This window comes from Schistocerca cancellata, chromosome 1, assembly GCF_023864275.1.
Source record: "Schistocerca cancellata isolate TAMUIC-IGC-003103 chromosome 1, iqSchCanc2.1, whole genome shotgun sequence".
Taxonomy (NCBI): Eukaryota; Metazoa; Arthropoda; class Insecta; order Orthoptera; family Acrididae; genus Schistocerca; species Schistocerca cancellata.
Window position 1 is genome coordinate 1126864537 of NC_064626.1, and position 1153433 is coordinate 1128017969.

At 41.3% G+C, this 1153433-nt stretch overlaps 5 protein-coding genes and 1 long non-coding RNA gene across 10 annotated transcripts; 2 read left to right on the plus strand and 4 right to left on the minus strand.

Annotated features, from left to right (window-relative positions):
- Window positions 1-23585: 23585 nt before the first annotated feature.
- Window positions 23586-24264, minus strand: LOC126163084 (uncharacterized). Its single transcript, XR_007535156.1, has 3 exons — window positions 24200-24264; window positions 23935-24045; window positions 23586-23775 (listed from the first exon to the last, which is right to left on the minus strand). It is a non-coding gene; the product is annotated as an uncharacterized LOC126163084 (long non-coding RNA).
- Window positions 24265-102557: 78293 nt separating this feature from the next.
- On the minus strand, window positions 102558-605743 carry LOC126092532 (zinc finger SWIM domain-containing protein 8 homolog). 2 transcript variants are annotated; one of them, XM_049908174.1, is made up of 25 exons: window positions 605271-605743; window positions 272796-273053; window positions 262278-262453; window positions 259658-259831; window positions 255759-255895; window positions 248528-248723; window positions 246783-247022; window positions 242405-242677; window positions 227154-227499; window positions 219963-220699; window positions 217515-217691; window positions 216104-216290; window positions 199354-199510; window positions 193426-193591; window positions 178775-178886; window positions 169549-169663; window positions 168965-169245; window positions 166180-166391; window positions 145035-145163; window positions 136964-137509; window positions 127764-128099; window positions 124325-124643; window positions 123020-123194; window positions 117751-117900; window positions 102558-110245 (listed from the first exon to the last, which is right to left on the minus strand). In XM_049908174.1, exons 1-25 carry the CDS (start codon window positions 605443-605445, stop codon window positions 110179-110181), a joined length of 5841 nt encoding a protein of 1946 aa, XP_049764131.1. In that variant the 5' UTR covers window positions 605446-605743; the 3' UTR covers window positions 102558-110178. The 2 variants fall into 2 exon arrangements, with proteins under 2 accessions (XP_049764131.1, XP_049764121.1); XM_049908164.1 differs by having other exon boundaries at window positions 127755-128099.
- Window positions 605744-607663: 1920 nt separating this feature from the next.
- Window positions 607664-624101, plus strand: LOC126092536 (40S ribosomal protein S14a). Of its 2 annotated transcripts, none has more exons than XM_049908197.1 (4): window positions 607664-607798; window positions 608039-608209; window positions 622196-622283; window positions 623809-624101. In XM_049908197.1, the coding sequence occupies exons 2-4, from the start codon at window positions 608061-608063 to the stop codon at window positions 624025-624027; spliced, it is 456 nt and encodes a 151-aa protein (XP_049764154.1). In that variant the 5' UTR covers window positions 607664-607798; window positions 608039-608060; the 3' UTR covers window positions 624028-624101. The 2 variants fall into 2 exon arrangements, with proteins under 2 accessions (XP_049764154.1, XP_049764146.1); XM_049908189.1 differs by having other exon boundaries at window positions 607728-607866.
- A 31545-nt stretch (window positions 624102-655646) lies between these two features.
- On the minus strand, window positions 655647-709042 carry LOC126092547 (dynactin subunit 4). Its single transcript, XM_049908209.1, has 7 exons — window positions 708780-709042; window positions 708420-708669; window positions 703375-703698; window positions 699835-700018; window positions 668227-668431; window positions 662713-662903; window positions 655647-656913 (listed from the first exon to the last, which is right to left on the minus strand). The coding sequence occupies exons 1-7, from the start codon at window positions 708906-708908 to the stop codon at window positions 656697-656699; spliced, it is 1500 nt and encodes a 499-aa protein (XP_049764166.1). The 5' UTR covers window positions 708909-709042; the 3' UTR covers window positions 655647-656696.
- Window positions 709043-808476: 99434 nt separating this feature from the next.
- Window positions 808477-1028824, plus strand: LOC126092557 (ATP-dependent zinc metalloprotease YME1L-like). The gene is made up of 12 exons (XM_049908222.1): window positions 808477-808893; window positions 813317-813335; window positions 814915-814924; window positions 819887-819945; window positions 838520-838763; window positions 840973-841105; window positions 883128-883230; window positions 938515-938740; window positions 984300-984451; window positions 985913-986059; window positions 1023607-1023762; window positions 1028669-1028824. The coding sequence occupies exons 1-12, from the start codon at window positions 808667-808669 to the stop codon at window positions 1028822-1028824; spliced, it is 1632 nt and encodes a 543-aa protein (XP_049764179.1). The 5' UTR covers window positions 808477-808666.
- Window positions 1028825-1085695: 56871 nt separating this feature from the next.
- Window positions 1085696-1118950, minus strand: LOC126092559 (calcium-responsive transcription factor-like). 3 transcript variants are annotated; one of them, XR_007521357.1, is made up of 6 exons: window positions 1118626-1118950; window positions 1118057-1118208; window positions 1108013-1108159; window positions 1107234-1107911; window positions 1106926-1107077; window positions 1085696-1089032 (listed from the first exon to the last, which is right to left on the minus strand). XR_007521357.1 is itself a non-coding variant. In XM_049908242.1 (5 exons), the coding sequence occupies exons 1-4, from the start codon at window positions 1118813-1118815 to the stop codon at window positions 1107240-1107242; spliced, it is 1161 nt and encodes a 386-aa protein (XP_049764199.1). In that variant the 5' UTR covers window positions 1118816-1118950; the 3' UTR covers window positions 1085696-1089032; window positions 1107234-1107239. The 3 variants fall into 3 exon arrangements, 1 of the variants encoding a protein (XP_049764199.1); XR_007521358.1 differs by lacking the exon at window positions 1085696-1089032 and adding an exon at window positions 1099006-1099176; XM_049908242.1 differs by lacking the exon at window positions 1106926-1107077.
- Window positions 1118951-1153433: the final 34483 nt, after the last annotated feature.

The window sequence follows — 1153433 nt, forward strand, 5'->3', positions numbered from 1 at the left end:
TGAGGGGTAAGACAAGAACGCTCGTTTGACACAGAAAACTTCATATGGACATATGCACTATTTCGAATGGTTTCCGAGGTAGAACACATTTACTGTACCTTTATTTTTGGCTAGTGGTACCTCTTTGATGTTTTATTCCAATCCAAGTATGTTGTGCTTTGTGCATTTCTTGCTTTTAAGTTTCTTCAAAGGCAAAGAAAAAATGCGAATCGGTAGCCCAGCATAGAGTCTGCCTCTAACTCCATGTATTTTGATTTTCAAATGTTAAAGAAACAGAAGACGTTTTTCCTGTTCCTTGGTAAAAGGAAGGACTCGCTCTCTGTTAATGCACGAAGGTAGACGCACGTTATTTTAGAGCGTAATCGGCGGTAGCCAATTTGGTTGTGAGAATAAGTAAAAAAGTCTGTATTTTTTATGTGCATCGAAGGAAGAATGTAGTATTATTTTGCTAACTAAAAGGTTCTACGAGTCGTTACTCCAAGTAGTACTGTAATAGTGTGTCCACAATGATTGTTCTGAAAGACCAAAAGCTAATTTAGGTTTAATGCTAAAACATATGTTATTAAGAGTAAGCAACTGCCCATCATGGTCAGTCAGATCATTCAGAATCTGACCTATAGTATCACGGCTACAACTAAACATAATAAAGAAATCGTCAATAAGGCTTACAGTGGGTTCTGTCACTCAGGTTGGAAATTCAACAGCTGGAGATAAATTAAAGGTTTGTAACAAATGTTGCAGTTCTCTTCTGTTGCTGTTGACTGTACGGAAGTTTACATTAAAGTTATCCATAATGACTAACTGCTTAGCCTTTGAATATATTTTTACCAAAACGGATTCAAGCTGTTTTAAGAAAACAAATTTTCTGTTTCCTTAATCGAAATCGCGTTCTGTGTATTTGCATTAATTCTTATAGGGATTTAGTATTTTTTTAGCTCAATAGATAGAAGGTAGTCAGCAGGCTTATTTAAAATTATTTGTTCACTGCCCTGTAACGCCGGCCGCTGTGACAGAACGGTTCTAGGCGCTTCAGTCCGGAACAACGCTGCTACTAATGTCTCAGGTTCGAATCCTGCCTCGGGCATGGATGTATGTGATGTCCTTAGGTTAGTTAGGTTTAAGTAGTTCTAAGTCTAGGGGACTGATGACGTCAGATGTTAAGTCCCATAGTGCTTAGAGCCATTTGAACTATTTTCCCTGAAACACATTGCACCACTCACACTGCAGCCCCACTATGAATGATTTTCTCGAATATGGGATGGGTTAGCTGATGTTTGTACGCAGCTGGAAATCGCCCTGGTTACTGTTAAACAACTGGCATCTGCTGCATATCGGTGCTCCCGAGAGTCATGTACCTGTGGTATCAAACATATTTCAAGTACTATCCTCTCCTGTGGATCCTGTCGTCTCTGCAGGACGTAAGGGACCTGGCATTACTTGTCCACTTGAATGTGAATGGTGTGTCAGTGTTCAATCTTGGCGTCCTACAGGACAGGCAAGGACCATGGAGGACTCAGGGTATTATACTGATCCCCCTAACCATCAAGTTTGAGCCGCTGTCTTTCACTGAAACTGAAACTGAGCCAGTGGGAATAACTTCACTTGCTTTGGAGAAACCTGCTTTGTCCCATGTCAAGAGGAAGCTAGCCCAAATTGGAAAGAAAGTATTAATCTTTAGCAGTACAAAGATATGGCAAATAATGGCAGCAAGGGACAGGAAGGAACACCAGGTTCCTTCAGTGTGCATGCCTGGGGGCATCATTCAACATGTTGAAGAAGCTGATATGGCAGCCATAGAAGGATAAGGGTGCAACCAAACGCAGATTGTGGCGCACGTTCGAACAAATTATACCCATCGCCAGGGCTCAGATATCACACTTGGATTATACCAGCGACTGGCAAAGAAGGTCGAGAAGACCAGCCTTGCACGTGGAGTTTCAGCAATTTGTAGCTCTTTCCCCAGAACTCATCGTAACACCCTGGTTATGAGTCGAGAGGAAGGACGGAACCAGAGACATCGAGGGTTCTGTTACAAGCTAGGCTCCGACTTCCTGGACTTAGCTGAGAACTGGAGGGTCCCCCTAAAGGCGTTACATGTGCACTACCCATCAGAAGCTGCCATCAAGGTAGCTGACTGCGTAGGGTAAACAGAAAGGTTTTTTAGATTGTGTGACTCCATCCAGTCCAGATAACGACAGCTGTAGGAGGCCCAGAAGTATAGGTGGAAGGTCCAAACGAATGCCTTCTGCAGGCAAGAGTATTAAAGCCCTAGTAGTTAACTGCAACAAAGTGTCAGAACTTGACTCTGTTGCAGAGGCAACGGAAAAAGCATGCGAAGTTCAGAAGAACGCGAAATCCCGAAGATTGGCTAAAATTTACAGACGCGCGAAATTTGGCACGGACTTCAATGCGAGATGCCTTTAATAGGTTCCACAACGAAACATTGTCTCGAAATTTGGTAGAAAATCCGAAGAACTTCTGGTCGTATGTAAAGTACACAAGCGGCAAGACGCAGTCAATACCTTCGCTGCGCAGTGCCGATGGTACTGTTACCGACGACTGTGCCGCTAAAGCGGAGTTATTGAACGCAGTTTTCCGAAATTCCTTCACCAGGGAAGATGAATGGAATATTCCAGAATTTGAAACACGAACAGCTTCTAGCATGAGTTTCTTAGAAGTAGATACCTTAGGGGTTGCGAAACAACTCAAATCGCTTGATACGGGCAAGTCTTCAGGTCCAGATTGTATACCGATTAGGTTCCTTTCAGATTACGCTGATACAGTAGCTCCCTACTTAGCACTCATATACAACCGCTCGCTCACCGATAGATCCGTACCTACAGATTGGAAAATTGCGCAGGTCGCACCAGTGTTTAAGAAGGGTAGTAGGAGTAATCCATCTAACTACAGACCTATATCATTGACGTCGGTTTGCAGTAGAGTTTTGGAGCATATACTGTATTCAAACATTATGAATCACCTCGAAGGGAACGATCTATTGATACGTAATCAACATGGTTTCGGAAAACATCGTTCTTGTGCAACGCAGCTAGCTCTTTATTCGCACGAAGTAATGACCGCTATCGACAGGGGATCTCAAGTTGATTCCGTATTTCTAGATTTCCGGAAAGCTTTTGACACCGTTCCTCACAAGCGACTTCTAATCAAGCTGCGGGCCTATGGGGTATCGTCTCAGTTTTGCGACTGGATTCGTCATTTCCTGTCAGGAAGGTCGCAGTTCTTAGTAATAGGCGGCAAATCATCGAGTAAAACTGAAGTGATATCAGGTGTTCCCCAGGGAAGCGTTCTGGGACCTCTGCTGTTCCTGATCTATATAAATTACCTGGGTGACAAAAAATGGTTCAAATGGCTCTGAGCACTATGGGACTTAACTTCTGTGGTCATCAGTCCCCTAAAACTTAGAACTACTTAAACCTAACTAACCTAAGGACATCACACACATCCATGCCCCAGGCAGGATTCGAACCTGCGACCGTAGCAGTCGCGCGGTTCCGGACTGAACGCCTAGAACCGCGAGACCACCGCGGCCGGCACCTGGGTGACAACCTGAGCAGTTCTCTTAGGTTGTTCGCAGATGATGCTGTAATTTTCCGTCTAGTAAGGTCATCCGAAGACCAGTATCAGTTGCAAAGCGATTTAGAAAAGATTGCTGTATGGTGTGGCAGGTGGCAGTTGACGCTAAATAACGAAAAGTGTGAGGTGATCCACATGAGTTCCAAAAGAAATCCGTTGAAATTCGATTACTCGATAAATAGTACAATTCTCAAGGCTGTCAATTCAACTAAGTACCTGGGTGTTAAAATTACGAACAACTTCGGTTGGAAAGACCACATAGATAATATTGTGGGGAAGGCGAGCCAAAGGTTGCGTTTCATTGGCAGGACACTTAGAAGATGCAACAAGTCCACTAAAGAGACAGCTTACACTACACTCGTTCGTCCTCTGTTAGAATATTGCTGCGCGGTGTGGGATACTTACCAGGTGGAATTGACAGAGGACATCGAAATGGTGCAAAAAAGAGCAGCTCGTTTTGTATTATCACGTAGTAGGGGAGAGAGTGTGGCAGATATGATACGCGAATTGGGATGGATGTCATTACAGCAAAGACGTTTTTCGTCGCGGCGAGATCTATTTACGAATATTCAGTCAACAACTTTCTCTTCCGAATGCGAAAATATTTTGTTGAGCCCAACCTACATAGGTAGGAATGATCATCAAAATAAAATAAGAGAAATCAGAGCTCGAACAGAAAGGTTTAGGCGTTCGTTTTTCCCGCGCGCTGTTCGGGAGTGGAATGGTAGAGAGATAGTATGATTGTGGTTCGACGAACCCTCTGCCAATCACTTAAATGTGAATTGCAGAGTAGTCATGTAGAGGTAGATGTAGATGTAGATGTAGATGAAATGGAGCTCACATAGTACTAGGTACAGAATGCTGGCTGAAAACTGAAAATTATAGCATTGAGATTTTTTGGAGAAATTTAAGCGTTTATCGAAAAGAGGAGCTAATGGGAAATGGAGGTGGTGTATTTTTCGCCGTAGACAAGAAATTCAAATCCACCGAGATAGAAATGGAAGGTGCATGCAAGACTGTATGAGCAATAATCTGTATCAGAGAGTGGGCTTAAAACGGTAACTGAGTCCATCTGTCGACTACCAGCCCAACCTCCTGATCCTGATGTAACCCAAAACGTTAGAAAAAATCTCAGTTCACTTGTACATAAATTCTCCAGTCATATACTAATCATTATTGGAGACATTATTCATCCAACAATAAACTGGGAAAATCACAGTTTTGTTAGTGGTGGTCGTGACAAGGTATCCTGTGAAACATTATTAAACGCCTTCTTTGAAAAGTACCTAGCACATATTAGGATCCCCACTCACGATGGAAATGTATTAGATCTAATAGCAACAAACAGACCGGACCTCTTTGAGGATGTGCACATTGCTACTAATGTGAATGACAATGGCACAGTTGTGGCAACAACGATTACCAAAGTACAAACGACAACTATATAAAACTAGTACGAAATATATATTAGGTCTACAAATTTGCTTCCGAAGTATGGCAGTAGACGGCATTAGTGGAAAGTAATGGTGCAAGTCGTAGGTCGAAAGTGTCATACAGTAAGCTGAGGCATTTGAGAACATAACGTCATCAGAATATTAGTCGATTTTTGATTGCATCTTAAAGTTATTCTCGACTGAATATGTCAAGTTACGAGCTCAATTCTCGTCATCTGCGGGGGGTTTTAATGTTCTGCTTTGATATGAAGAAATCTGCGGCTGAGGCTCATAAAAAGCTGAGTAAGACCTATGATAAGACGCCTGATAGTGACAGAACTTTGCATAAAACGGTTTCCATGCTTCAAGGACGGTCATTTTGACGTTGAACACCAGCATGGTTGTGAAAGAGAGAAAGCTTTCGATGCTACTGCAACCGACGAGAACAATCATAGGAGATTGTTATCGAAAGTAATTGGTGTGTTTGAGCCGAGCACTGAAACACAAACGACCACAGCACAACGATATACATGAAAAGGTGATTTTGCTGCATGAAAGTGCTCGACCCAATGTCGCAAAACCCGCCAAAACATACCTGGAAACGTAAAAATGGGAAGTGCTACCCTACCCGCCGTATTCTCCAGACATTGTTCCTTTTGACTAACAACTTTTTAGTTTAATGGCACACGACCTGGCTGCCCAACGCTTCCTGTCATGTGAACAATTGCAAAATTGGATCGACGCAAGGATCTTCTCGAAAGACGCCCAGTTCTTCCGCCGCGGGACTCGTACGCTGCCCGAAAGATGGGAGAAAGTAGTGGCCAGCGATGGCCAATACTATGAAACGTAAATCTTTTGTAAGATGCTCACAATAAAGCCTCGAACTTTGAGAAAAAACGGCGGAAGCAACGTTGTAGTCCCAATACATATATAAACATAACCACTTTTTTTGCATTCCAAAGGAACATTATTATGCTGGTACAAAGTATACTCGACTATAATAGACAATATACACAGATGAAAAAATAAAGTAAAAGTTATAAAACTTACGTGACAGCAGTCAGAAGGCTAGACAATAAGGTCTAGGTCGCAGAATGTGATAGAGGAGGAAGGAGCATTTTACACGTTATCCTTGAAAATAAGAGAGAGGGAGAGAAAATAATAACCAGGAAACATCTGAAACTAAGTGATAGCAACACACTTCTGCAGCAGAACGAAATAAAATAAGCCGTCCACAAACACCTGGAGAAGTTGCTGGCAATGAAGCACACAGACGAAAGAATTCAGCAAGAACTTCTAAATAACCTGCAAGGAAAATGAAGCACAGCTGAAGTCGAAATTGTCACGAAGGAAATCAATGAGTGGTAACTTGAATATTCTACGAGGGCTATCCACAAAGTACATTACGTTTTGGAATTAAAAATAAATAAAGTATTGGAAATTTTTTTATTATATACAGATGAAAGCCACACTTAAATACTACTTTTTTACATAGTTGCCATTTAAATTAAGGCACTTGCCGTAGCGATGGACGAGCTTGGAAATTCCTTCGTCGTAAAATTCGGCCGCCTGCGCCTTCAACCACGTGGTTACCCCTTCTTGAAGCTGTGCGTCGTCATCAAAACGCTGCATAGCCAACCACTTCTTCATTGCTGGGAATAAGTGAAAGTCGCTTGGTGCCAGGTCGGGACTGTACGGCGGATGAGGGAACAACTCCCACTTAAAAGATTCGAGAACTTCACGAGTGGCATTTGCCGTGTGGGCCCGGGCGTTGTCGTGAATCAGCAAGATCTTTGAGCCCAACTTTCCCATACTCTTGTTTTGTATTGCTCTTCTGAGGTTGTGCGGAGTTTGGCAATACCTTTGAGAGTTTATTGTAGTGCCTCTTTCCAGGAAATCCACAAAAATCACACCTTTTCTGTTCCAAAAGACAGTCGCCACGTGGTTGAAGGCGCAGGCGGCCGAATTTCACGACGAAGGAATTTCCAAGTTCGTCCATCGCTACGATAAGAGCCTTAATTTAAATGGCAACTATGTACAAAAGTAGTATTTAAGTGTGGCTTTCATCTGTACATAATAAAAAAAATTTTCAATACTTTATTTATTTTTAATTCCAAAACGTAATGTACTTTGTGGATAGCCCTCGTATATCACTACTCCAAAAATAAATCTCTACGAGCCAGCGGCATCAGCCCGAAATTAAATCTAAGTTATTATGTACATATGTATAACGAATTATTGCAACCAAATTTTAATGTTAATGAAGAGTTCGTAGAAGGAGTTGCTGTATTAATCTATAAAAATCCAGGAAGCAGATTAATTGATGATTTTAGGCCAACGACAGTACTGAATAGTGACCATAAAATCATGGCACACGTCATTTCCCGGAGAAAATGCTAAAGAATACGATAATTGGTCGAATGGTCGATGCCAGACGAATGTAGGGGAAGAAGATCCTCCACAACATGGGCACAGAGATGTAATTGCTACTGCAGAAGCCTGTGTAATCAAGTGTGCTTTAGTTACATTTTGCAGCTTTCGACAGAGTAAGGGCGTGAACAGAAAAAAAGCGGGTACCTTAGCACAGGACCCACTGCAGAAAATATCTGAGCCGGCCGCGGTGGTCTAGCGGTTCTGGCGCTGCAGTCCGGAACCGCGGGACTGCTACGGTCGCAGGTTCGAATCCTGCCTCGGGCATGGGTGTGTGTGATGTCCTTAGGTTAGTTAGGTTTAAGTAGTTCTAAGTTCTAGGGGACTTATGACCTAAGATGTTGAGTCCCATAGTGCTCAGAGCCATTTGAACCATTTGAAAATATCTGCATGTTATCTAATAATGCGGGATTTTACAAGGCATGGCCTACACCTCAATAGGAAAGGGAAGGGTAAACTGGCAGGGTTGTTAGCGAAATCCATAAGGGGGAACACTAGTACTCATGGATGTACCCCTTTTTTAGACTAATATCAGTGTCCAATGAGAAGTTCAGGCAGGCAAGTGCTAAAAAGGTCCAAAACTCACAAGATTCTCACAACAGGAAAGTAAATAATAATGTTACCAAATTTAACCAAAATATTGGTGGATTAAAGAAAAAAGTAGATTCTCACAAAAGTAAAGTAAAAAATAATGTTACCATTTTTCATCAAAATAGTCAGGCATTGAGGAACAAAGTAGATGAGCTCCTGGTTTGTTTAGATGACATTGAATCTCATAATGTAATAGAAACACTATGCCTGTCTGAGCATCACACTGTGTCTGTTACAGAAAAGGTAAATATCAGTGGTTATCAACTAGCTGCACATATGAGTAGAGAGAATAAGGTGAGAGGAGGAGTTGCCATATATGTCAAAAGTTATCATTGTGTAAAAAGCTTAGATACAAAATAGTTTTGTCTATAGCAACAGATAGAAGCATGTGACGTCAACTGAAACTGAAGGAGGGCTCTTTTATAATTGTAACAATATATAGGTCCCCTTCAGGAAACTTTCATCTATTCCTGGAAAAGTTGGATGTCTTGTTGTGCTATCTGTCAGATAGGGGAAAGCAAATTATTATTTGTGGGGACTTCAATGTTGATTCACTGAAAGAGTGTAATAGGGAGAATGACCTGGAAGTCTTGCTCAGTTCTTTCAATTTGACATCTGTCATTAATTTTCCTCTGCGGGTAGTAAAGGACAGCAGCACGTTCATAGATAATACTTATATAGACCAAGATAAGTTTAAAAAAATCAATTCTTGTCCTGTTGAGAATGGCCTTTCTGATCATGGTGCTCAGCTAGTTATAGTATATGACATAGCTTCATTCAGTAATTCAAAACTACCCTCCAATATTGTGTTTTCAATTAATGACTCAACAATTAGAAATTTCAGAGAAAATCTTCAGCAGTTAGACTGTGCTCCCTGCCGCCGTTGGATAAGCAGCTGCAGCAGCAAGTCGTATACTCCTAGCTCACGCATTTGTTACATAGTTTAATTCTTAATTTCTTTGCGTGTTTTTGATACTTGCATTGTTTAATCCATAAATTTCGGGCGTATTATAGTATTTGATATTTGTAGCATCGCGTTTTAGTACCTGAATAGTGTAAAATCGCGTAGTCTCCTTCCGCCGCCGAGCAGTGTGTCAGCAGTGCGCAAGTAGCAGCATTACTGCATTTACTAGGCAATCTTGTATTTTAATAACCGTTTAAATTTTGTGTCGATTTGTTTGCGCTCTCTGTAGATTAGTTCAGACGTTCTATGCACAACAGTTTTTAGCATGGATAGGGACTGCAACTGCTGTGTTCGGATGCAGGCTGAGTTGGCATCCCTTCGCTCCCAGCTTCAGGCAGTGTTGGCTTCGGTCACACAGCTTGAGGCTGTTGCCAATGGGCATCACTGTGGGGGTCCGGATGGGGGTTTGTCGGGGACGGCCAGCTCGTCCCACGCATCCTCCGATCGAACTACGACTGTGATTGCCCGGGATACTGCCCGCATTGAGGCTGATCCCTCACCTGTGCTAAAGTGGGAGGTCGTCTCAAGGTGTGGCAGGGGGGCGAAAGACATTCCGGAGGACTGAACGGAAGGCCTCTCCAGTTTGTCTGACGAACCAGTTTCAGGCTCTGTCTCAGGCTGATACTGATCTTCGGCCTGACATGGCTGCTTGTCCTGTTCCAGAGGTTGCCCCTCAGTCTGCAAGATTCGGGCGGTCGCAGAGGGTGGGCTTACTGGTAGTTGGGAGCTCCAACGTCAGGCGCGTAATGGGGCCCCTTAGGGATATGGCAGCAAGAGAGGGGAAGAAAACCAATGTGCACTCCGTGTGCATACCGGGGGGAGTCATTCCAGATGTGGAAAGGGTCCTTCGAGATTCCATGAAGGGTACAGGGTGCACCCATCTGCAGGTGGTCGCTCATGTCGGCACCAATGATGTGTGTCGCTATGGATCGGAGGAAATCCTCTCTGGCTTCCGGCGGCTATCTGATTTGGTGAAGACTGCCAGTCTCGCTAGCGGGATGAAAGCAGAGCTCACCATCTGCAGCATCGCCGACAGGACTGATTGCGGACCTTTGGTACAGAGCCGAGTGGAGGGTCTGAATCAGAGGCTGAGACGGTTCTGCGACCGGGTGGGCTGCAGATTCCTCGACTTGCGCCATAGGGTGGTGGGGTTTCGGGTTCCGCTGGATAGGTCAGGAGTCCACTACACGCAACAAGCGGCTACACGGGTAGCAGGGGTTGTGTGGCGTGGGCTGGGCGGTTTTTCAGGTTAGATGGCCTTGGGTAAGTACAGAAAGGGCAACAGCCTCAACGGGTGCGGGGCAAAGTCAGGACATGCGGGGACCAAGCAGCAGTCGGTTTTGTAATTGTAAACTGTCGAAGCTGCGTTGGTAAAGTACTGGAACTTCAAGCGCTGATAGAAAGCACCGAAGCTGAAATCGTTATAGGTTCAGAATGGCTGAAGCCAGAGATAAATTCTGCCGAAATTTTTACAAAGGTACACACGGTGTTTAGAAAGGATAGACTGCATGCAACCGGTGGTGGAGTGTTCGTCGCTGTTAGTAGTAGTTTATCCTGTAGTGAAGTAGAAGTGGATAATTCCTGTGAATTATTATGGGTGGAGGTTACACTCAACAACCGAGCTAGGTTAATAATTGGCTCCTTTTACCGACCTCCCGACTCAGCAGCATTAGTGGCAGAATAACTGAGAGAAAATTTGGAATACATTTCACATAAATTTTCTCAGCATGTTATAGTCTTAGGTGGAGATTTCAATTTACCAGATATAGACTGGGACACTCAGATGTTTAGGACGGGTGGTAGGGACAGAGCATCGAGTGACATTATACTGAGTGCACTATCCGAAAATTACCTCGAGCAATTAAACAGAGAACCGACTCGTGGAGATAACATCTTGGACCTACTGATAACAAACAGACCCGAACTTTTCGACTCTGTAAGCGCAGAACAGGGAATCAGTGATCATAAGGCCGTTGCAGCATCCCTGAATATGGAAGTTAATAGGAATATAAAAAAAAGGGAGGAAGGTTTATCTGTTTAGCAAGAGTAATAGAAGGCAGATTTCAGACTACCTAACAGATCAAAACGAAAATTTCTGTTTCGACACTGACAATGTTGAGTGTTTATGGAAAAAGTTCAAGGCAATCGTAAAATGCGTTTTAGACAGGTACGTGCCGAGTAAAACTGTGAGGGACGGGAAAAACCCACCGTGGTACAACAAAAAAGTTAGGAAACTACAGAGAAAGCAAAGAGAGCTTCACTCCAAGTTTAAACGCAGCCAAAACCTCTCAGACAAACAGAAGCTAAACGATGTCAAAGTTAGCGTAAGGAGGGCTATGCGTGAAGCGTTCAGTGAATTCGAAAGTAAAATTCTATGTACCGACTTGACAGAAAATCCTAGGAAGTTCTGGTCTTACGTTAAATCAGTAAGTGGCTCGAAACAGCATATCCAGACACTCCGGGATGATGAAGGCATTGAAACAGAGGATGACACGCGTAAAGCTGAAATACTAAACACCTTTTTCCAAAGCTGTTTCACAGAGGAAGACCGCACTGCAGTTCCTTCCCTAAATCCTCGCACAAACGAAAAAATGGCTGACATCGTAATAAGTGTCCAAGGAATAAAAAAGCAACTGAAATCACTCAACAGAGGAAAGTCCACTGGACCTGACGGGATACCAATTCGATTCTACACAGAGTACACGAAAGAACTTGCCCCCCTTCTATCAGCCGTGTACCGCAAGTCTCTAGAGGAACGGAAGGTTCCAAATGATTGGAAAAGAGCACAGGTAGTCCCAGTCTTCAAGAAGGGTCGTCGAGCAGATGCGCAAAACTATAGACCTATATCTCTGACGTCGATCTGTTGTAGAATTTTAGAACATGTTTTTTGCTCGAGTATCATGTTGTTTTTGGAAACCCAGAATCTACTATGTAGGAATCAACATGGATTCCGGAAACAGCGATCGTGTGAGACCCAACTCGCTTTATTTGTTCATGAGACCCAGAAAATATTAGATACAGGCTCCCAGGTAGATGCTATTTTTCTTGACTTCCGGAAGGCGTTCGATACAGTTCCGCACTGTCGCCTGATAAACAAAGTAAGAGCCTACGGAATATCAGACCAGCTGTGTGGCTGGATTGAAGAGTTTTTAGCAAACAGTACACAGCACGTTGTTATCAATGGAGAGACGTCTACAGACGTTAAAGTAACCTCTGGCGTGCCACAGGGGAGTGTTATGGGACCATTGCTTTTCACAATATATATAAATGACCTAGTAGATAGTGTCGGAAGTTCCATGCGGCTTTTCGCGGATGATGCTGTAGTATACAGAGAAGTTGCAGCATTAGAAAATTGTAGCGAAATGCAGGAAGATCTGCAGCGGATAGGCACTTGGTGCAGGGAGTGGCAACTGACCCTTAACAAAGACAAATGTAATGTATTGCGAATACATAGCAAGAAGGATCCTTTATTGTATGATTATATGATAGCGGAACAAACACTGCTGTAAAATATCTGGGAGTATGCGTGCGGAACGATTTGTAGTAGAATGATCATATAAAATTAATTGTTGGTAAGGCGGGTACCAGGTTGAGATTCATTGGGAGAGTCCTTAGAAAATATAGTCCATCAACAAAGGAGGTGGCTTACAAAACACTCGTTCGACATATACTTGAGTATTGCTCATCAGTGTGGGATCCGTACCAGATCGGGTTGACGGAGGAGATAGAGAAGATCCAAAGAAGAGCGGCGCGTTTCGTCACAGGGTTATTTGGTAACCGTGATAGCGTTACGGAGATGTTTAACAAACTCAAGTGGCAGACTCTGCAAGAGAGGCGCTCTGCATCGCGGTGTAGCTTGCTCGACAGGTTTCGAGAGGGTGCGTTTCTGGATGAGGTATCGAATATATTGCTTCCCCCTACTTATACCTCCCGAGGAGATCACGAATGTAAAATTAGAGAGATTAGAGGGCGCACGGAGGCTTTCAGAAAGTCGTTCTTCCCGCGAACCATACGCGACTGGAACAGGAAAGGGAGGTAATGACAGTGGCACGTAAAGTGCCCTCCGCCACACACCGTTGGGTGGCTTGCGGAGTATAAATGTAGATATAGATGTAGATGAGGTGTACAACGAACCCGACGCTAATTTAAAATACAACTTATTTCATGATACACTTGTAAGAGAATTTGAAAACTGTTTCCCCAAGAAAGTAGTTAAATGTAATTATAAGAAGCCATGCAAAAAACCTTCGCTTACTAAAGGAATAAAAATATCTTGTAACCACAAAAGGGAACTGTATCTAACAACGAGAAAGAGTAATGATCCAGAAACAGCCAAATATTATAAAAACTACTGTGCTACATTAAGAAAGTTTATTAAAACGTCCAGAAGCATTTGCATCATGTCTGAGATTAATACCTCTGATAACAAAATCAAAACAATTTGGAATATTATTACAAGGGAGACAGGGCAACCAAGAGTACAGGATGACGGCATTACTATCAAAGTGAATGGAAACTTGACAAAGCCAGAAGTCGAAAACATTTTGAATAATCATTTTTTAAACGTTGTAGAGAAAATAAGATCTAAACGTTCGTTAGAAGAAGCAAGGCAGTTAATGGAAGAGGCCTTACCCATACCATTTGATACAATTTAAATTCCACCCACCTCTCCTTATGAAATTAGGAAGATAATAAACTCTCTCAAGAATAAGAGCTCACATGGAATTGATGGCATTTCCAGCAGGATAATAAAAGCTTGTTCCCAAGAGATGTGGGATTCTTAGCCACATATGTAATAGCTCTCTGAAGCAGGGTATTTTCCCAGATAGACTGAAGTATGCCATTATTATACCACAGCATAAAAAAGGGGATACGTCTGATGTCAACAACTACCACCCAATCTCTCTTCTGACTGCCTTATCCAAAATTCTTGCTAAATTAATGTATTGTAGAATAGTTTTAACAAAATGTCAGTTTGGTCTGCAGAAAGGTTTTTCAACGGAAAATGCTATATATACTTTCACTAATGAAATATTAAATGCTCTGAGTAACTGAAAGTCACCTGTTGGGATTTTTTGTGATCTTTCAAAAGCTTTTGTTTGTGTAAATTATGGAAAACTTCTAGATAAGCTCAAGTACTGTGGTATGAATAGGACACCGCTCAAATGGTTTAAATCATACCTAACTAGAAGAGTGCAGAAAGTTGAAATAAGCAGATCATCTAATATGCAAAAAAACTGGTGATTTCTCAAACTGGGAAACAGTCAAGAATGGGGTGCTGCAAGGTTCGGTCTTGGGTCCTCTGCTGTTCTTAATATATATTAATGACTTGCCATTCTATATTCACGAAGATGCAAAGCTGATACTTTTTGCCGATGATACAAGTATAGCTGTCACACCCAACAGACAAGAATTAAATGGTGAAATTGTAAATGATGTTTTTCAGAAAATCATTAAGTGGTTCTCTGCAAATGGGCTCTCATTAAACTTTGACAAAACACAGTACACGCAGTTCCACACCGTAAATGGAATGACACCATTAATAAATATAGACTTCGATCAGAAATCAGTAGCTAAGGTAGAATATTCAAAATTTCTGGGTGTATGGAGGGGTTGAACTGGAAAAAACACATTGAAGACCTGCTGAAACGTTTGAGTTCAGCTACTTATGCTATTAGGGTCACTGCACCGATCGTCAAAGCGATAAAGTATCGAGCAGTCAATCGGAAAGTACACACCAATTCTAAACTTCAGCCATACGCTTGGCGGTTCGCTCCTAACGCAACGTGTAAGTTAACAGACCATGAACAGCAACAGTTTGCGTATGACAATGCCAAAGATGTATGGACAGATATCAAGCAAAAGCTGGCAATCATTACTATCACTTTCCCAAATGCCACTACACCTGGTGACTTCCTGCATTCGGATACAATTATGTAGCCTAACACCAAGATAAACTCTGTCAACTGGCTAATGAACATTCAGTGTATTAGGGTATCTAATATCGGAAGGAACCAAAAGTAAGGAGGAGCTCTGAATGTATATTGCAAAACAACTCACTGTACATTAAAGATTAAAAATTATAACAACAACATTGCCAAATTTCTAGAAGTAATTTTAAGACTGAAAATTACATTTGATCACGAACTAAGTGAATTTTAAAACAAGAAATTTTTTTTTTCAATCTAATACAAAAAAATATCTTTGGACTTACTCAGAGAACAAGCCTTTTTATTCATCTTTTCTTGTTGTGTGTTTTTAATTCAGGGAATAATGTGTTAATTTTTAATGTCAAGAATTAGCCTAGATTTGTTGTACCATGTATGAAAGGAATAGCCTTAATTTGGGGAGGCGCTAGAACTTTAACTAAATTAGAAGAGCAATAGAACACTTCCAGGACAAGAAGAAAAAGACTTATTCTTCGTTTGCACATGATGACGAATTGTGACACGAGCACACACACGAAGAAACCAAAGAAACTGCTACAGGTGCCTAATATTGTGTAGGGCTCCCGCGAGCATGCAGAAGTGCCTCAACACGACGTGGAGTGGACTCGACTAATGTCTGAAGTAGAGCTGAAGGGAACTGACACCATGAATCCTGCAGGGCTGTCCATAAATCCGCAAGAGTACGAAGGGATGGAGATCTCTTCTGAACAGCACATTGCAAGGCATCCCAAAATGTTCATGTGGGAGTGTTTAAACTCAGAAGAGTGTTCCTGGAGCCACTCTGTAGCAATTCTGGATGTGTGTGGTGTTGCATTGTCCTGCTCGAATTGCCCAAGTCCGTCGGAATGCGCAATGGACGTCAATGGATGCAGGTGATCAGACAGAATGCTTACGTACGTGTCACATTCAGAGACGTATCAGGAGTCCCATATCACTCCAACTGCACATGCCCCACATCATGGATTCATGAGGTTGTCTCCATATCCTTTCATGCCCATCCACTCGATACAATTTGAAACGAGATTCGTCCGACCAGGCAATATGTTTTCAGCCAACACAGTCCAATGGCTGTGTTGACGGGCCCTGACGAGGCATAAAGCTCTGTGTCGTGCAGTCATGAGTGGGCCTTCGTATCCGAAAGCCCATATCGATAAAGTTCCATTGAATGGTTCGCAGGCTGACACTTATTGATTTCCCAGCATTGAAATACGCAGCAGTTTGCGGAAGAGTTGCACCTCCGTCACGCTCCACCATTCTCTTCATTCGTCGTTGGTCCTGTTCTTGCAGAATCTTTCTCCGACCGCAGTGATGTCAGAGGTTCGAAGTTTCACCGGATTTCTAATATTCACGGTGCACACGTGAATTGGTCTTACGGATAAATCCCCACTTCAGTGCTACTTCGGAGATGCTGAGTCCTGTCGCTCGTGCGCCGACAATAACATCACGTTCAGACTCACTAATATTTTGATAACCTGCCATTATACCAGCAGGGGAACTGACAGGACCTGTCTGCTCCAGTTTTACAGGGCGTTTGTGCGATCTCGGCTCGATTATGGGTGCACAGTGTATGGGTCTGCGAGGCCTTCTTACTTAAAGATGTTGGATGTTGTGCACCATGAAGGGCTTCGGTTGGCCACTGGGGCATTCCGAACTAGCCCCATACCAAGCCTTTGTGCAGAGGCTGGTGAACCACCACTTCATATGCGGCGACGGCTACTTACAGTGCGCCAGGTCTATAAAACTTTGTCCACACCATACACCAGGGGCGGATCCAGAATCTCGGTCAGAGGGGGGCAAATTTTTTGGTACCTGCCTTCCAAAAAATTAATTCCGAATAAAACCATTAACATATATATATATATATATATATATATATATATATATATATATATATATATATGTGTGTGTGTGTGTGTGTGTGTGTGTGTGTGTGTGTGTGTGTGTGTGTGTGTGCACTACTGGCCATTAAAATTGCGACACCAAGGAGAAATGCAGATGATAAACGGGTATTCATTGGACTAATATACTATACTAGAACTGACATGTGATTATATTTTCACGCAATTTGGGTGCATAGATCCTGAGAAAACAGTACCCAGAACAACCACCTCTGGCCGTAATAACGGCCTTGATACGCCAGGGCATTGAGTCAAATAGAGCTTCGATGCGGTGTACAGGTACATGCAGCTTCAACACAATACCACACTTCATCAAGAGTAGTGACTGGTGTATTGTGACGAGCCAGTTGCTCGGCCACCATTGACCAGACGTTTTCAGTTGGTGGGAGATCTGGAGGATGTGCTGGCCAGGGCAGCAGTTGAACATTTTCTGTATCCAGATAGGCCTGTACAGGACCTGCAACATGCAGCCGTGCATTATCCTGCTGAAATGTAGGGTTTCGCAGGGATCGAATGAAGAGTAGAGCCGCGGGTCGTAACACATCTGAAATGTAACGTCCACTGTTCAAAATGCCGTCAATGTGAACAAGAAGTGACCGACACATGTAACCAATGGCACCTCATACCATCACGCCAGGTTATACGCCAGTATGGCGATGACGAATACACGCTTCCAATGTGCGTTCACCGCGATGTCGCCAAACACGGATGCGACCATCTTGATATTGTAAACAGAACCTGGATTCATCCGAAAAAATGACGTTTTGTCATTCGAGCACCCAGGTTCGTCGTTGAGTACACCATCGCAGGCGCTCCTGTCTGTGATGCAGCGTCAAGGGTAACCGCAGCCATGGTCTCCGAGCAGATAGTTCATGCTGCTGAAAACGTCGTCGAACTGTTCGTGCAGATGGTTGTTGTCTTGCAAACGTCCCCATCTGTTGACTCAGGGATCGTGACACGGCTGCACGATCCGTTACAGCCATGCGGATAAGGTGCATGGCATCTCGACTGCTAGTGATACGAGGCCATTGGGATCCATCACGGCGTTCCGTATTGCGCTCCTGAACCCAACGATTCCAAATTCTGCTAACAGTCATTGGATCTCGACCTACGCGAGCAGCAATGTCGCGATACGATAAACCGCTATCGCGATAGGCTACAATCCGACCTTTTCAAAGTCGGAAACGTGATGGTACGCATTTCTCCTCCTTACACGAGGCATCACAACAACGTATCACCAGGCGACGCCGGTCAACTGCTGTTTGTGTATGAGAAATCGGTTGGAAACTTTCCTCATGTCTGCACGTTGTAGGCGTCGCCACCGGTGCCAACCTTGTGGGAATGCTATGAATAGCTAATCATTTGCATGTCACAGCATCTTCTTCCTGTCGGTTAAATTTCGCGTCTGTAGCACGTCATCTTCGTGGTGTAGCAATTTTAATGGCCAGTAGTATATATATATATATATATATTCTGTTTTTAGTTTAATTGTGTATCGCTATGTGTTAAGTGTGTTTAATGAAATAACTTTATGCATTACCTAAAAAATATTCTTCAATTACGACACGTGCACTTAAAAAACTCTGTTTGTCTGCTAGTGTAAAATAATCTATAAAATGCTAATGTTCATTTGTTTCCATTCTTAAATCTTCGAAATTATTTCACCAATTGCTTTCATTTCACAGGATGTTGCCATCGAATTCGCGCATGTGTTTATAGGCAGCAATGACGATACGACTGCGAAAAGTTATAATAGGGCATTTGACTGTGTTCAGGAAATCATCTTAATTACTTCATTTTATGCTCATAATAAGCTGTTTTTCCTCATGAATGTAAATACTAACAATAAGAAATTCCTTTCTTTCTTGTTGTACAAAAAAAATTAGAAATAAAATAAAAATGCAAAAGTATATATAAAATGAAATTTAATATTAAATATGTATATTCACAATACTGCTCTTAAATATTAAGTTCTAATCTCTTTCTACACCCACTTTTTGAAAATCTTGTAATTACTTTTTCTACGTCTACAGGAATCTGGTAATGAATATGCATAGTGATGTGATTGCCTTAAGCTTAGTGACAACAGTGCATCCTAATTTAAGTTATACAATATAGCACTGAAGATGGTCACTCAGTGACAGAAAATCGATTTTGCGATAGTAAAAAATATACGACCAATGCTGTCTCTTTTTTCAAGTATACCTGTTATCTGGTCGTAGTGCACAGGACAACATGGAGTCGCCAATCAATATGCATAAGTGCAAGACCAAGGAGGCGGTTTTCATTCATCGATGTTCTTAAATAAGTTTTCAGGCGCCGCAACGACGAAAACGACCTTTCAGCAGATGCAGTTGTCACTGGAAGCGTTGCCAGGACCAATAAAAGCTTATGTATTATAGGATACGCATCCTTATCACATCTAGCCAACATGTTAAGGGCGATGGTTGGAAGCTCTTTTTGTCGTTCCTTTTCTTGATTCCATTTCTCTCGCCACAACATCATTTCACCCCGTAACATAAGAGAAGCAATGCCTTTGTCCACGTCAAGCAACGAACCGAAGCAGTTGGTGAGGGACTCGGCAATTTTTTCAGTTTCACCTGCAGAGATCTTCACAATACTTTCTGGACTGAAAACAGAAAGGTTGAACACATCTAAAGTTTCAGCAGAGAATCTTTCTCGTAAATCAGTTATAATGAAGTCCAGTAGGGGAGCATAGACTGTTACTCTGTATATTCTTCTGCCGAATTTGTTTGAGGATTCTCGCGATAAACTTGGCGTCGACCGAAGCGTTCATCCAGATCGAAAACGTGCAATTGCAGAATAAAAGGGACTGTCGTAAGGTTCTCACTATTTGCAACTAATGAGAATATTTTCAAGTATTCCTTCGGTGTTCATCGCTTAATTATCAACACCATCTCTCGCTCATGCCTCAGCGAATATTATCATTTTCTTCGTAAGTATAGTTGTTTCTTCTGTAGTTTATTCGCTAAATGGCAGAGCCTTCAAGGTCTCTTTTTGAATTGTTTCATCAAACTGCGTGCCATTGTTTATATCTTCGACTTCAAGTAAAACATACTAGATAGGCCGACGTAATCAGCCCCTAAAGCAGTCAGAAAAAAAAGATCGGTTACGCACCGGGGGCTAGGGGCGGGGGAGGCAATTGCCCCCCTTGCCCCCCCCCCCCTTGGATCCGCCCCTGCCATACACACCTGCATACCGTCCGCCCCAGTAGCTGAGTGGTCAGCGTGACAGACTGTCAATCCTAAGGGCCCGGGTTCGATTCCCGGCTGGGTCGGAAATTTCCTCAGGGACTGGGTGTTGTGGTGTCCTAATCATCACCATTTCATCCCTATCGACGCGCAGGTCACCGAAGTGGCGTCAAATCGAAAGACCTGCACCAGGCGAACGGTCTACCCGACGGGAGGCCCTAGCCACACGACATTTCCATTTATTACCTGCATACCATACCGTTGCTCAGCCTCCTCTGGCACGGCTATTTCATAACCGGCAACGTGCGATGCAGCCCTACGGGATTCGCGCACAGGATTGCCTCTCTGCGATGTCTATGTCTGGTCTTCGTGTTTTACGTCGCGGTTGGAGCAGATTTCCACCTTGGCTCCTCCGGAAACCCAAACTTATTTTAGAGTTGACTAATTTTAAGAAAGGTAGCACACCGGATTTTAAATTCCAATCTCTGTTTTTTAACATTTTAGATGTGCATCACGGTTTCACCGTCGTTTACACTGATGGCTCCAAACAGGAGAATTTCCTTGGCTGTTCTGTGGTGTTCCCTGATCATGTTACCCGGCTTCGCATCCATGATAAATACACCGTTTTCGCAGCAGAGCTCCACGCGATACTGAAGGCACTGGAGCAGATGAATCGTGTTCGGGGTGATCGATTTCTTCTCTGCTCCCATTCTCTTAGTGCCTTACAATCACTGCAGAATCTGTACCCAACTGAGGAGATGGTCCAGCTGATATATCACCAACTGTACTTGCTTCAACGGCGGGGTAAGGAGGTATCCTGCTGGGTGTCTGGACATGTAGGAATATGGGGCAATGAACAGGCCGATCGGACTGCCAAGGAGGCCTGCAGAGAGCAGGATGTGGTCCAGTGTCCTATTCCCTCGCAGTCTGTCATCTCTGCACTCCACAGGAAGTGCATGGGGTTGTGGAAGGAAGAATGGCTGGCGGTGACGGCCAATAAACTGCGGTTGGTGAAGTCAATAACTCGGCCGTGGCGTTCCTCCTGCCGGTTGCTCAGGCGGGAAGAAGTGGCCCTCACGCGTTCTCGGATCGGGCACTGTCCTCTCACACATAGCTTTCTATTACGGCGGGAGGATCCTCCGTTTTGTGATGCTTGTAGTGTGCACATCTCTGTCCGGCACATTTTAACAGACTGCATTTTATACCGTGATGCAAGGGCAGAAGCACGATTTGATGGGGGTCTGCCTTGTGTTTTAGCTAACGATGAGACGTGTGTGTCTAGGGTTTTAAAGTTATGTGATGTGTCTGGACTCTGGCGTAAACTCTTAGGCTGGAGGTTTTAGTGTATTGCATAGTGGCTGACTCCCTTTTTTTCCTTGCGGTCAGCCAGCCACTTCCATCTGCTACATTGTTTTAGCTCCCTCTACCACTTTCTTCCGGTGTTGTCCATGTTTTACTGCTGACGACATGCTTCGTCCCACGCTTTGGTGTGGTTCGGCACATATTTTTCAAAGCTTGTTACCTGTGTTTTATGTTCCGTTTTATCTTACTGTACTGAGTATTTTCTTGACAGCCGTCTCACTATGTTACTGAGCGGGCGCTGAAGACCTTGCTGTCGTGTGCCCAAAAAAAAACCCTCTACTACTATTACTACTTTTGTACCAGCAGTAACCGATCTACCAACTGCGCCAGACGCTTGTTGCGTTATATAGGCCTTGCGACCACAGCGCCGTATTCTGCCTGTTTACGTGTCTCCGTATTTGAGTACGCATAACTATATCAGTTTCTTTGGCGTTTCAGTGTTTGTGTGTCTGTATGTACACGGTGATTATAGTTAAACTTTCAAAACACTGTAGAAATAACACCACTGGTCAGAATGACATCAAATTGCAATGGAATATTATCGGAGAAAGGGGAAACATATGGCAGTGAAACGGAACTGGTTGTTCCGTTCCATATTTTTCTCAATATATTCCGGTACTGGAGAATTATAGCGAAAGTTTTTTGTACCCTGCAGAAGTAAGTCTATGGGTACAAGCAGAAGAGATTGGACCAAGCGGTGTTTATTTATTTATTCATTGATTTTTTATTTCATGTGTGCCACGTTTCCCTGTATCCTTTCCCTTATGCAACCTTGGACTGTACGAATGAGATATTATGTGAAGTAGTGGTGGGCAGGAAATCGCGTATCTGTTAGAAATCACAGTGACTGAGAAGTCACAGATATCACAGTAGCAACTTTACAGAATCTAACTGCGATTTCAGTCACAGTTAGCAGTCGCAAGTAGTATTTCATATTCAAAGACGTGAGCCATCTATTGGTCGAATTTAGCACTGCTTTCTGCTATTTCCGTGACAAGTCGCAACTAAGAGTCGCAAGTAGCAACTAAAAAGCGCAGTTAGCACTGCCATCTGTTGAGCCAAGTTCATACTACGCTATTCGCTACCGAGTCAAACTGCGATTTCTGTGACAAATCGCAACTAAGAGTCGCAAGTAGCAACTAAAAAGCGCAGTTAACATACTTTTCCTAGTGTCATCTGTTGACCGACGAACGTACTTCGTTATGAGAGCCTTGTGCCTCACGAGATGATGTGCTGTGTGTGCATATGAAGGGCTTATTTTAATAGTGGTACAAGTCCATTTTTGTTCATTTTGAGATACAGAGTTGTAAAGTTAAATGAGCGCTGACAAATCTGCATTTGAGATACCAGAAATATTCAAGCATATGGCTTCTTGCTAGAGATGAACCTTTATTTATGTTTGTTTGGATCACTAATTTCAGAAGCATTATAGACAGAAAAGTGGAGATAATGGACTTGTACCACTATTGAAATAAGCCCTTCATATTACATGACGACATGCACATTCAGCATCAGTTATGTTTGGTCAAATACTGCTGTGACTCTGAATGTATTATATTAATAAGAAGCAACATTGCCTTTTTCTCCTGAAAATATTAAGTAACGTAACAAATGTGTTTGATTCTGCTTCCAATATGACAGTTTTGGTTAATACTCCACATGCCTACAGGACTTTGCAATGTTAACACAGCAGAACTCAGACATCTGTATAAGTGTAGAGAAATGAAAACAGTCATATGAATGCCTCACTTTTGTTCCGACACACTTCAAGACTCGGGAGAAAAGTTTTACACCTGGTGTTCTACATGGCAACTTCACACACAAGAACTTTTTGCCGACACTACTACCACCTACATAAGTAAGCTTTTCCTGTGTTACTTTCAAGTAATGCACTTAAGCTATTCCTGATTTAACTGGAAGATCTGTGCTTCCCACTTTCATATCAACAGCCTCAAAATGCATATTGTAGACTTCGGGATAAGTTACAGGTCAGTGTCACACCAAGATTGTGGAGAAAGGGGGGGGGGGGCGGCATGTCACTCTCCAACAAGTGTTTACCAATAAGTAAGTGGCGCAAAATTATGGGTATAGGACGGCTTAAACATGTGGAAAATGAGATTTTTATTATTCACTCACTGTATTTGACATTTATTATTCCTTTAAAATCGCACAACAACTTCAATAAAACACAGTTTAATCATTCACACACTTATTTCACAATTATTTCACTTTTAAACTGCAAATCCTCTAAGAGCTGTCTTGAATCTTCACGAGTCTCTCTCAAAAACAGCCTTGATGTGGGTAGATACGTACAGCAACCAGTAATCAGAGTCAGAACTGTGTCTGCAAAAACACAAGGATTATTAAACAATTTTTGCTGTCATTAAATACTAGCAATATAATTGACAGAGTAGATTGCTAATATTTGCTATAATGAATATCACATTTGCAAGAACGATCTCACTGAAGTAATTAAGTCCATCGAAACGCTTAGAAACTAACCTCTCGTCTGACGAAAACGGTCTAAAGACGCAGTGGCAATTTCTTCAGATCTGTTGACAATGATATTTTGAGTTATCACGTTACTGAGTGACTGAAATGTAGTTCAGGTACCTGTGAACATAACAATATGTTAGAATTCATTTTCTAAATACGAACTATTACGGTACTGTACGGCTACTTACATATTAATTACACTCTTAATATTTTCACAGTTGTTTCTTTAATACAAAATTAAAGCCAACGGAAGAAAAAACGTAAAACATACTTGCCAATGACAGGTTTGTTGAGATGAAATTTTCTGTGTTGACAGATGTAACTTTTTCATACGGTGGTAAGTCGCAGAAATCGCAGGAATCACAGAAATCGCAGAAGTAGCAGAAGTCACAGAAATCGCAGAAGTAGCAGAAATCGCAGAAGTAGCAGAAGTCACAGAAATCGCAGAAGTAGCAGAAATCGCAGAAGTAGCAGAAGTCACAGAAATCGCAGAAATCGCGGAAGTAGCAGAAATAGCAGAAATAGCAGTGGCGGAGGGATACACGACCTATGTTCCTTAACTGCGACTCTTAACTGCGACAAATCACAGTTAAGAATAACAGATACTGAAAAGTAGCATTCACAGAAATCACTGATATCGGAAAATCGCAGTTTAGCCCATCACTAATGTGAAGTAGCAAAAAGTTTTGGACAGAGGTCGTAGTACTGCATGAGTAGAGTAGTTCTGTGGTAGGATAGTACCAACCCCCTAAACGTGAACAAGTTTGGCAGAGATAGTGTGCAAGTCAGGTCAGAGAGGTCGCGAAGGCACGAGTATTGGCTCTGTCAGGTTGGCGAACCATCCCCTCCACCACCTTTTGAACGAACATCGGTTACGCGAGGTGTCCGCAAGCCCACTGGCTACTTATTCCTGAGTAGCGACGATGGACAGATTTTCGTAATGTTAACAAACGTATCAGAATGTCTCAAATCTGCTCGTTAATACCGTCCAGATGTTGAAATCAGGTGTGATATTGCCACGAAACCACCATAAGGGAGCTTATTTTCATAATTTGGTTGAATTTCAGTAGAACCTTGCGGTTGTGCCTTGCTCAGGCCACGCACCACGGGCCTTAAGCTCACGGACACATTATTGCTCTGTCTTTAACGGAAGTTCACTAATTTAATGTATTTTAATCTGATCTTTCTTTAACAGTAATATTTTGGGGATTTTTTTTAAATTATCATCATATGTTTCCTTTGTGTATCTGCTTTTCCACCACGAGGTCGGTTGCGGCAACCACCTCATTGGTAAACTGCAGTTTCGGTCTGAAAATGTATAGCAGTCGAGTGTATAATCATACGGTAGTGAGTGAGTGTAAGATAGAGAAGGAATAATCTTGTGTGTCCGTATTTTTTGCGTTTCTGTTGGCTACCACTATTTGGCCACCAATGGGGAATAGTATTGATGTGATTGTTAATGTTTCTCCCCCCCTCCCCCCCCCCAATAACTATTTGATTCGCCTCCAACGAAGAGCATTACATAAAATACGCGGTTTAAACTCTTGTATCTAGGATTTTAATGTCCATTGATAGAATAAAAACCTGCAAAATTTTCCAATCATATGATAGTAAATGTTCTTCCCCACAGCTCAGTAACGTGGTGTTGTTTCTGAAAGCAAGATTAAACCAAAATTGGCAGTCATAGTGTACCAAGTGTACCACTTGCTTCACTTTCTTCAGCGTACGTTTTAGCGAAAATTGAAATATATAGGTAATGAACCATGGACCTTGCCGTTGGTGGGGAGGCTTGCGTGCCTCAGCGATACAGATGGCCGTACCGTAGGTGCAACCACAACGGAGGGGTATCTGTTGAGAGGCCAGACAAACATGTGGTTCCTGAAGAGTGGCAGCAGCCTTTTCAGTAGTTGCAGGGGCAACAGTCTGGATGATTGACTGATCTGGCCTTGTAACATTAACCAAAACGGCCTTGCTGTGCTGGTACTGCGAACGGCTGAAAGCAAGGGGAAACTACGGCCGTAATTTTTCCCGAGGACATGCAGCTCTACTGTATGATTAAATGATGATGGCGTCCTCTTGAGTAAAATGTTCCGGAGGTAAAATAGTCCCCCATTCGGATCTCCGGGCGGGGACTACTCAGGAGGACGTCATTATCAGGAGAAAGAAAACTGGCGTTCTACGGATCGGAGCGTGGAATGTCAGATCCCTTAATCGGGCAGGTAGGTTAGAAAATTTAAAAAGGGAAATGGATAGGTTAAAGTTAGATATAGTGGGAATTAGTGAAGTTCGGTGGCAGGAGGAACAAGACTTTTGGTCAGGTGATTATAGGGTTATAAATACAAAATCCAATAGGGGTAATGCAGGAGTAGGTTTAATAATGAATAAAAAATAGGAGTGCGGGTTAGCTACTACAAACAGCATAGTGAACGCATTATTGTGGCCAAGATAGACACAAAGCCCATGCCTACTACAGTAGTACAAGTTTATATGCCAACTACCTCTGCAGATGATGAAGAAATAGATGAAATGTATGACGAGATAAAAGAAATTATTCAGGTAGTGAAGGGAGACGAAAATTTAATAGTCATGGGTGACTGGAATTCGTCAGTAGGAAAAGGGAGAGAAGGAAACATAGTAGGTGAATATGGATTGGGGGGAAGGAATAAAAGAGGAAGCCGCCTTGTAGAATTTTGCACAGAGCATAACTTAATCATAGCCAACACTTGGTTCAAGAATCATAAAAGAAGGTTGTATACCTGGAAGAATCCTGGAGATACTAAAAGGTATCAGATAGATTATATAATGGTAAGACAGTGATTTAGGAACCAGGTTTTAAATTGTAAGACATTTCCTGGGGCAGATGTGGATTCTGACCACAATCTATTGGTTATGAACTGCAGATTGAAATTGAAGAAACTGCAAAAAGGTGGGAATTTAAGGAGATGGGACCTGGATAAACTGAAAGAACCAGAGGTTGTAGAGAGTTTCAGGGAGAGCATAAGGGAACAATTGACAGGAATGGGGGAAAGAAATACAGTAGAAGAAGAATGGGTAGCTCTGAGGGATGAAGTAGTGAAGGCAGCAGAGGATCAAGTAGGTAAAAAGACGTGGGCTAATAGAAATCCTTGGGTAACAGAAGAAATATTGAATTTAATTGATGAAAGGAGAAAATATAAAACTGCAGTAAATGAAGCAGAGGACAAATGTAAGGATTTAGAGGCTTGTCTCACTAGGGGTAAGATAGATACTGCCTACAGGAAAATTAAAGAGACCTTTGGAGAGAAGAGAACCACTTGTATGAATATCAAGAGCTCAGATGGAAACCCAGTTTATACAAGGGCGATGTACTTGAGGACAATATTATGGAAATGGAAGAGGATGTAGATGAAGACGAAATGGGAGATAAGATACTGCGTGAAGAGTTTGACAGAGCACTGAAAGACCTGAGTCGAAACAAGGCCCCGGGAGTAGACAACATTCCATTTGAACTACTGATGGCCTCGGGAGAGCCAGTCATGACAAAACTCTACCATCTGGTGAGCACGATGTATGAGACAGGCGAAATACCCTCAGACTTCAAGAAGAATATAATAATTCCAATCCCAAAGAAAGCAGGTGTTGACAGATGTGAAAATTACCGAACTATCAGTTTAATAAGTCACAGCTGCAAAATGCTAACGCGAATTCTTTACAGACGAATGGAAAAACTGGTAGAAGCAGACCTCGGGGAAGATCAGTTTGGATTCCGTAGAAATGTTGGAACACGTGAGGCAATACTGACCTTACGACTTATCTTAGAAGAAAGATTAAGAAAAGGCAAACCTACGTTTTGTAGACTTAGAGAAAGCTTTTGACAATGTTAACTGGAATACTCTCTTTCAAATTCTGAAGGTGGCAGGGGTAAAATACAGGGAGCGAAAGGCTATTTACAGTTTGTACAGAAACCAGATGGCAGTTATAAGAGTCGAGGGGCATGAAAGGGAAGCAGTGGTTGGGAAAGGAGTAAGACAGGGTTGTAGCCTCTCCCCGATGTTATTCAATCTGTATATTGAGCAAGCAGTAAAGGAAACAAAAGAAAAGTTCGGAGTAGGTATTAAAATCCATGGAGAAGAAATAAAAACTTTGAGGTTCGCCGATGACATTGTAATTCTGTCAGAGACAGCAAAGGACTTGGAAGAGCAGTTGAACGGAATGGACAGTGTCTTGAAAGGAGGATATAAGATGAACATCAACAAAAGCAAAACGAGGATAATGGAATGTAGTCAAATTAAGTCGGGTGATGCTGAGGGAATTAGATTAGGAAATGAGACACTTAAAGTAATAAAGGAGTTTTGCTATTTAGGGAGTAAAATAACCGATGATGGTCGAAATAGAGAGGATATAAAATGTAGACTGGCAATGGCAAGGAAAGCGTTTCTCGAGAAGAGGAATTTGTTAACATCGAGTATAGATTTAAGTGTCAGGAAGTCGTTTCTGAAAGTATTTGTATGGAGTGTAGCCATGTATGGAAGTGAAACATGGACGATAACTAGTTTGGACAAGAAGAGAATAGAAGCTTTCGAAATGTGGTGCTACAGAAGAATGCTGAAGATAAGGTGGGTAGATCACGTAACTAATGAGGAGGTATTGAATAGGATTGGGGAGAAGAGAAGTTTGTGGCACAACTTGACTAGAAGAAGGGATCGGTTGGTAGGACATGTTTTGAGGCATCAAGGGATCACAAATTTAGCATTGGAGGGCAGTGTGGAGGGTAAAAATCGTAGAGGGAGACCAAGAGATGACTACACTAAGCAGATTCAGAAGGATGTAGGTTGCAGTAGATACTGGGAGATGAAGAAGCTTGCACAGGATAGAGTAGCATGGAGAGCTGCATCAAACCAGTCTCAGGACCGAAGACCACAACAACAGGTAAATACTCTTTCGCCCTGACCGAGTTCACTTGTAGTGTCTTTGCTGAAATTGTTCTGCGTGACCTATAGTAATTGATTGTAATAAGTATGGGCTTAGGTATAATTGTGTGAGTGCATAAAATTACATTGAAGCCAGGTCTGCACTCCCCTGTCCCTTCCCATAATTACGTGGCGAAAGTAAATCATGAGGGACCAGTTGTGACGATGTATATTCCTTCAGACACAAGGCTAATTATCGAAATACCATCGGTATTGAATAAATATCAATTAACCTATCATTCGACTGATTATTTCATTCCTTCATTATAAAGAATAGCCGAAAGTCAGTACCACAGTTGAATGCTGGGTCATGAAAGTAAATAGTGGGTCTACACTTCCTATTAAGCCCTGCATAGGTGCCTTCTATAGTGGTTCTAAAAAAATATTGCATTATCCATTGCATTCAAATTTTTACTGGTTGCTTAAAACGTTCCGCTAGAAATTATTAATACCCATCAATAACTCGCAGGTGCCTATAATCTCGTGAACCACACGAATTTGTTAAAACATTACTACAGAGGGTAGCTTGCAAGAGCTGTAGGACATGACAAGCGACCGTAATCTTCATACCAGGTCGAGTTATAACTTTAACTATACCATCGCCAGTATGAAGGTTACATTGCAGCACAAGAAAAAAATATTGTGAAAATTGATCAATAGATAGCGCTGCATGTGTCAGAATACGTAAATGAAAACATTTGTCATGTGCACAACCCATTGAAGTTGATATAAACACGCCAGGTACACAGCTTTTTCTCCTTTCGCGACTGCGACGTTCGCCATGACTGTCTCAATTAAGGATAACGCTCTGCTTGTAAAGCTGTAATACAAGAATGATGACTGTTTACACGTCGGTCTGCAGAAGTTCCGGACACTGAAGCGTTTGAAAAAAAGCGTTGGTCTGATGGTTGCTGTGGGTCTGGAGAAAATGATTCAGAAATTCGAAAAGATGGGTTCTTTTGGTGTAGAGGGAGAAAACGAATTGATTCGACCTCATTGGAAGCAGTGGCCACAGCAGTGCAGAAGGAGATTAGTGGTGGTGTACAAAGGTGTAGTGCACGGAGAACTGCCCAATCATTGGACATACCTGTAAGCACTGACGTGTGGCACCTTATATTGCTCCTGTCTAGGGCCTATATATCAAGAGAATTACTCATGCATGCACACTGGCAGATGGTCTGAAGGGGGTTTTGTTGAGTACATAGTTCAAGGTATGGCGGTTCCTCTGATGGTGATCTGTGAAAGGTTGGACAGGATGCGCTTCTTCGTGATGAGGAGGGCTTGTGTCTTAGCTCCACTGACATAGTGTGTCAGCTGCTGCCTGTATACGTCTGTGGAGCAGTGCTGCATTCATGCTTCTGGTGAAGAGCGCTATGTCATCAGCGTATAGGGCGAGGTGGACTCTGTCCACCCAAGCCATATCTGAAGTGTAGAGAACGTATAGTATGGGGCCAAGGATGGGGCCTTAGTGAACTCCGGCCAAGACAGCGTCATCATCAAGCCAGGAGGCACAAACCTATAGAAGGTGACCCTCATAACGGCGGAAGACTACCGAAAGGTCACAGCCACTTTTGGGGAACAACAGAACCCTTTCCAAACGTATCTGTCAGTGACGGACAAGTTTTTTGTGGGCTTCCTCGGAACTACAGTCTGGATCACATCAGACAGAAATTAGAGGATATGGGCTACTGATTTGGCCTCAGATTGGTAACCTGTTTACCTTCCTGTTGAACCAAGGAGACAACGCTATTCCTGGTGGTTACCTGCGATATTTCTCACAACCGTGGGCTGTGGCAACTCACGAAAATCGCGGCGACACCCGTCTCCACGGAAAAAACTCCAATCCAAGAGAGATGAACTTCAGTCCTACAACTGTCAAGCTATTAGCCATGTAGCACGGTTCTACACACTACCCCCATGCTGTGTTAAATGAGCAGGGGAACACACCAGTCGTGACTGCACCCAGAAGAAGGCTGATGGACCATCCAAATGCGCCGGCTGAGGTGGGGAACATGTTGCTTCTTGCTGCGGCTGTCCCAGCTTCCAACGGGCTGCAGCACAGAGCTGTGGCCAACGACCTGGCTCTGTCAAGCAAACTGCACCAGTCAGACCTGGAGTCAGTTCTGCTGATGCTGCTGCCTCTGGCCCCATACCTACAGCAGCACCTGTCGCTGCCACTGCAGCTACAGGTACCAGGAAGGACCGTTGTCCACAAAACCCAGTGCTGCTGCCAGCATTACACGCCTCTGATCAGCAGCAGGGTCAAGACCAGCGACATCAGGCCGAAGGCATGGCTACTCCTGCTCAACACTCATGTGGTGCCACCGCATCCTCCCATGTGGCCGATACAGGTCTGGACGAAATGAAGCACCTCCAACAGGAACTTTGGAAGCTTCTTAAGGATATCTCCCGGCAACTCATTGCCACTGTCATTGCAGCCATTCAGACATTCTCCACTGGACCTCTGACCCTCCAGCAGGGCTCATAGTCAAAGAGGAGTCACTGTATGTGTGTGGAATGCCCAGGGCATCCGCAACCAAGATGGTGAATTTCGGCAGCTGCTACAGGATGAAGCCGTCGATGTTTGCCTCATATCTGAGACATTCCTCAAGCCTGGAGTCCATGTTTGAGCTACAAACTACATGTGTTATCGGACTGACAGACCCACCCATGGCAGTGGTACAGCAGTCTATGTCCAGACTTCGCTGGTGCCCCATCAAGTTTCGCTCCCATCACTGCAAGTGCTGGAGGACATAGCTGTCGCCGTTGAAACTTTGCATGGGTGCATCACGCTTATGGCGGTCTACCACCCGCCCCACTGGCTGTTACTCCTGAAGGACGTTGAGGTACTCTTAGCTTTACCTGGTAAGGTCTTAGCTGGAGGTGACTTTAACGCCAAGCATGCTGAGTGGCATTTCCTTATCACCAACAACCATGAGAGAAAACTTTGCCAAGCAGCCCAATGGTGGAACACTCTTATTCTTGGCCCCCACGACCCCACTCACTTTCCCAACAATGGTGGGCCTCTGGATGTGCATGGTGGTCAAGGGGGTGTCCTACGTTATCTCCTGCCAGCACTGACAATGCATTGTCTTTGGACCATGTTCTGGTTATTTTTGACATCGACGTTGATGCCCAGCCAGTGACGTGAAGAGGCATCCCAACCAGGAACAACGAGTGGACCTGATATCAGGAGCTAATAGAGAAGAGTCTCCATAATGCACCTGTAGCAGATGACGTCGACGTCGATGGCTGTGACCGATTCCTCCAGGACTGTGCCCTACAGGCAGTGTGCCAGGCCACACCGCAGCTGCAGTCTGAACCACCTGATCGATTCCAGCAGTTAACACCTCATCTCCTGGAAACGAAAACGGCCAAAAACCGCTTGTTTCGCGAATGGCAGCTGACACAAAATGCAGCAGCGAAGAGGGCTCTCAACCGGATGAGAAGGGAGATAAAGGTTGCAGTCGCCAACCACCGCCATCGGGAATTGTCCAACCGCCTGGCCACTCTTCAGGTTGATGATGGTACTGCCTGGAAAGCCACCCAGCTCATCCTACGTCGACAGCATAAGATACCACCACTGCAGGTTGGTCGCAACATTGTCAGCAGCCCTGTGGACAAAGCCAACGCCATTGCTGACGTCTTCGAGCCCACTTTTCTGCCCATCGTGGAACCTATGGACCCGGATCACATTCGCCTGGTTGCCCAACGTCCCCCACTGTTTCTTAACGCCCCTGTGGTTTAAGAACAAATTGAAGGTCTGCTAAAGTCTCAGATCAACTTCGCCGGCTCGATAAATGCAAGGCTGGAGGCCCAGACCAGCTTACGAATGAAATGCTACAAAGGACGCCACTAGCAGCTACTGAACACCTGACTCAGCTTTTCAATTACATTCTCTGCACTGTGCACTATCCTCAGGACTTGAAACACGCCGAGGTCGTCCCCATCCAGAAGCCTGGGAAGGACTCCCATCTGCCTAGTAGTTACAGACCCACCACTTTGATGCCGGCAGCCAGCAAAGTTTTGGAATGACTTTATCTGACGCCTCCTGGGCTATGTCCAGAACGAACATCTCCTGCTGGACGAGCAATGTAGTTTTCAGCCAGGTCACGCGACGATGCACCAACTACTTCGCCTCATCCATGAAGTCCTTGATGCCATCGAATGTCAGGAGTAATCTGGGGCTATCTCCCAGGATGTTCCACGGGCGCTCGACTCTGCATGGCATGAGGGGCTCCTCTATAGGCTCCTGGACCTCGGTGTGCCCTGCCCCATACCCGTCTTCTGCAAACTTACCTCGCCGACAGAAGCTTCCATGTTCGGACGGACGAACGACCTGTCGACGCACCACCGTGTCACGTGGTGCATCTGCGCCGGGAAAACAATTAAAAAGCCGCAATACATTGAATCCATGGTTGAGAGAAATTCTGTGAAAGACCATATAGTGGACGAAAATGAAAAATTTAGTAAATCGGTACACACGGAATTTTGAACGGAACCCGTTTTGAGACGCTGGAGAGACTTACAAAAAAGATGTTAAAGAGTCACAATAGCAACGAGGGCGCATCGAAACAGCAGACAGCGTCATAGCAGTATCAATGAGCAGCAGTACGGCAGGGTAGCGCTGCCAACTTCTACGACGAGCGTGGACCCTGAAACTGGTACGGCAGACGAAGGAGGCCGGGCTCGCAGTTTCAGCACGCCAAGGCTGCAGCATTCGATGAAACATAAGTTAAGTTTGTTACATTTGTTGTGTGTGTGCTGAAAGACTGAGTAACATGGAAAGTGACAAAGATTTTGTAAATACGATAAAAGAGAAAGAACTCTCATTCAGTGTAAGTACTTCAGAAACTAGCATGCCTGAACAGAGAAAAGGAGTAGATGTTAAAGTATAAGAGGAGGTTTTTGAGGATATTTCTGTGTTGTTTAAGGACAGTGGAGTAGAATCTGCTTCAAGGATGCCAGTTAACGTAACTTCTGGGGGTAATGTAAATCCTGAAAGTGGCATTAAGCATGAAATCGGTAGCAACCAATTGTGTGAAGAGAGTGGTGGTAATGTTACTGAACCAAATGTGGATACCAAATTTGGTATGGTACCAGTGGAACATGGTAAACAGTAAACAGTAATGCAGAAAATAGAACCTGGAAGTATGCAACTAATGTTTGCAGCATTAATGGGTTCTATGAAAGATGGAAACAAACAACATACTATTTGGCTGAAACAATTGGTCAGAAAATTAATAAACTTGATGAAAAACTCGAAAAGCAGACTGCTGTTTCAAAAGTGGAAAAATGATTTAAAGTCGTTAGAAAGTAAAGTGGATTGCAAAATTTTCTCAAGTAGAGAATAACTATCAACAATTCATTAAAACTGTATAAAGTGAATTAACAGATGCCTTGAAAAAAGTTGCTGTTGGAAACAAACAAAGGGTAGATTTGATTAAAAAACTGTGCAGAAAGTAGAGGTCAAAATGGCGGAGGTAGAATCTGTGTGTGTAAATGATCACAAATTGTTAGACAGTAAAAATCAGTTGTAAGTGCGTTAGCTTAGCTCAGTGGTAACATGCTCGCCTCCCATGGAAGCGGGCCGGGGATAGATTCCCGGCCGGCTTGGAGATTTTCTCCTCTCGTGGACTGGGTGCCCTCATCATCATTTCATCCCCATGACCGGCACGCAAGTCACCCAATGTAGTGTCGACTGAGATAAGACTTTCACTCGGCGGCCGAACTTCCCCGGATGGGGCCTCCTGGCCAATAACACCATTTCCCTTCATCAGTTCTAAACACGCCAAATTTATGACTGAAGCAAGAAATGTGTCTGACCAAGTGGGTGCATCTGAAGAAAATGTTCTTCAGCTAAATAAACAGGTAGGAGAGGTTGAAAATAAGTTGGATGAGGATAGCAGTAGATTATGTCAAGTTGAAACTAACCTCAGACATGGAACTAACAGTAGAGGATGTAGTTTTGTAGTAGAATCGTCTGAAACATCATATGTCACTAACGGGCAGTTTCTACATCTACATCTACATCCATACTCCGCAAGCCACCTGACGGTGTGTGGCGGAGGGCACCTTCAGTACCTCTATCGGTTCTCCCCTTCTATTCCAGTCTCGTATTGTTCGTGGAAAGAAGGATTGTCGGTATGCCTCTGTGTGGGCTCTAATCTCTCTGATTTTATCCTCATAATCTCTTCGCGAGATATACGTAGGAGGGAGCAATATACTGCTTGACTCTTCGCTGAAGGTATGTTCTCGAAACTTTGACAAAAGCCCGTACAGAGCTACTGAGCGTCTCTCCTGCAAAGTCTTCCACTGGAGTTTATCTATCATCTCCGTAACGCTTTCGCGATTACTAAATGATCCTGCAACGAAGCGCGCTGCTCTCCGTTGGATCTTCTCTATGTCTTGTATCAACCCCATCTGGTACGGATCCCACACTGCTGAGCAGTATTCAAGCAGTGGGCGAACAAGCGTACTGTACCCTACTTCCTTTTTTTTCGGATTGCATTTCCTTAGGATTCTTCCAATGAATCTCAGTCTGGCATCTGCTTTAGCGACGATCAACATTATATGATCATTCCATTTTAAATCACTCCTAATGCGTACTCCCAGATGATTTATGGTATTAACTGCTTCCAGTTGCTGACCTGCTATTTTGTAGCTAAATGATGAAGGATCTATCTTTCTGTGTATTCGCAGCACATTACACTTGTCTACATTGAGATTCAATTGCCATTCCCTGCACCATGCGTCAATTCGCTGCAGATCCTCCTGCATTTCAGTACAATTTTCCATTTTTACAGCCTCTCGATATACCACAGCATCATCCGCAAAAAGCCTCAGTGAACTTCCGATGTCATCCACAAGGTCATTTATGTATATTGTGAATACGACTCTCCCCTCGGGCACACCTGAAATCACTCTTACTTCGGAAGACTTCTCTCCATTGAGAATAACATGCTGCGTTCTGTTATCTAGGAACTCCTCAATCCAATCACACAATTGGTCTGATAGTCCATATGCTCTTACTTTGTTCATTAAACGACTGTGGGGAACTTTATCGAACGCCTTGCGGAAGTCAAGAAACACGGCATCTACCTGTGAACTGTGAACCCGTGTCTATGGCCCTCTGAGTCTCGTGGACGAATAGCGAGAGCTGGGTTTCACATGACCGTCTTTTTCGAAACCCATGCTGATTCCTACAGAGTAGGTTTCTAGTCTCCAGAAAAGTCATTATACTCGAACACAATACGTGTTCCAAAATTCTACAACTGATCGACGTTAGAGATATAGGTCTATAGTTCTGTACATCTGTTCGACGTCCCTTCTTGAAAACGGGTATGACCTGTGCCCTTTTCCAATCCTTTGGAACGCTACGCTCTTCTAGAGACCTACGGTACACCGCTGCAAGAAGGGGGGCAAGTTCCTTCGCGTACTCTGTGTAAAATTGAACTGGTATCCCATCAGGTCCAGAGGCCTTTCCTCTTTTGAGCGATTTTAAATGTTTCTCTATCCCTCTGTCGTCTATTTCGATATCTACCATTTTGTCATCTGTGCGACAATCTAGAGAAGGAACTACAGTGCAATCTTCCTCTGTGAAACAACTTTGGAAAAAGACATTTAGTATTTCGGCCTTTAGTATGTCATACTCTGTTTCAGTACCATTTTGGTCACAGAGTGTCTGGACATTTTGTTTTGATCCACCTACCGCTTTGACATAAGACCAAAATTTCTTAGGATTTTCTGCCAAGTCAGTACATAGAACTTTACTTTCGAATTCATTGACGCCTCTCGCATAGCCCTCCTCACACTACATTTCGCTTCGCGTAATTTTTGTTTGTCTGCAAGGTTTTGGCTATGTTTATGTTTGCTGTGAAGTTCCCTTTGCTTCCGCAGCAGTTTTCTAACTCGGTACTCATCTAACGCATAATGTACGACGGTTTTGAACTTTGTCCACTGATCCTCAACACTATCTGTACTTGAGACAAAACTTTTGTGTTGAGCCAACAGGTACTCTGAAATCTGCTTTTTGTCACTTTTTCTAAACAGAAAAATCTTCCTACCCTTTTTAATATTCCTATTTACGGCTGAAATCATCGATGCCGTAACCGCTTTATGATCGCTGATTCCCTGTTCTGCGTTAACTTTTTCAAATAGTTCGCGTCTGTTTGTCACCAGAAGGTCTAATATGTTATCGCCACGAGTCGGTTCTCTGTTTAACTGCTCAAGGCAGTTTTCAGATAAAGCACTTAAAAAAATTCACTGGATTCTTTGTCCCTGCCACCCGTTATGAACGTTTGAGTCTCCCAGTCTATATCCGGCAAATTAAAATCTCCGCCCAGAACTATAACATGGAGGGGAAATCTACTCGAAATATTTTCCAAATTATCCTTCAGGTGCTTAGTTTCTAAGTTTTGATGCATCAGGAAACTAACTAGTTTGTGGTAGTGGGCTGGGGAAAAGTTTAATCCCAGAAAGGAAAGCGTAAGAAAGTTTGCATTAAAGTGGATGACAAATTTTTCAAATTTAAACTACAAAGTCGAGCCAGAACAAATTGTTATGGGCCTGGAAGGTAAACTGCCCATGAACTGGCGAAACAAAACTAATACATCTCCGAGGGATTACATTCATAAATTCATTAGTTCTTTCGATAGAGTTGAGAAGTTGGTGCATGAGGAGGAGCATGCAAATCGTAATGTCAGACCACCAAATAATGCAGAACTGCGGTATAATGTAAACGTTAAAAGAACTGGCGTGTACCGTGGAAATAGCGGGAGCAGAGGTGGGGAGGTGGCGCTATACAGCAAATGATAGTCGAAATAAAGAGGAGGAAGTGTACAATTATCGATCGTATTCTCCGGTGCGAGAGGATGATGTTGCACCAAGGTGACAGCAAATGGGGGTAAACATAAGAAATGGTACAGAATCTCAGAATCCGTCAAACTAAATGCCGTCTGTGAAAGGGCTAGCGTTTACAAAATGGGAAGTAGTAATTTGAACCCGCTAGCAAAACCCTTTGTACGAGTCAGCACTAAACAGACAGGGATTATATACTATGTGATCAAAAGTACCCAGACCCCCGCCCCCCCCAAAACATACGTTTTTCAGATTAGGTGCACTGTGCTGCCACTTATTGTCAGGTATTCCATATCAGCGATCTCAGTAGACATTTGACATCATGAGGGAGCAGAATGGGGCACTCCGCAGAAGTCACGGACTTCGAGTACGGTCAGGTGATTGGGAGTCGTATGTCTGTATGTGAGATTTCCACACTCCTAAACATCCCTAGGTCCACTGTTACAAGGTCCACTGTTACAGATGTGATAGTAAAGTGGAAACGTGAAGGGACACGTACAGCACAAAAGCATGTAGGACGACCACGTCTGTTGACTGACAGAGACTGCCGACAGTTGAAGAGAGTTGTAATGTGTAAGAAAGAGGCAGACATCTATTCAGACCATCACACAAGAATTCCAGACTGCATCAGGATCTACTGCAAGTACTATGACAGTTCGACGGGAGGTGAGAAAACATGGATTTCAAGGTCGAGCGGCTGCTGATAAGCCACACATCACGCCGGTAAATGCCAAATGACGCCTCACTTGGTGTAAGGGGCGTAAACATTGGACGATTGAACAGTGGAAAACGTTGTGTGGAGTGACGAATCACAATACACAATGTGGCAATCCGATGGTACAGTATGGGTATGGCGAATGCCCAGTGAATGTCATCTGCCACAGTGTGTAGTGCCTACAGTAAAATTCGGAGGCAGTGGAGTTATGGTGTGGTCGTGTTTTTCATGGAGGGGGCTTGCACCCCTTGTTGTTTTGTGTAGCACTATCACAGCACAGCCCTACATTCATGTTTTAAGCACCTTCTTGATTCCCACTGTTGAAGAGCAATTCGGGGATGACGACTGCATCTTTCAACACGATCAAGCACCTGTTCATAATACACGGCCTGTGGCGGAGTGGTTACATGACAATAACATCCCTGTAATGGACTGGCATGCACACAGTCCTAACCTGTTGTATATGCGGAAAATGTGATTGCCAGAAAATCTTTAGCAACCAGATTGAAGTCTACTCATGTTCTAAGGAAGAAGAAAGTACAGAAGCTGCAGAATTATGGGAGATTAGTGATGTCAGTGTAGAAGAAATACTAGCGTCTATAAATGACGACATCTTTGAAGCCATAAGGGAGAGGCAGGAAAATAGTGACCAAGATAGGGGTCTGTCAATTAATCGTGGAAAAAAAGAAGAGAGAGAAGAAAGGGAGAATGCTGAAATGCCGAAAAAAATTTTGAGCTGCCATTAGTGAGCAGAATAGTTAGTATGGTGGTGCAGATAATTGTGGCTACAGGAACAGTTAAAATACCTGTTAAACAGGAAGTTCTGTTGCCAGTAAAAATAAATCGTGTGCACTCCATAACTTGCTTATAATCCCTTATTTTTGTATAAAAATGCAAATTGGTGGAGATTTCTCTAACCAGTACAAAGGGAGATTTAATTTTAATGAAAATGTAGTAATTTTTGAAATAAAAGATGTCGTTGTACCATTTTTTCGAAAAAAATAATTTGACCAAAGAAGAAGTAAGCAGTATATTAATTAGGTATTGTAGAAGGACAGAAGATTTATAGGGCTACAATGAGTATGGGGATGATGTGGAGGTAGATACTGAGGAAATGAAGGTGGTAGAAGAAAAGAATAGGGAGGCCTCACAGGGCATTGCAACTTATGCAATGCTAGGTGTTTGACGAATACCAGGTGCTCAAGTTAATGACAATGCTATTTCAGTTTCTTTTCGTATTGTCAGTCTTCCTCTTCTGTCATTCTGACCTGAATCTATCATCTTTCTTACCTATCAGTGAAGGTAAAGTGTTTGAGATCCTCAGAGGGCGTTATGGTGTCTCATCATGAAATAAGCTGTATGGTGAGAGAAATGAGGGACAAATTGTAATGGAGTTAAGTAATGACATAAGTATGTTGATGTAGGAAAATAATTAAGGTACGAAAGTGATGACGTAAAGGGAAAGTAGAGAAAGCATACGTTATTCTGCTGAACGCTGACAGTAACGATTGACTTCAGTAATATGAGAAGTTATTCCATGATATGTGGAAGTGTATGAAGCATTAATGTATCAGTTAAAATAATGGCAGATAGGAAGGAATATCCTGTTGGAATACATAAAAATAAATTGGAGGCCTAGTGAAATGCAGGGAAATGAAAGTAAGCAGATGTGACAAGTGCAGTTAATAAAGGAGATTTAGATGATGAACACTAAAGTGCAGTAGTCAAGAAAAGGTGCGTCGTAATGATGACATTGGGTATACAGCAGCCACACAGTTAAGGGAAGTTTAACAAATGTGACAGAAAATATACCTAGATAAAGGTGAAGAACATCTATTATGAAAGGAATATGGATGAATGTGGAGATTATATATAAATAAAAAGTTTTGATTTCTGTTCAATAGTGGTTAAAATATGAAGAAGAAGTGATGCAAAGTGACACTGCACAAAAGTGGTAACTATTTATTATAAAATGTTTGTAAATAAGTGCTTTGTATGGAATGTGTTTTTCACAATTAAATGCTCTCAAGTTGAGTTTAAGTAAATAAAAAGTTTAAGTTTTGATTTCAATAGCAACTATGTTTTTTTTAAAAAAACTCGTTAAGTCTTCTAAAGGAAATAAATTCTGGAAAAAAAATTTCTAGTAGATTTGGTCTTGCTTCTCTATTTTACTTTAATCAGCAACACTCTGTTAATTTACTTTCATTTGAAGTCAACTTAAAGAAAATATAAATTTTGTAAACAGTTTCTCATAATAAAAAGTGGCCGTGCATTTGGATGCTTGTAAAGAAAGTAGTCTTAGACAGAAGCATGGTTTCAGGGACAACGTTGCAAGTAAACCTTGGAAGGACAGACATGTGAAGAATGGTTGAACGATACAGATGTTATAATGCAAGCGTGCCACAACCAAAAACCAGGGAAATGTATGTGATGAAAAGACTATAGTGATGTGTACTAAGGTAGGGTAAAATACCATTATTAAATGGAAGGTCACTAACTGCAGTGCCTTTACATAGAAAAGTGAACAAGTTATTGACTTCAAAAAAATTTTAAGAAATATGAATTTAAAAATGTTTAAAAAGTTACTATAATGTTGAAAATTTGCTTTGAAAATTTATATCAATTTTGTCAAGGAAGAAATGATTTTTCATAAAGAAATTAAAAGATTAGACTAAGTTAGTTGAAGACTGCCCTGTCTGGAGTAAGAAATTTGTAAATTTTGTTTATAAGAATGAGAATTTTTTTAAAGATTTAAAATTTGAAGCCAGGATCAATGATTTGTATAATTCTAAAGTTTTAGGATAAAACTTTATTATCATAGGGGTGTGAGGCGTGGTGCCTTATATTGCAACTGTCTAGGGCCTGTGTATTGGGAGAATGACTCATCCATGCACAGTGACTGATGGTCTTAAGCGGGTTCAGTCGAGTATATAGTTCTAATTTTCATCCAACAGAGTCCAGTGGTGCACTGGGACATTCAAGAAGCAGGTCAAGAGAATGTTTTTGTGAATTGCTCTGTTTATTTATTGAAGGTTTTTTTGTTTATTTATGTTTGTACAGTTCTGTAATGCCTTTAGTAGTGTGAATTATGCTTGAGTGTGGTGTAAAGTACATATGTAGATTATTGTTCTACTGATGAACGCTGTACAAACTAGTGTGAGAAAGTTTTAACACAGTGTCACTGCAGACAACGGGTAATTTTGTATCATAACACTCAAGTAAGGTTATGGTAAAAAGAAAGCTAATGTGAGTGCAAATGAAAATACTTAATAACAAAGTATAAACAAGGTATCAGAATGTTAAATATTTATTTCGGGAAAAAGTGCAGCTTGAAAGTGTGTTATTTGTTGATTGGTTTGTCATGAAAAGCGCGGACTAACGCGGGAGAATAATGTTTTTCTATTGGCCTTAATGAAAACTGACCAATCAGAAAGGAAGATTCTTCACACGTCTTTTCTCTTGGAGATATGGAATGCTTACAGCAGTCTAAAGAAGTTGGAGCCCAGCCTTGAAATAGTATGCTCGTGTGTAGTATGGGCTCCGAAGGAAGTTATAATTTGCTGGTTCTAGTTGTGATACATGTTTCAAAAGTGTTTTAAAGTGAAGGAATATTTATTCCGTCGTGTTGTTTGTAAAGTGCAGATTTTTTTAAGTAATGTTGTGTATGAGAAAAAGACAGTAATTCCGCGTGGCATATTGAGCAGATCAGTGACAAAGAATTTGAGTGCATTAGACGCTGACAAACTTAAAGGTATGCCAAGCATTTTCATTTAAGAACAATCTGTGCTTAGTAGCTGTTCAGGTTTCTGGAAGTACGTTACCATAAACTTGCTAAAGTGAATGAAAGGGTTTTTGCATGACTGTTAATTTTAGCATGGGCTTGGCAGTGCGTGTGTACATTATCAATGTTCAGAATATACTGAAGTTTTGCCAGTATTTCCTCCATCCATTCAAAATTGAGTCCTTTTCCCGATTCTTGGAATGGTTACTTTGTATGCAGCCTGGTAAGGGTTGCAGTAAGGTAGGTTTCAGCTCAGCTTTCCTATCAGCGAGTTCACACATAGGTGAGCAGGTAAAGGACGAAAGTAACTGCGCAGCTGCAGCACGGTGCGTAAATCCTACGAAACATCCTTCTTTTCTATCCACTCAAATTACCCATGTGCACGAGTTGCTTCCTGTTGACCTGCCAGCAAGAGAGACCTTTGCTTTAGAATTTCTTGCTCGTAAATCCATGCGCAAATCAACCAGTACCACTTGATCTTGAAATGGTCACCGTGTGGGGTGCGGGTTTATGGCATCATTTATCACAGGGCCATATTTTTTCGAAGAGACAGGTCCTACTGGTCCTGTTACCTGTACAGTCACTGGTAAGCGCCATGAGTGTCTTTTGCGCAACCACGTCATTCTAGCTCTCCAACAGCATGGATCTGTGGATGGAATCATTTTTACGCAAGATGGAGAACCTCTGCACATTGCAAATCCAGTTAAGCATCTGCTGAAGCGCCATTTTGGAAATGCTAGAATTATCAGCTGCCATTTCCCTACAGCCTGGCCGTCCCAATCACCTGATGTTAATCCACGACGCTTCCGGCTGTGGGCTATATGAAAGATGTGTTCAGCGTTCCGATTGCAAACTCAGCTGCATTGAAGGCACGCATTGCGCAACACATCCTGAACGTGATCCCGGAAACACTCCGATCGTTTGTGGAACTGCTGCTTCTCGATTTCAACTTGTTGAAGAAAATGGTGGACAGCATATTGAACATGGTTTGAGCCAGTCACGCGGAAATTAATAATCCGATTTGATTTTGATTGACGCCTTTTATGCGGTTTTTGGCCTCAGGACAATTAAAAACCGAGCTCATTGATGCTTTTTACGCTCTTTTTGGCCTCATGACAGTTAAAAACTGATTTTTCCCATCCGATGTGATATGACCTTTTTGTGGTGGATGGGCTCACGTAACTAATGGTATCACACTTGTACACCTATTCAAACTGACTAGCACAGTTTGTTTAACGTCAAATGTACACCTTAGGCATTGTTGTATGATTCATTTGTCATTTGTAGTCGACCTCTGTTAAATTATAATGCTTACAGCGCCATCTATTGTTAGATTTTGTAACTTTTTATTTTTATTTATTTATTTATTTATTTATTTATTTTGCTTCTGCCAAACGTTTTCCCTCTTCTCTGATAATATTCCATTGCAATTTGACGTCATTCTGACCAGTGGTTTTATTTCTACAGTGGTTTGAAAGTTTAATTACAATCAACTTGTATATAAGAAGAAAAGAATCGGCAGAGCACTTTCTCGCGGAAGTCAAAGTTCTCAGGTTCTAGTCTCACTACAGCACACAGTTTTATTCTGTTAAGTAGTTCCAATCAGTGAACACTCATCTGCAAAGATAATACTCATTCTGGAAACAATGGAAATTAGTGAGTACCAGTACATGTATTGTGAAGTAGTTGTCAAAATAGGTATGCTCTGAAGCTGTACTTCAGTCCATACCCTTTTCATATAATTTAGCTTCCTACATATTGTTTGCAATAAGAAACATTGATGGGAACCACCAACACTAACACTGATAATGACAACTTTTTATTGAGGCATCTAGACTGCCAAGTCATAGTGTAATTCCCAGAGTTAATAGACTCTCAGATGATGATAGTCAACTGCTGACACTAAACATCAGAGTGGATGGCGTCCATAAAAATAACTGTAAAACTACATTTCTTGCACTCCAAGCTGTCACTCGGCATCGTGGATGATTGGACCGACCATAATTAATGCATTTCCATTTACGGATGCTCCCTTAAGCCACTGCGTCGAGAATCAGCTTGGAGTGTGCAAATTGTAGTTTTCCAATTATTTTTATTTACGGCATGCACTCTGATGTTGAGTGTCAGCAGTTGACCATCATCATCTGAGAGTCTATTAACTATGGGAATTATACTATGACTTCGCAGTGTCGATGCCTCAATAAAAACGTTGTCAACAGAAGTGTTAGTGTTGATGTCCCCATAAACCATTCCTGTTGCAAGCTGTATGAGGGATGCTAAGTTGAAATGGATAAAGACTGAAACACAGCTTCAGATTATACCTACACTGAGGGGAACAAAAGTCGTGGGATACTTCCTAATATCATGCTGCAACAGCTTTTGCCTGGCGTAGTGTAGCAACTTGATGTGGCATGCATTCAACAGTTTGTTGGCAGTCTCCTGCAGAAATATTGAGGCGTGCTGTCTCTATAGCCATCCATAATTGGAAAAGTGTTGCAGGCGGAGAATTTTGTGCACAAACTGGCCTCTCCGTTCTGGCCCATAAAGGTTCGATGGGATTTACATCCAGAGATCTGTGTGGCCATATCATTCGCTCGAATTGTCCCAGAATGTGCTTCAAACAAGTCATGAACAATTGCGGATTGGTGATATGGCACATGGTCACCCATAAAAATTTCATTATTGTTATGGAACATGAAGTCCATGAATGGCTGCAAATGGTCTCCAAGCAACCGAACATAACCATTTCCTGAAACTTCCTGGCAGATTAAAACTGTGTGCCGGACCGAGACTCGAACTCAGGAGCTTTGCCTTTTGTGGGCAACTGCTCTACCAACTGAGCTACCCAAGCAAGACTCACGCCCCGTCCTCACAGCCTTACTTCTGCCAGTACCTCGCCTCCTACCTCCCAAACTTTACAGAAGCTCTCCTGTGAACCTTGCAGAACTAGCACTCCTGAAAGAAAGGGTATTGCGGAGACATGGCTTAGCCAAAGCCTGGGGCTGTGAGGACGGGGCGCGAGTCGTGCTTGGGTAGCTCAGTTGGTAGAGCACTTGCCCGCGAAACGCAAAGGTCCCGAGTTCGAGTCTCGGTCCGGCACACAGTTTTAATCTGCCAGGAAGTTTCATATCAGCTCACACTCCGCTGCAGAGTGAAAATCTCTTTCTGATATCCATTTCCTGTTAATGACCCAGTCCATTCCATGTAAACGGAGCCCCCATCATTATGGACCCACAACCAGCTTGTGCAGAGTATTGTTGACAACTTGGATCCATGACTTCACTGAGTCTGTGCCACACTCTAACCCTACCACCAGCTTTTACCAACTGAAATCGGGACTCATCTGACCAAGCCAAGGTTTTCCAGTCATCTAGCTCTGAACACTATGGGACTTAATTTCTGAGTTCATCATTTCCCTAGAACTTAGAACGACTTAAACCTAACTAACCTAAGAACATCACACACATCCATGCCCGAGGCAGGAATCGAACCTGCGACCTTAGCGCCAAGAACCGCTCGGCCACCTCGGCCGGTCCAGTCATCTGGGGTCCCAACCCATATCGTCACGAGCCCAGGAGAGTCACTGCAGGCGACGCCGTGCTGTTAGCAACGGCTCTCGCGTCTGTCGTCTGCCACCATAATCCATTAACACCCAATTTTGCCGCACTGTCCTAACCAGTGATCTCTATGCTTAGTATAGCGATCGCTGGTCCTAACGGATATGTTCGTCGTACGTCTCACATTGATTTTTGCGGCTATTTCAGGCAGTGTTGCTTGTCTGTTGGAACTAAAAACTCGCTCGTTAAGTGAAGTTCGTTGTCTACCGCGTTGTCTATGGTGAGAGGTAATGCCTGAAATTTGATATTCTCGGCACACTCTTGACACTGTGGATGTCTGAATACTGAAATCCCTAACGATTTCCGAAATAGAATGTCTCATGCGTCTAGCTCCAGCCACCATTCCGCGTTCAAGTTCTGTTAATTCCCATCGTACGGCCATATCACGTCGCAAACGTTTTCACGTGAATCACCCGAGTACAAATGACAGCTCTACCAACGCACTGCCCGTTTATATATTATGTACGCGATACCATCACCATCTGTATACGTGCATATCGGTATTCCATGACTTTTGTAACTTTAGTGTATTTTGACAGGCATTTCAATACAGAAAAATGATGGCAGGGTTAGTGTTCCTGGTTTTCATAAATGATTCTTGTTGCATGGGTTGCGCAAATTCTTGTGGGCAGGCCTAATACCAGGGTGTCATTACGTAGGCTTTCCCAGCGTAAAAGTCTTGAAAGTCTCTCCGGGTTTGCTGCCGCATCCTACAATCAACTTGACTCGATATTTCGGCGATTCAACTGGTCGCCATCTTCAGGAAAATGCTGCTTCTGCTGATGAGTCCCGCTGAGAACTGACGCCAGGTTTTTTTTTTTTTCTTCATTGTAATTCTTATCACCTTACACAAGGCGGGCTGTCAGCAGCTGAGTACGCCACTCTTCAGCCTTGAGATTTACAATAAGTAATAAATAGAGGGGACACAGAGAATACAATCAAAAATGTTGGGCAAAACAATGTAGACACCAAAAAACAAAACAAAAAAAAACACGGAGCCGTTCACGGTTGACGAGAAAACATCACTGACACTAGTGGACACGGCGCACAAAAAGGGATGATGGCGATGGTACACGTGAACAGTGGCGGCGGTTCGGCGAACAAACACTAAACACAAACGAAGGCACACACACGAGACACTAATGGCGATGACCTCCGGCGCGCGAATGTTCACTGAGCGTGTGCGAGTCCGGGGACCTGCCAAGAGAGGAGGAGGAGGAAGGGGAGTGGGAAAGGGGAGAGCAGCGATGCCAAGGGCAGGGAAGAGTGGGGGAGGGAGGAAGGGGGAGGGGAAGCCCGGGGGAAGAGGGGTGGAGGACGGGGGACGGGGGGAAAAGGAAAGAGAAGGGAGGGAGGGTGCCTAAAGGAAAGGAAACAGGGAGTGGGGGGGAGGATCAAAGTTGATAGGAGGGGTAAATGGAAGGGAGGAGGAGACGCCAGGTTGCAAATCGACGTCCTATATAGGCCACTGTTCAGTACACGGCGCATGCGCCGCCCATCACGGTTTCTGCCTTCCTAGACAGGGAGGTGGCGCCGCTCTTAGTGTAACACTGCTGGCAACGATATATCGCAATCAAGGCTGCACCGAAGAACGTTCAGTTTCGATGCGAGATAATACAGGATTCCACATCTTGCTAAGAGGAAACTCATTGTCTCTGTTGATTAAATTATCAGCCAACCTAATTTCAATCGCCTCTTTATAGACACTGTTCCAAAAACCGGAAATTTTGGCAACAACCACAGTTTCAGAACGTCTAAAAATGGAAGCATCCCATCATAGAGGTTGAAAATTATGGGATGCTTCCAGTTTTTAGACGTTATCGTTTATAAAAAACCAGATGGTACTTTGGGACACAGTGTTCACCGAAAGCCGACACACACAGATTGGTATCTGCATCCTAAGAGTTGTCATCCACCACACCAACGCAGTGGTGTCCTTAGGACTTTGGTGCGCAGAACATATACCATTTCCGACGCAGGCAGTTTAACCCAAGAACTTGAGCATTTGATGGCTGTTTTTAAGGAAAATGGATACACCGAGAAGCAGATTCGTCGGGCTATGGAGTTTGGACCATCTCCGGAGGTGTATGAAGAGGAATATAGATCTGTGGCCTTTCTTCCTTATGCTGGAGGCTTATAGTTTAAGATGGACGAATTTTAAGGAATTTTAACATTAAGAGTGTGTTCCGTCCACCTTCTAAGATTAGGGCTCTGCTTGGCTCTGTGAAAGACGATTTGGGGCTTAGGAAACCCGGTGTGTACAAAATTCCGTGTCAATTCGATTCGCACAGTGCATTACAAGTGTGTGGAACATCGCCGTCATATGAGGATACAACAGCCAGAAAAATCGGCAGTAGCAGAACACTGCCTAAATGAGGGATACAGTATGCAATTTGATGAAACTGTGGTTGTTGCCAACATTTCCGGTTTTTGAAACAGTGTCTATAAAGAGGCGATTGAAATTAGGTTGGCTGATAATTTAATCAGCAGAGACAATTTTCCTGAAGATGGCGACCAGTTGGATCGCCGAAATATCGAGTCAAGTTGATTTTAGGATCCGGCAGCAAACCCGAAGAGACTTTCAAGACTAACACCAGGGTAATAAATGAAAAAGGAATCCAAGAAAAATTTGCGAAATACAGATGTGAAAGATGTGCACAATACACCTGTGTGAATGAAAAAAAGGTGTCCTACAAAATAGTCATAGACTAATTATAAAACCGTTATCCTAAGAAATAAATCAGCAGACATAAACCGTGGATTACAAACGGTATCAGAATATAATTAAAACTAAGAGGAGTCTGTACTTCGCTTAAGGATACAGGGTACTAATAAATGGTGAAAAAGTCGGAATATTTTCTGACTTAATTAAATTCCATAGTCTTTCCTGATTACATTGATATGCACATTATAGGGCTTCAAATGAAAAATGACCTCTATATACCAAATTTTTTTTTAAAGTTACAGTCGTGTATGCCACCATGTCCCCTTTGTTTCTGTTACAGAAACCAGTATTATTTATTTCGAAAAGAACTGTGAACTTCCTGTTCCCGGCGATTGTACATATGATACATTGTATATGCTGGTAACAGCGCAGTTTTCTAGTGTCTGTAAATGATTAACTTTGTAGTGTTTACTTTCGTTTCGCTGAAGTAGTTTGTTCACGTGTTACTGAATGTTTGTTACGCAAGTGATACATACGAGGAGGTACATATCCTTTAGTGTGAAATACATACGAACTATGCCACGCATCAAGAAATTCAATAAAAGGGAATTCCCTGATAACCAGTTCACAAACAAAGCATGCCACATTGTTGAAAGTAACCTATGTATCAGTTCTTCAGCGAAGAAACTCCCACATGGCATGCCTCCTGGTGATTCAAATTTTTGTGTTAACAATGACGCTGTTTGTAGTGGATTTGTTGTTGTTGATGTGGGCATCTTATCTTCGATAAAGGAAATGGCGAAATGTGAACAATGTGATGGTGTAGGCTGTCTGGAAACAACTGAACAACAAAGTAACAGGAAGGGTTTAGCGTCAAAATTAGTTGTACTGTGTAGATCCTGCAATAAATCTACCTCGAAAATGACTTCGAACATAGTGCGTAATTCATATTATGTGAATTTGAAGAGAGTGTATGCAATGCATGCAATAGGAAAAAGGAAAAAAATGCTGCTCAAACGTTTTGTGGTTTGATGGACCTTCCTCCTCCTCCCAGTAGGTTCAGCAAGTACATAAAAATACTTTTAGGTGCCTTGACGGTTGTGTCTAAAGCATCTATGAAACGTGCAGTAGAAGCAACTGTAAATATTAGTGGAACCAGGGACATTGCTGTTGCACTTGACGGACCATCGTAACGTCGAGGACATCGTTCCTTGAACGGTTTTGTAAGTGCTATTTCTCTGGAGAATGGAAACGTTGTTGATGTTATCTATGTACTGCCACACCTGCCATGATAACACTGAAGGACATATTGAACATCAGTGTTCTAAGAATTATGAAGGAGCTCTAAAAATAGTTCCGAGGTCGGTGCACGTTTATAACGTTAGATATACGAAGTACCTAGGCGATGGAGCATCTAAAGTTTACAATAACATTAATGAGTTCAATGTTTATGGCGATACCACGGTAACAAAACTGGAGTGTTGAGGACATGTGCAAAAGAGGATGGGTGCTAGATTGAGAAAGCTACGAAGATAAATGAAAGGAAAGTTGCTATCTGATAGAAAATCTCTGTCTGGCCGAGGCAGATTGACAGAAACTGAAATAGACCTCCTTCAGAGTTATTATGGACTCGCCATTAGACGAAATGCACCTCTGAATGATGTTACAGCACTTAGAAAAGCTGTATGGACCACCCACTTTCATAACTTGTCCACAGATGACCACCCTGTTCACGGATTTTGCTCTAAACGAGCAGATTCTTGGTGTGGTTAAAAATTGTTCAAATGGCTCTGAGCACTATGGGACTCAACTTCTAAGGTCATTAGTCCCCTAGAACTTAGAACTACTTAAACCTAACTAACCTAAGGACATCACACACATCCATGCCCGAGGCAGGATTCGAACCTGCGACCGTAGCGGTCGCGCGGTTCCAGACTGCAGCGCCTTTAACCGCTTGGCCACCACGGCCGGCTTGGTGTGGTTACCAAAACGCAAAAGAAAGTGGTCAAATATACCAACATAAGCATTCTCTTCCTGAGCCTTTTATGAATGAAATAAAATCAATTTTTAGAGACTTGAGTGACCTTGTTTTGCTTAGTAAATGTCCTCGTGGGGGCACTCAGAATACAAATGAAAGTTTTAACCATTCCATACTGGAAAGATTACCCAAGAATGTTTTTGTAGGGGTAAATACATTAAAAGCTGGTGTACTAGATGCAGTGATATGCTTCAATGATGGAGTGATAGGAAGATTGGAAGTCCTCAGAAATTTATGCATAAAATGTGGCTCTAATATGGAGAATCAATTGCTTGTGTGTGACAGACAATGGACGCATGAAGCAGAAAGATTCGCTCTTCAAGTTGCCAAAGAAGCAAGCAGTGCAAAAAGGAAAGCCAAGAGGAAGCTTGAAGATGAAGAAATGCTGCTGGATGAAAACTATGCTTCAGGAATGTTCTGAGGCACGGTTTAATTAGACTCAAATCTTCATTCGCAATTTCCCGCAAGTTGTATGTTTCAGAATTCAGGCACAAATATTTCCTAATGGTTATAAAGCATTGCTCTAATTTTTCTTCTGTAACTTGCAATACTCCCTACTTTACATAGTAGACCTAAGCTTTATTGCAGAATCAACTAAATTATAGAAAAAATAACATTTAATAGCCCTAAGCAGGTTAAAAAAAAAACTTCTAATCTTTTTAGAAAATGTGCTGCGTTACCTGATATCAACAAAAAAATCTGTAAAACGTATACATTATAAACAGTGACTGAAAGAAATAGGTATTGATTTTTACATAATATTGAGCTGGAAAAGTACCCTGTATCCTTAAGGGACACTGATGATGACAGGATTAAATAAATGTATTGTAAAACTCAGAGCAAACACTAGAAGTCGGCTTTGACCAGTGACATACTGAATATGCGCCAAACGCTGTAAACAACATGACCGTTGTAATATGTCACACTTACTCTGGCTACGTCTTATCTCTTTCTAAGTTTTCGAAAACAGCCACAAGTCGCACTTTGTATATTTTATTATGACCGGTTTTGCTCTTCAAGTGAACAAGAGCATCATCAGAATATACAGTTTAACGTTGGCTGACAGCATTAAAAGAATGCCTTTACAGTTAGTTGACAGTTCTAAAGCTTAGTTCGACTGTGACATAGTACTTACGTTCAAAGTACGATAGTAAATAATGACATTGGCGCTGGCAATGATACTCTTGTTCGTTTGACGAGCGAAACGGGTCATAATAAAAAAATACGAAGTTCGCTTACGCTGTTTTCGAAAACTTAGTTTCAACATTCGCTCCTTCTGCAGACAATGCCTGCTCTTGGTTAACTCTTTCTGTGGTATTACTGAGCAGTTTCATCTTTGTTGCTTTTGCATTTTCTCTTGCCCCAAATTAAAGCGATACATAATTTGTCCTGTACTGATAGCTACACACGCGTCTTTGTACCGTGTTCGAAAAAACTAGTGAGTTTTACAAAACAATGGTGTGGACAGCTTCATTACATTAAAATCATTAACCATTTTATATTTTATTAAGGAGTAGAAACAACCAAGAAGTAAAAGAAATTTGAGACTATGAAGTCGTATCATTGGCGATATTTTGGAAAATGATGACCATCACCAAATTCTTCACATGTGTATTTTAAGAACAGTGACTGAGGCAAGGTGGGCAAGAGCTGATGAAACGAAGGTTCTGCACAAGTCTTCACGACTGCGAGAACGCTTTTCAGAATATTGTAGATGGTGTGATTGACGAGCCTAAAAAAAGTTCAAGATACCAAAATATGTTTTCTAAATAACATAAAAAAACGGAATTGTTACAGGCTTATGGGTTGTAATCTCATTTTTGCAAACTGAAACAGTAGAGTTTTAGTCTCCAAAAACGCTCTGTAAATCCAAGTTTGAGAAATTTCACTTAGTATTAGAAAGGAATTGCTAATAAACAAGTCTCTAATGCAGCAAACTATAATAACTAGGCATCCAGTTTTAATTTAGGCGTCACGCATAGCAGGACAAACAGGAAAAAAAATCTGGTAACAAAATAGCATTACAGGTAGATCCTGGATTTGTATCTAATATTAAAACACAAAATATGTACATATTTACAGGGTGACAATTATTGAACTACATGAAACAAAATCGTCACAACTTCTGGACGTTTTGCGTTAGGTCGTTCAAACTGCACGGTTGGCCTCGGGGCAAAATGGGAATTAGTATGCGCATGCGTAGTTTGGTTTAGCGACGAAGCCCACTTACATTTAGATGGGTTCGCCAATAAGCAAAACTGGCGCATTTGGCGATCTGAGAATACACATTTCGCGACCTAGAAGTCTCTTCACCCTCAATAAGTGACTGTGTGGTGTGCAATATGCAGTCACGAATAATTGGTGCAATATTCCTTGATCGCGCTGTAACTACCGAACGGTACATAAAGGTTTGGAATATAATTTCATCCCCATTATCCAAAGTGACCCTGATTTCTACACGATGTGGTTCATGCAAGACGGAGCTCGACCCCATCGAAGCAGCAAAGTGTTTGATGTCCTGGAGGAGCACACCTGGGACCGCATTCTGGCTCTGGGCTACCCAGAGACTACTGGCATGGGCCCCGATTGGGCACCATTTTCTCCGGATCTGAACACACATTTCGTGGGGCTATATCAATAACAAAGTGTACACCAATAACTCCAAAACCATTGCTGAGGTTAAAACAGCCATTCAGGAGGTCATCGAGACCATCGATGTTCCAACACCTCAGCTGATCATGAAGAATTTCGCTATTCGAATGCCCACACCATCGTCAATGATGGCAGGCACGTCGAACAGGTCAAACTAAATACCAATATCTATAGTGACGTTTACATGTTGAATAAAGTGCAGGCACACCATAGTTTGTAACTAATTTACGTTTTTTTCATATAGTTCAATAATTGTCACCCTGCGTGTAATGGAAATTGGTGAAGTGTATACGAAAATATGTAACACCATGAAAACATGTCTGCCCGTTACTTGGCCCACTTTTTTCATGTCATGCCCATTTCTGTCTCTCTAGTAGGAGCGGGATGAACTGACGAATAGCAAAACAGTTACAGAAGATCAATAAATAACACCTTTCACATTGCATTTTTTGTGTAGTATAGATGCCTTCTCCTGTTAGGCAATGATTGAACAACTTAAATTGCTAATAAAATAAGTGAGAGTTCGCTTATAACGAAATTTCCTATTCACCATCGGAATCCCAGAATATGGGAGTCGATGAAAGCGTTTGGACACGGCAGTCCCTTGTCACAGGGCTGCACTCGACATGTGGGCCAGTTTCCTTTGTCACGTGCTCACAAAGGGCTAGTTATGCCTTCACAAGCGATAAGGGTTGAAAAGCTTCAGCGAACGATGAGCCCTTGCGGCATGAGTGGCAGAGCTGGTGCAGCACAGTGGACCAACTCGCTAAAAAACCAGGACGTAATAGAAAAATGGATAAAAAAAGCCTACAGAACAGTGTTCTTCATAGGTTCTTTGGATCGCTGACTAGGAATCAGGTGTGGGAATTACAAAATTCAAAATGGCGGGTCTAAAATTATAAATTTTCCGGATTTGAGTAAAATTTCGGGTATTTTATTCAGTATTTTACATTTTTCACTCAGAATCATTGTCACATTAATCATTTGTGTCATCACTGCTTTCAGAAGTAAGATGGAGGAGATTAGTGCTTAATGCCCCATCGACAATGGGGTCGTTAGAGATGGAACACAAGCTGGGATTAAGAAAGGATGAGAAAGGAAAGAGGTCGTGTCCTTTGAAGGAACCATCGTGGCATTTGCCTTAAGCAATTTAGGGGAATCACAGAAAAGCTAAATCAGAAAAGCTGGACGTGGGTTTGAGCCGTCGTTCTCCAGAATCCGGGTCCAGTATGTTAACCACTGCATAACCCTTCTCTGTGCTTTCAGACATGTCGCTGTCAGGTTATCCACTGGCAGATGGTTCGAAAGGCAGATTTCTGGACTCTCGCGATGAACAGATCTGAAGATGCCACAAACAGCTGGAATATGACACGGTGCTTCGTTTTCTCACAGGACTATTTGCATGTGAAATCTTGTCGGTATAGCCAGTATACTTATTCCAAGGTTTCTCTACTTCCTCAGACAGCTGACCAAATATCAACGGAACAAAGCTTCGATTATGGCATACCCGTGCATCAAAAATGGTTCAAATGGCTCTAAGCACTATGGGACTTAACATCTTAGGTCATCAGTCCCCTAGACTTAGAACTACTTAAATCTAACCAACCTAAGGACATCACACATATCCACACTGCGCCTTCATCTCACCGGACAGCTTGGTTATCATCCGGGCTTGCCACACCCTCGCCCCACCATCCACCGTTCCACCCGCCTTCTCACAGGCTGGCTGCTACATCGTCACCCCTCGCTGGCACAATGACTTCGTGGTGGACCTGCCTCCTGTCGTTCCGCCTCCGCAACCCGCCTCAGTTGAGGTGGAAGTCCCGGTCGTGCGTCTACCATCTCGTACGACCACCAACAGTGTCAATGCCCACACTGTCTCCAGCCAAGACTCATCTGTGGTACTCCGTTCTGCGGGGAGGGGGGGGGGGCATGTGGCGTCGATAGGTCATATCAACCATGAACAACATGATCTTTGACTGAGATCGAACATTCGAGCTGCCATGTTATTCTACCACTCTGCATTTATGTCTGTTGCTGTGTACATGTGTATGACTACTGTGGAAATATATATTTATGTGCAGATATTTGTGGGACAGTTTGTTCAGTATATCTCTATACTCACCTCGTTCCCGTAGGAGGAACATGCAAGGCAACATTGACCCTATGACTTATCTTTAAAAAATAGATTAAGGAAATGAAAACCTATATTTATAGCACTTGTGTACTTACACAAAGAAGATAATGTGGTTCAAATACTCTCTTCGAAATTCTGAAAGTGGCTATTGTAAAATATGGATAGCAAAATGTTATTTACAACTTGTAGAGAAATCACACAGCAGTTAATAATACTATTTATTTATTTGTCCAAGAATCATTTTAAGACATTGTTTGTACATCTGATATAGGACAACTATAAACTTGGTGAATTTACAATAGCGTAGTCATTTTGACTACATTTTTGACCTAATCAAAAGGCATAACAATGTAGGTTTGTGTACTACATTGCTTCTAATGTGATAATAGCCTTTATTAAGTGAGATGACATGATCAGCACAGTGTACACTATATTATGAATAGACAATTAGTAAAATTTGGTAAATGAGATTTACTTAATACAATGTTCCATAAATTCAGACAAAGAATAGAAGCGGTGGTCAAGCACAAACTGTTTTAACTCTATTTTAAATGCATTTAATGCTGGTATGCATTTTAGGTGAGAAGGCAAATGGTTACATGAGATAGCTCCAGTATGATACAATCCTCTTTTGCACAAGTTAATCCTCTTTTGCAGAAGTTTGTATTTACTGTGTTCATGTGTAGGTTCATCTTCAGCCTAGTTTCATATGTGTGTGTGTGTGTATGTGATAGTTGTGTCTGAAGAGATTTTCCTTTTTTAACATGCTCTATTTTGTGAAAATTAGTATTTTGGATACATAAAAGCAAGGCAGAGGCAATAATTTGAGATTTTTAAAAAGGGGTTTATCCTTGCATTTAGCTTTTGTATCACCCTGATAATCTTTTTATGTATTTTAAATGTTTTTGTAGAATTTGTGGAATTCCCCCCAAAAATTATTCTGTACGTAAGTAGCGACTGTACACAACAAAGGTACTCTGTCAGCATTGATGAGCAGCTTGTATTCTGAGTGAGCATCCTAACAGCATATGCTAGTCAATTCAGTCTCTTATTTAAATTGTTTAGGTGCACCTCCCACTTCAGATCTGCCTGAACATGAATGCCTAGAAATTTTGTATGAATTACCTTCGTCACTTTTTTTCCTTCATTTGTGATGACAAGGTTTGCAGGATGGAGGTTTTGTGTGATGTGGAAGTTAACTGTCACAGTTTTTTCAGAGTTAATGATGAGTTTATTGGTCCTGAACCAGTGCATTACAGTGTGCATAACTGACATTGCAGCCTCCTGCAGATTTTCCTCATTCTGTGATTTAATTATAATATTAGTGTCATCTGCAAAGAGAACAGTGGTTCCATCATGTATATTACCAACCAATGAAATTCAGTTTAAGAGAAGCCTAAAGGATTTATCGGTGGCCAACTCCTCCTACTCCATTGATGAATTTCTCAGTAGAACCATATATATACCCTCTGCGGTTAACAACCGTAGTTGTAAATCGGAGCTTGCTCCAACTAAGGCTGACAACCTTCGAAAGTCAAAAATGGAATGGTCTTTTAGGAAAGAAATTCCACCGTCCTGCTCAAAAAGGCACGAAAAGGCTACATTGGATTCGGTGGGTAGTCAACTAGAAGACAGCAATGAATCGGAGCGTTTGCAACCATCAAAATTCACACTAAAACACAAAAAAAAAAGATTAAGCATGAGCAGATAAATTATACAGCATTACACAACATAAACTCACTACTTCAGACCAGAAAACTCAAGGAGCTCATAGATGAACTAAATAAACAAAAAATTTTAATAACAGGGATTCAAGAAATGAGAAGCACCACAGAGGACCCATTCGAATCACAAGGATACAGAACTTATAATGGGAAACCAGGACCGAGGGCAATGAAACAATGTCCCCAGTTTGGAACAGGGTTTTTAGTAAACATAAAAATAATAGATTCAGTAATGGATTTCCAAGCAGTATCACCAAGAATTGCGGCTCTAAGCTTTAAAACAATGAATAAAACCTATACAATAATAAATGCTCATTCCCCAACAAACGAAAAAAATTGTCTAACAAAAACAAAGGAGGAGGTTGATAAATTTTGGGACCTTCTAGAACAAACTGTGAACAGACTAAATAAAAAGAATGTAAAAATCTTATTGGGAGATTTCAGTGCTCAGTTGGGAAAAGAAAGGAAATATAAAGATATAAATGGAAAATGGAGTCCACACAAATTTTCGAACAAAAACGGTCAAAGACTTGTAGAACTCTGCAGAGAACACAACCTTACATCTAAATCAACATACTTTAAGAGGAAGTCAAGTAAACTTAAAACATGGAAACATCCAGACTGGAGGAAGGGGGAGTGGCAGCTAGACCATGTCTGTATGGACAAAAATTTTCACAAGGGGATCCACAATGTTAAAGTACTGAGAGGAGTAGACACAGGCTCAGACCATTATATAGTTAAAATTAAAATCAAATTCACTCCATTAAAGAAGAGGACCAGTAAAACTAATACAATAAAAAGGAGGTTTGACCCACATCACCTGATTAAAAATAATAAATACCAACAAATAATACAAACCCTCAAATTAACAGATGATCTAGAACAACTAGTGCCTACTCTTAAAAAAGAAGCAGAGAATCTAGCTCCCTTGAACCCACAAAGGAAACATGCATGGTAGACATCAGAATGTGACAAATTCCATGAAGACAGACACCAAGCATGGTTAAAGTTTCAAACACATCAAACTGAAGAAAATGCCATCAACTTAAAAATGAAAGAAAAAAATTCACACAAAATATTAGAAGAATCAAGAGAGGATTCCATAAAGATATTATAAACTCTATAGAAGGTAATTATCATAAAACCAACTCCAGGAACTAATATAAAATCTTTGGGAAACAACTACAACAATATGAGGCCCCTACACTAATACTGAAAGATGAAGATGGAAGAATGACACACAGTAACAAGGAAAATGCAGAAATCATGGCAAAAGCATTTAACAAACTTCTGAATTGCGAGGAACCCAAAGAACCCTTACAAATCAACATAAATACCCAATAAAAACCAAACCTATCAAACTAGACCCTCCAACTTTCCAAGAAGTAGAAAAAATTCTTAAAGAACAAAAAAATTATAAGGCATGTGGAGAAGATTAGGTTTTTGTTGAAATGTGGAAATATGCAAGTGACACAGCCAAGCCCTCCTTACACATGGCTCTAACAAAAATTTGGGTAACAGAATGATTCCCCGAACATTGGACCACAGCTATGATCCAGCCACTACACAAAAAGGGAGATAAGAGCAACCCAGACAACTACAGAGGAATGTCTCTCCTAGATTGCACATACAAAATTCTATCCAAGATCCTATATGAAAGAATCAAGGAGCAATTAGAACAGGAGTTAGGGGAATATCAGGGAGGTTTCAGACCATGGAGAAGCTGTACAGAGCAGATAATTAGTTTAAAATTGATTATGGCATACTACAAGAAATGGAACAAACCTCTGGCAATAACATTTGTAGATTTTAAGAAGGCATATGACTGGCTCCACAGACCTTCAGTATTAAAAATCTTAAGAGATCTAGGACTCAATCCAAAACTAATTAAAATAATACAACTCACTCTAACCAACACCAAATCAAAAGTGAAGTTTAGAGGAGAAATTTTGGAACCATTCCTCATAAAAACAGGTTTAAGACAAGGTGACTGCCTATCACCATTACTGTTCAATTGTGCGCTGGAATACATAATGAGAGAATGGTACAAGGACAATCCAAAAATGATAAGAATTGGAAGTGCAACAGATGATATTAGCTTAAACTGCTTGGGATTCGCTGATGATCTTGCTCTCCTAGACAACACCATTCAACAAGCCAGGCAACAAGTGAAATCACTACAAGAAATAGCAGAGAAAGTAGGCCTTAGAATATCATTTGAAAAAACGGAGATTAAGGTAACTGATCCACCACTTGCAAACAAAATTACAATAGGAGAACAGGAAATCGAAATTGTTGATAAATTTAAATATTTAGGCAAAATAATAACATACAATCTAAATGAGAAGCCATCATGGCAGAATAGAATAAAAAAACTGAACTACGCAAATTACATTACCAAAACTACATACAACAGAAACAGCCTATCTATAGACGCAAAATTAAAACACTATAAAACAGTTACACAACCAGAAATAATGTATGCAGTTGAAACTATCTTCAGAACAACTAATACGGCAGAAATTGACAGAATACTAAAAATAGAAAGAAGAATAATTAGGACATGTATAAATAAACAGTATTAAATAAATGGACATTGGAGAACAGCATCAAATGAAACAGTATATAAGAAAATAGAACCAGTCATGAGCACGATCAGGAAGAAACGCATCTCATTCTTTGGACATCTGATGAGAACTCCAGAAAACAGAATTAGTAAAAAAATAATACAAATATTGTGGAACTGCAAGAGTGACGTTAAATAGATCGCAGAAATTAAGCAAGATATAAAAGAACTCCAAATTACAGTAGATGACCTAACAAACAAGACAGAAAACCAGAATACTGCAAGACCCGCAAACTGGACTACAAATGAAAATCAACAAAAGAAGTACAGGAAGAGAGGTCTCAGATGAAGAAAAAGAAAATATCTGAAAGAATGAAGAAATATTGGGCAGACAGAAGAGCAAAACACCTTTCATATGAGAATAGACTCTAATAATTATATTACCTAAATATCATATTAAGTTATTGTTGAGCCAAATTGTATCCCTGTGTAACAACTTGTTTACAACTTTGTATTTTTGACTAGAGTAGTCCAATGAAGGCCATAAAATAAATTATATATATATATATATATATATATATATATATATATATATATATATATATATATATAACTTTTGCACAATTTCAGTGCAGCAATGTGCTCATTGTAAATAAGTGTGTGTGTGTGTGTGTGTGTGTGTGTGTTTGTGTGTGTGTGTGTGTGTAAGTACAATCTAACTTCTGCACCAGTTCAGTGCAGTAATGTGTTCATTGTAAATAAGTATTTAGTAGTTGTATTACACGTTTATTACTTTATAAATAAATAAAGTTTATTTCAAATTCAATGCATTAGTATTTGTAAAATGATTCTTTCATATAGCATTCATTAAAAAAATGATGACCATGCCACTTGGGACCTGTGGATTGGTACATAAGCTTATTTGTTTGAGGTGTAAATATTTGTTATGTATTATTGTTTTTGTGACATGTTCTACATCCTGGAGGACCTCCTCACTACGGATCAATTGGGATGAAAGTAAATCTAATCTAATCTAATCTAATCTAGGGTGGATAGGGATTTGAACTGCCATCCTCCCAGATATTAGCCCCATGTCATAACCACTGCATCACTTCATTTGCCCTAATTTGAAGCATGTCAGTACTTATACCACACATTTGTGACATCTGGCATCGTGTTTCCAGCCACCACAATGTGATTCCAGATGCTAGAAAGGTTTCTTTCTCTCCTGTGTGTGCATCTCAATGATTCAGTGGTTCTGCTATTTGACAAGTGGTCTACTTGATTCCTACAGTATTTACATTATCCCAGAATGTCCGTTTATATGTAATTTTTATTGCTCTATTACATGAAAAAAAGAGTGAAAGAGTAGCAGAATGACTGAGATATTTTAATAACTTTTTTAACTTACTAACATCTGGCATTAATTACAGTTTACAGTTAACTCACAGTGTGTTGCTTAACACTGCTGATTTTGTTACTGGGCATACTGAAAGCATTATATTACTATTCATCCAGAGAGGTGGTGGTGGTACAGTATTTTAGGGAGATATATACAGCGTTGACACAACTCAAACAGGTGCTACAAAACTGCAGATGTTGACGGTCTGCCTGCTATAACAATCCCAATGGGAGTGTGTGTTTTCTACAAGTATCTGCTGGACAAGCACAAGGCTTTGAGCTAGGTGCTACATTCTTATTTCAATATATCTGCTGGTGATCTCTATTTCTTTTGTTATTTTCTCTTATACTCAAGGTTATTATATTATAAAGCATTGCTCTGCTTAGCTTAATCATACAACTGAATATAGAATGTGCAGAATGATGAAAAACTGATTTATGAGAACAATTAACCATTGGGGAAATCAAAATACATGTTATATAGACAAATAAGTAATTTACAGTATGATAAACACATTTACCATCAATAAATAAAATAGTAACATTGTCACAAACAACATGGTAAAAATGTATTAAAGTTTAAGAAGTAATTGCCACATTTCATGTCGTCTTCAACAAACGATTCTAAATCTTCTTTCTGTATGCAGTAGTAGTTATTATTACAAATTGTGCATAACCCAAATTTGGGAGAAAATTTCACTGCATTCAGCTATAGACTTACTTCATATGAAAACTGTAAATAATTGAAATAATTGGAAAATGGAAAATAGGAGAAGTGGGAGGTATCAAAATGCATTGATCTGTATAGAACATACTTATTTCCCTTTCTCAGGATTTATAATCAGTTTTTCAAACAGATATAAAAATATGTAGATCATCTTAAGTAATCACACTGCATTATTTAACAGTTAATCTTCAGAAGAAAATGTAAGACTTCTAATTATAACAATAGAAGACTATTGACTGAGAATTATTAATGATTCTTTTTAAACTTTATCCTGTTGTCAGACAAAAAAGTAAAGAATTTTTAATTAGTAATGATCTCACAGTAAATTACTTGCATGATTATGACAGAGAAAATTTGAGTAATGTGTTCTTAAGGCTTGGTAATACAAAGTTTCCCTCTCAAGACAGCAGGGCCCTGATAAGTAGTATATTTGTTGGAGTTAAAGCAAACCCAAGCCCAGCCTCATGTAAATGACTTCTCAGATGATGACACAGTTTATCACATTACGTAAATTCATTGTTAGCACAATTCCCAAGTATCAGAGGAAACAGGAAGATGGATAATGGCACACCAATAAAACATTTCTGATACAGCTTAATTGATTTTGATTGAGGAGAAGTTTGTATTGAGGCGAAAGCTACTACTAGATTCGTTAAAAATTCTTTGAAAAATCTGCATCCTTTTACAAAACATACTGTCCTGAAAAAGTGACTAAATACAGTACCAAAATTAACAAAGAATTCTGAAGTATTTGCACAAGCTGGAGCACATCTCTACAGAACAAATGAACTACACAGGGCAGCCAGAAAGAGAAAATTTCAAAAGTATTTACTTATTGGGCATAATACTGTTATGCGTAATTAAAAATTGTAATTTTTGAGTTTGTTTAACAAATGTTAAATTGAAAGTTTTGGCAATAAAATTAAAAGTAATCTTGCTAAAGGAGAGAGGAAAACAACAGACATATAGAGAATAGTTTTTCTTAGTTTTAAGAAAGTGAAAACAGACTGAAAGACTTTTGTTTAGGTCTGTATTAGCTGTCATCGAGAGTTGGATGTTGTATTTTTTATGTGTGTGCGTAGATATGGAATAGGTACTGAGTGGGACTAATCACCCAATGAGGGCAACCACAATCTCCTGTGGAACAATTTATTGGAACCCCAAGTACTACATTGGGGATCCTCTAAGGAGGTTTGGTGTTGCTAACAGTCCCACTCAGTCTCTTTCACAATGAACTGTTTCACAAGAGTAGCATTCACTACACACTTCTCATGGGGCTTGAAAATAGTAGTGTTAACAGCTATCCTATTTTCCATATCCACTTACTGCTATGATACTTGATTCGCTTCAAACCAATTCCACGGTTGAACATAAATTCTTTGTCTGGTATAGATTTTATATATAACTGTGTGTTCTTGACTGTGGTCACATTTCATCAGATTTGGGACATAGTGTTTAGTGTTTCCATGGTTTTTGCAAATTTGGAAGTTACTGCAGTTAGTTGTTTCCATTCAAATTAAGTCATTTTATTCAAATCACTACCGACACCGACTGTTCTACACTTCTAAAATTGATGTAACATGAGTTACATTAAGATGTGGCCTAATGTTGGGTGGGGAAAACCCTGGGGAAAGAAAGTGGTGCAAATATATCAATAAGTTTTTTATATTGTTAAGCCCAATTAAGGAGCATTATTGAACTTATTTACCTACTGACTACGCTATCTTCTTCTAAAATACTCTTCAGCTTCTCACTAAAACTTCTCTTTGATTCTTCTTAACAGGTTTTCAGATTGTCTGTAAATTGATGATTCTGCACAAGTATTCTAAATGCAAATCTGTCCTGTCACCTGTAATGGCAATTTCCTGAGGATCTTTTGCTATTTCAGGCTGCCAATTTCTCTTAACTTTCAATAAGTTGACAGAACTGAGAATTCTCTTTGCCAGTCAGACATCATGTATTTTGAAAATATAACCAATAAGTTTTAACTTCCTGAAAGTTACTAATTCTTTCTTTACTTTTTTCCTCTCCTTGACTACAAGTGTTTCCTTAGCTCCTTTTTGATCCCATTTTTAAAACGATCCCATCTTCCTTCTGTGCATTCCATTTCCTTTCCTTTCCTCATGATTTCACAATATGCATTCTCTAATTTTTCACAATTTCCTTTGTCTTACAGTTTCTCAAAGTATGGGTAACACCAGATATGATAACCAAGATGGATGATCGCAGAAAATGGAAAACTGTAAACACAGAAGAAGGGAAGTGCAACTAAAGGAGGTTAAATAATGAATTAAGAAGAGAGACAGAAAAAGCAAAGCAGAAATGTCTGACAGAAAAGTGTGACAAGATGGAGAAATTAGAGAAAGAAGGAAAATATGATTTGATGTACAAAGAAGCAATGGATTTGACATTCAGGGAAAAGAGAAACAACAATGGACTAAAGGAAGTAGAGGCAGCAGACGGTAAAATTATGGGTGAACCCCAAGAAATAATGAGAAGATGGGAAGAATTTACAAAATGGCTATATGCTGCAGACAGCCAGCCACGTTGTGGGGCGGCGGTTAACTCGGTAATATTTAAATTTGCTGTATAAATGCTTGCAATACAAAATGTTTGAATGTTGAATCCGTTTCAGGCTTTTAGAATGTTGTTAATGCTGTCTTTCGCCGTTCTCAACACTGGCTCTCTATTTACCTTTTAGCACCCAGAAAGTGATTTAATAAAACGTGGAGCCTGTAAAGAGAGTTCCTAGTGCCCACTTCATCTGAGACTACCATTATAGCTGCAGCTTATAGCTCTGAGGAATTAGGAGATTGTTCGGGATTTCTAATCAAAACGATTTTCCAAAATAGTTGAGTATATTCTGAAATTCACTGATAACAAACACAAGTGTCCCTACAACCTAACTAACAGAGCAGTTCAGAGTCTAATGCGCTGATGCAACTATAAATGTCCGAATTAAATGTTAAAAGAATGCTCGCCAAGATTTGATGAGAATATTTCATCAAACGCCACGCTATAATAATTGGTAGAATGTCTGTCCCGCGACGGCACGTGAAAATACGACAATTCGCAAACTGAAGCTAGATAATGCAAATCATCTCAGAATTAATCCTTTACTTGAAATGCTTTCACGGTTCCGCGTATCTCTAGTAACTTAATACGGCACCCGAGGCTGTTTGTAGCAGTGCTTCCGAGCGAAGCGACTCCCGACACAGCTGACGTGCTATTCAGCGTCTGGAGAGAACTGGGGCCTTCCTTCCTCGCGCAGCGCTCTTATATATATAGCCGCGGTGCGGACGGCTAAGAGAACGCCTGTTCAAATCGGCTCTCCCGACTAGCCGCTGGGCTAGTAACACACCACTTCAAGTTACATAATAATTTATAGCTTCTTTTGCTGATGGCCGATGAAGCTCTTAATTTAAACGTGCATTCAGCACGCAGGTAAGTATTGATAATAAAATTTTGACGTGGCTAAGTTAATTATTTTGGGCGAGAGAATTAATTAAATTACGCTGCACGCAGCAGATGAGCTCTGAACTGGCCCTTTTGAGATCCGCTATCGCTATAATTTTATAGGTATTCAAAAGAAACTTTTCACATCTTCACAGTCATAGCGGACCTCCAACCTATTTAAATCTAAACATCCTAGCCTTATTTATTAGCCTACTTAATCTATCCTGCTTCCTTCAGTTTTGAGACGAAAACCAGAAAATCATGAATTTCCACTAAAGTCTTAACTTGTGAAATTCAAAGTACTGTTTTTATTAAATCATTATGAAAGATTAATCTAAATATAAATTTTGAAGTCTCTAGCTCTTTTCTGTTGCGCCAATGATTTTTTTAGAAAATCGTCCAAATTTCGAAAATGGCTGAAGTTATCGAACTGATATTTAACACACATTAATTTAGTATTATTCCTCACATGCTAGAAAAGTTTTAAGTCATTTGCTTGATTTTTAAGGTATTGCGCAATATTTATGACGTCAGAGCTAGTTACAGCAGACTAGCTGGTACACAATGGAAACTGATGTGAATTTATTACAGCGTGAGTAGGCTGCTTCCCTACAACGTGAAGAAGACCTTGGAATGGAAGAATATAAAGTCGCAAATTATGACAAATGGAAAGGCAATGGGAAGTGATGAGATTCCTGTGGAACTGTTCAAGTCATTGGAGAAAGAAGGGAAAAGGTAGTTGATTGAATTGTGTAATCAAATATACATGACAGGAAAATGGCCAAAGGACTTTACAGAAAGTATCTTAATACCTATAAAAAAAGAAAAAGAATAGCAAAAAGTGTGAGCTCACAGTGAGCCTGATATCGCATGCAGCCAAAGTCTTGCTGAGGACGCTCAACAGAAGGCTATATGGAAAGCTGAATTGCGTAATAGAAGAGGGACAATTTGGTTTCAGGAGAGGAGTGGGAACTAGAGATGCCATTGGGCTACTGAGAGTCATAGGGGAGATGTACATGGAGAAGAAAAGGAAGGTGTATGTTGTGTTCATTGGTCTTGAGAAGGCTTTTGACTGTGTCAGATGAGACAAACTGATGGAAATCCTAAGGAAACACGGAGTTGACTGGAGTGATAGATCGCTAATTAGAAATTTATATTTGAACCAGAGAGCAAGAGTAAGAATATGAAGTGTGATGAGTGAAGAAATTGAACTGGGAAGAGGTGCAAGACAAGGTTGTTGTTTATCACCAACACTGTTCAATATATATCTGGAGGAAATTATTAGTGAAAGTTTTGATGAAAGGAGAGGAGTTTGTATAGGGGGTCAGAGAGTGGAGTGTATAAGATTTGCATACGACATGGTTGTGATGGCAGAGAGTGCAACAGACATGGAACAAATGTTAGATTATCTAAACACAAAATTAGAAGAATATGGAATGAAGATTAACAAGAAGAAAATGAAAAGCATGGTAATTGGAGGAAAGGGGAGAAAATGCCGTATGAAAATAGGGGGAGAGGAAATAGAGCAAGTGAATAACGTCTCTTACTTAGGAAGTGTAATAATGGATGACATGTATTGCTCAACAGAAATTAGGAAAGGAATTGCAATGGCAAAAGGAGGATTCAAGAGGAAACAGAAATTACTTTGTGGACCACTAAACAAAGATCTGAGAAAAAGACTTGCCAAATGTTACATCTGGAATGTTCCTCTATATGGTGCAGAGACCTGGACATTGAGGAAGGAAGATGAAAGAGGGTTGGAGGCACTAGAGATGTGGATATGGAGAAGCATGGAACAAGTGAAACGGGAAGACTGAGTAAGGAATGAAGAAGTATCAAGAAGAGTTGGAGAAGAAAGAAACATGCTGAAAGTCATCAGAAAGAGAAAACGTAACTGGATTGGACATTGTTTGAGGAGGGATTGTTTATTGAAAGAAGGAATGGTGGAAGGAAAAACAGGAATAGGAAAAAGAAGATATCATATGCTGGACAGTATCAAAGGAGGCAAATATTCAGAAATGAAAAGACTGGCTATGGACAGACAAAAATGGAAGGGGCTTCATCCATGACAAGACCTGCCATAAGGCAGAATACACTACTGCTACTGCTACTACTACTACTACTACTACTACTACTATTAAAAGTGTAAGTGATTTTCTCAGTACCAATGTAAATCCTGAGATTTCCTTTTTATCAAAACTTCACAAGTGCAAACTGGGCCAATTATTTTCCTTATAATTTTTACTTCTTGCATTTTGATGCCTTGAATTAGTGGTCTGCCTCCAACTATAGTGACTTTTGATGCATACCATGCTTGCAGTTTTATTACATTACGGTAGTGTCTTAGTCTTGCGTATGGGGTTTCTGGGAAATACTGAGCTGCCTGATACAGGTACAAGCTTCAATCTGTGACATCATCTAAATTCAACACAGGAACTATAAAATCATACATGCACCAATAATTTTCTAATAAAGAAGACATCCTAAATAATTTTAAGACCAATAAGCAACTAACTGGACTCCTTCTAGAAGTAGGTGCTTTTGCATGAGGAGAAATTGTTCAAACCCTCCAGTTATGTACAGAAAGTACCCAACAGCAATAACAACATTTCATTAAACTCACATTAAATAAACCTCCAAAATATCCCACATAATGGCGTCATTACGTTTATTTAACCTATGTCGCTAATTTGAAGTCCATGATACATACAAAAATTTTATACAATGAAAAACCCAGCCAATTCTGATGTAAAATCTGCATCACTACCTTTAGTTAATTTATATATCAAAATTAAATCGCTCAGTAGCCACTAACCACTAAAAGGAATATCAGAAAAAAAGGAGGAGAAGGAAAAGTTAAAGGTACAGCTGGTATAGTTAATCCCATTTATTATCAGTCAATCATCGTGTACCCCCAAAGGTCAGTCTTGGGTCCCTTTCTCTTCACATTGCGCCGGCCGGAGTGGCCGTGCGGTTCTAGGCGCTACAGTCTGGAGCCGAGCGACCGCTACGGTCGCAGGTTCAAATCCTGCCTCGGGCATGGATGTGTGTGATGTCCTTAGGTTAGTTAGGTTTAATTAGTTCTAAGTTCTAGGCGACTGATGACCTCAGAAGTTAAGTCGCATAGTGCTCACAGCCATTTGAACCAATCTTCACATTGCACATGAATGACCTTCCCAGCAATATAACAGATGATTTTTAAACTGATGTTTATATGCAGATGATATCTAAGAATGACATTCAATTCCCTCAACAACAACGACAACAACAACAATGATGACACTGCCTTACTCAAAACAGATATACCATCTGATTGGTGCAATGCCAGTACACTATCTGTGAGTATAGAAAAAATGTAAAAACAGGGTGTATACGTGGACAAGAAAAAAAAAATTCCCGGATTTTTCCCAGATCTCCCGGTTAAAAATACATTTTCTCCCGGGTGAAAATACACTTTATCCATGTTAAGTGACAGTATAGTTTCCGTCGGAACTGTAAAACTTATCAATCGTTTGAAAAGATGTGGTTTTATACAGCAGCGTAGAATTTCTCGGCACTTTAGAAAACAAAACTCAGGGGGAAAAACACCTTTTGTAAAGATCTTTGATAAGCAGCAACATGTACGCTTCAAATTTTCGTATTACGGAAGTATGAATTCGAATTCCACCAACAGGAAAAGTTAATGGTTTAAGTTACTACACATAGTGTTGCTACAAGAAAAGCAAAGCTTTCGCATATAGTATTTGTCTCTAAGATTAATAAGCTACAAGAGAAGCTAAGCTTTCACATATAATGTTGATCTGTTTAGCGCCTGTTACACTTTAAGATACATCATACAAATACGCCAGCAAAATTTTTTATACCGACATAAATCTCTGATCTTCTGGGCTCAAAAATCTTCTACATGGCTCGTCATCAAAGAGTTGATTTTTAAATGAGAGCAAACGCTCTGTGATTTAAGAAATTCATCGTACATTCGCGCACATAGTTCATCTTGCGTAAAAGAAAATCTACTTTGAAAATAACGCTTTTCGAACCATAATTCGCAATATTTTCCCGCGACCTGTTAGAAATAGATTCATCTCAGCAGTTGCCAGAGAGTGCCAGGTAAGAGGCGTCACCGCGTTTGCGCAGCTACGGTGACGTAGGAAGCCAGTATATTCGTACATGTAAAACATTAAAAGATCTTTCTTACATTGTCATTAAAAAAATGAGCGTCGGAATTTCGTGAACCATACTAAAATGCATAGTTTGCCTTAAAGCGCACATTCGTATGCCCAGATTCCCAATGACTTAGGCCTCGACCTGATATTAAGCTTTTCGGTATGATTTTCGGGACACATTTTCTTGGAGTACCAGTACTATATTACCTCATGTTTGAATCTTTATCATGGCATAATGTCATACGTGCTAGAAGATGAAAATGTGCACTTGAAATGCAGCAAACAGTTAAAACTAGCCAATAGTGTGGAATTAAACACTTCGTTTCAAATAAATTTACTGCCTCAGAGGAAATCTTAATAAATGGCAAATTTCTTTAGCAAACCGACAAAAATAACTTTATTGTTCTGCAAGGTGATTGATGCTTGAACATCAGAAAGGTGGAAATAAAATAAAATCTGAAACTAGTAACCTTTTAAGCCTTCCGTAATTATGAGGATGATGATGTTTGGTTTGTGGGGCGCTCAACTGCGTGGTTATCAGCGCCCGTACAATTTCCCAACCTTTGCTCAGTCCAATTTCGCCACTTTCCTAGATGATGATGAAATGATGAGGACAACACAAACACCCAGTCATCTCGAGGCAGGTGAAAATCCCTGACCCCGCCGGGAATAGAAACCGGGACCCCGTGCTTGGGAAGCGAGAACGCTACCGCGAGACCACGAGCGGCGGACGCTTCCGTAATTATGTGAATGTATTTTAATTTACTTGATAGCTCCCAGCCACAGAAATCCGTCTTGTTTTCATTTGACGTGAGAACAGTAAATGAAGAGGAGACAGAAAAAATCACTAAATGTAAACACGGGTCACGTGGAGGCTACCCCCCACTATAACTCAGACTGCTCTGCGCACGTCTTTCTAAAGAGTCTGATACATAAAACATGTATCTTCGAGGAAATGTAAACCATGTTATTTGGTCTTTAGTTGAGCCGAAGTGCAGTGCCACGCCTCTTCAAACAATATTCTTATACCGCACGTCACTGTATTGCGCTCTGTGGAAGTCAAACGTGTATATTTTGCATATGCATGCCATCAAACTATTTCAGGACAATGGAAATTAAAATGTCCTGTAGTGCCTCTCCTGCTCCCAGTCGGTCGGTTTGACATCTTGTCCCTCTAAAAAATAAAAATAAACACAATTAATACTGGATGAGATTATTTGTAACCGGGAGAACAAGGACTCTTCAGAAAATCTGGCCTTTTTATTGCCTATTAGCTAGTAACTTGCTCTTCTGTGAGACATAAAATTAAATTTAGGATCCATAAAGCCAGTAAAGACAAGAGACAGGCAAGACAGTACACATTTCTTCAGTCCTTAGGTCCTAGCGATTTTTCTCTCCAATCTTGCTGCAGCTTTACATGACGTGCTTTCCTTCCTGCGAAACAACTATTACCTCATCAAAGTTCGTCAAACGTTTTGCTACATTAAAAATCGAAATGTCGTCGTCTAATACTGAAAAAGCTGTTAATACATATAATGCCCAAGACTGGTGTGGTTTCTCGATCTGATTACGTCCATTTTGTCACTGTGTGCTAGAAAAAACAAAATAGGCCTTTCTAATATTGCAGCAATTGTGACACACGCAAAATAAGCGAGACTGTTTTGGCAATAATGATCATTTTTATAGTACGACAATATAATTCACGAAGTACCAATACAAAATACCTATTTGGCCTTCTACCATCAAAAAGCTTTATGATTGGAAATAATTTCATTCGTACGCTCCAATTTCTCATAAACGTGACTGACTTGGATTCACCTGGCAGAGACATCACGTACACTATGCACGCATTTAAGTCAACTTATAATTCTTTCAGAAATCAACTTAGAATGTGTTAAAAAAATGTCCACAAACCAGCAGGGGTGCGTTTCAAAATCGTATCAATAATCGATAGACTGACGTGCGCTGGATCCTAGGTGCTTTGTGAAACAAAGTTTTTTTCCTCATGAATATAAATTTCTCCCCTCCCCCTGAAACTGCCACCCGGTTCAGATACCCCGGTTTGCAGATTTTTCAATTACCTTGCATTGCAAGAACTGTAAGGAGGAGACTGAAAGTAAATGGACTTGTATCAGATAATTGTCCACATGGGTTTTGTGGACGAGTATACTTCCAGTAACCAACCCACCCACCCACGATCATTACGCAAGGTTTCTCGAAGGTGTAGGGGCATTGATTTCATTAAGTCGTCGAGAGTGTAACGTGATGGTTTACTTCCCAACATACGTTTTCTATATTCGTCCAAAGGTCGCTTGCATTTGTAGGTCCACATGGCAATGACCTTGTTACCTCTGCCCACATATTCTCTATCTGGTTGATGTTCGGTGATCGTGGAACAAACGGCAACAGCTTTATCCTCTCTTGGCCCTGAAACCATCACGCACTGCTCTGCTATGATGGATGGGGCTCTGCTCCTGTAAATAAACTGTTATCTCGTTCGTTCATATATTTATATTTAAATAACGTATTTGTAATAAGCACAGTGTATTATTATTTTCCACAGTGTTTAAGAATTCAGGCCCTGTCATAAATAAGTGATCTAGATTCAACCGTCCGATTAAGAACGTGGTTTACCCAGTCTATCAAATGATGAGAGTCGTATTCGGATGCCCACATTAAGCCTGACTGGCTGAATCCGATTAGAACGATCTGGGATCGAAATGAAATTACAGAAATCGGATTATTTGCACGTCTGTATTGCAACAATGCTGCGCACATAAATTCCTATGATGGGGTAACAGGTAGCAACTGTCTAAGAAAAAGTGAGAAATATGTCTACTAGCAGCAATGTAACGTAATTATAACCCCTATTTATGTGATGGAAATACTGAATCGAACAATGCACATCTATTTCAGTGGTGGGAAGATGCACCATATCGGATTTGCTGATGACATAATGACAATAATAATAATAATAATAATAATAATAATCCCGTGGGGCCGATAGGGGAAACTGTCCCCCATATTGGTGGTACCGAGGAAATCAAATACTTGGGGTGAACCAAATACTAACACAATTCTGAACGGCTACTCAATCCGTTGAACCCAAAATCCAGGCACGTCTGAGTGAAAATCACCGCTACTCTGGTCACGGTCTGTTATCTCAATGAGCTCTGCTGAAAATATTTGCTTCCAAAGGCTTCAACACCCTCTGGTCCTGTCCGGTCCTGGTATCACCCAAGCCAAACCAACGAAACACAAGCAAACATGATCTGTGCAAGCAAAGTCAATTTTACCCCAGGTGGTACTCAACCCGCCTGTCGACAGGCGGTAGTTGGATTTTCGGATTCTGGGGAGTCCAGGTTATCACGGCAGAGAATATCGAAGATCTCTGGTATATTTCCCTACAAGCAGAAAACATGCATTTGATAACTAAACATCGATACATTGATCCAAGCACGAAAACTAAATAATCTCACAAAAGAAATCGACCAGCAAAAAATTCTCATCCTTGCTCTTCAGTGTGTGTGTGTGTGTGTGTGTGTGTGTGTGTGTGTGTGTGTGTGGTTTGAGGTTTTCGGGCGCTAAACAGCGTGGTCATCAGCGCCCAAACGCATAGAAACAGGAACACATGCGGTGAAGGGACGAAGACGGACAGCGAACAAGGAGAACGGCTAAAAGACACAGGCCTGACGCAGTTCTAAATCCTCACATACAGAGGCAAAACAAGTGGAAAAGAAACGCACTAAAAAAGGAAAGGAAACACAAGGAAAAGAGAACAGAAATCGAAGTGAAACAAGTAGGTAATCGTGACTGGCGGACCTCTTACCTAAAACCTGGGTGAGCCAGTCACCCAGCAGCACATTAAAATCCTCTCCCTAAAATCCGAGGCAACAAATTGGACAGGACACAAAGCCGTAAGACCTTAACCACAGTCGTTGCGTCGTCTTGCAAAATAGAGGGCAAATCCGGTGGCAAGGAAACCACCGCCCTCTGGTCAGAGAATAAAGGACAGTCAAGTAAAATGTGGTGGACCGTAATCTGGACGCCACAAGCACTGCAGATTGGGGGGTCCTCCCGCCGGAGTAAAAAACCGTGCGTTAAGGGACTGTGCCCGATGCGGAGGCGAGTGAGGAGAACCTCATCCCGCCTGCATGACTGGTAGGACGTACGCCATGGCCGCGTGGTGGCCTTAACCAGACGCAGCTTATTTTCACCGACTGCCAGCCACTCCTCTTCCCATTGACGCATAACACGAAAACGCAAAAGGGAGGTAACAGCATGGAGGGGGACGGCACACTCAACAACGTGAGGGAGGGAACATGCATCTTTGGCAGCCACATCCGCCAGTTCGTTTCCCCTAATACCCACGTGCCCCGGCACCCAGCAGAAAGAAACCTCCTTCCCCTGCCATTGCAGGTGGAGTAGGGCATCATGGATGTTCTGGACGACCGTATCCACTGGGTACAAATGTTGCATGGTCTGAAGGGCACTCAGGGAGTCAGAACAGATGAGGAACTTACGACTGGGAGCACATCTCATCTGCTCCAATGCCCGCAAGATCGCAAACAATTCGGCATCAAAAATGGTAAACGCCGCGGGAAGCCGTAACTTGACGACTCGATCAGGGAAAACAACAGCACAACCAACAGAGTCCCCCTGTTTAGAGCCATCCGTAAATACTGGTACATGGTTGGGATGCTGGTTTAAAATATCATAAAATAAGGAGGTAAAAACAAACGCAGGAGTGCAGCTCCTCCGGTACTCTGACAAGTCTAAAAGGACGCTGGGCCTCTGGAGCAACCAGGATGGCAGACAGGTAAAACCCTGGAGTTGGGGTGCCACACGCTCCACACCAAGGGACTCAAGCAAATGCTTGGCACGAATCCCAAATGGACTCGTTGCCCTTGGGCGACTGGAAAAGAGACGTTCCATAGGTGGTCGGGCAACAGTAGGGTATGCAGGGGAGGTAGGACAGGCAAGGAATTGACACACCCGTCGCACCATGAGGAGTTTCCGCCGGATGGCGAGCGGCGGTTCCCCTGCCTCAGCACACAGGCTGGGGATGGGACTGGTACGGAAGGCACCAGTAGCCAGCCTGATACCCTCATGGTGTACTGCGTCAAGAATCTTCAGACACGAAGGCCTCGCTGACCCATACACAGTGCATCCATAGTCAAGACGCGACCGGACGAAAGCCCTATAAAACTGCAGCAGACGCACCCGATCTGCTCCCCAGGACCGATGGCTCAGACACTTCAAAATATTCAGCGCCTTCAGGGCCCGCACCTTGAGGTCTTTAAGGTGCGGCAACCACGACAACTTGGAATCAAAAGTGAGGCCCAGGAACCTCACAGTGTTCCTAAAAGGAAGAATGGTGCCCCTCAGACGCAATTCAGGGGAGGTAAAAGCACGTCGAGAACGATTAAAATGAACACACACACATTTGTCTGCAGAAAAGGTAAAACCCGACTTCGCAGTCCATGCCTCTAATCGCTTTATCGTAAGCTGCAGCTGCCGACTAGCAGTGACAAGACTGGAGGAAGAACAGAAAACAGCAAAATCGTCCACAAACAAGGAGCACTGGGCAGGACTCCGGATAGTGGACGTGATACTGTTAATGGGGACGGCAAAGAGGGTGACACTTAAAACGCTTCCCTGAGGAACACCATTCTCCTGCATGTACAAATCAGATAACACATTACCAACCCGGTATCGAAAGAGGCGGCGGGAAAGAAAGGACCGAATGAAGATGGGGAGATGGCCACGAAAGCCCCACTGATGGAATTGATTGAGGATAAGGCGGCACCAAGTAGTGTCATACGCCTTATTAATGTCAAAGAATACACCTAGACAATGCTGGTTACGTAGGAAGGCCTGCTGGATGGCCGCCTCAAGCAGGGTCAAGTTGTCTATAGCTGAACGACATCTCCGAAAGCCACACTGAGAGTGGCTAAGGAGCTGCCTGGTCTCGAGCAGCCAAACCAGGCGACGGTTGACCATGCGTTCCAATGTCTCGACACAGCTCATCAAAGCAATACTCCGATAACTACTGCGATGCATTCGGTCTTTTCCCGGTTTGAGGAGGGGAATCAAAATCGCCTCCCTCCACGAGTCAGGGAACGTGCCGGATGACCATATCATATTAAAACAATTCAGGAGAACTTCCTTGGATGGCAGCAACAAGTGCTGCAGCAGGCTATACAGGATTTGATCATCACCTGGCGCAGTATCATGAGCCACAGACAGCGCCGAATCCAGTTCCCACATTGTGAAGGGGCAGTTGTAGGGTTCAGAATTTGGAGACCGGGAGTCCAAGTGATCCCTCTCGATGGCAGTGCGGTAGCGGCAGAAATCTGGATCACAGTTAATAGTGGCAGTAGATTCGGCAAAATACATGGCCAGTGTCTGGGCAATGTCTCTCGGCGCTGTGAGTAGACAACCCTGATGCAGCAATGCCGTGACAGGTAGTTGGCTGCGTTTCCCGGAAATCCTCCTGATGGCTTCCCATACTTCTGTAGAACTAGTGGAGCGGGAGATGGAGTTCAGGAACGATTGCCATGACCGTCGTTTACTCTCTTTAATCACTCGCCGCGCTTTGGCTCTTGCCACCCGAAAGGCCGCAAGATTGTCAGCTGAGGGACGGCACTTGAAGCGGCGCAGAGCTGCACGGCGGGCTCGGTTGGCTGAGTGGCACTCACTGTTCCACCAAGGGACAGGGCGCCTCTTGGGATGACTTGAGGACCGTGGGATCGACAATTCAGCAGCATGGGAGATCACGGCTGTAACATGGTCGACCCATTCGTGGACGCTGGCACGGTGTTCCAAAACAGCTAAATCGCTGAAAAGTGTCCAGTCAGCTCTGCAGAGGTGCCACCTGGGTGGCACTGGTAATGCCACAGTCTCATCCAAGAGGCGAATCCAAAGGGGGAAGTGGTCACTAGAATGGAGGTCAGCGGCAACCTCCCACAGAGCAGAATCCGCGAGTGCTGGAGAGCAAAAGGAAAGAAGCAGTACAGAAATGAGTGGGACCACCAGAGTTGAGGATGCACAGTTCTTCGGATGCCATGAGGCTTTCCAGAATGTGACCCCCGGGGCAAGTAGTCGTAGAGCCCCATAAGACATTATGAGCATTGAAGTCCCCCAGAAGAAGAAATGGGCAGGGGAGTTGGGTGATAAGGTCTGTGAGAGCCTCAGAGTCTATTGCATCCTGAGGTGGTAAGTAAACGGAACAGATTGTGAGCCTCCGCCCCACAAGAAGGTCAACTGCAACTGCTTGCAAGTCCGTAACGAGAGGGAGCTCAGATGAGTGGTGCATGTCATGGACAAACCTGCAACACCACCCTTTGCCCTTTCCCCCATCAGATCATCTTTTCGATACACGGTATAGCCCCGTAAAGAAGGAGCATCAGTGGCCCGGAAATGTGTCTCTTGGAGACATAAGCACAAGGGGCGCTCTTGTACAAGGAGTTGTAATTCGGCCACATGCTTCCTGAACCCATTCAGGTTCCACTGTAATATGGGAGCCAGTGATCAGGGTGCCTGAATTTTCACCCTACCCCTGTGCTTTGGAGGAGAGCCTGTGCTGGCCGGAGATTTATTCCTGGGGCGAGAATATCGCCCCCGGTCGACATCAATGTCCATCAGCTCTGATGGCGACCCAAGGGAGATGTCAGATAGTACGATGGCATCGTCATCAGACTGACCCTGACTAGTCTCCTCAAGTGGCAAAACCTTCACCTTCGGCGTCTTCGTCTTGGGGGGCTTAGAATGCAGAACCTTGTCAACAGTTGGAGCTTTACTCGCCTGGGCAGAAGGTGCCATATGTGGAGGGGCAGGAAGTACCCCAATGTCAGCAACCACGGCCTTGTCCGACGTTGTGGGGAGAGCTGCAGGTTGCAAAACAACCGCAGCAGCACAAGTGCACTGGCAAACGCAAGTATTAGTGCTGACACTAGCAACCTCCATTTGTGTAGCAACAGTGGCCAACTGTACCGGTTTCTGCAGAGTGGAAGCGAAAGATGTTGTAAACACAGGAGGCTGCATGGCCTTAAAGAGCTTCTTTGCCTTAGGGGATGCGCTTAGTTGTTTTGATCTCCTGTATCTTCCGTTCCTCGAGATAGATGGGGCAGACCCGGATCCAGACAGGGTGACTCCCAGAGCAATTCACGCACTTCACGGGCGATGAACAATCGGCTCCTTCATGGGCAGGCTGACCACATTTACCACAAGTGGCTATCCCATTGCACCCCAACGTAGTATGCCCAAAGCGCTGACATTTAAAACAGCGCATTGGGTTGGGGAAATATGGCCGTACTGGCAAACGTAAGAAACCCGCTTTAACATGCTCTGGGAGTCTCGGGCAATTGAATGTGAGAATAAACAAGTCGGATTTGACTAGGTCACCATCGACTCGTTTCATAATATGCTGCACGTCGACAATACCTTCGTCAGCCCACTCAGATTTCAACTCGTCCTTGGGGATATCCACCAAGTCCCTACATGTCACAACACCCTTACTATAGTTCAAAGTGGAGTGGAGCTCGGTCTCGATAGCGTACTCTCCGAGACAGGTTGCTTTCCTAAGAGAAGTGACTTGACGGGAACTAGAAGTTTCAACTAACAGAGTCCCATTGCGCAGATGCTTCACAATTCAGTGTTCCTGCAATTCCCTCAAGACCCTTGTGGATGTAAAAGGGAGAAACTCTCTCAAAGCTACCATCCTTCCGTTTGACAATCAAAAACACATACTGATTATCAGCATGTGCTCTGTTACGACAGTCTGATAAATCTCTAGTAACACCAGGCGCTGGAGGACTCCCAGCACGAAGTCGCTTTTTCGATTGGGTGTGTTTTCCTACAAGTGGCCCACCCAATCCACTGGTAGGGGGAAACGTAGAGGTCGAAGGGTCCATTGTGGTCCCACGAGCAGCTAGGGAACTAAAGGTCCGCTCAGACAGAGCCCCGCGTGCCTGAGTAAGCCTTATACAACTGGGGTGCGGCAGGTGCCCCAGAGGTTGCCCGCTTGCGACTGTTCCACCCCAACTGCCATGCATCTTATAGGCGCGCAGCACACCGTAAGATTGAGGGTTTTTTATAGAAGTTTACCTTCCTCGCAATCCAGACGGTCAAGCCAAGATTACCATTCCCCGCAGCACACAACATTCCACCGCCGCGCCATGCGGTGGTCGCTGAAGTATGTCCGGGGTTTACGGCGACAGGAGACTGGCGGCGCTTACCAGTCCCCAGCTCAGGACCCCAGGGTTGCCAAGCCCGTACTCATCAAATGAATGCAGAGCCCCTGGGGGGCCTTGCTCTTCAAGAACCACGACTAACTGACAGTGAAACCTTGCATTACGGAAACCATTGCATCTTCAAGAGCAAAATACAACAAAAGGTTGTTTTTCTCGAACACAGATCTATCAACAACTCTGTCAAAGAAATCACACTCATCAACAATCGACTTATGACTATGCTCATTCAGAGCCCCAGTAAAAAATATACACTCATCAATGCACATGCCCCCACCAACATCGAAAATAAGAAAAACACCGAAAATGTCGAAAAATTCTGGAACACACTCGAAAATACTATGAACAAAATTCACCAAGATGACGTGAAAATACTAATGGCAGTCTTCAACTCTCTATTTGGGACGGAAGAAACCTGTAGAAAAATCATTGGTACAAATTCAACATACCAAAACGCTTAGAGTCTTAGACCATCGGCACACGTCTGACTGACATTTGCCAACAATTCAACCACAAAAGGATGTCTTCCCACTATAGGAAAAAACCAGTTCCCAGGTAACATGCTTGCCTACCAGGTGCAAGCTGCTTTCGTTCGCCTTTCGAGACTCGCTGAAAGCCAGATTTTTCATTCTTTTGTAGCTAAGCTACAAGCAGTCGGATACAAACTCTATAAAGGAATCGTAAGATAACGCTCGAGGAAAATTCGTCTTGCTACTTAAAGTAACCCTTAGTGTCAGAGCGAAAACCTTACGGTACTGCCAATTTCATAATGCCGCTTTTGTTTTTTGCCGACGTATTTTTTGTTGTGAATACATAGTTCTATCTATGAAATGCCACATTTTCATAATACTTGCGAATGATACATGAAATGAAGTAAATACAGATCTTTTCGAAGTCAAAAGTAGGTAATATCCTACTAATTCGTTATAAAATAGGCTCAATCGTCTTACGAGGTGCATTCAGGTTCTAAGGCCTCCGATTTTTTTTCTAATTAACTACTCACCCGAAATCGATGAAACTGGTGTTACTTCTCGACGTAATCGCCCTGCAGACGTACACATTTTTCACAATGCTGACGCCATGATTCCATGGCAGCGGCGAAGGCTCCTAAAGGAGTCTCTTTTGACCACTGGAAATTCACTGAGTCAATAGCAGCATGGCTGGTGAATGTGCGGCCACGGAGAGTGTCTTTCATTGTTGGAAAAAGCCAAAAGTCACTAGGAGCCAGGTCAGGTGAGTAGGGAGCATGAAGAATCACTTCAAAGTTGTTATCACGAAGAAACTGTTGCGTAACGTTAGTTCGATGTGCGGGTGTGTTGCTTGGTGAAACAGCACACGCGCAGCCCTTCCCGGACGTTTTTGTTGCAGTGCAGGAAGGAATTTGTTCTTCAAAACATTTTCGTAGGATGCACCTGTTCCCGTAGTGCCCTTTGGAACGCAATGGGTAAGGATTACGCCTTCGCTGTCCCAGAACATGGACACCATCATTTTTTCAGCACTGGCGGTTACCCGAAATTTTTTTTGTGGCGGTGAATCTGTGTGCTTCCATTGAGCTGACTGGCGCTTTGTTTCTGAATTGAAAAATGGCATCCACGTCTCATCCATTGTCACAACCAACGAAAAGAAAGTCCCATTCATGCTGTCGTTGCGCATCAACATTGCTTGGCGACATGCCACACGGGCAGCCATGTGGTCGTCCGTCAGCATTCGTGGCACACACCTGGATGACACTTTTCGCATTTTCAGGTCGTCATGCAGGATTGTGTGCACAGAACCCACAGAAATGCCAACTCTGGAGGCGATCTGTTCAACAGTAATTCGGCGATCCCCCAAAACAATTCTCTCCACTTTCTCGATCATGTTGTCAGACCGGTTTGTGCGAGCTCGAGGTTATTTCGGTTTGTTGTCACACGATGTTCTGTCTTCATTAGACTGTCGCACCCACGAACGCACTTTTGACACATCCATAACTCCATCACCACATGTCTCCTTCAACTGTCGATGAATTTCAATTGGTTTCACACCACGCAAATTCAGCAAACGAATGATTACACGCTGTTCAAGTAAGGAAAACGTCGCCATTTTAAGTATTTAAAACAGTTCTCATTCTCGCTGCCAGCGGTAAAATTCCATCTGCCATACGGTGCTGGCATCTCTGGGACGTATTGACAATGAACGTGGCCTCATTTTAAAACAATGCGCATGTTTCTATCTCTTTCCAGTCTGGAGGGAAAAAATCGGAGGCCTTAGAACTTGAATGCACCTCGTACAGACACTTAATACTTTATTAAGATAGACTGCCATCTTGATGTTTCTGTAGTAAACTGAATTTAATTTGTAATAGTAAAGTGAATATTTTAATTGCATTTTCCATTAGTTTACTAATCGCAACAGTAACCATCAAAGAGAAATTAATCAGCAGCAGAATATCTAAAACAATCTGACAATGCTAAAGTTGTTTACAAATTCTACACTCATAGAAACCTACTTGTTCTAACGATGTCATTAAACCAGAGTAGTTTTAAGAGTATTTTCGTCTAGAAATGAATTGCCTCCACGGTTGATCGATCAACAGCGGGAAAGGTAAAATTTTACGAATATATGACGAGAGGGACAAGTGCTTGATAGGGGACTTCACTATCAATGCAAGGGCCTGAGAGACGATTTTCCTATCAATATCCTGGATAGTTTTGTTTCCCAAATCAACAGAGTGAGTTATCATGCAGTAGCACAGGTGATGTAGTTTTGTTGCTAGACTTTCTTACACTGGGACCGAAAGGTGTCTCAGTTGTTAGCAACACACCCCTTGGGGCAGAATTCGTAGCCCAAAACACACTTTTGGAGCTATCAAATGTAAAATATTATGTTCACACTACTCTTTGCTCGAGTTTACGTCTTTTGGTGGAACTCAGCCTTTCATTTCTTCTTGGGAAGTTAACGATAAAGCCATCATAACATGTCACCAGTAACAGTACTGCATAGGAATGCTCAATGAGCGACCTGATAACGTTCAATAATAGTCACTCCGTTGATTTTTGTTGTTTCGAATTAGAGCATGCAGTACTCCTACACCAGACTTCTGAACTTTGCCTGTTGAATGCAAATATCGCATGATGGTAAAATGGTAATCTGTCACATATATCAGTAGTCGAGACTTCCTTAATGTGGAAAATCATTCAAGCCAGAACGATCTTTGTTGAAACAAGAATATCTTTTTCTGGCGTATTTTTCCCAAAAGCACTCGCTCCACACACAGTTCAAATCTTTCTAGCTGCCTCCTCTACATTCACACCTCTGTTATACCAAAAGTAAACGTTGTGTTGCAAATGTTACACCTTTTTCCACTTGCGACTCAATTTTACAATGCTTAACTGTAGTTCATTATTTTCAAGTATGCAAAATCCAATACTTAACTGCATGATGATAACTAGAACTTCAGATTCGAAAATGACAGTTGATACATACACTGGCAGCGTGGCGCCGCCTTCACATGGGCAGCGCCGGATTTCAGGCGGCGTGTGGCGTCTGGCCGGTAGCCGCTGCAGCGCGAGGAAATACTCGAGCGTAAGCTGTTGTGAATGCGACGCAGCAATGAGCTGTCCTACGGAATTGTTTCTGGAAGTACTTGTTATTGCTGGTGTGTAGAATGTTAAGCGAATTATCTTCGATGTTCAATCAGACTCATAACTTTAGACCGAAATGTGGTAATATATATATACAGTTGGACGCGAACATGCGACTATAAGTTTACAATGCACGCCGATTGCCACAAGACCACGGGCTCACTCCAGCCAAATCGACTCGGAAGTAGACAACACTGCCTCCTAACACTTCCGCATTTTACAGTGTTGCCAGATTGTGCAGATGGCCGGACTTACCCCAAATGCACACCCTACCACTTAGTACCTATTTTCCTATTTAAAAAAAATAAATAAAGTTATACTATCTGCATCCTATACTTAATAAATTCTGAACATCTCTCACAACAAAATGAAAACCAACACAACCACATGCTCACTATACAAAAGAAAAATAATAAAAAATATTATTCAACAAAACAGTATCATGGATGGAACCCCTTCACTATTCACACCTCGACACCCTGCAAATTGGCTACCATAAGAAGTCTTCCCAGAAGTGCCACATGGATCTGGCGATGGTACAGATAGCAGAAAATTTTCCTACTTTTAAAGCTTTGATTTTTACAATAATAAGCCAGTGTGTCATACCATATCATGCACTTCTTTGTTCAATATACAGTTATAAGAATCCCAAGACAGGGGACAGTAGACACACACAATATGGGGGGGGGGGGGGCATTTGTCCCCTCCTGGAATCTCAGGATATGGACCCATAATTCATTACAGAATTCTCACACATCAGACATAATTGCCTGTGATTTGACTCAACTGGAAATTTAGCACTATGGTTCTAAAAATCACTACATAAGTCAGGTAACCTTGTCTGTCAGGCCATTCAGGAGAAACGGCACCATTTCCTTGCTGCTGCTTTGATACAATTTTGTAGCCAATGGCGATGCAAACATTCCCAGAACAGAGCTTAAATTGTTTTTAAACTTTTCTCTGTCACTTCGTCACACAGCCCTATTGACTTACTGTAAAGAACGAATCGAACGTCCTAGAAGGCAGGGTCTGTTTCACTTTCCCAGAACACTCCTCTCGTCCCTCACAAGCACAACAAACAAAACTGTAGTGCACCTGGCTGGTTTCCAGTTCTGACAAGGATAGTCCACTCTCCCTGTTGCACAAGTTAACCACAACAGTAGTTTATATTATCTCAACACTCGAATAAGATCTGTGATGGCTCCATAAGACTACATTCAGTTTTTAACAGCAAAGCAGTTTTATAAGACCCTGAGGATCATCATCATTTTATACAGGAGGTATGCTTGTCTATGCTTTGTGTGTGGTAACAAATGCCACAGCCTGAAAGAAAAAAACTCATTTTATGTGCTGGATAATAAGAAAAGTGTGAAATTTCTATGTCGAAAAAAATGTCCTATGCAGGATTTGGCATCTTCTCTAACACAAAGGGATTGCAACAGAGAAAAACAAACACAGTTATAAGTTGTTCAATGCATTTGGTATGGTTGCACAATAAGCTTTCAATTTCAGGAGGCAATGATCTTTGGTCAGTACTAGGCCATTAAGTCAGTTCCATCCGTCAGTTTGAATGTTTTCCAGGTGGTTTCCTATACTGACCTAGCCGATTGGTGGCCATGGGATACAGTTTACAAAAACCCAAGAATGCAATTTTCATAATATATTTTGTGCAAATTTAATTATGTCAGTCAAAATAGAGAAACAGAAGGTACAAAATTAATCCAGTGAATCTGTTAAGATAGTATGAAATACGGTTCCATAAGCAAACAATTTTCTTCAATTCAGAAGCGTATTTACCAGTAAGATTTGTTGCTGGTTAATTTTATTGGTATCCAGCAAGAGTCCCTCTAATGTTCTGACTTTCTCAATTTCCAACATTATTGGTGTAACAACAGAAATATGTTTTGTGCAAGTTTAACTTTATTTAGTAACTCAATACATTGCTTGCCTTAATCATATCTCACAAATGGTGGTGTCCACAATTGTCTTAATAATATACAAAGATATCCTTTTCATATACTAATGACGTATGTTTATCTTTCAAGTATCAAAGTAATTTACTTTCAAAAAATAAATTAAGTGAATCATTATGAATCATTAAGGATAACACACTTCTTGGCACAATACGTCTTCAAATTCACTGAGTCAGTTATATCAGAAATGTCAATTTTATAATCTGCCTCCTGTTGGATAAATTTCTATGGACTCCCTTGCATGCAGCTACTATACACTGACAAGCCACATAAACTGGTACACTTGCCTCATATCGTGTAGGGCCCTACAAGGACACACAAGTGCCACTACACGATTTGGCATGGACTCAACTAATGTCTGAAGTAGTGCTGGAGAGAAGTGACACCATGAATCCCAAAGGGATGTCCATAAATCCTTAAGGGTGATCTCTTCTGAACAGCATGTTGCAAGGCATCCCAGATATGCTCAATAATGTTTGTGTCTGGGGAGTTTTGTGGGCAGCAGAAGTGTTTAAACTCAGAAGAGTGTTCCTGGAGCCACTATGAAGCAATTATGGGCACGTTGGGTGTCGCATTGTCCTGTTGGAACTGCCCAAGTCTGTCAGAATGCACAATGGACATGAATGAAGGCAGGTGACCTGTCAGACTCATATCCAGACGTATCAGATGTCCCGTATCACTCCACATGCATACACCCCACACCATTACAGTGCCTCCACCAGGTTGAACAGTCCTCTGCTGACATGCAGGGTCCATGGATTCATGAGGTGGTTTCCATACCCACACACATCCTTCCACTCAATACAATTTGGAACAAGACTCGTCCAACCAGGCAACATGTTTCCAGTCAGCAACAGCCCAACGTCATTGCTGATGGGCCCAGAGCGATGTAAAGCTTGTGTCGTGCAGTCATCAAGAGTACAGAAGTGGGCCTTCGGCTCTGAAAGCCCTTATCGATTATGTTTTGTTGAATTGTTCGCACGCTGTCCTTGTTGATGGCCTAGCATTGAAATCTGCAGCAATTTGTGGAAGGGTTGCACTTGTCACATGGAACAATTCTCTTCAATCATTGTTGGTTCCAATCTTAAGATCTTTTTCCAGTTGCAGCAATGTAGGAGATCTGATGTTTTACCAGATTCCTGATCTTCAAAGTACATTCATGAAATGCTCATATGGGAAAATCCCCACTTCATTCCTACCTGGGGAATGCTGTGTCCCATCACTCATGTGTCTATAATGACATGTTCAGACTCACTTAAATCTTGATAACCTGGCATTGTAGCAGCAGTAACCAATCTAACAACTGTGCCAGACACTTGTTGTCTCACACAGGTATTGCCATATTCTGCCTGTTTACACATATCTCTGTATTTGAATACACATGCCTATACCAGGTTTTTTGGCACTCCAGGGTACTTCACAGAATGATACATGGCAATTACACACTAACAGCCCAACATAATATTTAGTAATAACAATATACCAAATGCCTTCTTGGTCATCAAAATCGACCACAAGAAAACACCACATCAAACACCACCTACTGTAAAAGTACCCCTCTCCTCACATGTCAAGTTTTAAATACATCACCCATATATGATGTCACATACATCATTATGTGACACATTAAATGCTTCAGTCAGTCCTTTTTATTATATCTGTTGCAGATGATACCAGTTTTTTTGTAATTCAGAGATTCACTATTTGTTTGCTTCACAATTTAATCCTCAAGGTTGGATGATTTCCCCTGAGTATCTGATCTTAGGTATCAGACATATTTTGGCAAACTGAGTTGTTATAGTTACCAAGATTCTGGTTTAATTTTTGATGTTACGTTTGTTAATGGTTGATAAGTTTTGTTGTTCTTGTATCTATTTTTAATTCTCCTATCAACAGTATATGCCTGCCTATTAAATCATAATCTTTTTTTGAAATCTACAGAAGTGATCACACTTGCCTGTCTTTGCATATTTTAAAGGTTGTTTTCAGACAGAATTTGTTCTGCAGAGTGTCTACCTCTTCCAGATCCTGCCTGCTATTTTCCAATTGGTGATTTCTTTGTGCTTCAAGCCTCTCAAGTTGATTTTTGAAATGAATCCCTTTGCAGTTATTGATGTTTGTTTTAGCCTGTTTCTTATGTAAAGGGTGGATTAGGGCATAAAAGATTTTTTCCCTAATCCAGATAACAGAGAAAAATCAGATGAAGTTTCCATGCGAGGGCTTTGCCATCTATTTCCCGCATTTTGGCGATTAGATCATCTATCCCTGGGGCTTTAAATTTTCAGAATTACTTATAGATAACAACTTTCAATGTGTGTACAACACCAGAAACAAAGAAAAAAATCACATTCACCTGTCATAGATTAAATCTCTGCCCAAAGACTCCATAGCCCACAGCTATGAAAATTTATAGTAAATTAACCTTCCTACCAAAAAGCAGTGTCAGGACCGACACGTACGGTTTGTTTTCATTTGCACAAGAAACAGTGCTAGTGTTTGGGGCTGGGACCTGGAATTACACTATCAGGCAGTAGTTTGGGAGACAGTGGCATTTAGAGGTAAGTCACTGACCTTAAATTTGTCCCATAATTTAGGTAGTATTAGGGCGCACTCTGCCTCTGTCAGTTAAGACATCCCATGTGACACGCATTATTATTTTTCATCATGCTGGAAAAGCCTAAAGAGGTAGTTCTTGATTGTTTGCCATTGTTTTGCAGGTTACTATGGCAGCATATCAATGGTTTACTTCGGAAGACGAAAATCATCAAGAATTGATGAAGAATTGATCAAGAATTGTAGATACAGTTGACGCATGTGGAAGTATCGATGACTTCTGTAGTGAAATGAGCAATGTAATATTACAAAATTATGACGATGAGGAAGACACCATTTTACTCTCTGACCATAGTATATCAGGATTTTCTGCAGATGACACTTCTTCCATTAGCAACAGGGGAAATATAAAACTTGGATGAGATTTCAAAACTATTTGGTCCAATAAGCCTCAAGTACATTTTCACATATCCCCCAAAAGAACATAATTATCCATCTTCCAGGACCTAAAGGTACAGCAAAAGGTCTTGTCAAACAGAGTGAAATATTCGCTGTTTATCACTGATGGAATGATTGACCTACTGGTGAAATATACCAAAGCAGAAATTGACAATAAAGCAGAGAAGTACAAGTCAACACAATGGTACATTGGTAGAACTGATTCAACAGACACCAAAGCTGTAATAGGCCTGTTGTTGTTGTCTAGGATGCTAAGAAATTCTGGACCGACTGTAATGGATGGTCAACCTTTGTTTCAAGGCAGAATGGAGGGGAAAAAATTAGATTTGAATTTCTGCAAAGTGCTGCATGTTTTGATACAAAAACTACGTGGGAACTTGGAAAAAAAGCAGTAACTTTCACGCATTCCAGTAATTTTGGCATTCATTCAATCAAAACTGTTCTGAATACTACAGCTGTTTAGAATACATCACTACTGATGAGGCCCTTTTGAGCTTTAGGGGCAGATACCCTTCTCTTATGTATATACCGCAAAAGCTCGATAAATGTGGTCTCAAGATCACTGCAACATGTGATGTAAAAGCGTTTTATTTTTGTTGATGGATTCCTTATGATGGCAGAGAGAATACAGCCAAAAGCACATTACTCCTGGCAGCACAGCACGTTCTAAGGTAAGTCACTGAAATAAACAAACAGAAATGTGATGGACCAACAACTGGTTCTCCTTTTGTGAATTATTTGAAGAATTAAATAAAAGAAAACTCACTTTAGTCGATATGCTCCAGGAAAAAAAAAAGAAAGAACTTCCTCTATCTGTGGTAGATCCCAAAGCCTGTAACAAGAACTCTTCAAAATTTCTGTATGGTAATGTGAAGAAGCTTGTTTCTTTCTGTCCGAAGAAATATAAATTGCAGTTGTCATACCCACACATTTCACTGGTGAAACTGACAAAATCAACCGAAAACATGCAGCACTTTAATTCTGTAATTTGACAAAAGAAATCGCTGGCCTATAAGATAGATACATGACATTTTTGATGCACTAGCAGTACATGCGTATGTAATCTGGAAGCTAAATATGCCGCAAGAACATAAAAGCAACACCTGTCAAGGACAAGTTTTTGAAGAAACTTTATTTTCCACTTGTTACACCATCTATGAAGAACAGGATGACAAATCCCCGCATTAGGAGACCAATGAGACAAGAAATATGCAACATCCTCGGTATAGAAATCCCTGAAGATGCACTATCACTAATTCCTTCAACATTGGAAAGACCAGGAAAAGTACCTTCTATGGATGGAAAAGAATTGATGAGGGAATCACTTGTGTGCCAAGTGCAGGTAAAGTGTTTGTGGGGAACACAGGGAAAAGATTTTTCCATCATGCATATTATTAAATAAATACAAGTAAAAACATTCTTAAAAAATAAAAAGTTTGTTCTGAATTAACAAAATTGTAATTTTGTACATAAAACAAACAGTTTGCTCCTAATTAACCTCATTTATAAGGGTAGAAACAGTTTTTTTGCTAAGTGTTGTATACGACATGGCCTTATGACATGTCCTTATATTACAATGATGTCCGAAAGAACAGATACCATCTTAGTGTCTCTCTCTCTCTCTCTCTCTCTCTCTCTCTCTCTCTCTCTATATATATATATATATATATATATATATATATATATATATATATAAAGAAAGATGATGAGACTTACCAAACAAAAGCGCTGGCAGGTTGATAGACACACAAACATACACACAAAATTCTAGCTTTCGCAACCAATGGTTGCCTCGTCAGGAAAGAGGGAAGGAGAGGGAAAGACAAAAGGATATGGGTTTTAAGGGAGAGGGTAAGGAGTCATTCCAATCCCGGGAGCGGAAAGACTTACCTTAGGAGGAAAAAAGGACAGGTATACACTCGTGCACACACACACACACACACACACACACACACACACACACACACACATTCGCATATACACAGACACCAGCAGACATTTGTAAAGGCAAAGAGTTTGGGCAGAGATGTCAGTCGGGACGGAAGTACAGAGGCAAAGAAGATGTTGAAAGACAGGTGAGGTATGAGCGGCGGCAGATTGAAATTAGAAATTAGCGGAGATTGAGGCCTGGCGGATAGCGAGAAGAGAGGATATGCTGAAGGGCAAGTTCCCATCTCCGGAGTTCTGACAGGTTGGTGTTAGTGGGAAGTATCCAGATAACCCGGACGGTGTAACACTGTGCCAAGATGTGCTGGCTGTGCACCAAGGCATGTTTAGCCACAGGGTGATCCTCATTACCAACAAACACTGTCTGCCTGTGTCCATTCATGCAAATGGACAGTTTATTGCTGGTCATTCCCACATAGAACGCTTCACAGTGTCGGCAGGTCAGTTGGTAAATCACGTGGGTGCTTTCACACGTGGCTCTGCCTTTGATCGTGTACACCTTCCGGGTTACAGGGCTGGAATAGGTGGTGGTGGAAGGGTGCATGGGACAGGTTTTACACCGGGGGCGGTTATAGGGGTAGGAGCCAGAGGGTAGGGAAGGTGGTTTGGGGATTTTATAGGGATGAACTAAGAGGTTACGAAGGTTAGGTGGACGGCGGAAAGACACTCTAGGTGGAGTGGGGAGGATTTCATGAAGGATGGATCTCATTTCAGGGCAGGATTTGAGGAAGTCGTATCCCTGCTGGAGAGCCACATTCAGAATCTGATCCAGTCCCGGAAAGTATCCTGTCACAAGTGGGGCACTTTTGGGGTTCTTCTGTGGAAGGTTCCGGGTTTGAGGAGATGAGGAAGTGGCTCTGGTTATTTGCTTCTGTACCAGGTCGGGAGGGTAGTTACGGGATGCAAAAGCTGTTTTCAGGTTGTTGGTGTAATGGTTCAAGGATTCCGGACTGGAGCAGATTCGTTTGCCACGAAGACCTAGGCTGTAGGGAAGGGACCGTTTGATGTGGAATGGGTGGCAGCTGTCATAATGGAGGTACTGTTGCTTGTTGGTGGGTTTGATGTGGACGGACGTGTGAAGCTGGCCATTGGACAGGTGGAGGTCAACGTCAAGGAAAGTGGTATGGGATATTGAGTAGGACCAGGTGAATCTGATGGAACCAAAGGAGTTGAGGTTGGAGAGGAAATTCTGGAGTTGTTCTTCACAGCTTCAAGGAATCCTCAGAACCTTAGGACCCCTACAAAACCTTTCACCTGACTCCATCAACCTCCTGACCCCACCAACACCCCGCACCCCTACCTTCTTCCCAAAATTCACAAACCCAATCATCCCGGCCGTCCCATTGTAGCTGGTTACCAAGCCCCCACAGAACGCATCTCTGCCTACGTAGATCAACACCTTCAACCCATTACATGCAGTCTCCCATCCTTCATCAAAGACACCAACCACTTTCTCGAACACCTGGAATCCCTACCCAGTCTGTTACCCCCGGAAACCATCCTTGTAACCATTGATGCCACTTCCTTATACTTAAATATTCCGCATGTCCAGGGCCTCGCTGCGATGGAGCACTTCCTTTCACGCCGATCACCTGCCGCCCTACCTAAAACCTCTTTCCTCATTACCCTAGCCAGCTTCATCCTGACCCACAACTTCTTCACTTTTGAAGGCCAGACATACCAACAATTAAAGGGAACAGCCATGGGTACCAGGATGGCCCCCTCGTACGCCAACCTATTCATGGGTCGCTTAGAGGAAGCCTTCTTGGTTACCCAGGCCTACCAACCCAAAGTTTGGTACAGATTTATTGATGACATTTTCATGATCTGGACTCACAGTGAAGAGGAACTCCAGAATTTCCTCTCCAACCTCAACTCCTTTGGTTCCATCAGATTCACCTGGTCCTACTCTAAATCCCATACCACTTTCCAGCCAGCTTCACACGTCCGTCCACATCAAACCCACCAACAAGCAACAGTACCTCCATTATGACAGCTGCCACCCATTCCACATCAAACGGTCCCTTCCCTACAGCCTAGGTCTTCGTGGCAAACGAATCTGCTCCAGTCCGGAATCCTTGAACCATTACACCAACAACCTGAAAACAGCTTTTGCATCCCGTAACTACCCTCCCGACCTGGTACAGAAGCAAATAACCAGAGCCACTTCCTCATCTCCTCAAACCCGGAACCTTCCACAGAAGAACCCCAAAAGTGCCCCACTTGTGACAGGATACTTTCCGGGACTGGATCAGATTCTGAATGTGGCTCTCCAGCAGGGATACGACTTCCTCAAATCCTGCCCTGAAATGAGATCCATCCTTCATGAAATCCTCCCCATTCCACCAAGAGTGTCTTTCCGCCGTCCACCTAACCTTCGTAACCTCTTAGTTCATCCCTATGAAATCCCCAAACCACCTTCCCTACCCTCTGGCTCCTACCCCTGTAACCGCCCCCGGTGTAAAACCTGTCCCATGCACCCTCCCACCACCACCTATTCCAGCCCTGTAACCCGGAAGGTGTACACGATCAAAGGCAGAGCCACGTGTGAAAGCACCCACGTGATTTACCAACTGACCTGCCTACACTATGTGGGAATGACCAGCAACAAACTGTCCATTAGCATGAATGGAAACGGGCAGACAGTGTTTGTTGGTAATGAGGATCACCCTGTGGCTAAACATGCCTTGGTGCACGGCCAGCACATCTTGGCACAGTGTTACACCGTCCGGGTTATCTGGATACTTCCCACTAACACCAACCTGTCAGAACTCCGGAGATAGGAACTTGCCCTTCAGCATATCCTCTCTTCTCGCTATCCGCCAGGCCTCAATCTCCGCTAATTTCTAATTTCAATCTGCCGCCGCTCATACCTCACCTGTCTTTCAACATCATCTTTGCCTCTGTACTTCCGTCCCGACTGACCTCTCTGCCCAAACTCTTTGCCTTTAGAAATGTCTGCTTGTGTCTGTGTATATGCGAATGGATATGTGTGTGTGTGTGCGCGAGTGTATACCTGTCCTTTTTTCCACCTAAGGTAAGTCTTTCCGCTCCCAGGATTGGAATGACTCCTTACCCTCTCCCTTAAAACCCATATCCTTTTGTCTTTCCCTCTCCTTCCCTCTTTCCTGACGAGGCAACCATTGGTTGCGAAAGCTAGAATTTTGTGTGTACGTTTGTGTGTCTATCGACCTGCCAGCGCTTTTGTTTGGTAAGTCTCATCATCTTTCTTTTTAAATATATTTTTCCCACGTGGAATGTTTCCCCCTATATATATATATATATATATATATATATATATATATATATCTCTTCTTCTGTGCGAATGCCCATAAGTGCTCTAACTTCGATGGGAATTGGCAACGCGCCGTGAGTAATGAGTATAATGGGCGGGGACACTACGAATGTAGTGCGGGACAATATGTTGAGAATGTGGGTTTCGCAGGATGCGCGCTATCTTCTGTGTCCTCAGTGGCTCAGATGGATAGAACGTCTGCCATGTAAGCAGAGATCCCGGGTTTAAGTCCCGGTCGGGGCACACATTTTCATCTGTCCCCGTTGACGTATGTCAATGCCTGTAAGCAGCTCAGGGTGTTAATTTCATTGTAATTTCATTCTAACGAGCTGCATGGTCACCGAAGGTATCTGTTCTTTAGGACATGTCCTTATATTCCACCTTGGGGCAGGAAGTTTGAAAGGGGGAAACTTCCATAGTACGGAACTAGGTTTCCCAAAAAGAAATTTACTTGCCATCCTTGTTTTAAAATGCAATTATCCAGTTACAGAAGTTGAAAAAAATGCCAAAACTACCTGTGGAGAGGTACACATACAGGGTGCTTTACTGTTAAAATTCTGCAGGCATACATTCCTGGAAGTGTCTTCCTCCAGCAGTCTGGTACTTTCTAACTGTAAAGTATTTCAAAATTAATTATATTTTGTATGTTGTTTGTGGGTACTCTGTGGAGTACACAGTTTTTGACCTCAAGGACCCTGTACTAACTTGGGACGGGCTGAAAAACCTCCGAGTTTTTGGCAGTGTTTCTTTGTTTTGCAACTTGTAAGTCAAGAGTTTTAGCAAAATAGACCTATTTACAAAGTTGCAGAGCATTAAATTCCTCACACATCTCATGGGTTAAGAGTATTTTGTGACCCAGTAAAGAGAGTGTGTGTGTGTGTGTGTGTGTGTGTGTGTGTGTGTGTGTGTGTGTTTTGTTGATGGAGGCCTTAATGGCCGAAAGCTATAATTGTGAGTCTTTTTGTTGTGCCTATCTGCGACTCAGATTCATGACCAGAATTTCCTGCAAATTTCAGTGGCCTAGTATGGAAACCCCCCCCCATGAACCATGGACCTTGCTGTTGATGGGGAGGCTTGCGTGCCTCAAAGATACAGATAGCTGTACCGTAGGTGCAACCACAACGGAGGGGTATCTGTTGAGAGGCTAGACAAACGTGTGGTTCCTGAAGAGGGGCAGCAGCCTTTTCAGTAGTTGCAGGGGCAACAGTCTGGATGATTGACTGATCTGGCCTCGTAACACTAACCAAAACGGCCTTGCTGTTGTGGTACTGCAAAAGGCTGAAAGCAAGGGGAAACTACAGCCGTAATTTTTCCCGAGGGCATGCAGCTTTACTGTATGGTTAAGGGGTTCCGGAACGCCCTATACTTGCAATGTTAAAATAACGCTTATAAATTACATCTTTCCTCACAAAGTATTTGAGGTAGGAAGTTGAACTTTTTACAATTATTTATTGGAATATGGGCTACAACTTAACACAGGGATTTTACAAAATTTTAGTTCAGTTATTAAAGATGATTTTTTTTCAATTGTAATGAAAATTCACAACATTTTTTTGCAATTTTTTATTTATATATTCAAAAATATACAGTTTTTTGGAAAAAGGCTATGTTAAATTATGCAGAAGGTACTGTGTAACATTTACTGAAAGTTTGAAACAAATATGTTTGGAAGATCCTTAGAAAACATGTAATTAGTATGAGAAAATAAAAGTTTTGGGAATCGAGCGACAAAGATTGGATTAACTTTTTAGTGCATTCCAGGTCCATAGGATGGATTATCTTCATCCTCTGCAAACTCCTCCTCCAGCTTCCTCTTGTTCCCCCTCCTGTTTACTCTTGCTTGTATTTCTAGACTCTTTACAGCCCTGTCTGCAGCCCGAAGGCGTTCCTTGTCTGAAGCAAGCATCGCTCGTACCATGTTAGAACCTATCTTCATTCCCATATTTCTAAATACCTTGCACCTTACAATGTTGCCATCATTGAAAGTCGCAACAGCATCATACACACCAAAGTGAAGTGTTTCTATTCCAACAAATACAGTCTTGGGGATTCTTGACCATATAACACTATTTACACTTTCATTGGGGTTTTGAGTTTTTCCGTGACTACACTTTTTCAACAGTTCAGGTGCTGCTAAGTCTCTGAAAATAGGTTTTATCACCTCCATTATTGCATGAGGCAGACTATGCTTATGAGTGTACACTTCACCAGTTAGCAATTCTTTGTTATATTTATACCAACTGTCTTCTTCTTTGGGACACAAGCTATGTTGGGGACTTTCATTGGTTGAAGAAGTATGAAAAAAAAAAAAGAGCCCAAACAGCCGTCTTCATTTCGTCGACACTGTGTGTATTTTGCCTAATAGCCATTCCATAATAGTTCTGTATTTTGTCAATTACACTGTCAGTTAACCTTCCCTTCCCATCCAACCCTTTACCATCACTGAGTTTTTGTTTTTTGTACGAAGCTTTCAGTCGCCGAAGTCTTGTTCCCATTCGCTTCTGTACGTGTCCAATACACTCAAATTTCTGCACTACAACATCATCACCATAGGGCTTCAGTCCTTGAACATGTTTGAAACTTTTAGAATCACCGTCACCAAGGTAATTAACATATCGCACTTTATCACACGCCTCAGAATGCTGGAATATACTGGCAACACCAGCCACTTCCATTCCTCCACTACTGCCACTATAGTTAGCTTTGCAATTATTTTCATGTGTACCTCTATATTTTTGTGGACATCTACAATACTTTGATATTACTGCTACATCTAAAACTTTCCCTGTATACACACTGGTGGCAGATACTACACCATGAAGAGATGTGTGTCCCCGTTTATGCCAGGTACCATCAAACGCTGCAGTCAAATCTCTGTTACCATTATTTTCCATTACTGCCTCTTCCACAGCGTTCTTCATAGATTCTAGACAGACATCTTCTACTTTAGACCCTATTAATTTATTATAGGTCGTAAACTTGGTTGGGGGATTTGGAAGATTCATGATGCCACAGAAAATTGCACCTGCAGTAGCATCCTTACCAACTGAACGCAAGGAATAAACAAATCTAATGTTGTGTTCGTAGATTTTGCTACAATTTTCTTCAGTTGCAGTTACTGCAACACTGTTCCAAAAGGTGGTCATGTATGAACACTTATCACATTTCAGTTGTATTTCACTAGCAAGTCCTACGTGCTTTATTATGGAGAGTTCCAGACCAACTTCACTACAATGAATACGTCTTACACAGTTTGAAAAAATTCCTTTGAGAACCGACATATCAAATATTTCATTCACATCCGATTCACCCATAAAACATTCATAGTTTTCACTCATTGAACCAAGCTTCTTCTGTGAAGTATTTTCTTTCCCACTTTGACTGCTATGGGCAGGTGTACTTGAGAGGTTAGGTTCACTCACTTGGTTATCGTCTTTATTGTTTACAGTAAAAACACATACCTTTGGCTTTCCAACATTTCTCCTTTTCTTAAAAGCCTTCAGAGGATTTCTAATAACTTTACTTTTACTCATTATTATACTTCAACAAAACAGAGACTCAAGAAACAGAATTAATTACGAATATTTTCGAGATAATGACAGAGTAAATAAACATGAAACAATCGACAATCACACCAGCGATATATATTGAACCATCACAGGTTAGCCACAACACATACTTTATCTCACATCACTAAAATGTACCTGATGAACACGGACGTTAATAATAACACCATTTGAGAGCAGTTTAACAGCGCCACAGTGGGTCACGCCCATGTAGAACACATTTCAAAAAAAATTTAACAATAGTTGTCTTCGGAATTGAATAAATTATATATCTATTAAAAGGTAATAGTCTGCAGATTCAGAAAACGCAAAAAAGTAAAAATTGAACTTTTCATGATTTTGAGCCTTTCCGGAGCCCCTTAAATGATGATGGCGTCCTCTTGGGTAAAATATTCCGGAGGTAAAATAGTCCCCCAATCGGATCACAGTGCGGGGACTACTGAGGAGGACGTCGTTATCAGGAGAAAGAAAACTGGCATTCTACGGATCGGAGTGTGGAATGTCAGATCCCTAAATCGGGCACGTAGGTTAGAAAATTTGAAAAGGAAAATGGATAGGTTAAAGTTAGATATATTGGGAATTAGTGAAGTTCGGTGGCAGGAGGAACAAGACTTCTGGTCAGGTGAATACAGGGTTATAAATACAAAATCAAATAGGGGTAATACAGGAGTAGGTTTAATAATTAATAAAAAAATAGAGGAGTGCGGGTAAGCTACTACCAACAGCATAGTGAACGCATTATTGTGGCCAAGATAGACACGAAGCCCACAGCTACTACAGTAGTACAAGTTTATATGCCAACTAGCTCTGCAGATGATGATGAAGAAATTGAAGAAATGTATGATGAGATAAAAGAAATTATTCAGGTAGTGAAGGGAGACGAAAATTTAATAGTCATGGGTGACTGGAATTCGACAGTAGGAAAAGGGAGAGAAGGAAACATAGTAGGTGAATATGGATTGGGGCTAAGAAATGAAAGAGGAAGCCGTCTGGTAGAATTTTGCACAGAGCATAACTTAATCATAACTGACACTTGGTTCAAGAATCATGAGTGAAGGTTGTATACATGGAAGAATCCTGGAGATACTAAAAGGTATCAGATAGATTATATCATGGTAAGACAGAGATTTAGGAACCAGGTTTTAAATTGTAGGACATTTCCAGGGGCAGATGTGGACTCTGACCACAATTTATTGGTTATGAACTGTAGATTAAAACTGAAGAAATTGCAAAAAGGTGGGAATTTAAGGAGATGGGACCTGGATAAACTGACTAAACCAGAGGTTGTACAGAGTTTCAGGGAGAGCATAAGGGAACAATTGACAGGAATGGAGGAAAGAAATACAGTAGAAGACGAATGGGTAGCTCTGAAGGATGAAGTAGTGAAGGCAGCAGAGGATCAAGCAGGTAAAAAGACGAGGGCTAGCAGAAATCCTTAGGTAACAGAGGAAATATTGAATTTAATTGATGAAAGGAGAAAATATAAAAATGTAGTAAATGAAGCAGGCAAAAAGGAATACAAACGTCTCAAAAATGAGATCGACAGGAAGTGCAAAATGGCTAAACACGCATGGCTAGAGGACAAATGTAAGGATGTAGAGGCTTATCTCACTAGGGGCAAGATAGATACAGCCTACAGGAAAATTAAGGAGACCTTTGGAGAAAAGAGAGCCACTTCTACGAATATCAAGAGCTCAGATGGAAACCCAGTTCTAAGCAAAGAGGGGAAAGCAGAAAGGTGGAAGGAGTATATAGAGAGTCTATACAAGGGCGATGTACTTGAGGACAATATTATGGAAATGGAAGAGGATGTAGATGAAGATGAAATGGGAGACCTGAGTCGAAATAAGGCCGCGGCAGTAGACAACATTCCATTAGAACTACTGACGGCCATGGGAGAGCCAGTCCTGACAAAACTCTACCATCTGGTGAGCAAGATGTACAAGACAGGCGAAATACCCTCAGACTTCAAGAAGAATATAATAATTCCAATCCCAAAGAAAGCAGGTGTTGACAGATGTGAAAATTACCGAACTATCAGTTTAATAAGTCACAGCTGCAAAATACTAACGCGAATTATTTACAGACGAATGGAAAAACTGGTAGAAGCCGACCTCGGGGAAGATCAGAATTGTTGGAACACGTGAGGCAATACTGACCTTATGACTTATCTTACAAGGAAGATTAAGGAAAGGCAAACCTACGTTTCTAGCATTTGTAGACTTAAGAGAAAGCTTTTGACAATGTTGACTGGAATACTCTCTTTCAAATTCTAAAGGTGGCAGGGATAAAATACAGGGAGCGAAAGGCTATTTACAGTTTGTACAGAAACCAGATGGCAGTTATAAGAGTCGAGGGGCATGAAAGGGAAGGGAGTGAGACAGGGTTGTAGCCTCTCCCTGATGTTATTCAATCTGTATATTGAGCAAGCAGTAAAGGAAACAAAAGAAAAATTTGGAGTAAGTATTAAAATCCATGGAGAAGAAATAAAAACTTTGAGGTTCGCCGATAACATTGTAATTCTGTCAGAGACAGCAAAGGACTTGGAAGAACAGTTGGACGGAATGGACAGTGTCTTGAAAGGAGGATATAAGATGAACATCAACAGAAGCAAAACAAGGATAATGGAATGTAGTCGAATTAAGTCGGGTGATGCTGAGGGAATTAGATTAGACAATGAGACGCTTAAAGTAGTAAAGGAGTTTTGCTATTTGGGGAGCAAAATAACTGATGATGGTCGAAGTAGATGTAAAATGTAGACTGGCAATGGCAAGGAAAGCGTTTCTGAAGAAGAGAAATTTGTTAACATAGAGTATAGATTTAAGTGTCAGGAAGTCTTTTCTGAAAGTATTTGTATGGAGTGTAGGCATGTATGGAAGTGAAACATGGACAATAAATAGTTTGGACAAGAAGAGAATAGAAGCTTTCGAAATGTGGTGCTACAGAAGACTGTTGAAGTTAGGTAGGTAGATCACGTAACTAATGAGGAGGTATTGAATAGGATTGGGGAGAAGAGTAGTTTGTGGCACAACTTGACTAGAAGAAGGGATCGGTAGGTAGGACTTGTTCTGAGGCATCAAGGGATCACCAATTTAGTATTGGAGGGCAGCATGGAGGGTAAAAATCATAGAGGAGACCAAGAGATGAATACTCAAACCAGATTCAGAAGGATGTAGGTTGCAGTAGGTACTGGGAGATGAAAGGAGCTTGCACAGGATAGATTAGCATGGAGAGGTGCATCAAACCAGTCTCAGGACTAAAGACCACAACAACAACAACAGTATGGAAAACTTAAGTAAAATGAACGAAAATGTGGATAATGAATATTTATGATGTACAAAAATATACAACAAAGGTGCATAAAATATACAAAATACCTATGATAAATGCAAGTCACTAACCTAATCAAGGAAATCATTATTAATCTAACAATAAAACATTATTCACCTTAAGAACAAAATGTGCTTAATCTAATATAATGCAAATCATTCACTTAAAAATAAATGTCAGGCATCTGACATTTGACCTTGACCTCTTTGGTGCCCATGACTTATCGTTGTCAGTGTTATCATAAATGTCTTCCTCCCGACCTGTAATACAGTTCTTGAGGTTGGCTTGTTCTTCACATTCAACGCCAGGTCAGTGTCAGTGTCAGTGTCAGTTTCTCCATCACTGAAGTCTGTTTATGGGAAATTTCGCATGCACTACCAACACAGCTCTTGCTGATTGAAGAGCACTGAAGTCCAGCTTGTTTGCAGCTACAGGCATCATGCTACATCCTGTAGTACATTTGCAGCGAATGAGGTGGTCTGGAGAAGCATCCATGGTCTTGGTAATGGGGATTGCACCTGCAAATAAATGAACAAAATCAGTACATAAATATGTTTATTTTTGCATATCGTAATGAATTATTACAAAGTAGAGCAATCATCAAACAACAGTCAAGTATCTTAAAAATTTTACAAATGACAAATACTGTGAATGAATACAATACTAACCTCGTTTCGTCAGGTTCCAGTCTGAAGCAAATTATAACTTTTATGGTTTCCCTTCAATCCCCAACCATGTTTGTACTTACAGGTGTGTCCAGGAGGAGTCATATTTTGTGGCACACTTGTACGGGTCAGTCCGGCCCATTGAAATTTCAGTTTTATCACAATGTTGGACGAGAATACTAAGTACTGCAGAGCCTCCAAATTATATGCATCAGTGTTTTCACTGTACTATTTCACCAGAAACTACTCTACTACCTTATAAATTTGGTGTGGTGTTGTATTATGGTATTTGAAAACACTAAATCTGAAAGACAAGGGTTTTGCTCATAAACTTATACTACCTCCTTCTTCCCAGCTGCAAATGGTGTTGAATTGGTACCACACCCACTCACTGTGCAAAGGAAGAGAATATCTTGAATGCTGAAAAATATGATTCTCCTCCACCTGTTGGGTTACTCAGAGATGATTACGTCATCTTAATACTTCTCCTTCAGAAGCCTTTTCACAGATTTAACATGTGGGTGATAATTTTTAGGTACGTCATCAAGCAACTGTGCATGGGGAAAATGACACTGCTTACTGTTCTCCATGCTAAAGCTGAATTATCATGACTTGATAAATGATGAGAGTAGGTTGTCCTGGTCTTTTGTGGACAAATGTAGGTATTCTGTAGAAATTGTGAATATACTTTTGGTGATATTCTGCACCGACCACAATTAAATCTGTGTCCATATTATCCGACACATTCATTACCTTGAAGTCTTATATATGACGAAATCATGCTTGCTCTGGGAGCATTACTTTGACGAGACTGTGCCTTTCCTTACGTAACATGGTCTGTTTTTGCCTGTAGTCTCCAGTAACCTCTTCCTCGCATAACACATGCTAGTTGAAATCAAATGATAATGATAGCTTACCTGAGCAGGTTGGACTCGGGGAAAGTTGCAATGGTGTTACATTCACGACCTAATGAGGTCAAAATAAATCTCTCATTGTTGTAATTATTCTGACAAGCTGTGCGATACGTAATTTCCTCCATTCCTTCAGTAACCATTGGTGTTCAGAATTTTTGCATCTGACACTGGAAGCAAGAAACGTAGCAACTCTTCTCTTTTTAAATACTGCCACTTCATGTTCTGTCGAACTTTCTTTGCATATGAAATACCATTCTAATGCTACTGAAGATGCCATATTAGCTGAGCACCATCACAGAAATAATCTGAACTGTAGAAAGCCCAAGAGAAATGTGTTGTAATGTCACTCAAATAAGAAATCACCAACAAATGTTCATATCCAACAGATAAAATGAAACTTAGCTGAAGAGAAAAGAACCTCTACTTTAAAAACATTTATAAGGCAAAAACCTGCATTCTACTGCTATTTTTGATAACCTGAGAAGTTTATTTTATTTTTGAACCACTATTATCTTGGTAAAGATTGGGTCAAAAAATTCTTTTAATCTGTGAAAAGAGCAGGAAATTTAATGCTCTTTAACAATCAATTTGGAATACTTACAAGGTACCTCTCTTCTTTTATTATATGCCACCTGGACTACAAACCTACATGTTGCTCCCTCCTACACCCAAAATCATTCAACTTTATTTTAATTAATATTACAAACTGTAGGAGAAACAGGTAACACAGAACAAAGATAACTAGGGGAAACATTATTCCACAATTTATTAATAGAATATATTCAAGAATGGAGCACAAGAATATGAACACATAAAGCACAGGGTAAGACAATAAATCAATTTTCACTTTCTAGCATTTTCTTCAATTTATTTTCCTCTTTTTTTAAACATTTTCTTTAAATGTAACTACTTAAAGTTGAAAAAAATTGCTAGTCTACATGAAAAAATGGACAAAAATATGCTGACAGTGTGTAATAACCACAAAACCTCACTGTGTTCAGTACACTGTTTGGCAGCATGCAGGCAGTTCTCAGGGGTGATTTCCGGTGAGTAGATGGTTAAACTTGAGCACTGTCCCAAAAGGAAGGCAACATTCACTATCACATACAGTCCAAATACAGCACAAAAGTAGTCTATACAGTGCCAATATTTGTGTTGAGAATTGTGGTCAAAGAGACCAAAATTGCAGGCTTGATGACAATTCACAGAGTGAACTCCAGAACTAACATAGCAAATTCCTGCAATGAGTACATGCTAATCAAAAGTGGATTACAGCAGTATCAGGTCCCATAAGTTTTTGCTATTAAAGTATGCTGTAAAACACTTCTCACTAAATGAAATGTCTACACACAATTTAAAGCCTACACAGACTATAGGCATCTTTAAAATCTCCCCTTTAAAAGAATGTAAGCCATTCTGTATTTCACCAGAGGAATGGCATTTCGCACATCTTGTGTGATCAGTACATTTAAATTTTATTCTTACACAATGTTTTGGTTGTTGCTAGAATGATGTAAGTAAGTAACAATCAGTCTTTAGAACATTCCAGCTGATGTGAAACTTCACAGTAATCATTAAATATAATTACTACAATGTAAACAAATCATTTAAGTACACAAAACAAGGATTTATAATTTTATATGACCATCATGCAACAATAAATTTAAAAGGCAGCCAATTTTTTATAGATTTGTTGCTTCATAACATATACATTCACATTACATGAAAATCTGTCAATGGAGGTAAATCTTAACTGAACTGTAAATAAGTAACAATGCTTTCTAAAATGTAATTCTAATATGAGGAGGAATAATTAAATTTATGAAACATAAATCAACATAACTTCCATTAAAACTATAGTAAATCTTGAAACAGTTATGATTTTTATAAATGTATACAGACTCATTTAAAGCTACTGGCATCTGCACAATGCTTCCTTACATTTCAGATGAGCAAATATAAAATGGCATTTACAATTATAAATAATACATGTAATTGAGCAGAATAACTGAGCTATTTACTTCAACTGGACAGAAAATTTACAAGCCTCACCATTTTATGCATTTCTCAGAGAAAATTTCTCAGACAGCATTGTATTTTGTAAAGTGCTCCCAAACCTTATGATATTAGTATCTCAATAAACAGTGATATGTAAAATTGCAAATTCATACACTAATCTAACTCACAGTTCGAGTGTTCACAGTTTTGTGTTTTTACTACACATAATACACAAACTGAAACCGAAACATTATTTTTCTTCTAGCATATTACTTAGCCACTGAACTGAATTTCATATTTAGCATATGTGTGAATAGTTCCCAACACCACAAAATGGAAAATGAAGTGGCAAATGAAGAAAAGAGTAAAGGTAACCACTCAGTTTATTTGAACCATTGACCAGTAGACAGGTGGTAGCACATAAACAAGAATCCTGTTTAAAATGCCTGCCTACCACTCAACATCTCAACTAAATGGTGGATAGTTACCTTTATTCCTTCCTTTACTTGTACTTGAGACAGGACTTCCCAATATTAGATTAGAACTGATGTGACACATACATTCCTAAATTACTGTCAAATATATCATGACACATTCAATAAAGTTTCAGCCTACTTCCTACACTGCTGCATGCAGTGTCAAACTCAGAGTCTGCTAATATGAATGAAACACAAATGCGTAAAACAACTTGTCAAATGTTGTAAAAAGTAACTATGAAATGCAGTCGCACTGGTGAGGCCAGAAGATGCAGTGATAGCAACTGCAATGAGGAAGATTGTCAATGCTGCATACTGCCAACCAGAAACCTACTGTTCATCTTCAGAAGTGATTTTACTCTTCTTAAGTAACCTAGACTTACACCTAAACATTTAAAGACATGGCCAATGGGACCAAACTTATTCCTTCCATTTAGAGCTTTCAGGTAGAAAGAAATGTGAGCAACAACAGAAAAAAAACAGGTTAAATATGGAACCACAAAGAGAAAGTAAATAAAGCATGTCTCATAAATTTAAAAGAATTGCACTGGAAAGAGAGAGAGAGAGAGAGAGAGAGAGAGAGAGAGAGAGAGAGAGAGAATTATGAAGAGCAGCTCATGGAATATTTGTTAAGAGGTCAGAAATGTATACCTTGTCTGTAGGTAACTATATAATGTGTACAGGAAAACAAGACATTTTCAATTTAAATCTACTTTCCAACAGAAGAAAAACATTTTTTGTCTGTGGTAGTAAAACCATATTAATGCACAAGCTGTTTCTGTATGATTTCCAGACTTGTCAATAATTGTTATATTCAAAACCATATTAATGCTCAAGCAGTTTCTGTATGATTTCCAGACTTGTCAATAATTATTATATTCAACATAATCAATGCTGGAATGCATGAAAGATTTACTGTGCTTGAAAAATATGACAGTGATAAGTGTAAACTAATAGTAAAAAATGTTGTCTGTTTGAAAGTCAGTGAAAAAAAAATCTTAATTTATACTTTATATAGAACATTGTTACACTACTGTGATGTCTGCTTGAAGCTAGTGTCTGCAACTACAGTTCCATGCATACAGACTTAGTTTTTGCTGGATTTGGGGACTCCAACCACTAAAAGATGAATGGTTTATTCAGTGCAGGCCCCCTTTTAAAAATGAAATAAAAATCAAAACATTACAGTTTCTACATAGAAAACTGGGTGTGTAAAGAGGTTTATAACCATGATATAATCACTGTGTAGCTTCCAATAAACGTTTGTTCGATTTTGTTAAATAATTTGAAAATATATTCCTCATTTATTAAACTCACCTAGAAGCATTTTCAACTAAAGCAGTAGCTGAACAGCTTTGAAGGAATAAGTCAATTCCCACAACAATACAAACAACACAGTTCAAACATAACTTTGAAATGTGTTCTTGCATTTGTATCTGCTAATATCTGAACAATATTAATCTACATTTTACAATAAGATCCACAGATTCACTTGTGGTACCTAGAACAGTTTTAAAAATACCTGAAATTTTCATATCTTCTTTTACTACATTCCAAAATAAATGAAAACTCATGAGGAGCTAAACTGTGAAGGTAAGAATCACCTTAAAATATATATACACGCATTTACACTCATTCAAAGTTAACATGCATTCGTCACTTGGTCTCCATTTTCAAAACAACAGCAGGTTTAAGTAACAGAGTGCAGATAGAAGAAATTTTCTTCCTTTAACTTCATAGATATGCTAAAAAAAGTTACCAATATGTAATTTTCAGTACTGACTTACAAAAATAAAACCATCAAATAAAGATCTGTCAAACAAACAATAGTTAACAGTTGGAAGCTCACAGTACTGTTTCCATGTTTGTGTATGAGCTACTTACAAAACCAAAAACACTGACCAAACTGATGTACTGATAAGACAATGATAACTTACTACTGTACACATTTCAAAATCACGTTTTTAAAAATGTATATATTCAGAATACATCAACTGCTAATTCTTACACTGCTAAATTTCCAGCCTATTGACTACATTTCCATATTGGACAAGAGGCTCAGATAAATAATGGGTGTTTTATTTCTTGTAACCTTAAAAATTTTCATTTCATAAATAGATGACAGGAAATTTTCCTTTTTATTTGAATATAAAAACTGCAGGTGCAGTGGCATTTATTGAAGTACTATAGGATGTAGAGAATGAAGCTCACTGTAGCAAATGTCCTCACAGAAGAAAAATGTAAAATGAAGTGATACCAAATCACACTGAATTTGCTTCCCATTGTGGAACTGACACATTCAGTCTTTGTTGAACACTAAAGAAAACATTCCTCATTAATACAGAGGAAAACTTAAAGAGGATTGGTAAATTTGTTCCTCTTTAACCATTTCATTCTGTTGCAAGAAACAGTAGCAAAAATATGATTATAGAAACAGAAAATACCAAAGCTATGTCACGTGTAGTGTCACAGAAGCAGTCTGCTAATAATAGTAAAGGTTTATGTAAAAGAACAACATAGTAACTAATTTTATTTGCAGGTAAAACTATGAAATGAGCACAGATAAAGAACTTAAATATTTTATGATCACAACCCACTCATAAAATCAATATCATTTTTTTTAGAATAGAGCAATGAAAAGCTGAAAGACCAGTGCACCTGCTTCTTAATATAGTGACAGTGAAAAAATATATCCATTTAATTTCTGTATGTTTACTCTGTACTAATAAATATCCTCAACAATTACAAGACAGTTATAATCCAGTTCTACATCATACTTTCTAATTAAAAAAAGATAATGTTGTTGCTAAAACCTGATGTCAGCTTTAATGCTCATTTAATACAGTTTTATACGATTGTTTAAGCCACAATGCTTTAAGCATGGAATAAGCAAAGATGGTTGTTAAGTCATGCCAGCATGATAAAACGATCAGAAATGAAACTATTCCTCACCCCAGAATCACTCTGAGGGTGGAAAAGACTTTATTATGATTATCTAATAAAAATACTACCCTGCATATAATTCAGAAATAATATAAGCGAACTGAAATCTATGCGAAATAAATAATATCTTTCCATGGCTTTACCCGTATTTCACAATTCAGTTTACCATGCAGATACAATTTGTAATTAAACAGTACCAGTCACAAAAATACACAGAACGCTTCCCTTGACTAAATTATATACATACAGAAATGTATCTATCCGTCTGCCATGCAGCAGCTAGTAATTTCATTTAAAATTTCTGGAATTACACACACTGCTTATCACTACATTATCATATTTAATATAACTAATTTTTATCATCATGAAGTGGTGACTTAAGTAACTATATCTTGCCATACATTTCTCATAACTCTGACATTATGAGAATAGCATAACTACCTCAATTTTGCAGATAATTACAGGATTATACTTAACATATAGCATTTCATATCAGATGTTAATAGGGGAACAATAATCTCTGGTCACATTCACATTGGCACTGCCAGAACAGCAACAGCATACGTTTACAAGAATTGTCCACAGTTTCAATAAGCAATTTTTAAAGAAAAGGAAAGGAAAAAAGAAAGTGGCTTTAACATGGAGCTGAACGATACCACATGAAGGTTATCAGACATACACTCCCATGTAAATACTGAGTGTCAACTGCTATTTGCATCATCCTTAGAAGTATGTGGAATTAAGACTGTTAAACAATTTTCAATTTAGTACTTGACAGTAATTTTCAGCTACCATGTAACTTGCGAAGGAAAGCTGTGTATGTGCTGGAGAAGAGGCCATTTTTAAAAAATGCATCTACAAACCGAATGAATATATATGAAATAAACAGTAAAGCTTGAACATTTGATGATGAAAACTGAAAGCAATATAGGGACTGTTATTCTGTTTTTGTTTCTTTCATAACTGCTACTGTTATCTTATAACGGAGCACCTGCCATATAAAACCCACTTACAAAGAAAATCTGAGCAATTGTTTTAAAACGCAAAAAATTGTCAAAAAGATAAAACCTCAGAACACAGATCTGAAGTAGTGCTTACTGCCAAATATGGAAATGCGGATAGAAATCTGAACTACACCTTCATCTGGTATATTTAAAAAAGGAAGAAATGAAAATGTGTTAAAACCATTCAGAATTCTCAACCCCTACTGTTTTCTTTCCCTTCGGCACTAATGAAGCAGTGGTTCTGGGAGCTTCAGATGCATATTGTTTTTTGCACTGTTTTCTCCTGTACTTCCTTTTTTTTTGTAGGTGTCTCATTTTTCATGTACAAATCTGAACTAATGTTGCATCATTCTCAAGTACATTGCATATAAGATCAGTAAATGAAGATTTAAAAAGTGATAGATAAGTCCAACACATGAAGAATCATCTCTCTTGCATGACACTTTCTGGTGTGTCAACATGTCAGCAAATTAAAAAGTTTTCAAAGAAAATAATTTACAAAATTAAGATATATAGGACCTGAATGCAGTTTCATGAAAAATTACTAAATAAATTCATCTGCCTTAGAATTTGAATAAATGGCTCTGAAACAGGGAATTGGGAATCACATATAAACATTACACCAACCACAATTTTGGAAACAAATGCAAAAGACAATTTTCGCTTTATAGTCAACATTATGCCAAGCATGAAAAATTTGCTTGTGCTAATACACATTTGGAATGACAAAAGGAGGTCCATGAGACCAGCACAATGCAAATACACTTTACTTCAACATTCTTTTCATAATGTTGCTGGTAGTTTCCTGTATAATTACTTGTTGATATGAATCTTAAACCAGAAGTCAGATTTTTCCCTTGTGCTTAAGCTACCTCTTCCTTTGCAAGGAGTTGTTTATGTAAAAATATAAAGCAGTCATGTGATTCAGCCCTCTAATTACGCAGGAGTAGCAGTAAGACCAAGAATATATTCTACATTTCAGCCATCCTGAGTACATAAATGTGGTGGCTGAACTACAATTTTAAGTTAATAAATGCCTTATCCATGATCTTCTACATCTTAATTTGCATTCCAGCACAGAGTTTGATAATGCACACTGAAAATACTCTTACTCATTTATATGCTGATTGTATTTCAACTGTCTTGTAAAGAACACATTTCACACAGCTACCAGCCTCATGCAAGCCTTTTGGATACAAACATCATATGAACAACTTTCTATTGGGGGCAAATCACAGTTGAGCTTGGAAAACATGGGTTCACTGAATAAACAAGGAAAGAATTCTCACTTCCAGCACACTATCAATGCATCTTATCATACTCTGCTGTAAAATTTTACTTCTGAACTGTAGATGATATGACAGATATGAGAAACACACACACACACACACACACACACACACACACACACACACACACACACGCATAAGAATCTCCAGTGACATTTGTGTCACCAATAACTCAAATGGGTAATGTATTCTGCACTTAGGAACATCAGACATACTTTTTCATTTCATTTTGTTCCTTTTTCTATGTTTGGTGTTGCAATACAATGTTTTGCATGTCTGTTACAGTTTTATAAAATGATCAAGAGTAGATATCTAGTTCAACTCTAATGAAACTGGTGCCCTCAACAACAAATTTGGTAGGACTGACTCACTACAAGAATGCACATTACAAATGCATAAGAAACTCATTTAGAAATAGCAATCTGACAAACAATTTATCATAAGAAAGACATGCAGAATGAAGATAACTAGAGCTGTTCTAAATTCTGAACAGTTACAAATGAAATATGAACTTCCCATTATTTACTGAGAGTGAATGAGTCTGAACACAACCGCCGGGAACAACAAAGACTTGGGGGGAGGGGGGATAACATTTCACGTAAGTGCACATGAAAAGGGGAAAGAGGAGGAGAAGGAATGAATGGAGAACGAGAAGGAAACAGTTCTGTAAGGCTGAGAAATTCTCACGTGGTATCAATTAACACACAAATTCCAGAAATAAATTCAAATGTAATTTTCACTAAAGTACTGAGTTCTTAATTGACAGTGTCCTAATGCAAAGACTGAAATGAGTTCTTAATATAGAAATTACAGTTAAGTCTAATGAAGAGAGAACACACAATGAAAAAAAGAAAAAAACACAATATGATTTTAATTTCTTAGTTCAACAAAATTAGGTTGTATTATATCATATACATGCAAGACACCACAAAACTTCACTACTGAAAAGCTTTCCTTAATGACTTCAAAAAGTCAGACATTTCTCTTTATCTTTTGTCTCCACACACAGCTACAAAAGAGATAAAAATTAATCACTAAATCATTCAACATGATTTCTACACAGTTACATCGCAGTTTGTAAAAAGAAATTACAAGAAAGGAAAGGAACTGCACATTTGTCCAAAGAATTGGCAAATTTGTTCAAAGAGCAACTAGAAAATCAACTAGTACAGACTTTTACACAATTATCTGCCACATTCCTCATTCCACAAGATTTGCCGTTCTCTCGGTGTCCCATTCTCGGTAACACAGAAACGCCCATTATCCCACCGCACTGCCAACCCTTCTCCCACGGTGAGTGTGATTCCCGTACCAGGGAATCGATGCAAAGCACCACCAGTGCCCGTAATAATGGTAGCATTACCATTTCCATCCTGAGTGAGAGTGGCATTTGAAATCACAGAGGGAAACATATCCCGAGGGGGAGCCTCAAGCTGCAGTATGGCAGAACACTGTGGGCTTCCACTCCTGGGACTGCTGCTAGAAGAATAGTGGGCACCTAGGTCTGGCCTTTGTCATTTGCTGTTGGCTTGCAATGCAGCATTGATCTGTGCCCACAGGTCTTTCTTACATGATTTAGACCTGAAAGAAATAAACATCAGATTATTGTTTATTTTCAGATTTTTACAGTGAAATCAACAATCTGTCAATTTTGGTCAAACTTCATGCAAATACTATCCCTTCCACTGATACTCCAGTTATACATCTTCCAACAACCCTCGGAGTGAGGCCAGAGACTGTACTGTGATTCATTACATTGATGGCCAGAAGATATGCAGTGGAATAGATGGATTTTGCAGAGCTGCATGCCCAAAATCAAATTCATCCAGTTCTTTAGACATTTCAATAAAAATTAACATAAAACCTAAATATCAGAAGGAAAAACAAAGGTTGTCAGTACTTGCCTTTGCGACATGAAATTCCAAGCGCTGCCAATATGACAAGCGGAAGAGTAATAAAAGCTCAATAAAAATGAACTCAGAAACAAAATGAATAGTGCAGTCCATTAAGACAAAACTGGAAAAGGAGAATGAGAATTTCTTTGATTACATTTGTCTCACATATTGCCCATCTCTCTCTTCGGTTTTTATCTGTTCTCTTTTTCACATTGCTTCTTGCACTATTTATTCCATTTTTCAATCAGTATTTACTTCTGACTAAGTCCTTTTATAATCTCTGGATAGACACTGACAAGAGTGTACTTTTCCCTCCCCCACCCCCCACCTCCCTCTCATGCCTTACGTAAGTACTGGCCAAGCACCCATCTCCTTTTAAATTTACTGTTTTCACAAGCAAACATTCTGTTTGTTAAAGCGAAATATTAGAAATCTTGCAGACATCTGCTAACTCACTGTCAAAATACAGATCACTGGAACTAAGTTGTGAAACAAAAATGGAAAGAACATAGTAAAAAAAAGTTTTGGAACTTTTAGAGTTACTTCATGAGCGCCTTGTGAGGTATAAGGAAATTATGAGTCTAAAGATTGCCAGCAAATTATACAAACATAAAAATATTCTGCGATTTTTATAATGACTTTCAGGTACTGAAAAAACAATGTAAATTCTTTTAAAAATAATGAGGTCTATTGGGAAAACTGTACCTAAATAAAATAAACAGTGAATGGATTCTAACTGAAGTTGAAGTAATTTTGAAAAAGTGGATTTTTTTTGTTTGTTTTTATTGTCAATGAAAATATGGGTCTGAAGCTATTTGCAGGAAAATTCTTCTAAGTGAATCAAGACTTCTCTACTGACTTTTATTGGGTAGAATAGCTAGTTGTGCTGATTACTTCTGCATGTCTGTGTACAAGTACAATGTCTTTACACGGCTGATGTTCTATTATCTTTGCAGCTTCTGCCAAGCACATTGTCTTTTATCCCTTTGCATACATTCGTATTGTTTTCTAGGAAATGTTCTGTGTCTTCTGTTTTAAATCCTTTTGTTTTATGCAAGAAATAAAGCTAATTCATTATATGCTGTTATATTGTAATTACAGCCAGTCCAACAGTACATGGGCCCAGAAAAAATGTTAATTTTACTGGGGCAATGTTTTATTTTCTTCCTGTCAATCAAGTCTCCAAATTGTGTTCAATTACATCAAGGGTTTTACCTGGAAAGTGAGAAGGTAAAAGATGAATTGTACGAAGCTTTTCAGTATCCAGAAATTTGATGGAAGTGATTTTCAATTTTGGAAGTTATCTTTCAGACTGAGAAATTGCTCAACATCCTCGATGGAAGTAAAGTAAGGCCAGTTGAAGGTACGGATGCACAAAACTTGCGAGACAAACTTAATACAAAAGCAATGCTTTTTATTTAACCTGGTACAGAATTTGAACAGCTGCAAACTGTCATGTGTGCCATAGCAAATGGTATTTAGCATCGGCTTAAGACAATTCACGAGCACTGATCTGCAATAAATAAAGTAGCATTGAAATAACAGTTCTTTAATTATAACATGTCACTCTGTAATACTGATGTGCAATATATTAGTAAAGGTGAAGCATTACCACATTCTCTTGCAGATGTTGGTGAACCAGTGGGAGAAACAAACAAGTACACCAAAGTTTTAGGTGGGCTTTCAGCAACATACGGTTTGTTTGTTACAGCTTGGAATTCATGTGATGAAAACAAGCAGACTTTCAAAAATTTAACAGAAAGGTTACTGAAAGAAGAATAATGTTTGCCACAAACTGAAAAAAAAGCAGTAACTGCATTTGCTGCAGGTAATGGAAATCACAAAAAGCATAAAGGTCAGGCTCAGTATATACAAAGCAATTTAAGCAGAAATTCTGTGAATAAGAAGAGTATCAAATGCTATTATTGTCATAATAGATCATTATAAGATTGAGTGTAAGGAAAGACAGATGAAATTGTCAAGAGAAGGTCAAGAACCTAAACATCAAGCTCTGACGGCAGAAATTAGGAACATTTTGGCTTACTGATAGTGCTGCATTAAAACACTTGACCTTACACAAGGAATGATTTTTAATGCTTAAATCACTAGGAAAGTTCAAAGTTCCTGTTCAGGTATGAGATAACTCAGCTGTCTATGCCATAGGTATTGGCCAGTCACATTAAATGTACTAGTCAATGGTGTATGGGAACTTCGTACACTGTAGGGTATCTGTATGAACCCATTTTTTTTCCAGTGGGAGCAGTAACCAGTAAACATTTAGAAGTCACATTTAACAATAATAAGATTGAGGTATTTTGTGAGAGGCTAGTGACAAGTGGTGTAAAAGCTGAAAATAAATGTTGCAGAATGTCATTTTGTATGAAAAATGTGGAACAAGCAAATTGTGCATCATCTAAATTATCTCTTTTCTGGCACAAGAAGTTGGGACATGCAAATTTCAAAAATTTGATGAAAATGGCTGACTGTGGTTTGATTCTACAAACAGCTCTAAGTAAATTCCTCTGTGAATCACGTCAGTATGGTAAACTTCATGAAGGGATTTAGATAAAGTTTTCAGTCTCGTGCCTGTGCTCCAGGAAAATTACTCACACTGATGTACGCAGAAAAATACCATACACATCATCAGGTGGAGCTAACTATTTTGCTGTGACGATTGTACTTCATATACACTTGTATATTTTCTCACGAACAAAAGTGAAGTGAAGTCAAGTCTGTGTTCTCAGAGTTTCAACAGCTGGTGGAAAGGCAGTCAAGGAACTAGCTTAATGTTGTTAGGACTGTTAATGGGACAGTGTGGTCAATTTCATAATCATTTCAAGAAGACTAGTGTCATCCATGAAACCATTTCACCATATACACCAGAGCAGAATGGTAAAGCTGAACATTAAGTCAGATGCGAGTGCACAACACTTCTCGATTATGGTCATCCACACACACACTTTGGGCAGAAGCTGTCAACATGGCAGTCTATACATTAAATCACCATCTGTGTAATCCTAATAGTTATGAGGTACCACAGAAAAAATGATTCAGAAAGAAAACCATCATTAAAGCACATGAGGAGATTTGGCACTGAATGCTCTACGTGTACTCCCATACAGTTTCAATTCAAATTTCAAAGTAAATCAAAGGTGACGGTAACTGTTTATTACAGTACTTACATTAACAATTATTGGTTGTATGATTCTGTAACAAAGAAGATAACTGTTTCATGAGATGTGGTTTTCAATGAAAATGCCACCGCATCCTACAGCATTTGGGCCTACATCATCATATACGAATACAACCCTGTGACAGATGCAGAAGGTAATGAAGTTCAACAACCTGTTGAAAATGAAGAGGAATTTGTGCAAGACCAAGGAACCAATGCTACCAAAAAGTTTGCTCAGTTAGGAAAGAATTTAAGAAACTATGATGAACTTTGCCCTCCAGTTCATTTCCAAAACTATGTGGCTTATGCAGCAGTCATTGATGAATAGCAAACTTTCATGGAGGCAATGGCATCCAGAGACACTGAGAAGTGGTACAAAGCAATGAAAGATGAAAGGTCTTCAGTGATGCTAAATAATAACTGGGATGTAGTGGATCTACTTCCAGATAACTAAGCTGTTGGTTTTACAAGATTAAACAGAAACCAGACAGTACCATAATGAGTTATGAAGTTAGGTTATGTGCAAAAGGTTGTTCTCAGAAATCTGGACTTAATTAGGGACGAAACTTTCACTTGTTGTACAGTATGAATCACTTCTTAACCTTTTGCCTTTGGCAGGAGTGTATGATTATGGATATGAAGAAGTTTGATGTGAAAACTGTTTTCCTCAATGGTGATTTTCAAAAAGATATATTCATGAAACACAGCCTGAAGGTTTCGTCAGCGAAAATGCAAATTTAGTCTCCAAATTAAACAAAGGCATTTATGGACTGAAGCTGTCTTCTTGATGTTGGAATGGAAAATTTGTTCAGTTTATTAAATGTTCTGATATTAAATGTCCTGATTTCATCAGGTTCATTCAGATAATTGTGTGTTTTGTGCTTAAGACTTACAACAACCTGTCAAGTCTCTGGAGTAAGCACTTCACAAAAAAATCCAGGTATTGATGGCTCCAGTTATGCATCAGTTTATCTGATTCTTTATACATGGGGCGCATTAATGAGGTGTCAAAACGAATCATTTAAATAAAATAATTAAATAAAGTAACTTCTGAAAACATATCACTATTAGGTGATTTCTCTTTGCGTAATGACTGGCAGCAATGTTGCAAATGAATACTAGATCACTACCAGAAATATTTAACTGCCTGCTAGAGTGAAATATATACCAGAAAATGCTGAAAACTTTTAAGGACAGGCTCCTTACACGAAACAAGGGGAAAAAAAGTCTAGTAAACCTGGGCTCTACAATGCATACCGTAAGAGCTATGAGCACTTGTTCATTTTTGCTAGTGTGAAACACATCTCTTCTACTTAACACATGCTTACAGCTCTTAAAGTACGCATTTCAGACCCCATGTTTACTACACTTCATACCACTACTTTGATACGAGTGCCTCTTTGCTCCTGCGCACTTCATTTGCCTAGTCCTCCAATACACATTCTAAAAGTCATTCCTTGTAATCACTGTCATCTTCATGTTGACTAACAAGTATTTTACATACAAGTCCAAACTGGCGAACACACAAAAATTTCAACCACAGGAATCAGACTAGGTACTCGCTTTCGAAGAACCTCGTTATAGGCCACGTAAGTGGGAGCGCTTCTTGGAATACCCAGACTGTCTGATCTAATTAAGATTACCAGACATCAATATTATTTGAAGCACAACAACTTAATTATCTGAATACATCAATTAATCATTCATGAAATACACCTTTCCCAAGTCTGTGTTCATCATCTCAGTTGGCATTCAACACCACACCTCTGATCACAGACTGTACAGTAGCCATCCATTCCACAATAGACACTCTCTCCCTTATTGCCATATGAGTCCATGGAAGACAGAATTGTTCTCAGCCCATTTCTCCCGGGAAAGCTGCTGCATCCCACAACTATCCCTGTGAACTTTTGCATATGCAGATCCCCTGAGTCATGCCTCAAATCAGCCACTGTAACAGTGGTCATATTTTGGTAAATCATGCCTGGAAATGAGAGAGAGAGAGAGAGAGAGAGAGAGAGAGAGAGAGTTTCTTTAGCTTTATAAAAACAAACTTTAGATGTTCTCACAGGCTACATAAAATGCCTATTACACAGTGATATGTTTCAATATAGTTCTTGGGTACAAGTGCCCCTATTCTGAGACCTTCCCTATCTGCTGTGCCAGTACCACGTACTCCTACTCGACGGGAGGCCCTAGCCACACGGTATTTCCAATACCATAAGAAATAGCTCATAGAAGGTTAACCTGATAGGAGTGAGCAAGCAGTGCCTTAACTAGTGTGCAGTTTTATCCAGAAAGTGACAACCCCCCCCCCCCCCCCAACTGAGCTACATTCTTCATTTCGTAGACAAATTATGGTTAATGATTAATCATGCAAATTACAGATTAACAGAAGCTTTTATTATGAATGTATCAACAATAATAAAGCCACATTTTGGCTTTTCCATAATAACAACAATTAGTAACGCTTAACTACATTATGTTTACACTAACAAATTCAACAGAAACAAACCTTCCAAACACATAAGCCCTGTGTGCCACACAGACTTAAAGTAAGGATACAACACTGCAGTGCCTGTTTTGTCGAGAAGTATGATGCATGTTCTTTTGGATATGCATGCATGTCTGAAGAAACGGGCACTGCAGCAACTACAATGAAAAACATAAAATGTTTTCACAGTTGTGAATAGGGACAATCATCAGCTGTATAAGGGAATGATGAAAACAAAAATTTACGCCAGACGAAGCCTAGAACCCAAATTTCCCACTTACCACAAGCAGCTGCCTTACCTTTACACTATCCAAGCACAACTCATCGCCAGACCCAAACTTCTACATGTCATCAACTGTGTGTCTATAACCTACGTTCATACATCCATAATGTATATTCCCATATTCCCAATACACATAATGGACGAAAGAGTGTAGGATGTAGACACATGGTTGACAGCATGTGGCAAGTTTGGGTCTGGCCATGAGTCAGGCTCGAATAGTCTAAGCGTAAGGAAACCGCTTGTGATGAGTGGGAAATTTGGGTTTGAACCTCTGTCCAGTAAAAGTTTTCGTTGTCATCATTCCATTATACAGCAGATGGTTATCCATATTCACAATTGTGGACACATTTCATGTATAAAATCAGTATGTTTAGAGTAACACACACACACACACACACACACACACACACACACACACACACACACACACACACACACACACACACACACAGAGAGAGAGAGAGAGAGAGAGAGAGAGAGAGAGAGAGAGAGAGTGAGAGAATATACATTTACTACTTTATGAAATTTTTTATTGATAACAGATTACAATTTGAAAAGAAGAGGTGTTTCTAAATATAATTCTATGAATAACAATTACCTCTTATATTCAAAATTTAATCAAGTTCTGCTGCAAAAAGAAGCAGATTATGCAGCCATAAAAACATTCAACCACTACACTAATTAATCGCAAATACTGACTAAGAAAAAAGAACAGTTCAAAAACATTAAGTTACTTTAAAGCCAAGTATAGATCCGCAATATAAATTGTCAGCATATTTTCACTCATAAAATGTACTGTTTTCACAAATCAATTGGTAAGTTTTACATATTATTAAGACACTGCAATCAACAACCCTGTTAAGACCAAATAACAAAACATACATCCAAAAATTAACATGATACTGTAAAATCCCGTGTGGAATAGAATGCGCAAACATAACCACTCGCCAGATAGAGACACTGAGTTTCAAATTCACAAATAAACAGTAACTGGGACATGATTAATCAACTTATGAGTTCTCATTCTTATTCAGAGCTAATCTGCTGCTGTGCCAAGACAATGTAGCTGTGTTGGTATATATGTGTCCACGTGTTCTGAATAACAACAAAAGTTCATAAGCTGAGCTATCATGTTCCAGTTCTAGTTTAAGTACCTATATATCATTATACTATGAATGCTGATGATCTACTTATTTCACTGTTTATATATCTGAAAAAACATGAATACGGTTTAAAACATACCTTCGTATTGACTGCAACCACTCTTTAAACTGAGTATTGCCATCAGGTGTAATCTGGAATGCAGCTCTTGCTGAGCAAACAATATTAACAAAATCTTCATAGTCACTTGCGGTCAGATGATAAAGTTTCTGATGCATGCACTGAATATACCTGTAAAAGAGAGGGATATATACACTCACATTGCTAGTGATTTTCAAGCCTTCAGATACTTACAGATTACAGGCAATGTTCACAACTCTCTGTGCAAATCTGCTACATTACTTTCGTGCCTGTGAATACTTAGAATCTTTTTTAAGATTTCCTTTACCTGTGCTTTCCAGTTGTTTATCCAATTACCATAAATTCTTTTAACTGGATTATTGTTTCTCAAAACATCTCGCATACAGTGTAACATGCTGTGCACTAAATTACAGAACAGGAAGGTGAGCCAGGCCAGGATCAAGTCCATGTGGTGGGTGAACAACACTGGCTGGTCAACTGTCCAGCCTGGCTATAGTTTTTAGGCAGTTTGGCACACTCGTTTTGGCAAATTCTGGGTTGATCCCCAATTCCCGCCTCAGAAAGTATGATATGTAAACAGTTAAAATACAATCACACACAGAAAAAGTTTACACAATCCACAAACAGGTGGAGCAGATAACTACCCTCCCCTAGATAAAGGATGACTCCTGTGACAGGAATGCAAATGGCTGCAAAATTAAATAAAAATAAACTGACAAGATTTTTGAGTACAGCGGATACTGTACCAGATGAGATTAAGGCTCAGTAAAGAAGAAGAAGGAGGAGGAAGAAGAAGAAGAAGAAGAAGAAGAAGATTGTTTCTTTAAACACTCTCTCACCTAAATCCGCAAAATGATCAATGGAGGCTTATTTTAGTGGTGATTTATGAATGGTTTGTACATATAGATGAGTAGGCTCTGAATGAGAAAAACTAATCATCTGTCAGGCACAGTGTTTTTTTGCAGCAAGATCACATCGCTAATTCACGCAATTATTAATTAAATGTCCCTAACAAAACACACTATAAATGGAAAATACCTTTAAGTCAAAGATGATGTAAGGGAACAGCAATAATAAAAATATTAATCATCCAGTTTTCTTATCATCATCAGTGTTGGATTGTCGTACAAATGATAACAATGTCACTTTTTCACTTGCTTCTTTATTTAATTTCGCTAATAAATTCCATTATAAATGACAAATGTCTTTAAAAAAAGGTAAAGATGACATCAGAGCACAACAACAATGATAATATTACTCAATTACTTTTGGACTGTGGTAACACTTGAGGAACTTTGAGACAGTCAGAGCAAAACTTCTCCATGTGTATCAAACAGATGGGCTTTTGACACATTTTGCAACAATATTTTACCAGTCTTTTCTTTACTGAGCAGGTATTACAACTTTTCACCTTGATCCCAGCTTCTTTTTTCTATTTCTGTTTTTGTCTTCTGCTGCTTCTTAACATGTTGGCCTATAGCATTATAGGCTCAGCTGAAAATCCCTGTGAAGTCCTGAGGTGTCCAAGCTTCTTCGAACCAAGTGATATAGAACTAACGCAGGAGATATAGATGTTTCATGTATCCTTTTCTTCTGATACAACTCTGAATTGTCACCACAATAAAGTACTTACTCACTGACCACACGCATACTGATCGTTGTAAATATATAACCCTGGGTCAATGACGCACATTTCTTGCAAAACAGTGTCAACTCCACCTTCGATGCTATTATAAAATGTTGCAATGGATGACTTCCATTTATCTCCACTGTCTGCATCTACTGAATTATCATGCGAACTTTGTGCCAGGAACACACACTTCCTTGTTTTAGGAATATATGGAGCTAGAGTATAGCCTTTCTTGAAGCCAAAAAGTAAAGTGTAGACAGCTGTTCCTTCTCTGGAGCAAACTCCGGAAGAATATCACACTTGTTTTTCCTCATTGTCCCAACAAAAGAAAGAGGTTTCCTTCTTATCTCTTCTATCAAACCAATACTAGCATGCCAGTTGTCTGCTGTCACATTTTGACCTGAATGACAAATAGGTTCACACAGTTGGAGAAGAAATTCAAAGGTGTATTGCATTCACATAGTCATAGAACAAGTCCACAGATTTATTGCTTACATGGTATAATTATTTTTTTTGCAACCCGGTGTATATTTCCAAATTACACAGTTAAAAAAGTGGGAACTGACAAGAGCAAATATCTCAATCCCATATTTGCTTCGGTTGTTAAGTATATATTGGTGAAAGCTGCATTTTCAGTGGAAACCTTTCAGTTTCTCGCCTACTATAACATTTTCTCTGAGGCTATAGGATTTCTGGCAGTTCCTCATTTTATAAAACCCATACAACTGTCAAATCTACGTCACCGCATAATGAATTTGAAATGTTTTATGTCCACTACAAGGTGAAGTTTTACAGTGTTATTCTCATCAGATCCCCACAAAACCTTCAAGCATTGTCTGTTATTTCTGTTAACACCAGCTAAAAATAAGAGACTTTCAATTCAGTAACATCTCTCTCATGATGAAATGAATCTTTGACACACTCAATTTACTGATTTGTAAACAAAATTATAATAGTCAAAATGTAATCACCTATGATGCAGTTCCAGTTGTCTAAAGATGTTCTCGCCGCACCATTAGGTCCAGTCACTTTCAAATGATACTGTTGGCCCTGAAATTTACACTCTGCAATGGTGAAACTTTACCCCACTTCACTTCACTTCTTTGTTCCTTCCAATATAGTAATGGTTACTTTCCTCAAGTACTTCCTTGTCATATTCACTGCCATCTTCTCGGTTTCCAAATTTTCCTGCTGAACTTCAACTATGTGGTGACAATCTGTGCCCACTTTGTCTTCAAAATCCTCTAACTACATTATTATGCTCTTCAAGCAATGTATTTTAGATTTCTTCAACATGATTTGGTTTGAGGCAGTTATACATCCCTACGTAGCCTGTGATGGTCAATTATAAAGTTCCTATAAAATGTGATCAGATGCAATATATACCTTTGATACTTGATACTCAAACAGCCAGACCAGATGAGTAAACAATCCAAAAGAAAATAAGTGCATTTTACATTCTAAATTAACTTTTTATGACTTATTCAATTATGTTGACTACCAAAGAAATAAACCGTTCAAATGAAACGCGAATGGGCACTGTGTATCAAACCGAGCAATCAGCTTATACCTCAACAACTGAGCAGTCATGTCGATACCAAAACACACAACAATGAAATCGTTCAGAGAAGGGAAACTATTAGTGATAAGGCACCAGTACTGCCAATTGTCGACAAATAATTTACAGCAAATTTCAACATGTACCAATGTGAACAGCCACGACTGACAGAGGGTTATGGAAGTTGATCACAGGACTGGTAATGAGACAGTAAATATTTCATTCTGTACTATAACAATTTCATCAAAATGAATTCAGTAAGATTTTCCAGAAATGAGGTAAAAATTAGAGCACATTCCTTACACAGCCAACAGATCACTACTAGCTTTTAGAACTTTGGGACTGAAAGCAGTGCAAAAGCTAGAGGGCAAAAAATATGAGACTTTTCAAAAATTACTTACAAAAATCATCCATTATCAAAGATGCAATTGCAATTTAAACTTACCCACTAGGTGACCCCCCACCATGGGTGAACGCTGTGAGAAGGAAAGAGTGGAAATTGACCAAAAACAGCAAAACACATTCTCAGCATTTCCAGGAAGACGACATAGATGGAACAACAGTTTCATTGGTCCATATTAAAGAAAAAGTTGGAATACAAAAGCAGCCCTTTTGTATCACATACCTTTCTTCTTGATTATTCACAATGTATAACAAAAAGGAAGTTATATTAATATGCAAAATGTACAATTTTACTGGATCAAATATGCATTTAAGAGCAGAAAAACTTTTGAAAATGCCTTCCTGATGCTGTGCTATTCGTGAATGCACTGTAACACTTTCTATTTTAAGCAACTGCCACATGCACATGAAGCAGCAATTGTAAAGAGTACTCTGCTCATTTCTGGTGCATCTAACGGGGTGATGCTGGCTTCAAAGGAACATGCAGTGTAAATCTTTAGCACCATCTCCCCTTATCATACCACCATTGCTATAACTCATCCGAAAGGTGTTCCATAGGGTTTAGGTCGGGCCTCTGGGCAGGTCAGTCCATTTTAGGATTGTTATTGTCCACAAACCAGTGCCTTAGTGACAGGGTACATACATACATACAATTATGTGCATAAACCTGTACCTCAGTGACAGGGTACATACATACAATTATCGTTTCCAAAATATTCCTTTACTGTACACAGCACATGATGATGTAAAATATGTTCCATATCCTTCCGCATTTAGCCTGTTCTTTAGCACAATAAGAGGAACACACCCTAAGCATAAAAGACACCTCCATACCGCAACACCACCTCCTCTATACTTCGGTGTTGATGCTGCACATGATAGCAGCTAACGTTCTCCGTGAATTCGTCAATTCAAAACCCTTCCATCGGATTGCCACAGTACCTGTATAGCGTCATTCATCACTCCAATTCACTTGTTTCCAATCATTCACTGTTTACACTATTTCGAGCATCGTTTAGCATTGACTACAGAAATGTATGGCCTGTACAGTGTTGCTCGACAGTTGCAAACCAATCTTTTTAGCTCCCTATGCACAGCCAATGTGCTAGCTGGACTGCTCATAGCACTTTGGAAATCACATGTGAATCATTCCAAAGATTTCAATCCCTTTTTTTATAACCATCCTCTGCAACACTCCATTGTTCCTGTCTGTTATTAGATGAGAACTGACATGTCTTGGTTTAGCTGTGGCTATTCCTTTGCATTTTCACTTCACAATCACTTCACCAATAGTTGACTTGGCAGCTTAAGAAGGGTTGAAATGTCCCTGATGGATTTCTTACTCAGGTGACATCCAATGACTAGTCCTGTTTGAAGGCAGTGAGCTCACATGACTGACCCAGTCTACTGTTACTGCTCCTGTACAGAAAAAACAGCCCTCCACGGTGTGACTGTCTCTCCTGACATTTAGTGCTTGATTTTGCATTACATGGGGATGTCTGGATACTTTTTATCAAATAGTGTGTACACTCAGGTAATTGATATCACCTAATTAACAGAAACAGTCGTATCCACAGCTTTTATGAGGCACCTCAGCTGTCACAAATGTACTTAACAATTGCCATAAAAGGAAAGTCTATACAGATATATTAGGAGTTAACAACTTAACAAGTACTTACATCTGTTGGCACTTCTGGACAAGCGGAGTAAGTGCAGAACGTAAATGCTGCATTATGAGGCTCGGGTTGTTACGAGCGAGATAATGTGCAGCCTCCAAGGCCACATCATGCAGTACAAATGGACTGACAATACTATTCACGGCACATATACAAAACTGGTGTAAGTATTGTGTTCCTGAAACAGAAAGAAATAATACTCAGAATCAAGTCTGTAACAATGAAGCAAGACATAAGTATACTGGAAAAATTACTGTTTCCACGGAAATCATGAAAAGAGGAGATAGGTAGGATTAGCTAATTCCTTTCTCAGTAATACAAACACAGGAATGCAGACTTGTGTAAGCATCAACTGAGCCTTTGCTGCCCGCCCACCCCAAGTGAAATGAAATAAAGTATAGCTGAAGACATAGTGGATGAGGAAGGGCGAGAGAGGGGGGGGGGGGGGGGGAGGGAGGAGGAGTAGGAAGTAGAATGAGTAAACATGACTGTCCAATTCAATTACATATTTGGGGCAACTAAAGAAATTTGAGATATGGTAGCCTTTTAAACAGTATCCTTCATGGGCTGTTTCTGGGAGTGGTGGGAAAAAACCCTCATCATAATATTTTGTTGATTAATTATTATGTTTACCGTGTCCTAGGAAACTACACATACAGGAAACTATGTTTTTAGAAAAGCTTTATTCAGAAAAATTATACCAGCAATGAAAATTAATACAATTGAAATTCCTGGATGAAACAATACTTATTTTATACAACAATTCTGTTATGTTCTACATTAGAACAAAACAGCAGCAAACAGTTCACATGTAAATTTTGCTTTGAATTTTTAGTGAGCATTAAAGTAATCAAATAAGCGACTAAAGCCACTTCCATGACCAGATGGCAAAATCTGTTGTTAATCTTTCCCAACGTGCAATTTTTGTGCAAACAGCATAACTACAATCCTCTTATTTACTGTCCTGCATGTACTGGAGCATTATTTCATGCACCCTCATGAACTATGTCATCGCACATGTAGTTTTATCTCTCTCTCCTTGCTGTCTCTCGAGTAGTATAGAATGAGACTCGTGCACAATAATTTGTAAGTGAAGTGATGAACATTTGTAATTAAACTGTGAAAAATCACTGAGACTTGATATTTGTATCTGGTCTTAACTTACATTACAGCTTATCGTGAAAACTAAAAAAAATGAAATCTGAAATATGGTACAATGCATGCAATGATTACAATTATTGTAACAAGTTTTTTTTTCCATATTTTGAACAAGAGAAACAAACAATTTCAATGGCAAGATGAACTTACCCAGTTTCTTGGCAATACCAAGGAGCCACTTGACATCCTCACCATACGGAGGGTTGCGAGCATACTTTGCTTGCGGTCGGTCATCGTGAACTCGCCGTGCTAGTGTTTCTAGCGCCAACATACCCACACGGTATGCTGCCAAAAGGTAGCGCAACTGCACCTGTGAGTACTGCTGTTGCTGAGGCTGTTGTTGAGGCTGTTGCTGCTGCTGTTGTTGCTGCTGTTGCTGTTGTTGTTGTTGCTGCTGTTGCTGCTGCTGTTGCTGTTGTTGCTGCTGTTGTTGTTGTTGTTGCTGCTGCTGTTGCTGTTGCCTGTGAACCTATGGGAGCACCATTTTTTGTTTTACTGAATGACCCTAAGTGCTGTTGTTACAAATGCTAAGTTGGAGGTAAACATTTGTTTGAGAGCAATAACTAAAAAATAAATAAATAAATAAATAAAGGAACATAAAGCTTTCAGCGGCCTACAATAATATGACAGCTAAAAAGATTGTTTTTCTTTCCATTTATGTACTGTATATAATACGAGTAACCATAATTCAGAACATTTTATATCTTTATGCTTTCAGTAGTGAGTCTGACAAATTCAAGAACTAGATAAAACTTTTACATGATTCCTTAATATGAGTATAATAGTAACATTTGTAGCACCATAAGTGTGTTAATGTTTCAAAAAAGTTATTACTAAATTTTTCCAAGTATACAATTTTAACTCCTTATGCCTTAACAGCAGGTACAATTGCATATAATGAAGGATATAGTGTCAAATAATGTGTGAAAGAGAAATAACTTGTTGGCAGTCTCAGCAGGTATTATACATATCATATAAAATAACCATCTATACCCTAAAGTTGCATCAGGCAATACAAATAAAGGAAAAAAAGAGCACAGCAGCAAACAAAGTGCTATACTAAATTGGCAGTAAAATGAAGCTTCTGAAGATAGTAAAATTATTTAAGAAATAAATTACATGAAAACATACAGATGCACAAAACAGATTTAGTAATAAGCTATACAATATACAGTGTTACTAGCGTTTGAAAACTTTGCCACACAGCAGTCACATGAAGCTTTCAACAATAAAATACATCCAGGAAAAAATAATTTGTACCTAAGTGCGAGAGCACCCTTGCAAATCAGTCTAACACAATACTGTCATTATCATTCACTTACAGATACTAGCAGCATATGTTTTTCTTTTTATTTATTCTATGATGACTTAGAGAGTATCATGGAATCAGCTGAAAACGATAAAGGGTACAGCTGAAGTAGGTATATGGGCTTCTATAAATTAAGTAAGTTAACACTTGGAAGGACCCATAACCATTTAATATTTCAGCAAATACTAACTTCAAGGTAAGACCGACAGCTCTAACCCATTTTAAATCTGCTTTACGAAAAAATTAAGTTTTAACTAAATACTTTTATAGTTCTCAGTTCTTCATATAAATTTAGTTGCTCAAATCCAATTTGTAGAAGCCTTGGAACATCCATTTATAAAATAATGGACTGGTACTGAAAATAAATACCATAAATAACATGAAAAATAAAGAGAGAGAGAGAGAGAGAGAGAGAGAGAGAGAGAGAATATAAAGTTCAGATCCAGGACAACATTAACTTTGTTTCTGAGTGTGACCACCATAAATCACATTATTTTTAATACGACTTGTGGTCTTTCGTTTCAATTATACGAGAAGTATTACATCGAACAGAAGATTGTGCCTATGAATGTACATAAGATTTGCACAAGAATATGTTTTGACTAGGCATTAACCGAGGAGCAAACATTCAATTTCCAGCTGATGTCTATTAACTGTGTAGCAAGTTGTTTCTGTGGACAGCATTATTCATGAGGTAGTCAAAATACGTGTGATGAATAATGGTGGGGTTTTGCCCTTAGTGAGCTTGGCAATGTGAGTTAGAAGCAGTAAGATGGGAGAAGCAACAAGTTGAATTTTGTGCGACTAGATGGAAAGTGAGTGCTAGTTGCCTTTCATATGAATACAGGGAGGCATGGCAGTTGAATAGTAACAAACTGAATTTATATGACCGCTGCTACAAACAATTATAAAAGGCGACTGTCTCTGGAGACATTGGCAGTTCCCAGAGGAGGGGATAAGAGTGTACAGCTTCCAATACAATGAGAATACCCAGCAAACTGACGTGGTCTGCAAATCCCAGGAAACTTTACTGCACCGACTTACCACTAAAAACTTTCATTTGCGCACCTACCCTCGACATTTTCTCTCTTTTTCGTGCATCGTTACATTTCTCCACCCAATAAAGCAGAAATCTCTGGTTTAACATGAGGGGCATTTCATAAATAATGCAGTAGTTGGTATAGCTGTAGACTGATACAACAACAATGAAAATTACATCAGACATAATTGGGAGCTTGACGAAGAAGCACACATTTTTGGTTTTTTTTTTTTCACTGTTTACTGTAACATAAAATTGGCCACAGGTAGAAACAGACCCTGCAAGATTCTTGGATGAAGACCACAGGTCATACATCTAGACTGAAACTTCAAGCAGTAAAAACATGACCGATATCCATAGTGTGTTAAGTGAAGTTTCAGGTGAGTTTACAATGAACCAAATTAAAGTTTCACATTAGGTTAATTGTTTTCATGGTGATCATATGAGCATAGATGATAATCTATGAAATCAGGAGATGAAATCACAGTCCAAAAAAATTTTGACATGCTCTATATCAAAGCTCAAGCAAATGATGATTTTTGCTTATGATCACAAAGGAATCATCATGACAGATGTGGAACTAGTGCCACAACAGTGTATGATCTTACTTCATGCAAAACCTGCACAGAAAATGCACAAAATCAGAACTCAGTTGCTCGAGACTACGCTACTCATTCTCTGCAACAATTCTCGCCCACATATTGGCAATGCTGTAGCACAAAAACTGCGTGAATACAGATGGGAAGTGTTGCCACAGCTTTCCTACAGGCCGGACAAGAGTCCACCAAAATTTATTCCCAACGTTGAAAAGCTTAGGTGTGCATGTTGTCATCTTTCTCTGGGAGACCTTTCTACTACCATTACCCGAGCCATTCAACTGATGAACAGAATTGGTGTCCTGGATGGAATAATGGAGTTTCTGAAATGTTGGGATTCAGTCACAGAGAAGCAGAGAGACTATACTGAAGGACTGTAAAGAGAGATTTTAAAAAATAAACATGTAAGTAAAAAACGTTAGTGTGCATTATTTATGAATCATCCCTCATAGTACCACTATTCAGCATTACCAGTTGCACTTGTAAGCCAATTACAAACAATTACTAGCAATGTACCATCACCCATACACTGCCTCTAATACATTCCAATTTATTTTTCACTCACAGTGAAAGCATACAATCTATAAATACGATTAAAATTAATAGATTTTTGAAAAAAATGAAACAATATCATGCCAGAAAAACCTGCTGAGGCTGCTGCGGTGGGGACGGTGCAGGTCGGACGACTTGCTGCACGGGCATCATTGCTGGCTGCTGCTGTGACAGCTGCATCTGCTGCTGCGGCTGTTGGGGCGCAGCAGCAACCGCCATTGCGGCTGGCGTCGGGGCCCCGGCCAGCAGGACCTGAACGCCGTGCGCCTGGGTGGCAGGTGGCTGCGCCGCTTGTTGCTGTTGGTGCTGTGCCTGTTGCTGGTGTTGCGCCTGCTGCTGCTGTTGCTGCTGCGCATGTGGCAGCGGCTGTGGCTGGTGCTGGTGCTGGGGCGCACTCGCTACCATCACCGCTGCTCCGCCATTGGTTACCTTCAGATACAGAAAACTGTAAACGTATGCACCGGTCTGTATACACACTGACGAGCCAAAACATTACGACCACTCTCCGCTGTGAGACCAAATGCTGCCAGGTGTCCTCGCTGGGACGTGACATGATAAGGTAACTGTAACAGCAGCCCAGGGATTGACAGTGTATATCATTCAAGTGACGGTACAGGCCGCAAATGGGGAATCCAGTGATGTAAGCCACTTTGACAAAGGGCAGACTGCTGTGGCACAGTACCTGGGAACAAACATTTGGAAAAGACAAAGCTAATCAGCTGTTTGTGTGATGCTGTCATGAGACTTTATGCAAGGTGGTTGAAGGACAATGAAACCACAAATGGACAACAGGGTGTCAGCTGTTCAACCTCTGTATCCTGTGGTGAGGGCAGAGGTCTGCTTGCTCTGTAAAGCGGGATAGGTGGTGATCTCTGGTAGATACGACACTGGAGTATGGTACCACTGCACTTGTAATTGTTTCAGAGCACACCATTCTGTGTGCACTGTTGAACATGTGGCTCCACAGCAGATAACTGCTGCATGTTGCCAGGACCCCGTATGTGTTTCCATGTTGATGAGGATGGCAACGACGACGATGACAACAACAACAACAAAACAACAACATCATCATCAACGACAATTGTAGTCTGCACGGGATCACTGAAGCTGAACCATGGATCAATGTGAAATGTATTGCCCTGTCGGACACATTATCTTTCTTGTTATAAGGGAAACTTCTTTCCAAATGGTACCAAATCTGAAAAATTGCTAAATGAGATAACAGGTGGTGGCACTACTTAGAACCATTACCTATGTAATAAGAACTTTTATGTATGCCAAAATGTACAATACCCATTATATATTTCCCCTTAAGACTTACTGTTCATGGCAAGGAGTACCAAATCCAATCTTATTTCCTTTCCAAGAAGTACCAAATCCTGGCAGCTAATTGTTGCTCTTCTCGGTAATGACGTCACACACAATGTGACTGATATTTGTTTACACGACATTGTATGTTCTACAGAGGTGTCTGGCACTTTATTCATTGTGGGTTTTTAATTAAATTATGGAATCTGATATCTAAGATGAATACTGTGAATCACCATCCGGAACTCCAGAGCAACAGTTACCAAACTTAACAATTCATCTTCCAATAGGTACAGAATCCATTTTTATTTATGCAATAATAATTAAACAAACATACTTTGTGTAATGTGTCTCAACATCTATCGGAATATAATAAGAAAGCTATAAAATGTATTTTTATGGTAATGTGGTTGTAAAACATTTGTTTTTTTTGTCTCTCCTCTTAAATTAGATTTTATGGATTTGGTACCTTTTGGAAATGGGCTTCTCAAATGAGGTCAATGGTCATGCCAGAGTATGTTTAGGCGAATGACTGCGTGAAACATACTCTGTGTCACAGATATTGGCCAGTGGGGGCAGTAATCTAAAGCAATGTGTCAGCTGTGGACTACGTGAACAGTTCCTGTTGTTGTGAGGTAATGTGCTGGGTGAAATACCTAACTTCTCCACTTTCTCATGGAGCACTCCACTGACAGTTCACAGTGGCAGCAGCAGCAACAACAACAACAAAAGCTTAGTATCTAGTAATTGCTAAGAATGGTACTGAATAGTGTGAGAATAATAAAGAGTAGCGAATTTTTTTGTAAGTAGCTGCTATTCATGTTTTAACAAAGTAATAGAGAAATAGTTATCAGTTGCAGTGCACAAGTCGAAATTGGTTGTCAGCATACTTGGCCTTCTGTGACTTCTTCTGCCTGTTAATGTGTAACGTGGCTCAATCCACATTCCTGAAGCCTCTCCTCCATGATGGGGTTTACGGAATGTGATACATGAATAAATAAATGAGTGCACAGCCAAGTTCTCCGTAGAATTACCATATACGATAATTTCTATATCTACATCTACAAACTTACTCTGCAACCCGCCATACAGTGCATGGTAGTGGGTACCCTGTACCACTACTAGTCATTTCCTTTCCTGTTCCTCTTGCACATAGAACAAGGGGCAAAAATGACTATCTATATGCCTCTGAATGCACACTAATTTCATTATCTTACCTTTGTGGTCCTTATGTACACATATGTTGGTGGCAGTAGGATTGCTCTGCAGTCAGCTTCCAATGCCAGTTCTCTAAATTTTTCTGAACAGTGTTTCTCAAAAAGAATGTCGCCTCTCCTCTCATTTGACTTTCCAAGGAATCTCTGTAACACTCGCCTGTGGTTTGAACCTACCGGTAACGAATCTAGCAGCCCACCTCTGAATTCTTTCAATGTCTTCCTTTAATCCCACCTGGTGTGGAAGCCAAACACTGAAGTACTACTCAAGAATAGGTTGCACTAGCATCCTATGTGCGCTCTTCTTTACAGATAAACTAATTTCCTAAAATTCTGCCAACAAACCCAAGCTCACCATTCGCCTTCCATGCCATACTCCTCACATGCTCTATCCATTTCACATCGATTTGTGACGTTATGTTCAGATATTTAAAAGACGTAACTGTAGCAAGCAGGACACTACTAATGCTTTATTCGAACAGTGTGGGTTTGTTTTTCCTACACAACTGCATTAACTTGCATTTTTCTACATTTTGACCCAGCTGCTGTTCACCATACCCACTAGATATTTTTCCTGGGGCACTCCTGACGATACCCTGGTCTCCGATGAATTTCTTTGTGATTTCAGTGGTGCAAGGACTGCAAAGACTTCATAAAGGCCTTTCCAAAGGCTATTGCATAGTTACGATGTAACAGTTCAACACCAGCTCTAAACATTTACTTTCCGTAATCAGATACTAGTTTGTTAATACAGGGTGTATACGGGGACAAGGAAAAAAAATTCCCGGATTATTCCCGGATTTCTCCCGGATATCCCGTTTAAAAAATACGCTTTTTCCCGGGCGAAAATACACTTTTTCTGTGCTAACTGACAGATTTTCCGTAGATTTTCCCTCGGAACTGCAAAACTTATCAATTCTTTGAATGGTTAACGTTTTATACAATCGCGTAGAACTTCCCGAAAAAAAAAAAAAGACGGGCAGAGAAGTTTTGGAGAGACTTATAACAAAAAAAGAGACCTTTGATTTGCAGCAACATATACGTTGCATATTTTCGTATTACGAAAGTATAAATTCGAATTGCACCAAACACAGCGCGTTAGTTTGCGGAGCGTTGAAACCGAGGTTGCGATGTCATTTTGTAAGCGAGTCATATCTCAAGCCACGAGATCTCGTCAGCCGATGACAGCAGATATTCAGAGCATAGGATACGTGTTATAGTCAGCCAATAGCAAGATCACTGGTTAAATAGCGCGAACACTCAAGAGGAAAAGTTAACGGTTTACATTAATGTACACAGTACCGTATATCTACAATAAAAGCTAAGCTTTCACATGTAATATTGATCTTTTTTGCGTGTGTTATACTTTAAGATACATCACACACATGTGCCAGTAAATTTAATATTATGACATAAATGTCTCGGCTCGAAACTCTTGTAAGTGGCTGGTCCTCAAACTGTTCAGTTTCAAACGCTCTGTGGTTTAGATATCCATCCCACTTTCTCACACGTAACATAATTCATCTTGCGTAAAAAGAAATTTACTTTGAAAGTAACGCTTTTCTAACCACCGTTCGCAATACTATCCGAAGACTGTTAGAAATAGGTTCGATTTACCAGTTTCCAGAGAGCACCAGAAAACAGGCATTATTGTGCGTGTGCAACTGCAGTGGTGTAGGAAGCCAGTATGTTCGTGTTTATAAAGCACTAAAAGAGCTTATATTACACCATAAAAGAAACAGGGCATCAGAGGGTACTCCAAAGAGCATCGGAATTTCGTAAACCATACTAAAATGCATAATTCGGCTTGAAGTGCGAATTGCCTTTTGCCAGATTCACAATGAAGAATGTCCCATCTGATATTAAGCTTTTCAGTGTGGTTTTTGGGATGTAAATTTTCTCGGAGTACCAGTACTCTACGATCTCATTTTTGGTTCTTTATTATGGCATAATGCCATATATGGCAGAAGATGATAACGTGCACTTGAAATTCAGCGAAAAGTTGGAACTAGCCAATACTGTAGAATGAAACACTTCGTTTCAAGTAAAATGATTGCCTCAGCGGAAAGATTAATAAAGCCAAATTTCTTTAGCAAACTTGCTAAAATAACTTCACTGTTCTGCAAGGCGATTAATGCTTGACTGCTACTAACTTGGAAATAAAATCAAATCAGAAAACTGAAATTAATAATATATTTTTGCTCTCCATAATTATGTGAATGTATTTTTTCATTTGACTTGGGAGCTGTATATGAAGAGAAGCAGCGAAATCACTTAACGTAAACACGCGTCACGTGGAGGTTAACCCCCTCCCCACTACAACTCTGACAACTCTGTGCTAGTGTGAATCTGGCAGCTAGGGCGCGTGAGAAAAATTTTTCTCGTTTGCATCTGGCTGCTTGCTACTGCTACAGACACAGCTAACAGCCAAACTTCAAGTAGAAGGAGAAGGTAGTGCTTATACGGGAGTCAAATGCGCACGCGCACAGACCGCTGGCAACTGGTCAAACGAACCTAATGTGAACAGTTGTGACGTCATGCTCATAGCAAGCAGTTTATTGTTACGAAGAATTACAGTCTGCGCCCTACGGCCTTTGACATATTTTTGCTATTTGCAAACGTTTGTGCGTGCACGGTTTTTTGTTGTAAATTGCACATTTCCTTTGTCACTAAAGTTTTATTTTTTTCCCTCTCGTTTATATTTTATTGCTGCAGTATCATTCTCCAGTAGCAGGATACAATAACATTCTTTGCTAGAGAATCAATTCTGCAGCCAAAATTTAAAAAAAATTAACTGAAAGCTAAAACAATGAAAAATTCCCGGAATTCCGAAGAATTCCCGGGTTTATCCCGGTTTTCTCCCGGATGAAAAAATTCCCGGGTTTTTCCCGGATTTCCCGGTTGTCCCGGGTCGTATACACCCTGTAATATTTTTGTAGATTAATTTTGTACCTTACTTTCCTGTTTCTCATGTATCACGTATCATGAAATGTGAAACAGGAGTTAGTCTAGTAAGAAGTGCAGAGTGGACTGAAGATGATCATCTTTCTTCCAAGGACAATTTTATGTTACCTGCTTGAAGTGTGTTGACCAACGAATAATTTTCTTTAACCCAGATGGAAAACAAAAAATATTTATAATCAAGTTGTGTGTTTAATTAATATTTTGATTAATGTGTAAATGATTTTACTTCATTATTTATACTTAAACCTTCCTTTTTTTTAAGGGGTTTCTGGAAGAATTTCTATTTTTAATATATTCTGACAAATTAAAATTATAAGCTGTTTTACTGATATAACTTGGCTTTACCCAAGGCTTCACATGTGTATGTGTTCAACTTATATACTGAACACATTACCTCCTCCCCCTCTCAGTGTCCACCTCTTCCTCCCACCTCTATCTGTCTAACTCCTTCTCCCCTCTCTTCATCCATTTTCTCCATCCCCTCTCTCTCTGACCATATCCTCATATCCTCTTCCCCTCCTTCTTCTCCACTTGCACATCACCCCTCTACACATCCCACCTACCTTATATGTTTCCAACTCCTCCTTTGTCCATTTTCTCCTCCTCCTTGTGCTGTCCACCCCTCTTCTATCCATATCAAGCTGTCCCCAGCCATGCTCATAGACACATGTAGCCCCTGCAACACAGTTCAATACAGCGGGCCAATACTATTCGCAGTCAGTATTATTCCCACAACATGCCTGTCACGGCGGGCACTCTATATGTCAAGACCCACAAAATTGCTTCTTGCACAAATGTAGGCTGCCCTGCAAAGCAAGTCAATACTCTCACACAACATGCCTGTCATACAGGGCAGCGGCAGCATGTTTTTCTCCGTACACCTGCTCCTACTGGAGTGATGAGGCTATAAATCCCACAGTGCTGGTACATGTGAAGCTTGCTGTTTGTGTGTCCCAAAAAAGTTAACACTTTCTATTCTAAAGTGTTGTCATGTTTTCTCTGATTGTATTAAGCTGATAAGCAAGTAGTCATTTATCAAACGTTGTGGAAAGTTGCTCAGCTACTGTTGTTGTTATGTGTTGTAATGTAAGTCCCACCATTTTCATTTGACCATGCTTCCAGCTGTGCCCAATTTGGATTCTATGGTGAATGCAGTTGTAATATTCCTCTTTATCTGCAAGTGTTCTTCACCTGACGCCACTTAGAACATTTGTTTCTGACACCAAATTTTCTTCCTCTGGACAGTTGTTTGTGGTCTCCTTTTCATGAATTGCTATTTACTTAGCATTAGTGTCATACTGTGTGTGAACCAATTATGAACTGTGATCTTCCAGAACTGTGCACCTCAACTGTCATGACTGCAATTTGAGTCCATTATGTATCGCTTCAATTTATTCTTCTTGCAGCTTTTACAATATAAACATACTGAATAACAACAATGTGTTATCCTCTCAGCTCCCACGGCTGAATCGGCAGAAATCGGTTCTCTTGGGGCTGACAGTGTGCTTCGCATTTGTTGTCCACTCTGAATATCAAGAGTGCTGTCAAGCAGTAGCTGCTTTAGCACTGATGTTGACTCTCTTTGTTTCATTTGTTGTGCCACATTTTAAGTGTTCTTTCCAGAAATCTTTATGTCAGAATTCATTTGTTTCCTGTAGAAATGCATACTATATTGCTGAGTATGTTGTCCATATATAAAGCCAGTTTAATTTTGACATTTGGATTCAGATGAACTGCTGTTTAAACACGGTAATCCAAGAAAGCATGATACACAGGATACATTCCTATGGTCAGCAGCTAGATGAAATTTGATGCCTACTCATCACAACAACTACAAACTCCCCCCACTCTTTTTCACCGCATTTAGCCACGCAGATAACACTGCATCCCATCTCAAACTTTTGAAATCAAAGACAACTCCTACATTAAGTTACTACCCAGTGTAAAAATACTGACCTCTGAAAGTAAAGCGTTATCTGTGAATGGAGGGACACCCTGTATATTTCAGAGGACAAATTTGGGAAAAAACCACTTCTTATAGTTCAACAATGGAAACTCCAGGTTGGAATATCAACAATGTAGGAAAAGATGAGTTGCAGACAGGCAATAAAAAGACTACTAAACATGTACGCTTTCAGTCAGAAAGCCTTGTTCTGAAATACACACACACACACACACACACACACACACACACACACACACACACACACACAAGAAAATGCAGTTCACAGACACATAACCACTGTCTCTGACAGCCATGGTGTGTGTGTGTGTGTGTGTGTGTGTGTGTGTGTGTGTGTGTGTGTGTATGTGTGTGTTTTGGAAGAAGGCCTTCTAGCCAAAAGTTTGTGTGTTTAGTAGTCTTTTCGTTGTGCCTGTCTGCAACTCAACATCTTTGCTATATGACGAGCAGCATCCTTTTCAAATACTGCCGTTATTCCAGCCTGGATTTTCCTTTCTCCAATGTAGGAAAAGGTAGACTGCTATTTACCATGACACGTTAAGTTGCAGACAGCCACAAGCAGAAGACACTTACATACAAGGTTTTGCTCACAGCCTCCATCATAAAAAGAAAGAGAAACAAATACTTATGCATCTCACAGTCTTTAGGATCTGGTTAGTATCGTATGCTCTTCTAGGAGGACAGAAGCTGGTCCGAGGTGCCAGAGTTGGTGGTCATGGGTACATGAGGTGTGCTTGTCTATGAGAATGAATAGTGTGTTTTTCTATCTCATTTCCTGACAAAGGCTGTGGCTGAAAGCTTATATGTGTCTTTTAATTGATCCTGTCTGCAACTTAATGTGTCGTTTTCGTGGTATGTAGCATTCTATCTTTTCCTACGTGGTTGATATTCATTTTATAGTTGGGTAGATATGGGAACATGACATTACTTATAAAAGTTATAATAAAGATAAATCTTCAGATTATTTTCAATTCTTTAGTCCTATACTTCTCAGAGCCTTTATGATGTGGTTAATGCTGTATGTTCTTGTAGGACGACAGCAACTGGTAACTCATCAGACAGTTCTTTCATTTCTTGGTGAAATATGCTCACTATTTTACATACTTGAATTTAGCATATTTCGTGACAGTACTCACTTTTCCGTGGATGTTTATAAGATGATATTTAACTTTTTTGTGTTGGCTTCAGTTGTCCAGTGAAAGTGTGATTCCATAATGCTGTTTCGTCGGCTGCAGAAATGTCCTAGTTCAATGCGTTTGCCTCATTTTTGGTGCTTCAAACACCATTTTTCTGAATGTGCTTCCTTCTTTATGTTTATACAAAAAAGTAGTAGAATAACTCATTTTTACTGGTCACTTGCAAATTGTTATAACGGGAACCTGTACATTGTTCCACCATCACACACCAAGTGTTCACTGCCGACTGACTACGGTCAAAGACGACCCCAGCGTCAAAGACATTTCACACAACACACAAGCTTCCAATTGTAACCAGTCTCTTTGATATTATTCGTAACATCTACTAATATTCATCACATCTACTAATATTCATCACATCTACTAATATTCATCACATCTACTAATATTAATCAATATGCTGTCACTCTCGGAACATATAAGCAAATTAGCATAAAATAAGGCAAATTACAATTCACAAAAAATATTCCGACGACAATATAATAAAACATTTACAACCTTCCTTATTAGATTTGGTATTGACAAATCCAGTAGAAAATAACACATCTCCCAGATCCATTACATTGGGAAAAACTAGACTGTTTTATCCTTACAACAGAATGATTCACTACTACAAATGGAAAGCCAGAGCGAGAAAGAGTGAAGTACCTGCTGAATGGCAGCCGAATATACATGGTGGTGCGGAGCTGCTGGAGTGCCCGTCACAGCAACACGGACACCCACGGCACCAGCGGTTGTCGGTGCCGGAGCCAGTGTTACAGCAGTACCATAGTACTGCAGAGGGGTTGGAGCTCCAGGTGGTGCTGTGGCAGCAGCTCCTCTGTGCTGCTGGAAGGCAGCAGCAGCTGCGGCTGCTGCCGGAGGCTGTGCGAGATACATCTGCAAGTGGGGGGGAGGTGGCAAGGCGACCGCTCGTGGGTGGAACGTGTGGGCGCGGGCATGGTTGTGTCGGTGGTGGTGCACGAACCCGTAGGGCGCGACAGCGGCGTACGGCAGTGGAGCCAGAGTCGTCACAGGATGAGGCGGTGGAGCCGGGTAGGGCGGGGGCACAGCTGTAGTCACAACAACTGCCGTCGCGGTGGCTGCAGCCGCATGCTGCGCCTCTACGAGGGCTACCAGGCCTTTAGGATCCAACTGCAGGGGCTCTGGCTGCACTTCGGCCTCAGTAGGCTGGTCTCCTGTGCCAGGGGAGTGCTGCCGGCAATGAGGGGGCCATCAGGACAAATAAATGTGATGCAACAGCAACACCGAGAATCACTTATCCAGGAAACAACCCAACCATGAAGCGTACTGATGTTGCAACTAGCATAAAGACAACTCTGTGGGAAACTGGCAACAACTGCCAAAAGAAATTAAGAATATGGTAGGTTACAACCACACATACATTTGACAAAGTGCACAAAAATTTGTTACTGAATAACACTCGATTGTAACATCAAAGTTGTTATTCATCTTTACATTCCACCTCAACATTCATGCAGGTGATGAAACAGAAATATTTCAGTAATACTTTACATCAATCATTTTATTCTGTATATGGTGTTAATAAACAAATACAGTATTGTGAATGTATAAGAATAAAGTCATAGTGAAATCAGCTGACTGATTAAAACTGTGCTGGACTGAGATTCCACAATTTGCCTTTCTTAGAAAATGTCAATATAGTTGTGGGATTTTGATGGGTTACGATCCCAAAATCAAACACTTTCACTTTATATTTCGATCGATACAAGTGTGTATTTAAGTACAAGCATCTACACGTGTATATACAGCAAGTCGCATAAACAGACTGAATCATCTCAAACTTTTTGTCCAAAGAACTTGTGAGCAGAGAGAGAGTCCTCATTTGTGGGTCGATGTTTATATCGATGCCACACAGCCAGCCCCCCCCACCCCCACCCCACCCCCACAGTACGGAGTATTTGTGATTATACCTGGAAGGAGGGGGGGAGGGTGCGGCAGGGGGTAGTGTTTGCGTTGTATTCAAGGATGTCCTGGGGTCCGGGACAATTGGTACCTACATGTCATCTGGCAATGAAGTCGGTGGTGGAACACGAAATCATAGGTCCATCACCAAGTCCTGCAGACAGCGTGGTCAGGCGAGGTAACGGCCAGCTCCAGAGAGAACTGGTGGGCCAAAATTGGAGAAGAACCAAAGTGCGGAGAGAAGATTCAACTCTCGCTGAGAGGAGAGATGAAGGCACATAGAAGGGCGGGTTCGCAGTGTTGAGGGAGTGCGGAACACTGTAGTACCTCGACTTCCAGTGCTCGTCTGATAATGTAGGGTTCGAGTCCATCAGAAGGCCAAGGAAGTGGTCATTATCTATTACCAGCGAGACATCTTCCACGCAGTGGGGCGGAACTGAGGAGTGAAATGCGATCACAGGAGGGTCGACCTCGGAGTGGGTTGGAAAACCCGCGAACGGAAAGTCACTTGAACTGTCTGGGAAATCAGCAGATGAAGAGTCACTAGGGCTGGACACCGGTGAGGGACCATGGGCCTGAGTGACTTGAGCCATATCATTCAAGGAGCCCTAAACATGGTGGGGGTCTAGGTCGTCAGCCGTGTTGGGGGAGTGTGTTGCCAGAGCATCAGAGTTCAAAAATGCAGGTTTGACCCGATGCAGTGAAACTGTCTATGGGGTATCCTTGACGAGAATGTTGCATGTTGAATCCCCACGTAGCAGAACTTTGAAGGGGCCCTTGTAGGTGGCTGTAAAGGTTGGTGTACGGTGTCATCCCGTAACATGATGGGGAACAGTCTCGAAGAGAAGTGGGCATGTAGCAGACCTGCGGGGTATGGCTAACCAGTGGATAGAGACATATGTGTTTGAAATGCGTACACAAGCGGCTAATAAAGTCTGGAATGGGAAGGGGTGGGCACATCCTCCTGAGCCATGCGTGGGACTAGTTCACCTGGAAGGAAGGGGTTCTCCCCGTAAACCACCTCAGAAATGGTGCCCTGGATGTCTGGTTTGTGTGTGGATCTCAACCCTAAAAGGACCCAAAGTAGAACTTCTGAGCGAAGGAAGTTATGGCATGTGAGGGTGGTCTTTAAAGTGCGATGCCACCGTTCCACCAAATTGTTGCTCTGGAGTGGTACAAGGTAGTGTGGATTTTGTGGATACCGCACATGCAATACAGCAAAGTGAACAAGGATAACTCGAATTGCCAGCCTTGGTTGGTTGTGATTGTGGCTGGACAGCTGAACCTGGCCATGCAAGAGGAAATGAAACCTTTGGCACCGTCTCGGCTGTGATGTTAGGCAAACATGTGGCTTCCACCCATCGGGACAAGTGATCAATAGAAGACAGGATGTATCTAAAACCTTCTGACAGTCGAAGGGGTCCGATGACATCAATGAAAGTGCCTGAAACATTCTGGAGGAATGCAAAATTTAACCAGTGGGCGGACCATAAGGCGGCCGACTTTGTTGCACTGGCACGGGATACAATTCCGAGCCCACATCTAGCAGTCTCTTATGATATGTTTCCAGGGTCTGGTCCACAAGGAGTGCTTGGGTGCCCTCGTCTGTTGCCTGAAGAGTAGCTACATTAGACAAATCAATGATGCTGGACACTGCATTGACATGTGTGTGTGTGTGTGTGTGTGTGTGTGTGTGTGTGTGCGCGCGCGCGCAAGGGGGGGGGGCAGTGATATTATCCGCGTTCTGGACATAGCGGATGTCTGTCGTAAAATGAGACACCAAGTCGAAATGGAGGAAAAGACGAGGGGACGAATCCTCTGGAGGATATAGAGTGTGTGTCATTCAATGTTGGGGCGGAAATTTTTAACAGCCTTGTAGGTGGCCAGGAGCTCCCTGTTGGAGGCAGAGTATTTCTTCTGTGCAGCAGACACCTTTTTAGAGAAGTAGTGCAGGGGTGAGATGTTGTCACCAGACAATTGTGGCTCCCACTGCCATGTCACTAGCGTCCGAGGTAATGAATAGTTTGGCCAAGGGAAGGGGTCCGGGTGGGCGAGTGTCACAGCCCGGGCCAGAGAAACCTTTAGTGCCTCGAACGCTTCGAGCACTGCTTGCCAGACAGTGCATCTGTGAGAGGAGCTTGTACTGCAGTTGATGAGGGTAAGTGACAGCAGTAGTAGTTTATGGTGCTGAGGAATTGGTGCAGTTCTTTTTAAGTTGAAGGGAGTGACATAAAAGAGATGGCCTGCACAAAAGCTTTTGGAGGTTGTATACCGTTGACAGCTACTGTGTAGCCTAGGAATGTTACAGGCATCTGCCATAATTGTAACTTATCTTCGTTGACCTCTACACTGTTCGACTCCAAGGCCTTCAGTACCATGGATAAGTGATGCTCGTGCTCCTCGGGTGTCTTACTGGAAATGAGTATGTCGTCCAGGTATGTGAAACAAAACTCGAACTTTTGTAGGATGGAGTCAAAATCATTGGCATGTCTGGGCAGCAATTTTAAGGCCACCTAGCGGCATGATAACTGCAGTCTTGGGTATATCCTCCAGTGCCAAGGGTATCTGGTGGTAGACACGTTTACAGTCAATTACACTGAAGATGGAAGCGCCGGATAACATGTGGGAGAAGTCATTGATGTTCAGTATTGGGTAACTGTCTATTATGGTTCTCGTGTTTAAATGCCTGCAGTCTGCAAAGATGCGAAATGAGCCATCGTGTTCTTTGATTGCTCGGAGGAGTGAAGTCGACAGAGAAGACGCAGGCAGAGCCTTCGATGTAGGGTTTAAAGACACGTCTGCGCCGGTGTCGATCAAAAAATTGAATTCCGAAGAAATGTCAGTTACATGCAATCGGAAATTGGGAAAAACGGGGGAATGTACGGAGTGCAGTTTAGGGAACGCCTGTCTGATCCCCCGCAGGGTTCGGCGAGTACCGTGGCTTGCCAACAGCGTTTGGGAGCTGGCAAGGTGATATACACTTCTGTGCTGCAATGCCAAAGGCCTTGTGATACCAGCAGTATGGGTGAGCTGGATGTGGCAGAGGCAGAGACTTATCAAGAGGGAATGGCTTATCATCGGTTGCTTCGGGTAGGTGTACTGGCATTTACAGGGTGTGTGCCACCCGGGAATATTCGGAGAGCGGGGAGTGTGAGCACAGGCCGCCAATTGTCATGGAGGATGGAGCAGTGGAGCAGGCCCTGCCCCTACCAGCAAACGGGCGAATCTCCGGTGCAGGCATACCAACATGTGCCAGAGGACACGGAGGTTGGTGCTGTTGCAGGAGAGAGTACAACTGATTGGTGACCTGTAAGCGCTATCAATTGACTCAAAGGAATGTGGCAGCAGCTGTATCTGGAGACTGGTGGGTAGCTTAGCAGACCACACCGTCCAGAGTGTTATATCCAGCGTAGTTTGCTCACTGGCCAGCAGCCATAGGCGGTGCAAGAGTTTCGACCGTGTCCAGCTCCCAAGGTGTTCTTCGGATAAAATTTTTAGGATGAGCTCCTGAGGGAGGAGGGGGGGGGGGGGGGGGGGGGGGCAGGCGAGGCACTCAATAAGCATCTTCTTGGCGAAGTCATACTTCAGAACTGGTGGCAGAGAGAGGAGCAGGTCACAGATCAGGTCCGAGTGGTCATGAAGGTGGGTCATGAGGCACAGAAACATGGAGCTCTCATTGGAAATGTGGCGTGACTCGAAAATGTGCTCTACCAAAGTGAACCATGACACAGGGTTGTCTTCTGACAGTGGCAGTAACTTCGGTGGGCATCCAGGGGGAGGAGACTGAGGAGAATTAGGAACCTCTGGGAACACCTTATTGTCTTTGAGAGCTGCAAAATCCCGTTACGGCCAGGGAATGGTAGCACAGCAGCCTGGTGTGGCAGGCGCAGACGGTACCATGGAACGAACAGGCGGAAGGGCAGCAGGAGCCGGGGCCCCCAGAACTGATACACCGGCCAGGGCGTTGCACTGAAATGTCAAATTTTTTATGAGAAAACATGGAAGGCCATTGCGGCATGCACAGTCAGTGCTGTGGAAACAGCGATGGGGTTTACAGCGGGAACTTGAACCCTCTGTGTGAGCATGAGTGGTAGAGGGGGGTCAGATTGTGAATGTGTGTGACATGAATTAAAATCCACGACACACAGCAGGGGCAAAGTTTGTTTTGCAGTGATTTACATCACCAGATAGGGGTGGGGGTATGCGTCCATCGGTTGCACAACACTAGCAGCAGGCGCTGGCCCATAAACTGAACGTACACTATATGGTCAACCACATGTGAAGAAGTCCTGGCGACTGCCCGTGGTGCACATATGTCCTTGGGAGTCATAACAGGTGCGGAGGACAGCTGATTGAAACATGTCACACATTCTGGTAATGAGGACGATGCACACAGCACCACAGTAACCGTCACAGGAGAACGCTGTGAATGAATATTCAGCTGTGGAGGCAACCTAACCTGTGCGTTCGGATTATGATCGCAAGAAACACTGTTCTGAATATCGTCTGAGTTGAATTGCACCTGGGAACAAACACAATTCGGCGATACAAATCCTGAGTCCATTGTTCTGGCCGGATGTGCAGCAAACAGCCGTTGTGGTGAGACAAATGTCTCATGTGACGTGGGTGTAGTATGTGGATTGTAGTCAGCAGTAGAAAATCCAGTCATGGGGTCACCACAGTGGGAATGTGATGGGTTACTATCCCGAAATCAAACACTTCCACTTTATGCTTCAATACAGATGCATATTTAATAGAGATGTATATTTAATAAGTACAAGCATCTACACGCGTATAAGTTGCATTCACAGACTGTATCATCTCAAACTTTTTGTCCAAAGAACTCGTGAGCGGAGAGAGTCCTCATTTGCGGGTCATTTTTATATCGACGCCACTTAGTGATCTGATCACAACCTGCAACTGGATTCGAAACTTCTGTTTATCAGAGCTCTCATCTACCATTTTACTTTTATCTTTCAATGATGAACGTACAGCTGTGAGGCAACTTATTTCCCCAGGCAATGAGTTGGATTGCCTAATTTTTATTTTTCTCTGTCTTTCCATCACATTTTCCATTGCTTCATTATTATTTTCATATTATGCAAGACTAATTTTAATTCAATCATATAATTAATTCTCACATAATGGCACACTGATGCGTCATAATGTGAGAATGTGAGACATATCTAAATAAAACGTTTTCTGTTTTATTAATATACGCACCTTATTAACTACTTTTTTTATGAAGTTACAGGAAAGCTAATTTTTTCATGATGTAACACAATAGTCAATTTCAATGTTTCCTTCTTTGTTATCAAAAATGGATTATAATTATTTTTTTCTTGTTGCTTCTCTCACAATGATTCCTAGTCAAAATTCTTTAAACTTCCGATTTCAATTGCCCACTGCCCAAATCCCAATTGCAGCAATTTTGTTTGACAGATTTCATTTCAAAAACTGAGCAAGAGTCAATGGAGACTGATAATGGACACGTTTGGTGAAATTAATTGACTGCTGTATGTAACTATTTTCATTTTCTGTTTCAACACAACAGCACCATTTTTGCAAAGCATTCACCATTCATCAACATTCAAACTTACATTCTTTGGGTTCAGAAACTTACATTTTTTCTACATGTACAAAAATGAGAAGGTTAGAAGAATGTTCTCTGCCCTTCCTATAACACGAGCTTGGCCCACTACTCCTCCATCAACCCATACTGGTAAACAGGAAGTACAATAGCTTTTTCTTCTCTTTCCATTTACTACTTCTCTTTTCATTTACTTCTTCTCGGAAGCCCATTATTCAGTTGTTTCCTCTGTTTTTCCATTCCCTCCTCTTTTACAAGGTGGGAGAATTTATGCTGAACTGAGAGCCAACAATGGGTAACATGACTTGTCCACACTCTCTTATGTTAATAGCAAAGAATTATTGCTACTCTCATGATCAGACTTATAATGTTCTTTCTCTATACTTCATGGCAATTTAATATACATTATGACCATGGAGAAAAGATAACAGACAGCACTAAATTTTCATTATCAGCCGCTAGCAATGTTTTTTGCCCCAAAATACCTCATTACTGCTTAAGATTTCCCTTTTTATGAGCAGCCCAATGCTCCAATTATATTTTACTTGTTAATTACGTAATGTCAACACCACATCAATAGTGACCTCAAGCACTCATCCCTGACAGGTTTTAACAAGACAATAACCAATATCAAAAATAAATGACACAGAAAAATGTTACAGTAAGACAGAAAAATTTGTGATAAACAAAACAAAAGGAAAAGAAAAGGAAGAAAAGGCCTGCCCTCAAAGAGAAATTGATGACAAAGAGTATATGCAAAAAAAAAAAAAAAAAAATAAAATATACCTGAACACAGAGCCCCTAATGTCAGTTAGTGTGAAATGTGTTGACAGCAAACACAAATGTGAAAGATGCTGCAAGGGAACAAAACATCAAAGAGGGATATTACCCTCATTGTTTATTTGTATCCTCATCTAGTTGGGCAGTATATGATACCTTTCTTATACCTAACATCAGATATCAGCTGTAACTGAGGTCTTTTAGTTTTAAATGCAAGCAAAAAAATATCTCAAGACACTATGACTGGCTGTGCTGCCAACCATCAAATGACACACAGTTCCGTAAGCTTTTTGGTATCACAAACCCTTATTTTTTTTCACTCCTCCATTTATTTTCCCACAGTTTGAAATGGTGGTTTTAACATGCCACATATTTCTAAGATGAAAGAAAACAGTATTGTATGTAAAAACCTATGTTACATACCTTCATGTAAAGTTCGTACCAGTGCTTTGCAACCTGAAACAGTACTTCAGGATACACACCACCACCTTTTGCCGCATTTTCAACAGTAAGACAGGACTGCTCGAGCATCTGATCGCTCTGCTCCTTGCACTGAAATTAAAAAGAATATTTTGGAGTTTTCACTATGACATCCGACGTCTCGCCCAAGAACCATATATACAACATGTCCGCCGGGAAAGCCTCAAGCAACACATAAAAAGAGCATATTTTCTATAAGACTGAAGGACACTGGGATAGATGATGCACGCCTGCATACTCGCAGATAACATTTGCAGGTGGGTGTCATCTAGCCGGCTTATGGTGCAAGTTTGGATTACCAATATCAGTTGTGTATGTAATTTTTTACTACTTTTCACCCCGAGATGGCTTTCTCTCACAATCAGCTTTGTATTGAGAATATTCTCTGTCTTGTATCTGTGAAACAATGGCAGTTCCCACACTTGTTTACGAAAGCCAAAGCATCCTAGAGTCACTGCTCATGACGTCACAACATCTTGTATGTAGTGCTGTCACTAGCTGTCATCCTCAGTGAGTCATCCTCAGCACTTCGGGCCTTGGTCACATGACTCCTGTGTTGTTCTTTGTGTGTTTTGTATGTCGTGTATATGCATCTGTATACTTATTTGTATAGTAATAATATAATAGAGAATTCTGATTATTGAGAATATGAATTTGTATTTTTTTGAGGTGACTTTTTTGTGATGGAATAATGTCTGCAAAATTAATAAGCAATGAAAAAAGAAATCGTTTCTTCTTCTTACCTAAAGTTCATCTTACAATGTTATGTATTGGTTATGTGTGTTCCTAGTATGCCATATTTCCCTACATAGATTCCTGGTTTGGCAAAAGATAAATTGTGCTGAAATACTGAGGCTTATTAAATGAGGACACATTCATTACGGAATACTTTATTTACATTTGTCGAGTTGCTATATGAAATCTACATCTACATCTACATTTATACTCCGCAAGCCACCCAACGGTGTGTGGCAGAGGGCACTTTACTTGCCACTGTCATTACCTCCCTTTCCTGTTCCAGTCGCGTATGGTTCGCGGGAAGAACGACTGTCTGAAAGCCTCTGTGCGCGCTCTAATCTCTCTAATTTTACATTCGTGATCTCCTCGGGAGGTATAAGTAGGGGGAAGCAATATATTCGATACCTCATCCAGAAACGCACCCTCTCGAAACCTGGCGAGCAAGCTACACCGCGATGCACAGCGCCTCTCTTGCAGAGTCCGCGACTTGAGTTTGTTAAACATCTCCGTAACGCTATCACGTTTACCAAATAACCCTGTGACGAAACGCGCCGCTCTTCTTTGAATCTTCTCTATCTCTTCCGTCAACCCGATCTGGTACGGATCCCACACTGATGAGCAATACTCAAGTATAGGTCGAACGAGTGTTTTGTAAGCCACCTCCTTTGTTGATGGACTACATTTTCTAAGGACTCTCCCAATGAATCTCAACCTGGTACCAGCCTTACCAACAATTAATTTTATATGATCATTCCACTTCAAATCGTTCCGCACGCATACTCCCAGATATTTTACAGAAGTAACTGCTACCAGTGTTTGTTCCGCTATCATATAATCATACAATAAAGGATCCTTCTTTCTATGTATTCGCAATACATTACATTTGTCTATGTTAAGGGTCAGTTGCCACTCCCTGCACCAAGTGCCTATCCGCTGCAGATCTTCCTGCATTTCGCTACAATTTTCTAATGCTGCAACTTCTCTGTATACTACAGCATCATCCGCGAAAAGCCGCATGGAACTTCCGACACTATCTACTAGGTCATTTATATATATTGTGAAAAGCAATGGTCCCATAACACTCCCCTGTGGCACACCAGAGGTTACTTTAACGTCTGTAGACGTCTCTCCGTTGATAACAACATGCTGTGTTCTGTTTGCTAAAAACTCTTCAATCCAGCCACACAGCTGGTCTGATATTCCGTAGGCTCTTACTTTGTTTATCAGGCGACGGTGCGGAACTGTATCGAACGCCTTCCGGAAGTCAAGAAAAATAGCATCTACCTGGGAGCCTGTATCTAATATTTTCTGGGTCTCATGAACAAATAAAGCGAGTTGGGTCTCACACGATCGCTGTTTCCGGAATCCATGTTGATTCCTACATAGTAGATTCTGAGTTTCCAAAAACGACATGATATTCGAGCAAAAAACATGTTCTAAAATTCTACAACAGATCGACGTCAGAGATATAGGTCTATAGTTCTGCGCATCTGCTCGACGACCCTTCTTGAAGACTGGGACTACCTGTGCTCTTTTCCAATCATTTGGAACCTTCCGTTCCTCTAGAGACTTGCGGTACACGGCTGTTAGAAGGGGGGCAAGTTCTTTTGCGTACTCTGTGTAGAATCGAATTGGTATCCCGTCAGGTCCAGTGGACTTTCCTCTGTTGAGTGATTCCAGTTGCTTTTCTATTCCTTGGACACTTATTTCGATGTCAGCCATTTTTTCGTTTGTGCGAGGATTTAGAGAAGGAACTGCAGTGCGGTCTTCCTCTGTGAAACAGCTTTGGAAAAAGGTGTTTACTATTTCAGCTTTACGCTTGTCATCCTCTGTTTCAATGCCATCATCATCCCGGAGTGTCTGGATATGCTGTTTTGAGCCACTTACTGATTTAACGTAAGACCAGAACTTCCTAGGATTTTCTGTCAAGTCGGTACATAGAATTTTACTTTCGAATTCACTGAACGCTTCACGCATAGCCCTCCTTACGCTAACTTTGACATCGTTTAGCTTCTGTTTGTCTGAGAGGTTTTGGCTGCGTTTAAACTTGGAGTGAAGCACTCTTTGCTTTCGCAGTAGTTTCCTAACTTTGTTGTTGTACCACGGTGGGTTTTTCCCGTCCCTCACAGTTTTACTCGGCACGTACCTGTCTAAAACGCATTTTACGATTGCCTTGAACTTTTTCCATAAACACTCAACATTGTCAGTGTCGGAACAGAAATTTTCGTTTTGATCTGTTAGGTAGTCTGAAATCTGCCTTCTATTACTCTTGCTAAACAGATAAACCTTCCGCCATTTTTTTATATTCCTATTAACTTCCAAATTCAGGGATGCTGCAACGGCCTTATGATCACTGATTCCCTGTTCTTCACTTACAGAGTCGAAAAGTTCGGGTCTGTTTGTTACCAGTAGGTCCAAGATGTTATCTCCACGAGTCAGTTCTCTGTTTAATTGCTCGAGGTAATTTTCGGATAGTGCACTCAGTATAATGTCACTCGATGCTCTGTCCCTACCACCCGTCCTAAACATCTGAGTGTCCCAGTCTATATCTGGTAAATTGAAATCTCCACCTAAGACTATAACATGCTGAGAAAATTTATGTGAAATATATTCCAAATTTTCTCTCAGTTGTTCTGCCACTAATGCTGCTGAGTCGGGGGGTCGGTAAAAGGAGCCAATTATTAACCTAGCTCGGTTGTTGAGTGTAACCTCCACCCATAATAATTCACAGGAACTATCCACTTCTACTTCACTACAGGATAAACTACTACTAACAGCGACGAACACTCCACCACCGGTTGCATGCAATCTATCCTTTCTAAACACCGTCTGTACCTTCGTAAAAATTTCGGCAGAATTTATCTCTGGCTTCAGCCAGCTTTCTGTACCTATAACGATTTCAGCTTCAGTGCTTTCTATCAGCGCTTGAAGTTCCGGTACTTTACCAACGCAGCTTCGACAGTTTACAATTACAATACCGATTGCTGCTTGGTCCCCACATGTTCTGACTTTGCCCTGCACCCGTTGAGGCTGTTGCCCTTTCTGTACTTGCCCGAGGCCATCTAACCTAAAAAACCGCCCAGCCCACGCCACGCCACACAACCTCTGCTACCCGTGTAGCCGCTTGTTGCGTGTAGTGGACTCCTGACCTATCCAGCGGAACCCGAAACCCCACCACCCTATGGCGCAAGTCGAGGAATCTGCAGCCCACCCGGTCGCAGAACCGTCTCAGCCTCTGATTCAGACCCTCCACTCGGCTCTGTACCAAAGGTCCGCAGTCAGTCCTGTCGACGATGCTGCAGATGGTGAGCTCTGCTTTCATCCCGCTAGCGAGACTGGCAGTCTTCACCAAATCAGATAGCCGCCGGAAGCCAGAGAGGATTTCCTCCGATCCATAGCGACACACATCATTGGTGCCGACATGAGCGACCACCTGCAGATGGGTGCACCCTGTACCCTTCATGGCATCCGGAAGGACCCTTTCCACATCTGGAATGACTCCCCCCGGTATGCACACGGAGTGCACTTTGGTCTTCTTCCCCTCCCTTGCTGCCATATCCCTAAGGGGATTACGCGCCTGACGCGCCTGACGTTGGAGCTCCCAACTACCAGTAAGCCCACCCTCTGCGACCGCCCGGATCTTGCAGACTGAGGGGCAACCTCTGGAACAGGACACGCAGCCATGTCAGGCCGAAGATCAAATTGTGCAATAAGAAAGTTACGAGGAAAGTAAATAATAAAAGCAATAAGAAAGTTATGAGGAAAGTAAATAAATTACACTGAGTGTCAACACGGTGAGGAAAGTACAAACAATAGGAACGCAGTACATGTGTCAACAGTGTCAGTCTTATTGTTTATGCTTCTAGTCACTCTGAATTTCAACATTTGAGGAATAACACAGTGTGCAGCAATTAATTGCTATATATTGTGCAAATGGGATGAACTGTTTTTGCAGACATGTTCATTCATTGTGTTATTCATTACATGTGACCCAATTTGTAGTTCTGACGTGTTTATTGAACCATTCAATACCATATTTACTCGAATCTAAGCCGCACTCGAATCTAAGCCGTACCTGAAAAATGAGACTCGAAATCAAGGAAAAAAATTTTCCCGAATCTAAGCCGCACCTGAAGTTTGAGACTCGAAATTCAAGAGGTGAGAAAAGTTTTAGGCCACACCTCCAAATCGAAACAAAGTTGGTCCATTGTAATATGAGACACAATTTAGGTCGAATAAATGACGATACAGCTACAGTAGTTTGGTTTGAGTCGTAAGCTTAGCAGTTAAGCTGCACCAGGTAGCCATTGCTAGGCGTCAGTCGCTCCGTCTGTATTTATACGGGTACTGTTCTTTTTTCACGTGCTTCGTCTGGTTTGAATTGATTGCTTATTTTTCTTTGATCTGATAAGTGCCGTTCTCTTTGTTATAGGTGTTTACGTCACTCTAAGCTGAAAATGCATTACTGTACTGTACTGCATTGTTTGTCGCATTCTGATAATGAGTGTTTACGACCTGTCACCGTTCGCGGCATGGCTTGCTTTTGTGCGTGCTACCGCCGCTTAGGCGCTTACAATTAAAAAAAAGAAAGAGAGGAATCGTATCATTATCGAAACAATGACAAGAGAATGCTATTTGTTGTTACTTACACTGCTGCTTTCTTTGGTAATGATCAACAAGAACCAAATAATAGGCTGCGTATGATAGAAGATGTTCTGAACGAGAGTCTAGCAAAAATTTTTCTCAGTCTGAAAATTTTTGCAGACGCTTCTTTAGTACATTATATTCTGCACAGAAATTAGTCATCTTAGATTTAAAAATCTAGTCAATTGCCGTGCTTCAATTCTGACTGTATCACTATTAGGCATAAGAATAATACGAATAAAAACATTACATGATATGTATATTCTTCCGCGTTTGTTGTTGTCTCACTCTAGTTTCATATTTTATTAGGCAGACAGGATTTAAACGAGATAGCAGCAAATACGAAAGAATGCATGGTAAAATGTTTATATTCGTATTATTGTTATGGTGAAGAGAATACTGCGTGTGATTCACAATTCATAAAAGTTCCTATTAGCAACCATCTCTTCTGACAGGTAGGAAAAATTCAGAACGTAGAGTTGGCCATATTGACAAACATCCCAAACAGTCTTGCCAGTCGGATTTTCGTAGTACATAGAAATGCTGCTACATTCGAAGGTGAACAATACGGAATTTGTATTTACTTCGTCGGATAATGTACGAAAATGCAGTGGTTCGAAACTCGGGGCGGAGAAAAAAGCTCGTCTTCCACCTTTTTTTAATTTTTTACTGATGCAGAGGTTTTGGCGCCAGTATTTATCTTTGTGCCTGCAAAGCATGCCCGTGTAGCGCTACACATATTCAAAGGCAGAAGTTAGTTGTGGCGGCACCTACCAACATTTTTCAGAACTTCCACTTACTTTGCACTCGATTCTAAGCCGCAGGCGGTTTTTTGGATTACAGAAAATGGAAAAAAAGTGCGGCTTAGATTCGAGTAAATACGGTAAACCCTAACTACATAAATTTGACACCGATATTTTTATGAACTGTTAATTTCAATTAGCTGCTGATGGCTTATTATTTTTTCATGCAATAACCTTATTTCAGTGTTACTGCCATTTTCAGTATTACAATTGTCATAAATTATCATCTAATTGACAGCATCTAGACCATGTACAATGATTGTAGGTGTACTAGAAAATGGCAACAGTGTCAATATAATCTTACTGTTTGAAAGAATAATGTAACATCCAGCTGCTGTGACTGCTGTCCACCTCATGGCAGTCGCTACGTTACGGCAAGAGAAATTGTATGACTTGAGAGTATCTAACAGAACACTGCTTTTAGAGTTTTCTATCATCAAATCAGTATTAAAGTTACCAATTATTAAAATTTTAGGGCTCATATATAAAAGCAGGCGCATTAACAGTATTTGCAAAAAAATAAATACAGTGACAGGTTGATTTAAAAGGGTTATGATCCATGCAAATAATGCAATCTGGTAAATGAGCACAGGATAAGGCCTGCCTTTGCCTTCATTCCTGTAGACCCAATGGCATCAATAACTACTTTGTTAGCATAGAGTAAAATACTTAAATGAAACTCCAGGCTCAGAGTAACATGAAAAAAATAAAAAAGCTGTTGCACTATTGAAACCTAGAACTAAGTAAAGTAATTGTAAAAATAATGAATTCATATAAGCACCTAGAGAGTGCAAGGTATGTTCAGCGTGTCCTCCACAGCCCTAAGGACAATCAATCCAGAGCTTGCTTAGTCACTAGCTGTAGTAATCAACAAATGTTTAGCCTTCACAAAATTCTTGAAACTGGCACAGATAGTACCAGTCTAGAAAAAATGATGACCCATGTGAAGATCCAGTTTTAGACCAATTTCATTATCAATAATCCCCCTTGCCAGGACCACCACATTAAGAAGTAGACAGAGAATTAAAAGTCTGTGGTAACCTAGTTAGGAATAATAGCCATTTTCAGTCAGTATGTGTTTTTATGGTTCATCAGTGTAAAAAAAAAAAATAAAATAAAAAAAAATAATAAACCTAGGAGATTTCATTATGAGGCAAAAAATATATAATTACCTAAGAAGAGAAACAGAAATACTAAGCTGCCAGCTTTCTGGAACACCGGACAGTTTTCCAGTAGTTGATCTAAAAATGTTCAACACATTGCTTCAAGAAGTAAACAATTTTCGTTACGTGTTCCATTAAAAATGTTGTCATTAACTTTCTTTGTGTGTAATGTGATAAATAATTTAAGTTTGATGCAGTCTGTCCAGTATTGAAAAAAGACACATACCTAGTAATAAAGTATATGTTGGACAGAAACTTTTGTCCCAAAGCTAATTCACGAGATAAATTCTTTAAATATATTATCTTAATCGTATGACTGAGATCACTTTTGATCAAAAGTACTAATACCCCACCAGTTTTCATATTTGATCTAAAATACCCAGTTAAATATTTGAAGCCAACTGGACTACACATTTCGCATTCGTGTTCCTCAACAGATCTTCCACCACGAGGCTGCCTCCAGCCTTGTGCCAGTCAACGTGTTAAGCCATTGCACATTCTGGCACAGTACAACACACTGCAATACTTCTAGAAGTAGTTCAGATGTATTTCTCAATGGTTCTATATGTATGTGGATTGAGGCCAGATATTCACAATATTTAGCATAGGTTTATCATTACCTGACTGTGTACTTAATGATGATTGTAATTTAATAGACTGACTTGAAAGGACAGAGCTTGGTCATCACTGCAAGTTTCCTCATGTTGAAGACTACTGATAGTTTTCTTCAATTTTATCACTTTGACTTTGGCTCAAGTTACATACTGGCACCCACCCTTCACCCCCACCCCTCCATCAAAATCTTGGTTGTGGTGACAGACTAATCTGTAGTGCAGCCCAAGGTCTTGGTTATCTCCCCCCCCCCCCATTTTTTTTTAATGTGGCAATCTGATTGAACTGAAGGTTGACCAAGCCAACAATTGTGAAAGCAGAAAATCTGACTGTTGTTACAAATTGAGCAGGGCCAAAGACTAATGTTTACATCTATGCCATACTGAAAAATGCAAGTGGGGCCTACTATGTAAGTTTTACCTCAACTTTTTCAATAACTTTCTTATATTTAAAAATACAAGAGGTTCACTGTTGTCTTCATTATCTGTGGAGGTCACATCAGTAATAAATAAATCACTTTGTTTGTATCCATTGTCTGACACTTCAGGTGCCGATGATACATCCCAATTTTGCAGAAATGTTGCTGATATTTTCTGTCATTCAGCTGTATCATGTTTTGGTAGTGGAACACATTGAGAAGATCTCTTCTTCTTTGTTGAGAACAGCATTCTCTGGGGAACAATTTTCCTCTTGGAACTTGGCCCATCACTTCTGGAAACAAATACACTGTGGACATCATTACGGATTGCAATTAAAGTGCCTTCCAAGGAGGTTACGTGCTTGTCATGCACTCCAAGTTTCCTGTTTGTTGAAATTCCTCAAACAAGTTCTAATAACTTGGATGTCAACATGTCATCCTGATACAATATGGTTGCATGATCATTGGACGCCCTTCTGCTGGCCTGTGCCAGTATTTCTGTGTTTCATTTACAACACATGCATCCGCACTTGAAATCAATTGTTTGTTTTCATTGTTTCAACTATCTGCAGGCTGCTGCAAAGTTATAATCTTCTGACACACAGTATGTGTGTGTTTACACATCTTCCACTTAATGCTTGAATCCACACATGAGCAAGACTACTTGTATAGACATGTATTATACTTTTCACACCTTAATTTACATTTACACCCCTCCTCATTATCCCTGACAGAACATATTTCTTGCACATTTGAACAAGATGATGTTTCCCAACCATCAACCACCTTGATAATGGGCTTTTGTTTTTTTGCTTCACATCTTCACTTAAATTGAGCCTATGGTGAATCTCAGTTTGTGGGTGAGCTTTCCTTTTGTCAGGACAAGGAGTCTGTTGAACATTTTTTCCTTAACAAATGAAATCAGAGCAACTATTGCTTTGTCTAGATGTTTCACACACACTCTTTCAGATAAAAATATTTAACTGCACGATGCATTCACTCCAAATGCATATTTGTATTTATGCCAGCATTTAATCTGTGGCAATAAGAGCAGCACTGTGAATTATGCAAGTAATGTCCTGTAAGAAAGAACCAAATTCAGATGTGTCTGGATCCCTCTTAAGTTTTTCGACAGCAACTGGAAATACCAGTTCAAGTGCAGCCACATTCCTCTCCTCCAATGACACTCTGACAAGTTTATAAGCTTGGGCTTGTTTCCCTAGTCCTGTAATTTTCCACCCAAGGTTTCTTCTCCATGTTTCGTCCACATGCCAAGTGCAAAATAGTCTCTTCACTGGTGCGTCCGTTACTGCATTTCATGCATTACAGAAAGAGTTAGCCAAATGAGGCATTAACATCTTGAGTGAAATTTTATCTACCTCAGATCTTATACAACCCAGAAATATGAACATCATTAGGTTATCAATCCCATTTGATATAAGAAAGGCACAAGGGAACCAGTAATATATCATCTAGTACAAATAATGTTGACAGTTCAAAATTGTAGCCATTCAGTCCATGTCTTGTGTCCATACACACACAATCATTCTATATTTTTTCAGAATTTCTCTCCGAGCTTGATTAATTATTATTAGAACAAAATCACTGCTCTTTAGGCTTGGATGAGCTTCATTAACTATTTCTTGAGGCTCATATAACAGCACACAATGATTCTCATCTGAGCCTATTTCATGTACCCAGGCCTGTAAACTAACTGTGTGGTTCTGATGTTTCACTGAAATACATAAGTTTTAAGAACATTCAATGTTTGCAAGATCCTGAGTCTTATATGACAAATCATTTCCAGTTCAAAACCAGACTGAATCTCTCACTTCGTCCATTATAGCTTGAAGAGGGACTTTGCTGGCAAAGTCTGCAGCTATACTGGCGTTCTCTTTCGGTTATTGCAATATGACGTAAGTCACAGTCGTGACCAGGCTTCAATATTGCCTGGCGTGGGCCACCTGTGGTTTGGGTAACTGTAATATGTGCTGGGCACATTCCACCAATTTTTTTGCTTCCTTGCACTTTCAAGTGCCTGAGAGCCTTACTTTGTGAAATAAAGTGATCCGAACAATGGCAAATATAATATTATTCACTGTGCCATCAACAGCCACTTCAGAGCCACAGTTTTTAACAAAGGCTGCCTTTGTTGTTTTCTCTGTATCTAGTTTCCCCTCCCCAAAATTGGAAAATGACACGAATTAAATATTTTCTGTAGTAACTTTAACATTATGCACTGTTCCTAAATGGTCTAAATAACACTGTCTTGACCATGTTTCAAAATCACATGCATAGCACAATTTCTTCCCTCCCATTTTATCATTTGAGATCTTACTATGACAATCTCGCTGATTGTGCTTGATGTTGTGTTCATAATTGAATTTTTTATTACAGGCTCCACACTGATAAATATAAGACTTATGTTCTTTCTGGAGATAATTTTTCTAAGTGAACCTTCGAAGCACATTCTCTCAGATGTTTGTTAAATTTATACTGCTTTCCACACACTGATCACTTCAACCACTTATGTTCACTCATATCAACAGAAATAGAAAAATGTTTCACATTTTAATACAAAACATGCAAACAGCAGCTTTCTTTAGTAGCTATACTCACGTGTAAAAAAAACAATGGAGGAAAAACATCTTTCTCGTTTTTCGTCTTGTCTTGCCTCACCTCACTGCCTGGTGGTCACGTGACCGAAACCCAAGATATCTCAAATGACTCGCTGAAGATAATGCCTAGCTGCAGCATTACATACTAGATATTGTGACATCACGAGCTGTGACCCTAGGACGCTTAGGTTTCAATGCCGAGTTTACATTGTAGCATAGTCACCAATAGCATAGTACGAGATACAAAATCGCGATATTTATTGCTTTGAAACTTGTTATCATTTGACAGCTGGAGTGACACTGGCACTTCTAGCACAGAGACAGCCAACAGTAAGATGAAAGTTTGTTTTTAATTATTTTTTAATTAATTTATGAAATAGTTATATTTTTACATTCCAGTTGTCAGGCTACATGAATGATTGTGAAATAAATGTAAAAAACAGACAAATTCACTGATCCATGTCTTAGTACATCATAGTCGTGGAAAAATATTTTAAAATTTTGTTTATATTTGTAGCTTATTCCACATAAAAACAAGAAAATATAATGGAATTATTTCCATTATGAGATGCATATATTTTTGTTGATATCGATTTTTACTGTGATAAGCACTTTTCTTGATATGTAACAATTTTGCTTGGAATCTAACGATTTCCACATTATTAGACTTCACTCGAGTTTCCAGCGCACAAATATTTTTGAACTTAATTACTTTTCCTTCAAAAGACAACTATGTTATAGATATTTGCCGTTTGTGGCACAGTTCTAGTAATGATGGCAGAACTGTTTTCTTCTACATTTTCGCTTTATTGCATTTTGACATTTTATCAAATGGCTCTGAGTACTATGCGACTTAACTTCTGAGGTCATCAGTCACCTAGAACTTAGAACTAATTAAACCTAACTAACCTAAGGACATCACACACATCCATGCCCGAGGCAGGATTCGAACCTGCGACCGTAGGTCACACGGTTCCAGACTGAAGCGCCTTTAACTGTACGGCCACACCGACCGGCTGACATTTTATCATCACATCTGCACGGTTTTCCTCTTCAGTCACAGTAGTGTCCATTTATTTGGTATGTTACATAACACGAGTATTGCATTCCATAAAAGTTTCCCCAAGTTTGTAACAAACGGATTTGACTGGAAGTCTAGTGAACAACAGTTCATGTTGTTGTGAAGATATGCCGTTCTACAAAATGTCAGGTCTACTATTGTTTACTAGCAATTTTTTGTTTTAAAATAAAATGACATGCTTCAGTATATGTTTGTGGATTACAATAGAATCATAAATAAACCATTTCACATTTAGAATGAGATTTTCACTCTGCAGCGGAATGTGCGCTGACATGAAACTTCCTGGCAGATTAAAACTGTGTGCCTGACAGACTCAAACTCAGGACCTTTGCCAAAAGCATTTGACTGCAAAAGGCGGAGGTCCTGAGTTTGAGTTTTGGTCCGGCACACAGTTTTAACCTGCCAGGAAGTTTCATACCAGTGCACACTCCGCTGCAGAGTGAAAATATCACTCTGGAAACATCCCACAGGCTGTGGCTAAGCCATGTCTCTGCAATATCCTTTCTTCCAGGAGTGTTACTTCTGCAAGGTTCGCAAAAAAGCCTCTGTCAAGTTTGGAAGGTATGAGACGAGATACTGACAGAAATAAAGCTGTGAGGACGGGTTGTGAGTCATGCTTGGGTAGCTCACATGGTAGAGCACTTGCCCGAGAAAGGCTAAGGTCCCAAGTTTGAGCCTCAGTCTGGCACACAGTTTTAATCTGCCAGGAGGTTCATTTCATATCTCTCTGGGACCTCAGAAACTACAGACAGACAAATATGATGTATCTTTTTTATTACACTACATGTGCTGTCCCTTGTGAAAGCTATGTTACAAATCACTAAAAATGATGCCATTCGCACTCAACCAATATTGTATTCAAAAGTGTAGTTTACTGTCTTCTGTGGGATATGCCGATACCATAACTGTCTTGGCCAACATGCTGTGAAGCATACCTCACCATACATCTACTCAAATGAGTAGTGCACATACGGTAGCAACACAACATCTACACACTGTTGGTAGCAACCACTTCCACACATATGTTCAATGACTTTAAAAGGAGTACATGTGTAAGACAGGCACACAGGTCTGAAGTTCCTTATAGACACTGGCTCCAACTTCAGTGTGTTGTTTGTCTGCCATGCGCTGGACAGCAAACAGGAAATTGAGCAGTGATGACAGTCAAAAACTCTGCAATCAACACTTAGGGACACAAAGTGTTCACCTTCAACACTGGTTTCTCCATGCCTTTCATGCAATCACTAATAATCACTGATATCCAGAAACTTATTTTAGGTGCAGATTCCTTGCACATTTTGCACTAGCAGCTGATCTGCATGGAACATGGTTACTGAACTCAGTTGACAACAATGCACCATCAGGGACTAATGCCTTCCTGCTTAAAGTGTGTTACTGAAAATCAATTATGGATGCACCTCTAACAAACAATGCACAATCACAACACAGAAGTCTTCTGAGGACCACTCAAACCACGAAGTGAGATGCAGGTACAGGTTCACCACAATGATGTCATGCACAGTACAGTACCCACATTCAGAATACACCAGACAGGCCATCTTACTGCCATGATGCCACTGTATCCAGATTTGTAAAACATACACTCACAATGGACATGTTCCACAACCTCCAGGAGAGTTTAAGTCGGGCAGTGTTACTCACTCAGTATCTCATGCACACCTGGCTATAGCCACTGACGCAAGTCAGTTCGCAATCAGAGCAGCACTCCAACAAGTAGACCAACACTGGCAGCCACTCAAATTTTTCTCTATAAGATTGTAACCAACCCAACATAAATGGAGTGCACATGACACAAAGCTGTTAGCGATTTTCAAAGCAGTTAGATACTTCCAACCTCAAATAGAAGCTTGACCAGTAAGTATTTTTACAAACCACAAACACATTACTTCAGTGTTCAAGAATGTTAGTGACAAGTGCTCACCTAGACAGTTTCAATATGCTGTGTTCATAAGCCAGTTTGTGATGACTTTCACCAAGTAGAAGATACTGAAAAATTAATGGCCGACTACTTTCCTCGTATTTGTGGTGTGGCAGAGATTACAGACTATAGAAAACTTCCTGTAAAACAGGCCACAACTGTTGTCGAACAACTCTTCTATATGGCTGTACCCAACTGTAACTGGAAACTGTGGTGTGATGTATCTCTGAACAAACCACATCCATTCATTTTGCATAAGTTCTGCAAGACAGCATATGACTGCATCCTTTGCTTACCTCAACCGGGAGCACCAACTCTATGATCAGATTGCTTCCAGATCACTTTGTGTGGCCTCTCATGGAGGAACATGCACCTGCATGGACACGTTTCTGCGTACTGTGTCAACTGAGTAGTAAAGTTGGTTGTGATATTTGTGCCGACTCTGGAAACTTCTAAGGTGCAACGGCTATATTTGCTCATATTCAAACAACTAAGGTCATATGCGCAAAAAAAAAAGAAGAAGAAGAAGAAGAAGAAGAAGAAGAGGAGTTAAAAGATACTATATGTTAAGCCCAATCGATGGAAAGAGAGACAGCTAAAAACAAGGACTTCCTCTTAGAGAAATGTTCACAGAGTGCACCATAGAGAAAACGGAGGTACTGAACTAAAGATTAAATGTCCTTCACCATAAGACAGCAACACAGAGAGCATCAGGAGGCATTGGAGAACCAGCGGGCCTAGTTACGAAGACTGCAGCTTTGGCAGCAGCCTCTTTTCCCATCAGACCAATGTGACCAGGGACTCACATTAACATCACAGTGATTCCATCAAGCATGAGGAAGTGGAACCTTTTGTCGACCCGTTGCACTAAGGGATGGGCTGTGTGTAGCACACAGAGGCCTGAAGGGCACTGAGAGAATCGAAGGAGATGACACAATTGAAAAGCCTGTGTCCCTGGACATACAACATGGCTTGATAAAACGCAAAGAGCTCTGCTGTAAATACTGAGAAGTGTTCCAGAAAGCAAAACCGAAAATTTTTGGTGGCAATGGCAAAGACACACCTGACACCACGGTCAGTCCGAGAGCCATCAGTGTACACAAAGGTATTATTGCTAAGTTCCATGCAAAGATCAAGACTCTTAGAGCAATAGATCAAATCTAGAGCAGTAGCCCTAGGAAGAGAATGAAGTCCAACGTGAACAAGGGGCACTGCATAAAGCCAAGATGGTGAAGTGTTCACACCCACCAGGAAAGGGGCAGGTAGTGTGAAGTTAAGCTGCTGGGACAATAGCTGAAAGTGACCTCCAGGATATAACAGAGAAGAGGGATGTGCCCCAAGCTGGTGGTTAAAGGAGGCATAGGGTGGGTGACCAGGCATGGCAGACAAACAGCATGCTTATCTGCTAAGTAGAACATCATGCTGGCATGCCAGCAGTAGTTCAGCAGCTTCTGTATACAGCAGCTTCTGCATACAGACTCTCAACCAGCCTACAGTAAAAGGCACCAGTGGTCGAACGGATGCCACAGTGGTGGATTGTATTTAGACAGTGTAAGATGGATGGATGCACAAGTCGGACACCATAGCCTAGTTTTGAATGGATGTGGGATTGGTACAAATGGAGGAGGCTGGTCTAATCCGCTCCCCAGGAAGTACCACATAAGACAAGTGTGACACTGAGGAACTGGGTACAGTGGGTTGCCAGGTAAGACGTCAGATGACCACATAAGTTTTTTATTGAGCAAGAAGAGCCCCAGGAATTTTGTAGTTTCTGCAAACAGAAGAACAACAGTCCCAAGATGTAAAGATGGTGGAGAAAACCCATTGCGCCGAAAGAAATTCATACAAATTGTTTTGTCAGTGGAAAAGCAAAACCCACTGTTGATGCTCCACAAGCAAAGACTATCAAGACATCACTGTGAACAGAAAGGGAGCCGGACATTCCAGCTGGAGACACGCCATAATAGGATTAATGGCGACAGCAAAATCGAAGACGCTCAGAACAGAGCCCTGAGGTAACCCATTTTTCTGGATAAAGGTGTCCAACAAGGCAGAACCCACATGTTCCTTGCAGTCCTCCAGCAGGTGTCTTAGGCTTTCTCCAAATCAAAAAATATGGCCACAGTCTGGTTTCCGCAGAAAACAGTTCATGGCATAGGTTGACAAAGTGATGAGTGTCAACTGCAGAATGGCGCCCTCAAAATCCACATTGTACAACGGTTTGTATATTTCGAGACTTGAACCACCATGAGCAAGGTGCTGCAACATCTGAATGTTAACATCGTCCGGCCCTGGGGTGAAAGTGAGAGCATGAACTAGTTCCTGCATAGTAAAGGGAGCATTGTAGCATTCACAATTCGAAAGGAGAAGAGTATCACACAAGTCTCCTCCACTTATCACTGATGAAGGAAGGCAGTTTGATAGTGTGTGGAGCTCGAAATCTCTGCAAAATAGCAGCCAAAGGAACTGGAGATAGCAACAGGGCCCACAATGACATCATCTGCTATGGTCAGGCTGGAAATTCGGAAATGGACCTAGATTCCAGAGAGCTATTGGAGGTTGGCACACACAACAGGAGAGGAAATAGAACTGTTAAAAGAACTAGTAAATGAAATCCAGCTAGTTTTCCTCCTATCCTGAAGAACACAATGACACTGCACATGCAACTTTTTATATTTATAATGAATGCAGTGTGCCACTGTGGGATGACTGAAAAATGCGGAGAGCACGTCTCCACACATTAATTGTGCCGCAGTATGCCTCAGTCCAACATGGGACCGGGACATGGCATGGTATGGTATAGGTGAAGTGTGATAAATTGAACTTTCTGCAGTGGTAAGGATAAGCCTGTAAGGTATTCTACCTTGTCATCACAACTGGGAAAATGTTGTTCATCATCAAAGGTCTCCAGGGAGGATTAAAGCCTCCAGTTGGCCTTAGAAAGCTGCCAGTTGGGTTTACACACAGGTGGGGTAGGAGTCAGCAAATTGATATCATACGAGAAACGGTCACTCGAGTACATGTCAGAGAGAACAGACCACTCAAGATGACGCGCAAGCTGGGTATTGAAGAATGAGAGGTCCAAACGGAACAGGTGTGCGTGGAGTCTGAAAGGAACGCGTGTGCTCCAGTGGTAAGGAAGATGAGGTTGAGTTGACTGAGGTGGTCAGCCAAGAGGGCACCCCTCTGACAGGTTCTAGGAGAGCCACAAAGGGGATGGTGTGCATTGAAGTCAACAAGCCACAAAAACAGTTGAGGGCATTGCCCACCAAGCTGGAGAAAGTCCGCCCTGGTGACACCAATTGAGAAAGGGGTGCAGATGGTACAAAGGGAAAAGGCGAAGCAAGGGAGGAAAATCAAGACTGCAAAAGCTTGCAGCCAGTTTTTCAATGAGATGGTCTGACTATGAACATAATTCTGGATGAGCATGACTCCCCTACGAGATGGAAAGCCATCCTCAGGGGGAAGGTCGAAGTGGACCGGAAAGAAATGCGAGAGGCCAAGGCAGAACGAGGATGCAATTTTGTTTCCTGGAGGCAGAGAACAATTGCGACACTGCAATTCCAAGAGCAGCCGTAATTCCTCCTTGTTGGATCTAACGCCACGAACATTGCATTGGAGGAGTCATGATGCGGAAAGGGGAGGAGGGGAAAAATGAAAGGGTGTCACCTTGGTGGCTACCGAGCACCAGCCTTTGAAGATTCACTTGCTCAGGGCACAGAGGCTGGAGGATTCTGATCCATCAGACCTAAAGACGCATCGATATTCTCCCTCGGTTGGTCTGCGGTTTTCAAGGCAGAAAAATGGTTGGCGGTGCGCACCAATGAAACTGAGGTTGATCGGGTGAGACTATCACACAGCAACACTGCTGAAAAGGATCTCAGAGTCAGCGAAGGAGAATACAGTTTGCCTTTGATTTTTTGGAGCCTTTGCGGTTGGCAGACAAAGATTCAGTTGTTTGTTGGCTAGAGGGACATAAAAAGTCTTTGCAGGATTATTCCTTATGTCCTTGCTGGCCTGCTGATTGTGTAGCAGGTGATTTCACTGCCGGACGTGAAAATATGGTGGCTTGTTGCACAGCTGGAGGAGGAGAAGGAGATAGGGATGCTATAGTGACACTGGGTGATTTAACAACTACCAAACCGAATTGAAGGTCGCTAGTCCGCTTGGTTATCTCCTTTGAGGAGTGAGGTGTAGCAAGAACGGTACTGTAGGTGACAGATGGTAAAATGCAGAGCTTTCGACTAGCCATTAAATTGTGAGCAACACCTTAAGGTACTTTTTCCTACACCTGGATCTCCTGAATGGCCCGCTCATCAAGACACACGGGAAATTCTAGGGATGAGGCTTCATGGCACCACTGCAACTGGTACAGTGGGGAGAAGGAGGTGGACAATCACCCTCGAGAGCATCCCTACCACATGTAACACACTTGGCAGGGTTGGATAGGACATTCGAGTGTGGCTGTAACGTTGATACTGGTAGCAGTGCATCGAGTTTGGAATGAATGACCCTACTGTGATGACTTCATAGCCTGCTTTGATCTTTGATGCAAACACTACTCTATCAAACATGGAAGGAGAAAAAAAAAATAAATAAATAAATAAATAAATAAATAAATAAATAAATAAATAAAAGAGTTCATGTAAGCACTAAGGATGCAGCAACCTTCATCACCCAATGCACTGCAGTGATGCCCTGATCAATCAGAGAGATAAGTCTGGATTTCTCCCCTTGGTCATACCAACAGGCAGCCTAGTGTAAATTATACCATGCGAAGAATTCAGGGTTCAGTGGGCCTCGACACAAACAGGATAGCCATGGAGGAGTCAAGTCGCAAGCAGTTGTTGGGCTTGAGAATCACAATTCATCTCCAAAATCAAAGTGCCATTGTGTAAACAAGATCAGGATTTCACATAGCCTGCAATTGCAATAACTTTTTGAATAATGATCAAATTAAACATTGCAAAGGACTTACTCTCTTCAGTACGTGAAGCCAGGAGAAACTGAGATGCAGCTGGGAGAGTCTCAATTATTAGCCTCATTCTGTTTACATTTACTAGACGTAGACTGAGATGAAGACGACTGGTTCATTGTGAGAAAATCCTCTATGATTGCCAGTGTCTCCGATGGGTGCACTCGTTCCAAATTCCTCCCCCCCCTCCCCCTTCAGAGGGGGCCACCACCTTAGGTGATTGTTCACACTTCAGGTCACACCTCCTGAACTCCTGACAGAGGGACCAAATGACAATTTGAGAAGGTAACAGCTCAGGCAATCACCCTCCCTGGGTCTGGCCTGTACCAGGGAGTATGTGTAAACTCACCTGTCGAGCCAGGGCTGGGAATTTACATGTTTCCAAGTCACCTGTTATGTGCCAAACGCATGGGCCAGCCTTCAGGTGCACACTGGGAGGAAGAAGAAAAAGAGGAACCTCAAACTGTGAAGCAGAGGGCAGATAGGAGAAGGGGAATGAAGAAAGGAAGAAGGAAAGAAAGAAAGACCGACAGAAAGAACAATGGATTGACTGTTCTGATGTCAAGCTACTGAAAATTCAGAAAATATTCCCAAAAATATACTAGACATGTTCCACACAAGAATGGCAAGAAAATAGACTAGCAGCACAGAAGGGAAAAGGTACCGCAAAGGCTGGGGGTGCATGGTAGCCAAGCACAAGCTCACCAAAGAGTGGCAAGCCACCTAGGAGGATAGCAATAGATGTATGTGGTGGGTGGAAGCAGCCCTGATCACTGACATCTCAGATGAGACTATGACAAAAACACTTAGGTATACATGGATTGTGATTTTATGGTGCCCTCTCCATGTTATAACCAATCAAGGCCACCAGTTTGAAACCACTCCGATCCTGAAACTAGCCAAATTGTGCAGCTTTTACCAACAACACACAATCAACTACCACCCCTCTAGTAATGATACAGAATATCAGTGACACAGAACCTTAAAGGCATCATTAATATGTCACTTCCCTTATTCTTCAAAGGCCTCTGACCAGTGTAAAAATCTGATATTGGAGCATCCATACTTGGACTGGCTTATGGTAGCCTCAATGCTTTCCAGTAGACTACTTAGTGCAAGTGCAATCATCAGGGCTTGTAAACAGATTTGCTAGTGATACTCCATATGGACTCAGTCAGATTGGCACTACAGCCACGATACAATGGTCCTTTCCCACTGTTGAGTAGAGGGGATCACACCATGGGGCTTCCTATACAATAGCACACCCTTTAAAATATCTATTGAACAATGTCAGTCAGTCATGGATTTTACCCTCAGCAGTCATGGATACCTCGCCAACACGTCACACTACAAACAGTCAACAGTCACCAGATCGAACTTCCCAAACACTGACTGACCCTGCCTCACAGCTTGTGTATTGTGTACACCCCTGCACTGCAGCCAACAGTTTTCCTGCCACTGCAACATCTGACCCACAAGAGCATGTCAATGAATCCAATTTAATTACCAGGATATTCCTGGTGCTCCACACTACTTGGGATGCAGGAAGAGGTTGAAGAGGAGGCAGGGCATGTACGGCAGTCACAAGACATACAAATGAACACTGACATGCTTAGTTTTGTTATCTTCACGATAATAATTTAAGATCAGTGCATTAACTTTCAGTTTCTTTTATTGGATGTTTTTGTATGCATTTGTGAAGAACAAAAAGTTAATTCTGTATGTTCTAAAGCTACGTGCAGTTATTTATGAGGACAACTAAGAAGTCACTAACTTATTGTAGATCTTTCATTCTCGTTTTTCCTCTTACCTAAGAACAATCCCATCTACGCAGAGATAAATATTTTAAAAATCCCCTCCCCCCCCCCCCCCCCCCACACACACACACACACACACACACACACACACACACACACAGAGAGAGAGAGAGAGAGAGAGAGAGAGAGAGAGAGAATAAAAAATGCATTCATGTAATAAGTTTCTGTAGTAAAAAAGAATGCCATATCATCTGTGGAGGCAGCATGTCACAGCCCATCAATTTTTTTTTTTTTTACACACACACAAAAATATATGAAAAACAATTACTATCCTCCCTACCTGCAATATAGCTCGCTGTATTTCATTTGGGTTGAGAGCATGTGCATGGGGCAAACAGGACAGCGCAAGCTCAGCTGCTGCCCGTACTATGTTGGCATCACAACCGCGCGAAGCTCTGTCAGCAATACTGACTGCTTCTGGTGGTGTAAGATGGCCTTCCCACGTGTCTATTAGGAAGGAAATAGCTGGTGCCCCAATCTCTGTGGCCTGACCTGGAGCAAGTAATACAAATAGATTTTTAATAAACAGTTTTTTAAATAAAATTACAGAAATACTAAATCAAAGTTCACATGTAAGTGTACTGCTATGCTGTTAGTGGAAAGTACAAGATGGAATACAAGTAATGGAAGGAACCAATTACATTGTCCTGATATTCAAAGTCGACTGGGGTGAAGAGTTATTGAGTGGAATATATGAATGAGAGGAGAAAGTAGGCAGATGGGGGCTGGGGGGTGACAAGTAGGAGAATACTAAGGCAAACCTGAGGTGTTTACTTTGTAAGAAAAAATGTGAAAAAAACACACAAAATAAACATGAGATGTAGAAAAATAACCACTTGAAGCGATTGTACAAGGAGCTGTGGAAAACAGAGTATTTGAGCAATGAAAAGGCAGAAGAAATTTACATTGGGAATTGTAGGATGAGAATATTTTGTTGTGTATAGAGAAAAATATTGCCTTTCAGATGATACTGTTCATGAATATCATATATGGAGATGTTGAGTAAAAGATAGGCGCAACAAAAAAGACTGTCAAACAAGTTAACTTTTGGTCAAAAGGCTTCTTCTAAATTAGACGACACACACACACACACACACACACACACACACACACACACACACACACACACACACAGGCAAACAAAACTCGCAAACACAACCACTCTCTCTGTCTGCCAAGGCCTTCTCTCCCTAGTCACTATCCCACCTCCTGAACTCCCACCATCTGGCCACAGAGGAGCATTCCCCTTGTGAGTCAGTACCAACCAGGACTCTAGCAACTTCATCACGTTCTCCATATGGGTTTCTAACTACCTCTCGCCGTGCCGTGAAATGAGGAAATGTCCTACCCACTATCCTTCCCACCCCTCCCAAAGTGGTATTCCGCCACTCGCTAAACCTACACAATATCCTTGGCCATTCCTACTCAACCCCTACTTTCAAGCCCTTGCCTCATGGCTCACATCCCTACAATAGAACTAGATGCAACACCTGTCCTATATATCCTCGCACCATCACCTAATCCAGTCCAGTCACAAACATCACTGACGGCCACCCATCAAAGGCAGAGCTATCTGTGAAACCAGTCATGTGATCTACAAGCTAAGCTGCAACCAGTGTGCAGTGTTCTATGTGGGCAAGACAACAAACAAGCCCATCTGTCCACATGAATGGACACCGACATACAGTGGCCAAGAAACAGCTGGACCACCCAGTTGCTGAGCATGCTCCCCCACACAACACCCTTCATTTAAATGACTGCTTCACAGCCTATACCATCTGGAGTCTTCCTATCAACACCAGCTTTTCTCAGTTGCGCAGGTGACAACTCTCCCTGCAATATATCCTACAGTCCCATAACCCTCCTGGCTCAACCTATGTTAGTCATCTTCCTTACCTCAGCCACTTTCCTGTTCCCATTCCAGCGTTACACAGCACTCATTCCACCAATGCATACAGTCTTTTTACTTATCTTATTTCCTGCCCCCCCCCCTTTTCCCTGCCCTCCCCCACCCTACCTTGACCTCCCCCAACCTCCATCTAACCTCCCCACTCCAACTTGCTGCCCTACCCTTCCCCACCTCACACTGTATGCGTCCATGAGCAGCACTTCACCATGTACACCTCTACCCTGCTATCCTCCTCTCCTCACCTCAGCTTCCTCTTTACTCCCACCATCTAGGTTGCTTCTACTATTACGCACAGCTGCTTACAGCTGGGCCTCGGCACCCAGAGGCAGTGGTCGTGTGTGTGTGTGTGTGTGTGTGTGTGTGTGTGTGTGTGTGTGTGTGTGTGTGTGTGTGTGTGTGGTCAAACAATATTATGAAAAGGATAGTTGCAACTCAGCATATAGCAGAGTTGCTGAGTCACAGATGCATGCAATAAAAAAGACTGTCAGAAAACGAGCTTTCGGCCAACAAGGCTCTCGTCAGTGATAGAACACACACACACACACACACACACACACATTCATTCCATCCTGGATTTTCCATTGCTGAATTTATGTTGTCTAATTCAGAAGAAGGCCTTTTGGCCAAAAGCTTCCTTGTTTGACAGTCCCTTTGTCATGCTTATAAGAAGCCAACATCTCCGCTATACAGTGAGTAGCAATCCATCATTTTCATTACAGTCATTATTCCATCCTGTATTTCCCATTGTTTGTCCATGTACATCATGCGAACAAATGACAGGAACAAGAAGAGGAGGAGGGGGGGGAGATTGAAAGATAAAATGAAGTTATTTGATGAATGAATAGTATTAAAACTGCAATTCAGTGGTCAAATGGGTGGGCAGAGAACATGCACTGCAGTTGAAGTTACTGCAATCGGTGACACAGGTTGCCATAAAAATACACCAATAGCGTTTTTTCTTTTAATATAGTTAAGCTCTGCTGGAATACCCATACCCAGATGTATTTTAATTGTAGTCTTCCCAAGTAACAATTTCTTCAAAATAATAACAAACAATAATTTTCATACGTAACTGTTTCACAACTGTACAAACAAGTGAGCTGAAAATAGGCTATTCACAATTTTGAGGAAAATGCATTATCACATCATATACTACCTGTTATCCAAGAGACATGTGAAGAGTATGTGCGGCTGAGCCAGTTTGGCGACACACAGTTGTGAAGTCCAAGTGCGTAAAGACCCAGCTGGAATGCACATATATGCAGCACACGGTGTGGGCCGTGATGATTCTGTGATGTGGAAGCCTGCGTGAAGAGTGACGTGCTGCTGTTGCCACCAGCCTTCAACAAAACTGTCTTGGCTAGTTCGAACATAAAGTGAGCACTAGCTTCAGATGGCTGGTTCGGGACGGACGGATATGCACGCTTGCCCTTGTACCTAATTAGAGATCAAATCATATGCAATCAGAGAAAAATTAAATTCACTCCTAAAAGTTATTACAATCCTTAGTTTAATTTTATGGATAAGAAATTGGGTGTAAAGTGATGAACAATTTAACAAAACTTTCATTCTCTCTCTCTCTCTCTCTCTCTCTCTCTCTCTCTCTCTCTCTCTCTCTCTCTCATCTCTCATCAGTACTCGTAAAAATAATCAGTTTATTTCACTTTATATGCTAACATTTTTGTTCACATGCAGGGGTCTTTTATGGTGATTATTCATAGATAATAAACAACTACTCACCGCGACTCCTTTGTACGAGGTGGTGGCATGGGGTTTGGAGGACTACTAATGCAAAGTCCCGACATTGCCTGCTCCAACTCCGCACTTGTTGCGCTGTGTGGACGACTGCCAGAACCTATCAAAGCAAATAACGATTTCTACCAATTAGTCATCAAAATTCTTACAAAATCTAAATCACTTTACCATATTGACCCAAATATAGGTTGTGTTTTTTTCCACAAAATTATGCCAGAAAAAATTAGGGCACAGCTTATCTGCATTGTGTGAACCTACAAATACCAATATATTTTTACATGAAAGAAACTTTAACTGCAGTCCTCATTCCTTAATTGCTGCACAGATGATAGGCTCAGTGGAGGTGAGAGTTCAAAACCGCAAGTATTCGATCTAGTCAGTAACATGAAATTTGAAGACCACCTCTAAATACATTATTCCAAGTGGCTTTTAGAATGCCATCATACACTGGCAAGATCAACAGACTACCAGTCAGCCTTATGTGTGAGAGGATACCCTCTTGATGGCACACAATATCACTAATGTTATCAACGAGGCTTCAAGAGGGGCTGCATATCCAATGGCCTGTAAGTTAGCAAGGACAAAGTACTTCTGGAGGAGAGTGACGAAAATATTTCTCACAATATGCTATCTTCCAGGGGTCCTAGTTCTGCAAGACAACTTCTAAAACAGCTTAGAAAGTAGAAGAGAGGTACTGGTGGAAGTAAAACTGTGAGGGCAGGTCAGGAGTCGGGCCTGGAAAAATCAGTCAGTACAGCACTGGCTCATGAAAGACCTAAGTTCAGGTTTTGAGTCCTGGTCCCGTACACCGTTTTAATCTGCCAGGGGGACGGGGGGTACAGGGGACAGGCAGGGGGAGGGGGGGGGGGAGGGAGGGAGGGAGAGAGAGAGAGACAGAGAGAGAGAGAGAGAGAACATACAGTAAATAGTTTTTATAAGTAAGTAATCTGACAAACTTTCTCCATGGAGTTTCTCATCCGCCCACCCCTCCCTCAAAATTATACAGGCCAATATGGTATCTCCCATTTTCTGCTACTTCATAAGCACACGTAAGGAAAACAACATAACTCTTTCTCATGTGCGTGCTTTAACTGTAACAGGACAGCACCCAACAGCAGTTCTGTCAATACAAAACATATTTTCCTCTTGTAATTATATGTGACCACAGATGACAATGCCTAGACGTTTCAAATGACTTCAAATGTTGTTGTTGTTGTTGTTGTTGTTGTTGTTGTCTTCAGTCCTGAGACTGGTGTGATGCAGCTCTCCATGCTACTCTATCCTGTGCAAGCTTCTTCATCTCCCAGTACCTACTGCAACCTACATCCTTCTGTATCTGTTTAGTGTATTCATCTCTTGGTCTCCCTCTACGATTTTTACCCTCTACGCTGCCCTCCAATACTAAATTGGTGATCCCTTGATGCCTCAGAACATGTCCTACCAACCAATCCCTTCTTCTGGTCAAGTTGTGCCACAACCTTCTCTTCTCCCCAATCCTATTCAATACTTCCTCATTAGTTATGTGATCTACCCATCTAATCTTCAGCATTCTTCTATAGCACCACATTTCAAAAGCTTCTATTCTCTTCTTGTCCAAACTATTTATCGTCCATGTTTCACTTCCATACATGGCTACACTCCATACAAATACTCTCAGAAACGACTTCATGACACTTAAATCAATACTCGATGTTAACAAATTTCTCTTCTTCAGAAACGCTTTCCTTGCCATTGCCAGTCTACTTTGTATATCCTCTCTACTTCGACCATCATCAGTTATTTTGCTCCCCAAGTAGCATAGCTCCTTGACTACTTTAAGCGTCTCATTTCCTAATCTAATACCGTCAGCATCACCCGACTTAATTCGACTACATTCCATTATCCTCGTTTTGCTTTTGTTGATGTTCATCTTATATCCTCCTTTCAAGACACTATCCATTCCATTCAACTGCTCTTCTAAGTCCTTTGCTGTCTCTGACAGAATTACAATGTCATCGGCGAACCTCAAAGTTTTTATTTCTTCTCCATGGATTTTAATACCTATTCCGAATTTTTCTTTCGTTTCCTTTAGTGCTTGCTCAATATACAGATTGAACAACATCGGAAAGAGGCTACAACCCTGTCTCACTCCCTTCCCAACCACTGCTTCCCTTTGATGTCCCTCGACTCTTGTAACTGCCATCTGGTTTCTGTACAAATTGTAAATAGCTTTTCGCTCCTTGTATTTTACCCCTGCCACTTTCAGAATTTGAAAGAGAGTATTCCAGTCAACATTGTCAAAAGCTTTCTCCAAGTCTACAAATGCTAGGAATGTAGGTTTGTCTTTCCTTAATCTAGCTTCTAAGATAAGTCAAATGTTTTACACTTTGAAAAACTGTCAGTAAGAACTGCACTAAGGCAAAGTATGAGCAATACATGTCAGGATTACATGCGTGGGCTAGAAAACAGTGTGAAACAGTTTACACACACCTAAGTTTAAGGACAAGATCTCGCCTTTTTTGTTTTTTAGAAGAGAAAACACACACAGGGAGTAATTAGCAAAGTTGGAAAAAAAATATGTCAATTACGAAACAAGTTATTCAGGTACAATGTACAGATACTGTACCTCTTGCCTTTCTAAATTTCCAGTTTGTTTCAACTAACATGTCATGTGAGCAGACCATAATGTGTTCAGTTATACAAATCAGATAGATTAATTTAATTAACTGTTGTATTTGTGCATACTTGCAACACACATACTTATTTGTTTACTCTAGTATTTCCATATTGTGTTCTAGAGAGAGGTGAAAAAAAAAAAAAAATTGAGACTTTCGATTCCAAAACCAATTATAAGTTTTTACTAATAGGGTTGGGAAGTGGAAACAAAAAAATTGGAATAAATGGTCTTGCATTTACAGACATACTACCTCAAAATGTGACATCTGCTGTAACACAAGTTAATATTTTAGAAAAAATATCCAGTAAGTCCAGTTTTAGAATTTCTGCAAGGGAAAGAAAATAATAATTTACTGAATATTAAGAAATTCACTGAAATTTCTGAAAACAGTTATTGACCAAATAGAGAAAGTTAAAATATTTTAAGTATTTTAACTTTCTTTAGGGAGATAGGCAAGAAAATTGTCTGACTGGATCTGCTGTAAAAGACAGGAAAGATAAAATGCAAAGGGCACAGAGTATAACTAAAGACCTTAACAATAAAAAATGCGTGTCTAAAATTCCAAAAATTAGGCATTACAATACAGTAGGGAAGTTAGAATATCTATAAGCAAGTGAATGCCTAATATTAGACTATAGTTCAGATGAATTCAAAGTACTGCAGAGGTGAATCTTTAGTAAAATATTAGGCCCATGAGAAACTATGGCATTACTAATTATGAATTAATGATGAAATTTATCAAAACATAGAAAACATAACAGAAATAATGAAAAAAAGCACACTGTTATATATTTAATGCAAGACAGTAGATTAACCAAAACTACCTTCAAATATATGTTGGAAAAAAAGTCAACGAGTTAGATCCACAAAGTAAAAAAGGAATTACAAAATAAAGCTAAAGAAACAACAGACAGAAGTGTTTAGGGAAGAAGTATTGAAAATGGAAGGATTACATGATAGGAGAGTGAAAAAACTAGTCTGAAGTGGTTAGAAGACAGCAAGAAAAACATAGTGAATGGATGAAAGAGTATAGGGAGGGGAGAGGGTCAGGCACCAAGTAAAGGGGCACTCACACAATCAACAATTTTGTCAAACCATAAATATACTGACCATCTGAGGGTGCATATCAACACATTGTCAATACTAAAAATATTGATGAGCACTACTGATGGCCCCAAAAAAGATTCTCAGTATTGTCAATATGTACTGAACATGTGAGGTTGAGAATCGACAGTTTGATATAATATTCGCCATATAGTATTTGCAGAACATCATGAACCAAACACAAGGCTTCAATACATTTATAGTTTACCACTTTAGGGTGGTCAATGGAGGACACACTGTGACACTGCTTTCTTTATTCTTTTGAAAACACAGTGTGTATGTCTATTGGCTTGTTGAATTACACAGCAGTGTAGAATAAAGCTGTATGTGAAAAGTACGCCATATATATGCAACGAGTAGTAAAAGGCCTGCAAAATACTTGTCATCATCACCACTTTATCACAAGACATAAAGAAATAATTTATGTTAATAATCTGAATATATTATTGTAAAACAGATACAATTACTTCATATATTTCAATATCACTTTTCCTATATGTGTTTGCTGATATTGAAGCACTAAACTTCAAACATTAAAATGACCTGCCTGTCGCCACAAATATTAAAGTTACATCTAATCTCTTCGGCTGCCATTTTCATTAACATATTTTGCTTCTATACTTTATGTTGCATAACCATTAATAATTTGTCTGAAGATGCAAGGCTCATTCAAAAATAGTTTACGAGATCTTTTGGGTCCACGGTTATGATTTTAGTCAGTAAATTAATATGTGACAAGTGCTCCTCCCCTCCTCCAGCCATTCTTGGACCCCACTGCATTTTTTTGTTTTTGTTTTTTTCTGTTGTTCACCAGCTACAGCTGATATAATTTCAGCACACACGGCTTAACATCATAAAATTACATCGCCAACTGACAATATTATTGGGGTAAGAGAGTCACTTCTATATACTGAAGTTTTGAAAAAACTAATATTGTCAATAAATACTGAATATGTGCCAGCCCCTTAAGGAACGAAATTGTCACATAGTCCTTAGTTGGCCCATTCAGAAGAAAATAATAATAATAATAATAATAATAATAATAATAATAATAATAATAATAATAATCTACATCTACGCGATTACTCTGCTATTCACAATAAAGTGCCCGGTAGAGGGTTCAATGAACCACCTTCATGCTGCCTCTCTACCGTTCCACTCTCGAACGGCACGCGGGAAAAACGAGCACTTAAATTTTTCTGTGCAAGCCCTGATTTCTCTTATTTTATCATTATGATAATTTCTCCCTATGTAGGTGGGTGGCAACAGACTGTTTTCGCAATCAGAGGAGAAAACTGGTGTTTGAAATTTCATGAGAAGATCCCGTCGCAACAAAAAAACGCCTTTTTTTTAATGATTGCCAGTACAATTCACGTATCATGTCTGTGACTATCTCCCCTATTTTGCGATAATACAAAATGAGCTGCCCTTCTTTGTAATTTTTCAATGTTATCCGTCAGTCTCACCTGATGCGGATCCCACACTGCACAGCAATACTCCAAAACAGGGTGGACAAGCATGGTGTAAGCAGTCTCTTTACTAGACCTGTTGCACCTTCTAAGTGTTCTGCCAATGAATCGTAGTCTTTGGTTTGCACTACCCACAATATTATCTATGTGATCGTTCCAATTTAGATTAGTTGTAATTGTAATCCCTAAGTATTCAGCTGAATTTACAGCCTTCAGATTGGTGTGACTTATCGCTTAATCAAAATTTACCTGACTTCTTTTAGTACTCATGTGAATAACTTTACACTTTTCCTTTTTCAGGGTCAACTGCCACTTTTCGCACCATACAGATATCTTATCTAAATCATTTTGCAAGTCATTTTGATCATCTGATGACTTTACAAGATGATAAATGACAGCATCATCTGCAAACAATCTAAGACAGCTACTCAGGTTGTCTCCTACATCGTTAATATAGATCAGGGAGAATAGAGGGCCTATAACACTTCCTTGGGGAATGCCAGATATTACTTCTGTTTTACTCGATGACTTTTCCATCTATTACTATGAACTGTGACCTTTCTGACAGGAAATCATGAATCCAGTCACACAACTGAAGCAACACTCCGTAGGCACGCAGTTTGGTTAGAAGACGCTTGTGAGGAACGGTGTCGAAAGCCTTCTGGATATCTAAAAATATGGAATCAATTTGACATCCCCTATCGATAGCACTTATTACTTCATGAGTATAAAGAGCTAGTTGTGTTTCACAAGAACGATATTTTCTGAATCCGTGCTGATTATACGTCAATAAATCGTTTTCTTCAAGGTACTTCATGATGTTCGAATACAGTATATGTTCCAAAACCCTACTGCAAATCGACATTAGTGATATAGTCCTGTAATTCAGTGGATTATTCCTACTTCCCTTTTTGGGTATTGGTGTGACTTGAGCAATTTTCAAGTCTTTAGATACGGATCTTTCTGTGAGCGAATGGTTGTATATAATTGCTAAATATGGAGCTATTTTATCAGCATATCCTGAGAGGTACCTGAATGGTATGCAATCTGGACTGGATGCCTTGCCTTTATTAAGTGATTTAAGCTGCTTCGTTACGCCGAGCACATCTACTTCTATGTTTCTCATCTTGGCAGTTGTTCTTCATTGGAATTCAGGAATATTTACTTCGTCTTCTTTGGTGAAGGAGTTTCGGAAAACTCTGCTTTAGTGGCATTTTCATCAGTGACTTCACTGTTGTTATCGCACAGTGAAGGTATTGACTGCGCCTTGCCACTGGTGTGCTTTATGTATGACCAGAATCTCTTTGGGTTTTCTGCCAGGTTTCGAGACAGAATTTCATTGTGGAAATTATTAAAAGCATCTCGCATTAAAGTGCGCACCATATTTCGAACTTCTGTAAAACTTTGCCAATCTTGGGGATTTTGAGTTCTTTTAAATTTGGCATGATTTTTTCATTGCTTTTGCAACAACGATCTGACCCGTTTTGTGTATCATGGAGGATCAGTACCATCACATATTAATTTATGTGGTATATATCTCTCAATTGCTGTCAATACTATCTCTCTGAAAACATTAAGACTGTTTCTTCAAAAAGGCGTTAACAGCATTTTTATCAACTTTTTTAAATAGATATACTATGCTTTTCTTTTTGATGGTTGTAGGTGTTACGGTATTCAGCCTAGCAGCAACTGCCTTGTGGTCATTAATCCTTGTATTCGTCACAATACTCACTATTTGTCCATGATTATTTGTTGCTAAAAGATCAATTATGCTTTCGCAACCATTTACGCTTCGAGTGGGCTCATGAACTAATTGTTCAAAATAATTTTCTGAGAAAGCATTCAGTACAATTTCGGAAGACGATTTATGCCTGCCGCTGGCTTTAAATGTATAATTTTTCCAGCATATTGAGGGTAGATTGAAGTCACCACCGACTATAATTCTATGAGCGGGGTACTTATTTGAAATGAGACTCAAGTTTTCTTTGAACTGTTCAGCAACTATATCTTCTGAGTCGGAGGGTCGGTAAAAATGATCCAAAATTAATAGTTTAGTCCGGTTGTCAGGTATAACCTCTACCCATACTATTTCACACGAACTATCTACTTCAATTTTGCTACAAGGCAAACTACTTCTGACAGCAATAAATACTCCACCACCAATTGTATTTAATCTATCCTTTCTGAACACTGTTAAATCGATTGAAAAAATTAAGGTTGAACTTATTTCTGGCTTTAGCGAGCTCTCTGTACCTACAACTATTTGAGCTTCAGTGCTTTCTATTAGGGCTTGGAGCTCTGGTTCTTTTCCAACACAGCTACGACAATTTACAGCTACAATACCAATCGTTTCTACAACTACCTGACTGTGTTTTACTTGTCCACTTTTAGACGGCTGTCCCTTCCGTGGTTCCCTAAGACCCTCTAACCTAAAAAGCCGCCCAGTCCCTTCCACACAGCCTCTGCTACCTGTGTAGCTGCCTCCTGTGTATAGTGGACTCCTGACCTATTAAGCAGAACCCGGGAACCCACCACCCGATGGCACAAGTCAAGGAATCTGCAGCCTATATGGTCACAGAACTGCCTGAGTCTCTGATTCAGACCCTCCACTTGGCTCTGCATCAAAGGACCACAGTCGGTTCTATTGATGATGCTGGAGATGGTGAGCTCCGCCTTAATCTCGGAAGCAAGACTGTCAGTCTTTACCACTTCCGCTAGCTGCCCAAAACCAGACAGAATCTGCTCCGCTCCAAAGCGATACACGTCGTTGGTACCAACATAAGCCACCACCTGCAGTTGGCTGCATCCTGTACTCTTCATGGCATCCAGAAGCACCCTTTCCACATTCAGAATGACTCCCCGCCCGGAATGCACATGGAGTGCACACACCGGCTTCCTTCCCCTCCTTGGCAGCCATGTTCCTAAGGGCGCCTAACGTTGGAGCTCCCAACTACCTGCAAACCCACCCTCTGTGAATGCCCAGACCTTCGGGGCACAGATAACGCCCGAAACATGTTTGTCAAACGAATCGGGGAGACCCTACAATCGGCCCCTCGGAAAGTTTTTCGCTGCCTGCCTGACTTTGAAACGATCTCCCATTCAACCACAGGTGAGGGGTCAACCTCAGTGCAGGCAGTACCCGGGGTGGTCACAGCAGTGGACTGATCGGAGGACACGTGAGACGTGCTCGACATCCCTCACATCCCCGTGTTCGATCCGCCCCAGTGACGCCCTTTGGCAGCAGCCTCAAGCTGTGAGATGGAAGCCAAAGCAGCCTGGAGCTGTGAGCGAAGGGTCGCCAACTCAGCTCGCATCTGTACACAACAATCACAGTTCCTACAGATTACTGCAGTCGCTCCTGTTTGAAGATCGTAAAAATATGTAACAAGCGAACAGTGTACTCGCCATATTATTAGCAGAAACTAGCGGTGCGCTCTCGCTGACGGTCTAACCGATATCATAATAATAATTTTGCCATTCTTTATATACATCTGTAAATGAATGTGTGTATCTGATAGATATAGGTTCCATTCGCACTTCTCTGTGGATTATAATTTTAAGGTTAACCATACACACTGCTCCTTCATTTTTTCTAATATTACATATCCACCCCTCCAATTAGTCACTGTCTTTTCATATCTCTTTGAATCATACAAAGAACCTCCTTTATGGTGAATCTACAATCCATTTGCCCAGCTACAGGTCACACTCACTTCCACTTCATTTTCATTACGTTATAACATAATCTTTCACTCCAGTCTGTTTCTTGATCCATCTGCTTTTTTTCCTATCTCTTCAAATAATTTCCAACAAGCGTATTTCCACTACCACTATACACTCAGCAACTAAACCACTATTCACTCAGCAACTAACAGAGGTACAATCTACCGTATTTTCAGAAGTATGCCCACTCAAAATTATGTCTGCATAAATTTAAAAACAACATCAAATCATAATTCCTCAGTTAGTGTAAAGCACTTACAGCCAGGGGCAACATCTGGAAGCAAGCCATCTGATGAAGTCCCAACAGAGTTGACTACTGCCCCTAGAGGAGGTTCTGCTGAGCTCTGTTCTTCTTTTCTTCGACCCGAAACCTGTGGACACAACCAATGATAAGTTGTATGACTAATTTTTCCCTGAAAGATGACCTGCAACGTTTGAAACAGATGTCTTTTACACTTTGTCAAATGAGGGGTTACTGTAAAAGAAGCAGAGTAGCATTTCTGTGAGTCGAGATTGTGTAGTACACATTTATGTTGCTAGGTGTGTATAGCACAACTCGTTGCCAGTTCAATGTCACCTGTGTTGTCAATCTGGCTTTTTCCATTCGCCTGCAATGATTGTTTTTGCTAGCGATATTTTGCTCTTGTTTTGTCTTTTATAATGGAAAGTCTAAGTAAACAAGGTACAGCTGTAAAATTTTGATTTCTACTCGGTAAAAATGCTGCTGAAACTGTTTTAATGTTGAAAACAGCTTACCGAGATGACACTATGGGAAAAACTCGAGTGTACGAGTGGTTTGTTCAGTTCCAAAATAACAACATGTCAGTTGACAACAAACCTCTTTCTGGAAGTCCATCGACTGCCCGAATCAACGAAAATATTGAAAAAATTCGAGAGCCTGTGCTCACATACTGTCTACAAACAACTGATCAAAAGTCAGATATTAGTCTGTTATCTTGGAGCTCGGTTCAGTGAATTTTAACAGAAGATTCGGGAATGAAAATGGTTTCTGCTAAGTTTGTTCCTTGGGTTCTGACCAACAATCAAAAGGAATGTCAAGTTGAAATGTGTCGTGCTTTGAAACAACAGCTTGAGATTGATCCATATTTTCTGTCAAAAATGTTGTCAAGTCAAAGCAAACATCTAAACAATGCCAAAGGCGTAGTTCATTCAGACTTTGTTAGCCCAGGCCAGACAATCAATCAAAACTTTTATTTGGAAGTTTTAAGACGATTGGGCAATAGTGTCTGTTAAAAAAAGACACAATTTGTGGCAGACAGGACAACAACACACATGCACACACAGCCATCTCTGTTAGACAGTTTTGGCTAAAAATGACACGGTTCCAATACCCCACGCATCTTACTTGCCTGACCTGGCTCCATGTGACATTTTCTTATTCCCACATGTGAAAAAGGGCACGAAAGGATGCTGATTTGACAACATTGAAGAAGTCAGGGAAAAAACAAGGGAGGCGGTGTCAGCCGTTTCCAAAGATAACTACAAAAAAATGTTCTGAACATTGGAAGCACCAGTGGGGGATGTGTATTAGTTGTAATGGAGAGTATTTTGAAGGGGATAAGGTTGTTTTGTAAACAATTTGAAAACATAGCTTTTAAAAATAATTCTGGTATTTTAAGGTTAAACTTATGCAATTCTTTAAATTTTGCAAATAATGTTTTTTCACCCAATTTCTTATTTTTTAGTAACGTCCTACAATAAGCTTTCGTGTTTTTAAGAATATTATTCTCTGTGAATGACTATTCAGGTCCTAATTCAATGGTGGATTTGATTCCACAGATAGGTCATCTAGCAACAAAATACAATCATTTGTAGGCAGATGTCACTCCTAAACTCTTGCGACCTCCTCCTTTCACCATTATGCCCTGCATACCCTACCAACTGTAATTCAGTAATGTATATTATACAGCATTCCAAAATAAATCAGAATGAAAGGGAATTAACATTTCACATACAGGACTGCAATAGTTTATCTTCACCCCCCTCTCCCACCCCCTTTCTTTCTTGCAAAAAAGAGGAAAAGTTATTATGACACATGCAAGTCGACTGTGTTGGGCAGTGGCCCATTTGGGGAGGGAGGTGGTCTCCCTATGACCCCCCCCCCCCCCCCCCCCAATGTGGAGTTATACAGTTGATAATTGCAGGGAGCAGGAGCTCTCCTGAACACGAGTACGGATATCGAGAAAACAATGAGTTGTGCAGCAAAAGACACATTGGAGCAGAAGGAAGAATTAAAAGAGAAGAGACGAGTAGTCACCATTCAACAACACCCGCACCAAATAACAGGGGAGCTAAAGAATCCGACAGCACTCAACTCAAGTATGTGTGACTATTTCGATTTAAATAAAGGATCTTAGTCCCTTCCTCACAAGGGGCTTTGGAGATAACATAGGGTTGTAACTGACTTAGCACAAAACTTATGCAAGAAAAGAGTAATAAACCAAGGGAAAATCTTTTACAAACAAATGTAAAGCTAATATTTGATCAAAACAAAGGCAACAGGTAGCAAAGTGCTGCAGTAGGAGCATTTTGTGTATTTGTTGAGGGACTTAATGGTAATGTAGGTAAATACCACCTCATGGCCTTGGGGAAGATACTATTTACCTCAGATCCTGAGTACATGCAGAAAACCACAAATGTCACAGATGTGGGGAAAAAAAACAGAATTAGGACCGATGTATCAACAAGTTTGTAGAGAACAACCAGCTACATCAGAAACAGATGGTAGCATTCATACCAACCACAGAACACACTGGCAAGGAGTTACTGGAAATGTAGATCCTCAATCAACAGAGTCAGAGTTGAAAGAGGCAATTCGATCTATAATTACGGTTACCTATGTATACAGAATGATCAAGAGAATAAATGATTTAGAAACAACGAACTGCATACCCTGGCAAACGTGTGTGGTCACATTCGCATCATAGTTCTTACCGGAATACGTTATGATACATGGCCTGAAGTGTAATGTTAGACCGTACTTACCCCTAGTGAGGCAATGTTTTAAATGCCTTCGTTATGGCCATCTTAGTAATCAATGTCAGTCACTGAGTTATTGCAATCAGTGTGGAGGGAACCACAAGCCACCTCAATGCACAAGTGAAATAACATGCTGCGTCCATTGTAAAGGAGAGATAAGTCTTGCCTAATATATCTCAAACAACAACAGATTACGTAAGTGTCAGCTACATAGAACATATACTTTAAGGAATCTGAAGAATATGTAAACCAAAGATCTTAGCTGCTGTGACATGGAACCTTGGTAGGAGTAAATCAGATTTGGAGAAAGAGTTCCCCTGTAAAAAGTATTCAGCACAGATTCGTGACAACTGTTCATAACAGCAAGCCAAAACAAATAAAGACTACTCCAACTCCACGTCTTCTTTTTGCAAATATAAATTTGCCACTATCTCCTGTTAAAGAGAATCCATATGCACCATGACCATGAGCTCCTGAACCACAACAGGCAATTACACTAAGAGTGGAGGATAAGAATATGGCTGATATTGAACAATTGGTGGCTAATATGACATATCTACTAACACAGTTTACCTCATTAAACACAGATAGTTTGGATCGAGCTAATATATTCAATACGATTGCTTCAATGGTATCAAAAAATAAATATGGATCAGGACAGAAATCGGTTATAGTTACGCTCTAGACAGAATAACAGATATTCAAGTTCCCCAATGGAATGCTAGATTCTTATACGCTAATATAGAGTCGTTCATGCACATACTTCATACTAATGACTACTCTATCACTGTTATAAGTGACACCTGGGTTAAACCAAACATGTCTACCAAATGTTGAGGATACCGAGTAACAAGATTGGATCAAGAGTATGGAGAAGGTGGATTAGCCTTATTGATTAGTACAAAACTCAACCATATGCACGTAGTAACGAATGCCAATTCTCCATTGTATTTGTATATCGTCCCCTGGCATGCAGCAATTTTGAACAACAAATGCACACAATGGTGCAATATACGCCAAAACCCTTCCTAATATAAAGGAACTTCAATGCCTACCACACAGTGTTGGGTGCCACATGAATGATAAGGCAAGGGAACTACATTATGTCTTGCACTGTCAACCATAACATGATCGTATACAATTCGGGATCTCCAACATTAAACCAAGGACCATGCAGTGGATATAACATTAGCTTCTCCTTGTATGAACCAAATCACAGTATGGTCGGTTCTGCAGCAGAGCATGGGATCAGATCATTTCCCTACAACTACGAAAATACAGTGCGAGAAAAGTAACTGAGCACATATTGCCAACAAATTGACTAGGAACATGAACAAAACAAATAGGTATAAATATCACCAGATTCTTCTTTTATTAGAAGTAAAATCGATAGGAAAAAATTCAGCCTTCACACAGGGCCTATATGCAATTGCGGAACAGCATATATTGACAGCAAATGAATCCATCCCAAAATGACCTTTATCAACAAAATCATGGCGACTGGGTAATCCATTCTGGAATGAAGACTGCAATGAAGCAATACTACAGAAGGGCAGCATTATATGAATATGTTAAACAGCCTAATGTGAACAGCTTTTTGCTCTATAAACGAACAGCAGTTATAACCAAGAAAATATTGAAATCCATTACGAAGAGTAGTTGGATAAAATATTGTAGTAGTTTGACCATGAATACTAAATCTTCTGAGATATGGCAGAAGGTCAACAGATTTAGAAATATCACCCCTGCAGCCAATAATATACAATCATATGAGTGGATAGAAGAATTCTGGGACCTTATTGCCCCACCAAGTGTTCGCAATAAGCTAATCAGGAGACAAAGGGGAAACTCCTGCAACTCAACACGTGTTAACTACGCAATTAAGTATTGACTAGTTGACATCAGTCATCAAAGAGAGCACTAACATCGCACCAGGAATGGATCAGATCACACATTACATGATACAAAACATGCCTGACAATACTGTAGAATTGTTTCTTCAAATCTGTAATGGAATTTGGATGTATAAACAATGGGACTCAGAATGGAAGAGACAAATCATAGGCCCTACATATAAAAAAAGACAAAGATTCATTATTAGCCACTACTTACAGACTGATTCTGTTGTCGTCATGTTTTGCTAAAGCATTGGAAAAACTAATAAAAAGTCTATTAGAATGGCAGTTAGAATCTTCATCCCTACTAGCTGAATCGCAATTCGGGTTCCATACAGGTAGAAGCTCCATGGACAACATTTCAGTATTAGTTTCCTCCGTGCTAGCTGACTTTCGAAAGAGCAAATATACAGAACTATTTTGAGACATTGCAAAAGTATATAATAATAGCCAGAGAAAAATATTATTACATCAGTCATACTTTTAAGAGCTCCACCTCAGTTTGTAGAAAGTATGTTGATATTAATCAGTGAACAAACCATATATGTTAGAAAGGATGCTGGATTCAGGGGGCCACTCTTGTTGGACGACAGCAAACAAAAAGGACTGGTACTCAGTCCACAACTATATACAATTGATATCTATGATGTGAAAAGGGCAATAACTCAAACAGTTAGAATCATACACTTTGCAGATGACATATGTTTATTTACTTCCCATGTAGTATAACAAGACGTGACAAACAATCTTACGTCATTGATAAAGAACCTGAGTCAGTGGTTTTGTGGGAATGCCCTGATGATGGCACCTGAGAAATCTTCTGTAGTCATATTCACCACGAATGGTTATATACCAAGAAATTATTTAGCAATATTATGGAAGGATTGTTGTTACTCACCATATAGTGGAGATGCTGAGTCGCAGATAGGCACAACAAAAAGACTGTCACAAAATAAGCTTTCAGTCAACAAGTCCTTTGTCAAAAATAGATATCTCTCTCTCTCTCTCTCTCTCTCTCTCTCTCTCACACACACACACACACACACACACACACACACACACAGGACTACAGTCTCTGGCAGCTGAAGCCACACTGTGAGGAGCAGCAGCAGAGCATGATGGGAGAGGCAACTGGGTGGGGGTAAGGAGGAGGCTGGGATGAGGAAGAGGAGGGATAGCAGGGTAATGGTGGGGGACAGTGAAGTGCTGCTGGGGAGTGTGCTGGGAGCTGGTGTTGGTGAGAAGGATCCATATGGCACAGGCTGTGAAACAATCACTGAAATGAAGGATGTCACGTTAGGTGGCGTGCTCAGCAACAGGGTGGTCCATTCGTTTCTTGGTCACAGTTTTTCGGTAGCCATCCATGTGGACAGGCAGCTTGTTGGTTGTCATGCCCACACAGAATGTAGCACAGTGGTTGTAGCTTAGCTTGTACATCACATAACTTGTATCACAAACAGCCCTGCCTTTGATGGAATAGGTGATGTTTGTGACTGGACTGGAGTAGATGTTAGTGGGAGGATGTACGGGACAAGTCTTCCATCTAGGTCAATTACAGGGATATGAGCCATGAGGTAAGGGGTTGGGAGCAGGGGTTGCAAAGGGACGGACGAGTATACAGGGTGTACATAAAGTCTGGGAACACTTTCAATTATTTATTGCACAAGAACCAAACATTGTACAGGTATCATACATATGTCATTTTGAAGATAAACCCTTAAAGTAGTTTGGCAATTTGTCGATAGTCAGCACAACACGCAAACATGGCGAGTTCAGGAGCGGAGTGAGCTTTCTGTGTGTTGAAGTTCGACAAAAACAAGTGTGCTACAGCTGTTCAATGGATGTTTAGAACCAAGTATGGTAAGAAGCCACCAACAAGGAAGGCCATTTACCACTGGTAAATTCCCCAAAAGTAAATGTTTTTTGTGCCGTGTCAGGTTGAAAACTGTACCTTGTCATGTCGAAAACTGTACGGGCCATTCTTCTTCGCTGAGAGCACTGTCACTGGATATTCCTACTTGTATGTGTTGCAGCAATGGCTGATGGCTCAAATGCAATAGGACTCTCTGTTCATCTTTCAGCAGGATGGGGGCCCACCCCATTTCCATCGTGAAATTCATAGGTGCCTGAACACGGAACTGCCACATTGATGGATATGCCGTGCTACAGAAGGGGACATCTGTTTCATGAAATGGCCTCCCCGATCACCAGATCTCACTCCGTGTGTGTTTTTTCTGTGGGGACACATGGAAGATCTGGTATATGTACCGCCTCTACCACATGATGTAACAGAGCTCCAGGAAAGAATACGGGAAGCAACTGCCACAGTAAACAATGCCATGCTGGGACACGTATGGCAAGAATTCAATTACCATATTGACGTCTGCCAGGTCACTCATGGTTCACATAAAAAAGAAAGAGAGAGAGAGAGAGAGAGAGAGAGAGAGAGAGAGAGAGAGAGAGAGAGAGAGAAGAAGAAGAAGAAGAAGAAGAAGAAGAAGACGACTTTCAGGGTTTCTCTTCAAAATGACATATGTATGATACCTGTACAATGTTAGTTCTTGTGCAATAAATAATTGAAAGTGTTCCCTGACTTTATGAACATCCTGTTTTGTGTAGGTTCATTGGACGGCAGAATACCACTGTGGTAAGGGTGGGAAGGATAGTGTGCAGGACATTTCTCATTTCAGGGCACAACAAGAGATAGTCGAAATGTTGGCAGAGAATGTTGTTGGTTTCTTTGTTTGTTTGTTTTGTTTTAGGGTGCAAAAAACATCTGAGGTCATACGCACCCAAGTCAAAACTATAGAATGCAAACACAGAGACAAGGGTAACGACTATATGTTAGTACCAATGGAAAGAATAGGAGACATCTAAACAAGGCACGTGGAAAAAGGACTAAAAATAAAATAAAATAAAATAAAATAAAATTGGAGATCCAAAACTAAAAATTAAATGGCCTTCACCATATTGCTTTGTTGGATAAAAAGTAAAACGCGGGCGACAACCCGCACATCATTTGCTAAAACAGCTGATAAATCAGATGGCAAACCCAAGATGGAATGTAAATTAGTAAAAAATGGGCATTCCAGCAGGTAGTAGCGGACAGTTAAAATCTGGGTGCAATGCATACAAAGTGGTAGGGCAGTGCCACTGAGCAAATGATGATGTCTAGAAAGGCAGTGCCGAATACGCAGCCAAGTTAAAATAATCTTCTCTCGGCCCTCCCGCCGAGAGGAGGTCATTCAAGGTGCCGGGAAAGGCTTAATATGCTAAAGCTTATTCCCGTGAAGGGAGGACCATTGGTGATGCCAAAGGGACACCACCTCCTGACAGACGGCAACGCAGGGATCATCAGAGGGAATAGAGATACTCGTGGGCTGAGGTAAGAGGACTGCAGCCTTGGCAGCAGCATCAGCAGCCTCGTTTCCTGGCAGATCGACATGACCAGGGACCCAGAGAAACATGAGATTGGCTCCACCAAGTGTGAGCAAATGACAGTTTTCCTGTACCCGCTGCACTAAGGGATAAGCAGTGTTAATTGCACAGAGACTTTGGAGGGCGTTGAGTGAGTCTGAGCAGAGGACACAATTGGGAAGGCCGTGTGGCCAGATGCACTCCGCGGCTTGATACAAGGCAAAAAGCTAGGCTGTAAATACCGAGGAGTGGGCTGGAAGCTGATATCGAAAGACACGGCTGCCACTGACGAATGCACACCCAACCCCATGGTCAGTCCAAGAGCCATCAGTGTATACGAAGGTACTATCGCTAAATTCCATGCAAAGGTCATGAAACTGAAGGCGATATACCAAGGCTGGAGTAGTGTCCTTAGAAAGCAAATGAAGGCCAAGGTTAACGTGGGCCACTTCACAAAGCAAAGATGGTGAACCCAAGTGGAAAGTTGCAGGCAGCGTGAAGTTAAGCCGCTGTAGCAAGTGGCGAAAGCGTACTCCAGGAGGTAACACAGAAGAGGGACGAGCCCCATACTGATGATTGAAGGAATCATCAAAGAAGGAGGCATAGAAAGGGTGGCCACACATGGCGGACAAATGGGCATGCATACCTGCCGAGGAGAAAGTCACGGTGGTAGGACAGTGGTAGTCCAGCAGCTTCAGCATACAGACTCTCAACCGAGCTGGTGTAAAAGGCATCCATCGCCAAATGGATGCCACGATGATGGATAGTGTTGAGAAGGGTCGGATTTGCAGATGCATAAACAAAACACACATAGTCGAGTTTCGAACAGACAAGGGACTAGTACAAACAAAGGAGGGTGGTTCGATCAGCACGCCAAGAAGTACCGTTGAGGACACGTAGGACATTGAGGGACTGTGTACAGTAGGCTGCCAGGTAAGAGACATGGGAGGACTACGAGAGTTTACTATCAACCTTGAGCCCCAGGAATTTCGTAATGTCAACGAACGGAAGGGCAACAGGTCCAAGATGTAGAGGTGGTGCAAGAAACCATATGCACCGGCAGAAATAGATAGAGACAGTTTTATCAGTGGAAAAGCGAAAGCCATTGACAATGCTCCAGGAGTGAAGACGATCCAGACAGCACTGAAGACGCCTCTCAGTGAGACAGGTCCATGGAGAACTGTAATAAATGGCAAAATCATTGACAAAAAGGAAGCCGGAGACGCCCGGTGGGAGACAGGCCATGATAGTGTTAATGGCGATAGCAAAGAGGATGACGCTCAGGACAGAACCCTGAGGCACACCATTTTCCTGAATAAAGGTGTCTGACAAAGCAGAACCCATATGCACTCTGAAAGCCCGGTCTTGTAAAAATGTTGGAAGAAAACGCAGCAAGCAGCCACGGAAGCCCCACGTGTACAGAGTACGGAGGATACCAGTTCTCCAACAGGTGTCGTAGGCCTTCTCCAAATTGAAAAAGACGGCCACAGTCTGGGATTACCACAGAAAACCATTGATGACATGGGTGGACAAAGTAACGAGATGGTCAACTGCAGAACGTCGTGCTCGAAAATGGCAAGATTCTAGCCACTACACCAGTCGGGAAAGAATCACGCATTCCATTCCATCACCTTGCAAATGCAGCTGGTAAGAGAGATGGGGCGGTAGCTAGAAGGAAGGTTTTTGTCCTTACAGGGCTTAGGTATGGGTATGACTGTGGCTTCACGCAAGTGTCCAGGAAATGTGCCCTCAGCCCAAATGCGGTTGTATGTGTTAAGCAGAAAGTGCTTGCCTGCATGAAAGAGGTGCTGCAACATCTGAATGTGGATAGCGTCTGGCCCTGGGGCAGAGGACCGGGATGAATGGAGAACATGATCTAGCTCCCTCATAGTGAAGGCAGCATTGTAGCACTCACGATTCTGACATAGTACAGAGGAAGTGCGAGGAATGGAACTTTCTGCAGCAGTAAGGACAACGTTTGTCAGATAGTCCATCTGGTCATCACAACTGAGGAAATCTTGCTCTGCAAAGGTCACCAGGGAGGAGTAAAGCTGCCAGTCAGCCTGAGTAAGCTGCCATTTGGGCACGCATGTGGATGGGGTAGGAGGCAGCACATGGAGAGCACATGGGAAATGGTCACTCGAGTAGGCGTCAGAAAGAACGGACCACTCACGATGATGGGCAAGCTGGGTAGTGCAAAAGGATAGGTCCAAATGGGAATAGGTGTGCGAGGAGTCAGAAAGGAAGGAGGGTGCACCAGTGTTAAGGCAGAACAGGTTGAGTTGGTTAAGAATGTCAGCAAAGAGAGCGCCTCTCTGGCAGGTCCTTGTGAGAACCCCAAAGGGGAAAATGAGCATTAAAGCCACCGAGTAGCAAAAACAGTGGAGGTAGCTGCCCAATAAGCTGAAGGAAGTCAACCCTGCCGACATCGAAGGAGGGAGGTACATAAATGGTACAGAGGAGAAAGATAGGTGGGGAAGGAAGAGGCAAATGGTAACAGCTTGAAGACGGGTAGTCAGGGAGACGGGTTGACACTGAAGGTCATCCCGTATAAGCAGCATGACACCCCCATAAGATGGGATGCCGACCTCAGGTGGAAGGTCAAAATGAATCTGTAAGTAATGAGGAAGCTCAACGCGGTCTTGAGGCCACAATTTTGTTTCCTGAAGGCAAAGTACAAGGGGATGCCGTGATGCAAGAAGCAGCCTCAAATCCTCTTTTTGGGACCGAAGGCCACGAACATTCCATTGGAGGACAGTCATGAGGAGGAAGAGATGTAGGGGTGTCAACTCAGTGTCCACCAAGGGACAGCTGGCGGAGAGTCGCTACTACAGTGCACAGAAGCAGTAGGATCCTACTCCATGGGGTCCACACAAGCATCGGCATGTTTGTCCGGGCAGTCAGTGGAGTACAACGTCAGAAAATGGTTGGTGGTGCGCACCGGTGAGGCAGAGGCCGGCTGAGCTCAGCAACCACATGGCAACACCATTGAGCAGGATCTTCGAGTTGGTGAAGGGGAAGACAGTTTGTCTTTAGCAGACTTCTTCGAGCCCTTCCGGGTAGAAGAAGACTTGGGTGGTGTTTGGCAAGAGGGACAAAGTCTCCTGGGGAGTACTCCTTCTGGGCTTTCCTGCCTGCCAGTTGTGTAGTGGGTAGCTCCACCCCTGTGGGGCAAGAGTTTGACAGTTTGTTGCACAGCGAGACGGGGGGGATGGCAATGCTACCTTGACACTGGGTGACTTCACAACCTCAGAGCCTAATTTGAGGACGTATGTCTGTGTAGCCATGTCCTTCACGGAGCAAGGGGTAACAAGAACTGAACTTTAAGCGCCAGACGGGAGAACACAGGGTTTGCAAGTAGCCAGTAACTTGCAAGCTACTGGGTAAGGCACTTGCAGTTGATACTATGAGGAGGAGGAGGTGGACATATGCCCTGGTGTGCATCCCTGCCACAGGTTACACATTTGGCTGGTGTCGACAAGACGTTCTAGTGCGATTGAACCGATGACACTGGTAACAATGCATCGGATTTGGAATGTATGGCCGGACAGTGATGATTTCGTAGCTTGCCTTAATCTTGGATGGCAACACTACCGTATCATCAAAGGTGAGGAAAAAAGTGCGGGTGGGTACCAAGGAGGAATCAACCTTTTTCATTACACGATGAACGGCAATGACAATGACACCCTGATCAGTGAGGTAAGATTGTTTCAGCCTCGGTTACACCGTCAAGCACCACAGTAAATTACACCACGGGAAGAATTCAAAGTTCTATGTGCCTTGACACGAACAGGATAGCCATGGAGAAGTGAGGCAGCAAGTAGTAGTTGTGCTTGAGCATCAGAAGCAGTCTCCAAAAACAAGGTGCCATTTCGTAAATGAGAGCAGGATTTCACAGGGGCAGCAATTGTATCAACACCTTTCTGAATAATAAACGGATTGACCATGGTGAACAACTGACTGTCTGCAATACATGATACCATAAGGAATCATGGTGCAGTGGGAAGAGTCTTCAAATCAGTAGCCTCATTACGTGTGTGTTTTGTCGATATGGAGAGGATGAGTGACTCATTATGAGGAAATCCCCCATGATTGCCAGCATCTTCGATGGTGAGCTGCTCCCAACTGGGGGCCCCCTACACAAGGAGTCACATCAGCCTTGGGTGATTGTTCACAACTCAGGTCACACCTCCCGAACACCTGACAGAGAGACCAATGGGCAATCTGGGAGGGCTACAGCTCAGGCAATCATCCCTCCCTGGGCCTGGCCTGTACCAGGGGGTAGGTGCGAACCCTACCTGTCAAATCAGGGCTAGGAATTACGCGTTATCCAGTCACCTTCTACACGTCAGACGCATGGGCCAGCCTTCAGCAGCGCACAGGGAGGAAGAAAAAAGGATCCTGAAACGCTGAAGTGGAGGAACGAGAGAAGGGAAACAAAGAAAGGAAAAAGGAGCCAAAAAGAAAGTTGAGACTGTTCGCAGGTCAGCAACAAACTGCAGAACATTCCCAATAATACCCCAGACATGTTCCCCAATAGAGGGGGAAAGGAATAGCAGGAGGATAGACATGCAGCACGGAAGGGAAAAAGTGCTGCAAAGGCTGGGGCCCCATGTTAGCAGAGAATGTAATTCAGTTACTCCAATCCTGGTGTACTGAGTTACGAGGGAAATGCTTCTCAGTGGCCAGACAGAAAGACTTTGGGAGGTGGTAGGAGACCAGCAAGATAAGGCAGGGGAGATTTGTTTTTGTACAAGATTGAGAGGATAATTATGGTCTGTGAAGGCTTCAGTGAGACCCTTGGTGCATTTCAAGAGGGACTGCTTGTTACTGTAGATGTAATAACCATGGGTGCCTGGGCTTTCATAATTTTGTTACATTCCACCCAGGATTTTCCAGTGTTTGTAATTGTTTAGCACATGTAGATGATAAAGTAATACAAATTAAAGCCCTTATTCAGTTCTTCAGAATAACATGGCAGAAAGCTTATTTAATCCACATAGACACAGATGGATCAAATACAGCAATAACTGCAGATGGCCCAAAAATATATAGATTACCAGCAACTACTTCTACCTATCTGGCTGAAACAACTGCAGTGTTAATGGTATTACAGTGGTGTCTGATTGAGAAATGCACATACTCTGTAATACTATCAGACTCGAAAGTGTACTACTTCAAGCAATATCAAATATAAAAATCGCAAAAACCCCCAGCGAGTCCCTACTCCTAGTTTCTTTTTATTGGTATTATGAATGTCACAGAAGGCAGAAGCAAATTGCCTTTAGGTGGGTGAAAGCCCATTGTGGAATCCCAGGCAATAGAAAAGCATATCAGCTGGTAAAGCAGGCTACAAGCAGTGGGACACCAAAAGACGTAAAGCTTCCCAATACGGAATATGGACAATTTATTCAAAAGAGGAAATTCCAACACTGGCAGGAAGAATGGACACAGAACTTGCGATACAAAGGAGGCTTCAGACAAAGCTAGTTAATTTTCTTGAAGATTCTTTAATGAATAATGGACAAAAGATAGTGTGACATGCTGACAGATTCTTCTGTGAGAAAACATTTTAGTTACAATTAGTTAACAGATAATTGACGTAAATTTGCTACAGTTGCTAATTACTTTTCTTACTACTTGAAATATGCTTTCATAATTAAAAAATAAGTGCACTGTAGATATGCCTGTTAACTGAGTAACACTTACTGCTGTTTGTCACAGACATATATGGTGACTAACTTTCTTTTTATCTTTCTTTACCAACATTTTCGTGATCTTACTATAAGGAATTCGTTGCTAATGTCCGGTCACTACAACTTTGAATACATTTTTGTGGTTACAACCAATCTAACTACAAATATTTTAGGCATTTGTACATATTTTTGTTATGTTGTGTTTTTCCCATCTTAATGCAGCTCTTGTTGAGTGATCAGTTTCACATTGAAAGTTTATGTCATCATAAATTTCCAAGCTATTTTCTTATTTATTTTGAGATCTGGGGATGTACGAGGGTTCCGTACCACTACATAAGAACATATTTATCAGCGGTTATTAACTCAAATGGCAAAGTTATCAATCTGATACGCCACAGACAGCGTATTACTGATACCTCTGGTTTCGCTGAGATGATAGGTATGAAATTTTCTTTGATCGCAGACAGTGCTTTTCAGGGGGTGGTAATTGTTGTCGCTTGACACGAGCACAAGTGTTGTAGTTGCAGTCTGCAAGCTGAGCCAAAGCAGTGCACTAGTCAGCACTGTTAGGCCGTTATTTGCATCCTGGTTGGTTACCACATACGTTTCAGTGCAAACCCTGTAGGTAACATATGATGGCATGTGGGATGTGGCTTAGCTGTGTGTAATTAAAAGTGTTCATAATTCCTGAATATCTGTAATAAAACATACTGTTTGTAATCTCTTAATCATAGTTTTCAGTCAACTCAGTCATCATCTGCTTCCCTGAATGATCAGCACTTGCAGTCACTTAATTAATAAATTCATGGAGAAAAAGAGAACCAGAAATCACCATAATATAACAGCATAGATATGTTATAAACTAAATCATTGTTATGTTCCAAAAGATTATACAATCTTACCTTGCTCAAATGACTCCTTGTAGGTGGATTGTTTGAATAATAAGATGCATGGATAGTAGTTTTTACCAACTGATGAACTTCCCTATCTAAAAGCTTGTCCATTATTCTGGAAATCTTGTTTGGGTCATCCTTGTAATGGACCAGAAGTGCAATTGCAAGGTCACCTCTGAAACAAAGTCAGCTTTTAGTCATCTTTTCATAGCAGAACTACAAAAAAGGGATTGAAAGACAGTTATTATGGAGTTACCCAATAGTCACTGCAAGAGAGCTGTTCTCTCTCTGTCTGGAGTATCCACTGTGTTAAGAAAAGGATAGTTACCACTCATCATGCAGCGGAGCTGCCGAGTTGCAAATAGGCACAACGAAAAGACATCATACACACACACACACACAAGCAAGACCATAGTCTCTAGCTGCCAGGACCAGACTGTGAGTAGCAGAACATGATGGGAAAAGCAAACTGTGTGTTGAAGGTAAGGAGGAGGCTGGGGCAGGAAGGGGGAGGGTTAGCAGGGTAGGAGTGGGGACACTGCTTGTTGGGGCATATAGGGACAAGGTGGGGGAGAATGCAGGGCAGCTAGGTGCAGACAGGAGGTTAGCAGAAAAGGAGAGAAGTAAAAACACTGTAGGCGCATTGGTGGAATAGAGGGTGTTTTAATGTTGGAATGGAAGCAGCAAAGGCAGGGGTAGGTAAAGGACAAGAGCTTTCCTTCCAACCTGTAACCCAGGGCTGTTTTCCTTTGTTACTATTTTCTAATGCATTTCTGTACTCAGTGTCCATCCTTCTTTTTGTTCTTTCTTGTGTTGCATTTGTCATCTTCCAGATCACACTGCACACCCTACTTAATAGCAACACTGTATCAACCGACAGCTGCAGGACCACGCTGATCGTTCATGCATCATCTCCTGCCCTACATTACTCCCACTGATACCATTACTCCTGGACCTTCAAACTGATCATTCTTCCTGCATTCCTATTGTGTATTTTTGTGTGTTGTTTTCAGTAGCTTCCTGTGCCACAAGAACTTGTATCTCATCCTACCAAGACCCCCCCCCCCCCACATCCCCACCCCTACACACTACTACTACTACTACTACTACTACTACTACTACTACTACTCCTCCTCTCTATCCTGTTCGCACAAACTAACTTCACCTAATCTAGTCACATCTGTCATTTCCCTTCTTCAGACTTATTCACCCAAAGACCTGCAACCCACATTACAATCTTTTACTTATTTTTTCTTCAATCTCATAGTGTTTTCATGTCAATTTCAGTTGGTTTTTGGCTTTCAATATCGAGCTAATACCTCAGATTTCATCTTGTTTCCCCATATTTCATCTGTTTCATCCTTTTCGTGGTTTTCCCCAGGTTTTGGTATATTTTTGCGAATTTTTTTCAGACACATTTCCATGTTATTTATGTAGTTTTAGGCGTTTTTTCCCTCCACCATGAATCCTTGCTCTTTTTATCCACATCAATATAGAACAATTTTCTCATTCCTAGTCAGAACCCAGTCCCACATACTGTTCCCACTGTTGTTGCTTGGCTCATGGAATCCTCCCAAATGGCCTTGCCATCAAATTACCCATCTCCAGCTCCAACCCCTCCTTCCACAATGACCTCAGTCTATTGAGATTCTGCCAGTCCTTAACCCTCACCAACATATTCCTTCAAAACCATCAATCAGGGCGAACCTCTTTCCAATATCTCCTCTCCATATGTAAAATTCTTCTGCTATGCAATCCCAAACTCTTGAATGCCATATCACACGTTGAAACTCTTACCTTGCAAGAACTAGAGTAGCATGCACAAGCCCTCCACCCCATTCACTTCCTATTCCCACCTTGGACTACCATTGTCCACCATCTCTACAATAACCTCCAAACCTAACCCACATCCCTCATAGCTGACAAGCCCTGCCTTGCATATCTATTACATTTACCCTACCCTACCCTCACAAATTCACTCCCACCACCATACAGGATCCAGAATCTACACTGGCCCAAAACTCAGTTATGAACCTTTCCTAAAGCCTTAGTCCCACAGAAATATCAGTCCTTTCCAAAGGCATTGCCTTTTCCTCACTCCCAAATTCAGTCATGCAGGACTTGTTAAAGATTTTCTCTCAATCACTACAGTCGAAACACTTTTCTGCCACCAACCCTATAAATCACACTCAACCAAAGACCAATGATGAACCCTGCCCGACTCTGTTCACTGCTCCATCCAATCGCAATCCAGTCCCACTGCCACCAAAAACTGAACATTGTGTCACCATCATTCCCTAAATTCCTCAACATACAAGCTAATCTTATGTCCACAGAAACCACTGCAATCCACCACCTAAAAACTGATCCGTACCTCATAATCCTATCTGCTGCTCCATCACTGTTGGTTTGAGCCACACAGATTACCCGGTAGAAGGACTCCACCAGCTGTCAGATTAATCCACCTGCAAACACTGCCACAGTGATCAAATTCCGAAAATCGAGAAAGACCTCCAGTCCCTCCTCAAATCCTTAGGCCCACCCACAACCTCTCTCCAGAGTCCACCTCTCTCATCACCCCTAAAATGCCCCGCACTCCTACCTTGTACATGCTTCCTAAAATCCATAAACCCAACCATCTAGCACCATTGTGGCCAGTTACTTGTACCCCCACCGACAGCATCTCTGCTCTCTTACACCAACACTATTACCCACAATCTACCCTTCTACAACCTCTGACAATAAAATTCAGTGAAAAGTCCTGTAACATTAACGTAGATGAACTATGAACTACAGTTACCTTACTGTCCTTCAAAATAGTCACCTCCCATAACTATGCACTGCTGAGCTCAACGATACATGTCCTGGAAACTTTGCATGAAGTCTTGCTTTGGGGTGGTCTTCAAAATCTGTGTCATGTTTCGTTGGATGTCACGAATATCATCAAATCTCTTTCCTCTCAAAGAAAGTTTGAATCGAGGGAATAGGAAGAAGTCTGGAGGATTGAGATCTGGTGAGTATGGTGGATGTTCAAGTTGCACCACCCCTTTTTTGCCAGGAACTGTTTGACGATATTGGTATTGGCAGCGTGTGGGCAAGCATTGTCATGAACAAAAAACCAGGAACCTCCTTGAACATACTGGGGTCATACCATGCGTAGATGTCACATGAAACAGGTCAAAATTTCAACATACCGTGTAGCGTTTCATGTCGTTCCCTCAAGTAGAAATTCACTACTGACACCACCTCCCTTCACACTAACATCCCTAAGGCCCATAGTCTTTCTACTATTAACACCACCATTCGTAACACCCAATAGATTCCAAACCTACAACCTCCTTCCTAGTCCATTTGACCAACTATATCCCCACCCACAGTTACTTCTCCTTTGAAAGCATCACCTACAAACAAATCCAGGGCATGGCAATGAGCACCTGTGTGGCACCTCCTATGTCAACCTATTCAGGGGGCATCCTACGCCAACAAATTCATGAGCCATCTAGAATATTCCTTTCCACACAGAATCCCACACCAATCCCCTAGTTCAAATTTCTTACCGACATCTTTGTGATCTAGATAGAGTGTGGACACCCTATCCACATTCCTCCAGAACCTCAACAGCATTTGCTTCACATGGTTCTCCTCAATCCAACAGCCACCTTCCTCGATGTTGATCTTCACCTCCAAGATTGCCACATCAGTATCTCTGCCCACATAAAATCTGCAATCCACCGGCAATACCACCACTTCGACAGCTGCTGCCACCCATTTCATACCAATAAGTCCCTTCCATACAGCCTAGCCACACGTGGCCGTCACATCTGTAGTGATGAACAGTCCTTTCCAAAATATACCAAGGCCCTCACTGAAGCCTTCACAGTCCGTAATTACCCTTCCAACCCTGCACAGAGAGAGGTCTCCCATGCCGTGTCCCTCCAGTCACCCACCATCTCCCAAAATCCTACAGGCCGGCCATAGAGGAGCATTCCCTTGTGACTCAGCACCACCCAGAACTGGAGCAACTGAATCACATTCTCCATCAGGGTTTCACCTACGTATCGTCATGGCCTGAAATGAGAAATGTCCTACCCACTATCTTTCCCCTTCCCACAGTGGAACTCCACCATCTACTCAACCTACACCTTATCCTTGTCCATCCCTACACAACCCCTGCTCCAAATCCATTGGCTCATGGATCATACTCCTATAATAGACCTAGATGTAAGACCTGTCCCATACATTTTCCCACCACTACCTACAACAGTCTGGTCATTAGCATCACCTATCCCAACAAAGGCAGAGCTATCTGTGAAACCAGTCATGTGGCATACAAACTAGCTGCAACCAATGTGCTGCATTCTGCATGGGTATGACAACCAACAAGCTGTGCCCAAGAAACAGCCTGGACTACCCAGTTACTGGACAAGCTGCCCAACAGGATGTCCATTTCAATGACTTCTTCACAGCCTGTGACACCTGGATCTTTCTCACTAACACCAGCTTTTCTGAACTGTGCAGGTCAGAACTCTCCTTACAATATACCCTATGTTCTGGTAACCCTCCTGGCCCCAACCTTCATTAGTCATTGTCCTTTACCAACTAGTCTCTTCCCTGTTCCCATTCCAGCACCCTCTATTCCAAAAACACATGTCACGGTGTTTTTACTTCTGTTCTTTCCTGCTCACAGTCTGGCCTCGGCAGCCAGAAACTGTGGTGGGGTGGGGGGCGGGGGGGGGGGGGGGGGGGGGGGGGTTTACACGTGTGCTTTTTCTATACTGATGAAAGCCTTTTTGACCGAAAGCTTTGTCTGACAGTCTTTTTGTTGTAATAATATTATGAGAAGGAAATTTGCTACTCACCATATAGCAGAGATGCTCAGACAGGCATAACAAAAAGACTCTCACAATTACATGTTTCAGCCATTAGGGCCTTTGTCAACAACACACACACACACACACACACACACACACACACACACACACACACACACACACACACACATTCTCTCTCTCTCTCTTCAGATTTTACTCTGACACAAATCTGCAGCTCATCCATGAGAATGCCCAGGGTCCATTATTTGTCCACTGTTACCATCAGAGAAGCAGGGCCCAATCACACTCTTCATGACTCTATTTCACTCTGTCACTGTGAAGAGGATACATGTGCATGCCTTTCATGTTTCAATCTGAGTTAGTAAGTTCCTTGTTCCACAGACCAAATTCATGATAAACAAAATTATGTGGAATATATCAACAGCATAAATTTTGCCAGTTAACACAACTAATAAACTGGAATGAGTCTTGTCACTCATCATGAGAACCAATTCACATGTCATCACTTCAAGCACCTGTTCCAGGAAACGCCATGGTTTTAGCATAACCTTGCGCCTTTTGAACTGTGACTATTTTGTAAGTAGTGCAAAACAGATTATAATTAAGTACTCATCTTATGCTGCTATCAGAGAGATGCATAGCAGAAGCGTGTTTCTCATCTGGGCAGCACAGTTTAGGCCCCACAGTTTGTCTTACTTGTTCAATGTTCCCTAGTTTTCTGACTGACAATGGATGACCTGTTGACTTTTGTTCTAGAGCTGAACCTGTTATTCTGAAGTTTTTCACTCTTAACAAAATTGCGTTAGGAAATCGCATGTCTTTTACAACCCACATTGAAGTCATGACTGATTTGCTGTTGAGATAAAACACACGAGCCCCACTTTTAGAAAATGTTTTCATAACAAATGCACAGTGCTCACACAAATACAGTTCCATTACCATTAAAAAGGTATTGCATAGACAACAATGTGTCACTATGTAATAGTTGAAATGTTAAATTGGAGAGCTGGTATTAACTAAAAACACCCAACTCTTTTTGGCACGCCCTGTACAAATAATTCTCACAATCTAATTTTCTAAAAGACTCACAAGTACTATTACCGACCTCTGTCTTCGAGTTCCCTCACAGAGGAGTGGGTGGTCAGCCTCCGACACATTAGCTTTCAAGCCAAGAGCAGCAACTGCAGCCTCAAAACCCAGAGTCTCATCTGTTGGCAACCGCAGTGACTGATTCTGCAACTGACATCTTACTTCCCGTCCTCCTGTTTGAATTTATAAACAATGTGCACTTTTAGTCAAATACAGTATTATTATTTTGTACTATGGTTAGAAGTCATCTGACAGTAACGAAGTATTTCATATCTGCTCTCATGCCAATCTAACAAGCAATATTTCTGAAACATGAAAGTCAAGTTTGCTATTGCTCTGCACTTCTAAGACCAATTTTCAGCAGTATTAATAAAGCAATTAAAGACAAAAAATAATCCTAATCTTACTGCCAACAACAACAACAACAACAACAACAACTTCTTTCTGTAAAGCAACTTTCAGCCACTAATACTCTACCATAAAATTAGTGTAGTACTTCATTACGATTTCATCCATTTTACTACATTTTTTATCAATACAGTATTGATTCTTCAATCAACACACAATTTAGATAAACACTGTAGTGCACTAGGGAAAAATTCCTTTCATCCTCAAGATACTCAATGAGATTTTCAGTTTCATTCACCAGTACAATGTCAGACGAGTGATTGACCTGTGCTTATTCTAATTAAACTGATCTTATCATCCTTTTGGCAGATGTATGTAGACAACTACTGTTTTTATACATGTAAAAGTCAGTCACATAAACATTACTGTATTTACTATTCCACACTTAAGTTATGTGGAAGTCATATATACCAATCAAAAATATAAAATGCTGTAATACAATCTAAATGTCAGCAAAACTGAAGATGAATTATTTATTGTTTAACTAAAAATTTTGATGCTTACATATTGCCAAAACAGTGTATTTTACAAATTTCAGATGTAATCAGCTAATCCTATATAATTTTGAGTAGGGTGACGTGGGGTAAGTGTAACCACATTTTGGCATAGTTCAACTTTGACACCACATTGCCAACTTGGTATTGAAGATATGAATTTGAAATTTCTTATGCTTAAAGTTTGACTTATTGACTTTTAAACAATACAAATTTTGTTTTTGAAAAAAAATATATGGTCAAATAATTGTTTTCAAAATTTTGTGTTGTGAGGTTACACTTGCCCCATGGTTCGGCGAAAGTGTAACCCCACACTGTTGTACCCATACAGAGCATTGTAAAAGAAACTTGGGGTAAGTGGCCTGATTACCCAATTTTTACTGAATTTGAGGGTTTTTAAATTATTAAAATATCTTAAATGTTACTCAAGATATGAACTTTTTTGCGCACGCCTCTTTGTATATTATGAAATACACAGAAAATGTTAGCTAAACTAAAAAATAAGTGTTAGCCTAAACCATAAAACACTGAAACAGAATGCATCGTAGATGTTTTATTTTTGTTTTAGGCCTGTAATTTATTAGTTTCAATTCTACAAAAGTAATATTTTTTCTTTAGTAGGCAATTTAACAAAACTAATAAAATATCTAGTCTCAAGAGAAAAGAAAAATTCACTTTATAAGTTCACTTTCTATTATCTTTCATGGTAATTGAACTAAAGTTGTTGGCAATTTGTGTTTAATACTAAACTGCCCTAATTCAACTTATTATATTCACACTTAGGCACACACTATTATGTAGTCACTGAATGTTGTATGAACCAAATGTAACATCAAATGTCAGGTCTCCCTTGTGACCTAAAGTAGGCTCAGGCAGCACTGAAATGACATCAGAGGATGGAACTTCCGTCTCATCTCTTCTATCAGGCCAGTAGAATGTGGTGCCATGCTTTGACTTATCTGAGGAAAATCACTTCTGGATCTCCTAAATCACTAATTTTGGTAACTTGGCCAATAAAATGAACTTTCTTACATTTTGCTGCAAAAGCTACCAGAACATAGTTTCCAACTGTAATTTTATCTTTGGTTTCAAAAAAGTTTGCCTCTTCTTCTTCTTCTTCTTCTTCACAGTTTATCATTTCTTCCCTGAGATCGTCCAGTGTTATTATGGTCCCATTTTCTTCATCACTACTTATTAAAGATAGACGGCCTCCTTCAGTTTCACTTTCTTCACTTGTTGATTCAACTTCCAGTCTTTTTTTCTTGTTACCCACATGAGCAATAAGGGAATTTTTTTTGCACAACATTCTGAGATGCCATTTCGGATAAAGTAACAGCACTTTGTTTGGAAGATTTACTTTTCATTACCAAGCCCTTTTTTATGCTGATAATGCTTTTTTGTTGTGCTTTCTCCTTATTATTCTTGTTTCCTTTAAAATTCTTTTTCTTTGAAGATGGCATCATGAAAAGTGATAACTTCAACTCCTGGTGCAATCCTTTTCTTCTTAGTTTTACCAGTGGGAGTACACTGTCAGACTGTTTCCAAAAATAAGCTTTCAAATGACAAATCAGAAGTTCCAGAACATATTGAAACATTGGTTAGCTTGGGAATGGTTGAGAAAGAACTCTGATACTGGGAGAACTGCAGGGCTCAGTAGATGTAGGCCTATAAATTTCTGGAGGTTGTTCAGCTGGAAGCTTCCCAAAAATCTGAGTACTTTCTGTTAGAGACATAGCTTCCACACAGTATATGACTGCATTATCGTGAGCTGGCAATGGATTTGTTTCTGCCAAAGATTTTGTATGAGCTACATATCTTTTATATGCCTCCGGATCATATTTAGTTTTATCAATTACTTCTCTACTGTAAGGGAATATTCCTGCTTTTTGAAAACTACATTTCAACAATTCAGGTGGTGTTTCATTCCATAGAGCAGTGAGGAGATCGGAAAAGTCACATTTGCTAATTTTTACCCCTTGATGATGTCTCTGGTGACGAGTTAACTTTTGGTCCCAAGTAGATTTCACACTCTTAAACACTGCTACATCCATTGGCTGCAGGATGAATTATCATGCTCAACATTGTTGTTAGTCAAACAATGCTTCACATACTGTACTGTATTTGAAATGGTGGCATTCTTTACAGTTCTGTGTCATATTTTATAAAAGGAAACATGGTTACACTTGCCCCAGCTGATTGGTTACACTTGCCCCACATGGGAAAAAGTTGGGGCAAGTGTAACCATGCCTGGCATATCAAGAGTAAAACGAATCTCATATTTGAAATTATCATGCAAAAGTTAGTTTGTAACCAAAAAATTGTGCAGTTATCTTTAAAACTGCAAAAATGACAGACCACCAAATTCTGAGCAAGTTACTCTCTCCCAGAGTGAAAATGTAGACGTCAACTCAAGTCCAAAAATTAATTACCAATTTACGTCAGATCTGACAACTTATGGTTAAATATAACAAAGAAAGGAGTAAATTAACATGTGTGATAGGTCACAGGTAAAAATACAGCTTCTTTAAGGCACCATAAGCCATGGTTACATTAACCCCATGGTTACACTTACCCCACTTCACCCTAATCAATATGTATTTACATTTTATAATGCATGGCCAAGTGAAATATAACTGAACTAAAATTAACTTTTGTAATCATAAATTTGTTAAAATTGTAACTACAGGAATGTACATGCTAATTTTGACTGCCGTAATTCTAAACTAGTCAGTTGCACAAGCCTGCAAAGTCAGCATCAGTATTATGATAATTTATTGTATGTTATTATACTATGAAAAGGAAAGTTGCCACTCACCATATAACAGAGAGTGAGGCGACAAGAGAAACACAGGATGGACATTGAGTATAGTGATACATTAGGAAATAGTAACAAAGGAAAGCAGCACTGGGTTAGGATCGAAAAAAAAAAGCCATCAGGCAAAAATCAAAAATGGAAAATCCAGGATGGAATGTAACAATATTACGAAAAGTAACAATACCAGAGAAGGAAAGTTGCTACTCACCATATAGCGGAGATACTGAGTCGCGATAGACACAATAAAGATTCACACAATTAAAGCTTTCGGCCATTAAGGCCTTTGTGGTCTCAGCTCTCTGAGACTGCAGACGTGCGTGCAAGTTGCGTTTGTGTGTGTGTGTGTGTGTGTGTGTGTGTGTGTGTGTGTGTGTGTGTGTGTGTGCGTATGTGTGTCTACTGTTGACAAAGGTCTTAATGGCCGAAAGCTTTAAATGTGTGAATCTGTTTATTGTGCCTATTGTGACTCAGCATCTCCACTATATGGTGAGTAGTGACTTTCCTTCTCTGGTATTGTTACATTGCATCCTGGATTTTCCATTGTTTAATATTATGAAAAGGAAAGTCGCTACTCACCATATACCGGAAACTGTCTTAGCAAAACACAAACTGTGCCGAAAGGTAAAACCACCAACAGTTACCCACAGAACACAACTATTTCTGATCATTGCCTTGAAACTAAGAGAATTAGCTGCTACCTCCGCTATATGTCGAGTGAAAACTTTCCTTTTCATAATATTGTTACATTCCATCCCGGATTTTCTATTGTAAGTTATTGCTATCCAACTTAATCTGCTACGAACACGAACTTAATCTGCTATTAACACGAAGTTATAATCTTCACTTTCACAAGTGAACTGGTAGCAAGTAGTAACACTGCAAAGTTGTTCAGCATTTCTGCAGTTTAAAGCACTGACTAATGCAGAAGGAAGGAAGATCAGGGTTTAACGTTTCACCAATGATCAGGTCGTTAACAGATGAAAGTATGGGGAAGGAATTCGGCCATTTCCTTTTTAACACCACCCAATCCAGGCTCGCTGCTCGTGGTCTCGCGGTAGTGTTCTCGCTTCCCGAGCACGGGGTCCCGGGTTCGATTCCCAGCAGGGTCAGGGATTTTTCCCTGCCTCGAGATGACTGGGTGTCGTCGTCGTCGTCGTCGTCGTCGTCGTCGTCGAAACCACCTGCACTAGGACCTTGCCTAGTACGGCGGTGTGGGTCTCCCACATCGTTTGCCTAATGCTCTTGTCACAGAGTACGGGACATCATAATCATCACCAATCCAGGCATTTAACATAATCAGTTTATGGACGACACAGAAAATCTTAGCCTAGAGGTCCTAAAGGGAGTTTGAACAGTCATCCTGCGAAATGTGAGTCTAGTGTCCTAACAATTGTAGAACTGCACTCAGGCTGGCCTATGCAGCCAGAATTAAGTTTCAATTGCATTCTTATGGGTGTGTAATAGTGTAAAATACACTGCTGTTTTGCTAACTACTAGAGATACAATCATTCTCATTCTGAAGGAGGCCACCTGTGATAGTGGTCAAAACTCTTAAGAGTATTTTACATCATACGGAACAGGTGTATCACAATGACTGGAAAGTCAAACCTTCAGCAATGGCTCCCAGACATAAGCTTATCTTACTGTTTTATAATATCATAGCAAAAAATATATACAGTTTGAGTATATCAAACCACAGTTGCTGCTGTGGTATAATGAGTGATATGTGGATAGAATAGGGGAAACCAGATCCTTCTGACCATATGTCGGCGACAACTTCTATTCCTTTACTTTCTGTTTTTCCCTTCCTTCCCTTACTTTAATTGTGAAGTTCTTGTCAACTGCAAAAAGCTACTAATGCCTACAAGGGAAATCTATATTCCAGCTAGGATCATACACATTGCAGTTTATCAAAGACTGTCACAAGCAGCCACAACTTACCTCTAAAGCTATATGAACATGGGTATCTGACCCAGTCCAGGAAAGGGCAGCTTAGTGCCATCAACAAACAATTGTTTTCAGCTACCACTGTACAAAATGCAAAGGAGAACAATAAATATAGAACTCCCAATGGGATGTGGCCTAACCAGGTGGCACTGTCAGCGAGTGTTAGCTGTTCTGCACCACTTTTCAGATGCTTTGAAACCTGGAACGAAGAAAAGACAGACCTACATTGCGCACTGACTGAACAATGGATAATCTCTGAGGAAATGAAGAAGGTGCTGCAAAGATGACTTCACTGCTAACTCACAGAGTCCCTAGTCCTCTCCTAAGGTCTTGCGAACAACAAGGATGGCACATGGCATTTTGCATCAACTACCAATGAGAGAACTAACTCATGAAAAAGGATGTCTACCCACTGCCTCACACTGATTACACCCTCACAGCCTCTGTGAGTGTGAAGTTAAGCAATTTGGACAGTGTAATGCTCCTGCCACTTCAAACATATGATGGACAATCTGCTTAAACACCTCAACTGTACGATGTGCCTTTGCTGTCTGGATGACATTGCAGTTTGTTCAATGACAATTTTGAGAAGATCCAAGTAACCTGACAACTATGGTGAAGTGTCCAGAATGAAATTTTCACTCTGCAGCAGAGTGTGTGCTGATATGAAACTTCCTGGCAGATTAAAACTGTGTGCCCAACCGAGAAGGTAGGAGACGAGATACTGGCAGAAGTAAAGCTGTGAAGACCAGGCATGAGTCGTGCTTCGGTAGCTCAGTTGGTAGAGCACTTGCCCGCGAAAGGCAAAGATCCCGAGTTTGAGTCTCGGTCGCGCACACAGTTTTATATGGTGAAGTGTGTTCAGACTGCAGAGCCCTAGCTGAATCTGTAAAAATGTCTTTTCATCATCTGGGAAACGAAAGTCCTGGGGCAAGAAGCTAATGGTGATGGAGTCCATCCCAATTCAGAGAAAATAACAGCAGTCACAGATTTACAGACTCCTCGGTAACATAGACGACAAATATAATGCTTTCCTTAACACACTTATCATGCTCTTTGAGAGCTGCTTTCCAGCAAAACGTTCTAAGTGGGGTACTGGCAGTAAAAGGCAGCCTGGGTGGCTGACTAGTGGGATAAGGATATCATGTAGAACAAGTAGGAATTATATCAAAATGTTAGAAGTAATCACAATCAAGCTACGGTAGCCCATTACAAACAGTATTGCAAGATGCTTAAAATGTTATTAGGAAGGCAGAGAGTATGTGGCTGGCAAAGAGAACAGCTAATTCACAAGATAAAATTAAAACCATATGGTCAGTTGTGAAGCAAGTGTGTGGTCAGCAGCACAAGGTCAGTGATATAAAGTCAGTTTGTAGTAAAAATATTTCTGTTACCGATAAGCCAGGTATATGTACAATACTTAACAATAATTTTCTGAGTGTTGCTGTTAAGTTAAATAAAAACTTCATTTCTACAGGCAATCATATAACTCTCTTGGAAAATGCCTTTCCGAGACTGATGTCTGAAATACTCCTCTGACAAGGGAGGGAGTGAGTAAATAATCAAATCGCTGAAGACTAAGGGTTCTCGTGGATATGATGGAGTGCCTAGCAGAATATTACAGTACTGTGCTGGGCATGTTAGCCCAGTATTTAGCCACATTTGTAATTTTTGCCTTTAAGATTGGTCAGTTTCCTGGACGATTAAAGTACTCAGTAGTAAATCCGCTTTATAAAAAGGGAGAAGGGGATACTGCAGACAATTTTAAACCTATTTCTATGCCATCAGTGTTTGCTAAATTTATTGAAAAGGTTGTGTACCAGGTGTACCGGTATGAAATGAGCGATAAGATACAAATGTGTCGATAGGGAACATTTGTTGGGAACGAGCCTTATTTTTTTTTTTTTTTGTTTGGTTGGTATGACATGTCGAAGATATTTAGTGTACATCAAGTCATGGAACAAACATCATATGTTTACAGTGTATTAATGTCGAATTTTGTACCAGAAAGTGATGATTTGCAGAAAGCATTAATTTTTTGTTTTCATTTGAAAAAAAGTGTTGCAGAATCGCATCGAATGCTTGTCGAGGCATATGGTAATCATGCTCTATCAGAAGCAACATGCAAAAGATGGTTTCAATGGTTCAGAAATAATGATTTTGATGTAAGAAATTAAGAACGTGGAAGTCCACCAAAAAAGTTCGAAGACGCCGAATCGCAAGCAATATTGGATGAAGATGATACTTAGAGTCAGTATCAAATGGCAGCAATGTTAAATGTTGCACAACAAACAATTTCTGACCGTTTGAAAGCAATGGGAAAGATCCAAAAGTGTGGAAAATGGGTGCCACATGAATTGAATGAAAGACAGATGGAAAACCGAAAAACCATTTGTCAAATTTTGCTTGACAGACATGAAAGAAAATCAATTTTGCATCGAATTGTTACTGACGATGAAAAATGGATTTATTTTACGAATCCTAAATGGGAAAAATCATAGGTTAATCCGGGACAACCACCAACATCGACTGCAAAACCATACTGATTCGGCAAGAATACAATGCTCTGTGTATGGTGGGATCAGGAAGGTGTGGTGTATCATGAACTTCTAAAGCCCGGTGAAACTGTGAATACTAATCGCTACAGACAACAAATGATCAATTTGAACTATGCATTGATCGAAAAAAGACCAGAATGGGCCAGAAGACATAGCAAAGTAATTTTTTTACACGACAATTCGCCTGCACACAAAGAAAAACTGGTTCAGGATATAATCAAAACACTTGGCTGGGAGCTGCTACCCCAACCGCCGTATTCACCAGACTTGGCCCCTCCCAACTACCAATTGTTTTCATCAATGGGACACGCATTGGCTGAGAAACACTTTGATTCCTATGAAGAAGTCGAAAATTGGGTGTCTTATTGGTTTGCTTCAAAAGACGAACATTTCTATTGGCATGGTGTCCACTGTAACGTCTAGAGAAACAAAAACAATATATTATGTAGTAATTAGAGAATTAGATGTATCATTTTGTGTCATTGCATAAAATTATGTTTTTTTTTTTATTATTTATTTTTGAAAACGTCTGCGTCGGCGAGTAATAAAACAGACACAGAAGATAAATGTTAAACAGAGATTAAAAAAGGAACTAGTATATAATGCGTGATGTAGATTAATGTCTTTGTCTTCTTGATTTGGAAGTTGTGCGAGTAAGATCTCCTGTTGTTGTCGTAGAGAACGCGAATGTAGCACTCTTTTGTCGAGACTAAGCAATGTACGCCATTACGTGTGAATTCACAAAGGTCTGTAATCACTGAGATATTTAAAGGTTTTAATAGAGTTGTTTAAATGAAAACTTGTATTATTTATTGTTAAGCTTGCTTGCATATTATCCCATCCTGTTGAGACATTTTTCAGTTATATAAATATTATCTGTGGTGCTGAGCTGTGTGGAGAACGAAGAGCCGCTGCCGCGGCGTATTTAAACGACTTACAATATAGTCGAGCATACCGCAAGGAAGCAGTAAAATAATAGTAAAATAATATTATTTCTTTTAGCTCCCAGACTGGCAGTGAAGATCAGCAGATTTTATGATGTGTTGCAGGTTGACGCGGGCTGCTGATAGGATATAATTTACAGTGCAAATAATTTAATGTACCTTCAGAATCTGATAGGACTCTTGCTGTGCTCCGTTCTGATCTGGCAAACTTTATAGTGACAACGTATTTTTTAATGAGAGTCTCATGTTCTTGGGCTAGTCGGGGTATGAAATAGCATTTTAACGAGAAATAAAATCCACTGCGAACTTGTGTTTTCGAACGATCATACGAACTGTAACATTAGTGTTCAGAACAAAGTAATTTCAACTTTTAATCACTATGAAGTAGGGAAGATATATTGATTCTTAGCATTAGTTGCAGTTACGAAAAATCGTTCCTTAAATTTTAGGCCAGATACAGAACAATAAGACTTCCATATATACATTTTATTCCGCTAAAAGGTAATGATGATAAAGAAAAGCAAAGCACAGCATTGCTAAAAGTATTTCACGTAACTCTTTTCGTAAATGTGTTGTTACAAAGAGAATAAATAAACCAAAGAGCAACAATTTTACAATCCGCGAGAGAGTTGTACGTGAAACCACAAATTGCCAGAAAGGTGGTCAAAGTGTATAGAAATCAAGGGTCAGTACTTTGAATAAAATGTTTTTATTTTTCAATTCAAAATTAGTGTTTCATTAAAAAAAAAACGCGTTCATTTCATACCAGTACACCTGGTATGTAAGGGTAATTGATCATTTTATATCACATAATTTGCTATCAAATGCACAGTTCGGCTTTAGAAGTAGTTTAACAACTGAGAATGCTTCATTCTCTTTTCTCTGTGAGGTACTGGATGGATTAAACAAAAGGTTTCAAACACAAGGCATCTTTTTTCATTTAACTAAGACGTATGATTGTGTTGATCACAAAATATTGCTATAGAAGTTGTATCATTATGGAATATGGGAGTAGCTCACAATTGGTTCACCTCTTGCTTTACCAACAGACAGCAAAAGGTTCACAGTGTTGAGAATGGCTATGAGGTGGAGTCTGAGTGGGGCACAGTCAAATCGGGGGTGCCCCAGGGATCAGTGATGCGGTCAGTTTTGTTATTTACATAAATGATATGCCCTCTAGTATTACAGGTAATTCTAAAATATTGCTGTTTGCTGATGACACTAGCTTGGTAGTGAAGAATGTTGTGCGAAACATTGGCTGTATTTCAAATTGTGCAGTTCACAACAGACATTCCTCACTGTTGTTTCTTGTTAATAATATCAGCTTATTCACACGAATTAGTAGCTTTCACTCAGTTAATACTGGACAGAAATCGATCTGCATTTGGATCGCACTTCCTTGACTCTCATGCAAAAAGGTGTGCAGTATACTGCTGCAGCCATTTTTAATAAGCTAGCACAAGAATTCAAAAATCTTAGCAGTAGTCCATGTGCTTTCAAATCGAAATTGAGGGGTTTCCTCAAGGATCACTCCTTCCATTCTGTCAAGGAGTTCCTTGAGAAAATAAGCTGATTCCTATGTTATATTGTTGATCGTGTTTACTTAAACTTATGGTTTGTCTTTTTTGGGTCATAAACATTTTATTTTATCTATTAGATTAGATTAATACTTGTTCCATAGATTATGAATATGACACTTCATAATGATGTGGAATGTGTCAGGTTAATAAAAGATATTACATTACACAAAATATTGCATGACACTAATGTTTAAGTTGGTTTTTTTCCCCCTCCCTTAATTTATATCTAAAAATTCAGCCAATGAGTAGAAGGAGTTGTCATCTAGAAATTCTTTTAATTTATTTTTAAATGTTGGTTGGCTATCTGTCAGGCCTTTGATGCTGTTTGGTAGGTGACCAAAGACACTTGTGGCAGCATAATTTACCCCTTTCTGTGCGAAAGTCAGATTTAACCCTGCATAGTGAAGATCATCCTTTCTCCTGGTGTTATAGATATGCACACTGCTATTACTTTTGAACTGGGTTGGATTATTAACAACAAATTTCATAAGTGAATATATATATACTGTGAGGATCCCTAGATCCTTAAATAGATGTCTGCAGGATGACCGTGGGTGGGCACCAGCAATTATTCTGATTACACGTTTTTGAGCAATGAATACTTTTCTACTCAATGATGAATTACCCCAGAATATGATGCCATACGAAAGCAGTGAATGAAAGTAGGCATAGTAAGCTAATTTACTGAGATTCTTATCACTAAAATTTGCAATAACCCTAATAGCATATGTAGCTGAACTCAGACGTTTCAGCAGACCATCAATGTGTTGCTTCCAGTTAAACCTCTCATCAATGGACACACCTAAAAATTTTGAAAATTCTACCTTAGCTACAGACTTCTGTTCAAAGTCTATATTTATTACTGGAGTTGTGCTATTTACTGTACAGAACTGTATATACTGTGTTTTATCAAAATTTAAAGAGAGTCTGCCGAGAACCACTTAATAATTTTGTGAAAAACATCATTTACAATTACATCACTTAGTTCTTGGTTTTTGGATGTTATTACTATACTTGTATCATCAGCAAAAAGAACTAACTTTGCATCTTCATCAAGGTGGAATGGTAAGTCATTAATGTACATCAAGAACAGTAAAGGACCTAAGACCGAACCCTGTGGAACCCCGTACCTGATAGCACCCCAGTTTGAGGAATCAGCTGTTGTTTTAACATTACATGAACCACTTATTTCAACTTTCTGCATTCTTCCAGTTAAGTATGAATTAAACCATTTGTGCACTGCTCCCCCCTCAAACCATAATGATTTAGCTAATTCTAAAAGAATTCCATGATTTACACAATCAAAGGCCTTTGAGAGATCACAAAAAAGCATTTAATATTTGATCAGTGAAAGCGTATATAGCATTTTCTGTTGAAAAGCCGTTCTGAAAACCAAACTGACATTTTGTTAGTACTTTATTTTTACAAATATGGGAGGCTACTCTTGAATACATTACTTTCTCAAAAATTTTTGATAGAGCTGTCAGAAGAGAGATTGGGCGGTAGTTGTTGACATCCGACATATCCCCCTTTTTATGCAATAGTTTTACAATGGCATATTTCAGTCTATTGGGGAAAACACCCTGCTCCAAAGAGCTATTACATACGTGGCTGAGAATCCTACTTATCTGTGGGGAACAAAGCTTTAACTACCTTGCTGGAAATGCCATCAATTCCATAAGAGTTTTTACTTTTCAGTGAGTTTATTATTTTACTGATTTCAGAGGGAGAGGTTGGTGGAAATACAGTTGTTTCGAAATACAGTTGTTTCAAACTGCACAGGTATGGCCTCTTCTACTAGTATTATTTTATGTTGTAATTTCATGTGCTGGCATGTTCCATGACCTTGGATATTTGCTCCTCAATTTGGTCCCACAAAACTAGATGTGTAAAATAAAAAATAAAACATTCATGATGTGAGAAGTTTTCTCTGAATGTGTTCCTACAACCAGCTATTCATAAAGGATTTCTGTACCACAGCACTTATCTAGCAAGACTTTCTGCAGGAAAATGCCAAACTTCAAAGGAACAAGGCACAAAAAAGATCTTCCCTTGGCATTAAAAAGGCAGTAACATCTTCTCCAGTCCTAACCATGTATGACAAGAATGCTGATACAGGACTTCACATCGACACTAGTGTATTTTGGGTAGATGCAGTTCTAGTACAGATTCAGATAGGTGCTGAATAACTGATAGCTTATGCTTCCAGAGTACTCTCCAAGTACAAGAAAAACAACTCTACAATCAAGAAAGAGCATCTTGCAGATGTTTAGGCCATCAACGATTGTGGCTGTACATATTTTGCAAACCACTCACCATTTGACAGAACACCATCCTCTACGTTGGCTGCCTAGCCTCAAGACTCTGACACGTACACAAAAATAGACACAATCAGAAGGACATCGGCTGTCTTTCATGGAATCCAGTTGTGGAACACAGCAGTGTGGAAAAAATCTCAGTCATTGGTCATCACTATATTAAATGACATTGTTGCTGAACAGAAGCCTTGGAGGAGGAGAAACCAACCAAAGAAGGTTCCAGTTACTAAACAGAACATTGTAGAAGGGGAACTATGATCCACGGGGGCAGAAACGGTTGTTCATCATCCCAGCTCATCTACAGCCAGCTATCCTGAAGTTTTTACACAATGCTTATAAAATTTGTTCATCTGGACTTCATGAAGACTCTACACAGAATCAGAAACAGGTATCACTGGCCAGGTCTCTACCGATAGGTTAACACACTATGTGGTACTCTGTATGGAATGCCAGTGAAGGAAGCACATGCCACAATTACCTTGAGGGGATCTGATACCAATTCCATCTGGAGTAGCACTATTCCACTGAATTGGAATCAAGCTTTTGGGGATGTTCCAGAAGTCGTCAAATGAGAATTGATGGAATACAACTGACCACCTTAACCACTATACTGCACCAAAGCTGTGTGGACTGCCGACACCCAGATCACAAGGCTTCTTGTATAAAACATAATTTTGAAACAAGCAGCAACCCATTGTGACAAAGCAGCTGGATTGTTCTATCTATTATGATATTCTACTCCAGCAAATAACCAAATTTTTTGCCCATTTTTATCTCATTTGCAATATACTTATCTGTTGATATATAGTACTTACCCATAAATCCCAAAATTCCATTTAGACTTGCAAATTTTCAAATGTGTGTGAATTCCTAAGGGACCAAACTGCTGAGGCCATCGGTCCCTAGACTTACACAAACTTATGCTAAGAACAACACATACACCCATGCCCGAGGGAGGATTCGAACTTCCGGCCTGAGGGGCAGCGCTTTTAGACTTGCATTTCTCTGAATTCCTGACTAGCAATGTTTTCTATAAATCAAAACCACACTAGTTCTTTTAGTTCATTAAAAACAGTAAAACCCAATCCACCCAAATTTCAAGGTTTCATACAGTTTTCAAAATAACTGTCTGTTCTTAAACCCGTTCATAAGTAGTTGGAAGTCACCTAAAATAGTGTGTCCGCAGTTAGAATGTAAAACAAGTAACATCTGTAACAAGCATACTCTCGATGTTCAGTCACACCAGTATTGTATATCTTCTATATGTGAGAATATGAGCTCAGGTCACCAAAACTTCAACAATAATGGAAATTTCTTGATAGAGCAATACGTAAAATAACGGACAGGCAACCAATCATCTAGCATGTCAATGCGTGGAGTACAGTAACAAACAACAGAAAACAGCATTCACATTCTTTTTTCCAGCAATAGTACAAACATTCAGACAAACAACCACACAGATACCCAAACAAACTTTGCTGTAGCCACTTGCTGTGGCCATGGGAGTGTGTGTGTGTGTGTGTGTGTGTGTGTGTGTGTGTGTGTTTTGAGCTACTGCTGGAAAAGACAGTGCTCAAAAGCTAGTGTGACTGCAGTTTTCTGTCGTGTTTTATTGGGCTCCTTGCATCAATCTGCTACAGACGAGTCATTGCCTTTCCATTATTTCACATAGCACTTCGATGTTTAATTACTTACAAGTGACTCTGTACCATAAATTAATAAACATTTGAAAACAACTGCTTTATAATTATGAAGAGTGTGAAAGTAACTGTCAGCAAAGTGAACAATCATTGGACTCATTGATTCAAGCATTGAACTCTCTTAAAGCCACCACAGGAGTGTAACTGTCTTAAGAGGAACTGTGCCAGCTACACGAGAACTGTGAATTTTTTGTATAAATACAAAATATTGTTTTGTGCCATTACTGAATAATCAACTTCAGCACTGGAAAGGGATTATTCAGCATTGTGGGTTCCGACACAGAAAGTTGGGCTACTTGTTCGTAATGTAAAAGATGGTCATCATAATTAATAACTGAACTTCAAAGGCAATAAAATATGTATGTCAATGTTGTTTAAAATATGGTGTTGTGCATCTTTTAGTAAACACCATCTCACACTCATTCAAAGTCTCAACTTCGTGATCAAGATTGGTGCTGCTGAGGAGAGGCTATAAAATTCAGTTCAGTTGCATCACACTGTGTGACAATCTTTGATCGTTGAAAATCTTCCACAGTCTGACAACTGCCTACCACAAGCAGGTGACTATCTTCACAGAACCCTTTAATATGACATAGGTAGATATCCTTTAATAAGACATTGGTAGATATGCACTTGATGTACATTGATGTAAAACAGAGACACTGGGCTATGACACTGCACACTGTCAGATTCGCATATAACACAGCTAAGCAAGACACTAAAGGCTTCAAAGCATTTCTTCTGCTCCAAAGTCACAGAGGCCAAAACAAATACCAATAGACCGTTTCCATTTCAGCCAATGATACTATGTGAAACACTTCATCACTGAGACTGAAGAAGCAAAACAGCTCACCTATGAACCGTGGACACCCAGGACAAAGACCAAGAGCCCTATAATGCCTAGAAGCAGCCAGTGTGTTACAGCCTGGCAGAAGTGATATTGATTTTTACCCCTGTACGTTAAGTATTGGAAAAGTTACTAAAGAGCTATTTTGGACCGTATCGTATCCTTTGTTGCTTGCTGGATGTCATAAAGAAAGTTGAGGATTGGGGCCATCTGCCAAGAAGGCAAAAGTGTATAGATGATTTCAGTTTTCTCTGTATGAAGCCATATTACAGTCCTGCCACTCACATCGATGACGAGAGCTTCTTGTTCAAGGAAATTTAAGTCCTGGTCAACAATCGTGAAGCTTTGATGGAAGGAACTTCCTTTGATGCTTGTCATGGTGAATACGGTGTGACAACGTAACCAGGATGTGAGGTTCCACCAGCTTTGCCATAACAGGGGGCTTCTGAATAAGACTTAGATTCAGCATGCTGTAGTCAGCTCATATGAGAACTTCTGAAACAGCATGTCAGTGTTTCTGTCAGAGAGCGAGCTATGCCAAGAGCTGTGCTGCATGCTGTGTGGCATAAAAGTTACTTGTCATTTAGTATTTGTCACTGCTGGTAGGTTATCAAAATTTCTGATTTCTGTGGTGCTTGCATATTCTGGAATATTCAGTGTTCGTATAAATAGCTACACTCTCCACCTTGGGGTTCAATTCTGTTCTGCCTGTACACTGTTGCTCTTAATAAACAAACTTTTAGTATTAAGTGTTGTATTTCACTGATGACCCTGCTTTCATATTTGGACTATAGAGTAGTTACAACATGACAATATTTCCATCAGCAAGGCATTTCCCCGCAATGCCCCGCCTTATCAACTCCAAACCTTTTTTGATGTCTTCCCACCTATGTATGCATATTCATCTTGTGATTCCTGCTAAGTTTAAATGTTAACTTTCTACTGATTAATACAAAATACATACAACATATCAAAATGGTAGCACTAACACCAATTTCATGAAAATGTTGGATTTTAATGTTATAAAATATGAACTAGACTAAGTAAAATTTCAACAGACTGCAGCTTATGATCAGGTCAAGTGAACTAAGGCATGCTAAACAGAAAGAAATAAAAATCTAACTGGAAACTGAACAAAGCTAATAGATAACATACCTGGCATGACAAGCACATCAAAAAGATAGCTGGCAAGCATGATTGGGAGCAGAGCTTCCCCACGAGATCGCAAAGTTCCATCTTTCAGTTGCTCTGCACGTTCCCGAATAATTTTAAGTTCCCAAGCTCCTAGAGGGATGCGCTTCAAGAGACTTACTAATTCTGACTCCTGATTTGCTAGTTTCACCTGAAAATTGAAACCAGTAATAATTTCTTGTGTTGCTCTTCCTGACACTGCAAAAAAATGGCAGCATGCTTTTGCGTGTGAATATTTTTGTATCTTGCGTACTACACCTATGTGCAACAGAAGGAAATTTTAACTTCCAAGACAAAATCCGAAATTGTAGATAAATTTTGTTTTGTTCAAGACAGTTCTAATATTACTAGCTTTATCTAATGTTAGACAAATAGCTACAAATGGTATTTTTTTACCCCACAATCACCAAGACATCATGCATAAGGAGAAGTTAATGACATGATATGATTGTGTTGCATAAAGGGTTATTAATGAAGATACAGGGTAATGTCATTAGGCAGATTAAAACAGTTCTGAGGAAAGTATTACATGTGACGAGAAACTAATAAAATTAGTTTATTTAACATAAAATTTGAGACTGACGGGAATGTTTGCAGTTGACACTCTTCTGTAATTCACATACACTACACCCTTTGTCATCTTTTCTTCTTTACGCTCACCCTCTGCTTCCTTAACCTACATATTAGGCTATTAACTACCACTTTTTCTTGTTCTTCTGCAACCTTTTCTCATTCACAATCAACAAAGCACCTTTCCAAAATTTGTGTATGCTACATACATTTCTGTGCCTTTCTTCTGGTCGCAGTGAGAGCCGATTGGAATGCTTTTTAGCCCTCTTACTTATAAATACTGCATACATTCAAGTATTATGTTACATTAATATTACCACATAGTCAAAAAAATTACACCATAATTTATAAACAGCAACTCCCTTTACACCACTACTTACACTTCTAGGGGGTGAAATGTTATCAAGACTGTCACCAATCAGCCTAATAACACCAAACACAATGGATCTGACATTAATATTGGCTGTTTTGAATTATTTTCACATACCACCTCCTTTCCCTCCCATTCCCAATGAAACCACCATTCCTAACTGTTCTAAGTCTCTCTTTCATCTCATCATGCCCCCAGCCGCACACACAAAAAAAAAAAGCCAGTCTGGAAATTTTTTCCACGCGTTCTAGAGTTATGCTTGTATATTACCACTCTCCCATCCCCTTTAACAAAAATAAAATGACTAGACAATGTCTTATTCACCACAGTACTTATTTCCTGGTACATACTTACTTACTTGTTTATCAACTATGATGTGGCTACTACTATCGTTTCAGTCCAACAAATGATCTTAATTGGGAACTTAGTACTCACTTCGAGTGGCTTGGTGCTTGCCGGTGGACGAGCCATTTCAAGTCCGAACAAACCCACCCTGAATGCCAGGTGGGAATGTTCCAGATTTTCTGCCAGTACTGTGCACAGGAAGGCACACTTAGCTAGTGTAGCCGATGCTAGACAGCTTATTTGATGAGACACTGGATTTATTTGTTGCTGAAACATTTCCCCACAATACACATCTATAAGAAGACACTCCATAAGCATCACATAACAGTAATTTATTATGAAATTCTTAACTGATAGGCTATACAATAACGTTAGATAAATACTGAACAACAATTTGAGAGTACTTCCAGATACACACAATTTATAATCAAATTTTCATGCTGCAGCATACACTGAGGCGACGAAAGTCATGGGATATCTCATAATATTGTGTTGTGCCTCCTTTTGCCTAGTGTAGTGCAGCAACTTAACATGGCATGGACTTAACAAGTCGTTGGAAGTCCCCTACAGACATATTGAGCCATGATGCCTCTATAGGTGTTCATAACTGCTAAAGTGTTGCCAGTACAGGAGTTTCTGAAGGAACTGAGCCCTCAATTATGTATCATAAGCGTTCGATGGGATTCATGTCCAGAGATCTGGATGGCTTAATCATTTGGTGAAACTGTCCAGACTGTTCTTCAAACCAATTGTGAACAATTGTGCCTGGCGACACTGTGCATTGTTGTCCATAAAAATTCCATCATTGTTTGGGAATATGAAATCCACGAATGTCAGCCAAATGGTCTCCAAGTAGCCAAATTTAACTAATTCCAGTCAAAGATCAGTTCTGTTGGACAAACGGACCACGTCCATTCCACATAAACACAATTCACACCATTAAAAAGCCACTACCAGCTTGTACAGTGGTTTACTGACAACTTGAGGTCCATGGCTTTGCGGGATCTGTACCACACTTGAACACTGTCATCAGCTCTCGACTACTGAAACTGAGACTCATGTGACCAGTCCACAGTTTTCCAGTTGTCTAATATCCACTCAATACAGTCACAAGCCCAGGAGACGCTCTGTAGGTGATTCATGCTGTTAGCAAAGGTGCTCACGTCAGTCTTCTACTGCCTTAGCCCATTAACATCAAATTTTGTCACACTGTCCTGATGGATAGATTTGTTGTACATCCCACATTGCCTTCTTTAGTTATTTCACACAGTGTTGCTAGTCTGTTAGCACTGACAACTCCAAACAAAAGTCTCTGCTCTCGATCATTAAGTGAAGGTCATTGGCCACTGCGTTGTCCGTGATAAGTAATGCCTGAAATTTGGTATCCTCTGCATGCTCTTGCCACTGTGGATCTTGGATATACAGAGTTCCGTAATGATTTCCGCATGTGTATAGCTCCAACTACCAGTCCACTTTCAAAGTCTGTTAATCCCCATCATGCAGCCATAATCAATCACATCATAAATCTTTTCACATTTAGCACCTGAGTACAAATGTCAGCGCCATCAATGCACTGCCCTTTTATGTCTTTTGTACAAGATACTACCACCATTTGCATATCACTATCCCACGACTTTAGTCACCTCAGTGTAATGTGCACATATATTAACTTCCCCGCCAGTGCTGGCCCCGGAAAAACCAACAATAACTGTCCAATTTCCAGTCTGATGCATAGTTTTAACTTGGCAAGATGGTTCATGTCATATATACTGACTCAGTGTTTACACAATGGACCTCTTAAACTTTCTGTAACTTCTATTATGTTCTTCACAAAGAAAGAAGATTAAGACAAAAATAAATAAATAAAAATCTCTGTAAGGCAACCTAAGCAACCAGTACAGTAAATCATGGGCTGTACTGCATATAATAGTTACTTGGATTTTAGAGAGGCAAGGTCAAAAATTGTACTAACCAAAGTCAAAAACTTTGGGCCACTCACTGAGGAATGCATTTCCAAACTCGCACGTAGCAAACCATACATTACGGTCTGATAATTACTAGAGATGAAACTAAGAGATCCGTAACATGAAAAAGGTGGTTCTCTCAAATTAATGTATTCCTTATTTTCAACACCTGATACTCAAGAATATTTTACAGCTCAAGATAACTCTTGTGGTATAACTAAGGATGTCATATACGAAGAAAGTGAGCAGAACGAGGAGACTATTAAATGCATTATACAGCACAGATGAGTGGTGCACATTGTGGGAAAGAGAGACAGAAAGTACACCAAACTGTTTTAAATCTTTACCAATCTACTGGCTGTGATGACAGATTTAAATTTAACACTAATGACATCTTTATGTGTTTTCAACAGTTAAGTGAGAGAATGTCAACTTGGGAATGTACTTTTTGAATCCAATATGACTTTTAGCTAAGATGAAACTAAGAGAGAGACCCATACTGTGAACAGGTGGCAGTTTTCTTCAAAAACATTTGCAACCAGTAGTCAAAAGAGATAGAAACTAAACAAATTACCTTCTTTCTCTTCCCTTTTGTGGGCATTGGTGGCAACTCGATCATGAGGTCCGGAGGGTTGGCGAGAAGTTCCTCTGCGAGGCGCACACCTAGAGTGCAGGCTTCTTTCCCGTGTCCATGTGCATGTAGACCCTCTGCTCTAGCAAACAGGATGTCCCAGGGATCCTCAGTCTTCCTCAAGTTTGCAAAAACTGAGGCAGGTACCACAGGATCATTCTTCCCTGCAGACTTGGAATTTTCATTTGCATTATTACTCGATCCAGCAGTCAAGGCCTTAGGATCATAATAATAAAGGTTATACTCGTCTCCAGACTGCTGGGAGTCAGAATTTGATGAAGAAAATGATCCATCTTTGGACGGCCTCCGCAATCCTTCTATGTCTTCGGAGGGCGAAATACCACCCGCAGAAGTGTCTGAATCAGCATCTGCAGTATCGCGGCGAGGTGAAACAGTGGTGTGACGTGCCATATCTAGGTCGGGAAGGTCAAACACTGAATCGTGACCACTTTGCAAGAGGTGTGATGAAATTCTGTGACTAGTTGCCTCATTGCCAGCCACAGGAATACCTCTTACTGCTGCATGTACTCCACTCCCGATGCTGCTGGCAGAGTCACTGCTGCCTCCCTCCTGAGAGTCTGTATCCCCGACACCGCACATTGCAGGCATACGGAGTTCCGGTCTCATTAGCACACTGCTGTCCATCAGCATGTCACCATCGGGGTCATTTTCACAGAAACCTAATATATTTCATAATTAGTATTACAGACCAGAAATATTTTCAACATGCAAAATTGTTTAAGTTATGAACTGGTTAGTGTAAATAGTACAGAAACAATGACTTCATTTTAATGCAACATGTGCACATGCACCCATTTCAGTAATCTAAAGGTATCTTTCACTTCTGTCATGAGTGAAATCTACACTGCTTCAGACAGTTCATTTGAGCACAAATAAGATAAAAGCAACAAGAAAATATTTATTTTCTTGCTGAAATCTCAGCTTTCACACCTTCTGAAACCCAAATTATTCACCATCCAAGAATTAAAGAACTGAAAATTACCCACCATTTCCCTGCAATTAATGCAAAACTATTCCACAATTAACTCATCTAATCTCATTCCAATAATACCAAATCCTTATTAAAATACAGCTTCAGTCCCTGCTAAGACCTTTGGAAACTATTTCGCCTTTACATGAAGGCAAATAAAATGCAGCCAGACGCGAATTAAGTGGTCATAAATATTAATGCAAAAGTGTCTCAGAATGAGGAATGCAACCTGCAAGTCGCACATGCTTCTATCGTCCATCTGCTGAATTCTGAAAGGCTCTTCTTTGTCTGAACTACAGCAAGATCACGCATACAGACACATAGAGGGTACACAAATGCCAAAAGTTCTTTTTCCATCTGCATGCAGAGATGTTTTCTTCCTCAACTTACTACTGGCCGTCCAATCAGCTGAGGAGCTTCCAGATTTTCAGGTTCTGTTCTGCATCAGACTCATTTGTTGTTAAATCATTCACTTTCTGGGTTGGTGAGAGTCATATGTTCTGTATGTGGTGTAGTGGTTTATTTAGGAACTTTAGTAGTCTTCAACCGGTGTTCTTGGTGTTTTCTGGTGAAATAATTTCAGAAGAACCTTTTGGGAACTGTTTACAGCTTCGTTACTGTGTCATTAGAGGTTTGATTCGCTTTCTGTATTAGTCTTTTGTTATATTCACATTTGTTGTTTATTAATACTGTTAATAATAGTAGTTACTTCCCTTTTAGAGTAAGTTTGTGATTATTGTAGTCAGGTTTTTAACATCTTCTTATTGTAGTAGCGGAACTTAGAAAAAGTAAAATTTTACCATGAGTGAGAAGTGTGGGCTTTGCCGTAGGTTCGTGAGTAGTGGATTGCGGTGTGAGACTTGTTCGAAGTATTTTCACTGAGGGGAATGCAGTGGGGAAGCCAGTGGGCATTCTGGTTAAATCCTCTCCTGGAACTGCAGGTTATGCAGCAAGAGTAAATTGATAGAGGAGCAGGAGCGTAAGATCTGTGCCCTTCAGGTGCAGTTGAAAAACGCACAGGAATGGGAGGTGGCTGTTGGCAAGAGATCTGCTAGGAGAAGAAGATTTTCAGATAGTTTTACTATTGGTGTTTGCAATAGATATGACCAACTGTCAGAGTCTAGTGGAGAGGAATCTCTAGTAGCTGTAGATGTAGGAAGTATGCAGCAGACCTCAGCAGTTACGGTGGCTAGGACAGTTCCAAAGTCGAAGAGGAAGAAGAAGGTTCTGCTGTTACGAAGTTCTCATGGCAGAGGTGTAGGCCAGCAGTTGCAGGAAGTGTTGGGGAGTGAGTACCAGGTCACCAGCATTGTGAAGCCTAATGCAGGGTTGGCTCAGGTGACTGTTAACATAGAGGGGTTATGTAGGGATTTTACTAAAGAGGATCAGGTAGGAGGTTGGCAAAGCTTATAGGTGACAGCATAGGTATCACTCATGGGAAAATTCCTGCAGTAGTGGGTGTTAGAGCTGCACCTTTTTTAGATTGAAGTCAGCTGATAGGTATTCCTGCTTAAGGGAAGTCTCTCTAACAAGGGAATCACTTTTGACAAAGCTTAGGTATCCGAGTAATGAGGGAATTAGTATATTTCATCAAAATATACAAGGTATTAGAGATAAAGTTAGTGAACTGCTTATAGATGTTGACTCTGAAATTACTGGTATATCTGAACACTTCTTAAATAAGGAGATAATTCAGAGGCTTCCTTTACCAGGATACAGGTTGGCTGGCTGCTTTTCGAGGAGCTCTTTGCGGTGTGGGGGAGTAGCCATGTATGTGAAAAACGGCACGCATTTGAGTCAATTGATGTTTCAAAGTATTGCACTGAAAAGGTGTTTGAATGTTGTGCAGGTGTGGTTAAATTTAACGGAGCTAAACTTGTAACTGTTGTTATTTATAGATCCCCAGACTCCGATTTCACAACATTTTTGCTAAAGCTAGAGGAGGTTCTTGGTTCACTTTATAGGAAATACAAAAGTTAGTTGTATGTGGTGACTTCAATATAAATTGTATAAGTGATTGTGCAAGGAAAAGGATGCTGGTAGACCTCCTTAATTCATATAATCTTATGTAAACCGTATTCTTTCAAACGAGATTGCAAGGGAACAGTAGAACAACCATAGACAATATTTTTGTTCATTCGTCATTACTAGAAGGGCATTCTGTTAGCAAAATGGTGAATGGCCTTTCACATCATGATGCACAAATTTTAAGTCTAAAAGATTTTTGTGCTGCAACACAGGTAAATATAGTTACCAACTTTTTAGGAAAGCTGATCCAGTTGCTGTAGAGACTTTTGTAAACCTTATCAAGGAACAAGAGTGGCAAGATGTTTATAGTGCTGATACAGTAGACGCTAAATATAATGCTTTCCTCAAGACTTTTCTCGTGCTCTTTGAAAGTTGCATTCCATTAGAAAGTTCAAAATAGGGTACTAGCACAAACAGGCAGCCTGGGTGGCTGACTAAAGATATAAGAATATCTTGTAGAACAAAGTGGCAATTATATCAAAACGTTAGAAACAGTCAAAATCTAAATGCAGCAGCCCATTACAAACAGTATTGTACGGTGCTTAAAAATGTTATTAGGAAGGCAAAAAGTATGTAGTATACAGATAGAATAGCTAAGTCTCAGGATAAAATTAAAACCATATGGTCAGTCGTAAAGGAAGTGGCTGGTCTGCAGAGACAGGTCGAGGATATAGAATCAGTGCGTAGTGGGAATGTCCGTGTTACTGATAAGTCGCATATATGTACAGTATTTAATAATCACTTTCTGAATATAGCAGGTGAACTAAATAGAAACCTAGTCCCAACAGGGAATCATATAGCGCTCTTAGAAAAAAGTGTTCCGAGACTGTTACCTGAAATGCTCCTCCATGATACTGACAGGAGGGAGATTGAGTTAATAATTAAATCACTAAAGAGCAAGAACTCTCATGGATATGACGGGGTATCTAGCAGAATACTGAAGTATTGTTCTATGTATGTTAGCCCAGTTCTCAGCCATATCTGTAACTTTTCCTTTAGGAGTGGTCGGTTTCCTGACCGATTAAAGTACTCGGTAGTGAAGCCACTTTATAAAAAGGGAGACATTGATAATGTTGACAATTTTAGACCTATTTCTATGCCATCGGTGTTTGCTAAAGTTATCGAGAAGGTTGTATATACAAGGTTACTGGAGCATTTAAATTCACATAATTTGCTGTCAAATGTTCAGTTTGGTTTTAGAAATGGTTTAACAACTGAAAATGCTATATTCTCCATTCTCTGTGAGGTTTTCGACGGATTAAATAAAAGGTTGCGAACGCTAGGTGTTTTCTTTGATTTAACGAAGGCTTTTGACTGTGTTGACCACAAAATATTACTGCAGAAGTTGGATCATTATGGAGTAAGGGGAGTAGCTTACAATTGGTTCGCCTCTTACTTTAAGAACAGAAAGCAGAGGGTAATTCTCCGCAATATTGAGAGTGGTAGTGATGTTCAGTCCCAATGGGGCACTGTTAAGTGGGGCGTTCCCCAAGGGTCGGTACTGGGGCCACTGCTGTTTCTTATTTATATAAATGATATGCCTTCTAGTATTACAGGTGATTCAAAAATATTTCTGTTTGCTGGTGACACCAGCTTGGTAGTGAAGGATCTTGTGTGTAATATTGAAACAGTATCAAATAATGTAGTTCATGAAATAAGTTCGTGGTTTGTGGAAAATAATTTGATGCTAAATCACAGTAAGACTCAGTTTTTACAGTTTCTAACTCACAATTCAACAAGAACCGATATTTTGATCAGACAGAATGGGCATATTGTAAGCGAGACGGAACAGTTCAAATTCCTAGGCGTTCGGATAGATAGTAAGCTGTTGTGGAAAGCCCACGTCCAGGATCTTGTTCAGAAACTAAATGCTACTTTATTTACCATTAGAACAGTATCTGAAATAAGTGACACTTCAACACGAAAAGTCTACTTCGCATATTTTCATACGCTTATATCGTAAGGTATTATTTTTTGGGGAATTCTTCTGATTCAAAAAGGGTATTTTTGGCTCAAAAACGGGCTGTTCGAGCTATATGTGGTGTAAGTTCGAGAACCTCTTGTCGACCCCTATTCAAAAATCTGGGAATTCTGACATTGCCCTCACAGTATATATTTTCTTTAATGTCGTTTGTTGTTAGCAATATTAGCCTATTCCCAAGAGTTAGCAGCTTTCACTCAGTTAATACTAGGCAGAAATCAAATCTGCATGTAGAATGCACTTCCTTGACTCTTGTGCAGAAAGGAGTGCAGTATTCTGCTGCATCAATTTTCAATAAGCTACCACAAGAACTCAAAAATCTTAGCAGTAGCCCAAACTCTTTCAAGTCTAAACTGAAGAGTTTCCTCATGGCTCACTCCTTCTATTCTGTCGAGGAGCTCCTGGAAGAGCTACAAAATTAAGCAAATTCCAGTGTTACATTGTTGATTGTCTTCATTTAAACTTACGACTTGTCACCTGAATATGTTTTCTTTTATATTTCATTTTATCTGTTTCTAATATCGTGTTATAATTTCATGTATTGACTCGTTCCATGACCATGGAGACTTCTCCTTAATTTGGTCCCACGGAACAATAAATAAATAAATAAATAAAAATGTCTGCTAGGTCAATCCTTAAGACACACTGCCTCCCAGACTATCTTCATCACAATGTATATACAATTTCTTGACAAACAGGATCTCTGTTAACTTTCAATGCTGATATTCACAAGAGCTTTGAAGTAAACAGAATCTAATTATCCAGCAGAGTGAACTTCGTGTACACTAGTGATGTTGCCTCTTTACTACACAGCAGTTTAATACTGTAAGCACAACACAGTTGCTTAATGTAAATCTTATTACTGATTTCCCTGACAGGGTAATTGCTCCCTGAATGTTTACAAAACTTACAAATACAGAACTCAAATTTGAAGATTTGTCTTCAGTCACAACTTGTGATATTAATGAAGATACACAATTTACTTTGCACCCATAAGGGATTGTCTTTGGGTGCTTGACATTGTTATTTTGTGTACACACACACACACACACACACACACACACACACACACACACACACACACACAGATAGTACAATTATTGTTAAAAAAATTTTTTTTATCAAATAAGCTACTAGCTGGGTGCTAAGCAGTTGCAAAGGATTGAGGCACAACAGATAACTTACATTCCTTAGCAAATTTTGGACATTACGCTGGTTTGTATACAGATTTATAATGAGCATAGGTACTTAATCTTTAGAGTGTATGAGAAAAAGTTTTAGAATGGATTTAGGTGACTGAGAGTAATGTATAATGTTCTGGACTACTGCTTTAATGAAACTGCTAAACTGACTTTATAAGCTGGCATGACAGCAACTGTAGACAATACGATATTGAAATTACTCATCTTATTTTTGTTATGTTAATTATTAAGTTACATCATTTGAAGCTCAATTAGAGTGTGAACAGATTTTGTAACAATATACCCTCTGTCCTTGAAACAACTTATTTAGAATCTGAATGTCATCTTTAATAAAGTGAATTTTGAAACAAGCACACATCTTTGAAATGGAAATCAGTATTTAACATCCAGTCAAAAAGGTCAATGAAATTTGAGATCGTCAAACTGTAGCATGTGATCTATTTTAAATACAAATACAAATGTCATTATTGCATTTAGTAAGATATATTACAGTTACTGGTTTTTAACACCAGTGAGTCATTATCACAACTACCTGTTTAGGGGAGTAACATGTCACATCATGATCAACCACTCATAGTGGTCACTTAAAATTTTAGAGACTATGATGTGTGATTGATGACTTGACATGGTACTTTCATAATAAGAAAACAAACTTTTATTCTCGATGATGACTTATTACAGTTTGAACCGATTTACTATAATATATCTACTATATGTGAACAAGATATAGATGTAGATAAGGTCATTAGACAAAGAGAACAAATTCAGATTATGAAGAACATCAGCCATCTCTTTTTCTAGTCAACCATCCCTCAAACACGTCTTAAGCTATTGATAAAAAGTACAAATAACTTGAAGTTATTCAACACTAGTCATACAGTATCACTGAATTAGCACAACAAATACCCATAGTTTGAGGAAAACTGACTTACCTTCACTACTAACACTTGAACGGTTTCCATCACGTGTGTCATCACCATCTGCTGGTGACCCAAGTCCATGTACAATACGATGAAACCGTACCACCATATCGACATTTGGAATGTGGCCACCAAAATCATGACGAGAGTGGTGCCGCCTACGCTCTCGATATGGGAAGTCGATAGTAGTCAGACACGTGGAAGAGCGAGAGCCCCCATGGCAGCTCACATGTGGCCGTGTATGTGGGACGGGGAGGAACTGGTTCAAATTGTTGTGATGTCGATGGTGATGGTGGTGGTGATGGTGTGATGGCTGAGCTGGATGTTCACAATTCAAAACCGCTTGTGAGGAGTTCACCTGAAATTTTAAGCACACTTTTTAATAGGAAATCTTTAGCAAACAATCCAATACAGAGACAGATAACACGTAAAATCATGGTACGAATTAAAATATGTACTATTCTCAAAACATATCTAACCATTAGAGTTGGGTCGTTATGCCACAGGATCTAGAGGTTCCTGCATGACCATCACGGATTCTGCTGAAATTTTGTGTGAACATTTGCACATGTTCCCAACGAACGTTGGTGAAGTTTTACTTTAGCCAATACAACACTTCCAGAGATATATTCATTTGTTTGACCCCATAGCACAAACTCAAAAGTGTAACCCCCCCCCTTTCAGAAACTTTGAGACGTATCATCTCTGGCAATATTTTCATGAAAAAAATAAATGTGGTGTACGCAGGGTTGCCCCTGAATATCTCTGCTGCCACACTTACGCAAATGTTTTGCAGGCCAAGTACGGCCTCTTCCTCACCTAGGAGGTTAATAGAAGAGGCAAGGTACTGTCTTACAGTCTAGCTGCCAACCATGTCATCACTAGTGGATTGCCTACAAGTTCCAAACCTTGTAGAACTGTGTCATCGTTAATCATCGCTGGTCCTCTAGACACTGTTGTTCTCAAGTTGTGTAGACATTATTCTCAGAAGCTGTATTTAGTTTGAATCTTGTAATAAACAACTCTGATTTCAAAGAGGGCATTTTACTACATCCAGCCACACTACTCAACAAAGGATATTACAACAAAACTAGGCCACCTTGTACAACTTTCTGCACACTCTTAATGGAAATAATAATAAAATATTTCTTGAGCAATATACAGATGGATAATTTGAAGCCAACTCAACCGAAAATATAATGCTTGGGGAAAAAAATGTTAAGTTTTCTATGTCTCTGGAAGTAATTGCAGGATAAACCTGAAACTCAGCACATAATAATTCACCAGTAATTATGCTACTGCTTTCCATAGTTTACAAACTGTGGACAAAGCTGATGATTTTTGTGAAAACACCAAAGATGCCCATTTTTGTCTAAAAAAAAGCCTTCATTAAAAAGACCATGCTCCAAACCACCTAAAAGCTAGATTTCATTCCGCAATTCAAGCATATAAGGTCCTAGACAATAGCAAAAATGTGGAGTTGCATCTAAAATATGCTCGAAATTCCCGTGGTACTTAAAATAAATCTGGCATCTTTTTATTATATTCGATAATCATGTACGACTCTCTGGGGAGGATAATATATAAAAAATTCCGAAGATTAGGAACTGAAATCGAGTCAGAACAACTCAAAAAATTTAACAAATCAAATTGGTTATAAACTTCAACATTTAACTGTGCATTACCATGGGACTGTACATCATAGTAGTAAAACTGTTGCGTAACAGCTGCAACACACATCGTATGAACTGCCTCCAAGTTTTACACCACTGTCAATTTTGGAGTAGTTCATAGCAGGCAGTTTGGCACATTTTGGAAAGGATTCGTATTATAGAGATTTTTGAGTATGTCATTTTATTGTGCAATGCTATTGACATTCTAGTTAAATTCCAGTTTAAAGTGCAACGTATTTTGTGCACACACTTTGTGATTGCATGAAATGATGAGAAATTGTGTAAATGTGTCGCTATGGCCAATAATGGCTTAATCACTGCCAATTTCTTTTAAAGTGAGAAAACGAGCATTCCCATCGATATAGGAACCATCCCTGATAGTTGTCCAACAGCAGCTCCTGGTGGATTTCTTTAACAGAGGTTCCCAAGCCTGATAAAAAATGAATTTTCTGGGCCACGTGAGTGCGTAAAACTTATCATTCTACTCAGTGGATGTCTGTCGAATATTTTCAATCCACCACTCTTTCATATATGCATACAGCATGTTGTCCTGAATGGAATTCTGATCTGTTTCTCTTCTACACTGAGAGCATTAACGGCATTAAATTTACTTCCATCAGCAAAGAAGAAATTGACTGAAATAAAGTGTTACAAAAATAGTGATTTTAATACGTGCACAGTTTACCAGGAACTAGACAATATCATCATTTTTTGCCAAGTGATGAAACAACTTTTCAGGTCACCAGATTTTCAAATGTTCCATCACCTTCCCTGGCCAAATTACTGACAATAGTGAAGCAGGTATATTAACATCAGACCTGACCACTAAGGTGTCTTACTTTAAAAAATTTTGAAGTATGACACATGAGCAAACATGGCATTTGATTTTAAGTGACCAAGCTGAGTTCCAGATAACAATTGTGTGTGTTACTTTCATACCAAAATGATGGTTTGTTAATGACTCATTAGAGTCAACACCATTTCACAGTCAAAAATTCACCAAATGCTATAGAAAGATAGGTGCTTCTCACCACATAGCGGTAACACTGAGTCACAGATAGGTGCAACAAAAGGACTGTTACAAAATAAGCTTTCGGCCAAGAAGGCCTTGGTCAAAAATAGACAAAACACACACACACACACACACACACACACATTCACACAAATGCAACACACACACACGACCACAGTCACTGGTCGCTGAACCCAAACTATTAGCAGCAGCAGTACCTCATGACGAGAGAGGCAGCTGGGTGGGTAAGGAGGAGGTTGGGGTGGGGAGGGGAACGGATAGCAGGGTAGGGGTGGGGGATAGTAAAGTGCTGCTGAGGAGCACTTTCCAAGTAGTCCCTTCCATACAGCCTAGCCACACGTGCTTGTCACATATGCCATGACGAGCAGCCCCTCTCAAAATATACCGAGGGTTTCACTGAGGCCTTTACAGACTCAACCGAAGACAAATGTTGAACCCTGCCTGACTCAGTTCACTCCTCCATCCAACCATGATCCACTCTCACTGCCCCCAAATCACCCTGTCAGCTTCCCAGAATTTCTTACTCTCGAACCTTGCCTCAACATCATTACCCAAATCCCTCAACATGCAAATTAATCTTACATCCACCAAAAGAACTGCAGTCCACCACCTAAAAACTGATCCTGAACTTATGATCCAACTCGCTGACAAAGGCTCCAGCACTGCTGTTTTGAACTGCATGGATTACCTGGTAGAAGGACTCCACCAGGTGTCATATATTCACCGACAAACCCTACCACAGTGACCCCATTGCAGAAATCCAGCATGATCTCCAGTCTCTCCTCAAATCCTTAGACCCATCCCAGAATCTCTCCCCAGAATCCATCTCTCACCTCACACCTACAACTCCCCGCACTCTTACCTTTTACATGCTTCCTAAAGTCCATAAACTCAACCACCCACGATGCCCCATTGTGGCCAGTTACTGTGCCCCCACCGAGAGAATCTATACTCTCATAGACCAACACCTTCAGCCAACCATTTCATCTGCCGACTCTACACAGCTCCTGTTCCTTTACAACACAGTGCCCTACTGATGCCACCTCCATTACACCAAGACCCCTAATACCCATTGCCTTACCACTATTGAACACTACCTTTCCCAATGCCTGACTGATTTCAAACCAACAATCTTCTTCCTAGTCACCATGACCAACTCTATCCTCAACCCCAATTACTTCTCCTTTCAAGGTAGTACCCACAAACAAATACGGGGTACACCTATGGGCAACTATATGGCACCATCCTATGCCAACCTATTCATGGACTGTCTAGACGAATCCTTCCTAAACAACCAGAATCCTAAACCCCTCACCTGGTTTCCATTCATTGATGACATTCTCATGATCTGGATTGAGGATGAGGACACCCTATCCACATTCCTCCAGAACCTTAACACCTTCTACCCTGTTCGCTTCACCTTGTCCTACTCAATTCATCAATCCACCTTCCTCGATAATGACCTCCACTTCAAAGATGGCTACATCATAACCTATGTCCATATTAAACTACCAACCACCAGCAATGACTCCACTTCGACAGCCTTCAACTGTTCCACACCAAGAAGTCCCTTCCATACAGCCCAACTACCCATGGCCATTATATCTGCCGTGAAGAGTTGTTCCTCACAGAGGCCTTGCAGACCAAAATTATCCTCCCAACCTTGTACCAAAAAATCTTTCCAGTCACCCACCATCTCACAATGTACCAGCATCTGGACACAGAGGAGCATTCCCACTGCAACTCGGCACCACCCAGCACTGAACCAACTGAACTGAATTCTCCACAAGGGTTTCAGCTACTTCTTGTCGTGCCCTGAAATGAGAAATGTTCTGCTGACTATCTCCCTCCCTCAGTGGTATTCTGCCGTCCACTGAACCTACACAATACTCTTATCTATCCCTATACAGCCCCCACTCCCAACGCCTTGCCTCAAGACCCATATGCCTGTGACAGACCTAGAGGCAAGACCTGACCAATACATCCTCCTACCACCACCTACTCCAGTCTGGTCACAAGTATCACCTACCCCATCAAAGGCAGGGCTACCTGTGAAACCAGTCATGTGATGTACAAGTTAAGCTGTAACCACTGGCTTTGTTGAGGGCAGTGATGGATTAATGAGGGGCAGTTTAAGCCGCTATATTTTCTGTACACTCAATAGCCCTGGGATCTTTGGATTTTTATTCTCAACACATCCAGGGAAAGTACCGTATTTACTCGAATCTAAGCCGCACTTTTTTCCGGTTTTTGTAATCCAAAAAACTGCCTGCGGCTTACAATCGAGTGCAAAGTAAGCAGAAGTTCTGAAAAATGTTGGTAGGTGCTGCCACAACTAACTTCTGCCATCGAATATATGTAGCGCTACAAAGGCATGCTTTGCAGGCACAAACATAAATACTGGCGCCAAAACCTCTGTGTGTAAAAAAAAAAAAAGGTGGAAGACGAGCTTTTTTTTCTCTGCCCCGAGTTTCGATCACTGCATTTTCATACATTATACAACAAAGTAATTACAAATTCCGTATTGTTCATCTTCGAATGTAGCAGCATTTCAATGTACTACAAAAATCGGACTGGCAAGACTGTTTGGGATGTTTGTCAATATGGCCGACTCTACGTTCTGAATTTTTTCCCACCTGTGAGGAGATGGTTGGTAATAGGAACTTTTATGAATTGTGAATCACATGCAGTATTCTCTTCACCATAAGAATAATACGAATATAAACATTTTGAAATGTATTCTTTCGTGTTTGCTTCTATCTCATTTAAATCATGTCTGCCTAATAAACTATAAAACTAGAGTGAGACAAACAGCAAACGCAGAAGAATATACATATCATGTCATGTTTATATTCGTATTATTCTTATGCCTAATAGTGATACAGCCAGAAATGAAGCACGGCAATTGACTAGATTTTTAAATCTAAGATTACTCTAATTTCTGTGCAGAATGTAAAGTACTAAAGAGGCATCTGCATAGATTTTCAAACGGAGAAAAATTTTCGCTAAACTCTCATTCAGAATGTATTCTATCATACGCAGTCAATTATGTAGTTCTTGTTGATCATTATCAAAGAAAGCAGCAGTGTAAGTAACAACGAATAGCAGTCTCTTGCCAATGTTTCACTAATTCCTCTCTTTTCTTTACTGTAAGCGGCGCTAGCGCGCACAAAAGAAACCCATGCCGCGAACGGCAACAGATCGTAAACACTCTTTACCAGAAATGTGGCAAACAATGCATGACACAGTACAGTAATGCATTTTCAGCTTAGAGTTACGTAAACACCTATAACAAAGAGAACGGCACTTACCAGATCAAAGAAAAATAAGCAATCAATTCAAACGAGACGAAGTACGTGAAAAAGGAAGGGTACCCGTATAAATACGGACGGAGCGCCTGAAATGGCTACCTGGTAAAGCTTAACTGCTAAGCTTACGACTCAAACCAAACTTCTGTAGCTGTATCGTCATTCATTCAACCTAAATTGTGTCTCGTATTACAATGAACCACGATTTGGAGGCGCGGCCAAAAACTTTTTTCTCCCCTTGAATTTCGAGTCTCAAATTTCAGGTGCGGCTTAGATTCGAGTGCGGCTTAGATTCGAGTAAATACGGTTAAGTGTCATTCTTATTCCAGTTCCAATATAAATGTCGCCACTGCAGTAGATAAGCGTTTAGATGATGTAGTAGGCGTCACTGTATTGCATTCCGAATGACCATACCACAACTGTGTTGTATGTAGAAACTTAAGAATTTAGTAAAGCCAGTGATAAAGAAGAAGAGAGGAGCTGACAAGAGTGGGCATGACAACCAACAAACTGTCTGTCTACCTGAATGGCCACTGACAAGCTGTGGCAAAGAAACAACTGGACCATCCTGTCGCTGAGCAGGCTGCCCAACATGATGTTCTTCATTTCAGTGACTGCTTCATAGCCTGTGCCATATTGATCCTTCCCACCAACACCAGCTTTTCTGAACTGAGCAGGTTAGAACTCTCTCTGCAGTACATCCTATGTTTCTCCTGTAACCCTCCTGGTCTCAAACTTCATTAGTCATTGTCCTCACCCATCAAGCCCTTTCCCTGTCCCCATTCCAGAACTACAATAGCCCTCTATTCCATCAACGTACCAGTATTTTTACTTCTCTCCTTTTCCGCTACCTCCCCCCTCTACCCCTCCTCCATCTAACCTCCCAACTGCACCTAGCTGCCCTACCCTCTCTCAACCTCATCCCTGGTCACTCCCCAATAGTACTTTACCATCCCCCACGCCTACCCTACTATTCCTCCCCCTTCCCCCACAGCCTCCTCCTTACCCTCACCCAGTTGCCTTGCCCATCAGCTGCTGCTGCTCGCTGCTCGTAGTCTGGGTTTAGCTGCCAGCGACTGTGGTCACGTGTGTGTGTGTGTGTGTGTGTGTGTGTGTGTGTGTTTTGTGTGTGTGTGTGAATATGCGTGCCTTGTTGGTCGTAAGTTATTTTGTGACAGCCATTTTGTTGTGCCTGCCTGTGACTCAGCACCTAGCAACTATCCTTTTCATAATACTGTTACATTTCATCCTGGATTTTCCAAATGCTACAGACAGACTTGTGACTAATGCAGTCTTCATCAAACAGATCACATGCTCCAATTTCACACTGTCAAATTTAACTGATTCAGACGAATACTTTCAGAAAAAAACTTTCTAACATTTCAATTTATGTCAGACGTAACCAATTTTCTGTTTCAGAAACACTTTTCTTTCTACTGCCAGTCTGGTTTAAATTTCCTCTGTACTCTGTCACTGTCAGTTATTTTTCTGTCCAAACAGCAAATCACATCTGCCACTTTTAGAGTCCCATTTCCTGCCCTAACCCCCTTTGCATTGCTTGATTTGATTTGACTACCCTCTACCATCATCATTTTACTTTTGTTATCAGTCATCTCACAACCTCTTTCTGTAAAGCTCCCTCTCCAAATTTATATGAACTACTACTTCCCTTTCATGGCCCTCAAATCTTATATAAGCAATCTGGTTTCTGGACAAGTTCTAGGAAAGCTACCACTCCCTGTATTTTACCTCTGATAACTTCAGAAGTTCAACAAGTGTGTTTTGTCTATGTTCTCAAAAACTTTTTCTAAAAACAAATATTATAAATGTGAGTTTGCTTTTCTTCAAACTACCTTCTACCACAATCTTACGAAAAGGATAGATTGCTACCTACCACACCTAGATGAGAAGTTGAGTTGCAAACATGTGCACCAAAATGTCTGCTACATGTTTGAGCTTTCAGCCAAAATGTCTTCTAATGTAGGCCTCTGTGGAGCACAGTCATGTGTGTGAGTTGTTGTTCTGTGCATACTTGTGTGCTTTCTACTTTAGAAGAAGGCGTTTTGGCCCTAAGTTCAAATGTGTAGCAGACTTTTTGCTGTGCCTGTCTGCAACTCAACGTCTTCTCTATATGGTGAGTGGCAATATCCTTTTCATAATATTGTCATTATTTCATTGTGGATTTTCCACTGTTTGATTTTATCTTCTAACTTAAGTCATACAGTTAGTATTCCATTTCATGTTCTTATATTGCTACAGAACCATAACTACTCTTTCCCCCGGTTGTCTTCTACCTGTTGTTCCATTCTTCTATAGATAATTGTGTCATTATTTAGCAAGGGCATGTCTTATTAAACTACTGGTTGAATAACAGTCACACTTGTCAGCTCCTGTATTCTTCTTCAGCACTGGACTTACTAAATTCTTAAGTTTCTACATGTAACACAGTTGTGCTATGGTCATTCGGAATGTAATACAATGACATATGCTGCAATGGCAACATTTATACTGGAACTGGAACAAGAATGACTCTTATCTTGCCTGGATGTGTTAAGAATAAAAATCCAAATAGATCCCAGGGCTACTGAGTGTACAGAAAATTGAGTAACCTGAAGTGCCCCTCATTAATCCATCATTGTCCTCCACAAAGATACCCTGCCAAGGAACTAGGTCCACTGGCCTCACACACTATTCGACAAACGAACAACAATTATTATGAACAGGTTTCTAAAGGAGTAGGTACTCAGACTGACAAATCAAGCCCGTGTTGTAGCAGGAATTAACAATGCTTGTGAAAGAAAACAAAACAGACACCTAAAAAGCAAGGCTCAGTTATCTGAACTAAAATAAAACCACCCTCAACCCAAAGGTCGGTTTCATTACTCCAGTACTAACTAAGCATGGTCATGTTGCATGTGGTATGCCAATACCTTGTCCGATATCTGAACTGATTTGCTCAGCCATTCATCAGAGCATCTACAGCCTAACATGGATTCCAAATGATGGTGCAACTTTTGACTTCTTTCACCTCTGACAGTATTTATTTATGTGAAAAATGCCAAGTGATGAAAAAATGAAATGACAGAACCAACTGAGGGATGAACTGGATTTGGCTACTGAGCCAGATTCCTTATCTGAACTTTGTGGGTCAACCCTGAAAAATATCAAGTCTCATACAGAAACATGGCACCCAAAGTGATTTGTTGGCATCTAAAGGTTCGGTTCATAATATTGAAAACTATCAGTCTCTGTCAATCATGTGTAGCATGTTAATTAAATTCTGTATCAATGTGGCAAATTGCATGTGTGGCAGACTATAAGAATATGAATATAATAGAGGGAAACATTCCACGTGGGAAAAATATATTTAAAAAGAAAGATGAGACTTACCAAACAAAAGCGCTGGCAGGTCGATAGACACACAAACAAACACAAACATACACACAAAAATCCAGCTTTCGCAACCAACGGTTGCCTCGTCAGGAAAGAGGGAAGGAGAAGGAAAGACAAAAGGATATGGGTTTTAAGGGAGAGGGTAAGGAGTCATTCCAATCCCGGGAGCGGAAAGACTTACCTTAGGGGGAAAAAAGGACAGGTATACACTCGCACACACACACATATCCATCCACACATACACAGACACAAGCAGACATTTGTAAAGGCAAAGAGTTTGGGCAGAGATGTCAGTCGGGACGGAAGTACAGAGGCAAAGATGATGTTGAAAGACAGGTGAGGTATGAGCGGCGGCAGATTGAAATTAGAAATTAGCGGAGATTGAGGCCTGGCGGATAGCGAGAAGAGAGGATATGCTGAAGGGCAAGTTCCCATCTCCGGAGTTCAGACAGGTTGGTGTTAGTGGGAAGTATCCAGATAACCCGGACGGTGTAACACTGTGCCAAGATGTGCTGGCCATGCACCAAGGCATGTTTAGCCACAGGGTGATCCTCATTACCAACAAACACTGTCTGCCTGTGTCCATTCATGCGAATGGACAGTTTGTTGCTGGTCATTCCCACATAGAACGCTTCACAGTGTAGGCAGGTCAGTTGGTAAATCACGTGGGTGCTTTCACACGTGGCTCTGCCTTTGATCGTGTACACCTTCCGGGTTACAGGACTGGAATAGGTGGTGGTGGGAGGGTGCATGGGACAGGTTTTACACCGGGGGCGGTTACAGGGGTAGGAGCCAGAGGGTAGGGAAGGTGGTTTGGGAATTTCATAGGGATGAACTAAGAGGTTACGAAGGTTAGGTGGACGGCGGAAAGACACTCTAGGTGGAGTGGGGAGGATTTCATGAAGGATGGATCTCATTTCAGGGCAGGATTTGAGGAAGTCGTATCCCTGCTGGAGAGCCACATTCAGAATCTGATCCAGTCCCGGAAAGTATCCTGTCACAAGTGGGGCACTTTTGGGGTTCTTCTGTGGAAGGTTCCGGGTTTGAGGAGATGAGGAAGTGGCTCTGGTTATTTGCTTCTGTACCAGGTCGGGAGGGTAGTTACGGGATGCAAAAGCTGTTTTCAGGTTGTTGGTGTAATGGTTCAAGGATTCCGGACTGGAGCAGATTCGTTTGCCACGAAGACCTAGACTGTAGGGAAGGGACCGTTTGATGTGGCATGGGTGGCAGCTGTCATAATGGAGGTACTGTTGCTTGTTGGTGGGTTTGATGTGGACGGACGTGTGAAGCTGGCCATTGGACAGGTGGAGGTCAACGTCAAGGAAAGTGGCATGGGATTTAGAGTAGGACCAGGTGAATCTGATGGAACCAAAGGAGTTGAGGTTGGAGAGGAAATTCTGGAGTTCTTCTTCACTGTGAGTCCAGATCATGAAAATGTCATCAATAAATCTGTACCAAACTTTGGGTTGGCAGGCCTGGGTAACCAAGAAGGCTTCCTCTAAGCGACCCATGAATAGGTTGGCGTACGAGGGGGCCATCCTGGTACCCATGGCTGTTCCCTTTAATTGTTGGTATGTCTGGCCTTCAAAAGTGAAGAAGTTGTGGGTCAGGATGAAGCTGGCTAAGGTAATGAGGAAAGAGGTTTTAGGTAGGGCGGCAGGTGATCGGCGTGAAAGGAAGTGCTCCATCGCAGCGAGGCCCTGGACATGCGGAATATTTGTGTATAAGGAAGTGGCATCAATGGTTACAAGGATGGTTTCCGGGGGTAAGAGACTGGGTAGGGATTCCAGGCGTTCGAGAAAGTGGTTGGTGTCTTTGATGAAGGATGGGAGACTGCATGTAATGGGTTGAAGGTGTTGATCTACGTAGGCAGAGATGCGTTCTGTGGGGGCTTGGTAACCAGCTACAATGGGACGGCCGGGATGATTGGGTTTGTGAATTTTGGGAAGAAGGTAGAAGGTAGGGGTGCGGGGTGTTGGTGGGGTCAGGAGGTTGATGGAGTCAGGTGAAAGGTTTTGTAGGGGGCCTAAGGTTCTGAGGATTCCTTGAAGCTCCGCCTGGACATCAGGAATGGGATTACCATGGCAAACTTTGTAAGTGGTGTTGTCTGAAAGCTGACACAGTCCCTCAGCCACGTACTCCCGACGATCAAGTACCACAGTCGTGGAACCCTTGTCCGCCGGAAGAATGACGATGGATTGGTCAGCCTTCAGATCACGGATAGCCTGGGCTTCAGCAGTGGTGATGTTGGGAGTAGGATTAAGGTTTTTTAGGAAGGATTGAGAGGCAAGGCTGGAAGTCAGAAATTCCTGGAAGGTTTGGAGAGGGTGATTTTGAGGAAGAGGAGGTGGGTCCCGCTGTGACGGAGGACGGAACTGTTCCAGGCATGGTTCAATTTGGATAGTATCTTGGGGAGTTGGATCATTAGGAGTAGGATTAGGATCATTTTTCTTCGTGGCAAAGTGATATTTCCAGCAGAGAGTACGGGTGTAGGACAGTAAATCTTTGACAAGGGCTGTTTGGTTAAATCTGGGAGTGGGGCTGAAGGTGAGGCCTTCGAACGCCTGGAATCCCTACCCAGTCTCTTACCCCCGGAAACCATCCTTGTAACCATTGATGCCACTTCCTTATACACAAATATTCCGCATGTCCAGGGCCTCGCTGCGATGGAGCACTTCCTTTCACGCCGATCACCTGCCGCCCTACCTAAAACCTCTTTCCTCATTACCTTAGCCAGCTTCATCCTGACCCACAACTTCTTCACTTTTGAAGGCCAGACATACCAACAATTAAAGGGAACAGCCATGGGTACCAGGATGGCCCCCTCGTACGCCAACCTATTCATGGGTCGCTTAGAGGAAGCCTTCTTGGTTACCCAGGCCTGCCAACCCAAAGTTTGGTACAGATTTATTGATGACATTTTCATGATCTGGACTCACAGTGAAGAAGAACTCCAGAATTTCCTCTCCAACCTCAACTCCTTTGGTTCCATCAGATTCACCTGGTCCTACTCTAAATCCCATGCCACTTTCCTTGACGTTGACCTCCACCTGTCCAATGGCCAGCTTCACACGTCCGTCCACATCAAACCCACCAACAAGCAACAGTACCTCCATTATGACAGCTGCCACCCATGCCACATCAAACGGTCCCTTCCCTACAGTCTAGGTCTTCGTGGCAAACGAATCTGCTCCAGTCCGGAATCCTTGAACCATTACACCAACAACCTGAAAACAGCTTTTGCATCCCGTAACTACCCTCCCGACCTGGTACAGAAGCAAATAACCAGAGCCACTTCCTCATCTCCTCAAACCCGGAACCTTCCACAGAAGAACCCCAAAAGTGCCCCACTTGTGACAGGATACTTTCCGGGACTGGATCAGATTCTGAATGTGGCTCTCCAGCAGGGATACGACTTCCTCAAATCCTGCCCTGAAATGAGATCCATCCTTCATGAAATCCTCCCCACTCCACCTAGAGTGTCTTTCCGCCGTCCACCTAACCTTCGTAACCTCTTAGTTCATCCCTATGAAATTCCCAAACCACCTTCCCTACCCTCTGGCTCCTACCCCTGTAACCGCCCCCGGTGTAAAACCTGTCCCATGCACCCTCCCACCACCACCTATTCCAGTCCTGTAACCCGGAAGGTGTACACGATCAAAGGCAGAGCCACGTGTGAAAGCACCCACGTGATTTACCAACTGACCTGCCTACACTGTGAAGCGTTCTATGTGGGAATGACCAGCAACAAACTGTCCATTCGCATGAATGGACACAGGCAGACAGTGTTTGTTGGTAATGAGGATCACCCTGTGGCTAAACATGCCTTGGTGCATGGCCAGCACATCTTGGCACAGTGTTACACCGTCCGGGTTATCTGGATACTTCCCACTAACACCAACCTGTCTGAACTCCGGAGATGGGAACTTGCCCTTCAGCATATCCTCTCTTCTCGCTATCCGCCAGGCCTCAATCTCCGCTAATTTCTAATTTCAATCTGCCGCCGCTCATACCTCACCTGTCTTTCAACATCATCTTTGCCTCTGTACTTCCGTCCCGACTGACATCTCTGCCCAAACTCTTTGCCTTTACAAATGTCTGCTTGTGTCTGTGTATGTGTGGATGGATATGTGTGTGTGTGCGAGTGTATACCTGTCCTTTTTTCCCCCTAAGGTAAGTCTTTCCGCTCCCGGGATTGGAATGACTCCTTACCCTCTCCCTTAAAACCCATATCCTTTTGTCTTTCCTTCTCCTTCCCTCTTTCCTGACGAGGCAACCGTTGGTTGCGAAAGCTGGATTTTTGTGTGTATGTTTGTGTTTGTTTGTGTGTCTATCGACCTGCCAGCGCTTTTGTTTGGTAAGTCTCATCTTTCTTTTTAAATAGACTATAAGAATAGTTGAAGAAAGATTCTAGTAATTAAGACAATGCCCTACACAAAAATAACTCAATTAATCAGATGTCACTGAGCACTGCCTGAAGTATAACCAAAGACTATGAGTAATAATTGGTAGTATTCAACACATTCTGAAAGTACATCACACAATACACTTTGTGTTGAGAGACAATGCTCTCATCATCATGTTTGGTGAGACTCGGCTCATTGTTATACTGCATGAAGTGTTTAAATGCATTAAATGCTACCAATTATTACTGTTAAGTGTAAAAACCGCTACCTCAGGTCTGACTAATGAATAACATTCACCACCACCACCACCACCACCACCACCACTTTTTCCTTTCAAATTGCCTGCTCCGAACTCTCAAACAAAATCATTCCCACCTTTCTCGTGGTCCTCCAATATCCAACATCTCTTTTCCATTTGGCTCGTATTTCAAGATGATCTTAGGGAATTCTGTGACCTGGCATTGTCGTAAGATGATGTCTCCAGTCAAAAAATAAAATAAGTTTTGAGGTAGGGACTCTAAATTGATGGATGAGAATAATTGCAATAGTGAGGAGAGCAGTGATGAGTGCTTCAGGAGTGTAATTTAGAATATCGGTAAGTATGGAAAGGAAGAAAACAAGGAGGAGAGAACTACAATGTCCAGAGAACTTAATATCCCATTAACTTAATATCCCATTGTGGTGATCAGCAGGGCCAAATCCCCTCGCTCTACAAAGCACTGGAGAAAGCTGCGATTTAATTCATGAAATTATTGAAAGGAATGATAACTGGAAAGATTAATTAGGAACTGTACACTGCTGTTTCTCCGCCTCTTGCCAGTCAAATTGAGATGATAATTTTTTCAAGCATCAGGACTTGGGGCCAAGCATCACTGTACTAGGGTGCTTTAGTGGGCATGGCCATGCGTCTGATTGAAAGTAAACAGTACATCAAAATGAGAATGCTGGAGAACACAGTAAGACATGCTAGTTTGTGTATTATTAACGACTGGGATGTGACACAGTTTATCAAGCTTTCATTGGTCAACAAAACACCATAGTTGATTATGACTAAGTATTCTATGGAATGTCACTCCAGTGCCAGAAAAAATAATGTGAATGGGCAAGGCCAAAATTGGGACACTAATGCAAATTGTAGTATGTTACCATCAGTAAGTTACGTTCTGGTTTGAAAGCAGTTGCTATGTTAAAAGACTTTACAAACATCAACTGAGAAAATGCTAGATAAGTTCCCTTTTTGTACAAAAATACAAAATCATCAACCTACCTCAAAAATTTGTTCCCTATAAGTTTTAATGAGTCCTGCCAATAGAAGAATGGCACATTTTCTGACAATCTAAATAGTTCTGCAATATACACAATTCTACAAATTTTAAGTGCTGTCTCTGTAACGTGACTGGAAACTTTATGGCTAGTAATTCCTTATTAATATCCAACTGCGTGAACTAACCTGGTTGACAACATGGTCAGAGCGAGACTGGTCTCCGGCATGCCTGAAGCACGTGAAGGGACACCTGTAGAAGAGGCTGACACCTCCCTGGTATGTGATGCCAGGCAGAGGGTAATCATCCCAATCCAGGTAGCACGCTTCAATGGCTGGCTTGAAGCCCGAGAATATTTCCACATCATTGCGGAAGCTGTTGGCATTTCTGTTGTGGGTCCCTGGCCCACTTCCTGTCAGACCTTGTGGGCCTGCCAGTGCAGCACCACGGCTCTTTGTTACCTGCAACAACATAAACAATGGAATCTACTGCAGCAACCTCTCAGCTACACAACCATAACAATGCGTGATTAGCACAACAACCATTTGGTCCAGTCCTCTGTTACTAACAAGAGATTTGATTCCTTTTCTATCAAAATAACACTATATGTACATTATACAACATGGATAAAATAACTTTGTGATTGACAGGCTGAAATGGTGGGGGTCAGTGTTAGTGTGCAGCCAACCAAGCTCCAAAAGGTAATCAACATTGCAACTTTGCTGTGGCTTGGGTAACATTAATGTAAAATTAATGACCAGTCAACAACAATTCGTTGCTTTGTAACCAGCAAAGGGCAAGAACACAACCTTATATTTTAGTGTGGCTCATATGATCCAAAGGGGTTCTGTAACGCACTGCTGATTTACCCCCTTATAGAAGCATGGATTATTTATGAAGCATCGTAATTAGCATGACAGATAGTGATATAATTTAAAATCAATTTATTGATTGAGATTATTAATAATATTAAGAGAATATCCTTTGGGATAATAATGTGGGCTACAACAGGTAAGTTATCACTGACCACATGTTTATTCAAATAATCATACACACTCAATGCAATCACACCCAACTTTGAATGTAACACTGAATGCCTAAGCAGAGCAACAAAACAACAAAAAATATGCAGCGATAGTCAAAATGTTCAACAGCAGCATGCAATTCTTTAAACATTAACAAATTTAATGTGATCGTAATTATTCTGTCACTGATAACCAGCCTGAGACTAAGTTCACTAGCATGGACAGTTCCAAATTTAAGTCCCAAAATGTTTTACATCAAAATATTTCTGTGTCTGAGTCAGTTGAATGCATATACAGATTTATATACAAATATACTCTTATATATGTACCTATTTTTCAAGTTATATACACACCCTGCTTACCAGAACTCCTGAAGATAGACGTTGACTGTGGATATTGTATCACAGACGCAGTCCCTCTGACTGTTTGGAGATGTCACTAAACCTGCCCAAAGATGTAAACAACCATGCAGAAGCAGTGCCTACGAGACGGAGGGGGTCTGACAGTCGATCAGTTCCACCAGGAAGGAGGCGCGCGGCTCGTGTTGTCTGTAGTTCAACCATGCCTAGACGGTCAACACCGCAGTTCGATCATGTCCGCATTGTCACTTTGTGCCAGGAAGGGCTCTCAACCAGGGAAGTGTACAGGCTTGTTGCGGTGAACCAAAGCGATGTTGTTCGGACGTGGAGGAGATATATAGTGACAGAAACTGTCGATAACATGCCTCACTCAAGCCGCCCAAGGGCTACTACTACAGTGGATGACAACTACCTATGGATTATGGCTCGGAGGAACCCTGGCAGCAACGCCACCATGTTCAAAATAGGCTGCACGATGACATCCATGGCGAGGTCCATCTTTGCAACCATGACACCATTCAGCGCGGTACAGGTGGGCCCAACAACATTCCAAATGGATCGCTCAGGATTGGCATCACGTACTCTTCCCCAATGAGAGTCGCATATGCCTTCAGCCAGACTATTGTCGGAGATGGGTTTGGAGGCAACTCGGTCAGGCTAAAAGCCTCAGACACACTGTCCAGCAAATGCAGCAAGGTGGAGTTTCCCCTGCTGTTTTGGGGTAGCATTACGTGGGGCCAACATACACCGCTGGTGGTCCAGGAAGGTGCTGTAACGGCTGTACGATACATGAATGACATCCTCCGAGCGACAGTGCAACCGTACTGGCAGCATATTGGTGAGACATTCATCTTCGTAGACGACAACTGGCGCCCCCATCATGCACATCTTGTGAATGACTCCCTTCAGGATAACAACATTGCTAGACTAGAGCGGCCAGCATGTTCTCCAGATATGAACCCTATCGAACATGCCAGGGATAGACTGAAAAGGGCGTTTATTGATTATGTGACCCACCAACCATTCTGAGGAATCTATGCTTAATCGTCGTTGCAAAGTGGGACAGCCTGGACCAACAGTGCCTTGATGAACTTGTGGATAGTATGCCACGACGAATACAGGCATGCATCAATGCAAGAGGACATGCTACTGGGTATTAGAGGTACTGGCGTGTACAGCAATCTGAACCATCACCTCTGAAGGTCTCACTGAATGGTGGTACAACATGCACTGTACGGTTTTAATGAGCAATAAACAGAGCGGAAATGATGTTTATGTTGATCTCTGTTACAATTTTCTGTACAGGTTCCGGAACTCTCGGAACTGAGGTGATCCAAAACTTTTTTGTGTGTGTGTGTATATGCGCATAGTCATTAAATTATCGATCTGTGAGCCAGAGATTGGTTTGATTTCAAATTTTTAATCTTTTGACAAAAAATTGACTTGCATCATACTTAAAATTTAGGATTGTCTTTTGTTCTGAATTACCTGTCACCAATAAGAATGATTTCTAGTTCCTCCAAGTAGCTGATATATCTTTCTTCTTCTGCTCAAGGAAGAATGGAAGGATTACAGCTTATTCAGAAGAACAGGACAAAAATTTACTACAAGATACAAAAGAGAAAACAACCTCTCCACATGTAGTATTCATCTTTGAGAAAATGAACGCACTGCAGTAGATATAAGCATTAATCTTTCCTTTCTTCATAGGTCAGAAAAAGTAAGCTACATGAGCATCTTGGAGGAAATAGAAATCCACACATATCCAAACAACATCCTAAATGAACAAATAGAATTAGGAATAAAAAATGTATCGAGAACAGATAATTCAAAACAAAAGAATTTTATGTATCATATTGATTTTCATCAATGACAAACACACACACACACACACACACACACACACACACACACACACACACACTCACTATAACAGCTGGATTATAATAGGTAAAAATGGGCCATACCCGAAATCGTTATCAACAAACAAGAAATATAAAAGAACAATTCTTGTGGACTATCATTACAATGCATTTCTAAGCCAGTACTATCATTACAAGCACACTTAAACCCAAGTGCATCTATAGCCACATATTACCTTCCAAACACCTTGCCAGTTCAACAGTATATCAACAAAACATCCACAGCTCTGGCTTGTAAGCCTATTATAAACCTTGCTCACCTGACCACTAACTTGTTCAACACACAACAACTTGCAATTTTACCATCATTCATGAAATTCACCATCATCATGCTCATGCTGACGATAAGCAATAGTTTACATCTGGAGAAATCGTGGTTTCTGCACTCTTCTTCTGATTATTCATAAAATAATTTATAACTATTGACTTATTTGTTGACAATAATAGATATTTGGTTTATCCCTTAGGTAACACATAATGCTACTCAGCATGTGTCACATGCCTGTATTGTTTATCTTTTGTTGTTGATTCTATAAATAATTTTAGTGTTAAATGTTTATAACTCTGTCAATAATAAATTTATACATATGACAGTAATTTTGGTGAGCTCACTTGACTACTGCAAATGAGTCGCTGCCTCTAGATTTTTCATACATGTCTGTAAGCAATTTTCGTATTTTCAGTGAATATATTAGGAGTCATTTTTAACATACTCAGTTCCTGGGTCATCTTGCCTTGCTTCCTCAAGCATGTGGTGGCACACACACCACTACCAATGTGGTGGCACACACACCCCTACCACAGGAGATTTCCAAGTCGCTGCGCCATTTAACATGCCGAGCACCCTGCACTGCCCCCTCCCCTCTCAGATGCTTACTGCTCCCAGCAATAGCTCAGGTTCTCTGTGCAACACTAAGTCTGATTACCTGGCCCAACGTCATTACGGCAACTCACTCACACCTTACACTGCTCAACCAAACAGTCTGCATGCACATACCACACTTAGTGGACTCACTGTTCGTAATTTCAAGACATACTAAAAGCAGAGACAACAATGTGAGCATGTGACACTTGAGAAACAAGAGTAGCAGGCAGTTGCTTCTACCACTTGATTCACTGAAAATTCAATAATGAAGTTATTTAAATCAAAGTATATCAATTTGCCAGGGTTGACTTCTTAAGATAAACACACAGAATTAAAAGCATAGTCTAGTTCCTCTACCAAAACTCCAAGCATGGTGAAGGAATTCCCATACTGACCTTTTCAATGATCTTGAGATGCCAGTCAGAGAACTGTCCATGAAGCAGTTGCCTCTCTTCAGGAGACAGCCCAGGGTTGAGAGCTGCCAACCTCCAGAGAATGACAATCTCATCGCACAGTGAAGAACATGCGTGTTGCGATGTGTGACTATTACTGTTCACACTGCCATGTTTTCCTCCTCCGTGACCCGAACTTCCATTGTGGAGTGCTACTTTTGTATTGAACCACCACACAAGAATCTGAAATAACACAAGCATGCCAATCAGTTGAGTCCATACTAATGAAATTCATTCCAAACTGCTGAACAGTAATTAAATTTATGATGGATACATTATTATGATACCAGAAATTTGGTCTAACTGTGGTGCTAGATGGGTGACAGGTTAAAAAAATAAAAATAAAAACTAAAATTAAAAAATACTGCCAAGCTTTCACAAACAAATTTGATACACATGAGGGGAGTTGTAGGAAGCATGTGGAAGATGGAGAGAGGTAGTCCACACATGAAGAAGGAAGAAGGTGGGAGTAGGAAGGTGGAAGAGGAAGAGGGTGTGAGGTGGAATACAGAGTGTAATGTGGCAGGTGGAAGGAGGGCAGGTTGTGAGGAGGCGTGTGGGGGAGAATATAAATAAATACCCAAGCAAAATTACAGTCTTGTTTATGTACCTGTTGACAACTCAACAATATTATCGGCAGAGTTAATACATTTTATTTTATGGTTATATATTTTTGTATATTACACCATAATTCATGAATATAATAGAGGGAAACATTCCACATGGGAAAAATATATCTAAAAACAAAGATGATGTAACTTACCAAACGAAAGTGTTGGTATGTTGATAGAGACACTAACAAACACAAACACACACACAAAATTCAAGCTTTTGCAACCCACAGTTGCTTCATCAGGAAAGAGGGAAGGAGAGGGAAAGACGAAAGGATGTGGGTTTTAAGGGAGAGGGTAAGGAGTCATTCCAATCCTGGGAGCGGAAAGACTTACCTTAGGGGGAAAAAGGGACAGGCGCGCGCGCCATACACCCACAGTAACTTTAACTTATCTGCCAGCAGGCTTAAGGAATTAACATTTATCAGGTTGCCCTCGTAGAAATTGTTAAGACTCTCAAATCCAAGCTGACATCAGAGGTAATGCCGGGCAGAGGGCAAGTCTAAGTTTGATGCTCTTTTGGGAGAAAATCCAGGCTGTTAGACTTTTGTTACTGTATGGAATATCCTCAGTGGTGGAGAAAAAGACACCCCAGTAGACATCTCTACAAGGATACATTTTACAAATGAAAATCAATGTTTTATCATGTAAACTGACTCTACCAATACTGACTGCTTGGTAGAACAACTACGTATTTACAAATTAAAAACAAAAACCTACATGTCCTCTGTAGAACATGCCCATTTGCATTTATAAAAATGTTTTTTGTTCATGATCTCTTCCATTATCTATAATCTTGTTAACACAATCTAGAATGACAAAAATAAAATATGACCCAAATTTTCATGATTAAATGCTGTGACCTACTGTTAATTCAGGACCTAGTGGGTTACTTTAATGTTATCAAGACAAATACTGTTAAAAGTGCTGTGACTGTGAAACAACAATGTTTAACAGAAAGACCAATTTTTCTCCCTGTTGTTTCTGTTATGACCAATCCATGCAGCCAACACCTGTGGTGGTGCTGCATCAAGACACAAAAACACACGCAACATCCAAATATTTACAGAAACAAACCTGTTCACATGCAACACACTCCTCAGTTATAATTTCGAGCAACGGGATAGCATTGCGGTCATTCCTCTTGAACATCTCCCGAACAATCGACAGCAGGTTCCACATCCCCTCGGGCTCGCGGCCTCTGAGTGGCCGCAGCAGGCTGCTCCATTCTGCTGCTGCCGGAGGAGCCGTAGTGCTCAAGTAGTTCACGTCACTGGCATAGAGAAGAGAGAGGGGGGGGGAGAGAAAGAGAGACATAAGGCACAATATGAATAAGCTAAGGATAAAACATCTAATAATGGGAACATTAACACGTATTGTATATAAATGATCTGAAATATCCATTGAGCCAAAACAATTCACCTTGATGAATGACTGTAATGAGCAAGTACTGTATTTACCCAATTATAAGATGAGGTTTCTTCCCCCAATTACTCATTCGAAAAACATTGGGTCATCTGATATTAGTAGACTAAAATATTGCTGCCAACATAAACATTTTTACATTGCTTAATATGGTATATAGGTGCACTCTTATATTTATGGATGAAACTTCAGTTATTGAGGTCACGTTGTAATGGTACTTGAATTCGCAACCATTACGGCACCTCAGCTGAACCTCTCAATACCAGCGATATTCTACTGTGTTTCTGTAAAGTAGTTAACATATTGCTGAGACAAACTTCAGATTTGATTTCATTTGTGATACATCGATATGTTTATGTTGCAATGATATTATTCTTATTTGTATTCTTTCTTTTGTCACTATGATCTTTGACATACTTGTAACTCTGATTTTTGGGTGCGTAAGCGATTGTTTGTTAGTTGTTAGAGAGTTGTTAAGAGAGTCGGACCTTGAGAAAGTCAAGTGTTGGACGTCATGTTGGAAAGACGTATAAAGTAGTCAGCTTATAAAATGTGAACTTTAACAGTGACTGTGAGAAAGATGTTTTCAAGTATGTTTTGTATTGTGAAGTGATGTTTTGTGTGTTACGTGATATTGTAATAAAAGCAATTAAAAGGAAGGGTAACTTAAATTCAGAGTGCTGATTATTTTTTTTTTACATCACCATTGTCCAGCAAGAGGGTAATCTTCAAGAATGGTTTGTGAAGCGCATCTACAAAACTTTTGAATATAGCAGAATAGAACCTAGGCCTCTTTGCATCCGAGCTTGGAATCATAACTACCTAGATTTTCAACGATTGAGCCATGATTTTACAACGAGACCAGCGTGGGAAACACAAAAAGATGAGTGCCTAATTTTTTGATTATTACATGAAATGACTTTATTAACTGTGCTCTAATGCCACCTGTCACATAATATGACTGTTGTTGCCCGAAAATGCAGTATTTAGCAGCGTGAGCAACACCACAATCGTTATTAAATGCTGACCTTTGTTGTGGTAGGGTTGTTAGAACGTACAGATTTATTCTGAAGAATTCTGAAGAGCAGGGCTGGGCAAATGATACTTGCATTTGAAGAGACTCAAGGTTTTCCAATACACCAAAGCACTTAATGAATTATCGACATTAAAACATTATCGAACAATCATGCGACATTTGACTTGCGAAATGCTAATACAAAGGATACTCAAGAAACTACCAACTAGCCACTACAATAATCTATTGCTCTGCTTGGTATTTGACAAATCTGTGAGCACAAGAAGAACTAGCATTAAATTCTATAATCTTATGAACTCTTTGTTGTATTTGAAAAAGTTTGCAAACGAAGTTTTCATACATGTATCTATAATGTATACAAACATTAATCCCATTGTAATTCTTCATGCTTTCCCGGCAATCTGTTGACATCTTGGATATTCGGGAATCCAGCCGGATGTTCGCGTCGTTCTCGCACGGCATTGAAATATCGTGCGAGAACGACGCGAACATCCGGCTGGATTCCCGAATATCCAATTAATCCCATTTCTTAAATAAAGGCAACATTCAAAAGGGAAAATGTTACCCTTCAAAAGACATTCTTGATTCAGAACCTAGAACAATATTTTATTTGGTTACGTGAGACGATGACAATTTACTAAGTGGATTGCAAGTGAGAAATTTGGTTGCTGTTCATGTATTAGAAAACCAGATTAAAATGCTACCAGCTTTTAATCAGGTATAGAACATGATGGTGATATTCAGATGAAATGAGAAGGAAACTTAATCCAGAATGAAGTGTTTAATAAATGGAATAAATCATATTACATTGACTGTAATTGTTACTGTAAGAATAAATTGCAGCAGCAAGACCTGTTGTAGATATAGTACCAACTGACATCAGTAGATCACTGGATGAGCAAAAGTTCGTTAACTGGACGGAATTATGATTGTAATGTTTTATTTATGTATTAGTTGCTGTTGTTACATACGACTTGCACCCTAGAAGAAATTGCAGTCTGTGTTCCACAGTTGCTCCAGCACAGCAGTACGAGAGGTTTGGAAGGGGACCAGTGACACCAGCTTCATGGAAAACTAGGATAAGTGTGGGGAGGGGAGTAATGAGGCAGCAGCCAATTAACACTGTATTATCAACAATGGGGATGCCAAGTACTTTAGCTTTTAAACTTCAGTTTACCGAAATCCACGTGTAGTCAGAACTGAACATATTTTACAATTGGACAAATACTCAACAGTATCCATTTCTGCATGGGATGGCAAAAGTCTAGATAAGGACCAGTGGCATACTTACATGTTTTGTGCTGCAATGTTGTCAAAGCCTGCCATGACATATGACGGGAACAAAAGGGCGTACGTCAGCTGCTGGTTCTATGCAGCCTATGAGATAATGGTGGCCAGATGATATGTTTAGAATCGACAGACACTGTAACATTTTCATGTCAGGCTGGGATGGTGGTGGTGGTGGTGGTGATGGTGGGGGGGGGGGGGGGAGAGGGGGGGGGAGAGGGGGGGGGGGGGACAGCTGTGTTCTCAGTTCACTGCAACCACAACCTCAGAAATTGCAACATATTCAGAAGAAACAGCCTAATATTTGTGACAACGAAGATTGAACTCTCACAGTTTTACTACTGGGATGATGATGATGATGATGATGATGATGACTGAAAATGGTGATACCACAGGTGACAGGGTTAGTAAGCAAAACGGGTAGAAAAGAAAATGTTTCACAAATCAATGTGAATCATTCAACAAATGGTGAAAGTTTAGAACAGGTATTTTTTTTAGGTTTGTTCTTCATGTCAATAAAAAAAATTGTTATTTTTATTAGTCAGAACATGTAAAAATAAATTTTTCTCAAGGAGCCCCATTTTTATAAATGGGGGTGGGAGGTGGGGGTCATCTTATACTCGGGTAAATACAGTATTATAATGAAGCCTAATAGAGAAACTGCAATGCTTGGGAGTGTACAAGGCGTGTTTTTTAAGTAAGGTCTGTTTTGTTGTAGACACTAGTTCGTGCACATACCGCAACGGGCACATGTGTCGTGTACTGGCATGCCTCGGGGACAACTGTGCTCAGTTTCAGCTCTGTAGCTAATCTGTACGGTTCTGTTCTGTGCTTTCAAAATGTTTAAGACTATCAACTCGCCCGCTGCGTGTGAGGTTCGCTCACCAATACGGTTTTTGTCAGCAAGGAACCTGTCTGCTGCAGAAATTCATCAACAGATTTGCGAAGCGTACGGTGATACTGTTATGAGTGAAAGCAAAGTGCGTAAGTGGATACGAGAATTCAAAGATGACCATGACAAAGTCCATGAGGAGGACCGCTCCAGTCACCCTTCTTTGATTACAACGATTTGGTGGCTTCAGGATTTGAGAGAACAGGCACTTCGATAACAGGTCTCTCAAGCGAATTTCCACATGTGTTGAGATCAGTGCTTTACAACATTGTTTCTGAACACCTTAAGTTTAGGAAATTGTGCTCCCGTTGGGTCTCAAAACTCCTAACAGAGGACCACAAAAACCAAAGATTTGAGTGTGTGATGAAGTTCTTGACTCGTTATCACGAAGAAGGTGATGGCTTCTTGAGTCAGAATGTAACTGGAGACGAAACGTGGATTTCGTGTATCATGCCTGAATGGAATGGAGGCGCGCACACACACACTCGCCTGTAAAGGTGAAGGCCAAACAGACTCTGTCCCAGAGCAAAATCATGGCGTCGGTGTTTTGGGATAGGCACAGTGTTTTGATGGTAGACTTCATGCAACAAGGAACCACTATCAATGCATAAGCATACTGCCAAAACCTGAGAAAGCTACACAGAGCAATTAAAAACAAAAGATGTGGCATGCTGACAAAGGGAATTCTCCTTCTCCATGACAATACAAGACCTCACACTGCAGGTCAGACCTGCGATTTATTGGACAGTTTTGGCTGGGAAGTTTTAGACCACCCAACCTACAGTCCTGATCTTGCACCGAGCAATTACCATCTGTTCCTCCACCTCAAACAACACCTCAGTGGCAACCGTTACAATGATGATGACGATGTGAAAACAGCAATGAACACTTGGTTATCGGAGCAGGCAGCAAGTTTTTATGAAGGGGGTATTTTAAAATTGGTTGAGAGGTATGATACATGCTTCAACAAACAGAGCAATTATGTCGAAAAATAGAGTGAAGTATGTACTATCTGAAAATAAATTTACTTTTTTGAAATAACATTTCGTTGTGTACTTATGTTCAAACGGACCTTACTTACGAAACACGCCTCGTAAAAAAAACTTTGATGAAAATTATTAAATGATTCATCTGCAAATAGACCCTCACTGAAGTTAGATTTAAAAAAACACACACAGTTCTGCACTAGAAATTGTATATAAGGGTTAAACTAAAGAGAATGTTTCAAATGCTTGTGTATTGTAGGTCACGTGTCGTGTATCTTCAATGTCTAAACACTGCAACTTTTGCATTGTGGACAACATTAGACTTTGAAGACTAAAATGTAAAAAAGTTGACTTACTGTTCCTATTTTTGCTCAATGTTTTCATGCATCATATTCTGGAACACTGGTTTATTGCACAGAACATGTTATAACAATAATATGTGGTGTTTAATCTAGAACCTGTCATCAGCAGCCTATAAATAGATGAGCATGCTAACAATAGCCTCCCAGCACATGTATTTCCTGATGAGGTTGTCAACAACTTCTTACACATCCATCACTCAGTCTAAGTGTGGCAGAGAACAGAGTGAGATATATAGCCATAAAAATCTTTCATCACCTACTCAGTGTTGTGAAGAATTTAATAGACAGTAAAATTCATTACACACAAACTGACACTTCTGCTTGAAACCACTTCTACTTAATTTGTGACTGTGTAATAGCATTGTGTGGAGTCGTGCTGACAGTGGTGGTGGTGGTCATTTAATGGACAGAATGTTGGGGTCAGTAGTTTAGGATTCATGAGATGTTGCATGCTTGTGTGTGATGGAAAATTGGTGGAAGACACCTTCCATTTGTTCCTCCATTCTGTAAATTTCTGCAGAACCAGATACTGTCTCATTTGTTTGTAAAATGCTCCTCCTTGATCCAAGTCAGGATGGTGGCAGCCAATGAATGAACAGTGGGCTTTCTCCACTCAATATCGCTGTGATGATCCTGCTTCTATGAGGTGCAGGTGCCTTTACAAATCTACATAACACTCCATATTTGTGTAGTGGGTCATGGGTGCAATAAAACCACTACTATGTGGTGGGAGCCATCTCGACACTTGTCAGGATGTGCTTTACTCCCTCCTGGGGTTGGGTGGTTGGTTGATTTGGGAGAGGGGACCAAACAGTGAGGTCATTGGTCCCATTGGATTAGGGAAGAATGGGGAAGGAAATCTGCCGTGTCCTTTCAAAGGAACCATCCCAGCATTTGCCCGAAGCAATTTAGGGAAATCATGGAAAACCTAAATCAGGATGGCCAGACATTGGTTTAAACCGCAGTCCTCAATGAATGAGAGTCCAGTGAGCTATCCACTGCGTTGCCTCCCTCAGTCACACCTGGGGCATCCTTGGGTTCAATCATGATGAGGGAGACAGGAGAAGGCTATAGCTGGCTGCAGAGAGACAATTTATGAACAATACGGTCGTTTATTATTCCATCCAATTTGGATAATCATTTGGGTGTGTCCCCAAATCTGGCACAGCTTGACACTGTACTATAATATTTCCTATCAGTGCAGCAGGTGAGGTAGGCAAAGCAAACAGCCTGCAGCAAACACACAGCTGGCGGTCAGGCAGCTTTCACAGAGAATGTGGACTCGATAGTCACTGACTCGGCACTGGAGTCTGGGGCACTGAACGTAGCTTTGCTGCAGGAAGACGGCAATCGACAGTGTCGCCCAGAGTCAAACTCTGGACCGATGGTTGGAAAGCAAAGGCAGGCAGCTGGACGACTCTGGCAGCAGCGTCATAGTTACACAACTACTCCAAGGCTGCGTCAGTAGGTCCCACGGTGACAGCTGACACAAGGCATGCATCGTGCATGGCAGTGCTGTGCCGTAGCATCCGACACAGACATGCTAACAACGCTAGCCAGCTGTCCGACTCTCAGCTGTTTTACCCCCGGGGTTTAAATACTGCTGTCCGATGCTGTCTTCACAGAAGGAGCCATGTTTCTCTGTCACGCACATGTCTCTAACACAGGCCAGTGACTGAGGTCTGCCTAAAGTGGGTACGACCACAGAAGCTTCATGAAAGCTAGTCAGTGTTCCAAATTCAGTGATCACATCGTGCAAGTCAATGATGTGGAAGTAGACACAAGGTGAGTGGTGTTTCTGCCAGCACAGGTCATTGACTGCGGCAATCTGGCACTCTGGATACAGGTATGGTCTAGGCCGTTACACTTGGCTGTCCTTTCGCCCACAAGAGCAATGATTTGTGTTTGATGCTGCCTGATGTTTCCATTTTGTGTTATATCATTAACACTAGAGCTGGGCACATGTAACATCTGTGAAATGTTTCTGAAAGAAAGCCCAAACACAAGGGTTCCTACAATCCTACCCCATTCCAATTCATTCAATTTCCTCTGACAATAGCAAACATGCCTACAATATTGGCTCTTTGTGTATGAATATACTTACCCTGAAATGTATGGGCTAATGTAACAGCACATTCATTGGTGTGTACAAGATTTTTGTGCACACGGCATACATCACTGTTAGAGAATAATCAGAAAATCTGATGTAAAGCTGCTTACATTTCGAACACCACAAGTTGACAATTACATTTTCCTTGCATGTCAAAGGGTTCGAAAAGGCATAATTGTATTTGAGACTCCAGCAACATTTTGTACTCACCTGAATACTATTGGAGCTGGCACACAAAATTTTATGAGAATCTTCTTGATGTTGTCGTGAAGTGTCTTCTCGTCAAGATACCATGATGTCTGGTCATTTGCTGATGCACCTGCAGTAGGGTCAGGAGCTCCACAAACCTACAAATACAGAACTTGCAGAACATGTTGCACATAGATAGCCAGATATAACTATTTGTTGCATCATTAAGAAAATGATTCCCATGCAACAAAACAGCAGACAGTTAACAAGGTACTTAAAATCTCCACTGCAAACAAACTGTTGTACTATTGTTACAACTATGAATAACAAAACATAACAAAACATACAATAAATATTGTTAACTTTATTCTTAATACTTTCACATAACAAATCACTTATGATTTATTTCCTTTAATAGATGCAACCATTGCACAAAAGCTTGTTGTCTTAGAAACATCTATTCCTTAATGCGCTCACTCCCATTTTTCCGGTAAATGTTCTGCACCAGTCTTGCCCACAAGAAAGTGGTTAGACCACCACTCTGAAAGTTTGGAGTACTTCCACAACTGTTGATTGCATGTTTATTGGAATCACATGTTCCAGTCACCAATAATGTTCCAGTTCTATTCACACAACTGATTTTAATACAACCACAAATCTTTCTCGAGTGTATTAAATATTAGTAATGAGGGCAGAGCTGTGCTGCCCTCACCACACACCCTTAAAACGTTTGAGAATGATTTTGCATTGAGTGGCAAACAAGTTGGTGGATAGAAATACGAAACTTGTGCTATCATCAATATATAACTCCCCTATACAGGGGAACCAAGTGTCCAACTGGTACTCAAAACACAGACACTTGTCTTTTGCCAAAAACACTCTTTCTAACTGAGCAACCCATGCAAGATCTATGAAACTTCAATCTACCACTACCTGTCAGCATTCCACTGTATGTTGAGCTCCTGTTCATACCTTGCTCGATTAGCCCTCACGAGAGTGTAATGGTTTACTTACAGCATGGGGTAAATTTCCAGACTGACTCTTTCACTCTGCAGTGGAGGGAGCGGAGGGGGGTGGGCAGAAAAAAAAGAAAGAAAGAAAGGGTTTTTATGTCTTGTTTAGGTCATTAAAGATGGCAAGCAATGAAGTGTGAGAAGTTACAAAAGTTTTCCACAAATTAAAAGCTTTCATATTAGTTCTGAGTTGTGTGTGAATGGCTCACTAAGTAAATGAAACTGTGAACTCACTAAGTAAATGAAACTGGCATTGAAAGGTCTAGGTTCAAATCTCAGTCTAGCATGCCACTTTAATGGCTACAACAACTGTTACTGAGTTCTGAAATATCAATATATTTTAAGGTGCAAAGACTTGATAAGACACTTCATGAGACGTGCTCCATGTTTATTCAGAAATGATGTCGAATACAGTGTGTCCCAAACCTTTATGGTCTAAATTATATGTATGGTAGAAGTTCCTGAACAGAGCATTTTCAGATAAGGAAGTAATGGTCAGAAATGCGTATTCCAGAGTGCGCTAAGTTTTGAATGTGGTAGGTCCATTTTAGTAAAAAGCTCACATTTTATAACATTCACACTGACGTTGGTGGAGCTTCCGTAACAAACAATGAACAGTCATCCATGTAATGTCTGTGTTGGAATTTATAACTGTTCGCAACTGCCTGACAAACTGGAAGAATATTCATTACAGGAACCAGCAGACCTACACAAACATTTTATATAAGGTGGTGCTAGATGTAACACCTGAAAAACCAAATGAATGTGTACAGAAACGTTTCAGAACAGGTGTCATCGTAACTGAAAGAAACATTGCTATGGTCAGAAATGTAGGAGAAACTGGGATATTTAGGACATAGTGTTGGTCAAGGTTCTGGACAAAGACTTGTTCCCAAAGTAGAATTTAAGGATATGATGATGTATTGTGTGATAGGAGATTCATCCATAAGCACCCTTCAACTGTGAAATGCACACTCCAAGGAAAATCATGTGGAGAATAGTGCTGGAGTATCTATCACATCTCTATCATTGACAGCATATGAAAGCAATGGGAACAAAGGATTCTGAATCCCAAGTCCACTTATGTCAATGGATTAAGTTTTAATGCATGCATCAAGATTTGCAATCACTGCTTTGAACAATTGCTATGTCATGAAAAACTAAATATCCCATTTTGATAATTGCTTTCATGACTCATAGTGCTCTCCAGTCGAGATTTCCCCAGGTTCTTTTATTGTAGTCAGTACACACCATTGTTCTGATCTTTGGAGTCACTACACCTTAGGTTTTTCGCTGTTGGATACTCGTTCAACACTGTTATTCCGTCATTCTGTCTCTGTTGTCCATTTTCTTCTTGCTGCCCTCCTGCCCACACTCAGCGACCCACTTCTGACACCCTTCGGCCAGTTTCTGCAGATTCTCAGTCACTCCCAGCCTCGTCAGATTCTGGTCACAATAAACTGTGAATTAGGTACATGGTTTGTAGTGTCCCATGGATGCAAAGCTCGTAAAACTCTGCGAACTGCAACAGTACTTGTGACGGCAGTTTCAGCAGCCGTTTGTACAACAGCAACAGCAACAACAACAACACAGCAGCAGCAAAATTAATTGCTCTATCAGGAAATTCAACTTTTGCAGCATGACATGCAGTTTCAGGGTATCTACCTAATACAAGCAGAGCTCACTTCACAGGTGGACAACCACCCATCAGTGTTTCTGCCTTTTAATGATGCCAAAGAGGATTGAGACATCTATTTGCAGTGGCTGAAACAGTGCTTCACCACCTCTCAAATCTCTGCCGACTGTCCTGATCACTGGGCACACTGCACCTGCTGTAGGAAAGATGGGCATCCCCCAACTTCCTATGTAAACCATCAAGACAATTGGACACCATACCTCACAAGCAAGACGGGACAGTGCATAAACTTCAGGCAACTGCTCCCCACAGTAATCCTTCCACTGCGTAGTTGTTGTTTACCATCCTCACAATTGTGAATCCAGGACGTCCATTTATAGATGGACCTAGGAGCTACAATTTCCTTAGTAAGCCTCCAATACATAAGCTCACTGGGGCTCAATTGGCTCCACCCTCCCATATGCGAGTCACATATGGTGACAGATCGATTGCCCTCCATAGTCAATTCACAATCACAGCTGCCTACAAAAATATCACACGGCTAATAATGCTCTTTGTTGTCAATAGTCACTCGGCCGACGATATTTTTGGTCTGGATGCCTTCTCTTTGTTTCAATTCTTCATCACCAATGCTGTTATCACAAAAGCAATAATCTTGTTAATTACCTCTACTTAGCAAAATTTAACAGAATGGATATATAAATAGCTTGATTTCATTTTACGTCACAGTGATGGAAAAATCACATTTCTTCTTATTTATGTGCCTTTCCTACAACTGACTGAGCCTGCTCTTTGAAAGAAAATCTCAAGAAAGAGAACCATTACAATGAGCTGTGCCTAAATAGCTCATTTGGTGGAGCATTGCTCATGAAAGGCGAGGTTCTGGGTTCGAGTCCCGGTTCGGCTTACAGTTTCTCTGCCAGAAAGTTTCAGATACTGAGATACCAGTCATCAAAACACTACAGGGCAATGAGAAAGACTGCTGCAGTATTCTCCAGCCTGATACAATTTCCAATATGAGTGACTGGATTGCCCCCCCCTTTTTTTTTACTGCTGGGCCATGTTTTTCTCTTTGTTTTCCACATATGTGTTTCTGGTGGCTGTGTCACTATGTGAGGTATAGTTAGACCAATCACTTACTTTTTATGAAAGTTCTTTCTCTACACCAACTGCATCACCACACTTGACAACATGGTTACATTAAAAGTCACCCGGTACTGCAAATTCAGTTTCTCTCAAGAAAATAAGTCACTTATCCTTCAGGTACTTACACTGTTGATGGCAGATGGTTGAGACGACAGCAGCTCATCCAGCAGCCTTTGTGCAGTCGGGAGTATCTGCTGTGGCAGCTCGCTGATGAGATACTGAGCAAACTTCTGGAGTTGGTCCCTGTGCAGCCGTGACAATGACTCACTCACAGGAGCCCGCAGGCACACTTGATTGGGCTGTGAATATACAGAATACATATTACATTATGGTGCTCTCAACACCCCGGCAACAGAGGCTGACAACAAACGTTTACCTTACGAACACAATGCAGAAGTTGGTTGAGCTTTGGTGAACCTTCAATATATTACATCACATCAAGGCCTCCAACAAAATGAGTACCTATGTAGACCTTTTCAGTAAGCAATCAATGCACAAAGTACACTTACATATTCCTAGTTTCAATGCATCTGACAAGAGCCATAGAAAGATGGTCTACAACAAACAAGATGCTAGAGAGGCCACCAGCCATACAACATGCAGCCTGCTCGCTCCCAGACGATCGTGGCTTACGGATTTCACATGCAGATGACAACGTCGAAATGTGAATGGTGGAATCTTCCCCAATCTCCACCCAGGATAGATGTTAGAGACCACATTTTCCCACTCAACTCATCAGATGATGATTTAAATAAACCACCTATACTTTTCAAGTGAATAGTAAGGCAATGAGAAAGTTAGGTTTTTGTTGGACATTAAGTAAACTGAAATGCCAATTTTCTACTAATATCTTGGAATCATAAAATATAACCTACACAAACATTTATAATAGACTGGGTGTTTATAATTAAAGTGCAAGAACTCACAAAGGCCCAATGTGGGATGTCATTATTGCATAGCAGCAAAAGTTGGTAGGTATTCTAGTGTGTTAACGCAGAACTGATTTAAGCTGGAAAAAGTATTTGTTCAGATTATGGCCACCAGGTGCAAACTTGGTGTTGTGAATGCAAGAAAAATGAATAGAAATGGTTCCATATGTAATTGATTACGAATGAGGCACAGGCAGGTACGGTCAAGATAGGGAGAAAGGTGTAAAGCTGATTTTTTTTATAAGCACCAGACATCTATGAGATGCTGCATCTGTAAAATGACACCATCAAAAGATGCTTGCAGCAGTTCTGGTGGAATCTGAGCAATGTGTTCCTGTGCATTGGCCTTCAGTTCAGGTATAAACTGAATGTGTTCCTGGCAAATTCATTCCTTTAGATATCCCCAGAGCCAAAAATCACATGGATTCAGGTCAGGTGAACTTGCACGGCGTGCAGCTGGAAAACTTCTGGAAATAACACGTTCCTCTAAGGTTGCATTAAGCAGATCTTTCTCTGAGCAAGTAACAGGAGTGTTACTCCATCTTGCACGAAAACAGTAGTTTCCGCACATCTGCACTCTTCCAAAACCGAAATCATATGCTGTACGAGGAGGTCTCGATAATGTGCAGATGTCACAGTACACTTCAAAGAGCCTCTGGGTGTATTCTCTTCAAAGAAGAAGAACAGACTGATAATAAAGGTTTTTGTGAGTCCACACCACGGGTGCCTCATCACTCCAGAGAATGTTGCCTGGCGACATGTTATCAACTTCCATCCATGCCAGAAACTGAAGAGCAAATTCAGAATGTTGCTGTGGATCATGAGGTCTGAGTTGCTGCCCCATCTGGATCTTTTAGGGGTACCAGTGTAAAATAGTCCGCAAAACTTTCCATACTGTTGACAATGGGACGAGCAATTCTTGTGATACTGCACGAGCATTAGTACTTTCACTAAGCAGGGAGTGTGCTGCATGGTCCATTATAGCAACAGCAACCTCATCAATAATTTCCACCGGGATAAGACACATTCCTCTTCCAGGTCCACACCAAGCTCAACCATGTTTACAAATCATTACCATCCTCTTTGAACCATTTAATGATATTGGGCCTCTCTCAGACCTTTCAGTTTGTGAAAGTCTCCTCAATGGAGTACTATAATTGCTGCCATTCACATAAAAAGTTTCACTAACAGTTTGTCAAATGACACTGTGGATGTTATATAGTCATACAAATGTTGTATACTGCCAGAGTTGAACCTGGTGGCCAAGATTGGCATTAATTTTTTTTTTTTCCATCGTAAATCAGTTCCAAATTAACACCTTAGCATATCTACCATGTTTCACTGTCCTGCAATAATTACACTCCACACTGAACATCCGTACGTGCTAACATAAAATAATTGTAATCATCAGATGTACCGCAAACATAGTATGGTTCTGGCTGAATTACTGTGTACATTACAACAAAAAAATAAATACAAAATATATGAAAGCTTGTAAGTAAGTATCACAGTAGGACTTGGGCTTGGATCAAATATTTAAAACCATTAGTGCAATTAATCTGTCTCAAGCACTCTGTGATTTTTGATGCATTACATATATGTCTAGATAAAACCAAAAATTTTATATCCCCAGCAGAGTTTTCACTTCAATTTTCCAACATGCTCTTATCCTACAAGTTCTGCAACTTTTATCACTTTGGCTCACAGAACTTTAAGCAAACTAATCAGGCAGTCACTGAAGTGATGCATGAAACCAAATATGAAACTGTAGACTATTGCTGTAATTATGTGCAGTATTTGTGGCTCAGAGTCTTACCAGATGTATCCTGTGGAGGCACACAGCCACAATGTGCGAACACCAGTATGCAGTTGAAGAGCAGGTGCAGTTGCAGGAAGTGATGCGCCTCCGGTCAAATGTCACTGCAACATTGTACTGCGCCCGGACCTGCCCGACACTCTGGGGTGGACACACACTCGCACTCAAATGAAAACCTTCGAAAATCAAAACCAGATGTCACTTCTTGTATGAAACCTTCCACACTGAGAAACATTTATACACTGAAGCATAAAAAAAAAAAAAATAAAAAAAAAAAAAACTGGTACAAGCACTTGTCTTCGAATACAGAGATAGGTAGTAAACAGGCAGAATATGACGCTGCGGTCACCAACGCCTAGAAAAGACAACAAGTGTCTGGTGTAGTTGTTAGATAGGTTACTGCTACTACACAGGCTGGTTATCAAGATATGGCACGGTTTGGGCATGATGTTATAGTCAGTGCACGAGCAACGGGACACAGCATCTCCAAGGTGGCGATGAAGTGGGGATCTTCCCATACAACCAATTCAAGAGTGTACCATGAATACCAGGAAACTGGGAAAACATCTAATTTCTCTGACATCACAGTGGCTGATAAACAATCCTGCCAGAATGGGACCAATGACGACTGAGGAGAATTGTTCAACGTGACAAACATGCAATTCTCCCTCAAATTGCTGCAGATTTCAATGCTGGGCCATCAATTAAGTGTCAGAGTGTGAATCATTTAACGAAACATCATCAATATGGGCTCTGGGAGCCAAGGGCCCACTAGTGTACCCTTGATGACTGCATGACTAGCTTTATGCCTTGCTTGGGCCCATCAACACCAACACTGGACTGCTAATGACTGGAAACATGCTGCCTGATCGGACGAGTCTTGTTTCAAATTGAATCGAGCAGATGGACGTGTACGGGTCAGGCTTGGTAATGGTGTGGAACATGTGCAGTTGGAGTGATATAGGACCCATGATATGTCTAGGTGCGACAGGTGACAGGTATGTAAGCATCCTGTCTGATCACCTGCATCCATTCATGTCCATTGTGCATTCCGCCATCCCACACATCCGGAATTGCTGCAGAGTGGCTCCATGAACACTCTTCTGAGTTTAAACAAATCTGCTGACCACAAAACTCTCCAGACATGAACATTATTGAGTGTATCTGAGATGCCTTGCAACATGCTGTTCAAAAGAGATTCCATCCCCTTGTACATTGGATTTATGGACAGCCCTGCAGGATTCATGGTCTAGCACTACTTCGGTCATTAGTCTATTCCATGTCATGTCGTGTTGTAGCACTTCTGTGTGCTCGTTGGGGCCCTACACGATATTTGGCACATGTACCAGTTTCATTTGCTCTTCAGTGTATAAACACTATGTAGGACATATACTTAATACAATAATGGCAAACCATAATGATTTAAATTCTAACCATTGTAAATATCACACATTCAATTCCAGAATGGAATTCAAAAATGGGAAGGGTTACTGATGTGTGGTTTTCACCAAATGGATTGTAGTGAGGGACTTTGATTGTTAGTCAATAAGCAGATTGAAATAAAAATTTTCCCATGCCACCATGGGAAGTTGTTACAGCAACCAGCTTAAAAGCATTTCAGAGAGAGAGAGAGAGAGAGAGAGAGAGAGAGAGAGAGAGAGAGAGAGAGAGAGAGAAGCTAATCGCTAATCAATTAGATACAAATGGAGGAAAAGGGCATGGTCCTATCTTACACAACTACACATACAATGTGAACTACAAGCATTAAAAAAACTTCTGTAAAAGTAGTTGGATTAAATAACTCAAATTCATAAAACCACATATAATGTAAAACAGACACCAAGATAACCAGTTATACAATCCATTGTCTTGCCACACTATACGTGGAGCTGTATCTCAATTTGTCACAGTCGTGTTTGTGTGCATGCCAATTCACACAGCGTGCCATGTGCAGCTTGTACCGCGATTTTGTAAGTGTGGCCCTAACCTTTACTGCCATGGAGGAACCGGCTGGTGAGCTAAACATAACATACGATAACCATGGAAAATTTTCCCAAATAAGCATGTGATAACTGTGGAAAATTTTCCCATTACATATCTGTGGAAAATTTTCCCATTACATATTTCTACTTTCCCAGTATTATTCTGGCTGTTTCTCTCCTTTTACTACGTTCACTGCATGGTCTAGATGTTTCATGATGGATGGATTATATATCTAGTTACCTTGGTGTCTATTTTATGTCATAAGTCATTTTACAACTGATGAGTCACATATCAAGCTACTTTTATGTAAGTTTTTTTTATTACTTTTCGTTCACGTTGTCTGTGTAACCATGCAAGATAGGGCCATTCCCTTTTCCTTTACCTGTATCTACTTGATTGGTTTCTTGTTTTAGTAAACAATCTGACGATGTCCCAAAAGGATGAAAAGTGTGACCGACATTAAATAATTCTGCAACAGGAACTGTGTTTGCTCTAAAAGCTTGTAACAATACTTGAAAGTGTATTTTTTCTGCAAGGATACACTTTTTAAATGGAACAATGCCTACTGACATTACGAAACTAAAAGCAGGCTACATCACATCAGTGGTGTTTGTTGCAGGATTCTAACATCAGTCGTTTATGAGATATCTTATTTTTAAAAGATCCCACACCAACACTTGTTTGTGCCATTCAACTTGTGTAGTTGCTAGGTATGATGTCGCTAAATTTGCTTGCAGTGTGCTTGTGTGTTAGTTGAGCGCATTGCAACTTGCTAGTCAGTGTAACAGCCCAAGCAGTAGGTCACGAGTGGACAAAGAGATTTACTAACGCAGAAAAAGCCAACACACTGATGGTGTGTGACAGTGTAGGAAGAATGCAATTTTTCCTTATATGGTGTTTGCTGCAAGATATCCCAATTGACATCAACTATCTCGGCAATTATTTATCAACCTCTTCAACCAGTTACGAGAAAGTGGTAGTTCAACACCGACACACTGTAACAAGTGATGACAGTGCAGCTGATCTAATGTTAGCTCCCGCAAAATCACACAAGGAAGGCAAGTATCCTACAAAGCATTCTCCATCGACATAGTTTACACCCCTATCAATGTCTCTCCATAACGAGCTGCGAGGAAACAATTATGAGAATCACGTTAACTTCTGCACAAGGGTATTAAGACAGTATACTCTAGATGTACCATGTATTTTGTTTAGTGATGAAGCCACATTTACCTATCATGGCCAGGTAAGCCGCTAAAACATGCACTACTGGTCTTTACAATCCCCATTGGCTTCAGCTCTCAGGCCCATCTTTCATACATGGAACACTGATCATGCATAGGTATCCCAGCCTACTAATAGACCAACTTCCACAGATGCTAGAAGACGTTTCTCTGCAGACTAACAAGAACCTGGGGGGAGGGGCTACATGAGGAATGTCCTGCCCATAGTGCACGAAGTACTATAGCATGTCTCCGCAAATTGTTTCCAAATCATTGTATTGGATGCAGAGGGCCTCTACCTTGGCTAAGCTGTTCCCCAGACTAGACTCCAGTAAACCTTTTTCTTTGGAGAACACTTACAGACACTGTATACAAGGACATATCAACTACACCCAATGATATGCAATGACGTATTATTGTAGCCTGCTCCGACATCTCCACTGAAATGTTAACAGGAGTGCAGCAGTCACTACATACCAGACTGGAAAAGTGTATTGCTGCTGCTGGAGGTCATTTTGAACACAACCAATTGCAGATAACTGTCTCATTACTTGCCAGAATCCACACAACTTCCGTAAGCACTTCTGTTGTTCTTTAGTGCTTGCTACCAGAGGTATTGTGCAAGTGTTGGTGTGCAAACTTTTTCAAAATACAATATCTCATAAACCTTTGCACTAGAATCCTGCAACAAACACAGCTTACATTCTAATTTACCTAACTTTAGTTTGTTAATGTCAATATGCATTGTTCCATTTAAACAGTGTATGTTTCCAGAAAAAATACACTTTCTAAGTATTACTACAATTTGTTGTATTTCGTATTTCTGAGATATAAGCCATGAAATGGACTGCATAAACCAAAATGTATTTAGGAAAATCAAAGGGAAGGTAATCAGCAGCTCCCCTATGTATTTTGAAATAGTAAGGTAAATGTTGCAACATTTTATACTGCCATAATTGCATGCTATTCTTCTGTTCTCCTGTCTCAACTTACTTGCAACATATCCTAACTTTGTAAGGATAACTTGTCATATAGAGTGGTGCTTACATTTTCATCTTTAAATGAAATTTCCGGTTTTAGTGAAGTTAATTTTTGCAACAAACACAGACAATCAAACAATAACAGTATAATATTGTCACTCTTACAAAGGAAACCCTTGAGTGCAAGATCGCAAAAGGCCAATGAAGTTTGATACAATGTTGGTGTTGATACAAAACAGAGCAATGGTGACAATACGCACAGCAATGGCGACGATAATCAAAGCAAACATTGCATTATATCTACTACAGTTAGTGAAGTTTCAAATTCTAAAAGTGGCAGGGCTAAAATACAGGGAGCGAAAGGCTATTTACAATTTATACAGAAACAAGATGGCAGTTACAATAGTCCAGGGGCATGAAAGGGGAGCAGCGGTTGGGAAGAGAGTGAGACAGGGTTTAGCCTCTCCCTGACGTTATTCAATCTGTATATTGAGCAAGCAGTGAAGGAAACAAAAGAAAAATTCAGAGTAGGTATTAAAATCCATGGAGAAGAAATAAAAACTTTGAGGTTCGCCGATGACATTGTAATTCTGTCAGAGACAGCAAAGGACTTGGAAGAGCAGTTGAACGGAATGGACAGTGTCTTGAAAGGAGGATATAAGATGAAAATCAACAAAAGCAAAACGAGGATAATAGAATATAGTAGAATTAAGTCGGTTGATGCTGAGGGAATTAGATGGAAATGTCGTGTGGCTAGGGCCTCCCGTCGGGTAGACCGTCACCTGGTGCAGGTCTTTCGATTTGACGCCACTTCGGCGACCTGCGCGTTGATGGGGATGAAATGATGATGATTAGGACAACACAACACCCAGTCCCTGATCGGAGAAAATCGCCGACCCAGCCGGGAATCGAACCCGGGCCCTTAGGATTGACAGTCTGCCACGCTGACCACTCAGCTACAGGAGCGGACAGGGAATTAGATTAGGGAATAAGACACTTAAAGTAGTAAAGGAGTTTTGCTATTTGAGGAGCAAAATAACTGATGGTGGTCGAAGTAGAGAGGATATAAAATGTAGAATGGCAATGGCAAGGAAAGTGTTTCTGAAGAAGAGAAATTTTTTAACATCAAGTATAGATTTAAGTGTCAGGAAGTCGTTTCTGAAAGTATTTGTATGGAGTGTAGCCATGTATGGAAGTGAAACATGGACGATAAATAGTTTGGACAAGAAGAGAATAGAAGCTTTCAATATGTGGTGCTACAGAAGAATGCTGAAGATTAGATAAGTAGATCACATAACTAATGAGGAGGTATTGAATAGGTAGGATTGGGGAGAAGAGAAGTTTGTGGCACAACTTGACTAGAAGAAGGGATCGGTTGGTAGGACATCACCAATTTAGTACTGGAGGGCAGCGTGGAGGGTAAAAATCGTAGAGGGAGACCAAGAGATGAATACACCAAGCAGATTCAGAAGGCTGTAGGTTGCAGTAGGCACTGGGAGATGAAGAAGCTTGCACAGGATTGACTAGCATGGAGAGCTACATCAAACCAGTCTCAGGACTGAAGACCACAACAACAACATCATGTTGTAGTAAAAAAAAAAAAAAAATTATGAACAGATTTCAATCCACAGCAATATGACAATGTATTGCATAAGAAAAACTATGGATCTTCAAAGGAGTACAAGGTATAATGGTTGCAAAAACTGGATTTTTGCGCGTTTCAAGTATGCCTGATACAGTTTACAGGTTGTGCATGATAGGAACCTACTACATTATTCACATCAAATTGCATATGACATAGCTTACAGTGATTTCAAGGGAAGCATTGGCTGGCTGCATTAAGATAACAAAATTTCATAAGACTATGCACAGCGAACTACAGAATCTGTCTGAAAATATGTAAATGAGCTACCTAAACTTATCCCATCGTTCAATAAAGAACTTATTTTCACCTCTGAACAATTGGGATTTAAAGAGGAAATGCATATGAAAGGAATATAAACTAGAGGTACCAAGAGAGTTGAAGCGAGCTCAACTAACATCAACGCCTTAACGCGTTCATATGCAATTATGCTGATTATTAATCTGGTTGGTAAATTGGATGGAAAGTTAGTTATTGTGCTGTGGAAGTTGAGGTGCTCTGCCCCAACGGTTCTTTCTCGTCTGCACTGTCTTGCAAGAGAAATGGAGAATATATACATCATAGCAAGCAAGAGTGGGGAAAATGGGAGTAAGAGAACTACAATTATGGTATGAGCACTGCTTTTGGCCAACAGCTACTCAAAGTAACTTACTTTTGATTAATTCCTGGTCTGCATTTAAAAATCATAATTCTTTAGAGTGAATATCCCTCCTGAAGAGGATGTGACATTTTCATACCACCTGGAACCACTGGACAAATCATGCCTCTGGATGTTTGTTTTTTCTGTGCCTATAAAACATATTATCATACTATCTGCAGCTATGCCTTAAAGGATAGCCAGTTTCATGATAAGCTCCACGACAGACTGTTCCGCATTTGGTTGCATGCTACCACATTCCATCCGTTCTTATCACCCAGTTGCACCTATACAATTATATACATATTCTTTGAGAGTGGATACCTAGTTGAACGTCCTACATGGTTTGTAGCTCCCAAAGAGTTTGCCTTTGATCTTGAGGGTGCAAACATTTGTGATGACTCTGGCACACCGTTTTTCATTCAGTGTTATTGGTAGCAGTTAATAGTTTGTTTCGAACATTTCTTGAATGTCAACGATGTTCATTTTGTGAAGCTTAATACTTACATCCCATAGAAGGTTGATCTCTGCACCTCCCAGGACACTCATTTTCTGCTGCCCTCCTGATACACATGGTGAGTCACTAGCAGCTAATATTTTTTTCTGTCACAATCATTAACACAACGCTTTCAGATGACCCTTACTACAGACTGAACTTGCGGCCTCACACTCGGGGGGTTCCTTGTTAAGACACTTTGGAAAATGCGAGGGTCATTCAATAATTAGACAGACAAATTGGTCTGTAGAAAAAAGTATTTATTTTTACAAAACAATACTTTTTCTCCTTTTCAACATAATCCCCTTGAACATTTATGCACTTTTTAATTCCGGCTGCAAAGAACTCTTTATCTTGATGTTTGAACCAATTTCGCACAAACTTTTCCACTTCCTCGTGCTCCTGGAACCTCTTCCTACGTAAGGCCTTCTTCAGTGCACCAAACAAATGGAAATCACTACAATCCATTCATCATAAGAATAAACTTGATGTAAACAAACGCAAACGCGATGACTGGTCAGAAGGCGTAGCACACCTTCACTGGTGTTGTTACGCTCTTTTAAGTAGGTCCTACTTATGTATTAGGTATCTTATTACTAAGTTATTTTAAATGAAACTTTAAAACATTCAAATGTATTGACAGCCATCAAAGTTTTCCTTGATCACACTTTAGCCAGGTAGCTTTTAATTCAAAAATCGTGTACAGTCACAGCCTCTGTTGCGTTGTGCTCTCACTGTCGAGTTGTTAACGCGCAGTATGAAAATGGCTAAGGCTGCTTTCTCTTCAATATCGGAACACGTGACTGGAACACAGTTAAAAAGTACCGAGAAATAGGCTGTTCTTAACGTTTTACATAAATTTCCGGAGATAATCGGCTTTGAAGTTTTTCCAGCGTTGTATATACTGCAGTTGATAATTACAAATTGAACATGTAACGCAGTCGGTAGCGTAATGGCATTTGAACCAATTGTGGTTGTTCGTGCGTTGGTTCCAATCTCCCCAGCATCATTCCTTTCTCTCGTTCAATTTTAAATACCTAAATCTCGTAATCATAAAACTCATCATCATTTTTATGAATAACGCACGTCTTCTTGTTTCTAATTACATATTGGACGCGACATTCGTGTTTCCAATTCAAATGAAAATTCTTAATTATCGATGTTTTATGAAAGACTGTTCATAAAAGTTATTTAAATTAAGAAAAAATAATTTAATTTTTAAGGCAAAAATGAAAAACCAAATCCTCTTTAATTGAACTATGTCCATCGTTTTATACCACAAAGGTAAATTAATATCATAGAAACATGAAAAACAATCATTTTCACAGCATCGAGCACATCATACAAATGCTGCATTTTTTTACATTTGCTACCATACCATTACAATATGAACCCAACAGAACTGATCTGGAGCCAAGTTGCGGGATTTGGCCAGAGAAGTAACAAGACTGTTAAACTGCCAGACGTACTGGAATTAACGCACGCAGCTTTTTCACTGCCGAACGTTGGCGGGATATATAGAACGGCTCGTCATAAAAGAAGAGAAAATGTTGCGCATGGTTGGCTTCGTGGATTCTGTTGTTGATAGGCTCGTTATCAACGTAGCAGGTGACACTTCCAAAACTGAAATGTATTTCTCGAATTCGGTTAAGGGAGGAGCTAAGAATTACGAGACGGCTGACTGTAAGTAATACCTTCGGTGGCTTCAATATTCAACTATACGGTGAAATCCTTCAATACTGTCTTACGTAACACACAGCTTATGCAGAAAAATTACCCTGTGGTTAAGTCAGGAATTTTTAACATTCTTGTTTTTAATAACAATAGTACTTTAGCTAAACACGATAACGTGTTGCGGTTTTCGTCTAGTCGTCTACGGAGCGTATTGTGGGAGATTTGCAGTGTGTTATTAAATGACATTCGACGCTCTATTGCTCCTCTGCTCGTCTCTCTTTACGAGTGAGCTGCAGCTGGCCACGTCATTGCAGGCTAGCTGTACCAGCTGACCGGCCAGTGCTGTCCAAGTTAAATGCGCCGATAAAACTGTTGTCCCGTATTATCGCTAAGTCGATGTGCGCGTAAAGCACAGCACAAAACGTACCCTTATTGTCTTATTTGTCAGTACTCGAGACAGCTTGGCTGCAGTCCCACGCGAAACGGAAATCCAATGAGGTTCCAGCAAACGCGGAAGAATACATAGTGCAATGTTTACATAGGTTTATTCTTATGATGAACGGATTATAGATGCTACATCAGGACTGTAAGGGGGATGGATTAACAGGTTAGCTGAGCAATATGAGGACGTGCGTTGTCTTGTTGGAGAATCACACCTCTCCTCTAAGATCCACATATCTCTCTCTCTCTCTCTCTCTCTCTCATGGCTGGCTTCACTTGGTTTAAAAGCATATCAGAGTACTACTGGCTGTTCACTGTGCGAGATATTCACAGAAAACTGGACCTTCAGCTTTCCGAAACACCGTCAAATGACTTTTCCTGCTGATCTTGGGTTTTTAATTTTTTCTTGACAGGTGAGTTGGTGTGCTTCCACTCCATGCTTTGTCTTTTTGATTATGGCTCTTAATCGTGAACCCAAGATTCATCACAAGTTAAAATTTTGTTGAGGAAGTGCTCACCTTCTCTTTCATAACGTCCCTTTAGCTCTGTGCACGCTTTCAGCCTTTTTTCATTGTGTAGCCGCGTCAACTTCTTTGGAACCTATCTTGCAAATGTTTTGCAATACTTCAGCTTGATACAGATAATGTCATAAACTGTACCAGTACTAACTTGAACGGTATCAACTGTCATTTCCACAGTCACACGGCGGTCGGCACGAATGATGTCATCAATTCGAGGGAGTTGAACATGCTACTGGTCGGTCAGAACGGTATTCGTCAGTCACTGAGTCGCGACCATTTTTTAACTGCTCTACCCACTTGGAAAAATTTGCACTGTTCATACGATCCTCACCGTAAACTTCAGAAATTCTACAGTATATATTCGCTGGTTTCTCGCCTTCAGCGAGTAAAAAACGAATAACAGAATGTTGTTCAACTAATGTCGACGTTTCAAGTGGACTCGCCATCTTGAAATGTATTTTTGAGGTTATAAACAAAGCAAAGTTGATACATCAGCTGGTCAGGGCTCTTGACAGTGATGCCAACTTATGCCAGTGTTTGCCCAGCTACTGCAAATTCCTTAGAGGTTTGGATGAGGACATTAGAAGATTTGGAACAGAAAGAAAGAATAACATAGCGAAAAGCATAAGGTCCTATCAGGAAAAATATAACAATTGGGTTAGAAGGCCAAATAAGGAAGCCATAAAATTGCCAAACTCTCCCTACTAACATTTTTTTCCCCAGACCAATTTGTCTCTTTAATTATTAAATGACCCTCGTACTTTACTTCATACAACTTAAGTGGTATTTAGAAAGTGGGAACATAAAATTTCTAAGAAATATATAAATCACTGCAAAGCTCTGGATTTTTTTCATAAATCAGTAGCCACGCAAGAAACACAAATTGCACTTAACAACTTTTGCTAACTGATGCTGACCAACCTATCTGTAGGGGTTCCTTAACTGCGCGATTCTTGAACAGGTTTTCGCCACGTTGGAACTCGTCGGCGCTGCCATTTGCTAAGCAAGAATACAGCCGGATGTCCTCCTCATTGTCGGGGAAGCTCCAGAAGGCAATGCGGAGTTGCAGCTGTTCGGGTACTGGCGGGAAAACGTGCTCCACCAGCTCGAAAGGTATGTGTGCTGCGACACATCTCGCCGACAGTTCAGCTAATGGCGGCACTTGGAATCCAGTAGCATCTGAAAACGACAATCACATATCATCAAAAGTGTTCTTTATATATCCGCAAAGTCATTGGCCGAGAGCATCTGTAGTAGTAGTAGTAGTAGTAGTAGAAGGGTTTTGTGGGCGCACGACAGCAAGGTCTTCAGCGCCCGTTCAGTATCATAGTGAGACGGGGTCAAGAAAGAAACTCAGAACATTTACATCAAACGGAACATAAAACACGGGGAACAATCATGGAAAAATATGTGCTCACCCACACCGAAGCGTGGGATGAAGGAGGGCGTCAGCAGTAAAACATGGACAACACAGGAAGAAAAAGGTAGGGGGAGCTAAAGCAATGGAGCTGTTGGAAGTGGCTGGCTGACCGCAAGGAAAAAAGGGAGGAGTCAGCCACTCTGCAATACACTAAAACCGCCAGCCTAAAAGTTTAGGCCAGAGTCCAGACACATCACAAAACTTAAAAACCCTAGACACACACGTCTCATCGTTAGCTAAAACACAGGGCAGATCCCCATCAACTTGTGCTTCTGCCCTTGCATCACGGTGAGCACATGATTTTCCGTACAAAGTTTGATATGATCTATTTTTGACACACTTTCTCAAATGTTATTACACTTAGAAGATGTTCTTTTTATTAGTATCTTTCAATACAATGTTGAAAAGCAATTATGTCATTACATAAGGAAATAATGTACCTATCTGCTGTATAGATGGTCCTCAAGAAGGAAAATAACAGACAGCTTAACCAAAAAAGTTTAAGATGAATTCTTAGAGGAGTTAAGTGCCTGAAATTATGTATATATAACTTTATGTTTTGGGTTGGAATGGGGAGGAAGGGAGAAACTGACCTTTAGTAGTTATTCGTGATTGACAAGACCACCACCAGCAAGTATTTCACTGGTTATACACTAGTGTAAACTGTGATACAGTTGAGTTGCCAGACGGCCATATATATATATATATAAAAAAACCAACACTTGTGCACATGCCATGGCAATGATAAACAAATGTTTTCAATTCAAATGTCGACATCTGTACTCTGCAAACCCCTGTGAAGTTCATGGCAGATCACTATGGTATTGATACAAAGGAGGTCGTAGTAGATACATCATGTAGGACTGGTCTTTGAAACTCTCGTGGGATAGTTTGCATAAACTTCTGTAATGACAGTTTTTTCAGCTCCTCTATTGTGCTCCGCCATGTACCGTATTTTAATCAAATCCCGATTCAAAATACAGTTAAGCATGATTGGGAGGCATTGCCTCTTTGTCCTACAATGGATCTTTCTCTTTCTTCGTGAACTCTAAGGAATTCTAGTTCATATTATCTCTCCATTTCCGAATGTAATGATGGTCACTAAACTGTACAAAAAATTCTGCAGCTGCGTCTATACAGTGCCAGATTCTGCTTCAAAACGTCGTTTAAAAAAATTGAGACTGCAGAACCAAGAACATCCATTACGTTTTCCTCATACAGGTTCTTACAAAGAATGTAAAGATTTTTCAACTGACTCCTATATGATCATCGCAAGTGCTGTGTTTCAACGTTTTCTTCTGCGTTAGTTAATTAATTCAAAAATAAACAGTACTCAGCACTTCAGTTGGTTACCAAGTAAACCAAACAACTTCAGCAGAAATGTTGGAAGTATCAGCAGTGACACAGATTTCGAAATTCTCTCTCTTTCATAGGAATATACCAGGTTTATCACCGTATCTTCGTACAATGACGAAGAACCACATATTCTGTACCGATTCTCTAATGTTACACCGGATTTTGGTTTCAACGTCGTACGGTACGGCGTCACGTTCTTGGCGGAGACGTGCTGCGGGTTGCATGAGTCGCAGGGGCTCAGCCGTAAGCTCCATGCCGTCAGCTGAAATGTGATCTGCGTGCTTTTTTGGAAGGTAAAAACTTTTACAACCCAGAATGAAAATATCTACAGCAGCAGTTCAAATTTTAGTTTCTTTCGCTTTCTCAACATGTCAATCTCTCTGCTTAAATTTTCCGCATGAATTTGACAGTTGCTCCACGACAACGTTGTTTACGTTCTGGTACCTATAGTATGTAAGAATTTCTGAGACGTTGTATTACTTCTTCGATTTTTCGGTTATACAGTTATTTCATTCAAATTGGTTTGGTGAAAATTTTTATTCTTGCAGAAGATAGTACTGGCAAGAAAAGTCCTTCAACAAATATCCAGAAAGAAATACTAGCTGAGTGTCCTATGACAACCATATGTCTGTTGACACTACAGGGGGGCTACCATTCGTTGTTATGCATCCTTCAGCCCTCTCTCCAAAGAATTACGAACTCGTGCGAAGACAGTTGGCGCCGTCGGATTTGGTAACATGCAATCGCACATTTTCCTATAATGTGTATACGTTGTCGGTGGGTGAGGAATACAGAAATGACTTTAAATGTCCTCATAGTTAGGAATCTAAGGGCATGCGAATACAGAGACTATACAAATGGACCTCTTCTGCTATTCCCTCGCTCCTTATAGTATTATGTACGGTACTGACGTCCGCAGATGTGAAATATAATGTGTTGCCCCGTCATGCATAAACTTACGTCCGTTGTCTTTTTGGAAGGGTAGCATTCTCTAAATACGAGAATAATTTCTCGAGCAGAAACTGGTGATGAACAGCACCTGTTAATTTACCCGGTAAAGTGTATGGCACTACTAGTCTGTCACCCACATTTTCTCCCACACATTGATACTGAAGCGAACTTGACATGGTATCCCTTGCACTATATGCGGACGACACCTCACTCTACGCGCGTTCGCCGCCGCTTAAAGGAGGCATGCGACGTCCTGGAGTCCTGGGCTACGAAAGGGCGCCGTAAATTCAATGCCACTAAAAGGCAGGCCATCATAATAACGTGACCTACAGCGCCCATGGACCTTCAGCCGCTGCCAATCATGGGAGATCCCATCCCATGGTCTCGCACGGCTAAATATCTAGGAGTAACTCTCGATAGGCACATCACCTGGAAACCGCACACCGTGAAGTCCGGGGGAAAGCGCATGCACGTTTGAAGGCGCTATATCCCCTACTAAATCCTGAATCAACGCTTCCACCACACTGCGTAATTACGTTACATCTGGCACTGATCTGACCTGTGCTAGAATACGCGTCTGCAGTGTGAGGGAACGCAGCCGACACACAGATACGTCGGCTCTACGGGGTGCAAGGGGAGCTCTGCGACTCGCCGTGCACTTTCCGCGTACCTACCAGACCAGGGCCTTGCACGAGGAAACAGGGATCCCCTTATAAGGGATGGCATAAAACAGACTGCCCGACGGTTCCACGAGACATCGCGGCAGTCTGACAATCGGCTCATTTCCAGTCTGGGAAACCAGAAGCACCGACGACGGACCACAAGGTGGCTCGACTTGCTTCGGCAGTGAGATAGGCAGTTTACAAACGCCTCAATGCTCCAGACGCAGAGAGGAAAACCACAAACGTTAGGGAAATAAAACACACTTAGAGGGAACACAGGAATAGTTACAAAAACAGACAGCAGGGGCTCTCCTTTAAGGAAAAGAGGCAGGTGATGCCTTGCTTCCACAATCGCCCGATGTTTTGTGCCTGCCCATGGTTGCTGTGGTAATTTGTTATCCTACCCTGTATATCCCGTTTCATCGTAAACAAATGGTGTCGTATATGGCACGCAACTTTTGAAACGTCCATCATTTCTGTTCTAGTAAGTTGACAGCTTTGAACGTTTCACGGTTTTCATTTGTTTTCTTTGTCGAGAGCTTCACAACGGTATAGCGTGTAGTTTTAGTGAAAACTTATTACGAATGTGGTGAATGTTGTCCATAAATTGTTCCTTATCTCCGTGGAATCGTTGGTCAACGTAATACACAAAAGAACTCGACTGAGATGAGAGTGATTACTAAATTTGAGGAAACTGGTGGACTGTGGACATGAAACCTTCGGGGCGTTCACCTGTTAGCCGTTCTGAGGAAAACATCGCCATCGTGAATGATAATGTTGATGTAATTCCGACAGATTCTAGTCGCCGACGTTTACAACAACTGGATATTCCCAGAAACAACATGACCCTACGTCAACAATTAAAATCCCCGAAGTTTTAGGACTCTCACCAATTTGATGGGGCATCTAGCAGGAATTAAAGCACTGTGCGCTTATGTTAGTCCAGTGTTTAGCCATATTCGTAATTTTTTCTTTGGAATGGTCAGTTTCCTGAACGATTAAAGTACTCAATAATAGAAGCGAATTATAAGGAAAGACGAAGATATAATACAGACAATTTTAGATGTATTTCTATTTCATCGAAATTTGCAAAAGTTCCTGAAAAGGCTGTTATACTCCTATAAGGTTAACTGGGCATTTCAATTTACATCATTTGTTGTCAAACGTACAGTTTGGTTTCAGAAGAAACCTAATAACTGAAAAAGTTATATTCTCTTTTTTCCGTGAAGCACTGGAAGGATTAAATAAGAGGATGGGAACGTTCGGCATCTTCTTTGATATAACAAAGGCATTTGTTTGTGTGGATCACAAAATATTAATGCAGAGGTTGGGTGGGCCATTATAGACTAAGAAGAGTAGCTCACATACTTTAAGAACAGACAGCAAAAGGCCATTCATCAAAGCAAAGAGAACAGCTTTGAGATGGCATTTGACAGGCACGGTTGGGGGTGGGGGGTGATTCCTCAGGGCACAGTACTGGGCCCACTACTGTTTCTTACATAACCCTCTAATATTACAGGTTATTCTAATACGCTTGAGGGTATTTTCGTTCTGTCGTCGCGACTAAAAAAATGCGTGTGTTTTTCACCAGACTCGTTTCGCTTTATCGAGGTAAAGCATCAAATACGGCAGTTCAGAACTTAAGTTCAAGGTTGTAAAAAATAAATTGATGTCGAAACATAGTAAGACTCCGTTTTTTTTCAGTTTCTAATACACAATTCAACTGTAAGTGACTGATCAGTATGCCTGAAATGTTTACGTGTTCAGATAGACGGTAAACTGTCGTGCAAAGCCTATCTTCAGGCTCTTGTTCAAAAATTGAATGCTGCTATATTTACCACTAGAACAATATCTGCAATACGTGAGGGTTCAACACGAAAACCGGAAATTAGGCTAACATGCTTACTTTGATAGCATTATAGTTTCACCTTCCCATTCACTTCCGTTCAGAAACGCGCAGTTCGAGCAATAACATCGCAAACCTATCGATCTCTGTTCAGGAGTCTGGAAATTCTGACATTGGTCTCACAACATTTATTCTCTTTTATGCTGTATGTTGTGTAGCAAAATGAGTTTATTCCCACGAATGAGTAGCTATTGCCCAGTTAATACCAGACAGAATTCGACCTGCAATTGAATCGCATCTCCTTTACTCCTGTGCAGAAAAACGTGCAGCACTCTGTCTGCTGCATCCATTTTCAATAAGCTACCCCTAGAATTAAAAAGGTCTTAGCAGTAAACCGTAAACCTCGCACATTCAAGCCCAAACTGAAGAATCTCGTCATGGATCATTGCTTCTATTTTGTCGGAAGTCCCTTGAAAATCACAGGTAGCATACACTGCAATAAGTAATACCTTCATCAATACATTTTTACGACATTAGGCACTTAAAAGTCGCGTTCTTTATGGGACACCCTTTAAAATTCAAGATGTCACTTGCAGATTTTCAATGGACCATCTTAGAATCCACTGGCAGAATTCTTATGTGGCATAGTCTATTTTGGCGCGAGAACTTGCGCATGATCTAAGCTATGTGGAGAAAGTAACAGCTCGTGGAGAATTAACGATACAAGGTCATGGTTCATGCTTTCGGCAGTTCCAGGTCTTTGCACACTTGTTTCAGGATCTCATCATTTACTTCACGTAACGCTAGCTCCTCTGTACTTTGTGTGTGAACAGTAAGGGCCTATACGGTCCGTTGGCCTTCCTATGAATGACGTGTGCCTACCAATTAACTCCATTGACTAACCCATGCAGAATACCCTGTCTCCATTTACCATCTAGAGTAACACCCCCACCTGGAGCAATACACCGTCCGCACAAAAAGTTCCGAAACTGATTTTATTTCTGGCGTATAAGCGTCGTCAGTGCACTGTAATTACGGTGGCAGTAACAAGTGAAAACAACGGATCTGTATTCGACTAGTGAAGTGTGAGCAACAATGGTAAGTACCGGATGTGCGGTCAACGTTGTTACGTCACAAACTGTAATTGAACGACATGTGTAAATCAAGTGTCCACCAGATCTTCCAGAATACTTTTGAGAAAACGAAGAACAAGTGCCAAGTTTGTCCCAGACGCTTTGAGTTCCAAACAGGAACAATGAAAATGATGCAAGGATGCCTGCAGCCTCTTGACTGAAATGCGAAATGAGGACAGTTCTTCTCTGAAAAATAAACATCACAGGTGACGAGAATGTGTTTTATCAATACGATTCTACCGCAAATTGACTAAATGCAGTAATTCACTTGTTTTTAATTAACCCAGCCTTTAAACATTTTGGACTGACGGGGTAAGAGTCCATTCACAGTTTAGAGAGTTCATGTTTCACATAGCCACTAATTTTGTTCTGATGCTTGCAGAGTCTAAACCCCATACGTATGGCATAGCTGATGTATGAGACAGATGTAAGTGCGATGCTTGACAAAAGCATCATCAGTGGGCTACGCAATGGACGAACACAACCAATACGAAATGAACAATAAACATCTACAGAAGACAATCTATATTAATGCGTACCGATTGCTTTCGATACAAATAAAATAATAGCCCACAACTCAAAATGTATTTTCTTCTTACCTCACGATAGGGTGCAAGGACTCTAATAAAATAAAAAAAAAAAAAGGCTCTGAGTACTATGGGACTTAACATCTGTGGTCATCAGTCCCCTACAACTCAGAACTACTTAAACCTAACCAACCTAAGGACATCATACACATCCATGCCCGAAGCAGGATTCGAACCTGCGACCGTAGCGGTCACGCGGTTCCAGACTGAAGCGCCTATAACTGCACGGCCACACCGGCCGGCTGCAAGGACTCTACAATGAGACCTTAGTAATGTGACAAGTCTTTCCACATTAGCAACGATTTATTTAAAATTTCCGTAATTCTGGAATTACCTTAATGTTTTATGGAACAACATCGTGTCCAGTGATAATTAAACACAACGTGTACTCAGCGATGAACATCCAATGGGTCAAAGGTGTGATAATTAATCATAGTACAAATCGCACAACGATGGAAAGGCATCTGGACGAAATGAGGAAAAAAAAAACAGCAGGTCATTCCCATTTTCCAGATGGCCGTCAGATAGATGGTTATATAATTATGGAGAACGTTCCATACTGGCGTATTGTGACGGATTTGGAAAACGAAAATCTCTATAAAGATCAACAAGGGTTCCGTAAGCAGACATCTTGCGCAACTCAACTTGCTCTGTTCTTCCAAGAAATCCAAGGCGCCGTGGACCAGAGAGTATTATAGGGCAATTAATGTTAATAAATGCTCTAGGGGATAACGCTGAAGCCTCCGTGAGGCTACGAATGCCGGACATTTGCCACACTTGCCCCTTCGCCAGGTAGCTTGAGTAGCGATCCCTCAGATAAGGGGACGCTCTTCCTCGTACTACTACCGTCCGCTTTCAAACCGCAGTCTCCACATCTTAATCGATACAACCAGTAAGTAAGGGACCTCCTCCTTCGACATCTTGGCGAAATACAGAGCTTCTTTTCCAAAATGAAATATTTATAACTTTTGGCAAATGAAAGCAATTTGATGTAATGTCAGTATGTAATTAGTTCTGCCAAGTATAAATATACATCCCTCTGTCTGTACGATAGCTTCCTTTCACGCTTACTGATTGCGATAGAAACAGTCCATCACCATGAGAGCAACAAGAAAGAAACGATGTAAAGAGAATGCGAATGTACGCTAATCATTTCTTTTTGTTCACTGCATTTGTGCCTACTTTAATTACTACAACTGCAAGCCCAAAAGACAATAAGGAAAGAAGAAATGGGTATGTGAATGTTTGAAAAGAAGAACGACATACCCCATATTAATTTACTCTCTAAAATCCGACATCCCTTGCGGCGAAACATTAGTTAATAAAGTGTAGCGGGACAATGTTCAAACCATGATTGAAAGTACGTTCATAAACAGAGATAAGAACGTCTATGATTGACATGTCATCTAAAGTCGACGTACAATTTTAAAATGTTAGAAATAAGGAAATGAAGTAATACAGAATGCCCTGCTTGTAACGTACGTTGTTATTCTACATTGTTTAGCTCTGGTATTTACAGGGTCACAGAGAATCCTAGGTTTTGGAAGGAAAAGCTGTAATTGTAATGATCTGCGCTAACATTTCAAAGAAAACTCGAGTCTCATCGCAAATAGGTACCCTGCTCATACAATTATAGTTGGCAGTGGCTTCAATCTACCTTCCGTATGTTGACAAAAATACATTTTCCGACCCTATTGTAGACAGAAAACAACTTCAGTAATTGTCCTAAATGCTTTTTAAAAAATTATTTTGAACAATTAGTTCATGAGGCCGTTCAAATTGTAAATGGTTACGAAAACACACTTGACCTCTTAGCCACAAATAATCCTGAGCATCACGACGGTTACAGAGATAAGTGAACACAGTCGTAGTGAGGCTCAATTCCGTAACAAAGAAATTCACTAAAACTAAACGCGAAATATGTCTGTTTATAAAACCAACGAGAAATTCGGTTGACGTCTTTCTAAGAGACAGTCTCCAATCCTTCCAAACTATGTAAGTGAAGACCATATGTGGCTTAAGTTCAAAGAAATAATATCAACAGCACTCGAGAGATTCATACCAAATAAATTAAGAAGAGAAGGAACTGATCCCCCATGGTACACAAAACACGACAGAAAGCTGCTGCAGGAGCACCGAAAAAAACCCGTATAATTTAGAAGAACGCAAAACCTCCAAGATTGGCGAAGCTTTACTGAGGCTCGAAATTTGGTGCGGATTTCAATGCGAGATGCATTTAATAGTTTCCACAACGAAATTTTCTCCAGAAATGTAGCGGAAAATCCATAGAGGTTCTGGTGCTATGTTACGTAAACCAGCGGAAAGGCCCAGTAAGTACCTTTACTGCGGGTCGGGGGACGGTCGAGGAGGAGGGGAGGGGGAGACAAGGGACCCAACCCTTCGGAGCAGGTAAAATCGTGGCAAATGTCCGCACACCAAGGCTACTCGCAGGCGATGTTGTAGGGAAGGCTGCGGCTAAAATGAGGAAGACCTGCACAATATCGACGATTGGTGGGAAACCGGTAGCTGACCCATAGAGTAGGTAAATACAATGTATTGCGGGTAAATAGGCGAAGAGTTCCATTACTGTTCAATTACACTGTCGTACGAAAGAGTATCGAAGGTACAATATCTAGTATTGGTATACCAATCAGGTTCCTTTTAGAGTATGCAGACACAATAGCGCCTTTCTTAGCAATCATATACAACCGCTCACTTGACGAAAGGTCTTTTCCTAAGGACAGGAAAGTAGCACAGGGCACACCAATATTCAAGAAGGGAAATAGGAATAACCCATTGAATTACAGACCTACATCACTGACCTCAATTTGCAGTATGATTTTGGAGCTTATACCGTACTCGAACACTATGAATCACTTTGAAGAAAATGACTTATTGATAACATAACCAACACGGATTCAGAAAATATCGTTCTTGTGCAACGTGGCTAGCGCTTTCTTCCCATGAAGTAATGGGTGCTGTCGACAAGGGATCTCAGATCGATTCCATATTCCTACATTTCCAGAAGGCTTTTGATACCGTTCCTCACAAGCTACTATTAATCAAATTGCGTGCATATGGAGTATGGTCTCAGTTGTGTGACTGGATTCGTGATTTCCTCTCAGAGAGGTCACAGTTCGTAGTGATGGACGGCAAATCATCGAGTAGAAAAGAAGTGATATCTGGAGTTCCGCAAGGTAGTGTCACAGGCCCTCTGCTGTTCCTGATTTACATAAATGATCTAGGTGATATTCTGAGCAGCCCCTTAGATTGTTTGCAGATGGCGCTGTAATTTATCGTCTAGTAAAATCATCAGACGATCAATTCCAATTACAAAATGATCTAGAGGGAATTCCTGTGTGGTGCGAAAAGTGCCAATTGACACTAAATAAAGAAAAGTGCGAGGTCATCCACATGGGTACTAAAAGAAATACGATAAATTTTAGGTATACGATAAATCGCACAAATCTCAGGGCTGTCAATTCGACTAAATACCTAGGAACATCAATTTCAAGCAACTTAAATTAGAAAGACCACATAGATAATATTGTGGGGAAGGCGAAACAAAGACTGCGCTTTGTACTTAGAAGATGCGAAAAACCCACTGAAGAGAGAGCCTACATTACACTTGTCCGTCCTCTGCTGGAATATTGCTGCGCGGTGTGGGATCCTTACCAGGCGTCCGCAGCTCGTGGTCGTGCGGTAGCGTTCTCGCTTCCCACGCCCGGGTTCCCGGGTTCGATTCCCGGCGGGGTCAGGGATTTTCTCTGCCTCGTGATGACTGGGTGTTGTGTGCTGTCCTTCGGTTAGTTAGGTTTAAGTAGTTCTAAGTTCTAGGGGACTGATGACCATAGATGTTAAGTCCCATAGTGCTCAGAGCCATTTGAACCTTACCAGGTGGGATTGACGGAGGACATCGAAAAAGTGCAAAAAAAACAGCAGCTCGTTTCGTGTTATCGCGCAATAGGGGCGAGAGTGTCACTGATATGATACGCGAGTTGGGGGTGGCAGTCACTGAAACAAAGGCGGTTTTCTTTGCGGCGAGATCTATTTACGAAATTTCAATCACCAACTTTCTCTTACGAATGAGAAAATATTTTGTTGACACCCAGCTACATAGGGAGAAATGATCATCATCATAATAAAATAAGAGAAATCAGAGCTCTAACGGAAAGATTTAAGTGTTCTTTTTTGCCACGCGCCCTTCGAGAGTGGAATGGTAGAGACGTAACTGTAGTGTGAAATGGTTCGATGAACCCTCTGCCAGCCACTTCAGTGAATTGCAGAGTAACCATGTAGACGTAGAACAGTGACAAACGATCTAAATTGGAATGACCACAAAAAACACAGTTGTGGGAAATGCAGATGTAAGACAGAGTCATTGGGGTAACCTTAAGTAAACTACAAATTATCCAAATAAGGAGTGGCTAACGAAACACTCGTTCGACCGATTCTCGAGTAATGCTCATCAGCCTCGTACCTTACCATGTTCGATTAACGGTAAGTGATAGAGAAGATCCAACGAAGAGCGGCGCGTTTCATCGCGGAATCGTTTAGTAACCTCGAGAGCGCTACAGAAACCCTCGATGAACTCCAGTGGCAGGCGCTACGACAGAGGTGTTGTGTATCACGGAGACATCGTTCCAGGAAGAGTCGAACAACAAATTACTTCCTCCCACATACGCTTCCCGCAAGCAATGACCATGGCGAGACAAACTAAAATATTAGGACTGGTATGATGGTTGCCTAATGTTTTTCTTCACACGCACCATTCGCCAATGAAACAGGGAAACATGAAAGAGGGATTTGGAGTGGGGGGGGGAGATTACAGTGATACCAGCAGTACCCTAAGTCATCTAGATTTCAGTCCACGAGCCAGCTTATGGTGTGTGACGGAGGGTACTTGTGGTACCACTAACTGCTCCCCCCCCCCCCCCCTCAACCCCATCACTCGCGAATGTGCGTGGGAAGAATGATTGTCGCTAAGACACTGTATTAGCTCTAATTTCCCAAATTTCTCGTTGTGATCATTTCGACAGATACGTGTGGGAGGAAGTACTATGTTGTCCGACTCTTTCCAGAACGTACTCTCTTAGAAGTTTCAGTAGTAAACCTCTCCGTGATGCACAACGCCTCTCTTGTAACGCCTGCCAATGGAGGTAGTTGAGCATGTCGTAACACTCTAGCGTCGACTACACGATCCCACGACGAAATGCGTCGCTTTTCATTGAAACACCTCTCTCTCTCTCTCTCTCTCTCTCTCTCTCTCTCTCTCTCTCTCTCTCTCTCTTTCTTCCCCCTTTAGTCCTACCTGGTAAGGATGCCATACTAGTGAACAATGTACAAGAATCGATCGAAAAAGGGCCTTATACACCACTTCCTCCGTGGATGAGTTACATTTCCTTAAGTTTCTTCCTATGAATCCCAGTCTGGAATCTGCTTTTCCTATTATTCGTTTTACGTGGACACTCCACCTAAGGTCACTCTGGATAGATGCTCCTAGGTATTTTACGGTACATACCGTTTCGGGTCGGGTACCATCGAAATAATGTCAGGCATATTTTGGCGAACAGCCACGTTGAGCAGCAAGTGAAGTGATTCGCCTTTGGCCACGGACGGTAGCAGCGGCGTTTCCTTTTCTTCTGAAGACTCGTCCACATACAAGTTTAACACCGTACTCTCCCGGCCATTAAAATGTGAACACCATGCTGGCACCATGCAACAAACGACAAATTTGCATGCCTAGATATGAAATTATCGTTATTTCAAAGCAACTGCGAAATGTCTACATTTTCCATATAGAAAACGTTCACGCAGCGCATTTCTCACTCAAAAATAGCGTTTGAATTTAGTTGTACTAGTCATAACACAATCTTCTCACAAACAAGGCGGAAAAACGTACACGCTCCAGCAGATGTCGAATTCGACATCGGCAGAATAGTGGGCTACCGAGACTGGAATCTTCCGTTGCGCAGTTTTTCTCCCTCCGTCGGTCGGGATCCCACGACTGCCCTGCGAATATGGAATCTATCAGTTTAGGAGGGCCGTACTCAAGGCCATGAAGGACCTCAGCGGTCGCACGCAATTAGTGCCCATGCGTCATCGCACAGCACGTACTTGGTCACGTATCTGAAGTTACCAAACCGCGATTTTCCCAGTACAAAAGGTGTCCACTCGTAGCCTGCGGTGACATCTCGAGCACCACGGCCATTGTTGCGGTTTCGTTAACGCGGCAGCAGAAAGAGACGAGAAGACAGTGGTGGACCCAGAGACAACGATGGAGACACGAGTGGCGGGCATCTCGTTCTCTTTTCTGAAAAGGCCCGGTTCTGCGGACTAAAGCATCGGGATTGACGCATTCGTGTGCGGGAGCTCCGGACAAAGAACATTTCCAGACTTCTTTTGTCACCGTCATACGGTCCCAACACCTAAGGAGACGATATTATTGTTTAACGTCTCGTCGACGGTGAGATCATTCGAGACAGATCACAAACTGGGATCATGGTAGGATGAAGAAGGAAATCGGCCGCGCTCTTTCGAAGGATCCATCCCGGCATCTTCGTTAAGCGATTTAGGGAAATCATGGAAAACCTAAATCAGGATGGCCGGATGCAGATTTGAACGGTCATCTTCCCAAATGTGAGTCCAGCGCGCTAACCACTCCGCTACCCGGCTCGGTCCCAGTACCTAATGTGATGGCATGATGCGCGTTTGGGTAGATATCATCGTCACCCTTGGTTCGAATAGTTGGTAATTTGTACAGTACGTGTTACATTTCTGATGTTCCGTGGACGTTGGCTGGACCCTACCTTCGACGTCTCCTTGACGTTATCTTTTAACAAGATAACGTACGACCGCTTGTTGCCGTGCTGTCCGAAGCAAACTCGATATACAGGGCGTCCGACTGATGCCCTGGCTAGCATTTACTCCAGATGTCTTAATGACAAAGCATCTGATCGTGAGTCGCTGAGGAATTGGCGCGCTACCGCTTGCCGGACACTAGGTTCGATGATCTCTGGCATAGGATAGTAGCAGCATGGAATGATGTGCCCGTATCTATCATCAAAGTTCGGTTCGGCTCGATACCCAGCCGGGTTAGAGCCGTTGTTGCTGCGAGAGGACGTAGCTCCGTGTACACTATTTAGCATCCTCTACATCCCCAAATCAAGTACAAATTTACCTATTTATTCTTCTTGGGATGCTGTATACGCACAGGTGAAATTTCGTTAGCTGCTACCCTTTCTGGTGTAACACTTCTCCTGTGTTGACCACCAATACGTCTGTTTCACTCCTTTAATAAATAATAAATCTAGCAGAATGAAACGGAAAACACTGCTGATCGACAAGACGAAGAGACAGATGTGGGAGTAACCGTGTGCTAATTTATGTTGAGGTGGTAAGTTCCTATGGGACCAAACTGCTGAGGCCATCGGTCCCTAGGCTTACACACTACTTAATTGAACATAAACTAACTTACACTAAGGACAACACACACACCCATGCCCGAGGGAGGACTAGAACCTCCGACGGGGGGAGCCGCGCGAACAGAACACTGACAGGCGGCCAGAAAACTGACAGCCGCCAGTCTATAGTTTGTCTGTGTGGAAGCCGAACTGCTTTATTTGGGGAAACATTTTGCTTCGCAATTTTTTTGCGAAATATAAATTAAACGTGCCTAAAGTGTGTTTAGCGTTCAACTGCACGAATCGAAGTGACAGAAGCTAACTACGAGATCGGTGGCAAATATTAAACGGGAGCCGGCCATGGTGGCCGAGCGGTTCTAGGCGCTTCAGTCCGGAACAGCCCGACTGCTACGGTCGCAGGTTCGAATCCTGCCTCGGGCATGGATGTGTGTGATCTCCTTAGGTTGGTTAGGTTAAAGTAGTTCTAGGGGACTGATGACCTCAGAAGTCCCGTAGTGCTCAGAGCCATTTGAACCATATTAAACGGGACCAACTATTTCTAACCACAACGAGCTACATGTGTTTAAATCACTTCGAAGAGAAATATACGGAAGACACAAATTATCAGAGGCGCCTTTTGTCCTAGGCAATCCCCACTGTCTTTAATTTCCAACACCATTAAAAAAGATGAAATCTCACAGATAGGGCCCAGAAAGCAACTTTCGACAATTTGGCCAATAAAACTCTTAATACGTAATCTGTGGCACAAAGTAGTCCGTAATTTAACAAATTTACTGCCCTTACATATTTCCATACAAACAAAAATACAGAATTTCTGCGCCAGTCACCGCTTCTATTCCCTAACCACAATGCATCTCGAAATTTACGCCGCAATCTCCAGGTGGGTGCCTGCTCACATTGCACTGATTTACGTTCAGTTTGCGAACAATAAGAAGTTGTCGTGAGTGGACGAAAATGTTTAGTCGCCTCGCAATTTTATCTACGCCGAAAGGTTTATACATGTTTCGACTAAAACTTTTCCTTGTTGCCGCCAGTGTACACAGAAATCACCGCTGTTTACTGTTTTCTTGAGAAAAATGAAGCTGTCATAAGCTATCTGAAGTTAGTCAAAGTCAGTTTCAAGGGGGACTGACACAGCAATTCCAGCATGGAGGTAAAAGAGAAGTGAGATGGCGCTACAGACTCGGGCTGTACGACAGTGGGCAGAGCCTGACGCTATCTTAAACAACCCTAAACATTAACAAACGCCTGTACACAATTGCTTCCTGTTCATTACTTCAGTCGTGTGGCCGCAATATACTTAATACTAAAAATTACAGTGCTTACGTGAATAATGTTATGCCAGGAAAGCAATTTAGAACGTTTTCTGTTACTGAATGTGCATTTAGTCTAGTAATATGAAACATTGGCTTCGTTAACGTAGCTTGCTTTCTGTTAAATTATTTCCAATAGCCAAGAAGAAAAGGAAGTGATGCGATAAAAAGCATGCTTTCGCTACCCACTTAATTCCACTCTTGCTATGTTTGTATTGTTAGCAAATGAAGGTGTTTTTTTTTTTTCTTTTTTTTTTTTTTTTCTTCTGGTATAGCTTCTTGTTCGTTACATTTTCAGCTTTCAACTCGTATGTACAACATTCTTAGTGTTTACGTTAGCAAAACACTTGACCTACGTGTTCTTTGCTAGCCCATAAACGTGGGCAATAAGAAAGGGAGCAAAGCATGCTATCATATCTTGTGCATGACAACAAAGTGAACGAGGGAGGAAAAGTGAACAATGAATCATTATCGGTGGGAGGAATTTAGGTCATTGAGATGATGCACCAACAAACAGCGCGGTTACGGAGCCGTGTGCTGTGCGTGGACGAGACCGCTCACACAGTGTGTCTCGGATGTCGGAGCGTTTGCGATTTGGAAGGCAACGAAAAACATGAAAGAATAAAAATAAACTGCGGAACCATAATTCATGTATACAAAATAAAATATTATTTGAACTGCATCACTTACGAGTGAAATGTGATTCCTTTTAATTTTTGATTGCAATACGGTCGATTAGTACAACCGTAAACATCGTAAGGTGGCATTTTTGATGAAACGACAACGTCTCGACACAATCAAAGGACCAGATACTATTTGGGATATAACCACAAAAGTCGATAGATATTCCCAACGGTCGAAGCTGGGCAAGAACACGTCAGAGTGACATCACGAGGATGTACTACCGCGGTGAACCATGGGGGTATAAATACGGTGAACCAATTTGTTTTGGCTATGTAAGATGGCAGACGTTGGCCAGGACTGCGTATGCGGCGAGAGCGGCGGGACAATACTCCTGTCGCCGTCGAGCGTCTGGACCTCGCTGCTGCTACTCAAGATGTGAAATGAATGTTGTTAATTCGTGAGTCACAGCTTTCTATAATTCGAGGGCTCACGTAACGCTCGATGTTGTGCCAGGCTACGGTTTTTATTGCATCGAATGCTCAACTGAACTGATGTATCTATAGGACGGACACGAAAAATACGGCACATAGTGTGTGCATTTTGCATTCGAAAATATATTTTAAATATGTTCAGTAGTTCTCTTCGTTCTTATTACAAGGTGTACAACTTTGCTTCCGCCGTTTGCCGATAAATGGCGACAACCGTAAGTAGCGGTCGAAAGAAACCGATCACAGACGTCACGCATTTAGCTTGGACATCGGTCAACATAACCTCATTCAAACATTAGCCGATTTTAGTAGTTTATGAGCCTAACTCTCGTCATTTGCGGGAGGTGTTACTGTTTTGCTTCAATATGAAGAAAACAGCGGCTGAGCCTCGTAGAATTCTCTCTAGTACATATGTTAAAGATGCTGTTAGTGAAAGAACGTGTCGTGAGTGGTTTCAACGCTTCAAGAACGGTGATTTTAAAGTCGTAGACCGGCATAGTGGTGGAAGAGAGAATGTTTTCGAAGATGCAGAATTGTAGACATTGCCGAGTGAAGGAAGATTCGCGTCAAACCCGAGAAGAATTGGCACGATTAGTGGGAGTGACACAGCAAGCCATTTCAAAACGTCTCGATGCTATGGGCATGATTCAGAAAGAAGGAAATTGGGTCCCGTGTGAGCCGAAACCAAGAGACGTTGAACGGCAGGATTCGAACCTGAGACCGTAGCGGTCGTGCGGTGCCAGACTGAAGCGCCTAGAACCTCTCTGCCACCACGGCCGGCCAAGGGATTTCTGCATCGCATTGTGACCGGGGACGAAAAATGGGTTCATTACGATAACCCTCAACGCAAAAATTCATGGGGGTATCCTGGTCATGCTTCCACGTCGACGGCCAAACCGAATATTCACGGCTCCAAGATCATGCTCTACATTTGGTGGGACCAGTTCGGCGTCGTATACTATGAGGTGTTAAAATCAAGAGAAACAATAACAGGTGCTCGTTGCGTTTATGCGTTTGAGCAGAGCATTAAAGGGCAAGCGATAAAGTGATGAGGCACAATAAAGTAATTTTGCAGCACGACAACGCCCGACCCCACGTTGCAGAATAGGTCAAAACGTACTTGGAAACGTTAAAATGGGAAGTCCTACCCCACCCGCCGTATTCTCCAGACATGACTGTCACCTGTTTAGATCAATGGCGCATGGCCTGGCTGACCAACACTTCCGATCTCATGAAGAAGTTACAAATTGGATCGATTCGTGGATCGCTTCGAAAGATGAAAAATTTTTTCGGCGCGGGATTCGTACACTGCCTGCAAGACGGGAGAAAGTAGTGGCCAGCGATGAAAAATCCTTTGAATGGTCCATGTGTAACCAATTTGTTTCATTAAAGCCTCAAATGTTGAGGGAAAAATCGGCGGAAGCAAAGTTGTATACCTTGTAATAATTTGCACATGTCTAAGTAAAAGTATTGCAGTGTGGTGATCGATTTCCAGTTTAATATGCGGAACAGTTTCATTTAATGTGGAAAAATAATTATTCCTTGAAAGAGCTATAATCTCTGAGGAAAGCTAACTTTTCGATTAGTGTAGGGAAGAAGTGATCTTTTAACACAGTCTGATACAAGTACCAATCACGTAATATTTCGATTTAATAATCCGTTGGGCATATTCTGGGGATTTAAATATTAGGCCGCTGTTGCGGTAGCTCCACGCGAATCAGAATAACTGTGTGATTAAAATGTCATACTGTCATATGAAACAGTAACAACCGTATAATGCCTAGGAGTAACCGTCAGAAACGCCTAATCAGAATTAGATTATTCCTTGAGCGTCCACGATGGGTAACACTCATCTCACAAGACTTCCCGCAAACGTCTCGTCTTTCTCTGCCTCGTGATGACTGGGTGTTGTGTGATGTCCTTAGGTTAGTTAGGTTTAAGTAGTTCTTGAGTTCTAGGAGACTGATGACCATAGATGTTTAAGTCCCATAGTGCTCAGAGCCAAACGTCTCGTCATTCTGATATCACACGCAATACCGACAGCCGATGAGGCATGCGCAGTATTCATTCTGGATGACAGTTAATAACACATCAACGATTTAAGCCGTCGAGAGATACAATTACAACCAAGACAGGAGACTAAAATCACGTGGATCATATCACGGTTTACAGAATCGAAAACAGTTCTCATACCGCAACGTGCTAATTATTATTTTTTATCTTAGTGTTGACAATTGCCTGTTGTCTTTCGTTTCCGGTTCATAGGCTGACGTTTACTTGAGGCTGGCAGCTGAAGCTTTGACTCGTGCTGGCAAAACGTCCGGAAAGTCATCAAACAAACATCGGCCAGAGAACCCGAGACAGAAGCCAGCAGGCAATTTGTCAACAAAATGGCCACGAAAGCCTTAACAATTTTGTACATATTAGCGTTGTTAACTAATTCTGGAACTCTCTTAGGAATGTAATACAGGCATGTTCTACACTATTCGATGTTATTTAACATTTTCGTCTGATTAGGGACCGAAGGATATTATGTGGGCATTTCCGAGTGTGTGATTAGGTATGAACCTAAGACGACAGCTTAAACTGCTGCGAGTAAAACGATAAGCAATAACATTCATATTCAACCTCGTCATAAATACTTCACGCGTGACGCTCACCTTACAAGACTTCATTTTCCCGTTGATACATTTATGCCGCTACCGACGTGTGTGAACTGTTACCATGGCGAAGAGCCCGCATCAAACGCCAACGGAAGTCTATAGCAGTTCCTGCAGTTGGTCTATACTGTGCAGGAAGTCTTGTTCAATGAGTGGTTCCCGTCCATGATTGGGAGTGTGGGCAGATACAAGAGAGAGTGTTTTTGAGAATTCCTACACACCTCTTAACAGGAGAAACGGCAAACCGGTGTTGCCATTTTAATAACAAACTGTGTAGACTGTAAGTTAATCAATTGGGAATTTAATTAGTCAATGGGGAAACTACCACCCGGGTTTCCCCTAAGGCAAATCATTCACTGCTTGCTTTCTGCGTCTGCTGATAAACGCGGGCGGCTTTCATTTCGCGACGCCAGTCCCCAGCCGGTAAGCACAGCTGCCTTTGAAAGAGCGCAGCACAACCGGGCCTGGCGACAAATTCCATGGATTTCCGATGGCGCTGGCTCCGCAGGCAGACAAAGGCGACGCCAGTGGCGGCTGCCTTTCCTCCCCATCACGTCGACACCCTTTCTGCTATTGTGTTGCGCTGCTGGGGAGGTGTAGGGAAACTCATCAATCCGACAACGGCACAGGCTCTGCTTCTCTATCCATAATACACGAACTCTTAATTTATATATATCGTTTGCGGTCGACTGGGTTGGAAATTTACGTAACTGGAGAATTTCCATCAGATTCTGGAGAGGGGGGGGGGGAAATCATGTCCCTAATTATAACGTATCCGAAGAACGCAAGCATGAATAGTCTTTGGCTGATTTTTTCTTTTTTTTATTTCAAAATAGAACAGCAGCCTATGCAGTGAAATGACGTCCTTTACGAAATTTACGGCAAGACTGGAACGTTGCACAGGTCACACCAATATTCAAGAAAGGTAGGAGTAATCCACTAAATTACAGGCCCATATCGTTAACGTCAATATGCAGCAGGATTCTAGAACATATATTGTGTTCGAACATCATGCATTACCTCGAAGAAAACGGCCTATTGACACACAGTCAACCACGGGTTTAGAAAGGATCGTTCCTGTGAAACGCAACTAGCTCTTTATTCACATGAAGTGTTGAGTGCTATTGACAAGGGATTTCAGTTTGATGCCGTATTTCTGGATTACCAGAAGGCTTTTGACACTGTAGCACACAAGCGGCTCGTAGTGAAATTGCGTGTTTATGGAATATCGTCTCAGTTATGTGACTGGATTTGTGACTTCCTGTCAGGGAGGTCACGGTCCGTAGTAATTGACGGAAAGTCATCGAGTAAAACTTAAGTGATTTCTGGCGTTCCCCAAGGTAGTGTTATAGGCCCTTTGCTGTTCCTTATCTATATAAACGATTTGGGAGACAATCTGAGCAGCCGTCTTCGGTTGTTTGCAGATGACGCTATCGTGTATCGACTAATAAAATCATCAGAAGATCAAAACGAAGTGCAAAACGATTTAGAAAATATATCTGAATGGTGCGAAAAGTGGAAATTGCCCTAAATAACGAAATGTGTGAGGTCATCCACATGAGTGCTAAAAGGAATACGTTAAAATTCGGTTACACGATAAATCAGTCTAATCTAAAAGCCATAAATTCAACTAAATACCTAGGTATTACAATTACGAACAACTTAAATTGGAAGGAACACACAGAAAATATTGTTCGGAAGGCTATCCAAAGGCTGCGTTTTATTGGCAGGACACTTAGAAAATGTAACAAACCTATTAAGGAGACTGCCTACACTACACTTGTCCGTCCTCTTTTAGAATACTTCTGTGCGGTGTGGGATCCTTACCAGACAGGACTGACGGAGTACATCGAAAAAGTTCAAAGAAAGGCAGCACGTTTTGTATTATCGTGAAATATGGGAGAGAGTGTCACAGAAATGATACAGGATTTGAGCTGGAAATCATTAAAAGAAAGACGTTTTTCTTTGCGACGGAATCTTCTCACGAAATTCCAATCACCAACCTTCTCCTCCGAATGCGAAAATATTTTGTTGACACGGGCCTACATTGGGAGGAACGATCACCACGATAAAATAAGGGAAATCAGAGCTCGTACAGAAAGATACAGGTGTTCATTCTTTCCACACACTATACGAGATTGGAATAACAGAGAATTGTGAAGGTGGTTCGATGAACCCTCTGCCAGGCACTTGAATGTGATTTGCAGAGTATCCATGTAGATGTAGATGTAGAACTGACAAATACAATCACGGAAAAAGTAGATATTCACAAACCGTTGTTCATGTCCAATAACTTTATTTAGTAGAACTTAAGATCACAGCTGGAGATGTTATTTGGTAAACTATCATTATGATGCTTCTTTCCTAACCTGTACATATAAAAGGATTAACTAAATTAACCTTATGAAAAAGTACGTCCAAATTCTACAGCAGCTGGCTTCACACAGTGAGGAAAAGGTATTCACACATACAGAGAAAATTACAATGTACATAAGCGTAATGACAATATTATTAATTGGAGGCAGTCCTCTTCAAGTACTACTTCAGTTAACCTCTTTGGCATTGAATGGACCAGTAGTCTCCAAGGTAATATTCTGCCATTCTTGTTGTAGACTTTATTTCAGAGCAGTCTTACTTTGTATCTCATGTTTTTTCAACATTATTTCAAGCATACTCCAAAGGTGTTCAATTGGATTAATGTCAGCGCTCCGTCGCCAAACTTTAGAACGTTGGGGTTATGGTACAACAACCATGGACGAACAATTTCCACTTTATGCTTACGCTCCCGAGGAAATTCAAGTCTCAATTTCGCGTTGTTTTTGCTGATGTATAGTTTCCTTATGGATACCCAAGTCCCATAACCTGCACTAGTTGAAGTATAGCTAACAGCCCTAGGTGTGATGTCCGTCCTGAATTGATCATTAACATGCGCGGACAACGCAGAATCTGTCAGTTTAGGATCATCTTTTTACCAACCTTATTAACATATTTCGTTCTCCTTGCGTTGGCTTCTGTGGTCGACCTCCTCTTTCGCTATTTCTTTCTCTAAATCGCTAGACTATGGACTGCACAGCTTAAGTACACGAAGGCTATCAAGTGTGATACATCGACTACTCGTGTGAACACAAACAGACGAAGTAATTAAAACGCGTCACAGCAGATGGAATCTACAAACCGTGTAGAAAACAAGAGTTGCCTCAAGATCCGTCCTTCACGAATGGCGCGTGAAACATGAGTACGGATCCAGCCGCAATGTATTACAACCAAATAGATTGCATATCAACATATTATGTATGAAAGCACCAGCTTAAGAGTTGCATTTTTTCATTTTACGTATGGCTCACTCATCTGTGATATTCGTGCCCCTACAGCACAGCTCTTATCCGAAGCGCTATCACATGCTGCGCGGAATATAACATGCTCTCAGAATGACAACTTTTATCTTTGTGTATTTTGATAATACCCAAACGAGCGAAATCGCCTAGTTTCAAATAACGAAATAAAGTGTTTAGTTCAATATAGAAGAATTATCCTTCAAGAGAGAGATTCTCTAGGATCACATCCATGATAAATGATCGAAGAATGGAAGGGAAAATTGGACATAGATTAGGAGGCGGTCAATGCGGTTTTAACAGGAGCAGAGGCTCACGTGAAACTATTTAATACTGTGATTAATAATAGACGGCAGAGTTGCGGAAAAAAAAAGGAAACTCATATTGCATTCGCAGATTTGAGAACGAGTTCTGATAATGTGTAACAGTCGTCATAAATTTTAATGGTCTTGATCCCAACATAATGTAATAACAACTAGCTATGATAACCCGTTCCGGTTGTCTAGCAGCCATAATCAGATCATGCTGAGTATAATTGGTACTGCTAATAGTACACTATTAACCAGAACAACATTGCTAAACGTAACTTCTCAAAATCCAAGAATCGTGGCAGCATGACAGCGTACAAAACCAATAAGAGACTCCTATTGGTTAAAGTAGGACCGAATGGGGATCGAACAGTTTTAGTCTGGCACTTCATCACTGAGCCATACACTTCATTATGTATGTTCATTGTCTCCTATCTGGTACGAGTCCTACTGTTTAGCAATACTCTACGACGGATCGCACGAGTGTTCCGTAAATTAGTTCGAGTTAACTGGAGCACGGACCGCACTGGAAGGGGCTCTGCGCCGCAGGAAGCCGGCAGCAGCTGTGGGCAGTGGGAACGACTAAGCGCGCATGCGCGGTCGCCGACCCCGCCCGGCATACCCCCCCCACCCCGCTCCAACCAGCGCGGATGTAAACAATATGCGGGCCGTTGCCCCGCTACCCGCAACGCTCCGCGTGCTGCTGTCTCCGGAGGGGAACCGCTACAACGACGCCAGCATCTTTGTCGGAACAATAGCAGGCAGCCTCAGGGCTATGGAGACGCTGCCGCCCGTCAGCAACTTACCAGTTCCTTAAATCGATCGACACGACCGATTATTTCCTGCTGTTGGAAGTCCTGGCCACCTTTATTCAGAACAACTTCTTTGTAGCTTTAGGTAGATGTTATCGCCTGTCCACATGCTATGATTTGTTTGCGTTAAAATCTGTGCGTGGAATGACCGCTGTAGTTTTCACGCGTCTTTGCGACCCGGTCAGAGCTATAAGATATGCGCCTCATAATCAAATACCAACTTAAGTAGAAAGGTAAAGCTGTCATCAGGCCGAAGATGGGTTTGAACACTACAGTGCTTTACTAGGCATTGTCCTGTTGAAGGTGGGACGCCGCTGACTCATCCAGCCAGTTCAGTAGAGGGACTTACAGTTGACGTGGATCCAGAACCACTTTGCAACTCAGCAATTTTCATATCAGCAAACGTTGCTAGAGATGAAATAACTGATAAGTGGCAGATAAAAATTCTAGTGCTGATCGGGAGTCAAATACGTTACCTCTGGATCCATAGTCTGTCACTTTCCATAGTCTGTCACTTCATCACTGAGCCACCGAGCCAAGCACGAGTGATGTAATTCTGTTGAATTCGCCGCCCTTTAATTAATTTAAGATCGATTATACACATCTGTGTCTAATTCACTGCTTCAGACGGAAGACTCTTTGTTAATCATAACCTACATTTTTACGCATTTAAAGTCCGTTCTTATGTAACATAAGACTCTTAAGGCTAAACCATAAAATTCTTTGAAATTATCCATCCTCTTTACACCAGTCTTTTTTACTCACATTTAATGTCAGCTCTCATCGTGCAATTCAAGCTATGGCTTTTGGTTCCTTGTTGGAAAATTACTAACAGCTATTGAAAGTCAGAACCACCTATTTTTCGCAGTGACATACGTTTTGCTCGGGATATGTTCCACGAGCTATTCCCACAATCTAAATACAAGAGCAATGGTCAACTTATTCTTTGAAGGTTTCCTTGAACAGTATTTTCAGTCAACTGAGGTATCACCGTCTAAATACGATGTCACTATATCTAAATTCAGGTTACTAGTTTCATTTAAAAGCCCCTGTTTTAATTAATATCAATTAAAATATGGCTGAAAATACGTTGCTAAGTCTGAAAACACATTAGCTACACAAAATCCGATTTCAGATTTGTATTCCCTAAATCAAAAGCAATCGTTTAACTTTTCTGCCCCCATTTCAACAGGCGAACAGTACTGGAAATTTGTGATGGAGACCGGTTTTATTTTGATTCACCGAATCTTCCACAAAGTTGGTCTCAAACATAAGTATCACCTCAGAAACCATGTGAAGCTGAGAATTCGAAAAATTGGGACGAAACGACATCAAATTAAGTAAGTACGTCCAGAAGTGGATTTGGGTATCCACTTATGCAAGCTATATCAAATGCCAGAAAATAAGCAAAGGTAGATTTCAAGTGCCCGTCCTTCTGGGGTAGAATATTTTGCTGGCCCAACCCTACTTCTGTGTGTTCCAGGGGATTCAACTCAAACCTACACCCGTGGGTGAAAGCACTTACGATGATATACGAACTTCGCGGACAGAAACCGAAGAAATAACGCTTTGACACACTAGCCCTTGTCAAAAACATCAAGAACCTTTCTTTTTTTAAAAAAAAAAAAAAATTCTATTTCTGAACCTTACTTTCATCATGTGGGAAACCAAACTGTGACTCTCTTAGAAGGTAATACTCATTCAAGTAATTCACTAATCTGTATTTCCTAACTGATTCTAGTTTGTTATTTTATTTGAAACTTAGGATAGCAAGTAAATTAACCTATTTTCTGTCTTCTGCATTGCCTTTCTTTAGCAGAGCAACAACTCTCGCCCCTTTCAAATGCTTTGAGAAGTTCCCTGATACGGATCACTTATTTAGTATGTTTGTTAAGGGAGCATGTACGCTCAGTACGCACTGTTTCAGCACACAGTTTCGTACTTCATTTAGATCTGCTGACTTTTTACTTTTTGTACACTGTCACTCTGTCACCACGAGTAACAAACTGTTCTTAGTGAATAATTATTTGCATGTGCCATTTATGTTTTTGAGAAGTTTTGTCGTCATTTCTTTGTCATACAAACGAGATGCCAAAAAGAGCACGAATTAATCTGCCTCATTTTGAATTTGAAAACTGATGCTGCTTTTTTCAACAACGACGGTTAATCAATGGCGCAACCAATAAAACATTGAACTCAATCCTGGAAAGTATCAAGAACTGCTGTTCACATCCAACAGAATCTCCAAAACGCCAAGTTGAGTTTGACGGGAGGGGTCTCTCCCTTGTGTGAAACGGTAAATTATTTACAGGTATAACATATGGATGTGTTTTAGAGTCGGATGATTTTTTAAAATTCTGTCTCTTCCTGAACGGGAATGTTCACACCATACAATGGAGATGCCTGTTATGGAAGGGAATGATCCGTCCAACACCACCGTACAGATCCTACGCCCGGGCGATGACCACAATTCCACGCCTTGAGAAGTTCCATTTGTTGACAATCTGGTGCTTAAGGCAATTAAAAACGCTCCATGAACAATGTTATCAGTCTAGAACTAGATATAACCTTCACATAAGTGATTTTAGGCCAACTCAAAGCCTGTGATCAATCAAGCTATTTCCTGACAAAGGTAATTAATCACGTGTGCTGTACTCTTCACTGGTTACTGTAGTTAGGAACTAGGAGACATAACAAAATGATTACTCAAGAACACAGTTCAAATGGCTGCTCTGAGCACTATGGGATTTAACATCTAAGGTCATCAATCCCCTAGAACGTAGAACTACTTAAACCTAACTAACCCAAGGACATCACACACATCCACGCCCGAAGCAGCATCCATGCCCAAAGCAGGATTCGAAACTGCGACGTAGCGGTCGCGCGGTTCCAGACTGAAGCGCCTAGAGCCGCTCGGTCACAACGGCCGGCACTCAAGAACACGTGTTCATCTTTTATTCACCAAAGCTAACCTATTTTTATTAAATACGACGTGCTCCCATTATTACCTACTGATATTTTTACAAGATGATGATTTTACATCTGGCATTTCGCGGGGACCGAATATTTTTCTTCATGTATTGCCAACTTTAAGCTTTCTGTCCTGCAATATATGTTAATGACACAATCAATCACTTGAAAAGGCATAAAAAGGCTAAACCTGGGTCGTAATTAAATAAACAACACAGTCAAATGGCGGTGTGTTCATAAAAAAATGAAAAAATAACACAATGGGTTATCGACTGTGGATTTCAACTTGATATTTCTAGACATCCACAAAGCTTTTGACATTGCTCTTTACAAGCGGCTTCTAATCAAATTACGTGCCTATCGAATATCATCTCGGCTGTGGGACTGGATCTGTGAATTAGTACGTAGTAACCGACAGGAACACATACATTAAGACCTAACTTGTGTCTGGCGGAATCAAAGCAAATATGGTCAGTCCCTTTGGTCTTCTTGACGTATATAAATGATGAGAACCTCTCTTATATTATTTACCGTACTGTGAAGTAAATAGAAATCAAACTGAATTAGTAATGATAACTGAATGGTGCGCAAAAGTTCGAAGTCCTCTACATGGACACTAAGTAAATACCATTCAGTTTATGTTTCAAAATAAACAATACACATTTAGCGGTTGTGGATGCAACTTAATATCTTGATATTACTGTTAAGAGAACTCGACTTGAACGATCACGCAAAACACGTTGTAGGAAAGGCGAAGATTGCGTTTTATTGGCTGAACACTTGGCCGAGCTTTCTCAAGTAATCTACTAGACTGCACACACCACGCTTGTCCGTTCTTTTCTGGAGTATTGCGGCGTGGTATGGAACACTTACCAGATAGGATTGACGAAACGTATCGAAAAGTTCAAAGAAGTCCAGCTCGATTTGTATTACCACAAAATAAGGGACAGACTATCACGGGTATGATGAGCGAGACGGAGTGACAATCATTAAACAAAGGCATTTTAGCTGCCGCGAGACTTTTTGATGAAACTTCAACTCTCAACTTTCTCTTCAGTGTGTCAAAACAATTTGTTGCCTTCCACTCACCAGGGGAGAAATGTCCGTCGTAATACAATAAGAGAAATCAGAGCTCGCAAGGAAAGATTTTTTTTTATTTTCCCCACTCACTACTACAGGTTAGAACGCGATATTGATTGAAAAATGTGTCTTGACCCTACGCAAGCACATTTACGAACTGCGAACCGCAGAGCATTCATGTACACGGTGACAATTTCTGAACTAAATGAAATAAAATCGTCATAACGTCTCAACGGTTTGCGTTACGACTTTCAAACTGCATGGTTGGCCGCGAGACATGAAGGGAATTAGTGTGCACTGTACAGTTTGGTTTAGCGACGAAGCCTCCTCTCATTTGGACGGGTTCGTCAATAAGCAAAACTGGCGCGTTTGGGGATTGCGGATCCGCATTTCGCGATCGAGAAGGCTCATTACCCCCAACGGGTGACTGAGTCGTGTGCTATGTCCAGTCTACATCTACATCTACATCTACATCTATACTCCGCGAGCCACCTTACGGTGTGTGGCGGAGGGTACTTATTGTACCACTATCTGATCCCCCCTTCCCTGTTCCATTCACGAATTGTGCGTGGGAAGAACGACTGCTTGTAAGTCTCCGTATTTGCTCTAATTTCTCGGATCTTTTCGTTGTGATCATTACGCGAGATATATGTGGGCGGTAGTAATATGTTGCCCATCTCTTCCCGGAATGTGCTCTCTCGTAATTTCGATAATAAACCTCTCCGTATTGCGTAACGCCTTTCTTGAAGTGTCCGCCACTGGAGCTTGTTCAGCATCTCCGTAACGCTCTCGCGCTGACTAAATGTCCCCATGACGAATCGCGCTGCTTTTCGCTGGATCATGTCTATCTCTTCTATTAATCCAACCTGGTAAGGGTCCCATACTGATGAGCAATACTCAAGAATCGGACGAACAAGCGTTTTGTAAGCTACTTCTTTCGTCGATGAGTCACATTTTCTTAGAATTCTTCCTATGAATCTCAACCTGGCGCCTGCTTTTCCCACTATTTGTTTTATGTGATCATTCCACTTCAGATCGCTCCGGATAGTAACTCCTAAGTATTTTACGGTCGTTACCGCTTCCAATGATTTACCACCTATGGCATAATCGTACTGGAATGGATTTCTGCCCCTATGTATGCGCATTATATTACATTTATCTACGTTTAGGGAAAGCTGCCAGCTGTCGCACCATGCATTAATCCTCTGCAGGTCTTCCTGGAGTACGTACGAGTCTTCTGATGTTGCTACTTTCTTGTAGACAACCGTGTCATCTGCAAATAGCCTCACGGAGCTACCGATGTTGTCAACTAAGTCATTTATGTATATTGTAAACAATAAAGGTCCTATCACGCTTCCTTGCGGTACTCCCGAAATTACCTCTACATCTGCAGATTTTGAACCGTTAAGAATGACATGTTGTGTTCTTTCTTCTAGGAAATCCTGAATCCAATCACAAACCTGGTCCGATATTCCGTAAGCTCGTATTTTTTTCACTAAACGTAAGTGCGGAACCGTATCAAATGCCTTCCTGAAGTCCAGGAATACGGCATCAATCTGCTCGCCAGTGTCTACGGCACTGTGAATTTCTTGGGCAAATAGGGCGAGCTGAGTTTCACATGATCTCTGTTTGCGGAATCCATGTTGGTTATGATGAAGGAGATTTGTATTATCTAAGAACGTCATAATACGAGAACACAAAACATGTTCCATTATTCTACAACAGATTGACGTAAGCGAAATAGGCCTACAATTATTCGCATCTGATTTATGACCCTTCTTGAAAATGGGAACGACCTGCGCTTTCTTCCAGTCGCTAGGTACTTTACGTTCTTCCAGTCACGGAATAACCGGTTCCTGGATGGTATGGTAACCATCGGACGGTACGTGAAGGTTTCGGAAGATGATTCCATCCCTATTATCCAAAGTAACCCTGATTTCGAGAAGATGTGGTTTATGCAAGACGGAGCTCGACCCCATCGAAGCAGGACAGTATTTGATGTCCCGGAGGAGCACTCCGGGGACTGCATTCTGGCTCTGGGGTACCCAGAGACCACTGGCATGGGTCTCTATTGACAGTCCTATTCTCCGGATCTGAACAAATGCGACTCCTTTTTGTGGGGATATATTAAAGACAAGGTGAGGTGATAGAAATTACTCCAAAACCACTGCTGAGCTGAAAACAGCCATTCAGGAGGTCATCGATAGCATCTATGTTCCGAAACTTCAACGGGTCTAGCAGAACTTCGCTAATCTTTTGATGGCAGGGATATCGAACATGTCATAATCAAAATCTGAATATCTGTAGTGACGTTTACATGTCGAATAAAGTGTGAGCACGCAATAGTTTATAACTAATTTACGTTGTTTTTTTCATATAGTTCAATAATTTTCACGCTGTAGATGTAGATACATCTCGAAGACAACAAATACTGAGCCAAATATAGGCGTCAATGCTCTTCATTTTCTTCTCTCCGGTGACGAACATCTGCAAGGCATTTCATCCAAAACCATGACTTAATGGGCGGCCTCTAGTCTAGCAAAACGGCACTTGGTGCAGTTATTCACGCAGTCCAACATTAGCATAAGCTAAGGTGAACAACGTGCCAACCGACGTTTTCTACGAGGCGCACGTTCTCTTAATGCAGAAAAATGCGAAGTTGTGCTCCCTACGTCAAGAAAGTAAAATCATGGAATCCTCTGACTACACGATTAGTCAGTCATGCCATGCGAATGTTTGGAACCAAGAGTGCATGAAAATAAGTAAAGCTCAGTTGAAGGTGTAGCTTGCTCACGACATCCTGAACGAGGGGGCCTCAGTTCTGGATCGGCTAAAGGCGTTAGAACTAAGAAGCCTCCGGGCCACGAGTGTTGTGTGCTTGGTCGCTGACGCCATTGGTGAACTAACAATACATTATACAATACACATGTATGTACCATACCCGGTACGAATTGATGGTGGTGCCGTGCCAAATTAAGTAAGCGTATGTGTAATGTAAGAAGTGCAAGAGGATAGCGCAGCTCCCTCCACCGGCACAATCTCTTATCCCGCGGCTGAAGTGTACGAGACCCTTATGATGTCAGACTACCACAGGACTTGGAGCAGAGAAAGGGACTGTAACAGAGGCGTTGGAAACAAGTTAACTAGCAAACAGTCTAAGGAAGAAGACATACATGTTGCGAGAACCTGCTTACGTGACTTCTAGAATCTTCTTTCTGCGAAGAAAAGTAGGAAATATTCTTCCACCCCCCCTCATATATCTATGCCGTACATATAACGCAGAGAAATTTTGGCAAATAACTGCTCGCATAGAGGAGGGCAAATACCGTTTCTTAGCACGGTCCATCCACGAATGGAGCGAGAAGAAACTTTAATACATGGTACGACAGAAAGCTCCTTCTGTCGAGATGCACGTAAACATGGAATGTAAACACAGCGGAGAAGCCGCGTCAGGGATTTTTGCATTCAGTAGGACCGGACGCGCATGCGTGTCATGGAACGCCCTGGAGGAGTGGGTCGATAGACGGACCGACACCTCAGCCGCCAAAGTAACCCGCGGATCTGGACGTTCGCCAGAATCCAGACCCTGACCTTGCTCGCATCAACATTTCGCGGATAATTACGACGACGCGAACTTTCATAGCGGAAACTGTTTTCCTAAAACTGATAAGAAACGGATACACGATTCAAGGTTTTGCTGTCCTTCAAAGTAGTCAGCAGCATTGTGTATAACGTATTGTCAGCGACATCAACATTTAGCAGCGCCAGTTGTGTTGATAGTTCGAATCCGACGATGACCGAATATAGTCCGAAGATCTCAGTAATAGTTCAAAGGCGAAAGCCCCGAAGTGTTTCGGCCATCTTAGGAATCGAGTATAAGGGTCATCGACATAAGGCCGGAGAGTATTGGGGATGGTGCAACATGTCCCTCCCCTTTTTTCCCCATTCCGTTAAACTGTTCTTCCATGTCTTTCGCCGTCGCTGACAGAATTACACTGTCATCAGAAAATGTCAAACTTAAATCCCCCTCCCCCCACCACAACTTTAAATCCCTTTCCCGGCATAATTTTAGTTGGCCCGCCGGGACAGGCTCTGTCCCGTATTTCAACCTGGTTCGATTATTATTACGAAATCTTTCGCGTTACAGCTGGCAGATACCTGCTATCTACGCACGTATCGCATGAAGATACTACTAGCTCGGCCGGCTACCAGTCTATGTCAGTGCCGAAAGGGACGCAAATTCACCGATTCCCACCCTCTCGAGCGGCGCCGCGCGTCTCTGTTTGCTTCGGTCTGTTTCTTTTACGTTCTTCTATTTAGTTGTTATGCATCTCACTTTCTTTCCACAGTTTTGTGTTTAACATTTTCGTTCTTTTGCTAACTCGTTTAAATGCTATCTTTCACTGTCATTCTAGTTTACAATCTTCGTGCACTGTTTAGCGAGAACTGCTGAGTGCTTAACGTGTTACGCCTGTTAACGATTTCTAAAACAAAAGATAAAATGACTGATTTAAGTGACATTCTTCTAGGAGTGTTGAAATGCCTTCTAAGAAGGCCAAAAGGCTTACCAAGTAAATCAGAACTGGGAAAATAGTTATTCCTTGTTACGACAAGTCTTTCTCTACATATACAAATGCTGTGGGTGTAGGTTTCCCTTTCTTCACTCTCTCTTCTAAGCCAAGTCCCAGGGCCTAAATCAACGGTGATCAACCTGCGGCCCAAGAAGTGAGCATCTACCACGCTATCGATAAAAAACAGTTCCATAAAATTCAGTCTATATAAAAACAATGAAGGTAATGAAATTTCGAATATAAAATCTCAAATTAATCGCATCTTAACCTTTTTGGAACAAAGCATAATAAATTTAAAAAAAGACAGATTTCTTCTCACCATATAGTGGAGATGAATAGTAGCACGCAGGCATACAAAACGACTGCTAAGGAAGTAAGCTCTTGGCCAAAAGGCTGCCTCCTGAATTACATTATAGAAGAATATAATAATTCCAGTCCCAACGCAGGTGTTGACAGGTGTGAAAATTATCGAACTATCAGTTTAGTAAGTCACGGCTGCAAAATACTGACATGAATTCTTTACAGGCGAATGGAAAAACTGGTAGAAGCCGACCTTGGGGAATATCAGTTCGCATTCCGTAGAAATGTTGGAACACCTGAGGCAATACTGACCCTACGACTTACCTTATGGTTCAAATGGCTCTGAGCGCTATGGGACTTAACATCTGAGGTCATCAGTCCCCTAGAACTCAGAACTACTTAAACCTAACTAACCTAAGGACATCACACACATCCATGCCCGAGGCAGGATTCGAACCTGCGACCGTAGCGGTCGCGCGGTTCCAGACTGTAGCGCCTAGAACCGCTTGGCCACTCCAGCCGGCGACTTACCTTAGAAGATAGGTTAAGGAAAGCTTTTGACAATGTTGACTGTAAAACTCTCTTTCAAATTCTCAAGTTGACAGGGGTAAAATACAGGTAGCGGAAGGCTATTTAAAATTTGTACAGAAACCAGATGGCAGTTATAAGGTTCGAGGGACGTAAAAGGGAAGCAGTGACTGGGAAGGGAGTGAGACGGGGGTGTAGCCTATTTCCGATGTTATTCCATCTGTATATTGAGCAAGCAGTAAAGGAAACAAAAATTTGGTGTAGGAATTAAAATCCATGGAGATGAAATAAGAACTCTGAAGTTTGCCGACGGCATCGTAATTTTGTCAGAGACAGTAAAGGACCTGGAAGTGCAACTGAACGGAATGGATAGTGTCTCGAAAGGAGGATATAAGATGAACATCAACAAAAGCAAAACGAGGATAATGGAATGTAGTCAGATTAAGTCAGGTGATGCTGAGGGAATTAGATTAGGAAATGAGACACTTAAAATAGTAAAGGAGTTTTGCTATTTGGGGAGCAAAATAACCAACGATTGTCGGAGTAGAGAGGATATAAAATGTATACTAGCAATGGCAAGAAAAGCGTTTCTGAAGAAGGGAAATTTGTTAACATCGAGTATAGATTTAAGTGTCAGGAAGTCCTTTCTGAAAGTATTTGTATGGAGTGTAGCAATGTATGGAAGTGAAACATGGACGATAAATAGTTTAGACAAGAAGAGAATAGAGGCTTTCGAAATGCGGTGCTACAGAAGAATGCTGAAGATCAGATGGGTAGGTCACGTAATTAATAAGGAGGTATTGAATAGAATTGGGGAGAAGAGGAATTTGTGGCACAACTTGAATAGATGAAGGGATCGGTGGGTAGGACGCGTTCTGAAGGATCAAGGGGTCACCTATTTAGTGTTGGAGGGAAGCGTGGAGGGTAAAAATCGTAGAGAGAGATTCAGAAGGATGTAGGGGGCAGTAGTTACTTCGAGACGAAGCAGCTTGCACAGGATAGAGTAGCATGGAGAGCTGCATCAAACCAGTCTCTGGACTGAAGACCACAACAACCACAACAACAACGTATTTTGACACCGAACTATTCGTAGTATGCGAATGATTGTAGTTGAAATTCACTGATTCAACAGTCTTCATTACCAACGGCAGCAGCTCCGTGTCGGCACCCGCCTTACCTTAACACGTCGGCAGCCTGCGTATCCCGCGACGAGGGCGGGCAGCGAGCCGCCGCATTAAAAGTAATGGAGTCCCCCATTAACGGCATCCGCCAGGGCACGCACGGACGCACTAATTTACACAGTCTGCAGCTCGTGCGGCGGCCATGACGCACCGAGTCTGAGATGTGCTCAATGTACAGCAATGACGTCAGCCTTTCCTGCAGTGCTGCCGTTCTCCAGTGTAAGGGACTGAGTCTTAACTTCCTCAAATTCCGGACTTCGTTTCAACTAGTAATGCTACTTGCACAGTGGTTTGTAACAGTACACTGAGATGACATAGGATACTTCCTAGTATACTGTAGTGTATGAACTCCTTTTGCCCGTAGTAATGCACTGACTCTACGTGGCATGGATTCAAAATGTCTTTGGAAGTCCTCTGCAGAAATATTGAGCCATGCTGCGTCTGCAGCAGTCGGTAATTGCACATGTGTTGCCAGTGCAGAGTTTTGTGCATGAACTGACCTCTTGAATGAAATTTTCACTCTACAGCGGAGTGTGCGCTGATATGAAACTTCCTGGCAGATTGAAACTGTGTGCCGGACCGAGACTCGAACTCGGGCCCTTTGCCTTTCGAGACGAGACGAAGTACTGGCAGAAGTAGAGCTGTGAGGACGGGGCGTGAATTCTTGCTTGGGTAGCTCAGTTGGTAGAGCACTTGCCAGCGAAAGGCAAAGGTCTCGAGTTCGAGTTTCGGTCTGACACAGTTTTAATCTGCCAGGAAGTTTCAAATGACCTCTTGATTACGGCCCATGAATGTTCGAGGGGATTCATTTCGGGTGATTTGTGAGGCTAAGTCATTCGCTCGAATCGTCGAGAATTTTCTTGGAACCAATTGCGACGAACTGTGGCCGGCTGACATGGCGCACCGTCATCCATAAAAATTCCTTGTTGCTTGGGAACATGAAGTCCATGGAAGACTGCAACATAACCATTTCCTGTCAATGATTTGTTCAGTTGGACCAGAGGACCCAGTTCATTCCATATAAACGTAGGCCACACCACTATGGAGCTTGCACAGTGCCTTGTTGACAACTTGCATCCATGGCTTCGTGGCGTCTGTGCCACACTCGAACCCTACCACCACGTCTAACGGAAATCGGGTTTCATCTGACCAGACCACGGTTTTCCAGTCGTCTAGGGTCCAACCGACATGCTCAAGTGCCCAGGAGAGAGGCGCTGCATGCGATGTCGTGCTGTTAACAATGGCACTCGCCTCGGTAGTCTGCCGCCATAGCCCATTAACGCCAAATTTCACCGCACTGTTGTAAGGGATACGTAAGGTTGTACATCCCGCATTGAGTTCTGCGGTTACTTCACGCAGTGTTTCTTGTCTGTTAGCACTGACAGTTGTACGCAACCGCCGCTGCACTCTGTCGCGAAGTGAATAACATCGGCCAGTACGTTGTCCGTGGTCAGAGGTCATGCCTGAAATTTGGGATTCTTGGCACATTCTTGATACAGTAGATAGCGGAATATTGAATTCCCTCACCATTTCCGAAATGGACTGACCGATGCATGTAGCTCCAACTGCCGTTTCGCGTTCAAAATCCGTTAATTCACGTAGTGCGGCCATAATCACGTGGGGAACCTTTTCACGTGGATCACCAAGAGTACAAATAACAGCTCCGCCAATGCACTGCCTTTTATACCTTGTGTACGCGATACTATCGCCAGTCTGTATGTGTGCACGTCATATCGCTATCCCATAACTTATGCCACCTCAGGGTACAGCAATGACGTCAGCCTTTCCTGCAGTGCTAGCTTTCTCCAGTGCAAGGAAGAACCATGAATTTTGGTACTGAGACTTACTGCCTTAAATTCCTGATTTCGTTTCAACTAGTAATGCAGCTTACATAGTGATGTATAGCACAGTACACGGCTAATTTCTGCGCAACAACGACGACGACGACGACGATTGAATAAATCACAACCTGTTTCGCCTACGTTGTCTGTCTCCCTACTTCAAGTTTTTTCAGGATATGTGTAGTTCATTAACTGGAAGGGGAATCTGTCATTGTTCATTACTCTACGACTTGTCTGCTGCTCCAAAGTGAAACTCGTTACGTCATCAGCTGCACGTGTTGGTTATCTGTCGGTCAAACCTTTTACATGTTTACCCTTAGCTTTCACTGGAACCGTAATCGTTCTACTCATTGCTTAGCAGCATACGGTTGTTCGCTGAACCTTGTCTACTGCAGATGAGTATTACAACACACGGAATACGACAAGCGGCTAATCAGTGAACTGTATCAGATGACTGGACACTGAAATGTGTACCTAAGGAGGAAATGAACCCAGCGAAAGCTTACAGACTATTAGGCCAGTCTCATTCTAACCAAATGGAGCAGACCACGGAAATTTCATCACCTACTTGATACAAAGTTGCGTCTTGAACGCTTTTCATTTTCGTGGAGATACAACATAGCGCGTTCGATTTGAAAGGAGCCCTGTTCATTTTTCATTCGTTTCATCGTCTCGCACATTTGTACTGTAGTGATGCTTGATGGGTTTCCTTGTCGCTAAGCTATGTGGCAAATATACCATTGGCCTCTCAAGCGTACCAGCTTCCGTGAGGAGGTAGTCGCGTTAGCACTTAGCCTCACAAATCACCCGAAATGAATCCCCTCGAACATTCATGGGCCGTAATCAAGAGGTCATTTGAAACTTCCTGGCAGATTAAAACTGTGCCAGACCGAAACTCGAACTCGAGACCTTTGCCTTTCGCTGGCAAGTGCTCTACCAACTGAGCTACCCAAGCAAGAACTCACGCCCCGTCCTCACAGCTCTACTTCTGCCAGTTCTCTTTCACGCCGATATTTCCGGCATTGTCCGAATGGGTAAGCTGTGTGCTCCGTCATTCGTCGTCTGGTATCTGGCACAGTCGACTTCAACACGACATACAGAGCTGCATAGAAGAATGGAGTTGCAAGTATCGCGCATTAATCTGATTTACTTCCTTCATTTGTGTTGTTTCCCATTGGTCACAATAAACACTAACGCCTGCGGAGTTGCATTTCGTCTTTCTATAGTTTGTTAAATCGAACGAGGCGCTAATTACACGTCAACATCGTAACGATCACGGCCACATGGTGCAAGAGGAGACATCCATGTGCAACGTCGATACTTTAAATTGTAAAACAATATCTAAACAATATAGGCGCTTCACACTACATCTATGTTTTCTTTTTCTTCTGACACTTGTTCCGGACGCTGAAAGAACATGCGGCCTGACTAGGTTTGCGCAGAGCTTACACCGGCATACGTCTATTTTTTAGTGTTCTGGGTGTGTCCCGAGCACTCGGTTACAGATATGTGCTACAAGGAATTTCCATGACTGTATCATTCCTTTGTGTGTGTTGCGACAACGTGTATCGTAGGCTTAATTTATACACCTAGAATGTGTTTTCATTTCATTGACTAATGCGATTTTTGCATCATTTAACGTGTCTTACATAGTATGACTACCCACTGCTTACGTGTTTACAGTACCATCAGCCCTCCCACGTCGTCCACGTGGGTTAAGTTGGTATCCTACCGACACGTACATGCCGTCGTCTTCCATCCGATGACTGTTTAGATACAGCTCCCCATGTTGTGTGGAAGTTTATGATACAGTGCGCTAACCACACGACCCGGCAATAGCATTACACACAATCTTTTAAATAGATGCAGAAATAAGCGAAAGGTTCCGTTTCAGGCTTAAGCCGTAGCCCTGAAAACAAATATGATCCAGATGGAACGTTATAATAAGCAGCGAGTTTGCGATAGCATACGCATATTATGGTTCCCTAACAAAATCTACACGATGACATAGTATTGTGCAAAATTTTTCTACCGCTACTGGTGAACCTTGGAAACATTTCCGTTAATCATTACAGCCACTTAGCACAATTTTGGAGGACCGACACCGCCAGATTAATGCCTAGTTGTAGCAGTGCTCTGAGCTGCACACATAGCAAGTTACACAATGCTTAACCGACACGAAGTTTCTGTACAGAGTTAGTACAGGACTAATATTTTAAATATGTTGTTACAGTTTACGTTTTTGATGTGTTACTATAGTTTACAGAAAGTGCGTGACGGTACAGACGTCGTCGTAGTACTTATACACGAAGCAGAGAGAAAACGTTTCGTCTATGGGGATCTACTGTTGTCTGCGCAATGTGAAAGGTAAGAAGTCGCAATAAATAGTATTTCTTCTCCCTGGAGGTCAATTCCCTTTCCATATTTCTCCTTGGTTTCCTTCAGTGCTTATTCAACGTACAGACTGAATAACCTCGGGAACAGACAACAACCTCCTCTCACGTACTTCTCAACCACTGCTCCCCTTTAGTGTCATTCAACTGTTATACCTGTAATCTTGTCTTTGTACAAATTGTAAATAACCTCTCGCTCCGTGTATTTTATCCCTACTACCTTCAAAATTAGAAGAATGTAAACATTGTCTAAAACATTCTGTGGATGTGCAAACCCTTTAAGCGTTGGATTGCCATTCTCTAACGTCTTCTCTAAGTCGTAAGGTGAATATTGCCTCGCGTATTCTTACAATTCTCCAGAACATCAACTGATCTTCCCCAATGTCAGCCTCTACCAGTTTAATCATTCTTCTGTCAATAATCCACGGCAGCATATGGCGATTATTACTTACTAAACTGGTGGTTTGGTAGTGTTCACTCCAGTCAGCACCTGCCTTCTTTGGAATTGGCGTGATTAAAGTCGACATATCTGTTCGCTTACGACTGGTGCGCGTATACAGGGTGGTCCATTGATAGTGACCGGTCCGAATATCTCACGAAATAAGCGTAAAACGAAAAAACTACAAAGAAAGAAACTCATATAGCTTGAGGGGGGGAAACCAGATGGCGCTATGGTTGGCCCGCTAGATGGCGCTGCCATACGTTAAACGGATATCAACTGCGTTTTTTTTTTTTAAATAGTAACCCCCATTTTTATTACATAATCGTATAGTACGTAAAGAAATATGAATGGTTTAGTTGGACCACTTTTTTCGCTTTGTGATAGAAGGCGCTGTAATAGTCACAAACGTGTAAGTACGTGGTATCACGTTACATTCCGCCAGTGTGGACGATATTTGCTTCGTGATACATTACCCGTGTTAAAATAGACCGTTTACCAATTGCGGAAAATGTCGATATCGTGTTGATGTACGGCTATTGTGATCAAAATGACCAACGGGCGTGTGCTATGTATGCTGCTCGGTATCCTGGACGACATCATCCAAGTGTCCGGACGGTTCGCCGGATAGTTATGTTATTTAAGGAAACAGGAAGTGTTCAGCCACATGTGAAACGTCATCCACGACCTGCCAGAAATGATGATGCCCAAGTAGGTGTTTTAGCTGCTGCCGCGGCTAGTCCACACATCAGTAGCAGACAAATTGCGCGAAAATCGGGAATCTCAAAAATCGACTGCACCCGTACCATATTCCTATGTACCAGGAATTGCATGGCGACGACTTTGAACGTCGTGTACTGTTCTGCCACTGGGCACAAGACAAATTACGGGACGATGACAGATTTTTGGCACGCGTTCTATTTAGCGACGAAGCGTCATTCAGCAACAGCGGTAACGTAAACCGGCATAATATGCACTATTGGGCAACGGAAAATCCACGATGGGTGCGACAAGTGGAACATCAGCGACCTTGGCGGATTAATGTATGGTGCGGCATTATGGGAGGAAGAATAATTGGCCCCCATTTAATCGATGGGAATCTAAATGGTGCAATGTATGCTGATTTCCTACATAATGTGCTATAGATATTACTACAAGATGTTTCACTGCATGAAAGAATGGTGATGTACTTCCAACATGATGGTTGTCCGGCACATAGTTCGCGTGCGGTTGGAGCGGTATTGCATAGCGTATTTCATGACAGGTGGATTGGTCGCCGAAGCACCATTACCATGGCCCGCACGTTCACCGGATCTGACGTCCCCGGATTTCTTTCTGTGGGGAAAGTTGAAGGATATTTGCCATCGTGATCCACCGTCAACGCCTTACAACATGTGTGAGCGCATTGTCAATGCATGTGCGAACATTACGGAAGGCGAATACTCGCTGTTGAGAGGAATGTCGTTACACGTATTGCCAAATGCATTGAGGTTGGCGGACATCGTTTTGAGCATTTATTGCATTAATGTGGTAGTTACAGGTAGTCACGCTGTAACAGCATGCGTTCTCAGAAATGAAAAGTTCACCAAGGTACATGTGTCACATTGGAACAACCGAAATAAAATGTTCAAACGTACCTACGTTCTGTATTTTAATTTAAAAAACCTACCCGTTACCAACTGTTGGTCTAAAATTGTGAGCCATATGTTTGTGACTATTATAGCGCCATCTATCACAAAGCGAAAAAAGTGGTCCAACTAAAACATTCATATTTCTTTACGTACTACACGAATATGTAACAAAAAATGGGGGTTCCTATTTAAAAAAAACGCAGTTGATATCCGTTTGATCTATGGCAGCGCCATCTATCGGGCCAACCATAGCGCCATCTGGTTTCCCCCTTCAAGCTAGACAAGTACCGTTCTTTGCAGTTTTTTCGTTTGACGCTTATTTCGTGACATATTTGGCCCGGTCATGATCAAGGGACCACCCTGTGCAGAACTGTGTCGATCGCAGGTGACACCCCTCAACGTGTGTCAGCAACCTACTCTGTCCTTTAATGTCGGGTCGGTCACTAAAATGATCGCAAGCGAAGATCGCAGCGCCTAGCGAGGGTACGATCGCGAGACGGCTACCAGACGGCGGTCGGCTATCTCCAGACGACCGACAAAAACCTGTCCCCCGCATGTGCGCCACATCTGCATGTCTGGCTGCTCTGCTCGCACGGCGGTCCGGGAAGGCAGGAAGGCGCGCTCTCGTTTCACCAGCAAGCAGTCCACTTTCACCTCCACCATCACCAGTCATTTGACATACATTTTTTGGATAAAGACTGCCTCTACACTGTTCCGTGCATTACAGTCTTCAGTTACACACACATCCGCGTTGCTCCTGAGCTATTCAGGCGTCACGTACCGACCTTCTAGTTGGTCACTGTCCCCCTCTCATCTTTTCTAATCAGACGCCGCTGTGTTCTCTGAATTCGCTGCTACTGCTTTTACGTCGCGTCACTCAGTCCAGTATTGAACAGTAAAAGTGAGATCAAGACTGATAGTACGACCCATACTGATAGCACGACTAGTACATTGCTCTGTAAAGATCCTGCATACGATCCAACAATTTGTCAAACTTCACTGTATTTGCAAATTATTTGACCGGGTAAAGTGTTATCTGATGTATTCTTCAGACATAGAGCGTGTTTGTCAGAAATTTTGACTGGCGGAAAACTTGGCAAGATGGCGAACATTGTTTGTGGCGATGTTTCGTCGCATACCTTTACTGTTTACTACTATTTCTCTAACTTCAAAATGGTTCAAATGGCTCTGAGCAATCAGTCCCCTAGAACTTAGAACTACTTAAACCTAACTAACCTAAGCACATCCATGCCCTAGGCAGGATTCGAACCTGCGATCGTAGCAATCACGCGGTTCCGGACTGAAGCGCCTAGAACCGCACGGCCACCGCGGCCGGCTTTCTCTAACTGTATCACGAGTTTTCACAATATCGAAACTACGATAAAAGATAAAAACAAAATAGCACTGGCAATTATCATAAAGGTAGCGGTGCCGCATCTTTCCCCGCCATATACGAATATTACCCACGAAAAGGTTAAGAAGAAAATCCATATTCTGCGCATAACATACAATCGAGAGTGCACATGCATAACATATAAGGGGGGAGAGCAATGAAAAAAAAATATCGAAGTTCTCCGGTTCTTCCACGGACAATGTAGGTTATATGAACCCATGTTGTTACATTTTAATGAACTTTCATTAGAGAACCAAGCAGAGAGAGAGTAAATTTTCGTACACTTCCGTCGTCTTTTTCAATGTGAGGACGAAGTAACGCTAAAAAAGTTAATAATTTCACTGTCCATCTGAAGAAAGTTGATGTAATCACAACGTTCGGAGTGTAACATTTCCCATAGCAGGTTTTCATGTACATATTTCTCATTTCATATCATTCCCTGAACCAACGTGTCCTTTTCTTCTTCTTCTTCTTCAAACACAGTGCAAAAGGCAATGCCAGAAATGCTTGGTCTGCATCCTTGACCATTCTCACTACTGTCAAAATACTTACGAACACGAACAGGATCGATGAGACCGATGACCACGCTGTCTGGTCTCCTTCCCCAAACCAACCAACCAACCAACCAACCAACGAACAGGATCTGCTACGAAGTGAGGTTAAACTGTCAAACTTGTTTGACAAATTCGTGGGCAGACAACCGTGAAATTTACAGACTAGGGGGCCTTAAAACTTACGGAAAAGAGAAAGCAACGCAACATAGTAACAACTCGGTGGAAGTGAATCAAAGGGAGCATTGTTGCCAGGGATCTCCCAGTCCTGCACAGAGAGCTGGACGTCAAATGGTGAGGTCAGCCGGACAACAGCGCAAATTGGACTGGCGTCGCAACACGAGGCAGCTGAAGGAAGGGGAAGAAACTGTGTGTGAGTCAGCTAGCACAATGGTTCCCAACCTTTCTTAGAGCATTACTCCTGAGTGCAATTAGACATTAACTACTACTCCACCACCCTCCCCCCCTCCAGCACGTATCACCAACTTCAGCACCTAACTAAACAGTAGAGTGAAAGACTTTCTGGAACAGTTATTTATAAAATGATGAAAAACGTGAAGGATGAAAGATATTGTGTGTGTGTGTGTGTGTGTGTGTGTGTGTGTGTGTGTGTGAGAGAGAGAGAGAGAGAGAGAGAGAGAGAGAGAGAGAGAATGAATCATGCAGAACTTTTAACATACTTCCCCTGCATTACTACTCTCCATTGTGACATTTGCTTGACATTCACACTGAACCCCATTTAAAACCTAACATGTTCAGATGTGTACACTATTATTACCGTTTGTCAATCACTTGATTGCTCGACTCCTTAGTTCTTAACTGGCACAAAATGGACAACTTCAGGCTGTTACTGCTTTGTATCTAAACAGTCTGTCAATAATAATAATAAAATAATAATAATAATAATAATGTGTATAGCCTACTGCGGTGTTGTGCTGTCCATTTATCTGTTTCGAAGCGAGTAATGTATCAGTTTCTGGACAACCGCATATGTACTATCTACAACTGGACAACACTTTTTTTATATACATATTTAGCATTTGTTACGTATTATGTCTCACTTTTATCATCAGCAATGTATGGGGCAAAACACAACATTTTGTGTGTGTGTGTGTGTGTGTGTGTGTGTGTGTGTGTGTGTGTGTGTGTGTGTGTGTGTGTGTCGAACCTATAGCCTCCACCGGATTAATGCTACTAACTGAGAAAAAGTAATTATTGATGACTTACATAATCAATATTAAAGTGTTACAAAATTGGGGTGACAAATTAATTTTTAAAATAATTTACCAGGGTCGTTCAATAAGTATTCCCCAATTTTTTTAAGCCCTTAATATACACAGACAAACGTCCCTGTTTTTGCTTCACATTTTATGTTTGTTCTGTGCGCCGATGAAGTTTCGAACCGTTTTGGCAGATGGCAGATCCGTACTACAGCGTCAAAATGGCGTCACATACGACTCACGTTACAAGCAGCGTACTGATCTTGAATTCGTGTGAGCAGAAAAGGAAACTGTGGCGAACATCCATAAACGTGTGTGAGCCGTGTATGGCGATGCTGCAGTTCACAGGATTACAGCTGGGCGATGGGTAAAGAAAATTACAGCCTCAGAAAATGCAGAAACAGAGCTCCGTGATAGGCCATGCTCGGAACGTCCTGTAACAGCCACTGCTCCAGAGATGCTGAATCGTGCAGATGCCGTTATTCGTGCCGAGCGGCGCATCACAACTCGACAATTGGCTCTACAGTTGTCGGTCAGCATTGGAAGTGCGTCTGCAATGATCAAGACTCTGGGATATTCAAAGAGGTGGTGCTCACGATGCGTTCCACGAATGCTCACAGCGGACCACAAGATTCAAAGAAAGGCCATTTCATCTGAATTGTTGGAGCGTTTTGAGACCGACGGAGAAGCCTTTCTGTAACGGATCGCTACGGGGGACGACAGCTGGGTGCACCATCTTGAACCGGAAACAAACAGGTAATCCATGGAGTGGCATCATCCTCATTTACAAAAAAATGAAGAAATTCGACACAACCCCCTTTGCTGCAAAAGTCATGGTGATAGTTTTCTGGGGTTGTGATGGCGTCATTTTCGTGGATGAGATGCCAAGAGAGTCAGCCACCAATTCAGAGGCGTATTTGAAGACTCTGAATGAACTCAAGAACCTTTTCCGACGTGTTCGATCGGACAAGAATCCAGCAGGAATCTTCCTCCAACACGATAATGCACGCCCACATACAAGTCTGAGAACCCGGGAACTCATCGTCAAATTGGGCTGGACACAATTGCCTCATCCACCCTTCAGTCCAGACCTGGCATCCTCGGACTTCCCTCTCTTTTGGGCCGCTTAAAGATTCTGTACGGGGAACACACTTTGAAGATGACGAGAGTGTGGTGAAAACATGGCTACGCCTACAGGATAGGAGCTTTTACCAGCAGGGAATACATGCTCTTCCACAATGTCTGCGTACGGCTATAGAACGTGATGGAGACTACGTAGAAAAATAGGACATGGACAAGACATGTTGATGTATAGTCACCAAATTCTGACTCGTAACAGTAAATATGTTCCGAGGAAAAAAAAAAAAAAAAATTTGGGGGCATTACTTATTGAACGACCCTCTTAGTTTTGTGACCAAAACAGAATCGAATCGTTTAGTTTTTACCCTTCAGAAAATTTCATTTTATCCCTCAGGGGGTAAATACATCCAAGTTGGGAACCAATGAGCCAGCAGTTACGGAGTACTGAGGCGATGGTGTTCATTAGAACATGCCACTTCACACGAGAAGTTATCACTGGGAAACTGGAAGGAGGGCGGAGTGTGAAGAGTGTCGCCTAGGAATATGGTACTGCTCACAACGTTTCTCGTGCATGGGGAGCGTTGCAAACCACGGGCACTGCTGCCCAAAGAAGAGATGGACGACCGCGATCAACTACAGCAGCAGGGAACCACTACATCGTGTAACAGGCAAGAAGGGACCCACCTCAAACAGCAGGTGCAATTTCAACCACATTTAACAGGTCTGCAAGGCACGCAATCTCACTCTCCGTAGCGGCACGGCAAATGCATTGGGGGTGATCTCTCTGCCGACGACCAGTACATCGTGTTCCTTGACACCTGCAAATCGGCGGCATCGTTTACGACGATGCCACGAGCACAGGGGGCTGGACCACAAAGGTTGCGTGCTCTTCTCATATGAGATTCTGTAAGTCGGAGTACTGACTTCGGACGTATCATCATATCGCGAGAGGTGAGAATGCATCCATAACACTGTCGAACATGATCGTTTTGGAAGTCCAGATGTTATGGTATGAGGAGGCATAATGTTGCAAGGGCGTACCTCCAAATCTTTGAACACGGTACGCTCACTGATCAGTGTCACTGTCTTTTTGGGGGTGCATTCGGCCCTAACTTCATTTTTATGAATGACGAGCTCTTGTAAAGAGAATACATTGGGCGAATGGACTCACCTGCCCCTCGCTTTAAATCCCATTCACAAAGTGTGGGATGCGTCGGTAGACATATTGCAGGATGTCCGCATGAACTAACGACCGTCAAGTAGTTGTCGGCCGCGCTGGAGGAAGAATGAGCGTCTTACTACAAGAACCACTCACCAACCTTATGACCAGCACGGGAACACATTACGTAACACGCATTAGCGTCCATGGCGATTACACACCCTGTTAAGAGCTATGTCTCGTCATTTGTAATGTCAATGGGCCCATCATAAATCGCAGTGACTTCAGCGTAATTATCGTCTTTGGATAAGTGGTATTTTGTTCGTCTCATTGTGTGTTTTATTCGGTTACCTCCTACAGTACACTTTAGCTGTTCTTTCTATGTATGGTCTAAGTCTCACCATCATGACGGGCGAATTGAGATTAGAGCCTCCATCATCCAGAATACAAGTTGACTCAAACTTCTTGGCCGATTAAAACTGTCTGCCGTACTTGAATTTGAGCTAGGATACACTGCCTATCGTCGCCAAATGCTCTACAGACTCACCTATCCATGCACAATTCACGACCCGCCCCCACAATTTTACTTCCGCCAGCACCTGCCAGACAGTTTCAAATCAGCGCACACTTCGCTGCAGCGTGAAAACTCATTGTAACGACTAGCCTGTTTAAAACTGCGCACCGTCGTACGGTTTATCTTTATTCAACAACACTATTTTGTTGCAATACTGCAAAGAAGCTCTTTCGTAAGATAATGATATACTTTTATACTCTCATTATTTCACAATGTAAAAAAGCTAGTACGCCAATGTTCATTCGTTACTCAAAGTCCATCACTGCACACATTAAACACGAACATTCGACTGGCGACGGGACCAAGATCAAATTTAGGTTCCATTTTATGTACCATAACTTTCCATTCACAACATGTCTACTGTTCTATTCCCGAAGACCTTCTTCACACTCTTTCTTTTTTTCTCCTGATTTCTTCATTTTCTCTTATCGACCTTAAAATTAGTCTTTCGATGCGTAATTAAATGTGAGAGTATTATTGTGCTTTAATACTGTATTATTGCATTTTTAGAGAATGATTTTTTAGCTCAACTCAGGATTTTCTCCTCCCATAGTATGCTGAGTGAAAGATTTGAGAAAGTAAATATTATTCACGACCGAAGTCGCCTGCAGTAGTGGTCAACAGACTACGGTGGCCGGAGGATACAATTTTCTACTGACGCGTGGGACGCAAGGTCTATGGAACTGGAGGCCTTGGGCGAGACGATCTAATGAGAGTGAATGATGGTGATATAGACACCACCGGCGCGGCGTACAAGCTCTTTCCTGTGGTGTGACTGGGACGAGTCGCCAGAATGGGCACGAGCCCACGGTAACTATCGTCCATCACCCAGGAAGCCGTACCGCGAAAGAGGCACCGAGATCCGATGCAAGCGCACCTTTCTGCGTCGGCAGTTCAGTGCTGATTTACGCTGGCTTGGGTAGTAGCACCCTGGCCGATTCAAAAAGACGGGCTTAGACAGCAATGGACACATGAACATTCTGTATGTGGGCGACGTGCCAGTGGGTAAAACGTATGTCTATTCTTACATACTGTGGACAATCTCCACAGGAACCACTGACTATATCGGCGTGGTCTTTGAGCCACATGTACTGTTCTTACTTCTGATAGCTTCACAAGACATTTCATTAGGAGAATTCCCTGTTAAACGTGGAGAGGAAATGTGCAGTCATTCATACAAAAACGATTTCATCAGCAACATGTTCATTACGTTCTACTAGAACTCACTGTTGCTGCTTTGTGAACTCTAAACTAACGATTTTGAAATAGATTCCTAGAAACATTCTTTTTGCCACGTCCACGCCCCCACGTTTTTTAACACCCTGGTTCTGGTTTCGCACAATACTGGATTCAAAGAGTCAGAAATGATCTAGAGTTACGTAATATTAATCATTTGTCTTCCGTTATGTACACAAGCTATGGTAAAAAATTAATTCAGTCACATTTCTTGGTGTAGCAAATTTCATACAGTGTGTGCTACTACGTAATGGGACAGATCCCAAAGCTTTTTGCACTGTCTTATGAAGTGACTGTATGTGGGTAGCACCGCTCCGACGATTTTCCCGAGGGATGAAAATGTTAAAATTGGCGGCAGCAGCCGAATCATTATCGTTACACAATGAATCAGTAAAATCTAAGGACCGTAAATTCAACTAAATACTTAGGAATTACAGTTACGAACAACTTACATTGAAAGGAACACACAGAAAATGTTGTGGGGAAGGCTAACCAAAGACTGCGTTTTATTGGCAGGACACTTAGAAAATGTAATAGATCTACTAAAGAGACTGCCTACATTACGCTCGTCCATCTTCTTTTAGAATACTTCTGCGCGGTGTGGGATCGTTACCAGATAGGATTGACGGAGTACATCGAAAAAGTTCAAAGAAAGGCAGCACGTTTTGTATTATCGCGAAATAGAGACGAGAGTGTCACTGAAATGATACAGGATTTCGGATGGTCATCATTAAAACAAAGGAATTTTTCGTTGTGGTGGAATCTTTTCACGAAATTCCAATCACCAACCTTCTCCTCAGAATGCGAAAATATTTTGCTGACACCGACCTACATTGGGAGAAACGATCACCGCGATAAAATAAGGGAAATCAGAGCTCGTACGGAACGATACAGGTGTTCGTTCTTTCCGCGCGCTATACGGGATTGGAATAATAGAAAATTGCCGGCCAGTGTGGCCGTGCGGTTCTAGGCGCTTCAGTCTGGAACCGCGTGACCGCTTCGGTCGCAGGTTCGAATCCCGCCTCGGGCATGGATGTGTGTGATGTCCTTAGGTTGGTTATGTTTAAGTAGTTCTAAGTTCTAGGGGACTGATGACCACAGATGTTAAGTCCCATAGTGCTCAGAGCCAATAATAGAAAATTGTGAAAGTGGTTCGATGAACCCTCTGCCAGGCACTTAGATGTGATCTGCAGAGTATCCATGTAGATGTAGATTAGAGACGAAACACTATTTCGCTGGGAGGGAATGGCCGTGACCGTTGTTCATGGGAATTTCCCGTGACCCAAAATACTTCAAAAAAATCAAGGAAACCATAAATCAGGATAGTACTGACTACACAAACTAGTCAAAAATATTACTCCAATATCAAAGTTTGTGCCGAAGGATTAGGCGGCAAATTGCGCACGAGGTGGTCTTCCCACTTGCAAACCACACGTGTCTAACAATAGAACCTCTGACATATTGCGCACGGTTACTTGACGAACAAAACTGAGTTAAAAAAAAAATATGCCCGAAAACTTCACTCAACGACAGTACAGAGGATACAAATGGAAATAAAAAACGCCTTTAAGAATTATCCGGTGCCTGTTGAACAACTGAAAGGAGGTTGGTCTGTAACATCTTAGGATAACAAAGTTTGAGCAATGTCCTCGAGATTGCCCGTTTACGTTTCTTCTATGATACTAGTCTTCAACTTCAGGTATGGCTATACAGGGTGTACGTGATAAATGCTAGTTCCTCCTCTTGCTCAAATCCTGCGTGTACAGTTCCTTCGGCCGGAAGAATGGTAGAGAACAAATTCTTCCTCTGCATGATCCACGGCTAGAAGAATACAAACTTGTCTCAGCAGCTTTCCTCTGTTACGACTGCGCTGTCTTTACGGCAGTGAGCGCACAATATTTCTCCTAGCGTTCCGCCCCTGAATGAAGTGCAGATAGCTGCCCGCATACCGAGCATGGGGAGGAACGCAGACAAGAAAGATTAATTACAGCACATACCGAGGTTAACGGCAATGCTTTTCCCACGCTCCGCTACAGCAAAAAGAGCCATTAGCGGGAACATAAAACGCACGTTCCTCTACGTGCTTAGCGGACGAACATCCATCTGACTAAGCAGCTTGCTTCGCAAAAAGTTTAGAAACTTCCAGGGCAAGTCTAGCCAGATACAAAACTGACTTATACTTGTGCGGTTAATCCATTACTACTTTCCTCCGCCCGCGTCATTAATTCTAATTTAAGAGAACACTACGATAGGGTCTTGATTAAGCGCTTCTGTCAATACATAATCTAAAGTTCCTGTTTCTGGGTTAGTTCTGGCTGAAATTTCTCAAGAGTCTCCTCCTTCCATGAGTGCTAGTCTTATAACATATGCGTGCAAGAGAACGCCTGCGAAGTTTAGAAGGCATTTCTGAATAACCAGTACTTTTCGGTATTTGTTTGGTCTGTTATAACTGGTATTTTTTAATTTTTTTGTAATAACCGTGAAAAACAATCGAAATATCAGTTAGCCACAGAACAGTGCTAAAATTTTTCGTGTATAAATAAAACTTTTTTAAGAAAAGTAGTGATTTTTATTCGTAAAATTTGCATGGGTTTGAAATACTGCGGTATTTAGAAAATGGGAAAATGGGCAGTGCTATTTCAGTAACAAAGCGGGCAGATATTAGCAACAAACACGTGATATACGAATTGGTACAACAATGCTGAGACAATAATGCACATGTTATATACTTATATAGCGTGGCTTATTGAGTGATACAAGTCTACACGCAGTGCGCGAGACTGGCGTCATCTGATCTGTACGGTGCTTTCTCGTTATTCTCGTCGGACACTGGTTGTTATCACAGAATGGCACCATCCTCGATCTGAAAGTATTTTACGAAGTCCGGTATCAATGAAGTACAATACCCCCATTTGCTTTAAAAGATTAAGAACGGAACGAGCCAGAAAAAATTTGCGATATCATAAAAGGAGAAAACATAAACTTAACAACTCATTCATAGTTTACAATAAAAATAGAAAATAGCAGATATGTTGCCTGTGTCAACATAATACGCCTTTATCTGACTGTAGCTCTTGAAAACGGACAAATTAACATGAAAAATAGTTCTTCAACCTCAGTTTTCGCTCTACAGCACAAACTATTCGTAATACCCAAATGGTGGTATGATCCTCGATTACAACATGATTTTTCTGCAGAGTTTTAAAACTTGGAATCAGTAGGAGAGTGCTGCTGATTTTTTTTGTAGTATTCAATCTCACTTGTCACTTTTCAAGAAAAGCAACGTACGGTGGATGGACTAAGTTTGATTTAATAATTTGATGCTACGTATTTTGAAACTGAGGGAGTCAAATTTTTTCCACTTTTGTTCGATTTCTGCGTTTATAATAGGAACAATAGGAATAAAAAACCGTCGATCGGTTATTTCAGAAACTGGTTATTTTGGGTGGTTTTCACATTGGGGTTAAACCGGTGTTGAAAAAATACAACGATACACCGTAAAACTGGTTGTTTCAGCGGTAACCGCGAACCCTACCCGAAGGTGGTGCCGCAGAAACCACAAGAATGAGGTCTGGTCTTACTTGTGCGACTACCAGAGGTCGACGTTGAGGGACGTGTAGTAGGTACTCGAAGTACTACCGACTACCTCCACACAGCAGCGATTGCACTATTTCCTAGATTCAAAATATGAGATGCGATCGGAGACGCTAAGTTAGAGGATTTTATGCTCCTTAATTATGGCAGCAGACGTTGGGGGCCAGGTAGGGTGACCGTCTGCACATCTGACATAGAATGGTGGTTGCTCACAGGGTGAGTTTTCATAAAGCAGCCAATAGTATCTCCACAAATTTGGTTGTATGTACAACTGGAAGGCGTATGGCCAAAGCATTGGCATTTAGAGCGTCGCACCGAGGATGGGAAATACGGTCCATATGACAACGGTAGACCATGATTTTTTCTCCGGAAGTCAATCCGCCTCAAAAGGAAGAACGAATGTCCTACTGTCAGCCTTGTTGTCTGACCGGTCTCGACGTATACGACGTAACAAGTGGACCCCTTGCTTCTCCCACGTTTTCGCATAATTTCTCATTCACCAGCAGCGTTAAGTACGGGTGGAATATTAAACCGTGTACCACGTTGAAGCTCTTACGGGGTGCTATGACAACAGGTACAATTCGTCAAATACATTTAGTAAAAGTGATCGTAGTTTCTATTAGTCTGGGTGCAAACCTTGAACTGGGGGGGATTAAGTTTCTACTGTTCGCTTGATTTTGCTTTCCTTCAAAGGCATGGTCAAGGAGGGAAAGTTCTTCGGGTCGTAAGGATCTGCAATGAAGATCTGAGGAGATTATCGGAGCCACAAGGCCACCAGCAGATAACGTTGATGCTTTCACTCTGCGAGACATCCGCCACGGTGCTGCCCACTCTGAACGAGGGCGCTTCCCACGGGTGCCACCCATCCAGAGCGAAAGCCACTGCTCGGAGTCCCGGTTTCCCCAGACGGGCAGGTACCTACTCCCTTACATGCACAGGAAGGTAATAGCTCGGGCAAGTGCATTCACTGCACAGTCAGCGGGCTACCACCGTACCAATACGTTACGACGACTACGTGAATTGGCTACCATTTGGGCCATCTTTGCTCTTCCGTGTAAAAAAAAATTTGAAAGGGTGGAGGTCAGAAAATGGGGAAAGCCATAAGCGATGTCCTACGAACAAGCTAAGTTGCCAACAACGAATCTGTACCAGAGACAAAATCTGAGAAAACATATAATCAGAGAGTAAGATTGCAGCACAGGAAAGGAAGAAATACTTCAGTGGCTCTGGGCTCCTTTTTGCAATGCACGTACTCTCAATAGAGTTTTGTGCCCCCCATAGGAAGCATGTTCGAAAGCACGAATTTTTATTGGCTTTTAGTATCGCATTTTTCATCAAAATTGCGAAGTGTATTTGTCAGCAGTAAGACTAAAGACGTCTTCAGGCACACGATTGCTTTCAACATTAAAGTGCTTCAGTGGGCATCTGCATCTACAGCACACTTTGCAAGTCACTTAACTGTGTATGTCGGAGGGTACTTCTGGTACCACTAAACGATTCTCTCCCTCCCTGTTCCAAAAAGCGCTTGGAAAGAAGGATACTCGTCTTTCTCCGACCACTAAACTGACTTATGTAAGGGGTAGTCCAAGTTTTAATTATTACACAGAAAAAATAAGGCTGAGATCATGAAACTTGGTGTTGGTCCTTCTCTAGATATTCACTCATTGTCTTTAATGCGACACTTTCTTCTTCTTCTACTTCTTTTCAGGCGACGGTTGACGGAGAACACGGCTGTTCACGAAACGTTCAACTTCGAAAATCACCTCGTCATCATCCTGGAAACGTCTGCCACACAATCATTTCTTCACTCGAAGGAATGACGAAGTAGACATTTAGTGTCCTATCAGGGAGACTAGGGGTTGGTAGGGGGAAAATGCAAAATATGATAGCCCAAAGAAGCAGCAGTTGCGCTTGTGTTCGGCGCAGAACGCTACGGAACGGAGCGTTGTTGTTGTGGGAGAGCTTCCCCCCCTTGCCAGCTGCCCACAATGTTAGTCTTGATAGCCCCTCGTAGCCTCGTCCGCATATTTTAGTAGCATGCTCTTGTGATCATTTGCCCCCTTACGAACATCGTAGGCTAGAACCAAACCATGGCAGTCCCAAGAAACACTTAACATTATCTTCCTCGGCAGTGACTAGATCTTCGACTTTTCAGCGGTGGATGAATCTACGTTTTTCAACAGCTCGCTTTGCTCATTTCTCTCGCTGTCACAGTGCTACACCCAGCACTCGTCCATTATGTGTAGGCGGGTAACCAATACATCTCGACTGGTCTGACACAGCTCCAGCATTTACGCTACTGCCTCGGTTCGGCGATCTTTATGAATGGGTGAGAGTAGTCGAGGAAACCACAGTCACCTTCGTCACCTTCAAAAAGTCGCGCAAAATGTGGAAAACAGATCCGTAGCTGATTTTCACTTTTCCCAGTATAATCCCGATTGTGATACTATGGTCTTCGACCACCAGCGCCCCCACTTCTCTTGTGGTTCCCGGTACTTCACAAAGAGATGGTCTATCATTTCGTACTTCGTCGCTCAGACTTGCCTGACCACACTCGGAAGCGCCGGCGCCACCTAAGTGCTATGCCATATGAAGGTATCTTGTTGTTGTATACGGAGTGGTTGTAATTAAACTTTCGCCATTTGAGCCAGTGTAGACGGAGAACTATGTTCCGACTGTCCGTTGCAGGATTTGCGTTTTTAGTAGTGTTAATGCAATGACTTGCCTTTAGGCGCCAGTGCCCGTACAGCTAAGTAGGTTTGAAACACGAACATCAGTGTGCATTGCAGTGGCAGACAGTCAACATGGATTTGGACAAGGTGATCGGGGCTCTACTGGTAAAGGTGTATTATGAAAACAGCAGCAATAGTGCTGCTCCTCTTCGCGGGTGTCTAAGCATTAAAGTGATACTAGAGTTCCTCTTTCTGCAGTGTGGCTGAGGAACATGATTCGATAGTTCGAATTAACTAGCAATTTGAGAATTGTTCCTGGGAGAGGTCGACGGCCGAAGTGCCACAAATAGTTGAAGACGTTACTGTTGTCACAGCTGAGAATGCTAGACACAATCGATCTTAAGCGGTGAGCAAACTGTGTCACGACAGCCAAAGGCGCAAGGGGGGTGGGGGGCTAGCTCTTACGGAAAGGAAAACAATAGTGCAGTCAGGTGTTTTTCTGCATAAAAAAATTCAGAGTTGATATTATGTAGCTTTTTTTATTAACAGTGTTGGAACTGGAACTTTCCTATGGCTACTTATAAATCGCCATTCGTCTTCCAAAATATTAAAAATACTCCAACACTCCACAGCCCCAGGTTTAACCCCCCTCCCCCCCACCCTTTCCCTATAAACTATCAACTATCATATGGACGCCCTTGATGACAGCTGCACATTCCACAGTCCACCGTTCGAAAAGTGCTCCGAACAATTGTGAAATGGTATCTCTAGTGCGATTCCAGACTGTCGTGGCTGCAAATGGTCGTCACACTAAGCAACGTTTGTAACCTGGAATGTAAACAAGATACGCAATTAACAAATGTTACTTTCTCATGTGGAAATTAAAATGCATTTCTTCCAACGGTTTTTTCATTTCTCTTCCGCATGCTCTTCCAAACGTTTCCACGACGTTTCACTGTCTTAAGACAACTCTCTTCATGAGGACAGTCTGAAGTAGCGACAGTTTAACCATAACCATTCTGTACTTCCGTCATCTCACCGTAGGTTGTTGCAGCGCTGTTCCCCTTGAAATACAGAAAACGTAGGGTTGCGTCGTTTTGTTTTGGGTGCTCTAGTTGTTTGCTACGTTATTGTCGTGCGGGGGTTTCCAATGTGTATCAGCACTGCAGACACGTACTTGCAGTCAGAAAATAAGTTAATTACGTGATTTCATTACTTTTTGACTACTACTCGTAGGATAACATACAGATTAAATGACTCCATATCGTGGTGTAACTAAGAGTTTTGCATAAATCTAAATCATTACCACAGGTAAAAGAAGCGATAAGTGACTGAAAAGAATCTTATGACCAACAGGGAGATCGAACTGCACATTTCTGGAACTGCAACTACATTCAGCAATAACCAGCCTTCGCAGCCGAGGTCGCTAACACACTCTTCTGTGGTCACGCTCGACTCTGAGCTACCCCACTAGTGGAAGAAATTATGAAGTTCCTCACGATCAGACTTTGCACAAATGTCCTGCATTAAATTTCAAAACCTCTTGGCAGTGTCTCATGCAGTGACTGAGATCCATCCGTTGGATGGGGACGTTAAGTTCGGCAGCGCACTTAGTGCTATTCGAGACGAACAGGTTGTGTGCACTCTCTTCCCCATGACCTTCATCCATCACAACACTGCTCTATATTGTCTCTTTACAGTCACCAGCGTGCGCGCGTATCTACGCCCCACGGTCAGTTCCCTGAACTTTGACATTTTTGACTCCACGAACCATACAGAAGTCAACGTAATGCGAAATTTCTCTTCGCGGTAAAGTAATGGAACACACACATGATACTCAGGATTTAGTAACAAGAAACTGATCATTTGTAACAGAGCGTACAGGCACATTATTACGTCGGAGTCTCTATGCTGTTTATGGATACAGCTCGCCGTGCCTCTGAAGTATGGTGACACCAGATCTTCCATTTCACGATGCTCTGCTATAAGGAGGTGTGTACAACAGCCGCTCTTAGCTGTTAGTGCCTCGTCCGATTAATAGATGGTGCGGGAATACGGATTTGACACTCGCCGATCGATCAACAAGCCGTCAGAGGACCGAATTGGCAGCACACAATTTAACTGCGACGGCAATTAATCTTAACACAATAAATAGTCTTATTCAGTCATACTTTCTTTTGACAACCGGCGGGAAAAAAAATTCATCCTGTTTCATTAACGTATGACTAATTGTGGGGGATGTGAGAGGGGCAACCACATAAACGGAGTTTTTTCGTTTGCAAAACACGGACTTAATTTATTTCAACTTTCTTTTTTAATCTTCACATATTAAACAGTAAACTTTGGTGTCTTTCCTTTTCATACACGATGAATTTCGCCATAGAGTCACCGTTAAATGTCCTGTTTCCATGTATTACACTGCCTGGACCGCTAAATTTCTTCTAGAACAAATCAACTAATATCATTGCAGATTATATTCAATGACAGTTCAATGAAAAATCCAACGCAGTGTATTTGTGCGTAAGTACAACATTCGTGTATCGGGATACGCATAAGTGAAATTTTCTTATGCGCAACATAATTTCTAAAGACCGCAAGTTCAAAAAGAAAGATTGTCAGCGAGTTTTGCAAACACAGTCGTGGACGGTGCGTCGAAAGCAATTTAATATGTATAAGTCCAAAGATGTCCAATATGTGCTCGACTGGAGACAGATCCTATGAGCGAGCAATCCAAGACAACATGTGACACACTGCAGAGAGGAGAGAGAGAGAGAGAGAGAGAGAGAGAGAGAGAGTGTGTTTCATCAGTCTTCTGACTGGTTTGATGCAGCCCGCCACGAATTCCTCTCCTGTGCTAACCTCTTCGTTTCAGAGTAGCACTTGCAACCTACGTCCTCAATTATTTGCTGGATGTATTCCAACCTCTGTCTTCCTCTACATTTTTTGTCCTCTACAGCTCCCTCTAGTACCACGAAAGTCATTCTCTTATGTCTTATCAGATGTAGTATCATCCTGTCCCTTCTCTTTATCAGTGTTTCCTACATGTTCCTTTCCTCTCTGACTCTGCGTAGAACCGCCACATTCCTTACCTTATCAGTCCACCTAATTTCCAACATTCGTCTGTAGCACCACATCTCAAATGCTTCGATTCTCTTCTGTTCCGGTTTTCCCCCACAGTCCATGTTTCACTATCATACAATGCTGTACTCCAGACGTACATTCTCAGAAGTTTCTTCCTCAAATTAAGGCCGATATTTGATATTAGCAGATTGGCCAGGAATGCCCTTTTTGCCATTGCTAGTCTGCTTTTGATGTCCTCCTTGCTCCGTCCGTCATTGGTTATTTTCCTGCCTAGGTAGCAGAATTCCTTAACTTCATCTACTTCGCGACCATCAATCCTGATGCGTTTCTTGCTGTTCTCGTTTCTACTTCTTCTCATTACCTTCGTCTTTCTTCGATTTACCCTTCATTTTCACACAGGATAGCAATGTCATCAGCGAATCGTATCATTGATACCTTTTCACCTTCGATTTTAATTCCACTCCTGAACCTTTCTTTTATTTCCACCATTGCTTCCTCAGCGGTAAGCAATGTCAGAAGTCGGTTATAAAAAGGAAAAAAACATTTCTAACAATGCATCATTCATTCCTGTGCGATTAGTATGCGTTGAAGAATGGGGATGTTGACTTAAGCAATAATACAGGGTGTCCGAAAAGTCTTTACATAAATTGATAACTCGCTAGGACTAAGATACAAATATGAAACTGGTGTCTGTTTACAAACTATCAGTTTTTTTCACACATCAGTAAACTTCCACATGAGCACCCTTAGTAGCACGTAGCACATCTAGGCGATATTCAATTTCCGTCCACACATTAGCCTACATCACTGGAGGGATCGATTCAACGACTGTGGTTATCCGTTGCCGCAGGGTTTCAAGATGTGGTACACGTGTTCGGTAGACCTCGTCCCTGACATAACCCCATAAAAAGAGATCTAATGGGGTTATGTCAGGAGAGCGTGGAGGTCAAACCGTTGGCCCATCACGACCTAACCATCGCCCAGGAAAGGTCATATCGATATAGGAACGGACGTCCAAACCCCAATGAGGCGGTGCACCGTCTTGCTGAAATAAGACATCGCGGTGATACTGAAGTAGCTGAGGAACAGCATACAGTTGCAACATGTCCAGATACACTGCAGATGTGATGGTAGCCTCAATGAAGAAGAATGGCCCGATAATTCGATCGTGCAAGCGCGCACCAAAAATTCACCTTTGGACTGCCTCTGGTGCACTCCATGACCTCGCCAGGGGGTTGTGAACCCCAAATGTGCACATTATGGCGATTCAATACACCACTGACAAAAAAGGTCGCTTCGCCGGAAAAGGCAATTTCTCTGAGATAACCATCATCGTCCTCAATACGTGGTAGTATTTCGACCGCAAAGTCATATCGACGTGTAGTGTACTGTCATTGGGTAACAATGGAAGTGGAAGTTTACTGATGTGTGGAAAAAAAACTGATAGTTTGTAAACAATTAGACGCCAGTTTCATATTTGTATCTTACTTCTAGCCTGAGTTATCAATTTATGTAATCAGAGAAAGACTTTTTCGACACCCTGTATATGTGATTCTGATATGTATTAAAAATTTAGAAGCACCAATTTTCAGGATAGTCTGTACGGGATTAGGAATCTGTATGTGCCTTCGAGAAATTAATTTATTCTTTTTAGTTCGTTTTAAAAACGTGTTAAAGTAAAAGGTTTTTATTTAAATAATTATTCAGTAGATAATACTGTTTGGTCACGTGATGCAAAATTGCATAGGCGCCGTGAGTTGGCCCGTCGTTAATGTTCTGCGTTTGGGCGCATACAAACGCACTCGCATGAACAGGTGCGTGGGCTGAACTTTCCGCGTGCCCGCGGTATAATTAAACAGGCGACTGCGTGCTGACCTTTCTGCGGCGGGGGCAGAGCGCTGCGTCGAGGGGGAGAGGGGGGGGGGGGGAACTAGGTTGCACGTGGGCGCTGTCTGGCGGAACCCAAGCGTTCACTGAATGGGGCGCGCGACTCTGCCTTACACGAGCACGGCCCAGTAAGCAGAAATCCAGACGAGATTTTCTATTTAATTACTAGCTCAACACCCGCCGTTGCTCATGTATGTATTTATTCCAACCTACCATCAATCCATCTCCTCCACCCTTCTCTCTATTTATCTCCTCTAACCCCCACTCTCTGTCAATCTCCTCCTCCCCATTCTGTCTCCACGTTACCACGCTCACCCCAACAGTGCAGCGGTGCATCATCCTGCTGGAAGGTCATATCTGGCTCAAGGAGGAGAAGCTGAGGACAGCAAATTGTTTAAGCACATCCAAATATTCGGTTCCTGTTATTGTTGGCTCGATGAAGGAAAATGCCCCAACTATGCCATCTCATCACGCACGCCACACATTCACCCTTTATTCGTCCTTTCGCTGTTTATAACAGATTCTCGAAAACTGTGGAGTTTTCCGAATCCCAGGTGCGAATGTTGTCCGGATTAACCTTTCACATGTGTGAAAAATGTTGTTTCGTCGGAGAAAACGATGTTTCTTAGATAGTTACGGGCTTTGCCCTGTCCGGTCAAACTTCTCAAAAGCAAATTCGCGGCTAAGCCGCACGTCGTTTCCCTTCAATACTTGTGGAGTTTGAACTTGCAAGAGTGGAACCGAAGTTCATTACGCCGTACATTGTGAACTGTTGGGCGAGGGGGTTTTAGCTCTCGTGATGCTCGGCGAGCTGACTTTGACGTGCTTCTATGATCTTCCTGTACCACTCCATCAGATGTGGGTTTTCCGCCAGAACCAGTCTGCCTGCGTACACTCCCAGCAACTAGGAACTCTAGGAACTTTTCATTCTGTGCCTTAACTGTCTTAATGCTTGATAGCTCCCTTTGAAATTTCTCTGAGCAATAATCGTTTCCGCACTTGAAATAAAACGAAAGGAATCATTTGAAAAAAAGTCTACACAAAACTTTGAGTTGTTTTACACGATGCTGCGAACTGCTAGTATCATGTCTCTTAGATTATTTTTTTTAATTGCATTTGGAAAGCACCTATGTTTCTCGTGGGCACTGTAAATAAATGCTGAGACCAGAAAATATTTCATGAAAAGCTACGTTTGAAGCACAGATCTGAATCGAGTGAGGCATCGTCGACGGGAAAGACAATTGGAACCAGCAGCAGCCTTAAAAATGTGGTGTTATAGGTTCAGCAAATGGATTGATCGACTAAGCAAAGGACCAGTGAAACGAGACAAGCATTAAGAAATGGTAAGTAAAGAAAATGGTTGGGCATATATTGTGACAAATTTTATTTGAAGATAAATGGCAGAAGGAAATAAGCACTCTTAGCCGTAGTTTACCGCAGGCCGGTCGAGCAGAGATGTTTTTCGTTGACGGAAGAAAAACTTGTAGATCACATCCATTTACAAAAAAAGAGTAAATAACTAATCCATAAAACTATCTTCCTATAATACGTATCTATCTGTAGCAGAATGCTTGAAGAAATACGGAATGGAAGTAATATGACTTACGGGAAACAAAATTCGTCTACATCTATACTGCAAGGCACCGTCTGGCGTATGGAGAAGGGTACTCCCTCAAATCCAGTTGTGAATGATCCACGCAGAGAACGACTGTTGGTAAGTAGCACTGAGATCGTGAATATCTCTAATTTTATCTTCATGATCTTTCCGCGAGACATGCGCGGAAGGAAGCGGTCCCTCAGGATTTACAATCCGCTCTCACAGAATTCGGGATCAGCGGAGCAAACTGCTGCTTTTCCACAAAGGCCGATCGTGATGTGGGAAGAGATAAGTGCTTTTTCAGCGTGAAGCGTAGCTGGCGGTGCGGCGGCGGCAGATAATTGCTGCGTGCGCCTTCGGCACGAGTCCCGCGATCGATGCCCAGAGCGGCTCGGCGCGTCCTTGGCTCACGCGACCACGCCGGCTGACGTCAGCACGCCGCGCGCTGCCGCTCGCTGCCCAGTATTCGGGTCGCGCGGCCACGTTTCGGCAGCGCAAGCTGCTCTCCGAGATTTGCCCTCCGCTGTTCACAGAAGTCGAGCCCACGGCCGGAGATTTTACGTACCTGTCGCGCCAACGTCTGAAAGTCTTTCCTTGGTTACTGCCGCTGTGGTGTTCCTCTTGCTATCTGCAACGGTCGTTAACTGCAACACGGGGATCCAGGGTCTGTTTACCTTGCTTTTTAAGCTACTGGCATATTCTTAGACCTCTATGGCCTCCCAAAACAAGCGGGCGTGGTCGCTCTTCTCCGCAGCGAGAACCTACGCGTCGGAGAATTTTACTGTGTGGTCGATTTCACAGCGTGTGCTCCACCAGGGCTGATTTTTCTCCACCTGTCCCAAACTGTAATGGCGTTCATGTTCGATGATCCTGGCACTGATGGGTCGTCCGAGAATTCCGACATAGACGTTCCGCAAGTACACGATATGTGGTAATGGTAAATTCTCGACGTTACGAGTGGGTCCTCTTTGTCTTTTGCTGATCAAGACTCTTTGATCTTCTTGATCTGTTTGTAAATAGCGTTTACACTGAGATTGAAGAATACATACCCGGCCCAATCTGTCACTCTGGAGATCTATGACACAAAAGACCGTACCAGATACTTTCTTTCTTTCCACGTATCATTTCGAAGGTGTTAGGCTTCGTCACACTACTTCTTCAACTTGGAGTACTCACATGTTTTTCATACCCAATCCAGGTGGTCCGATGCAGCTCTCCATGCTACAGCAATATACATCCTTTTTTACCTGCTAACTGTTTTCATCTCTTGGTCCCCCTCTATAAATTTTACCCCCCCCCCTCCCCACACTTCCCTCCGACATTAAACCACAATGATCCTTAATGTCTCAGAATGTGTCCAACCAACCGATCCCTTCTTCTAGTCAAGTTATGCCAAACATTTATTTTCTCCCTAATTCTAACCTGTACCTCCTGATTAGTTACATCATCTACCCATCTAATCTTCAGCATTCTTCTGTGCCACCACATCTCGAAAGCTTCTATTCTCTTCTTGTCTGAATTTTTTATCGTCCACGTTTCCGTACAAGGCTAGACTCCAGAGAAATACCTTCAGAAAAGATCTCCTGACACTTAAATCTATATTCGATGTGAACAATTTTTTTCCTTTGCAGAATGAACTTTGCATATAATCTGCCCAAATAGAGGATCCCATCTGCTAGCTTTAGTATCTCGTTTTCTAATCTAATTCCTTCAGTACTGTCTAATTTAATTCATCTACGTGCCACTACCGTTATTTTGCTTTTGTTAATATACATCTTACATCCTTCTTTCGAGACACTGTCCATTCCGGTCAACTGCACTTCCAGTTATTTTGTTCAAAAAATGGTTCAAATGGCTCTGAGCACTACGGGACTTAACATTTGAGGTCATCAGTCCCCCAGACTTAGAACTACTTAAACCTAACTAACCTAAGGACATCACACACATCCATGCCCGAGGCAGGATTCGAATCTGCGACCGTAGTGGTCGCGCGGTTCCACACTGTAGCGCCTAGAGCCGCTCGGCCACCCCGGCCGGCTAAAGGCAATAAAAAATACCACTTATTAAGCTCTGGAAAACCAAACTACAATTTCTACAAGCTCATAGTTGGAAACGGTTCTGATAAGTACTACGCTACATCTTACAATTCACAGTTGAAAATATACTTGACAACACTTTTCTACAGATGGAAGGACAGTGTCCCATGCACAAAAAGGTAATCGGTATTAGATGCAGAGCAGCTGGTGATCAACACTTTATGCGAAAAATCGCACTTACTTAAAACTGCCGCTGGTTTTCCTCGGGTAGGTCCGCCCCTACATATTAAATACTTTAATACTAATCATCAGTTGTTACCGAGCAAAGAAGCCGACAGTCGGTTCGTTATAAAATAAAAATTTTCTGCAGAACAACAGGAAAGTGTGACCTTTTTAATATCACTGTCATGCTCTGTCACGCACAGAGGGAGAATTCAGTTGATTTCAATAAGTAATCGAAACTCACAGCGGCGTGCACCACATCAGTCGCCCCAGTCGCAACACGTGTCTGTTGGCATCTCGGGTAGTACTCACCTGTAAAGAAACAAAGAAACATGTATATTGTAAGTGTGATACTAACGGCTGAACTTCAAGAATTATGTAAGACTTAGACGTCGCACAGCTTACTAATTTTATAGCCTCCATTTACACTTAAATTTATGAGGATCTCCACTGAACCCCTCCCCCCACCCTCTTCCAACATCCTCATTGAGTGTGATCCTATTCAGCTTGTGGTCAAAAGAAACGAGTATCAGGGTTTAACGTTCCGTCGCAGACAACATTCCTTTTCAAACACTGTATTTTATTGTATGGCATATACACTACTGGCCATTAAAATTGCTACACTACGAAGATGACGTGCTACAGACGCGAAATTTAACCGACAGGAAGAAAATGCTGTGATACGCAAATGATTAGCTTTTCAGAGCATACACACAAGGTTGGCGCCGGTGTGACACCTACAACGTGCTGACATGAGGAAAGTTTCCAACCGATTTCTCATACACAAACAGCAGTTGATTGGCGTTGCCTGGTGAAACGTTGTTGTGATGCCTCGTGTAAGGATGAGAAATGCGTACCATCACGTTTCCGACTTTGATAAAGGTCGGATTGTAGCCTACTGCGATTGCAGTTTATCGTATTGCGACATTGCTACTCGCTTTGCTCCAGATCCAATGACTGTTAGCAGAATATGGAATCGGTGGGTTCAGGAGGATAATGCGGAACGCCGTGCAGGATCCCAACGGCGTCGTATCACTAGCAGTCGAGATGACAGGCATCTTATCCGCATGGCTGTAACGGATCGTGCAGCCACGTCTCGAATCCCTGAGTCAATAGATGGGGACGTTTGCAAGACAACAATCATCTGCACGCCGCTTGCAGCAGCATGGACTATCAGTTCGGAGATCATGGCTGCCGTTACCCTTGACGCTGCTTCACAGACAGGAGCGCCTGCGATGGTGTACTCAACGACGAACCTGGGTGCACGAATGGCAAAACGTCATTTTTTCGGATGAATCCAGGTTCTGTTTACAGCATCATGATGGTCGCATCCGTGTTTGGCGACATCGCGGTGATCGCACATTGGAAGCGTGTATTCGTCATCGCCATACTGGCGTATCACCCGGCATGAAGGTATGGGGTGCCATTGGTTACACGTCTCTGTCACCTCTTGATCGCACTGACGGCACTCTGAACAGTGGACGTTACATTTCAGATGTGTTACGACCCGTAGTTCTACCCTTCATTCGATCCCTGCGAAACCCTACATTTCAGCAGGATAACGCACGACCGCATGTTGCAGGTCCTGTACGGGCCTTTCTGGATACAGAAAATGTTTGACTGCTGCCCTGGCCAGCACATTCTCCAGATCTCTCACCAATTAAAAACGTTTGATCAATGGTGGCCGAGCAACTGGCTCATCACAATACGCCAGTCACTACTCTTGATGTACTGTGGTATCGTGTTGAAACTGCATGGGCAGCTGTACCTGTACACGCCATCCAAGCTCTGTTTGACACAATGCCCAGGCGTATCAACGCAGTTATTACGGCCAGGGGTGGTTGTTCTGGGTACTGAATTCTCAGGATCTATGCACCGAAATTGCGTAAAAATGTTATCACATGTCAGTACTAGTATAATATATTTGTCCAATGAATACCCATTTATCATTTGCATTTCTTCTTGGTATAGCAATTGTAATGGCCAGTAGTGTAGATGTGTTTCGTTTTAAGAATTGAACAAGCAAGGCACCAAATGATGGACGGAAGTATGAAACGCGTAGACCTATGCCCAAATAGACCATAAAAACGTTTGAATTAATTATGCAGGGTGACTAATTTCGGTCATAAATATATTGCTACGTAGTCAATGTAAATGAAACTTGGTTTTTTTATGTATCAAGAATTATTTTCGAAAAGAATGACTGATGTCTTCAGTGAAGAGGCAGTCTGTAAATTTGAACTGTATATAGGTACAAGGCGACGCTAGAATTGGATCAAATGACCGAAGAATTTGGTGAGAAGAAAGGTAGCGGACTCGTGTAGGAATTTGCACAGATGTTTGTTTTACTTTTCAATATTAAGTGCAAGTTAGACATGGCTAGAGAACTCACCTAACTCTGAGCTATAGTTTTTTGACTCAAAATTATGCCCAACAATGTAAGACTTATGTAACGAATACGTGTCGTTGCATCCCATTAGTGTTAATCTGACATAAAATTACTCTAAAATATGGCAACGCACAGCAGCGAGAGGCACGTTACGAATTGTTACGATATAATACCAAATGAGACGGCACAAATATAAATATATACCAAAAAAATTCAGCTGTGGTGCTTAGTTTTGATTACACTTGTTAACAGACAACGTGCACGGGGCGCAGCTCGCAGTGAAATGATGAAAGAACCAGAGATAAATTCGAGGTTCATTTAACGATTATCACTGGACGATTTTAAGGCTAATCACTGTGGGATATAAAAAACAGCAGCAAACCCCAGATTTTTAAAAATCGAACTTCCATGTATAACTGCTTCAAACGTTTGATCACTTAACTGATCAGGTACGGTGTTAAATGATTGATATTAAGCATGTAACTTGTGGTCCAAATTTATTTTTACTGCTAGTATACGTCTGCTGGGATTAATTAATATCTGCAACCACAGTAGTTGCTTAAGACTCAGAATCGCATTGTTGGATGCAATTCTGCTCTTCATTTATTTACGATACGGTAACGAACTTTCCAGCATTCGTTTCTTTTATCATTGTACCTTCTGCTCTACGTTACAGCTAAATGCAGTTACTTTATTATGTTGGTGTCAGATTTATCCAACAAAGAAGCGAGAGTGCTACAAGGTTTCTTTCGTAGCTGATCTGCATGAATAACTGAGTAAAAAAGAAAACCTGCAACAAACGGTTATTATATCAACTACTGCCAAAATACTTTAGATAGTTTGAGAATTTCATCACAAGATAATGACAGAATTTTAAATTTAGTCGGCGATTATATCAAATAATGAAAATAAAATATCTGTTGCCCAGAAAACCGTTCGACTGGCAACATCCAACTGAGTCTGTTCACTATGAACCGGGTTAGACGTTTAATAACACATTTAATAAGGCATGTTATATATTAAGAGACGCATTTTTGGTCCTTCTGGGCTCATCAGATACCACCTTTTAACATACACAACTGCAACGCAAAAAATACTATAAATAATGTAAGACGTCACTCATACCTTACGTATTCGGTTTAGTATAAAAACAAACCGGTATCCGACGACAAAACTTGTTGCAAGTGACGTCAGCACGGTGCGATATGGGCGCAGACCTTTCTGGGGCTGACACCAAAGCAAGGCGCCGGAGTCAGCTACGCCACGGGAATACCGCTGAGCGCCCGCACAAAAATAAGTTAAGAGTGGTTCCTCTGTCCTCCCATTGGCGATGTGTGCCGATACAGTTCTGGGTCACTGCATTTCTCACCTCACTAGGTGTCCGTTTGGATAGTGATACTCAAAAACCCACAACTTCTTTCAGGTGAACACTGTCAACCCCTCTTCGTGACCTACGCCATGCAGAAAGGTCGTGACAAAGCGGAATGCAGTCATCGCTGACGTCAAGTTTTCCATAAGGAACACGTTCTGCGCTGGTCTCGAGACCGAACATCTCACGGATACACTATGTGATCAAAAGTATCCGGACAACTGGCTGAAAATGACTTAAAAGTTCGTGCCGCCCTCCATCGGTAATGTTGGAATTCAATATGGTGCTGGCCCACCCTTAGCCTTGATGACAGCTTCCACTCTCGCAGGCATACGTACAAGCAGGTGTTGGAAGGTTTCTTGGGAAATGGCAGCCTGTTCCTCATGGAGTGCTGCACTGAGGAGAGGTATCGATGTCGGTCGGTGAGGCCTGGCATGAAGTCGGCGTTCCAAAACATCCCAAAGGTGTTCTATAGGTTTCAGGTCAGCACTCTGTGCAGGCCAGTCCATTACAGGGATGTTGTTGTCGTGTAACCACTCCACCACGGGCCGTGCGTTATGAACAGGTGCTCGATCGTGTTGAAAGATGCAATCGCCATCCCCGAATTGCTCTTTAACAGTGTGAAGCAAGAAGGTGCTTAAAACATCAATTTAGGCCTGTGCTGTGATATTGCCACGCAAAACAACAAGGGGTGCAAGACCCTCCATGTAAAACACGACCACACCATAACATCATCTCCTCCGAAGTTTACTGTTTGCACTATACACGCTGGCAGATGACGTTCACCGGGCATTCGCCATACCCACACCCTGCCATCGGATCGCCACATTGTGTATCGTGATTCGCCACTCCACACAACGTTTTTCCACTGTTCAGTCGTCCAATGTTTACGCTCCTTACATCAAGCGAGGCGTCGTTTGGCATTTACTGGCGTGATGTGTGTCTTATGAGCAGCCGCTCGACCATGAAATCCAAATTTTTTCACCTCCCGCCTAACTGCCATAGTACTTGCAGTGGATCTTGATGCAGTTTGGAATTCCTGTGTCATGGTCTGGATAGATATCTGCCCATTACACATTACGACCCTCTTCAACTGTCGGCGGTGTCTGTCAGTCAACAGTTTTTGTGCTGTACGTGTCCCTTCACGTTTCCACTTGACTATCATATCGGAAACAGTGAACCTATGGATGTTTAGGAGTGTGGAAATCTCACATACAGACGTATGACACCCAATTACCTGACCACGTTCGAAATCCGTGAGTTCCGCGGAGCGCCCAATTCTGCTCTCTCACGATGTCCAATGAATACTGAAGTCGCTGATATGGAGTACCTGGCAGTAGTTGGCAGCGCAATGCACCTAATATGAAAAAGTATGTTTTAGGGGGCGTCCGGATACTTTTGATCACGTAGGGTAGGAATCAACAAGATCCTGCAAACGGTGATGATGTTAATCTCAAATCGTTCTTTAAAAGGCGTCACGTTCGCTTTTAGCTGTTAATGTTTTAATGCGCTATTGCTGTTTCAGCTTTTGTACCATTTTCAACCACAAGATTTGATGTCTTGTCACGGCGTAGAAACAGGTTAACAACAACTTTTCATGTTGGGTATGTCTCTGATTTTAATAAGAGGCAATGGTTATTACCGATGACGCGAGTAGATCTGTTTTATTTACAAGCAGGTCGAAGTCAGCGTGCTGCAAAGAGTGATGTTAAATGTGTCTTCGCTTGCTTTGTTTGCCACGTTGAGATCGTTGTAACACCCCTTTTGTTTTGATGCGAAATTGGTTTTGAAATCGATGCCGCATGGAAGCGTAATATAGTCAACACAAGTCAGCATTCGTTACTTCTACTGCTCGAAAGTGTTTCGATGTATCTCCGTTGTTGCTATGTAGGACTTTCTAATCTTACCTGAGTCGCAATTTCTGCAAATGGAGACTCCAGCCACACGCAAGTAAATCGGAGTTCATAGCGTTCCATCTCCGTAACAAAGAGACACACAGAAAGTTAAATGGGCTACTTGATGGGTTCGAACTCTTCTATAACTATGTCCTTAACTATCTAGGTGTCACCCTCCATAAGACTTTGCCGTTTAAGCAGCACAAGCATGAACCTGGCTCCAGACTAGACCTACTACACAAAATGGCATCAAACGACCGGCAAAAATCAGATACGCTACGCAATGCTGCAATTTCACTTCAGCTGCTGATTATTGCGTCCCGTGTTGGAAAACGACGCATACACAACTCCAAGGATGTACCTCATGGAGAACATGACTGGCTCGGTTAAATCTCCCCCATTCAGTGGCTGTCTGTTCTAATATTGCTCCTCCAGATCTCAGCAGAAAAGCTAGCAATTCACAAGACGACGGAACCCATAAGCACCTAGTTCTAAATAGTGCTTTCCTCAATCCACCACTTATATACATCTGAACCACATATATACGTCTGACCACCACGGGTCGAACGTCAAGTTACAGACATTCTCGTCGTCACTGAGAATGGAAAACGGCAGGAATGAACGCCCATCTAATTCAAAACCCAACGAAGAAGTTCGCAAGGTTTGATCTTTCCTGTCGCGAATGATCGAGACTCGATTACATCCGAATGAGACAAGGAATAATTATGTGGTTATACCTTGAAGAAGTGGAGCTACTGTGAAAGTGCCGAATTTGGTGTGGGGGAACACACGACAAGACATAGTTTTTAAAGGTGATTTCTAACATTTTGTGAAGTTAACACTTAGTGCCTGCGATCTGGCTGCCAAATTTAAACATGAAGCTGCTTATAGAGTGCTTTCTGCTGCACCATACGATAACAACACTATCCGAAAAATTCCGGCCCACGGGCCGTTCCTCGCTAAGGAGCGCGACATCACGTATATAAAACTCTGAGAGTTCATCGATTCTGATGAAACTTTTGTCACACCGCAAGGCCATACGAGTTATGTTCAAAAACGACAATTTTTCTAAAAAATAATTTGATTTGGTTTCTACATCAATGTTATCCCCTTCAAAATAGTCTCCACTAAAATTATGACCTTCTGTCATTGATTTTTCCAAACTGCGAGAATCATCTACAGCTCTACATTTAGAATAGCGTTAAGCTCTTGCGCGACACATTTATAATCTCGTCTATGCTTGTAAAACGACGGATCTTTAAGGTTTCCTTTATTTTTTGGAACACACAAAAGTCGCATGGGGCCATGTCTGCCGAACATGGAGGCTATGCCATCAATTATAATATTGTCTTGGGCCAAAATATTCACGAACAAGCAACATAGTGACAGCAGGTTCATTATCGCAGAGCAAAAGCCAAAGTTGTTTGGCCATAAATCAGGATGTTTCTGTTTTTCAGTTTGCTTCACCTATACGGGTTAAACTTTTCTGTAGTACTGTAATTGGTCGTTCCACCTTGTGGCAAAAACTTACGGTGCACTACACCATTAAAATCCAAGACCACAGTGAGCATAACCTTCACATCTGACCGCACTTGGCGAGCTTCTTTTTGGTCTTAGCGATACACAATGGTTCCACAAGACCACTCAACCATAGTTTCGACGTCATACCCGCAAACCCGTGTTTCATCATCTGTATCATTCTTGATTTCATCTACGGAATTATGAGCAACATGCATTCGCCGCCGTTTTTGGTCGAAATTCAATCACTTTCGAACAATTTTGCTGTTACCTGTTTCATACCCAAAACATCAGAAAAAATGTCATGGCACGAGCCAACATCATCAGCGACTTCTCTGGTTGTGATTTGGCGATCGTTCATTATCATTTCTTTTACTTTTTTCGCGTATTCATCGAATGAGGAGCTAGAGCGACCATGGCGCTCTCTCTCTTCATGGCCCTCTCTGTAACGATAGTTTTACAAGGTAAATTCCCCATCGCTCCCCCGTCAGATTTGCTGGTGAGAAGGACCAGTGGACAGCCTGTCAAAACCTGAACACGGATCAAGCGTGAAAACAGGAAGAACGTGTACTGGACTGTGAAAAAAGTGAACGGTCGAAGAACAAGAAGTGCAATATAGAGCAGCCGGAATGAGAAATTGCTTCGTGGTGCTTTATTCAAATTTGTGTCTGTGTCGTGGTGTAACGTCCGCTTGCAAACGGGAGGTGTAAGGTAGAGACCTATAATGACAACTGAGATTCCCCTCAACTATTCTATTAGCAGCCGAAAGAAAGTGGCTTGCGAGTGGAGACCGCAAACGTTTGACAAGGAAAAGCGTCTGGCGTGTCATACACAGCGTTAATGACACTACGTGTATCATATCATAGGAATCTCTTATCGACGCACCTAATTTGTGCGACCGATTGGTGAGAGATATGCCTCCTTGCCAGATATACGTGTCCGTATGAATGTGATCACCCCCAAGAAAATGATGAAAACGTAATAGTTTGTTACATAAGTTGCAACAAATGAACGCAACAATTTCACACTCACACAGTTTCTCTATGCTCTGTCAAAACACAAGTTTTTAATGTTTTTGAAGTTGCGTTCCCTTTTGGAAGTTTTGAGTCCTGAATTCCTTTGTTTTTTAATTTCTGTGAAACTTCTATGTGGTATCTCGCCGACGGAAATGTATTCTTACTACATAACTTATATTCTATAACCAATGTATAGTATGACAACTGCCAAGAGAACAAACATTTCATTTACGGCACGGACAGTGAATAATGTAAGAAAATGCTATTTCAGACTGCTCTTTATTGCACTTCTTGTTCTTGGGCCGTTCACTGACCCTATTTTTTTCCCAACAGTTCAGTATACCTTCTTCCTGTTTTGGTGCTTGATCCGTGTTCATTAGGCCATCTTACCACTAAATCTGAGGGGGGTGCGATTGAGGGGAGGGGTTTTATTGTTAGTAGACCAATCAAAAATAACATTTAACATTTCTCAAGCTTTGATACATATCGTTCCTTTCTTATAGCAACCATTTAATACAAATTCTCTGAACCATGTTTATACAAGATAAAAAAAACTGCCAATACTACCGAAAAACTTGCAACCTTTATGATACATGACGACTGACCAAATATTATATATGGCAAACAATGTACAGACACATTTACCAGCACAAAACAACAAGAAAAAATCGCGCGAATCGGGCTAATTCAACACGCGAGATCACAAAATTCCCTTTGCTTTCTCCACACACCTTGCTGTTCAAGGCGCAAAACAAGGTGCACCAATGCGCCACGATAAACAGTTCCTAGTGACGCGAAGGAGCACCGGCTGACGTACAGCTCCTCACATCACGTCAACACCTCCTTTCTCTGAGGACTGTTACGCCTGGCCGTGCAAGCTTCCCAGCAGAGCATGTGTTGATGTACAATGATTAGGCAAAACATGATTCACTCCGGAATGAGATTTTTCACTCTGCAGCGGAGTGTGCGCTGATATGAAACTTCCTGGCAGATTAAAACTGTGTGCCGGAGGTAGGAGACGAGGTACTGGGAGAACTGGAGCTGTGAGGACGGGTCGTGAGTCGTGCTTGGGTAGCTCAGTTGCTAGAGCACTTGCCCGCGAAAGGCAAAGGTCCCGAGTTCGAGTCTCGGTCCGGCACACAGTTTTAATCTGCCAGGAAGTTTCATTATGATTCACTGCCCACCGCGACGCTGGATGCCACCTGGTGGTGTTGCGGGTTCGTGGAGAAAGTAACGAAAGTAAACGCATCAAAAAACGTTTTCTGGAAGATAGACGTTGACTGTGGATATTTTATCACAGCCACAGTCCCTTTGACTGTTCAGAGATGTCACGAAACCCGCCTATTCAAGCAACCACGCATTGAGCAGGGCCTATTAGACGGAGGGGGTCCGACAGCCGATCAGTTCCAGTCATTGCGCGAGGAAGGAGGTACACGGCTCGTGTAGTCTGTAGTTCAACCATGCCTAGACAGACAATACCGCGCGTCGATCGCGTCCCCATTGTTACTTTGTGCCAGGAAGGGCTCTCAACAAGGGAAGTGTCCAGGGGTGTCGGAGTGAACCAAAGCGATGTTGTTCGGACATGGAGGAGATACAGAGAGACATGAACTGTCGATGACATGCCTCGATCAGGCCGCCCAAGGGCTACTACTACAGTGGATCACCGCTACCGAAGGATTATGGCTCGGAAGAACCCTGACAGCAACGCCACCATGTTGAATAATGCTTTTCGTGCAGCCACAGGACATCGTGTTACGACTCAAACTGTGGGCAATACGCTACACGATGCGCAACTTCACTACCGGCGTCCATGGCAAGGTCCATCTTTGCAACCTTCAGCGCGATACAGATTGGCCCTACAACATGCCGAATGGACCGCTCAGGATAGGCATCACGTTCTCTTCACCGATGAGTGTCGCTTATGCCTTCAACCAGACGATAGTCGGAGCCGTGTTTGGAGGCAACCCGGTCAGGCTGAACGCCGTAGACGCGCTGTCCAGCAAGTGCAACATCCTGGAGGTTTCCTAATGTTTTGGGGTGGCATTATGTGGGGCCGACTTACAACGCTGGTGGTCATGGAAGGCGCCGTAACGGCTGTACGAAACGTGAATGCCATCCTCCGACCGATTGTGCAACCATATCGGTAGCATATTGACGAGGCATTCGTTTTCGTGGACGACAATTCGCGCCCCCATCGTGCACATCTTGTGAATGTCTTCCTTCAGGATAACGACATCGCTTGACTAGAATGGCCAGCATGCTCTCCAGATATGAACCCTACAGAATATGCCTGGGACAGATTTAAAACAGCTGTTTTAGAACGACGTGACCCACCAACCACTGAGGAATCTACGCCGAATCGCCATAGAGAAGTGGGACAATATGGACCAACAGTGCCTTGATGGACTTGTGGATAGTACGCCACGACGAATACAGGCATGCATCAATGCAAGAGGACGTGCTACTGGGTATTGGAGGTACCGGTGTGTACAGCAGTCTGGACCATCACCTCTAAAGTTCTCGCTGTATGGTGGTACAAAATCCAATGTGTGGTTTTCATTAAAGGGGCGGAAATGATGTTTATGTTGATTTCTATTCCAATTTTCTGGACAGGTTCCGGAACTCTCGGAACCGTGGTGATGCAAAAGTTTTTTTGATGTGTGTATGTAAAGAACGAGTATCTTGAAAACGGACAAGGTGGTACAATGTTCACGTGCTACTGGCGTCAGCATCTACGCTAAGACGTAGAAGGACAGTGAAACTACAACTAGACGCTAAATGGTTGGACGTCCACGACTTACCACAGAACGTGGGGTTCGGAGGCTTGTATGTTCTGTAAAGTAGGATAGACTGTGATCTGTGGCATCTCTGCCGAAAGGGTATAGCGCTAGTGCACGCACAACTGCTTCGGAGCACTCCATTCATAGTATATTGTTTAATATGTAGCTTCACAGAAGACCACCCTACGTGTTGACCCAAAGACATCGTCAATTACGATTGCAGTGGATACGGGAGCATCGGGATTCGACCGTCAATCAAAGAAAACGTGTCGGAGCTTCGGTGGAATCTTACATTTTGCTCCACTAGGTCGATAGTCGTCCCCACAAACACCGTCATCGAGGTGAACGGCGTATCGAAACGCGCAGCGCCCCACGGACGGAGGCTGGTGGTAGCAATATTATGCTATGGGAGACAATCTCCTGCGCTTGCATGGGACCTGTGGTAATAATCTAAGACACGCTGGCAGCTGTGAACCACCTGTGACCGTTCACGCTCGATGTCATCCCCGAGGGCGATGTCATCTTTCCTTAGTATAATTGTCCGTGTTTCGGAGCCAGAGCCGTGCTACCGTCGTTTGAGGAGCATTATAGTGAACTCATGTTGATGTCTCGGCGACTAAATTCGCCTAATGTAAATCCTGTGGAACCCATCTGGATCGCTATCATGCTCAGTCACTGCGTCCGAAAATCAGCGGTTCATTATTTTAGCGAATTACACGACCTGTGCGTAGACATCTAATGCAACATACTTCCCCAAACCTACCAACCAACTGTCGAATCCCTGATACGTTGGATCAGTGATGTACTTCGTCCCAAAGACGGACAAACAAGCTATTAAGCAGGTAGTCAATATTTTGGCTCATCAGTGTATATGCAGAACATCGCAAGCACAGTTCATTATTGAGTTCGCACCAGATCCTCTCTTGCTCTCCTCCAATTTATGATCAGTGACATCCAGCGGAGTACAGCAGATTGTAGAACTGTTCAAGCACCATACCCTCCCCTAAAATTTAATTCACAAGAGAGACTGCGGACATACAGGGGGTTTCAAAAAGAATCATTAATTTACGCGTAGGACTACTAAGTTTTTTCAAAATAACCATCACATTTCACAAAGTACATTTTTTACATGAATTCAGATACGACCTTGGGATACATTTTACAATTACATTTGGGATCAAAAGTTTCATTTATGTACCACAAATGTTGTTTGTGCCTCCCGCCGGACTCACGACAAACATCCAGACGATTTTCAAACTGGTCCCATACTTTCGCGCACATGCCTGGAGTTTACTACACTCACTGCTGAATCCATGCGCCGTAGTAGTTTTTTTCCCTAATCCACGCAGTTGGAATGGAGGCACATACATAGCGTGAGATTAGATGAGGAAGCCTTCGATACCAATGGTGTAATGTGGAATCAATAGGCCTATGCCCATTAGACCGTCTGCCTCAACCAATAACATAACGCGATCTTGTATACGCCTGTAAGGCAATGCCTCCACGATTGTTCTGTCCACAGTATAATTCTCGCGTGCAGCCGTCTGCGCTCTGCAGTTGAATGTCGGTAACAAGTGCTGCCAACTGTCAGGGACCTTCCCTGGCCGACTGTTTTATAATGCATTATCTTAAAACACCGAATAAACAAAATACCGCCAACTCGGCAGCAACGGCCATTTTGGACCCAAGAGGCTATAGCAGCACTATGGCTATAATTATTAAATTTTCATTTATGAAGAAGTGAAAGCGATTCTGTAAGCCTGTGATAACTGTTTAAAGGTTTTTATTGGAAATATAAATTGAATAAATTAACTACTTTCCTAAGTCCATTAATGAAATCATGGTATTTTATTTTCCTCATAATAAAGGTAAAACTTATGTGATAAGTAATACATGCCCTATATGTAATAGCATTTTAAGTGATGCCCATTCAATTAATTTTAGAGTGATATTTGTGAACAGCCGACCATATTGAAACGCAAACGCATACTTCCGTTCACATGTTAATTTCTTTAATGTTTATCTGTTTGCAGGTTATAACTCTTTTTACGTTTATATAACATAATTAGCCAAAAAATACAGGAAATAAATTATCCGAATGGTGCCTGCTTTTTAAAATAACCTTACCGCATTGTTCATGCCTATATTTTTACTGCCACGTTTTAACAGTGGCTTCCATCTTTGTCTGACGATTACATTTACTAAAGAAATCTTCAGTCAAAAATATATGTACGTTTTTCTCTGTGATAGCGAGAGAACACGGAATACTATGACAAAGTTCCATGGCTACTGTACATGCGTCACCCAAACAGTCCTTCAAGCAACAATATCGAGTCCAATTTTTTTTTTTTTTTTTTAATACTGACATGGAAAACTTTGTGCCATTTGTATGTGTGTAACGCTGCATCTGATATACATTTTAAGCTATCGTCCGTCGTATAGTTCTGAGTTCGGTTAATCAACGAACTTTCTTTTTATTCGGACTGTTAACTTGCTGAAATTGGTACACAGCACAAATCAGAAAACACGTATTTCTGCTTAACTTGTTTTACAGTTCTCCTGGGTAGATAATTCAGAAACTTCTCTTCCTCTGGTGAAATCTTATCTACGTCGCTTATATCTCAATTTGCATTTATAGGCAGGGCTGCAGTGTTTCTGTTTTGTGATACATATCAAATACGCCTGTGTTCTAGGTAGTCAACGAGGCATTAAGCATTTTCTGTCCGAAAACAGTCACAACGAGTGGGACGAAAACAAGTGGGACAGCATTACGCAGCCGAATTCCCTTAAACCTGAAGGAATCAGGAAATGGGAATTTTTTTTTTTAATCGAACCGTGCTGAAAGATCTTTCCAGGGTATCTTGTAAAAGCCTGTACAATATAATATAGTGGAAACCTTTTCAATCTATATATTAATTCTGACTTAACTGCTGCTGCTGTTGCTAGAATTATTACTGTTTTCCAGACATCTCTTTTTCAGTTTTCAAACAGCGTGATGGGAACGGCAGGGCATCATTGTGCTAGTCTTCGACAGCTTTACGCACTTCAATGCTGTTCCTCCAGGTCATTAATTCAAACTAATTGAAAATTAAGTCTATAAAATATGCTGTTGACGCAGTAGAACCTCGAAGTATCTGTTGTTCTACTGCATACGTAACTGCTGCTGAAGCATTTTGGTTTAAAAATGCTTGAGCAGGACCATCTTTCATTTTATCGTAATGCCTGGTCTTGCTACATTTTCTCGTAGGTTCCACACAACGTTCAACTTTGTTTTCCCTTAGCCAAAATCATACAGCTATGCAACAGGCTCAATGGAGATTACTGGACGTGGGAAATTATTGTCTTCGACGACTTGTTTTGGAAGAATAATGGTCGGAATTGTTAAATAATTTCTCCAATTCTTCAGAATCACGAGCTACATCAGGTATGAAATACACTATTCTTGTAATTCATCTCAAATTGATCAGTTGTTAAATGAGGCTAATAAATGAAAATATACATCAAATTTAATATGATAGAGAATATTATATTACGAATAAAGAAAACTTAAGAAGACAATATTTTGAAGCGAAGAGAAGAGGAAGGGGAAAAAAACATTTGTTTTGAATAAGGTTCGATCATGTGAATCTTGCACTGGAAATGCAGCACGCTTCGAGTTACGTTACCGGTGATGACACAGTTCAGAAACTAAATAGTGTGATATATAGGTTCAATGTTAAGTAATCTACAATGAGAAGAATAGCTATTGCGCATAGTGTAGCAAACTCATATGGAAATGTATCTTTCCTTCCAATTCGATGCAGCCACACTTTGCATCTTTCCACAATCCTTTCGCCTTGCGGAAATTGAAAAAACCTGCCACTACCCGCTGCCCTGAAATAGCAGGTTACTGCACAACACTGCGGCATTCTTCACCACAGCAAAGTTAACACGTTTTGATAGGTTCTTAATATAAAATGAATATGTTTGTTCCACACACCCCTATACAGTGAGGTAACCGATACTTACATTTATTCTCCTCCTTAGTACTTGGGTCCAAAATGGTTTCCTTCTACATATGATGACGTATAACTGCCCAATGGCAGCGCTCAACTGTCGGCAATCCACACACAAAATGCTGTCGCTACTTTACTCAGGGCTTTAAACGAGCTGAACCAGGGGATATCCCTACCGGTAATCTCATGAACCAGCAGCAAGGTAAACCTGTCGTTTTAACGCTTAAGTTTACTCCTAAGTATCTACCTTCATTCATGTGGAAGATACAGTCTTTTGAAATGGAATGAACGCTTTTGAGGCACTGTAAAATAACGCACGAATTAAGCGCTTTGATTATTATACTACTCGAATAATCATAATAGGTCGTAACGGGTACTTCGCGTAGTCCTTTCCTTCTGAAACCACCTTTGGCAACTGCTATATTCATAATCACATTAGTACGGTTAATGCACTTATTGTTATGCAAGGTTTAAAGAACGTCGTAATGAGAGCATGAGATTCGACTGCTATTTTCATACCACCGTCGAGAAAACAAAGACGACAAAAAGTGGGTAAGAAGCGACCTTTTGCGAGCTAATAGGAAGCCTGGGCCAAGAAACACAAGCTTTCGCCACTTGCGGGTCTTCACAACGCAGGCGACGAGACAGGCATGAATGAATAAGGCACTACGCGGAGACTACTTACGAGCAAAGGTAAAATACGCTTTTGAAGTGAATCACTGTAAGACTTAAAGGATGATGTATTTACTTACATACCCTGCAAGCGTGCGCAATTCTTACATTGTATTGCGCTATGTTAAGACCATACAGAGGCTACAGCGTGATGTGGTATTTTGTTTCCCCAGTTAATTAAAATAGGTTATACAAGAAGTTGGATCAGGAAAATCGTTATATTTATTTAGCACACAACCATGTTAAAATAATGAAAAAAAAAACAGCAACAAGTCTCGAAGGTCATCTGGAAATTCATTTCTAAATCGTACAACAAATTACCGTTAAGATGTGAAAAAGCAGTAACAGCTTGGGCAAAAAGCGCTAGTCTCACACAGCAGTCATTTTTTTTAAATGATTAGGACCGAAAGTCCTCGTCTTACCTTTATGTTCATCCACTTGTGTACTTTCAAGTACGTCACTCTACCCTTCAACTCTCACAGGGTTCACCAGTTTTCAGCAATACTTCCGGCCGCGTCCCCTTTTTGCCCTTCCGGTTGGTGAACGTCATCACAACAAGAAATTGCTTAACTGTTATCTCTAAAAATTTCTGACACTTTATGTTTACACCGATAAAAAAAAAGTCCTACAGACAGGTCTATTTGCCCGACGAGCAGTTCACACCCGCACATCGGCGGCACACTTCGCGGTGGTGCCAACAACATAGGGAGTAGAGCAACGAGGAGTCAGGTCGCGTAATCTTGTCGGATGACAGCAGAACAAGTCTTGTTTAGTGGTACAGGGTGCACCTTCATATCGCGAGGGGTGGGAACATATAATGCACCCAGGTACATTCTACAACATGACAGCTTTGGTGATCCACGTGGGGACGCATAATGTATGGGCGTACTGACTTCCTAATCTTTGAACACTGTACACTCACCGGTCAGAGTAGTTCTGACACTGTACTCTGCGCCTTTTCAGGGGTGCATTCGACCCGAACCCTAAATCAAGATATAAATGAGGATCACCTGAAGTTAAGTAGCAATAATACTCAATTACTGACATCATGTTACACTTTATAAATATCTATGTCCATAACATCAGCACCCAGATAAGATCTACACACAAAAATAAAATCAAACACCTCATGGAAAAAATTATTCCATTGCCAAAACTATCAAACATAATATCTCCTTTCAGTTCTCACAAAAGATCCATCAACGTGACTACAATTACTTTCCACGACCAGGAGCAAGAAGCATTGGATAAAGGATTGAAGTATACTACCGAACCTACACTCCACAATACTGAACAAAAACAACTAATAGCATCTGCAAAAGTAGCACTAGACTTACGTATAAAACAAGAGAATGATTACCATCAAAATAGCGAATGGAATAGAAAGAGCGCTCAGAATCAGGAAAAGCTATAATAACTATTCCGATAATAAAACACTACGTCAAATTAATGAAAAATTAACGAATAGCAACGACCTAGCAATTAAATCAGATAAAAGCAAAACTTGTCACAAACAAAAAATGTCTACATACGAGTACAAAAAGTAGCGATTTCTTTGGTGGCAATGGTATCACATAAATCAAAGAAACCCTGCAAACAAATTCGTATTCCAATCCAAGAAAATCATAAAAGCATGTCATATAATACTCACAGCATATGAAAAAAGGACGTGTGTACCAATGAACTCTAAGCTCCGTACACACATTAGATTCACAAACAATTTTTTCCTATACTTCCCGTAGTAGACAATGTTAACAGCTCCACATACTACATAAGCAAGAAATTAAACAACTTCCTTAATAAATTTTCACACACAACAAAAAATAGATATAAGGAATTCTAGAACAATATCTAAGAACACCAAAGACATAAAAATACCCCCACAAAATGCCAGACTTGAAGCTTCCGACATTACTAACCTATACAAGAAAATTCCAATCCAGGAAATAATAGACATCATAAACAAAACCTCCTCAAATGCTGAAATATCCCAATACGAGGCAATACAGAAATTTTTATAACTAACAAAACTTGTTTTACATCACAATTACTTCGAGTCTGATAAAACATACACACTAAAAGATTGAGTCTCGATGGGATGTAGCATTGCTGGAACCACGTCTCACATATCCCTTAACAGCTCGGAAGAAAGAGTCCTCGAAATAAAGAACACAAATAATCAAAAATCATATACTACTACAGATACATAGACGACACTTTTATGCTTATAGAAGGTAACCTCAATGACACCGACTAAATACTGAATCATATATATATATATATATATATATATATATATATATATATATATATATATATATATACGAAGCACTGAATCAATTACAATCCAAAAATGAAATTTACCATAGACCACGAAACTAACAAAACAATTAACTTTCTCGACTTAACCATTAAGAGCACCAACAACAAACAATGCTTCGAAATTTACAGACAGCGCAGCGAACCGGACTGTATTATCAGTGCACACTCATGTTGTCCCACAGCCCACAAACTCGCATTCTTCCACACAGAATAGTAAATTTGCCACTAGAAGACGAAGCAATTCAGAAGGAAATAAAAATCTTACAATACATAGCACAGCAAAACGAATATGACCCCAAAATTGGAACACAATTATACTAGAGTAAAACACAACCAAAAAGGCCCAATATACTTAAAGAAATAACACTAAACACACACACACACACACACACACACACACACACACACACACACACACACACACACACACACACAGAGAGAGAGAGAGAGAGAACGAAAAAGAAGAAAATAACATACGTAACGACAACTTATGTAGGAAACATCTGAAACAAAATTGACAAATCATTCACCAAAACCCGACATCCCTTTGCGTATCAGAACACACACAGCCTCTAACACAAAATCCACAATGGATGCTCAAAAATTCCCATAGATAACCACCCCACCCTTTACAAAATTTGATTCAACACATATCACAAATTCTACATAGGACAAACCTGTAGAAACTTCAACATTAGATATAAAGAGAACACCAGAGGCAGTGAAAACCATCAATCCACGTGTTTTCAACATCTACAAACAGAAAAACGCGACCTAAAACCCAAAAACGAAGCAACAGAAATCCTCCATATTACGCAAAAATCATGAACATCCTTGAGGAAATAGAAATATATTCACATGCATAAAACAACCCCACAAAATTTACTGAATGAACAAACCGACCTAAAACACAAACAGTACGTTTAAAACTTTATCCACATTATAAAGCAAGAAAACGGGTAAAGTAATAAATCAGAGACACTAAATAATACATTTCCATAATGACAGCAATAAGAAGATGAAGGGTACACAACAAAGACGTAACACCAAGTGAATATCACAAATCATGGTCAATAACAAAACAAAATTAAGAAAAAATAAAAATATAACATAATTTCACCTAAAACTAAAACAGTTTTCAGACAACAGTTACAACCACAACTCAATTTCCACAAAACACTTATATGGCAAATATGTAAACATATCTTATTGCTGTCCGCTGTTATCCAATCAGCCAATCGAAAAACAGCATGCCTAAAAACCGACTAAAGTCATCTAAAAAAAGTGTTGTAACTTTTCTTATCATAATTACAGATCATTATCGGCGACAACACAGTGGTGTCGTGCGCGAAATAGCGGTTAACGGCCGGCGACACCACAGTGGTTTCGTGTGCAGAGTATCGCTCAGTGGCCGGCGACAGCACTTCAGTATCTTTTTCATTCTGTTGGCGTTTTGTTTAGGTAACAGTAAGTTACACACGTCAACAAGTTTTTTGTTTTTATAAGTACTTGTGTCCTTTCGTCATGGCAGACGAAAGAGAGAATAGGATTATTTACGACGAATGCGTGGACGTCTTGCCCGGTGTTCTGAACGACTTGGCCGATTGGGAAGAAGGCACTGGATATCAATAAAATGAAAGTGAAGCAGAACCGTCGGAAGATAGTGAAAATACATCCAGGAAGAATTCGGCGAGCGCTACGGTTACCAACTGATTCGGATGAATCAGGCGAAGAAGACGGTGCACAGTGGTCAGACTTTTATTTACCGATGACCAGTAATAAATTTGAATGATCTCCGGGTCCAAACATACTTCCCAAAGATACACACAGCGTCGAGCATATCGTCGAATTATAAATTGGGAACAATCTATTTGAATATATTAGAAACGAAACCAACAAGTATTACAGTCAAAATTGCAACAGAAGGAAACTGTATTTAAAAAATGCCAAATTTGTCGACGTTATGGGACCCAAACTTAGAAAATGGTTTGAACTTGCTATCCTTATAGCAATTGTAAAAAAGCAAGGATAGATGATTATTGGTCAACGAATCCGTTGACAGACACACCGATATTTCATAAAATGATGTCCCGCAACCGATTCAGACAAATATTATCATTTTTACATTTTTCCGACAGCAACAATAAACCGCATAATGCCGACCGGCTTTGAAAAGCAATTCGTGATAGATTATTTTTCAAAAAGTTTAAAGAAATGTTTAATCTAAGTTTAAACATCTCAACTGATGAAGGAATGATACTGTGGCGTGGACGATTAAATTTTAAAGTTTAGAATCCGTCGAAAATTATGAAACACGGCATACTCATTCGGATGCTGTGTGATTCGAGTACGGGATACATTTCCTCATTCAAGATATATTCTGGCGCTGGACAGCCCTTAGCAAAAACAGTGACGGAACTACTGACACCTTCTGATGGAAAGTGGCATCACCTACGCGTGGATAGTTATTGTTAACAGTGTAGAACTTGCAGATAAGTTACTTGAAAAAAAAAAAAAAGTCAAGTTTGTGGAAGGATATGGCAAAATAGATGGTTTCCGGAAAATTAAAGCGCGCAAAAGTCAGTGTGTTTGAAGCTGGTCATCAACGGAAAGGTGACAAGCGGCCGGCAACAAGCCAAGTTATCCGAATTAGCGTTGCCGGCGCCAAGTGAATAAATTTGTGCAAGACGTGCGGACGGCAAAGTGTTAGGACCATCACTTACTTATGTATTTACAGAGCACCTAATGGTGACAATATGCCGAAATGGGCTCATCGCGTTTTATAAAATAAAAACCTTTTAAAGGGCAGTGTAGCTGGCTGATATTCATAATAACCCTTTTTGGGCGTTTGTGTGATCACGAGTCAATTCATGCAGACGAACCTGCAAGGAGCCGACGGATTGTACATACACCAGAGTTGGAGGACCGGGTTCTACAGGATACTGAGACGAATCCTAGTACAAACTCCAGGCAAGTGGCCCGCTACAGGGTGTAGGCAAAAGTACGATTATATGTATCCTGCACGAGAACCGCTACTATCCCACTGAAGCCGCTTTGAAGATCTGTTCTGACATGTTTGCAACGCAGCTCTGAACTGTGTTCCGGAAGAGCTGTTGTTGCACGCACACCGTCCATTTCTGGACAAAGTTCACAGCACCTTTTTTCCTCCTCCTCCAGCCAGGAATTCGTCCTTTCAGTTCGTCGGATTTATTGATGTTCACCCTGTATAGCTAGAGGAATTGGCGTAATCTGCATGAACAAAATGGTGGAAGGAAATTCTGAAGCTATGAAGCTCAATGGAAAGAATAAGGTTATTACTCTAGTCTTAGTTTCATGTAGCCTGAAAACTGCAGAAAAAGAAAGTACAGTTGATCCTCCTAACTCTCTTCCAATGAGTTTGCACTGTTACGTAATCTTGTGATAACTTGAGAGAATTGTTTAACTTCCAGCTTGCACCGTTTCCAATGCGTCTCTTCACTGAAGACCGCAACTGCAGCGAACCTTGAGATACGTAAATGTACTGTAAAAGATCTTCGGTACTTTCTGCATTAAACTGTATGGAGTACGACAACAACATCCGCATGCGAGTAAGAGTGCAAGATCTATGCCGACTACGGGCAGAAACACATCAGATGTAATGCTATAGCAATTTTTGGCGTGTGCTAGTGACATCTGTTACCAAAGTAATACGCCTACTGCACTCTCTTCCAAAATTAACCTTCTCCATAACAACACCTGTCACAGAGTTTTTATAAAACAACACGAGCGTAAGTAACTTCAGTTCAATGCTGATGACTGAAATGGCAGGACAGGACACTATCAAAGACTGCTAAGATATTAGCACCGTCATAGATGAAGACATAAATATCCTGGTACTGCTGACAGCATTAGAATCTTCTCGAAGTAACATCAATTTCCAGAAGAGTGGGGAGATAATCATCCCACTGCTCTGTATTGGTCAACGTCACGCAAATTTAGTTCCACTCTTTGAACTGCGCGCGGGAAAAATGGACACTTAAGTCTCTGTGCGAGTTCTGATTTATTTTATTGAGATAATCTCCTCCCTACGTCGGTGGGTGTCAATAAAATGTTTTTATATTCGGATGAGAAAGTTGGTGATAGAAATCTCGTCAGAAGATCTCGCCGCAACGAAAATCACCTTTGTTTTAATGACTGCCTGCTCAACTCAGTTACCATATCTGTGGCACACACTACCTCTCTGCCCCCCCCCCCAATTTCGCAATAAAAACGAGCTGCCCTTCTTTGACTTTTTTGATATCCTCCGTTAGCACTATCTGATAAAGACCCAAGTCACACACTACACGAGACGTCTGGCGAGATTACACGAGTGATTAGGGCGGCATATCTTGCGGCTGCTTCCAGAGGTCCACTTGCACTGTCAGTTCCACCTCTGCCGATGCGTCGCGAAGACTCCATTACGCCAAGGTCTTAACCTCCGAGTTTAACGCTGAGTTTAACCGCCTGGGCTGTTTCGCTTAATGGCTCCAGGCCAAGCTTCGATGTCATTACTGAACGCTGAAACTGGCTCCGCCTTAGGAGACGTGCATCAAGAAAGTAAAGATATTAACGACTCTGCCGTAAAGGAAGGATCACGTTTGCTACGCTAATGAGGAACAACTCACTTCTGCATATGTATCTCCACGTTTTACGGACTATTTTCGTGATCTAAACAAAGGGCGGTTGGTATTCTGCGCGTGAAGCGCGTTTTTTGTGGAAACAGCTGGAGCGAAAGAAAGGAGCAAATAGAACAGATTGTGTTGACAAACCGCATTTTGTAGGGTACCCTTCCACTAAAAAAGAATTTCGCGAGGAAACAAGCTGTGATAGATGACGTGAAATGAGAAGATAAACTTTGTTTATTTTCGTGTTATTCATCGCTACCATCCACTTCACATCCATTGGTATACTCTTGCAGCTTCTCTAACAACATCTACCTATTTTCCGTAAGGTCATCACCTCGATGTCAGTAGTGGAACAACAGGGATGCGTGCTGGGACACTTTGATATCAAGTAAAAGATGAAGTCATGGGTTTTCCCCAGTTGGCATGTGGATCCCTTCCCCCACCAACCCTCCCCACTCCTTCCCATAACCCTGGAAATGGCGGGGAAATCCATATTTATTGGCAGGAATATCAAATTTTGTGTGTTTACCTCGAGGTCCAGAGACCAACTGACCTAGTTCACAACACTACCAGAAATGCTGTTCACCCTTCCCCTCTCCCCCCACCAAAATGAAGTGTGGTAGGACCAACAGCGCCCTGGTGGTGGTGTTGTGAACTAGGTCAGTTGGTTTCTGGACCTCAGCGTGAACACACACAATTTGATATTCCTGACTATAACTTTGAATTTCCCGCAATTTTTTGAATTTCCTGTAATATTCAGGCGTAGGGTTGGTAGGGGAAAACCCTATTATGTCATCAGAGAGTGGATGTAATTAATTTACATAATTAATTTGATATAAAAAGTGTCCCAGCACCCCTGCTTCCCCACTACTGATGTTTCCGTATCTCTTGCAATACAGCAAACACCCTCCTTGGCCTATCTACCATACATTAAGCTGGATGGATCTGTTCTCTGATCCATTTGTGCGATTCCCTTCCTCTCGCTGCAATTCCCAACACGCAAGTCACCATTGCTTATTCATCAAACCTCAGTTTACTCGACGGTTTCCGCATTTAAAGTCACTGTCTCGTTCCCAGTACTCAAAACTACTTTCACATAACTACTGGAATTTTTCCTTTACAGGACGATCGGAGGCTTCGTGAAAACTGTTCACTAAACCATAAGCACCTCATTTATTGTTCTCAAAAGGACACTGATGCAAAACTTGTTTTATCTTTAAAAAAATTCGGATAACTGCACAAACTGTTGTGCCTTCGCTATATTTACATAAAACTATTTTCCTTAAAGACACTGCAGTTGCCTTCGGCCTGAAGACCGTTAGATGGAGTTATCTGCTACTCTATCGGTGGACAGCTTCTTTATCTCTCTGTATCGACTACAACCACCCATCCAACTGAAACTGCTTATTGTAGTGAAGCTTTTGCCCCTATTTTTACTACCCATACTTCTCTCTGTTACCTAATTGTAGATTCCATGAAGCTGCTTTGTGTGTCAACTGTCTGTCGTCCACATTTCACTTCCGTACTCCAGACAAATACCTTCATAAATACTTCCTACACTTAAATTCATACCCGACGTTAATCAATACTTCCTACTATTGCCAGTCTGCATTTTATATCTTCTCTGCTCATTAGCTCTTTTGCTGTCTAAATATCAAAACTAATCTACCACTCTTAATGTCTGAATTCCTACTCTAATTCCCTTAGCACGTTCATCTTATAACCTTTCAAGACACAATCAATTCCGTTCAACTGCTCTTCCAAGTCCTTCGCCATCTGTGACGGAATTACAATGTCGTTGGCAATGCTCAAAGTTTTGTTAATTCTCTCTGAACTTTAATTTCTTTTCCAAATTAACCCTTGGTTCCCTTTCTGCTTGCTCAATGAACAGATTGAGTAACAATGGGGATAGTGTATGAGGACTTTAAATTGCGCATTATGGACGCATACATGCTGGACACATCCGTGAAATGTACGGGCGCAGCCCGCCGAAATCATACGGGGTAATTACCAGCTACTTCTACTGAAGTCTACGGCTCTGGGAAGTATATTCAATCCCCTTTGGTTCTCGTGAAACAAGAGTTTCTTTCGTGCTACTGTACTTAACTAAATCCCACTACATCAAACTTCAACCAATCTACTTCCCTTTCTAATTTCTCTGCTGAAGTTAAGCCTCTTTACAGGAAGGGGGATAAAGAGGCACCACAAACTATCGACCAATTTCACTTTTGCCGGCTTTCTCAAAAATATTTGAAAAGCTTGTGTTCAAGCGTCTCCTTAAGCGTCTCACTACAAATAATGTATTGTCCAAGTCACAGTTCGGATTTCTTAAGGATTCTGATATAGAGAAAGCTATTTACACTCACAGTGAGAATGTACTTAATTCATCAGATAATAAATTAGAGGCTACTGGCATGTTCTGCGACCTATCAAAAGCCTTGGACTGTGTGAACCACAGCTTTCTCCTAAGTAAATTAGAATATTATAGTGTCGCCGGCTACGCTGCGAAATGGTTTGCGACTTAACTGACAGGAAACAAAGGGTGTCGTTGAAAAATACCTATGCAGTAAGCAGTTAGTCTTCATCTGATTGGGAATTACTTGCATGTCGTGTTCCTTTTAGGGTCCCATCTTGGATCCATTGCTTTTTCTTGTGTAAATTAATGACCTCTCGTCTGTTACACTGGCAGATGGTAAGTTCGTTTTATTCGCAGATGATACAAACATTGCAATAACCAGCAAGTCAAGTAGAGGTTTAGAAACAGGTGCTAGTCAAAAATTTTCACTGACATTAATAAATGGTTTAAAGCTAATTCACTGTCAAAGTTTGAGAAGACCCACTATACACAGTTCAGAACCTGTAAGAGATTTCCTTCCAGCATGTGAAACGAGTCTGCACTTGCAGAGAGAATGATGTCCGATGTAGGAGATATAAATATAAAAAACTTGCATACTTTGCTTACTTTCATTGTATTATATCATACGGGATCAAACCCAGCAAAAGATTTTTAGGGAGCAAAAGCGTGCGACAATCATTTGCGGTGTAAATTCAAGAACATCATGTAGGAACTCTGTATTCTAACCACTGCTTCTCAGTATGACTATTCCTTAATGAAATTTGTTCAAAGTAATATACCTATCTCCAAGCAATACCTCAATACATAGTATCATTACTAGGATTAAGAACAATCTACAAGAAGACCTAAAATCACTTACCATGGTCCAAAAAGGAGTCCAATATTCAGGAACACACATTTTCAATAAATTGCCAGAAACCATTTAAAACTTGGTTTCAGAGAAAGCACGGTTTAAGCATAGTTTCAAAGACTTTTTGATAGGCTACTCCTTCAACTCTATTGTTGAATATCTTGACAAAGAAAGACATGCGTGGACGTCTGCTTCAGTCCGACGACGATGTGGCAGAGTGCGTGCGGCTGTAGATTCGACAGAGGCCGACCGCGTTCTATGAAACACGAATTCATCGTCTAGTCTCTGAGTGAGGCAAGTGTCCTAATGCGCGTTGTGATTTGCTTTTCCCGCTACTGCCTTGTCTATAGTTTGTTTTGGTGAATAAGTAGTCTACGATTAGTTTTATGTGGTCGCCCCACAACAAATCGGTACGTACGCACACTATTGTATATTTTATGAATGTGCCTGCTTTGAGTCATTGTTCTGTAATCGTACAATAAAAGGGTCTTTCTGCTTATTTATTAGCAATACTTTAAATTTGTTTACGTTAAAGTTCAAGACAGGGAATCCAGTATTACAAGCAGAATTTAAGAGAGCTTTGGAGGACTTAAGATCAAGTAAGGCAGAATGTAGAGATAACATTCCATCGGGATATCTAAGATCGTTGGGGGAAGTGGCAACAAAATACCTTTTCACGTTGGTGTATAGAAGTGATCAGCTAAAAAGGACTTTCAACACGGCGACCGAACTCCCCGAATGGGGCCTCCCGGCCAACAGTGTCATACGATCATATTATTTCATTTCGAAAAAATACGATCACACAGTTCCGAAGATTGCAAGACCCGACAAGTGCGAAATTATCGCACAATCAACTTAACAGCTCATGGATCCAAGTTGCTGGCAAGAATAATATACAGAAGGATAGAAAATAAAACTGAGGACCTGTAAGACGGCGATCAGTTTAACTTTAGGAAAGATAAAGGCGCCAGAGAGGCAGGTCTGATGTTGCTGCTGACAATAGAAGCAAGACGGAAGAGAAATTAAGACACGTTCACAAGGTTTGTCGGCCCGGGAAAGGCGTTCGACAATGCAAAATGGTACAAGATTTTCGAAAGTCTGAGAAAAATTGGGATAAGCTATATGCGAAGGCGCGTAATATACTCACGTACAAAAACCGAAATGGAACAATAAGGCTAGAAGCCCAAGAACGAAATGCACGCATTGAAATGGGTTTAAGACATCGATGTAGTCCTCCGCCGCTACTGTTCAATCTACACAGCGAAGAAAATGGCTCTAAGCACTATGCGACTTAACTTCTGAGGTCATCAGTCGCCTAGAACTTAGAACTAATTAAACTTAACCAACCCAAGGACATCACACACATCCGTGCCCGAGGCAGGATTCGGACCTGCGACCGTAGCGGTCGCTCGGTTCCAGACTGTAGCGCCTAGAACCGCACGGCCACTCCGGCCGGCACCGCGAAGAAGCAATGACGGAAATAAAAGAGAAAGGTCCCGGAGTGCAATTAAAATTCAACGCCAAAGGATACCAGTGGTAAGATTCGCTGATGACGTTGCTATCCTTAGTGAAAGTGAAGAAGAATTACAAGGTCTGTTGAATAGAATGAACAGTCTGATGAGTACAGAATAGGGATTGAGAGCAAACGAACAAAGACGGAAGTGATGAGAAGTAGCAGAAAGCAGAACAGCGACAAGATCACGAAATAGACTAGCAACGGCAAAAAGAGCATTCCTGCCCAAGAGAAGTCTACTAGTATCAAACATAGCCCTTAATGTGAGGAAGAAATTTCTGATAATGTGCGTTTGGAGCATAGCACTGTATGATAGTGAAACATCAGCTGTAGGAAAAAGAGGAAAGAAGCATTTGTTACGTGGTGCTGCAGAAGAATGTTGAAAATTATTTGGACTGGTAAGGTAAAGAATGAGGAAGTTCTCCGCAGGATTTGCGAAGAAAGGAATGTGTAAAAAAAACAGTGACAAGAAGAAGAGACAGGATGATAGGACATATTACGAGGTGCATTCAAGTTCTAAGGCCTCCGATTTTTTTCCTAATGAACTACTCACCCGAAATCTACGAAACTGGCGTTACTTCTCGACGTAATCGCCCTGCAGACGTACACATTTTTCACAACGCTGACGCCATGATTCCATGGCAGCGGCGAAGGCTTCTTTAGGAGTCTGTTTTGACCACTGGAAAATCGCTGAGGCAATAGCAGCACGGCTGGTGAATGAAAGACACTCTCCGTGACCGCACATTGTTGTAAAAAGCCAAAAGTCACCAGGAGCCAGGTCAGGTGAGTAGGGAGCATGAGGAATCACTTCAAAGTTGTTATCACGAAGAAACTGTTGCGTAACGTTAGTTCGATGTGCGGGTGCGTTGTCTTGGTGAAACAGCACACGCGCAGCCCTTCCCGGACGTTTTTGTTGCAGTGCAGGAAGGAATTTGTTCAAAACATTTTCGTAGGATGCACCTGTTACCGTAGTGCCCTTTGGAACGCAATGAGTAAGGATTACGCCCTCGCTGTCCCAGAACATGGACACCATCATTTTTTCAACACGGGCGGTTACCCGAAATTTTTTTGGTGGCGGTGAATGTGTGTGCTTCCATTGAGCTGACTGGCGCTTTGTTTCTGGATTGAAAATTGGCATCCACGTCTCATCCATTGTCACAACCGACGAAAAGAAAGTCGCATTCATGCTGTCGTTGCGCGTCAACATTGCTGTGTGGTCGTCCGTCAGCATTCGTGGCACCCACCTGGATGACACTTTTCGCATATTCAGGTCGTCACGCAGGATTGTGTGCACAGAACCCACAGAAATGCCAACTCTGGAGGCGATCTGTTCAACAGTCATTCGGCGATCCCCCAAAACAATTCTCTCCACTTTCTCGATCATGTCGTCAGACCGGCTTGTGCGAGCCCAAGGTTGTTTCGGTTTGTTGTCACACGATGTTCTGCCTTCATTAAACTGTCGCACCCACGAACGCACTTTCGACACATACATAACTCCATCACTACATGTCTCCTTCAACTGTCGATGAATTTCAATTGGTTTCACACCACGCAAATTCAGAAAACGAATGATTGCACGCTGTTCAAGTAAGGAAAACGTCGCCATTTTAAGTATTTAAAACAGTTCTCATTCTAGCTGCTGGCAGTAAAATTCCATTTGCCGTACGGTGCTGCCATCTCTGGGACGTATTGACAATGAACACGGCCTCATTTTAAAACAATGTGCATGTTTCTATCTCTTTCCAGTCCGGAGAAAAAAAAAATCGGAGGCCTTAGAACTTGAATGCACCTCGTAAGACATCTGGGAATAACATGCATGGTACTAAGGAGGCTGTAGAAGGTACAAACTGTAGACGAAGACAGACTGGAATACATCCTGTAGACAGTTGAGGACATAAGTTGTACTGTGAGACAAAAAGGTTGGTGCAGGAGAGGAATTCTAGGCGGACCCCATGAAACCAGTCCGAAGACAGATGACTGAAAAAGGCAAATGAGAATCCAAGCACCAAGCGTCGATTCTCTGCAGAGCTTCAATTTTCTAACGTTGCAACATCTCATTGTACAACGGCATCATCCGCGTGGAGCTTCCGACGTTATCCATTATGACATTACAGGGTGTAAAAGGTACCTGTTTACAACATACCACACTGGAGATGGTTAGTGGAGACGAACAAGTTGACAAGGGACGCTTGTGGTCTATTAAGCTGGGAAACAGCCTCAAATTGGCCTACAGAATTACCCTAAGCTACAGCGCATGGCTAAAATCGTCACTGAATAAACATCTGGTTCTTGCACTTACAAAAAGAGTCATTGACCTCTGCGTAAATTTTACCTCGAAATATTACGAAGTTTTAGCAGCATTAAGTTAACAATGAAATCGTTTCGTTCGTGTGGAATTTTTAACACAAAACTACTATACTGGGAAAGATTAAATTTAGATCTAATTGTAATCGTAATTAGTTTTTGCATAATTTTTGCAAACGTCTTTTTCTTTCATTGCCCTCACGAGAAAGTTTATATTAATAATGTTAACGAAATAGACCACTAAGCCGGCATCGTATAAGAGCTAAGGGAATATTGAAAGACCGCGCGGCGCGCAATGTGCGTTGGCTTAGCCAACTTGGGGTTATTTCCCAGCTTGATACACTGCAACTGCCTTATATCAATTTGTTCGCCTCGACTTGCTCTACACCACTGTGATACTTTGTAAACAGTTATCGTATATATCCTGCTCATCATGCAAAGTAATGGTCCTGTAACATTCTCTAGGGGTATACCGAAGTCGTTCTCACTTGTGAAGACTTTTCCCCGTTAAAAATGAGCAACTGTCTCGCTAAGTTCATACAAAGAGCTAGCAGACAGCGACGTCACGGCATGCAATTGTTGTCGGCCGCTAGCTCCAGGGCCAATTCAAATTTAATGCAAATCCAGCGCAGCCACGCGCGCAACAGGTGCAGGCAATGTGCCTTGGCGCATTTAACTTTGCGTCGCGCTACGTCTACTCCTGTCTACCAGCACGTCTCCGCTCCGAGGCGACAACATTATCAATGACAGTGGTTACGTGGTGGTGCTAAGATGGCGTTTGATATGTGAGCCATTTTGACACGACAGTGAACTGTGTAAGCGAATGAGCTATTACTCGGCAGGCATCCACGTTTATGCTAACTTCTGCATTGTGGAAGGTAGGATAGAAGTACTGGCGTTAAGTAAATATATGGGGGCTCCGATAGCTCAGTCGATGGAGCATTTGCCCGCGAAAGGCGAAAAAATCTAATTAGAGTTCCAGCCTGACACACACTTTTGCACTGCCAATTAGTTTCACAACTAGTCAAGCCCGCATCTCGTGGTCGTGCGGTAGCGTTCTCGCTTTCCACGCCCGGGTTCCCAGGTTCGATTCCCGGCGGGGTCAGGGATTTTCTCTGCCTCGTGATGGCTGGGTGTTGTGTGCTGTCCTTAGGTTAGTTGGGTTTAAGTAGTTCTAAGTTCTAGGGGACTGATGACCATAGATGTTAAGTCCCATAGTGCTCAGAGCCCTTTGAACCATTTGAACCACAACTACTCAATGTTTATTAGTGGCTTGACATACAGTTAGTTCAACAAACAATAACGCCCTGCCTCATTAGCCCAGTCAACGAAGACCAAAAATGGACGCTTAGGGGGAAAAATCGTTTAGTCCAAATTTTTTTACAGTGGTGTGGGGGGAGGAGAAGATACCGCGAACAACATACTACAAGTCCCACCTTTGGGGTGTGAGCGTTGGAATGAGGTGCTTTTAACGTCACTTTTTTTACGTTTTTCCTGAATAATTTGGAATCAGAGGCTTCTAGCGAAAATATTTCCCAGTACAAAATTAAACTCCACTGAGGCGCCAAAGAAACTGTCACAGGTATGTATACTCAAATACAGAAAGATGTAAAATGGCAGAATAAGACAAGTGTCTGCGCAGTTGTTAGATAGGTTACTGCTGCTTCAATGGCAGTTTACCAAGATTTAAGTGAGTTTGATCGTGAAACTTCCTGGCAGATTAAAACTGTGTGCCCGACCGAGACTCGAACTCGGGACCATTGCCTTTCGCGGGCAAGTGCTCTACCATCTGAGCTACCGGAGCACGACTCACGCCCGGTCCTCACAGCTTTACTTCTGCCAGTATCTCGTCTCCTACCCTCCAAACTTTACAGAAGCTCTCCTGCGAAACTTGCAGGAGTGCTAGTTCTGCAAGTTTCGGAGGAGAGCTTCTGTAAAGTTTGGAAGGTAGGAGACGAGATACTGGCAGAAGTAAAGCTGTGAGGACCGGGCGTGAGTCGTGCTCCGGTAGCTCAGATGGTAGAGCACTTGCCCGCGAAAGGCAAAGGTCCCGAGTTCGAGTCTCGGTCGGGCACACAGTTTTAATCTGCCAGGAAGTTTCATATCAGCGCACACTCCGCTGCAGAGTGAAAATCTCTTTCTGGAGTTTGAACGTAGTGTTATAGTCGGCGTAAGAGCGAAACAGCATCGCCGAGGTGGCGATTAAGTGGGGATTTTCCCGTACGATATTTCAAGATTGTACCATTAATATCAGGAATCTGATAAAACATCCAATCTCCGACATCGCTACGGCTGGAAAAAGATCCTGCAAGAACGGGACCAACGACGACTGAAGAGATCGTTCATCGTGACAGAAACTAAACCCTTCCGCAAATTGCCGCAGGTTTCAATGGTGAGCCACCAACAAGTGTCAACGTACGAACCATTCAACGAAACATAATAGATATGGGCTTTTGGAGCCGAAGGCCCACTCGTGTACCCTTGATTGCACGACACAAAGCTTTACGCCTCGCCTCGCCTCGCCTCGGCCCGTCAACACCGACACTGGACTGTTAATGACTCGTAAAATGTTGCTGGTCGGACGAATCTCGTTTCAAATTATATCGAGAGGATGGATGTGTACGTGTATGGAGACAACCTCATGAATCCATGGAGCCTGCATTTCAGCAGGAGGCTGTTGAAGATAGTGGAGGCTGTGTAATGGTGTGGGGTATGTGCAAATGGCTCTGAGCACTATGCGACTTAACTTCTGAGGTCCCCAGTCGCCTAGAACTTGGATCTAATTAAACCTAACTAACCTAAGGACATCACATACATCCATGCCCGAGGCAGGATTCGAACCTGCGACCGTAGCGGTCGCTCGGCTCTAGACTGTAGCGCCTAGAACCGCACGGCCAGGGTATGTGCAGTTGGAGTGAAAGGGGACCCCTGATACACCTAGATATGACTCACAGCTGACACGAACGTAAGCATCCTGTGTGATCACCTGCATCCATTCACGTCCATTGCGCATTCCAACGGAATTGGGCGATTCCATCAAGTTACAGCGACACGACCAGAACTGTTAAGGAGTGGCTCCAGGAACATACTTCCGAGTTTAAACACCTCCGCTGGCCACCAAACTTCCCAGACATGAACATTATTGAGCATATCTGGGATACCTTGCAACGTGCTGTTCAGAAGAGATCTCCACCCCCTAGTACTTTTACGGACTTATGGACAGCCCTACACGATTAATGGTGTCAATTCCTTCTAACACTATTTCAGACATTATTCGAGTCCATGTCACGTCGTGTTGTGGCACTTGCGCGTGTTCGCGGGCACCCTACATGATCTCAGGCAGCCGTAGCAGTTTCTTTGGTTCTTCAGTATACATTAAATTTCCCAGTAAAAACCGAGCGAGGTGGCACAGTGGTTAGCACATAGACTCGCATTCGGGAGGACGACGGTTCAAACCCGTATCCGGCCATCATGATTTAGGCTCTCGGTGATTTCCTCTAAATCGTTTCAGGCAAATGCCGGGATGGTTCCTTTGAAAGGGCACGGCCGATTTCCTATCTAATCCTTCCCTAACCCGAGCTTGTGCTCCGTCTCTAATGACCTCGTTGTCGACGGGACGTTAATCACTAATCTCCTCCTCCTACTACTACTAAAAGGTCCTATTCACTTTTTCTCTGGAGGTGTGTGCAAGTTGATGTGTTGCTGCTGCTTCTTCGTCTTAATGGACGACTTCACTGTGTTGTCGGCGTAATTTTAGTTTCAGATTTTAGGTTTGGCGTCTAAATGCGCGAGAACGACGAAAATTTTAGATGCCGAGCAGGGATAACGACCGTAGGTAATTTTCTTGATAACCTGTCTTCAAATAAATTCGAATCTCCCGATCGTTGCTGAGCAGAACAGAACTTCTGTACAATGTTCTATTCTCATTTCCTCTCGTACGCAGGTTAAGCCTGAACTCATCTCGTTGGAAACAGTCTGTAAGTACCTACAGTATCTTCTCAAAGTGTAAAATTAGAAAATAGCTCTTGAAACAATTTTGTCGCACTAATAAATCAATGTCTCACTTTTGGATTGTATGTAAATTATGACGTGAATAAAGAGCTCCTAATCAAGTTCAAACTTCAAACATCAAACATTTATTCATGTATTCATTCATTAACCTCTTGGATGCGAACTTTTAAGACATCTGCATAATACCTTTAAAAAAAATCTGTACGTCAGGATTAGTATCCAAATACAATTTGAATGAATAATGCACAGAAGTGCAGGTAAGTGCATTTAGACACCAGTCGTTTCGTCATGGTACTTACCTATGTACTCCAGGCAAGAAACAAAATTCGGGGGGGAAAACTCGTGTAGTTGCAAATTTCTCTACTGCGGTTGGGGAGAGTGTAATAAAAATATGCTGCAAATCCCCACCCTTGGAGCTGTCGGGGCGAAACCCTACATTTCAGCAGGATAATGCACGACCGTATGAGGCAGGTCCTGTACGGGACTTTCTGGATACAGAAAATATTCGACTGCTGCCCTGGCCGTACATTCTCCAGATCTCTCACCAATTGAAAACGTCTGGTCAATGGTGGCCGAGCAACTGGCTCGTCACAATACGCCAGTCACTACTCTTGATGAACTGTGGGATCGTGTTGAAGCTGCACTGGGCAGCTGTACCTGTACACGCCATCCAAGCTTTGTTTGACTCAATGCCCAGGCGTATCAAGGCCGTTATTACGGCCAGGGGTGATTGTTCTGGGTACCGATTTCTCAGGATCTATGCACCCAAATTGCGTGAAAATGTAATCACATGTCAGTTCTAGTATAATATATCTGTCCAATGAATAGCCGTTTATCATCTGCTTTTCTTCTTTGTGTAGCAATTTTAATGGCCAGTAGTGTAAAAACATCGTCTTACGGGATTGAACTAGTGCAAACACTTTCCAATGCATGGCCAAACAAGAAACGCCATGTCTTATAATCAATTTAGTTGGGCATCCATTTCGTGCGAGCAAATTATGTTTTATTAGAAACGGCAAAACACAGGAATACTTGGATTTTTTTACATAACTATAACAATTATGCGGTAGTCTTCAACTTCTCAACATAGTGCCTTCCCATAATTTACTGCCACCTGTCGATATTTTAACGTCGAGATCAGACTTAATTTCTGGCTGGGTGTGCCCATCTCGCGAAATTTCAATCACCGACTTTCTCCTCTGAAAGAGAAAATATTTTGTCGAGGCCAACTTACAAAGAGAGATTTGACCACCATAAAAAAACTTAAGAGTTCACACGGAAAGTGTTCATTCTTCCCGCGTGCTATTTGAGAATGGAGCTGTACAGAAATAGTCAAAGTGGTTCGACGAACACACTACCAGTCACGTGTTAATTGCAATGCACACATACTGTAGATGTAGTGTAGTGTTGCATACATCCGCGAGGGATGTTCTAGGAAATTTTGGGCAGCACCTCGTACTACTTCGTTTCTAGACAGTAATTTTAGACACTCGTAATGCCAATTTGCACTTAACGCTGGGAACCCAGAAATACAGAACATCTATTATTTTCCATGTAGCAGTCCGCCCCCCCCCCCTCTCTCTCTCTCTCTCTCTCGCCCCCACGAATCGTCATGTTACAGTGGGTATATAGTTGTTACAGAGTTTTTTTCTTTTTTTAAAGCAACATTTAAAATCTGCCCTGCGTAAATAAAGGACAATGGATTGGCAAGTGTATTCTGCACAGACTTTCCTTTTATGTGCCATTGATAGAAAATCAGAACGCCGGTTCTTGTAACCACAGAAAACATTTTATTCACGACGAAGCTTCTGGAATTCTATTAAACCCCTACTTTACGTAGCTGGCAACAAATGAAGGGACTGCTCTTCAGTTATCATATAATCACATTTGGACTTTTTGCCCGTGTGAGCTCTCATAGATCGGACCTAAGTTTTCTTCTCTCCGTTTGCCAGCAAATAATCACATCACTTGTTATATGTAGTCGTGTTAACTATTTAGAAAATGAATCACCTTCCTGATTTTGTCATCAAAGTAAATCCTATTGTGTTCTAATACTTTTGAGAGGTCAAATGCGAGGAGCTAAAGGCGGCTTGTTAGACGATGAAACAAGCGAGCACTATTCGTGTTCCTCTTTAATCAAAAGAGAACGTTCCTGAGATTAATTTGCCGATAATTTGCATTGCCTTACGTAATTTCCCGTGTAAGAATTCCTCTGGATTGAACGGTCATGCATAATCGAACAATGACGTCAGCCAACACACTGATCTGTTACAGCCCCACATTAAATTATATTAATTATGGCCGATCTAAGGCAACTAAACGTCTGAAACTTCAGGTTGATCAACTGGTTCTCTAAGATGAGAAATTTACGCCATCGTCATTGAGCCGTGCATTCTCGTCACGATTATTGAATTACACGAAGTTATACATTCTTTGCAATGTTTTGTAACGTCGCTTGCTGAGAAAGTTTTTTTTAATTACTTTTTAATACAATACGATAATGTTATACAAAATAACCCACCACCTAAACTAATTAGTGGCTGTTTAGTTAGTACAATATCAAATGCAGCTTCTACTTAAGTTATTGAAACTTATACAATTCAGTGGACAAGGTTAATCTAGTCTATTAAGCTACACTAATGCTAATCTATTCTGCAGCGTTACAGGTGTGTCAGTTTAGCTACACACCTACTCTTTATGGCCTGCCCACCGAGCCAATCCCAGTGGGCGTGCCCCTGGCACTGGGATGGCCGAGTTGCTTGGAATCGCTGTAATCCCTAGACTTGTTAGTATTGTTAGTTTGTCTACGTTCTACCTTACATTTCTATTAATATCTACTATCTAAACTGTAGTGCTGTTACTGCTGGTGAGCTCTGATACACCTGCCTGCCTGATCATGAAGCGCGGCGGATCTCGGTCTAACGGCGATCGGCCATTCCGGACCCGGCGGTGTTGGGCAGGTGGGCCTTAGCCTTTGTCGATCGTTTATTTATTAACCATTTGGTTCCTAATAAATTCCCTCGTAAGCTTGAGTGATACCTCGTTTGCCAAATTGTTTAATACATGAACGATGTCTGCACGTAGTATTAAGGAATAGGTGTCGCTGTTAGGTAGCTGAACTCTCAATTCATTCGCCACGTCATCATACAATGGGCAATTCTAGACGATGGGTTCGGGTGTGCCGTCTTGAGCTCCACATTCACACTCTGGTGTAGCCCGTTTACCAAACCGACATAGATATGTTGGATATGGTCCATGGGCTGTGAGGAAGAGCAGCAGACCCCTGCTTGGCTCGAAGTACCCCACCTCTAATCTTACCGCGATATTGGGCAGCAGTCGAAATACACTTCTCCCTGTTTCTTCATTTTCCCGTGATTCTTGCCATAGCTCCTCCCCCCTTCTTCTAACTGCAAATTTATCACCTACCTGTAACCCCATAATTTCCCTAGTCTTTTCAATTTCCCCTTTAGTTATCCAGTACCATGCTGTTTGTTCCCGGATCTTAATATCCAATGGACACAGCCCCAATAACACAAATAAAGCTCCCCCTGGAGTGGTTCGATACGCCCCAACAGAGCGTAATAACACATTCCGCTGCACTCTTCTCACAGTCATGGCAGGCATTACACTCGTGAGCCTGTGTGCCCAGACCCCACACGTGTATCCTACTATTGATGTTAAGATGCTACTGTGGTAGAGTTTAATGAGGTTGGGTGGCAGATGGAATATTTTATAACCTTTGTTAATGAGATTATTTTAGACTTCTAGGACTCGTTGCGATACGGTATCTAAGTTTGACGTGTAATTCCACTTTTTATCGATTAAAACTCCTAAGTATCTTGCCTCGCGGCGCCAAAGAACTGGTGTTCCCTCGATTCTTACAGCTGAATTTCTAATTCAACAGTAGGTATGTGGATTTGTGTGGTGCAACCTTCATTTTTGCTTCATGGCACCATTCAACGAGAACTGTTACTGCTTGTTCCACTTTGGGTTCTATGTCCTCACGGCTACGGCCGCCAACCAACAGGAGGAGGTCGTCTGCGTAGGCTATCACGTCTAGCACGTCCTTGCTGAATTTTAATTTCTCTAGTTTGGATCTATATTTAGGTCCCAAAACAGTGGCCCCAGAACAGATCCCTGATGGCACCCCTTCGCGATGGTTTTACTTATTTTCCCGCTAGGCGATGATAGCCAAACCTCACTGTCCTCACAATAGCTCCCTAGACAGCCATAAATGGGCCCTGGACACTCCTCACGCAAGCGGAAGCAGAGCGAGGGCCACCACAGGTTGTCGAAGGCGCCACTGGTGTCCACCATGATGCCTTCCACATACTTGTGCGGGTCTGAGCTGAAGACCTCAGCCGCCAGGGCAATTGCGTCAGACGCCGATCGCCCCGGCCGAAAGCCGAACTGCCTGTCGCTCATCCCGCGCAGTATTCTGTGTGTCGTCAGTCTGTCAGCTGGTAGCTTCTCTAGTAATTTCCCCCAAGATATCCAGGAGACATATTGGTCTGTAGAACTTTGCTTCCGTAGGGTTCTTGTCTTTCCCTTTCTTTATTATCATCACATTTGCCCTTTTCCAGCTTTTCGGGAATTCACCAAGCCATAGGCATTCAACTATTAGCTGAGGGGCGAGGAATTGCATAACCTCCGCTACTATGCCGTCTGGTCCTGGAGCCTTCCCCTTCTAAGAGATTTGATATGTGCCGCCACTTCCTCCTCCGAAAAGGGGTACACCACGGTGACGTTGGTGTACTCTGCATGATCTTCCCTGCGGATCTGGCGTTGGATTTCATTGTTCCAATTTTCCTCATCATCTGGTAACAGAGTCCGCAGTAGGACCTCAGCAGTCTCCTGCCACGACTCTGTCATTCGTCTCCATCTCTGACTGTCGAGAGAACCGCAGGAGACATTTTTTCTCTGACCAAATAGTAGGGGCCTCCCCAAGGGTCCGTGGCCTGTTGCTACAGCACATATCTCTCCCAACTTTTAATCCTAACCTCCTTCAGTTCTTTTTGGAACACATCTTATAGTTTCCCGGTATCGTTGCAGCCAAAAAACTGTTTTTCTTTCCAGACGACACTTCGCTGGTAGTACTTCCTCGTCCGCATACGTTCGAGATCGGTTGTCTATGGTGATGCTGAGGCCGCAACGGCTCTCCTCCTGGTCGGCACAGCAGCTTTCACTGCCCTAACTACTGACCCTACCAGTTCTTCGGCATACCTATCTACGTCTGCGTCACTCTCAGGTAATGGAGGAATGTCACACTCCCGAGCTAGCCGTTCCCAGTCAGTCTTATTGAAATTGTATTGGACCTCCCACCCCACGTCCCAGCGGCACTCTTCGTCACTTAGACAGAAAACATTCAGATTATGGTCACTAGTTGTGACTTTATCTATAAATTTCCAGTTTTTTATATTGCTGATGGCACTTGGTGTTGACAGAGTAACATCTATGTTTGCTCCTGGTCCGCCTCCACCTCTATAGGTGGAGGGATTCCCTAGTCTGTTTGCCACAACTAATTGGAAGGCCATGCTGAAGTCTTCAGCCTTTTCCCCATTTGCGTCTCTAGTGGCGCTGTGCCATAGGGGGGGATTTGGCATTCATGTCGGCCGTGATGATGATCTTTCGCGCTCGCAACGCCGTGGTAACTCTAGAGAGACGGTCCAAGAATTCTTCGAAATTACCTCCATACGTTAATGATGTAAACTAGTCCAACAGGTGATGGAAACTCCTCGACTTTGCAGTGGCTATTTGATAGTTGCGTTATGGTAGTGCCCCGTAGGGCCTTATTTGTTACAATTACACTGCCTTTGGCTCTCTCCAGAGTGAATTACCTGCCAGGCGGCAGCCATGAAAGATTTGCCCAGCTTGGGATTATGGCTCCTGTAGGCAGATTACATCCAGCCTCCACCACGCTTCGCAGCTCCTGCACGACTAAACGACTGTTGTGTGTGTTACTCTATCCGAGCATTATCTCAGCTGACATTATGGAAAGTAAGTGTGAAGATAACAATCAGGCCATGTCTTTTTCCAATCTAAAGCTATGCGACCATTTGCTAGGACAGAGTGTGTGTAAATTTCCTCCCAATCAAAATTCCCCCCCCCCCCCCCCCCCGTCTTTCAAAAACCTTCTTTACGAGGTCACGCAGGGCCCCGAAGTCAACTTGAGTTGCATCCTGTCCACAGCCTCCATCGCTGAGAATGGCTCTGAGCACTATGGGCTTTAACATCTGAGGTCATCAATCCCCTAGAACTTAGAACTACTTAAACCTAACTAACCTAAGGACATCACACACATCCATGCCCGGGGCAGGATTCGAACCTACGACCGTAGCGGTCGCGCGGTTCCAGAATGAAGCGCCTAGAACCGCTCGGCCACCAGCGGGCGGCATTGCTGAGAAGGTGACCTTTCTACCATAATCGCGCCTTTCGCGTACGACATGTCTGAGCGCCGTTGTTAGAATAGCCGGCTGCTCCAAGTGCGACAGCTGCATGGCAAACTCTTAAGTTCGGCTACACCCTTCTGGGGTCTGCTCCCGTAGGTCTTTGTGCTGCCTCCAGTTGCATTGTGCTCGCAACTGTGCTGTCTTGTAGTATTAGTTGTGAGAGTCTTCCTTGTACGGTTATGACGCTCATACTAGCTCGCAAGCTGTTGTCTGATGCTTGACCGCCTTCGATTATGGCTGGTCGGCCCTCTGCTGCTGGTCGCCCGACACATCTTTCTGCTTCCTCTGTTTGACTACGCCCCCGGTTGAGGGAGGAAGAGATACCCAGAGGAGCCTGAGCCACTAGCTCGGTCTGAATACATGCATCAACCATTACTATACTTCGTTCTTTCATCTCAGATAGAGACCTTAGGAAGTCTTTAAATCTGCGTGCTCTCTCTGCATCCCTTCTCCTCTTACTCGGGGACTTTTTCTTGTTTGTCCTGGTCTCAGGGACAGCATCAGCCATAATCTATTCCGGAAATTAATCGATGTTCCAACATTTTGTATGTTGGGCAATTCCTACCACTTGCACCGCAGGTCTCTTTGCCCTTACGCGTGCATGGTATGCAGACACTTGGTCTATTACAATTTTTTCTTAAATGGTCTTAATCCCCGCACTTGGAGCATGCCGGCTTCTTACTGCAGTATTTATGTATATGGTCTATGTCGCCGCAATTGTGGCAACGAGGTACCACTATACAATCTTTGACATTTATCACATGAAATCCTCTATAAACCTTGCCCATGTAAGTAAGTTTTTTCCACAGAGCTCTCGAAACTTCCGTGACATGGTCGACTACGTCTCGGTCCCTAGGTCCTAAACTTTAGTTTGAAGTCTTTCATGAATGTGTTTATATCTGTATCATCTAAATTTTGCTGGTGAAGGGTTTCGCATAAGTCTTCATTTGTTAGTGTGGGGGGGAACATCATACAAAATAACGAGTGAGGTTCGTTTCCGGGGCGGCTCGCACTTAACTGCCTTACACAATTTGTGATTTGCTAATAGCTTGTTCTTGTCCTCTTCTGTGGCAACGTCTACCATGACCACGTTCTTCGTAGCCTTTACCTATTGATTTTAATTTTTTTCCCTAGCCGGGTTTACGGTGGTGGCGAATATATCTTGGGCTTTTTTGGTATCTTGGCCAGGCATTGACCTTAGAAATTTACGGGTTGTTTCCTGAGCCTTTCGTTTTCCTTTTCAAGTTCCTCGATTTTGCCTTCTAATTTGGCACTGGCAATTGCCAATGCCGCCAACTCGTTCTTGATGGCCTGGACTGCGGCCTGGCTAATTTTCCCGTTTTTGATATTCTGATCAATGAACTGGGTTATCTTCGTGTGCCAATCCATTATAGTGTCCTCCGTCGCCTGACTCAGACCATCTTGTGGCGAAGAATCGGCTTGCATTGAAGCCCTTATGGGCCCACTAGAATCGCTTGTCTCTTCAGTAGCCATGATTATTAATAGACAAGCGAAAGGATTGGGAGCCACGTCTCTTACCCCGGACCGGCTCCTCTGGCATTGGGAGGGGGGAGGGGGGACCGACTAAATGCAGCTCGCCCACCGGCCTCGCCCCTACACCAAGGACCCCTCACTGAGAAAGTTTCCTTGAAGTATCTCAATGCACGAGAAGTATCTCAATGCACGAGAAGTATCTCAATGCACGAGAAGTATCTCAATGCACGAGAAGTATCTCAATGCACGAGAAGTATCTCAATGCACGAGAAGTATCTCAATGCACGAGAAGTATCTCAATGCACGAGAAGTGTCTCAATGCACGAGAAGTGTCTCAATGCACGAGAAGTGTCTCAATGCACGAGAAGTGTCTCAATGCACGAGAAGTGTCTCAATGCACGAGAAGTGTCTCAATGCACGAGAAATGCGCGTTTGATGGAGAACGTGAGTCAAACTGACATACTCGACCAGCTCAACGTAACTGCGGCTCAATCCTACAACCGTGCTACGACTCTGCAGGCTTCGTCCAATGACAGGCGCGGTAGTGTTTCAAGGAGACTGCAGGAAGCGGACACTGTGGTAAGCTCAGAGACGCATGCGTGGCTACTCATGCTGCGGATGCAGTCTGAACACAGGCGCCTTATGCCCCGCGCTTTTTATGACAACAGTCCCGGGCAGTAAAACTTTTATTGAAAACTCTGCAGCACGCCGCGCCGGGCGCGAGCCTTAAATTACCCCAGGCGGGGTAAAAGCAGAGCCCGGGACAGAGGGAGGGGGGAGGCAACACTGCGTGCGCATGCGCGCGAGAGGCGGGGCCAGGTCCTAAAAACTTCTTTGTTCCGTTTCATTAGGCGAGCGCGCGCACACGACGGTAGCACGTAAAAAGGCACGTGCTATATCTGAATTAAAAAGTATGCTTCCCTTTACATATGGAAGATCCCGTCGCAGCTGATGAAAGCTATGGTAATCGAATAGCGCGGTTATCAGCGACCATTCCGTCTAATCTTGACATGTCGCAAAAGTTCGAAGGAGATTTGAAAGGTTCCCAACTCCTAACTTTTTTCGATAAAAAAACTTTTTTCTATTTAATTTCCAATCCCAGTAAACCTGCACATACAGCTTAACGCCAAACGCCCCACTTGACGAAACAGCCTACCAGTTCGTGTCGTTAGCTAGGCACGCTGGCCATCTAGATCTATATTCCGAAATCCACTTTTACGGTGTGTTGTGGTGGACGCTACATGTTCCACTCGCCAATAGTGTGTGGTAAGCTCGACCGTCTGTAACTCTCCGCATGTGCTCCAATCTCTCTGATTTTCCCGTCAAAGTCGTTTACTCACTGGTGTTCCTCACTCGTCTTTAAACGTAAGCGCTTCAAATTTGAACAGCAATCCTCCTCCGTCATACTACACTCTTCTCTTGTAACGTCTGCCAGTAGACTTTGATGAAAGTCTCAGTGATGTTCTCGCACTTACTGGACAAAGAACTACTCTACAAATCCTATGTGGAAAGGGTATCACACTAACGACGAAAGCTTATGAATCGCCCCAACGAGTATTTCGTACGCCGTGTTTCATAGTTGATTTCCATTTCCTTACGATTCTTTCGTGCTTGCACCCGTGGTCTAGCGGTAGCGTCGAAGAGTCCAGAGTCCGAGGTTCGATCGCAGCTACTGTTTAAATTCTGAGTAAAAATCAACAGCAATGACAGCCGAAGACTGCCTGTATAAGGAGTCACCCTAGTTACGCCACTGGTCTTGTCAAAGAGGAGCTGATAGACGTTCGGGACACATTCTTGTTCCCGGGTTGGGAAACTGCTCCTAAAAGGTAGAACAATACTCATCAACGGCGTGAGGTTGCAGAAGGCAATAAAACCACTGCATTAAAGGCACATAATATGTATCCACAGTATGTGGCCTGTAGTTGCAGAAAAAAAAATGTCATGATGATTTCTACATTGGCAAAACATTCCGGACCAGTCCTCCATCCCGATCTCCGGGAGGGGATTGCCTTGGTGAAGGTAACCATGAGAAAGATACTGAACAAACAACAACTCAACAATCGAAGAGTACAATCTCATAAGTTTGAACGTGGTAGGGAAGCGAACGTGGTAGGGAAGCCATAAATTCTGATAACGGGAGTAATATAATAGTATAGTGGGAGCACAGTGAAAATCAGAAAGAAGGATATGGACTGATATCAAGAACATCAGAAAAATGGGTAACGGGAGTAGGATTCGTCATAAATCACCAAACCAACGACGACAACAATATTTCAGATCATACCGACTTCACAAGCAGGTGTGTGTGTGTGTGTGTGTGTGTGTGTGTGTGTGTGTGTGTGTGAGAGAGAGAGAGAGAGAGAGAGAGAGAGAGAGAGAGAGAGAGAGACTGGGATGCTGTAGTAGAGAAAGAAATAGAAGACGGAATTATGCGAGAATATGCGCTTGGTTGTATGAAAATGTGAGGAGAAAGACTGATGGGGTTCTGCGCTAAATTTCAGCTATCAACAGCCACTACTCTAGTTAAAAATCACAGGAGCGAGTGGTATATTTGGAAAAGATACAGACACGGGATGATTCCAACTGACTTACATCGTGGTCGGACAAACATTTCGAAATCCGATATCAGATTCTAAGGCGTATAGACTAAGATCACAATTTAGTGGTGTAAAGAGTACACTGGAGTTTAAGAGAATCGTCCAAAAGAATCAGTGCGGAAAGAAGAGGGATACTGAAGTACTAAGGAATGGAAAGACACACTTTAAGTTGCTTGGGCTACACATACTGCGATATTGAGTACCACAGTCGGCAGTTCAGTTGAAGAAGAACAGGCATCTCTAAAAATGGTAATCATATAAGTTGGACAGACAAACTTAGGTAGAAGGTAATTGTGATGAAACCCTGGGTGACAGAAGGAATACTTCAACTGATCGACAAGAAAAAGAAGTACAAGAGTGTTGGGGAACGAAATAAATAGGAAATGCAGGGAAGCCAAGGCGAAATGGCTACAGGAAAAATGAGAAGAAATCGAAAAAGAAATGACCGACTCAGTATACATAAAGGTAAAAAAAACCTTCAGTGAAATTGAAAGCAAGGGGTCAACATTAAGAGCAGAGGAGAAAGCAGACCAATGGGAAGAGTACTTTGATGGCCCCTACGAAGGGGAAAGGCTTGTCTGATGATGACGTGTTGGAAGAAGAAACGGAAATCGAGAAATCGATATGGAAGACGTAAGGGCTTAAGCGTTACATTCCGAGTGTGTAACAGAACTTTGGAGTGCTTGCGATCGAATAGAACAGGCGTTGGACAATGTGGATGATCGAAATTCTGAGAAAAATAGGAGTAAGCCATAGAAAAAGACGGGTAATTTACAATACATACAAGAACCAAGAGGGAACAACAAAAGTGAAAAATAAAAAAAGGGTGTAAGGCAGTGACGCAGCCTTTTAATTCTACAGTTTAATCTGTGCATCGAAGAAGCAACGACGGAAGCCAGTGCCATCCCCAGCGAGAGTGAAGAGGAAAGAAGAATTATAGGACCTGTTGAACTGAGTGATCTGCCCAATCAGAAATGGGGATGGTGTGAGAGTAAACCGAAAAAAAGACGAAAGTGATTAGGGGTAGCAGAAGTGAGTGATAACCTTAACATAAAAATTGGTGACCACTTAGTAGACGAAGTTACGGAATTATGCTGCCTTGGAAGCAAGATGTGATAGACGAAAGCAAGACATAAAAAGCTGACTCGTACAGGCAAAGAGGGCATTTCTGGTCAAGATAATTCTATTAGTATCAAATATAGGAAGTAATTTGAGGAATGAATTTATGAGAAAGTATTTTGGGAGCAATTAGAACAACACGAACGGGGTCTTTCGGCATACTTATGCGAAATAAGTTACATTTATTTGCGTTCAGGGTTAAGTGCCACTCCCTACACCATACGTCGATCCTTTGCAGGTGTCGCTGAATTTTGCACTTTATTCTGACAATTCAAGATTACGACATAACAAACGCAAACAGCCTGAGATCATTTACATATATTCTGAATGCGCTTATTACACGGTTTTCAATACTCGTCTATGCAAGTACCAGATTCGCAACACGAAAACATATAGTGTGTGAGAGGAAGTTTAACGGCTACTAAGTAACAGAACCTGAATTTACTGACTGATTCGAAACTCTTCGAAATAATATTCTACAATCTGTGAACTGCGGCTCCATTCGAGACTGGAATCCCTCTCCATAACAATAATGCTCGTCCTCAGCAAAAATGCAACAGTTAACAAATCAGATCTGAGAATTTATAGCCATCCCTCTCTTGGCCCTGTCTCTCGACAATTGAGTACTATCTCAAAAAACTGGCAGCATATAACAGAAAATCTTAGAGTTGCAGAGGCTAAAATCTGATGCCAAGAATTTTTATGTACGTCGCTACATTCCGCAATATCAAAGTATTTAGAACAACCTGGTGATTGCGCAGTAAATTCAAGTAAATTTTTGAAATAGTTACTATATTTTCTTCTTTCTCCCAAAAGGAGAGTGTTAAACTGACATCAGGTGCTCCATATCGATGAAATTTTTAACTTCTTAGCAGATTATGTGCGGGACAAAAACCACGAATCTTCGTCGTCCGTGGCCAAATGGTCCACTGGTTGATCTGCCAATTACCGAGGCACGACTCACGACCCTCCGTTCTAGGTGTCCTTCCGTCAGTAGCTCTCCTGCTTTCCAAACTTGACAGAGCTCTCCTTGCGGGGCTATCACTCCTGGAAGAAAGGACATATTTATAGTTTTTATCTTCCAGGAAGTTCCAAATCAGCGCACAGTGAAAATTCATTCTGTAATATTTTTTCTTCGGCTGTATTTATTGTTGTTAGTTTTGTATGAAATCTATTTCGATGACAGACAGCTTCTTGTTCAGGTGCCTTGACAGGAATAATACTCAATCGAAATCGTAAAAACAGAAGTTGTCTTACAGAAACCCGGAGTATACTCTCCTGATCTTCATGCAGATCTGGAACATGTACCCCGGATTGTATGGGGCAGTACATGTGCTGACATCCATAGACACGTGCATCCAGTCAAGGCACCGCCGTCTAGCTTCGATACGGACAGCGTGTAAAACGTAACACAAACTAATACAGCTGAAGGACGAAAGATCATTATGCATGTGTTTTTCATTCTATTACTCACCTACCCTTAATTTCGCCGGGTATTTTCAGTGAAGGCACTTCCAACTGGCAGGCAACCTTTCTTTATGTGTGAGGAATCCTACGTAATGCCTTTGAGCAAAGTGAATCTTGTGTTGCCGCCGCCCGTTTCGTCACGGACAGGGCAGCTCCGGACCCCCCTGGAGCTGCGGAAATTGGCTGAGTTCCAGCAGGCGCGGGGCGCCTTTTAAACTCTGACGATCGATGTCTTAAAAGCAACGACGCGCGGCTCGCTGCAATGGATGGCCTGTTTACTGCGTGACTGGCCAGCGACGGCTGCGGTGCAATCTGTACGCCGTGTAGCTGCTTCCACGAAGGCGCACTCCGTAAATAGCCTATCTACAACCATCTCTTCAACTCTAAGAAACGAGGGCACTGAACTACGTGGTGTAAACGCTGTAAGTTATAAATTAAACAAAATGGCTTCACACGTTATGTTGCACTACGAGCAAGAGAAGTCTGAGTATCTTTCTTACCGCATCGGTATAAATTACAGCCTTTTATCGACATGAAATTCATTCCATACCCGTTTGCGAAACTTCAAATTGCAGCATAAAATAACGTACCCCGTAAAATTTCCACCAATTTATTTCCCTGCGTACAATCTGAAACTAATTCAGGTAATGTCACATTTTAAAAGCAATTTAATGCAGCAAATAGAGGCAACACTTACGAACAAGTGTGTGAAAGTGGACTCATTTGGATGACAGCGATTCGAATTCCCATGAAGCAATCCTCATTTAGGTTTCCTGGGGTTTATCTTAATGTAAATAAAGGGATGTTCCTTTGAAAAGGTCGCGGCCGACTTCTTTCCAAACTCAAACTTACGCTCCGTCTCTAACACCGCCTCCGCCGCCGCCGCCGCCGTCGTCGTCGTCGCCGCCTATGCGTTTAAATAATTTTTTTTTTACTGTATTGTCCAGAAAATGATGTTCCTGTAATATCTTCATCTGACGATGAGTTTGCAGTGGATCGAGCACTAGTTAACGGTACACTACATCTTTGACAAAGCGACTGACTGCACATCATACCAACATTAACCGCCACTTGAAATCACAGTTCCAGTTCGTCGTTCACAATGGAGGTAATGAAAATCTGATCTTTCTTCCTTCTTTCATTACGGCCTTGTGTTTGGATATAATGTGACCAATGAAACCATAAAGGCTGTACAGTTATTTTGATCTGTAAATGTACTCAAGGAACAATATGAACACTAGAAATCAAACGTAGAATGACCGCATGAACGGCTATCGTGAAAACAGAAGATGTAACAGAGTTCTCATAGCCAACGAGGATAAAAGGAAAGATTCGGCATAGCAAGAAAAAAAATAAATAAAAATAAAAAATAGAGGCTTTCGATACTCAGTGTCGAGATGATAATAGTGTGCAGAAATAAAACCAAATTAGGTCACGGAGAGACAAGGAAAATATCGAGCAATGAGACCAAACGATGGATTCAGCAAGCAAATAAACGTACGGGTAGAGCTTCGGTACAGCGTAGCTGATAGTTTCCCCTTCACTTCAGGAGAAGAGGCCGCGGCGTGACCCGATACCGATGAGGCCAATTGTTAAGATCCACGCAGAACTTGCCGCCTCCGCAAAGCCGAGAAATGATGGTGCGCTCCACTTCCGCCTTCGAATTACGTGGCTGGATAGGAAGGACTGCAGCCTTCTTCAGCCGTCAAGCTAAGAGTAAAGAAACTAAATAAAATAGTCATAGTTCCGGCAGCTGTGGACAATCTAATTATACACGCCATCGATAGTTTACGTAAGACGCAAGAGAGGCTCTTTTAAAATCATATTCTCAACTATCCACTATTTTGTTATTCAGGAAACAAAGTTTATATTTTAAAACGCCAGTAATCCCGTCCCTCTCTCCCTCTCTCTCTCTCCCCCCCCCCCCCCCAAACCGGTGCCGGCAGTTGGGATCAGCACTCTCAAGAGCCTTGTTGTGCTTCATTGCAATAGTTAAATAAAATATGTATAGGACCCAATGAACCATGGATCTTGCCGTTGGTGGGGAGGCTTGCGTGCCTCAGCACCGTAGGTGCAACCACAACGGAGGGGTATCTGTTGAGAGGCCAGACAAACGTGTGGTTCCTGAAGAGGGACAGCAGCCTTTTCAGTAGTTGCAGGGGCAACCTGTCTCGATGACTGACTGATCTGGCCTTGTAACACTAACCAAAACAGCCTTGCTGTGCTGGTACTGCGAACGGTTGAAAGCAAGGGGAAACTACAGCCGTAATTTTTCCCGGGGCTTGCAGCTTTACTGTATGGTTAATGGTGATGGCGTCCTCTTGGGTAAAATATTCCGGAGGTAAAATAGTCCCCCATTCGGATCTCCGGGCGGGGACTACTCAGGAGGATGTCGTTATCAGGAGAAAGAAAACTGGCGTTCTACGGATCGGAGCGTGGAATGTCAGATCCCTTAATCGGGCAGGTACGTCAGAAAATTTACAAAGGGAAATGGATAGGTTAAAGTTAGATATAGTGGGAATTAGTGAAGATCGGCGGCAGGAGGAACAAAACTTTTGGTCTGGCGAATACAGGGTTATAAATACAAAGTCAAAGAGGGGTCATGCAGGAGTAGGTTTAATAATGAATAAAAAAAATAGGAATGCGGGTAAGCCTATACAAACAGCATAGTGAACGCATTATTGTGGCCAAGATAGACGCGAAGCCCACGCCTACTACAGTAGTACAAGTTTATATGCCAACTAGCTCTGCAGATGACGAAGAAATTGCAGAAATGTATGACGAAATAAAAGAAATTATTCAGATAGTGAAGGAAGACGAAAATTTAATAGTCATGGGTGACTGGAATTCGAGAGTAGGAAAAGGGAGAGAAGGAAACGTAGTAGGTGAATATGGATTGGGGGTAAGAAATGAAAGAGGAAGCCGCCTGGTAGAATTTTGCACAGAGCACAACTTAATCATAGCTAACACTTGGTTCAAGAATCATAAAAGAAGGTTTTATACATGGAAGAAGCCTGGAGATGCTGACAGATTTCAGATAGATTATATAATCGTAAGACAGAGATTTAGGAACCAGGTTTTAAATTGTAAGACATTTCCAGAGGCAGATGCGGACTCTGACCACAATCTATTGGTTATGAACTGTAGATTAAAACTGAAGAAACTACAAAAAAAGTGGGAATTTAATGTGGCCTGGATAAACTGACTAAATCAGAGGTTGTACAGAGTGTCAGGGAGAGCGTAAGGGAACAAATGGCAGGAAGGGGGGAAAGAAATACAGTAGAAGAAGAATGGGTAGCTCTGAGGGATGAAGTAGTGAAGGCAGCAGAGGATCAAGTTGGTAACAAGACGAGGGCTAGAAGAAATCCTTGGGTAACAGAAGAAATATTGAATTTAACTGATGAAAGGAGAAAATATAAAAATGCAGTAAATGAAGCAGGCAAAAAGGAATACAAACGTCTCAAAAATGAGATCGACAGGAAGTGCAAAATGGCTAAGCAGGGATGGCTAGAGGACAAATGTAAGGATGTAGAGGCTTATCTCACGAGGGTAAGATAGATCCTGTCTACAGGAAAGTTAAAGAGACCTTTGGAGAAAAGAGAACCACTTGCATGAATATCAAGAGCTCAGATGGAAACCCAGTTCTAAGCAAAGAAGGGAAAGCAGAAAGGTGGAAGGAATATATAGAGGGTCTATACAAGGGCGATGTACTTGAGGACAATATTATGGAAATGGAAGAGGATGTAGATGAAGATGAAATGGGAGATACGATACTGCGTGAAGAGTTTGACAGAGCACTGAAGGACCTGAGTCGAAACAAGGCCCCGGGAGTAGACAACATTCCATTAGAACTACTGACGGCCTTGGGAGAGCCAGTCCTGACATAACTCTACCATCTGGTTGGTTGGTTGCTTGGTTTGGGGAAGGAGACCAAACAGCGAGGTCATCGGTCTCATCGGATTAGGGAAGGACGGGGAAGGGAGTCGGCCGAGCCCTTTGAAAGGAACCATCCCGGCATTTGCCTGGAGCGATTTACGGAAATCACGGAAAACCTAAATCAGGATGGCCGGACGCGGGATTGAACCGTCGTCCTCCCGAATGCGAATCCAGTGTCTAACCACTGCGCCACCTCGCTCGGTCTACCATCTGGTGTGCAAGATCTAGGAGACAGGCGAAATACCCTCAGACTTCAAGAAAAATATAATAATTCCAATCACAAAGAAAGCAGGTGTTGACAGATGCGAAAATTACCGAACTATCAGTTTAATAAGTCACGGCTGCAAAATACTAACGTGAATTCTTTACAGACGAATAGAAAAACTAGTAGAAGCCGACCTAGGGGAAGATCAATTTGGATTCCGTAGAAATATTGGAACACGTGAGGCAATACTGAACCTACAACTTATCTTAAAAGCTAGATTAAGGAAAGGCAAACCTACGTTTCTAGCATTTGTAGACTTAGAGAAAGCTTTTGACAATGTTGACTGGAATACTCTCTTTCAAATTCTGTACGTGGCAGGGGTAAAACACAGGGAGTGAAAGGCCATTAACAATTTGTACAGAAACGAGAAGGCAGTTATAAGAATCTAGGGGCATGAAAGGGAAGCAGTGGTTGGGAAGGGAGTGAGGCAGGGTTGTAGCCTCTCCCCGACGTTATTCAATCTGTATATTGAGCAAGCAGTGAAGGAAACAAAAAAATTCGGAATAGGTATTAAAATCCATGGAGAAGAAATAAAAACTTTGAGGTTCGCCGATGACGTAGTTCTGTCAGACACAGCAAAGGACTTGGAAGAGCAGTTGAATGGAATGGATAGTGTCTTGAAAGGAGGATATAAGATGAACATCAACAAAAGCAAAACGAGGATAATGGAATGTAGTCGAATTAAGTCGCGTGATGCTGAGGGAATTAGATTAGGAAATGAGACACTTGAAGTAGTAAAGGAGTTTTGCTATTTGGGGAGCAAAATAACTGATGATGGTCGAAGTAGAGGGGTTATCAATTGTAGACTGGCAATGGCAAGGAAAGCGTTTATGAAGAAGAAAAATTACTTAACATCGAGTATAGATTTAAGTGTCAGGAAGTCGTTTCTGAAAGTATTTGTATGGAGTGTAGCCATGTATGGAAGTGAAACATGGACGATAAATAGTTTGGACAAGAAGAGAATAGAAGCTTTCGAAATGTGGTGCTACAGAAGAATGCTCAAGATTAGATGGGTAGATCACATAATTAATGAGGAGGTATTGAATAGAATTGGGGAGAAGAGGAGTTTGTGGCACAACTTGACTAGAAGAAGGGATCGATTGGTAGGACATGTTTTGAGGCATCAAGGGACCACAAATTTAGTATTGGAGGGCAGCGTGGAGGGTAAAAATCGTAGAGGGAGACCAAAAGATGAATACACTAAGCAGATTCAGAAGGATGTAGGTTGCAGTAGGTACTAGGAGATGATGAAGCTTGCACAGGATAGAGTAGCATGGAGAGCTGCATCAAACCAGTCTCAGGACTGAAGACCACGACAACAACATGTAAAGGAAACATTTTAAGTGAGTTCCTCGATTAACGAAATGTAAATGGGCGGTTAGCATTTATATGTCATTGACGAAGAGTACGTAACCTAATAAGTCTGTAGACAGAATATTTTGTTATCTGTACTGTATAGTCAGGACAGTATCATGCATTCAATGTTTTTGTTGGATAGGACACATTACGGAATTCAGTCTTTTTTATCTCAAACGAATTTATTAATTTGCATCCCCCCCCCCCCCCGGCGTGAAATTATCTGAAAAATAATCAAAGTGTAAAAATATGACATAGAATACAGCGATATAATTGAAACTTATCATCTAGTTATCTTTATCCAAACTGGACATCGAAATTCAACTGTCTGTATGCGACTTCCAGGTCATCTGACGTCAGTCCCGCTGAACACCTATGGGAAATCGTCCAAGGAGAATGCGGCTTCGGACACATGCCGCGCCAAATTACGGCACGTAAAATTCTGCTTAAAAAATCATTTCGTAACGGGAAACAAACAAACGCTTTCCGTTGACAATGGACGTCGCATGAATGACATAATGAGTAGAATGAGTAACTCCAGTTACACATTACAAAAAACGAAACTGCAAATATCTGCTGAAACACAAGAGAAAATGCGCCTGACGACTCCTACCAGAGAGACATGGTATAGGCGGTGACAAGACGCATCTGAAAATATACATTTGAAAATCGATTAGAGTCGAGCAAGGAAAAGGGAAACTGACCTGTTTTAAGGGAGTGAACAGGGTATTAAGCGGTATTTTGGTGTGATAAATAACACTAATATTCAATATGATGCCAAACTTAAAAGATGATAGCTTCCTAGTGGATGGCTGAAAATAAGGAAACAGAAAGAATGGAAAGGCTAGGAGCGAGAAGCACGTGTAGGTTCCCAACAAGACAACGAATAGATGGAGAGAAAACAGACTAACAATCAGATGAAAGTAAAGAAGAAGAAGAAGGTGTTAACTATATGCCGTCCGGCGACATCACAGTGGTGTCGTACACGAAATAGCGGTCAACGGCCGGCGACACCACAGTGGTGTCGTGTGAAAACTATCGCTCAGCGGCTGGCGACAACACAGTGGTGTCGTGAGCATAGTATCGCGCAGTGGCCGGCGACAGCACTGTAGTATCTTTTGCATTCTGTTGGTGTTTTGTTTAGGTAACAATAAGTTACACACATTAACAAGTTTGTTTTCATAAGTACTTATGCCCTTTCATCATGGCAGACGAAAAGAGACGATACGATCATTTACGATGAATCCGCGGACGTCTTGTCCGACGTCCCGGACGATTTGGCCGATTGAAAGAAGACAATGGATACCAATAAAATGAAAGTGAAGCAGAATCGTCGGAAGATAGTGGCATGCGTCCAAGAAAAATTCGGCGAACGCTACGGTTACCAACTGATTCGCTGAATCACAGTGGTCAGATTTTGATTTACCGAGGACAAATAATAAATTTGAAGGACCTTCGGGTCCAAACATATTTCCCAAAGATACACACAGCGTCGAGGATATAGTCGAATTACATATTGGGAACAACCTATTTGAATATATTAGCAACGAAACCAACAAGTACTATGGTTAAAAAATTGCAATGGAAGGAAACTGGATTTAAAAAATGCCAAATTTGTCGATGCTACGGGACCCGAACTTAGAAAATGGTTTGGGCTTGCTATCCTTATGGGAATTGTAAAAAAAGGCAAGGATCGATGATTATTGGTCAACGACTTCGTTGATAGATGCATCGATATTTCGTAAAACGATGTCCCGCAACCGATTTAGACGAATGTAATCATTTTTACATTTTTCCGACAACAACAATAAACCGGATAATGTCGACCGGCTTTTCAAAATGAAATTCGTAATAGATTATTTTTCCAAAAAGTATAAATAAATATTTGAAACAAAAAAAATTGTACTTATTTACTTATGTATATCTTCGAAATTTCATGTAAGTAGGGGAACAGGGTTGAGAACTCATGAGGACTAAAAATGAGATTAGTAACACTTAACAATTTATTATTTCCCGATAATGTCAAGAACGGCCGGCGACAAGCCAAGTAATCCGAATTAGCGCTGCCGGCGCCGAGCGAATCAATTTGTATGAAACGTGAGGACGGCAAAGTGTTAAAACAATAAGCAAGAATACTTAGAAAAACTGCTGAAGAAACAATATTTCGAAATGAACTGGCTAGGGTTGCAATGAGTGTAGATCGTGAACGACGGCGATCGAAGGTGCACTAACAAAACAGCGTACGAGAACAGCACAGCGGAAGGCGCAGAGATTACGGTTTGGCAGGAGAAGCATTCCTTTATGATTTCACTAAAATGTACAACAATTACTTTGTTTTCTTTTGTCTAAAACTGAAATGGTGAGACCGTGGCTGTGTACAATTAATGTACGTCGATTCTTACAAAGAAGAAGACAGCTTGCAGCCACTATTAATACTGCTATTTATTTAAGTAAATAGCGCCACTAACCGGTTTCGAACTGACAAGTTCACCATCAGACGGCTGTTCACAAGATTTACAAGATGCACTTTACAGCGGACGAATAAAAATCGAAAACTAACGAAACCGGTTACGGCGCTATTTACTTAAATAAATAGCAGTGTTAATAGTGGCTGATGCTATCTTCTTCTTTGTAAGAATCAATCTACATTAAACACTTTGTTACTGGCAAAATCAGCCAAATGTACCAGTTCAGATGTGACACGAAGTTAAAGCAGAGTTTCCTTTCACTACAATTCAACTGTATTGCGAATATCGTGATTTAGTTTAGCTATGTAATTTATGTATTTATGAGTAATTTTTTTTCATTCGAGTTTGATAGGAACTGGCTGGTTATGAACGAGCGAAACGAGTGTAAATGCGGGTATATATATATACACTGATTGCTCTGCAAAACTTAAAGATGAGCCAGATAAACATAATGAAATGAAAGAAAGTCGCGCGCAGACAGCTGGACGTCACGTGGCGTGAGGTCAGCGTGACTGTAATGCCAAATGGGTCTGGCCCCGCACAAGAGGCAGCTGAAGAAACGGGAACAAGACGGAGTGTGTGTGTGTGTGTGTGTGTGTGTGTGTGTGTGTGTGTGTGTGTGTGCGGTTTTTTTTCTTTGGGGGGGGGGGGGGGTAGTGATGCTGTATGGGTGTACTGACCCCAAAATCTTTGAACAACGGAACAGTCACAGATAAAAGTTATTTTGCTTCTGCACGCCTTCCCAATGTGCGTCTTCTCAGGTGTGCTTTCGACCCTGACTTCATTTTTATGGGCGGCTATGTGCGACCACATCGAAAAGCGCGGGTGACGCGGCTCTTGGAGCGAGAGACTATTCGGCGAATCGACTGGCCTGCCTGTTCCCCCCCCCCCCCCCCCCCCAACTTAAATCCTGTCGAGCAGCTATGGGATCCGTTGAGGAGCCATACTGCAGTGCGTCCACATGCAGCAACGACCATCAGACAGCTGTCAACCCTGAAGTTGGAGAAACGGAACGCCCTACAACAAGACCACCTTACCAACTTCGTGGACAACATTAGAGCACGTCGCAGAGCATGCATTGCAGTCCGTGGTGATCACACACCCTATTAAGAACCGTGTCCCTCCTTTTGAATGTCCAGTGTACCCTCATAAATCGCTGTGACTTCAGTGTAACTGTATTTGAATAAAGGAGTCTTTTCTGTTTGTCTCACTGTGTATTTCTTTCAGTTGCCTTCAGAACTATACTTCAGCAGTTCTTTCTACATATGGGCCAAATTTCATCGAGCTATGTTACTTGGCAATGACACATCATACGAAAGTTACTTTTGCCCTTAACCCTCTGCCCACAAAGTAGATTGGAAGGAGATGAACAACAAGGTCGGGTGGAATACCGCCCACTGAAATACTTTGGTATTTTTAAGCGTAATTAAATGTGCCCTAATTGATATTACTAAATCAAATGGTTGTTGTTAATGCTGGAAACAAGAAACAATACAAATGCAACATTTTATTGCAAAAGGTAAAACGTAACTATATGCCCAAATATCTTCAATCTTCCATGCATTATTGTACTGCTTTGTATTGTATTGTGTTGTATTAACAGGTAGGTACTTTCATCACAAACAACTCTACTCCAACAAGGTAGAATATTTTCTGTAAAATAAATCAAAACTAACAAAATTGAAATGAGTCTCATTATTACTTTGCTACATGCTAAGACAATTGGAACATGTTTACCACACAAACATCGATGGCATCTTGTACAAAAGGAATAACTCGATATATTCTTGTTGACCGAAGACATCATTGTAGTGTCGAGCATGTAAGATCCTTTCGCGGGGCAGATATGAATTCAGACCATTTCTTAGTGGTAGTCAAACTACGTCTGAAACTTTCAACCATGTGGAGAAGAAATTCTGAAATGATGGTCCGCTTCGACAAGAATAAGTTGAAAGATGTAGAAGTGAGACAGCGCTATCAAGAAAAAATTGCAGAACATCTCACAATAACAGAGAACCCTACCAGTGTGGAGAACGCATGGATGCTGCTGAGGAATGCAGTGTTAGAAAGTGCAGATGAAGAACTAGTTTGCGATGCAAAACGAAGAAGTAAACCTTGGTTCGATGAACAATGTCGAGAATCTGTTGAGATTAGATCAGCGAAGAGGATAAAATGGCTACAGCAACTCTCGGAAGAAGCAAGGGTAGCTTACTACGAAGCGAGGCGTAACACGGACCAACTCATGAGAAAGAAGAAACGGGACCACCACAAAAGTCTGTTGATTGCAGTCGAAGAAGCAAAGTCGTCACGCTCGTTTTTCCAGGCCTCAAGATTCGCCAGAGGCGCATACAGACAACGTACATTGGTCCTAACGAATGAGACGGGTGAAGTTGTACCGCCAGAAGAGCAAGCAACCCTATTTAAAAAACATTTTGAAAACCTATTGAATCCCGACAACCCACCAGTAGGGACAACACAGACGGATGCCCGTTTTGACAGAGTTGAAGTCCCTGAACCATCTGAGGAAGAAATCAGTGTTGCCCTAAAAGCACTCAAGAACAACAAGGCTCCAGGAGGTAGTGGTATCACAGCTGAGATGCTTCGCTTGGGAGGGGAAACACTGGTGGGTGCTTTGAAACGATTAATTTCTACCATCTGGGAAGCAGAAGTTATTCCTGAGGAATGGAAGGGAGCAATCATATGTCCCATATTCAAGAAGGGAGATGCTACTCATGTATCCAACTACCGAGGGATTTCGTTACTTGAAATTGGCTACAAAGTTTTTACAACACTGCTACTAAACCGCATGAAACCACTGGCTGAAGGAATTGTAGGGACCTATCAATGTGGGTTCGTTGCTGGACGATCGACAATTGATCACATATTTACTCTGAGGCAGTTGATAGAAAAATTCTACGAATTCGATAAGGATCTACACCTCATCTTCATCGATTTTCGACAAGCTTATGACAGCATTGACCGCGCCACGTTATGGGAAACGTTAGAGGAACTTGGCATCCCATCAAAATACATCCGCTTAATTGCTGCTTGCTACTCTCAGTCTACGGCCCAAGTGCGGTTTGGTAATCAACTATCACCATCATTCAGTATACAAAATGGATTGAGACAAGGAGATCCATTGGCGCCAATATTATTCAATTTGGCCCTGGAAAAAGTAAGCCGTGACACTTGTCGAACCAGAGAGATGGAGATGGTGGGAGCAGACACAATCTTGGCATTTGCTGATGATGTTGTGATCCTTGGCGACACTCTAGAGCAAGTACGCAGGGATACTTCCCGATTCCTCCACAATGCAGAGAAAATTGGGCTGGTGGTGAACGAGGAAAAAACTAAATATCTTGTTGTATCACGCCGCCGAGATCTCCCTCCTTCCATTGATGTCGACAGGCATACCTTCGAACGAGTTGAAGAGTTCAAGTACCTGGGCTCCATACTAACAAATAGAAGTGAAGTAACGAAAGAAGTACAGCAACGTATAACAAATGCTAATCGCATGTTCTTTAGCCTGAACAATCTTTTCAGATCTCGGCTGATATCGCAGAAGAACAAGATCCACCTATACACGACACTGGTGAGACCAGTACTTTTATACGGCTGTGAAACTTGGGCAACATCAGCAACAGCAGAAGAAGCAATATGTGCATTTGAAAGGAAGGTACTTCGGAAGATATATGGACCCATCTACAATGCCATGGAAGGTAAATGGGAACGAAGAAAAAAAGAAGATTTATACCAGCGGTATGGAAAGCCACACATTGGACGAATATTGGCACAGAAGAGACTCCAATGGTTTGGCCACATCCTACGGGCAGACGGATCCCTTCCAAACAGAGTCCTCCACTCTCAACCCACAGGAAAACGCCCTAGAGGACGCCCAAGAACTCGATGGAAGGATAGGATAACAACGATCCTGAAAGAAGTGGAACCAGCAGCCGTGGAGGAGGACGCCAACGACCGGATGAGATGGACTGCCATCTGCAACAGCTCCCTCCTCTCGTGTAATTGACAGACACTGCGTGTGTGTTTTTTTTTTGTTTTTTGTTTCTGTAATGTATCCCTCTTGCCTTTTAAACCTTTGATTGAATGCCCTGTTTATTTTTTCGTTTCTTCTTTAAGCTGTAATGTACATATGTAACTTTTACTACTGTATAGAGTACTTTTGTAAGTCTTTTTGTCTTTACTTTTCCTTTTGTTCTTCTTGCTGTAGGCCTTAAAGGCCCGATAAGGCAATAAATGATGATGATGATGATGATGATGATATATATATATATATATATATATATATCCCATTGAAAACCAAAGTTCTCTTGGTAGACGGGAATTATAAGCTCAAGCATGTTATGAGCGATTCAATTTTGGAAGTAAAAATGCATTAATACCAGCACCATCCAGAACTCTGTAAAAATACTGGAATGGCCACCTTCGAGTTATAAACCTGGTCGTCTTATCGTGACATACTTGGTCGGAAACGTCCACTCCGCAATCTGTCATATTGTAGAATTCAATTTGGGTTTTTACGGGTGCACATGCATTCCAGGTGAATCACGCATGGATTATGGACGTTCGTTCCTCTACAATGAGTAGCTGAAACATCAATAAAGGTCATTGGTTACAACTATTTCAGTATTTTGTTTGCTATTCCATTGCAGTTATACTTAACCTAAAACGTTTGCATTTAAAGTCCGCCTAAGTATCTTTTAATAAGACCCACCACACTAGTAACACCGATTGCAAACTTCGTTCAACATGACGACACTAAGGTCCTCAAGTGCAGCAATGTCACGAATGATTGTGGCACAGTTTTCGAGTTTCCCTTTTTCCATCTATATTAAAAGATCTGGTCTATAAAATAAGGGGATTGCTTGTATAGAAAACGTGGATGACTGCGCTGTTGCTGCAGTAATGATGATCAACAAAGTTTCCGAACTTCTATAATACCACCACCACCACCTCCTCGTTAGTGGCGTCCCTCCAGTCTCTCCATGCATTGCCGTCTCCATCTAAACGCATATCATTAATACGTGGATGACTTCAGATCGATATCGTCGATCATCTGTTCCTATCTGTCTTCGCTGACTCTCGATCGCTTAATGTAACACTACACTATTCCTATACCTCTATATCTAGAAGACGCGTCCCGGAAAGCTTGTGTTAACTGCACGGGAGTAACCACACAAATGTTCTCCGCTTATCGAAGCAGCGAGTCAAAGCCCCTCCATTCCCCAGTAAACGCCCTTCGGTAGAAAGTTTCGTTCTAATATTACTAGAAGAATATCTGCTCGTAACCTGCTGACCTGTGTAAGTATCATTACTACCACGCTCCTACAGGCACAGAAAATGAAACGTACTACAGAAAGCAGAGAGAGAGAGAGAGAGAGAGAGATGAGCCAGGTGTGCTCACGGCCTTATCACCGGCAGCCTGGAGAGAACACGACTGTTCACTACAACGCTGCAAACCACCTCCCAACTTCTGCAAACTACATCGGAGAGAGTTCTTAACTGCATTAGGCTCCAGTCAGCCGTAATTTCATCTGCTTCCGACATAATGCTGTTATCTCGTAGACTCTCAGCAACACAATAAAAATAATAACAGCCCAGGTCTTACCACCAGGTAATCGCATAGAAGGCTTGACACAAATCTGTCACAGAAAAAAAAGACATTTCGTTCAAGGAGGCGGCGATTCATTTATAATACATTTTGGTTTGCAAACAAATATTCATTTTTTATGTCCATCATTACCGGCTTCGGCCGCAATGGCCACTTTCAGATGTTAAAAGCGGCATTTGGTGAATATATCTTCATGCGCTGCGAGTTTGACAACATATAAACGTGCTCATCAAATGCCGCTTTTAGCATCTGCAGATGTCCACAGTGGTCGAAATCGGTTATGATTGTGTCATAAAATAAATGAAACACACGATATGGCGATGTCGTCGAGAGTACATTATTCGACAGCAAACCATATTGAATCTTAACACGACCAAAATATTATGGTATTTAAGGGCATGCCACAGCATAAACCAAATTTGGAGGATAAAAAGCTGGTAATGTAGGTATAGTTGGAGACCCAGCTAATAACGCTGCAAACATGTGAGCGAGAAACGCTGACGCCATTCCTGGAGGAAGTCCGCCTCGGTAGCTGCGGGGTCAATGCGGAAGATTGGTAACCGAAGAGGACCGGCTTCGATTCCCGCCAGCGCCGGAGATTTTCTCAGTTCGGGAACTGGGTGTTGTGTTATCTTCGTATCCTCATAACTGAGGCGAATACAGGGTGTCTACGTGGACAAGAAAAAGAAATTCCCGGATTTTTTCCGGATTTCCCGGTTAAAAACACAATTTCTCCCGGATGAAATTACGTATAAAGCGGCCGGCCGAAGTGGCCGTGCGGTTAAAGGCAGTCTGGAACCGCAAGACCGCTACGGTCGCAGGTTCGAATCCTGCCTCGGGCATGGATGTTTGTGATGTCCTTGGGTTAGTTAGGTTTAACTAGTTCTAAGTTCTAGGGGACTAATGACCTCAGCAGTTGAGTCCCATAGTGCTCAGAGCCATTTGAACCATTTTTGAACGTATAAAGCGGGTGAAAATACATCCGTGTTAAGTAACAGTATGCTTTCCCTCGGAGCTGTAAAACCTATCAGTCCTTTGAATCGTAAAGGTCTTATACCGGCGGAGGACGTAGCAGCACTTTAGGAAACGAAATCCATGAAAAACAATGCGTTTGGACAGTTGTTTGATGCGAGACAATATGCACAAAGTTTATTTTCATATTGCGAAAGTATATACACAAATTCCACAAATTACAGCACGGTAGCTTCCGAAACTCTAAAATAGAGATTGCGTTGAGCGATGCACTTTTGTCAGCCAGTCATAGCTCATGTCACGTGATCTCGCTAGCGAATGACTGTAGTTATTCAGAGCACGAGGCCTACGAGAAAGACAGGCCGCGGTGCGTACGTTACGAAGGTAGGCCGAGCTCGCTCAACTCAGCAAAGTGCGTTTCTACACCGGTTAACTCGCAAGTAGAAGTGTATGTACGAACGAGAATTGCATCGTCTATTGGCATCCACTGTTATTAGTCCTACAATGATAGGAAGTCCGTACGCCTACTAACAGGCTCTAATTTGGCAATTAATATCGTGCCAAAATGATTATCAGTTGCGTAGAAAAGTCGAGGTGGTCTGGCATGAAGAGGCTTGTGACATTGCTCAGTAACACATTATGCACATTGTTTTTGAAGGTCAATTACACTTTTTGCCATCGATTGCATATTTTTTTATCTATGAAACAACAACATTAAATATGAAAACTAACTTGAAGCTCGGCCTTTTTTTAGTGTGTGTTACACGTTAATTCATATCAAATACAAATGTGCCGATAAAATTTTAAATAGTGGCATATATGACTTATCTTCTGGGTCCGACATTTTTCAAATGGCTGATCCTCAAAGTGTTACGTTTTGAATGAGAGTTATAACGCCCTGTGATTTAAGAAATTCACTGCACATTCTCACACGTAACATAAATCTTCTTGCGTGGAAATTTACTTTGCAAGTAACGCATCTCAAGCCACTATTCGTAATATTTTCTGGTGATCTGTTAGAAATGTAAAGAATTGTGACGGCACGCACATCGAATGCACATTAGTTGTTACGGACGTACTGCATAATCTTCGACCTAAAGCCTTTGACACTTTTCGGTGTTGGCAAACTGGTCTGTGCATTGTGTGAATTACCCATGTCTATACAACTAAACTTTTATTTTGGTGTTATTCTCTGATTTATGTTTCATTGCTGCAGTATTATTCAGCAGTAGTGGACTAAAGTTCTTTGTCAGCGTATCAGATCTTACACGTCAAACAAATGGTTCAAATGGCTCTGAACACTATGCGACTTAACTTCTGAGGTCATCAGTCGCCTAGAACTTAGAACTAATTAAACCTAACTAACCTAAGGATATCACACACATCCATGTCTGAGGCAGGATTCGAACCTGCGACCGTAGTGGTCGCTCGATTCCAGACTGTAGCGCCTAGAACCGCACGGCCACTCCGGCCGGACACACGTCAAACCTACAAAACTTTAACTGAAATCTAAAACAATGAAAAATCCCGGAATTCTTTTTTTTTCCCCGGATTTGTCCCGGATGAAAAAATTCCCGGGTTTTTCCCGGATCTCCCGGATGTCCCGGGCCGTATACACCCTGCGAATACGTCTGCATGGCGCCACATGACATTTCTAAGCAGTGTAACTTCGAACCAGCGTACGGCTTGGCCCTAATGAATGTTCCGAATTGTCTGAGTGTCGTATCTTCCACTGTTGAGATGGTTGTATGAGCGCGTTCCGAAAGCCAATTATATAAAAAAGAAGTCCTGGAAAACGAAAATAACATGACATGAAAGATAAGGTCATAATGAAACTATGCGGTCGTCTAACGTAATGTGTGAATAATGGCTTGGTATTAAAATTTCCATTTATTTACTCGGGTCTGTAACATAAATGGACAATATAAAAAAAAACTAAAATTACCAGCACAACTGATTAGCCCCCATTCTTCGTATTATTTTTGCACCAAGCCTCTCACGATATTGATTGTGTCTTATGAGAGGGTAGTCATTAAGCTTTAAGTAACAGCAATAAGAGAAAATAAAATTACGCAATTAATGTTTGTTTTGTTTGCAGGTACATGTCTGAAGCTATGGCAGAAAAACTGAAATCTCCACGCCACAGTACTGTAGCCTATCTGAATGAATATATCTGCATTGTCAGAATAGAAAAAAGGGATCGCAAGTAGGTAATAAAACGTAAAATTATAAACTTTTCAAGAACTTTCTATGAAAATTTTTAAAACTTCCAAATTGTCTACATGAAATGATGGTTGGTATCGGTACTTTTAACTACCACCTTCAGATCTGAGAGCAGACAAACCAGAAGAAAAAAAATTTACGTAAAAATTGCTATTGGTTTGCCTTTAAAAAATTGTAGCGAATCAACATACCGGAAGTAGTATTATAAATGCTCTCGCGAAGTGTACAAGACCGTTGCATCATCCATAGCGTTCTTGTTTTAAATCTTCAGGTAAAATGTGCTATTTACAGCCTAAAACGAACGTAAGGGAGAGCGTATCATGTGCTAGCAAACAAATAAGAAAGAAATAATTATGTAGAGAAAAGAGTAGTTCGTTGAACGTAACTCGCTATTTAGGACAGCAATTGAAAAAAAGAGGCCTTTGTTTAGTACACCGAAGTGCACATACAATTATTTCCGTTACATTTATAATTATTAAATGCGATTGGAACAATATATAGAAAATTTGGAAACTTTTAAAAGGTTTTTACAGTAAGCAGAGATTTGCCTATGAAAAGGAAGAAGTCATACCAATAGCTTAACTGTTTGGGCAGGTTACCCAGTGTGACATTGTATATACCCTGTATATATATTTTACTACTGAATTCAAGTGCAGCTTACATGGTATGTTTCACTATGAATATTTTACTATTCTGAACAATAATATAAGTATAATGCGCTGTTAACAAAAAGTAAATATTTTTCACTTTCTTCTTCCATTTCACAGGCAAATCTCTGCTTACAGCTACCAACTGTAACTCAAATAATTACTTACTTACTTACACACACACACACACACACACACACACACAGTCCAGGCATTTTGGTTGGTCGATTTAAAAGAGAGGGGGGGGGGGGGGGGTAAAGGGACCAAACTGTAAGGTCATCGGTCCTTTTTTCCCGTAAAATAAGTACAGAAGGGAAAGAAGATAAGAAAGGAGACGTACAGCACAATAACAGGAGAAAAGAAGAACCAGAAAAACGACAGAAGGGTAACCAACACCACTATGGACAAAACAGGAAAAGAAAACCACAGAGAGAAGCAAGAAACAGGTAGAAGGGACAAAAACAAGAGAGCAGATGACCGTGGGTGGCCGACCACGAGAATAAAAGGAACAGCCAGCCACTCTGCGACACATTAAAACATCCAGCCTAAAAGCATTAGAGTGGAGAACAGAAAGGGACTAAGGTAATGCGCTAAAATTTACACACAATGATAAAACCCACCATCACCTATAAAATGTAAAACTAAATTAGCCGTTGAGGCGTTGTCAGCTAAAATTGATGTCAACGACTCCGTCAACTGAAGAGTCCGTCGCAGGGCAGCCAAAGAACGACAGCCCACCAAGATACGGGCCACTGTCAGCCTGGCGCCGCACCGACTCTGAGGCGGGTCATCATGGCGCAGGAGGGCACCCAAGCGTGGCCAATGCGGAGCCGACAGAGAACCACAAAAAAATGGAAATGATCGTATGGCACTGTTGGCCGGGATGCCCAATTGAGGGAGTTCGGCAGCCGTATTGCAAGTCCTTTTTAGGTGACGCCACATCGGCGACTTGCGAGTCAACGATGATGGACACACAACACCCAGTCCCCTGCCGGGAATCGAACCCGGGCCCCCTGCGTAGTAGGCGGCAGCGCTACCGTTACGCTACGGAGGCGGACGACAACCACAGAGTCCCTGCGAGAGGACAGCATGGACGACTCCCAAACATTCGCGCAGTTTGTTGTGTGTACTGACGCTATGCCATTCCGTCTCCCAAAGCCGCAAAACCTTGCGGCGTAGTACTGCACGCAGGTCAGTTACAGTGAAGCCGATCTCCATAAGCGGTTTCCGTGTAACATGTTTGGCAGCGGACCAGACCAACACAACCGAACGTCTGGACCGTTCCAGGGCATAGATGGACTCCTGGATGGTCGCTACCAAAGGATGACGAGAGTAGCACTGGTCGATAGCTTGTAGGCTACTCAAGAAGTCAGTACACAGAGGAAACGACTCCCCAGGGCATGAACGATGTGCTCAAGAGCACATCCGCTCGGCAGTAAAAACACTGCAGCCATCGGGCATGGAATGCTGTTCAATATGTCATCCATGGACATACGCGAAGCCGACGTGATCAACAGCCATCGAGCAGTCGGTGTAAACCACTTCATGGCCTCGGTACATGTCAAGAATCGAGAGGAAGTGGCAGCAGAGAGCCGCAGGATTAACTGAGTCCTTGGGGCCATGTGAAAGGTCCGGGCGAAGCAGTGGCCTAGGTGTACACCATGGAGGTGTACCTGAACTGACTTCAAGTATAGGTGGTAAAGGAAGGACTCCAATTCGGAAAGAAGGGATCGGACACGAACTGCAATTGGAAGCCTTTTGGACGCTGGTCACCGGACTCGTAAAAGCTCCTGTCGCTAGGTGAACGTCACAGTGGTGCAGTGGGTCGAGTAAACGCAATGCTGAGGGCGCCGCCGAACCATAAACCACACTCCCATAGCCAAGGCGGGATTGAACGAGGCTCTGTAGAGCTGCAGCAGCGTAGAGCGATCTGCACCCCAGTTGGTGTTGCTCAGGCATCGGAGGGCATTGAGGTGCTGCCAGCACTTCCGCTTAAGCTGACGAAGGTGAGGAAGCAAAGTTAATAGGGCGTCGAAAACCAGTCCTAAGAATGAATATGTCTCCACTACTGTGAGAGGATAGTAATTAAGGTAAAGTTATGGTTCTGGATGAACGGTACGACGCCGACTGAAGTGCGTAACACACGACTTTGCGGCCGAAAATTGGAAACCGTGGGATATATCCCATGACTGCATCTTGAGGATGGCTCCCTGAAGGCGCCGCTCAGCAACACCAGTACTGTTGGAACAGTACAAAATGCAGAACTTGTCTGCATACAGAGAAGGTGAGACGGATGGACCTACAGCTGCTGCTAGACCGTTAATGGCCACTAAAAATAGAGATACACTCAATACAGTGCTCTGTGGGGCCCCATTCTCCTGGATGTGGGGGGAACTATGGGAGGCACCAACTTGGACACGGAAAGTACGATGCGACAGGAAATTCTGAACAAAAATTGGGAGCGGGCCTCCGAGACACCATTCATATAATGTGGCAAGGATATGATGTTGCCAAGTGGTGTGATACGCTTTTCGTAAATAAAAAAAATCAGGTGTTGGCGTCTGTGAAAGTCTGTTCGGATGGCAGACCCGAGGAACACCAGATAATCAGTGGTAGAGCGACCCTGGCGAAAGCCGCCCTGACATGGAGCCAGTAGGCCACGTGACTCCAGGAACCAACCCAATCGCCGACACACCATACGTTCCAGCAGCTTACAAAGAATATTGGTGACGCTTATGGGCCGATAGCTATCCACATCAAGCGGGTTTTTACCGGGTTTGAGCACCGGAATGATGGTGCTCTCCCGCCATTGCGATGGAAAGAGGCCATATGTTTAATCATCTGACTGCAGATCCGATCTGGCCCAGGAGCAGTGTCGGCGCAATGTGCAAGGACACTGAGGAACTCCCACTCTGCAAATGGGTCGTTATAGGATGTACTAGGCTTCATCGCGTTTCATCCGCCCTGATGCCACCCACCCTGACCAGGGGCCCTCCCCACGGGCGCCACTCAGCCGCAGCATCGGCCACCTGCAAGATGGCCATTGCCAGCAGTCCCGATGCCCCAGGGTGACGGGCATCTACTCCTTGGCATACGTGGGTAGTTAACGGCGCAGGCATCAGCAGAGCGATCTCTGTGTGGTCAGGGGGCTACAACCAACAGGATACATGGCGGCCCCACAACGGACTGGCTACCGTGCTGGATATCAGGTGCAACCAAGCAAACAAGTCCACAATCATTGTCAGCATAGGAAACGATACTGCACAGTTGATGGAAAAATACACACCCAGGAGGGTGACGTCGCCCAACAGTTTGAGAATGAGCATAACTGCAGATCCACATCGACGAAGCATGCGATAGGTATAAGTGCATGAGTGACACGATGAACCATGTAAGGCGTCCTTCCCCAATTGGCTCGCTCTTCGGGAAAATTTTAATAAATGGAGGTCAAACCCTACAGGGGACCATCACATAAAGGCCGAAACGTGTGAGTCTCCTTTTAGTCGCCTCTTATAACAGGCAGGAATACCTCGGGCCTATTCTAACCCCCGGAACCGCAGGGGGCAGGCTTTTTGCTTGAATTGCTGTCATAGATAGCGTGATAGGTTCGACGAACTCGTCTTTTCACTAAATAATTTTTATTCTTTTAGGACGTTGTTAAATGTTTTCATATGCTACCGTTAAATATCGAATATCATTCCTCATTCTATGAATGCTGTAACTGATGGGTGCAATTAGCTGCCACCTTATTTATGTCCGTTCACTGTAAGCTACTCAATTTTGTTACTGTTTTTGTGGAATAAAAAACTAATGTCGCAGAATTGTAAGGTTTCGGGTGATGTGTTTCTGGTTCGCGTCTCCCTGGATACTTTTTTGTTTACTTGCTTTCTCGTTTTCTAATAAGATCCGATACTTTCTTGTTAGTATAATAAAAATATATTCTATAATTTACGGTGTTACGTAAATAGATGTGCGCCCTTCCTGAGGAGTGAGTCTGTTCGATTAGTTTAACCGACAAGACAGTTAGCACTACCTGCAGTAACATATTTCGCGCTTTCTTGCCTCAAGTTTTGTATTTCACATGTTGCAAAGATTTTGCTGTTGAACAGTAACAAATATCAAGTAATAAGGACCTTAGGATTTGACTAAAATGTGAGAATGATGAATTAATTGTTACCTTATATCCAGGACTACTGTAACTTTGTATCGCACTATTCGTAATGGATTTATTACACGCCGATGTCCTTATTGAGTGGACATGATACTTTCTTTTCCACTTTGTAACATGCCGTGAATACTGAATTTTACTACAGACAGAACAAAATGACTAGATATTTTGATAAGGGAGCATGTCCGTTTTAATAGAGCTAACGTCAGAATTTCAAACCCGTCAATTTCGTAAACAGTTCGACATGCGAGCCAGATACGGACATCTGCCGCTGGAGAGCGCAGCGATCGCGTATATACCGCGCTGAGAGCACATACCGAATGCAGAAGCTGCATCGTTTCTGAGAGTTCAGCGGCACGCAGAACTCAGCATACTCAGCATGCTCAACATCAACTTTCGAAAGCACGACCCGTGTGCCGACGGCTGATCTTATGTGCTCGTTCCATTTTCTATCGTTTCGCAACGTCAAGCCTAAATATTTAATCGACAGACAATCTTACGCGGTCGTGTCTCATTCGGTGCTGCAACAACTTGATGGTCATTGGATGAGAACCTCCAGACTGAAGGAGCGCATTCTGCGGATGACATGCGGAGGATGTTGGAATGTGCTTCCCATGTGGTATTAGTTAATAGAGGAAGTCTGAACATTGTAGTCAACACACTATGAAACTCTTCAAGGCCCCCTTAGACGTTCAAACAGAGCGTCAAACATTACGTCCTTCTCATACTATTTAGCAGTGCGCTGCTTTGTTTGATGCGTTTGTACAACAGTCTGTGTTTGACAGAAATTTTGATTGATAACCGATTTCATCAACTAGCTTGATCGTTTACGTACGCGTTTGTCACACAATAGTCAGTTTTTGTCAGACTTCTCTATAACATCGACATATCTGGCAACTGGACCAGATTTCGAAAATAAGAGTCTAAATATTGCACAGTACTTCTTACATTGACCTCTAGCGTCCAAATACTTAGCGACACAATATGCACAGCAGTTGCTTTAAAAGTGAGGTTAAATTTCACAGACTTCGTTGGTACATCAGCACGCTCGTTTCACACAACCGGTGGATGGCAAACAACTTGCTTTCTTCCTTTTCCCGGCCTCATCCCGTGTCTTCATGGTACCAGCATGTTATTTTGGATTTGGCGATGTTGGTGGTATAGGAAGCTGGATACTTTTCCTGTGGCCACAGCTTCCCCCAAGAGACGGAATTTGTCTGTGTATAGCGTTATCTCTTGTCAAAGGGTGTGAATGTTTCCGACGTGCGTAACTGATGCGGGACGTGGGTACCAGTCCGGTATTCACACAGTCTGACGTGGTAAACCGCCGAAAAATACCACGTGCAGGCTGGCCAACATGACGGCCTTCGTCCTTAATCTGCCGGTCGGATTCGATCCTGGTGTATCTACCCGAATCCCGGAAGCGGAGTGCTAACGCGCGCGGATATTTGGGCGGTTGCGGATAACAAACAGCTAATGTGATAATTTTTTTTTATTTGCAGGTGTCAGAATGTGATGTGATGAAAATGTTATCAAACTGCACACAAAATGTGAAGCTGTCACCAAACCAATCATAACAAAGTAGTGACAAACAGGTTCACCGTACCCAACGAATATTACCACTGTCAGGGCCCAAGATTAGCACTAGAAACAACATAGAGGAGTAGAGTTCAGTGCCGTTCATTTACATTTACGTACTTAATTCGTAAGCCACCAAACGGTGCATGACGGAGGGTATCTTCTTGTACCACCAATAGTCATCATCTTTACTGTTCCAATCGCAAATGGAGACTGGGAAAAACGGCTGTCCATATGCAACCGTACGAGCCTTAAGTCCTCTTATCTAATCTTCATGGTTCCTTAAGCGAAACAGACTACGTGTCTGGAAAAATTGAAGCTAAGCAGGCGGAATTACGTGTCTGGAGACAATCCAGTAACATCGAACGCCCCCAACGCAGTGTTCCATGTGCTGAGCAAGGCGGTGGTGGAATGATGTTATGGGGTGGCCCTACGTGAGGCTACAACCTCTCATGGTGGTTGAACGCAACCTCACTGCTCTATGACACAGGAAAGGGATTATGAACGTACAGTGGGAAACGTATAGCCAACATTTTGGTGACAATTTCATCTCGTTGAAAGATAACTGTGTTCATCGTGCTGCCCTGGTGAACATGTTCCTTCAGCGTGCTAGGATCACCAAAATGAAACGGCCCCTCTGTTCTCTCGACATGAACCCAGTCGAGCATGTGTAGGATCGACTGAAACGAGCTGTTTTTGTATGTCGAGAAAAATCACGTAAACTGCGAGACTAAAGTAGAATCGCCGTTGACGGGTTAGACAATTTGGACCAAGGCTTGATGATCTTATCGATGGTATGCCACGACGCATTCAAGTCTGCATCCGAGCGAGGTGAAGTTCCACAACGTACTGACATGTGACACGGACAGGTAGAGCTGACTATTTTGGTGGCATCCTGTGTGTTTTATATCAGTAAAACAATCATTTTAATTAGGGACAAGTTTTAAAAACTAAGTAAATTCTGAACAAGTCTCAAAATTATGGGCTGATCTCGGATGAAGGCTCCTCTTTTAGTCTCATTACAACGACACTTTCATAGCCACAAATTAACCACGGGGAAACATAAGCTACAGCTGATTTTATGAGACTGTTGACAGATTTCGTTCAACAAAAACGCAAACGGGCTTGCACACTTTGAACACTACACAAAGGACAAAGCGCTTTAGGGCCGTTATTCTTTAATTTCGCACGATTGTTAAAAAGCACAATTCTTTTTCTTTTTTTTTATCCCTGACCTTCTGAACTACGTCCAAGAGGAGTGCAATGTCTGTCTCCTTCCAGCTGCCGCTCTCATTTCGTGAGAAGATGGCTAGAATCCAGTTAAAAAAGGAAAGAAATCATGTTATGTTTGTGTGGTTCCGACGTGTGCTGTTTGAAGACAGCCGCTTGACGCAAAGGAACTAAAAAGTGCGGCAGAGGAAAAAGTCTTTCTGGTCATGGTAAAGTTGTGAAAAGCGCGGAGCAAGTGGAGGAAAATCCACCGGGCATTCAAGCCCAGTCCATTCAACGGACTTCCTGAGCGCTGCAAACACCAAGAGACACCGTTCGTAAGGCGGCCAAAAGAACTCGCTTCTCTATGTATGCAAAGGGCGGATTCTGCGGCGAGCTGCCGGGCCATCACCGGCCTGCCTGCGAGATTCACAAACGAATCGACATACCTCAACATCTTTTCACACAACCTCGCACCCAATCACATTACGCTTATACTGTGCGGTAAAAAGATTTCTTCTTTTAATGTAGCGGTTTGACTAAATACCAACGCATGGATTTGTCTGCATCATTGTTATCAAAGAACTACTTGTAAAGCCTGCAATGGAAATTAGTTTTCAAACACCTAACATGATTAAGCAATGTGCAACAGTTACTGGATGTTCTTTCAACAGGAAAGCATCAGATGGACTGCCTGACCGCGACTCTAAAGTCATTCGGAATCGCGCCATTGCGTTGTAGTAGTAGTTTTAGACACATCGACTTCGCGTACGTGGATTACAATATCTGTAAGATCCACGTGTCTTTCATCACACCGCACAAAATCCCCCCTCCCCATATATTACACTATGTGATCAAAAGTATCCGAACACCACCCTAAACATACGTTATTCATATTATGTGCATTGTGCTGCCACCTACTGCCAGGTATTCCATATCAGCGACCTCAGTAATCATCAGATATCATGAGAGAGCAGAATGGAGCCCTCCGCGAAACTCACGGACTTCGAAGGTGATTGTGTATCACTTTTCCATACTTCTGTACGTGATATATCCACACTCCTGAACATCCCTAGGTCCACTGTTTCCTATGTGATAGTGAAGTGGAAATGTGAAGGGACATGCACAGCACAAAAGCAAACAGGCCGACCTCGTCTGTTGACTGACAGAGACCGCCGATAGTTTAAGAGGGTCGTAATGTGTGAAAGACAGACATCTATCCAGACCATTACACAGGAATTCCAAACTGCATCAGGATCCACTGTAAGTACTATGACAGTGAGGCCGGAGGTGAGAAAAATTGGATTTTATGGTCGAGCGGCTGCTCATCAGCCACACATCACGCCACACTTTGTGTAAGGAGCGTAAGCATTGATTGAACAGTGTAAAAAGGTTCTGAGGAGTGACGAATCACGGTACACAATGCGGCGATCCGATGGCAGGGTGTGGGTATGGCTAACGCCCGGTGAACATCATCTGCCAGCGTGTGTAGTGCCAAAAGTTGGTGTTATGGTGTGGTCGAGTTTTTCATGGAGGGGGCTTGCACCCCTTGTTGTTTTGCTTGGCACCATCACAGCAATGGGCCTACATTGATGTTTTAAGCACCTTCTTGCTTCCCACTGGTGAAGAGCAATTGGGGGATGACAACTGTATCTTTCATCACGATCGAGCACCTTTCCAGAATTCAGGGCCTGTGGCGGAGTGGTTACACGACAATAACATCCCTGTAATGGACTGGCCTGCACAGAGTGCTGACTTGAATCCTATAGAATACTTTCGGGACGTTTTGGATCGCCGACTTGGTGCCAGGCCTCACCAACTGACATCGATACCTCTTCTCCGTACAGCAGTCCGTGAAGAATGGGCTGCCGTTCCCCAAGAAACCTTCCAGCATCTGATTGATCGTATGCACGCGGGAGTGGAAGCTGTCATCAAGGCTAAGGGTGGGCCAACACCATATTGAATTCCAGCATTACCGATGGAGGGCGGCACGAACTTGTAAGTCATTTTCATCCAGGTGTCCGGATCCTTTTGATAACATAGTGTGTATATATACGAGGCTTGGAACATTAAAAGTGGGAACTATTTATTTATAGCTCTTACAAAATAGATACGTGTTTCAAAGTTTTACTGACCTTCAAAGTAGTCACCAGCATTGTGTATGACCCGTTGCCAGCGATATGGAAGTCGAAGGATACTCTTAGCAGTGCCAGTTGTGTTGACAGTTCGGGCATGCATTGTGCAGTGCCCCATTGGATTTTGTGTTTCACATATGCCGTGCCGTCTCTGTGCGTCGTCTGCCGCTTGCAGTGTCTGGCGCAGCTTAACTTCGCATCGCACTCTGTCGGCGATCGTTTCAGTCGCACGTCCTGCCCTCTGGGCAGTTGATGCGAGCAACAGGACAGAGAGCCACCTAGCGGATAACATAGGAACTACTTGCAACAACCTGCTCGCAAGGGAACGGACGATTTGTCTCGGAGCGGGTGAGTTCACCGCTCCCCCCACCCTCGGAACTCGCCCGCTCAACGCTCACCCCACCATCTCGACTCTAGCCAGAGCGTTGAGCAAAGCGACTCAGGTGTCACTCTGGTCTCTGCGGTCTCAGCTCACGCACTAATACAGCTCGCGGCTCAACCTGCTCGACTCAGCGCCTCTGCATCGGAGTTCGTCCCTACTGGATATTGTTCTTCGTAGTAATACCGCTATGTATATTACATTATTATGTTATGTATACATCGTTTTTATTTTATTTTTATTTGTTTAAACTGATTAGATTAGGTTCCTGATGACTCCTCTTACTATAGGATTTTTATTATGGACACTCGAATTTACGCTTTAATTACGAGCGAACCGATAAACGTATCGCAAAATGTGATACACCAATATTTTCCTTGTTTTATTCTGCGTAAGGCTATATGCAGCACTTTCGTTTTACAGTCAAATTTATATTTTTTTTCTTATTCTGTTACGGATTTTGCGATTTTAGGCGTCTTCGGAAGGAAACGTTCACTTTAAAAATATATGGCTTGCGATGTATTTGTATGAGATTAATGAAATTTTAATACATTATAGCCAAATATATTGTTAATGTAAATCTCAAGTTACAACATTTTCCGATCACCCAGAAAACCACAATAGTGCAAAATAAATCAATAATCAAAAACTTTGTCATATCGTGGAAATTTCAATAAACAATACAAAATTCTTACTCATTATCTGTGTTACTTCAAAATAGGATCAAATAAGATCAAAATACAGGTATAGTACTGGAATAAACCAAGTTTAAAGGGCAATGTGCCTTCCATTTATTTTCTATTGTAAATGAGTGGTGAGTCATGAAAAAGAGCTAATTCATTTCAGGGAGTGAACAGTTCTGATCCAATCTCTGAAAAGAACAGTTTTGCCCATCTCTAGCTGACACTGACGGCGGCGGTGCACAAATGCTGCGCTGCTAGCGCTGTGCGTGTGATCATTGCTTGTACAGCCCTCTCGCAGTGTCCGGAGCAAGTATGGTGGGTCTGACACACCGGTGTCAATGTGTTCTTTTTTCCATTTCCAGGAGTGTATATATATAATTTGACCTTCGCCATCGTGACGATTTATTATGTTGCACTTCTTGAATAAATACCGAAATTCTTTTTCGTCTAGGGAATACTGTACAATACATTACCTACCTTGTATGAATATTAAGGAGATAGGTCTCTAGGATGTGAGAGAAGCACCCAAGTATGTACCCTGTATGTACAACACAATTATTGACTTGAAACTATGAAATATGGCTTTGTTCAAGTCGTAATATTAATTAGGATGTAAGACTATTTTAAGAGCTTTTGTGAAAAGTATCAACGGAGGAGGGGTAAGAGTTGCCAACAGATATTTATTTATGTCAATCTTGATATCTACCAGACAATCTGTAATAACCCTCAACAGATTGTTAAATATGAGTAGTTGACTCCTTTCTGTACTAATGTTAAGCCACATAAGTTCTTAGGGGCTCTTTGCATGCTAGTAATCCATTTAAGAATTCCGTTTTATTTTTTTAAAGAGGAACCATGTATTAGTAAGGGCATTCGAGATACATATATTCATTGAATAGTTACCAAGATAAATAGTTTTTTTAACAGGGTCTGTTGGATGTTCTGGAACCACAATATCATTCCTACAGGCTTCCACAGGATAGAGTAGCGCGGAATTAAAGGTCAACGAGAAGAAATAAAAATTTTAAGGTTTGCCATTCTGTCAGAGACAGTAAAGGAATTGGAAGACCAGTTGAACGGAACGGACATTGTCTTGAAAGGAGGATATAAGATGGACAAACAAAAGCAAAACAAGGGTAATGGAATGCAGTCGAATTAAATTAGGTTGATGCTGAGGGAATTAGATTAGCACACGCGAATCACTTAAAATAGTAGATGGGTTTTGATATTTGGGCAGCAAAATAACTGATGATGGCCGGAGAGAAATTTGTTAACATCGAATATATATATATATATATATGTGTGTGTGTGTGTGTGTGTGTGTGTGTGTGTGTGTGTTTTAGGAATTTTTTCTCAAGGTATTTATCTGGAGTGTAGCCATATATGGAAGTGATACATGGACGAAAAACAATTTAGGTAAAAAGGGAACAGATGCTTTTGAAATGTGGTGCTATAGAAGAATACTGTAATTAGTTGGGTCAATCACGTAACTAATGAAGAAATACTGAACACAATAGGAAGACAAGGAATTTATGGCACAAACAGACCAAATGAAGGGACCGGTTGATAGGGCACATTTATGTGGAAAACTTATCTAATGTTACAGCTGACTCAGCTTTTTTACGATTATACCACTCGCCTGAACGAAGGTTAAGGATCGATTTGTCATCTGTTAACATTTTATTGAAAAAGGTTGCCCACACAGCATTTTGCTTACTACCTAGGTTGTTTTCGTTGCTTCTTATGGCTTGACCATAATATTCTGATAGTTAATTTTCAAGCACACGAGTCCTTATAGTCTTGGAAACAGACAGCAGTGTCTTCAACAGCCCCTGCTTCCGCCGTTATAGCAAGATTATCGCATCCACAACGTAAGCAATAATCTCAACTCTTATCCCAGTCCCACCAACTTATGAAGCAACGTCTCCCCGAGAATTTAAATTATTCCACAGCCTTCTACATATTATGGTTCTTGACATACTGATTTTTTTAACTGACGAATGATTTAAGAAATCCTAAAAACGCCCTTCGCAATAATATTATATATATACTTCCTGTCAACCAAATTTAGTAAATCGTACACTAAGTTAATCAGCACAAAAAATTAAAATTTTTCAACAAAATGAGCATTTACACTCCCATACCTGCCAACTTTCAAAAACAAGAATCCAGAAGATCCCAAATCGCAAACATTTAACGCGTGCATTCGTCGCAAGGTGTTCAAACATAACAAGAAAAGACTACATAGAATGAGATTACAAATAATATTAACACATATAATGCAGGCTACATTTTAAGATCACTATTTTCGAACTCTGAATTAGGTACTTACACAAGTTACTTGCTGATGAGTGTTAATTTTTTGTCACTTAACATTGGGAACAGTTTACACACTTCACAAGAATGGTCTTTTCTGCTCTTGATCTTGCAAGCCACAATATGAACGACATTGTCAAAACTACTAAACTGAACATTGATATATAAAATTTTCTCAATTTCACAGAATACTGTCAATATTCCATCACAAGCTGCAGTGGAGAGATGAAGATAAGTAGCTTTCTTCAGAAATTCTTTAGGGAAACTATTCATGTAACATAGACCACTGATTCTGGTTTTCAAAACAGAAATGGATCCCAGAGTTTCATTCGACACGGAGGACCGAAACTGACTGCGATTCTTCTTCACCAAGCTGAACACACTCTCACACTCAGCACTGATGTGCGGTAGAGTCAAAACAGAAAGCATTAGCCTGGATAACTTATCGCACTTAGGAACACCATCAGCTCCACGAATGCTCATCAAGCGATCCCATTTGGTATCTGTCAAGTTCTCGCTCTCAACAGTAGCACAGTCATCAATCTGCAAAATGAATCAATTTCCTGCTGCTATCCTTCATTTTCGTATTTTAGAGGTGTTTAACGGATTTAATATGACTTATTAATTCAGTTCTTCCTCCGTAAACAATGTGTACATAACACGAACACATGGAACAGAACGCAAATGGTTCAAATGGCTCTGATCACTATGGGACTTAACGTCTTTGGTCATCAGTCCCCTAGAACTTAGAACTACTTAAACCTAACTAACCTAAGGACAACACACACATACATGCCCGAGGCAGGATTCGAACCTGCGACCGCAGCAGTCGCGCGGTTCCAGACCGTAGCGCCTAGAACCGCTCGGCCACTGCGGCCGGCCACAGAACGCAAATGTTTCATCTTTCCGTGATCGCATAATACACGGAGATTCAGCAGAATATGCATCCCTGAAAGACTGATGATATAGTTTCTTAGTTGAACTCATCACCAAAACACTAAATCGCACAAAAATTCGCCACACAACTGCACGTATACCAGAACATACAGCAAACACCGCATAAAAGTGAGCATAAACAAATATTTCCCTCTAATATGCAACCCAAGCAAAAAAAGAATGCAGCAATAAACTGTGAGGTATGATTTCCATAGAACGATCGATTGACAAAAAGCCGGCAGTGTCTCAAACACAAAGAGCTAATGACAAAAGCGCAGCGGTATTATGGGAGAAGGGATCATCGATAATATTGTGGGTCGATTTTCCGTCAATTTCAAACACTCGCATTTTAGAATAGCAGCTATTTTGGAAAGTCAAAACTGAAATGTGATATGAAAACAGTGGGCGGGAAAGAGCCTGGGAGTTGAAAATCGGAAAGAAAAGGTGTTCATCTGGAAAACCTGAAGACTACCCCAAAATCCGGAAATCGTCGGGAAAAACATGAAAACTTGGCCGGTATGCACTCCACTTAAAAACAATAAAAACTAAAACAGACTAGTCTTTCACATTCTATCCGATTTATTATAAATTCGAGTTCCAGGTCTTTAAAGTGGGCTCAGTCGCAACGAGGAGCCAAAATTTGCATACTGACACGGATACCTGAGATTACTACACGTATCCAATTCCCATACATATTTACAAGTAGCAATTGCGGATTCGCTTTTGCTTTGATAAAGACATCAAATGTGCTGAATTTGCTGTCCGCAATAGTTTCACTCACTCGAGGTACCGCACCAAGACTTATAGTCTCGAGAAATTAATTAATAGTTCTCCATTTTTTAGAATTCTCCACGTTCTTTACATACACGAATGTCTTGTCCTCACATGGTCTCCTTTCCCTCTATGAACCATTTTTCGAGCTTGAATGCTTGCTTGGCGGGGAACTGCAGTCAAGGTGGAGTTGACAAGCTGAAATGAGGATATGTGCCGAAGACGCTTCTTGTTAGGTTAGGGTAAGACACTGCTAGCTGCGGAGAAGTGGCAACTTTTATTTAGTCACCAAGTGCATACGATTTTCACCCACGCGCGGTTTGATAATACGTTTAGTGTGAGTAATCAGTTCGAAAGTGTTCCAGTGAACATCTGATCAGTTAACTGTGCTACACAGTGATAAGCTCCAGAACAGTTCCATAAAGTTTATCATTTACGTATAAACGCACGTAACGGAGTTGCGTTACTCGTAAAGTTGTCGTGTTTGTTCACAAATTAAAAATTAATGTTCCGCACGGAGAGCCCATAAGAAATTTATCTAGCTTCCTGTTTCCCGATGCTGCAACGTTTACGGTTTTAAAAATTGAGAACTCGGTTAAACGCTACGCCAAGGAGATACTGCTGCCCTTATTAACATAATTCTTAAGTAGGGCTAAGTACTGAAACTGACAATCAGGCTGGGAGGCAATATAACGGATACTACCATATTTAAGCCCGAAAACATTTCATTTGCCGAGATTTAAAAGGCATGAAATGTTAGCACCACTTGCAGACACATCTTTAACTACAGATATGGTCCTTCAGGCAACAATCTCTGCACACCCTGACGCGCTGTCTGTACTACCCGGAGTGTGAGAATAGAAATGAAAGTGACAACACAGCGAGCGACCTGGCAACGCTGTGCTGTCCTACTTCTGTAGACCGATATGTTCATCCCTTCCAGATGCTCAAGCCGCAGTTTCAGCTCCAGGCTGCCATCACGTTATTTCTGAGAGCGCCATCGGTGAAGTTATGGTTTTGTTATGCAATCAAGTTTTGTGTTAAACTTGGGAAATCCACGAGTGTGGTCTCTGAAAACTTGAAGCAGGCCTACGGGGAACATTCCTTATCAAGTTTTTCGCTTGCACAAAAAATCATTTTTGGGAAGCCGAGAACACGCTGAAGATGGAGCTCGTTCAGGGAGACCTTCAACTTCAAAAACCGACAAGAACGTCGAACGTGTGCGTGCTCTTGTGAGATCAGACAAATTTGACAATAAGGATGATGCACCCTGTTAAACACTACCACTGTACATCAAATTTTGGTCGAGTTTAGCACATGCGAAATGTTTGTGCCAAAATGATGTCGAAAAACTCCACTTCATCAATAAACAAACGAGGTATCGAATCAGACATCACTGAGCCCAGTTAGGATTAATACTTATTCCTTAAACAGACAGGAAAGTTCCATTTTCCAATCACAGACGACAGCTCCGCCGTCGGAGATTAGATTAATTCAGTCAGTGTCCAAGTACTGAGAGACGCGCAAATCACTCAGAGGGAAATTCCGATTCCTCAAAATGTGGCTACTACCTATGATCAAAATAAAACCAAGAGATATCAAGCTGACGCTGCTAGTTCAAATGGCTCTGAGCACTATGGGACTTAACATCTATGGTCATCAGTCCCCTAGAACTTAGAACTACTTAAAACTAACTAACCTAAGGACAGCACACAACACCCAGCCATCACGAGGCAGAGAAAATCCCTGACCCCGCCTGGAATCGAACCCGGGAACCCGGGCGTGGGAAGCGAGAACGCTACCGCACGACCACGAGATGCGGGCGACGCTGCTAGTCCTTTATGTGAGTTTGTCGAGGGGATCAATGGTAATGTCGAGAAATGCCATGCCATTGCTTTGCAAAAATTATTATTCACCTTCACACACACACACACACACACACACACACACACACACACACAGAGAGAGAGAGAGAGAGAGAGAGAGAGAGAGAGAAGTTGCTTGTGTTGCGAATCACACAACTCACCGCCAGGGAGTTGTAAGAAATGTAGACGCTAATCTATCAAAACTGGACATGTAGGAATCCATTCACTCAACAATCCCCGTGACTCATGTACGCACACCGTTCAAAAGAATAATCTCTTGGGAACACTATGAAGCGTCCCTCGACAAACGTGTCATAACGTTCTCAACACAGTTCTTCCCACAATGTATTGCAATCAGTGGTATGCGATTTCCAGTCAGGTCTTACAGTCCTCTAGTCAGGCAATGCTGTCTAAGATACGACCATTTAAATAATCGGTACCAGTCAGAGACACGTTGGAGCTAAGCATGAGGAGTCAACGTGCAAAGCCAAACTACATGCTTTGTACATTGCGAATCTCCATTTTGTGTCTTCTCTACTTCGACCATCATCGTCGATTTATACTTTTTTTTTTGAAGTGTGAATCTATCATACAATGTAGAAGTGTTCTGTCATGACTGGCCCTCCCAAAGTTACCAGTAGTTCTGAGGCAATATCGTTTGCTTCCCGGGTGGTCTACTTCCGGAGAATTGTTTCCACTTACGCTTTCAGGGCGCTGTCAAATTCTTCTTGCAATATCACACCTTCCACTTCAACTCCCTCTACGTCCTCTTCCATTTCTATAACACTGTCTTGACGTTCATCTCCCTTGCATAGACCCTCTATATACTTCCCTCCACCTTTCCCTTCTTTGTTTAGGACTGGTTTTCCAAATGAGCTCTTGATATTCATACAGCTGCTTCTCTTATTTCCTGGGGGCCTCTTTTCCTGTAGGCAGTTTCTATCTTTCCCCTCGTGAAATATCAGTCCTTACAAACTACACTCCTGGAAATTGAAATAAGAACACCGTGAATTCATTGTCCCAATAAGGGGAAACTTTATTGACACATTCCTGGGGTCAGATACATCACATGATCACACTGACAGAACCACAGGCACATAGACACAGGCAACAGAGCATGCACAATGTCGGCACTAGTACAGTGTATATCCACCTTTCGCAGCAATGCAGGCTGCTATTCTCCCATGGAGACGATCATAGAGATGCTGGATGTAGTCCTGTGGAACGGCTTGCCATGCCATTTCCACCTGGCGCCTCAGTTGGACCAGCGTTCGTGCTGGACGTGCAGACCGCGTGAGACGACGCGTCATCCAGTCCCAAACATGCTCAATGGGGGACAGATCCGGAGATCTTGCTGGCCAGGGTAGTTGACTTACATCTTCTAGAGCACGTTGGGTGGCACGGGATACATGCGGACGTGCATTGTCCTGTTGGAACAGCAAGTTCCCTTGCCGGTCTAGGAATGGTAGAACGATGGGTTCGATGACGGTTTGGATGTACCGTGCACTATTCAGTGTCCCCTCGACGATCACCAGTGGTGTACGGCCAGTGTAGGAGATCGCTCCCCACACCATGATGCCGGGTGTTGGCCCTGTGTGCCTCGGTCGTATGCAGTCCTGATTGTGGCGCTCACCTGCACGGCGCCAAACACGCATACGACCATCATTGGCACCAAGGCAGAAGCGACTCTCATCGCTGAAGACGACACGTCTCCATTCGTCCCTCCATTCACGCCTGTCGCGACACCACTGGAGGCGGGCTGTACAATGTTGGGGCGTGAGCGGAAGACGGCCTAACGGTGTGCGGGACCGTAGCCCAGCTTCATGGAGACGGTTGCGAATGGTCCTCGCCGATACCCCAGGAGCAACAGTGTCCCTAATTTGCTGGGAAGTGGCGGTGCGGTCCCCTACGGCACTGCGTAGGATCCTACGGTCTTGGCGTGCATCCGTGCGTCGCTGCGGTCCGGTCCCAGGTCGACGGGCACGTGCACCTTCCGCCGACCACTGGCGACAACATCGATGTACTGTGGAGACCTCACGCCCCACGTGTTGAGCAATTCGGCGGTACGTCCACCCGGCGTCCCGCATGCCCACTATACGCCCTCGCTCAAAGTCCGTCAACTGCACATACGGTTCACGTCCACGCTGTCGCGGCATGCTACCAGTGCTAAAGACTGCGATGGAGCTCCGTATGCCACGGCAAACTGGATGACACTGACGGCGGCGGTGCACAAATGCTGCGCAGCTAGCGCCATTCGACGGCCAACACCGCGGTTCCTGGTGTGTCCGCTGTGCCGTGCGTGTGATCATTGCTTGTACAGCCCTCTCGCAGTGTCCGGAGCAAGTATGGTGGGTCTGACACACCGGTGTCAATGTGTTCTTTTTTCCATTTCCAGGAGTGTATACCGGAAGTAATCGGGAAACTGCATCCAACATGGACACCACGGGAAGCCTACACAACTACTATGGCACAGATTGATCTAGCAGGTTGCAATGCAATTCCTTTGTTGAAAACAGAATTCTTCTCTAGTAAACCATGTGTTTTTTGGTGGGATACTGTATGTTCCTCAATGCTGTGGCTAAAAGACGATTAGCAGTAACTAAATATTGTAGAGACCTGACACTGCATAGATTCGTGGAGTTCAAAAGCATAGATGCAAACACCAGGAGATTCTTGAAGGAAAAGTTAAAGGTTGCTTGGATCAACTACTGTAATGGACTGTATAAGGACGCTAACGTATCACAAGTGCTGGACACAATTCGTTTTCTAAAACATCTTCATGCAACTGGATCTTCAGAGGTGAACCCTACATGTTTGAAGGCTTTGTGTCAAAATTTGATTCTCCGTCTTGTTCTGAATCATCCATGGCTTTTCCACACGAAACGGAACTCAATTCCTCTCTCCATTTTCCAGACATGAGATGGAGGTGGCTTTGAAAAGTTCTAAAAATACTGTTTCTGAAATGTTCATAATGGGATGATAAAAAAATCTTCCAACGGAAGCTTTAGCTCTTCTTTGGATATTCATTGAAAAATGGGGAAGACGGAGCTTATGGAGGAATGGACTACGCAGGTGATTATGTCTATATCGAAACCTGGGAAACATCCCAAAAAATTATATCTCTTACAGACCAATTGCGTTGTCTTCTTGTGTGTGCAAAACACTTGAAAGACCATCTTGAGGCTTGCCTGGAAAGTAATCCATTATTACTTCGATCCTAATTTGGTTTCATCAAGTCAGAGGAATATTTGACAACTTAATGTTGCGCCGTGACATTTATCTGCTTTTCACGAAAAGAAGTTTTTAATAATATTATTGTTAGATGGGACATCAGCTTATGATGATATACAGGTATCCATTCTGTTGGAAAAGTTCAAGCGATTTGGTCTTCCTATCAGTTGGATATATGGCAATGAACTTGAACTGAAAGTGATTCGTGTTATCGGTAACAGTAAAATATTTTTGTTAGTAGCTAGTTTCGTAATGCGAAAAAATAAAACGTATTCATACAACGCGGGAACAAATTGAAGGGGATAGCATTTGTAGAACAACATGCACAAAGAGCAACTGAGCGGCTTTTCTGTCCTCCAAGAAAGGAAACAAAAATAATAAAAAATAATAAAAATAAAAAATAAAATAAAAAATTCTCGATTGGAGGACTAGTAAAGAAGAACAAAACTGAGGAAGTCACAAAGTACAATTAGAAGACTGAATGTAAAATGGACAAAAGTACATGATGACATACTGAAATGGATTCAAGAACACCGTCAAAATGGCACTGGAATTAATACAAAAATGACTGAAATACACGCTCGTAAGCTAGCGCTAAGTGGAACTTTGAGTGTGGAGTTGGTTGGGGTGCTACAGATTTAGCGTTATGGACTTAGCATGCGAAGCAAAAGCAAAATATCTGACACAATGCCACAAGAGTATGAAGAGAAAATGTTATCTGTCCTTAGCTTTTTTATTCTATTCTACATCGAACAAAAACAAGTGGAACAGAGCCAAATAGGGAATATGGACGAAAATCCTTTGAGACTTGATATGCCGAGTAACAGAACTGTTGCCACGAAAAGTGCTAAAACTGTAACTATAAAAACATGTGAACATGAAAAAATGCACTACACTGTTGTCCTTTCATGTTGTGCCGACAGTACTAAACTTAATCCAATGATCATTTTCAAGCGCAAAACGCGTCAAAACCTTCTGATACACTACCAGGTGTTGCTCGTGTAAATAACAAGGGTTAGATGGACGATGCTGGTATGAAATTATGAATTAACAGAGTGTGGGAGAGAAGAAAAGGTGCCTTACTGAAGAAGAGTTCTCTTTTTGGGCTAGATCAGTTTAGTAATCATTTGAAAAATTCTGTGAAAGATGAACTGAGGCGGGGAGATACATAGCTTGCTGTTATTCCCGGAGGACTGACTTCACAATTGCAACCTCTTGATGTCTCGATAAATAAGCCATTTAAAGTGCATATGAGAGAGGAATGGAACAAATAGATGGTGATGAAACCCATCATATATTCAAGCCGAAGGAAGCTTTAAACGACTTACAATCGAACAAGTGTGTCACTGGAAAAACAGTCGTTGTCTAGAGTGATAAGAAGATATTATTGTCAAATCTTTCAAGAAATGCGGCATAAGTAACGCTCTCGATGGCAGTGAAGGCCATCATATATGAATAGGAGAACAATGACGACCAAGAACTTGAAGAAGAAGGGAAAGAAGAAGAAGAAGAAGAAGAAAGAGAAGGTTCAGATGACGATTTTCAGGGATTTTAAAAATTAGTTCGGTTTTTTTAGTTGGCTTTTCAATCTAAAAATAAAAATGGTAGAAATGTTATTTTTTAAAAAAAATTGAAAAAGTTAAGGTCCATAAAATAAGGTACTAGCCGAAACAAGCTTGTAGTGAAGAAATACGACCAGCACAAGCCAAAAAATATTTTGCAGCAAGCTGGGAATCAATTTATATAAAACTGTCATTTTGATCTCATGTATGTTGCAAGCCCAGAAGAGAAGAAATCATTCCCTTGTTGGCACATATTTGTATAGTGTTTCTGGTAGTTTTTCACCCTTAATCCTTCGCATTTATACTGTAGGGAACAGTAGAGGCACAACATTCCGCGAGGCAAGGTGACATGTTTAACGTCTTGCTGACGAAGAGATCATCAGAGACTAAAGCATAAGTTCGGATTGGGAAACATACGACGGGAATCACCTGTGCCATTTTTCAAATGAACTATCCCGTCATTTGTGTTAAGCGATTTGGTGAAATCTGGATGGCCGGACGGGGGGAATTCAATCACAGCCCTCACGAATACAGAAACTCAACTCTAATGTACCGTTTCTGTGTGTAAGGGGCGGACTACGTGTCAAGATGTCAGTGGTTTATCCGCAGTACATCGTATCATTTATTTTCCTTGCCCTTTTCATCTACTGGCAATTTTTAATCAAAAACTACTGAGCCAAATAGTGGTTAGGAAACCACGTAAGCTGTACGTCACCTTATAACTAGCTGGATAAATCAGTTCCAAGGTCGAAGGAGGGCAAGGGCATACCACAGGATCCAACAATACTGTGCGGTGTTCAAACGAGTTTTGTTTTCAGGACCGCTTTAGAGTGCTTATATGATATTTGGCAATCAGTTACCCAATTGTTAAGAGGCTGACAAGGGGAGGCCACGACGTTTGGAATGCGGATTTGCTGCAAAGTTCGTACACTCGTAGTACTCCATGAGGACAACAAAATGTGTAAGCAGTAGCGCGTACTTCTCAAGCGTTATTGAGAAAATCGCAAAATAATTTCGGTCCTCAAATATGTACCTTTATGTGGTTCAAAAATGGCTCTGAGCACTATGGGACTTAACATCTGAGGTCATCAGTCCCCTAGAACTTAGAACTACAGGGCTATTACAAATGATTGAAGCGATTTCATAAATTCACTGTAGCTCCATTCATTGACATATGGTCACGACACACTACACATAAGTAGAAAAACTCAAAGTTTTGTTCGGCTGAAGCCGCACTTCAGGTTTCTGCCTTCAGAGCGCAGTGAGACAAAATGGCGACAGGAGCCGAGAAAGCATATGTCGTGCTTGAAATGCACTCACATCAGTCAGTCATAACAGTGCAACGACACTTCAGGACGAAGTTCAACAAAGACCCACCAACTGCTAACTCCATTCGGCGATGGTATGCGCAGTTTAAAGCTTCTGGATGCCTCTGTAAGGGGAAATCAACGGGTTGGCCTGCAGTGAGCGAAGAAACGGTTGAACGCGTGCGGGCTAGTTTCACGCGTAGCCCGCGGAAAATTGGCTCATGCCACAACTGGAGACCGACAGCGACGACTTCATCTTTCAACAGGATGGTGCTCCACCGCACTTCCATCATGATGTTCGGCATTTCTTAAACAGGAGATTGGAAAACCGATGGATCGGTCGTGGTGGAGATCATGATCATCAATTCATGTCATGGCCTCCACGCTCTCCCGACTTAACCCCATGCGATTTCTTTCTGTGGGGTTATGTGAAAGATTCAGTGTTTAAACCTCCTCTACCAAGAAACGTGCCAGAACTGCGAGCTCGCATCAAGATGCTTTCGAACTCATTGATGGGGACATGCTACGCTGAGTGTGGGGGGAACTTGATTATCGGCTTGATGTCTGCCGAATCACTAAAGGGGCACATTTCGAACATTTGTGAATGCCTAAAAAAACTTTGAGTTTTTGTGTGTATGTGCAAAGCATTGTGAAAATATCTCAAATAACAAAGTTATTGTAGAGCTGTGAAACCGCTTCAATCATTTGTAATAACCCTGTATTTAAACCTAACTAACCTAAGGACATTACACACATCCATGCCCGAGGCAGGATTCGAACCTGCGAGCGTAGCAGTCGCGTAGTTCCGGACTGAAGGGCCTACAACCGCTCGTCCACCGCGGCCGGCGTACCTTTATGTGGTTTATATGGTGCGGAGACCTGGACACTAAGGAAGGAAGATGAAAGAAGACTGGAGGCACTAGAGATGTGGATATGGAGAAGACTGGAAAAAGTGAAATGGGAGGACCGAGCAAGGAATGAAGAAGTATTAAGAAGGATTGGAGAAGAAAGAAACATGCTGAAAGTTATCAGAAAGAGAAAACAGAACTGCATTGGACATTGTTTGAGGAGGGACTGTTTATTGAAGGGAGGAATAGAAGGAATAGTGGAGGGAAAAAGGGGAAGGGGAAGAAGAAGATATCAAATGCTGGACTATATCAAAGGAGACAAATATTCAGAAATGAGAAGACTGACTATGGACAGACAAAAGTGGAAGAGGCTTAACCCATGACAAGACCTACCGTAAGGCAGAACCCCATACTACTACTACTACTACTATTGCGTTTGGTAGTTTGCTAGTCGGTAGTTATGAATGTTATATTATTTGTGATAATATAACTTTGTAGACTGCCAAATAACATTGTAAATGTATTAAAAAGTTCATCTCTCTCACGTATTTTTCCCGTTACATCAACAGTAATATAAATAGTAAAAATATGACACTGTTGGAAAAAAAAGTGACGAACAGGACTGGATCCAGCGACCGACGACCTACGATTACGGGGCTTTGACGCTAACCACCCAGCCGCCGCCGCTTCGTGTTAATAACGGCCGCCGCTTCGTGATAATAACGACCACGCACAGGTACATATTTGACGACAAATTATCTTGCGATTTTCTCAATAACGCTTGAGAAGTACGCGTTACTGCTTACACATTTTGTTATCCTCATGGTGTACTACGAGTGTATGAACTTTGCAGTAAATCTGCGTTCCAAACGTCGTGGCCTCCCCTTGTGAGTAAAAGAAGTCCCGCACCATTCAGCAGCATCAACTGCTTGTAGAACATAACATATTCTAGGAAAGTCTAGTTCCTCCCTTGTACCAGTTACGAAACAGCTCCCCCTATTAATCAGCTGCCCTTGACGTAAGTAGCAGCAGGTTGGTGTGTTGGTTAGTATGCAGGCCCTAGGCCACACGGAGCGCCAGGAATTTAAATTGGGCCCAGCCGTCTGCAGCAGCGGGAAAATCTCCGCCAGAAGGATATCGTCGCCACGACGCGCAGCATTTCACACGCGGATTTACTGAGCTTATTAAACGCGAGTGGCCCCGCAGGTGCGTCAGCTTCCGTTAGTGCGGGGAAAATAGCTCTGTGCTGGCCACAATGGGCTCTGGTCCAGACGTGGAGGGAGATACCGCAACCGCGAGCCTGAAAGTAAAGTTGCGGCTGGTCGAGACCCGACGACCGCAAGTACCCGTACGACCGCGAAGAACTTGCAGGCGATGTAAAGGCTAATGGCACTTTCTGTTCATCCTTTTCTCTGTTCGGTAGGGCGACACCTGTCGGGAGTGCCCTTTACAACTGACTTGACAGGTGAACTGGAATTATGTGTAAACTGAACTGTGCGGGGCAGCACGACTGTACAGTCAACCGGATGCGAATCGAAGCTCTGGTCTATCTTTTTAGTTGTGATAATGTCCAGATCTGAACCGTGCGCGAGTCGTCTGCATGTATTTGAAGGTTAGAACTCTCGCAGGGGAAGTACTCTAGGTCGAACGGCTACAATAGAATACAAATGATTATAGTATTGGGGGATGCGTCTGTTCTAATACCCTTCAACATTTATTTGTTTATCTCTATAGGCCTATTTGTGCACAGTCAATGTTTGAAGTTAACGAATCTAAAGGCTAAAATCTGAAGAAACGATACCCTGTAACAAACAATTATGACCAGTAGATTTACGGAAGTCGCAACTGAAACGTTATTTAGCAAAAAGCTTCACTGGTTACAAAAATTTATTTTGACGTAACTATGCGAGACACAGCTATTTGTTGCAAATAGTAGTTTTATTTGCAAATCTTTCATGGGTTCACTTCCACATGTGCTACATTTGTTGCTCGTAGAACGTCTAGACCAGTGGTAGTCAACTCCCCCCCCCCCCCCCCTACAGCCCACTTTTGTGTATCTCTGTTAGTAATAAAATTTTGCAGCTGCCCACCGCTACCATAGTACTTGTGATTTACGAAGCAGAGATGTAACTTTACTATATAAATTTGTAAAACAGGGATACAGCAAGTTAAATGATGTGGTAATAATTAGTTACCAAATACTTCGTTAAAATTTTATGAAAACCTAATAAAAATGTTTTTAAAGCCACTACCGCCTACTGCCCACCACGAGAGCTGAAAGCCCACTGGGGACCTAGAAACGACGGAGAGGCTTCGTCCCCACAGTAGCCCTCAGTGGTTCACAACCCCACAACAGGCTACAGCAGTCCACTCTCCCCACCGCCCCCCCCCCCCCCCCCGAACACAGGGTTATTGTGCGGTTCGGCCCCCGGTGGACACCGAAAATCGATTATTTCCGAAACCGATAATTTTGGGCTGTTATAATAGTCAGGTTAAACTGGGTATGAAAAAGAATCGGTATAACTGAAAACCGGTTGTTTCAGAGACAACAGCCATCCATCCCTATTTCGAAGTTAAACTCGGTGCCATGGAGTCATCACTGTGGAAACTTTCTGTGGGAACGAGAAATGCAGGAAAAGAGAAAGGTCCTTTCGTCAACAAGGGTAAAATCTCTTACGTACCAGAGTCATGTAGTTCCTCGCGCAATTCATGTCACAAATAGGTTGGGTTATCACCACTAACTAATGACTGCACGGTCGACGGGCGTTCAAAGACAAATCCTGCTCCGCCTGGAGAACTAAAAAAATGTCTTACTACCATCGCCTACACGTACATAAATTTAAAGAAGAAGATTCATGCACGATATCTGTGTTCATGTTCGTGTTCTTAAAATAATTATGCCCTACTAGATCACTAACGTCGCACCGAACCGAACAAACTGAAAATCGTGCCTGCCGAACAATACCTGTCATGAAACACTACTGGCGTCCCCCCCCCCCCCGTTTATTTCCCCTACTTACCGCATTGCAGTGAGAATTTTAATGGAACTGGACTCACCTGAAACAAAAAGGAAACACCATTAAGAAAATGTACAAAATCTGGAAAATATTTTACGAAACATTATGATGAGCATCTTCTACTTTTTTAGTCCGTCTTCCTCAGTTGCATGGAATATTACGGTATATTGATAATTTTTACTCTATGAACCGTCTGAAAGCAATTGAATAAACCACAATTTTAGTGCCAAAATTTGCACTAAAATTGTGTTTTATTCAGTTGCTGTCAGACGGTCCATAAAGTAAAAATTATCAATATACCATAATTATGATAAGCACTTATGATTAACACAGACACAACACAAGCGACATATAAACGGCACTCTAATTCTGTAAAACATTCCAACTACAAGCAATTATACAATCGATTTCGTAAGGGGAAACTCAGGTAGCCTCACTCGTTAACTAAGAACGTTAACTTGCCGCCCTGTGGAAAAATCTACATGATCTAGAAAAAGTAAAACCCAATCTATGACTGAATGCCTATTTCCTATTGAGGCTTCACTTCAGCATTTCGCTTTTTCTTGATCAACGCACAAAGACTAAGGACATTAATCCCGGGAATAAAACAATGCGTAGTGCACGTGAATGTTTTTCTAGAAGCTTAACAGTTAATCCTATTAAGACATCAGTTACACGACTTCGGCAGTTGCAGTATATGACATCACAGAGCAAATGATTTGATGTAGTAGTCTATCTAAAACTGCCAAAAATAAGACATCTGTAACTACTCTGCCCTCAAGCGTCTATCCAGTGAAGACTTACGGACCAAGTCAGATGCAGAAATCTCAACAAGACGAGTACTCTCACAAAAATGACAGACGAACTGGAGTTAACCTATATACAAACAAAAGGCAACTAGTAGGTGATTTCTAGCCTTCAGCAAAGTGTTCGACAGTGCTGACTTTGCATAGTAAGTCCAATCTACCATACACCACCCCTTCCCTTTCCCTCACCCTTGACTACATAGCCCTCTACTGAACACTCAGCTCTCTCTTTGTTGACCGCTACTACTACCGTCATTTCAATCTTCTCCTCTGATACTTAGATTAGATTAGTACTTGTTCCATAGATCATGAATACGACACTTCGTAATGATGTGGAACGTGTCAGGTTAATAAAAGGTGTCTATACAAGATATTACATTAGACAAAATATTACATGACACTAATATATATATTTCTTTCAATTTCCTTTTAAATGCTATATGGCTATCTGTCAGACTTTTGATGCTATTAGGTAAGTGACCAAAGACTTTTGTGGCAGTATAATTTACCCTCTTCTGAGCCAAAGTTAGATTTAACCTAGAGTAGTGAAGATCATCCTTTCTCCTAGTGTACACTGCTATTATTTTTGAATTCGTTCGGATTGTTAATAACAAATTTCGTAAGTGAATATATATATTGTAAGGCTACAGTGAAGATTTCTAGCTCTTTAAATAAGTGTCTGCAGGATGATCTTGGATGAGCTCCAGCAATTATTCTGATTACACGCTTTTGTGCAATGAACACTCTTTTACTCAATGATGAGTTACCCCAGAATATGATGCCATACGAAAGCAGAGAATGCAAATAGGCGTGGTAAGCTAATTTACTCAAATGTATATCGCCAAAATTTGCAGTGATCCTAATAGCATAAGTGGCTGAACTCAAACGTTTCAGCAGATCCTCAGTGTGTTTTTTCCAGTTCAACCCCTCATCAATGCATACACCTAGAAATTTTGAATATTCTACCTTAGCTACCGATTTCTGATAGAAATCTATATTTATTAATGGTGTCATTCCATTTACTGTGTGGAACTGTATATACTGTGTTTTGTCAAAGTTTAATGAGAGCCCATTTGCAGAGAACCACTTAATGATTTTCTTAAAAACATAGTTTACAATTTCATCAGTTAATTCTTGTCTGTCGGGTGTGATAGATATACTTGTATCATCGGCAAAAAGTACCAGCTTTGCATCTTCGTGGATATAGAATGGCAAGTCAATATATATCAAGAACAGCAGAGGACCCAAGACGGAACCTTGCTGCACCCCATTCTTGATTGTTCCCCAGCTTGAGAAATCACCAGTATTTTGCATAGTATGTGAACTGTTTATTTCAACTTTCTGCACTCTTCCAGTTAGATATGATTAAAACCACTTGCGCACTGTCCCATTCATACCACAGTACTTGAGCTTATCTAGAAGTATTCCATGATTTACACAATCAAAAGCCTTTGATAGATCACAAAAAATCCCAACGGGTGACTTCCGGTTACTTTTGTGACACACCTTTGGTGTCCCTATTTCCGAGAATACTCTTCGTGTTGTTATCTCCTCACGTAGATCCGCCAGCTACGCCAATTTTGCTCTGAAATTCTGTTTCGTGTATTTTTTACTGTTCGCACATTTTCCTAAATATCCTGATGCATTAATTATTTTTTAAAACATTATTGGAGAATCACCGACCAAAATTTAATCTTTGAAAGAAGCCTGATGTATTTCTTTCTCCTAGAAGACTTATGTGACATAGCTACACTGCCAACTTGTATACAGCTAACACAGTTTTATATTTGTTTTGTAAAATGCCTTTTTATTTGCCTTTATTCTATATATCAATTCTTTTTATGATTATTGTAACTTTATTGCTTTACTGTTTTTCTAAGTAAGCTAAATCAGTAAAAATGTGCAGTAATTACATCAAAGAAGTTGTAATTGTCAAAATGAGTGTGCATTCTCACCATGGTTAGGGAGATCATTTGTGGTGGGGAACACCTGTGAGGTAGGGGCTCGCTCTAGATTGGCGCGCATGCACTTGATTAAGTACATAAATGTCATTCATTTACTGTAAGTTATCAATCTGTGTGTACAATTCAATTATCACGTACAATATGAACATTCTTGGACTTGTTATGGCATTATGCTTCTGCGAAGAAGATATTGACATCTGCTGAAGCAAAATTAAGTTTCTGAAGATGACAGGCTAATCTGTCGAAACAGGTAAAGCGAAACAAATTTCCCAATTGTGCAACTGACGACTGAAATTTATTCTAAAAGTAGCGACAGGTGGAAAGTGTGTCACGTTATAGCTGACGTGAAGTGATACTTAAAATATTATTAGAGTAGTCTATTCTATGAATAAACACCTTTACAAAAAATTTCAGTTCGAACGGCACAGAATCTGTTAATAGTATGCCCAACACATCTGACTCTAAATAAGGACCGTTCAATTTCGCATTTAATTTCACCTGGTAGGCGAATATCTTGTTTACAGTCCTTTCAGGTTTCATTATTTTAATGGGACCATAAAAAGCAAACCTATTTTTCACGTGAAATTTTTCACGTTGGTAACTATAATTAACCTCATAATAATATCGCAGATCTATCCATGAGTGAGCCATGAGTGCACACAGATACTGAAGAGCTTGGTAAGCAATGTTTACTAATAGATTCAATATGTAGAGTTCCCGAGCGGATGTTAAATTGGCCAGAATCTCTATAATGTAGTTCGGCTAAACAGAAAATAAGTAAATAAAATAATACTGGCGCCGTAGTTGATACAACTATCGAACAGGCACTGTCACTATGATCGTTACGAAGTGCATCTACACACATGGTTGTTTCTGTCCTGAAGAGCCGGTCATCAGTGGTAGCAGTCAGACGGTGTCGTTCCCCATTGCAGCTCCGGGGCATTCTCTACCCACACCCATTCCCAAGTTGCAAAACAGGGAAGGACGACCGTACGTCGTCTTCTATCAGTCGCAACCTCTCTCTGCGCTGTTTCCCACCTTCCACTTGCGCGGCACCATCGTTCCTGTAACATGCTGCTCCATTGTGTTTCCAATGGTATCACTCAACGACACCCTGCGTCGAGTATTCCAACAAGACTTTTCAATTCTCAGGGTGGAAGCCCTCCTGACGCGTAATGTGCAGCGTGCGAAACACTGCAGCAATTGCTACACAGAATCCTTAGGAGTTAATTCGCCTTTGGGTGATCATTTTCTGCAATACAGCATTTTTGTTTTCAAGTCCCGTGTGATTCAGTCGAATTCTATTTTTTTTTTTTTAAGTTCTATCCATTCAACTTTGATTTCCGAACAGTGCCGCGTGGTAAAAGTCGTTTCCAGCAGCTGAGCAATCACACGCATCGAGGTTCAAGGTTGCACGGGGGTGGGGGTGGTGAAGGTGTGTCAGTTACTGTCTCCTCCCTTACTTTCAGAGCCCCGGAAACGCCTAGGAGAATGTTAATAATAGCAATAAAATACATAATATTTTTAATACACTGTCCGAAAAAATTAGACCACCTAGAAAGACGATGTCGATTTTGATAAGATGATGGCATAAGCCACGTGGGGGATAGCAGATTACTGATAATGGTTTCAACGTCGTCCGCCAACATAGCCCAGTAGCATAACTACCAGAGTGCCATCTGTGGCTACTCTTTAATACGGAATGCTCACAGTCAGAAGGCTGAGTGTGTGGAATGGGTCGGATTGTGGCCTTCCGCGAGGTAGGATGTCCTATCGGAGAATTGCTACAGAAGTTGGGCGTTCTGTGACAGTTGTGCAACGATGCTGGTATCAGTGATCAAATGAACTTTCTCACGCTCGTAGACGGTTCCGTGGAACTCCACACAGAACAGACGCCCGCCGGGGTCGTCGTATTATATCTTACAGCTACCGCAACACAGATAAGAGGGTTTGTAAGCCCAGATGTGTCAACACCAACTGCTGCAACCAACTATTAGCAGTGGTCACTACGGGAACGCACACCCCTGGCCTGTCTTCCACTCACGCCACAGCTTCGACGTACACGGCTCGATTGGTGCTGTTAAAAGGATCACTTGGAAGATGTAATGACACGCCGTGGTCTTCAGCGACGAAAGCAGATTCTACCCATACGCAAGTGATCGTCAGTTGCCCGGAAAGTAATGTAGTACAAAGGGAGTTTAAAAAATTAGAGACGACTGTGCAAAACTTTTGATTTTTTGCAGGAGGAGAATAAATTTTTTGTGAACATACTTGGAACATTTAGCTATAATTAGGTATATAAAAGTATTTCTTTTATTTACAGGGGAGCCATAATGTACCGTGAAGTAGATGTCAAGTTGCAATAATGGTCAGTGATGGAGTTCCTCTTCAGGACCGGCGATGACCCACATCTATTCACAGGAAGTTGCTCCCTGTTTATGGGGAGGACGCAGTGGATCGCAGCCGTACCCAGCGGTAGTTGCAGAGGTTTAAAGAAGGTGGTTTCTCTCTACTGGACAATCCACGATGCGGTAGACCATCGATGGCAGTGAGTGATGTGAATAGGGAGACCATTGATCAAATCATCCAAAATGACACGATGTGTGACGACACGACAGCATGCTGAAATGACAAACGAGTCATTTCAGCAAGCTGTCGTGTCGTCACACATCTATTATCTATTAATATTTAAACAGCCTATTTTAGAATGTATCATACTACAGAAAAACCGCTCACCCAAGCCAATTTCTGTTTCCACCATGTTTTGATGTGTAGTCTCAGGCGGGCAGTATCCACCCTGTAGGCAATTTATTTTTCCATATTCCAAGCGAACTGTTTCGGGAAAGGGTCTGTTCGGAGCGGTCTTTCTTTTATTCAATTAAAATTCTTTTACACCTCGCCCCTCGTGTCTTGATACTGAGCACATTCCATTCCCCGTAACTGGGCTCCCGAAGTTCTCAACTCTTAACGGTGAACTGTGCGAACCGCTTGTGACCGGAAGATCGAAATCGTTTCGTTAGTTCACTTAGTTCAGTTGACTTCGATCTACCGATCCCTCGACCTTGAGTACACTCCACTTTTTTGTTTACTTTATTACATAGTTTTATTGTTTCTTACATCTTATTTACCCTGTATCTACATGTTTCTTTCGCGTCTGTAGAACTAATTTTTGTGAACTATTAAATAAGAACACGTTTCCCTTTTTCCAGATCCAACCAGATGAGAAAAAGAACTCGGAAGGAGCTAAACCCTATTGGTGAAAAGAGATTAGTTTAGTCTGTAATGATTGCACTATCCCTTTCCCAAGTAGAAACTCGGGTTAAAATATGAGAGCGCTCTGCCCATCCTAAGATACAAATGCAAGTTCTTAGAAATAAACATACTGGATTTGTGCCTGAAGGTCATTCAGCTCTTGTAAGCAATAAAATTTTGCCTTCTGATTTACACTGATCAGCCAGAAGAGAAATGACCACCTACCTACTATCGCTATAAACCCGCCCAGGTGGCAGCAGTGTCATCTGGAGAGGAAGGTCTGCTGATCAAACACACGGTGCATCGAGTATCAGAGAGCATGCTGTCCGTGTGTTAACGGGGAAGGCGCGCGATCTATCTGCGTTTGACCGAGAGCAGATCGTGATAGGCCGGAGGCTCGGTACGATTGGTTCAAACGGTTCAAATGGCTCTGAGCACTATGGGACTTAACTTCTAAGGTCATCAGTCCCCTAGAACTTAGAACTACTTAAACCTAACTAACCTAAGGACATCACACACATCCATGTCCGAGGCAGGATTCGAACCTACGACCGTAGCGGTCGCGCGGTTCCAGACTGTAGCGCCTAGAACCGCTCGGCCACCCCGGCCGGCTCAGTACGATTATTTCGGAAACTGCACGACTAGTCGGGTGTTCGAAAAGTGCTGTGGTGAGTGTCTTCAATACGTGGAGAAACCAAGTTGAAACCATGTCCAGACGTCGTGGGGTTGGGCGGCCACGTCTCATTACAAATGTCGGACGTCGTAGGTTGGGCAGACTGGTAAAACAGGACAGGTGGCGAACTGTGGCGGAATTAACATCAGACTTTAATGCTGGGCAGTGTAGAAGTGAGTCTGAACGCACAGTGCACCGAACACTCTCAGCGATGGGCCTCCACAGCCACAGATGTGGTGCCAGCTCCTTCCAGCGTTTTACCAGAGCCTCACTGCTTCCATACCACGACGCGTCGCCGCTGTTATCCGTGCCAAAGGTGGACATACCCGCTATTAAGTAGGTGCTCATAATATTGTGGCTTATCGGTATACTAGCCTACGGGTTTTCTACGTGCTCTTACTTATTCGTATTTTAACATTACCATTTAACTATGTACATTTGAACTGGTTAAATAACAAGGAGTATATTGAAAGGAACGGTTCCGTTAAAAGAACGACTTTGCACTACTGTAATGCCTATGTCGAAGAAGAAGCGTGCCGGTGAGGGTCCAGGGGAATGGTCCGAGATCGCAATTACGCAAAGCGATTTCGTGTTTTGGAAGGTGAAATGTTCGAAAGGGCTGCTGTCGATCGTTCTAATGTTTCCCGAACTGCACTGAAAAAGGGATTAAAATCACTGTGAGGAAACTCTAGGGAATCAGCAGACAAAATGATACCTCAGGTGGGTTTATTCAAATCAACATTTGGATAAAATTACAAAGAGAGAGAGTGTGTGTGTGTGTGTGTGTGTGTGTGTGTGTGTGTTTAAACAGCGATGTGGTGAGTTTGAACACTCAGCAGTCAGAACTTTGTTTCAGCGGGAGCCTGAAGGAAAGCGTAAACAGGCAGCGGGAGACGAGATTCCCAGGTATTCAGTACTAACGGATACCCGCTACGTTTGCAGTACTGCAGTAAAAAGCCTCACCGGGACGGGTCGTATTTTTCGCCACGTGCCACTTGGCAAAGGTGCCACCGGCTGCACCTGGCCACGCCCTCCGGTCGCCCTCACCCACGCCCTCCCGCCTTACTCAATACGCCGCTCCTAGCCTCTGGGAGGGACGTGTGGAACGCAGTCCCATCAACTAACGTCCAATGGAGACAGGAACAAGGGGAGCTTAAGGACCTGCCCTCTTCCATTTTCTTCATACTGACTGAACTTGAAATCCAGTGCCTGGGCTTCCATTTCCTGAAGTAGCTCTCAAGGTATTAAAAAAGTGCTCCACACTTAAGATTTCTGTCCACTCTTAACTACACATTTCCAGATTATTAACATAGCTGCCGGTCGCTGATTGCGTAGTGTAAAAATCTAGTTATGCTGAAGTTGTCAGTTCGAAACTCTTTCGTATCAACCTTTTTTTTTGTAGTTTTAATTTATTGACAAATGGAAGTGTTAGCAAATATGAAATCACAATCTTTTAATGAAAATAGTATCGCTCTATTTTTAATTACTAAATACATACAAATAAGTTAAAATTTGATACACATCGTTACTGTGAATTAAAAGGATTATACATATAAATTTTTTTTTTACGTTTAGAATTTTTTCATAAATTTTTACTTATTGTGGATAGTAATTAAAAAATGAAAGCCGTTACTTTAGTAAAACATAATGATTCAATACATGCTAATTTACGTTTACATTTGTTAATAAATATGGAATTTAAACAAAAGAAACAAAAATCCTATGAACAAGATTCGAACCAATGATTACTAAACTTTTACGCTATGCACTCAGCTATCGGTGACAGTGTAAAACCTCGTAATGTTTTGAACTTAACAGTGGTTGGAAACTTAATTTTCGAAGGCGATTTTGTCCAGTATCTTAGGAAACGTGCCAAGGAAACCACAGACGATGCGAACTTACAATAAGAGATATTAATAGTAACAAAGGTCGGACGGCATGAGAAATAGAAACGAAGGGAGCACTATCTCGAAACAGAATTCGTCTGAAAGCTAGAAAGTTTTCAGTCATATTTACATCTACATCAATATTCCGCAGGCCACCTGACTGTATGTGGTTGAGAGCACTTCTGGTACCACTATCAGCCCCCCCCCCCCCTTCCCTTTTGGCCGGCCGAAGTGGCCGTGCGGTTAAAGGCGCAGCAGTCTGAAACCGCAAGACCGCTACGGTCGCAGGTTCGAATCCTGCCTCGGGCATGGATGTTTGTGATGTCCTTAGGTTAGTTAGGTTTAACTAGTTCTAAGTTCTAGGGGACTAATGACCTCAGCAGTTGAGTCCCATAGTGCTCAGAGCCATTTTTTGAACCCCTTCCCTTTTCCACTCGCGTGTGGGAAGAATTGTTGCTGGTAAACCTCTGTGTTAGCTCTATTTTCTAGCATTGTCTCGTTGAGGTCATTTCGCAAGAGGTATGTGAGAGGAAGTACTACGTTGTCCAGCTCTTCCCGGAATGTACTTCTGTACCTCTTCTGTTAGTCCTACCTGGTAAACGTCCCAGAGCTATGAGCAATACCCAACAACCGGTCGAGCAAGTGTTTTTTAAGCAATTTCTTTCGTCGATGAGTTACATTTCTGTAACATTCTTCCTAAGCCTCTCAGTTTAGGATCTTGTTTTCCTATTATTTATTTTTGTGATCGTTACACTTAAGGTCGCTCCTAGATATTTTACGGTAATTACGGTTTCCAGCAAAAATTTGCCATCACTAGTGTAGTTGCACAGTAATGGATTTTGTTTCCCATCTATGCGCTATACTTTCAGGGTCAACAGTCAGTCCCTGCATCATGCATGTTTCGTTAAGAGCAACGTGTTGAGTTCTGTACACAAAGAAGTCGTACATTCAGTCGCAAATTTGGTCCGATACTTGGTAAGTTCGTATTTTTTTTGCCGAACGATGGTGTAGGATTGTGTCAACCGGAGCGCTGATGTCTACACCACTGTGTATCTCATGGATGAACAATAGCGAGTTGAGTTTCGCAAGATCTTCCTTTGCGAAATCCATGTTGATTTTTATGGGAGAAGTTTTCGTTCTCCAAAAACGAGATAATACGTCAGCATACAAGATGTGCACAATTCTACAACTGATTAACGTAAAGTGATATAGGCCTGTAACTATGTCCACCTATTCTCGATCCTTCCTGAGAAGCAGAGTGACCTGCGCTTTTTCCAGTCGCTAGCAGCCCTTAGTAGCTCCAGCTACCTACGATAAACTGCTGTAAGTAGAGGAGCAAGCTTTAGAATAATCTTTGTATAATCTTACGGGAATCTCATCTGGCCCGAAGCCTTTTCTCTATTAAGCGACTGTAGTTGCTTTCCTACTCCGCTATCACTTATCTCAGTATCTGCCATTTCGATGTTCGTCCGATGATTGAAAGGAGGAGCCGACTCACCAACATCTGCGGTGAAACTATTTCGGAAGGCCGAATTCAATGTATCGGCCGTCTCTCCTCTGTTTTCCATTTTGATGTCAGTATAGCCCCTGAGTTACTGAAAGATGAATTCGATCCGCTTACTGCTTTTACTGAAGACAAAACTCGGCTGGAAATTTTTTTTCTTATATAAGTCACTCAACGCTTCTCTCATTGCTCTCCTTACGCCTATTTCCCTTTCGTTAAGCTTTTGTTTGTCAGCCAAGTTTTGACTTTTCTGGAACCTGTCATAAGCTCCCTTTGCTCACGATTATTAAAACGCGGTGAGTTTGCTCGGTACTTATTTGTCTAAGACATACTGAAAGATGCTTCTGAATTTTTTCCACTAAATATTTCATGCTAACTGCTCAGATTCTCAGCAGTTTGCATGCTGTAACTCTCGCTAAGCAAAAATATTTTCCTGTCTTTCTAACGTTCTTTGTAGTACCCGTAGTCATGGATGCTATCACTGCCTTCTGATTACTGATTCTCTCCTCTTACGTTAACTGACTAGAAACGCTCAGATCTGTTTGTTGTCAGGAGGTCTAACATACCTTCCTTCACGAGTTGTTTCTCTATCTACTCGAAATAATTCTCGGCAAGGCATCCACAGTGTCCCGCGTATCCCTGTCTTTGGCACCAGTTTTGATCGCATAATTCTCCCATTCTGTACCTGGCTAGTTTAAGTCACCCCCTATTACGATGGCATAAGGAGAAACTTATTCACGAATTTCCGCAAGTTCTCTCTGAAGCGCTCTAATACTACAGCTCCTGACGTAGGCTGTCTATAGAAGTATCCGATTATCATTATAACCCACATTTCACACACAGCTTCACCCACATTAATTCACATTCGGAATTCATAATAACCTCAGGAGATATTATCGAATTGTTTGCTGCAATCAATACGCCGCTACCTCTGACGTCTAATCTCTCATTAAGATATATATTCTACTCTGAACTTCCGATTTCAACCAACTTTCCCTTCCTAATGCTATCTGGACATTGTTACCTTTCATAAGCTATTATAATTCTGGGATCTTACCATGGATGCTCCTGCAGTTTACTAATATCATATTAACCTTTTCTATTTCTAATCTGCGTGGGCGAGCAGTCTATTTTTGTGTATAATGTGACTGATGTTTCTTCGATTTCGGTAGACAACTCACCTCTGATCCCAAGACGGCGTTCCTCCAACCTAAAAAGTCACCACGTGCATGCTAGACGTACTTTTTTACCCTGGTAGCCGATTCCTGCGTGCAGTGGACGCCTGACCTATTATCTGACGCCGTCGCGAAATCTTCAGTGCCACTGGTTCAGACCTTCCACTCTGCTTCAAATCAGAGAACCGCAATCAACTATGGCTACAAATAGAGAGCTTAGCCGGCACCCCGCGTGTGTTCAGCTAATCAGCCACCAGCCGAAAGGAACCGAGGATGGTTTTTATATGTCTTCTGATGACTGAGTGTCTGTTCAGCGAGTTTTTAACTTTACTGAACCAATTCCAAGTAAACATCTAGCTGTGAACAACACGTTTCACGAGATCTACTTCCAACAATCAGATCTGGTGCTTCCTCTTCTTCACCAATACAGACATGCATCTTTCAAGACGTTCATACCTTTATAGTTTAATACCAACAGCTGAGCAATATGAGTGAGTTCACCTATCAAAACGCGAGGTGTATTTTTCCATTCAAAATGATAGGTCTCATTTTCGTTGTGTTTCTGAAAAATGATACAACTAAAAAAGGCTCCTTTATACCCAATACCAGAAAAGATTTACTCCTAATGTACCCTGATCATACGTTGAACTGAATCATTAGGCATGTGCAAAGATCAAACGAAACATGTTCACAGTCATAAAAGTTCTTATAGCCCTCGTACTAGGTCTTTTGAGGTCGACGAAGCATACTAGACCTTCCTCTTCTACAAATCCACTTAGTCAAACGGTCCTTCAGTAAGCGAATTTTGCGTAGGACTGACCTTCCCGGACACAGAAGAGAGAGCGCTAATCCACATGCGACGGTCGAAAGATAAACACTCCCTCGCACAAATCGTTTGTTTCTAAAAATATTCGCTTTTAAAACGTATTTACTTTTGCATACGGTCAAAACAGTTCAACACTGATATAGTAAGAACAAACAGATACAACATATTTTTGAGATGATGAAAACTGCTGTCCACAGATTTTTCGTTTGACATAAGGGAACAAAAAGAAACCGCTGGCAGATAGATCAGGTAAATACGGGCAACGAGACCGCAACTGGACTTTTTCTCTATTGGCAAATAACCAGCTGTTTGGGAGTGACGTCATGATGAATGGTGGGACGTTTTCGTTATTTTCTGTTCTTCGATCCACTGTATCAGTGGTAGCGACTTGTCCACTGTAACCTCACAAGTTGGTTGTATGGTTGTTTTGGGGAAGGAGAACAGACAGCGAGGTCATCGCTCTCATCGGATTAGGGAAGGACGGGGAAGGAAGTCGTCCGTGCCCTTTGAAAGGAACCATCCCGGCATTTGCCTGGAGCTATTTAGGGAAATCACGGAAAACCTAAATCAGGATGGCCGGATAGTAAGAGCTCCACAGGCGAACCGCTTTTGCTGGTTTCTGTTAATCGGGGAACACAGCAACTGTGTACGCAGCTACTCTGTTTTCGGCTGGCACGACAATATACAAGTTTCGACAAAGTAGTAGAGGGATTTTGCACTTTCTCAGTCGAAGTAGCTGAACAGTTGGCACAAGATTGTTCGTAAGTTTCGGTACAATTATACAAAATCAAAGGGGAACAAATCCATTTTACAACTAACTGTTCATGCTAAATCCTATGTAGTGCTACTTCGATATGCCCATTGATTCCTGTATCTCACCGTCACATGTCAACAGTACAATAATGTCACACAAAGTATGGGGTCGTCCAGTTTCAAAGACTATATCTTCTACATGAAGCTTTCCAAGCACCAGTTGTTAAGCTCTGAAGTTACGTAGTTCCTGCTAGAGGCCCCCGCCCCCTTTATCACGTTGCTCTCTGATATATCAGGCATTGTGTGGTGTGCTGAGACGGCATTAACACAGCAACAAAAGGCGTTTTGAGTTCTCCATTTCAACTGGTGCAAATCCGTTACGGATCTCGCATGGCACCACTGTCTCTCTCTCTCTCTCTCTCTCTCTCTCTCTCTCTCTCTCTCTCTCATGACTGCACACAATAGTGTATAACTTTTAATGGGAAGATTTTGAGAAACAATATAACGATTTGTACAGATATTTTTGGGGAGGAGGGGGGGGGGGGGGGGAGGCGGCTGTCTCAAGCCATGAGTGACGCGATGACGCAGGCAGCTGGAAACAGCTGGCGGGTTCCGCGATAGCGTCCACTTAACACGCCCTCCTGGCTCACAACAATCCCTGCCGGCTGTGACTAACAGCGCGAACAAGACGTGCTTCCAATGCAAAGTTGTTCCACCGCTTCGCGCCACCGTCCAGTTCCAAATTTTCCCCATGCTCACTCTGTCGCATTTACATTCTGGATTATCTTGTTTCACGAACAGCGAACATTGGACAATTTTTAAAAAGAAACAAGGACGGGAGAGAAGCTGTGTTACAAATGGAGTGACAATTAGAAACAAACTGTACAGAACACGAACCCAGTGTGGCATTAAAAGCACAATACGTCGACGCTTATATGGTTTGTTCCACCCGGGGAGAAGCATCTGTAGAAGAACAATGGAGAATAAACAACGATGAAGGTTATACCGACAATATACATAAGAGAAGCTACACTGGAAATTTACTAAGCAGCTATGTATAATTTTCTTTTCAGAGACTCCCTAGCCCAATACGACGTTAATGGTAAGACAACTGTGTGCTTCCAATGTAGCTGAAGATGATAATCTGTCTTCGCGTGGTCCTTGCGAAGTTCATCTCTTTCTGATAATGTACACTTTGTCTCCAATGAGACTTTCTAGATTTACTTTTCTCTTTGGATTTACCTTTGAGGCTTCTGCAAAAAAAATTGGATACTAGAAAGATGGGTATGGACGAATACCGCTCATTAGAAAATAAATGACTATTTTTCGTTAATCTCACCCGCACTACGAAAAGTACAGTTTTATTATCTTTGGAACCAACAATATGTATAATTCTGACCATTGATGAAGGATGAACTTTGAAGAGTTATAGAGTCCTGTGAGATCCACAGCGACTAAATTTAGGAAGTATTGTGATTTATTTGATTTTTGTTTTTTGTAGCTATTATTGCTCATCTACATCAGTGTGTTCACTTTTAGCACATCTTTTGCAATTATATTATTTCTGTAGGATATTTAGGGGTTGGATCTCATATTCCATGGCGACTGTTTTTGTTTTGTCATCCATCCTCTGCACTTTGTTTTCTTTCATTCCATAACACTCATTTCATGTATTCTTGTATTCAATGACTGTTTTTGATGACTGAATTACGATATTGTTATGTTTCAAGGGCGACATGACGTTAAAACGATTTGACCTACATGATCCAGCAGATACAACACAACTCAGCAAACGTCTACTTGACGAAGATTCGTCCATTTTGGACTTCAATGCTCCCACGCCGAGGAACTCTGCATGTGATCTAATACGAGTTTTGTAAGACTCAGACGACGAGGATTACGACACGGATGCGTCAGAGCTGTTGCATGGGTTCGACTTTCCGAGTGGTATCGTAATATATAACAGAGCCGTAAGAGTCCTACTTTAAGGAATCGAAAACTGTTCATGCTGAATGATATACAACAATTATTTTTCAAACTGCCTGTTGGCTTCTATTTCGGTTCTTCGGCCGATGTTCGTCTGATGATTTTTCTGATGTTTCGCCAGCACAAGTGGCTGAAATATGAGTACTCGCCTTCGCAATGTCCGCTGCAGTGGAGCGCATAGTGAACACGTGATGAACTGGAATGCACTTCACTGACCGTACTACCTGTGTGTCAAATTATTACCTCGGCTGTTTTGGAGAGCTACATCACTGGCGTCGCTAAACTTTCAGCAATCACATTTCCAGACTTTTTCTGTTATCACATTTCCAGACTTTTTCTGTTACTTTTTCGAACACTTGTTTCCTTTTGTGTGTCGATGTGAAGTAGCATTCACTCCTCAGGCACAGCCACAATGTAAACCGTAATACCTTGGCGTACCACGAGAACTATCAAACAAGTTCCTTTACCCCCCACCCACTCGTGCGGGTCGATCCTGTCTGAAACTTTCAATGTTACGCAGAGCGCCGACTGAACACGCCAGGGAAGCAGACCGATCGCTCGATAGAGCTATCATTCGATCAGAGATCGTGACAGGCCACTGTCCCCTTTGGCGATTCAATCAGGAGGCGGCACGCATCCTCAGAATCAATACGGATGACCTCCAAGGCAACGCGCCGCGTTCACAAAGCGGAGCTGCCGTTACGTAAGGCGCCCAGATCAGGGGCGCATTACCCTCTGAAACAGCAGCGCCCTTCCCGAAAGTAATTTCATTTTCTACTGGACAGCATCGAGAAAAATGAAGACGAGAGGGGCTGGGGCTACCAGAAGATTTTGATTTGTCAATCGATCTTACTAAAAATCCTAAGAAGTTTAGTGTTGTAAAATCAGTAAGCGGATCGAAATCATCTACTCAGGCACTCACTGAAGACAGTGGCACCGAAACGAAAAACAGAGAAAAGGCCGAAATACTGAATTCGGTCTTCCGAAACTGACTCACCGCGGAAGATCGTAACACGGTTCCCTCCTTTCAATCGAACTTCGAAATGGCAGATGTTGGGAAAACCGATCGCGGAATAGAAAAGCAACTATAATCGCTTTGTAGTGGAAAGGTATCAGGACCACATGAGATACCGGTAAGATTCTACAGAGATTACGCTACCCTTCCAGCAGCAGTTTATGGCGTCTTACCTTGCGACTGGATCAAGCGCAGGTCATTCCCGTTTCCAAGTAGTGTCGTAGGACACGTATATCGTTATATTCTTAACGTCAATTTGTTGTAGAATTATGGAATATATTTTATGCCAATTTATTATGACGTTCTTGAAGAACGAAAATCTCCTCCATAGAAATCAACATGGACTCAGCAAACCGAGATCATGTGAAACTGAACTCGCTCCGTTCAAATGGTTCGGATTGCTCTGAGCACCATGGGACTTAACTTCTGAGGTCATCAGTCCCCTAGAACTTAGACCTACTTAAACCTAACTAACCTAAGGACACCACACACATCCATGCCCGGGACAGGATTCGAACCTGGGACCGTAGCGGTCGCGCGGTTCCAAACTGTAGCGCCTAGAACCGCTCGGCCACCCCGGCCGGCCGCTCCGTTCATCCATGAGATCCACAGAGCTGTAGAAATCGGCGCCCAGGTTCAGATGCCGTGTTCCTAGACTTCAGAGAGGCATTTGACACCTTCCCGCACTGCCGTTTGGTGAAAGAAATACGACATTGCCGAGTATCGGACCATATCTACGATTGGTTTCGAGACTTCCGTGCATACAGAACACAACACGCCGCTCGTAACTACACAAATTCGACTAATGTGACCATAATTTCGGGGTTCCCCAAGAAGTGTGAGAGGACCTTTACTGTCTACAATGTATGTCTGCAAAAAAGTACCAACACCAAAAGACAGTAACAATTTGCACAAGGGCCTACAGAGGAATAATGAGTACTGTAGTAGACTGGTAGCTGAAGCTGAACGTAAATAAAGTGACGTATTGCGCATGCATACGACACAAAATCCACTATGATATAACTGTACTGTTGATGAACAGTTGCTGGAAAGAGTAACTACCGTAAAATATCTAGGAGTATCTATCCGGAGCGCACCTTACGTGAAATGATCACGTAAGACAAATAGTAGGAAAAGCAAATGCCGGACAGATTCATAGGAAAAAACTTAAGGAAATGTAATCCAGCCACTAAAGAAGTGGCTTGCAAGGTGCTTGTTCGACCGACTCTTGAGTATTGCTCATCACTCTGGGAGGCTTAGCTGGTACGACAAACAGAAGAGATAGAGAAGACACATAAGAGATAAAGAAGATTCTTTTTTTTTTGTGGTTTTAGGGCGCACAACTTCAATGGTCATTAGCGCCCTGACTACGTTAAGAATGCACCGCGAGGCACAAGTTTAAAACAACAACTAAAAGGGAAAACACGATAAAAGACAGACTGACAGGCATAGGATTTAAAAACAGCATCATCAAATGTCCTTAGTGAGGTTTGTCAAATTGATAAAACGAACAACACGAGCAGCTGCTCGTGGGTCATCCGCTAAAACAGCATCTAAAGTACATGGCAGGTTAAGATCGAGATGCAGTGCGTTAAAATCCGGACAGGACATTAAAACGTGGCGGACCGTCAGCAGAACGGCGCCGGCGCAGCCGTCAGCAGATGGCGATGGCTGAACCGGCAGTGTCCAATTCTTAACCGGGCCAAAACAACCTCCTCCCGCCGAGAAGGGCGTGAGGAGGACGTCCAAGCCACGGGAAGAGGTTTCAAGGCCCGAAGCTTGTTAGCTGTAAGGGCAGCCCAATCGGCATGCCACGGCGATAAAATGCGCCGACAAATAACCCTGCTACAATCTGACGAAGGGACACAACAAGAAGCTGTCCGAGGCTGGAGGACCGCAGCCTTGGCCGCGGCATCTGCAGCTTCGTTCCCAGGGATACCGACATGGCCAGGGACCCACATAAAGCTAACCGGAGAACCGACGTCCACCAGCTGCCGAAGAGAGCGTTGGATCCGGTGCACGAAAGGGTGAACTGGATACGGATCACTGAGGCTCTGGATGGCGCTCAGGGAATCGGAGCAGATGACATAAGCAGAATATCGGTGGCGGCAGATGTAAAGAACAGCCTGGTAGAGGGCAAAGAGCTCAGCTGTGAAGGCCGAACAATGGCCATGGAGCCGGTATTTGAAACTTTGTGCCCCGACAATAAAAGAACACCCGACCCCGTCATTGGTCTTAGAGCCATCTGTATAAATGAAGGTCATATTAATGAACTTCGAACGAAGTTCGACAAAACGGGAGTGGTAGACTGAACCGGGGGTAACCTCCTTCGGGAGCGAGCAGAAGTCAAGGTGGTCGCGAACCTGAGCCTGGAGCCACGGTGGCGTGTGGCTCTCGCCCACTCGAAAGGTTGCAGGGAGTGAAAAATTAAGGTGTTGAAGGAGGCGACGAAAGCGAACTCCAGGGGGTAGCAAGGCAGAGACATACAACCCGTATTGACGGTCGAGAGAGTCGTCAAAAAAGGAACGATAAGACGGATGGTCGGGCATTGACAGTAGCCGACAGGCATACCGACAAAGCAGTATATCGTGCCGGTAGGTGAGTGGCAATTCGCCAGCGTCAGCATGAAGACTCTCTACGGGACTAGTATAAAATGCTCCGATCGCAAGTCGTAAACCCCGATGTTGTATGGAGTTGAGGCGGCGTAAGATGGATGGCCGTGCAGAGGAGTATACGAAGCTCCCATAATCCAGCTTGGAGCGGACGATCGACCGATATAGACGACGTAGGACGGTTCGATCCGCTCCCCACGACATACCACTGAGAACACGGAGGACATTTAAAGAACGGGTACAACGGGCGGCCAAATATGACACATGTGGAGACCAGCTAAGTTTCCTGTCAAATGTAAGGCCTAAAAATTTGGTTGTCTCCACGATTGAGAGAGCAACGGGACCGAGTCGTAAGGACGGTGGGAGAAACTCTTTGTAGCGCCAGAAGTTAATACAGACCGTCTTCTCGGCAGAAAAACTGAAGCCATTGGCGACACTGTAGGAGTAAAGACGGTCAAGAGAACGCTGAAGACAGCGCTCCAGGACACGTGTGCACTGCGCGCTGCAATAGATGGTAAAATCGTCCACGAGCAGGGAGCCTGATACATCAGCTGGGAGGCAATCCATTATTGGATTGATCGCGATGGCGAAGAGAGCGACGCTCAAAACTGAGCCCTGTGGCACCCCATTCTCCTGGCGAAAGGTGTCTGACAGGACAGAACCCACACGTACCCTGAACTGTCGATCCATTAAAAAGGAACGAATAAAAAGAGGGAGGCGACCGCGAAGGCCCCATGTATACATGGTGCGGAGAATGCCCGCCCTCCAACAGGTGTCGTAAGCCTTTTCCAAATCAAAGAACACAGCCGCGGTCGGGCGCGTCCGCAAGAAGTTATTCATAATAAAGGTCGACAAGGTAACCAGATGGTCAACAGCAGAGCGGCGCCTACGAAATCCACATTGTACATTGGTAAGTAGGCGTCGAGACTCGAGCAGCCAAACCAATCGAGAGTTAACCATTCGCTCCATCACTTTACAGACACAGCTGGTAAGCGAGATAGGTTGATAACTGGAAGGCAAGTGCTTGTCCTTCCCCGGCTTAGGAATCGGGACAATAGACTCGCGCCAGCATGCGGGAACAAGTCCCTCAATCCAGATGCGATTGTATGTACGAAGAAGAAAACCTTTACCCGCAGGAGAAAGGTTCTTCAGCATCTGAATATGAATAGAATCAGGCCCTGGAGCGGAGGACCGTGATCGGCCAAGTGCGTTTTCGAGTTCCCGCATGGTGAATGGGGCATTGTAACTTTCACGATTCGAGGAGCAGAAGTTAGATGGCCTAGCCTCCTCTGCCTGTTTGCGGGGGAGGAAGGCAGGGTGGTAATGAGCGGAGCTCGAAACCTCTGCGAAAAAGCGGCCGAAGGCATTGGAGACATCCTCAGGGGCCACAAGGACGTCATTCGCGACCGTCAAGCCAGAAACTGGTGAGTGGACCTTAGTGCCAGATAGCCGGCGCAGGCTACCCCAGACAACAGAAGAAGGAGTAAAACTGTTGAAGGTGCTTGTGAAAGCAGCCCAGCTGGCTTTCTTGCTTTCTTTAATAATACGACGACACTGAGCACGTAATCGTTTATAATTGATACAATTCGCCACTGTAGGGTGGCGTTTAAAGGTGCGTAAAGCACGTCGACGAGCAAGTAAAGCGTCTCTACATGCTGCGGTCCACCAGGGGACCGGTAGGCGCGACGTGGAGAAGAAGTAGGGTGAGGGATGGAATATTCAGCAGCAGCGAGAATGACTTCCGTAAGGTGTGCGACCTGACGATCGCAGCTTGTGAAGGTTTGATCCTGAAAGGTCGCCCTGGAAGAGAAGATCCCCCAGTCTGCCTTGGAGATGGTCCAACTAGAGGAGCACGGAGAGGGGGTATGCTGCAGGAGATGGATAACACACGGGAAGTGGTCGCTCGAATATGTATCAGAAAGGGCATACCACTCAAACCGGCGTGCAAGTTGGGGAGTACATATAGAGAGGTCTAAATGGGAATAGGTGTGAGATGTGTCCGAAAGAAAAGTAGGGGCGCCAGTATTGAGGCAGACAAGATTGAGCTGGTTGAAAAGGTCTGCTAACAGGGAGCCCCTCGGGCAGGATGCTGGAGAGCCCCAAAGGGAATGGTGGGCATTGAAGTCTCCAGTTAACAAAAATGGTGCAGGTATCTGAGCAATAAGTTGCATCATGTCTGCCCTGGTAACGGCAGATGACGATGGAGTGTAAACGGTACAAATGGAAAATGTAAAAGTGGGGAGAGTAATGCGGATGGCAACTGCCTGCAGGCCGGTGTGCAACGTGATGGGATCGTAGTAAATATCATCCCTGAGCAGCAACATAACCCCTCCATGAGCTGGGATACCTACCACAGGGGGTAGGTCAAAACGCACAGAGGTGTAGTGTGCCAAGGCAAGTCGATCGCATGGGCGTAGCTTCGTTTCCTGGAGGCCTACGACGAGCGGACGGTGCATGCGGAGCAGCAACTTCAAGTCCTCTCGGTTGGAGCGAATGCTGCGAATATTCCAGTGAATAAGTGCCATCGTAAGAAAAGGAAGATGAAAGAAGGGGTCACCTCGAAGGCCGCTGAGGGCCTGGCTTCGAGCGAGCACTGCCGCCGCTATCAGTAGGCGGACAGTCATCGTCCATTGGGTCTATAGGTTCATCGGCCATCTTGGGAGGATGGCCGGGAGGGGGAGCTTCCTCCGCCGGTGAACGGCCAGATGTTCGGCTACCAGCGGTGCGGCCAGGCGAAACGGATGACGGCCTGGGGCGGCAACCGCTGGGTGGCGCAAGAGAAGAAATGCGCCGTGGCGGAGAAGGAGAACTGTGCTTCCTATGAGCCTTCTTGGAAGGTCGTTTGGTGGAAGTACCGGTCGAAGGCTGGGTGGTCGAGGTACGTAGGAAGTCTGCACGGGATGGTTCCCTCTTGAAGGCCCATGCATCGGACTTCTGGGCCTTCGTCTTAGCAGAAGCTGATGAAGGGGCTGGTGTCTGTGGGGTGATGGGAGGAAGAGGAGACGTCGACCGCGCGATCTTAGCACTGGCCGAACGGACGGCCGTGGTGCTGAAGGTCAGATCGCATGTCTGGGTTGCCACCTCCCGGGTAGTCCGAGGAGAGGCGAGGACAGTACTGTATTTCCCCGCTGGGAGCAGCGTGGGCATCCTACTATACAATAGCTTGCGAGCAGCCGAGGTGGACACTTTCTCTTTGACCCGAATTTCTTGGATACATCGTTCTTCCTTATAGATGGGACAGTCACGGGAGGACGCTGCATGGTCACCCTGACAGTTCACACAACGAGGAGACGGAGGCGGACAGTCACCCTCATGGGCATCCCTGCCACAAGTGACACATTTAGCCGCATTGGAACAAGACTGTCGAGTGTGATTGCAACGCTGACACTGGTAGCAGCGCGTAGGTGTCGGGACATAGGGGCGAACAGAAATAACCTCGTAGCTCGCCTTGATGCGCGATTTTTTTTTTGTTTTTGGTTTTTAGGGCGCAAAACTTCTATGGTCATTAGCGCCCAGCCCGTGACTTAAGACAGTAAAAAACCGAAATTGAAAACCAGCAGCAATGGGAACAAAGTCATAAAATTGGAGAAACTAAAAATAGAAGAAATGCTTAAAAATCCACTACAGAAAGGGGGTGGTTGTCCCCAAAAAAAGCTTCAAATGACTGACGTCATTTCACTGTCACTAATAAACTGGAGAACGCGGTCGGCTGAGCGCGTGTCATCTGCTAAAATCGACGATAGATCAGGCGATAGCTGTAGACGGGAGCGTAACGGATTAAAATAGGGGCATTCAATTAAAAGGTGTCTTACCGTCCACAGCTGAAAGCAGTGGGGACAGAGTGGGGGAGGATCGCCGCTTAAAAGATGTCGATGGCTAAAAAGACAGTGCCCTATCCGGAGTCTAGCTAAAATTACCTCCTCCCGACGACGCGTTCGGGAGGAAGAGGTCCAAGCGCAAGGAAGGGCTTTCACTTCCCGCAATTTATTACGGGAAAGTGTTGACCAATGCGCATGCCATAAATGAGCAACTTTGCGACATAAACCGCTCCGTAGATCGGTGAAGGGAAGCGACTGAATAGCCGGCCGAGGAAGAGAGACTGCAGCATTGGCCGCTATATCGGCCGCCTCATTCCCACAGATACCAGCGTGTCCCGGGAGCCAGAGGGACGCCACCGAGACGCCCCCCAGGTGGAGCAACCGCAGACAGTCCTGAATCCGGTGAACCAGAGGGTGCACAGGGTAAAGAGCTTGGAGACTGAGGAGAGAGCTGAGAGAATCTGAGCAGATAACGCACTGTATCCGCTGATGGCGGCGGATGTAGGGGACAGCCTGGAGAACAGCGTAAAGCTCCGCAGTATAAACCGAACACTGGTCGGGAAGCCGAAAGCGATTTGGGGTGTCGCCAACAATATAGGCACTCCCTACACCTAACGATGTTTTCGAGCCGCCGGTGTAAATAAATGTGGCGTCCGTCATTTGTGCACATAGAGCAGCAAATGCCCGACGATAAACAAGTGTAGGGGTACCATCCTTGGGAAATTGACAAAGGTCACGGAGCAGGCAGATCCGGGGACGGAGCCAAGGCGGTGCTGTACCCCAAGTTGTCAAGAAGGTTTTAGGAAAGCGGAAGGAAAGAGAATGGAGCAGTTGACGGAAGCGGACTCCCGGGGGTAGTAGGGAGGAGGAGCGGCCTGCATACCCTACATCAAAGGAGGCGTCGAAAAAAAGGTCATGGGCTGGATTAGCAGGCATGGAAGACAGATGGCTAGCATAACGACTCAGGAGGACTGCTCGCCGATTGGACAGCGGAGGTTCAGCAGTCTCAGCATAAAGGCTTTCCACAGGGCTAGTGTAAAAAGCTCCAGACACTAAACGTAATTCACGGTGGTGGATAGAGTCGAGACGCCGAAGAATAGACGGCCGAGCAGAGGAGTAGACTATGCTTCCATAATATAATTGATGCGCGATGGCAGCTTAACACTATCAAAGGTCAAGAAAAGTGTCCGGGTCGGTACAAGGTCATTGTTGACCTTTTTCATGACCCTATGGACAGCCGTCACGCCCTGCTCAGCGAGGAAAGATTGAATCTCCTAGTCAGTCAATCCGTCGAGGGAGCTAGTACAGACTACACCGCGAGACGAATTCAAAGTTCGGTGGGCCTCCACCCGGACAGGGAACGTGTACAGGAGTGTGGCCCGAAGCAGTTTTTTGTGCCTGAAAGGCGCTCTCAGTTTCTAGTAATAAGGTACCGTTACGCAACCTGGTACAAGATTTGACAGATCCGGCTATGGCATCTACGCCCTTCTGGATAACGAAAGGGTTGACAGAGGAAAAATCCTTTCCGTCCTCAGATCGAGAAACGACGAGGAACTGTGGGGCAGGCGGTAGTACTTTTGTCACTGGTGCCTGGTCACGTTTCCGTTTTTGGGCAGAAGTCGAGAGAGATGGAGTGAAATCCATTGCGGAGGAATCCCCCATGATTGCCAGCGTCTCCGATGGCGCGCTCCTTCCTTGTGGGGACCCTCTCAGAGGGCACTCCCGCCTTAGGTGAATGTTTACACCTCAGGTCACACCTCCCGAGAAACAGACGGAGGGACCAATCGGCATGGTCAGAAGGTATCAGCTCAGGCAATCACCCCTCCCCGGGCCTGGCCTTTACCAGGGGGTACGCGCGTGCCTTACTTGTCTACCCAGGGCGGGGAATTACGCGTTACCCCGTCACCGGCTACGCGTGCGAACGCGTGGGTCGGCCTTCAGGCACGCACAGGGAGGAAGGAAGAAGAGGAAAAAGAAGAGAGAGAGGGAGAAAGAGGACAGACTGTCTCAAACGCCGAGGCGGAGACCAGAGAAGGCAAGGAGAAGAAGGCAATGAGAAGGCAAGGAGAAGAAGGCAATGAGAAGGCAAGGAGAAGAAGGCAATGAGAAGGCAAGGAGAAGAAGTCAAGGGAAAGAGTAAGGAAGACAGTTAGGTGGAGAAGAACAAAGAAAAGAACCAACCAAAGGAAGGAAGAAACGAGAAGTGAAAAACCAAAAAAAAAGACCACAATTATAGGTCGTGGAACCGTCCGTCTCCGGACGCAGGCGCTAACTACCCCCGTGAGGGGGATGGACTCCTTTTAGTCGCCTCTTACGACAGGCAGGAATACCTCGGGCCTATTCTAATCCCCGGACCCGCAGGGGGGAGATAAAGAAGATGCGGCGAAGAGCAGTGCGTTTCGTCACAGGTTCCTTTAGTCGGCGCGAGAGCGTTAGTGGCAGACGCTAGAAGAGAGGCGTTGTGCATCACGGAGAGTTTTACTAATGAAATTTCGAAAGTGTGATTTTCTGAACGAGTCGGACAACATATTATTTCCTCGCACGTATTTCTCGCTAAATGGACACAATGAGAAAATTCGAAAAATTAGTGCTAATAAAGAAGCTTAGCGACAATCCCTTTTCCCACGCACCACTCTCGTATGGAACATGACATGTGGGAGAAATTAATGGCACCCGCAAGTGGCTTGCGGAGTACCGATGCCGATGTATGTGTCTTTGTCGTTTTCAATAAACCGAGAAACAAACTGTACTTTCCATTTTTTAATCGCCTTATTTCAGTGTAACAGCAACATTAAATGTGACAGAGTGGACGAGTATACGTCCTTCGTATTTCACTATTCAGCGAATTTCGAGTCACGGCGATTCAGTTACGAACTAAAGCTACAAAAGCAGTCGCTGTACTTCACGTACTAAAACTGTAGCCATCTGCAGATACAAACTACATCATTGGAGAACAATATTACTCTGTCTTTTGGAATTCAGAGCATTTCTGCTGAACGTCAGACGAGATATCGTCTTCATAAAAAGACAGGCGAAGAGAATGTCGATCGAGTCCAACACGCAATGATGTGTAGACACAAAACACTATGATGACAGCTGAGCAGTACGGAACACATATCTCAATCATTAGAAAACATGCAAACGCAAGCATCAAGCAATACCGGGTTAGCAATAGCCAAAAATGAATAATAACCGTACTGTTGTAGCAGGATGTATTTTGCATTACGTTGAGGCCTGACCAAACTCATTTGAAGAGTAACTGAAGGCACTTACTTTCTGTTCAACCACCATTTAGTACTTTCAAACATTGCTAGAGATTGCAAGGGTGGTTTAGACAGAAATAATGTGCTTGCAATATCTTCTATACCTGGCCAATTAATTCGCACATCCAAATTATTTATCTGTAGATCTACATTTCCATAGCGTTTTCTTGAAACTTTTTTTTAATTTTTAGGTGTGTGCTAGCTATGATTTCTCACGACTTTTATTATGTTCTCTTATCAATGAATTAAAACATGAAACATAGACGCTGCCCGTTTCCGTGTGTTCTAGGTAGCCCCTGATCTTGCCGACCTGCTTCCTCAAACATTACCTCACAACAGAAGTGTTGTAAGCAACATCTTCGCTTGATATTCTGCATTTATTCAGCAAATGAATCAAATCATACCTTTCTCTTTAACTAGGAAGACGTTACGTGACCGGTGCACTTCGTATCACTTCTGAACGTGTCAGGTATTTACACAGCCTGACTGATTTCAGTTGTATTCATCGTAGTCGTAGGGTGCTCCACTTAAATGTTTCGTTAAGTGCACAATTTCCTCCTCCTCCTTCGAGGGCAACGTTAGAGGAGGAATGACCAGTACACTCTGGAACTGTGACAGTGAGGACAAGTATACGTCTTTCGTATTTCATTATTCATTGAGTTTCCAGTCACGGCGATTCAGTTACGAACTAAAGCTACAAAAGCAGTCGCTGTATTTCACGTACTGAAACTGTGCTCATCTGCAGATACAAAGCAGCTCCTGGTTGGTCACGTAAAGATTCCCAGTATCGGTTCTGAAGACGTCATTTCGGTTGCCTGATTTCCACGTCTACAATGGGCATTCGCGCCACATGAAAATCCAGAAATCAGCTCAGTAATATGTTCATTTCGGGGCGTTGGATTTTCACATCTCCAGGGGAAGGTGACACAGAAAAAAATATGTCGAAACTTCGCTACGAAGAAAAAACATATTATTCAGCTGTACTGTCGAGAAGAATTCAACAATGTTTTTTCAAGTTGGTTAATGTAGACGAAGCGATTTTATGTGAAAGAAAAGTATTTGAGAGACCAGAAAGTTACTCGACTCCTCGTTTCAGTTGAACAGAAGGATATTTTATGTTTATTATATGGGAAGAGATACGGAAGTTATTATTAATATTCGATCACTTCATTATTTTTAGCAGGGTATGTTGTATTTTCACACAGGCATGTAACAAACAAAATTTCCCTAAATGAAAATTCATTTTCTTAATATACGTAAACAATAGCATACAATTTATTAATTACATAATAAGGCAATATTTTCTTAAACAATAATTCACAGCTTAACACTATGTCTTTAATAATCTTTCACAACATATTTTTTTTCTCTTATTACAGAAAACGTATTGGAACTCCTTACTGTGTGGGCTCTCTCTTCTTATTTATAATCGCTTTCAGAAGCTTTTGTTCGGTACCTTGGATTTTTGTAATATACTCAGACCCAATTACTTCTCGGTCTAGCTTCCGCTTCTTCTTCAGATCATCTTTCGAGTAGACTGTAGCTCACGGGACAGCTCTGTCCGTCCTCTGTGTCGAAGAGGGAGTCAGTTTACGGTCAGGCGACTGAGGTAGTGCTCAATAACTTTGAGATAGTTACAAGGAAGTTATTGAAATCGTTTAAATGACTCTACGCACTATGGGGCTTAACATCTGAGGTCATCAGTCCCCTAGACTTAGAACTACTTGAACCTAACTAACCTAAGGACATCACACACATCCATGCCCGAGGTAGGATTCGAACCTGCCACCGTAGCTAGGATTCGAATCTGCGACCGTAACAGCACCGCGGGCCCGAACTGAAGGGCCTAGAACCGCACGGTCACAGTGGCCGGCTACAATGAATTTGTTCTCACCAACAAATGTAACAACATTCTAACACACTGACGTTTTATTAACGTGGCCCTTTGCGAAGTGTATGCGGCCTTTTGCATAGGTTCACTATGTTCATATAAGAGTCTTTCCTTGACACACTTCATTGTCCCCTCTTCTCTGATAATCGTTCTGACTTGCTTGCTTACCACATCCTTGCAAGCTACTTTCCAAATTTAGGTGTACTTAACTGACCTTTATGCTTAATCTTTCTTATGGTTATTCACCTTTTTCTTTCATATAGTTTTCTTGGCTGCCTTATTTTTAGGGACGGAATATATACCACCGACTACTCAAATCATCTTGTAACGCCCTATCCGCAACCGTGCTTCTATGTACGCTACTAGATCGAAAGTATCGCGACACCTATTAGTCGACATTACTGTTGGATGTGTCCACCCTTCGCATTTATGATCGCTTGAATTCTTCTGAGGACATTTTAATGAGGTTTCTGAATATCTGTGGAGGGATGGCAGTCCGTTTTTCTTGAAGAGCCACAACGAGAGGGTAATAATGTTTGACGCTGGGTTCTGCACCGATTCGACCAATGAACCCCATTCTTTTAAATTGCCAACGCATTGTCATTGTGCTAACTGGACTTCTGGCAGGAATTTGGAACTGTGATTCCTTCTGCCAATTTCGAGTAATTTTTTAAGATCATCCTCCGCAATGCTTGGCAATCCCTGTCCGTCAGAATATGCGTTCTGCCTGGTCTTAGTTTTGCTACGGTTGTTTCTTCGCCTTTCCATTTCACAAGTCCATCACCAACGGTTGTCCTGGGCAGCTTACAGATGCGTTGAATTTTATGTTGACGGGTCCGCCACTCGAGACATGTAATGTTCACTATCGCATTACCAACAGGTGTCCGCATACTTTTGATCAGATAGTGCATAATCAGTAAACTAGGACTATCTCTGCGTCCGCGAACCTTTGCACGGTGGTATGTCGTGTTAGTTCCATCGCCTCCTATTTCGACCTTTCAGATCCCACGGTAGCACAGAACAGTAACAAATGAGTGGACACGGAGAAACAGACCGTATCGCATCAAACAAAACGTGCATTTACACAAGGGGAACTCAAGACACGCTCTTACGTGACCGAAATTAAGGATTCGGTCATTTTCGACGCTACTAAATTAATTATTTTCAAAATTTGTTAATTACCCTTTTACAGCAATTCCAGTAGCATTTTAGTATGTAACATCTACCTTTACTGACTCAGAGCATTTTTGTGTACATACGACACGTAATCACTCAACTGACGCGAAATTGATTAAAAACACTTCTTGACAGAATATCAATGACAGACTGTATACAAAAATTATACATTTACTGAACTGCAATTACCGAACTGACTGGCAACAATCCTATATCTTGCGTAAGTGATTAATTTATAAACTGTCATAACAACTCTCTTTTATTGGCACAGACTCTGGTACGCTACCAATGGCTGGCGATCAAACATTCACTAATTTTGACATGTGCAGGAACAGGAATGTGTAAATACTAATTCTGACATTTCCTAGCCATTCCTAGTCTCCAAAACGTTGAAGCACAATGACTTTCCACTAGTGAACAATGTGCTCTTTTTTCCACTACGCACGTGATCTATGTGGATATTATGAAACAGTTCCAAGGCTTCAACGAACGTGAATAAAATTTTCAAACATCTCTCTTGCTGTACTGTCTCTTTTTCCTCCTCCTTACGAATGGACAAACTCCATAAAGAAATCTTGCTCTTTTTCAAAAATGTCACTGAAGTACTGATGACCACACTTCATCATCCTGACTGAAGGCCGATTCACATCAACGGAACTGAAGGCGATGTCAAACGTCGGTGTGTTCATACTGGACGGAACGCGAAGACGACGTCATTTCGCTTAGCTTTTTTTTTTTTGTGGTTTTAGGGCGCACAACTTCAATGGTCATTAGCGCCCAGACTACGTTAGGAATGCACCGCCGGGCACAAGTTTAAAACAGCAACTAAAAGGGAAAACACGATAAAAAACAGACTGACAGGCATAGGATTAAAAAAAAAAACAGCATAGTCAAAGGTCCTTAGAGAGGTTGGTCAAGTTGATAAAATGAAGAACGCGAGCAGCTGCTCGTGGGTCATCCGCTAAAATGGCATCGAGACTACATGGCAGGCCAAGATCAAGACGCAGTGTGTTAAAATCCGGGCAGGACGTTAAAATGTGGCGGACCGTCAGCAATTGCCCACATGGGCAGATCGGCGCCGGCGCAGCCGTCAGCAGATGGCGATGGCTGAACCGGCAGTGTCCAATTCGTAACCGGGCCAAAATGACCTCCTCCCGCCGAGAAGGGCGGGAGGAGGACGTCCAAGCCACGGGAAGAGGTTTCAAGGCCCGAAGCTTGTTGTCTGTAAGTGCAGCCCAATCGACATGCCACAGCGATAAAATGCGCCGACAAATGACCCTGCTACAATCTGACGAAGGGACACAACAAGAAGCTGTTCGAGGCTGGAGGACCGCAGCCTTGGCAGCGGCATCTGCAGCTTCGTTCCCAGGGAGACAGACATGGCCAGGAACCCACATAAAGCTAACCGGAGAACCGACGTCCACCAGCTGCTGAAGAGAGCGTTGGATCCGGTGCACGAAAGGGTGAACTGGATACGGATCACTGAGGCTCTGGATGGCGCTCAGGGAATCGGAGCAGATGACATAAGCAGAATGTCGGTGATGGTAGATGTAAAGAACAGCCTGGTAGAGGGCAAAGAGCTCAGCTGTGAAGACCGAACAATGGCCATGGAGCCGGCATTTGAAACTTTGTGCCCCGACAATAAAAGAACACCCGACCCCGTCATTGGCCTTAGAGCCATCTGTATAAATGAAGGTCATATTAATGAACTTCGAACGAAGTTCGACAAAACGGGAGTGGTAGACCGAACTGGGGGTAACCTCCTTTGGGAGCGAGCTGAGGTCAAGGTGAAAGCGAACCTGAGCCTGGAGCCAAGGTGGCGTGTGGCTCTCGCCCACTCGAAAGGTTGCAGGGAGTGAAAAATCGCAGCTTGTGAAGGTTTGATCCGGAAAGGTCACCCGGGAAGAGAAGAGCCCCCACTCTGCTTTGGAGATGTTCCAACTAGATGAGCACGGAGAGGGGGTATGCTGCAGGAGATGGATAACACACGGGAAGTGGTCGCTCGAATATGTATCAGAAAGTGCATACCACTCAAACCGGCGTGCAAGTTGGGTAGTACATATAGATAGGTCTAAATGGGAATAGGTGTGAGATGTGTCCGAAAGAAAAGTAGGGGCGCCAGTATTGAGGCAGACAAGATTGAGCTGGTTGAAAAGGTCTGCTAACAGGGAGCCCCTCGGGCAGGATGCTGGAGAGCCCCAAAGGGAATGGTGGGCATTGAAGTCTCCGGTTAACAAAAATGGTGCAGGGAGCTGAGCTATAATTTGCATCATGTCTGCCCTGGTAACGGCAGACGACGATGGAGTGTAAACGGTACAAATGGAAAATGTGAAAGTGGGGAGAGTAATTCGGATGGCAACTGCCTGCAGGCCGGTGTGCAATGTGATGGGATCGTAGTAAATATCATCCCGGACCAGCAGCATAACCCCTCCATGAGCTGGAATACCTACCACAGGGGGTAGGTCAAAACGCACAGAGGTGTAGTGTGCCAAGGCAATTTCATCGCATGGGCGTAGCTTCGTTTCCTGGAGGGCTACGACGAGCGGACGGTGCAAGCGGAGCAGCAACTTCAAGTCCTCTCGGTTGGAGCGAATGCTGCGAATATTCCAGTGAATAAGTGCCATCGTAAGAAGAAAAGGAAGAGGAAAGAAGGGGTCACCTCGAAGGCCGCTGAGGGCCTGGCTTCGAGCGAGCACTGCCGCCGCTATCAGTAGGCGGACAGTCATCGTCCATTGGTTCTATAGGTTCATCGGCCGTCACGGTAAGATGGCCGGGAGGGGGAGCTTCCTCCGCTGGTGAACGGCCAGATGTTCGGCTACCAGCGGTGCGTCCAGGCGAAACGGATGACGGCCTGGGGCGGCAACCGCTGGGTGGCGCAGGAGAAGAAATGCGCCGTGGCGGAGAAGGAGAACTGTGCTTCCTATGAGCCTTCTTGGAAGGTCGTTTGGTGGAAGTACTGGTCGATGGCTGGGAGGTCGAGGGACGTAGGCAGTCTGCACGGGACGGTTCCTTCTTGAAGGCCCGTGCATCTGACTTCTGGGTCTTCGTCTTAGCAGAAGCTGATGAAGGGGCTTGTGTCTGTGGGGTGATGGGAGAAAGAGGAGACGTCGGAGCAGCGTGGGCTTCCTACTAGCAAATAGCTTGCGAGCAGCCGAGGTGGACACTTTCTCTTTGACCCGAATTTCTTGGATACATTGTTCTTCCTTATAGATGGGACAGTCACGGGAGGACGCTGCATGGTCACCCTAACAGTTCACACAACGAGGAGACGGAGGTGGACAGTCACCCTCCTGGGCGTCCCTGCCACAAGTGACACATTTAGCCGCATTGGAACAAGACTGTCGAGTGTGATTGCAACGCTGACACTGGTAGCAGCGCGTAGGTGTCGGGACATAGGGGCGAACAGAAATAACCTCGTAGCCCGCTTTGATGCGCGATGGCAGCTGAACACTGTCAAAGGTCAAGAAAAGCGTCCGGGTCGGTACAAGGTCATTGTTGACCTTTTTCATGACCCTATGGACAGCCGTCACGCCCTGCTCAGCGAGGAAAGACTGAATCTCCTCGTCAGTCAATCCGTCGAGAGATCTAGCATAGACCACACCACAAGACCAATTCAAAGTTCGGTGAGCCTCCATCCGGACAGGGAACGTGTACAGGAGTGTGGCTCGAAGCAGTTTCTGTGCCTGAAAGGCGCTCTCAGTTTCTAGTAGCAAGGTACCATTACGCAACCTTGTACAAGACTTAACAGTACCAGCTATGGCATCTACGCCCTTCTGGATAACGAAAGGGTTGGCAGAGGAAAAATCTTTTCCATCCTCAGATCGAGAAACGACGAGGAACTGTGGGGCATGCGGTAGTACCTTTGTCACTGGTGGCTGGTCATGTTTCCGTTTGTGGGCAGAAGTCGAGAGAGAAGAAGAGAAATCCATTGCGGAGGAATCCCCATGATTGCCAGCGTCTCCGATGGCGCGCTCCTTCCTTATGGGGACCCTCTCAGAGGGCACTCCCGCCTTAGGTGAATGTTTACACCTCAGGTCACACCTCCCGAGAAACAGACGGAGGGACCAATCGGCATGGTCAGAAGGTATCAGCTCAGGCAATCACCCCTCCCTGGGCCTGGCCTTTACCAGGGGGTACGTGCGTGCCTTACTTGTCTACCCAGGGCGGGGAATTACGCGTTACCCCGTCACCGGCTACGCGTGCGACCGCGTGGGTCGGCCTTCAGGCGCGCACAGGGAGGAAGGAAGAAGAGGAAAAGGAAGAGAGAGAGGACAGAATGTCTCAAACGCCGAGGCGGAGACCAGAGAAGGCAAGGAGAAGAAGGCAAGGGAAAGAGTAAGGAAGACAGTGAGATGGAGAAGAACAAAGAAAGGAACCAACCAAAGGAAGGAAGAAACGAAAAGTGAAAAACCAAAAAGACCACAATTATAGATCGTGGAACCGTCCGTCTCCGGACGCAGGCGCTAACTACCCCCTTGAGGGGGATGGACTCCTTTTAGTCGCCTCTTACGACAGGCAGGAATACCGCGGGCCTATTCTAATACCCGAACCCGCAGGGGGAATTTCGCTTAGCAGTAAACGGTGAACGTGGGGCTACAGGAAATGCAGGAATGTAGTACCAGAATTAGGAAACTAGCAACGGTAAATTTCATTAATGCCCGAAGCATAATTCATAATGGATGTCATGACAAAAATATCTGTGGTGAACTACTGAGAAATGAAACCGTATGTAAATATCCGTCCCAACATTTCAAAACAATCGCATTCCTTTGTTAAAGAAAATTATTTACGCCCATCAGACAGTAATCAGACTGCACAGAGCCTTTTTTTACCATGTTCACTACCATTTTTGGTCTTTCTAAGTACCAAGTAATGCCAAAACATCTAAATTTTTTGCTCTTTCAATATAGCTGATTTTTCTCTACTAACACAATTTTTCATTAAATGTTTCATCAATTTGTGTCACGCACAGGTTAGGTTCTCTCTTTGTCGAAGAAAATTCGTAGAAATAATATCAAATCAATCATGATACAAAACAAAGCAGACAATAATAAAGCTTAAGACCAGGCAAAAAACACGAAATGCACTGTTGTAACGTGAGCGAGCATGGCGAGGAAACCGAGCGAGTGGCGCAGTGGCTAACACACTGGACTCGCATTCGGGATGACGACGGTTCAGTCCCGCGTCCGGCCATCTTGGTAGGTTTTCCGTGACTTCCCTAAATCGCTCCTGGCAAATTCCGGGATGGTTCCTTTGAAAGGGCACGGCTCCCGTCCTTCCCTAATCCGATGAGACTGATGACCTCACTATCTGGTCTCCTCCCCCAAAATAATCCAATCCAACCAACAGGTTAACTACCGACGTTAGCAGACGACACTTTGCTCTCACGTAAGTCAACATCAAAACTCTTCCCGAGGAAAGTCGACGTTCCGTTCCGTTGACGACCTGGGTGAATGCCGCCATTTGAAATGCGCTGTGGAACGTTTCGGCGTTACCTCGCGTCAAGTGAGGATTGACCTTTGTCGCAAATCCCGATCCCGAAGAGGAAAAAAATGTACCAGACTAAGATAATGTTCGGAAGTCGCAAACAGGAACTGGTTGGTAGCCAACCAGCATCAGCCGGAGCGTTGATACATAGTTTGAACAAGCATATCCAAGCTGTCCGATATCCTGGTGCCGAGCGGCAAACAGAACTTGTACACAAAAATGAATGGAGGCTTGCGCTGCGTACGTGACTACGGCCGCGTCAAACCCAAATAGACGTCATTGGAGATGTTCTAGAGTGCTTCCTAATATGGTATGGTCCAAGAAAGAGAGCTTTGTGAACAGTATAAATAAGGATCCGTCCGCGACCCAGAGGAGAACAAGTCGGAAGTGGCAAGGAGACACTACGCCTGTACAGCTCGTCGCCAGGTCTCGGACTTAGAGCAGTTGTTAGTCTCGGCAAGCCGGCGCTGCTAAAGAGATAGATTCTGAGAAATAGTTCGTCGAAGTATATCAGCACGAGTTCAGAATTAGACACAGAATTCGCTAACGAGGTCTTAGCCTTGGAGTAGTTTCTGCTTCCTTGAGACTTACACAGAGTTCCGTGCTTCGAAATTCTTTCAGCTTGTAGTCGAGCCGCTGTAGTACTACGAGCAGCAGTTTTCTCTCTTCAACTGAGGTAAGATCTCCCGTCTTCTCTAAGGTGTCCTGTCTTCCTCTCGGAATATGACACCTTACATCGTAACAGCTGATTTATAGACATCATTTGCGTAAAACTGATGTTCGGGAAACAATTTGTCGGTGTGGAAATATCTACTCAGTCTATGCGTGTAAACACGGCAGCGAAAAGTTGTCTCCGAAATTCTATTTTCGTCTTTCGGGTGTTGAGTGGCACTTATAAAAAGGCACGGATGCAAAAGGGGAGGGGGAGGGAGGGCCATGCAGTTACTTTATAATAGTTTCATTCATATTTTTTACATACAGCTATTTCTAGCTTCACAGCTAAACTTTGGAGAATAAAGTAGTACGAAAAAATGGTTCAAATGATTCTAAGCACTATGGGACGTAACATCGAAGGTCATCAGTCCCCCTGAGTTAGAAATAGTACCGTAGCGGTAGCCCACACTGGCCGGCCAACTCCACTCCCTATCTCCAAATGACAATAAGTATAATCAAATACCAGCAGCGATATACGATCGATAAATAATCCTTAGCAACCGTATTACCAACATGCAAAACAAAACTGCTACGAAGTTATGAAACAACCTAACAGAAGTAAAGTGAACAATTTTTGTGGCAGTTTCGCAACGACCAACCGCTCGGCCATGATGCTGAGTGCGCTAATTGGAGGAAACCAGCTCCAACGCCTTAAGTGTCAACCAACAACAAATTTCAATCAGGTTACAGGTACGTGAATGGGTAATCGACTACGATCATCGCGTTAAAGGTTAAATTAAAACCAAGAACTAAACATCGTCTGATGAGGCCACGGAAAGTCGAAGCGGTACAGACCTTCCGCCGTGGTATCCTCAACAGATAGGCGTCACCGCTTTTAGGTACGCCTCGTACCATCCGAGTCCTTGCCAAGCCCAACAGCGCTTAAACTTCGGGGATCTGGCGGGAACTGGTATTTCGACTGCGGCAAGGCCATTGGCAAAAGTTAAACTGGCAACCTAATGTATCTTATTTTCAGAGATATACTGTCGCCCATATGAGGTTCAGATGCGACAATCGGATTGTGTGGCGCCTTGGTGCTAAATAGGCGCCGAGAAGCCCACCCTCAGAGACCGCCCCGCGTATAAGCGTCCTGACTGTGGCAGAGACGCTCTGACTGTGACAGAGAGACGCTAGCGGAACTTCCGCGCTCGCTGCCACACTGGACGGGCGAGGAGGCCCTGGCGAAGGCCAAGGCGACGCGGCGCAGACAAAAGAAGGGCGGCCGGTTTGCGAGACAAAGCGGCCGTGACGGTGGCGGCAGCGGCAGCCAGCCAGCTAGCTAGAGCTAGGAGAGTAGGCAGATGCGACGACGAGCCCGCTGCCCGCCACGTGCCGACTAGGCGCGGCCCGCGCCAAGGTCGCCCCAGCTGCGCCAGGCCACGCGGTCGATAGCGCCCTACGACCCGGACAGGACAGGCACAGCCACAGCTCAGCCGCACCACCCACACCGCGCTGCCAGCCTCCGGGTTCGGGTTCGATACGTCCACATCCTACAATGATGTGACAAGTCGTGGGACAGCAATATGCACAACCACAGGTGGCGGTAGTATCGCTTACACTAGGAATTAAAGGGCAGTGCACTGGCGGGACGGTCACTGTTACGTCACTAGTGTCAAAAGGTTTCCGACGTTATTATGGCCGCACGGCGGGAATTACACAGAAGAGTGGTGTTTTGTCAAGAAAGGAGGTGCGAATCAGGAACCACTGTGGAGTGTCGCGTCCCAACACACTTTTGTAGTGCAATCAGAACGTTGACGACAATCTGAGGGTTGAAACTTCCCGGCAGATTAACACTGTGTGCCGGACCGAGACTCGAACTCGGGACCTTTGCCTTTCGCGGGCAAGAGCTCTACCGACTGAGCTACCCAAGCACGACTCACGCCCCGTCCTCACAGCTTTAATTCCGCCAGTACCTCGTCTCCTACCTCCCAAACTTCACAGAAGCTCTCTAATCTGAGGGTTGTTGGGGTGTCCACCTTTGTTGTCGGAGATGAGAGGGAGAAAGCTCTCCGAGGTAGAACTGTGGTTATTGGTTGCAGTGGTAATCTTTTAGGATTAATGGCAGGATGGGTATGCTGAAGAGTTCAGTATTTAAGTAAATTATTTACTATATCTTTGATAACTTATAAAAGAGCTGTAAGTTCCTAACCCCTCCTTTAATAAATGTTAGACTCAATTTATTCTTATCGACAGGCCACTCGCCTAAGCTTACAAGAGACAATTACTATTCCGTAAATTGCTCTGGTTGATTACGAAACTACAAATGGTATCTATTCCTTGAGACAAGGACAGATCATCTATGTTCAAAGCTATTCCCCAGAATAGATAATGATTACTTATCTTTCAGTGGATGTGCGTGTCACCAGATCTGATCACCGACTTCTCGCTAATATTACTTCTGCATTCTTGTGCTGCTGCTGCTGTCTCGTGTAGCTACACGGTGGCCCCTCAAAGCAGCCCCTACTACGCTCGCTCGCTCGCTCGCTCTCTCTCAGAATCTCTTTCTTATAAATGCCGTTCTAAGTCTAGGTTGACCTATAATAGTCGTTCGGAATATTTCCATCAGCTGGCTCCTTCGACACGAAAACACTTTAATGTTCGATTTCTCTTATAGGTTTCCACCCGTTGTTACCACTTTACGTAGCTTAATTTAGCGCCAGGGCTTCTGCCTCTTGGCGCAGTCTCCTTTAATTTGATCTGACAAGTACTGCTTATTAAATTTTTTTCTTGGGACTGGGCAGGAGATTTGTAGCCCTCAAGATTTAGTGGTAACAAGACCCTGTGGATAGATCGTCAAAAACGGGTCAAGCATGAAAACAGGAAGGAGGTGTACTGAACCTTGGAAAAAGAAGCAAAACAGAAACAGTGAACGGGCCACGTGTTCGCTTTATTCAGATTTGCGTCTGTGTCGTGGAGCAACGTCCGTTTGCAGCAGCGAGGTGTTAGGAAGGGACCTCGAGACGTATGTGCCTCCAATTTGTTCTACACAAGTACTACACGTTATAATTCTTGCGTTTTGTTCTGGAAGTTGACAGTTGAATTCCTTTCTTGTAACACCCGTTTATTTATTGTTTTCATTTCTGTGACAGCTCTATGAGGCATATTGCCTGCTCTCACATTTACTTGCGACGGTAATATATTCTTACCACATGACTCATACTCCATGACCATTTTATAGTATGACAATTGCCAAGGCTACAGTAGGAGAACAGTCAACAAACACACCAATGACCGGACAAGTTTATATATACTACGAGGGAGACTTACAACACGGATCTCCCCGTTCGCAGTCAAACACCGTCGCCACGCAATCATATCGCAATGGCTATTCACTGTTTCTAGTTTACTTCTTTTTTCACAGTTCAGTACACTTTCTTCCTGTTTTCACGCTTAATCTGCGTTCTGTTTTTGACGGGCTATCCAATGGGCCATTTTACCACTAAATCTGGGGGGAGGGGAGGGGGGGGGGGCGTGCGATGGGCAGTTTCCAGTTTCCCTTGTCAGTAACTCTGGTAGGTAAGGCAGATGTGAGACATTACATTTCTACGACGAATCATACAAATAGATTCGCGGTAGTAGCGATATATCAAAGACTATTTATACATTCATGATTAAAGAAGATACCCAAGGAAGAACTGCTTGTTGCTACTGCACAACTAACAGCAGCTTATGAAGTCACCAAGCATCATCCGAATGCATAACACTAATGCAAGAAGTTTCATTTTATGGCATAGGCACCGATTCATCGATCCACAAGGCTGAAAAGATGTTTCCTTTATTTATTCAATGGTTTACTGGAACTGACGGAATCCAACAGAAGCTGTAGAAGTTTGAATCGCTGAATAACGAAACATCGGAAACAACTGCAAAGTTTTGTCCACACACGTTAAAACAACTGCAAATTCCATTAGATACATTAATCGCTTTTTGTGGAGGCAGTAGCAATACCAACTTCCGAGGGTTCCACAACGTGGCCAGTGGAATGTGTTTCACCACATTAAGAAAGAACCCGGGAAAAATGTAGAAGGAATTGGATGACCTGTCCATATCCTCCACAATACTATATATCAAGCTCTGCTGCAGTCTTAACAGTCGACAATCAAATAAGTATTAATTCTCGACAATTGAAGTAAGAACTATATTAATAGACACTGAAAGACGTCCAAATGGAAGGAATACTGCCAATTTTATTGACATGTAAACCTAGATAAATATGAACAAACTGAAGAATGAGAACCCTAACGAAGAAGTAATTAATTTGATTTCGAAATTTGAGGAAGAGAACGTGGCTTTCTATACCATAGCATTTGATTACTTAGAGAACTTGGCTGTTTTTTTTGTGAATGATCATCATTTATTTGATTGGGTAGGGATAATCGAAACCCCTGATCGGATGATCATTAAAAACACTATTATATACCTGACTCTTCAGGCGACAACTGCTTTCAGGAATATTTGCATGTTAAGAGATTTTTAGAAACTAAACGTAACCCGGAAGAATGGAAGTCTAAAACACCTCGTCGAAGAAAGGTGGATTTACTTTCTAAGGAAACCGAAAATCCTGAACGCAAAAATGCTAACTGCACATAAAGCCACTCTGGAAAGAGTATTTTTTTCGATGTTCGCCCAGTGGACTGGTGAAAGAAATCTACTGCTGCCAGGGACTGTGGAATCAGTATTACACTGCCAGTTTAACTGCAAGCTGACTTACATGGAATTTTATAAACACAAAAAAAGGAAAAAAGACTTGCACAAAAAGTTGAAATTTTCCAAAAAATATAGTGTACCAACTACTTCTGCCGCAACAAGTTCCATGTAAATACGTTTTAAAAAAGTAATTATATTAAATAAATTTTTACTTTATTTCTACGTCCGCATCTCACAGCGTCCCGAGGAGGTCCCAGCTACAGCTCGTAGATACGGCAATGCTATATCCGAGTCTTCCTTCTCAGCACACACTCGGAATTCCAACATTACGACTCTTCGTAGTGCACACGGCGCTCTTGCAGCATCTGTCAATGGATCTTGTTCAGCATCTCCGGAAGGCTCTACCTGCATCTACCCCGTAAGAAACACAGCCCTCTTCCTTGGGCCTTCTCTATCTCTTCTATTAATCCAACCTAGTGACAGTACCACACCCACGAAAAATACGCAATACTAACGTATACTTACACCCCTATCAATTTTCGCTGTTGTGATACACCCTACACATCATTCATTGCATAATAATACAAATACCAACAATAATAATCACGTCTGGTTCAGCGGCCTGGTGCAAGTCTATCGATTGGACGCCACTTCCGCCCCACCCCAGTAAAGACGCGAACACAGTAGGTCAACGAACGACTGGAACTGGATTCGGCCGAACGTGGTCGCTAATGCATTGGTGTTTGGCTTCTCAGAGACACCAAACGAAGGGCTTTGAGCCGACGGATTCGGCTATGTGGAATCGCCTGCCAACATTGCTCCCTTTTTGTTATGGTTAAAAAGCAGCGTTTTAATTACAATTTTACCGGCCGACATTAGGAGGGAAGAAGACGATTTAGCAATCGTCGCATGTGCAGCATTTGTTTTACTACGACAGGCTTATCGTCAGAAAAGGAAGAAGAGACGACGTTCGTGGACGGCCTCTCTTTTTAAACGTATGGAGCAGTCTGTTGGGACAAAATTAATGACTACCTTAAGCCTGATTTTGAATATTGGTTACTTTATAATTTATTTCTGAATGAAAGATGCAGTTTTCGAATTGTTTTTCAATTGTGTAGGCCCTAAAATTTCTAAAGAAGACGCCGCTTTGAGACAGTTTTACTGCAGGAGAAAGATTAATGGTCATCCTCCCAGTTTTGGTGGTTTCTCTTTGTCGTTCACGGCGAAAAGATGTCAAAAAAGACCCCATTTTCTTTTTCACGTCGCGCCTATTTCTATCCAACGGCTCACTTATTTCCCTCCAAACGTCTATTCCTTTCAATTTGTTTTTATAATCGCAGTTCGTTGGGGTCCATAAACAATCCCATTCACAATAAAACACTATCAGCTTCAATGCTCTTTCTCTATGTTATTCCACTCCACATTCCAATATTTTTAAACATAATAAAACACTCCCTTCGCGAGAGCGGGCATTGCTTGCAGGAGAAAAAGCGACTGTTTAAGTTTTTCAGGACAGACGCAAGTCGCACTCAGTATATTTTATTGACCGGTTTCGCTCTTTAATTTAACAGCCAACTAATGTATTTTAAACTGTAAATTTCAGAATTTCTGATGATGCTCTTGTTAAATTAAAAAGCGAACCCGGTAGATCAAACATACTAAGAGCGTCTTGTGACTTTCCTGAAAACATTACACATCCGTAGTAGACACACAGCAAATCGTCACTGAATCAACGAGAATGCGATATGGCGTCCACACTAGGAGAGGGGTACCAACGCCAACCAGTTGCCAATTTTTTTATATTAGCGCCAGCAGAGCCGCAACCAAGGTCAACCGCTTCTTTGTCTCCGATTTGCCACCCATACACAATAAGCAAATCTTGGCAAAAGAAATCACTGGCTGCCGTTCGTTGGTCTTCACTAGCGTAGAGTGTACGCGTCGTTACGACTCATTTCAATCTAGTCCAGCAGCCGTCAAAACAGCGCTGTGTACATGCTTCAGAAAGACCTCGCACGACCATGCAGAAGCAATTAGCTATATTGGATGTATCACGAGAATGTTTAATTAGCATCTTTCACGAGGTAGACGGTATATAGACTATGCCTTTGGAATATTGAGCAACAAATGGACCTTTGAATTTAGATCCTGATTTTTCTGTCGACATTGTAAAAGTCTGTGTCGTTTTGCACAGCTCTGTGCGTGGGAGAGACGGCTGTGAAACTGGAAATGAGTTATTAATAACTGGACTTGAATGATTGAATCTGTACGTGGAGGAATAACAAAAAATAGGGTGGGGAACATATCATCGATTACTTTTTGACTCCAGCTCTGTCTGTAGGCTGCAATTTTTCTAAACTACAATATTTGGAAAGAGAGTTATTACTCCAGTCAATATAAACAAATTTTGCAATTGCTACAATAAAACCTCTTTAAGTGACTGAACAAATTACGTGTCTCTCACTTTTTCCTTGTCGTTCGTGTTTTTGGACTAACCAACTCAGTTTCTTGAATACATCAATGTATTTTCTCTCTCAATCCTGTCCTTGTAATTTTCTAACAGTTTTGTCCCACAAAACTGACCGTTCTTCCACTAAAGAAATTAACCGCTCTTTGTCTATTTCCCAAGCCACGTGTAGGCCTACGAGAGAAAGTTACCAAAACCACAAAAAAAAAAAAAAAAAAAAAAAAAAAAAAAAAAAAAACCACGCAATTTCAGAATTGAATCTATTATTGTTATGCATTTTATTTCGTTTGCAAACAATGTACAACAACCAGTTTTTCCAACTTCTCCACCGACTTGAGGTAGCTCCGAGGCCGCTAAGCTAGCAATCCCTGGATTCAGGCGGCGAGGTGGTATAAATCCACCCGTCAGCAACACTGAAAATCGTTTTCTGTGGTTTCTCCATTTTCAATTTATACAAAGCGGGGTTGGTCCCTTACTAAGGCCACAGCTAATTGAGAATAAGTTTCTTTCCCGAAAGATTCAAACACCCTTAAAGATGCAACCAATGTGCTTCAGTGACAGGAGATGCATCGAAGGCAAGCCCAGAATTTCTTTGTACACTCTGGAACAAGGCAATATGATAAATATATAAAAATCCGAATTCTCCTCATTTAGGCTCATGCATTTGTGTGCCGGGACATTCATTACCGCAGAAAATGACCTGCCTTACATTGTCAGAAATGAGAGAAATGCGTACTTACATGAGGAAATTTGAGAAAGTGTAAGGTTTAACAATTCCGAGTCCTTTGCATTTTCGCCACCAAAAATTGTTCTAGCTTCTCTGTCGAACAGAGATCTCTCTATTCCAAAAGCTCTACCGGTAATAACCACGATGTCCCAAAAATTATTCGTCAGTTTCTGATCACTTCCTAAGCTTGGACAGTAGAACGAATTAACTGATACACACGTTTTTGTTGCCTAGAAGACTGCCCAGGTGGGAAGGCGCCAAAGTTTTCTTAGCCTCTTCAACCTTACCAGTCAGCGTGAGAACGCCACGGCAGCCGGCCACTGTTCTCATTAACTGGTGACGGCTAGGTTAAAGGCAAATCGAAATATTCCGTGATCCAACCGGGATTCGATCCCGCGACCTTTCGGATCCGACGTATGCGCTTTACCACTAGACCATCAGTCATGATGAATTACCAAAAACACCAAAGCACTAATCTATAAGAGACTCGGCCATGCATCAAGTGGCAAACGATACATACAGACTGTGTTCGTAATAAGCGAGGATGACAATGGAATGTTATGCGGGGACGCTGCCAGCCCAACAATAGTACGTGTGGCAGCAATCCTATACAGTTTCAGCCCACTGTTCAGCGATTTCACAGAGAAGTACTATCCACAGTTTTAAAATGTGGGACGACGACGACAGAGTTCGCGCTCAAGGGCCAGTACATTACTGCTGAGGCAAACTGGCCAGTTACCATCGCCAGCCCTATCAAGGAAAGCACAAAGTCGAAACCGCGAGCAGCGCCCTACCGTTGTCCCCTCGGCCGTGCACTCGTCCTAAGCCACAATCATATTGACAAATGCTGGGAGCTGTGGCACGTGGGAGCGACGCAACAAACTATTGTTTACTGAATGAGATTTTCACTCTGTAGGGGAGTGTGCGCTGGTATGAAACTTTCCCGGCAGATTAAAACTGTGAGCCGGACTGAGACTCGAACTCGGGACCTTTGCCTTTTGCGGGCAAGTGCTCTACCAGCTGAGCTACTCACGCGAAAGCCAAAGGTCCCGAGTTTGAGTGTCGGTCCGGCACACAGTTTTAATCTGCCAAGAAAGTTTCATATTGTTTACAAAATTGTTAAGGCTTTCGTGGCCGCTTGTTGACAAACAGCCTATTGGCTTCTGTCTCGGGTTCTTCGGCCGACGTTCATATAACGATTTTTCTGACGTTTCGCCAGCACGAGTGGCTGGCATTGTCAAAGCTTCACCCTCCACTGCCGGGAATGGAGGGTGAAGCTTCAGTCAGTTGATTCACAAACCCACAACTCCCGTGATATACTTGTCTTGTGGTCGTTGGCTGTCCAGAGTTGCATGTACACTGTTTCATTTTATGCATCTTTTGACTGAGTTTTTTAAACTTAATAACGTAACGAATAAAAACTGTGGGTACTGTTTGTTTATTACTGAGAGTTGCATGTACACTGTTTCATTTTATGCATCTTTTGACTGAGTTTTTTAAACTTAATAACGTAACGAATAAACACTGTGGGTTCTGTTTGTTTATTACTGTGACGCCAGCACTTCACTTCAGCAGAATGTTATCAGTCGGCTTATTACAATATGGCTTTCAACAGTAGGTATAGGGTGCTTGACACTTTACCTGTATTACCGATCACATACGCGCCTTGCTACAGTAGTACGGGACGTGAGCTTAAATTTCTATTAGCCTACCTTTTATTAAGCGCTGAATAGCAGCTCATACTGCAGTCCGCTGCCTCACTCTTCTAACCGTTGCAATCAGATATTCAATCTACTTCCCGTAAAATTAGCAGTCACCTACTCTTCAGTACGACTGAGCGGTGAGCTGTATGTAGCATCTACGGGGTATCTCGTGCACAACTGCATCAGGTGTCCAGAGTGACTACTGTACTCCAATGCTGCTTTCTATTTTATTTCGGTAAGTAGCGTATTTCCAACGTTTTTTGCAACTGTCAACAACACAAAGCACGTGACAACGGTAGCTGTAATTACTACATACAACGAACCGAAACTGTTGGGCTAGGACAAGAAAGCGCAGCATACAGCTACAGTGCGCACTGGCAGTGAGTACACTCGTGTAGTGTACATGAGAAACACAGGGCGCCTCAGACGGATGATAGAAGATGCTAACACCCAAATCTACAGACGTCAGACTCTCCGATCGGTACCAAACGTTGTGTTTCGAAGGAATATCAACCAAAACACCGATACAGTTCGTGCTGGGTGCTGTCGTCCAATACAACATTTGTAAACGGTAATTAAAAGTAACAGTAAAAGCCTATCTGTGAGGCGGTAACATGAAAGTCTCTGGTAGGTGAGTCGGTAGAGCGTCTGATCATCGTACTAAAAGTCCCGAGGTCGAATCCCATTGATGGCGATTTTTTTAACAATTTACGATTGAAATTGTCATACGAGAGAAAATTTTTTTTTTTGACGTGTAAAATGTTTGTAGCAATGTTCTTTCGGCAGCTTGCTTCCGCTTCGTCAGCAGAAAGTTGATAACATCATACCTAATTATACAAATGTACTCTACAGGTTTGCTACTTTCACCTAAAGAAGCGAAAGCAGACTGCAAAAAGAACATTTCTACAAATTGCGAACCGAGCCAGGAAAGTGTTCTTCCATATAACTATTTCACGCGTAAAGGTAGTGTCATAGGTCATTTGCTGTTCCTTATCTATATAAACGATTTGGGAGATAATCTGAGCAGCCGTCTTAGGTTTTTTGCAGGTAACGCTGTCGTTTATTGACTAATAAAGTCATCAGCTGATCAAAACAAATTGCAAAACGATTTAGAAGACATAGCTGTAGTGTGAGAAAATTGGTAACTGACCCTAAATAATGAAAAGTGTGAGGTCATCCACATGAGTGCTAAAAGGAATCCGTCAAACTTCAGTTACACGATAAATCAGTCAAATCTGAAGGCCCGAAATTCAACTATATACCTAGGAATTATAATTACAAACAACTAAAATTGGAAGGAACACACAGAAAATGTTGTGGGGAAGGCTAACCAAATACTGCGTTTTATTGGCGGACACTTAAAAAATGTAATAGATCTACTAACGAGACTGCCTACATTACGCTTATCCGTCCTCTTTTAGAGTAATACTGCTGCGCGGTTTGGGATCCTCACCAGATAGGATTGATGGAATACATCGAAAAGGTTCAAATAATAGGGGGCGAGTGTCACTGAAATGATACAGGATTTGGGCTGGACATCATTGAAACAAAGGCATTTTCATTGTGGCGGAATCTTCTCACGAAATCCCTGTCACCAACTTTCTCCTCCGAATGCGAAAATATTTTGTTGACACCGACCGGCATACGCAGAAATGATACCATGATAAAATAAGGGAAATCAGAGATCGTACGGAAAGATATAGGTGTTCGTTCTTTCCGCGCGCTATACTAGATTGGAATAATAGTGAATTGTGAAGGTGGTTCGATGAACCCTCTGCCGAGCACTTATGTGATTTGCAGAGTTCCCATGCGGATGAAGAACTGTTAAAAAAATCGCCATCAGTGGGTTGCAAACTCGGGACATTTAGTACGGCGAAGTAATGCTCTAACGACTGACCTACCAGGGATTTTCACGTTAAACGCTCACAGATACTCTTTTCCTATACTCCGTTGTTCTGGTGTTACTTTTAATTACCGTTGTTCTGCTGGACGACAGCACACAGCACGAACTAAATCTGAGTTTTGGTTGATGATCTATCGACACACGACGTTTGGTACCGATCTGAGTATCTGACGTCTGGAGGTTTGGATGTAAGCCGTGTGCTTTGAGAGAAGAATCTAATGGATGATAATACGCCATACACGGTAATGCCTCGTAGTCCGCGGTTTTGAAACATGTTGCCTTACTGCATTACCTTACGTTAGTTACCAGTGAATAATTAGTTTATTCATATACACTTACACCATACGGCAATAAATCTCGCAGAAACTCTTGGAAGTGAAAACTCTTAGAAGTCTCAATGTTTCACAATGGTGCATAAAACTTCGCTGCTGTCTCTCAACTATAGTACTTAATCGTGTCCATGTTCTAGACCTTTTCTATTCTGCTGTAAATCTTGGTTCGCACTTGTTTTACATGAACCCACTGCTGTTCTTTTAGGGGACAATATCGTCCTGAAACACGTTCGTTCCATCAGTTGCAGCCTGTAAGACACGATTATCGCCGTTTTGGGGTAATTACTAATTTTTTGACGCTACTAGGTACAGACTCTCAAAAATCAGGGAAAGATATCTCATCCGTGGGTCTCATCACTTTTTTTTTATCATCTCTCGGCAACTTGCATGTCACATACAAAATCAACATGCTAATTTGGACTCTTATTAACTACCGAAGCTTCCGTATTAATTTATTTCTTCAATTGTTTCACAGTGTTCACAATAAGTAATGAGAAACTGTTACGCCTCGGGGGTTTTGCATCACAGAGTCTGCTGCTGTTGACTGAGGCACTAAGTCGTCTGCGACCGCTAATGCGAGTCTGTTTTCCTCCGTTTATAGATAAAAAAACAACGAACAACACGTAAGAGACGTAGGAAAGAGTGTCTGGAGAACTACGGAAAAACTCGTAGCAGTCGTCTCTCTGCGTTGCCACGTGCTCCTCGCTGCAGAACAGAACGTTTTTTGCTCAATGAAGGCTGGCGTCCATTCCACCACAGCTCGTGTGTTGTCGCCAGCAATTAACTATGCACGTGGGCCCTCTAGCAGCACCCCAGACGCCAATTAAGTCCACGTGGAGCCGTAGCTCACTCGAGTGCCGTCCAACATTCGCATCGCATTAAACTGAGGGTCTACCGGAAATAGCAGCTGTCCGCCGTGGAGTGCGCAAAGACAGGTCAGACTGACGTTAACGCGCCGCTTGTGTCATACCCCCGGCACATCCACCAGTAGCCTACATCCCCAAAAACTCAGTCCAATCGAACGACGTGGATTCTAATTAACATCTGGCGGTGCCTGGAAATGTGTGCCAGAATAGAAGCCTATTACCAGTTTCTTGCTTCTCACCTTAACGAATAAGCTCTCTTACTATACCTCGTGGCCTGACTCAAACTTCGTCACTGGTTTTTCCTCCTATTTTTGCAGAACGAAGTCGGGTTGACAGCAAACATGGACGAGTGACACGGAATGATTAAATCTATTGAAGACTGTGGACTGCAGCGGAGATACAGTGCCGCGAGAAGTACATGGGGACCAGCAGTCAAGACTTCAATAAAGGATAAATGAATTCACAAGTGGTCACACGAGCATAGCATATTTGGCACCTTCTGCACTCGTCACTGACGTCTCTTCTGAATAAATGATCGATAAAACTCTTGGATGGAAAGCCGTCGCATGACAGTTCGTGAGACTGTATGGCAGGCACCTCATGTGAAGGGGCACACAACACACAATATCCAGAATGATGTCCTACGCTGAAGCGCCAAAGAAAAAAAGGCATGCGTATTCAAATACAGAGATATTAAACACGCACAATACGCCTACATAAGGAAAGTGTTTGGCGCAGTTGTTAGATCGGTTACTGTTGCTACAAGGCAGGTTATCAAGATTTGAGTGAGTTTGAACGTGATGTTATAGCCGGCGCACGAGCGATGAGACACAGCATCTCGGAGGTAGCGATGAAGCGAGGATTTTCCCATATGACCGTTTTACGGGTATACCTTGCATATCAGGAATCGGTCTACCCGACGGGAGGACCTAGTCACACGATAACAACACCAGGAATCCGGTAAAACGTCATATCTCCGGCACCGCTGCAGCCGGAAAAAAGAACCTGCAAGAACTGGACCAATCGTGACTGAAGAGACTCGTTCAGCGCCACAGGAGTGCAACCTTTCCGCAAATTGCCGCAGATTTCGATGCTGGACCATCAACAAGTGTCAGAGTTCGAATCATTCAACGAAAAATCATCTATATAGACTTTCGGAGCCAAATGTCCACTCGTGTACGCTTGATGACTGCACGACACAAAGCTTTATGCCTCGCCTGGGCCCATCAACACTAATGCTTGACTAGAAACATGTTGCCTGGTCGGACGAGCGGTTTCAAATTGTATCGAGCGGATGGATGTGTACGGGTATGGGGACAACCTCAGGAATCCATGGACCCTGCGTATCATCAGGGGACTGTTCAAGCTGGCAGAGGCTCTATAATGGTGAGGGACGTGTGCAGTTGGAGTGATAGGGGACCCCTCATTCGTCTACATACAACTCTGACAGATGACGCGTACGTAAGCATCCTGTCTGATCACCTACATCCATTCACGTCCATTGTGCATTCCGACGGACTTGTGCAATTCCAGCAGGACAATGAGACATACGTCCAGAATTGTTACAGAGTGGCTCTAGGAACATTCTTTTGAGTTTACACTTCCGCAGGCCACCACACTCCCCACACATGAACATTATTGAGCATATCTGGGATGCCTTGCAACGTGCTGTTCAGAAGAGATCTCCACCCCCTCGTACTCTTACGGATTTATGGACAGCACTGCAGGATTCATGGTGTCAATTGCCTGCACCACTACTTCAGACATTAGTCGAGTCCATGGCACGTCGTGTTGCGGCACTGAGTGCTCACGTGGGCTCCTACACGATATTAGGCAGATGTACCAGTTTCTTTGGCTCTTCAGTGTATATAGGAACGAAGGATGGAAGGAAGGAAAGACGAAAACGCCGTTAGAGACTGAATACGAACTAGGAAGTTCATGTTCACACTTTAGCCCATGGAAAAAATACAACAGATGGTCTTCATTCAAATGGAATGGTTTTAAACGGGATTTATGAAAATATTTGAGACAGACTTCATTTCTTAAAGAAAAGAAAATTTTAATCTCGATGGAGGAGTTACGTTGTTCTCAAAGGATATTATGCTGCGACATAATTACTGTATTTCCGAAACACTATTAATTGTAGAATGATTAATTTCAGTCTGCAATGGATTGGCCACGTTTGAGTTCATCTACTTCTGCTATTAGGGTCATTGCAAATTTTGGAGATATACATCTACATCTGAGTAAATTAGCTTACCACGCCTATCTTCATTCTCTGCTTTCGTATGGTATCATATTCTGGGGTAACTCATCATTGAGTAAAAGAGTGTTCATTGCACAAAAGCGTGTAATCAGAATAATTGCTGGAGCTCATCAAAGATCATCCTTCAGACACTTATTTAAAGAGCTAGAGATCTTCACTGTAGTCTCACAATATATATATATATATATATATATATATATATATATATATATATATATATACTTATGAAATTTGTTATTAACAATCCGAACGAATTCAAAAGTAATAGCAGTGTACATGGCTACAACACTAGGAGAAAGCATGATCTTCACTACTCAAGGTTAAATCTAACTTTGGCTCAGAAGGGGGTAAATTATGCTGCCACAAAAATCTTTGGTCACTTATCTAATAGCATCAAAAGTCTGACAGATAGCCATACAGCATTTAAATGGAAATTAAAAGAATTTAATGGCAACTCCTTCTACTCATTAGATGAATTTTTGGATATAGTAAGTGGGTAATTTCCCGAACACCCACACAAAAAAAATATTGAGTGTCATGTAATATTTTGTGTAATGTAATATCTTGTATAGACACCTTTTATTAACCTGACACGTTCCACATCATTACGAAGTGTCGTATTCATGATCTATGGAACAAGTACTAATATAATCTAATCTTGAAACTAACAGCACTCCGTCCGCCCCAGTGACAGATTCATTCTGGCAACAACCAAAGTAGCAGCTGTGCCACTTTCTCTACATATCCTTTCTTCAAAACGTCAAAAAGTGCCAGTCCAGCGAGACACACAGGAGAGTTTCTGTTTAATTCGGAAACTCTGCAGTGAAGGTGAGTTGAGCATACATAGCTCGGTAGGTAAGAAAGTGTGTTCCAAAGACATGGTTCCGGGTTCAAGTTCTGATCGGGCACAGAGTTTCAATCTACCAGGAAGTTTGATAACTATTACTTGCTATGTCTTTTACCAAAGCGGTCCATCAATTTATGCAATGGAACTGCACACAATCGGCGTACTGCAACGAAACAATGTAGTTTTATTTTGCGATTTCCCATTCGCGATCTGTGGTTGCAGCTGTTCGTTTTCATTTCGAAGACTGCTCTGATGTGCATTTCCACGGCAGTCTCTTCGTCTCTGCCTAACTACTGCAATCGACCACACATCTCTCCATTAGCAAACTGATCATTCTAAGCTGCCATAGGATGTGCCCAATTAACCATTCGCTTCTTTTATTCAAGTTACACTACAAATAATTTTCTCCCCAATTCAGTACGTTCTCATCTAATCTTCAGAGAGGTATGGTCCACACAAATAAATACCTTCAGAAAAGATTTCTTAATATTTAAATTTCTATTCGGTGTTAATATAGTTACCTTTTTAAGAAATTCTTTTCTTGTTATTTCCCGTCTTTATCTACTTCGTCAAGTTACTTTGACTGTCCAAGTAGATCTCATCTATTACTTTTAGAGTCCCATTCCCTTATGGAACTCCTTCAAGTACAGCCTGCTTTGATTCGAGTACACTGGCGAAAGCTTGCACGTGTGTGGCGGTGAGTCAGACGTGCTTACACATCACACCGGCCGTGCTGGTTCGCTCTCCCTGCCGCGTTTATAAATGCCGCGAGTTGCGGGTTGCCCTCACGCCAGGCGTTGGGCGCGTGCACACGCCACACTATCGGACGCTGCCTGCGTCCTCCGGAGTTCTCGGAGAACACGTTTCACTGCACGCCCGCTCCGAGAATCACCAGACATACAAGCTGCATGCTGTAGCAGCGGTCGCAATCTGGCCGAAAAAGTTGGCATATTCCGTTTGCTTGCAGGCTCAAAGGAGAAAAGCTATCAAGAAAGGATCACACGAACTTCGAAAGTTTAACCTACTTAAAACCCGAATTCCCCAACTTGTCCGAAAGTTCCGTAATCAGTAGTGAGCGAACGCCGTAGCTTTTTCTTTTATAATCCCCAAAAGTCATTTTATGTGAGTGTACCGATACTGAAGGTTAGGAACACGGAATTACATTTTTATTATGAAATTTTCAAAAAGTAAATTAGTGTCTTACAAAACTATCTGACAAAACAATGACGAAAAAATATTTGAAGAAAAAGTATATAACGAACTTCAATCACCTAACGATGCATTTCATCTTTGAACGAAACGTACTTCAGTGAAGGGCAATCTCTCTCCGTTTCACCATTTTAACATCGAACAATCCCGTCCTCGACGAATACGTGCCTTTCTTTGGTTTCGTACCAAAAACTGACAAGAAAACAACAGCCGACACTATTTAGATTACTAAAGAGTCTGATCTCTCTGGTTTTCATGGTGTGGTTTAATTAATGGTGTGCTACCAAAGGTTCACCCGATTTTTTTTCCATTTTATGCACAATATTTCGAAGACCCATCCCGTCCTCTTTTTTTTTTTTGGTACTACTGGTTATGCTCGCTGCCTGGACTACAACCACACAGTAAAGAAGGCGGGAAGAGCACGTTTAACGTACCGTTAACGTAGAGGTCATTAAAAACGGAGCAAAATGAGGAAGAAAATCGGCCGTGCCCTTTCAAGGAACCATCACGGCATTTGCCTGGAGATATTTAGGGATATCATGGAAAACCTAAATCAGGATGGCCCGACGTCCTCTCGAATGCGAGTCCAGCAAGAACCACACTTGGTCTCGCGCCGCTATTTATAACTGAGCTTGACTCCCGACACGCTTGTTTTTCAGAGAGCGCTCACACTGATATTCTCTCTGCGTGTCTCAGGTTGCGTGGCTGTGATAGCGGGCAAAATCCTAATAAACTGAGCGCTGGATCCTATTCCTTGCTTAAACGGAAACCTCTCTCCTGGTTTATTACCTTTTCCAATGTCTTTTTATAAATTCCTTAATTACGCTGTCCGAGAAACTTTGCGTTTGCCCCACGATACTGGTGTCTTAGACCTTGATTTCATGGTTATACTCGATTAAGCGCTCGACGACAGCTAATTTTCTTACTTTGTGTGGCATTGATTTTTTTCGATCCAGTCATCAAAGATAAAAAATTGGTACGGTACCAGCAGGACTCGCGCACTGAGGGTTCCGTACAAACTTAATTATGTATACGGACAGTTCATACACAGTGGGATCGAGAATCTCGACCATTTTTGCCTGTTATCGACTTTGATACTGGCAAGATATCGATCCCAAATACCTCAAGAATTATTGGCTTAATCAGGAAAAATCCCTTCATCCACTATCACGATTTATTTCGTCTAATAATGCTGTCTGCAGTTCATTCGGTTTTCACACAATTGCTACGCACCATATTCATGGCTAAGCAATTAAAAAAAATGATACAGGCAGTTACAAAAATACGTGCAGCAGTCAAATTGACCCTTCGTTAATTGCTTCTATCGAAGTCGTCATAATATATGAAAACATAACGTGGAAAACTCATCCTATGCTAGATCACAATCAACACTGAATTTTGATTGTTTGCACGTGCTTTTGAGCGTCCGACAGCCCACGTTCAAAAAACAAAATTTACAGGGTCGGAGTGACTCTAGTGTACACCGTCGAGTCAGACGGTTATGACCACCTGTTTAATAGCGTGTTGTTCAACTTTTCAGACACAGTACAACAGTGATTCTGCTTGTCCTTGAAAGAATTCCCGAAGTATATGGATGCAGATGTCTAAGCACAGGCCAAACAATTCCCGCAAATTACGGGTAAGATCAGTTTGGATTACGTAGAAATGTTGAAACACTTGAGGCAATACTGACCCTAAGACTCATCTTAGAAGAAATATTAAGGAATGGCAAACCTACCTTTCTAGCATTTGTAGACTTAGAGAAATCTTTTGACAATGTTGACTGGAATACTCTCTTTCAAATTCTGTACGTGGCAGGGGTAAAACACAGGGAGTTAAAGGCCATTAACAATTTGTACAGAAACGAGAAGGCAGTTATAAGAATCTAGGGGCATGAAAGGGAAGCAGTGGTTGGGAAGGGAGTGAGACAGGGCTGTAGCCTCTCCCCAATGTTATTCAATCTGTATATTGAGCAAGCAGTGAAGGAAACAAAAGAAAAATGCGGAGTAGGTATTAAAGTCCATGGAGAAGAAATAAAAACGTTGAGGTTTGCCGATGACATTGTAATTCTGTCAGAGACAGCAAAGGACTTGGAAGAGCAGTTGAACGGAATGGACAGTGTCTTGAAAGAAGGATATAAGACGAACATCAAAAACAGCAAAACGAGGATAATGGAATTTAGTCGAATTAAGTCGGGTGATGCTGAGGGAATTACATTAGGAAATGAGACACTTAAAGTAATAAAGGAATTTTGCTATTTGGGGAACAAAAAACTGATGATGGTTGAAGTAGAGAGGATATAAAATGTAGACTGGCAATGGCAAGGAAAGCGTTTCTGAAGAAGAGAAATTTGTCAACGTCGAGTATAGATTTAAGTGTCAGGAAGTAGTTTCTGAAAGTATTTGTATGGAGTGTAGCCATGTATGGAAGTGAAACATGGACGATAAATAGTTTTGGACAAGAAGAGAATAGAAGCTCTTGAAATGTGGTGCTACAGAAGAATGCTGAAGATTAAATAGGTAGATCACATAACTAATGAGGAGGTATTGAATAGGATTGGGGAGAAGAGTAGTTTGTGGCACAACTTGAGAAGAAGAAGGGATCGGTTGGTAGGACATGTTCTGAGGCATCAAGGGATCACCAATTTAGTACTGGAGGGCAGCGTGGAGGGTAAAAATCGTAGAGGGAGGCCAAGAGATGAATACACTAAACAGATTCAGAAGGATGTAGGTTGCAGTAGGTACTGGGAGATGAAGAAGCTTGCACAGGACAGAGTAGCATGGAGAGCTGCATCAAACCAGTCTCTGGACGGAAGACAACAGCCGGCCGGAGTGGCCAAGTGGTTAAAGGCGCTACAGTCTGGAACCGCACGACCGCTACGGTCGCAGGTCCGAATCCTGCCTCGGGCATGGATGTGTGTGATGTCATTAGGTTAGTTAGGTGTAAGTAGTTCTAAGTTCTAGGGGACTTATGACCACAGCAGTTGAGTCCCATAGTGCTCAGAGCCATTTGAACCATTTTTGAAGACAACAACAACAACAACAACGGGATTGTGGTTTACGGGTACGCAGCTGGCGGCCGATACGTGTTCCAATGCGTACAGATCAGGCACATTTGCTGGCCAAAATATCAATGAGAGTTCACTATAAAGCCCCTGAAACCTATGTAGCACGATTCTGACCTTGCAGCACAGACAGTTATCGTGCTGGAAGATGATGATGATAATGTTTGGTTTGTGGGGCGCTCAACTGCGTGGTTATCAGCGCCCGTACAATTACCCAATCTTTGCTCAGTCCAGTTTCGCCACTTTCCTGGATGATGATGATGAAATGATGAGGACAACACAAACACCCAGTCATCTCGAGGCAGGTGAAAATCCCTGACCCCGCCGGGAATCGAACCCGTGCTTGAAGATGTCATCGCCGTAGGGTAAGACTTCAAGCACGAAGCGATGCAGATGGTCCTCAATAACGTTCGCGTAGTTCACTGCTGTTATGATGCTTTCAGTTACCACCACAGATTCCATGGAAGCCAACCCCATAATGTAATTCTGCCCTCACCGGCCTGCATCTGTGGCACGGTGCACGCCTCGTGCAGCCATTCGTCACGATGACGGCGCGGCGTGTAAGGACCCAGCAATCGATTTAGTGAAACAAGAAACGAGATTCATTTGACAGGCGACATGTTTCTATTGATCCACGGTGAAACCAAAGTGATACTGTGTCCACTGTGATCATAACTGACGATGTAGTTGGGCAACACAGGATTACGTAGGGGTCGTATGATGCGGAGCTCCCGGTTCAACAACGGCGTTTGAACTGTGTGCTCCGGAACACCTGCATTTGTCCTCTGTTGTCGCATCTGCCACAGATCGCTGGCTATCCAAGATTACACAGTGGTGGATTCTCTGACCTCTACGTTTTGTGATAAGACGTGGCCGTGTCCAATACCAGACGGCCTAGTCGTTATTTTACCATCCTTTAATTACTTTCCGTAGATGCCTTCGACAGTCAATGTGCCCTTTGTCAAAACCGCATACATCAGTGGATTTCCGCATTTGCGGCCCGTATCCTCGCTATAATGACTGCCCATTCGTCTCTTTCGTTTACATTCTTTCCTTATTGCACCAAGTGCCCGGAAAACAACCAGGAGGCACTCAGGATCGAGGTTTTGGCTTATCACTGTATATGAATTGTGTACTTAGGACGTCCCGCGAAACTTTGGTACGCGTAATATTTCAACAGATAAAATAAGGTCTTCGGAGAGTGAGGTCGCGAAGGATTTAGCGTTTTGATTTCCACATAGTTGCACGAATTTTTCATTAATTGACAGGCATACTGCGGCAACCGATGTTTTAAAAGGAATAATATAATATGTGGTGTCACCGCCAGACACCACACTTGCTAGGTGGTAGCCTTTAAATCGGCCGCGGTCCGCTAGTATACGACGGGCCCGCGTGTCGCCACTGTCAGTGATTGCAGACCGAGCGCCGCCACACGGCAGGTCTAGCGACACGTCCTAGCACTCGCCCCAGTTGTACAGCCGACTTTGCTAGAGATGGTTCACTGACACATTACGCTCTCATTTGCCGAGACGATAGTTAGCATAGCCTTCAGCTACGTCATTTGCTACGACCTAGCAAGGCGCCATTATCATTTGCTATTTATCTTGTGATGCATGTACCGTCAGACCGATGTTCACCAATTATGGATTACAGTTAAGTATTCCATCAGCTACGTACTTTATTTGCCAGTCTCGATCCCTTTAACTGTTCCAGATCTCACGCCAGCCTGCGTGAGCTTAAACGCGTGCCTTTCGGCTACCAATCATAGTGGCTTGGCTGTCTTGCCAAGTCACAACATAATACTTTTACGAAAAGAACACAATGACAAAGCTCTCTACGTTCGCAGTAAAACGTTTCCCAGAAACAGGAAAGTTTCTGAAGACCACGCAGTGCTGACCGACAGCCGTGCCATTGTGTACCAACGCAGTTGTTCGACCCCCACACTGTAAAATGGAACTGTGAGTGTACCAATACATAGGCTGAATCCGAATTCCACCGACAAAATTTCGGCGGTTATTTTGGGATATTTTCTGAGAATTTCGTATAAGGGCCCCATGGTCTCTGGAGGCTTGTTACAGATTAATTGCATTTCGTATGATTTCTTTATCACCATTTGCCTTTGTACCTGTGTTGCAGTGAAAATATCTGCACAGTATGTTCCCTGTTCCTAGTTTGGAAACCAATTTGTTCCGTTCACCCAAAATAATTGCTGTTGTCACTCCAATTCACCTCTCGTCCTCAAGCTTGCATTCTGCACCGCTCGGATTTTTCTCCGTTTTGTTTTACGGGCAAGGCTCGTTGTACATTAACAGTCATTCAAAGAAATAGGCACCGGTTTATTGTTGAGGAGTTGCAAAAGTGCTGTGGGTTGCCGTCGCTGTGGGGACAGCTAGGCATAACGTCATCGTGTCGGTCTTCCACCATCTGCATTCAATGAGCCCATACATGACTTGCGCATGGGCCAACTCTTCATCAATACACCTGTGTATCACTGCTAAAGTAAAACTAACAATGCCGACAAAGCAGATCCGAGGCAGAACCGAATACTACTGAATGCACGGACAGAGGCACAGGCGGAAGGGAAGTTGAGCTGTGAGGGCGTGTCGTGAGTCTCACTATGATAACTTAGTCATTAGAGCACTTGCCCACGAAAGGCGAAGCACCCAGGTTAAGAGCACCTGTCCGGCACACGTTTTAGTCTGTCATGTAGTTTCGGTATTGCATACAAGTTTGAAGGCCAAGAATCACGTAGGCATTACTGCTGTCAACGGAATACGGCGACTGAATCGAACAAGGTTGTTCTTTTCCGAACAAGACAACATAGCGGATACCGTCGACATTTGCACTGTTGTGTTGGCAGATATTATAAACTGGTGTAAGAAGTGAAATGCAATTAATGAGCAACGAGCCACCAGAAATTAAAGATTCCTTATAGCAAAATACTCAGAAAATATCACCGAAAATTTGCAAAGTTCTGTCGGTCGGATTCGGTTTCACCCTGTAGATTGAGGTGCATATGATCAACACAAGTGATCTTCCAGCCAGTCAGCTGTTTCTGGTTCCAGTACCTCTCCAAGTGGCTTCAGGGGGCTGAGTTCACCCTGGCCCAGCGTTCCCACGAGGAAAAACAAATTATTCTGTTTTAATACACACTGAACCAGACTCCTCTGCATGGCAGCCTTCTGTAGAGGCTCTAAAATCGAAACGTACGAGGGGTGTGAGAAAATTAATGAAACTGACGGCACTGCGAGCTATCTGTATTGTTCTACTTGTGGAGAACGGTGCGTTCAACCCTTCCAAATGCTCAATCCGAGTTACAACTCCGTGCAGCGATGATGTGGTTTTTGAAAGCGCCCTCAGTGAAGCTGTGCTTTTGTTGTGTGTTATGAATACGGTACAGTGGAATTTAGAAAAACGCAATGCCATCAAATTTTGTGTTGAACCTGGAGAATCTGCGAGTGTGACACTTGAAAAGTTGAAATAGCACTATGGGGAACATTCTTAACCAAGAGCAAAAGTTTTTTCCCTGGCGCAAATTATTTTTGGAAGCAACTTCAAAAACTGACGACGAACTGTAAGTAGTCTTCCGAGATCAGACCGCCGTTTAATAATAGCAAGTGTTTTACAACGACATCCTTGAAAGTCTCAGGAAAAGGGTGAATCGAGTGCGACAGGATATTGCAGACAAGTGAACGCTGTATCGTGAAACGTCCAATGCCATACGGCCATTTCCAAACGGCATTCCTGTTGTTCCACAGTCCCCCTTTCACCAGATCTGAGTCCCTGTGACTTTTTTCTTCCCCGAAATTGAGAAATATCTTAAAAGGGTGTCATTTCGGAACTCTACAGAACATTCAAAAGAATGTGACCGATATTTTAAAGGCCCTACCACATGAACCTTATGAAAACGGGCGAGTCGTCGCGCCCTGAAAATATTCTAAGTTCTGAGGAAGCAGTGGTCGCACGGGCCGCGACCACGTGGTCCCGGATCCAGGCGCGTGGCTGGGAATTCCTGGGTGACGCTGTATGCCAAGAGCCCAAAGATGGCGGACTTCGTGAAACCATAATGGCAGACATTTCGCAGTTCAAGAAGAAATTAATAATAGCCAGAGGAATCACGATACCTCAAAAACAAGCATGCACATTACCATTATTTGCACGACGATTCTGATGGTGTAATCAGATTTTCAATATCTTTATTAGTTTGAAGTTTAGTATCTGACAGTAAATTACACAAGTAACACCCAGCAACGAATTTCCAAAATGTAAACGCTTCATCCGATTTCGTCGAACGACGTTTCTTTAGAAAGCTATTAGTGTAATCCTAAATTGGTATAAATTACAGGCATGTAACTTGAATAGTACATGAGTTATTGGAGGTTAAAGCGGCCGATTACTATGGATCGCGACAGGCCCTAAGTAATCCACAGTTACACGAAAAAAATAGGTAGCAGTATGCTTATAAAAATACGAGGCGTGTTTTTTAAGTAAGTCCCGTTTTGAAATTTAAAAAAAGACATGTTAAGATACCTCAATAATTTTATTTTTACATGAAAGCCTGTACCTTAATCTATGCACTGACGCCATTACAGTCTGATTCTTCCTTGTTTACGTTGTGTACTGAGTGTTAAAGATGCCTCCGATAATCGTGAGTCCCGTATAAGATTTCTTAGTGCTAAAGGCCTAAAAGCGATCGATATTCATCGTGAGATCTGTGCAGTTTACGGAGAAAACATTATGAGTGATGGAGTGGTAAGAAAGTTGGTGAGAGCATTTAAAAATGGCCGCACAAATGTGCATGATGAACAACGGAGTGAGCGTCCTTCGGTCGTTAATGAAAGTTTGGTGCAGGAAGTGGACAATAGGGTGAGAGAAAACAGGCGCTTTACGATTTCCTCCTTGCGGGATGACTTTCCTAATATTTCTCGTAGTGTTTTGTGTGGCATTGTTACCGAGCACTTGAATTGCCGAAAATTGTGCGCACGTTGGGTACCGAAAATGTTGCCGGATGTGCACAAAACCAAACGTTTAGACAGTGCATTGACCTTCCTTGAGCAATAGAACGACGCTGATAATTCCTCAAGCCAAATTGTTACGGACGATGAAACATTGGTTGCCTACGTCACACCAGAATCAAAGCAACAGTTCATGGAAGTTGAGCAAGGGCATCGTTTAGCTGTAAGACAATGCCCGTCCGCATGTGGCGAATCAGACCAAAGATCTCATCACATCTTTTCGATGGGAAACTCTAGGCCATCCTCTGTACAGCCCCGATATTGCGCTCAGTAACTACTATCTGTTCCTGCAATTGAAGAAACACCTGAACGGTCAGCGTCTTCAAGACGATGACGAAGTCAAAGCAGTGGTGACGCAGTGGTTAACAAGTCTGGCGGCAGACTTCTATGAGGAGGGTATTCAAAAAGGGTACAGAGTTACGACAAGTGCGTCAATATTGATGGAAATTATGTAGGAAAGTAGATTAAGGTACAGGCTTTCATGTGAAAATAAAATTATTGAGATATCTTAGCACGTCTTTTTGTTAATTTCAAAACGGTACTTACTTAAAAAACACGCCTCGTATTTATTCATCTATGCCTTCGTTTATATCCGATATATACTATTCATGAAGAAATTGGTTAAATATTTACTGTGTGTTAGAAAGCACAGAGACATTAGACTCCTGGCCTACCTTTTGCTTCTTTTCTTTTGATACATATTTATTTGTTTGTGTATTTAATAATGTGTGTTAGAGCGTGTTTGTTTAATTTCAAGTATTTAAATGTAAATCCAGTATTTCGTATGTGCTTAAATATGTTTGAGAGTGTACGTTCTCTTGGACATGGAGGGAGCGCTCTAGCCAATCACAGCGCTCGTTAATGATGGGACTGTATGGAAGTGGGGAGGAGGATCGTTTCGAGTCGCACAGGACACGAAGCGCCCGCAACAGTACAGCGCGACGGACGCACAGTCAGCGGAAAGAAAAAAATTGTGTGTGAAATCTTATGGGACTTAACTGCTAAGGTCATCTGTCCCTAAGCTTACACATTAGTTAACTTAAATTATCCTAAGGACAAACACACACATCCATGTCCGAGGGAGGACTCGACCTCCGCCGGGACCAGACGCACAGTCCATGACTGCAGCGCCGAAGACCGCTTGGCTAATCCCGTGTAGCACATTCGGCGAAAAGACTTGGGACAGTGGAGCAGTTTGCGCGTGGGCGCGGAGGATAGAAATATTTCGGAGTGCCGACTTGTGCACTTCTGAGATTTCCGTGGCTTCTACAGTGAAGACGTAGTGTGTGTTTAGAAGTGAGTATCTCGCGAGCTACGTTGTTGTTCACGACTAATTACGTGCAGTTGTTTCCTTGTTATTCAGCTTATATTTTATTTAATTGCTGGACCATCGACACCAATAAGTGTTTTGCAGAAATATACCGCATTCTCAAAAGTACTTCTACTATCGTACTCATCATTTAAAGTCGTTAAGATAGTACCTGCAAATTTTGTTTAATTGCAATCTTTCATTTGTAAACGTCTATGTTACGTTCAAAATTCACAATTGCCGAGTGATAGGAACTTCGACTCTTCGATTCATGTGTGTATTCTTCGACGCTCAAGTCGCCGAAGTGGCGTCAAATCGAAAGACTTGCACCAGGCGAGTGGTCTACCCGACGGGAGGCCCTCGTCACACGACATTGTTATTGTGTGTGTATTCTTATCGTATACTGTAGACTCAGCAGTTTTTGGCCTGTAATGCAACTACGTATCCCAGGCCATACACAACGAAACCAGCCAAAACTTTTAGTATTTCAACTGAGTCGGAGGGTGCAGAGTTATTTGAAAGCCCGCAAGGCTTTCAGCGCTACTACCAAGACTGCGAACTATACTGCCGGCGGATAGTTGCCGAAGCTAACTACTTTGAAGATTACAATATTGTTTACTTTTCTCGTGCATCTCGTACAAGCGTAAGTACTTTTTTTGCGCTCACTTTGGTTCAAAACACTCGGCAATCATCCCTATCGGACATCGAGGTCTCTTGATTCAATTCTAAGGTGGCCTCTCAGCTACACCCTTCTCTCTCAGCCTCAGACAGCTACCGCCAGCTCCAAGTGGACGACTGGACGCACAAATGTAACGCGACTTTTAAATCGTCCCCTGCTCGGCTTGGCGTCTACCGCCGTTACAGCGCGGCCTGACGAACAGACTGGCGGCATTCAACCAGTGTGCGTCAGCACGGGCCTCTTGTGTCGGCCTTTGTTCGGCAGCCGGTGACGTCCATTAGGCCAGTGCACTAGACGCAGCACGGTGGGGGAGCGGGCCGCAATACGCTCGCCTCCGTCCTGCACAATGGGCCGACAGCACGCAATGCCGGCCGGCCGCCTACAGCTGTCGCCTAGGGCCGGCGTGTGTTCTGCTGTGCTGTACTCCGGCGCATTACCGTTATACCACGTGCCGCGGGACAGTCGACTGGCCCCTTATTCCAAACGTGCGTATATGCTTGTCTTCATTAACTTCGCGGGCCACAAATGAGCAGCTCGGCGGAAAAGCTGACGGAGTGCCTCCCTGAGGATTCTCTGAGCCTTGTGAGCGCAGACACTTTTGGGAACAAAAAATAAATAAATAAAAAAAACATGTGTGTCGCTCATTTTCCCCCACGCCGCGTTTCGAGGAATTACGGTTCAAATGGCTCTGAGCACTATGGGACTGAGGTCATCATCAGTCCCCCTAGAACTTAGAACTACTTAAACCTAACTAACCTAAGGACATCACACACATCCAGGCCCGAGGCAGGATTCGAACGGTCGCGCGATTCCCGGCTGTAGCGCCTAGAACCGCTCGGCCACCCCGGCCGGCTCGAAGGATTATGCCTCACACAAATTCAGATGCATCAGGCATATTTCTGTTTTCTGGATGTAGCCATTTGTCTGTTTTGAACTTCATTTCGCTATAAATACAGATAATAGTTCTAAATTATCTTTTGTATCTAAGACTGTTTCCGAACCACTGTCCAACACGGACGACATAAAGGCGCTTTTGAGCAAGCCACATTGTCGCTCCCAGTGAGCCTGAGGCGGAACACAAACATTCTAAGTAGTAACTTTTCCAAATAAAGTCAAACTATCTTGCTTTATTTCGAAAGCCGCACAGCTGTAAACGGTATGGAGACTAAATCAATGAAAATCGCCCAAATATTTAGCAAATCGTGGTACTTTGGAAATAAAAGCGAGCAAGCTACAGCAAATCCAAATAAGCTATTGGTAGTTACTTATTTTACTGGATTGTTCTGTATCATCTGCTTTTGCCTCTCGTTATAATAGGTTTGTTTACCCGAAGACACAAATTCACTTTGCGCAAGCAGCTAATTACTCACGAAATCACGAAGAAACGTCTGTGGGCAGTCACGAAAGTTCTGTGTTAGTTGCGGCACTCACCTGCAAAGAGAGACACATGTATCAGTAACGTATAACTTGATCACAAAATCTAATAATAATCACATACAACTTTGTAGTTACAGGAGCTGCAGTATAAGCACGATCTGCAAGGCTCGCAGGAGAGCTTCTGTAAAGTTTGGAAGGTAGGAGACGAGATACTGGCAGAAGTAAAGCTGTGAGTACCGGGCGTGAGTCGTGCTTCGGTAGCTCAGATGGTAGAGCACTTGCCCGCGAAAGGCAAAGGTCCCGAGTTCGAATCTCGGTCGGGCACACAGTTTTAATCTGCCAGGACGTTTCATATCAGCGCACACTCCGCTGCAGAGTGAAAATCTCATTCTGTAAAGCACGATCATCCGTACTGTGGGCCTCTACGAACGCTTCTAATTAAGACCGCTGAGCTACGTGAAGCAGTGGTTAAGGCGATCTGAGCTCCAACGCTGATTCGAGGTTTCGTGCATTCCTTACATTATTTTGTCGAACACCGCAATGATTATTTCAAAAAATGGTTCAAATGGCTCTGAGCATTATGGGACTTACCATCTACGGTCATCAGTCCCCTAGAACTTAGAACTACTTAAACCTAACTAACCTAAGGACATCACACAACACGCAGTCATCAAGAGGCAGAGAAAATCCCTGACCCCGTAGGGAATCGAACCCGGGAATCCGGGCGCAGGAAGCGAGAACGCTACCGCACGACCACGAGCTGCGGACGCAATGATGATTTCAATAAGCGTATCGGGCCGTACAGTTTTAAGAGCATAAATTGCGAAAATCGTGAGAGACCAGAGTTTCTCCTGGCGTATACAATTTTCAAACAACTTACGGGAATTCAGCCAGATAGTATTAACAGTGACCGCCGATATTTCGATGGGAGCACACACCGCCATTTTCAGTTGACTTGAAAATGGCAGGATGGAGTTGTTCGAAAAATGCGAAAATCGTGTATGCGTTATGTAACACTTTCGGCGCGAATACAAATTATTCTCCCTTTACACGGGAAGTATGAATTATAACGCCTTTAGTCACAAAATTCCGTGTTTTATTACATCACACGGTTCATCATCTGGTTGAAATCGTTTCTCTCGCACGAAGCGATGATGAATGTACACTCCTATTGTCAGAAAAGTTAGGTGTTGGATTTCGCGAATCAAAAGCAGCAAAATATTTTGAGAAAAAGTGAAAAACTTACCAAAAGATTCAGGAAGAACATTTTTAACGCTGTAATGTCAGCAAACCATGATTTGCCCACTCCGTAAAATTGGGCGTCACCTCACTCAAGGCGCATACTTGCTTGCACATTTCAAAACGTTTCACAGATAAGGTTTAGTATGAGATGACCAAAGATGGAGCCTATTGCGTACTCTCAGATATCAGAGTTATGAAACAGATTAAAATACGTAAGGTACTAAACTTAAAATAGGTATTTAAAATGACTAAAGTATCTGTCTATTCAATTAATATGGGTTCTAGGTTTGGGATTTTTGAAGTGTTTCCATTTACGAGCCGTGAAGGGCCAAAGGTTGGCAACCGGCTGCGCTGTAATCCTCTGCCTTGACGAGCCATGTAGATGCCGTAAGGACGAGTCTGTGGTCAGCACACCGCTCTCCTAGCTGTTTCGCACACTTTCCAGGCCGTGTAGCCGCTACTATTCGGTCAAGTACAGTAGCTCCTAAACTGTCATCAGAAGGCCGAGTGCACCCGCTACCAGTCCAGTCTCCCCCACCCCCACCCCCAAAAAAAAAATCAAGCATAAATCCCTTGCAGTGCCGGGAATCGAACCAAGGCCATCCGCGTGGCAGCCATCTACGCTGACGGAGGTGGGCTGCATTCCCACTTGCTATAACAGATGTAGCTCTTGCCCTAGGCTTCACTGTGTAGTTCCACAAAACTGTTCTCTATGTTGTTGATAGTGTGTTTGGTTTCGGCCATATGCAATGCAATGCCTGATTTCTCTATGTTGGAAGTCTGAAGGCATTCACATGTTCTCGCAAACTGACTTTTAAAATTGAAATACCAAACTGTAATTTGCGATTTAGACGTTACACGAAATATTTTTAGTAGTTCAAAATATGTAATTACTTGACTCACTTAAAACTTTACAAGTCCATGTTAGTAATGTGCAGAAATGTGTGCCCCAGGGCGTATATGACACAGACTTCAGAACCTGCAAACAGTTCCCAGTTAATTATGACTTTGACACTGAAGCTAGACCAAGTAAGTTTAAAAAATGGCATGCTTTCAATTTTTTAAAATGAAACGCTTCGTAAAAATGAGTAATTTTAGCCAAAATGGAAAGTTTCCTGCATTCTTCCATCATCATCGTCTAATTACGAGAGATTTTACTAAGAAAACGTCATTTGAAATTTTGTATGCTTGAAAGCACCCGTTTCGTTCAGAGGGAAAAGATTAGTAGCAGTGCATGATTAAGTAAAAGGTATAACTAACATTCGAATAGGAGTGTTCATTCTTACGGAAGTCAAACCAAGCATCGACATTAACTCCAGTCTGTTGACAACGCCGTTACTGAAAACTAGTAATTCCTAATATTGATATACTTTGACGAAATACTTCCGTATAAGGAAACATTCGTTTACATATCATTCAAGGATTCAATTACCATATGAACAGAGAAGGGCGACAATAATAGTGTTAAGCACCGCCACACTTCGTAATGTGGCTTATAGAGTATAGATGTGGATGTGGATTGTTGTTAGTGCCATATGCCATGGGGTATTTGATGTTATAACTATTGTTTCGTAATTCTCGCAAGCCTTAGCACTTGATAATTTAATGTTGCTTACTGTGCCCCTCATGTATATTTAAAGCTCGTAAATGGATGGCTATTTAACCAACATCCTGTTCATAATTGTTGTAATACAATTTCGTATAGTTTATCGGGACGAGGGCGGGCCAATATACATTAATCGGCTTAAAGGGGGCCATCCGTCTGTTGACCAGTTTCATGCACTCCGCCATGCGTTATTCTGCTGCGATTCTGTGGGTTAACACTCGCCTAGGGCGCGCCACAAACCTGGAGAAGATCCTGGGCAGGGAGTGAAAAATTCGCCTAGCAACTGCCCTATCCAGTGGAGTGCTGGCCATAGAAGCCGTGGAAACAATTTCGGCACTTTCTGCCTCCACTACCTTCCTATATTAAACGCAGCATTGTCTCCAGCTACTCACAAACGATATAAGGGAATGGCAGAGGCGTTTGTACTCTTGTGTGTTTCTCGGAATATTCGTAGCAGAACTTCTTGGTCCCAACAACGACACTAAAGCTAGTGTACGCGTTACGGGATTCGAGTTCCGTGACCCGCCGCAGCCGGGTTGCAGCGCTGCGGTGCGGCGCCGCGGTTGCGCGTGCGCAGTAGCTTCGGCGCGCTCAGCCCTTTGTTCTGGTCCGGCTGGCGCTCGATGTCGCTGCCCCGGCAACAGCCATGACACACTCCCAGACCCAGTCCCAACGGGTCACGGCTGGCTACTGGACCCACAACACAACACAACACTGGCGCCGCGCGGCGCTTCGCGTAAACAGTGAGAGGCTACCCAACCCTTAACCCTCCTAAGCCGACTCTCTTCCCGCAGTTGACTGATATGTGCTGGCTCGTTTTATCGTAGTTTGTCATCACTACACACAAAATAAAATAACGACGATTGCCTAACTATAAATAAAGCATGTAATAAACTCAATATTTACATTTGTAAAACGAATAGCTGTCACCAGGCTAGACTAGGCATGGTCCTAGTGGGAGGGGGTATGCTCATGTCTTCCAATTGGTTATAAGGGGACTTGCGGTTTAACGTTCCGACCCACGGTGCACCTCGGCAGTTTCACATTGATAAATCATTGTTACAGGAGAAAGACGCTTTAAAGCGACAGAAGAAACAGTTCTAGATCCGACCACGGACTGAACTCCGCACCTTTGGCTTTATATTCTGGCACTTGCAGTCGATTCACACTGACGTCAATCGAATGAAAGTAAGCTTCGCTCTCAAATGTTGGTGTGTTCACACTAGTGGCCACTTTGCATACCTGCGCACTGAACTCTGAAAGAGGATACGCGATAAAATCTGTGATACAAAATGTCGGAACATTGTACCACTATGAAGAAGCAAGGAATGATGTTTGTTTGTTTGTTTGTTGTTGTCTTCAGTCCTGAGACTGGTTTGATGCAGCTCTACATGCTACTCTATCCTGTGCAAGCTTCTTCATCTCCCAGTACTGCAACCTACATCATTCTGAATCTGATAGTGTATTCATGTCTTGGTCTCCCTCTACGATTTTTACCCTCCACGCTGCCCTGCAGTACCAAATTGGTGATCCCTTGATGCCTTCTTGTCAAGTTGTGCCACAAACTCCTCCCCAATTCTATTCAATACCTCCTCATTAGTTATGTGATCTAACCATCTGATCTTCAGCATTCTTTTGTAGCACCACATTTCGAAAGCTTCTATTCTCTTCTTGTCCAAACTATTTATCGTCCGTGTTTCACTTCCATACATGGCTACACTCCATACAAATACTTTCAGAAATGTTAACAAATTTCTCTTCTTTAGAAACGCTTTCCTTGCCATTGCCAGTCTACATTTTATATCCTCTCTACTTCGACCATCCATCAATTATTTTGCTTCCCAAATAGCAAAACTCCTTTACTACTTTAAGCGTCTCATAGTAAAGTTTATTAAAGGTCAAAGCAACATTCATAATTGATTTTCTTGGCGGAGGTCTTATGGTCCACAATGCTGGGAACATAATGAATAGATAACGTGCCCTCCAAACATTTTAAAACATTAACGTTTCACTGATCGAGAGAATTTACTTATAAACAAGTTAAACCATATTTGAAGGTACTATATGGTGACTTAACTTTATACTCCGTAGTGCTTCCTTTTTATGTGCCAAATAACAACGAAAAACCATTTTTTTCACTCTGAGAGTTGACGTTTTGATTACTAAAAGGCGATAACACATACAAGTTGGTAGGTTGTTTCCGTAACATTCGTAGTTTCAAATCATATGATTCACACACAGAACTTTGATTAGCTCTTACAGACCTAAATTTTTTAGCAAAAGCGAGACTTTTTGCATTTAAATGTAATAGTCCAACGTGTGTATCAATACGCATCCCTTCATTAGAACGAGATTAACTATTTACGAACCAACGGTATTCTCCACATGAAGATTAAACTGAGTGGATGTCTGCTTCCACTTTACGTTATTAATAGTCATTAAATCGTGGTCTGTCCGTGACTAATTTCTCGGTTATGGATACTTTCAATAATAATATCTCGTCTTCATTCACAATATTTTTGGATTCTAATTACTGTGCAACGCTTTTCGGAGCTACAGCTCCATTTTCAAGGTGTATGTAGGCTTTACACCTGCTTCAATTTTTTACCAACCAGTAACAGAACGATACGATTCCTAGTTTTAATGAGAATACTGTCTCATCCAATACTAACGAGAGAGACGCTAGAGTAATAAGAAAAAGTATTGTTAACTTATTGCTTAATTTCATTTGAATGCATAAGTAAAACAATATGATCTTATTTTACTCTGTTACAATCTCGATAAGTATAAATTACACACTAAGCAATATAAGCAGCAAATTTGAACACTTATTTTGAGTCACTCTGTGTTAATAAGGATTTCAAATCTCGCGTTGAATGTGTAAAACAAAAACTGCTATCACCCCTCTATGTAACTAATTCTTTCGTCAGTCTATGTAAACGGAAACGAAATTCAATACTCCATCACATCACTGTAACGTAGGTTGAATATGCGTTATTTGAATCATGCAGTACTGTCATAAACATGCTAAATCAAAACATAAATGCAAACGTGGAAGTTTACCTTCGATGCAGACAAGACAACTGTTACGCAGTCAAACGTGATTAACATGCTAAAATACCTTTTACTCCCATTTCTCTCATTATTTATCCCACCAGAGACAGTTTTCTCGTTACAACTATCAAATGTGTCGTTCTATCAGTGTAAAACAAAAAACCGAAACAGACGTAACATCCCCGCTGTTCCGTTCGTTCGTGTGTGTGTGTGTGTGTGTGTGTGTGTGTGTGTGTGTGTGTGTGTGTGTGTGTGTGCACTTCATGATTTTATACGCTACTACATTCGGATGGACAAAGGCTAGACATCTTTTTAAATAATAACGTACAAATTTTCTGTTAGAATTCACTGCGAGAACGAAAATGCAGTGCTTTGTCCTGGTGTGAATACGTGCAGTTTTGTTTTCTTTCTCGCAATAAGTTTCAACTTCTATAGCAGGCCACTTTAACCACTAGAAAAATTGTTTCTCCATACTTATTCTCTCACGTTATATATTTAAAAATGAATACACAACAATATATTACTTTGCTTTCTTCGTCGCGGTCGATTTTCACAGAAACCTGAGAAGTCGTATTTACGGCTTGTCAGCTAATCATTATAGAATACTACCTGGAACCTGAATACGCAAAACAACAATAAACAAGGCTCACGATCAGAGACAGCGGGAGGGGGAGGAAACACACAGAGGAGAGAGAGAGAGAGAGAGAGAGAGAGAGAGAGAGAGAGAGAGAGAGCGGATGTACAGAGCAGAGGGAGGAGGAGAAGGACATTGCAGAAAGAGGGGAGCATGAGGAGATGGACAAGAAAGGGGAAGGATGAGGAGATTGACAGAAAGAGGTGGAGTAGGAGATCAGGACATTATTACATCCAACTGCGAAGCATTGCAGGGTTCGCTAGTTTAAGAGAGTGAGAGTGAGAGAGAGAGAGAGAGAGAGAGAGTGTGTGTGTTCCCCGTGGGAATTTCTTTCGAGCTGCCGATCCCATTTTTATTTTTATTATAGAAAGGAACACCCATCTCTTGCAAATTTTTGATGAGGTACTGTAGGAAGAAAGCAGATCTGAGATTAGCGATTTTTCCCGGAGGATTCGTTCACTGCTCAGCACATACGGACTGCACACTTATCTACATATATACTGCATATTTTTCTACATATATACACTAGGAAAAAATGCAGCACGAAGAAGAAATCGTGCAACAAACGGAAGATGGTAGACGTGTTTCTACATATGAAAGATAGCTACTTAAACTTCGCGCCAATTGCGCAGCTATGAGGATGCCACTGTATCTGTCGTGAGCGATTGTTACCTTTGAGACTGGACGTGGTAGGTTGCTGTTGGGCAAGAATGCCTTTAAGGCCATTATCAACTCCTCACTGGGTTTGAACGAGCTCGTATGGTAAGGCTACGAGAATATGGATGTTTCCTCTGCGAGTGATTTGGTAAGAGGACAGCTACCGTACTTGACTGACTGCTGGCAGCGGTGGTCACGAGAATGTACGGGTCTCAAGAAGACCGGGTTCCGGACAGCGATACGGAAAGGGAAGACCATCGTGTTTGGCGTGTGGCTCTGGCGCATTGCACTGCATGTGCAGCAGTAGATTAGGCAGCAGTTGGCACCACAGTGACAACGAACTGTTACAAATCGGTTACTTCAAGGACAGCTCCGCGAAAGACGCCCTGTAGCGTGCTGACTCCTGACTACCGCCATTTGCGACTTCAGAGATGTCAAGCGAGAGGGTCACTGGGCGGCAGGATGGAGGTGTTTTCTGATGAAAGCTGCTTCTGCCTCGCTGCAAGCGATAGCCGTGTGTTGGCCGGGAGGAGTCCAGTTGAAGGCCTGCAGCCAACCTGTCTCCGAGCTAGCCAGCTAGCCACACTGGACCTACAACGTGAGTTATGGTCTGGGGTGCAATTTCGCATGGCAGGAGGAGCACGCTCACGGTTACTCCACTTTCTCTGACAGTAAATGTGTACGTAATCTGGTGATTCGACCTGTTGTCTTGCCATTCTTGAATAGCATTCCGGGGAGGGGAGGGGGGGGGGGTTCCAACAGACAACGGAACCCACATACCGCTGTTGTAACCCAACATGCTTTATAGTGCGTCGATATGTGCCTTGGCATGCTAGATTACAAGATCTGTCTCTAATCGAGCACACATGAGACATCATCGGACGACAACTCCAGCGTCACGGACAAACAGCATTAACCACATCTGTATTGATCGACCGAGTGCAAAAGGCATGGAATTCCATCCCACAAACTGACATCCGGAGACTGTACAACACAATGTAAACACGTTGCTTGCTTGTATTCAACGTTCTGGCGCTTACAACAATTATCAATGTGCCACATTTCACATTTGCAATGGGTTAAATCGCGCTTACACTAACATGCGATCTTGCAATATTGATCTCTTAAACATGTTCCCTAGACAAATGTATTCCCGAAATTTAATTACTCTTATTTATTTTGGTGTTGCGATTTTATCCTTATCAGTGTATTTCGAAGCCAATTCTACAGTGCGTCGTGGAATGTGCTTACTGCCAGTATCATCAGCTTTCTGCCTCATTCAATTAGAGAACGGGACAAGGGAAAATTTTTATCAGGCTACGTAAATAAACTATTCTGTTATGCTATTCTCGTTGTTCTGATACACGATATTGGTTGGAAGTTACATAATTGTTACAAGACCTTCCTCAAATTTAGGTTGCCGAAATTTAACCAACGTAGCCTTTCTTCAAAGGACGGATGGATGGATGTGACATCACACGAGTTCATAAGCGCCGTTTCATTAATTTAGTGGACCAAGCATAATTACTAAATACCCAAACAATCACGGAGCAAATTAACGTAACGAATGCATGTAGCTGGTTGAGTTTAATTAGTAACATGAATCAAGCACCAAAAAGTACATTAACTTCTTCGTTAAATCAAATCATGTAAAATTTTATTTCCCGAGCGCAACTGATCTCTGTTCTATATGGACAAAAACACAAGAGGGAATCCAAACAGTTCAAAAACACGATTAAAAAGTAAAGTATAATTCTAGTATGTCGACCACTGACACTTTGAGACCGTGGTTGTGCACAAAATATATGTTGACTGTTTCAGTGAAGAAGGCAACAATCAACCATTATTGATAAGGGTATTTATGTAAGTACAGCCTTAACCGGTTTCGAACCGACGGGCCCATCTTCAGCAGACGGCAGTTCACAAATGTGCATTTTGATGTGAACAGCCGTCTAAAGGTGAGCCTGTCGGTTCGAAGCCAGATTATAAACAGCATTACCAATAGTATTAAACATGGCTGCGCTTCAGCATATGTGCATGCAAGAGCAATGTGGATTGGAAATACGAGCCAAAGAGCTGCAAAATACAGGTTTATTAAACCCTGACGGTTTTAAAACCGTCGAAACCATTGTCAAGGTTCAAAAACCTATGTTTTGCAACAGGTTGGCTGTTATTTCTAATCCATTGAAGCCATTACCAATAGTGACTGGTTGCTGTCTTCTTAACTGAAAGAATGTACCTATGTAAAATAAAACTCTAAATTTTGAAAAACAAAAATGTAAACGTCAGGATCTCTCTCTCTCTCTCTCTCTCTCTCTCTCTCTCTCTCTCTCTCTCTCACACACACACACACACACACACACACACACACACACACACACACACACACTTTTATTGTGCACATTATTATACTTTAGGAAGAAAAATGCATTACGGAACAATAAATGCTGTCGAACACTGTACCTCATGGTGAGATAATGAGGTATTTGCAAGTCCAGTGCAAACATCTTCACTGGGTACGCCTGGTGGCTATCCCACCTCGAGGCATTGCAGCTCGCATTTGTTATTTACAAGTCCTATACGACAGCGAATTACCGAAGTGACAGTATCCATGAGTGACTTCAGTCTCTCATTCCTGTCTAAAAGCTATTGGTCTTGTAGAGCTTGTAACGACGTAGGGTACGTCACACAGTGAAGGAATTGTTCCATTTCATTTCGTAGAAGTTAATTTCGTTATCCTCTGTAGTAAATTAAAAATTACGATCAGAAGCATAGCAGCTGTAAAAACCTGTATAAAGCAAACAGAGATGATACCGTGTTGAGGGCGCATATGCCATTTTACGTCAGCAGGATAAAGTAAGGCAGCTCCTCACTGTAAAGTGCTGCCACCAGCCTGCGAAGTACGCAACCAATAATCTGTAACTGTGTTTTAAATGTATAGCGGCAAATAATGCTTGTTTGCATTTATCTCTGTACGTTGTCAAATAGATCTTAGTTTTAAAAATATTATGAACCTTTGTAATTAAAGCTGTAACAACTCATGGCGTCAGGCTTAAGTTAGAACCTAACAGGACTTCGCCGCGGCAGGGTAAGGCGGGAGAAACGTTGCGTCAGAAAGTTACAGAATAGTTGTCTTTGTGAGTCGGAAGGACTCTGAAGGGCCGTGTGGTGCGATGCCCACGTACTGTACAGTGTGGCGATTAAAATGAGCACAATCATTGTTAAATGGCATCGGATGGACGGGAAATTATTACTACAGATAATTCTTCAGTATTTTTGGAATTTCGTGGTAAGTTACTAAGGGACCAAACTATCGAGATCATAGGTCCTTTTTTTTTGTCAGGACTGGCTCCCCAAGGCTATCAGTAGTTCTAATGGAGTGTTTGGATTTCGTAGAAATATGGGAATACGGGAGGCAATACTGACCCTACGACTTATCTTAGAAGCTAGATTAAGAAAAGGCAAACCTACGTTTCTAGCCTTTGTAGACTTTGAGTAAGCTTTTGACAATGTTGACTGGAATACTCTCTTTCAAATTCTGAAGGTGGCAGGGGTAAAATACAGGGAGCGAAAGGCTATTTACAATTTGTACAGAAACCAGATGGCAGTTATAAGAGTCGAGGGGCATGAGAGGGAAGCAGCGGTTGGGAAGGGAGTGAGACAGGGTTGCAACCTCTCCCCAATGTTATTCAATCTGTATATTGAGCAAGCAGTAAAGGAAACAAAAGAAAAATTTGGAGTAGGTATTAAAATCCATGGAGAAGAAATAAAAACTTTGAGGTTCGCCGATGACATTGTAATTCTGTCAGAGACAGCAAAGGACTTGGAAGAGCAGTTGAACGGAATGGATGGTGTCTTGAAGGGAGGATATAAGATGAACATCAACAAAGGCAAAACGAGGATAATGGAATGTAGTCGAATTAAGTCGGGTGATGCTGAGCGTATTAGATTAGGAAATGAGACACTTAAAGTAGTAAAGGAGTTTTGCTATTTGGGGAGCAAAATAACTGATGATGGTCGAAGTAGAGAGGATGTAAAATGTAGACTGGCAATGGCAAGGAAAGCGTTTCTGAAGAAGAGAAATTTGTTAACATCGAGTATAGATTTAAGTGTCAGGAAGTCATTTCTGAAAGTATTTGTATGGAGTGTAGCCATGTATGGAAGTGAAACATGGACGGTAAATAGTTTGGACAAGAAGAGAATAGAAGCTTTTGAAATGTGGTGCTACAGAAGAATGCTGAAGATTAGATGGGTAGATCACATAACTAATGAGGAAGTATTGAATAGGATTGGGGAGAAGAGAAGTTTGTGGCACAACTTGACCAGAAGAAGGGATCGGTTGGTAGGACATGTTCTGAGGCATCAAGGGATCACCAATTTAGTATTGGGGGGCAGCGTGGAGGGTAAAAATCGTAGGGGGAGACCAAGAGATGAATACACTAAGCAGATTCAGAAGGATGTAGGTTGCAGTAGGTACTGGGAGATGAAGAAGCTTGCACAGGATAGAGTAGCATGGAGAGCTGCATCAAACCAGTCTCAGGACTGAAGACAACAACAACAACAACATATTGAGCAAGCAGTAAAGGAAACAAAAGAAAAGTTCGGAGTAGGTATTAAAATCCATGGAGAAGAAATAAAAACTTTGAGGTTTGCTGATGACATTGTAATCCTGTCAGAGACAGCAAAGGCTTGGAAGAGCAATTGAACGGAATGGACAGTGTCTTGAAAGGAGGATATAAGATGAACATCAACAAAAGCAAAACGAGGATAATGGAATGTAGTCGAATTAAGTCGGGTGATGCTGAGAGAATTAGATTAGGAAATGAGACACTTAAAGTAGTAAAGGAGTTTTGCTATTTGGGAAGCAAAATAACTGATGATGGTCGAAGTAGAGAGGATATAAAATGTAGACTGGCAATTGCAAGGAAAGCGCTTCTGAAGTAGAGAAATTTGTTAACATCGAGTATTGATTTAAGTGTCAGGAAGTAGTTTCTGAAAGTATTTGTATGGAGTGTAGCCATGTATGGAAGTGAAACATGGACGATAAATAGTTTGGGCAAGAAGAGAATAGAAGCTTTCGAAATGTGGTGCTACAGAAGAATGCTGAAGATTAGATGGTTAGATCACATAACTAATGAGGAGGTATTGAATAGGATTGGGGAGAAGAAGAGTTTGTGGCACAACTTGACAAGAAGAAGGGATCGGTTGGTAGGACATGTTCTGAGGCATCAAGGGATCACCAATTTAGTACTGGAGGGCAGCGTGGAGGGTAAAAATCGTAGAGGGAGGCCAAGAGATGAATACACCAAGCAGATTCAGAAGGATGTAGGTTGCAGTACGTACTGGGAGATGAAGAAGCTTGCACAGGATAGAGTAGCATGGAGAGCTGCATTAAACCAGTCTCAGGACTGAAGACCAAAACAACAATAGGTCCCTAGGCTTACACGCTATTTAAACTAACTTACGCCAAGGACAACACACACACACACACACACACACACACACACACACAAACGCGCGCGCGCGCGCGCGCCCGAGGAATGACTCGAATCTCCAACTGTAGGAGGCGCGTGAGCCGTGGCAAAGGGCCTGAGACAGTGCGGCTACGCCCGCGCCTCTATAGTATTAAGCCACTGTCAACCAAGCAGAAGAGGCAATGTTATTACAAGGGCCAGTGGGAAGTCGTTTGCTGTGAAGGAGGCAGATATTATGTTGCAGCATTAACCATTGTACTGTCTAAATATTACGATGGGAATTACGACTTGGAAACTACTGTGTAAAAGCTGCTAAACCATCCATCAGTAGCAAAATCTCGTCAGAGGCTGCAATACGTCATTCAACGCCACGGAAGGACTGAAGTATTTACTTGTTTGGTGAAGTTCAGTATATTCTATTATAATACGGACATATTGTAAGAGTCAAGAGTCGTCGTCCTCTTGTACAAGTTCATTCATACAAGTTGTTTAAAAGCAACAAACTTTATCACAGTTTTGCTATTTCAGTAGATGTTTCGTGTGTCCTTTTCACATGCTGTGATATTTAATCAGCAACATTTCCAGATCATAAGCTGGCTATAAGTAGGCCTGTATGAGGTGCTTCAAATTATTTTTGCCATATTAAGTAAAGCATCAGATTGTGCACAAAAAGTACTAGCTATTTTATTACATTGACAAGTATGATAAAAGCAGTTGCACAAGAAAACAACAAAAGGTTTTGTGCACATTTTCATTACTGCAAAAAAAAATTATTACTGCGATGTTCAGAACATACGATTTTACTGATTCATGGTGTGTGACAAACTAAATTTATACTTTAACAAAAGTGCAGGAAAGTGTTTTTGTTACGTGACATTGAAGTACAATCGGTCCAAGAATTCTTCACGTTGGAAATTATCAGGAAACATCAGTGTAAAAACTCATTTTCAGTCAGTGATCAATTCTGTGTGATGATAGTGTTAACAATGCTTAGCAGGATCTTTTCACTCAACATTTCAGTGTTATTTTAGGTAAGAGTGTTTCAAAGTTTAAAACAGATTTATTCTGCAGTGATGAAAGTGTCTTTTGCTGCGGTAACGCAAGTGATACATGTGTAGGATCCATATTATCCATATACAGTATTTGTCACTATTTCCAAGTGGTTACGACTTACACCTGTAGTGTGTGCTCTCCTTCCCCTTGTTTGTTTGTCAAGTAACTATATCCGTTCCCATTATTCAAAATGAAATATTGTGTCGTAAGAGCTTGGCTCTGCAGCGCTTAGTGGAATCAACACTGAGGTCTTATTGCACGCGAATGTTCGCCCATATTAATTACGAGTCCGATCGCTAACCACGGTCATTTATTGGCGAAAACTGATCCATATAAGGATAGAACTGGGTCGGTCATCGCAAGCTGTTATCACGAATTGTGTGTTAAATTTATTAACACACACACACACACACACACACACACACACACACACACACACACACACACGAGCTCAAAAATGGTTCAAATGGCTCTGAGCACTATGGGACTTAACATCTGCGGTCATCAGTCCCCTAGAACTTAGAACTACTTAAACCTAACTAACCTAAAGACATCACACACATCCATGCCCGAGGCAGGATTCGAACCTGCGACCGTAGCGGTCTCGCGGTTCCAGACTGACGCGCCTAGAACCGCTTGGCCACACCGGCCGGCCACACACGAGCTAATCAAAGAAATAACAACCAATTTTGACCTCTTGACGGCTACCTTAAGCCCTCCGTCAACCCAGCATCGATGATGATGATGAAGTCCCATACTCCGTGACGGAGCGTAGGGGAACGATGCGGGAGACCCGCACCGCCGTACTAGGCAGGTTCTAGTGGAGGTGGTTTGCCATTGCCTTCCTCCGACCGTAATGGGGATGAATGATGATGATGAAGACGACACAACAACACCCAGTCATCTCGAGGCAGGAAAAATCCCTGACCCCGCCGGGAATCGAACCCGAGACTCCGTGCTCGGGAAGCGAGAACACTACCGCGAGACCACGAGCAGCGGACTAGCATCAGCATGGCTAAATTCGCACACGCAGTAACAACATCGTATATGGTGTCCTGTAACTGCCAACCTTCTCTGCGCAGGACAGTCGAGATTATCTACGAGTAACGAAAAGGTTTGGCAATTTGTGGGTAGCCAGTGACAGGTAGGAGGGGAGACACGTAAAGCTGGCAGCGGCCCCCAGGGCTGAACCAGACCAAACCAGAGCAGACGCAGACGCGCTGTTGCCTATCCGCCCTGTCTGCAGGGGAGTCCCTGGGGCCCCAACTCCCGCCGGTGGGAGTCAAACCCAACGGGCAGAATAGCTGCACCGCGTCCTACCTATAACCTTCGATCTCGGATAACGTGTCGCAGAAAACTAGTTCAAATGACCAGGAAATTATTATTACAGCTACTCATCCTCCGAAAACACAAGAGAATTCATGTAACGCTGCCATTAGAGCGCGTGTTTGCCGGAGACGAAATGGACAATAATACGAATTACACAAAGTAAAGTGTGCCCAGCGCGTCTTCGTGGTTTCTTCTTTTGTACAGCTCCTCCGCCAAAAAGAGTTATTTGTTTCGATATCTATGTCAGCAACGTGTTCCACAGAATACATCATTTCTTACCAGAAACAAACATGTAATTATGAAATACCAAATTATTATTATTATTATAATAACAGCAACAACAACAATAAATGAAACCAAAGCAAACGAAATTAGATGTGAAAACATGGAACTACAAATCGACTTACCCGAGATATCTACACCAAGAACTGTTTCTCGAAGCACACAGAACTAAGAAATTAAACCAGAATGCTTTTATGCATCAGAAATACTAATTTTGAACAGGAAAACGGACACAGAAAATGTCGAGAAAGTGGGAAAGTAAAATCGAAAGAAAAATTCTGTGCCCAAAACTTCTGTTGAACAATACCGACTCAGAAATAATCAGGAAATCTAATAACACAAGTATCCATCGTTACATTAGAAAATGCAGGTTAAAATTCATTGGTCAGTTTGAAAGAACGAACACAGATATTGATACAATTTTTTTAAGTTATTTATTAATTTTTTACAACACGAGTAAAGACAAAACAGAAACGAAGAAACGGGTTGGCGAGATCAAAAGTGATCTGAAATTGGCAGGAATTATGTCAGAAGATGTCCAAAACCATGAAACCCAAAATTCAAACATAATAAATTGAACAAGAGGGGAAAACCAAAGATAATGAAGACTGGAACAATGTCGTCTGAAGAGAGAAAGGAGGCTCACAGGAAGAGAAAGAGAGAAATATGGGCACAATGGAAGGCGAATGTCAACCACTAAATACTTTGCGTAGTCCTAGTGGGCTTATTTGCAAATCAGAACATCGGTAGTAATACAGCAACAGTTAATTCCTGCAGCTATTCTTCCCCAGTTGCTAATTCAATATCTTCTGTGTTTTACGTAACAATAACTATTACTTCTCTTTTAGAGCAATTTGATTTTTTAATTACGGTATGTCACCATCTTGTTTTAGACACCTTCAGCTGTTTGCTGTACGTCCACTGGCTCTTGGGAAAGATATTGTTATTATTATTATTATTTACAATAATTTACTTCAGTTTACACTCATAATAATGGAGAAGGAAAAGGAAAGTGTTGACTTTATCTTCTATTCACCCTGATCACTGGAGTAGCTCCGAATCACAGAACAGCTTAATGGCACCCATGTCACCATGCACACAAACACAATTTGCTTGGCCACACTATACGTATAGCTTCCAAGCCATATTAAGTGATTTGCGAATATGAATTACGCCCGAAATTAATTAAACCAACAAAATAAACAGCAGCTGTGGTTCGGAAATGAAAATGTAATTTTATAATATTTTGGAGCTGCAAGGCCGGATGCTCTGAAAACATTACCTCAGACCACCACCACCACCACCACCACCACCACCACCCTACAGCTTGTGCAGGGTGACAATTATTGGACTACGTGAAAAAAAAAAAACGTAAATTAGTTACGCGTGCACACACTTTATTCAACACTTAAACACCATTACAGATATTCAAATTTAGGTTATGACATGTTCGATATGCCTGCCATCATTGGCTAAGCTGTGGAGCAGGCGAATAGCGAAATTCAGCACGACCCGCTGAAGTGTCGGAACATCGATGCTGTGTCGAACACCTGAATGGCTGTTTTCAGTTCAATGGTTTTGGGATTATTGCTGTACACCTTGTCTTTAATACAGCCCCACCAAAAGGAGCCGCATGTGTTCAAATCCACACAATATGGCGGCCAGTCGAAACCCATACCAGTGGCCTCTGGGTACCCCAGAACCAGAATGCGGTCCCCAAAGTGCTCCTCCAGGACATCGAACACACTCCTGCATCGGCGGGGGCGAACTCCGTCTTGCATGAAGCACATCTTGCCGAAATCATGGTCACTTTGGATAATGGTAATGAAATCATCTTGCAAAACATTCACGTACCGTTCAGTAGTCACCGTTTCATCAAGGAATATAGCACCGATTATTCCGTGACTGGACATTGCACACCACACAGTCACTCGTTGAGGGCGAAGAGACTTCTCGATCGCGAAATGCGGATTCTCAGTTCCCCCAAATGCACCAATTTTGCTTACTGACTAACCCATCCAAATGAAAATGGGATTCGTCGCTAAACCAAACCAACATGCGCATGCTAATTCCCATCACGCCCCTCGACCAACTGCGCAATTTGAACGTCCCAACGCACACAGTTCAGAAGTTACGACGATTTTATTTCATACAATTCAATAATTGTCAACCTCTAAGTATACTGGTGAAAAACATTTAACATCACGATTTGCGTAACTTTTTGAGATGTCCATAGCTCCGGTAGACCTAATAAGCGCCCTATATCCAGAGCGGAGTACAGCGAGCTGTGACACGCTGATTACTTGCAAGCAGCGCCAGTTGTGCTGTAGGGACAGGTGGCGTGCCGCAGTTTTCTATACCGGCGCCGCCCGGACGACGCGATCTCGCGACATTGCGTGCTAAACACCTGAGCCGCCACCCTGAGACCGCGAAGGATTGATTACAGGGCGGCAAGTGCAATCATCTTACGTTTGCTGCCTTTCCAGATAACCAAAGCCCTGTGACTTTTTATTCAACGGGCTACAACTCGCTACTTTGAAATTTCTCAGGTACAAAAATTGTCTAAAGCCCTGTATCCACTGAGCGCGCCAGTGTTCCCAACTGTCCCTCCGCGCAGTCGATACCATTTACCGTGGTCGAACATGCCGCGCAGCGATCCGAAGCGGAGCTGTCTATAAAGACCACAAATGAACTCCGTATACTCGTTTTAAACTCACTAGCGAGTCCTGTGAGTTCGTCTCAGAACTCGCCGTCTCTGTGTGCCCAGACTCAACTCCAAAGTCTCCACCGTAGCCCATTCGTCACCTGAGTTGTTTTCTAGTCCAAGTGGACTAGACTCGCTCGGAAAGGAGTGTGAATACATGAATTCGCAAGTATAACAGCGTGCTCGCAGCATTCCCACTATATACGCAACTGTTTTGAAAGAAATTTCTGCCATTAAAATGCAAATTATTTGTTTCTGGCATTTTTTCCACAAATGAACCTGTACAAGGTGTGTACGTTAATTTCTGTCTTCACCAAGTGTAATAAAAGTCTTATTAAGACCAGACGCGTTTCCCTTCAATTTTAAGGATCTTCAGATTTTTATCGTTTCTTCCAATCTTCTTTGTCTCCTAAGTTTGTGTGTTTCGTTTTCGCATGCAGCACTTTCACTGCACTTAATACAGTTACACTTTCGTATCGGGAAGTTTCACTGTCCTCTCGCCATTTTGCATCACAGCAGTATGAGGCAGCTTGAAAGAAAAACTAGTAACCACTCGGGAACGGTGAACTTTTTCCAGAACCAGCAACTGTTCTCGCTCTGATTCAGAGTGCTACTGACACGAGCCGTCCGCAATGTGAAACAAGTCGGAGAATACAGGAACAGTTAATGCTGTTTATGGATGACGCTGGAGTTGTCGTCCGGTGACGTCCCATACGTACTCGATTGGAGCGACAGCAAATCTGGTGGTCGAGCAGACCAAGGCAACATGGTGATACTCTATAGAGCATGTTGAATTACACAGCAGCGGTTGAATCACCAGACGGACGGAGTTTTGCCGTCAGGGTGCGTGGGATAACCACAAAAGTGCTCCTGCTGTCATACAAAATCGCCCCTCAGACTTCGACGCCACGAGTAGGTCAAGTGTGTGTAGCACACAGACAGGTTGGTTGCAGACGCTTAACTGGCCCCTTCCTAACCAACACACGGGTATCACTGGCCCCGACGCAGAACCAGCTTTCATCAGAAAACTCAACACACCTCTACCATAGCCTCCATTGAGCTCTCGCTTGACACCACTGAAGTCGCAAACGGCTTTCGTTTAGGTTCAGTGGACTGCAAGCCACAGGGCGTCTGGCTCGAAGCTGTCCTACAGGTAACTGATTTGTAACAGTTCGTTGTGTCACCGTGGTGCCAACAGCTGCTCAAATTGCCGCTACAAATGCAGTACGATGCGCCAGAGCCATACGTCGAACGCTCTTCTTGCGACCGTAGATTCTCGTTACCACCACTGCCAGTATTCACGTGTAGTGGCTACATTCCTGTTAAGTCTTTCTGCAATATCACAGAAGGTACATCCAGCTTCTCGTAGCCCTATTGCACGACGTCTTTCAAACTCCTAAGGGAAACTCCCTATCGCACCCCCCCCCCCCCCCCCCCCGAGATTCAAGGGATAAGATGGCCCATTGGATTGGTTCAAATGGCTCTGAGCACTATGGGACGTAACATCTATGGGCATCAGTCCCCTAGAACTTAGAACTACTTAAACCTAACTAACCTAAGGACAACACACAACACCCAGTCATCACGAGGCAGAGAAAATCCCTGACCCCGCCGGGAATCGAACCCATTGGATTGTCCGTCGAAAATTGAACGCAGATCGCATGAAAACAGAAAGAAGGTGTACTCAATTGTGGAAAAAATAAGCAAAATAGAAAAGTGAACGGTCCGAGATCAACATGTTCAACATCGACCGACTTTAAATGGCAGTGGCGTTGCGGTCATGTGGTCACACAGTGTCGGACTGCAAAAGGAGGAAACCCAGGTTAAAATCTCCCTCATGCCCCACCTTTTTCACAAAATTATGAACTGTCTGTGCTGTGACTGACGTGTCTGTTCGCTGTATTCAAATTTGTCTGTATCGAGGTGTAAAGTCCTTTTGCAACAGCGACGTGTAACGAAGGGACCTCCAGACGTACGTACCTCATATTTCTTCTACAGAAATGCCATATCTTATGCCTCTTGCGTTAAGTTATGTCTCTTGCGTTCCGTTTCGTTGTAACATATTTCATACCTGTTTATTTGCTGTTTTCATTTCTGTGAGAGGTCTATGCGGCATCTCCCCTGTTCTCACTGTTCATGATATTAACTTGCGATGGTAATATATTCTTACCACGTGACTCATATTACACAACCAATGTATACTAAGACAAGACTGCAAACAGATCAGACACGTCAGTGTTCGGACGGACTGTTCATAAATTTGTGAAAAAAAAGGGGTACGTGGGAGTATTGAACACTGATCTCCCGCTTTGCAGTCCAACATCGTGACCACACAACCACGACGCCGTGGCTCTTGCTGCGAGTCACTTGATGTTGAACGTCTTGAGAATGGACCGTTCACTGTTTCTATTTTGCTTCTTTTTCGCAGCTCAGCACAACTTCTTTTCATGCTTGCTCTGGGTTCAGTTTTTGACGGTCTATCCACTGGACCATATTACCACTAAATCTGAGGGGGGTGCGATGTGGAGTTTCCCTTATCAGTGAGGTGTTGATAATGGCGTCTCCGCCTAGAGGCCATTCTGGCCTACGAAGAACTCACCAGTCCAATCTCAAAGATAAATAACGATCTCGCTCATTGTAGCGTGTATTTAAAGCAAACCTGATCTGCATCTTCATAATAGCGCTAACACCACTCTTATGGGACTGGCGCGTAATTTGAAGAGACATTTTTCAGATGTAAAAATACGCCTACCAACTTTCGTTTAGGACGCACAATTCCTACTTGGTGTTGCGATTTTTTCCCCCGACACTGTATTGTTCACCCCTTTAAGGTAAAGTGCCTTTGAATAGGCTTCAAAAAATCGATTTATTATTTTTCATCTTAAATCGATGTTTAGAGTTTTTTGAACAAAATGGTGGTTAAAAGAACATTGGACATCAGGAAGTAGTTTAAAAATCAACTAAAATATCTCTCGGTGTGCGTCCACACTCATGTTTCTCCTGCTTTCATACGTCAATGTTGTCATCACACTTCTGTTCGAGAGCCATATGCTATAGAACTGTTTTCCAAATTGGCAACCTTGTTAGAAGATACATTTTGCGAAGCTCTTTATGTTTCCCCGGTATATTTGGTTTTCGAGCGTTGTTTTCCTTATAAACTTATGTATTTTGAGTTGCTTCCATTTGTCGGTTTATAAAGTTATTATGCCTGTAGTTTGTTTTAATGTGCAGGTGTGAAGTGCTACAGTTGTTAGGAATATATTATAGGTTTAATATGAGACAGTCACGGTTGGCAGTTGATTCCATTAGAGAGGCCGAAGCTGAAAATTTGGTCGTTCATGGAACTGAGGACACCAGAATAACAAGGAGAAATAAGAAAACGAAGAGAGAAGATCATGCAACTGGAATGTTAGGAACAACAGAGGTGAGTCATAGATCACTTTGAATTGAATTTCCCAAGAGATGAATTTTCTGACATTTATTTTATGCAAATAAAATCTATCTGAGGTAGAGGGCTGAAATTTTTTTGGGATGTCTCAAGAGTACTATTTGCAGGAATGTAGACTACAGGCACTGACGTACTGTCAACAGAAAGAAAATACATTTCTATTGATCATAAAGAGTACCCTCAATTTTGATTATAACATAAATATTTCTAGAATAATAACTTGTGAATAAAATGACGTGATTGTGATATACTTTTACATATACTAGTTGTTAACGAGTAGTTAAAAGTTTCAAGCACCTAAGTACGACAGATAGCGCATAGATTCCACGTATGGACGGACATATAAAAATGTAATTTTATTGATCTTCACAAAAAACTGTATTAAAATCAATGTCCAACAATTTTCATCCTACTTATGGTTCACGATTTTTAGTTAGAGCCGTGTAAACTTTATGAAAATGTTCAGTATTTTTCCAAGCATTCACAGACAAGTTATCTTAAAACAGAGCACTGGCCGCTTCGGAGCATCGTGATAATGAATGCTACCAGGACGTCACGTGCCCTTCCAGCGCCGTCGGAATTCATGGAAATAAAGTGACGTACAATTACCAGTCGATTGCGTGGAATCCGCGCGCTAAAATGTGAAGACGTGACAACAGCAGAAAGAAGATATCCTGACTGGACGTGCCCTCGATCACACTGTGGACAAGTAGCCCGATTTGCTTGTGCGTCAACGTGGACTGTCCAACGCGTCTACAAGAAAGAGTGCCACTCGCTACCATGTAACGCGGTAAACTGGTAGACCTGCTGTTCCTGATTTACATAAACGATCTAGGTGATAATCTGAGCAGCCCCCGTACATTGTTTGCAGATGATGCTGTAATTTACCGTCTAGTAAAATCATCAGACGATCAATTCCAAAATGATCTAGAGAGAATACCTGTATGGTGCGAAAAGCGGCAATTGGCACTAAACAAAGAAAAGTGTGAGGTCATCCACATGAGTACTAAAAGAAATCCCATAAATTTTGGGTATATGATAAATCGCACAAATCTAAGGGCTGTCAATTCGACTAAATAACCAGGAATTAAAATTACGAGCAACTTAAATTGGAAAGACTACATAGATAATATTGTGGGGTAGGCGAAACAAAGACTGCGCTTTGTTGGCAGAACAGTTAGAAGATGCGACAAACCCACTAAAGAGACAGCCTACATTACACTTGTCCGTCTTCTGCTGGAATACTGCTGTGCGGTGTGGGATCTTTACCAGGTAGGATTGACGGAGGACACCGAAAAAGTGCAAAGAAGGGCAGCCCGTTTCGTGTTATCGCGCAATAGGGGTGAGTGTCACTGATACGATACGCGAGTTGGGGTGGCAGTCACTGAAACAAAGGGGGTTTTCTTTGCGGCGATATCTATTTACAAAATTTCAATCACCAACTTTCTCTTCCGAATGCGAAAATATTTTGTTAACACCCACCTACGTAGGGAGAAATGGTCATAATAAAATAAGAGATTTAGGTGTTCCTTTTTCCCAAGCCCCATTCGAGAGTGGAGTGGTAGAGAAGTAGTACGAAAATGATTCGATGAACCCTCTGTCAGGCACTTAAGTGTGAATTGCAGAGTAACCATATGGATGTAGATGCGTAGATGTCACACATTTTCAACGACGGTGGTTTCACACCGTACACTAAATGCTGTTGTTACTGAAGGCAGGTCCATCACAATCAGGTTCCGGGCGAGAATTGCGATAAGAACTGCACGCAAAGAACCTCTGGAGTAGGGTCCGTCGCAAAAGGCTGTCGCTGACAGTGATACATAAAGCTGCACGTCTTCAATGGACAGTAGCAATGGGCAGTAGATAATTGGAGGCGTGTAGTGTAACACGACGAGCCGCGACTTTTTCAGTTTTCAGATTATGCAAGCTGTAGAGCGCAACAACGACGCCTCAATGAGGCGTTTAATCCCGATATGTGTGGACGGTGCAGTTCAAGCAGGAGGTATTTTCCGTACCATGACTTGGGTCCGCACATTAGATTAATGTGAACATGGACCAGGATGTTCGTCTCAATATTCTCGGTGTCATGCATTTTCCTTTCTTCTACAACTTCTGCACGCGTAAGCTGTGCTCCCTATGTAATAACCGTGTTCACGCAAGCATGTACGCGTTCCTATTTCACGTACAATTAGATACCTTATCGCAGCCCGACTGGCCCGCTAAATCGTCCTACCTTAATTTCACAGAAAATGACGGATTATTTGGAACGGCGCTACAATTTGCTAGACAGAGATGATGTTAAAAGCTATTAGCGAGATACCCCCGTGGGTTATTAACTTTTTTTTGGTCCCTCGTATATTTATTTATTAGCTTCCGTGGGACTATGAGAGCCAGTTCTCTTTGGCCACAGAACTACTCTGCGCATAGTTTACAGAATGATTGAAAATTTATAGACTAACCAACTGATAAAACTCAAAAAATGCAAATTATACGAACAAACACCACACACACACACACACACACACACACACACACACACACACACACACAGAGAGAGAGAGAGAGAGAGAGAGAGAGAGAGAGAGAGAGAGAGAGAGAGAGATTACTTTCGCGTGACTCCCATGAATGGACAAGCACTGGTTAATGAATATAATACGAAATAATACATGAACAACTGAACTCAAGATACTGCTGTGTTGTATCGAGACCCCTCATGTTGCCACAGCGAATGGGACGGGTAGGTTGTCGGGGATTACGGGAGTAAACAGCGAGGTCATCTGCCCCTCCGGTCAGGAAGAAGTTTATCTTAAGTTAGCTACGTTAGCATGTAGGAGTGGTAAAATGGAAGCATTGAAAGCAACTGATACCAGCGCTAAGAAATAATTTAAAGTGAAGTATGCTTGTCAGGCCGGTGGCATAGGTCAGAGGGCAGACGGGGCCTCGCCAGGGCTCATCTGTGGCTAGAGAAACCCCACCCGCAGCCGAGCGCCGCCAATCCGATTATAGGCGAAAACAGTTACATAGCACAGAAAGCATTCTAGCAGGGAGATTCGAATACGAACAGTGAAAGTAAGAAGACTATAAAAACTTAACGGACATCAGTTGGACCGGCAATAACACAACACAGTGAAATAAATAATGAGGTCAGTAGGAGATTGAGGTCAGGCGAGTGCATGCGATAAGCACCGACCCTTCCAACCCGATCTGTTATAGTCGAAGCGTCTCTATACGTCGGAGTGCAACCCCTTAAACGGAAAATAGGGCGCGGCACAAGAAAATGGGCTGACCGCATCTAAAAGCAATTACAAGAGAGTGAAACAGGAATGACCAAGGTAACCGAAAAAAAGGCAGGTTGGGTGGAGGTGTCCCCCAACCCAGTGAGAAGTCGCAGACGCCTCAACCCTAACGACGCTGCCCTCACCATGAAAGTAATTGTAGAATGTTATAGTTGTGAATAAAAACCACTTTCACGGAGGAAACTGAGAACGACTTCAACTGTCCGTGAGTCGTCCGCCAATATTAGAGGTAAGGAATCCGGAAAATCATAAGGGTCAGAAACCGGGAACATTCCACCGGGATGAGCCACTGTCTGTAAAACGGTCGTAGTCTGCCTCTGTAGTTTAGCAGTCAGCGCTGCGGATTACTGAATGAAAGGGCCCGGTTTCGATTCCCGGCCGGGTCCGAGATTTTCTCAGCTAGGGGAAAATTGTCATTACGGTCGTATCGTCATCATAGACAATCCACTACTGAGATGGCTACATGGGCACAACTCGAAAGAAAAATAAGAAAAAAAAAAATCCGTTGTCACACGGGCCGTGCGTTTGAACGTCAACGCTGAGCGTGCCGAGTTTCTGACGTTATAGCGTGGAAGAAAGCACTCTGCTGAGCCTTGGCGAACGTGCAGAGCAATTTCAAGCATGTCAGACCTGAAAACTGAGAATGGTACAATAATTTTTATCTTTTGTGGAAGGTTACTGTAAATCAGTATCGCACTACTGTAATGGAACTAGTATAAGCTGATGTTCTTACTGAGTGGACAATGAACATCGTTTTGACCTATAACATGTAGGTCTATTAACTACAGACAGAATATAACTAGTTTATGGACATGGGAGGAAATGAGCGTTTTAATGAAGCTAACGTGATAACTTTACGTCCGTCTATTTCATGAACGACTTGTGTGATTTGTGAGCCAGGCAATCACCGAGATATATATATATATATTTTTTCTTCTAGGATTGCATAAAAGGTAGTGCCAACATTGCCGTGACATAAAGGAAGTGCACTGAATAACATGCGCGCTGCCTATAGGAGACAGTAGAAGTGCAGTTGAAGTATGTTGAAGGACAACAGTATGTTTAGGAAACACAACCAACATGCATGGAACAAGTTGAAGTGGCACATGGTCGGAGCGCACAACCGTGTTTTCATAGATTGCGTGAGGCGTGTGATGAATAAGCACTGCCTTATTGTACGTTGGCGAGACAGGTGAAAGTGTTCCTCGGGATGGCAAGTTATCATTCAAGATCGCACCCCCCCCCCCCCCCCCCCGTCCGTTTGGGACGTCACCCCATTGACAACATGGCGATTCAGTTCTTTGCTCTCTGCTGTATGTGAATCGCCGATGGACTGCATCCCATCACCCTACGTGACAAAGCACGATGCCACACGGCGAACATCGTGCAAGAGCTTCTGCATGTGTGGGGGTGGGAGATACTGGAATATCCTCCGTATTCACCCGATACGAATCCCTGTGGTTACGTCAAAATGAAGGCAGTTTTCGTGGCATGCTCTACAACCCAAGAGACGACATCACCCGCGCCACAGAGCGGACCGGACTTCGACAGAGATTAATGCACCTGCAGTGTACGACGCCAACCGTGTAGCAGAAGGTGACCGAGACGCGGGGGTGATTATACTGAGGGCATGTAATATGGTGAACGTCTGTCAGTAAGGGCTGGTATAAAACATAACAATGTCGCCACTGCTGTTTTTTTCCAACTCATGTACACAGGGTAAACATTAGCAAAACCGACAAACCGCATGGACGGATTCCTGACTGGAAATGGAGGGAAAAACGGTGCCATGAACATGTGTTTGGAAATGCACCGTTGCCACAGTAGATGGCGCTGACGAATGAGTTCCTCTGACCACGTGCCGTGTGTTCCTTGTGTGTTGCGCAATGTGAGATTCACGCAGCGTATTGTAAGCAGCAGTATGTTTCATCGGTGTAGAGGTCTGAGACAGATATTCCGTAATTAAGATGGTCTGGTGCAAAAAACGAAGCCGGCCGTGGTGGCCGAGCGGTTCTACGCGCTTCATTCAGTCCGGAACCGCGCGACTGCTACGGTCGCAGGTTCGATTCCTGCCTCGGGCATGGATGTGTGTGATGTCTTTCGGTTAGTTAGGTTTAAGTAGTTCTAAGTTCTAGGGGACTGAAGACCTCAGATGTTAAGTCCCATAGTGCTCAGAACCATTTTTTTGCAAAAACGATCGACAAAATCCTTCCCGTAGAAGGAAATCCGCTGCTGATAATCCTTGCACTCGTTGCAGGTGATAGGGATAGTAGCGGTTGTCATGCAGGGTAAACGTAACCGTATTTGGGCCTACACTATGTTGGCGGGCCACTTGCCTGGAGTTTGTATAAGGTTTCGTCTCAGTATCCTGTAGAACCCGGTCCAGCAAATCTGGCTTACGCACAATCAGCCGCCTCCCTGCACGTGTGTCTGCCTGAAAGGGAAAATGATCACACGAACGCCCAGAAAAGGCCTGAAATATTGTGTGATGTGGTTGGTGTCTGTGAGGGTGGGTGGTGGTATAGCCATGCTGCCTGTAGACCGTTTCCATCTGCTTGGCGCTACACCACCATCTCGGCTTGCTCCCGACGTGAATACCTTACTATTCTACTACAAACAGTACGCTGCGTCAATCACACAGCTTGCAACACAAAAGGAACACACGGCACGTGCCCAGATGAACTTCCATTCGTCAGCGGCTTCTACCGCGGCAGCGACGCATTTCCGGACATGTTCACAGGACTTTCTTTCCTCCATTTCCAGTCAGGAATCTGTCCCTGCAGTTCGTCAATTTTATTAATGTTCACCCTGCACAGACAAACCCCATTAGCCGCCACGTGCATTGTGACGCAGGTGCAGTAACTCGTGCGGTTGGTTTTAGCGTCCGGCCTCCACGTCGACGTCAGCTGCCGCATCCCGCGTGACGACCGCTAAAAGCTATCGCTGCCAGTTAACGCCAGTCCATTTCGAGAACTCTTGTGTACTGTGTAGTTTGCGCCCATCACCTACACCCGCGACCTGCCAATGAAGCGCGCTGCGGCCGGAAACGTACCCTATGTATAAGCCATTTCTGGGCGCTATGCTGCAAGGAGGAGAGGAAGTCAGAACGTTGTACTTTAAATGCCAAGGGTCGTGCGATTGCGACTTAACGCTCCGCAAACACGACGCTGGGGTGGATCGTTACACAAAATGAAACTATGGGTTAATCTGGTTGGACCGATACGGAGGTGACGTAGCACTGTGGACTCCTTCCGGAACGAACGAAAGGAGCAACGGGGTTTGTAGTCCACCGGATGATGTTACATCTCCGAGAGGGCATAGACTGTATTTGCACACGCAAATTCACACCTGGGATCATCAAACAGATATTGGGAGAGTAATAACCTCTCTAGTCAAATAGTCAGCCATTTCAATCCCTGGGATACGTGAATAAAACAGCTGTGCGCGTCACATGACGTATGACGTCTGGTCTGACCCCGCGCTGTCAGTCTGTGTGACTTTCGAGCGCATGATAGGCAAGCAGCACGCGGCATAATCCTTTTGATCACCGCCAGATGTTGGCTCCACGACGCATGGTACACTTAAGCTTCGAATTAATGTACTCAATGTGTTATAGACAGATACAGGTACGTCGATGTTTAACTGGCTTCGGGAATTTTTGCCCGAGCGAACAGTATGACATTTGTATTTTAGATATTAGAGCGTACATTAGACCTTTGGAAGTGTCTTAAATTTTTTGAGAGGACTATAAACAAAAGCACGTGCTTGTGTGTGTTTCGGCGAAAGCGGGAGAGGGGGGAGGGGGGACGAGGGGGCGTCACAAAAACATGTCACCGAATAGAATATTCATGAACGGCATTTATGCGTATCGAGTGGTGAAGGCAATTCTTCATCCAACATTCCTCTCTCTCTCTCTCTCTCTCTCTCTGGTCGGGGTTAACTTTCTTTTTCCGCCTTGAAACGGGGGAAATTTTCGCGCTAGGAAAAGTTTCTTCTTGATAGCTGTCAGGAACAGTGCTTCATGGAGCGACAGTGGCACACTGAGAGCCGACGATGTTTTGCCAACTAAACTAAAGCGTTTCTTCGCTCCTTCATTTTAATCGTAAAGTTATTTTCATCTCTCCACCAACAAGGACGAGCAATGAATGGGCTACCAACAAGGACAAGCAATGAATGGGCTGAATATACGGGTCGAGATTACATTTATCTTTGTACTTCGCTGGTATCTATTTTCACTTATGTCGAGTCTCCAGTAGTTTTATGCCTGACATCCTTTTTCATGTTTTGACGTATATTCAGCAGTCTTTATTAGTCATATTGCTGTCACGTAGGATACGGAATCGAGTATCATATTCGACTGCCGCGTCGTCATCAAGACACACTAAAAGCATTTTTTTTAACACGCACGAAATTACTGATTGCAGATCAACTGATTAGCGGAGAATGTGCCCCTATTTACACACAAATAGAATTTTCTACGAAATACCAATAATATATCATTAATTAAATCCCTGAATCGTCTCGAAATCACAAAAGAGAAATGATTAATATAACTGCAGGAGGCGTGGATCGGACCGGTGCCATCCGTCGCCAGCCAGCGATTATAGCCGATACATCACGGTGGATGACGCATTTCATGCTGCGAAATACATGTAGGGAGCTTCTGACATGAATCAATTTTCTAAAAATAAACGCGACAAAAATGTCTCGCCGATGACAAGATCATTAAAGATAGTACGTGCGGTACATTGTAGCAACTCCAACTCTGGAAAATTTAGTAACACCACTGAGTACTGAGTGGATGAGGAGTCGGAATAATGAATGGTCATGGTAAAGTGTTCACTTAATTGTAGGAACATGGCGTCGCATCGACTAAGTCATAGTACTGGGCTGACAATGCCCCGACGCTCCTGTGGCCAGGTCCTTTCAATGTGTTAAGCCAGGTCAAGGTTCGTCCTTTCCACATCACATCACAAAACGTTGCCTTCGCTGTGCCAATAAACCCCAAAGTACCGCAGCGGTGTGTGTGTGTGTGTGTGTGTGTGTGTGTGTGTGTGTGTGTGTGTAAGCGACTATTAGGGAAGTCTATACGAAAATGGTAGAGTGTCACGTCTAGCAACTGATGCTACATCAAGGCACATTAGCACGAGAACAAAATGTTTGAGTATAGAGGTAGTAGTATCGATGAATCGAACTTCTAAATTCCAGAAACTGCAATTTACAATTATCTTACGTACTCTGTCACGATGAAGTGTGTAGCTTCGACTGTAGTGAGAGGCCGGTATCAGAGCCAGGATTCATTAGTTAGTTGGAAATGAGATGTTATGGACGTGACGAGATCTAACCGAATTCAACAAAACGAATTTGTTTCTGTAGGAATGGAGCGTTTTAGAATTTTCGACTTTGGGTTTTGCACTGCTGCCCTGTTTGTTATCTTCAGGAAGGTTATCTACATCTGCGGCTACAGATGTTGTTGTTGTGGTCTTCAGTTTTGAGACTGGTTTTATGCAGCTCTCCATGCCACTCTATCCTGTGCAAGCTTCTTCATCTCCCAGTACTTAGAGCAACCTACATCCTTCTGAATCTGCTTAGTGTATTCATCTCTTCGTCTCCCTGTACGATTTTTACCCTCCACGCTGCCCTCCAATACTAAATTGGTCATCCCTCGATGTCTCAGAACATGTCCTACCAACCGATCGCTTCTTCTACTCAAGTTGTGCCACAAACTCTTCTTCTCCCCAATCCTATTCAATACCTCCTAATTAGTTATGTGATCTATCCATCTAATCTTCAGCATTCTTCTGTAGCACCACATTTCGAAAGCTTCTATTCTCTTCTTGTCCAAATTATTTATCGCCCATGTTTCACTTCCATACATGGCTACACTCCATACAAATACTTTCAGAAACTACTTCCTGACACTTAAATCTATACTCGATGTTAACGAATTTTTCTTCAGAAACGCTTTCCTTTCCATTGCCGGTCTACATTTTATATCCTCTCTACTTCGACCATCGTCAGTTATTTTGCTCCCCAAATAACAAAACTCATTTACTACTTCAAGTGTCTCATTTCCTAATCTAATTCCCTCAGCATCACCCGACTTAATTCGACTACATTCAGTTATCCTCGTTTTGCTTTTGTTGATGTTCATCTTATACCCTCCTTTCAAGACATTGTCCATTCCTTTCAACTGCTCTTAGATATACGATGCAAACCATCGGGTGGCGCATGGCAGACGATATGTCCCACTGTACCCCAGCTGCTTCTCGTTCCATTCACGTATGGAGCGCGGGGAGGATGACTGAATGCCTTTGTGCGTGCAGTAATTATTTCAAATCTTATCCTCCCGATCCCTATGTGAGCGATACGAATCGGATTGCAGTATATTTCTAGAGTCATCATTTAAAGCTGTTTCTTAAAACTTTGTTAACAGACTGTCTCGGAATAGCTTACGTCTATCTTCAAGAGTCTTCCATTTCAGTTCCTTCAGTATCACTGTGACACTTACCACGGATCAAATAATTCTTTGACCATTCGTGCTGCCCTTCTCTGTATACGTTCAATATCCCCTGTTAGTCCTATTTGATAAGGGTCCTATACACTTGAGCAATATTCCAGAACCGGTCGCACGAATGATTTTTACGCAATCTCCTTTGTAGACAATGACTACGAAGACTGATTGCACTTTCCCAGCATTCTACCAATCAATCTAAGTCTAGCACCTGTTTCACCCACTACTGAGCTTGTGATCATTCCATTTCATATCCCTACAAAGTGTTACACCCAGGCATTTGTATGAGTTGAACGATTCCACCAGTGACTCATTGATATAAAAGTCATAGGATACTACGTTCTTTCGTTGTGCAATGTGCTCACTTTTGCATTTCTGAACAATTAAACCAAGTTGCCACTTTGAAATCTCATCAACTGACCGAATATTTATGCAGATTCTTTCAGACATAACCTCATTATAGATAATTGCATCATCTGCAAAAGTGTGAGCTTACTATTAATATTGCCTGCAAGGTCAATAACACTATGCCGTCCGGCGACACCACAATGGTGTCATGCGCGAAATAGTGGTCAACGGCCGGCGACACCACAGTGGTGTCGTGTGCATAGTATTACTCAGTGGCCGGCGACAGCGCTTTAGTATCTTTTGCATTCTGTTGGTGTTTTGTTTAGGTAATAATAGTTACACAAGTCAACAAGTTTTTTGTTTTTATAAATACTTGTGCCCTTTAATCCTGGCAGAAGAAAGATACGATACGATTATTTACGATGAATGCGCGGACGTCTTGTCTGACGTTCCGGACGACTTCGCCAATTGAGAAGAATACATTGGATGTGGAAAAAATAAAAGTGGAGCAGAATCGTCAGAAAATAGTGAAATACGTCCAGGAAGAACTCGGCGAACGCTACGGTTGCCAACTGATTCGGATGAATCAGAAGAAGAAGACAGTGCACAGTGGTCAGACTTTGATTTACCGAGGACCAATAATAAATTTGAAGGATCTCCGGGTTCAAACATATTTCCCAAAGATACACAAGGCGTCGAGGATATCGTCGAATTATATATTGGGAACGAACTATTTCAATATATTAGCAACGAAAACAACAAGTACTACAGTCAAAATTGCAATAGTAGGAAACTGGATAAAAAACGTCAAATTTGTCGACGTTGCGGGACCCGAACTTAGAAAATGGTTTGGATTTGCTATGCTTATGGGAACTGCAAAAAAAGCAAGGATCGGTGATTATTGGTCAACGAATCCGTTGATAGACACACCGATAATTCGCAAAACGATGGCCCACAACTGATTCAGACATTTATTATTTTTACATTTTTCCGACAACAGCAATAAACCGGATAATGCCGACCGGCTTTTCAAAGTGCAATTCGTAATTGATTATTTTTCCAAAAAGTTTAAGGAAACCTTTGATCCAAATCAAAACAACTCAATTGATGAAGGAATGATACCGTGGCGTGGACGGTTAAATTTTTAAGTTTACAATTCGTCGAAAATTACGAAATACGGCATACTCATTAGGATGCTGTGTGATTCGAGTACGGGATACATTTCCTCATTCAAGATAAATTCCGGGGCTGGACAGCCTTTAGTAAAAACAGTGATGGAACTACTGACACCTTGTGGAAAGTGGCATCACCTCGACATGGATAATAATTATAACAGTGTACAACTTTCAGAAAAGTTACTTGAAAATAAAATTCGAGTTTGTGGAACGATACGGCAAAATAGAGGATTTCCGGAAAAATTAAAGTGCGAAAAGTCAATGTGTAAGAAATCTTGTCATCAACGGAGAGATTAAGTACCCGCACAGATATGGAGAGCTTCGAAAACTAAAACGATGCGAATGATCTCTACAATATATAATGCCACGTTGACTGACACTCAAAGAAAATGTAGAAAAACCAATTACACAATAAAAAACCTGAAATTGTATTAGACTACAACAAATACATGAAAGGAGTGGATCGGGTAGGCCAATATTTGAGTTATCACCCTATATACAGAAAAACTACAAAATGGTCAAAAAAGGTTTGCGTGCACCTCTTTAATTGCGCATTTATTTAATGCGTTCCGTACATGGCAATATTTCAATACAGACCACAAGAGTCTCCGATTTCACGATTTTTGGTATTGAAAGTGCCTGATTCGCGGATAACCTGCTTCTGAGCAAAACTTGGGGCTCGCCACTACAGTCACGTAAAGCAACACCAGCCAATACTTATTTCCCAAGCGAATAAACGAAAACGAAGGAACTGCCATGTACAGGGTGTTTCAAAAATGACCGGTATATTTGAAACGGCAATAAAAGCTAAACGAGCAGCGACAGAAATACACCGTTTGTTGCAATATGCTTGGGACAACAGTACATTTTCAGGCGGACAAACTTTCGAAATTACAGTAGTTAAAATTTTCAACAACAGATGGCGCTGCAAGTGATGTGAAAGATATAGAAGACAACACAGTCTGTGGGTGCGCCATTCTGTACGTCGTCTTTCTGCTGTAAGCGTGTGCTGTTCACAACGTGCAAGTGTGCTGTAGACAACATGGTTTATTCCTTAGAACAGAGGATTTTTCTGGTGTTGGAATTCCACCGCCTAGAACACAGCGTTGTTGCAACAAGACGAAGTTTTCAACGGAGGTTTAATGTAACCAAAGGACCGAAAAGCGATACAATAAAGGATCTGTTTGAAAAATTTCAACGGACTGGGAACGTGACGGATGAACGTGCTGGAAAGGTAGGGCGACCGCGTACGGTAATCACAGAGGGCAACGCGCAGCTAGTGCAGCAGGTGATCCAACAGCGGCCTCGTGTTTCCGTTCGCCGTGTTGCAGCTGCGGTCCAAATGACGCCAACGTCCACGTATCGTCTCATGCGCCAGAGTTTACACCTCTATCCATACAAAATTCTAACGCGGCAACCCCTCAGCGCCGCTACCATTGCTGCACGAGAGACATTCGCTGACGATATAGTGCACAGGACTGATGTCGGCGATATGCATGTTGGCAGCATTTGGTTTACTAACGAAGCTTATTTTTACGTGGACGGCTTCGTCAATAAACAGAACTGGCGCATATGGGGAACCGAAAAGGCCCATGTTGCAGTCCCATCGTCCCTGCATCCTCAAAAAGTACTGGTCTGGGCCGCCATTTCTTCCAAAGGAATCATTGGCCCATTTTTCAGATCCGAAACGATTACTGCATCACGCTATCTGGACATTCTTCGTGAATTTGTGGCGGTACAAACTGCCTTAGACGACACTGCGAAGACCTCGTGGTTTATGCAAGATGGTGCCCGGCCACATCGCACGGCCGACGTCTTTAATTTCCTGAATGAATATTTCGATGATCGTGTGATTGCTTTGGGCTATCCGAAACATACAGGAGGCGGCGTGGATTGACCTCCCTATTCGCCAGACATGAACCCCTGTGACTTCTTTCTGTGGGGACACTTGAAAGACCAGGTGTACCGCCAGAATCCAGAAACAACTGAACAGCTGAAGCAGTACATCTCATCTGCATGTGAAGCCATTCCGCCAGACACGTTGTCAAAGGTTTCGGGTAATTTCATTCAGAGACTACGCCATATTATTGCTACGCATGGTGGATATGTGGAAAATATCGTACTATAGAGTTTCCCAGACCGCAGCGCCATCTGTTGTTGAAAATAGTAACTACTGTAATTTCGAAAGTTTGTCTGCCTGAAAATGTACTGTTGTCCCAAGCATATTGCAACAAACGGTGTATTTCTATCGCTGCTCGTTTAGTTTTTATTGCCGTTTCAAATATACCGGTCATTTTTGAAACACCCTGTATGTTCCAAAAACAAAGAAAGGAGAACAACAAACTTAATGTGGAAGTCTTGTGGAGTTGCGTTACATTTTGGAGACAGTATTTCTCTTTCGTATGCAGCAAAACAAAGTACCAAAGACAATGGAAATAAATAAATGAAACAAATTTTGTATTTATTTATGTATGCATATCTTCGAAGTTTTATGAAAGTGGGGGAACAGGGTTGTGAACTTATGAGAACTAACGATGAGATTAGTAAAACGTAACAATTTATAATCTCCCGATAACGTCAAGAACGGCCGGTGACAAGCCACGTAATCCGAATTAGCTCTGCCGGCGCCAATCGAATACATTTGTACGAGACGTGCGGACGGCAAAGTGTTATATATTAACACGACCAGCAAGGGTACCGAACACGCTTCCCTGGGGCACACTTGAAGTCACTTCCACATCTGGCGATGGCTCTCCATCTAAGATAACATGCTGTGTCCTTTCTAGCTAAAGTCCTCAATTCAGTCACAAATTTCACTAGATACCCCACACGATCGTTCTTCTGACAGTAAGCATAGGTGTGGTACTGGGTCAAATGCTTTTCGGAAATCAAGAAATACCTACCTACCTGACTGCCGTACTCCAAAGATTTCTGTATCTCATGTGAGAAAAGTGAGAGTTGTGTTTCACAAGATCGATGTTTTAGGCACTGAGGAAGTCTTTCTGTTCAAGACACCTCATTATCTCTGAAAGTTGGGAAGAACTAGCAGGAGGCAGTGTATTGAAAATTAGCGATACACGCTTTCAGTCCAGTGATCCGAAATGAAGAGATTTTATGAAGGCACTGCTGTGGGGCTTTTTTTTTTTGTTTGTTTGTTTTAAGTGGCACAGGAGTAGTGCAATTTTACCCCGTATCGCGGTCCAAGGGAGCCATACTAACATCGTTTTCTGAAGTGCAGCAGTCCGCCAACAACCACTTCCAACTTTTAATCATTGTTTGATTTTGAAGTTCTGGCAGTAGTCGTGTTTCAAGACTATATTTTGGGAAATCAGGTGGGCCTATTATTCAAACAAATTTTCATTTTAAATGCTAAACATGCTTCAGCATCTTTGTCCCATCGTTAGTGGCTACTTTTATCCAGATCCTGTGTTACAGAATCTTAAGTACTGCATCCTTTACATCAAGGGGCATCCAACCTTTCAGCGTAGCTGGGCCACACTGGAAAAAGACGAGTATCTTTGGGCCACAAGGCCACACATATACTTGACACCAACAAAAACTACAAAAAGCGCTTTTTTAAAAAAAAAAAAAAAAAAAAAAAGGGCTGGACCAATGAGAAAACAGCGTTCTGTGGCGGGAGTTTGAAATTGAAAATACTTAGTTTATCACAAGTTTACAAAAGCGGATTTCTTTATGCTGTGTGACAGTGCTCACTTCATGGACGCTCCGATATTTGCTTTGGGCAGCATACAACCTCCTGCTTGGACACCGCCCGGTTTCATTATTGCATAGCAGCAAAGTTATTTTCGCAGTAATGATCTTCATCTGTTGTGGAAATGCACGCACTGACAAGATACATATTTTTGATGAATTAAACTCTCCAGTTGCACTATTTTTTATTTCACAAATACAGAACCTAACAACAAAGAAAATAAGAACCGAATAAAAGTACGTAGAGGTAATGGCACAATGGCTTCGAAACATGTACAGTGGTTAGCCTAACAGTTGAACCATAACTCCCATGAAGCTTTCCAGTTAGTCGACGGAAAAAACTGTCCAGTAATTTGTCCCGTGTGATGAGAGTGCGTTCATTCTGGCTGCGATAAACGCGCGTGGGGTTTCACTTGACGCCCAAGTTTCTAGGACGAGACAACGGAGCCTTTTACTCCTAACAATATATTTTATCCAGCAAGCATGGAATCGGAACGAAGACCTAATTACCTGCACTATGTTACGTAGCGGGGCTTGAATGATTAAGCGGAAGACAGTCGTAGCCATAGCGTCAGTGTACAAGGTCAAAAGGGACGTATCGATAGTATCACGCACTGTCCTCACCGACTCGAACGACGCTGACACGGCAGTGTGGCCACAAAGGATCCACCAGACACTACACTTTATAACGATGCAACTCCTCACCACTGCGCCTCATAAGGCAAACCCCCGACCCCCCCCCCCCCCCACCTGCCCCCACGGCGAACCCTCGATCAACTTTGAACTTTACACCCCTCTACCCGTCACTCCCTTATAAAAATTTATATCTAGTTAGCTATGCGGAGGAAGTCAAGGCTGAATCTGATTACTGGCTTCAGCGTCAGGAGGCGCATTTATCAACTGCATGCATTATCGCATTCTCTAAAGTACAGCAATGCAACTAATTTTTTTCTTCCATCTGCTGCGTCACACTGGTTACTTCACATGGATGCCCACAAACTTCAGGGCACATCCGTGTGAAATTTTCGAACGAAACGTTAAACTAATGATACTTACCAAAATTGATTCAGTTCGACAAGTTTGCCTGCCCTCTCCTACATATTTACCTGTATTATCATCTGCTCAGAGATACAGTCAATAGCCCTATGACAGCGGCTATTACTGTTTCTAATCGAGAGAGGCGGCGCAGTGCTAGGCATTCTGGAATCCATTCGGAAGGACAGGGGTTCAAATCTGCTCTGGTCATACAAAATTAGCTTTTCCGTGGTTCCCCTTAATCGCTCAAGGCAAATGCCAGGAGGGTTCAATTTAAAGGGCACAGGCATTTTTCTTGGCCAATCAGAGTTCGTACTCTGTCTATAATGATGTCATCAATAGGGCAGTAAACCCTTACCTTCCCTCCTTTGAAATCTTTCCGAAAACGAGGTAAGATACTAGCCAATACCCCCAACCATCACTGGAAGCAGGCACAGCCATTAAATTTCTGAGATTGGTCGTACGGAGTGATTTAAAGCGTAACGACCACATAAAACTAATCTCAGGAAAGCCAGATGCCTGATAAATTCATTGGGAGACATCTCATTAAATGTAGCCCACCTATTAAGGAGGTAACTTACGAAGCCCCAGCTGGACCGATAGTTTAGTAGTGATAGTAGATGTGCAATCCTTACCAGTTGCGATCGATAGACTCCGACAGTAGACACTAGAAGAGAGGCGATGTGCACCCCATGTGATTTACTGTTAAAATTCAGAGTCAACCCAATGTGGTTTACTGTTATAATTCCGAGTCAGCCAATGTATTTCTTCCTCCTATACATATCTTGTGTAAGGACCATGAACTCAAAATTAGAGGAATTCTGGCTCATGTGGAGGCTAACGGACATTCAATATCACACGTTTTTAAACAGACTGAAAAGTATGAAATAATTTCTACTAGATCCATACAGATTCCTAATCCCTCTCACAAGGGAACCTCCCCATCGCACCCCCCTCAGATTTAGTTATAAGTTGGCACAGTGGATAGGCCTTGAAATACTGAACACAGATCAATCGAGAAAACAGGAAGAAGTTGTGTGGAACTACGAAAATATAAGCAAAATATACAAACTGAGTAGTCCATGCGCAAGATAGGCAACATCAAGGATAATGTTCAGGAGCGCCGTGGTCCCGTAGTTAGCGTGAGCAGCTGCGGAACGAGAGGTCCTTTGATCAAGTCTTCCCTCGAGTAAAAAGTTTAATTTTTTATTTTCAGACAATTATCAAAGTTCAGGCACACACACACAATCAACTTCGCTCTCCAAAATTCCAGGACATGTTCAGATTTGCTTGGACATATGCAGGATTTGACGGTCTACACACGGAAAAAATTGAAAAAGTTAAAAACATATGTTTTGACAGAGCACAGGGAAAACTGTGCGACTGTGAAACTGCTGCATTCATTTGTTGCAGTTTATGTGACAAACTCTTATGTTTTCATCACTTTTTTGGGAGTGATTAACACATCCACAAGAAAACCTAAACCGGGCAAGGTAGAAGAATCTTTTTACCCATTCGCCAAGTGTACAAGGTAGGTGGGTCGACAACATATTCCTGTCATGTGACGCACATGCCGTCACCAGTGTCGTATAGAATATATCAGACGTGTTTTCCTGTGGAGGAATCGGTTGACCTATGACCTTGCGATCAAATGTTTTCGGTTCCCATTGGAGAAGCACGTCCTTTCGTCTACTAATCGCACGGTTATGCGGTGCGGTCGCAAAACACAGACACTAAACTTATTACAGTGAACAGAGACGTCAATGAACGAACGGACAGATCATAACTGCGAAAATAAGGAAATTAAACTTTTCACTCGAGGGAAGACTTGAACCAAGGACCTCTCGTTCCACAGCTGCTCACGCTAACCACGGGACCACGGCGATCCTGATCTCACATTCTCTTTGTGTTGCGTATCTTGCACGTAGACTTCTCAGTTCGTATGTTTTGCTTATTTTTTTCATAGTTCCACACAACTACTTCCTGCTTTCTTGATTGATCCGTGTTCAGTTTTTCAAGGCCTATCCACTGTGACAACTAATAACTAAATCCGAGGGGGGTGCGATGGGGAGGTTCCCTTGTCAGAAAGCCCCGGAATTTCGTGCTTGTGACTTTTTAATAACCATAACAATATTCGTTAAATTTAAAACGAAAAACATGGTGTGCTTGTTGTATGTAAATGATGCACTAATAGTTCACGCAAGTCGGTAACAATTTTATTGCTTTGCAAATGATATGAACGCTTTGGTGATTTTTTTCTCAACGAAAACTACTATCTACACTCCTTACTATTATTTACTTCATTCGCCCTACGCTTTTCGTTTTGAATTTTACAAGTTTTCTCACGGCTACTACAAATTCACAAGCACAAATTTTCAGGGCTGTTTGTATGGGGGTTAGAAATCTGTATAGTGCTAAATGTGTTATATTGGTTGGTTGGATGACTAAAGGGACCAAACTACTAGGTCATCAGTCCTATCTTCCTTGAACACAGGTCTAGATTGACAGTACATCAGAGATGGCATACAGCACAAAACCGAGGGGAAGGAAAGCCAAAGGCTATCAAAGGTCAACGAAGGTAAGATAACGGATAAAAAAAGAAGAGGGGATATAGGAATAAAGGCAGGCGAGATACCCTACCTAGGGACCACCCAGAAGCCCTTGAAAGCAGAATGCAATGAGGGGACATACCATCCCACGCCCCCGCCACTTACCACAGGTACCCCACACTAAGAAATTGGCTAGGAAAGGCTGTTGCCAAGGACAGGGAAAGAGACGCACAAATACACATAAGCTGAACAGACCATGCAAGAGGGTGCGAGGAGGAGAAAAGGGGCAGGCAGGGTGAGGGTCAGGGTGGGGACCGTCAAGCCCAGACAGCCGCAGCCGGGGCTGTGCAGAGGAGCCAACACTGTGTTCTGCCAACCCGTCAATGGGCCGATATAAAATTAAGTCCCCCCCCCCCTCTCCCCTTGAAGACAGTGGTACAAGCCCCATTTGAAGGTAGCTACAAATTTTCGGTGAAAACCTTTCTGCGCATTCTGTTACACAATTTTGTGAGATATTGAAAAAAAAAATTATACGAAAAGAAAATCTTACTCCTGATTAACAGTACAATTGTGTTGAAACAGGGCTAAATTATAAAATGCTTCCATCTAAAATTCTAGCCTCAAAAGGAGAAAAGGCTGCCCCAGGCTACAAAAAACGTAAAGAAAGGTTACCAGCTTTTGCTGCATCGAATGCAAATGGAGACCATTGCCTGAAGCGGGTGGTAATAAAGAAATCTGCTACGCCTAGAGCTTTATAAGGTATCACTGCTTCTGCACCCTTACATACGCCCACCCTTACATACGCCCACAAAAAATCTGCTTGGATAGAGAAAAATATTTTTAATACGTGGTTTACCGAAGATTTTGTTTCAGGGACCAAAAGATACCTAAAGAAAAACTGTTAGCCTTCCAAACCAATTTTAATGCTGGTTCGCACCCTGATGAGGAAAAATTACTGTGTGACGGTATTCGCGTATTGTTCTTACCCCCTAACGTGATGTTCTATTAATACGGCCTATGGAGCAAGAAAGAACCAGAATTTACGGAATGAAACGGATACCTACAGTACAAACGAAGATGACCTACAATTGGAAGAACTGATGAAAAAGCTTGCTGGATGTGAAAATGCGAAAGCGACAGATGTTTCAGAATGAATGGACAGTTTGAAGTGGCTGATTTTGCAATTATTGAAATGGTAGAAAATGGCTCTGAGCACTATGGGACTTAACTTCTGAGGTTATCAGTCCCCTAGAACTTAGAACTACTTAAACCTAACTAACCTAATGACATCACACACATCCATGCCCGAGGCAGGATTCAAATCTGCGACCGTAGCAGTCGCGCGGTTCCAGACTGTAGCGCCGAGAACCGCTCGGCCAGTCCATCCGGCGGTTATAAAACTCGCTGAAGATAGTGACGACGAGTAATTGCCTGAAGAAACTGCGCCAGTGATCACTCACACGGAGGGTTTGACAAAGCTAGATGTGGCTTTGCGTTATATCGAGCAGCAAGCGGAAACTACTCCAACTGACACCAAGCTTCTTAGAAGACGGTGCGACACTGCTGCTAAGAAACGAAGTTCTATTTCAAAACAAAGGACTAAGAACACTTTCTTTAAAATGTAGCATACTTTTGCAACTTGGGAATGTGTGTCTATATACGTACATATACATGTACGTACGATATTGTTTTTCATCCATGTTTTAATCATTATTGTGCTTATTAAACATTTAATCATGGTTTACCCATTGAATTAGTGATATTTCCGTATTGTTCGTGTTTTTTGTAATTCGACATAGCCTCGAATTACCGGGGCTCTACTGTATAGTTTTATAGGTGAACGACCTTGACGAGTGGTAGGATCGCTAAATTAGCCGTTCGGGCTGGGGCTGCTTCCCTTGTAGATGCCATACTGCCCGTTTCTGATTATCGTCAATAAATCTTTCGCTGGAGGTGCGCTGAACCATCGTCACGCAGCGAACTGCTGCCATCGAGTGTCAGCTAGCCACGCCGCGCGCGAGGCAGTGTTCAGGTGGGGTCGACTCGGCGAAGAGATCGATACTGGCCGCGCGCACAGCCAACCAAGGCGCCGCGATGTGGGTCAGCCCCCCACCCCACTTCCAGGCCACTTGTTGACAGCGTCCCAGCCGCCACAAGTAACGCGGCAGCAGCACATCGACCGCGGCCAAGGACACGCGATGCAACGGGCCCGGCCGAGCCGCCGGATACCGAGGCTAAAACGGCCGTCACAGGGCCCGCGCTCCTCAACGTGACGCACGCCGAATGTGGTTTCCAATGTGGTGGGGGCTCGCTCAGAAACGAGCTGGTACATCACACGGCACGGCTGCTCATAGATTTTGCGACCACTGCACTTTTCTATCCTCCGAAGTCGAACGAGTTACGCTTTATTTTTGTTAACATGCTTTGGCACTCCTTTGATATCACCAACTCTGGCTTAACGCATTTTGCTTTTTCAAATACTCTGAAAAAAGTCTTGGCTCGGCAAAGTTTACTGTCCAAGTTCGTGTCTTTAGCAGTATGCTCCCTTGCTGGCCACATGGTTTGTAAGGAGTTTTGTGGTAGAGTGTTCCATTCCTCCACCTGTGTCGTTAACAACTGGTGGATGGTCGTTAGTGCACATGGACGTGCTCTGCCACACGTCTCCTCAACGCATCCCACAAGTGTTCCATCGGGGGGAAGTGGGTGTTCCATTCGCCGAATAGCCTCTTGTTGAAAGAGCGAATCCACCACCACTATTCGAGGCGGTCGCGCATCATCATTCGTGAAAATTAAGTCAGAGCCCAATGTAATCCTGGTAAGATGCACATGGGGGAAGCACTACTGTGTCACATAAACGTTGACCGATGAGTGTATCGACTTCAAAGATTTTGATGTCGGTATGCTCATGCAACATTGTGCCTCCCCACACCGTAACACTTGGGACACCAAAACAACAATGTTCGACAATTTCCTTATGTGATTACGTGTTTTCCTCTTCTCGCCATATCAGGGTACGCCCAGCATTGTCGAATATGATGGTTGTGTTGGTGCAGGTGTTATGATGTTGGGAGACATTATGTTGCATGAGCGTACTGCCTCTAAATCTCTATAAACACTGTATACTGATCAGTCAACATTGTTATGACACTATACTCTTTTCCTAAGTGTGGCTTTTCAGGGGGTGCATTCGGAGGAGGAGGAAATTAGTGTTTAACATCCCGTCGACATGGAGGTCATTAGAGACGGAGCACAAGCTCGTATTGGGGAAGGATAGGAAAGGAAATCGGCCGTTCAAAAGAATCATCCCGGCACTTACCTAAAGCGATTTACGGAAAACACGAAAAACCTTGCCGGATGCGGGTTTGTACCGTAGTCCTCCCGATTACGAGGATTTATTCGGCCCTAACTTCATTTTTATGGATGACAATGTATGTGTACATGTGTTTATATATTTCTGTGGGGCTCTTCTTTTTAATGTTTCTACTGTTATTCCGTTTTCTCATATCTTCCTCAGAAGCCCCACGATGACTATATGCACGCTTCTTGAAGTGAGCAAATTTTTTAAAACAATAAATTTACCTTTAAAGGCTTTGATTACTACCGGTACGTGGTATGTTCCTCTCGAAAATCAAGTTAACCTACCGAACCTAACGCCCTCGTCTGATGGACGGGCCATCCATCGGCGGCAGTATCTTCTACACTCGTTGGTATACATGAGGCCACTAACGCACTCTTTATGTTACGCGACTCTGGCGTTCGAGTTTTGGTCGAGGAAAGAATTTTCGTCAGCAGTGTTTGACCGGTAAGAGGTTGTCATACCAGACTAACACTGTCAACTGTAGACGTCGAAACGGCATCAACTGCAAAGCTTAGCACCAATGCGTGAATGATACAGTGAGTAGAAATACTTACAACTTTTTTCCACAACACACAGCGCAGTGTTTGGGAATTCAACACTAAATATTGAAGCAGAATTAGATACTTCTTTCCTCCGCTGCTAGGGATGATAATTTATTGCATTAAATGAATTGAAGCAGTCTAATTCCTGATTCAGCGCCATCGATACACTTACGCGGTTGGAAAGGAAACCACTTACGCCTACATAAACTGTATACTGGAGGTTCGTTTGAGCAGCTGCCAGCGGGCTCATGCGCATGCGCTGAGCTACAACAACATATGGGCAGCGCCTTCTGCTTCTTGCTGCCGCAAGCGTGGCTATTAGCTGTACGAGCAGCTGCAGCAAGCACCAAGGCGCCACCCGGGAAAAATGTTTCGGTGTCACATTCGCGTATGCGCAAAGCAGGCAGAGTTCCAATGGGCGGGTAATCCCAACGTGGCCCTTATTAACATTTCAAGATTCTGCTGTTTTCTCTACATTAGCAACTCTCACGTCAAACGAAAACACGAATTCCTGTGACTGGAAACTATCGAATTAATTTAAATACATTCACATAATCACGGAAGACCAAAATATGTAATTAGTTTCAATTTTCTGGTTTCATTTTATTTCCAAATTGTTAGCAATCAAGCATTAACCGTCTTGCAGTACAATTAAGTTATTTTCGTCGGTTTGATAAAAAAAATTTGGCTTTTATTAATCTTTTCCAGAGGGACAGTCCATTTATTTGAAACGATGTGTGTCCATTTATTTGAATCGATGTGTGTCATTCCACGTTACTGGCTAGTTTCCAGCTGTTCTCTCAAACTCAAGCGCACATCATCATTTGGCATATACGCCATTATGTCATAATAAAGAACAAAACATAGAATAATACAGTACTGGTACTCCACGCAAATTGGCATCCCGAAAGCCACACTCAAAAGCTCAGTGTGAATCTGGACATGCGAATGTCACTTTAAACCGAATTATGCTTTTTAGTATGGTTTACGAGATTCCGATGCTCTTGGAGTATTTTCTGATGTCTTCTTTCTTTTACGACGTAATGTAAGTTCTCTTAATGCTACATACGTAGGAACATACGTAAATGTTCACTGAAAGATAACTAAGCAGGTAAATTTTGGGAGCAGCACTGGATAAAATACTGTTTCAAATATATTAACACCTTCAGCAGACTTTGACATATCTGTCATATAACAGAATGTTTTTCGATCATAAGACATGTTTCAACACTTGTCAGGTACCTCCTCTTGGCTTGATAGTATTTCTTAATATGTGTTGTTAACGTCTTAAATTTACATAATGCCTTTGTTTGGTAAATTATACGCTGGCAGCGCATCATGTTTTATCATTGTAACTCCCCGCACGGTTTTATACTTATTCTTAGAGTAGAATATAAACTGTCAGTTTTGCAGTTTCTTGGCTTCACAAGTAACCATGTTAATTTTTTTATACAGTTTTAAACAGCCATGAAATAACTTACTGTTCTTAGTTCTTTTGTATACTAGCAACTTTTTTTTATTTTTGTAGGAAATGTGTAATCCTTCTTACTAGCTTTTTGCCGTGCTGCGTGGATGCAAACCTTACAGGAAAAGCTACACGAAACTGTTGCAGAGTACGAATTTAAAAAAAAAAAATCTATATTAAAGTCACCACATAGCAAAATATTAGGGCACCACCACCACCACCACCACCACCACCACCACCAGGTATAGACAGGCCTCTTAGCGACTTTTCCACACATCTGGATCCCCTTATAGGATACAAGCCTTTCCTGCTTGTTTCTTTATGCTGTCGATTAATCTTTTATTAGGTCGTCCTCTAGGTCTCTCCAAATCAAAAGTAATCCAACACAGAATCTCATCAGTCCATTATTTCGTCTCGCTATACCATCCAATTATTTCATTTCAGTCACGTAAGCCATTATTACGTCATCAATCCCCGCCTTTTCTGTTATCCATTTGTTTCTTTTTCTGTCCCTTCTTGTTATGTTCAAAATATATCTTTCCACTCCTCGTTGGGCAACCCTCAATTTATGAAATGTTTGCGAAATTAACATCTACACTTCCGTAAGCACTAGCACTTTAAGGCACAATTGAGCACCGCTTGATTCCAGTAGTCTTACGTCAGAAATTGACAACATAGCGAATACCTCAATCCTAGCTGATAACGGCTAAGTTGAACCAGGTCAATTGGATTCTGGACGATCGGGAAATAATTAAGAAAGCGTCCTTATTTCATCGCACGTTTCGCTACCGGTTTTAAACAGTACTCATTAAATGGTTCAAAATGGCTCTGAGCACTATGGCACTCAACTGCTGTGGTCATAAGTCCCCTAGAACTTGAACTACTTAAACCTAACTAACCTGAGGACAGCACACAACACCCAGCCATCACGAGGCAGAGAAAATCCCTGACCCCGCCGGGAATCGAACCCGGGAACCCGGGCGTGGGAAGCGAGAACGCTACCGCACGACCACGAGATGCGGGCAGTACTCATTAAATGCCTGGGTACCTTACCATGTTCTTCCTGATGCTGTTATACTCACGTACTAGTTTCTCGCGTGAAAGCGGAGACTGACCACTGCACATGTCCATTTATTAATGCCCGTTCAAATTCGTTGGGTATTAGGTTCAAAAACGAGTTCGGACACGAAAGCTAAAGAGAATTTAACACGCGTCATCCAGTCCTCTGATATGGTATAAAATGTCAGCAAACAGTTTTTTTTTCCATATTCCCCCTTTCGTCCCATTCCCCCACCTCCCCTTTCCAGCACTTAACGCGAAGTAACTGCTCAGAAGCGGGATGTTAGGAACAGTGAGGTCCTAGAGAACAAAGCCATGCTCACAACTACCAATCTTCTGAACTTGGGCACAGGAGGGACGTATACAAATGACGAACTGGCACAAGCGTGATGTATACAAATGATGAACACCTGACGTCTGACCACTTGGAAGAGGCCATCCACATCGGAACGGAATATTTCTTCAGCAACTCTGAAAAATACCCTGTGTAATATGCCTACGAACACATCATGTACGTAACATACAAAACTAAAAAGCGACGCTCGAATGTTCTATGGACGGTATTTAGCTGTGAGTATACGGAGCAGCCACACACTCACGGCACGGTTTCACACTGTGATATTGCTCGCGCCGTTCGACCCTTCACCGCTTCGACACGTGGCAAGGCCAGCGGATGCATATCATCGCAACACCCACCACCAACAGGGTCGTAAAGTCAGCCACTATGTCGTCACTTGGCTAGCTGCCGGACAGGAGTACAACATTAGTCTGTCCGTCCACTGGTGGGCAACACGTGACACTAAACAACTGCTGGAGTTTTTACGCGCGAACTAAAATTACCCCTAGTTACTGGGTTATCAAATATAGTGGAAGAGCATGTAATGACACCAAATCAAAGAGCTTTCAAAACGCCTAATGTTTTAAACGGCGCCGTTTGTCAGCAGATCTGTACATGCAGATTCCGAAATCTATTGAAAATTTTCGCCAATAGCTGTTATAAAGGTCACCGCAAAAAATACTGGCCAAACTTTTAAATTCACACACTTGTCCTCAGAAACGCTGTAGTACTACAGAACCTCGATATTATTGCCCTTGGCCTCCCGAATACATAACGGCTTTCTCATTCAGAAATGGCATTTCAAAGATGGTTGTTTAGTGAGATCTTATCACGTCTGTGGTAAGAAGGAGAAAAATTTACCATCGCAAATGTGCGTTGAAACACGATAAAACGACAGAACCACCCTCACTCATACGTGTAATAATACTGTGTTCGACTTACAGATGGTGTAGAACTAGTACCAGGATGGCTGAGCTGGCATGTGACCTTGCTACTCTTACGTAAGTCTTGGCAGTGAAAGAGAAAGAGAGAGAGTCCGGGTGTTGTATGGAATCAACAATGTACGATGGGCCCACATGAAAGTGGAGCGTCGATCGTATTTCCAATGATGATTGAGTGATGCTGCCCGATTTGTTAGTCTATCAATGCAGACTGTCCAGTGTGTCTAGAGGGAAAGGTACACTCGTAACCAAGTACGCTGAGGTACCAAACTCATGAGTAGAGGTATGCACATCTACAGATGGCGGTAGTATCGCGTACACAAGATATGAAAGAGTAGTGCATTGGCGGAGCTCAGGTGATTCATGTGAAACGGTTTCCGATGTGATTAGGGTCGCACGACGGAAATTAACAGACTCTGAAGGCGGAATGGTATTTGAAGCTATATAGATATGCGAAATTCCATTACGGAAATCGTAAGGGAAGTCAATATTTCGAGATCCACAGCGTCGAAAGTGTGTCGAGAAGACCAAATTTCAGGCATTACCCCTGACCACGGACAACGCATTAGCCGACGGCCTTCATTTGACGACCTAGAGCAGCGGCTTTTGCAGAGTGTTGTCTATGGTAACAGACAAGCAACACTGCTTGAAATAACCGCAGAAAACAATGTGGGACGTACGACGAACGTATCCTTTAGGACAGTGAAGCGAAATCTGGCGTTAATGGACTATGGCAGCAGATGACGGACCCGATTGCATTAGCTAATGGCATCGCCTGCAGCGACTCTTCCGGGCTGTTGACCATATCATTTGGATCCTAGACGACTGGAGAACTGTGGCCCTGTCAGGTGAGTCCCGATTTCAGTTGGTAAGAGGTGATGGTACGATTCCGGTGTGGAGCAGACCCCAATAAGCGGGGACCGAAGTTGTCAACAAGGCACTGTGCGAGCTGGTGGTGGTTCCATAATGATGTGGGCTGTTTTTACATGGAATGGACTGGGTCCTCTGGTCTAACTGAATCGATCATTAACTGGAAATGGTTATGTTCGGCTACTTGGGGGATATTTGCACACATTCATGAATGGAACTGTTATGGATGATAATGCGCCATGTCTCCGAGCCACAACTGTTCGCGACTGGTCTGAAGAACATTCTCGGCAATTGGAGCGAATGATTTGGCCACCCAAATCTCCAGGCTTGAATCCCATCGACCGTTTATGGGGCATAATCAGGACGTCAGTTCGTGCACAGAATCCTGCGCCGACAACACTTTCACAATTATGGACGGCTATAGAGGCAGCATGGCTCAATATTTCTGCAGGGGGGCTTCCAAGAACTTGTTGAGTCCAGGCCCATCGAACTGCTGCACCATGCCGGGCAAAAGGAGGTCCGAGACAACATGAGGAAATATCACATGACTTTTTTTCATCCCAGTGCAACACGGCGTTGCAACAGCGATCGTATACGACCCTAACTGACACGGGCCCGTGGCGAGTGTCACGCTGTGTCAATAACAATCGCTTTCAAAGTGGACACGAAATGCTGCTGTCAGTGAATGCAGTTCCATGTCTACCAGTCTCCATGCGAACTCTGCGAAGTTAACAGCTAGCAAAGCACATTTGGAATCTGGTGCCTGGCAAAAGGCCACTGATGCACGAAATCAACGAGCCAAACAACACAGTAACTGCATAGCAGCTGACTGAAAAGTGATCTGTTGGTCGACGAGTCCCGATTTTGCCTATTTTCAAATGAGGCATGGCGTCCAGGACACGGACGGTGCAATGATGTCTTAACTCTAAACGAATGTGGGATGTAATTCAGGGCGGAGGTGGTGCTCTGACATTCTGTGACTGTTTTTCGTACTATTACCTGGGTGCCTCATCTAGGTTACGATGAACATGAACCAGATGTTTATTTCAATAGTTGCGATGACCAAGTTTTGCTCTTATTTTTAAAATCTTCATCGTGAGTATGCCGCGGACAGTCCCTGCTTCCAAGGTACAGCAGCGGTGCCCACAGCAATGCACGCATACACCCCCTTGCTTTGATGAACACACTAACACTGTATCGCACTTGGACTGGCTGGCTTATGACGTGGGCTCTCTTCGTCGCCGCATCGTGGCCACGCCACACTACGTCGATGTGTTGTCTCCTGAGCGCGAATAACTTTTATGCGTCGTGTTTATGATCCTTTTATAGGTGATGGCTCACTAGTGTTCATTTGGTCACGCAACTGCAACCCTGGGAAGCACACATGATCAAGGGTTTTGTCCAAGCACACTCAGTTCAAAAAATGGTTCAAATGGTTCTGAGCGCTATGGGACTTAACATCTATGGTCATCACTCCCCTAGAACTTAGAACTACTTAAACCTAACTAATCTAAGGACATCACACACATCCATGCCCGAGGCAGGATTCGAATCTACGACCGTAGCGGTCACGCGGTTCCAGGCTGAAGCGCCTAGAACCGCACGGCCACACCGGCCAGCCACACTCAGTTCATCAACACAAGCCAGGCATGTTTGTAAGAGCGTCAGTGTGTGATCTCAGGGTATGTCGATTTGTTCGTTTTGGCCGGCTTTGCCATTGTGAAACCGAAAGAAGAAACGTTATTTGGCGTGAAGACAATGTATTCAACCATTAATTTACTCTGAGATGAAACTCATCCACAAGATTAGTATCGTTGCGGGAACAGCTCACCATAACGCTGTTGCACTCCCCTTCCACTGCATTGGTTGGTTGGTCTGGTGTATAAACGGACCAAACAATCGGGTCATCAGTCCCTCTACTGTCTCATAATTATACGAGGGGCGATCAATAAGTCATGCAACACATTTCTTTCTCAGCCACTTTCGATTGAAACAATGTGGAATTTGCTGTGGAACATCCTCACTTCAGCCCCTATAATTTCATGAAGTTCCGACAGTTGGCGGTTCGATACGTAGCCTACAAAACAGCGTCTATAGCGGTGGTGCGTTCCAAGCGTAGAGCAGTCATTGAATTTCTTTGGTGGAAACAAGAGCATCGCAATCAAAGGCGCTTGCACGATGTCTACGGAGACCTCGCAGTCAACACAATCACGGTGAGTCGTTGGGCGAGGTGTCTGTCATCAGCACAACAAGGTCCTGCCAATCTCATCGATCTCCCGCGTGCCGGCCGAAAACACACAGCTGTGACTCCTGATCGACGGATCACAAACAAACACATCGCTGCACAACTCGACATCTGTTGGTCGTAAGGACACTCATCCATCAGTTGAGGTACTCTACGGTATGTGTCCGCTGAGTTCCTCGCAGCCTAACAGAAAACCATAAAGAGCAATAAAGGACCCTGCGGCTGATCGTGACAAATTTTTGTCGTACATCGTCATGGGCGAGGACATGTGGCTCCATTACTTCGAACTGGAAACAAAACGGCAATCCACGGAGTGGCGCCACATAAACTCTCTTCCGTATAAAAAGTTCAAAGCTGCGACCTCAGTCACTGTAGTCATGGTGACTGTCTTCTGGGACTCTGAAGGGGTTATTCTGTTTGAGGTCCTTCCTCATGGTGAAATGATCATCTCTGAAGTGTACTGTGTTACCCTCAGGAAACTGAATAAACGACTCCAGCGTGTTCGTCGCCACAAAAATGCAGACGAACTACTACTACTCCATGACCACGCAAGGCCTCATACATTCAAAAGCCAAAGAAACTAGTACACCTGCCTAATATCGTGTAGGACCCCACGAAGAGTGCGAGGGGGTGGAGGTCTCTTCTGAACAGCATGTTGAAAGGCATCCCCTGATATGCTCAATAAAGTTCATGTCTAGGGAGTTTGGTGGCCAGGAGAAGCGTTTAAATTCAGAAGAGTGCTCCCGGAGCCACTCTGTAGCAATTCTGATCGTGTGGGGTGTCACATTGTCCTGCTGGAATTGCCCATGTCCGTCGGAATGCACAATGGGCATGAATCGATGCAGGTGTTCAGACAGGATGCATACGCACGTGTCACTTGTCGAAAGTCGTATCTAGACGTATCAGAGCTCCCGTATCACTCCACTTGCACACGTCCCATTGAAGAGCCTCCCACCAGCTTCAAAGTCCTCTGCTGATATGCAGGTTCCATGGATTCATGAGGTTGTGTCCATACCCGTAGACGTCCATCCACTCGATACAATTTGAAACGGGACTCGTCCAACCAGACAAAGTTTCCAGCCATCAGCAGTCCAATGCCGGTGCTGACGGGCCCAAGCGAGGCGTAAAGCTTTGTGTCGTCCAGTCATCAAGGGTACACGAGTGGGCCTCTGAATGGTTTGCATGCTGACACTTGATGGCGCAGCATTTAAATCTGCTGCAATTTGCGGAAGGGTTGCACTTCTGTCACGTTGAACGATTTTCTTCAGTCGTCATTGGTCCCGTTCTTGCAAGACCTTTTTGCGGCCGCAGCGATGTCGAAGACTTGATGTTTTACCGGATTCCTGATATTCACGGTACACTCCTGAAATTGTCGTAGGGGAAATTCCCCACTTGAGCGCTAACTCGGAGATGCTGCGTCCCATTGTTTTTGCGCCGACTATAACACCACGTTCAAACTCACTTAAGCCTTGATAACATCCCATTGTAGCAGCAGTAACCGATGTAACAACTGCGCCAGACACTTGTCTTATGCAGGCGATGCTGACCGCATCGTCTTATTCTGCCTCTTTGCACAGCTCTGTATTTGAATACGCATGCCTATACCAGTTTCTTTGGCGCTTCAGTGTACAGGACTATGCACTCGACGGCAGCTTACAAAACGCCAGTGGACGGTTATTCCTCATGCGCACTTTCCGACTTCTATCTGTTTGGCCCCAATGAAGGATGCACTCTGTGAGAGCCAGTAGGTGGATGATGGGGAAATAACTGATGCAGCAAGACGTTGGCTCCGACGTCGACCAGTATAATGGTACCCAGCGGGCATACAGGCTCTCACAGTAGGGTGGAGTGTGGTCGTCGTCCGGAACGGTGATCATGGTGAAAAATAGGGTTCTGTAGCCAAAAGATAGAGTACTTATATCATGAATAAAACCAACCTGCTTTCAGAAAAAAGTTTGCATTATTTATTGAACGCCCCTCGTAAAGGGTGCATATCAGCAAGCTCTTCGTCAGTAAACCATCCATGCTGCTGTGCCTCTCTTAACGAACAATTAACTTCCAGGTAAGACACATAGCTCTTACCATGACGATTTACATAGTGGGCAGATCTTTCAAGAGCGATACAGATACAACGATAAGGGGGATAAGGAATCAAAGGACTGCAATTACTCTGAACGAGCCAGTGAAGACAACAGGTCCCATACAGCAAAACACACAGAAAGCATCTCTGAACAATCGCGGAAATTATGAGTTCCGAGCTACTCTGTGCTTTGGCTTCAGCGGAACGGATCTCTTTTTAAGGCTTGGTAGACATTGTTTCAGGAGGAATTCACGGATTTGACAGGAACGATCATTCGAAGCAAAAATGTCTGTTAAACATGGCCTCTAAGTTACACACCTCAAGACGTATGAGCACTTTTACAAATGATCGAGCACAGCAATCAGTCGCCCTTTTTTGCAGGTTTTATTTGGCGAATCTAGATTTCAGCTAGTGCCAGAATTGACATGTACTGATACTATGAAATAGTACACTATTGGCCATTAAAATTGCTACACCAAGAAGAAATGCAAATGATAAATGGGTATTCATTGAACAAATATATTATACTAGAACTGACATGTGATTACATTTTCACGCAATTTGGGTGCACATATCCTGAGAAATCCGTACCCAGAACAACCACCTCTAGCCGTAATAACGGCCTTGATACGCCTGGGCATTGAGTCAAACAGAGCTTGGATGGCGCGTTCAGGTACAGCTGCCCATGCAGCTTCAACACGATACCACAGTTCATCAAGAGTAGTGACGGGCGTATTGTGACGAGCCAGTTGTTCGACCACTATTGACCAGACGTTTTCAGTTGCTGAGAGATCTGGAGAATGTGCTGGCCAGGGCAGCAGTCAAACATTTTCTGTATCCAGAAAGGCCCGTACAGGACTTGCAACATGTGGTCGTGCATTATCCTGCTGAAATGTAGGGTTTCGCAGGGACCGAATGAAGGGTAGAGCCACGGGTCGTAACACATCTGAAATGTAACGCCTACTGTTCAAAGTGCCGTCAGTGCGAACAAGAGGTGACCGAGACGTGTAACCAATGGCACCCCATACAATCACACCGGGTGATACGTCAGTATGGTGATGACGAATACACGCTTCCAATGTGCGCTCACCGCGATGTCGCCAAACACGGATGCGACCATCATTATGCTGTAAACAGAACCTGGATTCATCCGAAAAAAATGACGTTTTGCCATTCGTGCACCCAGGTTAGTCGTTGAGTACACCATCGCAGGCGCTCCTGTTTGTGATGCAGCGTCAAGGGTAACCGCAGCCATGGTCTCCGAGCTGATTGTTCATGCTGCTGCAAGCGTCGTCGAACTGTTCGTGCAGATGGTTGTTGTCTTGCAAACGTCCCCGTCTGCTGACTCACGGATCGAGACGTGGCTGCACGATCCGTTACAACCATGCGGATAAGATGCCTGTCATCTCGACTGCTAGTGATACGAGGCCGTTGGGTTCCAGCACGGCGTTCTGTATTACCCTCCTGAACCCACCGATCCCATATTCTGCTACCAGTCATTGGATCTCGACCAACGCGAGCAGCAATGTCGCGATACGATAAACCGCAAACGTGATAGGCTACAATCCGACCTTTATCAAAGACGGAAATGTGATGGTACGCATTTATCCTCCTTACACGAGGCATTACAACAACGTTTCACCAGGCACCGCCGGTCAACTGCTGTGTGTGTATGAGAAATCGGTTGGAAACTTCCCTCATGTCAGCAGGTTGTAGGTGTCGCCACCGGCGCCAACCTTGTGTGAGTGCTCTGAAAAGCTAATCATTTGCATATGATAGCATCTTCTTCCTGTCGGTTAAATTTCGCATCTGTAGCACGTCATCTTCGTGGTGTAGCAATTTTAATGGCCAGTAGTGTACACTGATAATGGCTAGGCACTAACCGAAATCGAAAACTGCCAAATAACACCTGCAAAAAAGGACGACTGATTGCTGTGCTCTATCATTTGAAAATCATATCACAGTCGCTGACTGTACCGATGTTCCTAATCGAAGGTAGCCTGACGTATGAGCACTTGTTCCTCTTTGCTACAGTGAAACATTTCTTCCACTGCGAAGTTCTCGTATCTCTTGAAGTATCCATTTTAGAGACTATGTTTACTGTATTTTTTGCTTCGTGGGTACGTTCCTGTCAAATTGCTGAATATTGACCATTCCTCTAGGGACACCCTGTCTCAGAAAGTATGGTGGTTAACCTAGGGCCCGCCACTGGCGGAGAGAGATTACGTCGCAGGCAGAAGATCTGGCACCGGAGGCGGAGCCATCAAAAGACGCCAGCAGAGACTCGCAGCGCGGAGCGGCCGCTCGCCTGGAAAGCTCATCTCCAGCCTCGGCCGGAAATTGCATCCAGTGAGCGGGAAAACGCAGCCGCGCCGTCTGTAAGCTACCGTCTCACCGATCGCAGGAGTGCTTTATCAATGGTATCAGCCCGACAGCACAGTAATTTCGTGACTGGATTGACAATTTCTTGATGGGCAGGACGCAGCACGTTATCTTGCATGCAGAGTATTCGACAGATGAAGTAACTTCAAGTGGGGTCCAGGGAAGTATGTTGGAATCCTTGCTCTTCATTTTGTATGCCACGGACCTGCAAAGTAACATTAATACACACATCAAAACAAGTTTTGTATCATCCCGGTTCCCAGAACTCCTGAAGACAGACGTTGACTGTTGATATTGTATCACAGACACAGTACCTTTGACTGTTCAGAGATAACACTAAGCCCGCCCAAAGATGTAAACAACAATGCACGAGCAGCGTCTATTAGACGCGGGGGGATCCGACAGCCGATCAGTTCCCGTCATTCCACCAGGAAGGAGGTACACGTCTCGGGTTGTCTGTAGTTCAAACACGCCTAGACGGTCAATACCGCGGTTCGATCGCCAGAAAGAGCTCTCAATAAGGGAAGCGTCCAGGAGTCTCTGAGTGAACCAAAGCGATGTTGTTCGGACATGGAAGGGATAGAGAGAGAGACAGGAACTGTCGCGTTACACTACTTGACCAGTTACTACGAGACAACGTCATTGTTATAAGGTGTAAGACGGTTGAGCCAGTAAATAAATAAATATTCATTTCCGGCCATTAGTTATCTGTCTTGAAGTGTTCTATTTAGGACACTTTACTTGAAGTGCGGGATTCACCCGCTAAAAAGCATTAGATGTTGCAGTCAAACACTGCACGTGAAACGTTCAGTCCATCAGCGAGGCCCTGGCCTGCATCCCCCAGTGTTCTGCTATGATGGGCAGAAGCCCGCATGGCGACGCCAGGTGTGGGTCAGCATGGGAACGCCGTTCAGTTTCGCCCGCATCCGCCCGCGGAATAGGGGGAGCAACGCACAAAAAACACAAGGCTTCCGTGACCAGCCAGCAGATAGTTTAGGTCGCACACCTTTAGCTGCCAGGGCAGAGCGCAGATACAGACAAAGGATGTGCAGATGGCTATACTAAAAAAAAGACCTGCCTGGCGTGTTTGCCGCCCGTTCGCAACAGCTGAAACCACCAGCGCTAACCGCAGTTTCCGCTCGCTGATTCAACTTCATAAGTAAGGTGAAAAAAATCTTTCCATTTCACCATCATCTCTAGCACACCGGAGACCACTAGAATACATCACACTTTTACCGTTTAACTTAGCCTCTAACCGTGATGATGGCATTTATTCGCCGAGGATACGAGCCCACAAGTTTCTTCGGGGGTAGCATATCAAGCTGAACCACACTTTCGTAACCCCCTCCCGCTGAGTTACGAAATTCCGGGGATGCCGACTGCTACATTTCACCCGATGTTTCAAACATTACCAGTCATTTCCATTACATTTGCATAAATTCAAGATAATGCCCTTAAGTGAAAGAACAACATTAGTTTGCGAATACAAGGCTAGCCGTGAACTTCTAGCGGCCAACCAAAGCATTACAATATCAGGAGATAACACCAGGCGGCGAACACGTGAAGCAATCAACAGGGAAGGCGAATGGGACTGTTCTAGAAAATGGTGATGAATCTTTAAAGAAAATTACAATCAAAACATTTTCTTCAGGAAACTATTAATAGCAGCAATATATCTGTTGAAATCACTGTAAATCAGTGCTGTAATGTTGAGTACTTATGGTTATAATATTTTTCAAGTTATTCAATGTCATGTTTGTAAAGCATGAATGCGATGCGTTTAAAATTTACGTTTACGATTTGCTGTGTAAATTGCATTCCAGATTCGAAGTTCACTATTTTCCGTTGAGAAAATGGTAATATGATTGAAACCCATCGTCAATAAATTGTGTTAGAAGGCAACAACGTGTTCACCATGCACTGCAACAAAAAAAATTACAATTAAGATGGAACTACGACCAATTCTCGAATACTACTCCCGTGTTTGGAGCTTTTATCAAGAAAGTGTAACGTCAGACACGGCTACAATTTGAAGACTTTCTTCTGGTCCGTACAGCCCATACAAAAATGTGACCGAGATGTTCGGGGAGTATTTTAAAAGAAAGACGGCGATGTTGTTGTGAATTCCTGCTGGGTAAATTTAGAGAACGTATATTTGAAGGGAGTGGGGGCGGGGGGGGGGGGGGGGGCGTAGGAATCTTGAGAAGCCAATGAAAAGTAATCTATGAGGCAGTACCGGAATTCATTCTCTGTTCCTTTTATTAGGTACTACTCTGAAGCAACATAAACAAAACACACGACTACATTAAGCTACAATGCACAACACAATCATTCGTCACCCAATAAAGATTAACTCTAGACGTTTCATAACCTGAATATGGAAAGTGGACGCAAAATACTAGCCCTGGATTCATCAATACTGTTAGAATATACGAACAAACGTTTACAAGCGGTAATTTTCACACAGGAGACATACTGGGTCACACAAGGAAACGGCATATTTTATATTGGATAGCGTTGTATCGCGTCTTCTGAAGCAGGGAAATTCTGTACTAAAAAAAGAAACAGCCGAGACACAATCCTTAGTTAGTACCTTTACTGATAAGAACTTTGAGGTGTAGAAGCTAGCCACTATGGAAACCATGGTCGATAATGAAAATATGATCTTTCTCCCGAGTGAAGAATCGCATTTTCATTTATATGGGTTCGCTAACGATGGTTTGTACAGTTACTGAAGGTGACTGGAGACTAGACAAAGTACACAGAGTCCAATGACGCAACACTCCTTGTCTGGTAACACGTTATGCCGGTTGGCACGATTCTGCGAATCGACTTTTGTTTTGCTATCGATTAGTGTCTAGTGTCTTTTTCCTCGAGGAGGAAGCCGCGAGAAGATGTGGTAATTGGGACAGGAGCCGCCGAGTAACAACAGCTGAAAGTGTGATTGCCGCTCTGCCGCGATTAACACCGGTCGGTGGAAAGGTGTTCAATTCGCGAAGTGAAATCGTATTGACATCGAAGTCTTTCGTGACGGCACTTATATGTAAAACATTGTAGGTTTTCTTGCCGTGTCAATTCGGGATAAAGTCTCGAGTTTTCGACGATAGACTCCATCGTCATAGTCAGGACTGTTCCGAAAGAATGGCTATGGTGCATGCGATATACAGGAAGCGTTAAAAAAATGCTGCCCATTCACAGGATGAAACACCGACTGCGGTTCTTTTTTGTGGCGCTATATCCAGCAAAATAACCGATTTTTCGTCGTCCTAAGAAAATGAAGGAGATCATGCCCCCTCTTAAGGACAGTCCGGGCCGCAGGGTCCCTGGAATTTATAATATCCCCTGTGAGTGTGGAAGCAATTATATAGGTCAGACCATTCGTACCGTTTCCGACCGCCGTGCAAACACCAACGCCATATTAAAAATAGAAAACTGGAGAAATCGGCAATTGCGGAACACAGCCTCACGAATAAACATAAAATACCGTTCGATGAAACAAAAATTTTGTCCCAAGTCACCACATACTGGGATTCTGTGATTAAGGAGGCTGTTGAAATAAGAATGAGCGAGAAGAACTTTAACCGCGATAGTGGAAACTATCTGAGCGGTGCATGGAAACGAGCGCTCGATGCAAAAAAGCAGCAGAGACATTCCTTCAAAGGTTAGCGTTCCAATGAAAGCGGTGGCGCCACCAGCGCACACTGCGACAGCAGTACGTAATCGCCGACCAATCACAATCCGACCAATCAGAAGCCGTCCACGGGTTATAAGGACACCACAGCAGCAGTTGCTCCTGACGATGACGGCTATCGTCGAAAGCTCGAGATTTTATCCCGAATTGATGCGGCAAGAAAATCGAGATTTTTTTATATATGAAATCGTAATGACGTGCGGTTGTAAGTCGTTGATTGTCACGGTATGTTCTGACGTTACAGAAACGAAATTGCATGAAATCATATGATGTATGTGTATTTTACAAAAGTAAAACGAAGGTAAATTGGCACTAGCATGGATTACTTGTGGTTTCGGCCAGCGGCTGATACAACTAGTGCTTATGAAGATCCTGTTGTTACTCGGTTTTTAGAACACTGTCCGGTGGGGTAGTGCCAGGCTGTTTCACAGTATCTGAAGCTCTGCTTGCGACATCACAAGTGAGTGGATACAGTTGAGTGCTGCACTGAGCACGTGTCGTAGAAGTTCTTGAGTATGAATCTTCCAGCTGCCTTGTTGGAACAGGGAATGGGAGGACGAAGGTCTCAGTATTACGAGTGAAGGACTATTGCTTTTTGATGAATTGGGTGCACTGCATGTTTGAAAATATTCTCACTACTGGACGTACTGTCTATCAGTTAAAGATACATTGAGTAAATGGCAGTCTGACATACTGGTGTCTTATGTATGTAGTTGTAAGCATTCTTTAAAAGATGTTTTGGTAATAAGAAATAAGATTATTATTGGTTACCTCACGGCAGAGCCATTTATGGCAGCTTATTGAGTCGAGGACGGGGAGGGGGGAGTTGGTGGTGGCGACTTTGGAATTTATGGTATGGAAAATTTTGTGTGTTTTTGGTTGTAATGTACTGGATCAGCTGCTCTGAGAAATGTTTATGTAACGCTCTCTTGTCCCTTTATGAGGTGTGGACCATGGAGGGACAGGTTATGCTAAGAGTCACCTTTTGATAATATTTGCATGTTATGATTTCAACTGATGGGTTCAATGCGTTAAATGAATGTCACTAACAGCTTCCTTCCTGGTTAACGCAAGAGTACCTTAAATTTCCACGGCACAACGTTGTGACACACTCTCTAATGGACTCTATACGGATGGCGTCTAAAACAGCTGAACACAAACTGCCACGACTACACAAAGAAACATCGAGCGCGTTAGATCATCTACAATACAAAGCTCTAAACGGTCGGTTCGCTTGTGTGTCGCGAGGTAAGGATCAACTAGTGAACATTGCGGAGTATTCCGCACAAAAATCTACAATATCACCCATACAAAAATCATGTAAATCATCTCAGTGAAGATGATTATGAATAATGTCGTGTCTTGTGGAACCACGCTGGAAACCAAGGTCGATAATGAAAATTGAATTGCAATTCCATTTATATAGGTTCGCTAACGAACAAAACTGGCGATACTGGTGTATTGAACGTCCTCTAATACTTTTCGGTAGAAAAAAATGTTACTATGACTGTTGATTCAGAGTGCAACTTTCCGATGTTCAAAATCTCCTCCTTCCCATAACTTCGACTCGCGTATGGGCAACGAGGAGAATAAGCTGAAGGAGCCAAATATGGCCCCTTATCCAACTATGGCCATCTTATCTATACTTTCCAGCAAGTGCGGCACTTATGCGGTATTAACATGAGCTTTTTCAGATGGCGTTGGTAAGTCAAACTTTCTGTGTGAAAATCCTGAATCTAGTGTTTTCTTTTCAGAACAGGAGTTAGTTTTGGTACGTTTTAGTTACAGAATATGTTTCGCTATGAAACATACATATCACAAAAGTAGTTTTTTTAATCGCAGAAAGTCAGCATTCTTTGATTTATCATTTATCTTTAATTTGTTTAACATATTTTACATGAACTGTGCCTTTGGCAATCACGGTCTCCATGCCGGATCAAATTATGGCATATTTGCGCAAATATATCTTTAAGTAGATTCTTCCTATTTTCGGATCGCAAGAAGACGGAAACTGACATAAATAAGCGATTATTAGCGCAATTAAAGCTGGTAAACAGGAAAATACGTCTTTTAGACACCTGGTACGTGAATTTGGTATACCGAGAAAAACACTGAGGACATATTTGAAGAATCTGAAGTCGCAAAACGCTAAATTTGCTGACGTTTTTAATGTTACACTAGGTCGTAAAACTATTTTACCTCCCAAGGCAGAGGATCAGCTCTTCGAGTACTGAAAACAATGGAGAAAAACAATTATGATTTACATATAGATAACGTTAAACGTTTAGATTTTCAGCTAGCCGTTATAAATAATACTGAGCATCCTTTGATATCTCAATATGGGCTCTCAGGTAAGAAGCCATCCTGATATTCTTTCAAAACGCCGCGACAGCTCTCTCAACGCTGAATCCAGGGACTCGCTAGGAGAACGTGGACAACTTGTTTCCGATTCTAAAACCGGAAATTGAGAAAATAAAACACAATCTTATGATAGTCTTTAACTTCAATGAAACAGGCTTGACGATAGTTCGGCTTAAATGCTAAAAAATGGTTGCTGTATACGTCGAACGTCAAGGTCACCATTGTCTTCTGTTGAACGGGTCCACTTGCGACTCTCGTAACGTACATGTATGCATCCGGACAGTTCATTCCACCCATGATGATTTTTCCACGGAAGACCTTCAAGACCGAATTACTCGACGGAACTACTCCAGGTACAATCCGAGCAACTCTTTCTGCTGGACTGATACAGCTGTACTTGTTCGCGAAACGGTTCAAACATCGTCATCGAACGATGATCCAGTGCTCCTGATTTTATATGACCACATTACACAAACCCGCAACATCAACGTTATTCAACTTAGCCGAGACAATGGTGTTTCCATAATTTACCTGCCTCCTCACTCCACTAATAAAATGTAACCACTTGACGTTTATGTTCTCACAAAATCATACTTTGCCCAAGGAATCGGAAAATGGCTGGATATGTACGAAAACTGGGTTGTTACTCGCTATCAAATAGGTGCTCTAATGGGTCGCGCTTACACAAAGAGCTGCAACTGTGTCTACGGACATCAATGGATTTAGATCCCGGGAATTTTCCTCATGAATGAACCTATCTTCGACGCACATATTACGCAACAGACACACTCTTGACAAAAATCTTTCCAGGAAATCGAACCAAGCACTTCCACCCGACGAGGTTCATCCACTCTTACCACAGGCTCACCTTAAAAAAATATCACTGTGGAGTCACATCAGAAGAAGCAAGTCGAGGAAAAATCAGTTGCAAGAAAGAAGACAAGTTGTCAAAACCGAAGATGGAAATGAGAAAATTTTCTTCCTCTGAACATTACGATGCTGAAGGTGCAAAATGCTCAGTGCGCAGCACAACGGAGAGCGAAAGTGAATTCGGTGCACACAGTGCTTTTGACGGAGCCATGAAAAATTCAATGGAAGAACTACATTTATTTCCACTCTCTGTTTTGAGCAGTAAATTTTAGTACTCTGACGTTTTCTGGAATTAACTAATATTTGCAATTTCTTATGTTCAGCGATTTTATTACAAACTCTGAACGTTTTGCGTGCCTTCAACACAGAGGGGTCATATCTGATCACCTTCCTCATAAATAAGGGAAAGCCAATTTTTTTGTATTTTCATTACTTTTTACATTTTTCGTGACCGTGTTACAAAATTTGGCCTTATTACAAATAGTAAACTTATTTGGTGTGTAATGAAATATGTGCTATTCTTTGTGCCAGCAATTTGATGTATTAACAAGTGGTGATAAAAAGGTGTCCATGTTTGGACACCTTACCTTATGATTTCAGTAACACACAGTTCAGTTCAATGGCTGTGTCATGGGACCGGTTTCCAGGTTACCTTACCTCCAGATGTGGACCTCTTAACTGGCTTCCTTGCTTTCCTGACAGAAGATTATGTGCCTTCTTTTTGTGGGAGATGTCATATGTCCCGAGTATATGTTAAACACACTGCCTTGAAGATCTGAAGACCGCAGTCCAGGAGAAAATCTGTCTTATTGCAAGTCAGAAGTTACTTGATGTTACTCGGTGTTTTCGGGATCGGCGACAATTACCCATAAACATAAATGTCGAAAATGTGGACGACGTGATTACGAATTTCTTACCTGAAAACCATGCCACTCCCGTGAACGCCAACCCAAAGGTTAGCCTTTCCACTTAAGACACAGGATCTAGTTCCTTTACTCTGTCAGACACTTTATTGTTAACTGCAGAGTAATCACGCGAATGTAGACTGCGTTCAGTCTTAAAATGCCTTCACTCCCTAACACTTTTTGTATGTTACCATGTGGATCGATACGTGTCGAGATTCGATTAAACAAAAAGGTCGTGGTGCGCGAATACTTTAATACGTGGGCGAGTACGTGAAGAGAGTGAAATGACAACAGCTTAAAACCATGAACTTATTACATGATGTGTGTGTGAACTTTAATTTTTGGCGTTCTTTGAGTGAAAAATAAATGCTGCAACATTAAAGTTTGAAGTGCACATTCTCGTTAGCACACAGTATTTTGTCGCATAAACAAACATACTAGGGTGAAGTATTTATTAGCCCAAAACTTTTCACACTAACTGCACGTCCCCTCTTTACGGCTGTTACATAATTGTTTGTTACGTTATCGTATATTACTTTTCATACCGTACCGTTACGAAGACGTTCCGTTTTATTTTCGGAAAGTCCCTCGTTAATTTCAAGTACAATTGTGTCCTAATTGCTCATTAGTTTGATTCAGCTTTAGAGCAAAAAAAATCTCTGAAATGGAATTTCTTCTGCGCCTGTGCAGATTAAAGGATATGACGCGCAAAACGTTTCCGCACGAACTTTTTCCCGCCTCCCTGCTTCGCTTTCTGTACAAAGACGTCTTCCTAGTTAGAAAGCGCCAAACGAACTATTCGCGAATTTACTGCACTGATGCAGCAGAAAAAAATTAACAGATAAGTAAAAAATGTAAACCGTGGCGCCATTGGCGGCAGCGTTGGCAGCACGGAGTGACGGACGATCGATAGCTGGAGAGTCGACGGCGTGCAGGCGAGGCGAGAGCGCACGCGTGCGCCGTGTTAGGCCGGGCCGTGTGGCGAGCGTTGCTATGGCGACGGGCCTCGCGGGACCTGCCGCGCCGCTCGCGGATCGATCGATCGCTCGTCCGCTCACCGCGGAGCGTCGACCTCGCGAGGTTGCGCCGTCGCCGGCCGGCCGTTCACCCACTGGCCGCCGGACAGCACAGCACACAACACACTGTTTACATCGCGACAGCCCGCCAGAAGTTAGAATGTACTGTACGACACGGGAACTAGAAATAGGCAAGCTCCTACAAACACACCTAGAGCTATGCCACTGGCAGTATCCAAGAATAGGAAGAGAGGTAACTGAGTGTCTGTCAGACCAGGAACATTTGCGTGAAGTCCTATGAACACAGTTGTTTTCATCTTTGAAGGCAGCAGTGTCCATAGCATAGTCATCATGGAAATGTAGACGAAAGGGCAACACTTCGTCACCGAGAAAGTTAAATTAAATATCCCGTTTCATGTTCGGGGTAACCTGAATGAGTGCGCCCATGTCATGTTACTGAAACACCAACAAAACACATAACCAACTCTGGTCTGAGCAACATCCTCCACGCCTCACTGGCCCGTCAATACACTCGACGCCTTGCATCATTTGACACGGTGTATACGCCGACAAGGAAAAAAAAGTTCCAGTCTTTCCCGGCTAAAAACTCTCGGGTGAAAATACAGTACTCCTTTTCCTGGGTGGAATTACACTATAGTCCGGGAAAAAGTACATTTTTCCGTGTTACGTGATAATGTACTTTCGCTCGGATATATAAAACTTATCAATCCTTTGAATGGCGAAAGTTTAATACAACGGCATAGAACTTGCCGACAATTTAGGAAACGAAACCCAATAATAAACAACGCGTTTTGGACAGATCTTTGATGCGTGGCAACATACAGATTGCATAAATTCATATTAGGAAAGTATAAACAAGATTTCGACCAATACAGAACGATAGCTTCCGAAGCACTGAAATTAAGATTGCGCTGCGGTTTACTCAACCAATCTTAACTCATTTCACGTGATCTCGCCAGCCAATGACAGCAGATATTCAGAGCACAAGACACATGATTTAATTAGCCAATAGCAACATCACTCTTAAGTAGCGCGAACACACAAATAGGACAAGTTAATGGTTTAGATTAATATACTATAGTTACAAGAAAAGATAAGCTAGCGCCTATCATATTGGTCGTCAAAAAAGTTTTGTCGTTTTTGACAGTGGTGTGGTTAGGCAGGACCCTAAGAGTGCAGCTTAAACTGCAGCAGCTGAGTATTTCTGAAAAGCAGGATTATAAATTTCACTGTTGTGCACCGAACATTTCGTGGATTACCTGGCAGAATACATGTTCCGCCGGGCACTTCGACTTTTCATGGAAGAAAAGTCAATTACGCGTGAAACTGCTCAAGAACTCACTTTGCCTTTTCTAAAAGGCTAATTATATTTTTTGCCAAAGTCACTGCATAATTTGTAATCTATGAAAGACCTAAAATAAATATGGGAAACTAGTCTTGAAGCTTTGTCTTTTTTAGTGTGTGTTACCTGTTAAGATATCTCAAACACAAATGTGCCAGTAAAATTTTAAATAATGGCATAAATGTCTGGTTTTCTGGGTCCGAATTTCTAAGTGGCTGACTCTCGTAGCCTTATATTGTGAAAGAGTCTAACTCTCCTAATTTAAGAAATTCATCGCACATTCTGACACTTAACGTAATTCATCTTGCGTAAAAGGAAATTTACTTTGAAAGTAACGCCTCTCAAGCCACCATTCGCATTATTTTCCCGCGACGTTAGAAATGTAAACAGTTGCGACGTCACGCTCATCGAAAGCAGTTTGTTGTTACGAAGTACAGCATAGTCCTCGTCCTAAAGCCTTTGACACATTTTGTTGTCGGCGGATGCTTGTGCATACACTAGTTTTCTTGCTGTAAATGGCGCATTGCTTTGCAACTGAAGTTTTATATTGGTGTTATTCTCTCGTTTATGTTTTATTGATGCATTGTTATTCTGCAGTAGCGGACTAAAATAAAATTCTTTGACAGAGTATCAGTTCTTACCAATCAAAATAACAAAAATTTAACTGAAAACTAAAACAATGAAAAATTCTCGCAATTCTAAAAAAATTCTCACGTTTTATCCGGATGAAAAAATTTCCGTCTCCTTTCCTAGGGCATATACGACCTGATTTGCGAACAGGTAAAATCGGGACCCGTCGAACCACAATTAACGCTTCCAGTCAGCATTGTGTGGTTCGGCCCATTGAAGCCACGTCCAGTTTTACGTGCTACCTTGAGCAGTGGTCTTCTGCCGATGTCTCCCTTTGCAATGTTCGCTAGGTAACTGGTTTTGTAAAATTTGAAAGTGACTGTCACTGACAAAGCGTGATACAGTTCTCCGGTTCCTCCCAGTTAGGACCTTTTTGCGACCGCTGGTCTCAGGCAGTGTTATGTCGCTGCGAATGATAACATCTTTCTTTACAGCAAAGTTAGGCAGTCTACTTGATACACCAACATGCCGATCACCTTCAGTCACACTGTGGTCAAGGGCACGTCCGAACACGGTAGCTTCTTAACGGTGTATTTTCGGATGTTTAATCCAGTATTTGATTCCATTTTATGCACAACATTGTGTACCCCGCAGCCAAACGCGGGGACAGCACTTGTGTCGTACGTAAACACCCAGTACAAGAGGGATGCGAGCGATTTCAGTAACTGGCTGCCGATGACAGTCTAATGGTATTGGTTCTTTTCGTCTACCTGTGCGCATTATACTGTGTGTCCATAAATGTTTACCCTGATTTCGAGATTAAATATTAATTATATTTATTTGCTTTATTTACCTTTGCTTTGGTTATAGTTCTGCTACGAACCCCTGCGTGGTCATCACAGCCCGTACAAAGTCCCAATTTTTACGCAGTCTAATCTAGCCACTGTCACGAATGATGATGATGAAATGACGAGGCTTTCACAAATAGTCCCCGGGCAGAGAAAAATCCCCAACCCGGCCGGGAATTGAACCCAACTAGACCACGAGCTGCGGACATCATTAAATACTGAACAGTCGGTGACAGAGCTTCACGATCCAAGTACCCGACATTGGTGTACACTGTTTGTTTTCAATTCAATTTAAAACAAAATAATTTTAATAAGCCTATGCAACGGTAATCATTTCGCATACCACTTCAGAATGGTCAACGGAGGATTCTCTATGACACTGTTTACTTTATTAACTTGAAAATATAGTATACGTTGGTCAATTACATAGCAGATTTGAAAAACGCTTTCACTTTGAAAAAATTAGTCACATCTGCAATGACTAGTAAGAGATCTCCAAAAGCATGTCAGTTTCACCAAATTATTTCAAGACGGAAAAAAATTATTTACGTTAATTAGCTGAACATATTCTTGCCATGTAGATATAACTGATAGATAGGTATCCAACAGTTTTACTGATTGTGTTTCTTGATATTACCAAAGAAGCATCCGCATGACCTGCCTGTCACCAGAAATCTCTTAACACCCAAACCTCAAAAAAAAATGGTTCAAATGGCTCTGAGCGCTATGGGACTTAACAGCTGTGGTCATCAGTCCCCCAGAACTTAGAACTACTTAAACCTACCTAACCTAAGAACATCACACACATCCATGCCCGAGGCAGGATTCGAACCTGCGACCGTAGCAGTCACACGGTTCCGGACTGCGCGCCTAGAACCGCGAGACCACCGCGGCCGGCACCCAAACCTCCCAATGTCAGATACTCAGATCAGTACCAAACATTGTATGTCAACCAAAACATCGATTTAGTTCGTGCTGTGAGCTATCGTCCAGCAGAAGAAGCGTAAACGGTAATTAACAGTAAAACTAGAACTACGGTGTATAGGCAAAACGTATCTGTGAGTTCTGAACCTGAAGATGTCTGGTAGGTGAGTTGGTAGAGCGTCAGATCGTCGTACGAAAGGTCACGAGTTCTAAACTCACAACTGGCAATTTTTTTTAACAGATTACGCGCGAAATTGTTACATGGGAGAACATTTTTCTGCCATGTAAAGAACATTTCGGAGTTTGTAGCAATGTTCTCTTGGCAGTCTACTTTCGCTTCGTTAGTCGAAAGTAGCAAACCTATGGAGTACATTTGTATAGACACGTGTGGTGTTATCTATTCAAATGTACGCTATATGTTTGCTACTTTCCACTAACGAAGCGAAAGCAGACTGCCAAAAGAACATTGCTGCCGTAATCTGTTTTAAAAAATCGCCATCATTGGGTTACGAACTCGGGATCTTTAGCACGACAACCCGACGCTTTACCAACTCACCTACCACAGCTCACAGACACGGTTTGCCAATATTCCGTAGTTCTGGTGTTACTTTTAATTACTGTTTACGCATCTTCTACTGGACGACAGCACACAGTACACACTAAATTGGTGTTTTGGTTGATACTCTATCGACACACCAACATTTGGTACCGTTCTGAATTTCTGACATCTGGGGGTTTGGATGTTAAGTTACTCCTAATCTCTCGTCGCCAATGACTGACCCCTAATTAACGGTCTGTCTTCCCTATTTTACTACGTACTGACAATTTGTCGTACGATGCAGAAGTGATCAGAAAATAATTTCTGAAGTCTTTCGGGAACGTGATTTTTATTTCGGTCAGTAAATTAACAAGACAAGTGTCTCCTAACCATTTTATGACTAATTTCCACTTGCTTTGTTTTCTGTTGTTATATATATTGGCAATGACATCTTGGTACATGATTGTTGCAGTGTGTGTGTGTTTATGGGTTGCATTTTTTCATCCGACTTCTTGTTACAGGTGGTATAACTGCAGCATACCCTTTATTTTGGGTGTTCGACATCTTGACCTTGTAAAATCGCGTAGTTACAGACAATATTCACAATAGTATTGATGGCGCGTGAGATGCTTCACTATACTGAAGGTTTGACAAACTAGGAAGGTCGATAAATACCGAACGTGAGCAGGCTCCTTCAGAAGATTCAATTTTTCACACCGCCAAGGAACCGTAGAACTTAATATTTGATATAAATTTCAACTTGATACCCTGCCGGAAAGGGATCTAGATAGACAGACAACAAAGTGATCCTATAAGGATTCCGTTTTTTATCGACTGAGGTTCGGTATCCTAAAAAAAAGGACCTATATTCTTAGTACAGCGTATCGGATATTTTGCAAAAACAGACAATGTCTTATGGGATAACAGCAATCAGTGATTTTATAATGTTACTTAAAATCCGTCTTCATTGCAAATTTTTTATTCATATGACCGGTTTCGTCACATGTGACGTAGCATGTGAAAGTTGCTGGATTTGGACGGGTTACTCCTGTAACTGAAATATCGGATCTGAAGATGGTTCTGAATGAACCGAAACCGGTCATATGAATAAAAAATTTGCAATCAAGACGGATTTTAAGTAACAGTATCGGATATTCGTATACCACGAAGGCGACTAATGGTTTACATACGTATCACCGTACGTGGAATTCGTTAACTGCACATTTCTCTCATATGTATCATTAGCTGTTCTGGCCACTGGCCCGCGAGTCGAAATGAGGGCAGCGGGGCAAGGCAGAGCCTTAAATTGTCGCGGACAGAACGGGTCGTGCGGGCGGAAGTGACGTAGCGTGACCGCCGCGCCGGAAGTGCTTGGGCAGGCGGCGACCGTAGACGCCGTTCGTGCGTGCTGGAGTACGCGCAATGGCTGCGGTCGCAGCTGTCCCTGCAGACACAAAGGAGACCGCTCGCTGCGCCACCGAGCTGCAATTAGCGCGCTCCTGCCTCTGCAGCACATCAGTTTGAAAGACTACGTAATTAAATACAGAGTCCGTCAGTGGGGTAGGGATGGGGAAAACCGACCAGTTATCTGTATATTAGTTCTGAATAACCAGTATTTGTTTGGCCTATGTTAAAACAGGTGTTTATGTTTTACTAACAACCGGGTAAAAAACCTAAATATAAATTAGCCATAGCAGTGCTCCCAAAATATGGTTTTTAAGTAAATCTTTTCCCTAGAAAAGTAATTTTTATTCATAAAATTTCTATTGCTTTGAAATATTCCGTTATAACAGACGATAGTGCTGCCAAAGCAGAGTTACTAAACACAGCCTTCCGAAATCCCTTCGCCAAAGAAGACGAAGTAAATGTTCCAGAATTCGAATCATGAACAGCTACAACGTGAGTAACGTAGAAATAGATATCCCCGGACTGGTGAAGAAATGTGAATCACTTAACAAAAGCAAATCTTCCGGTCCAGACTGTATACCAGTTAGGTTCCTTTCGGAGTATGCTGATACTATAGCTCCATACTTGATAATCATATACACGACAAAGATCTGTACCCAAAGACTGGAAAGCTGCACAGGTCACACCAATATTCAAGAACCGTAGTAGAAGTAATCCACTAAAGTACAGGTCCGTATCATTAATGTCGATATGCCGCAGGACTTTGGAACATATATTTTATTCGGACATTACGCATTACCTCGAAGAGAACGGTCTATTGGCACACAGTCAACACGAATTTAGAAAACATCTTTCTTGTGAAACACAACTAGCTATTTACACACACGAGGTGTTGAGAGTCACTGACAAGAGATTTCAAATCGATTCTGTACTTCTAGATTTCCAGAAAGCTTCTGACACTGTACCACATAAGCGACTTGTACTGAAATTTGGTACTATGGAATATCTCTCAGTTATGTGACTGGATACGAGATTTTCTGTCAGAGCGGTCACAGTTCGTAGTAATTGACGGAAAGTCATCGAGTAAAACAGAAGAGATTGCTGGCGTTCCCAAGGTAGTGTTATAGGCCCTTTGCTGTTTCTTATCTGTATAAATGATTTAGGAGAAAATCTGAGCAGCCGTCTTAAGTTGTCTGCAGATGATGCTGTCGTTTATCGACTAGTAGAGTCGTCAGAAAACGAAAACAAACTGGAAAACGATTTAGAAAAGATATCTGTACGGCGCAAAAACTGGCAATTGACTCTAAACAACAAGAGTGACGTCATCCACATGAGTGGATACACGACAAATCAGTCAAATCTAAAGGCCCTAAATTCAACTAAATACTTAGGAATTACAATTACGAACAACTTAAATTGGAAGGAACACACAGAAAATGTTGTGGAGAAGGGTAACCAAAGACTGCATTTTATTGGCAGGACACTTACAAAATGTAACAGATCTACTAAGGAGACTGCCTACACTAGGCTTGTCTGCCCTCTTTTAGAATACTGCAGCGTGGTGTGGGATCCTTACCAGATAGGACTGACGGAGTACATCGAAAATGTTCAAAGAAGAGCAGCATATTTTGTATTATCGTGAAATAGGGGGAGAGAGTGTCACTGAAATGATACAGAACTTCGGGTGGACATAATTAAAAACAAAGGTGTTTTTCGTTGCGGCGGAATCTTCACACGAAATTTCAACCACCAACTTTCTCCTCCGAATACGAATGTATTTTGTTGACGTCGACCTAGATAGACGGAAAAAACAAAAATAAAATCAGTGAATTCAGAGCTCGCACGGAAAGTTAGAGGTGTTCGCTTTTTACGCGCGCTGTACCAAACTGGAATAATGGAGAATTGTTGTGAAGGTGTTTCGATGAACCCTCTCTCATGCACTTAAATTTGATTTGCAGAGTATACTTGCAGATGTAGACAGAAGATGGGAAAAACAATCAATGCTATTTTAATAACAATGCCGACAGAAACGAACAACATACACGTGGCATAACATTCGGTACAGACAATAATGTACCTGTTTACCATGTGGCATGGCCTTTAGGCGATGTGTGTGTAAATGAAGTATGCAAGACTATGTGGTAGTTTCTCGCTGTCGTCGTCGGGCATCAACTGTATTACACAGTGGCAACATCTCTTGTATATGGAAGTATTTTACGAAGTGCGTTATCAATGAAGTAAAATGTTCCACTTGCTTTAAAAGATTAAAAATGGGAAGAGCAACAGCAAACTAGCGACATCATATGAGGAGAAAACTTAACAATACAGTCACAGTTTACGATAAAAATAGAAGTTAAGCTGCCTCTGCATCTGCATAATATGCCTTTATCCGCTTACAGCACTTTAAAACGAACAAATCTGCATGAAAAACAGATTTTAACCACCTCAGTTTTCACCTTTAAGCACTGACTATTCGTAATGCGCAAACAGTGGTATGACCCCTTCATACTTCATGTTTTTTCCGACGAAGATATCATTCTGCAGTATAATTGCTAGTGTCTCGCAGCCAGAACCGTGCTGCATTGGTTTGAAGAGCATTATAATAAACTCACGTTGATGTCTCAGCGACCAAATTCGCCTAATGTATATCCTATGGAACCCATATGAGGCACCATCAACGCGTACCCAAGTCACCGGCCCGTTATTTACGCGAATTGCATGACCTGTGCGTAGATAACTAATGTCCCATACTCCACGAACCTACCAATAAACTGTTGGGTCCCTGATAAACAGGATCAGTGATATATTTAGTTCCAAAGACGGACAAACAAGCTATTAAAAGCAGGTGGTCATAACGGTTTGGCTCATCAGTGTAAATCTTTACTGCGTTAACGTAGCCCAAGTGTGCAAGGTGGAAAGAAAGAGAGTACCTGCAACAATTTCCCTGCTGAAACGTTCCTTTCGTTTGTCCTTGGAGCTTCACGCTAAGTCCCACAAAGTGCAGTGCGCGAGGTAAAATACGCGATGTATTTCCCCAAAGATTCAATCGAAAACGTTTATTGGCGGGCATGAATTGTAGATAATTGTAAAAAGAGCATCTTTCATCATCAGGTATGGGGTCCGCAAATGTATGCTTTTCCAGGAATCGAGGAAAGAACCTTTTACAACTGCTGCTTATGTACCCACCTGGTAAACGCTTTCGCCGATAGCACAACGGTCAAGGCACCTGGTTAGAAAACAGAGAACCCGTGTTCGAATCTCGAGGAAACCTAGCGGACGTTTTTTTTCTCGTTCGTATTTTTACATATTTCAGTTGATTGGGATAGGAGGGTTAATAAGGTAAGTAAATCAATAAGAAATGATAAAAATGTAATAAATTTCTCAAAAAATGGTTCAAATGGCTCTGAGCACTATGGGACTTAATATCTATGGTCATCAGTCCCCTAGAACTTAGAACTACTTAAACCTAACTAACCTAAGGACAGCACACAACACCCAGTCATCACGAGGCAGAGAAAATCCCTGACCCCGCCGGGAATCGAACCCGGGAAGCCGGGCCTGGGAAGCGAGAACGCTACCACACGACCACGAGCTGCGGACAAATTTCTCAAACCTCCGGGGATAGTAAACAACTAAAATGTTATTCCTGGTCACTTTACAATGGTTCTTCCAGTCACTGTTACGAGTCCTCACTTTTCTTCGAACAACTAAACGGATAGAACAGCTAATGAATGCAATCTTTCGACAGGTACATTGTTCCTACCGAAGAGTCGGCGGAAAACAAATTTGGTTTACATTTACATCTTTTTCGGGAATTAATTTTGATACGTGCCACGCATACAATATGTTGATTATGCTGTGAATAGTTATTGCATGCGTGCGGTTGTGCACTTCCCGCTGGGTTTCCAGAACCACACTACAATTCTCAAGCCTCGACATAAATTTTTTAACCTGGCGATAGAAATAATCATCACATGGCTGGCACACAGGATTGCAGTTTGGCCGGCCGAAGTGGCCGTGCGGTTAAAGGCGCTGCAGTCTGGAACCGCAAGACCGCTACGGTCGCAGGTTCGAATCCTGCCTCGGGCATGGATATTTGTGATGTCCTTAGATTAGTTACGTTTAACTAGTTCTAAGTTCTAGGGGACTAATGACCTCAGCAGTTGAGTCCCATAGTGCTCAGAGCCATTTGAGCCATTTTTTGATTGCAGTTTGGCGGTATTACTTTTACCGTGCGCGTCGGTTGACCCCGTCATCTATAAACATAGTGTCATACATTACAGTATTAGTTCGTCCACCCTAGGAATCCAATATTAAAACTTGTAATCAGCAACGTATGGTTTTAACACACACTCAACGAATGTTCTGTAAATCGCATTTGCCAATTTCCCGGATTTGGAGTAAGTAATGTACACATTTTTCAACGAGTCTGTTAAGCGATTGGTCTCTTCTACAACCCGAGGACCAAATGTGACATTCGTTTCTTGTAAACACAAGAAAACCTCAAGTAACACTTTTCCAGAGGTTGTGATGGAATATTGCGCCGTGTGCGAATGTGTTAGCTTTTTTTAACTACCAACTGCGACAAGGGTTCGTTTTTCTCCTTTATGCGATAACGTGCATCAAATGTTCACCAGATAGCCGGCCGATATGGCCGAGCGGTTCTAGGCGCTACAGTCTGGAGCCGCGCGACCGCTACGGTCGCAGGTTCGAATCCTGCCTCGGGCTTGGATGTGTGTGATGTCCTTAGGCTAGTTAGGTTTAAGTAGTTCTAGGGGACTGATGACCACACCAGTTAAGTCCCATAGTGCTCAGAGCCATTTGAACCATGTTTTTGTTCACCAGATACTCGCATCCTGTTTGATCAGTGTTGATCACGTAATCACGATTAAAAAAGGTCATAAGTGACCCTGTTTGCGTGCTGAAAAGAACCGCCACTTTCTGTATATCTCCTGTATTTTCTACCTCCTTGTGGAAGACGTATTTAGTAACGCGCCGTTGACGAATTTTATATTCCGATTTGATATTTCTTGCCCAAGATAATGATGCACCAAACGTGAAATCCTTGTTGGTCGTATATTGAAGCGCTGCACCTGCAGCCCACTCCTGAAGTATTCTCGTTGTTACATTCTCGTTACGACAACGAGATTCGACAAATCTGTCGTATGTCCACGTATTTAACGCCTGGTATTTGTCGTATCTTGTCCCTCCTTTAAGGATATCACTTTCCCACAATTTCAAGTCCTTCTTCCTTTTCAAGGCTGTTATTGCTCCATGCTTTTGCAGTGTTTGTAAGTTCCAATTTGGATGATTCCTGGCTAGCGCTACCGCCTTTACTTTTCCATCGAGGAGTATAGCGCCGTAGTTCGTACTTCAATCGTTTAATAACCGGTTCGTAATACTCATCGGGAAGAGATGAAGCACAGATTGCCTGCGACGTGGACATTTCCAAAGTGTTATGAACATTTTGCGATTCACTAGTCGTGGTATCTTCCACTGAATCACCTTCTGCTTCGTCTTCATGGTGTAGTTCTTCAGTATCAACAAAAGTCATTAGTTCGCTAGCTCCGAAAATCGTTCGATGATAGCCGCTCCTGTTAATCTGCAACCCCGAGAAACGGAACTGCCTGCTTCTGGTAGTGCACTGATAATACATCTGTCTCTTAACACTTTTACAAACCAAAACACAGAGTCCGTAACTTGTCGCTTGCCGTCGTCTGTGACAGGCTCCCAACTATACATTTCAGCGCTGGCCGAAAGGTGTTCATCCTCCATTATTCAGATTATTCAACTGGAAGATATGAAACAACAAACAATAACTAGTTACTATAGCATAAACAAAAAAGCTAATTACTACAAATTACATACAGTAAGAGTCATATTATTGCATAAGATCACTGTATTCTTTCGCAAAACATATTTTATTCGGCGGATTAACGACGAAATATCATTACATGTGTCCTCTAGGTTCGCGGCAGCCTCATGACGGAAAACAACTCTTTCCGATTCACTTCTGTTAGGTTCGTGCTGGACGTCCTCAATCTTCGAGGTTCACAACTATGATCTGACGAACAGGCAACCGGTACAACTAACTCTCCCCGCGTGCATTATGTCCCGCGCTTCGCTGTAAGCAAGCGTCGTGCAGTTGGCTATCTGTGGTCCCTCGAGAGGAATCATTAGCACTCTTACTCGGAGTTGTTTTCACATGCTAAGACTTAAAAATTTAATTCTTAACTAATTCACGTCGTTTGGGAAATTAGTTTGCCTACCTTATTACTGTTATTATTTCGAGTTAAGCTGCGTACCTTATTAATCCTCCTATCCCAAAGAATTCCGATACCAAAAAACTACAATTTAAAAAAAATGAAAACCATATAGTTTCCTCGAAATTAGAACCCAGATTCTCCGCCTCTCCCAGCCAGTCTCCTTGGCCGTCGCGCTCTCTGGGAAAAGCGTTTACCATTTGGGTACATAAGCGGCAGTTGTAAAAGTTTCTTTCCTCGATTTTAGTATGCGTTTGCGGACCCCATACCTGATGATGAAAGATGCTCTTTTTACAATTATCTATCGATCCCGCCAATGTTGAGTCGACTGCTCATCATAACCTTTAGGGGTCATTTTTACAAAAACGGGGTGATATTGAGCCAAAATATCTTAAACTCCATTGTTTTAAGCAACCTGCCAAATCTGAGCCGAATCGGTTGGCCGTGTCTGACGCCCTCACATTGTTAGTCGCTGCACATCGCTAAAGCAGTCGCCGTGCGGGCAGGACACGTCTCTCATCGCAGAACACGGCAGTTGTAGCTTACGTCGCGGTTGGGGCACGCTTATAAACGAGCAGATCCATCACACAGACCGGGCTTCTCATATGATTTGCTACCACAGCCCTCTCCAGAGACTGCAGTCGTCTGTATTTGACTCACAAATCACACAATTTGTTTAATAAAGAAACGAGCGTAAAATTACTACGTTACCTCTATTAAAAAGCACATTCATTCCGTAAGTTAGTCACGTTCTTCCATATGTAGTATATATATAACTACTATATTCACGAACATTATTTAAAACACAAAGGAAAGTTCCACGTCCAGTCATTAAGGATACCAGCATTTCAAACTTCCATTACACACAGTGTGATACAAAATCTCATTCTGGAAACATCCTCCAGGCTGTGGCTAAGCCATGTCTCCGCAATGTCCTTTCTTCCAGGAGTGCTAGTTCTGCAAGGTTCGCAGGGGAACTTCTGTGAAGTTTGGAAGGCAGGAGACGAGATACTGGCAGAACTAAAGCTATGAGGGCGAGGCGTGAGTCGTGCTTGGGTAGCTCAGATGGTAGAGCACTTGCCCGCGAAAGGCAAAGGTCCAGAGTTCGAGTCTCGGTCCGGCAAAAAGTTTTAATCTGCCAGAAAGTTTCATATCAGCGCACACTCCGTTGCAGAGTGAAAATCTCATTCTGGCGTGGGATACAAACTTACAATAGTCTTCCACATACGGTGAAAGTTATTCATTTCATTACTCACACGTTTTAATAAAACCCTGTGCAACGTCAAAATTTACACATTATATATTTCCTCCAGCCCAGGCAAACTGAGTAAAATCAGGCGTAGTCTGAGGTGGACCTTATGCGGCTTATGAATGCACCATTTGTTCATGGGCGGTTCCTTAGAAAACCCCGAAAAACCATGATTTTCTGGAACCAAAGTAACAACTCCGGGGATGGCCACTTCTATGATTTCTGTTCACGGCAAATCAGCGAAATTTTTACCGTATTTTCATAAATAGTGTTCCCACGGAACCTTGAAACTTTTTTCGGTATCATTGTCCGTTACTGAGATCCAAAGTTACCGTACTTATGCACGTAATATCCGCTATGAGGCGTAAGTGTAGTTTCAACTGACTGAGTGAACACATGACAACGGTTCTAGGATCGTCGAAAGGATTCTAAGGTCACCAAACTATGTTTTTAGTCAGCATTTTTTCATCAATAAAACTTATGACGCGCTGTGTCTGTATAATGGGCACTTAATAATGTCTATACGAACATGCCCAAAGTAGTACTGCAGTGACAAAAAAGGGCTATAAAGCATCTTAACATACCTGAATAGAACTTTAGATGACTGCAGATTCAGTACAATATTTCTAATAATATTTTTATTATTTTAGAATACAAATCATAAGTCAGGCGCTTTAGACGAATTGCGATCGATGAGCAAAGTATTCAGAACAAAATGTAAAGCAAACGATTTTGTGTTAACCTTGTATTAGGCGTAATTATTTGTTGTTGACATGTGTTCACAGTTCAGAGACAACACGCAACTAATTATAGCCACCAACTCAAAGACAGCCTTATTAAATGGTACAATCGTTTCACCTAAATTAGCTTCATAGGATTTGACAGGAAATTGATTACAGATGGGACATTTGTCGTGGTACAAAAAGGTAACCACAATGAACATTAGCAAATAAACCTTGAAGGCGTACTGCTTTCTGTGCTGCATCAAACATTTCTGTAAGTTATGTTTTCCACGATTAAAGTTTACTTTCGTAGAACTAAGTTATAAACATCATGTACCAAGGTGAACTTTTAAATCACGATAGGCTTTAACCGCCTAATGTCATTAAGTGACATTCAATTATAACAAACAGTACCAAGAACGACGCGTTTTTGATAAATCTACAATTCGGCTTTACCTTGAAATGGCATACCTTCAGAACACGCAAGTTATGATATGAAAATTCTCAAACCACCAATATGACGAGTTCCGTAATTTTATTACAACAAATCGTATCAGTAACAACGCGTTTAAGAGAGAGCCTCAGTTTGCTGTGTTTTAAACTAAATTTTTATAGGACGTAAATTACAAGATATGAAGCATGGACTCCAACTGTAAACAATGAAATCCAGTATAGCGTCTCCCAGATTCTGCTTGCATCTCTTTGGCCACGTTCCTCTACACGAAGCAAAAAATAAGTCTTCCGTGGTGTCGGCTACGAAATGATGTAGCACGTTGTAGCATCAGACAACCAGATCGACACCTCGTCCGCGAACCTTTTCTCGTCTCGTGTGAGGGCGTGTGAAAGTTCGTGCGACGTCACGGAAACTCCGCTAGGCACAGACGAAAGGAATGATCCAACAATAAAGGAGGGACCTTAAGGCGGCTACGTAGCGGATGACTCTTCTCGTTCCGATATCGTACGGTACAAGATGAGTCGTAACACACATTAGCTCCTCCACACACAGATTTCACAATGCGGCTCTCCACACTAGTCTATCATGTGTATGTCTCTTCATCCCCAAATAACTACTGCAACCTACATCCATCTGAACTGCTTTCTGTATTCGAGTCTTTTGCCTCCCTTTACAGTTTTAATCCTCCCCCATTCCCGGAATTACCAACGGAGACGTATAGTCAGCAAGCAAAATGAAAAGCGAGCAGCGTTCGGGGTAGGAGCGATGCATTTCGCGGAATAACACTACAGCTGCCGTACAGGATTAATGAGAATCCGTTACCTGTCTACCATATAAGTGACAAGGCTATAGAGGAAGCCTCAGGCTGCCACAGAGTGTTATTTGGAGATGTATAAGTTAAAAGTGGGGAAACCACGTAAGATTGCACAGCTACGGTAATGACCACAAGCGTGAACAACAACAGACGTCCATAGAGAGCGTGGTGGAAAGGCCGGAGCTGCGGAGGAGCATAACCATTAGTTTAAGTTGTTGTTTAACGCCAGGGATGGTTCCCTTTCGGGAAATGCGTCCAACACGGTGTTACTATAGAAAACTGTTCATTGTGCTGTGTGTATACAAACAGAGGCTGGGCAGATGGTAATCGTTCCGCCAAGCTACGCATGATGGGAGCTTAAGAACAAAGGAGGGATTAGTAGGACTGAGCCTCTGACCGTAAGTAGTATGCACTTACAGGTAAAAGCCGAGAAGGCCGTTAACAGCTGCAGACGTCCGAATCTAAGTGCTGTTTGGAAATGCCTAGACTCTGAACCGAAAGAACATTCTAATAACTTGAAATGACACAAGGAATGTTGATGCAAAGGATTAAGGGTTATATGTGAGCCCAATAAATGAAATCATATGTACACATGCATCAATTGCTTAACTATACTCATTAGTTGGTTCAAATCAGATTTTCATACTTTATATTCCTGCAGTGGTCACCGTGACTCATTCAGATTTCGGCATAATTACGTTTCGGAAGAACGCTACATTAACAATTTTCTCAATTTTAGGTTATGCATTTTCTTTTAGCCGGATGAGTTACAGTGTTAACGCACTTTGTGGAAAATAGCTCCTGGGCATGTCTGCGCGCTGCATCGCCAATCCGTAAGACACACTGCGGTGAAACACTCTGTAGTTACTGCTTGTGACACAGTGGTGTAGGAATCACGTGCTCGCTTTTCGGTTTCCAGACCTATGAAGGGGAGGAGATTACCACAGTCTAGCGACCTACGTTCCCTCGCGCTTCTCCCTTCCCTTCGCAGCCCACATCGTCCTTCACTTTGTTACACCACTAAAACAAAATTTATCCCAATACGGCTCTACTGCAATTGTGAGAGGTATACACATCAAATATTCGTTTTTAAAAAAAACGATTTTACACCATTAAAACACTATTTTTAATAATCTGTGATTTTTCTATCCTCTGCAAGGCGGGAACTTGTTAGTCCTGTAGAAAAAAGATGGGTGGAACCTTTTTCGTAGGAAATTTAATGTAGTTTAATTTTGTACTGGGAATTATTTTCCCTAGAAGCAGCAGTTCTCGAGTTATAAAACGGGTAACCTGCATACGACCCCGTACCCTCACACCCCAACGGTCCTGATTTTATTTCATTCGTTTTATTTTAGACGTCTAGTTCCGTACAACCAAACTGAGTAGCAAATCTGTGGTCATGGGACGTGTCAGTACATAAAATTACAACAAAAAAGCAATAATAGGTAAAGTTTTTATCGAATGTTGTTCATTGTACTCCCTCCTACCAATGTACAAAAATTCAGGATTACATGATCTTTTCTCCTGGTCTTCCCCCGTTGACTGGAGTACAGAGGATGTAACACTCCACGCTTAGACCAGTACCACGCTAGCTGTGTTGCTCCTGATGACGCCATCCGCCTGAGTAGTCTTGGCCCGGAGATACCAATTGGGGACTATTTTACAACCGGCAAAATGGAATGGCGTGCTCGTAGACAAGTAACACGGTGTAAGAACAGTGTTAGTGAAAGGACAGGGCTGGGAGACGAGTATCACGCCTTCTCAATGACAATCGGTTTGATACCCAATAGGAATTGTTGCTGTCAACGCATGCAGGTCCACCTTAAGCAGTTTTCGAGCGAACATTGCTACGGGAAATGTATGCAATGGCCATGTGGACTCTCGTTCCTCAGAAAAGACCCATTGCTCGTAGTCGCTCATAAATCTGCATATTTTTCACGATTCAGACAACCCAGTCTGGGCAAAAGCTCACTGAAGACGTATAGTGCGGTTCGACTAGAACCGATTTTGCTTCTTTTCAAATGACTCAAGGCGTCTAATGCGCGGACGGCGCAATGAGGTTTTTAACGTGTGGGGAGTGTAATATAGGACGGAAGTGTTTTTGTGGGTGTTTTTCGTACAATGACATTGGCCCACTCATTTAGGTTGTCGTTAATGTGAACCATGATCTTTCTTTCAACATTCTCGATGGTAAATGTTACCGTTTCTAAACTGTATATTCATGATGAGTATGCTATGGACACTCCAGACTTCCATGGGGACAACAGCCGTGCTGACATGTCTTCACACAATGATCCTTGATTTCAGGAACACACAGGCAGCCCATCACACTTCAACTGGCACACGACATCACCCAAATTTAATCCTCTATAAAGTTTCTGACATTATGTGGAACGGCAGTTGAAACGTAGCAAAGAAAGACCTTGCAATTTGGTAACCGTACGCGATTTCATCATTAATGAGAGGCTTCAACTCGTTATATTATACGTGAAAAATAGTTTATACTTTCTTCCGCACCGAACTGAGGTAGTTTTTACGGTAGAGCCGATTTTACATGGTGTAGCTTGATGCCTCCTAATGGGAGGACTTACCTTTTTTGTCTGGTGTGCTTGCTTTCCATAGCGGCAGCAGTTGCCATCCAATTTCAAAGAGCTGTACGCCTTTATCTCACTCCTTCGCAAAATTGCTTCTCAAATTGTTAAGCAATATATACTTGTCAAGCGATTTTCTTTTATACATAAAATGGGAAGAATTAAAAAATAGGTGAATCGAAAACAGCTGAAATTAAATGTCTTGTAGCTTCTAACTTAGTAAAAGCCATTCCACCGACTCCGCTTCGGCACATGTTAATGTCACTTCATATTTAATCAAGAAGCATCTCATCTAGCCTTAGAGCCCGTGTTAAATCGTTTCAAACTTGGTCGTCAGGCGGCGCCACCTCACTAAGGCAACGATGTGTACAAGATTACTGTGAAGATTATACTAACCAACTGCTTACATTTTTTTTACCGTGTTACATAACAAAACTATAGACAGGAACGTAGTTCCCACTGGACAATTAATACTGACACGGCTCACAGCTGAAAACATGTACATAACCAGGCAAAGGATCCAATTGATTACAGATATCTACCATTTCTATATATATGTACTGCAAACAAGGGAAACTCCTAAGCTACTAAAAGGCCGAACCTGGGGATTCACCCCTCCACTATTCCCTACACATACAAAATCCTGATCCGACTCATCCTCCGCCATGCAAATGTTGCATGAATCTCCACTCCGCCAAATCCTCGAACGCTATGCATTCTGTCTCGCCTTCCGCATCCGTTTACCTTCCCGCATGGATCCTCTACCATATTATCACCTCCACCCTTCCTCACCCACATCGAAAACCGTCGCATCTCGTATACTATCCGCAAACTAGATTGCAATAATCCCACTGTCTCGCCTCTGATCACCAACCCTGGCGAGGTGCCGCGCCTTCACAAACACAACCCTTCACATCATATCTCAACCTAACTTTAAGCAATCCCTCTCTCAGACAATGAGATGTGGATGTGCGCCTATATTTATCCCTCCTAACAACTTCAACCCTTCTCCAGCTGTATCTCTCCACATGAGGGCTCCTTTCTGCTTGTTCTCTCTCCCTTCTTCCCTATCCCTTTCCTCTTGTACCACTATCTTCCCCAGACACACACTACTCTTCCCCTCGGTCTTTCCAACCAACTGTATTCCCACTATCCGCTTCACCTCCTAACTGCCATCTCCATAGTTTTCCCACCTAACAGACCCCTATCTCTTTACCCACAACTCTCAACCTCTATGGACCATACTCTCTCCTCTGACAGCACTTGACACCCTGTGCAGGTACTTCCGATTTTAAGTGAAAGTGCATTTGCCGTTTTAAGTTTTATGTATTTTTCGTCCTTTTAGCCATCCATCTTTTTTTCTCTCATCTTTGTTACTGCACCAATGACAGCCCACCCCCGCCCATATCGGACGTGGGGGATGAAACAACAATAAAAGTAAATAAATAAACGCCGGCACTGGTCATATACATGTATCACATATACCTAGGAGTAAGTTCATACCAAAAGCAAGAGAGATTACCATGTTACGCAACTGACAGCCAATAAATGGAAGCATACAAATATGGCTTGGAACTGGTTACATTCTTAGATACAACTGACGCAAATAACGTAATATAACAGTTATGAAGTGCGAACTAACAAAACAACTGGATAAGATTGGATTCAAAAGAAAAATTATAAGCAGTGTATGGTATTTTCGTACGGTAAATAACCTAAAAAACCACCGACAGTAATGGCGGAGGGGGCGGCGATGAGGGAAGGGCGGAGGTGAATAGTTGGTTCTTACTATCTTCGAAATAATCTTTATGCATCGTTGCCTTTAGTGCGAAGGCGCCGACTGGCGATCAAGTTTGAACCCACGTAACATGGGCTGTAAAGAGCGTCGACTCAGTCTTCCTGAGTTGGGATCGATGAATCATCTTTACTGAATACTTACTTGGTGTTGCTCCTATACTTCTTATTGGTGCTACGGATATTTTATTTAGCAAGTTTTATATATTTGTCAAACCAATGTGGAGCTATATTATTATAATTGGGGTATGTCCTCCGTATGCCGACGAGACTGCTATCTAGTTATATTTCTGGGAGGTGTAAAATTTTAGCAGTCAGTATTATCGTTCCCTATGTATAATTGTTTTACGATCATGCAGACTACTACATTAACGTTATTCTATCCATATACTGTAGATCTGAGACTCCGAGGATGACAGCTTGTTACTGTCGAAACTGGTCACGAAGTGAACTATTTCGCAGCAAGCTATCTAGGCTTCTAATATTATAAATTATAACATGAGATCGCCCGAACAACACGTGTAAGTTATATAGTTCCAATAACTACCTTATTGCTCAAGAAAAATCAGGACTGTAGCTCGATGCCCCTAAGCTAGTAAGCAGCGCTGCTACGAGACCATGAAGGCGTCCAATATTACCTATCTATTTGCTGGGGGTGGAGTCTACGGAATAATTTTGTTCACCGTGAACGTGGCTTGGTTTCGCGGTACTGGGCCCCGGTGCTGTCTATTATGCGACGAATGTTTGCCGCGAAATGCGCGCCTGCGTCTTCAAAGCACGTCTGTGGGTCGCGCTGCTGTGAATACCACTCGGGGCCTACGTAACCTCGCACCGCTACACATACAAATCGACAGACAGGACATCAAGACCATAGTGAGCTCATCCATTTTAACGTGACGAGTACTACAGACTACAAACATTGTAGTGTGAGGGCTATGCGAGAGGCGTTCAATGAATTCGAAAGTAAAGTTCCATGTACTGACTTGGCAGAAAATCGTAAGAAATTTTGGTCTTATCTCAAAGCGGTAGGTGGATCAAAACAAAATGTCCAGGCACTCTGTGACCAAAATGGTACTGAAACAGAGGATAATAGACTAAAGGCCGAATACTAAATGTCTTTTTCCAAAGCTGTTTCACAGAGGAAGAATGCACTGTAGTTCCTTCTCTAGATTGTCGCACAGATGACAAAATGGTAGATATCGAAATAGACGACAGAGAGATAGAGAAACAATTAAAATCGCTCAAAAGAGGAAAGGCTGCTGGACCTGATGGGATACCAGTTCCATTTTACACAGAGTACGCGAAAGAACTTGTGCCCCCCCCCCCCCCCTCCTTGCAGCGGCGTACCGTAGGTCTCTAGAAGAGCGTAGCGTTCCAAAGGATTGGAAAAGGGCACAGGTCATCCCAGTTTTCAACAAGGGACGTCGAACAGATGTGCAGAACTATAGACCTATATCTCGAACGTCGATCAGTTGTACAATTTTGGAACACGTATTATGTTCTAGTATAATGACTTTTCTGGAGACTAGAAATCTAATCTGTAGGAATCACCGTGGGTTTCGAAAAAGACGATCGTGTGAAACCCAGCTCGCGCTATTCGTCCACGAGACTCACGAGGGCCATAGACACGGGTTCACAGGTAGATGCCATGTTTCTAGATTTCAGCAAGGCGTTTGATACAGTTCCCCACAGTCGTTTAATGAACAAAGTAAGAGCATATAGACTATCAGACTAATTGTGTGATTGGATTGAAGAGTTCCTAGATAACTGAACGCAGCATGTCATTCTCAATGGAGAGAAGTCTTCCGAAGTAAGAGTGCAGCGAATTGGCGCCTGGTGCAGGGAATGGCAATTGAATCTCAATGTAGACAAGTGTAATGTGCTGCGAATACATAGAAAGAAAGATCCCTTACATTTACCTAAAATATAACAGGTCGGCAACTGGAAGCAGTTAATTCCATAAATTATCTGGGAGTAGGCATTAGGAGTGATTTAAAATGGAATGATCATATAAAGTTGATCGTTGGTAAAGCAGATGCCAGACAGATTCATTGGAAGAATCCTAAGGTAATGCAATCCGAAAATAAAGGAAGTATGCTACAGTACACTTGTTCGTCCACTACTTGAATATTGCTCACCAGTGTGGGATCCGTACCAGATAGGGTTGATAGGAGAGAGAGAAAAGATCCAACGGAGAGCAGCGCGCTTCGTTCCAGGATCATTTAGTAATCGCGAAAGCGTTACGGAGATGACAGATAAACTCCAGTGGAAGACACTGCAGGAGAGACGCTCAGGAGCTCGGTACGGGCTTTTGTTGAAGTTTCGAGAACGTACCTTCACCGAAGAGTCAAGCAGTATATTGCTCCCTCCTACGTATATCTCGCGAAGAGACCATGAGGATAAAATCAGAGAGATTGGAGCCCACACAGAAGCATACCGACAATCTTTCTTTCCAGGAACAATACGAGACTGAAATAGAAGGGAGAACCGATAGTGGTATTCAAGGTACCCTCCGTCACACACCGTCAGGTGGCTTGCAGAGTATGGATGTAGATGTAGGCTGTGTGAACTGCATAATCGCTCATGGGAACAGGTGAACAGATGAACAAAGTATTCTTCAGGCTTACGCGGTGTTATGCTGTTGGGCACAATTTATTATATAAAACTGGGTTATACGAGGGTGTTACTCGTAATCCTCTATTTGTCCTGCGAGTGACAGAAATCCATCTAAACCGTCACCTAGGATTGGGTTACATTGTAGTTTATTTTTGGTTTTCCTGTAATCCTGGTTACCATACGCTTTTTAAGTTCTAGTTCTTACTTTTTTTCCTTCTGATCCGATTTCTTGTGATAACAGATCCTTAATTTTTTTTAAAATATCGTTGGGATTTGGTTTGTGCTGTTTCTTCCACGTATCGGGTGCGTTAGGCATCTGTATGGCGGATATAGCAAAAGGACAAACATAATACTCTTGGATTCGAGGTCGACGAGAAACTCTTAATATCGAGCTTCGACTGTGTGAAGAAGCTCCAGCACAGGACGTGCCCCATCCGCCGGAAGCCAACGACACAGGCAGGAAGCTGCGTGGCCAAGAAAAGACTTTGGAATGATAAATCTGGCGCCTACAGTGAATTTTTCGTCGCACGTTTCGCTGTAGCACGTGAGCACATTTTCCCGGCGGAATTTACTTTGTTTTTTATCCGTTATCACAAATATACATTTTTATTTCCCTTGCGTATATGGGAATAGTGGGAATGATGTGTGATTAGTGTGAATAGTAGGAATAATGTGTGATTAAATTTGTAGGTGATTTGTAGATACAGAGGGCGAGAAATTTAATACGTGGAGCTGACACTTCTGGCAGCAGCAACGGCTCTAACAGGCTGGGCACCGACTCGAACTGAGCTTGGATGACACATGCGGGCAAGTCATTCCACGCTGTTTCGACACTACGCCTATCATCAATCGTAGTGACGAGCGAGTGGTGTGCTACTCTCGGGATCTCAGGACAAGATTTCTGAAATGGGCGAGAGGTCCTGGAGAAAATGCTGTCCAGGACAAAATTCGAACATGCTCTATATTTATGTAACTCAACGCACCACGAGCAGTATGTAGTCTTGCGTTATATTGTTTAAGATAATATCACGGAGGTCTCGAAGACCAGGACAGCCACCGCCGTTAACACGCCAAAAATGTAGCGCCTGCTGCCCAAATTACCGGCTATGCCAATCAGAGGTTATACTGTTGTGTACCCCCATACCTAACACCAGCTGCTAGGCCAGTGCGACGATGAGGAATGCAAGCAGGCAGCTTTCATTCTCCTCGGAGCCTCCACATAGTTACCTCCACCATGATGCTGTTCAATGGTTGCCGCACTGACAGTTCGTGGTGTTCCAGGCAACGTGACAATGTCCATGAGGATATCTGCTTTGCTGCAAGCATGACCATTTCTCGGGTCAAGGTTCGTGAAGCCGGTGTACTAACGTGCACGGTCGAGCGACTAATGTGCGTGTCCTCTCAGACGCTACTCGCGTGCGGTCGCTGAGATCATGGTTGGCGTTGAGTATGACGAGCCTGAACCCATCGATTCCGTAACCAAAGTCTCGGTAGGCAACTGTTCTGCCGCCGTCCGATTTCGAAGTGCGCTGGTAAGTGTTCCTCGAATATACGGAGTGTTTCACAAAATTCTGACAAAGTCAAATTTGAAAAACAAGCAAACTATTTGCAAAACAAAGTCGAACATTTTACTCAAAGAAAAATATTTATCCAAGTTTACTTATCAAATACTATAAGGGGCATTCAAATGAAACCCGGCCTCTAGTGTAAAGTAACGATAACGATTTTATTAAGTCAAAAGTATAGTTATACACAGTACATATACTCAAAAATAGTCGCCAAAACTGTTGGCACATTTATCCCATTGCGACACTAGCCGGTCGATTCCATCCTTGAAAAAGCTGGTAGGATGCTGTCGGATCCAGGCCTGGACCCAGTCTCTCACATCCTCGTCCGTTGCGAATCCATGTACGCGAACAGCTTGTTTTAGAGGTCCAAACACATGAAAGTCACACGGTGAAAGGTCGGGACTGTACGGTGGATGTTCCAGTGTTTCCCACCGGAACTGCTGCAATGTCGTCTTCACCGAATTGGCTGTGTGCGGGCGGGCATTAATCATGCAGCAGGATAACGCCACTGGACAATATGCTTCGGCGTTTCGCCTTGATGGCTCGTCTAAGGTTCTGTAAAGTGGTTTGATAACGCTGGGCATTGATGGTGGTCCCCCGTTCCAGGAACGCGACAAGCAGTGGGCCCTTGTGGTCACAAAAGGACATCATAACCTTACCCGAACTGGTTTGCACCGCCTTTGATTTCTTTGGAGGTGGCGAAGTCGCATGTTTCCACCGCTTGCGCTGACACCGGCTTTCCGGTTCAAAATGGTGACACCATGTTTCATCACCTGGGACATCGAATCATTCCTCGTTGTTCCTGCTTACTCGCCTGCCATGTTCGGTAATGGACGATAACTTGTGTAACCACCTCCTCTTCGTCTTGAAACCACACTGGCGCTATGCAACATCAAACGGTACCCACGCGTCAGTCTCTCTACCAATAGATGGCGCCAGCATACCCGCAGTTATGTGGTGCCATCTTATGGGTAAGGCAAAAGTAGACGCACTGACAAGGTTTCATTTGAATGAACCTCATAGATCGGACAAATGACGGCCAATCGCGGCTTAAATAAAATACTCGAGACATTTCACTCAGTTTCTGAACACATCTTTCGTAGCTACTGGAGGAATTCGAGGAGTTTCATCGTGAATTCGATCTTTCAACTGTTGCAAGCTTCTCGGCCGGTCGGGGTATACTCTCGCCTTCAAATAACCTTACAGCTAAAAGTCTGGTACGGGCATTTAAATCAGTCGAGCTAGGCGGCCACTCGACACAATCGCGTTTGGAAATTACACGATTACCAAACGATTCACGGAGAACTTTCCAGGTCTTGCTCGATGTTTGGCACGTCGCGCAGTCTTATTGGAACCAAGTTTTCATAAAGAATGACCAAGGCTTGTCTGCAATCTGCTACACATACGTTCGATGTTCTCGGGAGTTCGGACGTTTTTCCGAGGACCGGTTGACTTTCGATTCGATGCACTGTCAGTTGCACGTAAGTTTCTTACCCAATTCAATATTGTCCCACGAGCAGGTATTGGATATCGCAGCTAATCTAAAAAGGCTTACGAAATGCACGTTGCACCCGCACGACAAATTCGCCATAGCGAAAAATAGGACTTCATCCCGAAAGCACGGTGTTGTTTCGACCAGTACGACCTGATTACTGACCTGTATATGGGATGGTTGGTTGGTTGGTTGATTTGGGAGGGGGGACCAAACTGGGAGGTCACATCGGTCCCATCGGATTAGGAAGTTAAGTCGGCCGTTCCCTTTCAAAGGAACCATTTCGGCATTTGCCTGAAGTGATTTAGGGAAATCACGGAAAACATAAATCAGGATGGCTGGACGCGGGTTTGAGCTGTCATCCTCCGCCACCGTCGCTGTATCATGTTTTTACCGCGCTTTATTCAAATTTGAAAGCGGCAAACCACTAGGAAAAAGTCTGTACAAGAGGCATAACGTTGTTTTCACAAGAGCATCACTGAAGTGCCTCTTCTGAATGAGAAAACAGCTGCGTAATACCTCCATATAATTGTAAAGAGAGTACTCTTATTTTATGCGGCTCGCAAAAATGCTTATCATTTGCAAATGCGGTACACTTCATGATAATACTATGCTTTGTTTTACACGGTGGTGTATAACAACTTCCGACATTAAATACCGTCAACACAATCCCAGCAACTTGCTGCGCTCGCTACAAAATATTAAGACCCTGTAAATACCCACCAGTTGAGGGTGGACATGCAGCGACTCGAAAGGGGAACATAGTTTCTTTTCTTTTTTTGAAAAAAAAAGAAAAGAAACTAACTTCTGCTCCCAGTTTCACAACAAACGATCCAGTATTTCAGCATACTCGCAGGTTTAATATCTACTCTCGCTCCTCCCGGTTCTCTCTGCCCCTGTTATCTTAATATTGATACTGATATCACTCTACCTATGGTATCCCACCGTTTTCTCCAACTGGAACTACTCAGCACCGCTCTCTACGAGTATGTATTCACCTTATCCCAACTACTTTTCAATATTGTCAGTCTTCTTTCAGCCAGCTGTTCCTTGGTAATCATGTTACGCTCCATTTCGTCTTGGTCAAAATAATGTTGTCGTCCATGCTTATGATATTCCCGGCGATCCTCAACTCATAAGACTGGCGGAAAGCCTCGCATCAATCACATCCGAGATGTGGTCAAAAAGTACCGGGAACTTCTTAATTTCGCGGACTTTATAATCCAATTTTCACTTTTTCTTATTTTGTTGGTACACATGATCCCGATATATGTTCATTTTCAGATGTTTTGAATATTTAGTTTGCTGTTGACGATCGAAAAAAGTGCGGCATCGCGTTCGAAATGTTGACTATGACTTTTGGTGCTTTTTTGTGGTTTTAGGGCGCACAACTTCAACGGTCATTAGCGCCCAGACTTTTGGTGCAATTACTATGAGTAAGACAAGACTTTATGACTGGTATAAACGTTTCAATGGTGGTCTAGAAGAGTTGAAGACGATCGCCCTGGACGCCCAAGCACATGAATTATTGAAGACAGTGTGGAAGAAGTTCTGAAAAACCCATGAATCACCACCAGAGAGGTTGCTGATGGTGTCGGAATATTCTTTGGCCCATGCCAAGGAATTTTTCAGATGTTCTGAGCATGTAATATTCTGAAATTGACGAATGTCGACCGAAACCTGCGTCACATAGACAACGCCCAGGAATTGCTGGATGAAGTCGACAACGATCCTGAACTTCTAAATAAGGTTATAACATCTGATGAAACATGTCTAGACAGATATGATGTCGAAACAGATGCCCTATCATTTCCACGGAAACTGCCTGAGGAGCCAAGGCCGAAAAAAAATAAATAAATAAATAAAAAAAATTTCGATGAGTTCGACCACATGTGAAGGTTCTTCTTACAATGGAATAGTGCGTCATGCGTCCCTGCCTAATAGTCGAACTGTCAACAAGAAATACTAGTTGGAAGTTATGAGCAGTTTGCGTGAAGCAATCCGAGGGAAAACCACTCGTGGAAACTGCATCACGATAATGCTCCCCCACTCACACCTCTCAATGCCAGCCTTTTTTTTTTTCTTTCCAAAACACATAACCGTTATGTTGTCTCATGCACCGTTTACCGCTTTCTATTCCCTAGGCAGGAGAGAACCATGAAAGAATGTCCTTTTGCACCATTGCCGGTACAAAAACAGGATAGCTGAAAGAGTTCCGACACCGTAGCGAAAAAAAATTCCAGATGGGCTTCCAAGATAGGGAAAAGCGTCGGCACAAGTTTATTACCTCTGAGGGAGATTACTTCGAAGGGGGGCAAAGTAATTGATTATGATGATGAATAAATAAAGACTCTTTACGAAGAACGTAAGTTCCCGTCGCTTTCTGATCACATCTCGTATCTGCGCAGAAACTCCATATAATCGTTTCCCGGTTAGTAATCAGCGATGTGGTTCAGTCCTGAGCGCCTTTCTGAAATTTAGTAAGACTGATTCTATCTTTGACAGATGGTATCACATCCTCCAACATTTATGGCAGTAACCTGTACTTCCTTTGCAGTAAGAGGAAACGATAGCATAGAGAACTTACGGAAGGAAATGAAGCTACAACGTCCACACTCAGTCCACAATAAAGCATATGTAGCTTAGTTGCCTATATGTTAATAAATACACAGTACGACAATAATACCACGTCATTATACGGGTAGTTCAACCTTACCTAATTAGGTGAGCCAGTAGGATGGAGCGTACCCCCAAATGAAGGCCAAGTCTAGTAAAGTACTGTTGTGTGCAAAACGTCTCTGTCTCCCGCGTTTCTTTGTTTCAACGTACAAGAGGGTAACTAGATAAAGAGAAAGAGACGAATGAAAATCATACCGCGAAACCGTCGACTACAAATGAAAGTTAGCTGTCTGTCAGCAGGGGAAAAACGTGTCGCTTCAAAACTTCTGACACGTTGCAAACCCAAGTCTGGAAGCGTGGAAAGAAACAAAGAGGGAACCGGTTACACCCCGTGCCGCAGTCTGCAAAGCGACACAAGAGAAGAAAGACATGGCGCGACGAACTCAATCCGAGGATATCAACTACAAGAAACAGCACGATTCTGGATCCTCCTTTGTGTACATAACTTCACTGGCACGTCGCGGAACATCGACATTTACGTGACAACTTGGCGATTCACACTGAAGTGTTAAGCACAGTGTTCATATACGCACTCTCTTGACTACTACTCTACCGTTTCACATTCGAATAGCACCTAGGAAAACTGACCATATAAATATCCCTGATCACGATGGCCTTTTCTCCCTCGACAACAAAATGTTTTTAGCTTTCGGATGAGAATGTAGACGACAAATTTTGTGAAAAGATCTCACCGTGACGGAAAACATCTTTGCTTTAATGATTCCCACCCCAACTGTTACCATATCCGCGATCTGTCCCTTTTTTCGCGGTAATACGAGCTGCCGCACTTTGAACTTTTTGGATATCGTCCTGCAACAGCTATCTGGTACGAATCCCATACCGCCTAGCGATACTCTTAAATGCAATCTTTCGTTCGCCTTTCCGCCAACATTTTCTAAGTGACGATCCCAGTTTAAGTTTTTCGTAACTGTAATTGCTAGGCATTCAGCTGAATCGACAATCTTTAAATATGCGTGATTTATCGTGCAACACAACACTGTTCAGCAATATGTTGCCACTTTTCGCAACAAAGCAGATATTTATATGAAGATGGTATCTGTTCTTTCGGACTTTCCGACATCTTGCAGCTCTCGAAGAATGAAATTACAATGAAATCCAGACCATTAGCTGCTTACAGGCGTTGATAAATATCAACGGGGACAGTTGAAAATATGTGCCCCGATCGGGACTCTAACCCGGGATCTCCTGCTTACATCGTAGATGCTTTATCAGTCTGAGCCACCGAGGACGGAGAGGATAGTGCGACTGCAGGGACTTATCTCTGGACGCTACCCGTGAGACCCACATTCCCATCTTACTGTTCACACACTACATTTGTAGTGCCCCTGCCCACTATACTAATTACTCGCGGCAGTCAATCTACCGATTCCCATAAGAGTTTGAACAATGTGAGGCACCCACACTGAAGAAGATCATTGGCTCAGACGGATACAGCGTCTGCCATATGTATCCGTCTGCCACGTAAGTAGGAGATCCCGTTCGGGACACACATTTTCAACAGTCCCCGTTGATATTTATCAGCGCCTGTAAGCAGCTGGATTTCAATGTAATTTCATTTTTCGGGAGCTGCAAGATCACCAATGGTATCTGTTCTTTCGGACATGTCCGAAAGAACGTATACCATCTTCATACAGATAAGGCTTACCGGTCAATGATCATCTTCAGTGCGGAACTCTTGCGGGAATCGGTAGATTGACTGCCGCGAGTAATGAGTATAGCGGGCAGGGGCACTACAAATGTAGTGTGTGGCCAGTAAGTTGGGAATGTGGGTCTCACGGGGACCGTGCCAGAGATAAGTCCCTGCAGTCGCACTATCCTCTGTGTCCTCGGTGGCTCAGACGGATAGAGCGTCTGCCAAGTAAGCAGGAGATCCCAGGTTCGAGACTCGGTCGGGGCACACTTTTTCAACTGTCCCCGTTGATATTTATCAATGCCTGTAAGTGGCTAAAGGTCTGGATTTCATTGTAATTTCGAGCAGATATTTTGTCTAAATGATTTTGTAATATTTTTTCAACTTCTAATACAATTACATCACAATCTGCAAACAATATAGAATTATGTCAAACTGTGTCCTAAATCGTTTTTACAGATTAATAAAAGCAATGGTCTCTAACACTTTCTTGGGGAACCCCACTCTGTGACTTCCCGTCAATTTCTACGAACTATAAACTTACTCACAGGAAATCATGAATCCAATCGCACAACTGAGACGATACTCCAGCGCCATTTTTACCAGCACACTCTGAAAGGAACCTAAATAGTAATCAACCTGGAAAAATTCGCCTTTATTGACTTCAGTTGGTTTGCTACACCACGGTATGTACTTGCTGGCAGCTGTTCTTGATTCGAATTGTGGAACACTTTCTACATCTTCTTTGTTGAATTTTCGAGAAACCGTGTTTATAGCTCTGCTTTAGCGCCGCTGGGTGGCATGTGTGTCAACATCAACGTCGCTGGTTCCTCTCTCCACCTACTTACACTTCCATGTTCTATCTCTAATGATCGGCTTACTGCTAAACCCTTACCTGCACGTAACAGGCATGTTTCGGAGGAGATCTAGATTACAGATTGTGGTTTGACTCACAGTAGCAACTACGTCTAAGATCAACAATGCAACTCACCGCCTGCAGCAATTTTGAACCAACTTTGTACGTTTATGGCGTAGTACGGGGATTCGAAAAGGTTGGGGGTGGGTAAGCATACTTCTAGAACGCCTGAAGCAATTTCAACCAGATCTGGTACACGCATGCGTAAGTGGAGAAAAACAAAAATACTGGGGAAACAGGAAAGGGAGAACGAAATCTTAAAGATTTACCATTGGCATTGTAATTTTGTCAGGTAAGGCAAAGGACTTAATACCAGTTAAGCAGCATAGAGAGTATAACTTAACAGCAGATTAAAACTGTGTGCCGGGCCGAGACTCGATCTCGGGGCCTTTGTATTACGCAGACAAGTTCTCTCATCTCGCCTGAGCTACCCAGACGCATGACCCGTCCTCAAAGCCCTACTTCCACTAGTGCCTCCATCAAAACTTCGCACAATTTCTGCGAAACTTGCAGGACTAGCATTCCTGGAAAGAAGGATATTGCGGAGATATGGCTTGGTAACAACCTGAGGGATGTTACTGGAATGAAATTTCCACTCTGCAGCGCAGTGTGCCCTGATATGAAACTTGCCCGTGTAAGGCGAAAGTCCTGAGTTCAAATCTCGTTCCGGCACACAGTTGTAATCTGCCAGGAAATTTCAAATCAGAGCACACTCCGCTGCAGAGTGAAAATTTAATTCTAGAATTGATGGGTCCTGGAAAGAGATTATGTGATGAACATCAATAAAATGAAACAAGGATAATGGAATTACGTTAGGTGACGCTGGGTAATGAATTTAGGCAATATGAGACAGAAAAAATAGCATACTAGTTATGCAACTTAAGCAGCAAAGTAACTGGTGATGACACAAAACGATTATGCAGACAGCCAACAGCGAGAAAAGTTTTCCGAAAACAAGACATTTGTTAACACCGAATACGTATTTAGCCGTCAGTATTTTCTGCAACTGTGTCTTGAGTGTAGCCTTATTGGGAACTGAAACAATCAATACAGAATGAACCCAAGAAGAGAACATCAGCTTCGGATATGTGCTGCTACAGATGACTAGTTAAGTTCTGCGGATCAGTAATCGAAAGCTAATGCGTCGAATTGAGGAGAAAATAACTTTATGGCACTGTTTGACTAAACGAATGGTTGTTAGGACTACATTCTGAGGCATTACAGAATAGTTAACGTGGAAATGAAAGGAGAGGGAGGGAGGGAGGGGACAGAGGTGGGGGGAGAGGGGGGGAGGTTGGGGTGTAGAAAGTGTACAAAGTTTGAATACAGTAAACATATTGAAGTGTCTGAAACGTTCCTTTCAGCAGCAGAGTTGTAGAAGCATGCTACAAAAGAGTTACAAGCAATGCTGTACAGTTATTCGTTTATTTGATCTACATGTGGATGCACACATCGGCACCATGAAACACGAAGCTTTTTAAGAACATACTTATCTCGCAAAAATTCTGCGAATGCTCTGATTAATGTTACAGCAGCCCCTTCCCCTAGTCTCAGTGGTGTATGTATCCAAAAATATGATAAGTAAAAATTGCAGAGCCAACCGATATCTACTATCTCACTAACAGTTCCGGCAGCAGTCAGGATCTAAGTTTTGAAATTAACATTTACCCATTGTGAGAGAGGTGGCATGCAACACAACAGTGTGTTATAGAAAAGGTTGGGTTTCTGACTTACTGGAAGTTTTTGGTCCTGCAGATGTGTAAACAGGGAACATTTAGAGTCACTAGAAAAAGTATTGAAGAGATACACGTGCTAATTTACCGACACTGCACCTGGGTTGAAGCATTCAGTCGCCTGGGTGCTGCAGAGAAAACGTCATCAGTGAGTTCCTGCTCACAGCTTTCCCCTCAACAAGAACCAGCTGTGTCTCGAGTAAACTGCTTTCTCTCTGGCGCGTGGAAGAGCAGCCTCGTGACAGAGACTAAAAATGAGGACTCTATCGAGGACGCGAGGTAGACCCCACAATATTTCGCTTCTAATAAACGAATTCCGAACACGTAATGGACTGAGGCGGCACTAACGTTTCTACGGCGTAATTCTGCCCTTTAGTTCTCGGAACACTGTCTCATTGAGAAACTTGCAGCCAGGACTGGTAGCATACTTCCAGTTCTGTCCTATGGCAGAAACCTCTGCGGATTCGCTATTAAGTTGAGGGGTAAAAGAAAAGGTATTCGTTCTACAGCGGCATGCAATACGAATATTGTATAAAATTTCTAACCGAATGTCTTGTGTAAGTCTCTTCAGTGAAAAATAAATAATGCCAATACAAACACTAGCTAATGATGTTTGTGGTTAATAAGAATGAATTAAGATTGATCTAAACAATTCACTACCCTAATACTGGAAGCAGAAATAATTTCCATTTAGACTGTATATCCCCCACTAGGGTTCAGAATGGAGTTTCTACTCTGGTTCAAAAGTCAACGAGTTACTAGTGGACACTGGACAGTAAATTTCAAAATCCCAAAAATATTTAAAAACACAGTAAAAGAGTATCTCATTAAGCACTCTCACAATTTATCAGTAGATTTGGAGATGTAAAGACCGTGTAAGAAGAGTATCTGTATTAGATGGATCTCTACTTTGCCTGTATAGACAGCCGATACCCTCTGCAAAGCTATATAAATGTTTTGTTTGAACTATCATGTAAAAATAATAGACGACTAAGTACCTTCTTCATGGAAGGCGTTTTTCTCTAACATATACACACTTGAACGTTTCAACGTAATTATCTGAAAATAAATACTACGAGACATTTTAAAATGTAAGCAAATATTTTCAATACAAACTTAGGTTTTTTAAATGGATACACTTTATTTCTTACCCAATAAACAGCGTGAAAAATCGCAAAAAGAACGGCGTTGGTTGCATCGCAGTACGTCAATTATATCTCGAGAAATTGCAAAGCAAAGTTGACGCTTTAAATAAACGAAACGCGCCGCTACTGCACATTCCGAGATGTAAGCGTGAGCCCCACGTCGCCCGCGATTGACGTACTTACGATGCGACAAACGCTGTACTTGTTGCGATTACTTGGACCCAATAGAAATCTCCAGTCACACACAATGAGAAGTATGGAAAGGGTTTACTCGTTCGAGCTTTATTAATCTTTATTACAGTGGCAGAACGGATATAACGGTAAACGGAATATCGAATATCATCTGCTAGAGTAAACAATTAATGGCTGACTAAGGATCTAACAGAGGGGCAAATGCTAGTTATACGCAGTTGTACAGCAATTACATAATGGCACACGACAGGTACAGGGCATGTCACTGAACATTTTTGATAATTATGTTAGAATAAACTTTTACACGTGGTGAAACGATTACACAAATGTACAACACTACCTATAAAACAAAGATAAGTCTCCTCAGGAACAAACAAAATGTACGTCCTTATGCTATTACATTTCTCACAGCAGAAACGCTACGTTGGAAGAAATCGCAATTTACACACCTACACCACTGTGCACGTTCCAACAGTGATCGACTCACCGCTGTCAGAGTTTCTGGTGTTACTGCGACACTTGCAGCGGTAATCGGTCTTTCATGTTGTCCACTGTTGTTTCAGACTTCGATACATCACATTCTTCACAATGCACGGATAAAAAAGTTCATGGCGATGAATCAGGCGACCGTGCTGGAAACCTCTAAACAAGGCTGCCCCGATCTATGCATCGGTATACGAACTGTTGGTTTAGTACCGTACATTGACTGGTACCATTCCGTAGGGTGTGCGCAGATAAATAACACACTCAAGAGAGTAACTTTTATGACGTATCAATGTTTGTGACAGCAAACCCTATTATTACTTTCGGCCTTCATTATAACAGCGCAAGATTACGTGCGTCAATCACGTTGCGATTTCGAGCAACGTGCGGACCACGTTTGCATCTCGGGATGCGCAATAGCGGCACGTTTTATTCATCTCAAAAGTAAACATCGCTTTGCATTTTTCGGGATATAATTTACGTACTGCTATGCAACCAACGCCATTCTTTTTGCGATTTTTCACACCATAGACTGCGTAAGATATACCAGGGCATATAATTAAAAAAAACATAAGTTTGTGTTGAAAACATAATTTGCTTACATTTCAGAGTGTCTCATAGTATTTACTTTAATAAGCCTCTGTCTTACATTTATACCTATAAAAGTAGTTTTTCAATATCTACTATTGTTCCAAAGGTATCATGTTTTTACGCACTCAAAAGGAACATACTGAACCAAGAAGGTTAGCAAAAATTACTTACTTATAATAAAAATTACCTCTATAAAGATATCTTCAGTTCAAATACCAAGTGAAAGGTTCAGGTTCAAAGTTAACTTTAATTTAGGATAAAAACTAAGCAACTTTAAGAGCACATATTAAATGACTAGCCTACTCATTCCTGTCTAAACACCATCATCACACTCACTGGTGAAAGTACAGAGATCATATGTGTAAATCTGTTCCACTAGAGATTCGCTTTGGCAGAGTTCATGGTACAGAGCGGGGCAGGATAAGCACTGCACCCACTTGCTTCCATTTTTCTCTTTCGTCAGTTGTTCTCTACATGTGGACCAAGTCCAGTCGTTATCACTGTAAATGAGGTTTTTTAACACTCGTATCTCTGGTTTTTCTCGTTCTTTAAGGTGCACTTGAGAAAACCTTATTTGATGATACACGTAAACTGGCAATATATTTATTTAATTTCGTCTCTAGTGAACGTGCAAGGGAAACTCCTCATCGCAACCCCCCCCCCCCCCCACCCCCAGTTAGCTGTAAGGATCCAGTAGCCAGCCCGTCAAAAACTGGACGCAAATCAAGCATGAAAACGGGAAGGTGTACTGTATTATACAAAAAGAGCGGACGGTCCAAGGACATAAAGTGCAATATACACCAGCCTGGAGCAATGGCGACGTGGGGTTGACTGGTCACGGTGTTGGGTCGCCAAGCGAGCGAGCCGTGTTCAAACCTCCCTCGTGGTGTAATGTCCGTTTGCAACAGGGAGGTGTAAGATAGGGACCTATAATGACAGCTGATTCTGTACACTTACTCTATTGGCAGACGAAAAGAACTGGTTTTCGGATGCGAACCACAAACGTTTGATGACAAGGCGACAAGTAAGCCGAATCCTCCACAGGAAAACACGTCTGGTGTTTCATACACGAAGTTAGTACGTGTGTCATATGATAGGAATATCTTGTCGACGCACCTAATTTGTACGCCTGGTAAGTGAGTGTGATACGCCTCCTTGCCCGATTTAATTGTTCATTTGTATGTGATCATTCCCAAGGAAATGATGAAAACATAAGTCACAGACGCGGCAAAAAAATAAACGCAACGGTTTCACATCACACAGTTTCTCTGCGCTCTGTCGAAACATACGTTTTCGAAGTTGTATTCCTTTTTGGTAGTCTTGACTGTTGAACTTTTGTTGTAACATAGTTCACATCCGTTTATTTGTTTTCATTTCTGTGATAAGTCTATGCGGTATCTCGCCTGCTCTCATTATTCATAACATTTACTTGTGACGGTAACGTATCCTTATCACATGACTCATATATACTGTAAGCAATGTGTAGCACAACTGCCAAGACTGCAGAAAGAGATCAGACATTTTAGTGACTGTAGAAACAGTTCATAATATTGTCAAAAATAAATAAATGGCATAAGGGAGTTTTGAACACTTGTCAAGCTTCGACCGTTCCCTGTCTGTATTTCGCTTCTTTTTTCACAGTCCCATACATCTTCTTCCTGTTTTCAAGCCTGGTCTGTGATAAGTTTTTGACGGACTATTTACTGGGCAATCTTATCACTAAATCTGTGAGGGTTCGACACACCGACATATCATAGATGGCGCAGAATGTCTTATTTGCACCGCTCACGCAATCTAAGAGTCATTACCACAATTATCATATTGAGTAAGTATGAGAATCATGATCTTTTGCTGGTGCACTTTACGGAAGTAGCTAGCAGTGTTTGTTTCTGCCTGTTAACGGATTAGGTTGGTGGGTTTTTGTTTTGCATGTTGATATTCCAGTTGCTAAGTTGCTATGGGTTTATCGATTGACGTGCTTTATTTGTAGTTCACTGCTGCTATTCGACTTCACATATTGTCTTACTGTCATTTGGAGAGGTGAGTGGGGCCGTGGACGCTAGAAAATGAGTGCCAAGTGGAGAAATCTGAACATTCCCGACATATTTTTCTGTTTGAGTTCAATAGATAGGTGACAGCAGCGGGACAGCTAGAAACATTTGTGCCGAGTATGGAGATAATGCCAGTGGGCAGGGCACGGCAAGAAAATGTTTTCTCGTTTTGAGGAGGATCGTTTGGGCATTAGTGACTCTCCAAGTTCAAGGAGACCTACGGGGTTTGAAGAAGATCATTTAAACGTTTTTATCCACAATTATCCACGTCAACGTACTTGAAAACTGGCAAATGTGATTAACTGTGATCATTCCACCATTGTGCGACATTTGCATGCATGAGTACCGCATGCTCTAAGCCAAAATCACGATTAGCGGGTGGCTATAAGTGCATCTCTGCTTACTCTACAACTGGCTCGTGAAAAACGTCGATCAGTCCTATACTGTATCAATGCTGGTGACGAAAAATTGTGTCTTTCAGCTAATATAAAGAAAAGAAAGGAATGGCTGACCCAAACAAAGCAGTTAAGTCCCCGTGCAAAGACATGCGCGCATCCACAAAAGACAAGGTTATACATCTGGTGAAACAGTGAGTATGGTGCTTCCCCGAGGGATGTAACAATCACTGCAGACATTTGCTGGTAACAGCTAAGACGTCTTGCAGACGCAATCCAAGAATAACGACCAAGAAGACTGCCTGAAGTGATGCTATACCAGCATTTTGGTATGTGGGTCGTCATTCAGACATAGTTCCTAACATATTTCGTAATTTCTTCAAGATCACCGTTAGATCACTCGGCTGTATGTCAAGAAATTCTTCATAAAAAACAACCGCTTTCAGTCTCCGAATGGCCATCACATGTTCCTGAGTCATAATGAAAAATTAAAACCTGATTGGCGTACATGATTCACTAGTGATAACCAATATGAGTAACAGGCATTTACAATAAGATTGTCATTCATGTTGAAGCTAAATGTAACTTAACCTATAAAAATAACAAGTAATATGTTAAACAACTGATATAAATATCAAAATTTGGGAGGGATTAGCAGTTTCTTAAGGCTACAAGATTTCGGCAAATCTGCTTTGTCTGGCATAGCAATTTCAGCTGTAATAGGTAATTTTATTTTCTAAGTAGGTGAATTTTTCGCTTCGCCATTACCTAACTTCCCAAAGTCCGTTATAACATGCTTTTTTTTACATCGACAGACATGTTTATTCGTTAATGTGTCAATCAATTCCACTTACATAGTTTTCCTAAATTCTTTATCACCCCGAATAAAAAAAAATATGCCACTGGCCTCTAAAATTCAAACAGATTGCTTATTCAATCAAACACAATCAGTTTCGGTGTCAAGCAGATTGCAAGTTACCCAACTTATTTTATGTCTTCTGTTTACCACAGAGCAAAATGTAATCGCATACGTGATCTTACAATTATTCGCGCAAAATTATCGTCTACGATATTGCAGATAGATTTGTTTTATTTATCCAGATTTCGACGACAACTGCGTTGTCATGAAACATAATTGTAGGTTTTGTAATTAGTCCGTAGGGCGCAACTGTAATGAGCAATCAACACGATTTTTCTCAAACGACTACTACGAAGTAATAATTCGCTGGGATTCACAAAATTCAATGTTGTATAAAGACTCGACACAATCCCATCTCTTTTTGAATAGGCAAACTTTACTGAACGCATTTCGGACGCTCCCGTCTAAGTCCTAATGAACATGCGTGATCAGAACTACTGTGAGGAAAGGAAAATTATGTTTTTTTGGGTAGGGACGCGTTCATAGATGGTGGAGATCGGGTCGACGAGGTCATTAAAGACGGAACATATGCTCTGATGGGGAACCGATAGGTACCGTGGTTTTTTTTTTCCCAAGGAACCACCCCAACATTCATCGTAATAGGTTTACAGAAACCAAGGAAAACCTAAATCTGGATGGCCGGACGGGGACTAAACACAGTCCTCCTGAGTCCGATTACGCGTGGTGCCGCGGCTCAAATCGCCGTCCAGCCATGCTACCATTTCCATAAAAAGCATAGAGCGCTGGACACGGCGCGACTGAATTCCCTCTCCCCTTCCCAATCCGTGCCCTTGCGCCACTTCTAACGACAGAGTTAGACGGGACGTCAAACATTAACCTTTCTCCCTAGCTGAAGGCGAAGCCAGTGTTATTACATTTTGCCACTTCGTTCTGTCGAGCTTTGAGCAGCGGCATAGGAAGCAAGGTGACACTGTAACTATCATGGACCGAAGTGGGAGCTTGCGACGTAGGTTACTCAGTTACAGCAGCGTCACCCGCACACGCTAAGAGAACAGTAAGAAAGTGCTAATTGGACCAAAGGTAACGTTTCGCCTCAACTTCAAGCGCCAATACTCGTTAACGTGGAGTCGTTCAATTTCCTCTTCTGAAAGCAGGATGGTTTTATACAGTGTTCCAATACTCCATATTATTCCCCATTCTTTTGACTACAAGTCTATTTCTCCGACATCATCTCCGTTCAATGTGACGGCCTTACGCCACCTTACTGAAAGGACTTTTATATCCGCATGGTACCAATCTAGTGGTCGACGTCGGAGCCAACTCCTAGCTGCATCAATAACAACCCCCTCATCCTCATACCGCTGCCCAAGGAGTGCATCCTTCACTAGGCCAAACAGATGGAAGTCGAAAGGTACAAGATGCGGGCTGTAGGGCGGATGAGCAATAACAGTCTGGTGAAGCTCTGAACTCCTCTTCGAACACTTGTGTGAAGCCTTGCGTTGTCATGGAGAAGTTTGTTTGCATTTTTGTGGCAACGAACACGCTGAAGTCGTTTCTACAATTTTCTAAGGGTAGCACAATACAGAGTTGATGGTTGCACCACGAGGGAGAACTTCCAACACAATAACCCCTTCAGAGTCCTAGAAGACCGTCACTGTGATTTGACCGGCTGAAGTTGCGTCTTCAAATTCATCGGAGGAGATATGGTGTGGCGCCACTTCATAGACTTCAGTAGTTTCCGGTTCGAAGTGATGAACCTGTTTCATCGCACATTCGACAAAAAACTGTCACGACCAGCCTCGCAACGTCCAAGTAATTTCGCACAGATGGACCTCCTCTGCTCTTTGTGAACTCCTCTTAGGCCGCACTCACCTTTGAGTATTCCAATTATTGGACGAGTGTGTCAGCACTACCAGAGACGTCCAATTGTGCAGCGAGGTGTTTGTGATCCATCGATCACCTCGGATGAGAGTGTCCGCACGTTGCCACATTGCAGGAGCCGCAACTGTGTGCGGCCGGCCGGCACGCTGGAAATCGGACAGGTCTGCGCGACCTTGTTGCGATGATGATAGGCGCCTCGTCCGACAACTCACCGTGCTTTTGTTCACTGCTATGTCTCCGTAGACATTCTGCAAGAGTCTTTGAATACGTACGGTGCTATGGTTTTCCGCCGAAGGAAGCTCAATGACAGCTCCCTCATGGCATGCCCCTCCTGGACATAACCATTTTGAAGACTACTATAGCGCCGCCACCTATCTGATGTTTATGAAACTAAATATGATTAAGAAGAAATATTCCGCGATGTCCCCTAACAAATCTTGCATTAAAAAAAAGGTGTTGCATTACTTACTTATTGTGCGCCTCTCATAATTAAGAGTCGTCATAAAGAGAGAGAGAGAGAGAGAGAGAGAGAGAGAGAGAGAGAGCGCGAGAGAGAGAGCGCGAGAGAGAGAGCGCGAGAGAGAGGTGAGGGGGGGGGGGAAATGTTAACTCTCGTATACTTCAACTTCCTTTAGTCTACTTTAAATTAGTCGGCATTTGACAGTTAGCGATTTAGAGCGCAAAATTTCACCTGTTTAAAAAAATCTGAACTCTGGCGGACATTAAATTTCAGAACGGACTTTTCTGACACGCTCGGAGGCACAATAGAGATCTATACCGCGAATTTTTAAAAAAAATGCATGGTTTTGTACGGCAGAGGCTTCTAGGCAGTTTTCTTACGGTGGTAAGAGCTGTGGCGGCTGCATGCAAACACTTCTTGTCGTTACAATGTCGCAGCTTCGGAGCAAAGAACGCCAGATGCCAAATAATTTAGATCAGACTACAGTTATGACTTTAACGCCTTCTACGCGTTCAATTAAGGTCACTCAAACCATTTGAAGTGACAGTCAAATCGTATCGTGGCTGAATAAAGTGTAAAAATTGATGCAGGGAACCTGAATTTATATACTGTCCAGTCACATTATCGTGATCATCTATCAAAAACCTGAATAATCACCTTTTACAGCGTGGACCCTTCGCAACGTGCCGAAGGAGAGTCAATGAAGTTCTGGAAAGTACCGGACAGGGATATGGAGCCATGCCGGTTCCTGTGCCATGGCCAGCTATACTGACTGGGTTTCTCGGCTGAAGATTCGTGGCGCGATCAATCCGATCGAGGTGGTCCCACAGATTCTAGATTGCTTTTAAATCCGGCGAGTCTGGTGGCCAGGAGGATACAGTAAAATCATCCTGGTGCTCTTCGAACCATGCGCGTACGTTTCGAGCTGTGTGCCATGTTGCGTTGTCCTGCTGATAGATAGCGTCGTGTCGAGGAAAATAAAACTCATACAGGTGTGGACACGATAACCAAGGATAGTTGCATACCTGTGTGGATTCACTGCGCCTTCTACAATGTAGAGATCAACCAGGGGATGCCGCGAAAGCGTTCCCTGGACCGTAATGCTCCCTCCCCGGCCTGGACCTTTCCGAAGATTGCTGCGGCATATTTGCTTTCAGTCCGATAGAGCTTAAAGCGTGCTTCATCTGATAAGGCCACCTGTCACCACTTGGTAGACGTAGAGTTGCGACAGTGACGTGCAAATTCCAGTCTTCGTCGCCGATGAACAGCAGTCAGCATGGGTTCATAAGCCAGGCGCCTGCTGCTGAGGCCCACAAGCCGCAGCGTTCGCTGAACGGTCGTCCATTCGCTCACCCACTTCCCGGCAGTCGTTTTCCATCCCTGTCATCCATGGCCCATGGTGCACCACAGTTGCCTCGGGGCCGGTCATTGAATAGCGCCATTTTACCATACACGGAATTCTTTAATCATGGCGGCACGCGAACAATTTACAACTTACGCGTTTAAGAAATGCTTCCAACCTGGCCCGAAAGCTAACGATCGTGCCCGTTTGGACTTCAGATAATTCGCTCCGTTACCACATTACGTCAACTGCACTGTTTTCTGCGTCCCCGACATGCTTTATACAGGGTGTTACAAAAAGGTACGGCCAAACTTTCAGGAAACATTCCTCACACACAAATAAAGAAAAGATGTTATGTTGACATGTGTCCGGAAACATGTAATTTCCATGTTAGAGCTCATTTTAGTTTCGTCAGTATGTACTGTACGTCCTCGATTCACCGCCAATTGGCCCAATTGAAGGAAAGTAATGTTGACTTCGGTGCTTGTGTTGACATGCGACTCATTGCTCTACAGTACTAGCATCAAGCACGTCAGTACGTAGCATCAACATGTTAGTGTTCATCACGAACGTGGTTTTGCAGTCAGTGCAATGTTTACAAATGCGGAGTTGGCAGATGCCCATTTGATGTATGGATTAGCACGGGGCAATAGCCGTGGCGCGGTACGTTTGTATCGAGACAGATTTCCAGTACGAAGGTGTCCCGACAGGAAGACGTTCGAAGCAATTGATCGGCGTCTTAGGGAGCACGGAACATTCCAGCCTACGACTCGCGACTGGGGAAGACCTAGAACGACGAGGACACCTGCAATGGACGTGGCAATTCTTCGTGCAGTTGAAGATAACCCTTATGTCAGCGTCAGAGAAGTTGCTGCTGTACAAGGTAACGTTGACCACGTCACTATATGGAGAGTGCTACGGGAGAACCAGTTGTTTCCGTACCATGTACAGCGTGTGCAGGCACTATCAGCAGCTGATTGGCCTCCACGGCTACACTTCTGCGAAAGGTTCATCCAACAATGTGTCAATCCTCATTTCAGTGAAAATGTTCTCTTTACAGATGAGGCTTCATTCCAACGTGATCAAATTGTAAATTTTCACAATCAACACGTGTGGGCTGACGAGAATCCGCACGCAATTGTGCAATCACGTCATCAACACAGATTTTCTATGAACGTTTGGGCAGGCATTGTTGGTGATGTCTTGATTGGGCCCCTTGTTCTTCCACCTACGCTCAATGGAGCACGTTATCGTGATTTCATACGGGATACTCTACCTGTGCTGCTAGAACATGTGCCTTTACAAGTACGACACAACATGTGGTTCATGCACGTGGAGTTCCTGCACATTTCCGTCGAAGTGTTCCTACACTTCTCAACAACAGATTCGGTGATCGACGGATTGGTAGAGGCGGACCAATTCCATGGCCTCCACGCTCTCCTGACCTCAACCCTCTTGACTTTCATTTATGGGGGCATTTGAAAGCTCTTGTCTACGCAACCCCGGTACCAAATGTAGAGACTCTTCGTGCTCGTATTGTGGACGGCTGTGATACAATACGCCATTCTCCAGGGCTGCATTAGCGCATCAGGGATTCCATGCGACGGAGGGTGGATGCATGTATCCTCGCTAACGGAGGACATTTTGAACATTTCCTGTAACGAAGTGTTTGAAGTCACGCTGGTACGTTCTGTTGCTGTGTGTTTCCATTCCATGATTAATGTGATTTGAAGAAAAGTAATAAAATGAGCTCTAACATGGAAAGTAAGCGTTTCCGGACACATGTCCACATAACATATTTTCTTTCTTTGTGTATGAGGAATGTTTCCTGAAAGTTTGGCCGTACCTTTTTGTAACACCATGTATAACATCTACTGCCAGTGCTGTTACCTGACGTCTGTGAGTTGTTGACGTCGAACATAGGCGGAGGTCACATTAATGTGACAGAACTGTATATATTATGTAACACTGGTCACTGTATATTATATAACACTGCCCTCGAATAGAATGTTTGTTTAACCACCACAGTGCCTTACTGGGCACGATCTTATTAGAGGTCGTACACTCACCTTCCTCCGACCCTCGAAATGGCAAGCAGTTACATCGGATGGGATCTACAGTTCAACATGCACACCGAATCGCGGTGCAACTTGGCATTTTCGACATTAACAAATCACCGCCAGAGGTATGTGATAGGAAGAGTTTTAACCAAATCAAGACCTTTGTGTTGGTAGTCCAGCACTTACCGCCTGAGTCGTATTAAGCCCATACTGTCCACGAGTTCTATTAAACAGCTTATCATGAATGGAACGAAGCCGTTTTAACCCTCCGATGGTAACAGGTGTGGTGCTTCACCCCAGAGATAGTTTGTTTCTTCCAAATAAATCATCATCATTTCATCCCCATCGACGCGGCAAGTCGCCAAAGTGGTGTCAAATCGAAAGACTTGCACTCGGCGAAAGGGATACCATGCGAGAGGCCCTAGCCACACGACATTTACATTAGTTGGCAACAATGGTATTTTTTCTGGCAGGCTTGTGTATTCTTTCGTCATTGTTGTATAAATCAGTCACTGGTCTGTAGTGCTGCTGGTTAAGTTGCGTTCAGCTGCTACTTGAGATCTAATAGTTCTTGTTACCGTTTTCGTAGGTGAAATATATTTGCTAGATTTCATAAGCTTTTCGAGCATGGCATCTGTAAATTTGAATGATCGAAGATTTGAGGACTTTGTGAGAAGTGTTTTGGAGGCAGACGACGATTGCAGTGAAAGTGACTTATTTTCATACGAGGGAGATAATTTGGAAATACAAACTGAACATAGTTCTCAGTCTGATGCTACGACGTCAGAAGATGGTGATGACGAGGAGGTGGTATCATCAGCAAATACAATCAAGGGTAAGAATGGATTTTTGTGGTCTAAACTACCGCCTAAGAAGGATGAAACACAAAGTAGAAACATTGTAAAAATTCCTAGAGCAGTTTGAGGCGCCATGTCACGGATTGCGCGCCCCTCCCGCCAGAGGAAAGTTAGTTTAAGTAGTGTGTAAGTCTAGGGACCGATGACCTCAGCAGTTTAGTCCCTTAGGAATTCACACACATTTGAACAAGAATCGACGCATAGGACGACTGAAATGTGCCAGCGGCCCATAACGCAGGAACCTCATGCGCTGTCCTGTAGCACGTGATCCAGCAATTCTGGCAATGCTGTGGCGAAGAAATTGTAATGATGAGTGCCATTTAATGGCTTAGATAGGAGATATAAGCCCAATTAAACAGCCACCAACAACACTTGCCCAACATTCGCGTAGAACTGCGCTTGATGAGCGCGAATAAATGTGGCAAGAGGTTTAAACTGACACCAAATAGATGAATTGTGGATGAAGACCGGATCGCTATGTAGTAATCACCAACCACGCCAGTTTACTCACTCCAGGTGTATTGCACCATTAGTAAACATGCCACGTGGTAGGACAAGACGTACAAATAAATGTGAATGTGGAAGAGCTACTATAATTGAAGAATGAAATAAGCCCTCTGCCGGTGCAACAGGACCGTTACAACAACAAATAAGTCATTACGAGGTGTGGGAGAAAAGTATCGAGACAGATATTTTAATCTACCAAAACTACCATCATCCTCAAGAACATAATTTTTATTTTTCAAACAACATTATTGCCCAATTGAAATTAGTTCCCTTCGGCAGCTATACATCGGCGCAGTCGATGTTCCCAGTTTTGGTACCGGCGCTGAAAGGCTTCAACTGGTAGGGCCTTAAAATATTAGGTCACATTCTTTTGAATGTTCTCCAAAGTCCCAAAATGACGTCATTTTAGAACATTTATCAATACCGGGAAAAGAAAAAAGATGTCGCAAGAACTCGGATCAGCTGAATAGGGGAGCTGTAGCACAACACCTTTGAAGGTAAAAAATTCCATGATGGATGCGACTGTGTGACAGACACGGGACGTCGTAGCGATACAGCATCCACTTGCCTGCAATGTCACGCCTATGCTCACAAATTTATCAGGCTATCGGTTTCGGTTTATAATGGCCATCTTCACATTGTTTTATACAAGTCCTAATACACTGGTACAGTACCATAATGGCATCGTCAAATGCTACGCGTTTCTTCTACTGCCTTTCTACCCAGATGTGAGGTGTTTCGGCACAAACTTGGATGATCATGACAAGGAATGTTCCCCATAAGCCTGTATCAACTTGTGAAAGACCAAACTCGCGGTTTAACGCAAAACTTGATGATAACGCGTTGCTCTAAATTTCGCGTTCCACATTTGTAAAAGTTCGGAGTAGGTATTAAAATCCATGGAGAAGAAATAAAAACTTTGGAGGTTCGCCGACGACATTGTAATTCTGTCAGAGACAGCAAAGGACTTGGAAGAGCAGTTGAACGGAATGGACAGTGTCTTGAAAGAAGGATATAAGATGAACATCAACAAAAGCAAAACGAGGATAATGGAATGTAGTCGAATTAAGTCGGGTGATGCTGAGGGAATTAGATTAGGAAATGAGATAATTAAAGTAGTAAAGGAGTTTTGCTGTTTGGGGGGCAAAATAACTGATGATGGTCGAAGTAGAGAGGATATAAAATGTAGACTGGCAATGGCAAGGAAACCGTTTCTGAAGAAGAAAAATTTGTTAACAGAGTATAGATTTAAGTCTCAGGAAGTCGTTTCTGAAAGTATTTGTATGGAGTGTAGTCATGTATGGAAGTGAAACATGGACGATAAATAGTTTGGACAAGAAGAGAATAGAAGCTTTCGAAATGTGGTGCTACAGAAGAATGCTGAAGATTAGATGGGTAGATCACATAACTAATGAGGAGGTATTGAATAGGATTGGAGAGAAGAGACATTTGTGGCACAACTTGACTAGAAGGCATCAAGGGATCGCCAATTTGGTACTGGAGGGCAGCGTGAAGGGTAAAAATCGTAGAGGGAGACCAAGAGATGAATACACTAAGCAGATTCAGAAGGATGTAGGCTGCAGTAGGTACTGGGAGATGAAGGTTGCACAGGATAGAGTAGCATGGAGAGCTGCATCAAACCAGTCTCAGGACTGAAGGCCACAACAACAACATTTGTAAAAACACACACACACACACACACACACACACACACACACACCAGCCATGGCGCTCTCAACAATCACGTGGTGGCTGTGCGGTTTTGAAATTCGGACTAAGCATCTGCAATGCATGAACATCGAGGTCTATGCACAACGAAACAGCGTTGCCAGATAGCTCGCAGCGTTGTCAATCTCATTACTTTTATCACACATCTCTTACAACCGAAGACTGAATACGCTCCCTATCGGTTAACATAATGCTCAACGAAAATTATGACATCAGACAAGAATATTTGTTTTGGTGTCCCGTGCAACTTGCCATAGTTTGTCGCTTTGAACAGCTTTCACCCTGTATAGCAATTATACATACAAGTAGAATGGACAAAACTAGCCTGGAGTAACGCATGAAAAAAATTTATTATCTGGCTAGCAGAACACTATCTTTTCAATACGAAATTAAAAAGTAGAACGTGTCAGCAGACAACGGTATTTTGTCGACGATTTGTTTCATAAATAATGCGGTCCTACGAATCGAAACATTGAGCTCTTGATTAGCCTCGTGCTTCCTTTTACTTTCGCGTCAGTTCGGCGCTTAGAACTGAAAAACAGAAGTATGTGATTGTCGGCTGGAAACCATGTAGGGTATTTTGGCAAGACCTTCCTTTGCATGCATTGGCATCCTCTTCCTTCGTTAGCTGTGTGTTGTGACTAACTGCTGATTTTCGATTACTGCCATAATTGCATGTGGACTAAGCTACCAGACTTGCCTTAATTCCAGCCACTTTGTAACGTGTTACAATGACACTACCGCACACACAAGAAATAGATATTTATCAAGAAAACCTGAAACATTTTCTCTGTTTCGCTCGAAGGAGACAGTCATCACGAAATGGAGAAAGATTTTACTCACTGCCTCTCGGGCGTCACCGTGTCTCGTGACAAAGCTCCAGGTTTCTCTCTTCACCTAGTTCAAGGAGTTTAGTTAACTCACCAACACTTTCTTCTAAAAATTGTGTATATGGAAAATACCGAACCTGTCCGAATCCCACAGTAAACTGTATTTTGTGATCGCAGAAATAGTTGGATTGCCCGAAAAACGATCAGACGTATCACATCCAGAGGTATCATGTCTCCTCTCGTTTTTGAGTAACTTAATACCCGTCTTTGAGAAAATTACTACAACAGATCTTCGATGCAGTGTTGCGTTAACATGCAATCCTTGACGTATTATTTAATACAATCACGTCGTCAAGTGTATTAGCTTCCACACACTGCTTTCTTACTAACGCAGACAGAGAGCCTACAACTTTAGCAGACTTTTATCCGCAGTAAAGAAAATATAAAATGCAGGCTGGCAAAGCAAGAAACAGTGTCTGGAAAAGAGAAAATTATCAAATATAAGTTTAAGTGTTAGGAAGTATTTTCTGGATGTATTTGTCTGAAATAAAGCCTTGAACTGATATCAAACGAGGACGATCAACCGTTCTGACAAAGAGATTTGAAATTTGGTGGTACAGGAGAAGGCTGACAAACGGGTAGGTCGGATAAAGAATGAGGTAGTAATTCCAATAGGGAAGAAAAGAACTTGACGACACAACTTGACTAAAAGAAGAGATCTGTTGGTAAGACATCCTGAGGCATCAAGAAAATGCCAATTTGCTAATGCGGGCATTAAATATTTTAGTGGAAAACAATGGCTTTACTACAAGACAGAGCATGGAGAGCTGAATCAAATCAGTTTCCGTACTCAAGACCACAACAACAAATGAAAACACAGAACACATATAGCCTCGGTGACACATTAGTACTGAGCAACGTCGCAAATGTTGAACTTCTGAGCTTTTCCACTGACAGTAAATTAACATGGTGAGAGCGCACTATAGCAATGTTCGTCAAGCACCAACAGCCCACTATGCCTGATTTGACAGAAATGTGCTGCTACTACAGAAGACAGCAGTATCATTAATTCCCGCCAAAAAATGGCCTACTGTAATGCCATCTTTGCTGAATCAGGAGTTGTGGCCGTTTATAGCCAATGTGTGTTCAGTTGCTACATTTATGTCATGCTGAAAACTAAGGCATATAGAAAGAGAAATCAAATTCACCTTCTCAGCAGCCTGTATAAGGTCAATCTAAGCAGGCTAAGTTATCAACTGACCACGATGACCAAGCTACCCAATGGTGGCTGTAAAAATGTCTAGTGCACTATTAGAACGTATTCGTCCTCTACCGGCAGAACTTAAAACAACTGTTGAGCTTGCATTAGACTCCGTGGATGCATTCTTTTGTAGTGAGGGAACAGTGACTTCCTGACTCTGAACTCGGTGCAATAGCCTTTGCAACGACAGTGACATTGAACTTTCTGTTGTTATAACACCCCTAAAATTGTTGGGTTACAATGTGAAATCTTGGCTGCGGCAAACAGACTGATATGTAATGTAGTCCACGTTAGGTTGGAAGGTGATAATTTGGTTGTGATATGGCGAAGCCAACGAAGGTGAATAGGAAATACGGGTTATGGTAACTGATCTAGAGCGTAGCATCATATCTACGACCACGCCACATTTAATGACCTTTTCGTTACATACACTAAAACTGCACGGTAAATTCAGAAAACCTGTCTCTGATAAGGGGGGGGGGGGGGGGCGAGTGTCCGAAAAATATTTTGAGACATAATAATTACGTATATAGTATACAAACTACTCATGGAAAAAAGCGGTGTGTCCACTTTCCAACTTTTATTATATTATTGTAGATTACAGTAATCCTAACGCAGTCCAGTCAACACCAACGGGTCGCAGACAAAGCATTGTTATTAAATAGCTACATGATATACTGGATGGCGTACATCAGCTTTCATTCCGTACTACTGAATTAACGCTAACCACAAAATCGCAGAACGTTTGGAGACAACTTGGTACACATCTAATAAAGGAAAACACTGCATTCCTGTTATGCGACTCGCACGGTCGCAATGCATTCTTTTGTTCCTTGTGAACTTCAAGGGCTATAAATAGGAGACGTTCCGATGCACCGCAGTGGGGCAAGAGTCCGCTAATGTTTGACGAATGTGTGGGTGCACGCCGCGGGCAGTGTCCGCCGTTATACCGCCGGCCTTGGCGGTCAGCAACCGGCCGTCGCTCTGCAAGACACCTGTTCTGCTCGTCTGTGCGCCTGGGCGCATCCTGGAGCTGCCAACGACTGCACAGCTGACGTCGAACCCCTGCCGCAACTTCGCCCCGGAGGAAATCATTGTCAAGCCCATGTCCGACACCATCTCGTACCGAAGGGGGCTCGTTATCGACATACAGTAACGTTTGCTGGTAAGATCTTACGGCCACAACTTACGTGATGGGCAATTACGTTATCTCTCTCAACATACGACAAGCATTAGTCTTAAGTGCTTCTACGGATTCAAAAACTAAGTAGTCTGATCATAAACGCGTTTACCATCATACCTTCCGGCCAAAATTCTGTAGCTACCGATACTCTAAGTATGCTAAGCATTCGATTGGTAAATACTTGCAACTTCGGAAATCTGCATGATTGTTTGGATGGGTCTACTTTTATTCACATCGTACTGATCCTAACACGCGATTTCAGGTACTTTTGTTTTTATTGCTATAAGTGATACAGAGTATCATTTTTCTTTGTTTGGGTTAAACGTTACAAAGCAACAAGGGAGTAGTAATATTGAGGCTCACGAGTGTGCAACTTTTAACGTAAATATTGGAACTGGCAGTTTCTATGATGCTATCCTCAGTCACGTCAGTTGTGTGGACATACATTAAAGTATCGCTGTGTTAGCTATTGCCTCAATATTTTCTGCTACCTATGTTTTCTGCAAAATCCCTCATACTCAGCTACAAAAACCAGTACTGTATGCTAGGTTCGTTAACACAAAACAAACCAAATTACTTCAAATTTCGTCGCACTGTGTACTATAACACGGTCTCTTATTTAAGTACAGTAGAAAGTTTCAACGAACAAACATGTGTGGAGAGGACTAATGCAAACCTCTCAAATGCAAATAATAAAAACTTTTTTTTGTTTTTACATAGCCACAAATCCACACATCACATATCCATATATCTCATTAAAGCAATACAAATTAAACGCATTACGAGTTACTTTTCTTACGATTTTAAAATTTTTACTGAAATTCCATACAACATTCTATAGGTCTTACGACCCCATATCCTGTTATTTACGCTAGCTCCGAGCGCAGTCTATGCCATCAGTAATGGAGGCCCACAAGAACAAAGGAAACCAACGTAAAGAGTTTGCCGTTGCGGACAGGTTTTTCACCCCACTTGGTCGAACTCTTCACTTATTCAACATAAAAATCCTGCTTCAAGAGTTGTCAATACGCAAATCTAAATATTCTTCGAGCCCTGACTGTAGGTCGCTCCTGCAAGAAACAAAGCGCTTTACGGCAAAATATTACTTTCGAGATTGCTGCGCTGAAAATACTAAATCTTACACGAACACACTAATCTCCTACAGAAATTCATACAAATACTACACATTAATCAGCAATGTGGCAAATAAGCAATCATGAAATATATTAATTACCAGAACAGAGAAAAATTTTACCTCCAAACTATCATCTTTCCCCGGGTTACTGCCGTAGTACCCCCTTTACTGATGCGTAATATTACGTACTAAACACGAAGTAGTTTTCAACATGCGCAAAGCAGTTCCATATTATCTTGCATCGTGATCAAGACAACAATAAATTACGTGGAACCTTACAGCATGTAGACGAATGTAAAAATCTGCAGCAGTAACAAAAAAATCTGCAGCAGTAACAACAAACATTAACCCTCAAATTGTTTTTCTTACCTTCTGGTGTCCTCTTCAACAGTCCAAAAGTGCCAGATCCTAAAGTTGGTCTCTTCCATCCTCTCCAATTGTTGCACAAAGATTCGGGTTCACTGCTCCAACTGCACAGTGAATCCTCTTCGAACCTATCAGAATCCTCGAAAGAAAATCTATCCCCCTCTTCCCAGTCCAGCATCGTACGGGGGTCATCGACCCCCGACACAACTGGACTGCCAGCCAGCTTGGTGGCTGGTTTATTTCACAACAAAGATACAAAACCTGGCATCTACCTCCACTCCTCAGTAAGCTAATCACTCGCGGGGCTGTATTTAACTGATCACTGATAATTCATGTTCTACTTATAATGATAAAACGTAAACTGAAAACACAACAAAGCACACACGGCAATCGACTAACGCAAGTTCTTTCACCAGTTACACACAACAGCGCTCTAATCCACCCTCACCAACGCTCCCCTCGCAACCACTCCTTCCCAGCACTTCTGCACCAGCTCGGCCTACCCCCACCGACGACAACAACAAATATGGCGCCCACTACTCTGCTGCCATCATCATTGATTGTTTAGAATCTACAGACGGAATTCACTGCTCTGCTGCCATCGTCATTGATTGGTAAGAATCTACACGCGAAATACAATTTTCTTTCTTCGACATCTTTTTCTAGGCACGTATCATCAAAATAAAATATTAATTTTATAATTTTAAACATCGGATTACGTTTACTTCGTATGTCTAAACGAAATATGGGGCATGGTAAACAGCTATTTGACTATGTAAATTGTAAATTAATTTACTAAATCCAGTATTTTCCTTTGGAGGCAGATTATTGAATAATTGAGGAATATACGATGAGCATTGTCCAAAAATTTGTCTATGATTTATGAAGAGATAATTTCCTATCATAGTACAAAGATTGTATGTTATATATTTGTGCTTTGTAACATAGCGAAAGTGGTAACTATAGTATTGTTTACTGTATCTGAACAAACAGCAAATTTAATCCACAATCCTCTCAAAAACTATACTTCACAGTACCTGTCATTTTTACATATAAAATAGATAACCACTTGTCGAAATATTGTTTTGTGTAATCCTGTTTGCTTAAGGAGGACGTCAGCATCCGAGAAAGCATAACAATGGATAGTAATAATCTGTTTTAGGACAAGTAACACGATCACATATCACGTGAAAGAACCTTCCTAGGTGCAGTTAATCAGACTGGAAAGTGCTTTAATGATGCTAAGACATCCAGTGAAATGTTTAGATACATGCAACACCAATAAAACATGTTCAAGTCGCTTTAAGTTTCCTTTTTCTGAGGTTTTAATTATTTACATATTTTCACCTGAAGTTTAAATAGTTTTGTCTAATTTTCCGTGACATATTAAGCTGTAATAGGCATTACTTTACGCGAATCTAAAAAACCAGTAGGTTCAGATCTTTATTAATCATATTAATAATAGTGCTTAAAGAAACGTGGGCTACCAGCCATCTATTATCATAGACAATAGCTATGTAAGACCTACCAAACTGATTCTACGCCACGGTATGCCATGTTAGTATTGTGCATTACCTTTAGAAGGCAAGCTATAGGTAATCTAATTTTACAATGATGTGCCTATGAATCTGAGCACCCTTCTTAGTTACCTACGTCAATTTTTCTCCTGTTAAAAGCGACGTTATTTAACTTTAATCGTAAGTATTGAGTTTATTGAGCCAGAAACTGAAAACGAAAGAATAATAGGCGTACCTGGATGCGTTGTATGAAAAGTAATGCATAGCGTATATGTGTTTCATAGGTGTATCTATCAAAAGAGCAATGCATATACAATTGAACCATTTCAGCGTTCCACATTTTGTGTATATACGGCTTCAGTTTAATATGTTTCACGTTGGTTTGCTGGCTAAGTGAAACCCGATGTGGTACTTAATGCATCACTTAATTGAAATCCAGTTGTTCCAAAAAAACTGGTTCTTTTTGCAGACTGCTACCGAGTTAGTATTAGTAAGTTATTCATTCACTGATAATCCTGCAGTGATATAAGACCTGTGAGCTGTCTGAATACAAGGAAAAATTTAAGCCGTTCATACAGAGATGTGTTTTATGTGAACAGAACATGAAACTATTCGAAACACTTCTTTCTTTTGCTGATTCACGCAAAAATAATACTCTTGTGCAAAACGGAAAACAACGAAACACAAAAGGCACGTCATACAATATATTAAACAACCAAGTTGTTCCCGTTCTTTGAAAGATTTACACTGGTTTTGTAAAATTTGTGTATTTTCTCACACGCGTCTGTAAACTTTATTTGTGCTCTGCATTGGAGGATTAAGTGGTGTTTGCAATATTTCATTAAGCGCGCCGTTAACTGGGACGACATCTCTTGGCACACTGTACGTACCACGTCAAATAGCAGACGTTTTCCCATCTGCCGGAAACAGTATCTTTGACCGACCAAAGTGTAGCGTGTACAGCCCTTGTATTTCCTTTACGATTGATGCTGCGGTTCGTGTTGAATTTGTGAGGTGAGGCTCCTGTGGTGTTGTGTTGCTGATTAATGTATTATTGCAAATTGTAATTAGACTGATACATAGTGAGTACTGTTCAGCATGTGAATGCGAATTGTTCCTAGCGTTCCTTGTTTGGATGACATGAGATTACTTTCCGTGTGTCGTGTGCCATGCCTGCTACTTTGTTAATTGCATAGGTTAAACTTTACCGTCTGACTTTGCGCTTGAGGGTTTTTATCGGATTCTTTGTTTCAGTTTACACAGTGGAAGTTAAATAATGGCGCCACGGAAAGGAAAAACTCAGCAGGAGCAAGTGCAGGTCTCTCTAGGACCTCAAGTAAGAGAAGGAGAAGTGGTGTTTGGCGTTGCCCACATTTTTGCCAGTTTCAACGACACTTTCGTCCATGTTACCGACTTATCAGGAAGGTATGTATTGTCCTCCAAAGGCATTAATTCTGAAAATTCGTATTGGATAGATTCCCGGCCATTGTGCACGCTTAAATTTTTCTGTGCGTTTATGCTTAGCTTATATCACTGTGTTAATTTGTGTCACTTTGGTATGAATCTGTACACACGTTGCTCATTCGATTGAATTATCGTGCTAGTGACGAGTGGATGGTTTGTATAACTGCTCAGTAGTAATAATAGGTAAACTTGCTTCAATGTGTTGGAACTACTAGGTATCTTAAAAGAAATGAGAGTTTAGTGATGAAATTGGTACTGATTTTTGTAATTACAATCTCTGTGTGTGTGTTAGAAACACTTCGGCTTATTACTAATGTGTCTTAGTTAAAGTGGTATATTTGTAAACTTTTTTGGACCAGAGTGGCATCTTTCTTTTTCTACTTATAGAAGAGACAAATAATTCCAATTCTTGGGACATTCATTATTTTGAAACTTTATTTTTTGAGACATGAAGCAATTGAAGTTATTAATTTGTTCTGGCCATGAAATATTAGTAATATTGTCTATTTTAAGTAGGCTATGCATCAGCTTCTGTTTCATTTACCATACCTGTTTTCCTTCTCTTGTGCTGTCTTCTCAAGACTGTCCACTGACTCTTGGAGGGGAGTCTGCACTCACATTGTTACATTGTCTTCTAGATGAAAGTCCTACAAATGCAGTTGAAGTAAGGCTCAAGTGTAACGTGGTCACTGCAGGCAGCACCCTGTTGGCACTGTAATGTCATGTTTCATGTGCATTTTCCTACAGTGCATGAAATCTGATGATAGATAAAATTCCTCACCTGTTTTTTTCATAGTGAATATAGGTTTTGTAATATGCATCAGAGTATTGTGGATAAGGGGGGGACATTGTTATCTATGGCTCTGTTGGTGTAAACTTGACACTGTTTTTTTGGACTTCATATTGCCTTGTCTGGTGAAACCTTGTATACACTGTTTTTCTACATAATCTTAGAGTGCAAAGTGATAACAGCATATGGAGCATATGGAGTATGGTCAGCAGTACACTACAGGTTATTATATGAGCAAACACAGGGAAAGAAAACTGAAGTCTTACTAATGCTGAAACTCTGCACTCACAAGGAAAAAGAGAAGTTGCAGATACGTAAGGCTTCAGTCTAATGACATACTTCACGGACTTGAGTAGTGCTGGTAGTACTTGTGAAAATATGCTAGTTTTATATTTGTAATGAATTGATTGGTATACTGCAGTCATTAAACAGTATATGGCTTTGGCCATTTCCTGAATGTGGCAGTTAAGTCTATTAATGCAGAAGCTAGTTTCTCAGAAACTGTGTTTACAGGTTTTTTTACCATTGGCGAGGGACTAATCTGGGTTAAAGTTATGTATTGGACCCGTCACCCATAATTGTAGTAGTGGTAGCAGGCTGATCTCTGATCTGTACTGCAGCACGAGATCTAGGTTATGTTGGAAGGTGACAATTTGGTTGTGAATTGGTATAAGCCAACGAATGTGAAAGTGGAGAATATTATTGTGGTAACAAATTGACTGGCAGCAAAGCCTAATGTTTACATTCGCCTTTGCGACTTATTGATAAATGTAAGGGGAATCCAGTACGTAATTTTTACCCTAATTGGTATCACTTGAGTGCAGAATTACAGTTTCAGCAAGTAGATGAGTTCAGTAAAAGTGACAGGTGATTTCTGTTTGTACAAAGCAGTGAGGGAGAGAAAGTTGGAGAGTAAATAAAATTCTATAAACTATTAACCCTTTAATTTGGTGTATCTAGCTTTCTGTCGTGGTCTTCTTTCGTATAATTTTGTTTGTGGCTGGTGATCGATGTTAACAGTGATACTAGTACTATGTAAGAAGGTGGGTGGCGAGACACATTGGCAAGGAACAGTGCACCACATGTCCCTCCAGCCAATAGTGTTGTTCTACTGCATCTGTCTTTAGCTTGATTTTGGGGTCACATAAATTTTTGCTTTCAGTACTGTGGGGATTACTTAGCCACACAATGTTTATTACAGGTGGCATAAAGCAAACACTATTTCCATGTAAGATGTAACAGTGATTGTTGCCAAGCACACAGATTCTTCTAGTATAGTCAGAAGTAGAAACAGTGGCTGTTGCCCCAACTTTACCAGTTGTCAGGGAAGGTAAGAACTGGCACATAGGGCATGGGATGGAGGCAAGGTATTCATAGTCGCTCTGCACAAAGTGCATCGTGCTGCCATTTTCTTACCTGCACACCGCTATAACTTGTTTTGGCTAATCACAACATAGTTGACAAACTGAATGCATAAAGTCATTTCCTGTTTTCTGATTATGTTGTTGTAGACATCTCTTTCGCTGTTTACATCTTAAATTTTTTACACATGGTTTTCCCATGTAGATTGGCCTGTGGCTTTTGAATGTGCATTGCAATTGTTTCATGTTGATTAAACTTCTTTCTCAGTGCTTGCAAAAAAAAAAAAAAGTCTGCAGTAATAATTCTTAGCCCTTTTGTTGCTACAGAGGTGCTTTCTACATTCCATACTGAGTGCAGCATTGTTGTGGCTGTACTTCTTGCCAAATACTTGTGCTGAGGGACAGCATTCTGGCCACTATGAAATACTGATTTTTATAAAAACTATTTGCTTAAAAAATTTGATTTTTACACATCTTACGGTCTGATTATTCATTTGATAAAGGACTGAATTTCTATTCGTTATTCTTCATAGAAGATATGGAAGTAACTCGCTGCAGCAGTGAGAGGTTGGCAGCTCAAGATGCATACAGACATCAAAAGCACTGTAAGAAAACCCAAGTGCCACATGTATACATGTCCTCAGCACATGTGGAACAGGACGTTTATATATGCTTGCAGCAGTGACAGGGTTAAACATTTAAAATGCTCTATCTTCATTTTTAAGATCTGACTTGGGAGCAATTATGTGCATTCAGTACTTGGGCATCCTTGGACAAGAACAAGGAACACAGATGACAAACTGTTCTGTGTGAGTGTATGCAATTGTGTTAATGAACTGACAATTATTATAGCATATTGTATAGCTGAGTATTATGATTTGTGAGAATCACATCTTACAGCTTAATTCATCAGCTTCATAAACTTCAGTGCTAGGTAAACTAATGCAAGACATTCTCTTAAAGTTTGTGATGAAAAATGGGAGTCACTATGAATTTATGTTCAATACCTGTTATGTCATATGTTGCTACATGTGAAAGATAGATAACTTACTGAATTATTCCTTAAGCCGGAAATACGGAAGCGTCCGATCCTGCCCATCTGCTTTGACCCATGACACCACAAACATGGCGGAAACGCCGATAAACCATGATTCTAATATGGCGCATATAAAGTCGGTATGTACACATTATGAGGACGAAAATACATCGAAAAACAAACACACACACTTGCCACAAAAAGCCTAATGAAACTAACGGGACAAGTGTGGGAAATGGGGTGTTTTTGGGTGGGGGCAAACTAAATATAAACAAATTTAGACACCCGCCCCCATACAAAACCACAAAAAGACAAAAAAACAGACATCACAAAACTCCCCAAATACCACTAAACTCAATATCATCTGGTATCGGACACTTCACTTGACCTATATAGCTCAACAGCAGCTTCCGATCCCATAAATTAGGATCAAGCACTTCCCTTGGCCTATGTAGCTCAGAAACATCTCCCTATTCCAATATCACCTTACACAGCCACACATTGGGATCGAACACTTACTTCCCTTGACCTGCGCACTGTTAATTTTATCCGTCATATCCATTCCTGAACAAAAACAACAACCGATTAATTTTACTAAAATTACCACACGATGTACAGCGAACAACACTAAATTAACCTTCACAAAAAATCATTAACTCACTGAAACGAATTCCACTACAAACACAACCGACACTCAAACAATTCTGGATAATGAGCAAAATCAAACTGAGCCTATTACACCACACAAATGAAAACCCTGAACATACCACCAGAGAGCACAACAAACCACAACACGACATCTACAAACACGCCACACTCACAAACCAAACTCCGTGCTGTTATGACGTCACACATGGCAACACCATTACGTCACGGGTCAAAGCCGACGCGTGGGATCGGACGCTTCTGTCGACCCCAGAAATCCTGCCACTGTTCTCCCTTACCAATGTCGACTTTGTGGGTTTATTTATGGAATTCAGGACTCCACATCAGGAACTCTTCTTAGTCTTGTAAATATTTTGGCAGCATTTGGGTATCATTACCAAAGAGGCTGTTGGTGTTGTTCAGTTTCTGACCTACTAGCTACACCGCTGCCCCTGGTTGCAGAGCGACATTCATTTCTCCACAGGAGACAGACAAATCATATATGTGACCTGAACTCTTTGGAATGGGGGCTTGGCCACTAAATCCTAACCATAACCTCACTATTGAAACACAGCCAGGTTCCTCACAATGTCCAGTTAGTCGTCTTATGTAATTTGTTGGCCAATTTGGCAGCTCCTTTCAGCAATGCTCAATCTGCTATGTGTATTCACCTTCCCCCTGAGAAGTGTTCACTGGAATGCAAATTGATGATTGATTTGAGAAGTGTCTGTGAGGATGGGAGAGAATATCAGAAAATCTTTGGTGGAGGAAAAAATTATTACAGCAGTGATGAAGTACATGCTCAAACCTTATTGAGAAGACAATATTATTTTTAAATAAGGCTCCCAAATTCACTTCCTGGGAGCATGTGCTAATAGATGTATAGCAAAGTGTGCTTGTAAAAGTCCCCACATATAAGAAATGAAGTAAAAATTGTGTGATCAGGTTACTGTCCATAGCTTCATTAGGGGGCACTTATAAGGAAGATATGATCATCCTACACACAATGTGCACTATTGCAGCAACTGCTTCCATCTTTTAGATGATATGTCCAAGTGATAAGTGGTATTACTCATTTACAAATATGGCTGAATCATGTTTAGCCTTGTCCTCACTACAGTCATCCTCTCTGTAAAAACTACAATTTCTTAATATAGGTACAACAGAGTCTGTTGGGTATCATCGGAAGATGGAAGCATTTCCATTTCCTCCATATGATTCTAGACTGAATACAATTTACCTGAAGAAAGGTTACAAAACTGCATGGGGAAAATGCTCCAGACACTGTCCTGTCATAACAATGGCCAATGAGGAAAATCCAGAAATGATGGTCCTAGAGGGCTGATTGCTTTCAGCATCTCCCAGCTTCAGAAGCTAAGGCGAACCAAACCAGAACCCAGTCAGAATTGGCGGATTTTCCTGATGAACATGGGATCAAATAAATAAAATTAAATGTAGCTTTTTCAAAATGCTACAATGCAGGAAGAATTACCCCATGTGCAAAGCACTGTTTCAGTTGACATAAAAAATGCACTGGATGATAACATACACATGATACCCTTGGTGAAGCCACACTCTAATACCATGACCAAAATTTTTTTCTGATTCCTCCTTCGCTATTATTCACTTTATGTATGGTCTACCTACCAGAGCTATTCCTTTAACTTACAATACTACTTATCTTAAAAAAATAACTAGTTTAGGATAGACTTGTGATATTTAAGAGAATTGTGCCTGTGTTTCTGCGAAATTGGAATGGAGGGATATATAGAAATTTTACATTATCAACAATTTAAGTTTTTGTCTACTACTATTGTCTGTTGATGTATCTTTTGACGTGCTCTGTGTTCTTAGATGTTTGCCTACATGAAAGGATTTGAGTAACATGTGAGGGAATCAAATTATTTCAGTGAGCTGGATTATGGCAGTTTAATTCACAGTTCTTTTCGAACTGATATTTATCGTTTCCTATCTTTTCGAACTGATATTTATCATTATACATGGAAGAACCCTGGAGATACTAAAAGGTATCAGATAGATTGTATAATGGTAAGACAGAGATTTAGGAACCAGGCTTTAAATTGTAAGACATTTCCAGGGGCAGATGTGGACTCTGACCACAATCTATTGCTTATGACCTGTAGATTAAAACTGAAGAAACTGCAAAAAGGTGGGAAAGTAGGGACATGGGACCTGGATAAACTGACTAAACCAGAGGTTGTACAGAGTTTCAGGGAGAGCATAAGGGAACAATTGACAGGAATGGGGGAAAGAAATACAGTAGAAGAAGAATGAGTAGCTTTGAGGGATGAAGTAGTGAAGGCAGCAGAGGATCATGTAGGTAAAAATCATGTAGGTAAAAATACGAGGGCTAGTAGAAATCCTTGGGTAACAGAAGAAATATTGAACTTAATTGATGAAAGGAGAAAATATAAAAATGCAGTAAATGAAGCAGGCAAAAAGGAATACAAACGTCTCAAAAATGAGATTGACAGGAAGTGCAAAATGGCTAAGCAGGGATGGCTAGAGGACAAATGTAAGGATGTAGAGGCTTATCTCAGTAGGGGTAAGATAGATACTGCTTACAGGAAAATTAGAGAGAACTTTGGAGATAAGAGAACCACATCTATGAACATAAAGAGCTCAGATGGTAACCCAGTTCTAAGCAAAGAGCAGAAAGGTGGAAGGTGTATATAGAGGGTCTATACAAGGGTGATGTACTTGAGGACAATATTACGGAAATGGAAGAGAATGTAGATGAAGATGATTTGGGAGATAAGATACTGCGTGAAGAATTCGACAGAGCACTGAAAGACCTGAGTCGAAACAAGGCTCCCGGAGTAGACAACATTCCATTAGAACTACTGACGGCTTTGGGAGAGCAAGATGTATGAGACAGGCGAAATACCCTCAGACTTCAAGAAGAATATAATAATTCCAATCCCAAAGAAAGCAGGTGTTGACAGATGTGAAAATTACCTTACAGTCAGTTTAATAAGCCACAGCTGCAAAATACTAACAGGAATTCTTTACAGACGAATGGAAAACTAGTAGAAGCCGACTTCGGGGAAGATCAGTTTGGATTCCGTAGACATACTGGAACACGTGAGGCAATACTGACCTTACGACTTATCTTAGAAGAAAGATTAAGGAAAGGCAAACCTATGTTTCTAACATTTGTAGACTTAGAGAAAGCTTTTGACAATGTTGTCTGGAATACTCTCTTTCAAATTCTAAAGGTGGCAGGGGTAAAATACAGGGAGCGAAAGGCTATTTATAATTTGTACAGAAACCAGATGGTAGTTATAAGAGTTGAGGGGCATGAAAGGGAAGCAGTTGTTGGGAAGGAAGTAAGACAGGGTTGTAGCCTCTCCCCGATGTTATTCAATCTGTATATTGAGCAAGCAGTAAGGGAAACAAAAGAAAAAATTCTGAGTAGGTATTAAAATCCATGGAGAAGAAATAAAAACTTTGAGGTTCGCTGATGACATTGTAATTCTGTCTAAGGACTTGGAAGAGCAGTTGAACGGAATGGATAGCGTCTTGAAAGGAGGATATAAGATGAACATCAACAAAAGCAAAACGAGGATAATGGAATGTAGTCAAATTAAGTCGGGTGATGCTGAGGGAATTAGATTAGGGAATGAGACACTTAAAGTAGTAAAGGAGTTTTGCTATTTGGGGAGCAAAATAACTGATGATGGTCGAAGTAGAGAGGATATAAAATGTAGACTGACAATGGCAAGGAAAACGTTTCTGAAGAAGAGAAATTTGTTAACATCGAGTATAGATTTAAGTGTCAGGAAGTCCTTTCTGAAAGTATTTGTATGGAGTGTAGCAATGTATGGAAGTGAAACATGGACGATAAATAGTTTGGACAAGAAGAGAATAGAAGCTTTCGAAATGTGGTGCTACAGAAGACTGCTGAAGATTAGATGGGTAGATCACATAACTAATGAGGAAGTATTGAATAGGATTGGGGAGAAGTTCGTGGCACAACTTGACCAGAAGAAGGGATCGGTTGGTAGGACATGTTCTGAGGCATCAAGGGATCACCAATTTAGTATTGGAGGGCAGCGTGGAGGGTAAAAATCGTAGAGGGAGACCAAGAGATGAATACACTAATCAGATTCAGAAGGATGTAGGTTGCAGTAGGTACTGGGAGATAAAGAAGCTTGCACAGGATAGAGTAGCATGGAGAGCTGCATCAAACCAGTCTCAGGACTGAAGACCACAACAACATTTATCATTAGCTACAAATGTCACTGAACATCAAAAGTAGGCCTATAGTAAGCCCAAAACGTGAGCAAACAATCATATAGCTGTGAAAAGACTTCAAGTGACTGCCAGCTTTACACCATTAATTTATTGCTTACTTTTACAGAATAAATTCTCAATTAACCGTAGCTGCAGTGGCTCCCAATGATATTTCCATAGAACTGGGAATGATTATATTCCTAATACGCTACCATTTTTTTATTTAAGGGTCGCTTCTACGTCACGGGTCAAAGCTGACGGGTGGGATTGGACACTTCGGTCAACCCCTTAAACCTTGAAAGAAATCTCTATTTTCCTCCAGTCTTAAAGATGGAGTGTATGTAAACCGCTCTGTTACAAATGAGCATTACAGTGAAAAAGCCAGAATGAAATATTCAGGAAGCCCTCCTATCTGAAAATGGTTGAAGGATCAGTAAGAGATTTTGCCACATGATAGCACAGAGGCAAAGTATTTTGTTGTGTTATTAATATGTGGAACTTATGTTTACCATGATATTCAAATAATTGCAGATTTTTTCAGTGAAAGAATGGAATTTTTAAGGATTGTCTTTAGTTAATGAAATGAGAATTGCTGTTGGTTTATAACAACATAAGTAAAGAAGTTGCACGGTCATTTTTATTCTGAGAATCGGCTTTTTCATCAACTGTTGATCTGACTTTCCTTTAGTTGCTACTTTAATAATACACTGTTTTAGGATTCTGTTGCAATTTCAACTGCATTACAATGTTAGTGTGATGAATATTTAGAATCAGTCTCTTGTTCTTTCTTGCCACATTACTTTTCAACTAGGCCCACGTATTCTCAGTTGGATTGTAAGGTGTGTAATGTGGGGGAAGCTTGATTAAGCGATGGCCTTCTGTGTCAGCATGGAGTTTTGACTTGTGGAGCACTAAAAGTTCCATTAACTTTACTTGATACATGCTAAATTCGGGCTGCTGAAACATCTCTTCAAGGTCACTCCCCAAGCACCGTAGAGTTGGTAGTATAAGTAACAAACAAGTAAGGAACAGGAGGCGCCGCATCTTCTGAACCAATAACAGCATTGAACTGAAGCCGGTTCTGGTATCGATGATACCACATTGCCGCCTTCCGTGTAAACATTGTATGTTAGTGCATGAACGCCTGCTGTTGTGTTGGGTTAATGCCTCAACTACAGGCACCGTAGCTTATTTATCCCTGTGTCACATTTCCTGATAGTTCGCCAAACAAATTGTACTAAAAGACGCGTTTTGTAGTATGGTACATGTTAGGTTTGTGGCATGCTTATAGTTTTTGATATTTTAATTTCTAAACTTCAGATGTTTAATGTTTTGTGCATTCAAACCGCGGTGTTTGAGTTTGTGTGATGAAATAGTCATGTTTCTATGTTGTTATGGAACTTGTTCTACGATTGGTTGATACGAGCAACCGCCATGTAAAATGTACAGACCGTATTTGTTGTATTTACACTTGTGTATTACAAAAATATACGTTTTAAGTGATACAGAGCATACAGCCACTCGGCCACATTGTGCAGTGCAAAGTTCAAAACCATCGTACAATATGCGTTAGATGAGTATGTGCCAAGCAAGATCGTAAGAGATGGAAAAGAGCCTCCGTGGTACAACAACCGAGTTAGAAAACTGCTGCGGAAGCAAAGGGAACTTCACAGCAAACATAAACATAGCCAAAGCCTTGCAGACAAACAAAAATTACGCGAAGCGGCGAAATGTAATGTGAGGAGGGCTATGCGAGAGGCGTTCAATGAATTCGAAAGTAAAGTTCTATGTACTGACTTGGCAGAAAATCCTAAGAAATTTTGGTATTATGTCAAAGCGGTAGGTGGATCAAAACAAAATGTCCTGACACTCTGTGACCAAAATGGTACTGAAACAGAGGATGACAGGCTGAAGGCCAAAATACTAAATGTCTTTTTCCAAAGCTGTTTCACAGAGGAAGAATGCACCGTAGTTCCTTCTCTAGATTGTCGTACAGATGACAAAATGGTAGATATCGAAATAGATGACAGGGGGATAGAGAAACAATTAAAAATCCTCAAAAGAGGAAAGGCCGCTGGACCTGATGGGATACCAGTTCGATTTTACACAGAGTATGCGAAGGAACATGACCCTTCTTGCAGCGGTGTACCGTAGGTCTCTAGAAGAGTGTAGCGTTCCACAGGATTGGAAAAGGTCATCCCCATTTTCAAGAAGGGACGTCGAACAGATGTGCAGAACTATAGACCTATATCTCTTAACGTCGATCAGTTGTAGAATTTTGGAACATGTATTATGTTAAAGTATAATGACTTTTCTGGAGACTAGAAATCTACTCTGTAGGAATCACCATGGGTTTCGAAAAAGACGATCGTGTGAAACCCAGCTCACGCTATTTGTCCATTAGACCCAGAGGGCCATAGACACGGGTTCACAGGTAGATGCCATGTTTCTAGATTTCAGCAAGGCGTTTGATACAGTTCCCCACAGTCGTTTAATGAACGAAGTAAGAGCATATGGACTATCAGACCAATTGTGTGATTGGATTGAAGAGTTCCTAGATAACAGAACGCAGCATGTCATTCTCAATGGAGAGAAGTCTTCCAAAGTAAGAGTGATTTCAGGTGTGCTGCAGGGGAGTGTTGTAGGACTGTTGCTATTCACAATATACACGAATGACCTTGTGGATGACATCGGAAGTTCACTGAGGCTTTTTGCGGATGGTGCTGTGGTATATCGAGAGGTTGTAACAATGGAAAATTGTACTGAAATGCAGGAGGATCTGCAGCGAATTGAGACATGGTGCAGGGAGTGGCAATTGAATCTCAATGTAGACAAGTGAAATGTGCTGCGAATACATAGAAAGAAAGATCCCTTACATTTACCTAAAATATAACAGGTCAGCAACTGGAAGCAGTTAATTCCATAAATTATCTGGGAGTACGCTTTAGGAGTGATTTAAAATGGAATGATCATATAAAGTTGATCGTCGGTAAAGCAGATGCCAGACTGAGATTCATTGGAAGAATCCTAAGGAAATGCAATCTGAAAACAAAGGAAGTAGGTTACAGTACGCTTGTTCGCCCACTGCTTGAATACTGCTCAACAGTGTGGGATCCGTACCAGATAGGGTTGATAGGAGAGAGAGAGAGAGAGAGAGAGAGAGAGAGAGAGAGAGAGAGAAGATCCAACGGAGAACTGCGCGCTTCCTTACAGGATCATTTAGTAATCGCGAAAGCGTTACAGAGATGACAGATAAACTCCAGTGGAAGACTCTGCAGGAGAGATTCAGTAGCTCGGTTCGGGCTATTGTTGAAGTTTCGCGAACATACCTTCAACGAAGAGACAAGTAGTATATTGTTCCCTCCTATGTGTATCTCGCGAAGAGACTAGGAGGATAAAATCAGAGAGATTAGAGCCCACACAGAGGCATACCGACAATCCTTCTTTCCACGAACAATACGAGACTGGAATAGAAGGGAGAACCAATAGAGATACTTAGGGTACCCTCTGCCACTTGCTTGCGGAGTATGGATGTAGATGTTAAAATTGCATTTATACCTTTCTCTGGATTTACTGTTTTTGTTCTTCATTCATGTTTTTATTGAATATGGGTGCAGCAAGTTCTTTCACTTCCATCCTAACTACATGCTACAGAAGTTTTACCTCATACATTGCACACACATTGCGTTGTTTTCGAACTCTTGGAATGCTACTATTCACAAGAAAGTAAGTCACTAAACTCGTGCATAATACTCTCACAAAAGAAACTTGCTAATAATGCACATTGCCCACAGTTAGCAAGCAAGGAAACTAAAGTAATGGGACATATTTCTCGCACTTTTCCTTTAATCGTTCATGAAATTTTCATTAGGTGGTGATACCTGTGTTACCATACTCAAGGGCACTCTAGCGAGACATTGACAAACTTATTCCACCGCTGTTAGAACAGCTAATGGGAGAATAAACGACCATCTAAAACAGTATCAAAACAATAATACTAAATGTCAATTAAAGACTCGTCAAAGCATAATAGTTATACAGAGACAGGGATTTGCTAGTGAAGTTTCAGCAACTCAGTTCATTCCCTTTTGATGTGAGCTGTGAAACATGAAAATTGTGTGCACGTTGGTAGGACACCCTTTGGCTGAAACACAAGAGTCTTCAGGATGCCCATGAGAGCTCTACTCTTAAGGAAACAACTTCCCCAAACATCCACTACATAGAGCTAAGCGGAATTTCAAGATGCGCCTTAAGACTAGCCAGTACCTGTTAGAAAACCATCACATCACATGTCAACAATTACTTGAAACATTGACTGGCATTGTTTATATCTGTGTAGGAAATATGGAAAATGTTTTCTGATAATTTAAATTCTATAATACGCTATTGAGAAATTTATTTTAATGTACGAGGGTGAGTCAAATCAAAACCTTAAATATTTTTTCAATATTATTTGTGCAGAAGTGGTACAAAGCTGTATCACTTTTCAACATAATCTCCCCCATGCTTAATGCAAATCCTCCAGTGCTTACAATGTGCATAAATTCCTTTAGAAAAAAATTCTTTTGGTAGTCAGTGCAACCACTCATGCACTGCGTGGTGTACCTCTTCATCAGAACGGAAATTCTTTCCTCCTATTGCGTCTTTGAGTGGTCCAAACGTATGGGAATCACTTGGGGCAAGGTCTGGTGAGTATGGTTGATGAGGAACACACTCAAAATGCACGTATGTGATTATTGCAACTGCTGTACGGGCAGTGTGGGGCCTTGCATTGTCATGTTGCAGAAGGACGCCTTCTGACAGCAGTCCACGTTGCTTTGCTTTGATTTGATTGTCGGCCGTAGAAGATTTTTTAGGAGATCTGTGTATGACCCAATGGTGAGAGTGGTCCCTCTAGGCATGTAATGCTCCAAAAATGGCGCCTTTTTCGTCCGAAAATAGTCTGCATAACCTTCCCTGCTGATGGTTCTGTTCGAAGCTATCATGCACAATGTGGTGTGTTTGACCCATGACTAATCTGTAAATATGCTGCAATGTCATTCAGTGTCACTCGGCAGTTTTCCTTCACTCTGGCTTCAACTGCTGCAATGTTCTGTGGAGCCACAACTCATTGTGCCTGACCCGGACGAGGAGCATCAACTGAAGTCACACCATTTACGAACTTCCTACTCCATTTGTAGACTTGCTGCTGTGACAAACATGCGTCACCATACTGAACCTTCATTCATTGATGAATTTAAATAGGTTTCACACCTTCACTACGCAAAAACCGAATAGCAGAACGCTGTTCTTCCCTGGTGCAAGTCGCAAGTGGGGCGGCCATCTTTATACTGATACTGCGACGGTATGTGTGCATCTGCACTAACTGCTACATGCTGTTTGTAGGATGCTGACCAACTAACAAAATAATGGTGTAAAATTTCGATTTGTTATTACAAATTTAGGGTTTTCATTTGACTCACCCTTGTATATTTTTGCGTGGCCTCAGAGCCTGTAATTACGAAACGTGCCTGCTAGGGACCCTAACCAACACATTATTGTATAGATTGTTTCAAGAAGTTAGTCGTGTGCCTGAGGACCTCCCTTTGTGACATTTTGTTGTACACTCATTTGATGAAAAAGGAATAGTCAGCATTGGCAGAATATATTTTGAAATGTTATTTACACTCTACAAATTGAACTCGTGCTCACTTGCAGTATCCAGACTGAAGTATTAAAATCAAACTCCTTATGTTAGAGTGCGGTACAACTGTAATTTACATATGGGGGCTGTTCATATGCGTAACAATTCATATACTTAGATGTCAATAATATGTAACAATAGATCAGCTGCTTCATACTTATCATTCCTGCTCTAGGGAAACTATTGCCAGAGTTACTGGAGGCATGAAGGTTAAGGCGGACAGAGATGAAGCGTCGCCCTACGCTGCTATGTTGGCTGCTCAGGTATGACCTACTGCCCTTTTCTCCTAATTGTTTTCTCGTCAAAGACGTGGTACAGTTGTGTTACTCAAATGTTAAATATAATGTAGTAATGATCATTAGTTTGTCTTGTCTTAAAGAAAGGAACTCGCATATTTGTTATATAAGGAAACTTACGTTTAGTTATAACCTTTACAGAATTTCTCAAAATGTGCATTATGTTACTCTTGTGATATGGCAAAGAATTTCGACAGACCTGAGAATAGTGCTGATAGTGATGAAATATGAGTTGAAGCATGTAAAGAAGAATATTGTTCACATTAACCATACTTATGTGTCTTCTCCTCTGGAGGTCCTATATTACTTTGTAAAATTATCTTTACAGATCTTTTATAAATATTTAGTAGTGGACTGGAATGCTTTTGTCATTTGATAATACCTCAGGTGGTCTATTAAATTAAAATCACTTGTGTATCCAGCATTTCTCCAGCATGACATTCTCATATCAGAGACATAAACTTGCTTGTTCTATTCTCACCCTTGCGGTATTGTAGGGACCGATGACCTAGCAGTTTGGTCTCCTTTCTCCTGCCCCCCCCCCCCCCTCTCACCCTTAAACCTACCAACCAACCATACACTGTTATGACTATTTTTACCCAAAATTTGGTCACTTCAAATGTATTTTCTGTTCCTTAATGTTCATCTTTTCTGCAGGAGGCCGGACATGTCAGCATTGAGCATATGATGAACAGTCTGGTTTTCTCCACAGTGACGCTCAATATCAGTTTGATGATCAGTGTAGTCCCATCCTGTCTATTCAGGGACATCCAAGTTGTCCATTTCGCATCATAGCCAGGAGGTAGTTTCTGCAACTTTTCCAGCCATGCACAAAGTAGATCATAGACCCCCGTAGTGGCAACCTAACTTTTTCAGCAGTGGTTCTAAATGCTGTCAATGTTCTAAGGAAACTCCTTGACTTTAGAATAAAAGGGTGTTAATGCTCAAGTAAAAATATTTCTCTCTCTTTAATGTATGTATGCATCAGATAAGTTAGTAAATAACTTTTTTGTCAACCCGCTGCAAGTGTACTTACGGCACCTAAAGTTCAGTTTCTTATTCAGGACTGTTAGAGGACCATAGTATCCATGAACATTCTGCATCTTTTCTAGACCCTATCTTCAGTTTATCATACAGTGTATTTCCTGTTGAGCTGTGCCAATCTCATCCTGATTCTCCACAGCTATTAATCACAAAACTAATTGCAAATATTTACGTATTAATACCTGTGTTTATGGGGGATTGAGTGGGGGGGGGGGGGGGTGGTGCACACGTGTGTCACTGCAAATTTCTGCACCCTATGGAAATTTGTACATAATTCACAGGCTAAGTCAAGAGTAAAATATATGTAATGGGGGGGGGGGGGCTGCTGTGTGTTTTTGCTTCGTGTATAATTGTTAAATCTGTGAAACAAAATTTTCCTACTTATGTTCAAGATATTGTAAACTTTTGTATATGATGTATTTCTTATGCATTTTACTCTGGAATACAGGACGTTGCAGAGAAATGCAAGACATTGGGAATCACAGCACTGCACATAAAGTTACGCGCAACAGGTGGCAATAAGACAAAAACTCCTGGCCCAGGAGCGCAGTCGGCCCTACGTGCTCTGGCCCGGTCCAACATGAAGATTGGGCGAATTGAAGATGTGACGCCAATTCCCTCAGATTCCACACGCAGGAAGGGTGGACGACGTGGTCGTAGGTTGTGAAGTGACTGTATACTTGTGTGGAACTTGTACTACTGTTATATATTCCTATCCAATGAAATAAAATATTTGACATATGCTGTGGTGCCTGCTTTACATCTCCATTTTTCTATAGGCAATAGTATATTATGTGCAGTTTCCTCCTGAATACCATGACTTATTCAGTGAAAATGTAGCTCACAACTCTGATAAATGTTTACTTGCCTTCATAGTATGTGTTGAAGATGTTACTGCATAATGATTTTTGTGAATTTTGTAGTGTACTTAAACAGAAGCATTGATGGTGAAGCTAGATAAATCAGCTCAAGAATTGTCTGCTACTTAACAGAGCCAAATCCTTTTATAAGAATATACAAAAAATTATTAAGACTGGCCTAGTAATTTTCTGGGCAGGGTTCCGTAATCAGAATTTCATCTATTGTGTCTGCCCTACAAATCCAATATGCCTGTAATAGGAACTGTAAATGACCCTGTATTTAATGTTTAAGAAAGCAAATTTTAAACTTAGTATATGATGGCAGATACAGAAACTTTATTTTACATAAGCAATCTGTGTGTGTCTCTCTCTCTTTCTCTCTCTCTCTCTCTCTCTCTCTTTCTTTCTCCTCCTGCTATTCTTCCTTCTCGGCTAAATATGTGAGAAATATGTTAGAATTTTGCACCTATCCCTTTGATAATTTGTATCCAGTATATTTGCAACTTTGCTTTGATAAGAGGTTTTAATATATTTGCTGGAAGTTAGTATTTATTCTATTTGCCTTTGCTATTTGTTCTGATAGACAGTAATTGCTGTGTTCAGTCAGTCTATCCATTTTTAATACATTGTTGTTGACATCAGTGATATAGCAATGCAAAGTATCTCCTAGGAAACTTCATAATCAGTTCATTGCAGTGAATGTAGAGTCAAATTTTCATGTACAGTGGAACCCTGCATGACAAGCATAATTCGTTCCAGAATCTTACTCATAGTGCAAAGCACTCTTTAAGCGAAACAATTTATCCCATATAAATTAATGTAAAATACGATAATGCGTTCCATGCAGAAAAAGTACTAGAAGTCGTATCTTATTCATGCCATTTATTCAAAGAAAATCATACATACACTTGCATTGGCACAGAATGGCAGTGTGAGACGATCTTCCATTCTCCTCTGCTGTTATAAAGATACGCTTCAGCATCTTTCTCCAGAATAGACCCATATTGTCACAGTTACAAACTTGTTGCAGCAGATAACCGTCAGAACGTACGAGCATCTTGAAGTTGATGCCCTATGCTGCTTTTGTTTTGGAGCTGATTGCTTCGTCATGCCTCGAAACACTGTAGATGCTGGTTGTTCTCTTACACTTCTCTAACCACCCATTACTTCCTTCAAACACGTCTTCTGTTGCAGACAGTCCTGGAGTTGTTTTAACGAGGTTAAAAAAGTGAAAATCATTCCCACCTTCTCACAAATGATGATCTTGTTAAGTGTCTCCTTCCAATTACTTTTCATTTATCCATGTAAGGAGCAACCTTTCGACATCATCCAGAATACAGAACCAATGTTTAGATACTCTTGTCACTCCCTTTGGAGCATCTGTCTCCTTAATATTGTTCTTGAGGATATTGCAAATAGTTGATGGAGGTGAATGGTATGTGTGTGCTAAATCTGCAACGCTCGCACCACATTCGTGTGTTTCAATGATTTTACGTTTCATTTCTAAAGTTATTTTCTTTTTCTTATGGCTTTATCCATGGGGATATTTCTGCGAAGGTTATTAAAATCTGAACGCAAAAAACTCTATTGGAACTCAAATCTAGGAAAATTTGTGGTCACAAGCTGCACTAAAGATGGTCTCAGAAACAGCACTAAACCCTGACTGCTGTACATACTAAAGACACAGTTCATATGCCACTGTAAAGGTGTCCTCTTGTCACTCGTTATGCTAAACATTGCTTATTAAGCAAGCCATTTTTTTTTACAATTTTCTTCGCGAATTGCGCATTATGGGAGGTGTTCATAAAGCAAGGTTCCACTGTGTATGGTGGTATTTTAAGGTTGCCTCAAATTGTATGGTCACTATAATTTATAGCTTATTGATTGTATCCTGAATCTCAAATAGTACTGTAACTGCTGGATATTTTAACAAATCAATGCATCCATTTACAATTACTCTATTTTTAACACGCATACCTGAAGTGTACAAACAAAGATCTAACCAGTGTGGGAGGGGGGGTGGCAGGATTATGCCGAATATTGTTAAATATCTCTGCCTCTGGACAGCATTTGGATGTGAGATTTAGTTGTTCGAGCTGGTCTGAAGAATTAGGTTCAACAACTAAAGCCACAAACGCCAAGCAGCCTCCAGTGGCTCCATCTTTACCAGTACACCGTGGGGTATTTTCAGTGGACAACACTGCACAGTATCTGTTCATTAATTATGATTAAATTTCTGGAAATCTTGAGTTTGGGTGGTTGTTCTCTGGTTGCTTATTCTCTCTACGCATGTGCTACTGGGATGCAGCAATGATTGTAAAGTGATCAAACACTTATGTCCACACTGTTCTGGTGAGGTCGACAACATGAGTAGCATTTCGTGCTGGGTCCACTTCATTTCACTGTTAGGTGTGTTTCTATTGGCAATATTTACACAATGATCTAGGATGCTAGACTGGACATATTAATGCAGGTTGCAGCAGATATGACTGATGACATTGTGCTTAAACCAAGTGAAATTCATTTTTCTCAGATGTGGTTCGGTGCTACTACGAATAAAAGAAAAACTATAGTAGTTAAATTGGCATTACGTTCACATCTTTAATTTTGAGAAACCACAAAATTTTTGAGTGAATGGTAATATTTAAGGCAAATATGGTCAGATATGATTAAACTATGAATTTCACAGACTTGCTGTAGAAAGACAAACTAAAAACAAGACTTAACAACTTTGTTTAAATGTTTCTTCCACCACACACCCATCTTAAGATTTTGTCATTTATACAAAATTATTAATGAACAGTACAAAAAGTTTCTCGCTTAGGATATCTGGGAAAAGTGTGTGTAGGTACCTGGAAGCACTATTTTCAAATTCAAAGTTTCAATTTGGGATGTTTACTTGGATGGCCTCCTTGGTTACAGCAAATGCTTTCTGTCATCAAATTTGTGTTTGTAACCTTGTCTGACACAAATTTTCTGCTGTTGTGATATGTTATGGCTGTAGTAAACTGATTTACTTGATTTAAATCTTTCCATCAAGGACATTCTATCAAAGTCTGCAGCTATCCCATTGTGAAAGCAATGCACACTACACAGATTGAGAATACTTTTGCTTTTTCTTCGTGCTCTTTTCTCACGCTGTATGTTCCAGCTGCTGCCTACCCTAATAACTTATATTGGGCCATTATTTCAAGTCCTCACTCCGCAGCTCAAATCTTATGCTCAGAAAACTCCTGCTTGTCAGAAAACTCACTGCTTGTTAGTGTAATATTTATTGTCTTTGCTTTATGCCATTGATAATGAACAGTAAATTGGCTAAGCATCATCAGCATTCCTTTGCTAATGTGAAAATATGTAGATGCTAAATGTTCTACAGGTACTGTGAAGTGTGCGCTGTCAGATATGGCAGAATGTGATAGTACAGCCTGCTGACATCCATCAGTACTAAATGATGGGCATAACAGGGCTTCCAACTTCTTTTGGACTCTGTTGATCTTCTCTTGTATCTGAACAGTACAGAATTAGTTACATGTTGCATAGATCATTTGAACAATTCTTTTAACAACATGTGGAACAAGTCAGTTGTCAGAATATGTATACACATTTAGATTTAGCATTATTGAACACATTGTACAACCATACTGGTTTTTTCCAGGCTACCAGTTTTTAAAAAAAAGGTATTTGTAGTTGTTTAGAGTGCCCTAGCCCTGTTGGGGTGAGAGGATGTCAGGTGGTTCGCAGAATGCATCTTTCACCCTATAGTGCAGTGTGTACCAGAATGAAACTCCCTGGCAGAATAAAATATGTGCTACATTGGGACTCGAACCTAAAATTGCGTTTTTGTGGGCAGTGCTGTCACCGACTCAGCTATCCAAAGCAATTCGAAAGGAGAGATTTACAGCCGTAATTAAAGCAATGAGAGCACCTTGGATACCTGTCACTAAGCGAATATGCCCATGAGAAACAGGTTTCCAGGTTCTTGTCCTGGCGCAGCAACAGTTTTAATATGGTAGCCTGGTGATTCGTTTTAATTGTATAATTACTATTTCTCTATTACACATATCTCTGCAACTAATCAGGCAAGTACAGTACCATTTAGTGACAAATTTACTTAGGTGTAAGCTACTGAAGAATATAACATGTTGATCAGACAGCATGAACAGTAAAGACACTGGCCACCTGCAAATTGCAGGTCTTGCTTCTCAACAATACAGGTACTCTGTACAATAGGTGTGAGCACATGGGACCGTATGATTTGTGAAAAGAGGCTGCAGCCTTTTCAGTAGTTGCAGGGGAAGCAGTCTGCATTGTCAGATTTGGCCTTCTAATATAGCCAGTATGGACTGGCAATGGTTGAAAGCAAGGGGGATTACAGCTGTTACATTTCCTGAGGGCATGCAGCTCTATATGTGTGATTCAGTGATAATGGCATGCTCTTGGGTACAATATTCTGGAGATATGATAGTCCAGCATTAGTAACTGTGGATAAAGGGGGATTGCTTAGGATGTCATCGAGGAAAAAACAGTGTTGTTATCACAACCTGGGGATAATTACTCCCTGAGGGGTAAAAACTGAACAATTCAATTCGGTTTGAATCACAAAACTAAATTATTTTCTAAAGATCATTACTGTTATCACAATTATGTCAGACTAATATTGATGACATAAGTTATCAGTAATTACTTTTTCTCAGTAGCATTAATGTAGCTGAGGTTACAAGTTACTCACATGGTCCACCCATTACACACGTGTTGTGCTTAGTCCCATATGTGGCTGAAGATAAAAATGACACACATTTAGCAAATGCTAAAATCTCAAGAACGTCTTCTCCTAATTGTAGATAGTACCTGCAATAATCCAGAAATTGGTCCATTACTTGCCTCGAAACAGAGAAATCACTTGATACAGAGTATATACGAACTGGGAGATCTGGGAATTTTTTCATCTGGGGGAAAAGCTCAGGAATTGTTTATAATTCTGGGAATTTTTTGTTGTTTTAGTTTTCAGTTAAATTTTTGTGATTTTGATTGGTAAGAAACAATACTCTAACAAAGGATATTACTGTATCCCGCTACAACAGCAAGAAAACATGGATGAGAAAGAAAAAACGAAAATAAAACTTAAGTTGCAAAGGAAATGCGCCACATACAACAAAAAAAACAGTGTCTGCCAACAACAAAGTATGTCAAAGGCTTTAGGAAGACTATGCAATGCTTCATAACAGCAAATTGCTTCTGATGAGTGTGATGTGATAACTGTTTAAATTAGATTCGTTTGAGTAGTTGCAGGTGGGGTTACAGAAGGGTGGTTGGGTGCCACTATCTTATATTGCCCCAGTTCAGAAATATAGTAAACCCGGGCCCGATGCATAGAGCAGTCAGAGTTGTGGTGGGGTGCGGTGTCGTCTTGACATGACCTGTGTATAAGTTCATTGATTTTATTGTTTCCTCTTTGTTTATTGCTCTCACGTTAAATGAAAACAAAACGGATTTTTGTGACTGGGTGCTATCAAATGAATTAAAATACATTCACATGATTATGGAAGGCTAAAATATGTTATTAGTTCCATATTTTATTGCCACCTTTCTGACAGTTCGCTTTGCAGAACAATGAAGTTATTTTTGAAGGTTTGCGAAAGAGATTTGGGTTTTATTAATCTTTTCCATTGAGGGAGTCAATTTATTTGAAATGAAGTGTTTAATTTCACACTGTTGGCTAGTTTCAACTGTTCGCTGCATTTCAAGTACAAAGAATTATGCCATAATAGAGAACCAAACATGAGATAATTGCTCCAATAAAATTTACATACGAATCTGGACATACAAATGTGCAGTTTAAGCCAAATTACGCATTTTAGTATGGTGCACGAAATTCCAATGTTGTTTAAGTATCCTCTGATCTTTTGTTTCTTTTATGACGTAATGTAAGATCTTTTAATGTTTTACACGTACGAACATAAGGGCTTCCTGAGTCATCGTAGCTGTGCAAGTGCAGTGACGCCTTTTATCTGGCGCTCTCTTCCAACTGCTGAAACGAACCTATTTCTAACAGCTCGCGGGAAAATATTGCGGATGGTGGTTTGAAAAATGTTACATTGAAAGCAAATTTCCTTTTACGCAAGATGAGCTGTGTGCGAGAATGTACAATGAATTTGTTAAATCACAAAGCATTTGACTCTCATTTCAAAATCAACTCTTTGAGGAGGACCGTTTGGAAGAATTTCGAGCCCAGATCTGACATTTAGGTCGTTATTAAAAATTTTACTGGCACATTTGTGTGATGTGTCTTAAATTGTAACACGCGCAAAGATCAACATTATATGTGCAAGCTTAGCTTCTCTTGCAGCTTATTAAAATTCGAGACCAATATTATACGTGAATGCTATGTATATTAATTTAAACCATTAAGTTTTCTTATTTGCTTGTTCGCAGTACTTAAGAGTGATGTTGCTATTGGCTGACTACACATGTCGTGCTGTCATCAGCTAGCTAGATCATGTGACTTGAGCTATGACTGGCTTACAAAAGTGCATCACAATCTCGATTTCAATGCTTCGGAAAGTATCATGCAGTACTTGGTGGAATCCAAATTTATACCTTCGTAATACGAACATATGCATCACATCAAAGGTCTTTCAAACCCCCCCCCCCAGTTTTGTTTTCTAAAGTGCCAGGAAATTCTACATCGATATATGAAACCATAAACAGTCAAAGGATTGATGAGTTTTACAGTGGCAAGGAAGAGTATACCATCACTTAACATGGAAAAAGTGTATTTTGACCTGAGAGAAACTTTTTTTTAACCGGGCAAATCTGGAAATTTTTATTTTTGTGTACGTATACACCCGGTGAGAGTGCAACACAGCAGTAACTACATAAGGCCTGCTGTACATACTACTACTACTACTACTACTACTACTACTACTACTAGTGGCTGTATTCAGTCACAAAGTATGAAGTTTTGATATTTATTAGAGTTCAGAAGTCGAGGAGTGCAGCAATCAAGTGATTTCTGAACAGTAAGTATAGTGCACACATTTCAAGTTGGCTGATTTTATATGTGGTTGCAGTGGTAGGCCAAGCAAGTGCCATGATGGAGAGGAGTAATGCAGGAGACATTTGAAGTGTCTGCCTTGACTATGGATAGTCGGCTTTCTTATCTAAGGAGGAGTTGTGGGTAGCACTGCAATACACTTCATTCATTACACACACACACAAACCCCAAATATCATTCATCTTTCAAAAAATAAATCTTCCAAGGTGAGTCTTTCATTCTACAGTTTAGTTATGTGCTAAATTTAGTGATTATGTGGAGGAGGGAGGGTGGAGATACTAGCTAATGTTTAATTGCAGTCAGGGGTACTACTGTCAGAAAGGTTGGGAACCACTCATCTAGTGTGTGGAAAGTTAGGTTGCTTAATCGGGCAGTTGAATTAGAGAATTTGATAAGAGAAGTAGATTGACATTTGGTCTAGTAAGGAATTAGTGTAGTGGCAAGAAGAATAAGACTTCTGGTCAGGTGATTAAAGGTTTATCAACATAAAATCAGTTGAGGTAAAGTAAACACTGAATAAAAAATTACGGATGTGGGTGAACTACTATGCACAACATAGGGAATGCATTTTTCTAGTCCAAATAGACAAAGCCAACATCTTCCACAATAGGACAAGTTTGTATGCTCAATAGCTCTGCAAATGATGTCAAAATAATACATAGGGGACATAAAATAAATTACTCAGATAGGTAAGGAAGATGAAAATTTAAATCTTGATGAGGCTGGTATCTAGTCGTATAAGAAGGAAAAACAGCAAAATATGGACGGGGGGAAAGGAATGGAAGATGGAAGCCATACAGAAGAAATTTACCCAGAGTACAAGTTAAACATTGCTAATACTTTAAGAATCTTGAATGATGTTTGTATGTGTCTTGACCTGTGGGCAAAGGAAGGCTGTGAGAGTGTATACACTCCAGGAGAAACCTAGACTTTTTTTTTTTTTATGTGGGGAAAACCTTGGAAACTTAGAATTCTGGGAATTTTTCATTGTTTTCGATTTCAGTTAAATTTTTGTAATTTTGATTGGTGAGACCTGATATTTCAACAAAGACTTTTAATACCACAACAGTAGAAACTAAACAAGATATAAAAACTGCAATTGCAAAGAAAATGTGCCATTTACAACAATAAAACACAGTGCTTTCAAAATTCTGACCTGTCAAAGGCTTTAGGGTGAAGCCTATGCAATACTACTGAACAACAAAGTGCTTTCGATGTCACAGTTAACATTTCTAATAAGCCAAGGGAAAGTACTGCAAATGATGATTTGAGAAGTGTTATTTTTCTTAAATGTGTGATGAGTTTCTTAATTCGTGGAGTGCTTGAATCTTGTTCAGAACGGAACACTTTGAGGACCAGCCACTTAGAAAAATTTTGGACCCAGAAGACCAGTCATTTGTACCCCTATTTAAAATTTTACTGTCACATTTGTGTTTGCTATATCTTAAAGGGTAACCTACACTACAAAAGGCCAAACTATTTTTAGTTCTTTCATGTAGTATGAATTACACAATAATGATGGCACAAAGTATAATAGGCTTCAGAAACAAGTGAGGCGAGTTAGTTTAGCAATTTGACACGTAATAGGGTTTTCTACGTAACGGTCAAAAGTGCTCGATGGAACATTTATTGTGCAAAGCAGTGAAATTTATAATCATGCTTATCAGAAATACTCAGCTGCTGCAGTCCAAACTGTTCTCTCAGGATCCTTCCTAACCAAACCCACAGAAAAAAGGCAAATTTTACAACTACTATTATATATGAAAGCTTAGGTTTTTATTCCAATTAGACACTGTTGTTTTTGTTGTTGTTGTGGTCTTTAGTCCAGAGACTGGTTTGATGCAGCTCTCCATGCTACTCTATCCTGTGCAAGCTGCTTCATCTCTCAGTACCTACTGCAACCTGCATTGTTCTGAATCTGATTAGACTGTGTGTGCTTTAATTAACTTTTATTTGTGTACTTACTTCACAATAGAGGATAAATGGGTAGGTTTTGTGTGTGTGTGTGTGTGTGTGTGTGTGTGTGTGTGTGTGTGTGTGTGTAAGACAGATGCTGCTCTAGGAAAATTAGAGACCTTTGGAGAAAACAGAAGCAGCCATATGAATATCAAGAACTGAGAGATGGATTAGGAAGGGTTGTATGAGGGAACTTCAACACTATAGGTAGGTAGATGAAGATTACATGGCAGATACACCACAAGAAGAATTTGACAGAGTACTGAAAGTACTATACGTGTCACAGTTGCTATTTCTTTGAGGTGACTGTTGTTTCGGACAAAAAAAAATGCAAAGACTGGCAGAGGCGACCTTGAGGAAGTTCAGGTTCCTTAGAACACATGAAGCAAGAAAGGTAAATTTATGTTTATACTTGTGTAATTATAATTTCGTATGAACAGAAAGGCTTAGTAGTAAAGTACCAGACAGCAAATTCGAAGGTCTTAGGTTCGATCCCCAGTCAGTCTTGGGAATTTTGTCACTTATCACTTCTGACAATCTTTGTTGATGTGAAAAACGGCAAGTTTCATTGTGGTTTGGAATCCGCAGTAAACTGTAGATCTTGCTATAATTGGTAGCTAAGTCTGTTCAAAGCCAGAGGAAGGCAACGGCGTACTACCTCCATGTCTAGTAAAGCAAGCTTTGGATTGATGGCTGCTTTACTTTATGATGAGAAACTTATAACTGCAATGAACCAACTAATGAAGTACTGGATGTTTATAAATCAGGTGCAACTACTCATGGAGGTCTGGTGGTGTAATTGTCATATGGCAGCAAAACGTAGTTCCAGTTGTGGCAACCAGGTGCAAATTTAGCACTGTACACTGTATCACATCCACGCTGTCACTTGACAAGCCATAATGTGAATTAACTGTATGGCTATAGAGAAGAGAGACTGTGTGCTATTAGTGAAACGCTTATGGGAATGGCAGCAATTACAGCGCTGCATTGAGAGAGTATTGCCAACTGAAAGCTCTGAGGGGAGACTTACGTTGTAAATGGTTTAAAGACGATGGTAATGAAATTTGAAAACATGCCACATGTGGCACCTGGAACAGGAAGGTGTCCTATTATGGTGGAATTTACTGACAGGGTTGCTGCTGCTGGACCTGACCATGAAGCATGTGGTCCATGTAGCCTTAGTACTTGTGCAGTATCATGAAAATTCTCTCTCTCTCATGGTCAAGAGTACGGAAAGTTTTGTGGTCTATTTTACACTGACCCATACAAAACATAGATGGTGCAGCAACTGGAACCTCATGACCTGCAGCGATGTTCTGAATATGATCTTCAGTTTCTTGCACAGATTAAAGTTGATGACACACCAGGGAATATTCTATGAATGACTAAAGCACAATTTACACTTCAGGGTGCAGGGAATACACAGAACTGCTAAATCTGTTAAACAGTGCTTTGAGACTTCTTCAGTTCTTTTTAATCATATGTTAAAAGAGTTTTACAAATGCAAGAGGATAGAACAATGGGCCTGAACATTATACCATCAAGTGGATATGTTTTGCAATTGGTAGTATGTTTTGAACTGTCTGGTTAGGAATCAAGTTCTTCCTTCATCTGTACATTGTTGTTGATGTAAACACCTTTGTGAAATAGTAGGCATATTAAATACCATACAGTTATGAACAGACAGTGTCTAAGCTGTGTAGACACTTCCACTGTGGTCAAATAAGTCTGAATGATTACTGATGTGGAAGAACATCTTAGTGAACTGCAAGAAAAGTGGAGGTTCAGTTGGCTGAAGATCAGTATATCACAATCGAGGCATAGTGCAAAAAGTGAAAATCAGTTATGGATTCAGTTTTTGATATCTTGCACATTTGAACACGATAAGGATTCCTGCACACTGGATTTCATGACTCTTCACACCCATTCAAAATGCTTGCTGCATGGCAGCAGTGGAAATGTTGCACTTCTTTAGCTACCTGATCACTGCGTTCTAAACAGAGGAAATGTATTCACCACCACCCAACTGTCACAAGAGCTCACCATCAAAATCTGTTGACAAGATCATGGGAGGTTGTCAATGCAAAGCTGGAAAAGCGGGCGTTTCTGATCCGTAATAACACCCCAGCTGTACAGCATGGATACAGTCTCACAGACTGCTTCTTTGAGCTATCGGTTTTTTCTCCTGAGATGGCACCCACTGACTGCCTTTCCTAGGATAGAAAGAGCATTGTGTGGCAGGCATTTTCCGAATGGCAATTTCATTTTCACAATGGAACGTTTCCTGACCAGCCAAAATGCTGACATCTACAACTAATTGCTCTGCCAGGTCATTCATCGTTAAGAAAAAGTGTTGTATTGGAGGATGAATATGTGGTGGAGCATTAACACCAAGACCAAGTTTAATAGTCCAAGATCTGGCAGTGGTATGTCATTTCATGGCACACACTTGTCTCGGAGTTAGTAGATAAAAATAATGCTGGAGAGAAAGCATGAGGTGGAAACATATGTAAATGGCAGAGAAATTTTATTAAAGTGAGATGGTGAAAATCACATCCTGGTCTGAGGTAGGGAGTATGATTTATTTGATTTTCGGTTGAGCACAATAATCCCAATTCATGGTAGTTGCAATAAGCCACCTTCTGAGCAGGAGGGTGTAGGCATGTGTAGAAAATGCATGTCAGCGTGATGGGAGTTTAGACTATGATGTAAGAGTACTGACAGGGACAAAAATCAAATCAAATATGGTGTAATTTGCAGGGACAGCCACCCCTCAGTGACTACTTTGGACAATTGAAAGCGATGCAGAAGGGGAAAAGAAAAATAGTTCACTATAAAATTATGGACTATCAGAATTAGGAGAAATTATATATCATTCTGATAGTGTCTCCAATATTGAATTAAGCCATTATAATATGATAGGTATTAATATTCCTACAATGGATTGTCTGGTATCACTGCAGCCAAGAAAGGGTAACGGTGTGGATGACAAGCCATTGTTCAGGGAGGATGTGGCTGTTGAAAGAGTCACACTTCTATGGCATAAAAAGCTTTGTTTTTACTCATGTCAAGTTAACAATATCTAATTAAGTACGGCCATGTAGGCATTGAATTTTATTGGTATTGATAAAGAATATTTTGACTTGTGACAAATATATTCATACTTGGACAATGGTAGATAATGAGTAAAGTTTATGCTGTGCAATAAGCTATCACTGATCTTGGGTAGATCTTCTCTAGTTGTTTACTGTTTCAGTGTTGTTATTATATAGTCACTGATGATTTCTTGGTTGGAATGTCGGGTTTTTAATTGCCAGCAGATCCTAAACTGTCCTTGTGTAGTGGTTTTAAGTCCATGTGGTTAAGAGCATAAGTACACATGCTACATAGTATAGAAGTGTTGTGGCAGCTCAGACTTGTAAACTAATATACAAGTAACAGTTTTAGTAGCAGAAGTAGTGCCACCATGTTGACTGGAAGTAATTCCATACTCGTGAGCTCCGTAAATTTTGAGAAATGACTTGTAACTTTGTGCTATTGACGTAATGAATGCACATCTAACAAAGTGGAGGACACTGGGCCTAACGATATATTCAGATTTTACCACATTTATTTGCTATTCGTTTACACATGTACCAACCTCTCTCAGAGTGTTATCTTAAGAGTAATACATCATCAGAGTTCTTATTTTGGAGTGAAGTGGATAGCAACTGCATTGAAGGTAAGTTTAACACATGTAGGATGCATGGATGAACTTCGAAGACACAGTATGAACAGGTAGGTTTATGTCTGTTATTCTTCCACTTCCTCAAACAGGCAGTTTGTAAAATATTACATTGTTGGGTAGGGTCAGGGTAATTATTCTCTCTCAAAGCAAATCAGTTTGTTGTGTTTGGAATATCGCCAAAACAGGCTAAATTCAATTAACTTCAAACATGAGATGAGTGACATGTTCTAGGCCACAGCCTGATTTTTGTGAGATAATGAAAACTTAATGACTACCTCTTGTACATCTACTGGAATATAAAGTTTTGGATCAAAACACTTTTCAGTCATCTAAAATTTCCAATTATTAAAATTTTAGATGATTGATAGATGTTGTGACATGTTTTATTCAATAGTCTTGGTCCCACAACCGTTGTGTAAAGGTGGACTTGATGATGTTTGGTTTGGGGGGCGCTCAACTGTGCGGTCATCAGCACCTGTGCAAAGTCCCAATTTTTACACAGTCTAATCCAACCACTGTCACGAATGATGATGATGATGATGATGATATGAGGAGGATAACACACTCAGTCCCCAGGCAGAGAAAATCCCCAGTCTGGCTGGGAATCAAACCAGGGACTTTGTGATCCAGACGGAGCAACGCTAGCCACTAGAGTACAAGCTGCAGACGTAAAGGTGGACTTGCAGAGACTATAGAGGAATAGTTTGAGAAGCTTAGTATGAGGGCTGTAGCAACAGTAAGGTTTACAATGAGCTACAGCCTCGAGGGAAGGTACTAGACTAAATCCGATAACAGTGCCGTGCACAGTGGTTCCTACACTTTAGAGCCCACCCATCTGCGATTCGCTACATCGCTCACTGTTGGCTTCGCAGCCATCAGAGATGGATGTGTTGATCGCACCTCCCACCAAGTGCAAGGTTCGAGCAGTAATATGGTTTCTCCACACAAGGAAATTACCGACCATAGAGATTCATCGGCAGCTGAATGAGGTTTATGGTGAAGAGTGCAAGTCCGTTCAGCACGTCTGAAAATGGTGCAGGGCTTTTGCTGAGGGTCACATGGAAGTTCACTTTGAAGAATGGAGTGGAAGACCGCTGGTTTCGGATGTGATTGTCCAGAAGATCAACAGTGAGCTGCTCAGAGATCGGAGGGTTACTGTCTGTGATGCATTCCTGAAGCTTCCCACTGCACAACTGAAAAGAACAGAAACATTGGGTTATCACAAGGTGTATGCTCACTGGGTCCCCTGGATGCTGACTGATGGACATAAGGAGCAAAGCTTTGACTGTACTCGCAAGTTTCTTCAGCAATGTGAGGGGGGAGGCAACAAGAAGCTGTTGGTCTCTATCATCAAGGGAGATGAAAATTGCATGTTTCATTACACCCCTGAAATAAAACAACAATCTCGTCAGCCGCATCACTCTGGTTCTCCGCCACCAAAGAAATTCAAACAAACGCAGTCAGCAGGAAAGGTTATGACTATTGTGTTTTGGGATCGGAAGGGGGTACCCCACATTGATTTCACGCAACCTGGGATGACAATAAACTCAGACAGATATTGTGAAACATTGACCAAACTCCGGCAAGCAATCCAGAATTGCTGGAGAGGGCGACGTAAGGAGGGAGAAGTGCTTCTTCATGACAACGCTCAACCCCAAGTCGCTCGTCAAACACAGGAGCTTTTGAAGAAGTTTGGACGGACTATTATGCCCCATCCCCCATACAGCTGGACTTAGCCCTCAGCGATTATCACCTCTTCGCCAAGCTAAAGGAACACTTAGGTGGCAAATGCTTCAAGAGCGATAATAAAGTCTGAGCAGAGATCACAGCTTCCTCAGTGGGTTGGTGGGAGACTTCTTCGACTTAGGAATACAAAAGCTTGAGTACGGTCTTCAAAAGCGTGTCGAAAAAAATTGAGACAATGTTGAAAAATAGACAAAAATGTAAGCTTTTCAATGATGTATAAATTAATAACAACAAACAATGTTTCCTATTTGTAAAAAATATGGGAACCTTATCTTGTGGTGCAACACTCGTATGTATGTTTGTATTTTACATGTTCTCTCTTAAGCCTTTTTCGTCATCCTTTTCACAATAACTGGTTTTACTGTTGTTGATATTTCCTTAAAGATTTCTTCTTCTGAAATATCTGAAAAAACCATGTTTATACTCAGATTTGACTGCATGCGTGGTGTCATTTCTGAAGCCCAAGGCAGAGTTAAATTGATCACTTTTCAGTAATTATATCTCTGGTTTTGATTTTTATTCAGTTATTATCTATTTAGAGAATATTTACAATATGATCTTTCTTTCCTGCAAACTGGAATGAATCAGTTTACTTGTGGTTATAGGGTGAAGATGGCCAACATTGTCTGAGACACTTTCAATAATCACTACCTGACAAAAAAGGTGAACCACCCAGGAGATACGGTTGCATGATGATCTGTGTTTAAAGAGACTAAACTACTGGGTCAATAGTGCCTCCATTTCACGACAAACACATAGAAAGCGAAATAAGTGGGGGCTTTGCCACTCCAACAGTATAAGCAAGACAAAGAATTTAAAAAGAGGGTGTCACAGTAACAGTAACACAACAGAGGAAAGAAAATAGAGATAACCGATAACCCAGGCAGCATCTTGCATAAGAGAGTTTAAAGGCACAAAAAGGCGAGGGGAGTAGAGAGTAACCTGCGGTCGCGTGGGGGGTACCTGCCATTGGGGGTGGCTCTCCCCCCACCCCCACAACCTCCCCTAACACTGAAAGTGGGGAGTATTTTAGTTTAGTGTAAAATCTGCTCTCATCAGGAAAAGCAACACTTTAGTAGTGGGTGTCCTGTCATCTGCAAGCACATGAGGTAGTGGTGTAGGCAAACTGACAGCATGGCACAGATCAGCCAGCAGGGCACACTCAACAAGAACATAGACTATCATAGCAGTAGTGAGGAGGATCTCCCACTGAAGAAGGAACTCATGGGCAAGTTTCATGCATGTGGGCGATGTGCAGTTGGAACAACACAATGGTATCTTTCCAAGAGCCCTGGAAAGAGGCATGCCTCACCTAAGTGGACCCCTTAATTGCTCTTAACTTCTTTTGGGTCATAGTAGCCTGCCATTCCAATTCCCAGAGCCTCAAAATATTGCATCAAAATTGTAACCTTAAGTTTGTGCTCAGTATTCGGACGTCAAGATGATCTCCTGTAACTGCATCTTTAGCTAGATGGTTGGTGAGTTCATTTAGTGGAATCCTATGTGCTCATTGTCCAGATGAAGGTCACTCTCTTACCAGAGCTGTAGAGGTCAACCAGTAGGTCCTGGATGTTGGCGACTGAAAGATTTTTGGGATAACACAGTGATATGTCTTTTTAGCAACTCAGGGAATCATTACAGATCAGAAAGTTTGTTATGACCAGGGATACGGTAATCAACTCTGCAGTGTATGGAGTGAAGCCACAAATGAGTTCCATCTGTATTACAGGACAGGATACAGACCATGGGGGGAGGGGGGAGGGTAGAGAGCCCTAGGAACACAGACTAAAGGAGGCTGTTGAAGGTCCTTCAGTAGAGTATTGAGGCAGCTCCCAGCTGGTCTACCAGGTTTTGGCGGTGCCCAAAGAGTCTGAATTGTTGATTGTAGAACAGAGTTAAGTGACATGGGTGACTCGGCATTTGCCAAATTGTGACTACATGATTAGGCAGAAGCTGCTGTTGTCTAACCTGCAGCAGTGTTGGGACACCTGCTTCCACCAGGAGGCTGTCAACAGGGCTCATATGGAAGGCCCCAACTGCCCATTGCATGCCAACGTGGTGAACAGTGTCCAGCAAGCTTGGTATGGACAGTGCTGCCAACCCATAGGCAACATATCAATAACTGAAGCAGGATAAAATCAACACTTTGTACAACCTCAGAAAAACTGTGTCGTCCGCATCCCAAGAAGAGTTACCAAGAAAACAGAGAGCATGTTATTCATGGAAGTTGCCTTGAATTGGTGGGCATGCGGCAGCCAAGTCAGCTTGTTCATCATCATCATCATCACCATTTAAGACTGATTATGCCTTTCAGCGTTCAGTCTGGAGCATAGCCCCCCTTATGCAGTTCCTCCATTATCCCCTATTCAGTGCTAACATTGGTGCCTCTTCTGATGTTAAACCTATTACTTCAAAACCATTCTTAACCGAATCCAGGTACCTTCTCCTCAGTCTGCCCATACCCCTCCTACCCTCTACTGCTGAATCCATGAGTCTCTTGGATAACATTGCTTCTTCCATGCGTGTAACATGACCCCACCATCTAAGCCTGTTCGCCCTGACTGCTACATCTATAGAGTTCATTCACAGTTTTTCTTTGTTTTCCTCATTGTGGACACCCTCCCGCCATTGTTCCCATCTACTAGTACCTGCAATCATCCTAGCTACTTTCATATCCGTAACCTCAACCTTGTTGATAAGGTAACCTGAATCCACCCAGCTTTCGCTCCCATACAACAAAGTTGGTCGAAAGATTGAACGCTGCACAGATAACTTAGTCTTGGTACTGACTTCCTTCTTGCAGAAGAGAGTAGATCGTAGCTGAGCGCTCACTGCATTAGCTTTGCTACACCTCGCTTCCAGTTCTTTCACTATGTTGCCATCCTGTGAGAATATGCATCCTAAGTACTTGAAACCGTCCACCTGTTCTAACTTTGTTCCTCCTATTTGGCACTCAATCCGTTTATATTTCTTTCCCACTGACATTACTTTCGTTTTGGAGATGCTAATCTTCATACCATAGTCCTTACATTTCTGATCTAGCTCTGAAATACTACTTTGCAAACTTTCAATCGAATCTGCCATCACAACTAAGTCATCCGCATGTGCAAGACTGCTTAATTTGTGTTCACAATCTTAATCTCACCCAGCCAGTCTATTGTTTTCAACATATGATCCATAAATAATATGAACAACAGTGGAGACAGGTTGCAGTCTTGTCTTACCCCTGAAACTACTCTGAACCATGAACTCAATTTACCGTCAACTCTAACTGCTGCCTGACTATCCATGTAGAACCATGAACTCAACTTACCGTCAACTCTAACTGCTGCCTGACTATCCATGTAAAGACCTTTAATTGCTTGCAAAAGTTTGCCTCCTATTCCATAATAGGAACAGACAATAACTTCCTCCTAGGAACCCAGTCATATGCCTTTTCTAGATCTATAAAGCATAGATACAATTCCCTGTTCCACTCATAACACTTCTCCATTATTTGCCGTAAGCTAAAGATCTGGTCCTGACAACCTCTAAGAGTCCTAAACCCACACTGATTTTCATCCAATTGGTCCTCAACTAATACTCGCACTTTCCTTTCAACAATACCTGAGAAGATTTTACCCACAACGCTGATTAAAGAGATACCTGCGTTGTGGGTAAAATATTGCCAAATAAAATACCTAAGAATTGAATAATTTCAATGACTTCAAGTAACTGGTCACCAGATAAATTTCGGGGTGTGGGTGCACAGTTCGGAGTTGGCAAAAATGCACACCAAGTGATTCTGCAGGAGAAAATTGATAGCCATGATTCAAGGCCCAGTCATGGTCATATACTTCCAGACAGGCCCTTGAAGTTGGCACTCAGCAGTGCGCTGTGATACAGTGGCACGATACACGCAAAGATCATCCACATACAGTGAAAGAGTGACTGTGGGGCCCAGAACTGATCTCTGACAGGATGTATGGGCGGACGAGGAAAAAAAAATTCCCAGATTTTTCCCGGTTAAAAAAAATACACTTTCTCCTGGATGAGAACACACTTTTTCCGTATTATTAAGTAGCAGTATATTTTCCCTCACAAATGTAAAACTTATCAATCCTTTATAAATAGTTATGTTTTTATACACGGGCGTAGAATTTCCCGGAGCTTTAGAAAACGAAACTCAGGGAAGAAAAATACCTTTTGGAAAGATTTTTGATGTGCAGCAACATGTACGCTGCATATTTTCGTATTACGAAAGTATAAATTCGAATTCCACCAGACACCGCATGTTACTTTCTGAACCATTGTAATCGCGATTGCGATGCGCTTTTATAAGCCAGCCATAGCTCATGTCACGTGATCCCGCCAGCCTATGACAGCGGATATTCAGACCACAGGACACGTGATGTCGTCAGCTAACAGCAACATCACTGTTTAAGTAGCGCGGATACACAAACAGAAAAGTTAATGTTTTAAATTAATATACATAGTGTTGCTACAAAAAAAGCAAAGCTTTCACATATAATATTGGTCTCTAAGGTTAATAAGCTGCAAGAGAAGAAGATAAGCTTTCACATATAATGTTGATATTTTTTGCGCGTGTTACACAAGATACATCACACAAATGTACCAGTAAAATTTTTAGGCGAGTCCAGTGAGTTGTCCTCAAAGTTTTCCACAAACAAATTAGTTACCTCAGAGGGGAGAGAGCTTCCCGTGTCACATCAATTTGCTCATAATAACGACATGAACGTGTGATCTTCTGGGCTAGAAATACAGGGTGATTCAAAACGAATACCACAACTTTAGGAATTTAAAACTCTGCAACGACAAAAGGCAGAGCTAAGCACTATCTGTCGGCGAATTAAGGGAGCTATAAAGTTTCATTTAGTTGTACATTTGTTCGCTTGAGGCGCTGTTGACTAGGCGTCAGCGTCAGTTGATGCTAAGATGGCGACCGCTCAACAGAAAGCTTTTTGTGTTATTGAGTACGGCAGAAGTGAATCGACGACAGTTGTTCAGCGTGCATTTTGAACGAAGTATGGTGTTAAACCTCCTGATAGGTGGTGTATTAAACTTTGGTATAAACAGTTTACAGAGAATGGGTGTTTGTGCAAAGGGATGGATCGGCCGCCAGGCAGCCCGTGACAGAGCACTTCATCACTGGCCTCCAAGAAGCCCTGATCTTACCCCCTGCGATTTTTTCTTATGGGGGTATGTTAAGGATATGGTGTTTCGGCCACCTCTCCCAGCCACCAATGATGATTTGGAACGAGAAATAACAGTAGCTATCCAAACTGTTACGCCTGATATGCTACAGAGAGTGTGGGACGAGTTGGAGTATCGGGTTGATATTGCTCGAGTGTCTGGAGGGGGCCATATTGAACATCTCTGAACTTGTTTTTGAGTGAAAAAAAACCTTTTTAAATACTCTTTGTAATGATGTATAACAGAAGGTTATATTATGTTTCTTTCATTAAATACACATTTTTAAAGTTGTGGTATTCTTTTTGAATCACCCTGTACTTCTAAAAGGCTCGTTATCAAACTCTCTGTGATTTAAGAAATTCATCGTACATTATTGCACATAGTTCAACTTGCGTAACAGGAAATTTACTTTGAAAGTAACGCTTTTCAAACCACCATTCGCAATATTTTCCCGCGACCTGTTAGAAATAGGTTCGTTTAAGGGTAGTCGTCAGGGTTCGCCAGATAACAGGCGCCACCGCGCTTTGGCAGCTGCTATGACGCAGGAAGCCCGTTATGTTCGTATGTGTAAAACACTAAAAGATCTTACATTATGTCATAAAAAATGACATCAGAGAATACTTCAAGAGCATCGGAATTTCGTGAACCATACTAAAATGCCACATTTAAAGTGCATACTTAAAGAGCACATTCGTATGTCCAGATTCCCAATGAAGTAGGCCTCGATCTGATATTAAGCTTTTCATTGTGGGTTTCGGGATGTAAATTTTCTTGGAGTACCATTATTGTATTAACTCATTTTTGATTCTTTATTATAGCATAATGCCATACGTGCTAGAAGATGAAAACGTGCACTTTAAATGCAGCGAGCAGTTGAAACTAGCCTATAGTGTGGAACTAAACACTTTGTTTCAAACAGCGCAAAAGATTAATAAAAACCAAATTTCTTTACCAAGCCGACAAAGATAACTTCATTGTTCTACAAGGTAATTGATGCATGGCTGTCAGAAAAGTTGAAATAAAATAAAATCTGAAACTAATAACGTATATTAGCCTTCCGTGATTATGTGAATGTATTTTAATTCATTTGATAGCTCCCGGACATAAAAATCTATTTTGTTTTCATTTTACGTGAGAGCAGTAAACGAAGAGGAAACAGCAAAATCACCAAATGTAAACACGGGTTACGTGGAGACCACACACTTCCCCACTATAATTCAGACTGCTCTGCCCATCAGCCTCGGATCTACGATATTTCCGAACCGGGGTAATACTAAGATAGTGGACCCCCCCCTCCCCCCCTTTTCCCTCGAGCGATTGAGATACGACGTCAAAAATTTAAAAAATCGAATTTTCAAAAATATGTCCATTTTGTAGCGCACGTCTTTCTGAAGAGTCTGATACATAAGACATATATGCTCGAGGAAATGTAAGACATGTTATTTGGTCTTCAGTGTGCCACCCCCCTTCACACAGCATTCTTCTATCGCACATCACTTTATTTCGCTCCGTGGAATTGAAACGTGTATATTTTGTACTGGATGCCATCAGACGATATTCAGGACAGTGGAAATTAAAATGTCCTGTGTGCCTCTCCTGCTCCCAGTCGCCTGGTTTGACATCCTGCCCCTTTATTGCTTGTTAGCTAATAACTTTCTGTTTCGGGGACATAAAATTAAATATGGGATACATAAAACCAGTAGACAAGAGAGAAGCAATACATTACACATTTCTTCAATCCTTAGCTCCTGGGGTTTGTTTTCTCTCTAATCTTGCTACAGCTTTACATGGCGTGCTTTCCTTTCTGCGACAGTCTATTACCTCATCAAAGTTCGTCAAACGTTTTGCTACATGAAAAATCGGAATATCGTTGTCTAATACTGCGTAAGCTGTTAATACAAATAGTACCCAAGACTGATATGGTTTCTCGATCTGATTACGTCTATTTTGTTAGTGTCTGCTAGATAAAACAAAATAGGCCTTTCTAACACTGCAGAAATTGTAACACACACCAAATAAACGAGACTGTTTTGGCACAAATGGTCATTTTTAAAACACGACAGAATATAATTCACGAAGACCAACATAAACTATTAGGCCTACAACAAGTAAAAAGCTTTATATTGGAAAATAGTTTCACATTTCATTCATACTCTCCTGTATCTCGAGCATGAGATCGAAAAGTAGTAGTACGAGATTTTTATATAAATTTGGAATCTTCATACTCTTCCCTAATTTGTGTGATGTCCACGTTTCTTGTCCTTCCTCGTTCTAACAAACAATCTTGTCCTGACTAATTCTGGAACTATCCCTGCCTTCGTCAAAACTTATTCGCCGGGTAACTTCACTAACCCTACCAGAATCACCGGTTTAGTTATCCCTGATTATTCTGCGGTTAAGCGTTGTTCTATACAACTGGCCGTTACTAGTGTAGCGATCTAACCAAAAATTTTCTGACAAAATTTCATTTTCCGGGATACACCGAGAAGATAATACGTAATCTTGCTTACCTGTCATTTCTGTTAGTCGTTTATTTCCACTCTGGTAGTCTGAATCTATGGATTTCCCTAGTAATTATAACACCGCTGATCATTCGCAAACCGGTCCCTCGGCTTTCACACTACCTAATCTAACTTACGCTAAGGACAACACATACACCCATGCACAAAGGAGGATTCGAACCTCTGATGGGGGGAGCCGCGCGAACCGTGACAAGTCGCCCGAGACCGCAGGCTACCCCGAGGGGCTTCTTATTCATTCAGAAATCAGCTTTGTAGAGTGTGTTCAAAAACCAACAGAGATGCGCATCAAAATCATATGAGTAATCGATAGACCAACGTGCGCTGGGTGCTAGGCGCTTTGTGAAACAAGGTGTTTTTCTCCTCAAGAATATGAATTTGGCGCCCCTCCCCCCTCCCTCATAGATTCGGGGCCCGTTGTGCATGCGTGAATCTGGCAGCTTGGGTGCGGCAGTAAAATTTTTCCCGGTTGCATCTAGCTGCTTGCTGCGACTGGTTACACAGCCAACAGCCACATTACTGTAGCCAGAAATGGGAGAAGATACTACTAATACGCCACTCAACTGCGCATGCGTATGAGCCCGCTCGTAACTGCTAAAACGAATCTAACGTAAACAGTTGTGACGTCACGCTCATCAGAGGCAATTTGCTGTTGGCAAACGCTTGTATCAGCACTGTGTTTTGTTGTTGTATATGGCACATTTCCTTTGCAATTTATGTTTTTTTTTTTTTTTTTTTTTGTCGTTCACGTTTTATTGTTGCAGTATTATTCTGCTGTAGTGGGCTGCAGTTATATCCTTTGTTAGAGTATCGATTCTTACCAGTCATAATTACAAAAATTTAACTGAAAACTAAAACAACGAAAAATTCTCGGAATTCTAAGAAATTCCCGGGTTTTTCCTGGTTTTCTCCCGGATGAAAAAATTCCCGGATCTCCTGGGTCGTATACACCCTGCTCTGAGCTACTTCAGTTTCCTGTACATACTGGTTGCTGACAGTCAAACCGATCCGGGTCCGAAAAAGTTGGAGAGATGTGAAATACTGGATAAAAATGGGTTAACTGCTCCAGAAACCCCACTTATGCAGTGTAGACAGGACGTGATGTCACCAGGTGTTACTGTATGCCTTCTGTAGATCAAAGAACACAGCAATCAGATGTTGGCGATGTGTGAAAGCATCGCGCACTGCAGAGTCCAGATGAACTAGGTGATCTGTGGTAGAGCAGAAAGCCCGAAAGTCACTTCGGAATCATGACATATGCCCTCCGGCTTCAAGGCACCAATAAAGACGACCGTTGAGCACTCGTTTGAATAGCTTACACAGCCCACTTGTCAGAGAGATTGGCCGATATTTAGAATATGTGTGTCCTTTCCTAGTTGCAGGACAGGAATGGTAATGCCTTCCTGTCACTGAGAGGGAAATTCTCCTTCCCACCAAATACGATTAAAAAGCCCTAGGATATATTTCATGCTGTCAGGATGAAGATGTTTGAGCATTTGGTTGTAATTTTGTCGGTCTAGGGGGCCATATCTCACCATTCAGCGAAGATGATTGATAGGCAAGTAGTGCATGGAAGGATAGCAAGTGGCGCTCAGACGCTTCAGCAAAGTGATCTGCAAAACAGTCGGCAATTACCAGGGGACCAGTGCAGATGTTACCATTGACAAGGACCCCAGGAACCACTGTGGGTAGTGGATGGCCGCAAATGTGGCAGGGTTTAGTCCATACTTGGGACAATGGCATGTGGGATTGCATAGGTGATAAATATTGTTTCCAACACTCCTGCTTCCTTTCCTTTATTAAAATCACGCTTTCACCCAGTGTCTCTTGAATACTATTATATTATCCATTGAAGGATGGCACTTGTGCCATTAAAGCACCCTGCGGCGTTCCCTGGCAGCTGGGGCTATATCTTCAGACCACCATTGCACCGGTTGTCATCGGGAAAGCTGGAGCAGGGGATCTTTGCTGCTGCAGCGTGAATAATAGTCAATATCTGTCACACGACTGGCTGCAGATGTGGCTGTGGAGAAGAAAGCCTGTCAGTCAGCTTTCCAAAGCGACAAACATTCCAGATGTCTGAATGTGGAGAGGAAGAGAGCAATAAGAAAATGGTCATTGTCACAAAGATTGCAGTGGACGCATCACTGAATCAGAGGTAAGATACTCAGGATGCAAACTGTGAGATCAATAGTTGAATATATTCCGTGGGTTGACCTGAAATGTGTCGCAGCTCCATTGTTTAGAAGTCACATGTCCAATTCTGAAAGGAGGTGTTCTAGTACTCGGCCTCAGTGGAACATAGTGTTGATGCCCCATGGAAGACAGAGGATCATGGGCATTAAAGTCCCCCTCCCCCATATAAGAGGAAGGGGGCAGGGAGCTGTCGCACTAACTCGTAACAGCTCGTGATAATGGAATGATCTGTCTGGGGGTAGATAGACACTAACCACCACAGCCTCTAGTGCATTGGTAAGTGCAACTTCTCACTGAAAATATGAGAGCACTCTTGACGTGAATGCAATTGGTACAGAAGGGGGTTGTAGTTTTCCAGAGCAGGAAGATATGCTGTCGTAAACAGTGTTTGCTGAAGCGCTATGCCAATTACGGAATAAAGTAGCCAGTAAATGACTGAGTTCAGTCAGATGGTGGCAGCCATTGCAGTTCTATTGAAGGAGTGTTCCAGTCAGGTCCAAGAAAGTGGCGAATGGAAAAGATGGGTGTGATTACTTTGCTACCAGGTTGCAGTCCGACTGATTATGTGATACATACACAAGGTGCATAGGCTCAACATTTGCGGGGGTGGGGAGCGAAAACCTTATCTTTTTGCTTATCCTTGTGAGACTAGTGTAAGTATTTCCTAATGTTATCTTCCAGAAGCGAAGAGGACAATTCTTTTCTTCGGCCTGTAGGCTGTGGCTGCTGATCCTTGTTTTGAGAGGAGGGCACCTTGACAGGTATCCTCATCCCTGATGACACCTAAGGGTGACTAGGCATCTCTGGCCACACTGATGGTCTGGGAACTATTGGTGCTACATGGGTAGGGGGCATGGGAGCTGACATTTCCTTCCCCAACAGTGGAACAGGCTCTGGAATGTGACCAGGGCCAGGTGGTGTCTTGTGAGACCTTGTCCTTTCATGAGGTGTGGACTGTGACACAACAGTCACACAATTTAAGACTGTATGAGTCATATGAATTCTTTTGAACTTTTTCTTTGCATATTGTAATATAGGCAGTCAAGTGTTTTATTCTCTTGACTTGACTTCTCTCTCAAACACTGAGCAATGGGTTTACGAGGAGGGTGCGATTCCAGACAGTTGCCACATTGAGGGAGTTTGGTCACTAGGGCTGCCCTTCCATATGCCTGACAGACAGCCTCATTAGAACAGCAGGACGACCTGAGTCTGAACCCAGGCACGTGAAACATCTCATCGGAGGAGGAAATAAGGCCTGACATCACATCTATAAACCATGACCTTCTAAGGCAAAATGTTGCTGTGGAAGGCCAGGATAAAAGCTTCAGTATCCACTCTATTATCTTTGCATCCCTTCTGGATGCAGTGAACAAAATGGACTCCACGTCGCATCAGATTAGAGTGCAGCTCATCATCAGCTTATAGCATTAGGGCCTGATGGAAGATAACACCTTGAATTCTATTGAGTTTTTTATGACGATAAATTGTGATGTATATCTCCTATCTTTATACAGGCCTGAAGTACCTGTGGTTGGTTGGTGTGCAACGTTTCAATCGGCAAAGAACCACTTCTCATCTTTTCTATTCCTGCAACCTCCCAAAACCGGTCTTCAATATTTTCAATGAGGAACAGTGGCTTCGTTGTAGGAAAAGATTCGCCATCAGTTTGGCAAACTCTGAAAACTTTGACCTTCCATTTCTACTTACCTGGCTCTCACCTTGAGACATGTTCGAAGGTGGAAATTGTAAACCTCTGCATTAAAATCATTGTTGCTGACTGTTGAGACAAGCGTGTTGGCAAGGCCACCATTAAGTTTAATCCATTTCATTGCAGATCATCCGCCACTATGCCGCTTACTCTGATCAGAGCCTCTCCCCGTGGGCACCACCCTGCCACGGCAATGGCCACCTGTCACAGTAGCCATTGTGCAGTCCTGGTGTCACACAGTCGATAGGCAGCTACTTCTCGGCTGACATGCGGAGGTTACGGCTCAGGCATTGGCAGTGCGATTCCTGCGTTGCAGAGGGCTACCACTGAGAGGGTACATGACAAACCCACCACAACAGACTGGCTACTGCACTGGATTTCGGGTTCAGGGGTAGATACACTTGATTGGTAGGTGCAAAAGATGGCAGTGCACAGCAGAGTTAATGCACCAAAGTAAGGCAAAAAAGGTGAAGGAAAAAGGCATTAAAAAAGAGAAAACCTTTGGAAGTCTAAAGTATAGTCAAAATATCAAGATAAAAATGTGACCAAATAAAGACTCTTCTGAATCGCCTCTTATGACAGGTAAGGAAGCATCACGGCTTTATTCTAGCCCCAGACACCACAGATGGAGACAGGGTTGGATATCAATGTAACTTCATACATGTATACACCATCAGTGGGTTTGTAAATGATTACGGTTGCAATTCTCTGTGATACGTAAAACAGTCACTATGATGAATTAGTGTTTTCTTGTTTAGTGTTGTTACCAGGTCTGGTAGGGTATATAAGTGGCGTGTACAATGTCAGATGTCGAGTGAGCACTGCAAAGAACCTGGAGACGCTGCATACTCATGAGACAACATTATCAGCAACTAAGAGAGTTTGAAAGAGCCTCAATGTGTGTGTCCATTTGGCCAGCTAGTCGAATTGTGCAATATCCAAATTTGAGGGGTATTCAGATGTAACAGTGGTCCAATGGTGGACTGCATGATAATGTGAGAGCACGCATACACGTTGTCAAGATTCGTGCTTGGCCATCACAAGGAAAAATTACCTTATTGTGCATGAAGCACATCACAACCAATTCACATACATGACTGCCACCCAAGAACAAGTAATGTACTCCCTGGAGTATTCTGTTTCATCCTGCACCATTGATGGAGACCTAATAGCAACCAGCCTAGGAATTATCGTCCCCTACATTGGCTGCTGTTAACAACACAATGCAAACAGTTGACCTTGTAGTGGTACCATGACTTGGAACCATGGACTACTGGTGAATGGTATCACATTGTGTTCAGAGATGAATCATTGTCCTGCATTACTCAGATAACTATGACAAATCAATGTGGTGGATATCTAGGGAGATGTCCCATCCTTCAAAATGTTTGGAGAGGCACAGCGGTGTTACTGCTGGTGTCATGCAATGGGCAGCTGCTGGGTATGACTTCTGGTCACAGCTGATCGTGACTGAGGGAACTAGCAAAACCACAATGGTATGTCACAGACATTCTGCCTCCTCATGTGTTACCTGTCATGTGACTGTATGGTGATGCTATTTTCCAACAGGACAATGCCTGCTCACACATGGCACACATCTTTATGAACTGTCTGCATGATGTTGAGGTATTCCCATGGCCAGCAGGATCCCAAGATCTGCTCCTGATAGAATGTGTGTGACCAGCTCGGACAACTCCATCTCAGTGCCACTTACCAGGATATAGACTATTGTTCACGTCATGTAAGGCGGCGGCTTAATTTTCTGCCGTTCGGTGCAGCCCCCCCCCCCCCCCCCCATCCAGCCACTGGTGTCCAATAATATTCATTCTCTTTCCGAGTGGCTAGCAGAGAGTTACAGCTAGAGCGAGAATCTCGCTCCTACATGCTGCACTGTTGTTGCACTTCACGACAACCAAATTATTCATTCAACTATAAATTTTTTCATTTCCTTTTTTTTCTTGCAGCAGTATAGCTGTGAATGTGTATCTTGGAAATGTTGAAGTGCGATTAAAAAAAAAGTCAGGTGATGGCAATAAATGTGAAGTGCTTCACAAGCAGGCGAGGCGGATTACTTACAGCATTTATAACTTTTTCAAATGTGAATTTAAAAGCAGGTCTCCTACTGTTGACATTGGAAAACACAAGGACGGATTCCAGACCATTTGGTGTCAGCAAGAGAACTGTAGAGAGAATTGTAAAGGGACGTGTCAGAGCTGTAGGAACTGCAGAAACAGTTGGTTTCATGTCGCCTGGAAAGCACTGAAATCTCAAGGAACCTGTAACATAAATGGATAGTTTTAACAATAATGTTTTAAAGTGCTCCTAATGAATGCCCAACATAACAAAAATGTGCTACAGTTATGCAGGCTTCAATGGTAAGCGCTTCATCAAGGTAAAGAATTTTAAAAGAAGTTTGTTCCAGATATGTTAAGAAGAGAGTTTTTAGTTCAAAGAAGTGCCTAGGAGCAGCATGAACTATATCCCGTATAAATATTCACGATAAAAGAGAAGGAGGTAGTTCAACAGCGTATTACCTTGATGAAACATGGATCAATTAGAATCGTTCCAAGAAGATCTGCTGGAAAATGAGTTATGGTACTGGCGGTTTTAAAGTTCTCATAGTGATAGGTTCTTGGATAATTATTCAGCATGCTGACTCACCTTCTGATTTTATTTCTGAGAATAAACTTGAATTTACATGCAACAAAAACAGCAGTGATTACCATTCGGCAATGAACGCTGTCAGTTTCGTGACGTGATTCACACTTCTTGCCATGCCTTGCTTCGAAGTTGCTCATTGCGTTATAATTCAACTAATATAGGGAAAACATCAAGTATAAACATCATAAAAGCGGATATTTTTCCCCGGTTTAAAAATAAAAATATTAAGCATCGTATAAACCAGACTTGTGCCGATCTCCTGCAGCTCGTTAATTTATACTGTACAAGTCACGTGACAGAACGTACAAACTTTACTTCCTTGCGCGTGAATGGGATCACATAGTTTTGCATTTACCCACATGTCACTGTCATTGTAGCCCCATGGAAATTGGTTTGGGCAAAGGGTGTTAAGGCTATGTGGGAGAAAAAAAACAAAACATTCAAGATAACATACAGTGAATCGTTTATGCATGAGACAATAGGCAATGACGCAACAGACAACATCCCAACTGTAGCATGGGTACAGTCTGTATGGCATGCTGAAAAGCTTCAGAAAGAAGAATTTGACAGGGAAGTTATGATGATTATAAGTCTGGAACCTATCATCGTAAATTTAAAATCAGATTGTTCAGAAAAAGACTCAAATAGAAGTGACGATGGTATTATGATGTAGACCTTGGAACAAAGTAATAATGTAGTTTCAAATACTTGTGGTTTAAACGATGTTTGTCAACATATCAGTTGCATACATAATAATGAGAACTTCCTCACCTTTTTGATTATGACTTTGTATCCTTTTAATTATGCAGACTATAATGTTCAACATATTACCCAAGGAGAAGTTAAGCTTCTCCCACCATTTTGTAAACTTCTGAAATTTTCAAGGCACAATCTGGATAAGGCAGTTGACAGTAACTGTTACTTGGCGAGATATTGGTGGTTTTCGATGTTGTCAGTCAGATAGATTACCTGGAGTTATTCGCAGATGATGGTTAATTGTTTGTTTGTTCAATGGATCATAAATGCAATCTCTCACTGTAATGTCGAATGTGTTAGTTTACTCACAAAGCCTGTTAACAACGAAAAATATGACAACTTTCTGACCATTTTTACGATAGTCTTTCCTGAGCAGAAACAGTTGTCAAGCAAATATAATGATTTTGGTTTGTGCTTTAAGTTAATTTTGTTTTGTATTAAATTTTTACTTATAATGCAGTCCAAAATGCTATAAATGGTAATTATTGCAAGCAGTTTTGTCATTTTGAGAAAAATTGTACTTCATGTCTTCACAAAGCGTGTCAGTTGTTCTCGCCTCCCAACATCACGCAAAGTAAATCTTTGAAGCATTGGACATGAATTAATATTTCTCTCATGATGACTGATCAAAATTAGTTTTAATATTTGTTATTGCCCTCATAGATTTGAATGTATAACACAATGTACCACAGGCAAACAAGCCTGACTGTTATCCACAGCAATGCAGTTTGGCAGTGTGGACTTTGACTGCCCACTCTTTGCTGCCGCGCATGGGCAGTTCTCATTCCCCCCACGCTTCGCCTCTATGCACGGAAGCGCCATCCTTGGTGACATGGGCTTTAGTTTCAGCAGCTGTCAACCAACTTGGTTCAGGAGATGATACAAAGGCACTAGGACAGGCTTCTCAACCAAATCTGTGTATGCATCCATGCCAGATGGGATGCAATGTCTTACTGATAGGTGGGCTCATATTAGCAAGTTCTTTGTAAATTTGACTTTATTTTGTAACCAATGAAATAATCTCTACAAATGTGAAACAACTGAAGTTTAATTTCATTTCCTCCTCCCCTGCAACTAAAAGTAAGCAAGCTTGCAAAAAAATATTGTTTTTTTATTGCACAATAAGACAAATATTCAGTACAAACACAATGTTGAATGACAATGTGATCACATCTAGCAGATTGTATATTGATGACAAAGAACAGTTGCTGAGGACAGGCACTAATCTGTAGTTGTATTCTTACTTTCTTCTTGATGTTTCCATGACGACATGTTGTCTCATAGTTCCATATGGATGTAATGCTTGAAAAGCATTGACTACAGTGACCACTGTATTTAAACTTCACACACTGATCCCTCCTCCATAACAGCCACTAACAAAGACCGTAAACATGCCTATGTAGAGTATGATGTTGCATGTAAGAAAATGGGAAATATTTATGTACAAGTGCAGATATAATGTTGGCTACTGAAATGTTTCTCGTCAATAACGCCAATTCACTGTTTGAATGTGCTGAGGCAAATTCGAAAATATTCCAGTACAGCGAGCTGTTCAGCTGGAACTGAAAAATCTGCGTAAGTCTAATGAGTTACTGTTTTATTACAATAATTTGTTTCACGTTTGAAGAGGCATGAATGCTTAAGTGAGAATGGAATTTCAGTGGGAACTGCTATGAATCTGAATACTGTGACTTGGAATCCAAATTGTCTTACTGCATAAGGGGACAAAATTGTTGTTACCTAAGAAGATATTTGTTCATATATACCTTCACTGTAACATTCACATATGCCAAGAATTTAATGAATACACTACCTTCACCGGTATCAGGTCAGCCATGATAACATTCCAATATCAGGCTGAAAATCATTTTCACAACACTGTTAAATAAACATCTGTAACTACCAGAAGGTAAGTTTGCAAAAAAATGTTATATTTTGTATTGCACAATAAATATTCAGTACAAGCACAATGCTGAAAGGCTGAATGTGATCACATCAAGCAGATTCATACTGATTACATAGAATTACAAAGTTCAAGGCAGTAATGCTGCTTCTGACTGCATCAATACATTATGTTAAACAAAATATCAGTTTCCTATATAAATGTCAGTTAATACTTTAATACTATGTTTGTATGGGCTGAGCATAAAATCAATAATGAAAAGCAATCTGGTTGCACTTACCAAAAGTGTTGAGAATATGATGAAACCAACTGGTACATACAAATGAATGATAGATATCTTAAAACTGCATCACAGCTTCCAAACAAACATAATCCAAGTACTGCCAATTGGGACATCTAAAAGTAGCAAATAGTTTCCCTGAATTTTCCATTTTCTTCTTTGCTCTTAATTGCACTACTTGCTTTACCTTATCTTATCTGGACTGAAGTGGCACTGTGGTTACCAGTGCACGACCTTTGAGTGCCTACTCTCTCTGTTACCTTCCCTTATTTTTGTCTCTCATAGTCACTGGAACAGGTGGGACTAAGTGAGATGCACTTCCTTCCCAACCTAACCATCTTTCTGCCCTAAGGACGAAACAGTCTCAAGAACTAGTTTAGATTTGTCCCGACTTTTAAATGAGTCTATTGGCAGTACTTAGAATTTTGCCTCATGTTTCCTCACAATTTTGCAGTTTTCTAAAAATGAATTTTCCTTTTGACACAAGGAAACATAAATACCGAAACAGTAGGCACCCTACTGTATACTTGCTAGCTTAGAAATAATTTTGTTAAGTCTGGCAAGTACAGTCACTCCATTACTTATTTTAGATATTTTATACTCATTTCGCATGTTACACTGTGTTACATGAAGCTCAGTCAAATTCAAACAAATTAACAACTGTATATGATTAATAAATTAACAAAAAGTTACACAATAAATACAGCATCTCATACTTCATTCACAGCATTGCAACACCCATAATCCCATACCAGTTAAGCACCTTTTATAATTATCTTATTCAGAAATAGCAGTTTTACCTAATGTAACATATATTTTTACTTTGAGAGTAACTTTCTGTGGTTCCTTTTGTTCAAGAGTTGCCATAGTGTTAACATATGTATACTGCATCAGAAAACCGACAATCACCTCTCCATCATGAGTTTTGCTCTCCTCTGTGGGGATGACTACTAGCTTCACTGCTGCTTTGTTTGCCTTTCTCCATACAACAACTCTGTAACAACAACATTACTTCTGTAACCCAACTGAATTGACACTTTTATAACATACAAGAGTAAATCTAAAATGTAACAGGATATAGTAGATGTACGATACAGGTCATAATATGTAGTGGACGTGATGGAGTGTTGTAGGCTTATTCATACTACTTCCCAGATGAAAATATGAACTGCATCTATGATCATAACCAAACAACATGAGAGATCAGTATAAGCTGTACAGTGGAGTTCATGAACATTGAACACTGCTAGCCATTGAAATTGCAAAACAGAAATAATGAAATTTTATTTATTGTACTTATATGGTATAGTAGCAAGAATAATTATGCGTGATTTGGGGGTGGCATCGAGTCAGAATCAGTCGGGATGACATACAGCTATGCCACTCCATTCTGCATCAACACTAAGCCTTTGTTACACAATTATAGTGGCTGGCTAGTAGGGACATACCAGTCTCTTAAGAGCACATGATGAGATGATTTCAATTGGTGAATGATCTTGTAAACTTGCTGGCTAGGGTAACAGTTGAACATCCTCTTTATAAGGTAATCAGGACAGCATGGGTCACCTGCAGTCTTGTGTTATCTTGTTGAAAGATGTCATGGAGACCTCTAAGATAAGGCCCAGCCACTGGCCTTAATACACCAGAAATATGTGAGCTACTCTCCAAATTACCAGCTATGTGAACTAGAGATAAATGTGTGCTGTACCCAATGGCACATTATACTGGCACACCAGCTGCTGGTCCTATATGGCAATGACAAATGCTATCTGGGAATATTCGTTCTCCTCGGAGCCTCCACATGTGAATATATTCAATGTGATGTACACAGAACTAACTGAAAAGATGGTGTGGTGTTACTCCTATGTCCAGCATTGACATTCAGTACACCACTGTTACTGTGCCTCTCTCTGCAACTATGTCAGGGGAAGCCACAACACTAATCACTGTGCTGACTTTCTGTGGTGCTTCATATGTCATCACTCTGAGTGGATTCTTGTCTTGCTGCAAACAAGCCCATTTCCCAATTCAAGGAATGTGGCACAGGTGTACAGTCCTGCTGAAGTAACAAATGATGCGTTTGTCATCTTGGGCACTAGTCATATGGGCATGTTACTCAAAACCCAGGATGAGAGTAAGCAACCTGTTGTGATTCCACTACAGTAATTACATTAATGTGATTGAATGTGTTATGTATGCCAGTATTTATTTAACTGATGAAAGGAGGAAATATAAAAATGAAGAAGGCAACAGGGAATACAAACATCTAAAAAAATGAGATTGACAGGAAGTGCATAATGATTAAACAGGAATAACTAGAGGACAAATGTAAGTGGAAAGATAGATACCACCTACAGGAAAATTAAAGAGGTCTTTGGAGCAAAGACGACATTTCATCACATAGCCATGACAAAACTCTTCCATCTGGTGTGCAAGATATTTGTGATAGGCAAAACAACTTCAAACTTAAAGAATTTCAGTTCCAAATAAGGCAGGTGCTGACAGATGTGCAAATTACCAAACTACCAGTTAAAAAAGTCATGGTTGCAAAAAACTAACGCGAATTCTTTACAAAAGAATGGAAAAACTGTTAGATGCTGACCTCAGGGATGATCAGTTTGGATTTCGGAGAAATGTAGGGACACAAGAAACAATATTGATCTTACAACTTATCTTATAAGATATATTAAGGAAAAGCAAACCTACTTTTATAGCATTTGTTGACTTAGAGAAAGTCTGTTGACTGGAATTCTCTCTTTGAAATTCTGAAGGTAGCAGGGGTAAAATACCGGGAGCAAAATGCTATCTACAACTTGTACAGAAGCCAGACAGTATTTATAAGAGTCGAGGCGCATGAAAGGGAAGCAATGGTTGATAAGGCAGGGTTGTAGCCTATCCCCAATGTTATACAGTCTGTATGCTGAGCAAGATGTGTAGGGAACCAAAAAGGTCATCCGAAGACCAGTATCAGTTGCAAAGCGATTTAGAAAAGATTGCTGTATGGTGTGGCAGGTGGCATTTGACGCTAAATAACGAAAAGTGTGAGGTGATCCACATGACATCCAAAAGAAGTCTGTTGGAATTGGATTACTCGATTATTCTCAAGGCTGTCAATTCAACTAAGTACCTGGATGTAAAAATTACGAACAACTTCAGTTGGAAAGACCACATAGATAATATTGTGGGAAAGGCGAGCCAAAGGTTATGTTTCATTGGCAGGACACTTAGAAGATGCAACAAGTCCACTAAAGAGACAGCTTATACTACACTCGTTCGTCCTCTGTTAGAATATTGCTGCGCGGTGTGGGATCCTTACCTGGTGAGATTGACGGAGGACATCGAAAGGGTGCAAAAAAGGGCAGCTCGTTTTGTATTATCACGTAATAGGGGAGAGAGTGTGGCAGATATGATACGCGAGCTGGGATGGAAGTCATTAAAGCAAAGACATTTTTCGTCGTGGCGAGATCTATTTACAAAATTTCAGTCACCAACTTTCTCTTCCAAATGCGAAAATATTTTGTTGAGCCCGACCTACATAGGTAGGAATGATCATCAAAATAAAATAAGAGATATCAGAGCTTGAACAGAAAGGTTTAGGTGTTCGTTTTTCCCGCGCGCTGTTTGGAAGTGGAATGGTAGGGAGATAGTATGATTGTGGTTCGATGAACCCTCTGCCAAGCACTTAAATGTGAATTGCAGAGTAATCATGTAGATGTAGATGAAATTTGGAAAGAGAATTAAAATTTATGGGTAAGAAATTAAAACTTTGAGGTTTGCCAATGACACTGTAATTCTGTCACAGACAGCAAAGGACTTGGAAGAACATTTGAAAGGAATCGACGGTGTCTTGAAAGGTGGATGTAACATGAATGTTAACAAAAGAAAAACAAGGATAATGGAATGTAGTCGAATTAAATCAGGTGATGCTGAGGGCATTAGATTAGGAGACAAGACACAAAGTAGTACAGGAATTTTCTTATTTGGGTAGCAAAATAACTAAGGGTGGCCGAAGCAGAGAGGATATAAAATGTAGACCGGCAATAGCAAGCAAAGCGTTTCTGAAGAAGAGAAATTGGTTAACATCTAGTATAGACTTAAGTGTAGGCAAGTATTTTCTGAAGCTACTTACGTGGAGTGTAAATACGTATGGAAATGAAACACGGATGCTAAAAAGTTTCGACAAGAAGAGAATAAAAACAGAAACTCTTGAAATGTGGTGCTACAGAAAAATGCTCACTAATGAGGAAGTACTGAACAGAATTGGGTAGACAAGAAATTTTTGGCACAACTTCAGCCAGGAAGGGGTCATATGATGATAAGGCACATTCTAAGACAATAAGGGATAGCTCTCTCTCTCTCTCTCTCTCTCTCTCTCTCTCTCTCTCTCTCTCTGTGTGTATCTCTCTCTCTCTCTCTCTCTCTCTCTCTCTCTCTCTCTCTCACTCACACACACACACACACACACACACACACACATAAAAAAAAAGTTTTGCATCACCTGGGTTCCGAGAACTCCTGAAGATAGATGTTGACTGTGGATACTGTATCACAGACACAGTCCTTTTGACTGTTCAGAGATATCACTAAACCCGCCCAAAGATGTAAACAACCATGCCTGAGCAGTGCCTATTGGACGGAGGGGATCTGACAGACAACCAGTTCCAGTCATTTCACCAGGAAGGAGGTACATGGCTTGTGTTATCTCTAGTTCAACAATGCCTAGACGGTCAATACTGCAGTTCAATTGCACCCGCCAGGACGGGCTCTCAACAAGGGAAGTGTCCGGACTTCCTGGAATGAACCAAAGTGATGATTTTAGACGTGGAGGAGATACAGAGAGACAGGAACTGTCGACGACATGCCTCACTCAGGCTGCCCAAGGGCCACTACTGCAGTGGATGACTGCTACTTAAGGATTATGGTTCGGAGGAACCCTGCTTTTCGTGCAGCCACAGGATGTCGTGTTACGACTCGAACTGTGTGCAATAGGCTGCACAATGTGCAAATTCACTCCCGACATCCATGGCAAGGTCCGTCTTTGCAACCATGACACCATGCAGCGTGGTACAGATGGGCCCAACAACATGCCAAAGTGACCGCTCAGGATTGGCAACATGTTCTCGTCAATGATGAATGTAGCATATGCCTCTTCAACCAGACAATTGTCGGAGACGTGTTTGGAGGCAACCTGGCCTTAGACACACTATCCAACAAGTGCAGCAAGGTGGAGGTTCCCTGCTGTCATGGGCAATTTGTGCCTCTGTAAAGCACATCTTGTGTATGACTTCCTTCAGGATAACGACATCGCTTGACTAGAGTTGCCAGCATGTTCTACAGACATGAACCCTATTGAACATGCCTGCGATAGATTGGAAAGGGCTGTTTACGGATGACGTGACCCACCAACCACTCTGAGGGATCTACGCTGAATCGCCTTTTAGTAGTAGGACAATCTGGACTAACAGTGCCTTGATGAACTTGGGGATAGTATGCCACGATGAATACAGGCATGCATCAACGCAAGAGGACGTGCTACTGGGTACTAGAGGTACTAGTGCGTACAGCAATGTGGACCACCACCTTATGAATGTCTTGCTGTGTGGAGGTACAACATGCAAGGTGTGGTTTTCATTAGCAATAAAAAGGGCAGATATGATGTTTATGTTGATCTCTGTTCCAATTTTCTGTACAGGTTCTGGAACTCTCAGAAACAATGTGATGCAAAACTTTTTTTTATGTATTTATAACACGATTGGAGTAGTTGCCTTTTCCTTACTTTGACCTGCTCTGGAAATGCTGTTCTGGTAATTTCGTGTTCTTCAGTTATCTAAATTAACTGAGCCTTCCATAAATCAACTGCGTATGACACTGTCTATAATGGTTGTATGTTTGCAGAAAAAAAAGGCTGAGTACAAGGGTGAGAGAAGGAGATCACGAAATGTTTTAGATAGGTAATGTTATGCTACAACAGAGCTTTGGAAAAAGATTTTAAACTGCAAAATGTTTCTGGGGGCAATCGCTGATGGAAACATAAGGAGCACATAATGGTACTGGACGATGCGTAATTAAAGGTGTTTAAGCTGAATGACTACAGTACAATTTACGGGGAGAACTGTGTGTGAGGCAGCTTTGTGCATGAAGGGTGCTCCATTTTTGAACAAAAGGCAAAAGAAAACAAATTCCTCAGCAGCGCCTGCACTGTTGGAAAAAAAGAAAAAAAAATTATATGTAAAATAAAATCCAACTGATGTGTTACTGTGGATGAGCTGGGGCCCAGTACTTCACATGACAAATGCAATAGTAATCAAAGCTGAGAATATAATCTGGTGGTTCTGCAAATGACATCAATTTCTTCTGTCACAAATTTTATAGCCAGTGTTTTCTCTGAGACCGAAGGATTTTCAACAAGAGCTTTTCCACACATCTGCCTACAGTCTGCCCAAAAGACAAGCATTTCCTAAGCAGCATCAGATCTGAAAGAATTGTGAACCTACCTTAACATTCAGCTACAGTCTCATGTGATTTAACTGTATTACAAAAAAACAGATTAAACTCTCTTTGGCAATTGTCCCAAGTCCCAAGAAGCACCTGTAGCTTGCTACAATGAATTCCTCAACACCCAACCTACAATATTTCAAGGAGTGGTTGATAAATGGTTTCAGAGAAGTCTGACAGATAGTGTAAAGTAGATAACAACACTACATTCTTAAACACTGACTCAGATATTATCAAACAAGTAATATTTATTACTCAATAATGTAATTGAAACAGGCGATTTCACCTGAAAACATACTTGGGATCATCTTGGAAGTTATGAGTATCACCGGAATCATCATATTCAGCTGCATCATCCCTTGGAGGCAGAATAACAGTGCTTGTTGGCAGTTCAACTTCCCCAGTGAGATTAACACGGACAGGTTTTGGCTCTTCTGTCATCGACAACTGTCGTGTCAGTGATGACGACAGTGAGAATGTCACCTCTTTCTGTAAAAATCAGGTGTAATTTATAATGTACTCAGGACAGCTTTATTAGCACAACACATACAGACTGCCACTTCACATTGGTTATTCATAAATACAATATTTTCCACACATAATATGTTCAAGAACAACAAAATCTGCAACTGCTGAACAATGCAAGAGTGTTGAGAAAATTGTCAGTACACCAATAAACTTGATAAACAGTCACCAGTCAGCACTCCTCTGATGACCCAGTGTCATCCCGGCCCTGAAAACCTCAACCACATCCTACACCAGGGCTTCGACTACCTCTCGTTGTGCCCTGAGATGAGGCATATCCTACCGAACATCCTAGCCATATTACCCAATGTAGTGTTCTACTGCCCACCGAATGTACACAATATTCCTGTCCATCCCTATTCCAATACTGCACTAAATTGTCGTCGTTGTCAACCTAGGTGCCAGAGGTGTCCCATACACCCACCTAGCACCTCCTACCTTAGTTCAGTCACAGGCATTTCCTACCCTACAAAAGGCAGTACCAAGCGTGAAAGCAACCATGTTACATATCAGCTATGCTGCAATTAATTAATGTGCAGCATCATGGGTGCCATTTAGGAACTCTCTTCTAGCACTAGTTTCTCAGAACTACACAGGTGAGAACTGTCTCCCCATTATAACCTATGCTCCCAAAATCCCCCTGGCCTAAACCACCTCCTTTCCTCTGTCCACACTACTCCTTTCCTGTTCAGATTGTGCACTACCTTCTCTCTCTTCCCCCTCTTCAATCTCTTTCTTTTTCTCTTCCATCTCCCCCTTCCTTCTCATTCCTCCCTTACCTCCCCCATCTCTCTCTTACATGCTCTACCCACTGAACTCTTTTCATCTTACTGTGCAGCTGCCGAGTCATTTGTCAAAGACCAGCACTACACTACCTCACGACATCATTTTTGCTTGTGTGTTCATCCCTACTACCTCCATCTTACAAGCAACTCCTCTCAACAACTGATAATCAACAGTTAGTCTCGTTGTGTGTGTGAATGTACCCACTTTCACTACTGACAGAGCATGAGCTTGAGAACTAGAGCGAATAAACCTTTTCACTGAGTGTTTCTATGTACCACACATCAGTCAGCCGTAGGTGACTGGTTGCCTTTCCTTAATTTTACATACTGTCCATAATTGAGACATTGAGAACTAGTGATAATGAAATTTAACATCTTTTAAAATTTGCTGTAAGGCTGCTACCTACTGCAAAGGCATTTTTTTAAATTTAAGTTTCGCTTCACCATAAATTTTAATCCTTATGTTTTTCAATAACTTCTTGGCAACTGAAGTCAAAGAACTGTTCATCACATTTGGGATCATGATTATAGATATATACTGAAGTATATATCACATTTATTAGTGAAGTTTATCATACATGATTCACTCTTTTACTATGATACTGGTTTCCCTTGCTTCCCGCGACTAAATAAATAAATATTCTCTGACCTTCAACTCTTTAATAGACATATTATTAATCCCTTCCACGGAAAACAATTTTTGTTTGTTTGTTTGTCAGCCTCCCTCATCCTGTTTAGCTAGTGTGGTGATAGCTACCAGCAAATGTACAAATAACAGCAAAATATTTGAACAATAACAATCTCCAATGCTCATCTGAGGAAAGTAAATGAATGACAGGAGGTTCAGTGTCACTATAGTATTAACAGTAAAGTTCCCCTTGATGAAGATACTCAAATCTGACTACATAACATGAGTCACAGAGCCAGAGCAACTTCTGTAACTCCAGGACCTGGGCCTGATCTATGTGAAGGTCTCTCCCAGGTGACAGTTCAAGGTTAACCCACTGCTTCTGCCTTTATACTGTATGGCAGGCCACATTGCCCATTCCATGTTGGTGCTTCCAAAAGCGCCCAGTAGCATTCTCACATATTGGCAAATGTGACTTTATATGATTGTTCCTTATTCTCTGGGTACATCAACGAGATCCCTACAAGTCACACCAACTTTGCTGTAGTTCAAGGTGTTGAGCAGTTCTGTCTCTATAGCACACTCCCCAAGACATCTAGCTTTTTAGAGGTTAACTGCTTGTTGGGAAGCAGAAATTTACACTAAGAATATTCCATTTCGCAAGCACGTGGCTGACTTTTAAGTGGCACAGATTTTCTCTAAGCCCTTTCGGATATAGAATGGTAACGCCTTTTCCAAACTACCCTCTTTCCTCCTGACAGTGAAAAATACGTTCTGGCCAGCAGCATGTGTTCTGGTACTAGATATACCACCATTCTGAATAGGTCCTGAATTAGCAGGACTGGCCGCATGAGCCCTCTTGTTTGACTGAGTGTTGTACCTACCAGCGGCCCGCCCTTTCCTCTGAGAGGAGGAAAAGAAAATTTTAGAGACTCTCTGTTGGTTGCACAAGCAGCTAGGAAACTAAGGGTCCACTCAGACAGAGTCCTGCATGCCTCAGTAAGCCTTATATAACTGAGGTGTGGCAGGTTCCTCAGAGGTTACCCATTAACCACTGTTTCACCTCAACAGCCATGCACCTCATCAGTGCTCAGCACACCTCAGGATGTATGTTTTCATTAAGGTGGTTTATTACGTCCTTGCGAACCAGGCGGTCAAGCCAAGATCCCTGTTCCCTGTGCCACACAACGTTGCACTGCCGCACTGCACAATGGTCGCCGAAGCATGCCCAGAGCTTATAGTGACGGGGGACTTCTGGTGCTTACCAGTTCCCAGCTCAGGAACCCTGGGGTTGCCAAGTCTGTACTCAGCAAATGAATGTTGAGTCCCTGAGTGGTCTTTAAGAATGAGATACTACAGTCTGACATCTCATATTCGCCCAATCAAAAGTTAAAAAAAAAAAAAAAAAAAATATTATTACAATTTTCTTAACCAGCTAACAAATTAAGGTTTGATTTCAGATTCTAACCACTGTTCATTGAAAAGAGTGTACCATGTTTCAATATTGCTGGGAGCTCAAATGCCATCAGTTTGATGTCGGTCGTGCTGCATATCACTGGTTCAAACCTGACACCAGTAATTATTTGTTATTTTGTATTTACAATTTCTGGAAGCTTCTTGAAATACTTTATATTTGTAATGTTTGGATATATGAAATATTTAAGTGACTCAGTTCACTCCTCCATTCAACTGTGATCCACTCCCACTGTCCCCAAATCACCCTGTTAGCTTCTCAAATTGCTTAACCTCGTTTGCTTCACCATTATTCACTAAATCCCTCAACATGTAAATCAACCTTACATCCACAGAAAAAAACACAATTCACCATGTAAAAACTTATCCTGACCTTATAATCCAAACCGCAGACAAAGGCTTCACACCTGTCGTCTTTAACTCTGTTGATTACCTGGCAGAAGGACTCCACGGGGTGTCAGATTCATCTGCCTATGAACCCTGCCACAGTGACCCCATTCCAGAAATCCAGCAGGATCTCCAGTCTCTCCTCAAATCCTTAGGCCCATCCCAGAACCTCTGCCCAGGGTCCATCTCTCTCCTCACTCCTACCACTCCCTCCACTTCTACCTTCTACATGCTTCCTGAAGTCCATAAACCCAATCACACAGGACACCCCATTGTGGCTGGTTACTGTGCAACCCATTGTGGCCAGTTACTGTACCCCCACTGAGAGAATCTCTGCTCTCGTAGACCAACATCTTCAGTCTATTATCTGCAACCCATCCTCCTAAATAAAAGACACCAACCATTTCCTCCACTTACACTTCACGGTTCTACATCTACATCTACATTTATACTCCGCAAAGCCACCCAACGGTGTGTGGCGGAGGGCACTTTACATGCCACTGTCATTACCTTCCTTTCCTGTTCCACTCGCGTATGGTTCGCGGGAAGAATGACTGCCGGAAAGCCTCTGTGCGCACTCGAATCTCTCTAATTTTACATTTGTGATCTCCTCAGGAGATATAAGTAGGGGGAAGCAATATATTCGATACCTTATCCAGAAACACATCCTCTCGAAACCTGGACAGCAAGCTACACCGCGATAGAGCGCCTCTCTTGAAGAGTCTGCCACTGGAGTTTGCTAAACATCTCCGTAACGCTATCACGCTTACCAAATAACCCTGTGATGAAACGCGCCGCTCGTCTTTGGATCTTCTCTAACTCCTCTGTCAACCCGATCTGGTACGGATCCCACACTGATGAGCAATACTCAAGTATAGGTCGAACGAGTGTTTTGTAAGCCACCTCCTTTGTTGATGGACTATATTTTCTAAGGACTATCCCAATGAATCTCAACCTGGCAACCGCCTAACCAACAATTAATTTTATATGATCATTCCACTTCAAATCGTTCCGCACGCATACTCCCAGATATTTTACAGAAGTAACTGCTACCAGTGTTTGTTCCACTATCATATAATCATACAATAAGGGATCCTTCTTTCTATGTATTCGAAATACATTACATTTGTCTATGTTAAGGGTCAGTTGCCACTCCCTGCACCAAGTGCCTATCCGCTGCAGATCTTCCTGCATTTCGCTGCAATTTTCTAATGCTGCAACTTCTCTGTATACTACAGCTTCATCCGCGAAAAGCCACATGGAACTTCCGACACTATCTACTAGGTCATTTATATGTATTGTGAAAAGCAATGGTCCCATAACACTCCCCTGTGGTACGCCAGAGGTTACTTTAACGTCTGTAGACGTCTCTCCAATGAGAACAACATGCTGTTGTTCCTTTACCACTCAGCACCCTGCTCGTCACTACTGATGCCACCTCCCTTTACACTAACATCGCTAATGCACATGGCCTTACCGATATTGAACACTACCTCTCCAAACACCTGAAAGATTCCAAACCAACAACCTCCTTCCCAGACGCCAAGATGAACTATATTCTCACCCACAATTATTTCTCCTTCGAAGGCATTACCTACACACAAATATGGGGTACTGCTATGGGCTCCCACATGGTACCATCGTATGCCAACCTATTCATGGGCTATCTAGAGGAATTCTTCTTAAATACCTCGAATCCTAAACCCCTCACCTGGTTCCAACTTTCGTAATCTGTATTGAGGATGAGGACACCCTACCCACATTCCTCCAGAATGTCAACCCTTCTCCCCCATTTGCCTTATCTGGCCCTACTCAACCCAACAAAGTGCACAAAGTCACAGCAATGAGAAACAGCTCTAAGTGTATAAGATAAGAAATGATCGTGCAAATAAAATTTCCTGTTGCAAATTCTTTCTTAAGGTAGCAAAGACAACAGGAACAAAAGATTAGTAATGTGATTTTGCATACATACACTTTATTTAAGTTAAGTTTTTATTAGAGAGCAGAAAGATACCTCAGATTCTTTCTTTTCTAGTTTTTTCTTCTTTTCTTCCATTTCTTTCCGCCATTCCTCTAGGTCTTCATCAGGAGAAGGTAAGATCAAGAACTGCACAGTGCTTTGGTGCTGTGTTGGGTTACACAACTTAAGAATGAATTCACTTCTCTGACCAATCTTCAGAGGTTCACACGTTACAATACGTACTTCTGGTACATGATAGCTGAAATTGAATATCAGTTGTGGAGCAAATGAGTTTAATGTAATTCTACTTAAGAGCAGAAAACTTTACACGAAAATACTGACTTCCAGATGGAGAAAAATCTGGATAATGCTGCAACAAAAAGTTGTAAAGTAAAATAAAACACACACACACACACACACACACACACACACACACAGAGAGAGAGAGAGAGAGAGAGAGAGAGAGAGAGAGAGATCCACACCTCTTGAACAAGAGACAGAACAGGTAAGAGGTATTTTAATATTATATATTTTCCAGACTTTACTGAGGTAAAGTCTGTTAAATCAGTTGATAGCTATATTTACTTATCATAGAACACATGGTAAATCAAAGTTAATTCACAATTGTGTGTTAACATTGGTTTACTGAGTCTTTTGTAGCAAAAACTGTAATCTAGCGAGTAAGAATAAAATGTACAAAACAGCATAAGAGAGCCAAGAAGTCACTTCTGACCGTATACAATGCAACTAACTGCAATAAGGGTCTCTAATGTTACGACCTATTAATCTTATTGAGCTGACTATTCAATTACTGCTGGAATCTCATCATTTCAATAAATTTCACAGTTCATGATAAAGAACTGGCATATCAGTAGATGACTGTTTGAAACCTAACATACTGAGACAGTTAATAGCCCATACAAAAATATTACTTCTATGCCATTTTTTCCTCACTTTCCACTTTCTTTCTAATTTATTTAATTAAATTTAGCTACCATATGCATCAATAGCATTAAATAATACAGAGAGAGTTTACTGTTAAAACAGTGCACATGTAGTGTTTCAATGACACTTTTCTTTAGTTAATATATACCTTGACTTGTTCCACATTCCTGAATGTTCACCTTCTACAACTAATGAATGAATGAATAAACAGGCAAAATTCTGGCCAGACACTTCACAAAGGCTTTTCTCAAATTTGAGCATTTATACTAATAATGCAAAAAATATTTAAAGATACTTATTTAATACAATTTAAGTTAACCTAATTTTAGTTAATATACTGGTAAGTAATATGCATAACTGATCACATTTTTTAAATATTAATTAATCAGACCCTACTTTTTCTAAGTGTCTTTTAAACAGTATTTATTATTACATTTTTAATATAAACAATGAAGATTTTAGATTAAAATAGCTTCCAAATTCTTGGATACTACATAAATCAAACACATTTCTATAATTGGGAAGCATCTTATTTTAACTAAATTAGTGGAGGTCGCTTTTTCAAGACACAGTTTATTAGACCAGTCAAAATTTTTAGAAATTGTGGTATTCTGAACTTCAAATATCAAATTCCTCTATAAAATAAAAATTCCCCAGGAAAAGTAACTACACTACAACAAGCAGCAGAACACAAATTCCTGTCTTATAAGAATTTGGAAAACATAACGTGTGAAGTAAATTTGGATGTTTACCATACAGTTGCAGAAAATTAAAGTGTAATAAGGAAAAAAATAGTACTTATTTACTCTAGGAGTGATATCAAAGGAAGTGAAAATGCTCCATTTTGCTGGGTTTCTATTTAACAATAAGATACTCCCATTTGAGATTCCGATTTGATACAATGAGGGAGGGGAAATGACTGGGGGTGGGAAAGAAATGAAGGTAGCAAAATTCTCATAGGGGTGAAGACAAAAACATTTGGAACTGGAAAGACAATATTATGAAAAGGATAGATTGCTCCTCAACATATAGAGGAGATGTTGAGCCACTGACAAGTGGAACAAAAAGACTGCTATACATTTAAGTTTTCACCCAAAAGGTCTTCTTCTAAACTAGAAAACACACACACATTTATGAAAGCATAACTCATACATAATGCTCAGTGCCCCTGGCCACTAAGGCTAGACCAGTGGCTCAGTGGTCAAAGACAGTGGTCATGTGTGTGGGAGTTGTGCTTGTGTGAATATGCTATGGCGACAAGTGCAACAAGCGCATCAATCACGGCGATGGTATTCCAGTCTGCGCAAGGTAGAAATTCAAACCAGCCTGCGTACTAGCAGATTAACAGAGGGCAACACTAACAGCTGGGGCAGCAGCAACCGCAAGGTGCACGCGCAGCCCTGATCAGCGCACTCAGACTGATCTATTTCCTCCTTCAGCTGAAACACAAGTTTCAGCCAATCAAACAGAAGTATCACTCTGCAGGATGACTATTTAGGGCCGTACCATGATGGCAGCCAGCAGTTATAGTGCAACCAGTAGCACTGGAAAGACCTCTGATAACGTGCTACCATGATCAACTCTTCTAATCTTTGTCATCATCATCATCATCATCATGAAATGGAACTGGCAAAATGGAACGCTACCAAGTGGAGAGGTCACAGTATTCTGTTTTGCTACATCTCCTACACTAGACAAGTGTCGCACTTAGTGCCAATATTACAAAATTCATTCCTATGGACTTTAATGGGGTTCAACTTCTGACTGTTACTTTTTGGAACTCAGATTATTTGAACATTTGCTTGGTCAAGAAAGCCTTTATTTTTGTTCTTCAGAAGTCAGCTATTATGTCCATCATAAAGCAGTGAGTTAATTTCTTGCATTGCATATAAAACTGTTTAATTGGTATACCTGGTGAACGTTTTGTGGGACATATCAGAATGTTGTGCATTTCTTACTATATAAAAAAGCCTTTTTGGCCAGAAGCTTAAATGTATAGAAATCTTTTTGTTGTATCTGTCTGTGACTAACATCTCCTCTGTACAGTGAGTGGCAGTCTATCCTTTTCATAATACTATTGTTATTCCATCCAGGATTTTCCATTGTTGTAAATGGAAAGAGTTATTCTATTATGAAACAGCATGATACATTGAAAATTAAAGAAAGAATGGATAGTGTTACAAGAGTGAATAACATCTCAGTCAATTTGGACTACGGTCAGCAATAATAATAATAACAAATAAACATCATCATAGTTGTTGATAAACATAGGACCTTGATCTTTGGCACCCAAAGAACTCTCAACGCTCATCATTTGCAGTTTAACACCAACTACACAGGCTCAGGCACTCCATCACAATTGGTGACAAACTTTCCACATAAAGGGAGCATCAATGAGGTGTAAGCAGTGCAGTAAAGCATTTTGCTGGGCAGGCATGCAGATTTAGATGGGCAGCTCAAAGGAGAAAACACACACACACACACACACACACACACACACACACACACACACAAAATTAGTGTTTACATTAATTAACACATTATTATTTTAGTCCTAATCATGCAACTCTACTTAAAAACCTTTTTTATTAGCTACCTGGTTTTAAGTAGAAATTTGTCAATGGAATAGAAGAAGTTGTCCAGGAGAAATGATTTTAAGTATGATTTAAAACTTGCTTTGATATCTGTCACACATTTTATTGGGAAATAATCAAAAATCTTTGTTGCCGAAGATTGGATTCCTTTCTGAACCACTGACAACTTTAACAATAGTGATAAAGGTCATTTTTCCCTCTAGTGTTGTAGACATGGACATCACTTTGTTCTCAAATTGCGATGGATTATTCATTTGTGAATATATGTACCATGACAGCAATTAAAATGCCTAGCTCCTTGAAGAGCCACCTACATGACATCTGTAGGTACACCACATGTTATTCTTACTGTTTGCTTTTGTGCAGTAAACTTTCCTTTCTACATGTTATTCTTACTGTTTGCTTTTGTGCAGTAAACTTTCCTTTCTACGTAGTGAACTCAGAAAATGATTCCAAAAGACATTATTGGTTGGAAATATGCAAAATATGTCAGGTAGTTGATTTGTCTATTTCCAAGATTAGCAATTATACAAAGAGCAAAAACAGCTGAACTTAATTCTTTGAGAAGCTAATTAATATGCATCTTGTAGTTCAAGTTTTCATTAGTATGTACACCCAAAAATTTGGAGCATTCTATTTACCGACTCCTGCTCACGTGCTATGACTACTGTTTGTACAGAACTGAATATAACAGTTTTCCAAAATTTAAGGAGAGTCCATTTTCAGAGAACCATTTTATAATTCTTTGGAAAATATTATGTACCACTGCTCCCATTGCTTTCTACTGCAATTTATTACAACACTAGTATTATCTGCAAGAAGTGCCTATTCTTATTGTTGAAGGCCAATCTCACAGATAAGAAATAGGAGTGGACCCAAAATTGAATACCATGGGTCTCCTTCTGTGATTTCTCCCCACTCACTAACATTTTCTATCCACTTGATGTTGTTTGAAATATACAGCACAACCTTTTGCATTCTGTTTGTTAAGTATGATTCAAACCAGCTGTGTAAAAATCTATCAGTTCCACAAAACTTCAGTTTTTCTGAGAGAGTAACATGAGCTACACAACCAAACATCTGGGAAAGATAAAAAAAATACCAACTGGGGATATTCTATTACTTAAAGCTCATATTATTTGGTGAGTGAATGTATACTTAACATTCTCATTTGAACCACCCTTCTGGAATCTAAACTGTAATACTCTAAGTAAATTGTTTCCACTTAACTGAGTGACTACCCTTGAGCACATTACTGTTTCAAATATTCTGAGAAACGATATCAGTATGGAAACTGGATGATAACTGTTTAAGTTTGTCTTGTCATTTTTCTTATAAAGAGGTTAACAACTTCATATCTTAACCTGTCTGGAAAAATGCCCTGTGCCAGTAGTGCACTGCATATATCAAAAAGTTGTCAACTCCACATGGACTTTCCTTTTTTAGAATTCTATTAATTTCAGTGAGGCATGTTGGTGCTATTGCTAGTTGCTGAAAGTTTTATGGAATGACATTTTTAATATATCCTCTTGCTTCTTCCAATGAACCATTTAGTCATTTTTTTGCTGTTACATTTAAAAAGTGATTGTTAAAAGTATTTGCAACTTGTGAACTATAGCAATATATTTTCATTTAGTTTGTTTTGAAATCTTGTACACTGACTACTTTCACTGTCCCATGGGGGCGTTACCAGTACAAAGAGATATAAAAATGGTTCAAATGGCTCTGAGCACTATGGGACTCAACATCTTAGGTCATAAGTCCCCTAGAACTTAGAACTACTTAAACCTAACTAACCTAAGGACATCACACACACCCATGCCCGAGGCAGGATTCGAACCTGCGACCGTAGCAGTCCCGTGGTTCCGGACTGCAGCGCCAGAACCGCTAGACCACCGCGGCCGGCACAAAGAGATATAATTTGGGCCGAAAAATGCACCTGTTATGGTCCAAAGAGTATTAGATGGAGTTCTGCGTGATTTAAAGCAAAATAATTGCATGGTGTATTTGGAGGACATTTCGAAGGATATGCCATAGGCTGTGAAAGGAAGATGTATTCAACAAGCTACCTCCACATCTGACACTTAGCACAGGCAAGTGCCATTTTGTGCATGTGGGTTAACTACAATGGGAGAGTGATTAGCAGGAAAAGTGTTTAATCTTCGCCTAACAGAGGCAATCCACAATTTTGCAGAGCCACAAACCACAAAACAACTGCAGTCATCCCTAGGGTTATGCAATTACTATTGCAAACTGATAAAAAAAATTGCGCAGATCAGGAAACTCTCGAATTGATTGATGAGGAACGTAGTGAAAGTCCAGTGGTCACCATGATGTCAAGTTCTGCTTGAGACTTTGAAGGCAGCACTGGCCTCTGATCAGGTACTAGTTTTTTTGTATTTTAAGAAAGAATTTAGGAGACACTAACAATGGGGGTGTTGGTTGTATTTTGATCAGAATATCAATAGGCAGGAACACCCAGCAGAGTATGCTTCAAGGCGACTGAACAAAGTGGGCTGTAACTACTCCAACAAAGAAAAAGAAATGTTGCTAATGATATGTGGAATAGTGTACTTTTGTTGCTATTTATACGGCTGAAAGTTTAAGGTCATCATGGAACATGCTTCATTAAAATGGCTGTTGGGGCTGACAGACCCATCAAGTAGGTTAACAAGATGGCCATTCAAACTCCAGTGAGTATGATTATGAGATAGTTCACAAACTGCTTAGAAAGCACAAAAATGCAAGTATGTTACATAGGAAAGCTGCAGTGTATGTGCTAGGCAAAAGTTCAACAGAGTGGCAGAGAGCACAAGCAACCAACAAAGACTGTCAGGCAATCAGGTCACAATCACAATTTGTGACGCACGAGGGCTTGCTCTGCAGAATGATGTAATTCAAGGATGCAGTGCTGCATCAAGTGCATGACCACATGGTCTCAGGTCATGGAGGGCACTGAACAACAGACAGACAAGTAGTGGACAGATTCTTGTGGAGAACAAGAAAACGTGACATTGAGCAATACGAAAGGGATTGAGTGCCTTCTGCACAAAGAGCTGATCTTAGTCGTCAAAACATCCCTTTGCAAATACCACAGAGGCATTTAAACCTGATGTTTTAGGACCTCTTAATAGAACACCTGCTCGAAAAACATGTGCTGGCAGTTATAGATCATTTTTCAAGGCTGTTAGTGATAGTCATGATTCCTTCTCAGCAAGCTAGTATAGTAGCCCAGGCTTTAGTTAGGGGTATCTCATACCTTAGTTATGGATCAGGGCACATGTTTTGCATCAGATTTGATGAAAAAATTATGTCATATACTTCGTATCTGGAAATTACACACAAGCCCGTTCCATCTTCAGACATAAGGAGTACATAGGACAATCTCGACTATGTTGATTTGTTACAGTAACAGCAGTCGTATGTACTGGGATATGTATTTGCAATATTTAGTTGTGTGTATAACTCCAAAGTGCACAGCGGTAAAGGTCTCTCACTTTTTCAAGGTGTTACACAGTAGAAAAATGCTATTTCCCTTTGATATCATGATTCTCAAATTAGGACCAGATTGTGAATTGGTTAAGAAATTCACTGAAAGATTATGGGATGGATGGCAGAAAGCAAAGCGAGCCAATGCCAAAGCTTGGGAGCAACAAGAACAGTCCACACAACATGCAAAATTAATGCAGTACTGAGTGGGTCAATGGAAATTAGTCACCAACCCATACATGCCTAAGGGATAAGTAAAAAAATTCTTGCTTAAATATCAGGGTCCTTATCAGGTCACTGAGATGACTTCTCCAGTAAGTTTTAAAGTGCAGTTTCTCGCTAAAACACCTAGTGTCCACTTGAGTAGAGTTAAACCCATTAGAGGAATGGTGGGTGCATTGCCACAAGTCCTAAGGGTGGAGTCACGGCACACAAAAACGACTAGAAAAGTAGACAAGCAGGGAGTGTATAGTGCTCCCTATATACTAAGATCACATAACAAATAGTAGCATTCAATTTGTGTTATGTCTATAAGTTGTTCTATTCTTGTAAAATGTATTCTGAAGGTAAGATGAATTACAAGAGATGCTGGATGAACAAACAAATGGTCCTGATGCTGACAATCCAGGAGACCCACATAACAGATGACAATGCAACAGATTTTGGTAACTACATATTGTGCAAGAGAAAAACGGATGTGAAAATAGGCAAAGGAGCTCCACTGTCTTTGCAGTCAACAAGATAATCCTCACATTATCATCAGAAATGAAACCAATAAATAAAAGAATAATGCTGATGAGGCTCAAAATGTGTTAGTAAATCTTACACGATAATCAATGCACATGTACCAGTAAGTCAAGATAAAAATGGAGACAAGGGAAGAGTTGACAAGTGCTGGGGTAAACTAGAGGGAACCATGAGAAACAACCCTAAAGGAGATATTAAATTCCTCTTATATCTGCTACTATCATTATTGTTAATACTCTTGTCAATATCACTGGCAGCAGCTGCAGTAGTAGTACAAGTATTACTAGTATTAACTTTAGTAGTTCGTAGTCAGTATGATTTACTCACACTGCCACTTCAGACACTCCAATCATTTTAATACTAGTTATTATATTAAAATTGTTATTTCTTAGGTAACTATGATGTAAAAAAAGTACTGTATGTGTGAATCCCTTGTCAGATGTAAGAGAGGGCCTGATGGTCATAATACGATCACATTAAATAAATAAATATATATATTTAAAAAAATAAGTATTAAAATTTTATAAGATGATTTAAACTCACAATCAGATAGAGAAAGGAAATTCTGAGGAATGATAGGACAACACAAAATCTGTGTTTCAGAGAAAGTATGGACCACAACTGAACAACAAAGAGAACTGCGAAATATGGGTAAAGTACATCAATGAACTATTCAACTGTCCTGAACCAATAGATTCCCAAGGAGATGGCATCATAGCTGAAGTACTATGGGAAACTGGGCCAAATACCATAAGAGAAATAACAAATATACATGATGTATGGGAGAACTGAAGTAATATCAGAAGATCTTAAGTGCATAGTTATACACCACCTACGTAAGAATGCAGATAGGACTGATGTTAACAATTATAGAGGGAAAACTGTACTACCAGTCACATGCAAAACAGTATCACAGTGCCTGTTAGACTGGATACTGTTCCACCCGCAAAATGAGATAGAAGAATACCAAGCAAGCAACAGACTGAAAAGATAATGTGCTAAACATATACTCAGTTTCAAGACAGTTCTGAGATTCCAAGCGATGAGAAACACAGACTCGTGCAAATGAAACACACACACACACACACACACACACACACACACACACACACACACATATGACCACTATCTTTGGCTGCTCAGGCCAGATGTGGCTTTGGCAACCATAGACAGTGGTCACGTGTGTGCGAGTTGTGTTTGCATGAGTCTCTGCTTCTCATCACTTGGAACCTGAGAACTGTCATAAGTGTGTGTGTGTGTGTGTGTGTGTGTGTGTGTGTGTGTGTGTGTGTGTTGTCTAATATGGCTATGGAAGTTTTAAAGATTATATGATTACTTAAACTGAAAGAAGTCTTTAAACTGTGTAAGTAATGAAAAGTGAGAAGGGTATCTCTGGTTTTGAAATAGTGTTTTCAAGGATGGAGTGAGTTATTAAAGAAATGTGGATGAAAGATATTTTACTCCAATTACATGAAAGAAACCAGTAAAATACATGAAAATCATTTAATTTCAATTTGACTGATAGCGTAAAAATCAGTGACACACAGAATGCAGCTGAGCACCTGATCAGAACGAAAAGTATTTCTCCTTTCTCATTATTACTCTATCCCAAATGAAGCATTACAGAATTAATGCTATACAATCAAAAGAAATTAAATATAAAAAAAATCTAGTGAAGATTCGACAGTAAGCAAGAGGTCGACACATAATTAAAATAGATTCGAGAAGATGGCACGAGTCATAATTGTTAAGAGATCACATTTACATGACTCAGCGATCAGCTCAGCACGCAACAAGCATGCCTGCAGCAGCCAAATGGTTCAAGTGCATACGTAAGATGGTGCAGTCACTAGAATCTGGTAACGCGGATTATTATTTCAGAATCAGAACAACATTTTTTGATTCCTAAAGAGCGTTTTAACTTATGAGCACTCAACTACTCAAATCGTTCTTTGTCTGCTGATGTAATCTTGTGATTCTGAAATCAGCATAATTTCAACCCAAAAATAAATAACACAAATAGAGGAAAACATATTTAGCAATAACAAATAAATTTACAGCTAACAACATCAAATTTTACTAAAACATCGATGGAATCAACAAAACCACTATGCAAATGTATCACTACACAAGTCTTTTTAAGACACCACACTCTGAGCTCCACCCCCAGGGCTCTATGTCATTAATATTCAATGACCCCACATATTTATTTCTGAAACAATGTGGAATAGATACGTAGTGATCTAAAAGGCAGCTATGATTTTACTAGACTGTACATACCATGTTGTAAATAAATGAGTTGACATTTTAGTTATTGCTCAAAGTGCACCAAGCTACCTAGTACAACAGATATATCTGGTGTCAAGGTTGAAGTAAAGAAACATTAGAATTTAACACCTCATTGACAATGAGGTCATTGCAGGTGGAGCAAAAGCTTTGATTAGGGACGGATGGTCAAGGAAACTGGCTGTGCCCTTTCAAAGGAACCATCCCGGCACTTTCCTTATATGGTTTAGGGAAATCACAGAAAACCTCATCTGGATGACCAAATGGGGATCTGAACCACCACTGTCATGAATGCACGTACAGTGTGCTAACCACTGCAACCCATCACTAGGTGCAAGGATGAAATTACTGTGGATCCATGGGAGAGGATTAAGCACCACCAACTTCGAATAACATCCCATTAATCATTTTTTTTAAATTTCAGCAGTGTTGGAAATTGCTCCTTGTGTCTAACAGTGCACTTAATTTGTGTATAAAATTGCAAGCATGGGAGAACCTTTACGCACTGCACTTATCCTTTTTCAAAGCCAACAAATACAAACATTACTGTCGAGCGTTACCATTCAGCTGGAAGCACTAGCCCAGCATACAACTAAAACTGAAGAACAGAACTCCAGCAGCCAAGTGCCACTTCCTCCTATCCATTTCTTTGGAAGGAAAAAAAAAAAAAGACTGGATGGAATAAAAAATTCAATTGAAGCAGCACTTCTCAGCCAACAAAATCTAAGGTGACTCACGAAGTTCTTGCTTGTTGCAAAATTGTGCATGTATTGAAAAGTGTTCTCACAGTAAAACTCGAAACCATATCAAAAATATTAGAAATGCATGAAATTAAGGGCATGACTAGGAATTGTAAATTTAACTGCACTTTTGGAGCTTTTCTTCAACACAAAATAGAACAAGACTTTAATGTGCCTGTTGTCGCAACATTGACCACAGATAGTTCTATGCAGCCCAGCCCTACATGAGGCACAAGCTGACGACAACAACAACAACAACAACAACAACAACAAGTAGTGGCATAAGCAACAGCATAAGCAGTACAAGAGGGGCTCAGCTAGTTTTCCAAAGTGTTGTATTAAAAGCTGTGTAGCAAATGAGTGCAAGCATTACTTTTTTCGCCAAGCGGAATGCTGACACTGGCATAAGTAAGGAATATTAATTTTGCCAGGCTGTACATACTGTAAATAAATTAGTTGATATTTTGGTCATTTATTCAATGTTTGGAGTGTTCGAGGTGTATTCAGCCACCTCACATAATGTATGAACACAACAGAATGTAATACATTCTCATTTTGTATGATGCTTAATTCAATCTTAAAATTCTGGTCTAACTGTGAACTCGAAACTCTAATAACCAGCTAGTTTAGATGTACACTCTTTGACATAAAACTTGACCGGCGGCCGGCCGCTTCAGAGGCTAAGTCCGCGCCGATCGCGACATGGGACAAAGAAACTGGCAAACTCGCTAATTCTCTAAGTCCGGTTATCTGCACAATCTGACAACACTGTAGACTGCGGCACTTCCTGGAGGAAAACTTGTCCCAAGATAGAGAGACTACAGGCTGATTACGCCTGTGGTCTAGTGGTAGCGTGCGTTGTTTCTGTTCATAATGTCAGTGGATCGAGAGCAGCTGGCATAAAATATTTTTATAGCCTCTTCTGTCTGAATGCTGAAGACGTGAATGTAATGGTAGCGCAGATTCAATCTATTTCGCTTTGTGACACACCGATATCAAAATTTTATCTAGTAACGATTTTGCGGCAGATTTCCTGCAGACTGTCCTCCTCTGGACGCCGTATGCGGCAAAGCTCCGGGATCCATTTGCTGGCTACTGGCAGCGGCCGTGGCGACAGCAGCGGCGCTGCACTCCCCCGTTCTTTATCGAAAGCGCCTGCTACCGCTCATCGCTTTTGATGATTTGAAACGCTTTATTATTAAATGTTGCTCCACAGAAAATTTCTACAATTTCCATTCACGCTCAAAAGCAACGGAGACAGACGCCCTGATTAGTAGGCGGGTAATCGGCAAGAGCTGAGTATGGCCCGAAATTAATTTTATAGACTGGGACGAAATTAAACCACCTCACTACATTCGATGAATTTATAAATGCTTCATACCTCGTTTCTTTTCCTTTCAAACTTAATTATTTGTGCAACTTTTGGTCAATGTTTGGATGTTTTCGTCAAGCCAGAGTGAGCGTCTGTGGTGTAAAGTGTATTACAGTTCTTGTTTCATTCCTTATGGTAAGTCTATGCGATAAACTGTGTGAATACCTTGCAATGCATGCTCTGTAGCAGTGCAGGCACACTGCACATTTGGAGTTCCATGTATGGGTTCATGAAGTATTTATTGTTGATCGGAAGTGATAGTTAAGGTCATCAGATTTAAACCAGAAAAATTTGTCGTTTTGAAGGTTTCAGAGAACGGAAAGGAATTGCTAACGCCGGTGTTAGAAAACGTCTACAGTTAAACGCTATTGCAAAAATTTAGAAGATGTGAACTATATTAATGAACATGTGCACTTCATAAACAACCTTCTGACATGTTAGACCTATATGACGAACAAAGCTCAAATTTATATCGTTGACAGTCGGTTTGAATCTTTTCAGGACCTATTTTACAGTGAAGCACCTTGGAATTTGCAAAGCAGAAATCCATGATATTAACTTAATTTACTAAGTCGAAATCGGACGAAGATTGATGTTTAAAGGCATTCTTCAGATTTCGCATAAGAAATTTTTACTAGCAGTTTGCAACTCCATTAATTAAAATGGAAAATAAAAGGTTTTAGTCAGCGGCTTCTACTGTGATTCGAACTTATAGTACAAGCACTGCAACGCACAAGGGAACCTCTGAGCTAACGACACACTGGCGGGCAGAGGCGGACTATAGTCACTGCGATGTTGCCTGAGCCTCAAAACGCAACCTTAAACACAGAAACAGAGGAGGTGGAGATTACTGTTTTAACGTCCCGTCGACAACGATGTCATTAGAGAGGAGCACAAGCTCGGATTAGGGAAGGATGGGGAAGGAAATCGGCCGTGCCCTTCCTAAGGAACCATCCCGGCATTTGCCTGAAGCGATTTAGGGAAATCATTGAAAACCTAAATCAGGATGGCCGGGCGCGGGATTGCACCATCGTCCTCCCGAATGCACACACAAACAGGTGTTACTTATGTGAAGAACGCCGTTCTTGGAGTCCAGAAATTAAATATACTTTCTAATTGTGTCATCTTGCAGTGGATTATATCGTACGAGTCTTCGATGTGGAAAACGAATGTTAAGTGAATTTAGCGAGGTAACGCCGACCTACACCCGGAAGTAAATGCACTATCAGAGTGTTGACAAATACTTGCTACGACGCTGCCATTTCTCGGCTCTCTGACGAGGCAGCTCTTCAGCGAAATGCTTGCCGTGATTCTCCGATACGGTTCTTCAGAGTGGAGACGCGCGCGCACGTTTGGTTTTTATGCGGCGTTCTCCCCTGGTGGTTTCTGACGTCGCCTTGTGGGCTATGTATACATATGAGACATTCAATTATCATTAATCCAGAATGATACAAGTTTCAGCTTCCGGCGTGGAAGAAGGCTGTTGACGCCGACATTATATCATTTCAACGTAGGGAAAGCAAAACGGATCATTCAATGTTTCTCATTCAACATAAAGCATGTGAGATAAATTTCCGTAACGTTCATAATCATCTAAAAATACAAACGAAGTAAAAATACACCGGAATCTTATTCGAATTGAATATAATGTAAGATACCAAACGCTTTGCACCTCGATGTCGAATTTGTCCACTTGCAATCGTTTGCAGCATGCACATAGATTGTCATGATTACCACGAGAATGAAGAAAGATGTTGGTAAGGATGGAAGCAAGAAGAGACGCAGTCAACAAATATTCTATTCCTCATGGCATTCATTTCATTTGACACGTAAGAAGAGGTAAAGCGGGAATTTACTTTCGTTAACACGAAAGATATGCCGCACATATTGATAACGAGGAAGTCTGCGTCTTCATACGTTTCCTCCTTGAAATCTGTATGCTCTATTATATACTAAGTAGCCCGATCATTGTTTCAGTAATGTTACCCTCTTGTTTGACCCCGTAACGATGAACAGATTCCAAATGCATGTCTCTGCGTGAAAGTAGCTGTTCGAACCCTTCCTGGGTTGTTTTTTGTGTTTTATTGCTTGGAATTCCTGAAGCAGACCACTGTGCCTTCCCCCCTCGTGGGTTAGGTCTCAAAACTAAACCGCTTTGTATCCAATGGCATAATTTATTCATACAGCATCAGCATAAGACTCTTGCGAGTGAGAGAATGACAATAACAATCGTAACAAGAACAAGCAAATAATGAATGATGTTTATTCCAACGCAGAACGAGAATGGCTTTAAATATAAAAATCTATATCTATATCCATATCTATTGATCTTTGAGTTGGCACAATGAAAATATATTCTTAGCATTTAGTTACTGAATTTAGTTCTGGATGTTTGCAGAGAAAAGGAAAAGTCGGTACTTCTCGCTAGTGTAATATAATGTGAACCAGCAACTACCCTTTCCTTAGAACACGACTCAAGCAGGTCCTCAAGTAGGCACTGCTGCACTCTGTTCCCTGACATTGCTCTGATGACGGTTAATGCAGATAGTTCCGATTATGAAATACAAAACGTATTGCAGGTTAGTTCCTAGGATAGTAACATTAAATTTGCGTTGTAGACGGCACATGAACGTGACGACTGTCCATATTACTCATCAATATAAAAAGACAATATTTTGGGAATTTAACAGGATTACTCAAAATGAATTCTGAAATTGGGTGACTGACCGCACAGGTGCTAAACGTCGTCAAGAGTATACGATGTCCTAATCGCATTAGGAATATGAAGATCGTCTTCGACAGCTCGCAACTTTCACATTGCTATCCCCACCCTACTCCAGACAGCTCTCGGTGGAGTTGTACTACGTTGCCGATGTTACGGAAGGCCTTCAAACCGACAACAGACCACATATTGAAAAATACAAGCGAATTCTCTTGCAGCGTAAGCTTATTGTAACTAATCTAAAAATTATTGGAGAGGAACATTGTCCTATTCAAAAAAGTAAAATGTTACACACTGTTGACGTCAAACGGACATTATCTATGTCCTGTCTTGTGTCCTACTCATCTATAATATCAAGTGTACTATGAAAATGATTATATATAATGGATTATAAGGTAATGCATTGATACCAGATGGTGGGGGCCGGCCGATGTGGCCGTGCGGTTCTAGGCGCTTCAGTCTGGAACCGCGTGACCGCTACGGTCGCAGGTTCGAATCCTGTCTCGGGCATGGATGTGTGTGATGTCCTTAGGTTAGTTAGGGGACTGATGACCTTAGAAGTTAAGTCCCATGGTGCTCAGAGCCATTTGAACTATTTAACACAAAATGACATTAAAAATTTAAGTTATTCACGAGCAGCTAGTTGAGAATATGTATGAACATTAAATGACACGACGAACCGTCATGTTCTGCATATGGATTCAAACCCAGCTCATGCAGACTAAGCAAAGATTTCGTGACTGACGGAAACTAACAGTCATTCCTGATTAGGCATACAGAGAGTGATATACCTCAATTTTAGACAGTATCAGTTAGCAAATATCAACTTTAAATTGCATAACGCAAACATTTTTAACAGACGCGAATTCCTACCCAGCATCTATTGTCCCTGTTAACGAACTACGAGAGATGTTAAATATTGCTTCTTCACAAGTAACTTACTTGAAATGCCGTGAGGTAAAGCTGTGTGTTGGACACGGATTCGAACCCGGAACCTAATCGGATTGCTATCGAAGCACAGTCAAATGTGACATATCGGAATTTCGCGGCAGTAACTAGATGTTATAACTGAAATGACGAGACGAAAAATTAATTTTTTCCTTCCCAGGACACCAACCCGGCACCTATCGCTGTTATATTCTAGAGAAAACTAACGTTAAATATGGGTTTGTTGCACCAGCAGTGACATGTGAGCATGTTTGAACTGAAATAATATGACGAAGAGTTCAGCGCTCACTGGGAATAGAGCCCCACACATATCGTTGTTGACTACATACAAAGAGACGTCAGCTACAGAATTTTTCTCCACCAGCTGCTCAGAATAGCGTCCTGAACTTACAGTCATCTCGCAAATAGTTCTGTGTCTCACTGGGAGTTAAAAACGTCAGATATCGTTAGTGTGACAGCGAATGAAAATACATTAAAAATCAAAATTATTATCCACCAGCAGACAGGTGTTCTCATGCTAGAGCTTGATAATACATAATTAAATCTTTAGTGCCGGGCCAGGATTCGATCCCATTCACGCATAATATGTGAAGGTGTTGAGGAATCTGCAGTTTTGAACAAACAACAAATTGTAGCCGAGCTGTATTGCCACGAAGGGATCAAATTCCGCGTTAAGGGCGGTCTGAGTTGCATTCCCAGTTCAGAACCAATTTTATCGACATACAGAAGCTCAAATAAAAGATGGAATAAGTGTCCTGTGACCATACATAGCGTTTGTGTCGTCACTTGAAATAAATAACTAGTATAAGAAAGGTTACTGGTGGTAGAGTTTCTACATGTCGCCACTCCAGACTTTATTGTGGTTCAACCTACCGTCTACTTGGTAAAGAAGGAATATCATCTTTAATGTGAATTTTCTGACCATGCAGCCATTATATCTCCTTCACTTGGTGTAGCCAGGAGAGAATGGAATCTGTCTCTCCCTATCTAAAATCATTGACAGAAGTGGGAATCGAACCCAGACCATAGGTATAACAACCTACCATCCGTCCAACAGACCACGAAATCCTCTTCTCTGCGAGTCATTTTTCTATCGTAACGCAGTTGTGCCACACTGGATGAGAATTCTGACACACAGGCTCCCTGTAGTAATTTGCAGCATGTTCAGTAAATTCATTTACTTGGTTGACCGAATCACCATGAACTAGCTGCCTCGGCTACCCAGTGCATACATTCGACTATTTTGTAATCACAGAAATAAAATCACGTTACTGCCACCTACACACAACTGCCAACATTGTAGGATGCAGAAGTTTAAATAAGAAGTGTTCCTTTTCACTTGAGCTATTCTATTGCGCTATCTGTTACTAGAAAACGTCGTTCAGTCCAAAAGAAAAGCTGTAACTGTTTGTCTCTCAGAAGTCAAGACATGGCCATATGCATAATCTCACAGTGCTGTGGAATCCAAAAGTTCTGAAGGAATAGTTGCCGAGCTCTGGAGCTGTTGTAGTTCCGTGTCAGCTTGTAGCATAGATAAGATGTCGCGAGTTCGAATACATTCAGTGCTACATTTTTTAAAACGCAATTCTGCTCTCTGCTGAAGTTATCAATCTAATGGAACTTTGAACAAATTCCCTTCACTTCTCAACCCAAAGTAGTCGCATGTGGAAAAAGGACTAACTACTGTGACATTTTGTCCTATTCAGGTTTAATAGACAGCAGGCAGCAGATGCATCTCGAAGATGTGCAGGGTGAGCGCATCGTGCCATAATATGTCAGAAAAGTATTTTCTACATTAGCCGTCGTGTGGTAGTGATATTTTATTCTTCTTCAAACTTTGATTGACAGCTTTAACTCAGAACAAATTTTCTACATGCATGTAATCAATAAACTGCATGTGCATTGTCAGACTGTCATAGGTAACATCAGAGAATTCGCATATATCGTTGATGATTAATTTCTCTCTCATGTTTACTATTGTTTTAACAACACTAAAGGAAACCTTACGAAAATTGTGCACTGTATTATAAGAAATGAAATAAAACTAACGATGATAACCTTACGACGAAAGTATCTGTACACAAGCATGCCTCTATCGACACGAATTAGTAAAATACTACTCACTTAGATTTTGATAGGGTCTGTGTTTAATTGGTATGCTGTGTCATACTCAAGAGGTATGCAAATGTGGCATTTCATAAATATAGTTACGTATTCCTAGAAACCCAAAATTCGCTTGTCAGCAGCGGAAAGAGGCGTTACCTGTTGTGCAGCATTGTAAGTTTTTCAACATTGCACTATGAGCTGAAAGCATTTTCTTGCGATTTCCGTATTGATGTTTGATCTGACTGCTTGTAGCTCTTTCACAGAAGGGATAAAAACGTTTCAGTCAGTGAGACTGGAACTGCGAACCGTAACAGACGCTGTTTCACATGTCAGCACGTTACCACAGAGCTGGCGAGGGGGTATGGGTCTCAGCTTCCTATTACGACGGCAATAGTAACTAGAACTCGTAAACCGCTATTTAAAGGTCGAGATTAGTTGCGATTTCCACCTGCAACGACTTTCTTGGGCTGAAAACCGTAAATTTTCAATCTTTTGTTACCCTTCAAGCTATAATAACTCAGATTATTCAATGGAAATGACAGGTAAAATCAAGTGAACTTTGAGGCTTAATTCCGTGCACACCAGGAAGTAACTCGTCGATCACAGAGTTGCCAAACATACGTTGCCTTGTTGCCAAATCTCAGTTACAGTACCAGCAGGAAGAAGACGAACCGATGTGATCCTACAGCGGTCTGGGAAGTGACCATAGCTGGTGTCTCCAAGTCGCGGCTGCTACGGCCTGGAATACGTAATGCGTCTGATTCGCTTTCTGTAACTAGGTTTAGGGACTGGAGCGTAGTTACTAATAATACTCAGAACTGACTGCAAACTGAGCATCATAAATCAGTAACTCTCATTGTTGTTTTTATATTTCTTTCGTAAGTGCACTCAAAACTAAGAAAGTCATTCACAGGCGTTTTCCTGCCTCGCCGATAGTCGAGCAGAACATACAAATAAAAATAAAAAAGAATGTGTGTGTGTGTGTGTGTGTGTGTGTGTGTGTGTGAGAGAGAGAGAGAGAGAGAGAGAGAGAGAGAGAGAGAAGTAAAAAGCAATGAGAGAGAGTGTAAAAAATTGTTGTAAAGAAATTGAATCATGGTATTTAAAGAAATCTTTCATTAAAATGACACGTTCCACATCATTACGAAATGTCGTATTCATGATCTATGGAACAAGAGTTAATCTAATGTAATGTAATCTAATCTAATCACATCATATTGATTATTAGCCATGAAGAGTCATGAACTACCGAAAGTTTTGCCAATACCAGTAACCAAATCTAAACTTGAAAATAAAAGACGACAATTTTTGTAATAAACCGTGACTCCTATCAAGACCCTTTCATCCCTGTTATCTAACCACGAAAGATGTCTGATATACCTCCATTCTGAAGTAACAAAGTGTGCATGCATTTAAAGATGAAGTGCATGATGTGAAGTTCTGTGACGGAGATACGAACCCAACACGTAATCCGATTGTTAACTAAGAAAAATCAAATGTTACGTATCGGTTTTTCTTACGAGCCGCTAGGTGTCTGAATCTAAAATAAGGATACAAACTTTTGTGCCTAAGCGACAATCGAACTGCACACCTACCGCGCATCCACGAATATAGCTTAAGTATCAGTTGCTTACTCATGAACAGTAAGATGTGTGCGTGTTTGACCAGAAATAACGACACCTGTTGCGATTGTTGGCAACACATGAACAGACATTGAAATTGCGCGTTAATTTTCACTAGCAGGTGGGTGTGCACTTGATAAAGCTAGAAATGAAATTATGAATATTTTTGTACTGGATCAGGTTTCAGACCCACATACTTACCTTTGGAAGAGAGCTAGAGAAGATTGCAGTCTTGGGAAAAGGAACGAAATGACTGAACTATACTGTTCCGAGAGATTCAGATCCTCGAAAGAGGAGATACGAATTCGAATCACAGTCCAGCACCAAATTTTTAAACGTCTCTAGTTCAATCAAGTACAAGTAAAATAAGAGCCCTGTCCCTTTAAATGGCTATCGGTTCATCAAATAAAATAAAATTTTCTAATGCAAGTAAGTTTACTGGCGACTGTATTTCTGTTTACCATGACTTCCGCTTTGTCATTTCCCAACGAAAACTGGCTCTGCTCAGTTGGTTATGAAGGAACGTGATGTTTAATGCGGATTCTGGATTATAACGTCTTTCTCTTGAGGTTACCAGAGGTAAAATAAATCTGTTTGTGCCTCTTTAAAGTAAATGCCTGAACCCACGCATTGCACCTGTGATAGCTCGTTCCACCAGACCATTGTGGCCACATTACCCAGCCCCAGGAGTGTGCTGTAACGGATGATGTGCTTAGCTTACAAAATTAGTCACGGTGGAAAAAATGCGAGTCTATTAAATGGTCAAGTAGAAGCAAGCTTCTGACGCAGAGATTATGCTATTCTCATGTCAGCAGGATGTAAAGACTCTTCTAGGCATCATAGGCTGGATGTGAAGCCATTTTGATTTTTCACAAATTCAGCAAATTTCTTAGTTCGAGAAAATCCACTGTGAAGTGTGAAGTTGCCGGATAATTCGATTATTACTGTTATTATTAATATCATTTTATTCATACTGCTGCTGTAACACAAGTGCTTGAACATCATTTAGTATCTTTTGGTCAATATAGAAGTAGTTTCCCAAGAACAGGTTCTTTCCCTGTCTACGGAATCCTTTTCATGTTAATATCAAACACCAGCAATTACTCGTAGATTACATTAAAACTAAAGTAATTGACGAAGACGTTACTTGGTAACAAAAACGCACTGCCTTTCTTCATTTACTTTCGCCTAGAAGTGGCTATCGAGTACTGACAAACCAAAAGGCAAGAGATCTTACTGCCTTCCGATATACGTTGCTGTTAGTTCTTCCACATGATTTGGTCGACATGACCTGTTTCAAGTAGTGTATGACAGACAGTGTTTTAGAAAATCTATTGTTTCCCTTTGCAATAAACAGAAGTATTTTCATTCTAAGCTGTCCAAGTACAAAATTTTCGCAATATTAGTGCACATTTAATATTCGCTTCTATAATGTATAAAAGTATTTCACAGTCGCAAAACTCGCATCCGAAACGTTGACCTTACACTTAGTCGCTGACCATAAATTCTAGCTCAGAGTGACACCAGTTTAAATACCCTAATGTAGCGAAGACTGTTTGCCAGTGCTCTTTCTCACCGGAAAATACGCAATTGACTCATTTGGCTCCATAAGTACACTGTAACAGTAATTTCTGTGTGAAATTTGTCAATAAGCTTTCACCTTCCAACCGGCAAAATACGGAAGAGTACAGCCGGTAAACAAATCACAAATCACGATTTAGTGCCGATAAGACGATTTCTTTAAACATTGTCGAAGCTGAGGGAATTTATTTTCTGCTTAAATCGTCTTAAGCAGCAACGTTCACAGATATCTCAAATAGGAAAAAGCTGAATATCCAGGTACGAAGGTTGTAAAACAAACTTCCCACAGTTTGTGTCAGGTTGATCTTTTCGTCTGATAACACTGCTTAAGTATTTTGTCTAAGAGGTATCACAAGTAGTATCCCTGTAGCTGTGGGAATCATTGGTTGAAAACGAGTTTAACACCAATGGGTACAGTGCTGCTATATTTTCAAAATTATTATCAACTTAAGTCTGAGTTCATCCACAAACTGAGGCGTATTTATAATATTGAAGCTAGACTGTGTATCCTTGTCTTTCTTGAGTGGTCACTGGAAGGCGTTTACACACACGTATACAATACTATGAATACTTCGAACGCTATGGTTAACGTTGCTCTCATAAACTACTTTTTTTTTAAATTCTTCTGGGTCTTAAGCGAGCAATATGTGTTGTAGATACAGTCTCAGACCAAAAAATTGACCGCCGAGTCGTTCACGTAAGGTGGACAATACAGTCATGCTCCTCTCAGAATTCTATGTCTGGCAATATGCTCGATCTAGCAACATGTAGACTGCGGCACTTCCCAGAGGATGTCTTGACTCCAGTCTTAGTACATTACTCTAAACTACGACCGTAGTCTTGAGGTTAAACGCGAGACCAGCTAATATGATATTGTAGATTCGCTTGAATTACACTCATAGCTTCAGCACCGAGAGGAAAGGGGCGATAAAAATTCTGTTGATATGTGCTTTCGGTCGCCAGACGTCATATTAGCTGGTCTCGTGTTTTACCTCAAGACTACGGTCGTGTTCCATCAGCGGTACGAATAAAATGATAGTAATAATAACAGTAATAATCGAATTATCCGGCAACTTCACACTTCACAGTGGATTTTCTCGAACTAAGAAATTTGCTGAATTTGTGAAAAATCAAAATGGCTTCACATCCAGCCTATGATGCCTAGAAGAGTCTTTACATCCTGCTGACATGAGAATAGCATAATCTCTGCGTCAGAAGCTTGCTTCTACTTGACCATTTAATAGACTCGCATTTTTTCCACCGTGACTAATTTTGTAAGCTAAGCACATCATCCGTTACAGCACACTCCTGGGGCTGGGTAATGTGGCCACAATGGTCTGGTGGAACGAGCTATCACAGGTGCAATGCGTGGGTTCAGGCATTTACTTTAAAGAGGCACAAACAGATTTATTTTACCTCTGGTAACCTCAAGAGAAAGACGTTATAATCCAGAATCCGCATTAAACATCACGTTCCTTCATAACCAACTGAGCAGAGCCAGTTTTCGTTGGGAAATGACAAAGCGGAAGTCATGGTAAACAGAAATACAGTCGCCAGTAAACTTACTTGCATTAGAAAATTTTATTTTATTTGATGAACCGATAGCCATTTAAAGGGACAGGGCTCTTATTTTACTTGTACTTGATTGAACTAGAGACGTTTAAAAATTTGGTGCTGGACTGTGATTCGAATTCGTATCTCCTCTTTCGAGGATCTGAATCTCTCGGAACAGTATAGTTCAGTCATTTCGTTCCTTTTCCCAAGACTGCAATCTTCTCTAGCTCTCTTCCAAAGGTAAGTATGTGGGTCTGAAACCTGATCCAGTACAAAAATATTCATAATTTCATTTCTAGCTTTATCAAGTGCACACCCACCTGCTAGTGAAAATTAACGCGCAATTTCAATGTCTGTTCATGTGTTGCCAACAATCGCAACAGGTGTCGTTATTTCTGGTCAAACACGCACACATCTTACTGTTCATGAGTAAGCAACTGATACTTAAGCTATATTCGTGGATGCGCGGTAGGTGTGCAGTTCGATTGTCGCTTAGGCACAAAAGTTTGTATCCTTATTTTAGATTCAGACACCTAGCGGCTCGTAAGAAAAACCGATACGTAACATTTGATTTTTCTTAGTTAACAATCGGATTACGTGTTGGGTTCGTATCTCCGTCACAGAACTTCACATCATGCACTTCATCTTTAAATGCATGCACACTTTGTTACTTCAGAATGGAGGTATATCAGACATCTTTCGTGGTTAGATAACAGGGATGAAAGGGTCTTGATAGGAGTCACGGTTTATTACAAAAATTGTCGTCTTTTATTTTCAAGTTTAGATTTGGTTACTGGTATTAGCAAAACTTTCGGTAGTTCATGACTCTTCATGGCTAATAATCAATATGATGTGATTAGATTAGATTACATTACATTAGATTAACTCTTGTTCCATAGATCATGAATACGACATTTCGTAATGATGTGGAACGTGTCATTTTAATGAAAGATTTCTTTAAATACCATGATTCAATTTCTTTACAACAATTTTTTACACACTCTCTCATTGCTTTTTACTTCTCTCTCTCTCTCTCTCTCTCTCTCTCTCTCTCTCTCTCTCTCACACACACACACACACACACACACACACACATTCTTTTTTATTTTTATTTGTATGTTCTGCTCGACTATCGGCGAGGCAGGAAAACGCCTGTGAATGACTTTCTTAGTTTTGAGTGCACTTACGAAAGAAATATAAAAACAACAATGAGAGTTACTGATTTATGATGCTCAGTTTGCAGTCAGTTCTGAGTATTATTAGTAACTACGCTCCAGTCCCTAAACCTAGTTACAGAAAGCGAATCAGACGCATTACGTATTCCAGGCCGTAGCAGCCGCGACTTGGAGACACCAGCTATGGTCACTTCCCAGACCGCTGTAGGATCACATCGGTTCGTCTTCTTCCTGCTGGTACTGTAACTGAGATTTGGCAACAAGGCAACGTATGTTTGGCAACTCTGTGATCGACGAGTTACTTCCTGGTGTGCACGGAATTAAGCCTCAAAGTTCACTTGATTTTACCTGTCATTTCCATTGAATAATCTGAGTTATTATAGCTTGAAGGGTAACAAAAGATTGAAAATTTACGGTTTTCAGCCCAAGAAAGTCGTTGCAGGTGGAAATCGCAACTAATCTCGACCTTTAAATAGCGGTTTACGAGTTCTAGTTACTATTGCCGTCGTAATAGGAAGCTGAGACCCATACCCCCTCGCCAGCTCTGTGGTAACGTGCTGACATGTGAAACAGCGTCTGTTACGGTTCGCAGTTCCAGTCTCACTGACTGAAACGTTTTTATCCCTTCTGTGAAAGAGCTACAAGCAGTCAGATCAAACATCAATACGGAAATCGCAAGAAAATGCTTTCAGCTCATAGTGCAATGTTGAAAAACTTACAATGCTGCACAACAGGTAACGCCTCTTTCCGCTGCTGACAAGCGAATTTTGGGTTTCTAGGAATACGTAACTATATTTATGAAATGCCACATTTGCATACCTCTTGAGTATGACACAGCATACCAATTAAACACAGACCCTATCAAAATCTAAGTGAGTAGTATTTTACTAATTCGTGTCGATAGAGGCATGCTTGTGTACAGATACTTTCGTCGTAAGGTTATCATCGTTAGTTTTATTTCATTTCTTATAATACAATGCACAATTTTCGTAAGGTTTCCTTTAGTGTTGTTAAAACAATAGTAAACATGAGAGAGAAATTAATCATCAACGATATATGCGAATTCTCTGATGTTACCTATGACAGTCTGACAATGCACATGCAGTTTATTGATTACATGCATGTAGAAAATTTGTTCTGAGTTAAAGCTGTCAATCAAAGTTTGAAGAAGAATAAAATATCACTACCACACGACGGCTAATGTAGAAAATACTTTTCTGACATATTATGGCACGATGCGCTCACCCTGCACATCTTCGAGATGCATCTGCTGCCTGCTGTCTATTAAACCTGAATAGGACAAAATGTCACAGTAGTTAGTCCTTTTTCCACATGCGACTACTTTGGGTTGAGAAGTGAAGGGAATTTGTTCAAAGTTCCATTAGATTGATAACTTCAGCAGAGAGCAGAATTGCGTTTTAAAAAATGTAGCACTGAATGTATTCGAACTCGCGACATCTTATCTATGCTACAAGCTGACACGGAACTACAACAGCTCCAGAGCTCGGCAACTATTCCTTCAGAACTTTTGGATTCCACAGCACTGTGAGATTATGCATATGGCCATGTCTTGACTTCTGAGAGACAAACAGTTACAGCTTTTCTTTTGGACTGAACGACGTTTTCTAGTAACAGATAGCGCAATAGAATAGCTCAAGTGAAAAGGAACACTTCTTATTTAAACTTCTGCATCCTACAATGTTGGCAGTTGTGTGTAGGTGGCAGTAACGTGATTTTATTTCTGTGATTACAAAATAGTCGAATGTATGCACTGGGTAGCCGAGGCAGCTAGTTCATGGTGATTCGGTCAACCAAGTAAATGAATTTACTGAACATGCTGCAAATTACTACAGGGAGCCTGTGTGTCAGAATTCTCATCCAGTGTGGCACAACTGCGTTACGATAGAAAAATGACTCGCAGAGAAGAGGATTTCGTGGTCTGTTGGACGGATGGTAGGTTGTTATACCTATGGTCTGGGTTCGATTCCCACTTCTGTCAATGATTTTAGATAGGGAGAGACAGATTCCATTCTCTCCTGGCTACACCAAGTGAAGGAGATATAATGGCTGCATGGTCAGAAAATTCACATTAAAGATGATATTCCTTCTTTACCAAGTAGACGGTAGGTTGAACCACAATAAAGTCTGGAGTGGCGACATGTAGAAACTCTACCACCAGTAACCTTTCTTATACTAGTTATTTATTTCAAGTGACGACACAAACGCTATGTATGGTCACAGGACACTTATTCCATCTTTTATTTGAGCTTCTGTATGTCGATAAAATTGGTTCTGAACTGGGAATGCAACTCAGACCGCCCTTAACGCGGAATTTGATCCCTTCGTGGCAATACAGCTCGGCTACAATTTGTTGTTTGTTCAAAACTGCAGATTCCTCAACACCTTCACATATTATGCGTGAATGGGATCGAATCCTGGCCCGGCACTAAAGATTTAATTATGTATTATCAAGCTCTAGCATGAGAACACCTGTCTGCTGGTGGATAATAATTTTGATTTTTAATGTATTTTCATTCGCTGTCACACTAACGATATCTGACGTTTTTAACTCCCAGTGAGACACAGAACTATTTGCGAGATGACTGTAAGTTCAGGACGCTATTCTGAGCAGCTGGTGGAGAAAAATTCTGTAGCTGACGTCTCTTTGTATGTAGTCAACAACGATATGTGTGGGGCTCTATTCCCAGTGAGCGCTGAACTCTTCGTCATATTATTTCAGTTCAAACATGCTCACATGTCACTGCTGGTGCAACAAACCCATATTTAACGTTAGTTTTCTCTAGAATATAACAGCGATAGGTGCCGGGTTGGTGTCCTGGGAAGGAAAAAATTAATTTTTCGTCTCGTCATTTCAGTTATAACATCTAGTTACTGCCGCGAAATTCCGATATGTCACATTTGACTGTGCTTCGATAGCAATCCGATTAGGTTCCGGGTTCGAATCCGTGTCCAACACACAGCTTTACCTCACGGCATTTCAAGTAAGTTACTTGTGAAGAAGCAATATTTAACATCTCTCGTAGTTCGTTAACAGGGACAATAGATGCTGGGTAGGAATTCGCGTCTGTTAAAAATGTTTGCGTTATGCAATTTAAAGTTGATATTTGCTAACTGATACTGTCTAAAATTGAGGTATATCACTCTCTGTATGCCTAATCAGGAATGACTGTTAGTTTCCGTCAGTCACGAAATCTTTGCTTAGTCTGCATGAGCTGGGTTTGAATCCATATGCAGAACATGACGGTTCGTCGTGTCATTTAATGTTCATACATATTCTCAACTAGCTGCTCGTGAATAACTTAAATTTTTAATGTCATTTTGTGTTAAATAGTTCAAATGGCTCTGAGCACCATGGGACTTAACTTCTAAGGTCATCAGTCCCCTAACTAACCTAAGGACATCACACACATCCATGCCCGAGACAGGATTCGAACCTGCGACCGTAGCGGTCACGCGGTTCCAGACTGAAGCGCCTAGAACCGCACGGCCACATCGGCCGGCCCCCACCATCTGGTATCAATGCATTACCTTATAATCCATTATATATAATCATTTTCATAGTACACTTGATATTATAGATGAGTAGGACACAAGACAGGACATAGATAATGTCCGTTTGACGTCAACAGTGTGTAACATTTTACTTTTTTGAATAGGACAATGTTCCTCTCCAATAATTTTTAGATTAGTTACAATAAGCTTACGCTGCAAGAGAATTCGCTTGTATTTTTCAATATGTGGTCTGTTGTCGGTTTGAAGGCCTTCCGTAACATCGGCAACGTAGTACAACTCCACCGAGAGCTGTCTGGAGTAGGGTGGGGATAGCAATGTGAAAGTTGCGAGCTGTCGAAGACGATCTTCATATTCCTAATGCGATTAGGACATCGTATACTCTTGACGACGTTTAGCACCTGTGCGGTCAGTCACCCAATTTCAGAATTCATTTTGAGTAATCCTGTTAAATTCCCAAAATATTGTCTTTTTATATTGATGAGTAATATGGACAGTCGTCACGTTCATGTGCCGTCTACAACGCAAATTTAATGTTACTATCCTAGGAACTAACCTGCAATACGTTTTGTATTTCATAATCGGAACTATCTGCATTAACCGTCATCAGAGCAATGTCAGGGAACAGAGTGCAGCAGTGCCTACTTGAGGACCTGCTTGAGTCGTGTTCTAAGGAAAGGGTAGTTGCTGGTTCACATTATATTACACTAGCGAGAAGTACCGACTTTTCCTTTTCTCTGCAAACATCCAGAACTAAATTCAGTAACTAAATGCTAAGAATATATTTTCATTGTGCCAACTCAAAGATCAATAGATATGGATATAGATATAGATTTTTATATTTAAAGCCATTCTCGTTCTGCGTTGGAATAAACATCATTCATTATTTGCTTGTTCTTGTTACGATTGTTATTGTCATTCTCTCACTCGCAAGAGTCTTATGCTGATGCTGTATGAATAAATTATGCCATTGGATACAAAGCGGTTTAGTTTTGAGACCTAACCCACGAGGGGGGAAGGCACAGTGGTCTGCTTCAGGAATTCCAAGCAATAAAACACAAAAAACAACCCAGGAAGGGTTCGAACAGCTACTTTCACGCAGAGACATGCATTTGGAATCTGTTCATCGTTACGGGGTCAAACAAGAGGGTAACATTACTGAAACAATGATCGGGCTACTTAGTATATAATAGAGCATACAGATTTCAAGGAGGAAACGTATGAAGACGCAGACTTCCTCGTTATCAATATGTGCGGCATATCTTTCGTGTTAACGAAAGTAAATTCCCGCTTTACCTCTTCTTACGTGTCAAATGAAATGAATGCCATGAGGAATAGAATATTTGTTGACTGCGTCTCTTCTTGCTTCCATCCTTACCAACATCTTTCTTCATTCTCGTGGTAATCATGACAATCTATGTGCATGCTGCAAACGATTGCAAGTGGACAAATTCGACATCGAGGTGCAAAGCGTTTGGTATCTTACATTATATTCAATTCGAATAAGATTCCGGTGTATTTTTACTTCGTTTGTATTTTTAGATGATTATGAACGTTACGGAAATTTATCTCACATGCTTTATGTTGAATGAGAAACATTGAATGATCCGTTTTGCTTTCCCTACGTTGAAATGATATAATGTCGGCGTCAACAGCCTTCTTCCACGCCGGAAGCTGAAACTTGTATCATTCTGGATTAATGATAATTGAATGTCTCATATGTATACATAGCCCACAAGGCGACGTCAGAAACCACCAGGGGAGAACGCCGCATAAAAACCAAACGTGCGCGCGCGTCTCCACTCTGAAGAACCGTATCGGAGAATCACGGCAAGCATTTCGCTGAAGAGCTGCCTCGTCAGAGAGCCGAGAAATGGCAGCGTCGTAGCAAGTATTTGTCAACACTCTGATAGTGCATTTACTTCCGGGTGTAGGTCGGCGTTACCTCGCTAAATTCACTTAACATTCGTTTTCCACATCGAAGACTCGTACGATATAATCCACTGCAAGATGACACAATTAGAAAGTATATTTAATTTCTGGACTCCAAGAACGGCGTTCTTCACATAAGTAACACCTGTTTGTGTGTGCATTCGGGAGGACGATGGTGCAATCCTGCGCCCGGCCATCCTGATTTAGGTTTTCAATGATTTCCCTAAATCGCTTCAGGCAAATGCCGGGATGGTTCCTTAGGAAGGGCACGGCCGATTTCCTTCCCCATCCTTCCCTAATCCGAGCTTGTGATCCGTCTCTAATGACATCGTTGTCGACGGGACGTTAAAACAGTAATCTCCACCTCCTCTGTTTCTGTGTTTAAGGTTGCGTTTTGAGGCTCAGGCAACATCGCAGTGACTATAGTCCGCCTCTGCCCGCCAGTGTGTCGTTAGCTCAGAGGTTCCCTTGTGCGTTGCAGTGCTTGTACTGTAAGTTCGAATCACGGTAGAAGCCGCTGACTAAAACATTTTATTTTCCATTTTAATTAATGGAGTTGCAAACTGCTAGTAAACATTTCTTATGCGAAATCTGAAGAATGCCTTTAAACATCAATCTTCGTCCGATTTCGACTTAGTAAATTAAGTTAATATCATGGATTTCTGCTTTGCAAATTCCAAGGTGCTTCACTGTAAAATAGGTCCTGAAAAGATTCAAACCGACTGTCAACGATATAAATTTGAGCTTTGTTCGTCATATAGGTCTAACATGTCAGAAGGTTGTTTATGAAGTGCACATGTTCATTAATATAGTTCACATCTTCTAAATTTTTGCAATAGCATTTAACTGTAGACGTTTTCTAACACCGGCGTTAGCAATTCCTTTCCGTTCTCTGAAACCTTCAAAACGACAAATTTATCTGGATTAAATCTGATGACCTTAACTATCACTTCCGATCAACAATAAATACTTCATGAACCCATACATGGAACTCCAAATGTGCAGTGTGCCTGCACTGCTACAGAGCATGCATTGCAAGGTAGTCACACAGTTTATCGCATAGACTTACCATAAGGAATCAAACAAGAACTGTAATACATTTTACACCACAGACGCTCACTCTGGCTTGACGAAAACATCCAATCATTGACCAAACGTTGCACAAATAATTAAGTTTGAAAGGAAAAGAAACGAGGTATGAAGCATTTATAAATTCATCGAATGTAGTGAGGTGGTTTAATTTCGTCCCAGTCTATAAAATTAATTTCGGGCCATACTCAGCTCTTGCCGATTACCCGCCTACTAATCAGGGCGTCTGTCTCCGTTGCTTTTGAGCGTGAATGGAAATTGTAGAAATTTTCTGTGGAGCAACATTTAATAATAAAGCGTTTCAAATCATCAAAAGCGATGAGCGGTAGCAGGCGCTTTCGATAAAGAACGGGGGAGTGCAGCGCCGCTGCTGTCGCCACGGCCGCTGCCAGTAGCCAGCAAATGGATCCCGGAGCTTTGCCGCATACGGCGTCCAGAGGAGGACAGTCTGCAGGAAATCTGCCGCAAAATCGTTACTAGATAAAATTTTGATATCGGTGTGTCACAAAGCGAAATAGATTGAATCTGCGCTACCGTTACATTCACGTCTTCAGCATTCAGACAGAAGAGGCTATAAAAATATTTTATGCCAGCTGCTCTCGATCCACTGACATTATGAACAGAAACAGCGCACGCTACCGCTAGACCACAGGCGTAAACAGCCTAGAGTCTCTCTATCTTGGGACAAGTTTTCCTCCAGGAAGTGCCGCAGTCTACAGTGTTGCCAGATTGTGCAGATAACCGGACTTAGAGAATTAGCGAGTTGGCCAGTTTCTTTGTCCCATGTCGCGATCGGCGCGGATTTAGCCTCTGAAGCGGCCGGCCGCCGGTCAAGTTTTATGTCAAAGAGTGTACCACACACCCTTGTAGCAGATTTACCAATATTTCAGACATACATCAGGTACCCACCAAACCATTAAGAAGAATTCAGTCCATTTATAAACTTACAGAGATCTCAAATCAACTGCATTTATGTTTAAGAGGTTGCTTTCATATCAATCATCAGAAACCTTACAAAAGAGTATTTACATACTGAACAGTATCCATGATATGATAAAAGACTCACGATTATCGTCATGCCTTGACATTCCTGTCTGTTACAGCACTTAACTTGTCAATTCTTTTCCCCATTGTTGTATTATTGTTATTCCATCCTGCACTTCCCATTGTTTTTAAAGATGATTCTCTTGAATAAATGTTGCTGTGCTATTTTTAACATAAGAACTTACTATGCAGACAGCTGAATCTTGAACTTTATTGAAGCTGGGTTATATTCTGGCTTGCTGACATTATGTTCGCAACTCCGGCATCTTTGAGAGCGCTTGATAAGGAGCTGTTTGTGTGCTGGATACAACTGTGATACCTTCGTAGGCTGAAACTCTGGCTGAGCAAGCCTCTGTGTTAGTGTTGTAACTGAAAAAAAAAAAAAGTATGTAACTTCAATCAGATATATATCTCATCCATCAGCTTAAAAATGCTAGAAACAGTACATATTTAAAGGACTTAGCTAATTTAAAATTTATCATTTATTTTGATGTCTTAAATTTATAACTAAGATGGCAAAATAAACAAATTTTAAACATCTACTCAGTTGTAGATTCTCTCTCAATAAAATATCGACAACAGTGACTGCCATAATTATATATTTTATGTCATCTTATATAAGTAAATGCTAAGTTATTCAGGATATGAACTAATGCATGTTGCATGTGATCATTACATTCCCTCAGAATAGGGGAACAGAATGGGTGTTACAAACTGATCAGTGGTAGGTCTGCTCTTGTTTCTAACTTCCAAGAATAATCTTCCTATGATTTCAAGGATGATTAAGGAACTGTAATTTTAGCTGATGACACAAGCAAAAAACCCAACTGCACCAGATAAGTTCAGATGACAGTGGACCCCTTTACATGCAGCAAAACCATTTAACTACCTTTTTAGTAGTAATATAGAAAATATGATTAAACCAAACAGAAAAAAGTATACTCCGCCAAACAAATATAAAATAAGCAAATGATCAATGTTAATCAGCATCGTCGAACGAGATGAAACAGCAAAAGCAATGAATTGACTAAAAAAGCTCTGCTGGTCTTTATGGTCTTTCTGCAATAATCTTAAAGAAGAAATGCTTTAAAATTAACTGATCCACAGACACACTTATGTGCTCGTTCCAAGTAGGCACTGTACCACACATGCTGGAAATGGCAGTGTAAATGCTATTTACAGGAAAGCTGAAAGGGATAATGTAAATAACTTTAGACCCACTGCAATTTTCTCTTCCTCTCAGAGAAAATCTTTCAGTGAAAGCTCTATACACAGAAAAATGTAAGTTGATGCAGATGAGTTAAAAAATACAAACCAATAATGTTCAAATAGTGTATTAGTAGTGTGCTGCTTTACAGTTACGTCAATTAAATATCTAGGCATAATGTTGCAAAGCAATACATATTGGAATAAGCATATAAGGACTATAGTAGGAAAGGCAACTGGTCAACTGGGATAATTTTAGGAAAGTGTTGTTTATCTGTAAAGGAGACTGCATGTACAACATTAATGTGAGGCATTGTTATGTACTATTCAACTGTTTGGGATTTGCACCAGGTCGGATTAAAGGAAGGCATCAAAGCAATTCAGAGGCAGGCTGCTAGATTTATTACCGATAGGTTCAAACAACACACAAGTGTTACGAAGAAGCTTCAGGAATTTAAACGGGAATCACTGGAAGGAAGGTGACATTCTTTTTGAGGAGCAGTATTGAGAAAATTTAGAGAATAGGCATTTGAGGATGACTGCAGAACAATTTTACTGCCACCAACATACATTTCGCATAAGGATCATAAAGATAAGATTAGAGAGATTAGGGCTCGTACCAAGACAGCTGTTTTTGCCTCACTATTTGTGAATGAAGCAGATAAGGAAATAACTAGTAGTGGTACAGGATACCCTCTGCCATGCAACATATGGTGGCTTACGGAGAATGTTTGTAGATATAGATATAGACATGAAACAATATGTAGTGAACAGCAAAGATTCAGAAATAGGTCATCAATAACTGCCATTTATGAGTGCGTTAAATGTATACTACACCTTACAAACAGTAAATAGGAAACAACAAGAATATCTCTTGACCTATCAAAGGACTTTGATTTGTTGGCTCATAAAACTTTAACAGTATGGCATTCAAGACCTGTGCATCAGTTGGATCTGCTCCTACCCAAATTATCATGAACAAGCAGTAAGCATATTACAGAAAGGTGAAGCTACCACCAACCTGAAGGTTTGTTTGGAAACCACAGTACATTACTAGGCATTGTCCAACTGGAGGTGATTGCTGCTGTCTTCCTTCGACCTTCGAAATGACTTACGCAGCCAATTATAGGGAACCTTACAGCTTAATGTGGACTTCAAATGGCAGAGCAATAAGGCATTTTTCACATTAATGAACATTACCAGATGTGAAAGAAGGTATAATTGTCAGAGAAAACCTCAAAGAACGTAATAGAATACTTATCAGGATATAATTTATTAAATATGGTGTGCCTCAAAAGTCAGTAATGAGATCCCTTCTCTTCCAACTATACATTAACTATTTAAGCCAAAATGTGGGTGATTGTAATGCTAGCATTTGCTGATGATACCACAATCTTGATAAAAGGGAAAAGTAAGGAACTACTGCAACAATCAGTAAAAACAAGTTAGCAACTTTGCGCGGAATAAAAAGCTATTAATAAACAATAAGAAGTCACCTCAATAAAATTTCACAATTTCATAACAATTACCCATAATTCCCACATTTATCTAAGAACAATGAACCAGCTGGTAACAGCACGGAAAACTAAATTTTTAGGTTTGTGGTTACAAATCCTTTTAAAATGGGTGAGTAGATAGAAAATGTGAATGCAAAATTAAGAAAAAGATGCCACCTATTTTGCAAATTGAAACTCTGTTGTAGTGAGCAAGCAGTAAGAAGTGCTTCTTATACCTAATTTCATTGTCATTTTAAATATGGCATTACATTCTGGGGTAACTCAAAGGCAGCTATTGGTACTGCAGCCGGCAAAAGAAGCCCATCAGAATCGAATCATGAATGGATTCTAACCTAGAATATAATGCAGAGCACTACCACATGCTGGTAATGGGAAATTCTGGTAAATATATTTAGTAAGTTGCTACCTTTACTGCAGAAAATGTTTTACATATTATAAAAACAGAGAGAGAAAGTAGGCCTAACCAATTTGTGAAAATACGTTGGCTTTAGAATATCCCACTTTTGTCAAATCTTTATGAACTATGAATTGCACACATCGAAATTGACTTGAGTTAATCTCTCTTCAAATTCTCAAATAACTACTTAAACTCATTATATTCATTATAAACCAATAATTTTCTGAAATTTTTAAGAAGAAAGTATGCTTTTTTTTCAAACATATATAATTAAACCCTCGCTTACAAGGTTACAAACTGTAGAAGAAAATTCTGCTTTGGACAGTTACCAATGGCTCAACTCCCAAACATCTCAAAACACTGGATAAACTTTAGATCAGAGGTTTGTACATCTTTTAAAGAGTGTATTGAAGTTCACACAAACTAAATACGATAAATTTTTATGACAAAATCATTGCAGTTTTTGAGTGAAAATTAATGTAGAAATGGAAATCAACTCTATTAATATTACATTATTTTCACCTTTCTATTTTGAATAGAACATAACATTTCCATTCAAATGACAAAAAAAACTGAGTAATATAATTAAGTTTTTCCCAACTTACTCTTAGTCAGATCTAAAGGTTTTTCAAAGATATCAGCAGGCAAGTCATCAACGTCTTCAGTTGCCACTGCCCTTTCCAAAGATGGAAACTTCGATGGATCATCTTTCAGGGGCAATGAACTGCCAAGCGAACTTAACCCCACTCTCTTTCGGGCTCCAACATTTGACAGGGCATACTTTTCTAGTACAAGATAACTCCTCCTGGGAGTAAACTTCTTGCGCTCTTTTTCTTGTTTTTCTCTTAAAGCAAGAGCTTTGTAGTATTCCAAGAGAGCATTCACACGAGGTGCAAATACATTCTCCTTCTCAGGCCATGCTCCACTAGCTGCAACAAAAGTAACTCAAAATAGTAAATTTTTACTTCATAAATATTAGCTGTTTCTGAAATGTATGAAAATACAAATGAGGCTGTGAAAAGTAATTCTGAATGGATATATTGTATTAAAAAAAAAAGGTAGTGTTATAGTCCAAAGAGAGAAATAAATTTTCAGGACAGAAGATAGAGGTAAATGCACAGACAGCTAGGATATCGGAAAGCCAAAAGTGGAAATAAGAACTCAAACACCCAGGTCCAAACCAGACTGTCAACAAGCTAATACAATGAGCAAAGAAACAACCAAAAGGTCAAGCCTAAAGCTTATTAAAATAGTATGCAGAGATCAAAATAAATACAGGAATACTAAAGACAAAAAACACATTCAATATTTCTTGACTTTCAGTACCTTCCCAAGGTTCAACAACACAAGTTAGATCATAAGTGGTATCAAGCTGCACCAAGATTGAGGATTTCTTGGTATGGAGACAGAAGAATGTTATTTTGAACGGAGAATCATTGGCAGAAGTTGGAGTAACTTCAGAAGTGACAAATGGAAGTGTACTGCGATTCGTGTTTGTGCATTATATCACCTGACATACAATATTAATAGTAGCATCAAAATTTTTGCAGATGATGCAATTATCTATACTGAAGTATTATCTAAAAAGGGGGGGGGGGGGCTGCACAATTATATAGTCAGATCATGACAGGATTTTAAACTGGTATAAAGATTAGGATTTGCTTTAAATGCAAATGTAAAATAGAAAAAAAAGTATCAACTGACTCAAATATCAATGACTCATATCTGTGATCAGTGACCATAAAAAGAAATGATAACATAGGCTCAGCCAAAGGTAAGGATGGTCGCAGACTTCAGTTCATAAGGTACGATACTGGGGATATTCAACCAGCCTACAAAGGAAATTGCTTACGAAACACCTGGGTGTCACATCTTATAATATTGCTCATGTGTGTGTGGAACTCATACCAAACAGGACTAATAGAGGATAATGATGAAAGACAGTACCAACAGTGACAGGTTTCCCTGACTCATGGCAGAGCACCACGGTAATGCTGTAAAGAATGAATTGGAAGATGCTCAAGAATAGATGTTAATTATACTGCGAAGGTATACTTAGAAAATGTCAAGAATCAGTATTAAATAAATAATCTAGGGATATAGTGCAACCTCTAACATACGATTCCTGTAAGAACTGTGAAAACAAGGTTAGATTAATAATACTGTGCTCAGAAACATTTAAACAGTCATTCTTCAAGCACTCCATATGCGAACAGCACAGGAATAAATCCTGACGTGGTTCAATGGTAAGTAATCTGTATCATGTACTTCACAGTGGTTTCTAAACTACATATGTAGATGTACAAAAGCTGCACTTAAGTTTCTTCAGCTATTTCTGAATGTTTTCAGTTAATTTCTAATCTGTATGAACAAAGAAAAGTTGTACAATTAGGATTTTTCCAATTTCAGTTTCTATGACTCGTTAAGAACATAGAACATGCTATTTTATTGCATTTACTATCTTCTGTTTATGATGATGGATAACACTGATACATACCAGAATTCAGATCTTAGGAAGGAGCTCTATATTGGAATGTTCCCCAACTGTGCAGTTAGCACAAAACTGCCCCCCCCCCCCCTCCCCCAATCTCTATGTAACCCTACAGATCAGCCCTCTTTGATTTTCTTCATCTTGGGAGGATTTGAAGGCCTTCGTCTGCATCTATGCTCTGCAAGCCACCGTATTGGGCGTGAAGGGAGGTACCCTGTCCCACTACTAGCCACTTCCTTTCCTGTTTCATTCGGAAACAGAGCAAAGGGGAAAAACTACTGTCCATATGCCTCCATACGAACCCTAATGTCTTTAGTCTTATCTTCATGGTCCTTACACGAAATGTACATTGGCGACAATAGAATCATTCTTCAGTTAGCCTCGAATGTCATTACTCTCAATTTCCCCAATATTGCTCCTCGAAAAGAACATCTCCGCCTCTCCAATAATTCCCACTCGAGTTCCCAAAGCATCTCCATAATACTTGCATGTTGTTTGAACCTACTGGTAATCAATCTAGCAGCCCGCCTCCAAATTGCTTCCATGTCTTCCTTTAATCCAACTTGGTGTGGACCCCAAATACTAATGAGTATTTAATAATGGATCACACTAGTGTCCAATATGTGGTCTCCTTCACAGATGAACCACACTTCTCCCAAATTCTCCCAATAAACTGAAGTTGACCATTTGCCTTCCCTACTTTGATCATTACGTTTTCATTAAATTTCGTTTTGCTTTGCAACATTATGCCTAGCTGTTTTACTGACGTGTGTTTCCAGTTGTACAGTACTAATTTTATTTTACAGGTCTATCTTGTGTGAAATTTAAAAACTTCCCAGTAAATTAAACATTCAAAGGGATTTTGAAATTGCAGCCGGTCATTGTAAACTTCACTACACGATATTTCAACCGGACACCTGCCAGTCATCTTCAGGTGCGCCATTCAATGGCTCACCTGAAGATAATTGGCAGGTGTCCGGTTAAAAGGTAGTGGGACTAGAAATACATTGCCCCTCTTCTTGCCTCTCATCCACTCCATCCCACTGGCTATGTAATACTGGCATGTTGTCAACCTACGAGCTGTAGTTATGAGCCACCATACTGCCACTGGCCCTGATCTAGACTTTGGCCTTTGCTGTATTAAACACACTTTTTGTTGTAAAAACTTAAACTGGAAAGTAAAATCAGAGTACGTGGATTAGAAAATGGACAAGTCTAAATGAGTATTTTGGTGCATATTATAAACATCCATTGCACATAAACTATAAGAGTTTTAATTGAGCACCCTGGTCGAAGAATGCACCACTGGCTCACATTATTCACTATCTCACTCTTCCCACATTTTACATATCCTGTGACACATTTTTTGTCCATTACTCACGATATGTTCACCAAAGCTTCTGTTGTCAATATTCACAGAAAACGAAGATCTTTACTTGTAGAGAGACAGTATCTACTACACAGCTCCCCTATATGAAGCAACCACAACAAACTACTTCTGACATATTTTGTTTGGCTGAAAACATGTAGCAATGTTCATTCATTTCCATTTTTTATGTAGTAGTGCATACACATGCCCCATTATCTGATTTTTCTTGAAGCTTTTTCAGATTGTGGTGAAACATACCCAGCCAGTAGCTGTAATCTCCATTCATAATATACAACAGTCCACCTATCTTTGCACAATGTGTGCCTTTGTCTATATATGAAGTGGAACTGCCAATATTTTTTCCTCATGATTAATTCAACACAGTTAACTACCTTCTCTTTTTCTCACCACTGGTATCTTCTTAACTTGCTATGTCCACATGCTTTACCACCATGGATGAATCACATGCACAATTTTATAACAGATAACGAGGTATCTTGGCTTTGACCAGTGATTTAGGAAACATGCGACAAATGCCGTAAACAACATGATGACTGTAATGGAGTAAGTTAGAGATCAATCTGTCACCACAACAAGGTATCTTGCTTGGACATTCAACTAACAACCAACCTGTAAAAATACACACCAAAGGGTAATGTCACAGCAGCTATTACATTGCATTACTCGGCAAAGCCAAAGACTAGTATCGAATATTCCTTCTGACCCTCCCACACTACATATGAATCATAATGTTGCATAACTAGGCAAGTTGTGTGTTGGAACCCACCTCCCCCTTGGATTTTTTGTAATTTATGTTCGATAAATGTGCATAAAATACTCTTGAGAACCGGGTCCATTATTGAATACATGTTTTCTGAATTTATCTTGAAGTTTTAGTTTTAATGATGGAAAGTGTCTTAAATATTTTGCAAATATACACATTAGCGTACACTGCAGGTCAATCTGTTACCACAACTTTCCTTCAGCATTCACGTTGGATTGCCAACTAACAACCAAATTATTACCTTTCAATCTTATCTTGACCTCAGGCTACACTACAGATGTATCTGTCACCACTACCATGACTTCAGGGGCCTCCAATATAAACTCAAGCCCATCATTGTGTACATGTAGGTATCAAGATAAATTATGATAACCTAAATGTGTTCAATTAGAGTTTTACTAGTAGTACAATTACAATATTTTATGTACAAACAGATGTGGTTTGGAAAAGTGACTTATTTCCTATCAAAACTGACACTGTAGAATAATACATAATTTCTTCATAAATGTTATTTTCTTATAAGTGATTAAATTTGTTCATCCTGATTCACTGTACAATAGAACAGCCACCAACTCTTTGAGTTTTACAATAACATTATGAAAAGCAAGTTGCTACTCACCACATAGTGGAGATGCTGAGTCCCAGATAGGCACAATAAAAGGACTCTCACAATTAAAGCTTTCGGCCCTTGGCCTTCGCCAACACACACATACACACAAGCAAACGCAACTAGCACACACGAGTCGTGTGTGTGTGGTGTTGTTGACGAAGGCCAACGGCCGAAAGCGTTAATTGTGAGTCTTTTTGTTGTGCCTATCCCCAGCATCTCCGCTATAAGGTGAGTAGCAGCTTTCCTTTTCATAATATCGTTACACTCCATCCTGCATTTTCCATTGTTAAGAGTATTACAATAATTAGTTTTCTGGTGATACAACAATTGCCATTTTCGAATGTAATGAGATAAAACACCGCATAAAACTTCAGGCATGCAGATTGTGTGTCATACCGACAGTTTGGTCGGCTAGTCCCACATCCCTTGAAGTCCAACGACAGCAGCCGCAAGACAAATAATATGCTTTACGCGTAACTGTCTTGGACGGGTCATCTGGATTATGAGTCGTCTGCACCGTTGTTCGTGTAGACAGTGTGTTTAGGCAACTAGGGCAATCAAAACAACTGGCACATTTCTGTTTTTTAAGTCTCGCTTCTGCTGAAGGGATGTTCTCAAGGCAATGAGCACAGTAATGGGAATCCACCTGTAAAAGAATGAACGAGTAATATTCAGATGCGCGAAGTGAATAAATCAATCTCTTTTAGTGAACATACCGTCATCAAGAAGCATTAGGCGATCTTTCAAAAGTTTTACCTCGTGTAGAACACAGTATCCACATCTTACTTTCAGACAGTGCCTGCAAAAGTATATCCTCGAAATTGGTTTCAACGAACCACAAGTGCAAGCATAACGAACTATGTCTGGGAGATGAATGAAAGCCATGTTTCCAAGGGAAAACAATGTTCAGGCTATTTACATATCTTCTGGCATTTTGTCATTATTTGAAATAAACACATTGACAGTTACTCCCGTAAGCCGACACAAAGTTTATCACACCGACGTACCGGAAAGTAATGCCACTTCCCCTAAGCACCTGAAGGCCCGTCCACACGCAACGATCTGTCTGCGCAAATGTCTGTGCACATCACATCTGCGCAGACAGATCGTTGCGTGTGGACAGGAGATTTGCACCAATCTCAGGTGTGTGCAAACCTGGAAGTTGGAGTTGGAGGTTTGAGGGAAACCTCTCAAATCTGTGGGTTCAAACCACATCTGCGCAGACAAGTTGGAGCGTGTGGACAGGAGATCGCCGCAAATCTGGCGCGAAACAGCTGTTTGCTCAGTCTAGTGTTTGTATTTGTGCGCACAGGGCATTAAAATGGCTGATACTCGTCAGTGTTCTCGAGAGTTTGTAAGTGAATTCATTGAAATATATAGAAACCACCCATGTCTGTGTAAGATTAAAGTAAAGAATATAGTGACTGAGACAAAAAGACAGCAGCATACAATGCTCTAATTGAAAAATTGCGGGTATTATTTCACTCAACTCTTGTTTCGATACTGCAGTTGAAAATTCCAAATCCTTGTAGCTCCTTCATGTTGCTAGGAATCTTAATGTTACCGCCAGCCGTTCATGAGGAGAAATTGCCCTTCTCTATACAAGTATTTTTTCTCATAATATGAGGGGTTACAAGCTTTAAGAGATAATTATAGGTTTCGACATCCATCCGCAAATAATTTCGCCAGTCGTTAGGTTCGCCCTGCAACTCTCGCAGTAAATTTACGTGAGAAAACTGCTTTCGCTTTAGCAGCTACTGTCTATACCATTTTGTCCACTTTCTCTGTTTCCTGCCGTTGGTCTGAATGTTTTGTGCAACACAAGTTGCGAACACAGACCACGACAGAACTTCCTCCATTTCTATATTTCAAAATAACTGAATTAAATTTTTGACGTTTACGGGGAGCGTAGTCGCTTGCCACTGATATTTCTTTTCTACACCGACAGATGGCGGGCGAGTAATAGATTGGGGTTTGTGTCGTGTGAACACACCACATTTACAGCGATCTTTTGCATGTACAGACATCTGCGCCGATGTCTGCGCAGACAGATCGTTGCGTGTGGACCGGGCTTTACACACGAGTGACGGATCTACATCTACACTCTGCAGACCACCGTGAAGTGCATGGCAGAGGGTACGTCCCATTGTACCAGCTATAAGGGTTTCTTCCTATTCATGTAAGGAGCCTCTGTAAGTACAGCAATTATTCTCATCTTATTCTCACGATCCGCATGTGTGCGATACGTAGGGGATTGCAGTATATTCTTGGAGTCATCATTTAAAGACTCTTCTTGACACGCTGTTAATATACTTTCTCGCTATAGTTTCTTCAGGAGCTTTCCACTTCATTTCCCTCAGTACCTTGTGACACTCTCCCACGAATTAAACAAACCTGTGACGATTCATGCTGTCCTTCTCTGAATAGGTTCAGTATCCTCTGTTAGATCTATTTGATATGGGTCCCACACACTTGAGCAATATTCTAGGACAGGTCGCATGAGTGATTTGTAAGCAATCTCCTTTGTAGACTGATTACATTTCCCCAGTAGTCTACCAATAAACCGAAGTCGACCACCTGCTTCATCCACAACTGAATCTATGTCATCATTCAATTTCGCATCCCTACAAAGTGTTAGACCAAAGTATTTGTATGAGTTGGCCGCTTCCAACAGTTACTCACTAATATTGTTGTCAAATGATACTACGTTTTTTCATTTAATGAAGTTCACAATTTTACATTTCCAAACATTTGAAGCAAGTTGCCAGTCTTTGCACCACTTTGAAGTCTTGTCAAGATCTGGCTGAATAATTTTGCAATTCCTCCAGGTAGTATTTCATTATAGATAACTGCATCATCTGCAATAAGCCTGTTTTTATTATTAACATTGTCTGCAAGGTCATTATTGTACAACACGAACAGCAAAGGTCCCAGCACACTTCCCTAGGGCACACCTGAAGTTACTTCTCCATTTAGCAATGACTCTCCAACCAAGAAAAGATGCTGCAGCCTTACTCCAAAAAGTCCGCAATCCACTCACAAATTTCGCTTGATACCCCATATGATCATCTTTTGACAATAAGTGTAAGTGTGGTACTGAATCAAATGTTTTTCAGAAATCAAGAAGTATAGCATCTACCTGACTGCCTTGATCCAAAGCTTTCAGTACAAGGTGAGAAAAGTGATAGTTGGGTTTCACATGAGCGATGTTTTCGTAATCTACACTGGTTAGCATTGAGGAGGTCATTCTGCTCAAGGCACCCCGTTACCTTTGAGCTCAGAATATGTTCTAAGATCATACAACAAATTAATCTCAAGGATATTGCACGGTAGCTTTGTTAATCACTTCTACTACCCTTCTTGTAGATATGTGTGACCTGTGCTTTTTTCCAAGAACTGGAGACCGTTTTTCAAATCTAGGGATCTACGATAGATCATAGTTAGAAGAAGGGCTAACTCAAATTCAGTATAGAACTTGACAGGGAGTCCATCAGGCCCTCGAGCTGTGTTCAGTTTTAACGATTTCAGCTGTTTCTCAACACCACTGACACTAATACTTATTTCAGTCATCTTTTCAGTGATATGAGGATTACATTGGGGGAATTCTCCTGTGTTTTTCTTTATAAAGAAACACTTGAAAATAGAGTTGAACGTTTCAGCTTTTGCTTTGCTGCCCTCAGTTTCAGTTCCTGTCTCATTCACTAAGAACTGAACACTGACTGTGGCGCCACTAACAGCTTTTACATATGACCAGAGTTTCATTTGGTTCTGTGTAAGATCATTTGATAATATTCTACTGGGGTAGTCATTGAAGGCATCACACATTGCTTTCTTGACAGCCAAACAAGTTTCATTTACCATCTCCCTGTCTATAGCACTATACTTTGTTTTACACCGATTATGCAGTAATATCTGTTTCCTTAGAAGTTTCTTTATAGTGACTGTATACCATGAAGATTTCCTCCAGTTATGAACTGTTCTACTGGGTACATGCCTATCCAGTGTGAGGTCAATATTCTTATAAACTTGAGCCATACTTCCTCTGCATGCTCCTGCTGAAGTTTCAAGTGCCTCATTGAGCTTTGACACTAATGATTTTAATATCTAGTTTACTGAACATGTATATCTCTCTTCATGGTTTAGTTGTCATTTGTGTTTTGGTAACCATTATTGCCAAACCGTATTGCAGTCACTGACACCAGTTTCGATGTGGACATTTTCAAAGAGATCAGGTCTGTTTTATATCATGAGATACAATATGTTTTCATCATGAGCTGGGTTCCTAGCTATCTGTTCTAGGTAGTTTTCAGAGAAGGCATTTAGTGATCCATCGCTTGAGAGATCGCGCATGTGTGGCCAGTGCAGTAAACAGTCACTGATCACATGGAAATCCCAGACAAGCTGATAAATCACACAAGCAATTCAGGCATACAATGATGGATGGCAATATGGTTGCCTGTCTGCAACTCGTTGAGCATGGATGTTTAGATTAGATTAGATTATATTAGATATACTTTATGTTCCAATGAATCCATAGAGAGAAGATCCCTCAGGATGTAGAAGATGTCAGACGAACAAGAATACACAATAAACATTTACAATGAAAAACAAATATGAGTATGCCATGTATCTTTGACAGATCCCAAGTGGAATGATCTTCATGGATGTGGAATGAGTAAAAAAAAATTTAAACCTATTTTTTATCTGTGAGATAGTAAACACTGAAGAGATAGAATCATTTTACAATACTTATTTACAGTTATGGCACTACTGCACTGAATTGGTACAGCAGACAGACTGTACTAATATTTGCATTATTATTAGTAGTAAAACACACACACACACACACACACACACACACATGTGCATCAGGTTATTGAAAAAGTGTGTTCCTGAAAAATCGATGCCTTTTGGACCAGAGTAAGTGATATTAAAAAGGAAAGATACTTCTAATTGTTCTACAGATTTACATTTATTTGGTCACCTGAAGATGGCAGAGAAGAATAAAGTCGGTTCTTGACCAATTAAACATAATTTTGCAGAACATTGGGAACTGTTTTTCCTTTTTAATATTATTATCGTGTTCTGCCAAGTACTGACGGAAAGTTCAGATAATGTTACAAAGTATCTGACTTTAAATCTTTGTGAAGGTTGTTATTATTTTTAGTATTGATTCCAGCAACTGAGCTGTTGGTTTGAAAAAGAGTTATAGTTTTAATGATACATTTCATTAAGGAATAAATGTATTGGAAAGCAGTAGTTAATATCTTTAGTTCTCTGAACAAACCTCTGCAGGATGTTCTTGAGTTCACACTATAAATAATTATTGTTACACGTTTGGTACCTGGAAGGCTTTAGCTTGGCTTGATGAGTTAATCTCATGTGAAATTATGGAATAAAAATGAGCACGGTATGTCAGTTTTTTCATTTTTATATCCCCTACACCTGATAGAATTTGCATTGCAAACAGATATTTCTTTAGGCATTTCAGCGGTTCTGTCATGTGCTTCTCCCAGCTGAATTTATTATCAAGCTGTAGTTCCAAGAATTTTACACAGTCCACTTCTATGAGTTTGTCACTATGTTTTAGGCATATACTCGTGGGAAAGCTGCTACAAGTTCTAATCTGCATGTAGTACATTTTTTTTCAAAGTTTAGTGACAAATAACTGGCTAACAACCATTTATTAATGTCTATGAAAATGACATTAACCGATCTTTCTAAGGTTCCACTTGATTTGTCATTTATTGTAATGTTTGTTTCATCTGCAAACAAAACAAACTTTTGTTTTGTTTCGTTTTACCTTCGCTGAATAAGAACTTTGCATTTGAATTTATATTTATCCAGGGACCTCAAACCACTGGGAAATGAAGTTGAAGCAGGAGCTGCCATTTATATTTAGAAATAATGTAAAATACACTCTCAGATTTTGCAATGATTTGCATTTTGAAACTTGTGCTGTAGAAGTTGAATTGATGGAAAATTCATAGTAGTAGTCACGATATTCTGGGCTCTAGCAGATGATTTTCTGTTCGTGCTGAAACTCTGTGTATTTCTCATGGTGTTGTCTGCAGATACAGAACTCCTCAAAATACCGAGCAATAACTGTTAATTTTCTCGATCGCACGAAAATTTTCACTTAACAACAGGTAAACAGAGCGTTGTCAGAAACATTCAAGCAAAGAATGAATAGGTTGGCCAAAGTACAACTAAGTCTCTTCACTCACTGTCTGTAGTTGGGTGCTTTTCACGCATAGTGGAACATATCTCTCAGAATGTGCAAGGAGTTGTTCCATACTTGCCGACCTGCATTTGTATAAGCCACTGGTCTCTTCAGCTTCTCTTGAGGGCTCGTTTGTCTTCTAGGGGGTGAAACTGCAGCCGGTTGTAAAGTCTCCATGTCTGGTGTGGACGAAGTTGCCTGGTAGGGCACACATACTCTTGCTCTTGCGTAGGAATTCCCATGGTGAGCAAATATGCAGGTGTAATCTGTTCCCAAGCCACGTCAGATTCCAGGCATTGTGAGCTATTTGGACTGTATCGTCGCTGTGTTGATAAGGTCCTGAGATTGTCCACAACACGACATGGGTCCATGTTGCAATGTTTGTATGTACGAAGACGTTTGGAACCCCATGATATGATGCAGGGAACATGTGTAGTCTGACTATCTGAGGCTTCACCTGCTGTAGCATATACAGTACTTCCAGTTCCATAGACTCTGGTTGTGCTCATAAAAACTCTGACAGCAGACGCAAATTTTCTCTATAAATCACCTTGCCAATCGATGCCCAAATTTCAGCTTAACTGCTGTGTGAAGTCCTAACAAGACAAGTGGAAGAGCAACTACACATAAGCTTGGCTTTAGTGTCATGTGCCATCACTCCACCATTCCATTGTTTGAGGGATGATAGCTGGCGGTATGATGGTGCTGAAATGCACGTAGTTTAGTTGTCTCAAGAAACAAAGTTGAGTCAAATTGTCACACTTAATCTGTGGTGATGTGATTGAACATCTGAGGGGGAAACTCTTGCATTCAGGTATACCCTTTCTGTCATCTCCGCTGACATATCCCCAATAGGCATTGTTTCTGCCCAATATGTATATCTGTCCACGACTGTAAACAAGCAACGATATTCCTCCGAAGGGGAGAGAGGGCCTATGAGGTCTCTGTGCATGTGAGAGAACTGACTTGGTGTCTTGGGAAAGTCTCCCACAGGCTGGTACACATGCCTGCGAACTTAACATTTTTGACGGTTCAGACATTCCCTTGCCCATCTATGGCACTTTTTCTTTATACTGGGCGGTACAAATTTCTCTGTCATCACCTCGATGGTAGTGTTCACAGTGGGATGTGCAAGGTTATGGATGCTGTCAAATGCTGATCCACACAGTGACTGGGACACAAATGGCCTAGGTTGTGCCTTGGACACATTGCACTAATCAAGGTCTTCCCTGCCCAATAACAACACTTGCTTGAGCTTAAGGGATGTTGGATTGCTTTGCAACATCTATTGTAGCAGCTCATCTGTTGCTTGCTCCACACTCAGTTGGTCGTTATCTATTTTGAAATTGCACTAATTCTTGAGGGAAAAAAATCAGCCACTGTGTTCTCTGTACCTTTAATGTGCCTTATGTGAGTAGTAAATTGTCTGATAAATTCCGACTGGCGGATCTGGCGAGCATAACCTTCTTTCATGCTTTGGAAAGTGAATGTGATTGACTTGCGACCAGTGTAGGTCGTAAATGGTCAAGCTTCAACATAAGAATAGATGTGATGTCCTGATAATATGCACTCCACTTAATCTAGGTTTCCGATAGCTCCCAGGAGAAAATCCGCAAAGCCTTCCAGCTGCCTTCGATGTTTTGATAGAATTTTTGCTGCACCAATAGCCAATTGGTTGGCATCAGCGCATTATGAACTGGATGAGAAACTGTAGTGCTTTTTGTAAACTAGCTCTTACCTTTTCAAAGGTTTTCTCCGTCGTGGGCGTCCTTGGTAGGGGCTGTTTGCCTGTAGTGTTTGTTACCTACTAGTGCGTCCATCAGCGGTACCTCCATCTATACTGCACCAAGTAGGTAGCGCCTATAAAAGCTGAAGATTTCGAGGAATCTTCATAACTGCTGAAAATCGATCGACCAATGAATGTTTCATAAACCGAGTGGATGCCATCTGCTGATACCATGTGACCAAGGGATGTCAATTCGTTTTGGTGGAGAACACACTTTGCTTCATTTAGCACAATCCCAAATTGCTTTATCCTGACAAATAATGCTTTGAAGTGATCTTCATGTTACTCAGCTGTCCATGGAACTATTAAAAATTCATCCAGATATATAAAGCAGAAATCCAGGCCCGTGAACACTTCATCTACAAATCTCAGACAGGTCTGGACTACATTTTTAAATCCAAATGGCATACAGAGGTATTCAAAAAGTTTGAAAGACTTTATCACAGCCATCTTGGTAATGTTATCTTCAGTGATCGGAATCTGGTTGTGTGCCTTCTTTGAGTCCACTACGCTGAAGACCATAGCCCATGACTAATATTTCTTACAATCTCGCTAATTATTTATGGGATAGTAGTCAGGTACTGTCTGTGCCTTCTGAAGTCAATAATCCCCATGGGGTCTCCATGTGCCATCTTTTTTCCTAAAGAGGTGCAATGGTGATGCCCATGCACTGTCCAATCTTCGTAACATGTTTTCAAAATATGTTTTTGGTTCTGCAAATCAGTCGAGTGCTATTCTCCTTGGTCATCAAGAGACTGGTTGGCCTGCTGTAGTCTTGATATGGTGCACTGTGGTATACATTATCTTCAACTCTCTACCTGGAACTTCTTACCTCATTTCAAGTTTAACTGAATCATCAGCTAAAGCGACTGTGTTGCTTGTACTTCTGGCTATTGTGCCTGTTATCATCTCATCTCTCCACTTAACTTGCACTTGTCTTCATCTGTGACACCAATCCATTATGGTGGATGAAGTCTGTACCTAGTATTAGTTCATGCACATCAGCCAGTATGAACATCCATTTGGAAACCTTGTTGAAACATGTGAACACTGTCGCCTCCTCTTCACCGTTAATCATGATGGGCAGGTTGTTAGCAGCAACTGAATGGGGTGTTGCACTCACCACCTCTTTCCGATTTTGGTTAAATGGAAATGCATTAACGTCTGAGTCTGAATCGAACAGGTAACATCAGTTTACCTTTCTACCTATCACGTACAAGTGTTACGGCAATGAGCACAGACAAACTCATTAAACATTTGCATGGACATTGGAGGAATGTCTCGAATAACTGGGCCTATCTTGAGTGCCGCACTCTGTCTTCTGTAACTCCACCACTGGTGTCTGTGGACATAACTCTGTGGACATAATGGCCAACCATTCGTGCATACTCTAGCGCTCTTGTGAAGCTACACAGCCTGCTTCGCCTAATGCAGGCCGTTGGGGCTGTTTGGGAATGCATAGGGAAATGTGCGCCTTGTGGCGAGCACACCAAACCTTGTATCAACATACTCGACTGTCTAGCCCATCAGGTACCCTTTCTTGTTTGTTCGACTCCAGCGCCGATAATTTATTTTTTTTTCATCCTGCTGTAACTTCAGACAGCGGAGCTGATCGTCGACAGACTTCCTTGGCACTTGTTGTGTAGTTGCAGCTTCCACTGTGTTGCAGTTGTCAGCTATCTACGTTATTGCTGAGGCGCTCGCCTGCCCCACTGCCGCATGGACTTTGTCATCAACTGACAGTACAGACCTAATTCTGACCGTCCCGCAAGTGACTGCTGCTGTTTTCGCAGACAGCGGCAGCTGCGTGAGCCACACATGCCGAAGTGTCTCATTCGAAATTACTAACCCTTCTACAAAACTCTTCAGTTGCCACCAGAATTCAGAAGGGGTGCTGTCATCAATACGTTCGAACTGCATCAGTTGGTGTAAAGATTTGCTCATGAGCTGAACCAACATGTCCCACAATTATCGAATCTATTGTGTGTAGGAGACATCAAAATGACGTCTGACATTCTCTCCACTGCTCGAGCGTCCAGGCTATTAAATGGCACTGCAAACTTCGTGTAGTCACAATAAAAGGTTATTTATTTGTCACACGACCGGTTTCGGGCTCGTGCCCATACACAGGTATTTAAAAGCACGAAAACTCCCAGTTACACAAAAATGCGAAACGGAGGGTAGCGAAAGTTTAAACTTATATTGCTCTTGCCACAAACTGTTCTTAATTATGTACAAAACAACAAAATTGCACAAAAACAATTCTTCCTTTTTTCAGACGAGTTGTACATATTATTATTATTATTATTATTATTGATAGTGGCTGAAGTTGTATAAATACGTTGATGAGCATAACTGTTGTACAGCAGATGCTATTAATTTCGCCCTCTCATATTCATCTGAATTTACAAATTGTGAACACCAATAACGTATATCTACAAACTGCCACTGAGTCACACTCTATGGTAAAGTACCTCTCAGCTCCGGCATGCTAGGGAAGTGGCAAGACTCAAGATAACTTTTTTCTTTTGGTTCAATAGTTTTTCTTTTCTCTTAAAGACATGCACAATTTCGTTAACATGTGCAATGCACATTCAGTATTGTTCGTGAAGGACGATTTTTCTCGTGAACGAGAGGTAGGAATATGTTGGTTTCTATTTCCTCCGTTTCCGTATCCAAACACATGTCAACTAATTCAATTAAATTCATTCTTGTTTTTCTAATGGAGCTTATAGTCCATGTGTAATGTGATTAGCAGTTGTTGAAGTCACGTTCAATGTCAATTTTTATGTGGTGAGAATAAATGGTATTCATTGAACGTAACATTTTGTTTGAAGGAAATTTGTATGTTATGAATGCAGTTAAAGGAAGAAACAATTTCAAGTCACGTAAGTCAAATGCGTTATTACGGATATTTAGGAGCAGGAGGAATTTCTGCTAAATACTGGACCTTAAAATTGAATGTCACAGGCTCAAATTCATTCCTGTAGATGAGTTCTTCCAGATCTCCGTGGGTTTATCAGACATTCAGCATGAGGGGTGTAGTGTGGCATTTCACATATGCACGCCCAAGTCCGACGACAGTTAGTAAAAGAATCACTCCAAGCGGCATTTCGAAACTACTCAGCATTGGATAGCATTTTGATTTATAGGTTTAATTATGAGCGATGCCTATAAAACGGTGATCCCGGGAACAAAAAAGGAAGCAGCAAATACTGTACAAGTACAGTACATAGCGAGGTCGTAACTTTGCATTATGAAGAGATACAAGATCAAATGTAGAAATAGCTTTCACGTTTACAAGAAGAGCTACAAACGCAGATTAAGGACTGGCACGCGCCAGACACCTCGCGTAACGACAGGAAAGTGCGTAGAGGAACAGTACGTGTTGCAGGTGCGAGAACTACAACGACCGACGAGGTCGACAAACCAATGATGAAAACACAAATGCCGACGTTCCCGAGGTATGATTCGCAACGTCCACAGAAAATAAAATCACGAACGACGATACGAAGTTTGCGGAGGCAGTTAATAGCCTGAACGCAATAGTGGCGTAGACGGTTGCGGACGTCATTCTGAAGCCCCTTGCACATGGATTTTATCGACACTTGCGAGACATTGTGGTTCAACGTCGTTAGACCAATGGATGCAGCAGTTCCTACAATTCGAACGTATCGCATACAGGAAGCCTTTGGAATTGTGGTGACACCTCAGAGGCACGGTGGAAGAGGCAGCGATGACGGATGAGACACTTCGACTTGTGTGACTCATGTAGCTGCCGCTGACGACAGTAGTCTCTTGTGGAAAGACGACATTAATTCCATGCTGGGAATAGCTGACAGTGTGTAGGCAACAGTAGAGCAGGCAAGCACCTTGGCGGTAACACAGGAAGCCGACGACTACTATACAGTTGAGAGCGCAACTATACGACAGAGATCAAGAAAGTCTCTATACACGTAGTCGCGGGACCTCGGCTTATTAGCTGACATGGGTATTTGCTCATATTGCACATTTGTACCTCTAATGCCTTGATGATACCGACATAGCGTTCTGATATATTCCTTGATATCCATTTCTCAATTAACCATATACTTACAAATGTACCAACTGAAATATTATATATATTGTTTTTCTGTCGTTGGTCCTACTTTTCTTTGTCTTCCCCCGGTTAAGGGCTACGTGATATGTAGTCTTTGGTCGCTCAGGGTGAAATGAATGTCTTTATTATATATTACATACATATTGCAGTACTTTTCGTAACACTTACTTCGCAATTTATGGTTTGGTGTATCACTCAGCCACACGTCTGCTTACCAGGAGACTTACCACTTTCATGGTAATGGTGATTGTGACCTTTCCCATATATTTCAATACTTACTGCTTAGTGGGAATTCGTTGCTGCATATTACGTTAGATTCACAGTTTCGTTAATTAAAACGTTTTATTAAGTAAGAGACACGTTATGAAACTGTGACTGATCGACTGCATTGATGTAACTTTACATTCGTGTTTTATTAGTTATTATTAGTATAAGTAACATGATGATGCCTATAGCTGTTGGATTGACCTCAAGTAAGAGGTTTATGTTTTACTAGTGTACGACAACGTAAGAGGTCTGCTCAAAAATTCCAGAACATTAGTAATTTCGCGCCGGTGGTGTGCTGTAGCGAAATGCGGTTGGCGTCCATGCACGCGCCTGTGTTCAATGTGTAACTGCCGGAAGTTTCATTGTTGTATGTTTCTTAGTTATTGGTCAGTGCTGTATGGAGTAGAACTTTGTATCGCACAGTTTGCAAATTTCTAGATGGCAGAATTAGAGGGGCAACGCGTCTACATTAAATTTTGGGTGAAACTCACGAAAACCTTTGCATAGACACACCAACTGATGCAGGAAGCCTACGTTGATGCGTGCTTAAGCGGTACTTGATGTTAACGAATGGTTGACGCAGTTTAAAAATGGGCGGACGGAAGTTACAGATGACCCTCGTTCAGGACGCTCCTGCCGGCCGCTGTGGCCTAGCGGTTCAGGCGCTTCAGTCCGGAACCGCGCCTGCTACGGTCGCAGGTTCGAATCCTGCCTCGGGCATGGATGTGTGTGCTGTCCTTAGGTTAGTTAGGCTTAAGTAGTTCTAAGCCTAGGGTACTGATGACCTAAGATGTTAAGTGCCATAGTGCTTAGAGCCATTTGAACCAGGACGCTCTTTGATGTCTACCTACGACGCTAATGTGCAGAAGAATGTAACACTTCAGTTGGATCATGTCATGAAATCCTGTGAGAATGAAATGGCCTGAAATGTGGTGAGACAGTGCATGGCTCTTGCATCACGACAACACACCCGCACATTCATCCCTGTTCGTGCGTGACTGCTATACAAAAAACGAAATCGCTGTGTTTTCTCATCCTCTGTAGTCTCCATACTTGGCGTCTGCCTCGGTAGCGTTTCCCCCTACCACGCAGGGGGCCCGGGTTCGATCCCCGGCAGGGGACTGGGTGTTGTGTGTCTTTCATCACCATTGACCCACAAGTCGCCGAAGTGGCGTCAACGAAAAAGAACTTGCAATACGGCGGCTGAACTCTCCCACGTGGGCCCTCCCGGCCAAAAATGCCATACGATCATTTCCATTTTTCCAGTCTTGGCCACTACCGATCTTTTTTTCTATTTCCAAAGTTGAACACTCCGTTGCAAGAAAATTTTCAGACGGTGCGTCGTGCAATCCAGCAAGAGGCGTATCAGACTGCTTCCGATGTGGAAACGACGTTGGGAGCTGTGTACTGAGAGTGGAGACGATGCACAATAAGGAAAAGGTAAGCATAGAAAAATTTTGTAAACAAAGTTCCGGAAGTTTTTGAACGATCTCGTATAAATAAATATTTTATCTACAGTTTGCATTCATCAGTTTGTGATTATAATTGTTTTGCTCCAGATGTTTCACGGGCATTGGCATTAACGTTACACCATAATGAGATTTTCACTGTGCAGCGTAGTGTACGCTGATATGAAACTTCCTGGCAGATTAAAACTGTGTGCCGGACCGAGACTCGAACTCGGGGCCATTGCCCTTCGCGGGCAAGTGCTCTACCAACTGAGCTACCCAAGCACGACTCACGCCCAAAAAAAAAAAAAGGTTCAAATGGCTCTGAGCACTATGGGACTCAACTGCTGTGGTCATCAGTCCCCTAGAACTTAGAACTACTTAATCCTAACTAACCTAAGGACATCACATACACCCATGCTCGAGGCAGGATTCGAACCTGCGACCATAGCAACAGCGCGGCTCCGGACTGGAGCGCCTATAACCGCACGGCCACCGCGGCCGACTCACTCACGCCCCGTCCTCACAGCTTTACTTCTGCCAGTACCTCGTCTCCTACCTTCCAAACTTTACAGAAGCTCTCCTGCGAACCTTGCTGAACTAGCACTCCTGAAAGAAAGGATATTGCAGTGGCCGAAATCGAGTCTCGGTCCGGCACACAGTTTTAATCTGCCAGGAAGTTTAACATTACACTATGATTATCACTGCAGTAGTAGCCCTTGGGCGACCTGAGCGAGGCATGTAATCGACAGTTCCTGTCTCTCTGTATCTCCTCCATGTCCCAACAACATGGCTTTGGTTCACTCTGAGATGCCTGGACACTTACCTTTTTTTTAGAGCCTTTCCTGTCACAAAGTAAGAATGCAGGCGCGATCGAACTGCGGTATTGACAGTCTAGGAATGGTTGAACTACAGACACACGAGCCGTGTACCTCCTTCCTGGTGGAAGTACTGGAACTGATCGGCTGTCGGATCCCATCCGTTTAATAGGCGCTACTCATGGATGGTTGTTTACATCTTTGGGCGGGTTTAGTGACCTCTGTGAACAGTCAAAGGGACTGTGTCTGTGATAAAATATCTACGGTCAATGTCTTATCTTCAGGAGTTATGGGAACTGGGGTGATGCAAAACTTTTTTTTTATGTACGTATATTCTGTCCACTTTATATTAATACAAGGTGTAACTGTTCTCTTTTTTATTCCTTAATTTAACTTTGATGCTATGTAGCGCGTAAAGTTTGGAAGACGAGATACTGGTAGAAGTAAAGCTGTGAGTACCGGGCGTGAGTCATGCTTCGGTAGCTCAGATGGTAGAGCACTTGCCCGCGAGAGGCAAAGGTCCCGAGTTCGAGTCTCGGTCGGGCACACAGTTTTAATCTGCCAGGAAGTTTCATATCAGTGCACACTCCGCTGCAGAGTGAAAATCTCATTCTGGAAACATCCCCCAGGCTGTGGCTAAGCCATGTCTCCGCTGTATCCTTTCTTTCAGGGGTGCTAGTTCTGCAAGGTTCGCAGGAGAGCTTCTGTAAAGTTTGGAAGGTAGGAGACGAGATACTGGCAGAAGTAAAGCTGTGAGTACCGGGCGTGAGACGTGCTTCGGTAGCTCAGATGGTAGAGCACTTGCCCGTGAGAACCAAAGGTCCCGAGTTCGAGTCTCGGGTCGGGCACACAGTTTTAATCTGCCAGGAAGTTTCGTATCAGCGCACACTCCGCTGCAGAGTGAAAATCTCATTCTTTGATGTTATTCCCTGTGCAGGCTGATATTCTTATGTTACTACATATTACTACTGTGTATAGGACTTGCACCGCCCCATTTTGTTATGTATTTCACATTGTTCTCTGTACACAGGAGTCAGAAGACAGCATAACATATCGCCAAAACTGGTTACTCAATAAAATAACAGTTGGAAATTTAGACGCCTGAAAGGTGTCTTGATTCGACATTCTGAAATCAAGAAAGTTTGTCAACGAGCAGTTCCGCGATTTGAAGTCACTGTCGAAAGCAATGCAAAAGCAATCATCAGCACAAGAGGTGAACAAACTAGACACTGCACGAAGTGGTAAAGCAGAAGGGTATATGTTGGTGCAATGGAAGTGAGGTCCTGAAGGGGTAGATAGTAATGTTTGCTGGTACCACGAAAGGTACGCCGTGCAGGCCACCAGATGCACATTGCTTGCTCATACCCAAACGGCTACAGCATCCCACAGGAGTCACGGCAGCCCACACAGCTACACGGGAGTGCCAGACTAGTGACAAAGAGACAGACGTTATATTAAGCGACAAATGTGCTGGAATGATCAAAGGCAACCAGGATACAACATTTGAGATTGGCCTAGTTATGCTGTGCACCCACAGGTGTCTAAGCAAGCTTTCACACATATGCTGCCACATTGCCTGTATGTGGCAGACAAGGGAACAAATCAGTGCCACCTGATCGACTCCGTCTAGGACATTAGCGCGCTGCTGGTGGAGCAGAAACAGGAAGAGGTGGTACGCGCATCACTCTGCGTAATAGCCGCTAACAACTCACCCATTGGGATATATGGGGAACAAGAGTAGACCATGGATATTGGGATCAGCGTGAGTTTTAAATAGAGATTCGTGCTGACTGATTTGCGTGAACCGATCCTTGGGGCAGATTTCATCCATCGCCAAGAGCTAGTATTACAGCTGAGGTCAATATAAGTTTGGTGGAGAAATGAAGTCATGATGGGCACAATAGGCAGAAGTATCAGCAACGGTGTTACATTACCAGAAGAAGTAGTCACACAGGAAACAAAGACAAGAGAGTACAGTGACTTATACAACAGCAGGTCGACAAGTTCGTCATATGTTCCGGCACATTTCTGGAGCTCCAATCTACTGCAGGGAGTTGTGTGGGAGACACCAGTTAAGGCCACAAATGTGATGTCGATTATTCTTTGCTCAGACGGCTGAATTGTTTGCAGTTATTTACTTTTTGACAGTAACGTTCTAGACAGAGCTTATGAGCAAGTGCAATAAAGATAGTTACTATTCAGCATAGGATAGTGTCTTGATTCTACTACGAGTAACGCCTACAACTTGACGGGCATCGTAATATATTCGTGTGACAGACAAAGCAAGAGAAAACCATGTCCACATCATCTGTTTGTCACCTCATTCCAGCCGGCCGTTGTGGCCGAGTGGTTCTAGGCGCTTCAGTCCGGAACTGCGCCGCTGCTATGGTCGCAGGTTCGAATCCTACCTCGGTCATGGATGTGTGTGCTGTCCTTAGGTTAGTTAGGTTTAAGTAGTTCTAAGTCTAGGGGACTGATGACCTCAGATGTTAAGTCCCATAGTGGTCAGAGGCAGTTGAAATATTTGAATTTAACCCCATTCCACACATAAAATGCAGCCTCTTATATCGAGTTCATGAGACCGTGTAAAACGCACTATCCCCAAGAAATAGAAACCTGGAGACAAACAAGCCATGTCAAGCAGTAACCTCAAAATGGTTAACTTCTGAGGTCATCAGTCGCCTAGAACTTAGAACTAATTAAACCTAACTAACCTAAGGACATCACACACATACATGCCCGAGGCAGGATTCGAACCTGCGACCTTAGCGGTCACGCGGTTCCAGACTGAAGCGCCTAGAACCACATGGCCACACCGGCCGGCTCAGTAGACTCATTTTTTGATTGTGAGTAATTTCGAATGGCCGTCTTGAGTCCAGTAACAGTGGAAAATGCTATAAATGGCCTCTGGAAAATGGCACTCTTACGATGTAACAGGCATATACTTAGAGAAAATAGCTTTGTAATACACTTGTTGTATGTGCTGCGAACAATGGAACGGCCAGTTCACATCAGCAGGCTACATCAAGTTCTAGTAAAATCAGTAAGTTCTGAATCTGTTAAGTAGGTAACATTGTCTCTGTACAGGGAATGTTTGTAACAATTCAAGGGACGAACGCTGTAGCGGAATGAAAGGAGACAGAAATGGAAGATTTGTTCTTGAAGAAGGAAAAGAAAAATGCACACGAAACATAATCGTCCAGATTTTGAATCTGATGCAAATTTAATTGAGGACATTGCTGCAGATACGCATATTCTGCAGTGGTCGATTCTGTGAATGCTAGCATAGAGAGATAGACACAATTCATGGAGTGCTATCCTTGGACTCCCGATGCAAAAGAGCTTTCATATACCATTGTAATGTTGATGCATTAATTTGTTCTGAAAGGTGTGCTGATATTCAGGACGATAAAAGCGGGTTAAGAGCTGTGAGCTATCTGGGGAAGTTAACCTTGCATTACTAAGCAACTGTTTCACCAGGTATCCAGTCTAGCTTACCAAATATCTAACCAGACTAACGTTATTTATAATCTTTTAATAGTCATCTTATGACAACCGATGATATATATAAAAAAAGAGATTTTAAATAAAAAGAAATAAATCAGTTTATATTTGGACGTTAAACATTGATAACTGTTCCGTTAAAATTTCAGCATATTAAACTTGATCCATAACTAAACTGGTGCCTTATTTAAGATTGTGAAAATGTGAGTTTGTAATCTTACAGAACACATCAAATATGGATCCAAGACTGGGAGACTGCATACAGCACTGCAATCATAAAACAACACACGAAGAACGTTGAAACATATGCAAGAGGAAATTAACCACAACCAATCGATTCAATATTTCACCCAAAGAAGTTATGTTCATAGCTCAATCCTGTCCGTCATGAAATAACCACACACTGGTATACTAAATTCATACTAACTCTCTGTGAAATCTTCCAGAAAAGAATAGCTGAGGGTTACTTTGGTGCTTACACGACATGCTTCACGTGGTCAACTTGGTATACACAAAGATTGTAACTCCACAATAATTTTGATAAGTAAAATAAATTGCATCGAAATGCAATTTACAAAAGAAAAACCTCGAACTGGTTACATCATCATAGTATTAACCTGATGGGTCAAACAATTATATAAGCATGTGATACTGGTCTCACAAAGTACACTGAAAAATATTGTCAAGACGAGACGTTATAATCTCACATTCGCATTTAAGATTAATGATCTTAGTTAGAGTTACGGATCATCCACACACGGTTCCACTTTACTCACAAAGTATTGACAAAGCAACTACTGGAAGATATTCTGAACTTCACACTTGCATTACACTGCGTTGCAATTTAAGATATTATTAGATATTTTAGATCTAAACCTGAAATAAAGGTGATTAAATATCTCATATTAGGACACCATTTCTATCTCGAGTCATATTTGTTTACTTGTGCTTTTTTAACTCTACATGTGTTAAGTAGCATAAATCAAATAAATAAAATTAACAGTACAATCATTTCCTGTAGATTTCCAATAAGCAATCTACAGTTATATCAAGTGTTGTGATATATATTGGAGTAATGTGAAACTTTTACTTCAGGGATTAGCCTAGGATGAGATTCACCCAACACTGGCATCAATTACCTATCTCATTCAGTGAGGCATGGAGATGCCCAGTCTCTGGAAATTTGTTTCATCATCAGTGAGGCTTTCCCATGTATGTGACAGTATGTACCACAGCTGGTCCACTGTGCATTGGGCTGGTGTTGGCCAGTGTAAGTTCATGTGATGCTTCATTTTGGCTCACAAATTTCCAATAGGATTCAAGTCTGGCGCCTGAACAGGCCAGTCGATCAGGTCAATATCAGCTTGTTGCAAAATCCATTGGTGAATGATTTGACATGTACATTGCGTTTAGTGCATTACCCACTCAGCTCCAATTTATGTTTCATGATGTGTACATACTTATCCATGATAAGATGAACACAAGGTTGAAGCAGTATCCTTGCTGCATCTGGTGTCACCAGTATGAGAGTATGATGTGATCTATATGCAAATGTTGTGCCATTTGTTGTTTGAAGTTACATGTCAGCTGTGGCCTGTAGAGAATCACTGACTTAAATATAGACTCATCTGAAAAGATGACACGGTATCATTCACAGTCTACTTTCATTTCAGCAATAGCAAACCTATAAAGTTAGTGATCATCAGAGAAGGTTTCTTTATTAGCAGCGCTAAGGACTCTAAGGGCAACATCTTGTAAGTGACTGTAAACGGTATATGAGTATCCAGGGAAAGTAGTTGTCTTGCTGGTGCATCAACTCCTTTCCTAAGTCTGACCCTCAACGTTGATCAGTTACTCTGTCTCACACCACCACTTTATCCAATTCTGGGCACAGCGAGGTTGAACACCTTACATGACTGCTGTTTCACATGCACTGAAACCATCATACTATGCTATCTCTCATGGCCTGCATATGCTGAGACACCCTGATACTAAATCACTGTTTGTCATATATCTGTCTGTCATGCAGTGTACTATCATGTTTGGCATATACCAGCATTATTCATGTTACATTTGCAACACATCAACAAACAATTTGATGTAAAAATTAAATGAGGTACCAAGGGAACGTGAATCCCAACTCTTTCTGGCCATGTCATGTCTATCTAATCATGCTTTTGGAATAGATTGCAGAACCTCATTCGTGGGAACCTATTGACTGAATATGCGGGGGTACACACACACACACACACACACACACACACACACACACACACACACACACACACACACACTTGTTTTAATCAGTTTCTTTTGCTAACAGAAGTAGAATATGACATGCATATCTTACATTTTTAAAATGTATTCCCTAAATTAAAAGTTTCTTCGTTAGACAAAAGTGATTCCATTTGGAATTAGTAGGTCTTCGTCATGAGCATACTTAAAGTGCTATGGTGTTGTTTACTATATCTTACATGGATATTTAACCCATTGTTTAGTCCCTACTACCCACATTAATAACTTTTAATAGTGTTAATACGAAGAAATATGATACACATTATATATAATCTGAAGAGGGTATAGCATATCAGATTTTGAAGACGCTGACTTTGAAGTTGCTAAGGAAGAGCCTACTTTGAGAGCAGCTGTACAAGATTAGATTCGGCTCGATTCAATTCAGTTCTTGTTCCATAGACATAAAAATGAGATGATTCTCGTAGGTGAGGAACATGTCAGAATGCATAACATAAAAACAGAGAACATTTGAATAGTAAGACTCACTACCGTGATCCTTTGTCAGGAGATTGTCAAGACATGTGAATACATTACAGTAAACTGGAAGTGCTTATATTTACAGAATGAATACACTGTCCTATTATCAGGCTGTGAAACTAGAGACATTGAGAAGAATCAACTGGCAGTGTGCTCTTTGCAGTCGTTGGTTCTCTGAAACAAACTGATTGAGAATCTTATGGTTACAGAGTAGAGACCAACGAGAACATTAAGGTGTTAAAATGATTGACAGTAATGAAGTAAATCTCATTTCTTCATACAAAAAGTCAATAGCCCATTGAAGTTGTAAGATGATGGTCTGCTGTTGCTAAGCGATACATGAATGTTCTTTGGCCAACCCTTTTATGGAGGAGTGGACATTGCTCTGCATGACATGTTAATACGACTCTGTAGATTCTACCTTGAAATGATACTACACCTAGTTAACATAATATGTGCTGATGTGTGTCTACTGTATAGAAGATATTGTGGTCCTAAAAATATAAACTAAGTTACAACTTGATTTTGTTAGCAATATTGCAGCATGCCTATTGAAGAGAATTACAGCATAACCAAAGAAGAGAGGACGTCTAGCTAGTTCACCAAATCCGAACTCGGCAAAGAACAGGAGAACTTAAAAAGCACTTCGACCATTTGCTGATGTATACTATTGTGGTGTAGGCCACTGGCCAGAACACCTCCCTAGCAAAACAAGATTCAAATTGAACAATAAAATCTATTTTAGAATGAAGTGCATGGAATGCAACGTGTCATTTTATCTTATCAAGGATGAGAATTGTTTAAAGGATTTTCATTTAATACAAGACGAATGCTACCATGCAATGATTCCAAAAATGCTTTACTGTAACATAAAATTCAAATTCTTACAATTTTATGTGTGTTTTCTAAAATATACTAACTTTTGGTTAAAATAAAACGTGAATTGTCAAAAGGCAAAACTTTGTTCTTTGTTTTCACCTACTACATTATTCAGAAATCGTATACCAAAACATAATTTTCAAAAGCATTTGTTTCTTATTGTGACCTAAAGACAACATAGTCAGAAAGAAGAAAAATTTTCATTGGTAAAAAAATAAATCAGTTCAGAAAGGGCTAACTGCTGCATAAGATTCCATAGCCTTAAACGCTGTCATGGAGCTACTATGTAACTATACAGATTTTTCCCTTATTTGTTTATTTGAGATAGAAGCATCCTGGAATTTCAAACAGGACATCATGAGCAGTGTGTTATCATCTTCTGCATATCTCAAACACATTCAAGTTATTCTTGCAACACATCAACAAACAACATGATTTAAAAATAAAATATGGTGCCAAGGTGACATGGACGCTAATTACTGGAGTGGGATTCTGTAGTCTCAAATGATGCCATGCTGCTAACACATAAATATATAGATTTGCACTTATCTTTGTATTTGAAGCAGAGGTATCTTGGCGTTTCAAACAGATAAAAGTAAGTATTATAATGTATACAAAAACAACAAGCAGTAATTATATGCAATCACAGAAAACCTGAAAGATCTATTAGCATAATTGTTGTAATAAGAAGGCAACAAATACAACATCAAACACATTACTTGTGGTGCTGTTACCATTGCCAGTATGAGCTGCGTTACCACTGGTGCAGCTTGAAGGTTTCCAAGCTTCCTAAAACAGTTTTGTCCTGTAAGCTGTACACAATCTATTTGCCATCAATGCAAACCGTAATATATGCTGTAAAGTAACCTATATTTTCCAACAAAAGTGATTCAAAACAAATTTACTGAATTATAGTTCCTTTTTTTTGTGAAACTTTAACCTTATGCAATTATTTCTGGGAATACGAGATCAACTGCAAAGCTAAACATAGCAGTTCATTTTCCATAGAGGAACTACCCGACACAGTGATGTTTGTAGTACCGATTGAAATTGTTTGGCATATTACTCCTGTGGGTGGGGTTGAAACGAATGACCAATTGCAGCTGCATCACAAGTGAAGAGTGACGCCAGTCTGTAGTATTATCAGCACACTGGTTAAAGAGTGAGTGGTGGTCATAGACCTTGATGCCCAGGGAAACACTTTATCAATTACAAAGGACTTCATTAATCTTGGTACATATATAGTGAGGAAGGCATGTCTCTCCTCACTGACGCTGGCTGGGGATGATGAATGGAAAGTGGCTTCCAGCTGGAGCAGCTGAGGCTGGTAGCATCTGTCTGCCATGGGCGTTGACGTCATTGGCTTGTCATCTTATGCTGCGATGGAACCTCATTTGACAGAAGGCCCCTTGACTCCACAAGTGGCTGGGGTGGCAGCATGCTGAATCTGATGTGTGCTACATTCCTCAGAGTTGTGTAGGCCTGTCAGTTCCTCACCCGACTCGTGTCACCACAATGGACCATGAGGACAACTATGTGCAGGGTATGACTCGCTGCCATCAGACAGAAGTTGTCTGGCAGCTGGTGTTTTGGCATCAAGTTCCACTTGGAACTCTGCTTCGAAGTCGGCAGACATGGACAGAATATTGGCAGGGCTAAGACACCAAGTCCTGGGAAGGTATTAGTGCAGATGCCAGGCTCGACCTGGTCTCAAACCTGTGGCTGCAGTTGGCATAGCTCAATCGTTTCGCTGTCTGGCATCACTCATGGTGGTAGAGCTGGCTTCTGGTGGTGGCAAGTGATCCCTGCCTTAAAATCCTGACTTATATGTAATTATGTCTCCAGTGCTCATTTGTTCCACTAAAACCCAGCAGCTAGTTACAATGGCAAAACAAGAGACTTGCCCTGGTGTGGTGACACTGCACCACTAGCCACATGGTTATGGCTGGCAGCAACGTTTATTGTTGAGGTCGGCTATCCTTGCTGCGCAATCAGCACACAGTTTATTGTAACCCACATGTTGTAATGCTCGGTTTACACTAGCAAGTTATTGCAGCAATTTACTTGCGAGGAGGGACTTGCCACGCGATTTGCGGGTGTAAACATATCGCCAAGTCGACTTGCGACCGTAGCAATTTATTGCGGAAGTGACTTGTTGCACGTTTTCCGCTTCCAGCGTGAACACCACGCAAAAAGTATCTGCAAGTAACTTGCAGCTTTTAGGATTTATTTCTATTTCCTGCAAGTAGGAAGCGCAAGTTATAGCAAGTATGTCGTCTGCATAACACTCATATTTAACATTTTACTTAATGTGGTGACTTAATTTTATGCAACCAACTTGCGTATTACATGCAAACAAATTTCAGAAATAGAGGAGAAACGGGAATGGATGAAGCAGGATGCAGAACATTTTATTGAAGCCATGGAGAGCTACCCCGAAATATGGAATGTGCATAACGGAGACTTTAAGTATAGAGTGAAGAAGATGAGCACATTAAATGAAATCTCGTCAATATTCGACACATCTGTAAAAGAAGTACATAGAAAGTAGCATAACTTGAAGACACAACCCCTTTGCCACCTGCATCCACTCGCTTGTTGTTTTATAAGTCTAGAAAAAGACGATGTGTAATTATTACATGTTCTATTTGATTAGCTTGTCACTTTCAATTTTATGTGCATTAGGGGAAAAAAACATTTTTATAAGCATATCATTCTGTACAATGCATTTTATTTCAATAAAAATGTTATTTCATTGTTGTGTTTTCACATACCTTCAAACAATTTCCCCTTTTGAGGCCGTTAAAAATGGCTCTACATACATCGGGTACGATCAGAGAAATCGTGCTGACGGGAATATGAAACAAGTACATTAGGGACCTGTATGAGTCTCCTACAACGAAAAGATTTCAAAATTCAAACTTTTTTGGTTGTATGTTTCACATAAATACACTCCTGGAAATTGAAATAAGAACACCGTGAATTCATTGTCCCAGGAAGGGGAAACTTTATTGACACATTCCTGGGGTCAGATACATCACATGATCACACTGACAGAACCACAGGCACATAGACACAGGCAACAGAGCATGCACAATGTCGGCACTAGTACAGTGTATATCCACCTTTCGCAGCAATGCAGGCTGCTATTCTCCCATGGAGACGATCGTAGAGATGCTGGATGTAGTCCTGTGGAACGGCTTGCCATGCCATTTCCACCTGGCGCCTCAGTTGGACCAGCATTCGTTCTGGACGTGCAGACCGCGTGAGACGACGCTTCATCCAGTCCCAAACATGCTCAATGGGGGACAAATCCGGAGATCTTGCTGGCCAGGGTAGTTGACTTACACCTTCTAGAGCACGTTGGGTGGCACGGGATACATGCGGACGTACATTGTCCTGTTGGAACAGCAAGTTCCCTTGCCGGTCTAGGAATGGTAGAACGATGGGTTCGATGACGGTTTGGATGTACCGTGCACTATTCAGTGTCCCCTCGACGATCACCAGTGGTGTACGGCCAGTGTAGGAGATGGCTCCCCACACCATGATGCCGGGTGTTGGCCCTGTGTGCCTCGGTCGTATGCAGTCCTGATTGTGGCGCTCACCTGCACGGCGCCAAACACGCATACGACCATCATTGGCACCAAGGCAGAAGCGACTCTCATCGCTGAAGACGACACGTCTCCATTCGTCCCTCCATTCACGCCTGTCGCGACACCACTGGAGGCGGGCTGCACGATGTTGGGGCGTGAGCGGAAGACGGCCTAACGGTGTGCGGGACCGTAGCCCAGCTTCATGGAGATGGTTGCGAATGGTCCTCGCCGATACCCCAGGAGCAACAGTGTCCCTAATTTGCTGGGAAGTGGCGGTGCGGTCCCCTACGGCACTGCGTAGGATCCTACGGTCTTGGCGTGCATCCGTGCGTCGCTACGGTCCGGTCCCAGGTCGACGGGCACGTGCACCTTCCGCCGACCACTGGCGACAACATCGATGTACTGTGGAGACCTCACGCCCCACGTGTTGAGCAATTCGGCGGTACGTCCACCCGGCCTCCCGCATGCCCACTATACGCCCTCGCTCAAAGTCCGTCAACTGCACATACGGTTCACGTCCACGCTGTCGCGGCATGCTACCAGTGTTAAAGACTGCGATGGAGCTCCGTATGCCACGGCAAACTGGCTGACACTGACGGCGGCGGTGCACAAATGCTGCGCAGCTAGCGCCATTCGACGGCCAACACCGCGGTTCCTGGTGTGTCCGCTGTGCCGTGCGTGTGATCATTGCTTGTACAGCCCTCTCGCAGTGTCCGGAGTAAGTATGGTGGGCCTGACACACCGGTGTCAATGTGTTCTTTTTTCCATTTCCAGGAGTGTAAATGAAATGCCTATTTTATTCGTAGCTCACCGGTAGCTATAAATCATTGAGTGACTAACAAACGTTCCTTTGCTGAAATAGCAGTATGGAAGTTTGTGTCTCGTTTTGATGTGACAAGCGCTATTAACATCAACAAATACCCCAGATCATTTGAGGACATTCTGCAAAAGTTTTCAAAAGTGTCCATGCTCTCGATACTAAGTTCTTGCAAAAGATTATTTTAGGCACCATTTCTTGTCTCTAACCCAAATACTTCACTTTTTCACGTTTTGCATTACAATTACAAGAGCTGCAGCATATCTCACCCGCCTACTTGTCATTTTACATTTCGGCTGACACTCGTAGTGGTATTGAAAGCATATGTAAACAGTATCAGCAAGTTGATGACGCGAGTTTCTTGCCAACGAACTTGCGGAAGAATCTTGGTTAATTCTTGCGCTGCTGTGTAAACCCAGCTGCAAGCGGCTAGCAATAACTTGCAGCAATAACTTCTGCGAGCGACTTGCTAGTGTAAACCCAGCTTAACACTTGTGGCTACCAACCTGCGGCTACCAACCTGTGGCAGTTAATATAAGGCTCTTTGCTCTTCTGTGCTATTTCGCCTTACTTTGTCTAAAGACTAATAATTTCCTGACCAAAGACTAGGTCATGGCCCTACACTATCATCCCCTATGGAGAAGAACCAATCCTTCAGGTCTAATCCTGACCCTGAGCTCTATTGTAGTTACTTCTACCCGTAATCTGTAAAACTAATACCGAACACTAATTTGGCTATTCTTAACTGCTACGCAAATTTCTGTGTTCGTCGCTGACTCCATAAATCTATCTTTCATTTCTCACTCATGATATCCAGTGCACAGGAACTTGTATTAGCCCTGAGTCAGGCTTCTTCATAATTCATTTTTTCATATGTATGAGAGGTTGTTTGTTGTTGTGGTCTTCAGTCCTGAGACTGGTTTGATGCAGCTCTCCATGCTACTCTATCCTGTGCAAGCTTCTTCATCTCCCAGTACCTACTGCAACCTACATCCTTCTGAATCTGCTTAGTGTATTCATCTCTTGGTCTCCCCCTCCGATTTTTACCCTCCACGCTGCCTTCCAATACTAAATTGGTGATCCCTTGATGCCTCAGAACATGTCCTACCAACCGATCCCTTCTTCTGGTCAAGTTGTGCCACAAACTTCTCTTCTCCCCAATCCTATTCAATACTTCCTCATTAGTTATGTGATCTACCCATATAATCTTCAGCATTCTTCTGTAGCACCACATTTCGAAAGCTTCTATTCTCTTCGTGTCCAAACTATTTACCATCCATGTTTCACTTCCATACATGGCTACACTCCATACAAATACTTTCAGAAATGACTTCCTGACACTTAAATCTATACTCGATGTTAACAAATTTCTCTTCTTCAGAAACGCTTTCCTTGCCATTGCCAGTCTACATTTTATGTTCTCTCTACTTCGACCATCATCAGTTATTTTGCTCCCCAAATACAAAACTCCTTTACTACTTTAAGCGTCTCATTTCCTAATCTAATACCCTCAACATCACCCGACTTAATTCGACTACATTCCATTATCCTCGTTTTGCTTTTGTTGATGTTCATCTTATATCCTCCCTTCAAGACACCATCCATTCCGTTCAACTGCTCTTCCAAGTCCTTTGCTGTCTCTGACAGAATTACAATGTCATCGGCGAACCTCAAAGTTTTTATTTCTTCTCCATGGATTTTAATACCTACTCCGAATTTTTCTTTTGTTTCCTTTTCTGCTTGCTCAATATACAGATTGAATAGCATCGGGGAGAGGCTACAACCCTGTCTTACTCCCTTCCCAACCACTGCTTCCCTTTCATGCCCCTCGACTCATATAACTGCCATCTGGTTTCTATACAAATTGTAAATAGCCTTTCGCTCCCTGTATTTTACCCCTGCTACCTTTAGAATTTGAAAGAGAGTATTCCAGTCAACATTGTCAAAAGCTTTCTCTAAGTCTACAAATGCTAGAAACGTAGGTTTGCCTTTCCTTAATCTTTCTTCTAAGATAAGTCGTAAGGTCAGTATTGCCTCACGTGTTCCAGTATTTCTATGGAATCCAAACTGATCTTCCCCGAGGTCGGCTTCTACTAGTTTTTCCATTCGTCTGTAAAGAATTCGTGTTAGTATTTTGCAGCTGTGGCTTATTAAACTGATTGTTCGGTAATTTTCACATCTGTCCACACCTGCTTTCTTTGGGATTGGAATTATTATATTCTTCTTGAAGTCTGAGGGTATTTCGCCTGTCTCATACATCTTGCTCACCAGATGGTAGAGTTTTGTCAGGACTGGCTATCCCAAGGCCGTCAGTAGTTCCAATGGAATGTTGTCTACTCCGGGGGCCTTGTTTCGACTCAGGTCTTTCAGTGCTCTGTCAAACTCTTCACGCAGTATCGTATCTCCCATTTCATCTTCATCTACATCCTCTTAAATTTCCATAATATTGTCCTCAAATGCATCGCCCTTGTATAGACCCTCCATATACTCCTTCCACCTTCCTCATTTCCCTTCTTTGCTTAGAACTGGGTTTCCATCTGAGCTCTTGATGTTCATACAAGTGGTTCTCTTATCTCCAAAGGTCTCTTTAATTTTCCTGTAGGCAGTATCTATCTTACCCCTAGTGAGATAAGCCTCTACATCCTTACATTTGTCCTCTAGCCATATCTGCTTAGCCATTTTGCACTTCCTGTCGGTCTCATTTTTGAGACGTTTGTATTCCTTTTTGCCTGCTTCACTTACTGCATTTTTATAGTTTCTCCTTTCATCAATTAAATTCAATATTTCTTCTGTTACCCAAGGATTTCTACTAGCCCTCTTCTTTTTACCTACTTGATCCTCTGCTGCCTTCACTACTTCATCCCTCAAAGCTACTCATTCTTCTTCTACTGTATTTCTTTCCCCCATTCTTGTCAATTGTTCCCTTATGCTCTCCCTGAAACACTCTACAACCTCTGGTTCTTTCAGTTTATCCAGGTCCCATCTCCTTAAATTCCCACCTTTTTGCAGTTTCTTCAGTTTTAATCTACAGGTCATAACCAATAGATTGTGGTCAGAGTCCACATCTGCCCCTGGAAATGTCTTACAATTTAAAACCTGGTTCCTAAATCTCTGTCTTACCATTATACAATCTATCTGATACCTTTTAGTACCTCCAGCGTTCTTCCATGTATACAACCTTCTATCATGATTCTTAAACCAAGTGTTAGCTATGATTAAGTTGTGCTCTGTGCAAAATTCTACCAGGCAGCTTCCTCTTTCATTTCTTAGCCCCAAGCCATATTGACCTACTACGTTTTCTTCTCTCCCTTTTCCTACACTCGAATTCCAGTCACCCATGACTATTAAATTTTCGTCTCCCTTCACTATCTGAATAATTTCTTTTATTTCATCATACATTTCTTCAATTTCTTCGTCATCTGCAGAGGTAGAGGTAGGCAGATGAATATCAGAGTCACCAGGGCGCTAGGAATTGTTGGATCTAAAGTAATTGTTACTTGATGCCTGCCATCGTGGTACTGTTCCACATGCTACAACAATTGCTCTGCAGTGATCTGTCCCTGCTGTCATTCGGCTTAGTAAATAGTCTGGGCTGGGTTCCCAGGTATTTTTCTGCCTGGACAACATCTCTAAAGCTTCATCTGGACAGTGCAAATGTGGATTAGTCACATTTAATAGAGTAAGTTCCATCATAATAGCTGGCACATGAAAAGTGAATCCCAGTATATCACACATAATCCCACTGATCAACAATGCACTGTCTGATAATTATAAATACCTCTCCCCCATACGTTTCTTCTGCTCATAGCAACTAGCACTATCCTACTTCAATGCACACCAAATATATCCAATATAAACCTGCATTCCGAAAATATGGTTCTGGTCCGATCACATATTTTTGGCAAACACGTCCCTCTGTTTTACCCCTGAAGAATTTCATGATGCATGGACTCCTGCTTGTCACAATTTCGCGGCAATCTGAGGAGGGGAACTAAGATCACATCGCCTAGCCCCAGAAGCCAGCTGTCCCTGAACAGTACGTCTCAATACACTTACAATAAAACCTACTGTAATAACACATGGAACTCTGTCCAAAACAACATCAATATCCTGTACTATATGCAAAACAAAAATATTCAATAACAGCATAAGTCTCATTTCATATCAATTAATTCCTTGGCCTTAATGCATATTGAACTAGAAATTTCGGACCTCTCTCTCCTGTCGTTCATCCTTCCTCTTGTTCTTTTTCATCTCTCTCCTCACTTTCACCAACACCTCACATGGAATTGCCTCCAGTGCAGCTTTGAAGGATAACAGACGTGTAACACGCATAGTTGTTCTTATCGGCAGTTGTAGTTTGATATTTACCGGTGGTGTTGTTTCAATTACTTGTCATGCGCCGTCCTGATATGTTACAATCTTCTTCGTCTTTCACTTCGGGTATATAGGCTTCACAACATCATTCAGTGAGCCACTTCATACTGAGACTGAGGTAATGTGCCCACTCGTTTCACCACCTTTTCCTGCTTCTCCATCGCCTTAGTATTCGCTCATTGGACCTCTCTCCATACTTCTTTTGCTGTTGTAGCAAACTGCTTTTCCTTTCCTGATATCTTTCTGGTTAATCATGTCGATTGATGATGGTATCATCTTCCTGAACTTATTCTGTTCTACCGTTAACTTGAACCGGACTGGTTCTCAATTTGTCCACCTATAGGAAAGGGCACAACTCCATCATAACAGTTCTGACATGAAATTTGTCGCCTGGTCTGTAATAATCGTCTCTGGTATCCTAAACTTCAGTATCCACTTATTCACGAAAGCTTGTGCGACCATGACTGCCTGTTGGTCCAGCATCAATGCCATCTCTATGTCACTAATAGGTCCACCCCAATGAAACTGAAAGATTCTGTTGTTTCTGGTAGCCTTTGCAACATTACCACCTTCAGACTCAAGTACACTCATTGTGCCCAGTCCACAGAATTACTGACAAATAGATCGACACTATCTGTCCTTCCCTTTCACCAATAATTTTCCACCACCCTCCGATTCGTCGCCTGGCATCTAGCATGAACGAATAAAATGTCATCATGCATCTCATGTAATACTTCTAGTTTCAGCTTGGTCAGTACCACCACTCGTGGTCCCAATTTCATCTCTCTGCGTAATTATCAGTTGTGCATGCTAAACCACTGTGCTTGCCATACTGCTTACACTGTTTGTCGGCACTCTGTGCTGCTTACTATTCCCCAAGTTCGTGACTTAGCGTCTGTATTACAGATGGTTTTATGCTTTGCCCATCTGCATTTATGTGTTTCTCTCCTGGTCTCAGGATTACTTCACACTCAAGTTCACTGATCTCCAACGCCCACCTTGTCAGTCTACTATAGATGGGTCCTTCAAAGCATGTTACACAATTCTTCTTCACCTTATTTTCTGTCTTGATGCGTAGGCAACAAGATGTTTTTGATGTCGATCTTCTGGAGGAAAACACATCCCAGAGTGTGATTCAGCTCATCACATGATGATGTGAGCTCCTTCTGAAAGTCTGGGAACACCAACACTGGATTCGACCTTAACACTCTCTTCAATTCGATAAAAGCTTCCTGGCACTCTCCAGTAACACAACTTCATCCTCTTCTTTAGCAACTGCGTAAGTTGTCTGGCATTATCTGAAAACCCCTTCACGAATTTTATATAATAATGTGTGAGACCAAGGAAAGATTGTAATTCCTTGATTGTTCATGGTACCAAAAGATCTTGCACCACCTTTATTGACTCCATTCAGCCTACCTTCTGGGACGACTACTAATTGATTCTATCCACTCCTTAAGTCCATTGTCGAGAAGTATTGGCTTTGTCCTAGGTTGTCTATCGTCTTCATTACACTTGGAATTAGGTAGGCATCTACTGTAATCTTACTATTCAAATCGCGGTAATAGCGACAAAGGCGAGATACTTCCTTGAGCCTTCTGTGGCACGACCACAATTCCTGCTCCGCCCCCCCCCCCCTCCCTCCGCACCGCTCCCTTCTATAATACCAACAGCCAACTGTTGGTTTACAAATTTATTCAAAACTGGTTTCAGCGATCATGAAATTCTGTATGGTCTCCAATACTCCAGTGCTTCATTTCCTTTCAGAATTCTGTGTGTGTTACTGGTGTAGCAGGCAATGACTCTTGCAGAGAAAACAAATATTGAAATTCTAGCAACACGTCCGCCCCCGGTAGCTGAGTAGTCAGTGCGACCGACTGTCAGTCTTAAGGGCCCGGGTTCGATTCCCGGCTGGGTCGGAGATTTTCTCCACTCAGGGACTGGGTGTTGTGTTGTCCTAATCATCATCATTTCATCCCCATCGACGCGCAAGTCGCCGAAGTGGCGTCAAATCGAAAGACTTGCAGTAGGCGAGCAGTCTACCCGACGGGACCCCCTCGTCACACGCCATTATTATTATTATCTAGCAACATATTCCTCCATCAGCATCCTATCCATTCCTCTTAACTGCTTCAATTTCTCGTGAAATGGAGTCCTAGCAGCATTCTGTGCCTCATCACGGTCAACACCCCTGTGTGGCAATCTTCTTCACCCAGAATCTCCAATGTAGCCAGTAACATTCCGTTTAACAATCTAACTTCTTTGGCACCAACATTATCCAAATTGATGGGTACTACTACCCTCCATTGGTTCTACTACATACAAATATCAATTGGTAATTCAGGCTCCACATTCACCCATAGTGGCTTCCTGACACACAATCATGTGAATCGAACCTTAATGTCATTGCTTGTAGTTCAACTTGATTTTTTGTACATTCGAAATTTCTCATAGTAAATCAACATTGACAACAGTTTCCCCTGGTCGGACTGTCTTCCCACTAAGTTCTACTACACATAGTCAAAGGTGAATTATGGCATGATGTTCATGCAGAAATGCCATTCTAGGATCATACTATAGCCCTAACTTACATGAGACAACTATTCTGCATATTACTTAATACAGGTTAACTCAGAAGAAAAACCTCATCACTACTGACCCCAAAAATGTGGTTATGTATCACTATCCCCTATCTCATACAAATTATAACAATGCACATTCCCAAAGCCTTCTCGTAATAGCTCTCTTGAGGCCGCTGACATATGCTTCTCATGCTCCCCTGTGTCCAACCAAACTTTATATTTCCTACTATCTAGCACATCCATTACGGTACATTTCACTTCTGCATTTGTTCTCTCTGCATTTACTGTTACAGGAAACTCCTGTCGGCAGTCCTGGTGTTTCCTTCTAAATTTAACAGACCTCCCCTCCACCTGGACCACATTAATTCCTATCTCCTTACCGTTGACCTTCACTTCCCCTTCTACCATTCCCATTAAATCGGGTCTGGCCATCTCTATTAACCCCATCATTCCTTTGTGGCTGGTGCACTGTCTCTGCATATGACCTATTTGTCCACAGTTAAAACACTTTATATTCGATGAAAATACATGTCTTCTATCCTTCATGCCTCTCTATCTATCAGTTTCGTCTTATTCCAACGCTAACCTAACCTCAGCATGGAGATCTTAGGCGTCCCCATACATAACCTCCTAGACATCTCTGGTGTCAAAAACCTCAGGAGAGCACTGAGTGCTCGCTACTCAGCCCCTGGCACCAACAAAAGTAAGGAAAAGTAGCATGGAACCACCATAGAGTGTTACGTAAACAACAGTGGGTCAGTAGCCACAAGTGTGACGATATATGGGTTACAGTAACAGACACGCCAGTGGATTGCACAGCAAGGATAGCTGAGCTCACTGTTAAATGGTGCTACACATCTGTAACTGTTTAGCAAGTGGGGACGTGTCACAATACCAGCTGCTGGGTTTTAGTGAAACAAATGGGCATCGGAGGCATCTAAATAAATCTGGGTTTTAAGCCAGGGATCACTACTCATCGCCAGACGTCAGCAGTACCTATACAATGCCAGAGTGATACCAGACAGTGAGATGACTGGGCTCTGCCAGCTGCAGCCATGGGTTTGAGACTGGGCTGCATCTGCCATCTGCACTAAGTCCTCCACAGGACTGTTGATCTGCCATCCATAAATGCTGACTCTGATGCTGAGTTCTAGTGGGACTTTGTGCCACAACGCCAGCTGCCAGCTGACTTCTGTCGAAGAGCAGCGAGTCATACCCTGTGCACAACTGTTTTTGTGTACAATTGTGGTGATATGAGAGGGCGGAGGGGTCACCATACCTATACAACCCCATGACTAATACCACACAAGAGAAAATAGTCTCACTCACCCTAACAAAGATACTGCGGGCTGTGACTCTCATGATGTGCTGGAGGAGTGGCACCCATCTGCTGTTGATGGTAGTGACATCAGCCTCCTGACACCACTGAAGAGTGACCCCACTCTGTACTGTGTGCATCATGTTGGGCTACAATGGCGCCCCACTCAGGAGACGGCACTTCAGCCGCGCATTCAGGGGCAGTGGCGGCGTGTGGAGTCTATGTGTACTACTTCCCTCGGCATAGTATTGGCCCAGTGGTCCTTCGCCCTGCTCGCATCACTGTGATGGAACGTGAAGTTGACTGTACATGGGGTATGAGTCACTGTCCTCAGATAGAAGTCAGCTGTTGGCTGGCATTGTGGTGCTGAGTCCCACTGGCAACTCCATGTCGGAATTGCCAGGCATGGTCGCAGAGTGGCTGGGTTGGGACAAACAAGTCCCATGAAGGATTTAGTACAGACAGATGGTGCAGCCTGGTCTTGCACCCATGGCTGTAGTTGGCTGAGCCTAGTTTGTTTAGCTGCCTAGTGTCACTTTGGCATCATGATCATACTGCTGGCTTCTGGGATTCACAAGTGATGTCTGCCTTAAAATTCACACTTATTTATATGACTCCAGTTTCTATTTGTTTCACTAAAACCTGGAACCTAGCCACATTAGTGATAGGAGTGATGTCAGTAACAACTGACTTGTTTTACCATTTACATCATATCCAAAAAGTTCTGAAATTCTAAATAGTGTCTCACCTGAGTGAGAATAATGTTGTTGTTGTTGTGGTCTTCAGTCCTGAGACTGGTTTGATGCAGCTCTCCATGCTACGCTATCCTGTGCAAGCTTCTTCATCTCCCAGTACCTACTGCAACCTACATCCTTCTGAATCTGCTTAGAGTATTCATCTCTTGGTCTCCCCCTCCGATTTTTACCTTCCACACTGCCCTCCAGTACTAAATTGGTGATCCCTTGATGCCTCAGAACATGTCCTACCAACCGATCCCTTCTTCTAGTCAAGTTGTGCCACAAACTCCTCTTCTCCCCAATCCTATTCAATACCTACTCATTTGTTATATGATCTACCCACCTAATCTTCAACATTCTTCTGTACCACCACATTTCGAAAGCTTCTATTCTCTTCTTGTCCAAACTAGTTATCGTCCATGTTTCACTTCCATACATGGCTACGCTCCATACAAATACTTTCAGAAACGACTTTCTGACACTTAGATCAATACTCGATGTTAACAAATTTCTCTTCTTCAGAAACACTTTCCTTGCCATTGCCAGTCTACGTATTATATCCTCTCTACTTCGACCATCATCAGTTATTTTGCTACCCAAATAGCAAAACTCATTTAGTACTTTAAGTGTCTCATTTCCTAATCTAATTCCCTCAGCATCACCCGACTTAATTCGACCACATTCCATTATCCTCGTTTTGCTTTTGTTGATGTTCATTTTATAATCTCCTTTCAAGACACTGTCCATTCCGTTCAACTGCCCTTCCAAGTCCTTTGCTGTCTCTGACAGACCATCCATTCCGTTCAACTGCTCTTCCAAGTCCTTTGCTGTCTCTGACAGAATTACAATGTCATCGGCGAACCTCAAAGTTTTTATTTCTTCTCCATGGATGTTAGTACCTACTCCGAATTTTCCTTTTGTTTCCTTCACCGCTTGCTCAATATACAGATTGAATAACATCGGGGATAGGCTACAACCCTGTCTTACTCCCTTCCCAACCACTGCTTCCCTTTCGTGCCCTTCGACTCTTATAACTGCCATCTGGTTTCTGTACAAATTGTAAATAGACTTTCGCTCCCTGTATTTTACCCCTGCCAGCTTCAGAATTTGAAAGAGAGTATTCCAGTCAACATTGTCAAAAGCTTTCTCTAAGTCTACAAATGCTAGAAACGAAGGTTTGCCTTTCCTTAATCTAGCTTCTAAGATAAGTCGTAGGGTCAGTATTGCCTCACGTGTTCCGATATTTCTATGGAACTGATCTTCCCCAAGGTCAGCTTCTATCAGTTTTTCCACTCGTCTGTAGAGAATACGCATTAGTATTTTGCATCCGTGACTTATTAAACTGCTTGTTCGGTAATTTTCACATCTGTCAGCACCTGCTTTCTTTGGGATTGGAATTATTATATTCTTCTTGAAGTCTGAGGGTATTTCGCCTGTCTCATACATCTTGCTCACCAGATGGTAGAGTTTTGTCAGGACTGGCTCTCCGAAGGCCGTCAGTAGTTCTAATGGAATGTTGTCTACTCCCGGGGCCTTGTTTCGACTCAGGTCTTTCAGTGCTCTGTCAAACTCTTCACGCAGTATCGTATCTCCCATTTCATCTTCATCTACATCCTCTTAAATTTCCATAATATTGTCCTCAAATGCATCGCCCTTGTATAGACCCTCCATATACTCCTTCCACCTTCCTCATTTCCCTTCTTTGCTTAGAACTGGGTTTCCATCTGAGCTCTTGATGTTCATACAAGTGGTTCTCTTATCTCCAAAGGTCTCTTTAATTTTCCTGTAGGCAGTATCTATCTTACCCCTAGTGAGATAAGCCTCTACATCCTTACATTTGTCCTCTAGCCATATCTGCTTAGCCATTTTGCACTTCCTGTCGGTCTCATTTTTGAGACGTTTGTATTCCTTTTTGCCTGCTTCACTTACTGCATTTTTATAGTTTCTCCTTTCATCAATTAAATTCAATATTTCTTTTGTTACCCAAGGATTTCTACTAGCCCTCTTCTTTTTACCTACTTGATCCTCTGCTGCCTTCACTACTTCATCCCTCAAAGCTACCCATTCTTCTTCTACTGTATTTCTTTCCCCCATTCTTGTCAATTGTTCCCTTATGATCTCCCTGAAACACTCTACAACCTCTGGTTCTTTCAGTTTATCCAGGTCTCATCTCCTTAAATTCCCACCTTTTTGCAGTTTCTTCAGTTTTAATCTACGGTTCATAACCAATAGATTGTGATCAGAGTCCACATCTGCCCCTGGAAATGTCTTACAATTTAAAACCTGGTTCCTAAATCTCTGTCTTACCATTATGTAATCTATCTTAAACCTGTCAGTATCTCCAGGCTTGTTCCATGTATACAACCTTCTCTTATGATTCTTGAACCAAGTGTTAGCTATGATTACGTTGTGCTTTGTGCAAAATTCTATCAGGCGGCTTCCTCTTTCATTTCTTAGCCCCAAGCCATATTCACCTACTACGTTTCCTTCTCTCCTTTTTCCTACTACCGAATTCCAGTCACCCATGACTACTAAATTTTCGTCTCCCTTCACTATCTGAATAATTTCTTTTATTTCATTGTACATTTCTTCAATTTCTTCGTCATCTGCAGAGCTAGTTGGCATATAAACTTGTACTACTGTAGTAGGCGTGAGCTTCGTGTCTATCTTGGCCACAATAATGCTTTCACAATAATATTGTCAGTAAGGAGGTAAGAAGGAAATGACAAGTATTTTGGACAGGTCAGGAAAACTGCTGGTGAATCCTGTGGATGCCTTGGGCAGATGGAGGGAATATTTTGAAGAGTTGCTCAATGTAGGTGAAAATGCGATCAGTAATGTTTCAGATTTCGAGGTAGAATGGGATAGGAATGATGATGGAAATAGGATCACATTTGAGGAAGTGGAAAAAATGGTCAACAGATTGCAGTGCAATAAAGCGGCTGGGGTGGATGAAATTAAGTCGGAACTCATCAAATACAGTGGAATGTCAGGTCTTAAATGGCTACACAGGATAAATGAAATGGCCTGGGAGTCGGAACAGGTTCCATCAGACTAGACAAAAGCAGTAATCACACCAATCTTTAAACATGGAAACAGAAAAGATTGTAACAACTACAGAGGTATCTCTTTAATCAGCGTTGTGGGTAAAATCTTCGCAGGTATTGTTGAAAGGAAAGTGCGAGTATTAGTTGAGGACCAATTGGATGAAAATCAGTGTGGGTTTAGGCCTCTTAGAGGTTGTCAGGACCAGATCTTTAGCTTACGGCAAATAATGGAGAAGTGTTATGAGTGGAACAGGGAATTGTATCTATGCTTTATAGATCTAGAAAAGACATATGACCGGGTTCCTAGGAGGAAGTTATTGTGGAATTATGGAATAGGAGGCAAACTTTTGCAAGCAATTAAAGGTCTTTACATGGATAGTCAGGCAGCAGTTAGAGTTGACGGTAAATTGAGTTCATGGTTCAGAGTAGTTTCAGGGGTAAGACAAGGCTGCAACCTGTCTCCACTGTTGTTCATATTATTTATGGATCATATGTTGAAAACAATAGACTGGCTGGGTGAGATTAAGATATGTGAACACAAAATAAGCAGTCTTGCATATGCGGATGACTTAGTTGTGATGGCAGATTCGATTGAAAGTTTGCAAAGTAATATTTCAGAGCTAGATCAGAAATGTAAGGACTATGGTATGAAGATTAGCATCTCCAAAACGAAAGTAATGTCAGTGGGAAAGAAATATAAACGGATTGAGTGCCAAATAGGAGGAACAAAGTTAGAACAGGTGGACGGTTTCAAGTACTTAGGATGCATATTCTCACAGGATGGCAACATAGTGAAAGAACTGGAAGCGAGGTGTAGCAAAGCTAATGCAGTGAGCGCTCAGCTACGATCTACTCTCTTCTGCAAGAAGGAAGTCAGTACCAAGGCTAAGTTATCTGTGCACCGTTCAATCTTTCGACCAACTTTGTTGTATGGGAGCGAAAGCTGGGTGGATTCAGGCTACCTTATCAACAAGGTTGAGGTTACGGATATGAAAGTAGCTAGGATGATTGCAGGTACTAGTAGATGGGAACAATGGCAGGAGGGTGTCCACAATGAGGAAATAACAGAAAAACTGTGAATGAACTCTATAGATGTAGCAGTCAGGGCGAACAGGCTTAGATGGTGGGGTCATGTTACACGCATGGGAGAAGCAAGGTTACCCAAGAGACTCATGAATTCAGCAGTAGAGGGTAGGAGGAGTCGGGGCAGACCGAGGAGAAGGTACCTGGATTCGGTTAAGAATGATTTTGAAGTAATAGGTTTAACATCAGAAGAGGCACCAAAGTTAGCACTGAATAGGGGATCATGGAGGAACTGTATAAGGGGGGCTATACTCCAGACTGAACGCTGAAAGGCGTAATCAGTCTTAAATGATGATGATGATGATGTAAATCACAGTTTTGGTTCCAGAAGAATTACTCAATAGAGAATGCCATTTACAAGTTCACACACCAAATTTAATATGCATAAAATAAGAAAATAACACCTGCTGTTATTTTCAGTAATCTGTATAATACATTTCACTGTGTGACTCAAAATATTCTCCTAGATAAATGAGATTTTGTGGAATTTATAGTGTAACCAGCCAATGGAAAAGTCATGTCTAGCCAGAAATATTCGGAAAATTTTACTTAATAATTCATCATAGGGGAGACTCTTCTAACTGGGGAGAAATACCTTATGGGACTCCTCCAGGCTCTATCTTAGGTCCAAAGTTGTTCCTTATATATGTTAACAGTATTTAATTTAATATACAATAAGAAAAAAATCGATATTTTATAGACGACACTATTATTGTAATCAGCCTAAACATACATACAGCAACAGAAGAAAGTGTAAATAATGTTCTTAAAAGTATTATTGAGTGGTTTTCTGCAAATGGTTTCACTTTCGTCTGCAAAAAGACATGACCTATTCAGTCCTCCACATCTAGAGGTATTACATCAAGGATGAGTGTAATTCATCATAAGGGAATAAATAATAATTAGAGTGGAAACTTCAAAATTTTTAGGTGTCCAGATTGATGAGAATTTGAACTGGGAAAAACACATTAGAACTCCTAAAAGGACTTAGTTCAGTCTCATATGCAGTTAGAATCATTCTAAATCTTGGAAGAGACAATCAATAAGTTGATATATTTTTCATAGATATAATTTTCATATTTTCAATCAATAATGTCAAATAGAACAACTGTAACGGCTACATTTGGTTGTCAAAAGAAATGTTTTTGGAAATCTTATGGAAATTGACCAATAACGACTCCAAAGACGAAAAATAGACGCCTTAGTTGCTGTGGCGAAGTGAACCAGCGCGAGGATGGATGAGAGCCCCAACAATGAGCAAGAAACCTATCATTGGTCGAAATATAGTGAGGGAGATTTAAATAGCGTGTTTCTAAAGTAATTGTGAAGTGTTTACTATGTTATATTTAATAATGTTAGAGAGGGGACATGTAGAGACTAATATACAATTGTGAATACTGAATGTAAACTGTTTTCTGATCCAGACGAAGGTAAAATGTATTAAGAAACAGAGAGCCGCAAAACTCAAAACGCATCGAGAGCGTCTCTTGGAGGGGGAAGGCTTAGAGGAAGAGACACTTTGGTCTCTCCTAAGGACAGGACCACTGGGACAGTGCAGGTGGATGGTAGTTGCTCGCTCTGGTGCGAGCGACCTGGGGCTGCAGCAGAGACTTGAGAGGGCTGCCAACACGTGTGTCGGCCTCTGTCTATGCGGTCCAGCCCGCTGTTATCATCAGTCAACATCGGTTAAGCGTCAACCGTCAGGTTGGAAGACTTGAGCCAGGATCACGATAGAAACCAGCTCATGACCTATATACTGCTTAGGAAAGAGTCCCATCCATAAAGATGTCAGCAGTTGGTTACAACATAACTTTCTATCACTGGGAAGAAAAACAGTAACTTCAGAGACTTTCTGAGGCATCGATTAACACCAACCAGCAGCAGTGTAACGCATTGGTTCAGAACTGTTTTTCAATTAACTGAACTGAACTGACAGTTACATCTAATGACTTCATCTAACTGATTATTCCCTTAAGATTCTGTATCCTCTACCTAAATAATAATACATGTCGAAATAATTTTAGTTAGATACAAGTATAAAGTAACTACATCTTCAGTAGTAGAAGAAATGTACCTGTAACAGAAAAAGAGCAACAACAATGATGTCAGTCATTATATGTTTACAAAATGTGTCTTCAGCATTTTGACTATAATTAATTTAAAGAAAAAAATTCTGACAACATATGAGCTGGTAACAGGTAAGGCACAGTTTTACACTCTGAGTAATAGTTCGTCAACCTATTCTACGAAATAGTCCTCCAAGTGGGCTGGTAGTCTGTGCCAGCGTCTGTAGCATGATTGTATCATGTCAGCTGTTGTAACTGTGGGGGTGTAGTCTGGGGAAGTCAGCTGATGTGGTGCGTGGTGTAAATCTTCTAAATCTTCGTGTAAGATGGTCATAGCCACTGAACCCTGTGAATCTTCTGGCGTCTCTCTGTCTTGCAGTATCCACACAGAGAACCCTGAGGTTGCGGAGGAGGATTGTCAGTATTGGCAATATGCGGTTTCAAATGTTGTACAAATTCTGGAAAATCGGTGGTATCTGGTGAGGCCACTCATTTGACAAATTCTGGTGCTTGGTTTAGTGCTTGTCCATAGAGAATTTCCACCAAAGGACTTGTAAGGCCTACTCAAAACCGGATCTCACTTCACCCCTAGTAAGACCTAAGGAAGAGATTCATCCTATCCCCCCCCCCTCTCCCCAGTGTCCAGTGTCCCATTTACGCAGCTTTTAATATGCAACCACTCTACCAAATTGTTGCTTTGAGGGTGGTGGACAATGGTTCTACAAAGGTTCAAGTACAGGGCCGACTCAAACAGTTGGCCCTGGTGCACTGTGATAGCCACCGGGCATCCATGCAGTATACATTTCTATAAATGCTTTTGCTTTTTATTCCGATGTGATGTTAGGAAACGGAGTGGCCCTGCCCATTTTGATGCTCTGTCAATAGCTGATCAGATATATCTAAATCACCTTGACATGGGAAGGGGGCCAACCAAATACAAGTGTACATGCTGTAAGCGGCCGTCTGGAATATCAAACATGCCTAAAGCTGGGCTCGAATGCCATCCTGTTTCGCTCCTTTGATATTTCACATATGCCTGTGTCTGAAGTTTGCAATTCTTTTTATATCAGTCCATACAAAACTTTCTGGCACCAGATAAGCATATTCCAGGATGAGCCAATTTGTGCTAGTTCTTGAAGTAGGTTTTTCTATTTATTTTGAGTATGAATAGTCGGAAACGTCCTTTGATATGTCACAACATACACAGTTTACTGTTCCATTCATTTCCCGGTGTCCCAGTTCTAGACCAAAATGTTTTTTAGAAACTGTTGTATTCCCTTATCGTTTCCTTACGCTGCCACAAAGTCGTCAAAGTTGAAGTAAATTAACAGAGAATGGAGTCTGGAAAGGTAGTTGGTGACAATATTATCCATCCCTTTTATGTGTATTATGTCCATGTAAAATTCACTTATCAAATCCCAGTGCCTAAAACATCGATGTGAACAATCATTACTAGGATACCGATCAGGGGGTGGTAGTTCATAAATATTTTAAATTTTCGTCTCCCACTGTCTGCCTTACAAATATCAAAGGACCTCATACACCGCAAGGAGTTCATAGTCAAATGTGGACCATTTGTGTTGCTCCATAGTTATATTTTTTGAAAAGAATCTCCATGGTTATTGTTTTCTATCAGTTATCTCGAGCAATATGGTGCCCATCGCACGTCCTCACATCAGCTGTTAGAGACAATGGGACACTGTCTACTGCACGTGCTAATGTAACTGCCTGTTCTAAGCTGAGTTTGATCTCCTGAATCACTTGTTGCATTCGCCTGCCCATTTAAACACACATTTCCTGATTATCTTTCCTGCCTGTGCATCTGTCTAAGGTACCTGTAATTGTTCTCCTAGTGGGATATGTCTCCTACAAAAATTAAGTGTCTGTACTATTTGGTGCAGTTCCAAAAGGTTGTCGGTCTAGGCACAAAATGGTTCAAATGGCTCTGAGCACTATGGGACTTAACTTCTGAGCTCATCAGTCCCCTAGAACTTAGAACTAGTTAAACTTAACTAACCTAAGGACATCACCCACATCCATGCCCAAGGCAGGATTCGAACCTGCGACTGTAGCGGTCACGCGGTTCCAGACTGTAGCGACGGTCTAGGCACAGAACGGGTTGTTTCACCCCAAACAGATGTGGGAAACTCGTCTTAATATTGAGTCAATGAAACACTGCCACATTTGGGCAGGTCAAAAAGCCCAAAAGGGGCGATGACAACCGTTATGAGTATGTTTTTTAAAGTCACTGGTATTTGGTAGTAGACCTTTTTGCTGTCTACCACACTACATATGTTTCGAACTGCTACAGCATGTGAAAAATCCTGTAAGATGGCAGTAGGGTTATCAGGGATATCTATCCATTTCCCATACAGTGTTAGAGATAAGTGATCGATAATCTCTGCATAATTTAAAAGAATTGTCTTTCTTAGACATTAGGTGAATCGTTAACCCCACACTGGGTGGCTGAAGCCTGTACTACTTCTGTCTGCAGAAGTTCTTCTACAATTTGTTTAGCTGCTTGACGTCTATCGACTCCATGTCTCCATGCTTTTGAGTATGTAGGGGTATATTGTGATGTATGAATGTAATGATATTCCCTGAACGTGATGTAGACTTTTATTAACTTTATATAGATTTCTGGTGGTATGACTGAGTGTATTACAGCTGACCTTCACTCCACTAACCAGTGGGTTCAGCATTTATTGCCTTAGAGTGTTAGTACTCGGCACCAACTGCGATTGAAGCTGCTGTTCCAAGCTGTCTGTTTTCCTACGTGTGTTGTACAACTGTTCTTGATATTGGTTTATTTTATTCTGTAGTTCAGTATTTTCTTGATTTAATGACAGTTTGTATGTACCACATTCTGTAATCTGTTGTTAGTAGTGGCTAATCATGTTACGTATTATTTATTAGACTCTTAATTTTGTCTTTACTCTCCACCTGTGGTGGTATACATGTAGTGTCCATGACTTTGAACACTTGCACTAATTGTTCCTTAATGGTACATCCAATCACTCCTACAACTAAGTCTAGTGGAAGTTAGTGGTGGTGAAGAAAATCCACCCCCAACATTGGCACTGACACTTCTGCTACCTCAAAGACCCAATTGAAGCAGCACTGAAGTCTGAAGTGCACTGGCAAGTGTCATATTGCACAACGACAAACAGGTGAATCATTGTTAGCATTGTAGAAAAGTCGTCACTGATTTGTAGTCTGAACAAGACTGCTCCCACGGTACATTGCTAACTGCTGGTCCAGGTCCTGGTCCAGGAACCAACATCCTGACACCCAACCCAACACAAAAAGTCTGGGGTCAACAGGCTGATTGAGTGTAAGCTTGTCTTCGCAATCTGCAACTTGTAACCAACTCGCATCTTGCCTTACACCACCCAGCGCTCTTGCAGTAGGATGATATCTGAAATTGCAAGGTGAAACACATTTGATAGCCGTTGTGCTTAACTTCTCATGATACCAACATATTTGTTCAAGAGATAAGTTGCCGGTGTGCAATGTGTTTTTGTGATCCCTCCATGAGTTCGACAAACTCGGGCAACATCCTTCAGTCATGAGGGGTCGGCTGCTACCGCAATAGTTCAGTTAACTGTCAATCTGTGTCATTGCTGTTGGTCCTATGATTCTTTGCATCTCGCATGACCGATCTTAAGTGTGTTTGTAAGTTCTCATACTACACTGAGGCTGCACACTTCTTGCTGTACAAATATGATTGACTTCACACCATGAGGAATATATTCGATGCTCGAATTCGGCTCGTTATGTAACTGCAATACTGCATCGATTCTATCAACCAAATTCAATCTGACCTTCCCTGCAATGACTTTTTCTCAGTGTGTACAAGTTGTGTGTCAACACCCAAATAAAATCGAAAGAAAAGCAATACATTATTTTATTTCATTTGCTTAAATACAATGTTTTATTATTGTGTATTCTCCTTTCATTGTAATTCATAGTCCCACTCCATATACTATAGTTACTCTCTCCACAGTCCAGAGTTGTCCACTACTGCTATGCCAGTTGCCAAGGCATTGGATCTTTTTCCAACATCTCAGTAGCTTCACTCTCTGGTTAAGTGCATGTATACATTTTCTCTCAGTCCTTTTGCCTTCTGCTTGCCAAACATGACCAAGATGATGGTTTGGTTGTCAACGATTTGTGTTGATTGTTATTTTCGAGTTACGTGTGAGAGTATTATTGCTTACACAATCAAGTCAGAAGTTTTAATATTTAATATGGGTGGTGAAAGCATCCTGCCATCTTACATGATTTTTCACATGCTGTAGCATTTAGTAAACACCGGTTTTTAACACTTTCTTATAATTAAAAGACTGATTGATAGTGGTCCACCATACTCAGCTCTCAAGATTACACATGTACCAGGTGTGAGAGGGCAGTTTGAAAGACATTTTCATAGAGAATAGTATGGTGTTGAGAAGTGGTTTTGCGAGTGTGAAGGGGTCAAAAATTTTTACTGTTGAAAATTTTCGCTATTTTCAAACAAAAACTGTATGGAATGATCAAACATATGAGGATTTGAACAAAATGAACACCACAGTATGTTCGAAATTCGTCTTCTAGTTTTTTCCAAATTGAAGAAATTTGTTTTGTCTCCTACCAGAATTGATATTTTATTGGATTGCCAACAAAGAGCTGAAATCGAGCTGCAAATGAAAAGGTGAGAAAGAACAGAGACCTATTTAAGAGGCTCATTAATGCTGTATACTGTTTAGGGAAACAGGAACTGTCACTCCGAGATCGCAATGAAAATGTAGAGCCCCTCGTTATGGGGAATTATATGGAATTTCTTGCTGCAAGTGCTGAATTTGATTCTACACTGAAAGAGCATTTAGCAACTACTACATGCTTCTGAGGAACCTCAGCAAGTATTCAGACTGATTTAATAACTTATAACTAGAGGGATGATATTTACGATGAAATTCAGAAAATGGATTTTGTGGCCGGCATGCTTGATGAGACGACATCAGATGTGAGCTATAAGTCTCAGCCCTCCTCGAGTTTCAATACTTTCCTGTGTCACAAAAAACATCAGAGAAAGATTAGTTGGATTTGATGACGTAAGTGCCAGTAGAACTACAGAAGCTCTATTTAGTCATGTGAACACAATAATATAAATGTGGCAATAAATTAATTGCCACACAATATATAAATGTGGCACTAAATTACTCGCTCAGTGGTATAATGGAGTACTAGTGATGAGTGGCCACCTGAATGGTATTCAAACGAAAGTGTTAGAAAAGTACCCAAAGCCCTCTTCACACATTGCTACGCTCATGTTATTAATTTGATACTTCAACTGTTTCTAGAGTGCAACAAAGAGCTTAAAGTTTTCTTCTATGGTCTTAAATCTCTATCATCCTTCTTTTGTTGTTCTCCTAAAAAACTGTTCAAACTTTCAGTCTTCATGTGCAGAAAGCTTCCATCAGTGGTTCATACCTGATGGAATTTTACTTAGAGACTTATCCATAAAGTAGGTAACAACAGAGAAGCATTGATAACGTTTCTTAAACATGTCTGTGGAGGTGGTAATTTCTACAATTTGACTGAAATGACAGCTATAGAATTTTGAAGGATTTCAAAAATATATTTTTAATAGAAGGATTGTCAACCTGGGTGGCATTGTAATGTGTATTGTTCAGTGTACCCCAGTCCATGAATGTTGACATTTTATACTGTAGTAGTAAAATAGTCGAATTTTAGCAACAGTTGCAAAAGGAAAGGGAGAACTTTCGTCGTTATGGACATCTACTTTGGACAACACTGGAGATAAGGAACTCACGCCGATAAAAAGAGAAAGGCTGAATGATGAATCACATGATAACTATTTCCAAAGGTTACATTTCAAAATCACAGGTAATGTCAGGAATGAAATAGAAATTAGATTCTCATCTTTTGAGAACTTGCAGTACTTCAGTTTGGTGAATTCATCAGAAATGAGCCACTTTAACAAAAGAGAAAGTTTTCCTTTTACAGAATAAAATTATGGGACATGTGGAGATCTTTTTAATTTGATCAAGTTTCAGAATGGCCTCCCTGCTGTGACATGCTTCTGGAGAAGGATCAGACAGAGCACCAGATTAAATAGTTAATTAATTACTAGAAATTAATCTACAGAATGGCTTTACAGAAACTTATCAATGGACTGTGCTCATTGCAACAATTCAGTCCTCAACTTCTTCCTTTGGCAATGTGATGATGGTAAAAAAATTAAGATTGGGAAGGTAGCACCTGTAACCTTAATTAAGGTACAGACTCAGCATTTGCCTATTGTGAGAATTGCAAACCACAAAAAAATTATTTTCAGAGTTGCAGTACTGCCAGTCGTCATGACGACAAATTGAAATTCATAAACAGTACCCACAAGGCAACCGATTGTCAGGCACCGTTGAAGATGGAAAAGTTCATTGCAAAGAAATGCAGATGCGCCACAGGGGCCAAAGTGCGACCAGTACAGCTGAATATCACACAGCCAGAGCTTCTACCGTACCAAGCTGTAGGTCATAGGAGAGTGTGATTTATTGTCCGTTCATAGAAGCCAAAGAGGCCGATCTAGATGAGAAGATAGATTTTGAAATGGCTACTAAAAGCTGAGAAAAAGCACAAAACAGACTCGTCTGGAACATTGATAGTCAAGCAAGTCAATTTTTTAAAGTTTGTTCTCCTTGTTATGTGGTGTGATTGCTTAGTGAAGTTTGATTACACCTGATGAATTCTTCTCGGGTTATCAGCCGAGTGGCGGCATCGTCTTGTCGCAACGTTTCAATGAGTTCTGGCGAAGTGATTGGTACGAAACTCATTGAAACGTTGCGACAAGACGACGCCACCACTCGGCTGATAACCCGAGAAGAATTCATCAGTGGAATACGCCGAGAAAGACTGCAATCGCATTGATTACACCTATTTGCGACACTTTTACCATACCTTTAACTCCACAGCTTCTTTCCTCTCACATGGTAGTCTATGTGCTTCTTCTCCTCTCCCAGTGAACTACACCAAGGGGAGCTCAGTATAACTTTTACAGACTTTTCCTTGCAATACCTCCCTCCCCCGCCCCCCTCTTCCCTGGCTTCAACAACAGCACACCCACCAAATTTGTTCATGAAATGCCACAGCTCTCCAAAAATGGTTCAAATGGCTCTGAGCACTATGCGACTTAACTTCTGAGGACATCAGTCGCCTAGAACTTAGAACTAATTAAACCTAACTAACCTAAGGACATCACACACATCCATGCCCGAGGCAGGATTCGAATCTGCGACCGAAGCGGTCGCTCGGTTCCAGACTGTAGCGCCTAGAACCGCACGGCCACTCCAGCCGGCGCCATAGCCCTACAGGTTCCTGTTTGTTTGAAATAACCACGACCTGTGGTCTGTAGTGAAGGTGGAAGTTTTAGTATCCACTCTTTCCACAAGGTGTCATCTGAAAAGACGTCAGACTGTACAGAATGCCTAATGTGCCTCCATAGGTGAGAAGGCATTCTGTTTCTACTTTCACCTTCACAGAAGTCCTGGCATATTTGTCGTTCTGGTGGCTTCAACAAACTCAGCAATAAACAGTTTTTTGTTCTACCAAACTCATTTTATGTAGATAGAGAAGCATTAATATCACTAATGAGATAATAATATTCAGCTAAATTTTCAGCAATGCTAGGAACTTTCGTGTATCATCTGTTATCCCATAACTTTGTAGAATTAATTCGACTATTTAAAACCAAGTCTGCTGTTGGCTGAGCTGGAATGCTGATAATTTTGGAATGTTTCCTGATCTCAGTGGCTTGTCTCTCACCAGTTGTTGAAAGGGCACCATTTTACCAGATTTGGATGGCGGGAGTTTCTGGCACATTCCCAGTGCTGCAGTACGCCCTGTGCACAGATTGCATGGCTGTGTGTCTATCACCGGCATAGCAGTGAAATCAATGCAGATATCACACGGCACTGAAGGTTAGATAGTATGGCACGAGGCTAGTGGGTACCTTAATTTATGATCTGAAACGGTAAAAATCAGGCACGTCTATGTCCTTCAACGAAACTGATTGCTGTGGAAGTGTCGCACATGTGAGATTTTGTAGAAGGTTTAATGGCCTGTGGGACCATTGGATATTTTTGTGCCCACACTGTATGAGAGTTGCTGTTGGTTACTTTGTTTGAGGCTTGCTCCACCATTATCCCTATTGTCCGTGTAGTTTGTGGTCCAGAGTTGTGAAGACTGCCTTGGGGTCACCACTGTACTTGTCTGGTAATAGCGGATCGAAACTACTAACTAGCGAGCACACTATTTGGTGCACAATAACTATTCAAAATACTTATCACAAGGAATAAATACATACACACTCTTTTATGTTACACACCACACTAAAACTCAAGCCTCCTGTGAAGACAGTCCACATGGTCTCACACATGTAACAAAAATGTCGCCACAGCCAGTGGGATACTGCAGTTGCATGAGTTAACTCACATTTTTTAGTGGCGCAGCATCTGTCACGCCACAAAGTTCAGCTTGGTTGTAATTTGTTGCACCACTATCCCACCACTAGCGTTCCTTGGCGGCTGTACTGCGAAACACGAGCATTGTGTCGCTGTTATCGTGCGATTGTTGTTCTACTTGATTTGTCTGTGCTTCTATTTTATTTCTGAAAAAGGTGGAAACAATGGTCGGCACGTACGCTTTTGCAGCTTCTATAACTTCAAGAACAGCAACTTTTTTGTTTTGTTTTCTGCTGCAGGTGTATGTGTGTGTGTACAAGCTAATGACATATCCCATGAAGAAATAAACAAACTTAATATATTTCACAAGAAATGCGAGTCGTATAAACTTCGTAATTTGTGAGACCAAGCATTATATAAATCGTGGATTATATGCAGGAAATAGCTCAAGCGTGTGATGTGGCACGTGTCACATTAAAAATTAGTTATTCGAAATGCCTATATCAACGAATACAATTATAGGCCAGCTATTGGTTAGTTTGCCACTGCAGACAGCATTTTCGTCTCTGAGTGTTATTTCTTTTATAACTGTGTGTGTGTGTGTGTCCTTTGATTTATCCCTGTGCGAAATCCTATTTTCGGATCCAGAATTTTGGTTTCGTCTTCCTTGTATTTAAAATTATAACCTGCAGTGTAACTCTCATACCTGCCCATACGATTTCTGTTGACGCCATGTTGAAAGTTGTGCAACTATGTAGAATTTTTTCAACTTTTGGATCTGCAGCTCTTGTCATGTCTTTCCGTCTTGTTGCAAACACACGTACAATTTGTGACGTCCTGTGTGAACGGTAGCTCACGATGCCACTGCAGCAAGCCACAAGCTGTGGTGCCACATTAGATGCGTGTGTGAACCCGACTTAACGTGGGAAGGTTTGTTTTTCCATTAATCGATCCTGATCAGTTCGATTATCTTTGAAATGTAATGGATTGTTGTTGCAACAATTTTCTTACGAATATTAGTACTTCATAAAGTAAGTGGAGTAAATTTTTCTTGTGAGAAAAGTGAGGTAGCAAACTTCTAAAGCAGTGTTTATTATGATTATTATTCACCTTCAAAGTCAGGTAATATGATTATTTAGTAGTGCATCATACGTAGAAGTAGTAGATTTTAGTGTCATTTATACGTTATTACAATCGTTTGCAACTGGTATCAAATGTTGATAGGTCTTCTGGAATCTATCAGAAGTAGCTGGAGCATTTAGTGGTAGAAAAATACAAAACATCGAAACGAAAAGTACTCACAAAGGAATACACGCGCAGAATGGTATAGCTACACCAATATGTGCTGAAAGTTTCAACGAGGTAAGCTGCTAATCATTATTTCCCTCCCATTTATTCCACTTGTGAATCGTTTCAAGATTATTTGCTGTCTCAACGAATGTCTCACACCCGTTATAAGCACTTGTCGTTGTTTCATGTGGTAGCATATGGATGCAAGCCATAGTCTGTTTTAGATCCCTCGAACAAAAAATTGTGCCCAGTTGTTGACATGGATTTGTTGTAGAATATTAGGACATATTCTGAGCTCAAACATAATGAGATAGCTTTAACAGAATACCTCAATGCCAACTAGCATGGATTTCGAAAACGTCGAACATGTGAAACCCAACTCGCACTTTCCTCACATGACATAGGGTAAGTATTGGATCAAGGCAGGGAGGCAGGTATTTCTTGATTTCCGAAATATTTGATTCAGTACCACACCTACACTTATTATCAAAAGTGTGATCATATTGGGTACAATGTGAAATTTATGTCTGGACTGAAGACTTTTTGCTAGGGACGACGCATACGTTATCTTGGATGGAGAGTTATCGTCAGATGTAGAAGTAACTTCAGGTGTACTCCAGGCAAGTGTGTTGGGACCGTTGCTGTCCATTTGTGTATTAATGGCTCTGCTGACAACATTAATATTAAAATAAGGCTTTTGACAGATGGTGCAGTTATCTATAATGAAGCGCTGTTTGGAAGAAGCTGCATAAATATTTAGTCAGATCTTGATAAAATTTAAAAGTGGTGCAAAGAAAATGTTCGGAAATGTAAAATTGTGCACTTCAGAAAATGAAAAAAACGTAGTATCCTTTGGCTATAATATCAGTGAGTCACTGTTGGAATCGGCCAACTCATTCAAATACCTGGGTATAACACTTTGTAGGGACATAAAGTGGAATAATCACATAGGTTCAATCGTGGATAAAGCAGGTGGTAGACTTCGGTTTATTGGTAAAATACTGGATGTGCAGCCAGTCTGCAAAGAGGATGCTTACAAATCACTCGTGCGACCATTCCTAGGAATTGCTGAAGTGTGTGGGACCCATAGCAGATAGGACTAACAGGGGATATTTAACGTATACAGAGAGGGACAGTACGAAATGTCACAGGTTTGTTTAATCCGTGGGAGAGTGTGACAGACACTGAAGGGATCTGAACTGAAAGACACTTGAAGATAGACGTAAACTATCCCAAGAAAGTTTCAAAACCGGCTTTAAAAGGTGACTCCAGAAATATACTACAACACCCTAAGTATCGGTCACACAAGGATCGTGAGGTTAAATTAGAATGATTATGCACTCTCAGAGGCTCTCAAACATTCTTTCTTCCCGCACTTCATTCCTGAATGGAACAGGAAGAAACCCTAATAACTAGTACAATCGGATGTACCCTGTGCCATGCACGTCCCGGTAGTTTGCAGAATGTAGATGTATATGTAGAATCGCTGTTGACAAAAGTTGATCTTAAAAAAGGAGATACGTAACTTCTACCAAAATTTTGTTTTGTACGACGTTGCTATTTGCTGGTATTGGTTCTGTGTTCTTTCCCTTTTTTTCCATTGTATGCAAACATGAAATGGGAACGGTAAGATTATACCCAAGATTGCGCAGAATTACCCCTGCTGTTTGTTGTATGCTAAGGAATGAGCGATTGTTGTTGTTGTTGTGGTCTTCAGTCCTGAGACTGGTTTGATGCAGCTTTCCATGCTACTCTATCCTGTGCAAGCTTCCTCATCTCCCAGTGCTTACTGCAACCTACATCCTTCTGAATCTGCTTAGTGTATTCATCTCTTGGTCTCCCTCTACGATTTTTACCCTCCACACTGCCCTCCAGTACTAAATTGGTGATTCCTTGATGCCTCAGAACATGTCCTACCAAACGATCCCTTCTTGTAGCCAAGTTGTGTCACAAACTCCTCTTCTCCCCAATTCTATTCAAGACCTCCTCATTAATTATGTTATCTACCCATCTAATCATCAGCATTCTTCTGTAGCACCACATTTCAAAAGCTTCTATTCTCTTCTTGTCCAAACTATTTATCGTCCATGTTTCACTTCCATACATGGCTACACTCCATACAAATATTTTCAGAAACGACTTTCTGACACTTAAATCAATACTCGATGTTAACAAATTTCTCTCCTTCAGAAACGCTTTCCTTGCCATTGCCAGTCTACATTTTATATCCTCTCTACGTCGACCATCATCAGTTATTTTGCTCCCTAAATAGCAAAACTCCTGTACTACTTTAAGTGTCTCATTTCCTAATCTAATTCCCTCAGCACCACCTGACTTAATTCGACTACATTCCATTATCCTCGTTTTGCTTTTGTTGATGTTCATTGGCGATAGAAATTTAGAAAACTTTAAGAAGATGAATGAGCATTTAAGGGACAAGTTACAATGCAAACATCTGCAGATGATATTCCTTTGGTCTGAACGTAAATAAATCAGAGAAATTGGACAAATACCAGTAATTAGTTACATACTTTAACCAAAGTGGTAATGTAGAGCTGATAGGATAGAGAGAAAGAAAGACTGAAGGTTCACAGAAAATACTGGAATCAAAATTTGGTAAAAATACCTTCATGTTCGTAACTGTGTTGTATGACATCATGTTGGCGCGGTGTATTTGAAATGTATCGTGTTTGTAGAGGGCATGTTGTAGTATCTGGTGGCGCTGTATAGTGTGGAATGTTTGTTTCTGTATTGTTTGTGAAACGTGTTAGCGGTTCATTGAACTTAAACGTGATTAAAATCCTATAGTCATTCGATGTAACTGCCGAATATGTGAAGTGCCAGAGGCAAAAGTCTGGATTAGGGCCAGTGACGTATTTGCGTGTTTCTTGCGACAATGTTGTCAGCACTCCCTCTGAGGCGTGAGATATGAGATATGAAGTAAGAAGAGGGTGTATTTTCCGCTATGTCTACGCAATCAATGAGAGCACCGGGTAGATGATGAGTTTCGAAGGAGAAATTGTCACGTCAAAATGTCGCTGTCTCCGAAATCGTAGAACGTTCGAAGAAACGAGCAAATATTTTGATAACGAAGTTTATTAATTTAATTTAAGCTGTGCTATTAGGCTGGAGGTATTATACCTCCACGGCTATTAGTCCCAGCCTAACTACAACCTTGGAATTCGTGAAATTTTCGGAAGAACAAATATCATTTTCGGAAGAACAAAAATCATTAATTTAATTTTTACGAGTGAAACTCATGTTCCAATCTACCATAGGCTTTGGGTCAAGGGATAGGTCATAACTCAACCAGCTATTTTAGCGTTAACATTCGTCGAACACCCTGTGACAAATTCTAACACTGTAGCTGCGTGAGCGCTGACACCACACAGAAAAACTGGGCGTGTGCAACATGATACAACAACTTAGACACAAGCTGACAAATTCAGACTGCATTAGCGAGATCATTACGATGTTAATAGAGAGATCATCAACTTAAAACATAGGCATGAAGTATCACTTAAGCAACAAGAAGAAAGCTGCATGCAACAGACAATGTGTACAAAGTATGAAAGTCACTTAGGAAAAAAAACGGTATATAAATCTTGAAATCATTAATTACGTCTGAGCAGTGCAACAGAAGACTGCATTTTCGTTGTAGACAAGGAAAAATGACAAGCACTTTCTTCTTCTTCTTCAATTTATTGGTTTTCGGAAGGTGCCCGTTCAGCCAGCTCAGCAATGGAATGTCAGTTATGACGTTACAAACACCCAGTCCCCTAGCAGAAAAAATTTCTGGGCTCCTTCGCTAGGCAATCTGTCGCGCTGACCGCGCAACTGCCGAAGCGGACAACGAATGCCAAATTGAAATTTGGCGACTGTAAGTACGAAAAGGGGACGAAACTGATTAAAAACAATATGCAAGATTTGCAAACACGTAAAAACAGTGAGCATAATGAATTTTTTTTTTTTTTGCGCAAGAAAACCACTTTTGAAGTATCTGCAATACTGAAATAACAACAAGCCATCATGATCGCTTGCGGAAAATTTACGTTCTAGCTGATAACTATGGACATGGAATCGCCTCGCTTGTTAACAAATGATCAGTTGCGTAATCCACAAATTGTGTTAAGCCTGGTGCCAGCCTCTCAGAGATAATGAAGAATGTTCATTCAAAAGATGTTCTCAACTGAATTTCAAACAACTTTGCAGCACTGTTTGGCGGCGCTAACGATGTATACAAAAATGAAACATCAGCAGCTACTGGGAACTAGAGAAGCACATTGCTTATATGTCTCAGTCAATCATTCTCTTCGTAAACAAACCACACCGTCACGATTTGTTGCCTAGGTCTTGCGTACACAAAGAGATTACTGCTGCCAACAAGTGTTTTTCGAATTTATGCAAACAGTTCAAAAACGTTTGCGTTGTTGATATATGTGAAGTAGGTTGAAGATTTCGTACTTCACATGGACTCCATTTGAATATAACATACGGAAGCAAATTATGACACAAAAATTCTTCTTCTTGACGTCACGTATTGGACAAATTGCCCATTATGGTACTCCATCTCCAAATTATGACACAAAACTTCTTCTTAACGTCACGTATTGGACAAATTGCCCATTATTATACTCCATCTCTTATATGGTCTTCCTATATTTCTTCTTTGACTCCATTTATATCCACCCATGTGGTCTACATGCTCCTTCTATTTTCTCCCATTTTCCTTTATTTGTTGATTTAGGTTATATATTCCTAAATTATTTCTTATATCTTCATTTAATTTTCGATCTCCACTTATCCGTCCTTCTACTCTTCTTAGAAATCTCATTTCTTGAGCCTGTGTTCTACTTTCTTGCCGTTTTGTTGTTGACCATGCTTCATTTACATAAGTTGGGTTTGGTACTGCTATTGTTTTATAAAATTTCAACCGTGTTTATTTTCTGGATTTATTCTGCAAACCTTTTATGATGGTTCCATGCATGACAATAAATTTATTTAATTTTTAGTCCAAGTCATGGTTATATCCGTAAGTGATGTTGCATCCTAGAAATTAAAAATGTTTTACTTGCTCCAAGATTTTATTATTCAAGACTATTTTGGTTCTTACTGGTAGTCTGTCCTGAAATGCCATCACTTTTGTTTTATCTGCTATGTTTAGTTTGTAATCTGAGGCAGTCTGCTGAAACTTATAGACTCCCATGTGAAGGTCATCTTCATTATCTGTAATCAGAGTTAGGTCATCTACATTTACATTTAGTCTAGAGTCACGATCTAAAACAACCCCATTTAAGATTAACATTTTCCATTTGCTGATAATAACTTCACTTAGGGTGAAGGCTCTAGTTTAAATGGTGGCAAATATTCGTGCTGGTTTCAGGGCCACTGGTCTGTTTCCATTTAATGTGAACAATGTAGATTACAGCAAGATAGTTGTTCGTAGTATACCAGCCTCAACCACAGTTCAGACAAATGAGGAACTTCAGAGACATTTCTCATACATAGAAAAGCAAATTGATCCTGTCCTTCTAGATGAGTTCAGAGCAACCAAGAGAAGCAATCATGAGTGGGAAGGAAATCAAGAAGCATTATTACTTTTCAAGTTCTGGAGAAAAATAGCTGATGAGGTTGAAATGCATGGTGCTAGTGGTAACACTGATGACATTCTGACAGATAGCATAGCGCCTCCCTCTGAAGATAATCAAACAGAGAATGTTTCACAAAACGCAGACAGACTTAATCAAAATGTTGATAATATTGACATATTTTCAACACGCAATTCAGATATTCCTTCAACACCCACCAACAGTCTTATTCCTGCAGATATATCAACAACCCCCAACAGTATTTCACATAATTCAGTTACTCCAATATCCAGCCATAGTCCATCTTCAGTGTGTATCCAAGTGACACCACCAAAATCATTAGCAACAGGTTTTGAAAGTGTCATCACTTGGCCAGAACCTAAACAACGAGGCACAAAGAGAAAGAAAGAACATACACCCACTGTTGTGACTAGTGACAAGTGGGTGGAATATCATGAACTGAAGGAAAAAGAGAAGCAGGAGAAGGAGCAGGAAAAAAGGAAGAGAAAAGCTATGAAGGAATTAAAGTCCAAAGAGCAGCACTTGGCATTCTCACACGTAAAAAAGGGGAAAACAAGAAACAGACAAGAGTTAAGTGATAGGCCAACAAGTTCTTCCGAGGAACGAGAATGGACGGACAATGGAAGCAGTTTCGATGACTATGTAGAAGGAGATGAAGATGAAATACCAGAAAATGTGAAACTATCTTCGAGTGAGAATTTGAAAGTAGGGGACTTTATTTTGGTAAAATTTAGTTTAACAGGAAATAGAAGAACAAGACCTGCAATTTTTAAGTATGTATCTGTAATTTTGAAAGTGCTTTCTGACTCTGAATATGAAATTCAGTGCCTAAAAAGTTCTAATGTTCAGAAAACTTGTTTCGAATACATTGCAAATGATGTTTCGACTATAACGGGTGAAGATATTATAGGGAAACTGCCAGATCCAGTCTTGATGCAAGAAGGACGTTCATTAAAAACAAAGTTCCCTGGTTCCATTGATACTCGTGAGAAATAAACTTGTGTGGAAATTGATTTAAGTAATTACTGGGACAATTCTTTGCCTAACGAATTTTTTTTTCTGTTCATTCAGTTTCTGTACCTTTTACCTATTTGATGTATGTTTGTTGTCTGTTGTCTTATATACTTGTATAAAGCAGAAATTACTTTCTGGCACATGGATTGACAGTTATTTTAGCCATAGTTTTATTATAATATGAAGTGGCCATAAGTGGGGAAACAACTGGCCATAGGTGGGGTTAACATGGCCAAAACTGGGGAAATGCGCCATTTATTTTTCAATATTTTTTTCTGCTTTTGTTAAATAACTTAGAATATTTGTTTTTACATGGTTGTAATGTGTAGACTTTGAAGCAATAGATACAATTTTTTTAAGTAATTCGTATACTTTCTTCCTATACTAAAAATGTGGTGTATCTCGAATTGCCCTTAATGTGGCCATAACTGGGGCCTCGACCCTATATAGTTTATATGTTTGCAAGAGTGTTGGAGAAATACACAAAAATTACTGATAGAAATCAAGAGGCACCATCATATTGCTGAAGCACTTAAAGCAGTACTGATACCATGACCAAAACCTGTAACAGCAGGAACAACACTAGAAACAGCAACAACACCAACACTAACAACAACTATGACAGAAGCAACAGCAGTGAAAACATCAACACAGACTGAAGAATTGACACAAAAAGTAGAATCGTTATCAGTAGGAGCATCAGAGCCATCAACAGCAGCAGCAAAATCTACAACAGCAACTACATAACCAGCAGATCCAGTATCATCACTGACAGCAACAGAACCAGAAGTAGAAGCAAGGAAACTATTGTACAAAGAATCATGAAACATCAGCAGTAGCAGCTCCACCAGAACAACACTGCTTGAAGAGGAGCCAGAGGCCTAATAGGCTTATATTTACTTCACACAATGATGATTTTTTATGGCTTCAAACCAAGAAAAGAAAAAGAATGTGACAAATCATCCTACAAACATGCATTTTCGTCATAATAGCTTCATATTTATGAACATGTAGAGTCTTGAAAGTAAAGTTGAAATATTGGAGGAATCCTTGACACAAAGTAAGTATTCGTTTCTCTGTTTATCCAGACATTGGGTTAAACTGGAACAAATAGAATATTATAAACCAGTAGGTTATTAATATGTAGACAGTATCTGCATGTCTCAATGCTGATAGGGTGGTATTATAAGTATGTTTCCATTAAGGGGAATGGCCTTTCTTAAGACACGTTCCTGCAAGATCAATGTTCCCATTTTCTCTCAGAATAGTAAATAATAAAGTCAAACAAAAACCGAGAAAAAATGGATAGCAATTGTGAAAAGGTTTCTTATGTGATGAAGAAAGACCTATGTGTAATGCACAGTGGAGGCATGATAAAGAACCGAAGCTAGATTGGGAATCCTACAGCTGTTGTCAAATTAAATGCTCAAAGAAAAAAGTAGAAATTATCTTGACCATTATAATTAAAAAGACAGGGTGAGAAATGAGGTTAATTTCCCAGATGATTGAGTATGACACATCAGAATAGTTCATTGGCAAGTTCAGGGAAGAAGAAATTGATGATGATTTTCATGCAGTGTCAGCAAGCATTGGAACCTATAAATACAGGACACCATTGATGAACTTGACAGGACTGTACACTTAATTTTTTTCTGCTGGAATTTTCAGTGCCCCTCTCATCTTAAAATTCTGTAGCTTAGTTTGCACACATTAGCATCCTGTTATATCATGAAACTTGTTCTGCAGTGTTTCAGCTAAAGACAGTTAGCTATTTATTACACCATCATTGAGAAATAAAAATGTTCAATGAACCACAGAAAAGTTGCATTACACATATTTAATTCTTACTTTTCAGAGTACCTTGTGGTTCAGTAATGTGTACAATTAACAGTTTGTGCCCTATGTAATTTTAGATGAAGAATATTTTGTCATCATGGGAAACAAGTGAAACTTTCAAGGAAACTGCAATTTTCTGAAGACGGGCGTAGGTTTGAACTAGTTCTGGGAAAATATTTTCCTCATTATTAAACACTCTTTCTATTGAATAACTGATTATCTAGATTCAAAAAGTGACAACCCCCATTTATCTGTATGACAAATATTTTTAAAGACACTGAGGGACACTTCAGTTAAGATTTGTATCCAAGTGTATGGGGCTTAAACCTCTTCTGACATTTCAGACAGGCTTTCCATGTGGATACCCTTAACCATTTCAAGCTACCATGAGGTGGTCCCTTATTTAGGCCATCGGTTATTTCTTTACTCATATTTGTTTAATGACATTGTCATTAACAATATACCAAATGTTATTCTTCCCTTTTTCTATTCTTCTAGAGTGTAGATAGTTTATTCCTTAACATTTATCAGTTATTATTTAAGTACTGATCAAGCAGCAATTCACAAACATTTTTAACTTTATGCAATTAGGAGGGAAGCAGCTTTTTGGAAAATAGAGGCAGGGCTGGTGATTATGTCTGTTAGTAGCCTATGCAAGTCCAAATAAAATATATCTGTTTAATGATAATTAACTGTCAATACAGCCTTCAGAATTAGTTTATCACAACTATTTTTCCCTGTGTACATGTATATTTTTGTTTTACCCTTCTTATATATTTTTCCGGTTGCTTGGGAGTACCCATTGGGTGACAGTTTCATGATAAATGCAAGCTAAGTAAGGAGTCCGTGTCACAGAGGACTCTTCACAAAACTGGTTTGGGATTCCATCCAGACATAGTGACTTATTTGTTTTCAACTTTTTCAGCTGCTTCTCTATGCCAAAACTTCTGCTTTCCTGTTGCAGTCTTCTGTCAGTGAGTGACTACATAGAAGACTGTTACCCCCCCATAATGTTTTTACATAGGACCAGACTGTGTAGGGTTCTCGGCAAGATCTTCTGGTTTGGTACGACAGTGAAAGTTGTTTTATGCTTCATGCATCAATCTTTTTACAGCTGTATGAATCTCTAATAAGATTTGCCAGTCATACTTTGTGCATTCTTTTTTGAAACAAGAGAGCAATTGTCTCTGCTTTGTCAACATTTGCCGGATTTTGTTATGAAATGGCAGTGGGTTTTTTCCATTCTTAATCCACTTACTTGGCATGTACTTCTTCAGAGCGCAATTTACAGTCCATTAAAATTGTGCCCATAATTCCTCTATGTCCATCATCTTGGAGCTAAATTAAGTCCATTCATTGTGTAAGTGCGATTCTAGCAACTGTTTATCTGCTCTTCCTAGCAAAAATATTCTCATAGCCTTCAAGATAGTTTGTTAACTTCAGTAACCATCATCACTACAATATGATCACTAATCCTGTCTCTGTACTGACACCATCAATAAGGTCACACCTGTTTGTAGCTGGAAGGAATAAAAATTAAATATTTTCATTGCTCGTGGACTGTTGAACTAGCTGTTTTGAACATGTGTTCAAAAGTACTTCACAGGATTGCCTGTGCATTCCACCTGCAATGAATCCTATACGTCCCAGTCTTACTTGGTAGGTTAAAAGCCGCCTCCAACTAATACTGTATTATCTTGAGTATTCCTATGCTACCGAGTATAGACTTTCCATGAATTATTCTAAAACTGAATTGGGTGGCTTTTAAAAACATCTGATAGTTAACTTGAACACTGCCACCCCCCTTCCCCTTATGGTGTCCAATCTGTCTTTTCAATATACATTCCGTACATCACTACTTACTTTGGATTTCAGCCAGCTCTCAATTTTGAGACTAATTTGAGCATGACAACTTTCCTGGAGGGCAGTAAATTCAGGAACTTGGTTACAAATAGCTTGACAATTTAAAGTTAAAATTTTGACAGTTGAAGTGCCTTTTCTTTGTACCCAGTCTACACTTGCTGATTGCATATTGACTGGTGAGCATTTGTCTGAGGGTGTCAAGCTACTGCCTAACCTAAAACAATACCATGGAGACTCCACAAGTACTCTGCTACCTGAATAACTGTTTTCTTTGTATACTGCACCCCTGATCTATCAAGGGGAGTCCTACAATTCTGAATCCCATAATGCAGGTCCAGAAATCTGCAGCCAAGACCATCACAGAATCAACAGAGTCTTTGGTTGAGACCATTCTCTTGGCTCCAAACCAAAGGACCCCAACCAATTCTGGGAGTGATGCTGCAAATTGTGAGCTTTGGCCATCAGTATTCATCACCTTTTCCACCTGAGGATGGGTTCAGAATGCTAGTGACAGATGACATTGGTGCTGATGTGAGCCACAACTTGCTGATGAGTGCACCGTGCACACTTGATATCTGCAGGCACATCTCAGATGATGGTACACATACCGATCGCACATTGGGTTTCTTCCCAGCCCTGGACGCTTCTTCCCCAAGAAATTCCAATTCTAGCCTGGGAATCTGTGGCACCTTCAGTTTTCTATTTGATAGCTACTCTGTCACAAAACTGTGCTTTCTGTATTTCCAATTCTTCCAGATACCTGTGTGTTTCTTTTATTCAGTGTGCAAGCAACACTGTCATTTGGTGTGCCCGTGTTCCCTGATCCATTCTAAGAAGGTGTCTGAAGAATGTAATCCTTTACTTGATTATGTCAGAGATCCTCTGTACCTCAGTATATAGTTTTTGGTTTGCTCTTCTTTTATGTTGACAATCTCCTGTTTGAGCAGGCAGTCCATTCCACAAGTTCAAACCTCCTAAGTAACCCTGTTCTTACAGGGTGCAAACTCTCAGTTATGTATAAAGCTTCAGGGCTGATTGCTGTCTGATAATGCCTCCATTTTATGTTGATGTAAAGATTATTCTTAGTCTAGATGCACATAGTGGATTTGTATGATAAATTCATCTTGTTTAGTCATTCTACCTTCAACTTCTTCAATCCAGTTTCTATTGTCACATTTATAATATATAGTTTGCCTGCTGGTTTTGTTTTATATTTTCTCATTTCTGATTTGTGTTTCAGATTTTAATATTGGTTAGTCAATAAAAATAATGTTTAATATGCTGCAAAAAGTGTGAATAATTATTTCAACATTAATTTGGTTATATAGCCCTGCTTAGTATTCATTAAACGAATAATGTAGTTCCCTTGGGCTCTACACTAAAATATTTTTAAAATGATCATTGTATCTTTTCTTTTTCTGTAGGTGCACAAAAACTGTTCAGAATCAATATTAAAGAATTTCTTGTCTTTAAAAATATCTGCGAGTGATGGCAACTCCAACATTAAAAGCAGAAATTTATCCTCGAGACCTTCCAGAACAAAGTCATTACCTTGGCTGGTATCATATAAATCAGCAGACTCATCTTTTGAGAATAAACATGAATCATTTGTTGACAGTTTTCCCATTTGTTCAAATTTTGCCATCTCAGCTAAATTCCACAGAAGTTTACTACAGAGCTATTATTACTGTTGTCCACTTCTTGGTAAGTAGAAGACATAACACCTGTCTGAGATTTTCCTTACTCGTGTTTCTTGTACCATATATAGACATTCAATCTGTAATTTTTTATTCTAAATTCATTCCAAGGTACAAAATATTATGAAAGATGAAATTACATTTTAAGTATTGTTTTATTGGAGTAAAGCGACTCGTTTAATGTCATTATTCTCACTGAGTATTTGATGACATATCTCCTAAAATATTATCTTTCTGAAGCAGCACATTTCAGAATAGAATGCCAAAGCTAATTTTTAATTGATTTCTCCTCTTTGAAAGGTTGTGTGGTTTTCACCACAATTTAGATGACAAAGAACAAAAAAATTACATATTGCTCTTACAGTAGTACTAGCCTACACCTTAACACAGGGAGTTGGCGATAATGTGATTAAAAAAAGAAGTGGCAGATTTTAAATTAGGTTGTTGTTTAGTGATTATTAAATAAAAATTGTAAACAGAGGAATAAAGAAAAAGGAGATACCATATACCGTATTTACTCGAATCTAAGCCACACTCAAATCTAAGCCGCACCTGAAAAATGAGACTCGAAATCAAGAAAAAAAATTTTCCCGAATCTAAACCGCACCTGAAATTTGAGAATCGAAAATCAAGGGGAGAGAAATGTTTTAGGCCACACCTCCAAATCGAAACAAAGTTGGTCCATTGTAATATGAGACACAATTTAGGTCGAATGAATGACGATACAGCTACAGTAGGTTCGAGTCGTAAGCTTAGCAGTTAAGCTTTCCTAGGTAGCCATTGCTATGCGTCACGTGCTCTGTCCGTTAAGCTGAAAATGCATTACTGTATTGTGTCATGAGTTGTTTGTCGCATTCGGGTAGCGCGTGTTTACGGACTGTCGCCGCTCGCGGCATGGCTTGCTTTTGTGTGCGCTAACACCGCTTACAATAAAAAAAAGAGAGGAATTGTCTCATTAGCGAAACAATGGCAAGAGACTGCTATTTGTTGTTACTTACACTGCTGCTTTCTTTGATAATGATCAACAAGAACCAAATAATAGACTGCTTTTGATAGAAGGCGTTCGGAATGAGAGTTTAGCGAAAATTTTTCTCCGTTTGAAAATCTTTGCAGACGCCTCTTTAGTACATTACATTCTGCACAGAAATTAGTCATCTTAGATTTAAAAATTGAGTCAATTTCCGTGCTTCATTTCTGACTGTATCACTATTAGGAATAAGAATAATACGAATATAAACATGACATGATATGTATATTCTTCCGTGTTTGCTGTTGTGTCACCCTAGTTTCGTAGTTTATTAGGCAGACAGGATTTAAATGAGATAGCAGCAAACACGAAAGAATACACAGCAAAATATTTATAATCGTATTATTCTTAGGCGAAGAGAATACTGTATGTGATTCACAATTCATAAAAGTTCCTATTAGCAACCATCTCGTCTCACAGGTAGGAAAAAATTCAGAACGTAGGGTTGACCATATTGACAAATCATCACAGTCTTGCCAGTCGGATTTTCGTAGTACATTCAACATTGAAATGCTGCTACATTCGAAGATGAACAATACGGAATTTGTATTTACTTCATGGATAATGTATAAAATGCAGTGATCGAAACTCGGGGCGGAGAAGAAGGCTCGTCTTCCACCCGTTTTTTTTTTTTTTTTTTTTTAATTTACACTCCTGGAAATTGAAATAAGAACACCGTGAATTCATTGTCCCAGGAAGGGGAAACTTTATTGACACATTCCTGGGGTCAGATACATCACATGATCACACTGACAGAACCACAGGCACATAGACACAGGCAACAGAGCATGCACAATGTCGGCACTAGTACAGTGTATATCCACCTTTCGCAGCAATGCAGGCTGCTATTCTCCCATGGAGAAGATCGTAGAGATGCTGGATGTAGTCCTGTGGAACGGCTTGCCATGCCATTTCCACCTGGCGCCTCAGTTGGACCAGCGTTCGTGCTGGACGTGCAGACCGCGTGAGACGACGCTTCATCCAGTCCCAAACATGCTCAATGGGGGACAGATCCGGAGATCTTGCTGGCCACCTTCTAGAGCACGTTGGGTGGCACGGGATACATGCGGACGTGCATTGTCCTGTTGGAACAGCAAGTTCCCTTGCCGGTCTAGGAATGGTAGAACGATGGGTTCGATGACGGTTTGGATGTACCGTGCACTATTCAGTGTCCCCTCGACGATCACCAGTGGTGTACGGCCAGTGTAGGAGATCGCTCCCCACACCATGATGCCGGGTGTTGGTCCTGTGTGCCTCGGTCGTATGCAGTCCTGATTGTGGCGCTCACCTGCACGGCGCCAAACATGCATACGACCATCATTGGCACCACGGCAGAAGCGACTCTCATCGCTGAAGACGACACGTCTCCATTCGTCCCTCCATTCACGCCTGTCGCGACACCACTGGAGGCGGGCTGCACGATGTTGGGGCGTGAGTGGAAGACGGCCTAACGGTGTGCGGGACCATAGCCCAGCTTCATGGAGACGGTTGCGAATGGTCCTCGCCGATACCCCAGGAGCAACAGTGTCCCTAATTTGCTGGGAAGTGGCGGTGCGGTCCCCTATGGCACTGCGTAGGATCCTACGGTCTTGGCGTGCATCCGTGCGTCGCTGCGGTCCGGTCCCAGGTCGACGGGCACGTGCACCTTCCGCCGACCACTGGCGACAACATCGATGTACTGTGGAGACCTCACGCCCCACGTGTTGAGCAATTCAGCGGTACGTCCACCCGGCCCCCACATGCCCACTATACGCCCTCGCTCAAAGTCCGTCAACTGCACATACGGTTCACGTCCATGATGTCGCGGCATGCTACCAGTGTTAAAGACTGCGATGGAGCTCCGTATGCCACGGCAAACTGGCTGACACTGACGGCGGCGGTGCACAAATGCTGCGCAGCTAGCGCCATTCGACGGCCAACACCGCGGTTCCTGGTGTGTCCGCTGTGCCGTGCGTGTGATCATTGCTTGTACAGCCCTCTCGCAGTGTCCGGAGCAAATATGGTGGGTCTGACACACCGGTGTCAATGTGTTCTTTTTTCCATTTCCAGGAGTGTATTTACTGACTCGGAGGTTTTGGCGCTAGTATTTATCTTTGTGCCGGCAAAGCATGCCTATGCAGCGCTACATATATTTGATGACGGAAATCAGTTGTGGCGGCACCTACCAACATTTTTCAGAACTTCCGCTTATTTTGCACTCGATTCTAAGCCGCAGGCGGTTTTGGAAAAAAAGTGCGGCTTAGATTCGAGTAAATACAGTAAGGGAATAAGACATTAAGCGCAGGATAAGTGTCAAGGGTTTAACAAAAGTATGGAGTCTGGTTCCGTAGAAGAATAATGTGTGATAACAGAAACAAATTGTAGACATTTTACTAAAGTTAATGCTTTCTTTAAGGCGTTGATAACTACAGAAATTCTAAATTTTGTGGGTGGAATAAGGAAATGCAGAACTGCGTCATTATGTAAACTGAATCCGAGTATAGATTGCACAGAAATCAAAGCAAAAGCTTATTGCTGTCAATGAAAAATACATTGAAACTGATAGACAAAATGATTGCAAGATGCAGTTTTGTTGCATATAGCAAGATAAAATCAGCCATTGTAGCAGGTGATAAGAGATTGTTATGGACACACAACATTGCTGTTTCAGTGTATTATTGATTTATTTCTCAAAAAGGAACATACACCATGGAATATACAACAGATCAAGTCATGGATAGTCAGTATTGTCAGAGTGTCTAATTACAAGTATCAACCTGCAACATTCTCCCTACCATGGTCAATTTCTACAGGAATGACCATTGAACGAAACGTGAGATTATGTATCCTTCCAAAGTTTGTAATGTTACAGGTCATATCTTCGCATCTCTTCCCTCATGAAGATTTTCTATCCATGTCCTCCTCCACAAATGTTCTGGGTGAACATTATTCTCTAGAAGAATGTCACCCAGATGGAATCACCCTGAATTATCCCTAGGTTGATGAGTTTCATTGAAGCTTCTGAGCATGAAAAGGTACTCTTTCTTCCACCTGTTCCAGAAATGTTTTATCACCTCCTGCGGCCATTGAATCTCATTGGATAAATAATTTCTAACTGGTGGTTCTGGACTTGCTGACGGTATTGTGAATTGATGACCTACAAGTAAATTTACAGGTGTCAGTGGCTCAGATTCCTCTCCCCTTTGTGTAATTGGTCTTGAATTTAGTGCTGCTTCCATGTTGACTGGGATTGTGTTAAAACTTTCTTTATCCAGCTGCGACCATCGCGAAACCTTCCTCAGGCAGCATTTGACATATCCTACCTTCTGCTCCCAGAATCCTCCCCACCGAGGTGAGCATTGGGTGATGAATTTCCATGCAACGACTTACTGGGTGAGGTAATTGTACACATAGCCTGCTGTGAGACCCTGCCACAGCTCCGTCAGCTGTGTGTGTGTGTGTGTGGAATATAAGGTAGTAGTGTTGTCACTATAAATCATGCTGGGCACTCCTTGTCTTGCAACAAACTTTTGTAGGGCTTGAAGTAATCTCTCAGGTGACATATCTGAGCAAAGTTCCAGGACAGGGCATATGTTGTTGTGCACATCAATAAAGCAATATATGCTTTCTCCATTAAATGTCCTTGTCTGATATACAACGGGCCAGCGAAATCAATGCCTGTGACTGAAAATGGTTTCAGTTGTGAGACTTATTCAGCTGGTAATGAGCATATGTTTATTGAGCAGAGCAAGCCTTTGCCATTTGCGTCATTGCCAGTGGGACAGAACATGTTTAATGACCTGCTGAGCTTGAAGAATCCAGAATTCTGCTCTCAGTTCAGATAACATTATGTTTTCTCTCAGCTGATGTAGACATATGTGAGTTGGCTGGATCAGTAATGGTGTGAAACGATGGTCTGTAAATAATTCTGTCAACTGCGGATCTCCTCTGAGACAAATAAAACCATTGTCCCCGAACAGGTTGAAACAAGGTAACTTAGAATTTTGTGGTAGAAGCCTGTTGTTGTACAGAGTATACAGTTCAGCTGCAAAAGTCTAGTAATTACTATATCGTGTAGCTGTTAAAATAGTGAGTGTGGTTTCTATGATGAAGACTTGGCCTGTTAATTTTTTTTTGGGAGGGAATGTCTGTATAAATTATGGCCACTGTATTTGGTTTTTTGTTAACCAAGCAAGTCCATGGAACCATGTAGTAGGATGCTGAAGTTAGCCTGCTATAGCCTGAGTAGCATGGAGAGCTGCATCAAACCAGTCTCAGGACTGAAGACAACAACAACAAGTGAACAACAACAGCACCTCTGGAGATTAGATCATCTGGGTTTTCCTCACTAAGGCAGCATCTGTACTGTGAACGATTTGTTAGTCTTAGTATTTCTGTAACATTGTTTGCCACAAAAGTCTTCCATTGATTAGGTTCACTTTGTATCTATCCTAAGGCTGCAGCTGAATCAGTTCAGTGTGTTGGACAACTTGTCATAGCTCGTGGCCTTACAGAATTAAAAAAGTAGTCTTGACCCAAGAAGTGTTGCTAGAAGTTCAATTTTGTTGGTGGGGACTGGTCTGTTTTTACTGCAAACTAAATGAACTGATGTCATGCTTGAAGTGGTGCTCTGTACATAAAGGAGTGCTATGTAGTCCTTTTCTGATGTGTTGGAAAATACATGGGTTTCTGATTCATTGTCTTCAGAAACATCAGGGCATTTGTATGTACAAACATGATAGCAAAGTTCATACCCACATTTGCCAGTGTTTGCCAAGATCGAGAGGTAAGAGCTCATTCCACTCAGATCCTCGCAATTGTATTTTCTGGAAAATAATTTTTGCAGTGAGGGATGTAGGTGACGGCAGACCAAGTGAGGGTCATAGAATCTGATAGTGCTTCAAAGTACTCCTCACTTAGTGGCAGGATGTTCTGTGATATTGTCAAGATAATGCTGTGAACAACATTGAGTGTGTCAGTCTATGTGTTTCAGTGGACTCCTAGTACTACTGTATCTTTTGAACATGGTGCCCGGTACAATTGTTTATAGTGAGAAAGTGAACAAAAGTTATAGTTGTGTGGTGAAAAATGGAACATATGTAAATTATAACAGTGAAATAGTGAAGCTAAATGAACGTGTATCAAGCCTGCAATTAATTGTAGATGTACTAAGGCAGGACATTGCGCATTTAGAAAATGAAAATGCCAAACTGAAAGAGGCGCATGATATCCCGATCGCCAAAGCAAGTAAAACTCGGAACTGGGAGCACAGGAGAAAGAAGTGAAAAGGTGATAAATACAACGAATGAAAGGAACTGTGGCAATAAAAGCAGTTTCAGTGTCATACCTACAATAAACGAGTGCTCTGAAGTGGATATAGGCCTAAAGGCATAAACAACAAGGCAACAAATGTTTACTAGGCCAAAAAGGGTTGGTTGTGTGAAACCCAGTGACAGTGGAATTCCTGTGGTAACAAAAAACCGTTTTCATGCACTAGATTCAGATATAAATGTGGAATCCATGGAAAACTGTGACGACAACAACACACCAAATCTATATAGTGACAAGCACATGAGCAGAAGCTTCCGCGATAAACATGAAGACAAACTCAAAGTGAAAATATTCTCTGATATCCATGGACGTGAAATTGCAAAAATACTATGTTATAGTCATTGTATACAAGCAACTAGTATTGTCAAACCAGGTGCACCCATCCAAGAACTCATTAGAAACATAGAAACTGAAAATGATCGTCATATTGTCATCATAGCTGGAGCCAATAACGTATATAAAAATGATCTCCACAGTGCAACACGAAACCTTAAGGCAATACTAAATTCAACAGAAGAGAAATCAGTTTTTCTAGTCGGAATTCCACATAGGCATGACCTTTCAGAATGGTCACATGTGAACGTGGTAATTATAAAAGCAAACAGGCAATACTCAAAGATTTGCAGGGCCTACCAAAATTCATATTTTATTAGCATGGGCTCCTTGCAAAGAGACTGTTACATGAGACATGGCATGCACCTTAATAACAGAGGCAAGAAGATTCTGTGCCAAAACATCAGCATGATACTGAAAGCATCTGACAACCAAGAAGTAATTGCTGCTCTTCCAGTTCCTTGTTTGATGCAAGCAGAGCCTGAAGAAATGGTTACTTCTATAGCGGCAGTAGAGGTGGAAGCAGCAATTGTACCTACACACATAACAAATGCTGCAGCACCAGTACCTACTACACTTCATCTACAGGATTCAACAGCAGCAGAAGATGAAGCAACATCCAAATCTCCACTGTCACCAGTTGCCACAACAATGCCTACAGCAGCAGCAGCAGCCGTACCTATCACACTTCATCAGCAAGATTCAACGGCAGCAGAAGAAGAAGCAACAACCTTCTCTCCTCAGTCACCAGATGCCACAACAGTGCCTCCACACACCGTAACAGCAGTTCCATCAATTCCTGTAGTAGCAGCCTCATCTACAATATCATGACAAGGAGGGAAGAGTAGGCATACAACAGTAGATGTGCTACCACTCCAAGTGAACAATTTTTTAGTAAAAGGCAACAAGAGGCAGAAATCCAAAAGATAAGCCTTGTAAAAGGTTTGAAAACCAATCACCATAGTGTTCAGTGTGTAAGCAATAAGAGTGTGGATATTAAAATTTGTTACCTTAACATTCAAGGACTGAAAGATAAAGAACTTACCATAAATGAGTTTGGTGTTGATAACAAGTTTGATATTTTTTGTCTGAGTGAACACTGGGCTAATGAGAATGAACTTGCAGTTACCAAATTTGACAATTTTAGTATAGGAAATAGCTACTGTAGGAAAGAGCACATTAGAGGTGGTGTGGCAATTTATTCCAACCAGTCACTCAATTGTACGATAACCAAACTAGAACTAAATTCCTTGTCTGATGAACAGCACTTTGAAGTTACGGGTGTAATCATTAATAGTCATAAGCTAATAGTAGTATCCATGTACAGATCACCAATGGGAAGCATTAACATGTTTTTAGAAAAAATGGACATGCTACTGAGTGAATTAAGTAATATTACATGGCTACACTATGATATTGCAGTAGGAGGTGATTTGAATGCTGATTTTGATGTCACTAAATGTAAGGGTAGTGTTGCAGATCTGGAAAACTTACTAAGCCAATACAATTTACATCATGTCAATAACAGGCCCACAAGAAACAAAGCATGTTTAGCTAACGTCTTTGTAAACTTCAAGACCACTGAAAACAGATGGGAAGTTGTAGTGTTCCCTGACCTTGACTCCGTATCTCTAAATTATGCAAGTAAAATTCCCCTCAATAGGAGCAATGCAAACAGACCTGTCCCAACAGTTGTGATTACCAGACCTGTAACTGAGGATAAAATTTAACACATTTCGTAATTCCCTTGCTGACAGAGACTGGTTTGGCCATTGTAGTGTCGATGGACATTACACATCAAGTAATGACCTGCCAGCCAAAATAATATTTGATAGATTTTTTAATGCATTCTTGACCCTAGCATTCCCACAAAGAAAATCAAAATAATGGACAGCAGCCACAAATCCAGATCTCAAAACAGACAAAATATATGGTACACTAAACAGCTGACAGATCTAAAGAAACAAGTTTTGTTACTGTACAACATATACAATAGTATGAAGTCTGACTATGCCAAATCAGCCTATGTGGAATGTAGGAATGAATACAAAAAAGCCATCCTGCAAACCAAAAAAACCTACAATGCCAACAGCATACGTAATTCCACAAATAAATGCAAAACCGCTTGGAAAGTAATTAACAGTGCTGCCACAGATACTAAAAAAGACAAAATCAATATCCCACCTCAAACACTCAATGAGTTTTTTTATTAATTCAGTGAAAGAAATAGGAGACACAGTTATCAAACCAGACATAAGTTCATCAGAGTTACTCTCCCAAAATTGGGGTAGACAGTCACTAAATACAAGCATGCTAACCTTCTCCGAAGTATCGCCTAGATTTGTGCAAGGGGCCATAAAACAACTGAAATCATCTGATAGCTTAGATATATATATATATATATATATATATATATATATATATATATATATATATATATATATATATATATATATATATATATATATATATATATATATATATATGGCATATCATGCAACCTGCTAAAAAAGTGTGTGATTGCAGTCTGTACTCTTTAACCCATAGTATAAACAAGTGCTTACTTGAGGGATATTTTCCTGATGAGTTAAAACTGTCTAGGATCGTCCCAGTATACAAAAAGGGAGATAAAGACTTTCCATCTAGTTACAGGCCTGTTTCAATAGTACCCGCATTCTCCAAGGTAATAGAAAGCATCATGTACCAACAATTATCATCTCACTTTGAAAATCTGTGAATAACTAATGCTACAGAAGACGGGTTTAGGAAGAATCTGTCAACTATTGATGCAATCAACACGGTAGTTGGTTACATCCTCAAAGTTTTTGAGAACAAAGGCTTTGCTCAGGTCTCATTCTGTGACTTAAGCAAGGCCTTCGACTGTGTTGAGCACATGCCACTATTAGAGAAACTAGAATTCTACAGCATCAAAGGAAACAGTCTCAGACTATTAAAAGTTTATCTCAACAACCGTAAACAGGTAGTTTGTGTTGGTAAGGAAATGTCAAACATAGAAAATGTTAAAGTAGGTGTGCCTCAGGGATCTGTACTGGGCCCCTTCCTGTTTCTGATAATGATCAATGACCTCCCATGGTTTATTAGATCCACCACTGTATTGTATGCAGATGATATGACTTTTCTTCATAACAATCTTAATGATCTTAAAACCTGTGCTGAAAATACACTCACTCACGCAGCATATTGGTTCAGAGCAAATGGTTTCCTGCTAAATGAAAATAAAACTCAGCAGATAATCTTCACTCTAAGCGACAAGCCACTATCTGATGACCCTAGTTCTGTTAAATTCCTGGGAGTTTATTTAGATGAAAAGTTATCCTGGGGCCAATATGTAAACTATATTAGTAGTAAGCTATCTAGAGTAATTTATTTATTAAGACAACTCAGAAATTGTGTACCTGAAACATACATCAAATCATCTTATTTTACATTTTTCCAAAGTATAATATCCTATGGCATTATCTTGTGGGGTAACTGTAGTCATATACATTACATTCTATTATTGCAGAAGAAAGCCATTGGGATAATTACAAATTCTTCACATAAGGCTCACTGCAAACCCTTATTTACTAAACAAAAAATTGACAGTAATAAACCTCTATATGTACAATGTCTTAATCTTTAGGAAGAAGAACCTACAAGATGTGAAACGTAGAGAAAATGTACATTGTTACAACACAAGAAGCATCAAACACATATACACGCCTTACCACAGATTATCAAAATCAATAAATAGCTATGAAGTCACAGGGCATAAACTATTTAATAAGCTGCCACATGCTATACAGGATCTTCCTGAACATACATTCAAAGAAAGACTGCATGAATGGTTTATTGCCCACCCATTCTATGATCTCAATGAATTCTTCAACTGTAAAATCCAACAGAAAACCCACTGTAAATTTTTTGTAATATAAGCTAAAATATTTCAGTAGTCAATACCTTATCACACCATATTATAAATTGTATCTTCATATTTGATGTTGTCAATTGCTGTAATGGCCTAAAGGCAATAAAATCTTTATTATCATTATTATTATCTCTAATGTTTACGACACCTCCTGACTGCCATATTTCAATTAGTTGGCTTGAATTTGTGACCCACTTCATCACTGGTGGGCTGATGTGTCCTATGAGTGCTATGTTGATAATGGTGTTGTCATCTTCATATACATGTTATCTTCAACTAATGAAACAGATCAAGGAAAATTCATTTTGTGCAGTGTAGGGAGTTATTTCAGCATGGCAAGAAGAAATATGCTGCAAGTAAGAGTGAAAGGTAGTCAGGTGAAGCAGTATGTTATCTTTTAGACAGTTCTAAAGTATTTTTCTCATTGATCCATGATTACTTTGTACCAAGAAAAACAATTGAGATATTTTTTTCCTGTGAGGAACTAACTGTAGAAATGTTAGTTTGATATCAGCAATTAAGACTACTGGATATAGATGGAATTTCAGTAATACTGAAAGAATGTCGGGGAGTAAATTAGGACCCATTTCTAAGGAGCAATTCATTGAATGTGTGCTCATCTTGTGAGACAATCCATTGAATGCAATCCCCATTTGATGGCACCAAACTTGTATTTATTTATTTTTTATTGCTTGATGTGCCAGATAAAATGAGTTAAGCAATCCTTGTCCATAAAGAATGACTTGCATGTGCCTCTTTTTGACATGGTCTATCATTTGCACCTTGTAAATGTGTTTGTGATTACTATGTTTCATAAGTTTCTTCTCCAGTGAAATAAATCTCTTCTCTGCTTGCTGAATATTATTAGGTGTCACAACATTGGATTTTCTGGGAAAAGGAACAACTTTTCTTTTGTCTTTGATACAATATGATTTTGAGAAATCTTGCAGTAAGATTTGGAGTTCTTGTTTGGTCCTCAGCAATCCCCATGGTTTCAAAATTCCAGAAATGTCATAGAATATCACCTGTTAGCATCGCTGTTTGTAAACTGAGGTGCTTTGCTGTCACAAGGTTTGTCATGATAATAATAATAATAATAATAATAATAATCTTTTGTGTCATCCTTTGGGTCCAGAAGTCCCCCAGATCATACTAGTTTTCTTACGTCAGAGGGTACAGTTGGTTATACAGCAAATGAGTAAGTGTTTACAAATGCAGTCACTGATGTGTAATTTGTCCAGATCCCCTTTAGAGTGAATTCTGCAACTTTGATCTGTTGAAGTAGCAGATGGGCGATGATTCTTGATGCTCTCCCACTAAGAATCAAACCTAGAGTGGGAGGTACCAGCACAATGGATGACATTAGATAAATCAGAGGGAAATCTTTAAAAATTTTCCAATAGTAATCTGCTGTGATAAAGATATTGATGAGAAGATCTTTTGTGTCATCAAGATCTTTTGTGTCATCCTTTGGGTCCGGAAGTCCCCCAGATCACACTAGTTTTCTTACGTCAGAAGGTACAGTTGGGTATACAGCAAATGAGTATGTGTTTACAAATGCAGTCACTGATGTGGAATTTGTCCAGATCCCCTTTAGAGTGAATTCTGCAACTTTGATCTGTTGAAGTAGCAGATGGGCGACAGATAGGTCGTGATGTTCTACTGTTCCTAAATCCTGTTTATCAATGAGGAACTTGGAAATGAAGCATGACTGACTAGTGCTATCCAGTCTGCTTAATCCTCTGGATCTGTTGACCCAAACTCAGAACATCTCAGAGGCTAAGTAAAATCTGCAGAACTTGGATCAGTAGCGGTGTTAGTACAGACAGCTTTGTGTTGACGTTTTGTGCACCTAGAACATGAGACCTAGCCCTTATTACTTCAGATTTTAGCCTTATGACCTCAGTTTACACATATAAAGCAATGATTATTTTATTTTAATTTATTGGCATGCTGTTGGCTGTCAGTTATGCTATATTCCAATCTTGGGCCCAGTGAGTGTGGGAATCCTTGCAGAATTTTTGGAGTGGTAACTTTACCTTATGGCATGATGTCTTCTCCTATGGTATGCAGTGCGTGAATATGATGATTGCACTTCAGGAATGTACTGTTCAGTGTTTCAGGTGTTGCTGACTGTACAGAGTTTAGCACATCCAGATAATCAAGGTGTGCCCTTACAAAATGGATTGCTGTCTCCATATCGATTCAGAAAAATTTTCTTAGTTTCCTCGTATGTGTTATAGGTATTCCATCTATCAACAAATTTGGTTCACCTCAGATGCCCTCAATAGCGCAATTCTTTACTGTAGAAAGCTACGTGTCTTTATCAGCAGCTGATTCAAATTGTTCGCAGAAGTAGTGCCAAATTTCAACATCTCCACAAAATGGCTCGAGCTTAATGGCTGGCAGCTTGACAGAGTGCAATACAGTGGGGTGGTGTGGAGGGACCTAAGGTAGGTGACTTGATATTCATCTGCGATGTTAAGGCTGAAAGCTTGTAATCAATTGCTTTTGTAGCCATCTCTATATTGCATTTAATTCCTAACAGTTCAGCATTTATATGCCATATTCATTGTCACAGAGAAAATTGTGAATACCATCATCCAATGAAACAAGCTACTCTAAAGTATTTACTTGACATTTGCTGTGGTCTGCAAGATCGTCAAATAGGCTTTCTGTAGTAAGTCTGTCAACAATGATCCTAGACTGCGTAGCATTAGTCCACTCCGTAGCTTTCTTTCTTTTAATATTTGCTGGCTGTTTTTCTAATATGTCTGACAGTTTGTTATACTGGGGATAACTAAGCATGCTTGTCTATAGCTTAGACATCTGACAAATAGCATATGTGTAAACGTAAAATAAATGGAATCTTTGTTAGCAAATTAGCTACTCTCAGGGCAAAAGTTCACAGTCCTGCAATTGCAATGCAAAGGAAAGTTCCTGAACCATGCCTTAAACATAGTCTTGAAGCAAGCAGTTCATTTGATTTTATAATGTTGGGATGGACTTTTTATTTATTTATTTATTTCCCATACATCTTTAAGCATTAAAAAATGCTATCAATATTGTCTTTTGTCTACAAACACATTTACATATACAATTACATAAATAACATACAGAGTGTAAAATAATTTAAGATCTTTTCTAACTTGATACAAAATTGTGCTTCATAGTTAAAATGTTAATAGCTTTAATAACTACATTTCAAAAACTTAACTTGTTGACTGTTGATATACCTGAGGTGTGTAATTCAGATTTGATGCATTTCATCCACTTAAAATGTCAAGAAATAAAACGGGTATTCACATTTTAAAAAAACAGACAGAATCATATTAAGAAGAAAGAGTTCTGAAACATGCAGAAACTGCTTCAAAAGACTAGACATCCTAACTTTTCCTCCTTGTACATATGTAAAACTACACTATAGTCACAAAAGATAGTGCAGAGTGGACTACAAATGCTAATGTACACACACACAACACAGGGAGGAAGTACGACATACAAAGCATACCACAATGACTGATAATGCTTGAAAAAGGACACCATAACTTAGGTATTAAATTACTAAGAAGTCTGCCTAAAAACTGTGTGACAACATGCATGACACTAAGCTTTCAAAGAACCTAAAAAATTGTCTGGTGTAAAAGGCATTTTAGAGTGTTGATGAATACTGTTAACATTAAATTTGTAAATATTGTTAATTATAATCAGTGGTGTTCAAATAGTTAGGAAGTTTGTGATAATGAAGGTTTTGGATTTTTGACATGTCCTATATTACATGTATGTTCACTGTACACTATGTTATCTTACAGGCTCAGATAAGATTCAGTTCAATTCAGTTCAATCTGGGTTCAGTTCTGTGTAATCTTAGGCAGCTTGCAATGAGTTCAACAAAAAATAACGGCTAGTTGAAATACAAAAAATACTTTAAAATATGGTTATTGCATCACAGCACAGATAACACTGACATGGATTTAATGATGTAAGAATGATGCAATGTAGTTGCCACCATGGGTGCTTAGATAGGAGACAACAATAACATGATCACTTTACACATTTTTTAAATTGAACATCATTGAATTTACAATTGGAAGGTCTATCTTTTCACAAAGCTGGTTACAGAATTTAACTTTACAAAGCATTACCATATCACTGATACAATTCTTATATTGAAATATCACAGTTTTCATACTAAAATTCATGAAATATACATAAATAACAATGTCCTAATTATAACTATCAACTACTTTACAGTTGCAGTGTAACTTTTGTTCCTAACATGAATTCTGGGTTTTACAGGGGACTGTATCATAATTTTTACTATTATCTTCTACATATAAATTCCACAAAAGATCACTTGGCCCTATGTTTACATTCCATTTCATGTATTTTTGATCTGTAGTACAAAATCTCCACGAACTTATCAAAGTTACTTACATTTCATCTTAAGTCAAGTAGTTTTCATTAATACAGTGGGTTAGCAATGTAACAGTTTAAACTTCTGCATATATATATATATATATATATATATATATATGTCTGGCAGGTCGACAGACACACAAACGAACACAAACATACACACAAAATTCAAGCTTTCGCAACAAACTGTTGCCTCATCAGGAAAGAGGGAAGGAGAGGGAAAGACAAAAGGATGTGGGTTTTAAGGGAGAGGGTAAGGAGTCATTCCAGTCCCGGGAGCGGAAAGACTTACCTTAGGGGGAAAAAAGGACGGGTATACACTCGCACACACACACACATATCCATCCACACATATACAGACACAAGCAGACATATTTAAAGATTAAGCATACACATCAAATGGACTTTCTCATGACAACAACATCGACATGTGAGGTAAGTCGTTTCCTTTGCAATTACAACTATTTTAGTAATGCTCTTCTTTTGTCATTGCTGGAGTGACCACGATAAACATGCTCGTAATGCCTGCCACCACAGTCATGTCATTGATTTAGAATCACATGTTCAATATCTATTGTTTGTAGCCCGCAGCTTCGATAGGAAGTTAGCATGATCCACATCAGTATGCTTGAGAACTGCCAAATGTGATGAACTGTGATCATTCACCCATTGTGTGACATTTGCATGTTGTGGGGAAGATTCAAAAATCGGATGTATGGGTACTGCTTGCTCTACACCAAAATCACAAAAATCAGCAGGTGGCCATGTGTGCATCTCTACTTGCTCATCATCAGTTGGCTCACTGAACCAACCATTCCTATCGTGTATCATTACTGGTGATGAGAAATAGTGTCTTTATTCTAAGATAAGGAAAATAAAGGAATGGTTGAGCCCAAACAAAGCAACAACTTTGTAAAAAGACATGCGTGCATCCGCAGAAGATAAATATTATGCATCTGGCAGTACAGCGGTGCTGTCGTGTATTACTAAGTTACTTCCCTGAGCTGTAACCATCACTGCTGACATTTGTTGATCAACAACAGCCAGGAAGCATGTGTGAAGTTATGCTACTACATGATGTCCACCCGTAATCTGCTAGACTGACAAAAAAACACTGTACAGGAGTTGGGTTGACAAGTCATTCTGCACCCACTGTATTCACCTGATTCTGTGCCTTCAGATTTTCACCTTTTTTGTGCTCTACTGAACAACTGTCGAGGAACTTCCTTTCTAGATGAAAATGCACTCTGAAGATGCTCAGTGAATTGTTCGTCTCAAAACTACATGATTTCTACAGTCATGGAATCAAAAAGTTACCCCAACATTGGCAGACTGTTATAAATAGTGAAGGAGAATATATTGTTGGTGAGTAAAGTCTCTGTCATGTGTACCTGTTGTTTTTATTACACTTGTGGAAAAACGCTATGAGCTTACGCTCCAACCTAGTAGCTTTATGTGCATGTAGTTTTGAGTTTTATTAAGTCTAACGACTATAACACCAGTCAACATTTTAGATGTGTGTTATGTTGATGGACAGATTCTCATTGTTTGTGACTGTCTTAGTTTTCCTTTACACAACTTAGTATAAAGAGGGGTGTAACTGTTGGTATTTTTAGTTTTTTGAAATATGATCTACAAGACTGATTATTTATAACTCCACAGATGTATCTGATTGCTGCCTTTTGCCAAATGAGGGTGTTTTTTTGCTCCAGGGGAATTCTTTCACAACAAAATAGCATTATGCGAAGTGTGTGTGGAGAAAGGCAAAATGTGCCCTAAACAACGGCTTTATGAGCAACGCAAGACCTTAGTTTAACTAACAAATATGTGATACATACTGACTTAGTAAATATATATTGTTAAATATATATTTGGTATGACTCTCCCATGTTAATTTTGAGTCAAGATGGATTCCAAGAAGTTTAGATAAAGCACAGTCATTGCCATCATTTTAGTGAATATGCTAAAATAATATTTGTCACTTGTTCTGGATTAATATGCAGTTCATTGATTTGGAAGCACTTATGGCTGTTCTGAGATGATCCCTTCTTCCTGCTTTAATGCCCCTAATGCATAGAATGTGGATTTACACCACATAAAGCTAGAGAAATCATTTACATATATTATGAAGAGCAAAAGTCCAAACACAGAACCCTGTGGCACACCCTGCATGATATCCAAGCCATTTGACCTCATATTGTTGAATAGCATACTTGGTTTTCTCTCAGTTAGGTAGAATCTGACTAGAGAGAGTTCTGAGCCTCTGAAACCATAGCAGAAGAGTTTTTCTAGTGGAATTCTGTGGCTGACAGCGGCAGATGCCTTACTGAGATCTACAAGGATAGTGTTAACAGTTAACCTCAATTAAAATGATGATAATATATTTTCAGCTGCTTGTATTCTTGACAAACTGGAGCTGGACCCATGCTGTGAGTCAATGAGAACGTTATTCACAGACAGATGTTGACTGATTTGGAGCTGTATGCAATGTTATGCAGTTTTCGAAAGGATGGGCATGAAAGAGATTGTGTAGTAATTATTAGGACAAGATGTATCACCTCTTTTGTGCAGAGGAGTAACAGATGCCATTTTAAAGGCTGAAGGGAAACAGCCACTGACAAACATTTGGTTTGTAAGGAAACATAGTGAATGTGCTATTACATCTACAATTCTTTTGATCAAATGATTGGAGAGACAATAAATGTCTTCCAATTTCGAGCAACTTAATTTTGCTTTTGCAGTTGTAATATCACTTAATTTTACCTATATCAATTTAAAGACAGGAATTATTTCTTCAAAATTTTTTTAGGATGGGGTGTCCATGATTTGAATTATGGATGTTGCCATATTTATGGCTACATTCAGTTGCAGCAGTGCTGTTCATATTGCCAGCATTAGAGTGTGTTGAAATCATCGGGTGTGATACCAGCATCAAAGGATAAGTCCTGACATCAGTTCAGACTGTTTTACATTCATTTCGGGACTTGCTAATATAACCATCATTCACCTTGTTGTTGTTGTTGTTGTGGTCTTCAGTCCTGAGACTGGTTTGATGCCACTCTCCATGCTACCCTATCCTGTGCATCATTCACCTTACACTTGCTTAATCTGATGTCTGCCTTGTATTTAGTCTTTAACCTTATGTAGTTTGCTCTTTCTGCTTCATATTCTTTGATTTGTCTTAGGTAATAATTAATGGAGTTCTAGACCTTTGTTGACCACGTGTGAACAAGCTATGCAGAGGTGTGAGATCATGTTGTTTGGCAGTTTCTTTATTTCTTTTCATTCCTTTAGGGCAGTCAGTTTCAAATGTATCTGACAGTGCACTGATGAATAATGTAAATACATTTTAGATAAGAGTTGTTCCACGCAGAATGCCATTTCAGTTTGTTATCTTTAGCTATATTCTGTAGTTATCAGTGTACTAAATTTCATTGAAATGTGAAATTAATACTGTAACTAATTGAAAGAAATAGAGCACATGGTCAGGATGTACCAGTAAACCTATCGTTATAAAATTACTACAGCAAATTAAATAGAACATATAAATAAAGGATGTTAATTGAATCTCTGATATATGTTAGCACTAAAATTCAGGCACTAGTTGATTTGTTATAAACAAATTTAGAAATGTAATTGTTACCTGTAACATAATTAGTCAGAAAATGTTATATTAACTCATAACTAAGTTGAAAATAGGTTCACCTTGTTCAGCACTGTAATTGTAAATTTTTAGCAATGTGTATCTCATATTCGGTTTAACTTTTAATTGTGATTTTACATAAAATTGTAATTTTCATTGTCTGTAATTGTTAACAAAAGTATAAATAGAAGTCACGCAGGCGCCTTTGGGCACTCGTTTTTTTGGCTAGGGTTGCGAGCAAATGTATTGTAGGCTCACTCGTTTGTTGATTGTTGTGAACACTGTGTCGTTTGATGTCAACTTTGGGTACATGTGATGTAACCGGTACAGTTCACCAGGCTCGGACACCAGAGTCCTGGAAATATATAGGTGTTAAAACTGCACTGTACTTTGGAATTTATTTGGGAGTCTTCCACAATCCTTTTCATAGGCTGCACAGCGATGAGACGAATCCAGGAATTTTACAACACCCCGAGAACTAAACAACTCTCACTGTTGGTAGAATTGACATGAAAACAACAGCACATTGACTGGGCATTTCACTCAAAAGTCAAAACATTTGCAACGCGGAGGTGGGAAAATACAAACATCTCAATGTGGTGGAGGAGCTGGTATCAAGTGGAAGACTGTGCAGAGGACGACTCGCAAGAATTCCATGTACAAGAGGCAGGAACCATAATCTTGTACGCACAAAGGAATGTACATTGTGGAATATACAGCAGATTATTTCATGGATACTCAGTATTATCAGAGTGATCATAATTACAGGTACCCACCCACAATAGAAATACTTGTGTAGTTGATAGTGGAGGTTTCAGGAACTAGAGATTGTTAACTCCCATGTCTGGAAGCGGGATAGGTATCAGCAGATTCCTAGAAAAAAATTCTTAAGTTGGCCTTGTAAGCCAAAAACTGGTTAACACAATAAAAGTAATATTGAAGAACAAAAGCAAACTGGTGCTTTCCATTTATTATAATGTTGTTCTACCAAGAACTGACGGAAGATTCTGTTAACATGAGGAAATATTTGTTCAGTGCATCAAAATCTAATAATGAGTACTAATGACTATGCTGTCATGCCCTCTAACTCAAACAATATGAACCATTTGTAGAGGAACTGGCTAGCAGAGGCATATATAGCAGGTGTTGATTATTGTAACACAGCTTTGGAATCACTTCTTCAGTACTAAAGATGATCACTTCGACAAAGGTAAATTGAATAATAGTTCTAAAGTAAACACACAGTTATGGAAGGAAAGCAATAATCTGGAATACTGTAGTCATAGCTACAATAATTATCTACATATTGAAGATACAAAACATATATGAAAAACACACAAACTTTGATAGTTTTCTGTCTCAATGATATGGAGAAAGTGCTCTAATTAAGAAGCAAATTAATTCCTTTTTTCTTTAATGGTAACATTAGCTGTATAATTGCAAAATCTTTTAATAATCTCTCACAATGATTTTCCGTAACAATAACTCTGTATGTCTATAAACATGGTCTGAATTTATACAGTGTTAAGCATTATTGTAATGCACATTATACCAAAATGTATCACGCGATTGTAATTACGAAATAATGGTTGAGGTCATCGTTAGTTTATCACCTGCTTGAAACAATTACAGACTACCTTAAAAATTTTATTTTTCACAATTGTGACATTGAAGACATTGTAAATTCCTCCTTCTTCATATATATAGCAATAGTTGACTGTCACTTTCAACTTTTATAGGTGTCTCAGCAGCAGGTTTCAAGACAGAATGTAGTATCCAGTTTGAAAAAGCAAGAAATCGGAACCTGATTTTAAAACTATGCAATTCACTGGAGCTGAATTTTCCAGCCAGCAGTGCCCATGATGGTCATATTTATGGAATAGTTGATTCTGAAACTGAAGGACTAGAAGGTCAGACTTTAAACTGAATATTTTGTATGTATACCCAATGTGAATTTGAGTAATCATCTATGATCAAGAATTGATCAGTTTTGGTGACTGCGATGGTGAAGTATTGTTTAAGATTGCCTTACATATAAGTGTACCCTTATGTACTGGGTGCAGCATAAGTCAGTTAATCACTGCATATGTCTGTCCATGATCAAATTGTGGCTAAATAATTAAGTAATATGCACACACTGAAAAATCATGAAACCTATGCACAGCTTCTGTCCATGATGAAATTATAACTGAGTAATTAATTAATATCCCCACACTGAAAAGTCAAAAAATTATGTGCAGTGAAATTTGTTATTAACAAGTGACATCTGAGCTTTGGCATCATTTGTTTATTAGTTATAAGCTGAAAAGTGTACATTACGAACACAATATTGTCTACAGAACAGTGCTTGTTTGCATTACAAGAAAATGCACTTATTGCACTTAAAGTAATAAATACTAGCCTACACCTTGAAAAATGGTGTTAGAGTTAATCCAGGAAGAAAGAGATGTTTGATGTAATTGTAGTTCAGCCAAATGAAGTGGAATGAAAATGCTATTGAAACTCTCGAAAAAGATATCCACAACATCTTATGCGCTTCGATTCCTTGTATCCACATGCAGTAATGAATGTTTGAGAACTGTATACTTTAGTTATGTTCATTCAGTAATCAGTTATGGTATTATTTTCTGGGGAAACGGTGCTCACAATTTACGAACAGTATTTAAAATGCAAAAGAGAGCCATAAGAATGGTAACGAAAATCAGTAAATGGGCCCATTGCAGAGAATTTTTGAAAATGTTAGAAATTCTAACTGTTCCTTGTGAATGTATGTTCCAAACCATAGTGTACATAAAGAAAAGCATAGAAAATTATAGCACAAATAGCAGTTTTCATAACTATAGTGCAAGAACAAGTCACTGTTTTCACCTAGCCAGGAAGAATAAACATAAGACTTGAAATAACTTCTTGTATGAAGGTGTAAAACTGTATAATAAACTGCCACAGAAAATAACAGAAACAGATAACATGTACCGCTTTAGGAAAAATCTTAAATTGTTTTAGCAGGAACACTACTTTTACACTATAAGTGAATTCCCTAGTACAAAATGATTGTAAATAACTTTTGTTTCACAATATTTAACTATAGGTAATGTTTTGATAAGGATTGTAAATAACTTATATGGCACAATGTTTAACCACAAGTAACAGCAAATTGTATAAAAATATGTGTTAAATCTTCAAGTTTAACACATATTTCGGACAACACAACAACACATATAAGTCACTGAGTAAGTTGACCTGTGTACAAGTCGGCATTCGATTAAACACTGAGTCTCAGTCTAGCGGCCGCTGCTCGGCTGGCTGCTTAGGTGGCGCAGCTGCTGCATGGCTGGCAGACAGCGCCGCACGTAGAGGACGTGCGTAATTGCGCGGCGGCACTTTGAATAATCGGCGAGTCACAACACTTTTCCTCCCTTTGAAATTGTTGCACTGGTCTTGATGGAGGTGTCCTGGAGATGGCTAACGTCCATATGTGTTGTTTGACTCGCCGTAAAGTCTCGAGGAGGAGGCATCCCGTACGGACAGAAGTGTCCCTGATGATAACGGGTCGAGATGACAGCAGACGTAGGGGTCGAATCTGCTGGGGCCCCATGCACCAATCTGCCCGTTGTGGCAAGTCCAGTTGATATGACAGGAGACATGGGCGATGTGTCGGCGTCCGTTTGAGGAGGAGGCAAATAGATGTACTCTGACAGAGGATGGTCCTCCGGTTCCTGCATGGGCACGTCTCCTGGTGGTGTCCGTTCTGGTGCTGGCATCGCGATGACGGTGAAATGGCTGCGTTGTGAGTATTGAGAGATGCCAAGATCCCGAGCATCAGGTAGAGCCAAAGGTGGTGTGGCAGCATTCGGAACAGGCGTTGCTGGCACCCGAGGCAGAAGCTGGTCCGAATGACGCACTGCAACACCCGTGTCTGTCTGGATTTCATACAGGCGTCTGCCACGGTGTCGTAAGATGCGGCCCGGGCTCCATTTTGGCCGCCTGCCATATCCCCGTACCCAGACGAGGTCGGCGGCGGTGAACCGGCCAAGTGAAGGCACCCGCGGCCGTGAGGTGGGAGGCTGCAGAAGATGAAGTAGCGTGCGGGGCTGTCGGCCATGTAAGAGCTCAGCCGGGCTGTGATCGCCCTTGGGGGTGAAACGGTAAGACGCCAGGAACTGGAGAAGCGCATCATCAGCAGCAGAAGAAGTCAGAAGTTTCCGCATCTGAGCCTTAAATGTGCGGACCAGTTGTTCAGTCACACCGTTGGATTGTGGATGGAACGGCAGGGCCGTGACATGCGTAACGCCGTGACGAGCACAAAAATCCGCAAAGTCGGAAGAGGCAAATTGCAGACCATTATCAGTAACAAGAGTAGAGGGGAGGCCTTCCAAAGAAAAAATGCGGGCGAGAGCACTGGTGGTTGCCGCGGTGGTAGATGATGTGCAACGGACAATGAAAGGAAAGTTAGAATAGGCGTCAATTACGAGGAGCCAATAAGTACCTAAAAAGGGTCCCGCAAAGTCAGCATGAATGCGCTCCCAGGGCTTCTCAGGCGAAGGCCACAGTGACAAAGATGACTTCGGGGCAGCGGCCTGTGACGCACAAGGGCCGCAGGCAGCGACCATGTGTGCGATTTCAGAGTCGATACCAGGCCAGTACACATGACGACGCGCCAGAGATTTTGTGCGAGACACACCCCAGTGTCCCTGGTGAAGGAGGCGCTAGACCGAAGCACGCAAAGACGCAGGTACCACAACGCGGGGCAAAGCATTGTCAGTGGAGAGGAGGATAACACCATCCCTAGCCGTGAGGCGGTAGTGCAAAGTGTAGTAGTTCCGCAATGGATCAGAAGTCTTAGCGGACGGGCGATCTGGCCAACCCTTCTGAATGCAGCGTAAGACCCGGGAGAGGGTAGGGTCAGAACCCGTAGCAGCCGCCAGCCTGTCCCCAGTGATGGGGAACCCGTCCACAACCCGCTGCTCGGCAACATCCAGGTGGAAACACAAAAGTTGGTCCCTATCGAATGCCTGATCAGGACCCATGGGAAGGCGAGACTAAGCATCAGCATTCGCATGTTGAGCCATTGGCCGGAAATGAATCTCATAATTGAAACGGGACAAGTAAAGAGCCCAACGCTGGAGGCGGTGTGCAGCCTTGTCGGGAAGTGACGTTGATGGATGAAACAAGGAAACAAGTGGTTTGTGATCCGTAACAAGATGAAATTTTGAGCCATTGAGAAAAACACCAAACTTATGAAGAGTATAAATGATGGCCAAAGCTTCATTCTCAATTTGATAATACTTCTGTTGGGCATCCGTGAGCGTTTTGGAGGCATAAGCGATGGGTTGTTCCGAACCGTCAGAAAAACGGTGCGCAAGGACTGCACCGACCCTGTATTGAGAGGCGTCTGTGGCAAGAACAAGATGTTGGCCAGGTCGATAAGTAGCCAGGCACGGGGCCTGTATCAGCATACTCTTTAATTTCCGGAAAGCCGCGTCACATGACGCGGACCAGTGAAAAGGCACGTTTTTATGCAACAGGCGATGCAACGGCTGAGCCACCGACACCGCAGACGGTAAAAACTTGTGATAGTATGCGATTTTCCCCAAGAAGGCCTGCAGTTCCTTAACAGATGTAGGGCAAGGAAGGGCATCGATCGCAGCAACAGTGTGTTGAAGCGGACGAATACCATCCCGAGAGTTGAAACCCCAAGTACGTGATAGATGCCTGAAAAAATTGTGATTTCTGAAGATTACACATAAGACCGGCAGTCTGTAAGACATTAAAAAGTGTGCGGAGATTTTGAAGATGTTCTTCAGTGGTGGAGCCAGTGACAACAATGTCGTCCATGTAATTGATACACCCCGGGACAGGGAGCAATAATTGTTCCAAGAATCGCTGAAAGAGAGCAGGGGCACTAGCAACCCCGAATGGCAAGCGTTGGTATTGATAGAAGCCGAAAGGCGTGTTAAGGACCAGAAACTGCCGGGAAGCAGCATCGAGAGGAAGTTGATGATAAGCTTCCGAGAGGTCAATTTTAGAAAAATACTGTCCTCCAGCGAGTTTAGTGAACAGTTCTTCAGGACAGGGCATAGGGTAAGTGTCGATGAGGCATTGAGCATTTACAGTGGCTTTGAAATCACCACAGAGACGAATATCACCATTGGGCTTAGCAACTACAACGACAGAAGAGGACCACTCACTGGAAGTGACAGGAAGCAAGACCCCTGAAGCAGTGAGACGATCCAACTCCCGTTTTACCCGATCACGAAGGGCCACAGAAATGGGCCGAGCCCGAAAAAACTTAGGCTGAGCAGTGGGTTTGAGCGTGATATGAGCTTCAAAGTCGTTTGCACGGCCTAACTCAGGAGAAAAAAGGGACGAAAATGTCGCCGACAAGGAATCCAGTTGAGCATAAGGAATAGCGTCAGAGACAATATTGACAGAGTCATCTATGGAGAACCCAAAAACACGAAAGGCATCGAAACCAAAAAGATTTTCTGCATTGCTCTGGTCGACCACAAATATGGGAACAGTGCGAACGACGGATTTGTAAGATACCTCAGCATTAAACTGTCCCAAGAGAGAAATCTTCTGTTTATTGTACGTCCGTAATTGCCGAGTGACAGGGGACAGGAGTGGAGAACCCAGCTGAAGATACGTCTGAGAATTCATTATAGTGGTAGCAGAACCGGTATCCACTTGCATGCAAACATCTCGACCAAGGATTTGAACAGTGAGGAATAACTTCCCTGAAAGGGAAGAAGTGCAATTGACAGACAACACAGAATCAGAATCAGCGTCATGTTCATGAACATCATGTATGCGGTTGGATTTACAAACGGAAGACACATGACCTTTCTTTTTGCAATTGTGACACACAGCCCAACATTGGGGACAATCCTCGCGTGAATGTTTCGTAAAACACCGCGGACATGAAGGAAGTTGCCGGGGATTTTGCTGCAGTTTCTTATTGGGTTGTTTACGGCTAGGCCGAGGCTGCGCGTGGGAGCGTACTGCGGCCACGTCGGCCGGCGGGGACGCGCCGCACGCGTCGTCAACAGCGCACAGAGGTTGTATTTCCCCAACGTCACCCCACGCTTCTATTTGCGCCCCAGCGGCGCGAGAAATTTCAAAAGACTGCGCAATGGAGAGAACTTCATCTATAGTCTGATTCGCCAACTGAAGGGCACGTTGCCAAACTTCTTTGTCGGGCACCGACTGGATAATAGCATCCCGTACCATGGAATCGGCATAGGATTCTTTGTGAACGTCAGTAACAAATTGACACTTTCGACTGAGGCTGTGAAGTTCAGCAGCCCAAGCGCGATAGGACTGATTTGGTTGTTTTTGACAATGATAAAAGGCAACACGAGAGGCTACCACATGCGTTTGCTTTTGAAAATAGACAGACAGAAGGGAGCACATTTCAGCAAAGGACAAAGACGCAGGATCCTTCAAAGGAGCCATTTGCGACAACAACCGATACATTTGAGGTGAAATCCAGGAAAGGAACAGAGACTTACATGGTTGTTCGTCCGTGGCGTGAAATGCCAAGAAGTGCTGTCGAAGACGTTTTTCATAATCAGACCAGTCTTCTGCCGTCTAGTCGTAAGGTGGAAATGGAGGTACAGCCAACGACGAGAAACGCCCCACATTTGACGCCGCGACGAAATCGCGAATCGCCGCTGTTAGAAGCGTTTGCTGTTCAAGGAGATTTTGCAAGAGCTGCTCGACAGTAGCCATGGAACCCTGTGAGTCAACGGTGAAAAAGAAAAACCCACTACCTCATCGCCAATTGTTAAATCTTCAAGTTTAACACATATTTCGGACAACACAACAACACATATAAGTCACTGAGTAAGTTGACCTGTGTACAAGTCGGCATTTGATTAAACACTGAGTCTCAGTCTAGCGGCCGCTGCTCGGCTGGCCGCTTAGGTGGCGCAGCTGCTGCATGGCTGGCAGACAGCGCCGCACGTAGAGGACGTGCGTAATTGCATGGCGGCACTTTGAATAATCGGCGAGTCACAACAATATGAATGTACACTGACAACATCCATACTTTTAAAATGTCCACAGATGGCTAAATAAATAAATAAATATAATAGAAAGAAACATTCCACATGGGAAAAATATATTAAAAAAGATGCTGTGACTTGCCAAATGAGAAAGCGCTGGTAGATAGACACAATAAAAAACACACAAAGGCAAAGTTAGTTTTCTTTGCTGATGATACAAGTATAGTAATCACACCTGACAAACAAGACTTAACTGATGAAATTGTCAATACTGTCTTTCAGAAAATTACTAAGTGGTTCCTTGTAAACGGACTCTCACTGAATTTTGATAAGACACAGTACATACAGTTCCGTACAGTGAATGGTATGATGCCATTAATAAATATAGACCTTAATCAGAAGCATATAGCTAAGGTAGAATATTCCAAATTTTTAGGTGTGTCCATTGATGAGAGATTAAATTGGAAGAAACACATTGATGATCTGCTGAAACGTTTGAGTTCAGCTACTTATGCAATAAGGGTCATTGCAAATTTTGGTGATAAACATCTTAGTAAATTAGCTTACTACGCCTATTTTCACTCATTGCTTTCATATGGTATCATATTTTGGGGTAATTCATCACTGAGGAATAAAGTATTAATTGCACAAAAGCGTGTAATCAGAATAATAGCTGGAGTCCCCCCAAGATCATCCTGCAGACATTTATTTAAGGATCTAGGGATATTCACAGTAGCTTCTCAGTATATATACTCTCTTATGAAATTTGTTGTTAACAACCAAACCCAATTCAAAAGTAATAGCAGTGTGCATAACTACAATACTAGGAGAAAGGATGATCTTCACTATTCAAGATTAAATCTAACTTTGGCACAGAAAGGGGTGAATTATACTGGCACTAAAGTCTCTGGTCACTTACCAAATAGTATCAAAAGTCTGACAGATAACCAACAAGTATTTAAGAAGAAATTAAAAGAATTTCTGAATGACAACTCCTTCTACTCCATAGAGGAATTTTTAGATATAAATAAAAAAAAAATATTAATAAAAAAATAAAAAAATAAAAAAAAATAAAATAAAAAAAAACACAAAAAATGAATAAGTTGTTATATTAACTTAAGTATGTTGTTAAATTAACTTAATTATGTCATGTATTGGAAAATTTGACTCGTTCCACATCATTACGAAATATCGTATTCATGATCCATGGAACTAGTATTAATCTAATCTAATCTACACACACAAATTTCAAGCTTTCGCAGCCCACGGTTGCTTCATCAGGAAAGAGGGAAAGACGAAAGGATGTGGGTTTTAAGGGAGAGGGTAAGGAGTCATTCCAATCCCAGGAGCGGAAAGACTTACCTTAGGGGGAAAAAGGGACAGGATACATTCGCACACACACACGTATCCATCCGCACATTGGTACACAATTTGGTAGACAATTTCAAGAAGTGTTTGATTATCACAGTTACATCAATATCTTTTAGATTGTTGGCTATCATAATATGCACAACACATGAGGAAATATTTGTCCAGTGCATAAAAATGTAATAACGAGTACTAATGACTATACTATCATGCAATCTAAATCAAACAACAACAGCCATTTATAGAGGCTAACAGAGGCATATAAAGACAGTATTAATTATTGTAACTCAGCTTTGGAATCACTTCACCATCATCTTCAGTACTAAAGATGATCACTTTGACGAAGGTAAAACAAATAATAGTTCTAAGTTAACACACAGTTATGGAAGGAAAGCATAAAGCTGGAATAGTGTAGTCACAGCTACAAGAATAATCTACATGTTGTGGATATGAAATGTACATTAAAAAAACACACATACTTTGATAGCTTTCTGTCACAGTGATATTCAGAAAGTGTAGTAATCAAGAAGCAATTTAATTACATATTTTCTTGAATAATAACATTAGCTGTACGATTACAAAATTTTGTAGTAACTTAAACTATTGAAGTAGTTGGCACACAAAAATTGCTGTGAAGAACCAGGACCTATTAACTTAAAAGGGGTATGTACTGACTATATTAACATGACCTTAGTTTTCCCTTATAGTAATTAAATATGCCTACAAACATGGTCTGAATTTATACAGACGTTTAGCATTATTGTAATGCACATTATACCAAAATGTGTCATGCTGTTGTAATTATGAAATAGTACTTGACATCATCTTTACTTTATCACCCACTTGAAACAATTACTGACTGCCTTAAAATTTTATTTCCCACAGCTGTGAAATTGAATATTTTGTAAATTCCTCTTTCTTCATATATATTGCAATAGTTGATTGCCACTTGCAATTTTTATAGGTGTCTCAGCAGCGGGTTTCAAGACAGAATGTAGTGTCCAGTTTGAAAAAACAAGAAATCAAAACCTGATTTTAAAATTATGTGATTCACTGGAGCCGATTTTATCAGCCAGCAGTACCCATGATGGGCATGTTTATAGACTAGTTGATTCTCAAACTGAAGGATGGAAAGGTCAGACTTTAAACTGAATATTTTGCATGTACCCTCATTGTGAATTTGTGTAATCACATATGATCAAGAGTTGATCAGTTTTGGCGTCTATGATTGTGATATGCTGTTTAGATTGCCCGTGGTCTGAACTGCTAGAGATGACAGTCATGTGTGCATGAGGTGTGCTTGTGTGAATAATGAGTGTGTGTTTCTTTTTCTATATCTGATGAAGGGTGTTTCTGAAAGCTATGTACACATATACAAGTCTTAATTGTGCTTGTTTACAAATTAATATTTCATCCTTATGGTTAATAGTGATCATTCTTTTCCTTACATTGTCAACTAAAAATATATTTAATCAAACATTGGAAACTACAGGTAGGAATATCAGCAATGTAAGAAAAAATAGATCGCTACTTATTGTAAAGAAGACACAAGTTACAAAGAGGCACAATTAAAAGACACTCACATGTAGCTTTGGGCCACAGCCTTCATCAGTAAACACACACACACAAACACACAAGCAAACACACCTCATGCAAACGTGACCGCCAACTCTAGCGTCTTGGGCCAGAATGCTGGTTGCTGGTTGTGTGTGCATAAGGTGTGCTTATGTGTGTGTGTGGGTGTATGTGTGTGTGTGTGTGTGTGTGCGCCTTACTTTAGTGATGAAGGCTGTGGCCGAAAGCCGCATGTGAGTGTCTCGTAACTGTACATGTCTGCAACTTGATGTATCTTCTTTATGGTAAGTAGCAATCTGTCTTTTCTTAAAAATGTACTTTTCAAGTGACATTGCACTTACCGTATTTACTCGAATCTAAGCCGCACTCGAATCTAAGCCGCACCTGAAAAATGAGACGCGAAATAAAGGAAAAAAAAAAAATTCCCAAATCTAAGCCGCACCTGGAATTTGAGACTCGAAATTCAAGGGGAGAGAAAAGTTTTAGGCCGCACCTCCAAATCGAAACAAAGTTGGTCCATTGTAATGTGAGACACAATTTAGGTCGAATGAATGACGATACAGCTACAGTAGTTTGGTTCGAGTCGAAAGCTTAGCAGTTAAGCTTTACCAGGGAGCCATTGCTATGCGTCAGGCGCTCTGTCCGTATTTATACGGATACCCTTCCTTTTTCATGTGCTTCGTCTGGTTTGAATCGATTGCTTATTTTGCTTTGATCTGATAAGTGCCGTTTTCTATGTTACAGGTGTTTACGTCAGTCACTCGAAGCTGAAAATGCATTACTATACTGTGTCATGCATTGTTTGTCGCATTCTGATAGTGCGTGTTTACGGCCTGTCGCTACTCGCGGCATGGCTTGCTTTTGTGCGCGCTACCGCCGCCTACAATTTAAAAAAGAGAGGAATCGTCTCATTAGTGAAACAATGGCAAGAGACTGCTATTTGTTGTTACTTACACTGCTGCTTTCTTTGATAATGATCAACAAGAACCAAATAATAGACTGCGTATGATAGAACATGTTCTGAACGAGAGTTTGGCGAAAATTTTTCTCCGTTTGAAAATCTTTGCGGCCGCTTCTTTAGCACATCAAATTCTGCACAGAAATTAGTCATCTTAGATTTAAAAATCTAGTCAGTTGCCGTGCTTCATTTCTGACTGTATCACTATTAGGCATAAGAGTAATACGAATATAAACATGACACGATACGTATATTCTTCCGCGTTTGCTGTTGTCTCACTCTAGTTTCGTAGTTTATTTGGCAGACAGGATTTAAATGAGATAGAAGCAACCACGAAAGAATAAATGGCAAAATGTTTATATTCGTATTATTCTTATGGTGAAGAGAATACTGCATGTGATTCACATTTCATCAGGTTCGTATTAGCAACCATCTCTTCTCACAGGTAGGAAAAAATTCAGAATGTAGAGTTGGCCATATTGACAAAAATCCCAGTATTACCAGTCGGATTTTCGTAGTACATTGAAATTCGAAGATGAACAATACGGAATTTGTATTTACTTCGTTGGATTATGTATGAAAAAGCAGTGGTCGAAACTCGGGCGGAGGAAAAAAGCTCGTCTTCCAATTTTTTTTTTTTTAATTTTATTTACTGACGCAGAGGTTTTGGCGCCAGTATTTGTCTTTGTGCCGACAAAGGATGCCTGTGTAGCGCTACATATATTCGACGGCAGAAGTTAGTTGTGGCGGCACCTATCAACATTTTTCAGAACTTCCGCTTGCTTTGCACTCGATTCTAAGCTGCAGGCTGCTTTTTGGATTACAAAAACCGGAAAAAAAGTGCGGCTTAGATTCGAGTAAATACGGTAACTCGGCAACTATAGAAAATAATTCTTTCTTGTGCACAATAAATCTACAATAAGTAACTTTGTAGTGTTTTGCAATTCATTTCGAAATGATAACATAGCTTATACTAAATCTTGTATCCTTATATTTGTACTTCAGTCTTTGGAGTTGCAAGTCAGTAATTACTCATTATTTCCATATATTTTAGTTTATATGTGGGTCTTTTTCACATACTTGCTTTTATTAACAGCACTAGCCCCAACCATGTTGCTCATTACATCATTTTAGGCTAACTTTATCATAATCTGTGTGGAGTTGCTATCCAAAGTAACCTTTACATTATTTATAACCTCCACTTAGTCATCACAACCATTCGGGCATCTTCATATCTCCATCTGTTACTCTCAAGAAATTGGTGAGTATATCTATCAATCATTCTCTTATAATTGTGTTAATTTTGTTCAGAAATTTATGTAAGAAAATACATAGACAGGTCTTCCTAAGGTAAAACTAACCTCCCCTGAGAAAAGTTGTTATAAACCTCACCAGGTACTTCTTGTTTTCCACAAAATCATAAAGTATCCCAGGTACAAGCAGTTAATCTCCTTATAACAGACAGTCTGCCAACTCAAACTTATATATTCTCCACACTATGTAAAGTAAACTTGATAATTCTTTATTATTGAGGTAAGTTTGTACCTGGATGATTCTTGGGATGCACTCTGCAACATAAACTGAAGTACATATCATCAAATTTGTTATCGCCTTATTCTCAGCTCAGAGGAGTCATATGCTGAAGGGTATTTGCAACCTTCTGTTACTTTTACAGTAAACAGTTCACTTATGCTCTTTATTCCACAATTGTATTACAAATCTCAGACCTGTGTGTCCTTCTTAATTTTTTTTTTAGGGTTACAGGATACAAATGAGCTCTTTTCTTTGCTAGCTTGGAGCAAGCCACAAAAATTATCAAGAGTGTACTACCCATATAAACACTATCAAATATATCATTTATTGCAGAAAGACAGTCCCAATATATTTATAATTCTCTGTTGAGATTCTTTCCCTCACTCCCCCTATGGTGTTTGTCATCCTTTTGGTCCATGCCACCTTTCTCTTACATGATACAGTATCCTATGCCATATAAAGTGTCCACGTACATTTAGTTTTATGTAACCTAGGCTCTACTCCTTTTGGCATCTGGAACTCACTTCTACATCTTGAAAGTACACACCCATTACAGTTGCTCAAGAGAGGTTGCGACACTATAAGCTCAGATATTCATACGCCATCTTCTTTAGGGTATAGCCTAAATGTTACTATCACATCATTAGCTATGGTACATGGTTATTTTGGGCCTGCCTACCCATTCTCCCATTTTGTGTGACATCAGTAACATTCACGGTTTTCCATCTCCATATGAATGCATAGCCAAAAATGTATATTTGCTTCTCAATTTAAAAATGCACCTGGAATATAGTGGTAGGATTTAGATTGTGCATTGTTAATATTTAAACTTCAATATCTCATACTTTCTTAGTGATACTTGTTCATAGAGTAGGTTCAAAATGGGTTCATAATGGCTTGAAGGATTATTTCATTATTTTTACATACTCCACCTTACTTGTATTTTACTCGTTTCATGATGTAATAGCAGTATCTACTGTACTTTTATGTGTAGAATATGTCAAAGAAAAACAATACTGTTTTATCATAAGTTGAACCATTAGTTTAGTTTTCCCTAGCAGTAGTTTTTTTCCAGGAAGTTAATGTTAAATTATGTATCTTTCTACCGTATCTATATTACAGAGTTCCTTCTCTTGACCTGTAGAGAGATCTATCAAAATAAAGCCTTTGGATGTGGAATGTGTGTTATTCAACCTTTAACATAACTGAAAATCTCTTGAGCCCTGTGATTGGCAACATGCAACACACCACCTCTTTAACAATCTCTGGTGTACTCTACATGATATAAATATCCACCACCGGAACTTGGGCACTAGACAAATTTCAAGTCTTTACTTCCTACCATGCTGTTTAACAGTTCTCCATTTACTAGTAAATAAATTGCATGTGTACAGCAATAGAATGGTGCCAACATTTAGCCAATGTCCTGGAAAATACCCTAAAGTGTTTATGGTGAACTTCTCCCCCCCCCCCCCTCCCTCCAGTTTGTATTTGGAAATTGCTTGGAAAAACTAGTTGCAATTCCACAATTAGATCTACTGGCAGCCCACTACTGCTCATTTGTTGCCTTTTACTTACCTCTCCTTCCGTTTTCTTGAGCTTGTCCCAGATTTTCTGGAATTTCTCCCCACACCTATCTGTGATTGTTGTGTACTGTGATATACTTACAGTCATTTTGATTTTCTTTTATAGAGTTCATGCAGAATAATGTGACCACCATGTGTTCTTTTCGCAGGGCACGTGCAGGGAGAACAGTGATGGTGGGGTTGCGAGCAGGCACTGTAGGGGAAATGCTGAGCACTGGAGGGGAAGTGCTATTCTAAACTGAAGACTAAGCTCACATTTTTTGTAAATATTAAGTGGAGCCCCTCCGTGCCCAAACTTGCATGGTGACCCTTTAAAAAGATCTGTCACCTCTACTTTTGTTAGTATCTGAGAAGAATTATGCTGAAAATGCAACAAACGCAGAGATTTATTTTTGTCTGGCTTTTTAAACATTTATAACTGTCAGAGAGGTGTCACGAGTAGCAAATTTTGAGTAAAACCTACACATTTCTCTTGTTGCCATTTTAAAATTTTCTTCTTTTACCAAAACACAACAGAGTTTACACAGTGTCACTAATATGTTGCACAGATGCAGTTGCCAGAGAATTCTGAAACAGTGGTTTATTAAGTTTATTAAGTGAGGAACTGAGGAAAAATGAAGTCAGCAGCTTATGAAAAGCACATCCTCAGCGCAGAAATATGTCTTCAATTATGTTGTTTCAAAACCCATAGCATATCTCATTTCACTAGCTATCAATGGCCCTTTCGATTCCCGGTGGGGTCAGGGATTTTCCCTGCCTCGAGATGACTGAGTGTTGTTGTGTTGTCTTCATCATCATCACTCATCCCCATTGGAGTCGGAGAAAGGCAATGGCAAACCACCTCCGCTACGACCTTGCCTAGTCGGCGGTGCAGGTCTCCCGCATAGTTCCCTACACTCCTCGGAGTATGGGATCTCATCATTATCATCAATGTCCTTTAAAAATTACATTCTTTCATCAAAACAATCTGTAGTTAGTGGAATAACAAGGTAGATAATGAAGTTTTGTCTAATAACCTTATGGCAAACTACTGTCCTCCTTGTCCACTATCATTTGCCAAAATCGCATTTTAGTATCTCATACTGGTCATGAAATATGAAGAACGTTGTGGATATTTCATTCTGACTCTATTGCTGGTGCGCAATTGCAAATGGGTGTGGTACATCAGATCAATTTTCTCAAGGTTGTTGACAGATTGGCCTGCACCCATCTCTAAAGAAAAAATCAATACATCAGCTAAATGTTAGATGCAGCAACATATTAAGTGATATGCACCAAACTCAAAGTCATAGTCACATCTATTTTTCATTCCAAACTTTTTTGAATTTCATGCAGTGTCTTTCTTCTATGCAGGTATCACAATAACTAGGGCCATCAACAAAATGATGGGCACACCATCATAAATCTGACATATAAAGCTACAAGTAATGTAAAAATGAATTATTTTGCCAAATAGTTTCTGTAAAATAATTTGAGAAAGATTGCAGGATGTGTGCCTTGATTCTGTCATTGCTGACCAGCTGAAATGGGGCAAACTCAGTCAGCCTCCCCTTCCAAACAAATGAATGAACTTGCACAGTACTTTGGATGAAATTGGTCACTGCCCATCGGCCCCATATCCTGTGGACTCTATCTTCTGATCTGTTACGTCAGTTACTCAGTATTGCAAACTAGCAAAGGTGTAACCAGGCATAACCATTAAATCTGGTTCTTTGTTATGTTTTAATGTAGTCAGCCTTGATTGTGTGTCTGAGATTTGTTGCTTCCCTGTTTCAAATTGCTCTTCTGCAAATTCTTGCATTTTCTAGCCATCATTATTTACCTCACAAAATTTTCCATTGGCCTCCTTTCTTACTAGATCACACTGTTTATGTATTGTGTCATGTAGCTCCGAGCTACTGTCTTTATTGCAGTTTGCAACTCTGTAATTTTTGCAGTGACTTCTTTTCTCTCTTGTCGAAATTCTGTAATATCTGTCTCTAAACTTGTTTCCATCTCTCTGATGCTAACCGATAATTCAGTTCTTAATTTAGTAATACAAGAAGGTTTGACAGTTAATATTTGGGCTTTAAATCAGCTGAAAAAAGTTACAGATACAGCTCACTGAATTTTGAAAAGAGCATTTGTTGCCTCAAGCCATCGGTGAGAAGCCAACAGCAGATGTGTTGATGCTGTGCTGAGGAGACAGTAGCAGCTAACAGCTGACTTGAATGTTCTTCTTCCCAGTTGTGAACTTATTTACTTCTTTAATGAAGTTGCTGGCAAGGTATTCAGCAGTTTCCCTTCTACACATTTGCTTTTTGTAGTATTTTTTTCATTTGCAGTGCAAATAACAGTATATATATATGGCTGCAAATCCAAGTTGTTGGCTCCATTGTGAGGGAGAATGACTTAATTTTCTGACAAAACTTATATTTTTTATTTGTATTTTAAATAAAACTCACGTCCTTTTCTCGATTAAATCTTCTTATTTGCTTGCACTAACATGTCCAAATGTCCTGTCACAGTTGCTACAATGGAATGTAATGTGCCTACCATAGTTCAGGCATCGTATGGAGATGGAGTATGTACAAGTTTTTGTGGTTACCATTACTTATCTGTATTAACTGTTTGACTGGACCCTTTCTGGTAGATGCCAAGTCCATGCTTGTTGGAAATCTCAAACACTAGTCTCTTCAAAATAAATTCATGTGCTGCTTCTTTATCATGCATGTATTTCACCTCCTGTACGTATATTGCTTGTCACAGCGTATGACTTTAACCAAGTTTGCAGTATATATCAATCCTATCTTTCTCACCCTGTATACTCTCTCTGAGTTTTCCTTGTCAAGTGATGTCATGACCATTGTCTTGCACTGTGAGATTCTGTGGCCCACAGTATATCACAGAGGTGGGACAATTTTTCAATATGTGACAGAACAAGTGTGCACTGCCTATGCAGCCACATGCCAATTTACTTTACAACTAACATACAGAACTAACTAATGCTTAAATGTTCATGTAATCAAAATTACAGTAGCTTTAAAAATTAAACAGATGATCACTAGTAGTGTATTTTACAACAATAATCATTACTTTTCACATGTAAATACAATAAATATGAGAAAGCTCTTGAATGGAGCTATGGATGCTGTTTTGATGTGGCATATTAAAATATTTTCTTGATGTTTGGTTGTACAACCACAATAAACTGTTCAAAAGGAAACATTCACTGATGTCTGTAAAACCAGTATTGCATATGCTGGCAGCTGATTTCGGTAAACATGTCATTTTTATGGAGGCACATTGTTGTACATTAAACATGCCTATCTCATACATGTATCAGACAGCTTTCTTGGTCATAAAGTTTTCTGGGCTCAGCTAGGTGTGTGTGGTCTTTGGTCTGATGGCTACAAATTTCTGACGACTGTTGGTGGTGGGGGGAGGGGGAGGGGCATGCAGAATAAGTGGAGGGATACCTCCCATACTTGTCCCTCCAGTTGCCAGTTTTGTTGTTCTGTTGTAGTACATATTGTAAAAGTTACTTAATCAGAAAAACAATACATAGATTACTTTCTTGTTGTATGTGTGTTTATCTAGTAGGTACAATGTTTTATTGGCCATTGATCTGATGTAAATAACAAGATGATGCACTAGATGCATATGATTGTGCTGCAGTTCAGTAATATATTGCAAATAATTGCCATTTATAATGTCCATTTGTAACACAGAGTTGCTATGTATGTCATTTGAATGCTATTTTGTAACTGAAATAAACTGTGTGTTTTCAGAGAATGTTCTGTGTTTTTGTAGGTCTGACAACATCTGACTCCTTACCTCCAGAAAATGAACAACGAAGAAAGAAAGTGGATTTTGCACAGGGCTACCTTGGTGAAAATGGAGAGAGTTCTCCAGGCCAATTTATGAAATTGCTGGAAGTAATAGAGAAGTTATTAAATATCATTGTGTTAGTAATGGCGATAGCTTGTTTTGCAATATTTATTTTGTTAATGGGTAAGCTGTACTTAAGTAATACATTCGTTGTGTAATTTAATTTTTGTCCATTACAGTTTCCAGCACTATTAATCCTAAAATGTGTGTTACAATGGGAAGTACTCTCTGCTGCATTTCATAACAGTTTGCATAGTGCAAATGCAGATATTCTAGATCTGTTCAAAAAATAACAAGGAATTTTCATTTTTTGGAAAGAATTTTTTTATTTTTCTACATCAGTGCCATCCCATTCAAACTAGTCCCCATTTAAATATTAGACACTTACGCTAGTGTTTTTTCTAGTCCCCAAAATAATCCTGGAACACAATCCTTGGGATCGCTTGTAGCCCTCTTAGTGATGCTGTTTGAATTTTTTCTATGCTTGTAAAATGACATCTTCTAAGATTTTCTTTACTTCTGCAAACAAAAAAATCATATGGCCCCATGTCTGGTGAGTGTAGAGGCTGGGGCTTTGTTACAATATCTTTTTTTGCCAGAAATTCATGAACAGGCAATGAACTGTAAGAATGTGCATTATTGTGTTACAAAAGCCATGAACAGAGTGTATATGCCCTGTGACATCTGGGAAATCCAGGTAAAACCCAGGAATTTTTTCACCTGGGTGAAATCCAGAGAAACCTGGGAATTTGTTAGACTTCTGGGAATTTTTAGACTTCCGGGAATTTTTCATTATTTTAGTATTCAGTTAAATTTTTGTAATTTTGACTGGTAAGAACATATAACTCCAACAAAGAATTTTACTTTAGCCCACATCTACAGAATAATACTGCAGTAATAAAACATAAATGAGAGAAACAAAGGAAAACTTTAAATCAAACAATGGAAACTCCAGGTAGAAATGTCAATAATATAGAAAAAGACAGATTGCTACTTATCATAAAGAATAGATGTCAAGTTGCAGACAGGCACAAGTGTCATCCTCATTAGCCAAAGTGACCCAGATTTTGACAAGATGTGGTTCAAGCAAGACCAAGTTCAACCCCATTAAAGCAGGAGAGTGTTTGATGTCCTGTAGGAGCACTTTTGAGGACCACATTCTGGCCCTGGGGTACCCAGACTCCACTGGTATGGGCCTCGATTGGCTGCCATATTCTCTGGATCTGAACAGATGCAACTCCTTTTTATGGGGCTATATTAGAGACAAGGTGTACAGCAATAACCCCAAAACCATTGCTCAGCTGAAAGCAGCCATTCAGGAGGTCACTGATGTTCCGGCACTTCAGCAGATCATGCAGAATTTCATTATCCGTCTGTGCCACATCATTGCCAACGATGGCAGGCATATCAAACATGTCATAACCTAAATCTGTATATCTGTAGTGATGTTTACAGGTTGAAGAAATTGTGTACATGGCGCAGTTTGTAACTTATTTACGTTCTTATTTTTTTCTCCATACAGTGCAATGATTGTCACCCTGAATCTTAAAGGGCAACACACAACTAAAAGAGACCAAGTTTTAAGGTTAATTTTCATATTTATTTTAGTTCTTTTCAAGATATGCAATAATGGTGCCAGAAAGTGTAATTATCCTTCAAAAAAATTGTAAAATGAGTTCTGGAGCAATTGCACATGTAATTGGCTTTTCTGTAGAAAATTCAAAGTGCCTGATGGAACATGTATTCAGCAGGTAACTCACAAAATGTTCAGTTCACAGTAGGCTGTGTTCTTAGGATCTTACTTTACCACACCCCCGGGAAGGAGAGGGATGCTCTTGACAACTAATATTATATGTAAAAGCTTAGTTTTCCTTGTAGTGACGCTGTGTATATATTAATTTAAACAATTAACTTTTTCTGTTTATGTATTTGCACTACTTGACAATGATGTTGCTATTGGCTGTACTGCATCATGTGCCCTACACTCTGAATATCTGCTGCCATTGGCTGGCAAGATAATGTGCTATGAGCTGTGATTGATGGACAAAAGCCCATTGCAATCTCAATTTCAGTGTATTAGAAACTACTGTGCTACATTTGGTGGAATTCCTGTTGCTATATTTGGTGGAATTCATCTTTATAATTTCATAATTCAAAAATACGCAGGATAAATGTTGTTGCACATCAAAGATCTTTCCAAAATTTGTTACTTTTTGATGAGCTTTGTTTCCTAAAGGGCTGGGAAGTTCTATGCTGGTGCATAAAACCATAACCATTGCAAGAATTAATAAGTTTTGCATCCCCTAGGGAAATTATATTGTCACTTAAGACAGAAAAAGTGTACTTTCATCAGAGGTATAACATATTTTCACCCAAGAAAAAGTGTATTTTTAACCAGGAAATTATGATTTTTTTATCTGTTTGCTTGTACTTCCTGCATGAATTGTGACAATAACTTTCACGTGTGACCACACATGTCAAGCTTTTGTCAGTCTTGGCAGTTCAGAATGCTTCTACTGGAAAGATCGAGCCTTATTTTCATTGTCATATCTATAAGCCTATGTTTCAGTAGTCCTGCATCATTGTTGACTTCATCTAGTGACTCTGGAACAACTTGCATTTGCCAATGTTTTTTTTTGAAAGTGAACAATTTTGGAACAAATTTTGTTTCCCACGTTTCATACTCAAACCATCCTAAAAAATTTCATAGCATGAACTAAATACCACCATCAGTGCCTTCTATGCCTATGAGATAACGATTGTTTACAGTAATTTCCTTCACTTACTGTATTTTTTCGATTATGAGGCTATGTTTTTTCCAATGTTTGTCATTCAAAAACTACAGGTTGATCTTATATTCAGGTGTTAAATGGTTGCTACTGGCATCAACGTTTTTACATTGTTTAATAGATTGATATGGAAGTCATCTTACAGTTAAATATGAAGCTTGAGCTATTGAGATCGTGCAGATTTATTTTTTAGAATTTGGAAGGATAAGAAGGCCAAATGACATGTTCAAACAGGCTCAAGATTTCCTGATATGCCAAAGCACTCAATACAGTATTAGCCTTGCTTGAACAACCACCTGAAATTTGACTTGTGCATCACTAGTAGAAGAGAAGCATCAGTGCAAGGGAGAACTAGCCACCACAACAGTTTAGTGCTCTGCTTAAAATTTGACAATTTTGTGAAACTCAGGAGAACATCGAATTTAATGCTGCCATCTTACACACACATGTTGTATTTAAACAGGTGCCCTTCAGAAAACATTACTTGATTCTGAACCCAACTCAATATTTCGTTTGATTGTGAGATATTGTAATTATTTACCAAGTGGGTCACAAATGAAAAATCTGATCACTGTTCACATATTAGAATACCAGCTAAAAAAGTTACTACCTTTTAATAAACTTTTGAACAAAATGGTAACATTCAGATGAAACAAGAAAGAAAATTAATCCAAAATTAAGTGTGTTAATAATGACATAAATTGTGTTAAACTTTAAACTGACTGTTATTGTTACCATGATAATAAATTACAGCGGGAAGACCCATTGTGGGGATAGTACCAACAGACATCACTATATTGCGGCACGAGTGAAAGTTTGAGAATTTCACTGGAACATGATTGCAATCTTTTATTTATGTTTTAGTTGGTGTTATTGCATGTACCCAAGTTACTCAAGCACAGCATTATGGAAGGGCTGGAGAGTGAACAGTGATACTGGCGTGTCTGAGAACTAGGATGAGTGCGGGGAAAAAAGTAGTGAGCAGGCAGCAAATTACACTGTGCTGCCAACCATGGGAACCTATACCACATACTTTGGCTTTTCATGAACATCTACCACATTTAACCTGCAGTTTGCCTGAATCCGTTTGAACTGACTTTAAAATTAAGCAAATACATAACAGTGATATACATTTCTGCAGGAGATGGTGAAAGTCAAGACAGCAGCCTGTGGCGTACTTACTGCAACGATCTTGTCAATGCTCACCATAAGGTATAATGGGAATGAAACAGGGTGTGTCAGCTACTGATCCTGTGCAGCCAGTGAAGGAGTGACAGGCAGACAATATGTTTGGAAGCAAGAAACATTGTAACATACTCATGCCAGTATAGAAGTGAAATCCTATATGTATTCAGCAAAAAACAACTGCATTCTCAGGTTTCACAGTGATCACAATCTCAGGTATCGCAAGGTAAATGGAAGCATCAGCAAAATATTTGTGACAGTGAAGATATAAATTTCACATCTGTGCTATTAAAATGATGATGATGATGATGATGGTGAAGCTGATTAAAAATAGTGACACCACAGATAACAGGCTTAGTAAGCATAAAAGGCAGTGAAAATAAAAATTATTTTTTATTTTACTTCTTCTTGTATTATCAGTATGTAGACAATCAATAAATGGCCTAAGTTTAAAGCAGATATACTGGACATTGTTAATGTTTTAGGCAGATACTTAATGTCAATAAAACAGTTTGTAAATCTGATAAGTCAGAATATGTTAAAAATAATTTTTTCTCAAGGAGCCTCTTAAAAAAAGAGTGAGGGGGGCATATTCAGGGTAATTTTATACTCAAATAAATACAGTATTCCACAATTTCATTGGATGATGTGTGCTGGCGTATCCTGGGTGCTCGTTATCATCATCATTGAAATGTTTATTCTACTTGTAAGCCCTTGTTTTACTCACAGAAGACTCATCATAAGTAATATGTAACAACTCCAAAACTTTGCTACACTTTTCTTGCTTCTTTTCTTGTAGTAACATTTAATACAAAGTCTCCAATCCATTTTGATATAAATTAAATAACCACTGATGGTACCAAAATATATGTAACCTTTTTGACAACTGACTACAGGCCAAATGTGTGGTATGGTTAATACTGTAATTTTTCAGATGTATTTACCTGCAAATCAGACTAACAAAACATGCAAAAGCACAAAATTCCTGTTACTTTTTGAACACATCTTGCAGATCTGATTGATTTGCTGCCGAGAGTAAATTATACTAATATAAACATTGCTAGTGTACATTAATTCATATGGTAAAATATCATTCTTTTGACTAATTGTTCCATAGAAACTAACTGTAAATGACATGCAGCAGAAGAAGTCCTGACATATTTTTTTTACAAATTGGAAAAATAAACAATATTTGAATAAATAGAATAGACTATTGTCATGCAAATAACAAAAGACAAAAGAACGCAGAACACTCATAGCAAATATTTGGAGCTATTATGATTTAAGTCTGATCCAAGCAGTCTGCTCACCCCTCCCCATATTGTTGTGATAGTCTCTGTGCTTCTAGGAAGAGTTGATTAGCAAGTTGCAACAGATGTCTTCACTTTACTATTTCCACTTATTTACAACATGATTAATAATCCTGTTAAGAGTATCTTTTGTCTATTGCTTGGTAGAGAAAGAATAGTATGACTGACAGGGAAATTGAATGAATATTTCTTAGTTCTAATTACAAGTGAAGAAATAAGCAAAGCAAAATTGAAGTGACTTATGAAGGACTACACGAAAAAAACGGCAATTATTTTTTAAAACTTCTTTTTTTTTCAAATTGTTTACAAAACAACCTTATCCCCTTCAAAATATCCCCAATTAAAATTAATACATTTGTCCCACTGGTGCTTCCACTGTTCAAAACATTTTTGTAGTCATCTTTAGAAATGGCTGACTGCTCCTCCAAATTGATGTCCTTCCATGTCCCTTTTCATGAGTGGAAATAAGACAAAGTTGCACAAAGCCAAGTCAGGTGAGTAAGGTACTTGCGACAGCGGAACCATGGCATTTTTAGCCAAAAACTGTCTTATAGAGATGGCTGTGTTGCAGGTGCAAGAAACAAACTTGGCAGCAACCCTTTCCATTCCCAAATCTTCTGTTAAAATTCACTGAACTGAGCTCCAAGATAACCCACTAATCTCTGACGGTTAATGAATTGTCTGTCATCAGTCACTATTTTTGTCGATTGGGGTGGTTGATAGATGTCCTGAATGAGGTTTGTCATCAATCAATATGTCACCATTTTTAAACTGAGCAAACATGTCCAGAATGAGGTTTGTCATCAGTCGATATGTTGCCACTTTTAAATTGAGCAAACCACTCATACACTGGAGTTTTTTCCATAGTGTCAACTTGGTAAGCTGGTTTCAGCATTAAAACTGTTTCAGCAGCATTTTTACTGAGTAGAAAACAAAATTTTACAGCTACACATTGTTCACTAAAACTTGCCACCATAAAAACAAAACAACAACAAAACAGTGCTAGCAAAAACAATCCTGCAGATTAGCAGAGCAAGCCTGATCAGCAACACAGGTGGCATTGAACTGGCAATGAGTTGCACTGCTCCGCCCACGGCAGTGTTATATATATATATATATATATATATATATATATATATATATATATATATATATATATGGTTATAATAGAAGGAAACATTCCACGAAGGAAAAATGTATCTAAAAACAAAGATGATGTGACTTACCAAATGAAAGTGCTGGCAGGTCGACAGACACACAAACGAACACAAACATACATTGGTCTTTAAATATGTCTGCTTGTGTCTGTATATGTGTGGATGGATAGGTGTGTGTGTGCGAGTGTGTACCCGTCCTTTTTTCCCCCTAAGGTAAGTCTTTCCGCTCCCGGGACTGGAATGACTCCTTACCCTCTCCCTTAAAACCCACATCCTTTCGTCTTTCCCTCTCCTTCCCTCTTTCCTGATGAGGCAACAGTTTGTTGCGAAAGCTTGAATTTTGTGTGTATGTTTGTGTTCGTTTGTGTGTCTGTCGACCTGCCAGCACTTTCATTTGGTAAGTCACATCATCTTTGTTTTTATATATATATATATATATATATATATATATATATATATATATATATATATATATATATATACAGAGGAACTGTACAAACATACGGAGACAATCACAGAAAAGATTAGAAAACACAGACTACAATTCTATGGACACCTATACAGAATGCCATCACACAGGCTGACCAAACAGATCTTTGACTGGGTAACCACTAGAAACAACAAATGGGTGGCAGAGGTAGAAAACGACCTGAACCAGCTCAACATAACAGCAGATACAATAAACGACAGAATAAAGTTCAGAAACATCATTAAGAAAAGTAAACTACATGAGATACAATGCGACAAACGAACAAGCATAAAATGGACCGAAGAATGAAAGCAAGATCACAGCCAGAAGATGAAAGAAATATGGGCAACCAAAAAGGCAATCAAGATGAAGCCGAAGACACGAAGCCGACAAGAAGCATGGACAGAGGACCGGAAACAGAAACACAGTGAGCGAATGAGGGAAGTTTGGGCAGCAAGGAAGGCAGCAAAAGGAACTGGCCATGTAGTTTAGTCCAAATGCGCTCTTTAAGGGCAAAACACCAATAATAATATATATAGAGGGAAACATTCCACGCTCTTTGCCTTTACAAATGTCTGCTTGTGTCTGTGTATATGCGGATGGATATGTGTGTGTGTGTGTGTGTGCCAGTGTATACCTGTCCTTTTTCCCCCCTAAGGTAAGTCTTTCCGCTCCCGGGATTGGAATGACTCCTTACCCTCTCCCTTGAAACCCAAATCCTTTTGTCTTTCCCTCTCCTTCCCTCTTTCCTGACGAGGATTTCAATAAGCAGAGAGAACAGTGATAACATCGCTCTCTCTGCATAAGGACTTGTCTATTAATGTGGAGGCACCTCAAAAATTCATGAACCCAATCATCCCGGCCGTCCCATTGTAGCTGGTTACCAAGCCCCCACAGAATGCATCTCTGCCTACGTAGATCAACACCTTCAACCCATTACATGCAGTCTCCCATCCTTCATCAAAGACACCAACCACTTTCTCGAACGCCTGGAATCCCTACCCAGTCTGTTACCCCCGGAAACCATCCTTGTAACCATTGATGCCACTTCCTTATACACAAATATTCTGCATGTCCAGGGCCTCGCTGCGATGGAGCACTTCCTTTCACGCCGATCACCTGCCGCCCTACCTAAAACCTCTTTCCTCATTACCTTAGCCAGCTTCATCCTGACCCACAACTTCTTCACTTTTGAAGGCCAGACATACCAACAATTAAAGGGAACAGCCATGGGTACCAGGATGGCCCCCTCGTACGCCAACCTATTCATGGGTCGCTTAGAGGAAGCCTTCTTGGTTACCCAGGCCTGCCAACCCAAAGTTTGGTACAGATTTATTGATGACATTTTCATGATCTGGACTCACAGTGAAGAAGAACTCCAGAATTTCCTCTCCAACCTCAACTCCTTTGGTTCCATCGGATTCACCTGGTCCTACTCTAAATCCCATGCCACTTTCCTTGACGTTGACGTTGACCTCCACCTGTCCAATGGCCAGCTTCACACGTCCGTCCACATCAAACCCACCAACAAGCAACAGTACCTCCATTATGACAGCTGCCACCCATTCCACATCAAACGGTCCCTTCCCTACAGCCTAGGTCTTCGTGGCAAACGAATCTGCTCCAGTCCGGAATTCTTGAACCATTACACCAACAACCTGAAAACAGCTTTTGCACCCCGTAACTACCCTCCTGACCTGGTACAGAAGCAAATAACCAGAGCCACTTCCTCATCTCCTCAAACCCGGAACCTTCCACAGAAGAACCCCAAAATTGCCCCACTTGTGACAGGATACTTTCCGGGACTGGATCAGATTCTGAATGTGGCTCTCCAGCAGGGATACGACTTCCTCAAATCCTGCCCTGAAATGAGATCCATCCTTCATGAAATCCTCCCCACTCCACCAAGAGTGTCTTTCCGCCGTCCACCTAACCTTCGTAACCTCTTAGTTCATCCCTATGAAATCCCCAAACCACCTTCCCTACCCTCTGGCTCCTACCCTTGTAACCGCCCCCGGTGTAAAACCTGTACCATGCACCCTCCCACCACCACCTATTCCAGTCCTGTAACCCGGAAGGTGTACACGATCAAAGGCAGAGCCACGTGTGAAAGCACCCACGTGATTTACCAACTGACCTGCCTACACTGTGAAGCGTTCTATGTGGGAATGACCAGCAACAAACTGTCCATTCGCATGAATGGACACAGGCAGACAGTGTTTGTTGGTAATGAGGATCACCCTGTGGCTAAACATGCCTTGGTGCACGGCCAGCACATCTTGGCACAGTGTTACACCGTCCGGGTTATGTGGATACTTCCCACTAACTCCAACCTGTCAGAACTCCGGAGATGGGAACTTGCCCTTCAGCATATCCTCTCTTCTCGCTATCCGCCAGGCCTCAATCTCTGCTAATTTCTAATTTGAATTTGCCGCTGGTCATACCTCACCTGTCTTTCAACATCATCTTTGCCTCTGTACTTCCGCCCCAACTGACATCTTTGCCCGAACTCTTTGCCTTTACAAATGTCTGCTTGTGTCTGTGTATATGCGGATGGATATGTGTGTGTGTGCGAGTGTATACCTGTCCTTTTTTCCCCCTAAGGTAAGTCTTTCCGCTCCCAGGATTGGAATGACTCCTTACCCTCTCCCTTAAAACCCAAATCCTTTTGTCTTTCCCTCTCCTTCCCTCTTTTCTGACGAGGCAACCGTTGGTTGCGAAAGCTAGAATTTTGTGTGTATGTTTGTGTTTGTTTGTGTGTCTATCGACCTGCCAGCGCTTTTGTTTGGTAAGTCTCATCATCTTTCTTTTTAGATATATTTTTCCCACGTGGAATGTTTCTCTCTCTCTCTCTCTCTCTCTCTCTCTCTCTCTCTCTCTATATATATATATATATATATATATATATATATATATATATATATATATATTTTTTTTGTGGTAACCCCTCTCCCTCCCTCCCTTCCCCATATCATTTTCTATTTTACAATATTCATCCTTTTTCTTCTTCTTCAGCTTCGTAGTTTTGATAATGATATTTTGTTCTTTAAGATCCAAATTCTAATGAATTTGTTTTATCTGTGCAATGCCAACTTCATTTTCCTTATTATTTTGTCATTGTAATTATGATTGTGGTTTTCAAGCAAGCACAAGTGACTTTGTACAGTGTCATGTCCCGAGCATGGGTTTTGTAAGGGATTGAGTGATGGGGCTTCATGATAAAGGTAATTCAGTTGGTTGACAAGAGTGAGAGGGAGACTTGATTGTCTGATGTAAATTCCCCAGTGTGGATGTGTATGAACAGGGGATAATGGGCAGAATAAACAACTCAGAAGATACAATTAATTCCCTAAGTTGATTTTGAATCTCAGATTTGAAGTGACTTTCCTAGCTGATTTATCTATTTGGTTTTAGGTGATGTCTACCTGTTAACCAACCATTTTTGAGGTGCCTCCACATTAATAGACAAGTCCTTATGCAGAGAGAGCGATGTTATCACTGTTCTCTCTGCTTATTGAAATCCTTGTAAAAAAGCTATGCTTAGGAGAGCCTTGCATCTAGTTAAATTCCCCCCAGTGACCCCAGCCTATAATACAAACTGCCTATTCACTACCCACTGACATCTCTGTTGCACCTTCTCTCTGCTGGACCCCCAGTCCTATGGTTTTGTTCACTTTCCCCTACGACCCACCAGATCCTGACATGATGTAGCATCGAAGGCTTTAAATCATCTTATTGGCTGCCCTTATGTGTTATTCTTTAGATATCTTTCAGAGACTGAAGCCTTTCCATTTGAGGCCTAGAACTACTTTCTAAGCCTTTCATTGCCTTCTTAAGAGATAGCATAGTCCTCACTATTAACCCATCTCTCTTTCTCTCTTACAGTTCTTGCCCTTTGTCACTCTCACTCTTTTATTGCCTAAATACCTTGCTTCATTAATTATGCCATATAATTCATGCCTTTACTTCCTAAGCATATGACCTCATTGACTGTATCACCTTATTCCTGTCTTTGTTATCTATAGAATTCACCTCATAAATTATGTCAAATAAATTATTTCATATGCCCTTCATGCTCATATTGCATGCTTCTCTTACGCAACATGTGGCCTTTGTGGCTACCTCCACCATGCAAAGTCCTGTCTTTACTTTTGCTAACTTCCAGTACTGTTTTCATTGTCCACAGGATTTGGCTTTTGGCTAGATGGACTAGGCAGCCAAAGAGAAGTGGACCCTGAAGAGACAAGGGTCACATTTGAGGATGTAAAAGGGGTATGTTTACTGTGCATAAACTGGAAAGCACACATTACTGTTAGTTTAATACAATTAATGATTAGTATTAATTTTGTTCATGTAATTCCACACAAAAACAAGTTGTATGACATAAAATTTGTACTGTCAGTAATAAAGTTGACTTCATTTGGAATAGGCTGTAATGCCGGAAATGCATATTCTCCTATTTTCATCTATTGTACTATAAATGTTTTTCCTTATTTTGTTACCTGAAGATATAACATTTCTGTGTCTTTGTATATTGTAATTGTTTTACTATTTGTATATATATATATATATATATATATATATATATATATATATATATATATATATATATATATATATTTAAAAAGAAAGATGATGAGACTTACCCAACAAAAGCGCTGGCAGGTCGATAGACACACAAATAAACACAAACATACACACAAAACTCTAGCTTTCGCAACCAAAGGTTGCCTCGTCAGGAAAGAGGGAAGGAGAAGGAAAGACAAAAGGATATGGGTTTTAAGGGAGAGGGTAAGGAGTCATTCCAATCCCGGGAGCGGAAAGACTTACCTTAGGGGGAAAAAAGGACAGGTATACACTCGCACACACACACACATATCCATCCATACATACAAGACACAAGCAGACATTTGTCTGCATTTATGTCGATGTATAATTGGTTTGTTTTGTGAATATTATTTGTATTTATACGCTGGGTCTGGCGTAGGGAAAACTATGCTATCGAACGAATACATCGATAGGTCGTGTGGAGAACCAAAGTGTTTAGGATCTTTGGTAGTGTTAACTCTGTCGCGTGGAGTGCGGGCAGAGGGGGAGTGTGGCTGGGGTGGTGCAGTGGAGCAGGTGCGTTGTGTGATGCTCTCGTGAGTTGCCACGCTTTCAGGGTTGGGCAGCATGTAATTGCGCTCGACTTGCTATGATAGTTTCTGACACGGTGTCGCGGATGGGAAGCATTAGCTGGTGCACATCAAGAGCCCGTTTCGCCTGGTGACCGTGTCGAGAAGAAGGCGTGCCAACATCCAGCTTTTGCAACAGTGATGGCCGACAATGAGTGACTGTCGCCACCTCCTCAATCGACGGCTTCAAACCTTCAATCAACCAACAAGGAAGACTGGAAGCACGTTAAGTTTTAGAACTGTATGGCAGACCTCAGCTTTTCAAACTGTTCCATTTTCATAACTAAATTACAGCAACGTAGCATGAACCTTTGTTGCTCATTGTCCCAATTGCATTACCAAGCAGGGTCCCTTCCTTTTCCGGAATGAACCCGAGTGTCGTTGAAATTCAAACGCCAGCATCATTCGATTTCACTGCTTTAATTTCAAAGTTCAGTTAAGGTATTCATAGCTGGCTACAATATTTAGATTACACAAGCACAAATTAAGAGCGCGAGTTTTGTTACCGTATTTTAGCTTACCTGTGACTGCAGCTCAGCTTGGTATGTACTAAATTTTACTATTGTTAATTTTTCAGAATCATTTAATTCAAGTTCAAAGTTAAATCTCTTATTTCTAAATTGCGTAGATTCAAGTAGCTTTTGAAATGATTGTTGAGGTAGTCCAAGACTAACCGTATTTTACTGAATTTCGATGTGCTTCAGAAAGAAAGCTCACTATTAACTCCAGTCACTAAATTAACTTTCGATTTTCCAGTTTTATTAATTCTTTTGCTAAATTAAGTCAGAGTGTAGCGAAATTTATTACTTCTGACAAACTTTCAGTTTTCACACTACACGTGTCAACCTTCAGTTGCCACGCTTCTAGTGCTAATTATATGTGTAATAACCTTTCTTTTTCAGTTACTATAGTAATTGTCCTTAGGACTGGTGACCGTAATTTTCCCCAAATATCTAATTACCGCTAGTTAATTGTTAATGTAACGGCCGCACATTTACTTTCTTTATTAACTTTACCCCTTTTCAAAATTAATTTCCACCAGTTTCATTTGCATTTTTCCTTTCATTGAGATGTAACCCTTTCCTCCCTCTTTACTGACAAATTAACTTCGGTGACGATTGCTTTTCCCAATTTTCCATTAGGTACACGCGGTTTAATTTTTCACTGTCATTAAGGTCGATAAGTGAGGGGGAGGTTACAAGGCACAAACGAGAAAGATGTATTGTACTGTAAGACACAAACAACAGCATGGCCACAATGAACCAATGTTTATTCTTCTTCCACATACGAGCAAACAACAGCTGAGAACATAGACAAAACATAGAAACAATCTGAGTACTGATACAAGCATTTGCCGAGAACAAGTGTCAATACAATATGAGGAAAATTGCCTGCTGCACTGTGCTTGTGAAGAGAAGGGCTCTGCTAGACAGCACAATGGTTGCTGTGCCTATGTGCACAAGTCATATGGTGGCCAGCCTGTGAAGATGTTGATGGAATATTTGAAGCATAGTGCACTGGTGGCCTGTTGCCGCAAATCACATCCAAGTGGTATGTACAGTATTATAGCACCCCTACCGCCTTGGGGAAAGGGCACTTCATCAATGCGAACATTGAGGAAACTGTTGAAACACCCTTGGCTTCAGCAGTGGAGGCTGCAGGTAATGACAGTGGTGACAGGAGGAGATTCTGGGTCAGAACTGATGAGTAGAGGCAAAAGTGTGGACACATGCGGAGGCCACTCCCCCATGAGGTACCATAAGAGAGGACCAGTGACAAGGACACTGGCAGATGCCTGGTTCCTTGACGTGGTTGAATTATGCTGACAGAGAAGGTGCTGGCTGTTTGGTTGGAGGTGCCAGGGACACTGTTGTTGAAAAGTTCGAACATGCGTGCCCAGCCAGTGGTGGAATCACCGGTGACAACGAAGCATCGCGGGAAGGTTCAGCAACAGGTGCCGGCATGCTGGAGCCCCAGAGAGGCAAGAGGCAGCAACATCCATAAGGAGGGCAGGTCCAGACCCACAGCAAGGACACCCTGTGAGGCCGGGACAAGCGCTGAGGGAGGAGGTGGAGGCAGCAGACCTGCGGACATCACACTGGCACAAGGAAGCAAATGGTCTTGGAACTGCACCACCAGCCCATTACTGATGCACACCATACAGAGGTGGTGGCCTTTGCAGCTGTGGTCCATGGCTGGAATCCTCTTTGATCAGTGGCCAAACCCCCCCAAGCTTAGGCTGTGGAGCCAGGGGCGAATTGCAATGAGGGCCACACCAACAGAAATTAGTGGTGAGGCATGAGCAGATGCAGGAGGGTGCATTGCTGGTGATCGTGGAGCATCTCAGCCGGACCCCTATCCCCCACTGGCTGATGTCGAAGGTTGGCAGATAATGTATGGAAATTTGGAGAAAGTGCCGACAACCGACTATGTGGAAGAATTTAGGAAGGGTCCAGCAAAATCAGCATGGATGCCTTCCCATGAATGCTGCTGTGGAGGCAACAGAGAGAGCATCACCTGCAGAACTGCCTGTTGGGTATCACTGTGAGGTGGCCACAACAAGATGTAGAATCTTACTATCGATGCCGGGCCAAACCACATACCCACGAGTGGGCCAATAACGTGGTGTGTGATCCTTCCAATGTCCCTGATGTACAAGCTGAAGGACATCCCACCAAAGGGCAGCCAGGATCACAACCTTAGGTGACAGCCCACCTGTAGCTAAGAGAACAATAGCATCAAAAGCTGAATGGTGGTGACAGAGACCAAAATAGTTACACAGAGGATCGGAATACATTTTCAGAGTCCTACCCGGCCAACCACGCTGAATAAGATGAACGACTTGATACAAAACCTTATCCGTAGTGCCAGCAGCTGCAATCTGGGAGCCCCTCTCCACCGTTCATTGTGCCTCAACATCTATGTGCAAACAACGGAGTTCATCTTGATCAAAAGTAGGATCTGGCTTCATCGGAAGTCAGGACAGCACATCACTATTGGCATTTTGTGCAGTAGGTCAAAAATGGATTTCATAGTTGGAGCAGACAGAAACAAGGCTCTCTATTGGAGATAGTGTGCTGCTTTGCTGGGCAGTGAAGTAGAAGAAAACTGAGAGCTTGTGGTCCGTAATTAGATGAAACTTAAATTCGTACTAGAACACATGAAACATTTTCGGGGCACGGTGCTGCTGAGTGGAGGTGAGTGTTTTTGATGTGTAAGCTATTGGATGTTTGGAACCATCCCCATAATGATGTGTGAGAACGGCCCTGAGTCTATAGTGAAAGACATCCATAGACGCAACAAGGTGGTGGTCACGATGGATAGTAGCTAAGCAAGGAGCAGAATATATTGGCTTTGTACATAAGTTCATAGCATTTTTCCATAAGTTTAATAAACACAACAGATAGACGTAACAGAGACTTGTCATCAATAGTATGTTCTCCTTCAATATTTACAGTAGTCTGCCAATGTTAGGGTAACTTTTTGATTCTACAGCTGTAGAAATCACATGGTTTTGAGGTGAAGAACTTGTCATGTTCAGAGCGTATTTTCATCTGGAAAGGATTTCCTTGAAGGTTGTTTCATAGAGAGCAGAAAAGGTGAAAATCTTGAGTATGCGGGATACAGTGAATAATGCGGGTGTCGAATGACTTCCCAACTCAATTCCTGTATAGTGTTTTTTGTCGGTCCAGCAGAATGCAGGTGGGCGCGGTATTGTGGATTAGCATCACTTCACACAGTCTTCCTGGTCATTGCTCTTGGATTATTTCTGCAAGATGTCTCAGTTGTTGACAATAAATGTCGGCAGTGACAATTACACCTTGGGGAAGCAATTTGTAGTGCACCGCATCTTTGCTATTCCACCAGATGCATAACATTACCTTTGTGGATGTGTGCAAGTCTTTATTTGGGGATTTGCTGCTCCATTTGGGCTGAACTATTTTTTTCTTTTCCTTATGTTAGCATAAAGACACCATTTCTTATCACCAGTAATGGTACAGGATAGGAATGGTCAGTGCTGTTGATGAGTCAATTGATGACGAGGAAACAGAGATGGTATGGCCGTCCTTTGATTTTTGTGATTTTGGCTTAGAGCATGTGGTATCCATTCACTCAATTTTTGAACCTTCCCCATTGCATGCAAAAGTTACGTGACGGTGAAATGATCACAGTTTGTTAACATTTGCCAGTTCTTGAGTAAGATGATATTAATCATTGTAGATTAATGCATTTAAATAATCATCATCAAATCCCGAAGGTCTTCCTGAATGTGGAGAGTCACTAATGTCAAATTGATCCTCCTTAAAACAAGAAAACCATTTTCATTCAGGGCTCTGCCCAATCACATTACCTCCATACATGGTGCAAATGTTTCTCTCTGTCTCTTCTGCTGTCACCTCTCTACTGAACTCAAACAGAAGAATATGTCAGTAATGTTTCAATTTCTCCATGTGCCATTGCAGTGTCCTCAGCTGCAATCACTATCTCCAAGTCAGAAACTGACACCATGCAAGCTCAAGTAGCGACAGTGAACTACAAATAAAAAATGACAATGTGATGGAATAATGACAATATTATGAGGAGGATAGATTTGTACTTACCATACAGTGGAGATGATGAGTCACATAGAGACACAACAAGAAGACTGCTAAACAAGTAATGTTTCAGCCTAAGGACCTTCGTCAGAATTAGACATACACACACACACACACACACTTTCAGGCAGACATAAGTCACACACATGTGACCACTGCCTCTAGCTGTTATAGTGGTCATTTGTGGGTGAGTTGTTTTTGCGTGAATGTGTGTGTGTACAAACTGCCTATTGGCTTCTGTCTCGGGATCTTCAGCCGACGTTCATCTAATGATTTTTCTGACGTTTCGCCAGCACGAGTGGCTGGCATTGTCAAAGCTTCACCCTCCATTGCCGGTGGTGTTCACAAAAGCACAAAAATCATTAGATAAACGTCAGCCAAGGAACCCGAGACAGAAGCCAATAGGCAGTTTGTCAACAAGTGGCCACAAAAGCCTTAACAATTTTGTGTGTGTACGTTGCATAATTCAAAAGAAGAAGAATGGGTAGCTTTGAGAGATGAAATAGTGAAGGTAGCAGAGGATCAAGTAGGTGAAAAGATGAGGGCTAATAGAAATCCTTGGGTAACAGAAGAAATATTGAATTTAATTGATGAAAGGAGAAAATATAAAAATGCAGTTAATGAAGCAGGCAAAAAGGAATACAAACGTCTCAAAAATGAGATCGGCAGGAAGTGCAAAATGGCTAAGCAGGGATGGGTAGAGGACAAATGTAAGAATGTAGAGGCGCATATCACTAGGGGTAAGATAAATACTGCCTACAGGAAAATTGAAGAGACCTTAGGAGAAAAGAGAACCACTTGCATTAAAATCAAGAGCTCACATGAAATTACAGTTATAAGCAAAGAAGGGAAAGCAGAAAGGTGGAAGGAGAATATAGGGGGTCTATACAATGACAATGTTCTTGAGGACAATATTATGGAAATGGAAGAGGATGTAGATGAAGATGAAATGGGAGATATGATACTGCATGAAGAGTTTGACAGAGCACTGAAAGACCTGAGTCGAAACAAAGCCCCGGGAATAGACAACAATCCATTAGAATTACTGACAGCCTTGGGAGAGCCAGTCCTGACAAAAATCTACCATCTGGTGAGCAAGATGTATGAGACTGGTGAAATACCCTCAGATTTCAAGAAGAATATAATAATTCCAATCCCAAAGAAAGCAGGTGTTGACAGATGTGAAAATTACCGAACAAGCAGTTTAATAAGTCACGGATGCAAAATACTAACGCGTATTCTCTACAGACGAGTGGAAAAACTGGTAGAAGCTGACCTCGGGGAGGATCAGTTCCATAGAAATATCGGAACACGTGAGGCAATACTGACCCTACGACTTATCTTAGAAGCTAGATTAAGGAAAGGCAAACCTCCATTTCTATCATTTGTAGACTTAGAGAAAGCTTTTGACAGTGTTGACTGGAATACTCTCTTTCAAATTCTGAAGGTGGCAGGGGTAAAATACAAGGAGCAAAAGGCTATTTACAATTTGTACAGAAACCAGATGGCCGTTATAAGAGTCGAGGGGTATGAAAGGGAAGCAGTGGTTGGGAAGGGAGTGAGACAGGGTTGTAGCCTCTCCCCGATGTTATTCAATCTGTATATTGAGCAAGCAGTAAAGGAAACAAAAGAAAAATTGGTAGTAGGAATTAAAATCCATGGAGAAGAAATAAAAACTTTTAGGTTCACCGATGACATTGTAATTCTGTCAGAGACAGCAAAGGACTTGGAAGAGCAGCTAAACGGAATGGACAGTGTCTTGAAAGGAGGATATAAGATGAACATCAACAAAAGCAAAACGAGGATAATGGAATGTAGTCGGATAAAATCGGGTGATGCCTCGGGAATTAGATTAGGAAATGAGAGGCTTAAAGTAGTGAATGAGTTTTGCTATTTGGGGAGCAAAATAACTGATGATGGTTGAAGTAGAGAGGATGTAAAATGTAGGCTGGCAATGGCAAGGAAAACGTTTCTGAAGAAGAGAAATTTGTTAACATCGAGAATAGATTTGAGTTGGATTACCGGGTTGGTTGCACCAGTAATCACCCCAATCTAGCATAGTCCATTTATTAACCTTAACACATACAAGGACCACAAAGAACTGAACTGAACATGACAGATGAGCCAAAGATAATCTTACGAGTCCAAAGATGAATGCATATCGATGTTGGTGTCGATTTCATTGGCACCACATAACTCCCCCGCCCCCCTCTCCATAGTACTCTTAAGAGGCTGGGGGGTGACGATGGTGTCGGCAGGGGTCAGCTCGATAGCATCTTCAGGGAGCTGTGTGGGTAGATGTGGTGAAGGAAGGTTTGGCCACCGACCCTGGAAGTTGTTGAAGTGAGCCGGGCATCATACTGGGCGTGCTGGTCGTGCAGCGACAGGAAGGCCGACGGTTTGCGGGTGGAACGGAGCGATGACGGCGATGTCTCTGGTGGGTGAGGGGAACACATTTCACCAGGTAGCAGGGAATGGTGGAGGTTGTATCATGAGCACTGGATGAAGAGAAACACACGACAAAGAGTGTATCATTGCGCAGTATTATTGAGATGTCATGGATTATGTCCGGGGGGACAGGCACAAACACCTCGAACGGGGCACATTCAAGATGGGGGGTCATGAGAAACCTCAACTGGGTGAGGCAGGCGACAGTGGAGTGGTCGAAGGGACCGGTGAAGGGCCCGGCGGCGAGGGTGTGATCGTAGGTAAGCTCGATGTGGGCACCATGTGGTCACTCGACGGAGGGCATGAGACCGGAGCCGGAGTAGAGGGTGAGGTCAGAGGAGAGCTCGACAATTGGAGCTGGAAGTCACTCGATTGAGTGTGTTAAGTCCAATGTGGAGCGAGTGGTCGGAGCGTCGTGAGCCACTACAGTGAGGGGCGTGGTCGTGGCCTGAAGGGGGGTAGAAGACGCAGGCTTAAGTCTGTTGAGAGAGACTGTAACAGCTGAATCTTTTATCTGAATGTCATAGGTGTTGGCTGAGCGCCAGAGAACTCGGTAGAGGCCGATATATGGAGGTTGGAGGGGAGCACGGACAGTGTTATCTCGGAGCATGACGTACTCGCAATTGTCCAGAGATTTCGGAACGTGAACCTTAGGGCGGGAATGGCTGGCAGGCGGAGGGATGTGGAGATTGATGAAGTGGCGTCTGATGCAGTCCACGAAGGAAGATAAGTCAGACTGAGGGAGAGAAGCGGAAGGGCTCACAAGTTTGCGAGGGAGAACAATGTTCTGGGTGTATATGAACTCGACTATTGTGCATTTGAGGTCCTCCTTATAGATCGCACGAATGCTGAGTAGCACAAGGGGAAGGGCCTCCATTCATAGGGAGTCATGGCATCGAAGAGCCACCTTGAAAGTGCGGTGGCAGCGCTTGACTAGCCGGTTACTTTGCGGGTGATATACTGTGGTATGGATGTGCCGGATGCCGCAAATATTACGTATCCCGTTGAACAGGGCTGACTCAAATTGTCTGCCCTGGTCGGTCATGATGATAGCTGGACATCCGAAATGCAATATCCATCATTCGACGAAAGCTCGAGCAACAGTTTCTGCCGTAATATTGGGTAGGGGGACAGTTTCAACCCAGCGAGTTGTTCGGTCAATAGACGAGAGAACATAACGAAAGCCATTAGAGGGGGAGAGAGGGCCGACAATGTCAATATGAATATGCTGGAAACGCCCAGGAGGGATCGAAAAGACGCTGAGGGGAGGTGAAGTGTGCTTGTGTACTTTGCAGCGTTGGCACGCGACACAGGAGCATGCCCATTGCTGGCAGTCCTTGTTGACATTTCTCCACCCAAAGCACTCCGCTACGGGACGGGTGGACACACGAACACCGGGGTGGGCTAAATCTTGCAATGGGTTGAAGACAGCTCGACAGAGCGTGGTTGGAATGAGGGGGCGTAACATGCCCGTACTGCCGTCGCACCAGATCTCACCATGTCAGGGAAGGTGGTGGCAGACGAAGTGTAGTGAAGAAGTAGAGTCTGAAATCAGGTTTTGTGTTTCCTCATCGGCGGGTTGGAGGTTAGGCAGTTCAGAGAGGTCTAACAGCGAATGGATGGCATCAACTCGAGAAAGGAAATCAGCAACTATATTGTCAGCACCCTTTATGTGTCTGACATCGGTGGTGAACTGAGATATGAAGTCCATGCATCTGAAGCGGCGAGGAGGCGGGTCAGCTGGAGGGTTTGTAATGGCCGCAGCCAGGGGTTTGTGGTCTGTTAAAACATAGAAAGGGCGTTCCTCAACATCAGTCTTAAAATGCTTGATTGCTTCATAGACCATGAGCAACTCCCTGTCAAATGTGGAATATTTCCATTGTGCATTGGTGAGCTTGCGTGAGAAGAACTGCAGAGACAACGTTTGGCCGTCGATTGTCTGGCGAAGGACAGTGCAGATGGCAGTATCGCTCATGTCTGTGGTGATGAAAAGCTGCGCATTGGAATGAGGATGCACGATGGCGCAGGCCTCGGCAAGAAGATTTTTGAGGGCAGTGAAAGAGTCAGTCATAGCAGGGGTCCATGGAACGGGCTGAGATCCAGAAGTGTTGGTGCCTGCCAAGGCGTCCGTCAGTGGAGTATGAATCTCCGCAGCCTGAGGTAGATGTCGGTGATAATAATTAACCGTCCCCAGAAAGCACTGGAGCTCTTTGAATGACGAAGGTCGGGGTAGGTTTAGTATTGTTTGTACTTTCTCAGAGGCGGTGAAATGCCATCGGCAGAGACCCGAAAACCAAGAAAAGTGACAGCGGGTTGATGTAGCTGCAATTTGTCCTGGTTGGTCTCAATGCCTGCTGCCACAAGAGTGTTCATAACAGTTTGCACATGTCGAATGTTGTTCTCGACGGAGGAACTGAACACAAGAGTGTCATCAAGATATGCAAAGCAGAATTTTAAGTCGAATAGCACTTCGTTGATGAAGCGTTGCCAGGTCTGGGTTGTGTTTTTCAGACCGAAGGGCATGAATCAAAACTGAAATAACCTGATCGGGGTGGTGATTGCTGTCTTCTCGGTATATTTAGGTGCCATGGGGATCTGGTGGTAGGCTCGTTTGCAGTCAATAACAGAGAACATGGTCGCACCTGCGAGGAACTGGTAAAGTCGGCAATGTTGGGTATGGGGTAGGTGTCTATAATTGTTCATGCGTTTAGGCGATGGTAGTCTCCACACATGCGCCAGGACCCGTCTTTCTTGGGTGTCATATGTATGGGCGTAGACCAGCTACTAGCAGAGGGTTCAATGACGTTGGAGCTTAGTAGTTCAGAAATCTGATTTTTAACTTCAGAGAGGCGCTCGGGACAAAGTCGACATGGTTTACTGGAGATTGGGGGAACTGGTGTGAGGCAAAGCTTGTGAGCCGTACCATTGGTGATGACAGAAATGTTGCCGGCGGCACGGGAGGTGGTTTGTTTACAATGTGTGGTGGGCGGGGCAGGCGAGTCGTGGTCGTGGTGTTCGGAGCCACTTGGCGGGTCCAACGGGAGCCGAGGTGGCAAAGTGTCCAGGAGTCAACAAGACAAGATGGCTGCCGGCCCGAAGCAGTGGCCGTTAGTGAGTCCATTGTCCGAGGGCGTGGCCTGTGGCAGAACGGTTGTGGGCGATTTCATCGGCGCCACAGATTTAAGTGTCAGGAAGTCGTTTCTTCAAGTATTTGTATGGACTGTAGCCATGTATGGAAGTGAAACATGGACGATAAATAGTTTAGACAAGAAGAGAACAGAAGCTTTCGAAATGTGCTACAGAAGAATGCTGAAGATTAGACGGGTAGATCACATAACTAATTAGGAGGTACTGAATAGAATTGGGGAGAAGAGGAGTTTGTGGCACAACTTGACTAGGAGAATGGATCAGTTTGGTGGGGCATATTCTGAGGCATCAGGGCATCACCAATTTAGTATTGGAGGGCAGCTTGGGGGGTAAAAATCGTAGAGGGAGACCAAGAGATGAATACACTAAACAGATTCAGAATGATGTAGGTTGCAGTAGGTACTGGGAGATGAAGAAGCTTGCATAGGGTAGAGTAGCATGGAGAGCTGTATCAAACCAAGACCACAACAACATCAACAACATCCCTATATTCATGAACTTTTACAATAGATCCTTGTAATTGTGTATATAATGAAGTATAAATATATGTGATTAAGCATGTAATAAAATATACAAAACATATCTTGAAACTTAGGGTGTATGATTAACGTCTGTAGTTTGGTATAGAACTAAACATATCAGTTTTAGGTATAAGACATAAAAGCTGTTCCATTGTGTTAATTGTCAATGGCAAATAAAGATGAATAAATTTATTGTGAAGTTGTTAGATGCTGCGGGGGAGTTATGAAGCAGATAGGGGTAAAGTCTGTCGTGTTGGAAATGCCAAGTTCTGCTCATGATTGTGGTAGTAATGATATTGAAAATAATGTAAATACTGTACCAAACTGGGTGTCACTATGGAGAGAATTACTTTTTTTATATGGTCAAGTTGAGGAAAAGCGAATTGTTACAGTTCCTTCTGGGAAAAAAAACGGGCAGTAATAAGCAAAAAAATACGCTAGAGTGATGGAAAAAATATCATGGTTGCACTTCCTGTCTTTAGTCACTTTCAGGACTTGGAAATGACACTTTTGTGCAATTAGGACAATCTTGGATTTGCGATTGAGCAAGATTCCACTGTTGTAGCACAAATTCACATCTGGGAAAACCAATCTGAAGATCAAGGCTCTCCAGAAACCATAGCAGGAGGAGAGAAGATTTAAAGAAGGATGCTTAAAACCAGAATGGATTAAGTTTCCAGGGTCAGGATGAGCAGACATCACTAAGACATCAGCTTTTCATAACACAAGAAGCTGCAAGAGGATGACTTTGTAAACTATACTATTACTTAAAGCTCATTGAAAATTTTGTACCTCAAATCTTTATGACCATTTTAATAATTCAAATATTTAAATATTTTTATTTTTGTACTTTAATATTTTTGTGACATTTTCATATCTACGTATTTCCACATTTAAACACACAGTAATTCTGAAAAGAAATTTTTAGTATTCTTTACATAACAAACTTGATTGTATTCTAAATTAAGAAAATTTATAACTTACATGTGTGCAAAATTTGTACAATTTGTGGTTTAACATGGGATTCTATGAAACACTGTGTTCCATTTTTATCCTCCTAGACCAAAAAAAGATGTTTGTGGAAGCTGAAAATGTAATTTAGGTAGTTTTTAAATGTGTGACATTCCACTGTGCATGGTTTAGCTTAACATATGTGCAGATGGTATGCAAAAGCTGCCAGCTCCAAATGTCGACGGGATGCAATGATGATTGTGCACCTCCACCTGCTGTGGAGGCCCACGTATGCTTTGATGTCATGGCTTGGCAGTGCCATGGAAGCTAAGGAGAAAAGGAGTGCTGGCAAGAATGTAAATGATTGAAAAACTGAAGAAGACTTTAGAACTGTCGTTCTGTCGCTTCACTATCAAATGTCAAAGCATAGCATAACATGTTACAAACTGTTGTAAGCTATAGCTTATGAGACATCTGCATCAGTTGCTATTGTACAAGTAACGGACCATGGGAATGTGGCTGTTATAACACAGAAGAGCTATTGCAAACCTGATGAAATCATTTCAGTAGCTTAAATAGATCCTATACCTCTTTCAGCACCTACCCCAACGACAAAGGAAAACGAGTTACCTGGCATGATTCTGCGGCACTCCACAGTCGGTCCACTACATCGCTTAAGTGCAAGAATGGTGACAAAAATTATTTGGAAGATAAAGTTGACCCACATGTTATTGATTGACAGATCATGTGTGGAGTGTATCACCTCATAACCTACCAACACCAGTTATACTCCATTTTGGTGCCATAGTGCAAGAAGGGTGTAAGACAAGGCTGTAGCCTTTCGCCCCTACTCTTCAATCTGTACATTGAGGAAGCAGTGATGGAAATAAAAGAAAGGTTCAGGAGTGGAATTAAAATACAAGGTGAAAGGATATCAATGATACGATTCGCTGATGACACTGCTATCCTGAGTGAAAGTGAAGAAGAATTAAATGATCTGCTGAACGGAATGAACAGTCTAATGAGTACACAGTATGGTTTGAGAGTAAATCGGAGAAAGACGAAGGTAATGAGAAGTAGTAGAAATGAGAACAGCAAGAAACTTAACATCAGTCATGAAGTCAGTGAAGTTAAGGAATTCTTCTACCTAGGCAGTAAAATAACCAATGACGGACGGAGCAAGGAGGACATCAAAAGCAGACTCGCTATGGCAAAAAAGGCATTTCTGGCCAAGAGAAGTCTACTAATATCAAATACTGGCCTTAATTTGAGGAAGAAATTTCTGAGGATGTACGTCTGGAGTACAGCATTGTATGGTAGTGAAACATGGACTGTGGGAAAACTGGAACAGAAGAGAATCGAAGCATTTGAGATGTGGTGCTATAGACGAATGTTGAAAATTAGGTGGACTGATAAGGTAAGGAATGAGGAGGTTCTATGCAGAATTGGAGAGGAAAGGAATATGTGGAAAACACTGATAAGGAGAAGGGACAGGATGATAGGACATCTGCTAAGACATGAGGGAATGACTTCCATGGTACTAGAGGGAGCTGTAGAGGGCAAAAACTGTAGAGGAAGACAGAGATTGGAATACGTCAAGCAAATAATTGAGGATGTAGGTTGCAAGTGCTACTCTGAGATGAAGAGGTTAGCACAGGAAAGGAATTCGTGGCGGGCCGTATCAAACCAGTCAGTAGACAAAAAAAAAATTATGCAAGACATGAATTAGAGGTACTAAAAGAATAGAGCATTCATGATAATAAAGATTTGTCATGAATATTGACAAAAATAATACAAGAAGATATGATGTTGCCTAGAGCAACCCAAGTTAATAACATAAAAGATGTAAGTGGGCACATGCAATGGTGTTGTATGAATTGATTTGATTAGTTAAGAAGAAATAGTTTAAGTTGGTTGAAATCCAAGGAGTGTTAACTGAACTCAGATGTTCAGAAAAGAATATTAGTTGATCATAGCAATGGGTTCAACAGTGAAAAATATTTGTATGCTTAATTAACCATTAGTACATGACTAGCAAAGAATTTAACTGACGGCACTGAGGACTGTGGTATTGTAATTAGGAGACTACAGTTGCAGCAGAGATCTCCAATGGCATCCCTCTGGCAGCTGACCAGCATGACAACAGCACAGCTCAATTCACAGTGCAGCAGCCAGTTAGATGACTATGTGAGGAGTATGCAGTGGCTCATTGCTACATTGCTGTGCCTTTGTGTCGCACATCAGCAGAACAACACACCTGGCAGTGCAGCTTTAGAGGAGCTATAAATAGCACAAACCTAAGATTTCTTTTAAAAATTCATTCTGTGAAGAGATTTAGAAAGACATTTCACTCATTGCTTGTATTTGCGATAAGACAGAATAACAGTATTTATGTACTATTAAGTAAATATATTGCCACCTCTACTGCATGCTGGTTACTATCCACAACACAGAAGACAGTTTATTAGAAATATTAGAGAAATTTAAAAAATTGGAGAAATTAGAAGAATTATCTAAAAGCATTAAATTCATGAAAGAGGAGTTGGCTAATAGTGTGGAAACCCAAGGAGAAGTACCATCACAAACCAACAAACATTAAAGAAATATCTTCAAAATTAGATAAAATTTCTAATATAGAAGTGACTTTAATGAAGTTACTGAAGGAGTTACAGACTGAAATAGAAAAACAGTGTGACTTAGTCAGAAGGGAGGTCAAAGAACAGTTTAAAGAGGAAGATGATAAGATGAAGCATATAGAGGAATTATCCACTTGGCCAAATCTCATATACTCATGGTTGAGTAGAGGCATTAGAACAATGTATAGGTTTTGGTGAAGAAACTGGTGTCCTTTCCTTGGGCGATTATGTAAAACACCAGAGGGAGATTCAGAAAGTGTGAAAAGCATTAGGAAATACTCCTAGAGAACTTAGTAAGAATATTACTATTAGTAATACTGTTATTAATAATATTGCGTATCAAGTGATTTCATAGAAGTACTGCAGCTTGGAAATGGAATGAATTTATCAAAGATTCAAACCTGGTGAAGTGCACCTTACTTATCTCTTACTTGTATTTTCTAGGTCATTACCTAAGGAACGGGAAGATAATAAGAAAAATGGATTTTGCACTCAATTACTGGGAAGGGGATGTGCCAGAATGGGGGTTGCTCATACGGAGGATTTTTCATCCGGGGGTGACTTTCAATAAAGCTCAAGACGAAGTACTACTCGTGCAACACACAGGAGAAGCTAACATTAGAATTACTAGACTCACTATATTAGAATTACTGGACTCACTATGTTACAGTAGCTCATGAGGTAGTAATAAGAAATACACTGAACTGCATGTAACTCGATCTAAATATTTAGATAACCTGTGGAAGTGTTGGTACATAGATTCTAAATCTACATGGGTACTCTGCAAATCACATTTAAGTGCCTGGACTGTAGATGGATGAAAAACTGAGACCTGGCCAGATGAGTCCTGATATCAGTTGTTAAGGTTTCAGTGTGGCACAAATCTCTCAAAGCAGTGGATCCAGGTTGTCAAAATGGCACTGTGCAAGCTGGTGGTGGCTCCATAATGGTGTGGGCTGTGTTTACATGGCATGGACTGGCTGCTCTGGTCCAACAGAATCAATCATTACTGAAAATAGTGGAAACCATTTGCAGTCATTCATAGACTTAATGTTCCCAAACAATGATGAAATTTTTGTGGATGACAACACAGCATGTCACGGGACCAAAATTGTTTGCGACTGGTTTGAAGAACATTCTGGACAAGTGGATAGCTATAGAGGCAGCATGGCTCAATATTTCTGCAGGGGAGTTTCAAACAACTTGTTGAGTCCATGCCATGTGAAGTTGCTGCAGTGCACCGGGCAAAAGGAGATCTGAGACAGTATTAGGAAGTATCCCCTAACTTTGGTCACCTCAGTGTATACAAAAGAAAAATCTTAGAAGAAAGGCAGGAAGCTCAGTTTTTTTCACTTATTTGAGACACTACTCCAGGTGTGCCTAGGGCAAACAGAATATTTTGAATTTAAAGTTTTTATTTTAACAAAGAAGGAAATAAATGAGCAATCCGTGAGAGGTTTCTGGAATATTTTGATTTGCAGAAAAAGACAACTGATGCAATTAGTAACGCTATTATAAATGTGTTGGACAAGCATGAAATTGATTTATGGCACTGCTGTGGTCAGTGCTTTGATAATGGAATAATGTGGCTGGGCTAGTAAATTGCGTGCCAGCAAAAATTAGAAACATTTATTTGCTGGCAATTTTTTCTCCTTGTTCAGCTCATACTTTGAACTTAGTACGATTACATGCTACATGAAGTAATGAAGTTGTAGGTACATCCTTTAAGTTGTCTGAATTAGCAGCACAATTTCTTCAGTACAAGCTCACAAACATGGGAAGCGTTATTAAATTACATTGATGCTCAATTTCTTCATGGTCTGTCTCAAACGAGATGGAAGACAAGAATTGAGAGAGTAAAGCCTATAGCAGAGAAGTTACCAGAAGTGATAGAAACCTTAAAATACAAAAAAAGTCAGTGCAGTGTCTCAAAATAGGATAGCAGAATTAAATGGGCTGATCAAATATTTCTCTAAGTTTGAAATGTTGAGTCTCTTGAATGTTTGGAGGGATATTTTGGACCATATAAATGTAAGAAGTTTGATTCTGCAGTCCAAAGATATTTTCCTTGATATTGAAATGAAAAATATTAAAGCTTTTACTGTTACAATTAAGCAGAAAGAAGAAGAAGAAGAAATCATAGGCAAGATCAGATGGATTCTCAGTATGTAGAAATGAGGAACTGACTAACATTTGAAACCATATTTAGAATAAATAATACTTTGGATGATAGTGATACAATTAAGAAAGTAATTAAAACTTTTCTTTATGATATGAGTGATACACTTATTGAAGAGATATAAATGTTTAAGTCCGTGAATGTGGGGACTTTTCTGGGTTTGACAAAAACAACAAAAAATAAATATTTGTTCTTCTAAATTAAATTTATAAGTTGAGGTTACACTCTGTGTTTCATGAAATTAGCATTGCACTTAGGATTTTCACCATCTTATAAGTGGATATTGCTTCAGGTGATAGAGAGTTTGGTAAATTAGCATTAATAAAAAATTAATCAATAATTTAAGATCAACTTTAGACCAAGAGAAAATTAATCATCTATTGCTGTTATCAGTAGAGCATGCATGTGCTTCTAAAATGAGCTTCAGAAATGTAATGGATAACTTAATCAGCTGCAACAATAGAAGATTCAGTGTTCCATTTACAATTGTCAGGAATCGTTCAACTGACACTAACAGTTTCAGCTAGACATTTTAAATCAAGATAACAAAGTATGCTGCAAAGGTTTCTCAATAAATGTTAGGTTTCTTTGTTTTAGGGGCTATTATTATTATTATTATTATTGCATGTACTACTATTTAAATCAAGGTAGCAAAGTATGCTGCAAAAGTTTCTCAATAAATTTAAGTTTTCTTTGTTTTAGGGGCTACTATTGTTATTATTACTGTGTGTACTAATATTTGTATTTATTCAAAAATGGTCATTCAATTAATAAATAAATTATTGAGAATGTGCTGTGCAAACGGCATTTATTTATTACTCAAGTGTAAAACAGTGTACTGAAGAATCAGTATTTCAGACAGTTAACTCCTGTGGGCTGAGAAGGCTTGGGGGGCCCTAACAAAAGTTTGTCAAGGGGCCCATGAAATCCATGGGTGCCCCTGAACTGAGTGATAAAAAGCAAATAATCATCTTCTGAACACTAAACTAGAAAATAATGCTTTTTATACAATGCACTGTTCATATATGCTTTTTGACAAAATACAAGGCAAATTAGTGACTAATTAAAATGTAGTATCTTGTTGATCACACTTCTCAAAGTTTTAATAGCAAAACTTTTAGACATGTACATTATTTCATGATATTGGTGAAGGGAAAATCTATGTAATGTTGACATATATTATGTGTTTCAGGTTGATGAGGCAAAACAAGAATTGAAATGTTTAGTTGAATTCTTGAAGAATCCAGAAAAGTTTTCAGCATTGGGTGCCAAGCTTCCTAAAGGCATTCTGCTTATTGGACCTCCAGGTACTGGAAAAACCCTTCTAGCTCGTGCTGTAGCAGGTGAAGCTGGGGTGCCATTCTTTCATTCATCTGGTTCAGAATTTGATGACATTCTTGTTGGCCAAGGAGCTGCAAGAGTTCGCAATCTCTTCAGTGAGTTTCAAGAAGAATTTTATTAATTATTGTTATTTCATGGCTATCTTAACCACAGAGTACACTGCTCGACAATTGCTAAGGAACAACTGACACTTGCTAAGGAACAGTTACCAATTGCTAAGGAAAAACTGGCAGTTGCTACGGAACACCTGACAAACAATAGTAAAATGAACTGTAGATGGTGGGAAGTACTAACTGCAGTGAAGCCTGTCTATGAACACGCTGTATGCATCTGACAATTCATGCAGTACAGTGTTTGATGAGGGTTTTTGTGAAGCTGATTAGTGCAACAAATCATGTGGTAAAGCAACATGTCTGCAAGACATCTTTTGAGTGCCTATGATTATGGACAAGCAGCTGGACACCTCCAAGCTAGTGAGAGCATCTTTACTGTGGCCACAGTAATGGGTTTGACCAAAAGTTTAAAAAGAAGGCCACTGAGGTTGGAAACACTGTGTGAAAGCATGCCAGTTCTCATAGGCAGACCACCACATCACATGAGGATAAATACGTAGCTATAGTAGAGTAAAGGAACAGACATCTCACTTACAGGCAGATCACTTCAGATATTGTAGGTGCTATTGTCACGTGTGTCTCTGCTGGAACCATTTTGCAGTGATTAAATCAGTCTGGTTTGTATGCTTAGAATCCTGTTAAAGGCATCCCACTTCAACGGCGCCATCATGGAAAAAGATTTCATTGGTGTAGGGAGCATGTTGGTTGGGGTCAATGACAATGGTCTAGAGTAATGTTCTTTGATGTGGCAGCTGATTTTGGCCATCAGTTAGTGTGGACAGAGAGGAGAACACCACATAGAATGTTCATGAATGTCATCAGTGGCCTAGACATTATGGTATGGGCAGGCATTATGTGCAATGACCAAGCACCATTGTGTATCATTGCATGAAGTACAGTGACAGCACTGAGATATTGAAGGAGATTATTCTGGATCATGTCTGTCTATTTAGGGGTGTGGTACATCCCAAATTTCTGTTGACTATGACTGTTGAGGTTTCAGACACATTGGAAAGTGAAGATATGGAACATATGGAATGGCCTGCATACTCCTTGGACGTAGACATCTAGAACATGCCTGGGATGCTCTTGGTAGATGTGTTTCTCAATGAGTGTCCTCTTCCTGAACTGTGCAAGAATTGAAAACTGCCTTGAGAGAGGATTGGGATGATATTCACCAAGGACTCCTCAGCAGTTTGGTAGCCAGCATGAATAACAGGTAAAAAATGTTATTAGTGCCTGAGGAGGGCATATTTCTTACTGAGCGTCTGGTATGAACCTTTATGTTGGGAGTCTGACCTGTGTCAAACATGAATGTTATTTATGTCTGTTACCTTGCTTTTTCAAGTGGTGAAATCTGTACCATTTTTCGTTTTCCTGTCCAATAATGTCTCTGTTCCTTAGCAATTTTTAAGCAGTGTATGATGTATCAGCATATATAGAATTGATGCAGCCTTCTGTTAAATCAATAAATATGAGCTGTGGAAAATATGCCATTGTGTTGTGTACTCCATAACTGTAAACAGACATGCAGTAAATCCAGATCTTAAAAGTGAACAAAATTGTTGCACCCTTGAGCCTCCAGTTCTAGATGTACTCTTGTCCTGTTAGTGGCTGACGCTACAGATCTTTATTTATGGAAATACAAAGTACAATCAGCTACAAATTTTACATATTCACATACACCTTTACCTTTAACCCAAATAAATACAGACTCATTTTGATTAATTTTTCTTTTGCTACGAGTATACAAGACAAGAGGAGATGTTGAGTCATAAGCTGATTTACCAAAATCTTTACTACCAATTTCAAACATATGACAGGCTATCCATTTGTCGTTAGAAATAATGTACAATTCATGGAGGGATATTTAGAGTAAACATGATGAATGGGAACTATTTGAAAGATTGAACAAATATTGTCGGCTGGTAACCTAGGTGGATTGCATTAGTTCATCTCTCTGGAAAAGTCAGTGTCATCTTACAAATTGTGGCCTTCAACTAAGAAAGAGTCATCATCAACACTCCGTCTTTTATTGTTGAAAGTTGGCAACTCATATACAATCCTGCTAACAGTCTTCAAAAAATTGCATTTTTTGCAAGTTAAACACAGAGCTCAAGATAACGTTTTTCAGTTTGATAAGAATTTATGCAAATATCCAACTATCTTATTTTTAACCTTTCCTTCACAGGGAGAGCAAAAACCTGTGCTCCATGTATAATATTTATTGATGAAATAGACTCCATTGGAGCAAAACGTACAAGCTCAAACTTCCATCCTTATGCAAACCAAACAATTAACCAGTTATTATCTGAAATGGATGGGTAAGTTATATTTCACTCTATTATCTATCTGTATGTATCTATGTGTTTCTATGTGTACCTCTGTGCCTGTCTTGCCGTATTGAAGCTAGATGCTTTGGCATAAGCAAACCAGACATTTTAAGTGCTCATCAGTACAGCAAAATAATAACAATTGACCATATGTAGGGTGCAAGGAGAGATCATCTCTTAGCTTGAAGGCATGGTGTGTTTTGCATAAAGACACATCAATTAGATATATCTTCGCTGCTGAAAAGTTGCGAGTGAGCTCATATAAATAGTGTGAGCCAAAGACCCAACAGAATGTATCTGAAATGAACTGTGTAAACATTGATGAGTTTGAGGTTTATCCACAGTCAAGAATTCATATGGTCAAATTGTTCTAAGAAGAAGAGAGTATAATGGCACAAGCCAAGGACTTACCTACATGTGTCATTGTAGGTCAAAATACATTGTTTCCTTCAACTGAATGTCAAAATGTCTTTATATTAGTGTGTACTTTTTGTATGCACTCAAGTATTTCCCGCAACTTACTCTTCAGTGGCTTCAGCAACAGAGTATCATAAGAAAATCTGATAAATTTCACTTTGTATGCATGGAAAATATCTTGGAGCTCAGTTCAGTCAATTCCCATGATAAGATTATTTTAAACCTCTCATGAGAGCACGAAAATTGTCAAATTGGTTATGAAAATAACATCTGTTAATAAAAAATATTTATCTAAAACAATGTCTGGCAACAGCAATTGTAGGCTGCTTCATTTGATAGTGAACTGATACTGTATTGATGAAACGGGTAAGGGTATAAGTGTCCTTTGGTTGAGGTGAGTGAGCCAAACAAGTCAAGGACATCTCAAAGACAGTTGAAACCTTTACTTATTTCCCATTAGTCAGTTACAATAGATTGGTTCCCTCTTCAAGTGGGTGTATACAAAACCATCACCAACTCACACCAAAGGGTAAAATACTGTACTGAGAAAATACAGCTGTCTGCTCATATGCTGCTACAGGCAAAATGCAACATAAGTCTTTGTGTGTATAATACTTACTGTCTTACACTCTGTTTGTATTAAAATAATCTAATATTACCTTGTTACAAAAGTAAAATTAAATTTTTCTTAAATAAATCACTTTTTAATATTAATTACAACCAATAAATTCTAAATGTCAGAATTCTAAACTATGTGTGCTCATAAAGAGTTTTAAATTTTTCCAGATACATAGCTTACTACTATTAAGCTTTCATCATCTGCCACCGTTGGTGGATATTTCATAATGAAAGTACTAACATAAATATACTGTTCAACCTGCAAACATCTGATTCCAACCAATTAACATGTAGAATGTAGAATGAATTGACATATTACCATGACATCACAGGAAACAGCTTGTTTTATCCATCAGCGCCCTTCTTGAATTTACTAAACACAATATTGGATTTTGTGGCAAGTACACACTTGCAATCTTGTGATGTAAGAACAGAGTTGGAAATGTATCAGGTGTAGAAGTATGCAACTGGAATTTCCCTATAGATGGTGCTAGCTGTCACTGTAGGGCCCTTGAGACCACATCTACAGCACCATCTGCTTCCTATAACAGCTGATGGCGAATGTCAACACACAGTAACTCAAGTTCCATGCATCAGTTTCTGTTTCAAACCCATAAACATGTTGAAGTTTGTGCCTACGAACTACGATTTGCAGACAGCATTGGATTTCTGTTATCATTTGGAGCAAACTGCTGCAGAATTGCATCAAATGCTTGTTGAAGCTTTTGGCAAACATGGTCTTGGGAAAACACAGTGTTTCAAGCGGTTTGAAAAATTCAAAAGTGGTGATTTTGACATGAGAAATGACAAGTGCAGGAAACCACTGAAAAAGTTTGAAGACAACAAACCACAGGTTTTATTGGATGAAGATGATACTCAAACTCAACAGGAACTCACAGAACAATTGAATGTGATGAAGAAAGCCATTTCTCTTTGGTTGAAAGATATGGGAAAGGTTCACAAAGTGGGAAAGTGCCACATGAACTGAGTGAAAGACTACAAGCAAATTGAAAGACCACTTGTGACATGCTGCTCGCCAATACAAAAGAAAGTTGTTTCTTCATTGAATAGTGAGAGGTGACAAAAAATGTATATATTTTGATAATCCTGAATGTTGTAAATCATGGATGAAGAACTGTTTTTTTTTTTTTTTTTTTTTTTTTTTTTTTTTTTTTTTTTTTTTTTTTTTAGCGTGGCATTCATAGCCTACTGGAGAGGTGGGAGAAATGTGTAAATAGCAATGGAGATTATTTTGAATAAAACATTGTTTATCAGTTTCAAACAACAGATGTGTAATTATTGCAACCAAATTCTGGTTTCATATTTCTACACCAGGTATGTAGTGCCGGAACTAGAAAAAGGAACTAAGGAAAATCATCCAATAGTTCTTAGTGCTCTTGTGTGTAAATATTTCTTACCAGTTGTGCTGAAGCAGATAGCTTCCTTTGCTACAGAAGCTTATGAAAAACCGACGTTTTTGATCTCCAAACTGCTGAAAGGTGCTGTGTGCTTATACATCATAACAAGCTCAGGTAAAGAGTTCAGCCTAGCAGAACATACTTGTGGGCTATCGTTGACGCCACATACCAGAGAGCCTGATGTGTAGTCATGAAGATGCTTGCAGAGGCAACATCTAGTGCAGGTCAGAAGTGGATTGACCTTGCTATGTATGTGTTCCATGGCAGTGGTGTCTGCACTGTGTCAGGTACTAGTATGGTGGTGTGGCCTAAGGTGCACTGCTGGCAAGGGGACTGGGGCACCTGTGTAGTTGTGGTGGTGAGAGTAGACATCCTGGGTGCAAACCATGGCCTTGATTTCTGGCTGATGGTTACTGGTGTCAGCATATGGTCAGTAACTTGGTAGCTGGGAGAGCCTCAATTTGACCCTTGGCTATCATCAGTGCTGTGACTGGACCGCCCAGGCAAGAAATCCTGTCAGGATGATGGGTGAATGGATGTGGTCTCACAGTGAAAGCCCACACTGCAGCAAATGTCAACCCGATGACTCGCGGATTTGATGCCCAGTCTGGCTGGGCGATCAGTATTTATATACACCAGAGTGAACTTTTTGTTCAGTGGTCATGGGAGGAGTTACATTCCACTTGCCATAATACCACTGAAGCATCCTAGGCTACAGTAACTTCATTGTCACTGGCCAGACAGTAATGCTGTGGCTCCTGGGTGGGTAGTGTTGTGTAAAGCTCTGTCAGTGGGTTATAGCAACTAGTATGATTATGCCAAAGCTCCTGTACCTTGGCTTGCAGTGTTATACTCTTCTCCTCTTAGAAGAGTTCCTCCCTCTGAATTCATGGCTATGATTGAACCTAGTTGGCTTTTACACAGTTCATTTCAGACTTATTCTATTGAATCTTTGGCTCACACTATATGTAGGAGTTCACTTGCAACTTTTCTGCAGCTAAACTATTTCCTCATGGGCAACACTATTGGTATAGGTCCACTGGTTGAGGGTTGGTAGGGGTGGGATCAGTGTGACTCTGTGCTTGAAGCAGCAATACACAGTGCCTATTATTAAGAAGATTAAGAGTGTGGCTGATGTGAAGGTCCCCAATGTGATGAGTCTGTACTGAGTTTAGTTACAGCATTGCTTTATATGCCCAGATAGCTGCTCCATCCACATCCAGCCTTTATGGGCAGCTAGGGTTTGGTCCTGGGAAGCAAGAAGTGTTGAGTCCAGGTTAACACTCAAGTAGGTCAGGTTTTCTCTAGAAAGAATTTTGAAGGGAAGAGACGGTCAGGTATGTAGAGTAGTGAATAGATGGTATTTAAGATGATGGTCCTGTAATGGTGACAGGTAATTGAAAAAAGAGTGCCATTGATTATTAAACCTCGTTCTTATAGCACTGACCATTGCATGTTACTTAAGAACCTCTGCCATCAATAAGAGTCACTGTCAGCCTTTCCTTTGGATGTATTTTGCTTTACTTGTAATCACTTTCGAAGGACACTCATACATGGCTTTCTTCACATGGAACAGGAAGAGCTCACAAGACCCTTGGACTGTATGAGGGCATTTTACTATGACTCACTTGACTGTCACTGTGGGAATTATGAGGTGGAAAATAGTGCATGGGATTTCCTGTTGGGTGTGAATAGTAGCATGTCATGCACCCTCAAACACACACACACACACACACACACACACACTTATTTGCAATGAACACATTACTGCACTGAAATGGTCCACACAAAATCAGTTGGTTCTACTAAGAAATTCATCAATGGAGTAGAAGGAGTTGGCCACCAATAAATCCTTTGGGCTTCTTCTAAACTGAGTTTCACTGGTTGTTAATCTTTTTATGGCTGCTGGCAAGTTATTGAAAATGTGTGTTCCTGAATAATGCACACCTTTTTGTACAAGAGTAAGTGACTTTAAATCCCTGTGAAGATTATTCATGTTTCTAGTACTGATTCCATGAATTGAGCTGTTGGTTTGAAAAAGTGATGTATTTTTAATGAAAAATTTCATTAAGGAATAAATATATTGGGAAGCAGTAGTTAGTATCCCTAGTTCCCTAAACAAGATTCTGCAGGATATTCTTGAGTTCACACCACATATAACTCTTATTGATTGTTTTTGTGCCCAGAAAACTTTAGCTTGGCTTGAGGAATTACCCCAAAAATAATCCCATATTACATAATGGACTGAAAGTAAGCATAGTATGCTAACTTTTTCATTTTTATATCCCATATGTCTGAAACAATTCACATTTCAAATAGAGTTTTGTTAAGAAGCGTCTGTATTTTTTCAAAATTTAGTGACAAAGAATTGGCTAGGAACCAGTGAGTAATGTCCACATATATTTTATCAGCCAATTTTTTGGAGGCTACACTTGATTTGCTATTTATTGCAATATTTGTATCATCGGCAAAGAAAACAAACTTGGCATCTGGTAATGTGACTGATGAAAGGTCATTGATATACACAAGAAAAAGTAAGGGCCCTAAGATGGAACCCCACATGTAACCAGTTCCCAGATGGATGATGCCTGATAGCTTAATACATGTCTTTTCCCTAATAAACCCTTTGTTTCCTGCCAGAGATGTAAGATTTGAACCATTTTGCAGCATTTCCTGTTACACCGTAATATTCTAATTTACTTAAAAGGATATTGTGATTTACACAGTCAAATGCCTTTGACAGATCACAAAATATACCAGTTTGTTGTCTAATGAATTAAGTACATTTTCATTGTAAGTGTAGATAGCATTCTCAATACCAGAACCCTTTAGAAATCTGAACCGCTACTTTGACAGTATGTTATTTGTGATAAGATGGTTATAAAGCCGATTGTACATTATCTTTTAAAAATTTTTGAGAATGCTGGCAAAAGTGAAATTGGACAGGAATTTGATGCTGTTTCTTTATCTCCCTTTTAAACAGTAGCTTAACTTCAGCATATTTCAACCATTCAGGGAATATTCTACTGATAAACAACTGCTTCACATATAGCTTAATGTGTTACTTAACTCACAATCATATTCTTTAATTAACTGTGTGATATTTCATCATACCCACTAGATGTTTTTGATTTTAAAGATTTTATTATGTACATTACTTCTGCTGGGGTAGTGAGGGTCAAATTCGTATTATGGAAGTTACTTGAAATGTCTGGTCTGAGATATTGCATAGCAGCATCTATAGAACCTGACAACCCCATCTTTTCAGTAACAGTTATAAAGTGTTTGTTAAAAAGTTCTGCAACACTATACACATCTGTCACCAATGTATCATTTACTCTTAACGCTATTTGTCCCTCTTCATGTCTGGTTCTACCGGTCTCCTCCTTCACTATATCCCATATTGTCTTTATTTTGTTATCTGATATAACTATCTTTTCATTGTAATATATTTGCTTTGATTTCTGTGTAGGGGTAATTTCACTACATAAAGGAAAACACTTGTGTGGAATTTATACTGTGAACGACCACCTTTATTGTACCGCACAAACACACTTCATACATCCGTTAACGCGGGAAAAACGAACACTCCTCGTGTCCTCCAAAGAACCCCGCTCGTCAAGAGAATCTCTCAGTGTCTTGTTGACTATTGACTTGTCACTCCCACACAGCCCCCCCCCTGAAGTGCGGAGCACCCGGTATGGTGGGGTACTTAAACTTCACCTCTCGGCCTGCCCGAGTGCGGATAGTGCGGGTGTGGGTGCTGCTTGCTGATTCTGTTGCTGAATTAGGCCCCCTGGTGTGGGGCTCATGTGGGACACAGCTGTCTGGTTCTGCGGAAGGTGTGGGTTTGCTGCAAGTTGTGTCTGAAGTCGTCTGTGAGACTGTCGTCGGTGCTGGCATTGTCCAAGCGGGTTTTACTCGCTCACTGGAAACTTTGGTCGACTTTCCCTGGAGGAGGATATCCATTGTGTGTTTGTCCCATCCTAGCACTCGGTATGGTCCAGTGTACGGTGGCTGTAACGAATGACGTACCAGGTCTGTGCGGAGCATGATGTGGGAACAAGTATCGAGGGACTTGTGTATGAACACTGGATGCGTGCCGTGCTGAGACGTCGGGGCTGCACGTAGTGTCTCTGCCTGCTTCCTCATTTGTTGCAAGAGGTGGGGTAGTTGTATGTCATCTGGGAGAGGAACTGGTGCAAGGAATTCTGCTGGAACTCGGAGTGGTTCTCCGTATACCAACTCTGCCGAGGAACAATTGATGTCTGTTTTTAATGCGGTCCATAACCCCAACAAAACCATTGGCAACGCTTGATTCCATGAGTCCTCGTGGCACATCAGGGCAGCCTTTAAGGTCTGGTGCCACCTTTCCACCAAACCGTTGCTGGCCGGGTGGTAGCTAGTAGTACGGTTTCGTTGGAAGCCGCAGAGTTTTGACAGTTGTTGGAACAGTGTTGACTCGAACTGGCGTCCTTGGTCGGTGGTAACGAAAAATGGGCACCCAAAACGAGCCATCCAAGTTTCCAAGAATGCGCGTGCAGTAGTCTCTGCAGAAATGTCCCTGATTGGTGTAGCCTCTGCCCACCGCGTGCAACGATCCACTGCCGTAAACAAGTACCTGTAACCTTCTGAAGGGGGGAGGGGTCCAACCAAGTCAATGTGTACTTGCCCAAAACGTGCCGTTGGGTTTGGGAATTGTCCTACTGGAGCGTGAACATGGCGTCCCACTTTGCTACGTTGACACTGATAGCAGCTGCGGGCCCACTCCCGTGTATCTTTCTTGATTGAAGGCCACACAAAACGGTCCGTCACTAATTTCACTGAGGCATTGGTTCCCAGATGTGCCAGGTTGTGAATGCTGTCGAATACCTTTCGTCGGAACTGGGAGGTGATGTATGGGCGTGGTCTAACCGTGGAGGTGTCGCACCATACCTTACATGGGCTGCAGGGGACATCCACAAGTTGTAAATGTAGGCCAGTGGACGGGTCCGCCAACAAGGATTGCAGCTGCGCATCTGAAGCCTGAGCCCTTGCCAATTCGGAATAATCTAACATTGGACTTATCCCATTAATACGTGAGAAATAGTCTGCCACAATGTTTTCGGCACCATGGATGTGACGCACGTCTGTCGAAAACTGGCATATAAACTCTATATGGCGGGCCTGGCGGGGGGAACATGAATCGCTGACTTTGTAGAAAGCTGCCACGAGAGGTTTGTGGTCGGTGTATATGCTGAATTGCCTGCCCTCAACTAAGGGGCGGAAGTGCCTGACGCTTTCATACATTGCGAGGAGTTCCCTGTCATATGCACTCCAACGAGTTTGACTCATCTGTAGTTTTCGTGAGAAGAAACTTAGTGGCTGCCAATGACCCTTCACTCTCTGGTGCAGTACTGCCCCGATTGCGACTTGGCTTGCGTCCACTACTATGGCTAGCTGAGCTCCTGGTGCAGGCTGTGCAAGCCCCACTGCGTTGTGAAGGCTGTTTTGCAGTGCCTTGAAAGCCGAGTCCATCTTGGGTGTCCATGGGAGTGGGCGCTTGCCAATTTTGTTGTGTCCGGCCAAGGCATTGTTCAGTGGCGTCTGGATTGCTGCTGTTCCGGGGAGGTGGCGACGATAGAAATTTATCATCCCTAGGAACCGTCGGAGATCGTGGTAGGTTTGAGGCCGTGGTAGGGTACGCAACAACTCCAGCTTCTCTGGCAGTGGGAAAATGCCCTGAGCTGACACTTTATAACCCAGGAAGGTTACAACGGGTTCCCCAAACACGCACTTGTCCTTGTTAAGTGTAATTCCATGAGCACTAAGCCTGCTTTGCACCTCACTCACGTGTTTCTGATGGTCAGAAACATTCTCCGAAAACACCAGAATATCATCTAAATAGGCGAAACAATATGGTAGTCCTCTTAGTACACTGTCTAGGAACCGTTGCCATGTCTGGGCCGCATTTTTCAGCCCAAATGGCATCACCAAAAATTCAAACAGCCCAAATGGGGTTGTCACTGCAGTCTTTGGTATGTCCTGCTCTGCCATTGGGATCTGATTATAAGCCTTACGGCAATCCAAAACACTGAATATGGATGCTCCGGCCAGTGAATGGGTGAAATCCTGTATATGTGGCACAGGGTATCTGTATGGAACAGTTCGGGTGTTCAAAGCTCGATAATCACCGCACGGGCGCCATGACCCATTCTTTTTACGGGCGAGATGCAGAGGAGAGGACCACGGACTGTTGGATGGCTGTATAGTTCCTTCCTGTAGCATCTCGTTGAAAATGGTCTTGGTTTCCCGCAAGCGATCAGGTGCAAGCCTGCGAACACGTGAGGAGACTGGTGGGCCTGGAGTTGTACGGATGTGGTGCACCGTCTCATGCTTTGCCCTGCTCTTTCTTGTTCCCTGTTGTGGTTTGGGTGTGGCCTTTGTGGTTGAAACAGCAGGAGCCTGTTGTTGTGTCGTTAACTGTTTTGATGTCGTTTGAGCCATGTGCCGGTCAGCTTCCTTCGTTGCTATGGTGTCCTCCCAGGTGGGTGCACTGAGGTTATCTACCCTTTGGCATGCATGAGAAGTCAGACGTCCTTGTATTCCCGGAATAACAAATCCATTGACAGAATGGACGAGTTGTGACTTGTGTAAATCCATGGACAATGCATGTTTTGCCAGGAAATCAGCACCTAGTATAGGTTGGTCGATATCAGCCATAATGAAGGTCCAGTTGCATTCTTCTGGTAGCCCAATGTCCACTGGCAGTGTTTTCTGTCCATATGTGTGGATGACTGAGTCGTTGACTGCTTTCAAAGTGGTTTCTTCAGTGCGTTTGTCTGAAGGGAAGAAATTTACAGGCAGAGTGCTGACATCTGAGCCGGTGTCGACCAAGAACATCCATCCTGTAGAGCGATCAGGAACGAAAAGTCTTTGTGAAGCAGCGTACCTTACAGCTGTGGGAGAAGTCGATCCACATAACGTAGGCTCATGCTGAAATGGGGGTGTTCCCCTTCCATGCGTCTGTGAGTTTAGGCGCAGTTGCTTGTTGTCACGGTCGGCTGCGCCTAAAGCAGGCCGTGGGATGCGTTTGGGTGTGAGCACGGCGTCTTACACTTCGTAGCTTGCGCGCCGAAGCGCTGGTGGAACCAGCAATAACCGGTGCCGTTGTTTGCGTGACGCGGCGGTCGCGTCGGCTGGCGACGACGCGTGTGTGTGTCAGCCGCCGCAACGTCGCGTGGCTCTAGCCGCTGCAGCTGGGCGGTCAGCTGATCGATGGCAGCGCGGAGAGATCGGAAATCTTCGGTTGTGTCCGGCGCTCGTCGTGCGGTCGTGGCAGCACAAGCTGGAGGCGCCGCGTCAACCGGCTCCGGCCGTGCTCGGCTGGTGTCGTTGGCCGAGGTGGTTGCGGCGGCGGCCACTGTGGCGCGCGAGTCGAACAGGGAGTGCGCTCTATCGGCTACTTGCAGCAACTCGCTTAATGGCCGGCCCTCGTAAGCAATTAAGGTTAAGCCCACCTGCGGAGGTAACTGCTGTTGCCATATGTGCAAAAGTAATGTGTCTGAGAACACGGAAGGGTCCACCATAGCACGTAAATGCCGGTAAAAGTCTGAAGGTGACCTGTCACCGCGTTTCTCATGGTACAGGAGCTGTGATATCCGCTGATCCACAGGTTTTGTACAACGCAAAATTAAAGCCGTCTTGAGAGTGGCGTAGGCTTGTTGTGGTGGGGGTTGCATAATTATATCCGATACCACTGACGACGCATGTTGGTCCAGGTTGCATATCACTAGCGTGAACTGTTCAAAATCGTTGACTATTTGTTGCTGCACGAAAATGTTCTCCATAATAGCGAACCAAATTTCCGGACGCTCGGGAACGAAAGGTGGGGGTCGAATTTGTAACCGAGACGCGGGTGGCCCACGATCACTGGCGAACGGAAAGTGCGAAAACTCGTGGGAGCGTTACCGACGCGGGTGATGAAAACGGGAGCACTTTGGGTCTGATATCGGCGTGTCCTGCGCGCTGGTTGTGCGAGGCAATGTCCTGTGGCAGCGGCGCGGGACCCGCCGGCACACGCGGCGCGGCTGGAAACGTAATGTCGTGGGTGAAGTCGGTTTGAGATGTAGGCGTCCGTGGCACTATGAACTGAGGGTTTTGCTGCATCGTGTCAAGCTCCTTTTTGATGTTTTGGATGACGCCGTCGATGTCGCGGAAGAGGTTCTGTGCAGACGACATGTTGATACGAGACGTCGCGGAAAATATCTCAAGAAACTTGCCTACTGTCACACTGCTTAGTTACGGGGTCACCACTTATGTAGGGGTAATTTCACTACATAAAGGAAAACACTTGTGTGGAATTTATACTGTGAACGACCACCTTTATTGTACCGCACAAACACACTTCATACATCCGTTAATGCGGGAAAAACGAACACTCCTCGTGTCCTCCAAAGAACCCCGCTCCTCAAGAGAATCTCTCAGTGGTTTGTCGACTATCGACTTGTCACTCCCACATCTGTATTACAGTCTTTAATATATTGCAGTATTTCTTCTAATGTACTGTAGCATCAACATCAGATCTGTTTCAGATTGACGACTACAGTTTTCTTTTTGTTTTACAAGATACCTCTGTTCCTTGAATAATCCATGGCTTTTTTGTGGACTTTGCTCTAACCTTGGTTAGTTTTGGGGGAAAACAGTGTTCAAATAAGGTAAGCACTTTATCAGGAAAAGTGTTATATTTTTCATTCATGCCATGAGCACTGTAAACATCACTCCAATGAATGTCTCTGAGGAGTGTCCTAAAAATAATCAATTTTTAGCTTATTGATTACCCTCTTGAGCTCAAATTTAACAGATTTTATATCCTGTTCAGTATTAACATTTAACAGAAGGACCTGAATGTCATGGTCTGAGAGGCCATTGACTATTGGTTTTGTAATATAATTTTGTTCATTGGACTTTTCTATAGAGATATTATCAATGGCTGTTTGTGAGCAATTGGCTTCCCTAGTGGGGAACTCTACAGTGGAAATTAAGTTGAATGATAATGTTAGTAACTCAAATAAGTTCTTATTGGGAGAGACTTTAAAGAAATCTATATTGACTCATCATCAACCACTATTTCTTGCTTTTGGTTGTTAAAAGGGCCAGTACAGCTTCAAGGTGGTTTATGAACAGATTAAAGTTACCTGCAGGTCCTCGATATACACTTAACATTATGAAGCATTTTTTGTGAAATTCTACTTCTGTTGCACATGCTTCCATATGCTGTTCTAGGCAAAATTTATGAATGTCTGTGTTCTTAAATTTATGACATTTCCTGATGAATATGGCAACTCTTCCTTTCTCCATTTTTGCTCTGCAAAAGTGAGATGCTAACCTAAATCCTGTAACACTTAAAAGTTCTATACCAGGGGTCACATGATGTTCAGAGAGGCAGATTATGTCAGCTGAGTTTGAGGACTCTAATTTATCTATGCAGATAATTAAGTCATTAATTCTATTTCTCAGTCCTTGAATATTTTCATGCAATAAAGATAGCTGACATTTCACATTGACTGAGTTAAAATTGGTAGAATTGAAATTTCTCTTGATTGTTGAAAATTCTTAACCAACAGCTATTTATGCTGATGTAATAAGCTAGAATTATGTTTTTTTTTTTATTTCTTTCTCAAACTGAAGGTTTGCCTCAATCCTAACCTCTCTTAAAACTTAGTTTCTTTCTGTCCTCCATACCCTAAAAAAGGGTCTTTTCTGAACCCTATAACCACTGGTATTTTATCACTCTGTGACTGCCTCACCCCTTTAAGTTTCCTTTTATTTTCCCAGCCAGTTTACCCTTCCCTTTCCTGTCGAGGTGAAGGCCATGCCTAGTATAATCCCACCTATTGAGAGAATCAACAGGAACCACACCAATGTGTGACCCTGCACCCAACATAAGCAGCCGTTCCAACTCCAAATTAACTCTCTTGATAGAAGAGTTCAAATGAGGTCGATCACGGCGCCCAAGAACAGATACAAACTCAACACTAGTATGTTTCGATGCTGATGCAATCTTTGCCAGGTCATATTCTATACTGTACCCAGGATCTCTGTCAATACTATTACCTGGCCCACCCACTGTAATCATGGTGTCTTCCTTAGTGAAATCTTTGCAAAGTGATCCTAAATCCTCTGTCACCTGCTCCAGACCAGCACTAGGTTTAGAAAAATTGGTGACATGGTATTCTGATCCTAGTTCATCCTGCAAAAGTTGGCCAACACCCCTTCCATGAGAACTACCCAACAACAACACTTTCTTTCTCTTTACTGATTTCCCTACCTTCTTACTTTTCAATATGCTGCTGAACGTTTGTTGTGCCCTGTCTACATCTGCAACCACTTCAGGCTCACCAGCTTCTAACTGAAGCAACAGGTCAAATCTATTTTCCACATTCACCATGAAGCTGTCAGACAAAGTTCTAGGCCTGTTCTTCCTTTTACCACTTCCCACCTCTCTTTACCCTTCTCCCTCCTTAATGTGTCAAGATCTCCCCTGGCCTTGTCTCACTCAGCAACTTTCCCCTCCTGTTCTAGTATCTTCCTATCTCTACTACATATCCTACAAAACCACTGATAAGTCTCATTTACTTCCCCTATACCCATGCCCCTACAGTACCCACATGGAAAAAACTACAGCACCTGTCACACCAAAGCCCCGACCTAACAATTCTATATCAAGTCAAGCACTTTTCACTCATGATAAATGTAATAGTTTATTAAGAATAACTCAGTTAAATTACAGATAAACACGAAAATATGACTCCACAAATTTGGCCTATATGCAACTGTATGTAAACATAAACAACAGTGCAAAATTTCTGAAACAACAAATTAAATTTTTTGCTACTTTTCGGAAATGTGTGTTAAATAATGAAGAGGTATGCTACAGTTAAGTTGCTGGAGAGAGCAAAGAACAATTAAACGAAATTTCATAGATTTGCTGCTGCAAAACGTAAACAGAAAATATAACTGTAACCCGACTGTATGATCTTTTTGCGTTTTCTGGTATATTACATAAAGAAAAATGAAACCTTTAATGGCATGTTTAAAAAGCACACCAATACTCTTTTCACTCATTGAAAGGTAACAAGTCTCAATATTGATGCCTTTTGAGTTATCCCAAAGCTGAGCTACATTTTTTATTGGGCTTCATACAGTTTCTGCCACAAACAATATTTCAATTGAAGCACCTATTTCTCTTTCATTTGTAAATCTAGCATCTCTAATTCTATCCAATCACTGCTGAATGCTTTGTATGTATATATTAGTTGATTTTTGTATCATTCTTATATGAATGAATGAATGAATGAATTTTATTGTCGTTTAGCTATTACAGCAATTGACAAAGTCAAGTTACATATATACAAGTTATACAGCATATATACATGGGTTAAAGATCAATATGTGACATAGGTTTTACATAAAATACAATATTTAAAATGAAATAATATGAAAACATTGCATCATAACTGATTCAGTTACAGAAATTATGCTGCACTCTCCAAATCGGTACCACTATGATATTTTACAGTCGTAAAATTCCTGAAGTGAGTAGTATGGATTTGCAGCTAACCAACTGAACAATTTGTCTTTAAATACATCAAATGGAGCTTCTACCCATTCTAGTGGCAAATTATTAAACATCTTCATACCCACCACTTCGTAGCTGTTCAATGACTTGGATAATCTGTAGTAAGGTATGTCAAGATTGCTACTATTCCTGGTTCCATGAAAGTGTACATCTCTTCTACACTGGTATTCCGATAAGTTGCTCTTTATATGCAGTAGGGCAGTGTAAATATACATGTTTATCACAGTTAATATTTTTAAGTTGATAAACAGTGGTTTGCAGTGGGCCAGTTTATCACTGTTTGTGATAATTCGAATTACTTTCTTCTAAAGTACCAAAATGTCCTGAAGGTGTGAGCTATTGCCCCATATTAAAAGCCCATAAGATATAATACTTTGAAAAAAAGCAAAGTAGGCTGATCTTACATAGGCCGCAGGTACATGGTTTATTAAATTCTTTAACAAATATACCACTCTAGACAGCCTTGCACTAATGTATTTAATATGTGGCACCCAAGTCAGTTTAGTATCTATAACAATACCTAAGAACTTAACACTATTCTTGAAGTCTTCTGCTGATGGATCTCTCAAAATAAATACAATCTTTTGAGTTTTACTCTCATTAAGCAGGAACCCATTAGCTCGGAACCAGACTGATGCCTGTGATATTGTGTCTTTTGCCACAGTTTGGAGCATATCAATGTCTGAGCTGATATTGAAAAAAGTGGTATCATCTGCATAGAGAATGGAGTGAGTATTTATGTAGGATGGTAGATCGTTTGTCATTAGGATAAATAGCAGAGGTCCTAATACTGAGCCTTGTGGCACACCGCACTTAACTTCAGCTAGCTGTGATCTCTGTTTACCAATACAAACAATTTGTTTACGGTTGCTGAGGAAAGATTCAAAAATGTTGTCGACTTCACTGTTTGTTATTCCGTAATAAACTAGTTTGTTGAGGAGTGAAATATGCTCCACAGAATCGAAGGCTTTGCTAAGATCACGAAAGGTAGCCTAAGCAAAATTTTTTATTTCATAAGCATTAAGCACTTTTTTAATCAGGGAGTCAATGGCATGGACTGTGGATTTGCCCTTCCTAAAGCCAAAGTGGATCTGTTATAAATAACTGAATAAATTCGATTTCTGATTTTGTTTGAAGGGCATTTCCTGTAGGTTCAGGTATATGTGTAATAATATTGCCGCTTCTTTTGGGTTAATTTTTCTCCATTTCATCACTTTATCTCTTCCAATGTAGTACTTACTCCAATGTAGTACTTAGTGTGTATGCTCTCAAATGCAGATCATTTACTTCTGGTTCTGATATTTCTGTCTCTGAGATTTCTTCTTCTGTGTCTGAATTGTAATCACTTGTAGTTATTACATCTTCTTCAGTTTCCAGTGGATCCTCTTCTAATTTATCTGCACTTTCTGCCGTGTCACCTTCACTGGACACTTCTTCAAACAATTTCAGCCACGGGTTTGGATCTCTCGATGTTTCAGTACAGCATCTTTTTGTCTGCAACATTCTTTCCTTTGAAAACAGAGAAAAATTTAACACATATGTCAAAAAGATCAATTATCTCACATTCTATAGTATAGATTGTGAAGTCTTGATAAAAATGTAACATAATCAAGCTCACTGTCTAGGTAGATCAATCAAATTCTTACCAAAATAAACCACACATACACATCCGTTGAGAAACAAAATGACACTAGTTGCATAAAAAATGATATTATGAACAGCTGTGGAAAAGCAGTGCTTGAGGGCATCTTCTATTGAAAATTATGTTACTCATTATATACCTGGTCTACAGTTATTGTCCACACATGTAACGGAAGGTTAACTGTAATTTTTTTTAGAATTCTTTGATGTGTACAACTGCTTCTGATTAAAGTATTGTTGCATACACGTAGCAGTAACACAGTTTTTTTGTATGTCAACCTATAGTTCATGCACAACATTAGATTGTTTTAATCATGAACTGGCAGTCATTTCAGGGTATATGGCCACACTAAGTAAACAACTTAAACAAATTTTCAATCAATAGTATGTTGGTTTGTATCACATTATTTTAATATTCCTAAATTACACACATCAAAAAAGTTTTGCATCACCTTGGTTCTGAGTGTTTTAGAACCTGTACAGAAAATTTGAATAGAGATCTACATAAACATCATTTCTGCCCTTTTTATTGCTCATGAAAACCAGACATTGCATGTTGTAGCACCATACAGCGAGACCTTCAGAGGTGGTGGTTCAGATTGCTGTACACACCGATACCTCTAATACCCAGTAGCATGTCCTCTTGCACTGATGCATGCCTGTATTTGTCGTGGCATACTATCCACAAGTTCATCAAGGCACTGTTGGTCCAGGTTGCCCAACTCCTCAACGGTGAGTCCCTCAGATTAGTTGGTGGGTCACATTGTCCATGAACAGCCCTTTTCAATCAATTCCAGGCATGTTCGGCCAGGTTTCATGTCTGGAGAACAGGCTGGTCGCTCTCGTCGAGCGGTGTTGTTATCCTGAAGGCAGTCATTCATGAGATGTACATGATGGGGGCATGAATTATTGTCCATGAAGATGAATGCCTCAACAGTATGCCGCTGATATGGTTGCACTATCAGTTGGTAAATGGCATTCACATATTGTACAGCCATTAAGGCGCCTTCCATGACCACCAGCAGCATGCGTTGGCCCTACATAATGCCACCCCAAAACAGCAGGGAACCTCCACCTTGCTGCACTCACTGGACAGTGTGTTTAAGTTGTTCAGCCTGACTGGGTTGCCTCCAAATACCCCTCTGATGATAGTCTGGTTGAAGGCATATGTGACTCTCATCATTGAAGAGAATGTGATGCCAGTCCTGACCGGTCCATTCGGCATGTTGTTGGGCCCATCTGTACTGCATTGCATGGTGTTATAATTGCAAAAAAGGACCTCACTATGGACGTCGGAAGTGAAGTTGCACATCATGCAGCCTGTTGCGCACAGTTTGAGTCATAGCATCACATCCTGTGGCTGCATGAAAAGCGTTATTCAACATGGTGGCATTGCTGTCGGGGTTCCTCTGAGCCATAATCCATAGGTAGCTGTCGTCCACTGCAGTAATAGCCCTTGGGTGGCCTGAGCGAGGCATGTCATCGACAGTTCCTGTCTTTCTGTATCTCCTCCATGTCCAAACAACATTGCTTTGTTTCACTCCAAGACGCGTGGACACTTCCCTTGTTGAGAGCCCTTCCTGGCACAAAGTAACAATGCGGATGCGATCGCACCACGGTATTTACCATCTAGGCATGTTTGAACTACAGGCAACACAAGCCGTGTACCTCCTTTCTGGTGGAATGACTGGAACTGGTCGGTTGTTGTACCCCCTCTGTCTAATAGGCGCTACTCATGCATGGTTGTTTACATCTTTGGGTGGGTTTAGTGACATCTCTGAAGAGTCAAAGGGACTGTGTCTATGATACAGTATCCACAGTCAACGTCTGTCTTCAGGAGTTCTGGTAACTGGGATGATGTAAAACGCTTTTTGATGTGTGTTTTTTATTTTTTCAATCATATTCAAAAGTCACCAGTTTCTTCAGGTGTATATGAACAAGAAACCCAACCAGTAACTAACCTGGCTAATCAAATAGGTGAAATGCTATGGAAACTACAAACATTGCTACTCAGGAAGCCACCAAGAATGAATTTCTTGAAAAAACTGGTGAGTAGTCCACAGCACAAGCTAATATGGCTAGGCAACTCAGTCAAATATCATGCACATATGACGAATTGTCCACAGCAAAAGCTAATACAATTTCACAAATTGAACAAATCTGTAATGTGTAGGAACAAATGCAAACATCAAATCTAAAGCATAGAGAAATCTACTGACTGAAATGGAAACTTCTGCTGAGGAGCATAAAAAGCTAATGACCCAGCAGTTTGGTGAATACAGACAGACACTAAAATCAGAAATGGCCAATTGCTAAAGACAGAGGGAGAACAAAACAATCGGGCACTAGAGGATAAATTTCCGAACTGGGAATGCAAACAACAGATGCAAAGGGAATCCACACTTCACACTGTTAAAGAGGAAACTGACAGGTGCATTAGAGAAATAATTGATCAGTCACTTCAGCACACTGAAAAGGAGCATGATAACAAGAATGCATGCCTTGTAATCTGAAGCAAAGGAGTTTAAAAATTCCATCACCAAGGAAAAAAAAAAAGAGTGGTGCAAGGCCGTGGTCTTGGAAGGCACTCCTGTGAAATAGGATGTTACATGAATAAAACAGATTATAGAGAGTGATAGCTCTTCTGTCACTTCACTGGACAGTGCATCTGTGCCTACTGGTGGGGAATGTACTGCATGCAGGTACAAGTACAGAACTGTAGTCTCACGCAGCAATGAGTACCGTTACTGCATTGTACGGGCTAAGAACTACTCATCTTATTGCAACTGCAGTGTTAGAGGAGAACATGATACAATACAGACAATTCATTGTGTTTTAACCTGACAGACACACCTCGTGATTTTTATAAAATTATTCCTTGGGGAAAATGCAGTTTTTGGCTGCACTTATGCAGAAGAATGCAGCTCTCCTGGCCACAGAAATTGCTGATATTTTTGTATTTATGAAGAGTCTGAATGGGCCTCCTTGGCTAAAATTTGATCAAGGAATGTTTAAGAGTAATTATGAAAGCCATTTTTCAATGCCAAGCCATATAATGAACATCAGGGTAGCCTACACCATTACATAGAAAAATGTATCAACAAGACAAAATATTGGCATGAAGCTAGTACAATAAGAGATGTACTGCAAAAAATACAGGCAAAATTGCCAGTTACAATATGCAAAAAACTGCTAAATGCACCCAATGAAGACAATGACACATTTTTATCTGTAGTGGAAAATACTGATTTGACCCATGAGGATGTGTGAGCTATGCAAAGTGAAGCTAATAACAATGAACCATCACAAGCAATCAACAATCAACATTCCGATCACTTGGACAGTCATGGCTGCAGCCCATGCCATGAGAGATGTGATGGAAACCAAAATAATCATGATCATCGTGACAAGTTAGTGCATAATTACAGATAATGTAATTCAAACTGATGATAAGGTAGACATGATGACCATTCCCGTAGCCTTGAGCATGGATTAACAACTGCAGACATTCAGTCGGAAAACGTACATGAAGAATTGTCAAAATAAATGAAAATGGAAGTAGCCCCACAGTGTGGTCTCAGTACACTGTAAGGGTGTGGGATATAAAATATGTTTATTGCGTTATAATGATGGAGTGTGCATCTCAGATCTTTGTCAAGAGTACCAAAAATGTGTCACATCATGAAGTGCAAGCCACAGTACACACGACAATTAACAACACCAGTAACATTAATATTAAATACAGGGGCACAAGTGAGGGCTATATCAGCTGGATTACTTCAAAGAATTACAGAACAAAGAAAAGTTTTGACTCTTTGTGTTAGTGGTTGTTAGATTCTGGGAGCTTGTCCCCCAAATCAAAGCCCATTAAACTACAAGCCTTACTTGCTGTTAGGTTAGCAGAAGTGAAGTGTCCACACTCATTCCTCATGGCTGCAATGTCCCACACTGAAAAAACTGCTACTACACTTGACCATGTGGCACCAGACTTCAGGACAGGGGCATATGCATATTATAGGTGAATATTTTTACTACTTTTGCTCAGCTATCACATGGTAGAATTTAGAAAAGAGTTAATAATTTGATGGTCAATAGCATGGATTATAACAGAATTAACTTATGACTAATCAATTTGAGATGACTGGACAAGGGGAGAAACCTCAGCATTTTTTAAAACTCAAATAGATTTAGAAATTCAGTTCTCAAGATAATCCTCAAGACATTTCATAATACATAGAATAATATTGCAGGAAGCACAATTAAATGTGGTAAGGTTCATTCGATTATATTACTCTTTGAGTCAGACTGTGCTGAAGGCACAAATTACTTGCCTTTTTTGTACTTTTCTAAAAAAATGGTAACAAGGGTTTCTGCATGAGCTGAAGGCTCTTAATGCAATTAACAAATTGATTACTTAGCCTGCATTGTGTTGAAGACACAATGTGCACTGTGGTGGCTGCAGATTGCCTGATTAGCGAACAACATTTAGCTTACTTGTACAACCAGTTTTCACTCTTACAATTACAATCACTAAGTACTTGTTGCACTATAATCACATACTGTTTTACTTTTAAAATTAAGCGCAAAACCACCATGCCAATTCTAAATAGTGTAAGTTGTGGCAAAATACCTGTAGTTTTCAATCTATTGCAATAATCTCTGCTCAAAGATGGTCTTGAGGACATATTAGGTGCATGTTGCTACTTGCTATAGCATCCAGTGACATAGGAACCACTGCAAATTGGTTGTCATTTATTAGAATATAATTATTATTCAGTAATACAGGGTGACAATTACTCAGCTATACAAAAAAAAAACAATGTAAATTAGTTACAGATTATGGCATGCACACACATCATTCAACATGTAAATGTCCCTACAGATATTCAGATTTAGGTTATTACATTTTCAATATGCCTGCCATCATTGGCAGTGATATGGCACAGACAAATAGCAAAATTCTGCATGAGGCACTGAAGTGTTGCAGGCTGATGATAACCTCCGGAATGGCTGTTTACAGCTCAGAAATGGTTTTGGGGTTATTGCTGTACACCTTGTCTTTATTATAGCCCCACAAAAAGGAGTTGTGTTCAGATCCATAGAATATGGTGGCCGAGGCCCATACCAGTGGCCTCTGGGAACCACAGAGCCAGAATGTGGTCCCCAAAGTGCTCCTCCAGGACATCAAACTCTCTCCTGCTTCAATGAGGTTGAGCTCCATCTTGCATGAACCACATCTTGTCAAAATCAGGGTCACTTCGGATAATGCAGATAAAATCTTATACTGAAACCTTCACTTACTGTTCGGTAGTCACCAAGCCATCAAGGAATATCACACTGGTTATTCCATGATGGGACACACCACACAGTCACCTGTTGAGGGTGAAGGGTGTTCTCGATTGCAAAATGTGGATTGTCAGTCACCCAAATGCGCCAATTTTGTTTATTGATGAACCCATCTAAATGAAAGTGGGTTTTGTCGCTAAACCAAACCGTTCCCACTAACTCTTGTCATGCCCTATGGCCAACTGTGCAGTTCTGACACATACCATTCAGAAGTTATGATGGTTTTATTTCATATAGTTCAGTAGTTGTTACCCTGTATGTATATATGTGAACTGAACTTGGCTGCGCAATTTTAAGAAATACTAGCACAGATAATACTGCATGTAATGGTGGCTTATTAGTGTATGTTACTGGCACAATTACACATGAAAATAATACTTTAGTCAGTTGCTATCATAGTTAGCTCTGCCGTGTACCTCAGTGCAGATTGCTACACTCTTCCCAAGCTGTGATATTGTTTAGGTCCAGGTATATTACTTGCTGCAATAGAAAGCAGTTGATCCTCCTCCAACAGCAAAGCTCAGAAAGAAGCCATGTGTTGTCCAATCTGTGCAGTAGTGCACAAAACCACACCATTTGTTGGATATGAGTGGGTATTAGTTATGATTGAGACACAGCTTTCCTGGCTTGTAATCCATTACCAGTAGCAGTGATAAACACATTGCCTGAGGCACAGCAGTTTTAGCTCACATAAATTCACTTGTGAGCAACAAGGACTTGCACAATCTTGTCCTGCTGCTTCTCTGATAAGCTCACATTACTGTCTGATACTTAGCAGCAGAATAATGTGCACCAATGCCTCAAGTTCTGCCATTGATGGGGGTTCCCCATATAATACACTGTCTTTGCTTTAAGCCAAGTTCTCTGGATAAATTTAAAAATGCAGGTAATTTAATAATAATTACTGGTACTTTTCCCACATATTCAAATATTATTACAAGTATATGTTTATACACAATTAACATGTGACATAATTTATTAGTTTCAATATTTAGTCACTAGTTGGCATCACTCAGCAGGCATTTTGCTGCTCTGTCGTTTCGTACACCCAGCTGCCACCAATCCAGATGTTGGTAACTTACTCTAGTGTGACTCATGTTTCACACAGGTAGATATCAGGAGCACACGCACCTTCCCTCCTTGCATCTGCATCTTGGATTGAGTTGCCACTGCTCAGAATTTTACTTCCTCTTTCTTTTGACATCAACTCTGATATGTCACTGTTGTCTTACGTATGGGTGGGTTAATGACAGAATGCATTGCAGGGATGGATTTTTTGTGTGAGAGAGACTCAATTATAGACCTAACCATGGTGAAACAGTGTCTGGAAGTATGTGGTAAACCGCCTTGGACTTCATAACTGGTGCAGTGTAGGGGTAGATTTTTTATTTGAGAGAGACTCAACTATAGATTACTCTGTGGGTAAAAAGTGTTGGCAGTAGGTGGTAAATCCATCACCTTTGACCTGAAAACTGTGACTATGGACAATGAAAAATTCTGCCAATGGATAAAACTACAATTTGTCAGGGTATGCAATGATCCACACCAAAGATACAAGCAAGTCAAGCTTACCCCAACTCATATGTTCAAAGATACAAGAATCCGACTGCATATATGCTACACAACAATCTAAGTTAGAACAAATATTAACTACATACATCAGAGTGTTTGAAGAATGCCCAGGAATTATGTAGGGCTTTGAACACAAATTACCCCACAAAACCTGCTGTCAAGCCTCATACAGTGTCCCCTGGGCTATGTGGCCAGTCATAACTGAGGAGATACCAAAGATGTTATGTCTCATATAGTAAACGTTGTATGTATTTATATTTTACAATTCTTATGTTTCCAGATGTATGTAATATAAGTGTATGATTCTGTTGATGAAGTCTACATAGATGTATCTTTGTACAAAGTTTTTCATCCTGCATATATGATATACAAGTGGGTTATACTCTTTTTTTTTTTTCATGTGACTGGTCAAACACAGAAACACTAATACAGCTACATTTACATAACATAAAGTTCTTTTCAGTGCAGTTTCCATGTGTTTATTGTGTAGTGGACAAACATTTTAACTACAGCACACTCATGTCTTATATGGAGCCTGCACACAGAATTTTGAGGAACAGGTTAGTTGATCCGATGAGGAGTGTGATCATGGCAGCTTTTCCTGTACCCAAATACCATGAACCATCTACATCTACATCTACATGATTACTCTGCAGTTCACATTTAAGTGCTTGGCAGAGGGTTCATCGGACCACAATCATACTATATCTCTACCATTCCCCTCCTGAACAGCGCGCAGGAAAAACGAACACCTAAACCTTTCTGTTCGAGCTCTGATTTCTCTTATTTTATTTTGATGATCATTCCTACCTATGTAGGTTGGGCTCAAAAAAATATTTTTGCATTCGGAAGAGAAAGTTGGTGACTGAAATTTCGTAAATAGATCTCGCCGCGACGAAAAACGTCTTGGCTTTAATGACTTCCATCCCAACTTGCGTATCACATCTGCCACACTCTCTCCCCTATTACGTGATAATACAAAACCAGCTGCCCTTTCTTGCACCCTTTCGATGTCCTCCGTCAATCCCACCTGGTAAGGATCTCACACCGCGCAGCAATATTCTAACTGAGGACGAACGAGTGTAGTGTAAGCTGTCTCTTTAGTGGACTTGTTGCATCTTCTAAGTGTCCTGCCAATGAAATGCAACCTTTGGCTCACCTTCCCCACAATATTATCTATGTGGTCTTTCCAGTTGAAGTTGTTTGCAATTTTAACACCCAGGTACTTAGTTGAATTGACAGCCTTGAGAACTGTACTATTTATCGAATAATCGAATTCCAATGGATTTCTTTTGGAACTCATGTGGATCACCTCACACTTTTCGTTATTTAGCGCCTGCCACCTGCCACACCATACAACAATCTTTTCTAAATCGTTTTGCAACTGATACTGGTCTTCAGATGACCTTACTGGATGGTAAATTACAGCATCATCTGCGAACAACCTAAGAGAACCCAGGTCATTTATATAGATCGGGGACAGCATAGGTCCCAGGATGCTTCCCTGGGGAACACCTGATATCACTTCAGTTTTACTCGATGATTTGCCGTCTATTACTACAAACTGCGACCTTCCTAACAGAAAATCATGAATCCAGTCGCACAACTGAGATGATACCTCATAGGGCTGCAGCTTGATTAGAAGTCGCTTGTGAGGAACAGTGTCAAAAGCTTTCCGGAAATCTAGAAATACGGAATCAACTTGAGATCCCCTGTCGATAGCGGCCATTACTTTGTGCGAATAAAGAGCTAGCTGCGTTGCACAAGAATGATGTTTTTTGAAACCATGCTGATTGCATATCAATAGATCGTTCCCTTCGAGGTGATTCATAATGTTTGAATACAGTATATGCTCCAAAACCCTACTGCAAACCGACGTCAATGATATAGGTCTGTAGTTCGATGGATTACTCCTACTACCCTTCTTAAACACTGGTGGGACCTGCGCAATTTTCCAATCTGTAGGTACAGATCTATCGGTGAGCGAGTGGTTGTATATGATTGCTAAGTAGGGAGCTATTGTATCAGCGTAATCTGAAAGGAACCTAATCGGTATACAATCTGGACCTGAAGACTTGCCCGTATCAAGCGATTTGAGTTGCTTCGCAACCCCTAAGGTATCTACTTCTAAGAAACTCATGCTAGCAGCTGTTCGTGTTTCAAATTCTGGAATATTCCATTCGTCTTCCCTGGTGAAGGAATTTCAGAAAACTGCATTCAATAACTCTGCTTTAGCGGCACAGTCATTGGTAACAGTACCATCAGCACTGCGCAGCGAAGGTATTGACTGCGTCTTGCCGCTTGTGTTCTTTACATACCACCAGAATTTCTTTGGATTTTCTACCAAATTTTGAGACTATGTTTCATTGTGGAACCTATTAAAGGCATCTCGCATTGAAGTCCGTGCCAAATTTCGTGCGTCAGTAATTTTTAGCCAATCTTCGGGATTTCGCTTTCTTCTGAACTTCGCATGCTTTTTCCGTTGCCTCTGCAACAGCGTTCGGACCTGTTTTGTGTACCATGGGGGATCAGTTCCATCTCTTACCAATTTATGAGGTATGAATCTCTCAATTGCTGTTGCTACTATATCTTTGAATTTGAGCCACATCTCATCTACATTTGCATAGTCAGTTCGGAAGGAATGAAGATTGTCTCTTAGGAAGGCTTCTAGTGACACTTTATCCGCTTTTTTAAATAATATTATTTTGCGTTTGTTTCTGGTGGATTTGGAAGAAACGGTATTGAGCCTAGCTACAACAACCTTGTGATCACTAATCCCTGTATCAGTCATGATGCTCTCTATTAGCTCTGGATTGTTTGTGGCTAAGAGGTCAAGTGTGTTTTCGCAACCATTTACAATTTTCTTGGGTTCGTGGACTAACTGCTCAAAATAATTTTCGGAGAAAGCATTTAGGACAATCTCGGAAGATGCTTTCTGCCTACCACTGGTTTTGAACAAGTATTTTTGCCAACATATCGAGGGAAGGTTGAAGTCCCCACCAACTATAACCGTATGAATGGGGTATTTATTTGTTACGAGACTCAAATTTTCTCTGAACTGTTCAGCAACTATATCATCGGAGTATGGGGGTCAGTAGAAGGAGCCAATTATTAACTTAGTTCGGCTGTTAAGTATATCTCCACCCATACCAATTCGCACGGAGTATCTACTTCGACTTCTCTACAAGATAAACCACTACCGACAGACACAAACACTCCACCACCAATTCTGCCTAATCTATCTTTCCTGAACACCATCTGAGACTTCGTAAAAATTTCTGCAGAACTTATTTCAGGCTTTAGCCAGCTTTCTGTATGTATAATGATTTCAGCTTCTGTGCTTTCTATTAGCGCTTGAATCTCAGGGACTTTCCCAGCACAACTACAACAATTTACAACTACAATTCTGACTGTTACTTGATCCAAGCACGTCCTGTATTTGCCATACACCCTTTGAGATTGCAGCCCACCCCGTACTTTCCCGAGGCCTTCTAACCTAAAAAACCGCCCAGTCCACACCACACAGCCTCTGCTACCCGTGTAGCCGCCAGCTAAGTGTAGTGAACTCCTGACCTATTCAGCGGAACCCGAAACCCCACCATCCTATGGCGCAAGTCAAGGAATGTTGTAATGGTCGCCTGGTCGTAGATATTGCTAATTGCTATAATCGCACTATTTCACTCCCATTTACAGAGCTTGTTAGCACTTGATGTTAGGTTGGTGCCATTAAAATGCATTGTAGTAATCACTGCTGCTTGCTGGATCGCTGCTGTGTCTCGATGTTGATGCTGGCTCTAAATCTGGTTGTCTAGGGTTAAAAACATGAGGTCCCGTGTTTTTTGTGTGCTTTTGATGATAAAGAATGAACGAAACCCACAAATATGTAAACTTCAAATATTTATTACTCTGGTGGCCATCTTAATTCCACTGTCCACCAAAGACTATGACACAACACAACTTCCTTTACACGTTCTTTGCATTGTTTATCCACCTCAAACAATAACACACTAACACACTGTACCAAAGTGACATTCCGACTGCCTCTCGACCCTTCTTGCTGCTCGTATTTATAACATTGTCAAAGAACTACTAAAAAGAGATATAGTTTACAAGTCACATGTACATCTGTTATCATAATTTGTGCAGAAAAGTTATTAATTTGCATCGAGTGACATAATTTAACATGTTATTAAAATGACAGACAGATTTGTTGACTTGACAGAATAATTCTTTGTTACAAAAAGTCCGTTTTTTAGAAGTTTGTCAATTGACTTCTCTAATTTGCATAAATAAGTAATTAACATGAATTATTAAGAAATACATTGGTTTTCGTCTAAAACAGGATTGATTTCGTGAATACTAAGTGAAACCGCTCCTAGTGAACAAATAGGTTTCACTGGGTGATTTTTATTTAAGGAGATCCAAAATACCTAAGTTGTACACTATTTTTCGTACTTCATATTAATTATTTAAGATGAACTCAGTGTTTTTACATGATGACATTTGCTGTATCAGTGATCAAGTGATATTACCTTTTGTGTGGGTTAGTTATTCAGTATAATTTAATGGGTTGACTGTTTATGGAGACATGTTACGCAATCATTGTTAACATACACAATAACTTTTCTATAATCATAAATACTCGTTAAACTGGTTGAATTTGGAGGGTATCGCATACTTCGGTACAGTAAAGCCTTTAATATGTTCCGTTACAATGTGCAGCCAACACGGTTGCAAAACCATCTGAGCCTCTTATTCAGACCCTCCACCCGGCTCTGCACCAAAGGTCCGCAGTCGGTTCTGTCAATGATACTGCAGATGGTGAGCTCTGCCTTCATCTTGTAAGCAAGACCGGCAGCCTTCACCAAATCAGATAGCTGCTGGAATCCAGAGAGAATTTCCTCAGATCCAGAGCGACACACGTCATTAGTGCCGACATGTGCCACCACCTGCAGCTGGCTGTACCCTGTGCTCTTCATGGCATCCGGAAGGACCCTTTCCACATCAGGAATTACTCCACCTGGGATGCACACTGGATTTCTTCCCCTCCTTAGCCGCCATATCCCTAAGGGGCTCCATTATGCGCCTAACATTGGAGCTCCCAACTACCAATAAGCCCACCCTCTGCGATTGCCCGGACCTCGAAGGCTGAGAATCATCCTCTGAAACAGGGCAGGCAGCTGCATCTGGCTCAACCAGAGACAGTACCTGAAACCTGTTTGTCAGACGCACTGGGGATGTCTTTTGCTGCCTGCCATGCCTTGGAACGACCTCCCAATCAACCACCGGCAAGGGCTCATCCCCACTGCGGGCAGCAACCGGAGCAATCACAGCGGCAGACCAACCTGGGGACAGACGGGACGAGGTTGACATCCCTGTGATACCCAAGTCTGGCTCCCTACAGTGGTGCCCATTGGCAACAGCCTCAAGCTGCGTGACCAAAGTCAGCGCCGCCTGCAGCTGTGAGCGAAGGGATGCCACCTCAGCCCTCATCTGAACACATCAATCACAGTTCCTCTCCATTCTAATCAATGTTGAACAACAGTTACTGAAACACGAGTCTTTGCCTAGATAATGCAAGGGAAACATGCAAAGAATGTATGAACTAACCTGTACAAATGCCTAACGACTGCGCTACAATCTGCCTGAATTTACGATTACAGTGACTAAAACTCGAAATTACACCTCCTATATGAAACTCACACACAGAATCTACAAAGTAAACATAGAAAAGAAGCTATATACGTATCTTTCTGCGCTGTCGATGTGCACCAATGGGGAACTCAGGCCACACTACGCAAATTTACACTATTCAGGTACTACAGCGCGATGCTACAACTCTCAAATACTATAATACGCACGAAATTTATGAATTAAACAATGTAAGTACCCAAAAACACGCAAAGAAATTAAGAATTAAACTATGTAACAAATAAGTAAGCTAGGAGTATACAACTTGCTGCTGACAGCTGCTTATCCAACGATGGCAGGGAGCACACTATCTTTCCTGAACTCCGTCTGAGACTTTGTAAAAATTTCTGCAGAAATTATTTCAGGCTTTAGCCAGCTTTCTGTACCTATAATGATTTCAGCTTCTGTGCTTTCTATTAGCGCTTGAAGCTCAGGAACATTCGCAGCACAGCTACAACAATTTACAACTACAATTCTGACTGTTCCTTGATCCAAGCACGTACTGTATTTGCCATGCACCCTTTGAGATTGCAGCCCACCCCGTACTTTCCCGAGGCCTTCTAACCTAAAAGCCACCCAGTCCACGCCCCACAGCCTCTGCTACCCGTGTAGCTGCCAGCAGCTTTTTACAGTGCTATGGGCTCTCGTCTAGAAATCTGGCATGTGATAAACCAAAGGTTTTGCATTTTGTATGATTCAGGTTATACATGGGTTGAATGTATCAATCAATCAATTTTGATATGGGGAAAAACATTTGTAAATACAGTGAAATTGATGTTATTGTTAATTTAATTATTTTTTAGATTAATATGGAGGTCCTTGGTTAAGTTAACTATTGTAAATGTGTGCATTCATTAATGATGTTTGTGTACAACGATTAAGGCCTTGTCTGCACATGAATTTTAATTCAGTGATAGAAAAGCTTCTGTGCTCTACAGGGAGTGTATAGGTTGTGCCTCTGTTAACAGTGATCAGTATTCAATACTGTAAACTCTGCCCTTGCACTGTACAAGGAGTGACATTTATTGCTGCAGTAAAAAGAACCAGTTTAGTACTCACCCTTCTGCAACTGCTGTAATCGTTTTTAAGTGTGTGTGTGTTGTATAATCCAAGGATGAGTCAATGAGTGTTAGTGGAACACTACACTTGCTGTTGTTTCAGTGAATCCTTTGAACTTGCACTGGATGTCTCACACACTAAATGAACAAGAATGATGTTGCACCCTAAAGGCAGTGCGAAGCAGCTGACGTGGGAGGTTTGTGCACCATTTGCAGAGCGAGAACGGTAACAGATTGCTGCATGTGCTCAACATACTCCACAATGTGTGCACAGATAAGTGGATTGCAAGCAGGCAGCACTGCCACCAACAGGTGGTGTTGTGGCAAGATTCCTTGCACTCCACTGTGAACAACATTGTTTCCATGCATGGCCTATCCCATACAGAAACTGAATCAAAACATTCACAGCACAAGATATGCCAAGAATCTCAGTGTCCTAGAAACAAGAAATACCAACACTGACAATGTGAAAACTATTTTTTAAGGATATGGTGTTTAATTTTTTCATAGAATTAAGTGAATCTTGGTCTTTGTCTAACTAACAAATTGCATTTCTGGAAGAAGCAGATATTGGAATCCTCTAATACCTGTTGTGCAATCTCTTTCTTATGTTTGATATTCACCATTACCACATGTACTGCCCACAAGCAAGCTGCTACTCATCTGCCTTCACAAAGCTGGCCACCATGATTTTTATTAATGAAGTTGGTATATCTCCAAACCTACATATCTGAATGAACATATTTTATTGTATGGATGGGAAACGCTCTTCCCTCAGTTCTCACCCACTCATTATCAGGCATTCCCACTGTTTGGCAGCCAAGGAAAAAATTGCAAATTGTAATCTACATAGTGCCACGGTTAAATTATTGTATATAAATTTTTTACTTGTGCTTCCTACAATTTAGTATGAGAAATATTTAGTAACACATTTCATATCAAATAGCACACTGTTCAGTTACCAAGGGAATGTTATTGTAATCTTAATTTACACACTCTATTTACAGGTATTTTTATATTTTGTGATATATTTTTTGCGCGCCTCAGTGATACAATAGCTGTAGCTTAGGTGCAACCACAACGGAGGGGTATCTGTTGAGAGGCCAGACAAATGTGTGGTTCCTGAAGAAGGGTAGCAGCCTTTTCAGTAGTTGCAGGGGCAACAGTCTGGATGATTGACTGATATGGCCTTGTAACACTAACCAAAATGGCCTTGCTGTGCTGGTACTGCAAACAGCTGAAAGCAAGGGGAAACTACAGCAGTAATTTTTCCCGAGGGCATGCAGCTTTACTGTATCGTTGAAATGATGATGGCGTCCTCTTGGGTAAAATATCCCGGAGGTAAAATAGTCCCCCATTCGGATCTCTGGGTGGGGACTACTCAAGAAGACGTCGTTACCAGGAGAAAGAAAATTGGTGTTCTACGGATTGGAGCGTGGAATGTCAGATCCCTTAATCGGGCAGGTAGGTTAAAAAATTTAAAAAGGGAAATGGATAGGTTAAAGTTAGATATAGTGGGAATTAGTGAAGTTCGGTGGCAGGAGGAACAAGACTTATGGTCAGGTGAATACAGGGCTATAAATACAAAATCAAATTGGGGTAATGCAGGAGTAGGTATAATAATGAATAAAAAAATAGGAGTGCGGATAAGCTATTATTGTGGCCAAGATAGACACTAAGCCCATGCCTACTACAGTAGTACAAGTTTATATGCCAACTAGCTCTGCAGATGATGAAGAAATTGATGAAATGTATGATGAGATAAAAGAAATTATTCAGGTAGTGAAGGGAGATGAAAATTTAATAGTCATGGGTGACTGGAATTTGATAGTAGGAAAAGGGAGAGAAGGAAATGTAGTAGGTGAATATCGATTGAGGGGAAGAGGAAGCCGCCTGGTAGAATATTGCACAGAGCACAACTTAATCATAGCTAAAACTTGATTCAAGAATCATAAAAGAATGTTGTATACATGGAAGAAGCCTGGAGATACTGGCAGGTTTCAGATAGATTATATAATGGTAAGACAGAGATTTAGGAACCAGGTTTTAAATTGTAAGACATTTCCAGGGGCAGATGTGGACTCTGACCACAATCTATTGGTTATGAACTGTAGATTAAAACTGAAGAAACTGCAAAGAGGTGGGAATTTAAGGAGATGGGACCTGGATAAATGGACTAAACCAGAGGTTTCAGGGAGAGTTTCAGGGAGAGCATAAGGGAGCAGTTGACAAGAATGGGGGAAAGCAATACAGTAGAAGAAGAATGGGTAGCTTTGAGGGATGAAGTAGTGGAGGCAGCAGAGGATCAAATAGGTAAAAAGACGAGGACTAGTAGAAATCCTTGGGTGACAGAAGATGGCGTCAGTTGCGGAAGTATTGAATATAGAAGTTCACGAAAATAGTGTTTTACAGTGTCTATCTTGCAAAAAGTGCACGAAACCTGTTAAAAGTGGCTTCATCTGTGTCCAGTGTAACCATAAATTTCATTTTCGTTGCGGAAAGGTTGATCCTTCACTGAGAAGCGACGATAATTGTGCGACTATGTGGAACTGTGCGGATTGTAAACAAAGGGCTGCATCCCTTAATGGTCAAGAAACGTGTACGTGTGATGCAGCAAGGAAGACCGACAGTATCAAAAAGGAAAACCTATCATATATTACAATTATTGGACTCTTACAGGACGAATTAAAAAAACTGTACGAGAAATATGAATTAAATCCACACAAGTCGGAGCAATGGCGTGGTGAAACTAAAACCAAAGATGTGAAAATCGGTGCTTCATCCTCCAAAAATGATCTGTTGTTAATTATTGCTGAGCTGCGAGAGGACACAAAAATTCTGAGTGATGAAAACAGAAGACTCAAGCTTAAATTGGAAGAGATTGGTCATCAGGTATGTCTTAATATCCCCAAACCTATGGAAGGATTGCCAGAAAGTGAAGCTACGACTAAAACGGCTCACAACAGGCCTAGCAGTAGATGGGTAACTGTAAAATCGAAGGGGGGCACTTACAAACATATTAACAATAAACATAGGCAGGACTTTGTGTTACCATTAAATAACAAATATAATTCGCTTCAAAACACAGATGACATAGAAATTGTATCAGCACACTCATCTGATAAGGTGGTGCAGGACTCTCAAAACTTAGCAAACAGCCAAGGAAGCTATAAGAAAAAACGTAAAATCAAGATTTATTCAGACAGTTACGCCAGAGGATTAGCAGCTATGTTAATGGAAAGCGGACCTCGTGTGATCAACGAGTTTGAAATAGAAGGTACTGTTAAATCAGGAGCTGGTTTACGAGATGTTTCAACATCAATCAAGAAAGAAAGCACAGTCCTCGCGGACAGAGACTTTGTAGTGGTAATGGCCGGAGCAAACGACGTCAGCAGAAACGAAAGGAAGATTGCTACTTCGACACTGAAGAAGACTCTCGGAATGTTAACCCACACCAACGTGATTGTTGTTAATGTGCCACATCGACATGATTTGCCCCAGTGGTCATGTGTGAATAAGGAAGTGGAGCAGACAAACAAGGAGTACAAAGCTATCTGTAAGCTTTTTAAGAATGTTTCCCTAATTAACACCAGTAGTTGTAGCAGGGAATGGCATACCAAGCATGGTCAACATTTCAGTTATCTAGGTAAATGTGTTTTAAGTGATACAATTATCGGAATAGTATTGGATAAGCTAGAGAAGGAAACAAGACCAGTAATGTGTTTGGATTATGTTTCAACTGAGATGACAAAAAACTTGTATGCATAGATCAGGTTGGGTGTTCTAGTAACATAAGGACACAACCTGGTCAACTTTCATGCAGTAACAGTAGGTCATGTCAACTAAGAGAATACGCAAAAAAAGAAATGCCTAAAGTAGAGTTTAAAATATGCTACCTCAATATTCAGGGCATGGCAGATAAAAACTTAATTGTCAACGAATTTTCAAATGAAAACATGATAGATATTCTATGTTTAAGTGAACATTGGTGTAAAGAGGATGAGCTTGGGTACAAAGTATTGGATGATTACACACTACTAAGTTGCTATTGCAGAAAACAGTACTTACGTGGTGGGGTAGCAATATATGCAAAAACACCTCTTGCACCAAACTGTGGCAGGATAGATCTCAATACCCTTTGTGACGAAATGCATTTTGAAATGTCAGGTCTAATAATTGAGAGCCTTAAGCTAATGGTAGTAGTAGTGTACAGGCCACCTAGTGGTGAGCCCCATATCTTTCTGGAGAAACTTGAGGAACTCTTAAAGTACATGTTATACCGAAATGTAAAAAATACAATGTTGTCATTGGAAGGGATATCAATTCAAGTTTTGATGTCCTGCAGGACAGAAAAACTGTGACAGAGCTCAAATATGTGCTTCGACAATTTAACATGTACTATGTTAACTGCAAACCTACCAGAGGCTCATCCTGTCTAGACAATATATTTACAAATATTAAGAGAACTTGTATGTCCACTGATGTAATTAGTTTCCCTTTCTCAGACTATGATGCAGTATATCTTAGTCTTAATAATATAACTTCAGACTGCACCAAACCAGAATCTAAAACTGTGATTACTAGACCAGTGAGCAGAGAGAGGATGGATAGGTTTAGACATGCTCTCACTTATTTCAGTTGGGACATATGTTTTATTAGGCTTCAACACTGTTCAGCTGATATTGTATTCACAAAGATTTTCTCCATCTTTTTAAATGTATTTGAAAATAGCATCCCTCTGAAAAAATGTACAGCGAATATTAGTAGTAATTACAAGAAAAGGAATACGAAGGAATGGTATACTCCACAGTTAGGGCAACTGAAAAATACTTTTATGCTTTATTCTAGTCTGTACAAAACCAGTAAATCAGAGCTGTATAAAGACCTGTATGCTAAAGCTAAATGCAAGTACAGGAAGGCAATAAATGAAGCAAAGAAACTGCATAACATAGTAAACATTGAAAAATCTAACAATAAATGCAAGAAGGCCTGGAGTGTAATAAACTCCATTGCACACACTAAACACAAAGAGGAAATTGCCATTACCCCAGAAGAATTTAATAAATATTGCATTCAGTCCATTGAAGAAATTAGTAGTTCAATAATGAAACCACCTGAAAATGCACTTAGTATTATGGACAGCTGCTTTGAAAAGCTTCCCCCAAGCACCTTCACTTTCACAGAAGTGAGCCCAAATAATATCCTAAAAATAGTGAAAAATTTCAAACCTTCAGTTAGTGTTGATTACTATGATGTCATGTAATTTGTTGAAATATGTTATTGATTGTGTGATTTATCCTTTAACCTTTTGTGTTAACAAATGCCTAGTTGAAAGTAAGTTCCCCGACATACTAAAAATTTCTAGAGTTGTGCCCATATACAAAAAAGGGGAAAAGAACTGTCCCGCTAGTTACAGACCTATATCCATGACCCCAGTTTTTTCAAAAATTTTAGAAACGATTATGTATGAGCAAGTTAGTGCCTACTTGGGTAAACTAAATATAATTAGTGATAAACAGTTTGGATTTAGGAAAGGTAAATCCACAACAGATGCAATGGACTCCCTCGTAAAATTAGTCCTAGATGTGTTCGAGGCTAGGGACTATGCCCAGGCTACATTTTGTGACCTGACTGTGTAGAGCATGACACTGTGCTGAATAAGCTAGTTGACTATGGTTTTGATGACAACAGTATAAATATGTTCAGGTCTTTTCTAGAGAACCGTCAACAAGTTGTGTGCATTGGTAGGGAGAAATCACATTTGGTTAATGTTAGGTATGGAGTGCCTCAAGGGTCGGTGCTTGGACCTTTATTGTTTATACTAATGATTAATGACCTGCCCTTATTCATAAATTCTCATACAATATTGTATGCTGATGACACAACTTTTCTACATAAAAGCTCTGATCTAGGTACACTGAAAACACTGACCGAAAATACCCTTGCTCAGTACTCATTATGGTTCAAAGCTAATGGCTTCTTGCTAAATGAAAACAAAACCTAGACACTTTACTTTAGCCTCAGAGAGATTCCTAACTACCAGGAATTAGAAACTGTTAAATTTTTAGGTGTTACTATTGACAATAAATTGACGTGTGAACCACACATTAAAAATATATTGGCTAGGCTTTCAAGAGTTATTTATCTAATTAGAAATTTAAAAAGACATGTTCCCAATGACTATGTGAGATCAGCATATTTTGCCTTCTTCCAAAGCATCATCTCTTATGGAATTTTATTGTGGGGTAGTAGCTGTCATGTAAATGACATTTTACTTTTACAGAAGAAAGTAATAAGAATAATAACGGATTCTGATAAAACAAAACATTGTAAACCTCTGTTTATTAAATTGCAGTGTCTTACAGTAGTAAACTTATTCATCTACAATGTTTTAATGTACATTAGAAACAATGTGTCTAATTTTGTGTTGAGAAGTGATATTCATAGCCATAATACTAGAAACAGAACATCTGTAGACGTCCCATATCATAATTATCAAAATCGCATAACTCTTACCTAGTTCTTGGACTAAGGAAGTTTAATAGACTAAGTGCTGACTTTAAAGAACTGCCTGTAAATATCTTTAAAGCTAAATTATACAAGCTACTAGTGAACAATCCGTTGTACTCCATTGATGAATTCCTTGAAGATGAAAATACTGTATTCTAACGTGTACCTATTTTATGTAAACCAATTTACTTCGATATAGTAGTTTATGTAGAAATATATGCTCTTGACTTTGTCTATTGCTGTAATCAGCTGAACGACAATAAAATTATTATTATTATTATAATAATTATATTGAATTTAAATGATGAAAGGAGAAAATATAAAAATGCAGTGAATAAAGCAGGCAAAAAGGAATACAAACGTCTCAAAAATGAGGTCGACAGGAAGTGCAATATGGCTAAGCAGGGATGCCTAGAGGACAGATGTAAGGATGTAGAGGCTTATCTCACTAGGGGTAAGATAGATACTGCCTACAGGAAAATTAAAGAGACCTTTGGAGAAAAGTGAACCACTTGCATGAATATCAAGAGCTCATGTGTAAACCCAGTTCTAAGCAAAGAAGGGAAAGCAGAAAGTTGGAAGGAGTATATAGAGTGTCTATACAAGGGCGATGTACTTGAGGGCAATACTATGGAAATGGAAAAGGATGTAGACGAAGATGAAATGGGAGATATGATACTGCATGAAGAGTTTGGCAGAGCACTGAAAGACCAGAGTCGAAACAAGGCCCCGGGAGTAGACAACAATCCATTAGAATTACTGACAGCCTTGGGAGAGCCAGTCATGACAGAACTCTACCACCTGGTGAGCAAGATGTATGAGGCAGGAGAAATACCCTCAGATTTCAAGAAGAATATAATAATTCCAATCCCAAAGAAAGCAGGTGTTGACCAATGTGAAAATTACCGAACTACCAGTTTAATAAGTCATGGCTGCAAAATACTATTGTGAATTCTTTACAGATGAATGGAAAAACTGGCAGAAGCCGACCTCAGGGAAGATTGGTTTGGATTTTGTAGAAATATTGGAACATGTTAGGCAATACTGACCCTACGACTTATCGTAGAAGCTAGATTAAGAAAAGGCAAACCTACATTTATAGCATTTGTAGACTTAGAGAAAGCTTTTGACAATGTTGACTGGAATACTCTCTTTCAAATTCTGAAGGTGGCAGGGGTAAAATACAGGGAGCAAAAGGCTATTTACAATTTGTACAGAAACCAGATGGCAGTTATAAGAGTCGAGGGGCACGAAAGGGAAGCAGTGGTTGGGAAGGGAGTGAGACAGGGTTGTAGCCGCTCCCCAATGTTATTCAATCTGTCTATTGAGCAAGTGGTAAAGTAAAGAAAACAAAATTTCGGAGTAGGTATTAAAATCCATGGGGAAGAAATAAAGACCTTGAGGTTCGCCGATGACATTGTAATTCTGTCAGAGACAGCAAAGGACTTGGAAGAGCAGTTGAACGGAATGGACAGTGTCTTGAAAGGAGGGTATAAGAGGAACATCAACAAATGCAAAACGAGGATAATGGAATGTAGTCGAATTAAATTGGTTGATCCTGAGGGAATTAGATTAGGAAATGAGACACTTAAAGTAGTAAAGGAATTTTGCTAATTGGGGAGCAAAATAACTGATGATGGTCGAAGTAGAGAGGATATAAAATGTAGACTGTCAATGGCAAGGAAAGTGTTTCTGAAGAAGAGAAATTTGTTAACATCGAGTATAGATTTAAGTGACATAAAGTCGTTTCTGAAAGTATTTGTATGGTGTGTAGCCATGTATGGAAGTGAAACATGGATGATAAGTAGTCTGGACAAGAAGAGAATAGAAGCTTTCGAAATGTGGTGCTGCAGAAGAATGCTGAAGATTAGATGGGTAGATCACATAACTAATTAGGAGGTACTGAATAGAATTGGGGAGAAGAGGAGTTTGTGGCACAACTTAACTAGTAGAAGGGATCGGTTGGTAGGACATGTTCTGAGGCATCAAGGGATCACCAGTTTAGTGTTGGAGGGCAGCGTGGAGGGTAAAAATCATAGAGGGAGACCAAGAGATGAATACACTAAGCAGATTCAGAAGGATGTAGGCTGCAGTACTTACTGGGAGATGAAGCAGCTTGCACAGGATAGAGTAGCATGGAGAGCTGCATCAAACCAGTCTCAGGACTGAAGACCACAACAATAACAACATATTTTCTGTAATATTTTTGTCTGCACTCAGTAGATTTAAATAGTGTGTGCATGTTTGACTATTCAGTTAGGTACTCTACTTAATGACACCACTTGCTTCAGAGCTAAAATGTTATATTCAGTGATCTGATTTGCCTGTAAGACAAGTAAGTGTATGGCAAAAGTTTAGTGTGGTTCAAATGGCTCTGAGCACTATGGGACTCAACATCTTAGGTCATAAGTCCCCTAGAACTTAGAACTACTTAAACCTAACTAACCTAAGGACATCACACACACCCATGCCCGAGGCAGGATTCGAACCTGCGACCGTAGCAGTCCCGCGGTTCCGGACTGCAGCGCCAGAACCGCATGGCCACCGCGGCCGGCAACGTTTAGTGTGAATGTGATTAACTTTTAAGGATACTCATTAAGACTTGCAAGAAATGCAGGACTAAAATTTTCACAACTAAAGTTTAAATGTATGTTGTGTATTTATAATGTTTGTTACTGAAGGACAACATGTCTGACTAAAGTAAATCCTGTTGCCCTTACGGACAGAATAACGTCAGTTCCAAATCTTACAGACTTCATAATAACAAGTTAAAGACTCTAAAAAGACAAATTTTCCATCGTAACAGTATCACGGAATTAAACTGAATTGTCTGTGACTGAATTGTGCTCATCAGATATTTCGGAGTGATCCTTGCTATCTATTTGTGTTCTGTCTTCCTCTGAAGGGGGTTTGTTTTAAGACATTGATGCAAAGCATGATTTCCACTATCCACCAAATCAGTTGAATAAACCATTGACATAAATTGTTCAATATCTGTTTTGGAAGCATGGAACTGTTATTATTTTAGGTGCAGAACCAATTTTACCTTGAGAATACATATCACGTCCCTAGTCAGTACTGGATCATTCCAATTTCGAGTTTTATTTATATATTTTTTGAAATATATTCTTTAAGTTCCCTGTTTATTGTTGAACATTTTAGGCTATCTTATTCTTTTCTTATAACAACAAAAATTATCAATTATTGATAATATAATGTAAATCGATACTACTCACCAAGTGGCAGCAGGGGAACACACACACACAAAAGGATTTTTTATTCTTTTCTTAGATGTTCCTGAATACAGGGAGACCAGTACTGAGCTAGAAAAGCTTTCTCAGATTGTTCATATGAATCACATCAGCCTATAATTTCAGATGCCCATAAGGCTCTATCACCCTGAATATACGATACAACAAATTGTGTTTCCTGGGCATCTGTCCATGACCTAGGGAGGACCCACGAAAACTCTTTATACAACTGGCTGTGGTCCTTTTTTATTCGGTATATAGAACTGAAACTGATTGTGTTTTTCAAGGCTTTCATGTATGAGCATTCGCTGCCCCTGCCTCACATTGTGAGTAGTTCACATAAGGGCTTTTGTGTTTACTTGATTCCTGGTAAAATGTTTTTGGTTGTGGCAAAGTGTAGTAGTCATTGTTGCCACTAGCTGCAGCAGCAGAAGTCTCGCCCACATTATTATGTACAATGAATAGCTCCTGCTGTTGCTTGCTTACATGAGCCACCACACTTTCCTTCCATTTCGGAAGTTCCTGTGTGACCATAGTATTAAAGTGACCTAATCCAAATTTGTAACTCCTTCACTATCTTCTTTACAATTATCTGAAACATGTGCATTTACATTCTGTATGACCAGTTGTATTTCATTTTTCGAAAATTTGTTTACCTGAGAATCTTTCTGGTGTAGACAGTTAATGAATTCGTCATTGATCTTGTTACTCTGAGTGCTTAAGCACTCTGTAACCTGTTCATCTTTATCATGCAGCCAGCTAACAAATTCATGTGGCTACTCTGAGAAGTTCATGACTGTATGATATTTTGTAATTCTGATTGATTATCTTTCAGTTCTATCATTTCTGATTTTTTTGCGTTAACAATTCTGATAAACTTTGCTTGTAAGTTTTAAACTGGTTAATTCTGTCATTACAGTTTCTAGGTTTGTATTTAATCTATTGAGCTGAGCAGATTGTTTGTTAGGGAGTTACTTGAAAACCTTAATCATTCACTGTTGGATGTTAGTACTAATTTGCACTGCTTGTTCATTTACAAATCTTTTGAAATTTTCATCCATACTTGCTGTTAGTTCCTCTGTGAAGTGAACAAAATGTCATTCATATTAGCAGTCTGTTTCCTTGTGAGGTGGACAAAATTTTCCTTCATACTCTGTTGTGTACCAGCAGTAATTTGTACAGTCCATTCGTTCACAAGTTTTCCCATTTCCATGAATTATGACTCAATAATTGAAATTAAAATCTTCACTTTTCTCAAGGGGTGTAGTATTTTGCTTTATTAATCATACCATGAGGGTTTGGAAAGAAACCAATCTAATGATGGCTTGACATGATACTTTTGTCTGAACAAAACTCTGCCATCTTTTGGTGTCTAACACTAATAAATGAATCCTAGTTATTAAAATTTCACACACTTTTTCAGAAAGCACAAGAAAAAGAGAAAAATGCCACTTTTATCTACTTTTGAATCCCTATTTCACAGCACAAAATTTTTTGTCTTAAACTTGGCTTCCTTACCTGAAGTATTGCAATTTGTAATGTGCATAATTTCCTTGATATTTTTTATTTGAAATTCTCTTTATGTTTCCTGGTTAATTAGTTTTTATCCTTGTTGTGGTCTGTCTCATTTGTGTGTGGATACATAAAAAAGAAGATACACAATAAAATTATAGAACATTCAATTTTACAATATATATACTCATAAAACTTTGTAATGTGCTGGCAATCCTGTCACCATTTCCAATTATAACATTACAGCCTTTGATTATGAAAAATTGACTTTGTATTTTGAATCTGATAATCAAGAATTAAATGTTATGTAAAATTATTTATTGAAATTCTGTCTTTGGGTGTAACATAAATAACAAAACTGGAGCCACATTATATCTTTGGTTCAATCACAGTTATATCCATAAAGCCTGAAAACAACTTGTTTGGTATTTTACTGGCAGTGGAAATATTGCAATAAATGCACTCATAAAAGTTATCAGACTTTGAGAAAAATAAATGACTGTAGGCTCTAATGAATATAATATGCAAATAGTAATTACACACAAAATGACTTTTGAAATAATTGTGAAACAAATGAAAAGCATATGTAATTAATTACCTCACTTCTACCAAATGAAATTTATCTCTTTTTTTTTATCCAACTTGGAAAGGTTCTTGAATGAAGTAGTCTTAATGCAACAAAATATTTTTTTATACATTTAATGGACATTCAGTCTACACATCCAAATCAGACACATTTAAAAATACAGTTCAGCGATAGTAATCAAGAAAAAACTAATTCCCAACAAGACTAGTTGTCTATCAGACTCAATCACAAGGGAGTTTTTTACATTTATAAAAGTTTCATTCTCCATTGTATTTATAATGGTTTCATAGACATTAACATCTTTTTTTAGAGTAGATACTAACAAGAAGGTTCACATATCACTGTCTTTGACAGTCAAAAATTTTCAGAAAATTAAACATTTTTATTACGCTACCATACTCAGTCATTGCTATTTCCTCTGCAGCAACAGTCTGCAAAATATATGAAATAGTCAGAAGTGGTGATATTGCTCCTTCTGAAGCATTTCGTTACTTAGAAAAGCTGTGTACAATCCATATATGCAGTCATTTGAAGTTAGTGCTTTCTGCAATAGATTTTTACCTTTGCTTTGTAGTGAAGCATGGAATTCAGCATGTGAGAGTATTTTGTTTTATCCACTCCTAGGCAGTAAATAATTATATCCTTTGTGTGCATGTTTTCTATATACATGGTTTTTGTTGTCAGATATTTCTTCTGTTTGGGATAATCTATCGTTTTCCTCTTATTTGTTCTCCATTTAAATTTGTCTTTCCTACATATTTTCTCTGTTGCAGATTTGATCAGAACGAAGGAGTGATTGTCCTTGGAGCTACAAACAGGAGGGATTGTTTAGATAAAGCTCTTATCCGTCCAGGAAGATTTGATGTTGAAGTAACAGTAAGTTACTCTAAAATTGATAGTTTGCGTTCTACAAGGGTGGTTTGAAAAGCCTGAAAAAAAGCAACAAACACTGTTTGTTTCATAAATAACTCACCTTCCTTATCAACATAGCCTCTTTTGGGGGTTATGCACTTGGTCCAGCAATCCTCCGGCTTTTTCACCCCATCAGAGCTCGTATCTGAGCTGCTAGAGATGGAATAGAATAGAATAGAATATTTTTATTAGCCTTTCAGTATTTTTCATACAATTGGCTTTGTCAAAGTTTACAGAGGGTTTTAGTTTCAGTACAATATTCAAATAGTTACAGAAAGGGGAGAAAAGGAACTAAAGGCCTTTTCTTCAGCATTATGTAAAACAATGTTTTATACAGTAATTAAATACACACATAAGAAAAGAATCACAGTAAATAACTAGCTTCTTATATAATATCACAACACTTTCTTCATAACTTAGGTAAAACATATATTTTTATGATTAGTTTCTAAGAATTCTTCAGTTGTATAGAATTTGTTGTTTTTTAGCCAGGTTTGCAATGTATTCTTATATTTATTTAGTGGTACTGTACGAGCTGAGCATGGTAACTTATTGAAAAATTCCCAAAGCAATATTCCATATTGCAGTTGGGAATGAAAAAAAGCATAGTATGAGTGGAGTAGCAATTGCTTGCTCACACTGTTTCTTAATTTATACAATAAGAAAAGTACTCGTGCTAGTTTACTACATAGATAATTGGTGTGTCCTCCCCATGAGAGCTTTTGGTCTATGATTAGTCCAAGTAATTTCACTGTTTTGTTTTCATTTTTAGTTACTTTGAGATTAAATATTATTTCTTCTGTTTTTGTTTGATTTATGCACAGCTGGTTAGCCTGACACCAGTAATTAGCCATTTGCATCATTTCTCTATTTTTGTCCAGTACACTCTGTAAGTTCTCTCCTGTACTTATTAATGTCATATCGTCAGCATATAGTATGTTCTTACACGGTATGTAATTCGAGAAGTCATTAACATAGACAATGAACAGAAAAGGTCCAAGAACAGAGCCTTGGGGTATTCCTCTTTCTATAGGGAGTATTTCTGACCTCTGCTTATTTGCATATACAAGTTGCAACCTATTGCTTAGATAAGATCTGAATAGTTGGAGTGTGTCATCTTCAATGCCATAGTATTTTAACTTTTTGATGAGTATGTCATGTGACACCGAGTCAAAAGCTTTACTTAGGTCAATAAGTGTTCCAGACATTGATACCCTTTTTTCATACCCTTCATAAACATTGCTTACCAAAGCTTCTACTGCTTTTACAGTTGATAGGTGTGACCTGAAGACAAACTGTTGTTCATTTAAAATTTTGTTGGTTCCAAAATACCTGTATATCTGCTTATGTACACAATTTTCTACTAACTTGGATATGATTGGTACTATTGAAATGGCTCTGTAGTTATTTGGGAGGTTTCTTTACTTTTTTATACACAGGCAATGTAACTGTGAGCTTAAGACACTCGGGGAATATTCCTTCATCAAGTACTCTGTTTGATAATGAGAGAAGTGGCATTTCAATTTCTTTTGCTATACATTTAATGATGAGATTACTGAGTCCATAATAATCCTCTGTTTTGGAATTACTTAATTTGTTTATTGACTTATGAATATCATTTAATGTGGTTCGGGTCCAAGTGAACTTCTCACTTCTTGTCTGTTTTGCACAAGTGAGCAATGCTTCTGTATCAGAGGCAGAATTGATGGGTGGGGTGGTGACGCTATTTACAAAATATTCATTGAGAATATTGCAGTCAATGGGGATACCTCTTTCTTTGTTGGTATTATTTATTTTCCTTTTAATGACAGTCCAGGCAGCTTTACATTTATTTTTAGATTTTTAAAATATATTCATCATTTGCACAGCACTTAGCATTTTGTATTTCTAATCTGTAAAGGTTTCTCATTTTAGTGTAATTTTCCTTGTCCCTATCACTGTTATGAGATTTGTCTCTCATAATCGTCAGTAGTATTCTGAGTTTGTTAAGTTGTGGGGTGTACCACTTGTTAGTATTTTGTTGCTTATGAGTAATATTACTCTGGTACCTTTTGGTTACCAAGGGGCATGTCATTTCTACTATATGCTTGATCTCTGTCAGGAAAATGTAAAAACATTTATTAATCGTTTTCTTGTTATCCATGACATGAGTCCAATCCATTTCTTTTAACTGGTTTATCATTTTGTTTACATTGGATTCACCTAGAATTCTATATGTCACTTCTCTCTCTGTAGAACTGAAGGCTGACTTTTCTATTTGAAGCCATAGCCCTGCATGATCTGATATTCCTAATTCTATCGCATCACATTGTATGGAGTCTCTCTGTACATTGCTAATTATGTTATCAAGGCACGCGTTCAGTCTAGTGGGTTTTTCATTGAGACAGTAATAGTTTAATGACTTCAGAGTGTTAATCATATGAATTACATTTTTTCTCTTTGCCCTTATATCTATGTTTATTTATTTATTTATTTATTATCATCCCAATGATCACATTTGTGATATAGGTTTTGTCAGGGTACATTTTAACAACTATATAATATCTTTACAAAATTTGTATCTGTGCTGAATTCATACTAATCTGTCTTATGTTTAATACAATATACAACTAATAAGTGTTTTTATAACATAATTTATTATGCACTGATGTAATTTCATTTGTCACATTAACTTAAACATATATTTTATACAGTTGCGCAGAGATATTCACTTATGCTGTAATAGCATTTGTCAAGCATGTGGTTCTTTAGAACAGTTTTAAATTTATCCTCATTTTCCAGCTCTTTGATATGTTTTGGTAGTGCATTAAAAAGTTTGATGCCTTGATTACATACATGTTTCTGGCTTCGAGTCCTTGTTACAGCTTGTATGTGGAGATCTTTACATTGCCGTGTATCGTAATTATGGAAGTCTGTATTGGTTTTCATTTTGTCCTGATTTCTTTTGATCACCAACAGACATTTCAGAATGTATAATGATGGAATTGTTAAAATTTTCAATGCTTTAAAAAGGGGCCTACAATGTGTTTGAGGTGGGCTGTGGGTCATTATCCGAATAGCACGTTTTTGCAATTTGAAAATCTCATTTAGATGACAATTTGTTTTTCCCCAGAATACTATCCCATAGGATGCAATGGACTGAAAATAACCAAAATATACTAATCTGGTACAGTCATTACTACAAACTCTTGAAATTATTCTAAGCACAAAACATGCTGAATTTAGTTTTAGTGCTAAGTTCACCACATGGTCCTTCCAATTAATCTTCTCATCAATGTGCATACCCAGGAATTTTGCACACTGTACTCTTTCAAGTTGTTTGCCCTCCGTGGTGGGATTTAGGTCATCCTGTTCACTTATTTTTCCATATTGCACATAATTAGTTTTTTTTTTTGCATTCAGTGTTAGCTTGTTAGCACTAAACCATTTTTGTATATCTTGTAGGACATGGTCCACAGTACTGTGCAATGACTGCTTCATATCACTAACTATTAAACTAGTATCATCAGCAAATAACATGATTCTAGCTTTTCTCTCTGACACCTGAATATCATTAATATAAATGAGGGACAGCAAGGGGCCTAATACACTTCCTTGAGGTACTCCTACTGTGACCTCCCTTGGGTCTGATCTTAGTTTAATTTTTGATTAATATTTGGTGCTGTAATTGCAACCACCTGCATCCTCTTTTCCAGATAAGACTCAAACCACTTTTTTACCGGTCCTCTGATACCTATAGCTTCAAGCTTTTTCAAAAGTATGATGTGGTCAACAGTGTCAAAGGCTTTTGACAAATCTAGATTTATCCCAACTACACTATTTCCCTCTTCCAATTTAGTGATTATTTCTTTTGTGTATTCTAGTACAGCTGTTTTGGTACTTCTCCCAGCTTGAAATCCATGCTGATTACTGTTTATCAGATTGTGCATATTAAGATAATGTGTGACTCTACATTTCATTAGTATCTCTAAAACTTTAGAGAAAGTTGGGAGGAGTGAGACAGGTCTGTAGTTTTCCATTTTAAGTTTATCACCCTTTTTCAACAGGGGAATGACTTTAGAAATTTTCAGTTTTTGTGGAAACACGCCCTCAGCCATTGACAAGTTTGCTATGTGCGTCAATGGTTTCGCTATCTGATTAGCTGTTTTCTTTACTAATATTATTGGCACCTCATCTACTCCAGCTGACATCTTGGACTTCAGACTTTTAATCACTTTTAAAACTTCTTTTTCGTTTGTTGGAACTGCCATCATACTGCTGGCTGCCTTGGGTGCTTCCATCTTAATCTGCTCCCCAAGATTCCTGCTTAATGTCTGGGGTACATTTAAAAAGTAATTTTTTATATAATTAGGCATGGCATATTTATCTACCATTTTATTCTCCTCACCTTTTAGAATAATTTCCTTGTCTTTGGTAGGTACCCCGGTTTCTTTTCTCACAATTTCCCATGCTATTTTAGTTTTATTTCTGGACTGTTTTATTTCCATATTATTACTTAATAACTTTGCATTTGCAATTACTCTGCGGTATATTTTCCTATACCTCTTTACATATTCTATAAAATCAATGTTTGTACACTCCCTCAACTCTAAATTCAGTTTTTTCATGTTTTCACATGATTTCTACATCTACATCTACATTTATACTCCGCAAGCCACCCAACGGTGTGTGGCGGAGGGCACTTTACGTGCCACTGTCATTATCTCCCTTTCCTGTTCCAGTCGCGTATGGTTCGCGGGAAGAACGACTGTCTGAAAGCCTCTGTGCGCGCTCTAATCTCTCTAATTTTACATTCGTGATCTCCTCGGGAGGTATAAGTAGGGGGAAGCAATATATTCGATACCTCATCCAGAAACGCACCCTCTCGAAACCTGGCGAGCAAGCTACACCGCGATGCAGAGCGCCTCTCTTGCAGAGTCTGCCACTTGAGTTTGTTAAACATCTCCGTAACGCTATCACGGTTACCAAATAACCCTGTGACGAAACGCGCCGCTCTTCTTTGGATCTTCTCTATCTCCTCCGTCAACCCGATCTGGTACGGATCCCACACTGATGAGCAATACTCAAGTATAGGTCGAACGAGTGTTTTGTAAGCCACCTCCTTTGTTGATGGACTACATTTTCTAAGGACTCTCCCAATGAATCTCAACCTGGTACCCGCCTTACCAACAATTAATTTTATATGATCATTCCACTTCAAATCGTTCCGCACGCATACTCCCAGATATTTTACAGAAGTAACTGCTACCAGTGTTTGTTCCGCTATCATATAATCATACAATAAAGGATCCTTCTTTCTATGTATTCGCAATACATTACATTTGTCTATGTTAAGGGTCAGTTGCCACTCCCTGCACCAAGTGCCTATCCGCTGCAGATCTTCCTGCATTTCGCTACAATTTTCTAATGCTGCAACTTCTCTGTATACTACAGCATCATCCGCGAAAAGCCGCATGGAACTTCCGACACTATCTACTAGGTCATTTATATATATTGTGAAAAGCAATGGTCCCATAACACTCCCCTGTGGCACGCCAGAGGTTACTTTAACGTCTGTAGATGTCTCTCCATTGAGAACAACATGCTGTGTTCTGTTTGCTAAAAACTCTTCAATCCAGCCACACAGCTGGTCTGATATTCCGTAGGCTCTTACTTTGTTTATCAGACGACAGTGCGGAACTGTATCGAACGCCTTCCGGAAGTCAAGGAAAATGGCATCTACCTGGGAGCCTGTATCTAATATTTTCTGGGTTTCATGAACAAATAATGCGAGTTGGGTTTCACACGATCGCTGTTTCCGGAATCCATGTTGATTCCTACATAGTAGATTCTGAGTTTCCAAAAACGACATGATACTCGAGCAAAAGACATGTTCTAAAATTCTACAACAGATCGACGTCAGAGAGATAATTCCAAGAGTCATCCAAGAACTTGACTTGATGTATCCAGTAGACTTGACTCTGGTCAGTTTCTTTGGAAAACACATCTCAAAGTTCATCATATAAATCAATGCAAATACACTATATGCCTCATCTGTACTTGACTGTTTCAAAACATCTAACCAATTTTCATTTTCTAAGATACTTATGAACTGATGACAGCTCTCCACAGAGAAGTTTCTTTTGTAAATATTATTTACACCTTTATCTTCCTTTGACCTTAAAGGGATTTCAATGGTGAGAGCATTGTGGTCAGACAATCCTAAATCTATGTTTGTTATCTCTATGTCAGTTTCTGACATATTTGAGAAAATGTTATCTATGAGGCTATTGGAGGTGTTTGTTATTCTAGTTGAATTGTTTATGTGTGGTGACATGTTGAAACTCTTTAATATGCCTTTTTTGTTGACTTTCAACTAGAAGATTAATTTTGAAATCACCACAAAGAATAATCACAGTTTCTTTTTTGTAAATAGTATTTAGCAACAATTCTAATTTATCAAAAAAGACTTCTATGTTTCCACATGGTGACCTATACACTGTTATGACTATGACTTTTTTCATCAGGCCATAGAGCTGGACAGCACCTGCTTCAAAAAACTTTTCAATACCTAAGTTCTCTGCTTCACATCTCTTTTTAAATTCTAACTCTTGTCTAAGGTAAATACCGACTCCACCACCTTTTGCAATTTTCCTACTATAATTATTTGCCAGTTTAAATGGATTAATATGAATACTACTAATTTCTTGGTCCTTACACCAATGTTCTGTAATACACAAGACATCAGGTTGGGTGTTACTTACTGCTATTTCAGGTTCACAATATTTGTTCTTGAGGCACTGCACATTTAGAGTCATAATCTTCAGAACAGGGGAGTGATCACTGGTGGTATTTCTCCTTTCGTTTAACACTGTTATCTTGGAGTTTTCATTATGGCTGGATACCAAAAATCCTGATGTACCACAGGTTTCTTGTTTCTGTTGCTTTTCCTACTTGAAGTTGATGATGCTGATTGATTGTTTATACTAGCTGTGGCAGCTGATGACATTTTAATATTTACAATAGCAGATGATGATGTTTTTAGTGCTTCAGCAAATGTTGCTCTTGTTAAGGTTTTCATTTCTTCTGCTTCTGTCCTCATTTGGAGTGGGATTTTAGGGAACTTTTCTACTGTTATGCGGCTTATTTCTTCTAGTATCTTTTCACCCATCATCTTTTTTCCATAATAGTTCCTGTGCTGTCCATGCCTCATGAAATGATTTCTCACTGAGCTGTTTGCATCCACAAAAGATGCACACTTAAAAGCACAGCAGATCTTCCTGAATTTATTATTTGTTGACTTTATTTCTTTGTTTACACATGATTCCTCGATTAGATCATGTCTATGTGGCACACTTACAACGAGAACCTTTAAATTTAGATCTGACAGCTTTTTTAGAGTTGTTTGAAGTGCCCTTGTCGCTACTTGGCTTTCATTTTTGTATATGTCATTTGCTCCACCTATTAGCACACAGCATGTTCCAGTCTTAACTAAGTTTTCACAATTATTTACTATTTCCTTAAGAGGAGCACCAGGTTTGACAATGGCTGTTACTCTGAATTGCGACTGCCGATCATTTATTATTTGTGCCACACCCTTTGCATGACTATCACCTAATACACAGACTTGATATTTGTTGTTCTCCAGGTGCCCTCGTTCCGTCGTTTTTATAGTACACTTTGGAGAAACATTTCTCTCGTTAGAACACACAGATGATCTAGATTCACTTTCACGTGTCTTATGTTTTGAGTTCACATTTCGTGCTGTCGTGTCTTTATTACCCATTTTGCTTTGCACTCTATTTACTGACGATGTCATACCGCCAGAAAGATTTCGTTTATTACTAGCAGAAGTTTTGTTTGAAACGAAAATTGCCGGTATGTTTTCATTACACTCGTTTTTTAAATCGTCATAATTCCGCTGCTTTATCAGTTCCTCTAACTTATTTACGTAACGATTTGCAAGCACAAGGTCTTGCTGAAGCGATGTAGTAACACTTTCTTCTATGCAGTTATCGTACCTTGACAAAGCTACCGTTAGTAGATCGCAGCATTCCATGCCACAGTCACATTTCGCGTCCCATTCTTCCGTTCCCGCGAAACACTTTGTATGAATCCATTTTTGCGACACTGCACATAACTTGATACCTTTCGCGATGTAGTTATTGCACTTTATACAATTTATACTCGATATGTAGCCGTTTACCGTGGAGCTATTTATACACACTTCTACACGCGAAGCCATCTTTCAAAGAAGATATCACCTACAATTACTATTCTATGCTGTTTATATTTTGACAAAAACAAAATTAAAGTATTAATTTTTTCTATAAATACTATCTCATCAGAGCCTGGGATTCGATAGATTGAGACAATTACAGTTTTCTGTTCATGCATTACCACACTGGCTGCTTCTATTGTAGCTTCAAGGCATATTCTACTAAGGTCTATAACTGAGTAATGCAATTCAAGGTCACTTTTGACATATATTGAGACCCCACCATATGTAATACTTTTTCTGCAGTAGCTTGTAACTAACGAATAACTAAGAGGAACACACAAGTCTATTTCAGTGTCTTTCATCCAGTGTTCATTGATGCACAGAACACTGCAGTTGATTTTATCGAGCCAGTATTGTAATTCATTGATTTTACACCTAAGAGATTGTACATTTATATGAAGGAGGAGGAAACTGTCACTGCTATATAATGATATTCTACTTTCACAGAACCTTCTGTATTCATTTATTTTCGCTACATGATCTAGGGTTTCACAATTATCTGAATGAATTAGACTGCTGTAGTTTCTACTTAATGTGGTTTCTAACTTTCCTTTGTCTGTAATGTCGTTTTCTCTAAAAAAGGAGGTGTACAGTCATGCTCTGTGGGACTGTCTTTTAAGACAAGGCTGCTGTGTGCTCGTATTTCATTTATAACTTGGTTTATCTCCTGACACAAAAATGTTTTCCCATGGTAATTTAGGTGCTCACCATGTTCAGTGTACAAATTTCTTTCAAGTCTGCTAATATCCACTACATTGCATTTAGCATAAATGGAACATAGTTGTTTGATTTTAATATTTGTTTTACGAATCTCTTTGTTAACACATGAATTATATATCACGTCGTGTCTTTGAGGTATCGTTACAACAATAGTGTTTTCCACCTTACTTATATCTAAAAATTTTTTCAAACCTGTTATACACTTTTTGGCTTCATTATGTGCGACATCATCTGCACCAGTCACACAAACAACAAAGTCACTGTCCCTTGTTGTATTCTTGTGTTCTGATATGCCTTCAACAATATTTTCGGTCCTCGCACCAGATTTACGATGCCAGTTGCACGAAGATCCGTATTCACATCCTGTAAAATATTTGCTAGCTTTCTTCCATGGCTGTCCGCTAGAAAAAGCACATTGTATTTCTTTGTTTGCTGTTTCTGGCTGTTGGCGATGTTTTTGCAGCTCCTTACAATGTTTTTATCTTCACGTTGGGTGGCTTGTTCACTTTCAATGTTTATGGAGTTGCTGCTGCTTTCTGTTAACACACTAAACTTGTTTGTGCACACGAGATTAGGTTTATTCCATGTATTTCGTTGTGAGCAAGGCACTTTTTTAGTCACTTTGTTTGGCATTACACAAGAAATAGTTTTTGAATTGTTTACACACTTCAGGCCACTGTTTTCACTTTGAAGGGCATTTGAGTTAGGCCTATTTACGCAGTTTTGACCGTTACTTTCACTGGCATTTGAGTTCGGCCTATTTACGCAATTTTGACCATTACTTTCAATGCGTGTTTAAGTTGTTTATGCTCTTTTGGCATTTACTGCTCGCAACCAATGTTTTTAACTCACGGTTTTCGTTCTCAAGTTTAGTGATATCTTGTCTCAGTATATCAGCAACTAGCTGAAGACTTTTTAATCGTTCATTTAACTTTTTGATTTCTCCTTTACCATTATTACAAACACTATTTTTTACAACGTGGCTGTAGCTTTTTTTCTCATTAATATTACTCACTTCTGCACTTGACGCACTTTCCCTTACATATTGTACAGCTTCCCAATCCGTTGTAGTTCTTACCTCTTTTGTCAGCTGAACATGTAAGGCGGACTTGCATGCTTCACAACAAAACTTAATTCGTTCTTTCGAATTTCTCACGAGATGTGTTTCACTGTTGCTTAGACCAACACAATCACTGTGAAACTGTTTTCTACACCATGATCCACAGATCACCAATATTTCCGTGGTTTTTATTAATTTATTGCACTTCAGACACGATTTACTCTTGTCACTAGCGGCCATCTTGATTTGCATGGTGGTCATGTGTGCTTGAGGTGTGCTTGCTTGTGTGAATGAATGTAAGTTTCCTTTTGTGAAGAAGGCTTTGGCCACAAGCTAATGTGTAAGTGACTTTTAATTGTGTCTGTCTACAACACAATGTGTCATCTTTGTGGTGAATAGAAATCTATCTTTTCCTTATATTGTTTATATTCCAACCTGGAGTTTTCATTGTTTCAATCTCACGAATTTTCTTTTGGCAGTCTTCCATTACCATCATCGATTTTGGCAATGGTTTCCTTTGTGGTGACCTCAGTTGGATGGCCAGAGTGTGCTTTGTCTTTGGTGTTTATCCAACCACATTGAAATTCATTAATGGATGAAGGTTGAATGAAAATGTTCCCTTCTTTCATGGAAATTTTCCAGACTCATCAAACCACCTTCATGGTTACACTAATGTATAGAAAATGTTCTGTGTTTCGTTATTAGTATTAGGAGTAAGTGACTGATAGTCATTTATCATATAAAATTACTTATATTTCATGTGGCAGATTGCCCGGACATCATTTTAGCAGCAGCACATCCAGTATGGAGTGTTATTTTGCATGATACTAAGAAATTTGATAAATTCAGGTTCAGCTCACTGTTGATTTGTTACAAGACAGATGATGTTTGATTCAAATCAGTAGCCACTAAATTCAGTAAATTCATTTTTTGTTTAACTGCATTGATTACAAACTTTTTTGAGCATTATTACAGCTTGATAATAAATTCAACTGGGAGGAGCACACCACAGAACTGCTGAAGCATCTTAACAAATCTCTGTTTGCAATGCGAATTTTGTCAGACATAGGGGATATAAAAATGAAAAAGCTGGCATACTATGCTTACTTTCATTCCATAATGTCATATGGGATTATTTTTTGGGATAATTCATCAAGCCAAGCTAAAGTTTTCCGGGCACAAAAACGTGCAGTAAGTTATATGTGGTGTGAACTCAAGAACATCCTGCAGAAGCCTCTTTAGGGAACTAGGGATATTAACTACAGCTTCCCAATATATTTATTCCTTAATGAAATTTGTCATTAAAAATATATCACTTTTTCAAACCAACAGCTCAATTCATGGAATCAATACTAGAAATAAGAATAATCTTCACAAGGATTTAAAGTCACTTAGTCTTGTACAAAAAGGTGTGCATTATTCAGGAACACACATTTTCAATAACTTGCCAGCAGCCATAAAAAGCTTAATAACCAATGAAATTCAGTTTAAGAGAAGCCTAAAGGATTTATTGGTGGCCAACTCCTTCTACTCCATTGATGAATTTCTTAGTAAAACCAACTGATTTGTATATAAGTACAACATAACTTCTGCACAATTTCAGTTCGGTAATGTGTTCACTGAAAATTTGTGTGTGTGTGTGTGTGTGTGTGTGTGTGTGTGTGTGTGTGTGTGTGTAAGTGTGTAAGTATAATCTAACTTCTGCACCATTTCAGTGCAGTAATGTGTTCATTGTAAATAAGTATTACAGTAGTTGTATTACATGTTTATTACCTTATAAATAAATAAAAAACTTTTTTATTTTAAATTCAGTGCATTAGTATTTGTAAAATGACTCTTAGTGTTCATTAAAAAATGACGATCATTCCACTTGGGACCTGTGGAATGGTACATTAGCTTATTTGTTTTAGTTATAAATATTTGTCATGTATTGTTGTTTTTCTGACATGTTCCACATCCTGGAGGACCTCCTCACTATGGATCAATTGGAATGAAAGTAAATCTAATCTAATCTAATCTAACCAAATCTACAAATTGAAGTTAAAAAACAAACATTATTTACTTATTTATGTGTTCATTCATCTGTAGACAAATTTCTTTGTATGGATGTTGTCATTACACATACATATATGTATAGTTTATTTATTTATTCTCCATGGGCAAATACAAGGACTTGTTTTGGATAGTTTACATATTGATCATTTCACCTTATAACATTGTGGGAAACAATTATATACAATAGGTCTACAGATAAAAAATTATGTTGCTTTTTTTTGGTACATGTGAATACTATTTATACAAATGAAAGTATTGTACTCCTCTGAGAGGAATTCCTCAATACTATAAAAACACTTATTGCAGAGGAACTCCTTCAAGGCAATTTCATACCAGCTTCCACTTAAGCTTTTTAATTTTTTTGGAAGTTTGTTATAAAATTTAATCCTCATGTAATAGGGGATTATTATTTCTTTCCAGGTGATAATCATCATCCTTCCTAGTATTGTACATGTGCACTTCTCTATTTAGATGTTGTACCGCTTGTATTTTAGCATCAGCTGAACAGTTTTATAAATAATAGTGATGGGAGTGTTAGTAAATTCTTAATTTTGAAAACTGGATTGCAGGACTCATTATATCTAAGCTTACACATGATCCTAACTGCCTTTTTTTGAAGGATGAATACCCTATTTACATGCTTGGCAGCAGCACATCCGCATACTTCAATTCCATATGTGAGGTACGGATACACTAAAACGTAGTGGATTATACCCATTTGCTCATATTTAAGAAATTGTGACATTGTCCACATTGCATAAATTGATTTGCTTAGTTTTTGTCATAGGAAATCAATATGATGCTACCAAGAGAGATGCTGATCTAACATTACACCAAGGAAGGAAGTTTTATCTTTAAATTTTAATTCTGAAACATTATCAGACACAACACTCCATTGCATTTCATCTTGTTTGTGGTGTATTTGAAATTCCATTAGATTTGTTTTATTGATGTTTAAGCTTAAGTAATTGTTTTGGAAGTAATTCTTCAATCCAAATAAGACACCAGAACAATTTTGGGCCAAATCATTCTTGTTGGTTCCCCAGTTAACAACGGTTGTGTCATCCACATAGTTAAGTATCTTGCTGTTGTCTTCTGTGGGCAGATAATTAACACATAGTATGAACAATAAAGGACCCAGAACTGACCCTTGGGCCTCACCATACTTTACTATAGCTGGACTGGAGCTGTACTTCTTAATAACATTGCCCACTTTGTGTGTGACTTGTGTGACCTGATATCTGTCTTGTAAGTATGACTGTATGAGTCTTTTGGCTATTCCTCTGATACGATAAGTTTCCAATTTCTCAAGGAGCAGCTCATGAAATGTTGTGTTGAATGCACGTGATAAATCTTTTTCATCTAATTTCATAAGTATCATATGTACTAGATATGGTGTAGATGGTGTTGAATAGCTATTCCTAAAACCATGTTGGGTTTCTCACAGCACTTTTTCTTTGACAAGAAAATTTTCTAGCTGTAGTGAAATAATCTTTTCTAATACTTTGCTTAGGATTGGAATTAAGCTAATGGGTCAGTAGTTTTTGACTTTGTCGATACTGCCTTTTTTGTGTAATTGCTTGACTATTGTGTATTTTAATTCAGTTGGAAACACACCTTTATTCAAACTTTAATTGAATAGGTGGACCAGAACGGGTATGATTGTATGTTTGCATCATTTTAATATAATGAAAGGGATTTCATCCCATCCTGTAGAGAATTTGTTTTGCATTTTATTTATGATTCCCTCTACTTCAGTTGTATCTGTTTCATACATAAACACTGATTTTTGTACCTGGTAAGGAGTTCATTAAAGCTAGCGAGTTTGACAGGGAGTGCTATACACGACAAGGATTCCACCTCAACAACCAAGGAAGAAGACTAATCTCGAAACTGATTACCAAAACTGTGAGTAAAGAAATGGCCACCTTAACAGTAATACCGCTGGACCAGGGAAACCTGTAAAACCTGCTGGTCTGTCTGGCAAAATATTAACAGATATGCTCCAGCAGGATCAAAATAACCTTCAAATCATTCACTCTGAGTCCAGGAAACTAGATGCATCCAAACGTTGTCAAAATGGGGCCTGGCTACCAGCAGTAGACTTACAAACAACTCAAGATATCAGCTGTATAGAAGTGCCCTTAAGAAGACAATCTGAACCCTCATCTTTACTGCCTAGGGTTAGCAAAAATAGTCTTCTGTTCTTACATATTAATATACAGTCTTTAAGAAAGAAGTTGGAAGAATTGCAGTACTGGTTAGAAACTTCCAACTGTGGTATACTTAGTGTAAATGAACACTGGCTATATTCATCAGAAATTGATCTCAATATTCCATTTGGTTACTCCTTAGCTAGTAGTTACTGCAGATCAACAATTGGACATGGGGGTGTTGCAATATATATTAAGACTAGTCTAAATCTACAATACTTTACTATTGATGTCACAGACCTGTGTATAGACACCATCTTTGAGGCTGCAGTTGTACATATACCTAAACATAATATTATTGTTGCATCTGTATATCGCACACCATCTTCTAGTGAATATGAATTTATGGTAAATTTAAAAAAACTGTTAGTCTTACTAACTAAGCCTAAATATAAATACCAAAGAATCTTAATTTTTGGTGATATTAATATGGATATCAGGGTACAGAGTCATATCATATTGGAATTCTTGGATAGCCTAAGAGCTTTTGACTGCTATTGTCTAAATGATAAGCCTACAAGATATAATGCATGCTTAGACAACATAATAAGTAATATCCATGAAAATAATGTTGAAATTGGAGTAGTGAAGTTAGGCCTAGCTGACCATGATGGCCTATGGATTACAGTTCCAGTCAGCATTCCACATGAACAACACAAAAGTGTTAGACCTATGAATGAATGCAACATAAGAGAGTTTAGAACCAGATTAAGGTCAGTTAACTGGAATGACATCTTATACAAAGATATGTGTGTGAATAACACAAGCAAATTATTTATAGAGGAAATTGCAAGAATATTTGATGAGTGTTGTCCCAGATTAGTAAAAAGACAGAATAATAACCGAGCTCATAAACCACAGAGACTAAATAATTGGTTTACGCCATACCTCAACAGCATCAGGATTATGCTTCTTATGTTTAAGGACAGATCTCATAACAGCAACGAGTACAAAGAGATGTACATTAGAATAAGAAAAATGTATAGATCTGAAATAAGTTTGGCAAAACGTAGGGCGAATGATAACTATATTCTTAAATCCAGAAACAGCTGTAAAGCTGCCTGGGAAGTAATTAAAAGTGAAATAAATAGACCAACAACTCAACTAGCTATACCCATAGCCCCAGATATCTTAAACTCACACTTTGTTAACTTCAGTTTACAACAAGATTTGTCTCCCCTCAACGCCATGCTCTTTTAGGTTCAAATAAGTATGTAGTCCATAAATTCTGCTGGGCAACAGTAACTGAAAATGATGTTAGCAAAGCAATAGGCAAACTAAGTAGTTCCAGAGCAGAGGACTTTTATGGTCTGTCAAACTTTGTCATAAAGAAGATATCAAGTGAGCTTCTGCCCCCTCTAACCACTCTCATTAATCATATATTACAGCAAGGGATTTTCCCCGACTGTTTGAAAATAGCAGTAACTATTCCCATATTTAAGAAAGGAGATAAATCAAATCCAAGTAACTATTGCCCTATCTCACTAATCCCAATAATATCTAAAATAATTGAAGACTGTGTTCACCAACAAATGAATCACTATTTTGAGAGGAATAATTTGTTAAGTAACTCACAGTATGGATTCAGGTCTAAACTATCCACAGTTAAAGCAGTTGAAAATATTGTTAGTGATATATATGATGGCTTTGAAAATAAATTAATCTCATGTGCTACTCTCCTAGACCTGAGTAAAGCATTTGACACTGTATCTCATAGTACTTTGATCATGAAATTAAGACACTACGGCATGGAAGAAGACACCCTGAAATTATTAGAATCCTACTTAAGCAACAGAGTACAATTTGTTAGTGTAAATGGGCAGCTGTCAAACCCACAAACAATAAAAAGAGATGTGCCACAGGGCTCCATACTTGGGCCCTTCCTGTTTGTAGTGTATGTTAATGATATGCCACAGTATTTACCCTGTAAAACAGTCCTCTATGCAGACGATACAACTTTTATCAATCCAGGACAGACTCTTGAATCTGTACGAGAAAAAAATAATATAATATTTGAAAAATCAGTTCATTGGTTTAGTGCAAACTCCCTATTCATAAATGAAACAAAAACTGAGGAAATATTCTTTAATTTGAAGGTATCAAACAAAGAAAATAAGTCTGTTAAACTGCTAGGAATGATGATTGACCAGAAATTTAGCTGGGATAAACATATCACATACGTCTGTTCTAAACTTGCACGTGCTATGTTCCTACTTTATAAGCTTAGGAGTAATGTCAGCCAAAACTTACTGCTGCATTCATATTTTGCTTATATCCACCCCCATCTTTCTTATGGTATTCTGCTTTGGGGAAATTCTCCCAGTTCAGTATCAATATTCAGATGGCAAAAAAAAGCTCTTCGATGTGTAGTGGGTTTATCTCCCAGGGATACATGCAGGGAACATTTAAAAAAACTTAACATCATGACAGTTCCTTGTTTGTACATCTGTTATTGCTTACTACACGTAAAAGAAAACATAGCTCAATATCCCCTTAGGTCATCTGTCCACACCCACAATACAAGACGAAACCACACAATTGATCTGCCATACTCTAGACTGTCTAAGGTACATAATAGTTATAAATATGTAGGCCTCGAACTGTTTAATATGCTCCCTAAAATTGTACAAACAGTATCTAAAAGTAAATTTAAGACAACATTGGATCAATGGCTCAAAGGTAAAGCATTTTACTCAGTTGATGAATTTAAAGAATGTAATATGGAAGATTTGCTGTTTTAACATAGAGAAAGGTACCTCTGCCTGTAGTAGGACCTAAATTTGTATCAATAGCTTAGGATAATGACATAGTGTTATCAACATGTATATGATAATGACATAGTGTCATCAACATGAATACTCCCTGCTTAATATAAATCTGTCTAATGCTTTCCTTTTCATTGTAAAATTAATAATATATAAAATTCCAAATGTGTGCTATTGTACTACACTAAATTTCACATTATTTATATATACATTGTTATGAGAATATAACCATCTCTATACTGTAATTGAACTTATTGACGAAGCCCATTGTATAAGAAAATACTGAACGGCTAATAAAGATTCTTATTCTTATTCTTATTCTATAGTCATCAGTGTCAGAGGTCACACACATGTTACCTGAATTTATAAAGTGGGTATTAAAAACATTGCTGATCATATATGGATCTGAAACATTTACATTATCAGTCGTTAGTTGGATATTGTTGACACTAGGCTTTGGTTTTCTGCTGATTCTCTCATTTACACAGTTCCATACTGATTTGATTATGTTATTTGAGGTAGCAATTTTTTGCTGTATAATTTCCTTTGTGTATACATTCAGTGCTTGTTTGTAGGCTAGTTGTCTCTAGTTGATGTGTCTGAGAACTCTTTATATATTTTCCAAGTAATAAACATTTTCTTCTTCACCTGTTTTATTCCTGAAGGAAGTCTTATATGGTTTTGAGTATATTTCTTTTTGAAAGTGACTGGACATGTTACATTAAAATGGGCAAAGAAAGTGTTATAAAAGTTATTCCATTTGTCTGAAACATTTTCTGCACAATATATGTAATTCAGTGTCTCAGACTGCAGTGCAGACTTCAACTTCTCTAAACATTTCTCATTTGTACATCTTATTTCCATCATCTCATATGTACTTTGTGAATTGTACATATTCAGCTTTTCCAACTATAGTTACCAACCGTGCACAGGCAGGGTGATGACTCTAGAGAGCGAGCAAATGTTATAAATTGCCTTGAAGACGACCCCATCGGGGGTTGAAACTGGTTGGTGGCAAAATAAATAATGCGATTGTGACTGTCATTTTGAATAATTGATTATAAGTAAATTAATCGCTGTTGGCTCCACAGATTCAGATTCAGATTCTTTATTAGTCATTCAGCATTATTACATGCAATAGACTTCGTCAGTTCACTTAACCTATCAATTTTATAAAATAAATTTTTACATATTTAAGTTGATATTGGGCATTTCTAAAAATTCTTCTAATGAATAGAATGGATTAGTTAACAAGAAGTTATGAACATTGTCTTTAAATAATTTGTCAGGCTTGATTGACCCATTTTTAGACAATTTGTTATATATTTTAATTGCCATATACTTATGACTATTGTTAGTTTTAGCTAATCTATTTTGTGGCAACAGCAGAGAAGTACACGTTCTTGTATAGTAGCCAAGCCTTTCATTTGTTACACTTAAATTAGGTAGTTCAGCAAGTATGTAGTTAACACTGTCAAGAATATATAAATTAATTACTGTTAAAATTCTATATTTAATGAACAATGGTTTACAATGTGTTCTATTATCTACCTTAGCCATTACTCTGATTGCTTTCTTTTGTATCACCATAATTTCATTTATTTTTCTGCTGTTTCCCCAGAGTATTAACCCATACCTTAAAACAGATTGAAAAAAGGCAAAGTACGCTGTCCTTACATACTCAAATGTCACACAACACATCAGTCTCTTCAACAAATATATAACTCTTGACAACCTAACCACTATGTGATCAACATGAGAGTTCCATGTTAGACTGTTGTCAAGTACAATACCTAAAAACTTTGCCTTTTGTTTTTCTATTTTTGTAATCTTTGATAGACTGAACCACATATTCTGGGTCTTTTCCTCATTTAATAGCAGACCATTGGCATTAAACCATGATGTTGCATTTTCTTTTGCCAATTTCATATCACTTACAACGTTATCAAGTACATGGTTTACAGATAGAAAAGTTGTGTCATCTGCATACATATATGTCTTTACATCTATATTTCCTGGTAAGTCATTTATGTGTACAAGGAAAAGAAGTGGTCCCAATTTAGATCTCTGTGGCACACCGTGATGAACCTCGAGTATGTTTGACAGATGACTTCCTGAACTCACCACCTGCTTCCTTTTATTGAGGTATGATTTGATGAGTTTTAAACTTTTATCACATATTCCATAGTCCTCAAGTTTAGAGAGCAGAAGTGAGTGGTCAACACAGTCAAAAGCTTTGCTCAGGTCACATAAGGTTACCTGTGCGTGTGCATGGTTCTCAAATGCTGCTAGAATGTCTCTGACTAAGAGCTCTGTGGCATGTATAGCTGACCTTCCTTTTCTGTAACCAAACTGTGATGCACTTAACATACCATTTAGTTCTAGGTACTCATACATCTGCTTATATATTATGCCTTCAAAGACTTTTCCTAGTACTGGAATTAGTGAAATTGGTCTGTAGTTTGCAGGATGTGATTTGACACCCTTCTTAAAGACTGGAGTTACCTTGGATAGTTTGAGAGGATCAGGAAAAAACCCTTCTATGAGACACAGGTTTATAGAATATGTTAATGGTGCTGCAATGTAATGTATGATTTCTTTCAATAGATTGTTTGATATATTAAAAATATCTGTACTGTATGAATTTTTCATTTCTTTGACTATTTTAAAAACTTCATGTTGGCATACCTCTTTGAAGTGTTTCAATGATGATCTGGCCCTATTATGATTTAGGTTTGCTCTCTTCAGATAATTTATACATGTTACATTGGGTTTACTGATCAGCTTTTTGATATCATCAGCACAGCTTACAAAATACACTCCTGGAAATTGAAATAGGAACACCGTGAATTCATTGTCCCAGGAAGGGGAAACTTTATTGACACATTCCTGGGGTCAGATACATCACATGATCACACTGACAGAACCACAGGCACATAGACACAGGCAACAGAGCATGCACAATGTCGGCACTAGTACAGTGTATATCCACCTTTCGCAGCAATGCAGGCTGCTATTCTCCCATGGAGACGATCGTAGAGATGCTGGATGTAGTCCTGTGGAACGGCTTGCCATGCCATTTCCACCTGGCGCCTCAGTTGGACCAGCTTTCGTGCTGGACGTGCAGACCGCGTGAGACGACGCTTCATCCAGTCCCAAACATGCTCAATGGGGGACAGATCCGGAGATCTTGCTGGCCAGGGTAGTTGACTTACACTTTCTAGAGCACGTTGGGTGGCACGGGATACATGCGGACGTGCATTGTCCTGTTGGAACAGCAAGTTCCCTTGCCGGTCTGGGAATGGTAGAACGATGGGTTCGATGACGGTTTGGATGTACCGTGCACTATTCAGTGTCCCCTCAACGATCACCAGTGGTGTACGGCCAGTGTAGGAGATCGCTCCCCACACCATGATGCCGGGTGTTGTCCCTGTGTGCCTTGGTCGTATGCAGTCCTGATTGTGGCGCTCACCTGCACGGCGCCAAACACGCATACGACCATCATTGGCACCAAGGCAGAAGCGACTCTCATCGCTGAAGACGACACGTCTCCATTCGTCCCTCCATTCACGCCTGTCGCGACACCACTGGAGGCGGGCTGCACGATGTTGGGGCGTGAGCGGAAGACGGCCTAATGGTGTGCGGGACCGTAGCCCAGCTTCATGGAGACGGTTGCGAATGGTCCTCGCCGATACCCCAGGAGCAACAGTGTCCCTAATTTGCTGGGAAGTGGCGGTGCGGTCCCCTACGGCACTGCGTAGGATCCTACGGTCTTGGCGTGCATCCGTGCGTCGCTGCGGTCCGGTCCCAGGTCGACGGGCACGTGCACCCTCCGCCGACCACTGGTGACAACATCGATGTACTGTGGAGACCTCACGCCCCACGTGTTGAGCAATTCGGCGGTACGTCCACCCGGCCTCCCGCATGCCCACTATACGCCCTCGCTCAAAGTCCGTCAACTGCACATACGGTTCACGTCCACGCTGTCGCGGCATGCTACCAGTGTTAAAGACTGCGATGAAGCTCCGTATGCCACGGCAAACTGGCTGACACTGACGGCGGCGGTGCACAAATGCTGCGCAGCTAGCGCCATTCGACGGCCAACACCGCGGTTCCTGGTGTGTCCACTGTGCCGTGCGTGTGATCATTGCTTGTACAGCCCTCTCACAGTGTCCGGAGCAAGTATGGTGGGTCTGACACACCGGTGTCAATGTGTTCTTTTTTCCATTTCCAGGAGTGTATTTATTGAATGTATCTGCTGGTATTGGGACTGTCTTGTCAAAGTTTCTGACTTCACCTTTAACAGTATTAATTACTGACCAGGCTGTTTTGCATTGGTTTCTACTATTTTTTATGAAATTTGTGTTGTATCTTAGTTTTGCCAATTGCAACTCTTTCTTATACAGTTTCTTAGTGATTTTTTCGAGATCCTTAATTTCATTAGAATTGTTTACTTTGGCAAGGCGCTTCAACAGCAGTAGCTTATTTTTTAGATTCTCCAGTTCTTTGGTGTACCAAAATTTACCCTTTCTTGTTTTATGGTATTTCTTTTGAACAAGATGGGCTTTTAAAATACCTGTTAAGTAATTGTGGAATGTTTCATAAACTGTTTGGGCACTGGAATCACAGTTTTGAAATAATTTGTCCCAGTTTGTTATGCTCAGCTGGTGTGTTAGTTTTATGAGATTGTGTTTTGTTAATATTAAGGTATTAGATTTTGTTAACTTTTGTGCAGCCTTGCTGTCATCCCCTTTTATAAAATGTCTTAACTCTACTGTTAACATGGAGTGGTCTGAGAAAACAAATTCCTTTACCTTGGTGGAGTACATATCACGTGCACAGTTGACAAAATCATTATCCAAGCAAGCTTGTAGTCTTCTTGGTTCTGAATTTACATGATGGAAATTGTGCTGCCTTAGCATATTCAGTAACTTATTTACACTGGGTTTGTTACATGTTACATCAAAGCTTGAATTAAAGTCTCCCCCAATTACAGTTACATACTGTTTCCATTTCGTTATGTAGCAGAGTACACTGTCTAAATTATCTAAAAAAGTTTTATCATCTGAGTCAGGGGAATGGTAGATACATACTATGATAAGTTTCATTATATCACATATGATCCCGGTAGTTTCAAAGTGTTTCTCTACACATGCCCAACTAAGATCTAGTTCTCTACACTCTATTTCATTTGAAACATAGATAACAGTACCACCATTATGGTACTGAGATCTGCAAAAACTGTTTCCATATTTATAACCTTCTGGTACATAGTATTGTATTTGTTCTGGTTTAAGCCAATGTTCTGATAGACATAAGAAAGAATACTTATTCTGTGGCAATGACTCCTCCAGAATTTCAACTTTATTTTCATGACCCTGAATGTTTAAAAATAGGTGGTTGTTGTGACTTATCTGTGAGTTAGCAGGCTGGTTTTTCACATTTTTATTTTCTTCTTGGCTTGAAACCATAAAAAATTATCACTGAATGACACAGATGTATTTTTCCTTTGGCTCCTCCTTAAGCGTTGCTGTGTTGCTGCTCCCATCGTTTTTGGTTCTGCTGCTGTTACTGCTTCTGCTGATAATGATGGTGCTGCTGCTGTTTCACTTATTTCTGGTGTTTGTTGTTCCATAACTACTGTGCCTTTCTGTGAATTATTAACATTTGGAGTGTTCACTTGCATTAATAAAATTTCACATTTGTCTTGGAGAGGTGTAGCTTCACTGACAGCTGATTTCACATTGGAGTCTACAGGATACACACACTTCCTGTCCATGAGAGGTATGACTTTTCTATCATCACACTGCACATTTGAAATTTTATTTACAAGTTCTAAAATTTTTGTTACTATTACGTTTTTTCCAAGTACATTTAGATGGGAACCATGTGTTGTGTGAAATCTTTTCCCTAAATTGCTTATGTTCACAAATGTTACATTTTCAAACCGCTTGCAAATATTTTGCATCTCTTTATTTGCAGTTTCAATTTCTTTATTTACACAGGACCATTCTATCAAGTCGTAACGGTGTGGCACTGAAAAAACAATAACATTTGTTCCTCTCAGCTCATACAGTTTTCTTTTTAGCGAGATTAAGAGATTGTTTTTTTCGTTCCTAGCTATATCATTTGATCCCGCCAGGAAGATGGAAAAGTCCTTTTTGCTCAATGAGGAAATTTTTTCTTGACTCATTGACGTAGCAACACTGAATTTCACTCCTGGTTTTATTGTACAGTTAAAACTAAAATTCTGACTACTTGTACGCCGAAATTCAGCGGCTGTATTTTGTCCTTGGCTGTCGGCATACAGTTCAATTTTACCGGTACTTGCTGTTCCGAGATTACCTGTTTTCTGCTTATCTTTGCAGTAAGCGAAGTCTTGTTTGGCACTATTTATTATGTCTTTTTTGCTAACACATGTCGATATTGTCTCAGTAGAGCAGCATAGAGGTGGAAGATTTTTCGTGAGCACTTTCGCATATGATCTTTTCTTAACTGCTGCTGAAATATTCCATGTTTTACCTTATTCACAAAGTCGTTTGGTTTTCCACATGGTACACTCGCACTGTTAACTTCACTTTAGTATTTTGATTGTCTGGCAAAGATGATCAGAGAGGTGAAGGTTTATTATGTCAATTCTGCAGTTATATAAGTTGGTGTAAAAGTGATCTATACAGCTAGAGGAGTCTTTAGTTAGTCTGGCTGGCTCATTACCTCTGCCCGACAAATTATAGCTACACAGAATATCATTTACTTTTTCATAATCTTTAGTATACTTTAAGGAATCTATATTAAAATCCCCAGCTATAACAATACCTATGTTCTTATACTTATTACATACAATTTCTATCATTTTTTCCATGTTTTGTAAGAAATTGTCTACAATACTACTAGGAGATCTGTACAGACCTATAACAATCAGGGGCACTTTGTTTACCAACAGCTTTATTGCTGAAATTTCGAATGTCATTTCCACAGTAAGGTCTGTGATAAAATACAGTTTTGTGACATGCAGATGGTCTTTACAATATATGGCAACTCCCACACTTTTATGTTCTGTTCGACAGAAATTGTTACTCAGAGTGTAGTTGTCAAATTTAGTCACTGTAATTAAGGTATTAGACAATTCATGTTCTGTAAGAATAACTACATCTGCATTTTCCTCACTTAGTGCCTGCTGTAATTGTATCCAATTTTTGCTTAGGTACTGAATGTTTTGATGTAACATGTTGCCTCTTGTTTTGTTTTTTGTTTCTTCAGGATGTTCCTCCCAAAACACTGCCTTTTCACAACTTTGTGATGTCTTAGGTGCGGAAATGTGGACATTTATCTGTTGAAATAGTTTACTACCCCCATCAGGATAAATTAGTTTCCCTCGTTTATGATTTTGCAGACATCCATATACATTTTACTTAAAGCTGCAGAGCCTAGTCTGTTCAAATGGAACCCATCCCTCCCTAGACTAGATGTACATAAGATATTGGAAAAAACAGCACACACACACACACACACACACAGTTTATCACTGAATTATATAAGGCAGAAGGAACCAGCTTCAAACAAGAGAAAAAGTGGTTGAAACTTGAAATTGATAGCAATGAGATTTTTGGGGAAAATTTAAGTATAATTGAAAGGATAGGCAAATGGGAAACAAAGGCGGTGTATTTGTCACAGTATCCAAGAAGCTCAGATGTACCAAGATACAAATTGAAGCTGCATTTGAGATTGTTTGGACAAAACTCAGTATCAGGGGCGAACATAAAATGATGATTGGATCTTTCTGTCACCCACCAGACTCTTCTGCTGATGTAACCAAAAACTTCAGAGAAACCCTCAGTTCACTTGTATGTAATTTCCCCAAATCATACTGTAATCATCAGTGGAAACTTTAATCAACCAACATTTAATTGGGAAAATTAGAGTTTTGTTGGTGGTGGGTGTGATAACACATCCTGTGAAACTTCACTAAGTGCCTTCTCAGAAAACTACCTAGAACAGATAGTTAGTACCTAGCTCATCATGGAAATATATTGTTTATAATGGGAGCAAATAGACCTGAGCTCTTTGAGGATGTCCACTAAAAGTGGTATCAGTGACCATGACACGATTGTGGCAACAATGATTAACAAAGTACAAAGGATAATTAAAACAAGCAGAAAGATATATATGTTTAGTAGACTAGATAAAAAATCAGAAATGTCATTTCTCAAAGAGATCTTGAAACTTTCAGCACAAGTCAGGAGCATGTAGAAGAATTCTGGCTCAAGTTTAAAAGAATAGGTGACCGTGCACTTGGATAGATATGTACCCAGTAGAACAGTTGGTAATGGGAGGGAATCTTCTTGGTATACAGTCGCTCTAAAGAAATTTCTAAAGAAAGAGAGATTTCTGTGTAATAGGTGTAAAACAAAGCATAGGGCTATAGACAGACAGATGTTGAATGAAATGCTTGTGGCTGTCAAGAGAGCAATATGTGATGCCTTCAATGGGTACTGCAGCAGAATATTGTCAAGTGATCTTTTGCTGAACCCAAAGAAATTCTGGTCATATGTGAAGGCTGTTAGTGGCAACAAAGTTAGTGCCCAGTCCCTAGCAAATGAGACAGGAATTGAAATTGAGGGTAGCAAAACAAAAGCTGAACTGCTTAACTCTGTTTTCAATTGTTCCTTTACAATGGAAAACGCATGAGAATAGCCCCAGTTTAATCTTTGTACCACTGAGGAGATGAATGAAATAAGTGTTAGTGTCAGTGGTCTTGAGAAAGAAGTGAAATTGTTAAAATTGAACAAAACTCCAGGGCCTGATGGAATCCCTACTAGACTCTATTCCGAATTTATGGCTGAGTTAGCCCTTTTCTAACTACACTAGTGGCCATTAAAATTGCTACACCACGAAGATGACATGCTACAGATGCGAAATTTAGCCGACAGGAAGAAGATGCTGTGATATGCAAATGATTAGCTTTTCAGAGCATTCACACAAGGTTGGTGCCGGTGGCGACACCTACAAAGTGCTGACATGAGGAAAGTTTCCAACCGATTTCTCATACACAAACAGCAGTTGACCAGTGTTGCCTCGTGATACATTGTTTTGGTGCGTCATGAAGGAGGAGAAATGCCTACCACCACGTTTCCAACTTTGATAAAGGTTGGATTGTAGCCTATCGCGATTGTGGTTTATCATATCACGACATTTCTGCTTGCATTGGTTGAGATCCAATAACTGTTAGCAGAATATGGAATCGGTGGGTTCAGGAGGGTAATACGGAACACTGTGCTGGATCCCAACGGCCTCGTATTACTAGCAGTCGAGATGACAGGCATCTTATCCGCATGGCTGTAACAGATCGTGCAGCCACGTCTCGATTTCTGACTCAACAGATGGGGACATTTGCAAGAGAACAACCATCTGCACGAACAGTTTGATGACATTTGCAGCATCATGGACTATCAGCTCAGAGACCGTGGCTGCCGTTACCATTGACGCTGCATCACAAACAGGAGCGCCTGCGATGGTGTACTCAATGACGAAACTGGGTGCACGAATGGCAAAACGTCTTTTTTTCAGATGAATCCAGGTTCTGTTTGCAGCATCATGATGGTTGCATCCGTGTTTGGTGACATCACGGTGAACGCACATTGGAAGCGTGTATTTGTCATCGCCATACTGGCATATCACCCGGTGTGATGGTATGGGGTGCCATTGGTTACACGTCTCGATCACCTCTTGTTCGCATTGACGGCACTTTGAGCAGTGGACATTACATTTCAGATGTGTTACAACCTGTTGCTCTACCCTTCATTCGATCCCTGCGAAACCCTACACTTCAGCTGGATAATGCACAACCGCATGTTGCAGGTCCTGTACGTGCTTTTCTGGACACAGAAAATATTCGACTGCTGCCTTGGCCAGCATATTCTCCAGATCTCTCACCAACTGAAAATGTCTGGTCAATGGTGGCTGAGCAACTGGCTCGTCACAATATGCCAGCCACTACTTTTGATGAACTGTGGTATCATGTTGAAGCTGCATGGGCCATCTGAGCTCTGTTTGACTCAATGCCCAGGCGTATCAAGGCCGTTATTACATCCAGAGGCGGTTGTTCTGGGTACTGATTTCTCAGGATCTATGCACCCAAATTGCATGAAAATGTAATCACATGTCAGTTCTAGTATGATATATTTGTCCAATGAATACCCGTTTATCATCTGCATTTCTTCTTGGTGTAGCAATTTTAATGGCCAGTATTGTATAATCTATTGTACTTCTTGGAAAAAAGAACAGGTCATATCCATCTACAAGAATGGTAGTTAAGTGGTCCATAAAACTATCATCCAGTATCCTTGACATTGATTTGTTGTAGAATCTTAGAACATATTCTGAGTTCAAACATAATGAGACATATTGAACACAGTGACCTCCTGAGTGCCACCCAGAATGGGTTCCAAAAACATTGATCATGTGAAAACCAACTTGTTCTTTTCTCATATGACTAGTGCATTTTTCCAAGCACTGGGCATGGTTTTTTCTTCAAGGGATCTACACTAGATCATAGTTAGAAGAAGGGATAACTCTGCTGCAAATTCAGCATAGAATCTGACAGGTATTCCTTTGGACCCTGGAGCTTTGTTTAATTGTAATGATTTCAGCTTTTTCTTGACACCACTGACACTTACTTCATTCATCTTATTAGTGGTATGGCGTTTAAATTGGATCTGTTCTCATGGGTTTTCCTTCGTAAAGAAATATTTGAAAACAGAGTTAAGCATTTCAGTTTGCTTTGCTGCTCCCTATTTCAATTCTAGTCTCATTGGCTAGGGACTGGGCACTAACTTTGTTGCCACTAACAGCTTTTACATATGACCAGAATTTCTTTGGGTTCAGCAAAAGATCACTTGACAATATTCTACTACAGTAACCATTGAAGGCATCACAAATTGCTCTCTTGACAGCCAAATGCATTTCATTCAACATCTGTCCGTCTACAGTCCTATGCTTTGTTTTATACCTATTACGCAGTGATCCCTCTTTCTTTAGAAGTTTCCTTACAGTGACTGTATATCATGTAGGGTACTTCCCATTATTAACTGACCTACTGGAGACATATCTACCTAGTGCATGGGCAATTATTCTCTTAAACTTGAGCCAGAGTTCCTGTACATAATCCTGACCTGTGCTGGAAGTTTCAAGTTCCTCTTTGAGAAATGGCATTTCTGATTTTTTATTTAGTTTACTGAACACACACACACATATATATATATATATATATATATATATATATATATATATAATAGAGGGAAACATTCCACGTGGGAAAAATATATTTAAAAAGAAAGATGATGAGACTTACCAAACAAAAGCGCTGGCAGGTCGATAGACACACAAACAAACACAAACATACACACAAAATCTAGCTTTCGCAACCAACGGTTGCCTCGTCAGAAAAGAGGGAAGGAGAAGGAAAGACAAAAGGATATGGGTTTTAAGGGAGAGGGTAAGGAGTCATTCCAATCCCGGGAGCGGAAACACTTACCTTAGGGGGAAAAAAGGACAGGTATACACTCGCACACACACACATATCCATCCACACATACAAGACACAAGCAGACATTTGTAAAGGCAAAGAGTTTGAGCAGAGATGTCAGTCGGGACGGAAGTACAGAGGCAAAGATGATGTTGAAAGACAGGTGAGGTATGAGCAGCGGCAGATTGAAATTAGGAATTAGCGGAGATTGAGGCCTGGCGGATAGCGAGAAGAGAGGATATGCTGAAGGGCAAGTTCCCATCTCCGGAGTTGTGACAGGTTGGTGTTAGTGGGAAGTATCCAGATAACCCGGACGGTGTAACAATGTGCCAAGATGTGCTGGCCGTGCACCAAGGCATGTTTAGCCACAGGGTGATCCTCATTACCAACAAACACTGTCTGCCTGTGTCCATTCATGCGAATGGACAGTTTGTTGCTGGTCATTCCCACATAGAACGCTTCACAGTGTAGGCAGGTCAGTTGGTAAATCACGTGGGTGCTTTCACACGTGGCTCTGCCTTTGATCGTGTACACCTTCCGGGTTACAGGACTGGAATAGGTGGTGGTGGGAGGGTGCATGGGACAGGTTTTACACCGGGGGCGGTTACAGGGGTAGGAGCCAGAGGGTAGGGAAGGTGGTTTGGGGATTTCATAGGGATGAACTAAGAGGTTACGAAGGTTGGGTGGATGGCGGAAAGACACTCTTGGTGGAGTGGGGAGGATTTCATGAAGGATGGATCTCATTTCAGGGCAGGATTTGAGGAAGTCGTATCCCTGCTGGAGAGCCACATTCAGAATCTGATCCAGTCCCGGAAAGTATCCTGTCACAAGTGGGGCACTTTTGGGGTTCTTCTGTGGAGGGTTCCGGGTTTGAGGACATGAGGAAGTGGCTCTGGTTATTTGCTTCTGTACCAGGTCGGGAGGGTAGTTACGGGATGCAAAAGCTGTTTTCAGGTTGTTGGTGTAATGGTTCAAGGATTCCGGACTGGAGCAGATTCGTTTGCCACGAAGACCTAGGCTGTAGGGAAGGGACCGTTTGATGTGGAATGGGTGGCAGCTGTCATAATGGAGGTACTGTTGCTTGTTGGTGGGTTTGATGTGGACGGACGTGTGAAGCTGGCCATTGGACAGGTGGAGGTCAACGTCAACGTCAAGGAAAGTGGCATGGGATTTAGAGTAGGACCAGGTGAATCCGATGGAACCAAAGGAGTTGAGGTTGGAGAGGAAATTCTGGAGTTCTTCTTCACTGTGAGTCCAGATCATGAAAATGTCATCAATAAATCTGTACCAAACTTTGGGTTGGCAGGCCTGGGTAACCAAGAAGGCTTCCTCTAAGCGACCCATGAATAGGTTGGCGTACGAGGGGGCCATCCTGGTACCCATGGCTGTTCCCTTTAATTGTTGGTATGTCTCGCCTTCAAAAGTGAAGAAGTTGTGGGTCAGGATGAAGCTGGCTAAGGTAATGAGGAAAGAGGTTTTAGGTAGGGTGGCAGGTGATCGGCGTGAAAGGAAGTGCTCCATCGCAGCGAGGCCCTGGACATGTGGAATATTTGTGTATAAGGAAGTGGCATCAATGGTTACAAGGATGGTTTCCGGGGGTAACAGACTGGGTAGGGATTCCAGGCGTTCGAGAAAGTGGTTGGTGTCTTTGATGAAGGATGGGAGACTGCATGTAATGGGTTGAAGGTGTTGATCTACGTAGGCAGAGATGCGTTCTGTGGGGGCTTGGTAACCAGCTACAATGGGACGGCCGGGATGATTGGGTTTGTGAATTTTGGGAAGAAGGTAGAAGGTAGGGGTGCGGGGTGTTGGTGGGGTCAGGAGGTTGATGGAGTCAGGTGAAAGGTTTTGTAGGGGGCCTAAGGTTCTGAGGATTCCTTGAAGCTCCGCCTGGACATCAGGAATGGGATTACCATGGCAAACTTCCAACCTTGCCTCTCAATCCTTTTTAAAAAACCTTAATCCTACTCCCAACATCACCACTGCTGAAGCCCAGGCTATCCATGATCTGAAGGCTGACCGATCCATCGTCATTCTTGCGGCGGACAAGGGTTCCACGACTGTGGTACTTGATCGTCGGGAGTATGTGGCTGAGGGACTGCGTCAGCTTTCAGACAACACCACTTACAAAGTTTGCCATGGTAATCCCATTCCTGATGTCCAGGCGGAGCTTCAAGGAATCCTCAGAACCTTAGGCCCCCAACAAAACCTTTCACCTGACTCCATCAACCTCCTGACCCCACCAACACCCCGCACCCCTACCTTCTACCTTCTTCCCAAAATTCACAAACCCAATCATCCCGGCCGTCCCATTGTAGCTGGTTACCAAGCCCCCACAGAATGCATCTCTGCCTACGTAGATCAACACCTTCAACCCATTACATGCAGTCTCCCATCCTTCATCAAAGACACCAACCACTTTCTCGAACGCCTGGAATCCCTACCCAATCTGTTACCCCCGGAAACCATCCTTGTAACCATTGATGCCACTTCCTTATACACAAATATTCCACATGTCCAGGGCCTCGCTGTGATGGAGCACTTCCTTTCACGCCGATCACATGCCGCCCTACCTAAAACCTCTTTCCTCATTACCTTAGCCAGCTTCATCCTGACCCACAACTTCTTCACTTTTGAAGGCCAGACATACCAACAATTAAAGGGAACAGCCATGGGTACCAGGATGGCCCCCTCGTACGCCAACCTATTCATGGGTCGCTTAGAGGAAGCCTTCTTGGTTACCCAGGCCTGCCAACCCAAAGTTTGGTACAGATTTATTGATGACATTTTCATGATCTGGACTCACAGTGAAGAAGAACTCCAGAATTTCCTCTCCAACCTCAACTCCTTTGGTTCCATCGGATTCACCTGGTCCTACTCTAAATCCCATGCCACTTTCCTTGACGTTGACGTTGACCTCCACCTGTCCAATGGCCAGCTTCACACGTCCGTCCACATCAAACCCACCAACAAGCAACAGTACCTCCATTATGACAGCTGCCACCCATTCCACATCAAACGGTCCCTTCCCTACAGCCTAGGTCTTCGTGGCAAACGAATCTGCTCCAGTCCGGAATCCTTGAACCATTACACCAACAACCTGAAAACAGCTTTTGCATCCCGTAACTACCCTCCCGACCTGGTACAGAAGCAAATAACCAGAGCCACTTCCTCATGTCCTCAAACCCGGAACCCTCCACAGAAGAACCCCAAAAGTGCCCCACTTGTGACAGGATACTTTCCGGGACTGGATCAGATTCTGAATGTGGCTCTCCAGCAGGGATACGACTTCCTCAAATCCTGCCCTGAAATGAGATCCATCCTTCATGAAATCCTCCCCACTCCACCAAGAGTGTCTTTCAGCCGTCCACCCAACCTTCGTAACCTCTTAGTTCATCCCTATGAAATCCCCAAACCACCTTCCCTACCCTCTGGCTCCTACCCCTGTAACCGTCCCCGGTGTAAAACCTGTCCCGTGCACCCTCCCACCACCACCTATTCCAGTCCTGTAACCCGGAAGGTGTACACGATCAAAGGCAGAGCCACGTGTGAAAGCACCCACGTGATTTACCAACTGACCTGCCTACACTGTGAAGCGTTCTATGTGGGAATGACCAGCAACAAACTGTCCATTCACATGAATGGACACAGGCAGACAGTGTTTGTTGGTAATGAGGATCACCCTGTGGCTAAACATGCCTTGGTGCACGGCCAGCACATCTTGGCACAGTGTTACACCGTCCGGGTTATCTGGATACTTCCCACTAACACCAACCTGTCACAACTCCGGAGATGGGAACTTGCCCTTCAGCATATCCTCTCTTCTCGCTATCCGCCAGGCCTCAATCTCCGCTAATTCCTAATTTCAATCTGCCGCCGCTCATACCTCACCTGTCTTTCAACATCATCTTTGCCTCTGTACTTCCGTCCCGACTGACATCTCTGCTCAAACTCTTTGCCTTTACAAATGTCTGCTTGTGTCTTGTATGTGTGGATGGATATGTGTGTGTGTGCGAGTGTATACCTGTCCTTTTTTCCCCCTAAGGTAAGTGTTTCCGCTCCCGGGATTGGAATGACTCCTTACCCTCTCCCTTAAAACCCATATCCTTTTGTCTTTCCTTCTCCTTCCCTCTTTTCTGACGAGGCAACCGTTGGTTGCGAAAGCTAGATTTTGTGTGTATGTTTGTGTTTGTTTGTGTGTCTATCGACCTGCCAGCGCTTTTGTTTGGTAAGTCTCATCATCTTTCTTTTTAAATATATTTTTCCCACGTGGAATGTTTCCCTCTATTATATTCATATCATTAATTTGAACCCAACAATCACGTTTGTTATTGTTATTGTTATTGTCACTGTTACATTTCGTAGTCTTTTCTGTCATCTTATTTCCTCCTTCTGTTTTTGCCAGCAGTTTTACTTTCTATTCACCTTCTCCTTTTTTTACCGTAATCCAGTATACAATTTTATCCTGCCGATATATACTCAATAATACGTAATAATACGTAACCCACTTCCAAACCATAACCAAAATTTTTTTTTTTCCGCTTTCAACACTACCGCTGCTATAAAATCCACCGTTTCCAGTTCACAAACAGTTCCTTTCAGCTATTAAACAACCTTTTCGGCTAGTTTTAATATATTTTGCTTTATTTCCAGTTCCGTTTTTCTCACATCATCGATCATTTTTAGCCGCTTCCCACAGGTTTTAACGTCATTATTTCTTCATCAGACAATTGTTAGCTTCATTTCCATAATCTGCCACCACCAAACCACCCTTTTAATACATCCTCACGTAGTTTTTTCGAAATTTTCCCGTATTTCTCCACCCTTTAACGTGTTTTGGCGGCACTAACCTTTATGCACATCATTATCTACCTACACAAGTTCACCACAGGATCAACATAGCCCAGCTCTAACCAACCCTTTTTCGCCTTTTTTCACACCAGATCTCCATTTGCTTTCTAGTTTTACCTTTATCTCTCCCCATATATTTTTATATTTATTTTCATTTTCATTTCAGCCTCGTGTTCCACTTTCCACCTTCTAGTACCATGTCACCCTCACAACACCTCCACAGCGACCCCATTAAGTTTTATTTACATTCCCTCCGCAAACATGCCTTCGCCCTAGCCAGATTACACTCCCATATTTTATTTTCTCAGGCTTGTCTGACATTTGGCATCACCCCCAAAGGCCTCACACTTAAAGTTCCCATCTCTGGCTGCAACCCTTCTTTCCATCAGTCCCTATACCAGTTCCAAACCGAACAATCCATTGCCCTCACCCACCTAATCCTTCACCTACACATCCACTCAGCCAATCAACACACCCATCAACTCCTGTCCCTAATAAAAGTCCTCAATCTTTCCTCTCCCACATCCACACCGGTTGTTCAGAGCATCCTCCTACAGGCCAACCGCAAATTAGAAAAGCATGCCACCCTCCACCTTAAAAAACTATCCAATCTCCTGGTTTCCCACCTCCGGAAAGGAAACTCACTCACCCTTCACAACCTTTCCAGCAAACCTCAACCTCCTCTCATTGCACACAAACCCAGTCTCTCCCATCTACTCAATCTCCCACTTCCAGCTCCACTCCCTCCAAAACCTCAAAATTCCAATCAACACAATCTGGAACCACAACACCCCAATTCAGTAGTTAACCTCTCCTCCAAACCTCTCTCCCAATCCGAAACCTCTGTCCTATCCAAAGGCCTCACCTTCAGCCCCACTCCCAGATTTAACCAAACAGCCCTTGTCAAAGATTTACTGTCCTACACCCGTACTCTCTGCTGGAAATATCACTTTGCCACGAAGAAAAATGATCCTAATCCTACTCCTAATGATCCAACTCCCCAAGATACTATCCAAATTGAACCATGCCTGGAACAATTCCGTCCTCCGTCACAGCGGGACCCACCTCCTCTTCCTCAAAATCACCCTCTCCTAACCTTCCAGGAATTTCTGACTTCCAGCCTTGCCTCTCAATCCTTCTTAAAAAACCTTAATCCTACTCCCAACATCACCACTGCTGAAGCCCAAGCTATGCGTGATCTGAAGGCTGACCAATCCATCGTCATTCTTCCGGCGGACAAGGGTTCCACAAATGTGGTACTTGATCGTCGGGAGTATGTGGCTGAGGGACTGCGTCAGCTTTCAGACAACACCACTTACAAAGTTTGCCATGGTAATCCCATTCCTGATGTCCAGGCGGAGCTTCAAGGAATCCTCAGAACCTTAGGCCCCCTACAAAACCTTTCACCAGACTCCATAAACCTCCTGACCCCACCAACACCCCGCACCCCTACCTTCTACCTTCTTCCCAAAATTCACAAACCCAATCATCCCGGCCGTCCCATTGCAGCTGGTTACCAAGCCCCCACAGAACGCATCTCTGCCTACGTAGATCAACACCTTCAACCCATTACATGCAGTCTCCCATCCTTCATCAAAGACACCAACCACTTTCTCGAACGCCTGGAATCCCTACCCAGTCTGTTACCCCAGGAAACCATCCTTGTAACCATTGATGCCACTTCCTTATACACAAATATTCCACATGTCCAGGGCCTCGCTGCGATGGAGCACTTCCTTTCACGCCGATCACCTGCTGCCCTACCTAAAACCTCTTTCCTCATTACCTTAGCCAGCTTCATCCTGACCCACAACTTCTTCACTTTTGAAGGCGAGACATACCAACAATTAAAGGGAACAGCCATGGGTACCAGGATGGCCCCCTCGTACGCCAACCTATTCATGGGTCGCTTAGAGGAAGCCTTCTTGGTTACCCAGGCCTGCCAACCCAAAGTTTGGTACAGATTTATTGATGACATTTTCATGATCTGGACTCACAGTGAAGAAGAACTCCAGAATTTCCTCTCCAACCTCAACTCCTTTGGTTCCATCGGATTCACCTGGTCCTACTCTAAATCCCATGCCACTTTCCTTGACGTTGACGTTGACCTCCACCTGTCCAATGGCCAGCTTCACACGTCCGTCCACATCAAACCCACCAACAAGAAACAGTACCTCCATTATGACAGCTGCCACCCATTCCACATCAAACGGTCCCTTCCCTACAGCCTAGGTCTTCGTGGCAAACGAATCTGCTCCAGTCCGGAATCCTTGAACCATTACACCAACAACCTGAAAACAGCTTTTGCATCCCGTAACTACCCTCCCGACCTGGTACAGAAGCAAATAACCAGAGCCACTTCCTCATGTCCTCAAACCCGGAACCCTCCACAGAAGAACCCCAAAAGTGCCCCACTTGTGACAGGATACTTTCCGGGACTGGATCAGATTCTGAATGTGGCTCTCCAGCAGGGATACGACTTCCTCAAATCCTGCCCTGAAATGAGATCCATCCTTCATGAAATCCTCCCCACTCCACCAAGAGTGTCTTTCCGCCGTCCACCCAACCTTCGTAACCTCTTAGTTCATCCCTATGAAATCCCCGAACCACCTTCCCTACCCTCTGGCTCCTACCCCTGTAACCGCCCCCGGTGTAAAACCTGTCCCATGCACCCTCCCACCACCACCTATTCCAGTCCTGTAACCCGGAAGGTGTACACCATCAAAGGCAGAGCCACGTGTGAAAGCACCCACGTGATTTACCAACTGACCTGCCTACACTGTGAAGCGTTCTATGTGGGAATGACCAGCAACAAACTGTCCATTCGCATGAATGGACACAGGCAGACAGTGTTTGTTGGTAATGAGGATCACCCTGTGGCTAAACATGCCTTGGTGCACGGCCAGCACATCTTGGCACAGTGTTACACCGTCCGGGTTATCTGGATACTTCCCACTAACACCAACCTGTCACAACTCCGGAGATGGGAACTTGCCCTTCAGCATATCCTCTCTTCTCGCTATCCGCCAGGCCTCAATCTCCGCTAATTCCCAATTTCAATCTGCCGCCGCTCATACCTCACCTGTCTTTCAACATCATCTTTGCCTCTGTACTTCCGTCCCGACTGACATCTCTGCTCAAACTCTTTGCCTTTACAAATGTCTGCTTGTGTCTTGTATGTGTGGATGGATATGTGTGTGTGTGCGAGTGTATACCTGTCCTTTTTTCCCCCTAAGGTAAGTGTTTCCGCTCCCGGGATTGGAATGACTCCTTACCCTCTCCCTTAAAACCCATATCCTTTTGTCTTTCCTTCTCCTTCCCTCTTTCCTGACGAGGCAACCGTTGGTTGCAAAAGCTAGATTTTGTGTGTATGTTTGTGTTTGTTTGTGTGTCTATCGACCTGCCAGCGCTTTTGTTTGGTAAGTCTCATCATCTTTCTTTTTAAATATATTTTTCCCACGTGGAATGTTTCCCTCTATTATATTCATATCATTAATTTGAACCCAACAATCACGTTTGTTATTGTTATTGTTATTGTCACTGTTACATTTCGTAGTCTTTTCTGTCATCTTATTTCCTCCTTCTGTTTTTGCCAGCAGTTTTACTTTCTATTCACCTTCTCCTTTTTTTACCGTAATCCAGTATACAATTTTATCCTGCCGATATATACTCAATAATACGTAATAATACGTAACCCACTTCCAAACCATAACCAAAATTTTTTTTTTTCCGCTTTCAACACTACGCTGCTATAAAATCCACCGTTTCCAGTTCACAAACAGTTCCTTTCAGCTATTAAACAACCTTTTCGGCTAGTTTTAATATATTTTGCTTTATTTCCAGTTCCGTTTTTCTCACATCATCGATCATTTTTAGCCGCTTCCCACAGGTTTTAACGTCATTATTTCTTCATCAGACAATTGTTAGCTTCATTTCCATAATCTGCCACCACCAAACCACCCTTTTAATACATCCTCACGTAGTTTTTTCGAAATTTTCCCGTATTTCTCCACCCTTTAACGTGTTTTGGCGGCACTAACCTTTATGCACATCATTATCTACCTACACAAGTTCACCACAGGATCAACATAGCCCAGCTCTAACCAACCCTTTTTCGCCTTTTTTCACACCAGATCTCCATTTGCTTTCTAGTTTTACCTTTATCTCTCCCCATATATTTTTATATTTATTTTCATTTTCATTTCAGCCTCGTGTTCCACTTTCCACCTTCTAGTACCATGTCACCCTCACAACACCTCCACAATGACCCCATTAAGTTTTATTTACATTCCCTCCGCAAACATGCCTTCGCCCTAGCCAGATTACACTCCCATATTTTATTTTCTCAGGCTTGTCTGACATTTGGCATCACCCCCAAAGGCCTCACACTTAAAGTTCCCATCTCTGGCTGCAACCCTTCTTTCCATCAGTCCCTATACCAGTTCCAAACCGAACAATCCATTGCCCTCACCCACCTAATCCTTCACCTACACATCCACTCAGCCAATCAACACACCCATCAACTCCTGTCCCTAATAAAAGTCCTCAATCTTTCCTCTCCCACATCCACACCGGTTGTTCAGAGCATCCTCCTACAGGCCAACCGCAAATTAGAAAAGCATGCCACCCTCCACCTTAAAAAACTATCCAATCTCCTGGTTTCCCACCTCCGGAAAGGAAACTCACTCACCCTTCACAACCTTTCCAGCAAACCTCAACCTCCTCTCATTGCACACAAACCCAGTCTCTCCCATCTACTCAATCTCCCACTTCCAGCTCCACTCCCTCCAAAACCTCAAAATTCCAATCAACACAATCTGGAACCACAACACCCCAATTCAGTAGTTAACCTCTCCTCCAAACCTCTCTCCCAATCCGAAACCTCTGTCCTATCCAAAGGCCTCACCTTCAGCCCCACTCCCAGATTTAACCAAACAGCCCTTGTCAAAGATTTACTGTCCTACACCCGTACTCTCTGCTGGAAATATCACTTTGCCACGAAGAAAAATGATCCTAATCCTACTCCTAATGATCCAACTCCCCAAGATACTATCCAAATTGAACCATGCCTGGAACAGTTCCGTCCTCCGTCACAGCGGGACCCACCTCCTCTTCCTCAAAATCACCCTCTCCTAACCTTCCAGGAATTTCTGACTTCCAGCCTTGCCTCTCAATCCTTCTTAAAAAACCTTAATCCTACTCCCAACATCACCACTGCTGAAGCCCAAGCTATGCGTGATCTGAAGGCTGACCAATCCATCGTCATTCTTCCGGCGGACAAGGGTTCCACGGCTGTGGTACTTGATCGTCGGAGTATGTGGCTGAGGGACTGCGTCAGCTTTCAGACAACACCACTTACAAAGTTTGCCATGGTAATCCCATTCCTGATGTCCAGGCGGAGCTTCAAGGAATCCTCAGAACCTTAGGCCCCCTACAAAACCTTTCACCTGACTCCATCAACCTCCTGACCCCACCAACACCCCGCACCCCTACCTTCTACCTTCTTCCCAAAATTCACAAACCCAATCATCCCGGCCGTCCCATTGTAGCTGGTTACCAAGCCCCCACAGAATGCATCTCTGCCTACGTAGATCAACACCTTCAACCCACTACATGCAGTCTCCCATCCTTCATCAAAGACACCAACCACTTTCTCGAACGCCTGGAATCCCTACCCAGTCTGTTACCCCCGGAAACCATCCTTGTAACCATTGATGCCACTTCCTTATACACAAATATTCCACATGTCCAGGGCCTCGCTGCGATGGAGCACTTCCTTTCACGCCGATCACCTGCCGCCCTACCTAAAACCTCTTTCCTCATTACCTTAGCCAGCTTCATCCTGACCCACAACTTCTTCACTTTTGAAGGCCAGACATACCAACAATTAAAGGGAACAGCCATGGGTACCAGGATGGCCCCCTCGTACGCCAACCTATTCATGGGTCGCTTAGAGGAAGCCTTCTTGGTTACCCAGGCCTGCCAACCCAAAGTTTGGTACAGATTTATTGATGACATTTTCATGATCTGGACTCACAGTGAAGAAGAACTCCAGAATTTCCTCTCCAACCTCAACTCCTTTGGTTCCATCGGATTCACCTGGTCCTACTCTAAATCCCATGCCACTTTCCTTGACGTTGACGTTGACCTCCACCTGTCCAATGGCCAGCTTCACACGTCCGTCCACATCAAACCCACCAACAAGCAACAGTACCTCCATTATGACAGCTGCCACCCATTCCACATCAAACGGTCCCTTCCCTACAGCCTAGGTCTTCGTGGCAAACGAATCTGCTCCAGTCCGGAATCCTTGAACCATTACACCAACAACCTGAAAACAGCTTTTGCATCCCGTAACTACCCTCCCGACCTGGTACAGAAGCAAATAACCAGAGCCACTTCCTCATGTCCTCAAACCCGGAACCCTCCACAGAAGAACCCCAAAAGTGCCCCACTTGTGACAGGATACTTTCTGGGACTGGATCAGATTCTGAATGTGGCTCTCCAGCAGGGATACGACTTCCTCAAATCCTGCCCTGAAATGAGATCCATCCTTCATGAAATCCTCCCCACTCCACCAAGAGTGTCTTTCCGCCGTCCACCCAACCTTCGTAACCTCTTAGTTCATCCCTATGAAATCCCCAAACCACCTTCCCTACCCTCTGGCTCCTACCCCTGTAACCGTCCCCGGTGTAAAACCTGTCCCATGCACCCTCCCACCACCACCTATTCCAGTCCTGTAACCCGGAAGGTGTACACGATCAAAGGCAGAGCCACGTGTGAAAGCACCCACGTGATTTACCAACTGACCTGCCTACACTGTGAAGCGTTCTATGTGGGAATGACCAGCAACAAACTGTCCATTCACATGAATGGACACAGGCAGACAGTGTTTGTTGGTAATGAGGATCACCCTGTGGCTAAACATGCCTTGGTGCACGGCCAGCACATCTTGGCACAGTGTTACACCGTCCGGGTTATCTGGATACTTCCCACTAACACCAACCTGTCAGAACTCCGGAGATGGGAACTTGCCCTTCAGCATATCCTCTCTTCTCGCTATCCGCCAGGCCTCAATCTCCGCTAATTCCTAATTTCAATCTGCCGCCACTCATACCTCACTTGTCTTTCAACATCATCTTTGCCTCTGTACTTCCGTCCCGACTGACATCTCTGCTCAAACTCTTTGCCTTTACAAATGTCTGCTTGTGTCTTGTATGTGTGGATGGATATGTGTGTGTGTGCGAGTGTATACCTGTCCTTTTTCCCCCCTAAGGTAAGTGTTTCCGCTCCCGGGATTGGAATGACTCCTTACCCTCTCCCTTAAAACCCATATCCTTTTGTCTTTCCTTCTCCTTCCCTCTTTCCTGACGAGGCAACCGTTGGTTGCGAAAGCTAGATTTTGTGTGTATGTTTGTGTTTGTTTGTGTGTCTATCGACCTGCCAGCGCTTTTGTTTATATATCTTTCTGCTTGTTTTAATTATCCTTTGTACTTCGTTAATCATTGTTGGCACAACCGTGTCATGGTCACTGATACCAGTTTCAATGTGGACATCCTCAAAGAGGTCAGATCTATTTGTTCCCATTAGATACAATATATATCCATCGTGATTGTTATCCTATCTATCTATCTTAGGTAGTTTTCAGAGAAGGCATTTAGGGAAGTTCCACCTGATGTTTTATCATGCTCACCACCCACAAAACTCTAATTTTCCCAATTAATTTTTGGATGATTAAAATCTCCACCAATGATTACAGTACGACTGGGGAACTTGCATACAAATGACCTGAGGTTTTCTCTAAAGTTTTCTGTTACATCAGGAGATGAGTCTGGTGGCCAATACAAGGATCCAGTTATCATTTTATGCCTGCCCCTGATACTGAGTCTTGCCCAAACAATATCACATGTAGCTTCAATTTCTTTCTCAGTGGATTTGACTTTCTTGTCTACCACTAAAAACAAATCACCTCCATTTCCCAGGCGTCAAACCAGGGCATGCACTGGTATATGCATGCTGCCATCCCTAAGAAATTACTGAAGATCACTGCCAAGGGTTACCCCGAGTTGGTGGATTTGGAATTCGTGAAAGAAGAGCTGGCATGGCTTGACTTCAGGTGCACAACATGATGCATATCAAGTCCCATGGTACACACAAAATGACACCTTCTCTGTTGGTTATCACCACCAATATCCCAGTGAACATGTGGCTCTACCAGCTGAAATAGGTGGCCAACACTAAGGTCACCATGGAGAATCTTAAACAAAAGAAGGGCATGGTGCAGTGCTTCTGAAGGGACATGTGGCTCACCACTGTTATTGTCCCGAGGTATGCTTGAAGTGTGCAGGTGGCCATGCCAGCCGCAGCTGTCTATTCCCGAGGATGCACGTGCCCAAGTGTGCAAAGTTTGATGGCCCACATGTACTGACTTACCACAGCTTTGAAGTTATTAAGGCCACAGTAGCTCACCAACATGGACAGCTGTCCAAGAGGACTACCGACTGATCCGTCTGCTGTCTGAGCCCAGATGCGTAGGTGGCAAGGAGTCTGGCAAACGAGAGAGTGATGCCAGCAGCTGACACTGCCACAGCCACTCCCACTGAAGAGGGCATCAGAGAATGGCATGCCCATGATGGCAAATGTGTCAAGAGGGCACACTAAAAGGATCGCATGTTGATTCTCCTAGGAGAAAAATGTGCAGAGAAGAAGATGACAACATGATGGATGTCAGCAGGAGTGGGAACAAACCAGCCACTGCATGAAACCCAGCTGCATCCAGTCACAACACAGCAGCTGCTGTGCATGCAGGAGAGCTGTCTGCAGCCATCTCCACACTCCCTGCAGTACTCATAATGCTGTTGCACCTGGCCAAGATGCCTCAGAGTTTAGCAGAGGCAGTGCTGAGTGCCATGTCAGTGGCTGCCAAGCAGTTGCCAGAGTAACATGCTCCCAACTCAGTCGAGGAGCTGCAAATTCAGGCCTGTTATGGGCCACCAAAGCTGTCTGCACTGCAGACAGCAAAGAAGCACAAAAAATGCTGAGAAGGACCACATGCTGACATCAACAATAAGAGAAGCAGTACATTCTGTAGGTTTAGCTTGCTAGGGCTCGGCCTACCCAGCTGTCGAGGGGAGCCCCTGGCGAGGTCCCATCCATCTGTCTGTCTCCTCGGCCTCTTCTGTGACCTGTATTACTGTTGTCCAGTTGATGTGTTCAGTGCTACGAACAACCTGTACTTCATTTTATCTTACGTGTTGCTCTATTAAGTACTGTGTCCCATAAATTGTGTTTGTTCTTGCCATAGCAATTTTACAGCTGATAACAGCAAAACTAAAAGTGATTCATTATAATACAAAAATGTAGTACATTTGTACCCAAAATTGATTGCAAAAGAATAATGTTACAGTGTTTAACTTACATATTAATTTCTCTTCCTCAAAAGTCTTTGGACTGGTCCATAGTCCGTTGTATAAAATTTAGTAGTTGCTTCACCTGCTGGGGACAGTAAGCAATCAGAGAAACAAGAAGTAATTTTTCTGGTGACATGTTGCAAATCTAGTTTTTTTTCCTTTCTTGTTATTTAATTTCTATATTTTTTTTTTCATAACTCTTGTTAAGATGGTTTGATATCTGAAAACATTTCATAGTCTTATTTGAGGGTGGAGAATAGGCACACATATTTGCATCTAATATTTACATAACGTTCTGGCTAAACCATGTGAATTTATATTGATAATAAATATGGTGTACACAATAAAAATAATACAAGTTAATATAGTACTAAATTTGATTAAAACGTCTGTTGATGAAGATGTTGGAGAATCTTAGTCAATGCAATATGAAATATGTACAAAACAGTTACGTGAAGCATAAAATCATCTTCAGATTCCACATATTTTAATTGTGAAATACTCATCCACAAGGAATAGAAGTATAACACATTAAAGATAAGAATAATTTTAGGACTACTGTGAATGCACAATGGATCATTTTGTGAAATTTCATTAGATTCACTTGATTGCTGACAAATGGAACAGGTGAATTTGTTAGTAAACATACAATGAATTTGGAAACACAGTTCCCTACTTTTTCCCTATAATTCATTGTTCATAAACTTCAGAATTTTTGATACAGCAAGATGAGGCACGAAATGTCATTAAATAAATTTTCACAGACAAATTTATGTATGAATAATGTAATTTTATCCACAAGTTTTGTTTTGTCCTACATAAAAAGGATTAGTTTTAAATGTGGGAAAAAATGTGAAAATTGGTGTTCTAATAAACTCAGAAATTAATTTCAAGGATTGTGCTATGAGGATACAGTTCCCCATATTTACACAGAAATATGTGATTCAGGAAGGGATTACCAGGCAGCTTTCAAGAAAACCATTGTTGGAGTAATTGTAAAGACATCATGTAGCAACAGGACTTACAGAATTGATGATTTTACAAGGACCCCAACAAACAAGGTTTTAAAGAAAATTGAGTAAAATATGATGAACAAAAAGTATTTCAAGCAAAAATTAGGGCAAAATGCAACTGGAGTTCTTTCATAAAACGATTCAGCAAATGCATATGTTAAATATATAATTTTACGTTATTTATCAAAAGAAGAATTGATTCAGGACTGCAATTTTAGTAGAAGACACTCATATTAATTTCTTAAAAACTATGGATGGGCTAGTTGAAGAATCGAGTGATTCAAGAAAAGAAGGATGATAACACCCAGCTGGGGTAAGCAATAATAAAATGAGAGGACACACCAAAATGCACACAAGGTGCTCTGCTAAATCCTGAGGAATTAAATCACTACTTTTTAAAGTCAGTTACAGAAATAGGAAACAGTATTAATGCAACAAGCTCATCAGCAATGGACCTGACTGGAGCCCCACTGCCAGGTGGCCAGGTATTTAAATTGGATACAATGACATCTGCTGATATTATAAAAGCTGTTTTCAAATTTTTGAATTCTAAAATTTTGGACTGCTGTTGGTTGTCAAATTACATTATTAAAAAGACAGTACACGCAGTCTCTGCACCATTAGCTTTATTCAGAGCATTTCCAGAAACACTCAAGGTATCAAAAGTTATCCCACTTTTTTAAAAAGGAGGACAACTACCTTCCCCAAAGCTACAGAGCAGTCTCAATTGTGCCAATATTTTCAAAGCTATTTGAGGCACTGCTATAAACACAAATAAGCAGCTACTTGGAAGACCAAAACTTCCTGTGTAACAATGAGTTTAGTTTTCACAAGGGGAGAAACGCAACAGAAGTCATTTTGGAAGCTGTGGATCAAACTTTAACAGCTCTTGAAGACAAAAATTTGGCATCACTGCTATTATGTGACCTAAGCAAAGCATTCAGTTGCATTCCTGTTGACGTACTAATAAGAAAGCTGGAGTTTTATGGGGTGCGCGGGAGCATGTTAGCTATAATGCATTCTTATTAAAGAACGGAAAACAGTTTGTCCCAGTCAGAAACATAAATTTCTTCTTAATAGAAAAGAGCATAGGTTTTCCACAAAGGTCTGTTCTTGGTCCCTTCTTCTTCATTGCAGCAATCATTGATTTGCATTAATAATGTAGCTCATTCTGTCATATGTCATGCAGATGATACAACACTACTTATCACACATGGAAGAATCTCATATCTGATTAGGGTAACAAAAGAAACTCTTGATACAGCCTTGGACTGGTTTGCAGCTAATAAATTCCTGAGCAGTCCTGATAAAACCCAACAACTCATAATGGGAATGTCTAAAGAAATAGAAAACATATCAGTAAACCATTTAGGTATTTACACCAATTCCACACTTCGCTATGAGGAATGAAAAAATTATTGGGGTGTTATACCTCATTTTGAAGCTAAGGGATTTAGTGTGCTTGCATTACCTTAGGGTGACATACTTTGGACTGTTCCAGTCCTATACATCATATAGTCTGATTGTATGGGGACACTCTCCTCACATCAAGAATATTTTAAAAATACAAAAAAGGCCTAGGCTACATATAATGTGTAAAACAGGATACATGGAGACTCAGAACACTCACAATTATAAATTTATACTTTTATGTGGCTGTTCTCTATGTTAAAAATAATATTTCAGATTTTGCTGCTAGGGAAGGAACTCATGAACACAACACCAGAGCTAAGGCCAATATAAATATACCAATGTACAGGTTTTCAAGAACTGGAAATTCTCACAAAGAGAACCCACTCAAAATTTTCAACAAATTGCAATCTATGTTTGGTCTATGAATCTATTTTTTTTTTATTTTATTATTTTTTTTAATTACATGGTACAGCTTGCTATCAGATCACCCATTTTATGATATTAAAGAATTCTTTGAGATGCCTGAGGATGATATTAGCATTTAACAAATTTTCACATACTCTACTGTATCATTCCAAGGTGTGCTTATATTTTGTATAATTATTCTTCTATGTTTTGTATAATTGTGTCCTGTATACTCTATCCAATTATTATTGCACAGTGTTTGTACACTACAACATCACAGTATAAGTTATGGACACTAGCTCTTAGAAATATTCCTGTAGCATATTATTTTATTGTGGTGTTTAACATGTATACTACAGGTAACTGACATTAGTTTGATGTTATACACCCTTATGTATACTACAACCTGTATTAAACTACAATGATGAAGCCTATTTCATTGTAAAATGATCAACAGTGAATAAAAATTCTCCATTTTTGAATATGCACCAGGTAGTGCAATCACAATAGAATAGTGATCCCCCTACTTAACTGCATCCAGGGGTGAATTACAGTTCCATTTTCTGAATTTTTACTCATTGACAAATGGAGAAAATCTTATATTTAGAACATAAAAAAAATTATTTTTCCTTTTGGCCAGTGTGGGAAATGTAAATTATATGTGTTGCAATTTAAATGATATAAACAAATATTATATAGTGCTAATTGTAATGGAACATATTAAAGGCTTTACTGTACCGAAGTATGCGATACCCTCCAAATTCAACCAGTTTAACGAGTATTTATGATTATAGAAAAGTTATTGTGTATGTTAACAATGATTGCATAACATGTCCCCATAAACAGTCAACCCATTAAATTATACTGAATAACTGACCCACACAAAAGTTAATATCACTTGATCACTGATACAGCAAATGTCATCATGTAAAAACACTAAGTCCATCTTAAATAATTAATATGAAGTACGAAAAATAGTGGCCAACTTAGGTATTTTGGATCTCCTTAAATAAAAATCACCCAGTGAAACCTATTTGTTCACTAGGAGCGTTTTTACTCAGTATTCATGCAACCAATCCTATTTTAGACGAAAACCAATGTAATTCTTAATAATTCATGTTATTTACTTATTTATGCAAATTAGAGAAGTCAATTGACAAACTTCTAAAAACCGGCCTTTTTGTAACAAAGAATTATTCTGTCAAGTCAACAAATCTGTCTGTCATTTTAATAACATGTTAAATTATGTCACTCGATGCAAATTAATAACTTTTCTGCACAAATTACATGTGACTTATAAACTATATCTCTTTTTAGTAGTTCTTTGACAATGTTATAAATACAAGCAGCAAGAAGGGTCGGGGCGCAGTCGGAATGTCACTTTGCTAAAGTGTGTTTGTGTGTTATTGTTTGACGTGGATAAACAATGCAAAGAACATGTAAAGGAAGTACTATATGGTCTTTGGTGGACAGTGGAATTAAGATGGCCACCAGAGTAATAAATATTTGAAGTTTACATATTTGTTGGTTTCGCTCGTTCTTTATCATCAAAAGCATATAAAAAACACGGGACCTCATGTTTTTAAACCTAGACAACCAGATTTAGAGCCAGCATCAGCATCGAGACACAGCAGCGATCCAGCAAGTAGCAGCGATTACCACAACACAATGCATTTTAATGGCGCCAACCGAACATCAAGTGCTAACAAGCTCCGTAAATGGGAGTGAAATAGTGCGATTATAGCAATTAGCAATATCTACGACTAGGCGACCATTACATAATGCAAATTGTTTGAGGCACCATGTGATATGTGGTAGTTCTACACAGTAAAAGTAAAATTTTTATAACATCATTGCCTGATCATTTGGCTTTTTTCTATAACATTGGTGTAATCTTGACAACACATCAATGAATATGGAAGCATAGTTACAGTCAACTGGGTTACAAAATAATTTCTGAAAATGTAATGAATATTCACCCAAAAGATTATTAAACTTTTTGAATTGCAGTTTAACAGTACCACAGTTTTCATGAATAATCAACCTAAAAAGTTACAGTGTATTCAGATAATAGGAAGTACAAATATTTTGCAAATATCAGGCCAAAAGATGTAGTAATATGTTGTTACATTTAGCCAATTGGATAAGAAAATTTTGAAAAATTTCTTAAACTTCACAAAAATTGTAGTTTTGAAAAATTTCTTAAACTTCACAAAAAATGTAGTTTTCATGTATCATATCTATGAAGTTTTAATTTAGTGATACTTTTTTTTGAGTCATCAGTCTTCTGACTTGTCTGATGTGGCCCACCACAAATTCCTCTACTGTGGCAACCTCTTCATCTCAGAGTAGCACTTCCTATTTCTTCAATTATTTGCTGAATGTATTCCTCTCTGTCTTTCTCTACAATTTCTGCCCTCTGCATCTCCCTTGAATATCATGGAAGTCATTCCATGTTGTCTTAACAGTTGCCCTATTATCCTGTTCCTTCTCCTTGTTAGTGTTTTCCACATATTCCTTTCCCCTCCGATTCTGCATGGAACATCCTCATTCCTTACCTTATCAGTCCACCTAATTTTGAACATTCGTCTGTAACACCACATCTCAAACGCTTTGATTCTCTTCTGGTCTCGTTTTCACAAAGTCCATGTTTCACTTCCATACAATGCTATACTCCAAACGTACGTTCTCAGAAATTTCTCTCTAGTTTGCTTTTGATGTTCTTCTTGCTCCTCCCATCACTGGTTATTTTGTTGCCTATGTAGCAGAATTCCTTTATTTCATCTACTTCATGACCATCAATCCTGGTGTTAAGTTTCTCACTGTTCTCGTTTCTGCTACTTCTCATTACTTTCATCTTTGTTCGACGAACTCTCAGTCCGTATTCTGTAGTCATTAGACAACTTATTCCATTCAGCACATCATGTAATTCTTCTTCACTTTCACTCAGAATAGCAATGTCATCGGTGAATTTCACCTAGAATTTTGATTCCACTCCTGAGGTGTTCTTTTATTTCCATCATTGCTGCTTTGATGTACAGATCGAACAGTAGGGCTGAAAGATTACATCCTTGTCTTACATCCTTTTTAATTTGAGTATTTTGTTCTTGGTCATCCCTGTTGTCTCTTGCACATAATGTATATTACCCATCTCTCCCTATTGTTTGCCCCTATTTTTCTCAGAATTGTGAACATCTTGCACCATTTTACATTGTCGAACACTTTTTCCAAGTTGACAAATCCTATGAACGCTTCTTGATTTTTCTTTAGTCTTGCTTCCATTATCAACTGCAAAGTCAGAATTGTCTCCCTTTCCTAAAGGCAAACTGATCATCATCTAACACATCTCCAATATTCTTTTCCAGTCTTGTGTCTATTATTCTAGTCAGCAACTTGGATGCATGAGCTATTAAGCTGATTGTGTGATAATTCTCATATGTGTCAACTCTTGCAGTCTTCGGAATTGTGTGGATGATATTTTTACGAGTAATATGGTATGTTTCCAGACTCATACATTCTACACACCAATGTGAATAGTCATTTTGTTACCACTTCCCCCAATGATTTTAGAAATTTTGATGGAATGTTATCTATCCCTTCTGCCTTATTTGATATTAAGTCTTCCAAGGCTCTCTTAACTTATGATTCTAATACTGGATCCCTTATCTCTTCTAAATTGACTCCTGTTGCTAATGTGATTAGACAAATCTTCCCCTTCATAGAGGCCTTCAATGTACTCTTTTCACTCATAACGTTACAACACTTGCTTGTAATTTCACCAAAGGTTGTTTTGACTTTCCTATATTCAATCTTTCCAACAGTCATTTCTTTTTTGATATCTTCATATTTTTTGTACATCCATTTCATATTAGCTTCCCTGCACCTCCTATTTATTTCATTCCTCAGCAACATGTATTTCTGTATCCCTGAATTTCCCTGAACATTTTTGTTCTTCCTTCTTTTATCGAGCAACTGAAGTATTTCTTCCATTGCCCATGGTTTCTTCACAATTACATTTATGGCGCGTGTTATACTTATAACACAGAAAACACCATTTACTTTCACTATGTAATATTTTTATTGGCACAAGATAAATCAAAACACTAAGAAATAGTTTTCGACAATCACAGTAACAGTCATAACGAAAGTCTCACAGCAACTAGTCAACAACCAAAGTCTACATAGGCTGAAATGTCATTTTGTGAAGTACCAGGAGCCACATTGAAGCACTGTAATAGCTTAATGTCTTTCTGGTCAGATGGCACAGAATTGTTTTGAATTTCAAATAAAAAAAGAAAAGTGCCCACAAGTTGTATTTTTATAGAGTCCACATCATAGTCACTCAAGTTCACTTGAAACACTAGTTCATTACTGCTGGCACTCGGAGGCATGAAGTATAGAAGAGGGGGGCCTTGACTTGCAGAGACTGTTTGATTAGCCTGTGGAGAAGGGAGAGGACAGGCCTCTGAAGTTTCCTGCAAAACAAATTCATTATCGTCTATGTCAGTGTCATTAAGGATCCATGCTGGTTTCAAGTGGTCAATGGACACAACCGATGGTTTGTTCTTAAAGAGGATCGTATAAGTATTTTCTGAGCGTGACAGGACCTGCTGTGGGCCAGTGTAGGGTGGAGCAAGGAGTGGACGCATGGCGTCTTCTCCAAGCCTCACATAGTTACAAGAACTGAGGTGTGGGTGAATGAAAACCGGAGGGGTAGCATGCGATAGAGGTTGCAGAAAACGTAACTTGGTGATATGCTGTCGAACCTGACGTACCAACTCGGGAAGTTGATCCTCGGGAAGTATAGGAGGATCATCAAGAAAATCCGCCGGAAGTATGAGGTTTTCTCCGTATACCATCTCAGCAACTGACGCTTTAAGGTCTTCTTTGAAAACCGTCCTCAAACCTAAAAGGACCCAGGGGATTGCCTCAGTCCAAGAGGAAGAATGACACATGAGAGCAACCTTCAGGGCACGGTGCCATCGTTCTATTAGGCCGTTAGATTGTGGGTGATAGACTGTAGTTCTGAATTTGTTGATACCACACAGTTGACAGAGGCGATTAAACAGATTAGATTCATACTGTCTCCCCTGGTCTGTGGTAAGTGAAGTAGGGCAACCAAAATGAGAAAGCCAATGGTGGACAAAAGCGTTAGCTACAGTGTCGGCCGTAATGCCCGCGATGGGGTAGCCTCAGCCCAACGTGTGGTACGATCTATCAGGGTCAGTAAGTAACGGAAGTTGTTAGATATCGGTAACGGACCGACGACGTCCAAATGGACATGACGGAATCTACCTGAGGGGACAGTAAATTTGCCTAATGGGGGCTTAGTATGTTTGTGTATTTTGGTTCTCTGGCAAGGTATGCATGCTCTCGCCCACTGATTACAATCTCTTTTTACATTAGGCCAAACGTATCTCTCTGTAATGAGGTGTGTAGTGGCTCGAATGCTCGGGTGAGCGAGATTGTGGATTGTGTTAAAAACATCTTTCCTAAGAGCTTTAGGGACTATAGGATGAGGATGACCTGTTTTAATGTCACAATACAAAGAGCAATCATCATTAGGGAAGGGAAGTAGAGCAATTTGTAAGGAAGTATCAGAGTCAGAGAGAAGGTGCTGTATCTCTGGGTCGGATAGCTGGAGCTCGTGTAAGTGGTGAGGATCAATAGCTGTCTTCAGGGAGGACAGGCGTGACAGGTAGTCTGCTGCAACGTTGTCATTACCCCAGACATATTGAAAGTCTGAAACATATTGTAATACCAAATCCATATGGCGAAACCTTCTGGGTAATACATCTAATGCTGGTTTATGGAGAGCCTCGACAAGGGGCTTGTGATCTGTGTAAATTGTCACAAGTCGGGCTTCAATATCTGTGCGAAAGTACTTTACGGCCTCATAAATGGCGTGAAGTTCACGGTCAATTGCGGACCACTTTCTTTGCGTTTCGATGAGCTTTTTTGAAAAGAAATGCAGGGGTGTAGTACCTGTTGGTAGGGTCTGTTGCAAAACTGCGCCAATGGCATTATCGCTAGTGTCTGTGGTTATTGTCAGGGAGGTGTCAGGGTGAGGGTGAGACAGGGTAATAGTGTTCACCAAGGCGTACTTAAGCGAGTCGAAGGCTCGCTGCATGGTCTGATCCCAGTTGTTGGTGGCGTTGTGCGTAGGAAACCGTGGAAAGGCAGTGTAGAGGCGCCATTAGTGTCATGTTGTAGTCCGAAAGGAGCGGAAGGTGAGCGATGTGGTGATGTCGATGTAAACAGCCACATTGTCGAATCGGACGTATGTTGCACGTCAGAGGTCACCAGTATGGTGCGTGTTATACTTATAACACAGAAAACACCATTTACGTTCACTATGTAATATTTTTATTGGCACAAGATAAATCAAAACACTAAGAAATAGTTTTCGACAATCACGCTAACAGTCATAACGAAAGTCTCACACCAACTAGTCAACAACCAAAGTAAGTAAAACGAAGTAAAAAAAAGCAAAGATATTAATATTTGCTGGCAGTTCTGCCACACATTCTTTGTGCCTATATTTTTCCTTCCGTAAAGTACTTTCCTTCCTTGAGAGATGTCCATGCCTCTTCAATTTTAATGCCTACTGCAATATTCCATATTGCTGCATCTCTAGCCTTAGAGAATTTCAAGAGTATCTCATCATTCCTTAGTACTTCCGTACCTCACATATGCGCATATTGATTCTTCCTGACTAAGCTCTTAAACTTCAGCCTTCATCACTGCTGTATTATGACCTGGGTCTATATCTGTTCCTGGGTATGCCTTACAATCCAATATCTAATTTCAGAATCTCTGTCTGACCATGATGTAATCTAACTGAAATCTTCCCATATTACCCAGCAGTGATATTACATAGTCCAAATAATGTTTTAGATTTTGGATAAACCAGTCTATGTGTATTTGGGTGAGGATTCTCTAGAATTTCAAAAGGAGCAATATAAATGTCAATAAATAAAGAAATCTCCACATTTTTGAACCATTATTGAAATAAAGGCACACTCTGTTACATATGCTGCATTTTGGTACTAATTTGAAGTTCTTTATTCTTTGTCAGGTTTCTGAAACTTGGATACTTATCGCATCTGCATTTTTTTTATTTTTGTTATTTTCTTACCACTACTTCCTTCTTAAAAACACGTATACAGTATCTTCCTGTGTCATGTAAACATTTTTCTTCCCATTTTTTTCTTTTGGCTCTAATATTTGGACATATTAATTCCTAACTTAATTGTTTCTCTCTTATCATAGGTTGGACAATAAACAAACCACTAAAAATTCCCCATTTCTTACTCAGTCCATTTTTTTTATTTTCTCCCACAAGTTTGAATACAAGTTTTAATTTATTTTTGCTACTGTGTCTCAGGTTTTGATTCTCATTTTCTACTCCCCTCATGACTTGTGTCTGACAAACACCATCAGGCAATAGCTTCTTTTCTAATACAGTTCCCCAAGTAATCATATTTTCCATTTTCTCACCCTTCTCATCTTATCGCCATCATCATGACATAAATTCAAACATACTTGCCCTATTTCAATGTAAGTACCAATATTAACTTCAACATTCTCACAATTACTTCCCATAATGCTCTCTTCACTATTTTCTATTTCAACATTATTTTCAACTTGTTCCCCTCTATACATCAGGTTATCAGCAGTCTGCAAATTACTGTTGTCTACCACTGCATCACACCCTTCTTCATTAAACAATTTTCCCGGTTGTGAATCTACATGATCTTTCTCTCTCCCTTCAGTCCCTGCTGCACCACTTTCAGTCCAACAATGAAAATTTTCAATAATCTCCTCCCTAAAATATGGGCTTTAATTTTCTTTACTTCTATCTCTTTCATTTTTTATTAAGTTTACGGAAACATCAGGATCCACTTCACTAGTTCTAACTTCAGACATAGTTCAAATACAAAATAAATTACTGTTTATTATATGCTTTTCACTCATATTCTTTTTCATGTCATTCCACCAGTTTTGGTATAAAGTTTTACTAATTTTTGCTAACTGATTCCAAAATAATTCTCTATTCACATTATTCCGAAATTGATTCCACAAACCAGTCTGATCTGCTGGAGGTTGCGGCCAAGTGCATGTGAGGTGTGCTTGCTTGTGTGGAAGATTATGTGTGTTTCCTTTTCTGAAGAAGGCTTTGGCTGAAAGCTAAATGTGTAACTTTCTTTTCATTGTGCCTGTCTCAACTCAACATGTCATCTGTATGTCGAGAATCAATCTATCTTTTTCTTATATTGTTGATCTATGAAAATGATTTTGGTAAAAGTTATTCTAGAGATACTTCTTACATTACACTTGTCCACTCTCTTCTGGATTATTGCTGTGTGTTGTGAATCTGCATCAGATAGGATTGACGAAGAACTCAAAAAAGTTCAGAGAAGAGCAGCTCATTTTGTATCATGAAATAGAGGTGAGAGTGCCCCAGATATCATAACAAATGGAAATCATTGAAACATAGGCATTTTCATTGTGGCAGGACCTTCTTATGAAATTTCAGTCACCATCTTTCTCCTCAGAGTGTGAAAATATTTTTTGGTGTCCACCTACATACTGAGAACAGATCATCACAATAAATTTAGGCAAATCATAGCTCTCAGAAAGAGTTAACTGTTCATTTCTACTGCATGCTGTTCAAGAGTGGAAGGGTAGAGATGTAGCTTGAAAGTGGTTTGATGAACCTTTTACCAGGTACTTAATTGTGAATTGCAGAGAAATCATGGGGATGTGGAAGTAGATTTTAATTGATAGGATGCCTGTCACACCTCACTGCCTCAAATTCAGATTTCTGCATTTGTAACTGCCCAACAGAGCTCATTCTCAGCCAAGGTCTTTGTCAAAATGAGTGCCCTGCTATTTTCTAATGTCAAACTATGATAATGCACAACTCATTCAAGCCATTACATAAATTAGATCAAATTTGATAAAGGCAAGTATTACCATATGACAGTGCAATCAACCATATGTGGAACACCATGAACAAATCAAACAGCACACACAAAGAAGATAAATTCTGTAAGCCCACTGTAATTATAAGTAGGTACTAATTAATGTATGAATTCTGTTATGGGAGAGTAATGCAAGCCTTAATTTGCATGTGAGTAAAGAATACCGTAGACAGATATGCATATCCCAAGTTTAATACAGTGTTTTGTAGTGATTTGACTTATTTGTTTTGTAACATTGTAGGTTGCCAGACAGGCATATGTATCTCACCATCAATATATCTGTTGGTAATGTTTCTTTTCCTACCTATGTGCATACAAAGTGGGCTTCCACAATACATCTTCTATATGTATGCTTTTTGACTCACTTACTCTATTCAGTAGTTGGTTGATTACATAGTTGTATGAATGTCTGAAGATGGAATATATAAGTCTGAAATCTATAACATATTGTCTATATAAACAGCAAAAATAAAGACAGGTAATTTGAACACATAAAACATTGCTACTATTATGAATTATTGGATTTTGAAAGTACATATTTTTTTAAAAGTGGAACATTGTTTTGTTTTCAGGTACCTGTGCCTGATTATGTGGGACGTAAGGACATCCTTGGCTTATACTTGGGCCGTATACTCAGCAGGGATGTTGATGTTGAAATGTTAGCACGGGGTACTACTGGTTTCACAGGAGCAGACCTCAAAAGTATGGTGAACCAAGCAGCAATTAGAGCTGCTATTGATGGTGACGATTTTGTTTCTATGAAGCACCTTGAAGATGAAAGGGACAAAGTTCTTATGGGTAAGCAGGTACAATATTTACTCCCCCAATTACTCCCAGTATCATCTTCCCTCTCCCCTTTGGTGCACAAGAAAATGTGAAAAATTGTAAATTTATATTAATTGTCCATGAGTATGGGCAGATTTTTGGTGTAAATCAGAAATAATAAGTGACCCAGAAAAGAAACCTGACGGACTCCAGTATGAGAAATCCCTAGTCTTATTCAGCTGAGGCTTCAATTTTGCAGTCCACTGCTTCCAAACATACTTCCTGCTTCCTACTGTTGAAATAGAATTTTAGCAAATTGTCTAATGAGCCAGTAATATCATATGATCAAGACATAAGGGTGTCAAGACTACAAAGGAAATCCATTGTTAAACGTAGAGGAGAGAGAGTGGATAGGTGAAAAGAGTACACTGATGGCCTGTATGAGGGGAAGGAACTGACTGTTCACAAGATATAAGAACAAATTAATGTCTGTTGGGTAGACTTAACAGGACCCAATATTTGAGTCTTCAGTGTTACAGAGGTTTAGAAGAAGTAAACAAGACAGGAAGGATAGATAACATTCTAGTGAATAAATCATTTTGAAAAGTAGCACCCAAATAATTATAAAAGTTAGATTGTGGAATCAGCAAAGACTGGAGACATGTCACATGACTTTCAAGAGACCCACACAATCCCAAAGATATCAAATGCAGATAAATGTGAGCTCTGTCATAGGGTCAGCTTAATAGATCATGAGTTCAAGCTGATGACAAGAATAATACATAGACTAATGGAAAAGAAAATTGAGGATTTGTTAAATGACAATCAGTGTAACTTTAGGACAGTTAATACAACTAGGAAGGCAGTTATGATGTTGTGCTTGATAATTTAGACATGAATTATGAAAAATCAACATTCTTTCAAAGGAGTTATTGATTAAAAATGTGTTAGACAATATAAAACTGTGCAGGATGCAGGCATAATCTATAGGGAACAATGAGTAATATACAAGAATGATAGACCAAGAGAGAAGTGATCTGATTAAAATGGGTGCAAGGCAGGGACATAGTAGTCTTTCTCCCCTATTGTTCAGCCTGTTTGTTGATGAAACAATGACAGAAATAAAATAAAGTTTTAGGAATGTGATTAAGATTTAGGATAAAAAGATGCCAGTGATAAGATTAACTGATGACATTGTTATTTTCAGGAATCATTAGAAAGATTTATATGACATGCTGCACAAAATTAATTTTACTGAGCCCAGAAGATGTATCAAAAGTCAACCAAAGAATGACAAAAGTAATGAGGAGTAACAAAAATGAGATTAGTGGTGAACTCAACATCAAATTGAGTTTGCATGGTAGATAGAAAGACAGACTGAGGAATTCTGCTACCTAGGAAATAAATAAATACGTGATGGTCCAGTCCTATTCATATGTTACATGAATGATTTCAAAAATTCTCTAGACAGTAAGCAATTGGTCACTATGTATGCTGATATACATCTGGTGTCTGTTGTGCAGACAGTGAGACCGGCCTAGTCGAAGAAATTCGTAGCTTTATTGAAAAGGCAAGAGCACACTTCAAAAAAGACAATTTGAAAGTAAACATGGAAAAACAAATATCATTCATTTTAAACCCAGTGGTATAAACAGGCACAACATTGAGACTAAGGAAACTCTGTCAAATAGCTGTTCAGATTGTAAATTCTTGGGACTATACATAGACAACAGACTCTCATGGAAGCAGCAAGTTGACCATGTCTGCAAAAAAATAACAACCAGTCTATATGTACTAAGAAGATTATCACCATATCTCAATTCGGAAACTCTAAGGACTGTATGTTATGGGTTAGTATGCCTTTTCTTGTCATATGTGATAGTGCTGTGAGGCAGCACACGCCAAACAAATACGAAAAGAGTCTTCATACTGCAAAAGCGAGCCTTAAGGATTGTAGCAAAAGTAAAACAAAGAACCTCTTGTAAAACACTGTTCACTAGACACAATATTCTTACAGTTTATGCCATGTATATACTAGAAACATAATGCTAGTGAAAGAAGACACTAAAATCACAAAAAGAAATATGGACATCCACAACTATGAAACGAGGCATAAAAAAGACTTTCATATGGTTACCAGAAGATTAACTCTAACAGCTGAAAGTCCTTATATCAACGGAGCTGTCTTCCACAGTTCATTACAGGATGAAATCAAAACGGTGACAGGCCATACTTTTAAAAAATGCGTCAAGCAGTGGCTTATTAAAAAGTGCTCCTATAATCTGGACCTAAATGAATTATGATGTAATAAGAAAGCAGATGTAATAAGAAATAATGTAAAAAGAAAATTCTAGTTGAAAAAATTAATTTTTATTTTTTATATACTTTATATACATTTATGATGTAATAAGAAATTAATTTTTATTGTTTTATATACTTTATATACATTTATAATGTAATACGAAATAATGTAAAATGAAAACTCTAATTGTAAAATTTCACATTTATTCTTTATATACTTTGTTAAAAAAGGCACATGCATGTAAAAATTACGTGTTATGAGCAAATTAAATAAATATATAAATAAAGCAAGGAGAATCTAAGAAGCAGACCAGAACATGCAAAGAGAACATTCTTTGCTAAAAGAAGTCTACTAATACCAAACAAAGGCCTCAATGTGGTATACAATTTCTGATAATATATACAATGAAACTCAAAAGTCCTTTAACATTTGAAAATGCACTAATTCATCGAATAATGTAGGTAGAGAGGTAAAAATTGATAAACACGCTTGAAACCAAAAGTAAGTGCAAAAACTGGCTAACAAATGGTGCTGGACAGCAACACATCAGTGATGCCACATGAGAAACATGTATAAAATGAGCTGTAGTGAGACAGGGAGTGAGATCATCCCTATCCTGGCTAATAAACACTTGTTGGAAGATATGACTTTTATACAGGATGGCACTCCACCCCACATTGCTCCATGTGCAAAAGATCTCATGTGCACGTTGTTTGGTAAGGATTGCATGCTTAGCAGCCATGACTATCATGATTGGCCTCTCAGATCTCCAGACCTCAATCTGTGTGATTATTGGTTGTGGGATTAGCTGAAGTCTCAATTCTATTGCAGTCTGCTGATGTTATTGTTGTTGTTTTTGTTGCTATGGTCTTCAGTTTGAAGACTGGTTTGATGCAGCTTTTCATGTTGCTCTATCCTGTACAAGCCTCTTCATCTCTGATAACTATTACAACATACACTGGAGACCCAAGAAACTGATACACCTGCCTAATATCACATAGGCATGGCATGGACTCGACTAATGTCTGAAGTAGTGCTGGAGGGAACTGACACCATGAAACCTCCAGGGCTGTCCATAAATCCATAAGAGTACACAAGGCTGGAGATCTCTTCTGAACAGCAAGTTGCAAGGCATCCAAGATATGATCAATAACATTCATGTCCAGGGAGTTTGGTGGCCAGCAGAAGTGTTTAAACTCAGAGGAGTGTTCCTGGAGCCTCCCTGTAGCAATTCTGAATGTGTGGGGTGTTGCACTGTCCTACTGGTATCGCTCAAGTCCATTGAAATGTACAGTGAACTTGAATGTATGCAGGTAAATGGAAATGAGCATTTGGCATCATTGGCTGGGAGGCCCCTTATGGGGCGGGTCCGGCCGCCTTGGTGCAGGTCTCATTACATTCGACGCCACATTGGGTGACCTGCATGCCAGATGGGGATGAAATGATGATGAAGACAACACAACACTCAGCCCCTGAGCAGAGAAAATCCCCAACCCAGCCGGGAATCGAAATTAGGCCCCTTAGGACGGCAGTCCGTCATGCTGACCATTCAGCTATCGGGGGGACTAATGTATGCAGGTGATCAGGCAGGATGCTCACATATGTGTCACCTGTCAGAGTCGTATCTAGACATATCAGGGGTCCCATATCACTCAAACTGCACATGTCCCACACCATTACAGAGCCTCCACCAGCTTGAACAGTCACCTGCTGACAGGCGGGATCCATGGATTCATGAGGTTGTCTCCATACCCATACATTTCTATCTGTTCGTTACATACTGAAACGAGACTTGTTGGACTAAGTTAGGTATAATGGGCATTCAAATGAAACACAGTCACTAGTGTAAGTAATGGTAATGATTTTATTAACTCAAAAATGTTGTGATATACAGTACACATACTCAAAAATAGTCGCCAAAACTGTTTGCACGTTTATCCCATTGCAACACTAGCCGGTCAATTCCATCCTTGAAGAAGCTAGTAGGCTGCTGTCAGATCTAGACCTGGACCCAGTCACACACTTCATCATCTGTTGCAAATCGATGTCCGTGAATAACTTGTTTTAGAGGTCCAAACACATGAAAGTCACACAGTGACAGGTCAGGACTGTACAGTGGATGTTCCAGCGTTTCCCATCGAAACTGCTGCAATGTCATCTTCACCACATGCAGGAGGATAACGCCAATGTACAACATGCCTTGGCATTTTGACTTGATGGCTCATTTAAGGTTCTGTAAAGTAGCTTGATAACACTGGGCATTGATGGTGGTTCCCTGTTCCAGGAACTCAACAAGCATGTTCGGTAGTGGACGATAACTTGTGTGATCATCTTCTCTTCAGTGTAAAACCACACTGGCACTATGCAACATTAAACAGTGCACAACATCTCTACCAGTTGATGGTGCCACCATACCCACAGTTTGCATTACGTGTAAGGCAAAGGTAGACACTGACCAGGTTTCATTTGAATATTTTCAGTCATCTTCAGTCCAATGTTGGTGTTGGCAGGCCCAAGTGAGGCACAAAGCTTTGTGTCATGCAGTCATCAAGGGTACACGAGTGGGCCTTCAGCTTTGAAAGCCCATGTCGACGATGTTTCATTGAATGGTTCACATGCTGACCCCTTCTGATGGCCCAGCATTGAAATCTGCAGAAATTTGAGGAAGGGTTGCACTTCTGTCATATTGAATGATTCTCTTCAGTTGTCATTGGTCCTTTTGTTGCAGGATTTGTTTCCGGCTGCAGCAATGTTGGATATTTGATGTTTTACCAGACTCTTGATATTCATGGCACACTTGTGAAATGGTTGTACGGGCAAATCCCCACTTCATCACTACCTTGGAGATGCTATGTCTCATCGCTTGTGTGCTGGCTATAACACCACATTCAAACTCACTTAAATCTTGATAACCTGCCATTGTAGCAGTAGTAACTGATCTAACAACTGCGCCAGACACTTGTCTTATATAGGCGTTGCTGACTACAGCGCCATATTCTGCCTATTAACATATCTCTGCATTTGAATATGCATCCCTTTGGCAGTTTCTTTGGTGCTTCAGTGTATGTCCTTTGAATCTGTTTACTGTAGTCATCTCATGGTCTCCATCTATAATTTTTACCCCTCAACACTGCCTGCCAATACTAAATTGGTGATCCATTGACATCTCAGAATGTGTTCTAACAACAACTTATCCCTTCTTCTAGTCAGGTGGTGCCACAAATTTCTTTTCTCCTCAGCTCTTTTCAGTACTTCCTCATTAAATACATGATCTATCCATCTAATGATTAGAATTCTTCTGCAGTATCACTTTTCAGTAGCTTCTATTCCCTTCTTGTTTAAACTTCATGTTTCACACACATACGAATACTTTCAGAAAAAACTTCCTAATGCTAAAGTCAATATTCAGTGTTAACAAACTCTTCTTCAGAAATATTTTCCTTGCCATTGTCAATGTACATTTAATATCCTGTGTACTTTGGCCATCAGCTGTACAGTTGCTCAAAAAGCGAAACTAATCTGCAACTTTCAGGTCTTGTTTCCTAATGTAACTCCATCAGCATCAACTGATTTAATTAGACTGCATTTCATTATCATTGTTTTGCTTTTGTTGACATTCATCTTATACCTTTCAAGACACTGTCCATTCCATTCAACTGCTCTTCCTAGTCCTTTGCTATCTCTGACAGAATGACAGTATCATTGACAGACCTCAGAGTTTTTATTTCTTCTTCCTGAACTTTGATTACTAATACATTTTTTTCTTTATTTAATTTACTGCTTGCTTAATGCACAGATTGTATAACATTGATGATAAGCCACAAGCCTGTCTCACTTCCTTCTCAACCACTTCTTCCCTTTCATGAACGTTGGCTCTTAACTGCTATCTGGTTTTTGTACAATTTGTACATAGCCTTTTGCTCCCTTTACTTTACCCCTGCTACCTTCGGAGTTTCAAAGAGAGTATACCAATCAACACTGCCAAAAGCTTTCTTTACATCTGCAAATGCTACAAACATAGGTTTGCCTTTCCTGAACCTACTTTTTGAGATAAGTCATAGGGTCAGTATTGTCTTTTGTGTGCCTACATCTCTTGAATCCAAACTGATCTTCCAGAAGGAGGGCTTCTATCAGTTTTTTCCATTCTTCTATAAAGAATTTGCGTTAGTATTTTGCAACTATGACTTGCTAAACTGGTAGTTCAGTAATATTCACAACTGTCAGCATCTGCTTTCTTTGGAATTGGAATTATTACATCCATCTGCCTACAGGAAAATTAAAGAGACCTTTGGAGAAAAGAGAACCACTTGCATGAATATCAAGAGCTCAGATGGACACCCAGTTCTAAGCAAAGAAGGGAAAGCAGAAAGGTGGAAGGAGTATATAGAGGGTCTATACAAGTGTGATGTTCTTGAGGACAATATTATAGAAATGGAAGAGAATGTAGATGAAGATGAAATAGGAGATATGATACTGCATGAAGAGTTTGACAGAGAACTGAAAGACCTAAGTCGAAACAAGGCCCCAGGAGTAGACAACATTCTATTAGAACTACTGACAGCAGTGGGAGAGCCAGGCCTAACAAAACACTACCATCTAGTGAGCAAGATGTATGAGACAGGCGAAATACCCTCAGACTTCAAGAAGAATATAATAATTCCAATCCCAAAGAAAGCAGGTGTTGACAGATGTGAAAATTACAGAATTATCAGTTTAATAAGTCACAGCTGCAAAATACTAACGCGAATTCTTTACAAATGAATGGAAAAGCTGGTAGAAGCTGACTTCGGGGAAGATCAGTTTGGATTCCGTAGAAATGTTGGAACACATGAGGCAACACTGACCGTATGACTTATCTTAGAAGAAAGATTACGGAAAGGCAAACCTACGTTTCTAGCATTTGTAGACTTAGAGAAAGCTTTTGACAATGTTCACTGGAATACTCTCTTTCAAATTCTGAAGGTGGCAGGGGTAAAATACAGGGAGCGAAAGGATATTTACAATTTGTACAGAAACCAGATGGCAGTTATAAGAGTCGAGGGACATGAAAGGGAAGCAGTGGTTGGGAAGGGAGTGTGACAGTGTTGTAGCCTGTCCCTGATGTTATTCAATCTGTATATTGAGCAAGCAGTGAAGGAAACAAAAGAAAAATTTGGAGTAGGTATTAAAATCCATGGATAAGAAATAAAAATTTTGAGGTTTGCCAATGAGATTGTAATTATGTCAGAGACAGCAAAGGACCTGGAAGAGCAGCTGAACGGAATGGACAGTGTCTTGAAAGGAGGATATAAGATGAACATAAACAGAAGCAAAACGAGGATAATGTCTAATTAAATCGGGTGATGCTGCGGGAATTAGATTAGGAAATGATACACTTAAAGTAGTAAAGGAGTTTTGCTATTTGGGGAGCAAAATAACTGATGATGGTCGAAGCAGAGAGGATATAAAATGTAGACTGGCAATGGCAAGGAAAGTATTTCTGAAGAAGAGAAATTTGTTAACATTGAGTATAGATTTAAGTGTCAGGAAGTCGTTTCTGAAAGTATTTGTATGGAGTGTAGCCGTGTATGGAAGTGAAATGTGGATGATAAATATTTTAGACAAGAAGAGAATAGAAGCTTTCAACATGTGGTGCTACAGAATAACGCTGAAGATTAGATGGGTAGATCACATAACTAATTAGGAGGTATTGAATAGAATTGGAGAGAAGAGAAATTTGTGGCACAACTTGACTAGGAGAAGGGATCGGTTGGTGGGACATATTCTGAGGCATCAAGGGATCACAAATTTAGCATTGGAGGGCAGTGTGGAGGGTAAAAATCGTAGAGGGAGACCAAGAGATGAATACACTAAGCAGATTCAGAAGGATGTAGGTTGCAGTAGATACTGGGAGATGAAAAAGCTAGCACAGGATAGGGTAGCATGGAGAGCTGCATCAAACCAGTCTCAGGACTGAAGACCACAACAACAACAACAACACATACTTCTTGAAGTCTGGGGGTATTTTACCTGTCTCATGCACCTTGCACACTAGATGAAAGTCTTTTGTCATGACTGGCTCTAGCGAATCTGTCAGCAGTTCTGATGGAATGTTGTCTACTCCTAGGATCTTGTTTCGACTTCAGTCTTTCAGTGCCCTGTCAAATTCTTTTCACAGTATCATGTGTTCCATCTTATCTTCACCTGCATCCTCTTTAATTTCTATAATAAGTTTATCTCACTCGTATAGACCCTCTATATATTCCCTTACTTTAGGTTTCCCTTCTTTGTTAAGGACTGGTTTTCAGTCTGAGCTCTTGATATTCATACAGCTGCTTCTTGTTTCTCCAAAGCTCTCTTCAATTTTCCTGTATGTCGTATGTCTCTTTCCTCTAGTGATATATGCTTCTAACTCCATACATTTGTCCTCTAGACATTCCTGCTTAACCATTTTGCACTTCTTATCAGTCTCATTTCCCACCTCATTAGGGATGCTAAAAGACAGCATCTGACAGCAGTTTCTCACCATATCTGCTGATATGCTGTACAGTGCTGTTCATAACATTGTCCCATGACTACTGGTGTTGCTGATGAATGATGGCTGACATGTTGAGCATTTTTATAAAGAATATTGTCTTTGCTAAAAATCAATTGTTATGCTGTTGGTCATTTTTTGCAATTTTTGTGGGTTCGATAAAACTCTATGTCATTTCAAGTGTCTGTGTCTGTTTTTACCTCTCAATCTACATTATTCTGGGAAGTACTGTATTTTCAAATGTTGCAGGACATTTGAGTCACCCTGTAATTGGAGCACAGCATTGTATAGAAGTGAATATAGACTGATGGAAAATTGGAAAAGGAAAGGATCAAAGATTTGGGATATGGTGCTACAGAAAGATGTTGAAACCTAAGTGGACTGACAAGAAGTGAGTTGATTTTCCACAGAATTGGCGAGGAAATGAATATTTATAGATAATACAAGAAGGAGGGACATAATGATAAGACATGTTAAGACATCAAGTAGTAACTTCCATTTTGCTAGAGGGAGCCATTGAGGGCATACAAAGATTGGAATACATCCAGCAAATAATTGAGGAGATAAGGTGTAAATGGTACGTCATAATTAAGTTTTGGCACAGGAGAGGAAGCTGTGGCAGTCCAAATCAAATCAGTCAGAAGACTGATAGTGCTGAACATTTTACAATAACAGTTAATTGTCAGTGCTATAAAGGGCTTTTGTCGGTTCACATAATGTGTGCACTAGCAAACAGTTGTAAATTACAGTCGCCTAAGATGACATCCACAGATGTGAAGGATTTCAGTCCAGTCGATATATTCTTAAAACCAAATGCATTTTAGTGACATGTGATGTAGATGTTTGTCAACCTTAGCATGCTACAATTTTTAAATACAGGAAGGCTTTCTTTTCCCCTTTCTTAATATTGTCATAATAAATTTTCAGATTTTCCCAGTAGCGATTTGTCCCTATGATCTGTGAATTAAACTCAACAGTATCTTCTTTCCACTCATTTTCTTTGTTGGCTGTAGTGAATATCAGTTTTTTGCCTTTGCTGTGTCTTTATACTAACCGAGTGGGATTTCCATCAATAAATCTATTTCAGCTGGGGAGAAATTTGAAGATAGCCCCTTTGTCTGCTTACTTTCCTCTTTCTTTAACACTCAACACCTTCAATTATAAATACTGTCTAGCAACGATGTACAATTAATATATGCAGTCAGAGCATGATAAACATGTCAATAGCTGACTTAAGTGGTGTTGCCAAGCACATTGTGTGCTATTTTAGATCAAAACTGAGGTTCATACACTGGATTCAAATTTAGTGTTATACAACAGAAGGCATTCCTGAACAGAGTTAAATTTCTGATCTAAGATCAAAATTGATCTCTAGTCTATGATGTTTATACAATTGTCCATCAGAGTTCTTTTCTAGGTCACTTATCATTTCTGATTTACATTAATAAAATGCCCAAATTTGTGAACTATTAATGTAAAATCATAATGCTGCTGGACAACAGCAGAATCTATCTGGAAAATATGTCAGTTACAAACACCAAAAACTTTTTTCACGGTCCTCAACTGGTTTAGTGCCACAACCAAAGCAAGACCAACTTTAATCAGTTTCAATCTGATCTTAAAGACTCATAAAATTTACAGTAACAAATAAACAGCAGTTTCAGAGAGTAGATGCTACTAACTTTCTGGAACATTATTTAGTCTGCAAACTGGAAGGCTATAAAAAGTTTGAGCTTGGCCCCATTTCCACTGTGAATCTTCTTCACTACGTGCCACAGACTAAAAACCTCTTGTTGCAAATTTTTTAGGCATTTGGGAATATTTTCCACTACTTCCAAAGACATGATTTCTCACAAGTAATTTGTTCAAAAGATGCCTGCTCTCTATTGAAACACTACAAAAGATCACTTGTATGACAAAAGACAACAGAATGACATTCACACTGAATTTAAAAATTTGTGACAAAACAGAGAGGTATTAAATATTTTCGAACCAAAATTCTCAACATGTCTCCTTCACAGTTAAAGAGGTAAAGGTGAATCCACATTCAGGAATAAGTCTGGCAACTTCCATTTTATCATTCTACTCTTTTTATGAGCTTTCAAACCTCAGCTTATCAAATAAATGAATGACATAAGCCGTTTCAGGTTATTCACCAGCTAAAATAAAAATTATCCATATAATGAGGTAAAGGAACAGGAACTGTGGCCTATAAGTTTATCATCATGGAATAATTTTTTAGTTTGTGCACACATCACTATGTTTTTTGTGTGCTCAAGCTGATGTTCTGCACGAGTGACCACTTTATGAAACATGTACATCACAAATCAAAGAAACAAAGTGTCAGCTTGACATACATGAATAGCACTGTGTTTAAAACAAAGCAGTGTATCCAGTGACAACATAGTCCTACATTTTATCGATGACTGGTGAACAGGAACACATTTGTAACAATAATACTGTCACAGTGCACTCCCGGGATGAGTGATCACTCTATGAGACATGTGTATCACAAATAAAATAAACAAAAAATTTTATTTAAATAACCTCATGTTAGCTTGGTTTTATGCAGAAACTTTAGATGGAAGTACAGACAATACTGAAGACACTCAGCTACTTTGATTATGGCAGCAATTGCAGACAACTCACAAATTATGAAGTACGTGTAACTTCTATTCAGCTCTTGACACATGATGGCCCCACTCCAGCTAAGCCAAAAGGCTAACCTATACTTTCCCCAGTGTGGACTGTAAAGACAAACTTTCATTATGGGGGGATATTGCAGATGGTAATTCTTGTATCAAAATGAATTTATAAGATGATACTCATTTGCATCAAATCACCAGAATAATTTTCGCCTACAACAACAGTGTTTCAGATGTTTATTCCAAGCACCAAGTAGATTCTTCATGTGTTGTTGTTGTTGTGGTCTTCAGTCCTGAGACTGGTTTGATGCAGCTCTCCATGCTACTCTATCCTGTGCAAGCTTCTTCATCTCCCAGTATCTACTGCAACCTACATCCTTCTGAATCTGCTTAGTGTATTCATCTCTTGGTCTCCCTCTACGATTTTTACCCTCCACACTGCCCTCCAATGCTAAATTTGTGATCCCTTGATGCCTCAAAACATGTCCTACCAACCGATCCCTTCTTCTAGTCAAGTTGTGCCACAAACTTCTCTTCTCCCCAATCCTATTCAATACCTCCTCATTAGTTACGTGATCTACCCACCTTATCTTCAGCATTCTTCTGTAGCACCACATTTCGAAAGCTTCTATTCTCTTCTTGTCCAAACTAATTATCGTCCATGTTTCACTTCCATACATGGCTACACTCCATACAAATACTTTCAGAAATGACTTCCTGACACTTAAATCTATTCTCGATGTTAACAAATTCCTCTTCTTGAGAAACGCTTTCCTTGCCATTGCCAGTCTACATTTTATATCCCCTCTACTTCGACCATCATCGGTTATTTTACTCCCTAAATAACAAAACTCCTTTACTACTTTAAGTGTCTCATTTCCTAATCTAATTCCCTCGGCATCACCTGACTTAATTTGACTACATTCCATTATCCTCGTTTTGCTTTTGTTGATGTTCATCTTATATCCTCCTTTCAAGACACTGTCCATTCCGTTCAACTGCTCTTCCAAGTCCTTTGCTGTCTCTGACAGAATTACAATGTCATCGGCGAACCTCAAAGTTTTTACTTCTTCTCCATGAATTTTAATACCTACTCTGAATTTTTCTTTTGTTTCCTTTACTGCTTGCTCAATATACAGATTGAATAACATCGGGGAGAGGCTACAACCCTGTCTTACTCCTTTCCCAACCACTGCTTCCCTTTCATGCCCCTCGACTCTTACAACTGCCATCTGGTTTCTGTACAAACTGTAAATAGCCTTTCGCTCCCTGTATTTGACCCCTGCCACCTTCAGAATTTGAAAGAGAGTATTCCAGTTAACATTGTCAAAAGCTTTCTCTAAGTCTACAAATGCTAGAAACGTAGGTTTGCCTTTTCTTAATCTTTCTTCTAAGATAAGTCGTAAGGTCAGTATTGCCTCACGTGTTCCAACATTTCTACGGAATCCAAACTGATCTTCCCCAAGGTCGGTTTCTACCAGTTTTTCCATTCGTCTGTAAAGAATTCGCGTTAGTATTTTGCAACTGTGACTTATTAAACTGATAGTTCGGTAATTTTCACATCTGTCAACACCTGCTTTCTTTGGGATTGGAATTATTATATTCTTCTTGAAGTCTGAGGGTATTTCTCCTGTCTCATACATCGTGCTCACCAGATGGTAGAGTTTTGTCATGACTGGCTCTCCCAAGGCCATCAGTAGTTCAAATGGAATGTTGTCTACTCCCGGGGCCTTGTTTCGACTCAGGTCTTTCAGTGCTCTGTCAAACTCTTCACGCAGTATCTTATCTCCCATTTCGTCTTCATCTACATCCTCTTCCATTTCCATAATATTGTCCTCAAGTACATCGCCCTTGTATAAACCCTCTATATACTCCTTCCACCTTTCCGCCCTCCCTTCTTTGCTTAGAACTGGGTTGCCATCTGAGCTCTTGATATTCATACAAGTGGTTCTCTTCTCGCCAAAGGTCTCTTTAATTTTCCTGTAGGCAGCATCTATCTTACCCCTAGTGGGACAAGCCTCTACATCCTTACATTTGTCCTCTAGCCATCCCTGCTTAGCCATTTTGCACTTCCTGTCGATATCATTTTTGAGACGTTTGTATTCCTTTTTGCCTGCTTCATTTACTGCATTTTTATATTTTCTCCTTTCATCAATTAAATTCAATATTTCTTCTGTTACCCAAGGATTTCTATTAGCCCTCGTCTTTTTACCTACTTGATCCTCTGCTGCTTTCACTACTTCATCCCTCAGAGCTACCCATTCTTCTTCTACTGTATTTCTTTCCCCCATTCCTGTCAATTGTTCCCTTATGCTCTCCCTGAAACTCTCTACAACCTCTGGTTCTTTCAGTTTATCCAGGTCCCATCTCCTTAAATTCCCACCTTTTTGCAGTTTCTTCAGTTTCAATCTGCAGTTCATAACCAATAGATTGTGGTCAGAATCCACATCTGCCCCAGGAAATGTCTTACAATTTAAAACCTGGTTCCTAAATCTCTGTCTTACCATTATATAATCTATCTGATACCTTTTAGTATCTCCAGGATTCTTCCAGGTATACAACCTTCTTTTATGATTCTTGAACGAAGTGTTGGCTATGATTAAGTTATGCTCTGTGCAAAATTCTACAAGGCGGCTTCCTCTTTCATTCCTTCCCCCCAATCCATATTCACCTACTATGTTTCCTTCTCTCCCTTTTCCTACTGACGAATTCCAGTCACCCATGACTATTAAATTTTCATCTCCCTTCACTACCTGAATAATTTCTTTTATCTCGTCATACATTTCATCTATTTCTTCATCATCTGCAGAGGTAATTGGCATATAAACTTGTACTACTGTAGTAGGCATGGGCTTTGTGTCTATCTTGGCCACAATAATGCGTTCACTATGCTGTTTGTAGTAGCTAACCCGCACTCCTATTTTTTTATTCATTATTAAACCTACTCCTGCATTACCCCTAATTGATTTTGTATTTATAACCCTGTAATCACCTGACCAAAAGTCTTGTTCCTCCTGCCACCGAACTTCACTAATTCCCACTATATCTAACTTTAACCTATCCATTTCCCTTTTTAAATTTTCTAACCTACCAGCCCGATTAAGGGATCTGACATTCCACGCTCCGATCCGTATCCGTGGAACGCCAGTTTTCTTTCTCCTGATAACAACGTCCTCCTGAGTAGTCCCCGCCCGGAGATCCGAATGGGGGACTATTTTACCTCCGGAATATTTTACCCAAGAGGACGCCATCATCATTTAATCATACAGTAGAGCTGCATGTCCTCGGGAAAAATTACGGCTGTAGTTTCCCCTTGCTTTCAGCCGCTCGCAGTACCAGCACAGCAAGGCCGTTTCATAAGGTGTGCAAAAAGAGGAAGAAAGCAAAAACTGGTCTCTGTATTGCTACTCTTGTTATGAGAATAGTATTAACTCAGTGGATTGAACAAGCTGGTAGATATATCACATTGTTGTTGTTGTTGTTGTTGTTGTGGTCTTCAGTCCTGAGACTGGTTTGATGCAGCTATCCATGCTACTCTATCCTGTTCAAGTTTCTTCATGTCCCAGTACCTACTGCAACCTACATCCTTCTGAATCTGCTTAGTGTATTCATCTCTTGGTCTCCTCTATGATTTTTACTCTCCATGCTGCCCTCCAATACTAAATTGGTGATACCTTGATGCCTCAGAACAAGTCCTACCAACTGATCCGTTCTTCTAGTCAAGTTGTGCCACAAATTTCTCTTCTCCCCAATCTGTTCAATACCTCCTCATTAGTTATGTGATCTACCCATCTAATCTTCAGCATTCTTCTGTAGCACCACATTTTGAAAGCTTCTATTCTCTTCTTGTCTAAAATATTTATTGTCCACATTTCACTTCCATACATGGCTACACTCCATACAAATACTTTCAGAAACGACTTCCTGACACTTAAATCAATACTCGATGTTAACAAATTTCTCTTCTTCAGAAATACTTTCCTTGCCATTGCCAGTCTACATTTTATATCCTCTCTGCTTCGACCATTATCAGTTATTTTGCTCCCCAAATAGAAAAACACCTTTACCACTTTAAGTGTATCGTTTCCTAATCTAATTCTCTCAGCATCACTCAATTTAATTCGACTACATTCCATTATCCTTGTTTTGCTTTTGTTGATGTACATCTTATATCCTCCTTTCAAGACACTGTCCATTCGGTTCAACTGCTCTTCCAAGCCTTTGCTGCCTCTGACAGAATTGCAATGTAATCGGCAGACCTCAAAGTTTTTATTTCTTATCCATGGATTTTAACACCTACTCCAAACTTTTCTTTTGTTTCCTTTACTGCTTGCTCAATATACAGATTGAATAACATCGGGGAGAGACTACAACCCTGTCTCACTCCCTTCCCAACCACTGCTTCCCTTTCATGCCCCTCAACTCTTATAACCGCCATTTGGTTTCTATACAAATTGTAAATAGCCTTTTGCTCCCTGTATTTTACCTGTGCCACCTTCAGAATTTGAAAGAGAGTATTTCAGTGAACATTGTCAAAAGCTTTCTCTAAGTCTACAAATGCTAGAAATGTAGGTTTGCCTTTCGTTAATATATTTTCTAAGATAAGTCGTAGGGTCAGTATTGCCTAACATGTTCCAATATTTCTACGGAATCCAAACTGATCTTCTCTGAGATCGGCTACTACCAGTTTTTCCATTCATCTGTATAGAATTCGTGTCAGTATTTTGCAGCTGTGAGTTATTAAACGGATAGTTCACTAATTTTCACATCGGTCAACACCTGCTTTCTTTGGGATTGGAATTATTATATTCTTCTTGAAATCTGAGGGTATTTCACCTGCCTCATACATCTTGCTCACCAGATGGTAGAGTTCTGTCAGGACTGGCTCTCCCAGGGCTGTCAGTAATTATAATGGATTGTTGTCTACTCCCGGGGCTTTGTTTCGACTCAGGTCTTTCAGTGCTCTGTCAAACTCTTTATGCAGTATCATATCTCCCATTTTATCTTCATCTAAATCCCCTTCCATTTCCATAATATTGTCCTCAAGTATATCGCCCTTGTATTGACCCTCTATATATTCCTTCCACCTTTCTGCTTTCCATTCTTTGCTTAGAACTGGGTTTCCATCTGAGCTCTTGATATTCATACAAGTGGTTCTCTTTTCTCCAAAGGTCTCTTTAATTTTCCTGTAGGCAGTATCTTTCTTACCCCAGTGAGATAATCCTCTACATCCTTACATTTGTCCTCTAGCCATCCGTGCTTAGCCATTTTGCACTTCCTGTCCATCTCATTTTTGAGACATTTGTATTCCCTTTTGTTTGCTTCATTTACTGCGTTTTATATTTTCTCCTTTCATCAATTAAATTCAGTATTTCTTCTGTTACCCAAGGACTTCTACTAGCCTATTTGATCCTTTGCTGCCTTCACTACTTCATCCCTCAAAGCTACCCATTCTTCTTCTACTATATTTCTTTCCCCCATTCCTGTCAGTTGTTCCCTTATTCTCTCCTTGAAACTCTGTACAACCTCTGGTTCAGTCAGTTTATCCAGGTCCCATCTTCTTAAATTCCCATCTTTTTGCAGTTTCTTCAATTTTAGTCTACAGTTCATAACCAATAGATTGTGGTCAGAGTCCACATCTGCCCCTGGAAATGTCTGAAGAGTGAGAAAACTCTCCAAGTTTCCATAATTGCACCAGTGAGACATACAGTACGTATAGTTCACAGAACTGTAAGGTTGTGCAATATCTGAATCATTTTACCTTGCAAAAGACAGTGGAGAGGTGAAATATGTTACAGTGCCATTTTTTTCATGGTTTGAAAAACCTTTTAATTGACAAAACAGTGATTAGATATTTTCTTGTCTCAATAACTATGGAGGATACTACTAGTGTTGTGCAAAGACAATGAACAGCTTCTAAAACTGATTTGGATCTGATCTGAGAAATTTATCAGCAACAAGGTAGCACTAACTATTAGTTTCATATGTAATGTAGCAGAATGGGACAGTAGAAAACAAAGAGACTACAACATTACCTTTATGTGAGATCATATACATGTACAAGTTTCAATTGTATTATCATATCCTACTGTATCTGTGAAAACTAATTGACTTAAAATGGAATTAAGTGCTTAATATATAATTCCAATAAAATTATGGAAAGGTTGTACTGCAAACCCAATGTACACCACTGTTTGTAAGAAGTGAAACGCTCGGAAGCAGTGGTCTGCAACATGTCATGATACAAGGACATGCAGAACAGTGGAACCATAATAAGTGATTTGAAAGAGAAAGAGGTGTTGTGCATGTAGGTCTTCCAGCAGCCTCTTTTGTGTGACTGGACTGGTCAGTGCTGTGCAATGCTCAATTGGTGCAGAGCTGTCATATGAAGTGGAAACTTGTATCCTAGTGCCACAGGGTGGAATATGGGTTTGTGAGTGTGTTGGTCTCCTGGAGGTGGGTCCTTTGTTCCGTGACATTGTGGTTTGTACAGGACATGGTGCACCAACTGTGAGGTGTATGTGGAACCAGTGGAGAGAAGAAGGCCGTACACTGTGCCAGCAGGATACTGGATGACACAATGTGACCACAGCGTGAGATGACTGCCATCTTCTCTGCTTGGCTGTAACACTCGCCATCTTATTTTCTTGGCACTAACACACAGAACAGCTTTATCTATGGTTTTGTCAAGGCGTTGGAGTACTGTAATAGGTGTGGACACATTTGTTTTGATGGTTCAGTGCCGTCTCTGTGGGCAGATCTGGTGATACAGATGCCATTGCGTCATCTTGTATTGACTAGAACCCACCAATGCCCCAGATTGCAATGGACATGTGAATGTGGACCCTGGAGTGCTGAGTGGCAAAATGTAGTATTTTCAGAAAAGTCCTGCTTCAATTTGCCTTACAGTGATGGCCGCATACATGTTTGACACTGCCACAGTGTATGCAATCTGGCAGACCATGTTGTTGAATGTCACAGCAGAAAAATTCCAAGTGTCGTGGTTTGGGGCACCATTGCTTACAACACATGATCTTGCCTCCTACACCTTGGGGACAATCTGAACAGCTACCAATGCAACAGGGATGTTTTACAGCTTGAGGCGCTGGCCCTCCTGCAGGTCATTCTACATGCCATATTTCAGCAGAACAATGCCAGGGCATATCTGAAAAGGAACTTCTTCGAAGAAGAAGCCTGCCATTTGCCTGATATGTCTGGGATGTGGTTGGTCAGCAACTTGTTCGTTCGGGTCCTCTTTCAGTTACAGCTGATGCTTTGGGGATGTGCTACAAACTGATGGCAGTTTGGGGATGCGCCACAAACTGATGGCACTTTGGGGATGCGCTACAAACTGATGGCGCTTTGGGGATGCATTACAAACTGATGGCAAAGTATTCCCCAGCAGCATATTCAGATGCTCTTTGATTTCTTGCCAGGTCGTCTAGCAGCTCTGATTGCAGCACTTGGTAGTGCTACTCTCTGCTGTATTTACAGAATCACAGTCCATGTACAGGTCTGTAAGTTTAACCATTTGTGTAGCGTCATTACCCTAATCAAGGGAATACATTTCTTTGTGATCACATCTCTCAGTTGTGGTGTTTCACAATCTCCAAACAGTATGTATGTTAAACAAAATGTGCACACACGCTGAGAACATTGTACCCCCAAGAGTGCTATTTTTGCAGTTTTATGGTTAGATCTCATAAAAGACTTACAATATTGAAAATATGGTTCTATTAAAAGTTTTAGGGCATTACGTTCTGTATTAAATGAGACCAGATGCATATTTTTTGGGCCATACTAGTGCTCATCAAAGCTGGACAAATTTTATATGTTTACAAAAAAAATCATTTTAACTTCTGCCTTTTCATAATATCATCTAAACTAACCCATCAGTCAATAAATCAGTCCCTAAACAAAGTTATAGAGGAATAAATTCTGTGTTCAATGAGACCAAAAGTAAATTTTTTGGACCACCTGTTCCTTTACAGCTTCACCTTAAATTTGGACCATTTTTCATCATCAATGGAGACTGTTTAGACCACAGTTCAATAAGTACTAATTGCACTATGTTAAATTTAGTACTACAGCATTCCATTGTACTAGTCTTGTACCTAGTAAATACAGTAATACAATAAAATATTAAACTTGCAGACAATATGAAAAGATAATATTAAAAACTGGTCTGGTATGGGATATGGTGAGAGCCATTCAACTGATCTGAAGATGGAGGCAGGACAAGAGACACAAATCTTGAAATCAATTAGTGCTGATTATGTTTCATAATAAGGAGAATTGTAGTTAAAGGTGTGAAGAGGAAATGGGATAGCAAATAGTTAGATACACAAATTTCACAGACATCGAAGTTCGACTGTAATTGGGTGACTCATCTCCTCAGTGTCTGTAATTTCCAATCTCACCTGGCTCCTCAAAGTGTGTAACTTTCATCACCCTATGTATGCAACCCAGGCATTCATCAATTTATAGTTCATCAATTACATCTGGTTGCAGGAAGTAGGTGCAGGGGTTCCCCTTGCAGTTGGCACACAGATCATTGAGCACATTATCCCAGCCTTACAACACCCACAACAACCTGCACAACTTTTAATGCATCTGCAAAATGTTGTGAACAGAAGAGACTGTGGTTCTGGTGCCTTGGAGGTAAGAATGGGGTCAGGACCAAACTCTTAAACCTAGCTGGTTGCCAAGCTGAATCTGGATTTCATGAAGACTTTGGAAAAAAGTTGAATTGCCATTTATCTAAAGTCTCCCTTGCCCTACCTCAATAGAAGATTGTTAAGAATCATAGGCCAGCTTTGGCAGTAGCTTGAGCTTGAGTGTTATGCTCAAAGAAAGATTTGATTTCTTACCAAAGACATTTATTTTGACCAGCAGCTTGACCACCTTCTTTTTGCCCGGAATTAAAAGAGTGCTGAAGTTGTGTCACATCCACTTATGGTGTGGAGAAATATGAGTGGCCATTTGATGTCAGCCAGTTTGAAGTTGTTGGGACCAAATACTTTTGGTAGGATCATTCCTCTTCCAGGTTTTGAGGTATATTTGCAGATAGTGTGGGTAGGGCATTGAGCAGGATGAGAAGGTCCATATCCTCAACAATTACCACAACCTTCTCATACTCCAGTGATAACTCTGAGGCCATGGCAACAATCAGGTGGTTGCATCTTCATTGGCTTGCTTTACTGAGAAGCCTTCACCTTCAAGCATCTCAGTAAGCAAGCTACACATGCTTTATTTCTGTCATTGGAAAGTTATTGCTCTTGAGTCTTAGTCACCACCATTAACTTGGCGAAGATGACTTCAGGAGTAGTGTGTCTTTTGCTTCAGAAGATGTGCTCAGCATATTTAATGGTCCTGGGTAGCCATCAAACACCTCGCTCATAGTGTCTTTGTAGGTAGTCAGCATATTTAGTTTGGATTAATTGGAATATTTCACCATTCTTCCACAGAACCCAGTGGAGAAGAAATTCACGACTGATGAGAAAAGCTGCTCCTTCCAGGTTTACCTTATTTGGTGGTGTCAACAGGTTGAGTAACACTGAATCGGGAGCCTTCCTCATTTCAACTGCATTGAACAGAGGGAGAGAGGATGGGGTGCCATCACATAATGAAATAATTCATTAAGCTATTCATCAAATTTCTTGAGGAGTGCTATCCAGTGGAATATGATTTTAAGGTTCACCTGTACATCCCCTCCATCATTGGTCACCTTAGATTTGAATTATTGCTCATTACTCTTTCTTTCTTTTTTTTTTTTCCAGACAAACTTGACGTCAACAGTTGCCCAACCAGGGAGAGCATTGAGGAACTGCCAGTTTCAAAGGCTCACCTCTGATGATTCTTGTGCTGATGCACATAACAAAATTAGTAACAAGTAAAAGATCATGAGATTGATCCCATCGAAAAACGTCTGAAGATCTGCATTGTCACACTGCACTCTAGCACGCCTCATATCAGCGTGTTACTCTGATGTAGTGAGTGAGACCCCACAAAACTTTTTAGCCTGCTGGATCACTTTAGTAATGCATGGCATCGTCAGAACCCATCTACTTAGAGTACTGTCCGAAATGCCATGACTGTGACTGAGCCCTCCAGTATTTTTAAACAAGCACATTATGAACTGCTCAATCATCATATTAGACCATAACCAACTCCAAAACGTAGCAGAACTTCTGATAGTAAACAACCCATTGAGTGCAGACCATGTATAGTCTTCTGTAGATATTTTATTTTCATGGCCCATCATGCCTTCTAAATAGAACTGTGCACATTTAGCATACAGAAAATGCACAATGACATGAAAAATAGGGTAGCATTTTCTAAACAGTTGTGAGGTGCAGTTCCCAGCGACCGCACCTCTCAGGCTGAATGAACTGCTTCATCAGAATAGTCATGTTGAAGCAGAGAATCCATAATTTGCATTGGGACTATTTATCTCCAACTCTTCTAGTCTCTGTGCAAATATCTGCCTCCTTCAAAGTTAAAGGGCTTCCAAGGGACTTGTTGAGGTAGATGCCTCTTCAAGGTGCTGATCCAGTCTGTCATTGTCACTTATTCCTGTGAAGACGACATGTCCTAAAGCCCAATTGCAAAGCACTCAAACAGCATTTGAATAAGCATGACCAACCATAATTTCTTTTTTTTCCAACACAGCTGTCATCAAGGAGTGTGACTGAATGAAATTTAAAATTTAATTTGACACTACAAACTGTTGTCAAGCCACAGGCACTAAAAAAATAAAAGTTTTAAAAGATTACATACTAGTTTCAATCCACTGAATCATCATTTTCAGAGTGCAGGTAAGCTACTACAAACAGCATATTGAACGCATTATTGTGGCCAAGATAGACACGAAGCCCATGCCTACTACAGTAGTACAAGTTTATATGCCAACTAGCTCTGCAGATGATGAAGAAATTGATGAAATGTATGATGAGATAAAAGAAATTATTCAGGTAGTGAAGGGAGAAGAAAATTTAATAGTCATGGGTGACTGGAATTCGACAGTAGGAAAAGGACGAGAAGGAAACGTAGTAGGTGAATATCGATTGGGGCTAAGAAATGAAAGAGGAAGCCGCCTGGTAGAATTTTGCACAGAGCATAACTTAATCATAGCTAACACTTGGTTCAAGAATCATGAAAGAAGGTTATATACCTGGAAGAACCCTGGAGATACTAAAAGGTTTCAGATACATTATATAATGGTAAGACAGAGATTTAGGGACCAGATTTTAAATTGTAAGACATTTCCATGGGCAGATGTGGACTCTTACCACAATCTATTAGTTATGAACTGTAGATTAAAACTTAAGAAACTGCAAAAAGGTGGGAATTTAAGGAGATGGGACCTGGATAAACTGAAAGAACCAGAGGTTGTACAGAGTTTCAGGGAGAGCATAAGGGAACAATGGACAGAAATGGGGGAAAGAAATACAGTAGAAGAAGAATGGGTAGCTTTGAGGAATGAAATAGTGAAGGCAGCAGAGGATCAAGTAGGTAAAAAGACAAGGGCTAGTAGAAATCCTTGGGTAACAGAAGAGATACTGAATTTAATTGATGAAAAGAGAAAATACAAACATGCAGTAAGTGAAGCAGGCAAAAAGGAATACAAACGCCTCAAAAATGAGATCGACAGGAAGTGCAAAATGGCTAAGCACGGATGGCTAGAGGACAAATGTAAGGATGTAGAGGCTTATCTCACTAGGGGTAAGATAGATACTGCCTACAGGAAAATTAAAGAGACCCTCGGAGAAAAGAGAACCACTTGCATGAATATCAAGAGCTCAGATGGAAACCCAGTTCCAAGCAAAGAAGGGAAAGCAGAACGGTGGAAGGAGTATATAGAGGGTCTCTACAGGGGCGATGTTCTTGGTTGGTTGGTTGGTTGGTTGGTTTGGGGAAGGAGACCAGACAGCGAGGTCATCGGTCTCATCGGATGAGGGAAGGATGGGGAAGGAAGTCGGCCGTGCCCTTTGAAAGGAACCATCCCGGCATTTGCCTGGAGCGATTTTAGGGAAATCATGGAAAACCTAAACCAGGATGGCCGGACGCGGGATTGAACCATCGTCCTCCCGAATGCGAGTCCAGTGTTAACCACTGCGCCACCTTGCTCGGTGGCGATGTTCTTGAGGACAATATTATGGAAATGGAAGAGGAGGTAGATGAAGATGAAATGGGAGATATGATACTGTGTGAAGAGTTTGACAGAGCACTGAAAGATCTAAGTCGAAACAAGGCCCCGAGAGTAGACAACATTCCATTAGAGCTACTGACAGCCTTGGGAGAGCCAGGCCTAACAAAACTCTACCATCTGGTGAGCAAGATGTATGAGACAGGAGAAATTCCCTCAGACTTCAAGAAGAATATAGTAATTCCAATCCCAAAGAAAGGTGTTGACAGATGTGAAAATTACCAAACTATCAGTTTAATAAGTCACAGCTGCATAATACTAATGCAAATTCTTTACAAACGAATGGAAAAACTGGTAGAAGCTGACTTCGGGGAAGATCAGTTTGGATTCCGTAGAAATGTTGGAACACGTGAGGCAATACTGACCCTATGATTTATCTTAGAAGAAAGATTAAGGAAAGGCAAACCTACGTTTCTAGCATTTGTAGACTTAGAGAAAGCTTTTGACAATGTTCACTGGAATACTCTCTTTCAAATTCTGAAGGTGGCAGGGGTAGAATACAGGGAGCGAAAGGATATTTACAATTTGTACAGAAACCAGATGGCAGTTATAAGAGTCGAGGGACATGAAGGGGAAGCAGTGGTTGGGAAGGGAGTGAGACAGGGTTGTAGCCTCTCCCTGATGCTATTCAATCTGTATATCGAGCAAGCAGTAAAGGAAACAAAAGAAAAGTTTGGAGTAGGTATTAAAATCCATGGAGAAGAAATAAAATCTTTGAGGTTTGCCAATGACATTGTAATTCTGTCAGAGACAGCAAAGGACTTGGAAGAGCAGTTGAACGGAATGGACAGTGTCTTGAAAGGAGGGTATAAGATGAACATCAACAAAAGCAAAATGAGGATAATGGAATGTAGTCGAATTAAATCGGGTGATGCTGCGGGAATTAGATTAGGAAATGAGACACTTAAAATAGTAAAGGAGGTTTGCTATTTGTGGAGCAAAATAAGTGATGATGGTCGAATAGAGAGGATATAAAATGTAGACTGGCAATGGCAAGGAAAGCGCTTCTGAAGAAGAGAAATTTGTTAACGTCGAGTATAGATTTAAGTGTCAGGAAGTCATATCTGAAAGTATTTGTATGGAGTGTAGCCATGTATGGAAGTGAAACATGGATGATAAGTAGTTTGGACAAGAAGAGAATAGAAGCTTTCGAAATGTGGTACAGAAGAATGCTGAAGATTAGATGGGTAGATCACATAACTAATCAGGAGGTATTGACTAGAATTGTGGAGAGGAGGAGTTTGTGCCACAACTTGACTAAAAGAAGGGATCAGTTGGTAGGACATGTTCTGAGGCAGCAAGTGATCACCAATTTAGTATTGGAGGGCATTGTGGAGGGTAAAAATCGTAGAGGGAGCCCAAGAGATGAATACACAAAGCAGATTCAGAAGCATGTAGGCTGCAGTAGGTACTGGGAGATGAAGAAGCTTGCACAGGATAGAGTAACATGGAGAGCTGTATCAAACCAGTCTCAGGATTGAAGACCACAACAACAACAACATGTCTGAATTTTTTTTTCCTTTGTAGTTGTTTCATTCCCCTGTCCCATGGGGGCAGGGGTGGGCTGGCAGCAGCACAACTTGCTGCTCTTCAGCCAAGAGATTTCATAAAATGCCACAGGAGAAAATTACATATATAAAATATGGGGATGAATGATGAAATGTACACATGAGAAGGGGGAAGCAATTGGAGTTAAAATATACAAAAGATGGGTAGTTGGATGAGGCACGTTTACATAAAATCCATGTACAGTTAAAATGACACTTGTTGAAGACATAGCACATAAATACTGGTGGCACGACTAGCACAGTTAAAAGAGGCATTATGGGATAATGACAGTATGGGATAATGTCACTGAACACACACTGCGCTTATGTTACATACAAACAGAGCACCAAAACACGACAAAGTAACTGCAGTAAAATCTGAAGGGCCTACCAAGGAAGGGGAGATTGGAGAGGGGAGAGAGAGGAAAGAGAGATAGTGGGTTTGAGTGAGGAGGGGGACAAGCCAGGAAGGGGGGCAAGGGGTGGAGTCGGTAGTGCACCAAGGAGCAAGAGATGAGGAGGGAGTGGAAAGGAGAAGTGAGAATGACAAGGGGAGGATGGTGGGAACAGCAGGGGGAGAGGGGAAGCAGAGGGAGCCCAAGGGTGGAGGGGAGGGGAAGAGGAGGATCAGAGCTGGATGGAAGGATAAATATCTGGGCAAAGAACATCATCTGCGAGAGGGAGTAGTTGGAAGTTCCTTTTGGAGAGGAGGTGGACTGTGTGGAGATGGAGAGAGGGGGAACACATCGGTAAAGGCACGGCAGAAAGTGGGGAGTGGAGAGGAATGGAGACATCAGGGCGTGAGGGGGATCAAGGCAGTGGTTGGTGTAGAGGATATGGATGTGTTCAAGGAAAGGGAGGAGATGTGGGAATGGGATGAGGTCATAGAGGATCCTCGTGGAGAACAGGAGACGGATACGGAAAGCGAGGTGGAGAGCATGGTGTTCAAGAATTTGGAGGGCTTTATAGAATTTTGAGATGGGCGAAGATCCAGGCGACACTGGTGTAATGAAAGATGGGACAGATCAAGGATTTGTAGATATGAAGAATGGTGGAAGGGTGCAATCTCCAGGTTCGGCCGGACAGGAGTTTCAGGAGGCAGAGTCTGCTGTGGGTTTTGCGTTGGATGCTAAGGAGATGAGGAGCCCAGGTGAGGTGATGTCAAGGATGAGGCCAAGGTATTTCAAGGTGGGGATACGTTGGATAGGGTGGTTATAGATGGTGAGTAGAAATCAAGGAGACCATAAGTATTCCCTGGGTTTGGAAGGATGTTTTCAAAGGAGCCACTGGTTGCACCATGTAGTAAACTGGTTAGGTGTGTTTGGAGGGAGTGCTGAGACCATTGAAGAGCAGGATAGATGGCGAGGAAGGCAGTGTCATCATCATATTGAAGGAGATGGGTGGGTGGGGGTGTTTTGGCCATATCAGTGGAGTATGGGGGATATAGGAGAGGAGAAAGGTCGGAGCCCTGGGGCACACCTGCGGTAGCGTAGAAGGTATTGGAATTGGTATTGTGAGTGGTGACATAGGAAGGACAGCAGGAGAGGAAGGAGGCAGTGAGAGGGATAAAGTTGGTAGGAAGGGCATAGGTCTGGAGCTTGAGAAGGATCCTGGAATGCCATACAGGGTCATAGGTGTTCTAGAGGTCAAGGGAAACAAAAATAGCAGAGTGGCGTGTGTTAAGTTGGAGGGAGAGGAGATGGGTGAGGTTAAGGAGTTGGTCATTGATGTAGAATGAGAGTTGAAACCACACTGGATAAGAGGGAGGAAATGGTGTTGAATTAGGTGGTGATGGATACAGTGGGAGAGGATGGACTCGAAGACCTTACTGAACAAAGAGGTGAGGTAGATTGGGCGATAGGAGGAGGTGCCGGAAAGTGGTTTGTTAGGTTTTAGGACCAACAGGATGCGGGAAGTCTTCTTCCACAGGACAGGGTAGAAGCCAAAGGAGAGTATGGTGCTGTACAGGGTGGCAAGGGTGGTGAGGATGGAGAGAGGGCTTTCCTTGAGGTGGCAGTAGGCAATGCAATTGTGGCAGGAGGGCAGTGTTGTGTTTGGAGTGAAGGATGAGTTTAATGTCATGTGCTGTGATAGAAATGTTCAGTTCTGAGGGCAGTAACTACTCCAAGTACCAGAAGCAAGGAACAAGTGGTGGGACAGTGGTATTGGTGTGGTCAAGGACATTGGGGAAGAGGGAGTAATCAAAGTGAGGGTCATCGGGAATGGAGAAGATATGGAGAAGACTTCGGAGAGGTGGGAAGCAGAGTGGTTAGCTTTACTGATGAAGCCATGGAAGGGGCAGTTATCATGGAGGAGTGATTAATATGGGGTGGGAAGGCTACCAGTGAGGTGATGGAAGGCAGACCAGTATTTGGAGGAGTTGACAGGGAGGGTAGCATTGAGCTGTGTGCATGTATGGCACCAGTCATGGCGTTTCTTTGCCATCAGGAGGGTTCAAACGTGTCTTTATAATTGTTGGCAGCAGTGGAATGTGTCTCAGTCACAAGTGTGAAGGAAGAAACTGTAGAGCCGGCAGGATTCTGAGAGAAGGAGTACGGCCTTTGGAGGAATGCGAGGACAGTGGGGATAGATAAGTTTGGTCAGAATGTGGGCCACCACAGTGTTGAGACAGTTCTCTGGAGGAAGGACAAGGCGTGAGAGATGTCATCAGAATAGTGGGAGGGGAGGGGGTGGCTTTCGACCTGGTTATTGTTGGATTCCCAGTAGGCATTCAAATCTGCATGGCAGTTGTCATGAACAAGTTTGGGAGGTGCAACAAGGTGGGGAGCTGGGGGAGGGCAAGGGGCAATGGAGATTGTGAGAAGTGCTGGTAGGTGGTCACTGCCATTGGATAGAGGATTTCTGTGGTGATATGTCCAAGGAGTTTGAGGAAAGTGAAGATGACATCAGGGTTTGTATTGCTTTCTGGGTGCGTATGCTGATGGAGGGGGACAAGGTAGACTTGGAGGTTGGATAGAAGTGATGCCACCCCCAGAGGGTGGCAGGGTCACAGCTATGAATGTGAAGGTTGGCGGCAATCACATAGGTGGTGAAGGTGCAGTCAATATGGGAGAGGCGTCATAGGGGATGGGAGCAGTAGGACGGACATAGATTGTGGCATAGCTGATGGTGAGAGTGGGGAAAAAGACACTCAGCATCAGGAATTCAGTAGGATCATTGAGCAGGGGTTGTGGCCAGATGGGGATATGCTCTTAAGGTGACCAAAGTGATCTCACCTCGTGCTAAGGGACGGGGATTATCAGTTTAGTGAAGGACAAAGAGAGAGCTGTGGACAATGTAGTAAGATTGGAGGAAGGTTTCATTGAGGATGAAGGTGTCAGCCTGGTGCTGGGACAGGGTATGCATGAAGAGGGGCTTGTTAGCAGAGAAGGAGCAAATATTTTGATAAATGAGGTGTTACTGTTGTTGCACCATGATGGTGAGAGAGGAAGGGGTAGGAAGGAATGCGAGAAAGGTTAAGGCAAGGGTGTCGAGTCAGATAAAGATGAAGTGGGCTTGGTTATGGGAGTAGGTGGCGTAGATGCTCAGGTGGAAAATGTAACAGGCAATGAGGGTGTGTGGGCATTGGAAGGGATGAATGTTTTGAAGGATGATGGTAAGGAACTGGTTGAAGTCTGGGGCTGTGGCAGATAGGCAGAGGGAATTATTGGGATGGAGGGGTTGATCAATGTGATGAATGAGGGCAGGGAGTTCCGGTTTGGTTTTGTGGGGGGAGGGGGTGGGTGCCTTATATTTGGAGAAATAGGTGGGGTGGACTCCATTACATGTATTCCAGGAAGGAGGGGAGGCAATGTTGAGACACTGTTAGAGGAAATCAGAGGCTTTGCAGTGGGGGCAGGTGGTCATTATATACCACGCACTTTTGTTACCAGTAGGACTTGGGAGGTTAGCGGGAAGGGTCAAACAGGGTGCCGGTGGTTATAAATAAGGGCTCCCTGGGTGAAGAGGTGGCTGATGGAGGAGAGGGATTCAGTGAAGACACGCATGAGGAAGGGGGATCCAGATTGTTATAGTTATGGCGGGCAGAATGTATTTTGAGAAAGGGTGGGCATTCAGTTCCACCAACACCTCTGCCTCTGTGACCACAGGGCATTTAATCTTACCCTCCCACACATCAATATAAAATTTTTCTTAGTGTCTTCATTAGTTTCGAACGCTTCGAGAGGCATAAGATATACAAAACTGAAACTTTTTACTTATCCTCATTTTCTCTTCTTGTTGTTGGCTGCACTTTTTGTGTCTAGGGGTACATTCTTGTGGCAGAAATTTTGATTTAACGTTGTGAGTTCCTGATGACTAAATAACTGATGAAGATTTGCCTGTATATTTCTTGAATTTTATTCTCTGTCACATTATTAAATATCACAATGTCTTTTACAATTTCCACTTAATATTCCAAATTAAATGGTTTGTGTCGATCATGTAAATACATCTGTCCCCATCAGAGACATACCCACTACTACTTACATTCTGCGGTACTCACAATATTCCAAAGAGTCTACCAAGCAAAAGAATTTACACTTTCTTGACAAAAGAAGCACTAGATTGTGCAGTTAATAATATGAAATTTAAACACGTCAGATATTTCTAAAAAAAACACAATTTTAGCTGAATCGATTGCAACAACTTCATTTCTTTTTATACTTTTTAGTATGAAACACAATACATCTTTTACAAAATCATATGAAATTCTTTTAGTGAAACAGCCAATATAATGGTCATGTATATGAGATTAGAGATTAATCCTGGTATCGGCTACTTCTATAAAAAAAAAGGTGATGTTAGAGAAGGGTGTCCCATTACAGTATCACCCTCACAGAATTTGGAAACACTGTGTTTACAATACTGGTGACAGACTACAAGGTTTGCCAAACAGCGTACAAAATGATGCCCAGGATGGCAGATAGATGGATGGAAGTATCTGATACATAACATGTTACAGAAAACATCAGAAAAATATCTGGTATACAAATCACAATCTACACATATATCTGGATATGGCACTCAGATTTTCAGATCTGTGGAACACACTGTCACAAGACAAATAATGCAAGGTCAAAACTACAATATTACACCACTAAATTATCGAAATAAATACAGAGACAATGTAAATTACTAGACTTACGAATTGTAAGTTAGCAGCCAAACAATCAAATCCTCAAAATCTTCAAAAGAGAAGAGAAAAGTTTCAGAGCCTAAATGTATGACGAGTGAGCCAACTCGAAAAACTCACAATGACTGGTACAGACCAGCAAAAATATACTCAGTCATGAGTAGGAATCAATCAGCCACATAAACCAGAATGTTTTATGATATGTTGACTCCTGAAAGGACAAAATAATGCAAAAATATTAGGGCCTAAGTTTACAATGTGGGGATTAACCCAAGAATCCAAACCACATGGGATACAAATCAATAAAAGAAATCTTTCGACACAACAAAATATTAAATTCATGATTATATCAGTAAGTTCAATCAAATGTAAGAAGCATCTAACCTCAATCAATGGTGTATGTTCTCCTTGAGTACACATACACACACACACACACACACACACACACACACACACACACACACACACACAGTTGCGGCGACCAGGGGTATTGTACCCAAAACAAAGTATGAATCTGTCCACAACTCAAGTTCCAGTGAGATACACTATTACAATACTTGGGATAAATTCAGGTAAACATAGTCATAAATAGCTTTGAATGATGACACAGTCCAGTAACTTGAGAACCAAAATCAGAGTATGAAAGCAGACATGTGTACACCTTGTTATATTGTTTTACTAGTCTTAAACTGTATTTGCTTATTGTCCATACAAACTAACCTATGTACACAGAAACCTAAAAGATCCATCTGCAATTGATAAAAAAATACATACTGATTCAAAGTCACATAACATACTGGAAAGTCAATCCCCCTACTAAAAAAAAAACATGCATTTATGTTGATTAACACTATCTTTAGCAGTCCTGGCCAACAATTCACATATATCAGTCACATTACAGATGCAGTCAACAGCTGCTCAAGTATGTTACCCAGCACCCATGATCTCTTGCGAGTTGACTGGTCCAGCAGGGTACAGCCAAACAGCAGTGTGGGGGCTGGATCCACCCACATCTTTCAGTTTCCTTCCCAGAGGTCTCACCACACACTCCAATGGATAGGCAACTTCCTGTCTAGCATTCACATCAAATCCTGAAACATTGTTTTGTGTACTAAATATGCTGTTCAATTCCTTCTTCAGATCGCACAAGATATGTTCTCCTAGGTATGTCAGGTTAATTTAAAAGGTATGAAACATTAATAAACAGAGTTAAATACAATAAAAATGGACTAATCAGGTAATACACACAGATATGCTGAGATAATATTCCTAATTTTTGCATTACAAATTATGAACATTGTCCCATTTTAAAATTGTAAAAAGATCTACTCATTTAGTCTCATGGCATATAAGAATCAAATTCTAAAGCACAAATCTATTACAGAACATAACTATATAGTGTATCATAGATTTTAACTCAGTCAACTAATAAGACAGAGCTTTAAAAACTACATGATCTTACATACTAAATTCATGCTAATGGAAAAATAACAAACCAACAAAATTCAGATAGTTATGGACCTTGTCTAAATGCTTTCAGTTCAGTGATATTGCATAATCCAACAACTTCTTATACTTTGGATACACATGTGTGTATGCACTGGGATGTGCATTTTCATGAATTTTGAATGGTCTAATAAAAATATTGAAAAATTTCTTTATCTCAGATGTCAACACTTTAGATTTCTCTTTGGCTTTCACCAACACAAGATCTCCTACCTCAAACTTAGGAAATTTACCTTTACCATCACGTCTCTGCTCTCTCCTATTCCCCTGTTTTTTGAACATCTCCCTAACACATTCTTCCCTATCTTGAGGTGACAAAATTTTACATGGTGGAAACTCAACATTTTCAGAAATTAAGTTCACTGGCCTGCGATTGAACATGATTTCAAATGGCAAAACACCTGTTGAAGAATGTTGTAAGCTGTTCATAGTATCCTCAAAATCACTGACATAATCTATACGACTGGTATGTTTCATACTACAATATGTTCTAAACAGACTTCCAATCTCTCTCATACATGTTTCTGCAGGATTACTCAAAGAATGGTGCCCTGAAATCAGAATAAGACTTATTTTTGCATGATCAACAAAATCTTTCCAAGCTTGTGATGTAAACTGAGAACCATTATCAGATGAAATTGTTTTAGGAATACCCACCTGATGAAAATACGTGTTTTCAAACTTAGTGATGATTTGCTTACTAGTAACTTTTTTCAGAGGAAACACCCTTATAAACTTTGAAAATACATCAGCCACCACAAAAACATAACAAAGTCCATTCTTAGACTTAGGTAAATGTCCATAAACATCAACAGACCCGAGATCAGGATTACTATCAGGCAGTATGTTTGGCATTTGGCCTCTACTTCTTTGGTTACTTGCGTGTACTCTTTGGCATCTGTCACAGCTGGAAATTTCCTTCTTGACTCTTCTTTCTATGCTATAAAAATAGATGTTTTCCTGAATCGTTTGTGTGCATTTGATTGATCCACAATGACTAAAACTCTCATGTGTATAAGTAATTAAAGTATTGATACATTGTTCCGGCCAACATAGTTTCCAATCCTCTGAGTCAGTCTTATGTCACCTGAATAAAATACCCTTGGGCACCTTGTAATACTGTTCTGTCTTTTCTCCTCCTTTCTTACCCAACGTCCTCATAACCTACTTCCAATTCTGATACCTGCGGATATCTTTGCAAATTTTCAAGATCTCTTTTCCTCTTTCACACCTCTCAAGTACATAATTTTAAACTCTCTTTCACCTTCTCCAAAGCTGTTAGATGATTCACTCCCTAAAGGTAGCCTAGACAAAGCATCAGCAACTACATTATCAGTGCCCTTAATGTATCTGATTTCATAGTAAACTGCTGTAAAAACAAGGCCCAACGAGTAATTGTGTTATGGTACAGCTTACACACCTGAAGATAACATAATGATTTGTGATCAGTATAGATGATGACTTTGTGACCTAGTAAATAATTTTTAAATTTGTTGAATGCCCAATGTACAGCCAAATGTTCCTTCTCAGTTACAGTGCATTCCTTTTCATGTTTCTGCAATACTCTACTGGCAAATGCAAGAGCTCTCTGTTCAGTAACACCATCAACTCCAACCTTCTGAAATAAATGAGCACCCACACCAACATCGTTACTGTCTGTCATAATACAAAAAGGAAGAGGCAAATCTGGTATGAACAGTATTTGGCTTTGACACAACTGTCTTTGATCTCATCAAAAGCATCCTGACACTCCTGATTCCAATCCCAAACGGTAGTCTTCTTCAAAAGTTCACACAAGCATGGAGCATTCAAAACTTGGCTGCTACAAAATTTTCTATAAAACCCAGTTAACCCTAAAAATGATTTAAGCTGTTTTTTGGTGCAAGAAGTAGGAAAATTAGCAATAGCATCGAGTTTCTCTTTATCAGGTGCAATTCCTTTTTCAGATATAACATGTCCTAAACATTTACCTTCTTCCACACCAAATTTACACAGCTGTTTTCAGTGTCATACCACCTGATTATAACTTCAGAAACACACATCTTAACAGATTCAAATGTTGTTCCCAAGTCTCTTCTGTGACCAGAATGTCATCAACATACACAATTAATTTTGAACTCACTGTACTTCCTAAGACAGAATTCAGAACTTTTATGAATTCGGGTACAGATACATTTAGCTCAAATGGTACCACGCAATACTGAAAACACTTACCTCCATACAAAAATGCTGTATATTTTCTAGAATTAATTTCAAGTGGGATCTGGTGAAATCGAGAGGTCAAGTTCAAACTACTCATGTATTTTAGATAGTCAAATTTGTGTAACAGTTCATCTGTGTTCTCAGGATGATCATTCTCTCTGATAAAAAATTTATTAAGATGTCTAGAGTCCAAAACAATTCTCACTCCACCATTTCTCATACTTACCACAAGTAAAGGATTATTGTAAGCACTCATACTTCTCTCTATTATACCCCATGTTCCCATTTTCTGAATCTCTTTCCTACAACTTTCCTTTTGAAAATGGTATATTATGCAGCTTGAGAAAGGAAGGTTGAAGATATCTAAGGTAAAGAATGCACTGATGGCCTGCCACTTGCCCTGGTTTGTCACTAAACACATTTCTAAACTCCAAAAGCAAATTCCTAAGTTGTTTGTTTTGTATGTCATGGAGAGTTGTAGCTTCCCTTACTTTAGAATCTACTACACTTTCAAAATCTTGTTTCTCAATCTCATCAATATGTATATCACCATCAAATACCTAGTACACAATGTTTTGTAAATAGTCACAATCTTCCCCACAGTTTAAGATACAGAAATTAGTTTTCACATAAGTACAGGGCTATTACAAATGATTGAAGCGATTTCATAAATTCACTGTAGCTCCATTCATTGACATATGGTCACGACACACTACAGATACGTAGAAAAACTCATAAAGTTTTGTTCAGCTGAAGCCGCACTTCAGGTTTCTGCCGCCAGAGCGCTCGAGAGCGCAGTGAGACAAAATGACGACTGGAGCCGAGAAAGCGCATGTCGTGCTTGAAATGCACTCACATCAGTCAGTCATAACAGTGGAACGACACTTCAGGACGAAGTTCAACAAAGATTCACCAAGTGCTAACTCCATTCGGTGATGGTATGCGCAGTTTAAAGCTTCTGGATGCCTCTAAGGGGAAATCAACGGGTCGACCTGCAGTGAGCGAAGAAACGGTTGAACGCGTGCGGGCAAGTTTCACGCGTAGCCCGCGGAAGTCGATGAATAAAGCAAGCCGGGAGCTAAACGTACCACAGCCGACGGTTTGGAAAATCTTATGGAAAAGGCTAAAGCAGAAGCCTTACCATTTACAATTGCTACAAGCCCTGACACCCGATGACAAAGTCAAACGCTTTGAATTTTCGGCGCGGTTGCAACAGGTCATGGAAGAGGATGCGTTCAGTGCGAAACTTCTTTTCAGTGATGAAGCAACATTTTTTCTTAATGGTGAAGTGAACAGACACAATGTGCAAATCTGGGCGGTAGAGAATCCTCACGCATTCGTGCAGCAAATTCGCAATTCACCAAAAGTTAACGTGTTTTGTGCAATCTCACGGTTTAAAATTTACGGCCCCTTTTTCTTCTGTGAAAAAAATGTTACAGGACACGTATATCTGGACATGCTGGAAAATTGGCTCATGCCACAACTGGAGACCGACAGCGCCGACTTCATCTTTCAACAGGATGGTGCTCCACCGCACTTCCATCATGATGTTCGGCATTTCTTAAACAGGAGATTGGAAAACCGATGGATCGGTCGTGCTGGAGATCATGATCAGCAATTCATGTCATGGCCTCCACACTCTCCTGACTTAACCCCATGCGATTTCTTTCTGTGGGGTTATATGAAAGATTCAGTGTTTAAACCTCCTCTACCAAGAAATGTGCCAGAACTGCGAGCTCGCATCAACGATGCTTTCGAACTCATTGATGGGGACATGCTGAACCAAGTGTGGGAGGAACTTGATTATCGGCTTGATGTCTGCCGAATCACTAAAGGGGCACATATGGAACATTTGTGAATGCCTAAAAAAACTTCGTGAGTTTTTGTATGTGTGTGCAAAGCATTGTGAAAATATCTCAAATAACAAAGTTATTGTAGAGCTGTGAAATCGCTTCAGTCATTTGTAATAACCCTGTATTACTTTTTAGGATCCAGGATAAACAATTCTTTAGCATTCCATCCAAAACAAGCCTCAACTTTCACTAATCAATCTATACCAAGAATTGTATTTCTTCCAGGCTGCAGATCACTAAGAATCCATGTTCAAAGGTTTTGCCTTCTATACTAAATGTTAAAAGTACCTGAGATTTAGTAATTTCTTTGCTTACCCTTAGCTCCTCTTATCTTTACACCTACAATGGGCATTTCCGCAAAATTCTTACTATATTTAACCGTGTCTCTAAATTGTTTGGATATAACACAAATTGGGCTACCAGTATCAATCAAACAGTTTCCTTCCCACTGATCAATCTTAATCTTCATGTAAGGACATCTGAATCATTGTCTCTGTTATTAGACACTTTATGCAAGAGATCGCTTTCAGTTTCATCAAATGCTACATCCACACTGTTTTTGCAGAGTTTTATCAACTTTACTGGTATCGTAGCATTACTTTGATTGCACAAGTTGTCAGATAAACATTGAAACACTGAATGATTTTCATAGCACAATTAACATCACACAAAATATAGCACCTTCAGAATTATGTTTCCTACTTATATCTTCTCTCATTTCATTCTGCCAAGTTGGACACATATTTTGACTGGCCACAGCTAAGTTTTCATCTTTATTGTCTAAGCTTACAGATAATTCACCTTTACTGTTTGGATCATTACTCTGCATGACATTAATGAAAAAGTGCTTTGACTGGACTGGTATTCCATGTCTCTCACTTACATCACAACAAACATCACTTACCTTACCTGTATTCACAAATAACTCTGAAACTTCATTACTCTTAAACTCCACAAAAACCTGATACTCATTGTCACCATCATTGTCATTATCATATTCCTCCAACAAAATTACCTCATCATAAACAACAGCATTAACAGTGCAAGACTCATCACTATTAAAGTCACACACCCACCTACATTCATTTGCAATAAGCTATCAGTCTCAGACTTACCAATCTCAGTCATTTCACAGCTCTCATTCACATCTACATCTAAAATACTACCTAATTCAGATCCAATACAGTCATCACCTGTTTTACATGAATCTATAACACTGTTTTATGAGCAAGAGAAGAAATCATTAGTACACACTACATCAAAATTCTCATTACTCTCACATTCTGGTTTGTGATTAGTATCTGCATCTCTATAACTAAATATAGTATTCCAAAACTTTTGATAAAAATGTAAGTGAGAAATCTAATGTTCCCTCTGTCCAACTTCCGATACCTGTGCCACATTAATAATACTGTCATTATTGTCTAAATGTAAGTGTAAATTGGGGGTCCTATACTTGTTGTGTTTCCTCACCTCAGCACTGTGGACCTTCATTGAGGCGGACTGTTGTTTCCCGAATAGTTAGCTCTGTGATTGTTTGTCTTATTAAATTGCCCATGGTTATCCCCGTTGTTCCTATTCTGCTGATGTTTGGAGTTTCTGTCTCTATTACGATTTTGACCCTGACAGAAATTACCATTACCTCTGTTTCTGTAGTTATTACCATTGGATTTCTCTATTATTTTGATTAGTGTGGTACATGCTTCTTTCTACTGCTCTATCCAGCCTGTCAACATGTTGTAAAAATTGTTCTAGGCAATTGTCAGGTCTGTATACTAAATCCCACTGCAGTCACTCTGGCAATCTCTTTTTAATGCATCAGTCAATGTCATTTTGTCAAATGGCCTGTCAAGGTGTAATAATTTCTTAAGTTGATTCTTACAAAACATTGTCAGTGTACCATCCCTATTCCTATAATTTTGACCATTCAGAAATTCACTTTTAATTCTCCCTTGTTCAGCTTCTGACAAAAATTTATTTAAAAACTTTTTTCAAAACTTTGGTATTCCTTCCACTGCCTTAAATTTAGGTTTATCCAAGATAGAGCTTTGCCTTAAAGAAATCTTTTAACAAATTTAATCTTTTGGTCATCACTCATGCCTGACACAAAACTATCTTTACAGTGGTGTAGAAAATACACTGGATGTAAATAGTTTGATGGAAAACTTTTTATTCGAATGTTAGACCACGTGGTACCATTGTTTGAATAAAGACTTTTGTGAATGAAATTTTCCTGAACTACTGAAATTTTTTGATCTACAACATTTACATTAGTTAGCATACTGTTTTCAAGATTTAAATTTTTTTGATCTAAACTACTAAAGTTCTGTTCCATTTTTACTGCTATGGCTTTCTGTTCAACTCTGACATCATCAACATTCTTCGTTTGTTGTGCAGATTGGGCCTCAAACTCATTCTCCAAAACAATAAATTTATTTTTTAATTAATTGGCTTTTTCCTTCACAGTTTTTAATCCATCTGACAACCCACTTTTAGCTCCAAAACTTGATTACTAAGTTGGTCCTTTTGGTATTGTACCCTGTCCATTTTATCATTGTTTTCAGTTCATATTTCCATTAACTGATCAGTAACTGCACTCTTATTTTGCCAAAATCAACTGCATGACATCAGTTTTAACTGTTTCTCAGCTAACTAGGCTTTAACTCGATTCAAACCTGTCTAGGCTGTGTCCCACAACTTTCACTTCATCACCACTATCCTCAACTCTATTCATGTTCCTAGCAGTCACACGAGTCCACCAAAAATATTAATTTCACAAATAGTCTGTACTTATGATTTTTGCTATTGATGTCCCTCATTGTAGTTGTAAAGTCCTCTTTCAAATCATCCGGTCTGTCATTGTTGATATCTCGCCACTGTTGATATGACTTTGTTGGGCAGCTCTCAGGTCTTCTTTCGTCATGTGATTGGGTCTTCATTAGTATGTAAACTCAAACGATACAAATCTCTTTTTTTTTCCTTCTTCTGCAACAGACGAAACTTCGTTATCTGTCAACAGATCATGGCTGATGCCCACACTTTTAGTGTTACCCTCCCACACATCACTATTAAATTTTTCTTAGTGTCTTCCTTAGTTTCAAAAGCTTTGACAGGCATAAGATATACAAAAAAGAAATTTTTTACTTATTTTCATTTTCTCTTCTTGTTGTTGGCTCCCATTCTTGCATCTAGAGGTACATTCTTGCTGCTGAAATTTTGATTTAACGTTGTGGGTTCCTGATGACCAAATAACTAACGAAGGTTTGCCTGTATATTTCTTGAATTTTATTCTGTGTCACACTATTAAATATCGCACCATCTTTACAATTTTCACTTAATATTCCAAATTACATTTTTAGTGTCAATCTTGTAAATATGTCTGTCTATATCAAGGGCATACTCACTACTACTTACATTCTATGGTACTCACAATATTCCAAAGAGTCTACAAAGAAAAAGAGTTTACAAACTTTCTTGACAAAAGAAGAATCATCATCAAGATATAACATCATTTTATAAATGAATCCAGAAATAAATTTAATAATCAGCACTAGATTGTGCAATTAATAATATGAATTTTAAGCATGCCAGTATTGGTGTATTGATTGCAACAACTTAATTTCTTTTTATACATTCTCAGTCTGAAACAAAGTACATCGCATACAAAATCATATGAATTTATTTTATTGAAACAGCCCAAATAATGTTCACCTACTCAAGATTTGAGATTAATCCTGCAATCGGCTACTTCTAAAAAAAGGAGTGTGTCTGATTACAGGCGAGCTTTGTGATCAAAGTGGTGACTGATGGCAGACAGTGAGGATGTTGAGTCTGGCAGGGAGAAGGGAAAAGACGGGATAAGGAAGGGTGTAAAGGTGGAATGAAGACCAAAGGTAGCACAGGAGATCTTTTTTAGGAGGTCAGTGTGGAGGGAGAGATTGAGGTATTTGATAAGTATGGAGTCCTTGTGGGGAATGAGTTGGGAAATGGGGGCATTGTGGAAGTATTTGCGAATTTCCAAGGTGAGGGCGCAGGCGTCAAGGGACTTGGGGTTGGGGTTGGGGTAGGAGATGATGAAGGTATGCATGGGGGGAGGTGGGGATATGAAAATAGAGGTGGTGTCCTTGAGAGGTGGGCATGAAGGAGTGAGGGTCGTTGCTGGTTTTTTGGTGGTGGGGACAGGAGCAGGCTTGATACTACGTTGTTTTTGGGGTTTCTAGTGAGGGCAACCTGGGAAGAACGGTCAGGAATAGGCTGGAGTGGGGGGTGATGGGAGGCAGGCCCTGCCTGGAGTGTTGTGGTTCCAATGGGAGGTGGTGTCAATACAAAGCGTGGGGTGATGACTGTGGCCCAGCAGGCAGGTGAAGGAGGTGCTGGCGTTGGATGGCAACTGTGACGGGAGGGGGAGGAATGCATTGGGATGAGTGGTGGGAGCAGCGGTGAGAGTGGTGGCAGGCTGATAAATGTGGTGATACAAGAGGGAGGAGGAGATGGAGGGGGAAGAAACAATAAAAACAATAACAAGGGGATGCTGGGCATAAGGAGGGGGGCTGTAGGAGGCACTCCATGAAGTGAAGGTGAGGGCAGAAGAAGGGATGTGTAGATGATAGTGGTGGTAGAAGTGTCCATGTTGAAATGGAATGAGCCTACCGGCAATGTATGTCACTGAGGTAGGGAAGCAAGTAGCGGTGAGATGACACAGAACAGGCGAAGGTGAGAACTAAGATGGAGATGCGGCAGTGACGGACAGATGGACGGATGGCAGCACATGATGGTGGGCGCCAGCAGATGGTGACAGATGCAGCAGATGGTGCTGGGGGTGGGGGGCTTCCAAAGCTTCAACTTTGCCCTTGAGGGTAGCCAAGATGGCAGAAATCTTCTGATTTTGAAGTTGTGGGACTTCAACCCAGAGAATGCTGGAAAACTAAAAAATAAATGCGAAAGCTGCCATGAGGTAAGTAGTTATCATTGCGTCACCATAGTCATATAATCTGCAGCAAGCCCAAAAGTAGAACCCAGCACACAATCATACTGTGTTCTGCTAATGATATCTTAGAAAGACAATGCACTCCCATTTGGGACTAAATTCTAGTGTAACACTACATTAATGGCAGACTGAAAGACACAAGCTGTTTTTCATTCTTCATCAGCCAGTGTTTGTAAACAAATCTTGAAATCTAAGGGTACTAGAGCGGTGTTCTTCATAGGACCTGTGACACTTGTTTCCTTAGTCACTAGGCCTGCCTCTCATTGTCAGCCAGAGCTAACTCAGCTGGGACCCAATGAAAGGAGATTCCCATACCTCTTATTTTGTTCACTAGAATTTCTCATAAAATTTCTCTGAATGATGACCTGCTGTATTGTTATCACATCCATAGTAAAAACAGAACAATGTGAGGGCTATGGATATTTCTGCTTCAGGGCAAAAAGAATGCTCACCCTACTCCTGAAATATGTCAATATTAAGAGTCATCAATAAACAGCTGAGCAAAATTTGGCCATTGATTATTAATGTAATTTTTGAAACCAATTTAGCTGGAACAATTTTCCACAAAACTGTAACAGGGAATGTTGAGGTTTACCTGCTGGTACTCCAATCAGTCCTTTGTTCCATTGCAGATCCGCACAACCAAATGTCTGTCACAAAATAAGCTTTCGACCAACAAGGCCTGTGTCAAAAACAGATGACAGGCGCACACACACACACACACACACACACACACACACACACACACACACACACAAGCCAGACTGGCTTCAGCTGCTAGAGACCGTAGTCATGTATGTGTGAGTTGCATTTTCTTGAGTGTGAATGTGTGTCAGTTGTCTATTTTTGACAAAGGTCTTGTTGGCAGAAAGCTTATTTTGTGACAGTCTTTTTGTTGTCCCTGTCTGCAACTCAGCATCTCTTCTGTATGGTGAATTACAGCCATTAAAAATTTATGGCTAAAGCATGTAAAAAGTTTAACAATGCTTATGGTGTGTAACATCTGTGGGTTTCACAAAAGTAAATAATAACAACCTGCGCCAAAGTACTTATACATTTAACAATCACTCATGATAAAGCAAATGTGAAAATGATGACTGTTCGTTATGCCAATGCTATGGACTGGTAGTGTTGTACTAGAAGCTCATATTGATAAATATTCATCACTCATAACTGAAACACTACTGTTTTAGTAATTCCTCATCACCATATTTCCAATTACTGTCATCACTTTCATCACATTGCCCCTGAATTACTAATTGTCCACTGTCATCTTAAATTTTGTATTCATTACTATTCCACATGATGCCACTTCTCTAACACTGATCAACTCATAGTTCTGACTTCAGTGAGTCATTGCCTACATGAAAATGCATGCACACTAGAATAAAAAATCTTGCATTATTAACAATAAAATGTCCAATGACTGTAAGCCTGGTTGCTAAACTTTACGATAGCAAACATTTCCTGTTTTAACATCTGCTTAATTGTGAGTGATTCTTAAATGCATTAATACTTTGTTAGGTTGCTATTACTTACTTTTGTAGAAACTGCAGATATTACATACCATGAAGATTGTTAAAATTTTTACATGCTTTAACCATTAATTTTAATGGCTGTAATTATTTTTTATACCAGGTCTTGTTACACCATGCCCCAATTCGACATTCATGAACTGGTGATTAATGCCAGTTTTACTACTGACAACAACCTATAATGGATTTTTTTTATGTACAGCTGAATTATGGTACATCATAGCTTCCCATTTGTTTGGGGGCTAATTGTAATGTGTAGGCTTTCACAACCGGCATCTTTATTAGTTAAAACTTCCAGACTGAGAGGCCATGGTCAATCTATAAGACTTCTACTTCCTGATGTTTTGTTACCAACTGTGGGCAACATCTTCCGAGGTGAGTCAATGACTGGAGAAGAAGAGGATACCCAGGAGGATACACGAGATGAAACTGGAAGGAAAGAGACCAAGAGGAAGACTGAGAGACTGATGGCTGAAAGGAGTAGAGGAATGCGTCCAGAAGAAAGGAGAAGACTGGACTGAGGTGAAGACGGAGAGATGGTGGCAAGACAGAAGACGATGGAGACGCTTATGTTCCATACAGACCCAGCCAGAGGCTGGAAACTGTCCAAGATGATGATGATGAGTTAATTGTTTTCATTGTTATAAAAATACAGATTTGTATGAAGTACAAAATTAGCGTGCACGTTTCTATAGTATTAAACATTTATTATCATCTAGGAAATATAAACTCAACTGCAAGGTGCGAGAAAATCACATTGAATCGACCAGAAAAATAAGATTAAAAACTTGTGTGTGGAAGGTGTCTTATACATTACCTCATTCTGACTAAATGGGCTAAGTCCCACAGAGATATCTGCTATAATGGTTGACAAAATGTACCATGGAATAAATATCTTATGACATGTAAACAACACAAAACAAAAATCATCCCCTTGCAGCATCATTACTTAAATCACTAAAAAACTGCTGATAGTGGTGTGGTATAAATGGTACAATAGCAAGCAAGTCCTTTTTTTCAGTGGACAGTCGTGAAATGTTTTGCACTACTGAAAGTTTTGTGTGAATGAAATCTCCAACAGTTTTGCCTTTCTTTAGGATGTTTATATTTTCCCACTGTTCATTGTGGCTGAATGTCCTTTTTATGTGCATTATTCTATGTGACATGATTTTAGTTTGTGTAGCATAACTGATGGTTAGCTATGTTATGTTGATGACTTTATCAGCAGCAGTCAATAAAATCCATTTCTTCCATTATGAGGATGTTGAATGGTAAAGAAGGGCACACTGGAGTAACTACTTCTTGTAAATCATCAGGTATCTAACACTTAACTACCGTCTTGCACTTTTGTATTAAGGCAAAATTTCTATCACAGGATATGAAACTGTGGTCTGAAACCAGATACTTACGTTACATGCAGTCAAATAGGGCACACGGCACTATGAACTTATACACATATAAAAGTACACAGTTTTTGTTTTGTCCACAGTAGTTCTCACTGCAAATTGCAAGTATCCTTTTGTTACCAGATACAATGATGGTAATTGTAGTGCAATTCAGAACATGGAATAGACATGATGCTATGTTGTTAGCTCCTTGAGACACTTCACCTTCATGTGAAAATTACATTATTGCCTCACTGTTGTTATGAGCATGAACACAGAAGTTGTAATATGAAAGCTGGTGTAAGTTTAACATATCGGGGTGTGTAAGAGTTGTAACAAACAATACTTGTTACAGATCGATTGCTTATGTCCAAGTGTTACGTCCACAAAATGACAAATAATATGTTAACTATTACGTTTGAGCATTAAACTGATGTATTCAACACTAATTGCCAAACATGTTCAGTCTGTTCATCACTGTTATAATTCGTTACCTTTGTCATAATGACGAAGCGCTTTTAGTGTAATATAGTCACATGATTGTAGAGCCTTTACAGTGAATAAAATCAATTGTGAAAAAAAAGATATTTAGCACATTTGGAGTATTAGATCTTCACATGTTCATCTCATTGGGATCAGCCAGTCTTTCTGTCCATATCATCACAACTGTAAGAAGAGTTGAAACAGTGAACACAACAGTAGATTACTGCTCTATCTTGCATATCTCTTATCATGTGAGTATCTGAAGATGAACAGATTTGGATGAACCACAAGAAAATCACTAAATCCAAGCATAACACTAGTAGATACGACAAATATTACTTTGTATTTCTATTAAAAATAAAATGCATCCCTCGATTCTTTCACTCTTGCAGTTATAATCCTTTATAACAAAAGCATGAAAAACATTCATATGATTCTCCAAACTTGTAATACTTTGATCCAAAATTAAAGAGGGTGGATGGAGAATGGAAGAAGTGAGTAATTTTTAAAATGATCAAACAAAACATCAGCTATCATTCCGACACTAACTGCAAAGTATATTAGGAGAAAAAAAAATGGTTCAAATGGCTCTGAGCACTATGGGACTCAACTTCTGAGGTCATCAGTCCCCTAGAAAGAACTACTTAAACCTAACTAACCTAAGAACAACACACACATCCATGCCCCAGGCAGGATTCGAACCTGCGACCGTAGCGGTCTCGCGGTTCCAGACTGTAGCGCCTAGAACTGCACGGCCACTCTGGCCGACTATATTAGGAGAAGAAGGAAGTTTATGATTTCTTATCATTTTCTGTGCTATTACTATTTGCTATTTTTTATGACTTCCTTCCTTTGTACATATCTAGAAAATAACAGGGATATCTAGAAAATAACAGGGATATTGTTTATGGATTAAATGCTATGTCAGCAAATTCAGCTCTAAAGATTATTACAGCAGGTATCATTGTTGAGGTCCTGGTGTAGTGGCTCCTAATTTGTTTAAAACTAGCCTAGACCTTGCAGCCCGGGATCCGAATATTTTTTTTTCATAAGTACCACTTGAATATCCTCCCGGTTTTATTAACATACTGCATACAATGAGCACAGTCTAGCAACTTAAATTGGTAGAATTTGTGACTTTCCCAAGATTTCACCCAAGAAGGTTATTTAAATATATTTAACTTGTGTATTTCAAATGTCTACACAGTTTGCTGTAAATCAGTAGCAGTTAAGTATTGGATGAGACATTTCCTTGCACTCTGAATTTGTCATTATTTTAATTTCATACTAGGTCCTGAAAGAAAATCGAGAATACCTGATGAGGAAACAAATACAATAACAGCTTATCATGAAGGTGGTCATGCAATTGTTGCTTTTTATACCAAAGATTCACATCCACTGCATAAAGTGACTATTATTCAACGTGGTTCATCTCTTGGCCATGTAAGTTCTATAATGCTGACAATTCAAGAAATTATGTGCTAAATTTTCAGTATAACATAAAATAGTTAACTTAAATCACCCTTCTTGGTCAAGATTTTTCATAGATCTTCAAGAAAGTTAAAAAAGACGTGCCCATTGTTTGTCATACCAGACAAACAACATTGTTAAGTTCACTGATCAGCCAAAACATTATGACCACCTACCTAATAGTCGGTGTGTCCACTTTTGGCATGGATGACAGTGGTAATGGATCATGGCATGTAAGAAGTGTGGCCTAGGAGGTCATTGGAGAGAGTAGGCATCATTTCTGCACACAGGTTACGTAATTCCCATAAATTCCGGGAAGGGGGTCGATGAGCTGTGACTCCACATCCCAGATGTGTTCAATCAGGTTCAAATCTGGCAGATTTTGGGGCCAAAGCATCAACTGGAACTTGCCACTGCGTTCCTTAAACCACTCTGCCACACTCGTGACACTGTGAGGCCTTGCTGAAAAGTGCCACTGCTGTCGGGAAACATGAGCATCATGAAGGGTTGTTCGTCGTCTGCAACTAGTGTATGATGCTCCTTGGCCATCAAAATTGTCTTGCACAAGCTCCAGTAGACCCATGGATGCCCACATGAATGTTCCCCAGAGCATAATGGAGATGCCACCAGCTTGTCTCCACCCCATGGTACATGTGTCAAAGGAGCTGTTCCCCTGGAAGGCAAGGGATTCGTGCCCTCCCATCTGCATGATGAAGAAGGTATTGGGATTCATCAGACCACACAATGCTCTGCCTCTGTGTCAACATCCAGTGCCGATGGTCATGTGCTCATTTCACTTGTAGCTGCCGATGTCGTAGTGTTACTATTGGCACATGCATGGATCGCCGATTGTGGAGGCCCATTGTTCGGAGTGTTTCGTGCACTGTGTGTTAAGATAAATTTGTAATCTGCCCAGAGTTAAAATCTGATGTTAGTTCTGCCACAGTTCACCACCAGTCATGTTTTGCCATTCTGCCCAGCCTACAATATCCGATGTATGTAATGAGGAGTGGCTGCCCAAGCCCACTGTGTCCTGACATGCTTTCATCTGGGTTGCACCATATATTGAAGACACTCACCACAACACTCCTCAAACACCTGACAAGTTGGGCAGTTTCTGAAATGCATGTTCCGAGGCTCCATGTCATCACAATTGCCCTCAGTGAAACTCAGATAGATGACACACCTTGCCCATTCTACACATTGATAACACCCTCACTGATACTGTATGCTTTGTGTGTATGTCTGACTAGCAGTCATTCATCACCAGGCAATGCTGCTATCACCTAGATAGGTTTTTATTGATAGCATGTCAGTAGTCATAATGTTCTAGCTGATCAGTGTATAATGGCATCTTCAATACTGTTTGATTAGACAATGTCTTAGATGTACATACATTTTTTACATATAGCGCTATGTAAATACTTTGTCTAGACTGCATACATGCCAGAAAAAGAGAGCTACTATGTTACAAAGTCACAGTTAATGGCTGTGTTGGATATGCTGATGGGTGGTCGAGCAGCTGAAGAGCTCATCTTTGGTCCTGATAAAATAACTTCAGGAGCCTCAAGTGACTTAAAGGTATTAATAATTTTATTAAACATGTAACTCCAAAATAACAGTAGACCGTTAGCTGTTAAATGAAATTCTTTCACAGAGCAGGAAAGTGAGACAATTTCAGTCTCAACGATTTGAAGACATGAATGAAAGTGAGTGAATATATATATATATATATGTGTGTGTGTGTGTGTGTGTGTGTGTGTGTGTGTGTGTGTGTGTATGCACGCGTGAATGCACGTGTGTGCTTGTGTGTGCACACTGTCATTTTTACGAGAGTTTGATAAACTTGGTGTACACATGGTAATTACTTGAGTGTTTACCAATTATATCACATAGTAAACCCATCCAGCTGTTGAGTGAGAACATTTAAATCTTTCCATTCTTGAGATGTTACACTTGTATGAGAATAAGTGATCTGTAGTTAATGATAATTAGTACCTACTCATGATCAGTGGTTGCCATTGTCTGTAGAACCAGTTTACATTTATTCTAACAATTGTAAAAACTACCCTTTGTTGAAGGCAAATGCAAATACTGTAGTGTTTTTGACCTACTGTCCACATTATCAATTATTTCTGCTAATTATATTTGTAAAATCAGACCAGTTGGCTGTACTACATACACCTGCATAAACATTCTCTTTAACTACGTTTCATCTCTATCTAATTCACCAAAACTGATGCAAAAGAATACTTGAGACATATCAAGTTGGAAGTTAAGATTACAACTCTTGGTAACAATTAATTTTTTCTGAGTTTTATCATATCTTGGTACAGCTTCATATGTAATTTATATGTGGCATATGCATATATTTCAATATGTTATCCAGACTGAAATCCATTTATGTTTATTATTTAGGTTATTATTTTTAATTTGCTGATTCTCATAGTGTCTATGTTTTTCATGAGTGCTTTGGTAATCAAAAGGTAGGGCTAATAGAAAGTTACATTACAGTTGCCCTGAGAAATTTTTGGTGCACTAATCTGCATATTTAGCTGAATTGATATACAACATTAGAAAGACTGGTATTCCAACTGTTGAATAACATATCCAATTTTCATAAAACTAATTAACTTAGAAAATAATTAACATTGCATTACCACAACATCATAATTTTTCATTGCAGATTTTGTCTCTATACCTTTTAGATTCTGAACTTTGGCATTATACTTTTGTTGCCATAACTTTTATGAACAAGATGACATATTTTACTAATTGATTAAGTCACCAATTACAGTTTTTAATAATTTGTCATAACTTAAATTATTTATAATTGTCAGTCATACTTGTAAGTAGGGTAGTCCCAAAGTGCATGAGATTGTAGGATTTCGGTTGGGTTGTAGCCAAGGAAACATACACATTTCTGTAGGACTCGATGTATTTCATACAGACATACACATTACAACAAATCACATAGCTAACTGCCCTGGCAAGATGGCGTGGGCCGTTAGTTTACAGAGTTGAAGAACTTGCGATGGCAGAGATATGTCATTCGTACTTGTCGACACAACAACAACACAGCCCCCCCCCCCCCCCAGTGGAAGATGGGCATGTCTGACGACGGAGTGATTGAGGGTGATGGCAGTGGTGTGAAGAGGATGTCCATCGCTGGAAGTTGTTGTGGCAGGGACCACGCTGGGAGGTCGACGTGGAACTCCGGTAGGTGGTGTGGATGAACAAGGCATTGGCCTGTGTGTCCCCCGCATGATCGGCTGGCAGCAATCGAACTGTATCCCTTCCTAGGGGATTACTGTAGCTCAGAGGAGGATGTGGTCGACCCTGCATGGGATCGGACGGAAGCCAGCGATTGACTGATAAAACGGGTCCCCAGTCAGGTGGAGCGAGTTGTCTTTCAGCAGGGTGAAGATGCGGTTGTCACCGATGAGGATGGTCACATCCTCCACATGTTCAGACGGAATGTTGGATTGCAGAACCACTAGATGGGGTAGGGGGGAGGAGGTAGAGAGAGAAGGTGAGAACCTGAGGAATGGTGGCACAGATGCATGTTTGGGTGAGGGCTGCAGCGGCAGCTCTGAAGGGTCATAGCTTGAGTGAGAGTCCTCAGTGCTGGGAGACTGCATAATGCTGTCAGTCGTGAAAGACACTGGGTCAGTTTGTGCCAGTTGCACGCAGTGGAGAGAAACAGTGAGTGGCGAACCTTTAACCTGGATGTCCATTGTGTTAGGAGGGCAGTTTATGACCTCATATGGGCATGAATAAGATGGGGTGAGTGGGACCCAGATGGCATGGTAGCAGAGAAAAACAAACTTGCATGAGAAGAGATCGGAGGGCATGTGTGAGCAGGGGGAGGGGGCTATGGCATGACAGGGAAATGTTTGCAAAATGTGTTCAGATCTGGCTTACAAAGTCGGGAAGGGGGGTGAGATTGTCAGGTGAGGTAGGTTGTAACAGCTCCCCAGGGAGGACAGGGTTTACATCATAGACGAACTCACTTGTGGTGGCCTCGACATCTGGTTTGTATGACCAGAGGCTGAGTAGTACCCACGGGATGGCCTCGGTCCAAAGACTGTAATGACACTGCAGTGCTGTCTTGAAAGTGTAATGCCACCGTTCTACCAGTCCATTTGCTTGGGGGTGGTAAGCAGTCATGTGACATTTGCTGATACCACGCAGCTGGCCGAGTTGGGTGAAGTGTACTGATTCAAACTGCTGGCTCTGGTCAGTGGTGATGGTAGCGGGGCAGCCAAAGTGGGAAACTCAGGAAGAAACAAAAACCTTAGCCACAGCCGGCCACGGTGGTCTCGCGGTTCTAGGCGCCCAGTCCGGAGCCGCGCGACTGCTACGGTCGCAGGTTCGAATCCTGCCTCGGGCATGGATGTGTGTGATGTCCTTAGGTTAGTTAGGTTTAAGTAGTTCTAAGTTCTAGGGGACTGATGACCGCAGATGTTAAGTCCCATAGTGCTCAGAGCCATTTGAACCATTTGAACCTTAGCCACAGTTTCGGCAGTTATGTTGGTGAGAGGTACAGCCTCTACCCACAGAGATAAACGATTGATGGAAGAAAGAACGTAACAGAAGCCTTCTGAGAGGGGGAAGGAGGCCAATGAGGTCCAGGTGTACATGGTGAAAGTGTGGCTGGTGACTTTGTTCCACTGGCAGGTGATGCAGTTCTGGGCCCAGGTCTAACAATTGCGCTAAAGGTCTCACCACATGAATCATTCGGACACGAGACGTATTGATGACGTAATTCTGGGGCGTGCTATAGAATGTAGTGTGTCAAACACTGAATGGTGGAAGGGGGTGAGGATGAGGGGTCGGAGGGTGCCAGTGGAAGAGTCACACCAGACTTCCTCTCAGATGCTGGCATATTTTGCTTTGGTGAAAGACAGCGAAGTCGAGTCGCTGTTTAGAAGTTGCTGTGTATCCTCATTCTGGTTTTGTAGGGACACAAGATCAGAAAGGTCAACAACCGTTGAGACGCTGCTAATGTGGGAAAGGACATCTACAATGATGTCGGTACCTCTGATATGGCAGACGTCATTAGAAAACTGAAAAATGAAATTGAAATACCAAAAGCGACGGAGGGGGGGCGGGAGGAGGGTGGCATATGGCATCTGCTACTGGTTTATGGTTGTTCAGGATGTAGGAAAGTCGGCCCTTGACATCAGAGCAGAAGTGTTTCACCACCTCATAAACTGCTAAAAGTTTGCAGTCGAAGGCTGAGTATTTCCATTGGGCATGTGAAACTTTCTTCGAAAAGAACTGAAGTGAAGTGGCATGACCATGTCATTGTCGTGTTATTGTAGGACCACACCTACAATGGCGTCATTGGCATCCATGGCGATGAAGAGTTCACCAGCTGAGAATGGATGAGTGATGATGATGGCTCGTGGGAGAGAGTCTTTCAGGGCCTCGAAGGCTGTGTACATTGGTTCTGTCCACGGAACAGGACCGTCCCTCAAGTTTGCAAGAGTGTTAGTGACGATGGCCTCGTTGTTGATTATTGCAGGCAAATGATGACAGTAGTAGTTTATTGTTTCCAGGAACCGATGTAGCTCTTTGTATGTGGTAGGGAGTATCATGGATAAGACTGACTGCACCTACGATTCAGGGGGGGTGTATACCAGCAGCCAAGACTGTATTCCCAAGAATTGGACAGATTGATGGTGTAGTTGCTGTTTGTCAGTGTTGATCTAAACTCCGTTTGATGAGAGAGTATCCTTTACTATCATGATGTGGCATTCGTGTTGTTGTGCAGATTTGCTGAAGATCAGGATATTGTCAAGATATACGAAACAGAAGTCAGACTGGAGCAAGAAAGAGTCAATAAGAAATGGAGCAAGAGAGAGAGTCACATTTGGGTGGCATTTTTTAACCTGAATGGCATGAAATGGTATTGGTACAACCTGATGTGGGGGAGGGGGGGCTATGATTGTCGTATTCAGAATGTCTTTGGGTGCAACTGCCATTTGGTGATGAGCGTGTTTGCAATCCAGTATGCTGAAAATTGTAGCACCCGAGAGAAGGTAAGTGGAGTCAGAAATGTTCGGTATAAGATAATTGTCCATCACAGTTCTTGCATTCAAGCATCTGTAATTGCATCACCTATGAAAGGAGCCATGCAGTTTAGGGATGAGGTGTACGGGTGACGACCATTTACTATCGGAGGGCTGTAAAATGGCTGCCTCAAGAAGTTCCCATATTTGCTGGCGATCCGAGTGTAACCTGAGTGAGTTAAGGCAGCGAGCCTTGTGGCGATTATGTGGGCCCTCGGACATGATGAGGCAATAAGCAGTTCCATTCATGAAGGAGGAAACTGTATTTTCGATGACTGCGCATGGGCAGGGTGTGGTGTTGGTTGATTTATTAGGGGCGCATGGCTTGGAAGCAGCATAGTTGTCTGCTCAAGAGGGGAATGGCAGCAAAAAAGTCATATATTTCTTATGTTTATGCTGGCGTGTACGGCAGTTTGCGAGTGCTGAGTATGCGGCAGGTGCGAGCGGTGCGTGCAGAGGCTGTCTATTGTCCGTAGTGCACAAGAGAGGTGAGCTCAGCAGAAGCGATGCTGCTGGCACGCATGGAGCTAAGGAGCGAGACATACGAGGAAGTGCAAGAGGGGGGGAATGTTTATCAACACACTAAGCGTGCATGCATGTGGAGGTGGTGGGGATGGTCAGGGAATGGATAGCTGGAATGTCATGAGGCGTGCGACTGTAAGTTTGTGAAACAGGTGAGAGAGACATTGAGTGGAACACACTTGATGGGGGCAGGGAAAGTGGGGGGTAACACTGTGTGGTTGAGACTGGAGTCACACGAGATAGGTGTGGGCTTGCTGACCTGTGCGCTGTTGTTGGCAGAGCTGTCAGGTGTGGCAGATTAAGGTATGGGTGTGGACGCTGTCGAGCGGTGTGAATTGATGGGGGCAGTGATCATGCAGGCTCATCTACATTTACATTTGTACTCCGCAAACCACCCAACGGTGTGTGGCGGAGGGCACTTTACGTGCCACTGTCATTACCTCCCTTTTCTGTTCCAGTCGCGTATGGTTCGCGGGAGGAACGACTGTCGGAAAGCGTCCATGCGCGCTCGAATCTCTCTAATTTTACACTCATGAACTTCTTGGTAGGTGTAAGTAGGGGGAAGCAATATATTCGATACCTCATCCAGAAACGCACCCTCCCGAAACCTGGCGAGCATGCTACACCGCGATGCAGAGCGCCTCTCTTGCAGAGTCTGCCACTTGAGTTTGCTAAACATCTCCGTAATGCTATCACGGTTACCAAAAAACCCTGTGACGAAACGCGCCACTCTCCTTTGGATCTTCTCTATCTCCTCCATCAACCCGATCTGGTACGGATCCCACACTGATGAGCAATACTCAAGTATAGGTCGAACGAGTGTTTTGTAAGCCACCTCCTTTGTTGATGGACTACAGTTTCTAAGGACTCTCCCAATGAATCTCAACCTGGTACCCGCCTTACCAACAATTAATTTTATATGATCGTTCCACTTCAAATCGTTCCGTACGCATACTCCAAGATATTTTACAGAAGTAACTGCTACCAGTGTTTGTTCCGCTATCATATAATCATACAATAAAGGATCCTTCTTTCTATGTATTCGCAATACATTACATTTGTCTATGTTAAGGGTCAGTTGCCACTCCCTGCACCAAGTGCCTATCTGCTGCACATCTTCCTGCATTTCGCTACAATTTTCTAATGCTGCAACTTCTCTGTATACTACAGCATCATCTGCGAAAAGCCGCATGGAACTTCTGACACTATCTACTAGGTCATTTATATATATTGTGAAAAGCAATGGTCCCATAACACTCCCCTGTGGCATGCCAGAGGTTACTTTAATGTCTGTAGACGTCTCTCCATTGATAACAACATGCTGTGTTCTGTTTGCTAAAAACTCTTCAATCCAGCCACACAGCTGGTCTGATATTCCGTAGGCTCTTACTTTGTTTATCAGGCGACAGTGCGGAACTGTATCGAATGCCTTCCGGAAGTCAAGGAAAATAGCATCTACCTGGGAGCCTGTATCTAATATTTTCTGGGTCTCATGAACAAATAAAGCGAGTTGGGTCTCACACGATCACTGTTTCTGGAATCCATGTTGACTCCTACAGAGTAGATTCTGGGTTTCCAAAAACGACATGATACGCGAGCAAAAAACGTGTTCTAAAATTCTACAACAGATTGATGTCAAGGCCTATAGTTTTGCGCATCTGTTCGATGACCCTTCTTGACTGGGACTACCTGTGCTCTTTTCCAATCATTTGGAACCTTCCGTTCCTCTAGAGACTTGCGGTACACAGCTGTTAGAAGGGGGCCAAGTTCTTTCGCGTACTCTGTGTAGAATCGAATTGGTATCCCGTCAGGTCCAGTAGATCTTCCTCTGTTGAGTGATTCCAGTTGCTTTTCTATTCCTTGGACACTTATTTTGATGTCAGCCATTTTTCCATTTGTGCAAGGATTTAGAGAAGGAACTAAAGTGTGGTCTTCCTCTGTGAAACAGCTTTGGAAAAAGGTGTTTAGTATTTCAGCTTTACGCGTGTCATCCTCTGTTTCAATGCCATCATCTTCCCAAAGTGTCTGGATATGCTGTTTCGAGCCACTTACTGATTTAACATAAGACCAGAACTTCCTAGGATTTTCTGTCAAGTCGGTACATAGAATTTTACTTTCGAATTCACTGAACGCTTCACGCATAGCCCTCCTTACGCTAACTTTGACATCGTTTAGCTTCTGTTTGTCTGAGAGGTTTTGGCTGCGTTTAAACTTGGAGTGAAGCTCTCTTTGCTTTCGCAGTAGTTTCCTAACTTTGTTGTTGAACCACGGTGGGATTTTCCCGCCCCTCACAGTTTTACTCAGCACGTACCTGTCTAAAATGCATTTTACAATTGCCTTGAACTTTTTCCATAAACACTCAACATTGTCAGTGTCGGAACAGAAATTTTCGTTTTGATCTGTTAGGTAGTCTGAAATCTGACTTCTATTACTCTTGCTAAACAGATACACCTTCCTCCCTTTTTTTACATTCCTATTTACTTCCATATTCAGGGATGCTGCAACGCCCTTATGATCACTGATTCCCTGTTCTGCACTTACAGAGTTGAAAAGTTCGGGTCTGTTTGTTATCAGTAGGTCCAAGATGTTATCTCCACGAGTCGGTTCTCTGTTTAACTGCTCAATGTAATTTTCGGATAGTGCACTCAGTATAATTTCACTCGATGCTCTGTCCCTACCACCCATCCTAAACATCTGAGTGTTCCAGTCTATATCTGGTAAATTGAAATCTCCACCTAAGACTATAACATGCTGAGAAAATTTATGTGAAATGTATTCCAAATTTTCTCTCAGTTGTTCTGCCACTAATGCTGTGAGTCAGGAGGTCGGTAAAAGGAGCCAATTATTAACCTAGCTTGGTTGTTGAGTGTAACCTCCACCAATAATAATTCACAGGAACTATCCACTTCTACTTCACTACAGGATAAACTACTACTAACAGCGAGAAACACGCCACCTCCAGTTGCATGCAATCTATCCTTTCTAAACACCGTCTGTGCCTTTGTAAAAATTTCGGCAGAATTTATCTCTGGCTTCAGCCAGCTTTCTGTACCTATAACGATTTCAGCTTCGGTGCTTTCTATCAGCACTTGAAGTTCCGGTACTTTACCAACGCAGCTTTGACAGTTTACAATTACAATACCAATTGATGCTTGGTCCCTGCGTATTGTGACTTTTCCCTGCACCCTTTGAGGCTGTTGCCCTTTCTGTACTTGCCCGAGGCCATCTAACCTAAAAAACCGCACAGTCCATGCCACACAACCCCTGCTACTCGTGTAGCCGCTTGCTGCGTGTAGTGGACTCCTGACCTATCCAGCGGAACCTGAAACCCCACCACCCTATGGCGCAAGTCGAGGAATCTGCAGCCCACACGGTCGCAGAATCGTCTCAGCCTCTGATTCAGACCCTCCACTCGGCTCTGTACCAAAGGTCCGCAGTCAGTCCTGTCGACGATGCTGCAGATGGTGAGCTCTGCTTTCATCCCACTAGCGAGACTGGCGGTCTTCACCAAATCAGATAGCCGCCGGAAGCCAGAGAGGATTTCCTCCGATCCATAGCGACACACATCATTGGTGCCGACATGAGCAACCACCTGCAGATGGGTGCACCCTGTACCCTTCATGGCATCCGGAAGGACCCTTTCCACATCTGGAATGACCCCCCCCCCCTCCCCCCCCGGTATGCACACAGAGTGCACTTTGGTTTTCTTCCTCTCTCTTGCTGCCATATCCCTAAGGGGCCCCACTATGCGCCTGACGTTGGAGCTCCCAACTACCAGTAAGCCCACCCTCTGCGACCGCCTGGATCTTGCAGACTGAGGGGCAACCTCTGGAACATCCTCGGCGCATGAAATGCGATATTTCAAAATGGCGTTCTCACAGCGGAGGGCACATGTCTTAGCACTCTCTGCCAGGACACGATTCACAGTTGCACATGTCCTGCTCACAAGAGGCATGCACTGATGCACTAAACAGTTAACACCATTTACACTCATAGTAGGTGGCAGAGCACGGTCACACGTGATGTGAGAGTTAATGGTGTGGTGAATCAGAGAACCTCAAACAATGCTTGGAGATAGATGGTGGTGTGATAAGAAGTCAGTTCCCAGGATTAGTTCTGTGATGTCCGCCACTTGGAAGATCCAGGGGAGGAATTGGCTTTTAGAGAGGCAGAGTTGAAGTTCGATGGATCCAAAGGTCTAGAGTGCAGATGAGTTCACAGCTCACAGAAGAGAGTGTGTGCATGGGAGGGGACATGTGACCATCGATTTAAGTATGATTGAGGCATCAGCACCAGTGTCCAAGAGGAAGTTGCGATTCTTTGACATATAGGTGACCGTTCGACGGGATGGAGGCATGGATGGAAGGTAAGCATGGGTTCAGACTTATTGGACAATTGGCTTTTTGGATGCTTGCACAGGGGGCAGGACTTTTTTGCATTGGTGCCGAATATGGTGTGGTACCAATGTGAGGGTACATTGGGAGAGGAGGCAGCCGATCATCCTCTATATCTTCAGGTTTGTACACCAGGGTGGTTGGCACAGGCACGATATGCTGCAGCTTGGAGGACAGAGAGTGCACTTGCTGGGTGCCAGGTGGTGCAGCAGTCTGGGGGCCGGAGTGCGGCCCTGTCCGCAGCTGGGTGAGCTACCGGTATGGGAGTGCCAACCTACTGTGTGATCTCCTGCTGATGGCACTTGTGTGTGAGCGAATAGACCTGGCACCAAAGCCAGGATAGGCTGCAGTTGCCAAGATGTTCCTCGTACATTATTCGCAGAATAACTTCTTATGAGGAATGCGAGAGGCACTCGATGATAGTCTGTTTTGCAAAATCATACTTCAAAGTTAGCAGCAGTGTCAGAAGGAGGTTGCAGATCAGGTCTGTGTGCCAATGCAGTTGAGTCATAAAGCACAGGAATTTTGAACTGTCGTTGGTGATGCAGTACATTTCAAACAAGTTCTCCACCAGTGCATTTCAAACAAGTTCTCCACCAGTGCAAAACACATTGCTGGGTTGCCCTCGGATAGCAGGGCAGAGTCGGTAAGTGGCCTGGTGGTGGCAATGAAGGTGCATCTACTTCTCTATCTGAGTCCCTCATATCACTCATACAACGTGGATGTTGGACCGGCGTGGTCGACGCAGACAGCACTGCGTAGGGTGCGAGTGAGCAGTCTGTCAGAGCGGATGAGAACAGCACTGAAGCATGAGGAAATGATGCTATAGAACTGTCTGATGCAATGTTCATGGCACGGAAGTCCAGCGCAGAAGGCATGGCCAGCGCCATGTGAAATCAAGCAGGTGTATGGCTGCAGCAGGAGGGGGGGATTAGATATGCGTGGAGCAGCACAGTAAAAAGTTCCCACTGTCGACGTCACAAGCCAGGGCCTGTTCAGAGGGGCAGAAGCCACAGTTAGTATCACTACACAGCACATTGTTCACACCAGGTGGGACCGAATGGTTACTGGGAGCAGAAAGTGGCCTGGAAATGTTTGTGTGATATACACTGGGCGTTGTCCACTTTGTAAACTGATGAAGCGGTAAAGCACATGGGCTTCATTGGGGCATGATCATTACATGTGGCCTGTCCTAACAAAGGTGAGGTTGCACATGGAACTCTTGTAACAGTCACCCGGACGGCCGGCGTCTGATACATAGTTTGCGTATGAAATGCAGAATCCACATCGGCATGATGAAATGCAGGAACTTTGCTCTCCTCGTTATCATTTTCGAAATGCAAGTGTTGATGCACACTCGCTGGAGAGGCAAAGCCTGAACCTACAGTCACATGTTGCACTGTCGTGTGGCAAAAGTGTTGAGGCAACAAAACTGCAGGAAACGTGTAGAATCCTGGTGGTGGTGAAGCAACGAAATGTCCCATTGCAGATGCAGGAGTTTTGATATCCACATGATGCCCTACAGGATACACAGCCAAGCAGAATGAAGAAAGGCATAAACAAAGCCGGTGCAGTAAATGCAAAAATACTTGCACTACAAGGAAACGGTGCTCGAATTCTTACTCTGGGTCACCACTGTGGGATTTCAGTTGGCTTGTAGCCCAAGGAAACACACACATTTCTGTAGGACTCAGTATATTTCATACAGACATCCACATTACACCAAATTATACAGCAAACTGCACTGGCAAGGTATCGTGGGACGTTAGTTTACAGAGTCAAAGAACTTGCGATGGCTGAGATATGACATTTATACTTGTTGATGCCAGAAGATGATGCTATAAACTCTTTTAATTTCTTAACACATATCATGAACGACATTACTGCCCTAACATGTAGCACATTCAGATAAGCAAAATTTGACCTAGGTGTTTTTCAAACGATTATATAATTTCCAAAATGACAATTTGTTCTATGCCTGTTGTTAAACAGTCAGCCATCATCTGAAATCCTCAGCCCAAAACCTCACAATTAAAATCTATGTCAAAAGAGTCAGTGCTCAGATTTGAACATCCTAACATCTGAATTACTGTTCAGTGTATCGACAAAAGTATATGTCCAAATATACTTTTAACACCTGCATTTGTACAGTGATCAGTTTACCAGCTGATTAATTTTATTGATGTGACTTTATTGCAAACACTATTGTGTGTACCATTCTTTTTATTAGTCAGTCACTGCACCATCTTGTGATTGTGTTCATTAATTAATGTGGAACTGCACTGAGATGGTATTTATTAAGGTTATGTCTGTAGATTGTAGTATAGAGGTCTCTGCCTGTATGAGGTATGTGAATGTGAAACTGGACATGATCATTGCATCATTTACAGTGTTAATAAATGGGGAAGGAGGCATTTAATTGAAAGAATTGAGTAGTGTCTATCATTTGTTGGTGCCTGAAAATAGTTTTCAAATATTTAGCCAACACATCGAACTACAAGCCTTCAAGGATTTGATACTACCTGCAAGGGGACCATTCCATACAGTTTTACATTTTACTGACTCAATGAGGTTCCTGTGCCTCTTTTTGCTGAGAAACCGACTCGATTGCCAGGGATTTAAAAATAAGAATCCTTAATAGGAGGAATTGGAAGCAAAAGGATATAAAAATTAGAATCCTTTCTGGTAGGAACTGGGAGCTTGACAGATCACCCTCTTTATAATTTTATAAAAGTGTTTTATGGTCTTGTCTAAATTATGGCTGCACTGTCTGTGGCTCAGCATGACCAGTGTATTTAAAAATGTTGGCTTCAGTGTACTATGAGGGCATCCGATTGGCTACAGCAGCTTAGAGGACAAGTCCAGTACCGAGCAGAGACAGGACAGCTGCCACTATTTTCTCATTAAATGCTCCATGTGGCAAAACAGGCATTTGAGTTCCAGTTGGTTCAGACATAATTGACTTTTCCTACAGCAGGTAACATCCATACAGTATTGAAATAATTTTACAGAAACTGCTCACGTGTGACAGAACATTTTGATACAGCAGAAAGTCAGCATGTCATGAATCCAGGTGTGTTTCATATTAATCTATTAAGGCTGTGCTGGAGCATAGGTACACATTGGTTGTTTTTGAAGTACAGAACAATTTTAGATTTTATAAAGTACAGCAAACTGATCACACATGATTATGGTTTTAAAATCTTTTTTTTTTAAGTTTTAAATGAGCTTTATGATTTTAATGTAATACACACAGGGGACAATTCACTGTTCCCTTATTTTTCCTGTCCATTTCATCAGAATAAGTGTTCTCAATGAGTGTAATGTGTTTTATTCTGGACTATATGCAACTCTGAGAGCTGTGGATCAGATGAGACTTATTCAGGGGTTAAAATCCCTCATCTGCTCAGATTCACTCAGTGCTCGGCAGACCATCCACCATCTGAACATAGCAGAGAAAACTTTCCAGAGTATCTAGAGCACCCTACTTCAATTGTAAAGACAGGTAATAGAGGCGTTATTATGCTGCCTTCTTAACATGGGAAATTCTTGAGAGTGAGGTAGCCAATACTGTATCCAAGGAGGCAGGCACACTACCAAATGATCCATTTGTAACAAGGCAAGATGGGGTTATCCTACTTGTTCTTATAACACTCCTGATGTCAATATTATTTTCTCCTTTTTTGATCACTTTCAATTAGTAATACATATACTGTAAATATACAAAATTATTAAAATCACCCTCAACCTCATTCCTCTTGCATTCCTCCAGCATTTATTGTGTATGTGGACAAATTACTTCTTTTTTCAGTTGTTCCTCAAGTAGCGTCTTTCTTTTAAAAATGAAAAGTAGCAACAATTTTGTCCTGTCAGCGGAGCACGATAAAATGACTGTGTAATGAGTCTTTTCAGCCCTCTAGTCTAAAACTACAACACTTTTTGTGCCTTCGGAATCCACAGTTCTGTTAGTGGGCACATTGAAGGTTAGCAGAGTCTCATTCTCGTTTCCAGTTTGCAAAAGTTCAAGCTTTTTTTCTTTCCCTTGCACTAATGACAAATTGATGAAATTCAACAGTCTGTTCTTCCTACCTGAGTGGCATCTACTGTGATATTTTTGTCCTGGTCTGCAGACAAAACCAATACCCCTTTATAAATCTTGAACACCATAATGTCGATCCAGTAAAGTCAGTGATCCTCTTGTAAATGGATATTGTTTTCACTTGATGAATGATCATTTTTTAGGGAAACTGAAATTCCCACTTGCATCTTCTCTGAAATCCAAATATTGAGTTCTGCTTTAAGTTTTGGGCATTTAACGCTTCCACTTCTCAGATTATGTTTACTGTGAGGTGCTTTCTTTAAAACATCTCCCTTATTCCACCAAGGTCTCATCATGTTTTCCAATTGGAGGTGGCTCAAAATACTTTCCTGCAGTCCTCTTCCCATGCTCTTTAGCTTACGCAATTACTTGCAGCTTAAATGCAATAGTATAGCAATGTTGTTTCTACATCTACATCTACATCCATACTCCGCAAACCACCTGACGGTGTGTGGCAGAGGGTACTTTGAGTACCTCTATCGGTTCTCCCTTCTATTCCAGTCTCGTATTGTTCGTGGAAAGAAAGATTTTCGGTATGCCTCTGTGTGGGCTCTAATCTCTCTGATTTTATCCTCATGGTCTCTTCGCGAGATATACGTAGGAAGGAGCAATATACTGCTTGACTCCTCGGTGAAGGTATGTTCTCGAAACTTCAACAAAAGCCCGTACCGAGCTACTGAGCATCTCTCCTGCAGAGTCTTCCACTAGAGTTTATCTATCATCTCCGTAACGCTTTCGCAATTACAAAATGATCCTGTAATGAAGCGCGCTGCTCTCCGTTGGATCTGCTCTATGTCTTCTGTCAACCCTATCTGGTACAGATCCCACACTGGTGAGCAATATTCAAGCAGTGGGCAAACAAGTGTACTGTAAACTACTTCCTTTGTTTTCGGATTGCATTTCCTTAGGATTCTTCGAATGAATCTCAGTCTGGCATCTGCTTTACCAATGATCAACTTTATATGATCATTCCATTTTAAATCACTCCTAATGCATACTCCCAGATAATGTATGGAATTAACTGCTTCCAGTTGCTGACCTGCTATATTGTAGCTAAATGATAAATGATCTTTCTTTCTATGTATTCGCAGCACATTACACTTGTCTACACTGAAATTCAATTGCCATTCCATGCATCATGCATCAATTCGTTGCAGATCCTCCTGCATATCAGTACAATTTTCCATTGTTACAACCTCTCAATATACCACAGCATCATCCGCAAAAAGTGTCAGTGAACTTCCGATGTTATCCAAAAGGTCATTTATGTATATTGTGAATAGCAACGGTCCTACGACATTCCCCTGCAGCACACCTGAAATCACTCTTACTTCGGAAGACTTCTCTCCATTGAGAATGACATGCTGTGTTCTGTTATCTAGGAACTCTTCAATCCAATTACACAATTGGTCTGATAGTCCATATGTTCTTACTTTGTTCATTAAACGACTGTGGGGAACTGTGTTGAACGCCTTGCGGAAGTCAAGAAACACGGCATCTACCTGTGAACCTGTGTCTATGGCCCTCTGAGTCTTGTGGACGAATAGCGTGAGCTGGGTTTCACACAGTCGTCTTTTTTGAAACCCATACTGATTCCTACAGAGTAGATTTCTAGTCTCCAGAAAAGTCATTATACTCGAACATAATTCGTGTTCCAAAATTCTACAACTGATCGACGTTAGAGATATAGGTCTATAGTTCTGCACATCTGTTCGACATCCCTTCTTGAAAACAGAGATGACCTGTGCCCTTTTCCAATCATTTGGAATGCTACGCTCTTCTAGAGACCTATGGTACACCGCTGCAAGAAGGGGGGGCAAGTTCCTTCGCGTACTGTGTCTAAAATGAAACTGATATCATCAGGTCCAGCGGCCTTTCCTCTTTTGAGTGATTTTAATTGTTTCTCTATCCCTCTGTTCTCTATTTCGATATCTGCCATTTTGTCACCTGTGCAACAATCTAGAGAAGGAACTACAGTGCAGTGTTCCTCTGTGAAACAGCTTTGGAAAAAGACATTTAGTATTTCGGCCTTTAGTCTGTCATTCTCTATTTCAGTACCATTTTGCTCACAGAGTGTCTGGACATTTTGTTTTGATCCACCTACCGGTTTGACATAAGACCAAAATTTATTACGATTTTGTGTCAAGTCAGTACATAGAAGTTTACTTTCGAATTCATCGAACGCCTCTCACATAGCCCTCCTCACACTATATTTCGCTTCGTGTAATTTTTGTTTGTGTGTAAGGCTTTGGCTATGTTTATGTTTGCTGTGAAGTTCCCTTTGCTTCGCAGCAGTTTTCTAACTCAGTTGTTGTACCACAGTGGCTCTTTTCCATCTCTTATGATCTTGCTTGGCACACACTCATCTAATGCATATTGTGCGATGGTTTTGAACTTTGTCCACTGATCCTCAATGCTATCTGTACTTGAGACAAAACTTTTGTGTTGAGCCATCAAGTACTCTGAAATCTGCTTTTTGTCACATTTGCTAAACAGAAAAATCTTCCTACCTTTTTTAATATTTCTATTTATGGCTGAAATAATTGATGCAGTAACCACTTTATGATCGCTGATTCCCTGTTCTGCGTTAACTGTTTCAAATAGTTCAGGTCTGTTTGTCACCAGAAGGTCTAATATGTTATCACCATAAGTCGGTTCTCCATTTAACTGCTGAAGTTAGTTTTCAGATAATGCACTTAAAAAAATTTCACTGGATTCTTTGTCACTGCCACCCATTATAAATGTTTGAGTCTCTTAGCCTATATCCGGCAAATTAAGATCTCCACCCAGAACTATAACATGGTTGGGAAATCTACTCAAAATATTTTCGAAATTTTCCTTCAGGTGCTCTGCCAAAACAGCTGCTGAGCCAGGGGGCCTATAGAGTCATCCAATTACCATGTTTGAGCCTGCTTTAACTGTGACCTTCACCCAAATTATTTCACATTTCAGATCTCTGTCAATTTTCTTTGATACTATTGCACTTTTTATCACTATAAACATGCCTCCCCCTTCACTGTCCAGCCTGTCTCTGTGGTATACATTACAATCTGAGTTTAGAATTTCATTACTGTTTACATCTGGTTTTAGCCAACTTTCTGTCCTTAGTATTGTGTGGGCATTGTGACCGTTCTGGGACTTTTCTATAGACGCTCCTGCAGTTTACTATTACCACATTAACATTGTTATTCCATGTTGTGTTTTGCCTACTACTACCACCTTTTCACGTCTCAGGAGGCATCTTGTTGGGCCTAGGGAAGGAATTCTCTAACCTAAAAAACCCACATGTGCACTCCACACGTACTCCGCTACCCTTGTAGCCGCTTCCCACGTGTAGTGCACTCTTGACCTATTCAGGGGGACCCTACATTTCCCCAACTGATAGCGGAGGTCAAGAAATTTGCACCCCAGATCTCCGCAGAATCATCTGAGCCTCTGGTTTAAGCCCTCCACTCGGCTCCAAACCAGAGGACCGTAATCAGTTCTGGGAACAATACTACAAATAATTAGCTCAGATTGCACCCCACGAGCAAGGCTTCACCAACTCCGCCACCCGCCTGTATGAACTGAGGATGACCTCTGAACTCAGACGTCAGGCGTCATTGGTGCCAACATGAGCAACCATTTGCAGTCGGGTGCACCCAGTGCTCTCTATCGCCACTGGCAGGGCCTCCTCCACATCTCAGATGAGACCCCCAGCAAGCAGACAGAGTGAACACTGACCTTCTTCCCCGACCTTTCCACTATTTCCCTAAGGGGCTCCATCACCAGCCTAATGTTGGAGCTTCCAATCACTAATAAACCCCTGCCCCCGTGTGCCTGCTCGGACCTTGCTGAAGGAGTGGCCACATGTCCACTCACAGGCAGAGCGGGCGATGCCACACAGCCAGCCTCCACATTGACCCTCCGCCTCGTGCGCTGCGAACGCTGCTGAATCTGCCACTCTTCTTGGGAAGAGGGTGGCCCAAAGGCACCCGGTACCCACAAAGATGTCTCGACAGCAGGGACCATGGGTGAAGCATGTGACACCTGGGGTGTACCATGCGACGCACCAGACTTCCCACTGCCGCTACACTCCGAGGCAGCAGCCTGAAGACGGCTGACCGCGGCCATCAACACATTCAGCTGTTCGCAAACAGTGGCCAGCTCCTCCTGCATCTCAACCATAGTTTGCAAATAAAACCACAATATAGGTATGACACAAGTGGATCTCGACACTAAACACAACAGTAGCTGAAATCTCAAAAAATAATGTAAAAATTGTTAACAACAGCGCATATGCATCCACTGAACTCTATACAACTGGAAATTCACAAGCAGAAACATCGAAATTTTGAGGAATGGAGCTTATAGGTACCAGCCTTTCCTTAACATGTTACTGGTGTATAAGATACTTCCAGTTTTTGGGCCTATTTTCAAAGAAAAAAGTTTGCCTTGCACCCCAGCAAATATAGTATACTTTCACTTAAATAACCTGTTAGTTAATTATTCAAATTAAAAAATAAAACTTTCTTGAAAATTTATAGTGAAATTTGAGAATCCCTGTGTACATTTAAACTACTCTCCCATAAAACAAAACCTATACTTTTGCCATTCTTATAGTTTTCCTGTTTTTTATGTTAATATCTAAAATGGAATATCAAAGTACTTTACCACTTTGTAATTTCCGTGATGCACATGTCTATAAATAGGCATTGCCAATATAGCTTCAGTCTTTCTGCATTTGGTAGTCAGTTTTTACATTCGCTAGATCAGTCAGTCTTGCCTGCTAATCAAGATATAAACATATATGTTAAGTTCCTATACATGTCAGTCTGATAAATTCCATAGTAAGTCTCCAACAGGTACAGTTGTTTTGTTAAATATTGGCAACTGTGAAAGTTCTAATCATTCTCAGAGTTGGTGTAGCTTACTTACTTGTGGAAAGATACAGAAGTCCTATGGTTTACAAAGCAGATCATCAAATTAAACAGTTGTTAATAAACATGAAGAGAAGTGAAAAACAAAATTCTAGTGTCATGTACATCATTTAACAAGAGTTCACCTTCATCAATAACCCTAGGAAAGAGCTTAGAGTAGGCATTCTACAAAACTTATTACATTTCAAAATTGTAAAAATCGTGGGTGTTAGCAACATCAGCTGCAGATTTCACACCTCAGATAGTCTACGTAAAAAACTGACCATTAAAAATATAAACAATAATATCAACAACAAGAATCAAATACAACATCAACACCACCATTATCAGCAATGCCAGTAGAAAAAAAATACCTCATCTGAAACACACCGAGTGATGTGGCACAGTGGTTAGCACACTGGACTCGCATTCGGGAGGACGACGGTTCAATCCCGTCTCCGGCCATCCTGATTTAGGTTTCCCGTGATTTCCCTAAATCGCTTCAGGCAAATGCCGGGATGGTTTCTTTGAAAGGCCACGGCCGATTTCCTTCCTCATCCTTCCCTCACCCGAGCTTGCTCTCCGTCTTTAATGACCTCGTTGTCAATGGGACGTTAAACACTAATCTCCTCCTCCTCCTCATCTGAAACACACTATGAAGCAAACTCAGCGTTTTTTATGGTGGGTCACACAAGCAGCAAGAGTCATCTGATGGATCTCACTTGGGTGACTTCTATGTAAAAATTGGTAATGATGACCATTTGATAGAGCCAATTATCAGGCAATATGGGTGGGCACCTGAAATAACAATGGAGAACATCTTTTAGACATGTGCAGTAGATTTAACCTGATTGTTGGAGGTTCCCTTAACCCCCCATAAACAGTGTCACAAAGTGTCGTTGGTTTCACCAGATGGCAGAACAGAGAACCAGATAGACCATTTCGCAATTAGCAGGACCTGGCAAAGTTCACTTGTAGATGTGAGGAATAAAAGAGGAGCAGATGTTGATAGTGACCACTGCCTTATGCTAGCAATGTCCATCTTAAAATAGCTGCACACGCAAGAGACGTTGAAGGCAGAAGAGGAGTAAGTTTAATTTTGAAAAGCTGGACAATGCAAAAGTCTGAGAAGAGCTCTCAATCCAGTTGAGAAATTTTTTTGAAGTGATTAGCAGTGGAATCGAAGAGAATGACATTGAGGGTCAATAGGATGCAGTGGAAACAACCTATGCACAGACTGCTGAAGAAATTCCTGGAACAAAGAATCATGGCAGACAAGAATGGATCTCTGATCATACTTGGGATTCAAAAGAGCAGAGGAGGAATGCAAAACTGTGGCTACTTTGTGAGTAGACAAGGAAAGTAAAAGAAGCAACCCAACAGGAACTCTGCATATTTAATAGAATGATGAAGAGGAGTTTCAGAAAAGATAAGAGAACCTTCATCAATAATCTCACAGCTAAGGAGGAGACAGCAGCTAAGAGAGATGATAACAAGACCTTATACAACAGCACAAGGAATCTATCAAATAAGAAATTTGGGGGTTAAAATGCCAATCAAGGACAAGCAAGGAAAACTACTGACAGATTGAGAAGACCAAGTGCAGGGATGGAAACAACATTTTGGGAACATTCTGAACCTTGATACTACAGATGACACTGTAACTCAACTGAATGTGGACAGGGAAAGACTCTCACAAAATATGTCAATTAATGTAGAACAACCATCCAAAGAAGAAATTGCTAAAGCAGCCCAACAAATGAAAAATGGAAAAGCTCCGGGTGTAGACAACATCACCGCAGAGTTACTCAATGTAAATCCCTCTATAACAGCAGAAATATTGCATCCACTCCTGGCAGTGATATGTATGAATGAAAAAGTACCAAATTATTCGAATAGAGGCATGCTCATCAAGCTCCAAAAGAAGGAAGATCTGTTGGTTTGTGGTAGAGTCTTTGGTGTGATGTCATAAGCGAGTGACTGCGTGTGAGATCGCTCTCTAAGTTTTCATATATTTTTAGGTTTCAGACACATATTTTAACGGTTTTTGTGATAATATTTACTATATAAGTGACATATTAGTGGTTTCTTCATTCATCTCTGCCTTTCTTGTGTTGTGACCTGATATTTGTGAGTATTTCGTATCGAGCAACTTAACCTCTTGCCTGTGTTTACATTCCGCGCTGACCAGTTGCAGCTGTAGCGGCGCATCGAAAGCTAAGTACTAATTAATTGTTTGTGTATAGTGGTTTATTTAGGAACTTTAGTAGTCTTCAACCGGTGTTCTTGGTGTTTTCTGGTGAAATAATTTCAGAAGAACCTTTTGGGAACTGTTTACAGCTTCGTTACTGTGTCATTAGACATTTGATTCTCTTTCTGTATTAGTCTTTTGATATATTCACATTTGTTGTTTATTAATACTGTTAATAATAGTGGTTACTTCCCTTGTAAGTTTGTGATTATTGTAGTCAGGTTTTTAACATCTTCTTATTGTAGTAGCGGAACTTAGAAAAAGTAAAATTTTATCATGAGTGAGAAGTGTGGGCTTTGCCGTAGGTTCGTGAGTAGTGGATTGCGGTGTGAGACTTGTTCGAAGTATTTTCACGGGGGGAATGCAGTGGGGAAGCCAGTGGGCATTCTGGTGAGATCCTCTCCTGGAACTGCAGGTTATGTAGCAAGAGTAAATTGATAGAGGAGCAGGAGCGTAAGATCTGTGCCCTTCAGGTGCAGTTGAAAAACGCACAGGAGGAGCTAGATAGGATGAGGAGGGAGAAGGGGGTTGGGGAATGGGAACTGGCTGTTGGCAAGAGATCTGCTAGGAGAAGAAGATTTTCAGATAGTTTTACTATTGGTGTTTACAATAGATATGATCAACTGTCAGAGTCTAGTGGAGAGGAATCTCTAGTAGCTGTAGATGTAGGAAGTATGCAGCAGACCTCAGTAGTTACTGTGCCTAGAACAGTTGCAAAGTCGAAGAGGAAGAAGAAGGTTCTGCTGTTAGGTAGTTCTCATGGCAGAGGTGTAGGCCAGCAGTTGCAGGAAGTGCTGGGGAGTGAGTACCAGGTCACCAGCATTGTGAAGCCTAATGCAGGGTTGGCTCAGGTGACTGTTAACATAGGGGGGTTATGTAGGGATTTTACTAAAAAGGATCAGGTAGTGATTGTGGGTGGGGCTGGTAATAGTATTGATAGGGATGGGGAGTATAACATAGATGGTGACCTGGAAAAGATAGCCACTCAGACTGGCAACACGAATGTGCATTTCGTGGAAATGTTTCAGCGTCACGATCGGCCTCATCTTAATACAGCCGTCAGGCGTAATAACATGAGACTTGGGGGTGCGCTGATGACAGAAAGCAAAGGTCACATTTCAGTGGTGTCGGTGGAGTCTCTCGGCAGGACGGGTTTCACTAGACACGGCCTGCACCTCAACAGGTATGGGAAGGGGAGGTTGGCCAAGCTTATAGGTGACAGCATAGGTGGGGCTGGTGGGATCACTCATGGGAAAATTCCTGCAGTAGTGGGTGTTAGAGCTGCACCTTTTTTAGATTGAAGTCAGCTGATAGGTAGGTATTCCTGCTTAAGGGAAGTCTCTCTAACAAGGGAATCACTTTTGACAAAGCTTAGGTATCCGAGTAATGAGGGAATTAGGATATTTCATCAAAATATACAAGGTATTAGAGATAAAGTTAGTGAACTACTTATAGATGTTGACTCTGAAATTATTGGTATATCTGAACAGTTCTTAAATAAGGAGATAATTCAGAGGCTTCCTTTACCAGGATACAGGTTGGCTGGCTGCTTTTCGAGGAGCTCTTTGCGGTGTGGGGGAGTAGCCATGTATGTGAAAAACGGCATCGCATTTGAGTCAATTGATGTTTCAAAGTACTGCACTGAAAAGGTGTTTGAATGTTGTGCAGGTGTGGTTAAATTTAACGGAGCTAAACTTGTAACTGTTGTTATTTATAGATCCCCAGACTCCGATTTCACAACATTTTTGCTAAAGCTAGAGAAGGTTCTTGGTTCACTTTATAGGAAATACAAAAAGTTAGTTATATGTGGTGACTTCAATATTAATTGTATAAGTGATTGTGCAAGGAAGAGGATGCTGGTAGACCTCTTTAATTCATATAATCTTATGCAAACCGTATTCTTTCCAACGAGAGTGCAAGGGAACAGTAGAACAACCATAGACAACATTTTTGTTCATTCCTCATTACTAGAAGGGCATTCTGTTAGCAAAAAGGTGAATGGCCTTTCAGATCATGATTTGCAAATTTTAACTTTAAAAGATTTTTATGCTGCAACACGTGTTAAATATAGTCATCAGCTGTTCAGGAAAGCTGATCCAGTTGCTGTAGAGACCTTTGTAAACCTTATAAAGGAACAAGAGTGGCAAGATGTTTATAGCGCTGATACAGTAGACGATAAATATAATGATTTTCTCAATACTTTTCTCATGCTCTTTGAAAGTTGCTTTCCATTAGAACGTTTAAAACAGGGTACTAGCACAATCAGGCAGCCTGATAAGAATATCTTGTAGAACAAAGTGGCAGTTATATCAAAACGTTAGAAACAGTCAAAATCTAAATGCTGCAGCCCATTACAAACAGTATTGTACGGTGCTTAAAAATGTTATTAGGAAGGCAAAAAGTATGTGGTATGCAGATAGAATAGCTAAGTCTTAGGATAAAATTAAAACCATATGGTCAGTCGTAAAGGAAGTTGCTGGTCTGCAGAGACAGCTCGAGGATATAGAATCAGTGCGTAGTGGGCATGTCCGTGTTACTGATAAGTCGCATATATGTACAGTATTTAATAATCACTTTCTGAATATAGCAGGTGAACTAAATAGAAACCTAGTCCCAACAGGGAATCATATAGCGCTCTTAGAAAAAAGTGTTCCGAGACTGTTACCTGAAATGCTCCTCCATGATACTGACAGGAGGGAGATTGAGTTAATAATTAAATCACTAAAGACCAAGAACTCTCATGGATATGACGGGGTATCTAGCAGAATACTGAAGTATTGTTCTATGTATGTTAGCCCAGTTCTCAGCCATATCTGTAACTTTTCCTTTAGGAGTGGTCGGTTTCCTGACCGATTAAAGTACTCGGTAGTGAAGCCACTTTATAAAAAGGGAGACATTGATAATGTTGACAATTTTAGACCTATTTCTATGCCATCGGTGTTTGCTAAAGTTATCGAGAAGGTTGTATATACAAGGTTACTGGAGCATTTAAATTCACATAATTTGCTGTCAAATGTTCAGTTTGGTTTTAGAAATGGTTTAACAACTGAAAATGCTATATTCTCTTTTCTCTGTGAGGTTTTGGACAGATTAAATAAAAGTTGCGAATGCTAGGTGTTTTCTTTGATTTAACGAAGGCTTTTGACTGTGTTGACCACAAAATATTACTGCAGAAGTTGGACCATTATGGAGTAAGGGGAGTAGCTTACAATTGGTTCGCCTCTTACTTTAAGAACAGAAAGCAGAGGTTAATTCTCCACAATATTGAGAGTGGTAGTGATGTTCAGTCCCAATGGGGCACTGTTAAGTGGGGCGTTCCCCAAGGGTCAGTGCTGGGGCCACTGCTGTTTCTTATTTATATAAATGATATGCCTTCTAGTATTACAGGTGATTCAAAAATATTTCTGTTTGCTGATGACACCAGCTTGATAGTGAAGGATCTTGTGTGTAATATTGAAACAGTAACAAATAATGTAGTTCATGAAATAAGTTCGTGGCTTGTGGAAAATAATTTGATGCTAAATCACAGCAAGACTCAGTTTTTACAGTTTCTAACTCACAATTCAACAAGAACTGATATTTTGATCAGACAGAAGGGGCATATTATAAGCGAGACGGAACAGCTCAAATTCCTAGGCGTTTGGATAGATAGTAAGCTGTTGTGGAAAGCCCATGTCCAGGATCTTGTTCAGAAGCTAAATGCTGCTTTATTTACCATTAGAACAGTATCTGAAATAAGTGACACTTCAACACGAAAAGTCTACTTCGCATATTTTCATACGCTTATGTCGTATGGTATTATTTTTTGGGGTAATTCTTCTGATTCAAAAAGGGTATTTTTGGCTCAAAAACGGGCTGTTCGAGCTATACAGGTATGTGGTGTAAGTTCGAGAACCTCTTGTCGACCCCTATTCAAAAATCTGGGAATTCTGACATTGCCCTCACAGTATATATTTTCTTTAATGTCGTTTGTTGTTAGCAATATTAGCCTATTCCCAAGAGTTAGCAGCTTTCACTAAGTTAATACTAGGCAGAAATCAAATCTGCATGTAGAATGCACTTCCTTGACTCTTGTGCAGAAAGGAGTGCAGTATTCTGCTGCATCCATTTTCAATAAGCTACCACAAGAACTCTAAAATCTTAGCAGTAGTCCAAACTCTTTCAAGTCTAAACTGAAGAGTTTCCTCATGGCTCACTCCTTCTATTCTGTCGAGGAGCTCCTGGAAGAGCTAAAAAATTAAGCAAATTCCAGTGTTACATTGTTGATTGTGTTCATTTAAACTTACGATTTGTCACCTGAATATGTTTTTTTTTTTTTTTTTTTTTTTTTTTTTTTTTTTTTTTTTTTTTTTTATATATTTCATTTTATCTGTTTCTAATATCGTGTTATAATTTCATGTATTGACTCGTTCCATGACCATGGAGACTTCTCCTTAATTTGGTCCCACGGAACAATAAATAAATAAATAAAATAAAAATAAATAAATAATTGGAGAGGCGCCACCATGCTGCCAATCCCAAGCAAGATCCTCACCTGAATAATCCTAAATAGAACAAAAGCATGTGTGGACAAGAAAATAAGTAGACAACAAGCAGAATTCAGGGAAGGTTGCTCTTGCATTGACCAGATAAACACCTTGAGAATAATAGCTGAACATTCATATGAATACCAATCTTTGCTTTAGATGCTGTTTGTAGACTTTGAAAAGGCCTTTGACAGTATAATTAGAACAGCAATATGGAGCTCACTGAAAACTTTTGGAATTCCCAAGAAAATAATTTCTCTTGTCAAGAGCATGTTTGAAAAATGCAGATGCCAGTTTCAACATCAAGGTCTGCTTTCAGATCCAATAGCAATGAAAACAGGAGATACGCAAGGCTGCATGCTCTCACCAATACTTTTAATATAGTACTGAATCCTGTTGTGATGCAAGCAACTGATAAAGGGAAAGGAATAAAATGGAGTAATGGAACACACCTAGAAGACCTTGATTTTGCTGATGACCTTTGCTTTCTATCCCACAGCCTCAATGACATGAAAGAGAAACTAGAAGAACTGAAATCTGTAGCAAAGAAAGTCAGTTTGAAAATTAATGCCAAAAACCAAAAGACATGCAGGCAAATGATAACAACACCCCAGAGCTTAAGCTTGGGAGCCAGGTATTCGAAAGGGTGGATAAGTTTTGCTACCTTGAAAGCATGTTTACACCATACGATTGGTCAACAGAGGACATTAACAGCCGCATCAACAAAGTCAAAGGCACTTTCACAGCTCTGCACTCTATCTGGAGATCAAAGCAAATAAATTGAATGATCAAATTGTGATATCTGAAAATAGTGTAAAATCTGTGCTTGTATATGGATGTGAAACATGGAAAGTCACAAAGCAGCTAATCCATAAACTGCAGACATTCAACAACAGGTATCAGAGGAACTTACTAGGAGTATGGAGGCCAAATGTCACCTCTATCGAAACATTCTGGGAAAACCAATCAGAAGCCAACTGAGGCTGCAAATAAGCAGGAAGTGGCAATGGTTAGGACACACACTTAGAGGATCAAATGAACATATTGCGAAGGAAGCACTTTATTGAATCCCGCAGGGACAACAGAGATGAGGCAAGCCTAGAATGATGTGGAAATGATCGGTTGAAGCAGAAGGTCAACAGCAAAGAATAGGATGGGAAGAAGTGAAAATTAGCAGACACAACAAGATGGTGATCTTTCGTTGTAGCCCCATGCTCCACATAAGGAGTTAAAGGAATTTAAAAAGAAAAAATCTTCAGATGATAGTAGTCAAGAATTTTGTGTGTCCAACCAGCCAGGCATCAATGCAAAAAGTGAATTTTTCTTGCATATTAACATAGAGTCATTGACAAATATATTTACAGAAATCATTTTTTTGGATCGATAAAAAATCTACTTACCAAGCAGCAGCAACACACACACATAAAAGGAGGTTTTAATTACGCAAGTTTTTGGAGCCAGTGGCTCCTTCTTCAGGCAGAAGGGCTGAAGGGAAAGGAAGAGGGGAAAATGAAAAGGATTGGACAGGTCTAGGAAAAGGGGTAGATTTTGAGAAAGTCACTCAGAACTGTGGGTCAGGGAAGACTTACCACATGGGGTGAAAAGGAAAAATTAAATTATTGTGTCAAAAATTGATTGTTTTCATTGTTATAAACTTACTGAAATGGAATATTGATTGGAAGAATTAAATTGTGATGTTTTGTTAGTAAATGAACAATAGCTAATTCATAGTGAACTTGAATTACGAGTAAGTGTGCCTTACCAATGCCAATTAGCAACAAGTTACTGTAGAACAAATCTGAAGCATGGTGGTGTTTCAATCTTTATCAAAGAAATAAATAATTTAGAATATCAAGTAATATCTATTACTCTATAAGTTTTCTATGTACTGGAGCAGTTCTTGAAGTTTCAGCACTATTGATGCATAGTCAAGAACTAATAACTGTAACAGTGTAGCACTCCCATAGTGATAATGAGGAATTATTCACAGAAAATCTCAAAAAAAGATAAGAATGCTCTTAAAATATAAAAAGTGCAGAGTTCTGACATTTGGTGATGACGAAGAAATTATTGAGATAGTGAAGAGAGATGAAAATTTAATTGTCATGGGTGACTGGAATTCAATAGTAGGAAAATGAAGAGAAGGAAATGTAGTAGGTGAATATGGATTGGGGGGAAGAAATGAAAGAGGGGCGCCTGGTACAATTTTGCACAGAGCATAACTTAATCATAGCTAACACTTGGTTCAAGAATCATGAAAGAAGGTTGTATAAAGGGAAGAGGACTGGAGATACTAAAAGGTTTCAGATAGATTATATAATGGTAAGACAGAGATTTAGGAATCAGGTTTTAAATTGTAAGACATTTCCAGGGGCAGATGTGGAATCTGACCACAATCTATTGGTTATGAACTGTAGATTAAAACTAAAGAAACTGCAAAAAGGTGGGAAAGTAGGGACATGGGACCTGGATAAACTGACTAAACCAGAGGTTGTACAGAGTTTCAGGGAGAGTGTAAGGGAACAATTGACAAGAATGTGGGAAAGAAATACAGTAGAAGAAGAATGGGTAGCTTTGAGGGATGAAGTAGTGAAGGCAGCAGAGGATCAAGTAGGTAAAAAGATGAGGGCTAGTAGAAATTCTTGGGTGACAGAAGGAATATTGAATTTAATTGATGAAAGGAGAAAATATAAAAATGCAGTAGATGAAGCAGGCAAAGAGGATGTAGATGAAGATGAAATGGCAGATATGATACTGTGTGAAGAGTCTGACAGAGCACTGAAAGACCTAAGTCAAAACAAGGCCCCGGGAGTAGACAACATTCCATCAGAACTACTGACAGCCTTGGGAGAGCCAGTCCTGATAAAACTCTGCCATCTGGTGAACAAAATGTGAGACAGGTGAAATACCCTCAGACTTAAAGAAGAATATAATAATTCCAATCCCAAAGAAAGCAGGTGTTGACAGATGTGAAAATTACCAAACTGTCAGTTTAATAAATCACGGCTGCAAAATACTAACACGAATTCCTTACAGACAAATGGAAAAACTAGTAGAAGCCAACCTCGGGGAAGATCAGTTTGGATTCCGTAGAAATATTGGAACACGTGAGGCAATACTGACCCTCTGACTTATCTTAGAAGCTACATTAAGAAAAGGCAAACCTACATTTCTAGCATTTGTAGACTTAGAGAAAGCTTTTGACAATGTTGACTGGAATAATCTCTTTCAAATTCTAAAGGTGGCAGGGGTAAAATACAGGGAGCGAAAGGCTATTTACAATTTGTGCAGAAACCAGATGGCAGTTATAAGAGTCGAGGGGCACGAAAGGGAAGCAGTGGTTGGGAAGGGAGTGAGACAGGGTTGTAGCCTTTTCCCGATGTTATTCAATCTGTATATTGAGCAAGCAATAAAGGAAACAAAAGAAAAATTTGGAGTAGGTATTAAATCCATGGAGAAGAAATAAAAACTTTAAGGTTCACCGATGACATTGTAATTCTGTCAGAGACAGCAAAGGACTTGGAAGAGCAGTTGAATGGAATGGACAGTGTCTTTGAAAGGAGGATATAAGATGTATATCAACAAAAGCAAAACGAGGATAATGGAATGTAGTCGAGTTAACTCGGGTAATGCTGAGGGAATTAGATTAGGGAATGAGACACTTAAAGTAGTAAAGGAGTTTTGCTATTTGGGGAGCAAAATAACTGATGATGGTCGAAGTAGAGAGGATGTAAAATGTAGACTGGCAATGACAAGGAAAGCGTTTCTGAAGAAGAGAAATTTGTTAACATCCAGTATAGATTTAAGAGTCAGGAGGTCGTTACTGAGAGTATTTATATGGAGTGTAGCCATGTATGGAAGTGAAACATGGATGATAAATAGTTCGGACAAGAAAAGAATAGAAGTTTTCGAAATGTGGTGCTACAAAAGAATGTTGAAAATTAGATGGGTAGATCACATAACTAATGAGGAGGTATTGAATAGAATTGGAGAGAAGAGGAGTTTGTGCCACAACTTGACCAGAAGAAGGGATTGGTTGGTAGGATATGTTCTGAGGCATCAAGAGATCACCAATTTAGTATTGGAGGGCATTGTGGAGGGTAAAAATCGCAGAGGGAGACCAAGAGATGAATACACTAAGCAGATTCAGAAGGATGTAGGCTGCAGTATGTACTGGGAGATGAAGCAGCTTGCACAGGATAGAGTAGCATGGAGAGCTGCATCAAACCAGTCTCAGGACTAAAGACCACAACAACAACAAACATAGACATTAGGTAGAAGACATGTGAAGCACTTATTAGACACATTAAGATCACTAAACTTCTATTGCCTAAATGACAAACCCACCAGGTTCAGTGAACACTCAGGTAATGTAATCTCCAACTTTCAGCCAAATAAAACTGAATTTGAAACTGTAAACTTCAAGATATCAGGTCATGCAGGGCTACGACTTAGGCATCTCTAAACAATGACACATACAGTTCGTCAAGTGAATCAGGAAGAGTAATCAGATCAGTCAATGAACGTAAATTGACTTTGTTAAAAATCAGACTTAATCACATAAACTAGGATACAGTACTCACTAAGGATGTGGCGCCAGTGAATCAATACAGAAATTTTTAGAATTATTAGTAAAATATCTTGACTCGTGTTTTTCCAAATACCATAAAGACACACAAAGCAGAATCAGAGTAATAAACCTCAAGAACTGAGAAACAGGTACACACTACCTCCACAAACTTAGGGGAGAAAATGATAGTGCACTATGACAGGATGCAACAGAGTCAAGCTGATAAGGAAACTTACACAGTAGCAAGAAGGGTGTATAGATCAGAAATTAAAGCAGTCAAAAGGAAAACCAATGACAATTACATACTTGGCTCAACAAATAAATGTAAAGCAACATGGAAGGTTATAAAAGCAGAGATAAGCTCTGAAAATAAGTACAACAACATCCCAATTCAACCAAATACAAAACTCTCACTGAAGATGCAAGTATAGCTATAGTTTTGCTTCCAGCTGTAGATAGTAAGCAACATGACAACTCCTGCTGGACTTGTACATCCTACTGACAGGTTATTGAAGCAATTGCCAAACTTAGCAACTCAAATGCGGAATACTTTTATGGACTTTCAAATTATGTAATAAAAAGTACGAGAAAATATATTCTACTGCCACTAGCAAAAATCATCAGCCAAATGCTACATGAAGGTATTTTCCCCAACTGCCTAAAAATTACTGTTGTGACATCTATCCATAAGAAAGTGATAAAGCACTCCTTGATAACTATCGACCCATCTCACTCATACCAGTCATATAAAAAATTATAGAAGATTTTATGGCAAACATTTAAACCAGCACTTCGAGCAAAATAATCTACTTAGCTCTTCACAAAATGGTTTCAGACTTCATCTTTCACTGTCAAAGCAATTGAGGCTATCATAAAAAAATATTTGGTTCTTTTGAGAGTAAGAAAACAATCTGTGTGACTCTTCTACATCCGAGGAAAGCTTTCGATACTGTCTCCCATAGTATACTTATCAAAAAGCTCCAGTACTACAGATTTGGAGAGAATGTTGTTCACCTTACTCAGTCATACCCAAGCAACAGGAATCAAATGGTAAGTATGGGGTGGGACAAATAGAAGTGGCCTGGAGAGGAGAACTGAGTTCTAGTGTACAAAGAAACACAGCAGAGGAAAGGGAAGACTGTACTAACCTGACTACACTAGATGCTAAAAGTGACCACCATATATCTCTTGGAACTTTTGGGTGCTTGTCAGCGAGTTGCTGGAAGTGGATCGAAGCTGGACTGCTGGGATTGCTGCAGTCTCACTCAAAATGTTCTGTTGCAGTTCTTGAAGACTGATTATGTGGGTTGAAGTGTTACATCTCAGACTTAATGGCTTGCCACACAAAGTAGTCACACACTGATGGATCAGGTGACCTGGGCGGCCACTTAGGGCCATGATCAGACTGACCTCTGCTAATAACTCTATCAGGTGTGAAGATTGTGTAAATGTGTCCCAAGGTTTGTCCGGCTGTGTGGGCAGTTGCTCCATTCTGTTGGTAGTAACTGTAGCTCCTTTTCTCTTCTGTTAATGCTGCCACAAATGGTTTCAAAGAGTTGACAATATAATGCTCCAAAGTCAGCGCCCAATGAAAGAAGATAGGACCAATAAGGCTGTGTGCAGACACTGCACACCAAACGCCAACCTTCTGACCATGTAATGGTGTTTCATGGAATTTAGGCGGATTCTCTGCTGCCCAGATTCTGTGAGAGTGAAACCAGGCTTCTTGAGACATAAAGAACAGATCCGATGGCCAAGTCATTCATTGTTACCTCAGTGAACAGCCATTCACAAAACAGGAGACTCTGAGGAGCGTCTGCTGGTTTTAATGCATGAACAACAGACACTCAGTGGGGATGCATGTGCAGGCCCAGCTGGAGTATTCATCTGCATGGTCAACAACATGTGCTGATCTCTTGCGATAGGTGTTACATTACAGAATGTTTTTTTACTTGTTCAAAACAGATCCCGTCTGATACTATTTTCAGACTAAGCATTGCATAGTACTCCTTGCTGACACAGTTTTTGTTGTGCCTATCTGCAACTCAGTATCTCGGCTATATGATAAGTGGCAGCTTGGCAGTGTGGCCTCAGTTGCCTGAGACCACAGTAATGTGTGTGTGAGTGGTGTTTGTGTGAGTGTGTATGCATGCGTGTGTGTCTGTCATCCTTACTGGCCAAAATCTTTATTTGTGGTAGTCTTTTTGTTGTGCCTATCTGCGACTCGGCATCTCCACTATATGGTGAGTGGCAACTTCCCTTTTTATAATAAAATGTCATTATCTTGATTTTGTTGTGTCTGCAATTTACAGATTTGAACAATATTCATATCATGAAATATTTGTAAGAAAATTGATAACCATTATGCTGAACAGCCTAAACAAACAAGTATTACATTCTGTACCTGTTGCCTTAAGCCTAATGCAAATACATTGCTCGTCTATGGTTGGAACCTTGTTGTTGACCTCCAGATAATTGTGAGAAATATTTGGCGGCATTGTTTACAGGCAATATGGAATACACTAAAAAGGTGGCACAAAGTTGGAAAAAAATCCTATAGCAGCCATGGAAATTACAATCAGGCTTCCCCTATATGTCCTGTGTACTGGCCAGCTACTAACCAATTTTTTTTATTAAATTTGCTTGTTTGTCTTAAAAGCTTCACATTAATTTCAATCAACAATGAGGGTGCCCAGTCAGTGAAATTTTTCTGTATGAGTTTTGTAGGGCACTGAGCTTTAATGTTTAATTTGTCCAAGAAATGTATCATGAGGTAATTGCTCAGTGACTCCATCAAAACAGCGTGAGTGCAACAGTACTTGAGTATTAGTCAGAACTATTACAAATGTATTTTCAGTGTTTCATCTGACAAGTACTAAATTGTCGAAAGCAGTGTTTGCTACAATACATAAACAATATTCTATTAACCAAGCAACCACTGACCTTGTAACTCGATCAGCTCAACATGAAGTAATTGGTTACTGCAAATATCATTGTCAAAGCTGACAGTATGGTGCAGTTATGAGAAATAGTGGAGCCCTGGATGAATGGGCACAAATAGATAATTCTATTTCAGTGCACTATCTGAAAAATTTGCCTTCTTGTACTATAGCATAATGGAAGAGAAGATGCAATATCTATGACCTGTGAGGCAAAACTTTAAGAAAGTTCAGAAAAACAACCAGTCTGTACTAAACTACACAACCATCATAGTACAACCTTCACTGAAGTTTATCACACTCAGTGAACAACAGTTGGATAATTATGTAAAATTTTATTGGTCCCGTTTCCACACAAATTCAAATAAAGCCTGAGCCTTTAATGATAATCACTATCATTTTCATCAGGAACAACAAATGGTTCTAACTGCTGTTATATTGGCCACATATAATTAACAATTGTTTTGTAATTGTTTGGCCTATGTCATCATGAGGGTGGTGCTGTAAGTTTTCATCAATAGCTTACTTTCTACTCAAATCTGACTTGGTAAGAAGACTGAGAAAACTTAATACAAGATTGTTGTTAAAAGGAACTTCATTTCTAAATTTTAAATATTGTTTAAGTAAAAAAAAAAAGATTTGAAACATTTTTTAAAAATGTCATGGACTCCGAATAACTAACTTCTTAGGTTAGACCAGAAAGCAGTCATAAATTCCTTGAAATAATGTAGAGGTTATTCAGGAGAATAGTACTGAGAGGCTACATACTTTAATATTTTAGATTAGATTAATTATTCATTCCATAGACCCACAAAAGAGTGGATCCTCCTGGGTGTGGAACATATAGTATGCAACATCTTGCCAGAAATTAACCGTAACACATATATCATATCCATTATGAGTCATTATTCATTGGAACGAGTGCTGGGAAATTACAGTCAGTTCCTCCACCTTATTAGTTACTCTATAATTAGAACTTGATTAGCGCTGTTTTAAAGTCAGCTTTGAGGAAACTGCTAGTAAACTCTTGTACAATTACAATTTTATCTTCACAAGTTTCTAAAAACATTAAACTTGTTTTCCTGCCCAATCCCTCGAACAAAAAACTGTGCCCACTTCTTGGAAAAAAGCACAAGTCACACGCACCTACAAGAAGGGTAGTAGAAGTGATCCACAAAATTATTGTCCAGTATGCTTGACATTGTTTTGTTTAGAATTTTAGAACATATTCGGAGCTCAAACATAATGAGGTATATCAAACAGAATGGCGTCCTCCATGCCATACAGCATGGATTCCAAGCACATCCGTCCTGTGAAACTCAACTCGCACTTTTGTCACATGATGTAAGGAAAGCTTTGGATCAAGGTAGGCAGGTAGATGCAGTATTTCTTGATTTTTAAAAAGCATTTGACTCGTTACCACACCTACACTTAGTGTCAAAAGTATGATTATATGAGGTATCAAATGAAATTTGTGACTGGATTGAGGACTTTTTAGTGGGGAGGATGCAGCATTGTCATTGTCAGATGTAGAAGTATCTTTGGGTGTATCCCAGAGAAGAGTGTTGGGACGTTTGCTGTTAATGTTGTATATTAATGACCTTGCAGATGATATTAATAGTAACCTCAGATTTTTGAAAATGATGTAGTTATCTGTAATGAAGTACTACCTGTAAAAAGCTGCATAAATATTCAGTCAGATCTTGATAAGATTTCAAAGTGGAGCAGAAATTGGTAATGTGCTTTAAATGTCCAAAAATGTAAAATTGTGCACTTCACAAAATGAAAAAGCATAGTGTCTTATGACTATAATATCAATGAGTCACAGATGGAACCAGCCATCTAATACAAATACCTGGATGTAACACTTTATAGGGATATGGAATGGAATAATCATGTAGCTCAGTTGTGGGTAAAGCAAGTGGTAAACTTCATTTTGTTGGTAGACTACTGGGGAAGTGCCAATCAATCTACAAAAGAGATTGTTTACAAATCACTCATATGACTGGTTCTAGAATATCCTCAAGTGTGTGGGACCTGCACCAAACAGGACTAACATGGGACATGGATTGTATACACAGAAGAGAGGCATGAATGGTCACAGGTTTGTTTGATCTGTGGGAAAGTGTGACAGAGCTACTGAACATACTGAACAGGCTGACTCTCGAAGATAGGCGTAAGCTATTCCGAGAAGTCTCCTAACAAAGTTTCATGATCCAGCTTTAAATGATGACTCTAGGAATATACTGCAACCCCCTATGTATTGCTCACATAGGGATAATGAGGATAAGATTAGAATAATTACTGCATACACAGAGGCATTCAGACAAACATGCTTCCTGCATCCCATAAGTGAATTTAACGGGAAGAAATCCTAATAACTGGTACAATGGGATGTTTTTGAAATCCTAATAACTGGTACAATGGGATGTACCCTTTGCCACCCACTTTATGGTGGTTTGTAGAGTATGGATCAGGGACGGCCACGGCGTGCCAAAATGCACGTGTGTACAGTTGTACTGCACGCATGCCGTCCAGGGCTCCGCCTCGCCACTACTCGGCTTTCCTTGGTCTTTCGCGGCATGGCGCGACATTAGACTAGCTGTGCGATGCGACATCTTTTCATCCGGCATAGGGTGCATTAGTTGATTCGTAGTGGCAGCCATGTTTATTCCTCGTTATTTGTTAGCGATTCGTAGGAAATTTATAAGTACTCTGCAGTGGTTGTTGCAATGGAACACACGCTCACAAAGAGGTGGGGTAGTGACACAACGTCACGAGCCTTCAGAGCTGAATGGGAATTGCAATATTTTTTCGAAGAGAAGGATGAAAATTCTCAATGTCTATTACGCAGTCGCATACTCGCCGGGCACCGCAAATTTGCAATAGAACGGCATTATAACACCACACACAAATGACTCATTGTTTTGTACACCAAGAAGCTCTTTGTGCTATGTATGCAAATTTGGAGCAGTTGGTAGTCACCATAGTAAATTTCTTGAAGTCGCATGGCTTAGTACACCGTCAGTTTCAACATTTTCTCATGGAACTGAACGAAGAGTACGGAGATGTTATTTACCACTGGGAAATACGTTGGTTAAGTCGAGGATCATGCCTCGAAAGATTTTTCAATTTAAGACTCGCTATTGTTGAGTTCCTGAAGACAGAGCCAAAATTAGAAGATCCAAAATGGATTGCAGACCTCGCCTTTTTAGTTGATCTGACAGCACACTTGAACGCTCTCAATAAGACTTTGCAAGGTGAGTAGCAGCTTATTTCTGATCTGATGAAAAAAATGGATGCATTTAATAAGAAACTCGCATTGTGGAAGGAACAACTCATGAAAATAAATACCGCCCATTGCCCTACGCTCTCTGAAGTCAGAGAGAACGCAACTTCTGACGAATTCGTTTCTGTGTTGGAGGAACTACAGGCACAATTTTCTAAACGTTTTCAGGACACTGCCACTCTGACATCTGTTTTTGAACTATTTTCTAGACCCTTTGCCATTTCAGTTGAAAGCACTCCAGTGCATTTGCAAATGAAATTGATCGATCTGCAGTGTAATTCCCATTTAAAGGACAAATTTTTGTTCGTAAAAACTATCCAGGAATTTTACGGTTTTCCTCAGGAAGAGTTTCCCGGTCTCCACAATGAGGCAGCAAAAGTTATATTAGTGTTTGGATCGACATACGTGTGCGAAAGGTTTATTTTGATTATGAAACTAAATAAGGATTACGTGGCAATCTGAGTGACGAAAATATGAAAAACTGTCTGCATTTGTCCGTGTACGGTCAGTTTGTGCCGGATATGTACTTTATTATGTCTACAGTGAACCAAAAATAATTAAATTAATGGTGATAATTTTGTTGTATTTGTCATAGGTTTTGTTGAGAATTGTAGTTATTGCAAATTTTGTACAGTAATTCCAGAATATAAAATTTGCTTGTTTCACATGTAGTTGGAATCACTTATTCCACATCATACTGCTTGCTGTAGACTACTTTCAAGTCAGTTTCTATATCTCAGCGTAAATGTAAGAATTTTACGAGTGACGATGTGAGAAGGACGATATTGTTGGTGTAATGCAGTTTCAAACCCAGCGTTATTGTTATTTTTCTGTAGGTGTACGAACAGCCAGCAAATATTCAGTATTGCTCAACATGATGTGTTATACAGAGCTTAATATTATCAAATGTCGTAATATGAAAGCAAGCCACATGCTACCAGGGCGGTGTTCCTTACGCGCTACACGAATGCACTGTCACGTGTGGCGTGTTTGTAGTTCCGCGCATGCGCGCGCAGTCAGCTGGTGTGGTAGTGGGGGACTTGTGACGTCAGAAGGGAGCGATCCGCACGCGTGTGAAGTTCTTGGCTGTCCCTGGTATAGATGTAGATGTAGATATAGGAATTTTCAAGGAAATGAGATTTACAATAAAAATTATACTAATGGCATTTATTTATTGATATTTCTACATAGGTGTTGCTTGGTGGTAGAGGCAGAGTTGGACATTGGAAGGTGGGTGTAGATAAATGAGATTAACTGTCAATCTTAATGCAACTACATTACTTGAAATGTGATCAATTACAAAATGATTCACAATAAAGGCCAACATTTCCCTCATTCTGTACCGCAAATGTATATCAATGCTGCACTCATTTGTTTTTAATGTTGACAAACTGAATTTGATTTCCTGAAAATATCTATTAGAAGAAAATTCCTCTTTTATGTACGTTTTATTAGAGTGTGTCCATTTGTCTTCTCTATTCATTAACTTTACATTTAATAATTGAACATTTGATAATAGCTTCAGCAAAAAACTGTAAACTGTGTGTTTTTCTTTTCTTACAGCAAGCAACTTCTATCGCAACCTCTATGGTTAAAGAATGGGGAATGTCTACAAATGTTGGCCTCCGGACATACGATAGCCGTGACAAATTATGGGTTAATGAACTTAGCCCAGGCACAGCAGAACTGGTTGACAGTGAAATTAAAAGGCTATTGATGGTAAGAACCTTTCTGTGTTTTGTGTTTAAGTCTATCACATGTGAACAAGGATTATGAGGACAAACCCTTGAGGCGGAGTGCAGTTTGGTGGGCAAGAGCATTAAAAAATGCGCATACAAACCCACCCACCCACCCACTCTCTCTCTCTCTCTCTCTCTCTCTCTCTCTCTCACACACACACACACACACACACACACACACCATCTGCACTATCACTTATTATATGTAAAGAAAATACCTTCCCACTGTGTTTCGTAACTTCCGTTTTAATAAACACCTTGTCTGCTTGTGCAATTACTTGAAGTAAATAGAGATGTGCAGCTGTAGATTGCATGCCACACTCTTGCCTGCCTTTTGAGGGATGCTTTTCTGAACCAAGCAGAAGCTTTCTAAGGAACTTAACTTATCTTAAAGCACAGGGGAAATATTTTTAGATCATGTAGCAGAAGTTGTTGTTTAGTGACCTTTCAGCCCTTGTTTTGATATTAAGGGTTACAGTTCTAATGTACATTTTCATTCATAAAAGATGAACATGCTTATTTTTAACCATTACCTGTATGTGTTTTTTAAATTTAATCCATGTTCTTATTTACCAAGCTGCAGCAGATGGATAGAAACAAAATGACGAGAGTTAAAAGCCTTGGCAGAAGAAGATTTTTATGTTAGACTGGAAAGTAACCTAGGTCCCTGAGTTTCACACTCACCAAAAGATATTTAAAATAGCAGGCAGTGGCAACAGTGCTAAAATTACAAATGAAAGAAATAGGTATAGGATTGGAAACAACTACACTAATGGAGGTCAACAATGTCTACATTAATAACACTCTCACTAACATTACAGTTACTTTTTTTAAAAAAAGATTACATTCTTTTAACAAGTTCCAAATAGAAAGTTTACAATTTTAATAGTTGTTTTAGCCTTTGACGAGTGCTAAAGCAGCTATCCTCATCTGTTATGATGCAGGTGGTGAGGTGCAATGTTGTCAGCAGGTTATTGTTGCAGACAGCATGCTGAAATCAGCTCCATCATGTGTAGATGCTACAGATGAATTACCTCATGTGGAATTTTATAGGTCACTGGATAGTGGCACGTTGTTACAGTTATTGCCAACATTCAGCATTGCATGGTCGATTCATTATGTCCCTTATACACAACACTGAGGTAACACAGTTCAGTACAGGGTTTTAAAGTTATTTTGATTACGGAATTACAGTCTGTTCGTTTAGCACACGAATGACGTGACCACGAAGTGGACATTGTTGATGGCACACTCATAACAAAAAGTTTCTATTATTCTGTGACACAATTAACACTTCTTGCACACGATAGTCAGCAACAGTGCGAATATGCATTGAAATTCATGAACAACTACGAAAAAAGAAAGAAAGCAAGAAGAAAAACAGAAAAAAACATATAGTTTGCAACTAGTGATGTCTTCTCATATGTCCTCCATTTTATTATGAACCCTTGAAGATAAAATGTCTTTACACATGCGAGACTTCAGGTCTTATGAAACTATTTAGTATTCTAACATGCATCTATCTGAAAAATTGAGATTTATTACTCACAGATTTTTGCATCAATACTTAATTATATCATGGAATACTGTGAAACCTGTCTAGCAGTAATAAAACAGAACTTCAAACAATTATTTATTACAGTATGACACCAATACACTAATTAAGCAAGATATTTGATCACTGATTATGCTCTATCTTTTGGAAATCCATCCCTCAGAAATGTATTAACTAGAGAAAACAGTCAATTATTGACCAAATTATTTAACTGGATAGAGAAAAAGTGTACTCACCAAGTGGCAGTAGAACACACAGTTGCAATTGGCAAGCTTCCAGAGCCTGTGGCTCCTTCTTCAGGGAGATGGGTTGGAGGTGAAGAAAGAGGGGTGAAGAAAAAGGACTGGACAGGTCTAGAAAAATGGTTAGATTTTGGGAAAGTCACTCAGAACCGTGGGTCAGGGGAGACTCATCGGAGGGGATGAGAAGGAAAGACTGATTGTTGGGGACTGCATCGTTTAAATTTGAAAACATGAGAGCATAAAGGTGGTAGACATAGTAATATGCAGACTTAGATTACTGCTTAAACATTATGCATGAATTAATAAGAGTGAAAAGCTAAGTGCACTGTACATAACAGAGGTGGGAGGAGGGTGGTGAAAAATAGATGGGAAAGACAATGAAAGATGTAGAAACCTAAAACGGAGAGAAGCAAAGTGTAATTACAGTGAATAAATGGTGAGACAGATAAAATTAACGAAGATTAAGGCCAGTTGGGTGTCAAAAACCCAGGATACAGGCAGAGGGTGTATACTGGCAACTCGCACTACCCTGGTTCAGAGCATGCTCTAAAACATGGCACCTTGGTGCCTGTTTCACCACACACATCATCTGGATTCATGCATACTACTAAAAGTTATGAACAATGACATATATTGTGCAATACATATTAAATAAAATTCGAGTGAGCTAATAGATCGAATTCAGCTAAAAGACTGCATCCAAAAGAAAGCCTAAATCTTACTGATTCCAGCAAAGTGTTTAAATTAACCTAAAGTCTATTAGTTAAATAGATATTAAGACTTGAAATCTGTAGCCTGTACGACTTGCAGTGCCAATTGTGACCAAACTACTAAATAATTCCGAGATTTGTTTCAATACTTTTGCTACCTTTATTTTTCTACGTAAAATGACTCCAGTCTCAACTTTGTAAGTGCATTAATTATTGTTCAAGAGGGCTGCCATGGTTATAAGTCGCAAATTCCCACTGTGGATGCATAAGTTAGTTATGAGTATTTAAATTGTTACAGCTCATTCATGTTATTTAAGTAATAAAACCCAATAGTTAACTTCAAAACCAATGAGAAAGGATCATTTTAACCCTGAGAAAGTATAAACTATAATATATTAACAGAAATAGTCAAATATTCAAGCACTTGTCTATATAAGGTCCAAGCTGGTGCAGTTCTCAGTTAGTTCTCGGTCAGATTCTTATGGAGCAAAAGTGCGGCAAGTCGGTTAATTTTTCCAGTCAGTACCAAAAAAGTGTAATTGTGAACATTGTTAAAGACTGGAAGTTTTTGACCTACCTAATGTGACGATTAAGTGTAAGAGGCCTGGTCACATGAATATTTTGTGTGTGAGTGATAACAAATAAATCGCACTGTGGTTGTCATAAATGTTCAACAGTGAATACGATCTTGACTTTTGATTTTGGAAAACTTAATCTAGGATCCTGGCTTCTTAATTTCAGTGTGATTTAGGTGAGACGGACGGCTACCGGAAAGACAATATTGAATAAGCAAAGCAAGGTAGGTCGGAAACACTACGCACTATCTACTGGGTGATGAAATGTTTCATACATCCGGTTGTGACGTGAACTTTAAGAGGCACTAATAGAAGGGCATGTCCCGGCACATTACAGACGTAATTTACATTAAATTCTTCTGTCTCAGCATTTCTTCACTGTAACTACTCTTTGCTTCACTCCATTTTAGTATCCTACATCTTTCATTGATTTTCCTGTCTATTTTTCGCCGCCTCCCTTCCACCTCTCTTATGTACAATGCACTTAGCTTTTCACTCTTATTAACTCATGCATGATGTTTAAGCAGTAATCTCTGTCTGCATTTTACCTTGTCTTTCACCTTCAAGTTCTCAGGATTTAAACTCTCATCCAATGCAGTCCCCAATAATCAGTCTTTCCTTCTCATCCCATGTGATAAGCCTCCTCTGACCCACAGTTCTGGGTGACATTCCTGACATCTAACCCTTTTCCTAGACTTCTCCAATGCTTTTCCTTCACCCCTCTTCCTTCCCCTTCAATCCTTCTGCCTGAAGGAGTAGCCACTGGCTCTGAAAGCTTGCCAGTTACAACCATCTTTTTTTGTGCATTCTGCTGCTGCTGCTTGGTGAGTATATAATATATAATGAGCCCCTAAATCTCCTCTGCGTAGTTGCTTATTTGTTGAGTTTGTATAATATACAGGGTGACAATCACTGAACTATATGGAAAAAAAGTAAATTGGTTCCAAACTATGGCATGCACACAGTTTATTCAACATGTAAACATCACTACAGATATTTGGATCTAGGATATGACATGTTCAATATGCAGGCCATCATTGGCAATGATGTGGTGCAGATGAAGAGCAAAAATTCTGCATGACCCGCTCAAGTGTTGGAGCATCGATGCTGTCAATGACCTCCTGAATGGCTGTTTTCAGCTCAGCAATGATTTTGCAGTTATTGCTGTACACCTTGTATTTAACATAGCCTGACCAAAAGACGTTGTAATTGTTCAGATCTGGAGAATATGGCAGCCAACTGGGGCCCATCCCAGTGGCCTCTGGGTATCACATAGCCAGAATGTGGTCCCCAAACCGGTCCTCCAGGACATCAACCACTCTCCTGCTTCAATGGAAACGAGCTCCATCTTTCATGAACCACATATTGTTGAAATCAAGGTCACTTTGGATAGTGGGGATAAAACCATCTTCCAAAACCTATCTTTCAGTAGTCACCATGCCATCAAGGAATATCGCACTGATTATTTTGCAACTGGACATTGCACACCACACAGTCATCCGTTGAGGGTGAAGAGACTTCTCGATCGCAAAATGCATATTCTCAGTCCCTCAAATGTGCCAATATTGCTTATTGACCAACCAATCTAAATGAAAGTGAGCTTCGTCACTAAACCAAACTATACTAATTCCCATCATGCTCCATGACCAACAGTACAGTTAGAAGGTCCTGACACAAACTGTTCAGAAGTTATGACGATTTTATTTCATATAGTTCAATAATTGTCACCATAAATAATGTGCTTGGTTTTCATTGCAGGAAAGTTTATTCCATTACTGAAAATTGTTCTATATTTTTTTAACAGGAATCATATGAACGTGCAAAGAGCATTCTCAAAGCTCATCACAGTGAGCACAAATTACTGGCAGAAGCTTTGCTGAAGTATGAGACACTTAAAGCTGAAGATATTAAAGAAATAATAAAGAGCAAAGATACAGCAAGCACAAGTCGGTCTGTATGATAGTGATGTCAATCGGTGTAGACTTACGAATAAATTTCCTTCATAATAAAGAAACCACACTGTAAATTGAAATAGTTTTCCAGCTGTGGAGAGAATGTGATATTGGACCTTGTTATATGGAATTTAATTTTCCATGAGAGACCACAGCAACAGACTTTCATTTTAAAGTAATTTCTACAATTAATTTATCATATCCACTGTCCATTATCCTGCAGTTGTGATTTATTTTTGTTAAAGGTGAGGCTTCTAATTTACATTGCTATTTTTCATTACAATGCTTCCCATTGTCAGGAATTACCATTTCAAATAATTTATGCAAAGAAATAGTATGTTTCTGAAGCAAATTGAATTCTGAACTGTTGTTGTTTTAGATGATCAGTGAAATTCATTCTCTTTACAACCTGCGTATCATTTGTAACATTATTATGAAAAGGAAAGTTGCTGCTCACCATATAGCGGAGTTGCTGAGTCGCAGATAGGCACAACAAAAGGACTCACACAATTATAGCTTTCGGCCATTAAGGCCATCATCAACAATATACAGACATACACACACACACACACACACACACACACACACACACACACACACACACACACCAATACAAATGCAACTCACACACATTGTGTGTGTGTGTGTGTGTGTGTGTGTGTGTGTGTGTGTGTGTGTCCACACATGTCGGTCTATTGTTGACGAACGCCTTAACAGCTAAATGCTATAATTGTGAGAGTCTTTTTGTTGTGTCTATCTGCAATTCAGCATCTCCATTATATGGTGAGTAGCAACTTTCCTTCTTATAATATTCCATTGTTTGCAGATCATTTGTGTTGCACTTGTAATTTTAATATTATTCTGCCCATATATTTGTGAGAATATACGGGAAAATATAGAGAGCAAAGGCATTTATTGTTTAGTATGAAGATATGATGGGACATGTGTACACAGTACATGAGCGAGTATCAGATTGTGAGTGTCAAAGATACTCTCCTCATGGTAACTCAACCACTGACCAAAGAGTCTCATTATCTTGCACTTGCATTATCAGTAGTGAGGTACCCACAAAGCTCCCCCCCCCCCCCCCCCCCAAGGACTATGGAGCACTGGGATAGGTCATCAGAGCCCACAGCTGTTGACATCATATTCGCACAGGAGTATTTAACCATGCAACTGTGCCCTGCTATGCAGGACACGGCTGAGCCATTTCTTAGTGAGAGAGTGGAAAAAGTACATGATGTTGTGATCCTTACTGTATCTGAATACAGATATTGGTGGAGGTAGGGCAGAAGTTGTCAACGGCAGCCATAGAAGAATTGATGGTCTGTATTGAGATTGTCATGTTGCAGTGGGGAATACGGGGCTGTGAAGGTAACAAGGCAGTGGGTGCAGTGACATCCAACTCTGTTTGCATACTTGGAAGCAGTCATTGTGTCCTAGGAACCTTGATGGTTAGGAACCCACCAAATAAGAATCTTGATGTAATTGTGGCTGGGTTGTCTCCAGCCATGAGGGAACTGTCTGCAAATAAATCCAATGTCAACCTGTCATTTGTACTGCCTCTTGACTGCACAGTCTGGTGTAGTATTGATTTTATGCACTGTTTCGTGTCAAATACCTCTGTTTGAAACGTCACATGTGAATCCTGAGGGGGCTTCACACAGAGGATGCATGCGCACTGTAAGAAAAATTCATTATACTGATCTGAGTCTGCAGTGGAACATGTGTTGCAATCTACCTCAGCTATGTGTGTGTGTGTGTGTGTGTGTGTGTGTGTGTGTGTGTGTGTGTGTGTGTCTGCTTCTGATGCTATGATGGTTACTGTCTTGTTCATGTGGGTTATGTAGTAAGATGCCTGTGGGTTAGTGCCCTCCGAAGGTGGTAGTGTATAAAGTGGCGAACTACCAGTGATAGTGGGTACAGATTATCTGTTACCAGTTTGCAAATCTGGGGAGTGATGAATGCAATGGAGGAAATCTGTGCCAAAAACCAGTTTTTGAGCATCGGTGACCAAAAACTGCCATAGAAATTAGTAACATAGACTGAGGTCTATGATGTGAGTGGCACTTCCATAAAATTTGATAGGAGAATCGTTTGTGACATGTAGTTGGATGACCAGTGTGGTAGGCTCCAATAGTGGGTTCTCACTGAGCTTGGTGCTCGCTTCCTAGTCAGTGCCGATCGGTACTGATTAGTTAAGTGATGTAGCACTTAAGAATCTACAACTGTCACTTAGAGCTAGAGCAGTAGTAGTTTGGTCCACATCTCTGAGTTGCTGGCATCGTCATTGTGTACTGCCATCCAGATTGCATCCTGCATTTGTGTCATTTCGCGGCATGGAGTAGTTGCATGTCCAGCTTCTGAAGTGAGCATGGAACCAACACAGCTGCAATCACATCAGACTTCCTGTAGCAGAATGTTATTGTTAGCCATGGGTGTACTTGGCACAGCTGAAGGTCAGTAGCCTCACATGGGGTTAGTGATGTCACTCACATGAATGTACAGAACCCCTCAGATCAAATCGGTTGCTAGCAGCTACGGGCAACATGTCATACTGGGAACGGGGCAATTGCTGTCTGGCACATCTGTGCATTGTTGTTGCTGCAGGACTGCAAAAAGTCTGTCAGCTAAGACTAAATTACATTCCACATTTTGTTTTTGTGCAAGATCATTGCCATTCGTATCTGTGAGGGCAGTCAGATGAGCTGTAGTATCCAAAGCAAAGCATAATGTCTGACATGAGCAATGAGGTGATAGATGTACAAAGGTGTTTCCATAGCTGGGATGGTGTTCTGTTGTGAATGTGTTCTCATAGGTCACCAGTTGCAACAGTTGCTCCAGTGCCCTTGCAAACCAGTGATGTGACACATCTTTGGCCACCAGGCTGAGGTGCTAGTATGACATCGCTGTTGAGGTGTTCGTGCTCTCCTATGCTCCTTAACATGATGATGAACTTGGAAAACGCTGTGGCTCTGTACAATGAAGTCAATGGCTGCAAACCATGTGGCCAGGTGTTCCAGTAGGAATGGCAGTAGTTTGGGAAGAAAGTTTTGTTGTGCACATTCTCCACAAAAATATTATTGTTAATGTGCTGTGTCATGTGGTACGAAGGAGATGGTGGATGAAATTCCTGAGACCACATCTGGCGTGGATTGATTTGTTGGTGTGAAGAAGCATTGAACTTATCTCCAGAATCAACAAAGAGTTTGAAACTCATTACACATAGCTGGTGAACAAGTGCATTGTTGTTGTAGTTAATGCTAGGATGCAATAGAATGTCATTTTCACCTTTTGCACATAACATAGGTTGATCCAGGCAGTGAAACACATTATGTGAAGCATCATGAGAGTCACTTTTTGGAATCTGTTGGCCACAAGAATGGCAATGGTGAATCGGCTTAAAATGCAACCACCTATCACGGTCACTAGAAATGGATACTTAATCTGCAATTTCTTAAAGTTCGTGATCTGGGTGTGTACCTCTTCATTGCAAATATCTTCATGTATAAGAAACTTATATGCTCTCCTTAAGGTCAGGATAGACTCGTCTCTATTAATCAGTTCTACTAAATGATATGGCTGAAGTGAGAATGTGCTTAATAATGTGTTTATTTGCTCCACAAAGATGACATAATATTGATTCTGTGAAACTTGAGACAATACTAGCCAACCAGATCTACTACCACTGGTCCTTTCAAATATTTGAACAATTGAAATAAAAATACACTCATTGTTTAGAAGAGTAATTATGAAGTTTGCAATTCAAAGTTAGTTGGTTTCCAAAAACAAGTTACAGAATTTGGATTTATAATTTGTTACAAACATTTCATAATAATAAACATACTGAGATATTACAGTTGTAATTGTCAAAATATGTCAGATACATTGTCATAATAATATCTGATTTATAAACTTTAATAAATTCTTAAAGACAGGTTTGATTTTGGTAGTATGTGAATCTTGTATCTTAATATTTATCTGAATCATTAGCACAATCAGGTTTCTATGTTAAATTTTTTAAAATAAAAGCTTCAATATTTGTTTGCATTTGTAACACAAATTTTTGGATAGAAACTAAATTTCATCAGAATTTGCTATCTTCCATTATTATTTAGTTCCTGGTACTTCAGTGTCATTAATTCAGTCAACTAGTATTATTACAATGTGTGCTTATTAAGTTTCATAAGCTTGTGTCTACGTCTGATATACTATGTGTATAGCACTATTCACTATGTGTCTATTACTTTACACACACAAACCCAAAGTATCGCACATAAGAATTATGGGCAAGACTTTGCCATAGTGCACATGCACCAGAACAGGAGTGTGTTAGTTTTGGTGTCTGCACTTGTTTGTGTCGTGAATTGGTGGTGAGTTTTATCATTATGCATGTAACATAAATGTACTAAGTGAAGAACAATTTAAACAATTATGCAAACATTGATTTTACATAAATTATTAAAGATTACTCTGTTTTACAAATGTGTTTTCTCCAGGTTCTTTCTCTTCTCCACTGAATGATTAATACAATGGAAATTAATTTTCAACACGTCGTCAGAGGCATCTCATTTCTCCTTGAGTCTATTTCGAAAAGTTTTTGTTTTTTCTCTCAAATAAAAAACAACCTCTATCATCAACAGCCCAGTCAGAACACAACTGCAGATAGTTTATAAAATTAACTTTCGATGCATGATTAAATTTTACAAGTTTGAATAGCATACAAATAAAATTTAAATATCTCAGGTAATACAGCCACAAGATAAAATGGTATCATATATACATTCTTAGCCAATGGCCTTCCCACAGTGGTAACAGCAGTTCCCGTCAGATCATCAAAGTTAAGCACCGCCAGGCTGGGCCAGCACTTGGATGGGTGACCATCCAGTCTGCCGAGCGCTGTTGGCAAGCAGGTGGCACTCAGCCCTTGTGAGGTAAATTGAGAAGCTACTTGATTGAGAAGTAGCAGCTCCGGTCTCATAAACTGACATACAACTGGGAGAGTGGTGTGCTGACCACGTGTCCCTCCATATCCTCATCTAGCGACGCCTGTGGGCGGCTGGTAGGTACCGTGGCCTTCCAAGGCCTGTTCAGACAGAGTTTAGTTTAGTATATATATTCTTAACATCAAAAAAGATAAGAAAACTCCTAAAATCATGCCCTGAAGTGAGGTCTATTCTGTATGAGATTTTGCCCACCACATCTATAACAGATTTTCATCATCATCCAAATCAGACCCTGTTCTCCCTCTGCACCCTTCTCCGTACCCTATGGTTCCTACCCCTGTGACCATTCCCGCTGAAAGACTTGCCCTATTCATCCTCCTAGCACAACCTATACCAGCGCTGCAACTACTATCAATGGGAGAGCCACATGTAAAATTACATCTCATATACTAGCTGTTATGTAAATACAGTTCAACATTTTACGTCAGCCTGACTGCCAGCAAGTTATAAGTTAGGATGAATGGCCATAAGCAGGGGGTGTATACTGACAACACACAGAGCATACTCTGCAACATGACAGTCATGACCTCAGAGCCTGTTACACCACGTGCCATTTGGATTCTTCCCTAGACACCAGTTTCTCAGAACTCCACAAGTGGGAACTGGCGCTACAACATGTCCTTGGCTCTCACCACCCACCTGGCCTTAATTTACATTAATTTTTTCAGTCTCAGCATTTCTTCGCAGAAATAATTCCTTTCTTTACTCCCAATTAGTTTTCTACGTCTTTCATTTACTGACCAGTCTATCTTTCGCCATCCCCCTCCCACCTCTATCACATACAATGCACTTACCTTTCTGCTCTTATTAACTCATGCATGATGTCTTAGCAGTAATCTCTGTGTTGCATTTTATCCTATCTCCCACTTTTAAGCTCTTAGGTTTTTAAATCTTGTCTGATGCAGTCCCCAAAAATCAGTCTCTCTTTCTCATAGGCTCGCTAAGTCTCTCCTGACCCAGTGTTCTAGGTGACTTTCCTGAACTATACACCTTTTCATGAATTTCACAAGTCCTTTTCTTTCACCCCTCTTCCTTCCCCTTCAACCCTTCTGCCAGAACAAGGAGCCACTGGCTCCAAACATTTACAAAATTTGAATAACTTTAGTGTGTGTTCTGCTGGTGCTGCTTGATGAGTACATTTTTTATCTATGCAATTACAATACACTCTTAACACTAGAGTATTTTTCTCTAACAATGGCGATGCTTACACGTCATGTGAAGACAAAATTTACCACGTACCGTGCGACGCTGCTGATTTCGGCAGCATGAAGATTTCCAGTTCGGCTGGAGCCTGTAGAACAGTGCAGGTGGCACAACTCCCAGGAAAAACAGCAAGATTGGTGGCTCATCATGTAAAAAAGGTTAAAAGTGTGTGGTAAAAGGTATTGTGTGTGTGCAATGCAACTTTTGGTTGCACAAAAAGTGCACGAAAATATCCTTAAAATTCATCGATGACAGTGTTCAATGGTCACGTCTGGATTGTTTACATGATGAAAATACATTGCTAGCTTCAGAAGTGAAAAAAAAAGACGTCATCAACAATGGACTGCAAAACAAAATTAACACTCTAAAATCAGAACTATTATTACACAAGAAAGAAAATACTGATATGAAGAATCGCAAAAAATGCAGTTGTGTGAATCGTGAAAGTGAAAAACATAACCTCAAGATCACATGAAGTGATAGGTCTATAAACAACCCAAATCAGTCCAATTAGCAAAGAGACAAAGCTTTGGAGCAAGTTCAATGTGAAAATAAAAGTTTTGGCAAACATAGTGACATTTCACAAGATTCCACAAATGCATCTAAATCAGTTTGTAATGACATAGGCCTGCAGTTGAACAGCACAAACCCAGAAAATAAATACCAGTGGTGCAGTGTTATTTACAAGAAAAAGAAAATTAAGCCTCAAAGTAAAGTTTCTGTAAATGGGAAAGAAGAATTTCTCTTCATAGGATACTCCTTACTTACAAATATCATTGTGCCAAATTCAAAAATTGACTTGCATCCAGGCATTAGGCTGGATCATCTAAACAACAATTTAAAAAAACATAACTACTAACCAAAATGGTGTCAAAGTGAAATAAAATTTCAAGGGCATATTCATGCATGTTGGGACAAACTCTGTTCGACACAGCAGTGAAGGCAAAATCATTAGTGAATCTGGAAACTTGATTCGTACTGCCAACTCTTTGTATATTAATTCAGGACTGGTAATGAGTGGTATTTTGCACAGGAGGTGGTCAGTGAGTGACTCTTACAGAAACATGATAAACAATGCAATTAAGGACCAGTGCGATAAGCTTGGCATGATATTTATAAACCCAAACAAATATATAAGCAACAAATGTCTGGGTATAGATGGTGTACATCTTAATAGGCTAGGCTCAGTGACTCTGAGTAAAATGTTTTTTGGCATTTGCAAAATCTTCAACAATCAGTGAAACTGACTAAGTGTGGAAGTGTTAAAAAAAAAAAAGAATCAACTACAAATAAAAATATAGATATATTCCAACAAAAGATTTACTTAAAAGCATTCAAAACAGCGATAAACATTTTCTAAAGCATTGGAATATAAACGGTAAAGCCTCAGATTTTTTAATCCAAGTCACTCTAAAATTGATGAACTCCAAGTTTTACTTCAGAATGTTGAAATTTAGAAATTATTTGTTTAAACAAACATTGACTGACAAAAGACAGTATAGGGATTCTAAACAAAACGAACATTTTACAGCTACCAGTACTTTTTGTAGGGGTAACAGATCTCATGGGGGCAGCTGCATCCTCCTAAATTGTAGTGGTTAATAAAAAAAAGAAAAGAGAGAATAAAAGAAAAAGGTTGAAAATGTGGGAAGAAATGGTGAATAAAAAGGGGGTTTTAAAATCGTAAATGACCGTAAAAAAGGAAAGAATGAAATGCAAATCGGACTTCGTATTACAGAAAAGCTATAGTTGGGGTGGTCCTTGTGGCGTCTTTGAGCAAAAGTTAAACCAATTTCCACTACAAAACTTACTGAAAAGAAACAGAGGATAACAGAATGTAACTGACAGGGGAAAGTGGCGTAGATGAGAGATCATCCTTTACCAGGTTAACTTGTCTTCTTTCGGGCGGCGTCCAGGTCTTCAAAAATCTCCTTCATTTCTGCGTGAAAAGTCTGCTCCGAAATCTTGCAATAGTCCAGGAATCACTAATTTATACCAATTAAAATCATCTTGATACTGTATGCAATTTAATTTACTTTGCTACTTCCATCCTCCGAATTTCTTAACAACTTCCACAACATGTCTACACATTAAAATCAGATCAAGACTAGCTAATAAGTTTTTTAACGTCTTCATCAGATCACGTCTGCCTTAAGCTCCATCTATCAAGAGACAATTAAGAAACGAATAGAAAACAAAAAAAAAGTTACAATTTTAGTAGTTTCTCTGCCGTCGAGCGCTCATACCGCTGCGACGGGATATTTTTTATATGAGGGAACGAGTGTATCGCGGCGAAATTCTAAGTCCTGCTACACCGCCCCCTCAACTTTCACTTCGCACAGGGCTGAGGGATGGACCCTCTTCAGTAAACGAAGTTCTAGCGCTTATGCGCTTCTCCTTCTGAAATGGTGGGGTGATGCTAAGGGATAACATGGCGGGTGTTTCTTCTGCATGACTTGTGTGCTGGTTTTTTTTTTTTTTTTTTTTTTTAAATAAAAGAAAGATTAACGGATAGTGAGAGGGATAGTGAGAGAAGTGGAAAACGAACGGCCGAAATGACGGGCCGGTGGGGTTTGCAGGGGTCCCGCTACACTGGTGATGGCCTCGCAATACATTACTGGAACTGTCGCTGGTTACGTTCGATTTCTGCAATGGCTTCCAGGTCTTCAGGGGTCGGCTTCCTCCTACCAGACCGGAACTCTTCCTTCATGAATAAGTCTATAACGTCCACTAATTCGTCCCACTGTGAAGGCGTGAAGATGGGGTGTGAGTTTATCAAGGTTAGTTCCTTCTTCGTGATCACTTCCGTAAATACGCAACGGTAGCTGTACGTGCGAAGGTGGAGCGGTCGATGGGGGAGGGGAGGTATGGGTTGGTCTGGCGGGGTGAAGGGGTAGGGTTGGTCGGTTTAGAGGTAGGACCCGTTCTTCAGAGCCGCGGCTAAGTCCTTCAGGATGACCTGAACGTTGTACCTGTCGGGGAATGGGAGGCTAATCCTCCTCTTCTGCGCTGGCTTCCCGACTAGCGTGGAGTCAGGAGGCGTCTTGGCGCCCTTCCTTGCGGCTGCCACCCTGGAGGGGGGCAGCGCTGGCGGCACATCCTCTGTTTCCATGGGCGCCACCTCCTGCATTGTTGCGGGAGGATGAGCGGCGGATGTTTGCGTGGTCGCGTTGACCCTCACCGGACGGCTCACGGCGGGGGCAGCGGCGGGAACTGGCGGCTTCTTCATGATAGCCCGCAGCTCCTCGCGCAGCTGTTGGAGCTGGCGATGGACCGCTGCGAGCTCCTCCTTCAGTGCGGCCCTTTCGGCCGCAAAGGCGGCTTGGAAGCCGGCCAGAGCTTCGTCGGTGGCAGCCTCGCGTTGGCGCGGATCGCACCCCACGCCGGAGCGGGGGGGCGGGGCGGCCGTTGAGGCGCTTGGCATCACCGCGGGCGTGGTGCGGCGAGTGGACGGCGTGACTCGCGGAGGTAGCCGCAGCTACGCGAGTTGGCGGCGTGTGACCCGCCGCAGTTCGCGCAGCTGCAAGCCACCCCACGAGGTTTCGTGCAGCTGCGGGTGTCGTGGGCCGCCGCGCACTTTAAGCACACGACGGCGTTCTTACACCCGCGGGCGGTGTGCCCCAGCTGCTGACTATTGTAGCACTGGAGCATCGTCTCGTTCAGCTGCGATCTTTTGCGCCTTGACTGCCGTTGGCGGCCGCCGGTGAAACCCAACGCCTTGATCAGGTCTTCTAATGCGGCGGCAATCTGCTTCCCAGTCATGGCGTTGCGTGCGCGGAGATGATGTGTGTCGCAGCGAGTCCGGCAGCGGAATGCCCCCTCGACTGTCACGCTAAAACATTTAGCGTGGCAGGCTAGCAAACCTAAAAGTCAATATACGCATATTTTCATTGGAAAGGCCACGTGCATCCATAGGGAATAATCTTTCCCAACACTTACTTTCTAAACCTATATACTAAATACAATTATTACAGTTTGGATCCTTTGTACTCAATTAATATATATATTTACATACAGTTTGTGTGAACAAGCTGCTCGCCAGCGCAGTTAATGTTGTGTGCTCCCAGCGTTGTTTTCCCAATGCATCTCTGGCAGCACGTAGTCTTTGCGCACACGCAGCAGCATCACTGAATTTCGCGGGCGGCAGTTTCAAAATCGCTGTGTTATGACAGTCTTGAACAGTATTCACTCTCACATAGTGTTCATTACAAGTTGTTATTCCAGCATAAATGGCGTGTTAAGTCCGGTGACACCATAAGATTGAGCGTGTGCGTGATCTGAAGCAATGTCTATGTCTTCTGTTACGACACAATCCAGGTCCTTGTGCGTTTTCATGACTATTGTTCCCGGGGCATATATGGTCGATGCAGTTTTTAGCCTCCAAATCGCCTACAACAGATGCTGAGTTTATTGTCTCCAAAGCATCTGAAGGCCGGCCAGGAACAACGGCGTCGATGTTCGCAAAGGTAGGTGTTTCACCACATTGTTTACACTTGCCAACAAACTTTCATTTGCAGTGCGAAAATCCTCATTATCGTCGAAGTAAATTGCAGTTTATATCGATTTACAAACAGTTATTTGGTTTATGCACCATAAGTTTCACAAACAACGCAAAATTCGTCGTTTATAACGTTCACTGTTTAACACAGTTTGCAACACTTCTTTCCACATTTACATTTTAACAAAGTTCAATTTGTCCAAGCATGTTTACATCGTTAATTCTGAAAGCTTACATTTCGTGGTCACATTTCAAAATATGTTGACAATATGCAAAGTTTTTGTACATATACAAATACATATAAATTTACAATAATATGCATGTGAAATATTTACACTAAAAAAATTATACTAAGTCCCATTGGCTTTGTTTTATTGGGGTATTAATTTTTTATTCAGGTTTGGGCATGCCAAGGGATATAAGACTTAACGTTTAAAAGCACGGGCTTTCCTTCATTTATTTATTTCTTTCTTTCTTTTGATTCCATATCTTGGCTGGCTAGTGGTTGACCAGGCTTGTAATGCCATCAATATTCAGTTTTCTTCATGTCTTTTTATTCATACCTGAAAGTTTACTGTCACACAATATATTCTTACATTCCATAAATAAACAATACCCAGCTGCAGTAGGTGGTAGGATAATGGAGAAAGAAAGAAAGATAGACTGGAAGAAACTATTCACTACCTAAAAACTGCCAAATCCTACAGCTAATACATAAAAAAAAAGAACATAATACATTATAACATTTGCATCACCTTCAAGGGGTGTGTGAAAGGAGGTGCTTACAATTTACCAAATCATGGGTAAATTTAAGTGTCCTTACGTCAAGTCTGTGTAGTGTAATATCATGACAGATTCTCTGTTTGTGTTGTGATTGTTCATATGACTTAGTGTATTATACCTTAACAAATCCTTGCATGAGTGAATCGCATATCTGCTCAGTACTTCCTCAATATCTCCACTTCTTGTGGATACTGTGTATACAAATGGAAAATGTATCTCAGAGATTGTCTCTCGCATAATGTGTATTATATGATAACATATCAAATTTCCTCTCAAGAGTTCAACCATGAACTTTCTTCTGCTTTAGTGAAGGTTAAACATCATGTATGTGGTGTATATATATCATTTCTTTCTATAAATCATAAATAAAGAACATAGTATTATAATTGACAGTAAAATGTCTCTTTCTCAGTGTCCGTTGCTTGACGTTGATTACACGGGTGGTCACTGCTCCTTTGCACTTACCTTGCACAGCTTGAAAAGTCAAATGTCTTCAACGTAGATGTAATTTTGTCATCTGTTCACTTAGGTGGAGGTATTGCACGAGTTGCAAAAATGGCCTTAATAACTCTCCTATCTTTTGCTTCCTCTGGGTTTTCTGTTGTGTGTAAGCATAATAAAGGCTAACATGGCACTAAATTTCACTTTCGTAAAAAAAAAAATTATACAAATGTATTCACATGAGGGCTGTGTAAAAAACTATATTTCTTTCAACTTAAGTTCCTTAAAATATCATTCTCCTGTCTGAACACGAACTATAAATGTTTCCTTCCACACAATGGGTTAACAAAACTTAACGAAAGGTTACTAAGTTACACTTCTGAAATAAATTAAGGCTAATGTATTTCCAAGTTACATTCTTATTACACTTCTTTCCACAGCTGTAATCATCATTATGTTCACTCTGCTTTTCTTGCATTCGTTCATTTTCAAGGGCACTGTAAATAGATTCACCTTTAACGCCTTGTACGCACGTGTTTTAACTCATCACAAATGTTTTCTCTCAAACTGAAATTCTTATGTAATCTTAAAGATGTAGACTGTTTACTCACTTCTCTATGTAGCACAATATTACCAAACATTCTCACTCATTCCTTACGCACATATTCATCATAATATATATATCCTTATACATTAAACATATTCCTCATCAAGCATTAATATATCACATACGTGGGGCACTTCCATTCTCATAAACTTCCAATAATATTTTCCTCAAATAATCTCTTGTCTCCATCAACTACTTCACAGTAACTTACCTTCTTATATTAACCTAAATATTAACTCATTCATACTGATCATTCATTCTTACGTCCTCATTCATTCTGCTACATACATTTGTCATTACTGATCTCAATAGCTATTATTTCCTCTCATTGTAGTGCCTTGAAATAACTAACTAGTTGCTGATTCACCTTATAATTTACAATTAACAACCAATGTAACCTGCGTAGGTCTCATTCCTATATGAATATCTTTTCTCATTCAGTAAGTGTACTCACCTGGGGCGTCGACAGAAGCGTCCGATCCCACGCGTTGGTTTTGACCCGTGACGTAAGCGTGTTTGTAGATGTCGTCGTGTTGTGGTTTGTTGTGCTTTGTGCTCTCTGGTGGTATGTTCAGGGGTTTCGTTCGTGTGGTGTAATGGGCTCAGTTTGCTTTTGCTCATTATCCAGAATTGTTCGAGTGTCAGCTGTGTTTGTAGTGGAATTCGTTTCAGTGAGTTAACGATTTTGTGTGAAGGTTAATTTAGTGTTTGGTGTACGTCGTGTGGTAATTTTAGTAAAATTAATCGGTTGTTTTTGTTCAGGAATGGATATGACGGATAAAATTAAGTGCGCAGGTCAAGGGAAGTGTTCGATCCCGATGTGTGGCTGTGTATTTTGGTATCAGGAGATGTTTTTGAGCTATATAGGCCAAGGGAAGTGTCCGATTCCAGATGATACTGTTTAGTGGTATTTGGGGAGTTTTGTGATGTCGGTTTTTTTCGTCTTTTTGTGCCCACCCAAAACACCCCATTTCCCGCGCTTGTCCCGTTAGTGTCATTACGCTTCTTGTGGAAGATGTGTGTGTTTGTTTTTCGCTGTATTTTCGTCCTCATAATGTGTACGTAACTACTTTATATGCGCCATATTGGAATCGTGGTTTATGGTCGTTTCCGCCATATTTGTGACGTCATGGGTCAAAGCAGACGGGTGGGATCGGACGCTTCCGTATTACCCACCTGGGTTTACCTTCTCTTCATAATTATGTTTACAAGTGTAACTGCAGTATATAATTTCCATAAATGAATGTTTGTGTTCTTAGGCTGTATAACTTAATGTTCGCTTATTCAATACAAATATTTATGATCTCGTTTTCACAGCAACTTGCTCATGTTCAACTTAGTTATCATTATATTATGTTGTTTTAGTGCACAAAGGGTTTCAAATGTCTGTGGGGATGCAGCCCCCTAGGCTTGTGAGATAACGGGTATTCTAGGGAGTAACAACCTGGCTGAGGTATGCTTGCTATTCTGAAAGGACCTGAATATAATAGCTGCCATTTTCTGTTCAGTTGTTTTAACTTTGTAGACTTGGGTGAACGCAAAAGCACAAGGTCATCAACCTGATAAGTTTGTTAATTCCTGTGGTGGGTATCCTGTCGAGGCATGAGGCAAATTGTTTACTATCTGCTCAAAGGGTGCTAAAAATTCGATCCACTTTGTGTGTTTGTGAGGTGAATGTATTCTCATGAATTGACCAAACTCTCTAAAAATCCTTTCTACGGGGTTCCCTTCCGGGTGAAACGCTGATGTAAGAATATGTTTGATGTTATGTGTGGCAACAAAAGATTTCCATTTTCTTCCCGTAAAATAGGGTGTGTTATCCGTGATAATGCTTTGGGGTTTGCCCAACCTTGTAAAGTAACTGTTAGTCAAACGTCTAGTAATAGCAGATGCGTTGACAGTGCGGATAGCAAACAATTTTAAGTATTTTGAGAAGACATCAAATACAGCAACGATGTATTTCACACCTCCACGAGCTCTGGGATAAGGTCCGGCGATATCCAACGATACTATCTCCAAAGGTCGGGTTGGTACAATAGGATGTAATTCATTCAAAGATGATCGGTTGGAAAATTTTGCTTTTTGGCAGATGATACATTTACGAACAATTTGCAACACTCTCCGACGCAGATTGGGAAAAGAACAGTACTGTACTATTTTATCAGTGCATTTGGTGACTCCGTAGTGTCCCCAAGTTTTGTGTGTGAACAGAATAAAATCAACATGCGCGTCGGGTAGACAAACACACCAATGGTGCGAGTCTGGGGTACGCCTATGAAAAAGTACATTTTTGTGTATTGTGTAATATTTTTGTAAATGTGAAGACGGATCTGTACGTAATTTCTTTTTGATATTTGATCACCTGGGGTCGCTGTCCTGAAGTGAAGCAAAGTTCTTGCACATATTGCGGTAATATGGGGCGTATGTACCATCATACATAAGTAAGATGTTAAAGTCTGATGTTTGCTCGGAAAGTTCCGAAAAATCCTGTATGCCTTGGGGCAAACGGGACAGGGCATCGGCTACTACGTTTGATTTACCTTTAATGTAAATAATTTCGAAGCTGTATTCTTGCAGTGAAAGGCACCACCGGGTGAGTCGTGAATGAAGCAATTTGCATGATAGCAAGAAAGAAAGGGCTTGGTGGTCTGTGTATATGCGAGTATGTTTACCCCAAAGAAAGTAGCGAAACTTACGGAATGCCCGAATAATGGCAAGACCCTCCCGTTCCGTCACCGAGTACGACCTCTCGCACTCAGTGAGCGTGCGGCTCGCAAAACTTATCGGTTTGATGACAGATTGTCTTGATTCGGATTGAATTTGAAATAGAAAAGCTCCAAGGCCGTATGATGACGAATCCGTGGCTAGGCAAAAATCTGACGTCATGTCAGGGTGGCAGAGGAGGGGTGCGTTCACCAATGCATCTTTAATAGCCTGAAAATCAGCTTGGCAAAACTCTGTCCATCTCCAAATTGCGTTCTTTTTCAGTAAAGTTAGCAGGTGAGAGCTGTTCAGAAGCTGTTTTGAAACAAACTTCCGAAAGAAAGAAGATAAACCTAAGAATGCTTTCAACTGTTTGCGGTTTTGTGGAGGAGGGAAATTACGAATAGCATCAATCTTCTTAGAATCGGGACGAATACCTTCCGGCGAGACAATATGGCCTAAAAACTTGATTTCACGCCTTCCTACTTTGGACTTCGAAAGATTTACTGTGACTCCAGCTTGTGAAAATTTAAATAAAATTTGCTGTAACAGATCAATATGTTCCTCCCACGTATTTGTTGCCACGACGATGTCATCGAGGTACGCCGTGACGCGTGACAACAAACACGGGCCGAGAACGGCGTCAAGCGCCTCGATGAACACGCCCGCGCTTACGCGCAAACCAAAAGGCAACACACAAAATTGATAACTGCGTCCTTCACAAAGGAAAGCAGTGTATTTACGACTGTCATTGTGAAGGGACACCTGCCAGTACGATAAGCGGAGGTCAATATTAGTTAGGTAATAAAATTTTAGCAACTGTTCATCCAAGTTGACGGGTCTTGTGTTAACTGGTATAATAATTTTGTTGATTTCACGTGCGTCTAGCACCAATCTGACATTGCCATCTTGCTTGCCTACCGCCAGGATAGGTCTGCAATAAGGGGAATGCGATTTTTCTCTGACACCCCAGGTCAACATACGCTCGATTTCACGTAAAACTGCAGGTTTCTTCGCCCATGGAATATTATAATGTGTCTTACAATAAGTCTTACAATAAGTCTTATGTGGCTTAACATCCATTTTGTAGCTATAACCTCTGATTACACCAGGCCTCTCACTGAAAACTTGTGCATAATCACATAATAATTTGTACAATTCTTCTTGCTGTTGTTTCGTTAAATAGTCAGATTCGACACATTTCTGATACAATAAATCCTGCTCATTCTCCTGATAGTGTATGTAATTTAACACCTGAAGATTCAGACTAACTATGGTAGGATATACCAATTGAAATTGATTTACTTCGTAATGTTTTTGTCGTGGTTCAATCGTCTTGTTAAGTTCAACATTAATTAGTTGTTCTCCTACGGATAATTGACATATGCCATTACTTAAATCTAAGATTGCTTTGTGTGCATTCAAAAAATCCATCCCTAGGATGCAGTGTACTATAAGCTTGTCTACAATCAGAAAATTACACTTGAACTGTGTATTGGAAAATGTGAAGTTAACAAGGGCTTGCATGCGTGTGTTCTTACAAGGGAATGGTCAGACTTGTCATGCCGAAACATGTATTGATTTTTTTAGCACTGTTATTTAACTGTGCAAAAGGTCCGTATGCAAAATTGTAGCTGCTGACATCAACTGGAAGTCACCTAAAACAAATCACGAACATGGCTGTGTTTCCTGCTTGGCGCTTGCAGTGACGGCTGGCCACCCCTGGAAATGGCGAGTCGCGAGCGTTGTGCGCATGGTCGGGAAGAGCGGCCGTCTTATCGCGGCGTTCACTGAAGAGGAATATCGCTGCAAGGTTTTGGTGGAAAGGGGAAACGAATATTCGTTTCTGTGGCATGCACGTCCTTTTAATTTCTGGTACGTATTTCGAAACATACCGTCCTGAAACTGGTTAGAGATATGAAAGATGTTCTGTACATGTTCATCTATACTCCGCAAGCTACTTTACGGTGAACATTCAATCTCCCCTCACAGGTGATGGCGAACCTTGTAAATGGTTTGCTGCTTGCCATGGAGATATACCACAGACGCCAAATGAAGCAATCAACAGAAAACACGCGTGAAGACTATGTGTTGTGCGACATGGTTGTTAAACTACTAGACGAGCATGTAAATGGCGCAGAAATGTGGCTAGAATCAACTGGAACACTCGATATTGCAGACTGTGACTCTACAGACGGCGAAGACACCGACGAAAGTTGCACTCATGAAGACTCTTCGAGTGATAGTGCCACGTACCATCATCAATTATCTCCGAAAGTAACACCAGCAACTACAATTACCTTATCAGACAAAGAAAAAGCGGTGACGTATTGGTTGAACGAAAGTGGTAAGAAACGCCTACGTGTCAGTACTGTTCAAAATAAGTATCGCTTTGTCCGTTCTGAACGTGAATTGTATAGATGGAAAAAGCAAGTCGCTCGACGACGTAATAGTCGACTGGAAATTGCGACGGCGATAAATGCGCGACTTTTTGAGCTATTTACCGATGCCAGACAACAGTCATTTGGTGTGAGCAATACAACTTTGCGTGATTGGGCGTTAGAGATTGACAAAGCGATAGGCGCCAAAGAATTTACAGCTTCTCAAAGTTGGATTAGTCGCTTCAAAAGATCACATAAAATTGTGGCAAGAAAAATAAGAAAATTTGTATCGAGAAACAGGTCGGAAAATGAAGTGACACAAATCGAAATGATAGAAGCTTTTCTTACGAATGCAAAAAATAAGATCACTAGTTTTAGTGAATCATACGTGTACAATGCCGATCAAAAAGAAATGCGTGTGAAGAGAACACTGCCATTCAAAAGAGAAAAACATATTGAGGCGATTGCACAGTCCACGACTGCGCTCACCCATTCATACACTATAATGCCCATAATTAGTCTGGGTGGTTCATTGCTGCCTCAAATATATGTGTCTTCAAGAACCAACTGGACGTTTTGGACCACGTGTCAAAAGAACAATGTTCTACGCAAACAGTCTTGTAGTAGACGCATCGAAGTCTGGAAAAATGGGAAACGAAAACGTTACACTTTTCATGCGTCATGCTTTTCTTCCGATCTGCGGGAACAAATCTCTTCTCCTTCTAGATTCGTGGTCAGGTCATAAAAGGTCTGATTCATTAAAATCTGTATTTCGAGCCCACCCCTGACAAAGAAGTAGAGATGCTTCAGATTCCACCAGGCACGACCAACGTAATTCAACCTTTAGACAGAGAATTTTTCCGCCAGTGGAAGGCATTTTACAGAAAACTAACAGAGAAAATTATTGTGTGCTGATCACTGCAATTTCCTGTCTATCACCGTGACAATATTCTCAAGCTGCAATCAGTAGTACATTATCAATTTTCCTCCCCACGATTTCAGAATTTTATTAAATATGCGTGGCACTCCTCGAAATATGCTGATATTAGGCCTGAGTCATTCCTAACAACAGTCCAGTTTTGTCTACGGACATCTACCAACGTCTGTGATTCGCAGGGCTGTCATATGTCGTCTTTGCTTGTATGTTCTTGGTGCACAAAAAAACCTATGTTTTGAACATTGTATCAATGTTTCGCATTTTTGCGGTAATTACAAGAAATACAATTTGGACGTGTTCTAAACCGTATATTTATTTGTGTCTATTTCATAGCTATTTGGAAAGAATGTCGTAGATAACATATCAGCCATATTTGTCAACGAATGTTTAATAATCATACGATCGCTTTCACTGGGGGAATCAGCTCTCTCACCGCTGTGGCAAGAGAGCGGCGCGTAGCTAACGCCACCTTGCCCCTAGATGGCGTTGGTATGACGTAGCGAGAGAGGTCAGGGTTGTACAAGAGGCAGTTATAAGCGCGGAAACCATGCGACAATAATGTCTTACTTCATAAAATTGTTTACAGACTTCCAGGTCATGTCAGCAGCTAAAATTCTGCATACAGACTTCTTGCAATGTTAACTCACAGTGGTAAAAAAAGCAACACAGGTTTCGACATGACAAGTCTGACCATTCCCTTGTTAGATTTAGTACCTGTGGCACTAACCACGTGGCAATTCTGTACAGGTAATGTAGGTATGTTTATAATTTGTTTCAATTCATTATAGAATGCTGTTGACATCACACTTGCAGCAGCACCAGTATCGAATAAAATTTCAGGGTGTCTACGACCCGGGACAACCGGGAAATCCGGGAAAAACCCGGGAATTTTTTCATCCTGGAGAAAACCGGGGAAAACCCGGGAATTTTTCGGAATTCCGGGAATTTTTCATTGTTTTAGCTTTCAGTTAAATTTTTTTAATTTTGGCTGCAGAATTGATTCTCTAGCAAAGGATGTTATTGTATCCTGCTACTGGAGAATGATACTGCAGCAATAAAATATAAACGAGAGGGAAAAAAATAAAACTTTAGTGACAAAGGAAATGTGCAATTTACAACAAAAAACCGTGCACGTACAAGCGTTTGCAAATAGCAAAAATATGTCAAAGGCCGTAGGGCGCAGACTGTAATTCTTCGTAACAAACTGCATGCTGTGAGCATGACGTCACAAGTGTTCGTTTGACCAATTGCCAGCGGTCTGTTGCGCATGCGCATTTGACTCGCGTGTAAGTAGTACCTTCTCTCGCTACTTGAAGTTTGGCTGTTAGCTGATTCACGTTTGCACAGAGTTGTAGTGGGGAGGGGGTTCTCCACGTGACTCGTGTTTACGTTAAGTGATTTCGCTGCTTCTCTTCGTGTACAGCTCCCACATAAAATGAAAACAAAATGGATTTCTGTGGCTGGAAGTTATCAAGTGAATTAAAATACATTCACATAATTACGGAGGGCAAAAATATATTATTAATTTCAGTTTTCTGATTTTATTTTATTTCCAAGTTTGTAGCAGACAAGCATTAATCGCCTTGCAGAACACTGAAGTTAATTTTGCAAGTTTGCTAAAGAAATTTGGCTTTATTAATCTTGCCGCTGAGGCAGTCATTTTATTTGAAATGAAGTGTTTCATTCTACAGTATTGCCTAGTTCCAAGCGAAGCTAATTTAAAGTGCACGTTATCATCTTCTGCCATATATGGCATTATGCCATAATAAAGAACCAACAATGAGATCGCAGAGTACTGGTACTCCAAGAAAATTTACATCCCAAAAACCACACTGACAAGCTTAATACACACGAACATGCGGGCTTCCTACACCAATACAGTTGCACACGCACAATAATGCCTGTTTTTCTGGCGCTCTCTGGCAACTGGTAAATCGAACCTATTTCTAACAGTCTCCGGATAGTATTGCGAACGGTGGTTAGAAAAGCGTTACTTTCAAAGAAAATTTCTTTTTACGCAAGATGAATTATGTTACGTGTGAGAAAGTGGGATGGATATCTAAAGCACAGAGCATTCGAACCTGAACAGTTTAAGGACCAGCCACTTACAAGAATTTCGAGCCGAGACATTTATGTCAGAATTTTAAATTTACTGGCACATTTGTGTGATGTATCTTAAAGTATAACACACGCAAAAAAAAAAAAAAAAAAAAAATTACATGTGAAAACTTAGCTTCTGTTGTAGCGTTAGAGACCAAAATTATATGTGAAAGCTTAGCTTTTCTTGTGGATATACGGTACTATGTACATTAATGTAAACCGTTAACTTTTCCTCTTGCGTGTTCGCACTATGTAACCAGTGATCTTGTTATTGGCTGACTATAACACGTGTCCTATTCTCTGAATAGCTGCTGTCATCGGCTGGCGAGATCTCGTGGCTTGAGATATGACTCGCTTACAAAAGGACATCGCAAATTCGGTTTCAACGCTCCGAAAACTAACGCGCTGTGTTTGGTGCAATTCGAATTTATACTTTCGTAATACGAAAATATGCAGCGTATATGTTGCTGCAAATCAAAGGTCTTTCCAAAACTTCTCTGCCCCGTCTTTTCTCTTTTTTTTCCGGGAAGTTCTGCGCGATTGTATAAAACGTTAACCATTCAAAGGTTTGATAAGTTTTACAGTTCCGAGGGAAAATCTACGGAAAACTTACTGTCACTTAGCACAGAAAAAGTGTATTTTCGCCCGGGAAAAAGCATATTTTTTAAACGGGATATCCGGGAGAAATCCGGGAATAATCCGGGAATTTTTTTTCCTTGTCCCCGTATACACCCTGAATTTGTACATCATAATCGTTAAACTTAACCCATGCCGTAGTTTGTATGAATTCTTTAATACAACTGTCTGAATTAATGTTTATCTCGTCGGTTAATTCCTGTTCTGCTGTCATTTTGTCATCGTACCTGAGGAAACAAACCGTCTCAGCCGTTGCGCTCTTACAACACCTCACGACCGAAGCACGAGCGCTTAGCTCGGTCGTCGACTGTTTTCCGTCGTCTGCTGTGTTTGGCCGGGTTCATTGACCAGCTCCACTATGTTTACATTCCGGCCGGTTGGCGCCCACGCGTCAGCTGATGGGTCGCCGCAATTGTTATTGCTACTTCGTGGCGGGGAGTGCATAACTGTACTGGGGAACGGAGGCGGATTCCGTGGAGGGTTATGATTTGTCATGCGTGAATTTTGTGTGTTCCACATATATGTCGGTGATTGTTGGGATTGTTATTGTTTTGGTGGTAATTATGTCTGTTCTGTCATGTTCCTGTCAAAATAGCCCCGGTTGTACCGGTTATTCTCACGTCTCCTATTGTTGTTGTTGTACTGTCTGTAATTTTCATTTTGCTTGTAGTTACCATTTTGATATGGGTGATAATTATTGTTATTATTATTATTCCATGAATTTCTGCGGTTGTTCCTCCTGTCATACACGTTTCCATTTGAATATGTTTCGCGCGCAGGCATCGTATTTTGTCGCGGCGCGGACGGATGGTTCCACCAACCACCGTCACTACGGTTCCTTTGGGGTGGGTGCTGATTTTCGGTCATAGTATGGTTTAATATGTCAATTTTCTGACTAACGTCTCGTTTCATGTCTGCAAATAACTCTAGTAGTCGGTCCAGTTTGTCAGTTTCCTGTGTCCGATTTGTGTCACGTTGCTGAATTTGTCTCATATTCGGTTCTGAGATTGATTTTAACAATGGCGCTGACGGTCTAGTCTCGCGTCCATTCCACATTTCGTCATTTAAAGTCGCCATCTGTGTATTACCACAAATGTTGCGAGTTTGAGGCAAAATCATTGCATTGATCTGTGAACTCGTCCATGGAGGGAAACGCGGACTTTCTTGTTGGTTGCATGAATCTAGTTCACTTAACTCATCTGCCGAAACTATCTCTCCCTTACCACGTTCCATTGTAATAGGATGTATAATCGTAAGTCAAAAGGGAATAATATGAGACTGATTAATAAAAATTTGACTCAAATTTAGGTTGAAATATTTTCTCGTCAATGTAAATGATTGCTCTATTGCAAACAATGATTGAGAAAGATGCAGCAGGGCGGACAAAATTTTTCGTAACAAATGACTGTTTGGCGGTCAAATTCACGATCTTCATATGCTACAACAATACTATAATTACCACAAACTACAATAGAGATAGATAATTTTGGAAAAATCTAGAAGAAAACTATAGGATGCGTGGAAAGGGAAAAATGGATTCTGCAGTTGGCTATTGAATGTTTGAATGAAACATAATTGTGTGACTCACCATTAAATTTTCTGTCCTGCAGCGGCTGGTCAAACACTTCTGCGTAAATCGTATTCGTCAAAATATGGATTTTCTTAATACATCTCCATCGGATAATCACCAAAAGGTCTCAAAATAGCAGTTTCGCATCAATATATGACATGAAAAGAAAAACAGATTGAATTAGTTACAAAAATTCTTTACAATATTGTTGTATAATCATTTGCTTAGGTACAATAAAGTTGGTGTTTTTGCTACCCATTAAACATTAGGATTTTTGGTTATTCTCTGTTGGGAAAAAATACAAATTAAAGTTTCAAATTTGCTCAAAAACGACACATCCGAAAATTGCGTCCTGTCACGGTCGCCAGTTGTAGTGGTTAATAAAAAAAGAAAAGAGAGAATAAAAGAAAAAGAAAAAAGGTTGAAAATGTGGGAAGAAGTGGTGAATAAAAAGGGGGTTTTAAAATCGTAAATGACCGTAAAAAAGGAAAGAATGAAATGCAAATCGGACTTCGTATTACAAAAAAGCTATAGTTGGGGTGGTCCTTGTGGCGTTTTTGAGCAAAAGTTAAACCAATTTCCACTACAAAACTTACTGAAAAGAAACAGAGGATAACAGAATGTAACTGACAGGGGGAAGTGGCGTAGATGAGAGATCATCCTTTACCAGGTTAACTTGTCTTCTTTCGGGCAGCGTCCAGGTCTTCAAAAATCTCCTTCATTTCTGCGTGAAAAGTCTGCTCCGAAATCTTGCAATTCTCCAGGAATCACTAATTTATACCAATTAAAATCATCTTGATACTGTACGCAATTTAATTTACTTTGCTACTTCCATCCTCCGAATTTCTTAACAACTTCCACAACATGTCTACATATTACAATCAGATCAAGACTAGCTAATAAGTTTTTTTAACGTCTTCATCAGTTCACGTCTGCCTTAAGCTCCGTCTATCAAGAGACAATTAAGAAACGAATAGAAACCAAAAAAAAGTTACAATTTTAGTAGTTTCTCTGCCGTCGAGCGCTCATACCGCTGTGACGGGATATTTTTTATCTGAGGGAATGAGTGTGGCGCGGCGAAATTCAAAGTCCCGCTACAAAATGATTCAAATCAATTTTAAAGAGAGAACTGACTGCAATTGTTTGAATGAAGAAGGTAATTTTGAAACCTATGCTGTGGGGTTAATTGATACAAATACTGTAATTGTATCACTGTACCAGAATTCCTGGAAGTGCTGTAACAAAATTCTTTTTATCCAAACAATGTTTATTAGAAAGACTTCAGAAAGACAGAAAGAAAGAAAAAAACTGTAATTACAGCAGTCTAATATAAATGCATTAAGTAATAAATATAATAGAGGGAAACATTCCACGTGGGAAAAATATATCTAAAAACAAAGATGATGGGACTTACCAAACAAAAGCGCTGGCAGGTCGATAGACACACAAACAAACACAAACACAAAATTCAAGCTTTCGCAGCAAACGGTTGCTTCGTCAGGAAAGAGGGAAGAAGAGGGAAAGACGAAAGGATGTGGGTTTTAAGGGAGAGGGTAAGGAGTCATTCCAATCCCGGGAGCGGAAAGACTTACCTTAGGGGGAAAAAGGACAAGTATATATATATATATATATATATATATATATATATATATATATATATATATATATATATGAATATAATAGAGGGAAACATTCCACGTGGGAAAAATATATTTAAAAAGAAAGATGAGACTTACCAAACAAAAGCGCTGGCAGGTCGATAGACACACAAACACAAACATACACACAAAAATCTAGCTTTCGCAACCAATGGTTGCCTCGTCAGGAAAGAGGGAAGGAGAAGGAAAGACAAAAGGATATGGGTTTTAAGGGAGAGGGTAAGGAGTCATTCCAATCCCGGGAGCGGAAAGACTTACCTTAGGGGGAAAAAAGGACTGGTATACACTCGCACACACACACATATCCATCCACACATACACAGACACAAGCAGACATTTGTAAAGGCAAAGAGTTTGGGCAGAGATGTCAGTCGGGACGGAAGTACAGAGGCAAAGATGATGTTGAAAGACAGGTGAGGTATGAGCGGCGGCAGATTGAAATTAGAAATTAGCGGAGATTGAGGCCTGGCGGATAGCGAGAAGAGAGGATATGCTGAAGGGCAAGTTCCCATCTCCGGAGTTCAGACAGGTTGGTGTTAGTGGGAAGTATCCAGATAACCCGGACGGTGTAACACTGTGCCAAGATGTGCTGGCCATGCACCAAGGCATGTTTAGCCACAGGGTGATCCTCATTACCAACAAACACTGTCTGCCTGTGTCCATTCATGCGAATGGACAGTTTGTTGCTGGTCATTCCCACATAGAACGCTTCACAGTGTAGGCAGGTCAGTTGGTAAATCACGTGGGTGCTTTCACACGTGGCTCTGCCTTTGATCGTGTACACCTTCCGGGTTACAGGACTGGAATAGGTGGTGGTGGGAGGGTGCATGGGACAGGTTTTACCCCGACAGGTTTTACCCCGAGTACCATGTCACCCTCACAACACCTCCACAACGACCCCATTAAGTTTTATTTACATTCCCTCCGCAAACATGCCTTCGCCCTAGCCAGATTACACTCCCATATTTTATTTTCTCAGGCTTGTCTGACATTTGGCATCACCCCCAAAGGCCTCACACTTAAAGTTCCCATCTCTGGCTGCAACCCTTCTTTCCATCAGTCCCTATACCAGTTCCAAACCGAACAATCCATTGCCCTCACCCACCTAATCCTTCACCTACACATCCACTCAGCCAAGCAACACACCCATCAACTCCTGTCCCTAATAAAAGTCCTCAATCTTTCCTCTCCCACATCCACACCGGTTGTTCAGAGCATCCTCCTACAGGCCAACCGCAAATTAGAACAGCATGCCACCCTCCACCTTAAAAAACTATCCAATCTCCTGGTTTCCCACCTCCGGAAAGGCAACTCACTCACCCTTCACAACCATTCCAGCAAACCTCAACCTCCTCTCATTGCACACAAACCTAGTCTCTCCCATCTACTCAATCTCCCACTTCCAGCTCCACTCTCTCCAAAACCTCAAAATTCCAATCAACACAATCTGGAACCACAACACCCCAATTCAGTAGTTAACCTCTCCTCCAAACCTCTCTCCCAATCCGAAACCTCTGTCCTATCCAAAGGCCTCACCTTCAGCCCCACTCCCAGATTTAACCAAACAGCCCTTGTCAAAGATTTACTGTCCTACACCCGTACTCTCTGCTGGAAATATCACTTTGCCACGAAGAAAAATGATCCTAATCCTACTCCTAATGATCCAACTCCCCAAGATACTATCCAAATTGAACCATGCCTGGAACAGTTCCGTCCTCCGTCACAGCGGGACCCACCTCCTCTTCCTCAAAATCACCCTCTCCTAACCTTCCAGGAATTTCTGACTTCCAGCCTTGCCTCTCAATCCTTCCTAAAAAACCTTAATCCTACTCCCAACATCACCACTGCTGAAGCCCAGGCTATCCGTGATCTGAAGGCTGACCAATCCATCGTCATTCTTCCGGCGGACAAGGGTTCCACGACTGTGGTACTTGATCGTCGGGAGTACGTGGCTGAGGGACTGTGTCAGCTTTCAGACAACACCACTTACAAAGTTTGCCATGGTAATCCCATTCCTGATGTCCAGGCGGAGCTTCAAGGAATCCTCAGAACCTTAGGCCCCCTACAAAACCTTTCACCTGACTCCATCAACCTCCTGACCCCACCAACACCCCGCACCCCTACCTTCTACCTTCTTCCCAAAATTCACAAACCCAATCATCCCGGCCGTCCCATTGTAGCTGGTTACCAAGCCCCCACAGAAAGGATCTCTGCCTACGTAGATCAACACCTTCAACCCATTACATGCAGTCTCCCATCCTTCATCAAAGACACCAACCACTTTCTCGAACGCCTGGAATCCCTACCCAGTCTCTTACCCCCGGAAACCATCCTTGTAACCATTGATGCCACTTCCTTATACACAAATATTCCGCATGTCCAGGGCCTCGCTGCGATGGAGCACTTCCTTTCACGCCGATCACCTGCCGCCCTACCTAAAACCTCTTTCCTCATTACCTTAGCCAGCTTCATCCTGACCCACAACTTCTTCACTTTTGAAGGCCAGACATACCAACAATTAAAGGGAACAGCCATGGGTACCAGGATGGCCCCCTCGTACGCCAACCTATTCATGGGTCGCTTAGAGGAAGCCTTCTTGGTTACCCAGGCCTGCCAACCCGAAGTTTGGTACAGATTTATTGATGACATTTTCATGATCTGGACTCACAGTGAAGAAGAACTCCAGAATTTCCTCTCCAACCTCAACTCCTTTGGTTCCATCAGATTCACCTGGTCCTACTCTAAATCCCATGCCACTTTCCTTGACGTTGACCTCCACCTGTCCAATGGCCAGCTTCACACGTCCGTCCACATCAAACCCACCAACAAGCAACAGTACCTCCATTATGACAGCTGCCACCCATTCCACATCAAACGGTCCCTTCCCTACAGCCTAGGTCTTCGTGGCAAACGAATCTGCTCCAGTCCGGAATCCTTGAACCATTACACCAACAACCTGAAAACAGCTTTTGCATCCCGTAACTACCCTCCCGACCTGGTACAGAAGCAAATAACCAGAGCCACTTCCTCATCTCCTCAAACCCGGAACCTTCCACAGAAGAACCCCAAAAGTGCCCCACTTGTGACAGGATACTTTCCGGGACTGGATCAGATTCTGAATGTGGCTCTCCAGCAGGGATACGACTTCCTCAAATCCTGCCCTGAAATGAGATCCATCCTTTATGAAATCCTCCCCACTCCACCTAGAGTGTCTTTCCGCCGTCCACCTAACCTTCGTAACCTCTTAGTTCATCCCTATGAAATTCCCAAACCACCTTCCCTACCCTCTGGCTCCTACCCCTGTAACCGCCCCCGGTGTAAAACCTGTCCCATGCACCCTCCCACCACCACCTATTCCAGTCCTGTAACCCGGAAGGTGTACACGATCAAAGGCAGAGCCACGTGTGAAAGCACCCACATGATTTACCAACTGACCTGCCTACACTGTGAAGCGTTCTATGTGGGAATGACCAGCAACAAACTGTCCATTCGCATGAATGGACACAGGCAGACAGTGTTTGTTGGTAATGAGGATCACCCTGTGGCTAAACATGCCTTGGTGCATGGCCAGCACATCTTGGCACAGTGTTACACCGTCCGGGTTATCTGGATACTTCCCACTAACACCAACCTGTCTGAACTTCGGAGATGGGAACTTGCCCTTCAGCATATCCTCTCTTCTCGCTATCCGCCAGGCCTCAATCTCCGCTAATTTCTAATTTCAATCTGCCGCCGCTCATACCTCACCTGTCTTTCAACATCATCTTTGCCTCTGTACTTCCGTCCCGACTGACATCTCTGCCCAAACTCTTTGCCTTTACAAATGTCTGCTTGTGTCTGTGTATGTGTGGATGGATATGTGTGTGTGTGCGAGTGTATACCAGTCCTTTTTTCCCCCTAAGGTAAGTCTTTCCGCTCCCGGGATTGGAATGACTCCTTACCCTCTCCCTTAAAACCCATATCCTTTTGTCTTTCCTTCTCCTTCCCTCTTTCCTGACGAGGCAACCATTGGTTGCGAAAGCTAGATTTTTGTGTGTATGTTTGTGTTTGTTTGTGTGTCTATCGACCTGCCAGCGCTTTTGTTTGGTAAGTCTCATCTTTCTTTTTATATATATATATATATATATATATATATATATATATATATATATATATATATATATATATATACACACACACACACACACACACACACACACACGTGCGCGCGTGTGTGTGTGTGTGTGTGTGTGTGTGTGTGTGTGTGCGCGAGTGTATACCTGCCCTTTTTTCCCCCTAAGGTAAGTCTTTCCGCTCCCGGGATTGGAATGACTCCTTACCCTCTCCCTTAAAACCCACATCCTTTCGTCTTTCCCTCTTCTTCCCTCTTTCCTGACGAAGCAACCGTTTGTTGCGAAAGCTTGAATTTTGTGTGTACGTTTGTGTTTGTTTGTGTGTCTATCGACCTGCCAGCGCTTTTGTTTGGTAAGTCTCATCATCTTTGTTTTTAGATGTATTAAATAATAATAATGACACCATAAATTTCTGTGACTTAATTCAGAAGTATGCTTTTAATTTAAATTTTACTGAATGTTCTAGAAGAAATACCCACTCTGAAACATGTATTGACAATATTCTGACAAATTACCAATTTGAGGATGTGATTATTGTGATGATATATAAGGACCTGATTTTTGGTCACGTGACAGTCAGTCCACGGACGAGTTTCTGATGAGTAACTTGTGCTGGATAGAACAACAACAATGCTTCAAATTGACTGTGGAATAAGTGTTAAGCAATTAGGCCACGTGCAAAACAGTGACAGTGTCTGCTCCATATGTACCTGATTATTCTTCAAGAACTGTGAAATTTTGTGGTTTGGTTTTACTGCTCATAGATGTTCAACAAGATACTATTGTAGCAGTATGTGGAGTTTTGCCTGCTAACTATTAATGAGGCTTATCGAAAGTTAAATAATAGTGCATTAGCCATATAACTGCATAATATGGGGGATTGTGCAAAGTGAAAATTACAGTACTGTGAAACACAACTGTGCACCTGTCGGCTACCTGATTTACAGTAGTGTGTGTCAGAATTTGTAAGGGATCCATGATCCCACGAACATAGATGCTAGTATCCGACGCCCAGGTCGATAGTAGACAGGAATAGATTGTCTAAAGCTGCAGGAGGCAGTGAGACTAGTGTCGGGTGAGGAGTTGTACTGGAGAGACAGGCAAGAATGGTGGTCGAGTGAGTAGTAAACAGTAAATTCACCGAAGTATGATGAGTGAGCGCGTCCCCCTGATCATCGTGGGGTTGACCCTCACCAATACCGATTCGCGAGTGATATGAAACCAATAGTGACAAGCGCCAAATTACGTGTTTCGCGTCAACCGTGTCGGCCAGCAACAACCATAGATTGCAGTGAGGATTGTTGTGAATGTTAACCATCGTCATTGCGTGTGACGAAGTACTTAAAATCGGCAACCAATAAAAGATGTAACCGTAATTAGATGTGTAAGACGAAGGTAGCAATTGCCTCATAATTCGTGTGTTCATAGAAAATACAATACAGTTTGTACACCGCATCCTTTATGGTTTTTAATAATAGACAAACTCTCAATAATTAACTATTCCATCTCAGAACAGCCACACTCGATTGAAATACCCCTGAAACCACAGCAGAAAAACCGATAGCCTTTCATCCATTAAGCACATGGTCATATAATCATAACAATTAACTGTTTGGTGGCTTGGTAAATCACACACAAAACCCAATAAAGGAATTTAAATGGGGGTGTTTCAAATCCACAACCCATTTTTCAGCCAGTGTAGCAATGCAGTACATCAACACCGAGGACAACAATCATCAGTCGACAAATAAACAAAAGCAGGTGGAACCGCCACACATGGTGCCCTTGTGAGTGAGGAATATTGTACGTAGCCACAATAGACAAGGACTCACGACTGTGAAACGTATTTCCAACAGCGGTTTACAGTGAAGAGAAGATATGCTATGGCCAATCAGTGCTGGGGTTTCATAACGATGAAGGTGCTGCCGCCAATCAACCAGCGGGTTCTATGGAAGCAGCCATTGAATACATGAGCAGCCCAGCACGACAGTGGACACAGCTGTTCGTGATAAACAAGATGCTTCGCCGAGAGAATTACAATGCGCAGCAGACAAAAAAGTGAGATGACAGCTGCAACAGCAGCAGCAACAGAAGACGAGTGATTAAAAACAAGGTTTTTCATTGCAAAAACTGTTTTGTATTAAGTGATATATAATGAGTGACTTTAACGAAAAAGACAGTGTGACTGAGAACAAAGCTGTAGAGGTTAAGTTTTTAAGTGAACAGAAAGATGTAACTGACTGGTTCTGTAGCCAATTATAAATCAAACATGAGTGTAACTTTGAAGGATGGGGGAAAAAGGCCTATTGTAAAGAGCGAAATGGACAATAACAGTATTGAAGTGGATGAGGTTGTTAAGGTTAAGGAAGAAGAATCTAGTAGCAAAAGTTGACAAGGGAAGAAGGTTATGGCAGACAGAAATGTGGAAGCGATGTTAAGGCAAATGATGAGTAATATGGAAAGCAGTATGAATAGTATAGAAAGTAATATGTAGACTGGCAATGGCAAGGAAAGCGTTTCTGAAGAAGAGAAATTTGTTAACATCGAGTATAGTTTTAAGTGTCAGGAAGTCATTTCTGAAAGTATTTGTATGGAGTGTAGCCATGTATGGAAGCGAAATATGGACGGTAAACAGTTTGGACAAGAAGAGAATAGAAGCTTGCGAAATGTGGTGCTACAGAAGAATGCTGAAGATTAGATGGGTAGATCACATAACTAATGAGGAAGTATTGAATAGGATTGGGGAGAAGAGAAGTTTGTGGCACAACTTGACCAGAAGAAGGGATCGGTTGGTAGGACATGTTCTGAGGCATCAAGGGATCACCAATTTAGTATTGGAGGGCAGCGTGGAGGGTAAAAATCGTAGGGGGAGACCAAGAGATGAATACACTAAGCAGATTCAGAAAGATGTAGGTTGCAGTAGGTACTGGGAGATGAAGCAGCTTGCACAGGATAGAGTAGCATGGAGAGCTGCATCAAACCAGTCTCAGGACTGAAGACCACAACAACAACAACAACATGAATAGGATGGAAAGTAGTATGAAAGAAGACATCAGTAGTGTGAAAAAAGACATTAGCAGGGTGGAAAACAAAACTGATAGCATTAGAACTGATATGGTTAGCTTAAAGAATGAGCTGAAGAAAGAAATTATAAAAGAGATTCAGGTAGGCAACTCAAATCTTTCAGAATTAAATAACAGGATTGAAGCAGTAGCTAAGGATTGTGATGAAAAGATAAAGGAAGCAGAGCAGAATACTGATGAAAAGTTAACATTGATGAGTAGTAAATGTGTCGAAGAAGGTAAGAGCTTTGTGATGACTATAGTAGGAAGGTAGAGGTTTTCAAGAAACAAGGTGGAGGTTTTCAAGAAACAATGTGCTGATAGTAGAGTTAAACTCTGGAACCAAATCAATCACATTGGAAATGATTTAGAGACAGGGGTAGAAACTAAGTGTGCAGTAGTGGTAGAGGAAAAACTGGTAAAAGTAAATGAAAATGTAGATTCAAAATTGACAGAAATAGAGAAAAAAGTGGAAAAGGATGCTGGCTGGAAATGACCTGCTTCGGAAGAGGACGATAGACTGGTGCAGCAGACACAGGCAGTGCTGTGGCAGTGGCAGGCGATTGAGCGACCAGAAACAGGGACCCCCCCGCAAGGGGGGGGGGGGGGGGTTGAGAATGCCACCCATGTGGAAACTATCTGATATATAAGATGCCTGTAGTGCATGTGGCAGGCCAATGAGGCGAGGTAAGGGACCCATGTTATGCGAAATACTGAATTGTGCATGTAAATTAAACACAACTGGAAACCACGTGCGCGGAACGGATCTGTCACGGTTTGTAGTAATGGCGGCATTGCACATGGCCTGACAGTAACTGACGCAGCATGCCGGTGGGTGGTTAGACACATGTTTGAATGGAGATCACTTTTTTCTTGAAACACTCGATTTGAAGAGACACAATTCGAAATATTGTTCAATTCACATTTCACTGTTGGATGTGCATAATCCGGTGATGCGAAGCCTGAGTCCATTGTTCACTCTAATGGCGTAGTTGTCGACCGTTGAAAACTAACAAGGTTAGCACACGGCGCTGGTTGAGAACGCAAATCACTGTGCACAAATGATGAATACGCCATTGGCGAAGAAACGATGAAACTCGGTGAGCGGAGTTGTGCTTCCACATCTTTGAACAAAGCATTGTTTGGCGTGGTCATTGCGTAGTGCATATAACCTGCTGCATAAACACCAGCGTGGAAGATGCGAAACACGAACGAACTGCGGGGTCACGACTATGGGAATGGGATCGGTAATCGGGATATAGAAAACTTAATTCCCACATATGTCGTAGCCCGTATATATTTACACTTGACACTGCATCCGTACAGAATGAAGTATAACAAAGAACTGACTAAAGTAAAGTTAAGATGGAGGCTCGAGAGAGCACTTAGCGTTCACAGATATTAAGTTTCGTGGTCGATACGAACTATCCATGCCAAACTGCGTATGAAATTTAGGTAATATATTGAATTTTTCTTTAGACTTGGGTGGTAGTCTCTGTCATCACCAAATGCAAGGAAATTGATCTTATGTCGCACCCTCATTTGCAATCACACTGTGCCAGCAATAAAGCCGGAGTGAAATATCCACAATATTCCTCATATTTCACACACGGTTTGAGATATTGAAATGCGATTTTGGCAAATGATGGCACGCAAAGGTGAAAGTATTTTGCCATGTGGTGATTATGCAAAACTTCATTATCTACCATGTTATTCCACTAATGTGCTCTTCTGGGACTGTCAGAGAGACGATAAATTCATCAGACGCTTCCATCCCACGGGAACACAGTGAATAAGCACAAACTTGGGCCTTTTTTTTTATTAAAAATGAAAAACCATATGAAATTTCCTTGACAGTAAAGACATGGGAATAGGTATCTCTTATACCAATTAAAAATTCAAATTATGCGGACAAGTTATCATACTCATTGCTTATGTTCATGGTACCTGTAACTACATGGCTGATGTAATGCTGTTACGTGTAGATATGATGTGTCACACAGGTTGCTTGATGTAATTTCCTTTATTCTTGGTTAGAGGGGAGGTAGCATGATCCCAAGTTAACTGTTTTTGTCATTAAAAATCTTTAATATACGAGTACGTAGAAAGAACAACTGCAGTATAGTACAACAGATAACTGGTCAAAATATGCAAGGAGATGAACACGAATGATACTTTTATCCAAAGACAGTAATTACCCTAAAGTCTCCGTGATCTATGATGGTCCCCTGAGCATTGCAATTGATGGGACATGGTTCTCAATAGAGCGTTTGATCACCACAGACAGCTACGCACGCTCTGCAATGTACTCCCGTGCTGGTCACAAGGACTTCTTGTGGTAAGGTGTTCTATTCCTCCATCAGCGGGGTTGAAAGCTGCTGTATAGTCGTTGATGCATAAGGATGTGCTGCAATGTGTCTGCCCAATGCATCCCACACATCCTTGAGAATAAGTCAGAGAAATGGCCAGGAAATTCCAAACGCCGAATATCCTCTCATTCCATGAGCTCCTCCATAAAAACGAGGCCTGGGCCGTATGCACTCCTACAAAGACGCACATGGGGAATGAGTACAGCATCACAATAACACTGACGGGTGAGTGTACATATTCAAAGATTTGGAAGTCGGTACGCCCATGCAACATTATGCCTCCCCACACCACAGCACCTGGACCACCAAAGCAATCACGTTTGACAACTCTGGATGTACCCTCATATGATGAGAGATGAGAACACATATTGCACCCCTGACCATTTCAAACATGATCCCTTTGGTGGTCCAGGTGTTATGACAGGAAGACATAATGTCGCTTGGATGTACTGATCTCCAAATCTTTGAGCGCGGTACATTCACCGGTCAACGCTACTGTGACACTATACTCCTTCCCTATGGATGCCTTTTCAGAGGTGGTACTGACTTCATTTTTATGCATGACACTGTGCAACCTCATCGAACAGTGCAGGTGAGACAACTCTTAGAACTAGAGGACATTCAGCGAATGAACTGGCCTGCCTGTTCTCCCATTTTAACTCATAATTGATGAGGTGGTATTTTTTTTAACCTAACTGGTGAGATTAGGTTATAGATACCCAGTAATTTCCATGACCCATACACTTCAATGGTGAAGGAGAAATGAAAAATTTCAACTGACATTTCAAAAATAACTTTTATTGGTATCACTGAACAACTTTTGGTGCAGAAAATAAATTATAGTTAACAGAACTGACAAATTTTCAAACATACGAACGCCAATAAAAAAAGTGCTACTTATTATATAACACATACAGCTGCTAATTTTATATAAACAAGTAAACAAAAATCTAACATTACAGTATAAATGAATAATGAATTTTTAGAAAAACATGTTATGCTTTGAAAATTTATTATGTACACATGATTTTGTAAGCCATTACTCTACACAGACTCAGCATAAAGGGATTGTGCAAGCTCTGCAAATCGTTATCTTCCAGCTGTTGCAGAGCTTTTTTGTTTTTCTGTCAGAGACTGGTGGACATTTCTTGCACCTCACTTGTTCGCCTAAGTCCTGTCCGAAGGCCTGTCCTACTTCATAAGGAACTGGTATCTGGAGTATTCTACTCATGTTCAGACACCGTTCCTGTAGCTTTCTGATGCACTACGTCCTGGTTACCGCTGGATTCTCAGGGAATCCTCAGGAGATAATGTAGGCATTCACCATGCTAATGTTCATGAGAATGAAAAATATAGCTAATGGCTATCGCCTTGTGCATCGACTTGTTGACTATCTGTGCACTTCTCTTCTGATGCATCGACCCCTCCTTTTGTGCTACTGTAAAAAGCAATGATTTCCGGTTTTTTAGTTTCTGTATCAATCGAGTGGGTGTGGTGCATTGAGGATACAAGTAGAGCTCCCTTGTAATTCTTTAGTAAATAAGAGAGTAGTGTTGCCTCCTTCGTGTAGCTGTAAAGGGATTCTCCCACTTCTCTCATCTTGGCAGGCAAAAATTCGTTTGGAATTTGTTTTATTTTCCTATGTGTCCCAAGTCCCTTTTAGTTTGTCCCTTTATGAGGGTCAATGGCAAAAACCAATTATCAGCCGTGATATTGCAGTTACTTTCAATAATGGGTTTGGTCACTTGTAAAACTGCCTGAGGAGGTTCGGAAAATTTCCACTCATTATCAGTGACTGTTTTTGAGTAAATGCATGAATTTAGCAAGTAGTTGGTTTTCACATCTGCCGAAGCCATTGCTTTCAGTCCATATTTCTTGGCTTGCTGGGGATAAGCATATACATTTTAAAGTGACATCGACCACGAAAGCTCACCAACATTTCGTAAATGCAGTTGATTAGCTAGCAATAAGGTTTTCACAATCCCTTGGGAAACCCATGTTATAAGAGTTGTTGCAACATATTTTTTCCTCACACTCTGTCTGATGCATCACCAAAAAGTGTACTGAGCAGTAATACTTAGACCCTCTTTAGTGGGAATGTACAATGAAGAACATCATGAGCACTACCATCTGTTGCACATCTGCATCACATAAATTCCCAGAATTTATAATAATTGTAAATAAGATAATTCACCACTCTGCTGAGAGTGCACTTCAACCCTACTTAGAATGAACTGACTTCAAGTTATAGGAACAGACAATGACGCACTCACAACAACCTGTTAGTAATGACGTCTTGAAGTTTTAGCTGGTTATTGACACCCAGCATCACCAGTTACAGTTTAAATACCATCAACGTGTGTGTATGCATTGGAGGTGGTGGGGGTGGGGGAAGAAGTATTGCAGCACCTCCACATGCACCAATGACCATCCAGCAGCTGTAAACTGCGCTGATGTAAGAATGGAAGGCCCTACACCGTATTTCCTTCCAACCTTATGGCCGGCATGGGAACACATTGCAGAGCATCCATCGCCGTTCGTGGTGATCACAAACGCACTATAAAGAGGAACTATGTCCCGTCTATCTTAATGTCCAAGGGAGCATCATAAATCACTTCTATTCAAAGAAGTACCACATCTCTTTGTCTCACTGGATTTCGCCTTCAATTAGATTCTGTGCAGGATACGGTGGCCGATGTGAAGCGACCAATTTTCATCGAAAGCGCTGGGCGAGTTCATTCATTGTTCGTAAAGGGAAGGCGACAGTGTTAGCCACTTTTTGGCTAGTTGGCGATGACTGAAGTGAGTTGCATGCCCCGCAATGTTTCTCAAACGGTTTTACAGAAATTATCCAGTAAAAAAAGATCATTTTTGCATGACTTATAGTTTTATACGTCAGGCTCATAATGATGTGCCCTTCATTTCATTAATGGTCATAGTTATTGCGATTTTTACATGGGACTAAGACAATGTGAGAAATTCGAAAAAGTTTACAATGAAAAATAGGGGTCGATATGGTTTGCGTTTAGTGTGTATTACATAATATGAGGGTTGTTTGAAAAGTTCTCGGAACGGAATAGAAGGAAAGGACTTACATCACGGAAACATTTTGTATTTTTCAATGTAATCTCCTTGTAGATTAATGCACTTGGTCCAAAAATGTTGCAGTGCCTTGATCCCATCTCAAAAATGAGTTTCCTCCAGGCCTGTAAAATAGTTGTCAACTCTGGCTATCAATTCTTTGTTTGAAGTGAACTTACGTCCACCAAGATAAATTTTCAGTTTTGGGAAGAGATGGAAGTCTGATGAAGCCATATCAGGTGGGTGTGGCAACAATTCATACCTTAGTTTGTGTAATTTTGTCATGTCTTTTCTCATTTGTTTCTGATCCAGCATCAAGAGTCGTGGCACCCATATTGCAGAAAATGTTTTTCATTTCTAATTCTTCAGTTAAAATGTGATATACCCTTTCAAATGACATCTGGCAAGCAGGAGCAATTTCACACACTTGCAATCAGTGATCTTCCATGACCATTTCGTGCACTTTTGCAATGATTTCTGGAGTAGTGACACATCTTGGCCGACCAATGAGCAGATCATCATCTATGCTCTCCCGACCAAATTAAAATTTTTGTGCACTTGGCAACAGTTGAATATGAAGGAGCAGAGTCCTCAAGTGTATTCTGAAATCAGCATGATTGTCCTTTTCTTTCATACCTTTCTTTACAAAGTACATAACCACTGATCAAATCTCAATTTTGTCCATCTTCGCAAATCACTACGTGGGGACAACAGAGCCACGTCACTGCCACCGCTCTCTTCCAAGAGCACTGATATGGCACATGTTTACTGGCAACAGTCCAATGAATATCACATGAACAACTCATTGCACTAATGCTGACCTCTCATGGTGATGCCGAGAACTATTCAAATCACCCTCGTATTAGGGGTTCTTTTGTCGTTCAGCGACAAATAAACAAAAAACTAATACATGCAATGAATTGCCTCTGGTGCCTAAACATTTAATCTCTTCCATTCTCATATCATCTAAAATCACTGCTTTAGCATTTTTTGACTTCTTGAAAACTTTTTATCAGGTTCTTCCAAGACAGATCCATCTGTGGGGGTTGCTAGTCTCAATATCTATTTGTCATTCCCTTATGTTACACTTACGTGATCCACAATTTCTCAGCTAAGCAAAAGGTGCTGAACAATAGTATGAGGAGACAAGCTGATGTTTCCAGAACCTGTCTCGTATACAGTAAGTAGTCACTCTTTACAATTTACACCTGGAGTTTTAACTAGTTTAGGACATGCCAAACACTTTGTTAGTTGAAATCAAATGATTTTATCTATCTACCATCACGCACTTCAGTTACATTTCTGTTCTATAGGATTTAGCCAATATAGAGAACAATATTCATGTAGCACAATATTATATTACATCCAGGAAAACAATCTACATTCCATCCACATGCTGGTGGTTTGATAGTCTGAAACTATTTTGTAACATTTCCACAGCAGTTAAGCTGTCTACCTATTTAACAAACTGTTAAATTCCACTCAGTATATAATCAATCAAATTACGTATTTCCAAAACAAAAAAATTAAATTCTGTTGACTGAAGCAGAAAAATACTGATATTAAGAAGTGTGTCATTCAGTAATTTCATAAGTTTCTTTCACCTTCAGATCTAAAAAGGACCAAATTAAGATTATGATAAAACTCATGATGCAGAAGTTTTCTTAAGAACTCCATCTCAGTTTACAGTACGGAAAATTTAAAGAAAAGAAATAATGTAGATGCAGTATAATAGCCCTCTATCCAGCTTGAACCCACAGCTAATAAAACTACCACTTCAGATGGCGGTCAAATTACTACTGTGCTAACAAGCCACTGCTATGTTTCATGCTCTGTCTTTGCCATAGTGACAGCCAACATAGATAATTTGTAATGTAAAAGCTGATAGTAGTAGTATTTTTTCCATGGAAGAACCACCCTGGACTCAAAATCACAAATTTGATAACCTGATGTCATACCTTACATGAAAATCATTCAGATTATTTAGGGAACTGACAAGGAAATGTCAAATTAATTTAGCAGGGTAATTCTCTGCAGATCCAGGACACTTATGACCTGGCAGCATGCCCATGGACTGTTCAGTCATATCATGTGATGTTGCCAGTTTTACTAGGCTTAGGAATAATATGTTTACACAGCCAATGGTTTCCCTGAGGCTTGGAAGGGGAGAATGTAGCCCTTTTTCTCAAAGTTGCAATGCCAAGTTGACCCAGTGCAAAAATATCAACAGCATTAGCCAATGAATATTACACTAATTTCTGTAAACAGGTTTAGGGTCTAGAGCACAGATACTAATACCACTCAGATGCACTTACTGTGAGCTGAAAGTCATAAATCAATAGCTGTCACAGCTATTATTTTTCTGTCTTAAGCATGCTGTGAGCTGAGAAGGTCATTCATCAAACTGGACTGTCTGCTGCAGTTGTAGTGCAAGCATTATGGATACTTAACACATCTTTTGATCTGCACAGACTTAAAAAGGTATTCCATGAGAACAGTGTCATTGGCACAACCCCAACAAGTAATATAAAGCCTCAACTCATTCAAGTGAATTGTCCAAAGGAACAATGCGCAGTTACCGAAAACGTACACAGGAAAAGCATAAAGAAATTAAAGCTGGGTGTGTAAAAAGGAACACAGCTCACTAAGCACAGTCTTTAATATGGCATTCTAAAGTACAACTTCATTCACTCTCTAATAATCAGAAGAATACAAAATAACTTCAACCCATAATAACTACAAACAAATCATTGCTGATGTTTCATACAAAAAAGTGAAAATGTTCTTATGAATAAACTGTTCAATTTTCAATACAATTATGACAGAAAGAGATGGAAACAACAATAACAAGTTCATCTAGTTGAGTGTGGAGCACATTTGCAAAGCAATACCTCACAGTCAGTACAATTTTTTCTTAAGTTATTGCCTGGTTGTTCAATATAAATGACTTCTTTAGGCCATCCAAATATAATCAAGGAGCAACTGCTAGAACAGACTGCTATGTTATTTGGCAACTATGCAAAATAAGGTAGCGCTCATTGTTTGGTCTCAGCCTTCGAAGTGTTCAACATGTCCCAAAACAGCTATAAGGCCTGTAGACTACTGTAAGGTTTAATAATGCCTGAAGTACATTTACTTGTCTGCAGAAGTCACTCACCAGCCCTTCTTCTTCTTCTTCTTCTTCTTCTTTTTTTTTTTTTTTTTTTTTTTTTTTTTTTTTTTTTTTTTTTTTTTTCAATGAAAAAAATTTTGTAGGCACCACGAGCAAAACCAGAACGACCAACAGAAATTAAAGCTAGTGATCTCTTAGATGATATCAGCGTGGACAAACAAGAAAAAGTCATTATAAATTCATAAAATTAAACAGAAATAAACATCACTTAACCCCCAACTAACGTCCAGCAACGTCATGAAAAATTACAGCAAAAGAAAAAAAGCAAGTCAAACAAAATAACAAGGTTTATTTCCCGTTTAATGAGACTCATAATGACCATTAACTCTGATGGCTAGTTATTAGCTTATAAGTCTGCCTTTGCTTAGTTACACCATCTACTTCTGTCTCCATGCACTATACTTTGAAAAACAAAACTGCTAATCACTTATTAACAATGGAAGCTCCCACCATCAAGTCAAGTGCTTCTGCACTAAATCACATCACTCACCTTCAGATATCAGAGACTGGTGATGAAACAACACCCACACATGAAAATAGAACTTATTCTTGCACTCTTTCCATAGTTGAAAAAAGATTGACCAATCCCTACAGACCCCAAACATCAGTTTTGATAAGCTGATATACTATCAAAATAAATCTGCGACAATTTGGCTGCTGAGACTGCTCCTCCATCTCCGACTACGGATGACACACATCACCAAATTCGCGTCAAATGAAGAGACTTGTACCAGATACCAAATACACCAGATGATGTCTCTTGGACAATAATGCCATAGCCCTTACACCCATTTCATTTTTTCCTTCACTGTATTGCATTCACACTGAATGCAGCATCACATTCTTCACTATATGGCCGTACTGTCTACTATCAATAGTTCCTTGAATTCCGTGAAATTCTCCTGCTTCTCTCACAACAATCTAACTCCAGTGGGAAACAGGTAGCTGCCAAACTCTTCTTGTCATTGCTATTTGTTCTTGTCATGTCCTTTGCAACCTTTAAATTACTCTTAGACTGTCACTGCTTGTGAGAAACACTTTCTCATCAGTGAAAATTGTATTTTCCCACCAAATTCTTATCGAGCTCCATAAATGTCATCTCTCTGAGTTCCTGCATCACAGTGGATTTTTGTACATGCCGGACAAGTTCCCTCAGCTTTCAAAGAACTGTGTCACTGGGAGCGAGGAAGACCGTTTCTTGCCGCAATTGCCTTGCATTTAGGAATGGAAGCTGTCAGCTCTCACGCACAAGCTGTCTGTCCTGTTAGTGCACTCACAGTCTCTTCCTGCCTGAGGTATCACTTTGCGGTGGTAGGTGGCAGACCTTAGTGCATCCCATCATCTCTAATTGAAAACCTACCTCCTCCAATCACGGTGACACAACTGTCAAAGTATTCATAATAAAGTTACCAAATTTACTGCCCTCAAGGAACGTTCTTGCACTCAAATTATTCTTGGGACCGAGAGCTGACTGAAACCCAAAGTGGAAAGCTCTGAGAAGATATTCAGTGAGCTGCAGAACATATAATAGAAAGACAGATTAGAGGCCATAGGAGGGTGAGTGTTCATTGCAGTTGACAAAAACATTGTCTCTTTTGAGGTCAAAGTTGAATGTGACAGTGAAGTCATCTGGCCATGTATAACAGGTGTAGATGAAACCAAGTTAATTGTTGGATGTATTTACTGGCCACCTAATTCTGCTGTGGCAGTCCTATAATCATTCAAAGAAAGTCTACAGTCAATAGCATATACATAGCCAGATCATGCAATACTAGTTGGAGGCGACTTCAACCTGTCGAATATAGGAGTATAGACTGGCATGTCTACGGATTATTGATAGAGAGGTACAGACAGATAGTAATATGAAATACTTTTGAATACGTTTTCTGAAAATTGTCTTGAGCAGCTAGCTCAGCAGCCAACACACATTGGAAATATCTTAGACCTTGTAATTACAAATAGGCTGGACTTTATCAACAATGTCAATATAGAAATGGGAATTAGAGATCATGATGTCATTATAGCAACTGTGACTGCAAAAGTCAATAAATCTGTCAAGAAGCTAGGAGTGTGTCTCTGCTAGATAGAGCATATAAACAGTTATTAACATCTCACATAGACAGCGAACTGGCATCACTTAATTCCAGTAAGATGGATGTAGAGGAATTGTGAGCAAAGTTTAAGCAGATTGTAGATCATGGTCTACAGAGTTAAGTGCATAGTGAGTGGACAAAGGAGGAAAAGTCACCATGGTTTCATAACAAAATTCGGCAGATGCTGAGGAAGCAGCGGCTGTTACACTCTCACTTCAAAAGAGAATGCATAAATGACGACAAGCAAAAAGTTTCATAGAGATTTGTGCGTCTGTGAAAAGATCTACACACAAAGCATACAGCAACTGCCACCATCACTTTTATGCAAAAGATCTGGCAGAGAACCTGAGGAAATTCTGGTCATATGCAAAAATTGCTAAGTGTGCCTAAGGCTTCCATTCAGTCCCTTGTTGACCAGTCTGGTGTGGCAGTTAAAGATAGCAAAACAAAAGCCGAAGTTTTAAATTTCATGTTCAAGAAATCATTCACACAGGTGAATTGTACAAACATACCATCATTTGACCATTGGAAAGATTCTTGTATGGTTGCACAGAAATAAGCCACCTAATATAAAGAAACAACTGAAAATTTTAAAGCAAACAAATCACCAAGTCTGGATAGAACCCAGTTTGATTTTACGAAGAGTACTCTACGGCACTGGCCCCTTACCTAGCTGGCATTTATCATGAATCTCTCACCCAGCACAAAGTCCCAAGTGACTGGAAAAAAACTGCAGGTGACTCCAGTATATGAGAAGGGCAAAAGAATGAACCCACAAAATTACAGAACAATATCTGTAAATTCTGTTTGTTGCAGTATCCTTGAACATATTCTCAATTCAAATATAATAAACTTCCTTGAAACTGAGAAGCTTACAGCCACAAATCAGCTTGGTTTTAAAAACCATCACCCATGCCACTCTCAGCTAGCCCTTTGCTCAAATGATATACTGAGAACTATGGATGAAGGGCAACAGGCAGGTTCCATATTTCTAAATTTCCGGAAAGCATATGACACTGTGCCCCACTGCAGGCTGTTAATGAAGGTATCAGCATATGGAATAAGTTCACAGATATGTGGGTAGCTTGAAGACTTCTTAATTAATAGAATCCAGTATGCTGTCCTTGTCGGCAAGTGTTCATCAGGGGAAAGGGTCTTGTCAGGAGTGCCCCAGAGAAGTGTGGTACGATTACTGTTGTTCTCTGTTTATATAAGTGATGGGCAGCAATCTGCATTTGTTTGCTGATGATGCTGTGATGTATGGTAAAGTGTCGAAGTTGAGTGACTGTAAGGATATACAATATTATGAGAAGGAAAGTTTCTACTCACTACATAGTGGAGATGCTGAGTCACAGATAGGCACAACAAAAAGACTCTCACAATTAAAGATTCTGGCCATTAAGGTCTTCGTCAACAATAGACACACACACACACACACACACACACACACACACACACACACACAGCAGCAGTGCATGATGGGAGTGGTGACTGGGTGGGGGTAATGAGGTGTTTGTGGTAGGGAAGAGGAGGGATAGTATGGTGGGTGAAGTGCTGCACGTTAGATAGAGGGCAGGGCAGAAGTGTATTGGGGGGGGGGGGGGGCGGCAAGGGGGAAGTAGTGGAAAAGGAGATAAATAAAAAAACTGGGTGTGGTGGGGGAATGACAGGTGTGTAGTGCTGGAATGGGAACAGGGAAGGGGCTGGATGGGTGAGGACAGTGACTAACGACAGTTGAGAACAGGAGGGTTATTGGAGAGTATGATGTATTGTAGGGAGAGTTCCCACCTGTGCAGTTCAGAAGAACTGGTGTTGGTGGGAAATATCCATATGGCACAGCCTATGAAGTAGTCATTGAAATGATGGATATCATGTTTCGCAGCAGCGCGTTCAGCAACGGGGTTGTTCACTTGTTTTTTGGCCACAGTTTGGGGTTGTTCACTTGCTTTTTGGCCACAGTTTGTCAGTGGCCATTCATGTGGACAGACAGCTTGTTGGTTGTGATGCCTACGTAGAATGCAGCACAGTGGTTGTAGCTTAGCTTGTAGATCACGTGATTGGTTTCACAGGTAGCCCTGCCTCTGATGTCTGATGGGATAGGTGATGTTAGCAACTGGACTGGAGTAGGTAGTGGTTTGAGTGTATATGGGAGAGGTCTATTACAGGGATATGAGCCATGAGGTAAGGGATTGGGAGCAGCGGCTGTGTAAGGATGGACGAGTATATTGAATCGGTTCAGTGGACGGCAGAATACCACTGTGGGAGGGGTGGGAAGGATAGTGGCCAGGACATTTCTCATTTAAAGGCACGATAAGGGTAATCGAAACACTGGCGGATAATGTAATTCAGTTGCTCCAGATTTGGGTGGTACTGAGTTTCGAGGGGCATGCTCCTCTGTAGCTGGACAGTGGGACTTTGGGAGGTGGTGGGAGACTGTAAAGATAAGGCATGAGAGATTTGTTTTTGTTCAAGGTTGGGAGGATAATTATGGTCAGCAAAGGCTTCAGTGAGACCATCGGTGTATTTCGAGAGGAACTTCTTATCACTGCAGATGTGATGACCATGGGTAGATAGGCTGTACAGATAGCGTTTCTTGGTATGGAACAGGTGGCAGCTGTTCAAGTGGAGGTATTACTGGTGGTTAGTGGGTGCTGATGCAGCCACCTTTGAGGTGGAGGTCGACATCTAGGAAGATGGCTTGTTGGGTTGAGTAGGACCAGGTGAAGCAAATGGGGGAGAAGTTGTTGAGGTTCTTGAGGAATGTGGATTGGGTGTCCTCACTTTTGGTCCAGATAGCAAAGATGTCATCAACGAATCTGAACCAGGTCAGGGGTTTAGGATTCTGTGTATATAGGAAAGATTCCTCTAGATGGCCCATGAATAGGTTGGTATAGGATGGTGCCATGTGAGTGCCCATAGCTGTACCCCGGATTGTCTGTAGGTAATGCCTTCAAAGGAGAAGTAATTGTGGGTAAGGATACAGTTGGTCATGGTGACTAGGAAGGAGATTGTTGGTTTGGAATCTGGAAGACCATGGGCATTAGGAATGTTAGTGTACAGAGAGGTGGTATCAATAGTGACAAGCAGGACACCATGTGGTAAAGGGATAGGAAATGTGGAAAGTTGCTGGAGGAAATGGTTGGTATCTTTTATGTAGGACGGTAGATTCCAGGTAATAGGTTGAAGGTGTTGGTCTATGTGAGCAGATATTCTCTGAGTGGGGGCACAGTAACTGGTCACAATGGGGCATCCAGTGGGATGGGACCACTATGACAAGGTTTGTAGATGGTAGTATCTGACAGCTGGTGGAGTCCATCTACCAGGTAATTCTTGCAGTTCAAAACAACAGTGGTGGAGCCTTTGTCCGCAGGTAGGATTATGAGGTCAGGTTCAGTTTTTAGATGGTGCACTGTGGTTCTTTCTGTGGATGTAAGGTTAGTTTGCATGGTGAGGGATTTGGGGAATGACGGTGAGGCAAGGTTCCAGGTTAAGAAATTCTGGAAAGTTAACAGGGGGTGGTTTGGGGGCAGTGGGGGTGGATCAAGGTTGGATGAAGGACTGAACTGAGTTAGGCAAGGTTCAATATTGATCTTTGGTTGAGTCTGATTGGTAGGGACCAGGACAAGGAGAGATCTTTAACAAGTCCTGGATGATTGAATTTGGGTATGGGGCAAAAGGTGAGGCCTCTGTAAAGGACTCATATTTCTGTGGAGCTATGGCTTCTGGAGGAAAGGTTCATGGCTGTGTTGTGTATCTGTTTAGGTTCTGTATTCTGTGTGGTGGTGGGAGGGAGTTTTGGAGGGTGGGATAAGTGTAGTAGGTCTGTGAAGCAGGGTTTGTCAGCTATGAGGGGGCGTGGGGGAGGTTTGGAGGTTGTTGTAGTGGTGGTGGACAGTGGTATTCCAAGGTGGGAGTAGGAAGTGAGAAGGATGGAGAGCTTTCTGAGGTGGTGGTGTGCATGTTGCTCAAGTTCTGTAGGGCAAGAGTTTCAATGTGTTATGGATTCCAGGAATTTGGGATTGCATAGCAGGAGAATTTTGTGGATGGAGAGAAGGTACTGCAAGAAGGCTTGGGCTTGATTGATATGCTTTTGCAGGCCTATGTTGGTGAGGGGTGAGGAATGGCGGAATCTGAACAGGTCGAGGTCATTGTGGAAGGAGGGGTGGCAGCCAGAGATGGGTAATTTGATGGTAAGGCCATTAGGGGGGATTCCGTAAGCCAAGCAACAATGCAGGCTAGGGATAAGGAAACTTTTCCGTATTGACGCAGAAGGAAGGAGCAACGATCCACGATGGTTTTATGAGGGAAACCATTTTTGTGAATGTATGAGCAGAGTAAATTAGCTTCCATGAGCTAAAAACTATCCATGTGTGCATTGTGTACTGCTTTTTGTTTGTGGATTATTCTTCAAACATTATTTGAACAATTACAATCGCTGAACAGTGGAAAAGCATCCGGACCAGGCGAGACAACTACAAGATTCCTTGCTCCCCTTCTAGCAGCACTTTATAATAGGTCGCTCGAGCAACGAAGGGTGCATGGTGACGAAAAAAATAGCACAGGTTGTAACACTACCGGCCCTTCCCAAATTGGCAGTCGCCAATATTGTTAACCTTCTGTGAAGCGTTTTAGCCTCACCAGGACTTTACCTGGGACCTAGTAACTTTGAGGTTTTTGTTGTGTCTAGTAGATCTGGCTTCTGCCCTGTAGTGATTCGAGAATTTCTGTGTAAATTCGAGAACCACTCGGCCTTCTACCGTCTCGAATCCATGATATTCTAGATATGAGTGTGGAATGGTAGAATCCTACCCACTGCGCATCACATGTTTGTGTGTGCAGGTTTACAGTCAGTCACGAGAAGGAAGTAGATTTGGCAGTCAAACGGCAGCGACAAGTACCTGTCCAACAATGCATAGATGTGTTATTGAGTGTATATGGAAGAGCCATGGAATCTATATGCAGCTCTGTGCCTATTGTGCCATTGACTATTGTTATGTGAAAGAAGAACAGCTGAAAAAGTAATCTTGTGGACTCTTAATCCAGCCTTGTTAGAGGCAAGACCTATTTTATGATTCACATGAAGTAGAATCATGGTTATTAAGCCAGCTCTTTTATAAATGTAATTAAATTTGTTTCTGACTTTAGACAGAGCGAGTGACTTACTGGAAGTCATGTGTGTGTGCAGAAAGTGAGAATTTTATTCTGTATGGTGTTCAAATATACAGTTGGTTGACGAAAAGTAAATTTGGTAAATCTACTTATTTTACAAGTAGAGAGAGAGGCTTAAATATTCCTGTACCTAGCACCATTCTACGGAGAAGAAGTCAAGTGTTTTCCAGAAGCCAGCAAAGAAGATCGGCTGCGATTCTCAAGTAAGTGACCTCGTATAAAAGAAGTGGGAAGTTTGTACGTCTACTTCATGTTTTACATCTGCGTCAAAAACGTTAGAGCCCTCTGCTTCATTTCTCCCCTACAACTTTTTTTTTCCTTACTAGTCTTAATCCTACACTGGGAGGAAATGCTAGGTTTTCTTCAATCACACTTTTATTCTTGTTATCCAGCAAAATCTCGTTATGTGTAAAACTCATAGATTCATGGTGCAAATCATTCATAACACTTTCGAATTTGGACACAAACCTGCCCAAAGCCCAATGTTTGTGGTGACAGGAAGATCTGCTAGTATCTGATTTTTCATTGGTTTACTGGTTTTAGCAGTAGCACCTACGATTTTTACGCCATCTAATGACATCATTACCAATCCAACTTGGTCAACAACATACTCAAAAAATGAGTGGGAGAGGGCACTGATCTGTGAACCACTATCCAGGAGTAAATGTAGTCTAATATTATAAATGTCAACAGGAATATAATCTGTTTAATGGTTAAACTTTCCATATTGTTTTGCTCTTCCCACAACAAATCTTGGTTGACCATAATATTGTTCCAAGACATGTTGTTAACCTGCAGATTATCTATATATGGAGATTTTTTTGGTTTCTGGAGTTCAAAGTCTTAAATTACTTGAATTCGCTGTTGACTAGGTACTGTATCATCCAGTGGTTCCTTCCTTTTTTGGCTCAGAATCTATTTCTGGATTCTGTTGGGGAATTTCATCAAGTTTTAAAAAATCTCTTACTTACTCATTCATTGGTTTCAGGGATACCAAAGCATTCATCTTCTGAACCATCATCCGATTCTGACCATTCCAGGTCAGTCTCTCATTCTAGCAGGAAAGCTTTCCTACGACAGACACTAAGTTGTTCCTCTGGCCTTTCATCAGGCTTTAAAATCAACTCTCAGTTCTCTTTGAACTGTGTTGGTTCCTGTTTGTTAACAGCAGGCCCTTCTGTTGATTTGTTACCCTCATCAACTTTAATAATATCCACAGCGACTTCATATTGCCTTTGTGGATTTCAATGACACGCAGACAACTGTCTGTATCTACATTATCAGGCCTTACAACAACAGTTTGTCCTGTTTGCGAATCTTTAACAGAGATTGCTTCATTATCGGTGCAGAGGATTTCATTTTTCAACAAACTCCTATTCCTAGTGACCGCATAGTTGGTGGCTTACATACTGTAAGGGCTAATAGAAATCCTTGGGTAACAGAACAAATATTGAATTTAATTGATGAAAGGAGAAAATATAAAAATGCAGTAAATGAAGCAGGCAAAAAGGAATACAGACGTCTCAAAAATGATATCGACAGGAAGTGCAAAATGGCTAAGCAGGGTTGGCTAGAGGACAAATGTAAGGATGTAGAGGCTTGTCTCACTAGGGGTAAGATAGATACTGCCTACAGGAAAATTAAAGAGACCTTTGGAGAGAAGAGAACCACTTGTATGAATATCAAGAGCTCAGATGGCAACCCAGTTCTAAGCAAAGAAGGGAAGGCAGAAAGGTGGAAGGAGTATATAGAGGGTTTATACAAGGGCGATGTACTTGAGGACAATATTATGGAAATGGAAGAGGATGTAGATGAAGACGAAATGGGAGATAAGATACTGCGTGAAGAGTTTGACAGAGCACTGAAAGACCTAAGTCGAAACAAGGCCCCGGGAGTAGACAACATTCCTTTTGAACTACTGATGGCCTCGGGAGAGCCAGTCATGACAAAACTCTACCATCTGGTGAGCACGATGTATGAGACAGGCGAAATACCCTCAGACTTCAAGAAGAATATAATAATTCCAATCCCAAAGAAAGCAGGTGTTGACAGATGTGAAAATTACCGAACTATCAGTTTAATAAGTCACAGCTGCAAAATACTAACGCGAATTCATTACAGACGAATGGAAAAACTGGTAGAAGCCGACCTCGGGGAAGATCAGTTTGGATTCCGTAGAAATGTTGGAACACGTGAGGCAATACTGACCTTACGACTTATCTTAGAAGAAAGATTAAGAAAAGGCAAACCTACGTTTCTAGCATTTGTAGACTTAGAGAAAGCCTTTGACAATGTTAACTGGAATACTCTCTTTCAAATTCTGAAGGTGGCAGGGGTAAAATACAGGGAGCGAAAGGCTATTTACAGTTTGTACAGAAACCAGATGGCAGTTATAAGAGTCGAGGGGCATGAAAGGGAAGCAGTGGTTGGGAAAGGAGTAAGACAGGGTTGTAGCCTCTCCCCGATGTTATTCAATCTGTATATTGAGCAAGCAGTAAAGGAAACAAAAGAAAAATTCGGAGTAGGTATTAAAATTCATGGAGAAGAAGTAAAAACTTTGAGGTTCGCCGATGACATTGTAATTCTGTCAGAGACAGCAAAGGACTTGGAAGAGCAGTTGAACGGAATGGACAGTGTCTTGAAAGGAGCATATAAGATGAACATCAACAAAAGCAAAACGAGGATAATGGAATGTAGTCAAATTAAGTCGGGTGATGCTGAGGGAATTAGATTAGGAAATGAGACACTTAAAGTAGTAAAGGAGTTTTGCTATATAGGGAGTAAAATAACCGATGATGGTCGAAGTAGAGAGGATATAAAATGTAGACTGGCAATGGCAAGGAAAGCGTTTCTCAAGAAGAGGAATTTGTTAACATTGAGTATAGATTTAAGTGTCAGGAAGTCGTTTCTGAAAGTATTTGTATGGAGTGTAGCCATGTATGGAAGTGAAACATGGACGATAACTAGTTTGGACAAGAAGAGAATAGAAGCTTTCGAAATGTGGTGCTACAGAAGAATGCTGAAGATAAGGTGGGTAGATCACGTAACTAATGAGGAGGTATTGAATAGGATTGGGGAGAAGAGAAGTTTGTGGCACAACTTGACTAGAAGAAGGGATCGGTTGGTAGGACATGTTTTGAGGCATCAAGGGATCACAAATTTAGCATTGGAGGGCAGTGTGGAGGGTAAAAATCGTAGAGGGAGACCAAGAGATGAATACACTAAGCAGATTCAGAAGGATGTAGGTTGCAGTAGATACTGGGAGATGAAGAAGCTTGCACGGGATAGAGTAGCATGGAGAGCTGCATCAAACCAGTCTCAGGACTGAAGACCACAACAACAACAACATACTGTGCATGGCACCTTTTATCTCTCGGCCTTGCCCTTTCATAGTTACAACACACAAACACAGCGCAGCATTAATTACTTTCCTCTCCTCCTCAAATTTGGGCCACATCATATTCTCGACACTCTTTCTTCTCCTCTTATCATCACTAGACTTCTTGGTCACATATTTTTTCTTAAAATCTTCCACTTGCATTGTTTTAAGTCTCAGTACAGATGGTCTATCTGTACACACCAATCTGTAACCTCTAAAAATTCACTTTCAATATCTACAGAACTGTTTACACTGTCATCAGCACTTTCTCCTCCGACTACAAATCTGTCCACGTTTTCCTTGACTATGGAATTAATATTCGCCATAGCAGGTTCACTGACTTTGGTTCCACTGCCCTACTTCCGGTTTGCCTCGGAACAGTTGATCGATTTGTACTGTCTGTTGCTAGCGGAATCTCTGCCCATCACTAACACACAGCATACTGCCTGCCAGCGGTGATTCACCTCTAGGCACAACTGACGTTTCACTGGCTGTGGTATGCTGTCCAGCGTGGCCACTCTCCTGCAATATAACTCTGTTGTGTCTACTTCGGTATAGCTTTCTACGTCTGGAATGTTTAAATCGGCCCACATCAGTTTGGCCCTTAACATACGTGGATTTTAGTTTTCCGCGCTGTTCTTATTATTTTGCATGGAGAATCGTCTACTGCGCCCTGCAGAGATGCCTCGACCCCTGCCTCTCTGAATCGTACTGACAGGATATGCATCACCACCATTTTGTTCATTATTATTACTATGGTTGTGATTACCACTGTTATTACTATTCTGGCAATGATCCTGGTCTCCTCACGAGCGGTCTCCATTTCTAATTCTTCCTAGAAAAAGGGAGAAGCTTCTGCGATTGCTTCCCACGTTTCTCTTAGAATTTTCTGGAAGTTTTTTTTTCCATAATTCCCAAATAATTTCTGATTCAGATCTTCTGCTTCTTAAATGAGTCTGTTTACGGTACCAATAATCGCAGAAGTCCTGCAAAGAACTCCTGCCTCTCTTGTCATGAAGTTTAACCAAAATACTCCCTCATCATAAGCAATCTTAATTTTGCTCTGACCAATACATTTCAGTAAATTTCTGTTTGAATTCATCAAAAGCCATTTGATCAGTGTTCAGTCCCCAGCTTCAGGTGACAAAACACAACCGCAGGTACAGTTACAGCAGTGTCCTACGTAAGTGACATCTACGTCACTGCCTGTCTTCAGCTGCAACTGGCGATGGAATTCCAATGTGTTTGAATCTTGTCACTGTAGCACGCATGACAGAGAGTAACAGCCACCTGTCTTCTTGGCAAAGCAGTGGACATGATGGCAGCTATGAAATATTTATCATCTGATTTTAAGAAAAGTATTCAGTGAAAAAATTAGATTCTTCCGCATCTTATAGCTTGATATTTTTGCTCAATAAAGGTCTGAATTTATTTTCGTTATTCATCATAGTTACTGTGCTGCACGAAACTGAGTACATGGCTGCAAGAAATTTTTAAGATTTGCAAAGGTAAAATCACATTGTGTAGACTTTCCATATAGTTCATTTAAGGCCATACATTATTGTGTATGAGATGTAACAGACATATCCAAATTGCATTTACAGTTGAGACCAGAATGACATCTGTTTTCATTCTAGAGATATTGGTTGTTATATCATGGATGGGTCACTTGCAGCACGTCTGAATCCTTTCCTGCGATTCGGGAATCAAGTGGTTGTAAAAACGTTGTATCTCTTAAACGGTTCAAGAGCGAAAACAAGACTCCCTATAAATTACACCATGAGCCATAGCCAACCAAACAGAGAGAAACAGGCAAATGGGGTATCAAAGTGACCAGCGTGTGGTCTAGTTTTGATTGAAAATAGTTAACTGCTTGAAAGTAAACAAGGTGATTAAGGAAGACTTAATTAATGAGTTGAGGAAAAATTTAAATAGTTCACAAAAAGCTGCTGCCAAATGTAAATGAAGAGTAAAAAATTTCATCTGTTCAATGCCTAGCTATTTTGCACATAAAAAGTTACAAGGGTGCAGTTTTAAATGTTAGAAAGGCTTCCTTCGAATCAAGTACCAAAGTTAGGATTTTCGAGAACTGAAGACATTAGGAAGGTAAACAAGGAGTCAGTAAGATCATGCTTTCTGAATAAAACATGAAAATAAAAAATGAAACAAATTGGTCAAATATTTTATCAAATGATTTGCGTAAAACAAATAAGTACATGAGAGAAATGTTCTACGTGCCTTCAAATGATGCTCGACATCATGGGCAGAAAATGAGGTGCATCAAATTTTTGCCTAATATTTTTTTTTCATACTTTTAGTCAAATCATAAAACGATTGACTTCCTTTTCAAAAATTTTGTATGCTTTACTTTTACAGACTGTTTAGATTAACTGAAACACTTGGCACTAACACTGACTGCTGATGAATTATGTTCGCAACATCAAATATCTGTAAAATTTCATGTTTGTTCATTGTAATTTATTAGGAATTTAATGTATATGATATATTGGGATAGGTGTCTATACACTTAAAGATCAAGTACTTTGGCAAGGCCTTAAAAATATACTTAGCGATGCAGTGTAAACAGTATACATAAAACTTAGTATACAGAATTGTAACTGAGTCCTTTAAAATATAAGAAGTACATCTGCATCTACATCTACATTTATACTCCGCAAGCCACCCAATGGTGTGTGGTGGAGGACACTTTATGTGCCACTGTCATTACCTCCCTTTCCTGTTCCACTCGCGTATGGTTCGCGGGAAGAATGACTGCCAGAAAGCCTCCGTTGTGCGCTCGAATCTCTCTAATTTTACATTCGTGATCGCCTCGGGAGGTAAAAGTAGGGAGAAGCAATATATTCGATACCTCATCTAGAAACGCACCCTCTCGAAACCTGGACAGTAAGCTACACCGCGATGCAGAGCACCTCTCTTGAAGAGTCTGCCACTCGAGTTTGCTAAACATCTCCGTAATGCTATCACGCTTACCAAATAACCCAGCGACAAAACGCACCGCTCTTCTTTCGATCTTCTCTATCTCCTCTGTCAACCCGACCTGGTACAGATCCCTCACTGATGACCAGTATTAAAGTATAGGCCGAACGAGTGTTTTGTAAGCCACCTCCCTTGTAGATGGACTACATTTTCTAAGGACTCTCCCAATGAATCTCAACCTGGCACCCGCCTTACCAACAATTAATTTTATATGATCATTCCACTCCAAATCATTCCGTACGCATACTTCCAGATATTTTACAGAAGTAACTGCTACCAGTCTTTGTTCTGCTATCATATAATCATACAATAAAGGTTCCTTCTTTCTATGTATTCGCAATACATTACATTTGTCTATGTTAAGGGTCAGTTGCCACTCCCTTCACCAAGTGCCTATTAACTGCAGATCTTCCTTCATTTCACTGCAATTTTCTAATGCTGGGATCGAACCTAGGAACTTTTTGAAGCTGTAATCACAAACCGTAATGCTACTTTCTTCTTTTTATCTCATTTTGTTCATTATCGTTCATTGCATTAATTCGGTGTGGACATCCCATGACACCCATCTAAGTTCATCTTTGACCCAGTCACTAAGTTTTTTTTTATTGTATTTATTATTATTATTATTACAGAGAGCAGCTAACCCTTTGTCCGAACACACTGCACTACTGCACTGACATTACACCGCCGCTAGCTATTGTTTGCTGCACTCAATCTGTGTATTTAGTGTAGTCAGTAATTCTTCCGCATTTACAGGCTTTACAACTCCTTGATCATGTAAAAAACATTTGTCTTTAATTTATTGATCAGATAGTTGAATCCTCATCTTCTCATTCACTTGTATTCAAGAATTTGTCTGGTGCTCTTCATAGTTGTTGATATGAATTATGAAATTCTCCATGGAGATTTGTCCCTTTGCAAATTTCATGCACAGCATTCCTTTTCACTTTATTTTCTTAAATGAAACCTAATTTTGTAGCCTTACTCTCCTGTTACAGTATTTAGGTGCACCGTTTTATAGAAACAGCTGATTGGCTCTAAGCAGCCATCTCGTAGCATGAGATGGTCGCTCGCATGAACGACATCCGAGATTTTTGCCCTATGCTACTGCTTGTCACTGAAGTGTCACATATCCGGACGTGGCTCACTGTCTGTTGCTCATATAGGACACAGCCTACGGCACTGATTAGTACATTTATTTTTTCCTGATATGACAAGTGGTCAGGAAAAATTCTTTCATAGTTATTTATCAAAGCTAACAGATGCCAACTGTTATGTTTCTTGGCAGGATCAAAACTTTCTTCACCTTCCAATAATTTATTAATTGGTGTCCCATTACTGACAACACCTAGTTTGACCTTTTTTTTCCTTTTCTTTCTTTTCAAGGTCAGAAATTTTGCCTTGAATTTGTGAAGTGTTTTTGTCACACTTCTGTTCGCAACCAGTAACTTGATTGCCTAAAACTTTTGCAGCATCAGGAACTTGTTTTTCTCACGTGTGAGACTTCATTTTTGCATATGTCAACAATTTCCGTTTTCAAACCAAAAATTTTTTCATCCACTTTTGTGACTACTAAACGTCTTAATTTCTCCTGGATATTTATAATTTCAACTTCAACCTTTCATTAATATCGTTAATTTGCCCCTGCATAGTGGCCATATTTGCATTTATAGTGTTAATTTCATTTTTCATGTCATTTACTGCAGTACTCAAAGTACCCATTTTTTGTCTACTTTCTCAATCTGCATGCTAATTTTAATTCCTTGTGTCCTAAGTGGATCACTAACGATACTGATACCACTTGTCTATGTTTTGAGTTGACTCTTGAGCACACTAACTAAGTTTTGAGTTGACTGTCAAGGCCACTAATTTGAGTGCCAACTTGCGCTGCAATTTTTTTGGATAAAACTTTAAACAGGTCATTCATACTTAGTCTTTTCACTGTCCTGTCCTACCGAACTGTTGTGTTCTGAACCTATTTAGGGACATTTACAATGTGCTCAGAACATGTTTTTGTTCGCAACATTGTATTCAACTTGTTCCCTCAACACGCTGGCAGCATTGTTCATTATTCGCATTCCAGTTTACAACAATTCTACATATGTATTTGCACAATCTGCTGTGGTGAACTGATAGTGAACATTTTACTGTGTGTATTCACATCAAGAGATACATTATGTCAAGTGAAGAGGAAGAATTAATGACACTTGGTGCTGCATTAATAATAGCAAAATGGACAGACAATAAAAAGGATGTAGTCGTCGGTGTACCAAAATATACTACAGAAGACATGGCGGGAATGATATGCTTTGTGAGCTGAATCTGGATGACGGTTCTGATTTTCTTAACTTTATTAGGATGTCGCTGTCAGATTTTGAAATGTTGTTGAATATTATAGGATCAGTTATTTCAAAAAAGACACAAATTTCAGAAAAGCAACCCCTTGAAGCAAAGACTTGCTGTTACACTTTGTTTTCTGACATCAGGAGACTCCCTTCAAAGCCTTGCAAATTTGTTCCACATTTCAAAGCCAGTCATATCTCAATAAGGTCCCGAAGTTTGTGAAGCTTTGGTTGAAGGATTATATAAAGGTAGGTAAGTTATGTTAACAGCACTGAAACACCAGCAAGAAAAGTGACACAAGTTGAAAATGACGTTTTGAGTTTGTATGTCACTGAAAGATATGGAAACAAATACAGTTTTACTTTTGTATGTAATGTAACAGAATATACTGCCATTAAATACTTGAAATTTAAAAGCAGCTTACACTACTTCACTATGTTTCATATAATTCTTTATAAGTATTTTCTCAAATATTGCATTTTTGAGTTGTGTCACTGTTCAAGCCAGGTTGTGATGTATTTAACTGATTAGATATTTATTTTCGTATTAATATTTACATATTAACATCATTCCATGAAGATAATTTCTTCAGAATCCAAATCAGATTTGCTGCCACTGAATGTGATGGGAATCTGCAGTTGAAGTTGAAGCTGATGATCCTGCTTCATCTATGTTTATTAATCTGCTGCTTCCTCAGAGCATTCAGTCCCTCCTTGTACAGCACATCACTTATTCGTCTAGTAGCCACCGCCCTTTCATAGGATGGAAGCTCTTTCAACTTAGTGACGAAATTTTCCCATATCTGTTGCCGAGTCCTGTAGTTGTTGCTGCTGCTATGCAACATTTCTGCTGCATTAAATATGGGGTTGCTTCTTCCAACCCCCCTCCTAACCCATTTTTGTGGAGGTGGTGTGCTGTCCTCTTCTTATTTCGCTGCAAGTTCCTCTGTTTCAGCTGCTGCAGGTTGAGGTACCTCTTGCGAAACCTGAAGTCAAATTTCCTTGTTTCAGATGCCAGCTACTGAAGATGAATGGCATTCAAAAGAAAGTATGTTCCGCCAGGCACTCCACTTCCCTCATTGCGTGGGAGCAATTGAAGGGAAGCATACTTTCCTACAGTGCCCTGTTGCTAGTGAGAGCAAGTTTTATAATTATAAAGGATCATTTTGCATTGTGTTGCTTGCTGTAGTTGACGCCAACTACTACTTTTTATATGCTGATGTTGGCTGCCAAGGGAGGATTTCTGATGGATGTGTTTTCAAGAATGCCTAAGTGAACTAATTCACAAAAACAAACTGAACATGCCACCTCACGAGTGTTTACCTGGAGGGACAAGGCCAGTACCATACATATTCACGGCAAATGATGCTTTTCCAATACAGGAAAATATCATGAAGCCGTATCCAGAAAGGCCCAAAAGAGAGAGTCTATAACTATAGATTGTCAAGGGCAAGGATGAGTGTGGAAAACACATTTGGTATTATGACCTCAGTGTTTCGTGTCTTCCGCAAACCAATGCTAATGCATCCTCTATTACTGCACTCCCAAATATACCATGGAGAACTTCTCAAACACTCAAGGAAATTCACAACGAATTTGCTAACTACTTCATGAGCCCACAAGGAGCTGTTCCATGGCAAAATAATTACAGCTCAAATTGTTTTACACGAGAATAAAAATAATCATTTGCAAGCATAACCTTGTTTACCCCAGAGTTGTGTCCCACTCATTTTGTAGTGTGTCAGTACCACTTCCAGATTTTTTACTGTCCTCTATTTTTCTTTCCTCTCATCGATACTGAGACAAGAGAGATTTAATTTTTTTGTCCATATCACTGCCAAGCACGGCAGGAACTTTTTGTAATGAATCATGTTTGATTTTAGTAATTCTGTAACCTCCACAATGTACATTCCACAGGCACTCCTTTGCCTCAAAGAATAATATCAACTGGAAAATTTTGTCTCGTGACCACTCCATTTTAAACAAAAATGAAGGAAAATAAAATAAACACCCCACCACTCACACAACAAACACCAAAACACTCTCTCCGAGCAAACAAACGCTAGCACTCCATAGTGTAATTTAGTGGTGGCACGCCACGAACAATGTTTCTTTGATCTCTACCGACGCAGTCATGGAACACTGATTTTGTGTTGCGAACATTGGTATTCCATTATTAGCCACGAACAATGTTGTGAACGCAGTGTTAACAGCCTTTTTAAATGTTTCATTCGGTATTTTCTTTATTTGTGGCAAACTAAACATGTCAACTGATTCATTCGCGTAACTGTTATCATCAACGGAATCCTCATAACTGGAGAAGACGACATATCTTTCTTCTCCAGTTTAATCAGGGACAGCCTCAATGTTTGGATTTGTTCATTAACATATTCATGATATTGCATGTACAGTCTTCTGCTGGCGCCATCTGTTATCGCCTCAACTACTACGTATGCCTCCAGCCTTCTTCACTGTGCCAGGCACTGCTGCTTTCTGTTCGCTTGGGTTTGTCACTGTCTTTGAATCTTTCTCCATTTTATTTATAGTTTACAGTTTACTTTCTTATGTAATGTTTACTGTTGTCTGTCTTACTGAAGTTTATTGCACGCACACTCTGCTGGACACTCAATGGCTGTATCATAGTACAGGGTGTCCACAATGAGACTCCAACATTTGAACTCATAAATCTGAGAGGAAACACAATTTATTGACGAACAAATACAGGGAAATCATACAGCAGCTCATCAAGTTTTCATACACAGGTGGACGGTTCAGTACACTTGAACATGGGTGCCACGGGTAGCACGAAGAATATCAAGTCTACAACCAATTTCGTGCCATGTGTTGCGGAGCATCTTTTCTGTCACTGAGTTGATGACAATTCTTATGCGCTGTTTCAAGTCTTGCAGGTCCTTTACTGGTGTAGCGTATAACCGCTCTTTTACATAACCCCATAAGAAAAAATCGAGGGGGGTTATGTCGGGCGAACGTGGCGGCCAAGGAATTGGACCTCCACGGCCAATCCATCATTGCGGGAATGTGTCATTTAAAATTTTCGGACATCAAAACTCCAATAGGGTGGTGCACCATCCTGTTGAAACATCACATTTGGCTGCAGGTCTTTTATCTGTGGCACGGCAAATTGTTCCAACATGTCCAGGTAGATGGCTCCATCCACAGTCGGCTCCTGAAAGAAAAACTGCCCAACAATGCGATTTATCATCAAACCACACCACACATTAACTTTCGGACTATCGCGCATGTGTTCCCTAGGTGCATGTGGATTTTCGGACCCCCAGATGCGCACATTGTGACGATTGACAGCCCCTGACAAGTGAAAGGTTGCCTCGTCAGTAAACATTATGATAAAAACGTCTCGTCCGCGACAATGCGATCTAACATGACACATGCAAATTCTTCTCGCTTTGGTCAATCATCAGGCTTGATTTCTTGCACAACCTGCACTTTATATGCATACAAACGTAATCGCTGATGAAGCACTTTGTGCACTGTTGAACGTTTCATACGAAGTTCTCATGCTGCCTGTCGCACTGACTTCTGTGGACTTTTTTCGAATGACCGTCGCACTTGTTCCACATGATGTCTGCTGATCCCAGGCTTACCACCACCATGCCCTTTCGCAACACTCCTAGTAGCCAAAAACTGATCACACCACTTCTTTATAGTCTTGAACAACGGGGGTGCTTTGTTGTAAACTCGACAAAAGTTTCTTTGCACATGGGTCGCCGATTTTGTCTCTGCATACCACCTACCACTTGTGCACGCCCCTTCATATCCTCCATTTTGCTAAAACAACTGACTGCAGCTCCACTATGGCCACTTGACATATAAAATTTGCACACCACAAACTTGTTGAGTTGCTCTGTCTGCCCCTTCAGGATTCACAGGTCCACCATCTGTAATGAGAAAGATATAGGATATTAAAATGTTGGAGTCTCATTGTGACACCCTGTAGTTTCTTGCTTCTTAGTTAGGCTGTTTACTGTATGTGCTGAACGAAAACCAATAAAATGTGCGGTCACATGGTGTCAAGTGTAACACTAATGGCCATTTCCAAATTGGCAATCGTCGATAATGTTAACCTTCCATGAAGGGCTTTAGCCTGACAGTGATTGTACCCAATGACAAGAAATCAGACTATAATTTCGTAATCACGAAGTTACTGAAACAAGCAGCAAAGTAAACAAGTTTTCAACTACCATTCTACTATTACAAAAGTATACTGTAATTATACATACATATGATCGCCAGCCTAATTAGGCAATGCGGTGTCAAGTTTTATGGCAAACCGGAAATAAACTTCACCTAAGGGAGGTGGTAAGTTCCTATGGCACCAAGCTGCTCATGTCATTGATCCCTAAGCTTACACACTACTTAATCTAACTTAAACTACCTTATGCTAAAGTCAACACATGCACACCCATGCCCGAGGGAGGACTCGAATCTCCAATGGGGGAAGCCATGCGAACTGTGACAAGGCGCCTGAGACCGCGTGGCTACCCCCTACGCCACATGGCTTCACCTAAGGGAACTAACCTCACCTGATACTGTAACTAATCGCTTCTAATACAGTTATTCTCCATGTTATACAGTAACTTGCCCTAGCAAACAATACAACAGCTAACCCTTATGCAGACTGCACAATGGCCAACAAATGCAGCAATACATACTGTCTCGCAATAAGACTTGCTATTGGCAGTAACTACTATGCAGTATAATGAACAAATGCAGAAAGGACATGCGAACCTACTAACAAAGTCTTACTGGCAATAGCATGTGCTACTATTACTTTTTAAAAAACATCATGATTTTGAAACATTACCGATTACTATGGACTTCAGAAATTTGCACATGAAGTTACTCTATACAAATGGGCAGTACAGATATTATTTGTAAGAAAAGTGTTGGTGCAAAATAAATGATTTTGCGGATTGCTACACTTGCTCAAAAAGAGCCTTCACTTTCATTTATCACATAAGTTAAGTAGTTTATGGGGTTACTTAAACTTGTATGGTTTGAAGAACCATCATCAATTGTAAATGGTAACACCAAAATTAAGAAAATGGCAAATATCTTTAGTAACAACTTTATGTATAATGAATGATGCAAAGTTTAATTCAACAGCTAACAAGTCAACTTAGCAAACTAGTCTCTCAAGTCAAACTGGCTTTGTAAATGACTGCACAACTTGGTAAAACACTTTAAAACAACATATAAAAGGAACATAAGATTACTAGTTTACAAACCTGTTCAAAGTGAAATAATACTGCTGTCTTTCGAAAACTTTTACTTACAGGCAGCTATAAGTACTTTATATTTTTGTCATTAATTATTTTAACAGATTCTTATTTAATGAAAATATTTCTTTGCAAACACACTTGAGTGTGCTCCCTGCCACCGTTGGATAAGCAGCTGCCAGCAGCAAGTCGTATACTCTTAACTCACTTATTTATTACATAGTTTAATTCTTAATTTCTGTTCATGTTTTTGGGTACTTGCATTGTTTAATTCATAAATTTCTGGCGTATTATAGTATTTGAGAGTTGTAGCATTGCGTTTTAGTACCTGAATAGTGCAGTTTCCTTAACTTGCGCCATAGGGTGGTGGGGTTTCGGGTTTTGCTGGATAGGTCAGGAGTCCACTACACACAGCAGGCGGCTACACGGGTAGCAGGGGTTGTGTGGCGTGGACTGGGCAGTTTTTTAGGTTAGATGGCCTCGGGCAAGTACAGAAAGGGCAACAGCCTCAAAGGGTGCGGGGCAAAGTCACAATATGCGGGGACCAAGCATCAATTGGTATTGTAATTGTAAACTGTCAAAGATGTGTTGGTAACGTACCGGAACTTCAAGCACTGATAGAAAGCATCGAAGCTGAAATCGTTACAGGTACGGAAAGCTGGCTGAAGCCAGAGATAAATTCTGCCAAAATTTTTACAAAGGCACAGATGGTGTTTAGAAACGATAGATTGCATGCAACCGGTGGTGACGTGTTTCTCGCTGTTAGTAGTAGTTTATCCTGTAGTGAAGTAGAAGTGGATAGTTCCTGTGAATTATTATGGGTGGAGGTTACACTCAACAACCGAGCTAGGTTAATAATTGGCTCCTTTTACTGACCTCCTGACTCACAGCATTAGTGGCAGAACAACTGAGAGAAAATCTGGAATACATTTCACATAAATTTTCTCAACATGTTATAGTCTTAGGTGGAGATTTCAATTTACCAAATATATACTGGGACACTCAGATGTTTAGGACAGGTGGTAGGGACAGAGCATCGAGTGACATTATACTTAGTGCACTATCCTAAAATTACCTCAAGCAATTAAACAGAGAACCAACTCATACAGGTAACATCTTGGACCTACTGATAACAAACAGACCCGAACTTTTCGACTCTGTAAGCGCAGAACAGGGAATTGGTGATCATAAGGCCGTTGCAGCATCCCTGAATATGGAAGTAAATAGGAATATAAAAAAGGGAGGAAGGTTTACCTGTTTAGCAAGAGTAATAGAAGGCAGATTTCAGACTACCTAACAGATCAAAACTAAAATTTCTGTTCCGACACTGACAATGTTGAGTGTTTATGGAAAAAGTTCAAGGCAATTATAAAATGCGTTTTGGACAGGTACGTGCCGAGTAAAACTGTGAGGGGCGGGAAAATCCCACCGTGGTTCAACAACAAAGTTAGGAAACTACTGCGAAAGCAAAGAGAGCTTCACTCCAAGTTTAAACGCAGCCAAAACCTCTCAGACAAACAGAAGCTAAACGATGTCAAAGTTAGCATAAGGAGGGCTATGCGTGAAGCGTTCAGTGAAATCAAAAGCAAAATTCTATGTACCGACTTGACAGAAAATTCTAGGAAGTTCTGGTCTTACATTAAATCAGTAAGTGGCTAAAAACAGCATATCCAGACACTCTGGGATGATGATGGCATTGAAACAGAGGATGACACGTGTAAAGCTGAATACTAAACACCTTTTTCCAAAGCTGTTTCACAGAGGAAGACCGCACTGCAGTTCCTTCTCTAAATCCTTGCACAAACGAAAAAATGGCTGACATTGAAATAAGTGTCCAAGGAATAGAAAAGCAACTGAAATCACTCAACAGAGGGAAGTCCACTGGACCTGACGGGATACCAATTTGATTCTACACAGAGTATGAGAAAGAACTTGCCCCCCTTCTAACAGCCGTGTACCACAAGTCTCTAGAGGAACAGAAGGTTCCAGATGATTGGAAAAGAGCACAGTAAGTCCCAGTCTTCAAGAAGTGTCGTCGAGCAGATGCGCAAAACTATAGACCCATACCTCTGATATCGATCTGTTGTAGAATTTTAGAACATGTTTTTTGCTCGGGTATCATGTCATTTCTGGAAACCCAGCATCTACTCTGAAGGAATCAACGTGGATTCCAGAAACAGTGATCGTGTGAGACCCAACTCACTTTATTTGTTCATGAGACCCAAAAAATATTAGATACAGGCTCCCAGGTAGATGCCATTTTCCTTGACTTCCGGAAGGCATTCGATACAGTTCCGCACTGCCGCCTGATAAAGTAAGAGCCTACGGAATATGAGACCAGCTGTGTGGCTGGATTGAAGAGTTTTTAGCAAACAGAACACAGCATGTTGTTCTCCATGGAGAGAAGTCTACAGACGTTAAAGTAACCTCTGGTGTGCCACAGGGGAGTATTATAGGACCATTGCGTTTCACAATATATAAATGACCTAGTAGAAAGTGTTGGAAATTCCATGCAGCTTTTCGCGGATGATGCTGTAGTATACAGAAGTTGCAGCATTAGAAAATTGCAACGAAATGCAGGAAGATCTGCAGCGGATAGGCACTTGTTGCACGGAGTGGCAACTGTCCCTTAACATAGACAAATGTTATATATTGCAAATACATAGAAAGAAGGAACCTTTATTGCATGATTATACGATAGCGGAACAAACACTGGTAGCAGTTACTTCTGTAAAATATCTGGGAGTATGCGTGCAGAACGATTTGAAGTGGAATGATCATATAAAATTAAATGTTGGTAAGGCGGGTGCCAGGTTGAGATTCATTGGGAGAGTCCTTAGAAAATGTAGTCCATCAACAAAGGATCTGGCTTACAAAACATTCATTCGACCTATACTTGAGAATTGCTCATCAGTGTGGGATTCATACCAGGTCGGGTTGACAGAGGAGATAGAGAAAATCCAAACAAGAGCACTGCATTTTGTCACAGTGTTATTTTGTAAGCGTGATAGCATTATGGAGATGTTTAGCAAACTAAAGTGGCAGACTCTGCAAGAGAGGTGCTCTGCATCGAGGTGTAGCTTGCTGTCCAGGTTTCAAGAGGGTGCTTTTCTGGATGAGGTATCTAATATATTGCTTCTCCCTACTTATACCTCCCGAGGAGATCACGAATATAAAATTAGAGAGATTCGAGCATGCACGGAGGCTTTCCAGCAGTCGTTCTTCCCGCGAACCATACGCAACTGGGACAGGAAAGGGAGGTAATGACAGTGGCACATAAAGTGCCCTCCGCCACACACCGTTGGGTGGTTTGCGGAGTATAAATGTAGATGTAGAAAACTTAAATATGGAAAATTATGTGCAATAAATCATTTCCTACTGTATAGAGAACTAATCGAAGTTCATACTGCAGAACGTTTTATTGCCCTAGTAATTTTAAGGGCCGTGCTCACGAAGCGGATGCGCTGATTGCGCAACCGCTGCGGCGGCCGCTACTAGCACGCGCAAACTCTATGCGCTGCAGGGGGGGGCCCCTGCCAAAAAAAATATCCCAACCTAACCTCATGTTGGGCTACGCTACAAATCAATTGGTCTTGTAAATCAATAAAGTCCGATAGGCGATGATGTCTCTATCGACGAAACTCTCGAGGCCAGGAACATTGGGAACTCCAGTCCCACCACGTACAAATGGCTACAGTAAGCCATCCGTTACCATGTGTGAATGTATCATTGGTGTCTATGCTGAAATTAATTTTGCAACCATGAAATATACATGGACCAACCACCAGTGCTGTTGACGCAATGTTTTTGATGGCATTTTTCTTCTTGTCTGCTGCTGAAGTGGTTAACTCAATGTTTTCGATTGTTTTGTAAACTGTTTTTCGCACGCGGCGGCGGTAGCGTCTGTACGGCATCGTACAGAGCGAGCACGGCCCTTAAAATTACTAGGGCCGTGCCGCCGAGTTTGCCATGTAGTTATAACATGGAGATAACACGGGACGAGCTGCCGTTGCCGCGGAGTCTGCAGAGAGCTCGGAATGTTTACATAAGATAACAGAACGGCAGCCGTCTCTCTCTAGCGGCGCTCTTATCAGTCTTGCGTCAGCCGCTGCACAAGCAACAGCATTGGACGCCGCTACGATGTCGTACAGACGCTACCGCCGCCGCGCGCGCGAAAAACAGTTTACAAAACAATCGAAAACATTGAGTTAACCACTTCAGCAGCAGACAAGAAGAAAAATGCCATCAAAAACATTGCGTCAACAGCACTGGTGGATGGTCCTAGTCTTCTTGTCTGCTGCTGAAGTGGTTAACTCAATGTTTTCGATTGTTTTGTAAACTGTTTTTCGCGCGCGGCGGCGGTAGCGTCTGTACGGCATCGTAGCGGCGTCCAATGCTGTTGCTTGTGCGGCGGCTGACGCAAGACTGATAAGAGCGCCGCTAGAGAGAGACGGCTGCCGTTCTGTTATCTTATGTAAACATTCCGAGCTCTCTGCAGACTCCGCGGCAACGGCAGCTCGTCCCGTGTTGTCTCCATGTTATAACTACATGGCAAACTCGGCGGCACGGCCCTAGTAATTTTAAGGGCCGTGCTCGCGAAGCGGATGCGCTGATTGCACAACCGCTGCGGCGGCCGCTACTAGCGCGCGCAAACTCTATGCGCTGCAGGGGGGGGGTCTGCGCTAGTAGCGGCCGCCGCAGCGGTTGCGCAATCAGCGCATCCGCTTCGCGAGCACGGCCCTTAAAATTACTAGGGCCGTGCCGCCGAGTTTGCCATGTAGTTATAACATGGAGATAACACGGGACGAGCTGCCGTTGCCGCCAAAACACAGGATACTCAGAATTAATTCACTTGGAAAGGACCCTGTCTAGGAATGTGACTGGGTGCGTGCATGTAATTTAGGGGTTCTACAAAAAGTTATTATTCAGTACATAATACCTGGACCATTGGATGTACATATTTAGATAACAATTCTGCTGAAGGTGGCAGCATTTGTGGCAATTTACTGTGGCCATAAAATTGACAGTAAAGCAACACGGTTCTTGATATTAGCCACGCCCTGATATCGCTCTTCTTCGCATCGTAAATTCAAGCAAACAGTGCCAATAGTGATACCATAGTCAATAGACCACTTTACATTTCGAGGCTAATTTACATTCTCACAAGTGGTTCTTGCCTCAATTAATGCCACAATATTGGACCAAGGCTGCCGCTAACCAGTCAGTAACACACGTCAGAACTCTACCATACATTCTCCACAAAAGAATCAAGTGCCCTGTGTGCCAAGTCCGCCTTTTCCAGTCCCACCAAACTACTTCTGTAATGGCACAGCTTTACTATAGGTTTTACATTTAGCTTCCCTACTTATGGACCAGTAAAATATCGAGGGTTTTTACAAATTATTACATTCATGGAGTATTACATATAAAACCACAGAGAAAGTTACAACATTATTTCTTAAAATTCCAAAACAGTTAACATAATTATTACATATTTATACAACCAAAGATCTTGACTATGCAGATACACTACGGTACAATATCAGCAGAGAACTTATACAAATTATACATTAACCCATTGATTATTGAAGTTACAAGGACATTCCCGTTTTTGGGAAATGTCATGGGCAGATGCATGTAATTGTGTGTATATGTCTTCAGCATCAGTCTTTTTGGAGTTATGGAATGTTTTATGCTCTTAATTTTCGAGGATTCTGGAGAGCAAAGGTCTAGGTCTCCTCCATAAAAGTCAGCACGGGTTCTACAAATGGAGATCTTGTGAGGCTTGGCTCGCTTTGTTACTCCATGGGATCCATAGCGCTATGAACAGCCGAACTCAGGTGTGTCATGTTTCTTGGCTTTGGGAAGGGATTTTGGCACCATGCTGCACTGTCATTCACTTAGGAAGAATGTGAACTTACCAAGCATCAGACCGGGTTTGCAACTGGGTTTGGGACTTCCTTCCAGTTGGAACTCGGTACATTGCTCTCAATGGAACAAAATCAACAGATGTGAAGGTGGTTTCCGCAGTGCCCCTAGGAAGTGTGATGTGGCTGTTGCTGTTTACAACATATATCAGTGATCTGGCAGAAAGCATTCGGTGTTCTTCAGGACGTTTCGCAGATGATGTGGTTGCCTATAAGAGAATAGCTACGCTGCAAGACATTACTGATTTGCAGCATGACTCACAGAGAACTGATGAATGTGCAGCCTCTGGCAGTTAACTGTGACCTTAAATAAATGTAACGTATTGAATATACACAGGAACACTGCTGTACAACTGTACTATTGGTGACAGATTACTGGAAGCAGTACCTACCACAAAGTGTCTTAAGAGTAACTGTATGGACCAACCTTATGTGGAATGATCACATAAAATTAATGGTGGGAAAAGCAGATGACAGACTGAAATTCATGAGGAATCTTAAAGTGATGCAATTCACTGACAAAGGGAGAAGCATCTAGAATGCTTGTTCAACTGATTTTTGAGTGTTGTCAGTCTAGGATCCTTGCTGAGTGAGACCGGTGAGGGAGGTAGTGAGGATCCAACAAAGAGCGGCATGTTTCATTATGGGTTATGTTTGGTTGGCATGAGAATGTGACAGAGATACTCAGCAAACATCAGTGGCACGGGCCAGAATGAGAATTTCACTCTGCAGCGGAGTGTGCGCTGATATGAAACTTCCTGGCAGATTAAAACTGTGTGCCGGACCGAGACTCAAACTCGGGACCTACAGAAGAGCTTCTGTAAAGTTTGGAAGGTAGGAGACGAGGTACTGGCAAAAGTAGAGCTGTGAGGACGGGGCGTGAGTCATGCTTGGGTAGCTCAGTTGGCAGAGCACTTACCCGAGAAAAGGCAAAGGTCCCGAGTTTGAGTCTCGGTCCGGCACACAGTTTTAATCTGCCAGGAAGTTTCATCAGTGGCAGGCATTGCAGGGAAGGCAGTGTCCATCACAAAGATGTTTACTATTGAAATTTCAAGTGAGCACTCTCTGGGAAGAGTCTGACAAATGTTGCTTCATCCCACATACTACTCACGAAATGACAAAAACGAGAAAATTCAAGGGATTGAAGCTAATACCAGCAGTCCAGCTTAATATCTGAAAAGTCCTGCATCGCAGGACCAGAAAATTAAACTCATTTTTGGCTCATGACGGAGTGCTAGGGGCTTGCTTTGTCCCACATACTTCTCACGAAATGACAAAAACGAGAAAGTTCGAGGGACTCAAGCTAATACCAGCAGTCATTCTTTCCACATGCTGTTCGCAAGGAGAACAGAGGAGGGGGGGGGGGGGGTTGTACCAGTAAGAAGTGCCAGAGGTACCCTCTGCCATATTCCATTATGTGGCTTGCACAGTACGATGCAGGCATAGACTGATGATACATCTTCAGTATCTAATTTGTAACCCAGATAGTCACATCTTGCTCCTCAATCTTCTGACATTAATTTTTATTACATGCACTAATGGTAAGTACACAACTTGTCATTACTGGCATTCAGGAGCATTGCGTGCTATCATGAGACAACTGAATGAAATTTGTAGACGGAGAGTCTCTATTCAGAGACACGTGAAGGGCATGGGGAAAGACAATGATAACCCTCAAATTGAATTTTTGAAACCAAGTAGACTAATAAAATTGTAACTCTGATCACTAGTTGGTGTGACAAGTTCATTTTACTGATGACTAATAGCAGCACAACACTGGTCTGTTTCTATGGGAATCCACACACACCAGTGGGAGATAATGGTAACCCACAAATTCAAAATGGAGGCAGCAACAGACTGGAGTAAAGGAAATTGATATTTCTCCAATTTTAAGTGAAATGTGTGAGGATTCTAGTGATTTTGACTGGTTTAATGTGACAATGATCCAGGCTTCTGTTTAAACAAGGAATCCAGGCTTCCATTTAAACAAGGAGATGGAACTTCCTGGCAGATTAAAACTGTGTGCCCGACCAAGACTCGAACTCGGGACCTTTGCCTTTCGTGGGCAAGTGCTCTACCATCTGAGCTACCGAAGCACGACTCACGCCCGGTACTCACAGCTTTACTTCTGCCAGTATCTCGTCTCCTACTTTCCAAACTTTACAGAAGCTCTCCTGCGAACCTGTGAGTACCGGGCGTGAGTCGTGCTTCGGTAGCTCAGATGGTAGAGCACTTGCCCGCGAGAGGCAAAGGTCCCGAGTTCGAGTCTCGGTCGGGCACACAGTTTTAATCTGCCAGGAAGTTTCATATCAGCGCACACTCCGCTGCAGAGTGAAAATCTCATTCTGGAAGGAGATGGAAGATTCTAGTAATATTAATTGTAGTAAAAGTGAGGTAAGTTTTGTTTTCCACATCATGTTGTTATTTCCTGGTTACCCATTATCTTTGTGTGGCCTAGTTAGGCTGCATTTTTTTATTTCTATATTGAGCTGATGATCTCGATAAGACGATACAATCAAGTCACTACACTTTTTAATGCAACTACATCATACTGTGTAAATCATGCAATGTTTACAAAAAAAGTGCACTTGTATTTGTGGGTTACTATTTTATTCACTATTTCACTGATGAGGTTATCATTTTATTGACTTAACAGAACATTTTTACAATTACAGTTTCTATAGAATAATTTTTTACCAGTATAGAGAGACCCACAACAGAACTGATACAGGAAATTAAGACACCACAATGGTAACATTAAGAAAAAGATAAAAACAAAATAAATGACACCAGGAGAAACTTGCAAAGAACAGTGGATGTTAACACACTACAAAAAAAGGTACTGTGAGCCAGGTGAGAAATTTAGTCAGTGTTTCCTGTAAAAAACAAAGGATGAGCACAAGGCGGCATCTGCAGATATGATGTGAGAACTTTCAGCAATGTGTTAATTGCAGGAATACAATTCTATGTACAAAATATGTTCACCACTGCTACGAAAATATAAACATTTGTACACCATTAATTCAAATTTCATATTTCTTTATATTAATTTTGAATGGTTCACCCTTTGAACAGTGAATACCAGTTGCATTAACCCTGTGACTGCTATATGCAACACAGCGGTCACACCTCGTGTGCTGCGTTGTCGCACCGCTCGTCGTGCGCTAGATGGTGAATACCTTCTGGCGCGCATGCCACGCCCAGTGCTTTCGACAGGTTCGCTGTTCTTCAGTTTTCTAGTTTGTTCTGGTCTTTGGACTGGCTTTGGAAGAATCGGAGGTATTTATTTACAACATTTACACTTCATTTTCATGTCACATGCATTTTTATTATAATGTATATACAAATGAAGACATTAGGGACATTCTCACAAAACAAGGTTTAACAGTTTTTTATTGCTGAAATCGTTTGTGATAAATTTTGAAGCACGGATAAGCAAAGAGTTACATTGCATTCCTTACAGCACAACTTAGTTTTCTTCCTAACACCATTTTGAGCACAGACAATTGTCCTGTACTTTTCCCACTGATCTCGTAAATGTGTCGACATGTTTAGTCTTGTAGGGTACTCGACATTTAGCACCACCTACAGTCTTGCGATTGACATAAAAAGTTGCAAAACTTTCTCTAATTACAGTGAGATGAAACTTTTCGTATTCATTTTGTCCCATATTTCCACTACAATAGAGTCTCGATTATCTGACCTAATCCGGCCGCAGCAAGGTCGGATAAGCGGGAAGGTCGGCTAACATGGAAAATAATAAAAAAAAAAAAAAAATTAAACTAAAGTAGGCCAAATGAGTTAAACATTCAATACAATACAAATCAAATTAGACTGAATAGATATTTACTGGATGAAGTAGTTAGTAATTGTCTTTTGTTTGCTTGCTGTTTGCCGTTTTTTTGCCACTAAATCACGTAGTCTCTTAAGAAGTAAAACCTCAGTAGAAGATGTTTGCTCCAGTTGCTCTACATATTTTAAGGGGGGTAGGATATCAAACGGGCTGACTTGGAGCAGGAGAGACACCACAGGACATTTTAATTTCCACTGTCTATACTTTTACAAATCAATTCATAAAACTTTGTCAGCATGACCAGGAAGGATTCAGAATTCACACTCTTAGCAGTGGAACTTTGAAAATAATAACAAAAAAAAATTTTTTTTTTTTGCATGCGAAATTTCATCATTTTTTCACTTATTAATGGCAGCACTTTTCTTCATAAGTAAGAGAGAGCCTTCGATGAATTTTTCACAGCATATAACCCATACTTAAAGGTGTACGAAACTCTAGAATTTTCCAAATCTATTAAAAACTGTGGTAAAAATTGAGGTAAATAACTATAAAATTTGTGTTTTTTCTAATCATGAAGTTTAAAATATAACAGCTCATCCGTTTTTTCATAAATTAAATAAATTGTAGAGTTTCATACACCTGTAAGTATGGTATGTATGCTGTGCAAAATTCATCGAAGAATCTCTCTAACTTATGAAGAAAAGTGTGCAGCCATCTGTAAGTGAAAAAATGATGAATTTTCACAAGCAAAAAAAAAAATTATTTTGTTATGTTTTCGAACTTCCACTGCAATGAGTGTGAATCCTCCTTCCTGGTGACGCTGACAAAGTTTTATGAATTTATTTGTAAAAGTACAGACACTGGAAATTAAAATGTCCTGTGATGCCTCTCCTGCTCCAAGTCGGCCCGTTTGACGTCCTACCCCCCTGAAAGCAGTTTCTAAGGCCTCGTGTCCTTTGTTGTGAGAAATCTTGGGCGCACTTTCCTCCACTACATCTGCTTCTTCATCATCATCTTTTTCGTTTACCATGTTGACTATTTCTTCATCTGTCACTTCGAATTCTTCATCTTGAACAATCCACTCATTTATGTCATCTTCTGTGGCATCAGCACATCCCGGAACTTTTCGTAACAATGAAAGCAGGGTAGTATTTTCTGGTTCGGTCTGCTGCTGTAGATTTTCATCATCTGGAGAATTGCCTTGATTTTCCTGTAGCAAAATTTTCCAGGATTTTGCAATTGTATTTGCTCCAACACTCTCCCAAGTTTGGGCTACGTCATAAGCTAGTCTTTCAAATTAATACGGTGCAACTGCTCTAGTATGTCTTCTCCCTTGTCCATGTGTTGTTGTTGTTGTGGTTTTCAGTCCTGAGACTGGTTTGATGCAGCTCTCCATGCTAATCTATCCTGTGTAAGCTCCTTCATCTCCCAGTACCTACTCCAACCTACATACTTCTTAATCTGTTTAGTGTATTCATCTCTTGGTCTCCCTCTATGATTTTTGCCCTCCACGCTGCCCTCCAATGCTAAATTTGTGATCCCTTGATGCCTCAGGACATGTCGTACCAACCGATCCCTTTTTCTAGTCAAGTTGTGCCACAAACTTCCCTTCTCCCCAATCCTATTCAACACCTCCTCATTAGTCACGTGATCTACCCACCTAATCTTCAAATTCTTCTGTAGCACCACATTTCGAAAGCTTCTATTCCCTTCTTGTCCAAACTATTTATTGTCCATGTTTCACTTCCATAGATGGCTACACTCCATACAAATACTTTCAGAAACGACTTCCTGACACTTAAATCTATACTCGATGTTAACAAATTTCTCTTCTTCAGAAACACTTTCCTTGCCATTGCCAGTCTACATTTTATATCCTCTCTATTTCGACCATCATCAGTTATTTTGCTCCCCAAATACCAAAACTCTTTTACTACTTTAAGCGTCTAATTTCCTAATCTAATTCCCGCAGCATCACCCGACTTAATTCGGCTACATTCCATTATCCTCGTTTTACTTTTGTTGATGTTCATCTTATATCCTCCTTTCAAGACACTGTCCATTCCGTTCAACTGCTCTTCCAAGTCCTTTGCTGTCTCTGACAGAATTACAATGTCATCGGCGAACCTCAAAGTTTTTATTTCTTCTCCCTGGATTTTAATACCTACTCCAAATTTTTCTTTTGTTTCCTTTACTGCTTGCTCAATATACTGATTGAATAACATCGGAGAGAGGCTACAACCCTGACTCACTCCCTTCCTAACCACTGCTTCTCTTTCATGCCCCTCGACTCATAACTGCCATCTGGTTTCTGTACAAATTGTAAATAGCCTTTCGCTCCCTGTATTTTACCCCTGCCACCTTTAGAATTTGAAAGAGAGTATTCCAGTCAACATTGTCAAAAGCTTTCTCTAAGTCTACAAATGCTAGAAACATAGGTTTGCCTTTCCTTAATCTTTCTTCTAAGATAAGTCGTAAGGTCAGTATTGCCTCACGTGTTCCAACATTTCTATGGAATCCAAACTGATCTTCCCCGAGGTCGGCTTCTACCAGATTTTCCATTCGTCTGTAAATAATTCGCGTTAGTATTTTGCAGCTGTGGCTTATTAATCTGATAGTTCGGTAATTTTCACATCTGTCAACACCTGCTTTCTTTGGGATTGGAATTATTATATTCTTCTTGAAGTCTGAGGGTAGTTCGCCTGTCTCATACATCTTGCTCACCAGATGGTAGAGTTTTGTCAGGACTGGGTCTCCCAAGGCCATCAGTAGTTCCAATGGAATGTTGTCTACTCCCGGGGCCTTGTTTCGACTCAGGTCTTTCAGTGCTCTGTCAAACTCTTCACGCAGTATCCTATCTCTGAATTCATCTTCATCTACATCCTCTTCCATTTCCATAATATTGTCCTCAAGTACGCCGCCCTTGTATAGACCCTCTATATACTCCTTCCACCTTTCCACTTTCCCCTCTTTGCTTAGAACTGGGTTTCCATCTGAGCTCTTAATATTCATACAAGTGGCTCTCTTTTCTCCAAAGGTCTCTTTAATTTTCCTGTAGGCTGTATCTATCTTACCCCTAGTGAGATAAGCCTCTACATCCTTACATTTGTCCTCTAGCTATGCCTGCTTAGCCATTTTACACTTCCTGTCGATCTCATTTTTGAGACGTTTGTATTCCTTTTTGCCTGCTTCATTTACTGCATTTTTATATTTTCTCCTTTCATACATTAAATTCAATATTTCTTCTGTTACCCAAGGATTTCTACTAGCCCTCGTCTTTTTACCAACTTGATCCTCTGCTGCCTTCACTACTTCATTCCTCAGAGCTAACCATTCTTCTTCTACTGTATTTCTTTCCCCCATTCCTGTCAATTGTTCCCTTATGCTGTCCCTTGTCCATATAATCAATTAAAGTGAAAAGCAAGTTTTGATGGTAGTTTCTCTTCAGTGTCTGTAAGGTCCCTTGGTCCATGGGCTGACATAAGGATGTAACATTTGAAGGCAAAAACATGGCCTTTATATCTTGATCTTGAAGTTCATCTTCATTAGGATGACAAGTGGCACTGTCTAGAAGCAACAGTGCTTTGCGGGGCAAGTTGTTGGCTTTCAAAAACTTTTCAGTTTGTGGCATGAACTCAATTAAAAACCATTCTTTAAAAATGTCTGAGCTCATCCAAGCATTTTTTTGGTTGTAATATTTCACTGGTAAAGCATTTTTAGACACATTTTTAAATGAGACAGTTTCATTTTCAAATTTGCTGTGGCATTACTGCATGCAAGAACTGTCACTTTTTCTTTGCTATGTTTGTAGCCTGGCACTGCCTTTTCGGCCTTCGACGCTAATGTTTTTTTCTGGTAACATTTTGAAATTGCGACCAGTCTCATCGCAGTTAAAAATTTGATCACCTGTAAGGTTTCCTTGTCCAATATCTTGTGAAGTTTATTCTTAAACAATTGAACAGCTTCAAAATTTGCTGAAAGCTTTTCACCACAGACATTAACTTGCCGAATTCTGTATCTTTTCTTCCATCTAGCTGTGAAATCGGGTTCACCTTCGTTTAGTTCATTACGAAACTTTAAGGCTTTTTCCTGCAAAATAGGTCCCGACATGGGTACACCTTTATCTCTATGTTGAGTAAACCATAGGAACAAAACTTCACTTACTTTTTCATAACCACATTTTTTCATGGTTTTCCGATCTTCCAAAACAGCCGAGGCTGCTCGCTGAGAACACCACTTCTCAATTTCCAGTCTCCAACTGTTGTTTTCCCGACGTTACAATCTTGCACCACTTTTAATAAAGTTTCACCATTGTCTATTCTTTTTTCTTCCATTGAAACGACCACCTTTTTCCATTTTGAAGCCATCACCACTAATTTTTACAATAAAGAAAGTGCAACACAGCCACTCCACTACAGATCTAAGTTAGCACTGAGGAGTGAGGAGTAGCAGATGGCTACAATGAACTGAGTATCAACAAACAACACATTAGTCACTGACCTGTCGTCGGCTGGCTCACGGCCGGTGTGGTGAAAGGGTCAGATAATACAGAAGGTCGGATAACCGAAGATCGGATAATCGAGACTCTACTGTACAAACAAAAGGCATTGAACCTTGCAAAGTCCAAAATATGGAAAAACAATTCCCTGTACCACTTAGATAATTTCCGTGTACTTTCCACTGTTTTTATTAGCATGCTGCTTCGGTTGACTAGTGTCATTGATTTATTGTAATCTTTTACCACACTTGGTTTCATTTTCAGATCACCACTCTTCCAGTCTCTTTTTGAAGTCAGATGCATTTCAGCTTTGTGGTACATTAATAGCATCCAGACTTCCTTCTTGTCCTACCACTTCAGAGTGATTAGCTTTCCTGATTCTGAAGATCAGAAAGTTATTTCTCCTTTCTTCAGTTTTTCCTCCATTACTGGCACTTCCTTCCCTATTTGCCTAACGGTACCATATGCATTTGCCACTCTATCATACAACCAGATCTGGGCTGGTATACCAGTTGTCGACAAACAGCATATGTCCATTCTCTAAGTAAGGCTGGAGTAATGTGGCTACTGTTTCCCAGACACTCCCATACCATGATTATCAACGTCTGTCTGTGTGTGTGTGCCAACATAAACGGTAAAATCCAGTACATAATTTGTCTCGCAATTGCAAATTACAAAAATTTTAATTCCAAACCTACTTCTCTTTGCTGGAATATACTGCTTTACTTTCAGACAGCCTTTGAACAGCATCCAGAGATTCATCTATACAGAGTTTCTCATAAGGATAGAAGGTTTCATTGAATATTTTCTGAAAATTTTCTACAACAGGCCGAATTTTCGATAAGCAATCCCCATTTAGGGGCAAAGTGTTATCATGGAAATGCAATAAATTCAACAGCAGAAAATAGTGGTCGCTGGAGATCATTTTGGAAAAAAAATTGTGTTTCCAGCAAAGGATCTGTCAACCAATAGTCAATCACTTTTAACTTTTCACTCTAGCCATCAGAAAGGAAAATGCTATAAAAACATGCATTTCTGGCACATTTTTGTCACTCCACTTATGTATTCTAAAATTTGTCTTTGGTTTGCAATTGGCTGATCGATACGTACAATATTTATTTGTTTTCTTGCTAGACATTTCAACAATGTCTGTATTTACAAAAAGTCTAAAAGAACAGAGGCAGCTCTCATTTTCACTTACGTGAGCTTTCATTCCTGATGAGGATTCGTCAAACTGATGCTTCTTCGGATGTATGTTTTCACATCTCCATTTGTTTTCTGTCGCGCTTGTGGGTCACTGTGCATCTTCATTTGAAGATGATGAGCATCAAATAGAAGTACCCAGCTATGGACTTCCTGTCGATGTCGTAGCCTTTGCACTAGTAATTACAGATGGAGATGAATGAGAATCAATGTCTGTAGATTGTAAACTATTCATATGAGAATCTTCTTCATCTGAATCACTGTCTATTGATGAGCACAGTGATTCCTCAGAGTCACTCTCCATCAACATCTGTATTATCTCTTTGAAGGTGAGGAGCTTTTTACATGCCATCACAACCATAAGTGAATAATAGGCAACTGATGTCTGAACCGAGGGTAGAGTCTCGCAGAAAGGCGCGAAACTACAGTTCAACAGAAATCATAGTAGTGTCATCTGTTGAGTCTAAAGCAAATTACTCATACAAGTGCTATGAGGGTTCGACAAAAGTGTGGACATCCGCTTCAAATGTCATGTTTCACCTGCATATTGAAACCCCACCTGTTGCAGCTAAAAAAAAAGTTCAAATGTGTGTGAAATCTTATGGGACTGAACGGTTAAGGTCATCAGTCCCTAAGCTTACACACTACTTAACCTAAATGATCCTAAGGACAAAACACACACACACATGCCCGAGGGAGGACTCGAACCTCTGCTGGGACGACAGCAGCTCCTTAGACCGATCATGTTGCAGTTAGAGCAAACGGTAAGGTGTGGTGAGTCTGCCAGTAGCACTGCAAACAAACAGATGTCTTATTCAAGCACAGCTAAACAATAGGCAACTGAATGTCTCAGAACTTCTACAGCAGTTGGCAGCACCCTGAGCATGGCAGCAATGAAATGCTGTAGCAGTCAGCAGCATCCAGGGCATGGCACACTCTGACTGCTGTAGCAGTCAGCCACAATCAAAGGGTTAATAATAAAATGTCGATATCTTTTGTATGAAATATTGCTTTTAACTTTTCAAACTGAATATCTCCATTCATAGCCAATACTTCCCTAGATCCCTCATGTTATAGTTTAGGTGAACTATCTTTTGGAAAATACATGCAGTGTGATTCATTTTTACTTACCTTATTGTACAGCTACATCTGGTTTTGCTCTGAAGCAGAGTTACCATAGATGCTTCAGACACACATCAGTTTTAAGTTTTTTCTGGTTCTTGAGTTGCTCCAGACTTTTGAGTGCAGCATATTCAGTGAAATTTGATACCTCGTGCCAATTTCTAGCAATGACCAATATTAAAAATGAATCGTTACAATAATATTTTAACTACTTTTTGAAAAATAGACCCGATAAACTTTTACCAAAACTTATATATTAAGCTGTATGTAAATATCCAAAAATGCAAATGTGAACAAGTAAACACTGCACAACTCACCACTGTTCAAATATGTTTCTCTATTTTAGAATTTGTTGCCACTGTTGAAGGAAGGTCTGACAATTCTACACTACGCTGCACATTTCTAAGGTCATCTACAAGTTTTTTTATTGCTTCATCACTGCAATTGTATGTGAGCTCTATAATATTTTTACATATGTCTCTTGCCTCTTGAGACAGGGATGAACAAGAGCTTGATTTTTCAGGACTGGCGTGCTTTTTGTTCCTTTCATCGCTTCTGCTGGTATTCTGTACACCATTTCTTACAGAATTAATTGGTGCAGTACACCTGCTGCTTGAGTCACATCCATATGCCTTATCAATCTGGATCTCTAATGAATCTTCACCAAAAATTCTCTTCCTTGTCCTATACACATGGTTATAAATGGTTTTGTCTGTGGGGTAAAATGCAGTGTTTACGCGGTCTGGTCTAGCTGGCCCACTGAAGTTTGTCTCAACAAACTTTTCAAGAAGCAATTTTATTTCTCTTACTGATGTTGTTCCATTTTTGACATGGTTCCGTATTTCCAAAGCTAGTCGAGGATGCAGATCTCCACTTGTTTTCATATGTGCTGCACTGTGTGTGTGGTGCTCTGGTGGTGAAGCAACCACATACAAGCGAAGAAAGCTTTCTGGTTTATTGGGTAACTCCAAATGCTTCTTCAAGCTATCAATAACCTTTAAAACAATAATTATCACTTAATTAGGAACATTAAGTATATTGAGTTTGCGAAGCAATGTGTACACAACAAATAATGAACATTTTTAACTACACTCACCATTTTTTTTGTCTTGCGATCATTCTCTGATAGGACTAAATACCCAGGATAAACTCTGACACATTTTACTAAAAATGTGGCAGGACAGTCACTTTTCTTGGTATCCATAAACAACTTTCGCTTTTTATTTGGGATGATATGGTCAACCTGGATGCATAAAACGTACAGTAAAATTTAACAAATAGCTTTCAACAGATGTACTTTCTGTGGAGATTAAATCTGTGATTCCAACACTCTGAGATACCCAGGTCCTCCAATGTATGAGATCTTGCAGCTATGACAGCATTTAACAAAGGATGACCTGATAATTGAAGCAAGATGTGAAAAATGATGTAAATCCCAAAGCTGCAATCATTTCAATAAAACAAAAACCATTCCAGAATACCATAATTAATTAACATGGCCACAATAGGATAAAATTTCTGCCTTACTGACTATACTGTACATGTTACAATTGAAATTATAGCACATAGCAGGATTTTTTCTAGGCTAAAACGATTTTAAATTTTCCAAGCACCTTATAAATGAAACATGGGTTAAAATAAAATGTGCACAGAAGCAATATTGAACGAAAATTCAAAGTTCCTGTTAATATTTATATTCCAGTTTGAAGTAGTGTTTCCAAAAAATTGAATTAATTAAAACACCCAAGAAAAATAACTGTCTCAATAGATGATGAAGAAAAACCAATTTTTTGAGTAAACACCTCAGAATTAAAACCACTAAAGTGCAACAGAAGTCAGACAAAACTTACAGCTTTGCAAATAATGTTTTTGCTACCCACCACTGTGGACGAACTAAACATAGAGCATAATCAAATACAAAAAACCATAGCAGATTCCGATGAAATGCCAGTCCACTGACCAAAGGACTGATTACAGCAGAAAACACCCATTAGTGCAAAACATACAACAATCTTTCACTAAAAACCCACCTCGTCATTCTCAGCCTCTTCAAATATAACAGATACTAGCAAGAACTGCTGACTGGACCTACTGAAGTATTATTTGTAAAACCCAAAACCATAGTTTGGATTGGTATACACAGTGTGTGAAAGTCACTATGTGGTAATAGCTCGTTCTTTACCAACTGAACTGGTATTTTATTTATTTAACTTAGAACAGTCTGAACGTGAATGAGGAACAAAGGTTAGTAATAAAAAATAACAAAAAAATTACACCATTCATTTTCATGAAAGTTGGTGGTTACATGGTAGCATAAACAACACTGTAATGAAAAATTGCTTAAATGTTTCTAGAAAACCATGAAAATAGAAGTGTACCTTGAGGAAAAGTCTCCATTTAGGCTTAAACTTCTACAGTCTTTTGATTCCTTACTTAAAAGGCATACAGAAAAATGCTGCACACTCTTCTGCACAAAAGCCCAAGGGGTATGATCTAATTTCATACCCGATTTCTAACTAGGATTAGCTGAGTGAAGGCTGCAAGTTCTTTGGAACAAGCTCAAATTGTTCAAAATAAATGCCACCGAGAGGCCTAGGGGTCACTCCACATTAAATCACCCAATAATTTTAGGATTTGTAACCCTTGTAACACTATTATCAATATTACCTGTAATGGACTTATCTTCTTTGCCTATTTTTACTTAATGTGACTTCTGTATAACCATGCTCTTTGATGTGACATCTATGTAACTGTACTTAATTTATGGATGTAATTTCAAAGGGTGGTCATTCTGAAGTTTCGGATGAGATTATCTCGAAAACTATACATTGGGTAAAAACAGTGGGTAAGACAATTTCGTAAGCTCAAAGGGGGACATAAATGATACTACATGTGACCCCCAGCTCCCGCCCCCTTGGGTGGGGCGGGGGCAACTTTTAAATCTTAAATGGAAACACCCATTTCTTTATTGCAGATTCAGATTCTCCATAAAAAAGTAGTCAAGTTTTGTGTGAAACATTTACTTTAAACCATTGACAGATGGCACTGAATCTAGAAAAAAGTAAAACTGGGGAAGAACTCAGATTTATTCAGAATGATCCGAGAAGGATGCATTAAATCAATACAAAATGTATCCTGTCCGCCACAGTTTTGATGGAGGGAAATGGAATGGTATTAAAATCTCATTAGGGAACTCTTCACCATTGCATTACTCACCAAACTGCCGTGCTACTGTGGCCAAACTTTGAACTATGGCTCAGTATAAAGTTCGGTGCAAATGCGATCAGATGTCACTTCACTTTCAGATTGTGAACCGTAAATAACAACTGAAGAAAGTAAATTATTCTTTAGTGAAACATGGCTCACTATCCTCCTACAGAGATTGTTGATATGATGTTAATTTTAGGTGAATGCCATAACAATTACACTGCTGCTGCACAATTGTACGTGGATCGTTTCCCAAACAGACGACATCCAAGTGAAAACATTATTCGAAATTGCACTCAACGAGCTCGAAATGGATACATGCACTATCCACCACATCACCGGGAATACAATGAAAATGACGTTCGTACCCCTACCGTTCTCGCCTGTGTTCAACTGGATCCTGAAATTAGTAGTCGTACGATTCAGAGAAACTGGAATACCAAAATAAACTGTTTTGAGGATTTTGAAGGCACACAATTATCATGTGTATCATATCACACTGACACAGGCATTAATGCCAAAAGATATGCAAATACGCATGCATTTCTGCCAATGGGCTTTGGAAATGATAAGAGGTGACAATGATTCTTTTAGATACATTATGTTCACCAATGCAGCCTCATTCAAAAACAATGGTGAATTAAATCGTTAATGATTGTCATTATTGGTCTCCTGTCAACCCTCACTGGCACACCCACATCGACAATCAAGACCAATGGTCGTTAATGGTCTGGTGTGGAATTTTAAACAGTTGCTTGGTACGACCATATTTTCTTGACCGAAATGTTACTGGGGAATCTTAATTACAACTTCTCTGTGATGATTTGTTGGAGCTAATGGAATATGTTGATTTAGAAACTAGGCAATGAATGTGGTTCCAACAGAATGGAGCAGCTCCCCAGTATGTTAAAAATGTGCGGAATGTTTTAAATTTACGGTACCCTGGTCAGTGGATAGGATGTAGCAGACCAATTCAGTGGCCTCCACATTCACCAGACCTAACATCTCCTGATTTTTTCTTGTGGGGTTATTTAAAAAATATTGTTTATGAAAGACAGCCCACAACGCAAAACGATATGGCGCAACGCATTTGAAGAGTGCGTGCATCCATACCAAGGGATGTGCTGCTTCAACATGTTGGCAACTTTCGCAGATGATTGACTTCATGCACTGAAGCATATGGGGATAATTTTGAACAATTTCTTCGTGGTTAATTTCATTAATTAAGCACTCCAAATTGTGAGAGGCAAGGGGACTCACACTAATGATGCACCCCAACATGTGAGAGGCAAGGGGACTCACACTAATGAAGAACCCCATGGGAACATCACTCTACTACGTCCACGTCATTGTTCCTCGGTAACGCTAAAAGTAGGATACAGTACATTTTGTACAAAACTAGCTTAATTTGGTGTAATGAAAGAATTGGTGCATATGTTTTATCGATTTGATGCGTCTTTCTCGGATAATTGTAAATAAATCAGAGTTCTTCCCAAATTTTACTTTTTTCTCAATTCAGTGCCATCTGTCAATGGTTTAATAAATGTTTCACACAAAACTTGATTACTTTTTTATGGAGAATCCGAATCTGCAATAAAAAATGGGTGTTTCCATTTAAGATTTAAAAGTTGCTGCCGCCCCACTCAAGGGGGCGGGAGCTGGGGATCACATGTAGTATCATTTATGTCCCCCTTTGAGCTTACGAAATTGTCTTACCCACTGTTTTTACCCAATGTATAGTTTTCGAGATAATCTCATTCGAAACTTCAGATGGACCACCCTGTATATTGTGAAAGAATGTAACTGTTAAAACTTTATTTGTAATACTGGTTCTTGCATAGGGCATGTAGGTTTGTAATCAGAGAAGCCCCTCTGCAACAAAACTGGCTTGGTGGAAATAGAAAATGTGGATCTGGCGATCGAACTGCAAAGCTCCTCGGTGGCTTGAGTTAGTCGGTGGCTAGCAGCCAAAGGGTTCACATCTTGTGAACTGAATGAGGCAAGAACTACAAGATTATATAAAATAGCCTCATAAGTGGAAAGAATTTGACTTACTATTCATGGCATACCCTTGTTAGTTTCATACTACAAAAATCTGATGCTACGAATATAATTTTCAAAGTTTGTTACATAGCTAGAGCCATGGATACTTTTGCTGCCTTTTTTTGAACACCACAGGAGATCAAAACTGCCACCACCTTCATCTCAATTTATCAGCACAGTACTGTATAAATGCATGGACCAGTTATGCTGTTTCTTTTTCAGTAATAAGGTTATGTTCTGTAAACTTTTTGTTCAGCCTCTATTTTATGCTTGGTTGTTTACCTAGACAGCCCCAAGAGCTATGATTTTTCCAAGTATCCTATTATATTTTAATAAACCTTCACTACAGTTAATAAACTTTGTGCAGTAGTAAATTTCATAATCATTCGGCGTACCAAGTTTACAACTACCCTTCATATTTTTTATAGGCCTACAAAGATAAAGCTTTTAAAAAAGTACAATTGACAAGAAAATATTTTAAGTATTCAGCTTAAAGATCGTTCTTATTGAAATCTCAGTACAATATTACAGTTACTTGAAAAAACTGCAATGATTCATAACAGTTACTAGCTAGTAGACTGAGCAGTGTCAGTATAAGGATTATCGTGCAGGTCTGGAAGTAACAGTGTTTATAATTCCATGTGTACTGTATATAGTTAAAAGTGTTTCCCTTGTTGTGTTGTAACTGAAACATTCAGTGTTGATCTGAGTCAACAGATAGATTGGATTCTGGGACCCCACGCTAACTGTTGAGCAAGATTTAAGTTCCATATCACAACTACAGCATTAATGAAAAGAACTTGCCATCTCTCTAACATTTGCGTGCTATAATAAGCAATTCGCTACAATAATTCAGACTATACTAGATCCAGGTACTACATGTTTCATTTAAACACGTTTAGCAAATGATGGCTTCTTCTGTGCACCTAAGTCATGCCTTCTCCGACAGCCAATGAGCGTCCAGCAGTGTTCCGAGTGATCTGCTGTGAATGCCACAGCTAATGCAAGCATTAAATGCGCTCATAGCGAGTTGTTAGTGAATTTCTATTTCATTTGCTGTGAGATCTCATCACTGATGGTGGTGGTAAGTGATAAATTCTGCATAAGCAAGCGAGAGGCTTAATCTTCAGTATATATGCTTTCTCAAAGCGGAAAGCAGGTGCATGCATGAACAGCAACTGTTGTTTGGTGTCTCAACAATGCTTACCCCAACCGTGAATCGACATGCACTAACTGTAATTGTTCTAGTTAATTACCTGACACCCATTTCTAGAACAATATTTTCCAATAATTAAGCTGATAAAAGATCCTCCTATGCAAGTTAATATTGCTCTACCATTAGTAATTATTTACTTATAATAATCATTAGCTTTCTGAAACAGTATTACGAGAAGGACAGCTGCTACTCACTATGTAGTGGAGATGGGGAGCCACAGATAGGCACAACAAAAAGACTGTCACTAAACAAGCTTTCGGCGAAAAGGCTTTTGTAGGAAAAAAAACATACACGTATACACATTCACACAAATGCAACTCACACACACATGACCATAGTCTCTGGCAGCTAAAGCCAGAATACGAGGAGCAGAACTTGATGGGACAGGAGCTTGGGGTGGGGAGGGGGAGGGATAGCAGGGTAAGGGGTTGGGGGACAGTAAAGTGCTGCTAGTGGGAGCATGCAGGGACAAGGTGGAGAGAGAGTAGGGCAGCTAGATGCAGACGGGAGGTTAGATTGAGGGCGGGGGAGAGATGAAGGGGGGGAGGGATAGCAGAAAAGGAGAGAAGTAAAGAGTGGGTGCGTCGGTGGAATAGATGGCTGGAATGGGAGCAGGGAAGGGGCTAGATGGATAAGGACAATGACTAACAAAGGTTGAGGCCAGGAGGGTTACGGTACCATAGGATACATTGCAGGGAGACTTTCCAACTGCGTAGTTCAGAAAAGCTGGTGTTGAAAACAAGGATCCAAATGGCACATGCTGTAAAGCAGTCACTGAAATGAAGAACTTTGTGTTGGGTGGCGTGCTCAGCAACAGGGTGGTCCAGTTTCATCTTGGCACACAGTTTGTCAGTGACCATTCATGCAGACAGACAGCTTGTTGCCTTGAAGTCATTACCTATAAACAAATGCGGGCTGTAGCTATGGGCACCATCCTATGCCAATTATTCAAGGGCTATCTAGAGGAATCATTCCTAAACACCCAGAATCACAATCCCTCACCTGGTTCAAACTCACTGATTTCATCTCCGTGATCTAGATTAAGGGTGAGAAAACCCAATCCACATTCCTCCAAAACCTCAACAACACCCCCCCCCCCCAATTCACTTCACCAAGTCCTACTCAATCCAACAAGGCACCTTCCTTGATGTTGACCTCCACCTCAAAGATGGCTACATCAGTAACTCTGTCCATAATAAACCTACCAACCACCAGGAATACCTCCACTTCGACAGCCGCCACTCACTGCACAAAGTCTAGCTACCCATGGTCGTTGCACCTGTAGTGATGAGAGGTCTCTCTCTAAATATACCAAGGGTCTCACTGAGGCCTTTACAGGCCATAATTACCATTTCAACCCAGTATAAAACCAGATCTTCCACACCTCATCTTTCCAGTTACCCGTCTCCTCCCAAAGTCCCACTGTCTGGCCACAGAGAGCATTCCCCTCGTGAATCAGTGGAACGCAGGAATGGAGCAACTGAATTACATTATTCCTCAGCAATTTGAGTACCTCTCGTCATGCCCTTCCCACCCCTCCCACAGCCCAACGAACCTACACAATATCCATACCTGCACAACCCCTGCTCCCAACCCCTTGCCTCATGGCTCATATCCCTGTAATAGACCTAGATGCAAGACCTGTCCCCTACATCCTCCCACCACCACCTACTCCAGTCCGGTCACTAACATCACTTATGCCATCAAAGGCAGGACTACCTGTGAAACCAGTCATGTGATCTATAAACTAAGCTGCAACAGCTTTGCATTCTAGGTGGACATGACAACCAACAAGCTGTCTGTCCACATGAATGGCCATGGCCAAACTGTGGCCAAGAAACAATTGGATCACTCTATAGCTGAGCATACTGCCCAACATGATAGCCTTCATTTCAATTACTGGTTCACTGTCTGTGCCATCTGGATCCCTCCAACCAACACCAACTTTTCTGAATTGCACAAGTGGAAAATCTCCCTGCAATATATCCTACGTTTACTGTAACCCTCCTGGCCTCAACCTTCGTTAGTTATTGTTCTTACCCATCTAGCCCCTCTCCCCTGTTCCCATTCCAGCACTACACAGCCCTCTATTCCGCCAATGCACCCAGTCCTTTTACTTCTTTTCCACTACTCCCCTTCTCCCCAGTGTTCCATCTAACCCCCCAACTGCACCTAGCTGCCCTACCCTCTCTCCACCGTGTCCTTTCACACTCCCACTAGCATCACTTTGTCTACAGACAAATAAATCCAATTCAATTCAATCCTACTTCTAAAGAAGAAGCTAAATTTTTAAATGAAGTAGCAGTCAGTTAATTACAAGGGGAAAGTATGAATTTATTTAGTGTCATACAGTTGCTTAAAACAATTGTCATTTGACAAACTACAGCTCAGTGAAAACTCCTCTACAATTTTCAGAGCTGAATGAAGGCCAGCAATATCTGATATTTCTATGGTTCAATACAAATGTTACAGAACATACTTAAAGAACCCTTACATATAGACACCACATATACCATTACTTAAAAGTTGCTTAAAGCCATCAACGAGAATGTGAACCTTTTAAAATACATTGTTAAAATCACAGCTGCACAGTCCAATAGGACCACTTTATCTATGTCATTAAGTGCTAGGAGATTTTATCTAACACCACACAAAAAACAGCGAACAACATATATTCAGATTTGTGAACACAAAACTGAGCTCAATGACAGAAATAATAATAGAAAAAACAAAGTATCAAGTATGCCGACAAAACTTTAGACGATTTGGGGTGCTCTTCCTTAAAACTTCATTCAATTCCAAATCACAGCAAGCCCTTATGTAACAAACTGAAGCTAGAAAAAGTGAATCATGTTTTGGAAAAAGAGTGTAGTTGGCATCAGTGTGGAAGTTTGTAACAGTAGGGAAGGTAAAATGGATGCTGAAATTTTTAAGAACGGCAAAGATTTTGATGCCATGACATTGTTAATGAGGGATAAAAGTGGCCAATATGAGGAGATTTGAAAGGGGGGAGGAGGAGGGGAATCAAATTTTAAATTTAGCTCCTCCCTCTTGATCAAAAGAAGAAAATAATAATAATTTCAGAATTCAATAAATGAAAGGACACTGAAAAGTTTATTTTTATCAATTCCTAAATTAAAAATGACAAATATACTCTAATGTTACCTGGAGCAAAAGACACCATAGAGAGAATGTGTATGGAAGAAAGATTTACCCTCTGCAACCTAAGGTAAGTACATTCTTGCTTGAATGATAACCCAAACACCAATATTTTGTTAACTAAGACCAAAGTGATGCATTTTAGCTGGTGCTGCAGGCACTAATTCTGAGGATAAGGAGATCAGTGTTCATTAGAGATGATGCACAAGTTCGGATTTAGGAAGTATGGGGACAGAAATAGGGCATGCATTTTCAAAGGAATCATACTGGCATTTGCCCTGAAGTGATTTAGGGAAATCACGGAAAACCTAAATCAGGATGGCCTGATGCGGGTTTAAACCATCATTCTCCCGAATGCAAGTCCAATGTGCTAACCATTGCACTATCTCACTCGGTGGCACTCATCGTGCAGCATCCGCCAAAATGTAAAACTACTTTTGGATGTGCATTGAAGAAATGTAAATTTTTTGTATGTGACTTGGAAAACAACAAATGTGTGCTTTATCACTGTAATAATTGTCCCAGTGATGAAAAACTGACAGAACTCAAAATTAACTTACAAACATACTGATGATGCAATTCAGTACAACCAGTGAATTAACACAGACCACTGGACACAGTAATTTATATCTATGTGTTATGCAAGATATCTGAAAAATGTGGAGCAAAACCTAACCAACAAAAAAGCAGTTCTGTTAATAGACATTGCTGAAAATTACAGGTTTGTAATTCACACTGAAGTCCACAGTTACCACCGGACAAGAATCATGTGTACAATCAATTGTGTTTGCGTTTATGTGATAAATAAGGAAAATAAAATAGAAATAGTAAACCATTGCTTTATAAGCAATGATAGGGAGCATGATGTAGGATTTCTAAATGCCTCTTGGAAAGAAATGGTTAACTGGTTGGTTTACTTATACCATGAGTCAAGAAACTGTGTTACTTCAGTGAAGAATGTACAGCTGAACATAAAAATAGAAATTGGTTTAAGTATTCTGTAAACACAAAAATGATTTTCCTACTGATACCAAAAATTACTTTTTTTGCTACTAGCCATGGTAAATCTGTGGGTGATGGACTGGGAGGAACTGTAAAATGTGCATTGGGAAAAGCTGGTCTTCAATTACAGAATGATGTACAAACAACTGCATCAGGCATTTACAATTTCTGTACATGAACATGAGACAAAACACAACCACAGTTTTGCCATTAACAAGAAAAACAAAGCTAAATCCCAAATTTATGTACTACACTATGAAAGACTTATTAGTTATTCATTTTATAGTAGATGAATATGTTACCACTACATGCACAACTAAACTATGACAAAGAAACTGAATGATGCAACTATATTTTAAATAAAAAAAAGTGCAGTAATAAATTTTTTGAAGTTCCTACATGTTTGTATTTTAAACACGTACACAGTTCTTTTTCTCAGTTTGAAAAAAAGGTATACTTCCTATGATTTGACAATTTGTGTATCAATAAAAACAAGAGTTTAATGTTACACACCAGGTGATTAGGAACAGGAATCTCGTTTTTATCATAGTACATTGGACCTAGTGTACATTGCCTGTAGCTTACATACTCAACCGAAAATGGTGACCCAAAAAATGGGATTTGAATAGTCCCTTGTGACTGACTGAAGAAGAATCGTGGTTTACCTGGAACAATTGGAATATTTTTTATACGTAGTTAAGAGAAAATACAAGAAAATGAAAGTTTCTTCGTGTTACCTTGCCAAATATAGACATACTGAGAACCATTACTATAGTACAAAAAGGTTAGCATTTTAATCAACAACGAGCCACTAGTATGATTACAAAAGTTTAAACAGACCATAATGTTTTAAATAAACTTTTGTAAACCATAGGCTACTTGTGCCCGGTTACCTTTTACATAATAAACTTTATAATGATTACTTGATTTAATACAAATAAAGAATCTCATTATTTTTCAGAGCACCTGAATTGTTCTCACTGATGAACCATACATCGTATGATTCTATCAATTTTTCTTTCTCAAGTCGGAACATTGTTTTCAGTATACTAATAAAGTAAATAAAACACTTTTTTACTTACTGGTTGTAGCGTCGGAGGATAATCTGTTATAAGCGCTGCTCCTCACCGAATAAGAATACCCAACACATTTGAGCCTGGTAAAAAGGTAATCGATTTCTTCCTCGGATGAACAAATGCCGCAAAACTGGCCTTTGTTTCCGATGCTGAATTCCTTCATACACTCTTTCATTATAGTCTTAAATGGACACATGTCGCAATAAAAACAAAGCACAGCGAAACGAAATCACCATACTCCACCACAGCATAGCACAAAACAAGGTACACACAGCAGAAACTACTGTTGACACCCAAATAGTACACAAGCGTCTGACAACAAAATGTGTCAAAGTCTTTACCAGGATGACTACACAGTATGTCATACTTAGTAACATGGAACTCTTTGCAGGAGCGTATCGTCACCGCTTTTCGTAAGTTGCGGGAAAATATTTGAGAATGGTGGTGTGAGTAGCATTATTTTCTAAGTAAATTTCCGTTTATGTAAGATGAATTGCGTGAAGTATGTGAGATGAATTTCGTAAATCAGAGCATTGGAGTCTAATTCAAAACTTAAGCAAAAAACGAAACGTGAAACCAAATCGATTAATGTGAAATGGTGCTCATTTAGCAAAAATATACACTGAAGAGTCAACGAAATTGGTACACCTGCCTAATATCATGTAGGGCCCCCGCGAGCACGCAGAAGGGCAGCAACCCGACGTGACATGGACACGAATAATGCCTCAAGTAGTGGTGAAGGGAATGGGTGCCATGAATCCTGCAGGGCTATCCATAAATCCATAACAGTACGAGGGGGAGGAGGTCGCTTCTGAACAGCACATTGCAAGGTATCCCAGATATGCTCAATAACGTTCATGTCTGGCGAGTTTGGTGGCCACCGGAACTATTTAAACTCAGAAGGGTGATCGTGGAGCCACTCTGTAGCAATTCTGGACGTGGGGGATGTCACATTGGAATTGCCCAAGTCGGCCGGAATTCACAATGGATATGAATGATCAGACAGGATACTTACATATGTGTCACCTGTCACAGTTGTAGCTAGACGTATAAGAGGTTCCATAACACTCCAACTGCACATGCCCCACAATGTTACAGAGTCTCCACCTGCTTGAACAGTCATGGTTTCATGAGGTTGTCTCCATTCTCGTACATGTCCATCCGCTCGATACAGTATGAAACCAGACTCGTCTGACCAGGAAAATATTTCCACTCATCAACAGTCCATTGTCGGAGGTGACTGGCCCAGGCGAGGCATGAAGCTGCGTGTGATGGAGTCATCAAGGGCGCACGAATGGGTCTTTGACTCCAAAAGCCCATATAGATGGTGTTTCGTTGAATGGTTTGCACACTGACACTTGTTGACGCCCCGGCATTGAAATATGCAGCAATTTGTGTAAGGGTTACACTTCTGTCACATTGAACACTTATCTTCAGTCATAGTTGGTCCCATTCTTGCAGGACTTATTTTCGGCCACAGGAATGTCGCAGATTTGTTGTTATACCGAATTCCTAACATTCACAGTACACTTGTGAAAAGGTCGTAGGGGAAAATCTCCACTTCATTGCTTCCTTGGAGAAGCTTTGTCCCGTCACTCTTGCGCCGACTATAACACCACAGTTAAACCCACTTAAATCTTGATAACCTGCCATGGTAGCAGCAGTAACCAATCTAACAACTGCGCCAGACAGTTGTTGTCCTATACAGATGTTGCCGACCGCAGTGGTATGTTCCGCCTGTTCACATATCTCTGCATTTGAATACGCATGCCTATGCCAGTTTCTTTAGCGCTTCACTGTAGATGGGGCAACTGTCACACACCTGTATTGTCATCGTGACGGGCATTTTAATTCGAAAGGTGGAAATATAAGAGAAATTGAAGTATTATGATCCAATAACATAGATGGCCACTAACTCTCATTCATTATGATAAAGCAAGCAGGAAGTATATCAGCTGAATTTACAGCAATCCAAGTCGATCACAGTTTTAGTGTACAAAGAATAAGTCTTTGACAACAAACGCAAGTCTTTGACGACAAACGCAAAGTTGCATCGCAAATGGAAATGAAAGTGTCCGTGTACGATATTTTTGATAGTATTCGTGATTCTGTGGTTGGTGATGAAGTAAGTCGTTTGCATCTTAACAAACAAAAAGGATTTGCATAACATCAACCATCTCTACAATAAATAGTGATGCTGCCTTTCATATTAATGATTATACCCACAGAACACCAATAAAGTAGAAGTGCAAAGACCACGTTATTATACGGCAACACAGAACGACACCAGCGCTACTTGTGGCCTGGCTGTGAACTTCAATACGAAAAAATATGGCGCGAAAATCTCTTATGTTTATTTCTAAATACGCGAATTAGATGACAATATTTTTCATTTAATCTTTGAATGTGGGCCGCATAGTGTAGTAATAAAGGTTTTTGAGATCTTGCAAAGTAATACATAAAAGAAATCTCAATGAAAAACAAACATTAACTACTCGTAGCTGCAGTTTACATTGTGAAAATTTTCGTAAATTACGACGTCACCTTTTGACTGTGAAATTTTTTTGTAAAACTCAATATTGCGATTTTGGGCGTGTGGCCATTATCAAGTGGAAATAAACGAGCTTTAGCACATGTCAGACTAAAAAATCATCTGACATTGCATGCATATATAAATGATTTTTACGTTTCCACATATCCTAAAGCACATTATGTCCACTTGCATGATCGAAAGTGGAATAGTAGGTTACACAAATAAATAACTACACAGCTAAAGGATAACCAAGAGGTCATTTACAAAAAAAATCTGTGCTACAAACCAAGGATGTACTGTAAAGTCTACAAAATCCGATTTATTATTTTTTCTGTTGATTGTTATTTATGGATATTCAGTCATCCGAAATTGAACTTCTGCACAGTTCAAATAAATTTATGAAACACACAAAATACTACTTTACATCAACTGAAAAACAAATTGGGAGCAGAGCAGGTAGACACTCCATGAAAGTAGCCAAAATGTTTTTGCCAATGAGACATACAAAGAAAATGAACTGCAACACATAACATTTTTTTTTCTTTTTTCCCCAACTTGGCTGTTATTTTGGCAACACCCATGATGTTTAAATGATGAAAGAAGACGCTGGTACAACATTTGTTTTTAACATTTTTATTTATTTACTTCCTCTTTGAAAACTTTGTTTGGTACACTACTGAAAATTAACACAAATTCCCCTTGACAGCACTTTATTCATTATACTTTTGGAGTCCAATCATCACATCTAGAAAGTGTTAAGTTACGTTCCTGCTGAATACCAGATTTTGTCATAACAAATCAAAGGCATGATTTTGATACAAGAACATGCAATTCTCTGCTTTTAACACAACATTTGTATATGTATAGGGAGCTTACTCTCATTGTACACATAATAAACACTGAAATACAAAGTCATTTAACATGATTTGAACTTCTTTTTAAGTTGTTGAATACACAATTTCCTCTTGTTTGTAAATTTCTTTTCTTTCACATACTTGTAGATTATAAATGGAATACTTGTCTTCAGAAGTTTCTCTTGAATGTCATGTTTATTACAAATTGTTGTATGAGACAGAACAAATGTTTTTTTTAAAAATTATCATGTAGTCTTGTTGTGTGACCATGACTATTTAGATACTCATACAGCTGATCGTGGAGTGCCCTTAGGAAAATCATGAGTCTTTCACTTGCATATTTCAAATGACAATGCTCCTCACTATTCTCTTTAAATGAGGTAAACAAATGATTTTCAGTCACAACAGAGGAGTAGAGACTGGTATTACATGTTGCACACTCATCTGGTACATCTATGGCTTTTAGTTCATAGCCTGCTACATAGGCTAAGGATTATTGATCTACTACAGACTTGATGATACCATCTGAGTAAGAATAAATTTGCTCAGGTGTATCAGTGTCATTCATCTCATATTCACTTAAATGTTCACTCCTACCACTAGCTGCCAAAAAGTGACACAAACTGCTCAAGGGAGTGTAATCATCATTTTCACAGTTACTTACACTCATGGCTTTGAAAGGCAAAGTCATATGATTGACAACACAAGTCTTCACAGCTTGTACAAACAGAAAACAAGTTGGGTTTGTATTAGCAATACCATGTTGTCTAATATACAACAAAAGAAATTTTCTAAAGCATCTTGATTGAACGCCTTTAAATTTAAGTACATAAAGCCAACCACTTTCAAGGTCTTCCACAAGAAAATAATAGACTGTAATGTAATCTGCCAACCTTTTATGAAGCTAAACATATTAGTCTTGTTCCTTCCCGTTTTTAAATCTATTATTTGCCAGCTGCCTATTTCCCTCAATATGCTATACCACATTTCTAAATGTGGTGAATTTTTTGATATTGCTCATTACTGTTGAGTGAATCAAAGAGATTATCTACCTTTTCCACAAACTCAGCTGTGTGTATAGCTTCAGATGGTAATGTGTGAATAGAAACATATGTTTCAGTTGCAGCTGCAACAGTATGGCTCATTTGTGCAGCAGCAACTTTTACCTTAATTTTGACATGGGAATCAAAAAAGTTAAAGTGTTGTGCTTTTAATTTGGGTAGAGTTTTGAACCGTTTTTTTTATCCAAAAAGAACACTGTACTGATGTACTCAAACTTTGCTGCTTTGTGAGGTTCAAATTGAATTTTATTATGTATCAAAGCATTTCTAGTGTTTTGAGCAGATGTGGTACATCATAAATGGTAACAATTGGTTGATTATTGACGACAAAATGAAATATACTGGGCTTCAACAACTTTGCTTCACACAGTTGCTTAAGGGCCTTTTGGTTTGTTGCATTCTGGTCACATACAGTACAAACCACTTTGAACCCAACATTCTGTAGTTCACTTATGATGTGAACAATGAGTGATTTCAAATGGGTGTAGTGGAAAGTGGTTGCAGTAAAGTGATATGCTAGAACTTGTTTCCAAGTTCTGTGAATGCCTTTCAGCACAAAAACCAATGCTTGACTAGCAGCTACAGGTGAACGTCCTAAATGACCCAAGTCCTGATACCCATAGATTAGCTGTTTGTGTGCATCATAGTACATACCATCACCCAGAGACATTTCATCACAAAGTAGAGCACAATACTTGTCATTTTCATGCATATTACTTACTTCCCTTGCTAGAAAGTTTAATAAAGCTGGATTAAGTCCTGTATCGAATGGTATGTGGGAAAGCACTCCCTTGAGCAGCCTGACAGATGGAAGGGAGAAGTATGTGGCCAAATATCTGTACAACCTGGGACTACGCTTATAAATAGATAAAGCAAATGCCTTATCTTGTATAGACCACTGTACTGCTGTGGACTGCATATTGGCATTTCTTAACTGACTATTAATAAAAGTTTTAGTCACATCATTCAACTCTTCTTCAATTAACTGAAATTTCCTGTCATCATACAACTCTTTTAGAATTTTCAATTTATTCCTCTCATTCTGTAGCTGTTTTTACAATTTACACACTCTGGAAACTGTAATTCTATGCAGTTTATACATTTTGTGTTTTCTTGGAGTTAAATCACGTTTATAAACGCCAGATCCCATTACACCTGGACTACTTTCAACATCATAAACAGGTGAGGATAAAAAGCTGTACTCACCATCATCTGTGCTCTGTAAAGGGGGACTGCTTCGTTGTATTACTGTAGATTTTTCATTGTGACCTGTCTTGTGCACACTTATATTTGCACCTGATGTGGTGAAACCACCACCACCACCAGTGTAACACAGATGGGTGGGGGGAGGGTGATACAACACCAATTCCATGTGCTTTGGTATAACACCAGGATTTAGCATGTGTCTAGTAAAGTTCACAAAATATGCTTCATAAAAATGATCCTCACACACATAATAATAACTACAGTTGACACCTTCATCTATATTACAGATCAATTTCCACTTCTTTAAAGTCTCACTTTTTGATGCAGCTGGAAATTTATAGAAATGTTTATTCTTGTGTTTGGAATTTGTTTTTACATAATAATTACTCCTGCATCTTGGAAACTTACACGAGTATTTCAATTTCAATCTCAAACTGGATTCTTCTCTTCTTGTATGACGCATCCTCATGTGTCTGAAATGTTATTCAAACCAAAAATTAGAAACTAGAAAAAAGATCAGGTATGGTTTACATTGATTAATGTTAAAGAAAACTCAATGTAAAATTAATTTCCCTATCAAAAATCATATTAGCTTATGTCTAAATGCAGCTCTCCTGTACTGAAGTATTGATAACTGTTATCATGGCTTGTAATCTGATGTGATATTGCTACAAAATAGTGAAAAAACGAAACAAATTCTCATTTCTACTCCGGATATGCACATCACTCTATATATAACTGCATGAGCGTAGTTGCACTATATTCAACACCACTTCGTTAAACAGTGCTATCAGGCAGTAGAAACACTGCTTATTGTACCATTCCAGTATATTTCAGCATCTAGATACCATGGTAGATACCAAATTCAACTGTACATTATCAGTAACAGTTACAGCTGTAAATCTGTATTACATTGTGTTGAGCATTAAAGTGCGAGAAGATTTCTACTGCATTGGATATTGCCACAATAATACGTGTAAATGTCCAACTGCTTGAAGGACCTGCTTTGTGTGACTTCAAAACAAATGTCTTATTATGTGACAACACAACCTTTGTCGATACAACAGCAACAAACACTTTTTACCTGGATAGAGTGTTACATACTATACAGAATATTTACTGTCGAAAACTGGAAATAGAACACACTCGACTCATTACGAATCAATTGTAACACGTCCAATATTTTGTGTTTAGTAAACGGCACAATAAATGGTACTTATTATGTCACTAAGAGTACTTCGTGGCAAAAAGGAAGCTGAATCAAAGCCAGAATTATATTCCATTACAGGATTCGGAAAGTTGAATACCAACTATGTCAAAATCTGCTAGCATGGGATTCTCTATGAAATACAAGGAAATATAAACTGAAATAAGAAATATACTTACCTTTTAAGTGAACTGAGCAATGGAAATTGTATTTCTTTGCAGGAACAAATATACAAGAGTCCACAGAACGTAATGTGATGATACAACCTCGTGTTCTATATGAAACAAAAGTAAAAAAGTAAATACTGAATCATCACACCATCAAATATTACGAATGCATCAAAAAATTAAGCACAATAATAGCAACATACTTTCACTGCAATTTAAACAAAAAATCACGATCACGTTGCTACAATACCAACACAATTATGGAAGACTACGTCATCCAATAGGAACACGAGACTATAAATTGCTAAACTTGCAGCGCTCCAAGTGGCATGGGACCAAACCAACGTCGTGTTACCGGAAAACCCTATATGAGTTTCACCCCCTGATTATACCGGTGTTAGTGTGTGGATAAATCATACGAAACATACTTCGAACACTGATCGTTTGTACAGACCTCAAGGCCTGCCTATAGCCTGACTAACCATAACTTAAATCAGAAGACTATAGTCTTGTAATTGCAAACAATACACAACTTAAGCTTCTGTCAACGTTAGGAAATGATTGTCTTTGTACTGATAGGATCTATGGACTGAATGATCACAACTTTGAGCTTTTCACGTCAACTGTTCTAGATGACAGGCGCCAGAAATTTTCTTTAGAAATGTATTATAAGGCAATAACTTCATGCTTGGTTTTTGAGTTGAAACCTAAATGGTTTATGTCTGACATGGCCCAGAAGTTTATCTTTTCAATACATGAATGCCCTTACAACCAGAGAGCACAGCTAATCAGTTTTATTGCAGTTAGCATGTAAATCACACTTGTAGACAAAATTTAAATAAAAGAAAAGAAAAAGACATGCATGTTGAATTCTGTACGAAAGTGATTAAAGGTGTAAGAGAGAGGTCCTTTTTCATTCAGAATCATGGAAAAAAAATTACTGGATGCACTGAAGTGCAGGTATATTGAAGAATGCGATACAAGACATCGGATTTGGCCAACGACATCATATTTTACTAATAGATATTAATTTGTTTACTTTTAAACTATTAATACGGTAATGCTCGTTTGGCAACAATTTCCTTAACTGTGCCGTCATTTTCACGTCACACATAACATCGACAACGGCATGATTGCCTATCGACTTTCATTAGCATTCGATAAGGGTCTCTCACAAGATTTCATGCTCGCATACCAGAGACTTACAAAAAAACGTTATTCTTGAAATGATTTATTACAATTATTGCTATAATAAGTCACACAATGATTCATCGACGGTTAATGCCTTCATATAAGAAAGTTCTCATAGGAATGAGCTATTATCATCAATAATATACAAATTAAGAATGAAACGTACTTGTTTCACAGTATGAGGTATGCTGCTTCAGTGTATCAGATTCTGAATATAGATCGTAATATACATAATGAACAGTTCCCAAGTTTTCTATGTACAAATATATTTTACCATAAAGACTAGTACAAATAACACTGCATGAAGTACAATGGCAAACTGAATTAAACACGGCTGCTCGTGAGAGCAGTTAATGTTCCAAAGATTGTAATTTGTGTGGTCGATGTGACCTATCGACGCCACAAGTGCAATGGAGCTGAGGCAAGTCTTGCACTGCTGCAAGTCGTCCACAAATTAAATGTGCGTATGTGTGATAACAGAAAAGAGTGCTGGGAACTTATTTGAGCGTAGCAATTCTTGTAACTCCCATCTACACAAGAAACTGTAGAGTAAAGGGAACAAGAACATTTATTGTGGAGAACTAATACATTAATTACTTATCGCCAATCCTGATTACAAGAGAGGAACTGACTACAATATATTTCACAGTTTTACCTGATGGTTTTCGCAGGACAGATTAAGCTTGCAAGAAGTGTTCTGCATGGCAAACACATGAATCTCTCTGACTGCCACTGGTGATCAACTGATCATGCTCGTTGCACATGCGATCTGTACTGGTCGCCACACCATCGTCGGAGCTCTCGAGCCATGTCACTGTCCAATAGTTGCAAGGGGAAGTGGATGCACTGTCCTGACTGCATCTGCTGTGACGGCTGCGGATGGGGTGAATGGGAAGGCTGCGGCGTTGTCATACTGAACAGGCTCAGCAGATGGCTGGGTAGAGGTGTTTTGGAGACGTCCTCAATCAGGAAAGCAGGTCTGACATGGGCTATAGACATTGCACTATGTTTATTATGAGCAGGATGTCTAAGGTTTTGTTAGCACATGAGAGGGCACAGTGAGGTCTGGTGTAAGGCAGCATGAGGGCTGGTTTCACATCTGGAGAGAAGCTGTCTGTCAATTCCTTATGCACAAAGGATGAACATGTGCTGTGGCGTGATGCTGGTTGTGGTCGCAATTGTGCGAAGTGGTCCCTGAGTTTTTCTAACATTTGATCGCTGAAAATGTCCCCCGGCAGAGCGCTTGGCTCGAGAAATTCTCCTGACAGTCAGAATGTCTCTCCATGAACAAGCTCCACAGGTTATGCTTCGAGATCTGGTCTGTTTAGGATGTAAGCTGAGCAACACGAAAGGCGAAGCCATGGTCCACTTCACAACGTAACACATTAGCGCTGCTTTGAGTGAATGGTGCCAACGCCCCACTATATCATTGCTCACAGGATGATAGCTAGTGGTTGGATGGTGGTAGGCTCTGCAGAATTTGCTAAACTGTACAAAGAGCTCAGACTCAAGTTGGCACTGCATGCCTTTTGTGATATGGAGCGGGCACCCAAATCGCGAGACCCACTTAGAAAAGAATACTTTCGCCAGTCTCTGTAAAAGTATCTCGTCACCGTGTGAAACGGCCCACGATTGTCAGCAAGTAACGTCGTCTGATTGATGGAGGCAAAGGTCCTACAACATCCATATGGACGTGGACAAACATTTCAGTAGGCTCTGGAAGCAGACCAATGGGTGTGCGAACATGCCGGTCGCCTTTATGAGTTGGCAAACTATGCACGTACACGCCCATGCTTCGCAATCCTTTTGAAGTCCTGGTCAATCGTAGTGTGAGGCAAGTTTCACAGATGCTCTCACTCAGGGGTGGCAGAGGTTGTGTAGAGTGTGAAAGATGCGTTTGTGCAGGCTCACTGGTACGTATGGGCCGTTTTTGCCCATTGAAGCGTCGCAGTGTAGCTGAAAACTGGCACTTGGTACGTTAACAAGTTCAGGCTGCAGTCGGGGGTATTGATTTATTGATTCATCCTATATATCTTTCCAGATTGTGGGATACAGAACACACACACACACACACACAGAGATTATTCATATATATATATATATATATATATATATATATATATATATATATATATATATATATATACAGTAATTATTTCAGCAGGTACAGGAATTTCAGCTTTATCCACAAAGTTTCTTGCAGTAGCTGCGCCATCTTGTTTCAAATCTTTTGTATCTTAAATGATCTAGGAATTCTGCTACTGGATAGAAACAATGATCCAATAAGAATGCCCTTAGGGTTTTACAAAAAAGTCAGAATGATGATATGTCCTTTACTTTATATGAAGACTATTGTAAATCTGTATAGTGCTGTTTACTGTGGAGGCTTTATAGGCTAATGTCTTGTTGACTGGACATGAAACTTTTCCTTTTGTCTTGTATCATGTTCATGGATATTAAAATGTTATGTGGCTCGTCACGTTTACTGTGAGTGAGTGAAATCAACTGTCTCAGTGACTGTGCCAATGCGAGACAAGCTGTCGGCTACTACGCTATTGAGGCTGGAGACGTATTGTAAATCGGTAATAAATTGTGCAACGAACTCCAGCTGATTCAATTCTCTGGGAGAACAGTTATCGTTGTGTTACCAGTATGTGAATGTGAATGGGTTTTGGTCAGTGAATATAGTGAACATTCTTGCCTCTAGTTGGATGCATAAATGGGCAACAGTTTGTCATCTGTCATATGCACTCCTTCCCTGTTGCGCCGGCGAAAACTTATGGAAAAGGGAAGCGAGAAGTTGCCAGTTCCCATTGAAACATTGTTGCAGTGCTGCCCCAATCACTTTCTGACTGGTGTCGAATACAAGTACCAGGAGGGGTGAGGGTGGGGTCTGATTTTGAGTGCGTGAGTAGCTCAGCTTCAGCGTGGCTCATTTTGACCATTCGTCTGTCATTATTGGAGTCCACTATCACAGTGGTTTACCTTTCTCATTAGGACTGGTCAGCACAGCTGCAGTGGTTCCAGCAAAGTGGCGGTGTGCGGTAAGTGGCATCTGTAAATATTCAGCTTGCCAAGGAACCTGCACAGCTCTTTTGCTGTCGCCAGATGCTTTATCTGGTAACGGAAGCAATCCTTCTGCTGAAATGCGGTGGCCCAAAGATGTCACTTCTGGTCATTTGAACGCACGTTTTGACATATCCAAGACGATTCCATACATACTGAGGCGCTCAAAGACCTCGGTCAAATATTGCTGGTGCATTTCTAGAGTGTTGGAATGGATGAGAATATCGTCAAGGTATGCAAAATAGTATGGCATGCCATGTAGAACGGAGTCAATAAACCATTTCCGCATTTGGGCTGAATTACGGACGCCACAGGTCAGAAATAGACTCTCAAACAGAACTAAAGACGTGATTATCGCTGTCTTTGGCACATCCTCCTCGCTATTGGGATCTGTGTGTATTCTTTGGCGCGGTCAAGGACGCTTAACATTCCTTTTCCGCTCAGAGCACGATTATAATCCTTGAATCTTTGAGATGTGGAACCGGGTATAGGTTGGGAGTTAGTGCGAGCATTCAGCACGCTGTAATCGCCACATGGTCTCCATGCGCTGTTCTCCTTAGGAACGAGCTGCAGCATGGATTACACAGGAACCACTAGATGGATGTATAATATCTTCTGCGAGCATAGCATCAAACTCAGCTATGGCGACAGCGTTTCTGTCTGGGACTAAGCATCTAGGTCTACACAAACCTAGGGTCCTTGCTGTCGTACTGTTACAATGAATGGTGTCGTGACCTACCTCATCAGGGCCCCTGGAGACTTGTGAATGCAGGAAACTAGTCGAGCAGTCTGGCATAAATACTAGTCTGTCGCCGTCTGGATGAGTTTGACATCGGTGCTGGCCGCATGGTGTTGGTAAACGGTCACTGACAACTTGGTGACTGCATCTTGCAGACCAGCGTCAGCGACATCAGGCAGCAGGTGACAGCATGTGAGCAGGTCCGCACCGATAATTGGTTCCACGGCGTCTACTACAATGAATTTCCAAACTACTGTGTGGTGTCGCCCCAGATCTAATTCCATGTACTGTGTACTATAAGTCAAAATGTCTGAATTATTGGCTGCTGACAGGTTGAAGGTGGTGGCGGGGAGATATTTGTGCGTCCTATCCTTCAGCAGAATACCCAGATGAGAGCTGGGGTCTACAAAACATATTCGTAGCGTAAATTAATTTATGGGCTTGGTCTCCAAAACGCCTATGAGGCCAACATATGTTATCTTTGGCGCATCATCTTGACGGCGAGTATTGTGCACAGAGTGGGTCCGCCATCGCCATCGGTAAGTGTCCTTAGCACCGTGATCGGCGAGCAGCTCGCTCAGTTGTTTGTTCGGGGGTTGAACTTTGTTACATAAGTATTCATTCGGTTGTCGCTCCAGTATTGTTACCTTCGGGATAGTCTGCCGTAGTCGGGTTGCACATCTACTGAGATACTGCCACACATTACCGCCGAGTGGAGTCGAAGGAAGGCACAATAGCATCTAGGATACGGTCACCTAGGGCAGGTACATCATGCAGGTACATATCCGTCTGCATCACTATTATGGCTTTGACTTGTGTCAGCAGTCTGCTGTTCGACAATACAGCAACAACTTAGCTTTGCAGGCGGCGTAAGTACTAAGAAGGCTTTTTAACGCCGCTGTCTTCGTGTGTGAGTACTTGGTGCACTCTTCCCTACTGTGAAGCAGACATGCAGCGTGTTAGCTTAGTTTTCAATTTTACATAGGCGCCGAACGCCGACGAGAAAGTAACAACATATTGGACTTCCGCTACACATCGGTATTCCAATTAGCTCACTATGAGCGCAGACTTCGAGGAACTCACGTTCACTCCTTAGCATTGAAAGCTTACCTCCACTTACGCGAAACATAAGGTGGCCATCGTCTGCCAGGAGGGCGAAGTCGCATGGCGACTCTCGAAATGTTACGGGCGTCATCATCCATCATTATCGCATGGCCAGGAAATATCCTTCGTTGTTATTGTAATCCTTTGAACCCGAACACGTCGGGGTCACCTCTGAAGTTCAGCATGTCATTCTCAATGGAGAGAAGTCTTCCGAAGTAAGAGATTTTTCAGGTGTGCCGCAAGGGAGTGTCGTAGGACCGTTGCTATTCACAATATACACAAATGACCTTGTGGATAACATCGGAAGTTCACTGAGGCTTTTTGCGGATGATGCTGTGGTATATCGAGAAGTTGTAACGATGGAAAATTGTACTGAAGTGCTGGATGATATGCGGCGAATTGACGCATGGCGCAGGGAGTGGCAATTGAATCACAATGTAGACAAGTGTAATGTGCTGAGAATACATAGAAAGAAAGATCCCTCACCATTTAACTACAATATAGCAGGTCAGCAACTGAAAGCAGTTAATTCCATAAATTATCTGGGAGTACGCATTAGGAGTGATTTAAAATGGAATGATCATATAAAGTCGATCGTCAGTAAAGCAGATGCCAGACTGAGATTCATTCGAAGAATCCTAAGGAAATGCAATCCGAAAACAAAGGAAGTAGGTTACAGTACGCTTGTTCGCCCACTGCTTGAATATTGCTCACCAGTGTGGGATCCGTACCAGATAGGGTCGAGATAGAAGAGATAGAGAAGATCCAACGGAGAGCAGCGCGCTTCGTTACAGGATCATTTAGTAATCGCGAAAGCGTTACGGAGATGATAGATAAACTCCAGTGGAAGACTCTGCAGGAGAGACGCTCAGTAGCTCGGTTCGGGCTTTTGTTAAAGTTTCTAGAACATACCTTCACCGAGGAGTCAAGCAGTATATTGCTCCCTCCTACGTATATCTCGCGAAGAGACCATGAGGATAAAATCAGAGAGATTAGAGCCCACAGAGAAGCATACCGACAATCCTTCTTTCCACGAACAATACGAGACTGGAATAGATGGGAGAACCGATAGAGGTACTCAATGTACCCTCCGCCATACACCGTCACATGGCTTACGGAGTATGGATGTAGATGTAGATGAATAGCTCGGGTAGTGAAACAGCCATTGAAATCAAGTGTGTGATATTCAGCTGCATGTTGTGATACAGGGTGACCGCTAAGGCCGGAGGTTCGAATCCTGCCTCAGGCATGGATGTGTGTGATGTCCTTAGGTTAGTTAGGTTTAAGTAGTTCTAAGTTCTAGGGGACTGATAACCAAAGAAGTTAAGTCCCATAGTGCTCAGAGCCATTTGAACCATTTTGAAGGATGGAATAAATATTTAGCGATTTCGGACTATACGGTTAGGCAAGAACCTCAGCAGAAGGCTTATATTGCTGTCATTGGAATGAGCAACAATAAAATTCATGTTCTTCCTTCTCAGAAATAGGTGGCTCCTCATTTCCGAATAAGTACCGCCTTTCGACTGCTTGGTTTGGTAGAAACGTGTAGAACAGTTTAAATTGCTGCGAGTGAAACGACGAGCGTTAACATTCATATTCTTCCCTGTCACAAGTATTTCACTGTTTATTTACGAATATGTGGCGTTTTCCGAGAGTATATTTAGGAAGGAACCTAAGGGTACAGCTTTAATTGATGCGACTGAAACAAGCAGCAATAAAATCATAATCTGTATTTTTTACTAGTATTTGGCTCTTTATTTCCGAATTTGTGGCGATTTCTGAGTGACTGGTTAGACTAGAATCAAAGAGTACAGCTTTAAATTCTGCGACTAAAACGAGGTGCAATAAAATTTGTATTTCTTCTTCTCACAAATATCTGTCTCTTTATTTCCGAATATGAGGCATCTTTCGAGTGTGTTGTTAGGTAGAAACCTTAGAGACCAGCTTAAGTTACTGCTAGTGAATCGAGGAACAGTAATATTCATATTCTTCCTTGTCATAACGTCGATAGCCGATCATATTCGGGAATGAGGGGCCAAATATTTTGTAAAGACGGAATATGAATGTTATTGCAGCTCGTTTTAGTCGCAGCATTTAAAGTTCTACTCTTAGGTTCCTGCTATCCACACTCGCGGAAATCGCCACATATTCTGAAATAAAGAGCCAAATATTTATGGAAAGTTCAATTGGCTCTAAGCACTATGGGTCTTAACATCTGAGATCATCAGTCCCCTAGACGTAGAACTACCTAAAACTAACTAATCTAAGGACACCACACACATTTCATGTCCGAGGCAGGATTCGAACCTGCGACCGTAGAAGCCGCGTGGTTCCGCACTGAAGCGCCTAGAACCGCTCGGCCACAACGGACGGCTTTTGTGGAATGGCAGAATATGAATTTTATTGTTGCATGTTTCAGTCACAGTAATTTAAGCCTACCTCTTATGTTCCTACGTAACCACACGCTCGGAAACCGCCACACATTCGTAAATAAACAGCGAAATATTTGCGACAAGGAAGAATATGAATTTTATTGTTGGCTGCTTCGGTCGCAGCAGTTTCACCTGTCCTCTTAGATACCTGTCTCACCACACCCTCGGAAATCGCTAAATATTTCATCTTTCGTTCTCAAATCAGATGTAATGTAAAAACATTTAATATTCTAGAACGTGCATTACATTCAAAAGAAAATCCCAGAATGTCTCAACAACGTTAACATGAAAAAACAAATTGCATGTGGTTGGATACGAACCTACGGTAGCACTTCATCCTGTCTTGATTATCATATTCTCTCTTGGAGGCTTATATCGTTGATGCGTTTTTAAAAGACACTTAATGATAATGGTGACGTGTATGTGATAAATACTCAGAGCTCCATTACCTTGAAACGGCATACTGCAAATTATAAAACAAGTGTGTTTCACGCTTAATTTGCAAATTACTGACGATGATACCTCATTCCTGAGAGAACACTCTTGTATGAAGGTATTAACCGTCGATATATCATTGTGTAGCATTTTCTTACAGCAACAATTGTGATGGCCCAGCATTGAAATCGACAGCAATTTGCGGAAGGGATGCACTTCTGTCACACTCAACGATTTCTTCAGTCATGCCGGCCGAGGTGGCCTTGCGGTTCTAGGCGCTACAGTCTGGAACCGCGTGACCGCTACGGTCGCAGGTTCGAATCCTGCCTCGGGCATGGACGTGTGTGATGTACATAGGTTAGTTAGGTTTACGTAGTTCCAAGTTCTAGGAGACTGATGACCTCAGAAGTTAAGTCCCATAGTGCTCAGAGCCATTTGAACCATCTTCAGTCGTTGTTGGTCCCGTTCTTGCAGGATCTTTTCCTGGCTGCAGCGATGTCAGAAATTTGATATTGTACCGGATTCTTGATATTCATGGTAAACTCGTGAAATGGTCGAACAAGAAAATCCTCACTTTATCGCTACCTCAGAGATGCTGTGTCCGATCGCTTGTGCGTCGATTGTAACACCACGTTCAAAATCGCTCTGAGCACTATGGGACTTAACATTTATGGTCATCAGTCCCCTAGAACTTAGAACTACTTAAACCTAACTAACCTAAGGACAGCACACAACACCCAGTCATCACGAGGCAGAGAAAATCCCTGACCCTGCCGGGAATCAAACCCGGGAACCCGGGCGTGGGAAGCGAGAACGCTACCGCACGACCACGAGCTGCGGACAACACCACGTTCAAACTCACTTAAATCTTAATAGCCTGCCATTGTATCAGCACTAACGGATCTGACAACTGCGCCAGACACTTGTTGTCTTATCCGTGTTCTGCCGGTTTACATATCTTTGTATTTGAATACGCATTCCCATACCAGTTTCTTTGGCGCTTCGGTCTAAGTCAAGTGAAGTGCAGGATACCTAATTTACGTATGTCGCTGTTTTCGCCTTCTCTAGTATTAGTAACCCATTCTTCAGCTGATAGTAAAGTCCGTGTCATGTTGGAAGGCAGCCCAATTTTCAGCTATTCTGCACATTCCCCTCCACTAGCCACTGGCAGTCAGTGACATACATTCTCTTTTCGAGCGGGCAGCAGCGAGATACAGCTAGACAGCAAGAATCTCGCTCCTACATGCTCCACTGTTGCCGTACTTCGCGACAGCCCAATTATTCATTCAACTGTCAATTTTTTTTATTCTTTTTCTTCTTGTAGTAGTATAGGCGTGAACGTGTATCTGTAAATGTAGAAAAAGGAGCCAGGCGATGGCAACAAATACGAAATGCTTCACAAGCAGGCGAGGAGGATTATTTACCGCATTTATAACTTTTTCCAACATGAATTTGAAAGTTTGTGGCCTATTGTTGACATTTGAAGACACAAGAACGGACCGAGAACCGCGTGGTGGTGGCAGGAGATCTGAAAAGATAATTGTAAACGAAAGCGTCAGAACTGTAGGAACCATAGAGAAAGTTAGTTTCGTGTCGTATGGAGAGCATCGAAATGCAAGGAACCTGCAACACAAATAGATGGTTTTAACAACGATGTTTTAAAGTGCTCCATGTGAATGATGAATGCCTGACATCACAAAAACGTGTTACAGTTATGCAGAAGAAAATTAGTTTCAGTGGTAAGCACTAAAATATGTTCGTTCCTTATGTGTTAAGAAGTTTTTAGTTCAAAGAAGTCACACAGTCGCAGCACAAACTACATCTCAGATAAGGATTCACGACACGAGAGGAGGATTGAGTTCAGCTGTGTATTACCTCGATGAAACATGAGTCGATTGGAATCATTCCAGGAAGATCTTCTGGAAAATGAGTGATGGTACTGGCGATTTTAAAGTTATCATGCTGATAGGTTCTCGGATAATTATTCTGCATGCTGACTCTTCGTCTGGTTTTGTTTCTGACAGTAAACTTGTATTTACGTGTAAGAAAAACAGCAGTGACTACCATTAAGAAACGAATGCTATCAGTTTCGTGACTTGATTCACAATTTTTGTCATACTGTAGGGAAGCAGCCTACTCACGCCATATTAAATTCACATCAGTCTTTCCACTGTGTGCCAGCCAGTCCGCTGTAACTAGCTCTGACGTCATAAATGTTGCGCAATATTTTAAAAATCAAGTAAATAGCCTGAAACGTTTCTAGCATGTCAGGAGTAATACTAAATCAATATGTGTTGAATATCAGTTCAATAACTTTAACCATTTTCGAAATTTGGATGTTTTTCTGTAAAAATCATTGGCGCAACAGAAAAGAGCTAGAAACTTAAAAATTTATATTTAAATTCCTTTTGCATAATAATTTAGTAGAAACAGTATTCTGGATCTCACAAATTAAAATTTTCTGGTTTTTGTCTTAGAAATTAAGGAAGCAAGATAGATTAAGTAGGCCAATAAATAAAGCTAGGATGTTTAAATTTAAGTAGAAGGGAGATCCGCTATAATCATAAAAATGTGAGAAATTTCAACAGAATAACTATAAAACTATAGCTATAGCGTATCTCCAAAGAGCAAGTTCAGAGCTCGTCTACTGCGTGTAGTGTAATTAAATTAATTCTATCGCCCAAAATATTTGACTTAGCCACGCCAGACTTTTATTATGATTACTTACTTGTGTGCTGATTGCACAATTAAATTGAAAGCTTCATCGGCCATCAGCAAAGGAAGCAATGATTTATTCGATAACTTAAAGTGGTACATTACTAGCCCAGCAGCTAGTCGGGAGAGCAGATTTCATCAGGCGTTCCCTTAGCCGTCCGCACCACGGCTTTATATGTAAGAATGCTGCGCGAAAAAAGGGAAGGCCCCAGTTCTCTCCAGACGCTGATTAGCGCACCACCTGTGCCGGGAGTCACGTCGCGTCGGTATCATTGATATAAACGGCCTCGAATGCAGTAATAACTTACTCAGGATACGCGTAACCATGAAATCGTTTTCGAATGAAGTGTTAATTTTGGGATGACGTTAATGATCTATCTTTAGTTTGCGTATGTCGTATTTTCACGTGCCGCCGCACGACAGACATTCTACCATTATTAGTGTGGCGTTTGATGAACATTATCATCAAATTATGGCGAGCATTCACTTAAACATTTATTTTGAACAGTTATAGTTGCATAAGCGCATTAGACTCTGAACTGCTCTGGTAGTTGGATTGTGTGGATTCTTATTGGTCTGTGACTTTCAGAATATAGTGAACATTTTAGAGAGAATGGTTTTTGATTATGAATCCCAGACAATTTCCTAATTCCTCGGAGGTATAAGTTGTAGCTATAAATGTATTTCTCAGATGAAGTGCGCGCTAGGAGTTCTAATTACAGGCTTCATGTTTTGCTAATCACTTTCTGGTTGCCAATATTGTAGTTAGAGAGCCAGTGTTGAGAACGGCAAACAACAGCATTAAATAAATAATAGGAACATTAACAATTATTCCACCTGCCGCCCCACAATACCTTGCTTCGAAGTCGGCCATTCCCAGTTATAATTCAAGTGTAGCAGAGAAAACGCCAAGTATAAACACCAGAAAAGTGGGTATTTCTCCTTGGCTTAAAAATAAAAATATTAAGCACAGTATAAACCAGACTCGTGCCGACTTCCTGCTGGTCGATAATTTATACAAGTCACATGACAGAACATACAAACTTGACTTCTTTGCACATGAATGGAGTATCACAGTTTTGCGTTTACCCATGTTCACTATCAATGTAACCCTATGGAATTAATTTGGGCAAAGGATAAGGCTATGAAGGAGGAAAAAACGCATTCAAGCTTGTGCATGAGGCAATAGACAACATTCCACTTGTAGTGTAGGCACAGTCTGTGCAGCATGCTGAAAAGTTTTAGAAAGAATAATTTGACAGGGAAGTGATGATGGATATAGGCCTTGAACCATCATCGTAAATTTACAATCAGGTTGTTTAGAAACAGATTCAAATAGAAGTAACGGTGGTATTGTGAGGTAAACTTTGGAACAAAGTAATAATATTTCTTAGCTTTAAAGACTCATGGTTTTAAAAATGTGTTTGTCAACATGTCTGTTGTGTACATAATAATGAGAACTTCCTAGCCTCTTTGATTACGACTTTGTATCCTTTGAATTATGCAGGCTATAATGTTCAACATATTGCCCAAGGAGAAGTTAAGCTTCTCCCACTATTTCATGCTCTAATAACATGCGTGTATGCAGCTGGATAAATTCGCCAAAAGTCTGATACTTCCACATGTAAACCTCTGCCATTTTCAAGGCACGTATTAGATGACAGTAACTGTTACCTGTCGAGTTACCAATCGTTTTCGATGCTCTCGGCCATTATTCCCTGGAGTTATTTGCAAATTATGGTTGTTTGCCTGTTCAATGGATTACAAATTCGGTCTCTCTCTGTAATGTCGAAAGAGTTAGTTTATACTCATAATGCCCATTAACCGTGAAAAATATGATAACTTATAGACCATTTTTACAATAATCTTTTCATTAGTCTTTTCTACAACTAATTCTTTTCTATGTGCAGTCATTACACTTAACTACAGTCAAACACATCAACACACACACCACACACCTTATACACATTTTTAAAAATTCTACTGAGTAGAAGCAGTTGTCAAGCAAATATAATGATTTCGGTTTGTGCTTCATGTTAATTTTGTTGTGTATTAAATTTTTACTTATAATGCAGTTCAAACCGCAATAAATGATAATTGTTGCAAGCAGTTTTAATGATCTTGTCGTTAGACAATTGTCATGTTGAGAAAAATTGTACTTCACGTCTTCACAAAGCTGTGTCAGTTATTCACACCTCCCAATGTCATGTGGAGTAAATCTGTGGTGTAGTGGATGCAATGTCGTCAAAACATGAATTAATATTTCTCTCAAAGACTACTAACGAAAGTGGTCTTAATATTTACTATTCCCCTCATAGATGTGAAGGTATAAGATGATGAGCTTGACTGCTGTCTGTAGCAATGCAGTTCGGCTACGTGGACTTTGATTGCTCACCCTCTGCTGCTGCGCATATGCAGTTCTCATCCCTTCGCTGTTCTGCCTCTATGCGCAGAAGCGCCACTTACATGATGTGAGCTATAGTAGAAAAGGCAAAAATACTAACATACATAAAATTAGCATCTTGCACAAACTTCATACCTCAAAAAAATACTCAACGTCCTTGTTATGTATAATGCTTTTCATGCTTTCGCTAAAACTAGCATCCTATTTTCCAGTATATAGCAAAGCAAGTTAGGACTTACTCCCATTCTGTTTTGTTATTTGGCTCCTAGAATGGGGTAAATCACATTTTGTACATTCCTCAAGAGAGGAGATTTAAACTTTCAAGAATAGAAAAAGATACATAAAACACTCCAATCGAGTGTAATCAATATAATTATGATGCCACATTTAGCAACTGTAAACAATGTACATTAGAAATAAATTATAATTGGAATTATTTGATAAGAAAGACAATCCAAGCAAATCAGGTACAGCATTACAACCAAAAGAACTTGTTAAATCCCTCACTTTTTGGTGAGCTTTGTCCTTTACTTGTATTGTTTAGCACTGGAAGCTTCTGTTTGTTCTTCTTGAATTTTGGTTCGTTATGTAGTAGACTGGAATAGAAGTTTCTTGCATTTTGACCACAAAACTGTTTGAAGTTTTTGGATGTCTCCATAGTTTTCATAAGGTATTGGCAGGAACTCTGAAAATATATCCATAGAATTATTTATCTGCAAAACAATCATGATTTAACTTTCAAAAGTTTTGTATTACAAGACACATACCATTATACACTTGATGAGGCCATTAGAATCTGTCACATCATCCCTGTGTCACATCATCCCTGACAGTAGCATTCGTGAAATACTTATTACATTAACAGTAAACAAGAACGAAACCAAACACAATGAACGACAATATGAAATGAAAATAAAATAAATGTAAGAAGAAAAAAATAAGATATTCAACACTCCATACACAGACTTCTTCAGAGAAAAACAAAAGCTGGCCTTGTAAGACACCAAGAAAAATCATGTAACCACATGCACACAAGAAACACAACGTCCCAACATACAAATACATGAAAATTAACATATATATACAAAGACAAACACCTCAAAGCACTCAAAACAAAAATAAAGGAAAAATATGAAAAAACCCAAAACCCCAATACCTTAACCATTCTCACCAAAAGCCATAATTTTCCGTAATTATCATTTAACAGCCCCAGCCCTGACACAAATTTAGCTAACAAGTTTTTGTGGATACATCTGCCCACTCCACCTCCAAGAATATTTATCGAAATGGCTCTGTAAAGTTGAAATGCGACATTTCCCACACCCTACAACAGATTCTGCAGCCCCCAATAACCCTCTATACTGTTCACTCAAGCCTCAGTAGTCGAACTTCTGAGCCCAGTGTTGCGATTGACAAAAATGTGTTGAAAGTCCCTCTTCCCAAACACAAAACCTGTCCGAAATCAGTATAGATACTTCGACCACATGCTCCTCAATTAATTCAACCACAACTTTCTTTGTTCAATTATCAACCAACTGGGGAACTACATCAGAATACTCTTTACCTCAAACTATAGCTCCCCCCCAGCCCAAATTCCACTGCAGAATTCACCCTTTATACTTCAATGCTCTGAAAGCAGACTCATTGATTTTGGAAATGGCACCCTGCCACCCCCCCTCCCCTCCCACAATGACCTCCTGCAATATAAATATTTCCCTTAGATGTCCCAACAAAAAGAGTACCAGTCAAGGACAGTAAAATCACTCCTACAACATTCATGAACACACATCCACGCAGGATATCTAAAGTATTAATAGTGTGTGATCTTTATGATATCTCTCATGTTCAGCTGTGACTTCTCAAACCAGGATCCTCTTTGAATCAAACGAAATAATTAATACTTGCTGCACCTCCACATGTTTAAAGCTGGGTATTATGTGCTGAAACACTAATCAGTCACAACTGCCCACTGCACTCACAACAACGAACATAATCAACTATTAAGCCACACAGTTGCAAGAAACGAGTCTTAAACATATCTACACCTAATACCTCACTGAAGTCGCCCTTGTTCATCGAAACGGATAAATCCATGCCTAGAAAGGAACAACAAAAAGTAAAAATTGTTGAAAATGAAACACACATCCACACAGGATATCTAAAGTATTAATAGTGTGTGATCTTTATGATATCTCTCATGTTCAGCTGTGACTTCTCAAACCAGGATCCTCTTTGAATCAAACGAAATAATTAATACTTGCTGCACCTCCACATGTTTAAAGCTGGGTATTATGTGCTGAAACACTAATCAGTCACAACTGCCCACTGCACTCACAACAACGAACATAATCAACTATTAAGCCACACAGTTGCAAGAAACGAGTCTTAAACATATCTACACCTAATACCTCACTGAAGTCGCCCTTGTTCATCGAAACGGATAAATCCATGCCTAGAAAGGAACAACAAAAAGTAAAAATTGTTGAAAATGAAAAATAATACCTCCAAACTACCTGAAAGTATCTAAGAATGCAAATTAGTAATTAATAAACTGCAACAACTCACTATAAGACAAAGGAATAATTCAAAATGTGTACACAAATTATTTTGAAGTTACCACAGATGACAAAAAGCATTCACAATATCTTCCTCTTAATGACACTTTTATTTATTTCTGTTTACGATTATTATGTTTCAACACAGAATATGATCAATTTATTTTCTGTGGGGGTAATGCTCGTTTCACATTTCCCACAAACATGAAGGCTTTTTGATGTAACACATAATATCGACGACCACATAATCAGCTATTAATCACGCGCTCGAATAACGCCAAACATTCATAAATAAATAGTGAAACGTTTGTGACAAGAAAGAATATGAATGTTAATGCTCCTTGTTTCATTCGCAGCAATGTAAACTGTCCTCTTAGGTTTCTGACTAACCATGCACTCGAAAGGCGGGACTATACAAACATAAAGAGCCAAATATCTGTGAGAAGGCAGAATATGAATTTCACGATTGCTCATTTCTGTCGCTGCAATTTAAGGTATTCGCTTAGGTTCTTACCTGACTACATACTAGGAAATCGCTAAATATTTCTTTTATCCTTCTTCCACAGATCTGACTGAATTTAAATGACATCCACTGTTGCAGAACATACTTGTATTATATTCATAAGAAAGTAACCGAACGTGTTAACAATGCTGACAAAAAAATACATGCAAAGGGAAGCGACCCAACAACTTTCGACTACAGAAACTACGATGTTATTCGTTAAACTAGCACTTAACCAAGCGATGTTTAACTCTGGTTTTGGTTACCATATTCTATCTTGAAGACTTGTATCGTCGATGTGTTATTGAGTGACATTTGATGATAATGCTGATGTGTTTGTGATAAATTTTGATTGGTCCATTAAACTGAAAGAGTAAACTGCATATTATAAAAGAAGTATGTTTCATTCATAATTTGTAAATTACTGACGATAATAACTCATTCCTAAGAGAGCACTCTTATATGAAGACATTAACCGTCGATAAAACATTATGTGACTTTTTTATTATAACAATAATTATAATATATCATTCCAAGAATGACATGTTTTTGTAAATGTCCGGTAAGGGCATATGAAAACTTGTGAGAGGTATGGATCGAAAGTCGACAGTCGATCATGCTGTCATCGATATTGTATGTGACGTCAGAATGGAGTCACTTTTGCGGTAATTATTATACAATCTTGGGTTAAATCGATAGAGTAAATATCTCTGGAGTGACCACTGTGTTCTGCGCATGTTGTCAACATTGAACCAGGATTGCCACGTGTTTTCAGGACTTCGCTGTCCGTGTGTGCTTTTATGCAGACTTTGAAATTTATAATACCAAGAGTTTTACTTGTGTTTCCGCCGTTTGTTGCTAGTGTAATAGCGATGGTGAATTACTGTTGTTGCTGCGGATGCAAAGGAAAATATGTGAAAGAGGGATAGTAACTTTTCATGGGTACTATGTTTAAAAATTTCGAGACGCATTGTAATTAAGGCTTGATTCTGTAGACCTATTTTCCTACGTTTTTATGACTATATAACAGATATTACGGCTCGTACAAAAGCTTACGAACAATCGCTTCCTCTCGTAAATTTGCTAGTGGAACAAGAATGGGAATGGTTAGTTGTTTCAGCAAATACTATCGTCCATGCATTTATCAATGACTTGTCGATTATGTATATAGATTTGAAAGACGGGAGACTGATAAATTCAATAGAGTGGGAGTCTGTAATTGTCTTCGTATAATGTGTGTGTCCAAACCTTTTTGTTTACTATACAGTTGCAGTAGGAGACCATGTTAAGTGTGTCCAGGACATGGAGAATGTTTATGTGTGATTTATATTTTAGTTTCCCGAAGGATGAACAACGAGTAAAGATGTGGCTCCAGAAAATAAGGAGGAGTAATTTTGTCCCCACAAAATATTCCAAAGTATGTTCAAAACACTTTGAATAGGAATGTTTAGACAGAGAAAAATTTGGATGTGTGTCTCTGAAGGTAGATGCTATACCAGCTATTTTTAATTTTCCACAGCACCTACTACCAATTTTTGCATTCAGCTTAAACACATTTTCTGCACAAATCAAAAAACACAATAGTGTAGCTAATCAAAGTACACATTCATCTTCTTTGGTGTTTTTGGCCTTAAATTTATTTTCTTCGCCATTTGATTAAGAAGTGTAAAATATTAGTAAACATGTCCCCAAACTCTTTCATTTGTGTCACTTTCCATTTCCCTTAATGGTGTTATATGGGTTGACTGTTACATGACCAACTGTATTTGCTTTACAGTACATTTATTCTCCGATGGCCTTTTTCCCCCTTCTTCTTCAGTATGCTATTTAGTTAATAAACTGGGAGCAAGTACGTAAAATGCGTTAATTAAACACTTCGAAGTGTCACCAGTAAGAAAAATTGTGCTTTAGCCCGCAAAAACGAGAAAATAAATAAGCAGAAATAGCAGAAAAAAGGACGATTTAGCAGGGATATAATCGCTAATGTGTGGCAAATTCGGTGTTTTTGGGACACTTGCAAAAGTACTAGCGTACTGTCAAGTAGATTTGCAAGACTATCACTGCGAAAATGAATGTCAGGCTCTGTAATACTATAAAGTGCCGTTTGTTGTTTGTTGTTGTGGTCTTCAGTCCTGAGACTGGTTTGATGCAGCTCTCCATGCTACTCTATCCTGTGCAAGCTTCTTCATCTCCCAGTATCTACTGCAACCTACATCCTTCTGAATCTGCTTAGTGTATTCATCTCTTGGTCTCCCTCTACGATTTTTACCCTCCACACTGCCCTCTAATGCTAAATTTGTGATCCCCTGATGCCTCAAAACATGTCCTACCAACCGATCCCTTCTTCTAGTCAAGTTGTGCCACAAACTTCTCTTCTCCCCAATCCTATTCAATACCTCCTCATTAGTTACATGATCTACCCACCTTATCTTCAGCATTCTTCTGTAGCACCACATTTCGAAAGCTTCTATTCTCTTCTTGTCCAAACTAGTTATCGTCCATGTTTCACTTCCATACATGGCTACGCTCCATACAAATACTTTCAGAAACGACTTTCTGACACTTAAATCTATACTCGATGTTAACAAATTCCTCTTCTTGAGAAACGCTTTCCTTCCCATTGCCAGTCTACATTTTATATCCTCTCTACTTCGACCATCATTGGTTATTTTGCTCCCTAAATAGCAAAACTCCTTTACTACTTTAAGTGTCTCATTTCCTAATCTAATTCCCTCAGCATCACCCGACTTAATTTGACTACATTCCATTATCCTCGTTTTGCTTTTGTTGATGTTCATCGTATATCCTCCTTTCAAGACACTGTCCATTCCGTTCAACTGCTCTTCCAAGTCCTTTGCTGTCTCTGACAGAATTACAATGTCATCGGCGAACCTCAAAGTTTTTACTTCTTCTCCATGAATTTTAATACCTACTCCGAATTTTTCTTTTGTTTCCTTTACTGCTTGCTCAATATACAGATTGAATAACATCGGGGAGAGGCTACAACCCTGTCTTACTCCTTTCCCAACCACTGCTTCCCTTTCATGCCCCTCGACTCTTATAACTGCCATCTGGTTTCTGTACAAACTGTAAATAGCCTTTCGCTCCCTGTATTTTACCCCTGCCACCTTCAGAATTTGAAAGAGAGTATAACAATCAACATTGTCAAAAGCTTTCTCTAAGTCTACAAATGCTAGAAACGTAGGTTTGCCTTTTCTTAATCTTTCTTCTAAGATAAGTCGTAAGGTCAGTATTGCCTCACGTGTTCCAACATTTCTACGGAATCCAAACTGATCTTCCCCGAGGTCGGCTTCTACTAGTTTTTCCATTCGTCTGTAAAGAATTCGTGTTAGTGCCGTATCATACCGAAAACTACCAAAAATCAAGTGCATCTGAACTGTGACACCTATCGTAAATAAGAAGAATGCAATATCACTTGCCCTTAAAAGTTATGTAGCTGGTTTATTCCCAGTATCAAATGGATACTGTTAAAATGTCTGTAAAACATATACAAATAATTCACGACAAGTACGAAAAGAATTCGTCTATACTAGGGATGTAGCGACGTCCCGAGAACACGTGACCAGGCCAACAATGTATGTTGACGACAAAAAATCTGTTCTGCGCATGTGAATGCTCACTCCAGAGATATTTACTCTATTGTTAAATCCAGGGATAGCTAACCGAGAAATAGGCTAACCGCAGATTATCTTGGAGTGCGCATTGTATGACACAATTTTATTCACAGGTTAGTTATTCCCAGAATAGCGTTCCTGTCCAGTTAAGTTGACAACAATTTAAGAGCACATTGGATTCGAGTACGTCATTTAATATTTACTTTAGTCGTCAGATGTAGAAATAGCGTATCTAAAGTGAGAGAAAAAGCATTCCAGATCGCAAAATTTTTTGTTTGAGAATATTTTGAGGCTGGTTGATACTGTAAACGAGGTCAAGAGTGTATTAGAAAACGGAAACTTCCGTGGTCTCATTCAGTGAAAACATTAGCGCAAAACATTTAACTAAATTTGTAAGATACTTACGTACAACTAAATTTACTGTTTTATAAAGTTGTCAGGGGAAGGACGCCAGAGTCCTAGTAGGAACATAATATAGAAGCAACTGTGAAATGCGGTCTCCTTTGTAAAATAGTTGGTCTCTCTAGAGTCTCCAACTGTGACGCCACAGGCGTCATTGAGATTGATTTGACTGACAATCCGGAGAGGTGTTACTGGCTATCTTTCTGTTGTATTTATGTTGAGAACGGTAGTTAATTAATTACAGTATCTAGGGGTCTCTACAGGAAGTACCTTTGCTAAATTACTGAACACTGTGCATCCTCTTTTTCAGTTATTGGATATATATATTCTATGATGTGATGTGATTATTAATAATTATATTGAGCATATATATGAAGAATAAGATCCCAACATTTACAATAACAACCATAATCTTCTTTATAATCTTGAGGTAGAAATGTACATATGGTGGTACATACACAGACTGAAATCTGCTATCGTTTCACATCCTAAATATTTTATGAACAGTAACTATTTCATTCATAATTTGAATTTTGCAGTTATCTTTAATAGCTTCATGTAATCTGGGAGGAAAGGGGAAGTAACTGGAGGCATAACACCTTCACTGTGTTCTTCGTTTTCTACAGTCATTTCAGCTTAAACTGTCAGTTTTGATTTCAAAATAAAAATACTTGTTCTCAAATGTGGAAGAATTAGCAGAGTTGCAGATGGTGCTGCTTCAATAGTTGCATGTCAAGAACCAGAGAAGGGGATAAGAAATGTATTAGTTTAAAAAAAAGAGCATAAAGTTCAAAATTAGGATCAGAAAACACAAAATAAGCAAATGATTACAGAATAAAAGTATATTATTACATATACCTGTGTTTTATTTTTACTAAATTACACCAGAGAACTGAAATAATTAACAAAACTGTCTCTTGTATATGTTGTCCACTGTCACAGACGTCCTTTTAATAATCCTGCTGGCTGCCCCCTTTTCAGTACCAGTGAACTCTCCAAGGGACAGAAAAAAATAATCAGAGGCAAAATATTTGAGTGTCAGTAGTAGCTGCCTCATTGGAGCAACAGGGTCATTTCCGAAAGAAAGAAAGAGAATGCCCGCATCACGTGGTCGTGCGGTAGCGTTCTCGCTTCCCATGCCCGGGTTCCTGGGTTCGATTCCCGGCGGGGTCAGGGATTTTCTCTGCCTCGTGATGGCTGGGTGTTGTGTGCTGTCCTTAGGTTAGTTAGGTTTAAGTAGTTCTAAGTTCTAGGGGACTGATGACCATAGATGTTAAGTCCCATAGTGCTCAGAGCCATTTGAACCATTTGAAGAAAGAGAATGATGGAGACAACTTGTTCGACTATTCAAGAGAAATTTAAAAACATAACTTGCTAACCACTCTCTCCACTGTTGTGATGATGTAGATTCAATAACTAAAGATTCCCTGTTAGCTGAATGAGAAATAAAGATGCTCTTATGACACACAGAGCATAATTTCATTATGATAAATATGGATGTAGTTACGTGGATAATACTAATAACTGATAAACACAACAACTATTGCCTATAGCTTCTTTAAAAAGACTTATTTTCCTCTTAATTTTGCATGTTAAACCTAGCTTGAGTAAGCACAAATAATTTATATGTTTATAGGAATAATTCTAGGTGGTGTATAATTACTTTGCTCTGAAGCATTTACTAAAAAAAAAAAAAGTGGTTCAAATGGCTCTGAGCACTATGTGACTTAACTTCGGAGATCATCAGTCGCCTTGAACTTAGAACTAATTGAACCTAACTAACCTAAGGACATCACACACATCCATGCCCGAGGCAGGATTCGAACCTGTGACCGTAGCAGTCGCTCGGCTCCAGACTGTAGCGCCTAGAACTCCACGGCCACTTCGGCCGGCCATTTACTAAAAGATGTAAAGTTTTTGTCCCAATGGGATATAAGGGTGAACAACATTTTCTGCTATAGATGTGGCCGAGTGAAATCTGGACATTAGAATACTATCAAACTTTTCATTACATTAAACAGTCATAATAAACAATCGATTTCAGAAAAATGGTACTTCACAGATGTGCATTATAATATTTTTCAGTTTAAGCTTCCTTCAGCTAGCTTCAATTAGAAATAAAGGAGGACTCTGGAAATAATTTGATATTCAAGGAAAGATAAAAACATAGCATCCCAAGTACTTCTTCAATGTGCTACAACTATGTAGATTTATAATCTAGATTCCTGATTTGCTCCTGTAACACATATACAGCTATTACTTTGTGATAAATATGGATGGGATTATATAGATAATATTGATAACTGAGAAACACAACAGATATGTTCCATTGCTGAGGAGGCATCACCATCTCCTTAAATCCTAACTTTCCTGTTAATCCTACTGTGTTAACTCTTTGACTGGTAGAGGTCCACTATCTGCTTGGCGCTCTGAGGCACTGCGGCCCACGGCATAATCTGGCTAACTGCTTTAAGTTCCTGGTCCTCGAGCCACCGCTATGGCCAGAGCAGCCCTTGCTACCCCATCCACCCTGTGCTCAATATTCATGGAGCGACTACGACTCCGTACAAAGCACTGTACCCTATCACGGGTGATACAGAATAAATGCACTCACCACATAGTTTCTCTGCAGATGAATTAATACAGAATCAAAGTGAACCGTTAAAACTACTGTCCAACATTAAGAATTATATCCTGCTTATAATTTTTTTACACACTTTTTTTAAACTATGCATAAAGTGACGAGATTCGTTAAATTTACCTCAATAGTTTACTGTCCTTTCTTGCATACCCTTTAAAAACATTTCTCTATTGTTCCCTCACAGTACTATCTCAAGAATGAATACATAGATTACAGATTACTGTACGCTGTTTTTGTTGTTCAGAAAATCGTATTAGGTCGTTTATAGGAGAAAGCGACATACAGATCATCATCATTCATATCGCACTACAACATCAGAATTTACTGTGAGCAACAGTAAAAACAATTCTACTTCACTTTGTTAAATTCGTTTCGTGATGGTTTGAAAATTTCACATGGCCTACTATTTGTTTCTGAGAATACAACAAAATTAGTGCTTAGTCATCCGCAGTCAGAGTCTTTACCTGTAATAGATACACTGTGTAAAGTGTTTTACTTTTTTATAATTTTTTCGTTTTTGAAGTTTTTTCCGACAGGATTGTCATATTAATTCTGTGCTGCTATTAGTAATTCGTTTTTGTGTGGTAAATTTCTAAACAGGGTACTACACACAGTGGAAGCTAGCCCAAGTTTGACATTCATATCTGTCTTCTCGATGCACTTTCTATTTCCAGCAAACAATGAAACTACGTGTTAGAATAGTTTTCTTTGAATGCTCATTCGTTATAATGTTTTGAAAATGCCTTCCCACAGACCTTAGAGGATTATCATCAGAACACCTTCCCCTGCCAGCTTTTCTGCGCTCTGATACATACGTTTCCGTAAGTTCCCTTACCAGCGACAGATGAAGCTCTGCTATCGGCATTTTACAATGCGGTAGTGACCTTTGTAGGACATGAGCGTTTGAAACACACATATCGAGAACCTGGAAAAAGAACTTCTCATACCACTTTATTGTTTTCCATACACATCCAACAGAGCTAAGCAGCATATCAGAATGGTCAACTGCTCCCATACTCTTCAATGCATTGTGGTTTCTTAATTTTTTTTCCAGTATTCGTGTCAGTCTTTCCCATGTCAATCATTTCTGTGGCGTTACATGTGGTCGACATACACACTTCTATTTTATCACACCACTTTATAGCAAGCATTGTATTGAAAAGCAAGCACTCCATCTTCAGGCCACAAGTGACCCATCGAGACCATCCGACCGCCAGCTCATCCTTTGTTGAGGATGCAGATAGGAGGGGCGTGTGGTCAGCACACCACTCTCTTGGTCGTTATGATGGTTTTCTTTGATTGTAGCCGTTACTGTTCGGTCGAGTAGCTCCCCAATTGGCATCAGGAGGCTGAGTGCACCCCAAAAATTGGAAACAGTGCATGGCAGCCTGGATGGTCATCCATCCAAGTGCCAGCCACGCCTGACAGCTCTTAACTTTGGTGGTCTGATGGGAATCGGTGTATCTACTGTGGCAAGGCCGTTGCCTAAGCATTGTATTAGTACACATAAATTGAATATATCCTCATTTCAATCTCATCTGAAGTTTCGGCATGTTGCGTTTGTGCTTATGGACAGAACGACACATATTCATCACATGACAATAAAGCCAGGAAAATAAGACTGGGCTTGAGTACCAATTATTGAGGTAGAGGGTATGTTCAAGATTTAAATAGAGCTTTGGTAGTGTAGTGACTGTCACCACTTTTCCCCAAATTGTGGAACTAAGTTTCTGTTGATATCTCTTTATAGACAATGAAATATAAGACATAGTCTTAAAATCACATAACAAAAATGTTTTTATTTCGGATCAACTCCATTTTGATGGAATGAATTGTCTGAAAGATTAGTGTCTTTGAATAATAACAAACTTTCATCAATGTAGAATTTCTGATGTGGATTAAATGCAAAATGGAAAGCTGTACCAACTTTATCAACGATGTTTCTAATTTTGAATAATCTGTCTCCTGCAGTATTGGCAGAGATTTCACTGAAATGTAACGTTCTCATAAGTAACAAAAAACGGTCTCTTCACATCAGTTCACTAAAATTGGAGTATTTAGAAGAAAATATCTGGTCAGTATTCGCTAATGCATGAGAAGACAAACAGCTATGAAACAATGTATTTCTTCATATCCAGTATATTTACACTTTGATATTCTAGAATACACTGATTCTGGAGTATTCTCCTTGGTGAATAAATAAAACCTTTTCTGGAATATTCTCCTTGGTGAATAAATAAAACCGATTCGTTTTCACAGATACATATTTCATCAGTTCCTCTGTAAAAAATAACGTGAAAATTGATCGAATACTTGGCTCATTCCGCATTTGATACACTTGAACTGATATCGTATCATGAAATGCGTGATAAACTGGCCGAAAATTATTTCCTTTCCAGTCAAATTTATCGCTAAGACCTGAGATCTTCATAAGCGTTTCACTATGACTTTATGAGTCTTAAGATTCAGAACAAGTAACATCTCTCGTAGAAACATGAGTCTGCATTGACACCACTGCTGTTTATAACTGCAGCTTTCCCCTTCTGTGGAAGAGCTATCACTTTCATCAAAATCAAGTAGTTCATCCCCTCTGCCGCTCCTTGTAAAAATCTCTATGATTTCTTCCTCAGTGCACAAACGACTTCTTGCCATTTTCTTTGTAAAATACAAGAAACGAAGAACACTGAAGTAAATTCCGATGAACAGGAAACTGTAGTGCGAATCCTAGGCTCTCAATGGGCAAGGAATCGGACGACAAGCCAGCGGTCAGAACTGCGAAAGGTTACTGAGACGTGGGGCAGGAAGTGTGCTGTGTGACTTATCTCCTCATCAGCATTGAGGTAGCGGCGTGTGTGAGTTATTGTCATCAGCGCTCAGGGGACAGCAAACAGATGCGACTTAGCTCATCAACAGTGCTCAGGGGGAAACCAGCAGCTGCGACTGAACTCCTCATTAGCACCCAGGAAGAGGCAGGCAGCATGACGAGTAAACTCGTCAGTAGCAGTCAAAGAGTGTAATTAAGCTTGAGTAAGCACAGATAGTTCACAGGCTTCAGTGAATTGTGGTAGGTGGGAGTCGATGTTTGTTTTAATGGGCCTGTAATCCTAATATTTTCAATAAAGGTCGAAAGTTGTCCTGACACTGCTGTGATGTTTACAAAAAGGATCATTCCTAACAGAAAACAGAGTGGAGCAACATTTTCTGCCTGTTATTGAAGTAATGTGACTGAATGAAATTAGAACACTCCGTTTTATCAAAACGTTTTGCTACACGAAAAATCAATGTTTTTGTATAAACCTGAGACATCTGTTAATACAATAGTACCCATAACTGGTGTAGTTCTTGGATGTGGTAAAGTCTATTAAGGCACCGCTAAATAAAATGAAACAGTCCTTTTCACTGCTGCAGCAAATGAAACACACGCCAGATAAATAAGACCATTTTAATGTGGCTGATTTACATAAACAACACGACAGAACAGTATTATTTTACAAAATAGAGAAACTGTCTCACCTGTCGGTCATATGCTACAGCTTCTCATGTACAAGATTGGAAAAGACGAAGTATGGCTCCCTTTGATAAGCAAAAGCTGGACATAAATTCGGAAAAGCCGAAGTCTCATCTTTTTCACCTTCCTTATTCTCATTAACTGTTCAGACAAAATCTCATCATTGCTGTCTGCAACTGTATCTGTCACGATTCCTCCCATCTTGAACTCTTATTCCCCAGTTAAGCTCGCTAATCGGCCAAACATCGCCATTTAAGTTATCCCGAGTTTATTCTCTGGTTAGGCGTTATTACGGGTTCGTAAAACACGTTTTTCGCGCTATTTCGGAAACAGAGGTTAACCAGCTGCTAACCGGACATTGTACAGCCGACCCTAAAACGAGCATTACCCCACATTGGCGGTCCCTTGGAAGTCATAGAAGAAAGGGCGCGGGCAACGATGTCAACATCAGAACAAT

Excerpts from the sequence above, each read along its gene's own strand:
- LOC126092532 (XM_049908164.1), bottom strand. The coding sequence starts at position 605,445 with ATGCTGGACTGGGAAGAGGGGGATAGATTTTCTTTCGAGGATTCTGAT. Across the intron at positions 178,887-193,425 it reads CAAGGAGTCATTTGAGCAAG|GTTTCGGGTCGAAGAAAAGA; the intron begins GTAAGATTGTAT and ends TTGTGTCCACAG. Across the intron at positions 169,664-178,774 it reads TCCAGATGTTGCCCCTGGCT|GTTCTGGCAGTCGTCCACAC; the intron begins GTAAGTGCTTTA and ends TTGCTTTGATAG.
- LOC126092536 (XM_049908197.1), top strand. The coding sequence starts at position 608,061 with ATGGCGCCACGGAAAGGAAAAACTCAGCAGGAGCAAGTGCAGGTCTCT. Across the intron at positions 608,210-622,195 it reads GTTACCGACTTATCAGGAAG|GGAAACTATTGCCAGAGTTA; the intron begins GTATGTATTGTC and ends TTCCTGCTCTAG. Across the intron at positions 622,284-623,808 it reads CTGCTATGTTGGCTGCTCAG|GACGTTGCAGAGAAATGCAA; the intron begins GTATGACCTACT and ends TCTGGAATACAG.
- LOC126092547 (XM_049908209.1), bottom strand. The coding sequence starts at position 708,908 with ATGGCTTTCATTCATCTCCCAGACATAGTTCGTTATGCTTGCACTTGT. Across the intron at positions 708,670-708,779 it reads GATACTGTGTTCTACACGAG|GTGGATTCCCATTACTGTGC; the intron begins GTAAAACTTTTG and ends ATTCTTTTACAG. Across the intron at positions 700,019-703,374 it reads ACCTTTAGATCTGACTAAGA|TTACAACACTAACACAGAGG; the intron begins GTAAGTTGGGAA and ends TTTTTTTTTCAG.
- LOC126092557 (XM_049908222.1), top strand. The coding sequence starts at position 808,667 with ATGTTCTGTGTTTTTGTAGGTCTGACAACATCTGACTCCTTACCTCCA. Across the intron at positions 841,106-883,127 it reads TTATTATCTGAAATGGATGG|ATTTGATCAGAACGAAGGAG; the intron begins GTAAGTTATATT and ends TCTCTGTTGCAG. Across the intron at positions 984,452-985,912 it reads GTGGTTCATCTCTTGGCCAT|ACTGCATACATGCCAGAAAA; the intron begins GTAAGTTCTATA and ends TACTTTGTCTAG.
- LOC126092559 (XM_049908242.1), bottom strand. The coding sequence starts at position 1,118,815 with ATGTGTCCATTTAAGACTATAATGAAAGAGTGTATGAAGGAATTCAGC. Across the intron at positions 1,108,160-1,118,056 it reads TTCCTGTTCCTAATCACCTG|GTTGACCATATCATCCCAAA; the intron begins GTGTGTAACATT and ends TTATGCATCCAG. Across the intron at positions 1,107,912-1,108,012 it reads ATCGCAAGACAAAAAAAATG|GTTATTGATAGCTTGAAGAA; the intron begins GTGAGTGTAGTT and ends ATTGTTTTAAAG.